Source organism: Miniopterus natalensis, chromosome X (genome assembly GCF_054644295.1).
Source record: "Miniopterus natalensis isolate mMinNat1 chromosome X, mMinNat1.hap1, whole genome shotgun sequence".
Taxonomy (NCBI): Eukaryota; Metazoa; Chordata; class Mammalia; order Chiroptera; family Miniopteridae; genus Miniopterus; species Miniopterus natalensis.
Genome location: NC_142103.1, coordinates 31,316,633 through 32,470,065, shown reverse-complemented (window position 1 = coordinate 32,470,065; position 1,153,433 = coordinate 31,316,633). Strand labels below are relative to the sequence as shown.

Sequence of the window (1,153,433 nt, the reverse complement as noted above, 5' to 3'; positions counted from 1 at the left end):
GTTTCTACAAGGTGTTTTTTGTGGCAATTCTCAATTACAATCAAGTTTTCTACCTCTGTTTGGGTTGATTTTAATAATTAGTATTTCCCAAAATGCTCACCCATTATATTGAGATTTTCAGATTTTTTAATAGTCTTTTTAAAAAGCATATTTTTATCTGTAGTTGCACCATTTCTTTACTTTCAACAATCACATTGCTGTTTCTTTTTTTCTCTTTTGGCCTTGCTAAAAGTTTGTCCATTTTATTCCTGTCTCTGAAAAAATAGCTCTTATACTTGTTTATCAACAAAACTGTATATTTTATTGAATAAATTTTTGCTTTGAATTCATTTATCCAGTTTTTCTCTGTTTTTATTTTCTTGCAGTCTTTTCTGAGGGTAAGGAAGATTGCTCTTTTTTCTAACCTCTTAAGATAAATGTTATTTTCATTCTTTTCTGTTGAATAGTAAATGCACTGAAAACTAGTAATTTTTCTCTGAATGCACTTTTGGTCTCATAAAATTCGATTGTATTGTTTTCACTGTATTATTTTCTAAATAGTGATTTTGGGGAAGCTTGATATTCTCTTAGATCCAGTAGTTATAGGAAAATTATTTTTAGTTGCTTAATGGTTCAAATTTTCCTATTTATAACTCTGCTATAAATATATGGTTTTATGCATTCTTGTCAAAGAATGTGGTTTGCACAATCTCCAGTTTGAGGAAAGTAGTAAAGTCCTCTATGACTAATTTTGGTAACTGTTCTGTAGATATTTGGGGGGGGAAAGTGTATTTTCTATAGTATAAATGTGTGTCAGGTTGATAGTATTAATCTTCCTTTACTTCTATTTCTATTTAATTTGTCAGATTAGGAGAGATGTGCAACTTTCCCTTATAGTCTAACAACTTCTGCATTATATATTTGATGTTATTTTAGAGACAGAAACATTGTCTCATCCATAAAAATTGGTCTTCTTAGTGTAGTTTTGTCTTCTTTGCTTTTAATTGTACTTTGCCTGGTGTTGAATTTGTAAATCATTTTTCCTCTCATTTTCATTTGCCTGGTATAGCTTTGTTCTTTGCTTCATTTTTTGAAAAATAATTTTTAATTTTTCAATTACAGTTGATGTACAATATTACATTAGTTTCAGGTGGACAACCCAGTGATTAGACAGTTGTATAACTTATGAAATGATTACCCCCATAAATCTAGTACCCAGCTGATGACATATGTAGTTCTTACAATATTACTGACTATATTCCCTATGCTGTACTTTACATCCCATGACTATTCTGTAGCTACCAATTTGTACTTCTCAATCCCTTCACCTTTTTCACCCAACCTCCCCCCCATCCCCTTTCCATCTGGCAACTGTCAAAATGTTCTCTGTATTTATGAGTCTGTTTCTGTTCTGCTTGTTTGATTATTTTGTTTGTTAGATTCCACGTATAAGAGAAATCATATTGCATTTTCTTCCTCTGTCTGACTTATTTCACTCAGCACAATACCCCCTAGGTACCCCTATGATGCGAATGTTGGTACACTTGATGTTGTCACAGAGGTCCCCTAAACTATCCTCATTTTTTAAAAATTCTTTTTGCTGTTCTGATTGGGTGTTTTCTGCTATCTTATCTTCCAAAGCACAGATTCGATTCTCTGCTTCATCTACTCTACTGTTGAGTCCCTCTCATGTATTCTGTATTTCAGTTACTTTATTCTTCATTTCTGACTGGTTCTTTTTTATTGTTCCTATGTCTCTTTTATGCTCTTGAAGTTCTCACCACGTTTCTTGAGCATCCTTATAACCATTGCTTTGAACTCTGTATCTGGTATTTTGCTTGCCTCCATTTAATTTAGTTTTTTATCAGGAGATTTCTCCTGTTCTTTCATTTGGTACATGTTTCTTTGCCTCCATTTTGGCTACTTCTCTGTGTTTGTTTCTATATATTAGGTAGAGCTTCTATATCTCCCAGTCTTGGTAGAGTGGCTTTATGTAATAGGTGTCCTGTAGGGCCTAGTGGCACAGCTTCCCTGGTTACCCCAGCCAGGTGCTCCAGGTGCACTCCTCCTTTGTGTGCATTGTGTGCATTCTCATGTTGTAGTTGAGCCTTGATAGCTGTTGGTGTGTCAATGGGAGGGATTTACCACAAAGCCAGTCAGCTATGAGAACTGGCCAAGACCACAGCAGAGGAGCTGCTGTGCAGAGTCCAACCCTATGGAGCAGGACCCGCTACAGTGCAGTTCTGGTGCTCACCACATCTGCCTTAAGTGTGTTCCTCGTGAAGCTAGTTGGATGGTGCTTTGGCACAGTCTGAAGCTGTTCACTGGGCATGCTGGCTCTGGGGCTCCAAGTAGGTGCAGGCCAAGGCAGCCACTGTACTCTACCTGAGGCTACCTGGCATGAACTACAGAGTGATCTGTAGATGGCTGCTACTTGTATTGGGCTTGGAGGTGTCTGGGAGAGGTAAGCTGTGAACCTAGGCTAACTGCTACTAGTTCTATGCCTGGGTCCACTTAGCAAGAGGTATGGGACATCCTGAGGCCAGATGCAGTTTGTTTGGGGTTTGTGAACCTTTGAAAGATTTTAGGAAAGTCTGCAGCATGAGCCAAGACAGGCCATTTGTACAGAAACGCCACTGGAAGCAGCTTGAGTGGGCTGGCAAGTTGGGTGGAGCAGGGTCTCAGGGAATCACCAGCGTGGGGCAAAAAGTGTGAGCTAGGTTGATGGAGACTCAGATATGGCACCTGCCTGCTGGTTCTGCTGGGGGAGGGCTCAGTAAAGGAATAATGGCTTCTGCCAGCACTTCTCTCTGGGAGAAAACTGCCCTTCCAGACCTTGCCCCAAAGCCAGACAATTCAGTTCCTCCCCTATGTCCCTGGTGCCTTTTGAGCTGCTGCCCCAACACTGGAGCTCAGAGTGAGAATGTCAACAAGTAAGTCTGTGTGTGGGCCCTGTAAGAGGAATGCCTGGGTCTCCAGTAGTCCTCCATCTCAACTGGACAGAATCCCGCCTGGTTTTCACAACCAGAATTTATGGGAACTTCTCTTCCCAGCCCTAGAACCTTGGGCTGGGTGACCTGGTGCGTGGCTGGGAGTCCCTCACTCCTCAGGGGGGATGTCTGCAGCCAAGATATCCCTCTTGATTTTTAACCACCACACGCGAATGTGGGGCCAGCCTGTTCTACATCTCCGTCACTCCTATCAGTCTTGGCATGGCTTCTCCTGTATATCCTTAGTTATAGGACTTCCGTTCAGCTAGATTTCAAGAGGTACGGAATGATGGTTGTTCTGTAGTTTAGTTGTAATTTTGATGTGGTTGTGGGAGGATGTGAGCACTGCATTTACCTATGCCGCCATCTTAATTGGAATCCTCTTTACTTCGTTTTTAATCTTTCTCCAACGTAGTCTTAGAATATTGGTCTTGTATTGGAGGGGTTTAGTCCATTTACATTTATCATAATACTGTAAATGATATATTTGGTCTTAATTTTGGCATGCTATTTGATGTTTCAGTATTTAATATGTCCAGATTTAATGTACCATTGATTTTTTTGTGTTTTTAAAATATGTTTTTATTGATTTCAGAGAGAGGAAGGGAGAGGAGAGAGAGATAGAAACATCAATGATGAGTCATTGATCCATTGATTGGCTGCCTCCTGCACACTCCCCACTGGGGATTGAGCTGCAACCTGAGCATGTGCCCTGACTGGGAATCAAACCGTGACCTCCAGGTTCATGGGCTGACACTCAACCGCTGAGCCACCCTGGCCAGGCTGTACCATTTATTTTTTAAATGTTTCCTCATTTTCTCCAGTTTTCCTTGTGCTCAATTTCTGTCTTTCTCCTTTTCATTTAGTGATATAAAAGTTGTATATGATAGTATTACATGGTTTTCCAGTAAATTGGTCATTCCAAAAAGCTGTGATTTGTAGTGTTTTTGTGATGTTTACAAATTGCTGATTTTGGTGGTGTAAATACTGACACCATGGCCAATTTCAAGTTACCAACATGGTATAACTGAATTTAGAGAGAGCCCCAGCATACCGTTGGATTTAGTCTACAAATGCTTATGTTTATATTTTAAAAGTTGATCATCTATATCTCCACAAACATCAAAAATATGTTAGTTACTCGCCCCTATATAGGATGGGAGGCTTATATGCTTTTATTCTTTGTTACCACTGATTTCCACTAAACTTTGAGTTTTATTGAAATAACCTGATCTCTTAAATTGAAATTATGAAATCTTTTTTATTATATAATTTATTCTTTAGTAATTATTTTGAAATTACTTATATTTTATAACCACACCAATAATAATAATTTATATATTAGCTATATGGTTTTCTGATTAAAGCACTCATAACCATATTTTATGATATTCTTGGGGAATTATTCAAATGGTACTAAGATTTTTTTTCTGGATATTTTAAATTCTACTCTTGTATTAAGCTAGACTATCTGGACAGTATGTCTATGCCTTATACTACCTTAGACCTTCAGAAATAACCTTCATCAAGTCAAATGTGTGTTAACATCAGGGTAATTTTCAAAGGCCAACACAGCAACAATAAAAATTTCGCTATAGACTTTGCTGCAGATTGAAATGGTTTTCCAATATATCACTCAATATTCTTCATAGAAAGCTCCACGTGTGGAATTTCCTTTGGAATCCAATTGGTACTTGAAAAGCTTCCCTGAAGATCATTAAAATGACTGGGATTTTTTCTCCTTTGATTTCCAGGAATCTCATAGCTAAATTCAAAGCTCAACTTCAGGAGTTAGTAAACTCTTGTGCCCTGATTTTCCCTGATCTTGACTTTCTGCTCATAATTTTATTTTGGCTTGCCCTGCGAATTCCCTCAAAAGGCCACTTTATGTTCTTTGCAGACAAGGAGAGGAAAAAATGAATCAACAGAAACTCTATGGAAATTACATATTTTTGTTTTTTGGTTCCTGAGTATTAAAATGGAATTTAACACTGTTTATATTTGTTCAAGGTCCTTATATAAGACAAAAGCTACAGTTTGGGGCGCTTTTTTTTTTTGGTTTATGAATACTTGTGTGTTCATCCATCAACTGATTTCTTCAGATCAGTGGTCAAAAAGAGACAAAATAGGCTCTCCACTCCTTATCTAATGTGTTCTCTGTTTCAAATAAAGTTGAAATTTAAATTAATTTTGTTTTTGTTTCCATGATGATGTTATAGTAGTTTGCCTCATAAGCTCCACTGAATTTGATAAAAACCTCATGGGTGATCCTGAGGATATCTTATTTTTAGTGATTTGAGTAGTGGCACAATATAGTAGAAAGATCTCTGAAATAAGAGGCAGGCGTGTTGGTTCCAGTTCTAGTTAAGGTTGAGCTACAGATTCACCTTTTCATTTGTGGTAAATCACTTTACCTGTCTGAGCCATTAAAAGAGGGGATAAAATGATATGCATTTTAAGGTCTCATCCAGTTCTAATGTCTTATTATTTGATTTATGAAAAAAAAAAGTTAGTGAATACTTACTGATAAAATATGCCCCTTACACCTTTATCAAATCTACCATATTCCATCTTTGGCCATGCCTTAAATTTATATGAGTAAGTGTGCTTACTAATATAGTTAAAATAAGAGGCAATAAAATAATGAATATCTCATTTATGCATGCATAATTCTTATTCTGATGACATTTTTGAAACCCATGGCATTACTATAAGCACTCTTCTTCCTGTTTCCATAATGACAAAATAACATTAATAGTACATGCCCTGAATATTAGCTATGTTGTGCTAATGAGGACTTTAATAGCCTAAAACCCTCTAACAAATAACTCATGATTGTGTTTTCTGAGTAGTTCATTCACTTTTGTTGCTCAGATCATCCCTGCAATGCCATGGGATCCTAATGATGTGACTCCAATGTGTAAAATTATTATTCCTGGGAACACCTCAGAGGAAAATAGGCTTGTCGAGCTGGAAGGATCCTTAGAGGTTATTGTCTCTTATACTGAACACAGATGCGTCCTTTCACTAAGTAGTGTCAGAAATGTTCACATGACAAGAAGTACTCCCTACGGTATATAAAGTGTGAATTGATTTTGAAAACAGAGGTTTCCACTGATATTGTCCTATGCAGGAGCTTACCACAAGGAAGGAAATTGCATTGTTTGTAAGATCAGTGATAGAAATGATAAATCCATTTAATTCTGGTTTACTGCCAATATAAGCAACCAGCCACCAAAGTAGTCCCCAATGATGCTCACCTTCTGGTATTCACACTCCCCTCCCAGATTGTACCAGAGTTGGTCCGTGTGACCCATACTATATGGCAGAAGTGATGATATGTAGATTTTAAGATCAGGTAACAAAAGACTGCGACTTTGGTGTTAGCCCCTTCTTCCTCAGAACACACGCACTGGGAAAGCCAGGCCATGCTGGGAGCAGCCCTTTGGAGAGTTCCAGGTGGCAAGGAACTGAAGCCTCCTGCCAACAGCCACGTGAGTGAAACTCGGAAGAGAATCGTACAGCCCTAGTCAAGTGTCCAGGAACTGCGGGCCTGGCCGACAGCTTGACTGCAACCTCATGAGAGATTTTTTTTTTTTAAATATATCTTTATTGATTTCAGAGAGAAAGGGAGAGGGAGAGAGAGAGAGAGAGAAACATCAATGATGAGAGAGTCATTGATCGGCTGCAGCCCGCAACCCGGGCCTGTGCCCTGACCGGGAATTGAACCCCGATCTCCTGGATCCTAGGTCGACGCTCAACCCCTGAGTCACGCCCGGCCGGGCATCATGAGAGATCTTGAGCAACCGCCCAGCTGAACTGCTTCCAAATTTCTGGCCCTCAGAAACTGTGAGATAATAAATGCTCACTGTTTTACCTGCTAAGGTTTAGAATAATTTGATACACAACAATATGCGACTAATACAGAACATTCTACTTTAATATTAAACGATATATTAAAATATAGTTTTCAGAGTGCTTCTAGATCTTTCTCAACTTGTCTGCATATAAAATAACACTAAGCTTATTCTAGAAAAAATTTAATTGTTTCTAACTAATTTTGCAAATAAAATTACTATGTAACCGACTCAGATTTATCAACAAATAAATAGAGTGGGGGGAAAAACGTTAAGAGGAAACTATTTTGACTAAAATAGATTTAAGAGACACCTCGATTGGATCCTTACTCAAACAAACCAAATGTCAAAAGAGATGTTTGAGCCTGGCCAGGTGGCTCAGTTGGCTGAGCATTGTCTCATACACCAAAAAGTTTGTGGTTTGATTTCTGGTCAAGGCACATATCTACATTTTGGGTTTGATCCCAGGTAGGGGTGCACAAGGGAGGCAACTGATGGCTGTTTCTCTCGCACATCGACATTTCTCTCTCTCTCTCTCTCTCTCTCTCTCAAATCAATGGAAAATATATTCAGGTGAGGCTTAAAACAAAAACGAAAACAAAAAACAAAAAAAGAGATGTTTGAGATCATTGAACACAATTGCTCTTACTTTTCTTGGGATGATAATAATATTGTGGTAATCATTTTTAAAGTCTTATCTGTTAGAGATATATAATGAGGTAAATACGGTTGCAAGGACATCATAGCTGAGATTTTTCACATGCTCCAACACAAACAAACAGAATGAAATGTAGATGGAGAGGGACAGAGGAACCAAGCATGGCAAAATGGTGATAATAGTTGAAGTTGGGTGGTAGATACGTGAGGATTCATTGTACTATCATGTTTAACTTTTCTATCTGAAAATTTCCGTAATAAAAAGTTTTAAGAACACTGAGCATCATATACTTTATTTAAAAGTTACATGAGAGCCTTGGCCAGTGTGGTTCAGTGGTTAGAGCGTTGGCCTGAGCACCAAAGGGTGTCTGGTTCCATTCCTAGTCAAGAGCATGTATCTGGGTTGCAGGTTTGATCCCACCCTGGGGGGGGGGAGGCAACCAATCAAGGTATCTCTCGTTTCTCTCTCCCCTTCCCTCTCTCCCTTCCACTCTCTCTAAAAACCAATGGAAAAATCTCCTAGGGTGAGGATTAACCAAAAAAATAAAAATAAAAGTAATATGGGAATATGAAATTTTAATGTTTATGGTTGGAAAATATGACACATTTCCAAAAATTTCTCCTAATGAAAACTTCATCTTAAGATATTTTAAGGGCCAACAATTTTACAGTGGTCATCCAAAGTTCAAGAGGTTTTCTTTTACACCATAAATAATTTTATTTATTTATTTTGGGGGGAAAAAGTATAATTACAAATCGTCGAAAAAATAAGAGGCTTAAGGTGATATGGCATAGGGAAAGTCACAACTGTCATTATATCCCCTGTTTTAAACACTTTGCAATTCTAGATAAACTATATAAAGATAAAAGTAAGAAGACAACTAAACTAGCTCAAAAGCAAGAAAAACATCTCTGTCAATTCAAAATTAAACAGAAATAAAAATGACAGGGACATATCCTTTGAAACAGTATGGAGGGACCTGGAGAGTATTATGCTGAGTGAAATAAGCCAGGCAGAGAAAGGCAAACATCACATGATCTCACTTATATGTGGAATCTAAAGAACTTAATAAACTGATGAACAGAATAGATTCAGTGACATGGAAGCATAGATGAGACTGACGAATGTCAGAGGGATGGAGGAGGGCGGGTGGATGGAGGGGGAGAGAGTAACCAAAGAACTTATATGCATATATGCACAGCCCAAGGACAGGGGCAATGGTGGGGAGAGGACCTGGGGAGGGGGGTGGGACGGGGTGGAAGGGTCATTGGGGAGAAAAAGGGACATCTGTAATATTTTAAACAAAACAAAACAAAAAAATGACAAGTAGTCCCAGAGCCACTGGCCTGCTAGTTCTAGGTCTTGGAAGCAAAGTAGGAATGGGCAAAAGTTTGCCTCCAGTGGGGTAACATGGCCTGAAAGAGCTGTATGAGAAGAGAAATGAGCAAGGTTAATTGCTTAAAGCCAAGATTTGGGATGGATTTATCATGCTCTAGAAAGAAGGCTAAAGAAAATAAACAACTGCCTGCAGATACAGCTAAAAGAAACTACAAATCTAGTGAGGTGAGAGGCCAATGTACAGACTCTTTTTGTTTGTTTATACAAAAGACTTTTGCTTTTTGGCCAGTAATTTTAGAGACTCATCTGCCAAAGATTTTTAGTATGTTTAGAATCCTTACCAAAAAAAAAAAAAAGAAATCATATTTATCAAAAACAGTAAATTAGGGAATAAAAATAAGCAGTACTGAAATATGAAAAGGCAAATAAATGTGTAAAAGAATCAACCGGAGCTCGGCCAGTGTGGTTCAGTGGCTGAGGTCAACTCATGAACCTGGAGGTCACGGTTCCATTCCCGCTCCGGGCATGTGCCCGGGTTGTGGGCCCAAACCCTGGTGGGGGCGTGCGGGAGGCAGCCGATCAATGACTCTCTCATCATTGATGTTTCTCTCTCTCTCTCCCTCTCCCTTCCTCTCTCTGAAATCAGTAAAAACATATTTTTTACAAAAAGGAATCAACCAGAAATCCTAGAAATGAAACATCTAATCTTTAAAAAAAATAAAGATAAGTCAATGGATAAACAGTAGGATAATTTAGTGAATTAGAAAGTGATACTGAAAAATTCACCTGGTATGAAGCACAAAGACACATAAAGAAGAACATATGGCCAAAATATGGAGAAAGCATTGGGAGATCACAACATCCCTTTAATAGAAGTTCTGGGGGGCGGGGTGGGGGGGGGAGGAGAGAATTGTGTAGAATTAATATTTGTAGAGTTTATGACTGAAGTTTTTCCAGAATCTAAAGACACAAATGTTTAGATGGAAAGTATACTCTGAGTACTGAGTAAGACAGGTATAAATAAACCTACATCTAGACAAATAGTAATTAAAAAGCATAACATAAAATATAAAAATAAAGTAATAAAAGTTACCAGTAAAAAAGACCTATTATCTTAAATAGGAACAAAAATTAGGCTGAGCAACTTATTCCTTAGCAATAATAAAGGCCACTTAAACTGTCATTCAAAAATGATAGCGAAGGAGGGAGGGAAGGAAGCATGGCAAGAAAGAGGAAAGAAAAAGAACCCAGAAGGAAAGCACTGGATAGCAAAACACAAGGCCGAACAAAGAAGTGGTTAGTAAAACAAATTATAAAAATAAAATATACCTATTTTTGAGTTTTAGAAAAACACTTGCTATGACAAGAGTAAAAATGGGTTAATGCATGTTAGGGTCCTTATCATCAAGAAGAGAAAACCTGAATTACTTGTTGGAAAAAATATTGAAATATGTAAGGCTTAATGTACATTTCTACAAATGTGGTGGACAGACTAGAGAACCCGAAAATTCCCCAACCACTAAACAGCTGGGAATGCTGGCAAAAATATAGCAGACATCCTTTTTGTTGTTGTTGTTAATCATCACCCAGGGATATTTTATCCATTGAGTTTTAGAAAGAGTAGGAGGGAAGGAGGGAAGGAGACAGAGAAAAAGAGAGAAACATTGATGTCAGAGAAAATCACTGATTGGTTGCCTCCCTCAGGCCCCCTGGGCCGGGGATCGAACCTGCAACCCAGTTATGTGACCTTGGCCAGAACTGAACCTGGGACCCTTCAGTGCTCAGGCCGATGCTCTAACAACTGAGCCACACCGGCCAGGGAAACAGACATTCTTTTTTTAAAAAAAAATTATCTTTATTGTTGAAAGTATTACAGATGTCCCCCTTTATTTCCCCATTGACCCCCTCAACCTTGCACCTGCCTGCCACCCCAGGCCTTCAGTGCACTATTGTCTGTGTCCAGCGGTTATGCGTATATGTATATAAGTTCTTTGGTTAATCTCTTCCTGCCCCCTCTCCGCCTTCCCTCTGAGCTCCCTCAGTCTGTTCCATGCTTCTATGTCTCCGGATCTATTTTGTTCATCAATTTATTTTGTTCATTAGATTCCACATATGAGTGAGATCATGTGATACTTGTCTTTCTCTGCCTGGCTTATTTCACTTAGCATAATACTCTCCAGGTCCCTCCATGCTGTCCCAAAGGGTTAGAGATCCTTCTTTTTTATAGCTGCATAGTATTCCATCATGTAATTTGACAAAGGAGGCAAGAGCATACAATGGAGTAAAGACAGTCTCTTCAGTAAGTGGTGTTGGGAAAATTGAACAGGTACATGCAAAAAAATGAAACTACACCACCAACTTACATCATACATGAGAATAGACTCATCCGGCCGGGCGTGGCTCAGCGGTTGAGCATCGACCTAGGATCCAGGAGATCGCGGTTCAATTCCCAGTCAGGGCACAGGCCCGGGTTGCGGGCTCGATCCCCAGCAGGGGGCGTGCAGGAGGCAGCCGATCCATGACTCTCTCATCATTGATGTTTCTCTCTCCCTCTCCCTCTCCTTTCCTCAATCTGAAATCAATAAAGATATATTAAAAATAAATAAACTCAAAATGGATAAAAGACTTAAATGCAAGCCTTGAAACCGTAACAATCCTAGATGAAACCATAGGCAGCAAAATCTCAGACATCCCTCATAGCAATATATTTGCTGATACATCTCCTAGGGCAAGGGAAACAAAGGAGAAAATGAACAAATGGGACTACATCAAACTAAAAAGCTTCTGCACAGCAAAAGAAACCATCAGCAAAATGAAAAGGGAGCCCACAGTATGGGAGAACATGTTTGCCAACGACACATCTGATAAGGGGTTAAATTCCAAAATATATAAGGAACTCATACAACTTAACAAAAGGAAGACAATCCAATTAAAAAATGGGCAAAGGACCTGAATAGACACTTCTCCAGAGAGGACATGCAGATAGCCAAGAGACACAAGAGAAAATGCTCAACGTCGCTAATCATCAGAGAGATGCAGATTAAAACCACAATGAGGTGTCACCTCACACCTGTCAGAATGGCTCCATCAACAAATTGAGAACAAGTGTTGGCGAGGGTGTGGAGAAAGGGGAGCCCTAGTGCAGTGCTGGTGGGAATGCAGACTGGGGCAGCCACTATGGAAAACAGTGTGGAGATTCCTCAAAAAATTAAAAATAGAACTGCCTTTTGACCCAGTGATTCCACTTCTGGGAATATATCCTAAGAAACCCGAAGCACCAATCAGAAAGAATCTGTGCCGCCCTCTGTTCATGGCAGCGCAATTTACAGCAGCTAAGGTGTGGACACAGCCCAAGTGCCCATCAGCAGATGAGTGGGTAAAAGAGCTGTGGTGCAACAGGCATCCTTTTAAAAGCATAGCTGTGCTCCAGTGAAAGGAAAGGAAATCACCAGTGGCAATGAATGAAGAGAAAACGGAAAGCCAGAAGTTGTGGTTTTAATTCATGTTACCTGTTTGGTCTATTTTAAGGAATTGACTCACATAATTATGGAGGGTGGCAAGTTGAAAATCTCCAGCGTGATCTTGTAGGCTGGAGAATCGGTGAAGAGCTGATGCTGCAATTCGAGTCCAAAGCTCAATAGGCTGGAGACCCCGAAAAGAGCCAATGTTACAATTCAAGTGCGGAGGCCACCTGCTGCAGAATTCCCTCTTGCCCAGGGGAGGCCAGTGTTTGTGCTAGTCGGGGCTTCACCTGATTGGACAAGGCCCACCTACATCAGGGAGGGTGATCTGCCTTATTCAAAGGGCACTAAGTTAAGGGCTAATCTCATCCAAAAACAGCCTCAGAGAAACATCTAGAACGTTTGACCACATATCTGGGCACTGCGGTCCAGCCTTATGAGAAACCTTGAGGCAGAGACACCCAGGTGAGCTGCACACCAATTCCTGACTCACAGAAACGGAGATAATACATGTTTGTTGTAAGGCTTTGAGGGCTGGGGAAATTTGTTAAGCGGCAATAGGTGACTGATATAGCGTGAAAAATAAATAACATCTCCCACACAATTAGCTACAAAATAAACTATTAGGATCCCCTACTTTTAAAATTGAACCAGCACAATGGGAGAGAGGGAGAGAGAGAAAAAGAAGGAGAACTAATTTACTTTGAAGATTTGGGGGACATGCTCTTACTTTCTGCAAAACTATAATTCTTCAGAAACAGACGAGGGGAGAGGAGCTTGGCTCAGTCTTTATTCCTCTCTTCTAGTTTTGGGGGTGACCATCAGCCATTATGAGCCCCTTGTTGACTTAAGATAGAAATATTCAATACTAACCTTATCTCATGATCACCCTAATTTCCTCACATCTTCCAAGACTAACCAGTCACATTACAGGCAATGTCCTGGAAAATACTAGCATTTTACTTCGCCAGTTTCCATCCCTTTAAACAGAGGTGGCACAGCGCTGAGCCACAGTTTCCTTACTGTTGTCATGACAACACTCCTCATTTTCAATACATTATGCTGTATAAAGCCATTTATACGATGCCGTACAACGGGTTTAGGGTTAAGCAATTTAGAACACTGTGTACACAGTTCCCACCCTTCCATAAAGGGCGTGTGAACCTATGTGTATGTACATGTTAAAATTTCACTACATAGTGATAAATAGAAAAGGAATTGCCATGTGGTATGGTGGAAAAGAGCAAATTTTTAACTATTTTTCAAAATCCATGTTTTCTACATTCAAGCATATCATTTAGAAAGCACAATAAAAATGATAGTACATATCATGCAAAGTATTCATGAAAAATTGACCAGCATCAACTACATTACCTAACAGTACAACATCATCAATATTGGCATTCAGTTTCAGACCAAGATTGATTCCTTTCATGTGCTTTAACTTTTTTTTTTTTTTTTTAATGCTCACCCAAAGATATCTTTCCAGTGATTTTTAGATAGAGTGGAAAGGAGGGGTGGAGGGAGAAAGATAGAGAGAGAGAAACATCGATGTGAGAAAGACACATCTATTGGTTGCCTCCTGCACGCTTCCTGACCAGGGTGGAGATTGAACCTGCCACCCAGGTACCTGTCAGGAATCGAACCCGGGACCCTTTGGCACACAGGCCAACGCTCTAACCACTGTACCACACCGGCCAGAGCTGCTTTAAGTTTTTGATACCGTGGTTAGATAAACTACTGAATTCTGGCTCCCCTTAATCTTTAGTTACACCTTAAAGTTAGAAGTGGAAGAAATTTTGTATTTTTTTCCTCGATAAAAATTATGCCGAGGCCAAATTAGTATAAAGTTTACATTTTAAGTGATGTTTTACTAGCAGATGTGATCTGAAAGTCCTCCCACACGAACTGATTGTGTTAAGCTTCATCTGCTTTCCTTTTTTCCCTTAATATACATTTTTGATTGATTGATTTAAATATATCTTTATTGATTTCAGAGAGAGGAAGGGAGAGAGAGAGAGAAACATCAATGATGAGAGTCATTGATCGGCTGCCTCCTGCAAGCCCCCTGCTGGGGATCGAGCCCGCAACCCCGGCCTGTGCCCTGACCCAGAATCGAACCCCAATCTCCTGGATCCAAAGTCTATGCTCAACCACTGAGCCACTCCGGCTGGGCTGGTTTTGCACAAGTTTTGTGTCCTTACCCAACACTGCTGTTTCACCATCTCCTTCTACTGCATGCAATTTAAGGGAGTGATTTTTTCCATTATTAAGAATTATATCTAAACTGAATTTTTTTTTGTATTGCAGATACTCCTAGTGAATTATGCATGGGTCTGCCAAGGAAGTTATAATTCTGTCGTTCCAAATCCATTGTTCAACCCGGAGACCTGGACTGATTTAGAAGGACGCTGTGACTGTAAACCACTTCGGAATCCTCTGGGAGGGAGCACAATGTGTAATAATGTTACATCATATGGGAACAGGTCGGAACAGGAAGGACAAACCTATGAGGTGTTAATCATTCAATATTATTTCTAAATTATTCAGAGTGATTCCCAAGACAAATGTTATCTTCATTTTGGCATCGAATCCATGGAGAACTGACAGGTGGAAAGCATACTGTGGCTTTATATCTCCCTGCCTTTTTTCTTCAGATTCATAAGTTGGCTCGCTTCTTTGCAAAAGACACAACTACATCAAATGATAGCATCCATGAAATAAAACTTAGATCGCACCCCAGGGAAGCAGATTTCCCCCCAGATACTCTTAAAATCCCCACAGTGGTCAACACACTGTGCCACCCTCTCCGTCTTCTGCCTGGACAGGAATTGCTTTCTTTCTTTAATTCAATGGAGATTTGGCATTTTCCAAGGCAGCCCTCTGGGACATTCTGAAAGCTTTCTCAAGATTGTATCATTTATTTGTGGGCCACAAAGAAATGCAAGCAAAAAGCCAGGCCGTAGGTAACAGCTACACATTCCGTGGGAAGGCCCCCTCCCCTCGCGTCGGCTCCGGGCCTGGCTGTTCGGTTTCCATGCACAGAAGGAGTTACTGTTACCGTTTGGCAGAGGGGAGCAAACGGAGGGAAAGCGAGGCAAGGCTTTCGGGGGAGGGCCGCCCAACTGCCGGCCTTCGTGGGCTGCAGAAGCGGCTTTCATCTTTCCTTTCAATCAAGTCAATGAAAATTGCCCTAATGTTGCTACGAGCGTTCTGAAGACATTTCCAAATGAATTTTGCCATCGTTTTTTCACGAGGAAAGGAAATACGTTTAAATGAAAGTTGGGAAGGTTGCAGCAAAAATCATCAAAACGAAATTCAGCATTGCAGCTTAGGAGGCATCTCGTGTCGGTAGATTAAAGGCTATTTTTTAAAATATGTCTTAATTGATTTCAGAGAGAGGAAGGGAGAGGACAGAGAGAAACATCAATGATGAGAGAGTCATGGATCGGCTGCCTCCTGCGCGCCCCCAGCTGGGGATCGAGCCTGAAACCCGGGCCTGTGGCCTGATCAGGAATCCAACCTCCATCTCCTGGATCCTAGGTCGATGCTCAACCGCTGAGCCATGCCGGTTGGGCAAGACAATTTTAAGTCCTGTCTATTATAAAAACTACCAACTTCTATAAAAGGTTTGTTTCAAATACTCAGTGAGGCTTCAAAGAACATAGCACCCAGCACAACACAGGCAACCCACCTTACTGGATGACTCAATGAATCAAGAACGCCACATTTTAGTGTTTCACGAATACATTAAGTGATACTTTGCCTCAAACATGTGTATAAATCTGGGTCTGTCTGCAAAGTAATATACACTAATGGCATGTCTGTACAATTGAATTCTATATGAACCGTAGGTATTTCTTCTCTTAACAACTGCATATGTTTCCAGGAAAACTCCACTTCTTTCTCTGACTGCTTTCTTTTTTTTTTTTAATATATCTTTATTGATTTCAGAGAGAGAGAGAAACATCAATGATGAGAGAGTCACTGATCGGCTCCCTCCTGCACGTCCCCAACCAGGGATAGAGCCCGCAACCCTGTCATGTGCCCTGACCGGGAATCGAATTGTGATCTCCTGGATCCTGGGTCGATGCTCAACCCCTGAGCCACACCGGCTGGGCTTGCCTTCCTTTTCGAAGATGATTTCTCATCTTCTTTGTTAAGGTTTTGAACGTGATAGAGACTGGGCTCTCTATATGTATGTGGGGTAGGAGAGGAAAACTTGGGCCGTCTTCCCTTCTAGGTTCTTGGGCACACGTAGTAATTGAGACAGATTAACAGGAGACAAAAACAAATGCAATTTTGTACCTATGGGAGCTCGTAGAAATATGAGACTCAAGGACGTGACCAAAGCAGGCAGCTTTTACACCATTTAGACAAAGAAACAATAAATTTGTGAAGAATTGGCAAGACAAAGGGGTTTGGGTGCGGGGTAATAAATTCATGAAAAAGTAACAAAATTAGTTTATACAGCCTTCTTGGCCCTAAATTCCCTGCCTTTGGTGATAAGGATGCTTATTACCCTTCTGGTGCAGGGCAGGTGCCTTTCATATGGGAAATTTACTTCCTGCTTTCAGGGAGGCGAAGGAGGGTAAATGTTCTTTTTTGCATTGGCTACTTCTTAAGTAACTTTAATTCAAAATTATCAACATGCCAAAGTGGCATATTTTACTCCCACTCAATGTCTCCTACTAGAAACTTTTCAAAGAAAGGGTACATTTATTTCAAATATATAAATTTTTAAATATATCTTTATTGATTTCAGAGAGAGGAAAGGAGAGGGAGAGAGAGAGAAACATCAATGATGAGAATCATTGATCGGCTGCCTCCTGCACGGCCCTGATTGGGGATCGAGCCCGCAACCCGGGCCTGTGCCCTGACCAGGAATCAAACCCCAATCGCCTGGATCCTAGGTCGACGCTCAACCACTGAGCCACACCTGGCCGGGCTAAAATATGTTTTTATTGATTTCAGAGAGGAAGGGAGAGCGAGAAAGAGAAAGAAATGTCAATGATGAGAGTCATTGATCGGCTGCCTCCTGCACGCCCCCTGCTGGGGATTGAGCCCCAAACCCGGGCCTGGGCCCTGACCGGGAATCGCAGGGTGATCTCTTGGTTCATAGGTCAACGTTCAACCACTGAGCTATGCTGGCCGGGCAAGAAAGAGTACATTTTATTTTGTTTTCTATTCTTGTCACTTCTGCTCTAGCATAGCACCCTGTGCTTAACTCTATCATTGTGTATTTGTTTGTTTTGATTTTTTTTTTTTTTTTGAGAGAGAGGAAGGGATGGAGGGAGGGAGGGAGAGAGAGAGAGATTCGTTTTTCCACTTATTTATGCGTTCACTGGTTGAATGTGCCCTGACTGGGGGTTGAACCCACAACCTTGGCGTATCGGGATGACACTCTAACCATCTGGGCTGCCCAGGCAGGGCCTCATTCTGTATTTCAATTGCTCATTTGCTTAGAGAGGGGCAGCACTCTTACGATTTGAACCTTTATATTCAACCGTTTTGGAAAGTCTTCATTATGTGAGTCAATAATTGCAAACAAGTTTGAATTGAGTTTCCGTCCCTTGCAACACAAATACCCCTCATAAGCTTGATATTGATATCCAGAAGAGAGGTATTGGAAAGTAACAAATCCCAAAAGTAGAACCGCTGATTGCAATCGGAACGTGGGACACTAGATTCTCCTGCCTCCGGCTGTGAAAGCGGCAAGCTCTGCTGCACAGGAGCTCATTAAACAGCCCCTGTTGCATCTTAGGATTCAGACTGTGGGCTGGCCAAAGTTTAGGAACTTGATATGACTACTTCGGGATATTGGATTTGCACTGACCACTGCTTTTGACCTTGAGTAACTGCCTATCAGGGGGATGAAAGCTGTGGTCGAAGGTGGTGTGTCTGAAAGCAGACAGGGAAGAAAAAAAGAGACACTTTGTGCTTGTGGCCAGCAATACAAAAGGGTTGACAGGCAGATAATCATGAATCTTACCGGGTTGGAAGTGCTGTATACTTTGCTCCAAGCTCAACAGTGCGAACGCACTTGGGAGCACAGCACTCCATTAGGATTCTGCCTTGGGCAGGGGGCAGATCAACTGTACCTGCACCACACCCTAGCCTGCTAGAGCAGCCCCCCTTATCCACGGTGTGTCTCTGTTCCAAGGCCCCAGTGGATGCCTGGGATCGCAGGTAGTACCAAACCCCTATACATACTGTTTTTTCCTACACATACACACCTACGGTAAAGGTTAATTTATAAATTAGCACAGTAAGAAATTAACAACAGTAACTAATAATAAAATGGAACAATTATAATAATATGCTGTCATAAAAGTTATGTGAATGTCCATGTGGTCTCTTTCTGAAAATATTGTACCGTACTCACCTTTTCACTTAAAGGAAGCGCTTTACGGCTTCTCTTCGGCAAATATGAGTCGCCAGCAGCTCTACTCTAGCGCTTCGGGGCCTTTATTAAGTAAAACACAAGCACTGTGACACCTCGACAGTCAATCTAATAACCCAGATGGCTACTGAGTGACTGACGGGAGGGGAGGGTGTACAGTGTGGATCCACTGGGCGAAGGGACGATTCATGCCCGGGCAGCACGGAGCAGGACAGCACTAGACTTCATCACACGCCTCAGAATGATACGCAATGTAAAACTTCTGAATTGTTTATTTCTAGAAGCTTCCATTTAATTTTTTTGGACCATGGTTGACTGTGGGTAACTGAAACTGTGGAAAGGGGGCGGGGCTATTATATTACTTGTATTGTCCCAAGAAATAGCAAGATGGAGATGCCATTTAACATCTGGGTTGGTCAATGGGCAGTGCAGTTTGGTGTGTTGCTTAAAGGCAGAAACTTTAAGGCCCAGAGTCAAGGACTGTGACTTAAAGAGATATGTATCCTTGGTTACCAGCCCATGAAGCTGACCAGATGCAAATTAGCAAAAAGCCAATTAAAATTTTAAAAGGAATGGATGGATAGTCTGCCTGAAAATAAGCCAAAACAGTGGAAAGCAGTGCCAAGAGATAAAAAGACATTCAAATAGCATTGATGGAACCCCTTGAATTCTCCAGTTAAATGAATGAACATATTCCTTTTTAAAAAAAAAAAAAAAATCCTGTTTGATGTAGATTTCCATCACTTGAAAGTATGAGTCCTAACTAACACAGGCTAAGGGGAGTGGGAAGGAAATTAAACAGTATTGAGAAGCTATGATATGCCAGAAACTGTGCTAGGTGCTTTCTAATAGTCTTTTTTTTCCTTTAAATATATCTTTATTGATTTCAGAGGGAGGAAGGGAGAGAGAAAGAGAGATAGAAACATCAATGATGAGAGAGTCATCGATCAGCTGCCTCCCGCGCGCCCCCCACTGGGGATCGAGCCCGCAACCCGGGCCTGTGCCCTGACCGGGAATCGAACCGCCATCTCCTGGATCCTAGGTCGATGCTCAAGCGCTGAACCATGACAGCCGGGCTCCAATATTCTTAATGCTCCCAATAACCTTGTGAGGTACATAGTATCTCCCCTCATTCTGTTTAAAGGAAATTGAGGTTCAGAGACATAAGTGTACATTAAGTGCCCATGGCCACATGGTTAGTAAGTGGTGCATTAAAGATTTAACCTGTTTGATGCTAAAACCAATCCTATTTTTATTATGCCACACTCTTCAATAGAATGGGTATCACAACAGTGCTTGCTTCATAGGATTATTATAAATGCTTAGAATATTGTTGGGCACATAGTAAGTGCTAAATAGTTAAATGAAATGCAAAAGAATACAATAAATTAATAAACAGTGGATCAAGGGGTCCCTACATGACATGAGAATTTAATATAATCTATGAATGACATGCTGTTTGATCCTGGCAAATCCTACAATGTCTAATGGCCTCCATTATTTAGAATCTGTAATTAGAAGAGGGTTATATTCCCTCAATAGCTTGAAAACACTTACAATTGCTGTAAACTTTTAAATATAAAAGCTACATGTAGTCAGAGTATATTTATTTGCCCTTTTCTCGGCAAGGCTAAAAAAATTAAAATATGTGAATTATAAAAAAATATTATTTGGACATTGTAATTATTTTGCAGTCCCAAGCTGAGGATTTTTAGCATGAATATTATCAACTGAGAAGCATTAAATGCATGACTTTTGTAATGAGGTTTCTTGCTTAATGTACAGTAGCCCCCCCACTCCTTCTCCACAAGGGATACCTTCCAAGACAGCCAATGGATGCCTGAATCTACAGATAGTACCAAGTCCTGTATATGCTATGCTTTTTCCTATACATACATACCTATAATAAAGTTTAATTTATAAATTAGGTACAATAAAAGATTAACAATAATAACTAATAATAAAATAGAACAACTATAACAATATATTATAATAAAATTTATGTAAATATGCTCTCTCTCCCCCTCCCTCTATCTCTGCTTAGTAATATATATATGTGTACATATATATATATATATATTTTTTTTTTTTTTTTAAGATGCCCCTGAAGCTTTTTTTAATTTATTTTTTTATCCTCACCTGAGGATATTTTTTTCCATTGCTCTTCAGAGAGAGGGAAATGGGGAGAGAGAGAGAAACATCAATGGGAGAGAGATGCGTTTATTGGCTGCCTCTGCATGCCCCAGCTGGGGACAGGGACTGCGCCTGCACTGAGGTATGTGGCCTTGGCCAGAATTGAACCTGGACCCTTCAGTCCACAGGCCAATGCTCCATCCACTTATTCAAACCGGTCAGGGCGATTTTGATATTTTTCAGTGCAAACCTGTTCCTGATAACCACCCCTTACTTGCAGTCAATGGCTTGGTGTCACTTGTCTCGGGGATCCCTTCCTGAAGTCCCCCTATAGGCTCAATGCTTTCTGTGGCAACACGTTGCTGTCAATCGAAACACGTTTTCCGTTCGTGTCTTCTACCCACAATTTAACGCCTTTTCCATCTTAACCAAGCCCTCATCACTCACTGTGGCCCTAACTTTTGCAGTTTAAGGCACAACAGCAAAACCAGCAAAGCTTTCTTTTCCTTCTTCGTAATTTCGTGGATGTGCTGGACAAAGGGACAATTCAAGTCCCAGGCGGGGCCGAGCAGGGCACTGGGAGATTTCATCGCGCTACTCAGAGCAGCATGCGATTTACACTTTATGAATTGTTTATTTCTGGAACTTTCCATCTAATATTTTTGGACCATGGTTGACCGCAGTAACTAAAACCACAGAAAACAAAACCACGGAGATGGGCAGACTCCTGTGTAATACCAGGCATTTGACTTGAACCGACTGCTGCCTCAACCGTAATCTGAAAATTTAAGCAACATTAACTTTGCTTGGCACAGAGTTTCAAGCTAAAAAATAAATTATTCATAATGAGTTAATTATCATCTCAGTGTACCATCATTCCTATTTTCAAAATGATATTCAAAAGATTAAATACCCAGCAATTTAATCATAATTTGCATACACTGGTTTTGAAATTAAGTAACAGTCTCTTGATCAATGCAAAATCACAAAATCTTCCAGATGAAAGATAACCTTGACACCACGATCAGACAGAAAAACAATTTCCCTATTAAGAAAGGCTAACGACCACCCCCAATTGCTTGAGGACATTTTACAACTTATTTTAATAAATCCCCTCGCATTCCCTCTTCCTATGAAAAGAGGGAGATTATGACTCGAATTCCGTGTGAGCCTTTGATTTTCAGCACATGGAGGCCTGAGCTCAAATAATTGTCTGAGTTCATGCCTCTGCTCTCTTATCCCCTCAATATATAGGTGCTCGCTAATTACTGAATCTTCTAGACACAAAACACTGACTGATGTGCAGTGCTCCCCTCCGAATTACTTAGACTGGTATAGATAAGAAACTACCAGATCATCGCAATAATTATTATTTCCTCCCTGAAGCCACTGTGAAACATAATGGCTGAACAGTAGAATATAAACCCAGGCATCTGTCACCAATGAGCCTTTGTGACAACCAAGCCCCACTCCAAAGCAAGAAGCAAGGACCAAACGCTAGCAAGTAGGAGACATAATATCCCTTTCACTTTGAAAACAAGGGATATATACATTGATGTGAAAACTTTGTTTAGGTTAGTAACAGATTATATTTTGCTCTAGTACATCTTCCTGCACAGAAATGCACATAATTATAACATCCTGAGAAATTATACAGAATTAAACCTGTTAATTTTACAAGCATATTTATTCCTTCGTTGAACACGTGACAGATCACAAACAAGCCTACCTGTTATAATTTACCACTTAACCCAAGAAATGTATTTAACCAAAATTTATTACAAATTCAAAGTGTTAGTGTCTGAAGATTCTGATATTTTCCTATTCCTATTTTATATTTTATCATAGTGTTGACAAAATATCCCAATTTTTCAAAACCAAAACATGTTTGCTATGATTCTAATCAAATAGTGTCTAGACAGCAAAAGAAAAGTTTTTTCCTAATCTTTCCACTTTTTGAAATACTCAGAGAATTTACTGGAGAGGAAGAGAAGACTAGATCAGAAGTTTAACATTTTTAAAGCTGTATGTTCCCATTTCTTGACAGATAAAGAGACAATAAATAAGATCTGCATCCTGTGATCAATAGAAATATAGAGGTTAGAGCTTTACTATTTTTCTCTTGCCTTTAAAAATAAACAGAGCTTGCCAATGACTTCATTACACACAGCCCTTCAAGGTAAACAGAATAGAATTCTACTTACTGGCACTTTGCGATGGCACGTTCTTTGAGGTAAGTAAAATATGACATTGAATTAAAGAACTTATTCCTTCATAGGAACTCAATTGTAGTCTTCTCTGGTATTTTCCTGAATCAAATCCAGTGCTTGAGTTAAAATTCTCATACACTCCCTTGGCGCAGAGGTACAGAAAGGTTTCTCTGCCCTCCTCTTTGATTTTCCTCTCCAACCAGGTCAAAAATCCAACCCAGGATTTTTAAACAAAGGCAGCTATATATGAAACAATAATTGCTGAAATAAATAAATAGTAAATAAATAATAATTGCTAAATATCCATATGTTGCCAAGTCCTCCAGTCTTCTGAAGCCACCGTTTCGTTTACTATCCAACTATAAAATGACTTAAATGGCCACTGCTCATACAATAAGTCCAGCGCCCTCCCTAAAATCCAAGGGTTCCTGGGGTGGGGGTTGGTGGCTGCAGAATGCAATCTCATCCCAAAATATATCCCCCCCCCAAGACTTGTCAGTCCCCTTACCTGACATCTGAAAGCTGCTGACCTCTTATCTCCCCACATTGCAAGGCCTCCATCTCCCAGCTAGCACTGCTGCTCCTTGATCCCCCAAAGGGACACTGACACGTGCAGTATGGAGTTCAAGGAAGGTTTGGGTTAGCGAACTAAAAAAAAAATCAAACAGGAGAAATGTCAAACCAGAAGCCTAAAAAAAGTGACAATGAAGACAGAGGCGTAGCTCAGAATGTAAGAGAGACGGCCTTGGCCTTCAGGCAGCACCTTGGGGCATTCTGAGGCATGCCCGAGCGCCGCTGAGGCTCCAGCCGGGACCTTTGTTATCTATTTTATGTATTTTCAGGATGGTGTTTTTTTCCCTTTAATAAACCCGGTGATCAGAGATCTGTCAAAGTAAATAGGAAACCGGAGAGCAACCAGGTAGCACGTGCTGTGCTTTATACCCGGCCAGGTGACTGCAGACCTGTCTGCAGCGAGCCACTGAACGGGCAGTGGGCAGGGCGGGATGACACTGTCAGAAGGCCTCACTGGGGGGGACTGTAGGTTCCCATTGTCCAGCCCGATGGCCATTATCTGCCAATCATCACAAGGAGTCAGTAGGAAGAAAGGATTGGTCAGCCGGATCGATGCACCGGTGTGATGATAATAATTCGGATTTCTGATCAGAATTCAGTGGCTCCGCAAGAAGCCATTTCCAAATGAAGTGTTACTGTTTCATCTTGCTGATTTTTTTATTCCTTGCTCTTTAGAGCCAAAGAAGTGCTTGCTACACAAGGGTAAAATTTTCTTAAATATTCAGTTAGCTGAGAATTAAAATAAGTGCTGGATCCTAATTGTAAATAGAACAAGTGGTAAAGAAAGGACATCTTATCATTGGAAAGTAGAAATATGCAATCAGAGTTGGGAATATAGATATAGAAATAGGCGAGACTGTTAAAAAAGTGGGGAAAAAAGAATATTTCAGGCACTCTTATAATCTACTTAGATATTTCAGTGTTTAACCTTGAAGCAACTTCTGGCAAGTTAGATGGCATAATTTCCTAGAATATCATAGTGGATAAATCCATTAGCCTGATGACCCTCACTTGGCATTTTCAAAGAAATTTACTGCTGGTAGTGATAAGGTTGTGAACACTAAAGCTGCCTGGCTGATGAAAATCCTGTTTGGAAAAAAAAAAAAAATTCTACGCATTTCACTTAGGAGGTCCACCAAATACATTCACACACCCATACTGTTACAATGTATAGATTTCAAAAATATGTATTAAGGTCTGAGGATATCGTGGGCATTACAAATTCTATTTCATCTTTGACATTACTTTCAATCCATCAAAAATGTTTTGAGACCTACTATGTACAAGCCACATGCTAGATGCTGAGGGGAAAATAAAGATGACTAAAGAGAGTCCCTCCTTCTGTCCTGAACCAGAAATAAGACAATTAGGCAAACAACTAAAGCAGGATAATTAAGTACTAAATCAAGGTACAAATATCCAATTGGAAGGGCACAGGGAAAGAAGTGATTGATTCTGACCAACAAGGATTAGGGGAGGCTTAATTGAGGCGAGAATTGACTCATAGAAACCAAATTAAGACGCACCCTTTCTGGGATCAAACGAGAATCCTCATTCTTTAGCTGGATTTAATACACAACGGGAAACCTGCTCAGAGACTGCGAGTTCTAGAAAAGGAGAGCTGTTACTAATGGAACAAAAAAAGAGCTTTGGGGCCATGTCATCATGCATCATGCAACCTAAAATGCTATCAGTGAATAATACCTGTTCTCATGGGAACTGCAACGTGTTACAAAAGTATAAAATATTTGCCTGGCCCGGAGTGGCTCAGCGGTCGAGCCTTGACCTGGGATCCAGGAGATCAGTTCGATTCCCGGTCAGGGCACAGGCCCGGGCTGCGGGCTCGGTCCCCAGCAGGGGGCGCACGGGAGGCAGCCGATCAGTGACTCTCTCATCACTGATGTTTCTCTCTCTCTCTCCCTCTCCCTTCCTCTCTCTGAGATCAATAAAGACATATTTATATATTTTTTAAAAAGTATAAAATATTTAATTCAAAATGAATGATGTCATGGCTCTTAGTTGTAGAAAAATAACATTTGAACACTGTTTAAAGGAGCAGGAAGACATAAATATTCTGCTGGAAAACTGTACTAAAGAGTGAAACAGGAGTGGCTTGCTTGGCTCAAGCATAACTGAAATGCACTTTTCTTCCAAGACTACCAATTATCTTGTTCTTATTCCATAATTACCTAGTAACCTTTTGATTACTAATGCAATCATTTGCCGTAATATCAGAACGGAAATTATTTTAAGGATAATCTTTGAACTTCTTGGGGGCAGTGACTATATACTGGTGGGCATAGATCAATAGGACAGTGCTTGATGACTGGCAAAATTGCAAATTCAGGAAACTGTCAAAATCACAATTCTAAGTACTAGCAAGATATGATTGACTCTTGATTGTCAGTTAACTCTTACGCATCTCACCAGACTTGCAAATCTAGCGATATTATATCCTTATTTTCCCAAATAAAGAAAGCCGGTAGAAAATTATGGAAGAAACCCACATAAATAATCTGATATATATATCATGAGCCTATATTTTCATTTGGCTACAAGTATTTGATATCAGAGTGAAGTAGAAGGCCAGATGGTCAAAGATATATTTCAATGTAAAAAAAAAAATTATATCAGGAATATTTTAATAATAAATATGATGAGAGAACATAAACTATTTTTCAAGCACATCAAAACTAGAGCACAAATTAACTTAGAGAAAAATTGAATGAAATTATTATATCTTGACTCAGTTAAAATTATTTTGAAGACTTTTATGGCTCAAATGTTTAGAAATACTTCTTGTTTAGCAAAAATTTAATCCATTTATTCATTTGAGAACTATTTATTAAACATATACTGAATATTAGGCATTGAGTGCACAGTGATGACCAAGACAGGTACGACCCCTGTCTTTTTGAAGCCAATTTATCCATTAGGCATGGTAAACACAGTGCCTAGGTCCTATAATATTTTTAGGGGTCCATGAAAAAATGTCATAATTTCTTTTAAAATGAGAAAGAAAGAAAAAAAATCCTGGCTCAATTGTATTAGTCTTTATACCAATGCAGTCTAAAATATAATTTTAATATTTTTATGAAGAAAGAGGCCCATGAATGTTGCTAGGGCTCATTAAAAACATAATGTGGGCCCGGCCGGTGGGGTTTAATGCTTGAGCATCGACCCATGAACCTAGAGGTCACGGTTCAATTCCTGGTCATGGCACATGCCCGGGTTGAGGGTCCGATTCCCAGCAGGGGGCGTGCAGGAGGCAGCCGACCAATGACTTTCTCATCATTGATGTTTTTATCTCTCCCTCTTCATTCCTTTCTCTGAAATCAATTAAAAAAACCCACAATATTAAAAAAAATACGCCATAATGTGGGCATGTTTGGAGTTTACCTTCTATTAGAAAAGACTGGTAAATAGAGAAAATATAATCCAGTGTAAAAAGTACTGAGATCAAGGTAAATGCAGGGTGCTATGGGAACCCATTCTGAGGGATTGTGTAGGGTTTCTCGAAAGCCTCAGAAGAAACATGGAGGGTGATAAGAGTAGGAAAGAAAATCACTGGAGCGAGAATATGCATAGATCTGAAAGTAACTGAGATCAGGGTGAGTGGGGAAAGTGCCAAGTACTTCATACCCTTAGAGCAGTGGTTCTCAACTCCAGGAGATTTTGCCTCCCAGAGGACCTGTGGCAATGCCTGGAGACCCTTTTAGTTGTCACAAAAGGAAAGGAATGCAACTGGCATCTAGTGGGTAGAGGCCAGGAATGCTGCTAAACATCCTACAATGCACAGGACAGCCCCCCACATCAAGGAATTATCCTGCCCCAAATGTCAATAGTGCCAAGGTTGAGAAATCCGAGTTAGAGAATTAGAACTGGATCTCTTAAATTGTGAGATTTTTTGCAATTTGATAGCTAGAGGTGATAGCTTCTTGCTTAGATGTGCATTTCCTTGATTTCTAGTGAGCTTAAACATTTAAATATACTTATTAGCTATTGTATTTCTTCTTTAGCACATTTCCTGTTTGTATCCTTTGGAGATTTTTAACTGGTTATTGATCTGTTGCTTAGTGTCCTGGAAGAACTCTTTACATATTACAGATAGAAAACCTGTGTGTCATATACGTTGCAAATATTTCCCCTACTTTATAATTTTCCTTGATATTTTGTTTTTCTTCCTGTGCAGTTTCCAACTTTCATGTAATCAATATTGTTTCATTTTTCACATTTTCTGCCTTTATAGTATAAAAACTGTTTTCAACCCAAACTGCCTAAGCAGATTATTTTAATACAGTGTGATAAACAGGACAGTACAACAGCATGTCCCATGTCAACAGTGTGGAGGCACAAAAAAGCAGTCAATTAAAATGGGCAGAAGAGGCAGGATTCATTTATTATTTTCTATTGTCCTATGTATTCTAAGTACCTAGAAAAGTGACTGATACATAATAGGCTACCAATAAATATTCATTAAATACTGAATGAATAAATAAGTGGTATTGAATTGGTCATATAATTGCAGTTCATGAAATAGTATAAAATATTTATACTTGCAAACGTCCTTCGCAGAATTGGATAACGAGTGGAAGAGCTTATATAGTTTTCCATTACTTCTAGTTCATCCACTTCAAAGCTATATCTGAATCTAGGGCTTCCAGGTGCTCAAAGTTATCCTAGGAACATGCATCAGGCTTAGGACTGATCCAGATGACCTTGGAGATAGCCATGCGTCTCCAGCTCCTCTTCTCAACCCAAATGGACTTGTGTGTTTGTTTTGAAAGTAAAAGACTATTCTCCTTCTCCCTCAGATACACACACATGCCCATATATTTTAAATAAAAAGTGGAAGCTCCTCTAGCCCCCATTCCACTTCCCAGAGGCTTGATGTATCTATCCTTTCATTTTAACATGATCTCACTTCTATGTGGAATCTAATGAACAAAATAAACTGAACAAAATAGATCCAGAGACATGGAAGCATGGAACAGACTGAGGGATCTCAGAGGGAATGGGGGGAGAGATTAACCAAAGAACTTACAAGCATATATGCATAACACAGGGACACAGACAAAAGTGCTTTAGGCCTGGGGGGGCGTGGTGGAGGAAGTCAGTGGGGAAAAGGAGACATCTATAATACTTTCAACAATAAAAATAAATTTAAAAAAATGTATTTGTGAGCCTGGCCAGGTGTGGCTCAGCAGCTGAGCATTGACCTAGGATCCAGGAGATCACGGTTTGATTCCCCCTCAGGGCACATGCCCTGGTTTCGGGCTTGATCCCCAGCAGGGGGCATGCAGGAGGCAGCCAATCCATGACTCTCATCATTGATGTTTCTCTCTCTCTCTCTCTCTCTCTCTCTCCCCCTTCCCCTCTCTGAAACCAATAAAGATATATTTAAAAATTTATATTTGTGATAGACATGAATTTGTTCCCCTTGGTTCTGAGCCTTCACATTGCTCGCTGATAGGACACTCACTATAGTCATTATTACAGTGTCCTTCTCTATCACATCCTACAGGAATCCCAGAGCTTCCTAAGTCACAGGGAAAGGAGAGAGAAGGGGCTAATCCTTCACAGTTGGGGGTCACCATCATTACTGATGATTGTGCTACCCAATGATGCCCTTGAATTCTGGTTCTCTGCCATCTGCCAGGCCCCAGTGCTTTGTAGTACGTACGGCAGGAAGCAGGATGATGCATCGATTTACCCAGGGATATCCTCACTGGTCCTCTTAAGGAAAGACACAGGTCGTTTTGATCAGTCCCTACCATATACCTCCCCCAACAGTTGTACTACCACCCGCCTGACTACAGTCTCAAGGTAACTCTTCCTCTCCAGCAATAACCACACACCAATAGGATAGCAAGTATGCACCTTTACCCACCCTTGCCCTCTAGGGCAACTCCAGGCTTTCCCAATAAAGACCCGGATGGGTGGTACTGTTTGTTTTAGGAGTGGTTTTAGTTTATGATTTTTTCTTCTAGAGCTGCTCCTATTACAGAAAGAAAAGGAGGGAGAGAAAAAAGAGAAAGAAAGGGAGGGGGAGGGAGGGAGAGAGGAAGGAAAGAAACAAGGAAGGAAGGAAAGATAGGTGAATGGAAGATTGAAGGGAAGGAAGAAAGAAAAAGCTGTTAATTTTACTTACCCTTCCACTTCCTATCTCCAAGAAAGAGATTCAGTCCTAGAAATGAATTGGCTTTGGGACAAGCAAGATAGGTTTAGGACTCTAGGAGCTGTACTCGTCAATAAGTCAATAAACAACAAGTGTTGGTGATGATGCGGAGAGAAAGGAACCCTAATGCACTCTTGGTAAGATTGAAAATTGGTGCAGCCACTATGGAAAACAGTATGGAGGTTCCCCAAAAAATTAAAAATAGAGCTGCCTTATAACCCAGCAATCCCACTACCAGATATTTATCCAAAGAAATAGAAAACACTAATTCAAAAAGCTATTATGTGCCCCTATGTTCATTGCAGCAGTATTTACAATAGCCAAGATATGGAAGGAACCTAAGCGTCCACCAATAGACAAATAGGTAAAGAAGATGTGGTACATATATGCAATGGAATATTACTCAGCCATAAAAAGAGTGGACTCTTCCCATTAACTGCAACATGGATGGACCTAGGGGGTATTATGCTCAGTGAAATAAGTCAGTCAGAGAAAGACAAATACCATATAATTTCACTTAGATGTGGAACCTAAAAAACAAAATAAGTAACAAACAAAACAGAAAGAAACTCAAAGATACAGAGAACAAATTGGTAGTCTCCAGGTGGGAGGGTACTGGGAGGGCAGGGTGAAAAAGATGAGGGGATTAAGAAATACAAACTGGCAGTTACAAAATAGTCACGGGGGTGTAAAATACAGCATAGGGAATATAGTCAATCACATTGCAATAACTATGTATGGTGTCAGATGGGGGTACTAGACTTATTGAGATGGTCACCTCATAAGATACATAAATGTCTAATCACTATGCTGTACACCTGAAGCTAATATAAGATTGTATGCTAACTGTAATTGAAAAATAAATTTTTAAAAAGTACAATATATTATAATTCACCAAAAAATTCCTCCTGTAACATATTTAAACTCTATTCAAAGTAAAGGGCTCAGAAGTTAACAAAATATTTCCATCTACTCACCAAGTCCTCGAGATACAAAGCTTACTAATTTTGACAGGACATCACAATCACCTCTCTTTTCTCTCTCATGCTGGCAATGACCCAAATACTTTTTGATTGCTGAAAAGGATAAGATCATGTGGCCTGCTAGGAGATTTTCAATCAATGAAAAAAGAGCAGCAAGCACAAATGTATGGAGTTTATCAAACACTGGAGCAGCAACTTAAGATTTGATTAGAGTGGATTTCGACTTAAAATGACAACATCAAGCTACTGTATTATTGGAAAACCATTACAAGTAAGGATGAAGCAAAGCATGAGCTGCTTTAGGAACGGTCTACTTTAGAACCCTTTTGCAATAAGTGGAAAAAGTTATTTTATGTTATCTTCACAAGGCTTCACTTTTCTGAAAATATTCAGAGTTCCAGTCAACTTTAACATGAACTAAAATATTTTTCCAAGAATGTTCTGATGCTAATTTTGCATCAAACTCATTGGCATGGTTTTTGAGCCTCAGTGTATTAGCTCTATAATCCCATTGCCATGTAGACTGTCGACTGTGGATTGATTGCACCAAAAGTTATGATCGGAAAAGATGGGCAAGTATTCTGTCGCCTTAAAGCAGAAAGTCCCCGTTTCAGGGAAATGAATCAAGTACCTTATTTAGGTTAGTTGGTGAATCACAAAGATTGAGGGAAAGAATTATTAAACATTAGATTATTAAACGTTAGATGATATCTAATCAGTCCTCACATCTTTGAAGGAGCTAAAAGAATCTCAACACACACACACACACTCAAAAATATGTCTGAGGAAAAAGTACTTGCCAACACCCGTATGCAACTACAGCAACTTCCTTTTCTCTGTTTGAGTGGGAGCAGGCCTCCTCATGGCCCATTCTTAAGGACACTTACTGACTCATAGATGAGCTCCCTTGCCCAGTCTGTCACTAAATAGTTTTAGTAAGTTAAATTTAGTAAATTAACTCATCGCTCTAGATCTTGGTCTTCTCATCTATAGAATGGTGGTAATAATAAACTACCTTATCCACTAGTCCACAAAGCTCATGAAAGGCTGAAATGCGATGGGGTACACAACACTCATTCACCAAATATAAAGCTGTTCGTTTGTCTAGTCCACATTCCTTTAGCCAGGAATGTGTATAACTCAAGATATACAAATGAGTTTCACAGAGTCACTGTTCTCATGGGTCTATAACACAAGGTGCTAAGTCGATCGGCTGACCTATTTGAGTACCTGATATTACGGTAGTCACTGCGCTAAGTGAGAAGGTTATAAAGATGAAAGACAGGGTCCTTACTCTCAAGAAGCACAGGGTCCAAGCAAGAGGGATGCCCAAAAGAGGAAAGGCTTCCATTCATTTCCAAGGTACTCTGCCTACAATTTGGGGACACCACCGCTGAGTCATCGGCACTGACTTGTATATGCTCTTTTGACTTGAACTGTCATGTTCCCCACATGGGCAGTTAACTGAGAAAGAAATTATCATACTTTACACTCAACTATCCATTTTATGATGAAAACAACAGAAATTTTTATTAAACTAGGTTAAGCGTAGACATTAAAAAGTAAAACAGATAGTCATCCAAGGCAAAATTTTAAAAAGACATTAACTCCTAAGTACGATTTGTTTTCTCTCCCTAATGGTTACAACAAGCGCAGTGTATGTTGGATCCACAATTTTTGCACTGTAGTCCTCAAGCCCAGAGTATCTGTTTTATTGTTGGAAAACATCTAAGAGTAGAACTGCTCTTATTAATTACATAATTTAATCTTCCTTGAAATATTTAAAGCAAAATAAATTTAAAACTCCAACTAGAAGCATACAAAATTCATCAAGGAAACTTCTACCCTAAGCACGTTAACTGACATGAGATACTGTTGTGCATGAGCTCTTTTTTTTAATAAAGTATTAAGTTTTCCCAAGATAACATCCCATGGGAGCTGGGAAATTTATTTTTAAAGGGTATAATTTTTTTCTTTAATATGCCGCTATAATTCTAGGACAGCAGTCTCTCTCTGGGAAAGAAAAAAAAAGGCATTCGAGTGGCTGCCATCTGTATAGCCCCATCCCAAATGATAGGGGCAAGCTGGTTCAGAGGCTGAATGACAGATATTATGAATCTCAAACAAACCTAAACCTGCCATTCTTTTCGGCTCGGATGCTCAAGAAATCATTTAAAACATTTGCTAACCGTGTCATCGCATAGCTTGAGAGGTGGTTTGATTTCAGGGATTACAATTACCTGAGAAACACAGAACCATTTGCCTCACGGAAGCGATTTCAGTTTGCAGATCTCTTCATCACAGCCCAGGAACTTCATCTTACATCATCTCCCGACGCGGGCTGACTGCATTATGCGGGGAGCTGCCGCGGGAGCCACGGCGCGACCCTTACTGCGGGTTTGTTTCGCTGACAAGTCTTGCAGGTAGCGTCAGTGTGATCGGCTGTGGCACATACAGAAACTTTCGAGAAGGGAGGTTAAATCCTACAGGGAGCAGGGTTTGGGGAACAAATGATTTCGCAACAGGAAGAAATCAGTTAGCCGGCAAAGCAGCAGGACTTGAACAGGTATTTAGCTCTTCAGGGAAACAGCCAGCTATGTATCAAGGTCAAGAAAAAACAGGAGATCAATTAGAGTAGATATTTAAAGGCGCTTAATATTTCATGATGCTGATATTTAAAGAGAAAGGACAAAGAATTCATCTTTTCTGTGTGCCATTAATTTATAAATCTCCTGCATTTAAAATAAAGTTTTTCAGAGAAACGATGCCCTTTTATCATCTTTCTTTTTGGAAGCATATTTCTTGTCGGATTTGTTTTCAATAATTGAACTACATTAGAGCACACCATTTAAAATGCTTCTTCATTTAACCCCAAAGTAATTAAATCAGCAATAGGCATGTATTATGAATAACTTGATCAATCAATGTCAGCATTTCAAATGTTTGAAATTGTGCAGTAATATCCAAGAGAGTGATTTCAGAAATACAGGAGAGACATCGTGATTTTTAACGTGTATTATGACATTTATGAAATGTTAAGGAGGAAAAGGGTGAGAAAGGGAAAAATGGAAAATGAGCTATTAAAGGTACGCATGTCAATTTCATGAAGTGGTTCAAGATTAGCATTTTATTCAGAATGAGCTAATTTTATTATTATTTTATAATCCTCAGACCAATAGACCGGTCTCCACTTCAGAGATGTTCAGATAACATTTTTCTAATTTAAGGTTTCTCTCTGCTTAAAGTTTACCTATCTGAAAAATAAGACTTGAAACAATTACAAGTCTTTATCTATTTTTACCTCACCAGTAATAGGCTCCAAAGATTTCTTGCCTTCAAGGGCTTGATTGTTTTTTCCAAGACTTGAGTTATCAAAGTTTTAAATTGTTCCCTGGGATGTGTGGGGATAATTAGATTACTCCCTCCCCTCAAAATCTGAATTCAACGGCAATGATTTTATTGCAAGTTTTAAAAGAAGTAAGACAGCAGTTATTTCATTAGAAGTTCATTGGATATGTCTTTACCCCAAAACAAGTTGTTTCAGGGGTCATTTTATTTTTTATTACAAGCCTAATAGATTTATTCTAAAATCCAAAAAGTATAAATCTATACCCTTCCAAATTCTCAAATATATTTGTTAGAAAAAAAACTTTTTTGTGTTGAATTGGTTTCAGCATAAGAATCCTCGTTTTAGAAAATTCTCCCCCTGCCCAGCCGGTGTGGCTCAGGGCTTGAACGTTGACACATGCACCAGGAGGTCACTGGTTCAATTCCCTGTCACAGCACATGGCTGGGTTTTGGGCTCGAGCCTCAGCAGGGTGCGTGCAGGAAGCAGCCAAGGGATGTTGATGTTTCTCTCTCATCCATGTTTCTATCTCTTTCCTTCTCCCTTCCTCTCTCTCTAAAATCAATAAAAACACATTTGGGAAAAAAAAAAGAAAATCCTCCCCTGTGTCTTGTATATACAATTACATTTTGCAAAGATGATACATGCAGTCATCTTTGCATATATCTGTGTATCATCTTTCTATACATTGTGTTATTACTATAAACTTGGGACATCAAGGGTATTTTCAGTCTTTAAAGCACTTTGTTGATCTCTTGAATAATAAAGTGAAACTGAGGTTAATATTATTTCATCACCGCCCCCTTTTTTCTATTTCCGTACTCCACATGAATCATTTATTCAATAACCATTTTTGCTAAACATTGTGGGTAACACGAAAGAAGCGTAATGCATAGTCTTTGCCCTCAAAGACACACACACTCTCTAGAAAGTCAAGACACATATACCATTTAGGAGGGGAAAAAAATTATTAAGTGCCAACGCACATAATATAGCAGGAGTTAGAAATTTTTTTTCTTAAAAATGAGATTCATGTTTACTGAAAGGTATGTAGACGATTTCACAGAGGTGGTGGGATTTGAACTGGGTCTTAGGGGATGTTGGATGAAACTGAAATGAAGGGAGAGGGTCTGCACAAGGAAGAGGAAAGAAACAAAAGAATGAACATGGCCAAGAGAGGGCGTGGAGACTGGTTTACATATGTGGAAAGGCCTTGATGGGCAGTAGGGAGAGATGAAGTTGGAAATAAATTGGGGTCCAGTTATGGAGGACCTTAAATACTAAAGGGGGGAGTTTAGATTTGATATTATTTGGCTTGGGCTGGGCTAACAGTGAGAATGGGATTAAAGGTTGGGCATAAGTAGCCTAGGGGAGGAAGCGTCTGGAGGGCTTTTATCCCTTTTTTTAGCAAGCATTTGTTGAGTACCGTTTACTTGGCAGAATGAGTAAAGAATTCTAAGATGGCTTTACGCTTTGAGATTTCAAAAAAGAAGTGTTTATATTAACAGAAATTTTACTATACCCTCTGGGCCCTTTAGAAATAAGACTCTAACCCCCACGCTGAGCCACCAGGAAGGGTGGTGAAACAGGTGAACCAAATTTGTGTAACTGGTTCCTGAACTGGCCTTCAACTCTGTTGGGCTTTCCCTTGCCTTTGAATCTTTCTATTTCCAAACGGTCCTGCTTCCAGCCCCTTTCTAGCCTCACCTCTTCAGCCTCCCAGGCTTCAGCTAGTTACTTCCTTTCCAGATTTTGCTCCCAATCTTGGACACTTAGATGGACTCAGGCAAAGCCTAAGTCATCTTTCTTAGTCAAGGTCAACTAATAATGTGCCAAGTCTTATCTCATTAGGTCTTTGCAACAACTCTATGAGGTAGGAAGGTGAGACAGATTATGTATAATTTCTCATTAGGATTCTTTTTTTCTCATTTGATCAAGAATTTGATTCACATTAAGAATTATATATATATTTATCCCAGACTGATTTCTTCTAAGGCCCTATGCACATAGACCAATCCTTATTTTCATGACTGGTCTAATTATTCCTAAAATCGGCTGATTCTGCTGTCTTTCCTATCAGCATGCACAGTCTTGCTCTCATAAATAACTGTGATTAGAAAAATTGCATATGTTACAAAGAAAGCTAGATTGAGGAAACTTTGGTCTATAACACACAGATCCTCTATTCAGCTAAAAATAAAGCAAATATGTAAGGGAAAGCGTGAAGGAGGAAAAGGCTTGTTATTTTTTGAGGGATAAGTTTTGAAACCATTGGTAACTGTGCCTGGAAAAACAACAGATTGTGGGAAAAAAATCTACCTTTTTATTCTTTATATACTAATTTTCTACTGAACATACCACACTGTATTTGAGTTCTTTAAAAAAAAAAAAAAAAATTCACCCAGCCGTTCACGGTTCAGCGGTTGAGCGTCGGCCTAGAATCCAGGAGATCGGGGTTCGATTCCCGATCAGGGCACATGCCCAGGGTGCAGGCTCGATCCCCGGTCGGGGGAATGCAGGATGCAGCCGATCAATGGCTCTCTCATCATTGGTGTTTCTATCTCTCTCTCTACCTCTCCTTTCCTCTCTCTGAAATCAATAAAGATATATTAAAATATATATATATATGTATATATACATATACATATATATATATATATATATATATATATATATATATATATATATATATCTCGCCTGGCTGTCAGTGGCTCAGTGGTTGAGTGTCGTCCTAGGATCCAGGAGATCGCCGTTCGATTCCTGGTCAGGGCACGTGCCCAGGTTGTGGGCTCAATCAATGACTCTCTCATCATTGATGTGTATCTCTCTCTCTTCCTCTCTCTGAGATCAATAAAGATATATAAAAAAATAAAAAATTTTTAAAAGTCACTTTGTAGGCCCTGCCCATGTGGCTCAATTGTTTAGAGCACTGTCCCGATACTCCAAGGTCATAGGTTCAACCCCAGGTCAGGGCACCTACAAGAAGCAGCCAATGAGTGCATCAATAAATGGAACAACAAATCGATGTTTCTCTCTCTCTCTCTCTCTCTCTCACCCTTTCTCTCAAATCAAACAATAAAAAATTTTTAAAAAATCATCACGCTGTAGATCATCAACCAGAGCCATAGATATACGTTCCAGAGGCTGACAGAACATTCAGTACCTATACGGCGTGGATGGAAAATTAGGCACATAGAGGACTCTAATTCACTCCTGCGGATTACCGAATCATAGAATTGAAAGGAATTTGAAAAAAAAACAGGTAGCTGAGGCACCTCTGTTTTAAAGAAGAAACTGAAACACTGAGAGACTATGCAAAGTTCAAGGTCATGCAGCGAGCCGCTGGCAGGGCTCAGCCTGGAAGCCAGTCCACCCGACTTGCGGCTCAGCGCTCATTCCACGGCTTGCGGTCCCCACGCCTGGCTGGCCGAGCGACCCCAGGGGTGATCGCCCAGTTCTTACTCCACGCTGACCGGTGTGGCCTGTTAAAGGGGGAGCTAAAGTTTAAGGAACAACAACACGGCTTTTAAATGTGAAGCCTTCGACCCTGCGGCCGGGAGCTTTAAAACTGATGGGAGGTCAGCACACAAGGAGAAGTTAACAAGCAGCGTCAGAACTGATCTCCGATGAAGTGCTGGGTGGCAGCAGGGCGTGGACCAGGGGAGAGGAAAGGGGAGGGGGGAGGAAAGCGCAGGCCAGGGAAGCCCGGACCGTCTGCTCCCACGCTGCTGGGCACGGCCGGCAGAGCCATTGTTCCACAAGGCCTGTGTCGTCAGCACTACCCCGGAGGGAATGGACACTCTATAGCCGCTTTCCTCGCAGGGCACATAGAGAAGAGTGGATGAGAGCTGAAGTTTGCTAAGGAATTTTCAATCCTGCCTCCCAAAATAGGCTGTGTTTACTCTCACTGGGAAATTATTAAAATCCCTGCCAAAGTATTAAAAAGTCGTTTGCTCAGCTTTAAGATCTCAGATCTCACTAACACTGGATAAATATTACAGTTTCCTTTTTATGGCGAACAGCATGTAACTCCAGAAAAATGTCAAGTAAATTTTGAACAGAAGCCCTCGCTGAGGCGGAAGTATTCAGTGCCCCAAATTGCTTTAAATTGATAGTTACTACCAAAAGGCGAAGGTAAAAATGTATACTTAGCAAATAATTGGAGGCAACCAAAAGAGAGAAAGAAAATATAGGCAAGTTTGATTTAACATCACTTAAAATAAAATTATTATACCGCAGATATTAAGCCTACAAAAATGTATATAACCTGCTTCAAGGAAAACTTACATCATCTATTGAGGAACTTTAAAATGCATTTTTAAATTGCCATTGAATCAGTTTTTAGTAGAAATACACCCTTTTTTGTCTTTACTTTTTCCATCTGTTTTGTTCACGGCTGTGTTCCCCTTGGGCCTACTATGCTGGCACGTAGTAGGCACTCCATAAATATTCGTTTAATTTTTCTATATCAGGCTCTTTTCTCTCACTAACTGTAGTAACATTTAATCGTGATTGTTGCTTAGGCCACTGGGGCTACACAAAGACACTAACAGCAATTTGAAAACATACTTTCAAAGTCATTGCATAAACAACGCTAAAATTAGATACAGTCCCCTGGAAAAATAAAGCCATTTCTCTTCTTGTGGAAAAATTAGGAATTAAAACTGGTGAGACCTTTCAGAGCCTCAGTGTGAGAGAATAGCCAAGAAGAGGAAAGAAGGAAGGAAGGAAGGAAGGAAGGAAGGAAGGAAGGAAGGAAGGAAGGAAGGAAGGAAGGAAGGAAGGAAGGAAGGAAGGAAGGAAGGAAGGAAGGGAGGGAGGGAGGGAGGGAGGGAGGGAGGGAGGGAAAGAAAGGGGGGAGGGGAAGAAAGGGGGGAGGGGAAGAGAGAGAGGGAGAGGGGGAGAGAGAGAGAGAGAGAGAGAGAGAGAAAGAGAAAGAAAGAGTCACCATGAAACAAAATAAGAGGGTCAAGAACCATTCCTATCACTAACCCCCAGAAAAAATGTGAATTAACAGAACCAAAAAAAGAAAGTTAAATACTGTTCCCCAACAACAGAAAACTGAAATTGTATGAGGCGGCTCCCAGCGGCTACCCCTTACCTGCTTGACTGGGAACAAATTAGAGGCAGTTGAGGGCACTGGTTTTGCAGTCAGACCAGGATGTGCATTCCAGTTCTGTACCCTCACAGGTGTGAGGCTTTCGGGGTGACTGTGACATTGGAGGCCATGTCAGTAAATAGCAGCTATCAGTAAGTATAGCCTTTTCAACTTCCTAAGTTACAATTAGTATTTAGATTATAGACAACTGTGCTGCATTTAGTCCTAATAAGGCCATTTCTTCTGCCTAAAACAAATATCCACACCATAGGCGACATGAATGTGTCAGTAAAACCTTGTTAGCATATTTCTAAGCAAAACTTTTATCACACTAATAATATCCCTCAAGTCAGTGCAAACAAAAATTGTTGCTAAAGTCCAATCGGTTGTTCAAAAAATAAATATGAAACGAGTGCCTACTATGTGTCAAGTGCTTTGCAAGACACTGAAGATGCCACAATGGGTGAGGTTTAATCCTTGTCCTAATATTTGGTGAGAAGGCTCATAAACATTTATAAAATGGTAATGAGGAAGTCCACTGTTTTAAGCTCACTGTGTCATTTGGCAGAAAAAAGCTCGAGATCAGAAATGGGTCTGCAGATCCTCGGTCCCACTTCTCATAGCCCTGCTCACCACTGTTCGAGGTGTCAAGTAGGTCGCCGCTAAAATGTGGACCATCTGAACTCACTGAAAACAATCACATTTAGAAAACAGAGCAGAGTCCATATGTCCAACTAATGAACTCGATTACTCTTTAAAAGATTAAAGGTAAGAGCTAACATTAAAATTAACATTTTTATAGAGGATACAATTTACAAAGGACCTTACTTTATATAATTTCATTTGACACTCTAAATCCATGAGTTAAGCAGACATTGGCACATTTTATAGGTAAGGAAACAGGTTTTAAAAAGTGAGGGGGGCAAATGACTCAGCACGCTGGGAAATAAGAGCAGGTGCACTTGAGGATTGGAAAAATAAATGCCCAAAAGACAGAAGGCAGATGGGATCAAATTAAAGAGAGAAAAAAAAACAAAACTGGAAGGAAAGATGGAAGAAAGGGAAAGGGAGGGGGGGATGGGGGTGCACAGGAGAGGCTCCTAATAAGTGAGTAGAGCTTCAGGCGTGCTTCTAGCACAAAGATCTCAGACTCTGGGCAACCAAATGATAACAGGTTTGAGCCCTACAGAATAAGCAGCCAGGACCTTTGACTGCCAAGTAATGCACCTACCATGATCTGGGGCCAAAGAGCAAACAACAAAGTTGCCTATACTTCCTGCCTCCCTCTTCTCTCCTCCACGCTCTGTGGGCTGCTCTAATCAGCTTCTAGCCCTCCCATCAACTCCCCCAACCTTGCTGTCATCAAAGCGACTAATGAGCTCCAAATTGCTAAATCCAACGCTTAATTTACCATTCTCATCTCACTTGACCTACGCTATGGTCTGAATGTTTGCGTCCCCTAAAATTCATGTGTTGAAATCCTAACACCCAATGTGATATTAGGAAGTGGGGTCTTTGGGAAGTGCTTAGGTCATGAAGGTGGAGCCCCCATGAAAGGGAATAGTAGCCCTACAAAAGAGGCTCACAGAGCTCCCTAGCCCCGTCCACAGTGGGAGAATACAGCAAGAAGTCAATAGTTGGTGACCAGGAAGAGGGCTCTGTAAAAATTCTATGAACTGCCTGGCCTGTGTGGCTCAGCAGTTGAGAGTCGACCTATGATCCAAGAGATCGAGGTTCGATTCCAGGTCAGGGCACATGCCCGGGTTGCAGGCTGGATCCCCAGCAGGGGGCGTGCGGGAGGCAGCCGATCCATGACTCTCTCATCATTGATGTTTCTCTCTCTCTCTCCCTCTCCCTTCCTCTCTCTGAAATCAATAAAGACATACTTAAAAAGAAACACACACACACAAAAATTCTATAAACTGAGACACTGTAAACTGGAGTCAGAGCTGTCATCCCTAAGGAACTACCTTGCATGTCTCAAACCTTCAGAATGTTAAAACAGGGTAAATGAATCTTTGGACTGAGCCTAAAGCAACGTTGTGTCCCAAAGAACTGTTTGCAGGGATACCAAGCTAGTAGATATGACTACGAGACAGAAAATTGAAAACACTGTTGAGAATTAAAACCACTATATTAGCTAAGTGCCCCAATAAAAATGCCTTCCTTCTACTGATATAGCTCCTCCCACTTCCCCTTCTGACAAATACCCATTCCTTTTGTTTCCAAACTAGAATTGCATTCGGGCTTCTTTCTGCCTGAATCAGTGTTTCCAGAATAGCAGTTCTTTTTTATCTCACATAAATGCTTGTTGCCTCTCACTTTGGCCTTTTATTTTTAGGTTAACAGCTCTCACCCGGCCATGCTGGCCCTCTGGTCTCAGACTTCCAGTCTCCAGAATTGTGAGAAATAAATTTCTGTTGTTTTTAAACCACCCAGTCTGGGATTTTGTTATAGCAGACAACCTATTAGAAGGATTGAGCACAATAATTGACATCCCTTCCTGCATACCTAAGAGACAGCTCAAACTCAACACTTTCAAACCCGAACTCCTGGTCTTTTCCCCAAACCTACTCTACCTGCAGCCTCCTTCATTTCAACGGATGGCAAGTTCATCCTTTATCAGGCCCCAAACCTTGAAGTTATTATTTAAAAATTCTTTATTGAAATAAGTATTTATATCAGGAATATAATGCTTCAAGAATTTTCACATATTGAGCAAACTCATGTTACCAGCCTGGGATCAAGAAACAAGACTTTGATACCCCAGATGCCATCCTTAGACTGTCCCCTTCAGGTCACTAGCACTCCTTGATAAAATGAATGTGTCTCTCAGGATGCAATGCAGGGGGACAAGGAGGGAAAGAGAGGAGGCAGAGTATATATACCCAGAAGTTACAGCATTCACCTACTCTCAGGGCCAAAGGAAAAAGAGGAAACAAACAAAACAATAATAGAAGAAAATTTCCCAGAACCAAAGAAAGACTTGAGATTTAAGAGGCCCATCAGGTGTCAAGCAGAATGTATGAATAAAGACCCATACCAAGTCACACTGTGGTAAAATTTCAGGACAAAACAAAGAAAAAAACTCTCAACAGTTTCCAGAGAGTAAAACATTGTGCTCATAGAGCAAGCATCAGTGACATCTGAATCAATGACATCACTGACATCTGAATCAGTGAAACCTGATTGCAGGTAATACTGTACAGGAAGAAGATGGAATAATATTCAAAATAAGAAAATAAGATTTTCTTGAAGGTTCTTGATTATCTTTATATTTGTGTACATTATGGAAAAAATATATTAAAATGGCTGTATCCCAAAACAGAAGTTGTCCATAATCCCATCACCTAACCAAGCCTATGTTTTCACTTAGCCAGGTTTCCATCTAGTCCTTGTTTATATGCATATTCAAATTTTACATATTTGTAATAGTATTAAAGGTAGAAATTATATTCTACAGATTTACTTTATAATATGTCATGGGAATTGTTCTGTTTGGTAGCCTTTCTTTATTTCTTCTCTTCCCCTATCACCTCTCTTTCCCAATACCTCCCTCCATTACTCATGGTAACATTATCACTCCTTCTGTTTCTGTTACTTTTTTTTCCCCCAAAATTTCTCAACTCTTCTCACTTATTTTCTATACCTCTTAAAAAACTGGAATCAGCCTGCCACACTCCATAACAAATTTCTGTTAGGCTTTAATTGGAACTATATGGGACTTACAGATTAATTTGATGAGAACTGCCATCTTTAAAAAATTGACCTTTCCATCTGGGAACATGGCATATCTCTCCATTTATTCAAGTTGCCTTTTGTGGGGAGAAACTACTAGTGTCACTGTCGTAGACATTTGTGAAGACAGTTTGCCCATATCTATTACACAAAAAATGCATGCATCCTGTGGACCTGCTGGAGAAATATCCATATTCAAACATGTCCTACAGTATTCTCTATAGTACAAAAACAAAGAAAGAAAGAAAAAAGAAAATAATCTAAGTGTTCATTAATAGGGAAATGAACAAAGAACATATTACTTGACAACCTACTGAATGGGAGAAGATATTTGCAAATTATATATTCAGTAAGGGGTTAATATCCAATATATATAAATAACTCAAGCAACTCAACACACACACAAACACATACACAAATCTGATTTAAAAATGGGCACAGGACATCAACAAACATTTCTCCAAAGAAGACATACAGGTGGCCAACAGACATATGAAAAGATGTTCATCATCGCTAATCATCAGGGAAATGCAAAACAGCCACAATGAGATATCACCTCACACCGATCAGAACAGCTATTATCAAGAAGTCAACAAATAAATATTCTTGAGGCTATGGAGAAAAGAGAAACTTGTACACTCTTGGTGGGATCGTAAATTGGTGCAGCCAACATGGAAAACAGTATGGAGATTCCTCAAAAAATTAAGAATAGAGCTACCATATCACCCAGGAATTCCACTTGTGGGTTTTTATCTTAAGGAAACAAAAACACTAATTTGAAAAGATATCTGCACCCCTATGTTAACTGCAGCATTATTTACAATAGCCAAGATATGGAAGCAACCTAGGTGCCCATCAATAGATGAGTGGTGTATAGATATATACAATGGAATATTACTCAGCCATAAAAAAGAATGAGATCTTGCCTTTGCAACAACACGGATCGACATAGAGGGCATTATGCAAAGTGAAATCAGTCAGACAGAGGAAGACACATGTGGAATCTAAAAAAGAATGAAACAGATTGGAGAAACAAGATAGCAGCGCAGGTACCAGCTGCACCCGCCGCCTCCCGCAACCACATCAAAATTATAATTAAAATACAGAACCACCGTCCCTCAGAGCCTCCTGGGATCCGGCTGCACAGAAGCCCCGAAACCAGGGAGCTGAGGCGGCCCCGAGAGCGGGAGGAGGGGCGGAGGAGGGGCGGGGGCGGGGCGGGCGGGGCCGGATCCCGGAGACAGGCCGCGGGCCACACCCGGGGCCGCGGGAAACCCGGAGGGCATCTCGGGGTGGGGGTTTCCCGGAGGAGGGGGGGGGGCCCAGCCCCCCAGCAGGCCCCAGCCCAGGGCTCCAGGCCGGGAAGAGACGTCCCCACAACTCCGGGCTGTGACACCAGCGGGACTGTCGCTGAGGGTCACGGAGGCTGCGGGAACCCCAGCAGCTCCTCCTAAAGGGCCCGGCACCGACTCACCCGGACGCTCCCTCTGAGCCCAGCGCCAGGCAGCAGCCGGAGAGGACCCGGGACACTCGGGGGGAACTAACCTGCCTGAGATCCGGGCGAGAGGCGGAGGGCGGCTTCCTCCCGGGCAGAAGGGCTGGCGGAGGCCATGGCTCCTGTGGCGAGTCCTCCCCGCACACAGCCCGCAGGCAGGCGCCATATTTGAGTCGCCAGCACCTGACCCACACCTTTGGCCCCGCCCCGTGATTCCCGGAGGCCCCGCCCCTCCCCACCTGCAGCTCATCCAGGCCATTTCCAGGGGCTTTTCTGTGCAAGTGGCCTCTCGAGCCTCATGCTTAGGACTTTCCTAAAATCTCTCAAACAAGCAACAGCGGGCCCCATACAGCTTGATAAGTGGCCCCAGGCCTGTCACTAGCGGCAGCTGCACTGGCTCATAGCTTGGCCTCTCCTGGACACCGCCAAGCCCAGCACAAGTAGCAGCCAACTACGGTTTGCTGTGTAGCTCATGCTGGGGGGCCCTGGGCAAGGCACTGGCACAGGCTGACTTTGCACCTCCCGCGAGGGAAGCCCCAGAGACAGTGCACCTGGTGGTCAGACTCAACCACACTGGATTACAACCCTACCACATCCACGAGTGACACACTCAAGGGGCGCACTTGGTGAACACCAAAGCTCCACTGAAGTAAATCCTGCTCCATGGGGGTGTCGCCAGCACAGCAGCCCTTTGGCTGTAGCTGCAGCTGGTCCTCACAGCTGATTGGCCTGGGGGTCAGTTCCTCCCAGTGACACCAACAGCAACCAAGGCTCAACTACAACAGGACAGTGCACACAGCCCACACAGGGGAGCACCTCGAAGGCCCAGCTCAGGTGACTGGGGAGGCTGAGCCACTGGACCCTACAGGACACCTACTACACAAAGCCACTCTACAAATTCCAGGACACATAGCAGCTCTACCTACTACATAGAAACAAACACCTGGAAGCAGCCAAAATGTGGAGGCAAAGAAACATGTCACAAAGGAAAGAACAGAAGAAATCTCTAGAAAACGAAACGAAATGAAATAGATCCAAGCAAGCTAACATATACAGAGTTCATAATTTTGTTTATAAGGATATTTAAGCAGACTATTAGGGAAATAACTGAGAAAGTCAATAACATAATAAAGTACCAATTTGAAATGAAGGCTACACAAACTGAAATGAAGAATAATTTACAGGGAATCAACAGTAGACTAGAGGACGCTGAGAATCAAATCAGCAATTTGGAACATGAGGAAACAAAAATACCCAACCAGAAGAGCAAAAGGAAAAAAGAATCCAGAAATATGAAGATAGCATGAGGAGCCTCTGGGACAACTTCAAGAGGCCCAACATTTGTATTATTGAGGTGCCAGAAGGGGAAGAAAGAGACCAAGAAATTGAAAACCTATTTGAAAAAATAATGACAGAAAACTTCCCCTACTGGGGAAAGAAATAGACTTACAAGTCCAGGAAGCACAGAGGGTCCCAAACAAGAGAAACCCAAAGAGGCCCACAGTGAGACACATCATAATTAAAATGCCAAAGGTTAAAGACAAAGAGAGAATCCTAAAAGCAGAGAGAGAAAAGCAGTTAGTTACCTACAAGGGGGCACCCATATGACTGTCAGCTGATTTCTCAACAGAAACCTTGCAGGCCAGACGGAGTGGCAAGAAATATTCAAAGTGATGAAAAACATGGAATTACAACCAAGATTGCTCTACCCAGCAAAGTTTTCATTCAGAACTGAAGGTCAGATAAAAAGCTTCACAGATAAGAAAAAGCTAAAGGAGTTCATCACCACCAAACCAGTATTACAGGAAATGTTGAAGGGTCTTCTTTAAGAAGAAGCTAATGAACAAAAGAATCTGACAAACTAAATAGATCCAGAGACATTGACGCATGCAACAGTCGATCATATTTCAGAGTAAAGAGGGAAGGGGGGTGGAGGGTGGGAAGAGATTAACCAAAGAAGTTATATACATATATGCATAACCGATGCACACAGTCAATAATGGGGTGAAGGCCTGGGGAGGGGGTGGGAGTGAAGTGGAGGGGGTCAATTGGGAGGGAAAATGGGACACCCGTAATATTCTCAACAATAAAGATAAATTTAAAAAATAAAATAAAATAAAATAAAATAAACCAAAATGAAACAAACAAAATAAAATGGAAACAGACTCATAGATACAGAGAACAAACTGATGGTTGCTGGAAGACCAGGGGTGGGGAGATGGGTGAGAAAGGTAAAGGGGAGTAAGAGGTACCAACTTCCAGTTATAAAATAAATATGTCACAAGGATGTTATGTACAGCTCAGGAAATATAGCCAGTAATATTATAATAACATTGTATAGTGACAGATGGGTACTAGACATACCAAATGGTGAGTACATTGTAAAGTATATGTGTCAAATCACCTTGTTGCACATTGGAAACTAATATAATAAACTAATATAATAAACTAATATAATATTGTATTTCAACTATACTCTAATAAAAAATGTATTGCCATCTATGCTTCTGCGGCAGGTAAATAGAATGAGGTATATCTGCATGTTTTGGCATGGAGCAATAACTAGGACATTAGAGAATATATATGTTTATGTGAAGCACACACACATACACACAAATCAAAAACACGTATTTCTACAAGTACATATATGCATAGAAATACAAAGGAAAATATTTGGAAGGATACACACCAAACGAATAAAATGGTTAATGCCATACAAAGGATTGAAGGGGAGATATATTGTTTTTACTTTTTTACAATGAAAATTTATTCATGTATTATACTGTAATAAAAAATTTGGAGCCCGGCCGGGCGTGGCTCAACGGTTGAGCATCGACCTAGGATCCAGGAGATCGGGGTTCGATTCCCGGTCAGGGCACAGGCCCGGGTTGTAGGCTAGGCAACCGATCAATGACTCTCATCATTGATGTTTCTGTCTCTCTCCCACTCCTTTCCTCTCTCTGAAATCAATAAAGATATGTTTTAAAAATAAATAAATAAATAAATAAATAAATAAATAAATAGGTATTCAGAAATTTAAAAAAAAAATTGGACAAGTTGGGGGGATGGGGGGAAGGAAAAAGATTAACCAAAGAACTCATATACACACATGCATAGCCCCTGGGCTCAGACAACAGTGTGGTGCAGGCCTGGGGTAGGCCAGGGGCTGGGAGTGGGGTTAGAAGGGGAGGGGAATGGGGAACATCTGTAATACTGTCAACAATAATAAATAAATAAGTTTTTATGCTCAAATGATTTGAAAATATTTTCATTAGACCACATCTGTTCTCGCATATTGTCCTATAAAAAGGTGCAAGATATCCATGCACAAAACCCACATCTTAATTCAATGTATCTGCTGTTCCGATTCAAAGCAAAAAGAAGGCAACCTCATAAGTATACGCAAAAGTGAAACAACCATCTTAAAAAGCAAAACGTTGGAATAGAACACAACCGATGAACTCCAAGAGCAAGGAACTTCTTTTCTTGGCCAATCAGAATCTGTCTTCAGGTAATTACGTGTTTTTTTTTGTCCAGGCTATCTTGTAAAACAAAATATTTCTTTCGCCTAATAATATATATAGGTGATCCTAGTGGTTAAGGCTCTGGAGTGGCGAGTTTGAATCCTGCCACTCGCCAGCCTCACAATCTTGAACACACGTGATTTGCATAAATTTGAATAGGCGTGTTGGGAGGGTGAAATGAATGAGCCCTTCTCAAGTCCTTAAAGCAGGGCTTGGTACAAAGTGACTGCACTCCGTGTTAGCTGTGATTGTTATGAACGTGACGAGTCTTAGTTCAAGTCAACAAATGCTCATTAACTCGCCTCCAGGAGTCAGAGGCTCCGCTAGTCATTGTCGATCCAGAGGCGACTGAGAATCGGTCCCCACCAGGGCGAAAGCTTACACAAGGCAGAGCAAATAGACACATCCATTCACAGTGTCAACACCGTGTGGAAACAAGCACACTGAGAAGGATCGCGGGGTGCTGTGAGCCTGCTGAGGGGGCTCACTCAGCACAGTCTTGGGAGGGGACGGGAAGGGACAGGAAGGGTGGGAGAGGGGGGCACTCTGACATGGAAATCTGGAATAAGAACTTTCTCTCCATTCCCTTTGCTCATGAAAGGAAAGTCTCTGGAAGCTTCTTTCTGTCTCTGCACACTTAAAGGTGACCCACCAAAAACTGTCACCATGAGATTTTCTGATTACAGCTCAAGGCTGGCAACCAAGAGTAACCACTGAGACGTGACAAGGCTGTTCCGCAGAACAAGTTGCTAAAAACTACAGCTCGTGCTGTAAACCTCCCAGGGAATCGACTCTGTTCCACAGGGTGCCAGCCTTTCATAACATAGTTTCCACACTCAGAGAGCATTTCATGGGAAGTTTCCAAAGACTGTTTCACAACAAACATCTAAATCCCCGCCAAGGACTCAAGATTGTATAAACTCAAGATACACATGAGTCAGCACGGCGTCTCTATCTAAAAAAAAAAAAGAAAAGGCATGGTGATGGCTTGTATGAACTAGAGTGTATTATCTAGGAACTATTAATTAGGTAGCTTGCTAACTGCAGTTTCCAATCTTACATGGTTCAGACCGAATATTCAAGAGAGAGAAAATCTGATACTGATTAAAACACCAGCCTATAAGATTGCAGCGGGTTAAAGGAATCAGGAATGCTTTCTGGTGAGGTCAGTAACAACTGCCCACTCCAGGACAAGCAAAAGGAGGGGATCTCCTGCCCATAGAGCTTCTGATTTAGTCAGAAAAACAAAGAGCACCTATAGAGAATAGAATTCCGTCCAGTCTTATATAATATAACTTTAAGTATAGCTTTGAGCCTGGCCGGTGTGGCTCAGTGGTTGAGCATCGACCTAGGATCAGGGAGATCGCGGTTCGATTCCCGGTCAGGGCTCAGGCCCGGGTTGCGGGCTCGATCCCCAGCAGGGGACGTGCGGGAGGCAGCCGATCAATGACTCTCATCCTTGATGTTTCTCTCTCTCTCCCTCTCCCTTCCTCTCTCTGAAATCAATAAAAACATTTAAATAAAATAAATAAATATAGCTTTGAGCAAGTGGAATTTTAGCTGGATTTTGAGCAAGGATTACATATCCCTTATGAAAAACTTGTGATGGCTTCTCGTTGCCGCCAGGATAAATCTGTTCTTCTCACTTTAACCCACACACCATATCCCAACGGTAATCCTCTTGTCCAGCTAGAATGGCTTAAGGAGCATGCTTCGAGTTTCCCATCTGGAATATTTTTCTGTACAAACCCTAACCATAGGTAGCCAGAGGAATCCCACCTCTCCCATGAAACCTTCCCAGTCCCAGCCCCTGTGCCTTCTTCCTCTAACCACTTGCGGCCTGCAGTCTGACATCTCCAGGCAACCTCTACCTCCAGCTCTACCACAAGAACTTGGCCGTGAATGAGGGAAATTTATAAACAGGTCAGAACAGAAATACACAAAGTCACCTTGTACGGTCAAAATGACTCACAGGCTTCCAACAGGGGACTGCATCCTAAGTGAATTAGTTTAAGTCTGGAAGGAAAGCAAGGCTGGAGCGAAAAAAGGCTAACAAATCTCAAATGCTAGACCGGCTTTGTCCAGACAGCACTTTCCTGGGGAAGGGGAAGCTTGAGCCCTGGACTTGACTATTTCTGTTTCCTAAGGTGAGGCATCGTTCACGTGGAGACACTGCAGGAGCTTCCAGACAAGGGACTTCGCATATTTCTAACCCCACCGGTGCCAGCATTCCCCACCCACTGAATGAGAAACTCCAGTGAACAGTGTCCTATCATCTGCATTGTTTACAATCAGCTTTATCCTGGGATAATTTCCCTACTGTAAAAATCCCTCCTTTTAAGGCTATAATTCTAGGAGTTTTGACAAGTGCATATGGTTGTATAACTACCACCACAATCAAAATATAGGATATATGACAACTTCTTGTTGACAAGGGGAAAAAATGCACTGTTCATGAAGACATGCCTATAACAATTATTTTTCACACACACAAAAAAAACAAACCCCAAAAAACAAAAAAAGCTGTCCCATTAGCTTGGCTAGAATGAGTCTATTTTTAATTTATTAAAAATAAGAGAAAGACAATTGCCCATTCAGACATAAATTTTATCAACACAATGTATCAGATCAGAATGACAGAAAGTTCCCTTAAAGAGATACAGGCCTGCAAGCGTTGTTGATCATGACCTGATTGCAAATTTTGTATTAATCTAGTGTGTCAAACAAAAGAGGTTGCTTTAGTCAGACGTTTCCTAGACAAGTGTTTCTCAAAGTATGATCCTTAAGCTGGTGCCCCTTATGCGAATGGTTCGTTATGGGTTCATGATGGATCTTTTATTGCAACTTGACAAAGTAATTTGATATTGGTTGAACTAATAGTAAAAACTTTGTCCTCGCCTGTTTGGCTCAGTGGTTAGAGCTTTGGCCTGCAGACTAAGGGATCCCAGTTTGATTCCTTTGCAGGCTCAGTCCCGGGCCAAGTGCGGGAAGCAACTAATCGGTGTGTCTCTCTCGCATCGATGTTTCTCTCTCTCTCTCACTCCCTTCCACTCTCTCTCAAAAGCAATGGAAAAAATATCCTGGGGTGAGGGTTTAAAAAAAACACTAAAACCTTTGGGCTGTATTGTGTATATCTTTGTTTCATTTTTTTCAGTTATTTATTTTTATTGTATTTTTAAAAGGTATTGGCCCATGATGGATGAGGGGCAAAAAAAACAACAACCCTGGTCCTTCTTTACACAGATTGAGAAGCACTTTTTAGTTGAGGCCCCTGCCACTTCCTGCTAATAGCTAGTCAAGTCTGACCACTCAATTAACCCTTAGTCATTTACTGCCTTAAATCAAGGGGCAGCAAACTGTTTCCATAAAGGGTCAGATACTAAAAATTTCCGGCTTTGCAGGCCGTATAGTTTCAATCATAACTCCTCTACTCTGCTGTTGTAGACCAAAAGTAGCCGTTGAAAATATGCGAATGAATAAGCTTGACTGTGTTCCAATAAAACTTTATCATAATGGGGACAGGCTGGATTTGGGCCACTTCTTACCTTATGTTATTACTTAATTTTGTCAGATTAGATTACGAAGTCTTCATCAATAATTAAATGTTTTACAATTCAAGCAGTGACTACAAATGCCAACAATCATTTTGGAATAAATGAAAAAATGGTGACTAATAAATGAGAAGGGTGGGAGAGAGTATTCTAGGCAGTGGGGACAGAAAAAGCAAAGGCAGAGAGTTAGGAATAGAAGAGAAGGCAGATGCGGCAAAGCCAAGAAGCCTGAGGGTCATTTCCATGCTCCCATCAACGGTATGAAGTGTCTTACAAAGGACATTTCCCTTTCTGTCTTCACTGAATGTAGAAAAGAGGAAACAAGCTGGATTTTCTCAGAAGGGTTTTTCATGACCCATAAAGAACTTCTGGTAAACTTTAGACCGGGTTACCAAAGGAACTTGCTCAGCAGGGAGATCTCTCAAAATAATATTAACACAAACTAGCCTGAACTGTTTGAAGAGATTATGGTGGGTGTCTAAGAAATATCCCAGATAATCCCTCAAGGTTGTTTTCCAGCCTATGAATTCACCAGATGACCCATTTCTTTCCCAGCTATAAGCTCCATGCTTCTCTTAAAGAGGTTCAAAAAGGAAGCATAATATTATGTTTAAAAATAATTAATACTTCAAATTATATGATAGAGGCTAATTATATGTTTTTGTGCCCAGTAAGAACAAATTGTCGAAAAGAAAAGATTTTTAAAAAATTATTCACTGTAATGGATGCCTAAGATTTAATCTAAATTTGATGGCTTTCGCCTCGGGTCATATAAATTTCCATTTGGGCATTAATACTTAAAGAATTGAAGGAAGGAGAGTAGGTTATAAATACTGCAGAGGTGGAATATGAAGAGTGCTAAATAAGGGAATTGTCAGCTTTCATTACAGCAGCAAAACCGTAATGCAATGGCACATTCACTTAGTGTCATCTGAGCACCAAGGGTGCCACGAGTCGTGATGCATCAGTCAGGGCCCTGCCTTCAGGAAGCGTGTCCTCTGGGCAAAGTGCAAACCATGAATGAAGTAGTAGGACTGAGAAGTCAAACTTTACTCCCATTGCACACACTGTATTGGTGTTTTCCCAAAGCTGTCAACAAACTCCTTCAGAAACTACTCAAGTAACTTTATTTACACATTTTATTGGGGTTTTTTTGTTTGTTTGTTTTTAAATATATCTTTATTGATTTCAGAGAGAGGAAAGGAGAGGGAGAGAGAGAGACAGAAACATCAATGATGAGAGAGTCATTTATCGGGCCTGCAACCCGGGCCTGTGCCCTGACCGGGAATCGAACCCCGATCGCCTGGATCCCGGGTCAACGCTCAACCGCTGAGCCACACCCGGCCGGGCTGCACATTTTATTGTTGCTGTATCTTCCCAGAGTAGAAGAGCGGTTGTCTTGGCAAAAGGAAACAAACAAACAAAGGACCACAAAAAACAACAAACCACACCCAGGCTTTTTGGAGCAACAGAAAGTTGATTGAGCCAATGTGATTGCCTAAAAAAGCGTGTCTAGTGGAAGAAATGTAACGGGAGAGGAAAATAAGAAAGTTTTAGACCTAAGAAACTCATTCCAACGCCTTCTGATCTATGCCTCACGTCCACAGTTATTTTTAAAAATCGTTTAAGATTCCTAAAAGCCACACTACTCATAGCAAAATTCCTGGCAGCTGAAATATTTACAAATGTAAAGCGAGTCATGCTGTGAAAGACCAATCTGCAGCTTCCTTAATTAAATCAATTGTCTATTGATTTCTACATTAAAGCTAAAATGTAATGTATATGATAAGGTCACTCCTTGGGGGTACGGAATGGCTTTATTAACCATGAAAATCATCATTAAAAAGAACCTTTTAAAAGGCAATTGAATATGACAATTTTGATTTTTTTAACCACATGTTGCATTATGCTCAGTTTTCACAAATAAGAGCACTTCGAGCTGATCCTCCCGTAGCAAAGCTGAATGCAAATATGGTGACCCCGGTGTAGCAGCCAACTGCACCTGCCAGCTCTCTAGATCTAACTCAGTCTCTCAGATTCTACCTGTCCCAGTGCTTGTCCTGTGTGAGGCCCAGAAAACAGGCTTCATACAGCCTTTGGACATTGCCACTCAAGCCGAAGGGCCTTGACTGTTTCACCAACAATAGCCTCCGTGTATTTGAAGGGACCCAAGTTTTGCCACCCTGAAGCTGCCTTTTTGAGATACCGATTTTAAGCTGTTTATTAAGAAATGAAAGACTCAGAAGGAAGCTTTGCCCTTCCTCCCTCGCCTGCCCTAGAGATTCAGACGGAGAAGCCGGGCTCAGGAAGATCTTAGGACGCAGCCTTAGCCTAATCTGAATGAAGCGTGGGAAACAAGAGGGCATCAGGGAGGGGCCTGTCAGCGGCAGACCCCCTGTGGCCCATTGAAACTGAGTCTCCTAGCAAGGATTTTCCTGCCAGAATGTTCTGCTCATCTTCAGCTGCCTGCAAGTCGCCCATCCTCACATCTGGAGGCTGACACCCTGGACCCTGCCTTCTCCAATGTTCAGGAATGTCTTAGATCCCCAACGTTGCCTCGCTGTCTTTGGAATTTTCATGCACATGTATTTTTCTCCTGTGAATCTGTTTCTGTTAACTCGGTTGTTAAACCAGCCTAGAAGAATTTAGAAGGTGGGAAAAAAGGTATTAATCTTTTCTGTAGCCACCCCCCCCCCACACACACACACACATTGTCTCCATATTTTGGTACTCACAGTCTTAACCTTGTTCAGATTAAATATTTACTCTGGTTTGTGATCTTAGCTTTTCTGTTCTATGTCCCTAGGCTGTTAATCCCGTATCCTGGGCCTTAATCACATCACACTGTGTTTCTTTTTACCTTGTCTTGTCTGATACTTCGATTCTAGTAAATTACTTTTCTTCCCTAACTTTGAACCTCAGTCTCTGGGTTACTACATATGTTCCAATTTCTGCAGGGTGGTATACTGGCCAGAGTCTTAATGATGCAATTTATATCCATTTGTTCCTTTAACAAGCATGCATTTACCTGTGCCAAGCTTTGGTGATACAGGGATGGATGAGATAAAGTCCTCAGGGAGCTTACAGTGTAGAGGAGGGTACAGAGAAGTTAATCGACAACTGTAATAGAGTGTGTTATATGAGTGTTACATCAAGGGAGTCCTGCAAACACAAAGGGGGCTATTCAGGAAGGCTTCCTGGAGGAGGTGATGCTTAGGCTGAGTCTTGAAGGCTACATAGGAGTTTGTAAGGCAGAGGAACTGAGTAAGTAAGAAGGCAGGAAGGGTATTCCAAGAAGGAACACCATATGCAAGCAAGAGACAGCATGGCTTGTTAGAGAAACCACAAGCACTCTAGTATGGCTGAAACATATTTGCTGCAAAGTGGTGAAATATGAGGCTGAAAGCAGCCAGATCATGAAAAGCCTACCTAGTAGGCAATAGGAACCCACTGAAAGGGATCAGCCAGAGGAGTGCCATAATCAGAAGTGTGTTTCAGATCACTCTCCAGCACAGTGGAAGGCAAATTAGAGGCAGGTGAAAGCGGGAGGGCAGAGAGGCCTAGTACAATCCAGGTAACATGTAAGGAAGGACCGAACTAAGATGGATGCAAGCGGCATGGAAAGGAATAAGAGGAAGAGATGCAGCATTTGATCATTCAGAACTTGACAAATCATTGGGCACAGGATAGAAAAAAATCTAAACTCACCCTGCGGTTTCATATTTGAGGTATTAGTTGTAGTTGAAAGTTTGGTGCAGAAAGTGATCACTTCTTTAATGATGCTGAGTGTGTTGGTGTACACAGGATGGGGCAAAAGTAAGTTTGCAGTTGTTCACATGAAAATAATACAATAGTTATATTTTCCAAGGATGTATCTGATAAGGGGCTAATTTCCAAAGTGTACAAAGAACTCATACTACTCAGCTAGAGGAAGGCAAACAACCCAATTAAGAAATGGGCAAAGGACTTGAATAGACACTTCTCCAAAGAGGACATACAGATGGCCAACAGACACAAGAGAAAATGCTCAACACTAATCATCAGAGATGCAAATTAAAACCACAATGAGGTCTCACTTCCCACCTGTCAGAATGGCACCACCAACAAATCAACAAGCGACATGTGCTGGCGAGGTTGTGGAGAAGGGGAACCCTAGTACACTGCTGGTGGGGATGCAGACTGGGGCAGCCACTGTGGAAAACAGTATGGAGGTTCCTCAAAAAATTAGAAATGGAGCTGCCTTTTGACCCAGTGATTCCACTTCTAGGAATGTATCCTAAGAATCCTAAAACATGAATCAGGAAAAAAATCTATGCACCCCGATGTTCATAGCAGCCCAGTTTACAATAGCTAAGATCTGGGAACAGCCCAAGTGTCCATCAGTAGCTGAGTGGATAAAAAAGCTGTGGGACACTCACACCATGGAATACTACACAGCTGTAAAGAAGGATCTCGTACCCTTTGGGACAGTCTGGATGGACCTGGAGAACATTATGCTGAGTGAAATAAGCCAGGCAGGGAAAGACAAACATCACATGATCTCGCTTATATGTGGAATCTAAAGAACTTAATAAACTGATGAACAGAATAGATTCAATGACATGGAAGCATAGATCAGACTGACGAATCTCAGAGGGATGGAGGGGGGCGGGTGGGTGGAGGGGGAGAGAGTAACCAAAGAATTTATATGCTTATATGCACAACCCAAGGACACGGACAATGGTGGGGAGAGGGACTGGGGAGGGGGGTAGGACGGGGTGGGACAGGTCATTGGGGAGAAAAAGGGACATCTGTAATATTTTAAACAAAAATAAAATTTAAAAATATTAAAAAATAAATAAATAAAGTAAGGTCACATTGATCAGCAAAAAAAAAAAAAAAAGAACGCAATAGTTAAATAATAACACAAGAATAAACTCTGTTTCAAGTACTCACAACTGTAAACCTACTTTTGACCCGCCCTGGCTAAGGATCCAAGCAGAGATAACCCACAGGCAGGTGGCTCAGCGGTTGAGCACCCACCTAGGAGCCAGGAGATCGCGGTTCGATTCCCGGTCAGGGCACAGGCCCGGGTTGCGGGCTTGATCCCCAGCAGGGGGCGCCCGGGAGGCAGCCGATCAATGACTCTCTCAGCATTGATGTTTCTCTCTCTCCCTCTCCCTTCCTCTCTCTGAAATCAATAAAGATATGTGTGTGGGTTTTTTTTAAAGTTATGGTTGGGATCGATTTGAGGGTTGTCTGCACAGAAGTGATAGCTTCTAGGAATGAATACATAACAAAAATCTGGACAGGTCTTCAAACAAAAAATGAAATCCTAGATGACGCTGGAGTTTCCAGGGAGTTAGCACTGTTGATGTACAGCTCGTACACTGTCACAAGGGGAGTCATTCTCTTACCTCTTCTTTTCAAGAGTTGCAACGAATTCTTTCAAAGTACTGCCTTGTACTGTGGCCCTCTTTGTGGGGGTCACTCTTCTGCGCCTCTCTTCACAAGTGCCCAAGGAAGAAAGAAGGATGGCGGACCTCATGTCTAGAGCTCTTGGTGCTACATTTTATGATGAACTTTCCAGGAATCCATCTAGTTCACAGAGCAAAGCAAAAAATAGTGGTAACCTGGCCGGTGTGGCTCAGTGGTTGAGCGTCGACCCATGAACCAAGAGGTCATGGGTTTCGGGCTCGATCCCCAGCAGGGAGCGTGCGGGAGGCAGCCGATGGATGTTGATGTCTCTCTCTCACCGATGTTTATCTCTCCATCCCTCTCTTTTCCTCTCTCTAAAATCAATAAAATGTATGTATTTTTAAAAGAACACTGGTGCCCGGCCAGGAGTGGCTCAGCGGTTGAGCGTTGACCTGGGATCCAGGCAATCGGGGTTCGATTCCCGGTCAGGGCTTGATCAATGACTCGCTCCTCATTGATGTTTCTATCTCTCTCGCTCTCCTTTCCTCTCTCTGAAATCAATAAAGATATATATATTAAAAAAAAAAATTATTAAAAGAACACTGGTAATATTAAATTTGAATATACGTGTATGGTTCCGAAAAACTTATGAATTATATACACATGCGCGAAGGTGGAAAATTTTAAACACGTCACAACTAAGATTTCTTTTCACTTTTTTACTAACCATGTTTTACTTTCCACTTGAAATCAGTTCCCACGTGGAAATCTCTTTCTCGCCCTCTCTCAGTAGAAAAATATGGTGAAGTTCCTAGCATTTAAGGACTTAAAAATTCCTGTTCAAGTGACCTAGCATACCCTAAAAATAACCAGGGGATTTTCACAAAAACGCAAAAGGCAGAAACTACAAAAGAGAGAACCCCCATCTAAAACATAATGAGGTAAGGTTTCTGCGTATTGCAGACCGCACGTAGAAGAAAGGGGGACCTGGGTATAGCCCACAGTGAGACACCTTCTACAATCTCGAAAATTCTTTCATCGTCTAAGAGTCAAACCGATAAAATCAGGGCCTAAGGGGCCGTGATAGGTAGGCAAACACAAGCTAAAGAAAGCGAATGGCCCGCAGGCTAGACGGAGACAAACAAAATATATTAGCATATTTAAAGAAAGAAGGGTCCCTGCCAAAGCCTGCTGGCAGACAGGAATTTAGGAAGAGAGCGACAAAGGCCATGGGGATGCTGTCCTAGCACTGCCCTGGGGAGAGAGCGCCAGGGCCAGAGGGCGCTTCAGGCCCCTTAGCAGTTGTGTGCGCCTGTTCCAGAAATAAACACATTGGCCCTTCACAGTTAGTTGTCATTACACTTAGATTTCATCCCACCAATACTCTTTGCAGGCTCCTCAAGCTGTCCTCTGGGGACAGAGCACTTTGGCCACCTCGACGTGCTCATTCCTCCCCCATGAGAGTTGCATTTTGTGCTGTCAATCAATTGCTGGCTTTCTGAAATGCTGCTTATGGATTCAGCCAATGCGAGCTCATTTGGGGGCCGCGGAGCTAACCTCCAGGTGCAGACGAATCTCGTTTCGGAGGCTACCCTGCGAACCTGACCAGCAGCAAGCTTGGCAAGTGCCTTTTATTCCCCGTCGAAGGGGAAGAGATGGGCCTCATCAAGGCCTTGGTGATTGCTCTGTGGCCTGCTCGAAAAGTCTGGGTGCCCGGCCGGGTGTGGCTCAGCAGTTGAGCGTCGACCTAGGATCCAGGCGATCAGGGTTCGATTCCCGGTCGGGGCACATGCCCGGGTTGCGGGCTTGATCAATGACTCTCTCATCATTACTGTTTCTCTCTCTCTCCCTCTCCTTTCCTCTCTCTGAAATCAATAAAGATATATTTTTTTAAAAAGAGAAAAAAAAGTCTGGGTAACGAGTGAAATCTGTGTGTGCCATTGACAGAAACGTGGTGCTGAGAATTGAGAATGGTTTTTAGATGGTTACGTTTCAAAAAATATGAGTGCTCAGGTACAGTCATGTCTTTGGGCTGGATCCGATCACGTCGCATCTACCGCAGATACACAGGTACTCGCTGTGCAGCCCAAGCCCTGTATGTAGCACGGTATGGATGACAGGTTCACGCACTGTCCTTTCCTCTCCTCCCCTTCTTTCTGAAAAGCAGATTAGTGGAACAGACAGAATTTTGCAGGCACAAAGATCTGGGTTTGAATCTCCATCCCACTAGTTTTCAGTTTGTTTTCTCTGGGCCTCAGCTTCTTCCTGGCTAAAATGTAGATAATAAATACGTATCTCATAGAATTGTTGTGGAAATGAATTAATATGTGTAGAAGTACTTAAATTTTGGTTCAATTCTTGTTCCTTTCCCTGCATTGGCTTCTTCATTTTAAAGGCACACACACACACACACACACACATTCCACATGACTGTGAGCTTCATGAGAGCAAAGATCACAAGGAATTGTTTATCACTCTATCTCTAGTGTATGGCTTTTTAGGGGGTCCTCAAATCTATTTTGAATTATAAAACCAGGTTGATTAAGAAGCTGACGTTTCGTTTAACTGAAGTTTCCAGGCAGTTTAGGGATCCCTCTTAGTTAAACTTAAAAAATCTACCATATACCCTAAAGGCCGTATCATGTGTCGCTTCTGTAGTCTGTTTTATGACTGTTGATTAATCAATGTAATGTGTATTTAAGTGACTTTTTACGCTATTTGTTTTTAATGAAACTTCAGATGGGCAAGTGTATTCATTTGGTAGGGCTGCCGTAACAAAGTACCACAAACGGAGTTGCTTGAATAAGAGAAATTGACTGTCACAGTTCTGGAGGGCAGAAACTCAAGGTCAAGGTGTCAGCAGGGTCGGTTCCTTCGGAGAGCTATGAGTGAAGGACCAGTTCCAGGCCTGTCCCCCGGCTCATATGTGACTGTCTTCTCCCTGTGTGCCTTCACATGATCTTCTCTCTATGCATGTCTGTCTCTGTGTCCAAATTTCCCCTTTCCATAAAAACACAGTCTTATTGGATTAAGGCCCGCCTGATGACCTCATCCTCACTAATTCCAAGTGCAATGACCCTATTTTCCAATAAGGTCACATTCTGAGATAGTGAGTTAAGATTTCGACACATGAATTATTGCGGATACATAATTCAACCCATAGGAGCAACTTCGGAGTGATTATCTTTAAAGCTTCTGGGCATAGCCTTGTCCCTTTCTGCATACAGAGAAAAACACTTGACATTTACCGAATTACACTTTAGGATGTTTTGACTATTTTCAAATAATCTTAAAATGCACGCAGTAGCGTGAGCCACTAAACGCGTGAGGGTATCTAGCTATCTGCAAGCAACTGTATCTTAATTGACTTCGCTGTTTTCTACTCCTGAGAACACTGTGCATTAAATGGCACAGACAGGAGAGACGGTCATCAAGCTAGGAAAAAATTGTAGTGAATTTTGAAAAGCCAGTATATGAGGATATGTCAAAGAAATAGAAATACTCAAGAGAAATGAAAGGAAGTGTAAAAACATGAAAACATGGTCATGAACTTGGGAATAGGTGAATTTCTGAGGACCGTCAAGGACCTTCTGGACATAGGACAAGATTAAGCCTCAGTCATGATTATATATTTTCCCTAAAATGAATCAAAGTGGAGTTGTTCCAATAATTTTGGTCATCTTCCCAATGGATTTGGATGCAGGTGAATTGACACAAATATTGATCTTTAAAATGGTTAAAGTCATTGCTTTTTTAAAGCTACAAAAGAATTTCATTGACTAAAATTGAAAGAGTTTCATTGAGCACGTGTCCTGTTCCCCATCAGGTCATCCAGATCGAAATAAGGAAAGTGTTTGCTTTGTTTGATTTGGGAGAACAGGGGAGGAATTGATGCAATGGCCTTATGAAGGATAGATTTTTATTATTTTTTTTAATAATCATGCCTCATTGCCCATCAGTATAAGGGGAGCACTTTGTGTTTGGCATTCTGGAAATTGTCATCTTTATGCTTAACTTGACTTCTAAAAATCTGGAGTGCTTTGTAAAATTGCACTTTTGTCTCAAATGCAGAGCAATATGTTACAGAGGAATGAGATTTGGACCAGGAGAGAGAAAAATCTAGATTCCAGTCCAAGCTCTGTCTGTGGCCTTGGCAAAGTCACACAGAGTTTTTGCTCTGTCTCAGCAAACTAAAGGGTTCAGTCAGGTGATATTCAAGGTCCCCTTCAACTCAGAGGGTCTATAATTCTGTTATATAAAATTATCATATCTCTAATACAATATCTCCACTCAGATGCCAAGTATATCAACATAAAAGAGGACTTTTTGCTTTGCTGGGTGTAGGGTGTGGAAATAGAGGCTATTTCACTTGAGGACTTAGATCAGTTTTTAAGTCAGATTATTTTCATATTGTACTTCGTAAGGTCTACCCACATAAAATGCTACATGCTTTGGAATATTTTTGTCTTTTCCTCCAAAAGATTAAACTCCCTTTGTTATGTCAACATTACCCCACCAAGATGCCACGTAATTTTATTTCCCATAAATCTTGGCAGAAATTACCTTGCTCCTTTTGTCTTGGCCAAGAACCAGGTACATTTGTACTGAATATATACCAACTGCTCCTTTTATTTTAAAACTTTACACACGTCCTATATAATTGATTTTCCCACCTATCTAATTAGCCTTGATGATATTATAATTCTTTTAAATAATTAAATGGGCTCTGACTAATTTCAATACTGATAACAAAATTTTAACTCCATCCTGCAATTTTAATATTGGCGGTGCAATACCTGGAATGTAAATGCATTTAGCCTGCATTCCAAAGGTTTCATTTGTGACACTTATATTGAATAATAAAGTGTTCAATATAATACAACATTTATAAATCTAGCTCTTTAATAAAAATGGGGCCATATATTGATTAGTTTATGAGCAGAGTTGTAATTTTTGAGATACACTATTTAAAACTGAAGATTAAATTTGTATAACTTAATTCATAAAGAAATCCGTTCTATTACTATAGATCTTATTGTCTCTTAATCTGATAACCCAAATTAAATACTTTCATTTTGTTTTCTTTGTTGCCTAATATAATAGCCAATGACCTCTTTGAAAGAGAATTTTATTTTCATTTCTCAATGTGTTTCTCTTACATTCCCTGTTTGTTTTAGCGGCACTCAAATATTTTGTCATATTTTAAAATACTCATTGGATAGGTTTAGCTTATTGCAACATCTTCTCCAATTCAAATGTACATGAAACTACATGGATTCAATCCATTTTCCTTAATTTTGAACTAAAAGAAATCTATGCAACTTTCTCCATCATATGCAATAATGACCCCCCCCCCCAAAAAAAACTTTCGATACTTTGGCCAAAGTTTCTTGTGCTGCCGCTGCTCCCCCCACGCGGCTTTATAGAGCATTTACACAACGTGTGGAGTTTGGTTTTCTTTCCTTTAGAAACGAGTTGCCTCTGGAGAAATTTTTTTTTTTTTTAACTTCATCTCTACTACTGTGTCTCAGGACTTTAAGTCATAAACCAAGTGTTTTTGTTTTTTAAAATATGTTTTTATTGATTTTTTTTTTTTTTTTTAGAGAGAGGGAAAGGGAGAGGGAGAGAGAGAGAGAAGCATCAATGATGAGAGTCATGGATCTGCCGCCTCCCGCGCGCCCCCTGCTGGGGATCGAGCCCGCAACCCGGGCCTGTGCCCTGACCGGGAATCGAACCGTGACCTCCTGGTTCATGGGTCGGCGTTCAACCGCTGAGCCACACCAGCCGGGCGTAAAACCAAGGTTTAAGATGTCTTGTGAAACTGGGAAAGTCACAGTCTATATTCTTACCTATTTTCCTCATGAGTAAAATGGTGAGAATTAGCCTCACCTTGCCTACTTCATAGAGTTTTCCTGAGGTTCAAATGATACAATATACACAAGGCCCCTGAACATACCTAGTTAAAATGCTACGCAAATATATGGGCTGATGTTGTCGTTGTCAGCACTGTTGTTCTATTATTATTTAATTATTAAGACGTCTGAGTGGGAAAGGGAAATAACGTGGTTAGCAAATAATTCTATCTGGTTTTACCCATATGTCATGGGTATATTATATGAAATATGTTATTTCAACATATAATAATATCTTGTGATTATGAGTTTCCTATATAACATCGTATTGGCTCAAAGATTTTTGGAGCATGACTTAAACTAAAGAGGAAAAGTTGCAATAGGGACAGGCTTAGGGGAGAAAGGACCACGCCAAGCCTTCAGCACCAGGAGCCCGTGGGGAACAGGGTAGACAAGAGGCTGCCTCTAGGAGTCTCCCTCCGCACGTGCTTTAAGACAGATCCAGGGACCCCCTCCTCCGGGAAGCCTTCCCTAATCAGCATGCAGACTGCGTCTGAGCCATTCGTCTGTGCTCCTATGCTTCGTGCCCACCCACACCACACACTGCAGTGACTCAGCCATTCGTTCAGTATCTATGAAGCAGCCACTGTACACCAGGCATCGTATTAGGAGCAGGGGATACAACAGCGAAATGAAACCGAGTCCCTGCCCCTGTGGAGCTTACACGCTAATGAAAGGAAAGGACGCAGGCAGTTAGAAATAAAAAGTAAAGCCCGGCCGGGCGGGGCTCAGCGGTTAAGCGTCGACCTAGGATCCAGGCGATCAGGGTTCGATTCCCGGTCAGGGCACAGGCCCGGGTTGCGGGCTGCAGCCGATCAATGACTCTCATCATTGATGTTTCTCTCTCTCCCTCTCCCTTCCTCTCTCTGAAATCAATAAAGATATATTTTTTAAAAATTGTCTCTAAACTATTCTATTTTTCTAACAGAGTTTGAGTAACCCTAACTTAGACTTTCAGAGAACTATCAGTCATGTTAGCATAAAAAACTACTGGAAAGGAAATAAAAAGACCAGTCAAGTGAAAAGAATTCATTGGATTTTAAACATATGGACCCTATTGCATCCACTGGTTCAGTTTGATCAACTCAACTTTAAGAACCAGAGCTTAAGAAGTCACACCAAAAATGCAAGACCATCCAGGCACGAGAACTCCCGTACCCTGGAGGAAATGTGTCTACCTTAGATAAATAGATTCACTTTTCTTAATCTGACTTTTCAGTGGGTGATGCTACTATTTTCTTTTTCTCATCTAAATTGAAGAATACACAAAGCTACCCATCTTCAGCTGGTTTTCTCAAGGTGATAACGGGGAAATTGGAAGCCACAGAGCCACCCGCAGGTGTGGCTTTCCCACTGGTTGGTGTCTCTTCCCTTCATCACCGCCTTTATCAGGCGATGGTCCTCAAGCACCACCACCATGCTGGACACAACAAGCTCGCATTTTCACTTTCAACCTCCCGGATTGAGAACAGAAGTTACCGGCCCCTGAGTTATCTGTGAACATCTTTTATTATTTTCCTACTTTCATGGACACACAGAACAAAGAAACAACTTTAATAGGAATGTGAGATTTACCTGACCTGGAAAACAATATACTACACAGCATGAGCAAAGCCAGTAGGTGTAGCAGATCTTCCCAGAGATGATAAGTGGTGTCTTCCCGCCTATAAATCATGGGTCACACTATCCAATCTCCTCTATTCCTTGAGTGATGGATTTCACAGGGTGTTGTCCATCATATAATCTATACACTGCTATTCCTTTCACTTTCACCTGAAAATGGAGCTGACAAGACCATCTAACTTTGGTACTGGGAAAAGTGAGTGTAGAAAATACACTGAGAGAACCAAGTCGCTGTGTTCACATTAGCTGGGAAGCATTTTCGAGTCTGCCTTGAAGTGATTGTCATATACTTACTCTAACCTTGATCAAATGTGACAGGTTTCTGTTGAAAGCAAGACAAGTCCAAATTGGAGTTGACCAAGGATCAGGAGACAGGACTGATTCATGAGGAAATAACGGAGATCCAAAAAACAAGCCACAGAAGGTAATGCAGATACATGGACAGGTAATGTCAGGAAGAGCCAGAGGGTAATAATAAATAAGATTCCTGAAAACACGAGAAGTATGACATTAGGAATATATGAATTAGAAATTATATTCTGCTGTTACTATTACAGGCCTAAAACTATTGGCTTATATGAGGGTGTTTTTGTTTCTTTTATGTCACTAAAAATCTGGGAGATTTTTACATCAGGGCTTGTATGACAACTTTCTATGTCATCAGGGGACCAGTTTCCCCTATTGTCTTCATTTATCATCCATAGGATGAGTCACCTTCATCTTCATGGTTTCATAATGGTTGCTGACACTCCAGCCATTACATCTGCCTTCACGTAGGAAGAAAAGACCAAGTGGGGAGGGACACAGCAAACTCTTTAAAAGAGATTTTCAAAAGATCCTGACTACTTCTGCTTATATGTCTGCTTATAGCAATTTGATCTGTAAAGGAGACCAGAGACCAGAACATATAATTTTTCATCTTGATATATGGATATTCTCAAGTATATAGAAATTCTGTTTGCAAGGAAGAAGGAGAGAATAGATACTGAGTAGAGAACTAGCAGTCTCTACAACAGTCCAATCCAGTATTCGGTGGGAGGCTTTCATTCAGTGATTCAAGGGCCCAGGCTCCTTCCTTCTTACAAGCTATTTTCATCACATGGCTTCAGTGGTTATTGCAGACAGGATATGATAAGGTAGAGAACACATGTCCCCTGGGCAACAGAAAGCAGGAGCCCAGCCACAGGTACAGGTTCCAAGAGCAGGACACTCCTCCACGAAAGGACTAGAGGAATGCTTTCACAGCTTGGCTGCAAATTAGAATTAGTAGACACAGTAGGGCTTTTAACCCATGTCAGTGCCCAAGCCCAAGCCAAATGGAGTGGAAATAGGTAGGCATCAGTACTTTTTAATGTCTTCCCAAATGGTTCTCTCTCGTTCATCTAAAGGTGAGAACCATGTTCCTAGAAGAACACAGCTGGACCTGAGACCCAGAAGAACTGAATGCTGGCTAAAGATCGAAGATAGAGACTTAGTTCATTCATCTTATATACAAATTCACGGAACCACGCAGGAAAACAAACTTGATATTTGATTCTGAGAACTTGAGCCTTGGTCTACTCAGACAGTTGTATCCAAATGTCTGAGGTGCGGCTAATATAAATAGAGGGCTCGGGGCCAAGGAGCCAATCACACCTCACTCACACACACACACACACACACACACACATCAGCCTCCTGGAATTTTTGGAGCATATGCTACACAAAGGAAGGGCTTTAACAATTTCACTTATTAGGCTATCCTCAGGGCCTAGAACAGACCCTGACACAGAGCCATTACGCAGCAAATATTTTTTTAATTAACGAACTAACAAGTATTTAGACACTATTCTATGTACTCAGAGGGTTATTATTTTTAAAAATGTACAGGTATAGAAAAATACAAAAATGATAATTGCCCTCAAATGATGAGATTAGATAGACAGATAAGATGATAGATGATAGATAGATGATAGATAGATGATATAGATAGATAGATGATAGATAGATAGATAGATGATAGATGATAGATAGATAGATGATAGATAGATAGATAGATAGATAGATAGATAGATAGATAATAGATAGATAGATAGATAGATAGATAGATAGATAGATAGATAGATAGATAGTAAAGTCAAAATTTAACACACAGTGACAGAAATCAGACAAATGGTTGCCTGCTGGGGTTCAGATTGATGGTACAGGAGCATGCGGGAATCGGGGGCACTATATTAATGTTCTATAGCTTAATTGTGGTGGTGTAAGCGTTTGTCACAAGACATCAAACTGTAAACTTAAAACGGGTGAATTTTATTATATGTAAAGTGTATCTTATATTAGTCTTCCACTGCTACATAACAAATATAGTGGCTGCAAACAACACTAATTTATGAGGTCACAGTCCTGTGGGTCATGAATCTGGGCGTCTCATGGCTGAGTTCTGCGCACAGGGTGGGTCTTCTCAGGCTAAAATCAAGGTGTCCGCTGGGCTCTGTTCTCACCTAGATCTCAGGATCCCCTTCCAACTTCACACGATTGTGGCATATTTCACTTCCCTGCGACCGTATGACTGCAGTCCCAGCCTCCTTGCCTGCTGAACGCCGGGCCCTGCTCTCCTCTGGAGCTCACGTCGCTGGCTGCGTGGATCTTGACATCCAGCAAAGGCTGGGCCTCTCTCGCATCCAATCCTGAGATCAGCCAATTCCATCTGCACAATCCCTTTTCCTATAAAGTAGGACAATCACAGGAGTGCTGTCACACACTCACGGGTCCCGCCCAGACCGGAGGGGAGGAGATTGTAAAGGCGTCCCTGTGGTCCTCTTGGCATTGTGCCTGCCGCCTACCCAAACATGTTTATCATAAAAGTAAATCAGCACATAGGAAGCTGAGGCTACTCGGCTGTTGACTTTTAACCACTCCCTCCCATGCCCACATCTTGGAGCCGATCACCATCCAGAATTGCTCCCCTTCTCAAATCTTAATCAGCTTCTGAGACGTAAAAAGCAGACAGACATACAGCTTGTCGATGGCAATGGAGCAGCTACCCGAGGGGCAGGGCCCGGTGACAGGAAAGCTGAGCTACCCCTTGGAGCGTTCATTTTCCTCTCGTTACAGTTGACACATGTGCTTCTTTTTCCTTCAGCTGGGATCCCATTCCAGCTGTCAGGAGGGCCCTTGGGGGGTGGGGGTGATTCAGCAGCGCCCCCTGACTACCTCTTGCTTCTGCCACCGGGGACGGATCGCTGGCCAATGCTTTTCAGCTGTGGAGAAATTCTGGCTCTTCGTGTGCGTGTGCAAGCGTGCACACGCGCGGGGTGCAAAGAGATGCCTCCCTGGATTTATGACTCGGTGCTCATGCGGGTCCCGCTTTCTCTGGCAGGGAAAAGACACACTATATAATATTTATTGTATAGTCACGGATTCGAGGAACCGACGTTTGGGGCAACTGTCTAGCACTGCGATTGTCACTCGGCTCCTTTGAATTTATGCTCAGCAACCACTACACAAAAGCGGGCGCTATATTACTGCCTGGACGTTATCAGGGAGCATGTGTTATGGGGCTCTGCTCACTTCACAATAGTTGTCTGTTTGAGGGAAATGATCGCCTCTTCTATCCCGAGCCATGAAAGATTAATTGCATTTCAGTATTTTTATTAGAAAGAACGAGAAGCCGTAAGCGCACTTGACTTCTCGCAACTTAAAAACTCCAACTTCATCACGAGGCATTTTTAAACCCTCAGAAATATGTTTCCCTCAAAATACACCATGATGAGCTCATTCTCAACGCTTTAGGTTAAATTACAGTAGTATTTATATTTAGTAAATTACATGGCAGCTCGGGATGCTATCATAGTTTCAGAAATGAATCTTGATCAGTGATTTGTGCTTTTTATACATCCCTCCATTTTATTAAATATAATTAGACTGTGTTCAAATATGAAGATGATATTAAGACTCCGGATAAGTGACATGCCTTTCCCATTAGCATATTATTCTAATGATACAGGGCCTACTGCTTTTCTGGTCAGAATGATAAATAATGAGTTTGTACGAGCTAATTTGGAATTTGATCCTTAATTTTCATTCATTTAATTACAAAGCAGCATTATAAAATCCCTACTAAAATAGTTCACATAGCAGTCTGCAACGAGGAAGCTTTTGTGTGAAAGCGCATTGTATAAGCTTGGGCAGTGGCCAGAAGTGGTAGGATTGTGCTGAGTAAGTCGGGGCATTATTAGAGGATGCTGGCATAAACAGAAATGCAGATCAGTAAATGAAATGGAGAGAAAGAAACCAATAAAGATGGTGTATTAAAAAAGTTGAATGTAGCTTATTGGCCTCGGCGTTTCATAGTTCAGTGTGAGTAAAGACCTGAGGAAATGACCTTTCGCTTCGGTATAAAAGAAATGTAATTATAATTTATTCCAACTGTGCTCTTTTACAATAATACGGGATCATTTAGACTTGCCCGTGAAAATGGTTTTATTGATAGGCCGGCGCTAATGATAAATTAACTCTTCATAACACGCTGCGTGTTGACTGGTAGAGAGGCTCGGAAAAATGAAGAGGAGACTTTTAAGAAGAGCTGCGTCCTCAGCAGGATAAAACAATGAGGAGCTTATACTAGGAAAAAACAATCCGGCTTTTTATGATGTTTATATCTATTGCAAAACTCAGGCTTCCAGCCCTGGCTGGTGTGGCTCAGTGGTTAGAGCATCAGCCCTCGGACTGAAGGGTCTCGAGTTTGATTCTGACCAAGGCCACGTACCTGGGTTGCAGGCTGGATGGCAGCCCCCGGTTGGGCCTTGTGTGGGAGGCAACTAATCGATCTCTCTTTCTCTCTCTTTCTCTCTCTTCCTTCTACTCCCTGTGAAAGGCAATGGAAACAATATCCTCCAGTGAGAATTAAAAAAACAAAACAACAACAAAAATAAAACTCAGGCTTACAGAAATAGCATGACAGTCAAAATTTCTTTTAAAAGATAAAATGAGCCCTGGCCAGTGTGGCTCAGTGGGTTAGAGAGGCATCTTGTATTCAGATCACCAGTTGGATTCCCGGTCAGGGCACATACCCAGGTTATGGGTTCGATCCCTGGTCAGGGTTCAGATAGGAGGCAACCATTCTATGTTTCTCTCTCACATCGATGTTTCTCTCTCTCCCTCTCCCTCTCCCACTGTCTCTAAAATCAATAAAAGCATGTCCTTCTGTGAGGATTACAAAAAAAAAAAAAAGATAAAAAATGAATCTTAGGAACAACTTACCTGTTCAATTAATATAGTGGTATTATTTCATTTTCTAAAAGAATTTATGTATTAAGGTGTTATAATCAGATCCTTTGCATGAAACAGGCTTCATCCCTATATAATCGAATGCAAAATATGTCACATATGTTAGTCCTAACACTGATGGGAAGAGATGATGGGAATCTTCAGGTTCCATGATGCTTCTTGCTCCTTTATAAGGCTCCTGAGGAGTGTATGTAGCACATAGGAGACCATGGACACACACACGCCTCACTGTAGCTAGAGCTATGGCCTCAGATCTTTATGTGCTCAGGTTAAACTGGGCTGGACCATAAGTGAAGGAAGGTGACGATCTACTTGACCCTCATCCTAACCTAGGGCCTAGACTAGCGCTTTCTCCAGGGACCAGTTCCTGGTCTTGACCCCTCCCCTCCCTCCACTTTCAGGTCTTGCCCTCTGATGACGAGACGATGGGCAAAGAGAAAAATCTTCCCAGGACAACCTGGAGTAGAACTTACTTAAACGGCTCCCTGTGCCCCAGACACTAACTTTACACACACTTGGCTTTACAGGGAAGAGTACGGGGTGGGTCTCATCACACCACACCCGAAACCTTGATGTATCAGGAGGAAGCACTAACCTACTAAGCTGCCTGGCCAGGACCTAATTGTTTCTATAAAAATCATCAATTTATTTTTTCAATATAGAAATATCCATATTATGATACATATTTGGAGAAATATCAATCTATTAATTGGTATGTTCCTTTTTAAAGATCTACTTCTACAGCTAATCAGGTATTCAAGATAAACACATTACATAAAAAACTTATAAATACGAAAGACTATGATAAATATTGTAAGAGATGCAGAGAGGATATGAGATATGAAATACATGTTAAAAAGAGGAGCTGTTATTCTGAGGGAGAAAAAATTGCTATATGGAAGAGGTAGGATTTAAGGAGAGACTTGAAATACACTGTATATGTAATCTTTCATCAGTTCAAATTCACAAATATAGTTTAATCCAGTAATTATCATATGTGGTTTGGGGACCAGCAATATCAGGATCACCTGGGAACTTGTTAGAAATGCAAATTATCAAGCCCCACCCCAGGCTGAATGCATTATAAACTCTAGGGCTAGGGCCCAGCAATCTATGATTTTTCAATCCTCATGCATGCTAGAGTTTGAAGACCGCTGGGCTAATTAATCAATAAGCCTACGTATATTGATTGGCTTATGTGCAAAGTGTTAAATAGGCACTTGGGGAATAGAGATAATTATAAAATACAGTTCTTATTATTTAAAATGTTCCGATTGAATTAGAATAGTCATCTTAACAGGAACACTGCAAGAGAAAGCTAAAGCGCAAAGTTGTCGATAGGCCCAAAGCACTCACAGTGAAAGGCAGAGACTGCGGAGACCGTCTACCCCAGTGGAAAGTTCCAAGGTACACAAAGCGGGATTAGAGTACTATGCAAACCCTCCCTCTCATCAACATGGACTCTATCATTCCCTTGGTCCAGATTGCAATCAGTTTTGAGAAACCAGAAAAGATCCTAGATCAGGGAGCCGGAAACAAGCTAAAAAGGAGCTAAAGGGCCAGAATACAATTCAGTTCACACGTCAGGATTCAGGGGACAATCAAACACACACAAATGGCCACTTAATCCTGCTTTGAGGTTGTTGAGCTCCTTAGATGTGTACATTTATAGTTTTCATCAATTTTGGAAAACTTTCGGCCATTATTTCTTCAAAAAAGTTATTCCTTCCCCCTCAGCCTCTTAGGATCCCAATTACAAGTATGCTAGGCTGCTTGGTATTGTCACTGCTCGAGGAGGCCACTGAGACCCCTTTCCCTCCTTTAGTCTTTTTAGCCTCACTCCAGGCTTCAGTTTGCGTAGTTTCTATTACTGTGTCTTCAAGTTTACTGCTCTGTTCTTCTGAAATATCTAATGTTGTTCATTCCACCCAATGAAAACTTCATTTCAGATACTGTATTTTTCATCCCTAGAAGTTCCATTTGGTCTTTATTACATCTTCCATTTCTCTTTTCATGATGTTTATTTTTTCCTTTATGTTGTGAAGTGTATGGAATATAAATATTATAGATGTTTTAACATCTTGTCTGCAAATTCCATCATGTGTCATTTCAGCATCTGCTTTCCTTCTGCTTATGGGTTACATTTCCCATTTTCTTCACATGTTATTATTTAAAAAGTTTTAATAATAATTAAACATTTTAAATATTTAAATAATTAAGTAGCAATTATTTTACTGAGTGCTGGACATTTTTAATTTTAGGTTGTTGGGTAATAGATTTTTTTTTTAATTTTATTATTGTTTAAAATATTACAGATGTCCCTTTTTCTCCCCAATGACCCGTTCCACCCCATTCCTTCCCCCTCCCCAGACCCTCTCCCCACCATTGCCCGTGTCCTTGGGTTGTGCATATATGCATATAAGTTCTTTGGTTACTCTCTCCCCCTCCACCCACCCGCCCTCCTCCATCCCTCTGACATTCATCAGTCTCATCTATGCTTCCATGTCATTGAATCTATTCTGTTCATCAGTTTATTAAGTTCTTTAGATTCCATGTATAAGCGAGATCATGATGGACTTGGAGAATATCATGCTAAGTGAAATAAGCCAGGCAGCAAAAGACAAATATCACATGATCTCGCTTATACGGGTAATAGATTTTATAGCATTCCTTTAAAGAGCATAAGACTTTTTTCTGTCAGGCAGTTAAGCAACATGAAGATCACTTTCAATGTTTTTGAAGCTTGTTTTTAAGCTTCTTTCAGCTCCACTACTCAGGTATGATCTTCTGAGAACACTACTAAATGCCCTGGACATTCAACAATGTCTCTCCATTCTGGTCAGTTGGAACCAAAGTGATTCCCAGCCCTGTGTTAACTCTGGAAACTGCCTGGCTTACAGTAATTGTTCTTTCGCTAAGTTTTTCTTTGCCCAGCTTGATGGAGTTTCACCCTACATATGCATAGGCTGATTTTAGCCAAAGACTTAAGGAGACTCCTGTGCAGATTTCCAGAGCTGTTTCTCCATGTAGCACTGCTCCAGTACTCACAAATTCTAGTTGCGTTGGCCCCCCTGAATTCAGATCTCCTCAGTTCGGTCAGATTCCCTTTCCTTGTGCTACTGTCTAGGAAGTGTCTTCACCACAAAGCCAAGGTCATTGTAGGGCTCACTTCATTTATTTCCCTCTTCCCAGCCTATTGCCCAATGTCTGAAAACAGTTGTTTCATCTATTTTGTGAATCTTTCTAGTTGTTTATGGCAGGAAGGCAAGTCCCACAGGAGATATCCTTCATGGGTGGATGCAGAAGTCCTCAAAATGCCTACTCTAAAACACGTAGGAAAAATATAGCCATAAACAAAAAGGTCTTAAGGATGGGGAGCTGAGAAAGATGCACTAAAATGTATTTGGTAAACATCTTTTGGCATAGATCAATTGTTTCCCGCAGAACCTGGTTCGTTTTAAAGGTGTCCTGACCCCAAGTGACTGGGCACTCCATAAGCACGGACATTAATAATTGCTGCTGTACACATTAAGTGCTTCTTAAGCATTGCCTAATTTATTCTCCTTATCAAGTCAAATAAAATGCAGCATTTGCATTATCTAGTAGATTTTTCTGTTCCTTTTGAGAGTGGCCTTTTCAGTATATTAATAGGGTATACTTATAAAAAATTTCAAACAATTCAGAAATATATAAAAAGAGTAAAAACAGCCAGGCCGGTGTGGCTCAGCAGTTGAGTGTGGACCTATGATCCAGGAGATCGAGGTTCGATTCCCGATCAGGGCACAGGCCCGAGTTTCAGGCTCTATCCCCAGCAGGGGGCGTGCAGGAGGCAGCCGATCAGTGACTCATCACTGATGTTTCTCTCTCTCTCCCTCTCCTTTCCTCTTTCTGAAATCAATAAAGATATACAGTATTTTTAAAAAAGAGAGAGAGAGAGAATAAAAACAAAAATCTCTCCACTCTCTTATTGACTGCTGACAGTTTGTTGTATATATCTATACCTATATCACCTTATCACAAAAGTGGATTTTTCTACCATTGTCTAGTCCCACTGAAAAACAAGTGACAGGACTTCCCCTACTTCACCACCATCACCCCTCTGTTTTGGAAGACTTACCAGAGTCTTGGGCTATTGCTAAGGAGAAGTATTTACAAGACACAGCTTGGATGGCACTCAGAAAAGCTCAGAGCCTACTCCTGTTGGATGAGCAGCAGTGAGGACCACAGGCAGACCTTAAAGGGCAGTTTTATCTCACAGCTGAAAGGTGATATGGCTCCTTGACATGGTGATGTGCTCTCTTGACTGGTGATGAATGTTTGCTGGTATCAGTTTAGCCTTCACTTGGCTCCCTGACAGAGGTTACCAGTAGAGTCCTGGGTACCCTTCAATGCCGATTCCCTGCCCTCACCCGTATCCCCCTAGGTCTGGTCTTTTTGTCTCTAGCTTATGACCACCTTCAAGGACTTTTCCTTTACTCCCTGCAAACACACTCACTCCTACACTCTAGTCTCTTCCCAGGACTGGCGTGGAGTGGGTAGATGGGGTCCTTTCTTTTAGGATTTTCTTTGTAAGCTTCGAACATCACCAACTCTGTGTTCTGTTTTCCAGAGGGCCTTCCTTTTTGTTTCTCCGAAGACTTGTTTGGAAGTAAAAACAAAATGAAAGAAAACAAATAGTGTATGTCAACTCCTTCCCTTTTAATTCTTACTATAATATGCATATTTACCGCCAAGCCATGTAGGTGACTATGACTGACCAAGGCAAGGGTCAGGAAGTTTAGAAAGTAAAAGAAAGGAACTAAAACACAAATATAAAGTTCAAGGTTATATTCTGCATCCTGACAAGCCACTGCATATAGAAATGCTGCATAATATTAATATATCATTATACTGTGTAAATTACTATAATAGAGTGAACCAGTCTCTTACTAATGCACACAATGAAAAAAAAACACACCTCGAATCTGCTCAAGCTTTAAATAGCACTTACTTGTTTATTTCTGCAGGAAAAACTCCTGAAAGTAGAAATGCTGGATCAAAGGGTATGTATTATTTAAATTTCAAAGAAAATATCAGATTGCTTTCCAGAAAGATTGCACCAATCTATACTTTTATCAAAGTATATAAGATTGTCAACACTAGATATTAATAATCATGTCATTATTTGCCAATGTAATGGGTCTAAATTAGATAAAAATACCTATTTTAAAAAAATTCTATTCTTATGATTAGCAGGTTGAAGATATTTTCATATGTGGAGGAGTTCATTGTACTTCTTCCCTGAATTGTCTGTTCATGTCCTTTGTGCATACTTGATTTTGATGTTATACTTTTATTTATTAATATGTAGCAGCTCTCTGTATGTACTGTACAGATATCAACTCTTGAGTTGTTGTAATGAGCCCATAGATCGCACATTTGTTTCTAGTTTGACATTTGCATTTTAGCATTATTTGCAAAATGGTTTTTGTTTTGTTGTTTTTTTTGCTATGCAGAGATTAACCCATTCAAGAAATATTTGCGGAGAGCCTATTATGTGCTAACCACCAGTCTGATTTATAGGGACATAGCGATGCTCAAGACAGACAAGGTCGCTGCACTCAGGGCACTTACATTCTAACGGAGAAGCAGGAATATAAGTAAACAGGAGATGTACAGTTGTATGGTAATGAAATGAAAATAAACAGGAGGCCAAAAAGTAAATAGGAGAGCCGGGCCGGTGTGGCTCAGTGGTTGAGCATCCACCTAGGATCCAGGAGATTTTGGTTTGATTCCCGGTTGGGGCACATGCCCCCCAGCAGGGGGCGTGCAGGAGGCAGGCGATCCACGACTCTCTCATCATTGATGTTTCTCTCTCTCTCTCTCTCTCCCTCTCCCTTCCTCTCTCTCTAAAATCAATACAAACATATATTTTTTAAAAAGTAAACGGGAGAGAATGGACAGTTAAGTTCTTCCTGATGTGACATTCGAGGTAAGACCCGAGAGATGAAAGTGAGACAAGCAAGTGAAGCATATGCGCAGCGGAGGGGGGCTGCGGGGTTAGGGAAAAGCTTGCGTGGGGTCGGAACAGAGACCCAAAGGCCCAGGGGCAGGAAAGGATCCCCGGTGCTGAAGCACAGGAAGAGAAGCGGGGTCGCTTAGCCTCACGAGGGACTCGGCCAGCGACATGAATGGGGCCGGGGGGGGGGGGGGGGCCTGGGCCAGAGGAGGCGCGATCTTACCTTAGTCCAAGGGCAGCAGGTGGCCAGTGAAGAGACCGAGGTACCGAGAGGCAGGGTTGGATTTCTGTTCTTAGAGCCCATGTGTTGGAGCTACGCAGAGAATCAACTGGAAAGGAGAAAATGCACGAACAGAAAGGAGGCAGCTCTTGCACTAGCCTAGACCAGAGATTATAGCGCCTTAGATTATGGCGGCGGTGGAGAGGAAATAAAGTAAAGGCGGGAGGGGAGTTTTTAGGCAATCCAATTAGCTCTTTTATCCTGTCTTCCCACGCGTGACATTATCTTCATCTCCTCCTCTCTTCCTTTGTGTCCATCTCTTTTTAAAGACCAGCCTCTCAAGACACAGCACAGATCACCTCTTCAAGTTTTTCTCCAACCTTTTGACTGTGCCGAGAGTCACTAATGTGTGCAAACCTCTACCGAAGCATTTAACATTATATTTTAATTATGTTCATTTGTCTTTCTTTTCATTTGACCATAGGCTTCAAAATGTAGGTGATTATATCTTTTTTAAATTTATTTTTAATATTTATTGATTTCAGAGAGAAAAAGGGAGAGGGAGAGAGAGAGAGAGAAACATCAATGATGAGAGAGTCATTGGTCGGCTGCCTCCCGCACGCCCCCTGCTGGGGATCGAGCCCGCAACCCGGGCCTGTGCCCTGACCGGGAATCGAACCACGATCTCCTGGATCCTAGGTGGAGGCTCAACCGCTGAGCCATGCTGGCCAGGCTAGGTGATTATATCTTATTCCACTATATAACACAGTTCCTGGGTCAGTACCTGGTACCTAGTAGGTACTTAGTTATTAATTATCTTTGAATTGAAGAAGTGGGTATTAAATTTTACCTAAGACTCATATGGAGATACTAATTAATTGTAATCTATTGATGTTACATATAAATAGCTTATCTTGAAAGAAGCCCTATATAACTATGATAGATTGTTATTTCCATGTAATACCAAATCTGATCGACTAATATTTTATATAGTTATTTTTCATCTATAATTTGAATTTGGTATACCTTGTTCACATTTTGGGACCAGAATTACTCTGACTATAAAATATATTGAGTAGGTGTACAGTTAGGGGGCTATTACTTTCAAACAGCAGAAAATGACACTGGTTAATACAAACAAAGATGGAGTTTATTGGCAGAATGCTGGATATTTCACAGAATGTATAGGAAGGTTGAAGGCATAGGATTAGTATGAAGCTGGAACCACAGGAGTCAGCACTACAGTTGACATCATGCTTCTAGAACAGTCTGGTGAACACACCACTGAGATTGCTACCATTGGATACAGGATATTGTGGCCAATAGCCAAGGTCAGAAGTCTTCCCTGTTCCTGCTTCTTTGATTTAGATGTCTCATCCCCGGTAGGAGAATCTGATAGGTTTAGCCTAAGTCCTGCATCTATAAGTTAGGGTTTGGAGGTAGAGATAGTGATAGTGAGTATCTGGCCTTTTTCGTTTCTGTGGTAGAAGGCAAGTAAGTCCTGCCTTCTCCCAATGCTCTGTGGGGAATTCCTCAAACCTAAAAAGGAGGTTCAGATGTTGGGCAGCCACAGAACATATGCAAGAAACTCATCCCCCAAAGCAAAACAAAAACTAAAGTTCACTCCAGATGATTTTAATTATTTTTGATGATCTGAGTAGACTGCATTATATGAGAGATGGTCTATAAACCTGCCAAGGCCCAGAAGTTTTCCTGGGAGAAATTCTTGGATAGTTGTTTTTGTTTTGTGTATGGTTATTGCTTTTTTCAAGTTGTCTATGATTTTTAAAAATTATCTCCTAAATGTACAAAAATAAAATACAAGCACACAGGTGTAAAATGCAAACTATTTACATATGGAGAGAGTAAAAAGGGGAGTTTCTTATTTCTTCCTCCTGAGGTAACCACTTTTGACAGGCATTTCTCTATGTATTTACACAGAGAATGTGTATATACATACATTCTATGTAGTTTTGCCTTTTTTATTTTTATTTATTTATTTATTTTTTAATATATCTTTATGGATTCCAGAGAGAGGAAAGGAGAGGGAGAGAGAGAGAGGCACCAATGATGAGAGAGTCATCGATCGAGCCCACCACCTGGGCATGTGCCCTGACGGGGAATCGAACCCCGATCGCCTGGATCCTAGGTTGACCTGGATCCTAGGCTCAACCGCCGAGCCATGCCCGGCTGGGCAGTTCTGCCTTTTAAAAAAAGTAGCATTATCCTGCCCTAGCTCAGTGGTTAGAGTATCAGACTGTGAACTGAAGGGTCCTGGGTTCGACTCCAGCCAAAGGCACATACCTTGGTTGCAGGTTCGATCTCTGGCCCCAGTTGGGGCAGGTGTGGGAGGCAACCAATCGATGTCTCTCTCACATCGATGTCTCTCTCTCTGTCTCTGTCTCCCTCCCACTCTCTCTGAAAAGCAATGGAAAAAATATCCTCGGGTGAAGGTTAAAAAAAATTTTTTTTAAGTAGCGTTATCTTAAACATATTACCCTGATTTCTTTTCACTTGATAACATAACAAAATCTTTCTGTACCATTATATAGAGACATCACATTTTTAAAGGGCTTTATGATGGTCCATTGTAGGTATTAGCATAATAATACTCAGCCAATAGTCTCTTGATGGACATTTAGGTTTCCAATTTCTTGATATTACATGTTATAATACAGTGAATATTCTTGTACCCTATATTTCTCTATTTATAATCTGCTTTAAAGTTAGAGGCTAATGATGGTATGTTAAGCTTTTGTAATTCTGTTTCTGTCCATTTCTCTTTTTATGTTTAACATCGTCATTGTATGCTTAATGAATTTTGATATCACTTTTTTAGTGTGTAAAATTCATAACTAAAATACCTTCGTTTTGGATATTTTAAATGAATATAAACTTACTCTGCCCCTGGAAATGTTTGTTCTTAAATTGTCTCTTATCCGACACCAATATTAACAGAAGTTTTCCTTTTGGATGTGATCGCCCACATGTATTCACTCACCCATGTATTTGTGACGTTCCTAGATGGCCAAGTTTTAGGGGTCTCTCTGAGAAACAGCACGTGGGAGGGAGAGCATTGCTTTCAGTATTTTCATCCTGTGTGAGCTTGTCTCCCAGAAGTTGGAAGAGAGGGCCAGGTCAGTAAGACAGTCCCATTCTGAAAGAAGTCTGTGTGGAGTGCACATGCCACTTCTTGTTATTTAAATGAGTCCAATAAAACACTTTTAAAATCAGTTGGCCAAGCTGCAGGAAAGAATAGTCACATAGATTGAATCTGATCAGGCTCAGGGTGGCAGTAACTCCTTTGCTACCCACAGATGAGGTCCTAGATGCCACACAAAATGTTGCTGCCTCTATATCCTAACACACAAAGGTGAGATTTCCTGGAACCTTTCCCTTATCCTGCCTCTCAGCATGCTTCCTCCTTGTCAGCCTTCTGATTGCAGTCACATTGCTTAATTCTTGCCTTTTTTTAAAAAATATATCCTCATTGATTTCAAAGAGAGGAAAGAAGAGGGAGGGAGAGAGATAGAAACATCAATGATAAGAGAGTCATTGATCGGCTGCCTCCTGCACGCCCCCTGCTGGGGATGGAGCTTGCAACCCGGGCATGTGCCCTGACCAGGAATCAAACCTTGATCTCCTGGATCCCAGGTCAATGCTCAACCGCTTAGCCACCCCAGCTGGGCTGCTTTTTCTTTTTTAAACCTCTCTTCCCTGCCCCGTTGCCTTAGCTCTCTATATGACTTACTTGCCCTGCTCCCATGGCTTCATGCTCTATAGGCCAGAGGCCAGATCTAAACTTCTGCTATGCCCAGAGAGAGCTTAAAAAGGGCTCTTTGGGTCTACAATCTTCAGCATGAAGATGATCTGAGAGCAAAAATTCTGAAGTTTGTAAGTATGAGAGATTTGAAAAACCAAGTAATCATTTGTCTCTCTTGCTCTCCAATCCAGGCAGGAATAGTACTGAATGTGCCACTAGACTGGAATACAAAAATGGCCCGTCCACTAACTTGAGAACACGAGTGATATGAGGTCCAGCCATTACTCAGTACTATTCCTGAAGGTCTCCGTCTTTTGGATGCTGTTTTATATTTTGTGGCTATGTCTGGCTCCTTTACTAGGCTGAAAGTGCCTTTGTCTTATATACCTTTTTGTATTCCCCACCCGGCCTACTAGAACACTACATGTATAGGCACTCAATAAGTGTGTAAAATAAAGAAGGAAATAATAAAATAAACTATGAGAAAAAAAGAGAAGAAAATCAATAATGAATGGAAGCATGATTATTTAAGAACTGTGTTTACATAAAATCGGGATGTGATCAATTGAGTGAGGATTTGTCTAGATTGGTTGGTTTGCGTAATGACAGAAAAATAATTGTAAATATCTATAACATGTGTGTCACCTTAGTTTCTTTAGACTCTGTAATGAAGCTGGGATAAGAGCATCTAGTGGTAAAATCCTATCAATCGCAGCCTCCAAGAGCTGTATCCCTGGAATCCATTCCCCCTTCCAATTCAAGGGGGTAGAGCAGGATCAAGGAGTGGCTCATAAGGTTTATGATAATGGTGATGGTTTTCCTCCCCTTTATGGCATTTGTCATCTCTGCCTCTGCTGCTCCAGGCCTGTTCCCTAGTGGAAACTACTGCTTCTGTCATACTTCTGGATGCCAGCCATGATGTTGTAGCCTTAGTTGCCTTTCCATTCCATTACAACAGTCATTTCTGCCCTTACTTGTACATCAGTGCATTACTAAGCCACAAATAGCACTGCTTTGTACTTCCAAGCTCTTTTTTTTAAATTTTATCTTTATTGTTGAAAGTATTACAGGTATTCCATTTTTTTCCCCCATTGACTCCTCCCACCTCACTCCCACCCCCTCCCCAGGCCTTCACCCCATTATTGTCTGTGTCCATGGGTTATGCATATATGCACATAACTTCTTTGGTTAATCTCTCCCCATCCCTCTTCCCTCTTCCCTCTGAGATACCACCGTCTGTCGCATGCTTCAATGTCTCTGGGTCTATTTTGATTGTCGGATTATTTTGTTCATTAGCTTCTTCTTAAAGAAGACCCTTCAACATTTCCTGTAATACTGGTTTGGTGGTGATGAACTCCTTTAGCTTTTTCTTATCTGTGAAGCTCTTTCTCTGACCTTCAGTTCTGAATGAAAACTTTGCTGGGTAGAGCAATCTTGGTTGTAGTTCCCTGTTTTTCGTCACTCTGAATATTTCTTGCCACTCCCTTCTCGCCTGCAAGGTTTCTGTTGAGAAATCAGCTGACAGTCCTATGGGTGCCCCCTTGTAGGTAACTAACTGCTTTTCTCTTGCTGCTTTTAAGATTCTCTCTTTGTCTTTAACTTTTGGCATTTTAATTATGATGTGTCTTGCTGTGGGCCTCTTTGGGTTCCTCTTGTTTGGGACCCTCTGTGCTTCCTGGACTTGTAAGTCTATTTCTTTCCCCAGGTAGGGGAAGTTTTCTGTCATTATTTTTTCAAATAGGTTTTCTATTTCTGGCTCTCTTTCTTCTCCTTCTGGTATCCCTATAATACGAATGTTGGGCCTCTTGAAGCTGTCCCAGAGACTCCTTACACTATCTTCATATTTCTGGATTATTTTTTCTTTTTTCTCTTCTGGTTGGGTGTTTTTTGTTCCCTCATGTTCCAAATTGTTACTTTGATTCTCAGCGTCCTCTACTCTACTGTTGATTCCCTGTAAATTATTCTTACTTTCAGTAAGTGTAGGCTTCATTTCTGATTGGTACTTTATTATGTCATTGATGGTCTCACTAGTTTCCTTAATAGTCTTACTAAGATCCTTGAGCATCCTTATAACCATTATTTTGAACTCTTTATCTAGTAGCTTGCTTGGCTACATTTCAATTAGTTCTTTTTCTGGAGATTTCTTGTTTGTTCTTTACTTTGTGACATGTTTCTTTGCTTCTACATTTTGGCTGCTTCCTGGTGTTTGTTTCTATGCATTAGAAAGTGCTGCTATGTCTCCTGGAATTTGTAGAGTGGCTTTGTGTAGTAGGTGTCCTGTAGGGCCAAGTGCTCAGCCTCCCCAGTCACCTGAGCTGGGCCTTCCAGGTGCTCCCCTGTGTGGGCTGTGTGCACTGTACTGTTGTAGTAGCCTTGGTTGCTATTGGTGTGACTGGGAGAAATTGACCCCAGGCCAATTGGCTGTGAGGACCAGCTGCAACTACAGCCAAAGAGCTGCTGTGCTGGAGACACCCCTATGGAGCAGGATTTACTTCAGTGGAGCTTTGCTGTTCACCAAGTGGGTCCCTTGAGTGTCACTCGTGGATGTGGTAGGGTTGTAATCCAGCATGGTAGAGTCTGACCACCAGGTGCACTGTCTCTGGGGCCTCCCATCCCGGGAGGTGCAAAGTCAGCCTGTGCCAGTGCCCTGCCCAGGGCCACCCAGCATGAGCTACACAGCAAACCGCAGTTTTGTGCTGCTACTTGTGCTGGGCTTGGAGGTGCCCAGGAGAGGCCCAGCTATGAGCCAGTGCAGCTGCCGCTAGTGCCAGGCCTGGGGCCACTTATCAAGCCGTATGGGGCCCACTGCTGCTTGTTTGAGAGATTTTAGGAAAGTCCTAAGCATGAGGCTGGAGAGGCCACTTGCACAGAAAAGCCCCTGGAAATGGCCTGGATGAGCTGCAGGTGGGGGGGGCGGGGCCTCCGGGAATCACGGGGCGGGGCCAACGGTGTGAGTCAGGCTCTGGCGATTCATATATGGCGCCTGCCTGCCGGCTGTGTGCGGGGAGGACTCGCCAAAGGAGCCATGGCCTCTGCCAGCTCTTCTGGGAGGAAGCTGCCCCTCCAGTTCTCGCTCCGACTTCAGGCAGGTTATTTCCCCCCCGAGTGTCCCGGGTCCTTTCAGGCCGCTGCCCGGCGCTGGGCTCAGAGGGAGCATCCAGGTGAGTCCATGCCGGGCCCTTTAAGAGGAGCTGCTGGGGCTCCCGCAGCCTCCGTCACCCTCAGGGACAGTCCCTGCTGGTTTCACAGCCCGAAGCTGTGGGGACGTCTCTTCCCGGCCCTGATGCCCTGGGCTGCGGGCTGCTGTGGGGCTGGGACCCCCTCCCTCCTCCGGGAACCCTCCGCCGCTGAGATTCCCCCCGGGGTTTCCCCGCAGCACCGGGTGTGGCCCTCGGCCTGTCTCCCGGATCCGGCCCCGCCCGCCCCGTCCCCGCCCCTCCTCCCGCTCTCGGTGCTGCTTTACCTCCCTGGTTGCGGGGCTTCTGTGCAGCCAGATCTCAGGAGGCTCTGAGCAATGATGTTCTGTATTTTAATTATAATTTTGATGTGGTTGTGGGAGGCGGCAGGGACCGCGGTTACCTGCGCCACAGTCTTGTTCCCTCCTCGAGTTCTTACCGTGACCCCCGTGCTAGAACTCTTCTATTTGCCCTATTATCTAGGGGAGCCAGCACCACCCCTCCACCCTGAGCCTGCAGCACAGCACAGATCCACATGTGCCCTATGCAACCAACCCTTCCCCGCTAACACACACCATCTCTTTTCCTGATCAAACCAGTTCGGCTCAAGAATAACTCCCCTCAAAGTTGGTTCTTTCCCATCTCTTAAACTGAATTCTTGTTCAAAGGACTGTTCCTATTTTCCAAAACTCAGGGAGGGGTCTTAGTGCTTGGGGCAGATATCAGTTTCAACTTTCCCAGTTATTATAACTCTAGGACTCCTGCCACACTTGAGAAGCTTTTATAATTAAAAAATAACAAACTTCTGAGAACAAAATGAGAGCAAGCATGTGAAAGAGCTTTGCAAATGCAATGTATTCTAATTAGTTCATTATTGTTTGTTTGTTTGTTTAATAGAAATCTATGTCCATGGGGAAACTGAAGGCATCAAATAGGGAAGGTTAAAAAAAGAAAAAAAAAGACAGGAATGATTAATTGAGGGAGAAATCAAGTCGATAAACACATGGATAGTAATTCAAAATTTATGTACTAAATAGAACTTCTCTGAGCCTATTTGAATGCAGTAGACACTTGGCAAATGAACAGAGATAAAAGTTGAAGGATGAGTCTGGAGTGCCTAAGTGTGCAGTCCTACTCAGCCTACATACTTTAGGTAACAGAAGCCTAAGTGAAGCCATATAGCATGGGGAACGACAAAGCCTCACCCCAGAGCTCAATTACTTGGGTTTAAATCTGAGCCCTACCACTTATGAACTCTGAGTGAATTTTGACAAATTACTTCATCTCAGTTTTTCATCTGTAATAAATTAGAGATATAACAGTACCATCTCCCCCGTGGGTTTTTGCAAGTATTACATGAGTCAATACATAGAAAGCACTTGCTATCACATCAGACACATCACAAGTGCTCAATAGAAAATTTTACAATTCATCTACTCATGCCATCGTATTTCACAAAAGTAAATTGAGCTAGAGTTAATGCAAATTTTCACCAAAACAGAAATTTAGAGGCTTGTATTTTTTAGTTAGGTAGAATTTGATGAACGTATTACCTGCAATTAAATTGAAAAGTATTTCTTTACTTGTGTGTTTTTTTTTAATGTTTTTATTGATTTCAGAGAGAGGAAAGGGGAGGGAGAGAGAGCTAGAAACATCAATGATGACAGAGAATCATTTATTGTCTGCCTCCCGCCCCCCCCACCAGGGATGGAGCCCACAGCCCAGGCCTGTGCCCTGACCGGGAATTGAATGATGACCTCCCGGTTCATAGGTTGACATTCAACCACTGAGCCATGCCTTCCAGGCTACTTCTTTAATTTTAAGCAAAAGTTAGGGAGTAGTCCAGAATATTCAAGTGGCTTAAATAACTCACATTATATAACCCTAGTTCATTGTCCCTTTTGCTCATAATATGGGCGAAGAGACACACTATCCTAGGACAAGATCAAGAAATAACAGTTGATATTAAAATGATTAAAAATCTCATTTACTCAAAATGACTGCTATAAATGGAGATTACCCTCAGCATTGCTATCGAAAACATAATTAACATTCATGTGCAGATAGTTTTATTTACAAATATCAGATAGTTTACAATGTATTTTGTTTTAAATGACTGCCATAAATGGAAATCGCTTCCACTACCGATATAGAGAGCTCCATGAACAGTCACATGCAGATATAGTTCAGGCTCCGAATAGGAGTGAGTGTATCAAGTGATTTGTCCTAAAGTACAGCCTTATAAAGGGAAATTACTTTCCTAACCATTTGAGAGCTTAATTACTAATCAAACACAGATACAGTTTCAGTTACAAATATTAGAGTTTATTGTGTAATACTTGAAAATAATTGCACTCGAAAAACATTTATTTTCAACAATTCTCGAAAGCCAAATGCTTAACCTAAACCCCAAAACGATCACCATAACAATACTTTCAGAACGCTGTTTACTAAAACATGAATGTGAAGCAATCATTAAAAAAATAAAAGATTTTGGATACCGGCGGTGCTCAGACTCTCTCCCAGAAAGGCGTGGGAGCGAGCCAATAACACTGCCCTTGGCCTAAGAGCGGGGCTGTCTGCCAGAGTCCTGACTCATAAGCAGCCTGTTGGCCGTATTTAGCAACGGAGCCTGCAGTTGATTAGCTGTGCTCTGGACGAGAAGTATCCTACCACTGCCACCCATGGAAATCACCACAGTAGAGAGAATTTCTAAGACGATACCATAATCCACGCCGACCAAGGTAGCCTGGGCACCCCATGTGAAGACCTGGTTCCCCAACATACATCCTCGTGGAGCTTCGTTAAGCAGATATTTAATAGGCGATCCTCACTGCAGCCAACTCGACCACTTTGGGGCTGATTACTCAGTGTCTGGATTAGTGTGTCCTGCTTTTGCTCCTACCTTTTCCTCTGGCTGACAGCCTTTTGACCATGTCGCTGTGCCCCAGCGCCTGTAAAGAGGAACTGAGAGCCGATGGGCTCCAAGCACTCAGTGACGCTGCTCATTAGCAGCTCTGCTGCGGGGTTCTGTCCAGGGGGTGGTTGCAACTATTAGGTAGACTCAGGTTTCCGGATTATCAGTGGATTTTAATTACCCACGTTGTTTCTGCCCCCCACGCCCCTGCATAATCTAGAGGTGGCCGTATATGCCTTATTGGCCTTGCCCTGTAGAAGAAAAAGTGGATCTTTAATGGGAAAAAGAAAGGCCCTGGCGATCTGTTCTCCTGTTTCCATTGAGAATTTCTCCCCAGTCCCTTTCAGTGGAGCGAACTAAAAAGCACCTAAGGGCCTGTGAGAATTCATACTAATCGTTATTTGTTTAAATTATTGCTGTCATTGGTAAAACCCTGAAAGTGATCTTATAGGCCTGTGAGTATTTAGCAACATTCCTTACATCTAAAGGGCTCTTTGCGAGGGTTTTAAATGCTTAATTTGGCGACTCATTACTTACACTAATCTGAGCAATATCGTCAGCCAGGGAGTGGCAGGAATAATACGCTGCTGAAGGTTTAGCCTATGATGCGTGAGCAAGGGTGTGTCTCCAGGAAAAACATGACTCGGGTGTCTTTCTAAATCACGGCAGACTGCGGTCGATGGGAATCTTTGCTGTTCCATGCGTTTGAACATTTTTATTATAAAAGTATCACAGGTGGTTTTTTTTAGAAAATAGAAATAACCATAAAAGTTGCCCATAATCCCACTAGTGAGAACCAGTTACTATTTTGTAGTATACACTTGCAGAATTTTTCTGTTCATAAGTAGATTAATCCACCAGCCTTCGAGTGCAGAGGTGTCACATTGTTTCCTAACTTGCTTTGTTCACTCAACGTGTCAGGCAGGTTTCTCTGTACCAAATACAATTGAACGACATTCTTTAAATTGGCTGCATAGTAATCCACTTTATGAGTGTGCATAATTTATTTAAATACTCTAGATTTGGATATTTAAATGGTCTTCAATTTTTGTCAGTATAACAAAGCCATAAGAAACACTCTGGGGTGTAAATCTTTGTGCACAGTCTTAGTAATACCTCAAGAAAAATTAGTAGAAGTGGAATTCTGGATCAAAGGATATGGGTGTCTCTCCATTATTATGGGTTTTTTGCTTAACAAATGTCCTATATTAGCCATACTGAGATTGTACGGATTTTTCACAAGAGTGAAATCAGTAATATACTGCTTAGAATTTAACATTCAGAAAGCAGTGTAACTTCTGAGTTGTGTAACTTGTTTTATTGAATTTTTTTTTTTTTTCTGAGAGAGAGAAATATAGATGTGAGAGATAGAGAAACATTTTTTCGGCTGCCTCCTGCATGTGCCCTGACTGGGAATCGAACCCGCAACCTTTTGTTGTATGAAATGACACTCTGAGCAACCGAGACACTGGACCAGGGTGTGTGTAATCTGTTTTAGTTTAATCTAGTGTGGCTGATTGTCACCCTGATCTTGTTTTTGCTACTGGTTCCCCCTTGTGCATGCACACACACACACACACACACACACACACATTTGACCCTTATAGTTTACTGGTTTCAATCAACTTAAGAGGACAGGTAAGCACAAAAACTACGTAATTTCTCTTGGTGAATTATCACAATACAACATTAAATGAACTTATTTTAATGTGCTCATAAATCTACGGTAATAAAAATCTATTCCTGCCCGGCCGGTGTGGCTCAGTGGTGGAGCGTCCACCCAGGAACCAAGCGGTCCCGGTTCGATTCCGGGTCAGGGCAGGTGCCCAGGTTTTGGGCTCAACCCCCAGCAGGGGGCGCTCAGGAGGCAGCCGGTGGATGATGCTTCTCTCTCATCAATGTTTCTCTCTCTCTCCCTCTCCCTTCCTCTCTCTCTAAAAAACAAATCAATAAAACATATATATATTTTAAAATCTATTTCTTCCTTGATATTCTGAGTATTCTTTGTACTGCATCATTTCAATCTCAGAAGTAAAACCGAAAAACAACCCCCCCCAAGTCCCTACCAACAGCCTTGTTTACTTAGCTAAATAACCAACAATGAAATGACTAGTGTCCACCACCACCACCCTGCCCCCTGAAACACATTATCTGAAAATATATTGAAATCTCCAACATATTTTTATCCCCAATCTTCCAACCTCGCAAGTCGTTTCCATCTCAGTAAATGGAGCTCCATCCTGCCATTTGCTCTGGCCAAGGCATTGCTGTCACCCTTGCCTCCTCCTCTCACGCGCCATATGGGACTCATCAATCCCATTGGCTATATTTTCAGAATATCGCCTGGATCAGGCCAGTCCTCAAAACCTCCAATGCTACCTCCCAGGCCCGAGCCACCATCACCTGTGCTTTGAATTATTGTAGTAGAGTCTTTTTTTTTTTTTTTAATATATCTTTATTGATTTCAGAGAGTGGAAAGGAGAGGGAGAGAGATAGAAATATCAATGATGAGAGCGTCATTGATCAGCTGCAGCCCGCAACCCGGGCCTGTGCCCTGACCGGGAATCGAACCCTGATCACCTGGATCCTAGGTGGACGCTCAGCCGCTGAGCCACCCCGGCCGGGCTGTAGTAGAGTCTTAACTGGCCTCCTGCCTTCGGTCTTTTTACTGCTAGGTTTACCTCTTCATACAACATCCCGTGATTCTGTTAAAATACACATCACATCAAGTCGCTCCTCTCCTCCCAACCTTCCAGTGGCGCCCCATCTCACTTGGAGGCAAAGCCCAAATCCTTACAGTAGACAAGAGGACCCTAGAGAACACATCAGCCCCTAACCCCTGCCTGTTGCTCTCCCCCTTTCTCGCTTCGCTTGGGCTCCACAGGTCTCCGCTCTATTTGTCTAATAAGCAGCCGCCATAGAGAGCTGGTGCTTTCAGGTGGTTTCTGCGTGGTCAGTAAACAATCCACTGCAAGGAGGGCAGCGGGCTCTGTGCCCCTCACTCACCCACTCTGGAACAGCCCATACCCATTTCTTTTTTTAAAATATATTTTATTGATTTCAGAGAGAGGAAGGGAGAGGGAGAGAGAGAGAGAAACATCAATGATGAGAGAGTCATTGATCAGCTGCCTCCCGCACGCCCCCTGAAGGGGATCGAGCCCGCAACCCGGGCCTGTGCCCTGACCGGGAATCGAACCCCGATCGCCTGGATCCTGGGTTGATGCTCCACCACTGAGCCACTCCCGGCCGGCCCTACCCATTTTTTAACCTCACTCACCTCATTCATTCGGTCAGCAAATATTTATTGAGAGCCTATTATGTTCCAGACACTATTGTACATGGTAGGCACGCATCAATATACAAAACAGACAAAGCTTTCCACCTTAGTAGTTTCCATTCTGTAGGGAGAGAGCGAGTACATAATAAGCGAACTGTGATGTATGTTAGAAAGCGAGAATGCAATAGAAAATATATAGAACAGAGCTGTGGGGTTGGGAGTGTGTGCGTGTGTGCCTGTGTAAGTGCTGTGTGTGTGTCCAGTTGTACTGTGGTTGCTACCACAGTGGCACGCTTGGATTTCACAGATTTCTTGGGTTGTGTTCTGTATAGGTCCCAGATTCTCTTTCTATCAATATCCTGGTTTCTGACATGGTTCCCCCATAAATTGGCTCTTATATGTGGTGATCTTCCCGAACTTTCCAGCATAACCTGTTCCTTGAATTTATTCTTGCTCAGTCTATTGTTTTAACAGCTAGTGCATTTATCTCCCTGCCCTCTGGGCCATTGGTAGAAATTACGGATGACATCTTAAGAACTCGTAATGTTCTACCACTTCTTCCTCTCTATTTGGCTCTCTCTCTTGTTTATGCCTCAGGCCCCTGCCAGTGGCAGGCAGTGACATCCACATGCATTCCTTAACCCCAAAAGTTTGATGGAAACTGCCACAGTCAGAAATGAATTATTGACCGGCAAGAAATTAGACGTGGTGAGTCCACTGGTTATTTTCTTAGCAATCTGTCCAATTTTAGTGAGAACCAGTGTATTTAGGTTTATATCAGTCCATCGCTGATCCTGAAGATGTAGGAGTAACCAGGATCGTTCTGGGCTTCCTTGATTTCTCAGTTCTGACGTTTTTAACTTACTGGAGGACAATGTTTTGGGTTATCCCTAAGGGTTTTGGGTAAAAGTGAATTTCTTAATCTACTGAACAGCCTGACTGTTCAGATAAGAGGAATTTAATTGACATCTATTTAGGAGATTCTGCCTGGAGATGAGCAATGGCAAAATATAACTCCATTAGAAACTTTTTACTTTTCTTGCCTCAAACCTGGTTTTCTCCTAGTCCAGCCATGCTCACAGGGGTTTTAAGCGGATTAATTAGTGCTTGAAAAGCACCTTTATAAATGAAAGGTAGCTAAGTACTAATATAATCTTTTAAACTCTGGATGTTTGCCTTTTTCAATTCACATTACGGTTCTAATTTCATACTTTTTTCCATAGTGTCACCAGATTGTAGGTGAGCTCCCAAAATAGACAGCTACTAGGACTAAAACTGTTACATGACCCAATATGCAAAATAGCTGTGGGAAAGGAATGCTGTGATGGACTTGACTAAAGCAATGGCCTATTCTTTTAAAAGGAGTTTTGTTTCTTCAATGTCATCACAAATAGTTTTTCAGGGATTTGGAAATGAGAGCATTTTGTACTTGGTGTAGTACAAAAAAAGCTATTTATGTAGCAGTCATTGCAGATTAGCCTATAAGGCCGTAGAAAGTTTCTTTCCGAACTCAGACCTGGAACTTGAATCTAGCAATAGGTTCAGGTTCATTTCCATGCAAATCTAAGTACCATAAGTCTCTCTCTTCCTCCTTCCTTAAACTTGTCGTTACATTTTCACAAATAAAGCTTAACAGGTTGTGGGGAGATATTTCTCTTCCAAGACTGATTAAAAATATTCCTTTGGATGTATAAGCAAGTGTCTGTGAGAGAAACAAGTCAAAATATTAAACCTACAGGGCAATGCAGAAATACCATTACATTGTAATGATTTTGTATCTTTTCTCACCTCTCCCAAGTATCTTGCAGGGAGAAAAAAGTCCAAGCTGATAATATGAGCTGAAGCTCCCAAGGTTTGAAGCAGGCAGGTTCCTGAAAGGTGGCTGAAAGAGCATGTGGGTGTCTCATTGTTTCTAGCTTTGCACACGTTTCAGCTCCGGTAGCTCCTGTGTAATTAGCACCTAGACGTTATAATAAAGGAAGATTTGTTGGTTTGTTGCATCTACCTGAATGGAAAGAAGATCTACTGTTCTACATAAGACAGATTATGATCGCTTAATGGTCTTCCGGGCTGGCTCTGTGCATTACAATGCTAGGGCACCAGAATTTAACTCCCCTGTCATATTAATGTATTAATTTTGCAGACCTTTCCTGAGGAAACAATGCTTTCTTTGTTTTTGTACTTTTAGGAATGCTGTAGTACAGCCTCTGAAAAATTAAGTGAAGAAAATTGGTATGCTTTATCACAACCAAAGATGAATACCTGAAATCCTGATCTAGTTTTCTAAACTATGGCTACATGAAAAAAAAATGAGGCCCACATTTATTTACACCATCAAGTGCATTATGACTATGTCTTCAAGATGAATGTGTCAGATACATTCAGGCAAGTAAAGCAACAATAGCAAATACGTGAGCGGAGCTGGAATACTGGACAAACTCTTCTTAATGGCAAAAGTCAGAGGATGATCTCTATGACATTCAGTAGATAAATAAATGGCTGACCTCTAAGAAAAGAGGCATTTGCATCTATGAAAATGCTACTATTCTCACATCCTTTGGTGCTTATGTATTATAGGTAGTAACTAAAGGGTGAACATGTGCTACTTTAAGGAGGGATTATAAAGTGCTTAAGAGGTGGAAAGCGAATTATAAGAATGAACGACCACGGTTCAGTGCATAGAAAGACTAACAGGGAGGTGCCCAGCCCTTTGTATGGCCGGTGGGGCTGCAGTTTTATCAGTTTACTAAGAACCAGAAGAAGGATGACTATCAGAGCTCGTCAAGATGAGACGAGAATTACAAAACACTCCTGGGGAACTAAGCAAATGTTATCAGCGGGCAACAGATGAACAGTGGCAGATACAATTTAATATCTCTGTGTACAAGCCAATGCGCATTGGAAAAAATTAAACTGCTCGCATACCCTCAAAGCTCCCGAAGTAGTTAGCACCTCTTGAGAGGGAAACTAAACACAAAACCCTTAAGTGTCCAACACGGACAGTTGGGTGAGATTGGCGCGGCTCAGGGTTCAGCTGTGCTTGGAAACAAAGACTTATTCAAAAGGTATAGTGATCTGCCACAGAACATATGTCTAAGCTTTGCGATCACAGCACATGCACAAAATGATACATGTGTACATGCAAACACGTGTTTCCCAACTTTATTTTGGTATCGTGAAAGACAGTTAAGCATATGCTTAGTCTTTCACGTGGTGTCATAAAATAAACTACAAAAAGAAAATATACAGAACCACAGGGGTTTAGTGTAAGTAGGTGAGGAAGAGAGGATCTAATCATCATGGAAGGTAGGGCCAGAGAGTGGCTACGAGCACGGCCTTTGAAATCAGACTCAGCAAAGGCCTAGTCCCACCTCGCCTCTACAACAGCTCTCCTCAGCTCCCGAGGTTGATCCCAGTGTGGTTTATGATACCCAAGCAGCGAGAGTTAGAAACAAATGTAGACTCCCTGTCATAGATATTCTGATAGCTCTTACAGATCTCAGGAGGTTCCACTGACTTGCTTATAAGTTTCTTTAATCAATATTTGGACTGAAATATAAGGTACAGAAATCGCAAGCAGACAGCTCAACGAATTTTCACAGAATGAAAAGATCTGTGTAACCATCACCCAACCCAAAAAGCAGAGCATTACTCAAACTCAGAATCTCCCTCTTTCCCCTCTCCAATCACTATTCCCCTTCTCTCCAAAGCTAATCACTGTTTATGACCATAGATTAAGTTTGTGTTTTTGAACTTCATGTAACTGTCATCAGAGAGTATGGAGTCTTTTGAGCCTGGCAGCTCTCACTCAATATTACGTTTGTGAGATTCATCCATGCTATTGCCTCTGGCAGTTGTCTGTTCATTTTCATAACCATGAAGCCTGACTATACCTTAGTTTATGTACCCATTTTCCAGTTGACAAACATTTATTTTCTGGCTCTGAGCAATGCTGCTGTGAAATGTCTCGTATATGCTTCTGGTGAATATATGTATGCATTTATTGGGAGTGGAACTTCTGGGTCATAAGTTAAGCATATATTCAGCTTTATTCAAGACAGAGAAGCAGTTTTCCAAAGGGGTTACACCAATTTACACTTCCACCAGCAGTGTGTAAGAATTCCAGTTGCTCCACATCCTAGCCAGCAATTAATTTTGAAAGGTGGTTTGTTGTCTTTATTTTTGTTTAATTTAGTAAGTCTGCTCGGTATCATCATTTGCTAGTAAATCATGTTTCTTGTTTTATAAAGGGCAAACAATGGTGGGAGACCTTGGTTATCCAGATTAAGCAAAATTCGGCATGCTGAGTAGCATTTGTTGAATATACCTCTACTGCCCATTCCATTTCTCAGGCTCAAGTTTCATAATTGAAAATTTTCAAAGTAAAGTAAATCCCAGCAAATATTTTGTGGATATCAACAAACTGATGATAAAGTTTTTAAGGAGAAGCAAAAGACCCAGAATAGCCAACACGGTAATATTCACAGAGAAGAAAAAAGCCAGAGGACTGATACTACCTGACTTCAAAATTAACTGTAAAGCTACCTTAATCAAAACAGTGTGGTATTGTGGAAAAAATAAGCAAATAATTGGTGGAACAGAAGAGAGAGCCCAGAATTAGACCCATACAAATATAGTCAGCTGATCTTTAACAAAGGGTCAAAGGCAATCTGATGGAGAAATGACAGTCTTTTCAACCAATGGTGCTGAAACAACTAGACAGGCAGATGCAGAGAAATGAATCTAGATACAGACCTTACACTTTTCACAAAAATTGCCTCAAAATAAATCATAAACCCAAATGTAAAAAGCAAAACTATAAAATTTCTACAAAATAACTCAGGAGAAAATCTAGGTGACTTTTGGTTTGGCAATGACTTTTTACCCACACTGAGGCTTGATCCATGAAAGAAATCATTGATATTAAGATGAACAACTTCTGGTTTGCAAAAGACACTCTCTAAGAGATTAAGAAGACAAACTGGAGACTGGAAGAAAATATTTGCAAAACATATATGATAAAGGACTGTCACCCCCAAATATAAAGAACTCTTAAAACTCAATAATAAGAAAAACAACACGATTAATAAAATGGGGGAAAGATCTGAACAGACATCTCACCGAAGAAGATTACAGATGGCAGATAAGCCTATGAAAACATGATCAACATCATATGTAATTAGGGAACTGTGAAGTAAAACACCAATGGAAATACCACCACATGTCTATTAGAGCGACCAAAATGCAGAGCCTGGCACCACCAAATGCTGATGGGGGCGTGGAGCAACAGGAACGCTCACTCATTGCTGATGGCACAGTATTTGGAAGACAGTTTGATAGTTTTTTTATAAAATGAAACATATTCTTACCATACAACCCAGTCATCCCGCTCTTGACATTTACCCAAATGAGTTGAAACTGTGTCCACCTAAAAACCTGCACAAAAATGTTTTATAGCAGCTTTATACACAATTGGCAAAATTTGGAAGCAACCAGAATGTCCTTCAGTAGGTAAATGTATAAACAAACAGATATATCCAGATAATGGAACATCATTTAGTGCCAGGAAGAAATGAGCTATTAAGTCATGAAAAGACTGGAGGAACCTTAAATGCATATTACTAAGTAAAAAGCTCATCTGAAAAGGCTACATACTGTATGATTCCAACTGTTTGGCATTCTGAAAAAGGCAAAACTATGGAGACAGTAATGAGATTGGCGGTTGCCTGGGGCTGGCGGGGAGGGAGAGATGTAGGAGGGGCACGGAGGATTTTTAGGGCGGTGAAACTATTCCGTATGAAACTACAATGGTTAATACAGGTCATTATACTTTTGCCAAAACCCACAGAATGTACAACACCAAGAGTGCACCTTAATGTAAACTTATGGACTTTGGGTGATAATCATGTGTCAATGTCAGGTCATCGACTGTCACCAATGTGCCACCCTGGTACAGGATGTTGGTAGTAGGGGAGGCTATGCATGTGCAGGGGCACGGGGTAGATGGGAAAACTCTGTATATTCCATTCGGTATTTCAAAAAATAAAGTCTATCAAAAAAAAGTGAAGCAAAGGCTAACGGTTCCTGGGGGTAATGCTAAGGAAGTAGCCGTTAGTGGGCTTTGTCATTAGAACATCGAAAGGCCAAGCATTGCAGGACTTTTTCAAAGCATGCAAGCTTTTATTCAGACCTATCAACCTCTCGATTAAAATTATGTTTTTGTTGTCTTCATCATCTGAGAATGAAGGGGGAAAACTGGGAAGACATTTCTAGGCCTCTATTTATTTTCTACCATGTGGAGTAGGGGTGGTCTTTATGTAGGTGGTAATAATTTACATGGTAAGATATGAGAGATGCTTAAAGGCTACATTTGGCCTAAAATCTCACCAAACCTCTGTCATGGTGTCTCTTAGATTGAAGTATATATTGCCTGCTTCTCATTTTTAACATGTCTAGTAAGTAGCCCACCACCAAATGACACACATGAGGTATTCAATCATTAATTGTCGATTCTGGTTTTTCTTTTCTATCGAATTTATTGGGGTGACATTGGTTAATAAAATTACACAGGTTTCAGGGGTACAATTGTATAATGCATCATCTATATATTGTATTGTGTGTTCACCACCACAAGTCGTCTCCTTCCATCAGATTCTGATTTTTAAAAGAATATTATAAACACCCCCCAGACAGTGTAAAAAAAAAAGTTGAATACTCTTTTTACCTCTTGAACTTGTCAAATTCTTAAAGCTTGAACATCTCACAACTTCCTTTTAAACTCCTTTGCTTATTTTTTTTTTTTTCTTACAAAGGCAAATAACATGACTTTGAAACAAATAGGCTCTTTCAAGGTGAGTTCACAGTCCAGTCGATCCCGAATTCGCTGAAGTTGTAAGCGCGCTCAGTCTCAGATGGGCTGCTTTCCATGTTTGGGGTATAAAGTGTACCTATAAATGAAAATTATTCATACTTTTTATTTACCATTTCTTCTGGTAGAAATGTCAGCCCAGCCGGGCGTGGCTCAGCGGTTGAGCATCGACCTAGGATCCAGGGGATCGGGGTTCGATTCCCGGTCAGGGCACAGGCCCGGGTTGCGGGCTCGATCCCCAGCAGGGGGCGCCCGGGAGGCAGCCGATCCTTGACTCTCTCATCATGGATGTTTCTCTCTCTCTCTCCCTTTCCCTTCCTCTCTCTGAAATCAATAAAGATATATTAAAAAAAAAAAATCTTCCATCTTTAAAAAAAAGAAAACAAAAGAAATGTCAGATGGCACTGTGGAGCCTTTACATATAATGAAAGGCAAATTAGAGGCCATTTCTATGAGCTCAGCTTCATTTCTGCTCTTTTCCTTTCTGTGACACTCCTCCGAAGTCATCATTGCTTCTCCCTGGCCTTCCCGCTTCCATACAAAGTGTCAAGAGCGCGCATCTTCTGACATTACGGCCGCTGGCTGACCACCTGGTCTGGCCCCAAATCACTAAAATGCCTTCATAGCCAGACACCCACTTCCCTCCCACCTTTCTGATGGGCGAGCCTTTCATTCTGCACTGATATATAACGAACCTGCTTTGGCGCTAAAACAGTCTGAGATTCCACAAAGTACCCGAGGAAGTGACAGGTAGAAACAATAATTGAGGTAAATCAAATAAAGATCACGCACTTGTCTGAAAACCATCTGTGCCGAGGTTGTGGTTGGGCAAGGGGAGAGCTGAATGCGAAGGGGTCCTTGGCGTTTTGGGTAGCAGGTGGATGTGTGGGATCAGGAGACAAATCCCCTTGGAGTGTTTTATTGTCCAGTCCCCGGGGGTGGGATTCATGCTTCCCCTCGGTGGTGGGCGCCGGGGCAGAAAAATGCGAATTAAACAGGTAACTAAAAATACCTTCGATGCCTCGGGCTCCAGGCCTTGAAATGATCCTTTAGCAAATACTATCCTAGCGTCTGACTTCATTTCAAAGGCTGTTTTACAAAGTTGCGAGCGTGGCCTCCAAAAAGAAAAAAATTTTGTCAAGTGCTCCTTTCTTTTTCAGGTTTTCCTGACCCAGCTGGAGCGACCAGTCAACAGCTTCCTAATCCAGATTTCTCAGCTCCTAAGAACCTAGTTATTTCACCAATATCTGTTTTTCTACCATCACCAATATCCTCCCATGGATTAGAAGCAGTCTTCCACTATTTAAGAATAGCAGCTTTTCTAAGTCTTTTAAGTGTCATTTTTTTAATTGATTTTTTTTAGAGAGAAGAGAGAGAGAGAGAGAGAAACATCGATGTGAGAAACATCTATTGGCTTCCTCCTGTATGAGCCCCAAGCAGGGATTAAACCCGCAACCCGGGTATGTGCCCTGACCAGGAATCCAACCAGTCACCCTTTGGTGTAGGAGATGCCACTCCAACCATCTGAGCCACACTGGCCAGGGCTTCCTTAAGTGCCTCCTTTAGGTTCATTTCATTCAGAAGGTAGTTGCTAGAAGCCAGATCCTACGATGGGACGAATGATTAATGGGACGAATGATTACTGTTCTCTAGTGACTTTGTCCAAACACGGGCTCCCGGTTCGTGCAGTCAGGCGCAGGAGTTCAAGCGCCACCAACCCCTTCCACTCATTGCCACTTGCCTTTGGACAACACCGTGGTCGCCGTGTTGGTAACACGTGCCAGCTTCCTCTGCCCTCTATCCAGACTGGGCCCAACCAAAGAGAGGGCATCTAGGCAGAAAAGAATGGGGGTCGTCTGCATCGCCCCCCCCTACTCTAGGGCCTTTTAAGGCGAGTGCGCCTTAGGCTGGATCGAAGGAGCACAGACTTTGTGAAAAGAGTTTAATGGAAGAATCAAGTAAAACGCAAAATTGTATCATTACTCAGCTGCGCCTGGAGCGTGCATCTCCCCGCCGCCGTTATCACAGTAAACTCACAAAGGTGTAAAACTATGCAGAGCTATGTCAGACACATTAAAATAACATCTGCTAAATGTCTCTGATGGCACATTTCTCTCCCTCTGACTCTCCCATCGATCATTTTCTCCTTACCGAGCTCCGCGCTGGGCTGAAGGGAAAGAGAGAGACAAACAGAACATGACTGTGGTTCCTCTAGTGCGGCTGTCTTGGCGCTGTTATTTCTGTCGCTATATTTTGGGTTTTTTTTCCTCTCACAGTGTTCTAAGAAATATTAAACATAGTATTGTGTCAAGGTAAAATGCCGTTATCTCTGTCTTCTTAGGAATTCTCTGAAGATAGGAAGCTTATTAGAAATGTCATCTTTAGGAGCTGAGGGCCGCAGTGTCACTACTTGTAGGAGATCCCGCTCCAATTGGCAAGAATACTTAAATGTGCTTTGGCAACAGGGCTCCCAGAGCTCGGGTGAGTAACCTTCATCTCCTCCTGTAGCGCCTACCTTGGTGAACCAGCTGGTCACCCAGGACAGAAACCCCAGAATCTTCGTTGAGATGGTCTTCCCTTTAGATTCACACGTCCAGTTTCTGTTGATTCAACCTCCCTGATATAGTTTGAATCTCTTCTAGAGACCTAGAATTAGAAACCCCAAGTTTGTCCATCAATTCCCATTTCTACTACCTTAGTTTTGATTTTCAATCACCTTAAGGATTATAAATCTCCTATCTAGTCTCTCCTCTCCCAAACACTCCTAAATAGCCTAACAAAATGTTCCCTTTAAAATGCAAAACAGTAGGTTATTTAAAAATCTATAAGAGACTGTCTCTGCCTTTACAACAAAGCCCACACTCTTTAATTATGGGTTCCAAGGAACTGGTCTTTATTTACCTCTCCGAATTCATCTCTGGCCACTTTTCCTTCATAACTCCAACCAGTTTGGTCTCCTTACAGTTCCTTTTTCTTGAAGGCGTCTGTCTCCACACCTCTGTACAAGCCATTGTTTCCTATGTCTGGGAAATTTCTCTTATACTCTCTAGACCAAAGCCCAGTACTCTTTCTATTGTTTAGAATTGTGCTTAAGGGCACAGAATAAAAAAGTGACTACAATAGCTTACACAAAAGTCCACAGGAAATAGAAGTTGCATAATATCATCAGGGACCCAGACTCCTACTATTTTTTATTTTATTTTACCATTATTGTGATGAGGCTCTGGTACTCATGGCTGCCAGATGATGATTCCTTCTCTAGGTCCCATACCTGCATGCCAAGCATGAAGAAAGGGAAGAGTGTAAAACCTATCAGTTAAGTTTGTTTTCATCAGGAAAAAATGATTTTCAACAAAGCCCCATCCAATAGACTTTCACTTACATGGTCACTCACACCTGGAATGGTATATGGAAGGGTAAGTAGCTTTTAACTAGATACAATGCTGCCTCAAAAAATACAGGGCCCTGGCCCTAGCTGGTTTGGCTCAGTTTCTGGAGTGTCAGCCCAAGGACTGAAGGGTCCCGGGTTCAATTCCAGCCAAGGGCACATAACTCGGTTGCAGGCTCGAACCCTGGCCCTGGTCGGGGCATGTGTAGGAGGCAACCAATCGATGTGTCTCTTCTCACATTGAAGTTTCTCTATTTCTCTCTGCTTTCCACTCTCTCTGAAAAGCAATAGAAAAAATACCCTTGGGTGAAGATTTAAAAAAAAAAATGGTTCTGTTTGTATGCAAGGAGGAAAGAATGAACACTGCCACGTTATTTTACCTGGTTGCCTCTTATAAGATTCAGATCAAGCTTCCCCTTCTCTTGGAAGCTATCCATGCCACCACAAGTTTAGGCTCAGGGTCTTCCTCTGTGTTCCCAGGCTAGTATCTGGAAAATAGAAGGCACTCAATACATATGGTTGACTAACTGACTGAGTGAATGAATGAATGAAAGCTACCTCTATTTCTTACGCTTTTAGCATGCTATAATGTGATCATCCGTTTAGATGTTTGCTCCTTCACGAAACTACATTTTTAAGGCCAATGGCTGTTTTTTTCATCTTGGTACTCCACAGTTTCTGAAATATAGTAGTCATTTAATAAATGCTCGTTGGATGAATATGTAACAGAACTCACTTTAAGATGAGATTGCATGAGCAAGTTGCAACATTTAGGACATAAAGATTAAATTTTCCTCTGTGTTGGGAAATGGCAGTAGGCATCTATCTAAATTAAGTTAGCACAGGAATATACTAATCTTAGTATCTAGCTTAGAACCCCAACAGCTAACTAGTCCTAATAGCTGAAGCCACTGTATTTCTGCCCTTGGGTTCAACTTCATCCCTAATTCTGGACCCATAATCTTTTTTGTGTTTTTTTAAAATATGTTTTTATTGATTTCACAGAGAGGAAGGGAGAGGGAGAGAGAGAGAGAAACATCAATGAGAGAGAGTCATTGACCGGCTGCCTCCTGCACGCCCCCTGCTTGGGATCGAGCCCGCAGCCCGGGCCTGTGCCCTGACCGGGAATCGAACCCCGATCTGGTTCATGAGTCAACACTCAACCACTGAGCCATGCCAGCCGGGTGAAACCAAACTATTAAATACAGAATTGCCTCAACTAATTTGCATAATGCTTTCTGTTTCTTAAAAGTCTTAGGAAGTTAACAACTGCATTTTTCTTTTTCATACAAGTGGTGGCTACTAGCAGCCTTTCTACTTCAGATTTATGGTTGTAGCGGCAGGAAAGTGTAAGCTTCATGCTTTTTAGAATAGTCAACTACCTTGTTTTCCCCAGTGGCGATTATTAGTAAAGTGGAAGTATCAGTAAGAAGACAAAAAAATGACATTTCCAGAACATTCCACCCCAAAGCTGCAGAATAGACATTCTCCTCAAGTGTATATGGGATATTCTCAAAAATAGAACACATGTTAGGACACAAAACAAGTCTCTACAAGTTCAAGAAGATTGAAATCATATCAAGCATATTCTCAGACGTTTACACCATGGAATACTATGCAGCTGTAAAAAAGGATCCCTTACCCTTTGAGACAGCATAGTGGGACCTACAGAGTATTATGCTAAGTGAAAATAAGTCTGTCAGAAAAAGACAAGTGTCACATGATCTTACTCATAGGTGGAATCTAATGAACAAAATAAACCAATGAACAAAATTGATCCAGAGACATAGAAGCATGGAACAGACTGAGGAATTTCAGAGGGAAGGTGGGGGTGGGTGGGGAGAGATTAACATAAGAGTTTATATGCATATATGCATAACCCATGGACACAGACAATAGTGTGGTGAAGGCCTGGGGGGAGGGGTACAGGGTGGAAGGGATCAATAGGGGAAAAGGGAGAACATTTGTAATACTTTCAACAATAAAGATAAATTTAAGAAGACAAAAAATCTAACATATCTGCTTTTTATGAAATACCAACATATGTAAAGTCAAATTCTTCTCTTTACATATGGATGGCTCCACCTCTCTGCCCTGCTGTCTCTACAGGGAACAATTTCTCCTTACTCCTAGGATGCTTATACACAGATTCCCCTGAAAAAATATGTCTACAGGTAGGTAGCAGATAATTCATGTCTAACAAATATTGTGGAAGTGGGCAGATTCATTCTCATTCAAGTTTCTATGCCTCACACACTGGGGCCTAGACACTAGTTTTATCATTACACAGCCCAAGGATGATTTCTTCTCTTCAACTCTTGTGAATGAGACCTGCTAATGTTCTTAGCACTCCACCCATTTTGCTAATAACGATTCAGCTATAATCAGCTCTAAATATCACAGCTTGCCCAGCCGGGCGTGGCTCAGCGGTTGAGCGTCGACCTAGGATCCAGGAGATCAGGGTTCGATTCCCAGTCAGGGCACAGGCCCCGGGTTGCGGGCTAGGCAGCCGATCAATGACTCTCTCATTGATGTTTCTATCTCCTCTCTCTCTCCCTCTCCTTTCCTCTGTCTGAAATCAATAAAGATATATTTATAAAAAAAAAAAAAATCACAGCTTAAGGGTGCATAATATAAATAGCAAGTGCTGGGGCAGATTTGCCAAAATTGTACCATCCCTTATCCTATGCTGCTCTGTCTTAGAATACAACTAAGCACAGTGGAGTGGACCTGTGAGATCCTTTCATTCCTCTCACATCAGTTAAATCTTTACTGAGAGCCTGCTAAATGCAACATCCTGTGCTAGATAGAGAAATCTGAGATAAGGCGTCTGCCCTCAGGAAGCTTATTATATAGTTGCCTGAAGGGGAGACAACAGTCTCAGTAATAATTACCAGTCAAAGGCTTAAATAACAATAGAAAACCACAGTAAATGGGAAATCTCAAACTCAATTTCTTTGTTTTTTAAGTACAAGTTAGAGATATATTTTATTTTTATTTATTTATTTATTTATTAAATATATCTTTATTGATTTCAGAGAGAGGAAGGGAGAGGAGAGAGAGAGAGAAACATCAGTGATGAGTCATTGATCGGCTGCCTCCTGCACGCCCCCTGCTGGGGATGGAGCCCGCAACCCGGGCATGTGCCCTGACCGGGAATCGAACCCCGATCGCCTGGATCCCAGGTCAGTGCGCAACCTCTGAGCCATGCCCAGCCAGGCTCAAACTCAGTTTCAACTGCCAGTAGGAGCTATGCCCTCTGGCTACCCCATTAATAGAAAAGCAACCAGTCCTACCTTACCTGGCTTTCCGCAGGTGACGGACACTTCCTATAAAATAATGCCATGGTTTCACAAAACACACAGTATGACAAATAGAAACATTTCCTTCATTTTCCAACTATCACTGAAAAATATTCCTCCCTCACTTAAAAAAACGCCTAAGTGCCTTTGCAAACAGTGTCCACATTGTACACCTTGTTCTTGCATTTCAAATGCATTCCTGACATAATTTAACGATGAATAATATCCAGGAGTTACTGTTACAGAGGAAACTACTTAAGCCCAGAGAGAAATAAACAAGAAGAGGGGCTTGAAGAAGTCAAAGGAGAAGTGCTTATATTTCAGATCTTTCCTATCCCTCCCATTCATATTTACCAACTAAAAAAAGAACTCGTGCCTGCCGGCTAGGGGCCTGACCTTGGACCGAGTTGAATTAATTAGCTGTCTTCTCCAGCTGTCATCTGGCCTCATTTACCTAGGCTGGAACCACAGCTGAGGACATTACTGAAGCTGAGACTCCAACCATGACCTTTTTGGTCCACTGAACTGCAGTGAACAGCTGATCGAATCTACCTCCTCTTTCCACTGTGCGGCAAACCGCCTCACTCCTGCCAACAGAGGCCAACTTGAACGTCCCAGGCTCGGATCGGTGTTCCTCAAAGTGTGGTTTATGGATTAGTGCACTGCCAGTAACTGTGTTGTCTGTAAAGTGGCAGGTCCCAGGGGCCCTGTTCCCAGAGAGTCCGATAGAGTAGCTATGGGATGGGGCCTGAGAATAAGCATTTTAACATGGTCCTCTTTGTGAATCTCTTGCTACACTAAATTGATGGATGTGCTGATACAATTAGGGTAAAAGTCCTAAAGCCTGTAGGAGCCAAATGGATATGAATAATTATATTTGCTCGTAACACATTTAATGTGAATAAGAATCACTCAGGCCCGGCTGGGCATGGCTCAGTGGTGGAGCATGGGCCTAGGATCCTGGAGATTGCGGTTCGATTCTGGGTCAGGGCACATGCCAGGGTTGTGGGCTTGATCCCTGGTCAGGGGCGTGCAGGAGGCAGCCAATCAGCGACTCTCTCGTCATTAATATTTCTCTCTCTCTCTTCCTCTCCCTTCCTCTCTCTGAAATCAATAGAGATATATATATTTTTTTTTAATTAAAAAAAAGAATCACTCAGGGAACTTGTTAAACATGCAAGGGTCCCACTGCCAAAACCAAAGGAATTATAAAGGGGGCCTGGACATCTGTATACTTGAAAGCCTCTCCTAGGCCATTCGGATGCATTTTAACAGTTGAGACCCACTGCACTAGATCAACCGCTTCAAGGTATCCAGCAGCCAGCAGAGTGAAACAGAAGATCCAGCCACCTGTTCCCCATTTCTGGAGTCTACAGGTTTTAAAGAACAAAGCTGCACACATTTTTTTTAAAAATAAATATTTATTGATTTCAGAGAGAGGAAAGGAGAGGGAGAGAGAAAGAGAGAGATAGAAACATCAATGATGAGAGAGTCATTGATTAAGCCCGCAACCTGGACATGTGCCCTGACCGGGAATTGAAACCCCGATCGCCTGGATCCTAGGTCGACGCTCAGCCGCTGAGCCACGCCCGGTCGGGCTGCACACATTTTTTTCCATGCATAAGGGATACTTTCCACTGAATGTGGTTGGAGTAAACACTCTACAGGTCTTGGGGATGGAGAGAAGCAAACGTTTGCAATATTATGGAAGAAAGGCAGAGGGAATGAAAAGATACCATGGTGAAAGGCAGGCGATGACAAGTCCTGAGATAAGCAAGTGTTTCTGTATCTGGCCTCGCGCCCTCTATATTCACAGCAAATCACACCCCTTCCCCAGCCCCGGGTTATGAAGGGCTGAGGAAGAAGTAATTACCCATGTGGAGGCAGTAGGATTCTGTCCTCAGTCATTTTAACTTGTCTGTCAGTTCTGTAAAATGCATCAGAATACACCCTAGCCGGGTAGCTCAGTTGGTTAGAGCATCGCCCAGTACACTAAAAGGCCAAAGGTTTGATTCATGGTCAGGGCACATACCAAGGTTGCGGGTTTCGTCCCCAGTCTGGGTGAAACCTGACACAATGGGTCTGAGGCCGCCTGTCACTACTTGAGCCAAATTAAGCAGAGACAGGGTTGAATCATATATGAGCGTTTATTCCAATAATGTCAGCAGTATGAGGAGAGCAGTCGATCACCGTGGAAATTCTGCTCTGACCCCCCTCGCCAGTTGGCTGATTATATACCAGTGAGGGAGAAGATGACTACATGCAGCTTCAAGCTACAAGTGTAGCAGGGAAAGGGGAGGGCAGGGTCTGTAGTCTGGCCTTCAGGAGCTCAAAGTGTGATAACCAGGTGGCTAATCTCCTACGATGTTACAAACAGATCAGCCTGTTCCTGGGACCAGAGAATGGTCAGTGTTCCTGAGGCAAACTCCCGAAGGGAGACAGGGTCCAGGCACAGCAACCAAATCAAAGCATGTCCTGTCCTTGGCCTGTTCTCAAAATGTATTTCTTTTTACAGCCTTGTTTTCCTTCTTGCAACACATCCCTCAGTTTCCCAGGGTCTGTAAACAACTGTGGCTCTATTTCTTTTACGTGCCCTCTGCCACTATCAGGGGCGCATATGAGAGGCAACCGATCGATGATTCTCTCTCTCTCTCTCCCTCTCTTTCTCTCTCTCTCTCTCTCTCCCTCCCTCCTGCTTCCTAGCTCTCTAAAAATCAATTTAAAAAAACACACAACATATCGTCAGGTGAGGATTTTTTTAAAAAAATCATCAGAATACCCTCTTCCAAGCTCCAGGAGCAAAGTAGGACAGCATGAATAGACACAGAGCCATCTCACGTTGTCACATGTATTCTCACACCATCTGCTGATTACTCTGTGCTTATCAGTTGGAGTAACCCATCTAGGCAGGGAGGTGCCATGCTCTCCTAGGAAAAAGAGAACACATCACCTCATGCCACTGCCTATATCTCATGACTGTCTATTCCCCCTCTCTTTTCCCTCTGGGTCTAGAAGTGTGTCTTTGCCCGGCTGGGCGTGGCTCAGCGGTTGAGCGTCGACCTAGGATCCAGGAGATTGCGGTTCGATTCCTGATCAGGGCACATGCCCAGGTTGCAGGCTCGATCCCCAGTCAGGGGTGTGCGGGAAGCAGCTGATCGATGACTCTCTCATCATTGATGTTTCTCTCTCTCTCCCTCCTTCTCCTTTCCTCTCTCTGAAATCAATAAAGATATATTTAAAAAAGAAAAAAAAGAAGGGTGTCTTTGGAGTGGAAGTGACAATCAAGTAGAAGGGCAAAACTAATTTAAATCTGCTACTGAGAATCACGATATCTTAACACATGGTTCCAGAGGCTAACTGAAAAAGAACTCAGGGTTAAAAGGAAATGTATAAGAACTCTGCCCACAGAGCCCATTTCAGTGAATCTCCCGGAACACATCAAAATTCACCTCCAGGCTTTCTAGCACCAAACTCGCTCCAAATGTCCAGATCCACAATGCAATCACCTCCTGGACATCACTGAAATATTGCGCTAGCATCTCTAACACTACATATCAAAAACTAAACCTACCTCCTCCAAACCAATTTCTGTTAATGACATTACCATCCTCCCAATTAGAAATCTACAGGTTGTCTTCAGATCCTCCCTGGAATTTATCTTCTACCTTTAATCAAGACTGTAGACTATTACTGATTGAGCAGTAATGACTAGGACACTGGGGGACAGAGAGGGAGAGATGTTCAGGTGACAGTTGATGGGACCCACCTCCTGAAACAGTCTACACTTCTTCACTTCCAGGTTCCTAACCCCCTCCTCTTAATTCTTCCCATCCACAAACTGGTTAGTCCCTTACCCCAAATCCCTCACTTGTCCCCCGGCTACCTTCAACCACTCCTCCTGCACACAAAATGACTTTTTTGCTTTCTCTCACTATTCCCCTACCATTCTTTCTTTCCTGAACATGCCTCTTGTTTCCCTTGCTCCAAGTTTTTGCTAGTGCCCTTCCTATTGCTTGAAAATGTCTTCCCCTTCCTTCTGTTAAATCCTATTCATCCTTCAGAGTCCAGATCCACTGCTGCAACCCTCCACCCCCAGACTCCAATTCAATACATTCTTTCCTTCCCTGGACTAAGAAGCACTTTGCATTTTTCGTGACCCTTATCAGATTCTGCCTTACCGCACTCTTCCCCCACCTAAGGGATGGGAGGCTTGTAGTGCCACACAAGGCCTAGCAGCACCTTTGCCATAGTAATTACTTTAAAATTATGTTGAATAAATGAATTTGCCCTTAACTCCTAGGGAAATTCCCTAAATTAAACCTACTTTTATTAATAAAAGAGAAGCATCCATTCTAGCGCTTGTCTTATTCTCTTTATCTTTCTATCTGTGCTTGTCTTTCTCTATGTCTAGCTCTCCCTGTAGCTTTCTCTTTGTCTCTCTGTGCCTCCTAGTCCCTCCTCTTCCTCTATCTGACACCATCTATCTGTTTGTCTCTTTTTCACGATCCTTTCCTTGTTATTATCAGTATGCCTTTGCCGTTTGCCCTGCATAGTCTTCCTCTATCCATTTCCATTTCTCTGACACTGCCCCCCTTCTTACCTGGAAGTGAGTCTCTGAAGCTCTTTCGAGGCCTTGCTTCAACTGTAACTCAAAGTAGGGTGTTATTGGGCCTTTTCAAGTTGGAACTCAACTTTCCAGGGACAGGTGGCATCAGTGCCCATAGTGAAGGGTTTGAATAGCAATCTTCAGATACTCCAAATTCTTAATTTCCATGGTAAGGCATAAAGGTATACAAGGTGACTCACAACAGCTAATCATAATAACAATGTTAATTTCTCTAACTCTGGCTTCAAAGATAAGAATATATTAGAAAGCAAATGAAAAGTTCTATAAAATCATTTACCATTTTGGCACCTTGCCCAGGAGACTCTAAGGATTCACATATAAGTATAAATGAAATGGAACTAAAGACACGTAATAATAACAACGCCAACTGTCTTTTCAGTGTCTACTGTGAGACACATGTCTTGTAGGCATGAATGTATTTAATCTCCAAACATTTTATGGAGATAGAAACCAAGGTTTCAGGTGGTTGATTAACTTCAGGATCAGTCATCCCTAAGGAGAGAGTTACGATTTTAACCTAGGTGTTGTCTGATTCCAAAGCCTGGGCTCCTGAGCTCTCCAGCTTTTTTCAAACATGCCAGGTCTTAAGAATCCCCAGATTCCTTAACTCCTCGCTAAAATTACCAAATCCCAGGGCACAGCCTAGGAGTCTGGTTTGTTTAACAAGTGACCCAGATGATTCTTTTCTTTCTTTTTTGTTCTTGTTTGGTTGGTTGGTTAACCCTCACCTGAGGATATTTTTTCCATTTATTTTTAGAGAGTGGAAGGGAGGGAGGCAAGGAGATGGAGAGAGAGAAACATGTATGGGAGAGAGACACAGGAGTTGCCTCCCGCACATACCCCCAACCCCTGGCTGAGGATCAAACCTGCAACCCAGATTATGTGCCCTTGACCAGGAATCAAACCCGAGACCTTTTGGTGCATGCACGGGCCAACACTCTAACCATGAAGTCATACCGGCCAGGGCCAATCAATGGTTTTATTGAGTGAATTTTTTTATTTTTTTACAGTGAAATTCTTTTTTCTTTCAATTACAGTTTACATTCAATATTATTTTGTACTGGTTTCAAGTGTACAGCATAGTAGTTAGACAACTATATACTTTACAAAGTGATTCCCCCCCCTCGGTATTTCCAGCACCCACCTGGCTCCATCCATAGTTATTACAATATTATTGACTATATTCCCTATGCTGTACTTTACATCCCCATGACTACTTTATAACTACCAATCTGTACTTCTCAGTTTCTTCACCTTTTTCTCTTGGTCCACCAACCCCCTCCCCTCTAGCAACCATCAGTCTGTTCTTTGTGTCTATGAGCCAGTTTCAATTTTGTTTGTTTCTTTTGTTCTTTAGATTCCACATATAAGTGAAATCATATGGCATTTGTCTTTCTCTGACTGGCTTATTTCACTTAGCACAATACCCTCTAGGTCCATCCATGCTGTCACAATGTAAACTATCATTCTTTCTCATGGCCTAGTAATATTCCATTGTATATTTGTATGACCCAGATGATTCTTATCAGCAGGCCTGTTGAGGAGAGTGCACTTTACTAACTGCTTCCCTAGCCATGACAGAAAGGAGGGGAGGGTTCTAGTTCCCTGGTAGTTACTCGTATTCCCTGCCTCACTCTCCTCCATTCAGTGCCTTTCCTAATCACTCCTGCCCAGAGAATCACAGTTAGCCTTAGATTCTTCATTCGGTCTATTGTTGAAACGTACAAAAATATCCACCCTGACAACCCCTGAATTTTGACAAAAGTCAATAAAAAAAAATGGAGCTTTATTGGTGGAATGAAAGTGGGTAGAAGAGCCGGCTGTGTTTATGTGGAGGGAGGGAGAGCCAGGGGGTTGGAATCTTTCTGACACTCTTAAAGTCATACCATGTAGGTGATCAAATAATTCACCTTTTTAAAGCTCAGCCCTGATTATGAAAAACAAATTTTCTTTTAATTAACAGAATGGACTTGATACAAATGATAGAAAACACTAAGAAATCGTGCAGGCTGAAAATTCAAAATAACAATGAGTTACTATGCAGTGATTGTCAGGCCCTATGCTTAATGATTTGCATGAATCCTCTCATTGAATACTCACAGTACATTTCTGAAGAGCTACTTTAGTTATCTGCATTTTACAGATGACAAGAATGAAGTTTAGAAAAATTACTTGTCCAAGATCTAAGATTCCAACCCACGGTTGTTTGACTGCAGCTTGTGCCCTTAGCACTCTGCACAGCCTCCACTCCAAATAGGTCAAAGCAAGATTTAGGAACACTCATTGATTGCCGATCACTAATAACACCTCAAGGGCTATTTTAGGATATTCAGGGTGTTATAAAAATTATTTTGAGGCTATTACTTTGGAGGAAAAACACAGCATTCTTCCACCAAAATGTTCCTTGGTATCTTGGAGTCACTGACTTGACCCAATATGGCATTTCCTGTGTTCTTCTTAGGTTTACCAGCAACTAATTCCTTTAGTCCATTAGGGTACCATTTGGAGCAATCTTCTCAAATTCACTATGAATTCAGGACCCTTTTCTGAATTCTCAGAACCTCAAGTTTCCCAAATTTATGGACTTTAAAACATATATTTTTTAAATTTCCTTCACAGACAATAGACAGGTGAAGGCCTGGGGTGGGGTGGGAGAGGAGTAAAGGATGGGAAATGGGGGACATCTGTAATACTCTCAACAATAAAACAAATTTAAAAGAAACTTCTCACACACACACACAAAATTTCCTTTACAGTGTTCAAAGTTTCCCCCAAAGTAGAGTCATAAGGAGAGAGAGTATAAAGATATTCTTTTTCCTTTTTTGAATTCCCTCCTGTTCTGAAATTTTTCTTGCATTATGTAAGGAAGGAAAATAGTAATGTAGAATATAATAAAAACACTTCTCAACTAGAAGTACAAGATATTTGATATATATGTATAAGGAACTTATCAACAATTCTTTTTATCTCATGAAACCCAACCAAAATTACACATTCTTAAGGAAAAGTCTAACAGCTTTCAAATATCTGAGTACTTATCTCTAAATTTAGACTCCTTTTCTTCTACCAAATTGTAAAAATAAGAATAAATCAGAAATTTTAAAAAAAAAAACTTCAGCTTTCAAAAATCAAGTGATTATTAAAATGGCTAAATTTACTGCATGAATCATTAACTGATTTGTACAACTCGGTAACTTCACATAATGAAAAAACACTTTTTTACATATGCCTGATGTTGGCCTTCTGCAAAATTGTTTTTATTTTTAACAAAGCAATACACAAGCTGGGTACAAATTTAATAAGTAAAGAATGGCTGCCCCTTTTTTCCACAGTTCCATTCCCAGTAGGCAACCATTTTTATTATTATTTTTCTCATTTTCATTTTAATTTTTAAAAAATTCACCTTTATTGTTGACAGTATTACAGGTGTCCCAGTGTCCCCCCCCCAGTGGACCCCATCCACCTCGTTCCCATCACCTCCCCAGGCCTTCACCCTGTTATTGACTGTGTCCATGGGTTATGCATACATGCATATAACTTCTTGGTTAATCTCCTCTCACCCTCCACCCCCCTTCCCTCTTTCCTCTGAATTATGACCATCTGTTACATGCGTCAATGTCTCTGGAGCTATTTAGTTCATCAGATTCTTTTGTTCATTAGATTCTTGTTAAAGAAGACCCTTCAACTTTTCCTGTAGTGCTGGTCTGGTGGTGATGAACTCCTTTAGCTTTTCCTTGTCTGAGAAGCTCTTTATCTGACCTTCAATTCTAAATGATAGCTTTGCCGGGTAGAGTAATCTTGGTTGTAATTCCATGTTTTTCATCACTTTGAATATTTCTTGCTACTCCCTTCTGGCCTGCAAGGTTTCTGTTGAGAAATCAGCTGACAGTCCTATGGGTGCTCTCTTGTATGTAATTAACTGCTTTTCTCTTGCTGCTTTTAAGATTCTCTCCTTGTCTTTAACCTTTGGCATTTTAATTATGATGTGTCTTATTGTGAGCCTCTTTGGGTTCCTCTTGTTTGGGACCCTCTGTGCTTCCTGGACTTGTAAGTCTATTTCTTTCCTCAGGTAGGGGAAGTTTTCTGTAATTATTTTTTCAAATAGGTTTTCAATTTCTTGCTCTCTTTCCTCTACTTCTGGCATCCCAATAATATGAATGCTGGGCCTCTTGAAGTTGTTCCAGAGGCTCCTTATGCTATCTTCATATATCTGGATTATTTTTTCTTTTTTCTCTTCTGGTTGGGTGTTTTTTGTTTCCTCATGTTCCAAATTGCTGATTTGATTCTCAGCATCCTCAACTCTACTGTTGATTCCCTGTAAATTATTCTTCATTTCAGTTCCTGTAGCCTTCATTTCACATTGGTACTTTATTATGTCATCGATTTTCTCAGTTATTTTTTTCATACTCTTACTAATATCCTTGAGCATCCTTATAACCATTATTCTGAGCTCTGTATCTGTTAGCTTGCTTGGATCTATTTCATTTAGTTCCTCTTCTAGAGATTTCTTCTGTTCTTTCCTTTGTGACATGTTTCTTTGCCTCCACATTTTGGCTGCTTCCAGGCATTTGTTTCTATGTATTAGGTAGAGCTGCTATGTCTCCTGGAATTTGTAGAGTGGCTTTGTGTAGTGGGTGTCCTGTAGGGTCCAGTGGCTCAGCCTCCCAGTCACCTGAGCTGGGCCTTCTAGGTGCTCCCCTGTGGGCTGTGTGCACTGTCCTGCTGTAGTTGAGCCTTGGTTGCTGTTGGCATCCCTGGGAGGAACTGACCCCCAGACCAATCAGCTGTGAGGACCAGCTGCAACTACAGCCAAAGAGTTGCTGTGCTGGAGACACCCCTATGGAGCAGGATTGACTTCAGTGGGGCTTTGGTGTTCACCAAGTGTGCCCCTTGAGGGTCACTCGTGGATGTGGTAGGGTTGTCATCCAGCGTGGTCGAGTCTGACCACCAGGTGCACTGTCCCTGGGGCCTCCAGGGAGGTGCAAAGTCAGCCTGTGCAAGGGCCCTGCCCAGGGCCACCCAGCATGAGTGACACAGCAAACCGTAGTTCACTGCTCCTTGTGCTGGGCTTGGCGGTGCCCAGGAGAGGCCAGGCTATGAGCCAGTGCAGCTGCCGCTAGTGCCAGGCTTGGGGCCCATTATCAAGCTGTATGGGTCCTGCTGCTGCTTTTTTGAGAGATTTTAGGAAAGTCCTAAGCATGAGGCTCGAGGCCACTTGCACAGAAAAGCCCCTGGAAATGGCCTGGATGAGCTGCAGGTGGGGAGGGGCGGGGCCTCCGGGAATCACGGGGCGGGGCCAAAGGTGAGAGTCAGGTGCTCGCGATTCAAACATGGCGCCTGCCTGCCGGCTGTGTGCGGGGAGGACTCGCCACAGGAGCCATGGCCTCCGCCAGCCCTTCTGCCCGGGAGGAAGCCGCCCTCCGCCTCTCGCCCGAATCTCAGGCAGGTTAGTTCCCCCCGAGTGTCCCGGGTCCTCTCAGGCCGCTGCCCGGCGCTGGGCTCAGAGGGAGCGTCCGGGTGAGTCGGTGCCGGGCCCTTAGAGGAGCTGCTGGGGCTCCCGCGGCCTCCAAGACCCTCAGGGACAGTCCCCGCTGGTGTCACAGCCCAGAGTTGTGGGGACGTCCCTTCCCGGCCTGGAGCCCTGGGCTGGGGCCTGCTGGGGGGCTGGGCCCCCTCCCTCCTCCGGGAAACCCCCACCCCGAGATTCCCTCCGGGTTTCCCCCCGGCCCCGGGTGTGGCCCGCGGCCTGTCTCCGGGATCCGGCCCCGCCCGCCCCGCCCCCGCCCCTCCTCCCGGTCTCGGGGCCGCCTCAGCTCCCCGGTTGCGGGCCTTCTGTGCCGCCGGATCCCAGGAGGCTCTGAGTGACGGTGGTTTTGTGTTTTAGTTGTGATTTTGATGTGGTTGCGGGAAGTGGCAGGTGCAGCTGTTTCCTACGGGCCATCTTGTTTCAAAAATAAATCGGCAACCCATTTTAAATGTATTTAGTTCTTCTGTTAACTCATATGCTAAGCTAATAACATGTTTTCTATAATAAATCTCATATCCCATCAGCTACACGCATTATGAACATTTTGCCAATATTATTCCATCTAGAACCCATCTCCCTGTTTTTCCTCGAGTTTCTTTGTGTTTCAGGTTTTATCTCCCTGGCTAACCAGTCCTGGGGCAGGGGTCAGCTCTAACTTTTAGCTCCAACATCCAGCTCCTGAGCCTTGCTCAACATCTGGAAACTGTGCCTTTGCTCTACTGGTTACAAAGCAAACAATTTAGGTTGCTCAGAACACAGAGGATAAGGTAGAATCTGGGATGCTGGGCCACTCTTTTTTTTCCATAAATGGCATTTATTCTTTTTATAATTTTTGTATAATTGATGCAACGAATTGCATATATTTAAAGTGTACAATTTGATAAATTTTAAAATATTTATACCCCTGGGAAACCATCACTGCAAAGTCATAAAAACACCCCTTATCCCATAATGGTTTTTAATATCCTGCCTCTCCCCACACCCCTTCCCCAATCAGGAACCACCGATCTGCTTTTGACACTACAGATTAGTTGACATTCTCTAGTATTCTAAGCAAGTGGAATCATACAACATGTACTTCTTTCGTTTGGCTTCCTTCATTCAGTATAATTATTTTGAGATTTATCCATATTGTGTGGATCCATAGTTCTTTCATTTTAGTTGATGAGTAGTTGTCCATTGAATGGATAAACAACTATTAGGTTCTCCATTCACCTGCTGATGGACATTTGGATTGTTTCTGGGTTTTAGCTATCACAAAAAAAGCTGTTATGAACATTCATGTGTAAGTTTTCTTTCTTCTTGGGTAAATACCTAGGAGTGGAAAGTCTGAATTGCATGATAGATCTCTGTATAACTTTTTAAGAAACTACCAAACTGTTTTTCCAAAGTGATTGTACCATTTTGTGTTTATACATGCAGTGTCTGAGTGTTTCAATTCCTCTACATTCTTGCACTTGGTATAATCAATCTTTTTCATTTTAGTCATTCTCCTAGGTAAAAAATAGCATTTCAGTGTGGTTTATTTTGCATTTCTCAGATGACTAATGTTATGAAGCAGCTATTCATGTGCTTATTTGCCACCCTTATATCTTCTTTGGTGACATTTCTGGTTAAATTCTTTTCCTATCATGTCAGGGGTCTCAAGACCACCCTCAAGTTTGCTAATTCACTAGAAGGAGTCACAAGAATCAAAATAGGTTTTACTCATGGCTAATATTTGTTACAGAAAAAGTATAAAGAGCAAGAGAAATAGGAACAAGATATCCATTGTGTGGATTCCAGAGTGGTTGGACACAGGCTTGCATGTCCTTTCCCGTCTGGAGTCACATAGGATGTACATTTTTTCTGGCTGTGAGCTTCAGGGACATACGTGAAGACTCTATGTATAGCCCATTCACGTCTCAAAGTCCAAGATTTTTATGGAGGGCTGGGGACCGAGGCATATTGTGTTAGGCAGCTAGCTATGGCAACCTGAACTCAGGACCCCAACAATGCAATCAGCTGCATATCACCAATCTTGAGTTTTGTGCAGAGTAATTCTGGCAAGATAGTATAATGTGATCCATTGTTCCAGGTGTACACAATAAAACCCTCACTCCTTAATGTAAAGAACCATCCAAGTACCACATTTTCAGAAGTCATCCAATGATCAGTAATACTCCAGGTTGTCTTGTAGATGTATGAGGAGTAGGCAATAAGACCTACCATGTTGACTCTTTTTTCACACTCATTTTATTATCAAATTGTTTGTTTACTTATTATTGAATTTTAAGAGTTCTTTATATATTCTGCATACAATCCTTTATCAACTATATGCTTTGCAAAGATTTTTCTCCCAGTCTTTGGTTTGTCCTTTTACTTTCCTAACAATATCTTTTGAATAGCAGAACATTTTAATGCTGATGAGGTCCAATTTACTGATTTGTTATTTTATGTATTCTGTTTTAGGTATCATAGCTAAAGAATCTTTGCCAAACCTGATTTTAAATAATTTTCCTATGTTTTCTTCTAGCACTTTTATGGTTTAGGTTTTTACATTTAGGTCTACTATCCATTTTGAATTAATTTTTGTATATGGTTTGACCTGGAGTGTTTTAAAGTACATCTTTGACACCAGATCTTTTTACTCATAAATAATTAGGTATGTATCTGTGTCAGATGAGAAGAATTTCTAAAACATAATCCCGATACTTTTATAACAATAATTTAATAGCATCCAGTACCCAATTCGTGTTCAATTTCCTCAGAGTATCTTCTTTTTTTTTTTTATTTGAATTAGGATCTAAAGAAAATCAGCATATTGCATTATATTGAAATTGTTTCTTTAATCTCTAGCAATTGGTAACATTCTCCTTGTCTCATTTTCTGATGCCATTTATTTATTTATTTTCATAATCTTGGTCATTTGTGCCAAAGAATTTCCCACATCCTGGATTTGGTTGATTGTATCCTTGTGGCATTTTTTAACATGTTGCTCTGCCATTCCCTGATTTATTGATCTTCAACATTAGATAATTTATGCTATGAAAGGTGACGGTTTGACTAACAGACTATTCTCTACATCCCTCTCTCTAGTGATCCCTTCATGGAACATTTTCAAAGAATCAATACCTATGATTATTTGCCTTTAGCAAGTAATACCTTTATTTAAGACTCGGCTCTACCATAATAGAGATGTGCGAAATATCTCAAAATATCTGATAGTGTTGAATGAGGGAAGGACTGTAGAATGACTGCTCAGTTTCTGGTTTCAACGCCTGAGTACGTGGTGGCGCCATTTAGAAGTAAAGAAAAGAAGGAACAGGTTGGGGAGAGGGGTTGGGGACACAGGAAGTTTCTGACACTGAGATCCAGGGTAGCTTTAAACGATCAAGCAAGGGCGCGCTACGGGCCACTGGAATTCCGGACCTGGAGATTAGGAGAGAGATGTGGGCTAGAGCTGCGCATTTGAAAGCCATCAGTTTTATGGGTGACAGTGATAGCTGAAGCCATGGGTATGGGTGACATTGCACGGGGAATATGGAAGGAGGAAGGAAAGGGGAAGACAAACAACAAAATCTCAAGAAACTCGAACGTGTAAGGAGAGAGACACAATTGTAACAATGCGTGATAAATACCATAATAAACACGCACGACAGATTCCCTGGTGATTCAAAATAAGATTGATCTTCTGGATGCGGAGAAGTTATAAAAAGTTTTACTTTGGTTTGGATGCTGAAGGATGTCCCGAAGTGTGCCAATCGGACGAGGGGTAGGAAAGCAGACAAACTCACCCGTTTTCCAAGGACAACAGAAGTCTTCGCTGCCTCAACCTCGCCGCACCCGGAGACGCTTGTGTCTAGAGCAGCGCTCCTTGAAGTGGGGTCAGCAATTCACTTGCGTGAGGATCACACGGGGGCTTTATCAAAATGAATATTATTGGGTTCTACCTTAAATCTGCGGAATCAGAATCATGGGGGTGGTGCTGAGAAATCCTCATTTTAAACAAGTTTCCTGATCCTGAAGCAGACGGTTTGCGAGCTCAGTTTTGGACATACTAAGGCCCGATCATTGGAAAGTTCAGCTAAAGTGTAATGGAGATCAAAGGCTTTGGGCTTGATGAAGTCAAAGAATTGTGACCTTCAAGTTGCTGCTCTCTTCTTGCCGGCTTTAGAAGGAAGGCCTAGTGGGAAAACAGGGGACGGAGAGGTTTTGCAAGAGTATAATTTACTCCGCCTGTTTTCTTTCATTAGCAAGGAAAAATGAACCAGATGACACTAAGAGCAGAGCAGTTTTTTGTGTTTTTTTAATATATGTTTTTTATTATAGATTTTTAGAGAGAGAGGAAAGGAGAGGGATAGATAGAAATATCGATGAGAGAGAAACATCATCGATCAGCTGCCTCCTGCAGCCCCTACTGGGGATCAAGGCTGAAACCGGGGCATGTGCCTTGACCAGGAATCGAACCTCTTGGTTCCTGGGTTGACGCTCAACCGCTGAGCCACACGGGCCAGGCAGAGAAGAGCAGTTTTCCACTGAGCTGGTCCCGAGTCAGTGAGAAAGTACATACAGGCACCTCGATGGAAAAGAAATTGGTTCAGTTCATTGAATTTGGTTGTTAACCAATAACAACGATACCACACCCACGAATTCCCCTGATTTTATTTTATCTGGCATTTGATACTCAGCTTTTTCTAGTGAATGCATCTTACCTGAAGTCACCATATGTTTAGTCTTTCGCTTGCTCAATAATTCCAGGGATAAAAATTTCCATGTTTCCCATAATTTTTATCCTAAAATGAGAAAAATCTCAAATCAAGTCATTGTCTATCATTCAATCAGAAAATGTTTCTATCTGTGTCTTCATAAAAAAGATAACTACATGTTTGGGAATACATTACTTGAAGTTCATTGTGAAATCGATTACTCTTGAGAGTTAATTCATTTGTATCCGTATGGAATCCCAGGGATGTACTCTCAAACTGAATTTCACGGCATATGAATATTCTGCTATGGCCAGAAATATTCTTCTGAGAAATCAGCTAACGTGTTTTGTTACTTGGTCAAAGCAACTCTCTACATGGCTCTCCAGAGTTGGGTCTAACTTGCTAGGAATATGCTATCTAACTCCCAAAGATTGTAACATATTACTTCATTTCGAGAACATTTTTATTCATTCCTTGTCATTTTTCCAGACCAAAAAATCATATTATAAAAACAATTGCCGCCTTTGAAAAGGCTGCTGTGTTAGGCCCTTCCCTGTGATAAAATTGTCAATTCTGATTACAGAATTAAACATGAAGAATGATGAGATTTCATAAGAGAACTAACTCTTTCTGTATTTGCTATCTCCACCTATCAGTCGGAGTTTTCTAAGATACATTTCCTGGCTCACATGTTGTGCTAGTAAGTTAGTAACACGTGAGAAGCAGATGAGAGGCCCTGGTTACACAAGAGTTAGAAGGCCCTTTAGGACGTGTAAGAGGCGTGATGGGGAGATAACCTGTCATCACTTCTACTGCGATTCCACCCAGGAGCTGAGGGATTATGCTGTAAAAAAACGACCCAAAGAACTATGAAACTTAGAGAGCTAGAGAAAAAAAGAACTACTGGGTCACTGTGGAGGCGGAAAGGCTCTAATGGAGTGCGTATAAATATTCCCATAGGAGCACGAGATTTCTGTTTTTTTAAATTCCATACTTAGCAAAACAATTTTTTAGTTTTTGTATGGTTTTGCTAGCTATTACATTAGCTGGTAAGGCTGTCACAGACTGGGTGGCTTAAACAGAAATTTACTGTCTCGCAGTTCTGGAGGGTAGAAGTCTGAGATCAAAGGAGCAGGGCCGGTTGCCTTCTTTTCAGGCTTCTCCTCTCAGCTTGCAGGTGGCTGTCATCTCTCTGTGTCTTCACATTGTCTTCCTTCTGGGTGGGTCTGTCCTAATTTCTTTTTACAAGAGCAGGGATCATTGGATTAGGGCCTACACTAATGACCTCATTTGAACTTAATTACCTCTTTAAAGACCCTACCTTCAAAGAGTCATATTCTAAGATACTGGGGGTTAGGGTTTCAACATATAAATTTTGCGGAGATACAATCCAGAGCATAACAGTTATTATTTCAGGTTGTGGTTCCATTAATACAAAGAAAGGTCCCTATAAATATATCACCCAATATATATTTAAAAGTTGAATTTTTAGCAAAACCTAGTCAACTGTGAGTTACCTTTCAGAAAGTCTGTTCTGTCTGGGGAGGGAACATCTATTTCCGAAAAACTCCTCTGTTCCAAGCACCGGCACAGGTGCTAGGGCCTGAAAGACAAAGGAAACGCATTTCTTATCCTCGAGAAGTTTGCAGTCTGGGGGACAGGAGACAATATAAACAAGCAGGTATAATAAAATGTGCTAACATCATTACAGAGGAAATGAAATGTTGAAGGAGCAAAGTCAGCCAGACCCATGGTGACCTAACCAAGATAAAGGAAAATATTAAGCCCTAGAATATTGCCTAATTAATAATACTGCATAAAGTATTCGAGCTTATGATTTTTGACTTAATTTATTCATGTATTTAGATTTTTTTTGCCTGAAGTCTTAAAACCCTGTTCATGTAGAATAATTTAAAAAAAAAAAAAAAGCTATACAAAATGCCGCTTATGTTTGTAGAAAAGAATCAGCAGAAATGTGTTCACTTTTTTGTCATAATATGATGGCCAGGTCTTTGCAGGGTGGGTTATACAAAATAAAAATCAGTCTTGCCCGTCCAGCATGGCTCAGCGGTTGAGCATCGACCTAAGATCCAGGAGATCGGGATTCGATTCCCGGTCAGGGCACAGGCCGGGGTTGTGGGCTCGATCCCCAGCAGGGGGCGCGCAGGAGGCAGCCGATCAATGACTCTCTCATCATTGATGTTTCTCTCTCTCTCTTTCTTTTCCTCTCTCTGAAACCAATATATAGGATACTATAAGATAAGCCATCACTGAGCACAAGGCTATCTATAAGAATTCTGAAATCTAAGGACAGTTTAAAAAAAATCAAACTATGCATATATTGTTTGCTAAGAATTACAACAATCCCTAATGATATATAAAAACCAGGGTATCAAAGTAGTGAGATAACCCAACTCATTATCAAGTACTGTATCACTTAGCAGATATCTATCTTATAAAAGCTATCCTGAACTTATGATACACTTCGAGAAGCATTCAGAGCATTTTAAATTATTTTTCATGATACCACCATTTTTCTGATAATCAATGATAAATTGATCACAAATCTCTATACACACCAGTGAATCTTCATCACAGATCTGTTTTTCTCTTTAGTCCTTCAAAGATGCTGTTAGGAGTGAAAAAAGAAGGTTTAGGTCAGCAAATGCCACCAAGAAAAAGTCAGAGAATTCTCTTTGGAGCTGTGTATTTAAAATGGTACCCTAATATAAGTCTAACAAACAAAAAGAAACATGGCATGACAAATGTTAACAACTTAAGGACAAAGTTGTCAAGGTTTGATAAACCCATCCCATGAGAAAACCACTTTTTACTTCCTATTGGCTTTATCACCCTAGGCTTTCCTGAAATAAAATACGTAGATATGTTATTTAGCTTTGAAATATGTAAAATGAGAAAGTTGAACTAAATTAATTTTATGGTCATCGTCAATGAAGAATCTAAGATTTTACCCTATGTACACATTAACAAGTTAGTCAGCCACAGTTTCATAATTGCTGGCAGAAGACACAAGACTCCAGGGTCAGAGACAAAGGACAGTTAATTATCAGCAGTAGCAGTAAGAGTATAAGCATTTGTACCAGTTTCCTGAGCCCCAGTTCCCACAGGGTGATGCAAGGAGAGCTAGAAGATACCTGCCCATGCAGTAGGGTGCATTATAAAAGAGGAATTCTGAATTTACTTTTTATAATGGGCAGTAATCTCTGGAGGGAAACACTATCTCTGCTTTCCATGGCTCTTTATTATACAAAAAGTCTTTTTATAAATTGAGATATAATTCACATACCATAACTTTTTCAAAGTATATGAAATAAAATACATAGATATGTTATTTAGCTTTGAAATATGTAAAATGAGAAAGTTCAATGGTTATGAGTATATTCACAAACTTGTGCAACCATCACCACTCTATAATTCCAGGACATTTCCATCATCTGAAAAATAAACCTCATACCAATAAAAGTAAAGTTAAAAAATAAAATCAGTACTGAAAAGATAAAAATAAATGAATAAATAAATACATCTCATACCTATTAGCAGTCACTCCCCATCCTCCCTCCCCCAAACCAGTGGGAGCCACTAATCTACTTTTGTCTCTGTGATTTTATTCTGGACAGTTCATGTAAATGGAATCATATAATATGTGACTTTCTTGTGACAGGCTTGTTTCACTTAGCATAATGTTTTCAAGGTCCATCCATGTTGTAAAAATGAATGAGTTCTTCATTTATTGTGGCTGAATAATATCTATTGAGTAGATATAACACACTTTGCTTATCCTTTCATAAGTTGAAGGACATTTGTGTTATTTTAATAATCTTTTGACTATTAATAATGGTGGCATGAATATATGTGTACAGGTTTTTGTGAGGGCATATATTTTCTGTTATCTTGGGTATATAATTAAGAGTGAAATTGCTAAGTCATATGGCAACTCTATGTTTAACTTTTTGTAAAACTGCCAAACTGTTTTCCAAAGCAGCTGCACCATTTTATATTCTCACCAGCCCTGAATGACAAGTTTCAATTTCTCCACATCCTTGCCAACATTTGTTATTTCCTGTTTTCTCGATTATAGCCATCATAATGAGTGTGAAATGATATCTCATTGTGGTTTTGATTTGCATTTCCCTAATGGCTAATGATACTGAGCATCTTTTCATGTTTTTATTGGCCATTTTCATATCTTCTTTTGAGAAATGTTTATTATAATCCTTTGCCCCCCCTTTTAACATTGGATTGTTTGTCTTTTTATTGTTGAGTTATAAGAGTTCTTTATATATTCTAGATACTGAACCCTTATCAGATACATGATTTGCAAATCTTTTCTGTGGGCTATCTTTTCACTTTTTGATGGTGTCCTTTGGAGCACAAAAGTGTTTAATTTTAATGAGATTCAATTTATCTTTTTTTTTTGGTTGCTTGTCCTTTTGCTGTTACACGTAAGAAACCAAAGTCAGAAATATTTACAACTGTTTTCTTCTAAGATTTTTATACATTTACTTTTTCCATTTAGGTGTTTGATCCATTTTGAGTTAATTTTTATATATGATGTGAGATAGGAATCCAACTTCATTCTTCTTCATGTGTATACCCAGTTGATGCAGCACCACTTGTTGAAATACTATTTCCCATTGAATAGTTCCCTTGTCCAAAATCAATTGACCATAAGTTATTGGCATATTTCTGATTTATTTTTATGAGAGTACCACAAAGCCTTGATTACTATAGCTTTCTACTAAATTTCCAAATCAGAAAGTTGACAAAATTCAACACTCTAGCCACTTTTATTCAGTGTTATTACTAGTAGTTCTAGCTTGTGCTATCCAGCATGATAAAGAAGTAAAATACATCCAGATTGCAAAGGATTAGGTAAAACTGTCTATTTACAGAAGACATCATTGTTTGTGTGGAAAAACCAATTGAATCTAAAACTATACAACTTCTGAAAGAAAACAAAAGAGAAAAATTTTGTGAACTTGAGTTAGGCAAAGATTTCTTAGATAGCATACCCAGTGTACAGCCCATAAAATAAAAATCAGTAAATTGGACTTCATCAAAGTTAAAAACCTCTGCTTTTCAAAAGACACTGTTAAGGGAATGAGAAAACAAGACACAGACTGGAAGAAAATATTTGCAAAACATATATCTGATCAAGGACTTGCATTCAGAATACAAAAAGAATCTCAAAACTCAATAATGAGAAAACCATCAACCCAATTAAAAATAAATATTTGAGCCCGGCCAGTGTGGCTTAGTTGGGTGAGCATGGTCCCATGCACCAAAAGGTCACCAGTTCATTCCGGGTTGGGGCATATACTGGGGTTGTGGGCTCGATCCCTGGTGGGGGGTGTGCAGGAAGCAGCCAATTGATGTTTCTCTATCATCAATGTTTCTATCTCTCCCTCTCCCTTCCTCTCTCTCTAAAATTAATAAAAACATATTAAATAAATAAGTAAATAAATATTTGAGCAGACACTTCCAGAAGATATTTTGATAGGAAATAAACATGTGAAAAAATGCTCAATATCATTAGTCATTAGGAAAATACAAATTAAAACCATGAGATACCACCACACATCTATCAAAATGGTTAAAATTTAAAAAGAATGGCCTTAACAAGTATTGCCAAGGATGTAGAACAACTGGAACTTTTGTAAATTGTTGCTGGGAATATTATATAACTTCTTTGGAAACAGTTTGGCAGGTGTTTTTTAATATCTACAGAACATGTTTATTCATGACATGCTTTTAACAGCTCTATTGAGGCATTGTTGACATAAAATAAATTGTATATATCTAAAAGTACAATTTGATACCTATGACATATTCACAAGTGAAACTATCCCCACAATCAAGATAATTAACATATACCTCGGCACCAGCAGATTCCTCAGTCTCTCTTTAATCCCTCCCCCAAACCCCCATTCTCCCTTCCCTGATGCCCAGGCAACTACTGATTCCTTTCTGTCACTATAAATTATTTTGTAGTCCCAAGAAAATTATAAAAATGGAACCATATAATATGTACTATTTCCCGTCAGGTTTTTTCACTCAGTATAATTATTTGGAGACGCATTTATGCTTTTTTGCATATTAATTATTCATCCTTTTATTAATGAGTGGTTCTATTTAATGAATTCACCATAATTTTGGTAGTTTTTTAAGTTAAATATACACCTACCATATGACATGGCCAATTTCACTCCTAGGTATTTTCTCAAAAGAGACAAAAGCCTATGTATACACAAAGATTTATACTTTAGTGCACAAACTGTGGTATGTCCATACAATGGAATACTACTCAGCAATAAAAATGCAATAGCATAGATTAATCTCAAAATAAATATTCTGAATGAAATAAGCCAAATAAAAGAGTATATACCATATAATTCCATTTATATAAAACTGTATAAAATGGAAACTAATCTACGGTGACAGAAAGTGGATCAGTGTTTGCTTGGGGACAAAGCTGGGGTAGGAGCAAGGAGCTACACAGGGGCAGAAAGAAAATCTTGGGGGCTGATGGATATGTTCATTTTATTGACTAAGGTGATAGTTGCACAAGGTTATATACATATGTCTTTTGAAAATACTATTTTATCGTGGTAAGAATACTTAACATGAGATCCACCCTCTTAAAACATTTTTAAGTATACAATACACTATTATCTGTAGGCACGATGTGGTACAGCAGACCTCTAGAACCTATTAATCTTTTTTTTTTTGTATAGCAGTCAAAATGGTTTACCCACATTTGTTCAAATCAGAACTGAAATGACATGTAAAAAGAATAAAGCTGTTCTTTCACTACAGTCCATTGTATCATTAGTGTTCCACCCCCTGCTTCCAACTGATCAGGACAAGTGAACTCGACAGAGCAGCTACGTGGACTCAAATCATCTCAACTGGAAGCACTCTCCATTTCAACGTTTCTATTAATCTTGCATAACTGAAATTTATACCTCTTGATTAGCAACTCCCCTTTGTCTACTTCCTCCAGCCCCTGGCAACCACCATTCTGTTCTTTGCTTCTATGAATTTGACTATTTTGGATACAAATTTTATCAAATTGTACACTTAAATTGACGTAGTGTATTGCATGTCAATTATACCTCAATAAAGCGTTTAGGGAATTACACGTACATTGAGGAATAATTGTAGTTAACATTTATTGAGCATTTACTATGTGCCAGGCACTGTAGTAAGCACTTTATATGCATTAATGAATCTCATTCTGAAAGCAGCCTGTGATGGAGGTATTATTCTTAACCCCATTTTATTTACGAGGAAACTAAGGCCTAGTAAAGTTACTTGGCCAAGGTGACAAAGTCTCATAAAAGGTGGAGTAAACCATATGTGTGCTTCCCCTCACCATAATAGCTGAACTGTATTCAGCACTTTCTGAGGCAGACCCCGAGTCCGTCGTTTCACACGCACCATCCCATTTAGTCTTCATACCGGCGCCATGACCTAGGTGCTGTTTTACAGATGAGGACACAGGCACCATGGAATTAAGCCACATGTTCCACTTTGTATAGTGAGTGGGGATTTGAGGAGGAGCAGAGATCTGAACCGAGGATCTTCATCCATCAGGCGAGTTTCAATGGAAAAAGGCTGAGAACTGTGGTGTATGCTGGTGGATCTGATTTGCCTGATGCTGAACACAGACATTTATTGTGTGGATCGCTCACTGCCTTAACCCACCTTCCCTGTTAGATACTCAGACGCTGACTACAGCTTGCATTGCAGCAGAGCCTTCCAAGCCGTGGTATCTGATTGCCCACCTCCTTGCCCTCCCCCTCCCCGCCCCCCAAGCCACACTGTGCAGATGAGTTGGTTCCTCCAGGTCCTTGACCTTAAACCCTTGGGCCTCTACCAGCGGCAGTTTCCTCTCCTTACAGGCTTTGTGTTACTGATAACCACAAAGCCTCTCAGCGGAGTAGATCCAAATTAAGATGAAGGCTAGTTCACAAACCATCTTATTCAGATTTAAATATATCTCCTTTCTCATAGGTCCGCGCATTCATGTTGGCGTTAGAGACTCCCTGCTGAAATCCCAAGGGCCTGGCTTACAGGAAATGTCTTGTTTCTTTCCAGCACCCACTCAGATAATTTTGAAACATAAATATATCCCCTCCCCTTAATCTTATCTCTCCTTGGGGCTGCCTGTTCTTGTCTCTGGCAGTACAGAACTGAGTGGCAGGCGCCTCAAGTCTCGCTGAAACCACCAGAAGCAACCAATTCACCTCTTTTGCTCACCTACCACCACTGTGCTTTGCTCTGACAGCTCCTGCTGCTCTGGATTTGATCCAGCTCTTGTACCCCTTAATCTCGACTCTGTTCTCGCCTTTCATTCAACACTTGCTCTCATTCCCATTGCACTCCATTTATTGCTACATTTTAAGCATGCAGCTCAGCCCTTAAAAAACATCTGAGTAGAAGAGTTGTTCTTAGGAGCTCAGTCTCAATGTTACAATTCAGGGTACAGCTCCTTCAGCACCCTCCCCCCACAATCTACTCCCTCTCTCGCTGCTACCTTGTTTTGCTTTTTCCTTCCGTCTATACACCTCTTGCTCGTGATTTGTTTTCTTCCACCTCAGTGGTTCTCGCCCTGGAGCATGCATCAGCATCGCCTGGAGGGCTTGTTAAAACACATTTGGCCGGATCTCACCACCGAGTTTCCGATCCAGTCGGTCTGGGTTGGTGCCGGAGAACTTTTAGTTCTAATGAGTTTCCAGGTGATGCTGATGCCGTTGGGCTGGGGCTACACTTTGAGAACTAGCTCAGCGCTGTTCATGTTGCCCACCTGCCCACCTCTCTGGCTTGTGCTCTAGGCCCTTTCTTGTGAACTGCCTTGGTGTGCAAAGCTGGCACGTGTGGCTAAGAATCCTGACCTCTGCCCAGCCGGGGTGGCTCAGCGGTTGAGCATTGACCTAGGATCCAGAAGATCGGGGTTTGATTCCTGGTCAGGGCACATGCCCGGGTTGCGGGTTCAATCCCCAGCAGGGGGCGCGCAGGAGGCAGCGGATCCATGACTCTCTCATCATTGATGTTTCTCTCTCTCCCCTTCTCCCTTCCTCTCTCTGAAATCAATAAAAAAGAAAGAGAAAAAAAAAAGAAAAAAAGAATCCTGCTCTCTGAGGCCCACGTGTTGAATCCTTGGGTAAGGCCAGAGGCAAGTCTTGAAATTAGAGCCAATGATTTTGGGTTACCCTGAACGTAGAAATTTAATGTGCTCTCTAGAGGTAAGAATTCAGACTCAAGATGTTGGATTTATGTTCTAAAGCTCTTGAAAAAAATCTTTCCAAAGTGTAGTTCACTGTCCAAATTAAGCTAGTTCTGCTTTCTAGAAGTAACAGAGAAAGAAGAATAAATTTAGAAAATGAAATGCAATCTATTCCTGAATAACTAAAATAAATCTGGTCTCTCCATATCCATATCCTCCCTCCCTCTCTCTTTCTCTCTCTCTCTCCTCTCTCTCTCTCTCTCGCACACACACACACAACAGCTATTAAAATGCTGTTCCCTCTCCCTCAAATGCTCTTTCCTCTAATTTCCAACTTTTGGGATCCTACTTATACTTAAAGGCCCAACTCTTCCATGAAACCCTTCCCTGCCTTCTTCCTCTTTGACGTTTCTGTAACATTCTTCTGCAGTTCGATGTGTACTTGCCCGTTGCCTTGACAACATTCTAAGCCTGTTGTTTGAGATCGTGGTAGACTGAAGTTTCAGTAACGCGTGACAGGGAGGGCAGTGAGACCATGATACTAGAATGTAGATTGGGGATCTAGGAAGAGAAACATTTTTGATATTGGATGGCTGGATACTAAGGAAACAATTTAGACAGGTAGGATGGGATCCAGGTGAATGCAATAACCCACACGAAGTACAGTAACTTTAAAAAGATGGTAGCCAGCCCTGGCCGGCGTGGTCACTGGTTCAAGCCCTGGTCAGGGCACATACCTAGGTTGCAGGTTCCATCACCGGTCAGGGTGCATACTGGAGGCAACCGATAGATGTTTCTCTCTCAAAAAAAAAAAAAATCAAAAAAATCAATAAAAACATTTTTTAAAAAAGAAAATAGATGGTAGCCAGCAGAGAAGTTAGAAAGTTTGAGGTCTTTGGTGACCTTAAGGAAGAAATTAAGAAACTGATGAGAAGGTTTCTTTTTGGAAACAATATACACTTGGAAGACTAGACACATTAAAATCAAGCTAATGTTGCTCAGAACTGCACTTCTGAGAATGCTTTGGGAGATAGTTCAGCCTAGAAGGACAGTGTCTCCATAGTCCCAGCGTGCTCCCTCTTGACCTACACACGCGACTGTCGGTTTCTTGCTCTTTCGCTCTCTTACCTTCTCTCCTTTGCTGCGCTTCATTCATTATTCTCTCCCTCCTGCCAGATGCAGTAGTTTGAACCCCTCGCTCCCTGTCCCATGGGAGTCTCTGCTGGTGTCGGCCTGTGACCAGACACAGGGAAGAGGGGCTGTCTCGGGTGGAGGCCAGGCCCAAAGAGCCAAGTTGAAGCTAAGCGCCAGGAAGGGCAGTGCTCGGAATGTGTCAGAAAGTAGACTGACTGCCATAATTTTTTTTTGTATGCTGGGAGCCTGCTCTAAGTGCTAGAGGTTTATAACATGCAAATTACAGTAAGTAAATGATTGCCCAGGTATATCCTTATATATTAAAAAGCATACGCAAAGCACACAAATAAACACATAGATCATTCTTAATTTATCATGTGAATGTATATGCATACAAACATGTCTATAAATACTGTATTGTTCATGTAGCCTTAGCACCATGGCCTGGGCATAGTTACTACTCAACATTTGTTAATATAGTATTAACTAAAATCATATGCATAAGTTCTAATATGCTAGCTACAATATAATCGGATTACTTTATAGTCCTACATTATGTTAAATATCAAAAATAGTGTAAAAGGCTCTCTCATCATTGATGTTGCTCTCTCTCTCTCCCTCTCCTTTCCTCTCGCTGAAATCAATAAAGATATATTTAAAAAAAAAAAAAAAAAGCAGCCCAGCCGGGGGTGGCTCAGCGGTTGAGCGTCGACCTGGGATCCAGGCGATCGGGGTTCGATTCCCGGTCAGGGCACAGGCCCGGGTTCCGGGCTGCAGCCCATCAATGACTCTCTCATCATTGATGTTTCTAGCTCTCTCTCTCCCTCTCCTTTCCTCTCGCTGAAATCAATAAAGATATATTTAAAAAAAAATAGTGTAAAAGGAAAAAAAACCCTCACTCCTCTAATAATAGTTATGTAATTGTCACAGGGCCATATATGGGGCTGTGCCTGCAGCGGAAAAGCTTTATTCTATAGATTTGTGATTAAGCTCAGCCCCGCGCATCTTTGAGTTTGGCCACTAATGAAGCCAAGGCTTTGAGGCATTTTGATGGTGCAAAAGCAACAACACGGTGAGGGGTGAAAAGATAAGTTTCCTGCAAATCAGGGTTGGCTCGCAGGGTTGAGAGGCAGGTCTGCTTTTGTAAATATTAGGGTGCGAGATAGAGCTGCCAGTGCTGAGGAGACGACAGCGCGCCGTAGCCTGAAGCCCATGTTACAGAGCTACCAGAAAAAAATAAATAAAATAAAAGCATCAGCAAATAGATATCCTTGCACCTAGTTCTCAAGAAATCATCCGGTGACCAAAAGCCTTTCCCCCAAATTTTCTTAAACATTCATGTGCAGCCCCTGCCGGATGGCTCAGTTGGTTGGAGCTCCGTCCCCTACACCAAAAAGGTTGTGGGTTCGATTTAAGCCTCCCACGCCAACATTATGAGAAGCTAAAATATACATCTACATTGGCATCCAATTCTTTTGTGGGGTCGGGGCTTGTTCAGGAGGTGGCTAGTCCATGTTTCTCTCTCACATTGATGTTCCTCTCTCTCTCTTTCTCAATTCTTCTCTCTCTCAAGTTGATAAATAAAAAAAAAAATCCTCAGGTGAGGATTCAAAATAAAAGAAAAAAAATCCATGTGTAAATCTCAAAGAAGGCCTTCTGAAAGAATTTGATGCTAATGTACATGTATATTTTAGCTTCTCATAATGTTGGAGTGGGAGACTTAAAAATAAGTAAGACAAGACCTATATATTCTCTGCTACTGTATTACATAAAATATAATTTAATGTAATTGGTTTCTGTGTTGACCTGTTTAATTAATATAAACTTCTAAGCATCATTCTGGTACATGATGTATACTTGGTTTAATATGGTGGTTGTGGTCGTTTCCATAAAACATCAGACATCAGGCCTGGGGCAGAAAGAAATTCTTCTGTTATATTATTGTATAGGAAAATCAAACCCTAAATCTCTTGCTTTTGCCAGGAGAGGAGGGACAAGATTGGTGTTCACATGAGAATATCAACTCTTTGGAATTGTAAGTAGTTATATATTTGTCACTGTGTATATAGTAGGGGAGGTGGCTTAAATAACTGATCTGTGTCCAAGAAACAAACATGTAATAACAAACACATAAAAATTGATGTGGAACGGATGAGACTTGAAAATATTATCCTCAGTGGAAGCAGCCAGTCACAAAACATCATATATTGTATGATTCGATTTAAGTGAAATGTCCAGAATAGGAAAATCTACAGACATAGAGTGGATTAGGGGTTGCCCAGGGTTGGGGAAGGGATAATGGCTAAGAAAGGGATTCCTTTTGGTGTGAGGAAAATATTCTAAAATTGACTGCACCTGTGGTCGAATATACTAAAACTGATGAATCGTACACTTTAAAAGGTGAATTGTATCATATGTGAGTTATATCTCAATAAAGCCATTAGAATTTACGCGGGAGAATATATAAAACAAAAATAATCCTACTTCTTTCTTTTTAAAAAATCCTTACCCAAGGATATTTTTTCCATTGCTTTTCAGAGAGAGTGGAAGGGTGGGGGAAGGGAGAGAGAGAGAAACATCGATGTGAGAGAGACACATGGGACCCGCCGTTCAGGAGCTGGAGCCTGCAACTGAGGTACGTGCCCTTGGCCAGAATCGAACCCAGGACCCTTCAGTCCATGGACGGACACTCTGACCACTGAGCCAAACTGGCTAGGGCAAAATAAACCTATTTCTAAGACTTACCTAACTACTGATGCCCAGATATGAAAATCGGTTTTTATTATTCCCAGATGTCAAACATGTGTTCCTATATTTTCATGTAATTAATTATATTTTGAAAAGGTCAGAAAATAAACACAAACCACAAAGTAAAAGAGACAATAAATTTAATTGCATAATTGTAGTCTACTTTTGAACTATATTCATCTTCGAGAGACTGTTTATACTGATTATAAAAAACCCTCCACTTCATAAAATAAATAGCATCCCTATAAACACTCATGTGTGTTTCTTTATTGATCCACATACTTTAATAAGCAAGTTAAAAGTTTTTCTCTCACCGTTTATTACTACGCCTATGTCTTAGTAACGTACAGATTGGACAATTACCATTCATAATCTGTTAAGTCACTTAAAAAATATATATATCCTTATTGATTTCAGAGAGAGGAAGGGAGAGGGAGAGAGAGAGAAACATCAATGATGAGAGAGTCACTGATCGAGCCCGCAACCCGGGCCTGTGCCCTGACCGGGAATCGAACCCCGATCGCCTGGATCCTGGGTCGATGCTCAGCCACTGAGTGCGCCCGGCCGGGCTGTTAAGTCACTCTTGAAAATCACTTTGGGGCTCTGGTTAATCTAGAAGAGGGAAGACTGTTCTTTGTTAGAAGCATATCTTGCAGATAAAATTCCAGGGTTGGTTGTCACATACTGTGTAAAACTCTAGGTGGCGTGAACCTGGGAATTCTCAGTCTCCGTCAGTCTCAGCACTTTTGCCAAAAGGATAAATGGGCATTAGTGTCTCTGGGGCTAACTCTTGTAGGGCTGTGCTTTAGCTGCTCGGCAGCCTGCTCCCCAAACCCTGTCATTCAGCTGTGACCGAACACATTAACCTTCACCTCCAGGTAAGTGACCATTATTGTCACTTACCTGTTTCCTCGCTGCCCGCCTCTCCCCACGGGGACCCGTCCTGCTCCTGGTCAGAGAGGATTTGAGGGGCGGTATTTCAGGGGCTTGGTCAGCATCCGGTGGATGGACCAATTCTGGCTCCATTCTGATCCCACAGGCCGGTTGGAGTAACGGGGCGTCTCGAGCGCCGGTTTTCTTTGCCCATGTCTGTCCCTCTTCATGGACCGCATCTCATGGGCCGATTCCCCTAGGCCTGGTGTCCCGCCTGGTTAAGCGCGGTCTTGCCAGATCTCTTACGGGATTGCTAATTGGTTTCTTAATCCCCCTCCCCATGAGTAGATTCCTGCTACTCGCTGCCCGTGGTTTGCCTCGGGCTGTCCCCGTTCTGTCCTATGCCTGCTCCCGGGACTGCACCTGAGAGTGGGGCTGCCCGCCCGCCCAGTGCCTCCTGTCACTCGGCCCCTTCTGTTTTACCTGCCTGTCCGGAGTGGTCCTGTGGGTGACGACAGAAACCTTCTTAGCTTCGTTGTCCTGCCCTAATTAGTGTCTTTGCTTTCTGGGTACCAGGCTCCTTGGCAGACTCTGCCTGCCAGTGACAAGCACCTGCTGCAATAACATCTCCGTGTACCACTAGGTTTTCATTTCCTTGGGCTAACAATGTCAGTAATTGTTTTTCTTCTAGTAATTCTCTTTTTCCCCCTTTGTTTCCGGTATATAAGGGGTTTTTTTGTGTGTGTGTGTTGTTTTATTTATCTCTTGAATCCTTTTTTTTTTTTTTTTTAAATCCTCGAGGATATTTTTTCCATTGCTTTTCAGAGAGAGTGGAAGGGGGAGGGGGACATCGATGGGAGAGAGACACGTCAATTGGTTGCCTCCTGCATGTGCCCCAAGAGGGGTCAGGGATCGAGCCTGTAATCGAGGTATGTGTCCTTGGCTGGAATCGAACCCGAGATCCTTCAGTCCACAGGCTGATGCTCTAACCACTGAGCCAAACCGGCCCAGGGCTTGGGTTCATTTCTTTTTCCTCTGGGGTCGCTCTAGTTCCAATCCTCACACTTGTCCCGTAGGATTTTATCTAGTCCCAGCCGGAGCTCAGCAGTGGGGCCTCAAAGGCTCACCTCAGAAGAGGAGAAAGAAGCCAACTGCACATGACAGGGCTACGGTCTCTGCTCCCACGCTAATTTCAAACAGGTCAGTTTGATTTGTATCCGCTGTATATATTGGGGTTCTGTGAAGAGTTTGATCTAGAAAAATATAACCCATACTAAGGAAGAATACGTTTGAAAATCAGTGTCCAAAGTTATTCTGCCAGACCAGCTCCTTAAAATAACTTCATTTTATAACATTCCTGCTAAAGATCCTTATCAGTGACTACTAAGGTATCTGGCATTCACATCTGATTACACAGCGGGAAAGCGCTATGGGGATAACCATGTTTCCTACTATTATTCAACTTCTGTGTTCCCACCATTCTTGTCAAGCCCCACTGGCCCCTCAACATTACTCCTCGGTATTGTTTCCAGGCCTTTCTGTGTGCTGTCTTTTCCTTATTTCCTTTCTTTGCTTTGCCCATTCAAGTCTGATTTCTGCTTCATAGCTCAGCGGCTCAGGTTTTACCTCTTCCTTAAGAACTTCATTTGTCCTAGGCCCAACTAACCTCACCCCTTCACCATATTCTGTTACACACATTGGTTTTCTCAACTAGGTTTTATGCCTATGGACGGCAGAGATTTTATATTTGATCACGAATAGCACATTAGCTATTGCTAAATAGAAGAATGGTGTTAAAGAAGGTGGGAGTCCAGCTGGTTGGTTCATGGATGAATTTTCTCAGCATTTTTCGTTTTGCAGTGATCTGGAGCAAGCTTTCTCACAATTAAGGAGAAGTCTCAGCAATCCATGAAGACTTCCAGAAAATGAGAAGAATTCTGCATAAAGACTCTGCCCCTTTAGTGTGACTGGTTTATTGGCTTCGACAACTCTAAATTTTCCACAACATTGGACTATCTGATGAAGCCGTGAGTACTGACCATGAAGCTGCGAACACTTTTCACCATGTGTCTTTAAAAAGTTGGGTCTTCCTCGATTAGACTGTTAATTCTGATGAAAATGAAATCTATTAAAAGTGACTGCCCTTGAGGACCCACGCTGGGAAAGAGCAAGCATGCAGACTACCGAGCACTGATGACTGTGATGCTGGGTGCAAAAGCCAGTGGAGATGTAATCTCACGAGTGTTTTATTAGGATAGTTATTGTTTTCATTAGTGCTCTGATTACAAGGCTGCATTGGATTTAAATGATCTTCCCGGACCATATTTCCCCCAGAAGTCCTGTTATTTTTAGTGTGCAGTATTTGCTGAACAAGAGATTTTTTTAGGGCCTGGCCAGCGTGGCTCAGCGGTTGAGCATTGACCTAGGATCCAAGAGATCACGGTTCGATTCCCGATCAGGGCACATGCCCGGGTTGTGGGCTCGATCCCCAGCAGGGGGCGTGCGGGGGGCAGCCAATCAATGACCCTCTCATCATTGAGGTTTCTCTCTCTCTCTCCCTCTCCCTTCCTCTCTCTGAAATCAGTAAAGATATATTTAAAAAAAAAAGAGACTTTTTTAGGAAGACATACATGACAGTGTCACAGAATGTCTGGTACTTTTTTTATCTGCTGGACATCTAGTGTGGTATTGGCCATATAGTGCATGCTTAATAAATACTGGTTTATTTGTAGGCAACCTTTAATTCATAAATATTTTTCCATGACCCTGAAGGTGGATACTTCTCATATTTTCTTTAACTTCTCCATCGACGACCCACATTGTTTAGATGAGAACAAGCAGCAGAAGGGAGACAGCGGAAGCCAGAGGACGACTGTAAGGATCATCAGAAACCTCTGGGGTCATGGATGGGTCTAAGGTCAACTTGAAGAAAACTAGAGCCTAGGAGCCTTTTATCTTTCTATTCTCCCAGGGCTGGCTTTTTAGTGTTCACTGGGTGCTAAACTCATGAGAGGCCAGAGGGAGAGACCAAAAGCTCAGTGGCTCTAACATATATGTTTGATATCCCAGCTGATGGTGGTAACCTTCTTTCTTCAGCGTCCGAGAAAAGCTGTCTGTCCATCCACCAGCTTACTTGTGTGTCCCAGAAAAGCAAAAACCAAGAAATGCAGCTGCAGTCAGATCAGCCTGGGGAGTGCACTTGGTGAGGTGCCTGCTTCATAATCAGTGGACAAAGTGTCCTAGCGAGAGAGCAGTGGCTCCTTTGTCTGTTAACTTCCAAGAGAGGCCAATGACCCTGACGCCTGAAAGAAGGGCATTTGTTTGTGATTACTGTTTACATTAATTGGGGCAAAATGCTGCAAAACAAACATCAAGAATTAAGACAGGGCTGAGATAACCAGCATAAAGTCAAATAAATGTAAGCCATATCAGGGACAGAGTTTTTAGCTTTTTGCAGTAAAGATTATGCATCTTTCACGTGTACCTCTAACTTGATTTTAAATGTAGCTTCTCCTGGCCTGAGGGTGGTGAAACGCAATCTTACATTCAAAATAATGTCGTTCTATTTTAAGTCTATTTACACCCTCCAAACAGAAGTCTTCATACTACAACGCCTCCCCGCCTTGTAAAACCACACCAATGTGACCTACAAGTAGGGACCTTCTTGATCTGGAGGTTGCTTATGTGTTCTAAGTGGCAGAAACGATGTCCCCTTCATCTTTCTAACCCACCACACTCTATCAGCTGGTCTACTCTAAGGAGCTCGAGAAAAGTCTACTGAGTAGATTATAAGCAACATCTGAGCTTGGAAAACCCTCAGCCATGGCCTACACGTACATCTCCCAAAGAGGAATTAAGTGAAAGCATTGGACAAACAGGTCAAGCCTTTCTGTAGCATCCATTTTCAAGCAATTTTTCAGGAGAGACATTTAATTTAAATCTTGTGTGTGAACTCACGCACATGTGTAGTGAGTCGAATTCAAGACATACATCCAAATTTAAGTCAAGGAGGAGCTCCAACAAAGCAAATTTACCTTAGGGCTCCTTGTCCACCCTCTCTGGGAGCATATATTCGCTCTTTTCTGCTGTCCCTGGAAAGTTTACCATCTGCATGATTGAAGACAGTTAATGTTGCCCGGCCGGTGTGGCTCAATGGTTGAGCATCGACCTAAGACCCAGGCGGTCATAGATCGATTCCGGTCAGCAGGCAGGGCACATGATCTGGTTGGGGACTCCATCCCCGGGAGGGGGCATGCAGGAGGCAGACAACTGATGATTCTCATCATTAATGTATCTATCTCTCTCCCTCTCCCTTCCTCTCTCTGATATCAATAAAAACATAAAAAAAAAAAAACCCTTTAAAGACAGTTCATGTCAATGCTGGGATTAAAACTGTTTTGATATCTAATGTTCTTTTCACTCTACTGTCCAAGTTCATTGCCTCATCATGCCTATAACCGGGTCAAATTTATTCTAATGCACTCAATAAATATGTTCATAAGCAAATCGGATTCAGCAGAGCTGAACTGAGGTTGAAGGCGAGAAGGGCAAAAGGAGTCACAGCCTGAGGATATCTGAGTAACAGCCATAGGAACATGTTTGGACCTGGTATCTGAACTTACATTTCTCGTAGCTCCCCTTAGCATATGCGCTCTTAGTCTATGACGGTGGTTCATTCAAACCCTGCCCTGCCCCTTGAATGTTCTCAGTGAGAACATTCTTTTAAAGGGCCCTGTTTAAAAAGGATGGAAAAAGTATTGCGTGGGCCACTTCCTGACAACTCAAGGTTTAATGACTAACAATACTGGCAGTGCCCTGCTGCTGCTGCTGCACAAAAACCCCGAGCATTTATCTAGAGGTTTACATTTTAAACAAAGTTTTGACACACATGATCTAATTCACTCCTCACAACATCCCTAAACCCAAAGCAGTTGGGGAAACGCCCAAAGTAGTTGGGGAAACTGAGACTAGCACTCAATCCAATTGTTCGCTCTCTACAGGTGCTGTGGTTCAAAGGCCTTGCCTTCCCCCCCCCCACGGGGGGGGGTTTAAGTGGCAGGTGTCTGCTGCTTCTACCACCCAGCAGCATGGGAATAAAGGAGAGGCTGTATTTCTTTGGCGCAATGCAATCAGGCAGTAGAAAGCACCCACTCTTTCCACTTTGACCCGTACAGTCAGCCCAGGCAATTAAGCAGCGCTCCCCGTGGGGCTTTTCCAATGGGATGCCAGCTGCCGCCGAGCGGCCCTCCCCCGGAGCGCGGCGGGGCCACACCCCCAGCGGGGCCTCCGCCCGGGAAGGTGCCCCGGCCTAAGCGAGTGGAAGCTGGCACTCGGGGAGAGCCTCCGGGGCCTCAGTTTCCCCATCTCTAAAATGGGCTCCACCTCCCGTCTCTGGACTAGTTCGCCCCCATTTCACGCAAGGCCCCTTGGAAGTGAAATCGGTGCTGAGCCGCAGCTTAAAGTCCTCTCGCCCGGCTCGGGTGGCTGCGCCGGGCATGCTCAGTAGCCGGGGCGGCTCGGCACCGGGAGTAGCGAGCAGTTCTCTGTGCCCAGGCGGCTGACTGCGGGCACTTTGATGAATCACGTGTGTTGAGGTTCCCTTAAAGAGATAGGCACGCACTTTCTCCACCCTAAACACCGCCCTGAGGGCGGTGGCGGCGGTAATTGCAGCTGCTCAGGGGCAGGGCTTGCCCCGGCGCCGAGTAGTGGCAGTGGCAACGGCGTGTGGCGTCAGGGGTGCCTGGGAGCCCCGAGTCCCCGGGGCCTGAGATCCGCAGCTCCCCAAGGCAGACACACGCCCTCCCAGGCAGAGGTGCTCTCGAACCCGCGCGGGGCCCCGCGACCGCCCCGAGGGGCTTCCTCAGTGCAGGGGAGAGGTGGGGTTCCAGGGCACAGGTGACAGGGCCGGAGAAAGATGGAGCAGCCCGGGGCGGCGGCGTCGGTAGCGGGAGGCGGCGGCGAGGAAGCCGGCGGGGGCCGCAGCAACAAGCGGAGCGCGGGGAGCCGGGCCGCCAACGAAGAGGAAACGAAAAACAAACCCAAATTGGTGAGTGCTCCCGCAGCCCCCGCCGGCCTTGGGGACAGCGCGAGCCCCGGGCTCCTCCTGCCGTTGAACGCGGGGGCACCCGGGGCCCCCCTCCCAAACGTGACCGCGACCTCGCCGTGCAACTCGGGGAGCCGCGGGCGGAGCGGCCGCGCCAAGGCGCGGAGACGGCGTGGGGGCGGAAGAGCACCCCCGCCGCCACTTAACCCCTTTGTCACTCTTGGCAGCCAGGGAGGCATCGCGGGAAGGAGAAAGGCCCCACCCCAACTTGGGGAGACCCCGAGATCTGGGCAGGGTCTGTTGTTTGTCCAACTTGTGGGCGCGAAGCTTCTTTGCGCGATCCGCTCCCCTCCCAGCCCTGTCGGTTGCAGGGTTTTGCCTCGTCCACGCTTTTAGGGTCCGGGCAGGGAAATCGCTCTTCTTTGCAGTCCAGATACTTAGGAGCCCACCCACAGACTTACCCCCCAAATCCTCTAAAACAACACACAACGTAGCCCCCCCTTCCCCCCCGTCTTTTTACTTTAGCAGAAATCTAAGGGAGAGACGCCTACGTGCGCCCCCCCCCCCCCTTGCCTCTCCATGTGCTCTCCCAAGAAACGTTTCTTTGGAAGAGTGGGGGCAGCGTGGGAGTTGGAGGCCGGGGCGAGGTACCACCAACTGTCGTGTGGGAACAGGCGGAGGCAGACGACACTTGCACTTCGTCGGTTCAGAGCTCTCTCAGGCTTTCTGGCTGCACAAGCCTCGCCGCCCGAGACTGTGTGAACCATTTCCCGAGGGCGGCAGCGGTCCATTTCCTGCCACGGACTTCGTGTGCAGAGGAATGAAATCGATGGGGCCCGATATTAGATTGGGAAATACTGGAGTTTCCTCTACTCATCAGTAAAAAGGGTTCCTCTTTTAGGGTAAACTTTCTAATTCGGGTGGCATGAGGGGAAACGGTTTGCCTGCACGAATTCTGCAAACGCTCCCGTCCGAAAGTTCTCGGTCTAGCTCCAAAGCGCAAGCCACGTGTTGCTCATGTAGTTTTCAGTTTGAACCCGCAACTTGATTATAATTAGGAAGGACAGGGGGACTTAATTAACTGAAGCCGTTTCTCACGGCCCCTGGCCAGTGTGGTATGTACCTGTTGCACTTCTTTCCCTCGCCTCCTATTTGCCTTTCACGTTGGAAAACAGTGGTCAAAAGTGTTACAGTTTCAGGTTGGGCAGAATAAAATGACAAGTTTAAAGTCTCATCAGTTCCACCCGAAGCTGAGGGGAGTTGAGAATTTACTTACTTGCTGTGTCCTGTTACCCCAGTAACTACAGGTGAAGCAACTGAGTCACGAGGGCTTTGGGAATTGCCCACGCTGGGTTTCATGGGTGCCCCCACCCACCATCATGAAAGTTAGAAAAGTTCTGTGAGTGTATCACCAAAGTTGAATGTACTTGAACATTCTGATGTAGTGATTTTGAAATTTATCAGTTTGTGGTAAGAGAGTGGTCATATTTCCTTTTACTTTTGACCCAGCACAAAACTGTGGTTTAAGCAGCGATGAAACGTTGAAGCCAAAATTAAAGCGACTTGATAGTTTCCACAACTAGTTTGATACAACCAGCGAGAACCTTTCATGCTCCCAAGAGAAAGCACTTATCTCTACCCCTCGGTAAATAACACCTTGATTACATTCTTGCCTTCCCTTTGGTCCTTTGTCCCGGTCCATCTTTTATGTTTTACCTGCTTTGACAAGGTAACTGGATAGTTATGAGGTGTATCGCTTTCAGTTCCTAGCTGCCACTGTTTGGTGTTGAGCGTAGCTTGAGATAGTAGAACAGGTATTTGAATCCAAGAGTTTGTTAATGCCAGTGGGAGCTTCTTTCTGTTTCACTCAAGTACAACTTTGGAGCCTTACATGATTTTACAAGCAGGTGTGTCAGAGTTAATACAGATTTCAGAAGACATTTCAGCACTTTTTAAGGCAAGCAAATCGACCAAACAATAAGCCTTTTGGTAAACTTTTTTTTTAATAAATGCCTTATCAACTCAAAACTCCTTACCTTGAGTTGTCTTATGGAAGTGCCCAACATTTTCTTCTAAGGCCTTTTAGAGAAAAGTTTATCTGTGATTCTTAAAATATTGCCAGTAAGATAAAGCTTTACCTAGACTAAATTTTATTATTTTGGGTCTTATGTTATTCATCAGTGTAATAGTCCTTAATTGTGTGCATGTGTGCGTGTGGGATTATAAAAGAGCCATATGGTAATAGAAATTATTTGTGTAGGTGATTGTGGGGGAATAGCAGTTCCTAAGCTCCTGAAATTGCATGAAAAAAATTGGTACGTTGGTGCATGCATTTTTCTGGGCCCCATAGCTTTCATCGGTTTCTCAAAGACATCTGTCACCTATAGAAAAATAAGAACTATTGGGTTACCAGAGAGAGACAGAAAGAGAGAAAAGGAAACACCAGTTGATTCCACTTAAAGCTACTGGGGAGAGGAGGCCAGTGATGAGGGGAATTATCAAAATAGCACTGACTACAGGAGTGATCTATATGGAAGAGAATTCACCTGGGGGTAGAAAGAAATGATACAGTATCAATACAGTATTAGCTAAGGGGAAAGTTTCCACTTCCTAGAAAAATTAACTCAGTAGCTGTTGTATAGTGGATTCATAAAATATAAGGCTTGTGATTCAGTTGTTTACATTTAGTTCCTCATTGTTCTAGAAAATTGGAGAAGGAAGGAATGTTTTCTATACCGAAGAACTGTACTTTTTTTTTTTTTTTAATATCCTCAGCTTTTGATGGGGTGTTAGTGAGATTTTTTTCGGAGAGATATTTCAGGACCTTAACCACTTCTGTTTAAGATTAATTCAGTCAAAATTTAACAAAATTCACTTCAATCTTACCCGTGCCTCCTCATAACAATCCTTTTATTTTCATTTTAACGAAGGCAACCCTGTTTGGGACTCGTCACACTTTGAATAATGCACTAGTAGTAGAGCTTTGTATTTTATGTAACTGTCTGGTGAGGCCTCGATAGTAGCATCTCATCAAACAGCATGAGTATTAAATTAATTAGTAACTTGATGTCAACCACGGAATGTATTTTGTCAAATCGAGCAGGAGAGAGAGCTCTGGAAGTGTTATGATTGAATCCCACATGTTTAAGGCAGAGCCTTAACTGGTATTAAGGTAGAACTAACACCCCTCACACACACACACACACACACACACACACACACACACACACACACACACACACACACTCTCTCTCCCTCTCCCTCTCCCTCTCCCTCCCTCCCTCCCTCCCTCCTCTCTCTCTCTCTCTCTCTCTCTCTCTCTCTCTCTCTCTCTCTCTCTCTCTCTCTCTCTCTCTCTCTCTGGTGTAGAGTGGCTTAACATTCTTTGGTGTTTTTGTGTTTTGACTTGTTTCTTTGTGATTCCTGAAGCCTTCCGTTCTTTTGATTGTAGGGTCAAATTAGTAAGTTGAAGCAACAGAAGTTAATTTTGCGGTTGTTAAACAACTTCCCGAGTATCGGTTATTGGATTTTAATTGGATACATCTTGTTTGATTTTAACTGATAAAGTCTGAGCTTTCGGATTGCATTTGTGGAACAAACATTTACTGAGCACCTAGTGTGTGCTAGGCATTATTCTGAGGGTTGGCGATGTAAGGGGAGGAAGAGTGACGGGGACAGGAAAGTTAATTGATGATTCGAGAGCTGTGTGATAAGGAATGATTGGAATACGCGCAGGAGAAAGGTATACAAACAGCCTGGAGAAGCCGCTAAGTCTAATTGGATGCCTGAGTGTGGTCAGGAAAGGCCACTATAGTAGGTGACATTGGCACCAAGGCTTGAGGAATAGGCCATTAGTTGAAGAAGGGGAGGGAAAGACATTTTATGTTGAAAGAGCCACATATGCAAAGGGGGAGAGGAAGGGTGGCCTGTCCAGGAAAGGAACCCTGGGCAGATGTGAACGGCTGAAACAAAGGGTATGGATCCTGATGCATAATTTGTATGCCATGGGAGAGGTTAGCCATCCAAGAGATTGAAGCAGGAGCCTGACTCCATCAGAGTTGTGTTCCAGAAAGAAACAATACAGCGGGGAATTGCCTGGAGAGGGTGCGGGATGGAGGCGAGAAGGCCTGTTAGGAGGAGCAGAAGGGGCCAGAGAGCTGCTGGATGTTTCGCGTTGGGGCCCTGGGTTCCAGTTGCAGCTGCTCCATTTACTCGGCATGTTTCTCTGCGTCTCAGTTTCCTCCTGTCACTTCCTGCCACCCACCCGGATCACCTTCGCCAAATCTGAAATGCCCACCCTGGCCCTCACCTGAGGCTCCCAGCCCAGCTGGTGCCTCAAAATTCATTCTTTCCACTGAACATTCTCTGATCACTTGAGCTTCCTGAAGGCTCTTCCTTAAGCTGAGTTCCTAGCTATCTTGAGTCGGAATGTTCTCTGCTGATCTTGGATCCGCAAAGATTTTCAAGTGCTTCTGGGCAAGGGTCCTGCCGCCTGCCTCTTCTTGAAAACTTTGCAGGCCAGTGCTTGGGTGCAAAACTACACGGTGAATTATTATTAGCTGGGAATTCTTTCCCTGCAGGCCAGACATTTTGAGAGCGTAAATTGTTGAAAAGAGGCTTTAAAAAAAATAAATGTTTACTTTCGTGTGCCGTTTTGTTTCTACTCAGCACACGCGCTCCATCCAATGAACCGATTCTGTACATTCTTCTGTGTCCTTTCTCTAATTTTGAAATTCAAGAAACTTCTTGGCTGGTACAGCTCCTTTACCGACCCTTGTTTGTTTGAACTTTTGTGATACCGGAGCCTGAACTTCCACGCAGGGAAACAGTATCAAAATCGCTGATGACCCAAATAAGATTTTATTGTTATGAGTAGTAGGCTTCATATTATTGGCAAGAGAGCACCGGAGGGCCAGAGGACCTGCGTTCCAGGGTTTGCCCCGCCTCATTTGCCTCTGATCTCTGATGAGCCATTTACCACCAGAAGTTTGAGGCCTTTGATTAACAGCTGCCTGATTTGCTTCACAAAGTGGTTTAGAGCAACACAGGAATCGAATGAGAAAGCATTAGGAAATTCTGTATTGCTTTGCAAATATAGAGCCTTGTTGTTGGCCTATTATGTACCTGAGTCAAAGGTATTGTGGTCGGACGGTTTAATGGCTTTCTTGCAGTGATAGTTCTAACGCTATTATTATATAAAGTACCATAATATGGTTGGTTCTGTGTTTATTGAGTCCTTATTGGCTCCCCGATTCCGTTTGTCCAGTTGGAGGATTATGCATTCTCTCCTTTTACTACTCAATCCTTTCCACTGAATGAATATAAGATGTGAGCGTAACTTTTTTGTCACTGTAGTTTTTTTTTGTTTGTTTTTGTTTTAAGAACCAGGCTACCCTTTTCTTTGAACTTGCAGCATTTAAATTTTTTGTTAAAAAACTTTCCTTAGGTATTTATGATGTCCGTCTTGTTAGGCAGCGTGCTGCTCTTGTACAAAGAAGGAAACTGAGCCACTGATGTGTTAAGGGGTCTGATGTAGAGATGTTGAAAAGCTGGCACTTTTATTGTCAAAGTTAGCTATAGCACTGAGTCATGATGCTTCAGGGACTGTGAAAAATTATTCCATCTCTTTTTTTTTGGTTCCTTTTGGGAACAATTATAACTGTAATCCACCCGGCTTTCAGTAGCAACATGTCATTGAAGTGGAATCGTATTGTTTTCCAACCTGGCCGCAAAGAACACTGTAAATAACACGATGCTCTGCAAATAGTCCATACATGACACATGCTAATTTACATGAACCAGCACATTGGCCTAAATATTCCTGGGTATCACTGGCACCATAGGGATTGTTATGGAAGACCCAACTCCCTCCTATTCCTATATTCAGTCTGCCATGCGGGAGACACCAGCTCCTTCGGTTAGATTTTGGCTGTTTGGTACCTGATTTTTGTTGCAAGCCTGAGGAAACTAAGATGATGGGCCCGGTGACTTGAACTCTGGTTATATACTTGCTCTCCAAGTGGGCATCTTGTGGAAACACCCATGTGGAACACCGCTCAAAAATGATGCATGCAAAGGAAGGCTCCGATATATTTTCACATAGCTATTTATTATTAATGTAAGTAATAGAAAGAAATCAATTTGTACTAATTTAAAACTTACCTGACCGGGCCGCATCGGTTTCAGTCTAAATGATTTACTCCAGCTGCAGCTTGGACGGACACTCAGCCGAGTCCCGATGCTTGCCTGTGGGAGGTGGCCTGGGGAGAAGGGCCTTGTGCCTTTCTCGTGCAAGAATATAGAAAATAGCCCGGCCGGGCGGGGCTCAGCGGTTGAGCGTCGACCTAGGATCCAGGCGATCAGGGTTCGATTCCCGGTCAGGGCACAGGCCCGGGTTGCGGGCTGCAGCCGATCAGTGACTCTCTCCTCATTGATGTTTCTATCTCTCTCTCTCCCCCTCCTTTCCTCTCTCTGAAATCAATAAAGATATATTAAAAAAGAATATAGAAAATAGAAATTCTTACTAATCACCATTTACACAGGCTTCGGCTTAACGAAGCTTTTCCTGCACTGCTTTTGGGAGAGGAAGCTACGTTGCCACCAAATACAGACCAGCAAACTGGCTGCCAGGCTGTCCCGTTAGAGCTCTGACAGTTGTGGTGCCCACTTCAAGTGACAGCGTCGGTAGGAATCCAAGACCTCGGGAGGACTGGATTGTTCCCCAGAGGCTGCTGAATCAATCACCTGGCGATTCTGGTGCTCACCCAAAGGAGAAAAGACATGGGGCCCAGGCCTTTAGAAGAATTCTGATTTCTTGTTTTGTGATAGAGAGCCACACGCTCCGGTTAAGATCTGCTCAGGGTTATGAGGAATTTTTAATCCGCCCTTGACTTGTTAGTCTCTCTCACCCACCGAAAAGTAAAAGAGGTAAAATGAAGTTGCCCCTTTCTTTGTAATAAGGGCTAATTAAGACTTTTTCCTTAAACGTATGAAAATTTCAAACATACTCTAAAGTTGAGAGGACAGTATTGATGAACCACCAAGTATCCATCACCCACATGGGGGGGGGCAAAAGTAGGTTTACAGTTGTTCGTGTGGAAAATAATACAATAATTAATAAGTAATAATATGAGAATAAACTCTCACCTGTAAACCTACTTTTGCCCCACCCTGTACAGTATTTATCTCGATTTTCAACATTAGCTTCAGCCATCTTTTATTTTCTTCTTGCTGAAGTCTTTTAATGCAAATCCCAGATATCATGTCATTTTACTCCTACGTACTTAGTGCGCATCTCTAAAAATGACTGACTTTAAAAAGATTAAAAAAAAAAGTAACCACTATGCCACTGTTGCATCTTTAAAAATTAACATATTCCTTGGCATCACCTAACACTCAATTTATAATCAAATATCCCCAATAGCCTCAAGAATAATTAGATTTTAATCTAATGTGTGCCTAATTAATGTACATGTCACTGAGCTCCTTAAGCAAATACAGCTTTAAATTAATGGTAAAATCGTAGTCAAAGTTATTCCACATAAAGTGCTATCATAAAGTATCACATCCAATTAAGTTCTCTTCTGTCTTTAATTCTGTAGAAGTGTCTGGAAAGGTTGGCTGTATAAGTGTGGAGCGATTCCTTAGAATAGTTACTGTGTACCATAGGAAACAGACTAAATTAAGACTTTTGGCTCCACTCGCTGGTTGGGTAATCACTCACTCTTCATTTTGCAATTTGTCAAGTGGGGTGGAAGAATTTTCCTCCCAGGGAAATGTTGTAGATAGTTGGGCGAAGGAAATGTGTCCTGGAGTTGCCTAGGTAAAGGGTTCACGCACGCACAACACACAGCTAAGGTTATGTTACTAGCTCTAGTTGTCATTTCAGTACAAATGCCATTTTGGTACTTGAGGTGCTTTTGTTTTTAGCGACCTTCCTACACTCCAGGTTGCTGAGTCCCAATCAAGAACCCTGAACTGTTAAGGTTCCTTATTTAACCCTTTGCGGCTGTTTGTCTGCTCTCAGCCACCAAAGCTTTTTTACCGTTCCGGTCGTCTGTCTGCTCTCAGCCACCACAGCAAGGAACCGTAGGAATCTTAACTCTATTCATTCATGTATCAGTTCATAATTTCTCTGAAAGCTCTTAATTCCCACCAGTACGACACCCATGTCCAAATTTAATACGACCGCAAAGGGTTAAACACTTGTGGGGTTAACATTGAAAACAGGGCTCGAGCAGGGCCTGGGTGGAGGGGGTAAGCATGAGAATTAACTTGGGCCAGCGGCCTACCCTCCACGCAGATTTACCAAAGAAATTGTGTAACCTCTGCCTTCCAGAGAGCAGTTTAGGGCTGTTATTGCGCTGGGAGGCCATAGGCTTAGAATTTCTCAACTTGGTGGATTTAAGTAGACTTAGCTTAGTAATTCATCTCCGCTCTGCAACTTCTAGGCTGCCCTTGACTGACCCAATCAGGTGGGTAGCTTTCCTCAAAACAGGAGATGAGTGATAATTGTTGGGGCTGGACAGGTGGCCTTTCCCCCTCTTGTTTTGTCCCTGGGAGAGAAAGCTGCGGAGGTGTTGTTTTATGTGCTTTGAAATCAATCTCTGATAAAATCTCAAATGCTTAATAGCCTATTATGCTGGCTGAAGCTGTTTAGGAAGATTCTGTATGTAGCAAGAAAGACCTTTTGCAGACCGTCCACTTATATTTTGAACTTTAACAGAGTAGATGTGTAAAAGAGACCAGGGCCACTGTGTATGGTGGGTGAGGTCACCTCACTTGTGCCCAGTCACAAGACTGGCTTCAGGAGGCCACTTCTGGTGCACACCAAGGTGCCACATGGGCTGGCTAGTGCACTTGAAAACCAGATGGGTTTTGTTCTGAAACCTGGCAGGAAAGTTCACAAGGCACAGAACAGAGTTTAAGTATCTCATTTAGAATAGGTATTTTCCATTTGTCAATGATTCTGAAAAAAAAAGAGAACATAAGGCGTGTATCTATGCAACATGTTGTCCTAAACCTGACTACGTTTGCTTTTAAATTATTGCAACCCTCAAATGTAGAGGCCTGTGTCCTTGAGGACCTAGGCTACAGGTTCGGTATGTTCTTACTTTCTCTTACTTAAGGCTCCTCCCTTTCTGCACTTTCCCAGTAATATTCTTGACGTTACTGTTCCACGGTGCTTCCCATGGTTACAGATGGTGCCAGATAAGACTGCATTTTTGGGAAGTTAGTGTCATAACTTCAGTTTATTTTCATTTACATTGCCCAAGATATAAGGCGAGAACATATAGCAAGTTAAGATGGATTAAAATAAATTTGGCCGAAGCATTTCCTCTAATAATATGCTCTGCAGCTGAGCACCTCGCGTTACAAAATCAATGTTTTCTAGAAGAGTCGGTGTGTACATAAAACATTTGTGAGTAGAAACAATCTTTTCTTAGGCTGACCTCACAGCTTGTTTTTCTTGGGCAGTGCCGCGTTAGCTTACATTTTTCCTCCCCTTTGGTTGAGTAGCTAATGGTCTTTAAACAAGCTATTAAAAGGTAAGAATAATTTTACAATGCGCAAAAGTAAAAATGGCCTGGATTTTAGCCATGCTGGTGGTTTGGCCCTTCATGTATTTGTTTTACCAAAGCAGGGCCAGCCCATGTTCTCTAATCTCTCAATTCTTAGGCTTTCTCAGCAAAGCCTGTACTTGCGTCATCAGATGGTCTTGTGAGTTTCTCCGAGATCCAGGGGCTCCGTTTTTATGTAAGCCGAGTAGGTCTGAGACCAAATACTAAGTTTTTAAGTGGCCGTATCTCTGTATAAAACGGAATTGAGGCATTAGTTACACTTTCAAGTCTGAATTGTGCAGGGCTCAGCGCCTGATTTTCCACACTCTTCCTACTAGCTCTGTTGTAGCTAATTGTGGATCAAGATCTGTTCTGTCACAAATCCCTGCTTTTGACCCCCTCCCTTTAAATAGTCTCTTATCACTTGCATGTTTCTGACTCTGAAGATCATCCGATTCCTTGTGGTTTTTACTGATTTCGGTGAATATTATTAATGGTGAATACTATTGCCTGGCCACAGAAATAACATGCAGAACGATGGCCGTTGGGTGGGAAATCAGTTACTGAATGTGACAGAGATTTATTTAAAAGCATTTCCCATCCACACCCTTCGCCAACCATGTTGCCATAAACTAGTAGAAACTACATTTTGATCTTAGTACCACTGCTTCATGTTTTCAAGACCCCACATTTTATTTTATAGAATCTCAGAGTATTTCATATGCTATATACAGGGCTCTATAATAGGCTAAATAGGATTTCCAACCGATCCTATTAAATCTTTTTTTTTTTTTTAAGAGTTAGTCCCTCTTAAAGAGGTTTATATAGAGGTTTAAAGAGGTTATATAGAGAGTAAGGTGACTACTTTTAAAATGTAACTCTGGGTAAGTCATTTATCTGTCTTCCCTCTGGATGTCAGTTTGTTCCGTAAAATAAGGGAGTTGAAATAAACAGTTTTCAAGGTTCCATTCAACTCGGACGTACTGGGAATCAAAGGTTATTGAGAGTGGTAATGAATCTGCCCTAGCATAAATACATGGCATCTGGGCTCCAGGTAGACGGAAAGTTGACAGTCATGAAAGATGACCGTTTCATGCCAGATGCTAATGGGTGAAAATCCCAGTTCACTCCGCCTCCCTGCTTCTGGAGTCTGAGTTCGCCTAGTTCAGTGAAGGTCACATCCACGTTTTAACCATGCGCCGCATGCGGGGCCCTAGGGAATGCTGGCCCTGGCCTAGGCCATCCTAATCCCGGGGTGGTTTGCCTGGGTTCACTGACCAAGGCCAGAGGTGCTTCTCAACGAGCAACCTCACGTGTACCGGTCGCTATTGTTAGTGCCTTGAGTGTATTTATCAAGAACTGTGTAAGGTCTGGGATTTAATCCTGCTTCCCCACCTATCGCCGTTTCCTGGATGGTTGCAGAAGACACAAGACTCCCGGGTCAGAGACAAAGCACAGTTTATTGTTCATTGCAAAAGCCAGAATGTCAGCAGGACACGCTGGTCCACTATGGTCTTAGGCCCCATGACATGGACCAGGATGGATGCTTACACAGGTAGTGAGTCGCATTTCAGGAAAGGAACACTGAGCTTAGGGCATTTGCCACTTTTATAGTAAGCAGGCGCAAGCTTGCTCTACGTCTGGGGAGGGGAGATATTATTAATCCCATCTTTAGGATCCCTGGCTACAAACAAAGCCCTAGGAAGTGGCCTGGGGAAAGTGCTGTCAGGGCCTTTCATTCTTGGCATCCCCAGCAAGAATGTTTGGGGGTGCTCAGGGATTGATTTTAGATATTGTCCCCCATCGACAGTAACTCATTTGATTTTCACAGGTAAGGAGAAAGGCCAGAGCACAGAAGTAGCTTGCCCTAGGATATACAGTGGTGAATTTGGAGTTCAAGACCAGTGTGACTATAAAATCCCTTGTTTTTAATCATGATTTTTTATTGCACCTAAGACCCTAAACTTCAGAGTAGCTTTTCGTTTTGTTTTGTTTTGTTTTTAATCTTCACCCAAGGATATTTTTTTCTGTTGCTCCTCAGAGAGAGTGGAAAGGAGGGAGGGAGAGAGTGAAACATCAATGTGAGGGACACATCGATTGGTTGCCTCCCTCGTGCACCCCGACCAGGGCCGGGGAGTGAGCCTGCAACCGAGGTACGTGCCCTTGGCCGGCGTCGAACCTGGGACTCCTCAGTCTGAGGGCTGACGCTCTAACCACTGAGCAAACCCGGCTAGGGCCAGAGTAGCTTTCAATTTGACCTGAAGACCTAGTTAGTGGTTCCCTAGACTGGTGACGGTTGGACCTGGCCTAGATTTTGCAGTATGCTTCTGTATAATTTAGAAGACAGAGTTCAGGGCTGTTCATTTTAGTGCCACTGATAATCAAAAGTTAAAATTCTTTGCATCACTGCCATGAAGTGTAGTGGGCGAGAGATGTGACCATTGCTAGAAAAGAGCCATGAGGATAAAAGCGATTGGCCGTGGACTTTAAGGATACATGAACACAGTTCTTAAAAATGCCAGTGTGGCAGTCTGGCCTCTGTTAAACAATGTCACGGTCAACACAAGGCCTGCTCTGCTTGCCTCCTGTCGCATGTTGCGTGCAGTTCTCTGTGAGCCACGAAGAGAGTTGCTTCCGATCAGTGCAAGCCCCGCTGCCTGCCTCATCTCTTCGCTTCTCTCGTGCCCTCCCCATTTCCCGTCTGCTTGTTTGTGAAATTGTGTGTGCAGTAAAACTGCTTTGGAAAAGTGAATGCTCTCTCCTGTTACACGAGTACACAATATGCATTATTTCTTGTTTAGAGGAGTCGGTGCCAGTGCCAAGAACCACCTACCCTCTCCTGCTGCTTCCTGTGCCTGCTTTGCCTGAAGATTGGCTGCTATAAAAGTGTGACATATTCAGCCAAGCACTATCTTTTTTTAATTAGACCGCTGAAAGTGTTGTGACAAACTCTTTTTTTGCGCTGACGTGTGACGAGTAATAGAGCCCTAAACTATGGGCTTAAGCGCCAAATAATCTGGAAGTGCGTTAATGTGATTTGAGTGTCAGTCCGTCAGCCTTAAGCATCATCCCTCCCAACAGGTGAAGAGGGCCTTTAGCTGTGGAAACCGTGACGAGGACAGTAGGTCATGAATTCACCAGTATGTGCCTGGAATCGGGGGATTTCACACTTAGGATCACTAATCTTTTTATTTATTTATATTTTTTTAGAGAGAGAAGAAGGGAGAGAGAGAGAAGCATTGATGGGAGAGGGAAACATTGATCAGCTGCCTCCTGCACGCCCCCTACTGGGGATCGAACCCGCAACCTGGGCCTGTGTCCTGACGGGGAATCCAGCTGGCAACCTCTCCGTGCACAGGATGGCGCCCGACCACTGAGCCACACTGACCAGGGCAGATCACTAATCTTAATGAGTTAAAATTTCTGCATTTGTTCTTTTCGTTGAACTATGTACAATACATATGGAAGGAGGTAAAATATGTCTTAAGCTCTCATAATGATATAAACGTAACTGGGGCCCCGGCCGGTGTGGCTCAGTTAGTTGAGTGTCTTCCAGTGCACCGAGAGGTCGCCGGTTTGATCCTCAGTTGGGGCGCTTGAAGGAGGCAACCAATTGATGTTTCTCTCTCACTCCCTCTCCCTAAAATCAATAACAGCATGTTGAAAAACACACAAATAAACATAACTAGGAAAGTTGATAATTAAACAGACTAAATATTTTTAAAAAATTGTATTTTTTAAATCTCTCTCTTACCTATTCTTACAGATTCATATTGTCTCCAGATATGATCCTGGTTGTTGATGTCCTCTTGTTTTTGACCGCATCTAACCCAAAGAGCTTTGTGTTTTCCTCTGTCCCCCAAAACATTTCCTTCTTTTTCTTTACAGCAGTGGTTCTCTGTGGGGGACAGTTCAACCTCCTAGGGGACATTTGGTAATGTCTGGAGACATGTTTGGTTGTCACAAGTGGGGGAGGGTTCTACTGGTATCTAGTGAGTAGAGGTCAGGGATGCTGCTGAACATCCCACAGTGTGCAAGAAGCTCCCCACGACAAAGAATTATTTCATTCCAAATGTCAATAGTGCCAAGGTTGAGAAACCTTGCTTCGGATCCTGTGACTTTTTGTTCCAGGATGAAAAATTCCTATGGCTCCTTAGCCTTTCTTTACTCTCTGTTCTGCTCTTTCCTCTGTATTGAGATGGGGCCAGATAATCCCTGTCTCCAAGGAAGGCACCGCTTGTTTCATTGACTCCCACCAATTTTATTTTCATTTCTTTTCTTTCCACTCCTGGAGATCTGCTGGAAGGGATTGTTTCCAATTTTGTAGTTGTAAACTCTACCTCTTATCACTTAGCTCATTTCTGACCTCCAAAAAAAATTCGTTCTCATCTTAATGCCTTTGAAAGGTGATTTTTCTACCTGCCGATTCCATGATACTGCAGTAGATTTTGATGCTAGTCACTTTTAACTCTTCATCCGTGTGGATTTTAGATTCCATGGTGGAGAATTATCTGGCAGCTTCTGCCTCTTGATTTGTTGACTGCCCAAAGTAACCGCTTTCCTTGCCTCCCGTCTCAAAAATTTCTCACTATTTCTCTGCCCTTCCCCATATACAACTGCAGGCAGTCACAGGCCTTTTCAAAAGCTGCCTGAATGCGGTCAAGGCCAAACCTTTCCAGCTGCTTTGACATCTAAATTCTATACTTGATTGTTGTTTGCTGAGAGGCGTCTCCCAGCCATGATGCAGTTTTACTAAAAACAGGAAAAAGTTCATTTATTTCTCTCACCTCCATCCCGAAACCCAGAATTCTTTATGGCAGTGATTGTTTTAATAATCTCTCTGTTTTCAGGAAAAATAAAAATTAACTTGGATGGCACTCCCCTGAACACACACACACACACACACACACACACACACATGCACACACACAGAGCGAGACACCCACGCAGACACACACAGACACACGGTATTTATAAAGTTTACTTCAAGATAAGGGCTGCTCTTGCCTGGCTTTATCACCAGACCGTACACTGTGCCATTAGTCACTGAGTGACCTTTATTATTTCTCGTTTAGCTGGATCAAGGTTAACTTCCCTGTTTGACCAGTGAAAGTCAGGGGCTAGTTCTCGCTCAGTTCGACGGGATCAAGTTTATTTTTATATTTAGGGTTACTGTTCGGCTGCCTAATTCTGTCTCCTTTCCTTCTTTCGGTTTGCCCTGTTGTTGAAGGGAGGCCACTAGCTGCCTCGCCCCGTGTGCCTGAAATACCCTCTTACCCTTCTCTGTCTTCTAAGGACTCTCCTCCTATTTCTTCATATAACTGCTTAAAAGCTGAATTGCCTGTTCGAAGGCGACATGGTCAGCTCATCCCCCTTCAACCTTGAGTGTCCCGCGGAGGGCCTGTGCATTCTGCGGCATGCGTGGCCGTGCTCACACTTAGGCCTCTTGTAACTGTTCCTTACAGCGTGGGATCCTTCCACACACGTCACATCCTCGCTGTGAATGGGGCATCACACCGAGGGTGCAAACACAACTAGACGTGGGTCTTACTCTTGGGGAGTGTGTGGCCTAGCGAAAAAAGAGGGACGTGTGGGTCTAAAGGCAAGTCCTGTAATAATAGGTGTCAGCAGAGGGCTCTTAAAAGGCCACCTACAGTGCTGGGTAGGGAGAGGAGAGGCCTCACAGGGGTCACGCTTGCCTCTGGGTCTTAGAGAACGAAGAATAGTTTGATAAGGTTACAAGAGAGGACAGTCTCGGTAGAGGGATCATCACGTATGCAAGTTTAGAGTTATGTAAAAGCAGGTGGTGGTGTTAAGTGTCATTGATTTCACAGTGTTCTGTCTTGGAGGGAAGGCTGTGACTGGACTTGCTTTGTAACCGAATATAGGTGATCACATGAAGCATTTTTCAGCAACTCAAAAGTGAGGTAAAGAGAGGGTAATGCCATTTACTGAGCGCCTGCAATGTTTCAGGCACTCTTCTGGGAGCTTTACATCACCGTCTTACTTAATTTTTTATCATAAATGTGTATGGGGAGTATAGTTATTTCCCTCGTTTTCCAAATAAAGAGAATGAATCTCAGAGAGGTTAACTGATCCCAATTTCAAAATACATGCTCTTTTGTGGTAGCGTGCTGCCTCCTTCTTAGAAATAACAGACTATATTTAAAATTTAAGACTGAACTATCATGTTTTTTCTGTTTAGTTAAAATATACTTCTCATATTTCATATTTTTATATTTTATTTTTTCCTCCTATCACAAACCTTATTCAGAGTCTAATAAATGCATCCGAGCACATTTCATCGTTGTTGGATTAAGTTAGGGAAAAATAATAGAGATTGAGAATTTGGCTGGGAGTTGTCCACAAACATCTAATTTAGAGCTATCTACAGTGAGTTTACTACTGAGGATTTGGACAAGCTAGCAGTTGGAAAAGTTCTAGCTCTGAAATTCTTCTTGATCTCCTTTAATAAATGTTTTGGAGAAACCCACATCAGTACTGTACTAAGCATTACTAGGGCATTAAAATAAATAGTCCTTGCCCGCCAGGAACACAGCATTGGAGAGCCTGATGTGTACAAAACTCTGGTGTGAGGTGGAATGTGGTAAGTGCTACTGGAGAGGTAAAAATTGCTGGGAGTGTTAGGGCTGACTTTATGGAAAGACTGGCAATAGAACAGAGTCTTAAAGTACAGGGAATTTTCTTAAACAGTGCTGGAGAGAGGAGAGGGGACATTCCCTGTAGTAAGAGCAGCGTGCCCAACTCCCAGGGGCTAGAAAGTTCGGGCAAGTTTGAGGAATGAAGAGCTAGCCTAACCAACAGTCTGTACATCTTAATCCCTTCCCCTTTTCCACCCACCTCCCCAACCCCCATCCCATCTGGCAACCATCAAAATGTTCTCTATATCTATGGTTTGTTTGTTCATATATTTTGGTGTATTTTAAATTTATTTCACATATAAGTGAAATCATGTGGTATTTGTCTTTCTCTGTCTGACTTATTTCACTCAGCACAATATCCTCTAGGTCCAGCCGTGTTGTTGCAAAGGGCAAGATTTCATTCTTTTTTATGGCTGAGTAATAGTCCATCATATACATGCACCACTCCTTTATCCACTCATCCATTGATGGGCACTTGGGTTGCTTCCAGTTACAAAAACAGTCACGGGGATGTACAGCATGCGGAATATAGTCAATAATACTGTAATAACTGTATGGTGTCAGATGGGCACTAGACTTTGGGGGATCACTTCATAAGTTATATGAATGTCTAATTACTATGTTGTGCACCTGAAACCAATATAATATTATATGCCAACTGTAATTGAAAAATTTAAGAGAAGAGCTGGCCTAGCGAGGCCCTGATGTACATGTGAGAGCTGTGAAGGTCAGTCTGGAGGGAGATTGCAGCTCCATCATGGTGAGCACCTAATGCTTTTCTAAACAATTGGGACTTCATTCTGCAACCCAGGTAGAGTATCTGAGCAGGGGAGTGATGTTATCAGACCTTACTGTAGACTCTTTATAATTGGAAATATCACAAAGTTTGAAATCTCTTGTCAAAACTTTGTGGTAATTGGCCTGTTTGTAGTGTAAATATAAAGGCATCTTTTAATTCTGATACCTTTTTGCGTGCCTTAATTTGATAGCTCTGAACTTGTGAAATTAAACATGTACTATAAATAGCGTGCACTTTGCTAACTTAGTTTTGTAATGACTTCATCGGCCCTTGCTCCCAGCTACTCTTCTGTAGATCTGTGTCTCTAAGTCTAAAGTTTTTGCTTTTTTCCATTTTTTGCCAAATAGATACTTCTCCAAAGGTCAGGTAGCTTACTTAGCATGCGAGGCTGCTGTCAAACTGAATGTGTTGTGTCTAGGCTGAATTACAGTCCCCGGAATAGTCCAAGAGAAGCTGCAAGATTTATGATGTACAAAACTAGGTAGAATTATCCTCATCGAAGTGTTGTCACGATTTGGTTGTTTCCATTCTCACGTATGAATCTCCTGTGACAAAGTAAGAGAGAGACGTTGCTCACAACCATGACAAAGTAGTCTTAGGGTTATGATTTGAACTTGAGTCTCCTACTTACAGCCATTCACTTAAACAAGTGAACTTTGTATTAAGAGATACTGTCAACTTAGTTTTATTACTACAGCTTTTAAAGCCTTTATTACTACAGGGGTCCAAATGAATTCGAGATAAGAGCCAGAGAACTGAAAATTTGTCCATATACAAAGGATTTCATATACCCAGCATATCAAATTCTGTGTTAATCTGTGTTCAAATCTAGTTTTTACACGAAACCGGATTTGTAACATGTGAACGAAATAACATCTGTTATCATTGTTATTATCAATGATTATGTTTATTTGAATGTAAAACTTTAAAATTACATGTAGGGCTTTAAGGTTTAGCTGCTCCCTTAAAAGTAAAAACAAGCTCTTTCTTTTACGGTGTGCAACTGCTATGCAGTGTTTGGTTTAGTGGAAGACCAAGATAATTGACCAAACTTGAATGTTTTCTGATTATTTTCTGTTTCTTGAGTTTAGAGATATTACCTATCACATGGTTTACTGAAAGCAAATGGTTATTATTATTATTTATTTTTAATCCCCACCTGAGGATATTTTTCCATTGATTTTCAGAGAGAGTGGAAGGAGGGGAGAGAGAGAGAGAGAAACATCAATGTGAGAGAGACACCTTGATTGGTTGCCTTCCCCCCACGCACCCCGACTCGGGCGGGGGATCAGCCTGCAGCCGAGGTACGTGCCCTTGGCCTCGGGTGGACGCTGCAACCACTGAGCCAGACGGGCTGGGGCGTGAGTGGTTATTTTTTTTCTGCAGCGGTTCATTGCTTTAGAAACAGGACATGGCCCAGCCGGGCGAGGCTCAGCGGTTGAGCCTCGACCTAGGATCCAGGCGATCGGGGTTCGATTCCCAGTCAGGGCACCTGCCCAGGTTGCCGGCTCGATCCCCAGCACGGGGCGCGCAGGAGGCAGCTGATCAATGACTCTCATCATTGATGTTTCTATCTCTCTCTCCCTCTCCCTTCCTCTCTCTGAAATCAATAAAGATGTATTTAAAAAAAAGAAAAAAAAGAAGAAACAGGACATCATTTTGCGAGGTACAGGCTGGGAAAATTTTCAAGCTCCTTGCTGGGTTGCAGAATTATTCGGAAAAGGCATAGGTCTTTAGGACATGAATCATCCCCTGCCAGACAACTTTCTCACGAGAGATCTGGGATTCTTGCAAAATCCCTTTTGAGCCCTCCAAACACGAAGAGTATTACCACCAAAGCAGAGGACAGGAACTGTCTGAGTTATAAATACGTGGCCACACCAGAGGCGCTCTGGCAGGGGCTCCCCTGCTCCGCTCGAGCCAAAAATACTTGCCTGGCCTTTTCCCTCCGCACCGAGGGAGCCTTGGGACTGGGAGGCCCAGGCACGAGTGGAGCAGCCTCTGCTCTGTTTGCTCTCAGCGACCTCCGTAAATGCGACGATTCTGGAAACAGCTCCCCTCGCAGCCCCTCTCCCACTTGCCCTCCCGTCTGACTTCGTTGCCAGGGCCTTGGGGCTGCTGCTGGCTGTGAACTCTTCCTGCTGCTGCTGGCCCGCCTCCTTTGTGCTTATTAGTATGGGACACATTTTCCCATAGCCATCCCTTTATTTGGTACATATTGTAGTTCAGTTTCCTGATCTTCTATTTAGGACTGAAGGATAGAGAGTCATGAAATATAGACACTTGGTATCAAAGGAATTTGCAATATTATAAAGAAAATAAGACGTGTATCCACATCAGTATTTAATTAGTGCCCTACTAATGGCTGGGATTTGGAGACTGGAGAGATTAATAATTTGGGTTAAAATAGGCTAGGAACTGAGTCACTAAGTATTTCTCCCCACCCTTCCTCCCTCCCCTCCCCCCCAACATTCCCCATGGGAAAATGCCTTTAGGAGAGTAAGCTGAATCCATGGATTATAGAATGCTCAGTTTCAGCATTTTTATAGAGACTGGGTCAGTGAAAATATTATTAAAACTACATTTTAAGTAGATTTTTTTTAGTAAACAAGATAAAATGTTTCTGATTTTTTTAGAATACCACCTTGTATTTCAATTATAGGCATTGCTATACTGTTGATGTGAGACGTCCAGTACACTGAAAAAAGTAACTTATGAATAAGTCTCACTGGTTTCACATATTACTTGAAAATATGTTTATGAATGCACACTGTTGTTCAAAGTTGAAACAAGTATGATACTAAATTGTATTTCCCTGGGACTGCAAATGAGAATATTTAGTCTTTTAAATGCATTAGAAATAGAGTTTCCATTTTTACCATTCTTCTCATTCCTTTTAATCCCTTAAATTTCTTTTTTTTTTTTAATTGTTGAAAGTATTACAGATGTCCCCTTTTTCCTCCCCATTGATCCCTCTAGCCGCATCCACCCCCCCCAGGTTTTTTCCACACTATTATCTGTGTCCATAGGTCGTGAATATATGCATCTAAATTCTGTGATTAATCCCCCCCCTCCCCCCCGCACTCCTCACCCCCACCTTCCCTCTGAAATTCCTAGACTGCTCCATGGTTCTGTGTCTCTGTATCTATTTTGTTCATCAGTTTCCTTAAATGTCTTTTCACAGAGATCTGTTTAAAAAGTGGTTTTAGGACCACTCGCCTGAAGGCCACATGAAAGCTTGCTAAAAAGCATAGAGTATGATAGATTGTGGAGCCCCAGTGGACCTGCTGAATGAGAATCCTTGTGGTGTGGGGCCCAGGAATCTGCATTAGTTAAGCTGCCTTGATAATTCTGTGCTCTCCGGCCGGAGAACCACAAATCGCACGCACAGTTCGCACAGTGGCAGCCCTGCAAGTTATGTCTGGCCCACAGGTTTGTTTGGCTTGGCCTGTAGCATTGGCAGTATGGTTTTTAAAAATTGGATTTGTTTGTCAGCTCTTAAAAAGTGGAAGTTTACACATTCAGATCCAGATTTCTGGTTTCCCTGGAAACAGAGTAGTTTTGCAGTACTGAGCCCGTGTCCCCACGTGGCTGTCCGCAGTCTCCTATACCCACGTAACATCTGTCCCGCTGGAATGGGCCAGGTGCTCTTGGCTTTGCCACAGTCCACCCCTTGCTGCCTTTCGTCCTGGGGCCGAGCGTTAGTCGACGCTGACTTTCCTACAGTTGAAAGGAATCACTCGATTATATCACCTGCTTAAAATCTGTATACGTTTGAGTGTTTGACTCCAGATCCGAAAGTTAAAACGAGTGAGGAGAAGCTGTTGGAAAGAGGTGAGAGCGGAGGCTGGGAGAAACGAGACTTTATGACAAGAGCAAAGGTAATAAGTGAACTTCTGAACTAGGACAGTGATACTGTGGATGGAGGAAAGGAGGGAGCTTCAGACTTCGAAGCTACTAACCTTGATTATTGGCTGGATGGGGATGGGGGCTGGGTGGCAGGAGGAGGAACAGGCATGGAGGAGTGGGGGGAGAGAGAGAGTAGGGGGGCAAATAAGTTTTTGGGCACAGTAGCTTGAGGTGATTACGGGACATCATTGCTAGGCACCGAGGTGTAGCTTGTTCGGGAGCAGATCTCCCCATCCTGTGTTGGGGGAGACCAGGATGACTTCCTAGAGGAGTATATAAAAATCTCCAGGGTGTACATGCTTAGACTGAAAAGCATATTCCAGCCCGGCCGGGCGGGGCTCAGCGGTTGAGCATCGACCTGGGATCCAGGCGATCAGGGTTCGATTCCCGGTCAGGGCACAGGCCCGGGTTGGGGGCTCTATCAGTGACTCTCTCATCATTGATGTTTCTCTCTCTCTCTCCCTCTCCTTTCCTCGCTCTGAAATCAATAAAGATATATTTAAAAAAAAAAAAAAAAAGAAAAGCATATTCCAAAAGCTACCTGCTTTTTCTAATGCAAGCTGGAAAAAAATCCTACTAAATTGTGAGTGGCTGGAGTAGACGGGAAATAGCACAGCCTCACCTTAACCTCGCGGGTGGAGGCGCTGCACGCACCGGCCCCGCTCGAGGTGTAGCAGAACCCTCGGGGCGCCAGGGATGGTTACCTAAAGGGGTCAGAGGTTAGCCAAGGCCCACGCTTTGCTGTGGCTCATCACGGTGCCACAGTGATGTAATGACAACCACTTCTTTCTCGCAAATGGTAACTTTGCTTTCTTACTCCCTTTCGATCTTCTCTATTTAAAGTTTCACTCTGTATTTAGTACTGGCTCATACTAGGAACATGCTATATTCCCAAAGGGCTTTGCTGGACATTTTTCCTTTCTTTTTTATCTCTCTGATAACATTGTTTCTTTGGGAACAGGTTAGATAAGGAGGCCAGGTTTGCAGGGGTAGCTCCCCTTTTCACACTCGGTGTACATTGTAGATGAGCTGCTTTATTAATAGTATGAGGCCCGGCCGGGCGTGGCTCTGCGGTTGAGCATCGACCTAGGATCCAGGCGATCAGGGTTCGATTCCCGGTCAGGGCACAGGCCCGGGTTGCGGGCTCAATCAGTGACTCTCTCGTCATTGCTGTTTCTCTCTCTCTCTCTCTCTTTCCCTCTCCCTCTCCTTTCCTCTCTCTGAAATCAATAAAGATGTACTATTTTTTTTTTTTTTAATATGAGCCTGGGCTCTGGGAGCAGTCACCAGCCACGTAGTACAGGAACCATGAAGAGAGAGTTCCTTTCTCTTTTCTAGGTACAGGGCCGATCCTAGGCAATATTTTGGAAGTGGTAGGTTTTACCTTTGGGATTCCCCAGATCCCTTTGTGTACTACCCCTTTTCCATATAATGGTGCCCTCCCTTCAGGTGACACCCGGCCTTCGGTGGCCCTCCTCCCAGATCGTCCCTCTTCCTCGGTGTTCCAAAGTCGCCTACCTCCTGTCCCCTCTTCTCAGACCCTTTCTGCTGTACAGCTTCTCTCTCCCAACTATCAGACGAACTAAGGAGCGCTAAAGCCCTTTCTGGGTTTATTGTTTTCTTCCAAAGGTGGCCGTTAACACAATTAATTGCTCGGTAAAATAGCCAGGAGGTAGCACAGGAAAGTGAATGGAGAACGTTTTGGGGGAGCGGGTAGTCACATGAGCAGCCCCGATGTTAGGTTCTCCCTTGGGCGTAATTGGCTCTAAACTGTTTCTATTCTCCAAGTCTTGCCTTTTTATTTTATTTTATATCTTTATTGATTTCAGAGAGAAGAAGGGAGAGGGAGAGAGAGAGAAACATCAGTGATGAGAGAGTCACGGATCGGCTGCCTCCCGCACGCCCCCTGCTGGGGATCGAGCCCGCAACCCGGGCCTGTGCCCTGACCGGGAATCGAACCCGATCTCCTGGATCCTAGGCCGATGCTCACCCGCTGAGCCAGGCTCAGCCAGGCATCCAAGTCTTGCGTTTATTCACTTACGAACCCATCTCTCTCTCTCACACTCATGACGTCTTCCAGACAGCAACAGAGAGGCTTCTGGAGTTGAGGGTGGGCAAACAGGGTAAAAAGAATGGGTCTCCTAAGTTTGGGACTGGCCTTTTAAGTGAAGGGTACATTCCAAAATGGCTTAATATAAGCAGTAATTAACTAATAAAAAGGCCTCTCATATTTCTTACCCGCAAATGGTGACTCACAATTTCTAAGCTTAGACAATTTGATCATTGAGGCAAATGATGACTATCATTAAAAACATTGGTTTCTAACAATTTATAAACTGCCTTCTGTTCCTGTCTGTTGAGTTGTAATCTTACCAGAGTCCGTTGTATTTGTTCCCAAACCTGTAATCTTAGCTATAATTGCCATTGTAATGATTTGATTTAATTAAACATCATGAAATGGATGAAATGTGAATGTGAGGAGAGAGAGCCTTCTGTGAAAATTAAATAGAAGTCTTTTTCATGAGTTGATAAAGCAGCTAAAAACATTGCCATTGAATTAAGCCTCGGTGAGGCAACTGAAAGCCTAGGAAAAAAATAACAAAAATCTAGAAGGATTCCTATCTGTGGCTTTGCAGGTATCTTCAGGTTCATTCTTTGAAAGAAAATGCAAATCATAGAGAATGCATTAAGGGTGTGGTCTATGAATGGATGGCTGCTCTGAACTTCAGCTAAGAAGCCTATATTAAACGAAAAGGCCTGGCCCTGCCGGGCGTGGCTCAGCAGTTGAGCATCCACCTAGGATCCAGGAGATCAGGGTTCGATTCCCGGTCAGGGCACATGCCCGGGTTGCGGGCTCGATCCCCAGCAGGGGGCGTGCAGGAGGCAACCGATCCATGACTCTCATCATTGATGTTTCTAGCTCTCTCTCTCCCTTCCTCTCTGAAATCAATAAAAATATACTTAAAAAAAAAAGACCTTAGCTCTACATCAAAAGATTTATGAACAAAGGTATATGTCTATGTTGTGACAATAAAATGTTGAAGATAATTTTTACTTTTAATGATTCCTCACTTTAAACAGTCTTTACAAAGTAACCACCTTTGGACCATATCGTATCTGTACAGTGCAAGCTCCTTTTCCATGCTGTGAAATGGAGTGCCAGCTAACACGTGTCTGGCATTTCTAGGCATAGCCAGGGACCAGTGTGCCTTCGAAGTGTTCATCGAATGAGCATGGTAGTCGAGCAGATTGTCTTCCCATTCTTTAAAATTTACGAATCCCACATTAATTTATTGTAATATCCTTTCCATGACACCGGAAGGCATTTGTTGAAGGTGGAAATTTAATTTTGTGGAAATGATAAAGTAGGGAATGATTTTAATATATAGTGACTACACTTATCCAGGGATGTACTTTCTGGAACATTCGTGTTCTGCTTAGGCAATCTGGAGGGATTCTATATATTTGTACCTTGACATTTGTCTTCGTATTTGTCATTTTTAAGGGGATTTTTTAGTAGGGAGTTTGCTAAGTTATCATTTACAAGTGAAGTCTGATAGGGGTGTTCTGGAACCATTCTCCTATGACAATAGTTCTTTTAAATGCAGATGAACTGTCTGTCATTCGACTTCCTAGGCTTACTCTGATCTGGCTCAGGCTGCAGGGTAGGATGAACACAGCAGTTTTGTCCCCAAGGAGCTTGCTGGATTGATTTTTTGTCCCTCCTGTATTGAAAAAAATAACATACTTAGCCACTGACCCTTTATGTATTTTTAATGATCATATGGGTAATAGTGAAGTGGTTAGAATTCACATGCGGAGGGATGGGCCACATCCCAATTTATATTCCAAATTGCTGCTTCCCTGTCCTGTCTGCCACATTCTTCCTGGCGATTTGAAATTGGAGTTGATTGCTTTTAATGAACAAAAAAGAGATTTCCACTTTTCTCTTGCTCCTTTGAGTGGTAATTAGTATGCTGAACTGGAAGGGTTAGTGCTAGTCAGTTTTTGGCTAACGTATATAACACCCCCATGACCCTTCTCATCAACCTTCCACATTAGGATAAGAGGGAAAATTAGCAAGTGCTTAGGATCGTTTGTGTATAAGGTTCACAAACTGCTGCTTAGGAATTTGTGTATAAGGTAAGGATTTTGCTGACCCAAACTGTGCTAGCTGGATAGTTAAATGGGTGAAATATTAGAGAAAGCATATGAGGTAGAGGAGAATGTCTCATTAAAAAAAAAAAAAAAATTCCCCTCTTCCTCCCTTTCAGAAATAATGTGCTTTTTCTTTTAGCTCCACTCCTGCTATGCTGATCTAGGTTCATTCTAGATGGGATGGGCTATTCAGGTGTCATCATATTTGCTAGCACCTTCTGTTCTTGCACTTAAAACAGGGTAGACTTCCTATAGAAAGTAGGTCTACAGTCAAAACAAAACAAAACAAAATTCGAAATCCAAAACTTTTCAATGAGCAGCATCCTTGGCAAACCGAAGCGATTATCTGGCTAGATAACGAATTCTTAGAATTCGGAACTCTGCTAAATAAGCAGGTTTATTACAAAGAAATTGTAAAAGGGTGGAGCCGGGTACTAGTCTCCACTCTCCTGTGACTTCTGCCACATCATTTCACTGCTCTGGCTCTGTCTTGTTTTCCATATCTGTTATCTTCTCTGTGATTATTATGTTTGTTGCAGTTTTGTTTCATTTGACTCCCTCGAGCCTACCAACCATGTCCCTAGCTTTCATTTTTAGATGTTTCATCCTATTTATTATTCTTGCTGCTTTTGTGGATTTTATTCCTAATTGTTTCACTCTTTCTTTCCAGAACTCTGCCAGCTTGGTTTTTACTTTCTCTTCTTTCGTCGTTTTTTGTCTTAAAAGGATCTTTATTTGTATCAAAATACTACATACACATAAGTCAGTGGAACAGAAGGGCTTGTAATAAGTAGTAACCATCTCATGCCCCATCTGTCTCTCTCCTTAACGCTGTTCACTGGTGGCAATCCGTTTGAACTGTTTTGACTGGTAGGTTTCTCCCTGTCTCTAAATGATATGCTGATACTACTATGTCTCACCTTATTTATTTTAGATGTTATCCGTTGACTTCCTGCCCTGATAGAAGAGGGCTCAGAGAAGACAGAGGAGGGCTCACGCCACCCCTCAGCCTCCTACCCCCCTCATCGCAATCCTGTTACCACTAGTTTTAGTTTCTGTGGCCTAAGAATACACTTTCTTTCTCTTTTCACATGATTCCATATAACTTATTTGAGACAATATCTGAAGTCCATCTAGATTTTTTTTTGCAATTTTTATGCATAGATCCTCTGTTGGTTGTGTTCTGATCACTTACTCTTTGAATTGGCCCGGCTACCCCCGGTGGAGAGGGGCATGATGTGTGTGCATGTGCGTGTGTGTGTGCACATGTTTGTTCATGGGGGCACATGCACACCCTAGTACATGTTTCCAAGCTCATGCATGCCAGAGGGGATGGTGGAGATGAGCCAGCCAGCCACAGCCCCAACTCGAGCTTGTTTCCTCACACACATTCTCTGCTAATTTTGTTTTCCTTTACCCTGAGAGCATGTCTTCCTCAGATTTTGCAATCAGTGGTCTTCGCAGCAGTGTTAAGCTTGCTCCTGCCTCAAGGGTTGTGTATGTTTATTTTATTTTTATTTTTTATGTTTCTTTATCTTTATTGTTGAGACCATTACAGAGGTCCCCCTTTTAACCCCACTGATCCCCTCCACCCCACACCCATCCCACCCCCAGGCCCTCCCCACACCAATGTCCACGCCCATGGGCCCTGCCCATAAACATACAAGTTCCCTGATTAATCTCTCCCCACCCACACCCCCCTCCCCGGGGGGCTGATTTTTTTTTTAGGGCCATTTTAGGTTCAAAACTGAGCAGAAAGTGCAGAGAGTTCCCATGTATCCTCTGGTGCCACACGTGCACAGCCTCCCCTTGTCAACACCCTGCATCTGGGTGGCGTCTTTACTACAGATGACTCTGCATTGACACATCACTATTGCCCAAAGTCCATACTTTACATTAGCTTCACTCTTGGCGTTGTACATTCTGCGGGCTTTGACAATGTGTGATGACAGTGTCATAGTATCCTACAGAACAGTTTCACTGCCCTAAAAATCCCCTGTTCTCTCCCTAGTCATCTCCAACACCCTAACACCTAGCCACCACTGATGGTTTTTACTGTCCCCATAGTTTTGCTGTTTCCAAGAATGTCGTAGAGTTGGAGTCATGCAGTATGTAGTCTTTTCAGATTAAGCTTCTTTCACTTCGTAATATGCATTTAAGGTCCCTTCAGTCTTTTCATTGGCTTCATGGCTCATTTCTTCATAGCGCCGCAAACTATTCCATTGTCTGGACATAACACAGTTTGTTCACCCATTGACCTACCGAAGGAGCTCTTGGTTGCTTTTAAATGTTGGCAGTTATGAATGAAACATCTATAAACATCTGTGTGCAGCTTCTTGCGTGGACATGAGTTTCGACTCCCTTTGGGTAAACACCAAGGAGTGGTAAGAGTGTGTTTAGTTGTGTTTAGTTTTGTAAGAAACTGCCAAACTGTCTTCTAAAGTGACTCCATCAAGGATTTTGCACAGGCTTTTCCTCTGGCCCCCACTTTTTCTCTAATTAACCTCTACTTTTCTTTAAGGCCTCAGCTCAGTTCTCCCATTGCCTCAGTGAGTCATGAATTTCCTCCCTTGCATGCTCTCATAGCAGAGGCACCTCTCCTGTACAGAATTTATCATAAGTTTGTGTGTGTGACCCTTTCATGCCTGTCTTCCCCACTAGTTTATAAGCTGCACGGGAGCCCGCATCGGGTTTCATTTTTTGCCCCCATTTTCTCTCTGGTACCTGGCACACAGCGCCTGGCATTTTGGTGAATATTTATTAGCTATGTATTAAGTGAATGAATGAATGAGTGGATTAATAAATTGCATCAGTGTTCTTTTCCCATGATGATTGATAATTATGTTTGGATTTGGCAAGTTTCTTTTCCCTGAAGAATTTTGCCTCGAATTCTGCAGAAAAACTAGGCCAAACCTTTTGAAACTGCATGTCAGAAGAGCCGAGCCACAAAAGGTCCCCTAAACTCCACACTCCGTGTATGTCCCTCTGTACACATATGTACACAGCGTATGTTTACGTTTAGGCATTAAAAATAGTGTGCTTTCAAGTGATTTAATCCATCTGTGGTGACTGCCGACCTAGCAGAGAAAATACTAGGTAACTCTTTTAGACAAATGTGTTGTTAGAAAATAAGAGATAATTAGTGACTTCTCTTAAAGGGAACGGTTTAATAGTGAGGTGGAAAGCTGTGTTTTTTAAACATTAGTACATTAAAACTTCGTTTGCATTCTTAAAAGATAAATGTGTACTGCGCAGTAAAAATACACATGTGATTTAAATCTTACGACTTGCATGTAGTTTATTTCTGATTATCACTCGATTGCTCATTAATGTGAAGGGAAAAAAGGTCTAGGGAGCAAAGCATTCATTCAGACCGTTCATTTTTGTGCAACACAATAGCCTTGAACTTGAAAGTGAATTGCAGAACAAGGATTGTCAACTTGGGGCAACATTTATTGACTAATGATGCAAGCTATTAATGGAGCCAAATCCTCTTGCAAGTCACACTCTAGGGACACTCACTGCAATACTCCCCTTCTTATGGCTGGCTTGTATATGCTGTCACGTGGCAATATTGATTAGACAGTGAAGATTTATCCTCTGTCATCGCTGGAGTTAAGCAGTCACAGCCAAGAGGAAGTGGGGCGCGCGCAAGATGTAAAGTGATGCTTTGCCTCATGCTTGTTTCTCTCAAGCGTCACCGAACGAAACTAGAGTATTTTGCAAGGGATTTTACACGTAATTAAGAATGAGTGTCTTCATGTTTGATTATTGATGAGAAAGGATGGGGGTTGAGGGAGTGGCTGCTACTGAATGTGTATTTAAACATAGCCCAAAGTAGGAGCTGTATTCCAGAATTCTTTCATAAACATGGGATGAGAATCAGAGGCCTCCATTGTCTTCTTTACTTTTGGATTTACATATATGTGTGTGTGTGTGTGTGTGTGTGTGTATATATATATATATATATATGTATGTATTTTGCTCTTGTGCTGTGTCTCCAAAACAAAAGGCATAACCTAGACCCTTTTGTGCATTTTGGGTAACTTTCTCTGATCTGGGTCACCCGTACAACTCTTTCAGTCAATAGTAAGACCTATTGTGCCACGGTGTTAAAATAATCAGATTTCTGCCCGGCCGGCGTGGCTCAGCGGCTGAGCGTCGACCTGGGATCCAGGCGATCGGGGTTCGATTCCCGGTCAGGGCACAGGCCCGGGCTGCGGGCTCGATCCCCAGCAGGGGGCGTGCGGGAGGCAGCCGATCAATGACTCTCTCATCATTGATGTTTCTCTCTCCTCTCTCTCTCTCCTTTCCTCTCTCTGAAATCAATAAAGATATATTAAAAAAAATAATAAAAATCAGATTTCAGATGGTAAACTAAGGCTTCAGAATCGTAAGCCCACCAATCCTTGTATGTTCAATGGTCCCTTCGGTATAGTCGCGCTGGGCGCTGGGAGTTTTGTTTTTACTTTGTAATGACGCTGCTACCATTTCTCAAAATGCTGTTTGGAGTGTCTGGGAATCGAATTCAGAAGTTTATAAGAGACACGAGAAAGCCACTCTCAAGGTCGCATTTCGCTTTGAGTCTAGAGTACATTTGAGTGTCTGCAGGGATAATCAGAGTTTAATGTTTTTGAAAAGAAACAAGTGATTTGATTATGTACATTATAGCATGTTAAAGAACAAATTCAGTTATTTTGTTTTCGGTTTTGTAAGTGGAGATAAGTTGTTGGTATGTAGTCATGATCTGTCTATTCTATCAATCAGTTTAAACAGCTTTATTGAAGTATAATTGAGATACAACAAAGCATGCATATTTGAAGTGTGCAGCTTGCTGAGTGTTGCATATGTGCACGCCCATGAAACCATCACCACAATCAAGATAATGAACATATCCACACCCCCCCAAAGGGGCTATGCCCCTTGGGAGTTTCTCACCCCCCCCATCCCCACCCCAAACCAAAAATCAGTTTACATTTTCTTCCTTTTTCAGAAAATATTTCTGTAGAGTTGATTTTTGGTATAACACACAAGTGAAGCCATAGTGCTGGGTTCTGTGTCTCCCTCCCTCTCTCCCCCCTCCCCCTCTCCCCCCCTCCCCTTCCTCAAGGAAACAACTTTTGGTTTTATTGATTTTTCTATATTTTTTTTCTATTTCATTGATTTCCATTTTGACTTTTATGATTTCCTTTTTGCTTGCTTCGGATTTCATTTTCTCTTTTTTCTATTTGCTTAAGGGGGCAGCTCAGGTCATTAATGTGAGAACTCTTATTTTTCTTTTTATTTAATTTTTAAAATATATCTTTATTGATTTCAGAGAGAGGAAGGGAGAGGGGGAGAGAGAGAAACATCACTGATGAGAGAGTCATGGATCGGCTGCCTCCCGCACGCCCCCTGCTGGGGATCGAGCCCGCAACCCGGGCCTGTGCCCTGACCGGGAATCGAACCCCGATCACCTGGATCCTAGGTCGACTCTCAACCGCTGAGCCACGCCCGGCCGGGCTAAAATTTATTTTTTGATTACAGTTTGCATTCAACATTTTCTTTTGGTATTAGTCTCAGGTGTACAGCACAGCAGATAGACATTCATGTAGGTTACAGAGTGTTTCCCCTGATAATTCAGGTGCCCGCCCGGCACCGCAGACAGTTATTACCGTACGGTATTGTTAACCATGTGCCCTGGGTTATACTTTACACCCCCGTGACTATTTTGTAACTGCCAATCTGTACTTCCCAGCCCCTTCACCTCTTCACCCCTTCACCCAGCCCCCAACCCCCCTCCCCTCTGGCCTCCACCAGTTTGTTCTCTGTATTTATAAGTCTGTTTCCATTTTGTTTATTTGTTTATTTTTTGGATTCCATATATACGTGATATATGGTATTTGTCTTTCTCTGTCTGGCTTATTTCAGTTAGTATAACACCCTCTAGGACCAATCCACGCTGTTGCAAATGGTAAGATTTCCTTCTTTTTTATGGCTGAGTAATATTCCATGGTGTGAATGCCCCACAGCTTTTTTAGCCACTCAGCTACTGATGGGCACTGGGTTGCTTCCATATCTTGGCTATCGTAAATAAGGCTGCAGTGAACATAGGGCTGAATATATTCTTTTGAATTAGTGTTTTGGGTTTCTTTGGATAAATTCCCAGAAGTGGAATCCCTGGGTCATAAGGCAGCTCCATTTTTAATCTTTTGAGGAACCTCCACACTGCTTTCCACAGTGGCTGCCCCAGTCTGCATTCCCACCAGCAGTGCACCAGGGCTCCCTTTTCTCCACACATTTGTAACACTTTTGCTCATTATGTCTTTAACATATTATTCCCCCCCCCTCTTTTCCTTTGGGACATCAATTACAAATATATTTGGTCAATTGGAAATTTCCCCCATATTACTGAGGCTCTTTTCATTTTCATTTGTTTTTTCCTCCCTGTTTCCTTTTGGATAGCTTCTACAGGATATGTCTTCAAGTGCACTAATCTTTCCTACTGTCTAATTGCCCATTAATCCTACCCAGTGAATTTTTCTGCTCATATAGTATAATTTTCATCTCTAGAAGTTCAGTTGGGGCCTTTTAGTATCTGCCATATCTCTACTTAACTTTTTAATTCTATGGAATACAAGTAAAAAATAACTTTTAACGCCCTCACCTGTTAATTTTAACAATCTGGGCCAGTTCTGGGTCAGTTTTGATGGACCGGCTTTCTTCTGCTCTCCAGTATATGTCATATATTCCTGCTTTTTTGCATGCCTGGCAATCTTTGATCGGATGCCAGATATTGTGGATTTGACCTTGTTGGGTGGCAGATATTTTTGTAGCGCTATAATTAGTGTGGAGCAGTGTTCCGGGATGCCGTTCTGTTACTCGGGAACAGGTTGATCCTCTTGGGTCTTGCTTTTCAGATTTGTTTGGCAAAACCAGGGCAAGGTTTAGTCTAGGGCTAAAGATTCCCTCACTTTTGAGGCAAGGACCTTCTGAGAGCTCTGCCCAAAGCCTGGTTGATGATGAGGTTTTCCCGTTTGGCTGGGAGAAACAGGTTTATTCCCAGCTCTGTGTGGGGCCTGACAGTGAGTGCCCCCCCCTCGGCCTCCTGGACGGCTCTTTCTACCCCGTCCTCAGGTAGTTTCTTTAAGACACGTGCCGAGGGTACAGTTGGGCCCTCCACGGGCCTCCCGAGGTCCCCCTCTGGCCGGCTTTCTGCTTTCTGGGTCTCTGCCGTGTGAACCCGGCGGCCTGGGGCCGGATTCTCACTCAGCTCCGGCAGCCTGGCTGCAGAGCCCCGCCGGGGCCCTCCCTGGGCAGCCAGCGGGGTGCTCTTGAAGGCGGGGTGCCGGGGCAACCTGGGGCTGGCCTCATCTGTTTACCGTCTTTCAGCGATCACTGGACTTTGTAGCCTGAGGTTCAGTGTCTTGAAAACCATTATTTGAAATACTTGTCTGTTTTTTTCCCCTGTTTGTATATTTGTTTCTGGCAGTATGGCAAATCTGAGCACAAGCGCAAGTCCTAGACACATTTTGTTTATTTTTTTAATTTATCTTTATTGTTGAAAGTATTACAGATGTCCCCCATTTTCCCCCCCATTGACCCCCTCCACCCCCAATGTGCCCCACCCCCAGGCCTTCCCCACACTATTGTCTGTGTCCTTGGGTGATGCATTTATGCAGAGAAGTTCTCTGATTAGTCTCTCCCCACCTGCTCCCCCACCCCTGGCTTCCCTCTGAGATTCCTCAGACACTTAAAAAAATTTTTTTTAATTAAAAAACAACCACCAATTTGATAGAGCTCATTGAAGTGAGATTTTTTTATGGTTCCCTTTTGCTATCTCTTCCCCCCTCCTCCACCCCAGCACCTGGCCAGCCTTGGCTGAATGTTAACCAACACCTTGCAAGTTTTCAATTTAGTTTCCAGGTGTAATCTCTCGGATTTAGGTAAACATTACCTGCGTAACCATGATCTTACCCTCCATCTGGCAGGCTCCCTTTATTTTAGTCAATAATCGTTCGGCAGTTCCCCCCTTCGCTGAACTTGGTTGGTTCGTAAATGTTGGGTCCATGTGGCTCCTCCCAGTTGCCACACATCTGTCCTAACTGCTGTCCTGCGGGTCATGCTGTTTGTTACAACGCCCTTCCCAGCCTTGGTCAAAATGTCACCCTTTCGGGTTCACCATCAAAGTCTTCAGCTCAGGCAACGTATATTTTTACTAGAAATATAGCACAGAAGCAGAATTTTCGTGCTAAGGAGAACCTTACTGTTTATCTCTTATACTTTAAAAGGTTGAGAGCATACCCATCTAGGTTTTGCCTTGTCGTGCAATATTTAAGATACTTATTTTCATCTTTGATTATTGTAAAAACTCAGAGAGGGCCTTTTTAGGATATTTTAAATGCATAATATAATTTAGGGATCATTCAATTAGTACAACCTCACATGTTCTTTAAGCTGGAACATTCTCATTGGTCACGCTGGCAGGGCGAGGGGAAGGCAGAAGAAAATCCAAGTCACCAGCCACTGAGGACAAATGTTGCATTTGTGCCGTGGCACAGATTTTGGCAGGAAACTTCCCATCAATTTGACAGATTTTACTCCTGATAAATGTACTTCTAGAGCGCTTGCAACAAACCACTCAGCTATAAATGGATATTTCTGAAGTAATCTTTGCTGATTTGTTTTCAGCTCCAGGTCCCCCCAACCCCCTTTGAAACTGTACCCTATGATTTAGTTAAAATGTATTGGATGTAGAGACTAGGAGCATCTTATAAACGTGATCTCATCTTATACTGGTTTCCCCCCTCCTGATTCCATTTGGTAAGACTGTTTGTGGCTCTGCCTTCTTTCTGGAATTCAAGGGAAGCTTCTGTCTGACAGGGCGAGGTCAAAAAGAATGACCTCTTCATTGCCGGCTGTCTCCCAAGCTGATGTCATCAAGTCCCTGAGGGGTTAAATTAATATACTCACTTTGCTGTGTTACTGCAGCTAAACTTAGGTAGATGGAAGCAGTAACTGGGAAGGTTTTTAACCTTTATAATAGGATTTATTATGTAAGATGGGAATGCCTCTTTTTTTCCCTGTAATTTAAATAAAGAGAAGAAATATTTTTAATGCAGATCCAAACTGAGACTTCATCTTAGAGAGGTCGTGAGCATTTTTTGCACGGCCGTTTTCCTTCTACATCTGTAAAATGCAAATCCCACGGGGAAATCTCCCAGTATATGTTCATGAGAGTGCAGGTCGGTGCTTACTGAGTATTTTGTATTTTACAGTTGGTCGGTCAAGTGCTGACGAGTGAACGCCTGAGAAGGTCTGTGCGTTGTTGGTGTCAGAAAATAAATTTAATAGCTTTTATACACAAGCTAAGTCATACAAGCTAAGTTCAGGTGAGGGATCTGGGAGGCACATGTGTGACCTTTGTGCTTTATAGCTCTTGCCTGAATTCTGAAAGTAAACTATGCAAATAATCTAGGATGTCAGCTGACAAACTTTCTTTGAGTTTCACCCAAGGGAACTCTTGAATACGCTGTGATGACTAGGAAGGGTCACACCGTGCCCCAGTCCTGTGTTCGTTGGCGTGGTGGTGCTGCATACAGGCCAGAGGATGTTATAAAATGGTTCTGTTTAACCTCTGTGTGCCTGAGTTTTCCAGTTTTCCAGTCAGTACCATGAGGGTAATGATACATACATGACAGGTTTGTTGTGGGGATTAATTAATTAAACCAGTGCACTAAGAACAGTGCCTGGCATATAGTAGGTGCTTAGTGAATCTTAATTAGTAGTACTAAGAGTAGTGATGATCTCTCTAGCATTTGTTTATTGACCCCCACCCCTTCTATTTTTAATATATAAATCATTATTTAACAGCATTCCTTATTAGGTATCCGCCTCTCTGCAATTTGGCAATTTAAGAGATTCTCATTCATTCATTTCCTTCCCCTCTCTGCCTGCCCTTTCCCTTCCTTCCTCCCTCCCTCTCCCTCCCTCCAGTCTTCCTTCCTCCCTTTATTGTATTTCTTGGACTTGTTGCTGTCTAGCTGGAGTAGTAATAGGCTGAGGATAGAAATGTTGCTCCATGAATGGTAGCAGTTTGATTAGGAGATAGAATTTGAAGCCATATATCCCAGAAGAGAAGAGACCCAGACATCCCTTTCTTTGGTTTTTAATTTGTGTTTTTTTTTAAAAAAGAATTCAGATTAAAATTTATAGTTCAAATGTATTTAAACATATCTCAGAGAGGTGGGTGGAGGGTCTGGGAAGAGATTAACCAAAGAACATAAATGCATAACCCGTGGACACAGCCAGTAGTGTGGGGAAGGCCTGGGGTGGGGCGGGGGCGGGGTGGAGGGGGGCAGAGGGGGGAAACGGGGACACCTGTAATACTGTCCACAATAGAAAAGGCATTTAAACATTGATTTTAAAATAAACTTCCTATTTGTTTCTTGTAATTTTATTACCCTGCCTAAGAAGCAACCCATCAGCTGAGGTGAGGGGGGCGGTGGGAGGTTCCTTTCCAAGCAAACCCCCACGGCTTCTGAATATTTAGGTTCCGGAGGTGTGTGTGTAATCATTCCTTCCTGAAAGATCCCCCCACCCAACACACGTACCTGCTTTTTATCAGCCCCATAGGTAGGGATGTGGGTAAACCTAACCAGCTTGTCTGGATGGTTAATGGAAACCATAAAGATTACAGATATTTCTTATAATATGTTTAGGTAAGTGTCATGACCATGTTTTGAAGGTTAACTGTTGACTTCACTTTTGTAAGGGTGACGTTAATTCTTTGCTAATCTGGATTTTTCTCTGTAGATTTCTTTTCTTGATTTTAAAATTCTCCTGTGTCATTTTTTTTATTACTAACTTTCGAACCACACCCCCTTTCCCTCTCACTGACTTAGCTGTGGTATCCCTAAATGCCTATTATGTGTTCTCTTTTCTAAGATCAGCCCCATTTTTTCTTAGGCTGCTGCTATTTTTTGAGATGTCATCAAGTTCTTGGTTACTTTTACTTCTTTAATATGGAATATTGTTTAAAAGTATTGGCTTTGGCTTGGCTGGTGTGGCTCAGCGGTTGAGCATCGATCGACCTAGGATCCAGGAGATCGGGGTTCGATTCCCGGTCAGGGCACAGGCCCGGGTTGCGGGCTCGATCCCCAGCAGGGGGCGCGCAGGAGGCAGCCGATCACTGACTCATCATTGATGTTTCTCTCTCTCCCTCTCCCTTCCTCTCTCTGAAGTCAATAAAGATACATTAAAAAAAAAAAAAAAAAAAGTATTGGCTTTGGAGAGTAAGAAACCTGGATTATCTTGCTTCCATCTTTCAACAGCTGTGAGCCGTGATTAAGTTACATTATATCTATGAGCCTCAGGTTCCTCATCTGTAAAATGGGGATAAGTAATGGAGTATACTTAAGGGTTGTTGCATAAAGTAAATCTATAAAAGTGCTTAGTATGGTACCAGGAACATAGTTAACCTTCAATCAATAATTATAATTATCCTTTTGCTGTTGGCATCCGGGTATGGCTACCTACCCCTTCTCCCCTTTTACCATTTCAGCTCCGTGTCCACCAGCGCTCCGTCTCGAAGGGTCTTTGTGATCGACTGCTCCAGTGGTAGGAAGGGCTCTTGTCAAACCTGAGAGATCCTGTTTAAATTGAGAAATTACCAGCTTCCAATCATTCATTCAGTGAACGCCTGGCTGCTCCAAGGGCCATTCGAGGTTCCGTATATATAGTGAGTTTGAGGGATTTCGGGGCCGTTCACTGGAAAGAGATGTGCCCAGGAGATGAGAGGAGCATGCAATGAGCTTTATTCCAGGGATGCTTTAACAGGTTTGCAGGCGGGGGAAGCTCCTCAGAGCCGGGGACCTTCCCGAGATAGCAGCAGGGGCCTGCTCCCCAGAAGGGGACGAGGGAACGTACAGGGTGGCGCAAAAGCAGGCCTACAGTTGCTCCTGTGGAAAATAATACAATAATTAATAGAGAATACAAGAATAAACCGGCTTTCGCGTATTCACAACTGTAAACCTGCTTCTGCCCCACCCTGGTTACGTCTCGATGATGTCACCCAGCAGCCCAGGGGAGAGCGCTCCGGGGGCAGTAGCTATTGGGGTCTTTTAGAGCTGTTGGGTTTGTTTTATCTTTGGCTGGCAGATGTTAGGTGGAGTTTCACATTGTATGCAAAGCAGGCTGGCTGGCTCTCAGTGACTGGAAATGTGCTCACTTGAGCTATATTTAAAACAACCGAATGTGTAAAAACTTGAGCTTGGCATCCTGGGGCATTTAATAGGTCTTAGCTGTTATTTATTTATTTATTTTAAATCTAATATACTTTTTTTTTTTTTTTTTTTAAATATGTCTTTATTGATTTCAGCAAGAGGGAGGAAGAGGGAGAGAGAGAGAAACATCAATGATGAGAGGGTCATTGATCAGCTGCCTCCTGCAGGCCCCCTGCTGGGGGTCGAGCCCCCAACCCGGGCCTGTGCCCTGACCGGGAATCGAACCCCGATCTCCTGGATCCTAGGCCAATGCTCAACCGCCGAGCCTGTTATAAAGAATAAATAACATGGGGCCAATATACAGAGGCCGTCTTATGCGCATTACCATACCATCTCCAAGGTATTTAAGACCCAGTCCCCACCTCAGGAAATCCATACTCTCTAGCGGGAAATAATATTTTATGGTAAATGGTATAACCAAGATTCAAACTAAGACGGATATCAAGAAGAATACCCTCTGGGAATTAAAAAGAAAAATACCACTTTTGTGGTGTTTCCAGGTTCTATGAAGCATCCTCCAGCTGAGGGAAGCACTCAGCCTCGTTGGCTCCTGGTGGCTGACACCATGCTTCATTACTCTTTTTTAGCTCTTGGAAATATGTTTATTTTGCAATTAACGCAAGGTAAGGAGAAGATGAATTTCTTGGATTTCCACCTCCCCCCATCCCATGGGTGCTTTTTAAAAAACAATTTTTTGGATTACCTTTTGCATTCAACACTTTTGTATTTATTTCAAGTGTCATTCCTTTTTGGGCTTTTTAGAACTTTGCCACCCCGTCGGTTACATGCTCATGTTGAGTCACTGTCTGCAGCTTTGGGCCCACGTAAAGTTTCATTTCTGCATTTCACGTGAAGGAAAATGCCTCTCTGAGCATATTTTATTATTGTATTACTAGAGAGGGAAGAGGCCATTTTAGTACGTTCCTGAAATAAACGGGCACAGTGCAAAGCCTCAACTAGAAAGGTGCTTTGTGTATAGTCTGTGAGCTTCCAGGCACTCAGAACTCAATAGGTATCTGAAAATGGAGAGATTTTTCAACCTGGTAGATCAAGCTTATACTAAAACTTAAAAAAAAAAAAAAAAAAAATTATTATTAAAATTTTTTTCCTCTCTTTATTGTACTAAAACTCTTGAACAGATTCACTGTAAGTACTCTGGAGGCGGTCTTTATGAAGTGGTTTAGTTCCCAGGACAGTTTTTTTTTAATGGCCGGGGTGAATTGTTCTGTTTCCCAGTTAGGACCCCCCAGGAGCTTGATCCCTTCCTGGGTTAGGCTTTGAAGCCTTGCACTGAAACGCGAGGCCAGTTCCCTGCCAGCTCTGCCAGCCCCTGGCCACAGAAAGGAAAATACCAGGTTTTTGCCATCCTGAGCCCGAATGTATATTTTCTGTAGAAAGCGTTTTAAAGAAGGATGCAGTTGGAATACTGCCAGTGCTAATCTGAAGGTGTATTATTGATGATATTAGAGTCTGTAAGCTGACTGGGGAGTCAGCCGTCATTGAGAACATTGTTATCTCCGTAGCAAAGTATAGTAACAGAACTGAGTCTCCGTGCTGAGCGGGGCTATAGAGGCCCTGTGTGTGTCGAAAACTTCAATAGTATTGATTATGGCCATTAAATGAGTAATTTCGTTTAAAATAAGTGGAATATTATTAGCAAATAGAATGGTACTTGAAGAGAACTCAATTTAGGAATATTGTGAAAACCTGGCTATGTTTCTGGTGCTGGCTCATTAATTTGGAACTAGAACTCATGACAGCACAGTAGGAGAAATTCTATAAATGTTTAAGCACATCTATATTTGTATTTCAATGATCTACTGATTATAAATCTTTCTGTCAGTTGCATAGTAATGTTTTTCAAACTTTCTAATCCTTAATTGGCTAAACTGTTATAAAACCAAATTACTCAGCAGTGAGGAAAATAGAAATTTGCCCAAATTGCTATTAAAATAAGTTCAGAACTTCTCAGGTTTAGCCTGCAAAACTTCAGCTCCCCGTTCCTGGCCTGTTTAAGATGTGCCTAGAGATCTATGCATCTCTCGTTGGTTTTTAGGAACCCCCATGAAAGGACTTGATTTGCTGGTCCGGAGCCTTTGTTGGTGTCAGCAAAGTCAAAGAATTGCAGAAGAGGTTACCAGGCCCTTCATATTTTTCGGCTTTCTGCAAAGTTTGATCTCTATGTTGATGTATGGGAGAGAGCACTGTTGTCGGAAAGGCTGGTTGGGAAAGAAAAGAAAAGAGCATGTTTTCTATGTAAGAATCTGAAAAATTGATGGGATTTTGCAATATTAAGAAAAAACAAAACAAAACCAGAATCATCTGCTTTGACCTGTATGTGTGTAAGGGCCATTATGTTAGTTCTTGAGTTGCCTGTAGTGGCAAAGGGACATGCAGTTAACCGTTTCTTATATTGTAGATGATACAGTGATCGCACACTACGTAGAAGGCCTGCGTTAAGGAGAGTTAGTTGCTCAGTTAATTCAAATACATGAAGAGTCCGTTGTGGACAAAACAGTGTTAGAGCAGAAGAAATCCGAGTTCTAGCAGAATAAACACTAATACAACTGTTGCTTTGCCTAAATTCGAGAAAAGGTCAAAAATTTAAAACTACCTGTCAGTTTGTTGTGTTAGTGCTTGTAAAACACAGTGACATAAATGAAATGTTTCTGCGGTGTGTTTTTATTTTACTCTGACAGAGTTTGTCACTGTATTTAGATAGAATCCCTTATCCAAATTAAAGCTAAGTAAAAACTCTTTAAGGAACACTATGGGACAAAAGCTTTAAAGGGAGTTATCACTGCTCAGCACAGACTCTGAAGTCAGTGGGGGGAAAGTGAAGGTTACAGAATTTAATAATTTTTTGTTAATCCTAAATTCTTTCAAAGATCCTTCTTAAGTTTTCTGCATCATTTGTGCCTAGCTTATGATCATGTTTTGCTTAAGTTTTTAAGTGCTCAATATTTGTTATAATATGTAGTTATTTAAAAAGTTCTTATATGAGTCTAAATGAGCAGTTTTTGTTTTGCACGAGGAGAGGGTTATCTACTTTCACTTTGGAAACCACTTTTATTAGTTTTATCTTTAGAAACGTGTTCCAGGACCTAAACAACTGCAATACAAATGAACTTTCAGACCACAGCCCGTTCCCGAATTGGGAATTATTAGCAAATTCAAGAATATCAGTTAAAGCTACTGATAGTGAAATTAACTTAAATCATTGGTTGGTTTATGCATCTCTTCCTACCAAAAGTATGTTATAATAATACCTTATTCACAACTCGGGTATAATTTTCTGGTTTAGGCGATTCATACTCTTCAGTCTTTAAAGGAGTGAATCATTTTGTTTTGTCAGATTAATTTTGCAGCTACATCAGAAAACTAAATGATGTGGTTATTTATAAAAGCTACTTGAAGTAGATACATCACCTCACAATGATTTGCCATGTATCTCCAGAGAGATAATCATAGCCATTTAGAGGTTATTTGTGTGTTATAAAGATAGTAATCACAACAACAGATATTAAATTACTCTATTTAATACAAACAACAATCATATGTCTGGGTACATTGCTTCAATAACAAGTGTAATTTTAAACAAAATTATATATAGTAACTGCCTTCCCTATTCCTATGCTACTATCCGAGTCTAAGCTCTTATCAGCCCACAACGGGATCTCTCTCTCTCTTCTCCCCCACCCCCCTCCCTCTCCAATTCAGCAAGTCGTGACAGCTTTGAATGCTAACCCTGTGCTAGAAACAGCGCAAAAAACTGAGGACACAGTTGGGACCAAGAGAGACCTAGTACTTGCTACACTGAATTTGCAGTATCGCCAGGAAGACGGGCACTGATAGGGAACTGTAGTTTAATAGCTGGGTGTCACAGAGAGAGAAGCCTGCGACAGTGGGAGATGACACCAGGACCAATTGTAACCTTAGCTGAGATCGGAGCAGAGGAGAGCCAGGGGCCCGAGGAAGAAGGGAGGGGGCGTGGGGTGAGCACTGGAAGCAGAGCAGAGTTTCAGTACAAAGCATGGAAAGGCCAAGGTCGAAAAACATCCGGAGCTCTAATCAGTATTGTTACTCTGACAAGACTGTCGCAGACCAGAATGTAGATGGAGGTTTCTGGGTCCGGAGTCTACTCAGATTTAAATGCTAATCCCCATTTAAATGCTAATCCCAGCTGCGCAATTTATTACCTTTGTGACTTCAGGCAAATGACTTAATGACAGTAAACCCTCCATTTCCTGACCTACAGTATTGGGACGGGAAATTCCTGCATCGCAGGGTAGCTGGGAGGGTTTAACTGGGGCATTGCATGGAAAACTCTTGGGATAGCGCCTGCACATAATAAATGCTCAGAAAACGGCAGCTGGTGTTTAGGTAGAACAGGCCAAAAATCTCTGATCTCTAAGAGCTGCCCTTGAAGCTTTGAGCTCCTCCTGCGATCTATCCTGAATATTACAGCCTGCAACCCTTCTCTGAAACCCTAAAATCTGAAAGCTCTGAATACAGAATTGTAGCATTTCAGCCTCCAAACCGGACCTGTCTTGAGGCTGTGCTTGGTCATTGCTTATCCTGTTTCGTGGAATCTTCATGCTCCACTGCTAACCCTGAGTGCGTTTGATTTAGGGTGCTCGCCCGGACCTTGCTGCGTGTATTTTGTGATACTTAGTACCCGTACCGTCCCCCTTTCTAAAATACGGGACCCCCTGAGTTGCAAAGCACATCTGGCTTCAAGGGTTCCAGGGAAGGGGTTAGGCCCTGTCTGTACCACCTTGGAGTCCTTCCCCATGCTCGTCGGAATCGGGGGGTCACAAGGACAGCCAGGGGCTGTCAGGCTTAGTGTAGACTCCCCTTCTGCTTCTCAAGCTGTCTCACCTGCATGCTCTAAACCGGGGACCCTTCCCCTGGGGCCCTTTGTTTCCTAAGGCTGTTTCCCGAAGGTCCAGTATTAGGGCTGCTGCTCCTGCCCCATTTCCTTCTTTCGGGCTGTTCAGACCCTGCCCAACAACAGCTGGGGTATAGTTCTTTATATAGTTTCTTCTTTTTTTAAATACATCTTTATTGATCTCAGAGAGAGGAAGGGAGAGAGGGAGAGAGAGAAACATCACCGATGAGAGTCATTGATCGGCTGCCTCTCGCACGCCCCCTGCTGGGGATTGAGCCCGCAACCCGGGCCTGTGCCCTGACCGGAATCGAACCCCGATCACCTGGATCCTAGGTCGATGCTCAACCGCTGAGCCACGCCCGGCCGGGCTCTTTATATAGTTTCTTTTTTTTTTCTTTTAAGTATATCTTTATTGATTTCAGAGAGAGGAAAGGAGAGGGAGAGAGAGAGGTAGAAACATCAATGATGAGAGAGTCATTGATGGAGCCCCCAACCCGGGCCTGTGCCCTGACCGGGAATCGAACCCCGATCACCTGGATCCTGGGTCGACGCTCGACCGCTGAGCCACACCGGCCGGGCTCTTTATATAGTTTCTCAATGAAGCTGCGTTGATCTGTTTCTTCTCGGGATACTTCATTTGTTCCCCAACCATGTGAGCAGCTCTTACGGGCCAGCGGCTGCTCTGAGTGTCGGAGATGCAAACGTGAGGAAGGCAGGGACCTTCTTTTCTTGAAACTGTCACACAAATAAGTAAAGAAGCAGGCGAACGAGGCAGCTTCCCACGGGGGCGGAGGCTGCGCAAGCGGTGCCGCGGGCCGCGCGCTGGGGCGCGGGGAGCGGGCGCCGCAGACGCAGAGCCGCTTGGCCCAGCAGTTGCTGAACTGCTGGTTTTCAGGCGGTTGGCTGTCCTTCCCCAGCTACGGGGTAGATTCCTGAAGGGCAGAATCTTAAACTTCCGTGCGCCTTCAAGTGCTGGGCATATAATGGCTACTCAAACATATTAATGTTTGGTTGAGACATTTGTCTTTTTGTTTTTTTAAACAGAGAAGGTACACATTTATTTATTAAATACTGAGCCCCACTCGGCTAACTCATTGATCTATGAGTATCTGTTAGCACAGGGTCCTGGGCTGGGCTTTGAAACATTTGTATTTGTATAAAGCCAGCTTTGTTTTCATTCCCGTTGCTCTTTATTTATAGGCTACGAGAGAACTTTCACGTCCAAACCGTTTTCCCATTTGAAATGGTTCAGTATAAGGCAAACGAGCAGGATTTCTATGCCTGCAGGGAGAAGTTCCTACTCTTAAAAACCAGGATGATTCCTGCAGTTGTTTCTGATTAATTCAGGCACTAAGTGACTTCCTCCAATTCATTAGTGTTAACATTTTTAAGACCTTAGTGGCAAAAATACGTTTCCGGAGTACTTGGCCCTTAGCCCTGAAGCCGAGCATGCGTGTCACACAGGAGACACTGCTGGATCCCCATATGACAGTCACCTGCATCGGAAGTAAAAGATTGGAGTTCATGTCAGGATAGTCAATTTAAGGTTGAGCATATCCGTTATGACAGGTTTATGAAACTTATCCAGTGCAGTAACATGGTCTTTTGCATCTGGAAGGAAACAGGCCCTGTACGTTGATGTCATTTGATTTTTGATAGGTACAGATTTTGTTACAAATTGGAAGAGCATCTTGAGAAGGGAATCCTAAAAGGAATTTTTTTCTTGTCATAAAAATGGTGGAGTTTTGATTTGTAATAGCGAAAAACTCTGGTGGGTTAAAGTGTGAGGCTTTTGACTGAAATGCTGTCCTTATGGTTACAAGAATATAAAAGTATTGCTTTATTAAAGTGACGAAATGGCCAGTTTTAGATGCTAACAACAGCATTAATAAGGTGGAGAATAGGCGCTTAATGCCTGTAACCTCATCTTAAATTAGGCTTTGCCTTCGGAGGGTGGGGCCGTGTCTCTTTAAATCCCAGTGCCTAGCACACTGCCCATTGATCTGAGTGCCCGAGACTACCCGAGGGTGCCTACAAATGACCTTTACCGTTAGAAAGGAGATGAAAGAAAGTTTTGGAGTAATTTTAAATACAGGCAGTTCAATGCTTCGGAAAGCCAAAATTTGTTTTCCTCTTGTCTTCTTAGAATCAAACCTCTATATTGATCTTATTTCTAAAAAATCAGATTATATATAACTTTCTTGGTGAAATAAACGCAACTGACAAGTACTCAACTACAAAAATCTTTATAATAGAGTATTTGTGTTTTTGTGTGTGTGTAATGTATTATCATCATTGAATACAATACAAACTTACATTTCTCACTTTAATTTCTAAAACAGTAAATATTGATAGACATAATTCACATAAACAAAAACTCTTTGGGGGAGGAATCTCAATTTTTTTTCTCAGTTCTTTTTTAAAAAAATCTGTCTTTATTGTTGAAAGTATTACAGATGTCCCCCTTTTTCCCCCATTGACCCCCTCCACCCTGTCCCCTGTCAGACTTACCAGGGGATTCAATGGCTCGATTGGTTTTACTGGTTTATAAAGTTCAGGGTGGGTACAGAATCTGAAAAGTTGGAAGGCAGGTCTTCCTTTTGTTCCTGCCACCGATCTGAATAGGCATTGGGCCAGGCATGTTGTCCAGAAGTCAAACCCTGGATGACTGATTGATATGGATGGCCTTACTTAAGGGCCCTTCTCACATGGAAATGATATGGAGGTTGTGTTAGGGACCACTCTATCAGAGCTCTCAGAATTTCTCCATTGTGATTTATTCTTTCATTTATCTTATGTTCAGCTAAACTGCAACCTCCTTAAGAACAGCGCGTTATGATTGTATTCCTAGTGCCCAGCACTGAACAGGTTCATAGTAGGGGCTCAAGTATTTGTTCAGTTGACTTGAACATGGTTTTCTGTGCCATATTGCCCTGCCCTTCTTAGCAAGAAACTTAAAGCTGGGTAAATAATTGACCCTTCATGTTTACTGTGTTGGCCAAGTTACTTATTTTCTCTGAAAGAGAAGAAAATAGTCGAATAGTGTGACTAAGTTTTTGAGTTGGTGGTGAGACTTTTGAATTATATGCTATTTAGTTGTCCAATTTCTGTGGCACTAGAGTAATTGTACGATGTTTATAAGACATTGTATTACCATGTAACATTAGCCATAAGAGAGTTGAATCTTTACATCTTGCTGTTTTTGTTAATTTCTGCCTGATTGAGAGAATTAAAACTTAATTTTCTTGCAATAATGACTCTTGCATTTCCCTCAGAACTTCAGCATTAGAGCTTATAAGTAAATCAACCATTTCTCTTATTCTTAAGGGGTTGAGACTTTGGAGTGATACTTTTATAATTATACAATACTTATATAATACTGTACTAAGTTATATTTAACATAACTTATTATAAATGAAGTTTAATAAACTCTGATTGCCTTACTAATACACAAGCTTACAGCTTTTCCAGAGTTGATTTAAATGAAAATATATGGTCACTAAACTTATTGGTGTAATATGCCCTCATCCTAATGACCATTATCATTAGATTTCCACAATAAAAACTTACTAAAATGACTTTAATCAGTGCTTTTAAATCAGGGGTGTGACTCAAGTTTTTTTCGTGATTTTTTTAGAACTCCACAGTTTGCACCCACGGGTAAAATCCACAATATCTACTTGCATGCGGTGTGAGAGAGAGATGCATGCACATATATAAAATTTGAGAGCTTGTTCCTGTAGAAAATTATTACAAATGAGACTGTATTTTAATACGACCATGTAAAAATACGTTTTAAAGGTCAGTTTACATAAAAATAACAGTGATTTCTTGTCAAAGAAACAGCTCTTTACAATTCTCTGAACTTTTTCTTCTTGGTGTTGGTTTTTGTTATTGTTCTCAATTCCTTTTGTAGCTTTTGTTTTTTTCTTTTAATCCTCACCAGAGGATATATTCTCATTGATTTTAGAGAGAGGGAGAGAGAGAGAAACATCCATGTGAGAGAGAAACATTGATCGGCTGCCTCCCGTATGCACCCCAACCAGGGATCGAACTCTCAACCTGGGTATGTGTCAGGCCAGGGATCGAACCAGCAACCTTTTGGCGCCCTGGACAATGCTCCACCCAGCAGAGCCACCTGGCCAGCGTGTACCTTTCATTTTTGACTGCTATAGAAAGTTGTGTAGCAGAAATAATTTATTTTCTACTTTAGATAATTTAATTGTAACTAATACAATAATTTCAGCATATTTTTCATGTCCAGTGGCCCAAAATCACCCCTTCTGAAACTCAAGCTCTTCAAATCTGCTTAAAGATTTTCCTTTTTAATAGACCACATTTCTTTCTTTTTTTTTCTGAACAGTTATAAAGAAGAGTTCTAAGTAATGGTATCAAGAAGATATTTATGAAAGCAGATTTTTACATGAGGGAAATCTATGAGGAAATATCCATATTAGCCAAATGTGCAGAGTTATACAAGATATACGCTCTGTAGTTGAATGAAACTTATAAATCAAGAAATCACAAGCAGAATGTTTTTCTTTATGGTTCCCTATCACAAGTAATTGCAATAATTTTTTACATGCGTATAATTTCCTATGTGCCTTAGCGTGCTCTATCATTCTCGAAGATGCCTGTTAGGGACAAAAAAAATCTTTAAGAAAACACTAAAAAAAAGCAGAGGCCTTCTCCAGTATTGGTTTTAACTTCTGGTTTATCAATAATCAATCATTAAACTCAAGGGTAGCCCTAGAAATAGAAATTTATCTGGCTAGATGGGCATTTCAGGCAGAGAGGCAACAGCGGGGTCACAAACAGGGCCTATGGGCCATACTTTGGGCAAAGGTTTTCCAGATTTCCTTTCTTGTTTTCTGTAGCATGTGGGTCATGGGGGAAGCGTAGTAGAAGAAATAGAACCAGGCCTGAACAATACAGGACTTTGACCGCTGCATTCAGGCTATTAGTCTTTTTTTTTTTTTTTTTTTTTAAATATATCTGTATTGATTTCAGAGAGAGGGAGGGAGAGAGAGAAACATCAGTGATGAGAGAGTCATTGATCGGCTGCCTCCCGCGCGCCCCCTGCTGGGGATCGAGCCCGCAGCCCGGGCCTGGGCCCTGACCGGGAATCGAACCGCGATCTCCTGGATCCCAGGTCGATGCTCAAACGCTGAGCCACTGGGTCTGGGCCAGACTATTCGTCTGTACCCAGTAGGTGATCAGGAGCCTGTGTGTATGAGCAGCCCTGTGACAGTCCTTTGTCATTTCCAGCGTGCCTTTGCCAAGCAGCGCTGTAGGCATTAGGGGTGTGTCCCTGAACCAATCAGCTGAATAGCCCTGATCTCAGGGAGCTCACAGGCAAAAATAATAATAAAGCAAATTATAGGCTGTGTTAAAATGGTACAAGTCCTACTGAAATGGGGCAAAGCAGCTCGCAGGAAGGCAGGGTGGGGGGGTTTGCAGAGGAGGTGGGGGTTCCCCTTTCAACAGGCGGACAGTAGGCCTCCCCGAGCAGGCCCTGGAAGGGGGGCGGCGGCGGAGGGAGCTCAGTGGGTAGCGGGGGGCATCCGGGCAGAGGGGGGAGCTAGTGCACATCGCCTATTGCCTTAGTGGGGGACAGCGTGGTGGCCAGAGCGGACGGAAGGGACGGGGCAGGAGGTGAGGTCAGAGGGAGCTAGGGGCTGAGCAGAGCCATAGGGCCGCCTCGTAGGCGTTGGGAGGGTGCTGGCTTCCACTCGCAGTGAAAATAGAGTCATCGGAAAGCTTTGAGCAGAGGGCCACGATCTGATTTTGGCGTTAACAGTATCACTTTGGTCTGTTCAAAATTAAGTGTAGGTGGGTGAAGGTGGAAGCAGGGAGGCAGATTAGGAGGTGATGAGAATTCTAAGAGGGGGCGGTGGCTTGCATCAGATCCCTGCTTTGAGAAGATGACTTGGCCCTGAGTGGAGAAGGGAAGCCCAGGTGACTATCGGGGCTGCTGCCTGCTGCTGATTCCAAGCTAAACTGGGACAGTTTCCCTGAGGACAGAAGGAAGAGGGCACTGCGGGCAGGTCCCCGAGGGCCTAGCCAGCTGCTTGGCTGGGGTGCAGGGAAGGAAGGAAGGGGAGGAAACCAAGGGGCCATGGGAACCTTAAGCCTGGATAAATGGAATGCAGATGTCACCATTAATAAATGTCACCCTCCCTTTGGAAGGCCCGGCTGACCCTCTGAGACATTTTGCCCACTTTGTGCTCGTGCTGTGTTCCCACTGGGTTATGAATTGTACCCCTGCCCCCCACCTAGAAGTGGTCTTTTAGAACTGTGGCAGTGTTAAGGAATAATTAGGAAGGTAAAATTTAAGAATTATGAAAGACTGACGAGTCTAAATTAGCATATAGTTTGTATAGGGAGCATAATTAATTAGCCACTGGAAGACCGTAAAGTGTAGTGGTCAAATTGAGTTTGGGAGGCGGCCTGGAAGATGTGTGTGGAGGAAGGCCCGTGGGTGCCAGGGGAGTGCTCTTCGGGATGATGCCTGACCCCCTGCTTACACAAAAAGGGGTGTCTGTGAATTTGAGATGACCACGACCTGTTTCAATTCAGTAATTCAATCCTAACATCCTAGAGCTTAATTACACTCACCGAAAAGGTCATATCTTGACTAAGATTTATTATCAAGTACTAACTAGATCTGTGGTCCTTTGGCAAGTCACTGATCGTCTTCAAGCTTTAGTTTCATCATTTGTAAAATGAGAGCTTTTGACCAGATCTCAAATTCCATCCAACTTTAATAGTCTCTAACTCCATAAGGTGTGATTTAATATGGACAAAAATATGTTAATTTAAAAAAGAAAAAAAAAAGCAAGTCTCTCCTTATAGACAAGGTAAAAAGGTTGCTAGCAATACTTTTTTCCTTGTGTCTGTCCCCCCATATTAAACCGTCAACATATATTCAGTTGAGAGAGAGATTTAAAGCATCCCAGACATATGTGTGCCTTACCTTAGAGTATTTCACCAAATCCAATTCTATTTTCCCCTGATTTACATTCTCACTTAGATATAGATCTGTTTCCAGGACTTGCTTGAAGAATGTACAATCCGTCCAATAATAACACAGGTGGACAGGCCCATATCTGGATGGTAACTGGGTAGCTGAGGCACTTTTGAGACTTTGGCACTTTGCACTCTGATTTTACATTACAGGAGATCACGAAGCTTGTTACTGTGTATAAAACACCTTTGGGTAATCCACTGGGAAAATTAAAGAGAAAATACCAGCTAGAGATAGCCCCATGGAGATCTCTCTTAAAATGGCTTCAGTTCTGATATAACTCACTCCCCCCCCCACCCCACCCCCATCTCTTATTTTCCTGAGGCAGTAAAGCTTGATTGCGATCTGTGTCAGCAGGATGCGAGGAAGACACTGCATGAAGATGTACAAGTGTAGATCCCTGAGGGAACCAATGGATGGAAAGTAGAAAATGAAATGTACACGTAATAGAGTGTTTGTCCCAGCCCATCCAGGGCAGGGTGATCTTTACCAGCATTTGGTTGGTGGTGTTTCAAGGTGATTTCGTGAGATCCTGAGAGCAAATAATTCTCACTTCCTTAAAACTCATAATGGACTTCTCCCCATCAGCGAGGAGACCGTATCCCTAGTACAAAGGCCCGCGAGCCTGCGTGCCCACGTCGATGTCTGTGGTTAGTTTATATTGGAGGGAAGAAAGGGGCAGGATGGAGCAGGAGGTTCCTTGCCATTCCTAACAGGTGATTTAAACAAAACCTCTTCTTTCCTATCATGTCTCTCAGTTGGCCCTTCAACATATTTATAATATAATAAAGACTGCCCTTCATGCTGATCCTATGTCATTGTAAGGTCCAGAAGCATCTTCTGAATCACGAAGGATTACTAAATTATTAGATATTATTTTGCTTACTTTACTGTTGCTGTGCTAATTCTTCAAATCAGGGTGCCCGTGTATGTTATGTGGTAGTTTCTATTAACCGCTGTATTTTATGAACTAGAATATACCGTTTCCAATGATTCTCAGTATTAGAAGTAGAAAACCACGTCCAAAAAGTGTTGGAGTTTTGGATAAATGGGCATATATTAGAAGAATTGCTAAGTTCAGTTTTATCTAGACTATTTATAAAGGCGTCCTTTAAGTATCCATCAGGCGTAACGGAGTTCTAGACTGAGCTGTTTCATTATATTTCATTACTATCAAATGTGGCATTTTCCTGTTTATATATTTTTAAACTTATGTGTTGTAAAAACACGATCGTTCACTCTAAAACTCTGAGAAAACTGGACAGGGCTTGTGACTTCGCTGTATGTTTTCTCATGTTTGAGCGCTGTGATCACCATGTCTGACCCAAATGTGACTTTGGGACCTCGGGCATCATCTTTAAAAACAAATGGACCCCTCCCCCAACCCTTCATTTTTAATCCTGAAAAAGTTGTTTTCCTTTTGTAAAAAATGTACTTTTTTATATATTTAAGTGGATTCTTTCTGACTAGTTGTACTTGGTAAAGTAAAAATGAGAATCATTCAATTATTTTCTTGTTTTGTCTATGAATTTCTCTTATTGACAGGTTGTTTTTTTTTTCTTTCTTTTTCGGTTTTAATAGAACATTCAAATAAAAACTTTGGCAGATGATGTGGTAAGGTGGCCTTAGTAGCATGTTATTACATTACTTATGCATGTTGCCTATTTATTAAAGTGAGTGGACATTAAAGCATTGACATATGTAAAATACAGAAGGGATGTTTACAAAGTACAGTAGAATGGAGGAATTTTCAAGAGAGTGGCTTTTTTGTTTGAATTTTAATATAAACAATTCTATGAAATCCCAACAAAATTTTGATATTATCCTCTTGATATATACCTTAACCAGATTTTAAAAATCTCTATGCAAATATCACTCTGGAAAATCCAGATGTTTCCTTTTTTGATAGCCAGGTAAATTGACTGTGAATATGTTAACTAGTAATATGAATATTGGAAGAAATTAATGTAACATAGAAAGGAAGTTAGGTTCATTATGTTAGTCAGATACTTAAAATCCTTAAATGTTTTGGAGCTGAGTCTATCATAGTAAAACTTATTAAAAGTTATGGGCTTTAAAATTGAAATGTGCCTTTTTATAGCTAAACTTTTAAAAGGTATTTTAAGCAATGCCAATTTTTTACTTGGTGAAATTACCTATCTGCAAATAATGTAAAATACTGTTGTGATTTAAGGAGGTGAAAGTATGTGGCTTAACTTCATTTTCTTATCAAGATATAGCTGAAAGCAAAAGCCAGTTTTCTATATATATGTAAATAATGCTACTCAGTAGAAAAGCCAGCACTGCAAAAGTAAATATTAAGTGATATGAAGGGACAGGAACAGAGATATGTTGATTTAATGGTTGATTGCATATTTAAATGCTTTTATGTCCACCATATCTGTTACTGAAATACGACTGTTGGATATGTTACTCAGCTTATTTGGGATTGCTTAATATTTTTTTTCTTCCGTTGTTGGAAGATATACTACATATCTACATCAACTTAATTTTCCTCAAAGAGTTAAAAGAAAATTTGAAAACATACTTCAAGATGATTCTGAAAAAGAATCTTAATGTGAACACTGGGACAGGAACCCAGGGACTCGTGCATTTCGCGAGTCACTTTTTCTGTGAAATGACAGTTGGTCGGGACGATTGTTCAAGTTTCTTCCCAGCTGTAAAATATTACGATTGATAACATCTCTTTGTGAGCAACCATGTACTAAAATCATTTCTGTAATCCTAAATAAGCTGCTTAAAACTGCTCCTATTTCTTTCAAAGCACACCTTTTAATTAAAAAAAAAAAAGGTGTTCTTTGAATCAAAATGAAAAGTACGTGTTTTTAATGGGGGTCAACAGAAACGGTCATAAGGTGCGGTAATAATGTCCCGATGCTTTTTGTGTCGTTGAAGTCATTTCTGAGGACTCGGTGACGTCTGCTTGTTTCACGTGAGCTGACAGTGTGCATGTGCTTCCTAACAGAAACCAGAATAAAACTGTGCCGCATCCAGTTTTACGGTCGTGACTAATTCCTGACGGCTAAGGTTTCGTGGTTTAAAACAGAATGGCCTGTTGACATGCAGCTGGAGTCGTTAACCCACTTTATTTATGTGAAAGAGCAAGCTAATTATTAGAGATTGTACATGGAATCAATGGGTCAGAGTCAATAGCCATTAAATAGCAAGTTCTTCATAATAGTGTTTGTGAAATTCAGGTATTTCTGTTTCTGTTGTGTTTCCAGGAAAGGGAAAAGGTGATGTCTTGTTGGTCCCACTTTTTTAGGGAAGAAAAAGGTAGGGGAAATAATAATAATAAAAATGAGAGTAATAGTAAGAACAACACTAATGAATAGCAGCTAAGTGCACTAAGCGTATCAATTTATTTTAATCTCACAATAACCCTGTGGTGCAGGTAACATTAGTCACTTGCGGAACATACCTTAAGTCTTTATTACTATTTTAGAGCTGAGGAAGCAGAGAGCAGCTGATTTGCACAGGCCAACTGAGCGGGTAGCCTGGCTTCAAGCCTGTGCTCCCAACCATGATTCTCCGCTGCCACCCTGACAAAGTATTCACAGACACTTGTCACAATTTTTGGCACTTTGAGAAAGAGAAGCATTACTGTAATTTCCCTATAGAATTGGATATCAGAAGCTCTTTTTACTTTCTTTCTCTTTTTCTCATGGTTGGAAAGTTACCAACAAAGACACATTCGCCCTGAAATAACCACATGACTTGGATGCAGGACTTTTTTTTTTTTTTTTACCTACTTCCTGTGCAAAACAGAAGTGACAGAAGACTAAGTTTTACTCTTTTATTTATTTTTTTTAAATTGATTTCAGAGAGGAAGGGAGAGGGGGAGAGAGAGAGAGAAACATTAATGATGAGAGTCACGGATCGACTGCCCCCTGCACGCCCCCTGCTGGGGATCGAGCCCGCAACCCGGGCATGTGCCCTGACCGGGAATCGAACCCCGATCTCCTGGATCCTAGGTCGATGCTCAGCCGCTGAGCCACACCAGCCGGGCAAGTTTTACTTTTGAGGAATACTTTTCACCCCCCAGACCACTGAGGCAGAAGAGCTACTTCAGGATTTCACAATAGTACAATCTCTACCTGGAGCTTGCTGCTCAAAAGCACATTTTGTCAAAAGGCAATAATGATGTATATCATTACTAAGTGCCATTTTGATGTTTCCGTTCTTTATATTTGTGATTCCTGATCTTTCTCTCTCTCTTTTTTTTTTCTTTAGGGCTTATTTACTTATTTTCTTTTTCTGTTTGCAGCGTGACCGACTTACAAGTTTTAGAAAATCTACCGTCAAAAAAGAAAAACATCTTATCCAACACCCTATTGATTCTCAAGTCGCGATGAGTGAATTCCCAGCGCCTCAGCCATTATACGATGAACGATCTTTGAATCTGTCAGAAAAGGAAGTACTGGATCTCTTTGAAAAAATGATGGTAAGGTAAACCCCTCATGTTGTTGCAGTTTTAAAATGCGTGTGCCCAGAAGAAGCCTGGGTTTTAAGGAGGGCTGTTTGTATGGCCTGTGTGGACATCCCGTAAAGGAGAGATCAGAAACTTGTTGATGCCGTGGAGCTATTTTCCAAAGTGTCTGTTTTTTGAGTTCAGCTTTCTTACTTCCTCTTTCCAGTGTGAGCTCCTAAAAACAGGGGCTGTCTTATGCACTTTTGTTCTCTAGTGTTTCATAGTCTCCGGCACAGCGAATCCGTTTCTCAGTGAACTAATTTGGGTTTCTGTTTCTACAAAGCAAAGCAGGCCTAAGCCCCCTTTGCTGCACAAGGCATCTTGTTCGGTGTATGAAACGGAGCGGGGATGGAAAAAGGTATAAAAACAGTGGTGGGGGCAGAGGTCTGGATTCCTCCAAGCCTGTTTTATAGCAACAGTTACACAGCCATCCAGCGGCCTAGCATGTTGCTTCCTATTTTATAGCTTGTGGTCTAAATGATTCCTCCTATCAGATAATAAATATAATATTTTGAGTATTCGGTAGTTTATGGTCGGAGAGGGGAGAGGGGAGGATTTGGGCCGTATGACATTGGTTTGCTTGACCAGCAAAGAAGTGGAGATCCCGACTCATGATTCCTTCCTTTGCAATTCTGTCGCACTTAGCATTGGACGTTTTTCGGGTGCGTGTCTATTTGTCCAGAGTTAGAGTTCACAGGAGTTTCCAGGGTCCTTTCGCCCACGCCCAAATAGAAGGCTAAAAATCACTGAAAATCCAGAGCCTTCTACGCTGCTGGTTATGGAACAGCTTGTCCCCACCCGCTCCCCCACCCCCACTGTTTCCCTCCTGTGCCTGGAAGAAGAGTTAATAGGCCTTCAGTAAGCATCAGTGGACAGTTGTTGAATGAAGACAGACTAATTCCCTTTATCTTGACACTTTTCCTTGACTATCCCTTCTGTCCAGCTGCAGATGGCACCTGGCTGGGCCCCTGACCCAGTTCGCGGCATTGCCGCCCCCGCGGCCCTTCCCCCTTGGCCTGCGCTGCGGCACCCTCTCTGCGCCTGCTCCTCCCATGCCATCTCGGAGGCATCTCTCAGCAACCCTTTCTCTGGCCAGGTCTGTCATCTGCTGACCTTCCTTGATGATGAAAGCACCTGGCTACCCTTTTGACGTTTCCCTGGATTTTGGGGATTTCAACTATTATGTTGACAACCCCGTGCTTTTTTGCTCTTAGTTCCTTGATTTCCTGAATCCCGACTCCTGCACCTGTGGATTTAGGTAGTTACTGGCATGCGTGCACCTTGGACTGTGTCATTTTTTGGCGTGATTCCATCTGTGTAAGATCTTTAACCCTGACATTCTCCTCAGAAGCTAAAAAAGCTACGCTACCTCTCCCAGGCCCCTAATTTTACGAAGTATGTATGGTGTGGTGGTTATGAACATGGACTTTGGGGTCATCCTGATTTGGATTCGACTTCTGGCTCTGCCATTAATCGCATTACCTTGCAAAGGTTACATAAACCTCTCTGCACTTTATTTTCCTCAACTATAACAAAGAAATAAAAGGATCTACGTCATCTGGTTATCTTTAGGATTTAAGGAGATGATATTCCTAGAATAGTGCCTGGCATGTAAGCTCTCTGTATAAATAACTTCATAAATGTGTGTTATATTCCCTTTCTTTAGCAAATAAAGGTCTGTTCTTTCTTCAGTTGCCAGTATTTCTAGATCACCCGATTGCCCCTCAATTTACCACTTGGGGGCCTTATCTTAACCACCCAAAACAGTGATGATCAGAACAGAAACAGAAACATTCCTTGATAAACACTTATCATTTTTTTTTAATAGATTATTTTCATTGATTTTTTTTTTTTTTTTCTTTTCCCACTTCACTGAAGCCTCACTCAGATTATGTTTACCGCTTTAATCTGCCAACTGGTTACTAATTTTTATAGGATTAAAATCGTTCTTCGAGTTTGCCGGTGGGCCTGCCCCCCTTCAGTGCACTTCAGCTTGCCATTCCGGGCCACCTCCCACCCCACTGGGGCTGTCACTCGCTTTTGCAACGGCTCCCGCGTCTGTCGCCTCAGTTGTCCTCCAGCTGCCCTTGGCCTGGTGTCGACGGTATCCCTCTCTGCTTGTTTCTTGTAGGCTGCCGACTGGCCTTCCTCCCGTCCTTCTGGTTGTGCCTGTTTTAATCCACTAAGGCCCTGTTGAGGATTTGGGACCATTGCTTTTCCAAAGCCCCAGGTGGGCCCCGATGTTTTCAGTTCTTTTATAGGTTCCCAGCGCCAGTCCCTCACCTGTGCTCCCGGGGGCCCGTTTCACACCTTTGCTTTGACCTTCAGTCCCCAGAACTCTTACCAGCCTTTATACTCTGCCGATGACCTTGCTGCCGAGTTTACAGAGTAAATCGAAGCGATCAGAAGAAGACTTCCCCCACCATGTGTATCTACCTCACTTTTAGTACCTGCACCCACATAGTTTGTCTTCCTGCCTGTCGCCGTAGATGAACTTTTTACGTCCCAGATCCCTCCCTTTGTGTACAAGGTCCCATTCCTTTTCAACTACTCAGGGACATTGCTCCAATCACTTCTCTCCGCTCTCTTCTTGCCATTCCCAGCAGCACAGAAATAACCGGTCTCATTTTACAAACCCTTTTCTTGACCTCATCTCCCTTGCTAGCTATTGCTCTATTTTTACTCCCCTTTGAAGCAAAACACCTCCCCTCATTTTGTTTCTATTGATTGCTTCTGATTTCTCACCTCTCCCTTTCTCTCCGAAACTCCAGCCAGGCGTCCGTGTGGCCCTTCCATCAACACTGTTATCAGTGTCACCAAAGATCTTCATGCCGCTGAACCCGTGGTCGGCTCTCACCTCTCACCCCGACTTAGCAGCGGCCTTCCATGCAGTTGCTCTTGCTCTTCCACTTGAAACGCTTTCCCCTCTGCCCCCGACATTGATTTCCTTTCCTCCTATGTCTTTGGGACGCTTGACAAGAAATAAGTTACCTTAAACATTGCCGATACAATGCATGATTTGGAATTTCTGGGTAATGAGACATTTCGGTGAAACTTTTGGGGAAAGCTTAAATAATGAAAGGCGATACTCAAATATAACCCTCTCTTACTGTGATAATTGAAACTCTTGTGATGCCCAAGGATCATATCTATTAACAGCAGTTCTCATTGTACAGGCTTGTAGATGGAGATGATAGGGGATCCTGGGCTAAAACTTTAATTACCGCAGGGCTTTTTTTTTTTTTTAATATTAACTTTTGATTATTAGAACTCTTTTTTAATTACTAATAGTTCGTTTTAAGAATCACTTGGCTCTTCATAGCTAAGTGAAATCCTGGGATGAGTCCAGTTAACTCAGATCTGCGTGGTTAGGTTTTACTTTACTTAGTGTATTTGTAGATTACTAATGTTTCATTGACTGACATCTATTCTGTGCATCGGTATGTCATTTTTCAGATTGTGGACACTCAATGAAACAATAATAGGCCTTCTGCATAATGGTATCAGTGGCTATTGCTGACAGATTTAAAGCTCCAAATTTGAAACTTTTAGGTGATTGCTTATTTTATAGAGCACAAGCTATTTAGAAGCAGTGTGTCTTCAATAGTTTCTAAAAGTGAATTTTGTAGAGTGTCGTCACCGACTATTGAAGATTAGCAAGTGTTTCTTTGATTAAAACTTTTGCTAATAAAAATCCACTTATTTTTATATGATTTTTATAATTACCTGCATAGAGTAAATTATAATTGCTCTGTGATTCCCGTTCCCCTGCTCCCCCAGAGTCATGTTTTCAAATCCTACACAAGTGGATAAAAGTCGTAGGACCAAAACCACAATACTGCTTCCACATTTTGGGGGGATGACTTTAAATGATGACTGAACAAATCCAAACTGCTATATTACATATTATCTTTAACCCCAAATTCAAATTTGCATAACGTTCATATTAGTAGCCTTCCACGTGTTAATCAGAGGCATTTTGAATGGCCTCTAAGTAGTATTGGTGAAATATCTCCTCCGTGTCACTTTAACTATCCTGAGACTAACTGAACTGGTTTTTGCACACTGAGTATAATGCAGTTAGAGCAAGGAGAGAAATGAGTCCTAATACTTAGCATTTGCTTTTGAATATTGTTGCTCTTTTGTATGCAGTGTTTTGTTTTTTTTTTCTTTTTTGGCTGAGTAATAGGGGATTTCCCTTTTTCTACAAAAATGTTTTTATTGATTTTTTAGAGAGAGAGGAAGAAAGGAGGAGAGAGAGAAACATTGATGAGAGAGAAACATCGATCGGCTGCCTCCTGCACACCCTCTACTGGGGATTGAGCCCGAAACCTGGGCATGTGCCCTGACCGGGAATCAAACCTGTGACCTCTTGGTGCAGGGGATGGCGCTCAACTAAATGAGCCATACCCACTGGGCGAGGATTTGTATTTTAAGCTTAAAAAAAGTAAACATAGAGACTTCAAGTTGTAATTTAATTTCCATTAGCGGAGGTCCAGCTTGCACTGGTAACATTGGATTCATATAAATATGACAATAAGGACTGTGTTCTAATTCAGGTAATTAAATAGTTTGGTTATATGCAAAAGATGAGGCTAGTGATGATTTATGATTAATGATTAATTTCTAGGCACACTTCATTTCAACTTCATTTATTAACGACAATGTGTAATGTATGATTCCATGTGCAAATTTGATGTTTTATACTTTGTTTCTATTCAGCAATTTATATTAATGTATTTTGCATTTTTGGTGTAATTTAATGAAAGTATGGTTATATGCGACAAATGCTAAATTATCCCATATTCCATTTGATTGAACTCTGATAAATAACCCCAAAGCTTTTAATTTTGTTCTCTCACTTTTGCCTTTCATCAGTTAAGAGACTAACTGACACTCAGTGGTTGAGCATCGACCCATGGTCCAAGAGGTCGCTGGTTCGATTCCCGGGCAGGGCACATGCCCTCGATCCCCAGCAGGGGGCGTGCAGGAGGCAGCCGATCCATGACACTCTCTCTTCACTGATGTTTCTGTCTCTCTCCCTCTCCCTTCCTCTCTCTGAAATCAATTAAGACATATTAAAAAAAAAAAAGAGAGAGAGACTAAGTTTGAACCGCAGGCGTACTTTAGTGCGTGTGCTTATTCACGCCTGACTGCTATCATGGGCCTGTCTCACCCAACACTAGTTTTTTAGGAGTTGGTTAGCTTGGATGAGACCCTTTTAATGCTTTCAACATAAGTAATTTTAATTAATGGTGAAGTTTCATTGAAACAAATTATTGGTAAAGTAGATCTTCAAATCTATAATAAAGCCATGGAAATCGTTTTCAGAAATGACTAGATCCTTAAAAACTGTCTAGATAGCATAATTTCCATTGGTTCATTTCCATTTCCGATATCCTTACTCCACATCATTAGACTGAGAGAACACCAGCATCATTTCTAGTCGACAGAGACTCCTAAAAAAGCTTAGGAAGGAGGAGCAAAGTTTACCCAATATCAGGTCTAAAAGGTAACTAAATGTGGGTCCCTTTTTAATGTCCCTACCAAGTATAATTCTCACGAAAGGTTTCACAACTGAGAGAGTAGTAGGCTAGGGGTCCCGTGAAGAGGAATGAAGGGAGCTAATCTGTTCTGATTTTAGTTGGTAAACTTCACAGGTCACCGCCTCTCTTCTTTGTTTGTACATAGAAATGTTTTCCAAAATATTTTTCCTGTTTGAAAGGTTCAGCTAGTATTGATTGCCAGTGCATTTTCACAGCCATTTATTGGTATGTGCGATGTGCCGGGCCCTACGCTACATGCCAGGGGCACAGAGACGAATGCAACGCCTCCCTTCCCTCCATAGAGCTCAGAGCTTCGTCAGGGAGACAGGCAGGTAAACAGATGATTCCCATGGTCCTGGAACAGCTCGGGGTAGGCCCAGTGCCGGGGGCTCAGGAGGACACAGACAAGACCTGAATATGCTATGAAACCCAGTGCCACTTCTGAATTTTCAGTCTTTCTTTTTTTCTTTTTTTTTTTTTAAATCTTCATTGATTTCAGAGAGAGGAAGGGAGAGGGAGAGGGAGAGAGAAACATCAATGATGAGAGAGTCACTGATCGGCTGCCTCCCGCACGCCCCCTGCTGGGGACCGAGCCCGCAACCCGGGCCTGGGCCCTGACCGGGAATCCAACCGCGATCTCCTGGATCCCAGGTCGATGCTCAACTTCTGAGCCCCGCTGGCTGGGCTCAGCCTTTATTTCTTAAAGTGTTAAAGCATCAGTCTCAAGTTTGAACGGTTTAGTTCATCCGTATGCCAGGCAATGTTCTAAGCTCCGAGGAGAGAGAGCAGAGAGCAGCACAGGGACAATCCCTCCCGCCAAGGAGCCTTTGTTCTAATAGGGGTGACACAGCAGGACACAAGGTGTACTTGTGAGACAGGAACAGCCAAGGCGAATGTTGTGTCGCGGAGAAGCCTGAGCGCTCTGTGGCGGCCGCCAGACGCTTTATTCGGTGCAGGGAACCCAGAGCACAAAGGCACCATCGCTGCCTCTAGGACTGCATTCTGTACGGCTCGCAGGGTAAGAATGTTGTTATATACCTTAAAAAATTTAAAAATATATGTTTTGATTTTTAGAGAGAGAGGAAGGGAGGGAGGGAGAGAGAGAGAGAAACATTGATGGGGGAGGGAAACATCCGCCAGCGGCCTCTGCGCACCCCCAGGGGGATGGAGCCCGCAGCCGGGGCTCGTGCCCTGACTGCGCACCCAACCGGCAGCCTTTCAGTGCCCAGGATGATGCCCAGCCAGCCGACCCACACCGGCCAGGGCTCATTTTTTTATATATTTAAATAGTTAGGGGGAAAAACATCAAAAGAAGACTGTTTCAAGGCAGTTGACAATCATATGAAGCTCAGTGTTCATAAATGAAGTTCTGTTGAACGCAGCTACAACCATTTGTTTACATGCTGTCGATGGCTCCCTCTGAGCTACAACCACACACAGGGGTGGGGAACAGTGGGTTAACAATCATAATGTATAATCGGTAATAAATAAATAATAATACAAGTATAAACTGTTTTGCATACTCACAACTGTAAACCTACTTTGCCAATCCATGTGTGCATGTGCGTGTGTATATATATACACACACACATTTATACACACATATACACACATACATATATATACACACACATTTATACACACATATACACACATACATATATATACACACACATTTATACACACATATACACACATACATATATATACACACACACATATATATGTGTGTGTGTATATATGTGTATGCATATATATGTTTGAGCAAGTAACCCCAATATATTTTAATAATTATATACATATATGTATGTACCAATGCTATGTACATTATAAAATACACAATAAAAAATGAGAAAAGCATGAAATTAACAAGATTTTTAAATGATTTAAAATGAGTTTATTTTATTTATTAATGGCACAGAAGCTTTTCCTGTCATGGTTAATAACTTTTTAGAGAGAAAATGACAGTGTCATTTTTTTATGTCTTGTTAAAAAAAAAAAAAAGAAAAGAAAAAGACAGTAATTAGGAGGTTTAGTTCCCAGATCATTTTATTTTGATATTTGGTTTGATGTCTGTTACGGTTGAAACAAATCTGACAAAGCCGCGGCGGTGCAAGTGGAACAAGCACCCCGCGAGCGGCGCTCATTCGGTCACAGCGCCAACCGGCCTGGGCGCGGCCTGTGGATCCGGCGAGGCTTCCTGCCCGCCGCCGCCGCATTGCCACCTGCCTTCGTGACACTCAGTTGCTCTCGCAGCTCATCCGGAGTGTTGCATTTTTATAGTTTCGTATAAACGGGCTCAACATGGGCCTTACAAATGGGCTTCAGCAGATGCCGTCGGGGACATGGGCTCTTTGCATGTTTTCCTGCTGAATGGGGCGACCCTCACCCCCGTCTGTCTCCTGGCGGCCGCCGCAGGCGCTGCGTCTAATGCCAGGAAGGGGGAGGAAGTGAATCATGCGGGGGTCAAGGGCTCAGGTCTGCAAGTGGGGGGGGGGGTGTTTCCCAATGCAGTGCATTTAAATAGTTACATTTTTTACTAATTGTTAAACTATCAAGGGATCACTTGTCTTTTTGTGAGTGGAAATGGCCTAAGTCACGGTAAATTTCAGCAGTTTTTAAAATACTTCGACTTGAGATAACCACAGCTGTCTCCGGAAGGTCCAACATCTTTTCATGCTCACATCCTAGCTCATTTCAAAATATTGTAACTATTCCACTGTATCTGAAATATCTTAACTTTTATCCAAAAAAGAGCTACATTCTTGACTCTACCTAGCACTCCGTGTCCCTCTGGTTTCAACTTCTTTCTTGCAATAGCTTGAATTTCACATGTGGGGTAGCCTCACGTTTTTTCATAAAGCATCTTTTTTATTAAGTAAATCATTTATTTTTGTAATATGTTTTCTCTATTAGATTGTTCCGTTAGTGACTCAAAGAAAAGCAGTGTCTATATTTTGTTATTGAAACAGTCTAGCAAATAATAGAAGCTGAGTTGTTTTTAAAAACAACTATTTTCATTTAACTATTTGATAAACCTTTTACTCAGTTTTTTTTTTCTAATACCCGTTTTAGCAAATGTTCAGCAGTGATTTCTAAGTGTCTCTTAACAGCATTTGCTGACACAGGCGTTCGTTCTAGGTTTCTGACATGTTGCTCTGCATGTATTATTTCAGCTGCTTCTACAAGTGTTTGTTGTTAAATGGGTTTTAAATGGTCTGCTAAGTTGAGGTGGCTTCAAGTGGGAGTCATCACTGCTAACTGATAGCCATCCATATTTCAAAGTTAATAATTTTCTATCTGGTGGGGTCAGCTTCTTATTAGCCTTAGATTTTCATTATTTTTACCATATTGGATGACTGATGAAAGGCTCAGACTTATGAGTAGGATATAATGGTCTGGCATTTTCTTGTCCCCTCCTGTTTGCATTGTTGGTATTATGCTATTATCCTCAATCTGTTGTCTTCACAGGGAAATTTCAAAACCACTTTTTTTTGAGGGTTAATTTAATTAAAATGACATAAAACAACCTGCGAATCCACGCAACTAGGTACATGTAAATGCAGTATGTTGCAGTGCACCGACGGTGAGCAAATACACAGTTCGAATGCCCCACCCTTCCCTTCAGATACCTCTTGGCCCGGCTGGTGTGGCTCAGCGGTTAAGCATTGATCTAGGATCCAGGAGATTGGGGTTTGATTCCCGGTCAGGGCACAGGCCCGGGTTGTGCGCTCGATCCCCAGCAGGGGGCGCGCGGGAGGCAGCCGATCAATGACTCTCTCATCACTGATGCTTCTATCTGTCTCACCCTCTCCCTTCCTCTCTCTGAGATCCATAAAGACAGATTTATAACAAAAGATACCTCTTGGACCATTTAGACCTATGGATCCATGAGAGCTCCAGTGTTATACTCATGTTAAATATTAAAGCTTATTTTCTTGTAGTTTTTGAATACAAGCAAATCTTTCACAAACTGCAGTGGATACTTTATGTAATCTTGTGACTCTGGAAACCACTGGTTGCAGGTTTAGCTCAGGATTAAGGATTATGGGAAAGTGAAAATAATAATTTTGTTTTCCAATATCTAAATATATGTTCTGAATTTACCCTCATGATGGTAAAGAGATATATGCAGGAATTTAAAGTTGGATCCCTCTAACAGGACCTGAAACAGAATTAGATGAAGAAGTTTTGTGCCATACTCCGTGACTTTCATTTCATATCATATCATGCTTTTGCTTCCATAACATTTGTAGACATAATGTATTTGGACAATACTTTTCCTTTGACTTTGTTTTCCTTCTGAGCTTCTGTATGTTACATGGCTACAGGTATAGACCAGGTAAGTTAACTGGATCTTTTGAAAACATGAGGTAATTCTTTAATGCCAAGTAGAATTGGCCAGTTATTTAATTATGTAGAAAATCCCTAATACTTTGATTGGAGTTTTAGAAAGAAACGTCCTATCCTTTCCGGTCCATAGAAGCTAGAGGAATTAGGGAACCTATCTTTAGAAAAGAATAAATTAAACAAGTGCTGTAAAAGTTCATTCCTTTATAACCTTGGCGTAATCAAATGTAACTATAATCACTCTTCATGCTAGGGCATATTTTTAGGTACTAGGGTATTATTGCTGCATTCTCTTCAGGTCCCCTAAACATAGAAGTTAAAAAATACCTGAATAATCCCTGTTGAGAAGCAGGAGCAGGGCAAGCATTTGATGGTGATGTCAACGCACATTTTAAAACAGCTGGTGGAAAATCCAGCCTTAAACTGGGATCAAGACTTGTTGCAGAAACAGAAATAATTTATAGGAAATATAGAAATTTTCTTAAAAAATTTTTTTTTATTGATTTCAGAGAGAGGAAGGGAGAGGGAGAGAGAGAAACATCAATGATGAGAGTCATGGATCGGCTGCCTCCTGCGCGCCCCCTGCTGGGGATCGAGCCCGGAACCTGGACATGTGCCCTGACCGGGAATCGAACCACGGTCTCTTGGATCCTAGATCAATGCTCAACCGCTGAGCCACACTGGCCGGGTTCAACTTTTAACTTCCTTTGACTCTAATATGGTTCCTCAGTGGTGACTCCCAAGAATACAAGATTTATTTGCTGAGTAAGTGAAAGAATTGGTCTATAACGGGGAAAATCACATCATGGCATGTGTGGAAGGAGAAAAAGTGGTTTAATGCTTACAAATATGGCTTTAAAAATATAAATGGTCAATTATTTAGACTTCAAGCAACATTTTAAAAAAACTACAAGACACTAATTTCTTCTCATGTGTTGTAGAGGCGCTAACTAAATGTTAAACATACCGAAAGTTTGCTTTTATGTTTTGAGTACTGTACAAACTCAATGTGTTTAGAAGTAGTTTCATATTCGATTACATTGTTTAGAATTAATATTGAGTTATGAGTATTGCTCTATTTAGTTTTATGATTGTATTATAAAACTAGAGATAATGACTTGGAAGTATTAGCTGCCGAATTAGTAGTATATTTCTTATTTCTATAAAAATAAAATGAGTCATTACTATGGTCTTTTCTGTTTAGATGAATGGTACCTATTCCCAATCAACTTATGTAGCAGATTTATAGGCATAAAAAATCGTGGTGGCTATAAAGCAAAAGTATTTAGAGAAAAGGTCCTAAGTATCACATCGATTCAACAAATATTTATTAAGTCCAGGAGCTCTGCTCTTTGCTGGGGGGACACAGATCTAAAAGACGCAATTTCTGCCCTCGCTTAGCTTATAGTTTAGGGGAGATAGATTTCTCAGATAGTTTGAGCTTAGGCGCTGCAATATCAGAATTAATATGAAGAATAGAATGAAGACAGTCATTTCTCAGTGAGGTGATTTGGGGGAGATATGAAGAATTAGTATATGCGTGAGTTATTCGCATATGGATCTGGGTGGGGCGAGCGGCGTGAGATGAGATGGGGTTAATCGCCGGAGAGGGTGGTGGAGGGGACAGTACAGGCGGACAGAACAGCATCACGCGCACAGTCGTGGCAGGGTGTAGGCATCGTGTACGTGGGAAAACTACAGATGACCTCGCATTATTGCAACATAAGGGGAAGAGAAAAGTGGTAAAAAAAAAAAAAAAAAAGAGAGACTGAGGAGGTGATACTAAAGCTAAAAGCTAGCATTTTTGAAGGTTAATTAATATAGAGGGCGGGGCCAAAGTAGGTTTACAGCTGTTCATATGGAAAATAATACACTAATAAATAATACCAAGTATAAACTCTGTGGTTCACATACTCACAACTGTAAAACTACTTTTGCCCCACCCTGTGCCCCGGGCTTGAGGTGCGTGAACATGCTTCGTCTTGACAACATTCCTCTGAGGTCTGTGATCTCATCTTCCCCTGTTGCCCTGCCTGCCTCCTTGCCAAGCGATTCGCTCCGATGGTGTGATCTTAGCAGCGCGTGCCATTCAAAATCGAATGGAGGTGCATTGTAATGTAGAAACGTCGCGGGAAGGAGAGCAGATTCTCTGCCTAGAGACTGCCAAAGGTGGCACTGCCACGCTCTGAGGCCTGGCGGCAAAGTTCACAAATCTAGACGCTCAATCTTGTGAGCGTCCAGAGTAGATTGTACTTGGGGTATGCAGATTTATGCTGACCCCATTTGCAGGGGACTGTTAATTTAACCAGAATGTTTTGAGACAGTAGAGACATAGCCTAGCATATGTGAGCAGTACTTAGGGGTTTTGATGGAACCGGGCACAATGTGAGTTAGTACAACGAGGTGCTTGCCAATAAGGTAATAAAATCAGAGGCTGAATTAATAGAGGTATAGTATTTCAAGATGAAGGAGGTGGAAGTCCCTTCCTTGCTTGCATTTATCAAACCACAGAATATTTGAGAGAGAGAGAGATGGACACTAAGTCATGTCACATGAAGATAAGTTGAACCTGTAGGTATGCTTTATCCTGAAGGACAGAATGCTGCCTTCAAATAATATTTACATGGTCGTTGACTCTGTCCAATCTACCATCTCTCTTAGTTCAGACTCCTATCATTAGTCACTTGAATTACTTTAATAGCCCGAATTATGGAACATAAGAGAATCTGCTCTGGCCATTTTAAATAGAAAAAAAAAAAAAAGCTATTAACATACATTAGGTAGCTCTCTTGAACAAGATAGTTTGCAGAAACAGGCTCCAGATATCATTATAGGAATAACTTCCAGAACCACACATCTGAAATACAGCCCTATTAAGGAGGCTGTTGCTACCCCTGAACCATTTGGTCAAACTGTCATGATTAGAAAGGTATGGCCGCTGCCATCAGTTCCATAACCGCATCGCCTCTGTTGCCAACCACACCAGCAAAATGGATGGCTTCCTAGTGGCCACCTCCTTACATAGTTCGCTTCTGAATCTACCTCCCAGCGATGCATTTCCTTGGTGGAAACTCAGTCACGTGCCTGTACCCTAGTTATAAGGGAGACCGGCAAATGTAGTTTTTGTAGAGTCTTCCTTGCTGAGGTGGGACTGACACTGTGAGGGTGTAATAAATGTAGCGGGCATGGTTGAAATGCTGCTGGGCAGCCACACGTGACAGCAGACCACTCCGGTCTCCTAGCTGGTCTCCTTGCCTTTGCTTAGATTTTTCTGGTCTTTCAAAACCCAAATCCTGGTGGAGGCTTCTCTGACCATTCCATCCACCGTCTGTGTTTCCCAAGCATCATATTGCCTCTATTATAATTATTAGAGGCCTCTATTATAATTATTTCTTTACATATCCATTTCCCTTACTAGGCCGTGAGTTATTACTCTTATTTAATAATGACGCAGTCCTGCCACATTCATACACTGTTAGGATTCGGTCGTACATATTTCATATCCACTCGTCCAAAGAAAACCTTAGCAAAAATTAAACTACCCTAAGATGGGAAGGGTGGCCTGCCCAGGTGGTGGGTTCCCTGTTAGTTGGCATGGATGGAGAGCGTAGGTGAGTATCTGTGGATTATTGCATCAAAAGTGCTGTGCAACTTCATTTCTGTGGTTCTACTTTGATTCAACAGGGCGAGATCTAGCCTATGAGGGAGAGAGGGAGGGAAAAGGTGTCTTCTGCCTTTAAGTAAGTCATTAACAAGTACGATACACAAATGAGATAGGGTCAGATAGGAAAGGTAGGGGTAGAGGCGGTGTTGAAGGTGATAGGAGGAGCCATCGTGTGGACAGACACTAAATTTATAGGAACCACCCGTGGGAGTCACTGCAGTGGGTGCAAATATAGACCGTGAGAGTCTGGCTGTCAACCAAGTTACTATTCAATAGATAGGTGTGGTTTGAGTACTTTCCATGGATCCTTTGTATGTTTTTTTCCCCTCCCACATTCTCACGTATGAGTCTTTAAAATAATTTTAATATTTTTCTTTGCCCATTAGTTTACTTGATTAAAAAAACATTAATGCCAGGATTACTAAGAGAATAAAGGGATCAAAAACCAATTAAAAATAAAGTTGAGATACAATTCACATACCATAAAGTCTACTCTCGAAGTGCTCAGTATGTTTTTTAGTATAGTCAAAGTGTTGTGTCACCATCACAACAGTAAATTTAGAACAGTTTTATCAACCTCTGAAAGAAAGGCCATACCCATCAGCAGTCACACCCCAATCTCCCCATCCCCTCCTTCCTGGCCCCTGGCAACCCCTAATCCTCTGTCCCTACAGAATTGCCTCTTCTGGACATTTAATATAAATGGAATTCTACAATATGTGTCCTCTGCGACTGGCTTCTTTCACTTAGCGTAATGTAATTTCTTGGCGCGTGCATGGGTCAGTATTTCATTCCTGTTTATGGCTAAATAGCATTCCATCGTGTGGACATAACACACTTGTTTATCCACTCATCACCTGGTGGACATTTGCCTTATTTCCACTCTTCGATAGCGCTGCTATAAACATTCACGTAGGTACAAGTTTTTCACGTGGACAAATGTTTTTATTTCTCTTGGGCATAGTCTGGGTCAGGCGGTGACTTTTTGAGGACCTGCGAGCCTGTTTTCCAAAGTAGCTGCGTCACATCACGGCCTTCATCGCTCCACATGCAAACTGACATTTGTTGTGGCCTCTCTGCCCCAGCCAGCCTAGGGGGAGTGAAGTGGCCTCTCACTGAGGTTTGGGTTTGCATTTCTCCAATGGCTAGTGATGTTGGGACAGCACGTGCTTTTTGGCCAGTTGCAGATCTTTAGAGAGACGTCTGTTCAGGTTCTCTTCCAGTTGGTAATTGGTTACTTATCTTTTTATTGTTGATTTGTGAGAGTTCTATTTATATTCTGGATGCAAGTCCTTTATCAGACATATGATTGGTAGGCGCTTTCACCCATTCTGTAATTTGTCTTTTCTTTCGATGCTGCTTTTTGAAGTATGGTCATTTCCAATTTGATGATCCCCCAAGAGCGTCTCAGTATTTTGCGAGGGTTAACATGAGTTTCAAAATGAAGAAAGATGATTTGTCTGGTGAAAATGGTGTATGTATGTGTATCACAAAATAAAGGAAGATTCCCAACAAAATGAAAGCTTATTGAACCTCAAAACAATATGTTCTTGTAACGTAACATTTCCCCCTCCACTGAGGGATTTTTGTTATTCCAATATAGCTAACTATATTTCTACCTTTTTTTTCTTTTTTTTTGCTTCTCCAAATCCAGCAATTTCTTATGAATTTTTCTTCAGTGATAGATTATAGATATATATTTTCTGTTAATTTATAAATCATATATGGTCCTTTAAGTAACAGTGATCCTCAGGGAGCATACACCAAATAATAAAGTATGTGTTCATTAGTTATTTTATTTATTTTTGCTATCAGGGCAAATAAATAGCCTTGCTAAGGTATATGACGTATATCTGTGCTGTAAATTGCCAATTTATTCTATGGGATAGTTAAAATTTTTCCTTTCTGCTCCTTATTTGACTAGGTAGAGATATGAGCCATGAATATATGGTAGATTTTATTCAAACTTATGGTATCTAGAGTGGAACATAATAGCGAAGGAGCCACAAAAATGATTATTGTTTTTAGTCACAGCATGACTTACTATTTTAAGACAGAACATTAAAGTTTATTAATCACTTTTGAAACTGTTGAGCAGAAATCTGCTAACGCGCCCCCCCAAATGTTCTTTCTAACAGGAGGACATGAACCTTAACGAAGAACGAAAAGCTCCTTTACGAAACAAAGATTTTACCACCAAGCACGAGATGGTTGTCCAGTATATTTCTGCTACAGCCAAATCTGTAAGTAGCGAGCCCTTCCCGGCACCGGCTTAATGAGCTTAGCGTTATCTGCTTAAAGATAAACCTCAGATCTTCAAGTTCTTGCCTCATTGTACTTATATGGACTATTCAGAAAAAAATGATACATGTGTTTTTTTGCACATTTAGTATCTATTTCAAAAGTGTTCATAATTAGAATTCCGTTATAAACAGGACAGACTAAAGAGAGAAGGCCCTAAGCTAATCCAGTGAGTCTTGGAGTGGAGGTTTTGTGCACTTACTAAAAATGCACAGCAGTTGGCAGGTATTCCACTTAATACACAGTTTGTTACATGAAAATTTTGGATTTTCAGGGCGGACACACAAGCCTAGTCACAAGCTTTAAGTTTACATTAAAGCTACACGTCTGGTGTCTGCTTGTATGAATATTTTAACAATTTTTTAAAAAAATGCATCTTTTATTGATTTCAGAGACAGGAAGGAAAAGGGAGAGAGAGAGAGAGAGAGAGAGAGAGAGAGAGAAACATCAATGATGAGAGTCATGGATCGGCTGCCTCCTGCGCGCCCCCTGCTGGGGATCGAGCCCGCAACCCGGGCCTGTGCCCTGACCGGGAATCGAACCGCGATCTCCTGGCTCCCAGGTTGATGGTCAGCCTCTGAGCCACGCCCGGCCGGGCAACAATATTTTTAATATGCAGTTTTGTTAGCTGTTTTTCACTAGTTTATGTGATACTGACTTTGCAAACTGCCTTCTAATTGTCATTACAGCTTAATTTGATATGAAGAAAGTTGCTTAAAAGGAGCTTGAATCAAACCTGCGAATCTCAAAAGATTTGAGAGTAGGGTTCATTGAAAAGACTTATCAGAAGGAAAAACATAGTGTTTTAATGGAATATGCTGCTTTGTTGACACCTTAAGGTGCTTCCAAAAATAGTCTCCAGGATTGTTTTTTTTTGGGGGGGGGAAGTACTTTTGAAATGGGGAAATGTTTACATTTGTATAAAGAAAAACCTTTTCTTATCTAGAGATGATAAAATCATTATGTATATATTATATATGTGTGTGCCTGCACACACACACACAGTGATTTTATGTATGTGGTATATATATTATATATGTGTATATATATAAATAATGTATATACATACACATTTACATTTAAAATATGCATATTTTAAGTTTAAAAAGCTGACCAGAGAAGAAAATAGTTCTCCTTTGGAAAAATATATTCTAAAATTATTTGGCTATCCTGTTAATGCTATTTCAGTCCAGTAATTGCAGTGGCAATTGCCGATGCATTTTGCCCTGAATTCTACGATCGTATTGATTCCATATTATACTTTAAGCAAGCTAAATCTGAATGCTGAACTATTTAAACATAACGCATTGTAGCTCTGCCAGAGCAGAACAACAGCATGTTTTTTAATTTGCTTCTGGTATCCAAGGGCAGAAATATGTTTCTAGTGATAAGTGAAATTTGCCATGAGCGTCGTTTTCAATAGAATTAGGTGATGCGTAGGGTTTTACTTTGAAATTCTGATGAATCTCTTCTCATTTTTCACTCAAGTTATTCTCAGTAAAATGCTTTAGGAAAATGCAGGGTGTACACTCAGTGTTATTTTTCTAATACCTAAAGGCGAATACAGTAGTAAATCTATATAACCAAATCTGAGTGCGAAGTACAGATAATAATATATGAATAATCATGTCGTATTTTTAATGAGATGATTTTGTTAGTGTTTCTGGCTCATTTCTTGTTGTTTTTGTTTGTGTAAGTGGGGCTGAATGTCATGAAGATTATATGAAGCGCTTCACTTTTTCTGATTTTTACTCTGTCGCTGTGTAGAACTCGTTCCCATTTATTCTCAGATTGTTTCCTTTTCAAATGACCAAAGAAATGCACACGTGAAGTCCTACACTCATTTTTCAGATAAAAATGCTAAAATTTAGGGAAATGTGGGATGAGCTGTCTTGAACTGCTTTGTTAAAAAAGTGGAAATGGAATATTTCTCAGAAGACATTGGAAATTCTATGTTTAAGGCATTTGCCTCAAAGTGAGCACCTTAACTCTTTCTCGTATGGCCTTTGTATCATTCAACACACATAGGAGCACCTGACAGGTGGCCCCCACTTTTTATTAGAGTTTCAAGATTATACATTTTATTTGCTAATATTTTTTATGGAGCAAATATGATGATGAAAGCAAGCCTGTTGATAAGCATATTTTAAAGCTTTCTCACCTTGGGGAGACATTAATTAGCACTGTGTTTTCTGTTGTTAAAACAAAGAAAACTGCTTATGTGATTTCTTTTTGAAGGCGAGAGGGATGCCGTTCGGTGACACACAGTCCTCTAATCTTTTGACCTCTCCATGATTATGACAATACAATTTGCATAAATTAACAACCTAACCTGTAACTGTTTACCTGTGTGTACCTAAGGTTTCCATCCTGCTCGCATATCTTATACTTTTTTATGCCTACTTTTTCATTAGATTGACACGCTGATTAAAAATGCTCCCTCATTTAAAGTAGATCGGATTGTAACCACTTCTTTACGCAGATGGCTTATAAAGTAGTCAAAACTTTCATCTGGAAGTAAAAAGAGAGTCAAGGGCTAGAGTCCCTGGTGGAAAAAAAAAAAAATGTTTTCTAGTCCCATGCGAAACGTGAGAATTCCAGGTAAATTGAAACATAAAATTGTACATTTTCCCCTCTCGCATCTGCAATCAGTCATTTCACGGGTCATTGCCAGACAAACAAAATATGAAATATGAGCTCGGGAAGAAATGCCCATCGCTCTGCTGGGCCCCTGTAAGGCCAGGAAAGCGAAAGGAAAGGCCGCAGGTACGTGCGCAGAACCTGCTTCTAAAGCAAACGAGCGCCTGTTGCTTAATTAGCTTTGCTAAGATTAGCCCAGAACAAGAGAACGCGAAGGAAAGGAGAAGATAATAAAGCTATTGCTTAGCGTCCCCGCTTCAAGCCCCGCAGTGGAGAATGGAAGTGGTGCGGGGCCCCTGGGCCGCCCTGCTCAGCTCAGCCCAGCCGCGGGCATGGTTCCGGGCCTGCCTGAGGCGCGGGGCCCCGGATCCTGGGGCCACAACTAATCCCGAAGAGTCTGTGTTTTAAACACCACCGTATGTTTTCAGAAATGGAAAACCAGGCTTCGTTAACGTGGCCGCTTCATAATCCTGAAAGAGGGCAGGAGGCGCCAGGGGTTTGGAGGGCATCTCGCGCGTTCTGTCGGAGCAGCCGCTCGAGACGGCTTTGAGGAAAAAGTAGCCACTGAAATCCTAGGCGTAGTTTGCCACGCGCCAGTGTCCTCGTCAGAATGTTAGGAAACCGGTTTGTTCCTAACTTCAATCACAATCTTCGAAGTTGAGATTTTAAAATATATAAAAGTGTGTTTTTGAAGACTGTTGAGCCCTTGAGAGGTATGATTGATTGAAAAAAAATCTCAATAGGAAGTAATTTCAAATAATGAGACCAAATACATCTATAGATTATTTAATTAATTAATTAATTAATTTATTTTTAAAATATATCTTTATTGATTTCAGAGAGAGGAAGGGAGAGGGAGAGAGAAAGAGAAAGATCAATGAGGAGAGAGTCATTGATCGAGCCCGCAACCAGGGCCTGTGCCCTGACCGGGAATCGAACCCCGATCGCCTGGATCCCAGGTCGATGCTCAACCGCTGAGCCACGCCCGGCCGGGCAATTTTTTTTTTTTTTTTTTTTTTTTAGATTGACCCATAAAATAAGCAAAGTTTCAGTATGTCTGTGTGTGTATTTGTATACATGCATCATGGCTTTGCTTTTGCCCTTAGCAGATATTTTTTTTCTCAGGCCTTCTTTTCCAGGCATGATCTGAATACGGTGAAACAACCGAACCCAACCATGACCAAATCAGTTCTTCTGAGCTTCCCTTTGCCAATCTGATCCGTTTGCTGTATGTGCTTCAGCTAAATGCAGTCATTCTGCAATCTGAATGAATCATTAAATGGGCCATATTCTGGTCATTTCGCTGGGTATAGACCTGCCTTAATTGTTAAGACAGGCTGGCATTCTTTTTTTAGTCTCATGTCTGTGCTAAATAAACAAGGGACAAATAAGACCTCTGTCTTTTTGGAGGGAGGAAATAATTTAGGTCAATAGCATATCTTTCAATTCAGAAGACTGCTAATGGCACCAAAGACGCTTTTATTCAACTAAATAATCATTGCCTGTAAATAGTCTGTCAAGCGAATATTTAAGAAAGCTGCTTCTCTCTTTGGAGATTCATGGATTCCTCTGAAATAATTTACTTGGAAACTGTCATTATCTTTTTGTATCTGGCAGTATCCTGTTCAATTTAGGATTCTTACTGGGATTTCAATTATATTTATTTTTAAAGTACAAGCTGAAAAATAGAACACATATTGATAATAACTTCTATCAAATTAATGGTTTTAGATTGTGCATTAGCTTTTTTTGGACATCGCTTGATATTCAAGTGCAGAAATCTGATTACAATGATTTGATTTATATTTGGATTTTGGCATAAAATTACATTTACGACTATATGATTTTACTTCTTGCTTTTTAAAATACAGTTCTGCCTCTCAGAAATTCTCTTATCTCTTATCCATTAGGAAAAGCTCAATTGAAGTTACAATTTTGAACTGCTTCCTGTTTATGAATATCTGCATGTTTAGATATAAAATGCTTCTTTGTCTTTACATTATATGGAAAACTCTGATCTTAAAATAGAAATGCTAGGATGACCTAGAAAACTAGAATCGTATGCAGTTGATCTTCCTTGTAATTTTCAAGTGGAATACAAAATATTATAAACCTTAAATTTATAAAAATATTAAATATTCCAGTTTTCAAACTAATTTTCCTTTCTTAACTTAATACATGACATTGAATGCAACATTTGTATTCTAAAATACCTTATTTCAGCCTTAAGAGCATACTTTTTATAACAGTAAAAGGAAGAAACTAAGCAATATTTGGGGGAAAAATTAATTTTCTATTGATAATTTTTTTTGAGGGGCTGTGGGCTGGTAAAATATCTGATGCCTAATTACACTTAATCTTACATGACTTGTTTTGATTGCACTATCAGTACATTTTTAAAAAAATCCTCAAATTGTGATCACCTTTCATTTGGGAGACCTCATTCCACAGACTTTATGGTAGAAATATGGTAGAAATGAATAGTGATATATTTGTTTTAGTCTTTAGATCTAAAGTATTAAAAGCACACATAGGGTTAGCTATATACTAATTTACTAAACACTTAACTTGTGTGAAGAGCTTCTAATTACTAATACTGTTGCTGTTTGTTTTTGTTTTTGTTCTACACCGTAACCACTCTCCGTTGACCACTGCATGCAGATAGTTGGAAGTAAAGTTACGGTGAGTACAAAAGACATGTTTTACCCTTAGATGTGAATTTGTGCTTTTTGGAATCGAGTGACTTTTGCTTATGGTATTTTATATGTTCGGTTACTCTTTTGGTGTATATTTGACCAAAGCAGTGAGGTGAATATTAAAATCAGGTGATTAGAATTTGGCCATGATAAGTATTTTTCCTGTGGTTTTGGGAAATGTTTTAGAACTAGAACATGCTTGTGTATTTTGTCTGAGAAAGTGTTACATTTGCTTCTTTGGAACTGTGCCTGTGTCGGTCTTTATGATCCTGATGAAATTGCACGTTGCACCTCAGTGTCTCAGAATGGCAGGGGGAGACTCCGGAAATGTTGGGATTCTTATTAAAATGTCTCACTTTGATTTTAGTGTCACTGCGCTCGTAGAGTAATGAAAACAACCCTTGACGTCCAGTCGGGAGGCCTGGGTGCTTGTCTCTGCTGCGTGCTGCTAATCGGCTGTGTGACTTTGGGAAGATCATAGAATTTCACTTCGGTTCAGTTATTAAATGGATAAATTGAAGCGATTGGCTTATATTATCTTTTAAAAAATAGTTTATTGATTTTTAGAGAGAGAGAGAAACATCGATGTGAGATCGTAACATCAATCAGCTGCCCCCTGCATGCCCCCTGCTGGGGATCGAACCCGCAACCGGGACACGTGCCCTGACCGGGAATTGAACTGGCGACCTTTTGGTGCAACCACCTGAGGCATACAGGCCAGGGCCTATTATCTTTTAAGACCCCGTTGCTGTCTTTAAAGGTGTTATATTCAAGGCACTGTATTTCAGTGTTGTAATTACATGATACTCTATTACATAATACACCAAAATGGCCTGTATCGTAATTGAGAGCTATTTATAGCTACCTTGCCTTCGTGACTAAGCCGGCTATAGCAGGAAACATCTTTAACCTCACCAAGTGCCGTGGTATCTAGAACAGTGAATGCATTTAATATTTGTTTTGCTTTTAAAATTTTATTTCTTCTGTTCTCTTTTTTATTTCAACGTGACATCTGGGGGCGGGGCGTGAAGCCATCGATCTTTCAGGATAATTTTAAAAAATCAGCACATATTTCTTAAGTCCTTATTATGTGCCAAGAACTGTGCTAGGTGCACCGATGACTGGACAATAAGACCTTTCCGTTTCAACAGTATGTGTTGAAATAGCCAAACCTTCAGTGGTGCGTGCTGGTTGTAAGCGTACAGCAGGCCCTCGAATAGCGTTTCTTCCAGCATCGTTTCATTGTGACGCTGGTGAGATGCTGTGGCAGCTGGACTCTTGTGTGCATCAGTGAGTCTGTGGGAAGACTGGTTTCGTTACATGTCGTATCGCTTAAAATTGCGGTTCCCAAGAGCCTATGGACAATGTCAAGGGAGGACTTACCCTAATAATAGGGATTTGTATGCAGGAGAGAGAAGTAGGGTTAGAGGAGAGAGAACTCCATGCCAGGTTCTGGACTTAAACTGGGCATTCTGGAATAGTTACGATGGCTGGGATTGGACTAGGGAGAGGAGCCCATGGAGGCTCCCAGATGAGGGAGGTGACATTTAATGCAAAGGCTTGGAGAAAGAGCCAGGTCGTGTGTGATCCCGCTTGCTTGCTTGCCCCTGGAGAGTGGTGGGGAAGCAAGAGATGGTGGAACAAAGACTGCATATTGCAAAGAATTAAAAAAATCAAGTTGAAAGGGGATCTCGAAGTCCAGGCAGAATATTACACATTAGTTTGAATTACATGAAGCAGGGTTTAAGAAAAAGGAATTTGACAGTAGTAGGTAAGCTGGATTAGTCTAATGGCTCTCAAATTTGAAAGTGTATCAGAATGCAGTTTTTGTGTTTTATGGGGATAGGGCCTGGAACGCTGCATTTCTTATCAAGCACCGCAGGAGATTCTGTTACGGTGGGCTGAGGAGCACACTTTGAGAAATACAGGATTATGATAGAGAGAGATTTGTCTGGGGGGCTACCTAGGAAGCTTGTGTAGGAGTCAATGAGGACCTGTATTGAACTGGAGGGTAGGTATGAGGGATGGGGTTAAATCATGGCATTTTGTGCAATAAAGGAATCTTTTTTTTTTTTTTTTTAAAGATATCTTTATTGATTTCAGAGAGAGGAAGGGAGAGGGAGAGAGAGAGATAGAAACATCGATGATGAGAGTCATTGATTGGCTGCCTCCTGCAGGCCCCCAACTGGGGATCGAGCCCTCAACCTGGGCCTGTGCCCTGACCGGGAATCGAACCTCGATCTCCTGGATCCTAGGTCGATGCTCATCTGCTGAGCCACGCCCGGCCAGGCCAATAAAGGGATCTTGAGCTTATTTGAATGTGGGCCGGAGCCAGCCTACATTTTTGGTCTTGGCACCATAAGCCATCCAACGGCCTATGCCAGAAACCAGTGAAATACTGCTGATTCCACCGCATCCACTTACCAGGTTCTATTGATTATTTATCCTAAATAACTCTCAACTCTCTCCCCTAATCACCTCCACCACAGCTCCCTCGGTTCCGGGCCATCAGTTAACAGACCTGTGATTGCCGTGGCCTGTGGGTAGTCTCCTAGTCTGTTCTCTCACCTGGTTCAGGCATGTTCTACACGGTGACCAGACATCATGTTACCCCCTTAACACTGTCAGGTGGCTCCCTGTTGCCCTTGGTGACCTTATCCCCGCCTCCTTTCTGATTTCATCTCCAGCCCCATTCTTACACGCTTTTCTGTCTGTGCAGGAGCACCGGGCAATTCCTGAACACCCTACTCTTTTACCTCTAAATCAAGCATATTCTATTTCTTTGAGCTGGAATGCCCCTTGATATCCATCAAGATTAAACTCCATGTCAATCTTCGGAGAAGCTGTCCTAGATAATTCCTTCCTTCCCATGGCGCTGTGTGCATAGCTGTGTTATAATATTGAACATATTTTATTTTAATAAGTCACTTATATGTCTCTCTTCCCCAATGAACATAGCTCCTGCTCGCAAAATACTAGTTCTAATGGGGAAGGCAGACAGGTAAACACAATAAAGGCAGGGCCTGCAGATGCGGTATTGTAAACGTTGCACTGTGGCAGGCCAGCAGGCTCTATGTGGCTCACGGGAAAGTCTCATTTTGTCAGTGTTTTGAAAGACACTGTAATGAGATGGGTGTTATGATCGATCTGCAGTATAAGCTGTTCCCTACCCATTGTCTTGTCTACGACCTGTTTCTCACGTTGGAGTCTGCGAACCCTACAATAAAGGGAGCAAACCATACGGGTCAGCTTGCAGAGGAACTGATGAGGGATTGGTTCTAGAAGTTTAGGTGGGAGGGGTGCCTAAGTGGAGGAGTTTGTGGTGGTTGTCTTTTTTTTTTTTTTTAAATATATCTTTATTGATTTCAGAGAGAGGAAGGGGGAGGGAGAGAGAGAGACAGAAGCATCAATGATGAGAGAGTCATTGATCGGCTGCAGCCCGCAACCCGGGCCTGTGCCCTAACCCGGAATCGAACCCTGATCGCCTGGATCCTAGGTCAATGCTCAACCGCTGAGCCACGCCGGCCGGGCAGTGGTGGTTGTCTTGAGACGAGAGAGAGGAGTGGAAAAACAGTATTTAAAATCACTCTGGTGAAAGTCAGGTCCAAAAGGCCGTATTTTTCATGCTCTCATTCATCAGAGGAAGGGAAGTATCTCTTCATTGATAAAATGGGCAGGTAAGAATTTCACAGAGGTGTCCCAGAGAGGAATTTCCAGAATAACCACTTTAAGGGGCTGCCTAGAAATGACCTACGTTGGTCAAAAAATGAGTGACGGAGAAGCCAGATTGAGGTGGGCGAGGCGAGCGGGGTCATGAACCGGGCCTGTGTGACCCTGCCTCTGTTTCGTCTCTTCAGTGCTGATTGGGAGCAGAAATGGAGGCCTTTGAGGCAAATGCCACTTTTCCACGAACCAAACAGAACTACCGTCACTTTTGCTTTCCACGCTTCCCTTTAGAAGTTTTACTTGGAAAACCAGGCTGCAAACGGCCTGTTACCTGAACCAGCCTCTCGGCCCCCTGCAGTCTTGCCTCTGACTCTGCTCAGCTGCTGTGTGTTTTGCGCAGAGCCTTTCCCTTCCTTTGCCAACATTCTGCGCCCCCTCTCCTGTGAATCCTCTCCTGGTCCCCCCATCCCGATTTCTACCTAATAGTTTATCTGAATTTCTGTAGCACTTCCTTTTTCATCTCTTACGGAATCGCTTTCTGCCTCGCCTTATGCTTTCTATTACTTTATATTATATGTTCCTTAAGGGCTGCTCTTATAATACTCCTATTTTACTTTATGGCAGCGATTTTCAGCCTCGTTCAGCTCATGGCACATAAGCTAATTACTCAAATTCTGCGGCACGCCAAAGAATGTATTTTTTGCTGATCTGACAAAAAAATAGTTGTAATTGTGATTTATTCACACCAGATGGCTGTGGTTGTGTTGGCTGTCATTTTTTTAACGTTTGACAATATATGGGAAAAGAGGTCAGGGCCCCTGACTAAATAGTCAGGTATTGCATGTTTTAAAAATTCTTGCTGCACAGCGGTTGAAAATTGCCGCTTCATAGTAATATATAAGCCTTGAATAATATTGTCACCCTATATCTGTAGTGTAGACCCTGTGAAGGGATGTAAATTTGAGCAGAGGTCATGGGTTTAGAGGCAAGTAGACCCGGGTTCATTTTCCCACTCTGTTACATACTAGCTGTGTGACCTTGGATAATTTACTTAACCTCTCTGAACCTCAGTCTCCCCATCCATAGAATGAAGATAATACTAAATTCAGAATGGTTTTGGAACTTATTGTTTATATTTACTATATTTACCGTATAAAGAGGTTTGCAAACAGGTCTAAATTATTTTTATTTTTTTAAATAAATATTTATTGACTTCAGAAAGAGGAAGGGAGAGGGAGAGAGAGAGATAGAAACATCAATGATGAGAGAGTCATTGATCGGCTGCCTCCCGCACCCACCTGCTGGGGATCGAGCCCGCAACCCAGGCCTGTGCCCTGACCGGGAATTGAACCGCGATCTCCTGGATCCTAGGATGATGCCCAACTGCTGAGCCATGCCAGCCAGGCTAAATTATATTTTTTGTTAACAAATGTATTCTTCAAAATTTTTGGTATGAAAAAACCTAAAAGCAGGAAGATGACACAGTAAAATTAGGTAAGAGTATGAGCTGCTTTTTTTGATTGGTGAAATATTCCAAGTGTATGCTATTTGCTAGCATTTATTCTGGGTCAGGAGTGGTGGGAAGATGTGTAACTGGATGGAAAAAGAATATTTCACCCGTTTATTGGGAACTGTGTGTTATGTCGTGTAGATTATTGTTGGGCTTGAGAAAAAAAATGCGTATGTGGTCTTAAGATAATATTGACAAGGTTATTTTAAAGATTTAGTAAAATAGTTGAAGATCTGTTACGGGTACCATCTCTGCAGGGAAATGATAAAACATCTTTGTGTAGATATCTTAAAATAGCAGAAGAGAGTTTAAGGGAAGGTAGAGATAGAAAAACTGAATGGCTTTTCCAATGGCTTGTAGTTCTAAATAACCGCTGGACAACTTTTTGAACCAAAATAAATTGTTTTCATTATTTAGTAACACATCGCATAAAACAGATTTAGAAAACAGCGAAAATGATTGATTTGATTTCTCTGCAAGCTAGGAATAATTTATCCACAGGTTGAAAAATCACTATTCCTCTGTGGAGAAAAAAAAAAAAAAAAAGAGTTCACATGATTACATATAATTGGAAAATAGAATTAGAATGACCAGACCTTTACAGTGTTAAATGTAAGGTAATTTAATGACATAAATAATTGGGTGCCTAGTGCAGCAGTAGGATGCTTTTGGGATAGTGTTTGTTTTGGCATCAGAAAGACCTCAGTATGAATCCCTGACTCACACTCATTCCCTGGGACCGGGTGGACCACTCCAGCCACAGTTTCCTTCCTTCCTTGCAGTTACTGATTCCCTCTTAAATGCCAGGCCCTATTCGGGGTGCTCAGATGATGAGCCACCCAGTGCAGTTCTTCATGGAGCTCACATGCCAGCTGGGGAGGTGGACAGTAAGACACATGTCAAATATAATGGCAGGTAGTGGCAAGTGCTGTGAAGGGGGGACAACCAGACCAGAAAGCTATGATCAGGGCTGTGCCATGATTTAAGTAGGTGAGCTCTCTGAGCAAGTGGCAAACAGAGACCTGGAGTTGGGGGGAGCCGTGCAGATACCTAAGGAAGAGCTTTACAGGCAGAGAAAACGTTAAGTGCCAGGGCCTTGAGGCCAGGAGTGTGGCTTGAGTATTTGAATAGCACAGGTCACCTTGGCTGCAGTGGGGTGAACCATGGGAAATACTGGCGTATTTAATAACCAACCCGAGAGCCAGTTAAGGTGACTAAAAACATAGGTTCATCATGGCTTTGGGTAGTAGATTGGGAAAGGTGGGCTCAGGTCATTTTAGAAGGGCTGTGCCGAGGAGTGGTGAGGAATCCTGGAAGGCCCTGAGCCATGGGATGACACACTCTGAGCTGTATTTGGGGAAGATTAATGGAGCAGTGGAAAGCGGAAAGGTTAGAGAGTAGGGCAGGGAGATCAAGCTGGGGGCTGGTGAAGTAGTTTAAATAATAAGACCCTGAACTGGAGAGTGGTTAGTGAGAGCTTAATGGAGGGTATGGATGAGAGAGAGGGAGATTGTGGCAGTGGAATATCTCAGCCTCGGCAAATGATTAAAAAGGGCAGAGGAGCCGTGTGAATCGGTAATGACTGAAACTTCAAGCATGAGGGACTGAAATGACGGCCACTTGAGCATTCACAGAGAGGTCAGGAGCAGGACTGAGTCTGGAGGAAAGATGACGAGTTCAGTTAGGCGCGCCTATCAGGGAGAAATTAGTAAAATCTGCAAAACAGGCCTAAAGTTACCGCCAGGCGAGACCATTTCATTAGCACTTGTACCATTAAGAGTAGAATTCTAGCCCGGCCGGGCGGGGCTCCGCGGTTAAGCATCGGCCTAGGATCCAGGCGATCGGGGTTCGATTCCCGGTCAGGGCACAGGCCCGGGTTGCGGGCTCGATCAATGACTCTCTCATCATTGATGTTTCTAGCTCTCTCTCTCCCTCTCCTTTCCTGTCTCTGAAATCAATAAAGATACATTTTAAAAAAAGAGTAGAATTTTATAGTTTGATTCTCTGTTTTGGACTCTGACTTTTACTGTTTTATTTACTTATTTAAAAAAATTTTTTAAAAAAAAATATATCTTTATTGATTTCAGAGAGAGGAAAGGAGAGGGAGAGAGAGAGAGAGAAACATCAATGATGAGAGAGTCACTGATCGAGCCCGCAACCCGGGCCTGTGCCCTGACCGGGAATCGAACCCCGATCGCCTGGATCCCAGGTCGACGCTCAACCGCTGAGCCACGCCGGCCGGGCCGACTTTTACTGTTTTAAATATGCCCTCTGCACATTGCTTGCCGCTGGACATAATGTTTCTCACCCTAACGCCACTGACCTGTTGATAAACTGAAACCTCAGTGCCTGTCCTGGGCAGCGAAGGCCACGGTGCTTCTGGTTGGCTCAGTGGACCCGGGGAGAAAAGGGCGAATTAATTTGCCGGCCGCTGGGACTGCTTAGCAGATAAGCCAGTTTACATAACGGGGATGCCACATTTGTGCATTTTGCTGCGCTTCTGAGTCGTCTGAGTTAAGAGGACAACCGCATCCCAGGTGAAGGTCGCATGCCGATGCGTGGTTTTGGGCCCTAATTGGGGCGTGGGGCTCCTGGGCTCTGACTGAGCGAACCGTGCAGAACCGTTTTCTCAAAATAGAGCCAGATGGATTCGTTTCCCCTGGCTGCTGAAGAAGGAAGGTCATGCTGAAAGAAAGTTCCTGTTAAAAGTATAAGCTTATGGCCAAGCTCAAAATAATAAATTCAAAGTGCTACTGATGTGTGCTCCTTACTGTAAGCCACTAGTAATCATAATATTCATAAAAGACCACGACTGTGACGGTATGCATTTGGGGCTTCAGCTGCTATTGCATTACGGAATTGAAGTTTTATTAGTTTACTGATCGAATAGCGTCTTAATGATTACTTCATGTGATGTTACACTTGTATCAGGCCAATTATTTGAATAATCCTGTGAAAAAAGAGAAAATCTTCTTTGCCTTTAAAAAAAAAAAATGTATAGTCCAGAAGGGGGAGACAAAACATTGATTATTGAAGCTTGAAGTAGCTGCTTCATGATAAACCGTGGCTTTCTTGCTCTTCAATTTGATTGTTTTTTTCGTAAGGGTTTAGAAATTGTAGGATGGTTCGACTCTAAAATATTTAGTTTTATGGCGGTAACAATTTTGTTAAAAATCTAAATTCAATCAGAATAAAATAATCAAGGCAATTATTTTTAACTTATATATATATATATAAAGTAGAAAAACTCATTTGGTAATCAGATGAAAATAAGAACTGAGACTGTTTAATGATGGTATATTATAAGTGATCTTTTAAAAATAGCACAAGCACTATTAAAGTTCCAATTTCGCTCTTTTCTAATTTCACATTCATTATGTGCCAGGAGTAGCTACCTTCCCATTTCCTTAGGTTTTACTACTGCAAGCCAGCTTGAATATTATAGTTGTTTTGGATAGGAGCATCTGAAAATGTTTTGAAAGGTTTTATTATTTAACTCTCCATTCATTCTTACATCAATTTCTTATCAATCCCTGTCTTTCCAGTGCATTGCCATAAATTACATTATTTCATCATGCCAGATTAAATTCATTGTTTAAGGAATGCTAAGATAGTGTAGATTATAAAATATTAGCAAGTCATCTTGGACTTCTGGAAACATCTGAAAGACAGTATGAATATTGACTTCCTGTTTAGACATATATTTTGTAAATTGATTGCATTAATATTTATGAGTATGGGATAGTTATGTTTTATAATATATCCTGATATTGGAAACAAAAAGATGTACTTTTCATGTAGGATTCTGCACTGTAAGTTTATTTTATATGTACTTTGATTGTGATTGTGTTAGAAATTTCTATTAAGGCTTTTTCTCTGTGTGTGTAATCAGGGAAAAGAATACATTTAAAATCTGATGCTTGATTTAAGACATTTCAAATGAGTATAGCTATCATTTCATATTGCATCGATTTTTTTTTTAATGTTTCAACTATGGCAAAAATTTTAATCAGCCATAGAGCATGAGATAATTGTGTGTGTTTTTTGTGTGTGTGTGTTTGCTTTTGTTAAGTAATATAGTCTCTACATTATGTATCCTTTTAAAATCTGTGCAATAAAATAAAATAAAATAAAATAAAATCTCTGTGCAAAATTTGCTGTTGCCATTATAAAACTTAAAGTGGCATGCATGCCACCGAGATATTTTTTATGAGGCAATGCTTTCTTGATCCAGGTAGTCTTGTCAGCACTGGCAAAAATGAAAACAGTAAGGTAAGCATCAATATTAAAGAGTTCTCTTAACTTACTATGTATCAGATTTGGGGTTTTTTCTTACATATTTGATTCCATTTCCCATTTTAGTTAATCAAGTTTCTTTTATCAGCTTATTGGTTAGGAAAGGACTGTTTGTTTGAATGAAAATTAGCTCCATTGAATGGGATAAGGGCAAATAGGATCATCTTTAAAATGCCACCTTAGATTTATAAAGGGCTTTAGAGTTTTTAAAGCCTTATCATGTATTTTCTCATTTGAGCTACATATGACATGTATTCCTGTAGGTTTGTGCATCAGTTTTTCAGGAAGATATTGCCTCTGTTCTCTGGGGTCTGGCCTTATCCCATGGATTTATTTTTTTATTTTGAGTAGTATATACTTGCCAAGTTGTCAACTGATATTCATAATTTGAATTAGTATCCAGTTTATCTGCTTGTATGTCCTGCTTCATGGGCTTGCATCTCTAAATGATGGTCATGTGACTAGTAACGTTTAAGGTGATTTTTTTTTTTTCCTGTGGTTCCCATAACTCAGATACTAGGATTACTACATTAATTACATATGCTATTATAGATGCAACCACAATTACCTATCAAAACAATAAAGAAAACAAAAATGAATTTCAAGAGCATCAATCAGATGCACAAAAAGCTTTCTGAGCTCAGTTTTTATGCTGATCTGTTTGTAAATTTTGCTAACCTGTCATGGTCCCTTTCTTCAATGAACTTGTGATCTAAGGAGGAAGTAATTGCCTGTGCAATGTAATTCTTGTGCTCTGAGTATTGTAACTGCTTTGGATGCTTCAGGTAAATCCTTTCTTTTCATGGAGGATGATGCTTTTTTGGTGGAGCGGTTTTGCAGTGCTCGTTTACAAAGTGTGATTGGCAACTGTATCCTAGATATTGTGTGTGTATGTGTGTGTGAATCTTTTTATCCATCTATCCTCTCAAAGTTAAATTAATGTAGGTTCCTTTATGTTTGAAAACTGAGACATTTTAAGAGAACAGAGACTTTCCCTCAAGATTATTTAAGATTTTCTTATTGTGTGGAATGCTTTTGCTTAGAATGAGAGAAGGTATACGTTATGGGCTGAGTTGTGTCCCCTAAAATTCATATGTTGAAACCCTAATCCCCACTACCTCAGAATGTCACTGTATTTGGAGATAGGGCCTTTAAAGTGGTGAAGTTAAAATGAGGCCATTAGCCTGGCCAGTGTGGCTCAGCGGTTGAGCACCGACCTGGGATCCAGGTGATCAGGGTTCGATTCCCGGTCAGGGCACAGGCCCGGGTTGCGGGCTCGATCCCCAGCAGGGGGCGTGCGGGAGGCAGCCGATCAATGCCTCTCTCATCATTGATGTTTCTCTCTCTCTCTCCCTCTCCCTTCCTCTCTCTGAAATCAATAAAGATATATTTAAAAAAAATAAAATGAGGCCATTAGGGTATTTAAGAAGAGGAAAGCTGGACAAAGGAACACCAGGGGTGGGTAGAACATTTGAGGACACAGAGAGAAGGCAGGCATCTGCAAGCTAAGGAGGGCGGCCTCAGAGAACAGCCCTGCTGATACCTCGATCTTGGGCTTGAAGCCTCGAGAACTGTGAGGAAATAAATCTTGGTTGTTTCAATCCCTTCTTCTGAGTGGTTTTTGTTTTTGTTTTTGTTTTTTTGTTATGGCAGACCTAGCAAATAATGTACTCTATAATATTCATTCCATTGTAGTGAACACTTCATAATAGCTAACCTCTGTAGCTAACTTTGTGTCCAGAACTGTGCTAAAAACAAATCCCATGGAAAAAGGAATTCCCTTCTTCATAGCAATCATCACCCCCATTTTATAGGCGAGGAAAGCGAGGCACAGAGAAAAGCAGGTGCGCTGTCCGAGGCGGCACAGTGAGTGGGAGAGCCAGGGCTCGAATCCAGTCGGACTGGCTGCAGAGCTTGGCCTCTTGACCAAAACCTAGGAATTGGGGGACCCCAGGCAGTTGTGGAGAGTGATCACCACCATGGCTGCTTACCTTTCCTAATGTCGTTATTACTTAGCCCTTCACCGATTGCTCAGAGGTGATTGTCACCTTCCAGCAGCTGGAGATGCTCATAGCCACACCCTCAACCGAGAGAGAGAGAGAGAGAGAGAGAGAGAGAGAGAGAGAGAGAGAGAGAGAGAGAAAGGCCTGCCTGCGGGCAAGCTATTGTCACATGTTGCTCTATGGGGCAGAAATGACTGAGCAGACATGGTCTGTGTGGTCTCAAAGCAGCTGTTCCCAAACAAGTAACATCTACTCAGATGCACAGAACATACTGAGCAACTTAAATGTGAGGAAAGAGATACTGCTGCTTTATGAACCAAACAGAAGGATTAAAAATAATCCCATTTTTAGCAATGGCCTTTAATTCCTCTTAAGCCATTTTCCCTGTTTCTAAAATAGATTAAGCATTGTGCCTCTTCAAGCTTTATATCATTGCTGTTCACCTTTCTTACGCACTCTTGCCTTTTATAATTAATTTCAATTAAATATTAGTTTTGTTTAATTAATATTATATAATTAAAATGCATATAAGCTCTCAAAAGGGCAGGGACTATGTCTTCATATACCTTAGACACTTAAAAACACACTAGGCTATAGCAGTGATAAAATAATTAAACAGCCTTTTGTTCAGCCTCTACGTATCCACAGCTCCTCTGACGCTGAACTGGATAGAAACTGAAATCTGAAAGCTGCCTTCATAATGCTCGTCAGGAACAGAAATCCCCTTGCCTTGGAAATGCACTCCAGCACCTTAAAGCCTTATTTTTTTCCAAGAATAAACTAAATTTCTCCCGTGGCAGTTCAGGCCCCTCTCCTCTTGAGACGTTTCCTTCTTCCACCGAGGACGACTGTCCATCACTCATGCGGTCCCTCTTAGATGGAAGTGGCCCTTCAGCTGCAGCTGCTTCTCCCACTTGCTTTAACTTTTCCATACAGTCCTGCCTGCTTTTTAATTGGCTGGGGACTGGACAGTTTGTGGCCTCAGAACTGCAAGTGCTACTTGATGATACACCCAATCTAAATGCTGTCACTCTCATTTTACTCTGTGTGTGTGTGTGTGTGTGTGTGTGTGCACGTGCCGTTCCTTAGCTGTAGCGGTGACACTGCTATTGATAGCGATCGTGATTTTTCTGTACAGACGTGACTAAAAAAATACTGAGAACCCCCCCATCCCCCCATTATCTAGGAGGCTCCAAAAACATCATCACACCAGCTAGAAACGTTCTGGATGTTCACCTGGAGTTTCCCTCCAGTTGTTTTTGCCCACAGCTTGGTGGACAGGGTGAATCACACCCATAGGGGAGCCACCACATGAAATGGTTGCTTATAGCATAAATTGTCACCTGGGGAAAATGACAGTGTTTGGCCTCAGAAGACCTGGGGTTTGGCTCATGGCTCTCTCTCTCAATGGCTGAGCGATTTCGGGATAAAACACTCACCATTTTGTGAGTCCCAGTCTCTTTATTTTTTCCCTCCCCTGCCATCCTAATAGAGTCATGAAGCACTTTGTTTGTAAACTGCAAATCGCACTACACAATGAAATGATTGTCATCGTGGTTCCTAATATACATTTTTGGGGAAGAGAGCTCTGAACCACGACTACTGTCAGCTTGTGGCGCCACATGCGCGCATGAGCTTCATCACTCAGGGTCTGGCCAGGAGCCAGTTAGTTATAGCCTTTGTGAGAGCCCAGGTCTTCTAAGGAGGCCCCTAGGCCTCAGACTACATTTAAAATTACCTCTTTTTTTAATTTTATATATGTCTTTATTGATTTCAGAGAGAGGAAGGGAGAGGGAGAGAGAGAAACATCAGTGATGAGAGAGTCACGGATCGGCTGCCTCCTGCACGCCCCCTGCTGGGGATCGAGCCCGCAGCCCGGGCCTGTGCCCTGACCGGGCATCGAACCCTGATCGCCTGGATCCTAGGTCGACGCTCAACCGCTGAGCCACACCGGCCAGGCTAAAGTCACCTCTATATGAAAAGAGACAAGCAGCCACGAGGATTAGCCCCAATCCTCCATCTAAATATTAAAATGTCTGCATTTTCAACAGCACAGCCATGGCACCCTTTCCTCATTTTACTTAAACCCTTTTCTCCACCTGAATATTGTATATAACCTACAAATAGATTAAGGTTTTCAATAACTACTTCCAGACTAAGGCCACACAAATGCAGAAATGGGAAAGTGTCGGGAATACTATTTTAAGATTTTTGATAGTAGGAGTTTGGCTTTAATTTTTTTAAAAGTAGTAGTAAATGTTTAAATACAAAAAGCTATGTTTCTTTTCAATGTATGTTTTAAGTCATGTGTGCGATTTAAAGCAAACCCTTTTCCAATTTGTTGTTCTCACTCTAAGAGTATACAGTACGTTTCAGAAAATTGGATAATGGATTTAAGGAGAGAGAAGAGAGACACCCTATACCCCAGACCCCTAACATGAAGCGGTTAGGAATTTGGTACTGATATCCACTCACCTCTCTGCTGCCTAGTTATATTTTTAACCTGGCTCCTACCGCCCTTTGTAGCTATATCCCCTTCAGAAATGCATCCCTATGCTATGATGGGGTAAACTGATACAGATAATTTTTGGTAGATTATAGCTTCAGATGGCAAAGTAGTATTTTACTCAATCCTGGCACCCTTACATCATTTAATTACAGTCTGGGTACTATAAACTCGATCTAGAAGCATTTGATTCCTTGGGTAGTTCTGGCACAATTGTATCTTTAGTAATGTTTGAGCCTGTGAACAGTTAGAGGTCATTTTTACACTTAAAAAATGTAATGAAAACTGTCCGTGATCTATTTCATTATTGAATGAACATAACCCACAATTGCTATCAGGATATGAAACAGCACTAAATGTCAGTCGTCTCCAATAGGTATCTATTTGTAATGATTCATTTTCCATATTTATGAGACATGAATAATTTGGAAAAAATTCTAAAGGTGTTGAATGGATACAAAGCAGCTGAAAAATGTGTCAATAACTCACGAAATTTTGTAAACCTCAATCTTCATGACTTTTGAGGGGGCACTGTTGAATTACTGTTGTGCAGGAAGCAAGACCTTCATTTGGAAAAATTACTTGTATTAAACAGATGACTAGGTTGAAATAGCTGCTAAACAATTTCATGTTTTTGTTTTTATTGTACTCCAATTATAAAATATCACATCAGATTGTAAGTATACAAGTGCACAATTCTAATTTTATTTCTGAGTTAGCACATTCTCGAGAAGTTGATTGAAATCACCCCAAATATTTTAAAGGGCTTCTTATATAACAGTCTAATCATTTGAATTGAGCTAAAGCAAGACTGGCATTTTAGCAGTTAACACCTTTATTACAGGAATTGATCAATTATTTTATAGTTACCCATCGTGTTTCCACTTTTTATTTCTGAAGGTATAAGGGACTCATTACCACGTTTTGTTATTCGTTCTCATTTCTTATTTTGAGAAATTTCACACCTACAGGGTCATTATAAGAATGTTACCATAGCCACGCCCCTCACCTAGATGCTCTACTTGTTACCATGTCATCTTTGCCAAATCCTCTCTTTTTCTTTTCCATTTCTCCTCTTTTCTCTTTTCTGAGTCTTAGTTGCCGGTTTGTAACACTTCCCCCCTAAACCCTGGGCATCTCTTAAGAACAAGGACCTTGGGCACAGGCCCGGGTTGTGGCTCGATCCCCAGCAGGGGGCCTGCAGGAGGCGGCCAGTGAGTGACACTCTCATTGATGTTTCTCTCTCTTTCCCTCTCCCTTCCTCTCTCTGAAATCAATAAAGATATATTAAAAAAACCCAAAAGAACAAGGACCTTCTCCTATATAAGCACAACAGAATTTTAAAACTCAGAGACTTTGTCACTGATACAATGGCCTGTATTCAAATTTCCCCACTGCTACCCCAGTTATGTCCTTTGTGACTTCTTTTCTCTGTGGTCCAGTGAAGGGTCATGTGTTACATTTATTTGTCATATCTTCCAGTGGTCTTTCATCTAGAACAGACCCACCGTAGACTTTAAAAAACTTTATTTCATTAACATTTGGATGAGACCAACCCAGTGGTTTTGCAGAGTGCCCCTCAGTTTGCATTTGCCTGATTGTTTCCCCCTAATCAGATTCAGGGTGAACATTTTTGTCAGGGACGCTCTGCAGGTGCTGTTTGCCCCATTATTGGTGATGTCAAGTGTGATCATTCGGTGGAGAAGGGATCTTGCTTATTTGTCTTTGTAATTAATAGGTAACATGCAAGGGTGTTCTTTGTGATCATGTAAATAACCTGTTCCCAGCAACATTTCACACGGTTTTAACATCTGTTGGTGATTGTTGCCTGAATCAGTTCTCACTGGGGTTTTACAAAACGGTGATTTCGAATTTCATCACTTTTCCACATTTATCATCTGGCATTCTCTAAAGTAGAACTTTATTTCTCCTTCCTTTTTGAATTTTTAAAGAACACTAGTGTGGACTACTGGATTCTTTCTTTAAATTTAGTTCACTGCCATAGTTTATTGAGGAAAAAATGTGTTAAAACCTTTCAAGTACTTACTGAAAGTAAATAAAGAAGTTAAACAATTCACATCTGTCTGGTTGGAACTTGGTGAGGTAATTACACTCATCCTAATTTATTAACTCTCATCCAGTAGTAGTTATCTTCCCCACTCCCACCCTCCAGGGAAAAAAACCCCAAAAAACATTAAACAGGTATAGTAGAATTTGAAGTAAATGTCTGATGGGATCCATTTCTTCACTGTAGTTGTTAAATTTGGCCTCTTTACGTTCATTGCTGCATAGCCCTGAATATTCTAAACATTGAAACCTGCTTTTGTATCTTACCAGACATAAGAGATCTCCTATCAGATTGCTGTTTGAAATAGAGCGCCTTTAGACATCTTTATTTTCAGAGCTCCACTATCCTTCCAAAGTCATGGCAGTTTATCTTTAACTGTTATCAAGCATGAATCTATAAATACCCACAAATGTGTTTTCTGGAAAAAAAAATAAAAAATATGGCATTTGCATATAGAAATGCGGGTTGCCATAGCGTTTGATCCTCCCAGGCAGCGCTCTTCCCCCAGGCCTCTGTAGAGGTGCTTCGTGGGTTCTGCAAAATGCTCCCCCTGTTCCACGTGCAAGGAGAGCTTTACTTATTTGAAAAGGTTACAAAAATAACACCCCTCTCCAGAGACACCCAGCTTAGCAGTAATTTATAAGACCGGATCATCGCTTTTTGTGTATGCCTCGGAGTGTAGCCTCTCTCGGGGTCTTTGGTAAAGTAGCCTAAGATTGCAAGAGATGCTATTTTAAAACTCTTAACATTTACAGGTACTTATTTGTGAAAATCTGGGTTTTCTTTATACAGTGCAATTAAAACAGAATGTCTAAATCATCCGTATGCTTTGTTTAATAGGACTGTAGCTCGTTCATGAAATGCCTGCTGTTAGATGTTTCTGTTTATCCAGTCTTACTGTCCTTCTTGATTGACTTATAGAACCAATTCCTACTGATGGGATACTTCTTTAAATATACTTGAAAAAATGATTAGTCTTTGAAAAAGTTTTTAAATTGCCAATCTTAGAGAAAATATCCATTTCAATATGTAAATTTAATATACCCATTAGTATTTAAAGTGTCTATATATGTGTGTGTGTGTGTGTGTGTGTGTGTGTGCATTTTAAATGTATTTCCTTTTGTTGGGCATTGAATTAGGACTTTAAAATTAGCTTTCTCTGAGTTTAATATAATGAGATAAAGGGTAGAAATTAGGAATTTTTGTTGCTCCTAAGTAAAAACAATAATTTCAGTGGTCTGGATCGGAGGGTCGTGGAAAGCAGCGGTTACACGTAGCTGTAAATCTGCATGGCTGAAGAATATAGATTGTGGCAAAGTGGTCAAGGAGCTACGAGGGGGGGCAGCAGCGTCGTGGCATTACGGTATTGCAGAGCTGACTTTGCATGATCTATAAGAGTTCGCGTAGTCTATAAGATCAAGGCCAAGTTTAGCCAAAAGCTTTATGGGCCTTCATAATCCATTTCCTCCACCCTGATGGAACATTAGCTTTCCAACATAAAGATTTCCCTTCTGATAGAAGGTCCTCCTTATTACCTCTACCACATTCAGCTGTCCATTTTATATCTGTGTCCCGATTTCTGCCCGTCTAAATAGTCTGCCTTCAGTAATTAAGGTAAAGCTTTTCTGAAGTTTCATTACAGGAACATTATTTGCTGCCTCTTAGGGAAAAAAGAATTTTCCAGTCACATTTTCCTAATTGCCAAAATTACCTTTGGTTCTACACTCAAAACTATTTTCCTAGAAATAGTGTATCATGTAAATTAAACAAAAAGGGCTGCCTAAATGTAGATGACCAGTTTGTGGATGAAGGTAGGACAGGAGATCATTTCCTTATGTAAAGGATAATTATGAATAATTATCATTCGTTAAGATCCTGTTTATATAGCTCTCTTATGCAAGGAGAAGAGCTTAGGAAAGCAGCATACCTGGGTAACTAATGTAGAAATAGTGAGAGACAGCTATCACTAAAGTGTGTTAAAACACATGTATTTATAAACTCAGGCCTCTCCTCTTGCTTATAGACTTCAGTTTTAAGAAATAGTTAATACTGTTGAAAATGGAGGTAGGAAAATGATCCTATTTTGCTTTTAAAAGGACAGAAATTTCCCTACTCAAAGGCGTGAAATCTATATTAATGACTTTCTACTGCTATTTAATGCTCTATAAGCCCCACTCTTGATTCTCAATATTTCTTATAGTATTTGTTTATGTATTTAAAAATATTTATTGAGGACTTCTTGAATGTGCCCGGTATTTTTCTAGGTGCTGATGGAATAAACAGTAATAGGGGGGAAAAGCCCCATGGAGCTTCAGGTCTAGTTGGGCTACTGTTAGAGTAGATTGTTGATAAATATATTTGTGTTTTAAGCCTCAATTCCTTCATCGTAAGGGGAGCGAGTGTAAATTGATCATATTTTATAAATTTGCAGTTGTATTAATCTTTCATAAACTATTTTGTTTCCCCTCAAGGGCTTATTTAGTATTAAGCATCCAATGCATAAAACCAGACCACAGTGAAATCTTAGTAGTAAAGTAGCAAGTGCCTTTTTGCATAAAGCCACCAGAACAGATAGCATTCTGCAAGGTGGGGTGGGGTGGCGTGGGGAGGGAATCAACTGTGGTGCTGAGAAAAGCCCTGAATATCTGAGTTATGACTAAAATGGGAAGGAAGGAGGGAGGAGAGAGGGAGAGAGAGGACAAGCATACGAGCGGTGTGCCAGTCAGAGCTGGGGCCAAAGAAGACTTGGGGATTACATTTTACACATTAAGTCACTGGTTTGATGACAGGGGAGAAAGGCATGTTCTGGCTGGTGACTGACTTGAAAAGCCTCGCCTTCTTGCACAGAAGCGAAAGAGCAAAACTAACGGGAGAAAAGAGGGGACACGATCACAGACAGCATGAGCGTCAGTGGCTCGCAGATATTAAAATCATCAGCGACAGATGCAAACTAGAGATGGGGATAATGATTTTCCAGTGGACTTTATTTGATTGTGGTAGCTGGATGGCGAGAAATGTAATAAAGACACACACAGAAGAGCTCTGCACAGCAGCAGGTCAGGGGGCAAAGGGGCTCTGAGGCAAAGTCACAAGGCCTCTGTGACTCAGCTACAGATGATCGGTGGCAGTTTGAGATGCCCGCTTCCCTCCCGCCCGCCCTTGATCCTGAGGATGGACATGTGCCCCTGGAAAAAGTCCCCTCTCTTGCCCTAGTGGGAGTTCCTCCTCTCTTCTGTGTGTTTGTGTCTGTGCAAAAAAACACCACCACCCTGCCGGTACCGTAATAACTTCTAAGGATATTGCATGAATGCGGAGCCTGTGGCACACCCTAGTCAGTCATTTGGCCTTAGGTGCCATCCATCTGCATCTGAATCTCCCAGTTTTATCTGTGGCATATTGTAACATGTTCATGTCACTGGGAAGTATAATAGTCATCATAGACAGACAGAGACGTATTTCAACCAAAACACTGATAATGCGTTGGAGTGGAAACTTTCATGACCCTGGAATTCCCTCCCAGAATGTCTCATTCCCTACTGATTCTAGGTCAGGAGGGATTTTGTCTCATTGATCTGCTTTCCAGCTATTTGGGATTTTAATATTCCACATGGGTGCTCCCGTTTTCTTTGTGAATGGCACTGCCAGATTACAGAATTACAGATACAGAATTCTCTCAGTTACTAAAAATAATACTGGGACAGGATGAGTGTGTATACCATCTTAATGAATAAGCCATTTATTTTTATTAAAATATTAAGATTCATATTAAGACCTCATTTAATTTATTTGTTCATTGTCTACTGGTTTGAATGAAAAAACACATTCCGGCCTTTGCTTTCTTATAGTTGTAGATTGTACGCAATTGCTCTTATTGATTGGAATAGAATCCAGTCCTTTTAACTCTGGTACGTTAGGAGGAGGCTCCTCCATACACTAACATTTCTCAAATATATGCAAAAACAGGACTGTGAATATAAGCATCCGCAATTAAATGGGCGAAACGCAACCCGTCCATTTGACTATCAGGGTTTTAAAAAAGGTGTGCCGTTTCAAAAAATGAATCTGGAGGTGGTCACATAGCCAGACAACTTAAACATAATCCTGCTTCCTAATATCCCCGCACCGTGTGTGGCATTTGCTTAATTAGAGAGCGGAAGAGGGGATGGTTTGTGGTCCCTGCGTTTAAAGAGCAGGGAGCAGCACCCGGGCCTGGCTGGTAAAGCTGGACTTCAGCGGAGCCCGTCTGAACTGTCTACACTCTGGGTGGCCGTGGAGCTAGTCACCCGTGCCGATGGAGACCTTGGCGAGCTGGCTAGACCCTGGCTGCGTTTTGGAGAATAGCCGCTTTTGTAGGGTTGGCTAAATCACAGTCAGATCGTCTCAGACACGGTGAGCAGCGGCGGTTAAGGAGACAACTTCCAGAGGCAGGCGGCCTGGCTTTGACTCTTGGCAGAGTGTATATAATGCTGATTTTCTCATCTGGAAAATGGGGTGAGAAAATACAGCATCTACTTCCAAGCTGTGTTGCGAGGATTCAGTGTGAGCCGCTGCTGCTGTTCCTTGGGGAGTGAACAGGATTTGGTTTTGGACACACACAAAAATCAACCTGGCCTGTGCAAGGGGTCAAACACGGGGGGGGGGGGGGGCAAAGCTCAGTGGAAATTAGGCAGAAGGGGAGAGCAAGTGTTGCTATTTTGTGAGTTATCGTTATGGGAGCCTTGGTCCAGACGTCAGAAAATTTGGGGCTCTGTTGAGGGGGGAGAGTGGATGGAAAAGAGGAGAGGGACAGAGCCAGGGGAATGCTCATGTTTAGGGAGGGGAGGGATGAACTTGGAGCTGCTGGTTCAAAAAGGAAAGGAGACCAGGGTGTCCTTGAGGAACAGAGGGAGCAGGGAGGTGAGCAAAGTCAAGTAGGCTTTCCAAGGTTGAGGAAACCTGTTTGGGTTTGAGGAAGCCCAGGGAGTTAATCCAAAACATGATTGTACCCGCAGGCCCTTTTCCACAGAAAGGTACTAAAAGCACCCTGTCTGCCATCAGTGAAACTTGACACTGTTGCATAGTAAAAAAAAAAAAAAAAAGTTATTTAGTGCAGCAGTAATCAAGGATTTGGCAGCTGAAATGAACGGACTGGCCCCTCGATAACCTCTGAAGGAGCTAGTACCCTACTGGAAACGCTCACCCCATTACCAGGGAGTCATTAAGGGCCCTGGAGAATGGGGCTTCGGGTAATTAGAACTCGGAATTAGCCCTGGCCCTGGTGAATGGCTGAGATCCTAAGCAGGTTTTGTGAGACTGTCAAGCAAGGCTGGGGACAGAGACAGCTGAGTTAGGCCGCATGTAATTCCTGCCACAGAAAAGGTAACACATGCATTTAGATCATTTTCTGTGTGTGTGTTTTAAAAAACACACACCCATCAACTATCGATTCCAAGTTGATGAGCATTGACAGTGTCACTTGCGTAGCTGTAGCTGTTTAACAGAGGAAAGAAATAATTAGAACAAGGGAGGGAGCCCCACACTGAAACACCTATTCTGCTCTCCTTTCGGTGATGAGGATTCTAATCCTGTTACTTCAGGAATAATTTCATGTTTTGTTTTGCGGACTAAACTCCTTAGGGTATTAGGAAGACTTCATAAAGGTAAACGAGACCCCTAGTCAATACTGTATATGTTATTGCTAGTAAATTATCTTTCAATATAGCCGGTGCCGAATTTCAGAAAATGTAATAATTGAAGCTAGTATGCAAGCAGTACCTGCTGTAATAAAATAATTTTGTATTATGTACCATGATGTAAGCCTTATTGCTTGCTTTGATGTATATGCAAATATTTCTTTTTCTTACAGTTGACACTGCTTTCAGCTGCTATCTTAGTTTCCGTGCCCTAGACTCTCTCCATTTTTTTCATGATTACCGTAATAAAATAGGCAAGCAGGAAAAATTATGGCTGCCTCCTGCCTCATTCCCAGTATTTGTTTCAGTAGCAGTACCAATCTTTTAGGCAACCAGTGTTGGCGATGGCATGAATTTACAGTAAACCTGTGGCATTTACATATATAAAACATAGATGTCATGCTGGTGAATTCAACTTACAAGCCATGGAATAGAACTCTTGCAGTGAGGCTATTAGTTTCAGGTAATTTAAATCTCAGTGGGAGGCAAGAAATGGATTTTGAACTAATATATTTTTCAAGTCTTCAAAGATAGGAGATTGTAATATTCTATGTAGAGAGAAAAAAAAGTTGCTGATTTTTTTAAGGTAAAGAGGTTTAAATGTAATGAAGTGATTAAAAGTAATTTCAAGATTTATTTCCCCTCTATAAAAATAGCTTTTCGTTGGTTTAAAGGAAATTGGTTAAAAACTTAGGTTCTTTTTCAACATAACGCCTAATAGAACTAAATATACCTTTTAATGCTGGGGACTTTTTGTGACGGAAGGAATGCAGAATTGTATGTTTGTGAGGGCCTGATGCAATTTATTCACCAATGCCATTGTAGACATCACTTTAAAAAAAAAAAAATTTTATTGATCTTAGAGAGAGGAAGGAAAGGGAGAAAGAGAGAAACATCAATGATATGAGAGTCACTGATCGGCTGCCTCCCGAGCGCCCCCTGCTGGGGGTCGAGCCCGCAACCCGGGCCTGTGCCCTGACCGGGAATCGAACCGCGATCTCCTGGCTCCTAGCTCGATGCTCAACCGCTGAGCCACGCCGGCCCAGCACAGGCATCACTCTTAAGGACTATTTTATACCGGCTTTTGTGTCAGGTAAAATTATATCCTAATAAGATGTTTTTCTAATTTTAGATCTCGAAGGAAAATGTGTAAGCATTTTAAAGTATAGGTAGTAGTAATCTTATAATTAATGTTAAGACTCTGCCACTCAGGTGTTGTTACCATTGTTAGCTCCTTTTCACACGTTTGTTTTCTAACAATCATGGTGCCTAATGGTGGAGATCATTAGTTATGCTCCTCATCTGCATTTGTCATTGTCACCTCCTGCAAACTTCTCACACTTGTAACCTGGAATTCTAACAATTTCTTTACTCCTTTGTCTCTTTCAGGAGACTGTGGGGCCCTTGAAGTTTGGGGCTGCTTTTATATTTCTATTCCAAGCAAATCTAGCATAGCGCTTGATACTTGGTTGATAGCTGATGAATTTTAGAAAGGCTCCTGTAACAAATATCGAAAGGGTCTGGCGAGACTGAGGGCGCACCGTCCTGCCCTTTTGAAATATTTTGAAGAAAATTAGCTAACACCCCTAGTATTACCCGAAGAATCATGTAAACTGCGCAAGTCAAATGATAGGCCAGAGAAAAGAGGACTGTCCATAATGGAATAGTTAACATCTTTTGGTTTCAGACACTTCAGGCAGTGTCATTTCCGAGAGGCCCATTTGTTACTGTGTCAGTTCTGTTAGCACTGTAAGCCCCGTAATACAAAGGCCGTGTTTCATTTGTGTATTTGTTGTGCTTGTTACCTGACATTGCCAGTCGTACAAGAGATGCTCGTTAAAATTTTGAATGAATGATCAGTATTTACTGTTTTTCTGCCAGCGCACCCTCCCAGCACTCCCACTAGATGATCAACAGTTTGAGGGTGGGACCCAAGTATTAGTCATTTTAAAATTCTTCTAAACCATTCAAAGGATTTCCACGTGTGCAGTCCAAGGGTTCCCAAGACCACTCCCACATTTGGAGATTTACTAGAAGGACACAGGACTCAGAATATTGTTCTACTAACATCTAAGGTATATGACGGTGACATAGTAAGGATACAGAACCAGATCATCAGGGGGAAAGCACAGGCCGATTCTGGAAGAATCCATGGGCAGGCTTCCCTCTGCTGTCTCCCTCCCATGAGGGGTCACATGCAGTGCGCTCTCTCTCTCAGCGATGAAAATGCAGCAGTCCCTCTGCAATGTTCCTGCCCGGGGAAGCCCATTAGGGAGCCAGTGCCCAAGGTTTTTTCTTGGGGGCTGGTCATGTAGGCACTCTGTTTAGCAGGTCCCCAAAATCCAGACACCCCAAAGTAAAGCAACTATTCAGTATAATCCACGTTATTTGTAGAAGCAGGCACAGAAGACCATCCTTATCAGTTAGGAAGCAGGGGAAACACTTCCCAAACTAGTTCCCAGACCCCAGCCAAGGGTCAGCCTTGCTCTGGCGCCTTAGTCTTAGACCTGCTATGTTAACGCTTTTCTGCCCAGCATGGACTTGTGTGAATACCACTTTGGGCAGGGAAAGGAAACTGGATGACATTTCTTTTAGTACTTCAAACTAGTCTTATGCTTAATTCGTTAGATAGGGAGATTAAGGTTCCTATTCTTTATTAGGGTGCCTCTAATGCCTTGGTGGTTTATTTTTTAAAATATATCTTTATTGATTTCAGAGAGAGGAAGGGAGAGGGAAAGAGAGAGAAACATCAGTGATGAGAGAGTCATGGATCGGCCGCCTCCTGCACGCCCCCTGCTGGGGATCGAGCCCGCAACCCGGGCCTGTGCCCTGACCGGGAATCGAACCGCGATCTCCTGGGTCCTAGGCCGACGCTCAACCTCTGAGCCACGCCCGGCCGGGCTGCCTTGGTGGTTTAGATGCCTGCTCATTAACTTGCATTGTTGCTAAATTCCCTTCTTGAGTTTTATGAAGGCATCCAACATTTTGTCCTGCCTTCCCCCCCCCACCCCCCCCAAACACAGATCTTGCTACAAGCACAGCTGCTTATATTGTATGTGCCCTTGCAAGTACGGTCAGCTAGGCCATACTCTGTTGATTCCTGTCTGCAGATCGTTGTTAGAGACCCACAAAATGTTACATTGGCTTTTATTCACAGAGTGCTTAATTTTCTTTATTTTGGTTAGTGGGTTGGAGTATTTGTAGGATTGGAGCTAAGAAAACAATAAAACAGAAGTGAAGATTCCAGAAAATCTGGGCATACTGTCGTAGTATCACATGCCCTAAAATGATCAAAGCTTAATTTCGGAGCTGTTTGGATGGGTCCCTGATAGGTGGCATCTCCATGGTGATTGATGGAAAACCCCGTTGATTACTGCTTCATGCAGTTCTCTGTGATAACATGTTATCTGATTTCAAAGGTTTCTATCAATCGCGTCTTACCGTGTTGCTTTTCGAAATACAATTATGGCAGTTTTGCATTCAGTAGAGGCCCCCCTATCAGGAACTCGGTATTCTGACCCGTCTCAACTATTTGTACTAGTGCCTGCATTTCTGCAAATTAAGGCGAAAAAAGACTCTAGTGTGTCTTAGAGAATCGAGGGTGTCAGCTCAGGCTCTCACCTAGTTAATCTCGTGTTTTGAAAAGAAAAAAAAAAAGGTGCTATTGACAGTGAGATGTGACAGCTAATAGCAGGAGGAGGAACCATAAAAATCTAGTAGCCTTCAGTTAGTTCACAGAGAGAAAAGCCAATCCAGTGCTTGCTCTTCGGTGGTTTTGGAGAGCATCACTGTATTATTGCATAGGGTAGAAATTGATTCTGATGAAGTTATCAAGGGAAGATTCACTGTAGTCTTCATCATTGCAGTGTGGGCGTAATATATTTTCAGAAAGTTTCCATCAGGAACAGTTAACTTTTTTTTTCTTCCCCTTTTAGTTATATTTAAAGAAGTATCTTTCAAGTACTCAGGACGCATTCATAGATCACTGATAATGCTGCATGAAGGACTCGGATTTAGCTTCCCTTATGAGAGCTCAGGGGGAAAAATGACTTATTTGACACTCAGTATAATTATCTTATGGGCGTAACTACAGGGGAACTGCATCTAGCGAAAGAGGGAAGTTTCCAGAAATATTTTTGCATGTCCCTCCCCCTTGCCTCACATTAATTTTTTTGAGATTGATGTCCAAAGAGAGCAATCGGTCACAAATAAAATATATTGTTTTTATAAAACATGTTTCTGGGCCTTGATGAGGCAGCGCAGTTTTAACACTTTGCAGGGAGAGGAAAGGGATTAAAAAAAATACTTGAACCCGGTGCCATCTCATGGGGAGGAAAACTCTTTTTCAGACTTCAGGGATGCAGCGCTTTGGAAGCTGGCAGTTTTACTTCTCAACCGGGAGAGGAATTGGGCCAGTCACGTTATAAAAAGGCCCACCCCTGTACCAGCAGCTTTTCTAGGTAACAACTGTCCAGTAACGTTCCCCGACCCCCTACAGTGTGTGCCAGCCACTGTGCCACGTGCTTTTCGTGGATGACCCCGTTGAACCCTCGCTGTGACCCTCTGGGGTGGTCCTTGTTTTGACCCCCAGTGGAGGAGGGGACTGAAATGCAGAGAAGTCAAGTCGCCCAAGGTTAGTTGTCCCCGATGCTAAGCTCGGTGTCCTAACCGCCGTGCTGGTCGCTTCCGTCCCTGGTGCCACGGTGCGAGGCCCAGCAGGCTTTGCTCAGTCGCTGTGGGCCAACAGGGACAGTTAGAGATGCAGAAATACGCGACACATGGAAAATAGCTCCTATTCTTTCAGGAGTCTCTCATGGGGGAATCGACTTACGGTAAATACAGACCGATCGTTCCTTATTTTTAAGTTTAAAACTGTGAAGGAATGCTTTGTTTGTGGGCCCTTAGTGGTCTCTATGTGGTTTTCTTTTCCTCTGTTGTTTTGATGCTTTCTTACGAGAAGTCCTCCATGACTCATTTTGCACGTACCTTATTTATCCTTTTGAACTTGGGGGCTTGGCCCCCATGATGCTGGCAACTCGCCGTAGTACGTATAGGGTTTGAGATTATCCGCGGTTTCAGGCATCCACTGTGGGTCTTGAAACATCCCCCTGCAGATGAGGGGGGACTGTTGGACAACCCACCTGTAAACAGGAACTCTTTGCTTTTTGGCCTCTGCTGCTGCCAAAGCTGGGGCGGTGCTCCCCACCTCCCCAGCGAGCACCTCCTTTTTCAGGGCTTCCTCTCGACCCCATCCCTCCCTGCCACCAGTTGGGAGTTCAGAGCTTAGAACTTCTATTACTGTGATAGTACATTATTTTATGGGTTAACTGTATTTTTCAGAATAAACTTTGCATTTAAGCATTTTATTGAAACCTTTTTTTTTTTTTTTTTTTTTAAATTAATATATCCCAGCATTGTTTGCCAGCTGATTTACAAACAGACTTTAGAATACAGTAGTGCCCCCCTTATGGACAGTTATAGTTCCTGTGGTATCCGCAGTCAACTGTGGTCTGAAAGTATTCAATGGAAAGTTCTAGAAAGAAACAATTCATAAGTTTTGAATTATGAGCCTTTCTGAGTGGCTTGAAGAAATCTCCAACTGTCCTGCTCCATCCTGCCCAGGACATGAGTCATCTGAGTCTGGTGTATCCATGACATAGATGCTCCCTTTCTGTTAGTCACTTAGTAGCCTTCTTGGTTATCAGATGACTGTTGCAGCATCTCAGTGCTTGTGTGCAAGCAACCCTTATTTCACTTAATAACGTCCACAAAGCACAAGAGTAGTGATGATGAGAGCTCAATATGCCAAAGAGAAGCTCTAAATTGTATGCATGTATAGGAAAAAACATAGTATGTGTAGGGTTTGGTAGTATCCGCGGTTTCAGGCATCCACTGTGGGTCTTGAAACATCCCCCTGCTGATATTGTACAACCCACTTGTAAATAGGAACTGCTTGTATAACACATGTAGAGTTGGGGATACTTTTTCTATCAGATTAGATTCAATATTCATGTTAATTCGAGTCCTGTGATATCCATGAAATGGTGTATGCTGCAGTTAATTTAACACCTCAGTTGCTATAAAAGTATAATTTCAATGGTATGTAAGTTTAATGTCACTTTGGAAACTTGGAGTTGGTTTGTTCATCTCAATGTTAATTTATTTAAATTTTAGCTATTTTAAAACAGGTTTGTTTGTGAAGGCCGGTAATGCTTTTATTTATTTATTTCAATATTATTACATTTTGAAATGAAAGATACTTCAAACGAGGCTCTGAGGAGGTGTTAAATTACTAGTAATGAGTTTGTTTGCCTTCATTTAGTTAATAGACTTTGGAATTTTTGTTCATTATTTTCTTGGGCGTTGCATTTTAGGAGTAACTCTTAATTCAAGGACAGAAATATAATATATATATATAACCATGAAGTAATCCTAGAAGTTTAATCAGTCGTACAGACTTCTCTGTGGGTTGTTTTTTGAATTCCTATATGTATGAGAGACATGCACATGCTGAATTTGTATGTAGTCTGCTTCAACTAAAGAAAATCATTACAATTGTGACCTACTTTTTCCCCATTGCATTTTGTTCACTAATAGCCAAGTGTTTTGATAGAGTATAGAGCAACATTTTATTAGTGTCATAGCGCAGAACATAGAATATGAAAATATAATTGTCCACCCCTCTTAACTGCAATTATAATTTGAATAGTCTCCCAAGATACATTTCTTTTTCCCGAGACATAAGTGAAGCCTCTTTTGAGTTCAGAGCTAAAATTAAGGGCTATTTTAGATTGAGTCCCCAGGACACTCAGTTTTTCATTCTAGGTAGCACTATCTCATTTTTACATTTCCTGCGTTGTCTCTGTAGATGGTTAGAAAAGCAATACTTCATCACGACGATGGGTTACTGCCAGCACCCCTCTGTGAGATGGTTATTAAAAGCATGTCCTTTCCTCTCCAATCCAGAGAGCAAGCTTTTCACTGATGTTATATACTTGAGCTCCTCTGGCACAGGGAGAGGGTGGCCGCAGCAGCTCTCAAACCTGGGTTTATAGCCTTTGGTGCCATTCGGTGTTTCAGTGAACTGGGTGAGGCAGTTCTTCATCTTTCCCTTCCTCTCTCTCGTTAACATGGTTGATCGTCAGTGAGAGCTGCAGTCAAACAAAAATGGAAACTTTGTAATTTATGTATAGCCTTAAAAAGGCAAAGAAATGAAGGATTATTGCAGTTGGTGCAGTCGCCGATACAATTAATATAAAATGCATATAAATCCTATTAGAGATCTGTCATGGGTGAAAAAGGAATATGAAAAATGCGTGACCTATCTTTATTAGATTCAGTTAGAGAGAGACCGTACAGAGCGAAGGAGCTTTCCCAACTGCATATTAATCATAACCAGTCTTCTGAGATAAACCGATTTCTTGTAACTTATCAAAGCTGTACAGTGGATTAGTCATTCCCTTTGGTAAAGGAATGTTTTACATATTGTTCTGAGTTTTGAACATTGCAGCTTTAAAAACTGATTAACAGATATTTTAAGACTAAAATGTGTCCCACTGAATTATATAGTTTAGGCAGTTAGTTATAATCCTGTAATGCCACCTCAACAGGGAGATGGGCTCTTTGTCAAAACCTCCGCATCAGTGTTTTGTTATATATCGAACAAGACACTTAAGGGTGTTGTATTAGAGACCAGACAAAAGAACTTTCTTACAGCAAGCAATCATTAAATCACGCAGAAATATTTCTTTCTTAAATCTTTACTTTAAGTAACAATTGGGAGATGCCAGCACCATTTTTTTCATGTCACTTTCAATTCCTGAAGTCTTTTATCTCTTTGAAAAGGAGGGGAATTAGCTCTAGGGGACGGTTAGGACCATCATGTTAATGTACAGTGTGACTAAAGAGAGGGGATGTATAACAGCTATAATCTGACAAAGATAATTAAGATCCTGTTTTAAAAACGTGAGAGAAGGTTTTACAAGATATGACACTTTCAGATAAAACATGAAGAGTAATAGGTATAAAGTGTACCTTGGATTGTTGCTTAACAAAACTCAGAGATGGTGGGTGATTTAAGCATTTAGTTTCCAACCGCCTGTTGCCACTTGAGTGCCTACGATATATCAGGTCCTGTCAATAAAAATATAGCACTGTATCGCGATGAAGATATAATGATATCTGTTATTTTATTACTTTGTTTTTAAATTTCTAAAATAATGGGATTTTTTAAAAAGTTAAAAAAAAGCAAAAGGATATACATTAAAAATAAAATCATTCTGCCCATCCTGCATGCTAGGGGCAACTATATTAATAATTTGGCGTATGATCCTTCTAAATATGTTTTCAAAACTCATTTATTGAAGGAATACACAGAAAAGTGCACAAATCATAAGCATACAACCCAGATGAACCATCTGAGAGTGAAACAGACCATTATCAGTTCCTGCCAGTTCCTGTTGCCTCCCTCCTCCCCAGAGATAACCAGTGATTTGACTTGCAGCACTGTACAGTAGTGCCCCCTTATCCGCGGTTTCCTTTTCCGCGATTTGTTACCCATGGACTACCATGATCCAGACATATCAAATGGAAAGTTCCAGAAATGAGCAATTCTTAAGTTTGAAATTGCGTGCCGTTCTGAGTAGCATCATGAACCCTTGAGTTGTCCCGCTGTCCCCCTGGGACATGAAGGACCCCTTTGTCCAGCGTATTCACACTGTACGCTACTCTCCAGTTAGTCCTTTCGGAGCTCTCTGTTTTCAGATCATTTAAAAAAAAAAAATCTTTATTGATTTCAGGGAGAGGAAAGGAGAGGGAGAGAGAGAGAAACATCAATAATGAGAGAGTCATTGATCGGCTGCCTCCTGCGCGCCCCCTGCTGGGGATGGAGCCCGCAACCCGGGCCTGTGCCCTGACCGGGAATCGAACCCCGATCTCCTGGATCCTAGGTCGATGCTCAGCTGCTGAGCCACACCGGCCGGGCCAGATCAATTATCAGAGAGTCTGGGGGTGGGGGATGGGGGGGAGGCCACATTCACATAACTTTTACTAGAGTATATTGTTATAATTGTTCTATTTTGCTATTAGTTATTGTTAATCTCTTACTGTGCCTAATTTATAAATTACACTTTATCATAGATACCTATGTGCAGGAAAAAAGCGTAGTATATATACATATAAATGGTTTGGTCCTATCCACAGTTTTAGGCATCCCCAGGGGGGGTCTGAGAACCTCTCCCTTGTGTGTAGGGGGGACTACTGTAGTTCAGCACTGCCTATTTTTGACCTTTATATAAGTTGAGTAATAGCGTGTCCGCTTTTCTGTACTGGTTTCTTTCACTCAAACCCATGTTTGTGACAGTCATTTATAGTCGCAGTTGGTCATTTTATTGTTCTGCAGCCGGTTTATTGATCAGTAAACATTTTCTGTAAAGGGCCAGACAGTAAATATTTCAGGCTTCGTGCATCATGCAGTCCCTGTCACAACTGCTCAGTGTGGCCATTGTATTGCACAAGCAGCCATAGCTAATATGTAAATAGAGGAGAGTGGTTGTATTCCAATAAAACTTTATTAGCAAAACTAGGCTGCAGGCTAGATTGGGGTCATGGACCATAGTTTACCAACCCCTGCTCTAGAGTTTTCCATTATATGAATGTATTGCAGTCAACTAACCCATTCAGATATTGATGTGCATTTCAGTCTTTGCTAAGAATACTGTTATATATGTGTTTTTGTATAAATTTGCGTGCATTTCTGTTTGGTATATGAATTTGCCACATTATAGGTTACACGCATAGGTTCAGCTTCGGTTGTAATGCCAAATGGTTGTCTAAAGTGATGGTTTCAATCACACCCCTCCTCGCGGTTACACTCCTCATCAGTTGTTACTGTCATCAGTCTTTTTAAAAGATAGTTTCTTTACTAACTTAAGTTATATATAATAGATGATGATCTTTTCATTTTAAAAATGAAAACATTAGAGACTGCATATATCAGTTTATATTTACCTACTTACAGGACTCCATTTAGGATATTTGATATACATTAGCCTCTAATTTAACCAGTTACTTTCCTTAATCCTGCTGTGCTGAAGGAGCTGCACAGCACACATTATGTGATTGATGGATTATACTGACTTTTATTCTCAACAAATGTCTAACAGTAGCATTGCTGTAGCCACACAGAACAGAGAATACTTAAATCCTAGATAATCTACTAAGAGCCTTTTCCATGGCTGTCTGTGACCTTCATCTTAGTGTCCAAATCCAGAGGCCTTTCCTCAAATGTCATCTTCAGATGCCTTGAGGCATCCATTCTTTCTTGAAACTCCTGTGTTCTCTACCTATCTGTACCCTGTTTCCATTTCCCAGCTTCCTGCCCCAGTAGTTTTGCCCAATTCTTGAGTTTTTGTTCAAGGCCGTGTCTTCCCTGTAAACTTTGCCATGATGACTGTGCACGTACCGTCGGCCTTAACGTAGATGCTCCTAAATGTACATTTTGATCCAGGCCCCTCACCTACTTTCCGGTCTTATAATTCCAGATACCTAGAAGGGATCACTATTTTATTTCGTTTTCTCAAATTTGAATATCTAAAGTGAAACTCAAAATATTCCCATCTATTCCCTCTTCTGTTTATTACCCCCAAAGTCCCCACCTTCCCCATTCAGCGAATCCAGGGAGTAGAAAGAGGTGTTTCATCCAACACCATTAAGTAGCCAGGACTAGAATCATTTCTCTTGTTGAGAAAATAAAAGGGAAGGGAAGGAACAGCACGTTTTATAAAACTCTTATTAGGAAAGATTTGTAGCGGTACTCAAGATAATAGGAAATATTGTTGATTTTAATATTTGCTCTCTAACTATAAATCATTTTCCAGCCATCATTTGGGATGACTCGGCATGTTAATTTTGGAAAACAGTACAAAAGTGGCGCTTGATCACTCAGGTAGAAAAATGGGCACCGTTCAATTCTCTGTAGTGTTCCAAAAATAAAGTTATAAATATATGCTAAAATTTAAAAATAATTTATTCAGCATAAATAAGTGATAACTATCACTTGGAAAAAGGAATTGCTTCTGGGTAGTAAGAAAAAGCATGTCTTTCCAGTGAGGCGCTAATATCCTCCGATTCTAAATGGAGTTAGTTTAAAACTTTCGAGGGAAGCACGTAATTTATCGGAATGTCGTTTCCAAATGTGGAAGCCCTCGATCTCATTGAGAATGAGGGGGAGTCACCGAGGTCCTTCGGTGCGTCTGACGTGCCGCCAGGATGCGGGGCGAGTTCCCCGGCGCTCACCCCGGCAGCCTGCTAGAGTGTGACATGGGTAACGCGACACGTTTGGATGCCAGCTGTGTTCCAGGCATTGTTGTAGCAGCTTAGGTGTCAGCGATAGTGAGGACACAGGAAAGAAATACACACACACACACATCCATGTACACACATATGTGTATGGACACACGCATGTAGATAGGTAGGAAAGTAGATAAAATCAAAGAGCTTGTGCATAAATGCATAAGCCATGGACACAGACAATAGAGTGGAGAAGGCCTGGGGGGGGCAGCAGATTCGGGCTGGAGGGGATCAGTGGGGGGACATCTGTCATACTTTCAACAGTAAAGATAAATTAAAAAAAAAAAAATCTCAGGTGTCAGTGCTGTGGTGAAAAGAGCTGAAACAGAGCAGGGTAGACAGCATCAGGGGCGAGGGCTACGCTCTCCGATAGGACGGTCAGGACGGGCCTTGTGATATTGCAGCGAAGCCAGGAACGAGGGGAAGAGCGAGCCAGATAAGCAGCGTGGGCATGGTGTTTATTGAGGGGTTTTTATTTATTTCTCATTTCATTCTTGAAAGGGTTCATTCGGTGCCCAGATCATTCAATAGATCAAAACTAAAGAAAAACATGAGGCATTGACTTTTTCTGCCTTTGATAACATAAGGGAACCATGTAGGGAAAACTTAGTCCACTCCGGGGAAGTCCTGGCTGGCTTTTAATTTACTGTCAGTGCTCTCGTGGGGGTTCCGTGCAGTCCGCAGCCACGCAGCGCCGTGTTTCACTGTAATGTTTCCACACCGAGGGAAGTGGACTCAGATTAAAAATATCCCATCAAAGCGCGGCTGGTGTGACTCAGTGGGTGAGTGTCGTCCCGTGCACCGGAGGGTCATGGGTTTTTGTGGGATTTAAAAATTTTTTTTTATTTCAGAGAGAGGAAGGGGAAGGAGAGATGGAAACATCAACGATGAGAGAGTCACTGATCGGCTGCCTCCCGCGCGCCCCCTGCTGGGGATCGAGCCCGCAACCCGGGCCTGTGCCCTGACCGGGAATCGAACTGCGATCTCCTGGTTCATGGGTCAGTGCTCAACCCCTGAGCCATACTGGCCAGGCAGGGTCAGGGGTTTGATTCCCAATCAGGGCACATACCCAGGTTTCTGGTTCAATTCCCAGTTGGAGTGCGCGTGGGTGGCCGCCGATCGATGCTTCTCTCTCTCTTTCTCTCTCCTTCCTTCGCTCCTCTAAAAAAATTTTTTTTTAAATATCCCATCATTTCAGACCTTAAATCTGGTCCTTTCTGAATGAAGATATTCTAATCTAAAAATCAAATGAGAGGAACTGTGAGAAGGTTTCCTGGAAACAACTACATAACGTGAGGCCTTTGTAACAGCGGCTCTTTGGAAAGAGTTCTTCTGATGTTATTATCTATTGAGGGGAACAGCGGCGGGTATTTCTGGCAGGGAAGGGTGAAGGCAGGTGAGACCTTAGAGTGGTCCTCAAGTCACACGGCAGGGGAGGTGACCCATCCCAGTGATGGAGCATCTGCCCAGGTAGCAGGCTTTCCCAGTTTCTCACCTTCACTGTAACTGGGAAACCTGGAAAACCTGGAAAACCTGGAAATGAAGTTTGCATAGCGCTCCTTGTTTGCCATGTTGCTGCTAAATATCTTTGGAATAAATACAGGTGTAGTTTTACAGGATGTTTCGTGGTTACTCTGCTTCACAAATTTCTGCCTCGGTGTTTGGAATTCTATAATCCATTGGGGGAATTTTTTTTTTACTTTTATGTAATTTTAAAGATAAATCCTTAGTTTTCCAATATGGCGATGTGTCATTGATACCAAAGTGAGAACACACAGGTTTTGTAATTTGAAAAACTGGAGATTAGAAATGACATTTTATAGGTTCTAACTGTATATGGTCCCATGTACATTTTTTTTTTTAATATATTTTTATTGATTTCAGAGAGAGGAAAGGAGAGGGAGAGAGATTAGAAACATCAATGATGAGAAAGTCACTGATCAGCTGCAGCCCGCAACCCGGGCCTGTGCCCTGACCGGGGATCAAACCCTGATCGCCTGGATCCCAGGTCGACACTCAACCGCTGAGCCACGCCCGGCCGGGCTACATTTTTTTTTTTTAATATATCTTTATTGATTTCAGAGAGAGGAAGGGAGAGAGAGAGAGAGAAACATCAATGATGAGAGCGTCATTGATCGAACCCGCAACCCAGGCCTGTGCCCTGACCGGGAATCGAACCTCGATCTCCTGGATCCTAGGCCGACGCTCAACCGCTGAGCCACTCCCGGCCGGGCCCATGTACTTTTGCTTCATTTCCTGGCTTCTGGTTTCTGGTCAACTGGGTGGACATGCTACTTGAACATTAAACGCATTTGTATTTTTGGTCAAACAATCGTATGTTTTCCTGTGGCCACAAGGAAAGAGAGGTACAGACACCCTGGACTCACTGGTGAAGGAAACAGGTCAATAACGATCCAGGTGGGCCAGGGGACAACTTTAAGGAGGGCAGAGAAACTAGGTAAATGATGTCCTTGGTCCAGACACGTAGGTTTCAGTGTTGAAGAGGAATCATTAATAGTCTAGGAAACTGAGAGACAGGGTCCAGGACCCAGGAACAGGGCCTGAGCTAAGGAAAAAGTCCTCAGTAGAGGCCACAGATGTGATGCAGCAGAAAACAGGCGCCAGGAATTCCCCAAACTGGATATGGAACTAAAGGTTTTATAGACCAGGGGCTTTCCTGTTGAAAGGCACATTAATGCAGAAGGGACACTTAGGGGGAGCCTGGCCCTTGGCGCCCTGACTGGGGAGGGGGTGCTCCTCCGTCTGCTCTCCACCGCAGATGAGATTGGGTGGCGCAGAGAAACAACCAAAAACATCTCCCGTGGACCTTAAAAAAGACGTGAGCCCTTTTGAGGTCCATTTTTCATACTAATTAAAAATAACTAATTATATCTCAAAGAACATTTGGTATAACACTTGTGTATTCTTTGGCCCACTTTTAACTGGGAAGCTTTAGTTTCATGACCCTTCTTATTACATATAACCCTAGTTCCCAGATACTTTAAGAAAGGGGCCTCAGGGGGAGCACTTCGTAAAGTATATGCTTGTCTAACCACTGTGCTGTACACCTGAAACTAAAAAAAATAATATTGAATGAAAACTGTAATTGAAAAAAAATTTAAAATATTTAAAAATAACCCCAGATTTAAAAATATACTATAATTATAGAAAAAAAAACCAGAAAGGAAGGCACCACCCTTCCCACTGGTGTATCTTCATAACGGGGTTGATTTAACAAATTCTCGGTAGACAGACAGAATCCCACACAGCGTTAACTGTTAACTCAGATGAGGCTTAGATGTGGGCCACATAAAGAAGAAAATGACACAATTTACAAAATGCCATCGCTTGCACCAGGACCTGTATCACAGACTAATTAGTATTCTGAAATTACAGGGACAGAAGATTTTCTACTAGGCAGAAGAAAAATGTGCTCTCTTCCCCCATCCCACCTCCTCTTTTTGAACATATCTGCAAGGCCGGTTTAAATCTTGCTTAAAAGTTTACATTAAAAAATGTATGCACTTCACATAGACGTGGTGATGCTTAATTGTCCATTAAAGAAGACATTTCACATTTTCAACATGAATGGTTTCCTACTCTAAACATTTTTATTAAGCCATTTATTCAACAAAGGAAGGCCGGCGCAGCAAGCAATAGTGTAGATGCTTTTCAGCTACTCCCCTGTCAGGGACGTACGTGGAAACACAGTCGAAATACCATGTTGAGGAAGGAACCCTTTAATGGAAATCCAGGTGACATCAAAAAATAATCACCGCCACTGAACTGTAAGATTTGTCTAGAGTTTGATTTTAGGACTTTTTAAGGATATCCACATTTAAGGAGAAGCTCATTATTTTCTCTTAAATTTTCTTCTGTTGGTGATTGTTTTAAATTACATGATGCCAGAGATCTGGATTATCTTTCTCCACTCAAAAGTGGCTCCTTTTACTACCTTGAACAGTGCCATGTATTTATGTATTTTAAAAGTGTTTAAAGATGCACTTGGCAAAGATGCTATTAATTGCGTATGCATAGTTTGTTGATTGGCGTATAAAATAGTAAATTATGAAATTTTTGGACACCCAGTCACAGTTATTTCATAATATTCCACAGTGATTTTGCACACTGCTCCATTAGGTGTTTGTTGTAAAGGAGATCTCTCTCTCTCTTTCTCTCCCTGTTCCACTTTTTCTGGAGACTTAATATGATCTCTCTTTTTCTTTCTAGTCCAATAGTAGCTGGAAGAGAACACGTCTTATTCCAAAAAAGTAATCTCCCTATTTCAAAGTAGGAATGAATCAATATGTTTGCACAGACCAACTCTGTTTTATATGCTTGTCTTAAAAAATTACTACTGTGGTAAAAAAATGTATGAGATATAGCATCTTAAACTTTAAAAAAAAATAGATCTTTATTGATTTCAGAGAGAGGAATGGAGAGAAAGAGAGAGAGAGAGAGAAACATCAGTGATGAGAGGGTCATTGATCGGCTGCCTCGTGCACGCCCCCTGCTGGGGATCGAGCCGGCAACACGGGCCTGTGCCCTGACTGGGAATTGAACTGAGATCTCCTGGATCCTACGTCGATGCTCAACCGCTGGGCCACTCCCGGCTGAGCTATCATCTTAAACTTTTAAGTGTTAACTACAGGCACAGTGTTATATAACAGATCTCTGAAACTTTTCATCTTGCATGAATGAAATTTTTTATCCATTGAACAGCAGTTTCCCATTTCCCTCTCACCTTGGCCCCTAGCAACCACCATTCTATTTCATGCTTTGGTGAGTTTGATGACTAGAAATACCTTATATAAGTGGAATCATGCAGTATTTATCCTTCTGGTACTGACATATTTTACTTAGCATAATGCCCTCAGGGTTCAAACATGTTGTAGCATGTGACTGGATTTCCTCCTTTTTCATGGCCAAATAATATTCCATCGTGCGTATTTACCATATTTCCTTTATCCATTCATTTGTTTGTGTACATTTAGGTTGTTTTCACCTTTTGTTCATTATGAATAATGCTACATGAACATGAGAATGTAGATTTGTCTTTGAGATGCTGATTTCAGTTTTTTTTGTATATATTACCAAAGTGGGATTTGCTAGATCATATGGTAGTTCTGTTTTTAATTATTTGAGGAATCCCCATACTGTTTCCCACAGTGGCTGCACTATTTTACGTTCCCACCATAAGTGTTCAAGGATTCCAATTTCTCCACAGCCTTCCTTACCAACACTTACTATTTTCTGTTGTGCATTTTCTTTATAATGGCCATCCTAACAGGTGTGAGGTGATCTCATTGTGATTCTGATTTGAATTTCCCTGATAAGTGATGTTGAGCATCTTTTCATGTACCTGTTGGCCATTAGTGCCATTAGAGAAATGTCTATGCAAGTTCTTTGCCCATTTTTAATGCCAAATATAAGCCATACAGTTCTTCCTGTAAGGGAAAGGGTGTGTATATGTAGGAGAAAACATAATGCATATAGGGATCGGTGCTGTCTGTGGTTTTAGGCATCCACTGGGGATCTTGGAACATACCTCCTATAAATAGGGGGCCTACTGTATTCTCCTTATTTCTTTTTCTTTGTGGCTTAACAGCCGAACCCATTGGTTATTGCTTTACTCTAGATTTCAATCTCTGACTTCCTTGCTTATGAGCACGGAGGGGAAGCTGTGACAGTCCTTGAGCCGGGCGGGGGGGGGGGCCCAGGAGTATAGAGCTTTTGAATTTGTTGGATGAGCATTTGACCAACAATGATCACATAAGTGCCTCCCAGGTGATTGAATCAAAATGTTTAACATTTGGAAGTTGTGAAGACCAATTGGAATTAAAGTAAATTCTCTAAAAAAATGTACTAAAAGTTTTCAAAATAAAGTTTTTTTTTTGTTCCTTTAAGTTACTTTTTGGCCAAAGTGCAAGTTTTCAGTCTTCAATCTAGCACCGGTCCCCCTCCCATAACTTTAAGACTGGGGTATTTATTTGGTTCTATTATATAGTTTTTTATTCCCTTTGAAGGTGAGCACCTGAAAGTAACTCTGATAGTTTGCTGTCACAAATACCGGTATCGAGTCTGACTTTTAGCTCTTAAAAAGGTTATTTTCACTTTGGAAATACTTTAAAGATGCATTGAACTTTTTCTAAAGCTCTATAATCCATTTGTATACATAAGACATAGTAGCATAAGTCTCCCACATATAAGGCTCACAACAGGCAGAATTCTATATGTCTGCTTTAGATTTTCCTGTAGAATACATTGTTTTGTCTGCTTTTAAAGCAACAAAGACGCACCTGGTAGTTTGTGGGGTTTTTTGTCTTGACTTTTGGAAGTTTCTATACTACTCTTTCTTAGGTTACATATAGATTATAAAGTGTATTTAAATCTTATGAACAGTGATCTTTTAGACATTCTGAACATAAGAAACCATCAAATTCACATTAAACTCTATATCCTTGAATTATTTATTTCAGTAATATCAAAATAGCCATTATGCAATGATACAACATTAAAACAAAGGAATATTGGATTTAGTTTCCTGGATAATTCCTCTATTTCCTAACTTCCCAGTACCCACTGGCTTGCTGTTAGATTGTGCATAAAATCGAAGGCAAATTGAATATATAGATGGTACCCTGGTGGTGTTTGAAAGAAAGGGATCATTTTAATTCAAGGGTGGGTTTTGATGCCCTTGAGCACATACATAAAGTGTTTAATCAGATAGATAGGTGGCTAGTATTCACAAATGCTGTTACTGGTATATTTCTGAGAATAAAATGTGTCAGAGAAAGCATTATGGCAGGAGAGTTTAATTTTAGAAATTATATTAGAGGTTTTTCATATCATTAGGGAAAAGTGTTGCTGAATCAATTTACAAATTACTGAAGGGAAAATATGAATTGATTCCCTACCTCACACTATACATTGGAATAAATTTCAGAACAATTAAAGAGTCCAGTGTAATAATATAGAAGCCATAAAAGGAAATGTATTTTTGACTCTGCACAAATTAGAAACTTCTCTACACGAAGAATGTAGTATGAATTATTAAAGGACAAATGATGAATTTGGGACAACTTTATAAAATGTTGATAATGGATTAATACTTTTATATATGAGTATTTTTATTCAGCAACAAGAAAAATAAATATCCTAATAGAAATATGGACAAAGGTAATGAACATAATAATCACATAGCGTAAATGATATAGATGATGTACATAGTATGTATGGCATGTACTGGTGGGCTCATGTGGATATGTATGGACATGTGTGGGTGTGCCTGGGTGTGCATATGTTTAGCCTTACTAGTAATAAAAGAAATGCCTATTAAAAGAATGGTGCAATTTAATAGATAAAAAAGATCTAAAATAATGATCTGCTTGGTGAGGGTGCCAAGAAGCATGTACTCTCATTTGTAAAAACAACAACTTGTTTTTATTGATTTCAGAGAGAAGAAGGGAGAGGGAGAGAGATGGAAGCATCAATGATGAGTCATTGATCGGCTGCCTCTTGCACGCCCCCTGCTGGGGACTGAGCCAGCAGTCCCGGCATGTGCCCTGACCAGGAATGGAACTGTGACCTCCTGGTTCATGGGTTGATGCTCAACCACTGAGCCATGCCGACCAGGCTGTACTCTCATTTTTTGATGGTTGATTTATAAAATGGTACAACCTTTCTGGAAGGCAATTTAGCAGAATGAAACACAAACAGTAAAAATGTTTATACAGACATTTTGCAATTGTATTTCTAAAAAAATTTCCTAATGAAGCTAATGTATAAAAAAAAGGAATCTGTACATGGATGTTCACTTCAGCGTTTTTTCTAATAGTGAAAATTTGGAAAGAGCACAGATACCAAATAAGTGTTTGTGAAGTAATTATTCCATGATATTAAAACCAACCTTTGATATATTTAATAATATGAAAGATGCTCATGATACAGTATATTAAGCAGGATATAAAATGTACATACAACATATAGCATGACCACAATTTTGTTTAAGAATATATTGTACATCAGAAAAAAAAGACTGTGCTAAAATATTATTATTATTTTTTAAATATATCTTTATTGATTTCAGAGAGAGGAAAGGAGAGGGAGAGAGAGAGATAGAAACATCAATGATGAGAGAGTCATTGATCGGCTGCCTAGCCAGCAACCCAGGCCTGTGCCCTGACCGGGAATCGAACCCCGATCGTCTGGATCCTAGGTCGACACTCAACCGCTGAGCCACGCCCGGCCGGGTTGTGTGCTAAAATATTAACAGTGGTCTTGCTAAATGAGAAATTACAGTGATTTTTTTTTTTCTTCTCTTATGTTAACTGTATTTTCCGAATTTCCCACAGTGAGTTTGTCTTAGTTTTGGAATGAGACAAAAGGAAAAAATGATCAAGAAGGAGAGGTTGGATTGATTACATTATATTTATTCCCTCTTAGTGTTCACAGTGTGGCATTCATTGATAGAATTAATAAACTCTCTATAGCTGCCTTGTTTATCAACTCTCAGTTTAATTCTATTTTGTTTGTAAAGGATAGAGATTATATTTCTGCTCTTGCTTTTTATTTATTGTCGACACTATTACAGATGTCCCCCATCCCTCCCCTTTACTCACCTCCACCCAGCCCCAGCCCCTGCCCGGCTCCCCCTCTGGCCATCACCGCACTGTTGTCTGTGTCCGTGTGCTATGGGTGCATTGTTCTTTGGCCAATCTCTTCACCTTCTTTCATCCAGTCCCCCCCAGTTTCCTTCCCCTCTGACATCTGTCAGTCTGTTCCATGCATCCATGGTTCTGGACCTATTTTGTTTGTTAGCTTCTTTTGTTCGTTAGATTCCACATATAAGTCAGATCACGTGGTATTTGTCTTTCTCTGACTGGCTTATTTCACTTAGCGTAGTACTCTCCAGGTCCATTCAGGATGCAGAGGGTGAAGGAAAGGAACTCACAACAGTTCTTTTACCTACCATTTAAAATAAAAATTTTTTTTTAAGATATTAAAAAACGCAAACATGTTGTATATCCGTTGATTTGACTAAGGGAAAACAAGAAAATAGATTTCCCTCCACACCCTGATCTTCTAGTCACATGTGGCTTTCAGCTTTTGCCAGGACATTGTATTAGTAATTTATTTTGACCATTTGGGGGGGAGGGGGCGGTATATATTTGGGTAGACTGTAATGATAATGGATTTAATGGGAGTTAACATTTAGAAGTAGATTTGGAGCCAGGTTTTGTGTTTTGTTAATAGGCTGGGAAGCTAAAAATAACACCTCGTAAGGGAAAAAATTGCAAACAGATGAAATTTAACTGAGCACCAGACATTCAAAGTTGAAGAGCACACATGGGGGAAATCATACGCCCTTAAATTATCAACTTATTGGAACTGAAATGCTCCGGTGCAGATGTGAAGAGTGGAACAAAAACAAGGCTGATCGTTGATAACGTCTTCCCATCTGCTCTCTGTGTTACAAGTAGGAGCCCCACTGCCCATGCTCATGGCAGTGAGCTCTTATTTTTCAACCAATAAACGCTTGGCGATTTCAGTTTTAGATAATGTATTCAGAAGCAGATGATAACATCATGCATAGTTGTAAGGGACAAATATACTAGTTTAATGCACCTACAGATGTTCATCAGGATGCTTTTCCTTCAAAGGGCTTTTGATTTCCTCCAAAGACCAATCTCCTGAGCTATTTAAGAAGATGCCAGTTGATTTGCATATGTAAACAATGGGGTCCATGGACCATCTGATTTTCTCCCTTAATTATTTATGTAAAGGTTTAAAATGAACAGGCACCCACATATCACAAACCTGTGCAGCATATTATCAAATGCATATTAGCAATTGCTTTGCTTAGGTATTTCTCTGCAGGTGAGACATTGTAGAGAAATGGTTACTTATATGGAACTAAAAGAACCTTTCACTCCTCGCAAGTGTTAAATACTTTTCTAATCAGCTAAAACTTTTTGAAAAACTTCAAAATTTTGATGTAAATTCTTTGATTACTACACTTAGTTGTTTTTATTTATTTACCATTTTGCTAAAGAATATTGTCAGTTATAAATTGGCACTGTGTATATCTTCATGGAGATGTTTAAGTGGATTTTTGACTGGCCCTGCTTATGTGGGTAGAGAATTATACTAAGTCACAAAAGTAGAAACGAGAGCTAATTCTTGATCTGTAAGCAGGTCTATTAGAAATCTAGATAGCTATAATATTCTCTTAGGTTAATCTTTTTTTCTTATTTTGTTTTCTTTTTTTGTTATATAAGAATATGCTTTATTAGCTATCCCATAAAGATGATTACTTTAACCTATATTGAAATGTTCTACTGGCACCTTATACTTCATATATCTAATATAGACGCCATCATTTTTCCCTAGCCTCCCGTCATCTGCTTTTTCTCTGTGACCCTTGTCACTGTTAGCAGCATCACCGTTCGCCTGTCACCCACACCTGAGCTACCCCTCACTCAGTCCCCTCCCCGTGCTCTCCAGAACCAACCCTGCCCAGAGTCTCTCAGTCTCTGAGACTGGTTCTTGTATTTTCACCTTCACGTTTTCCGCCTCTAGTAGCTGATTCGTGCCGCAGAAAGCCTTCAGAATAATTTTTATAAAGCTTAGTATTCTCTCTACCAGTTATTTTACATATGGAATTATTTCAATCGTGTCCAGTGTTCAAATAAATAAAGTACTGCTGAAAAACACTGCTTCTTGAAGTCCTATTTGTCTATATGGCTATTCAACATTTATTTCCATCGCAGTTTTGTATTTAAGTCCCCATATAAACCATCATATCTTAAAGTGAGTTTAAGATATGATGGTTTTAATGGTTAAAGGTCATTGAAAACCTTGATGAAATGTGAGTAACAATTTTAACTAGAATAGCATGGAAAGATGCTCTGTCCTGCCAGGTACCTATATGTGGGCTCCCACCATTCTGCATTACCTGTGAGCGTCAGCCACAGCCATTGAGTTGAATTCGCACCCACTTCGCTGTGGGCAGGAATTGTGGCACTGCCCTAGCTTAAGGGTAAGGGGCATCCTGACTTGCAAGGTCAGAAACAGATCATTCAGTCCAGTGCCCTCCTTTAAAAGCGGGAAAGGGAAGGGACTTACCTACCCCAGGTTCTATAGCTGGTCATAGAGCTGCATACCTAGTAGTAGAGTAGTTGAACTTAGTATATGAAAGAGTTAAAGTTTGGATTATTTGGGGGAAATGATTACTTAAACATTTGAAATAGAATTACATGTAGCGGAGTGACAAATACATATTATTATAAGTTTAAAATATTTTGGAAAGCATATTCCTTTACTTGGATATGCTATCTTGGTTCAATATTAGTGTAGAGCCTAGAATGACCCATTAAAATGAAACATTCTTAGAAAACAAAATGAGGTAATAATTAATAGTTAATAGTTAATCTGCATGCACAGTTGAAGACTAGGTTAGGTCATAATTTTATTTCATTCCTCTGATTTCCAAGCTCTGTCTGTTATTTATATAATACTTTTTAAAGGATCTGAATTTCTTATTGTAAAGGAAGGGAAACGTATTAGCTAAAGATTTAAAGAGAGAAAGCAAACCCAGGGCTTGAAGGTTTTCCTTGAATGGCAGATTGGCAGAGGTAAGGCGGCTATTGCAAAGAAAAAGTATTATGTATCTATTAAGCCAGGTTCCAGGTGAAGAGAGCATGTTAGGTTCAAAACAGAACTAACAACCCAAAAGCTCTGGAGGGCTGCTTTCCAAAAGATAGCACAACCAATTGTGTCAGAGGGACAAAGCACACCTAGAGCAGTACCTTATAATGCCTTTCAGATTATTTGGTCTTTGGGCGCTTTACACTCTTAAAGTCATTGAGGACCCCCAAAAAGCTTTTAAAATGTGAGTTATATCTATTGCTATTTTCTGATTAGATTTGAGACCGAGGGAAACATTAAAATACTAGAACATACAGGCACACACTTCGTTTGCTATCAGAGGGATGATTTAGCCCGAGTCATGTAGCCTCTGGAATGTCTTAGTATCAAGAGAACAGTGTGCACTTCGCCTCCACCCCTAAAAGGGCCTCCGTGACACCCACGAGTCCTTTGAGAACTGTCGTCTGTGTGTATGGGACCAGTAGGGCTGAGTGAGGCTTGAGAGAATTAGAGATGAGAATGGTACTAGAATTTCATCTTTTTTTTTTTCTTTTTTTTTTAAATCTTCCTTTCTCAGTGAGTCAGCCTAATTCTCACCTGCTGGAGAGAGGCTTCTTGACTTGGCAGGTATCTTGGTTATGAGCAGCAATAAGAGCAGACAGATCTGCTGGACAGCCATCCCAGAGTGTATGTTCGAATGCCAGTGCCCACTGAGATGCCATTTGTTTACATGGGAGGTGTCTTGACCAAATAATTTTGGGAAATCTTGCATGCTATACACGTGCGTCCCTCCTAACTGCGAAGGACCACAGTGCACGTTAATCTAGCAAATAATACAAAACGTCCAATAGTGGAAAAATTAATTAACCTTCGTTAACTCAGTATTTCTAAATCTTAGATGAATCCAGGGCATTTATTATCATCTCATGGATACTAGTGTCTCACAAAAGACTTTGTGAAATCTTGATTTGCAGGATATAAAGCTTTGATTCCATTTTTACACTGTAGAGTTTACTATTCCTCCTTGCATAACAGGGAAGTCGGCGTGGTTCATGTTAATAAGGAAGGAACCACAGAAATTTATACGGATACGCATCATTAGGTGGAAAGGTAGTGCATTGTTGCCAGGGAAAATTGCGCCTAAATCATATGTTTAGATTTTGGGGGGAGTATAAATAGGTAGATAAATGAAACCTGGTGAATGCACTCTACTGAGACTTTTTAAATACCACAGAAGAAAATATTATCTTAATATGTGTTATCAAAAGGTCTTTGATAAAGTTCAGCATGTGTTCTTATTTTTAAAATGTATAATACAGTAGGAAAAGTTACTTATTTCCTTAACATGATGAAAGTATATATCTCAAACCAAATCTCACTGTTACAGTTAATGGTAAAATAGTTGAAACAGTCCCATTAAAGCCAGGAACACGATAAGGTTGTTCACAATCACTGGTAATTTTTAGCTCTTTGTTCTTTCTTATTTGTGCAGGGGAGGAGGGCAGTGTGTGTTAAGAAATGCAATGAGGCAAGAGAATGAAATATAAAGATTAAAAGGGAATATGTAAAATTATTTGCATATTCTGTGGATATCTGGTAAAATAAATAATCAAAGTTAATAGCATTTCAATATACAAATAATAAGCTAAATGGTAATTAATGGAAAAAAAAGTCCTGTTTATTATAGCAATAAGAGACGTTTAATGACGTACCAATAAAAATTTCAAAAGTTACTTTTAGAAACTGGCAATAGAATGTTACATTTTATTTTGCAGACTAAATATTTGAGAATAGCCTGGAAAACACTTGGACAGACATGCAAGTGAAGGGGAACTAATCCCACAGAACAAGAAAAAATGTTGGAGCTATAGTCATTAAAATAGTTCAATTCCGTTTTAGGAATGGACAGATGGATTACTGGACAGAACAGAGAGTCCAGGAATAGACCTTAATTTATATGGGAATTTATGACATAAGAGGCATGTGGACCCAGTAAAGATGTTATTTAATCTCCAAACTTTATTTGATAAAAAGATCATGAACGCAGTTAAATACTGCATTACAGAGTGAAAAAATATATCAGCAACACATGTGACTAAGGGCTCATACTCTTTTTTTAAAAATCCTCATCAGAGGATATATTTATTGATTTGAGAGAGAGAGAGAGAGAGAGAGAGAGAGAGAAAAAAAATCCATGTGGGAGAGAAACACTGATCATTTGCCTCCCATATGCACCCTGACTGGGGATCCAGCAGTAGTAACATAGTATTTTTTTAAGTGGAACAAAATGAGCAAAGGTCAAAACATCTGATAATGACTTAGGACAGGGTGTGGGCAACAAGCGCCAATTTTCCCCCTGTCCTCTTTGTAGAGGTCAGGTTTCATGTCATCTGTTAAAATTGGGCCCAGCAATTCTAGCTGATGGGATTTATCCTACACTTTATCCTACACAAACACGCAAAGATTCCTGTACGAGAACGTTGGACGTAGCGTGTCTCGGGGGAGGAATGGGAAGGTAGATCTGCTTCATTCTTTGCCTGGCTCAGTGCGCTCCCAACCCCCCCAGCCTTCTGTTTCTTGAATATACCCAGTCGTTTCTAGGTTATGGCCTCTTCACTAGCTATTCCCTCCACTTGGCAAGCTTTTGTGCCAAGATTTTTTTTTTAGCGTGACCCACTCTTTGTTGCCATTCAAGCCTCAGCTTAAGTATTACTCCTCCAAGAAGCCTTTCCTGATACCTCCCATAAGGTTGCTCCCACTCCCTGTGGTATTTTGGTCTTAGTTTCATCACTGTAGCTCTTGCTATTTGATATTTTCTTGCATGTTGATGTAGTACCTATTTCCCTTGAGTCTGAAAATGCAGTACGACTGGATGATTAAAAGCACTGACTCTAGAGCCATAGCTGGGTTCGAATTCTGTCTCTGCCTTTTACTGTCTGTGGGCACTTGGGGGACAATTTTAACTTAATCGTGATGCGTTTCACTTTCCTCATTTGTAAAATGGGGGGGGGTGGTGAGAATAGAATCTGTCTCACAGACTTGCTGTGGGAATAAATGAACTTGATCATCTAAAGCACTTAACGCAATAGCTAAGGCATGGTAGACGCTCACAAAATACTTGTTGATCCAGTGAATTAAATCAGTCATTCATGCAAAAGAACATTATGCTATCGTTTCAGCGACTCGGGTAGATCTGTGTGTGCTGATATCAGTCGATTTCAAGATATAGTATTGGTGAGGATCGGCTAGTCACCTCAGAGATGTTAACCTCCAGATCTCAGTGTCTTTAAACAGCAAAGGCTTATTTCTGGCTCATGTGTCAGTGAGGGTCTCCACCCCATGTTACTCTCACCCAGGATTCTGGACTCCACCCTCTGACAAAAGGAAGGGGAAGATACGTACATAATGGCCTCTCAGACGCTTCCATCTAGGAGTGCCCTCTTCCATTCTACTCATTGCATCGGCCAAAATAAGTCATGTAGCTGCAGCCAATTTCAAAGGGTAGGCAAGTACAAGTCTATCATTTTCCTCTAAGGAGGAGAACCCGAAATATCAGTGATCAATCATTATTAATGGGAATATAATAATTGAGAAAAAAGGTACAAAAGAGTAGGTATGGTAAGGACCTATCTTTTCAAAGATGTGTGTGTGTGTGTGTGTGTGTGTGTGTGTGTGTGTGTGACACAGAGGGAGGGAGGGAAGGAGGAAGATAGAGAAAGAAAGAGGGAGAAAGAGAGAGAATGAATAAAGTACTTGGATTTGTACTATAAAAATGTATGGCCTGGCCGGCATGGCTCAGCGGTTGAGCATTGACCTAGGATCCAGGAGATCGGGATTCAATTCCCGGTCAGGGCACATGCCTGGGTTTGGGGCTTGACCCCCAGCGGGGGGCGTGCAGGAGGCAGCCGATCAATGACTCTCTCATCATTGATGTTTCTCTCTCCCTCTCCCTCTCCCTTCCTCTCTCTGAAATCAATAAAGGTATATTTATAAATAAATAAATAAATAAATAAATAAATAAATAAACAAATAAATAATAAAAATAAATAAATAAAATGAAATGTATGGAACAATCCACAAAACACTCTTAACAGTGATTTGCTCTGGGGAGTGGGATGTTCACTTTCCCCAGTATATCTGTGTACTGTTTGATATACTTTTTAACATGCACATGTATTACTTTCATAACTAAAAACCAGTCTTCCAACTTTCCGTCACATATACTTTGACAATGTGCCATGGCAAATACTATTACTGTCGAGCCAATACGGGATGATTTATATTGTATACATATGGAGATGGACACTGATTTGGCAATGAGAAAAAAAGGGCGGGGGTAAATGGATTATTTTCTGGATAGAAAACGGGGCTCCTCTAGGACCAGTGGCAATACTCAGGCTCTGTAACCTACCTTGTGGAGGGAGTTGCATGGTAACATTTCCAAGCTTCCTAGTAACAAAGTCTTCTGGGTAGTTAAATGCCAAGCAAGTTGGGGCAGGCCACACAAAGATTTTTATATCACTTTGCACTTGGGTAGAAAACATGATCCAGGTAGATAATATATTCCTGATCTCTTAAAGTGGTTGTTGGCAGTCATTCCAGGGCTTTTCACAGCTTGAAAATCCCTAATTTTCATATTCTTAACAAGTAAGACATGACCTTACAAATCATCCACTTGTGTATGATTTGTAAACAATGGAAGAAGCATTGACTTCAGTTAAAAATCAGTTCTTTTTAGATTTGTGTTGTTACTTGTAACAATTCAGGTAGATACACATGCCTAATTATTTCCTGTTTTGGTTTTTGTTTTTCGTATTTCTTGGAAATGCGTACTTTTTGTGGGAGAGATACAAATATGGGAGGTTCTGTAAGGAGGCACAGATTTAGCTATAAAGAATATGAAGTGGTAAATTGAAGGAATTTTGAAATTAAAAAATTACTGAATGATTTGCAAAGTAGTATAAGAGACTTGTATAGAGAAAGCACTGAATTTGAAGGAAATTTTTCTGATATCCTTAATCACTCTTTGTAATATATTTAAAAAATTGGTATTATGTATTTATTTTGTCTATATTTAAAACTATAGTTAAGGTAGAAAATTACGATTTAGTATATTTTACATACATATTTGTGTTTCCTTTTCATAGACTTCTGTTAAAATCAGTAGTATAATACATTTTACATAGGAAGGCAGACACAATCCAATTCAAGACTGGTCAACATTTTTAAAGGATTAGGTTCAGGTATTACAAAAATCAATATTTCACTATGTGAGTGAGTCCAGAAAAATCAGATAGGTCCACAGGTCTTTCACTTACTCAACCTGGTGACTTATCAAAGGGTTTGATTGCCATGCAGAGATGTACCCAAGAGCACTGCTTTCTATTCCTATCTGATCCTATGGAAGACAATAGGATTTTCTCAGTGTTACTGAGCACCCCGTATGCCAAGGACTGTTACAATTTAAGTGTCATTTCTTAGGATCAGCTGCATTTAGATTGTGCTGCTCGCCGTATACTTCCCTGCTGGTGATCTGTGCCGACTTAGTGAGACAATATTCCTGCTCAACAACTTGAGAGACATCTTGAAGTGTTTTGAAATAGGTGTCATGCTCTCCCTTTACTTACATTTGTAGTAATGCTAAGCTTTTCCCTTTCCCAATTGCTCATGCATAATTAACGAGTTTAAGAAAATTACCAGATGCGGTATTCCAAATGTATATCAAAAGCAATGTGGTAAAAAATAGGAACACATAACATACAAGCTTTCAGGTTCTTTATATGCCTAATACAAAGGGAAACCCTTATTTAAATTTTTATAGTATGCTCCATTAGGAAAAAAAAAGACATAATTCAGTAAATTTTACTTTTACCTTTGGGCCATGTTTACAAAAAAAAAAAAAAAAATTCTTAATGGAAACTAAAAAATGGTCATAAATAGCTTTTCTTGCATATTGAGATATAAAGCGCGCCAGGAAGACACAAAGAACACAGGCCTACTGTTCAGCCCACAGTTATTTATTGAGCTCCTATTATTTACTTAGCGCTAACCTTAGGTATGGAGAATATAAGAAAAAAGGGTAAAATATCTTGATTTCAAGGAAGTTAAAATTTCCCCATTTGATCTGCTGAGAGAGGTTAGAGAATTCGTCCAAGGGATTATGGTCGGTCAGTGTCAGAGCGGAGAGAAATTCTTCTGACTCCAGAGGCATTTTTATTACTGTGTTAAATTACCTCTTCAACAGCTGGAAAAACTTCATGTAGTAGATGACAGTCGAATTGGACTTTAAAGTATGTTACTGGGAGAGAAAGGACAAAAATGGAATTTAAAAAAATGGTAATGAGGAAACTGGCCCAAATCTTGAAAGAAGCCATGACTTAGGAAGAAAATATTAATAATAATATAAAAATACTAACGGCAACTAATATTAATTGGACACATATTATGTGCTGAGCACTGTTTGAAGTGCTTTGAATACATGAACTAATTGCACCCTCACGACAGCATGAGGTATAATATTTCCATTTTACAAATGGGGAAACTGAAGTCCAGAGAGGTTAAGTAGCTTGCTCAGAGTTCCACATCTAGTAAGCGGTGGAGCCAGTGTTTGAAGCCTGGGGTAGTCTAGCTTTGGGGTTCATTCTCTCATTTTTATGCTATGCTGCTTCTGTGATGTTTAGTAAGGAGTGGGAAAACCAAGCCATGGTAGCCAGTCGGTGTGGTGAGTCCACTGGGTGTTAAGAGCCCATGGGGCCCGGCCAGTGTGGCTCAGCAGTTGAGCACTGACCTGGGATCCAGGAGATCGCGGTTTGATTCCCAGTCAGGGCACAGGCCCGGGTTGCGGGCTCGATCCCCAGCAGGGGGCGTGCAGGAGGCAGCCGATCAATGACTCTCATCATTGATGTTTCTCTCTCCCTCTCCCTTCCTCTCTCTGAAATCAGTAAAGATATATTTAAAAAAAAAAAAAAAAAAAAGCCTATGGGAACTGAGAGCAAGGGCTAGGGCAAGATCTAGTGAGATCCCGCAGTTTCCACTGTTATATGTAGCCAGAGCATGGGCCTGAGCTTTTTTAAAAAATATTTTTAAATTTTTCAAGTACAGTTGCCGTACACTATTACCCAAATTACTAAATTGAAAAGACATAATATACATCCATATATTTGTTGCAGCATTATTTATAATAGCCAAGGTATGGAAGCAACCCAAGTGCCCATCAATAGACAAGTGCATAAAAATGTTGTGGTACTATATATATAATGGAATATTACTCAGCCATCAAAAAGAATGACCTCTGACCATTTGCGACAGTGTGGATAGACCTAGAGGGTACTGTGCTGAGTGAAATAAGCCCGACAGAGGAAGACACATGGATCTTACCTTTTATCCTCTACTTGCCCCCTTCTAAGTAGAGGAGAAAGATCTCTCCCTTCTGCCATGGCCACCTTGGCTGACCCCACGAGGGCATTAAAAGTACTAAAGATTCCTGGGTTGAATGGAAAATCCACATTTGGTGATTTAAAAGACCTTTCCAAAAGAGAAGGGGCCCAAAAGAGAATGGTCCAGGGGCATTTTCTAGTCACCATTTCACCCCATCTCCTACCTCATCAGGCCTAATGCCAAAGCAGAAGATATTCCTATATTTTATAAATTTTAAATGGTTGTTGCCCTCAAAGTATTTTGTCTTACTAGCTTTTGTTTTAGATTTTATGTTTAAAAGATTTTTAAAAAATTTAGTAGATTTTTGCCTTTATCCAAAAAGAATGTTACTTAGTTATAAATACAGTTATCTACTTAACTACAATAAAGTAAAGTCTTTCTATTGTAGTGTGGTTGTGGTGTCTGAGTAGCACACTTGACCTTAGCCTAACTTTTGCAATAGAACCACTGTAGTTAAGAATGGGATCTTAACTCCGCTGGTGTTAAAGGCCTTGAAAGCTAGGCAGGAATTTATACCCGGAGTCCTTGCCTTATAGGATTATATAATCGAATGATTTAGAGAACTTTTGTTATCTAGAGTTTAAGGTACTCATAAAATGCCATTTGGTTATGGAATGAATTTCCTCTTGATAAATGACTGTTCTCAAAAGTGTATTGATTTCCATATAATTATATAACTAGTTATACTCTAGTTTATTAGCAAAACAGTCTTGGATTTTGCATAATTTTAATGAATATAATTAATGACTAACTATTCTTCTTTCCTCTGATAGGCTAAGTCATCAGGCTGACCTAGACCAATTATTTATACTCATTATAGAATAGAAAAAAAGTGCTGCAAAATGTTTTGCATGATGGCTCTATTTTTCTCAACTTCCTATCCTAGGCACTTGATTAATTTATTTTAAAGTGGTACAGGTATACTTCATATAAGGAATAGAGAGACTCTAGCCAAAATAGTGGTAAAGTAAAATTCACATGTAACGTAGTCCTTTTCTTGTGTGCCTAAAATTACAGTGATGTCACTGAGAAGACAGGTACTGGTATGTTGGATATTATTTTATCATTTAATGATTAGGTGAGGGTGTTTTATTTTGTGAAGCATGGATATAAAAATCTGAACCATAAGTCATATTAGATAATGACCGGTTCTCAGAGGAACCTTATCAATAGCTTCATGGATCAACATGTTTATACTTTATTAGCAGCTTACTGTGTAAAAGTGTGTGTGTGTGTGTGTGTGTGAGAGAGAGAGAGAGAGAGAGAGAGAGAGAGAGAGAGAGAGAGAGAAACATCAATTGGCTGCCCCCTGCACTTGCCACTCCCTGGGATCGACCCTGGGTACGTGCCCTGATCAGGAATCCAACCCCCCACCTCTTGGTGCAGGGAATGATGCTCCAACCAACTGAGCCACACAGGCCAGGGCTCAATTCTTCTTAAGGGTAGAAATTAGATTTTATTCTTCTCCTTAAGTACCTAGAATAGTGCCTAGAAATAGTAAATGCTCAAAGTTTTGATTGTACTGTTGTAAGTAAAATGGAGATTCGGATTTGGGTTATAAAAATGTTTATGCTACTTTCAGGTGTGTATATATTATATCAAATAGGATAATTGTGTAGTTAAAGTGGAGCAGGCCTTTTTGTACTTTTGTACCATTGTCAACACATCTTTGCTAAGCCTTTTCATGTGTGGCTTCTAGAATTAATTTCCCACAGTGTAAATACAGTGTTTTCATCTATCGATCCTTTACTTCTTATTAGGCACCATGCTGGTAGTTTTTACAGATGTCATCTTATTTACCAGATTATATGTCTGAGAATAGATATTACAATCTTAATTTTTCCAGTTGGGGGATTCTAACTCAGTATTTAAGTAGTCTGCCCAATAAGTTGCTGGGTAGTAAGCACTGGGGCTTTTATTTTATTTTTATTTTTGAAATAAATAGATATTTTTATTGATTTCATGATTATATATGATGAGTGAGTGATGAGCAATATAGAAAAAAGGGTATATGCAATGGAAGGAGTAGTGTAAGCATTTAGCAGGGTGATACATTTTTAAAAAAGATCTTTTATTGTTTTGAGAGAGAGAGCTGGAAACATCAATGATGAGAGGGAATCGTCGATCGCCTGCCTCCTGCATGTCCCCTACTGGGATCGAGCCCACAACCCAGGCATGTGCCCTGACCGGGAATCAAACTGTGACCGCCAGGTTCCTGGGTCGACACTCAACCCCTGAGCCACACTGGCCGGGCGCTTTTATTTGGATTCAAGCGCTGCTTCTCCTGAATATTCTTGCTAGTAGTACATCTTCTGAGAATGGAAATAATGTTTGGAGATAGCCAAAATTTTGGGCCTTAAATTTGATGCATAAGATGGGCAACGAAATTAATCAAACCCTAGCCTTAAAACATAAAGCAATGAGACATGTTTTATTGTTTGGGTGGTAAACTGTCCCTGAAGGTAATTCCTTCTTCCAAAAAGGAGGCTCCGGGTGTTTTCAGCAGTGGCAGAATAATTATAGCGCGTACAGAGCCCCTGAGATAACTGTGATAGACAATACGCATTTGGAAGATTAAGTCGTGTTTGTTAAAGAACAAACCAGGATAGTTATTTTATAGTCACACTTGGTGATGCCAAAGTAAATCACTCCTAGGCTGTTAATTGTATACATTGTTTCAAGAGATGCAAAGAAATATTAGAGTACAAAATTACACCATTTATGTCAGTATGGAACATTCGATCATTTCGAAGGGAAAATTTCCAACTGTTTAGCTCACCTCAGTTTCTATCGCGCAGTCTCTAAAGTCTCATTTCTTTAACAGGGCCTTGTGGGTGTACTGAAGGAATGATTGAAATGAAAAGAAATGAGAGAGTCAAACAGTGTACCGTAATAGATGAAATGGAAAGTAATTATGTTAATGTTGACTCATTATGAAGCTCCAACCATTTTTACCTGCTCATTTCTGTGTGGAAACCTGTGCAGCCGAGATGCTGAATACGAAATTCTTGTACAAATGAGCCTAGAGGCATGTTTCTAATATTGGAGCTAAGCCTATGCAGGATTGTAATGAATTTCCCTAAGTCAGTATTTAAATGTGCTATCAGAAAGGTAGTTCTCCTGCCGGAAAATTTGGAGTCTAATGTTTGTCATCAAAATGTTTAGCTATATACTTGAGTCTTCATAGCTGCATATAACTCTCATTTGTTGATTATGGTGGAAGAAACATAAATCCGTACTACATGTACATCACATACATGGTCATATCTTTCAAGATATGCTCACGGAGGAGAGGTGTTTTAGAGAAATTGTAAGGAAGGGATTTATAAGGAAAAAAATATTAGCGGGGCAAAATGATGCAGATAAATACATCTTGGGAAATACATGCTCAGGAGTATTTTGTCAGGAAGCCATTGCGGATTAATCAGTCAAGAAGTTTGGCCAATAGGTGAAGAGCACGTGTATGTGTTTACACACAAATCCATAGTCATTATCATATACATGTATGAAGATATATGAAATACTTAAGAACATGGAATTTGGAGTCAGGCAGAAGAGATTTCAACCAAGTCTGTTTGACTCCCATACTGAAGCTTTTATTCAAAGTCAGAGAAAATTAAAAGTATTGCTCGGCCAGTGTGGCTCAGTGGTTGAGCATTGACCTAGGATCCAGGAGACCGTGGTTCGATTCCCGGTCAGGGCACAGGCCCGGGTTGGGGCCTCGATCCCCAGCAGGGGGCGTGCGGGAGGCAGCCGATCAATGACTATCTTATTCTTGATGTGTCTGTCTCTCCCTCTCCCTCTCCCTTCCTCTCTCTCTCAAATCAATAAAAGATATTAAAAAAAAAGTATCACCCTGCTAAATGCTCACACTAGTCCTTCCATTGCATATACCCTTTTTTCTATATTGCTCATCACTCACTCATCATATATAATCATGTTTAATGCTCTTAACCTCTTATAACTCAAATGTCCTGCCTGTATTCAGGAAAGAAAATATTATAGAGAAATATTTCTATGTTCAATTGCCAGCTATGGTTTAATTACTTCTTAGAAAAATGGTATTTTGTCATTTTTAATTTAAAGAGACTTAATTTTTTTAATCTTATGCCAACGAGCGGCTTCTAAAACAAGTTAATTCTTAAAACAATTAAATACCTAATTTTTGTCAAATTATGTTAAACATTAATTTAAGGGTTTAATTAAAACGAATATTTTACCTTGGGCATGAATTTTTCCTTCCTACTGTCAGTGTGCTAATGCTTTTTAGTAATAATCTTAAATTTTATATTCCTTTTCTTTCTTTCTAAATAAGTTTTTTATTGATTTCAGAGAGAGGGAGGGAGAGAGAGAGAAATATCAATGGTGAGAGAGTCATTGATCAGCTGCCTCCTGCGCGCCCCCTGCTGGGGATCGAACCCACAACCGGGACATGTGCCTGACCAGGAATCGAACTGTGACCTCCTGGTTCATGGGTCGACACTCAACGTCTGAGCCACGCCAGTTGGACTAAATTTCACATTCTTAAAATTAATGTTGGTCTTACCATATTCTGTTATATTTGGTGGTATTTAGTGTCGGTTTGGTATTTTATGTCAGCCTTTTGTGTTTGGAAGTTTTTACAAATTTTTTATTATTTCCCACAAAGGTACAAGAAGTACTTATACTTTCTTTTAGCCTTTTCGCAGTGAGGTCATGATAGCATAGAGGAGGCATTGCATCAGGAGAAATGTAAAAAAATCGTCCAGAGCAGAGCTGGCTAGAAGAAATATAATGCAAGATACATGCAATTTGAAATACTCTAGTAGCCACATTTAAAAAGTAAAAAGCAAAAGGTGAAATTTATTTTAATATATTTTAAATAATAGCCTGGCCGGGCGTGGCTCAGCGGTTAAGCGTCGACCTAGGATCCAGGCGATCGGGGTTCGATTCCCGGTCAGGGCACAGGCCCGGGCTGCGGGCTGCAGCCGATCAATGACTCTCTCATCATTGACGTTTCTGGCTCTCTCTCTCCCTCTACTTTCCTCTCTCTGAAATCAATAAAGATATATTTAAAAAAAAAAAAATCTAATATATTCAGGACTTTACCATTTGAATATGTAATGAATTCAAATTATTAATGAGATATATTGCATTTGGGGGCACTGACTCTTCAGTCTGGCGTATGTTTCTCGGGTACAGCACATCACAATTCTAACTCGTCACATTTCAAGTGATGGGTTTCCAAGCATGACTAGTGGCTACCCTATCGGACAGTGCAGATCTAGATTCTTGATTTCTTTTCCACCCAAATGTCCCCAGTGACGTGGTACTTGAGAGTAGTGCTAGTGGCTCACCAAGTAGGACATAGCACCCTGAGAAGGCATTATCAGAAAATCCGGGTGAGAGGATCTGTGTTCCGCAGTTTTTCTGTGGTCCGTGCAGGCCGCACGGTCCTGATGTGTCCCCCACCTGAGGGAGGGGACCTTACCCACTCCAACTGAGAATCACAGGCCTTATTCGACCTCCTACTTTACCCGTGAGGAAGCAAGGCCCAGATTCACTCCAGGGCTTCTGTTCTGCAATAAAGCTGGCAGTCTCAGATTCCTTTCTACCCGCAGGAACCTTTCCCCCGTCTCTTGGTTCATTTTTGGGTGTAAATCAGTTTTCCTTCTGCTCCAGTCTGGCTGTCTAATGGAATGGCGATATTGGGCCATTAATGATGGTTCTGTGGATGCTTCTTTTTCTTATTAAATATCCATTGCCTCTATTCTCTTTGAGTCTCTACCTGTCATTTCAGCCAAACCCTATTGTAGGCTCAGGAAATGAGAATTAATTGTTTTGCGTTTTGAAAACGAATCGCTGACCTATTCTCTGCCTTGAAACACATCTCTCCTCCCCCTTGTTAATTGGCAACGCCTTTTTATTTCTTTCGAAAGTGTGTTTCCACTGCCGTTCCCACCCGGTAACAGTCACTGATTATATGCCTAGTGCTCTCTTAAGGCCTTTGCCTGGATCATCTCACATGATCTTTGTAACAACCCAAGCAGGTGGCTCGTGCTGTTATCTCTTTTTAAAGGGAAGCACTTGGAGCTCAGAGAGTTTCAGTGACTTGCTTAACTTCATATGGGTCCTGCGTGGCGAGGCCGGGAGCCCATCCAGGAATCAGCCCCCAGAGCCACACTTAACCCGCATTTTCTGCACAAGCCCTTGCCCTTCATTCTTTCCCGCACTTGGCAGGCGGCCTGGTGGGGACCGACCCGCGTGGGCCTGGGCTGTACTTTCCGTGCTTTCTTTATCAGAGTGCAGTGAGGTCCGCTGCCTCTGCGTGGTTCTTTGGTCTCTTCTAAGCCTTTGCAGGGTCCTCTTGCCCTCACGTTCATGCTGGCAGTCCCCTCTTGCGAACCAAGGTGATGCAGAGCCCACCACGTGAGCAGGAACCGAGAAATTCAGAGTGGAGAGATGGAAGGCGGACAGAAAGATCTGGGGAGGCGACCGACCGTGGCTCCTTGTGCTCCATTCATCCATAGTTTAAACTCTCACCGATGAAATATCTCTTGAAATAACTGCCTTTTTTTTTTCTTTTTTTTTTTTCCCATTCCCTCCCCACTTCCATATTTTTAGCCCAAGACTTTTAGGAGAGCCTCCCAGATAGTACCCCTGACCCCTGGAAAGTGCCTCCAGAGTTATCTTTCCGAAAATAAATCTAATCGTGTTGCTTCTCGTTGTCTAGCAATGGTCCAGCGCAGTGTCACCCTCAGGGTCCTTAGCAGGGCCCTGGCTTTCTTCCTGCAATACCTGTCATTCCCTTCCTGCCGCTCCCCATCCCCCTGCAAACCCGAGCACCCGGCCCTACCCTGACTGCTACTCAAAATTTCCCAGCGCGCTACTCGCTTTTCCGCCTCTGCTCATGATCTTCATTCACAGAATGCCCTCCTCCGGCAAGCCACCCTAAAGGTCCAGTGTCGCCACTGTTTCCATAATGTCCCTCCCCTCCATTGGAATTACCCTTTTCTTTGTAGGCTAATAAGTCTTTTTCACTCACAGGTTTCTTGCTTTTCTTATTGTATGGTAGTTTTATGTTTCTTACTCGTTTGATAGTAAACTCCTTGGTCTGGAAACAAACACACTGACATTTATTGACCGTCTAGATGTCAGGCCCTGTGCTAGCAATGTTTAATTTATAGCTGCAGCCTCAGCACCGGAGTAGAATATAGGAGTTACGTAGTAAATATTTGTGGAGTTAATGTTGTTTACAGCTTTTAAAATCTGTTGTAACACCTTTGGAAATCCCAACTTAGTACCATATGGGGAGGAAACTGACATGTACCAAATGCCTACTAGGTGCTTCATGTACATAATTTCATTTAGTATTGGCAATAGCGCTGTTGGTGGAGTTTCCCCATTTTCCGAATGAGGAAATTGAAGCTAAGTCAAGTCAGCTAGTTACCCAGATCACCCACCTAGTCAATGCAGAGCTGTGATCCGAATCCAGGTATAGCTAAAGAATGCTTTCTTAGATTTGAAAGTACAGACTCAGCATAAAGAAATCAACATTGGGCCCCAGCCGGTTTGGCTCAGTGGTTAGAGCATTGGCCTGTGGACTGAAAGGTCCCAGGTTCGAGTCCAGCCAAGGGCACATACCTCAGTTGTGGGCTCAATGCCCCGCCCTGGTTGGGGTGCGTGTGGGAGGCAACCAGTTGATGTGTCTCTCTCACATCAATGTTTTTCTCTCTGTCTCTCTCCCCCTCCCACTCTCTCTGAAAAGCAATGGAAAAAAAATCCTCAGGTGAGGATTAAAAAAAAAAAAATCCACATTGGTGGAGGAAAGAGGTAACAGTCCTGGCTAACTAGATCCACTGACTAAAGCATGATGAATATCATAGTGCTGGCATCTGATCCGCTAACCCTTACCTTCCCCAAGGTACTAGTTTAATCATGTTGCTTATGTTCCATTTCCTCAAGTTGGTGTATGCTAACCTTTGGACAGGTTATTATTAGTTGTGTACTTGTATGAAATGCGAGTTAGTTACACATGCCTGTAGAAGGAAAGACTCTTCTAAATGAGTAAAACGTCTGAATTACAGGAGTTTTCTTTGGAAGAAATACAATGATTGCCTAGTAGAGGGCCTTAGGACACAGGCTTTACTGAATGTATAAAAGCTCTTAGTAATTAATATATCAATTATTTGTCAGTAAGAAGGGGCTTCAGAAGTATTTTGGAAAGGGGTACGAACTGGCATTAGTTGACTAGCATAATTTATGAAATGCCCACATTGCCCTATGAGCTGGGTAACCAGAGATTTGTAAATTGAGACTTGAAGAGGTTAAGTCACTTGCTTAAGTGACAAAGCAAATAAGTGGCGGACTAACATGTAAATATACGTATCTCATACTCCTCCGAAGCACGCTTTCAGATACGCCAGTAACTAATTTCAGTATTCTTTCTGTACCCTTTGTTACTCCATTAATTTTATTAGCAAACATATTTCATAAGTAGTGCAAAGATGAATTTCAAAACTGCTCTATCAGTAGGCACCCAAAATCCACATATATAATTCTTGACTACACATGCTAAATGAAAACATATTGTAACCATTTAAAATGCCATCAATCAATTCCTTCTTTTCTGTTATGCAGAAGCTCTCCTAGGTAAAATGGCTTATTTTTCATTGAACCCACTTGCTTAAATGCACAGTTTAAACGTAATAGTCACTCTGTCACACCTTTTAAATGATATTAATATTCTCCACTAAGTCATTTATTTCAATTTTCCTTTACTTTCAGGAAAGTCAAGTTTTTTTTGATTCAGCTTCAGCCAAAAGAAGATCAAATAAATCTCATCTTTTTTAGTGTAAATAGTAAAATCATCATTGATTTATATATAAACTCTGAAGATCTAAATACTAAATTGTTTTTGGCAATCAAATTTCTTAACCCGCCGTCGTACATGGTGATAGCTCAGTTTCAGATGGTTTTGTGAGTAGCAGTAAACCTGAATGAGTCTGGGAAATTTATGTCGACACACCGATTTTTCAGTGATATTTAGCATATTGCAGAGGAAGTGCTATTTCACATCAATATACTAACCCTCTCTGAGCACCCCCGTTCATTGAAAACACTGAACACACCATTCATTACACAACCCAGGACTCTTAAAAGCTAGCAAGCTTTTAACATTCTCCTTATAATTCAGTCGTGGTTGTGAAATATGAAAAATAATATTTTAAGATTTATTTAAAAAACACTTCGGTAAGGAAAACACATTTCTTCTCAGCCCACCATTAATCTGGTTTTACATATGGGCCGGTCCCACTTATCCTGGAGGCAGTTAATCATTAAACATTTTTAGTGGCAAAAAACCCTCTCCTTATAAAAAGATTTTTGTCTTCCTGTCATAAATTTCTCATTTTTCTTCCCAGACTTTTAAGTTAGAAAGTGCTGTAAATATCTTACGGTAGCATCACAGTTTTTCTGCTGAATTAAAATGATAGCTGCCTACCATTGCTTGGCCTTGTTTATAAGTGGCATATTGTTTACTGGTTGATGACTTGTCTCTTTAGAGACACTTAGATACCCAACCCTTTGCAAACACACGCAGATTACTCCTTCCTAGACACTAGATTGACTACCTGATTAAAACAACGTTAATCCTAGCAGCCAAATCCAAGGCTAACTGCTAGTGAAAAGAGCAAGCTATCAATAAATGAAAGAACATTACCATCTTGGTGGGCTTTCCTTTCAAGTGTGTAGAAAGTCGATTTATTGATGCGGCACCCTTTCTAGTTCAAAAGATAAGGATGTGTTACCCTTTTCTTTAATGAGATGATTAATAATTTCCCCCGTTTCTGTCTCTGTTAAGCCTGATTAACAAATAATTATCCCATGTAGGGAAGCAGGGAAACTGTGCATTTCCAATTATGTATTATTTGGGGGGAATTGTATTCAGTGAAGTTCTTGACACTGATTTGAATATGGGAAGAATGTTTTTGTGTTTCACCTTTAGTCTTTCTAATTTCACTTAATATAACTTATAAATTAAAGTGAAAGAGCCATTTACAGTTGAATGTGAAAATTCTTACTTTGGTTGAAACAAAAAGGATTTGCTTCAAGCAGTGCATTGCTTTGGAGCTCCATAATAGCACTGTACTTTTTATATATATATATATATATATATATATATATATATACACACACATTTTTTTTAAAGTTCTATTTAAAAAAAATATGTTTTTATTGATTTCTGAGAGAGGAAGGGAGAGGGAGAGAGAGAAACATCAATGATTAGAGAGAATCATCGATCGGCTGCCTCCTGCTGGCGATCGAGCCTGCAACCCAGTCATGTGCCCTGACCGGGAATCGAACCACGATCTCCTGGTTCTTGGGTCGACGCTCAACTACTGAGCAACACCAGCCCGGTGTATTTTATATATTTTTATTTGAGTTTCCTCAATTATGAAGTCTGCAATATCAGGCCAAGTTAAACTTTGAACTGAAAGGAATATATAAATTTACCCAATTATATTTATATTCACTTGGTCCAGTTTCTCATTGGACACATTTAAGGAAGCAATGATCAAATATGCATGTATTGAGTATTATAATTTGCATTTGAAACTCTGCAGAATTTCTAGCCAAATGAATCAATAGTGCAAATATTTTTCTAATTATATATTTAGTGTTCTTTAATAGCATTTTGTAAAGTCTAAAGTGTTATGTAAGATACAGTCTTTCTTTTTAAAGGGAACCTGATAGAGATTTTGGTCCCATGTTTCAAAGTGCAGTATGAAATGAACCCCCTGAAATTTCAGTGGCTTTTGGTATACCTAATTCGAGTTCTGCATTGTACCTGTTTGTTTTTTTAAAATCCTCACCCAAGAATATTTTTCCATTGCTTTTTCAGAGAGTGGGAGGGAGAGAGGGAGAGGGAGAGAGAGAAACATCGATGTGAGAGAGACGCATTGATTGGTTGCCTCCCGCACTTGCCCCAACGGAGGCCAAGCCTGCAACCGAGGTTCTTGCCCTTGGCTGAAACCGAACCCGGAGCCCTTCAGTCCATGGGCCGACGCTCTAACCACTGAGCCAAACCGGCCAGGGCTGCATTGTACCTTTTTTATTGCTGCCGTCACTGTGACTGCTGGAACATTCTGGTCTAGTAGAATCAATACCTATGTTAATAAGTATTTCTTGAGAGAGAGGATTTCCTGGCTTAGATGCATCCCTTATGTATGCATTGCCCCTTACTGCCTTATTGTCATTCTAATTGCTACCACTCCTTTGTCCCCTTTTAGATCCCCATGGCCCTTACCCTTTGCTGCTGCCTCTGTGGGTGGAAAGACAAAATATAAGGAGAAATGGGGGTGGGGTGGGGTGGGGTGAGGGCTTATAGTTATTTCCAGTATCTAAAGAAGTATGGTGCAGAATTGTTTCTCTGTAGGTCCAGAAGGAATATGCAGAAGCACAGAATAAATTACTCTGAGGCAAGTTTTTCATCAATAAAAGAACTAAGTGTTCACTCAAGATGCCCAGATTTGGCACAGCTGCCTTTAAGAGATACTGAAAGGCGTGCTGGCGGGGCAGTGGGGGGTAATACAGGGAATGCCCGCGAGCTTGGGAATCGGGCAGATCTGCGTTCCGGTTTCAGCCCTACCTCTTCCTAGCTGTGGAGCCCTAAGCAGAAGTCGCTGAAGAACAGAGCCTCAGTTTCTTCATCTCTAACGTGGGAGGCAATGCTCGCCTCGTAGGTTGGCGCAAGGGTTAGGAGATGATGCGTGTCAAGGTCCTTAACACTATGCCTGGCATGTAATAGGGGCTCAACTGTTTGATTCATTTTATGAGTGACCGAAGGCCACTCTTTAGAAATGATGTCACTGGGTACGTATGTTGTTTTGGACAGAGGAGAAAGGGAGGGAATGGCATCTTAGACTTCAAAAGCGAGACCAGGAGCCCGGCCGGCCGTGGCTCAGCGGTTGAGCGTTGACCTGGGATCCAGGCGATCGGGGTTCGATTCCCGCTCAGGGCACAGGCCCGGGTTGCGGGCTCGATCAATGACTCTCTCATCATTGATGTTTCTATCTCTCTCTTTCCCTCTCCATTCCTCTCTCTGAAATCAATAAAGATATATTTAAAAAAAAAAAAGCGAGACGAGGAGATTTGCAGGTAGTTGAGGATGAGCAGAAGCCACGTGGCCGGTGAGTGTTTGCTGGGCAGCCCCCGGCAGCAGGGGGCATGGGCGTGGGAAGGGGCACTCAGTGAACAGGCTCCTGCTGGAAGCCTTGCTTTGCTGTCTGTCTAATGCTAAGGTTCCCTTCCTGAAGCAGGTTTTTCTATTTGAATCTCTTAGGCAGGAAAGGGGGGGAGGGTCAAAGTTCTTTCTGAGTCCCTTTCCCCCCTTAATAACCAGCTTAAAAGCAACATTCCCGAAGGCAAATGTTTGGTCCCCTTGCTAGCAACATGCATGCCCCACCGCAAGCGATATAAATGTTTTTGTTGAATAAATGGTTACAGAAGTTGGCCTGTTTGGCAATTTGGTGCATTTTTAGCTTGTTATAACTGAATTGACCATTTTCTCAAAATCAGTTCATATGAAGGTATTAAAGTTATTTTCATGTCTGTAGTGCTGATAATTTTTTTTTTTTTTTTTTTGGAAAAAGTAGGAAATTGAGAATGGTAAATGGTCAAATGCATTTACTTTTATTTTACCTTTTTTTGAAGAGAATCGTAAAGGGCACAAGCCTCTTGTTGGCTGAGAGATTCTAAAGAGATAAATGATAGTGACAGGAGTGGTGATGATTTTTTTCCCATCAGAGTTTTGGGTATCAAGTTATGTCAGTGAGAATGATACCCTAAACCTGAGCTTCATTAAATGCCAACAGAACTGTCATTTGTCTGTGCTTTGGCCGTGAGAGGTATTGTTTAGAACATTATCTACTTAGGACTATACACTGGAGTAATGGATTTTGATTTTATGTAATATACTTCTCTGGCATTGGGTTTTCTTTAGTTGTTGTTTTGTTTCTTTCAATCTGGTATGTAAAGCATGAGCATTATTTTCAAAGTTTTCTCATTTTGAGGTGCTGCTTTCTTCAGGGATGCCTATGGTTTGGGTAGAGCCAATGTTATCAGAGCATCGCCCCGGTGAAATTCCTCTATTGCTAGCGGGAGTGGGTTCTTGTGATATCTTGAGAAAAAGAATTTTCTAAGACTCGCACAGGAGGATGAGTGGTTTGCAAAGTCCCATTTCCCTTAACCCAATCCTGGAAAATGTACAGCTGGGGCTTCAGTAGAGCTAGAAGCAAAGCCAGTGTCCAGAGTTTCCGTTCCATGGTGGAGCTGGGTCCGAGGCAGCATCAGGCTAAAGCCCATTACTCCATTGTGTGGAGTCCACATGGCTGTGGGCCACGTGGGCAAATGCAGGGCATGCAAACCCCAGGGTCAAGAGAGCCAAAAGAGAGACGACTCCTTTTGTTTAGGAGTTTAAATATCCAATCTTCCCACATTTGCAGTGGCTACGCCTATTCTGGCCTGCGACCTGCTCCCAGGTGTGACTGAATTACCTTCCCATGTCACCCAGACCTTAGTGGGCAGGCGTCTAAATTGCAGCTTCCCTTTGCTCCTTTCCAGTTATTAATTAATAACCAGGTTATTACAACGGTATCACCAAGACTTAATGATATTTCTTCTCCTGACTAATAGTCAAGATATTATTTTTTGTTACTTACTCTAATTTAAAAATTGGCTGCTTTTCCTCTCTATACCTGGTAAAAAATCTTCCCTCGTGAGTGATGAAGTCACCAGAAATTTGTAATACTTTTGGTATGAAAACAGTTACATGGTAAGATATTGCAAAAAGTACCTGAGTGAATGAGTAATGAACCAATACTACTTCTATTCATTTAGAACATAGCTAATAAAGCTCTTCAGAGAATGCAGTAACCTTTAGATAGCTTAATAGCTCAGCCTTCTGTGGCTCCACAAACATAGAATACTTCCTTAAGAAAGCACGGCAGAAAAATCAGAAAAGCCACTATTGTTCTTAGTTTAGCACTACAGTGAAATCCCCCCTCCCCCGCAGTTCCATTCTTCCAGTAAAAAAACCCTAGGAAAAATGATTTCTGGACCTTATGATATTTCTGAACTTAGGTTCCTACTGCACTTATTTCAACAGAGTCCTTCTGGTGCGGTAAATCGCGTGCCCCATGGGACCAGATCCTTGTAGTATTTGGGGTTTTTTTTGTGTGTGTTAATCTTCACCCTAGGATATTTTTTTCACTGATTTTTAGAGAGGGTGGAAGGGAGGGAGCAAAGGGGAGAGAGAGAGAGATACATCAATGTGAGAGAGACCCATCCATTGGTTGCCTCCAGCACGTACCCTGACCAGGGTGGGGATCAAACCTGCCACCCAGGTACGTGCCCTTGACCGGAATCGAACCCGTGCCCCTTCTGTGCACGGGGCCGATGCTCTAACCACTGAGCAGCATCGGCCAGGGAGGATCCTTATGGCATTAGCTGTCATAACATAACATGGTGTTTTTATACCTAATTGATCTCATCTCTAAAAAGGCATTTCTCTTCATACTTCATAGATGCGGCCCAGAGGTAGATGACCCGGTGAGAGTATAACAACAATATAAAATTTTTGCCGAACACCGACGTGCCAGACATTGTCCTCAGTGTCTTAACTCACTTGTCCCAATATCCCAATGAAGTAAATAGTATTTTCTTTCCATTTTATAAAGGCCTGAACTGAGGCACAGAGAGGTTAAACAACTTTCCCAAGATTACATAGCCAGTTAAGCGGATCCAGCCCAGGACATTTCACTCAGTTATCTCTTTTCTTAACTATTATTTTGCATGGCTGGTAGATACTCTGAGCGGCTGCCGGGCTTCCCGCCTTTCCCCCGTTTCGCGTTCGAGGGGCCCCTCGTCCTCCGGGGAAGCGCAGGAGCCGCTCAGTCTCGGCGCGAACTGCCCGAGGCCGGTCGGAGCTGCTATTACACCGTGTTTCCAATCCCCGCAACTGCTTCGGTCTCGGAGGCTCGCGACATTTGAAGTTATTTTCAAACATATTGATTTTCCACATTTACAAACGCTAGTTTAAATAGCAGTTGAAATAGAAACTAATAAAGCAAACAGTGTTTGCTTGGCATGGAGCCTCCCATCTGAGATTAAGTAATGAGATGCGCGAGGATTTTGCCTCGATCTTACCTTTCTTGCCCCCCTCCCCCCCCCCACTTTACAGCCATAATTGTTATTCGTAATGATGACCCTGAGAAGGCATCGAGATCTTCGTTCCCGAGAATATACTTATAGAAGCAGAAATGGGGAGGCTTCTTTTTAAGAAGTAGTTTTATTAACATGAGTTTAAACAGCAGTAACAACAGCCAAAAAAGGTAGTGCTGGTGTAGTCATGAACGGTTTAAAGCACATTTACTACAACATACCGTAATTCGTACCGAGCAATCGTTGCGGTTAATCAATATTTGGATCTGGAAAGAAAACGAATTATACACATGCCGTAGGAATCCCGCTGCCGATGAGTCACAGAGCAGATTGCTGCTGCTGATTCAGATTCTTATTTAGTACTGAGTGAGTTCACGGTATCTATTACACATATATTACACATCTTTAAAACCCCTCCTCGGTCTCGAATGTCAGCTCTCTGGTCCATTTCATATTTTAAAGCTGAAATGTTAATTGATTTCAATTAAACCTGAACGAGTTCAAACAAAACAGACATCAGATTTTGCTTTTATTTCATTCCCTTTCAGCCTTACGATGGGCCAGGCACCGAGCATTACGTTAGGAAGCGGTGCCTGGGCTTCCAGGCTTTCTCATGCGTCTAGTTGGTCAAATTGATCACATTCACCAAAACGTTGTTTTAAGAAACACTTTCCTTGAAATTATTACATGACTGTGTTCTTCATTCTAGTCTCCCATTAATATATTCAAATACATTCACTTCAAAGATACCTACAGTGCTAAACAGATTCACCACCGTGTCTTACTGTCCTCTATTTTAGGACCACGCTTCAGAAATAGCTGCAAAACTTCCTTAAGCTTTTTGAATATATTTCCGAACTCATCTTAAAAACATTTACTATTTACTATATCTGTCATTAGCTGGAGCTTCTAAAATGGATTAATTGCACTGCAAGACTATAGCATTTCATTGCTTTTATTTTTTTCTGCCAGCTGGTTTATGTTTCATAGTGTAATGGAGGCTAAGTCACCAGTCACATGCGATATTGTGCATATGCTGCTAGATTTAAATGTTTAGTGCTTGCTTTGACAACTGAGTAAAGAAGATCTATATACTAGCCCTAGATTTATTTTTGAAATTGAAAAATTGTGCTTTTAAAATTATTGTGAGTAGCTTCAGTTTGTATGATAGCATACCAGCGCTAATACATTGCTGGTGTCACCTTATATGATGTATGAAAATATTAGGTACTACAGTATTGGCAAAGTTCTATTTCCCCCTGTGTTCTTATTTGTTTTAATCCAAAGCTAAGTCTTTTCTACTGGTACTACATATTTCCTTCCCATCACAATGGGAGAGTCTAATAAAATTGTATAAAATTTATATTGAAACGAAGGAAAATACATATAGCCTCATTTATCTTTTCAGCAGTTAAAGGAAATGAACCAAAATGTGCCAAGGAGTGACATGGAGGGTAAAAAACACTCAAACCTTATTTTCTTTGCCTAGCCTAGCTTGTTCTGGTATGGGTTTTATATGAACATACTTTGAAATGAAATGCCATTAGTGAAAAACAAAAAAAATCAAGCCTTAAACAACCAAGTAGCAGGCTTAAAGCTTCATCTTTGGTTTTTAGGTACATCTGAGATGCATCTGAATTGACATTCGAGTTACTGAGTGACTATTTTATAGCAGCTGTCTGTCTTTAAATTTAGGCTTCCTTCTTAACTCTAAAATTATTCATCTAATTTGTGTTATGTTCTACACTTTAAGTTTCTAAATTTTTAAATTTTATATGTTACAATGAGTTCGTCTTTCTGTTGTTTAGAATATCTTTCTGAGGTAATTAGAACTTTCTATCCTTTGATTTTCTCTGCAGTGTTACAGTATGATAGTTTTTCTTCATTTAATCAATTAGAAAAATTATAGTATTAAATCGAACATATTCTATCCAAATGAACAGAGCCCGGAGGGTCTAGCTTTGGCATTAAAAACCCAAATGCCCCTAACCCTTATTGTAATACCCTTCTTAATTAGGATTGGGCTTATCAGGTAGCTTATGAGAGCAAGGGTTATGTAGCTGTCTGGTTTCTAATTAAATACGTTACATATTAAGAAAAAGGGATATATTCTGTTGTTCTTCATTTATTACATACACTTTTTTTCTGTTGAATATTGCACAGGCGTATGAAGCAGTAACTAAGTACGGCATAGTACCTGTGCACACGAAGACAGGGGAGACAAGACCCATTCAAAACCAACGTTCTTTTTAATTATCCTAAGTGCTTAAAGGAGACATCCAGGATATGGGAGGAATGTAGCTTGGCAGACAGGGAAGGCTTCCCGGAGGAATTGATATTTAAGTGAAATCTTTGATGAGTGGGGAGTAGTTAGGCAAAGAAAGTAGGAAGAGCATTTTCCAATGCGTGCAAGTAAGAGTCTATTTAAAAAATATATATATATATGAAGAGAATCTGAGATGGAGGAGAAGGAAAGCTAAGAATTCAAGTTGTTTAAACATTGTAAGGCCTAGAACCTCATGGAAGTAACAACATGGAGCAGCTTGCTGAGGATTAATGCTAGTGAATGAATCTATGTTGCATTCTGAACGAGGCTCTGAAATATGCTTTAGTTCAGGGGCCTGTAACTGGAGTATTGGGCTAGAGAGACGGCCTCGAGCCAAATGGCAGTGGCTACTTTGATTAAGAACAATGTGGGAAAACAAATACTTAAGAAAAGCAATCCATTAATGTGTGGGGGGGTGTGTGTGCATGCAGTGGGGGTGCAGAGGAAAAAATCAGAACGGAAAAGATGTTTGTAAGGAGCCACTGTGGTACAGGGTGCTCCGTGTCATTTAGTAAACAGACCAGCCGTGACTGAGTGTCTGACCTGTTGACCCCAATAATAACTGTCGCGTTTCCTAGATAATTTTCATCCAACAACAGATTTCAATATGTCTAGGCTAGGGAACTATATGCTTAGGCCTCTGGGTGATAAGAGATGTCTTACTAGCTGTCTCCAGACTCCCCAGTTCTCACAAAGTTGCGTGGCTGCTAAATGAGTTACCAGAAGATTTAAAAATAAGTTTGCATTGGTTTTTCAGCCGCAGAGGTCCTAATTAGTTTGATTGTATTCTTTGGGAGAGTTGAATATTTGTCCTAATATTTGAAAGAAGAAGAAAAATCTTGTTCAGAGGCAGAGAGGAGAAAACCCACCAAGCTTTCTGATAATTCAAGGCCGCCTGTACCTGTTCATTCACTCCTTCAGCAAGTATTTAGTGCGTATTCCGGGTGTGGGGGGGTGAAGGCATAGCTTTAAGAAACCGAAACAGCCACCACCCAAAAAACCACCAAAAGAAACACCCCCACCACGGTCTCTGCACTCGAGGAGTTTTCAATATAACCAGTGAAATGAAAGAGACGCACATTCTCACCAGACCATGAGATGGAAACAGCAAGTATCTTTTTGAGTTCAGGGTCTGTTTTGTTCTGTCTCGTTTTTAAATTAGGGAGAGATTGAAAACACTTGCCTTAGTGTTTTAGTACCAAACAAAATGTGAATGTTCCTGGAGTACACATGTCAGAGCACTTGTTGAAACTTCTGGGGGTTTGTTTACATCCGCTGCAGGTGTGTATTATTTCCTTTTTTTTTTTTTTAAATCTTTATTGATTTCAGAGGGGGAAGAAGGAGAGAGAGAGAGAGAAACATCAATGATGAGAGAGAATCATTGATCGGCTGCCTCCTGCACGCCCCCGACTGGGGATCGAGCCCGTAACCTGGGCCTGTGCCCTGACTGGAAATCGAACTGCGATCTCCTGGATCCTAAGTCGATGCTCAACTGCTGAGCCACGCTGGCTGGGCTATTTCCATTTTTATAGTAAAGAGAGAAACAATATACTGAAGAAGAATAGTTAACCTGATTTAAAAAATGTTCAGAAATTGCCAATTACGACTTTAACAATAAGTTAGAATAGGTTTATCATAGTGGCGAGAGTTGGAAAATACCACTTCTAGAGATAATGTCTGTATTTCAAAGAAACATTTAAAATCCATAAATAGACTTCTAAAGTTTTTCCTGCAATATATGTTAAATGTCTGTAGAAAAATCTATGTTTCCAGGGCATCACACCAGGAAATCTTAAGTGTATTTCACAGATTTATTGAAAATTATGCTCATTTTATTATGTAGATGGAAGTTTATCCCCATTCAAATAAGCAGATTTTTCTTTAGGGTTACAAAGGCTATTACATAATGTAGAAAACACTGAGCCAAGAGTAGCCAGGACACCTGGGTTCTATTGCTTCAAGTGATGTATCCGCAGGAGTTTCAGCAGCACAACTCAGCTTGCTCGGGCCATGTTTTCTCTTCTTTTCAGCCCTGAATATCACACATGCTTATTATGAGGATTAAATAACATGATACATGTGGAGATGTTTATGAGTTATAACTTGCTATGTAATGTAAGGTACAGCTATCATATGGAAGCGAAGCTATTATAAGTATTTTTATCCAGTAGAGGGAGTTAACCATATGCATGTTATAAAAACCAGATCTAAATTTCTCTTCCTCTTAAAATGATTCATTTGTATGGCAATGTCAGTTTTTGAATCAAGGTATATGCTTGCAAAAGTCCTTTTTTTCCCTTGATATACCGATGATAAAATCTTTGATGAATATAAAGGGATTTAATAGCACATTAGGTAAAATAGCAGCGCTCATTTATCTCCTTTGAAGTACATATCTAGATAGCTTTAGTTTTGGAGTCCAGGGTCCTGGAGAAACTGATTCACAGTGGACACTGGTTATTTATGTTATATATCGAGCTGTTGTAGCCCTTCAGGCCTGCTGTGACCACCTATGTGATAGCCAGTGGTGAAAAGGGAGTACACTGATAGCCATGAGTCGGAGTTTTGGAAATTGGTTGAATCTCAAGTGGTTTGGCCGTAGATGAAATCAAGGTTCAAAGAGATGTGGGAAGTGGCATTTTATCTGGCCCATTAACGTTATTCAAGGAGTCCTCTAACCTAATAATTAGGATGCAGCTACTTGATCTTCTAGGCAGACCTTTGGCGGCATTGTAGTTGCAGGTGATCAGTCTGGGTTTGAGCAAAAACTGCTGCGGAACTTTGGGATTCATAATCTAGGATGCTGCATGCAATTCCTAGGGCAAAAGGTTAACATGATGCCCAGATCGCTAGGGTTCAGGGCAAGTTCCTGTCCCAGCAGGGGCCGTTTACCGTAAGTATATTGGACTCTAGACTTAGTATTAGGACAGCAAATCAAAATCTAGACTCCACTTACAGGCAATGATGAGGATCCTCAATATTTCGAGTTCCCTGGTCTTAATTGAGCCTCCTGATTGAAGGTGTCATTGCTCGGAAGTAGCATTTATAAACCTGATAGAACATGCCAGCAACATGAAACATGCATCTGTAATGTGTCACGTACGACCACTTCTCGCTGCTTCTGTTGACCGATATGGAGACGGATTGATACAACCAATTGAAATATACCTCGAAAGACAATAAAACCCTGGGCTAGAAATCACAAAGACTGGAGTCTTGTGTGTTGATTTGTGTCATTTTCCAGTTGAAGGTTGGAATTTTGAGAGTTAGAAGGATAAAGAAAGTCATTTGCTGATTATATACCCAAATTGAATGTTAACATTTTAATTTTATATTTAGTAAAGAATACAGTGAAATGGCTAAGATGGTAAATTTTTATGTTATGTGTATTTTACTATAATGAAAAAAACAATAAAAAAGATCATGTTCATGATAGTAATAAAAGATAAGATGATTTGAATGAACTTAATAGGAGAAATATATAATCTACATAAATAATTCTACATCACTTTGAGAGCTATAGAAAAAGACTAGAATAAATGGAAAGAAAATACAGTTTTAATTGGGATGAATAAAGACCATAAAGATACAAAATTTCTCTTTTTTAACTTATGCACTTAATGCAATTATGATAAAATAAAGACAGGCATTTTAATTGACTTTATTAAATTTAACAAGATTATTATATATATGGAAAAGGAAGCTGACAGGAATGGAGTATCAAATACCGTTTGGAGAACCAGGAGCAATATTTTGGTGGTAGGGAACTCTCCCATAAGACAGTAAAGCAAAAATTTTTAAAGGGAGATAGTTGTATTAGCACACACATTCATGTAGATAAGTGAAAGTAAAAAGAAAGTATATGATTGATATGCTGATAAGTAGAAAGAATTAGTATTTTGTAAGGATATAAAAAAAGAGAGGAGATAGGCATCCCAATACCATTTATTAATCTGACTCAAAGTCTGGGGGAGGGGGGAATAGGTCCATAACTCATATTATATACCAAATCCATGTAGAGAGATTAAAAGTAAATTTCAAAGTGGAAACTTTATAAGCTTTGAAGTAACTGAAGTTTGAAAAGAAAAGATTTACTCCTTTGAATAAGTAAAAGCTAAACTGTATGGAAAAGATAAAAAATAAAACACTGAGAAAAATATCTACAAGTTTCTCAAACAAGGGATTAATATTGTTAGTATCTAAAGCACTGCATAGAGCGTGCTGAGAACATTTAGGTTTGGATAGATAAGTGTGCAGAAATCCCAGGCAGTGCACTTAAATCGAAATAAAATCAGTAAAGTGGGGGTAAATTTAACATACCAGATGAGAAATGCAAATGTAAAGAAGTATCATTTTCCATCTATTGAGTAGGAAATAATTAAAATGACATTACCTAATACAGTGAAATTTGTTCATTATAGTGCTGGTAAGCGTTACATCTGTTTGAAAAGCAGTTCGACAGAATATGCAAAATGTTTATACCCTTTGACCCTGTTATATAGTACTTAGGAGAATTATAAAAAAACTTTATTGATTTCAGAGAGAGGAAGGGAGAGGGAGAGAGAAACATCAATGATGAGAGAGTCATTGATCGGCTGCCTCCCGCACGCCGCCTGCTGGGGATCGAGCCCGCAACCTGGGCCTGGGCCCTGACCGGGAATCGAACCGAGATCTCCTGGATCATAGGCTCAACCAATGAGCTGTGCCAGGCCAGGCTAGTACTTAGGAAAATTTATCCTAAGGAAATTATCCAAAAGAAAAACAATGATTCTCTGCAGGATTGTTTAGACTCATGGAAAAGTGGGGTGGGTGGTGACCTTAATTCTAAGAGGAAGGGAATGCCTAAATTATGGGCCAAACGCTTAGAATATCAGGTAGGCACTAAAATGATATGTAGGCTGTACAGAAAAATGAAAACATTAATCTGATACAATGGGCAACAGAAATTACATGTGCCATACCGTGAATGCTTTCAATTATGTAAAATGTAAGCATGTAATCCAAGATTAGATGACATTGTAAAAACTACTTGCTGGCGTGGTGGTATTTTTAATGATTTTTTTTTTTTTTTTTTTTACATGCTCCCCAGGCTTATTTTTAAGGCGAGTAGAGAGAATGTGAGAATGGCAAAGACTCCTAAGAACAATGTTAGGAAGGCTGAAGCATGCGGCTAATTAATAATAGTTAACTCGTATGGATCATGTTCTGTGGACCGGGGACAACCTTAATTGTTTTGCATGTGGTCTGTCAGTCTTGAAATGTTTGAAAGCTGAAGAGAGAGGTTTAGGCAGGAGGAGGTACTTGTTGCTAATCACTGAAGGGCTGTGATAGGAAAGCATAGTAAGAATTGTCCTGGCCCGGCGGGGCGTGGCTCAGCGGCTGAGCATCGGCCTAGGATCCAGGCGATCGCACGTTCGATTCCCGGTCAGGGCACAGGCCCGGGTTGCGGGCTCGATCCCCAGCCGGGGGCAGCTGATCACTGACTCTCATCATTGATGTTTCTCTCTCTCTCCGTCTCCCTTCCTCTCTCTGAAATCTATCTATCTATCTATCTATCATCTATCTATCTATCTATCTATCTATCTATCTATCTATCTATCTATCTATCTATCATCTATCTATCTATCTATCTATTATCTATCTATCTATCTATCTATCATCTATCTATCTATCTATCTATCTATCATCTATCTATCTATCTATCTATCTATCTATCTATCATCTATCTATCTATCTATCTATCTATCTATCTATCTATCTATCTATCTATCATCTATCTAAAGGATTGTCCTTTCTTATTCCACTGGGGTAATAACACAAACAAAAACAGCTATTATCAACAGTGTCAAAAATGATAAGAACACAGATTTTTGCTCAGTGCTAACAAAACCAAACAGCAACAGCATACGTGTCCCTCGCCCTGGGGAATGGACACCGCCGCACAGCCCCAAGTCCGAGTCAGAAGCTTGGCCTTCACACTGAGTCCCGGCACTGGGTCATTTTCCGCCTCTGTCCCCGTGATCTGTGGGTTTTAACTGCTACCGTATTTCCGAGACATCCTTCCCTCCTCATTCCCGCTGTTCCCTCCCAGTTTGGGCCCCCACCCCCTTCACCTAGGTTAGTGACACCCAGCAGCCTCCTAACTGGTTTCTTTTCCTGCAGCCTTGCCCCCCTTTCCGTTACTTTCTGCGCAAATTTAAAGCAAACCTATTCCCCCCCCCCCCCCCCCCCAGTTTCAAAATCGTCAGTGATTTCACTTTGCGGAATAGAATCCAGAGCCTTTAATGGAGCTTTCACAGGACTTCATGCCTTCGCCTACGTTTACTGCACCAGCATCTGCTCCCCTGCAAATAAACGCTCTTTCTTTCCCTCTAGCACACAGGCACACATGCACACACAGACTCACACATATGCGCACACACACACCCCTACCTCCATGTCCAGCCGCTTCTATTTCCATGACCCTGTTTTATTGTCTCCCACGACTGAGTCTTCACAGGTGCCGTGCCCTCTTCTGGAACACCCTCTCTCGCCTGTCAAACCTCCCGTTTTCCTATATTCCCTAATTCCGGCTTACTCTTTAGTTTTCATCTTAGACACTCCTTCTTCCAGGAAGCCTTCCTGGATTTCTGGGTTGGTTCTTCCTGGGGACTCCCATGTACCCCTTTCCATTCCCTTTCTACTTACGTTACTAGGAAAGAACCACCACCTGAGTAGAGGCCACTGTCTTGCTTTGCCCTCACCTCCCCAGGGTCAGCAGAGGGTCTGGCATGTGGGGGTTACTCAATATGTACTTGCCGAATGAATCTCTCTGGTTTGGGCCTACAGTGAGTATTGTGAACTCTTTAAGATTTATATTTTCATCTTCCAATTTGAGCACTGTCCCCTTAATCATCAATTCATTAACACCAAGCACAAATGCCACACACAGTACATCTTCAGTAATGGTTTGAAATGAATGAGTAACTCGGTATTTGAATGAATGAATCATTGTAATGGTGACACCTCACGGAGGTTAATAAGTATTCCTCCTCTCTTTAAGTTCCTTGAAGGCAAAGACTGTCTCATTTGTCTCTGTTTTACCTGTGGTACCTAACATGGTGACTTATATATAGTAGACACACTGTGAATAATTACCTTGAGTTCCCAAGACCGAATATTAGCTAGAGAGTTCCAGCTAATGCTAGTGTTAATGAGGTGATCTTGATCATGTCTGAATTTGGACTTTAGCTAGATTTCTCTGTATATTTATGAATGTGTGCATGGTCCTGTCAACATACTTTATTTAAAGGTACAAGACTGGTTTCATATTCATTTATGCCAATCAGTGACCATTAAAATGATGCCATCACCGTACAAATAGTCAAACTTTTCATTGTTAGGTTGTTGACTTGTTTTACTGTGGCTGTTGTTGTGTTGATTGTGCAGAGAATTCTGGGTTTCTTTGCATCTTTTAATGCAAAGTCTAGAGCTTGTCCTAATCATTCACTGTGTAATCAATGGGAGGGTATTAGGGCTTAGGAAAGAATTTTTAACTGAAGAGAATAGATGCGGGAAAGGTCTTTTTTTCTTTCTTTTCTGCTTGAGTGTAGAACTTCAGGTGATATGTAATCCATATTCCTTCACCATCCCTCCCCTCATCAATATGTTTTACTTATCAATGTCTGTCTGTAGGATGTGTCTTGAAGCCTGTTTTAACAGACACAAGGTGACGCGTATTTGAACAGGCATCCTGTTTGTGTTCGAAGTTGAAAGGGTACAAATCTCTTTTGGTCAAAGTCAGAGAGCTTGTTCCTGCTTTGTTATGAAGGAAGGGGCTTTCTTACCTGCCCTCATTATTTTTTATCCCTTCCTACATTTTTTTCCTGAACTGTTTTGTGTCCCTCCTTTATTGTTAGCTATTTATTTTATTGTTTCATCCCTTATCTCTTTTATTCTCGCTTTTTCTTTGTTCAAGGCTATACTTACCTGTATGAGTAAACTGGACCAAAACAGATGGTAGGCCTTTCGTGTGTGTGTGTGTTGGGTTTCTTTTGCTCAGCTTTTTGCATTTTTGATTTAAGATTATATACATCTTGCCTAACTGCAAGTAGTAGATGCTTTACTTGTTATTTTAGATAAACTTTAATGATAGTCACAGATTGTCAGCAAGTTCACAAGGAGAGAGTGAAGACACACGTATGTATTTAAGAGAAGAGGGAGCCTTCCAGTAATGTATTGGCATTTCACTGAATCCATGCCTTCTTCTGATTATCATAAGGCAGAGTAGCCTACTTCTTTTAAGTTCAGGTTCTGCCGTTTGTTAAATCTGCGTGCCTCTGGGTGAGCTGCCTCATCATCCAAATGTGGCTTGGAGGGTTAAGTGGGATGTCAGGGCACTCTGTAAACTAAAAAATGCTCTGCGTATTTCAGGTGTTGGTGATGAGGGGCAGCTTCAGGTGCTGATGATTCTTTGAGTCCTCAGGATAATCTATGGGAGCTCGTGGACTTGGGTAGAAGCTTCCTCAGGTCAAAGGGGACCGTATATATACAGAGTGTCCCCCCAAAATGTATACACACTTTAACAGCTGATAGCTCAATTTTGAAAATGAAATTATTTTAATAAACACTGCCTTTGTAATTATTCAATAAACACTGCCTTTGTAATTATTCAAAGTGTGTGTATACATTTGGGGGGGCATCATATATTTTATAATACATATATACATATGTGTATATGTGTTATATGTGTTGTATGTGTGTATATGTATATACATATGTGAATGTATATACACACACACACACACACACATACACTAGCGGGGGGGGGGGTGGGGGAAGCAGAAAGGTAGGTAATACTGGCCACAGAGATTTGGAAGAGTGGTTATAGCTGTTCTTGGTTCTTTCTTTTTTTAAATATATTTTTATTGATTTCAGAGAGAGGAAGGGAGAGAGAGAAACAGCCATGATGAGAGAGTCATGAATAGGCCGCCTCCCGCACGCCCCCTGCTGGGGATGTGCCCTGACCCGGAATCGAACCGAGGTCTCCTGGATCCAGGGCCAAGGCTTAACCGCTGAGCCACGCCCAGTGGGCGGGGCTTAGCCATTGTCCCATCGCGTGGACATCCGCGAGAGTTCTAAGCTCTAGTTGCCGTGGAGATCAACCGTCATCCTCTCATTCCCCCCGCCTGAAGCGGCCACGTTTGTCGGAGGCGGCCGGGGTGGAGGGGGCGTAGGTCAAACCCTCCAGCCTTGCCGAGGGAGAGGGCGACAGTAGCGAAGAGCCTGGAAGGTCTCGCAGCCGCCATGGCAGCCGAGGACCCAGGCAAAGGAGCAAAGGCTAAGGCCAGTCGCATTTCCAGAATTCCTGTCCGCCAGCGAGTGGTGCCCAGTCGTGGCGCGGCCGCCGCTGGCCTGAAGACAGAGGGAAGCTTGGAGACGAAGGTAGGGGGCAGTGGGGCGGGCTCGGGGGGGGGGAGAGGAGGACTCGGGGGCCCTCGGGGCCCCTCGAGAGCGTTTTGGGGTTGTGGGCGTCTGCCTGCCCACCCGGGGAGCGGGGTGGTGTGGGGACGTGCCGCAGGGGCCTCCATCTCTGGCCTTGGGCGGTCCAGCCATCACTCCCTAGAGCTTTCTTTTTAAAACAATATTTAAAGTATTTTAATTACAAAAGTAATAACCTTCCATTTAGAACACAGCGGGCTTTAAAGAAGAAGAAATATCTATGTAAAATTCTGTTACTCGGGGGTAATTACCACTAAAATGGCGGCCATGGATTGTCGGGGGTGATTACCGTTAAAATGGCGGCCATGGATTGTCGGGGGTGATTACCTTTAAAATGGCGGCCATGGATTGTCGGGGGTGATTACCGTTCAAATGGCGGCCATGGGTTGTCGGGGGTGATTACCGTTCAAATGGCGGCCATGAATTGTCGGGGGTGATTACCGTTCAAATGGCGGCCATGGGTTGTCGGGGGTGATTACCGTTCAAATGGCGGCCATGGGTTGTCGGGGGTGATTACCGTTCAAATGGCGGCCATGGGTTGTCGGGGGTGATTACCGTTCAAATGGCGGCCATGGGTTGTCGGGGGTGATTACCGTTCAAATGGCGGCCATGGGTTGTCGGGGGTGATTACCGTTCAAATGGCGGCCATGGGTTGTCGGGGGTGATTACCGTTCAAATGGCGGCCATGGGTTGTCGGGGGTGATTACCTTTAAAATGGCGGCCATGGATTGTCGGGGGCGATTACCGTTCAAATGGCGGCCATGGATTGTCGGGGGTGATTACCTTTAAAATGGCGGCCATGGATTGTCGGGGGTGATTACCTTTAAAATGGCGGCCATGGGTTGTCGGGGGTGATTACCTTTAAAATGGCGGCCATGGGTTGTCGGGGGCGATTACCTTTAAAATGGCGGCCATGGATTGTCGGGGGCGATTACCGTTAAAATGGCGGCCATGGATTGTCGGGGGTGATTACCGTTAAAATGGCGGCCATGGATTGCCGTTAGGGGATAGAAACGCTTTTACATAATCGGAATCATACTGTACGTAGAGTTTTGTATCTCATCACACATAACATGAGCCGAGAGATACATTTCCATATCATGAAGACATTTTAATGGCTGCGTAATATTCTATTTCCAGTAGGTACCACAGTTTACCTCTCCAGGTCCCTACATTTTGTCTCTTGATGGTGTTTACAAATTTCCATGCTAAAAAATGATGTCATAAACACCTTAGTACGTAAATCCCGCGCTACAATTCAAATGCTTTGAAAAATAATTTTTTTATTTGAAAAAAATTTCTATCTCACCACAGGAGCAGGGCTTTTAGTTTAACTGTATAGTTTCTTTAACTGTATTTTAAGTCAATAAGTGCATAACTTCTGTATAGCTGTGTGTGCTGCATTATTAAATTAATCCATTAAACAAAATATGTTATTTTATGTACATATTTGAATTTTACACAACTTATTTGGAAGGCAGTGAGTACAGGGTGCATTTTTTCTATCCTGGGAATATTTTTGTGTGCTGGGTTATTACTCTGTGATATTACACTACTCTGTTAAATCCCCAGACTAAAGCAATAATTTTTTCCCTAAGGTTCTGTATCTTTGTGGCCTTGACCAGTGAGCCAGTGCTTTGGAGAGTAAGCTATCCAGGACTGCATTTTAGGACAATAAGTGCCAAAGGCATGAGAGAAAGACTAATGGGTAGGGCACTGGACCAGAAATCAGATGCTCTAGGTTCTATTCCCAGCTCTATTTGTCATTGTATATCATGGCCAAATTTGATTAAAGGACTTGCCCAATCTGTAAAACGGGGACAGTATATCTCCCCTTACAGGGATGCTTCAGGGATTAATGCGATATTTTTTTAAAAATACATTTTGTCTTCTTCCAAAAGAATTCTAACTCTATAGAGACCAAAAACTGAAGTCAGTCTAAAATTTCAAAGTAGAAATTAATTTTTACACTTTCAAACTTATACATCTCTAGTGTATTAAATCCTTTATTGGTTACTTATACAAAGTACAGATTGACTACAGGATTTCCCCGAATGTAGGAAAAGGTGATTTTACATATATTCTTTTGTATTTATCATATATTACATTAAAATGTGAGAGGGAGAATCAATTCTTTAAAAAACCCACAATGAGTTAACATGGTGAGTCTAGAAATAGTATGAAAGTGTTTTGCTTTATGAATTTATGTTTTCATTTAAGAACTGGCCTGTGAAGCAGTGGCGTGAAAAAGAATTTCTATATCCTCATTGCTCGAATCTGTGTTTTCTCCTGAATGTGGCAAAGTTCTGTCATGAATTGATCTCATTTATTCTTTTTTTAAAAAAATATATTTTTATTGATTTTCAGAGAGAGTGGAAGGGAGGGAGGGAGGGAGAGAGAGAGAGAGAGAGAGAAACACCTCGATGTGAGACACATTGACTGGTTGCCTACCACACACCTCCTGACCAGGGCCAGGGATCGAGCCTACAACCGAGGTACATGCCCTTGGCTGGAATAGAACCTGGGACCCTTCAGTCCACAGTCTGATGCTCTAACCATTGAGCAAAACTGGCCAGGGCTCTCACGTGTTCTTATCTAGAATGAGTATTTGCTAAAAATACTTTTATCAAAAATTCTTTTGATAAAAAAAATGCTATCCAATCTGACTTTGAGCTCTTTGAGGACAGGAGCTGTGACATTGACATCTTTGTATACCCAGTGTCTAGCACATAGTAGGTGCTTAGTAAATGTTTACTGAAGAAATTAACCTGTTGGTTGAGATAAAAAAATAAAAGCAATGCATCACACTACATATTTCACACATACACCACACTTTTCTAAGAACTCAAGGCATTTACCACCCTTCAAAATTCACATTTTCAGAGATTATGTGAGAAGTAGATGCGTTACAGGTGAGTTTTCATGAGACACAAATATGGTAGAATTTGTGGTACGTTTCCCTGAGATACCACACAGTTTATTTGACACTCATTAACCTGCAATGAGAACAAACTTCTCACCGTTGGTCAAACTGCCTTACTTTTAGAAAGCTAAAATATCTGGGTGCAGATATTTCATATTGGTTATATTTTGACTACTAAGAGCTCATGCCATGCAAGTAACTATTTCCTGGGACAAGAGTAGAACTTTTGCCCTTTAATTTTTGTTTTATTTTTGCTTTCAGGCACTTAGCCAGATTGATACTCGGTCTGTAGCAATTTTTTAGTATTCTAAGAGAAACTCTTTTTTGAATGCTTTGGAATATCAGTAATGTTTCAAAATAGTTTTAATTTGGGGGAGGGGCTCAGTTAGTGGTAATGGCACGTACCATTTTGTTTGAATTGTCGCAAATAAGTTGAGATCGATATCAATATGTTTACTAATGTATGTGATATTTCTCATAAAAATGCTTCCCCTTGTGAAGATTTTTGTGCTTCAGTAAGCGAAAAATATATTGGAGGAAAGAAGTCCCCACTCCCGCCCCTAGGATTTTGTCAAGTTCTAGTAATATAAAGTGTGTCACTCATTGAACAATAGGTATATTCCCAAAGAATTATGTGAAACATTACAAAAAATTCACTGCCCTTCAGGAAGTCCGCTGCAAGGGTAAAACTTAGAGCAGCTAGTGGATGCAGTCAGGAACTATGCAGAAAAATGGTGGAGCGGTAAGTAATCTCAGGAGCAAGTAATATGTTTACTCTGGTATCTACGCAGGGACAGAGAATCAATTGAAATTTTGGTAAGTCGTATGGGACTCAGGATCCACGGAATATCGCTTCTGGGGAGAGACTTATGTTCTCAGGGATGTGTGTGCTTCTGCCCCATTTTTTGTTTTGATAGTGGTTACTCTTAGAGGCTCCAGGAAGTATCTTTATTCCTTAATTTGTCACAGAACTGGGGAATCTTCAATCTGCAAGTGACCTTAGAGATAGTCTTCTAGTCTAACACCTCATTTCCCGTAAGAGGGGGAAATGGAATCACCCAAGGACCTGTGTGTGTCTCGTGGCACAGAGCACACTGTCACTGAGCAAGGCTTGACATTGAAGTGGTGTAATTTCCACTCCAGTAAGCTTCCCTCTTTAGCGCACTGCCTCCTTAGTATTACTGCTGTTGTGTGTTTTTTTGTGTTTCTTTAATCCATTGGATACTTTTTTCCATTGCTTTTCAGAGAGAGTGGAAGGGAAAGAGAGAGAGAGAAAAATATCGATGGAGAGAGAAACATCGATTGGCTGCCTTCCACATGCACACCCCCTACCGGGGCCAGGGATCGAGCCTGCAACCGAGGTACATGCCTCTGGCTGGAATCAAACCCAGGATCCTTCAGTCCTAGGGCCGACGCTCTAACCACTTAGCCAGACTGGTTTGGGCTGCTGTTGTGTTTTGATCGTCAACCAAGCATAACAAAATCTCTCATACCAAACTCTGCTCATTTGAAATGACATATGTGGGATGTTGACTGGTCAGGAGAGCAGACAGATCAAATGGGCTGATTTCTAGATCCCAATGTGATGAGGAAGGAGGGTCGATCTGTGGGTTTCTGTAAGATCAGGAATCTAGAGTTTTCTTTCCAGGACTCATAGAGGGTATAGGATACAGCTTTCTAAATGTAAGGGAGTTTGACTGAAGGTGAGAAGTTTGTTCTCTTTGCAGGTTAATGAGTATGTCTGATAGACTATGCGATATTTCGGGGAAACATGCCACAGATTCTTTTACCATATTAGTGTCTCATGAAAACTCACCTGTAACTCACCTACTTTCCAAGTCTGGTGTGCATTTGTGCTTATATGTATGTGTATTTAAACTGAGTTAAAATCTCAGGTTGTTCATCCATCCATTCATCCATCCAACAAATATTAAGAGTATCTCCTGTGTTCTAGGCACTGGGGGGGATGCAGCTTGTAAGAAGAGAGACAAAGCCTCTGCTGCCATGGGACTTATCTTTTAGTGAAGGGGGACAGATAATCAAAAGATGAGTAAACAAAGAAAATAGCAGCCCTGGCTGGTTTGCCTCAGTAGTTAGAGCACCGGCCCTCGGACTGAAGGGTCGCAAGCTCGATCCCTGGTCCTGGTCTCACATAGATGTCTCTCTCCCCCCCCCCCCTTCCATTCTCTCTTAAAAAAAATAAAAAATAAAAAAATCAATGGAAAAATTATCCTCGGTGAGGATTAACAAAACAAAAAAGAAAATACCAAATAGTAATAAGAACCCCCAAAAGACTAAAACAGAGGGATGTGGGTTTCTTTAGGGTGCTGTTTTAATGGCGAGCTGCATCACATAAGATCGTCAGAGAATGCCTCTGTGAGGAGGTAGTATTTGAATAACTCGAAGGAGACAACCATGCAGAAATTCAGGAAAGAGCCTTCAAAGCAGAGGGGAAAACACATTCAAAGGCCCTAATGTGGAAATGGGCCTGGGATGTTCGAGTGCCAGAAAAGAGACCGATGTGGTTGTGATAGACCAGAGAGTAGTGAATAGGAATGGGGGGTGGAGTCCCATGGAGTTGCCGGGGCAGGTAAGGGCAAAGTTACAGAGGGCTTTGCAGGCCCCAGCATGGAGGTCATACGGACCAGAGTTTTGACCTCTACTACTTACTGGCTCTGTAACCTCAGATAAGTTTCTTAACGTTTGTGAGCTTCAGGTTTTGTCATTCGTGAATTGGGGATAATTATTGCTTTTGCAGAGTGGATTATAAGGATTAGGATAGTAAATGTCAAGTGAGTTTGAAGTGACTGGCACAGAGTACACTCAAGAATTTGGATGTCAACGATGATCAGACAGTAAATATTCATTGTATGTTAACTGTGCATCAAGCGTAGTGCTGGCCACTTTGCACTTACTCATATTTCAGTCCCCAAAACAATTCTGTAAGACAAGGAAACTCACAAAAATTGTTACGTTTTCAGTGCAGTAGTCCTAAGTAGCAGATACTGGATTCAAAAACAAATCTCCATGACTCGCGCTATATCAAGTGAGCAGACCAATTATAATGTGTTGGTTGGTTTGTATGTAAACACAGTTTGTGACTCTGCGTGCTTTTAGTGAAGAAATCTATCTTTGATATTACATGAGTACCTCTTGCCAGTCAGGAACTTGAATGCATGTTTGCTTTCCTCTCAAGGCTTAGGGTAATGTTTTGTTCCGCCTAGAATCTCTGATTATATTCTTTGACTGACTGGATCCTGCATAGCAATATTAATACTTGCCAACAACATGCCACAACTTTTGAAGAAACCTATGGAATGTTTAGGTTTTTGGGGTTGTTTTTGGTGAAGATTCCTGGTTTTTTCCCCCAGAGACGCACATCATATTAGCAGCCTCTTTGAAAGCGTTTCGCCCTTAATTGTACTAGTTGGCAATGTCACAACAGTGTGCTAACCTACGGAGCTCCAGATGGCTGACTTTCTCTTCTTTTGTTTTGTTTTGTCTTGTTTTGTTTAGAGGCATGCAGAATTGGCTGCAGAGCCCTTTGACTGATTTGGGTGGTGTAAATTGTGTTTGTAAACGTGCACTTAATAAATTGCAAGTTGTGCTTTTCATTCTTTGCTGTGTAAAACCCTCACTGAATATATTTGATAAGTTGAAAGGCTCATTCATTTTGTGAGCAAGTTTATAAAGACATTACTGATTGCTTTATTGAAGATATTTAACGTAGACATTTTACATTTGGTAGTGGAAGGAAATGAAGCCTTTTAGAGAGGTGTTTGTGTGCGTGTGTGTGTGTTGTAGTGTTAGATTATATTAATTTTCTCTCTGAGGAGTGACAGGCTAAAATAATAAGCCATCGAATGTAGACCATGAAGTGATGTTATTTTTAGAATAATTATTTTGATGAATCAGGAATGTGTTGGTTTCTTGATGTTTAGATTCACAATTTAGGTCTTTAGAGGTAAGAATGTTGTCAACAGAAACAGTGGATAACCTCTGGACGTAATGCCATCAGATTGGGTAGTATTATACTGCTGCTCCTATTGGTATAACCTCTGACCATAGCATGATATATATTCCCTTTTGAGCCAGGACATTGTTTGAACTTTTATTAAAAACCCTATGAAGACTACATGCTCAAGTACTATGTGCTCAGCATTCTTACCAGGTTCTTTCAAGTGAGGCTAGGGCTTTGAGCAAGCAATATTTTGTGCTGTTTGTTGTATACTACTTGGGAAGTAGAATTGGTTCTCATGCCGCATAGATGAATTATTTATGACAAAAAAAGCTTGAATAAGCTATAAATCCATCACCACTGTAGAAAATACAAACAAATGTTTGAGTTTGTTAGGTAAAAATCAGTTGACAAATGAAACCAAAAAAGATCAACTTCCAGGTATTCTTAGAGTTTACATGTACTAACCTAAACAAATCATTCCTCTTGCAAACACGAACCAGAAGACTATCCTACTAAAATACTATTTAATCCCAAAGATGTCAGTTTCTTTAATAGAACTGAACATTTATGGACTAGCTGGTTTTATTGTAAATAAATTGTCACTTTTAATGTTGCAATAATTTTTTAGAGGTCAGGTCCCATAAAGGGAAAATTGAGTATTCAGCTGTATATATACAAATTAAAATTTACCCATCTCATTCTTCTATATCTATAAAATATTCTATTTTGTACTTCCTAGTGTCTGCTTCTAAATGTAAGCACTGCTCAGATTCTCTTCCTTGGCCTTGTCTTCTTCACTTTCTTATATGCTCTATGGAAATCTTGAACACAACTTTATTGATAAGAATATGGAAGAAATGTTGTTCAGTGGTCAAGCACACGGACCTCAGAGTCAGACACATGTGGGATCAAGTTCAGGCTCTAGCACTTTTAGAAATGGGGCCCTGCTCAGGTTTTGTAAGCCTCAGTTTCCTGATCTGTAAAAATGCAGATAACATCATCGCTTAGCTCAGAGGGCTTGCCTAAAACTGGGAAATATCTTAGTTCCTCCATCTTGCCTAGCCCGGCACCCTCATTCCCATACTAGGTGAAATAAGACTATGTTCTAAAAAACTCCCTCATCCAGTGTTGTCTTTCTAACTGCGACGATTTAAAAAGACTCAGTACATCTACTGCTTCCAATCTCTCCCCCAGCTGCTCTTCTACACACCTCCTTGCCCAACCTATCATTTACAATACAGATATATTTGCCACTCCACAGCCCAAATCCTTCCAGTGCCTTTCTCTTACCTACAACAGTTTTTCAAATTTGAGCAAAATACTCTTTTTAAAGGTAAAGCCTTCTCAAAGACTGCTGTTGGCTTAAAATATTTTAATTATACTGTTTAAGTATGTGCCAACACAAAATAAGATACAAACTATGCCAATAATTCTTATATAATTTTTAAAATTACGCACACTAAAGAAAAAGATAAACCAATGAAATTTAATGTAATGTTCTTGTAAGGGATAAACAGTGTTTTGCTGAACCTAACTTGCTGCTTACAATGTGAAGATATTACAGTGCAGGCATTTTTGAGTTCTCTGTGCCCCTCTGTGACTAGAGTGTTATAGGATGACACAGTTGTACCACCACCGGCTTTCTCTATTTCATCTATGGTGAAATTTTGATGAGTACAAATATGCTGAAATGCCAGTTGGTCTTTATTTGATAGAAATACATTGTTTTCATTCTAAGGCCATCTCTGTTTTCATTAGCCTGAGAATATGAAAGTCTTCCCACTAGCAATGAGATTCTAAATGCAAATGTGGATACTGACACTCGATGGCAGGACTTGGTTATAATGTGGTTATCCCGATGATCCAGTTAATGCCTAGCTTTATCACATCATCTTAAGAAATGAAACTACAGAATTTTAAAATGACCCTACACAACTCAGAGGCCATTAAGAATATATTTGAGCCTGGCCAGGCATGGCTCAGCGGTTGAGCATTGACCTAGGATCCAGGAAATCGGGGTTCAATTCCCGGTCAGGGCACAGGCCCAGGTAGTGGCCGATCCCCAGCAGGGGGCGTGCGGGAGGGAGCCGATCCATGAATCTCTCTCATCATTGATGTTTCTCTCTCTCTCCCTCTCCCTCCCTCTCTCTGAAATCAATAAAGATATATTTAAAAAAAGAGACAAGAATATATTTGAGTATCCCAGTTTGAGGAACATTACACTTGACCTCCAGGGTTATTGGTCCACTAACAAATCCCCAAACTGGTGCCTCAATGTTTGTTGTAACTTCTGACTAAAATAAATTTACCTGCTTTGGTGAATATGTCCTCCTCACTTTTTACAACTTACTGGACAGTCTTCCCCCAAAAAGGATCAGACAGTCAATCCTGCAAACCTCCCCTTATCTGCTTCTCTTATCACCTGTCACTGTTAATAAGAGTCTGCCTGTTGCCCCTCTCCCCCACCCTCAAGAGCTCTTTGCTGGCAAGGGCGTGTCTTGGCTTCCCTCTGGCTCCTGTTCCTGGAACCCCACAGGGACTCAGTATTGAGTGGGGCTGTTCTAATATTCAAAGGACACCGTGTGCACAGTAAGAGATAGATGCCTCCTCTCTTTGTGCTACTATACTGAGAGTGATGTGAAGTCTGACTGACCCATGTATGTGCAGAGATGATGGTGGTCAATGAAAGTTTTATACTTTAAAAAAGGAAAGTTTAGTGTGTGATGGTGGGTATTCTGAAGCAGGTTCAAAAGGGCAGGGCCTTTGAGATCATCTAGCTCGGGGTTTAAAACTACTGAAAATCAGAGCAGTTCATCCCTAAGGAATCATACCTGGAACAGGACTATGTAAAGCAGATGCACATGCAGGTGTCTTCATTTTTGGGGGAGGAGAGGATCTAGAGACTTCCTGATGAGCCTTCCTTTAGCACATCTCCTCCTTGGTCCCCACATAGCCCCCAAAACACCTTAAGGAATTTTCTGATTCTTCAGAATATAGTTTGAAAATAACCTAATCTGCCTAAGGTAGAAATCCTTTCTTATGCATCTCAGAAAGATAAGCAGTCCGCCTGAGCACCACCTGAATCATGTAACCAGAAACTAATCATTTCATCACACCAACATTTCTTTCACTAGACCATTTTGAAAGAAAGTACTCATTAAATTAATGATAAAATAATATATGATGGCAGCAAACATTCACCAAGTGCTTATTATTTACCAGGCACTGTCTTTTACTTGGATTCTTCTTTCATTTACAACAACCCTGAGGGTAGATACTTTACTATTCCCATTTTGCACATAAGTAACCTGAGGCCTAGGAGGTCAAGTAAAAACTTGATTAAATTCACACAGCTGTTGAAAGTAAAGAATATTTCTGAAACTTTTGCCCACTTTTCCTCTTCTTGTTATAATTCTACATTGAGAGCAAATTATGCCCGTTCGAAGAGAGTTTTGTACTGTCTTCAGAAAGGAACTCTCTATTTAGGGTCTAGCCTGTTTCTGACATTTGCTAGTTATCTAGTTTCAGACAAGTCATGACTTCTCCATGGCTCAATTTTCACACTGTAAAAAAAAGAAAAATGGTTTTAGTAATATTTTCTGCTGCAGGTTAGATTCAGATGAAAGCATACACAGGAAAAGTTGTGAAAGCTGTTGCTGCTAGAGAAATGTAAGACACTTTTGATATCTAAATCTGTGGATCTCATTCAGTGCTGAAAACACCCCCCCCATTTATTCACATGTCAGCTAATCACAGGTCTTTTCCTTTTCTTTGTTTTCTTATCCTTTGCATATTTTACTAGTGATGCACTATTCAGACAGGTGAGCAAGGAAATGCATAAAATTCAGTGTATGCATTTTGGCTGATAGCACTAAAGTGTTTGGAAGGCTAGGGGTTTGAAAATAATGGGGTAATTTTTTGTTTGGTGGAAGAAATTTTTCTTTACTTCGTTTACAATTTATAGCTTCATTACGTACTTAAAATATTGTTTCTATCTAGGCTGTAGGAAAAATTTATAATCTGCAAAAGTGTTATTAAACCAGCTTTGTTATAGTGTCTAAACTTATTCTGAGAACTGGATCAAAAAAATTGTAAAGTATGAGGGAAAACATTATATTTAAATATCTTCATTGTCTTTGCCCAAAATAACAAACCCTGATAAAGTTTTCACTATTGTTTTTATCTTTAAGTGGTCCAGTGAAGAAACTGGCTATGCCAAATATTGGACATTATTATTGATCAAATTCTGCTGTTTCTTAAGTCATTATGTTATTGGAAAAATCTGTGGATTGTCTTTCTCCGTTGCTAGTGGGAGTGGGGTCCTTATGATACCTTGAGAAAAAAATTTTTCTAAGACGAGCATTGGAGGATGAGTGATTTTTATTTGCATGGAATTATATCCCTTGATTTCTAAAGTCCCATTTCCCTTAATCCAGTCCTGAAGAGGTGAGGCTGGGGATTCAGTAAAGCTTAAAGCAAAGCCAGTGTCCAGAGTTTGCGTTCCATGGTGGAGCTGGGTCCAGTATAGCATTAGGCCAGTTGCAGTCCATTCGTCCATTGGGTGTGGGGTCCACATGGCCCTGGGCCATGTGGGCGAATGCAGGGGAACTAAGCGAGTGTGCCCCCTGCAACAAGTGTCCCAAGAGAATCGAGAGAGAACTCCCTTGTTTAGGAGTTCACATGTATCAAATCTTCTAGCGCTTGCAGCGGCCACTCCTACTCTGGTCAATGACCTGTTTCCAGGTGTGACTGACAGGTAAGTACCTTTCCCATGTCTCCCAGATTTTACTGGGCACTCATCTAAACACCCTGTCCAATCCCTTCCCCAAGCTATCTGGGGGAATAGACGAGTGGCATTGCAGCTTCCGGGCACAGCTGCACTAATAGCATGCCCATATTTGGCCTTCCCTTTGCTCCTTTCCTCATCAGTAACTGGGTTCATTACAGCGGGATCAGTTATTTGCATAGGTGAGCTTTCTCTATCTAAAATGGGAGCATTCTTTCTCTCCCTTCCCAGGGCAGTAGATAGAGTAAATGTCGTGAGATTACAAAATAAAGGAAACGGGCTACTAGAAGGGTCCTTAAGTTGCTTTGTGCCATGGGCTCTTTTGGCAGGCTGGTGAACCTATGGGCACCTTCTCAGAATCACCTTTTTCAATGTAAAACATAAAATACATAGGATTAAAAAGGAAACCAATTATATTAGAATATACTTACTAAATTATCTTTTAAAAATTTGACCCCTTTCAGAGAAATAGATTTGGAACAAAAATTGGAAACAATAACGTGCACAACAGGTGAATGGTTAAATAACTGCAGTTCAGCCATACCATGGCATACTACTCAGCAGTGACCAGGAACAAACTCACGATATGTGCAGTAACCTGCGTGAATCTCCAGGCATCATGCTGAGTGAAAACAGCCATGTCAAAAGATTACTAGTGCATGATTTCCTATATAGGACATTCTTGAAAAGACAAAATATGTAGACGTGGAGAATAAATTAGCATTGCCAGGGGTGGAGGGTTGTGGGAGGAATTTGAGTATGGTTATGAAAGGGCAACATGAGGGATTCTTGTGGCCATGGAACTGTTTGCTACCTTGATTTTGGTGGTTGGATATCTGAATGTACATATGATCAAATTGCATAGAACTAAACAACTCCCCCCCCCCCCCCCCAAGTGCAAGTAAAACTGGGGAACTGTGAATAAAACAGGTGGGATTTCTCAATGTCAGTATTTCAGTTGTGATACTGTAATGTAGTTTTAAGTAAGCTGCTACCATTGGGGGAAACAAAGGATTTCTCTGCATTTTTCTTACATCTGCATGTGTATTTATAATTATCTCAAAATAGAAAATTTAATCAAAAAATTGAGACAGTAATATGCTTCTTTACAGTATTTGGTAAGTAACAAGACAAAGTGGCAGCTTGTATAACAGGTAATTTTGAAGAAATGGTGAGTATACGTGGCATTTTGAAAAACTGCCACAAGTGTGGTATTTGTGGTGTGACAGGAAAAACCTGTGACTCCTATGGGTCCTAGAGACCAGGTTGTAGGTACAGCTTATACCACTGTGGTGTGTTGTCTACATTGAGAATTGAAAGAGATGCTGAATTCAAGTGAGCAGTTACTGGAAATAAAGATGTTGTTTTTCCCCTTTCAAGTTTCCATAGTTCCTGAATTGGGACCCAGGGTTAAGAACCCCTGGGTGACCCTCTATCTGTTTACATTTCATTATCTGATATATCTCAGGAGCCTCTGTCAAATAAAAGATAAACATACTGCATAAGCTTTCTTTATCAAGTATTGTGGGTGGTGATAAAGGCAAAAAAAAGACTAGTGACACTTAAGTTTTAAAGACTTGGTGTCATTCACACATTATTTACCATAATTGCTTAATATTAATTTTAAAAGGTGAGTATGGGTAGATTTTAAGTATGGTATTGACCACACATTTATTGTGTCTGCTATGACAGAGAAACATGTTAGATTGATTGCTTATTATACAGATTGACTAATTTTGAATATCATTATATATTTTAATTAGCTTTCACTAGCAAATCACTTAACAGTGGCTTAGCTTTTTGTCGTTGATGGGTTTTGAGAAGCATGTAGATCAAATGCAATTATTTTACAAGAAGTGAAGTTCAGTGTTTTGGGATCAACATTCTACTTATGAAAATATTATCCTTTTATTAATGTTAAAAATTAAAATTTATTGTGTATTTAATGAAGTATTTTCCTTCATACTTTATAAATTATTTTTTAATACTTCATAAATTAAATATGTGTTTCTTTTTTTTTTTTTAATATATCTTTATTGATTTCAGAGAGAGGAAAGGAGAGGGAGAGAGAGAGATAGAAACATCAATGATGAGAGAGTCATTGATCAAGCCCACAACCCGGGCATGTGCCCTGACTGGGAAGCGAACCCCGATCGCCTGGATCCTAGGTCGATGCTCAACCGCTGAGCCACGCCCAGCCGGGCAAATATGTGTTTCATAACAAAAGAAATACCAATAGGGTGACAGAATTTAAATATATGTTTAGAGTTTCTTTGTGTACTTGATATTTCTAACAGTACATGTGCTGAAAGAATAACTTAAATATTCTTTCTGTGATGGTCTTAGAGTCTGTAATTTGGAGATGAAATGCTCAATCTGGTGTTTAATATTTAGAAGTTTCAGTAAGTAAACAAAAAATGATTTCTCATAGAAAAAGCATTGTAGTTCATCATATTTAAATAAACTTAGATCCTTTTGGCACAAGTGGTACATACAATCTGAAGGATTATGATACATCTACATTGCCAAGATTTTTTTTTTTTCTGTACTAAAATTTAGGATATACTCTGATTTTGCATATTATGGTGTGTTCTGCAATGGAAAGAACACTATCTAGAGTTATCTCATAATCGTAATTTTCTGTGTAGGTTTCTTTCCTTAGAGACCCTGAATTGATAATGTGTAGTATTTTTGTGCTATATTTTTCATGCAATTTGTAAGAATTTTCACTGCAAATGGCATATACAATAATTTGAAATGTTGTAATATACTTATTTTAAAATACATTTTGTATTTACTGGGTAAATGAATTACTTAACTCTAGTAATCTCCCTTTATAAGATATTTTTCTTATATAACTAGAGAAAAGCCATCTAAGGTTTAGCATTCAGAATTGTAGAGCCCACCAAATGCATCGCTAATGGAACAAATAGGTAGATTGACTTGGATCAGGCACTTCTTTTGTGTTTCCTTCTCCTACTGGAACTGAAGGAACTGATGAAGAGGAAAATGGCTTTTTGAGTTCCTGTGCTTTTAAAGTTTTAGGAGCCTCTCAAAGCACAACACTGGGACCTTTGTAAATATCATTCCAAATTTCTTACTCTCTGACATTGCTTTTCCAATGATAGATAAACTCCCTAGACTGAAGTAGCCAAAATGACCTGACTACATTAGGGCGTATAAATCATGGTCAATAAGAGTAACAATATGACTGTTTTCATGACAATAATATTGTGCTTACTCTTTGAAGATGACACCACTGGTAGTAATTACTATTTGTGTACACGTTATAGTTGAAAAGATATGTGTACAATCAATAGTTCTTCCCAGCGTCTGCAGCAAGATACCTTCACAGCTTAGAACTATGAAGCCTTTCCTCAAATTGTAAGTAAATATGTATTTACATTAAACAGTGACAGATCATGGTCAGAGTAAGTCAACCTAAACTCACAAGTGGCATCTCCACTGCAAACTTAAAGTGATCCTTTTAGAATATTGCTTGTCTGGTTTTGATACTAACATTTCATATTAGGGTAGGAGGATGTGATTATTATACTGACCCAAACTACATTTTGGTTCTCTGTGCAGTGTTTTAGAATACACAAGCACAGTCACACTGAGAAGTGTCTCAATCCTAATGATTTTCAAATTAAGAAATGGTTTCAAATTAGGAAAGCTTTTTGTTCACCTAGCTTTGGAGTAGCATGATGTATGCTAATTGCTAACTTTGTCTGCATTATTTTTTAAAGATCAAATGGGCACAGTGGTAATTTTCATTAATCTCATACAGAGCAGCTAATTAAAATTTCCATTATTATCCATCCATTATCTAGTTGTTTCCTTTGTTCAGTATCAGAACAGGGCGTTAATAATAAGCCATTCTTGTATTACAGCCCTATTAAATATAGTGAGAATTAGTTTAATCTATTGAACTGTTTTTTTTTGATGATTTCCTTAATATTATGTTGCACCATATTGGTTATGCTGAAGATTCTTGACACTTTATAATAGAGATTTCAGAATGAAATACTTGCTTTAATTTTTTATTCAATATTGGGAAAAAGTGACAGTAGAAAAAGAAGTAAGTGGAGGACAGGAATTATTAGGGTTTCATTCTCGAAACCTTACTAATTATGTGAACTTGGGCAATCACCGTGATTCTCTAGTTCTATAATGAGGGTATTAGAATAGCTGATGTTAAAGAGCCAGTCCAGCCTTTATATGCGATTGTGTTTTCATAATTATCAAATATGAACTTATGTTAAAACCCCTAAGTCCTTCTAAGCTTGGTAAAAGGCATTTGTTCTGTAAGGCTATATATTTTTTGTGTTGCTCCATTAGACCGTTTACTTCCACTCCTTATGACCACAGATTATCCTCTTTAAACTTGTTTCTAAGACTTGGGAGAGGGATGAGTCCCAATTTGATGGGCTGGCCCAATTGTTCCATAAATAGTATCTCAGCCAGGACTATAGGAAAACAAGGAACTAATAACATTTTCTGAGCAGCTTACTCTGTCTGTAAGACGACATGTACGAAATGCCTGTTTTAGGCACTTTATATGCATTGTCTTAATTTTCATAACATACATGAGGGCGCTAGGTGTTTATTACCCCTATATCATACATGAGCAAACAGGTTTATAGAGATTAGTTCAACAGCCTGCTCAAAGATTACCTGGAAGGTAAGTGAGTGGGCCATGATTCAAGGCCAGCGGCAGTTTGAGTGGTCCCCAGCATGCCATCATCCACTGCCTCAATTTACCTATTCTACACTAGCGTCTCTGAATATATTTTAATGGAACGTCTCAGAAGTGTAATATTCTGCAGTGAAACTAAACTGAGTTTGGAAGCTTCCACATGTTGAAACTCATCAGTCATTCACCCATTTGTTTTCCATCCACCCGTCTGCCCATCCATCCACCCACCCATCCGCCCATCCGCCCATCACCCATCCAAGAAATATGTACAGTGGTGCCTCGGTTTTTGAACATCTCCGTTGACAAGCATTTTGGTTTACGAACGCCATAAACCCAGAAGAAAATGCTTTGGTTTTTGGACACACCTTGGAAGTCGAACATGCCATGTGGCTTCCACTGAGGGCAAGATCCTGAGGCCTAGCTGTCCGCTGTGGATCCCTCAGTTTGCGAACATTTCAGAACTTGAACAGTCTTCTGGAAAGGATCACATTCGAAAACCGAGGTACCACTGTATTGAGTAATTATTACATGCCAAGCACAGTGTTAATTAAGATCTGGAGATACAGCGGTGAAAAAGGCAGGCACGATTCCTGCCTCATAGAGCTTGTTTGTAATGAGGAAGACACGGTAAACAAAGGAAGTGCTAAACAAGATCAACTGATGTAAAGCTACCACTATAAATGAGGTTTACAATGGCGGTGTGATGATAATTGGTGTGTGCAGGGGAGAAGACTGTTGGGCTGAATCTTAAATGATGAGAGTCAGCAATGGAGTGATTAGGGGTCAGAGTCTTCTGGGCAGAGAAAACAGCAAATACTAAGTTCATTCTACAGGAATAAGCTTTATATAAAAGCATCCAGGGGGATCAGTAAAGCCTTCTTATCCATTAATTAAGAAAAAAGTTTGGGGATCATGTGAAAGTGGTACGGCCCAGCCAGGTGTGGCTCAGCAGTTGAGCATTGACCTAGGATCCAGGAGATCGGGATTCAATTCCCAGTCAGGGCACATTCCCGGGTTTCGGGCTCGATCCCCAGTAGGGGACGTGCAGGAGGCAGGTTGATCAATGACTCTCTCATCATTGATGTTTCTATCTCTCTCTCCCCCTCTTTTCCTCTCTCTGAAATCAATAAAGATATACTTAAAAAAAAAAATGTAGCAGTAAACTGGCACAATTTTATGCTATAAATGTTTACTTGTGGAATTCCTTGTGAATTTGTAGCCTTAAGAGGTGGGTAAATAAGTTACAGAAATGTGGAAATGATTTCACGGTGATGGTTTTACTTTTACTGTGGCATATATGCAGTGATTTATCTAGTAGACTTCTTGAACATCTGTGTATCCCAACAAAGCAAGGAAAATCAGGTCAGTGGTCAGTAGACAAAATATGGGTGCTAAAAGTCTGAAATTGTATTCCTTGTTCTGTAATTGTTATGGACAGATTCAGTAACAGCATACTTCTGTTGAGGCTTACTAAATTCAGTTGCTGTGTTAGGTACTTTGCATACATGGACTTCACAGTCTAGAAGAGAAACACACAAATGATCTCTGCCCTAACGTCTTAAGTGCTATAGGAGTGATAGCGCCACAGTGCTATAAGGGAATAGAGTTTCCATACATAAGACTTTGTCAGACTTTAAATGTTTACTATTTCATGGGATTTTGAAAAATTCAGACATTAGGAATGATTGACAATTTCTATATTGAGAAAGTATTCTCAATGAAGAGCCAATAGTTTGAAACCCTAGGGAACCCATTTTTCCATTATTAACACATTGTTTTTTTGTAAAACATCCTCTAATAATATGACTTCTACCAAATGGGAGAAAAATTCCTTTCCTTATTATAGTTTAGATACTTAGCAGGAACCGAGTATCATTTGTACTTAGAAAATGGGAATCAAGTTTTCATTCAGAGGGATATGCTTGTAATATAGGAAAGGTGCAGTTCTGATTACATGTGTCTAGAAAGTCAAACAATGAGTTAGTAGTACAATGAGTGTTGATACTTTCCTCCCAGCCTTTTCCCCAAACTACTTACGTAGTTATGGCAAGGTGATGAAGCTAAAGAGCTGTGATACGATCATGAGTTCTAGAAATAAAAATAACCCCATGTATATTGGAATTTAAGCTAAAAACTAGTCTTTATCAGATAAATGCATTTAGTGACTTTTTAAGATTCATCTACAACAAAGGTGGAAATAAATACTTGGGAATTGAATGTTTTTTACTAACTTGATTAGCTAATGTGCTAATTGGAGACTGTTTTACATTTTAATAACCATTTTCACTTGTTTGTTGAGTTAGGCTGATAACTCTGATATTTCAATAAATGTGAGTTATGTATAATGTTTTATATTAAATTTCGCTCACTGTATTTTGTGGAGTAGAATATAAATCTCTTAGCTAGGAAAATTAATAAAATGATTGCTAAATGTTCAACCTGTGGGTTAAGGACCGGCTAATGTTAATCCTAGTGCCTGGATTATAAATTTAAGCATTCCTGTCACTGATAGATACTTTATGCAACTGAAGTCCATATTCTATTCAGGTCATGGTCACCAGCAGTGTCATTTTCTTTTAAATAAGGCTGAGGAGAGAGTGTTAAGATATACACAACATGATTTTACTACTTCAATTCTATGATCATGAATTTTTAAGTGCCTAGCATTCTGCACACATTTTTATACAGCAAAATCTTAGCATGTTCTATGCATTATTTTATTTTAAATGTTTTACAAAAATCCCGCTGTTTGTCCTAAATGGTATCTTTTTTTTTTCCCCCATAGGGAGGGCTGAAAAACAGCAAACATGAGTGCACCCTGTCTTCGCAAGAGTATGTTCACGAATTACGATCTGGTATTTCAGATGAGAAACTTCTTAATTGCCTAGAATCTCTGAGGGTTTCTTTAACCAGCAATCCTGTCAGGTAGGTGGTTCTTAAGTTGTTATGGTATGATTCATACAATTTGTACTGTATATAATTGTTGGGAATATAATCAGTCACATCATTTGAACCTCAAGATTTTTCTGACCAGAAATCTGATATTAGCTAATAAAACAGCAATGTCTGATTATGAGGTGGTAAGCATTTAAAAAATGGAGTTAATCTGATCTCTAATAATGTGTAATTTTAAGAATACAAATATTACTTCGATGTTTGATTCCTCTTTGAGTATATAAACATGGATACAGAAGTTAAATATGCACATTTACATGTAAATCTGTGTACTTAGATAATGATTATTATATATTTATTTGTTAAACAAATTTAGTATATTTGCTCTATGATACTCCTTTTTTAACTTGAGAAGTAAATGTAACTTTACATTCTATAAGTTTTAGATATACGACTCACACATTTCTGTAATTTGGGATAGCAAACATGTAATTATTTTAACCAATAAAAGAAATAAGAGAAAGTATTAATATACTCTTCAAAATTGTTTAAAAGGATTTTTAAACAAGTTCCTTGCCAATGGTGTATTCTAGTAACTGATGTTCCTATATTAACCATAAAAAGCCTTTAAATTAATTACACCAAAATTAAAATGTTTTTACAAGGCAAATAGATTTTCAGTGTAATATGAAAATATTTTGGGATCTACTTACATAATTGCTAGACTCAAGTTCCGAAATTAATGCACAAGGGTATATAGAAATTGTATTTTAATTTTATCCATGTTTTTCTTAATACATAATGGGGTCACGTCTTGTACTTCTCCGACCTAGCCATAGAGCCTTGAAAATAACTTAGAGCTCAGTCATTCTGTTTTTGGATTTATGTATGAATTGAAGTAGACCATTGCCAGTTGACCCTTGAACAACATGGGGGGTAGGGGCGCCCGCCGCCCATCGGCTTGCAACGTGCTAGCTCTCGGCCTAACGTGGCCTCCCAGCGCCAGCTAACCCTTGAACAACGCAGGTTTGAACTGCACGGGTATCCGTAAACCCGCATCGTCAACTATATTTCTATCTATAATGCATTTGGCGGAGAAAACTGGAAAATTATAATTCTACAATAACAATTTTTAAAAAGAAAGCAGTAAGATATTAACTTCCATTTCAGTACAATCATTCAAAGGTCGCTCTCTTGCTATTTCTTCCCGAATGCTTCCGGCTTTAGTGATTAGTGATGTGAACAGGGTGTGAGTTCTTTGAGGCCAGTAACCCTGGTGGTGATTCCCCCGCCCCATGCCAACCCCGCCTCCCCCTGGATGTGGCCCCCCCCCCCGCAGCTGCCCCTCAGCCCCTAGCCCCCCTCATGCCCTGCCTCTTCCTTCCCCACGTAACTCCAGCACTCCGCCATGGTTCACGTCAGTGCTCCAAAATTTCCCTTGAGTGGCTGGCAGAATGACTGAATAAATGATTCTTTAAGAAGTGATCACAGAAGAAGCATGCTTCCGGTTTTAATGATTTGAAGGAAGACTTGCGCTCTTTCAGAACAGGAACTATGGTGGTGGTTCCCCCCCTCCCCCGCCCCCCAGTCACTCCTGAGCTCGCGTCCCCTCAGGTAACCTATGGCACTCAGCCACAGTGCACTCGTGTGTCCCCAAAGTTTCTTTGAATGGTTACTGATTGAAAGGATAAATGATTCTTTAAGAAGTGACTATGGAAGAAGTGTGCTTCTAGTTGTAATGATTTCAACCAAAAATGGAGTCCTTTCAGAACAGTAACCATGATGGTGGTTTGCCCGTCGTCCCTGCTGCCCTCTTCGATCCCCCCCCCTCCCCGCCGCCCGGTCACCTGCAGCTCTCTACCACAGTGCACTTATGGGTTCCGAAGTTTCTCCGGAACGGTTAACTGAATCAGCGAGTCAGTAAATTAACCTTTAAGAAGCGACTGTGGAAGGAGTTGTGAAATTTCGGAATGGAGGGGCTGGGGGGAGTAAGCAAAACCGTCTTTCTATTAGATGGTAGGAAAAGGCCTGAAACTATCCACGGGCCCTCTAGAATGTAGCCCAGCAAATACCAGACGGCTCCAAAGAATTATGGGATCAGACGTAAAGCTGGCAGGTCCTGATTGGCTGGAGGCAGCTGCATTCTAGTAGTTGATTGGCTCCACGGGTGAGGCGAGGCTGCGTACGGCGTCAGAAAGCCACGCATTTGCGGGCAGCGCTCGGTGGAAGCCGGAGCTCTCTTGACCTCGCTGACGAGAACCAAATCCCGCCGACTCGTCCACCCGCGTTGATAAGATGAGTGAGTTTGGGAGCCATGGTGGGTTCTCTGCCACGAGTGGCGCCAGCGGCAGCCATGACAGACCCTCTCAGGGCGGCACAGCTCCTGTTCTGAGGGCACCAAGATCCAGGGCTCGAATCGAGACCATTATACCTTGTTGCGTAAATCAGCTGCTCACAGCCACTCTGGTCGACAATGTTTTCAAGGTTCGGGGAATAGTGGTCTCCCAGGTTTCGATCGTGGGGCTCATCAGGAAGGCAGAGAGAGCGCCAAGCCACATTCTTTACAAGATCGATGATATGACCACCAAGCCTATGGATGCGCGTCTCTGGCTTGGCAGAGGCAGAGCAAAGCAGGAGCTGACTCCCTGCCCCGTGGGAGTATATGCTAAAGTGTTCGGTATCCTCAGAGGCTCTGAGGAGGTGAAGATGCTTGAGGTGTTGCACATCCGGGTCCTGGAAGACATGAATGAGTTCACCTCCCATATTCTGGAAACGGTCAACGCGCACATGATGCTGGCTAAAGCCCTGGAAGCGGCCCGTGGGCAAAGTGCACCTGCTACTCCATCCTTGGTGGATCAGGCTCCAGCCTATGGCGAGCCCCGCCCCGAGTTAATCCAGGAGGAGGTGCGGCGCTTGATTCATGAGTGTCCTCAACAGGAAGGCAAGAGCATTCGAGAGCTCCAGACCGAGCTTGGCAGCCTGAGCATCAAGGCCATCAAGGAAGCCCTCGAATATCTGATGGTCGAGGGCCACATCTACCCCACTGTGGATGGAGAGCATTTTAAATCTGCTGATTGAAGTGGCGAGAAGCTTTTTCATTTTCTGAAGACCCCTGCCTCCAGCTGTGCCTGAGTTTGACCTGTTGACTTTTAGAAAGTAGGTTTATTTTTCAACAAAACTCTTAACTGGCATCCCTTTGGAACCTCACTGCTTTTCCAACTGCTTTGAACTTCTCAGTTTTTCTACCTATATTTGAAGCTCAGAGGGAGATCGCGATGGATAAATTGATTGGACCTTTGTAGGATTTACCAGCAAGCATATGAAAACACGTCCAATCAGATGAATTTGGGGGAGAAGAGTTACAGAAAAAGTTGAAAATTATTATTTAGTTGCGTGGGAGCTTCTTTTTGAAATATCTACGTATTAGGAGAAAATAGATGTAGTCACGGAGCCAGCTGAGAGACCAAAAAAAATATTCTGTTGTTTTTACATTAGACTTATTTTCTATGTTGCAGTCATTGTTATCTTCTGTTAAATACAGTCATGGATTAATTCAAATGTGCTAAAGTTAGCAATTTGTGAATTCAAATGGTAAATCCAAGTGTTTATTGAATAATTTACTTTTATTACCACAAGTTTATTGTTTTAAATAAAGTTATACTGTGTTTAAATAACAGGGTCATCTTTGAATGTTTCTTTTTAAAGTGTTCAATGGATATTTCAAATAAGATGGGGTCATATTTGGATTAAATTACTATGTGGTACATTTATGCCTGACTTTCTGTAAGTTTGATGTTCTAAAGTATTACCTATAGTCCTAAATGTTCTGTTTTACACATAACAAGGTTTTATTCTTACAGGTTAGGCAAACAAAGAAAATGTAATTATAGGAATATTAAGCTTAGTAAATTTAACTGAAACTTATTTGAATGTTTTATTAAAGTACTTTTGTAAAATCTTTATTGTGTGATTTCTCCCCCCCAAAGATGCTTGAAAAAAACCTTTTGTTTTGTTTTAGAGGATAATTTTAATTATCCAAAATTTATGTCTTCTCTGTATAATACCAATAATATATGCTATATCTTTGTTTTATTAATGCTTTTTAATATAGATTATGTTAACTACGTGGGACTTTTAAAAAACAGAATGAAGTAAGCCTTTAATAATACACCAAAGACGGTGTCTTCCAAGTTACTAATTTTATTGTGTTAGATTTTTAAAAAGTATATATAGTCATTCAGACGGGTAGAAGAATAAAGCTTCATTTGTTTTAATTGGATTACAAAAAGAAGGTGCAGAAACAGAGAAAATGCCTTAAACGCACCATTGCCAGTAATCCATACTGTCAGGAAACTATCAGAATATGCCTTCTCATTGTCAGCCTTTACAGTCACATCACCAATTCTTTCTTAAGCATTCTGAGGCATAGACTTCACTTTTCTTCCCCTCAAAAGAAAGAAATGGCACCCTTTTGAAAAACTACCAATGGTTAACATACTATAAACCTGTTTTAATACTCTGTTGATAAAGGTTGCCTGCTTTGGGGAAAATCATACTGGGGGAGAAGCAATGAGGGGCATATTTCTTCCTCAAAATCTCAGTGCAGAAATAGTCTAGGAGATAATAATGTTTTTGTGTGATATTACCTATAAAAACGCTGGAACCCCGAGATTAAAATCTAATATTTTTATGACTTCATAGTCACTCTCATAAAAGTCCAAGTTTATTCAATTGGCCATTGGATGGGTAGCCACTTTTTCCCTCCTACTCTAGAAATACTCATCCAGAAGTAGGAAAACGGCAACTAACGAAAGCTTTTTGGGGTTGCCTTTGTACCTGGGAACTGATGTTGTGATATGTACACCTGAATTTAAGGCCCAGGACCACCCCCTCTCCCTCCCAATCCTCTGAGGGGAATGGTCCATCTATGTTCCTTAGGTATGGTATTAGGTCTGTTAATTATTCCAGTACCCCTCCTCCCCTTACTCTTCTGAATGGAATCAGGTGCCTTAATGGGATCATGCTGCAGTCCCTTACTGCAGTCCCTTACTGGGTAAGGGACTGCAGTGAAAAAATAGTAAGTAGGGCTAACGCTATGTGGGTTGAAATCAAACATTTTTAAGCAGAATATAATTGCTAGACTATCTTATACATGTCAATTTGGTGCATGTTAGGGATAGAAGATTTTAAAAAATTAATTGTAATAAACCATCTACCTGGACTGTATATTTCTTTTTCAGCTTTGGTTAGATGGTGAATGACTCGACCTGTGCTCCCCTTCCTCCCCAGTCTTGCTCTGTATGTGAGCCAAGCCTTTGAGGATAAGATACAAATACTGGGGAAATGCTATCAACTATTTTGGGCAGAGACATTTAAGCCTAGGGAATCTGAATAACTTAAATGATGATTATAGTCTACTTGGGGTTTTTCTATTGCTCATAGGCATATGAAATATATGCATTTATATTGTAGCTGATTCAAAATTAATGGAATAAATAAATTTGAAAATGTTTTCAACTCAAAGCTAATATTATTACTATTGTCATAAGTGTTAGTAATTGTTTTACTACTTTTACCTGCTAAATTTAGATTTAGGTTTTGAGTATAATCGGAGAAATATTCTTGTGGGTTTTTCCCAATTTCAGTCTACTTTTTATTATGATGAATCAAAAAAGGTAACCACCAGGAGTTACTTACATTCATCAAACCTTTAATGAGCCTACTATATGCATGTAAGTGTTAACTTTCATTTTAATAAGCTTAAATTCAATTGACTTCTAAAATGGTAATTAAAATAACAATAATTGGATAATATTAAAATAATAACATTAGCATTTACATAGTACTTATCTGCCAGCACTGTTTTAAGTGCGTGTGTCTGTGTGTCCATCCATCCCTCCCTCACACTGAAGCCTAGATTTATATTCCCAGCTCAGACCTCTCTTAAAATTCAAACTCTGTCTCCAAATGCCTTCCCGGATATCCTACAGACTTCTTTAAAAACATTAAAAAAATAATAACAAGGAACACTATGTAGCTTTTACTATCCCCCAGGAAATGTTCTCAGAACTTGAAATATACACATCCAACCAGGTTATCTTTATTATTAGTATTAGTATTGTTCTCATTTTATAGATGAGAAAATTGAGGTTCAGAAAGGTTAGGTAATTTTTTCCATTTTAATGTTACGTGGCTAGTAAGTGTCAGAGCTAAGACTGCATTTCAGACAGTGTGTCTCCAGAGCCTGGACCGTTAACCACTTTTTTATACTACCTCACAGTAAGGACCATCTTTCAAAATACCTCCTTTTACTCTTGTCACATACTATATATTTTGACATTATTTCTTTCGTTAAAATTTACCTGACTTAATTAAAAAAACTACTATGAAATCTTTCAGCCAAAGTATGAAGAATATAATAAAAACAGCTGTGAACTCATTACCAGTTTAATAAACAAAACTTTATTGTGTTGTAGAGAACTTAGCCATATAACTCAGATTAATTTTAATGATACTAGAATACCTCTTGAGCCTGTATTTGCAATCTGATTAAACAATCTGAAAAGTCTATATGTTCTATAAACTATTGCATTAATTTTTTTGAAGTGTAATATCTTAAGAATATATATTATTGCATTGAAAAGCTTCTTCTGATGACCAGATGGCTCTGTATAGTGAAATTTGGGACTTATTTGCCCTGTCCCTTAGGGATGATACCTGTAGTAATTCAAATGCCATCCATATGATGTTTATTTTACGTTATTGCATGATAAATTAAGAAAACTTTTTTTTTTTACTCTTGTACTATTGAGTTAATTTTCTTTGGTAATACCATAAAGTTGGAATAGGTCAGTGAGTAGCACTTAATGTTATGTGCTTTGTTTTTCCATAGCAGAGTTATATCCCAAAAAGGAGTAACAAAAAGAAATTATTCTTGCCCATGTGGAGCTTACATTCTAGTAAGCTTGGACTGTTCCCTCAGAAGATGACACTGGGGAGTGTTCCCCTAAGAAGGGGATATAAGCTTGTCAGGCACCGGCCAGTAGAGCAACTTTAGTAAGATGAGAAGGAAAGTTACTGTATGGAAATACCCTGAAGGTCAAGGGTTATTTTATTCATCCCCTATGTCCAGCATTTAGTGTTGTTCCTCAGGGCCTTGCGAGTTGAATGAATGAGAGAAAGTACTTGCTAATGCGAGTGCCTCTAGTGTTCTTGCATATGTATGTGCAGGTTTCGGAAAGAGGAGAAAGAAACAAGGAGCACCAGTGTCCCTGTTTTTCCTTTGTGTGGCCCTAGAATTCTTGCTGAATGTCTAGTAAGCCACCTCCAAGCAGTGATCTCTCCTTGGACTTTTATCTACCATTAATGTCTGTCCAAAAATCTGTCTTTCTGATAAGGGGATATTCTCAATCTACCCTCAGAAAACCTGAAAAATGATGGTGGTAGGATTTGTGTCTACATTACACCGCTAAATAAATTCTGGAAGTGCAGTGCATTTTCCTCTCTTGGGAACTCACAGTGAACATGAGCGTTTTTTTTTAAAGCTTTTAAATGTCCTGCAGGCTTAGAAATGCTTATAGCCATTTCATAGTCGAAACCATACCTTCTTTTCCACCAGATTTAAACCCACCAACAGCTATAAGATTTTGTTAACCTAACCACCTCCTACTTTAAAGTCTCCCTCACAGAAACCAAAAAATAGGTCATCAAACCAACACAGCAAACAACTAAACAATCTTCCTTTTGGACAGAAACGAGTAAGCAGATGAGAACAGTGAAACAAAAACAACAACATGAAACAACAACAAATCAGAAAAAGGGGAAACCAATGTAAGAATAGACCCAAGAATAATTTGTATAACAAGAACAAGTTATAGAAAACAAGAAAACTAATCTATGAAAGGATAAATCACCTTGAATGCATAGTGTTTTATATAGTAAATAACCCTTGCAAATCAACAGGAATCATTTAGTATTGTTTTAGTTTCCCAGGACTTCCATAACAGTTACCAAAAACTGGGTAACTTCAAAAACAGAAATGTATTCTCTCTCCAATCAGGTGGCCAGAAGTCTGATGTCAAGGTTTTGGCAGGAAACTCCCTCCTAAAGCTCTAGGGGAGGATCTTTCTGGCTTCTTCCAGATTCTGCCATTCCTTGGCCTGGGGCAGTGTAACTCTAAGCCTGTGTCTCTTGTCACATCTCCTTCTCTGTGTCTCTGTGTGTCTTTCCTGTGTCTTGGCATAAGAACACTCTTAATGGATTTAGGGCCCCCCCTAATCCAGTATGATGTTATTTCTACCCTTAATTTGCAGATACCCTATTTCCAAATAAGATGATATTCTGAGTTCTAGATAGTTTTCAACCCGCGACAATCATGCAAAGGACAATTGTCCTTAAAACCCTTGAATAACAAAATTAAGCTAAGTTCTGTCTGGGTATCTAGGTAAAAACATAAACTAGTTCAGGATATCCAAGAAAGTAGAGCCAGGTACTACTTCTAGATTTCTTTTAGGTATAATTATTCTTAATGAACTTAAATTTTGTTGGCCTCATTTCATTTACGAAGAAAATGTTCTGTAGTACTAAATTCTAGAGACAACATGTTATAAGATAGTCACACTAGAATGCCAGTCCTGTGATCTGGTTTCTAGTCTTAGATCTCTCTCTCTGTGACCTTAGTCTAGTCAGCGAGTGACCTCTTGGAGCCACAGTTTCACCATATCTAAATGAGGTTGGAGTCTTCTAGCTCTAAACTTCTATGTTTTATGTTGTCATTTGATTAGTTCCAATTTATGACGTTTGCTGTTGGAACTACATTAGTGTTCAACAATGATTTTGCTTCCTTAAGACTGAAAGATTTCTTAGCATTCCATTATTTTCTTGCCTTTATAAATATTCTATTTAACCAATGCCAGACAGGTATTTATCATTTTCTTTAAAATATCGAAGAAGGCAGTTTCCAAATATGTTACATAACTATTTTCTAAACCTGATGTTTGTTAGAATCCGGGCATTTGCCCTCTCACAGCTGGTTTCCTTCCATACTACAGTTTTCACTGGTTCTTTTCATTCAGCCCCTACTAAAATAATAAATAAATATAAATACACAAACACACGCTAATAGCTTTACTAAACATTCTCAAAGCACAGTCATATCAGAATATTAAATGGAGTCATGAATTTTAAATTCATATGGTATTTAATCACTCAGATGATAAAGGCTCTAAGAGAGTCATTTTATTGTATTGTATTCTGCTAAAGGCAAGTATTTTAAAATTCCTTTTATAAACCATTAACTGGCTATATCCCAAATCACTCCCTTACTACAGATTCCTTCAGCATTTATTTTGTACTCTGTATGTTCACCTGCACCTGCTTATGCCCTATAATAGTTTCATGCATGCATGTCTGTTTTTCTCATTTAGATTTTAGACTCCTCTGGGGATGGGGTACTCTTGCCCTCATATTGTTTCATGATGGCAGGTATAGTGCAGTTTGTATACAGTAGTGTGTGATTTGATGTGGATATTGACCCACCATCAATAACAACCTCTGGTTCTCCAGCAGTGAGAATGCATTAGCATTAATCAGGCGCTATTTTGTGGCCATGCATTTTTAGATGTAATCAGAGAAAAAGAATGGAGCTAACTTTCTCCACACAGGAGTGGAAGCTCTTGGTTTGATTCAAACCATTTTCAGAAGCTACAGACAATATAGCATGCTTTTTGCAATGGTCTTTTTACCATTGCATGATGAATTAATCAAATTGAATGTTTACAACTCTATTTGACACCCTAAAAGTCCGTGAGTTTTGACTATGAAATAAATCTCAGCCTGCCATCACAAATTGTGTTAGACTCTGCACATACCCTGATCCGTGTGTTTTAGAATGAGAAGTATGTTATTTACAGATTTTTGTTCATATTTCTTTACTAAAGTTTATGAAGGGAAGCAGTGCCTGCTGAGAAATGACCAATGAGTTTGGACAATTTTATTCCCAGCCAACCCATTACAGGATGTATAAGTATTTGGTGCAGTACATTTTATGAAGATCCAAAGAAATGTGTATCAATAAATCATTGTGACTAAAGTTTCTCAACACATGACAAAAACAGCAAATACTGGTTTGAAGAATAGTATCAGAGAGTTGTGATTGTGTAGAATTCTTTGCAGAGTTGTTGCAGAAATTGCCTTACAGCTTGAGGGGTATTTTTACCCCACTAGGAAATTGCTTTCTTTTTTGCTGAGAATCTTAGTGATTGATCTGCCAAACTCATGGCATAGGGTGTAGATTCACTTTCTGGGCTGGTAATTTCTGCAGCCAACGCTTTTAAGGATGTGAAAACAGATAAAATATCTTTTAGAGTTTACATATGTATAATTATTTGCATTACCTCTAGAATATTTGTTTTTACCTGATATTTTCTAACTTCCCTTTAGATTTTTTTGGTATTAACTAATGTGCATTTTAACATAATCATAATGAAAATAGCTGACTCTTGACAGTAATACAAATTAGGAATAGAAAGCACTTTCCAAATTATGGGTGTTAATAACTATTTAAACAGCTTGTATTAAACTTATTAAAAGCTTGGCAAAGGAGCTAACACTATTTAGAAAGTTAATATAAAGGTAGGTACAGATCAATACTCTTAGAACGTTTTGCATTGATGCAGAAATGTGAGCAAGACTTAAAATAGTGAGCTCATCTTATAAGGCGGTATGACTAAAGCATGGTTGTTTAATATTGGTATTTTAAATTTGTTTGCTTTAACTTTCAAGTGCATAAATTATTAGAAGATCCTAGTACATTTTTACATAGGAGAAAAATAGTAAATTCAATGCACTAATGTTAAATTTATGCTTTCTTTTAAAATCTTGGCCAATATTTTGAATTAACAGCAACCATATCCATGTTCACTTAGTTAAGTTGGTACCATATATATTGACATTGAATATTTATATAATTTTAGCTTCAGAACACACCTTTAAGTTAAGGCAGATCCAATATTACTTCTCATAATAGAAGGAAACTACTAATTAAATGGATTCCTTAATGGAATATTAACTTCCTTTCATTTGAAAACATTTAATGTACATTTTATTACATTTCCATATGTTCATAATTTGTCTTGGGAAGAAAATGCTTATAAATATGTGGCATTTGAAATATTTTTATTTTGATTTATATGAATTAATTTAAAGGTTTTGGACACATACTTGAGTTTTACATACTTCTCTTATTATTATGGAACTATTATTAAAAGCACTTGCGTCTTACAGTAAGAGATGCAGTTATCCCATCACCATTAATATGAGGGTCAAAATACAACTCCCAGTAAATGAGGAGGGAATGTGGTACTTTTCAAAAAGCCTAGGACAATGCCAGGTAATGATTCGAGTATAAAACAGTTCCAGTTTTTTTTGTTGCCAAGGGGAGAAAAAAGGCAGAGTATTGAGAGACACAGCTGTTACCTGATGAAGGACAGTGCATCTATTTTTCAGGAAGGCCACTCCTAATTCTGAGCTCAGAGAATTTTATTTTGTGGTTTCTTAAATGAAGGATATTGCACAAAACAGTACAGTGAGTCTTTGATGGTTTTCCATACAGTGCGGTTGATTTCTATGCATGTCAATTTCCTACATGGGGCCTTGAGTTAGGGAAAAAAAAAAAAATCAGGGTCATGATGTTTCTGCAAAGACCCAGAGTAAGTACTGGTAATACTTACTTCCAGTAATCCAACCAGATACCAAGATGTCCTTGAGAAATGTCCCTGAGGCTCTTCCCCTGGAATATCTATCATTCTCAGCTGGACTTTTGATAGGAGCTAGATAGCTGACAATTCACAATTAAGGTGCTAGCTAGCCCCTGGAGTGCAGGTACGCTGTGTGGTCGATTGAAAGATCCTTGTGCACTGGATAACAGTGTTTGCTCTATGACCCCAGCTGTTCAACTGGTGTTAGATAATGGACAGCTAATTTGGGGAGATTTCCCACCTGGGCAGTAAAGCTGTAGGTGTACAGCCTGTCACATCAGGCAGTTTAAACCTGAAAGTCTCCTGTTGAGAGAGAATCCATGAAGGCAGAATATAGAAGGCATTATAAACTTAATGTGCTTTGGAAATCTGAAGCAACTTCAGGTGAGATGCTTAGTGGTCTAAATGCTTGAATCTCAAGCCTGCATATACTCAGAATCAGCCCACTCCTGTTTGTCAGGTCTGTTCTGCAGCATCGAGTGTTACTGAAAATATGCAGGTTGAATACAGTCCTGTCTATTTCGGAGGATACTGCTTGAGTAGAGTGCTGCTCTGGATATTTTATGGGGCAAGTCTGTAGTACCATACCACCCTTGGTAACAGTTTCTAAAAGAGTTTTCTGGAGATCATTTGTTAAATTGGTGCATTCAACATCTACCAAAAAGTAGTGAAGACCAAGTGCTAAAATGGATTGTTAAACAGATTTTTTAAAAATTGGGTTATCATAAATCTCCATATGTGAATTCGCATTGTCAGAGAATCAGAATGCCCGAAATGGATCCAGGACTATAACTATATGAAGCATTAATGAATTTTTTATATAGAAAATGCTTAAGAATTTTGTAGTGTCATTGAGGTCACCATTATAAACATCAATTAAAATGGCAAAATAATTTTATAATGTAAATGGTATGGGACATGTACCTGCAGATATTCTCTGACCTTATGATATATTTCATACTGTAAAAAAACCCCTTTCCTGTCAGTTTATTTACTCATTTTCTCCCAGGACTAGAATGCAGTCTGTGCTATGTCAAGTTGTTGTTATGTGAGCTTTTTGTCAGTTTTGGTTATTTTTGTATTGATATAAGTTACAGTGATGTGTTCACATGTTGAAATCACGTGTCTTAATTTGCTGATGACAATTGTTTCATGCAATCATTCACCTTACTGCATTTTTTAACTCTTCCAAATGATCTTGGAAAATTGGAGTAATAAACATAGCAGACAGGTATAGAGGATTAATTTTGAGGAGTAAGAACAAATTATATGCATATTTAATTTTCAAATATGTGGCTGGAAATTTCTGGAACTATTGATATGAGAGATACTAGATACTGTGGAGCTATAAGCAACGTGCTGGATACATACTGTAGAGCTATATGTAACATGATACTGGACTTTTTAGTTTGTGATTTTAGTTTGTGAGCTCAAACAGATTTGAGATTATATAATAGTAGTCAATCGTTTTTGACTATGTATTATTATTTGTGTTAGAGAACTTATCGATGGTTTTGGCTCAGATACCTGTGTGTGTGATTTGGAGTCATCTTTGACACTCCTTGTTCATTAAATTTGCCTGTTTTCTTTTCAAGGGAAGAATTTGTTTTATTTATGTTTTTAGAAATTTTTAACAAGAATTATTAGCTGTTTTTGAAAATATTTTACTGAGAGCAATGCATTTTTGAAATTCAGTTCACCAATATGTCACTTGTAGGTGCAAACATCATCTGTTCAACTAAGTCCTTTAGTATGTATGGTCATGTCCAGGCATTTAGACATAGAAATACTTACTACAGTCATACATCAGTTGGTTTTTCTAACACCATTTATGGAAGAGACTGTCCTTTCCCCATAGTATATTTTTTGCTCCCTTATTGTGAATGAATTGACCATATATGCATGGGTTTATTTCTGGGTTCTCTATTCTGTTCCATTGATCTGTACATCGGTTTTTTTAATGCCAATACCATACTGTTTTGATTTCTGTAGCTTTGTAATATAGTTTGAAATAAGGAAGCATGGTGCCTTGAGCTTTGTTCTCTCTTTTCAAGACTGCTTTGGCTAGTCAGAGTCTTTTATGGTTTCATACAACATTTAGGATTATTTGTTCTATTTCTGTGAAAAATGCCCTTGGAATTTTGATGGGAATGGCATTGTATAGATTGCTTTGGGTAGTAAGGATATTTTAACAATACTAATTTATCTAATGCATGAGCATGAAATATCTTTCCATTTATTTGTGTCTTCAGTTTTTTTCATTTATGTCTGTAGTTTTCAATATGCAGGTCTTTCATCTTCTTGGTGAAATTTGTTCCTGGGTATTTGATTTGATGCAGTTGTAAATGGGGCTGTTCTCCTAGTTTCTCTCTCTGATAGTGTTAATATATAGAAATGCGAAAGATTTTTGCATTTTTTTGAAAGTGAGAGATTTTGGTGTTAATTCATCTTTTAATGTTTGATAGTATATACTAGTGAAGCTGTCTAATCCTGGACTTTTGTTTGTTGGGAGGTTTTTGATTACTGATTCAATCTCCTTACTAATAATAGGTCCGTTGAGATTTTCTGTTTCATCATGATTCAGTTTGGTAGGTTGTATGATTCTAGGAATTTATCCAGTCTAGTTTGTCCAGTTTGTTAGTGTAATATTGTTTATATTAGTCTCTTACTATTATTTGTATTTCTGTGCTATCAATTATAACATATTCAATCTTATTTCTGATTTTATTTACTTCTATCTTTTTTTTGGTGAAACCAGCTATAGTTTTGTTAATTTTATCTTTCAAAGGAACTAGCTCTTAGTTTTATTGATCTTTTCTGTTGTCTTTTAAGTCTCTATTTTATTTAATTTTGCTCTAATTTTTATTTTCTTGCTTCTACCAACTTTTTGGGCTTTGCTCTTTCTCCAGTTTTGTGAGGTGTAAAGTTAGGTTGTTTATTTGAGACCTTTATTGATTTTTGTGTTAGGTATTTATCAGTGTGAATTGCCCTCTTAGAGCTCCTTTTGCTGTATCCCATAAATTTTGGTATGTTATATTTCTATTTTGATTTTTCCCATGATATTTTTTTGAGTTCTCTCTTGATTTCTTCCTAGACCCTTTGGTTGTTCATAACATGCTGTTTAATCTTTATATATTTGTAACCCCCAGACTGTTATTCCCAAATTAAAGTTGAATGGCTCTATTTTTGAACAGGTGCTTCCTAATACTTGAATTTTGTATCAGGCCATATATCAACTAACAATTGATACATATTTTTTGAAGTGGATGTTTATAGATCTGTGCTTCATTGATACAGTCTACAATCCATAATAATGAATTGCAGTATGATAGGGCTCTGTATCTGTGCTGAACAAGTAACTTTTATTTATTGGTAAATGGGAAGCAGAAAGAAAGTATATTTTTGGACATCTCCAATGTTTTTAGTATTTAAAGTTTCCCTTACCTTGATGTTGGAATCAATAATAAATAATAAAAATACCTTCCTGGCATTGCTTTCACTGCTGAATATACACATTAGTGATATTTTTATAAATTGTATGTTTCTTCCAGTATCTCTTTATGAACAAAAAATAACCAAACCACTTGTAACCACTAATTGATGATATTTTTTTGTTAGTTGTTGAAAGTATAGTTGAATGGGAGCTGTGTAAGGATTGAGGAGTGGTGAATTTCAATCATAGTTTTGCCATTAACAGACTCTATGATCTAAGACAAGTCACTAAAATTCTCTAGTTTCTTCATCTGTAAGATGAAAGAACCAACATGGGGTAACTTACTTTGATTTCACAACCAATAAAGCTACTATGTTCAGTGCATGTTCTTTCAGTGAGGTTTGCTTATAAGTGACGACAAAACCATGTTGTCAATTTATGTGTTAGTGTCATTTTTAGTTTTTAACTATTCCAATTGAAAAGAAAGTTCTTGCAATTTTGAAGAAGGCCAAAGATACTTGAGCAATTAAAACGTTATGCATTCTTTAAAAAGCATTTATATGTTTTGAAAGACTTACATATAAACATGTATCTTTTAGGAGTAGCTATGTTTCTAGATTTTTCTGAAAATGAGTGCCAGCCGGGTTGAATATAGTTGAGGGCTAATAATCTCTTTCTTAGGGACTATTTACTGCATTGTAGTCCTATAAAGATTTTTTCTATAAGTCCTGTAACTGTTTTGTTGTTATTTTGCTTTAAATGGTTTTATATTACTGTGCAAGAGAAAACTAATGAGCATGTTTGGCTTAATTTTTCTTAGGTAAGCCTTAATATTTCCCAAGTTGTGTAATGTGGGGTTATTAAAAATGTTGACTCTTCATTGTTCAATGATTACGTTTTGAAAAAAATGTATTAAACGTGAATGCATTAAGATATTTGACTAGGTTGAGAGTGCATATATGCGCACACAGCTGTATATACTTTCCAAAGTACCTTTCTCAGTTTTAGGGGGAAGGGGCTTTACATTTTTATATAAAAATAAACCAGAAAAACCCCCACAACAATTGCCATTACAGATCACATTCTGAGACAGTAAAACAGTTGGACTTGCTGAGATTTTCTTTGACATCCACAATGGGGACACAAAGAAATGGTTCTTTTTGGTTTGGTTGCAGTTATCCTGTGCTAAAAATATTCCTGAACATTAAATTTCTTTGATCTTTGTCTCTGTATTTATCACACTCTATAATGAGTCTTTAATTATATGTTTTTGAAATTGCACCTGCTAGGTGAGAAGGATGTATGCATTTCTGTTTAGTCATCAAATAGTAATTACCCTTCAACTCTCCTTACCTGTTACCATGAAGGAAAATTCATTTAACTTTTCCGCTGCCCACCAGAATCAGATAGTATAACGTACAAATTGGTGCAGCAAAAAAGGGAAGGGCCGGGGTGGTATGTTCTTCTGCCTCTGTTTTCTTCCTTGCGTTCAAAGACCTTCTTACATTATACAGATAAACGTGATGTCAGCTCCGTTTCATTTTTGGATTTACAGATTAGGAATGTGATTTCGTGGAGTAGGTTCATTTGAACATAATTCCACCAAATTGAAAGAAATTGAATGTCCTGTGGAGTGTGTGATAACTTAGGAAAATGAACCAGTGCATTTTTCTTACGGAAGTTAACATTTCATTATAAGTTTGACTAGTTATGTTACTAAGGCGACCTTAGTGTCCTAACATAATTATATTCATAATTTCAAACCTATGAAGAAAATGTAAAAATATGACTAGGACCATCTCTCAAACTTTTCTAACAATTTTTAAAGGAGCGCAGGAGAGGAAAATATTTTTTCTGTAGCTTGTTGGGTATTTTAAACGATTTGGACTTGAGCCATTTTCGACTGTCTCCAAAGTAGTTTTGAGAGCTTAAGAAATTGATTTTAATGAACAAGGAACTGTATCCTTTGAGAGAGCATTTTTACTTAAACTATTGCCCTCAGGAGATTTTTACATGTAACTCCAGCATTTGCAGCTTGTTGTGAATAGAGAAGAGGAATTTGTTTTTATATTATATGAGCAACTAGAAGGAACACACATTTCTTCTTTTGTGAGGAAGTCTTAAAAAACCTGTGAGTAGAATGAAGCAGAGCAGGATGGTCCTGGGAAGAACTGATTGCGGGGGTAAATGTAGCCAGATAAGACCCTCTGAAGCAAATAACGGCGCATAGAGAGAAAGATGGAATTTCCTCTGGTGTTTGCTAGGACATTTTCATCTATCTCAGCACTGAAGTAAAAACCACTGAGAGGCGGAGCTGGAAAAGTGCATAGTCCTGCTTTCTGTGAGTTGGGTGGAGTAACTGGAAAGTGAATGTTGTGCTTCAGAGGAATGAATTCAGATGTCTGGAAATGGCAGTGTTACACCTAATAGATACCTTTGATTGGTAAGAATTAGCTCATGCATTAATTTACCATGATGAATAGTCCCCCAGGGCATTCAGATGCTCTTGCGTTTACTTTCATGTAGACAAACCTGAGTAGATAGATGTATTTAGTTTTATTGGACTAAGACCATGGCAGTCATAGCATATACAAATCCATGTGGTTGTGTTTTTAACATTGCATTTTTTCAGTGACGGTATATATTGATAGTGGAATTATCTAAGAAGTTGATTTAGCTGAAGAAATTTTTTTTTTAAAAGGCTGATAAAATACTAAGTTTTTTTCGGCTGCTGTTTGGAGATACCAATCCAAGGACTGAATGTGTGATAGTATTATATTAGCATTGGGCTGTACATTGGTTTGAATCACCTGGGACCCCTTCTTTCCCCATAAGTGCATATAACTAAGGTTTGGTTTTAATTGCATTTGAAAACATTACATTGTCAACATTAGTATTAAAATGAGATGTTTTCCTGCTATTAAGTGAAACATGTAAACACCATTTACAGTTAATCTTTAAAGTCTTTTCAACCCTTTGAATTAGTTGTTTCATGTCTTATAATTTTACCAATTTTCTGATTGCCCCAAGAAACTCGGAACTATCATTTGTTTTATTTGATATTCCAGTGATTTGGGTTGCAGTGTGAGATTACACGAGCATAGAACACCATTAGAGGGAAATAAAATTCTTTGTACAGAACACATAACCCTCTATGCCAGCCTTTATCGCTGTGTAAACACTGAGAGAGGGATGACATGACTAATTATTGGCCTCCTGCACCTGAGACCAATTGCCTTTACAGCTTATGGGACTCAGGATAGAACTTTCTAATTTTAGCTTTAACCCTTTTGAAAGATGGTTATGAATTCAGCCAATCAAATCATAAATGTGCGTGCAGTCACTCCTTCCCGTTATGTCTATATTGTGTATAGTGTACTGAACTCACCGTCCACGATATCTTTGATTTTAACTTATATTTACACGAACTGTAACTAAATAATTCAGAATCTGAATCTCCAATTTATGATGAAAAGTTGAAGTTTTGGGAAACTGTGAAGGGTTTTCCTTTAGATGTGTACGTGAGGGAGCAGAATCTCATCCCCTGTTCAATAGGTCCATTCATAGAGCTTCCCTCACTTCGTTTTCCCCTGGAGAACTAGAGAGGAGAGAATCTTGCTTTTCATGGATTTAGGGTTCATTGACTCCTCTGCTACTTTAATTAAACATAAGATTTTCTTTCCTTTGATTATGGCGATCAGTGTAAGTGGGCCCTTTAAAAACAGTGACCTCTTTGAGGAAGGCACAGTTGTAACTGCAGCAAAGTCCATCCTACCCGCTGCTCACCTCTGTTCACTCGCCCCAAGGAACAGGCCTGTCAGAAGCCTGGCTGCGGCCAAGGCTTTTAAAGGTTCTGGAAAGACACTCGTGGAACCAGAGGTGGCGATGACTCACCGAATTAGAGTTACTCTAACCAGCCACCAGGGAAAGTCTTTGGAGAAGGTGTGTGTTGACTTCATCAGCGGCACAAAGGAAAAGAATCTCCAAGTGAAAGGAGCAGTTCGAATGCCTAACAAGACTCTGAGAATCACTACAAGAAAATCTCCCTGTGGGGGGGTGTCTTAAGACTTGGGATCGTTTTTTTTTTCAGATGAGGATCTATAAGTGACTCATTGACTCGCACAGCCCTTTTGAGATTGTTAAGATGACAACTTCCATCAGCATCGAGCCAGGAGTCAAGGTTGAAGTCACCATTGCAGAGGCTTAAATCAACCTATTAAATAAATATCAATTAAAAAAAATGACCTCAGGAGTTCTGAAGGCTCAGGATAGATTTATGTTTTAAACCTTAATTTTTATATAATTGTGATATTATTTTCTCTGTCAGGATTATGCATGAACTATAAATAGACTCTCTCTGCACCATCCCCTAGCTCCCCCCCACTGCAACTTCTGTCTCTATTCCAATGTGAATTGGCAAGCTCTAAATATAGTGAAAAAAATATATTAATTAAAACGATGTTCAATAAATGAATGATAAAATGTTATTAAGTATTAATATTATTGAAAAATAGTCCTTATGCCTAAAATTCATACCTTATTTTGGACTTAATGATTCAAAGAGCATTCAAGTTCTTGGTTTCTAATATTTTCACAAAATTTTAGTACAGGCTTCACTGTTCTATTTCATAGGCATTTTATTTAGTAGTCACAAAGACATTATGGGCTATAGTTCTCCTTCCTATTTTGAAGATGAGAAAACAAGCTTAAAGACTTCAAATAACTGAGCAAAAGAAACACAGCTAGAAGATGGTTGCAATGGGATTGGAACCTAGATCTGTCTTCTTCTAAAGCACATGCACTTAACTATGCCCCTTTGTGGCCTCACAACATACTCCGTTGATGGATGGAGTGGTATTTTCATGACCTTTGAGTAAACTTGGGGAAGGTCTTTAATTTTTAACTTCTTGAGCAGTGTACCAAGCATCGAACTGCCTGGGAGACATAGCCAAGCCATTTATACCTAAGTTCAGACAACACCATCTCACTATGGGTCAGTTCCTCTATCCCCTAGATGATCTTCCTGGCGGCTCCAGTCTTGAGGCCTAATCCTGGCTTCATGCTCACCCATGCGTTAGTCATCCTGACTGATCTTTCTGTTGGTTTTGTTTGGCTGGTTTATTTGTTCTACCTGCTCGCCTGACAGGTGATGGCTACAAATATGTCCATGCTCGTGTATCATGTCAAGACAGCTCTTTCAGTGAGGTAACTTGATAGCAGAAAATCGCCAATATGTTAATACCTAAAAATGAAATTGTGGATTATATAGCCCTTGGAAAAAAAAAAAAAGCATAAGCTACATTCTGGCTCTGTTCTGATAAGGTGCCTTACCTAAATCTTGATTGGAAGTTTTAGGTGAAGTTTCCAGATATCTTTTCTTAACATTATTTGGTAGATTTGTTATGAAGTTTAGGACTTTAAAAGATGATAGAAACATAGATTGAATTGTATTTATCACACCTAAATGAATGAAGTAAACTGTCAAATAATACAAAGCATATATTAGTGTGTCTTTATATAGACATGAAGTTATAAGTTCAGTGCAGTTCTGAACAACCAGTGATTCTTTTTCAATGAATTATTGGTGGAGCCATTCATTAGCCAGATGCTGTTTTAGAACTTTGTATACTGGTCCTGTTATTAATTTCTAATGGGGTGATTCAGATAAACATGAGCTTTGGAGTCAGACCTGGGTGCGAGTCCTAGAAATGATAATCGTTGAGTGAGGTTTGGGAAGTTACTTGACTACTTTGCTTCTCAGTTTCTTTGTCTGAAAACAGTTTTCAGAATGGCTCAGGTTAAAAAGATGGACAGTACGAAGTGCCTGGAAGGGTTTGGAGCAATTGGAACTGTTACACTTTGCTGAAGGAGTGCCATTTTGGAAAGTGGTTTTGTAAAAAAGTTAAACATATGTCTACAATTCCACTCCTAATTATTTTCCCAAGCCAGTGAAAACATGCTTACACAAATGCTTACGTGCGAAACTTTCAGCAGCTTTGTTCATCATCAAAACCTGGAGACAGTCTAGATGTTCATCAGCTGATGAGTGTGTGAGTAAGCTGTGGTGTAGCCATACAATAAAAAGAACTAGCTTACTGATGCATGCACCCAGTTGTTGAATATCATCATATTTACGCAAAGTTAAAGTAGCCAGACTCAAAATCCTGCACACTGTTTGATTCAATTTCTAGTGACATTCTGGAAACAGCAAAACTATAGGAACACGAATCAGATAAGTAGTTGGCAGGGAGCTGCGAGTGGGAAAAGGGATTGACGGCAAAGGAAAAGGAAGAAATATTTTAGAGTGATGGAAATGTTGCATATTTTGTTTATGTCAGAGGTTGCATGACTGTACCTTTGTCAAAATGATTAATTTTACTCTATGTAAATCATATATCAGAAAAAAAGGAAACACCTTGTGTTTCAGAGTGGTTATGGAAATCATGAGAGCTCATTTTCCTCCCCCATATTTTCTCCTGTTCGGTTCATTATCCCCTGGCTTCTTCTGTGGCTCTTATAAATGTAGAGACCATAATAAGTTGCAATTTCTTGTTTCAGAGTTGAGATACTACAGAAAATTTATGTCTTTATCTGTACCTATCTGCAGTCTTGGAGTCAGATTTTAAATTGAGTCACCAACTGTATTTTCATATTTCTAGGTATTCCAATTAGTACTGAATAACTCAGAGCTGGAATTTGCATGCTCTGTAAAATATACCGAGGACACTTGCTTTGACTGGATTCTGGATCTCTGTCCTGGGGCGGTGGAAGCTCTCACTATGGTCGGGAGGGCCTGTGAAGAAGCCTTGAGTTTCTAGCCTCAGTGCTCCCTGGGAAGGGCTCTTCCGCTTGTTAACAAACCATTGCTCTCTACCGCTGGTTCTCAAACCTGAACAGGCATCAGAATCGGCTGGGGTAGTTAAAACACAAATTGCTGGGCCCCACCCCCAGTTACTGATTCCATATGTCTAAGTTGGGGTCCAAGAATTGCATTTCTAATGAGTTCCCAAGATGACGTTGATGCTGCTGGTTTGGGGCGCACACGTTGAGAACCACCGATTTATGCTCTTTGTGTTAAGTATCAAGATTCCTGCCTAACTGGAGTAGCCAACGTTTTGTTTTTAAACAGCTTATGGGACATGGGGAGGAGGAGAAAGTGAGAGAAAATAGTGTTTGGCCAGAGGCCACAAAGTGTCTGATGCCTGAAAGACACAGAAATGGTGCTGGCAAGAGAAAAGGGTAAAAAGGTGTGTCTAGGTTTCTTTTAACCTCTAGAATGTCTTCATGCTACGTCGGAATTATTTTATGCCCCTAGCAACAGGCTCCTTTTGGACTCCCGTTCTAAAAGTTCTGAGGATTCTTATTAGGCCTCCTCTGCCCATTGGCCTAAAATGTTCTCAGTTAAGCCTTTTCACTGCCTAGTTTGTAATAAATTGGCCCTCCTCCTCACACTTAAGTTTTGTGATTGTGCTCTGTTTATTTCAGACCAATAGTAATTTTCACTGAATGAGATCAGAGTACCATAAACTGCACAATTTGAAGCAGCCTGGGGTGTGTAGGTGGGTGACTGATTTCAAGTGAACAGATATAAATCATGTTCTTATATCAAACAGTTCCCTAGACCCAGGAAGAAAAAACCCTAATAATTGTAATAGCACTGGGTATAAAAAGAATACAAGTAAAATTTAGAACCCTAAAAACAGTTTGTAAGTGTTAAATGTAAGGAAGTCAGAAATCATTTTATCTTTCCCAAATGCCAAAGCAGATCTGAGGGCTGAATAGATAAATTTGGTCAGAATTCCTTTTATTTTTAAGGTTGCTGTAGAGTATATTGTGCAGTAATGATATCTGCTGATTTCTCTATGATAGATTAAATACAATGTATTATGCTTAGAGCTGATGTCCTTTTGTCCTTCCACCTCTACCCCACTGATTAGCAAGAGTCTTTTAGAGAAAATAGCTCATTGTACTGGTTGATTACATGCCTCAATTGAATAGTAGCTTGCTGCCAATTATCATTACAATGCCATATTGATTTTTTTTTTTTTTTTATCTCCGCTATGAAAATTAAAGCAGAATTTGTTTAAAATGAGCTTCCTGTATATTGTGGATGTGATTGGTTTGGAATATTTGTGCTATTTTTAAAATATCTTTTCAGTGATCTGATGTTTTTTACTGATATTTTCTTAGAAATTTAGGTCTCTATTTTGTTGATAAGCTTTACCTTAGGTAGACATGAAATGTAGTTGAAAGACCTTGAAATAGGAATATAGTCATGGTTTAAATATGTATAGATTTTTAAGTTTTGCTTCATAAGAGTCTGCTATATATTTAAGTTTGCCAAGTTCTTGGGCAATATGAGACTGCTGATTCACTTAATCACACAAGCCAGTAAGTTTATTTAGAAAAAAATTTTAATATATCTTTATTGATTTCAGAGAGAGGAAAGGAGAGAGAGAGAGAGAGAGGGAGGGAGAGGGAGAGAAACATCAGTGATGAGAGTCATTGATCGGCTGCCTCCTGCAACCCCCCCTGCTGAGGATTGACCCCGAAACCCGGGCATGTGCCCTGACTGGGAATTGAACCTCAATCTCCTGGATCCTAGGCCACGATGCTCAACCGCTGAGCCACTCCGGCCAGGCAAAATTTGAATTAGCAAATATTTATTTAGTGTTGACTGTATATAAGCTACTCCACTAAGTAATATAACTGTCTTCAGAGAATTTTTAATCCGGAAAGGAGTGTGAGACATGTGTGGAAAGAATCGCATTACCAGGCAATAAGAGGTAAATATACATGGGTGTTCCAAGGAAAACGAACTCATATTTGGATGGAACACGTGTGGGGGGAAAAAACATTAATGGAGGAATTGACAGTCACTTTGAGCCTCAACGGTTTGGAGAGGTGGAGTTGGGGTTGCCTTCTGGAACGAAACACAAATGAAGAGACACAGGGAAGTGCAGGGAGGACTCCAGGAAGGTGACTTTGATTTTTACTGGAACATGTGGTACCAGGCCTGAGGCTGTAAAGGAAGGGTGACACTAGATCAGGATCAGGATCAGGATTTGAGGTGTGTTAGTTAGGTAGTCCAGAGGAAAATTTGAGACAGAAGCTCAATCAAATTCTGTATTTTATAAAATGAGTAAAAGAAACTGCAGAGGCCCCAGTTGGGAGGCTCCTGGCATAGTAAGGTGACTAGGGCTAAACTAGAATGTTAGCAGCAGCGAAGGAAAGGAGGGCCGGGCCTGGGTGGCAGCCGTTCTAGGAGAGTATTCATGGCCAGGTAACAGAAAGTCAAAGGAAACTCTCCATGATCAGTCTTCCAGCCTCGTACCACACATGGGACTTCAGCTCTTGCTGCTCACCCAAGCCCGCTTACTGGGCCTAGCCGCTCACATCCCTCACAGCTCCTGGAATTTCTAAGCACACTGGCTACTGCCCCAGTACCCGGTTGCACTTATTCCCTCTACTGGTGAAAGTCCTCCCTTCCTTCCAGGCTCTGCTCAAACACCACCTCATCAAAGACTTTTCCCCTGACCACACATTAAAAGAGAACATTCTGGCACTCCTTATTCCATTTAGCAAGGTTTATTTTTGTTCATAGCACCAAAATATATATATTTATCTGCTTGTCATCTGTCAGCCTCCTTTGAGATGCTGCACTATCTGAGGGTAAGGATTTCGTTTTGTTGCCTGTTAACAGCTGTCACCTGGGGCACGCTGGTACTTCATAAGCACTCAATAAATATTTATTGAATGAACAAGCTGTATAAGTGCAAAGGTCAGAGAGAGGGGGGATCACAAAGTATGCCAGTATTTCAAGTCCAAATGATTAAAAGGACAGTGGTGTAATTAGCAGACTATGGAAGAAAGGAGGAGGAGGGGTTGATTTCGGAAAGCAGCAACAGAGGAAGATAATCTTGGCTTACAAATTCAGGCTGAAGTACATGTCGCTGGTGAAACAACCAAGGCAGGGCTGTGGAAGGGACAGTCATTATGAAGACATGTCTGAGATCGAGGTAAAGATCTAGAGTCATCCTCACAGAGGATGCTTGAAGCAACTGGAGTAGAAAGGATAAGCAATATAAAGATAGGATTATCATATTTGAAAATCACAATTTCTTTTTAGATACTTCGTGTTTTCAATATACATACTTATTTACACTTTTTTCCGGTTTATTTCCTAGCTGGGTTAACAACTTTGGCCATGAAGGACTTGGACTCTTATTGGATGTATTGGAAAAGCTTCTGGACAAGAAACAGTAAGACTATAAACATGAAAAAAATCACTGAAGGGGACATGTTTAAGCACAGAGTAATATGTTTCTTTCTTTCATTCAGGCAAGAAAATATTGACAAGAAGAACCAGTATAAACTTATTCAGTGCCTCAAAGCATTTATGAATAATAAGGTAAGTAATGTTTATTTCGGCCTCTGTCACAAAAGGTGAGAACTTGCCCAACAGTAGCAAAGGCTGAGAGACGAAACTGCACACATTCAGTTTACAAACAGGTCTTTATGATGCAAATCATGGTTCATCTAAGCAGTATTTAAAATATATTTGGGAAAAAAAAAATATATATATATATATTTGGCTTCACAAAATACTTATTGGTAGGTTTTTACAATCATGCAAACACACAAGTCTTGTTCTCAAATTAGATAATACTTTATTTTTTCTTTTATGGTAGTAGGAAAATTGAAATGTCATAAGTTGAATACCATTTTCTTAATGTTTTTATGCCTTTGAAAAGGAAAATTCAGAGCCATGGTTTGACTTGTTTGCTAAGAACATTGTAAGGTTAAGATTTCTCTTCCTTTTATGTGCAATTAATGTCAGTTAACGTACATAAAAGACATTTCTGGAAAATTGTGGGTTTTCTTGCATTATGAGGGACTCAATGAAATAATGTAGACAAGGGTTTTTCTTCTGAAAGTAGTCTTTGCTCAGGTTATGAAGTCATAGCTATTTTTTCTATAAGCTATTTTGTTACTGTCTTAGAAATGATTTGCTCTGTGTTTCTATAAGTAAACTACCACTGCTTAATTCACTAATTACATAATTCCCTTTAGGTGGTGTTTTAATAATCTCAAATATTAATAGAGATAAATAATTATAACAGTAAACAAAAACTTGCCCAATGTGAAATATAGCTATTAATAACCAATGCAATAAGATTGCTTAAGCAATCTGCAGAGGCTTTCTTAAGTATATGGGATTACATGTAAGTGTGTATATACAGGGTGGGGCAAAAGTAGGTTTACAGTTGTGAGTATGCGAAACGAGTTTATTCTTGTATTATTTTGTTTTAATTATTGTATTATTTTCCATACAAACATGATGCTTTGACTTAGATTTTTCTAAACTAAGGTTAAGCTTTAGTTAGGGCACCTTAATGTCTTGCACATAGGGGTTGAGAACATGAATAAATGGTGGATCTTTTAAATTATAGGCACATGAAACAATAGGCCTAAAGTATGCATTCAAAATAAAAAATATACAGTGATATATCCATTTCATGTTTGGATAAATTGTCATAATCAAGGAATCAAACTTTCATTTGAAATAACTTAAACATCAAATTTCTTAACCCCAAGGAGTTTATATTACCTACTTCAAAAACTCTTACCTTATACAGCGCATGTCTGCATAGGATCATAAAAAGCCACCTATCACTTCTTAACTTCCTTTGCTGTAATATTGCCCTGAGGTTTAGATTTATGGATTTTCACCATTAGTCCTATCTTCATTTTTATTTTCAATATTAGAAAATACTTTTTAAAAAAATATGTCTTTATTGATTTCAGAGAGAGGAAGGGGAGAGGGAGAGAGAGAGATAGAAACATCATTGATGAGAGAGTCATGGATTGGCTGCCTCCCACACGCCCCCTGCTGGGGAGCGAGCCCAAAACCCCAGCATGTGCCCTGACCGGGAATCAAACCACAATCTCCTGGATCGTGGGCTGATGCTGAACTGCTGAGCCATCCCTGCTGGGCTTAGAAAATACTTAAAAAAAAATTAGTGGAAATTTGAAAATTTTAATGATTTCACTTTCTGTCTTTTAAAGTTGTCTTTTTAAGTTTGGTAATTGCATGGTAATCATCTCTCAGTTTTACACCTGTGTTTTTCACTTATTTTTCTTACTATTTAGTATTAGTATCTGTTGGCCACCTTTATGCATACATATCCCTTCTGTTTTCTTTGCTTCTTTTATATCTTGTCTCTTCCATTCCTGTTGTTTTGTTTTTTCTCTGTGTATTTCCTTATTTATTTCAACCTCTGGTACAGTCACATTTAAGAGCTTTAACTATTTCCCCCCATGAATTCTTTTAGAAGGTAAATTAGCGACCATGAAAGTCTTCATATGCTTGGTACTTAACTAAAGGTTAGCTTGAAATGGTAATTTTGTTCCAATGAAATGTTGTCAGATTTTACTGTTAGACTAAAAAGCAGCAAACATTTCATAAGAAATCTGAGAAACACTTTGTAGGACAAGAATCAAAGAAAATACTGCCTTCTTAATGTAGTGAAAACCCAAGTTTTGGGCTTTCTTTAGAATTTCTTTACCCATTCATTCTTATAATGCGTACTTGTGTACACATATTCAAGACTAGAAAATAAATGAAAATGGAATATTCTCTGCCTGGTTGAATGTGACACTTACTGAAATCCAGGTGCCATTTCTCTGGGCTCCTAGCTTTTGGAAGGTGGCACCGCTGCCTGACAGTGAGAGGATAAGAGACAGAAGGTATAGGCAGCTCTGTACAGGGGTTTAATGCTGTACCTGGCACACAGTATACAAAGAGCTTTTCAACATTTTACCCTTTTTGTTCAACTTAATTTTCCATACAAACATATTGGAGAATTTAACAATGAATTCCAGATATCTCCAGGGAGACCCAGTGACATCAGTCAAATTACTTTAGAAAATCATATCAGTGTGTGCTTTATGGGTTCTTCTTTGTTGAAGAAATGCTGATTGTTCCCATATTTCCCCCAAATCTTTATGGAATTTTTAGGCAGGCTAATGGAGATCATATCTGATCAAGGGCCCAAAACTCCCAAGATGCAGTCATTTTAAATAAAAAACAAAGACTAATAACTGCTTGTTTGAAGAACATTCATAGAATTAGGTAGAACCTCATTGTGGAGGGATGGGTTTTTAGAAAATAAAATAATTGTTAAGTTGTTTTTTAAAATTAAAGATATGTTCCGAAGACATTTTGAATGAAAGTTCTTTTTTTCTTTTTTTTTTTTTAAGTTTGGATTGCAAAGGATTTTAGGAGATGAAAGAAGTCTTTTACTATTGGCAAGAGCAATTGACCCCAAACAACCCAACATGATGACTGAAATAGTAAAAATACTTTCTGCTCTCTGCATTGTTGGAGAAGATAACATGTAAGTATTGCTGTGTTATTATATTAACTGCATGGAAAATGACACTTGAGAAATTAACAGGTCCTACTTTTGTGCTTTTTATTTAGATAACTTGCATGAAAAATAATATGAAATGTTAGAAAAAAATTAGTAGCTTTCTTATCTCATCTATTTACATTTTAGCTCTGTTTGATTCTTTGAAAAATACGTTTAAACAGATAGAATCCTAATGGGAAATTCTTCAAAGTTGAATTCAGAGTGAAAGAATAGAATTTTGTCTAGCTGAAGGTAAATCAATTACTAGAAATATAGGGAAAGAATCTGAGAGTAATTTTGACTGCACACACACACACCCTACCCCTGCACACACAGCCCCTACACACATGCACATCACAAAATTTGACTTCTTTAACTAACTGAATCAACTAGATGCTTTAATCTTATACTATTATTTTATAGTAGTATTTTACTTTATCTGCCTATAGTGAAAAGATAAAGTAACTATTCATAGAATGAAATAAACTAACCTGTTAAAAAGAACAAAAAGGCTGTTGGTAATTTTTCAAAGTGCCAGTTTCAGCAGGTTGTTGCTGACTATGCATTAGATCATTTCTTCTTATGGAAATATTGAATCAGGAGGAAAATTTGAGATTTGCTGTCATTAATATGTCCAGCTAATGAGAAACCATTGTGATAAAGAATGAAATACTACTGAGGACATGGACTAAAATGTTTCATCTAAACCCTTTGTGTGCCAGCAATGATTTCAGTTTGAATCAGAACAGGGCTATAGAAAGATTTAAGGATATTCTAATATGTTGATTATTTCATATCTGCTAGAATAAAATGAGATGTTGCTCAGTGCTGGCTACTGCCCTTCGAAGCCAAAGGGCAAACACTGAACAAAAATATTATCATATAGCATTAAGTCTTATCTCAGCAAGAGCAGACTGTAAATGACATATATGAAAAAGTAAGGTTTCCTTAGGTTTTATAGAAACATGAGTTTATACGTGAGTAAGAAATATTTGTCTAGCCAAGTAGATTTTTCAGTACTTAATTCATATAATACAACCTACCCGGCTATACTTTTTATGATTTGATTAGAATTTCAGATATAGTTTTGTAAGAGTAGTATACTACACAGAGTTTAATTTGATTCAGACACTGTACAGATAGTCTTCATTATTTTTGTTTAGGTAACTAAGTTTCTTGTGCTTAGGTAATTATAGATGCTTCTCTAAATTACCTAGGCTTTCTCTTTCAGGTATTATTTTTTCGTTCCATTTTCAAAAAATGTTAATGTTTTTAAGTTATCTTAAAAAAGTTTTACTCTTTTCGGCACTTTATTATAAAATTACAGTCGGGAGAGCATTCAAGATCTTGCTCCCCAGCATATGTCGTCAGTTTGGTTCAAATAAACTCACACATAAAAAAATTAAAATTACAGTCAGGTTACACTTGAATAAACTTTTAAAAATTGTAGATGCCATTTTGTGTTGAAGGGATATTAATTATAATATCGATTACATGAAATATCAACACCTGAAATTTAAAATTTCAGTGTTTTTCAATTAAGTATTTTTTAAAAAATGTCACCCAGAAAAAATACTTTCCTCAAGATTTTTAAATTGCATTTTCATTTTGATGCCCTAAAAGTTATTTACCACTATCAATATCTGGCATGTCGAAACAGGCAGACAGGAACACAGTTCTTTAATTGCAATGGTCTTTATAATGATCAAGCACTGAAAAGAGAACAGGGCAATCTGAAAGGGAAAACCCATATTCACAATTTGTGTATGAGATACATTTGTCACTCCTTTTCTATTTTCTTTTCTCTACAGCCTAGAGAAACTTCTAGGGGCTATAACTACAGCAGCAGAAAAAAATAACAGAGAAAGATTTTCACCAATTGTGGAAGGATTAGAAAATCACGAAGCTTTGCAATTACAGGTGAGTTTAGTTTTGTCTTAAATTGCACCTAGGGTTATATTTAGAGGGTACTCATTTTGTGCGACACCAGCTCCAGTTGAGCTAACACTTAAATTGAATGGAACATAAAGAAAATGAAATTCTTCCTGCTGCTTGGTGGTTCATAAAAGCGAGAAGTTTTGTCTGTGAGGATAACAGTTGGTTTAAAATTAGAAAAAAGTACTTTGGATTATTATAAATATGGTGATTATGCTTATCATGATTATTTGGGTAGAAATTTAGTAACTAATGCAATGAACTGCAGAAATTAAAGCCTTAGCAGTAATTAGGGCAAGAGGGCAGGTAGTTCAGCCAGTGTCATTATCCTAACAAGTGTTCACGATGTCTGTGGGCCTGTAGAAATTTAGGAAAACTAAACGCATCTCTCTTGGAGCCATACACACAGCATTCAGAAGTCTCACTCACCAGATAGTGAGGCTTAAGCTGCAACTCTTAGGACAGGGTTTATCCCAGAGCCCTGTGTAGACCCAGCCTAAATGCTTTCTTTAGAACATGACACAACTCAGTATCTTTTCTTACATGAGTTCAGGAAATGACCCATTTTATGAACGATAACTCTGTTGTTGACTGGCGAGAACTCATATATATATTTAAAGATATCTTTATTGATTTCAGAGAGAGGAAGGGAGAGGGGAAGAGAGAGAGAAATATCAATGATGAGAGTCATTGATCGGCTGCCTCCTGCACGCCCCCTGTTGGAGACTGAGCTTGCAACCAGGGCATGTGCCCTGATCGGGAATCGAATGGTGATCTCCTGGATCCTAGGTCGGTGCTCAACCACTGAGCCACACCTGGCTGGGCAACTCATATTTTATTGATACTTGTAGCAAGGCTGGACTCAATCTTTTAATTTACGTCTATTATCTGATTTAACTCTCACAACACCCCAGCTATGTAGGTACTATTATTTAATATCGAGTGTTTAAATATTAAGATTTCTTACCTGATGTAAAAGAGACATTTTCTTTCCCTCCTTCCTATTGTATTATGAATTATTGGTATCTTTTTTCACCAGAGTTTGAAGCTACAGCAGGTTGATAAATGGCTTGCCCAAAGAGAAGACTGTAGTGTTACAAAGCTATAGTCTCCAAATATTTAAGGAAGTTGGTTCATTGTTAGCTCTGCTCCAGCTATAGTGAGCAGTTTGGATAAACTTCTATGGTGTTGCTTGTATGTCCAGGGTATTACATTTTTTTAATAATTAGAGCATTTACTTCCAGTGTTTTCCTTTTTGCAGTACACATCTTATTATAAAATGTGTCTCAGTAAAACTTAATATCTCCTGAAAGGTTTGCAATCTCTCCTTTTAAATGACGTCCTGAAACCTTTGTCCTTGTTCCTCTGGCTTGCCTAACAAAATTTCTTTGACTTTCAGTCACATGTAGGAGTTTGTACTTGTCTTGCAAAGTTCGTTGAGGAGGAACTAGGTGTTTTAGATATATTGAAATTTTTCATTACATCACTCACTCAGAATCACACAGGTGTTGAGAGGTAGAGCTGTGATTTGAAGCCAGGTCTTTGTGGTGTCAGCATTGATGTACTGAATTGCCTGACCTTGAAAAGGACACCTCCGCCAGAGAGTAGTTCACCCCAAACCATGAGAAAAGAATGGCATTTTCTAGCCTTCAGGACACTGAGCTGAATGGAATGATTGATAAAATGGCAAGTTCTTAACAGGTAAACATACACAAGAATCATAGACATCTTGGTAGATATTCAAGAGATTGTTGAATACTTACTACAAATGCAAACATATGCAAGTCACAATTTGAAATTTCCTATTCTAATGAGCTACAAAAATCAGTAATATGTTGTATACAGAGCCTGTTACTCTCACAAGAATTGCAGAGTGGGTTTGTTTATTTGGACTAGTTCATGTGAATGAAAAAATATCATCTAGAAGTTCAAAAATATATGCCGAATGCAGAATGAAACCAAGTTTAAATCTATTGTTTAAAAAAATATAATTAGTGCTGTATTTTAACAGGATGACTTTTCTATTTCGGTAGTATCCTGAGACTTCTCAAAATGTTATTACAATCTCAGGAAGTAATTCTGTTAAAATACAGGACTAATTATATTTTTAAATAACAACTATATACCTTTTTCCCCCTTTTTTGTGTTTTAAAACAGGTTATTAACTTCTCACAGAGGTTTTCGAGCTCATCTTTAAAGTGGAACTTTATACCTGTGATAGGATTCTCGTTATCTTTAGTACTTCAAAAAATAGATAACACAGTAAATCACACACCATCATATACTCTCTTCATTGACTTCCCTTAGGCTTAGTGGATTCTCGTTTCCCTCATGCGACACCTTCTTCTGATCCAACTGATCCTTGAACTAGCTTCTCATCTTCCTTTCTCATTTTATAGTTTAAATCTCTAAAAGAATCATCGATACTTGTTTTCTCTGTTTCCTAAATTACCTTTCACAGCTTAGCTTTTTCACAGTTCACAAAAAGGTCAACAGTGATCCTCTGGTTTCCAAATCCAGTGGCCTATTTCCAGTCCCGATCAGTTGGCACTCTTGATCCCCTCCCTCCTTGAAAATTTTACTGCCTTTGGCTTTTCAGGCACCGTGCTCTCTGTTCTTTGACTACCTTTAACTATTCTTCCATTACCCTCTTTGTGTGTTTCTCTTCTTGGGTATTTTGTTCTCTGTGCTCTGTCTTTGGTCCTCTTCTGTGATCATTTTTGTATAGACATACCTAAATGTACATACATATATGCACACACATATATACTCATGTACACACATATCTTTTATTTTCCTCATGAATGTTCTTAATTGCTTCTGTAGCTTTAATATCCACTAGGTTCTAGTGATTCCCCAGATTTAAAATTCCAGCTCATCTCTCTCTCTATTCAAACCCACACGTCTAATTGCCTAACTAGATGTCTTGTAGGCATCATAAAAACAAGAAAGGAAAAATAGCATTTATAAGCCATGTGCCAGTGTTCTAAACCCTTTACATATGCTGCCTCATTTTGAAACATCACAGCAATTCTATGAGAGTGGTAATAGTGTTCCTATTTTAGAGATGAGTAAACTGAGGCTCACAGAGGTTATGTAACTTGCTCAGGATCACCAAGTGAATTGGAGGCAAAGCCCAGATTAGACCCTGGGGTGTCTGGCTCCAGAGCACATGCTCTCGGCCACCACACAGCACCTCCTGAGCTCACGCTCTCTGCCTCTTAACCTGATTGTCCCCAAAGAAGTCTACTCCTTGGCCTGTCCTTCTCAGTCTAGATTATAGAGTAATCATCATCTGCCTAATCTTTAATTTTCTTCAATCCTTTGTTGTTCTGTGGCCTTGCATCCAGTCAATCATCAAGTTTCATAGGACAGACTAGGAATCTATCCTAGTCTCTCTATCCCTATTGCCTTTGCCTTCTGCCACCAACATTAGTCCAACAATTCTTTAATTAGTACCCCACTGATACATTTGTCCCCGCCATACAGATATTCTGTACTGTTTGTCAGTTACCCTTAAGGAGTAAATCCAAGTCTAACATAGAAAGCCGCGCTTAGGACCATTTGCTACCTTGATAGAGGCGAAAAGCTACAGAAGCAATTAAAAAAGGTCATGATGTATGACCTTTTTCAGTGTGGCCTCAACTTTGAGCCTGCCACTTTCCTAAATGTACCATATTTTTTAGCCATACTAAACCTGGTGCTTCCCAAATATGCTGTAGACCTTTAAATGCCCTCAAATATTTTATAATGTTGAACATTTTACTTGAAATACCAACCCTCCCACACCCATATCCCTTTCCTCCTGGAAAGGTTTAATGAGAGCACAAAGGAAGGCACTTTTAGGCATGTCCTGCATAAACCTGGGAAGGCTTCAATGAGGAGGTGATGCTATAACTAGGTCCTGAAAGATAAATAGGAACCAGTATTATGGTAGGATGGGAGATGGGGGAAGGGCTTCCAGAAGGTAAAAATTGAGACCAGAGTAGTCTGCCAATCACTTCACAAAAGAGAACAGAGTGAGGTAATATCAACATACAGCTGAAACTGATTTCTGCATAGCCCAGCAGGAGAAGCTAGGGTACACCGAACATTAATAATAGTTGTTTATGGAAAGAGAGAGTAGAATAGTTAACCTCCAGTGATGCATTATAAAAAGAGCCCAGTCTTTACAGGCTGAAAGGTGCCGTGTCTTAACATTTTTCAGGAGCTGTATGCAGAAGTGTGTTTAGCATGACTTAAAACATTTTAAAAATGTTTTCTATCATGCCAAAAATAATAATAAAAAATGTGTGTGTTGTCATTAGATATGGTACACAAAAACACAGCCATAAATACATACTTCACTAGTGTGTAATAAGTTCGCTTATCCTGACTACCTATTGGAGAGGTTGATCATTTTGGAATATCACTGAGAGCCAAAAAAGAAATAAAACAAAAATAAAGTAAAACAATCATCAGTCTACAGAATTTCACCACATCCATCAAGTTAGCCCTGTGACGACAAAGACCTTTTGGCCTTTAATTGGAGCCTGTTGACTGTTTCTTTCTGCTGTGCCGCAGTGAGCCCAGTGACCTGTTTTCTGTCCACAACAGACTGGAAGCAGAGGTTGAGAGGGGGTTTATTTCAGGCTGGTGCACTGAGATAATCAAGAAGAGAGAACTGATAGACTAAAAGCAAGGGAGGAGGAGATGGAAACATAATAAAGGACTGGAACTAGAGTGCAAAAATTGTAACGTTTGATTTCATTGAGTGTCAGAGCAAGTTGCCCTAAACACCTCAATACCGTATCCTGAGGGTATCTGTATGTTATACCATAGCTTACTAAGTCACATATTTCATCATGTTGCTGAGTCAGCAAGAAAATAAGTTATATTTAGGATATTTCGTTTAAGAATGTGGCAGCCCCAGCCAGGTGTCCCAGTTGGAGCATCTTCCAGGACACCAAAAAGGTTGCAGGTTCCATCTCAGTCAGGGCACATACCTAGGTTGCGGGTCTCTCTCTCTCTCTCTCTCCCCCTCTCCCTCTTTCTCTCTCTCTCTCCCCCTCTCTCTCTCCCTCTCCCCCTCTCTCCCTCTCTCCCTCTCTCCCTCTCCCCCTCCCTCCCCCTCCCTCCCCTTCCCCCCTCCCCCCTCCCTCTTTCTTCCTCTCTCTCCCTCTCTCTTCCTCTTTCTTCCTCTCTCTCCCTCTGTTTTCCTCTCTCCCTCCCTCCATCCCTCCCTCCCTCCATCCCTCCATCCCTTGCCTTTTCTCTCTCTCTAAAGTCAATAAACATATCCTCAGGTGAGGATTAAAAAAATGTGACAATTGTATAATTTATTTTAGAAAGAGTTTAATGTGAAAGCACATGATGCTTAAGTGGACAAATCATCAGATATGTGCACTGATCCTTTGTAGCTCAATGCTTTCCACAGTGGCTCTCGAGTTGAGATTTTACGTAAGCATGCTTGTCAGTCAGCTCTTAGTGCACTCAGACCATCACGTACGAGGACAAGGCTTTGGATAAGCCATTGATCATGTGTCCGTAAAGGTACACTTATAATAAAACATGACACTGTAGCTTATGAATAAGGAGAATATTTGGGAAAAAATAAATACATATGTTAAATATCATGTGGAAGGAATGGCCGATATTACTTAAGAAGCTTGTTCTGCGGATTGACAGCTGTATATTATTACCATTTTAAAAGTGGAATTAATGCAGTGCAGGGATTGTATAGGGATATTTGTACAGTGCATTTTTCAAGTTGTGTTGACTTCTCCATCACCATGTGACGGTATTTGATCTCTCCCTCGACTTCTATGATACTAAGCTCTCCTGGGTTTTCTTTTACCTTATGTTGCATTTAAAATCTCCTGTCTCTGTGCTTGGCCTTGAAACATACTGATTCCTAGAGCTTGGGCCTAAGTCCCTGGGTCCTTTGCTTCGCTCATTCTGTATGCTGTCCTTAGGCAGCCACATCCACCCTTATGACTTTAACTAATGCCCCTGTAGGATGCATCTCTCGGGACTCTTTATTCCAAATTCCCGCTGGCCTGCAGACCCCATATGCTCAGCTGCCTCTCGACTGGGTTTCCAATTCAATATTGCCCTTTGCTGTCCACACCTTCCTTTCCTTTCCTTTCCTTTCCTTTCCTTTCCTTTCCTTTCCTTCCCTTCCCTTCCCTTCCCTTCCCTTCCCTTCCCTTCCCTTCCCTTCCCTTCCCTTCCCTTCCCTTCCCTTCCCTTCCCTTCCCTTCCCTTCCCTTCCCTTCCCTTCCCTTCCCTTCCCTTCCCTTCCCTTCCCTTCCCTTCCCTTCCCTTCCCTTCCCTTCCCTTCCCTTCCCTTCCCTTCCCTTCCCCCTCCCCCTCCCCCTCCCCCTCCCCCTCCCCCTCCCCCTCCCCCTCCCCCTCCCCCTCCCCCTCCCCCTCCCCCTCCCCCTCCCCCTCCCCCTCCCCCTCCAGATCCCTATTGAACCTTACCCTGAATTTTCTGGTGTTCCCAATCCTTAGCATACTCCAGAGTAGCATAAGCCAGAAACGTAATAGTCATCTTCAAATTGACTCCTGTTTTGTCTACCATTCCCTTGGTCATCGACCCCTACCAACCCTGTCCTTAGTGTTGTCCTTCCCTTCCTGGATATGGTTGGCCTCCTCTATTCCTGCTGCCACTTCTTTGTTTCAGGGCACTCTTTTATCCACTATTTTATCATTTCCCTGGACTCTTAAATATCGTCTGCCCTTCATGTGAGCCCCTTTGAAATCGTCTTCCACAAAGTTATACTTCTGAAGGGCAATTCTTGTATCACTGCTTAAAATCCTGCAAAGGCTTCCCATAGCGTCCAGGGTTAAAGCCTAGTCCTAGTCCACACAGACGGTTTCATCACATGACAGTTTGTTGCCTTCTCTCCAGCCTCGTATTCCATTACCCTTCTGCAAAAACTTTTGGATCCAGTCCTACCGTGCTCAGATTCCTGAATATTTTATGCTGCTGCATGCCTCTGCCTCCACACCTCTGTCCATGGTCTTGTCCTGCCTGTAACCCCTCTCCATTTCCTGACTTAACTTGCTCGGCACATTCATATTTTTCTTGTTTGGTACTTATTTTGACTTAAACCATCTTTTTTCCCTACCTCCTGCTGGGCGGGGATAAAGAAAGACCTTGTTAATTTCGACAAAGTACTTAATAAGGTCAAATGTGTGACAGTGTCAATAAAATTTTAAAAGGGCTGTTTGTCACAGCCAATGGCTACTCTGTCTGAGAATGCCCTGCAGTTGGAAATTATTGTACTCCACAGCTCTACGAATTGTGATCAAACTGGTAGATGTTTGTATAGTTTTCAGAGCCGATAAGTTAAATAAAAAGGTCTAGCATTTTCCCAGTAATTTTGTGAAGATGTTTCATGTTTGAGTATTTCCCCTCTCTACCGCTTAGGGAAGAAACTGAATGCAATTTCTTTTTGTAATGATATCTCTCTTGCCAATACAATTTCAAATATTCAAATCCTAGTCACCCATTATATTTAAACCAATTTATTGCGGGCAGTTAGGGGTGTGGCATCCTGTGATTAAAGAATGGAGGTGATTATTGTAGAAAGATCATATACTGTTACAGTAAAGGAAGGATCATGTGGGAGGAAAACTGATAGTACTGCAGTTTAGTATATAATTATTCATGGCACAAATTACTGGATGTTTTATCACATGCACAAAGTTGGTGGTTTTTGTCTATATTTGTGCATCCATTCAGGAGCTAATATAGATATCATATAGAAATCTCCTTATGATGTGAGGAGGTTACTGAATAAAAATACAAATGCGCAAACTAGTTTCACTGGTTTAAAATCGGAATTGTGGTCCTAGCCTAGCATATTTATTAGCAATGGAGGAAATTCACTGATTTCCTGTTATTTTTAAATTTTAATGATCATGGAAACTGTATTTAAAACAAATAGATATGGCAGACCATTTTGAACGTAAAGCCTTTATAAAGAAACTAAGCAACAGAAGGAGCCTGGACAAAGGGATCTGTGATGGTCAGTGCAAGGGTACTTGATTTCTTTCTCTAGTACAAGAAGAGGTGCTGTTCTGCAGTGCAGATGGGGCACCGTGGTGCGGTGGACAGAATCCCAGAGGAAGAGTTAGGGAGGCCCGAGTTCCATTCCAGTCTTTGTGGTTTATTATTAGCTCTATGATCTTGAGCAAATTATCTAATCTCTCTAGGTTTTCAGCTTCTTTATCTCTAAATGAGCATATTGGACCAAAGTATTTTATGTTCTCTCTAGCTTTAAAATCCCATGATTCTTTAATTTCTCTCTCTGGAGTTGATTTTTTTTTTTTTTTCAAAATAGATTGAGAGGTTCAGTCATCCTCTTAAAGATTTATATACTTGAAAGTTGAGCATACCAGTTTTGAAACTTTCATTACTTAGTTTTGTACTTTGTAGCTCAGGTTTTAGAGATGTGGACAGAAGCCTTTTTCTTTCAAGTTCCCTGTGCAGTGCTACCCAGTGGAACTTTCTGCAGTGTTCTGTATGCAGGCTCTGCAGGATGGTAGCCACGAATCACATGTGGCTCTTGAACCCTTGAACCCTTGAGCTGTGAGCAACTGGATTTTTACTTTTATTTAATTGCAGTTAAGTTACATTTATTTATTTTATTTTTATAATTTTTATTTTTGTTTGAAGTATTACAGATGTCCCTTTTTCTCCCCAGTGACCCCCCCCCCGTTCCTTCCCCCTCCCCAGTCACTCTCCCCACCATTGTCCGTGTCCTTGGGTTGTGCATATATGCATATAAACTCTTTGGTTACTCTCTCCCCCTCCACTTCCTCTCCCCCTTCCTTCTGATATTTCGTGAGTCTCATCTATGCTTCCATGTCATTGAATCTATTCTGTTCGTCAGTTTATTAAGTTCTTTAGATTCCACGTATAAGCAAGATCATGTGATATTTTTCTTTCGCTGCCTGGCTTATTTCACTTAGCATAATATTCTCTAGGACAATCCATACTGTCCCAAAGGGTATGAGATTCTTCTTTACATTGTGACTCATGTCTCCCTATTGAGCAGCACAGCTCGTGTGTGTGTGTGTGTGTGTGTTTGCATGCACCTATATGCATGTATGTAAATAAGGAGCAGGGTGACAGTAAATGAGAGTGAGAGACCATTACTTTGGATGCTGGTATGCTGCCCATACTTCACTGTTTATGATATATAGAGAAAGTGGAATGTAACCCATTTCAGGTACCATTTTCTACCTTTAAAAAAAATTTTTGCATTCCCTTATATATTATGATTACCATTTAATTTTTTATTGAGTTATAATTGACATATAAGATAACCATTTTATATACTAGATAACAGCTTGTTAAAATAATTGTATGTTTTTCTAATTAACCTGTAATTCCAAAGCTAGGTATTCCCAGTGTATTAAACATGATGCACTAGTTAAATTTTATTATCTTACCTGTCCTTAAAATCTTTTGTTGAATGGATCTGTGAATGGAGTTTATGAAGCATCTGGAATGTGCTGAAAGTTATTCTATGTTTGCAGTGAAGTGATGTGGTTTAGAATCATGAGTTTCCTTCTTGCAGTATGACCTTGTGTAAGTTATTTATCAGCTTTAAACCTCAGCTTCATCATCTGTGAAACAAGCATAATAGCAACACTTATATGATTTTTATGAGGATGAAATTAGATGGTGAGTTATGTAAGGCACCTAATATTGTCTGGTAACTAATAATAATAATATTAATAATGATAATAATTTGAGATTTTGTATTTATCTATAAATTCAGAATCTACACAATGAGAATTTCATGTTTATAATTAATAATATTTTCTAATTATATTTTAAAATCTAATTCCATTTTTAAAATTTAATTTTGTAGTTATAAGTAGTGACAATTATTTTGATTTTATTCTAGTCCTGTGAAAAGGGCGGTAATTGTGTGGTACTATAAAAGGAATAGAAATAATTAAGATGACTGTTCTTCACAGTTTTACAATGTAAATATTTCTATAAAAGAGCATTATTTTAGCAAATTATGTTGTAAGGTGACATGATAGTATGACTATTAATCGTACATTATTTGTAATTAATTAGATATCTATTAGAATTTGAAAAACAACTAATAGTACATTGACAAACCATTGCCATTACCTGTTTACTGAATTCAGTATCTCCTAATTATTTTATACTATTGTCAGTGGGTGCAACTTATATTTTATTCAGTTATATATTCACACATTATATGTAAAGTATTTAATAGCATTGCAACACTTATCTTATTAAATGTAAAGTTATTTTGATGTTGATACATTCATTAATTTCATTGACTTTTACTGTGTTTATCATCTCCTGATCTAAATACTTTTATTTGTTTAAAGGTACAATTTCAAAACTCATTAACTTGTTTCTTATGGAACTGTTCCCTTTACTTGTAGGGTATTAATACAAGCCATTAAGCTAGAATTTCTTCTGGCAAAAACAATCCTAGCAGATGGCAACTCTTCTCTCTATTAATTTTGGATTGGACATGTACTTTGGCTTGTTCACTCATGTCATAGTTGTAACATAACAAGGATCATTCAAGCAAATACAATAACGATATAGCGATGGTCATGTAGAATATGCAAACTTATATTCCAGCCTATTGTAACTATGAAGACTTCACTTTTTTTTTATTGTAAATAGGAGGATTATGTAATCTATTAAGGCATAAGTGTAATAATTTGATATGTCTTTTAAAATGTTTTCAAAACAATGTATCTTTATTGATTTCAGAGAGAGGAAGGGGGAGAGAGAGAAGCATCAATGATGAGAGAGTGATTGGCTGCCTCCTGCATGCCCCCTGCTGGGGATTGAGCCTGCAACCTGGGCATGGGCCCTGACCAGGAATCGAACTGCGATTTCCTGGATCCTAGGTCGATGCTCAGCTGCTGAGCCATGCCCGGCCAGGCTGTCCAATATGTCTTTTGCAATGCCAAGTCTATGGCAAATATTTAGTCAGTTGTATAAGTGCTTTCGCTTGACATTTGACCCTTGGTACGAATTAGACTACATTGTTAATTTATCATTTAGATATCTAGTAATGTTAGAAGCAACCCCAGTCGTCCCCTTTAAAGCATGTAACTTGATTTTTGAACCTACATGTGAAGTAAATGGGCTAATCTCCCAAAGAAACATCTTAAATGCATAAGGTTTAGATATAAAAATAAAAGCAATATATCTTAACCTTTTCTCTTTACTTGAGAAAATAACTATCATAATACTAGGTCTGGACAAGTCAAAATACATTTGAAATACATTTTTTGCTAATATTTTTTTTCCGTAATACTTTTTGTGTGAGTCAATAAAACTTCATTGGTACAAGCAGGCAGCACGCCTGATTAGACCAATGGGCTGCAGTTGGCCCCTGGTCCTTAGCTTGCCAACCCCCCTGTCTCTATGCTCATTTAATCTTGGCAGCCTCAGGAGATCGGTTGTCACTTGGAGGGAAGAAAGGAGGCTTGGGGATTAGCAGGGTTACCTAGTCCGGGGGGCGGGTCTCTGTGGGACATCCAGGAGCAGGTATATCCAAGTACAGCTGGATTTGTAGGTGGGGAACCTAACAGGGGAGAAGGAGGAGGTCAGGGTCCCAGCCCAGAAGAGGCCCCAGGGTTTTGGGTACATACACAAAGCAAATAGAGTAGAACCCGCACTAACTATGGATTCACCTGTGTTCCCTTGTATGTGTACTTGACGCCTTGACTCAGTCTGGCGTTTTGTAGTTTTGCAGGAGTCCCCTTGTGCTCAGCTCCTAGAGTGCCCTACTGCTCAATCACATGCTTTCAAAATAACCAATTAAACGTGCAGCCCTTCACTTAAACCATTAGCCAGTTGCCTTCAGCTTGAGCGGTGTTTTCTAAAAATGGTCTTCACAAATAACGTATGGAACACCCGGCAATTCGCATTTTTTGATTCCCTTTAAGCTGGTAATTACCAGAAAATAATTCGCCTTTTATAGTAGAGAGCCTCGATATCAGAAGGTAAGAAAAAGTGAAACCCATTTTCCAGTGGCAAAGTAATTAACGAATTACCTTCACCTGAAAAGAAGCCCTTATATTTATTTCATGCACATTAGTATTGGTATCACAGTGCCTTCCAGTTGATCTTCATTCACTTAATTCACTTTATACATAATAAATTAATTCATCTTAATCATGTATTTTAATACTCTCAATTTTGTGCACATCCATCCCATTAGTAAGATAGAGTATAAATCGATGTATTGTTTTCTCTAAGTTATCACTGATGCCTCTTTAATATCATGGTACTTTTATAACTTTACTAGATTTATTTTAAAAAAGTGTTTATAACCATACAGAATTGAGGCTATGTCCACTCTGAGGATAGCTGGATATGCAAGATAAATTTTGTGATCTTTTTAAAGGACTCTCTATGCATACTTTTGAAACTTTGAGTTTCTCAGGAGAGAGTTTCATATTCCTTCATACTGTTTAGCAAAGGATAGAAGTACTTGACTATCCATCATATCTTCATTGGAATTATTCTGCACATAAGAAATTTTATTACTTATTTTGTTGTTTATACTTGAAAATCACCATCGTCCTTAAATTTGTATAAATATTTGTGTTTATTTTTATAGTATATGTATATATGCCTTTAGTAAATGAAAAAAGAATGGTCTGAATGCATTAATGAAATATTTAATTAAAAATTTTTAAAAAAATACGGTTTGCTTTCTATTTGTAGGTGGCCTGCATGCAGTTTATAAACGCCCTTGTCACTTTTCCTTACGAGCTTGATTTTCGAATACATTTACGGAATGAATTCCTCCGTTCAGGACTAAAGACAATGCTACCAGTAAGTTGAGTGTACACATTTATTATGCTGATGACCTTTAACATTTTTCTTTCTTTCAACAAAAGTACTTGCAACAGAGTAAATAAATGTGCCTTGTGATTTTCTTTTGTAAAGTTTGAAACACTTTGTAAGCTTTTTTTATTGCAGTAATATCAGTCTTTGTATGCAAGTGACGATTCAGAATGCAACTGATGCTGTGTCCAGATCTCCAGAAGTGCTGTTTTCCTTCCTAAAATCACAAGGGAACTTCTTTTCTTTGAATGTAAATACTGAGAACATAAAAGAAGACATTTAATTTTTTTTGGTAATTTCAATTTTCATTTAAATTTTTTGCTTTTTTCTTTGATCACTTAGATTGATTTCATTTATATTCAGCATAAATATGCATAGAATTTTGATTAGTATATTCTGGACACACTACTTAAGATTGGCATTCTTGTTATAGCACCGTGGGAATTTTTCTAAAGAAAAACAGTTTTATTTCTTGAATATGAGCATTTGCTGTAATTATGATATTGTTAAAAAACATGTTTGAAGTAACTTTATAGGCTTGATCTGAGATAAATGAGCACACATTCTTTGAGTACAGATACAACTGTGACTTTATATTTTATTTAGTCTTTCAACTGAAGAGGGATTTTGTCCCAGACCATAGCATTGTTAGAGGAGACAAGTAAAATCTCACTAGTCTTTTCATGTAAGCTACTCATGTCACACTTGAGAAACAAGAATTAAAAAGCAAGGGAGGGAAAACACAAAAACAAAACAAATGTCAATGAGCCTGCATGTAAGACTTAGGGTACTGGAAATACCCAAACCTGGGACATTCCCTGGTGAGGAACCAGCGTGTAACTTGCGTCAGCTACTTGTGGCGTGACAGTCTTAACTGGAAATAGTTGGAACACATCATCATAAAATGGACGATTGAGTCTATTGAAAGCAGTTTTCATCAGATGTATGATTGGCTCTATTTTAGAAATTTCTGTGTCAGTTCCACTTTGAATGGCTCTTTAACCCATGAATTTAAAAACCAAGGAATTGGTTGCAGTGAATCAGAGCAACATTTTAAGTGACCCGTAGAGAGGTTTCAATGTGCAGTTAACATAGGCACATTCTATAACTACTTACAGGGTGTGCAACACATTCATTCCTGCTTTGTCGCAAATCTTTCTTCATGGGAAGTCTTTGGCCTTCGGTAGCTGGAGATAATGTTATAGTCTTGATTCTAGTTTGCGTTTGAGTTGCCTCCTCATTGGTTTTCATGCTTGTCCTCCCTGGGTTAGTTGAATGGCTGGTCAAGAAAACTGTGACTCATTTTAATTTATTGCACTTCTGCACTTTTGTCTGGGTCTCTTCATTTCTGCCAGGATCGAGGGTCTCACAGTTTGTTGTTCTTTTGATGACAGGTGACAGTGAAGATTTCGCATCCGTGTTTCTAAGCTACACTTTCCCGTTGGCCTTATGGCCCTATAAAAAGCCTCTTGTGGCACCATGTACTCCTTAGTAGATGTATTCTTAAGATATTCTTCCAGTTACACTTTTGTTTAAGAACCATCTCTCTTTAATGTGGCCTGCTTCTCAGATCTTGGTGATTCTGAAGCTGGAGAAATGTGGAAAGTGTCATGTCTCTGCTCCTGAAAATTTTGGAATAGAGCCTGCAAGGATTCTCAATTTCTTTTCCTCCCTGAAAAGTGGAGTGAAATATGGCTAAATGGGGCTCTGGTTCTCAACCAAGACATTGGCCATGACCTCCTAAGAAGAGACTGTCAAGATCTTATTGAGGGTGGGGAAGAGATGTTTGGTTTGGAAAAAAAAAAATCATTCCCAGGTACCTCTGATTAGAAGATGAGAATGGCAGTTCAGCAGACCCTGAGATTAGAGCTTGATTCTTAAATAACGTAGATTTCACTGCTACTGCTGCTGCTCTGACAGTTTTATTATCAAAAATGGAGCAAGGGCCAGAATGGTCATGCTTTAATGTATACTAGATGTACCTACCATGGCAACTGTCTTATTAACTCACTATTAATTTAGTAAATATTTAAATTTAAAACCACTAGAATTTATAACATTCAACATCTTTTATGCATGCAGTGAAACTTAATATAATAATAGATGAGTCTTTAAAATCCTTGCAGTTTTATGCTCTTGTTTTATACCCTGTTCTGACAAGAGGAGCTCCCTATGTTTCTAGAACATAGCAGCCAATTAGATGTGGTTGTGGCTAATAATAGTAGTTGGTATATGGATAAAAAATTACTACCTGCGATCATTAAGTGATAGGGGAGGAGAGTTCTTAGTAGTTCCGTAACCCCAAGACAGTCATAGTATTATAGTAGAGTAAAACATTTTTTCATATAATTATCAGGCGCCTCAAGGACAATTATTTTAATTATATTCTGTAAAAATTTAATTTCAGAATTCCCCCATCTCTATGGATCAATTGCAGTATTTAAAGGGAGTTTATACCTCATTTATGTAGGAATTCACTTTTCATCAGTTCGCTTTAGTAATTTGCGATAAATGAATCGTTACATACTCTAAAGTGAATTTTCAAATAGTTAACTTACATTGACTTCTTGTGAAGTCCTCTCCTGCCTTTTATTTAGTTGAATAAAGTAGGAAAATATTAGGTAAATCAGATATGAGAAGGAGGAGCATGATAGTAAGAAGTTGTGTCCGTAGGCAGCAGGTGTTTTCTTTTTCTTTTTTTAATACGTCTTTATTGATTTCAGAGAGAGGAAGGGAGAGGGGAAGAGGAGAAACATCAGTGGTGAGAGAGAGTCATTGATCGGCTGCCTCCTGCACGCCCCCTGCTGGGGATCGGGCCCGAAACCCGGGCATGTGCCCTGACGGGGAATCGAACTGCGATCTCCTGGATCCTAGGTCGATGTTCAACCGCTGAGCCATGCCGGCCAGGCCAGGCATTCTTAATCTCTTTTAAAAGCCTGACAAACCCTTCCTTATTCGTTTGAAGACTCAAACTTGATTGCTTGACTGGTAATCAGCCATGTATTGGTAATAGACTTTGATTTCCTTAGAAGTACACTGTTTTATAGAGAATTACATGCTTCAGAGGATCTGCCTAAAATGTGCCATGTCTATATAGCAAGTCTGTTTAAAAAATATCCGAAACATGTTTACAACGTTTCACACAATTAGTTGTAGTGCAATTCAGTAATTTTAAAGTATTGTACATTTTTATTATTTTTTCTTTTTATTGAATTTATTGGGGTGACACTGGTGAACAAAACTAAACATGTTTCAGGTACATAATTCTATAACACATCATCTAATATTCTACATTTTTAAACATAAAACTTTAGTTATGCATTTTCATTTACTTTTATAGGATATCCATCACATTTGGGATATATAAAAGCATTATTAACTTATTAAATGATTATTTTATCAAGAATTTATGGATACATATTTCAAGGTTGTACAGTTGACTGAAAGGAAGTTATATATATGTATGTGTGTATGTATGTGTATGTATATGTGTATATGTATTTATTTTAATGGAACATTATTAATACACAATACTTATACTGCATTTATACATGTCCATATTTGTATATTGTGCTGTATATGTTCACACACTATATATAATATAAATCATGTGTTGTCCTAATTCAAAACCAAATTAAACAAAACCAATGTCACCAATTATTTTCACTGAAAATGTTTTTTGTCTTATTTATCTTTTATTAAATTTATTGGAGTGACATTGGTTACTTACTGAAAGCTTTTAAATCATGAATACCGATTCCATGTTTTATACATTTCTGATGCTAATTAAATGACAGTATTTAAGTTGGATTTTTCTCCGTTTCAAACATTCATTTGAATGTGTTCAAGTTTCATAGTGAACACCTGAGAAAAAGTAGAATGCAATATAAGAATAAAGAAGGGTTATATTCTGAAACTTGCTAAAGTGGTTTCTGCAGTGACCAGCCTCTTGGGTATGTCTGGGGCCTGCTGTTTCCTGAACAGAGTTCAGAGGTCACCTAAGACTATGACCCATCAATGGCAGACAGTTGTGCATTCCAATAAACACCTTCCTTCCCCTTCAAAGTGGAAAACTAGACCCAAAGCAAGTTATTACTGAAAAGGAAACTAGTATAAATACATTTATTTGTTACATCTTTATACGAGATTATATAGATATATATTAATAAGTATTTTCACATGCTATTTAGGTAAATTTTCACTTAATTATTATGTTTGAGAATATTGGGAAAAGAAACATCTAGAAATTGCATAAACTTCTGTTTGGCTTCAATCTGCACCATTACATCTCCAATGATGATTGTTCTGTTGAATAAAAATAGAAACAAGAAATGCATCCTCTTTTGTTTGACTGACCTAATTTGAAGTACACCCTACTTGCATTTCCTTTTAGAGTTCACGCTCAGCTCCGAAAATCCTAGTCCCACTTTTTGGTACCACCCTTGAGCATCCACAGTTGTGATTTTCCATTTGGGTTTTGAAAGCTGCAACTTAATGGACGCATATTAAAAGCTATCCCAGGTGATATATATTAAGCCCAACAATCTCTAGTGTGGCATGCTTCCAAAGATTTTGTTTATATTATTATTTTGAAAATTATCAGAGGTTTGTAATGCATGTGCTTATAATGTATTACAAAAACAAATCTTTGAGGCCCAAGTTGGTATTTTGTGATTAGGCTAAACGAAGATGAAAGGTGGGGGAGGAGGCTAGATACGCAGCCTGAGAAAAAGTCCTGATACCTTTTTGCTTCAAATCACAAAATATCATTTAAAATAAATTTGTCTATTCAACTTTTCCAGCCATACTTGGGACTGTTGTGCTTGAGTATATCCTTGTATTTGTTCTTTATTAATACAGTTGATCTATATTTGCATTTTTTGCCAATGGCATATGTGAATGTCCTAACTGCATGAGTTCCTTTGCGATCTTTGATGAGTGTGTTTAGTCAAAACGACATCATTTAATTTGGGTTGTTAGCAATTAGTTGTGTGTTTTTTTCCTTTGTAAAAGTGACTGTTAATTTTTTAATGTCAATAACCAAAATATGGGGCATGAAAAAAATGCACTGAATGCACCGAGGTTCTTTTATTTTAAAATAGAAACACATAGTACATTTCCTTTCAGGAAACCAAGTGCGCGCGTCGGTATTTGAATTGCTTCTGTGTATATGAATAAATAATGGTGGCTGCTGGCCTTTATTACCAGAATAGGCTGTTCCCAAACTGTTACTCATCTGTTAAATTTTATCTTTAAATATTAGGATCTAAAAGAAAAAGAGAATGATGAGCTCGATATTCAGTTGAAAGTATTCGATGAAAACAAAGAGGACGACCTAACTGAGTTATCACATCGTCTCAATGACATTCGAGCAGAAATGGAATATCCTTTTGACAAGCCAGGCACATCATTTTGTGTGTACTGTGAAAAAGGGATTCGTGGGTGATATTGCGAATCGTTATTAGAATTCTTTTCTGCAAGCCCAGTTTATATCCATTTATTTATATTAGAACCTCACTTTGATGCTGTCCTTGAGACTCATGTCGAGGAACTGTCAGACTGTCCTGATGATTTACACAGGCCCTATTGAAATCTGCACAGTGGCCGTATATTGTGCTCAATGGTCTCGAAAAGAAAGAGCCTGAGGGAACATACCTCGTGCATAAGGATTTTGGGGGAAAAGTTCACTGAGTTCATATGTGCCTATAGGTAATACACCTTTTCAATTTATTAAGTGGTACTCAGTGGTTTAGAGAGAGAATTCAGTTCAAATAAATGTCTTGTTCTCAATCCAGATATTTTGCTCCCTTAGCAAAACAAAGCACTGTTTAGATGTGGTAGTAGCTGACTGTAACAAAGCAATGCGCTAGAAGCATCCGAGTCAGATACAGCTGGCATATAATCTTCCTATGGCAATGATTTAATACAAACGGAAATGATTTTATGTCTAAGATGGTCTTTACAGCACTGGGCCATTTGTTTCACACCCATTCAGTTTCTCCCTGATGGATTCTAAGGAAATGGAGAAATGCTTCAGAACCAAAATGACCTCTGAGCTGGACTTTTCCCTGTGATGTCCTTTCCTCTTCCTCCTTCCCGCTCAAAACTGGAAGTAGTCCCTTCCTTGAAACTCCTAGAGTGGTTGGTCTGTCCTGGTCTTATGTATGTACCCTTCCGTGCCCCTGTGAGATGAGGCACGAATGTCCTATTGCATTTTTCCCCTCCAGTAGCTCCTCCCCAAGTGTCTTACACGTTGGTACTGGATGGGGAGGTGTGCATCGAATGACAGTTTCGTTACTATGAGGGATAATTGCTCATAATTTTTTATCCATCGTTAGGGACCCTAATCCACAGGGTTTCCATAATATTAAATACTTTTCATGTCAATAAATATCTTGCTTTTTGGCCTTACATAGATTTTTCTCATAATCATACTTCACAAAGCTATATTTGGAGCCATTTTGTAACCACTTAAAGGACCTTATGAGACTTGAACACAACCCTCTTACATGGGGGGCTAAGAAGTGATCTAGCATACACTTAATTCCACTTCAGAGAAAATGTTGACGTTTCCGGTTATTTTTAGGGTGTTGGGATTACATCTCCTCTCCTACGTTTCTTTGACATCAATTTTCCTGATCCATTTTTGCAATCTGTTTTCTAGTTTACTAAAAGCATTTAAACTTCTACCATTCCTCTTACATCCTAAGAAAAATGTTCCAGGTTTCATTCTTTGCTGTCCATGTTTTATTAAATAATGAAACACAAATGAATGCAAACATTAATAATTTCAGATTTTGTTACATATTTCATCCGTATAAAATAAAACCGGTTTCATGATCTTTTAATCAGTCCACAAAATGCTCATTTGCCTTTTTTCTATTTTATTTCACTGGGAATATAGAGGAGTACTGGCTTTTCTGACCAGTATAGGTCCTCCCTCTCAGAAAGATTAAGAGAAAACCATTTTCATTAATGACATTGCTGTTCCTATGTACCAGCTATAATCTGGGCTTTAAAATATTAACCGAAGAACTTACATGCATATATTGATAACCCATGTACACAGACAATAGTGCCGTGAAGGCCTGGGGAGGGGGAGGGGGTGGAGTGAAGGGGGTCAATGCGGGGGAAAAGGGGATATCTGTAATACTTTCAACAATAAAGCTAAATTAAAAAATACATAATGAGCAACAGATCACTTAAGGTTTTGATGGTCAAATGGTCTTGAAAATACTCTTTATTTCTCCTGTCAAAATATAAACATGTTTCCATAGATTATATTTCTATGTGTAAATGTTTAAATGCGGGATCACGAGTTGGAGGTTTAGAAACAGTAGTAGAGACAAGATGATCCATCAGTGAATGAAATTTTCATGAAGAATCTTTGAGTTTTTTCCTTGACTTACTTTTCACTGATATGAATGAAGTATACCATCTTCTGTATAACATGTTGAAGGACACAGCTGCTGAAAATTACTTACTATCGATTCTACAACATTTTTTGCTCATCAGAAATGACTATTATATCAGGTAAGGAGCAGTTCTCAGAGTACTACTTATATAATTTGAATTAGATATTAAAGAAAAGTTAACAATGTAGTGGGGTCCAGGCAGTGCATACATAACATGTAAGAGCTTGATGACTTATGGTAACACTTTGTAAATGACGTTAATTTATTTTAATTGAGCCAGAAGAATTTATTTGTAGAAATGGGGTACCCCAGCACCAGGATGTTTTTTTGTTTGTTTTTAAAATATATCTTTATTGATTTCAGAGAGAGGAAGGGAGAGGGAGAGAGAGAGAAACATCAATGATGAGAGAGTTTTCGATTGGCTGCCTCCTGCACGCTCCCTGCTGGGGATGGAGCTTGAAACTCGGCCATGTGCCCTGACCGGGAATTGACCGGTGATCTCCTGGATCCTAGGTTGATGCTCAACCGCTGAGCCACACCCGGCTGGGCACACCAGGGCTTTTAATAGCATTGAGCCCACAGTTTTTATTGACGCCATGAAGAATTTTTCTTGCTAGATAATGGTTGCACAGAGCCAGCACTAAAGAGTCTATGGTAGAACTTTTAAGTTCTTATTTTAATAAGTAAAGTTTTACCATTATTTGTTTTATAGTATTTATCTAGCAATAGATGTGTTCTTATCTAAGAAAATAATAATGCTAATATTTCAGCTTTACATTAAACAAAGTAGTTCTTCAAAAGAAATGATTATGAGAATAACTCATAAGGTTAGAAGTTTTAGTGTCTAGTAACTCAGAATATTATCTGAAAACCAGAAAATTAGAGAAAGGTTTCTGAGTGACTGAAATTAGCCATCAGGTGGTGACCATGTTCTGTTCAACTGTTTAAGAGACTCTTAGCTCTTCTTTAGAGTCAGTATGCGTGACATTCTGGCAGCCTAGGCTTTCTGATTTCTCAAAACTTGCTTAACGGGGAAAGGAAGTTTACCATGGGGTGAGGTACAGTTGCAACAAAAATGACAGTTCTAAAGCCATGTAGAAAACTATTATAGTTCAGACCAGTACAATATCTGATGGACATCATGATTTTACAGAGACATAGAAAAGTATTTAAAATATTAAATGTTAAGCTTTTTTTAAAGTCAGGAAGATGGCAATACACTTGAAATTATTGTTGTTTTCTAAAGGAAGTTCTAGTAATTAAACGGGTACTGTAGCCATGTGTACACAGTTACCTGGGAAAATTGTGTAAAGCCATCCATTTCTCAGGAGCTGATGAAATGAGGACTTACTCTAATATGACATCCTTTTCATCCTGAGAACATTCATGTGAGGTAGAAGTGTGACACGCACTTACATTCTACTTAGAGATAGTGAGCCTGTTCTCAGGGAGACCAGTTGTGTTTTCCTTATTAACCCAAAGACTCATTGACTAGACTGATTATGAACCCATATTATTTACCTGGGACCAGATGATGACATGAAGAGTCTCAGATTTGTAATGTACAGGGGTGGACAAAAGTAGGTTTACAGTTGTGAGTACATAAAACAGAGTTTATTCTTGTATTATTGATTAGTTATTATGTGATTTATTTGTATTAACACAATAAAACTACTTTTGCCCACCCCTGTATATTACTGTTTATTTTTATTGACACCAGCCCTGTGACAAAGGACATATAAGAGCAATTAGAATCTGTTTGGCTTCATTGGCAAACTTTTAGTAGGTTGGCTAGTTATTAGCACACGATTTTAGGGACGTTTATGTCATAATTTGTCTATAAGAGTATTTCTTTCTGATTTTTCTCTGTCGAATTTATTATCCACTGATCAGTACTCAATTTCCCCCAAATATTAATGTAAAACGTGCCTTTTAAAAAAATTTTGAAGTATGCAAGTAGTCATTTTTAAGGCCAGAATTACCTTGGTAGATTATACAATTAGGATATGTTTTAGAACTTTAGACACTTTGAACGAATTGAGGCTCTGCCCGTGCATATTAAGTGTCAGTGTGTCTATAAAATGGATCTTTTAAAATGCGTGCATAAGTAGATCTTCGGAATAGCCTGTAGTATAACTGGCTCAGTCCAGTTTTGTAAGGTGTTACAGCTAATCTCAAGTAAGTGTATTGCAGTAAATTGAAGACATTGCTTGCCACCAAATGCCAAGATACCCACCCCTTATTAAAAGTGAGAGCATGGAGAGGCCTAGAATTCTTTCTGTATCCACGGATGTAGGACTAACAGGTCATTTATTTTCATTAACTTTAGGAACAACAGCTTAAGTTTAAGTAGATAAGGTTGATAAGCAGTTTTGTACTCAAGCATGAATCCCTGCAAACTAGAGTGTTAAGTCACTAAGTGGTCACAGTTGATTACATCACAGTGGGTTTTGCACTGTAACATCCAGACCATCTTTAAACGTAGGCATATTTCTTCTACGGGAGTGTAATGTCTGGAAGGATTTTTTTAGAAAACAATGCCAGAAAAAGACAGTTCTTATATCACGCTGAATCACCTCTTATGAAAATTGATTTGTATAGGTAGAAAGGGTATTTAAGAATGCTTTCTCTCTCTTTCAGACCACAGTATTACAAAATAATTGAGGAGTGTGTTTCACAGATAGTGCTGCACTGCAGTGGTACCGACCCAGATTTCAAGTATAGACAAAGATTAGACATTGATTTAACTCATCTGATAGGTATGTAATATAATCCTCAGTGTCCATTCATTGTGTTTTACTCTCTTCTCTATGATAAGCACTTTTTAAAAGTAGCTCTCTTTACTGAACTTTCTCTATTAGTATCTGATAAATCATTGTGTTGCTGGGTACTTAATCACTATAATTGTTAATTATGATGATCATGAGAGTTCTGCCTGTGTGATTAAAACTATGAACCTATTTGATAGGTTTCAGCACTCTTGAATTCAGGTTAAAATTAATACCCCACAGAAAACCATTGTATTATTACAGACGAACGCACTGCTGTAGAAACAAGACTAAAATCCTTTGATTCAGTTTTTACTGGTACCTTAATGGCTTAATAGAAATCCCATGTACAGTAGGGTCTAGTTAGTAATATGGCTGTGTTATTCATGTTCAAATTTGAAAAAGAAATACAGGATTATTTCAGTAACTTCAGACCATTTAATTCTATCAAAGTAGAACACTTTATAGTTGATAGACTTTAAAGCTAGAAAAGAATTTGAGAAGATCATGGTCATCGACTTGTATGGCTGAGGAAATGCCCTTATATCATCCATACTGGTAATTAGCTGTACTTTCTGGAAGAGTTTCTGGATGATGTGAAGCCTCTCTTCTGAAATGTGCTCTGCTATCTGACCTTACAGTTAAACAGTTTTATTTATACCTAATGGAAATCACTATTGCTAAGATTCAAGCCTGAATTAATTTGTCTTGTCTTTAAAAGAAGAAAACAGCAGCTGTTGGATGCCAATTACATACTATCCTTTACCCCATAGCACAGGGCAGGCTCATAGTAATATTCAGAGATGAATTCCGTTTCATTATTGATCACGTATTATTATTTTTTAAAAATATGTTTTTATTGATATCGGAGAGAGGAAGGGAAAGGGAGAGAGAGAGGGAAACATCAATGATGAGAGAGTCATTGATTGCCTCCTGCACGCCCCCTGCTGGGGATCTAGCCTGCAACTCGGGCATGTGCCCTCACTGGGAATTGAACTGTGACCTCCTGATTCATAGGTTGGCGCTCAACCACTGAGCCACACTGGCGGGGCTATCATGTATTAGTTTTTAAATTTTTTGATGTAAGAGAGAGAGAGAGAGAGAGACATCCATTTGTTGTTCCACTTATGCATTCATTGGTTGCCTTTTTTTTTTTTTTAATATGTCTTTATTGATTTCAGAGAGAGGAAGGGAGAGGGTGAGAGAGAAAGATAGAAACATCAATGATGAGAGAGCCATTGATCAGCTGCCTCCTGCATGCCCCCATGGGATAGAGCCCGCAACCCGGGCATGTGCCCTGACTGGATCCTAGGTTGATGCTCAGCCGCTGAGCCACGCCCAGCTGGGCCATTGGTTGCTTCTTGTATGTGGCCTGACTGGAGATCGAACTCACAACCTTGGAGTATTGGGATGATGCTCTAACCAACTGAGCTACCCAGTCAGGGCTATTCTTTTCTGGTTTTAAATGCCTGCTCCTTTATTCTAGGCAATGTAGAGGCTGATGTGACAGTGTAAACCACCAACATTACTTTTTAGCTTAGTGCATTCTCTCTCTCTCAGGAATTTTCATGGAGCATTTGTATTACAAGAACTTCCATGTTAACCTTTAAACTGGGACTTTGATAATTTTTCCATGTTAACCTTTAAAATGTGACTTTGAATGTCTGCATAACATTCCATTTATGGAATACCATATCATCTTGACTGTTTTTTTTCTTATTGTACATCTAGATTGTTTTTGGGCTTCCACAATTAAAAATGAATCTCATGTGAACATTTTTGTATAAATGTTTAGCTTTTTCTCATTATTTCCTTAGGATTGATTTCTGTAGTGAGGGTATGACTTTTGAAGGTTAAATGCTTTTTACCTTGTGTAGCAATTAATGTGAATGCTGCTATCACTGCATATTTTTCATTGAGCTTGATAAATTCAGTAATTCATTGCACATTTTGTTGAGAGAGTTTTCAGGGACTATTTCCAAATATTTGTATTGGCTTATATTCTATTATAGACCATAGTTGGCACACATACTGTACTGTTGATTTTGGCTAGGTCGTTCAGTGTTCACAGACATTTGTTTTGTGTTCTGTGTGCCAGGTATTTATAATTGTGTACTGTTAATCAAGAGTATTGGGGTGGGGAGGGATGAAGGGATCAAGCGAGAGAGGACAGTCAGCATCATAGACCCATTATTACCTGCCCAAATCACTTTTCTAGGCTTCAGTTCTCATCCTCTAAATTCAGATAAGTCAAATATATGTGTGGTTCTTAATATTTTATGGTCAGAGGCCTTTTGCAGTAGCTGATGAATGCTGTGGAACTTGCACTAGAACATGCGCTCGCACACACACATACATTCACAAAAATTTGCAGGTTCTTCAGGAACTTCTAGAAAATTTATGGATCTCTATTTTAAGATCACCTGGACTTGAGGAGCATAGAATCTCTTTTGATTTCACAGTTTTGTAAATCTTGTATGTTTTAGAAATCAGATTCTATTCCTGCCTAATTTCTGATACCTTCCAACTGAAATTTAAATCAAGATTATTACCAACCATTGTCAGCATAGCACCGATCTGGCCCCTCTTCCATCTCATCATTTACCAGTTTCCTCCTCATTTGCCTTGCTCCAGCCAAAAAAAAAAAAAAAAGCAAGCTATATCAAGGTATACTGGACATGAGAAAACTACCCATCTTTAAAGTACACAGTTCGATAAAATCTTGATATTTATGTATACTGAACACCATCATCCCACTCAAGACAGTAAACATCTCTTCCACGCCCAGAAGATCCTAAATTCTCCTTTGTAGTCTCCCCTTCCCATGGCTCCCTGCCTCTGCCATCCTGAGACAATCACTGATCTGCTTTCTCTTAATATAGATTAGTTTCATTTTCTAAAATATTAAATAACTAGAAATGTGCATGTACTCTCTTTCTGCCTGGCTTCTTTCATTCGGCAGAATTATTTTGAGATTCATTTATGTTGTTGTATTATAGGTTTTGATAGTTCATTCCTTTATAGAACTGAGTGGTATTCCTGTATATGCATATAGTGCAATTTGTTTATACATTTACTTGTTGATAGACATTTGGGTTCTTTGTAGTTATAGGCTATTATAAATAAAGTTGCTATGACATTCATATTCAAGTAGGAGTATAGATATATGTTTTTATTTCTTGGAGATAGATACATAGGTGTTGAATGGCTAGGTACAGGAGAGGCTGTATGCATAATAATGAGAATATTGTCCAAAAGAGGCTCTTAAGGTATTTATATTTTAGAGTATTTAATTCAGGTATTTAATTAGATGCGAGTTTAATGTTTATTTCCTTATTTACATAATATATTCTGTCCCCATCAGAAGTTATTTAAGTGATGTCTTTATTTAGGAAACCTGAATTAATGAATGTTATTGTATCTCTCCCTCTCGCTGTATTTTACGGGTTAATTCAAGTCTTAATAATCTTAAGCACAGATTCTTGGAGACCTCTCCACCCATATTAACTGCAGAACAGTTTTTAAAGAATTCTATGATTGTAAAAGTTGCAAAATAATTGAATACCTTTAAAACAACGATAATTTAGTCAAATATATATTTGGATGTTTAGTTTGTACTTCAACAATACTATCAGTGAATCCAGTTGGTATGCAAAAAAAAAGAAAATTTATGTTAAATTGTTTGTTTTCTGTGTAGTCTATGTCAATTTCCCTTGAATAGCAGTTGACATACAGATGATTGTCTACATAGTAGAATTACAGGCTGGCAGCCATGTTTTACCTAGAGATCCGATGCAATAATTTCTAATAATTTTTTGGTCAATCTTAATAGATTCTTGTGTGAACAAGGCAAAAGTTGAAGAAAGTGAACAAAAAGCCACGGAATTTTCAAAGAAGGTAAGGCTTATAAAATATTAGCCATAATTGGTAAATTAATAATTTAATCACAATATGTATTCCACTTTGTTTCTTTATGTGAGGCCTTATAAATGTTGCTTCAGTTCCATAGTACTTCATGTTTCTGGATTCAGACATAACCTTTAATCCATAATGGAAGAAAAACACTCACCATATTTTAGTAAAGTGATAAATGAAGGATATAGTTAGAAGTGATCAACCAAAATATATTTCTCCATTGCCTTCCTGCAGCTCTCACAATAGGTATCTCCTTGGAGAACCCCGAGATGTTTAGCTCACCTCATCTGTTGTAAAGTCATTGCTCTTGATAGCAACAGAGTGACGCAATGTTTTCTCTGTATGTGCGTTTCTCTCTGCTTAGACTTGCCTTCTTTGAATTTTACCATCATTTTTTAAGTGATGCTGCTGCTGCTTCCTGTAGTCTTGGTGGAATCTGAGGTTCCCCTTATGCACATGCCAGCTTCATGTATCAATTTTATTTAGATCTTAGATTGTCTCGTTTCATGAAAAGCAGAGTTACCATTTTATTAGTGTCTACCAAAAGTTGCATTTGTTGTTGTTTTAGACCCCAGGAAGTGTTAGCATAGTGTTTCTCTGCTGTTGGTGGCAGGAAGAAGGATCGAGTCTAAAAGCTCTCCAGGTTTCAGCCTCTGACAGCAAGATGAAGTGCTTACATATTGCTGTCTCTTCAAAGTTATGACTTACCTTGGAGATTAGATAATCACTTTTGCTATCACTCCAGAAATTATGGAGTATTACTGAAGTTACTTCAGGGCATCTGAAGAAATGGCTTCGCTCTTTCAGTTACTAGAATAGGTTTTTAAGAGCTGGAGCATAAAATGTTTGTGTGAAGCTGTCATTTTTATTGGTGAAAGAAGATGTACGCTTTTGATTAATAGACCTTTATATTTCTAATGTTCTTGTTTTAAGGAGCACATTTAAAATTCCCTTCGATAATCTTAGAATCTCCTTAATTTTTCCCTGACACTGTGATTAGACACCGCAAGACTGGAGCAAATTATGATGATCTATCCTATGAAATTTTCTGTACGCATATGTTATGGAAAAAGGCGTCCTGAAATAAGAAAAAAAAATTTCAGTGTTCGGTGCTTTGTTATCATCATCATCAGCATTTAGAATGAAAACATGTATGGTCTCCCAGTAGTTGTCTGCATGCCTTCTCTTATTCTGGGTGATTTTAAGAGGCAATATAAAATGGTTAAAAAAAGAGAGTGAGAGAGTAAGGGGGCTAGAATGAGAAGCAGTAGTTACAAGATCTGATCTCTCAACCTTGCCACTAATTAGCTGTGACTTGAAGTAAGCCTCTTACTCTCCTTGGATCATAGTTTCTTTGTCCTTCAAAGGAGTGGATAAGTTTAGTGGATTTGTAAGGTTTTCCAGCTCAAATATCTCAGGCTTCTCGGATTCCTTCTGTGAGTTTATAGATTAAGATCATTTCAAGCAGAAACACTGTGTCCCTCTCTTCAGAAGTACTAACAAACCAACCATTTGTAGGGGAAAACTGTACAGTATGCTTGTGTAGACACTGTGCTTGAGAAGCACACAGGAGAAGCTAACTTTGGGAGGGAGGGAGGGAGTGTAGAATCAGATAAATCCTTTTTTTTAATGGAGGTAACATCGGTTAATCAAATGATATAGGTTTCATATGTGCACTTCTGTAATACGTCATCTGGATATTGCATTATGTGTTCACCAGCCAGAGCCAAGTCTCCTTCCCCCACCATTTATCCCCCCTTCATGCTCGTCCACAGGGGCAGTAGTGAAGTAGAAAAAGCTCCGTCTTCTCAGTGAGCTAGAAAACAAGGTCATTTGCTGATGAAGGATCTGGGGTGGGTATGAAATGTAAAGAGATTAGAGAGAATTTGGACCAACCTGTGTGGGACATTTTTCTAGGACTCAAGTAGAGATGAACAAATGAATTAACTAAGTAGTATTTCAGGTTTGACCCAAACACTGTGATTTCCAGTTTGCTCACTCATTCTTTCTTCAGACTCAGGGCTGAGTGGCACTTTATGGCTTCCAAAGGTCAAATCTACAGTGGGGATGAATATTTATTATAGCGAACATACTTTATTGTCTCACAATCTCTAAAGACAGTTCTATACAGTAAAAGATCACTTAAAAATAGAAATAACCTCATTGGGATAATGGATAGACCTCTAAAATGACTTGAAGTGATATTGACAATAGTGGGCAAATGTTCTTCAGCTGGACATAAGCAGTGTGCAGTTGGTGCAGGCTTGTTTGGGCTGCTTAGTGGGCTAAGAGCCGGGTAGGATGCAGTCAGTGGGTGTTCACTATTCAGATGGTCTCTGCCTTACACACTGTAGTTTAACCCCTTAATTTCCCTCTTCGAACATTTTGACAAGTGTTTTTGGTTAACTACGTGTGGGAGAATGCCTGTGCCATTGTACTGGCAGATTTCATGGAGCACTACTTTTTGGATGCTAGGCAGTGAAGATTATAATAGGAACTTTTTTTTTTTTAATATATCTTTATTGATTTTGGAGAGAGGAAAGGAGAGGAGGGAGGGAGAGAGAGAGACATCAATGATGTGAGAGTCATTGATCGGCTGCCTCCTGCAAGCCCCTGACTGGGGATTGAGCCCGCAACCCGGGCATGTGCCCTGACCTGGAATCGAACCCTGATCGCCTGGATCCTAGGTCGACGCTCAACCGCTGAGCCATGCCTGGCCGGGCAGGAACATTCTCATTTGTGTTAATGCACATCCACTTGAGTGCTCTGAAAAGTGCAGTTTCTTTTCAAGATTAAATACAGTTAAGGAGTTGAACCCCTTGATGGCTAATTTTTTGGTTGCATTTTGTAATTGAATAAATGTGGAAATATGGGATGAAACATTAAAAAACATGAATAATTCTAAAACATAACTGAAATACAGAAAAAAAAGATCCATTACTGATATGAAGAGAGACTTCTCAGTTCACCCTGTTAAACTTTGTTTTGTATTTTCTTTCAGAAGTGAAAATGGGGTTTGTTTACCTTGGGTTGGGGGCATATTTCTTCTTTTCTACCACAACAATACCCCACCCCCACAGGGTGTGGAATTGGCATGAAAATAATCGAGCTCTGATTTTTTGAGTGACTTGAGAATTCAGCGAAGCAAGAGACATTCTACTTATTTAATACCTAATGTTGTTTAAAGCTTTCTCATAACTATATTCTGAAGTGTACATTTATGGTGGTGATCATTGCAGTTTGATGAAGAATTCACAGCTCGACAGGAAGCTCAGGCTGAGCTTCAGAAAAAAGATGAGAAAATCAAAGAGCTTGAAACTGAAATCCAGCAACTTCGAACCCAGGTAATGAAACAAGATATAGACTTTGTGTCATGTCACAGCGAGTTTGATGGTGGAAAATTATCTTGTTAGATGGAAGGAAAAATATGACCAGAAGCAGACTTTTGACAGTTTCACAGTTTTGTTGAAATAACTACAGATTTGATTACCCAGGACAATAAATCATTTTAATGTTTGGATAAAAATAAGGCATTAGTCGCCTGAAATGCCCTGAATATCCGTAATTGTATATATTACACAAGCAAAACTGTTTCTGAGATGAAATTTTCATGATTTGAAAAATTAGATGCATGCTATTTCCTTTTAAAACTAACATGAAAATGCGCCTTAATTTTAATTATCTCCAAAACTTTCTGAGATCATTTTCAATCTTGACTACCATAGTTTCAAAAACTTTCCATTTACACCTACATTCTCTGTGATGAAAAGGTCCCATATACACTAAAATCTTGATCATGGTGTCTACACTTAAGAACTGAATAAGTACTCTCTCAACACATTTCTTTGCTTTAAGTGAATATTCAGAAATGTTAGATAACTTCATAACATAGTGGATGCCCAGGTGTTGGTTGATTGATTAGGTCTGTTGCCATCAGTCTACTGAAAAATGAGTTCAGAGTCACTACAGAACTCCCAAGTACCCAAGGCGATGGCCTTTTCCTACCCTTAGCCTGTTTCACTCATTTCATTTCTTTGTACCAGACTGTCTGTCTTTCTCCTTTTTGCTATCATCTGACTTCTCTTTTTCCATCTGTGAGAACTCTGTTTCTCTTGATGTTTTTGACCCCCAAATGGTGACATATCCCAATGTTCTGTCCTCTGCTCTTTTTTCTCTGTATGTCCTTATACTAATATCCCATTCAATATTATAATTCAAATACCACCTTTTAGTAGGTGTCATGCCTCCTGAGTTTTTCTTGTATTTCCAGCTCTCGATTATTTTTCCACATGGATGTTGAAATCAGATGCATTATTTGTGGTCATCTCTCTTTCCTCAAACCAGCTTGATCTCCATTCTTATTTGTTTAAATTTTACCACCAATTTTTTTAAATGGAGCTGGAAGGATATTTGCCTTTTCCCTGCCCTGCCACCTGACAGATTTAGCTGGCCACTTTTTTGTGTGTGTTTTTAAAAAAAATTTTTTTAAATGTGTTTTTATTGATTTCAGAGGGAGGAAGGGAGAGGGGGAGAAAGAAACATCAATGATGAGAGTCATTGATCGGCTGCCTCCTACATGCCCCCTGCTGGGGATCGAGCCTGCAACCCGGGCATGTGCCCTGACCAGGAATTGAACCGTGACCTGGCTCATGGGTCAACACTCAACCACTGTGCCACACCGGCGGGGCAGCTGGCCACTGTTTTACATCTGTCCTTTCTCCAACTTTTTTCCCTTGCATCAAAACCCAGAACCACTCAGGGTCACTCTCATTACATCCTGACTGGAATACTACAATTGTTTTTTAACTTTTTTCCCTGCCTTTAGTCTCTTCCTCCTCAGATTCATTTTTTTTTTTTGTCAGTGGCAAATTAATCTTCCTAAAACACTGCCCTGATTATTGTCACTCTAGGCTTTAATATGTTCAGTGGTTGCCTGTTGCATTCAGGATCAAATAAAAATCTCCTTACCAGGAATTTGAAGGCCTTCTCTCATGGGGTCCCTTATCTCCCCTTCGCAGCCGAGTCTCTGACTGCTCCCCTAACTACAGCCTCTGTCGCAGCTAAGTCACCTTGCCTCCCTTCAAATTTAGAATTTACTGTCTCCACACTTCCTTCCACCAGCATTTCCCAGACATTAGTTACAGAGATGCTAATAGGTCTTTCATGAGGAAACCATTCCATAGTCCAATAAATCTGGGACACTTAAAATCCCTTCTTGGTGAATCAGCCTGCTCATTAGCATATTAAAGGCTCTGAGGTGTTCCACACTGAAGACACCTACCTGCCCACCTCTTTCCTATGGCTTTCCCAAACTCATTCAGACACAGAACCCTTTACCTCAGACCACCTATTAACATCTCCTGGAAAATAGTGTTTTCATGGAACTGAGTTGAGAAATGCCAATTTAATGTTACTCTGTCAGAAATGCCTTCCCTTGTTCATCTGGGCCTGTGAAACATATTCTTTAAGGGTAAGCTCAGTAAAATATCCTTGGGAAAGCATCACCAAAAACTCCCTTAAGGAATTTTCTATTATAACTATATTATAATATAAATTATAATTAAATTATAGTTTCTGTGGACTCCTATATCACTTTCGCAGACCACTCATGCCATATTTGTTTTTTGTTGTTTTTTTTAAAATATATATTGACTTGAGAGAGAGGAAGGGAGAGGGAGAGAGAAACATCACTGAGAGAGTCATTGATTGGCTTCCTCCTGCACTCCCCCTGCTGGGGATCAAGCCCAGAACCCGGGTATGTGCCTTGACTGGGAATCGAACCTCGATCTCCTGGACCCCAGGTCGATGCTCACCCACTGAGCCACGCCGGCTGGGCTCATATTTGTTTGTGTGTCTGCTTTGTTTCCTCCCCTGGACCATAAACACCTTGAGGACAGTGTTTTTACTTACTATTCTTACTCAAAGCCCTACTGCACCTAGCACAGGGCTATGCCCTTTAGCAAGTAGTTGCTGATTTATTATTAAAGGCACTAATCTACACATGTGCAGACTCACGCAGTACTTTCTAGTGCACTCAGAATTGTGTCAAATATTATTCATTTGCAGTAGTCAGTTCTCAGTACTCCATCGTAGCCCAATTCAGTTGTTCCATTCCTGATGGTTCATTGGACAGAATAAAAGGGCTGATATGCTTTGATTTTGAAAGGCTGATGGCATTTAATGGAAATATTAGAGATTCTTTATTAAGTTTGTAAAATATGTATTTAACTTGAGTAAAATCCTGTTTTAAATAGTAGTAAAATTGTAGTGGTTGCACACATTTTATATTATAAATACGACCTCTAATAGAGGCAACATTTATATTTACAAACAGGTATTACTTTAATTTTGCTGTCTTGATATGAAAATGGGATACACATTTTACCTTTCAAATTACTTAACAAATAAACTTATACACAAATGTAGGGTAATTTACTAATTTCCTGAATTTTTCAGAAAAATTATTCTAATTTCCCCCACAATTTTTTTGATCTCCATCAAGATGGCAAACATCAGTCTTTTTTCTATAATTTTGCATATTTTAATCCTCTCTTTAATTCTTCCTAACCTCTGGGGAGGGTTGCATTGCTCTAGAGGACTGTCATTTGTTAGGTGTATGAGCACTTACCTCGGTTGTATATATTAGACACACATGTATAAGTTCATATATGAGAATAAATTATATGGACAGTGCACATTCGAATTGTATCTACTCATGGTTGTTAATTTTTGATAATCTTGTTAATAGATCAGCCCTTTAAGTTGATTATTCGAAAAATATGCTTCAACTAATTTATTTTGTAAAGACATTTCTAAGTTTAATTAGCCCAATTAAGTAGTCCAAGTAGGAAATTCATATTATTAGTGACGATGATAAGCCTTGGTTTTAAACCTTTCACTCAGTTAATCTAATGTCATATCTTGATTACAAAAGATGGTAGAGCTTCCTAGAATGTTTATAATAAACAACTTCACTTCCATGTTCATTTATTTCGGGAAGTGAATCGCTGTGATCAGTAATCAATCAGCACACCAGCAGACGACATGGAATGCTGTGTTCTCTCTCATTCCTCCCCCCTCCTCCCTCAGGTTAGACAGTGAATTCGAAGCCCCTTTTTGGTAGTAGTAATGAGTTTCACTCTCCTCATAATCCAGTCCTAGTGAATGAATCCCCCTCCTGGCAACAACACCCATTCCTGAGGAGCACAATGAGGGCTGCCTTGGGAATAAGAGGGACCACATTCAAATCTGAATCATGTTTTCGACTCTGCGACCCTTTACTCGTTGAGCAGTTTTGCAGTTACTGTTTCCTCCTCTGTAAGCAGTGAGATAAAAATGCCCTGCCTGCATCACAGGGTTATAATAACAATGAAAAGAAATAATAGATGTAACAACATTGATAAATGTATTAATATGCAAATTGATGTTACTTAGTATTCATTATTGGTGTTAGAAGACAGCTGAGGTACTGTTGCTCTGAGCTAGACTCTTTGTGTAAAAGCTGGTTGGCCCGAAGGAAATCACATCTGTGACCTTTTAAGTATTAATTATCTCACTCAAACCAACTAGCCTAACGGGCCTGAGCTATATATAATACTACTACTTTGCATATAGTTATAATGAAAGTAAAATTTTTTCATTATTTTGGGGGAGTGTTCCACAAAATCTTTGAGGATGCCAACTTTCCTAGCATTAGTGTGTGAGCAAAAGTAGTCAATGTCCAGAGTTTATAGTGCTTATTGAAAATCTATGCAAGTCTAGCCTGGCCGGCCTGGCTCAGCGGTTGGACATCGACCTATGAGGGGATCACGGTTCGATTTTGGGTCAGGGCACATGCCCAGGTTGTGGGCTTGATCCCCAGTGTGGGGCATGCAGGAGGCAGCCCATCAATTATTCTCATCATTGATGTTTCTCTCTTTCTCCCTCTCCCTCCCTCTCTCTGAAATCAATAAAAACATATTTAAAAAACAAATCTACGTGAGTCTTTATCATTGTACTGTTAAGCCCTTAGATGTTGCTCAATTAAATAAAGTGCAGGTAATCTTAAACAAAGCACAACTGTCTCCTGATAAGTTTTCTTTGCTGCTATATTTTACTGTAAGCATTTAAACAATTGGATTATTTACCTTTCAGGGCCCTGGACTCTCAGGCGCATCAGGAATTCCAGCCCCTCCTCCACCACCTCCCCTGCCTGGTGCTGGGCCACCCCCCCCACCTCCCCCACCTCCACTTCCCCCCACAGGAGCCCCCCCGCCTCCCCCTCCTTTGCCTGGAATGGCTGGTGGCATACCACCACCACCACCATTGTTTGGGGGACCTCCTCCGCCACCTCCCCTCGGTGGCATTCCTCCCCTTCCAGGAGCACCCGTTGATCTGCCTTACGGAATGAAGCAGAAAAAACTATATAAACCTGAGGTGTCCATGAAAAGAATTAATTGGTCAAAGGTAATACTACAACTAGAGTTTCTTGGCTTTGTCTGGACCTAGGTGATCATTACTGTGCAAGGAACTGTGTTGCTGCATATGAGTGTTGTGTCACATTTCAGAACACGACTCCTGACTCCGCTTTTCTTCCTGAGTCCACTGTCCCATGTTCATCTTTCCTAGGACAAAGTGGAAACTCCACAGATAATTTGAAATTAATGTAGAAGGCAAAAGGAAAATCAAAGTGATAGTGGTATTAGAGAATAAAATATTTGAAAGATATCAGATGAAAAAGAATTTTGATTCTTTTACCGTTCACTTTAAGTACTGTAACAGTAAATACAATCTTTTATATTATTGAACCTTTTTATCTTATTTTGGTTCATAGGGAATTTTTTTTAGTTTTTAGATTGTTTGGGATAGGTGACACTAGTTGTTTTTTGGTAGGATATATGAAGTTTTCTTCGTTTGAATATTATTTTGCTTTATTATTACCAAATAATATGTCTTGTAAAAAGCTTATTATCGAGATTGACCGAGTCCCCATTCACTAGGAACTAATTTTCTAATGAAAATACAATAACCCGAACTACCATTTGGGGAAATGACTCATCTAAGAACATAGTGATACCTGACGGTATCTACATAGTAAATTGGTTTGACTGGAATAATGGTTAAATCTGTTTTAACGTTAAGTATATACTTATGCTTTGCTCATAAAAGTAAATGAGGTATAGATGGTTTTAGAATGTAGATTTTTTTAAAAAATTAGGCACAATCTGGTAAACTATAGGATCCTGGCGCTGTTGGTTCAGTTATTTGTGTGGGTAAATGTAATGATACATTAATTTAGCATGCAGTGTAATGGTACTTAGGTATCATGAAGCATCATGATGTCCTGGAAAATGCACAGTTGTACACTTGGGTTTCAGTGTAGCGGCTAAGGGCAATTCTCTGGAGGTATAGTGCCTCGGTTTAAATCCCATCTTTGCCATTTACTGGCCTAGACAGCCACTTAAGGTCTCTGGGGCTCAGTTTCCTCACCTTTATCGTGCAGATAATAATAGGTCCAGCCTCAAAGAATTATTGTGAGGATTAGATTAGATGAGTTGATTAGACACATGGTAGGAGGCATGTATCGACTATTATGGTTATTGCCTTCAGCCTAGTCAGTGAATGTGGGGAATTCACATTTCTGAATCTCAGTTTTCCCATTTTTAAAAATTTAGGAGCAAGAAGATGTGAGTTGTATGTATGTGAGATATATGTGAGTTGGGGAGGGATTTACTAAATTATTGTTAAGATTTCTTTCAGTAGAAGACTTTTTATTTCAGTGGAAGGTTTTTTTAAAATGTAATTTGCGATATAGCCTATTGCTGTCATGTACCTTTTCTGTATACTAATAGAATTCTGTGCCTTTCCCAATGAATATTTACTTAAAAAGTGTTATTTTGATAGTTCCTAAAATCGATTTAGTAGGTAAATGCATAAAGGAACTATCATTCAATCTTGGTGAAAGTGAATTCTTGAAAAATTAAATATGAAGTAATGTCTTAGAAACTTACCTTTGTTATTTTGTTCCAGATCGAACCCAGAGAATTATCTGAAAACTGTTTCTGGCTAAAGGTTAAGGAGGACAAGTTTGAAAATCCAGATCTTTTCGCAAAATTGGCATTGAACTTCGCTACCCAGATGAAAGGTACATTTTTTTTTTTAATATAAATTCTTTATTCTGATATATTGAATTCATTCCTTTTCTAAAATTTCTACTACTGTATACATGCATCATCTTTCCACACTGGACAGAGTCAAACGTGAGTAGATTAATACATTAAGTGTAATGACCTAGCAACTAAAGAAATTAACTCTTTTCCTTTTTAATTTTATTTTGCATAAATGTTATTTGTCTGAAAACCTAGGTTTTATTTTTATTGTTTAATATGTGTTATTCCCTCTCTGTTATAAAGTTGTCATTTTTACTGAGAAGCAGAGGAGATGCTAATGGCTTAAAGTTTTCATGATATTGGAATAAGGTTGATGGTCTAGTGCTTAAGTAGTCTTTCCTCTTACATTTGTATTACTTATCAATTTGGTTTCCTAGGAATTTTATAGTTTCTTTTTATAAGCAGATTTTCTTCAGTAATATCAGAATCTGGTACCTAGTAAGGATATTTTACTGAGTTGATAATAGAGTGCTTTGTTTATGATTAGATCCTTAGGCTCTTGTGAGTGTCCCACCCCACATAATTTTGGTGCTATAGAGGTGATTTCTCAATCTTATAATTAAACATTGTGGTTTGTGAATTTTAGAATTTATATTAATATTATTATTTTGCTCATTATTGCAGACTTGATAGTTTAGTTAAGCATAGGATTTTTTCAGCCTGAATGAGTCTTTACAACGAAGAAATTGGTATTCCATATTCCCGTGCCCTTAGAATTAGCACCTTTACCATTCATTAGTCACAGCTTTCCCTAGCATGTGGAAATGTGACTTTTGGAAGATTCAGTGTCCTGGGGTATTATTCTATAATAGCTTATTTTCATCTCCTGAGTTCTTTTCATATACTGCATAGAATACTTTGGTCTGGGCTTGTTTGAATTTATTTAACCATTCCCCTAGTAATGGATATTTAGGTTAGTTCCGGTCTTTTGTGATTTCAAGTGATGTTTCAGTGAACATGTACCCACACATACCTTTGTGCACACAGGATCTATCTGTAAGATAAATTCTAGAAGGGAAATTCCTGATAAAATGCTGTGTACATTTATAATTTTGATAGATATTGCCAAATGGCCTTCCAAAGAGTTTGCGTTCTTTTATACTGCCACCTAAAACATATGAGTATCTGTTTCCCTCAACCTTTGCCCATCGCAGAGGTGAAAATGGAAAATCACCCATGTTATAATTTTTACTTAGAAATTAGGAGTGAAGTTGAGCAGCTTTTCTTCTATTCAGAAGCAATTTTATTTTATTTTTTCTGTGAACTTTTCCCTGCAGTTCTCTGCACATTCTGTATTGAGCACTTGATCTTTTACTTATTGATGTATTTGTATTGAGTCCCACAAGAATCATAGGTTTCATAAAATTTTAGCATTAGTCTGGACCTTAGAAGTGACTATTTTATCAATGAAGGAAATTAAGTTTGAAACATAGAGTTAACTAGAAAACCCATTGGAGAGTTTCTAAAAGTAGTGTGGCATAGTGGGGGAAGCCAGGGAAAATGGAGTTACAAATATTTGCATTCCAGCTGTGATACCTGTAACCTCTAAGACTGAATTTTCTCATCCATAAAATGAGTAGACTAATGTTTACTTAGTAGTGTTGTGAGAATTAAGTAAGGTTATGTATTTTTAAAGCACCCAGCACAGTGCTTAGCATAGCAGGCACTCAATAAATATTAATTCCCCTTTCCCTTTCATTTAACATGGTGTGTGCGTGTGTGTGTGTATTTCGTTTTAGTTATTGACACTTAATACAACTGTTAATTCAGCAAGAGAATTTCCTGTTCTTCAGAGCAGCGTTTGGTAGAGCCAATCAGTTACAATAGAAGGAATTCTTACTGCGACTTCTAAAATCTAATCGAACCAAAGTAAAACTTAACAAAAATCATGTAAAGGCTCCCATGTACTCACTGTTGAGAATACTGCATTTCCTTTCCTCATAACTCCAAGTCTCTGAATTTTGTAAGCAATGGTGCTACTATTTCTGTCCTAATTTTGAGTATCCGAGTACAGATACTCGGACCAGGCACACCTTTCAGTACCATCACTTCTACTAAGATTTATTTCTGAAGGGACCTTTAAGGGAACAATTAAGCATCATAGCATATTCCAGACAAATATAATGTAGCCAAAACATATGTTCATGATACAAAACTGCCATTTCTTTTAATAACACTTAATAACTATTGAAGTTCCTTGTCTTTTGCAAGGCCTTGATTTATAATTTGGTCAGCAGGTGGCAGGATCAGTAAGAAGTCAGTAGGAGTCTCTAGCTCCAGGGACCCCCCTCTGCCCTGGCATTCTTAGCTGCAGTTTACCAGTCACTCAGCTGCAGTCAGGACTGAGGCACACACTCATTGTTTCTAAGACCTATTTCCAAAGCTCTTAGACCCACTGTTCTAAAACCTGAGAATTTCCTCCTACTGCAAGGGGTTTGGAGAGCTCACATCTGTTTCCTAAATGCATTGGAAAGCATTACTGATTGTTTTAAGAACATGTTTAATTTAGGTATTTAAAGTTGCTTAATCTGGATTGCTAAATAGAAGTGGTAAAATATGCTAGTTCTGATACCTGTAATATTTAAATGTGTAAATATTTAATATAGGAAAGTACCATTAAATTATACTTTCTATTTGAATTACTTATCTTAGAGTTGTAGGGGAACTTATTTTTAATTTTCTATTATAAACCAAATTATGTTTATTTTAGGAGAGAATGGATCTCTCATTTTATTCAATTTCTATTTGTAAAGTCCCCAATATGTGCAAGGAGGGAGAGACAAGAATATATCTTGTTCTTTTACCGGGGAACTCATCAGCTAGCCAGGGGGAGAGGAAGAGGTGCACTACATTTAATCAAGTTGTTTGAAATATCAACATAGATCTTTTTAAAAAGCCATAGCAGCACAAATCAGAAATAGTTAATTATGTGTAGGGCTAGGGAGGTCCCAGAGGTGGTATCATTTCACCTGGGCCTTGATGTTTTAAGTAGAATTTCACTAGGGGGAGGAGGAAAGAAGGCCTTCTAGGCATAGAACACTATTAGCAAAATAATGGAGGGGGGAGAGGGGGCCCATACTGGGTTGAAAGCACAGCCTGTTGGGTCAGCACTTGGCCGCCCTGTAGATGGTAAAGTGACCTTCACATTGAGGAAATGGAGTTTTGTTTCTTAAGTGTTAGGGGCCCTATAATTTGATGATTAACGATTGAGCAGGTGTTTGGCAGACATATGGGTGATGGGAATTCACAGATAGATGAAGGAGCATTGATGTGAATAGGCTAGGCAAGATATGATGATACCCTGGCCACTACGAATCCTTGGCCTCTAATGTGTTTCCCAGTTCCCAAATCCTGTGTTCCCACGCTTATAATATTTGGGTGCTCCTTACAAGCCATAATTATGCTTTATGGCAAGGTATATCTCAAAATGATCTCTGGATTAGTGAAAAAAATTATGTATCTCTATATATGGGAGACAGCTGGAAAAGGCCCTGTTAGTACTTTTGAATGTACATCATATATGCAGCTCTTGGGGTTTGTATATGTGTTCTAGTTTCATTATTTGATTTGATGATATTTGGCAACACAGAAACATCAAGGCTATAATAAGTGTCATTTTCCTGAAAAATTTATAGTAATTAATGATAATAGTGATATTATGTAAGAATTAAAGCAATGATTAACTAAATTTGAAATAATAATAAAATACGTAGGTTATAACTGCTAATTCTAATTAGAATTTCTACGGTTCTCTAGAGGCATTAGGAAGAACAAAGACTGTGTGGAAGTGGTAAGCAATTTCTTGGCTTTAATGTCGCTTCGAGGAAATATAAGAAACAAACATGAGAGGTTAATAAAATTTAGCTTCTTCAATAAAACATTTCTATAGGACAGTTTTGCTTTAATAACAGAAAGTTGAGGTCTTTATATAATAGCACTTTTCCTCTAGGATCATACTTTAAATTGTGGTTCTGCATTTCGGAGTCCGCTGGCTGCTTTTGAGGATACCTGCTTTTCTTTGGTTGCTTAATGCAGCCTTCTGTATTTAGTAAAGCAATGCAGAGACAAAAGAGGTAAAATCCAGTTCATCTCTGTCTTTGCAATATAGGAATTCTTGGAATTGACTTGAAAATAGTGAGATGTCATTCTCAGAGTACACACCCCCTAGAAGATGGTGCTAACGTGTCCTGAGAGACCTGGCGTCCTAATAAATAGTTTGTCATCTTAATGATGCTCTGTAGTGTAAGCTTTCCTACGGAGAGAACAAACCGAGAAGACAGTTCTTTCAGGCAGCCAACTAAAAACCACATATACCTGTTCATAATCGTGTCATTTTATTACATCTAAATTCTTTGGGTTTCTATATATAAACTAACTGATCAGCTTTGTCTACCACCTTACCAAAGCTTTTAAAAATTAAGGACATTTTAAGTGTTTTAACTTATGCTGACACATTACATTCATTTCCAGCTGTCCTGTTCTAGCATTGATCAGTCGCTTTCTTTCTGTAAAGAAGGAACAAGGAATTTGTGAGCCAGAGATACATGTCATTGTTTAATTATAAGTCGCTAATTGAAGAGAGAAGTTGAGCCAGTGCATCTTCAGCCTTCTAAATGAGTAGGCTTCAAAATGGCTCTGTCTTTACATATTGATGATGCTGTGGTGATTGTACCACTTCTACTAGCACAACCACTATTAATAACAGTAAGAGCAATCATAATAACAATAATAGCAATAATAGCACTTTTATTAAGCGCTTATTCTGCTGGGGATCGAGCCCGCGACCCGGGCATGGCCCTGACCGGGAATCGAACCTCGATCTCCTGGATCCTAGGCCGATGCTCAACTGCTGGGCCATGCTGGCCAGGCCATGATAAGTATTTTAAATCCATATCATTTAGTCCTCACACCAACCTTAGATTCTATTAGTATTGTTTTATAGGTGCAGAAACTGAGGCTATGGGAGATTAAGCAGTGTGTCTTGTTTACATAGTAAGTGGCAAAGCTGAGGTTTGTCAAGCACTTACTATATGCCAGCTACTTTTTAAAGTGTTTTACATGATTATTTCATTTAATTTTTTAATCTAGTCTATGCTGTAGGTACTAAATTTTGCAGATGAGCAAGTGGAGGTGGAAATCCAACTCAAAGTGTAATTGCACAGCCTGCGTGCTTTACCGCTTTGCTGTGATTCCTGTGTGAGCAGAGGCATGGAAACAGGGTGCCTTAGAACAAGCCTGAATCTGCAGCCTGTGCTTTTGACAGAACTGAATGAATCAGTTTTCTCACTAAGTAATTCTTTACAGTCTATTGAAAAACATATCTCCCAATATAAAACGAATCTGGAAAGAGTGAAAATATATTGAAGTTGCTAGCAACCCTTGGCTGAGTGCTCCACGTTTGTGTGGTCTGCCTTTGGCTCATCCATGGCCAAATATATATAGATATATTTTAATCCTCACCCAAGGACATTTTTTCCATTGCTTTTCAGAGAGAGTGGAAGGGAGAGAACGAGAGAGAGAGAAACATCAGTGTGAGTGACACATCAATTGGTTGCCTCCTGCACAAGTCCTGACCAGGGCCAGGATTGAGCCTGCAGCTGAAGTACATGCCCTTGGCCGGAATCGAACCTGGGGCCCTTCAATCATAGGGCCGGTGCTCTAACCACTTAGCCAAACGGGATAGAGCCATGGCCAAATATTAACACTAGTCTGATTTCTCCCTGCCTCCCCAGCATCCTTTTTTCATCTTCTTTGTCATCTGTTGCTAGTGGCTTAAGGATTATACTTTTAATTTAAATTAATTTTATAGGAGCCTAAACAAGCTGTGTGTTGCATTCAAATGGCAAATATAACTATTGGGAATTATCAATATTCCCTGCATTCAGATGGTTTACTGAGGTTTGACTGTGTCTGGCTTCATGTGATAAGAATAGACTGATAACATGCTCCTGGCAATGTGAGAGCAACATGCTTTTCGTAGCATGTAATTGTTTTTAATAGAAGGCAACAAAAGCAACTACTCTGTCATATGTGATGCTACTAGGATATTTGTAATTGTCTTTGAAATGAGAAGCTGGTGTGATTAGGCACCTTTTGTTCCATTAACAGCAATAATAAAGATGCTATCACTGCTCTCCTAGCTTTCACCTATGATTTGTTTTTACAGTACCAGTCACATCACATTCTTGTTAATTATTGGCATTTTTAGTCTATTTCACATGCTGCTGTTTTCTCAATGCTGAGAACTTAAGTCTTTTAATAATTTAGTGTATTATTAAACGTTAATACCATATATCTACATGGTAGATCAGACTATGGTCCTAAAATCCTTGTATCATCGTTTATAGACCTTCATTTTATTAATAATATCACTTGGCATTACACAGTTTCTTAACTCATTTCAGGGCATATACTGAACACATCCCATATAAAGTAAAATCATAGGAAATTAATTTCTTAGGTTTGAAACAGAATTTAAGGACACAAGTCTAGTCCTTTTTTACTATTTCAGACTGAGGCATAATTTAGCTAAGGGATTCCTTTAGAATTTAAAAATTTTTTAGAAATTTCGAATTCTTGACCCTTTCCTGAGATGGCTTCTGAGCGGCCATATTTCTCATGTTCCCTTATATATAACCAATGGAGGCAGTGAGATTTTTCATATTTTCTCTTTGAAATTTATTCGGTTTACTGATGTTGTCCATCGTCATTATGTAAAGATGATACTACCCACCGTAATTAATTGAACATGAGAATATTTTGAATAATACGCGTTTATGATGACAGTGGGTTAGGGGTAGAGTTTGTGTCCATGGTACAGAACCAAGGTGTCTGACTCAGTAAGCATCGAGCTCATGACCTTGGTGTGGTGTGTTAGCCAGTTTAAATAATTGGCCACAGGTAGATATATAGGGTGACAGAGATCACTGTCAGCTGTTTACAACAGCGTTTGCTAGAGTAGATATAAACTTGATAATATTTGCTTTCTGTAATAGTGGTGCCTAAGAACAGCTTTAATACTATAGGGCTCTAAATTGTTTAATATTTAAGACTTTTTGAAGAGCTTTTTAAATTTAGTATCTTACCAGATCAGGATGTAACAGAATATCATTAATCTCACAGAACAAAAAGACAAGTCAACAACTTCTTAAATTTGCTATTTCCAGGGACAACCTGAATATATTCTAATTAAGCTTTATTGAGAGAAATAGTTACTTGTACAAAGCCTCTTCATCATTAGCCTGATATCATGGTGTCATTTTCTCTGTTGCAATGATTGTCTACATTTCTTTATACCTTCAGAGACATTGAAGCAATTAATTATTATTATCAGCTCTCTCAGATGTAATGCTTTTAAGAACACCATTGTCAGTTTTCCTGGTGGGCAGGTTACATTTGTGCTTCAGCATTTATATATTGTATAATACTTGCTTGAGAATAATTAACAATCAATGAGTTTAATTAATTTGACTGGACCCTAGTTAGCACTTAATAAAGTAGTAGCCTTAAGGGCTTGCTCTGATTTTTATGAACATTCCAAGTGGCTATATGGGTGATCTCTTTTTATAATTTAGTACTTATGTGATATATATAGCAGCTCTCAGTTATCTGCTTTGGTGGAGTAGAGTGAGTGTATGGAACATTTGGGGGTATATGTGGAAGGTAAAGACAATTATGGTAGTCCCCCCTTATCTATGGTTTCACATTCCACAGTTTTAATTACCCTTGGACAAACATGTTCTGAAAATGGAAAATTCCAGAAATAAACAATTTATAAGTTTTAAAGTTGTGTTTCATTCTTAGTAGCATGAGGAAATCTCGTGCTTTGTGTTCTGTCTTGCTTTGTCTAGGTCCATCCCACCCCAGACGTGACTCATCCTTTTGTCCAACTCTACCCGCCCTGGAGTGGCTCAGTAGTTGTCTCAGTTACCAGATCGACTCTTAATGGTATCACAGTACTTGTGTACAAGTGACCCTTATTTTACCTAATAATGTCCCATTCCCATAACTTTTATTACAGTATATTGTTAAAATTGTCCTATTTCATTATTAGTTATTGCTGTTAATCTTTTACTCTGCCTAATTAATAGATGAAACATTATCATAGGTATATGTGTATAGGAAAGTCATAGTCTGTATGGGGTCTAGTACTGTCACGGTTTCAAGCATCTGCTGGGGGCTCTTGGAACTTATCCCAGATGAATGACAGAGGACCTACTCTAAATGTTTTCATAGCAGTTTCTTTCCTTGTATCTCACTTTCTTTAGCGCTGGTCTTTTGTTTTCTCTTGGACCAGGAATAGCAAAAGTGGTGAAAAGAACCTTCGTGTGGCCAGATGTAGTAGGGCTTGTTTAATGCTTTTTTTCAAAGATAATCTTAAACCTTTGTCAGCAGAGAAGAAATGGGCTCTTGTCCTTTAGGAAACATGCCGCATAGGCACTCTCATGCCTTAAGATTCTCTTGCGCCACATTATAGCAAATCCTATACCTACCATTGAATCCCTTCATGTTCATAAGAATTGCAATGGGCTTATGCTGTTTTGAGTGTTATTTTAAGTTGTAAGACTCTTTTTTCCCCCTTTTTAAAAAACATATGTTTTTATTGATTTTCAGAGAGAGAGAAACATCAGTGATGAGAGAGTCATTGATAGGCTGCCTCCTGCTCGCCCCCTGCTGGGGATCAAGCCCGCAACCCAGGGCATGTGTCCTAACTGGGAATCGAACCGAGATCTGGATCTTAGGTCAGTGCTCAACTGCTGAGCCATGCTGGCCAGGCAAGACTCTCCTTTCGTAGATTGTTTAATTCCTCCACCCCCATTTTTCGTCTCTTGCAGCAGCAGTGATATCCTTGGTGAGAGTCCAACCAAAACCTCAGGACTGATCTGGTTAGAGTTGCAGTAAACATGAAATCATCCGTGAACTGTGCTAGGTTCAGCTTGGTTTTCGAGCATTCTGTTGGCTGGTTACCGAGGGTACGCTACATTCCTTAGCCACTAAGCTAGAGAGTTTCAACCTTTTTCATCTCATGGCACATAAACTAATCACTAAAATCCTGTGGCACACCAACAAGTATATTTTATTGCTGATCTGACAAAAAAATAGGTATAATTTTGTTCATTCACCCCAGACGGCTATTGTTGTGTTGGCTGCTGTCATTTTTTTATTTGACAGTCTAAGGGGAAAGAGGTCAGTGCCCCTGACTAGACAGGTATTGCATGTTTTAAAAATTCCTTTGGCGTACCGGTTGAAAATCGCTGCACTAAGTAACTGACCACCAGGAATGTACATATGAACTGGAAATTCAGCTTTTATTAGGAGAGTAGACACAGAGACAGAAAAGGGTTGACTCATAAAGCATACCACACATTGTTCTGACCTTTTTACATATGTTCAATCATTCAATTAATCCTGATAAAAGAAAACTGAGCTAATGCTATCTCCATTTTTAAACATTAGATGACTGGGTCACAGGGAGATCAAGTGACCTGGCCAGAGGTCGCAAGGGTAGTCAGGTAGCAAAGCTGAGTTTAACCCAGTGCTTTTAATTGCTATACAAACAGCCAGGCTCCAGTTCATTTACATGGTGTAAATCTAGTTGGTAATCTAGTTCCCTTTTGCATATTTATGAAGCATATATCGAAGAAGCCGCAGTCCTGTTGCACGGGCCTGATACATGCCCAGGCAGGCAGGTCTGGGGTTTATCTGAAAGCCAGCATGGGTGTGACAGCCGGAAAGAGAATGGCCCAGTGACATCCTTGGGCTGAGGGAGAATTTCTGGACTATCCACATTTCTGTCTGAGTTGTTTTTGAGTCTGAATACCTGGTATCTAAGCGTACTTATTTTAGAATCAAATCTTGAGGGTGACACTTGCAGTTTGAGAAGGACACGAAAAAGCTTTCAAAGAAGTTGCCGTTGTTGTTTGAACCCCTCCGATTGTGTAGTGATTCTTACCCAAAAGTCTTTCCTATTGAAACTGCTGTCGCAGGGGTTTCAGAATTCTTTTTTAAGGAAATGCTACAAGATGTTTTGCAGGTTTATTTCACTGCTATATTAAAAGCTGAAGATTCTAAGCTGATATCACCATGTCTTGATCTGTATCTATATAGATATATATAGATATATGTCTTGCTTTACCCCCTACCATCCACTCTAACAGGAGGGGCCACATAGGGTTAGATTCTTTCAGACATATTCTTCTACCTTCTTGAAGGAATCCAGTTTGTGTGACTCCTAGAAATGCTGTAATCTAACTACCTAAATTACTCTTCACAGCTGTTATGCAAATATTAATGCTTTCTTAATAGTGTGGGGCTTTGAGATCCAAGGTCATTTCCACATGTCCGCTGGGAGGTGACTGTGTGTGGCAGTTGCAGGCGTGCCAGCCTGCTTGTTTGACTGAAAGGAATCAATATGCCAACTTATCTAAGTCAGTCAGAGAAAGACAAGTATCACATGATCTCACTTATATGTGGAATTTAATGAACAAAATAAACTGATGAACACAACAGATCCGGAGACATAGAAGCATGGAACAGACTGGGGGAATCTCAGAGGGAAGGCAGGGGTAGGTGAGGAGAGAGTAACATAAGAATTTATATGCATATATGCATAATCCATGGACACAGACAATAGTGTGGTGAAGGTCTGGGGGGGATCAAGGTGGAGGGGATCAATGTAGGGGAAAAGAGGACATTTGTAATACTTTCAACAATAAAGATAAATTAAAGGAAAAAAGAGTTCTAAAAAACAATATGTCAACTTAGCGTCCATCTTTTTATACTGTTTCAAATAGATTGCTTTAAAAAGTTGGGGAAAGCTTAATTTTCTAACGGTTGTCAAATTAGTTATTAAATAGAAATCATGCTATGTCACTTTTGTTTTTTTTATAAGAAGCACCTGATCATTTATAAGAATCACTGTTTAATGGCCATCAGTACTAGCTCACTAAAGTGATTGGTATCCATATGCATTCCCTTTACATTTTCTATAGTTTCCAATTTTGAATCAAGGTCAGACAAGAGGGTTTACATAAAATATTTTAAATGTGAGCCATCAAAAGAGGTTATATAAATGAGGTTTGATACGTGGTGATATTAATAATATGTGCATTTGCAATATATTAATAGTTACACATTAATAATTAAATCTATCATAATTACCCAGAATGAGCTTGCTTTGAGTATTTCTGAGCAAATTTTAGCTTGAACAATTCCATTAAGGAAATTTACCTTGGAACCAAGACATTCCATGTAGAAAACAAGAGTTGCTAGGACATTGGAGTTTGTGGAATGGCTGCTTATGGACATCAGTACTTATCGTATTAAAATTCATCGTTGTGATGTTTGGGAAGGAAATGAAAATATGCCCTGCTTTATTACTTATATTATGTATACTTGCATCATAGAAATACAAAAATAGAAGTACAAAAGTACAAATGGATCTATTAACAATACTTTTACTCTTAAAGACGCATACCCTGAAATTTATAGAATTAAAGCAACCTGTTTTCCTTACCATGTAGAAGTAAGTAGGCAACTGGGGCACATGTAATAATAGACAATTCTTTACCAGTCAAAATAGACAATATTTTGATGCACTAATACCTTTTAGTGAAGGCAACAGCTTCACGTGAAATAAACCATATAGTAATAGGCTAACTGCTCTACAGAGTTTGCTGGTGTGGACAATGCATTTCTAAAGAGATGTTCAATACTGATCTCCATTACTAAGTAGTGGAGATTTTTTTTGAGACTAAATTTTAATGAAAGAGAAAACTTTTTATCAACCTTGCAGATAGTGTAATAAGTCTAAATTCAGTAATCCTGAACTTTGTAATATAGTCCCCCTTCCTCCTGTTTCCCTCAGACATCTCCTTTTCCTCAGTGGACCCAGATACCTGCATCATCAACATAGTGACTCATTCACATTTCACAAATCTTGGATCAACCGATGCTCAGGTCTTGGGAGCTACATTGCCTTGGATTCATATTAATAAATAATGATGGCCTATGTAGAGACTAATTTACTGTAGAACTGAGATAGCAGCATTTTTCTAGCAGTGCTTCCAAACTGCCATTCACGCTTTCCTCCTTGTCTCATTTGCTCATTCAAAAAATAGGTATTGAATTTCTATCAGATGCTATATACTACTAGTTTTCACAGATTGCTTATTGCTCCATTAGGCCTGTGACCCACAGAATGAGGAAGTGTGAACTCTCCAAGTGGAAAGGGATTTGTTTATCTTGTTTTATCCTGACAGCATCTCTGTATTTCTGTAGTTTAGGCCCTTACTTAGACTCAAGATAACTATTTCTTCAACTACCTTCCCGAATTTCCTAGGATCTCAATTATTTTGATGTTGTTATTTAGACCTGCTTACACTATTGTATGTTAACTGAGCCACTATATGTACAATAGAGAATATTTTCCAGAAACCTTCTATTTAGCTATTCTCTTATTTCTGCCCCATTTCTATCCCAGGGCTCTCGTCGCTTCCTGTTACTTAGTATGATCAAAAAGGTTCCAGTGGACTTTGGGGTCGATCCGTATTTTGAAGTTTGGAAATGGGAGTGGAGAGGACAGCAATTAGAGTATCCAATAAAGGGAAAACTTGGATTGTGATAAAGACTGTTAAGGGTGGTGTACTATGCTTGCTACTATACTAGGCATTTGTTCACAGAATTAGTAATGGATTTTTTTGAGGGAGCCCCTTATATTTTCTCAGAAATGTATGTAATAAATAGCCTAGAAACTCTGAGTCCCTTAATAGTAATCAGTAAATTTATTATCTATGCATTCTTATATTTATGAGTGTATATATTAAGCACCTACTCTGTGTTAGATGCCAGTCTAGGCCTTGAGTGGGGAGAGGCTATAGTTGTAATTAAGGCAGATGTGATCTTGATTCCCTTAGAAATTACAGTCTAACAGAAAAGATGTAATAATAGCATATAATTAAATTAATATGAATTTCAGATAGCATTAAGTATTCTAAAGAATATAAAATACAGTAATATGATAGAGAATTATTTAGGTGGAAGATTAAGTGTGATGGTTATGGAAAGTAATTTGAAAAGCAATATGAGTAGGGGAATTTAAAACATGAGTCTTCAGAAGCAGAGACCTACAGGACTTAATGGGTTGAGTGCAGGGGATAAGAAAAACACAGGGAAATCAGCGATCACTTGTAGGTTTGAGGCTCCACCAAATAAAGTGCTGGCCAGTAAACATCCTCTTTTAGCCACTGAATCAGAAAAGGCCTAGGGCAGTAGTGTTGAGGGAAGAATGGGCAGAGGCTCAAAGCCATGTGATGATCCACATAAAACCACCTTTGGCTGTAATATGCTAATATTTCCAAAGGTATTAAGGGCAGTGCAGCTTGAGTTAGCTCAGTGCTGATGCACGGAAATAAAACGTGTCACCTTAGCATTAACCTTTGCTCGAACTCTAGGGGCTTGTGCCTCTTTCGATTTGAACGTAAAGACAACCTTGACTTTTTGCTCTGTGTTTAACTATTTGGTCAAGTGAACATTGCACCTCATTTGACCAAAGTGTTTCTTTTGATTTACTCTAGGCTGAGGTCACACTGTGTCCCAGGTGTGAATTAATTAGGAAGAGACCAATTTTGTTCTGGTGAAGAGAGAATTTTATTCTTATTCCGCCTAAATCTGTGATCTAAGGAAGAGCTTTCCATTCTTTGTGTCTCAGGGGCACTGAAGGTGTACTGATAGAAAGCCCATCAAGTTCAGAAAGAAGTGCACCTTATTTCTTTTGCTGTGTCCACTAAATGACTTGAAGCTCCATATTGCGAAGTCTTCTCTGCAGCTAGAAATAATACCCTTTCTCCAGGGAATTTTTAAAGATTATTCATTATCTTGTTCTAGGAGTTGAGAGTAAATTTAGCATTTATTAATAATTGAGAAATAGCTCAAACGGATTATACATATGTGACAAAGACATTCGTGTAAACTTGGAAGTATATTCTTGCTGTGGCTGCATTATTATTTGTGATAGATACCAAAGGGCCCTCTCATTCATTTCTTGGTGCTCCCATGTCTACGCAGCCATGTCTCTGATAACTTCGTCCTAAGAAATGGAGTTGGTAAAGCAGCTGTGATTGTTGGTTACTTCTCTTTTATAGCCTAGAAAACTGAGCACCAAATTGGAATCCTTTCTTGGGTTGGTGGAGATTTCTAAAGTTGTCAGTCACCATTGAAATCCAGTTGTAATATTTTGTTTCATTTCACTTTGGCAGAGAGGTATTTTAGCACCAGTACAACTTCATTGGTGAAAGCATTGGAGATGTGCATGGAGAAGATAATGTAACTTCTCTGTACGATGTTCTCAAACAGCATTCTAGAGCTTGTGGAAAGTATATTGCCGTTGCGATGTGCTAACTTGCATCTGAGATAGCTCAGTTTGTTTGATGAGTCAATGCCAAAGAAATTCTTTTGGAAGGCCTCTGGAAAGTACATAAGAAAGTTTCAAACCAACTCTTTTAGGTAACTGGTCTCCTTTGTTTCCAGTGTTTGCTTATCATTTGCAATTAGTAATTAATATATGAAAGGAATCACACAATTCTAGGAGTTGTGTGGGTTTTGGGGGGTTTTAGAAATGGTATCATAATGGAGATTTTAAAACATATATATGTTTTATATATATATACGTGCACGATTATGGATATATACGATATATATGATATATATAGTTATATATATACACATACATATATATAATCATGCATGTGTATATGTATTTGGAAGGGTAGCCAACATGTTTTATCGTCTTGTGTAAGTTGCCCACACAAACACATTCTTAAATTTATATAACTTGTCTACAATTCTACATCCAATCTCAGTTGTTCTTGCATACTTTAGATTAAAGCGGATTTTGAGCTGCTCAGTAATTCTCTCATGCTGGGACTTTAACAAAGGGAAAAAGCCAAGCTCAACCTAGGGCAAGTGGAAAGCTGAGCAGTAGAAAAAGTGATTAGTGGCAGTCTCAGAAGATCACAGTCTTCCCATTTCCAGATTCCTCAAAAGCTCCTGCTAGGGGTGTGGCACTGAAGGTCCAGGGCTTCCGTTATGGTTGTTCATTGAGCAAGGGTGTCCTGCTGAGCATCCCACTAGGGGCTACAATTTGGCATAGACCCTATCTGACAAACTGTACCCACAGGTCTGCATCCTGCCAGAGACCGCGCTTCTCTAATTTGCACAATAGTGTCATAGCTCCAGAGAGCCCAGTCAGGCCATACAGTGGGCGGCCCCAGCACATGGCTCCACTGGCCTTTACTCCTCATGCTCCCCTTGAAGTGTTTTCTCTTGTGCTTCCTACGCTGTGCTTCATTCGCTACCTGTCCTTTGCTTGCAGGAAGCTAATTCCACAGAGGGCGTTTAATTTCTCTTTGTTGGGAATGAGGCAGATGTTACCCTGGAGAGTTCTATTTGCTATAATTACTATGTCAATATCATTGGGATCTGGAATATATCTCAGCATCTTCTCTCTTTTCTCAGCAGCCCCTTCAAAATGCAACAACTTGAATTGCAATTTGCATACCTTCTGACCCCTGGGGAATGATCATAGTCTTGTACATTACAAAGAAAATCCAATTTTAAATAAATAAATTTACAAGAGGAGGCTGGGAGAGAAGTGAAAAGAACGACTTATGCTTACCTAGCACTTACTCTGTGCCAAGAGTCCTTATGATTGCCTGATATGCGTGACCTCGCTCTACCTTCCCAGTAACTCTTCCAGGTTACTATTATAGTCCCCTTTTATAGACGAGGAATAGAGGGAACAGAGAACTTACATAACTCGCCCAAGATCCACACAGATAATAAAGGGAAGGATGACGATTCAAACCAAGGCATTCTGTCTCATGGCCTTCTTTCTTTTTTTTTTTTTTTTAACTATAATTTATGAATTTGCTAATTGCCTCGGTATCATTTTCCCTTTAACATTCCATCAGGCTCTGCAATAAATCATCACTTAGTTTTTCTTCCTCTTCACTGGGGAGAAAGTAACACCATAGCAGTAGCTGTAAGAGGTTTTCTGTTTAATCAATGTAGTGCTCTTAGAAGTCAGTACGTTACAAAAACTCCATTTCCATAATGGACGACTGGGGGAAACAACTCATTGTGTGTAAGTGAGCACATACACAACCAACAGTTTGTTTTCTCCATCTCTGAAGTACTGGGGTGGTACAAACGTCAGTGTACCTTAAGTGCAGTTACTGTGCTTTGACTTACAAGTATTTCTTTAGAAAGAAGATTCCAAAGGATCTAGAGCACAGCAAGGGAGTAATGAAAATCCTGGTCTGTGATGTCTTTCCAAAGAGTTGCCCTCACTGTCTTTTCCCCTGGAAGATATATATATGCATCGCCAGGTGTCATGCGCATTAAGACCCACATCCTGCCTAAATGTTCGTAATTCCTGAGGTTTGCAATGCTAATTGAAAGTTCCTAGCTATATGCTTCACAAGGACAGGGGGGTATCCTGGTGAGCATGCTGCTAGGCCACTGTTTAGCCTGAAATGTTAAGTGATGAGTACAGGGGACTTGGATCCATTTGGACCTATCAAACAAGGCAGATTATTGATGATGGTGTCCTGATTGGTTAGTTGGCATTAAACCTCCATAGAACTGTCAAACGGTTATTAGATAAAGAGCAGTGATAACCAAGATAAAGAAAGCATAGTGGAGACAGATATCTATACTTTCTCTTTTTACCAGCAGCCATATTATCTGCCATATTCCTTTTGATGCTCTAATTGAAAGTATTTTCGGTAGGAGATTTAGAGAAGAATTCGCCACACAAAACTCAGATAATGGGTAACATTTTATAACAGTGCGCATGTTATATTTCAGACCAGTACGCTTCTTTCCCTTTTTGGCCATGGTCATGGTACAGAATGACCCGCCTGCCCACCCTTTCCCTACCGTGCCCCCAAATGTCAGTAGTTTTCGCATTCCTTTTATGTGAGGTTTTATTAGTGTTTTTTTGTTATCAGACAGTCTGCTTTTGCTTTGCATTTTTTACGTCCATAGTTATCCATGTGTGATGGTCACAACTGGTTGCAGCTCAGGGGATGGTACTGGGTAGTGATATGACCAATGCATACAGGCAGAATTAATGCAGGAGACTTATGTGGAAGGTAGTATAAGGGCAGAACACTGGCAGTGTCTCTATGTGGGGAATCAGAAAAGAGGTCTAGAGCCCTGCCAGTGTGGCTCAGCAGTTGAGCATCGATCCAGGAACCAAGAGGTCACTGGTATGATTCCTGGTCAGGGCACATGCCCAGTTGTGGGCTGGATCCCCATTAGGGGTGTGCAGGAGGCAGCTGATCTATGATGTTTCTCCCTCATTGATGTTTCTCTCTCTCCCTCTCCCTTCCTCCCTTTCTCTAAAAATCAACGTATTTACAAAAAAGAGGTCTAGAAATTTCCCCCTAGTAGAAAAGATGTATGGAAGAAGATCCAGAGCAGATCCTGGCCTAACAAAGTTGAGTTTATAAATAACCATATCATGAGTGCTTCCATGGTCCTATACAAAGTGTTAGGCAGTTACTCCTGTGCTAGCAACAACTCCTATGTTCTTTCTCAAAAGACATGTTGGAATGAGCAATGTTAGAATGACTTTATGATAGAGAAAACATGGAATCTATTTCGTTTTTCTTTGATTTACAAATATCAATAAAGTATTTATAAAAATAAAAACTCTTTGCCTTTTTCCTTGGAACTGATACCACACTATTGTGACAAGACACTCTGGTTGTGGTCTATTAGAGGGTGCTCGATGCTAATCCAGGGGAGAAGCGCCTCCTATTATAGGTTTATTGGTGAAGACAGGCAATAGCCAATACCTCAGCTCTCTGACCACCTTGCTTTTTGCAGTTAGGCATACGGTAAGATGAGCAAGATACGGCATGCATCCTCAAGGAGTATATTATTTTTCAAAAGAAAGGCAGATACATAAAAGATCTGCTATAAATAAAGCAATTGCTATAATACAGTGTGATCACTGCCATAAAAGGGCCATGAAAGGGTGATATTCTTATTACTGAACAATAATTAAAGCTGTGTCACAAAGACTTTGAATTGGGACTTGAGGTATATGTACATTTTTTCTAAAAAGAGAAGGGCATTCAGGGTAGATGGAACTATGTAAACAAGCGTAGGTACGAAAAAGCATCTCATGCTGGGGAGCAAGGTATCAAATGGTTGGTTGGAGAAAGTGGTGTGAAGGACAGGAGGGAGATGGCAGCTTAGAGTTTGGTGGCAAAGCACCTTTTTCCTGTGGCCTATGGTTGACCTTCAGTGGATTTATAATTAGGGTTTTGTGATGGTATGATTAAATTGTGTTTTAGAATGGAAAGTGAAAGATTTGGGAGAGCATTTGGGAGGTTTTTTATTTATTTACTTTTTGCTTTTATTTGTCTTGGATTTATTGAGGTGATAGTACTTAATAATATTATACAGGTTTCAGGTGTATAATTCTATAATATATCATCTGTATATTATATTGTGTGTTCACTACCCCAGGTCAAGTCTTCCTTGTATTGCCATTTATCCCCCCTTTATTCTTTCTTACCTCCGCTTACCCCCCTTTCCCTCTAGTAATCACCATACTGTTGTCTGTGTCCAGGAAATTTTTTTTTCTTAATCCCTTCACCATTTTCACCCAGCCCGCCATCCCCCCCTCCCCTCTGACAGCTGTCTTTGAGTCTGTTTCTATTTTGTTAGTTTATTTAGTTTATTAGATTCTACATATAAGTGAAAACATATGGTACTTGTCTTTTTCTGCCTGGCTTATTTCGCTTAGCATAATACTCTCCAGGTCCCTCCACGCTATGCCAAAGGGTAAGAGATCCTTCTTCTTTACAGCTGCATAGTATTCCATGGCGTAAATGTCCCACAGCTTTTTAATCCACTCAGCTACTGATGGGCGCTTGGGCTGTGTCTAGATCTTCGCTATTGTAAATTGCTCTGCTATAAACATAGGGGTGCATAGATTCTTTCGAATTAGTGTTTTGGGCTTCTTTGAACATATTCCCAGAAGTGGAATCACTGGGTCATAAGGCATTCCATTTTAAATTTTTTGAGGAGACTCTCCATGCTGTTTTCCATGGTAGCTGCACCAGTTTGCATTCCCATCAACAGTACATGAGGGTCCCTTTTTTCCACATCCTTGGCAGGGAGATTTTAAAATAATAGTTGAATTGAGGGATTCTAATTACTTGAACTAAAGCAGTGGCAGTGGGAATGTAAAGGAGGAAGCCAGATATTTAGAAAGTGAAATTAACCCTTATTAATGACATTAACCCTGGGGAGGTGAGACGGGGAAGAAGGCAGTAAAGGAAGATCTGTTTTGCAGGTGGTGGATAATAGTGCTAATTATAGAGAAAGGGAAAAAGGAAAGTCAGGTTTCTACCAAGTGTGAGCTATAAGATAAGTGGCTCCATCTCATGGGCAGTTGTATATGGATAATTGGGGCTCAGAAGCATACCTGGGTTTGAGAGAGACATTCATCTACGTGTATATGAAATTTAATACCGTGAGAATGGATGCAATTACTGAAAGGGACACAAGTTTTGTCACCCTAAAACCGCTCTTTGCGATAATGATTTTAAGCTGGTTATTAAGAAACAAACAACTCAGAAAGAACCTTGGACCCTCCCCCTTTCCTGCCCTAGAGGTTCAGATGGAAAGGCTGCACCAGGAAGGAAAGCTTGGGGTATCCACTTAGCCTGATTAGAACTGAGAACTGAGGATGGGAGTGCTCCCGGCGGGGGCTGGGTCACCCTTGTGTCCCATTGTTTCTGTGTCACCAAGTGGGAATTTTTTTTGCCACACTCAACTACCTATAAATTGCCCATTTTAAGTCTGAGATCCAGCTCTCCCCTTTTTTCCTTATTCCAAAGCGTCATACCTGCCTAATTTTACCTTACTTTCTTTGGGATTTTCGTGCTTATGTGAATTCCCCTTGTACATGCATTAAAATTGGATTTTTTCTTGTTAATCTGCTCTCTGTCATTTGAATTATTAGCCCAGCTAGAAGAACTTAGAAGGTGGGAGGAAAAGGTATTAGTTTAGCCTCCACGTTACCCAAAGAAGAATTGTATTGAGAGAAAAGAGAGGGCCCAGGATTAATCCCTGGGAAGCACCCACGTTTCAAGGGCCAGTGGAAGAGAAGCCAGCACAGGAAGTGCCAGCAAAAGAAATGGCAGAACAACAAAAATGTGCATCGCAAAAGCCAAGAGAGGAAAATATTTCAGGAAGAAAGAAGAGACAGGGTTTCATCATGTAGAATATTGCCGAGAAGTTAGATGAGGACCACAGAAAATCTTTTAGATTTGGCAGCCTGGAGCATGTTAGTGAGACTAACATTAGGACTTTCCAAGGGTTGGCTTGGATGGAAGCCAGATTGGAATTCTTTGGAGTTTAGGACCATTGCCGTTACCTGGGGTCCCAGTCATTAGGAATGTAAGGAAGGGATCCAAGCTTTGGTAGGAGAAAGAAGGACTGAACTGTGGATCCTGTTTAGTATGATACTCAGGTGGAGATGTTCAGCATCTAGAAAAGCGTGTGGTCTGGAACTCCCAGAGCAATCTGGCCTGGAGATGAGGATTTGGGAGGTTGTTTAGTAGTTGAACCCTCACTGGATATTCTCAGCCACACTTTGGAATATAATTCATTATGGCCAATTGCCACATTTTATTAATGCAGAATCCATTATAGCTATGCACACGTACATCACAAGTTGCAAAGGTGACAGTCGACAAATAAATGGCATATGTTAGCTTGGCCTCCTCTAGAGATGAAATATTCGAATGTGTTCTTATATTGGTTAAGGCAGTTAATACCTGAAGAATATATTTTTTGAATCTAGGACTTTAGTTAATGAAAAATATTGTAAAAATCTGGCATTCTCAAACCCAAACCTAATCTAAGCAGACAGTCCTGTTTACGTGACCAACCTTGAAAAAAAGAGAAAAGCTTAAAAACCCAAATCACTCATTTGTTTCCATTGTACTTACACCCTAGATTTTTATAAGTGCCTTCTCAAGTTACATGCTTATTTATCTCTACTAGTTACATAGAGATAAAAATACAGTCAGACAAATAGCTGAGAACCTGTGAAATTCAAAGTAGTTCTTTTGGAAGTTAGTTCTTCAGTAAAAGATCCAGCCTTAGACTACTTCATTCACACTTGAATACAATGGTCAGATGCGGAAATGGCCATTTTTGATTTAAATTATTTTTGTCACATAGTTTTTGATGCCAGTAAAGAAAACATTGAATATGATTGACCTTATTAATTTTAATTTTATAGAATTTAATAAAAGTTCTGTTAGTGATTTTACAGAATGGAACCTTTATCCATTTATGTTTCTGAAAAATGACCTTGTAAAATGTCAAAATTGCTGTTGTATGCTTTTGAAAAATACTTAATGATTTGTGCTTCATGCATTTAAACTCTTTATTGAAGGTCAAGGATTCTATTAGGGCATTTTTGTCAGTAAAGTGTTGACAGAAATTAACTAGGTAGTTGAATTCTCCCTGACGATACTGTCACATTTTTTAAGAAATTGTCTAATGATAAGGCCAGATTTTGCTCATTATTTTTCTTAGTAACAACCACTAGTTCATTAAATATTGCCTTAATTAGAGTGTGTAAGTGTCAAAACTTAGTGGTCACAGTTACAGTTCTTACTTAATAGATATTTAATTTAAATTGCTATAGATACGTCATCCTCAGTGACTATGTATATATGCCATGTGTTTTGATGAGACGTAGTTGTGTAGATATTCCAGAAGCATTGGTAATTATTGACCATAATGTGTTCTTGATATTCGATGTTGAATTTAGCCATCTATAATTTTATTTACAAAGTCACACTTCAAACTAGTAAAGTCTCAAAACAAAGGCAATAAAGAAAAGCTGTTATATATATATATATACACACACACACACACACACATATTTAAATATATATATGTTTTTAATCCTCACCTGAGGATATGTTTTTTAATTGATTTTTAGAGAGAGAGGAAGAGAGAGCAAGAGAAACACTGATTGGTTGTTTCCCATATGTGCCCCTACCGGGGATTGAACCTGCAACTTGGGTATGTTCCCTGACTGGGAATCGAACCCTCATCCTTTTGGTTAAAGGGTGACACTCCAACCAACTGAGTCAGGGCTGGAATATATTTTTATTTTCTTGTTCAAAATTTCCCTGTCACCTATTTACTACAGTAAATTTTGTCAGCAGATAGATTTGTCACCTACCACCTAAACAAGAGATGATGTTATATGGTGATGTGTTGTTGTTTTTTTTCCATCCTGGCCCTTTTTAAGGAGATGGTTATACTAAACATAATAGTTTCAAAAGGCCTAATATTGAAATATAATGAGTATATGGTGTAAGGGAGGAAAAATAATTTTCCCTCTACCATTCTAGGTTCTTCTTGGTTGAGACCCTCTCATAAAAGGCAGATTAACAAAAGAAAAACAAACGAGCTTACTAACATGGGTAGATACCTCTGAGGTGGCCCAAGTACCACTTTGCATACCATCTTCAGCTAAAGACAAAAGATGTTGAGTGGGGTGGGGAACCAGTGGAAGGTGCCCAGGAAAAGCCTGGTAAACAAGGGCAAGGTTGTCAGGCAGATTTAAGTCTTAGCTGCCTTCTTTGATAAGTTTGTAGAGTTTTAGGCATCCTCTCTTTCCTGATACAGAGAGGCAGACACCTTTACAAATGGAGATTTCCCTGATTAATGTATATTTCTCTTACAAAAGGGTAACTTCTACTTGGTTTTTGGAGCATCTCCTGTGTCTGCAGTTCTCAGAAAATAACAGCCCAAAATAACCAATATTCCAGAGAGGTGTATTGTAGGGTGGACATGAATATAGGGGACATGTGAATATAGTGGCAACAGATCTAGGATTGCCTCTTTTATTTATATCAGTAAATTACTTGAATAGAAAATTCTTAGGTTAATCTATATAAAGATCACTTTCTCTGTAGGTCTTTCTCCGTACTTGTTTGCAAATGTATGTCCTGGTGATGTACCATATGGAGAAGTATTTTAAATTCATGCATCCTTGAAGATGCATTGATTGTGGTGTTAATGGTGGGGACAGGACCATGTCCCCATCTGTTGGTCATGGGAGTGGGTTTCTTGCAATATCCCGAGAAAAAGAATTTTCTGAGACTCGCACAGGGGGATGAGTAATTTTTATTTGTGTGGAATGAAATCCTTGAGTTTACAAAGTCCCATTTCCCTTAGTCCAGTTATAGAAGTGTAGCTGGGGCTTCAGTAGGGCTGGAATCAGAACCAGTGTCCAAAGTTTCTGTGACATGTTAGGCCATAGTCCAGTCCAGCATCAGGCTAGCTTAGTTTGTGTTTCTTGCTGCAGTCAATCAGTCCATTGTGTGTGGGGTCTGCAGAGCCACATGACTATGAAGGAAACATAGGCAAATGCAAGGAAGCCAAAAGCAAGCCACAGGACCAGAGTCATAAGAGAGTGAAGTCCTTTATTTAGGGGATTATGTATTCCCCAATTTTACTGGGCTTTCGTTGGCTCTATCCATTCTGGCTAATCCATGGTTCCCCAGGCTTGACTGATAGGTACCTTCCTTAGTCACCCAACTTCACTGTGCATGAATCTGTCTCCCCTTTGTTGGACCCCTTCCCCCAGTGATGTGCAGGGAATGGGCCAGTGGTTCCCTGGGGAGTGCAAAGTTGCAGCTTCCTAGCGAAGGTGCCCAAATAACATGCCTGTAATGTCTGGCCTTCCCTTTGTTCCTTTCCTATTATTAATAGATAGCTAATTACAACAGTATCAGCGGTACCTGGAAGTTATATAAGTATTATGAAATTACCCCTCAGAATTCTTTGTCCTCAGTGTGTGAGAGAGGCTTGGGTGGTAAGTACGACATCATATTTCCTCATCCCTGCAGTTCCATGGTGTAAATGACCTTTTAACTTAGGTTTTGGATGCATACCCTATGGCTCGCCAGTATCTTGGTTTTTAGTCAAGGTTGTCATTGCAGTATTAAATCCTATTAAACTTTGTATAGCATATAGGAATTTCATGACTCTTTTGGTTACTATTGGTTATTGATGCATCTCAGAGTCTCCAAAGTTTGCACAGAGATGTTCTTTATTTTCTGAGAGGTTGTGAGTTTCATGGGTCTTCAGAAGACCTTGAGCCATCATTGCCCTTTCTCTAGGCAAGGCTGTATTTATACCCCCATCTCCGTATCATCTCCATTTTCTTAACAATCTTCAATGTCTTATGTACTTTGTTGGATCTTCTCATTTCATCTGATGATTGTGATTATTTTGATTATATTAAATGTCATACTTTTAATATTCCTGCCTCGAATAGATATTTCAATAGATAGCATAAACATTAAAGGTAAGATGGGGAACTTAGTGCTGCAGTGTCTAAGGTAGGCAACAGCTATCATTTGTGTAATTCATGCTTTTATGACAAATGTCATTGTCCACTAAGGCTGGCTTATTTTTATCAGATTAAATTGTGGGAGGCTATATTCATAGTTAAATGACAGCACTTTACAGAGGAAGGAAATGCTTTTTCCTTAAAGGGCATTCTTAGCTTCTAGTTCCTGTGATTTCAGCTGCGTGTCTTGCCAGTCAATAAAGATAGTTATGCACTGAAGAAAATTTTATACTGTACCTAAATAAAGGTAGTAATTAATATATATTAGCCTTTAAACATTGTAATATTTCTGTTCAGAATATGCAAATAGACTGTGGTGTTATCACGAAAGAAGAAAAAACACTAAAATTTCTTTTATGCACATTTTTTGCCATAGTTTTCTGAGAATATGTTTGATTTTGGGGCGGGGGAGTGACAGTGTGTTAGAGAGAACCAACTCATATTAATGATTCCCCCCATAAAGAAAGAAATGCTCAGTTTATGGAAGACACATTAATCATTCTTGGTGTGGAAAACTATATCCCTTTAGTATTTGTAATAGTTTTTATTGTTGTTGAATAAAGCCAAGCTCCTCATATATTAGTTTTCTAATTGTCTTTAATGATAAAAATGAAACAGTGAATAGACGCATTTCTCTGGCCAAGGTAGCCCCCTTTATGATAGAATAAAAATCAGTGACCTTCACTTAGGTTTTTTTGTACTTTATGTTCATCAGCAGGTGGTCATGAGAAAAAGGGAAGTAAAGACCCACCAACAGATAGAACTGGGTTGGTTAGAGAAGCAGAGTTAGGAAAGGAGGCTCTGGAGCCAGACTCCCTGGGTTCAAAACCCACTTCTACCACTTTGTAACTGGTGTGATCTTGGGTAAGGTACTTAATCTGTCAGTCTCTTTGTCTCTAAGATGGAGGTAATTATGAATCTACCCCTTAGGCTTATGGTGGCCATTGATTTAATATTTTGCAGTGTTTGAAATAGTGCTTGCCACATGCAAGACGTGATCATTTTTCTCTCTGTCAATAACGTTTGCCTATCGTAGCAGCAGGCATTCTTTTTGGTCCAGCGGCGCAGTCAGTTCTTTGTCATCTGTTTGCAAAGAATATGTTCCACACCACGGACACCATGGCTACCTGATCAGCCTCCCTGCAGAGTCTGTTACCTGGCTAGCACTTACTACAGCAATCCTATTTTGCAGGCAGAGAAACTGGGGGCCAGAAAATGATTTTGCCTGTTGCCCTTCTGAAGGATGGCCCGGCGCCGCTCGTTCTTTATGGTTTGTTTGTGTTTTTCTCCATTTTCGAAGAATGAATTCTTTCGGTCTAAGCACCATGTAGTAAATACAAGAGATGTTAGTGTGGGTATCAGTTGTTCTGGTTTTTCCACGCAAAATGTGAACTTTAAAATGCGATTTATGGAATCATCTTTCTGTGGGTGTCTGTTATAAAACTGTTTATTTGTGCCCTAATGCGCGATGAAAGGTACACTTGAGAATGGGGGGGGGGGGGATAAGTTAATGACAAATTAAAGAAGGCAGTGACTCAGGGATTGGCTTTGACTGCTGTGAGGAGGAGACATAGGCTACAAAAGAAATCAGTGATAACAATGTAATATTTTCTAACAGTTCATTTTCAAAATAAAGGTGGAAGGTAGTATTTCTAAATTGTCCACTTTTAAAGAAAAGATCTGACCACTGTGGAGGGGAAAATTCTTTCATTTCCAGTAAACAGAGATTGCTAAGAGTTTCACGATTCATTCAGTCCTGCAGCTTCCAAGTGGAATATTATTGATTCTTCTGTCTCAGCTCTTAATTTAGAGGCTCAGGCCTCCATGAACAAACGTTTCCATAAAACATTTAAAATATAGGCCTATTTTATACATTTAATAAAATTATAATATTTGTTTTAGATGAAAAATAGCCATAGCACTGTTGATTATGACAAAAATTAGTAATTCCTCACATGTTTCTGTTGTTTGCCATGGTTACCTAGAAGTTCACTGTCTGACCCCCATTGTTTTCATACTCAGTGTTCAGTGAATTTGAACTGTACTTTGATTTGAGCCAGGCCAGTCTGGTTGTCCTCACTTGTGCACAGAGTTACATAGTCTGTTAATGTGCCTGTCACATACTACTTCCCCAAATGGAATACCTGATGCCTCTGACTCAACTAATCACAGCACTTACCTCCTTCACAATCTTGTTTACTGTTTCTAATTATTCCTGATACCAGCTTTGAGAATACTGAAGAGAGCTCACATGCCTGAGCTCTTTCATTTTCTTAATATGCATTTTATTAAGGTCTGCATTTTGCTTTCTAAATGCTCTTGACTTATTTTTAAATGTTCTCTTTGGTGTCCTCAACCTGTTTCCAGCTTCCTGAGGTTAGGAAACAGATAATATATTTGTTTTGTTTCCTTAACAACATCATTGGGTGTTAGTTCAAGCTATTTCCTGACTACCTTCCTCAGTGGGGAAATGCTCAAGGTGTAAGGATTTATTTTAAATTAGCTTACACAATACAAAACTAGGTAAGTGCGGGAGTTGAGAAGATTTATGATCTCTTTAAAATTCCCAAGCCAAATGTATTCGTTATTAGTATAGAGCATCTCATTGTTGCACTCTACCTTTGCCTATCCCTCATTTTTGACCCTAAAAATGGGAGTAGTCCTAGAAATTTTAGGCAATGAAGATTGTGTCTGTAGCCTTGATTTTTATTTTTATTTTTATTTTTTCCCCCCTCCATCTTTTTTGGCAAAGGTAGTCCGATTTGGCTACATGTTTTAGTAGTCCTGTATTTGGAAGAATGTTGATTTTCCCGATTTGGTTCAATATTTTATGCAAGTTATTTTTTTCTTGAAGTCAGAATGAACATTCCAAGATCAGAGAGGAATACTTCATAGATATAATTAGCTTTTCTGTAAAAGGAAAGGCTGATGAACAAACACTGTCTTGGTAATTCAAGTCGTTAATCCATGAATGTGTATGAGTCTCACTGGCTGAGTCTGTTGTCACTCAGTAGGTCAAATCTAATCCATGTATCTATAGTCTTAACTGCTCATTTGCACATTGGCTTAACTCTGTGTATTTAAGCATTACGTGTTTTTATAGATCTAAGCTTGAGTGTGTTATTAAAAGTTTTATCCACTTTCTTTACTTTCCAATGACAAGAAGTGATAACTTGTAATGAATACATGTACATTTGCATTAGTGTAGTGTGGCCCACCCCTGTGCAGACTGTATCAAGGACAATCAAAATACCAGGGAGAGCCTGGCTCGGGTGGCTCAGCAGTTGAACATTGACCTAGGATCCAGGGGATTGTGCTTTGATTCCCAGTCAGGGCACATGCCCGGGTTTCGGGCTTGTTCCCCAGTCGGGGGCCTGCAGGAGGCAGCCCATCAATGACTCTCATCATTGATGTTTCTCTCTCTCTCTCCCCCTCCTTTTCTCTCTCTGAAATAAATAAAGATATGTATAAAAAAAAAAAAAAAATTTCCCCCTTATGTATCTTTATTGATTTCAGAGAGAGGAAAGGAGAGGGGGAGAGAGAGAGAGAGAGAGAGAGAGAGAGAGAGAGAAAGAGAGAGAGAAAGAGAGAGAGAGACATCAATGATGAGAGAGTCAATGATTGGCTGCCTAGACCGCAACCCGGGCATGTGCCCTGACCGGGAATCGAATCCCGATCTCCTGGATCCTGGGTTGATGCTCAACCGCTGAGCCATGCCTGGTAGGGCAAAAAAAATGTTAAAAAAATATATATATCAGGAAGAGAAGCTACAGCTTCTTTTACACCTATTGCAATGCCTTGTGTGAGTACAGCCAACAAATAAAGCTGACATTTCCCTAAAGCATTACCACATTGATTCCATAGAAGATTTTAATTGTGAATTGTTAGTTCAAGATCTCAATATCCTCCCCTTTTCACTATATAATTATTTATGAGATGGGACAAAAATAAACTATGTTCTAAGTTCTCTTAACATTTCTAGTTCTCGTGTTACTATATTTATTTCAGTGTCACCAAGTAATGGGAGAGGGAAATAGCAGAGAGTGATTTTTCTCAAAGGCAAATATTAAGGACATTATTTTCATTGTTATAAACTAAATTTAATACTTGTGAAAACTGTCAGGCTGTCCAGTCTTAGATCAAAGCCAAGCAACTCTGTAGTCCAAATTCGAGATGACCTGTAGATCTTTCCCATTGTAGTTTTGGAATGCAAACCATGTTCCTTTCTTGATTTTATCTTCGTGTCTGCATTTGTCTTCCCCTTTGCTTCCCATTTCCAGCCTCCTTCCTATGCTCTCTCTTGCCTCTAGAAGTGTGCACTGAGAGGAAAACTATAGCCTGCACTCCAGGAGGGAGCAATCGAAATCTCTGTCTGTTTTTAAAATCTATCCCCATGGAATATTATTTATGATGATGGTGAAATGATCCAATGGTTCTGATTTCTAAACAGCTTAAGACAAGAAACAAAACTTTATTTGCCCCAACTCCAGGTGTCTACCTACATATATACTTTCTTGTAATCCCTTCAACCTGAAATGATGCCTGAAGACCCATTCTCAAAATACCTGGCTCCATACTATAGGAGTCACAACAATTCATGCCTGGTGACCCGAAGCCTGGTTAGTTCATAACACTTCAAATTCCACTGAACGAGTATGTTATGTGTTGTTTAGCCCCTGCTCCCTTTGTTTGTTCATCAGTCATTGATGCAAACAGAAGGTTCTTGAGCATCTGCCATATGTTCTGTTCTACATGGGCCGGGCCTAAAACAAGGAATAGAATGGGATTTCTGACATGGAAGAGCCCACAGTCTAGTTAGAGAGACAAGGGTATAGATGAGTAAATAAAACGATGGTGAGGTAAGTACAATGGTCGAGGTGTGGAGAAACTGCTCTGGGAATTGCAACTGCCCGAGACAGCGAGGGGGCCTCCGGTTGGAGTGGTAGTTTCTTGCTGAGGGATGAACGGGATTGCCGCAGTAGAGGAGAGAATAAAGGGTATCCCAGGCGGGGGCTTATGCGCACATGGGAGGCATGGTAGGTGATGCTGGGAATGTCTCTTGCAGCCTGGGAGATAGACACTGAAACCTGCCATTTTGTGTAGCGATAATGGGGGTTCAGATGTAGTAGGAGCATGGGGGAGAGATTCCTAATTATGCTTCATCTGGGAATGCTTTGCAGGACAGCCAGCCATAGTGCCGAAAGAAGTCCTTCCTGAGCTGAATGACCTCACCGATAACAGTAAGAGCCACTCATTTTAGCAAAAGGTTTATTTTGTGCTAGCCGTGTCACCTGCTTTCTCAATGAATCCTCACAGCCCTCGGAAGTACATACTACTACTGAAGTCTAAATTTATTAAAAAAAAAAAAAAGAGTAAAGTTCCCAGTAGTTACATAACTCTCCTAAGCTCTCATGGAAATGGCAGAACTGGGGTTTGAGCCCAGCCATCTGACTCCAGATCCTTTGTCCACATGTACATCCCATGCCATGGGCCATCTGGTACATTACAGCGGAGATGAAAAGTGTAAATATTAAATTTGACACCATCTCTCTCCTTGAGGATTTCACACTCTAGGACTTGTGCAAGACAACTCAGCAATAATTATAGAGGGAAATGATGTATGTAAGCTGTGCTGGAGATACTTTTAAGGTCCTGGGGGCGGATTTCTAATTGCGAGGAAACCACCACCAGATTTAATGCAAAAGATATAGGTGTAAACCCTGCTTTTGTTACTTATTACCTCTGTGACTTTCAGCAAATTATCTAGGTTCTTTGATGCTCAAAATGCTATAAATTGCGTTTAATAATACCTGTCTTACAGGGCTGTTAGGAATTATAAATAAGATAACAAATGAGTTATACAAAGCACTGAGTGACTGTTGAATGGAATATCTTAAAATAATAACAAATAGAAGTTCTTTGGGAAAACATCCTAGTGTTGGTGTTCAGTGTTGGTCTCAGCCTATGCATAGTGATACTATTGGATAGAAATGCCTGGGGGCACTCACCTGGACCCTGAAGGGAGATCCCCCCACAGACATTGCCCCTTTAGGAGCTGATGTTGTGGCTGGACCAGCTCTTGTGGTTCATACTATGATTACAAGAAGCATCTCAGCAACAACCATCAGGGAACTTTGAAAAAAACAAGGTTTATTACTCACAGGTCCTGGAGGGTACATTCCTGAGTCCCTCACAACAAGGGGGAGGGGTAAGGAGAGAAAAGGAGGGACAGGCCTGGGATTCTGCCTTTATTGGGGGTTGAGGGTAGGGTACCTAGAGTTTTAGAGGTTCCTTCTTTATTGGTGAATTTAAAAGGTAAGAACAGGAATTAAAGTTCAGGAAGGGAAAATTAAGAAATCAAACAGTAATCTAAGTCCAGCAGACCTCTCCAAAAAGCACTTCCTGGGGAGGGTGGCCTGGCTCCTTATCTAGTCCGTAGCTGACAAGGCAATGTGTTTATTGAGATGGATGTTATTGAAGCAAATTCCTGGGCAGTCAGAAGCTCCATGTCAGGCCTTATGTTGACATCAAAGAAGTGAATTGTCAGGAGCTTACACTACACTTGGGAAGAACTTGGCATTTGAAGTGAGAGAGAACTTGAAAGCTCCTGACCTTGGAAACCTGGAGTCCAAGTAGCCTCAGCTGTTAAATGGGTAGTGCCACCAGCTTCTTGGGGTGAGTGCGCATCTCCTGATCTACATTCCCTTGGGCTTCTGGGAAAGCATTGGAGGAGAGGTAGCCTTGGGCCTTGAAGTGTGTATAAGAGTTCACTGCAGAAAAATAGTGAAAGAACAGGCCGATGCCTTAGGAGGCCTCCTGAAAAACACATGACATTTGTTAAGAATTGCTGATTGCGGAGCGTTGCCTTGGTGTGTTACATGGACATCTTTACAAGCAAAGGGAGACAGTCATGGACTGATAAGACAAAACTGAAGGGACCAGAAGAAAATGCTCCCCCCTTCCCTTCATGTGTTTGAGCAGAAAATAGGAAGAGCAGGGGGCTGTGTTTGTGCTTACAGTGCTCCCTTGAAGAAGAATGCACAGAGAAAATAGCAGAGGCTCATGCTCCTAGGCCACTGTCATTTAATAGCTTCCGTGTCTGCTTTTTATAGGTATCTGGTCGTCTTCCTGCTGTCAGCTGTCACTTTGTGCACTTGTCAGCGTGATGGCCGTACCTCAGTAGTCAGGGTCCCAGCGCTGGCGTTAGAGAAATTAAAGGCTACAACACCTTTGTTTCTAAGTTACTGAGTTTGCCTGGATGCCCGAAGCTTCCAAAATCCGCGGGCAGACAACGGCTACAGTGAGGAAGGGATGCGGCTGAGTTCAGAGGGGCAGCGAGATTTCCTTTGGCTTCCAAATGGGTTGAGAAATGGACTGTGCCAAGGAAGAGACTTAGGAAAAGCAGTTGGCATGAACTTTGGACCTAGAGTCTGCTCTGTGAACTTAGACAAATGGTTTAATGCCACCATTTGTTGTGAGGGATAAAATGGCTTAATAATACTTGCTCTGCAGTAGTGAGGTGAAGCCTAACCTAGCTAGCACAGGTTCCTTCTTTCACTTGGGCACACGTTCAGTAGATGTGAAATTTTCTCCAGTCCCACACCCCATAAATAAATATGAGTGGTTAACTATTCAAAATACCCAAGGTCTTGATATTTTAAGTTGTTTATTATTGAAGGCACAGAGGTAAGGGGTCCACAAAGATGAGAGATGGGAGTGCACAATTTAGTCACTTTGACGGGATTAGGAAATGCTTCTTGAAGAATAGTGAGAAATGCACTTAAGGAGGTAGCCAGTGGTAATGAGGGTGGGAAAACTGTTCAGGTGGTTCTTTGCAAATAAATTCTGGAGGTTAAGGTTGTATCCACCCGGCATTGGGGAGCCTTGGGTGGATCTTGCAGGGCGATGTTCCAGATGTGCTGATCTGGCAGTTGGACATGGGCACAGGAGAGGGAGAAGCTTTGGGCAGGCGCATGAGCTATGCAACTGTTCTAGCAATTGGGGCAGGTGGTGAAAGCTTCGAAGCTGTGTTTATAGCAGTGGGCATAGGAAGGAAGGGGCATATCTTAAAGGATCAGTGAGCATTGACTGTGGATGGAACTAAAGGGTCCACTGGCCCATTCACCGAAGGCAGGAGAGAATGGCCCTGATGATGGAGAGGTGGGAAGGAGCCTTTTCCTGATGCAGTGTGCTATTTGTTTTTTCTCTGTTTACTTTTATGAAACGTTGCGATGTATTAGAGATAAATTTTAGGCAACTAAAAACATAGATGTGGAAAGTCAAGCTTTCTAAGATTATCACTGAGGAAGGGAAACCAGAAATTCAGTGTGGAATCATGGGAAGTAGCCTCGGTTCATGGCCAAGAGAGAAAACGAGCTAGAAAAGCAAAGATGATGACCAGTGGTTGAAGTTAGATAATAGCCCAGAAAGAGAATGGAAAAGAATTTTGGGGAAATTTATGGGCAAAACTAGCAGCTTCAGGGAAGCAGTGTTTCTGAGAACTGGTTTGTTGGGGGTTAAAGGTGGAGTGCGGTGTGTTTCTCGACTTTGTTTCTTAGAGTAACTTTATTTTTTTGAAAAAAAAATTCCTTCTATTTATGTTTCACATTTTCAGACTTGTTTCTTTGTTGTGTACTTTCCTTTGCCTCCATCTCTCCCCACACTTATTTCCTCATGAAAAATCATATTCTTATCTTTTGTTTTTCCTAATCCTGTCACACATCCTGAGCATCCAGCTTTTGAACAACTTGAACCTTACTCCTCTGAAAACTAGTTGTAGATATTTGTGAGTTAAAAATGCCTTTGTGAGATACCCCCAGCTTTTTCACAGTGGGTAGGAGATGGTGCAGCTTCAGTGGAGCGCTTGAAGGGTTCACTCAGGAGTCAGAGTGCTTGCTTGGAACCTGGCTCTGCCACTTACTAGCCAGGTGACCCTGGACTCTGCAGGTTACCTAGCTTCTTACATCTCAGTTTCTTCATCTGTAAAACAGGCAGAGCAGTAATCGTCCCTCATAGGATTTCATGAGGGCTGAAAGGATTAAAATATTTAGAATAGTTGCCTGGTCCATAGTAAATGTTATGTGTTGGGTTCATTAGTTTCTTGTTGTTATTTTGATTTATTATTATCTGGACTTGAAGTATGGGTATGAGTTAGGAACATAGCCCCCATTTGGACTATTCTATTCTATTCTATTCTATTCTATTCTATTCTATTCTATTCTATTCTATTCTATTCTATTCTATTCTATTCTATTCTATTCTATTCTATTCTATTCTATTCATTCTATATTGGAGAAATTTATTCTCAAAAGTAATTGATTTTATTTTACTTTTTAAAATAAGATGTTTAATTCAGTCTCTTTTAAGATCGGATAGTGAGCACATTAAAGAAACACTTCAGGAAGAATGGGGATAAATAGCACTTTTATTTACCTAAAAATTATATAAATAACATGAAAGTTACACAGAAATGAGACTATATACAGCATCTTCCAGTCATCAAAATGACCATATTTAACTTAAACTATTTTTTTAAATATAACTTTATTGATCTCAGAGAGGAAGGGAGAGGGAGACAGAGAGAAACATCAGTGATGAGAGAGTCATTGATCGGCTGCCTCCCACACGCCCCCCTCTGGGGATCAAGCCTGCAACCCGGGCCTGTGCCCTGACTGGGAATCAAACCCCGATCTCCTGGATCCTAGGTCGGTGCTCAGCTGCTGAGCCATGCTGGCCGGGCAACTTAAACTATTTTCTAATACCAACTTTTATATGTGAGCCAGTGAGCATTTTTAATGAACATTGTTTTTAAAGGGGCACTTAGATATGTCATTTCTTACTTTGTAAATGTGTTGCCCTACACAACTCCTCCAGTGTTTCATTTTAGGGAAGGCATCATTTTGATTTTCAAGAATGCCCAATAAAAAGTGACCAAATTCAATGGTTCCCACAGGGCCTTTCCTAGCTGCATTCACTCTTTGTTCTTTAAGTGACCTGGCTTCTGGCAAACCTTGCAGGCTTCACAGGGTAACAAATATCATCTGGTTTGCTGATCTTATGTCAAACTTACTTTTTTTTCTTCCGATTTAAATTTTTTTAAAATCCATTCATCATGACTCACATGCAAATACGTGCCCATGTATATGTTAACATGGCATGTTAAAAAATACCTGGTGGCTTTGTAACATCTTTCTCACTTAGAGCAAATACCCATTTAAAAAAAAAATCTCTCTTATAAAAAGTCCTCTTCATCTGGGAAGTTCGCAGCAGACGATTGGTGGAAGAACATGAGTAGCTGTAGTTATAGTGGCCTGACTTCAGACGCGAGCGCTGAAACCGGGCATTGATCAATTCCTGTATGCTTGCTTTTGATCTGAGCGAATTATATCTAAATAGTTCTGTTGCTAGGGCTGTCTTAGAAAGCTACTCGGCCTTTGTGTTCAGAAGTAAGACACTTCTGTCAGTTCCTACTGTTCACTGGGTGTGGTGGGGATATGCTATCCTCAGACTAGGATCCGGGTGAAAAGGTGTGTCTCGAAAGAAATCACAAGCTGTCAATATGTTGGCCATGGACTTCTTCATGTTTTCATCTGGATCAGTAGGTGGGGCAGTTCACCAAGTGTGAAATTGACATTTAATTTTTCTTTTTATGAAAGGCAAGCCCACCGGTGGCTAATTCATGAAAAATTGATGCTCGGCTTTTCTTAAGGTTAAGTTCTCGTTTGTCTCGGAGAGCATCTCACTTAGCCCATGCTTTTATATAATTTGGCAGAAAGTGAAAAGGTATTTTGAAGTATTAAAATTAATGCATTCTTGACCTTTTATTTTGGAATGGTAATTTTAGTGTCATTAGCATGTCTTTAGGAAAAATTAAAATGAGAAGAAATAGACAATCAGCTTTCATTATATTGATAGATGTGCTATGTATCATAGGTTACTTATCATTACTGTGTAAGGAATTGGTCATATTTATGGCTTTGATTCTTTCTCTAAGTAGGTGTTTTCTTTCTTAAAGATCAGGATATAATCTTTAAGAGGATCCTTTATTTTTCTTCTTTATAATTTGAGATTGCAGCCACTGCTTATAGAATGGGGTGCTGTGTATACCTTTAAGTTGCTTCCATCTCTTCCCAAAAAAAATTGTTCAAAAGGAGCCACACCCAGTTGTTAGCTGCTACATATTTTGCTGTGGCCACTGTTCCTCTGGTTTCCAGACTGCCTACCACAATGGAGTTTGCTTTCATCTCTTAACTGGTAGCCTTTGCATTCGTCTACTTTGATTACAGTTGTCTTGGCTCCCAACACAGGTCTTCAGGGGAGATAATATAACCATTTCCTAGCAGAAATTTGTTAGCGATCTTGTCTTACTGGCTAATGTTAAATGTGACCGGTTTTAGTATGTGGGGAGGATGGGAGTCTATGGGGTCTGTCACCGGCTCCCACCATGAAGCTGGGTATGAAGTTGTGCATCTCTTCTGCTTTTAAGGCTTTTTTTGGAGCTGCCTGAGGTCAGTTGCAGGGACTTCTTAGGTATGTCTATTGGGACCTGCTTAGTTAAAGATTTGTCAAATGTAATTACCATAATACCTTAACCCTAAGGTGTGTCGCTCAACACAGACTTGGTAATTGCTAAACCTTTTTAAGGTAGCCAGTTGAGGAAAGGGTTATAAACAGTTCCCATTAGTCTGTTTTTTTTTTCTTTTAAAGATAACTTTTTTTTTTTTTTTTAAATATATCAGAGAGGAAGGGGGCAGGGGGAGAGAGAGAGAGAGAGAGAGAAACATCATTGATGAGAGAGTCATTGATCAGCTGCCTCCTGCATGCCCCCTGCTGGGGATGGAGCCCCAAGGGGGTTGATGCTCAGCTGCTGAGCCACACCAGCCGGGCCTATTAGTCTTTTCATTCTGCTGTAAGAATTTTACCTACTGGATGCCAGCAGTTTAGAACTTTTACCTTTGGTTGATGGTGGTAAGGAAACAAACTCATTTTTCAAGGATTATAAATAGTATATTTAGTCACAGGTCAAGCGTATAATAAACCTGTGAGAAAGCACTGCATAGCTTGAATTCTGATGTTACCCAAATGGGGTAGGAGGCGTTATGAAGTGGCTACAGCTCAGGTTAATTTGGGATCTTAGTTCACTTTACAGTCATATATGTTCAAGGTAAACTTCACTGAATTTGTTTTAGTGCTTTTTTTTGAGACAGTCAAGATGGATTGAAATATACGGTTTTTAGTTAAATTTGTAACATGACCCTCCATTTAATGTAATTTATTTTTAACCACACCTGTGAGCTCATGATGCAGCTTAATAGTAGTTGGAGATACAGGTAGTTCTTAGTAATGAGTTCCTTTAGCATTTCCTTTTCAAATGTTTCAGTGATGATGAGATAAAACAAATGGAAAGTCACAGTGCTGTGACTTATAATTACATGACTTCCTCCTCTCTAGATTACTGGTAGATCTTTATGAAACCCAAATAAACTTAATATGTGGAGGAAAAGCCATGCGAGCGGATCTGATGAGCTACAAATTAATTGTACTTAGCACTTCATGCTAAAATGACATGACCTGAGAGCCAGGAATGGAGAAAAATACATAAATGCAGCAGAATCTTAGTTGCCTAGGAATTAGGAGCAAGGAAACTGCTGTGTGCAAAACCTGTTGGAAGTTATTAGATGTTTTAGTATTTGCATTTATTAATCTGATTTATGCATTTATGGTATGTTTCTATATTTTGAACACAAGACCAGATCTAGAGGAGGCTAAATGCCCCAAGTTTTCCTTATCACCAACATCATATGCTCAAATATTTTCAGTTGATTAATAATTAAAAATTTTTTTAAAATATATTTTTATTGATTTCAGGGAGAGGAAGGGAGGAGGGGGGAGAGAGAGAAACATCAATGATGAGAGAGTAAGTGATCTGCTGCCTCCTGCATGCCCCCTACTGGGGATTGAGCCCACAACCCGGGCATGTGCCCTGACCGGGAATTGAACCCCGATCTCCTGAATCCTAGGTCATGCTCAACCACTGAGCCACACTGGCCTGGCGATTAATAATTTTAAAGTATAGCTTTCTTGCCATGTTAATAAGCCTCTAATTTTATTTGCCTGTTCATATGCAACTTAGACCTTTAGTATGCAAGTTTGTATGTATATATGTTTATTTTAAGAAGCTTTAGGGTTGTTTTTTAAAACATATCCTCCAATCATTGCAAAGTTTGATGGTAAAGGAAGATTCAGTTATTACTGGTTCTTAGTTTTTATTTTTATGAGAAGCACTGTATTTACTTTGCTGCTGTTTTGACCGTAGTACCATTATAGCAACATATTTCATATATTATACTTTTCCATCATGCTTAACATACATCAACTTTAATAGAGAGAAATTAGTCATATATTATAAACCCCTGTGGTTCATTAGGCATTCATAAATGGCTAGTGTTATTTTTATTTTTTATTGTTTTAATTAACAGACTCTCCTTTGGACTAGTTTTAGGTTTATAAAGAAAGTTGAACAGAAAGTACAGAGTTCCCCATGTATTCCCTCACTCCACCCTAGTTTCCCATGTTATTAACATCTTGCATTAATAAGGTACATTTGTTCCAGCTGATCGGCCAATATTGATATGTTATTATCAAGTAAAGTGCATAGTTTACCTTAGGATTACCTCTTTGTGTGGTTACAGTCTATGGGTTTTCCCAAATGTGTGAAGCCATCGTTCCACCAGTGCAGTGCCACAGAGACCGGTTTCACTGCCCTAAACATCACCTGTATTCCACTTGTTCTTCCTTCCCCCCTGCTTCCCCCTGATCAGTTTACTTTCTCCGTAGTTTTGTCTAAGCTTTTCAGATTGACGTCTTACACTCAGCGATATGCATTTAAAGATTGTTCCATGTCTTTTCGTGGCCTGAGAGCTTATTTCTTTCCTCACTGAGTACTATTGTCTTGTATGGATCTACCAGCGTTTGCTTATCCATTCATCTATTGAAGTTCAGCTTTGTTGCTTCCAGGTGTAGACAGTTATGAATGAAGCTGCTGTAGACATTGGTGTGCAGGTTTGTTTTGTAGATATAACTTGTCACCTAACTTGAGTAAATACCAAGGAACATGAGAGCGAGACCATATGGTAATAATGTGTTTAGTTTTCTATGGCTGGTGCTATTTCATTCCTCCAATACACAAAATTAGACTAATCTCAGCCCCTTAGTGCACACCCCCTCATCATTGATTTGTGGGTGACTCACTTTTAATGTATTCATTTATTAAGTTAATAAGTTGTTTTTGCTAATACAGTAAGTTCCACTGGCCTCCCCATCCAAAACAAAATCTGTTGTCTTGATAATAACCTATTATTTGACTGTGTGTATCCATTTCCCAGTCCATCATTTGCCTTTCCCAACTGTGCCATGTGCTCTTTTAGTATTAGATTTAAGCATGGTTCACTGTGTGTTTTCAGTGTTTAAAAGTTAATTGGTTATTTAGGACACACTTCTCAGGAATAATCAGCCAGATGATTTTAACCAGTTTTATCCCTCTGAATCTGTAATAGGCATTAATTGATTTTCTCTTGAACCGTCTTATATTAATTGTATCCATTTTGACACCGTTCTAAGTATTAATACATTTTCCATTGGCAATGCAAAAAGAAAGCATTTTCTGCTAAGAAAACGAAGGCCATTAGTGAAGTTATAAAAATCAGCAAGGACTGGGATTGTCACATCATTATGTGGAACAGACCCTTGGGGGCACTCCTCAAATCATTAATGCCAGGACTCCTGTATTTTAAATCTACCTGCTCCCTAACGCTAATGGGAATGACGCCAGGTGAACTGAAACAGCTGCTGGATGAGTAGAAATCCCGAAGAGCAAGGGAAATGGAAGCTTTTGCCCCTGCGGTGCTGTGGTTGGCCCACCCGCTTCTCTTTTCAGGCACTCCAGTTAACACAAGCTTCAGGATCAACACATTTTCTCCAGGGATGGTTAATGTCACCTTATAAAACCCTTTCTAGCGAGAGTCAACCTGACTCGTACTTTAAATTAACTGTTGCTTGTGCTGATTTGGGAACACAATTTCTAATTTACTTTGTGTTCTCTGCACACATGTGCGTATGCAGCTCCAATATACGGGGTTTCCTGATTAACAGTGGTTAACTTTTGGATGTGTATCTGTAGCAGCAAAGCGATTTTCAGTTGTACCCATTATCACTACCTGAAAAATGTTGTTATACGTAAGATTATTTGAGTCATCAAAAAGGTAGTTGCAGGTATGAGGATAATAACTCCTTCTTTGTTATGATGGCCTTAATTCTGACAATCAAATTGTCTTTCTTTCTGTCAGGAGGTTAAATCTTCATGGGTGGAGACCATCTTTTATTCGTGTTCTTAGGAACTTGCACAGAGAAAGTCGTTTTGATTTTTTTTAACATACGGCTTTATCGACTTCAGAGAGAGGAAGGGAGAGGGGAGGGGGAGAGAGAAACATCAATGATTAGAGTCACTGATCGGCTGCCTCCTGCACGCCCCCTGCTGGGGATTGAGCCAGCAACCGGGGCATGTGCCCTCACCAGGAATCGAACTAGCTGGGCCAGAGAAAGTCTTAAAAATTATTGTCATATGAATGGATATTGAGAGCCCTGAGTAATGTGTTCAGAGTAAAGGTTACACAGGAATCTCCCAAGGCCCAAAGAATATAGTTCAAACAGTGTTAAGGTCTAGAAATAAAATGAATAATGTTCAGTGATACTGAAATATAACTAAGTAGAATCTGAAGTGATTAGGGAAATAGTTAATAGGTAACTAGTCAGTCGTTACTTCGTCAGTCCTCTGAGGCAGGGTGAGTAGAATATGTTGTATGCATGTAAACTACAGAGTAGTCATTCAGAAAGTATTGACCAAGAGCTTCCTTTGTGGAGTACTTTCCCGTGTTTTGGAGGAATGAAGATGAAATGACATAATTACTATGATCAGGGAGCTCATAGTGTAGTGGGAAAAGCTGCTTGTATAGTCAGATAGTTCTAATGGAGGCAAGCACTAAGCATAAGAGTAATGCCTCCATAAGTGTTAGAGGCACTGCACTAAGCATAAGAGTAATGGGGACAATTGGGAAAGAACACATACATCGACATGACTGGAGGTGTAAGGACTTACAGCTAGATTGTTAAATGCTCTGGATGACGTGGAATGTGATGGAAAGTAGTATCTGTTACCGGACTGGGAAGGAAAAGACCCAGGATGGACATAATCCCAGCTTTGTACCTTTCCAGCCCTGGCACCAAGTGAGTCAATTTACCTGTCTGCAACTGTCTCCTCCAATATAAAGTGAGGATAATGATACTGAGTCTACCTAGTTTTAGGGTTATTTTAAGGGTAATGGGTAACTGTGAAAATGGTTCTCCTATAAAGGCTGTAGACATTTGCACATGCATTGGTGTCATCGTTGACATCGTGTGGTGGTGTCTATCCCGAACATCTGTGTTTGGAGTATGTGCAATACTGTTTTCCTCCTGGTAGGTGAGACAGAGAAAGTTCAGCAAGGTGGCTTTTACGATGAGCTTCAGTGGAAGAAAACCTCTGTTTATGCTCTAGGTAGATGTCTGTAGGTATGTGATTTAAAAAAAAAAAAATTGCAGTTTATTTATACTGTTACTTTTTCTCTGAAAATAATGCTTTTACAACTATCGAAGAGCAATTCATTTTTAGTAAAGCTATTTTATGATAAAATTAATGCTTGTGGAAAATCAGGAAAAATCATTGGCAAATTTAGAAAAAATATATAAATAAAAAAATAATGTCATCTGCCATTCTGGCATTCCAAGATAATGATTTTTAACTTTTAAATAATATTCTGAAAAACCTATCTTTTCAGACAAATATATATTTCTTAAGATATTACATACGTGCATGTGTGTTACAGGGATGTGGTTGATATTTGGCAATCACAGATTTCATTCACATGAGTATACTATTTTATACATTTTTATTATTTTATTATTTGAGTTTTGATTCACAGTTATTAGTTTGAAATTATTCATAGTACTGTGTTGCTGTTACTAATGATGCAGATTTTATTTTCAGATTTTAATTGCTTTATGTTGAATATTAGACTTGCTATTTTTCTCATTCCTTCATCGTTTCCAACATTTTCTTTGTTTAATTTTGTTGAAAATGTCATGGTTTTAGTATTTTTCTGTGTACCTGCTGATTGATTTAAATTACTGTAAAGGCTCTGACAATAACAGCCAACACTTATCTTGCACTTGCTGTGTGCCTTGCATTGCTCTATACATAGCAACTCATTTAATTCTCACAATAACCCAATGAAAGCTGATTATATCCCCATTTTATAAATGATAAAAGTGAAGCACAAAGAGATTAAGCCAACAAGCCGAGGTCACATAGCCGGTAAGGGAGAGAGCTGGAGTTGAAACCCATGCTGTCAGGCTACGAGGCTCATAATGTTAACTCCTTTATCACCTGGACCTCTGGGATATTATGTCAAGTGAAGAGCATTACCAGTGCAAGCAGCTCATTTTTTGTTTTCTATTGTTATTACATGACAGATGTAGCTATGCATTTTCGCCTCTATAAGTATTAACTGTTTTTGAGGATGACATATATCGGAAGCATTTTTGGATTGATGCCTATGGAATTAAGAATGTAATCATTAAGAGAAAAGGTTACAGTGTGTTTGTGTAGATAAGATTTTTTGATTCAACATTTTCTTAGCAATTTACTTTTTACCTGATAAATTAACAGTTTAAATTTATCTTGGCAGTGACACTATGCATAAAACATTTTCCACTGAAACATAGCTAAAGATGATAAATCTACTTCACTATTACTAAAAGGAAGTCAGATTTCAGTTGGAATGAGCACCAATCTATAAGCAGGCATTTAAAAAATATACACACGCTATTTGTTCTTGTACATTATATTCTATTGAAAAGTGTATAAGTACTAGTCTAGGAGGAAATATTAGCCATCTGAAATACAGTGAGATACTAGAGGTTTTCTTATGTACCTACTTATATGAAAAGATAGACATTGTTTCTTTACATAAGGGCTAAGCGAAGTGGATTAGAAAACTTCACATTTATATTTAGGCAATTTTATCTGGAAAAATATTGCTGCCATCTGCATAGATTTTGCTAAAAGTGTGATATGGCCCTTAATGTTAATATTGTCAAACTCTTGGAGATGGAGACATTTGTAAGATCCTTGGGTGTCTGTGAAACTTGGTAATTATCTTCAAATGAACACCCAAGAGTAGTAATTCATATCTGTGCGTATTCCAGAGCCAGTGTCTCTAAAAGAGATACAGGTTCAGGCTGCTCCCACATCAGAGCCATCCTTTGGCGTGTGTAGGCTCCAGAGGCAAGAGTAGCTGTCTGTGTGCCAGTACTTTCTACTCCTCCCTCCAAATGACGCCCTGCTCCCTGCTCCCCCCCCCCCCCACTGTAGTGTTTGGGAGTTTGTGTTCAAACACAAATTTACCAAAGCTATACTTGGTAAATTTATATATACTAGGTTTGAATATTTTCACATATATTTCCATTTCTCCCGAGTATGATCTGATGAAAAGAGGTAAAGGAACCAAGCAACCAGCCAATGCGAAAGCTGGACAGTCACTTTCTGGACCAGATCTGATTATGCTTAATTCCTGTCTCAAAATAGCTGATTTATTTCTCAATAAATTGATTGACTTATTTCTCTGTTATAGATTGGTCAGTTCTTTACCTCTGACTACATCTTTTAAAAGCCAGTAGGCTCCTGTTGACTTGACTCTATTTCCTGTATTTATTTTTCTAATATCCTGGATTGAGTAGGGGGTGTTTTTCCTCCTGAGAAAGCGGGCATATGGTTATATGAGGAAGCTTTGCTCATGGTGGCAACAGTCTTGATGCTCTATCAGGTTAGGTTTCAGAGCTATTGACAGCTTCAGCTCCTAGCCTGTTTTCCCCAAGTGTTGATATCGTTAGATTCTGGGATCCAGAAGAGGCTTAGTTGCCCACACTAGTGTGGCATTACCTCTTAATACTCCAAGCAGACTCATGATTCTTAATAGCCTATGCCCTTACCTGACAACTTTGTATGTTAACTGGGATACATTTGTTTGAGGGTGTATTTGGTCCAAGCCACGAGGACATTATGTGTGGTACCCAACTAGAGATAGAGGGAATAAAAGCGTTTGAGAATCATTATAAGAAACTTCAAAATGGAAAGTGCACTTTAAAAAGACATGGTAAATTTGTGTTTTGATAGCGTCCCCCGGACTTGAAGGTCATTCTTGTGAGGAACAATTATGGTTGCATAGAGGATAGGGACATATCCCTTATACAAATCCAGTTGCCACTTATTTAGAAAATAAGTAATTAATGTAGTAGGTGCTCAATAAATGTTTCAAGTCTTTGTTGACTACATTAAACATACAGTTGTAAATTTTAGAAAAAGGATTTAGGTTGAAATAATTATACAATTTAAAATGTGAATTTTTTTTACAGCATATGTGGGTTCTATTGTGTTGTGCTTTTCTAACCAAGTCCAACTTAATCAGATGCTCCTGGAGTATCATTCCCTGAATCAATGTTTCTAAATAGAAGGTCAGGGAAATTTTCATATTTCTGGACTTCAAGCTGCAGGTGGCTCTCTTGATCTTTTGAGTTGTAAGTTTAGGTTAAGAACCACTGCTCTACCTTTTTCCTGACCCCTAACTGCTTAGAAAAATATTTTTGCCCAGATTATCAGACCTCCTCTTGAAACTTTCTGATAATTGTCTTGTTATTGGATTGTAAGCAACATGGCTTTGTTTTCTCACTGTAGAAGATGCCTTTTTTTATTTTTCAATTACAGTTTACATTCAGTATTATTTTGTATTAGTTTCAAGTGTACATCATAGTAGACAATCATATGCTTTATAAAGTGATTCCGCTGATACTTCCAGTACCCACCTGGCACCATGCATAGTTATTAGAATATTATTGACTGTTTCCTATGCTGTACTTTACATCCCAGTGACTAATTCTGTAATTACCAATTTGTACTTCTTACTCCCTTCACCTTTTTCACCCAGCCCCCCCAGCCCCCTCCCCCTAGAAGATATATGTATTTTTAAAATATGTTTTTATTGATTTTAGATAGAGGAAGGAAGAGGGAGAGAGAAACGTCGATGATGAGAGAGTGTCATTGATTGACTGCCTCCTGCACACCCCCTACTAGGAATGGAGCCCCCTGCCCGGGCAGGTGCCCTGACTGGGAATCGAACCATGACCTCCTTGTTCATGGGTCAGTGCTCACCCACTGAGCCACGCTGGCCAGGCTAGAAGATGGTTTTTTAAAAACAAATTGGTCAGCCTTTCTTTAGAACACATTTGATTTTCCTTTGCATATCTTATATGTGGATTTTCTAAATATCAATTATAGTGTTGATAATGCTTCTAAATGACTATACTCGTATTCTAACATTATTTTTAAATAATCTATTCATTTTTTCCTTCTCAGTTTCAGAGTAGCATTGCTCTTTTATGCCATAATTTACTTTGAACACACTTGTTACTGTAGGAATTTTACAAGGATCAAAATAATTGGATATAAAAACCTGTTGCTACAACTTCAGGTAGAAACATAAGCCTCATCTGTACTTTCATTCATTCTGATGTTTATTTTAGCAACATTGAAACCATGAAGGTTTTGGCAATACAAATATTTATGCAAATTATGCACAGAAGTAAATTAGAAATAACATAGCCCTTAGCGTGGATTGTTGAATTTTCATTAATAATAACATCACTTTACACTTTTATAAGCTGCAAACCTAATTCTCCCTTTTGTAAAATAGGTAACGTATATGCAGTGGCTACTTTTTAAGACAATAGATTAGTCTAAAATATGATAGGTGATAGAGAAAGTGCTATAAAGCTGTTTCTTGCCAATACTTAATTGTGTTAAAGCTGTAAGCACCAACCGTCAAAAACTTGTTTGCAATAAAAGTCTTATACCAAGACATTCATTGAGCAGTGAAATATAACCCCAAATGTCAGCTTCTGCGTGATGTGTGCATTAGAAATATGCTTGTAGTAGTGCTACAAAAAAAGGCACCAATACCAGACTGACCTGAAGAATGACACATGTGGCATTACTGCAGCTGGGCTATATCTAGGAGATTCACAGAGGAGGCCTGCCAGGAATTATTTGTATGTTCCTTTTTGTGTAAAGTTTTTCCCCCCGGAAGTCACTGTGCAAACAGTAGCTGCTCCATAGCACCTGTTTCTGTTAAGGGAGAGGTAGTCTTTTATTTAGAGAGCATCAGTAGCCAGTTCATTCATCACTGTACAAAGGACCCACATAAAGAGTAGTGTCCTGGTGACGCCAAAGGAAACTAGTTCCAGCAGCCGTGGCATTTGTAAACACTGAGTCTGCCTGTTTCTTTTTTTACTTTTCATGGAATTACACCCAGGTCTTTATTTCCAGGAAAGAAATAATTGATTCAGAACAATAATGGGGAAAGTTCTAAAATGCAATTTTAAATTTAAAAAACCGTATTAGGTGAGATGCTGTGGCAGTGTCATATATAAGCTTGGTCATTTGCATAAATATTACTTTAATCTTCTTAAGGTATTAGGAAATCAGTTGTATTATAGAAGTAACAATGCCAAGATATTCCATAGAATGTCTTTGAAAAAATGTTATGGGATTGTTTTCAATGTGCCTACTATCCTAGCATCTAAATGGTGTTTTTGTATTTCTTTCATGGCTAATCATCTTCAATAATGATGTCTCCATCCAGTGCCCCCCTCCTTCCCAGCTGTCACTGGCCCCTGGCAGTATGCTGACTGTGTTTGCTGCTTTGTTAAAACTACCCTCTCTGTGGCCTCTAGTTATTACCTCCCAACCTTCTCTGTTAGCACACTCTTTCTTTCTCTCTCTTCACTGGAGGATATATTTTCCCTTTGCTTTTTAGAGAGAATGGGAGGCAGGGAAGGTGGGTGGGTTGAGAGAGGCAGACAGACAGACAGACATCAGTGTGAGAGAGACACATCTACTGGCTGCCTCCTGCACGTGAATCGATCCGGGGTTGGGGATGGAACCTGCAACCCAGGTATGCACCCTTGATCGGGAATCGAACCCACAACCCTTTGGTACGAGGGCCGACACTCTAACCATTGAGCCACACAGGCCAGGGCTCTGTTAGCTATTTCTTATCATTCTTCAACATTGTTATTTTTAATAATTCAGAGGTTTTAGTATATACACAGAGCTGTGCAGCCAACATGACAATCTGATTTTTTAAAAAAATATGTTTTTATTGATTTCAAAGAGAGGAAGGGAGAGAGGGAGAGAGAGAAACATCAATGATGAGAGTCATTGATTGGCCGCCCCTCCATACCTCCCCATTGGGGATTGAGCCCGCAACCTGGGCATGTGCCCTGACCTGGAATCGAACCTCAATCTCCTGGATCCTAGGTCGATGCTCAACCGTTTAGCCATGTCCGGCTGGGCAGTCTGATTTTAGAACATTGTCGTCACCCGAAAAGAAACCCCATGCCTGACAGCAGTCACTCCTCACCTCCCATCCCAGATCCTCTGCCCTCATTCCCTGATCTACTTTCTGTGGGAACTTTCTTATCCTGGACGTTTCCTGAAAGTAGAATCCTATTATCTGTGGCCCATTGTGTGTGGCTTCTTTCACTTGGCATGTTTTGTCCAGGTTCATCCATGCCGCAGCATACATCAGGACTTCATTCTTTGTTCCAGCTGAGTAATATTCCATTGTCTAACCACCACGTAAGAAACCTGCTTCTCAGCCCATGGGCACTGGGGTCCTTTCCACCTTTGGGCTCTTGTGAGGAACGCTGCTGTTGAAATCCATGCACAAGTATTCGTGCAGATGCTTGTGTTAGGTTCTTTGTGTATGTAACCGGGAGTGGGACTTTCTGGGCCGTTTAACCTTTCGAGGAACTGCCAAACTCATTTCCAAAGAGGCCGTGCTATTTTAATCCCCACCAGCAGCTTCCTTAATGCTTGTCATTGCCTGGTTTTGGGTTGTAGCCACCCTGAGAGGCTTGCGATGCTGTACTGCTGCGGGTTTCATTTAAATTCTCCTGTGGCTGACGATGTCAAGCAGCTTTTCCTGGACTTGTTGGCTATTTGTATATATATACATTTTGCAGATACCTATTCAGATTCTTTGCCCACTTTTAATTGTGTTGTCTGCTACTCTGTGGATTGTCTTTTCATTTTCGTGATAGCGTCTTTCAAAATACAATAGTTTTAAACTTTCATAAAGGCCAATTTATTCATATTTTCATTTGTGGTTTGTGCTTTTTGGTAGCATATTTATGAAACCATTGCCTAATCCAAGGCCACAAAGATTGCGCCCGTTTCCTTCTAAGAATTTTACTGTTGAACTAACTTTATTATTTTCCTTGCGACTATCTGGTTGTCCCAGGGCCATTTGTTGAGACTGTTCTTTCCCATAATTTTCTTGGCAGCTTTGTCCAAAATCCCTTGACCATAAGTATAAAGAGTTATTTCTGAGTTTTCAGTTTTTTTCCTTTGATCTACATCTTTATGCGAGTGCATCATTGTCTTGATTTCTGTAGCTTTGTAGTAAGCTTCAAAATTGGTAAGTGTGAGTCCTCCTTTGTCTCTTTCTTTTGATACATACTGTCTTACCCTTCTGCTCTCTGGTTTTTGTTTTTGTTTTTAATTTTATTTCAGGTGTACAGCATAGTGGTTAGACTTTTTTTTTTAAGTGACTTCTTTTTTTTTAAATATATCTTTATTGATTTCAGAGAGGAGGGGAGAGAGATATAGAAACATCAATAATGAGAGAGGCATTGATCGGCCGCCTCCCACAACCCCCCTGCTGGGGATCGAGCCCGCAACCCGGGCCTGTGCCCTGACCAGGAATTGAACCTTGATATCCTGCATCCTAGATCGATGTTCAACCTCTGAGCCACGCCTGGCCTGGCTAGACTCTTTTTTGATGGTCACGTTTGTGACCACTGACTCTTTTCTCAAGTTCCTCTTTAACATCCTTCATTGGTCCCCGTCACACCAAGTACCTACCGTTCTCTCCTCCTCTGATGATTTTGTATAATCCCATTTTCTTCACATAGGCACAAATCTTACCTGATTATTTCCTGTGGGCTGAGGAGTAGGAGATAGAGGGGCAAGACAAATATCTCAGTACCATGTTTAACCACCCCTGGATTTCCCAGTTCACATGACCCAGAGCTGAAGGGAGTCGCAGAGGAGGAGCCGAAGGTTGCAGGAATGGAGAGAAGTTACTGGGAAATTCTTACAGGTTAGATGAGCCAGACTGTTGTCGATAGAGGAATAATTGGATACTTGAGAGAGAACGGGAAAAAAAGTCAGGGTTTGCTCTATATTAACAAAAATCACAATCACCACTATTTTCACTTTTTCTGCCATTAGTCTGACACTTAGTTATGTTTGAGTGCAACATGACAATATTATTTCAGTGTAATGGGCTAAAGCACGATATGAAATTTGGCTTTGTTCTGCTTACTAGTAATTTAATATTATGATGCTACTCTGTATGTACCATGCATACCCGGAATCTATAAACTATATTTGGTAACATGGAGAAATATACAAATCACAGGAACGAAGAGCTCATATTTTCACATTCAATTTTAGTTTTACAGTGACTTTAGTGTCTCCCCTCATGTTGTCCATGTGTGTTTGAAATCGCCTTATTGAATTTTACTACATCTGATTCCGATAAAATGTACTGTACGTGTAATAGCTCCGATTTCATTTTTAGAGAGAAAAATGACATTAACCCGTTTTGGTGTTTAGTGCAGTGGTTTTTCATGGCACTGTAAAACCCCAGCAGTTTCAGTTGTATCACAGTGGTACAGCTAATGATTCTAAACTGAGTCATGGCTTAAATTTTAGCGAGTAGAGAGACATACAATTAAAATAATTTTAATATATGAAAGTATACTTTAGAGACATCTTATTTCCTATTTCCTGCTTTATTCAGGAGTTTAAGATATTTGTCCAGCTCAGTAGTTGATACTTCTTTTACCCTCTTCATGCATCCATCTTGACTTTTTGGGGATTGTCAGGGCCTGCTGATGATCCACCCCTTGTGGTATTTCTGGTGTGTGAGTTTGAGTCGCCCTACTTAGGAGGACATTAGGTATGTGCTGCAGTTGGTATCTCTACAGTTTACCCCATTTATGCTTGGAGGTCATTGACTGTTAGCACTCCACAAGAGGTCTTCACATGTAGTTTTCACCGTAATGTGAAATGATAAAATGTTGAGGAATGACCTTATGATGTCTTCATTACAGCTTGTGGGAGAGAAGAGAACCCAAAATCTGATGACACTATATAGAAAGTTAAAGAAATTATGAACCCCTGCATAATTTCATAAACCTTATAGCCTATCCCCCCAAAGGATGTTTTTAACAGCATAATGTATTCCTGTCTTTTGTTCCAGCATCATTCTATTTGGGGGCAGCCTTCCTATATCCAGTCTTGTTAATAGGATTTTCCTGCAAATGCTAGTTGTGTTCCCTGCTTTCTTTAGTCAATACACGTATGTTAAATGCCTACCTTTTTCTAGGCACTGTGCTGAATGCTGGGGATGCAGAAATATGACTCTGTGTCCTCAGGGAATTCTAGTGGAGATGATAGACAGGCAAACAGATTGTTATCATAACACGTGATCAGCCCCGGAATAGAGATGAGGAGGGTACTGCAGGACTGCAGAGGAGGGAGACCACCGAACTCAGATGAAGGGAAGGCAGTGAGACTTCCCGGTGGACACTGATGTCAGGTCTGCATTTTAGAGGCCTAATAAGGATTAGCCAAAGGAAACTCGAGATTGCAGCATCAAGGAATCCTAGACAGTGCAAGTACACATTGAAGCATGTGTCAAAGTACGAGAAATTGTCCTGTATTCAGGAAGCTAAGTTGTTTGTTATAGCTGATGGATAGTGTGCTTCTAGGGAATCTAGGGAAAGTGGTAAGAAAGGAGTGTATAGAAGCAAGAAGGGACCAACTCATGAGCGGTCTACTATGAAATATTTAGGAGTTTGGGTTTTTATCCTAAAGGCAACATTGAATATGAACTTGGAGCCGAGAAGGGACATTTTCAGATTAAAACAGTGGAAAGATCACTCTGATTATGGTATGAGAGATCATTGGGACATGGTTGATGGTGTGGAGGGGACATTTGGACTCGAGGCACATAGACATGCCTGGCACTTACCAATAGAAATCTAGGCAAGACAGTGCACATGTCTAAATAAAATTGTGGGAATATAGACTGGTACAGATTCTATAGATGTAGAAAGTATAGCATTTAATTCTAACAACTTGATAAGGGCTATTATGTTATATTACTCAATTTACTAAATTATAGTTCCCTTTCCTGAGGTTATCCCTGTCGTTTTGATTTGAATTTTGAGTGGTAGTTGGGTAATTTACTGCACAAATCTTAGAACTAATCCTTAGTTTTATGTCACTAAATAGCTAATAATAGCTATTATGTATAGATTTTTTTCTTTTACTAGACTTATTTCCTTAATTTTTAAGCTCTTGGGGGCTGGTGGGGTATCTCATTCTTGTCTCCTTTTACATCTCCTATTACTGGCATATTACACTTACGAAAGCACTCAAATGTACAAATTTTAGTGTCAGAAAAAAGGATTTGGAAGAGATTATCTCAATTACCACAAGGACTTGCTTGTTTCCTAGAACATTTTGAAAAGAGTATAGTATAAAACTTTATTTTATCTTTACCCTTTCAGTTTCTTTTTAAGGATGGAACTCCTATATTTAAAAGTCTAACATGCACGAGACCGTTAAGAAAATCTGAACACTGACTGGATATTAGATCATATCCAGGAACCACTGTTGATTTTGTTCGGTGGGATAATGGTATTGTGGTTATATTTTTAAAAATCTTTTTCTGTTAGCTACTTATACTGAAGTATTTATGAGTAAAACATGTCTGGAATTTTTTTTAAATACTATAGTGAGAGAAAGAGATGAGGGAGGAGAGGGGAGAGGGAAGAAGATGGGAAGGAGATCAGATGACAAATAAGGCTGTTAAAGGACTAATAATTGCTGGAAATGAGCGATACCTCATTATTCCTTTCTCTGCTGTTATGTATGTTGATATTTTCCATAATAAAAACATTTAATGAATGGATCAGACTAGAATGACTGTTAATATTCTTTCTAGCTCTCAAGTTTAGGGTTCTGTATTTAATTTCCTAAAATATATCCCCTGCATGCTTGAGACTACATATGTGTAACAAAATATCAGGGCTATTTCTTTAAAAATATTACACACACAACCACAGTGATTACTGGGTGATAAATGTGTTATCTACAACAAAAAGTCTAAGAATCAGGCTATATTTTTCTGTGGAAAACATGGAGAATTCCATAAATGCTTCTAAATACATAAGAAATAAATGAGTCTGACTTATATGACTACCTAGTTTGGTTGTTTTATGGTTTTCCTGAAACAATTCAGTAAATCTATTTTGGGTCAAAATAATTTAATTTCACTCACTAGCATCTCTGTTGGGATGATTCATTATGTCACACAACCATTTACTGTGTTCAAAGGGCTGTAAATGCTACATGAGAAACCATGATGCTCTTGAAACATATGTGTAAACCATTGGTATCCTTTCCAAAGGTCCTGGATTCTGTATTTTAGAAAGCCTCAAACCCACTGCCACCCATCCGTAGAGACTTTTTTCTCTAATATAAAAACAATTACTAGGATGCTGTTAAAATATGTTACAAATAATCGATCTTCAGACATGGTTATGTTTCCAGAGACAATCTAGATTAGACATTCATTCCCTGTCAAGAAATGCAAATGTGAGATTACTTGTGAGCAAAATTAGAAAACAATTAAAAGCAGTTAGCAGCTTTCAATATGTAGGCTCCTCACATTCAAAATGTGCTTATCTTCCAAAGGAAGAGAATAGTATTGGACCAGATGACTAGACCAGAAAGATGCCAGGTCTCATAATCGGAGTAAGTTGCGTGAGAGTGCTAGTAAATGTCTTTTTGAAAGGTCATCTCCATTAGTTACTGTTTCCATACTGGTTTTTTTTCTCCCTCTCTTCTTTTTTCTTTTCTTTTTAAAATGATCATTAGTGTACCATAACTGACTTTTAATGAAATAGAGAACTTTATGAATTATTTAAACCCTTTGTGTATAAGCAACATAAAGTAATAGAGAATGTCTGAATAGTAAAACAACATGAGTAAACACATGGTTTTTTCAAAGATGTTAGAAAGAAGAGCTGGAAAACTAAAATCACTGTCACAAGGATTAGCAAATTCCCTTAGGATCAGTTTACTCTGTGCTACATATGAATATATATATTTTTAAGAGTTGATGGATCAAGTTAACTTGAAATTTAAAGAACTATAAATGTTGCATAAGTACATATATTGATGATTATGAAGTTATAAGTAGGTATTAAACATAATGACCCCCAATAGAAAATATACACAGGTTTAAAGGGCCAAAGTGATTTAACTTGTGATTTTGATAACAACTTACTTTTTATGTCTACATTGCTGTAGTAATTAGCCTGTAGGGAACTGCTCTTCCAGCAGGGACTGTCTTTTTTAAAAAAAAAAATTATTGAATTTATTGGGGTGATATTGGTTAATAAAATTATATAGGTTTCAGGTGTACAGTTCTGTAATGCATCATAGGTATATTATATTGTGCGTTCACCACGCCAAGTCAAGTCTCCTTTTTATGGTTTCGAGTCTAACATTTAAGTTTTTAATCTGATTTGAGTTTATTCTTGTTTATGGTAAAAGAAGATGGTCTAGTTTAATTTTTTTGCACATATCTGTCTAAATTTTCCCAACACTGTTTATCGAATAGACTATCTTGACCCCATTGTATGTTTTTGCCTCTTTTGTCAAATATTAATTGCCCATAAAGGCATACATTTATTTCTGAGCTCTCTGTCTATATGTCTGTTTTTATGCCAGTACCATGCTGTTTTGATTACTGTGGCCTTGTAGTGTAGTTTGATATCAGGTAGGCTGATTCCTCCAACTTTGTTCTTCTTCCTTAAGATTGCTTTGTCTGTTTGGATTCTTACTTGGTTCCATATAAATTTTTGGAATATTTGTTCTGGTTCTGTGAAATACACCATTGTTGTCTTGATAGGAATTGTGTTGACTCTATAGATTGCTTTGGGGGGGGGGGGTAGTATGGACATTTTAATTATGTTAATTTTTCCTATCCATGAATGTGGTATATGCTTCCACTTAATTTGTATCTTCTTTAATTTCTTCCCCAGTGTCTTATAATTTTCTGAGTACATGTGTTTTATATCCTTGGTTAAATTTATTCCCAGGTATTTTGTTTTTATTTTTTTGATGCAACTGTACATGGGATTATTTTCTTGGTTTCCCTTTCTAATAGTTCATTATTGGTGTATAAACTGCAACTGATTTCAGGATACCTATTTTGTATCCTGCTACTTTACTGAATTCATTGATTAGTTCTAGTAGTTTTTTGGTGGATTTTTTGGGTTCTCTATATACAGTATCATGTCATCTGCAAATAATAACAGTTTAACTTCTTCTTTTCCATTTCGGATGCCTTTTATTTCTTCTTCTTGCCTGATTGCTGTTGCTAGGACTTCCAGTACTGTGTTGAATAGGAGTGGTGAAAGCAGACATCCCTGTCTTGTTCCCTATCTTAAACAAAACCCTTGTAGTTTTTGCCCATTGAGTATGAAGTTGGTTGTGGGTTTGTCATGTGTGGCCCGTATTTATTTGGGTCCTCTCTCTCTTTTTCTTTATGAGTTTGGTTAAAGGCTCGTCAGTCTTGTTTATCTTTTCAAAGAACCAGTTCTTGGTTTCATTGATTTTTTGTTTTGTTTTTTAGACTGTATTTTGTTATTTATGCTCTCATTTTTGTTATTTCCTATCTTCTGCTGACATTGGGCTTTGTTTGTTATTCTTTTTTCAGTTCCTTTAAGTATAAAGTTCGGTTATTTATTGGAGATGTTTCTTGTTTATTGAGGTGCACCTCTAATGCTATGAATTTCCCTCTCAGGACTGCTTTCTCCGTGTCCCATAGATTTTGAGTTGTTGTGTTTTCATTTTTATTTGTTTCAAGGTGTCTTTTGATTTCTTTCTTGATCTCATCATTAACCCCTTCATTGTTTAGTAACATGTTATTTAGCCACTATGTGTTGGTGTTTTTCAGTTTTTTTATTGTAATTCTATTTTCATACAATTATAGTCAGAGAAGATGCGTCATATGACTTCAGTTTTGTTAAATTTATTGAGAGTTGTTTTGTATCCCAACGTGTGGTCTTTCCTAGAAACTGTTCCGTGTACACTTGAAAAGAATGTATATTCTGCTGCTTTGGGGTGAAAAGCTCTGAAGATATCAATTAAATACATCTGATCAAGTGTCATTTAAGTTCACTGTTCCTTTGTTGATTTTCTGCCTGAAAGATCTATCCATTGATGTCAATGGGGTTTTAAATCCCCCCTTATGACTGTATTACTGTCAGTCTCTCCCTTTATGTCCATCAAGATTTGCTTTACATATTTAGGTTCTTTTATGTTGGGTGCATAAATGTTTACAAGGGTTTTATCTTCTTGTTGGATTGCTCCCTTTATCATTATGTAGTGTCCTTCTTTGTCTCTTAGTGTAGCCTTTGTTTTAAAGTTTATTTTGTCACGTGTAAATATTGCTACCCCAGCTGGGAATGTCTTAAGTCATCTTCTTACTGCCTTCTATGAAATGCTGTCAGTAATTTAATCGGGATTTCAAATTTAAATTACACAAGTTCTGAAGTCATTATTTTTTAAAATTTGTGTAGTGTAGGCATTTTTAGTGTGTGCATTTCTTAGATTGTAATATTATTTTGTGAATTAAACTCAGTAATGCCACATGCTTTTATTACTGGTAGAAATGTAAAATAAAGGAGTATAGATATTGCCAGATCAAATTTGGTCAGTATTGTTTGTATATAGAAATTATAATTTTAAAAGTCCATGAAAAATAGAATAGAATTATTCCAATAATCATTGCAATTTACTTTTGTTATTGATATATAGATAATTAGCAGTTACAAACCTATTCTGAGTACAAACCCATAGGTGACATAGATTGGTCTTTAAAACAATCTATGTGGTGTGTTCAGGACAATTTTTTTAATGTTGTTAGCCTACAGTTCTAAAAAACAGGAGAGTGAAAATCAATGTGGAATTGTCAAGTCTGCAAAATATCTTACCTTGGGATTGTACAAAATTGTTTCTGAAACAAAAGTCAAAAACTTCATCCTTCAGCAGTGTTCTTTCATAACGTAGGAGTAGAAAAAAGGTAGAAATCAAACTATCACCATGTAACGATTTAAAAATTAATACATACTTGAGACCCTGCACTACTGTGTTAACATAACCTCTTTCTGTCACTTACAGAGAACTAGATTCAGAACATTATAGTTCAGGCAGGAGGAATATATTACCATTGTAACCACTGAACATTCTCTACTACTTAATTAAAGAGAGAGAGACAGACAAGAGAGTGTGAGTGAGTGTATGTGGCCTGGATATACAGTAATCTAGGAAAAGTCTCTATGTAACAGTGAGCAAGGTATTTTTCTAGACCTTGTTGGTCTCAGAGGTCCCCATTAAAAAGAATAAGGATTGCTACTTCTCAGACCTTGTCAGAGACTGGGCATATTACCTACGTGCACAATGGAGGTATTGAGGATGGCAGTCTACCTTTGTGATAACCTTGTTTGTACACTTACAGAACATACCGACTACTGTGTGCATTACTTCTACAACACTACTGGAGCTTTGCTTGTAAGATTTTGTAAGAAATGCACAAGAGGAAGGAATCATAGGCCTTAGATTCTGAATTGTCTAAGTCACAGTGATGCAGTGCTCAAATGAACTATAGCAGATTTAATGAGCAATCTAGGACAGAGACACATGTACTGGACACACCAGGGAAAGAGATTACGTGTACAGGGACTAATTAGCATGAAATATGAATACATTCATATAAGTAGTCTTGATCTATGGGACTCCTTCATTATTGGGAATGATTTTTGCATGAAGTTAATGAAGAGAAATTCAGGAGTTATGCTGTATAAAGAATTTTAAAATAGGATTTTAACTTTTTGATTCTGCAAAGTCTCAATTTCTGAAGTAAAAAAAGAAATTGCATATAATGAAATCATATGATCAAATGAAATGGGTCTACTTTTTTTTTTTTTTTTTTTTCCAAAGTCTCCAGTGTACAAGTTGGGAAATAGTAGCTATCTTTCATGTAACCAATTAACTTAATTAACAAGTATTTTCATTTCAGTTTCTTGAATTAGAGATGCTCTGATATTGAGTATCACCTTAATATTTTCAACATGGTGGCCTCGGCACATTATATTCTAGAATATGTACCTCTAGGCCGAGAGTTGAAAAGCTTGGATTCAGTTCTTTGGGGGTTCTAAGATGTCTTTATGAAAGAACTTATCAATCTTGAGGAAGGATATTTAGTGAGAGAATGGAATTAATTTGCTTTAAGTTTGTTTAGGCCCTTGATAAAGGGGAACCAAAGAAGTCGTCTGAGGAACAGTATTAAAAAATAGATTGAATTCCCATTGAAAAAAATCAGGGGTATAATATCCATTTGAATATTAGACATCTCAGTTTATTTAAGCAGTACTTTTATTCTTAATTTAAGGTTTGAAGTTTAGTTTATGAACACTTAGAATTTAAAACTACTTTTGATAATAAAACATTCAAGTTTGAGAAATGAAGCTTATTTTCACCACATCCCTACATTAGATTGCGTAGTTAAATATATGGCTTGATTTTATGTAAAATAGACAATGTTAATATTTCATTTTATATCTGACTTCAAAAACCTTTTCATGTGCAAACATCTCAGAAACTGCCACAGGAGTCAATATTTTTGAAGGAAAGTCAGTGTTTTTGAGATGGGAAACTCGAACAGAAACACCTAAGATAGCCTATACATTTATTTTATAGAATATTTGTAAGAAACAGATCGTTTGCATGGAGGGTCATAGGGCTGTGTGCCATCTAGTAGAAAAACAGGCTCTGTATGGTGCTTACCAAGTTCGGTGCTCCAATGGTTGCCCTAGATACTAACTCATACCTTTATGCAAATGCAGTAGGTACAAACGGAGCAGGGGGTTGGTGATAACAGAATAGCAAGAGAAATAAATTTAGAAATAACCAGCATTCTCTCAGTCCCAGGCTTGACCAAGTCAAAAGCACATGACTTCCTTTCATTTCCTTATTAGGGCATGTTTGAGGAGAGAGTTGACTGATCAGACATGGGTCCTGAGTCAGACTAATTCTTTGTGTAACTGCTCTTTACTTTATCGAAACATGTTTAACTTTAGGGACATTCCCTTTGGGGGGAGTGCAGTAGATCCATGGCAATCTTCAAAACAGCAAGAGGACGCTTGCTGAGTGTCAAGCATTCAGGTTGTGCTACTAATGTGTTAGGTGAGTTTACCTCACTCCCTTTGAATTCTAGCAGATTCCATGTGAGTTATAAGTAGTAGGCATTTTAATCTCAAATTTCCAGTTGAAGAAACAGAAGTTTAAAGAGCTAGGTGTTTGGCTTGAAGTTAAATCTGTTAAGTGTAGATCCAGAATTCAAATCCAAGTTGTATACCTCACTTTTTTTGTTTTGTTTATAATTAAACATTGATGAACAAAAGTTCTCTTGAATCAGCTTTGCATTAACTGGGCAATAGATGACCTTGTTCCACCTTTCGTGTACTGTACTGAATTAATGCTGGTAGGAAATCATGCTGGGCTTTCTGGTGCTTAGATCTCAGTACTGTATATGAATTCCCTGCTGCTTCTCCAGGCACCTTTTGCTCTCGCAGATACTTGTAATCTGGCTTATGTGTCTTGACATTGTAGTTGCTACAACATAGGGTCACTTTCCCCCAAGAGTTACCTTGGGGAATATTTTCACATTTTCCTTCGTGTCCATTTCTATCATATATATGTTCATTTTATACCATTTAGAAAGTATAGAAGAGACCTTTTTTAAAAAAAAATCTCTTGAATTTATATCACCCGACTGTGATAGCCAATTTACCATTTTGTTATATATTCTCTCAGTGATAGTTCTCTTTTTTTAAATTTTTTATTTATTTTTTTAATATATCTTTATTGATTTCAGAGAGAGGAAGGAAGAGGGAGAGAGAGAGATAGAAACATCAATGATGAGAGTCATTGATCGGCTGCCTCCTGCACGCCCCCCCCCCCCCCCCCCCCCCACCGGGGATTGAGCCCACAACCTGGGGATATGCCCTGATTGGGAATCAAACCCTGATCTCCTGGATCCTAGACTGACACTCAACCGCTGAGCCACGCCCAGCCGGGTGTTCTCTTTTTTTTTTTTTTTTTTTAAATACATGTTTATATCCTTATTTTCTTATAAAATAGCACCTTACTGTATATATAGCACAGTATATACTATTTCCTGCTTTTTTTGACCTAGTATATTCTTGGGTATAAACTAATATTTTGCAAATACATGATTTTAATGACTATATAAAACTCTTGTAAGGCTATACCATGATTTATTTAACTGTTCCCCTGTTCAGTATTTAGATAATTTCCAATTATTTGAGCTAACTATGTCACATGGAATCATTTTGTATATATTAATCTTTTTGTAAATCTCTTAGTGAAATTACTAATGGAAGGGTCTGAGTTATTTTAAACGCTTGTTATATATTCCTAAATTGTTTCTAGAATGGCTATTCAAATTTTCATTCCTACTAGCGGTAAATGAGTAGCAAGCAATCATTTAGAACCATCACTAGCCCTGAGTATCATAATTAAAAACTATTTGCCAAGTTGAGTGAAAAACTGTATATTGTTTTTGTTTGTGTGTATTTGCTTAACAGTTTTACTACATATTGACCTTTTGTGTTTCTTTGTCCATACTTTTTACTCAATTTTTTATATTACAGGGATAGTATTTTTATTATTTTCTGTAAAGATCTTGTTATATGTTTACATTAACCCCTTGTCAACTTTGTTACAATTTGCAATTTTTTCCCAAAGTTTCCAGTTGCCTTTTAATTTTGTTTTGAAATATATTAAGATGAGCTAAACTTTTATCATTTATTTGTTTTTGTGGAAAGTTGGTAGATCCATTGAAACTAGAATTTCCCATTAGATAGAAAAGTTTTACTTTAGCCACTCCAGAGACACAGAGGGGAGAATCTAATTATTGTAACATAGACTCCAGAGAAATTATACAAGTAGAGCTACCTATTCATTATCCCTGGCTTCCATTCAAATGGAGCTAGCTTTGTTATTTTCATATTCAGCTTCCTGAGTCTCCATGTGTGACAGTCTTTTGGCGAGATTTCAATCCACTTTTATCTTTTATATTTGTGGTTGGAGCTGATCCAGCTTCTGCTGTTTTCTGGAGGGAGTTCCCTGTCGTCGTACGTGCACTTGTTGGAGCTCTTGTAATGGTGGACCAGTGCATGCCCACATGTAGGACATTTATGTTTCCTAACACTCAGGTGGGTCATATCCATGTCATCAAACCAAAGCATATTAAATCTGAAAGTGACCTTAAAGATCATGGTCTAAAAATCTCACTGCACAGATAAGTCAAATCCAGAGACGCTGCGCTCGCTTTCTTGCTCAGGCACACAGAGCTTATTGAACGATGGGGAACTTGGGTGATTCCCCTATAGTCACATTATATTGTAGAGACTTTGTTGCTATTGATCTCATTACACGTTTACTTTCTACTCGATATATGGGAGTATAATATTTTCTTAATCTAGTAAACCAGGCTATAATAGAGTGTGATTTCTTCTTGTCATAAACTCTGTATGACGAGACTTGGCCCATAACCTAGCCATCTGAGCTTTTTTCCAGAACGTGGTGTGTCTGTGGTGGTGGTCTGTCTACGGCATTATCATGAAAAGCATTTATTAAACACATCATATGTTTGTTAACATTACCGAGATAGAAGAAACTGTTTTTCACAGTTTACATAACTTAACAAACTTACCACAGTCCATTCGGGTGCTACTTCCAGGTCTCCCAGCAGTTAGGACTAGCCGTGATTTCCCAGCTTGGATTGTTGTAGATGTTGTAGGCTAGAAATATGTTGGTCCCTCAGGTGAAATATATTGTCCTCTTCTGACCTGACAGGACTAGAGCTCATATAATCAGATGTCAGGGCTTTGAGCAAACCCGCCTCTGGGTGGTTTATCTCTTCCAGGGATTTGAGACATGTACTTGTATTGAATGGGCTCGAATTTCCTGTATGTGTCCGCTTTATTAGTCTCTGTTTGGGTTGTTTCGAAGGGTTTTCATTCTAATATGTAGATTGACACATTTTTATACATGTTGCTGGAGGCGCTTTGGCACCGCTACACTTTCGAAATAAAAATAATAAATAATCCATATGGTGCTCATTGTTTTCTCCTCTTTGTTGTCTTATTTTTTATGACTCTAACCTTTCATTGGAACTGTTAGTAACATTGTTTAACTTTTTGTCTTCTCACCTTTTTTCCCCCAGTTTTAAAATAATAAGAAAGGGATAGCTTTTCAGATAGGCCTGACATTTCCTAATTTGAAAACATATACTGTACCTTTTTTCACAGACTGTCTTTTTTAGAGCAGTTTTAGACTCATAGAAAAATTAAGAAAATTCAGAGTTCTCATATACCCCTTCCCTTCCCACACAGAATTTCCCCTAATTAACATCTTGCATTAATGTGGTACGTTTGTCACAAATGATGAACCAGTATTGATAATGTTATTTTTAACTGAAGTCCATAGTTTACATCAGGGTTTTTGTTGTACAGCTTTGTGGGTTTTGATAAATGCATAATGCCCTGTATACTGTAAACTGATATTTCACTTTTCCTTTGATGATGGTACTGTCCTTTCTTGGTTCGTTCGTTCGTTCGTTCATTCATTCATTCATTCACCATTTCCATCATATCTGTCTCCTGTAACTACTCACTGCGTGCCCTCTGTGTTAGCACACTGGCAGGTGCTGCCGGCCCTTGACCACCTCTGCATCTCCAGGGATGAAGTGAGGTCATGTGTGAGACAGGCTTTCAAAGGGAAGCCTTTTGCGGACAGAATGTTGTCATAATGAACTGATTACTGATTTCAGATTTCTGCTTCTGAAGTATTTTCCTAAGTTAAAACAGGGGGAACTCGTTCCAATTATGTTTTAGACATTTATTTGCAAGGAAGTGGGGGACTGTTTTGACTGTGTCTGTTGTGGGCATTTCCCTGTTAGTAACGGATATTTATTTCTTTGGATCTTCCCTATTAAAAGCTAGTGAGGCAGTAGGAAAAGCAGTGCTTTTTCTTTGGAACTGATTATTTGTTGATTCTGGGAAAGTGTAACTTAGTGGGAAATTTTGACTTCACTAAATGGATTTCCCTTTGTAAATTTTCTGAAATCTGTTGATTAGTGGGAAAAATTTATATGTACATTCCCTGGGTGGGTCAACAGTGAATGGATGGGTCATTTTTGTTATTGGACCAAAGCGTTCCAAATAAATAAATGAATATGAGCAGAAATAAAAACTATAAATATAGACTTTTTGGAGTTAATTCATCTTCTAGTACTTTCCTTCTTTGTCTCTTTAGTTCTAAGGTTCTACATTGACTAAGCTGGCCGTGATGCCTCCAGGCTAGGCGTTAGCATGATTTCTTGGTAAATTCTTATATAATCTGCTGACTGTTGCTCTTACAGAGGTTAGTTGTTGCTGTTCTTAGAAGTTTAATTGGCAGCATATGATTTGAAATCAGGAAGTCTGAGTTTGAGTCTTAGGTGCTTAGGAGCCAGGGGCAAGTACCTTAACCTCTCTGAATCTCAATTTCTTCTGATTCATGATAATAATACCTTTCTCATATGGTTGTTAGTGTGAGTAAATGGAATTATGTACATAAAAAACATTGCCATTAATCATTACTTAAAACTTGTGGTGACAGTAATGACTATATATATATATATATATATATATATATTTAATTTAAAAAAAATTTATTAATTTGAGAGGGAGGGAGGGAGGGAGAGAGAGATTTGTCATTCCACTTAATTATATATCATTGGTTGCTTTCTGTATGTGCCCTGACTGGGGATTGAACCCTCAACCTTGGCCTATGGGGGCCATGCTCTTAACCAACTGAGCTATCCAGGCAGGGCTTGACTATTATATTGTAATACACCAGGTTGAAGTTCTTTTTGATCCATGAATACATTTCTGATGTTTATTTTATGAATTTATTGAATATGGAAGAGCTTTCTCTTCAGGTTAATTAATGTCTATGCTTTGGAAAAATATCCTATGAACTGTAGAACTACAGTAATCCTTCTGTGTGAATTGGGAGGCTCATAATTTATCTTCTCCCTCTCAGGCTTCTGAGTTATATGTTTTCATCGAGTTAATGCCGGACCATTACCAATATCATGAAATAAAATCCAAAAAATAGACAAGTCATTTATTGAAAATAAAGTCTAGTCAGAATTCCTTCAGCAGTATCACATTTTCAAATAAGAATGCTTGGTCTTTGAGTTGTACTGTCACAATACCAGCTTTTCTTTTTGCGTATGTTTATTTGAAACTAAAGCGACTGAAATGCTATTTCTTATTTTTGTTTTGTGAGGTCAATTCAACTTTGATAGTCCCATAAGATAAGAGAAATGGAACAATTGTTATCACTAAACTGGAGAAACCAGTGCTTCTTATGGTCTTGCTTATTTTGTTTGCTACTTAAATTGACATGTAGGCAAAATTTAAGTGAATTTATGTTGGAAAACACTGCTGAAATTTGTAACTTCCCATAGTCCGTTAAGATATATCAGAAACAGCCCTGGCTGGTGTTGCTCAGTGGTTAGAGGGTCGGCCTGCACATGGAAGGGTTGCTGGTTTGATTCCTGGTCAAGGGCATGTGCCTGGGTTGCCCGGCCCTAGTTGGTGCGCATGGGAGAGGCAACCAGTTGATGTCTCTCTCTCTGTCCCCCTCCCACTCATCCCCCACCTTCCTCTCTTCTACTCTCCCTAAAAATCACTGGGGGAAAAAAAATATATATCAGTTAATCAGTTACTTTTAAGTAGGTAGAAAATCCATTGAAGATGCTTTTAGTTTTGAAACAACCTTAAATTTTGAATTTTTAAAACATGCTTGTCTGGCAGTATCTATAGGTTAAAATACATGAACACTAGTTCTGATCTTTCAGTTGTCCTTATTTAGGTGTTTAAAGGAGATTTATTTTATCAAAGTAAAAACTGGCAAAGTCAAGTGGACATTGTTGTTTTGATTATAAAGTTCACAAATGTATGGCTGCAAATATGACTGGGATTAGAACTGCTGTCCCTGTTGGTAGTTTCTCAAATGAGTGAATATGCTTTTTTTGTGTGAATGGGAGCAAGCTTCGCCAATTTTAGCATTTCCGCTTTGGAGAACCTAAGATGAGTCATTTTGCACCAAAGGCTTTATCTCTTTGAACTCCTTCACTACCTTCCCTTGACAGAGAGAAAGGATTTGGTGCTTTTTTGCCAACTCCCACCTGCGGCTTAGCCCCATTGTGTTTCAGTTGTCCTGTAATAAAAATGGCGCAGAGAATTGAAAGGCCAAAGCAGAAGAAGTTCTATAGCTTTGGATATTTTAAGTTTCCTGAATTTATTCTGTATTTAAATACTGTAGGGCGGGGGCAGGGGAGGGGAGGAGCGAAGGAAAAATTTCTGATACTGCTCATTTTTTTCTGTTGGGATAATCAGTTCACAATATCAGTTTACTTCTTTATATAAAAATAGTAGTCTTTTGCCTTTTTTTGGAGGATGATTTTAATTCTACATTGCAGATATTTAGCAGGAGGGAATTGTAGGCATACTTTTTAATACTTATAAAGTATTTTAAGGGCCATGCATGAAGGCTGTATGTAAATATACTACTAATAAAATAACACCACTAATACAATTGAGATATTATAAAAAGGAAAAAAATCTACTTACAATCTAGTGAGCAGAGACTTTCTTTCCCTAATTTGCATTTAGAAAGCTCTAAATTAAAATGCTAAAAGGAAGGCAAACAATTTCAGCCAGTGCTGCTGGTATTGTAAATATAACTTGCTCACTTGATGTAATTTTAAATAAATACTCTTGACATTAAGACATCATGCTTTCTGATCATGTAACGGTAAACCACAGAATAATAGAAACATGTTGGAAATGGGCCTCGTTTTTACCGCAGTGCTATATTAATTGCATGCTTCTGTATCGTCAAATTAATTTGTGACATCTCCATACAGAAATAGACTTGCATGAAGAAAAACAAATAACTTGGTTCTCTACAAGAGTGTCATTTCTTTTGTGAGCCATTATAACAGTTTTCTATTTGAGCATACAACAAAGAAAATATGCAGTGTTGTTTTATCTTCCAAAAATACTTTGCTGTATAATAAAAAATTGTAATTTTGCAATAAAAGAAAATAAAAAACCTGCTAACCTGCGCTCTCTCTCTTTCTCTCTCTCTCTCTCTCTAGTTTGTTCAAATCCTACACATGACCAAATGGGTAGTATTGTCTTGTAAATTTCCTAATATACCCTCTTTAACACAGCTAATTCATACCCTTTCTCTTCTTCAGCTTTTTTCATGCCCCACTCGTCAATCCCCAGTGCACACCCCACCCAGACACATGGACACACAGGCATACACGCGCTGAGACCTCCCTCATAATTCATTGACAAATGCAGAAGCGCTCAATTAGGAATCTTTTCAGCTTTCTCTGCAAAACCTACCAAATTGCCCTGCCTCTGTGCCTGTGTTTCCTGTTCGTACTTTGGATAAAGAGAGTCCCTGCGCCTGCGGAAGAGAAAGCTGTCCACTTGGGCAGCAGTCCCCACCCCTTAGTAATTTCTCTTCTTTCCTCGCGCTATAGTTATGTTTTCCGCACAGTCCATCATTTTCAGCTGCACTCTAACATGCTCTACTGTCTCCTCTCTTGAAAAAAAGAACCACTCGTGCCCTCTTAGCCTCTCTAGTCCCCATTTCTCTGCTTTCCAGAGCTGAAAGCCCTTGAAAGACTTCTCTATTAGTCTTTACATTCTCGCCTCGCTCTGTCCTCAGTCCACTCCAGATAGATTTATATCCCCATCACTCCACAGAGTCTGTTATTCTCAGGATTGCCAGTGGCCTTCAGTGTTTGCTTCTCCATTATTGTTTTAACCTCTCAGCGGCGTTGGCTGTAGTTGACCACTCCCTCTATGGTACAGGGAGTTTTGTTGCCTTGAGGGACTCCACACTTGCCTGGGTTTTCTCCCTCACCGGCCTGCTCTTTCTCAGTTTGCTTTGTTCACTGTTTTGGTGGCTTTTGAGGTATGTTTTGGGCCTGGAGTTAACAAGACTTGCTGATAAATTGGATATGTGGGATAGAAGATAGAAAGGAATAAAGAAAGGCTCCTGATTGTTTGGCCGGAGCAGTTGAATGATGGCGACATTTATTGAGAAGGGGAGGACTTGGGTAATGGTAGGGATGGGGTAAGGATAAAGAGTTTTGCTTTGGCCATGCTATCTTTAAGATACCTGTTAGACAGATATAATGAAGATCTCAGGTAAGTAGTGGGATTTTGAGTCTGGAATTTCAGACAAAAATTAGTCATAGCTAAATATATCAATTTGAGATAATTGTCACATAGATGACATTAAAATAATGTGTCTGGACGAAGTCATTTTGTGAAAGTGTGTACATGGAGAAGACAAAGAAGTGCGGGACCAAGCCCTGGTGTATTCTATCAGAGATTGGAGAAAGGAGGAAGATTTAGCAAAGCAAATTGAGGAAAGCATGACCAGGAAAAGTGGAACAGTGCACTGTCATGGAATCAAGATAAGAAAATGTTCCAAGAAGGGGAGGGTATGATCCGAGAGATTTCGGTAGAAAGACTATGACATATGCATTGAGTTGGCAACATTGAAGCCATTGATACCCTTATGGAGTTTCAGAAGAGAGTTTGACCTAGATGCCAAGTGGGATTGAGATAAAAAGTGAACTAGGAGGTGAGAGAATGTGTGCACAGTGGCTATACCGCTCTTGAGAAGCTTGGCTCTGGAAGAGCACAGAAAGGATGGTGTCTGCAGGGTGCATGGTATTAGGGGATTGCGTTGTTTTGTTAGGGTGAGAAACACTAAAGCAACTTGGGACACTGATGGGAATGTAGAGTTGGGAAGGATGGGTTGAAGTTGTAGGAAAGACATAAGAAAATAAAAAATGCAAAAAAGGAAAAAAAAAGAAAATGTAAGACCTGTATGTGGAAGCACTTAGCTTTCACAGGAGGGTCCTTTTCTCGTTAGTGATAGGAAAGGAGATGCTGTAAATACAGCTGTTTTCTGGTGACATGATTAAGGTGTTTCTATTCCATGGTTTCTTTTCCTCATGAGTTAGGCAGCAGTGCCATCACCAAACACTTTAGCAACAGGGTATATTGGTTTGATGAGTAGACCATTTGAAAAAAAATTTGAAATAATTCTTGGGATATTATTGCCATTATTGCTGGGCGATATTGAGTGTTCATTTGAACTTGATAATTACTTTAGAGTGATATGACACTTCCCAGCTATGTCCCCCCCCCCCCAAAAAAAAAGCTCAGCTGTACAAATGTAGGCCTGAAGAATGTAGTAGAAGCATCAAGAGGAAAGTGTGTTGAGTGTGTGTGTTAGACAGTGATCACTAACGCTTAGTAATACTTACTTGGCCATGGAATTTAAACTAGATGCTGAGGGAAGTGAGGACATGACAGATGGTATGTCAAAAGATTTGTGGTCTCGATGACACTTAAAGATTGATTCAGCAGGGCTATTTGATCGATTAAGGTGGGAACTATAGGAGATAAGGTAATCAGATATTGTGAGTGAATTGGGATTTGGGAGGTTGAGCTGTTTTTGGTGACTGCTCTGTGACCATAGGATTGAATGGCTATGGCTGAATTCAGGAATAGCTAGAGATGGAGAAACACAAGGAAGTGAGAGTCTAGACAGTTCCTGGATGTGTCTGATGAAGTCAGTGAAAACAACAACAGAAGGTAGAGTGGACAGAAAGATTGAATCAGTTGCTAAAGTCCTCAGTAAATGAGCGGGAGTGACTACAAGATGTGAAGATAAAATGGAAAAAGTGGTATAGCTGGGTTATGTCAGCTACTACCTGTTTATCTCACAAGTGTAGTATGAAAATTACATATTGGCAAACCAGTTACCTCATAAACGGAGTGAATGCAAATCACTCCGTGTATTCATTGTTAGGTGTAGCCCAGTGAAGATGGATTCCGTTGCGTTCATCTAGCTCAGATGGTATATTTAATGAGGACTGTTTAAGTGCAATGACATTAATGATGGCTAGCTAAGATTATAAGGAATTTTTGAAGCATAATCATTTAGATTTACATAATACCCTTTATCTAAAAGAGCATGTTGTAAAGAAAATAAACGTATAAGTGCAAACTATTTTAAAATAACCACTTCAAATATATAATAGTTATAATCATTTCCTTGATAAAATATGCTTCGTACTCTGTTTCATAGGAACAGTCCATACAGGATTTACTTGAAACATTTCAGATTGTTCAGGTTAGCCAAGTATTTACATTTTGGAAGGCAACAAGGCTCGAGAGGAATTCTGGTGGTTTAGTTTTGGTTCTCTGTGACCTGATCACCTCAGTCCCATACACAGAAAAATTGAGGAGGTTGTAGTAACATATTTTGAAAGGATCCTCCGATTCTGTTCTGTGTTCAATTAGAAATATTTCAAATATTTGTATCTTAGCTTTCAGTGTAGACAAAAATATATGCCATGTTTATTTCTACCCCATTGATGCAGGATTCCAAGCTATTTGTCATGGCCTGATATAATGCTTTTGGCTTTCCTCTTAATCTGTAACATCATTCAAGCAGTCACTTCAATAATTTTCTCTAAGACCAGGAACATGCATAACATAGTAAACTAAGAAAATTAAGAAAACACAAGCTATGTTTAGGTTTATTGGAGGAAATCATTTCAAACTTATAGAAATCGCCAGAATCAGAATACAGTGGTACCTTGTTTTCCAATGTAATCCGCTCTGGGAGCCTGTTTGAGCTCTGAAATGATTGGAAACCGAGGGATCCACAGCTGACAGCTGGGCCTCAGGCTCTTGCCCTGAGCAGGAGCCGAGGGGCATGTTCCACTTCCAAGGCCTGTTGGAAACCGAAGCGTTTCCTCCTGGTTTACGGCGTTTGTAACCCGACAGGGAGACGTTCCAAAACCGAAGCGCCGCTGTAGTATAGAGAACACTTGTATACATCCTTTATCATCCAGGCTCGCCCACCATGGACACCATTCATTCTCATTCATTCTTTCTCCCTCCTTCCCTCCCTCTGCCTGCAAGAGCTCATGCCTGCACACACACACCTCCCCCCCCGCCTCTCCCTCCCTCCCCCCTCTCTCCTTCTCTTCCCCCCCCCCCCCCCAAATCTCTGTCTCTGTTTATCTCACAAGTGTAGTATGAAAATTACATATAGGCTGTTTCCCTCCTTCCCTCCACCCCCACCCCCGCCCCCATCTCTGGGTCCATTTCTTATTCTTTAGCTTCCTTTAATCTGGTGGAACATTTCCCCAGGCATTCTTTGTCTTTTATGACATGCACATTTTTGAACAATATAAATCTCATTTTCTTTAATAGAATGTTGTTTTTTTCATCCTGTGGATGTCTAATGTCTCCTCAGGATTAGATTCAGGACACGCATTCTCGGCCAAGATTACACATAGGCGATGCTGTGTCAGATGTCACGTTCTGGAGGCACAATATCTGTCTGCCCCTTATTGGTGATATTAATTTTGACCACTTGGTTCAAGGTTATTATACAATTTTTCCCGTGTGTAATCATCATTTCCCCCCTGAAATTAATAAGCAGTCTGTGGGGAGACACTTTAAGGCCATGCAGATACCCTGCTCCTCATCAAAATGTTCCCCTGGGTTGTCCAATACTTACTCTAATGGTTGTAAAATGATTTTTCCAATTCCAGTCTTCCCTTGACACAGTTAACACTCAGCATTCTACTGCATGCAAGACTCCTTCTTTCTCATCGATTGATCAATTGATCTATCTACTTACTGATTGATTTGTGATCAATATGGACTCTTAAATTTCTATTTTCCAGTGGTTTATAATTCATTACTGTACTGAATTATTTTGCTGCTAAATTTATACCAGATTTGGCCATAGAGACCCCTTAAGCTATTCTTGTGACGTACCTCCCTTCCCTTATCTTTTCTCAGCACTACCTTGCTTTTCCATATAATGACATTTTAGTTTCATCTTTTACCTACCCTTCTATAGCCCCAGGATCAACTGTGTTTCTAAGGAACCTGGTTTCTTTTAGTGGGGAATTGTATGACAGGTCAATATCTAGATACTAGATGTGTATTTCTTGTTACTGGGATACAAGAAAAGACAAGTTACTTTTAAATTAACAGAGTACAAAGTGTTAAAAATGTCATTAGAATATGTAATTGGCTAAATCATGGGACTTCACTTCTACATACATCCCATTGGTGTGATAGAGGCATGAAATGATTTCAAACGGACATATGGCAGCCTAGTTATAATTAATAATCTTAATTTTAAAAATAATAGTGTGTGAGGTGAGAACGTAGCAAATATTTGACTGTCCTAACATGAAGAAAACACTGCTAACATATGTAATAGCCATATATTCTTACTCTATTTGAGTTGCTTCTGTGACACAGTTAATTAAATAAGAAATTAAAATGTCACACACAATTGGAGCAGAGATTTTAGTGAGAAAACAGAATCTACTTGCACCTCAATTAGCAATTATTGTTAATTGTTCCACCTTAAACAATAGTTTTAATAATCCACTGTGGGGCACTGTAAATGGACAAAACTCTTCTTGAATTTATTTATATTTTCAGCTTTAAAAATCTCTGATTATGTGGTTACATAGAGTTCTATGTGTAAATATTTCTTTGCTTTTTTTGAACATATCTTTATTTTAGTTGGAAAATAACATTTGATGAAACAAACTCCTACACATTCATTGAATTGAATAATTCAGTTTAAAATTCAATTCAAAACTCCTACCTTTAATGTTCTACATCATTTTATGAAATCACTGTGTTTATTTTCATTCCTCTTCTCTTAAGCTTCTAAATTTTTCCCTTTCACTTTTGCATTGCTTGATAATTGACCTTTCTAGAAATCAGCATAAACTGAGCTATAGCAACAGAAACCTATTAACACACTTAGGTACTTTTTACTATACTCAAGATATTAATGATATTAATGAAGTACCCTACTATATGCAAGTCACTGTCCAGGGAACTGATTTTTTAACAAGTTGTTTCAGTTAAAGTTGGTAGTAGAGTCTGCTCTGTCCCTGACAAACTGCATCAGACCAGCTTGTCAGATGTGGTACTCATTAGGCTGCCAAGGCGTAAGGCCAGACCTTGAGGTTTACAGCATGATGACATTTGATGGTTTTCTTCTATTCATTATCTGGTACTGAAAAAAGGTATACTTTTAATCTCTTTTTTCTCAAAATAGATTTTTCCTAAAATCCCATATTTTTAAGCTATTACCTTTTCTCTAAAACATATCTTGGAACTGATGGTGTACTGTTTCCCCCTTTACTATGACAGTGATAATCAAATGTTTGCGTTTTGAAATATTTTCCTGACATGTCTGAACTGTTGTGTGGTGTGTTTTTTCTCTCATTCTCTTTTCCTCTTACTGCCTCTTGCCTTGTGAACAATCATGTATTCTCACTTGGTTCATTAAGTAGTAGTAGTAGTATAATTATGAGAGTATGTGAAATGAATTTCTTTTAGATTGACCCAACCTGTATGAGAAGTCAACAACTTACAAATAATTGCACCATGTTTGTTTTTACCCCCCTCTGGAAAGGAAATACCCTTATTAACATTGAAACAGGAGTCATTGGACGTTATTCCAATATGTCAGCTTTGTGAAACCGCACAAAGATGTTCACTTAGCTTAAGTGAGCAGAACTGTGTTATGCTCTTTGAGTGTTACATTAAACTTGATCACTGCCTCAGGATCCTATTTAATATGTCCATCTTATTTATGATTTTTTTGTAGTCCTTCTTCTTTGATTTGTTTCCTCTTTGGAAAACTTGGAATTTATTTCTGTTTTATTTTTTATACTGTCTCAATGGTTATCTATGCATTTATTACTCTCAGTGGTATTATTTGCTGCATTTAAATCAGATTATGTAGAATATTGTATTTTCAATTTACAATCATGTGGCATGAAGGAGGAAACAAGGTTTGTAGGTACACAGAAGGATTTTTTTTTAAAGTGTCAATTTCTATAAATTCTTAAAACACACTGTGTTTATGAACTTCCCTCTCAGGACTGCTGTCCCTGTGTCCCATAGATTTGGGGTTGTTGTGTGTTCAATTTCATTTGTTTCCAGGAAGTTTTTGATTTCTTTCTTGATCTTACTGGTAACCCATTTGTTGTTTAATAACATGCTATTTAGCCTCCATGTGTTTGAACAACCCCAAATCTGTGGGACACAGCGACAGCAGTCCTAAGAGGGAAGTTCATAGCACTGCAGGCCTACCTCAAAAAGCAAGAAAAATTTTTAGTAAGTTATCTAACCCTGCAACTTAAAGAACTAGAAACCTCCCCTGTGAAGCCGTCCAGACCAGAGCTTTTGTTTGCTGGGAATTTTTTTATTACTGCTTCAATTTCATCAGTTGTTATTGGCCTATTCAGGTTTTCTGACTCTTCCTGATTCAGTTTTAGATGATCTCACTTTTATATGTGGAATCTAATAAACAACATAGACTGAGGAACAAAATAGATCCAGAGATACAGAGGCATGAAACAGACTGAGGGATCTCAGTGGCAAGGCGGGTAGGGGTGGGAGAGATTGACCAAAGAACTTATATCATAAATGCATAAGCTGTGGACACAGACAACAGTGTGGGGAAGGCCTGGGAGTGGGATGCAGGGTGGAGGGGATCAGTGGGGGGAAAAAAGGGGAAATATCTGTAATACTTTCAACAATAAAGATAAATTTAAAAACAAACAAACAAAAGCACTGTATTTAGTTTGGGGGTCTTATGTAATACCTAGAACAATATGAATGTTAAATATACTTTCATTCTTTATTATTAACTTAAAGAGACTAATTTCTACAGCAGATCACGTTTCTCCCTTTCTGGCCATCTATCGTATAATTAAGATGATATCAAAGACTGATTAGTATTTAAGTCATTAAGATTTTAATTCTTAATTATACAATCTCTCTTCGCAGGGTTGTTAACTTTCATGATGGGAGCATCATGAATGGGATGGGATGGGGTGGGGTAGGGTAGAAAATCAGCAGAGACATTTATTTATTTTCTTTTAAGAGCATGGCTGTACAATTTGCATTTTGCCAGGTGGTACTGGGAATATGTTAATAGATCACACAGCTGCTGGCTTGGTAGGTTGGGGGATATGTTTGGCAGATGCTTGTGGAATCTGGAATTTCAAGTATTTTCAAATATATCTACAGACACATATATCTGTTCTCTGGTTTAACATTTCATATAATGTCTCTGTCTTTGGTATCTCAGCGGTATTTAACTGTCTTGCTTTGTTTCTGTTTTTTTTCATTCCCTACCCACCAAATATATTTTAATGACTTAGGGGCTAGGTCTAACATAACCTTTGGATTAGATGGACATTCCTATTAAATAGCTGAATATATTTTTAGGATAAAGCGGGATTTCTATGATTAGCTAAGTAGTTTACCTCTTGAAAATGAAAACTGCAGCCAGCTTCCTTTCCATGGCTCATTTCTATAGTAAAGTCACCTATAGAAGCACTGTTTTCCCCATTTCATCTGACATGAGACAGCCTGAGAAGAATTTGGGTCAACCTGATATTTTTATCATTTACCTCATTAGCTGCATATGTGCCCTGACCTGGAATCCAACCGGGTGACTGGTGCATGGGACGACAGTGCAACCTAGCTACGACGGCCAGGGCTGAGCATCTTTTCATGTCTCTTGGACATCTGTATGTTCTCCTTGAAGAAGTGTCTATTTAGGTCCTTTGCTTATTTCTTAATTCGGTTGTTTGTCTTCTTGGTTTTGAATTGTAGTTATTTATATGTTTTGGAAATTAACCCCTTATCAGATGTATCATTGGCGAATATGTTCTCCCACACAGTGGGTTCGATGGTTTTTTTGCTGTGGTAAAGCTTTTTATTTTGATGTAGTCTCATTTGTTTATTTTTTTCCTTTGTTACCCTTGCCTGAGGAGATATATCGACAAGAATATGGCTATGAGAAATGTCTGAAATATTACTGCCTATATTTTCTTCTAAGATTTTTATGGTTTCACTTCTTACATTTACATCTCTAATCCATTTTGAGTTTATTCTTGTGTATGGTGTAAGTTGGTGGTCTAGTTTCATTTTTTTGCACCTATCTGCCCAGTTTTCCCAGTGCCATTTATTGCAGACTGTCTTTACTTCATTGTATGTCCTTGCCTCCTTTGTCTAATTGACCATAAATGGGTGGGTTTATTTCTGTGCTCTTTGTTCGTTCCATTGATCTATGTGTCTGTCCTTGTGTCAATACCATGCTCTTTTGATTACTATGACCTTTTGGTATAGTTTGATATCAGGTAGTGTTATACCCCCAACTTTGTTCTTTCTCAAGATTGCTGAGGCTATTTGGGGTCTTTTGTGGTTCCATGTAAATTTTTGGATTATTTGTCCTACATCTGTGAGACATGCCATTGGTATCTTGATGGGAATTGCATTGAATCTGTAGATTGCTTTGGGTAGTATGAACATTTTAATGATGCTAATTCTTACAATCCATGAACATGGTATATGCTCCCACTTATTTGTATCTTCCTCAGTTTCTTTCTTCAGTATCTTATAATTTTCCGAGTAGAGGTCTTTTACCTCCATGGTTAAATTTATTCCTAGGTGCCTTATTTATCTTTTTTGTCCCAATAGTAAGTGGGATTGTTTCCTTAGTTTCTCTTTATGATTATTCAGTATTGGTATATAAAAATGCCACTGATTTCTCAGTATTACTTTTGTATCCTGCTACTTTGCCAAATTCATTTATTAGACCTAGTAGTTTGTTGTTGTTGTTGTTTTCTTAATCCTCACCTGAGGATATTTTTTACATTGCTTTTCAGAGAGAGTGGATGGGGAGAGGGAGAGACAGAGAGAGAGAGAGATAGAAACATTGATCTGAGAGAGACACAGTGATTGGTTGCCTCCCACTTGCCCACTGACCAGGGCCAGGGATCAAGCCTTCAACTGAGGTGTGTGCCCTCGGCCAGGATCGAACTCAGACCCTTCAGTCCGTAGGCCGATGCTCTCTCTAACTACTGAGCGAAACCAGCTAGGGCTCTAGTAGTTTTATTGGTGGAGTCTTTAGTATTTTCTATGTACAATATTATGTCATCTATGAATAATGACAGTTTTACCTCCTCCTTTCCAATTTTGATGCACTTTGTTTCTTATCTGATGGCTGTGGCTAGGACTTCCAGTACTGTGTTGGATAAGAGTGGTGAGAGTGGACACCCCTGTCTTGTTCCTGATGTTAAGGGAAATGCTTTTAGTATTTGCCCATTCAGTAAGATGCGATTTTTATCCTTCATTTTGTTTATGTGATGTATCACGTTTACTGATTTGCAAATAATGTACCAGCCTTGCATCCCCGGAATAAATCCCACTTGATCACAATGTATGATTTTTTTAATGTTCTGCTGTATCCGGTTTGCTGATCTTTGTTGAGGATCTTAGCATCTCTTTTCATCAGAGACATCAGCCTATAATTTTCCTTCTTTGTAGTGTCTTTATCTGGTTTTGTAATTAGGATAATACTGGCCTCAAAAAAGAGCTTGGAAGTCTTCCCTCCTCTTGAAAGTTGTGGAATATTTTGAGAAGGCTAGGTGTTAGTGCTTCTTGGAATGTTTGGTAAAATTTGCCTGTGAAGCCATCTGGTCCACGACTTTTTTTATTATTACTGGTTTGATTTCATTAGTTGTCATTGGTCTATTCCTATTTTCTTATTCTTTCTGATTCAATTTTGGAAGATTTTGTGCCCAATTGTTGGCATATAGTTGTTTGATATATTTTCTTACAGTCCTTTGTATTTCTGTGATGTCAGTTGTTAGTTCTCTTTCATTTTTTATTTTATTTTATTTATTTGGGTCCTCTTTTTTTCTTGATGAGTCTGGTTAAAGGTTCATGAATGTTTATCTTTTCAAAGAAGCAGTTCTTAGTTTTTTTGATTTTTTTTTTTTCTTTTTGGTATTTTTTTTAGTCTTTTATGTCATTTACTTTGGCTCTAATCTTTATTTCCTTCCTTCTATTTATTCTGGGCTTTGTTTTTCTTTTTCTAGTTCTTTTAGGTATAGGGTTAGATTGTTTATTTGAGATTATTCTTGCTTCTTGAGGTAGGCCTGTAATGCTATGAAATCCCCTCTCAGGACTGCTTTTGCTGTGTCCCATAGATTTGGGGTTGTGTGTTCATTTTCATTTAGTTTAGTCTTGTGCAAAAATTCTTTTAAAGTATATTCCTGGGAGTGAAATTGCTGGGTCATAGGATAGACACAACATCAACAAAAGTAGTGTTGTTGTATTGTTTTATGAATTTATTATTTGTTTAGATTTTCTGACTTTTTCCTTCTTTCTTTGCTCAACGTGGCTTTGTGTATTTTTGACATTCCTTCTACCGTCATTTCCTTTATGGAAGTATGTCCTTTAAATTTTCTTCTACTGAGGCTCTCTTGGTGGCAAACTTTCAGTTTTTTAAAAAAATGCCTTTGTTTTGATCGTTTTTTGAAAAACATTTTCTTTGTCTACTCTAGGTTATTATTTTCTTTTAACACATTGAATATATCATTCATCAATTTTGGCTTCTGCTGTTGTTGATAAATAAGCTCTCTATATTTTTCCTTTTAAAGTAATGTCTCTTCTATGTATTTGATCTTCAGATCATCTATTACCTTTGGTATGAAAGAGTTTGTATCACTACGTTTAAGTGTTGATTTCTTTTAATTTAACCTTCTTGGGATTTTTTAGCTACCTGAATCTGTGTGTTTGTATCTTTCTAAAATACTTGAAAATTATCAGCCGTTATCTCCTCAAATATTGCCTCTGCCTCATTCTTTCTTTCTTTGTTTAATTTTTTTTTCCATTGACTGTTAGAGAGACAAAGGGAGGAGAGGGAGAGAGAGAGTGAAACATCGATCAGCTGCCTCCTGCATGCCCCCTACCAGGGATCGAACCAGAAACCTGGGCTTGTGCACTGACCGGGAATCGAACCACTGGCAACCTTCCAGTGCACAGGAAGACACCCAGCCAACTGAGCCACACTGGCCAGGCTGCCTCATTGTTTCTTTTGTGACCTACTGAAAACTGGGTTTTAGAAGTTACACCTTGTCACTCTATGCTACATTTATCTTAACCTTTCTTTCATATTTTCTATTTATCTCTAAATGATACATTCTGGAAATTTTCTTTAGTTCTGGATTCTACTTCATGAATCTTTCTTAAGCTCTGTTTTATCTGCTGCAAAACACCCCCCTTCCCCAAGTTAAAATTTTTAATTACCTTTTATTTTAGCTTTTAAGAAATTTTATTTGGTAGTTTTCTAGATTTTGCTTAATCATTTTAATAGTTTCTTGCTCTTTACTAATAATGTCAGTCTTTTTTATTTCTTTAAACATATTAAACCTGCTTATTTTTTGTCCTTTTAATGCCTTATGTGAAGGTTAATATCCTACAGAGTTGATTTATGTTTGCATTTGCTAGGTTGCTACCAACCGAGGATTGTGCCAGAATTTTGGCTTCAGGTTTCTTTAGACTATTGAGGAAGTGTGAATCCTGGCTGCATGAGGACTGGCTTTTCACTAGGAATTTTCCAAGGATATTTACCTTCTCCATTTAGCACCAAGGTTTGATATGGACAGTTTTTTTCTCAGGCCTCTTGGGAGAAGAGCAAGTTTCTTTCCAATTTACTGTTAAACTGCATTGCAGCCCTTTGGGGTTCACAGAGCCTTTTGGTGTCACTCTTTCCTCTTTCATCAGGCCCTAGGCTTGGTTTCCATTCCCCTGTACTTGACGCCTTGAAAACTGAAGCTCAGGTTCAGAGCTGGCTCTACCGATGTTTACCTCTCCGAGTTCGCCTTTTACTTAGTCTTTGGCCTGTGCGTATTCCTTACTTTCTTGCCAGAATATCTATGCGTTTAAAATTATTTTAAAAATATTTATTACATTTAATTTTTTTCAGTGGGTGGTGGGTAAGTCAGGGTATGTAATCTACCTTACATTCAGACACAGAAGGTTTTTTCCCCCCTTTATTTTATTTATTTATTGTTCCCATCACCATTTATCCCCCCTATACCCTCTTCCACCCCCACCCACCCCCTCCCATTTTTATGTGGGCATGTGACATCTCAAAATGACTTTCTTCTTATGTTGCATTTTCCTAAACACGAGACATTGGCTCTTGAGTACAGACATCATGGTGCCCAGTCTTTTTCTCATCCAACTTAGTTACTAATATTCATTTTTAGAACAGGGAAAATTATAAACACCTACTGAAGAATCAGATGATTCAAGGGTGATTTCATGAGTAAGAACTGTGTTCTGTCAATAGTTGTAGCTTCTAGTCACTCTTTCACAGAATTCTCCCCTTCCCCATGCACAAAATACATTTTTAAAAGGTTTGTGTGTAGGGGGGAGACCAAATAAAAAAATCAATGCAGTCTACAGAGAGCAGCATCTTCCTAATGGGCCCTTAACAATGAATGCACGCCTGCTTCCTTATGTGTGTGGCTTCCAATTTACCAGCTCAGGACTGGAGGGCATGGAGTGAAAGCTCCCTGTGTACCATTGCTCCAGGCTCTGGAAGTACTCATAGAGGCTCTGCTTATCATGTAGAGTGACTTGACACTAGGATTTTGCCCTAGGAAAATCTTAGTTGTTATCTGCCTCTAATAGCGGGTTTTACCAGGGAAGCTCATGTGCCAGCTCTTAAGTTCCGTGCTAGTGGTAGAAATAGGAAATATAAATGAAACATAGAATCACAATTATTGAATGCAGTATGTAGCAATGAGTGACTGTGGCATCTTTAATGCAATTTAATTATGGGTATAAGGGTTGATGTCCAATAACTATGAAAAGGTGGCTTTGCATTTTTTAAAAATATATCTTTTCTGAATCAGGTGGATTGCTCTAGCCTAGAAAGGGACATATACGATCACTTCTCTGCTTCTCTGTTGTTGTTGTTGTTGTTTTTTAAAAATATGTCTTTATTGATTTCAGACAGGAAGGGAGAAGGAGAGAGAGAGAAAAACATTAATGACGAGAGAGTCATTGATCGGCTGCCTCCTGCACGCCCCCCACCAGAGATCAAGCCCGCAACCCGGGCATGTACCCTGACCTGAAATCGAACCTCGATCTCCTGGATCCTAGGTCGATGCTCAAACCACTGAGCCATGTCAGCCGGGCTGCATTTTTAAATTAGAATGCATTTTATTTTCTAATGCATAGAATTTAAAAGTATTTTTATAGTTTGGCAAAATAGTATTTTTATTCAGTTTAGCAATAAAAAGATTTTTAATGTCCATTATGTACCAAATTGGTACTAGTTACTGGTGATACAAGTTTGGTCAATATATGGCTGATGACTTTAAGAAGCTCACACTTAACTGGGGAGCTGGATGTCTGAACTAATGATAAGTCAGTATGTTAACTTCTACATCCATGATAGGAACAAAAAGCTATAGAGGCCCAGAAGAGGAAGTGATTAATGCTGCTTGGAAGAGTATAGGAAGGCACCCCAGAGGAGAAGGTATTTTAGCTCAGCCAAACGTTTTTAGGCTGAGGAGTGGGATTATAAAGAGCTTTCAGCAAAGACATACAGGCTTGAGATTTCCTGACTTTCTCAGGGATGTGCTGGAGCATTGGGATACCAGGGGGCTATTACTTTAACCTCTAGCCAGGTTTCAAAAGGCCCTGCATGCCATGATTATTGCTTAAGCTTTGTCCTATAGGTAGTGAAAAAGGCAAGTATAAATCAAACATCATAATAGTTTTTAAAAGTAACCCCAGAAATGAATATGTAGGAGAAATGAGGGTAGAGTGAAAAAAAATGCGAAACAGAAATCCCGGAGACTACTGCATATTCACAGCTTTTCCGTTCATCTCAATGCTTGTCATGGTCGTTCACCTGTTCCCTGTCAAGACAGAGGTTCTGCTTTAGCCATTTTTGCATCCACATTGCCTACCACAGTGCATAGCTGTATGAACGAACGAACGAACGAATGAATGGCCTAAGCAATAATTGTTGAAGACTAAAGTAGGGAGTGGAAATGGAGGCAGACTTGCGGGGGCCAGGCAGGCTTAGGGAGAGAGGGACCCACAGTGACTTGATAGCTTCTTACCTGTGTGATATATATTGGGTTACAATGCCTTTAACCAACGTAGGGAACAGACAAACCACTTTTCATTTGACTGGATGTGAGTTCATTTTGGAGCTGCTTTATTTGAAGTTCCTGTGGTAAAAAATTGGGTTTGTGACTCTGAAGCTCAGGGGAAAGGCCCGTATCAGTGCTTTCCTATATTGTTGTGTGCGATAGTATGGGTATATACGTAACACACGTATATTAATATAGATTTGGAAGCTAGCAAGATCACCCATATCTGCTGTTAAATAATTTCAGATTACAGCAATGGGACAGTTTCTAGGAAGGATTAAAGAGAACAAAGAGCATACACTTCTTGATTCATGTTTCATCTAACAGAATGGTGCTCTCACTTTTCAAGTGATCAGCTAGAAGTAGTTTTTAGTTTTTTTTTTTTCATTATGTGTGTTTATGCATTTTCGTTTCATTGATTACGTGCTTTTAAAGGTTTTAATGTGGCCAAGTATTGAGGATGTAGCTGTAAGAGCCTTTATGTGGTGGTAAACTGCAGCATTTAATAACTGCTGAAAATGCACTGTCTTCTCTCTTATTGTATTTGACAGGTGTTTTGTTATTATTTTGATACTCTTTATTTTGCCAAGAGGTAACTCATTCCCAAAGGTATTTCATGCCAGGGAAATTTTATTTTACTTTGTATAGAAAGTGAGGTTTTATACTATCTTTTGAGTGTGCATTTTTACTGCCGATTATAAATTACTGGAATTACTTAAGCAGAATTCATACTGAGAGTCTTTATTTTCAATCTGATAATGACCAAATGCATTAGAAAGCTAGTCCAGAAAACTGCCTGCAAATAATCAGCCTTGTGTTTGGGACATAGTTAAGTTGGTACATCATGCTTCAATTACCATTAAATATATCAGTGGATATACTTATCGTTTCATTTCTGTTCTTTTTGTTAAACCAGATTTTTCCTTTATCATATTTAGCAATGGAATTTGGTATGTCTGATATGCTTACCTATAACTTTACAGAACCCCATTTCTTTGTATAACTCACTTGGTTAGACTGCATGTGTTCAGCATTTGCAGAATGATTGTTGGGGGGCATTGAATAGGAATTGGCATTGACTGAGGTTCCTAAGTGCTGACCACTCTGCTTCATGTTTTACTCGTGATAATCCACTTAGTGAAATGACAGGCAGACACACCAAGTGAGGCATCCTGCTCTAGTGGAGGGAATGTGGACTGTATAGCTCTGCTTCTTTGAGTTTGAATCCCCAAATTATTGCTCATTAGATGGACAAAGCTACTTCACTTCCCTGAGCCTAAGATTTTATCTAGTAAAAATGGGGTATTTACTTTGAAGAGTTATGATGATAATTAAGGGATGGAGATGTATAATCTTAGGCACTCATTAAATAGGAGATAATAGAGTAATCAACATCATTAATAATAACTGATATTAGAGAGGAAATTAAATGTTTGATTTTCTTTGGGTATTATTACTAAATGATAATTCATGCAGGGAGTGCATGCAGAGACATGGGAGGGTATAAGCAATGGCCTTTTAAATGAAACTTAAAACAAACATTTAATTGAAATGTTAATTTGGCAATTAAGTTGGGTACCATGGCTTTCTTAAGGCAGTGAGTATTTCTTGGAACTCTTTTACTTCCTAGGTAACCCCTTGCCCCCTGCTAGGAACTTAACTATTTCTTTAATTATATTGCATTGAAATTGTTGGAGATAGCACACATTTGTCACTAAATTGACCCAGAAAATTTCATTTTCTCCTTGGATATTTTCTCTTAAGACTACAAATGCAGCCAGTAGATCGAGAAAGCCACCTGCTGTCTTGTTGTTACGCCACCGCGCTGGTCCATCTGTGCTCGGCATAGAGGGGAGCTTTAATATCTACCATCAGGTCTGCATATGGTCAGATTTTGCATTTTCAGGACACCATGGGTAATTGGGTGACAGCCAGTCTCTTTCCTTCAGCTAATGGTGTAGATAAACACTTTATATCTTAGTTTAGCCCTGATATGACACATTTAAAGAGTGTTCTAATGTTCATTCAGTAACTTGTAATTCAATAAAAATGGCAAAGGCTGATGCTTGTGGAGCATTTTCCATTGAACATACCAGTTTTGTTCATTTGTTGACTAATGTAGATGGAGTTGTTTGTTTTTTGCCATAGATATCGACAGGGCTTAAATATAAACATTTCGTTCTCTAAACAGTAATTAATTTTGAGCCTAGTTTTGTTAGTACTGCTGCGTACTACTTTCCTATTCCTGTAACACTGGGAAATGGTATTTTGTTGTCAGTAAAAAGAGGGCGTGGTACTTACTTCCTCTGTGGACTTCGTGTTCTTGCCTGATTTCGTTAAGGAGCAATTCCAGGACGCTTCGGGCCATTGTATCACCTCGTCTCATTCCGTTACAGATATTGACGCAACATGGATCGCTGAACAGCATAATCTCTTTTGCACGGTTTTTATTGATCTTGTCTAGTAAGTCATCATATCCTGGGTTTGTTCTGAAATCATTTGGGGAATAAAAAGTGTTGTTGAGTTTGACAATCAGGCACCTTTTTGTAATAGGCAAACTTACAGAAACCTGGGACTCAATCCCATCGTTTCTGTCTCCTTCATACTATGCAGTTATTTTCCTACTAAACTTGTCCAGTGAGTGGTCCTGACTCACATCCTGTAATACGGCCTCTGTTGTCATTGCTCTTGAAATTGCTCTATATGGTCTGAAATATTTTCTGTGTGGTCTGTATAGAAAATTCTATTTTTAGAATTTAATATAAAATATATTTCTATATTGCTCTATGTGGTCTCTATATTTTCTTCTGGTCTTTTTTCCCCCAGGACTTAGACTATGCTTGACCTTCCTTCTGTGTTTGACACTGTTGATGACTTTCTCTTATTGAAACATTTTTCTTTCTCACTGTGGGGACAGCGTGCTGCCCTGTTTCTCACACCCTTTCGGTTGCTCTTTTAGTCCCCTTCAGTGGCTGTTCATTCCCCTGTGTGTCCATGACCTCCCCAGGGTGCCCTCCAGGGTCTGATCTTATGTCAGTTGGGCTCTTTTAGACTGACCACTCCCTGCTTAAGCTTTAGTTACATCCCGAAGACAGGCAATCATCAAGCTCTCCTTTCCCCTTCTGTACCCTCATCAGTTTTCTGTGCCAACATTTCACATTTTATCCACATGATATCTCGTGAATATCATTTTCTAGGTTCTGTGGCAAGTGCGATGGAGGCGAAAGCACGGTGGTCATTTTCCCTGTGAACTTGTCACTTAGGAAAGGCAATAAAATGCCTCTTGAAACTTAACCCTTTGCGGTCGTTTGTCTACTCTCAGCCACCAAAGCTTTTTTACCGTTCCGGTTGTATGTCTGCTCTCAGCCACCACAGCAAGGAACCGTAGGAATCTTAACTCTATTCATTCATGTATCAGTTCATATTTTCTCTTGTTTATCCTTCATAATCTTGCATGTTATGTATCACTGCTCTTTCAATGGAAATTAATTCCGACCAGTATGACACCCATGTCCAAATTTAATACGACCGCAAAGGGTTAAGGAAGCAGAGCAGCATGTGGAAAATGCTTTATCAGTGATGTCCATAGGCAAAGCCTATACTGGTCATTGGAGAACGTTCTAGAGAAAGCGGTATTTTATTTGGGTCTTAATCGAGAGATCTGGGTTTGACAGCAAAGATGTGTGGGGAGGCGAGCTTCAAGTCTTTTGCAAATATTCAGTAGTCCTGTCATACCTTTTCTATCTTTCGGTGGACTTGTCCTAGGTAGACAGTAGGCAAAGTCACTTAAAACTAGAACCTGGAACCATTTCTTAATAGTCAGCACAGAGAATCACCATATCTGCAGTAACTCATGTCATACCCATAATATATTAAAATATATATATTTTGGATGCAAAACTTCAAGTGCGATTTTAAATAAGTATAACCCCCCCCCCCGTATTCACTTATTCCTATTGTATCTTGTATGCCTCGTTTAAAAAAAAAATACTGCACCAGATATCAGGTATAATCTCTGCCCTTTTAAATGTCTTATCAGATTTATTTCCGTGAGATCAAGTGGAAAGCTTCTTCATGGATTGTCACACCCAGCTTTGCTGTTCATGTTTCTTACCTGATATTTTAGTACGATTTTCCAGCAAGAAATAGGAATCCATCATTTCTTATTAGCCAATTTGAAGCTTTTAATATGATTATATTTCTTTATGACTCTTCTGTTCCCAATTTTATGTATTGACTTCCTGCTCTCTCTGTAGTTATAAGCAGTGCTTAAGTTCAGATTCAGAGCATGCTAGGCTACAAGCTGAGGGAGGTTTGGTGGCAGCCGTGAGGAAAGCAGTGATGAGCCCCCCCCTGCGATAGGACCGAAGTGGTTGGGTGAAGGAGAGGCCAGCCCAATGGCGAGCACAGCAGGCTTGAAATAGTTTGCTAGGAAAAGGACTCAGCAGGTTGCTGTCCTGATCCAGTAAAATTTATTTGCTGTCTGAGACTATTAGCAGCTGCTTCTTACCTGGGTTACTGTTTCTTTTAAATTTCCAGTAAAACCTTCAATTCAAGGGATGTCTGATTTTTTTATTTTACATAGTGCAGGTTTCATTGTAATCTTTATGAGGTGTGTTTTACTTTCTATGGTAATAGGTCCATCTCATTCTACCGCTTTCAGAGGATTTGGGAAACTGTATGTTGAGGTTGCAGTGGGCATTTGAGTTTGTTTTGGCCTGAGATTTAGTGTTTAATTTTAAACATTGTTTTTAGCTTATATATGCCTTTATAAACAATACAGTACCCTCTCTTATGTACCTCTTGAGCTAAAAAAAATTAATAAAAGGTACACAATATGTAATTACCAATTATTCTACAATAAATGACTAGGCTTATGTTCCTGTTTTATAGTATATCTTTTGCAGTATATTAAACATGCTCTACACCACTGAAGATAATATTATTAAGTGATAGTTCTCACCGGAGACAGTTTCTCATAGCTGGGCCCTCATCCAAGAACGTTTTTTTAAACTTCTTAAGAGCTGCAACCCAAATTGTTTCTGGCATGTGTACAATAAAGTACCTCTTGGAAGCTCATTGTTAAACTGAAGCCACCCAACTGTGATATATTTAATCACACACACACACACACACACACACCCACCCACCCACTCCCCGCCCCCCAGTTACGCTCATCAGTGACTCAACCTCAAACCACGTGCAGCTACTGAATAGGTTTCTTAGAATTTGACTTAATTTACTTTGATAAATAGCTTACATGTTGAACTCAGGTTATTTTCATTCTCATTGTTGGGAGCATAACGGAAATTGGCCTTGACATAAACAGCGCATTGTATTTAGACATATGAACTTTCACTAGAATTTGGTTCTTGAGATCTACTGTTTGAAGACATACAAACTTGAAAATGGCTACATGGTTTCCAAAAGCAATGAAAGGAAGCTACGGGTGTGCTTGCTTAGTATTTTGTGTAGCTCACCTGGATTTTGGTTAGATTGCATTTTTTCTTTTTTGAAGACCCCAGTTTTGATGGAAAATATTTAGTCTTTCCCTACTTTGCATCTTCCAAGTCCTTACCTTATTGGTTGTTTTCAGTGACTTGGTCCAATGGGAGCATGTTTACATGCAGCAAGGGTCAATCCATCTTCAACTACCTTTCGCTTTTCTTTTCAACGGCAAATTATTGGATCCTTCCCTTTCCTTCTCTGCTAGCATGGTGATAACTACATCTATAAACAGGAGAGAAAAAAAAAGCAGTGTCTGTTACTAATTTTAGTATCTATTACGTGCATAGGTGTTTTTAATTAATGCATAAAATGCATTCTTATTCCTAAAACGTCTATGTACTTAGCACAGTGATAGATTATAGAAATATATGACAAGGTCCTTTCTGTCAAGTTGGTAATTGATTTAAAAATAAACAGAATGTGCCTTGTGTATCCTTCGCTTTCTCTTAAAATCTCAATTACTTCTCATTAATTGTTGACCAAGGGTTGCCTTCCGTGTTACATTCTGACCTTTAGAAGAAATTACAAGCAGGACTTCCATTGGTTACTTTTGATGATATTTGCATATTCAATTTGGGAAGTATTTATTGAGCTATTAGAGTGTTGAGCCTTAAAGCAGTTGTTCCAAGCCTTCCTAATATCCAGAATTTCCTGGGGAGTTTCTAAGAGAGACAGGTCCTGAGGCCCTGCCTACAGGCATTCTGCCATCCTGATTCCATGGTTATGGGTGGGTTCAAATCCAGATCCAAGCAGATGAGAGAATGGGGAAGGTCAGGGATGTGGCATCCTACATTCTTGGTACTGTAACAGAGAGGGTGACAAACTGGGAAGGAAGAGGGTCATGAGTCCGTCCTAAAAACGATAACTTTAAGCTTCTTCAAATGTTGTTCTTAACATGTTTTTCCACATTTTCAATATAGTCTCAAATGTTGTTTACAGCTTTCAAATAGAAAGTCCCCAACAGACTAAATTTGACTTAAAAGAAAGTAAGAAAGAAGTGAAAAGTTCAGGTACTTCCTCTCCTACCCTTCTCAGTTGTTCTAATGCTTCGATTGCCTTCAACAGAATACACTGATGTGGTTTTGTGAACTAAAGAAAATTTACTGCTGGAAAGATAAAATTGAAACCAGTTGGAATCCAAAAGAGAAAACAGACCAATGTAACTATGGTTGTTTCCCATTGAGCTCAGCCAGCAACAAACCAAATTGAAATACTCAGTAATATTTTTATGTACATAGAGTAAGAGAGCTGTATTACATGCAATTCAGTGGCCTGATTTATGTTTGTTTCTTATAGAGCTCAGATTTTCATCTTATCATAAACCAGCATATCCCAAGTGCAGCATTACCAAACATTGTAGCCCCTGATGAGCTCTCATTCTACCTACCTACTGATGGGATGGTAGAACCTAATTTTATAATTTTATTAGGGCAGATTTGTTTTTATGGTCATTTTGTATGTAGACATGTAATAAAATCGTATGAGACTGTATGGTGAGGAAATACACTTTGGGATCAAGTCATTGATCCCTGTAGGATTGACTCATTTAAACAGCATGAGGAGTAGAACTGCATTTGATTATGTGAACTCTATTTGGAGAACCAAATTATCAATCAGCAGTTACAGTGAGGCACTTCTACACGCCATGATGTAAGGAACAGGTTGGACATTTTCAAAGGCTGAAACAAGAATGAATTGTCCTCAGTTTCAAAGGGAGAAAGATGATGGGCCAGGCGCTTACTGAGCATCTGTGATGTCAGGGGTTGGCAAACTGCGAAGGCCATCTGGCCTGCCACCTATTTTTGTATATAAGGTGTTACTGGATTGCTGCCATGTTCATTTGTTACTTAATGTCAGTGGCTGCCTTCATGGGACAATGCCAGAGTTAAACAGAGCTGCAACATAGACTGTATGCCCTGCAAAGCCTAAAGTATTGACTGTCTGGCCCTATCCAGAACTCCCACTTACACAATTCCTAGAATTTGCCTTAATTGTTTTTCAAAGGATCTCCTAGTTCCTTCCAGGGCCCTGCAGGGTGGAGGTGATCACCACGCATCAGCTAATGTTCTTTGGCTTGGGCTTCCCCACCAAGCCTATGCCTCTTATGAGCATATTGATCCATCCTGCACAACCATTTTTTTTCTTTAAAATCTGGTGACTTCCCTGAACCCTTGGGTCCCTGACATAATCTCTAAGCCTCTCTCTCTAGTTCCTCATCCACAAATTACATGAAAACCGATTTATAAGCCTGGACCAGGTAGGAGCACATACCCCAAGCCAGGGCTCCGTTCCTGGTCCTGTTTTTTTACCTTCCCCTGTCAAACATTATAAAATGTTTGATCGCTATAGGGATCATTGACCCCTAAAGAATTCCAGCTTGGGCAAGTGAGGATGCCAAGCCATGCATAGGAAAAGAAACCACAGCTTTGATTGAGTAGTCTAGAAAGCACAGCAAAACATTTTGGTTAGACTATAAGAAAGAACTCTGTGAGGAATTTTAAACCGTGGGGTATTTTCAGCATCTCCATTGAACCCTCTTTTCTTGAATTATTTAGTAAGTTATGGGAGGCAACCGTGAATCTCCTCCTCTGTTCATGGAGAATGGTGGAGCCTTGTGGCAACATCGTGAACTTTGGGTCAGACAGCCTGGGATTGAGTCCCAGCTCTATCATTTAACTTTTCTCTCAGATCTTTTGCAAGTTTCTGGGGACGTCAGTTTCCTTATTTGTAAAATTGGAATAATAATACTCTTATGGAATGAATGTTTGTTTCCCAAATTGTATATATTGAAGCCCTAACCCCCACTGTGGCTGTATTTGGAGATGGGGCCTCTAAGGATGTAATTAAGGTTCATTGAGGTAAAAAAACATGAGGCCCTGATCCAGTAGAATTAGTGTCCTTATAAGAAGAGACCACAGAGCTGGTTCAGTCTCCCTTTCCCTGCGCATGCACCAAGAAAAGGCCATGGAGCACAAAGTGAGATCATAGGCACCTATAAGCCAAGAGAGAGTAGGCCTCCCAATGAAACTGACCTTGCCACCACCTTGATCTTGAACTTCCCAGGCTTCAGAACAGTGAAAAGTTTCTGGTGTTTAAGCCACCTAGTCTGGTACTTGTTACGGCATTCTGAGCAGACTAGTACAAATATCTACCTTGCACGGTTGCTGGGAAAATCCATTTGGTGCAGTGTCTGGTCATGGTTGTATGTAGACTCTTAATCATTATGGATAGCCAGTATTTTCCCAGGCCATCAGAGTCTGGGGATGGAAATAAAATGACAGAAACTATTGTCTGAGTAATGTACCCGAATTGGCCTTGCAGGAAGTAGTTGTCTCCAGTTCTCCCCAGCTGGTTTAGGAATTCCCCAGGGGACGCCTATTTGTTTATATAATGTCTAGGTAGCCCTTCACTTTTATATATTTAATCTCCAGAGTATCTTTTGCTGATATTATAATTCATTGCAACTCTTAAATTGCCCTCGATACAATGAATTCAGGCATTTTTACAGACAGGATAGTGCTTTATACCAAGCAATAGTTCAGTGTTTGTAGTATTGCTGTTTTTGCCTGTATAGGAAATATTTGTGCAGGTATTTTAATATTTTATTGGACTTTGATTTCCTTTGATAAATCATAGGTGGTGAATAAGAAAATGAATGTGGCCCAGCGAGTGTGGCTCAGTGGGTGAGCATCGACCTGGGATCCAGGAGATCGTGGTTTGATTCCTGGTCAGGGCACATGCCTGGGTTGAGGGCTCAATCCCCAGCAGGGGGTGTGCGGGAGGCAGCCGATCCATGACTCTCTCATCATTGATGTTTCTCTCTTTTTTCCCCCCCTCCCTTCCTCTCTCTGAAATCCTTTTGTTTCTTTCTTGGTTTGTTTTCCTGTTCATTTTTGAATTGATAATATATTTACATGGTTTAAAATTTAAGAGGCACAGAGATAGCATAGAGTGAAATTTCTTCCTCCCACTTCTGTCTCCCAGTTACTGTTTCCTCCCTAGAATTAACTAATGTAGTACATTTCCTATAAATCTTCCCATAAGCATTTTATGTATATGCCAGCCAATACATATAAATATACTTCCCTCTTTTTTTCCATAAATGATAGCATGTGCTGTATAGTCTTGTATACCTTGTTTGCTTCATTTAACAGTATTTATTGAAGATCATGTCACATCATTCTGTAAAGAGCTTCCTTGGTCATGGCTAGAACCACTGCCTAGGCCATTGAGTGGGCATACTCTAGTTTAATCAAGCAGCCTTCTAATGATGAGCTTTTAGGCCATTTCAAATCTTTGCTTTTATAAATTATGCCCAATATACCATAATTTATTAAATTTACTTCCCGTTAATGAACACTTATAATCCTTTGCTATTAATAATACTGGAGTACATAGCCTCATACATCAATCATTGTGCACAAATGAGAATATATATGTAGGATAAATGCCAAAATAATTGCAGGGCCTGTTCTTTTCCAGGCACAATTCTAGGCGCGAGTATGTAACGGTGAACCAAACAGCCACCAATCCCTCTTTTTAACAGAACTTACATCAAAGTGGAAGGCGTGGGAAGTGAACAGATAAGACAGGCATTTTGTCAGGCGGAGATGATTGCTAGGGAGAGAAATGAAGCGGCCAAAGGGAAAAGGGGTGCCAAGTGGGAGGAGCTGCGAGTTTGAAGCCCATCACCAGGAAAGGTCTCCATGAGAAAGCAAAATTGAACCGAGATGTGAAAGAAGTGCGGGCAAGGGTTAGACCTGCAGAGGAGAGAGCATCCAGGGCCCAGGCCCTGCTGTGCGGGTGGGTCTGGTCTGTTTGAAAACGGCGAGGAAGCTGGTGTGGCTGGAATAGAGGGAATGAGAGGGAAGATGGAGGCAATGAGGGCAGGGGAGCCAAGGAGACTACCTGAAAGATACGGCAGCATGTGTGAGGCTGTTGTAAAGACTTTGGTTTTTACTCTGAATAAGACAGGAAGCCATTGGAGGGTTTTGAACAGAGGACAAACGTGAATTAATTGACAGAGGGCAAAGGCAGGATGGCGACTGCTCATTAGGCTACTGCCCTAACCTAGGCTAGAAGTCACGGCGGTTTGGAACCCTTAGTAGAAGTGGAGGTGATGACAAATGATAAAATACTGGATTTGCCCTAGAGTGGGATGTGACCCTGCCTGGGACAGACAACAGTAAATGTTGATGCCTCTTTTTGTGTGTGTGTTTTTTGTTTTTTGTTTTTGCTTGAACAATTAGGATTGAGTTGCCATTTGTTGAGAAGGAGAAGACCGAACAGAGGTTTGGGAATAAGATGAGGAATTTGGTTTGGGTTGGGCTAAATCTGAGACTGTCATTAGACAACCAAGTAGAAACAATCAGAAGGCGAGAAAGTTGCTTTTATGAGACATATTTTCCCAGTGGTCTTTCTTTGGGAAAAAAATCTCTGGGGAGATCTACAACACTGACTTTATTCTAGACATGCTCAGGTATTATCTCCAACGCAGACTGAAAAATCCTACGTTGTCAAGTTGAGACCCTGGCTACAAATATTTTGGGGTGTTATTTCTTTCAGTCCTGCTAAGCAAGGTTAAACTAAATTGTGTGCAGAATCGTACCAGTCTTTGATGGACCACATTAAATAGAAAAGCCTAGGTCTAATGAATATCCACATTATATTCTCGACAAGCTATGCCCCATCAGTCTAGTAGTACTGGGTTTTGTCTCCCTGACTTCTCCTGTTAGGTTTTTCTTAGTATTGCTCTTTGACACACATAGCCCTTGGGGTTCTTTGCTGGACTTAGGATTTGTGACTTGAATTAGAAAATTTAACAGTAATGGCAGGTTCTCTGAGAGCATGAGATAGCCAGAAAAACATCAATCCATTCTGACAAAGCCAGAGCCAACTTGCCAATAAAGGAAATAACTCTAGTCGAGTAAGGTACTTCACATAGGTTCAAGGTTAACAGGGGAACTCCCACAACCTCATTTGTCAACCTCATATGTTGAGGTTACAACCATATCAGTTTTGGTATTTAAATTGTCACTTCAGACAAAGGACGTTCTCTCCAAAACCTCTAAGCCAACTTTATTTGTCCTTTCTACAATATACATTACCTGCTGAGCCATCGAGGCCCAATTGGAAATATACATTAGCTATTGCATGTTGTTAAACATAGCATTCCGGTGACATTTAGCGGTGTTCAGTAATTGGCTTAATGAACAGGTGTATAAGCATATTAGTTATGCAGATGTTAATTTGCAGTAACATGTGCTGCCTGATTTGGGGAGTTCTTGTCTAAACTACAACCAGTAAGATTTGTTCCTTAATTAGGAAATCATTACAAAGTATGTGTGTGTGATTCCCACCCTTAGAACCACTCCTCTTGTTTAATGTGCTCTAAACTTCGGGAACACTTCCGGTACCTGCTGCAGGTACGATGCAAGTGTCTGGAGGAAACCCACCTTTCCGTGGAACGCCTTCCGAGTGCACAGCTGTAGGCAGCATGGAGTGCGGACGCTTCACAGCTGCACTCTGCCGCTCGCTGGGGGAGGCAGCAACGCAGTGTCCTGCCGCACAGCACATCAGCTTTTCTTCCCAGCCTTTGGTAGATAAATGTGTTATTCCTCACAAAATGCATTCAAAGCCAATTGGAAAGAAAATTGTGCTTGCTTACCAAGTGGATTGATCTCTCCCTGTATTTTTTATCATTCTCTTGCCTATTTCTGATTGCTATGAACACTTGGTCCTCGGGATTGCCAAAGCTAACAGTTTCTACACTATGGAAAGGGGTGGGTTATGCACTGCAGGTCTTTGCTTTTAAAGAACTAAAACATTAGAGATAAAGGGGAAGTTTCATATCACTTTGCTCCCCCAAGATAAGCCCTGTCAACAATACTATCTCCCATCTTTTTATAATTTTGTTACATGTATGCCTATACTCATCTTATAAGCCTTACAGTACATAAGACTAGTCTGTGTTTGACTTCTCCACGGATTCCTCATAAGATGATGGAACACAGTATTCTCTAATGTGGAACTGTGGCTCTCAATAACAGAAAGCAATTTGCTTAGTGATAGGCATGTATTCTTTTAAGCTATATTGTTATTGATAAGAAAATTACAAATGTTAGATATCTTTTGGAGATACTTCCGTAATTAGTAGTTCACATATAACCATGTATTTAAGAGTATGAGTAGAATCCTGGCCGGTGTTGCTCAGTGCTTAGAGCGTTGCCCAGTGCACCGAAGGGTCACGGGTTCAATTCCCAGTAAAGAGCTTGTACCTGGGTTGCAGGTTCCATCCCTGGCCCAGGTAAGGGGGCGTGCAGGAGGCAACCAATCGATGTGTCTCTCTCACATCAATGTTTCTCTCTCTCTCTCTCCTCCTCTCCCCCTCCCTCCCTCCCCCTCTCTCCTTTCCACTCTCCCTTCCACTCTCTAAAAATCAATGGAAAAAAGATCCTCAGGTGAGAAGTAAAAAAAAAAAAAAAAAAAAAAAAAAAAAAAAAGACTATGAGTAGACATTTCAGTCTTGTGTACCATTGTACACTCATGCTAGGCTAACACATTGTGTAGGTGACCAACAAGTATTTGTTGGATGGTTGGCTGAATGAATGAATAGTATTGGTACTGACTTTAGGAATCAATCTTTCTCTGGAATTTTGAAATAACTTATAATGGTCATAAAAATTTTATTATGATTTATGGTTATCACTATGTAGATCATTCAGTGTTACCCATTTATAATATCTTAATATTTGCTACAAATTACACATATTTTGTCACATGTTCTCTGTGTCCGCTGGGATAGTGGAAATTAATAGGAGACTTCTGAACATTGCCTAAATTAGATTGGGGAAAGAATATAACCATGTTTACTTGGTTTATGCTGTTAAGGAATAAATTTATACTGCAATTGCATGTAAAAGTCCATGTATTAAAGGAAACATAAGAATACTCAGTGGGCATTTTATCTTAGATGATTAGTATCTCCATGTTAGCATATCTTTAAAAATAATACAGATGTCTTTATCATTACATTATCTTCCTACAGACAGTATTTTATGATGATTCATTATATTGTTTGGTCCATTAGCAGTGCCAATTTATGCACTTACTTCAGTCCATTGGACTCAAACCTAGTGGCTGTATGGTTTACATATGCACAGGGAGAGATCGCATTTGACTGGAGGCTTCATTTTGAGCCCGAGGGCCATAGAGCCATTGATGACAAAATCAGTTCTTGAAGTTTTTGTGTTTAGACTTAAAATCTCTTCAGTCCCCTGAAAGTAATTTCAAATAATTATAGAATCTCTATAATTTATTTTAAGTTTTTAAATTAATTTACATTTTATTGTTATAAGCACATTTAACAAGAGAGATACTCTCATAAATTTTTAAGTGCACAGTACAGTACTGACAGCTGTAGGCACAGTGTTGTCCCGCAGATCTCTAGAACTTACCCATCTTGTATAATTGAACCTTTACTCCATTCCCCCCACTCTCCAACCCCTGGCAACCACCGTTTTACTCTTTGTTTCTATGAGTTTGTAATCTGAAGCATTTACATAAAGCATTTAGATTACTTACATAGGCATTTATATAATCATTTATATCAGCATTTATTCTTCTGTGATTCGCTTATTACACTTAAAATAATGTCCTCCAGGTTCACCCAGGTTGTTGCATATTGTGGGATTTCCTTCTTTTTAAAGGCCGAATAATATTCCTCTGTGTGTGTGTGTGTGTGTGTGTGACATTTTCTTTATTCATTCATTCCTTAATGGACATTTAGGTGGTTTCCATATCTTGGCTGCTATGGATAATGCTGCAGTGAACATGGGACTGCAGATATATCTTTGAGATCCTAATTACAGTTCTTTTGAATATTTACCCAGAAGTGGGATGGCTGGGTCATATTTTTAATTATTTTTCATTATTTGAGGAATCGTCGTTACCTTTTTCCAGAGAAGTTGCACCATTTTATATTCCTACCAACAATGTACAAGGGTTTCAGTTTCTCCACACCTACACTAATAATTATCTTTCAAAAAAAAGAACAGCCATCCTAATAGAAGTGAGGTGGTATCTTATTGTGATTTTGGTTTCCGTTTTCCTGATGATTAGCGATGTTGAACATCTCTTCATATACCTGTTGGTCAGTTGTATGTCTTTGGAGAAATGTCCATTCAAGTTTTAATCAGGTTATATTATTGTTGATTTTTTAATCAACTTGTGGAATATTAAAGTTTTGTGAGCATTAGAAACATATATGGAATAAAAGCCTATTAGGACAAGTGGCATTTTGTAGTCATTATGAAAGCAAGGAATTTTTAATATATAAAGCCTTTAATACTATTTAGGTAATTTTTATGTATCATTGCCTTTCTTCAAATTCTCTGTTTATCTAAGCCTGTGGTTGTGATTGCTAAGGAATGCTTTTAAAGACAAGAAAGCCAAAGGCAATAAACTAGCTTTTCTCTGGTAATTCTCACAACAGCAGTGCATACTCATGGAATTCTTACCATTTCTTGAACCCAGGATAATGCCAAATTGCATACATAATACAAGGAAAGTATATTAGGATTCAAAAAACAAAACTGTGAACTCTAGATATTTGAGATATCTAATCTTAATTTTAAATAACTTGTTCATTTAAAGAGAAGAGAGGTTGAAATGTATTTTAATGCAAAAATAAGACATACAAAATGAACATTATGTATATCTGAGTTAATCAGAAGGCTGTTAGTTTGCAGAATAATCTTAATATATTCTTCATACTACAGCATTTTTATTCTGTGTATACTTGTTTAACCAGCCTCCCATCCTGGGGGTTAAGGCATATAGAGAGATCAGGACAGTTTTCTTGACTATTACTTTGGGTTAAAATTACTTAATAATTCTAGAAATAATTTCAATATGATTCAGATAATTTTTTTATTGACAGAGGGAATGACTCTTGGACTGTCATTTCTCTATATAGAGTTGCCTTAAGCTGGGGGTGGCTTGAAAATTAGAATAAATTAAAATGCTGATTATTGCATAGGAAAGACACTGTGCTCTTAGAAAGATCCTTTGAGGAACATATGTGATGATTTTAAAAGAAACACATTAAAAGTCATTTTTTCTTCCACTACTAGCAATAACTCTATTGTGTTGAGTAAACATGGCAAACTACTTGTCATTGCTGAAAAGATTATGATTTTCAAGTGGAATTCCTATCTAGTCTGCTTAGACTTTGTGTCATTTTACGTTGACGATATTGGTAAAGATGTAAACTAACTGTTAGGACTTAATTATTCTGAGAATTTTACTTTATCTGTTATTTTATAGTAAGTTTGTTTCATGTTCATACACTTTGCTCCATTAAAACAGAGGTGGTGTTAATAGACTGGCATTATTTTGATGCCTTTTGTTAGGTGTAGAAAGTGTTCCAGATGCGAACATCTTTGAGCATATAGCTTAGCAAAAATGTACTGTGGTTGTGTTGATTTTCCTCTAATGAAAATCAATAACTCCTTCGTGATCTCCTCAACAAAGATTAGATAAATTAAAATACTAAAAATAATTATTGCCTCGAACTTTAAAGTAGCAAACAAAGAGCAGGATTATGGCCATTTGATTCCGTGAGGAAGTTTAGGAGCATGAGTTTGGAGGCAAACTGATCGAAAAAAAATGTTGCTGTATTTTACTCATATTTTCTTATGGTTTTATTGCCTGCAAGCTTATTTTTATATTGGAAGAGGTAAACTGGCAACACGTGGGCTCTAGAATTTAGAATTTCTGTATAGGAGGGGTTAGTGGATTCGGCATAAGGCTTCATTTTCATAGCAGCCAGCCTGCCAGGTTGTTTTTGACTTTGGTTTTTGGCATGGTTTATTTGGGGGAGGGCTAATGGAGGTCACGGGGAACTGAGGCCTCTCCCTGGAACTGCCACTCGTAACAGTTTCAGGTTAGTTAAATTGTTTTTGAACTACAGGACTACCTTCTGAATACAGCATAAATATATCTTTTGTTCTAAGAAAGCAAATAGTGCTAAAAAAATGGTGAGGGACACAAAGCTAACTTAACTCAGAAGACCCTGCCTCTGAGGTTTGTTAATTAGGTATATGCAAATAGTGCTACTGTTGGGCAACTTGCAAATGGTTCATATCTATTCCTCAAAGCAGTCTCAGCAGGAATTTTTATATGGCAACCTGTTTAGCAGTTCAAGTTACCTTAGGTATTTCAAAGCAGTTTCACTGAATTAAAGACATGCCTAAATTTTAACATGTTAGGATAAATGCATGTCTTTTTCCTCAATTAGTCCAAATTAGGGAGATTTTCTATATATTTAATTCCAGTGCTGCTTGGAGGTACCTGGTAAAGGAGTAATTAATGTTGCACATTAGTTAAGAAGCAGCAATTGATTTTTGGTTCTATTTGGCTTATCTTTTCTGCCTAAGTGCTGATATTTAATTTGTAGGGAAACCTCTAAACAGGTCTATATTTTTATGTGTATCCTCTTCATCGAACTAATGAAATAAACACATTTATTGATTTTGGCCCGTACTTTATTAATGTAGTTAATATGCCTTCCTAATGTTACTCCGTGCATTTGGATTTGTGCCATTATTGTTTATGAATCAACGTCTTTCTTTCAGTTCAAAAGAGCGCAGATGCCTTGGAGGAGAAGCCCCAGCCTGCGAAGAAGAGAGTGAAGGAGTTGAGAGTTTTGGATCCCAAAACGGCCCAAAATCTGTGTACGTGTCACTCCCTGCGTGGGGGGCGGTGGTGAGAGGGTGGTGGTTGAAGGTGTTCAGATAAAGTTGTAACTTCTTTGAACACCTATATTTAGCATCCACTAGAACCAAAATTCCAAAGGTGATTAGGTTTCCCTCTTTGCCATTCAGCCAGAATGGGTGCCATCATGGTTTAGGCTTCCCCGGGCTCGGTGCAGTTTATGACCGATGAAGCTTCAGCAAGTGCTGATAGAAAACCCGGCATGGTCCGCACGCAGCGAGCCCCAAGGCCGAGCTGGAAAGTCCAGCGGGAGTTGGTTTTCTCCGGCCTGCCCTTGGCCGTGACAGGCAAACCCTTGTCTGCCCATCCTTTGCATTTGAAGTAACTGTGGCGGGAGCTACACTTTAAAACTGGTTACTGAACCTGAAAGCCTTTAACAAACCAGCCAGCCCTGAAGTATCCTGTCCAGACTACCACAGCCATCGTCATTTAGGTGGGCCTGAGGTTTTACTCTGACCAATTTTCCCCTCAGCCTGGAATCTAGTGTTCTTTTTTCCCCACAGTAGACTATGGTTATATTCCAAGGATAGTAAAACACTATGCATGAGAAATTGCGACACATCAAGCATTTCTAATTACGTACAGAGATACCCTAGGAGTTTCTTTTGTGGAAGAGCTTGCTGTAGGAAATCAGATGAAAATAAACAGCTCGCCATCCTCCTGTCAGTCGGAATGTTGCTGACACAAAATTGGTCTCCTAATAGCTGTTGTGAATGTGTACTTTGTTTATCTGACAGTACATTTTCTTTCTTTTTCTCCTAAATATGTTTTTATTGATTTTTTTTTTTTTTTTTTTTTTTAGAGAGAGAGAGAGAGAGATTGATTGATCGGCTGCCTGCTGCAGGCCCCCACTGGGGATCAGCCCACAACCGGGATATGTGCCCTGACCAGGAATTGAACCTGCCTCCTCCTGGTGTATGAGATGATGCTCAACCAACTGAGCTACACCAGCCAGGGCAGGCAATACATTTTCTTTATAAAGTGGATGTTCAGAACTTTTGTAAAAAAACACAGTATGATCTTGGCCCAGCCGGTGTGGCTCAGTGGTTGGGCATCCACCCATGCACCAAGAGGTCTCAAGTTGGGTTCCCGGGTCAGGGCACATCACTGGGTTGCGGGCTCGATCCCCAGCAGGGGGGGCACGTAGGAGGCAGCTGATGGATGTGGATGCAGCGTTTCTATCTCTCCCTCTCCCTTACTCTCTCTCTAAAATCAATAGACACATATTTAAATAAAAAATAAAAAACACACTATGATCTTAATTGCTAGTTGATATCTGTCAACATTATTAATTTTAATTATGGAGATCTCATTTGGTGTTTACATCTAGGTAATCATATGCCTAGACAGTTAGACAGTGAGGATTTTTTTTTTTAACTGTCAGTGAAGTCATGTGGACCTTTTCATGAAAAAAAAAAAATAAAAGTTCTTAGGAATATATTCCTGTTCTGATGATAAGAACTCACAAATGTTTTTTCAAAGGTATGTTTAGTGGAGGCTAAAGTATAATGTATTATTGAAAAATACTTTCTGAGTAAGCATAAGCTTTTTAAGATATAATTTGTGGATTATTTCAATAGGAAAGAATATATATTTAATTAAGAAGAAGTTGGCAAGGTAAATAGTGATTCAACATATAAAGCAACTGATAGTGTAGCACGGGAATGTCAGCAGAATGCAGAGAGCAATGATGGTTCCAACACTTTAATTCTTTCCTACGTGGAGGAGCTGCAGGGTAGATTGATATGCTTCCCTTGTATTTGGTTACTCTATTGTCATTCCTGAGAAGTGCTGTGTTGGATGCATCTGACAATTCCCATTGTACTTTGAATTAAAAGGCCCACTTGAAATCAAATCTTTAACTTTTCATTGGTCATTTTGTATCAGCTCAATCTAAAATGCTTAAACGTGTAGTCATCACTGCTATTAGTAGGAGTTTTATTTTGTATATAAAAATGTGTTAGCTGTAAACATTAGGGCCTGGGATAATAGGCCATTTTACCTAGATGAGTAGTGTAGTCCATCGAATGAGAAGTACTTTTGTTTGTTCATAACTCTGTAAATTAATATTAGTGACGGAAGTTGCATATTTCAGGTATGAAGTGGGAACCAGGTATTTATTAGGATGCTAAATTTTTGATGCTGCTGTATTTTTAATAAACTCAATTTTTATTTTAGCTATCTTCTTAGGATCATATCGTATGCCATATGAGGATATAAAAAACATTATTTTGGAGGTCAATGAAGAAATGTTGACTGAGGCTTTAATTCAGGTAACTTGCATATTTTCCTTTTAAAATTCATTTTCCCAGGTATTCCCTGGAGCTGTTAGAAAATGGCCTTCTGTATTTGGAGACTAGAATCAGGAGTATCTAGCCGTGTTGATAGAGGACTCAACATAGAAGATCTAGGTTCTATTTCCATTTCTACCATTGATTAGAGTTGTGTGTTTTTTAGTTTGTTTATGCATATGTAGACATATCATTCCCTCTTATTTATTGTAAAGAAAATTGCACATATTTCATCATCATAATGACTCTGTAAAGTAGATATTGTTACCATTTTATGGATGTAAAAGAGGAGTGGCCATCAGGTTAAATAGCATGCTCAGGATCAGTGGGCAAATGGTGAAGTGATCCTTTGTTGGGTACTTAACCATATGCTGGGGATTGTCCAAGTACTTGATATGTTTCATCTCATTGAATCCTACAACAATCCTATGAGATAAGTACTAATATCCTCATTGTCTGATTAGGGGAACTGAAGCTTAGAGAGATCGCCCAATGTCACATGGCTGGTAAGGGCCAGAGTAGCAGAGCTGGGCTTTAGAACAAGGTCTATCATGGCTCTAAAACTGTTGCTCTTTCTAACCTAGTCTGTCTCCTATGGGCAAACTTTCAGCTGGCTATACCTCTGTGTTTTCATGAAATCACAGGGCCACTATGACAATTAAACCCAATGAAGTGCTTTCTAGAGTAAAGCTGTATACAAGATCTAACATATTATTAGAATTTTTGGTATGTCGGCCCCTGTCTGGTTTAGTTCCTAGGAGGAAACACTGCAGAGATTTTTCCAAGAAGAACAGTCATAGTTTTTTTGTTTGTTTCAAAGTTTGCTTTGATTTTTAAGAAGACTGACAATTTATGCTGTAATAATTTTGCCATATTTTCCTCAAACTGTCTCTAAATCTCAGAGAACCAGTGTTTGTCATTTGAGCAGACTGTGTGTATATGGGATTTCTGTTAACCTAAAGGTAAAAAGCCTTTTAAAGTGAGAGGCAAACAAGTGTTTATTTGAGATCAATAAAAACTCCTATTCTGGAGACACTGATTCAGGCAGAAGCCCAAATGGTCTTCTGGTTTGGAGACAAAGGCAAAGGGTATTTAAGAGGAAGGGAAGGCGGAACAATTGCATTAGTAGAAGGAAGGCATCTCTGTTGGTGCAGATAACATAACAAACATAGTGGTATTAATTCTAAACGGTGTTTTTAATTTTTAATCCTGTAGTCCTCAGCCCAGTAGTCATAATAATTGCTTTCTTGTTATCTTTGCAAACAGGTCTTTTGCAAGGCACAAGATTGCTCAGGTCAAGTCCAAAGGTTATTCTGCCCTGTTTTAACATCCTGAGGATTTAGGGCATTAGATGTGCAAGGCAGTTTCTCTGGCATGGCAGCTCTGGCTCCATTTTAAAGTGGCTCCATTTAGATTATTGTGTACAGTTCCTTCATTTCATGGTGGAGGCGTGCAGTACAGTTTACCTCACGTATATGTTTTAAATATACATATAATCACTTTCTGTAGGATTAAGACTTAATCATTTGATACAGGCTCTGTTTTATCATGACAAGCTTATATTAATCTCAGTGAGTTACACTTTGATAAGAAATCCCCTTGTGGTAAAGTTTTTAGAGAAAAGTTTTCCTCTGTGCAGCCAGTAAGTCTGTAGTTCCCTGAGTTAAAATGGAGAGCTGATCACATCTTTCCTGTCCCTCTTGGTCCCACGATTCTTTGTGCAATAGTCAGAATGAGCAGTGCATTAAGCCTAAATTTGATTTAGGCTCCCCCCCCCCCCCCCCCAATTGGGCAGTTTAAATTTAAACTACAAAAAGCAAACAAATTTCTGACTCCTACTTAATAATTAAAGCTTTGTAGTCTTTTCTGTCTAATCAAATTATAGTAAAATAGAACCATATTTTGTAGAATTAATCAGTGTCATTTATTTTACCCATTAAAACTGCAGTGCTTCCTTTATATGCTTTCCAATATGCAGAATGCTACTGTGCTATTTATTTCCCAGTAACATTCAAAACATTTAAGTCTGTTTTCAATTCTTTAGGGAATGTAAGAAGAGAAAGATTGTCCCTATGAATGTCCCTCGACTACGCAACAAGGTTTTTAACACACGCATATAGAAGTGCATTACCTGAGAATTTTGTTAATGTTTCACTTTGTTTTGTAGCATAAACAATATATATTTGTTTCCCTCTTTAAATCAGGTAATCCTGGTCCAGTTGGGAGGAATGAATTGCTTACAATTTAGAAATGGCAGTAAATTATGTCTAAATTGTTGAATTTGTGGGCTTAATCTTATCCACCCTGACAAAACAACTGCTTGTGAAATCACATTATTGTGCTAAATTTTGGGTCATGCTCTGGGAAGGGGAGTGAAGGGAAAATCACAGAGGGCAGGCCCTCCCAGGCTCCATTTGTGCATCTCCTACCTTATGTGCCCCTGCATCTCCGGTTTGCTGCATGTCGCCCCACCTGGGCCTGTCCTGTCTCCCTCTTTTCTAGACCTCCCTTCCCTTTCTAAGCCTTTTATCTCTCAGCTTTTTTCCCACATGGGTGCCTTTTACCCCTTGCATCTTTTGCCACACCAATTTTGTGCCTGCTTTTTGTCGAGGCCTTTCCCCCTCCCCACCCCAGCCTGCTTTCCTTCTCAATGCCAGATACTCTACAGTTTTCTCTCATTTCTTACCCTTCTCAATCAAAACTCATTGTCTCAGTTCTGATGGCAGGAGAAAACAGTTTAATGTGCAATTTACGAGTATGCATGATTGGAATTGTGCCGCTTGGATACATCCAAGGCACAACTGGTGAGTAACGCACCAGAGTTATTGAAGTTAATATCGCGTTACTCCAGACCAAGCAAACTTCTCAGTATCTCCTGGGACGGCGGAGGGTCCCAGGTTGAAGCAGTTATTTCCTTTTCCAGCTCCCAAAACACTGCCTGCACCCTCAGCAAAGAAAAAACAACTAGAATCACCAGTGCCTCCTTCTCCATCCCTTCGCAGAAGCATTCGCTTCAGTGATGCAAAAGTAACATCAGTTTGCCATTCACAGGAGCTGCTTGCCATTTATGTCTAATTACCATGTAGCACATCGATAATGCATATCATTAAATATGTAACATCAGATTAACTTTGTTGTAAGCTCTATTTGATTACAGTGCTCAAGTCCATCCATGCATAAACATAGTTTGTTGCTTATGTGGCATGGTTGTCTCCTCATAACAACAAAACAACAAAAAACAATTAAGGGCACATTGCTTTCCAGGGATTTGAATTAACACCAGTACTCTCTGTCTTGGTATGGGCCAATAGGCTCTTCCTGCCAGACAACTAATAGATCTTAGTTATCTGGCAGGTTAAATGTCTTACTAAAATAAATAAAAGAGTAATCAGCAAGATCAAGCTCAGATTTTAAGGTTATTCATAAATAAAAATACTAATATCTCCTCTATTTCAAAATATCTAAATCTAAACTAGAAACTGAGTTTACTATGTGGAGGGAGTTGAAATGTACTAAACTACTTTAAAAAGTAATCATATCTTGAAATTGAGGGACTTTTAATATATGCAATAATAAGTTCCAGAGACTGTGTACTAAATTTAGGTGATTCTTGGAGTCATTATTTCATCTTTGAAAATCTGCTTCAGTGTAATTTAATTTTATTTATTGAGAGAAAAATCTAAGACCAGTGAGTGTTTTTAGGGTTTCAGTGGTAAAAATGAAGTATTTATAGACACGCTTACCTATAGAACATTGACAAAGAAATGAAACCAAGAGTTTCACAAGTTTAATTCTAGTCTTAAGGAAAAAAAATGAAAGTGTGTTCTATTTTAGAACATTAGTACCTGCATAGGATACTTAGGTGCTGTGGAAATTCATGTTGGTAGGGAGTTTATGGTGACATTCATAAAGCACATGCAGAAAAAAGGTGATTAACATAGAAGGCAGTATAATATTACTGCAGAGTAACTTGCAAAGATACTTATAAAGCAGATGTTGATAACCCCCGAGATTCAGAGTCCCCTTTGGGGACCCATTAGGAAAATTCAGGGGCTCCTGAACTTGGATATGAATAGTATTGCATCTTGTTTTCTTTAACTTCGAACTAATATTTGATATTTCATTTGATTAACAATGTGAGCAACAGGCCAAAGTAGTATTAACAGTATCTCTAACTTTGTCACTAATAGAAATAATACATTTTTTCATATCACACTGAATTTGTGGTAGATATCTTAAAATACTGTTTGTAGTCACTGGTATTTCAAAATTATACTAGTTACTGAAGCTGCCACTAGATCTTATTTTTGAATGTTTTAACCAAGAAGCACATCCACGATATCACAATGTTTTTTGTGAATATGTTGATAACTATTTCAATGTAATTGTTTGTTTTTGTATTTTTATGTATTTATTCTGAGCAGGGATCCATAAACTGGTATAAAGGGTTCATGGCACAAAGAAAAAGGCTAGAAACTAGTACAGAAAAGTTTCCCAATCAAGATGGTGGACCTAGGTCATTTTCAACTTCAGTTCCCCCTCATAGCTGTCCATAGAAAGGACACCAATGTAAAAATCCCAGAGCCAGGCTTTATTCTAAAGCACCCTGCTAAACCAGAGAGACCAAGAAGGGCCACATTAGCAGGATAAGAGGAGCAGCTACATTCTGACCATATTGCCCTTCCCAGCCTGGCGCGGTGCTGCATGGAGGGTCCCCTCAGGCCTGTGGCTGCTCCAGTGCAGAGAGCCCTAGGTGGACGTCCAGCTATCGCAGCAACCCGGGCACGTGCCCTTGACCGGGAATCAAACCCACGACCCTTCAGTGTCTGAGCCGACACTGTAACCACTGAGTCACACCAACCAGGGCAAGGAAAGCATTTTTCAAAAAGAAAGGTTTCCCAGTTAAAGGCCTTAGAAGAGTCCCTTAAAAATATTGCAAGACAGTGAAGTGATCAGTGGTTGCCAGGCATTAGTGGGGAGGAAGGGCTGAATCGGCAAAGCACAGAGAATTTTTAGGGCAGTGAAACTACTGTGTGTGTCACTATAATGGTGGGTACATGTTCATAGAATCTATTATAGGGGAGCGAACCCTAATGTGAACTGTGGCCATTGGGCAATATGGACATGTCACTGTAGGTTCATCTGTTGTTACCAATGTGCCACTGTAGTGGGGGGTGTTGATGGTGAGGGATGCTCTACATGGATAGGGGCAGGAGCTACATGGGAACTCTCTGTACTTGCTGCTTAACTCTGCTGTGAGCCAAAACTGCTCTAAAAAAAATAAAGGCTAGGATGGGCTGTGGTTAGGCTGTCTTCCTGGAACAAGTAGAACCTGATTTGGACTTTGAAGCAGTAATAAGATTCAGCTAGAGGGCTAGGAAAGGGTCTGGTGGGCAAAGGCAGGGACATGTAAAGGAAAATATTCATATTCTGGTATAGCTCAGAAGTCATGTACATTGGCAATAATGAGAAAGCATATAAAAATCGATTGGGGTCATATTGTAGAAGCATAGAAATCACAAATTACCCATAATATGTTTTCTTTGGCCTTTGTAGTGCTTAAACGGTGGAATTTAAATGTTGCATTCTGCCCCGTTTGCCAGAGGCCCTTCCATCCCCCAGTGCACTTTACCCACTCTGATTCATTCCTGGCCCCCATAAGCATCAGACCTTTTGATCCCCAATGGACAACTTGTATACCAAGCTGCTGAGTTTGTACATGGTCAGATGTGTGTCTAGGAAGATTACTGTAGCTGCAATATGCCACATGGCTTGGCGAAAAGGGATTACAGATAGGGAGATGATTGTAACATCCAGTATAATTACAGTGAAGCATCGACATATATTTAGGGGTAGAGAAAACAAGTGAAGGTGGGTAATTAAGTTTAAAAAACCCGACTCATTGAAAAAGATCTTGGTGATAGATTGGTTGGTTGTACTACTAACAAAAAGCGGCAAATCAGGTGGAGAGAAAGTCCTTCCTGGCAGAGGAGAAACATTTTCTGGATACATTACGTTAAGGTTATGTATTGGAGGTGATAGAGAGCAGGACTGAGTCATTTGCAAAGAAGTGATTGTTGGAGTAGAGAAACCAAAGAAATTCTTGAGGTTGCTTGTGAAAAAAGTGACAGATGGAAGGTAGAGTGCCACATTTCTGTGTGGTGGAGCGATGCCACACAGGTCAAGGGGCTAGATGGCGGTAGATAAAACAGAATAAAGGGAGCCAATGTCAGGGAGAGTGCCGGGCGTGGGGTGTGTCACAAAAACCAGCACAGGAGAGAGTTTTAAGGAGGGATGAATGCGAGAACAAGACCAGAGGAAGTGATATTTTTGATGTTCTGAATTGCAGTGAGTTAATTTTCTTGTACTGTAGTTCTTTCTTAAAACAAACCACACTACATACCAGACACCTGTATTCCTTAAGCAAATTTTATTGTTTTTGGTGCCTCTCTTTTTTTATGTATATGTATTTTTTAATTGATTTTACAGAGAGGAAGGGAGAGGGAGAGAGGGAGAAACATCAATGAGAAGGAAACATCGATCTGCTTCCTCCTGCTTGCCCCCTACTGGAGATCAAGCCCACAACCCTGGCGCGTGCCCTGACTGGGAATCCAATCTGCATCCTCTGGGTGCATGGGATACCTACCACCCAACCAACTGAGCCACACCGGCCAGAGCTGTCTCCCTTATTTTTAAGGGACAGATGCATCTGCTGGTCATGCAACTGCCTAGTCTCCTATTTTCTGTTCCTCCTCAACCTGCTTCATTTTCTCTGACCTTTCTTTTCTCTTTCCCTCCCTCCCTCCCTGCTTTTCATCCCTCCTTCTTTCCTTTGTTGTTAACTTGCCTTCCACTTTAAATAATTTTTAAACAAAGGACACTGATCTTTCTTAATAATAACCCCTCGGTGAAATACAGCTCTAGGGTATTTCCTTCAGAGCTGGAAACGACAGAAATAGCTCATAGATGCCTTTCTGCAGTACCCGCATGAGGATTGTTTAGCTTATGCTCCCCCCACCCGTTAATTTCCACTGAGAGTGGCGGTATTACTTTTCTGAAACCCTTTCAAGTATCCAGCACTGAACCCAACGTGTGGGGTCTGCCAGTAGCCACAGGATTGTGTTTTTCGAAATGTTATTTTACATCTCAAAATAGATTTATATGGTCTCGGTAACTTATTACTGGGCTCTGACAAAATGACTCAAATGAAGCAAAGGTCATTGAATCCATTCCCTTGATTCCAGACAAGGCTACTCCGAAGCCATCAAAGATAGATGGGTATCTATCGATTCTGCAGGGAAAAGAGATTCTTCAACTTCCCTCAATTAACCAGTTCTAGAGTATAATTATTCTTATAGTCAGGAAGTTCATGCATGTGTAATAGTAGAGCTCGTTTTTGTCTCTTCAATCCATCTTTGTAATCATTGATCTTTGTGCACGGCTATCGACCCTCTGCGTCTTATGCAGGCTGTGCGTCTGCCTGCGCTCGTGCCCTAGGAGAACACAAGTGTAGCAGTCAGAGCTATAAAGGCATTAGTATTGGAGAATTTGGAGACATTTTTTCTCTTGAATAACAACTCGTATTCTGCACACTCATTTTCATAATTCTCTAGGGAACATGAAGCATTAGCAGTGACAGCAACAATCATAAGACGTTTCTCACCCATTTCTCATCACAATGGGATAAGTAATTTTGTGGCATGCGTGTTGCAGCCTAAACGTACTTTTGTCCATGAGCCATCTTTTGTTTTCATCTTTTGCTTGTACCTGGTTGGTTGAATGATTTTATTTTCTGTTACCTTTCTTCACTGAAGATTTCTTTTGCTCTCATTTGCTGCTTTCAGTCTGTTGCTCAGATCAGACCTATTCCAAGCAAATGTGATGACAGCTGAGTTTTACCCCCTCTGTGTCTTGTCGATCAATACTGAAAGTTCACTTGTCACCATCACTGGTTGTGGTGTTGTCCACGCGCAGCTCCACAAGCTTAACAAAGAAAGGAAAGATAGCTTTGAACAAAGAATTTTTCTTGTACCAGTAGGATTATAAAACATACTTTGAAAATGTAAAACATTTAGCCAACTTACACTTGGAACAAAACCTAAGTCTTATCAATAGCTGAGCAAGATGTGACTTGAAAAGATCACGTTTTATGCTGCCTTGTAGACTTTAAGCCACAGTCGTACTGCATTAAAATTCTAGTTCTTTCCTACTGTCTGAATTCATTGGGTCTATAGAAGTGAGCTGATGTTTTGGGTAGACCAGGAATTCCTTTGCAATTGTAGAGCTTGTAAAATGGCCTCAGTTTCCTCACACGGACTCCCAGAGCCCTGAACTAGAAAGTGAGAAGCAAGGTTAGACCCAAACTCCTGCTCTGACTTGTAGGTGTGTGGCTACCTCTGGACAAAATGTAGAAGTCCCCGGGCCTGAGAGAAACGGAGGGCAGAGTGTCTAGGCTTTAATGCCCTTGATGAAACAAAATGCGATGGAGAATCACTCCACTTTTTTCCTAGGCTTTTTTTGGTATTATATAAATTTGCTTTGAATCCAAAGATCATTGGCTAGTTACATAAAGTATAAGTCCTTTGCAATCAGTTATATCTTTAAACCACTTCCTCTCTGATATGTATCCAGGGGGTTAAGTAATGAAAACATTCCTTCTTATATACAAGGAATAGGTATTTATTTGCCAGATGGTCCTTGCAAAGTTCTCTTCTAATTCTAGATATCCTATGTCAAGTAGAAATGTGCCTAGTCTCAAATCTGTTAAAGTCATACGATACTTATAGTATAATTTAACATAAAATTCTGTAGTTAACAAGCTATGGCATACTTTAACATAGTATAATATCATTATAACATGATGAGATATTTTAATTCATTTCTTTAAAACATATTTTAGAGAGAGGCAGCGAGGAAGGAATACACAACAGGGATTGAAAGCTTTTTACTTATTAAGCTCAGTAGTGGGCACAGAGAGTCATTGTCTTAGTATATAGTTTTGCATGTTTTAAATATTACACAATATCTAAATTTTAAAGGATTTGACAAATACTGAAAGCACATGCTGAAGGTAGGGTCCCTCAGCTTTGGCAGTATTGACGTTTTGCACCCACTAATTCTTTTTCGTGTGCAGCGCTGTCCTGTTCATTGTGGGAAGTTTAGCCGTATCCTTGGCCTCTACCCACTAGATGCCAGTAGCAGCCTCTCATAACCAGTTGTGACAACCAAAAACACCTTTAGATACTGACAAATGTCCCGTAGCAGGCAAAGGTGTCCCTGGTTGAGAACCTCTGTCTTAAGAATTACTCTTATTTCTGAAATATAAGTAGTAAAATTTCTGAATTTAATTTTCAGATTTAATGAAAATTAAATGAATCATTTTAATGATTCAGAATTCCAATCATTTGCTTTTATTTTCTGTGTTAGAAACTCAGGGTTCTGGACATTTGATTAGTATTGGCAAAAACAAATCCAAACTCGATTTCCTGGGTTTAAAAAAATCTTTTTCCCAGAAACAGAAAGAACGTATGTTAAGTTGAAATTGCAAATGCCCCTCATCAAGCATTATTGAAAATGTAGACCATAATTATTTTTCAGTTGTGAATGCAGGCAGTCATAGTAGTGTGAATTGACGTTTATCCTTTATCACATAGTAGGTGTGTTTTTGTTTTTTTACGTTAACAACTTAGTAGTGTTGAACAATTCACTTTACATCATTTACAAAACCTTGTGTTTATTGTTTTTAATGTGTCATTTAGGTGAGTCAAATAATGTAGTGATAACTTGCAGTTTGCAGTCAGAAAGTTGGGTCTGAGTCCAACTCTGCCACTTATACACCTTGTGAATGTTGATCACGGTGTTGGTCACATGGTAGGCACAACACAAAGTGTCTCTGGGAATGAGTAGCATCAGTTCAGTTAGGGTGGGTACTTTTTTGATATTTTCTTGGAAACTTTTAGTTGAATAGTCAGCCATCCAGTTTTCTATGGTAATGGAAAGCATTATCAGCTAGGTGACAGTTCTCCTGGGGCTTCTCCTTTCTCTACACTGTCTGCAATCCCAGAAATAGAGATATCAACTGGGGGCAAAGGAATGGGAGGACGGTCTAGAAATACTCTACTATTTTTGAGAGGCTAATTCAGAAACCTCATTTTGGGGGACTTTGATAGATGAAAATGCGAACTTTCCAATGTTACCAAAACCTTTTAATATTTTTAAAACATGTTTTGTAGGTTTTGAATATTCCACTCGATAAGTGAAACAATGATATCCATCAATTGTTTTCCCACAATTTTTAATGTTGAATTTATATTATTGTAAGTTACTCATGTCTTCTTTTTAGCATTGTAAAATTTAGCTTTTGACGTTCATGCCATTACTAAGCATGAAATCTGTCATAATTTGAGGTCCTTAGAGCATATGATCTGAAAATGTTTTATTGAGGTACCTGACATTTTTGTATTTTCATGTGATTCCTTTAGGATTGTTTTATTTTAGTATGTTGGGTAATATTAGAGTCACATATTTTTATACTGAGGTCATTTAGAATCTGTGACAACATATATGAAATCATGGATTTATAAAATTGCTAACATTTATTATGGATGAAATTCATATTTTAGTCTGACTATTAGTGAACAGTATTTTGTACAAATCAGAGTACTGGGACTTGAGAATGTGACTTTGTCTGAAGGTTTGGTGGTAGGAGAATTTGTCATATTAAATAAAGAGTCAATCAGAAATGGTGTGATCCATTCTGAATAGTTATGATATAATATCTATATCGGGTATTTGTTCTAATAAAGAATCACAAAAGATAGTCAATAGGGCTAGTAAACTTAGATGACAGTGCTAAAATGTGGCTTCCAGAGCAATTTTGGTTCGCCCAAAATAGAAGGATGGGATTGCTATACGACAGCAAAGAAAGGGGACACTTGTGAGAGGGGTGTAACCTGCAGAGGTGTGGCTTTACGTGAAAGTTTACAAGCAGGATAACTCTCAGGAATGGTAAGAAAGCATATGGAAGAAGGCAGATATGACTCCTGGTGGAATATTTAAAGTACCTTATTTTTCTTCGTCTTCCAGTTGTGGTAACCTGTCCTCTATGAGGTATTCGTAGGGTATGACCATTCTCTCCCAAACTACTCGTTATGCTCAAATTTAATTTTATCTTTGTATCTTGATTGTAAAATTAGAGACCATCAAAAGTTAAGACTATCCCTGGCCTGTGTTGCTAAGTGGTTAGAACATTGGCCAAGCACTGAAGGGTCGCGGGTTCAATTTCCAGACAAGGGCGAGAATGTGGGTTGCGGGTTCAATCCTGGGCCCCGGTGGGGCACATGTGGGAGACAACCAATCCATGTGTCTCTCTCACATCAGTGGTTCCCCCCCCCCCTTCCTCTCTCTCTAATAAAAGGAAATAATGGAAAAAATATCCTCCAGTGAGGATTAACAACAAAAAATGTTGCCCAGTTGGAATGGTTCAGCAGGTGAGCATCAACCTAGGATCCAGGAGATCGAGGTTCGATTCCCCGTCAGGGCACATGCCTGGGTTGTGGGCTCGATCCCCAGCAGGGGTTGTGCAGGAGGCAGCCGATCAATGACTCTCTCTCAGCATTGATGTTTTTCTCTCTCCCTCTCCCTTCCTCTCTCTGCAATCAATAAAGACATATTTAAAAAAAAGAAAAAGTTAAGGCTAAAATAAAATTTGTAAAGTATCCTATTTGTTTCCCTGATTCCATGGAAAGAGAAACTGAGGCTTAAAGAGTATTATGTTGCACAGCCAATATGGGATCACAGGTCACCTCATAGGAAGCCCAGTTCATGGATTTCTTTTTTTACTCCTATTGTCTGACCTGTTTTTCGCTGCTGTTTTATGCTGATGGGTGAATAGGTTCTGGATTCCCTGCTGGACAGGAATAAAAAAGTGGCCACGAAGTGTTTCCTAATTAAACAGTTTGTGAAATGCCTGTCATCGGAAGTCAGGGAAGAAATTACATTACCCTTTTAAAATATCTTCTTCTAGTATTAGACAGCAACACAAATGTCTTAAATGCCATTCATTATTGTTTGTGCTGTGAAATATATCATGAGGTGCCAAGAAGTAGACTTAATTTTACTTAATGCTATATAAGGGACATTGGATTCCATTTCTGCATTAATAAGCAGCACTTTAGTAAAATGAAAGTATAGTTCAAGCACTAATAAGATCATCATTTGTTTTATCCGCTGCAAAGAATGAGGAGTGATGGGCCGTTTTAATGAAATTAAGTCTTTCAGCATTGTAAGAAAAATAGGAGGAAATATTTTGGCCTTCCTTTTATAATTTCTCTTTGATGCATATAGCTGAACAGAGTTGAAAAATTAGTTGCTTCTCAGGAAAAGCAAATAAGGTGTCTGCTTTTATTCCTGGAGTGCTGTGACTAATTGCTACATCGTCTCTTTGGAGTTCCCACTCTTTAGTGGTTTGTTCTTAAAATACCACTGTCAGCATTGTGTTGGGGTTTCAGTCTCTCATACCCTGTGCAGTCTTGGGAAGTTGCTTACCTTAGCCTTAAAGTTCTTGCCTATAAAAGTGATGGTGGTAGCACTGGCCAGTGTGGCTCAGTTGGTTGGGCATCATCCCATGCACTGAAAGGTTGCCATTCGGCTCCCGGTCAGGGCACATGCCCGGGTTGCGGGCCCGATCCCAGATGGGGGTGTGCAGGAGGCAGCCGATCGATGTTTCCCTCTCACATCGATGTTTCTCTCTCTCTCCCTCTCCTTTTCTCTGTCTAAAAATAAAAAAAAATCTTAAAGTTGTGACGGTATACTGACCCCACTGGGTTATTATAAAAATTAAATATGAGCAGTCTTGAAATCACTTGCAAACTGTAAAATGCTAAACAAATAGAACACAAATATAAATGAGTCCCTTGGAGATCTTCTTAGCCCTAACCTCTCACCTTTTCTAGTTGTTTAATAAAGATAATTAACTCTCCACTTGAACATTCAACCATCACTTGAAAGAGTATCCCAAAAAGAACTCATATTGTTGTTCCTTCCCCCAAATAAAGACCTACCTTCCTTATCTCCTGAAGTCCTTTTCTTTTTTAAAAAAATATATCTTTATTGATTTCAGAGAGACGAAGGGAGAGAGATAGATAGCAACATCAATGATGAGAGTCATTGATCAACTACCTCCTGCATGCCCCCTGCTGGAGATCGAGCCCCCAACCTGGGCATGTGCCCTGACTGAGAATGGAACCGTGATCTCCTCGATCCTAGGTTGATGCTCAACCCCTGAGCCATGCCTGGCCGGGCTATTTTAGTCATTTTTAAAGTTCTTTTAGAACTAGTCAGATACATGATATAGTGTTCTATTTGAGAAATATTACCATATCATATGATTTGGTGATATTTTAAATTAGGAATCGTGGAATTGTTAAACTGACCCTTTCTGTAGGACCCTATTGAGAGGTTGAGCATCCATGCTAAGCTTAGTGTCAGGTCTGCGATTTCCCCTTTTTGACTATTTAGATCTGTGTTATCTCTCAAGGATTTCTGAGAATTACAAGAGCCACCCCAATCTCTGTTATAGAACTAAAGGTCTTTATGAAGATAACAATGATTCCATATAGTATCAAAGCAGTACTTACATAGAATCATGATTAGTGGTGGGTATTTCTGCTGGTCCCAAACATTTCTGTCATAGGTTATTCTGCTCTGAAAGATCTTGAGCACTGGAAGCTGAAAACTACACAGTTTCCCTGGGCCTAAACTGCCTGTTTTGGGGATTGTGTTTCAGCCACTGGAATATTGGTGGTCTCCATTAGCCGAGGTTCATGCAAGCAGTGTTTTTGGCCCACTAGATCCAAAGGGAGTAGCCGCTAGGTCCAGGATATCTTAGTTTTATGTTGTATATAATTTTAGAAACCATATTGGGACTACTTCTAGATGAAGAGATTTTCTGTTGGTGACCAAGAGTAGCACACATAGGGAAGCTTTTGTTATTAGTTGCTATAAATCCACAAAGATCATCTGAACTTATATAAAGACAGCAGATGCTGCATGGGATGTGCACAGTGGGAAGGTATGCTTCCCTATTGGACAGGGGACATGCCACAGGTCTAGGAAAGGGTTTAGCTTGCCTGAACAGCAGTTTGGCAGTATTTACCAGTTATCTGCCTTAGACCTGAACATGTGGACTGCCCTTATCTTATCTTATGCCCAGGTTTCCTCAGAAGGACAGACAGGCCAGGTGTCGTAAAAAAAGGCCAACCTTCACAGGATGGATAGTTAGTTGATGATGGAGTGAGTAGCTCTATAGGAGTGGCTGGTTGGAGGGGGGCTACATCTGAAATGAAGCCAAGATTCCCCAAAGCTCTAAACTCTACCTAACCAAGCAAAAACAAGTTATGAGATAACAAATGTATTTGGTCACCGAATATTGAAATGTTGTGTTATATTTATGATAATTAATACTCATTTTATTTTTGTGGAATTTGGCATTGGCGTATATTCCAGATTCTGTGTATACATAATCTAATTCATTGCTCTTATTTGATGGTAGAGTAGTGGTAAAATTTGCTCAATGAATGTTTATAAATAAACATTAACACATGTTGCTAGTTGGGAAAACAATCAATTTTGGAGGATTGCAGGGAAGACTGTTATGGTTTTATATCTGTTACAAATTCAGTGCCCCGAGCCAAATATACTTTATGAGCTATTTTCATAGATAACTTGAATACTGCTTCGAGGGGAAAATATTTCAAACAAAATTTGTGATTTGTTGTAGGACTTGTTCAATTTTTGTTTGACTAACTCCTCTTAATTTATGGTATACATGAATACCTAAGCATAAGAGCTGTCCAGGATTATCGGATTGTCACTTACCTCATCTGTTTAAACTCAACTGACAGTTCTTTATGGGATATTTGGAAAGGGTCCACAAAATGTCAACAATTATTTTTCCTTAAGAAAAGTCTGAAATAGTTGAGTTTAAGCCTTGGGGATTATTGCTTCGCCTGTGGAGGAAAAGGGAACTGAAGAGTATGTCTAGACATTGGACAGGTGAAGAGTTGTTATGTAGATGATGATGACCAGCTGAAAAATGGCCCTGACTGGCTCTACAGAAGGAATCAATATTGAACTGAGTCAGATGAGTAGAAGCCTAAGGCCCAGACTGTAAAGTTTTAAGGCAACAATGGGAACTCTCCCAGAGGGATCAAGAACACCTGAGGACAAAAGATTGCATTAAGTTTCACAAAAGGATCCTTTGGGATACTTCTCTAATATATGACTGTATGTGTACAGTTCAAAATATAGCATGAGTCAAATGTAGCTGTATGTGCCCACACCACCAATATCTATGTAGCCCGTTGTTTAACCTTTTCCCCCTGGAAGAAACCACTGTTGGGAATCTTGAGCTTATTTCCCCCATGCTTTTCTTTATAATTTTATCACATATGGATGTATCCCTAAGATATATGTTTAGCGTTTGCCTCTCTTGAAACACTGTATGAGTGGAATCATATTGCATACGTGTTCTATTACTAAACTATTCACTATTTTGGAGATTCATTTATTTTGATGTGAAGGGTTTCTGAAGGCTCCCTCTTTGTAACACACAATTGTTATATTCCAAGGTTAAATTTTTTCATCAGGCTTTCAGTGCTTGTGTGTGTTTGTTTATTTATTTATTTAGAGAGACAGACATACACAGAGACAAACATCGATTTGTTGTTCCATTTATTTATGCATTCATTGGTTGATTGTTTTATGTGCCCTGACCTGGGATTGAACCCATAACCTTAGCATATCAGGACAATGCTCTAACCAACAGAACTACCTAGCCAGGGCCTGTGTGTCCTTTTATCAACTAATATATCTTTTTTAATGAAATATATCTTTATTGATTTCAGACAGAGGAAGGGAGAGGGAAAGAGATAGAAACATTAATGATGAGAGAGTCATTGATCTGCCACCTCCTGCACGCTCCCCCCCACTGGGGATTGATCCTGCAACCAGGGCTCATGCCCTGACCGGGAATCGAACTGTGATCTCCTGGATCATGGGTCGATGCTCAACCACTGAGCCATGCTGGCTGGGCTATAAATAATAAATTTTAAAAAGAATTATTGGCCCCAATCTGTCAAGGGGGTCTCTGGCCGTAGATAATCCCTGGTCAGAGACAGTACTGTGCCCACAGTTCTTGTCTTGCTTGTAGGAATGAATTTAAACAAGAGACAACCAATAGCAGTGAAAGCAGGTGAGGATTTATTTGGAGGAAAGCAATACACTCAGGTAGGACCTGAGTGGGCAACTCAGCTGGCCAAAACCGAACCTCCTGCCTTGAGTGGGCAGCTCAGCTGGCTGAGACTGAACCAAGTGCCCTGATTTGGAAGTTTAGAGGATTTATACCCCTAAGCTGGAACACCCCTAGGCAAGGAACAAGTCACCCTCTCCCTCATGTCTCCCAAAAAATATATCTTTAAGCTATAAGGCTCCTTCATCTAGGTGTTAATGCCACCAGTTAGACCATGTCCTGGAGGGCTCTGAAGTTTTCCTGCTCACATAGGGGCCTGTCACCTCCATTGTCTATTTTCACACCCATTTCCTCCAAACCCCAGCTGCCTCTCCCAGTCTCTCCCAGCCATATCTTTCTCTCTGCCTTTCTAACAAACCCATGTATGTGGGGAATGATAGACTTAATCACAGTGAACCTATCTCGGCTCTCCTACTACTAAAATGACTTAATGAGATATAAGACAAAAAAGAAAGGTTATGTTTTGGCAAGAAGGAAAGGGCATTATGGTTCAATACCTTTACTTAACTAACCTTTAAGTGTGCAATTAACATTTAAAGGAAATAAAGTTTTGGAAGTATTATAGAGTAATTGCAGAAATGTAAAAAGTAGTTAAAAGCCCATGGTCTGTTAGGAGAAATTCCTTTAGATAACAGTGACAGTCATCAAAAAGTGAATTTGTGATGCATAAAAGATGAAGAAAAATCTGCTCATTTGGTGGCATAGTTACTGCTTTCCCCTTTGTTGTTTTCTTCACAATTTCAGCTCATTGACATTTTTAAGGGTGAAATTTTTATACTGACCCAGAATTGATCATTCTAACACAAATCCTGAAATATATGAAAGAAACTGCTCAGTAGTAAGCAGAAGCAGTGAGAGGGAGAAATGGAAGCGCATGTTTGCCTATTAACTCAGTTTGTTAAACTCTTAGTTGTATTTAAAAACTTACAGTTTCTAGCCTCTGCCATTATGCAGTTTTTCCCTTACAGTGTAGAGGGCATCTGAACTCATCTTTGCTGTTTATTTAGAGAATATATGTGTGCATATATATATGTAGTGGTAGTATCAATAAGGTACCTGAAATCAAAAGGTATTTAAAACTTTTAAAGTACAGAGTCCTGTCCTGGCTGGTGTGGCTTGGTTGGGCATCATCCCGGGAGGTCACCAGTTCGATTCCTGGTCAGGGCACAAGTGCAGGTTGCCAGCTCAGGCCCCAGTAGGGGGCAGCCCATGGAGGTCACCATTTCGATTCCTGGTCAGGGCACAAGTGCAGGTTGTCAGCTCAGGCCCCAGTAGGGGGCAGCCCATTGATGGTTTTCTCTCATTGATGTTTCTCTTTCTCTCTCTCTGTCTACCTTCCTCTCTCTATTGCTCTAAAAAAAAAATCAGTAAAAAGCATACTTAAAAAAAATAGAGAGTCCTTGGGCAATACAAATTTTAAACACTGGCCCAGTCCACATAATTTCACCTCTATTTTTCTTGCTCTTGCAGGACCTTAACTCTTTTCAAAGCTCCTATAGTAGATGTTTCTAGGTATGTCAGAGAGTGACTTACACATCCCAAGGTTTGTGTCAGCTTCCGAGTCATAGGTGAGGGTAATTTCCTTCATTTCCCGTTCTGAACCCTCCCCTAGGGCAGTTGTGGGGAGAGGGGTGGAGTTTCCCCATGGGGCACAGCTGGTGTGGGCTGAATCCCTCTAGGTGCCAAGGATGTGTGCTGTTCTGTGGCAAAGAGTAGAAACGGGTTTCTTCCCTTGTCTCCTTTTTAAACATACTTGATTAGAGAGCATTAAAGCAGTGCTCGTCACATGGATCTCCTTTCCACAGCACCCAGACACAGGACTGTGCAGGTAAACCAGACCTAGATACACATCCAATAAATAAATATTCTGCACTGAGAATCGCCCCAGCCCTTCCCAAAATGCAAGGTTTTTTACTGGGCCCAGCCCGGCCCTCTGATCCAATCTGCCCTTCCCTTAGGCAGGAGGTTTCTCTCCTAGGAGGCCCCTTAGCCCACCACACAAATAGACTGCGAGCTGATTTCTCACACTGTCCACATTAGTCTCAGACTGCCTTGAACACCTATATTCTTTCCTTTTCTCTCTTGACATGCTTTTGATTAGCCGCTGAAGGAGAGTAGGGCGAAATGAGGAGCACTATGTCTCTCCTTTGTCTCTCTTCCATTCAGGAATTGATGGGCGTGAAAACATATGAATGCCCCATCTTATACATCTTTGTCTATAAAGTTCAATCTGTATGTAAAAATTAGGTATATTTAAGCATTGGCTACGATGCCACTTGTAACATGGGATCCTACAGGTAGCCGACTCACTCAGCACTAAGTAGTGTAATACTACTCAGTGTCTGTTACAGGCCAAACCTAATTTGCAAATGGAACCTACTAAGCACTGGCAGTTAAGTAAGCTTGTGACTCAGTCATAAAATGGTATCCAGAATCAGACTGCGTCTAAACGCACTAAATGTGTTAAATATTTCATACAGCTGGACAGAGAAAGAAAAGATGGAGCTTGCATCCTGAAGATGAGTTAACAGGTTACCCGTAGCTAGCAGAGAAACAAGATAACTCATTTCACATTCTGAGCTAAAATTTTATTTCCAGCTTGATTCATGCTAAACTTCTCTTCACAGTTAAAACTTAAAAAAAGTAAAATAAAATTGAGATGGAATATTCAAAATATAGGGAATTGATTTTTTTGGTAATTTTAATAATGGTCTTCATCTTTCTAATTTAGTTTCCCTGTAGTAAAAATTATGCAAGTTGCCAAACTGATTCTGTATGCTCCTTAACGACATACTTAAGGAAAAATCCCATTAACAGAGAAATAGCTTACAAAACAATTGAATAATTGGCATACATCAAAAATATTCAGGAAAAAATGGAAATAAAACCTTGGTATTTACTTAAATTTTTATTCTATAAAAGATAATGATATTAGTGATGAAAAACAATGGATGTTCTTAATTTCATTTGATTATAGGTGTATGTTGTTATATCAATATCAGTATTTCTTTTAAGTCAGAGAACATGACATTTTAAATCTTTAGTCTCATCAGTTACACAGTGGGTACCATTGTAGGTCTAGAGCTTAATGGAAATGCAGCATTGAGTGGGGGGAGAGAAAAGACAAATCAAGAAAACAAAAGAGCACTTAGAGTAGAACATGATACAGGTGTTCCCATTGGCTTGGGACTCATATATGTTGTCTACTCTTTTTTTAAAATATGGAAAAATCTATTACATAAAATTTACCATTTACTCATTTTAAAAAAAATAAATCTTGATTTCAGAGAGAGGAGGGAGAGAGAGAGAGATAGAAATATCAGTGGTGAGAGAGTCATTGATTGGCTGCCTCCCGCACGCTCCCTACTGGGGATCGAGCCCAAAACCCTGGCATGTGCCCTGACTGGGAATCGAACCTGGGTCTCCTAGATCCTAGGTCAATGCTCAACTGCTGAGCCACGCCCAGCTGGGCACCATTTACTCATTTTTAAGTGTATAATTAATTGGCATTAAGTATATTTCCATTGTTGGTCAACCATCACCGCTATTTCCAGGCGTTGTCATCATCACAAACAGAAACAGTATGCTTGTTAAGCCGTTACTCCCAATTTCCCTCTGTCCGCAGGCCCTGAACCTCTATTCTACTGTCCTAAGAATTCATCTCTTCTAGATACCACATATAAGTGGATTCATATAGTATTTGTCCTTTTGTGTCTATCTTTCATGGTTCACGCATGGTTTAGCATCATGTAACAAACTTCAGTTTTTTGGGCTGAATAATATTTCTTTTATGCACCACATATTATTAATTTATATGTTGATGGACAAACAGGTTGTTTCTATGTTCCGGCTATTGAATAATGATGCTATGAACATTTGTGTACAAGTATCTGTTTGAGACCCTGTTTTCAGTTCTTTTGGTATATACCTAGGGATTGAATTGTGGGGTCATATGGTAATTCTGTGTTTAATTTCTGAGAAACCATCAAACTCTTTTCCACAGTGGCTGAATGACTTTACATTCCAGCCCTCAGTGCATGAGGGCTCCTGTCTTTCCACATACTCACCAATACTTGTTATCCCCCCTCCACCTTTTTGATAATGGCCATTCTAGTGGGTATGAAATGGTACCACATTGTGGGTGCTTGTAAAAATGTTATTGTAAATGGAATTGTTTTCTTAATTTCCTTTTAGATTGTTCATTGCTAGTGCATAAAAATGCAACTGACTGATTTTTGTGTGCTGGTTGTGTATCCTCAAACTTCGTTGCATAGATTTATTAGCTCTAATAGTGGGGTTTTTTGGTGGATTATTTAGTGTTTTCTACATATAAAATCATGTCATTTGCTAACAGAGACAGTTTTTTTCTTTTCCAATTTGGATGCCTTTTATTTCTTTTACTTGCCTAATTGCTCTGGTTAGAACTTCCAAGACTATCATGAATAGAGGTGGTGAAAGCAGGCATCCTTGCCTTGTTGCTAATCTTAGCAGATAAGCTTTCAGCCATCACTCTTGAGTATGATGTTAACTGAGTTTATCATATGTGACCTTTATCATGTTGAGAAAGTTTCCTTTTATTCCTAGTTTAAGGAGTCATTTCTCAGAAATATGTGTTAGATTTTGTCAAATGCTTTTTGTCAGATTTTTTATGTATCAGTTGAAATGATCATGTGCTTTTTTTTCTTCCTTTGTTCTATTCAAGTGGTGTATTACATTGATTGGCTTTTGTATGTTGACCCACCCCGAATACTGGGGTGAATCCCTCTTGGTTGTGGAGTGCAATCCTTTTAATACGCTAATGAATTTTTGCCTGTGGTTTCTTGTAGTTTCTTATACCAGCTTTGGTATCAGGTTAATAATAGCTTCATAGAATCAGTGAGGAAGTTTCCCTCATCTTAATATTTTTGGAAGAGTTTAAAATGCATTGCTGCTAATATTTTAAATATTTGGTGGAATCAACTAGTGAATCTATTAGGTTGTGAGCTTATCTTTGTTCGGAAGTGTTTGATTACTGATTTAATCTCCTTACTTGTTATAGGTATACTGAAATTCTCAATTTTTTTGGACTCAGTTTTGGTAGTTTGTGTGGTTCTAAGAATCTGTCCATTTTTCTAGGTTGGCATCTGTTAGCCTACAATTGATTATTCCTAGTGGCCTCTTTTAATACTTTATGTTTCCATAAAATATTTTATTTCCAAAAATTATTTTATTTTATTTCTATAAAATTGTGTGTTTCTAGGAATTTGGACATTTCTTCTAGGTTAGCATTTGTTAGCATACAACTATTCCTAGTAGCCTCTTATAATCCTTTTTATTTCTATAAACTCAGTAATAATGTCCCAACTTTTATTTCTGTTTAGTTATTAGTAACACAATATATTTATATATTTATTCACATTCAGTTGTAGTTCATGTTTTCGTTAAGGTTTTAGGAAGAAGGGGTAGAAACACTGGTACTAGAACACAACCACAATCAGAAATTTATCTACTATTCTATTTTATCACTTTTAGAGTTATTAGTGCAGGTTTAATAATTCTAATAATAAAATACTAACCATTTATACTTTTATTGTTTTAGAATCTCATTAAACATCTTCCAGAGCAGAAGACACTGAATGAATTAGCACAGCTGAAGAGCGAGTACGATGACCTTTGTGAGCCTGAGCAATTTGGAGTTGTGGTACGTATCCAGCATAAGGGCCCACAAGCTCAACTTGGAGGTAACACCAGAAACAGTGAAAAGAAAGACATTTCAATAGCTGACTTTCATTTAACTGTATAGCTGCATAATTGATATAAAATTGGCTGTCAGGCAAAAGAACTCCTTGTTTATTATTATTTGCCATGGTATTGAAAAATAAAGAAATTAATATGTTGTTTTAAAAATGTATTTCTTTATTTTTAATTGATTCTAGAGAGTGGAAGGGAGAGAGTGAAAATGAGAGAGAGAGAAATATCAGTGCATCAGTGCAAGAGAAAAACACCGATCTATTGCCTCCTGCATGCACCCCAACCTGGGATCAAACTCATAGCCTGGCCTGGCCAGGTGTGGCTCAGCGGATGAGCATCGGCCTAGGACCCAGGAGATCATGGTTCGATTTCCGGTCAGGGCCCAGGCCCAGGTTGCGGGCTCGATCCCCAGCAGGGGGCGTGCAGGAGGCAGCCAATCAATGACTCTCTCATTGTTGGCGTTTCCATCTCTTTCTCTTTCTCTCCCTCTCCCTCCCTCTCTCTGAAATCAGTAAAGATATATTTAAAAAAACACACAGAAAAACAAAACCCCACAACCTGGGTATGTTCCCTGACTGGAAATTGAACCTGCCACCTTTTGGTGTATGGGGCAACACTCCAACTTACTGAGCCACACTGACCAGGGCTTAATCTTTATATCTTTATATCTTATAAAATATTTCAAATATCTCATGGGAATAACTCCATCCAGTGCTGATATTTAATTCTATTAATATATGGAAAATGGTGTATATATTATTTTATTAGATTTTTTTTTTCTATTTAGATCTTGAGGATGGAATCCTCCCCAAATTTAGGCTAGTAAAAAAAAGGGTACTAATTACATAATTAGCAATATTCTACACTTTTTGTGGTATATATTATGTTAGAAAAAGCACAAGAATTTTTAGATTTCCTATCAAGTGCCATTAATTGATTAAAGGTTTTAAATATACTGTTTCAAGTGGAGGGCGAACCTCATGAATATTCATCGTGCTTCAGTGTGGTTAAGTCACTGTGGAAATGCATTATGTTTCCTTATTTCCTCTTCATTTTAAGGGGTACAAAAGACGACTAGTTATAAATTATGTATTAAAGAATACAGTTACATGTTTTAAGTACTCCCCAAACCCAGTATTCAAATAATTGCAACCAAAAAATGATTGGAAAGAGGGCATGATGATTTCTTTCATTTCTCAAAGGAAGAGCTGTTTTTGACATAGGTGTGCAATGCAAGTTTGTTGGCTCTAGGAATAAACAGTTCTAGTACAGCTGCCAGCTTTCCCCTGGCTCCCTGAATATTTTCCATCTGCCTACTAAGACTTAAAATTACCTTCAGACCTAATAATCCAACACAGTGTCCGCTTCATCCAAAATATTTTATACCCTTTTTAATAGTAATATATTTGAATTGACCTGATTTGGTACTTTGCAATTTACAAATCCTGTTTAAAGTCAAAATGGGAGAGACGGGATAGAGAATGTTCCTTTTGAACATGAGCATTAACTGCTTGCCCATATTCAGAGTTTATTAATTCTCAGATATGGCACTGCATACGCTGATCTAGGAGGGTTCTTTCCAGTCCTTGCAAAGCAAATCAAGACTGTATATTTGGGCTGAGCTAGAGCATGTAAATGTACCTGAGGAAGATATTTCTCTCATTTTTGATTTAGGTCAATCTGAACTGGCAAGATATTATTTATTAAAATAGCAGCACTTTAGTGTGGTATTAAATAGTAAAGTTTACTAGACCAAAGTCCACACTTAAAACCTAAGCTGCTTCAATTCATATTGTAATTGAAGCCGGGCTGTGTACCATCTGAGAATTCAGCTGTGTCATGATGGTGATGAGTTTTACAGTAGGTACACTACACAATTTCTCTGAAGCCATTTTTTTTCTGAATGTAGTTTATCTTGGAAGATGTATTAGTTTGCCAAGCAAGTCCTTCAAGAGGAATATCCTTGGTACCACAGTGTGGAAATGAAGTTTGGGGACATAAAAAGCAATATACCTTCTGAACTTAAAGCAAAATAGGAGATGGAAGAGATTTCTTGTTTATGCACATAACCATAAATAATTCTGGCACTGTGTACATGGAGTCACCTGGCCCTCTTATTTACTCTCCCTGTGCTCAGCTACATGCCTGGTGGACAAAACTCCAAGGACATCACTAAGTAGTTTGTGCTGTGTGTATTTTCTAAGGTGGTATCAGTCAGTATTTGCCAAATAAAGTTTAGGTAATCTTATATATTGCAAAGAGGTATTTGAAACAGTGATATGCCTCAGTCTTCTAAGCATACTTTGCATTGCTCAGGACAAATCTTATAATAGATGATGGGTAAATGTTTATTGAATTGAGTTATAGGACAGTTATTCAACCCAAGAGGGAGCCTGAGATTAAAAATAGCGTATTTTAGATCTGTAAAAATGAAAATTACGCTAAAACATATTTTTCCTGGTCAGTGCCGAAGTTCAATTCACTTCGGCGTGGATCTACGCAAATAGTCTTTAACCCTCAAATTTTATCAGCAGCCTACATTTAGGACAAGTTTGGAGATGTGTAGAATCATCTGCACTAACGAGAGAGGCTCCAAACTGGTTGTCTTGCTTCTGCTCTCTTCCCCCCATCAAAACAATTAGTGTTGTCGTCTAAAAATCTCTAGTCATCATGGGACATCTGTATACAAAACCTCCGGTGTTTCCCAGGATTTATAGAATAAAACCCGAGCTCCTCAGCATTCTCATGCCGCCTCTGACTCCGTCTTTCTAGCTCCCTGTTCTCTCTGGTGCACGCAACGAATTGGTTTCTTTATGACATTTTAGCTTTTACTCAGCAGGACTTTCATTGCCACTTCAGCAGTTATTTTACTTGTTTCTATTCAGTGGTCTTTCATTTTTTAATAGCGGCTGTATCATTTCTGAGCTCCCCCCGCCCCCTCCCCTCCCCCTCCCCTCTCCCCTCTCCCCTCCCCCCTCCCCTCTCCTTTCACTTAACTACAAACAACCTAATCTCTCAGGAGCCCTTTGGCTTCAGAATCTCCAGTATCCCTTCTACCTACAGTGTCATCTCTGCCTATGTCTTTTATTGACTCATGCTCTGTCAAGCCTCAGAAAGAGGGATATTTTATTATGACCAATGGTATAATTAGTGATAGAAACCAAAATGTATTGGGGGAGTTCCTGTGTCAGCACGCTGAGCAAATTTCACACAGCATCTCGCATGTTCCTCACAACCCTATGAGACTGGGACTGTTGCTCCATAATACGGATTAGGAAGCTGAGGCCAGGGAAGGCTGGGAAGCTTGCTCGAGGTCACACAGTAAGTAGTAGATCCATAATTCAAACCCAGGCATCCTGATGCCACAGACAGTGCTTTTAACCACTGTTCTGTACTGGTGCGTGTGCGCGAGATGCTTTCCTAAGTGCTTTTTTTTTTAAAAATATTACAGATGTCCCTTTTTCTCCTCAATGACCCGTCCCACCCCCCTCCCCAGTGCCTCTCCCCACCATTGCCCGTGTCCTTGGGCTGTGCATATATGCATATAAGTTCTTTGGTTACTCTATCCCAGTCCACGCACCCGCCCTCCTCCATCCCTCTGACATTCGTCAGTCTCATCTATGCTTCCATGTCACTGAATCTGTTCTGTTCATCAGTTTATTAAGTTCTATAGCTTCCACATATAAGCGAGATCATGTGATGTTTGTCTTTCTCTGCCTTGCTTATTTCACTTAGCATAATATTCTCCAGGTCCATACATACTGTCCCAGATGGTATGAGATCCTCCTTCTTTACAGCTGCATAGTATTCCATGGTGTGAATGTCCCACAGCTTTTTTATCCACTCAGCTACTGATGGACACTTGGGCTGTTAACAGATCTTAGCTATTGTAAACTGCGCTGCTGTGAACATAGGGGGGCATATATTCTTTCTGATTAATGTTTCAGGATTCTTAGGGTATATTCTTAATTTATTTATCTCTGCTTGGGGGCATTATTATCACCTGACTACTTTAGTTCTGTTATTTTATTACTTGTTCAGTTTTTCAGACTCCACCCTGCTCTTCTTTCCACGAAAAAAACAAATAAAAATACTTCCTCAGTCACTCAGTGCCTGAAAATGAATGAATGGCTAGCTGGGTAGCTGGATGAATAAAAATCCTTCATTGGTTGGCCCCAAGGGTCCCTGATACCTGCTCCCCTCTCTTCTTTTCCTAGCATCAGTTTCTTTCAAAGATTAGCCTTTGGCTCTCCACTTCCTCACCTTCAATGAACAGCAGTCAGAAGCCTCCCATAAATAATGCACTGAAAGGGATCTACGAGAGTCCCTTAATTACCTCTCAATTGCATGGAAAATACACATCAGATCTACTCGCTTCCCATTATCTGTGCCATTGCCACGGTAGCCCAAGCCAGCATTATCCTTTCCTTTAACCATTATGATACACTTGTAGCTTGTTTTCCCCCTGGCACTTTCGCCCTTCTCCAAATCAGTCTGGGCGAAGCTGTCGATGTGACATGTTTAGAATGCGTTTGTGTTGCCCCGTCATTTATTTATCTGTTTGAAGTGTCAGTGTGCCCGATGGTGCTAAGGCTACAGTATAAACTCTCCACTTACCACCTCTCTCAACTTACCACCTCTCCTACTTTCATCTCCTATTGTTTGGTTTCTTGCTCATTATGCCTCAGCCACATTGTATTTTTCGTTGTTTTTTTTCATTTGTTTGTTTATGTGTGTTTTTTAATTTACCTGCTCTTTCCTGCCTCTGGCCTGTGGCGCTTGCTACTCCCTGCTACTCTCACTGGCTTCCTGCCGCTCTCTAGTTTAAATTGCGTTCTCCCAGTGACACCTTCATTTACCTATCAATCAAAATTAGGTCCCCCTATTAAATTCTCTCACAGCACGTTTTTTCTCTCCCTTTCTAGAAATTATGGTTTTTAATTAAGTGTTTATTTGCAAGGTTTTTTAATCTAAAGTCTGTAAACCCCCACCTGATTGCAAGAAGTGCATGTGCCATATTTATTCACATGCTACATCCTTAATCAATGTTTCTTGAATATATTAGCATAAAGGCAAAATCTAGTGGACCGTTTCAGGTCTAATTCCCTATCCATGTTGCCCTTGATAACACTGACGGATTTAGTCGTCATCTTTTCTTGCATTTTCTAACAATAAATGTTCTTTCCTGATTTTATTTGTATAACCCTTGCCAGTGCCCTGTAGAGTTTTCATTTTTATACAATTTCCTGGATGATAAAACATCAGTTAGGGATATGCCAGAAGTGAGATTATTCCTGCCAGATTCATTAAAATCATCACCATCAAACAAACAAACAAACAAACAAAAAAAACCAATAAAATTGGCAGCATGGGGTAGGGGGCAGGATCTGGCTTTGACTTTTTGAAAGAAATATACTCATCTGAGACAGCGACTGGGCTGCTAAGCTTTCTCTAAACTTTTTGGGATTTTCTTAGCAGCCATATCATTGGGCTTGCTTGTATTTCACACGTACAAAGTTAAAAAAAAAAACGCCCAGAAAGAGAGGAAGAAAAAACAAAACAAATAAAAAACCCAGGGACCTTTCCTCTGTCTGGAGGCAGACCTCCTGGTAAGAAGGATATGCTGGTTCCCACACCTTCTATGATCAATAATTCTTTTCTTTAGGGGTTCGTATTGGCTGCATAGCTTCCCACTGGTACACCGTTGTAATTGTGCTGTACCTTTACCAGGAAGAAAAGCACAGATCTTTGAAAGCTCTGCCAGTTAGAACCCCCAGCAGGAGCTTTTAGACTCTTCGCAGTGTGTTTGTAGCTCAGCTGTTCTCCAACCTGAGAGCTATGGAAATTCCCACTTGTCTTGCACTGAGTATAGACCCATACTGTGTGTATCTATTAAACTAACACATCTTCTGAGAAAAAGAAGGCAATAATTAGTTCTCTTAGTAATCACTACCGTGTTTCTCTGACTTAAAAATTACCCATATTTTTTCAATTAAAATATTCTAAAGCTATAATCTAACAAAAAGATATTGAGATAGCCTTGTGCATAAAAACATTTATAATGAAAAGCACAGATTATGTGATATTGCTGACAGCACACTTCATTTTTTTTCCTCCTCTTTCTACACAAATATATTAAGGCGGGAGGAGTGGATTTATGCCCATAGATGGAAGTGCAGCTATAAAGTCTGTGCGCTTTTTAATTTTTTTTAAAGCCCCATAAGAGCTTATGAGCTCTATTCAAGAGAGCTTAACCAGGTGAAAAGGAAATTCTTAAAAGCTTTTTTTTTTCCTTCTGCATATCATCAAAGGCAATTACTTTGGATGGCAAATTGTAGCTCCTCTGTTCCATTAATATTAAATCATTATTCAGGGTCACATATTCATTGGGAAAATCGCAGTTTTCTTTATTTTATCTGCGTGCATTCAGTGCTCAGCATTTTGATATGTAATGCCTTGGTTGTTTCTCTCTCCGTTTGTTCTGTCACTGTGAATGCTAGCTCTTACTTCTAATGTGCATTCGTCTTATCTGAGAAAAAGCTTGTTTAATCATTTCTGAGATCCTCTGAAAGAACACTCGTGGTGATTCATTGGGAAATCCACGCATTCCTATCCTTGTTCATTTCATTAAGTTCTCATAATAATCCATTTGTTACGGGATTAACTTACTTGCATCAGCTTTCGCAAAAAAATAAGCTTTAAAAAGCATCTGAAAACTGAATATTCATATTAATCCTGTGTATGCCAATCAATTTTGCTATTGATTGCGTTTCATTAAGTTTAAAAAATCGAAAGTTTCCCCCTTCCGCCCATATGTCAGTAGTCCCTAATTCAGCAGTGTAGCAACACGGTATATGCTTGGATGGCCATTCTTGGCCTCAGACAGTTATTTTCAAAAGGATGTTTTGAAATTCTTGCTCAAATTCTTAGTATGAGTCTTCTGAGTTGACAATGTCTTTTGGGACAGACACTGTTACTGTGCTCTGTTTCAGACCAGATGCGTAGATGTTTGTTGATGCATCATTTCCACATATCACTATCTTTGGGGAAAATATTTTTTATCAACACAGCATTGTTTTTCTGGTAGAGAGTCAGTTTCCAACACTCTATTTTTCCAAAGCCTGGTTTTACAGATTAACTATTGCTCTTATCTCTCCTGACAGTTAATATACAAACATTTGCCATTGAGTCTAGGTAGCAGGCACACTAGGATTATTTTGTCCAGGCCACGTACTAGGTGTACTGCAGAAAGCGCAGCGAGGAGCAGGAGAAACCCTGCCCTTGAGGAGGTGGTTGTTACAAGAGTGTAAGAACCTTATTTATTGAGCAGCGAATCACAGATGTTCCTGCTCTGTTTCCATACTATACTAGCAGGCAGAGTTTTGCTCAGTCATTGAGTCTGGATCTCACAACTTTCTCTTGTTTAATAATACTTTATTAAATTTACTGGGGTGACATTGGTTAATATGAACATATAAGTTTCAGGTGTGGGTTTCTATGTTACAAGATCTGTATGTTGCTCTTTGTGCCCACCACCCAAAGTCATATCTTCTCCCGTCACCATATATTAGGACCCCTTTCACCCCCCACCCCCTTCCCTCTGGCAACCACCATTCTGCTGTTCATGTCCACCAGTTTCAGTTTTATATCCAACATATGAGTGAAATCTTACGGTTCTTAGCTTTTTCTGTCTGACTTATTTCACTTAGGATAATACTCTCAAGGTCCATCTATGTTGTTGCAAATGGCAGTATGTCATCATTTCTTATGGCTGAGTAGTATCCACTGTGTACATGTCCCACATCTTCTCTATCCAGTCCTCTATCGCAGGACACTTTGGTTGTTTCTATACTGAAGTGAACATAGAGGTGCGTATATCTTTGTGAACACATGTTTTCTAGTTTTTCAGGTACATACCCAGGAGAGGGATTGCTGCGTTGGATGGTAGCTCTATTCTTAATTTCTTGAGGAATCGCCAGACTGCTTTCTATAGTGGCTGTACCAGTCTGCATTCCTACCAGCAGTGAAGGAGGGCTCACAACTTTTATAGGCAGTTTTGCCTCCTGAGTAACTTACATCCACCAGACTATGTGACTTCATCATTATGACCTTTAGGATAATCACTGATACAAAATTATTCCGTATATTCAATGCTCAGTGGGTCCTAATATTTAACTCTTTGGGGAAAACACCTTATAATGCATGTAGATTTGTTGCAAATGTATCTGTTCATTCTAATGAGGTCTTAACATTATATTTTGAAGAGACTGGAGGATCAGTTAGGCTGAGATATGATGGTAGTTGGAGAAGTGCTTAGCAGTGTAAAAGGAATAGAAATAGCCTTAAAGGTGAGCAACAGGTGACTGCAGGAGTGGTGTGTGGTCCCTTCCTCCCCCCTCGCATGTGCCTGTTATACTTGTGCCTCTTCAGTTTCTCTCTGGCTTCTTTTGGTACTTTGGCAGTAGATCAGTATTCAGAAGCTCTATAGGTGGCAAAGTGTATAAAATTCAAATTATATATAAACTGTGTCCAACTCTTTGGGGAAATAACCCACTTGTAGCTGCTCTCACTAAAGCTGTCAATGCACATTCTTTTAATATAGTGCCTATCAGCTAAAGAAATGATAGCTGCTTGATGCGATTTGATGGACAAGTACCTTGTCACCCACATAAATCCCCTACATAAGACGATACCATGGTCAGCATCCCTCAGCACTTGAAGGACTGAATTATAAAACAATGGCTGCCAGTCAACTAAAATGCTGCCAGGGACCACAACTAAAGGCAAACATACATTTCAGCTGAGTTTTTGTTTTATTTACCTGTATCAGTTAGGTGCACTCAAGTGCCTTTTCTGAGACATGAGCCTTTTAATAATATTATCTGTGGCTGGGGATGTCGCTCAGTGCTTTCTGTTATTTCAAAGCTTAGTTATCCAGGACATTTCCGTATGCACCCAAATCCTCTAATGGAGATTCAGCTGTTGTCTATGAACGAACCCTGGTCTGTTCATAAAAATTCACACTTATGATTGCACCAAATCCTGTTAGTACGATCCATGTGTGCTGGTTCGATGCCCCTGTTAAGAGATGCACCCAATATAGCTTCACCTCTTCCAGAGGGTCTTGATTTCGCAGTAACACATTTTCAGTGATAACATTTCTAATAGAAAGTGTGTATTTAAATAGCTAAAGGGAGCAGAACACAACATGTACAGTGTATTCAGTAGATAATGAGCACTGATCTTCACTACGCCTTGGAAACACAGGTTCCTCAGCTGTTTCTTGGGCCATTTGAAGACTTACCAGTGGTGTCCCTGCCAGTCATCTCTGTTGCAGCTACTCATGCGTACTTCTCCCAGCAGGACTCCAGAGGCAGTGTGCTGCTCCGAGTAGGACTCCAGAGGCAGTGTGCTGCAGTGGTTGAGAGTCTGGGTTCCATGGCCTAACTGTTTTAGTTCAAATCTCTAGGTCTTCAATATGCTATTTGACATTGTGCAAGTTACTTAGTGTTTCTGTGCCTTACTCTTCTCATCGTTAGAATGAAACTAATGCTAATAATCTTTCCCAGTTATTTTCAGAATCAATTATATATATAATATAACATATATAAAATAAAATACTCTCTAGAAAAATGTCTGGCGCAAAGCACTCAATACCCATCACTGTTATTATTATTATTCAAGTATATTTTTTGGTCACGTTATTTCCGTTGGAGCTGGTATTAAAAAAAACATAAATTCGTGCTCTCTGGTTTTGTGGGCCAAGGATTGAACTACAAAGGCCCAAAAGGATAAAAATATGAATGAAGACAAGTGGTATCTGAACTGAAGTGACACTGAAAATCTGTGTCAGCCTCAGGTTTACATTTCTTGTTGATCGGGGCCCAAGGCCCTCCTGGTGAGCCAGCTCAGCACATGCTGACTAGCACCTGGTAAAAGTAGCTCTGGCTTTTTTTTTAACCATCAGGAACACTGAAAATCTATTCCTTAAATATCTAAAATGTATGGAAAACGTGCTTCTGTGCTAATGACTGCCAGTTACCAGTGAAAGGGAAGGAAAAATAAAGTGGGGAGGGATTTGAAGACAGTGGTAGAGGCATAAGTGAAGGCAGAGAAATACGGAAAAACTTAGTGAAATTCCCCCACAAACACACATGAGGAGATTAACACTTTTTAAAATTTTATTTATTTATTTTAAATACATCTTTATTGATTCAAGAGAGAGGAAGGGGACGGAGAAAAAGAGAGAGAGAGAAATATTAATGATGAGAGAGTCATTGATGGGCTGCCTCCTGCACACCCCCGGCTGGGGATCGAGTCCCCAACCCGGGCATGTGCCCTGACCAGGAATCAAACCGCAATCTCCTGGTTCATGGGTCGATGCTCAACCGCTGAGCCAGGCCAGCCAGGCAGGAGATTTTCACTTTCATGGAGACATAGACTTTAGTGTGGTTAGCTTCTCATTTTGTGGCCTTTACATAGACTCTTCAGGTACTTTGGTCCAAATTCTACCCCTAGTATATACCTCATATATTCTTAACCTGTAATAAGCCTTTTTTCACAGCCTTTTGTTCTCTCTAAACCTTTCTCTTGGTCCCAGTTTGTTCTCTCTATCTTTATCTCTATCTCTGTCTCTGTCTCTATTTCTATCTCTGCATCTATCCCTATCTCTTTCTCTATCTCTGTCTTTATCTCTGTCTCTATGCCTGTCTCTGTGTTTATTTTATCCATTTGTATTCCTCTGTTGTGAAGCCTTAATTAAACATGGTAGTCGTAAGAACTTCAAGCTTCCTGTTCCTTCAATGAGCATCTTTAGCACTTAATTTCTGCTTACCCACTTAGAGTCCTTTGCTGCTTTTATCACTAGCTGTAGTTTTCAAGTGACTGGGTTATGAGTTTTAGGCAATATTGGGAACTTTTTTGAGAAGGTGGTGCGTCTTATACCTGCCATCTGAGCACTAAAGAAACAGTAGGCTGATTTGAATATTACCCTGATCATATAAAAAAGCAAGTGATAAGTGATAAGACCTACATAAGTATAGAAACAGGTAGATATTCCAAGCATACTTTGATACATCTGCCTATAAAATCATGAAAGCATATAGGGGGATTACTAGAAGGCAAAGGTTAATCTTTGGAGAGGCAGACACCATGGTTAATGGGCAAGTTCATTTCAAAGAAGAAAAGCGATGGGCTATGCCTTGCTTCCATATTAGAGCAGATACGGTCTATTCCACAGCTCATTTGATGCTTCTGAAGGGTACTTTGTGGCTTAAGGACTTTTATGTTGCATATTATTTCCTGTTATCTACAGATACCTTAGTGCCTATTGAGTGCCTGGCATTTGTATTCAAGAAACTAAGCTACATGTGCACAAAATAAATAAAATTAGGATCGTTAATAATTTCTTTTCATTGTGTGTGTGCTTGTGTACGTTCATGTGTGTCTACTTTCCTCTTACCTCTCTCCCAGAATTCATTTGGTGATTGAGTGAAAACTAGTTTAAACACTTGGAGTTATTGCCTGGCTGGAGTGACTCAGTGGTTGAGCATAGAGCTGGGATCCAGGAGATCGCAGTTTGATTCCCGGTCAGGGCATATGCCAGGGTTGCAGGCTTGATCCCCAGCAGGGGGTGTGCAGGAGGCAGCCGATCAGTGTCTCTCATTGATGTTTTTCTCTTTCTCCCCCTCTCCCTTCCTCTTTCTGAAATCAATAAAAACATTTAAAAAAAAAAAAAAAAAGACCTGGAGTTACAGAAAATTAAAGACTAGAAAAAGTTATTATTGTAGGAGCTATACCAAAGGCACTAGAAAATGTGCACCAATACTACGAAACAAATAATTAACCTAAGTTGGAATGTTTTGAAGAAAACCAATATAGAATTCTTGAATAATGTACTGAAAAGTAAGTTCATATGATTTTACCATAACCTAATCATTTAACATCAACATTCTGTGAAATAGGTGAAATTCTTTAGAGCATATATCAGTGTTTTAATATATTTCATGAATAGAAAGTATAGGTTTAAAAATTACTAAATGCTTTATAAGAGCTAGTCCTCTGATTTCAAGCAGCATGTTAATAGGTGATATTTTAGGAAATGTGTTTCTATTAATATTTTCTTTCATTATGTACATGTTTTATCTGTGACCTAACTATTCACTCGACTCAATTTCATATTTGTAAATTTTCATAGTTTACCTCAGGGACAGAGTTTTGGCAGTTTAAATGCTATTGATGACTAATACAGTCAGCTATTGATGATTATACAGTCAACATGCAAGTTTAGCTTCAATAATATCTTAATGCCCCATGGATGACTTAACTTGTTTCAAATGGAACAGCTGGTTTTTAAACTTTCATACAAATATTCTTTTGAAATGCCTAAATCAAGCAAAAAATATTTTTTAAAACCCAGGGAAAACTCATTTTATGCAGAAACTTTGTAGTATTGTCTATAAAATTATCCCCACTAGAGAGAGAAATACCAGGCTTTAAATATATTCTTATAGACCCTTCTTTATCTTACAGATTAGCTCGGTGAAAATGTTGCAGCCTCGTCTCAACAGCATTCTTTTCAAGCTCACATTTGAAGAACATATAAACAACATCAAACCAAGCATCATAGCGGTAACTCTTGCCTGTGAAGAACTGAAGAAAAGTGAAAGCTTTAACAGGCTTTTAGAGTTAGTTCTTTTAGTTGGGAACTATATGAACTCGGGCTCCAGAAATGCGCAGTCTCTGGGCTTTAAGATCAATTTTCTTTGCAAGGTAAGATAACATTCTTATTTCTTTATTACATTTTATAATGCTTCTTTACAACAGTCTCTTCTGTGAGGGGTCTGTTCTGAATAGCAATAGTGTACAATCCATAAAAGTATGCTTTAAAAAGTGAAATTTACATGTGAATGATATCTCAATTAAAACAGGTAAGTAATTCTTCAGTTGCAGTAAAATCTCAGTGGCTGTGCAGATGCCTTTGTGGTATGGTACTAGACTCTTTCCGATCAGGTATTACTGAGTTGAGTTTATAGATCAAGAAAATTTGCTTTTCTAATACAGATGCAATCTTGAATTTCAATCTCTTTCTACTTATTTTACGCCTCTCCAAAAAGTATTTGATGAAGGAAATTCAGTGAACAGCCAGAAATTTTTTCTTGAATGTGCTTGGCTTATTCTAAGAAAATAATACTTTTTATAGTTGAGTAGTGTTGAATTACTAAGCTTATATGATGTGTCTAGTGCATTTACTAAAAGTTTTTAAAAATCAAGTGATAATTATCTTCTTGTTTGGATCAGGCCATTCCATAGTATTTATTATTTTTGAGATTTCAATTCTTATGAAAAGTAAACAAAGAAACAGAGAAGTACAGCCTGGCTGGCGTCTCTTAGCGGTTGAGCACCGACCTAGAAGCCAGGAGATCGTGGTTGGATTCCCGGTCAGGGCACAGGCCTGGGTTGCGAGCTCCATCCCCAGCAGGGGGCGTGCGGGGGGCAGCCGATCAATGACTCTCTCATCATTGATGTTTTTCTCTTTCTCCCTCTCCCTCTCCATCCCTCTCTCTGAAATCAATAAAGACATATTTAAAAAAAAACCAACAACAATAACAAGAGAGAAGCACAGAAGTGATCGTATATGTCCCTTTCTAGGCTAGAGCAATCCACCTTATTCAGAAAAGATCTGTCGGTTGCAGAGAGAAAGCTGAACAGACTGAGGGGAAGGCCTGCAAGAAAGCCAGAGACGAAAATAAATCTGAAAACAAGCAATCTATCTTTGACATTTCACCATTCTCTTTTTTCTCTCACATCTGAAAACATTGCAGAACTTTGCTTGGTTCTTGAAGTATATTATAACAAGAATCCCAGATCTAGGAATGGATATAAATTTCTTCTCTCTTCATGCATTAAATAGATACGTATTACATCTACACGGACAAGCATTTTAATATGTATCAAAAATGATCTGCTTCTGGTAGTTCCAGCTCAGGCAAAGAATAGCATTTGTAGGTAATAGGACATATAATGGAATTCTGTCGTTTTGCTTCTGCTTTATTTTTGAGGGATATAAGGAAAGAGAGAAAGGAGACTGTCCAGAATGTTAAATTTGTCAAAAACATTTTTACTCCTCCTCCTTGTGATAATTAGGGGACTCGTGAAATTATTTTACAGTGCTGGGGAGTATAAGGCAACGCTTGCAATAAGCTGGAATAAATCAGAGCCAGACTTGTAGGACAAAACCAAATATTTAAGACTTTTTCATTGTACTTCATATCATATATTCATAATAAAATTACCTTTTACCAAGATGCTACTTGTTTAGAGTACATGCTACATGTACAATGAGTGAATCTTAAAGTTTTCTTGGCTGGCAATTATAGAAATATTCGAAATTAAAAGAATGTAATTGGAAGATTGTATTGTATACCTATTTCACATTTAATTCATATAAAGCAATATTTAAAATAATCTGTCCTAATTTGGATAAACACCTACCTTTTTTAAGTGTCTTAACTTCACACCATTGAAATTAATTACACGAACAGATTTTCTTGAAGCAAGAACAAGTAAGTCATTTATACACAGGAACAAAAGATAACCTCACAGAAAGATTTTACAGTTACATCTCAGAGTTGGGGGAGAGGCTCCTTCCTGTCATCTCCCTGTCAAATACAAGTTCTTCTACACAGCGCTGCGCTGACATCTATCACTGGAGGGACGCTCAAAGGATTTGGCACAGAGATTTTTGCCAACTTCAAATGAAATAAAAAACAATCTTGTGGGAAATGCTATCACGTAGTAATCGGTGTTCTCAAAGAGAAAGAGGTGAAAGTTTTACAGCCTCACCCCTCCACCCCCCATTTTTTCAGCAGGATTTCTATCGTGTTATTAAGAAAGAGAGCTAGCATATGTATGCATGATATTCCCATAATGTCTAGGATTAAAAGGATGTTCCTGGGATACAAAGGATTCGGAGTAGATGTAAATGTCTAAAATGACAGAAATTTACTGAAGTACATAGAAATAGCTTAGGTTTGTAATCTGTTCAAAACGGAATTAACTAACTACTGATGTGTGATTAGCTAGAATTGCTGTTGAATTCTAGTTATATTATAAAAGATTACTTGATTGATTTTTCTCAGTGTTAGTTTTTTTCTTAAAAAGTAGCTCAGGGAACTTTCTTTGTAGAGCACTGATTAGGCTTTAAATATGATACCATTCAACTACCTCAATTATTCTAATGATGACTTTCTTTCTCAGTGAATTTAAAACTGCAATCCAACACTTTTTCACGAGAAGCTATAGAGTATATTAAAATATTCACCTAGTTTCAAAGGAGCCATGGCCAAAGCAGTTCACCTTATTAGCTGGATCTTGTAGTAAAGTTGTATTAAAAATTTAGATGGTCACAGTTGGCTCCTGTAATATTTAGGGGGAAAAGGAAAACAGATGGGTGAACCTAAATGTCACTAAAGGTGATCCTTACTTTAAGTCCTACCCTCACCACAAAATGCTTTGTTAATTTTCAGCAATGAATTATCACCTTGTGTGAGTCACCAAACCAGGGTGCTGAACTGGAGTAAAAATCATTTCCATGCAGATGAGTTCCCAGTGTCCGCTTGTCCCACGGTTGCCTGTTGGTTATTAATGTTCTAACCAATAGCAGTGTCACACCGCAGGTTCATTTGTTGTTTATGTTTTCACTATATAATAACGTATATAGTCTGCATAAAAGCAGAGCATTTAAAAATACTCAGCACTCCCTGGGCGCTAAGTTTTGTGGGTACTGCATCAGATAGGGTTCTTTGCAAGCAACAGAAAGTGACGCTGCCTGATGTAAGCAAAAAGTGGTATTGATCCGGGAGGCTATCAGGGAGCTCAGCCAGGAACTGAGGACAGGGTGAAGAACTTGGCCTTTAAAAGAACAACTGTGGCAGCTTTGAGAACGCAGGGAGTAAGAATTAATCGAAAGTCTTTTCAGGAAGTTGCCTTTTGGGTGTATTAGCTCCAAGTATTTTCTCTTTCTTTCCCTGCCTTTGATTCAAATTCTAATTAGGAAAAGAAACTAATTGGCCTACTGTGGGTTCCAGGAACACCCCTTGTCCAAGGGGGGGGCGGGCAAAATTCCTTGATTGACAGTGCTGCTGGACGACCTGAGATGGAAGCTTGGCCATGCCCCAAAGGCCACTGTGAACCAAGGGAGGGGTACCCAAGGTTAGGGGCAGGTGAAGGGACACCAGGCGGGCTGAAAGTAAGGCAAAACAAAAGAGATGGTCGGTTTTGACAGCCAGGGGGATGTTACAATACAGAAGACACCCAGAGACTTCAGGAAGCTTGCAGTGCAGAGGAGTAGCCAGAAAATATACATAGAGTATTATGTAACATCACAAGATCCACTGTCAATGATTACAGAAAGCAATGGCCATTGAGAGGACAGCGATATTGGCGGGACCCCAGAGGAGGGAAGAATTTTTGATGATGGGGGTGGAGGTTGGTAGTAAGGTAATTTGGAACAGAAGGATCTTGAAGAATAGTTAGAATTCCGCTACATGAAGGGCTGAAGCCATGCAATACAGGGTGACCCTGGGCTCAGAACCTACATGCTGGCTTCCATTTTGCTAATTACTAGCCAAGTGCTCAAGGCTAAATCACTTCTGCTGCCTGAACCTCAGTTTCCTCATCTGTGAGTGAGGAAATACTGTGACCTTTGTCTTTTTTGATAGGGCTGTTTTCAGAGTCCAATAAAATGATCTTTGTCAGAGTTCCTTGAAAAATTGTAACATTAAACAAATGCTAGTTCTTTTTAATGAGGGCGTACAACTAGGGATACTCATGTGCCTGAGAACAAATGAGGAAACCTCACTGCCTGGAATGTTGGGTGTATTTTGGAAACAAGTGATAACACTAGTAGGCAGGTTGTGAAAAGAGTTATATACTAGTTTGCATACCTTATCTCCATGACTATACACACACACACACACACACACACACACACACACACACGCATGAAAATCATTTACAGCCCATTTCATAGCTTCTGAAGACCAAAAGCCTTTCTTTTTCTGCTTTGAGTTAATATCTCCTTTGCCTGTACTGTGATTTTCTAGTGATTGTAGTTAGAGATAACAAATTATAATACAGTGGGATGATGTGCTTTTGTATAGATGTGACATCATGTCATACAAAGAAGCTGAAGGAAACATTTAGGTTTACTGTAAAGAAAATTTTAGATATCTTTAGGTCACTGGGAGTAACATGATTATGTAATTGTGCTACTTTTTTTTTCTAAGAGTCACCATTTATATGAAGTATAAGTGACACATGACAGGCCTTATTTCCTCGAGGTCACTCCATGGTAGAAATGACAGAATGTTACAGGCACCGTCCTAGTATACAAAGGACAGCATCCACCTCTGCTATAGAAGTTGTAAGAAGGAAGACTAAATAGGTTCACTTTCATTGTGACATAGAAGAAAACGAACCAGATGATGTGATTTGGGAGGAAAATGACTTCTGTCAGTGGAAGCAAGACTGAAAATATGTCAGGCAAGAGAAAATCTACAAAAGACCTAAGAAAAAAGCCATATCTATGCACTCTAAAAATTTCAGTCTGTGTAATCATTTTTAGCTGAAATCATGTGGATTGTGTTCATATAAACTTAGAATCTCAACATCAGAAGGTATCTAGTCCAGCCTCTTTAGTCTGCAGGTGAGAAAACTGATGCTCAGAACAGTGGAATACTTTGCTTAGTATATTGGTCATCTCAGGTTGTCATAACAATACCACAGGTTGATGGTTTAAACAACAGAAATTTATTTTCTCACAGCTTTGGAGACTGGACAACCAAGATCAAGGTGCTAACCTAGGGGGATTTTGGTGAGGCCTCTCTTCTGCCTTGCAGACAGACATCATCTTGCCCAGTTCTCATATTGCCTTTTATGGGGAGGGGGAGGGATCTAGGTCTCTTCTTATAAGGATATTAATCCTATCAGATTAGGACCTACCTTTATGACCTTATTTAACCCTATAATTGTCCTGGTTAGTCCAAGACTGAGGGCTTTCCTAAGTATCAGAATTTTCAGTGCTAAACTTGGGAGAGCCCCAGGCAAACCAGGTTGGTCACTTTAGTTATGAAACTAGAGTTAGGGCCGTGGCTGCCACATTACACTCCATTGCCTTTTCTCTCTCTCTATTAAACATGCAACCAAAACAGCTTGCCTTTTGCATTTTTATCATGTCCTTTGCTTCTCTTCACCTAGCTTTTGCCCTTTTGCTCTTCTTTGCTTCCAGTGCACATTGTGAGGACAATTACCATAGACCTGTCCACCCTTTAATTATTTCGTTTCTCTTTGTCTTCCAAGACTCAGAATGTGTGGCGTTTCGGTGTTTATTTTATTCCACATTACATCCCCTGTGTCGGTTGTATATGAAGCCTTCATAAATTACCACTGAATGAAAGCCAGGCAGTTTGACTAAATAAAGGATTTGTTGTGAATGTTCAGAATAAGCATTAATGTTTCTTAAGTGAGAAAATTTAGTACCTCTCAGATATAAAGGATATGTTTTTACCAGCAAAACTATTGAATATATAATTGTAACACTTTGCTACAATTTATTTGTAAAAACATAAAAATGTATTGTTTGCTACAAATAAGAACTAGCAATTGATTCTCAAATATGAGTTGAGAAATAAATATGGGACAATTATTTTAAAACCAAAGATATTTTAGAAAATAACTACTATAGGGTATGCTAAAAGGCACCCTAGCAAAGATCAGTGGTTCCTGGTCAGTACTCCACACATTTGGTTGGTGTGTTTTTAGTTTTCTAAAGTGCTTTCTTTGCCATTCAGGAAGGTTAGTTGTTATTAACTGCAATTTGCAAATTAGAAAACTAAAGCCCAATGAGGTTATGTGATTTTTCAGGATTAAAAATCTAGTAAATGTTCAAATTCAGGCTTAAAGCTAGGTTTTCTGTGTTCAAATCCTTGCAGCAAACTGCCTCTCATTGCATTAGAACGGAGTGCTTGGTTATTGTAGCTCATTTCCAGGAAGCATTACAGAACCAACTGCCACTTGCAGTGTTCTGGAAATGGGAAAAATCACGTGTGGATTTTCCTGACTCTGGTAGCTTGAGGAATCAAGCTCTCTTTTATAATTCCAATTGAATTGGAAATAATTCTAGGCATATTAATAGAAATTTTCTCTTCCTTGAATAAATTTTAATGTATACAGGCAATGGAGCCTATATATTTTTAATAAAAAAGCACAGAATAGCCTGGATGGAATGGCTCAGTGGTTGAGTGTCGACCTAGCATCCAGGAGATCGCTGTTCCATTCCCGGTGAGGGGCACACGCCCAGGTTACGGGCTCGATCCCCAGCAGGGGGCGTGCAGGAGGCAGCCGATCAATGACTCATCCTTGGTGTTTCTCTCTCTCCCTCTCTCTCTGAAATCAATAAAAACATGTTTTAAAAGTACAGAATAATCTGAATAGTGACAGAGCTGCCGCTTGGCTTTGTAGGCATAGGCTCCCGGAGCATATATGGCTTGTGTAGGCAAGGTTGGCTGCTGCTCTCAACATCTTACAAATGAGGATCTGTTCTCCAGAGAGGCAGCTTACTCAGGGTCACAGGCAGAGTGGAATCAAATGATTCAGTGGCTTGAGCTATTTTTAGAACTTGATGGTCTCTTGGTTCACTGAAATATGTTTTTCCCAATCAGACAGTGTTTAGTATTATTTGAATTCGGGGGAGATGTGATTGATAATTGGCTGAGAAGAAATTTTCTTTGAGGGATAGAATTTGTTTTGGAAAAATTCTGTGTAAGGGAGATTAGACAGACTACCAAGTATGGGTTGGATGGGATGCTGGGTCCTCTTTCCGAAGTTTCTTTTTTCTCCCTGTGGGCCTTTTAAACTTGCCTTCCTGTGGGGCCGTTTGCAGGAGAGTTTTCAATGGGTAATCTCTCATCTAAGATCCCATTCCACAGCAAAATGCACGGGAGCTCATTCATGGTACTTTGCATTTTAAAATGGCATCATGTAATGTAGTGACACACCGTACGGTTTGTTCCTAATTCATGAGCAGTAGACACAAACCTCTCGAGTTAAGGGTTTGTCTGTGCCTCATTATATTACATCAAAGCAAGGACATTCACCATTTTTTGACCTCTGCAATAACTGAGCACCCCAGAATGACATAAGGACAGAATATCATTCTTAATTTTAAATGGTTTCCTTTGTTCAACTTATTTAATGGTTGACCTTTATTTAAGACCATTGTGTTTTATTGTATTGTGCTTAATGGGCTCTCATCATTGAGAATCACTGAATAGTTTCTTGAGCTTAAAGATGAATGTTGCACCATTGTGGTACAATGTCAGTGGTGACATTTTAGATTCAGTTGCTGTAGTTGTGTCATGGGGTTATTGCTCCCTGCAGTTCTTCATGTAAATCAATATACCAAAATTTGTAATTTTCAAGCAGCAAGCATCAATATTACTTAAGTCAATAAATCTGGGGGTTTTTAAATTTATAGAACACTAAATTAATTTTTAAAGAAACAATTCTCCATAAGATCTTTTAATTCCCATATGTTACTCGTTATATATCCTGGAGCGTGTATTATTAATCAGTGGATGTGGACTTGTGCATATAGGCAAAAATGTTAGTACTAAAATATTGCTTCAGTCGTCTCATTTCCCCAGCAATCAAGATGCTTGGATACCAGCTCGGAAATCCAACCCAAAGTTCTCACCTTCAGTGCCCTTCATGTCATTTAAAGTCTGAACAAAACACAGGCTTCTTCTGATTTTCTTTCCCTTTTTAAAAAGTGCAGCCCTCTAAGCAGGCAGACAGTGCTGGGGGGGGGGGGGGGGGTTCTGGGAGGTGAAAGGATTGAGCAGAAAAGAAAAAAAAGAGAACTCATGGAGATGGACAACAGTGTGATGATGGTGGGGGTCGGGGGTAGGTGGAGGTGGAAGAGGGCATAGAGGGGATATATAGTGATGGAAAAAGTAAAATAAATTTTCAAAAGTTGCAGCCCTCCTTTTCAGATTTTCTCTTTTATTTAAATCCTCACCCAAGGATATATTTATCGATTTAAGAGAGAGAGGAGGGGGAGTGGAGAGAAACATCGACATGAGAGAAAAACATTGATTGGTTACCTCCTTTGCCTGCCCTGACTAGGGATTGAACCCGAAACCTAGGTATGTGCCCTGACTGGAAATCGAACCCACAGCCTTTTGCTGTGCAGGACAACTTTCCAACCAATTGAGCCACTCAGCCAGGGTAGATTTTCTGTTCTTTCCTTCATCAGTTGGTTAGTTGTTCTGTATCTGTCAAAGAATTTGTCCATTTCATCAAAATCGTGAAATTTATTGGAATAAATTGTTTATAATATTCTTTTAATGTCTGTAGTATATCTACTACTGTCTTTTGTTTTATTCCTAAAATTGATATTTGTGCCTTTTAAAAATTGATCAGCCTAGGCTACAGTTTTATCAATTATATTGATTTTTCAAAAAAAAAAAAATTTCAGCCCTCTAAAAATTGGATACTTCTGATCATGGCTCCCTGTGTTTATAATCCCATGAACCATGTGCTCTGTCATTCAGTTAGAAAAATCAGCTCTTTTTCTGGTACTAAGATGGAGGGTGGCTGCCCCCCCTTCTCTCTCTCATATAGTGATCTGCACATACAGATTGACTCCTTAAGTAGGAAGAAAACTTAATGAAGGTAGTGTGTGTGTTTGTCTTTAGAAGCGCTTTCTTCTAAGGTAGCTTTCTCCATTTTTCCAAATGGTCACCTAATTTTCTAGATTTGTGCTAATGTGGAGATGCAGTATGTCTTTCCGATTATGCTCTGCGGCCCTCATTATGGAACCGAGACGGAGAGAAGGCTCACGGGGGCGCCAGCAGGGGTGAAACTAGACGAGCGCCTTGTGCACAGAAATGAGCCAGCTTGCTGGATGTACTGCTTCAAGTCGGTGTTGTTATGAAAGAGTGCGTCCCTCAGAATACCTTTCTTTGCAAACTGGAGTTCTGGTTAAAAGAAGCAAACACACCTTTCCTGTCCTCCTTGCCTCTAAAAATACAGATATCCCACGAGCTAATTTAAAGATTTTTCTCTAAGATGAAGTAGTCATTAATTTACATTCATTGGTGCAAATTACTCAGCTAATACTTTAAATGCAGCACTTGTTTGTTTTCTCAGAATTTGATTATATCTGTTTAGATATTATCACATTTACAACACCATAGGTTGTGCGAAAACTTCATTACACCCCCGATTTCCAGTTTATTAAATTCCCTGGAGAACAGTAGTTTGTAAATGTAATTTGTCTGATGCAGACTCCATTAGCATTCCCTGTCAATACTGAATGCTTTGGAGACGGTTTTTTCCCCTCAACATTTTTTCCATTTTACCTATATATGTGAAAATGCTCTGTCCTCTAAGCAGACACACACACAAGCCTCACGCCCTTAACTGTGATTATCAATATTGTCAGTCCTGTGCCGCTACCCCTGGGGTTCACTCTGTGTCACAGTCGGATGGGCGCCCCGTGTGCCCAGAGAGCTTGCTGGGGGCTAATAGGACTGTGCAGCGCACGCTGCCTTGTGTGCTTGCTGTGCCTGGCTCTCGGCCCCATGCAGATGCCTGAACCTTTTGCGTGCGGAAGACTTTCTAGTTTTTGAATATTTTACATTAGGGAAAGGACCAAGGAAAAGGAATTGAAAGCCAGACCAAGCCCAGAAGTGTTGTGTGTGTGTGTAGAAAGAAAGACACAGAGACTTAGAATAAGAGAGAGAGCAAATGAAAGAGTGAGAAATAATCAGGAATGATTTTCAGCATTGGATGATCAGAGAGAAGCAGGACTGAATTAAATATGTCGTCTTATACGTAAATTGACTAACTTATCAGAAGCATTTAAAAAAGCAAAGTAAAGAGTTGCCAAGTTATAGTCCTTATCTTCTGACTAGAATAATTAAAACCCCCACAATATATATTTGTCACTAAAACTAGTGAGGGGTTGGTTTATGACTCATTAAATCCAGTTGCATTTCAAGGAAACAAAAAGGATGAATACATCTGTATTTTCTTCCATTTAAAGTAATTTTATCCTCACACTGATATAAAAAAACACAACTTACGCCCTGGCCTCTCGGTTGGGTGTTGTCCCATGCACTGAAAGGTCACAAATTTGATTGCTGGTCAGGGCACGTGGCCCGGGTTTGGGCTCCATCTCTGGTAGGGGGTGTGTAGGAGGCAGCCAATCGAGGTCTCACTCTCACATCAATGTTTCTCTCCTTCTCCCTCTCCCTCTCCCCCTCCCTCTCCCCCTTTCCCCCCTTCCCCTCCCTTTCCCTCTCTAAAAACCAATTTAAGAAATCTTTAAAAAACCACACCCCATAACTTAATATTTTGCCGTAACTATACTTGTTGATGTCATTGGGACTAAGTAAACAATGGATACAGTTAACTGTTTTGTTGGGTTAGTATGGCTAGGAGAGATGAGTAATTCTCTAGTTTACAAAAAACCGTCCCATTTTTTTTTTTTTTTTTTTTGGTTCTTGATGAGTTCTCCATATATCAGGAGTAGCAATAAACAATTTCAGCACTGGAGCAGACAAAAAAAAAAAATGATTTATGGGACTAGCTGTAGGTCTTCCTTGGTTCGCCACAAAGTGTTTCCATCGAGGATTTAAATGAACCCAGCTGGCTTAGTATTCTGTGAATTGCCGTAGTCATTTTCTGAGTTTAATCTTATGGCTGATTTTGTAATTCTCACAGTGGGGGAAAGTTGACAACATGAGCAGCATTTAGTGAATATAATTAGTAAGTTTGAAAACAAATGCCTTTTTACTCTATGAAAGCTCTGTTTGAAGAGGATTTCGACCCTGTATGAGACTGTTGTTCAAAAAATGTGGCTACTGTTACCAAATGTGACTGATCATCTTAGAAAGGGATTCTTCTGTCACAGGAAGCCATACTGGTGAAGGCCTGGCATAACTTTAAGAAGCAGGGCTGAGAGCCAGGGAAGGGGGTTTATAAAGCAGCAGTTAATATTCAGATAAAACTCTGAACATCCAGTTATCTCTGTGACAATTTTAGGGTATCTAAGAACTGTTTATGTACAACTGACCCTTGAACAACGAGGGGGTTGTTGGTGCAGATACTTTTACAGTAGAAAATTTGCATATATCTTTTGGCTCTAAAGTCAGCCCTTAGCATCCGCGGATTCAACCAACCACGTATCAAAAACTGTATTATTGATCTGTGGCTGGGAAACCAGAGTTTAGGCCGACTGTATTTTTTGAGAAAAATCTGCATCTAAGTGGACCCACACAGTTGAAACCCATGTTGTCAAAGGAAGGATCAACTGTATATATAAATACTCTCTAGCTTGGAATCGGGCAGCAAGTGGGCCATATTTATTGAGCACTTACTTTCTGTGGAAACCTGTGCTAGATAATTTGCAGGTAGAAAGAGAAATAAAACATACATCTTCAGTCCTTGAGGGCCTTAGAGGAATACATGGTGAATGGACGGAGACTTGCCTTGGGGTGGAGAACACACAATACAGTGTAGAGATGCTGTGTTGTATAATTGTGCACCTGAAACCTGTATAATTTTGTTGACCAGTGTCACCCCAATAAGCTCAAGTAAAACATAAAATTAAATAGGCAAATAAATGGGATATGACAGTGAGTATTTTAGAAAGAATCTGTGGCAAATAAATGCCCTTAAAGAAGGTCAAGAAATGGCCTACAGTTTGAATATAATTTACTCAAGTTCTGGGCCACAGAAACAAACAAAACCTCCACAAAAACACACACACAAGAGGCAGGGAGGGAAATAGGGGGAAGTCCGGCAGGGTTTGGAGGTGTGCAGATGACTTTTATGTAATAGCATACTCAAACCCAATCTATGTTGCTATATAAATGCTGGTTACCTAGCTGCAAGATAATAGCACACTCTGTTCCACGGTAGCCCATGCTGGAAGGCTGCCGCACATCTTTACAAAGGAAAAGCACACCGCCAGCCCCATGTATGTGTCCCCCAAACAGCCGCTTAGATTTTGCTTTTTCTGACTCTGTCATGGGGACAAACACAAAGCCTTGCCATTTTTTTCTCTTTTTTGTGTGTACTTTTTAGTATTTTATTTTGTTTTACTTTTTCCATCACCATTTATGTCCTCAATGCCCTCTTCTACCTCCACCCCCTCCCCCAGTCACCACACTGCTATTTTTTTAGTATCTGCATTCTCAGGATACTCTCCTCCCTTTTCATGCTATACTAAAGTATCTTCTCATAAGTTCCTACCTACTTTGTACTACAATTAGATGTTATTATTTTTAATTTTGGACAAACTTAATCAGTACCTATTCACAAACAGTAAGATAATGGTACTACTGTGTGACTCTTGTATGTTTGAACCTTTCCTGATTCACTAATTGGGCACCAAAAAAAAAAATCAAATAATATTTCCTTTAGTAAGAGGATGTCATGAGATTTTACAGATAAGTTAAATAAGTATGAAGAAAGTCACTACTTATGCTCTAGGAGCCAAGCAACTTGCTACAAGGAAATACAAGCTATTCAGAGGCTGTTTGGAGGAAGGAATTCCATTTTAAAATTCAAGGAAATAGCTACTTATCTTTTTTTTTTTTTTTTTTTAGCTACCTATCTTAAAACAGAATATTTTACTAGGAAACCTATGCTGAGGAAAGTGGAAAAGCATTTGGGGAGAGATGTGGAGGCAAAATGCCAAGGGTTTTCCATCAATCATAGCCCAGTCCGTTCTGATCCCTCTGTGTTTGCTAATTTCAGGCTTCAGGGAGTCAGTGAGAGGCCAGTGTAGTCATCCACTCCTGAAAGCATCTCCTTAGGACTTTGTTGTGTTGTCATTTTCAGAAGTAAAATATGTTCATGACCGAGAGAGATTTGAAATTAACCTGTAATTTTTAGAAGTGATTTTACCAAAGTGTAACTGACATAATCAGATGTGCTTGTTTTTAGGGATACAGTTTGATGAACTCTGTTATTTGTGTACAGCTCTGTAGCCTTCACCACAATCAAGATACGAAACAGTTCCATAAACCTGTGTAGTTTCCTCATGACCATTTGCAATCAGTTCCCGCTCCCTGCTCTAGGAAACTACTAATTTGCTTTCTGTTAGTATAGTTTTGCCTTTTTTCTAGAATTTCATATGAATGGAATCATCCAGTAATGCTGTCTTTTGTGTTACTTTGTGTTTGGTATGATTTTCACTTAGTATAATGTTTCATATATCAGTAGTTCATTTTTATTGCTGTATAATATTCCACTGTATGGATATATCCCATTTGTTTCCATTCATCGGTTGATGGACATTTGGGTTGTTTCTACTTTTTGGCTGTTACAAATAATGCTACTATTAATATTCATGTATAAACAAATTTCATTTATCTTGGATAAGTATGTAGGAATGGGACTACTGGGTCACATGGAAAGCATAGATTTAATTTTAAAAGATACCATTTTCCAAAGTGCCTGTACCATTCTACATTCAGACCTATAATTAAACCACAATGAGATATTTCATACCCATGAGCTTGGCAAAATTTTAAAAACCTGGTAATATCAAGTATGTAATAATATCAGTTCTATAAAATTATTTATATTCATATGGTAGAATAGTACACAGTAGTACAAATGAGTGAATGGAAATAGCTACAAACATCAGCATAGTTGTGTAACTCACCCCTGAATCGCTGCTCCTCAGTGCTAAATTCTAATTATGCTTTACCAAATATTAGGTGTCTTAGACCTTCAGAGTTCTTAAATAACTTACATCATTAATGTTGAACCACCAACTGTGATTTATTTACAGTATATATACCTAGCAAGATCAGCTTTCTAAAAAAAAAAAAGTCTTTATTGAATTCAGAGAGAGAAACATCAATGCTGAGAGAGTCATTGATTGGCTGCTCCCTGCACGCCCTCTACTTGGGTACTGAGCCCACAACCCAGGCATGTGCCCTGACCAGGAATCGAACTTCGATTTCATGGTTCATGTGTCGACTCTCAACCACTGAGCCACGCAGGCCGGGCGCTAAGATCAGTTTTATACACCTTTTTGGTAGTGGTGATCATCTTTAAAGCTATATACAGAAAAAAACAAACCCAAAAACTATTCTTCCCACTCTCAAACCTCATACATATAAAACAGTTTTGTTAAGTAAAATACTCATGACAATACAAAAAGTTGCAGTTAAATGCTGAAGCCATTTCTGAGAAGAAACCACTTAACACCTTAGAGATATTCATGCTTGCAAACTATTTCTATATCAATTTAAAATAATTTGATTTTTGTTAAAACTGTTCTCAGAGGACCTTCTCTCTGGTAAGCCCACTATAGACAGGTTGATTAACTAAGAGCACTTTAAAGTACCAGTCCAGCGTTTCCTTTTAAAGTATAGACATAATTCATTAATTCTCTCCGGCCTTTCCTAAAATAAGAACAAATGGTTGTTGATTTGCCACTGCGCCTGGCTCTTTCAGGCTAATGCATATATGCAGGGCATTCTTCTTGAATAAGTGGAGCTAGAAGGGAAAATACTGAGAGGTGGAGCAGGGAGAGCAAGAAAGCAACATTTCTCTTCTCTGGGAAACTAGCCTCCCGAATGCCCTGCTGGGCCCAAAGGTGACCATCGAGATGAATCCTTATGCTATATAATGTTGTCATGGTTTCAAGTTTAAGCTCTCCTTTCACAGATCGCTACTATTAATTAAGCTAACAAGTGTAAAAACCTTAAATGACTTGACTTTTACACAATTGATATCATCTGTTCCCGTTTTGTTGGTAATCTCATTATAATACCAACATCAAGAGTGTGAAACAGGCGATCAAGCCTATGTAAAGAATTAAGACATCTTTCCACCGTAAATTACCTTTGGCTGAATTAGCATCAGCCCTGGTCATGTAGAGCCCAGAAAGCCATGTTTGGTGACAGATTTAGAAATAAAACCAGGAAAGCATGTATTAAACCTGGCTGGTCGGAGCTACAGAGCTAATGTCTTTATGGTAATTGCAATCCTTAAAAATGCATTATCATTTTCAATGTTATTGCAGTATGTGGTGGTGTTGAAGAAAGCAATAATTTGTAAACAACCCTTGGCAGAGAGCACAGACTTCATTTTGTTTAAATAAAAGAGACTAACATTAGAATTCATGTGCTGTATCAAGACTGGCAAGCAGTAGTCGTTGTTTTGATATATGCACTGGAGCATTGATGATTGCTTAAATATTAACTGTTCCATGAATATACAGATATAATACGGAGAAAAGAGGCCATGATTAGGGAAAAATTTTTATTGAAAAGAAATGAAATTGAATAATCTGATCATATTGGTAGTTTAGACAGGCTCATTCCGATGGCTCAAGCAGATTCCTTCGCTGCATTTCACTCCTTTCTCTCCAAGGACAAGCCAACATACATGCATATTGGTTGTGTCGCTGTCTGTCAGATGCTTTCCTGGACACAGAGGGATTAGGCCCTGAAGTTAGTGGTGAAATGTATTTGCAATGCACGATTTCTATGGAAAGCATTGCAACCTGATGTCTGCAACTAAAATTTGATATTCTCGTTCAAAATTCTCCAGTAGATCTTTAAGCAGCAACCAGATTTGCCAGTAGGAAGTGAGTCTGTAGCCCTGGCCCGTTTGGCTCAGTGGTTAGAGCGTCAGCCTGCGGACCGAAGGGTCCTGGGTTCAATTTCAGCCAAGGGCACGTACCTCAGTTGCAGGCTCGATCCCTGGGCCCAGTCAGGGCACGTTTGGGGCAGGAAGGGGGGGCAACCAATCAATGTGTGTCTCTCACATCAATGTTTCTCTCTCTCTCCCTCCCTCCCTTCCTTCCACTCCACTCTCTGAAAAGTAATGGAGAAAATATCCTCGGATTAGGATTTAAAACAAAAAGTGAGTCTGTAGCTTGACTTACAGTTGAAAACCACAAACGATCTGCTGGGTTCTCTAGTGCATCACTAGTTATACCGAGTAGACAAGACACTCTAGAGCATCATGGAAGTGCATTTTCAATAGTGTCCTAGGTGAGGGATGAGGAACAGTTTTGAAGACTTACGAATGTGTTCGAATTGTCACAGCATGGATCATATTGTTTGGGTCATCTGCTCTTGGATAACTACACGGTAAATTATGCTACCAATCAGTGTAATTTTCATGTAAATTAATTATAAGAACATTCACAGTGATTCTGTCCTTCAGATGCCACAATTTGCTAGACAGTTCTTCTCTAGTTTTAAATTGACACTACGCTTTGAAATTATGTCGACACTTTCACTTGTTATATGTAAAGGTAATTATTATAAGAGGGCCCAGGTGAGCTGTGGGCAGTTGCCAAGCATCTTTTTGACTGGAAATTTCCTTCAAGGAAGTCTCAGTGGTTCTCAAAATATAGCCTTCATCAGAATCACCTGGAGGTGATGCCAGACTTGTTTTGCAGCATGTTAAAAGCACAGGTGGATAGACACCAACCTCAGTTTCTGATTTAGTGGATTTGGTATTTGGCCCCCAAATTTGCATGTCTACCAAGTTCCCAGGTGATGCTGATACTGCTGGTTCAAGGACCATGGTTTGAGAGCAGTGAGGTGGTCATTGCCCATCCAGCCATCCTTCTCAGGGTTTTTAATTCTTAGCTCTTCCATTGCTTCATCCCCTCAGGCCTAATTATGCTGAACTTATCCTGGAGAATTAGTTGTAATAACATTTGTCACTAGCCTCACTATTTTCTAGCTGTTGGCTTGGCTGCCCCCTCTAACTATGGCCTAGTTATATTATCTACAGTCAGTATTTTGAGTGAATTAACTTACACATTTCCTCCCCTTTCTGGCTGTCCATTCTTTTTAATTTTGCACCCCGGCACTGTATTGAAACTGTGCTTGAAGGTCACTGAAGGTTTCTCTAATCCTCAAATTCGTCCTTATTATCTTTGGCCTCTCTCACACATTTACTCATTCAGTGGACATCTATGGAACAGAACTGATACCGTTCTCATTTTTAAGGAGTTCGTAATCTGGTAGGTGAGACCTATTGCATGAACGCAATTATACATTGCAGGACAATGTTGTAACTGGAGTATATATAAATCACTGTGGGAAAACCAAATCAGAATTTATTAATTCGGTTCCAGGAAGTTGAGGAAGGCTCATTAGCACCCCTCCAGAACCCCTCCCCTACTTCTGTCTCTCTCCACACGCCTTCATCAGCCGTGCCACTTAATTCTGCCCTGTACCTATCAAACACTCAGCGTGCTTCAGTTACATAAGATTGTACCATGCCATGCCCTGGCACCAACTCCACTTAACTGTATGACCTGTATGGTCAAGCAACTTAAGTACTCCGTGCCTAGTCCCTTATCTCTAAAATGGGCATATTCATAACTAATTCACTAAATTGTTTTGAGAACTTTTAAAAAGTGATGCACATAAGGTACTTATGGAAGCGCCTGGCCCATGGGCACATGGTAGGTGGGTAGCAAATGTTGGTCCCCTCCCCGCTAAAGGGGGAGTAGTACACTACCACCTGGTGAAGGAAGACGGACATCTAAGGTGAGGAGAGCATTAGCAAATGGAGAGAAGTCCTCATCCATTTTGTGCATTCATCTAATATGTATGACGGTATTAAGTGCTGACTATGTGCCAGCCATTGTTCTGGGTGCTGGGTATGTAAAAGTGAGCAGAGAAGACCCTCCCCAAAAAGCTGTGTACTATGTAGCTGACATTCTAGTGGAAAGAGATGTTCAATAAATAAGTAAACAGAGTGTACAGTATATTTGAGATAATTGCTATGAAAAGAAAGAAAAGAGGGAGGAAGTAAGAGGTGTTTAGAGAGTAGATTACAATTTTAGATAGAGTGGCCATGAAAGACCAGATGAGAAAGTGACTTTTAAGAACAGATCTTGACCAAAGGGGAAGCGTACAGGTGAGTAAAAGCGAAACCTTCCAGGCAGAGAAAAAGCACTCGTAAAGGCTCAGGGTGACATACATGCCTGGTGAACCCAAGGACCAGCAGCTAGGAGGCCAGCATGGCTGAAGGGGGGTGGTGAGATAATAGCCAGAGCTAGAGATACGATCATGGTGGCAGCAGGGGCCCAGAGCACAGAGGGGCTTTTGAGGTTATGCTAATGACTTGCTCTGTGTGAGGATGGGAAGCTAAAGCAGGCTCACATCGCTTCTAACCTGGATAATCATATTTTATATGGTCATAATAAAATATTGTCTTACTCGGTTGTACAAGTCTGTGAGCACAAGTATTATTTCATGCCCATTTTATAGATGGGAAAGCTGAGGTATATAGTGTTTAGGTAACTTGCCCAAGGTCGCACACCTAGTGAATGATACAGTCAGGGTGCAAACTCAGTTCTGTCTGAATTGAAAATCTGTGCTAATAACTATTCTGATTAGAAAGTTGAACTTTATTATATGAGTTGCAGAGAACCATTGAGTTTTTTGAAGGAAGAGAGTGGCATGGTCATTTGGGTGTTTAAAAAGCATAATTAGACTAAATCACATAGGGTAAAGTGAAGCAGAGAGTGTGGAATGGCCATGACCACCTCATAGACTATCTCCATGTAGCTGCCACTTATATGTAAAAGATGAGCTGTTAACTCTTTCCTAAAGCCAGCTCACTCTAGAGTCGTAGCTTTCCTTGTTACCGACATGCTACAGCCATTCTTTTAACCACCACAACTTAAAAGAGTGATTTGTCCCTTTTCCTCATTCCAAATATTTCTTTGCACTGACTTAATCACGTTTGTCTGCACAATGTGTCTTGAATTTGTCTTTGTCTTTCTTACATATACCCTAGTTATCATTTCAGTTATACCATTTGCTGTGAAGTTACTTTTTTACATTGCCTCTCTTTATAATTTCGTGTTTTATCCTAAATTCTGACCTCCTTGAGATTTATCGCATCCCTAGTTTCTAGCACAGCCCCAAACCCACAGTAGATCATTGACTGTGGATCATTCATAATTGCTTTGCTCCTAACATGCCTCCCCTTACAAACGTATGGTGCTCCACTTCCTGTGGGGCACATTACAACTTTATTCTGGAATTCACTGCCACCTCTCAACAAATAGGTTGTCCTTGAAAAATCTAGCTCTGTAGTCAACCTCTTTGTGTATATGTTGGTATGCACACACACACATGCACGCACACAAGTAGAGTTTAATTTAGAAGTATTGCCCTATAGCTCACACAGGTGAGCTTATGTGGAGGAAAATCTTCATTCACAAACATTGACCACCTACCTCGTATGTTCCAGCATTCTCCTTGGTACGGTGGATTGAAAAAAAAATCAGTGAAACTGAGCTTCTGCAATTAAAAGGGTGTATATTGACTGGAAGACGTGACTATTGAAAGGTATATAATGAAGGAGCTTTGCAAACATAGGTCCAGATTACTCCTGATAGACTTCTTCAGAAAGGAGGTGGTGGTTGAATGGTCCTGAAATATGAGTAGGAATTCACAAAAGAGGCAGAAGGAAGGGGAATCTAGAAAGAGAACAGGATGTGCAGAGCACAGTGCTAGACTCTGCCTGGTCTGTCCAGCAGCTGCAGGCCGCCTGAAGAGAAGTATGCAGCAGGGACAGGCTAGAAGGGCAGGCCAGGACCAGCTCGCCAAGGGCCTTCTGAGCAAAACCGAGACGTTCGCATGCTTTCCTAATAGATGATGGGAACCCTGCAATGGAAACTTGGAGTGGATTCTAATTATTCATACATATATGCTATAATCTATCCCATTCTTAAAAATATAGAGTGTAGAATATTCCATTCATATGTGTTCCATGATATATAAGCTATAATTAATTTATAAGTAAAATTAATGTATTATTAAAGTTAGTTCATTACAAAAATGAAAATGAAATGTTTCATAAACACTTGAAAACTAACATCTGTATGGAGGTTAAAAGAACTTCAATTGTTTGGTTTAGAGCAGTGACTTTTAACCGCTGTGCAGCAAGAATTTTGAAAACATGCAATACCTGACTATTTAGTCGGGGGCACTGGCCTCTTTTCCTTTAGACTGTTAAATAAAAAAATGACAACAGCTAATGCAGCAGTCAGTAGCCGTCTGGTGTGAATGAACCAAAATTATATAGATATTTTTTGTCAGATCGACAGAAAATATACTATTTTTTGGCGTGCTGCAGAATTGTAGTAATTAGTTTGTATGTGCCACGAGATGACAAAGGTGAAAATCGCTGGTTTAGAGAACAGGACACATGAGAAGGGAACTTGCACTCTATGAAAGGTGGTTTATACGGAGGCTAGCGGTCAGTTCTTTTCTGTCCCCACTGATGCCAGAGCAAGAAGAAATAGGCTTAAATCTCAGCAGAAGGGAAAATTACCGACAGAAGGGGTCCTTCACGGAAAGATTGAGTGTGACTGACGGTGATGATTAAAATGTTGTTTCCTCAGGCTCTCTGGCAGTGTGCTGGCTGCTGTGTGCTCAAACCCCTGATTTCAAAGACAGGGTGAAGTACTCACATTTTCAGGCTTGAATGAGAGTATTTAAAATTTTTAAAATACATTTTACATGGCAGTTAGTTGTTCAGATATTTTGCTATCTGCCTAACTAAAGTTTTGGAAATGGCCTGACCTAGTGGTTGAGCATCTTACCCAGGAACCAAGTGGTCACCTGTTGATTCCCATTGATGCCCCGGTTGCAGGCTCAACTCCCAGTAGGGGACATGCAGGAGGCAGCCATTCGATGATGTTTCTCTCTCATCCATGTTTCTATCTCTCTATCCCTCTCTCTCTCTCTCAAAAAAAATCAATAAAGTCTTGGAAATGTATTGAACAAGTCAATATAAATATTATCTTTCATAACATAGCACTCATTTATTAGAAAAGAGAGAAATGATCGGAATGCAGTACAGAAATAGGTGTTATTCTGTTAAAGCTATTTTGTATTCATGTACCATTTCAGGAAGTTATTAAAGATTAGGTAGCTACAGTTAGTATAAATTCAGTTATTAATCTTTATGTATAACATTTATTGGTCAGATGATTACAATTAAAACCGCTGCATGGTTTATTAACTGATGGCACTTTATCAGTGAAGGCAGTGAATTACTCTCTTACTTTTATTGTTCTCATTTGTTGATAACTCAGCTCATTAAAATCTTATAAACCGTTTTGAACTCTTTCAGATATTTCTGATTTCTGGAACTATTGATGTTTTTACTGTTTGGAAATCTATCCAAGACAGAGGACTGTAGGGTGACCGTTTTGTTCATTCTTTTTATCGTATAAAGAAAAGCGCTGTGTCCCTCATCCCTGTCTCTCTATGGCTGGTGAGAGGGAAAGAGGGAAGCACAGGCACTGATGCAGAAAGGCATTGGGCTCCTGTGCAGCATACCTTGCCATGTGTGCAGTCACCGCTGAGACTTAGGCAGTCTGGGCAACTCTTATTGGAATATTTGATGTTCATGTGAAATTAACATAATTTCTAGTTAACCAGATATCAAATGGAGATCAGTTTTATTTCTTGATATACAAACCCAAATACTTTGGAAGTAATTTTGCACAAACTCAGATTAGGTTACTTTTTTTTTTTTTTTTTTCAATATATCTTTATTGATCTCAGAGAGAGGAAAGGAGAGGGAGAAAGAGAGAGAGAGAAAATCAATGATGAGAATGATGAGAGAGTCATTGATCGGCTGCCTCCTGCATGCCCCTCACTGGGGATCGAGCCCGAAACCCGGGCATGTGCCCTGACCAGAAATTGAACCCTCGATCGCCTGTATCCTAGGTCGACGCTCAACCCCTGAGCCACCCCTGGCTGGGCTGGTTACTTTTATACTACCCCAAGAGATGTATATATCCAACTAGTCCACTTGGAAGAGCAAATTATTGGGTAAATGCCATTAGCCATTAGAATTGATGGAGGCAAATGTTCTTTTTTGCCTTCCATGCTGACGTTGAACACTGTAGGTCCTGAGAGACAGAGACAGCGGCTAATGTGCGAATGGGGTATTCGTGGTAAGAGAGACTGAAGATATGATAATACAAAGTAAATATATGTTCATAGGAAAAACTTCTTTCCCCTTAAATTTTAATATTAAAATTTTATTTTAAAGTGATTGGTCTAAGGCTCATATACATAAAGAAAAATAAACAAGACCACGTATTTGATAGGATTAGTCAGTCCCTTCCGGTTTGAAGCCCTAAAACGGACTCTGTATGAGGTTTTTCAAAAAAAATAAATATTGCAATACAGATTTAGCAATTTGTCTCTTGTACCAACTAAGGTACTTCTTAGCTTGAAAGACAGGCCCTTGGCCATGTTTGCCCATGCTTCAAAGGGAATATTATAGTTCTAAAAAAGTATGTGCAGCCCTGGCTGGTATGGCTCAGTTGGTTGGAGCGTAGTTCCGTGCACCCAAAGGTTTCTGGTTCGATTCCCAGTCAGGGCGCATACCTAGGTTGTGGGTTTGATCCCAGTGGGGGGCTGTACTGGAGTATGGGAGGCAACTGATGAATGTGTCTCTCTCTCTCTCCCCCCCTTCCTTTCCCTCTCTCTAAAATCCTCAGTAAAATATATCCTCAGGCAAGTTAAAAAAAAGTACATGCATACTCTATCTGTAGCTCTTTCTGATTTTGACCAAGATACCAAGATATTTACTAAACTGAAATGTTACGCTTTATTTATCTTTTTAAAATGTAACCGTTGTTTCTACTAAATTTCTTAACAGAAATTAACATAATGGACCTGATTCTGATTAAATAGTCAACAATTAAAAAGTTTTTGAAAATCAAGCACTTAATAAGTATGTATGTCAACACCAGAGTTTTAAATCGCCCATAAAATTAACCTATCAGCACAACACTTTTATCATTTTTGTTTTACTTTCTAGTGTTGGCCATGTGCATTTAAAAAAATTATAATATACTTGTACAATTTAGTGTCCTGAAAAATTAGGTGGGTTTTTGTTGTCTGTGTGTATTTGTCATCACAGAGTTCTTAAAATATAGATCAATTTCTGTTCCCTTTGGAAGATGTACCTTCATTTTCCCTAAGCACCTGATCTTTTTAGGATTTACGAATTCATGTAATTTGTATGATAAAAAGGAAATGTTAATTTTCTTATTATTTGGAATATCCAATATCCTCTGAAAACGATGCCCTTTGGGAACATGTAACACAGTAATCCCAGGTAAAGACCTCTCTTTAGGAAAGTGAGGCCTCCCATTGATTCCTCTGTAGCCATAAGCCTTATTTAAGACAAACTGCCCTGAAGGTTTTTAGTGCTTTTTGTTCTTACAGCTTGTCCTTGAATTGTGTCATTTCAACCTTGTAGCAATTTAAGGTGTTTGGTAAGAGCAGCATGATAATGCCAAGTTTTAAATATTTTTCCTACCTGGGAGAAGGTAATCCCAGAAATTCTAAAAGAAATAATTGTGACCACTTGAACTTTCAACATCACGCCTCCCGTGGCTCACTCTCTCTTTTGAGCCCTGAGACTAATATTTCTTTGAAGTTTTTCATAGCATTGGGCTGTAAACAGTTGTTAAAAAGCTGTAGCATGAAAGAGACTCAATGTGGGCCTGATTGACTTTTGGGTCTGAGTCATTAAAACAGGAAGATTAAATTACTCTGTAATTACCTAAATATCCTCCAAACCTTTTCATAAACCTGTTTGTGAAGCATACTCATTTATTCTAAACAGAGTAATCCTTAACGCTAAAAACCCTGAATCAGTATGAACATCAGCTGACAAACCCATCATCTAAGGATTGAAGAATTAAAACATCCAGTCGAATGAGAAAACTTGATACTTTATGCCATATTTATCCTTTGTTTTTCAGTAAATCCTCGATTTCATTTGCAGCTTAGTGTAGTATGAGAGCTATATTAAGGAAAACACTTAGATTCTCATCATAGAATTTTTGTATCCTATCTTTAAAGATTTTTATCATTCTAACCGTAGCATCTTTTTCTAGTGTCTCTGCAAAGGAAATACAATATGTAAGCAGACAAATGAACTTTGTCATATTAACATGATTGCGCTCAGATTCTGTTTATAAATCCACATAAGAAGTTGTCAGTTATTATTTTTTGATGGCCTGTGCAAGTAAAGAAGGGTAAAATGTGTTTACTCTTTTACATTAATTTGCATCAACGATAGCTAGAAATAAATATATCCTCACAAACAAATCTTGCTTTCAAGAATATTTCTGTGATAAAGCAAAGAACAGAATGCTGATAACATAAGCACACATTAACTTGGACTGCTATTATCAATACTTAAATGCAAATTGTTTCCTCATGAAAAGAATCATTTGGCCATAATAATTTAGACATTTAAAAAAATGTAGATTTAAGTTTAATTTTTCGCTTTTTTGTGGTCATCCTTTTCCCTTTTAAAATACGGAGATCATTTTAAAATCCAGTGCATTGTTACTAGAGCCCACTGGAGCCTACCCCAAACTTACTTTTTAATTAGTTATGATGAATCGAGTTTATTCATTTCACTTAAAAAAGAATCTATATTTATGTTATTAAAAAAAAATGCTACAATTTTTGTTATTTCATTCTAGATCAGAGATACTAAATCAGCAGATCAAAAAACAACTCTCCTGCATTTCATTGCTGAAATCTGTGAGGAAAAGTACCGGGATATTCTGAAATTTCCTGAAGAACTGGAACATATCGAAAGTGCAAGTAAAGGTAATTGATGGGTAACTGCCTTGAGACTGTTCCTTGCTTAATTAAGTATTATACTTTAAATGGCAGGACGAAGTAAGCTATAAACATTAACCATATTTTTTCTGTTTCTTTACTGATATAAGAAAAACAGGCAGATGGTTTCTGTTGGGTTTTATTTGACAGCATGGTGTGTTTTAATGGCCTGCTTTGGACTGACTTTATTTTGTAATGCTGCTAGGTTATTGAAGCTTTCATATCTCCGATCAGATAGTATGTTCGTTCACACATTTTGTAAACCCTGAAGTGTATATTGTTTGCAAAGGATCCGTAATATGGGGCTTTTGGTGATAGCAAAGTGATTGTGAGACTTTTCCTGCTTGAGTATCTAGGAGCTAAGAAAAGGCATACATACAGATGCTTTATGAAAGGAGGGTGACTGTGAGAAGCGTCACACAAAGGATAAGGTGCTGTAGTTCAGACGAGAGAGAAGGTGATTTGGGATGGGTTGATACGAGAAGGTTTTCATCGACGAGGCCCAAAGGGTGAGGCATGACCGCAGGATGCTTACAGCCACGGAGAGCGCACACTTTCCAGAGCGCGGACGGTGCAACCAAGGCCCAGCGGCGGTGTGCGTTAGGGCAGCTGAGGGTGTGGTGACTCCAAGGTTGGGGCAGTACGGTGGCCACCTCAGAGGTTTCAGCATCATTCTGAGCTTGGCACCAGGGAGGAACAGGAGAGGGGGGACAAAGATTGTAATTGGAGCTAGTTAGCTTTGTTGGTTAAGCAAGTACTGTCCACTCTAGTAAGAAGTTGAAAAGTGAAAGAGAGAAGAATTAAGGAGACTTTTTTGCAGGTGAGATTATATATGTGGGGAAGCACACTGTCCCCTTTACGTATGCCATAAATCTTGTATTTTAAATTGTACTGTAGTAAATACATTTCTCTATAACTCTGAGGATTTTCAGTAAGGGCTCGAAAGCAGGTACATTTCCCAAGTTTATTACAATCCATATAAACCAGTTAGTGTCCTTCAAACGGGAAAAGGGTATGTTTATAAAGCTCAAAATATTTTTTGTGTAAAATTGTTTAGTGGTTGCCTCTGCTGGTCTGGTATTGTCAATCAGACCTTCAACATGTTTCTTTAATTTAATCCAATATGTTGCATTTTGTGGTTCAAGGACCAGAATAACACAAGGAGACAGACTATGACTCCATAGCACTATTTATTTGCTTTCTTTTTTATAAAATGAACTTTATAATATGATGGAAAATTATACTTACTACAACTATAATAGCTTTCTGGCAATTGCTTTTTTGAAGAATTTCTATATTTTGGTCCTTGAATTTAAAAACACACTTTCGTGACTAGAGGCGTATTGACTAATATATAACTAACATGGAATAATAGCAATATTTAGAAATTTTGTATTATAATTTAAAACATGAGAAATGCCACAAATAAGACCAATTCTAAAATTAGATCATTTCAGGGCTATTATTAATTTTTTAATTGTCTTCTACCAGAATCTTTTTCTAAATTTTATTTCTTTAATATGTAGATTCAGTTTCAGAAAGATTTTGAGTGGAAGCATATCAAGTATATGTTTAAATAAAATTTTACAGTAGCACTCTAGCCAGTTTTGCTCAGTGGTTAGAGTATGGAGCATTGGCCCACGGACTGAAGGGTCTGAAGTTCAATTCTAGTCAAGGGCATGTACCTGTGTTGCAGGCTTGATCTCCGGTCCCCGTAGGGATGCGTGGGGGAGGCGACAGATCAATGCATCTCTCTCCCCTCCCCTCCACTCTCTCTAAAATGAACAATGGAAAAAATAGCCTTGAAGGAGGATTAACAACAACAACAACAAATTTTACAGTGGTGATTTTTAACTCTTACATTAAGTATACCTTACATGAATATATCTGATAAACGTATTTTTAGCCAAAATAATCTGGAACAACTCTAATGAAATCTGGAAGGCAGTGTATATCAGCTTTGATTAAGTCTAAATACCTGTTTATCTATATCTATGTCTATATGTATATCATATCATATCATACACACTTTTAGCTACTACTGCAGTAGGTGAAGGTAGCCTATAGAGCACAGCCTTTTGAGTTACATTTTATAGAGCTGTAATCCCAGCTCTATTACTTATCAGTTCTATAACCTTGAACTAGTGATTTAAACTTTCAAGTTTTTATTTCCTCATCTGTAAAATGGAAATGATAGTAACAATAAGATAAAATGAATTAACGTGTTCAAAGTATGTAGTAAAGAGCTTGGCAAGAGTAAATACTCAGCTGTTGCTGGGCCGCTGTCTTTATCATTAGTCATAGCAGTGGCAGTAATTGACATGCTACTCTGAATCTTCTCGCCCTTTCTATTGCCTTGTTAGAAGGGAACGATTAGAATCATAAGGGTACCTATGGTTCCAGTCTCAGCTAAGCATGTACTCTAGTCAGTGCTATTTGTTCGTTTCTCGTGTCTGGGCTTTTGGTAAATCCTTTCATGCTTTTGTTTTACAACATAACCAACTTCTTCCTCCCAATCCATTTCAGGGCAAAATATTTCTGCTATGTTTTGATGATTTCTGCTTTCGCGCATTCTCCCTGCTAGTGTATTCAAAAGACTGTTTGTTGCCAGGAAGCCTCTTCCTACCACAGTGTTTGGGCCACAGCAATCCCCATTCTCAAGTTATTTTCACTGGTTCTTTTTCTGTCCCTATGAAATTCTGACTCAGAGTCCTCAACTGAAGAAGTTCTTAAGCACATTCCGCCTGCTCACATCATCTTTCATTCCCTCCTGGTTTTCATTTCCGCGGGCCCAGGCATATTTTCCCTGGGCCGTTCTTATTCCTTTCTCTCTCTGATTTCATGCTGCATCCCACGCCTGGAAATCTCACCTGCCCTGTCCTCTACCACAACTGCCTATCACTTTTCAAATCACTGTTCAGCATCTCTTTCCTTTTCTTTTTTTCCCCCCTAAGATTTTGCTACTAAAGCCTTAGGAGGAAATACTTTTGAATTTTGTCTGCAGAAAAAAACCCAAAACATGGTAAAAGGTCAAGCACTTTCCCTTTTATTTATAGTTAAATACTTTTCCTTGGTATTTGAGTCTAACTTACCTTGTTTGCTTCATGTATAGTTCAGTCCTGTTGGAATTTCATTCTGTCACCTTCAGCGCTGTGTATAGCACATATATATTCCCAGTCCACCAGCAAAAACAAAAAGAGATCAACACTGTATAATTCATTTTACTTGATGGACTATCTCCTTGTGAAATGATCACTTTCACAAAGGAAACCAAAAAACAGTAACCATTTTTAAGCTGAAGGTTATCTAGATAAGATAAAACTAATTTAATTAGTGATTCAGTTATGTAACTCCAATGTAAAGAACAATTGTATGGCTACTAGTACCTTTTTTTATGGTTTTGGAGTTTTAGAACCCGAGTTTTTATTTTCATAGAGTAAGGATACTTCCTGTTATGGCAAATAACACATTTATTTCAGTTCAGCACTGAAGTCATAGGTCTCAAATTAACTGACAAAGAAAAAAAATTACACTGAAGTGAAAGGAAAACTGAAGGAAGGAAGTATGTGAGTTCCATGGAAAGTTTTATTTTAGGATTGCCTTTATTCCTTGTAAAGCTAAGCCTCTAAAGTTGTGTGTGTCTTGGAAGATGCAGAGTTGTGGCCTAAACTTAGGCTATTTTCCTAGAGCTCTGCAATTCACAGATATTGGGAGAAAACACATCATTTTTACATTAAAACAGATATATATTATGGAGCAGAATGCAAAATTCACATGAATTTTTAAAATAAAACAGATGACTTCAAAGAAATTTCAAACTAGCAGTAGATTCCTAGGGGCACGTATTCAGTCTCCTCTTCCATTAGGGGTACTTGGGTGGGAAAGACTGATGCAGCATCGCCTAAGGAGTTAGAGTGGTTTTGTTTTGCTTTGACTCCACTTGTTTATCTGTTTAGTTATTATTTCAGGGAGGGGGTGGCAAGCTGGCTGGGTGAGGGAGGAGAATGCCTGACTTCTTTCTAGACAGATATTCTCATAGTCCTTATGAAGTTCAGAATGAAACAGTACAATGTAATTTTATTACCAGTGTCATTAATAAAATAATCTTGCTCTGGTCCTTTTATTCTAGGTTAAATTATAAATCTGCAGGTCCTCTCACTCCTGTTCGACATACTAATGAGTCTTTAGAGAGAAAAAACTGGTTGCTATAGGGACCCCGATGCCTTTAAATATTGAAAGTATTTTTGATAAACCACAATTACCTTTTCCCCAATGATTAATTTTTAAGATTATATATACACATGTGTGTATAATTGTACATGATAGATATACAGATGTATCTTGCCTAAAGCATGACTCATTTTCTAGACATATTTTATAAATCCTTTATTGTCCCCCCACCCCCTGTGGCTATCACTTTAACTTTCAGCTTTGAATATTTTTATAGTTTGATTTAAAACCTCTAGTGTTTTATAAGTTGCCTCCAGGGATTAAACCAAAGGGGTTAGTAAAGTTTAATTAAAACTATTCTACTCATCAGGGAAAAATTATATTAATGTATTTGAAGGCACTATTAATCCTAAGGTTTTGCATAAATCCAAAATGGGTTTCACTTCGGTTAAATTAGTGCCATCCTACAAAATAAAAACTGGTTAAGTTTCTTATGAACAGTGTTAATTTCTTTTGAATCAAATCAATTATTATAAATTTTAATGACCTACTATATCTTTTGATATCTGCCATCTTTTCATTTCATAATAAGTAACTCTGATTACCTGTTTATCTGCTCTGACTTAGTCATAGGATTGATAGTGATAAAAGTTCAGATTACAGGAAATACTGTAGGGAAAAAAAAAATCTATGAAATAAAGAAAAATTTAGAAGTAATATAATTGCAGAGTAAAAAAATGGGGGGAATGAAAAAAAAAAAACCCAAAAGAACTTTTTCTGAAACTCCAGAGCTGGCGGAAACTTTAGAGATCATCAAATCGGCATTTAGTCCCAACTCATCAGTTTATTTTATTTTATATTTTATTTTATTTTATTGATTTATTGATTGATTCAGAGAGAGGAAGGGAGAGGGAGAGAGAGAGAGAGAGAAACATCAATAAGAGTCATTGATTGGCTGCCTCCTGCACGCCCCCTGCTGGGAATCGAGCCCGCAACCTGGGCATGTGCGCTGACCGGGAATCGAACCCTGATCGCCTGGTTGAAGTAACTGAGGCCCAGAATGAGGAAGGAATCACACAACTGGGCGGAGAGTCCGTGAGAGTTCACAGACCTTGTCTGGAATTATTTCATTACATATATTGCAGCTCCATTTTTGCTTCCTTTGTGGTCCAGAATATACAACAGAGAACTGATGCTCACATATTGGAAAACATGGAAAGTAAATGCTGACCACATGAAGGGCTTACTGGGTGTAGTGGTCTGATCTCTTTTGCCCCATTGTGACAAAATCACCCTCCTTTCTTTCTTTCTGTCACAGCAGCATGGTAGCCTTATTGGTAACCTAGCACATACCCCCTCGGCATTGTGTATCTCACTCTTTGCTTCTCTGTGTACCTCGTAGATTGAGTTCCTCAGTGGCAAGGAATGTGCCCCATGTGTCTCTCTAGTCTCAGGTCTAGCGCAGCACGTCAGGGAGAAGTAGATGCTCACTCAGTGTTTATTAAGCTGAATCCTGCATATCATTACAGTATAGCAGGCATGTTTCAAAAGAAGGCCTTGTGGGAAGTTCACAAATCGAGAATAGCCATCGGCAAATTACTGTTTGTTGTAAATCCGGGAGGAAAAACAAGGTAAGTTAGAATGTGCGGGACACCGGGACTTAACAGTATTTCCTGGTCCAGTTTTTACTTCGTTCAAGGAGAAAGTTCAAATTGGAAACCATCGAGGTAATGGAGAGCACCCCAACTTACGGAGGCCGCCAAACCATAAGATTTAGGGTTAACAGTGAGGACTGAGCCTCAGGGAACTGATGGCAGCCAACCGTCTCAGTGTAATCTCTCTCTAACAGCTGAAACTTCTCTCTTTCATTCTGATGCCCGGAAAAAATTACTTTCAGGTTGTCCACTGTTAGCTTTATTGAAAAAATCTTTGAGTTATGGAACAGAATCCTACTGTTTCTAGAGCATTTAATGTACAGTGACTCATGGGACCCAGGATGTGAGAAGGGGTCAAACTGTGGAATATCGTAGCACATTTAAATTTTTAGTGGAACTTTTTAGAAGCACCGCGTGATAATATACTGAGGTGACAAAATATCACTAGACTCCACCTTACTTCAGTGTTAGCAGTCTGAGTTAAACTGAGTACAGATCATACCATTACATCATTTTAATAAAAAATTTTAATGGTTGTTGCCCTAGCTGGTGTTGCTCAGTGGTTAAAGTGGCGGCTCATGGACTGAAAGGTCTCGGGGTTGATTCTGGTCAAGGGCACGTACCTTGGTTGCAGGCTCCATCCCCAGCCTTAGTCCAGGTTCTTGGGGGAGGCAACTAATCATTGTTTCTCTCACATCCATGTTTCTCTCTCTCTCCCCCTTTCTCTCTCTCTCCCCTCCCCCCCTTCCCTCTCCTCTCTGAAAAAGCAGTGGAAAAAATATCCTTGGGTGAGGATTTAAAAAAAAAAATTGTTTATTTAGTTTCCTTTGGACATTTTTATACATACTGTTTAAAATAACTTAGAATGTAATTCATATCAATACCATAAATATCTTATAAAATTTAAAGAGATATTAAGTTTTAGGGAATCAAAGCCATACATTTTCCAGTTTGTTATACTTCTTTCTTCCTTACTCTCACCTAGTCACCGCTATTTTTTTTTTTTTTTTAACACAGTGAATTGTTTAAAAATAGTAAAAACAGTAAGAGATCTAGAACATGTATAGAAAATGTCTTTTCAACCTGAAATGTCCAAAGGACCCAGGAAAGAAAGTCATGTCTTCTTGCTGGTTAGTAATCAAGTTATTACCAACCAGTGTTTTTCATTCATAATGTATAAAAACACTATGATTCATTTTCATTTCTAGAGGAAACTTGAAAACACTAATGTCTTCAGTTAGCAATGAAAGGAAGCAGAGACCACGGCCATTTGGATTTGAGTAAAATGTTTCAACATAAATCAACATTTTTTTACAGTATAAAGAACGTTTTTCCCCCTCTGAACCATTTAAAAATAAGTTGCTGACATGATGCTCCATCACCCCTGAATATGTTAGTGTTTTTTCCTACAAAGACATTTTCCTATACAACCATAATACATCCAACCAAATTAGGAAAATAACATTGATATATTACTGTTTTTGATTGCTACCATTCACGATTTACCAGTTGGCCCCAAAATGTCCAAAATGATCCAGTCCAGTGTCAAGTTTCACACATTTACTTTTCATAACCCGTTAGTCTCTTTCAATCTGGAAATATCACAGAAGTCATGCTGTTATTTTCATTACATCCCATCTAATGTCACTCAGTTTCAATTTGTTCCATTACTGGTGATATTAACTTTGGTCACTCAATTAAGGTGGCATTTGCCATTCTCCTTCACTCTAGAGTTATCTAATTTCTCTTTATAATTTAAAAAAATTAAACAGGTTTAATAAGATATAATTGTATCAACAATTTTTGTAGATTTATATAGGCATTTGTCAGGGTACCTTAGCTTTTGCATTCCAGGATCTTTTCCTGCTAGACATTTGTTTGCATAGTTTATTTGTCTCACTTCATTGCCCTGCCTGTCTCAGAGCCTAGGCTTCTGCTCTTTTCCAAACTGAAATACCACCTCCTTCCCTCAACCTTTTTAAGCCCTAAGTATCTTTAGAAAAATTTTTCATTAAATTTATTGGGATGAAATTGGCTTATAAGATTATATAAGTTTCAATGTCCAATTCCATAATACATCATTTGTATATTGTATTGTGTGACCATCACCCGAAGTCAAGTCTCCTTCTGTCACCATATATTTGACCCCCTTTCTCTTCTACCTCCCCACACCCACGTCCCCTTTGGTATCCACCGTACTGATGTCTGTGCCTATCAGGGTTTTTTGGGCTTGTTTGTTGCTTTCTTTTTTAAATCTCACATATGAAAGAAATCACATGATCCTTATTTTTTTTCTGTCTGGCTTATTTTGCTTAGGTTGATACTCTCAAGATCCATCCATGTTGTTGCAAGTGGCAGTATTTCATCTCTTTTATGACTGAGTAGAATTCCATTGTATACATGTATCACATTTTCTTTATCCAGTCTTCCATGGAAGGACACTTAGGTAGTTTCCATGTTTTGTCCACCGTGAACATAAAGGTATATATATATGAACATATACACACACACACACACACACACCCCCACCCCCACCCCCCCCCCCTTTATGAATAAATGTTTTCAAATTTTTAGGGTAGATACCTAAAAGAGGGATTGCTGGGTCATGTGGTAGCTCTATTCTGAATTCTTTGAGGCACCTCCATACTGTTTTCCCTGGTGGCTGAACCAGTACACATTCCCACCAGCAGCTACGTGGGTTCCTTTTTTGCTACAACCTCTCCCACACTTGTTATTGCCTGTCTTGTTGATGGTAGCCATTCTAACTGCTGCGAGGTGATATTTCATTCTGGTTTTAAATTTGAATTTCCCTTAAGCTAGTGAAGTGAATCATCTTTTCAAATGTAAATATATATATATGACCCTGAGTACCTTTTCGAAGTCCCAGCTTAAGGCTCACCCCTCCACAATGACTTCTCAGCTGTTTTGGCTTTGCGTGTTCTCTCTCTTCCCTCCTCTGCCATGGTACTTATTTCAGTGTCCTAGTTTAGTACTCGATCCTGCACTCTCTTGCATTACAGTCTAAGGGTTTCCATGTTTATGGCTGCTTTCTGAAATCATGTATGTTGTCATTTGTCTCGTCTTTTAGTGCAAAGCCCAGCACAGGACTGGGAGAGTAAATTCAACTCAGTGAGTGCTTATTGGACATCAGCCTCACCCTTGTCACTGTCTTTAACTCCACAAGGGGAACTTAAAGGAACTAACATACATTTGTAGATATTTCATTTCAACTTCTTATACATTAAGCAACTAGTAGAAAACCCAATCTTCAAAAAGTATTCTTTAAAACTAATCTATGGTGTTAGAAATCATGATATTGGTCACTCAGGGTGTGGATTTGTGAGTAGAAGGAGTTGTGTGCGGGCTCATGGGGTGCCAGTCATGTGCTGTTCTTGATATAGATTCTGGTATGTTTAGTTGGTGAAAATCTGTTCAGCTGGTCACCTGTGTGCAGAATATATGTATGGTTCAACAAAGCATTTTTAAAAGCCAGTTATTTGAATTTTTAAAATATGCAATGTCTTATGAAAAGTCAGAAAGGCACTGCATTTTCATTCAAAAGGTTTTCATGTTTTACCTTGTGCTTAGTTATAATGATCCCATTCATTGTATAAATATTTGCTCTCAGAGTTGATCTGATGTTATTGTAAATAATAATTTTTCAGCAAGTCATATGTCACTTAAGGGTTTTATCAAAGTGTCTTTGGGTGTAAGACTAGATGGAACACTCTAGTATCTAAATAAATGAAGGAAAAAACCCCTCCAAGCACATTATATACCACGTAAGCATCCAGGGTGATCTTTCCGTAGTCGTTATCAGTATTGTGTTGTCTTGTATAGCATTGAATCCCACCATGGCCCGAGCACATTGGAGTTAAAATTTTCACCAAGAGCCTGTCACCGCTGTCATCATTATCACTGTGGCTTTGCTTCAATGTCAGGAACTAGGATACATGTGAATATTACTTAGTTTTATCTCATTGTGGATTCAAGCTCGTTAGTTGAAAAGTGACTATTTGTACATCAAATGGTATAACTGGATTGACTCCTAAAGTTGATATAGTTGGATTGACTTCTCAGGTAAAACTCAGGGACATATTTGATGCAAGAAATTAAAGGACTGATGTTGAGTAGTAATGTCAAGGTGGAGAGGGGAGAGGGAAGAAAGAGGGAAGAAGAGAAATGGAGAAAGAACCCGCCGCCTGCGGCCACAGCAGTCATAGGAAGAGGCAGCTCCTGCTCCAAGCGGAGCTGCCTTGTACCCTTGGGGGGAAAAATGGGTGGCATCTGGCAATCAGCTTAGTTACTGTTACTGCAGTTTTCCCTACTACCAACCTCTTGATGGCGTCATCAGTAAGGATCAGCAAAGTTTAGGGATACAGGGGCTAGGGATTTCAGGAAATTGCCAGAACAGTATCACAGCACCTTAAGCAATTGCTCCTGCTTGCCACTTTTTACACATTTCTAATGTGACTTGACTACAAGAACCAAGTCATGGGCGGGGGGAGGCTGCACTGCTGGTGTGATTTCTTGAATTTAATTGGGGTCTTTTTCCAGAATTAGGATTCCTCAAGGTGGTGAGATAAATTAGTAAGTAGCAAACATAATATTGACTGGTGCCAATTTCATATGGCTCAAACTCCTTAATGGTATTTTCATGTAAAACAGTCGGACTGGAGCTGGCATTTTTATTAGAAGATTTATTGAAATAATAAGGGGAAAAACCCTGAGTCCTATTGGAAGTGAATAGCTCTATGGCAAAGGATTCTGGTGTAGTCATATCTGAAAGAAACACATGCTGGAAATAATATGTGCAAAGATGAGAATCGGAACATATGCATTCTCGTTTCACCCTGGTTACTACCTCCTTGTTGGATCGTAGTTTGGCCATTTAACCTCTCAGTGCCTGTTTCCTGTTTTGTACAATAACGTTTCTTAATTGGAAAAATAGAAATGGTCATACTTAGCTTGCTTATCCCTCCAGGTGATTATAATAATAAAATTAGATAGTCAATGTGGAAATGCCTTAAGGAGAAAGGTGCTGAAGATAAATAATGGTTTATTGTTCAAGCTAACATGATGTTCATTCCAGATGATTTTGACCAGGTTTGTTTTTCGTTCAGTCTCTTTTTTAAAATGAACATCAAAATTTGCTTGTTAAATCATACAGCTCTCTGAAAGAATCCATGATGTCATTAATTTTATTTTCTTTACATATTCTTTTACTTTTACCATCTTGTAGTCTTTTAGAAATAAGACTCTAAAACATGATCACAAAAACTCCTCTTATTTTGAGTGACATCTGTAAGCTTTGATGAAGACTTACCATTCCATATTCAAGGGTTGATCCTAAAACTTCCAGGGTCTTATTTTGTTAGGTTATCCTTGTCCTTACTTTCCATAAACATGGAAGAAAAGGAAAAGCATGTAGCTTTTAATGGAATATTCTAAGTAATTAATAGTAAATGTTTACGGGAAAATAAAAGAGGCATGAATTTTGAATATTATCATAACTAATAAAAATGATAATAAAGCATTTTTTGATGTGCATTTTAAAGAAATGAATTCTGCTCGCATTTGTAGCAGAAAACCAAAGGCTAATGTTTATGCTCACTATTGTTTATCACTTAATTATGCAGTTTTCCTAATGCCTAATAGTGAAAATAATAACCATTACCATTTATAAAGAGCTTGCTAATTGCCAGGCACTGTTTTAAGCATGGTTTTATGGAAGAGGAGCCTGAGTCTCAGAAACAGTAAGTAAAGTGCTCAAGGTCACACAATTGATAAGAGCTAAGCTTTTGTCTATTTCTGTATTCCTTTCTCTTTTCTCTGTACCAACACTGGTAATATCAAAAACAGAGTTGAAAATGCCATAAAATATGAAAGTTGTGTTCATCAATTTAAGAGAAACTGAGAAAGCAGTGTAAACCTTGGTAAGTTCTGTATTTTAATGGGAACATTGATTACTATATTTAGAAACACCCAGTGACCTCATTACAAATACTAACACTTACTGGTTTACTCTAAAGCTACAGTAAACTGCTAAATATATGAAAATGGTATTGTTAGAGTTAAGGGTTTTTTAGTTTTGTCTTTTTAAATATGTTTTTATTGATCTCAGAGAGAGGAAAGGAGAGAGGGAGAGAGAGAAACACCAATGCTGAGAGTCATTGATCAGCTGCCTCCCTCACGCCCCCTACTGGGGATTGAGCCCAAAACCCAGGCATGTGTCCTGACCAGGAATCGAACTGCGATCTCCTGGATCCCAGGTCAATGCTCACCTGCTGAGCCACGCCTGGCCGGGCTAGGATTAAGGGTTTTATTCCATTGATATTTGCTTCTACACGTCCACAGAGAATAGTAACACACCCTGTGATGATGAACAAAGAATAAATATCTCTACCGCCCACCCTTCTTGAAGTACACTGTCATCAGCCACGAACGTTTATTTAACTCAAATAGGATAAGGGCTTGCATTCTCTGAGTTGTACATTTGTAGCCCTTTTTTAATAATATGTCACTTTTCTTCAGTAACCTGTTATGTGGGAGGTATGGGTATTCTTCAGATTAACTGGTGCAGTTATCCATGCATCTTTTACTCTTAGAAACCACCCTGACTAGGTGTTATTGAAAGGGAAATGAGTTGTCTCCAACATGTCTATTAATTGCCTCCCTTTTTATCCCAGCTTGCTTAGAAACTCATTAGAAACCATTCCTAACCCTTCCATGGGCAAACGGCCCGTGGACAGAACATCCTCAGAAGAAAAGCTTACCAAAAATATCCAACCTCATCAGTAATGGAAGAAATGCACAGAGAACAATAAGATGCGATTTTTCAGCTCTCAAATTGGCAGAGGTTAAAAACAAACCATGTCATATGCTTAGGGCTGGTACGTGTGGGGTAAGGGACGCACTCGGGTATTGATGGTCCACGTTCATGATGACTTAAACTCTGGAAAGCAAAACATATCTAGAGCCTCCAACTAATTGCAGACCTTTAGTTTATCTTAAAAATATGATCAGAGATGGGCACTAAGTTTTATGCACAAGAATTTCATTGTGACATTATTTATAACAGTGAATAATTATAAATATTCCAAATAGGGAAAGCATTAAAGGAGGTAATAAAGTGAATCAGAGAATGTACATATAAAGTAATATATTTTGAACAAAATCAAGCCTTAATGAACTTTAATGACTTGGCAAATGCACATATAATGAATTTAAATAAAATTATATACAATAAGATCACATTAATCATAATATACTTAACAGTAACATTTGCTGTCGGTAATATCCTCATATGTTTTATATTTTCTCTGTGGTATATACAGCTGACTGTTGTCATTTGCGGTGCTTCCATTCTATAAAGTCTCTCTGAACACTCCGCTAGCGAATGCTGAGTCATTGTTCCTGGGGGAAGTGCAGGGTTAGGCTCCTGCGAGTCTCTGGTCTCAATATTTTCATCAACCAATCAAAACATAACCTTGTCTTATGTCTGTTTCTGCTTAAAGACACCTTATTTAATATACACGGTTGATTCATTAGCATGGAACTCACAGCCAGCAGCAGAATGACTCATGCCTGAATGAAGTCTGTTTAGCACACATCTCTCAGTGAGGCACGTCACAACCTTCTTGCTCACAGGAACACTAGGCAGCACTTCAGTGTTCTACTTGAGGGTCGTTTGCAAAAGTAAGATCACCAAAAAAAGCACCCAAATAAGAAAAACATGGCACTAAATAGATGGCAAAGGGCCAGTTAGCTAAAACAAGAAGTCAGAGTGTCACCTTGTTTGACCTCAGCTGGAGACACATGCCTGGGACAACTCAAGTTTTTCACCACTCTGCACATGCGCACCTGCTAATGACCACAGAATCATGGTGAGTTTTTGCCAGGGTTACAGATCCATTTCAGCAAGTAGGCAAATTCACAAATATGGAATGTTTTCATAATGAAGATCCACTGTGGATTTATATTTATAAACATAAAATAAATTTAAGATATAACTCATCATGCAGTTCATTCATTTATTTACTCATTTCCCAAACAAATAATTATTGAGGACTTATGATATGCTTGGCACCATTCTTTACACTTGGGCTACAGTGGAATAAAACAAGTTCTCATTTTCATGGGTGGATTCAGTCATAAGTGTTATAAAGAAAAATAAAGCAAGATAAGAGAATAGAGAATGTCAGGGGGGGTGTGCTGTAGTACAAATAGTGGTCAGGGAGGCCTGTTTATGGAGATGTTTGGGCAGAAACTTGATTAAACTGAGGAAACGAACCACGTTTGTATCAGTAAAGGACATTCCAAGCAATGGAAACAGGAATTGCAAAAGACCCTGAGTCTTCTATGTGCATAATGTATTTGAGGGACCTAGTGTGCCTAGACCAAAGTGAGTGAGGCAGAGTGTGATAAGAAAAGAGGTTGGAGGTGTAGCCAGGGACAAGAGTATGTATGATCTAAAGGCTCTGGAATGGACATTGGCTTTTATTCAGAGTTTTTTGGGAAGCCATTAGCAGGTTGAGATTATGGGAGTAGTGAGATCTGACTTATATTTAAAAGAATCATTCAGGCTGCCATGTGGAGAAATGGATTGCAATGGGGCAAGAGTAGAGGGAGATCAGGTGATTATCGAAGTCGATCAAGTGAGGAAAGATGTTAGTGTCAATTAGGGTGACAGTGGTGGAGGTTATGAGACGTAGACTTACTATTCTTTTTTTTGAAGATAATGCCAGCTGCATTTGCTGAGAAAGAGGATAAGAAGTATAATAGTGTGATTTCTTCAACAGTGACTCCAAAGGTTGTAATCAGAGCAACTGAAAAAAGATGGATTTGCCATCAATTGAAGTGGGGCATACAGTAGAAGGACCAGGTCTAGGAGTTGGGAGTATTTTGTAAATGTTTAGTTCTAGTATCTTCTAATCAGAACACTGAGCTTATTGAAATTCTTAAGAAAAATGCATTGAGGGAAAGAGACACCATTTTTGTGGCTTTAAGACACTACCTCCATGTGCCCCTCACTATATATGTAACTATAGTCACCTTGCTGTTCATTAGGTTTCCAGAACTTACTCATTTTATAGCTGAAAGTTTGTATACTTTTATCATTGTCTTCCCTTTTTCTTTATTCTCCAGACTCTGGTAACCACTCTATTCTACTCTCTTACTATGAGTTTAACATTTTTAGAGTCCACATTTAAGTAAGATCATGCAGTATTTGTCTTTCTGTGTCTGGCTTATTTCACTTAGCGTAACATCCTCTAGGTTTGTCCATGTTGTTGCAAATGGCAGGATTTAATTCTCTTTTAAGAATGAATACGATTCCATCTTAATATAATTTTCTTTTGTTTTAATTTTTCTTTATTGATTTTAGAGAGAAGAAGGGGGAAGAGAGAGAGAGAGATTTGTTGTTCCACTTATTTATGCATTCATTGGATGATTCTTATATGTACCCTGATCAGGTATCGAACCCACAGCCTTGGTGTATCAGGATAATGCTCTAACCAACTCAGCTACCTGGCCAGGGCTATATAATTTTCCACTCATCTGTCAGTGAACACTTAGCTTCTTTCCATATCTTGATTACTGTGAACAGTATCGCAGTGCAAGTGGGGGTGCAGATATCTCTAGGAGATGATGATGTCATTTTCTTCAGGTGAATAAATACCCAGAAGCTGGGTCAGATGCTAATTCTATTTTTAATTTTTTGAGGAACCGCCATGCTGTTTTTCTGTAGTGGTTGTACCAATTTATGTTCCTACCAAAAGCGTACAAGATTTCATATTTTCCCACATCCTTGGCAACACTTGGTATGTTTTGACTTTTTTATGATAGTCATCGCAGCAGGTGTGAGCTGGTATCTAATTGTGGTTTTGATTTGTATTTCCTGATGGTCAGTGATGTTAAGCGCTTTTTCCTATTCCAGTTGGCCATTTTATGTCTTCTTTGGAGGAACGTTTGTTTGGGTCCATTGCCCATTTTTTAGTTGGATTGTTTGATTTTTTGCTCCTGAATTATATGCATTTCTTATATATTTCTGATGTTAACCCCTTATCCAATATATCATCATTTGCAAATATTTTCCCCTATTTTATACGTTTCCTCTCTTGTGCAGAAGCTTTTAAATTTGATGTAGTCACACTTGTTTATTTTTACTTTTATTGCCTGTGCTTTTGGTGTCAAATCCAAAAATATCATTGCCAAGTGTAGTGTCAGGGAGCTTTTCCCCTGTGTTTTTTTCTAAGAGTTTTATGGCTTTAATTCCTCACCTTATTTTTTAATATTAAAAGTCCCTTCAACACTCAAAACACCTACTTGTAACCAGCAGCTTTTCTTAAAGGGAAGACTGATGTGTGTGATTGTATTTTGATTATATTTGCATGCACTGAAATATTCTGATGGGAATTAAAACAGGCAGGTAATTTCCAGAAATGGATGCAGTTTAAATGTAGGTACAGATCATGTAGATACTAAGCAAGGGTTTTGTGGTAATGATTGGTGTAACATCAAACCTGACACCATTGCCATGTGGCAGAGAGCAACACATTTCCGACACTGTTGCATTATTAACCATGAAGTTAGACAACTGTTCTTCCGGAAAACAGTGAGCCAAATGCCTGCCCAGCTAGTTGCTTTCCTTGAGAAATACTGTTTACCAAAAATAAACCCAGAAAACTGAAATTCAAGTATGTGCCTAGTAAACTCCATCTGGATGTAGATAACCAATTAATCTTGAATTACAGTTGGTCCAGCACCAGAACTATTGTATGGCTTATACTGGTCCTCTCCTAGAGAGGATTATATGACAAGTGATCACTGACATTTACATTTTTATGTCTTTATGACTGTTTAACATAAGCACCAATGTAGGTTACAGAATTTTCCACATTGTCATATTATCAATAAGGAAATGAATAGACTTGGAACTAACACCCAGACAGAAACGTATTTCTTAGCCTTGAGGATTTAAAAGAAAAAGGTTCACAAACGCAATTTGAACTCTTTCATGATTTACTCATATCTTATAATAATATCAAGTCGTTCATGATCTGGGACCTCTTTATTTTTTTAAAATGTGTCTTTATTGATTTCAGAGAGAGGGAGAGGGAAAAATGGAAACATCAGTGACGAGAATCACTGATCGGCCACCTCCTGAACGCCCCCCACCGGGGATCAAGCCTGCAACCGGGGCATGTGCCCTGACCGGGAATCAAACCGTGATCTCTTGGATTCTAGGTCGATGCTCAACCGCTGAGCCATGTCGGGTGGGCTGGGATCTCTTTTTAGTAGCTGCAAAGCCATAGCAATGAGACTAGAAAGGAGAAATTTGAGGAAAATGAAGGGCTTAAATATTCCTTGGATTTGGGGTGTGATGTGAGTGCTAGATGAGGAAACCACAATGGGTAGAAAGGCTGCAAAAAACAGAAGGAATATATGTACGCAGATACTGCACCTAAGCAGTGTATGTGATAATTTGAAATTACCTGTATCTAGTTTTGAAAACACACATGATTCCCTGAATGGATTTCTCTTCTAGCATCAGCAGTGTCAAACCACTAACACTCCAAAGTAAATAAGAGTTCTAGAAAAAACTGGGATTTCAATTCAGTATCATCAATTAAGTTTGGACAGAAATACAAAGAAATGTTTATTCTGCCTGATCAAATTTCAAAACAAGTGTATAGCAGGGTCAAACATTTAGCATTTTGTATTTTGTGTTCTATCTGCATTTCTATTTTCAAAACTAATTTATTTCTCTAAGATTTACTGTCATTTAAAATAGCACATAAAAGTATATGCTGAGCCTTAATGTGATGTTAAAGGCTTGTGATGTTCAAATATTTTGCAAAATATAATTTAATTTTCTATGGCTATTAATCACAGCAGAATCGCCTCTCTCCAAATATAGTCTTGCACACAGTAAATCACATTCACAATTTATTACATATGAAAAGAAATATAAATCTGTGAACAGCCTTTTCTCTCTTCTCTAACAAACATAATCAGTTAATCATCTTCATTCTATGCCTTCCTCTGGTCTTCCAGGGTCTTAAAACAATGGGAAATGATTGTGATTGGTGAAGACACTTGCAAGATGATGTTTAGGACCATAATCATGTTGAAATGTTATAATGTTTAAATTATAACCCAATATCTGAGATTCGAAGAAACAAAGAGCTCTATCTCCCATAAGTAATTTCCAAATTCAGCTAGAAACAGTTAACATGAGATAAATCAATTCTACACCATTCTCCAGATTCTTGAATTCTAAGTTTGTGCCAAGTGGACTTGAGGGAGCATCTGCAGACAAGAACAGCGACTTTGTCACTTGTCAGCGTAGTTCCCTTCAGCAGTGCTCACCGCCAGCTATCCAAGTGTGGAGTGTGCGCCTGGCTGTGAGCGCTCAAGGACTGGAGCACCTTAATTAAAAAATAAACAGTGACTCTTGCTGTTGCTTCTGCTAGAGCTTTTTGACTCATGTGCATGATTTCCTCTGTATTTTTTTCTTTTTATTTGCATGAAAGAAAAAAGAAATCACTCCTTTGACATTTGGGGGGAAAGCGTGCTAATTAAAATGTTGTGGAACAACATTATCCTCTTTAGTTTTATACTCACAATTTTCATGCGGAGTCGCTTTAACAGGCTTCGCAAATCAGAATTTGCTGGGCCCTTTATCATTCCCCTGAATTCCTTGAACAAGTCCATTCCCAGGGATATTGCAAATGCAAAGCAAGGCCTGACAAAAATAACATTTATTTCATGAAAGTTTCATTAGAACTCGCACTAGCTGAAGATAAAGGGGGGGAAATGTTTCACAGGGAGTCATATGAGATATTAGTATATACAGATTTTTTAGAAACAAAACACTGAAGTCTGAAAAGCCATCAGGTATTGCTTTGAAAGGAATTCAGAATTATATGGATTTCGAATATGTTGAAAAATGGCTTAAGTGTACTGAGCTGTTGTTCACAGCCCTTGGCTTTTACTTTTTATGTGAGTTATATCTGAACAAGGATTTTATTATAGTCAGTGTTGTTCATGCTGCTATAGTTAAGGTTGTCAGCATTTCCATTACGACCCCACTATTTCAGTTGGGGTTCATAACTCAGCTTTAGAAGTCACCCTGGGCTAAAGGTTGGCATGTATATTTGCAACTCTTGGTGGTAGTGGTGGATATGAGCGTGATCAAATATGTAGTAAACAGTGAAATTAACATATACTACTTTTTCTGCTGTGAAATATTTTTTGGAGTCATATATTGTGGTTCCTTAATTATAGAAACTGCCTGACAAATGTTAGCTCTGTCAATATAACTGATTAACAGAGTTAAAGAAAAGTTTTTTCAATCTAATTAGTCCTCATAGCCAAGAAACTCAGAGTTTGTCTTGGAGCCATGAGCCCAAACACTTCCTTTATCAATTGAGTAATGGCTTCCAAAAGCACTCCGTAATATATCAACATTACAGCCAAACAACTGGTTAATTCCATCCAAAAATTAGTGAGTGCCATGGGGATCGAAAGGTTAAACTAACAGTTTGAGATTTTACATATATCCACAGCCCTATAGGCAGGTACCTAAAAGATCTTCAAAAATGAAACTGTATTTCTTTTAAATTTGTCTCATTGTTCTGGCTATAAAATTTTCTGGTTAAGAAAACTAAAATGTTATAGAGGAGTTAGTAAATACAGAAAAATGAAAGACATAAAATAATAAAAAATAATCTAAATTACCCCTAATCCTTCAAACCAGGGAAAACCACTGGTTCTGTATTAATATATATCCTTCAAATCTTTATTGATCTGAATATAAAGATTTGAAGGATATATACCTATAATGATTGAGGACTAGAAAAGGGACAAATTTTGTTACAAATAACATTTCTGTCTTTAAGTCATTTTTTTGTTTGTTTTGAGGAGCAAGGCATTCACAGTAGGAGTAAGACGTTATTTTATATGAAGAGTTCTGTTATGTGACGTTTAGGTTTCCCAAGTGGGGTGATATCAAGGACAGTGGGCCCAACACAGACAGAATCTAATATGTTCTAGGACCTGAAGAGTGAGCGTGGCTTAGAAAATAGTGTAGAAAGGAGAGAGGGATATAAGATGAGGCTGGAAAGGGACGCATGGGCCAGGTCATGGCAGAACTGAGTGCCCAGCACAGTGCCTGGCAGACAGGAGGCCCTCAACAAGCAGGCATGTTTCCTTCCTTCTGGGCTTTAAAGATGCAGTAGTCTTTTCCAAGAGTTTGGGGTCCAGTTATCTAAATGCATAGGTTGTGTAAATGTTTCCTCTCGAATCTGCTTCATCATCGCAATGCTCCTAAATGAGCTCAGCCTCACCTCTGATTGTTGCATAAGTGCCTCTTTTTCTGCCCTTCAGCGCATCTTTCTGGTACTCCTTCCGTCCACACCACCTCACTTAGCCATGCGCAAGCAGATCAGCTCCCTGCTGCGCCGCCTTTCCAGCTTTTCCCTGTCTTATGTCCCTCTCACCAGCCCATTTGGGGCATTTTCCTCCACCTGGATTCAGCTTCTCCTCCCTTTCTGACTCTTTTGCAGCTCATGATTAGTGCTTGTTGTACAAATACTGCAAATCAGTGAGAGGTCAGAAAAACAGCAAGACTCGCGCATAGAAATTTCTCAAGACGATGAATCATTAAAATGAAATCTTTCTACCAGAAAGGTTACCTACTCTCCATGGAACTAACAAATAAACCTTGTGCAGACTTATGCCAGTAAAAAGAGGTCTATTAAAGTAACCAGCAGAATTCCTGCCTCAGATATCTTTGTATTAAGTGAGAGTAAGGGGCACACATTTAACAGGATTATAACAAAAATAGCACTGGCATTAGTGAAAGTTGAGTTGTTTCTTTAGGTGGAACAAAAAAAGGAAACGCCACACAGACAGGAAGTTCGTGTGCCTATAGCCCAAGAATATGTGATCTGGGCATATGCTCTATATGTGCAGATAGGAGTGCTTTACTACTGGCAGTAATTAATCCTAGAGTGCCAATTTTGATTATCTTTACTTTTCTTAAATAGTTGCCTCAAAAGTTTTAAGTTTTATTTCTGTTATTATCAGTAAGTTATATTTGCTATGCAACCATTATGTTTAAAAAATTAATATATATATTTTTCTAGTAATTGTTAATGTTTTCTTTGAATACATCCTAGTGGATTTATTTTTTTCTAGTATGAGAGCTTGTTTAAAAATTAGTTAATAAAATTTGCCATTTCAAAGTCTCCCTGCGAAATACTTTTTATTACATGTATCTGTTATAGCAGTGATTTTCCAACTGATGTGCCGCAGGAATTTTGAAAACATGCAGTACCTGACTGTTTAGTCAGGGGCAATGACCTCTTTCCCCTTAGATTGTCAAATAAAAAAATGACAACAGCCAACAACAATAGCCATCAGGTGTGAATGAACCAAAATTGTACCCATTTTTTGTCAGATTGGCAAAAAATATAATGTATTTTTTGGTGTGCCGCAATATTTTAGTAATTAGTTTATGTGTGCCATGAGATGGAAAAGGTTGAAAATCGCTGTTAGAGGGAAGCAGAAGCTATTTCTATCTTTCTAGGCTCTGTGGCTGAGGCCCTGTAAATTACACTGAGAAGAGACAGATTAACAAGAGAAAAAAAAAACAAGTCTATTAATGCATGTACATGCATGGGAGTGTACTCAGTGAGGAGTAGATCCAAGGGCTTAGAAATTGGGCTTAGTATCTTAACAAAAGAACACTGAGTTTTGTTGAGAAGTGGTCTTGGAGCTTCTAGGGGCAGCATATTGTGGAAAGGTAAATAATATATGGAGAAAATTAATGAATGGCAAGGACTATTTAGTAAGGTTTGTTATGTTGGTTCTGGTGTTGTCTCTGGGCTGGTAATAGTTTAGGGTTGTGGCCAATAATTAAGACTCATGCTCCCCTTCTGTGTAGAGAGATGGAGGGGGAAGAGTGTTCCTTATGCCTCCTTTTTAATTGCCTTCAGCTCAAAATAGTCCTTATGTCAAAGTGGCGTAATTGGGGGTGCATATTCTACTACCTTTCACTGTCATGTATACTCTAGCACATTGTTGTGGAAGTGGGCGAAAAAGAGGGGTCATTCTTACAATGCACACAGATCCCATCATTGTTTTATTTTAACTAAATACCCATATCTTTAACATCATTTATCATGTTTTAATACAAATATAATATAGAATTTAAGGCCTGCCATTAAGAATGGTTTCCTGCCCTGGCCCATGTGGCTCAGTTAGTTGGGCGTCATCCTGTGCACTAAAGGGTTGCCAATTCGATTCCTGGTCAGAGCTTATGCCCAGGTTGCAAGCTCGACCCGCAGTAGGGGGCATGCAGGAGGCAGCTGATCAGTGTTTCAATCTCACATCAGTGCCTCCTCTCCCTCTCCCCATCTCCCTTCCTCTCTCTCTAAAAATAAAAAAATAAAAAATGCTTAAAAAGTAAAAAGGATGGTTTCCTCTTGAGCATTTTTTCTTAAGATTGGAAGCGTTAGAATATGGGCATAGAGTATAATTCAGTTAAATTAACAAAGTGTACTGTGCATAATTCTCTATGTTAGATACTATGAGATGGCACAAAGATGAGTGAGACTCAATCTACTATAGGAAGGAGCTACATTACACCACCCCCCAAAGCAGAAGGAACACACTAACAGGCTGTCATAGTAAATGCTTTTTTTTTTTTTTTAACATGTGTTGGCTCTTTTAAAATTTGCCACATTCCTATGGATTTCCCCTCTTTTTCAGGAGGGGAACCAAACTCAGAAAGGTTAAGAAATTTGCCTAAAAGTCAAATAGGTGCAGTGTGAAGTCCATACTGATTTTGTAGAATTACAGGAATATACAGAGTCCTGTAATTGTAGTTCCTTAAAATCATAATATTCTGTAACCAAGTTCTAAGGCTATACATTACCAGAACCACAGCACTAAACCTCAAGCCTTATTGTCCTGAAATCCATATTACTCAACTAAGACTGATTCTAGGATTTCAGTTAAGGTAGCAATTATTTTGGGCTAGAGCTTTCAGAGGAGCTAACACTTAAATTTCTCTATGGATACAGGTATTCAGCAGCAGAGAGAAGTAAAGGCAAGAAAAACAGTGCTGTTAAATGCATAGGCAGAGGAACAGTTTATCTGCAGATGGCAGTGACACAATCGCCTTGATTGGCACATGATTGAGTCTAGTTAGGTCCAGTTAGGAGATAGAACTATGTCATATGGGAATTGAAAAGGTAAATTGAGTTGAAATTCATGCATTAAGACTAGGTGGACATTATGCAACCCTAAGCAGGAGAATGGTTTAATAAAAGTGCTACTGTAGGAAAATGATTCCAGCCCTGGTACCAAAATCTTTGAAACGTGAGCACTAAATGGGAGTGCATTTCATTTCAATCTTTCTCTAAAATTGATCAGTATAATAAAGAAAACCTGTCTTGTTACTTCTATTTTAGTTAAGAAGCAGCTAAATGTTTAGCAGTATGCTGTATTTTTCAGTCTTGAGGACTCATCTTCAATTTTGTGACATTGCAGTCTCTTAATCTGCAATTTTTATGATATATTTGCTAATTTCCTATTCTGTCCTCCAAGTTTATTCTTTCATAGTATCCACCTCTTAATACATCTTCTTAATACCTATTTGTAATAGCCCTTTTTGAACTCTTCATAGTTTTCTTCTTACTATTACCTTAATATTATAAATTTCCTTGATTTATCTTCCATTTCACTAATTCTCTTTTCAGCTGTATCTAGTAAACTTTTCAAGTCATCTGTTAAGAAGCAGTATAGTGTGGTAGTTACAAGTAAAGACTTTGAAGACAGAATTCCTAGATTCAGGTTCTTTCTCTGCCACTCACTAGCTGAGTCATGTTGGGCTAGTTTCTTAACTTTGTGCCACAGTTTCATCATTTGTAAAATGGAGATAAGAATAGCATCTGTCTTACAGGTTTATTTTAGTATTAAATGAATGAATGTATGGAATGAGCTTAGAACAGCACCAATGAATTTTTCTATTTTTATTATTACTATTTCATAATTATATCTATTTTCCATTTTCTCTATGCTTATTTCTATTTTCTAATCCATTTCTTTATTTGGGAGCTCACCTTCAGCAGAATTTTTTTTTTTTTTTTTTTTAGAAGTTCCAGATGCTCTGGGTTATGAAGGTACCATATGGAATGGTTTTTATTTTTCTGTCTCTGCTAAATTTTACAAGTTTTATATTAATTTCTCCGTACAGTGTTCTCACACAGATTGGTAGGCCATGACATCTCACTTTTCTGCCCACAGCTTGACATGGTTAGCTTGCTTTCCTGCCATATCCGTCAGCAAGTGGTTGAAATTTTTCTAGACCAGTTTTCCAGATGGGACCACCTTTCCCGGCTCCTAGCAATACTCAGGGAGCTCATTCCAGTTCTTCATGTACAGGAGACTTTGACATAAATTATCTCCCTTATGCAGATACTGAAACCCTAGTCTTTATGCTTTTCTTAAGTTCCATATTTTTCTTGGCCTAGCCATTAGTTCCTTATCAGAGGTTTGGCTTTGAATTTCTTTTTTCTTTGTAGCCCCTGGGAATTTTCCAATTTTAATTTGGAGATTTGCCTTTTTAAAAAAATTTTATACAGAATAAGTTGAACAGCATTAGTAGCCTTTCACATTAGCTTGTGCTTTCATTTTGTTTGATAAAATACTGTCAGAAGTGACAATGCAAATTAACCAGTCATATTTCTTTAATAAGTAAAGTGTTGCATTACTTGATTCCTAAGCTTTTCTCCCCAGCCTTATTGAGATAGTATTGCCATATAACATATGTAAATTTAAGGAATTCAGTGCAATGATTTGGTACACTATATATTGAAAAATGATTACCACAATAAGGTTATTTAACACATCCATCTTCTCACATAATTCCCTTTTTTATGTGTGTGTGATGATATTTACGGTCTATGATTGCAAGTAAGCAAGCAAGATTCATTAAAATCATAGTTTATTGAGAACTTATTGTAATACATTTTAAGGGCATTACTGTGTTATTTCCATTTCAGAGGTGTTCTCAACATTTAGTGTAGTTACAGTCTAGTTAGAGACAAGGAATAAATAAATGAAGCATAATGAAAAGCGCTAAGTGACAATGTAAAACATCCATTCCATAATCCTGTAGATCAGACACATCTGGGCTAGTAGGTTGCACAACTGTACTTATGTATGCCTAAGGCATGCTTATCTTTCCTACTTTCCAAAAAGAGATTGTATAAAATGCCCCTCACCCATCTTTATTTTCTGTTAGCGAAAGTAAGGCAGACTAATGGTTCTGAGTTTATACTACAATTTTTTTAATCAAAAAAGACCTGGTTGCCTTAGTTAAACTGAAATTGTCAACTCTGAGCCAAAGCATATGCATTAAATTTAGAAATGTATGCTTTTTATACACTGGCTTTCCTATTTTAACATGAATGACTTTAACTTTTCAGATAATGTGTACCTATTACTATTTTTCTTTGGCTAAGTAATTTTTTTTGCATTCTTGACCATTAATTCTTAGAAGTCATTGTTCCTATTTTTGGCATTTAAGAATAAATTAAGCCCTGACTAGGTGGCTCAGTTGGTTGGAGTGTTGTCCTGTACACCAAAGGGTTGCGGGTTCAGTTCCCGGTCAGAGCACATACCTAGGTTGCGGGTTCCATCCCCAGTTGAGGCATGTGCCGGAGGCAACAGATTGATGTTTCTCTCTCACATCTGTTTTTCTCTCTCTCTCCTTCCCTCCTCCCTCCCTTCCTCCCTCCGTCCCTCCGTCCCTGCCTCCCTCCCTCCCTCCCTCTCTAAAATTAATAAACATATCCTTGGGTAAGGATGTAAAAAAATAAGATTATCTTCTTTATTCCTTCACCACTTCTGTGAACATGAATGATGGGTTAGGATTTTATACAGTGATTGATATAGAAGACAGTGAGAATATTTACGTCATGGGATTTGCTGTATGGTCTTCTGTCAAATACCTGTGCTCATGATACCCCAAGGCATCATAAAAACAAAATGGAAACTGCAACAGAGGGCCAAGAGAGAAATATGTTAGAATAAATAGTAAAGCAGGAAGAGGGCACATTACATATATTATATCTCATTCTTTCCACAAACATGTATTGAATGCTGAATATGTGCCAGGGATTATATTAGGCAGAGGCCATGGTGATCAAGGCAGATGTTGTCACTGCCTTCCTGGTGCCCACAGTCTAACAGGTAAGACGATTAATAGCAATAATATAATTATAGCCTTTGATATGTGCTGTTAAAGAAACATACTGGCTGCATCAATGGACAGTAATACTGTGGGGTCCATGCAACAGAAGGGCTATTTCTGATAATGTGCGCAGAGATGGCTTTTCTGAAGAGTTGCCATTTATATGGGGGCTGAAAGGCTGAGAGAGGGGTTGTAGTATTTTCTGTTAGCAGGGTTAGCATTTCATGGGAGGCGTACAGAGAAACATGATCAAAATAATGCTCTTTAAATTTTAATGTGTGAATTGTGTTTTATTTTTGTGTGAATATTTTATTTCACATCCATCCTTCATAAACTGATACAATTCCAGAACAAGTAGAGGCAGCAAACACGAGATATTCTGCATATTAAAACTGTGTTAATCCTGTATTGCATATTTGAATATTGCTAAGAGTAAATCTTAAAAGTTCTCATCACAAGGAAAAAATTCTGTAGCTATTTGTGGTGATGGATATTAATTAGACTTATTGTGGTGATCATTTCACATTTTATAAAAATGTCAAAACAGGCTGTTTTACACCTGAAACTGATACAATGTTATATGTCAATTATACCTCAATTTTAAAAAAAAGAGAAAAAAACTGTAGCTCCTTATAAAGCCTCCCTCCCTACCTCCCCCTCCTGACTTGAGGAATATTAAAGTTGTTTCCACATTTCTTGACTGTCCCTTCCTGCAATTTAAGAAAGATATTTATACTATGAGTTATTTGAGAATAACCAAGAAGATGTTATTATTGTTCATTGATTTCTAAATATTTCATTTGATTTTTTCTTAACAATACATTGGTCAAAAATTCCTCTATACTATTTTTTTTTTAATATTTCTTTATTGATTTCAGAGAGAGGAAGGGGGAGAGAGAATCATCAATCATGAGAGTCATTGATCAGCTGCCTCCTGCACGACCCCTGCTGGGGATTGAGCCCCCAACCCTGGCGTGTGCCCTGACTGGGAATTGAACCCTGATCTCTCCTGGTTGATGCCCAACCCCTGAGCCACGCCCTGCCGAGCAACACTAATTTTTTAATTGGCTTTTGCCTTATGTATTGTATACTGACTGATTATACAATGTGGGAAACAGGCAAGATACCATTGCACAGTGCTGTTTTATGGAAAAGGGGGGCCTTTGGCATCGTATAATACATACTGCTGCCTAGTCATGCCTTGAATATCACCCTGTGATATACAATAATGTCAATAAAATGGTCAATTATTATTGACAGTATTCTGATACATTCAAGATGATGGAATAATTAAATATGTAGGAAAGGCTGAGAGATGTGCGTATCACTGCTTTTGAAAGCAGGTTAGAAAGTAATACAGAAATGGGCAAATGAAAATAAAAACATAAACGAAGGGAGTGCCACAGGGGCTGTTGAGTAGTGCCTGGCTCAACTCCCTTCCTGAAAGACTAGAAAGAAACTAGGCAAATGGCGGTCTTTAATATTTTTAAAAGTTAATAAAGACATTTAAAAAACATTACAAAATATTTCATGTACACATACACTCAACATGTAAATTACAAAGAGTAATAACTTAAAAATCTGTGAACCTACCAAGGAGATGACACTGTCGGTGCCATGGGAGTGCCTCCCGTTTTCTGGTGGCTCCCACCCTCCTCCTCCCAGCCCCGAGCCAGCCACTGTCCTGGACCATGTATGCCAATCCCTGTTTCTCTTACCGTTTTCCCAGGAGATATCCCTAAACATATGCATTGTTCTGCAATTAGGTTTGTGTTTTTTTTCAATTAAACATTTTGTTCCTGACCTTTATGGACGTTTGCGGATGAGCCTCAATTTCAGCTCCCCTGCCACGCCCGCAGCTTTCCGCTGGATGAATATTCCGCAGTTTACTTAGTAATTCTTCTCTCAACATGCATGTGGTTGCCCCCCACCCCCCACCATGAAGTCCTTTGTTAATACAAACAAAGCTAATGTGATCAATGTTTTGTCCCCTGGTTGCACATTTTCAAAGAGTTACCTCCGGGGCAACCTTCCTCGAACATTTAGATCTCAGAAAAAGACTGTACACTCCTAAGAAAGGAGGGCTCTAAGCAGTTTTGCTTATGTGGGTTAAATGTATCAATTTTTATTAGCTTAGAAATGAAAACTGAGCTGGTTTTGTGACATAAACATAAGAAGGCACCCGCTCCACCAGCCCTCAAAGTGGTGATGTTATTGCACGTCATGCTGAGCCTGCAGGCCCACCGCATGCACTTCCCTTCAGGATCGCAGCAATGTCTTAGTATGTTTATGAAAGTAGTTTTCACCTCAGGCACCTACTGAAGGGGCCTCAGAGACCCCTAGTGTCCCTTGACCACACATCAGGAGCTGTTGCTCCAGTGTGAACAACCTAGGATTAGGATGATCAGGCCATGAGTGTGTGTGTGTGTGTCTGTCTTTAAATTTACCATATAATTCCAACTATTTTTTCCCAAAGCAGCTGTAACTATTTATACTTTCAATAACAGGGTATAAGTATTTCTTTTGCTACACATTCTGGGTAAATTTAATATTGTCAAACTTTTAAATTTTGTCAACCTAGTGGGTGTAAAATGGCGTCTTGCTGTGGTTTCAGATTGCATTTCTGTGATCGCTAATGAGGCTAAAGATTTTTATTGGCTATTCAAAAAAATTATTAGTTTTTTTTTCTCATTTTCTTTTGTGTTTTTTCCCCTCTCAAATCTATTAATAAATTCTTTAAATATTGGAGATACTAATCCACTGTCAGTAATATGTGATGCAAATATCTGGTCACAGCTGAGGCTTCAATTTTTACTTTTTTTTAATACTCTGCCTTTTAATGAACAGAATTTTAAAAGTTTTATTATAATCAGTTTTTATCAAGCATTCCCTTTCTGGCTTAGACTCTTTGTGTTTTGTTTAAGAAACTCTTTCTGCCCTGGCTGGTGTGGCTCAGTTGGTTGGAGCTTCATCCTGTGCCCCAGGAGGTCCCGGGTTCAATTCCTGGTCAGGGCACATACCTAGCTTGCAGGCCCAGGCAGGAGGCAACCAATTGATGTTTCTCTCTCACATGGATGTTTCCCCTCCCTCCCTCCCTAAAATAAAAAAAAAATAAAAACACCACCATGAAAACAAAAAACAAAAATAATAGTGCTTATTATAGAGAATTTAGGAAAGTCTTAAAAAGAAGAAAATTAGTATTTACTATGATCCAGCTATAAACACTGTCAATATTTTGGTTTATAGCTCCTAGGTTTATTTTTTTCCGTGCACTTGAATAAATTGGTTACCTAAACCAAAAAAGAAAATATAGTGTTCATATGTTTGCTGTAGTTTTCTTGCATAACAATCTATCATGTTCATGTTTCCTTTTCACTAAACATTTTCACGATTTTTAATGGTAGTGTAGCATTTTATTAGGTTATTTCCAGTTTTCAATATCGAACTTGGGGACACTGGCCTCCGTTCCCACAAACAGCCAAAGACAGAGTATCAAGCTTTGAAATGAAGTCTTAGGACCCAGAAGGGAAACTGAGAGAAAACGTCCCTGGGTCTTAGGATTGTATTCCCATGCCTGTTAGGGAGGCGGACACCACTGGAAGAATTGTTGATGGGTACGCGTTGTGACTTTGTTCTGGAAAGGGCTCCTAACCACAGTAGGAACTTAGATGAATATATCTTTAGGTGTCTTAGATATAAATGGGGGGAACGTATTCACAAACTCTTCATAAGATAATGTGATTCCTTTATGATTCTAAAGCTGTTTTCCCATGAAACATTAAGATGTTTACAAATGAGTTACCCAATGTGGGATCTTCAGCAACCTAATTCCTTAAGTTAGGTTTCTAAGACCCTGTATCTGTTTAAGAGCAATTACTAAAACTGCATATATTTTATTCCATTGCTTTGCTTTTAATTATTTTCCATTGATCCTGCTTTTTAAGTCCTAAACTAGAACAACTTCTTTAAAACATTTATTTAGGAGAGGTACCTGAACCAGTTTGACCTGACATTTGCAGACACCATCTCTAGGCTCCCCCTCTCCCCCCTTTAGAGAATAGTGAGTTAGCAAGGACTATACCAGTGAGGATATGCTACTTGTTATCCTAGCATGTATTTCTGGGAGGGAGGGAAGTGGAAGGAAGAATTTATTTTGAATATCCTGAAGAAGTGTAGTCAAGGGATGATAGTAACCATTATCACAGCTTTTGGCCACTTGGCTGAAAGAATGTTGTTAATACCCAAAGTCCTACTGCTACTTAAGACAGTCATGTGCACACTCCGCATTATGAACCTATTTCCAGAAGATTAAAAACAAGTTGGAACAAGTTTAAGGCTTCTGTTTTGCAACCACCTTTTATGTCGTTATGGAAAGGAATCATTTACATTTCCTTGAACACCACATTTCTTGCTCTATTTCTCTTGTATCTAATGGGCTGTCGTTTGATGTCAGCATTTAAGTAATGTCACAACAGGTGGTGGTGCCATAGCTCTATACTGACTGACGTTATAGGAAACTAGGAAGTGTTTTTGACTGGTGAAATCAAAAGGGGAGAAAGAAATATAAAAAGTCTTCTGAGCCGCCTTTTAGGAAATTCATGAACAATGAAAACTGTTTTGAAGGGCAGCAGTTCTGTTCTCTGTTAGCAAAGTACCTTGACTGCCTTCCTGATTCTGCTGGCAGACAGGACTGCAGTGTGCTGGGGCCTGCATGGCAAATGGTATTATTTGTAACACTGCTGTCGGCCTGCATGGAGATTAATTACTATGTTTGTATTAAAGTGCTGGTTGGGTTGGAATCACTGCCTTTTTCAACTTTCCCCCCCAACTTTGGTCATTTCTACTGACGATTTACAGGAAAAGAGCTGACAACTGCCTATGATTAGTTTAGCCAGATGCTCCTTGCTCTGGTAAATTCATTTTCAGCATTTGACAAGACTGCACAGATTAGTGCCAGCTTAACTAAAAATATTTTTACAGAAGGAAGGTGTGTGAAAAGTCCGTTACTTTCCAGGTATATGATGACTATGCAAATTAACTGACAACATATCTTCTTTGGTGTTTATTTGGGAATAATTTGTCTACTTTATAGAACAATTGCTGGAGGTATCTTTCAAAGGTATGTTTGGAAGATGTCACCAAACCGAGTGCTTATTGGCTTTTGTATGTTATTACGTTGCTCTGTGAATTACCTGCACCTCAAGACTTGGGAGTTGCAGGGAAAAATTGGGAACCTCTGGGTTAGAAAGTGCCTATAAAAATGAGAGGTTCTTTCTCAAGCTATGCCTACCATTCAACATCCAGAAGGAAGCTCTTTTCTTACTCTGGACACACTGTTCTTAAGAAGGGCTTAAGTGTCTTAGCTCCAAGTATGATTGGCCAATGATGACTAGTGTGTGTGTGTGTGTGTGTTTTATTTCAGAGAGAGGAAGGGAAAGGGAGAGAGAGATAGAAACATCAATGATGAGTCATTGATCAGCTGCCTCCTGCAGGCCCCCTGCTGGGGATCAAGCCCGAAACCCGGGCCTGTGCCCTGACCGGGAATCGAACCTCGATCTCTTGGATCCTAGGTCGACACTGAAACCACTGAGCCACGCTGTTGTGTGTGGTTTTTTTCCAGAGTGTTTTCTCATCCATTTCCCCCTTTATCTTCAGTTTTTCTTTCACACTCTCCTTTCTGTTAGCATACATTATACTATAGAAATGTCTCTTGCTAGTGATTATTATGCTGAGTTAGGTTAGTTAAATAGAACTGAATTTAGATTCTAGATTACACTTACTCCTTGTTATCTGATAGCACTGCCCAATATACCCACTTTTATAGGCTTCGGGCAGTTTCCTGTCTTCCTTCACAAAACTTGGTGTGACCCTGTCTATTGGAATCCTGTATCGTATATGGGCTATTAGCTCTGGAACGGGCTGGGGATACCGTGCTGCGGAAACTTGTTTTACAAAGGAGGAACCTGAGGCCTTGGGGTGTCAATACCTTGTCAATTACCACCTGGTGGCGAAGTGGCTTGGGCACCATTAAACCTCAATCTCATCATATTCCAGTGTTCTGTCCACTTGGTTATTCTGTAGCCTCCTAACTGGCTCAACTTCGTACTCCTGGATTTCTTTGTACTTTGCCGGCTTCAGTGTTCTCACCAAACTTACTGACTTACCTGACTTTGAAATTCCCGTTTCCCCCCCTTTCTTCCGTCTCGCCCTCCAGGAAGACCTTCCTCTCCCCTTCATTACTTCACTTTCAGAAATCGTAGTAGAATCGATCATTTCCCTCTGGAATTTCCTGTTTGTTTCTCTTTCCTGCATCCCCTTTTGGTTATACCTCTGAGAAGCCTACTTAAAGAAAAGAAACCTCGCCCTGCTAATCGCCCTTTCTTACCGGTCTACTGGCTGAAGCACTCAACTGGGAGTAAGAAAACCTTCATCTTTTTCTTACCCTGACCAGTGATGTAAACACCCTGGGCTCCAGTTTTCTACCCATAAAGTGGAGTTTCTCAGGACTGCAGAGTAATCAGCCAAATTTCATGTAAAGGTCTAGATATGTTCAGGGCTTTCTCAGAGAACGGTGCACAGAAAATATACCATGGTACTGCTATGTTTTAAGATTGGGGAAAGAAAGACTATTGTTGTGGTATCGGTGGTTATTATTAATTTTTAAATACTAGTTTATTCATAGCTTTCCAGGACAGTGATTTAGCAAGGCTGTGACAACACTGTATTTCTCTTTGTCCCTATTTCACTTCAGGGTGCTTTAGATGAACCCAGCCTCTACTGTGTACCTAGTAAAGTGGAAGCTAGTGGTGCTAGTGGGGTTACTTATGTATGTGTGTTAAATATTTATTGGTTGCATGGGGAACTATAACTTTGTGGTGATGCCAAGCTCTGTGTGTATGCTTTTAACAAAGGCCTTCCCTGCCATAGTCTCATCCCAATCCTCGTTTCAGTTAATATCACAATGGTAGTCTTTTACGAGTTTAAATATGTAAGTAGGTAACTATTTTGGCATTGCATGTAATACACAGATTGCTACCAATAATGTGCTATAAATTTATTTTTATAAAAAATCATGGTACGTTAATAAGTAATATTCTGTAGGATAACTGTAGAAAACTTATAAACACTCTTTTAAGGACATGAGTCAGCCATCAGCCATTTGCTTTACCTCTCAGTATTTGCTGTCATTTGTCTTTATCCTTAACAATAAAAATGGACCCTGAAATGCAGAACATAATACTTTGGGAGGTCAGAGAAGGTAGGGGCAACTTCTAGCGGGGGGCGTGGGAAAGCTTCATAGAAGTGGTGGTGTTCTTTGGCGGGCTTGCAGCAGGTTGAGATCTCGGTGTAGCCTGTGGGGGTTCGGCAAGATAGGGGGAAGAAAAATTAGAATTCAAGGTAGAAAGGGCAGATTATACCAGGATGCAAGCTGAAGAAAGTGCAGTGTGTCAGGAGTAGTGAGCAGTCTGTGTTGGCCAAGCATAGGCTATGTTTATAGTAATTAGAGAAGTTCCACGGAGAGGAAGTTTGAGACTATATCAGGAACAGCATTGAATGCAAATTGTAAGGAGCTTGATTTTGTTTATAAGGCAGCAGGAGAGCCACTGAAGAATTTTAAGTAACATTGGAATATTATCAGAGGTGGTTCTGGGAAGACTGAGCTGACAGATACAAATAAAGTGGATGGAGGGAAAACTGAAGGAGAATCTCGTTACTCGTTTATCACAATAGTCTGAGCAAACAGCTTCATCCAGGAAAATGGCTCAACATACCTGATTCTTTCAAATGTGGGCAGGAAAACATCAAAGACAATTCTGAGCCTGAATAACTTGTTGAGTGTTGATACCTATTTATTTATTTATTTATTTAGTAAAAGAGTAGTAAATTCAAAGGAAGGATCCTGTTTGGGGAGAAGTTGTTTGTGAACTTCTCTGATTTGAGGTATAGATCGAGTATATAGCTACAGTTGCCTAATAGAGAGGTGAACATATGTGGTTTGAATGGGTATTAGTAATTACCTGTATTTTTACAGGTGTCCCCAGAAAGGAAATAATTTAAGTTCTGAGATTAAAAGAGATCACTAGGGAAGCGTGTGTAAGAAAGACAGCCAGCCAAGGAAAGAATTCTGATGGGAACCTCATCCAAGTGTAGAACTAAGAATTGCTAGAGAAGAGAAAGGTAGAGAAGCCGGGTGGGGGAATCATACTAAAGCAGTGTTTAGAAAGCCCAGGAGAAAATTTCAGAAAGGTGGGATTTAATCAAAGATCTAAATTTATAGAGAGGAAACAAGTGAGTTGAGGATGAAAAAGCAGGTCGTTGGATTTGTTGGCCTTGGTCATATTGCTGATGCTGCAAGGACAATTTCAGGAGAGTGGAAAGGACAGAGATCAGATTGTAGGGGTTTCAGTAGGTCTTAGGTGATGATAAAGTGAAGTCACATTTGTGTAGATCGCAGTCTTTTCAAAAGGTGTGAACACTGCTTATTTTTGCTTTCATAATGTTAAACTAGGTGTATTATATATTTTAATATGACACGCAAGGAGCACTTTTATCATTTTGTAGCAGATTTTTAAAGCCATAATTTCAGATTTTGAACGGATCAGCATGAGGCAGATTCTCTTCAGCTCCATTTTAGTTCTGGACAAATTTCAAGCTGGATATTTCTGATTACTCTGAAATGCAAATAGTGCTATTTTGTTTTACAGCTATCATTTAAAAAGCCATGTACTCATTAAGATAAATATGTGCTGCATGAACAACAAAAAAAATGAGAAAGAAAATGGACATTATTTGTATTTTGTAGGTTCTCCGGTATGGAACCGAATGCACTAATCTTCCAATACTAATGAGAAGCAAACTGCAATTTGCCAATGCACAATTAACTTCTCGCTGGCTTCTGTTGATTTGTAGTGCTATAACCCCTTCCCAGGTGAAACTTCCCAGCTTTAGAGATTTTATTTCACCAATATTTTTAATAGTGGCCCAATAACGAGATGATTATCGTGAAAAAATGTTATGTTGGAATAAATCACAATTCCACGGAGCTCAGATTATAGCCTCTCTGTTGAGTTGTCTACCACCAGGGCCATGGGCTTTTACTTCCCTCTTTTCCCTTCTGCTCTTGCCTTTTGCCCATCAATGGCAAATGAGGGCTTTCCTCTCATTTGCATTTGGAAACCTGCTAGGAGCTTGTCTTAGTTGCAGACAGTGTTTTATATCTCATACGGTTATGTTGTCAATTCTCTCCTCTTTCCCTTCACCTTTCTTCTATTACTGTGTCATGTCACTTATATATACTTGCACCCATGCATCCATATATGCATCCATACATTCATATCACAGATTAGTGGGAGAAAGGTTCTAAAGCAGAAAGTTTAGTTGTTTAGCTCATAGTCTAATGAGGCTGGTTTTGTTCCTCAGCTCCACAGGAGAAAATCTCTACTCCATGGTCGTCAGCTGAAATTCTGAATCCAACCAGCCATTTACAAAGGTGCCTCTGGGACCTGGGAGGCTGGGTTAAAGCATATAAGGCTCAGCGAGACCAATCATCGTGATTGGCAAATGAACTCAAAGCACTGTCTTAGTAATGTTATGGCAGTCAGGAATTTTATTTGCACAGCATCCAAACTGAAATACTCTGAATGACTAGCAGATTGAAAAATGGTAGAAAACTCTGAAGTTGTGATTCTCTTCTGATTTGGGGTAACACTTGTTTCACAGAATAATGAAATCTTGTTTGTCGGAAGGGGCCTTAGAGGATCATCTAATTTAATCTCTTTTTCGAATGCAGCAGTACTTTCTAGAACACCCCTGAGAGAGAAATGTTCAGTGGCATAGAATTCTTTACTTTCTGTGGTCTCCTGTTCCATTAATGATATATTCTTAGCACTGAGTTGTGATGTCCTCCTGGTAGCTCTCACTCAGTCCTGCCCTGAGGGAAGGATATAGAATCTAAGACTTACCTGTCCTTCGTAACAGTTATCGAAATAGCCGAAGCTTTTTTTTATTTTGTTCACTTTTCCAAGGTACTTTCCTATGGTACCTAATCCTAGTTTTATCAACCATTCCTTATTTATTGACCCCTCCAGAATATTGGTTCCTCCCTTTCTCATTTGTTATAATTTGTCAGTGACCCTCCCAGAATGCCATATTACATTATTTAACCTGACAGTCCAAATAAAGGCTGATCTTTGCAGAATGCAATTGAACAATGCCTTATACATTATAGGTTTGAAGGTCAGATCTTTATTTTTGTATCTTATTATTTTTTAAGCGCTCACTTGTCTGAATATTTCCTTAGAATACGTTTCAGAAAAAATGGAAATTTGGTGCCAAAGAAAATGTACTTTTCCAAGATTATTTGTATAATTTGTCAGATTGTTTTTGAGTAAGGGTGTATCTATGGAAACTACTATTAACAGTGTCATAAGGCAAGAACTGTTCATACCCTTGCAACACTGAGCCCTGTATTGTCATTCTTTTAAATCTTTGCTAATCTGACAAATATAAAATTATACTTCATTGTTACTTTAATATGCTTTTCTTTTACTTTTTTCCACCTATCCCCTACCCCCACGGTCAAATCTTTAGGGTAGATTTTAGCTTTTATAGTAATTTCATCTTGATGGGGGCACAGGTTGATTCTGTGGTCAGGTAGCATACTCTCACTTTATTATTATTATTATTATTATTATTATTATTATTATTATTATTAGGCATATGTCCGTCTTCCCTTTGTTGGATCCCTTCCCCCAGTGTTTTGCAGGGAACGTGCCTATAATATCTGGCCTTCCCTTTGCTCCTTTCCTGTTATTAATAACTAGTTAATTACAACGGTATCACTACCTATTACAAAAACTTTGAATCTCAATTCTGTCATCTGTCATATTAGAATCCCTTCAGGTGTTGTGTCATTTGCACATTTAACAAGTGTACTTCAAACATCTTCTGTGTCACTGATATGTTTAAGAAGGCAGGAACAAGGAGAAATGCCTGAGATTAACTGCCAGGAGCCTCCAAATGGGTTGACACCAATCTAATTATTAATAGACTTTAAATTTAATTTTTCAACCAAATTAAAATCTACCCAACTGTACTGTTATCCCTCCTGTATGCCTTTTTCTTTCTCACAGTGGTATGGAGAGAATTTGCCCAAAGACATCAGGACATAAATATATTCTATGTATGTACCTTCCAGTTGATTTTCTCTAAGAAAGAGTTGCCAGTAATTTGGCATCAGTTATTTTACATAATCCATGCTCCTTCCTGTTTTTTAGCATGATGTTTTATAAGTTCGTGGAAACCTTTTGTTTGGTATACCTGAGCATGGGGCAGGGCTGGGGCTGCTTTATTTTCTTTAACACAATTGAGAAACATGGATACTTTAATCGAGGCTTTTGTTCAGCGAGAAACGGAAGGTATAAGAAATCTAAACCAACTGGCTTGCAAAGCATAGGATTCTAATACCCCTGTCCCTAAGGACCCATTCCACATGAATGGGAGGCTTTGCCTTAACTCCTCACTCGTACTATTTTGGTCTGCTCCCAGGTTTTGAGTGCCATTTGATATTTATCATCCAGGACAGTCATCCTGGATTTTATGATGCTTGAATAGAGAACAAAAGGAACTGTGACCTCTTGCCTGTCTACCTAAGGCCCACTCTCTCAGTTTCTGTTTCTGGAGAGAAAGACATCTAAGGCGATCGTTACCAGGAATGACTTCATCCTGTCTATGAGATCCCGGTCTAGTTACATTTTTGTGGCTTTTTTCCATACAGATTTGATAGAATAGTAACTTTATGGAACATGACGACCTTGGCACCTTAGCATTTGTGGGGGCTAAAAAATAATAAGTTTTGTTACTGGACTAAAGGTGTCCATTTGCCTGCACACATCAAAGCCCAATCAAACACCATCAGGAGCTTACAGCCAAGAAAGTAAAGGTATATTTGTAAGGAAATAACACCACGCCCAGAGTCACAGGTGAGCTTGTACTTCAAGGCCTGGCTCCCCAGTGGCTTCTAGGGAATGGGCTCTATAAGGGGGGAAATCAGTAATTCTGGTGGAGTTAGAGGTGTGGTCTGTATTGATTGGTTGACACTAGGGTTGGGGGGAGCTGATCAGTGTACCTCATCCCAGTGCCAGCCATGTCATATTGCTTCATCTGGTTTCACAAGGGCGTGGTCTGTGGGGTCTGTTCACTTTACTGGGCCTGGAGCTGAAACACAACTGGGACTTAGATGTTCTCTTTAGTTGGACTGAAACTCTGTCTTTGTGATCCATAGACCCAAGGCTTTGTTCCTAGGATTGTTTAATGCTGACCAAGGCCTCATTGTCCTGGGGGCTTAATGATTAAGGGCGTGGGCCTGCATGGGAGAAGGAGGCAGGTGAGTCAGGGGGCTAGACGGGGCCAGTTTGCATCAAAAGTAATTGCCCCAGCCGGTGTTGGTCAGTGGTTAGAGCATCAACCTGTGAACCAAAGGGTCACAGGTTCGATTCTCAGTCAATGGCATGTACCTGGGTTGCAGGTTTGAGCCCCTGCCCCTATTGGGGCTTGTGTAGGAGGCAACCAATTGATATCTCTCTTCCTCTCCCTCTCTCTTTCTCTCTCTCTCTCCCCCCCTCCACTCTCTCTAAAAATCAATTGAAAAAATATCCTCAGGTGAGGATTAACCAAAAAAAGAAAAAAGAAATGAAAGGAGAAAAGGTCAGATTAAAGAAATGAAGTTTCTTCGTGGTTACATTTTTCCTCCCACCTTCTAAATTCTGGCTGGGTTAATAATCAAATTAACAGGGACGGATTAACAGGAAAAAATAAAATATTTAATACATGTGCATAGGGAATTCACGTAGACATGAAAATTCCAAAGGCAGCGAAGCAATATTGGGTATATATGACATTTTAGATTTCAGAAGTGAGAATGGGTGATTTATAGGTAGTGGGGGAAGAGCAGAACACACGTGGCAGGAAAATCCTGGGTAGATGACTTAGAAACAATGGGCCTCAGGGGGTATCTAGCTAACAAGCCCCGGCCTGAAACCCTCCTATTTATCATACTTAATTCAGATAAGGCTAAGGCAGCATCCTAAAACCTCCTTCCTGAAGCAGATTTTTCTGTCTGAATCTCTTAGACAAGAAGAGGAGGGTCAGAGGTTCTGAGTTTTTTGTTTCATTTAAAACACACACACAAAAAACAGCTTAAAATCAATATCCCTAAAAGGCACCTTCAGAGTAGTAAAACTTTGGTTCCCTTTCACATTCATAGAGCAGAGATTACCGCTCTGCAATGCTGGGCGGGAGTCTGATCATCAACGGCCACTTCATCTGGTAGAAATGTGGGAACCCTCTCAGAGAAAGGGGTGGGGATTGAAAATCAATTAAGTAGCTATTATTGCCTTCCATGTGAGATGTGATGAGTACCTTAACTCCTTTGTGGCAATGTGAACGAAGTAAACAGACCAGCCGTTAGAATGGGAAATTCACAAAATAGGAGACAAGGGAGAAAGAGAACCAGATAATAAGCACGGGCTTTGCTCCAAGACAGTTGAAAATTGATACTCCTTTTGGAAACAAGGAAGTTAGTGCTGTCTGCGGGGTCAGGGGGCAGGGTGAAAATGATGGCTTTATAAAGGTGTTAATACCTTAAGTGAGTTTAAGCATACAGTCAGAAATAATGCCTGGAGAGATCCTTGGTAGGTGTCAGAAGATAATAGGCGAATCCAAAGCAGAGTCTTTGGAGCCCAAGAGGATGGGCGTGCAGATAAAATCTGCGAGACTGGTGCCTCCTCGTAGGGTGGGGGTTGACAAGAACTTGCCAAGAGAGTGTTAAGAAAAGTAAAGGATATAAACAAAACTCATGCTGTGCCTCAGGAGCCAAGGAAAGAAAGTGTTTTTTCAGAACAGCAGGGAGTAAAGCAATATCATCAACTTCCACAGAAGTTACAAAGTGTCAGGCCTTCAAGTTGGGTGATGACATGCTTATTGGAGACCTTCCCCAGGACAGGTGCAGGAGCATGTTGAAGGCACCTCGGGAGGCTGCATAACCTGAGCAGAAAGGGAGGACTGGGAAGCCGTGGACTGCTGGTCCGTGCAGCGTGCGGAGCTGCAAATGTCAGAGAAGGCTTTATGGTGCCTTCCTCCTGTGTAGCCAATAGTTTTGTGGATGAATGGGAAGGGGCATTGGATGGACTTTTATATGTTGAAAGATTACTGGAAGCTGGCTATCCCGTTTTAACTGATTTTTAACCTCAGACTGTTCAGTGAGACTTCATAGCCTAACCACCACGGGGTTGAAACTGAGTTGTTTGCTCTGCATAACTTTAATAACAGACAGATGTTAGTTTTTCAGTAAAAGCAACCAAGGTTGTTGTCTAAATTACTCTGGATTTACAATGCTACAGAGCATTTTAATGACGTTCATATGTGCATACTTTAAAAAAATAATTTCAAATGTTTTATGATGTTAATAGAAGCACATTTATGCCACACCATGCAGCACGGGAAGCACTCGCTCTGTGGCATGGTGTAAAACGATGGTAGCTTTTGCAGTTTTGTGTGTCTTGTTTTGAAACTGCCACCATCGTTCACATTTCCTAGGAATCCAGTTTTGAATTCCGTGGGCTGGACAGGGTACCCGTGGAAAGCTTAGACTGGAGAACAGCTGGGGGTGGGTCGGCAAGATTCCCCTTCCCTTTACTGTGCCAAGAAGGCTATTTTAGCTGAAAATAAGGGGGGAGGGATGCGCACTAATGTCAACTTTCGGTAGCGATAGAGAAAAGCTGGGCAAATAATTCGGGTATGTGAGCAGGTTCAAGAGATGCAAAAAGACATTACTTTGACTGTTGAGGAAGGAAAGTCGAGAGAAAGGTTGACTAGCAAAACGTCATTTGGGAACCCAGAATCATCAGTAACGGGCTGACCAGAGGGCTCGTAGCAGTCTTATTTGGAGGAATCGGGAAAGACGTGGCTCCCTGCGGCGCATTAACCAGAGAGAGGGCTCTGGGGAACACGACACAGAAGAGATGGGTGTCTGAAAGTTTTCCTTTGTCAAGATCTTCCACTTGAATTTTCTCTCTCTCTTTTCCTCCCTCCCCCTCTCAATGCTAAATAATGGCTGGATACTATAAAAGAACTGTATATCCCCAGGTTAATGGATAGTGAGTTATAAATGATATTTAAAACTACCCATTGCCGTTCCTATCTCAATAAAATTGTTTGGTTCATTAGAAATTGCCAGTTCCAGATGGCCAAAAATACAAAATTAAAGCCTCAGGTAAATGAAAAAAAAAATAAGTAAGAGAAAGCAACTATTAAAATAAATAAATAAATAAAATGCTGCCCTTTGCCTAGCCCAAAAGGAAAAGTAAACAAAAAAGTGAGTAGGATTTATTGTTAGAAAATGTAACCTTTAAAGCTATCATGCAGTTGGTTTCCTGCCTCTATAGGGCAAGGCCCTTGAGAAATGCTTAACAAGGCAAGTAGGACGGTTACAGAGTTCTTAGGGTAAGAACAGAGGCCAGTATTGTCAACGTGTGGGCAACAAAGGCTGCCTACTCGAATTGGGCACTTTGTCGAGCTGTGTGCTGTGTGCAAAAGTGTTTTGGCCCAAGAGAAAAACTCCAGTGCTGTTAGAAAATGCCTGGCACGGCCGACGTGGCTCAGCAGTTGAGCATCGACCTAGGATCCAGGAGATCGAGGTTTGGTTTCCTGTCAGGAAATTGAACCCGGGTTGCAGGCTCGATCCCCAGCAGGGAGTGTGCAGGAGGCAGCCGATCAATGACGACTCTCTCATCGTTGATGTTTCCCTCTCTCTCTCTCTTCTCCCTTCCTCTCTCTGAAATCAATAAAGATATATATATTTTTAAAAAGGCCTATTTTCCGTAGACAGTATCAAAATGGCTCAGCGATCTTAGAGAAGTAGCAGGAACAGGTTTAGGAATTTAATCCCTTGCTCTGTAGTCATTTGCTTAACCACTGATGATGTGCTGTGCTTCTCAAGCAAATTCCTTGTGCGTTCACAGGATCTGCATCCCAGTTTTTGTGTTGATGCATTGGTCTCCGAGGCACACATATCTTAACAGATTCAGGCTTTTAGCTCTGCTGGCATAGTCCATCACAAGGGGGGATGGAGAAATTTGTGATTCTAGGATGTTGCGCTAGCCCCAACTGGGAAAAGATTTTAAAGATTTTTCTGTGGACCATCTTTTGTTTCAGTAGAATGGTGGGAATTCAAAAACAAGCACATTAGTGCTACAAGTAGAGTTTAGACTTTATATATATTGCGTGAGTTTTAGAAAATGTTCAGTTTCAAAAGGATGACATGAGGATGAGCCTGACTAGGGAAGTCTTCCTAGCAAGAGAGGACAGTCAAAGGGGAGCTGAATGAACTGGGTGAGCTGGAACCCAGAATATGACCACCTCCAGTCCTTGCCCCACTCCATTATCTCAAGTCCAAAGGCAGTGTTTTTGGTCCTAGTGTCACAAAGTCCTCTTTTATTCTGCCTCATTCTCTGTGTGGTAATCCCCTCTTTCTAATGCTAAGTGGACTGGGATCCCAGACAGAGATAAAAAGTTACATATTTGTTGGATTGGTTCCTTCAAGCAATTTGAGTGAAGTTCTTACTTTCAAAATCTCAGGCCAGAATGGGTACTGAGAAAGCACTTTGTCTTCACAGCGAAGCAGGGCCAAGGAGTACAGACTGGGAGCCCAAGGCAGGCCATAGACTGGCTTGTTTCAATGAATAATGCCCACAGGGCCCATCCATGTTGTCACATATTACAGAATTGCCTTCTTTTAAAAGGCTGGAACGTGTTTCATTGTATGTATTCACCGTGTTTTCTTTGTCATTCATCTGCCAATGGACACTTAAGTTGTTTCCGTAACTTGGCTTCAGTGAACACAGGACTGCAGGCATCTTTTTAAGGTCCTGATGTCAATTTTTTTTTTTAACTTTTATATAAGTACCCATAAGTGGGATTGCTAAATTCTACAGTAAGGAAATGACAAATACCATGTGATTCCACTTTTTTGAGGCATCTAAAATAGTCAAATTCGTAGAATCAGAATGTCGAATGGTGGTTGCGGGGGTGGAGTGGAATGAGGTGTTACTAATAACACGAAATTTGCGTTAAGCAAGATGAGTAAGTTCTAGAGATCTATTGTACAGCATTGTGTCTGTAGTCAACAGAACTACACTGTACACTCATACATTTTGTTAAGAGGGTAGATCTTGTTAAGGTTTCTTACCACAGCAAAATAAATTTATTTAAAAGGAGTATATAGGCTATGGGCTGCTCAAAGTGTAACTATATTTATGTTTGTATTAGCACGCTAGCTCAATTTTTACTAAGTATGGGAATAGCCCTAAAGAAACCTACTATTCATTCATAGCATTCTATGGTACGTGGTCCCTAGTGTAAAACAAACAGGGCACTTTTTCATGAACCTTTGAGCTTTGAGGCCTTTCAACTTTCCATTTTCTTTTTCTTTTATCTTTTTTAAAAAATATATCTTTATTGATTTGAGAGAGAGGAAGGGAGAGGGAGAGAAGAGAGAGAAACATCAGTGATGAGAGAGTTATTGATCCGCTGCCTCCTGCATGCCCCCAACTGGGAATCGGGCCTGCAACCAGGGCATGTGCCCTGACCAGGAATCGAACCTTGATTTCCTGGATCCTAGGTCGCTGCTCAACTGCTGAGCCACACCGGCTAGGCTCCATTTTCATTATATCATCAATATGTAATGACATCTTAGGTTGATTAAGGAAGAAAAGAGACAGTGATGGGATAGTAGCATGAGCCTTGTTGCCTCCAAGTCAGTGTTGAAAAGATGACTATGAACCTACTACTCTCATTATCTCAAAAGGAAGCAATAAAAAAACTAAATATTAATACGTCCAATAAACCTTATATGAAAATGGCCACATGGCCAAAAAGAGTGTGCCCCCGACCAGACTTTGCCTGGGCACAGTGGAAAAGAAGTGCTTTTCCAGAAAAAGTAGACTCCTCTCCCCTCACCCCTAGCCCCCAACACTAATTCATGTTTTCTAAACATGCATATACCAGTTTTGTAAATTAAAAAGTGTACAGAAGAGAGTCGTGGAATGTAAGACCTAGAGGTGGTGCCCTTAGGCCCCATTGCCCCGTTGGTTCTGAAACACTGGTCCATGGACCAGTGTTGATCTCAGAGAGTTAAGCCAAACAAATTCAATATACAGAACTGCTCTGAGATTATTTCTTTTCTACCATGTTTCAAGATAAAATATCCTATTTTTATGAGAAAGATAGTGATGATAAATGGTAAGGGCTTTGCTTTTAAAATAATAGCCTAATTTGGCAGTTTAGAAAGTTAGTCCTCATTTTTTGCATTCCAGAAGGGACATGCCTTCTGGAATCCTAACACCTGGGGACTATTGATCTAGTTTAATCTCTTTATTTCACAGTTGAGAAAAGTGAGGCGTAGAGAAGTTGAGAGTTACCCAAGATTCAATACCAGGAAATTATGGAATTGAAACTAGAACTTAAGTATCCATATTCCTAGCCCAGAACTCTGAATAAAGCAGTGAGTCACCTCTTTTTCCTAAATAACACACTTATATCGTTAAATTAACTTGAACTTTGTCACCTTTATTTTTCTTCTTTTACCAGATACATACTCCCTGTATTTTGATGACAGTGCCGCCTTTGGTTACCTGCATTATGCAGTTGTTAGCCAAGCACTTTTTAGTTCTTGACTTATCTCTTATTTTATTAAAGCAAATTAAAGGTACATTTGTCCTGTCAAAAATGTAAGGCTTTTATTGCCCTTGTGCTAGGACTAAGTTTCCTCCCCACTGGTATCATGTAAGGAAGACATTGATTGCACTCTGTATGGCAGCCTTCTGGTGCTGGAAAAGCTGTTTTATTTTCTGATGAAGTTTATGCTGATGAGTGGAATGGGTGCTGGTATTATGCATTTAATTATATGTTATGTTCCTTTATTTTATTTTGCTAATTATCAAGTAGGATTTTAGCATCCTCACAAATTATAACCTGACCCAAGGAAATACCTCATCAGTTTGTTTTCTCTGCTGGAATTAGGATATCAAACCAGGTGGAAAATTTAAATCCATGTATGATGGGTTCTACCTCCTGGTGTGTAAATGAGTTTGTATTGATGATGATAATTTATATTTGTGTAATACTTTATATAATAAATGTGTGTTGAGTTCTTTGTAGGTTTTAGTGCATCTTTTACATTCATTATCAGACTTTTTTTTTCTTAATAACACTGAGAACACAGATACTGTTATTCCGATTTTTTGGGTGATATAACTGGAGCTCAAATATCTAAGTAATGTAAACTACACAATTTTTTTACTAGTAAGTGGCAGAGTGAGGACTAGATCCTCAGGTCACATTGACTCCAAGTCTTGCATTTGTTCCTTATCTCAGCTGCATGCTAGTGCTTCTCTTTGCATATTATTCTTAAAATATATCTTCCTCCCTCCCTGAAAGTGATGCGGTTCTTAGTCAAGTATCCTATTCCCATTTTAATATCCTAGAAATGTTTTCCAATTGTCAAATTTTTTTAGTGGTTTCACCTTCTGGGGCAACTTGCCTCAAACACCATGATGAGAGGGGAGGGAAGAGAATAGTATTAACAGAGTTTAAACCTGGATTAAGTATAAAATTGTAGACTCAATTAAATGTGATTAAATGAGCCATTTTATAGCTTACCACTATTCAGGAACATATTAATGATGATAGCAAGAGAAAGATTCCACATTCAGGTTTTAAAAGCCCATTTTTATTTTAGATACATCAAAATCGCCTTCCAGACTTTATAGCTACCTTTCTCAAGGATACATTACTTAATAGTTCTGTGATAATTGGTTAAACTACTTGGATGGGAGGAAGTTAGATCCCAACCTCACATCATATCCTAAAAGAAATTCCTACAATCTGGGTTAAAAAGCGTAAATTAACAAAATAAGTTTATAAAGAAAACAAAACGTAGGTGATTATTGCCTGACCTTAGGGTAGGGCGGGGCTTGCTAAGCATGAAGTCTTAAGGAACAAGCCCAGATGAAGTTTGCTAATTATGTGTTTGTGTGTCACATGCCATTGAGTTGGCTACAATTTCCGGCAACCCTATGTATGAGTGATGTCGACAATGCTCTGTCCTCAACAACCCTGCTCTCAGCTCTGTAGACTCGTGCCTATGACTTCTTTATGGAGTCAGTCCATCTCATATTTGGTCTTCCTCTTTTCCAGCTGCAGTCTGTTTTTACCAGCATTATTTTCTTTTCCAAAGAACCCTTCCTTCTCATGATTTGCCCCACGTAGAAGAGCTTCAGTTTCATCATTTTTTGTCTCCAGCAATGATTCAGGTCTAATTTGCTCTAGGACCCACTTGTTCATTTTTCTGGTGGTCCTGGATATCCGTAGAGCTCTCCTCCAACATCATATTTCAAATGAATCCATTTTTTTCTTACTAGCCTCCTTCCCTGTCCAGCTTTAGCATCTATACATAGTAACTGGGAACCCAAGTGTGGATGATCGTAGCCTTGGTCTCTAGTGACCCACCTTTGCTCTTGGTGAGCTTTCCTAACTCTTCCATTGCTGCCCTTATGAGTCTCAGCCTTCAGTTGACTTCTTGGTTGCAGTCTCCATTTGAATTGATGACTGAACCAAGGTAAGCAAAATCTTCAACAACTTCAGTGTCTTCATTGTCTATGGAAAAGTTGTGTATTTCTTCTGTAGTCATGATTTCTGGCTGCTGGATATTCAAATGCAGACCTGCTTTGGCACTTCCTTCTTCCACTTGCATCAGAAATCCTTTCAAATCATTGCTACGTGCTGCCAGTAGGATGGTGTCATCTGCATATCTTAGATTATTGATATCTCTTCCACCAAGTTTCTCTTCTCCTTCCTCTGAGTCTAGCCCACTCTTTGTATGATATGTTCTGTGTACAGATTAAATACAGAGATTACATGCACCTTTGTCTGACACCTTTGCCTATAGGAAACCATTCTATCTGCATATGTATCAGTTAGAAATACTGAGATCCCAAAAAAAGGTATAAACAAAATTAAAAGGCAAGTTATAGACTTTGATAAATAGTTAAAAGGTATGTAATATCAAGATGTGTTTAAAACAGTACATAAATTATGGATGTCATAGTAAATTTCTACTTTACTGGTAAGCATCCATAGGGTGTGTTTTGGATGTTGAAATTGACTAGCCTCCTTGGTAAGTTGGGAAATGATTAAAAGCAGATAGATTGCTGGTAAATAGAAAGTAGTGCAAACCCTAAGATAGCCATTTTGCAAATCCTCCCTGTTGAAATATTGTTATATATATTAATGCCATAGGAAGGAAGCTAATAACATTATATTGTAAAAAAAGGAGTAGTCATCATCGGGCAGTGATTAACATGATTGTCTGTTTATAAGCTGAAGAGCCTTAGCTACATAGTAAACTTAGAGGCAAATAAAAGAAATGCACATGTAAGTAAAACACATTTGGTATGATGTCATTATTTTATTTAGAAATTTTATTTGGAGAAACAAGCAATCCTGGAAGGATTTGATTGCATTTAATTAAAAACTATGGGATAAAACATAGGAAAGAATATGCCACTGATGTCTTAAGAAACTATTAGTCATCTGAAAGCCATGTTGACAGTTGCACAGGAGAGCAAAGCTTGGTAGCTTCCCTGGAACTCAGACTTGGAGTTACAGCCATACACGTAGAAAAATCTGCATGCACAAACCTATGTGTGTGTGGGGGGGGTGTGGAGTTTTGTTATATTGCAGTGCATGGACAAAGAGCAATAAAAAAGGGGATTTTCAGTATTTTATTTTACCTTTAATTCAGTTCTGGTGTTACTGCTGCCTTATCTGTTTTGAAGCTAAGCAGGATATAACAAGATTGTAGGCATTAGGATATCATCAGATACTAACAGAAATTTGTTGTAAGAAAATATGGCTCTTGTGGTGTGAAATTCACAAAACTGATGTCTTCAAATGTTAATAAATGGAGAAGTGGTAGAGTGACCAAGAAAGGGATAACGTGAAATCCTTCGATTATGAGCTAGTACTGGATGTTTATTACAGAGAAAGGGACAATATACACTATTCCCTTCACCAACAGCTTCTTTCAAGATTAAAATATGGAGCCTGGCCTGCATGGCTCAGCGGCTGAGCATCGACCTAGGATCCAGGGGATCGTGGTTCGATTCCCGGTCAGGGCACATACCCGGGTTGCGGGCTTGGTCTCCAGCAAGGGGGCGCGCAGGAGGCAGCTGATCAATGACTCTCTCATCATTGATGTTTCCCTCTCTCCCCTCTCCCTTCCTCTCTGTCTTAAAAAAAAAAATCAATAAAAACATTTTCAAAATAAAAAATAATAATATTCCTTCTCCAATTACACATTATTATTATTTTTAATATTTCCTCAGAACTTTCTAAAACCACCAAATGTATATGTTTAAATTTGTATATATGCCTCATTTTAAGATTAGAATAATCTAGGTCCAAAAAAAGAGAAACATTTGGGTGTTTCTTCATATCTTATAAGGTTACAGTGTAAGTTATACTCGTAAACTTTAGGTATCTAACAATTGATTCAATGTTTAAGAAACTTTAAGTACCCACCTTTTTTTCAAGAGAATTCTGTAGTAGAAAATGAGTTCTATCTGCATTTAAAAATACATGTAAGGTGCTTTACTATTGATGACATTGTTTCTGTTCTTTTGTTTACCAGGGGGAGGGTGATATTTACATATACAAATCACAGAATTAGTAGCTTCCATTTAATGATTGCTGCCCTTCATTCAGCCATCTCCCTACATTAAATGTGATTTGATGAGGTCAATTTATGATCTTAACCACAACCAAGTTGACTGTCAAGGACTTGCAAATGCCATTTACCAGGTTCTTTCAAAACCAGTTTTCTTTCTTTTCTGTATTTCCCAGGGCTTGTGTATTTCTCGTTGAATCACAATAAGAGAGACAAGAAACCACTACTCAGTATTCTGATGAAAGCCAGTTATGTTTGCATCACTTAGAGAGCTTTATAGGACTCAGACTGAGAGGCAGTCAGATTAATGAGAATCAGCTGAACACCAGTTGTTTCCTCAAAAGACAATGGATGGGAATGAGGCTGCTGCATGTGTCCTGAATGTTGAGAAGCTCATCTCATGGTTGAAAAGAAACCACACCTCATTGGATGAGTCTAAACCAGGGGTGGGCAACCTTTTTTCTGCAAAGGGCAATTTGAATATTTATAACATCATTCTCGAACCGTACAAAATTATCAACTTAAAAGTTAGCTATGAAAGAAGCTCCTAGATTTATTGACTTTCGAGTTCCACCTGTGGTTGCCTGATCTAAACAGTCACCCCATAGGGTTGTTTTTTGGTGATTAAATGTGTGTGTGTATACACACATATATATGTAATGATGTGTATTCATATAATTAGCACAAAAACTGATAATATTGGACTTATAAAAATAACTTGCTTTTTCATGATCTATCATTTAAGTGGCTTTTATTTCATATATACATGTGGAATATATGTACATATGTATATGTGCATACACATATATTCCATGCACATATGTGTGTATTTATAATATAGACTAATATTCGCCACTGGCATAATTCTACATTCCAGTCTCCCAAGCAAGCATTTATGGAAAGCTTGTTCTAGGGAGATTTCCTCCTTCACATCATGCCCCTTGCCCCTTTATTGAAACTGTGTCTATTTTTCCTTCTCCCAGAATGTTCTAGTTCTTGTGAAATATTAGTCTTCTCAGCTCTGAAGCTGGGACCTTGCATACCAACCACTGTTTTCTGGTCTGACATGGACCAGGGCTGGGGAGGGGCCTGGGGAAGGAAGACTTCTTTAAACCATGTTGATATTAATAGCAGCTTAATGCTTTGGCTTTTACTCGAATTTCTGTGGAATTGAATTCTTTGAAACTTTTTCAGCCATGAAGAAATCTGAATATATGGTCTCTCACATTTTCTTTCTTGACTTAAGTACTTTTTAAAGGTTAGCTACTTTAAAAAGAGCTAGACCAGGTATAATAAAAATATACACCTCTTTATTGGCATTCTTCAACTCGGCCTCTTCTGGACTACTTCTAGAAACGAAATGTTATAAAAAGACCAGCCTATTTAAATATTGGAATGGTGGTGGATATGCTTATTATGGAGTCCTAAAACGCTGTTTCATACTCACTGTGGAGTTGAATAGGAAAATGGATACTTGCATCATGAAATCTTCTAAATAGGCACATTGAAAGCCTTGGATCCTACATAAAAAATGTAGAAACATTTATTATGCATATATTCAGATGATTGATTTGTAATATCCATATGTCTTAGTTGTATCTACTCTAATGCTGGGCAGTAATTACACATTCCTTTAGCATTTGACCCATTTTATGCTCTGCTGAGATTATGCTAAAACAAATTTTTTAAGATTAGTGACCCTAAGGTAGTATATTTGACAAAAAGAAATCAAGAGAGTCGTACCTTTGAAGAGTCAGGCATTGCTTTTAAGATGCTATGAATCAGGCATAATCAGTGTGATGGGTACTTATGACATATTAAAAGCATCCTTGGCAGGAATGTTACCATTTTGCAGTTATTTTAATGGCTTGTGACCTTGGTGCTATGTCTCTATTACCGGGTAACTTGACTGTTTTCTGAACATGCTCTGTATTTTGAATTTTGGCATTTCCCTCGTTCTGATCTCAGTATCTCATAGTGACCTCCAGTTATCTCTGTACTGCCTCTTTGTATTTGTCACTGTCAGTCTCTTGGACCATGAATCAAACCTATTGTCACTTTATTCAGTTTTGGCACTGCTCCTAACCAATCCTTCATCATGCTAGTAGTATCTTCATTGGTGTTTTTGAAAAAAATTAGTAACTGAACTGGATATCTGCCTATTTAATTTAATCACTTTTAAAGAAAATACTGACTTCGTAAAAGATATCATCAGTCATATAGTATAGATACCATATAATTGTATACAAAATTCAATGAAAATACTTTAACATTATACACATAATAGAACCCAAGGTAGTTGAAAGCTACTCATTCAGAAGGCACTTGTGGGCATACTTTAAAATTGTCTACTGTTATTATTTATAACAATAATATGACAAGCCTGGCCAGCCTGGCTCAGAGGTTGAGCATCAACCTAGGATCCAGGAGATCGTGGTTCGATTCCCGGTCAGGGCGCATGCCTGGGTTGCGGGCTCGGTCCCCAGCAAACGGTGTGCAAGAGGCAGCTGATCAGTGGCTCTCTCATCATTGATGTTTCTCTCTCTCACCCTCTTCCTTCCTCTCTCTGAAATCAATAAAGACATTTAAAAAAAATAATGACAAGAATGGTAATGAAGATAGCATTTCACATTTATTGAGTGTGTAGTATATGTCAGCGCTATTCTAAGCACTTTATATGAATGTATTTAACCCTTACAATAACCTTATGAGGTAAGAACCATTTTCATCCCATTTTATAGGTGAGAAAGCTGAGAAAGTATCATGCCCAACGTTAAAGCTAGGAAGTGTAAGAGCCAGCATTTGCCTATTTTTTTCATATATCCAATTGACATAGTAAGATTTGTCTTACCTTCTACCCAGTACTTTATTAATAAACTTCAAGGAGAGACACAAAGGTAATGCTTTCAGGAAGGAATGCTTATCGGTCATGACCCATATATGTAGTTGACTAACCCATGTGCAGCAGCGATTTTCCTACTGAATTTCGTGTTTTAATATGTAAAAGGAAGAACTTTGCCCCCAGGGCAAATCATCATGGACATGAAAATTCTAGTGTATTTTCCTAGAAATAGTCTTTATATCCCTCCCTCACTCCCTCCCTCCTCTTTCCGGCCAGAATTTACTGTGTGACCAATGCTATAAGTGATAAGAATATAATAGGAAACAAGAAATGGTCTCTTTTCAAAAACTTAATTGAGCTCAAAAAGAGAATAGAAACCCATTATTTTTGTTTTGGTTTTTTCAAATATATCTTTATTGATTTCAGAGCGAGGAAAGGAAAGGGAGAGGGAGACAGAAACATCAGTGATAAGAGAGTTATGGATCAGCTGCCTCATGCATGCCCCCTACTGGGGATCGATTGCGGGCATGTGCCCTCAACGGGAATCAAACCATGATCTCCTGGATCCTAGGTCAATGCTCAACTGCTGAGCCATGTCGGCCTGCGAAACCCATTAGTTTTTGTTGATTATATACTTTCCTGCCTGAAGGCACATTCACTCAAGGAGTCAACCAGTTCTGTTATTTAGATTTTTAGAAGAAATTTTGCTTACACATAGAATTTAATTTGCTTCAGTCTGTTTTCACATTAGTTTGGATCAAATTAATCCATTAGCTGCTATAAGGTAAGGGTTGCTTTTCTCTGTTTGCTACTTTTGGCAAAAAGGGAATGCTTGACAAAATTCTGTATAAATTCAATGAGCAGAATAGTCTTTTCTGTGGCAATATATATTTAGGGAGAAATGTGTAGAATTTCTGGGTGTTTAAAGATAATAAAATATTCTAACGAATGTTCTTACAAAAAATACCTTTTGAGTAGGATGTGCATTCTGTTGGCCCAGAATTAAGTGGATTATTATATAAGGCTTTTTATTATTTTAATTTTTATTGTGTATATATATTTTAAACAACATTAAGGAAACAAAAGGACATTTTGAATTTTCTAACTCTCAAGAATAGAAGACATTGGTCAGATTTTTTGTCTCCATTTTAAAGTTGTTTTCCCAGTCTTTGTCCATAGGAAATGTTTATAGAATTACATGGTCTTTATTTGCATTTATTACACTTAATAGTTTTAAAGCATAGTTTTCTTTCTGTCATGCTACCTTTCCATCATAATTATTTTTATTCTGTAATCTTGACTCAGATTGCTGTCCCCAGCTTCATCGAATCAGTACTGTACATAGGACACAAAAAACTCAACTTTTAAAAAATATAATTAAAAATTTTTTTTCAATTATAGTTGACATACAACATTATATTAGTTTCAGGTGTACAGCATACTGATTAGACATTTATGTAGTGATCTATTAGACTAATGTAGTGATCACCCCAATAAGTCTGGTACCCACCTAGCACCACACATAACTATTTATTCCCTATCCTGTACTTTATATCCCTGGGACTGTTTTATAACTGGCAGTTTATACTCCTTAATCATTTCCCCTTTCACCCATCCCCCCAAACCTCCTCCCATCTGGCAGCCATCAAAGTGTTCTCTGTATCTATGAGTTTGTTTCTGTTCTGTTTGTTCAATTTGTTTTTCAGATTCTACATATAAGTGAAATCATATGGTATTTGTATTTCTGTCTCTCCTATTTCACTTAACATACCTTTCACTATTAAAAAGAACTTTATACTTTCTCTCTTTAACTATATATACCTTTCTTTGATTTGATTATTTCCTTTAGTTATGCCAATTCTGCTCTTGAATTTTCTAGAAAATTTGTCTTCTAGGAAGATTGTGTCAGTGTATACAGTCATCAGGAACAGATAAATATGAGTTTCACCACAACCTCAAAAGTAGTGGTTTTTATCTATGCATTGTACTCATACTTTCAAAGAGGGATTGAGACAGCTGATAAGTGAAAAGAAATGAACGCAAAATCAGTATAAATGTAAAAATAAAACTTTTAAAAAATTGTGCCAGTAAATATAGAGTGGTAGTCTGATTTTCACAAGCAGATGTTATATGAGCACCTCTGCCTGGCTCTGATGCTCTGGCCTAGGGAGCCCAGCTTGGGGTGGGAACCCCAAATGTCTCAGGAGGAACCTTTGCAGCTGAGATATCCCCCAGAATCTCAGCCACCAGCCCTTTTCACATTTCCACCCTTCTTACCGGGCTCTATGTGGCTTCTGTAAATCCTGGTTATAAGACTTCTGTTCAGCTAGTCTTCAGTTGGTGATTTGGATTGCTTGCTCTATAATTTAATTGTAGTTCTAGTTTGGTCTTGGGAGGAGGTGAGTGGAACTTCCACCCACTCTGCTGCCATCTTGGATCTCTTCTTAGAAATTCTTTAATCCATATTTGCTCTAAATGTTTTCCCATTCTCTGTTTCATTTTAGTTATATGATTATAATAATTTTCAAAAATCGAATCAAGAATTATAAGTATGACTTAGTATACTTGTATTTGTAAATAGTGATATCCTTTAAATTTATGTTCACTTAATTTTTAAGTGAAATAGCTTGTTGATTTGGAGTCGTAGATGCCAGTTGAGTTTGTGAGTCTATCAGAACTGTCATTACAGGTTAACTGCATCCTGTTGCTAGGACCACTTATTGTACTCTTTTCTGTAGAATTTGAACAGAAGTTTCTTCTTAGCTAGTATGGCTCTTAGTATTTGTTTTAGACATGCCACATTTACCTTAATTTCATTTCTTTTATAGGAAAATTTCACTATTTCCTACTTTACTTTTCCAACAATGTACTTGGCTGGCTTTATTCCTTCTGGAGTTTCACACACAGTGTTTGTTTTTATGTGGTTATGACAAATATGAGACAGTGACTTACGGAATTAACATAGACATGTGCAAACTATTTTATGGTACTGACATAACAAGAAACCAGGTCTGGGCCATGACTGTGACCAGGAGCTACTGAGGTTCAACAGTTTCTATTCCATGGAGTGCCATTTTGTCCCAAATGATTGATGACATTCTCCTGTCCTGCTCTCCACAGATTCTAAGACCACTATTGCAATCTAGAGCTTCTGTTGGTACCCGCTTCATTAAGCATGAGCCCAAAATGTCATTTAATTTATTTCTTAGATTGAATGTCTCATTAAACTCTGATGAGGCCAGGAGCTGCTTTGGGTTGGACTTGTTATGAAGTTCTCTTATCTTAAAATTTTGTTCTGTCCCTATTGGCAAAGGAAATGGACAAGACAGTGAAGTCAATGCACAGTGCACTTTGTCTTTGACAAACTGAAATATTGTTTTGCTAAAATAAAAGAGGTCCATGGGGTAGAGAGATTAAAATCAGACATAAAGTAGATTAGCATAAAGTGGGACTCTACAAACGTATGCATTAAGGGTATTATTTTATTTTGTTACAATCCTATTTTTTCTTATTTTGGACAAACAAAACATATTTGCTTAAATAAGATACTGACCTCCACCTAGCTCCATTTACAAAGTAGTATTCTTATTTTTTTGAGTTACACAAGATGAGCTTAGTATTTGGGTAATGTTCTGTCCCTTTTCAGTAGAAGGGATATCTCAGTGGCTGTTTTTATTACCTTATGGAACTGATGTGCACCAAAACAACCTTGCAGCAATTGTTTTTCCCATTGTAGAATTAGGGGCATGGTCGTTGGCTGGTATGGGTGAGAGGTGGAGAAAAGAGGTGAATCCTTCAGTAGAGCAAATTAAAAACACTTTGTGAGCAAGAAATGAAGCTGTTGGCTAGCCCTGGGTCATGCTGACCATTGGGTGCAACTTTTGGATGCTTCCTTAGGGTTGGGATTTCCATCAACATCGGAATTCTTTTTCCTGACTCCTGCATCCTGCCACCAAGCCACTGCCATACTGCATACTCAGAACGTATGAATTCCACCCCGTGTACCATTCCCCTAACAGCAGAATTTGTACAGCTCTGTCTTTCCTCTGTGTTTACACAGCATATTAGAGAACTTTTGTGCCATCTAACACTGCAGATACGTAGTGTCATCTAGCATATTGCACACTGTTGCCTGAAGTGCCTTGGGTTTGAAGCTTTTCGCTTTGTAATTTGTGTTAGTTTGCAACCTAACCAAATCGGAAATTTTGAAAACTTGCCCTTGTGTCCAGATAAAACTGTCAGAAGATGAGTGGGCAGTGTGACAATTATTTAATGAAAATTATGAGTGTATTTCAGAGCATGTATTACAATAAATGTGGTCTTAATTCTCTATATTTTAGGTTATTCAAAAAAAGGTATATTAGAACATTTGGTTTGGGGTTTTGCTTAATTCATTAGCTTCATGACTAGGGAAACTTGGTTTTGGTTTTGCTTGTTTAAATAGCCCTGTGTTTTTTTTAATACTAATTTTAAGGTAGCCTCAATCAAGATTCTAGTTTTTCCTTTCTCATTAAAAAGAAATAAAGAAAACCTGTGTCATATGAAATAATATGAATCCTTTTTTTTTCATATTTGGGTTATTGATGAAAGCAGTGTTGGGTAGGTGGGAGGGAGGGGGGGTCTACAGGATTTAGAGTGAGAGGACCTGACTTTGAGTCCTCACTCTGCAAGTGCATGGTTGTGTGATATTAGGCATGTTTATGACTCTTCCCAATATAAGTCAACTCCTACAAAATACCTGTAATTGTCACATTTGCTTCATTGAGGTTGTTGCTAAAATTAACTGCTATAACCTACAGGAGCATCTGATGTATTATATTGTGTAACTTTTCAAATTTGTAAGAAGTCGTTGGTTAAATAGTTGACAGAAAGGTTTAGCTATTTTCAGCATTATGCGGCCATTGTTCAGATGAGTTTTGTGTGTATACTTTACAGGAATGGTTGAAGTGTGTAGCAAATGAGGTTTTGGTTGGTGATGTTCAGAATTTTTTTTCAAATTTGGAATTCACATGAAATTTTGATAATAGATCAATGTTCTGTTCTCTATAGAAATTACCTTTACTCTAGAGAAAGGAATTGCACGAGTTTTTCTTGTTGGGATATATGAACTTTAACAAGGCAGCCTGAGACTAATTAATAAGATATGGAATGAGAAGGTGTTAAAATAATGAAATAATAGACACATTTCAGGCTCTAGCTTCAGTTGAAAACATTGATCACATTTTGATTTCTCCAAAGGAGGCAAGATTTTTTCCTTCTTATGCTTCCTCCCTTCTGTGCTGCTCATCATACTCTAAGAGTGCTTCTGTTTTCACTTGCTCTCAAAATTAAGAAATGCATTTTTATTGAAATGTTAAAATGTGCACACTGTTTGGCATTAAGGTGTTAATATTGTCAAGACTAACACCTAAGCCAGTTCTTTAATTTCCTATCAAATTGCTGTTAGTTACCAAAGCCATCTAAACACTCTGTATCATATTTTAGAATTTTGCTTTGCATTAACACATGCAGTGATGCAGCAGATATTGGTTTGCATCTTTAAAAGAAATGATTCCATTAATTCTTAACTAAATTAAATATTAGTGAAGGGTTGAATGCACTTAGGCAGTATGCAAATATGCTCTTCATTTACTGTAGAGAATCATTTTGTGAATGTAGTTTTATTTTCAATAAAATAAACAGTTTCAATAAAATAAACTAATTCATTCAATAAACAGTTATTAAATATCTGTATATCAGACACCTCAAGGGTACAAAGATAAATACAGTGTAGTACCTGCCATCCAGAATCCCACACTGTAGTAAGAGAAGCAGATATCTAAGCAAGTACCTTACAGCACAGCATGTTACCTCATATGTACCAGTAGCAGCCTCAATGCTATGGAGCACAGTGGACATAACAACCAGCTCTGCCTGTTAAAGTCCAAGAAAGCTTTACCTAATGGCAGGCTTTTGATCTTGATCTTAGAGGACAAGTAATAGGTTGCTCAGTAAAAAGGAAGAAACTTGTGCAGAGAATTGCTTGTGCAGAGAAATGGAGTCAGGGAAGGATCTAACATCCATAGACTAGGGAGTTGCTAGTCATAGGAGCGTGGGATGAAATCTGTGCTGCTTGATACATAAAAGGCCAGTCTTCCATTTTGACATTCCATAGGCCAAACTATATTAATTGTAGAATTTGAATATAACACGTTACCTGAAAAGTGAGAACAAAAGTTTTTAGAGAGAGTGTGTCTGTGGTAAAAGCATAATGTCTTTAACATCTATGACTTTCCTAGAAACTTCTCTTTAAAATAATCTTAAATTTTAAGATGCATATTATAAACTTGGATATTGAGTTTCTGTTTTTCTTGAGTTTCTTAAGTTTTTGCCTATAATAATAGGCACAGCTTAGATAAGACATGCTTAACTTTGTTCAAATTTTTGATACTTCTATATCTCACCTAAAAACATATCTCCAATGTTCAGTGTCTGTGTCCCGCATGATCTGATGAATAGGTTTAGTTTTTGTTTTGTCTTTAATAACAACTTGCATAAAGGAAATATAATGACCTCATTAAATCTGTCTCCTACTGAGAGACGGGGCCTACTGTTCTTCCTCTCAGGATCATTGTAATATGGTTTTCTTGGATATTAGGTGGTTTTGTTTCATTGAATCTTAGCAGTTGATTGCTTTAAAAGCCTTTTACTGAGTTGGGTCAACATCTCGCATTGAGGAGATTTTTTTTCCCCTGGTCATGCAAGAATTCAACTTGTTATTAACAATGATATGCATCATTCATGTCCACTAAGAGAGACATAGGTTCCAGTTGTTTCAAAAACTGTAATTTTTAGTTCTGACCATGGGTAGCTCTGTGAAGTGAATCATGTGGAAAGAGAAATGGGAATCGAGTTCTCAACTCACCATCAGCCCTGTAATCATTGAAGATGAAAGCTAAGGAGAGAAATCCTCCACTGAGTCTTGTGTCACTTATCCTGTAGGCCTTCATGGGCCCTTTAAGTCATGAGATTGCACAGGAAGGGACCACAAGGTAGTGCGTGAACCCTCATATTTTATATTAAAGTCTGTTAGATAAATACTGGGAGTTTGGCCACTTGTTTGTGCTATTGCAGCTGCTACCCTCTGCTGCCTAAGTTAATGGCGTTCCCATTTGGGGGAAAAGTATATTTATCTATGCAGACACGCATGTATATATATGATTCATGCACTTATATAGAACACACATATCCAGTTGACAGTAAGGAAAAATTGTAATTTATTTTCATTTATAGCTCACATACTTTACAGTGTTTTGTCCCTAAAAATATAAGTATGAAATTGATGCAATAGGTTCAGCAATCAAACTTTGAGACCAAAGTTATACTAGTTTCTGTTATTTGTGTGGTGATTTACCCCCTTTTTTATTAATCCTCACCCGAAGACATTTTTTCCATTGCTTTTTCAAAGACAGTGGAAGGGGGAGAGAGAGAGAAATATCGATATGAGAGAGACACATCGATTGGTTGCCTCCTGCAAGCACCCCGAAGGTGCCGGGGATCAAGCCTGCAACCGAGGTACAAGCCCTTGGCCAGAATCGAACCCAGGACCCTTCAGTCTGCGGGCTGACGCTCTAACCACTATGTCAAAGACTTATTCACTGGACTCATCTGTTGAAAGATTTTTTTAACAGCTGGATCAGTCTGAGAACTGCTAGATTTATTTGCGAGATGTTATGTATAGTGTTTCTTAGCAGGGCATGCCTTATACCAATGCAGATACTGTGAGTCCTCAATTAACGAATCTTCTGCTGGAAAGCTCTTTTCTTTTTTTTTCTTTCTAGTTTTCAATTTTTTTAGCTTTGTTAAGATACAGTTGGCATACAACATTGTGTAGGCTTAAGGCGCACAATGTGTTGATTTGATCTACTTACATGTTGCAGTATGGTTAACGCTATAGTGTTAGCGAACACCTCTATCACGTCTCATAGTTACCATTTCTTTTTTGTAGTGAAAACATTTCAGATCTACTCTCTTAGCAATTTTCAGGTTACAATAGACTATTGTTAACTATAATCACAATGCTATGCATTAGATCCCCAGAACTTACTAATTTTCTCTAATTGGAAGTTTGTACCCTTTGACCAGTATCTCCCCAATTCTCTGCCCCCCCTCTCCCTCCCCCCCCCCAGCCCTTGGTAACCACCATTCTACTCTCTAGGGAACCTCTTCTAAGATGCTGTTGACTGATGAAAGATATTTCATAATCATACAGAGGCGTCTCATGGGTTATAGATAAAATGTTTTGCTCATGCTATAAATTTTCTTAAAGCAATAAGTGTTTGTTAAGAGAACAAAGGGGAAGTAGGTAGAAGAGGAATTAGGCTGTCATACATGTGACCCTGGCAGAAGAATTCATGTTATAAATAGAATATACCCATTCTTTGAGCCCCATCTCAAATGCTTTCTCTTAGGTAGCAGTACCCCCACTGTAGATCATGGTGGCTTCCTTTGGACAGGCAAGCATTTTCTTGTCATTCTCTGTGGCATTCATGACTTTCTTCCTTGAACCATATGTTTGATTGCCTTGTCTCAACTACTAGACTAAATCGTGGTAGTGGGGACTGGGGTGGGGATATGTAAGATAGAGACTTCTGCCCTACCTAACACAGCATTTCTCTCATATAATAATGACTTAGTGAGTACGTTAGGAATTGAGTTTAATAATATCAATCCTTTTGACACTAGAGGATTTATACCAGAGCGTGCCTGTGCTGGGTACTCACCCTACTGCCCACCTGATCACATTGCAAAGCTGTTCTGCTGTGGTTACTGTGCTCTGCTCTGTCTGCTGGCGACCCCACCACTGACTGCTCCGCACTCAGCCCATTCTCCTGAAAGCTCCTGCTCTGTCTCCACCCACAGGGATGGAGATTCTTTCCCATCACTTTATGCTATCCCTAACTCATCAGGTATTCGCTCACGATTTCACTTAGGTGTTAATTAATTTTTTTTAACTTTTTTTTTTTTTAATACTCACCCGAGGATATTTTTTCCATTGCCTTTCTGGACAGAGGGAGGGAGGTAGAGAGAAACAGAAACAGAAACATCGATGTGAGAGAGACACATTGATGGGTTCCGTCCCGTACGTGCCCCGACCAGGGCTGAGCCTGCAACTGAGGTGTGTGCCCTTGACCGGAATCGAACCTGGGACCCTTCAGTCTGCAGGCCGACACTCAAACCACTGAGCCAGACTGGCTAGGGCTCATTTTTTTTTTTTTTTTTTTTTTTGGTTGTCGTTTGTTAATTCAACCACATTGCACACTTACTTTTAGAAAAAGAAATGTAGGATTTCTGAAAAATTAGAGCTAAAGTATGCTCTTGGAATAGAAAGCACAGAACTCTCAGTTTCCATTTTGAGGAATTAAGAAGAGTTTTTCTTGTGAGATGACGTTTGAGCTGATTCTTGAAGGTAACAATATAAAATGTGCATGTAATAAGTTACACTAATGATCTCAGCTATTATTGCTATATCTCACATGCATATCTGTTTTATTCCACTGGTTGTATCAACTTTAGTATGGCGACCAAGCAGGGAAAATCAAATACTGCCTTCCAGTAGAAGAAAAAAAATTCAAACCCTGTATATATTCTAATAAAGTTACTTATCTATGGAATACTTAGAGATAAATAACATACTTGAAACAATGTTACTTATTAAAGTCAGAATAGGATATCTTAGGCCCCTTCCAAATATAGTCTTGTGATAGAGAGTCTTTACAGAAATTATTAAACCTTCATAATAATACTCTAAGTGTATAATGAATATGTTTTGCATGTATGGAATTAGCAGGCTGGTGTAGGCCAGGTTATGCATGAAAAAGATTTCCTATATTTTGCAAGTTCTTCTGAAAGCAAGTCATGGAGAAAGGGACATAATTATTTATAGAGTAAGTAGAGTAAAATTTAAAAGTTCATGCTGTATTTTAATATTTTAGTATCTGCTGTATAGATGATAAGCATTACTAAGTATGTTACACTATTTGACTATCTTCTGATAGGATACTATATGGGAACATTAAATGTAACTCTTGCTTGTTAACTCTTTGAAGTTAATGTCAGAATTATTTTCTTAGTCATTGTTTGGAGAAAAACATAAATAAAAGCGGGGCAGCAGGTTTTCTTCCATGATACTTCAGAAGGTTTGAAAAATAAAGGTAAAAAATGAAACCCGTACCCATAGTCTGATAGGTCTTATAAGTGGTGGCGGTGTCATTTTTTTATTCTTAGGGATTTACAGCAGAAATTACAGTGAAATCCTTTGAATAAATATAAGCAAATATACATATCCTGGTTATATGGGGCCTTTAAAAGAATATTAAGAATACAGGAATGGAAGTAGAGCTCTAAAGAGAAACTACCCTGGTGAAAGTCCATGGGCACCCATAGTTGCAGCCTTATTATTACCCCAAGATAGCCTTTATATTTCTGCACCATCGTTTTTCATCTTGCTCACCAACTAAATATCTTTTATAGATGTCAGAATGATTAGATTTACCGTCTGCAAAATACTTATCATTGGGAATTATAGGCCACTTAGAAGATTGGCAAGGACAAGTTAGAACTGAAAATAGGTCTCTCAACAGGCATGCAAAATCATAGCCGTAGTCAATAAATTATCGGGAATATATTCCTTTCAGGGCAGGGAGGGAGGGCAGCTTAGATTTTGAGATTGTTCGCAGAATAAACACTGGCGTAGAAAAGTACACCTATATTTATCGTCAAGCCACATTTGTTATATAATGCATTTTCCTCCCACCCAGATGCACCTTGCCTTCTGTCAGCACAGGATTTCCTTTGCTAGCCTTTGTTAAAAGTGGTTCTGCTCGAGCCTTACTCCTAGGATCCTGGCGCTTTTGTGCTGCCCAGCTGGACAAGTGGGAGTTTGGTTTTGAAATAACCCTGAGTGCACAGAAGTTTCATTCTGACAAGGCCTGTTTTTTCAGGATGACCGTGGCAGTGCTTACAAATCTTTGAAGGAAAGGCAGAAATCTAAGCTGACCTTCAGTGTCATGACTTAACTGGGTTTTTGAGGAGAGCAAATAGAGCAGCCAGCCGAAGGTGCGGGTTTACTGATAAACACTTCGGGGTGCTCTGTCTGCTCCCCCAGGTGGAATGACATAACAGGGAGGGACGGGAGGGGGCACGGGACAGCGGGGATGAGGCGAGAGCGGGGGAGGCGGTGAGGGAGCAGGTGGCAGCTGGGAAGAGCGGCGCTCTGCGCACCGTTGGCATGGTTACACAGAGGTGGATGTGCTAACAAGCTGTGCCAGCATCTCAGTGTTTCAAAACTCTACTTTGTGGCTTGTGGCCTCAAACCTTACACATTTGCTGTCACCCTATAGCTTCCCGTATTGCAGACAGTTCCTATAAAAGCATTCTTTTCCTTACACCGTGTAAATGCTGTGTGTGCTGTAATTAATCTACTGCTATGTAGAAAAAAGTGTTCACTGTTTCTGGTCTCCAGGTGAATAATAATTAGTACATGTAACAACTCATGATGATGATGATGGTGATATATGTGTATGCATATTATAGATAAAAGTTAATGCATGTAACAATCCTGATAGTCACACACACACACGTCATCATAAACAGCTTTGCCACGCAATCTATTTATGTGTCAGAATCAAATACTGTTAAAAATCAGTTCACTGGATTTTTTTTTTCTTATTTTGCATTCAGTTGTAGGACTCACACGAGTATTTGTTGGTCTCTCTACTTGAAATTCTGGTTTCCATTAAAAAAGAAAAGCAAATGGCCTAATTTAAGTTGAAATCGGTCCTTGACTAAGGTCTTATTTTTCTGTAAAAATGGACCCATTGCAAATGTTACTGCCATTTCCAAAGCCTAAAGAGCCCTCGGAGGATATGCCTAGTGCACTGATTTCAAGTTTTCAGCCATTTGGCATTGTTGAGGCAAAACTATATTGTACTAGGTCAAACCATGTGTAATTACTGATAATGCAACCTTTCTGGAACTATAAAATATCAATTTGGTATGGTTCAGCCTCATCTATATATTTTTTATTCCTTATGTTGAGTTTAGGTAGGATAAATACTGAATTATAAGCCACATGTATGTATATTTCGTCTTGCAGCTAAATAAAGATGAAATACAATTTCCCAAACCTTCAGAGAGTCTAGCTCAATTAAAAATCCTGTTTGCACAGGTGTTGAGATTTGTCTCCATAGAAGTTCTCTGAGAGGGTTTGGTTGGTGTGTAATCTATTGACCAAAGCTTCTTTTGCTAATACAGCTACTCAGAGGTAACTCTGCTCTGCACCAAAATATTTGATGCAGCAGAGAGGCAGCTAAATAACATGCATTTTGTTTTAAAATAAAGGAATTAATTCTTAGGGTAATCCCTGGAATTTCTTGTTCAAAATTTTGTCCAAAGTAATAGTATGAAACTTCTCCCCCAATTTAACAAAATGATTGTGCTTTTTGCCTTACTTTTGTTTCTGACACAGTTTTTGGATTGTAATGAACTGACTCTGTAAAATGCACAAACGGTAGCTATTAAATTTCTGTGTCTTTATTCTAAAAGTGCTTAGTTTATTTTAACTGACATGAAAATTGAATTGGGCTTTGTACCAAAGGATATATATTTAGATGAAGTTATTCCAACACCATCAGACTGTTACTTACATTTCTTTAGCAAATCTCATAGAACTTCACTGACGTGAACATCATTTTTGAGAGTCATCTCAACCACATCCAGGCTTGTTCCTTCATTTTGTTTGTTTGTTTATTTTGGTACTTAAAAAATAAAAGTCTGCTTTACTGAACAGAAAACACCTGTTCATGAATGATAAAATGGTTCCAAAAAAGTACATTAACCCATATACAGAAACTAAAGTTGATTTTTAATAATAAGAGCACATCTTAAATATAAATCACCTCTTGGATTTTTCCTAAATTCACTCTGACACATATAATATTGCGGAATAATATTTTAAAGGATGGCGTAAGGGTCATAATATCAGTCTTCATTAATTTACAAGCTTGAAATAAGCACAGTGTTAGTATCAGATGACTCCTGAATTCTGAGAGAATTGTCTGGAAATTATACTTTGTTTTGTGGGGTTTGTTTGGTTAAAGTGAAAAACAATCTTAGTTTTTGCTTTTGCCCTTGTGTTTTCTTTAGTTTTGAGTCCAAAGTGAATTTTTCTTCTTTTTATGTTCACTATTTTAAATGAAGAAACGTTATTCTTATACATATGGTTTAGTTTTTACTTTAATTTCGAGATGGTTTAGCTCAATGGCCTCTTGCTCTAGTTATAGATTCACTTACAAGTCTCTCTCCCTAAATTTCAGCCCACTAGTGCTTTTCTGATTTTCTCATACAGCAGTGATTCACGTTGACTTACATGAATTATGGTTGCTTTTTTTTTTGATGTTTTAGCTCCCCCCCCATCATCATCACCACCACCACCACCACCACCACCACCACCGTCTTTTGGGGTAGAAAATGGTAGATGGTTTATTTTCTAACTACTAAAACATGTAGGCTAATTGATATTTATCCACTTTCCCTGAGATGTAGAAAACGTGTATTGCTCCTGCATTAGATTAGTCGTGTCTGAGTGCTCGTTACAACTTGAAGCCAGCACTCAGCATTTTGTAGCTCACGTGGTTTGACCTGCAGTGTCACGTAGGTATGGAGGGAACGATTCCAGCATTAGCAGTTCAGGAAGCAGCAGGTACATATTTCTGAAGGTTTTTTTGTTTGGGGCTCTTTTGTTGTTTGTTGTTCAGAAACAGATGGTGGGTTCAGCTCCAAGTAAAGAAAATTATTGGAAACGGTAACTGCTATCCTTTTTAGTCTAAAAAGAAATAAAAGCCACAAGGATAGATTAGTCTTGAATGCTGACTGGAATAGCATGTACTCATTTCCTGACCAAGTTAGACCCTTATTAAGAATAAAAACATGATGGCAGTTAATTTATTTGGGTTGAACTGTTACCTTAATAGTTAGTTGTCAGTTTCTGAAAATACCGGTTTTCAACATTTCAAGGTTTTCAATTAAACTATAGTGACAAATGCCAGTCTCGCTAATCACCAGGTAGTAAAATTATGATGTGGTCTCTTCAGGTCACTTAGTATCTCCTTAATGCTTTTATGCTTTACTAAACTAAGGGAAAGATTGAGATCATTACATATCCAACTGTAATTTAGCACTGTCAAGATTAAGGAGGGGATTATGGTTGTTAGAAGCAAAATGGTTTCATTTATGGACCGACGACAATGAGGCTCATCCATAAACTGCCTCTAACGATCCTACTTCTCTCTAATTGTGTGCAAATCTAACAACAAACTCATTTCCTTCTTTCATTCTTGAGGGGAAGATTGTTAAGCAGACATGCTTTGTTTATGCGTTGTTTTTACTCCCTTGAATTTTGGTATGTGTTCACGAATGCAATAAATAATTTCCAGGTGAACCAGTATGTCTTTTAAGGGAAATTTGCTGCTCTCTCGCTCTCTGTTTTTCAATAGATATTTGACAGAGGAATAGATTTCCTGAGATTAGATGAGCTCCAGCATCAGTGGCATCTTCATCTTTACGGGAGGCATTCTCTTAGAAAGATGCCTGTCTTATAGCTCCCAGTTCAAAATACTTGACTATTCTGAGAATTGAAAATGATTGCAGTAAGGGGTTTCCAAAGGACACTTCTCTTTTTGGGCTCTCTGTCATTCCCTCCCCTTTATGGTAGAGATTCTCTCTATCTCATGGAAACCAAGTTGCCTGAAAACTCAGTGTGATACTTCACTGGATGTAAGGTGCTGGCTGATGCCCAGGGCACTCTGACTGCTTGCAGCTACTGGGCGATTCCCAAGGACACCGTGGCGCTTCTGCCCCTGACACTGGAGATCTTGGATGTGCTTGAGTCTATTGTGCGCCATCGCCCAACCTTCCATATATTCCAGTCATACTTGTTAGTGTAGTTATGTCCTTCAGTTTCCTACTGTGCGACTAAGAAACACTGTTTTTTTAAAAAAGGTATGCCATCTTTTATGAAAACTATATTTGAATACTTTAGAAATGCTTCATAAAGTCATTTTAAACTTGCTCTTTAGTCAGGTGTCAGGAAGCACTCTTCAATGATAGGATACCGATTCCAAAAGCTTTCTTTTTATTTCTAATTTTTTATTACATGTATTGGGGTGACATTGGTTAATATGATCATACAGGTTTCAGGTGTGGGTTTCTGTGTTACAGGATCTGTATATTCTTACTCAGATTGCTTCATGAAGGTATGTAAGTGCTAGAAACTTAAATCCAGAAACCAATCTAGAGATGGTTTAGAGAGTGTGTTTTGTGAGCTGGTTATATACAAACAAGCCTCTGCAGAAGGCCAATCAGAGGATCCTTACTCAAACAGAGTATCTTAGCTCTACATGAAAAAGATTGCCAAATGAATATTATTTGTACTTTTTTGGTTGAAATCTTTTAAGATGTACATCCTGTTTTATGAATACCTACTTTAACTGAACTCTTTGATCAATTGATCTTGCCTGATTTTCTAATTATCTTTCCTGTTCATGTCTACTCTATTAAAAACTTTATTGCTGCTCACTCATATTTACTAGAAATGTTAACTTCACATTCTAAGTCCATCACTTTTTTCCCTTATTACAGTGTAAAAATGGGCCACTGTGTGCTCTGCCTTGAATATCCTCTCCCCTCCCCCAAGACAAACTCAACTCCCATAGGCTGTTGTCATTTTACCCAGTCACGTATAAAACAAACAAAACCCTAAGGTATCTGTCTTGTTTCTATTTTGAATAGTATATTACCAGTAACCCACAGATTATCTGCAAAGGAGAAGCTAATGGTGGACTGAGGATAATTTTGTTGGTAATCTCAATTCTAACATCAGAGATAAATTGAGTTTCCAGTGGGGCCTATAGTAGACCCTGTGAGAGAAACGTGATGTCCCTCCTCTGGAGGAACTTATATTCTTACTGAAGAGATAGGATTTACAGTAAAGAAACACTTAGAGAGCAATAGAAGAGACTCAAATGCCCATCCATGGTGCAGGACAGATTATACAATTTCTAGCAACTAAGAGATAGAAGAGCTAAAAGTGTATTATGGTACCAATCTCACAGTGTTTACTCATGTCTAATAATTGAATAAAAGAATGGCTCAGGAAGACTCGGAAAGTCGGTTGGTGTTATCAGTGGAATGTCCTGTCCACTGTAAGTTGGAAAATAGTTGATAAAATGTAAGGCTGTAAAAATAAATACTGTTAGGAATTACATTATATAATTAGAAACATGCTAAGACCTGTTCCTGAAGGGTGAAGAGTGAATGTATTTTTATAAGCATGTAATGTAAATATTCAGGTAGTCAAGTCAAAATAATTCTGCTGCCCAGCCGGCGTGGCTCAGCAGTTAAGTATCAACCTAGGATCCAGGAGATCACTGTTCGATTCCCAGTCTGGGCGCATGCAGGTTCCATCCCCAGTCGGGGGCGTGCAGAAGGCAGCTGATCAATGACTCTCTCATCATTGATGTTTCTCTCTCTCTCTCCCTCTCCTTTCCTCTCTCTGAAATCAATAAAGACATATTTTTGAGGGGGAAAAAATTCTTTTTAGGATAGGATTAGAACTTGTTCTGTCATATATACCTTGGCGTGTATACATGGACCTACAAAAATGGCAGTTTCATATGGTTCAACCATTACATTTATATTTAAAATTCCCTCAAGGATATTAATCAGTGGAAATATATATATATATATTCATTCTAGTGATAACATTAAATGTGTGTTAGCATGCCATAAAAATATGGAAATTAATATGTTAATATTAAAATTTATATCACCTTTATTCACCTAATATGACCAGAATTAACAAAATACCTTAGATATTCATGGCACTCAAGTGTTCTGAGCACAGTACAAGACTTAAAAAATTATCGAGGCATTGTAGATAACATGATACACAAATAACTAAGGATATTTCCCCATTCTGGTCATTTATTATTTGGGACTTGATGTAGTTCATTCTTTGCTGACTAACAGGCCCTTGGATAGTCGCCTGCTTGTTCATTTCACCCAATATCTATTTAATCTTACTACGTGTGAGTCACTTTGCCAGCCCCAGTGAGGAGACCAAAAAGTACCCCTTACCTTCAAGAAGTTGGCAGGAATATAATTTCTCTGATAAAATGATTGCAAAGGATTTAATTGAGTTGATTCGGACTTAGAGAAAGTTTTGAAAGACATTTCAAAAAGCTCTTAGTTTATTCCAAATCTTAAAAAGTTAAAGTTGCACGTGGTAGGAAATACTAAAGCCAGAGGAGATTCTTCAGCTTACTCAAGAAGAGGCAATAATCAGGAAACCAAACCCATTTGTTGTGTTCAGATTAGTGACCACAAGGCATAATTAAACAAAAGTGACTGCAAAATTGAGATCCAGTTTTTAAAATTCAGACTTATTCCTAGGCCAATGTTTAAATCCTTAAACTATTTAATTCTTAACTCTTGCCCTGGAATTTTTATAAGAAAACCCAGCAGGTGCATGGAACAAATCTTGGGGTGAGGTGAATGGTAGTTTTCCTGCCTAATACTTCAACTTTTGACTTCAAATAATGTGAGGTTGTGAGTCCTGAAATGATTGGGCTCATATGCTGTGTTCTGTGTTTATAGTGGAAAATTTGAAAATATTCTTTTTGTGAGGAGAGAATCCACGTAGAAAGTGAAATCTCAATGCATGGTAAGACAAGCGAAAAAGGAAGTATTTCCCATCTTTGCTGCTTGCTCTAGTGCTACTCATTAGTGTATGTTCCCTTTTTTCTTTCTAAGATCATACCCTTTATTAGGCAGCAATATTCTGTTAATGGAGAAAAGAAAATGAGCAGTTTACAATTATGTAAATAAGACGTAGTTTTTCTATTTTTGAAAAGTAATAGAGAGAACTTTCTCCCCCTAAATGAATGAAATCTCAAATAAAATTAAAATCTCTGTACTTTGCTCCTCGTTAAAGGGTGACACCACCAACAATTTGCAAAGAGGAAACTGTAGAAATGCAATAAAACAAGATTATCTTGGGAAAATTGAGATTTCTCTCTTTGTGTCATGCTCAAAATGTAGCTGAGAGCTGGTCGTTGCAAGACCAATGAGGGATATCTGCATGAAATGTGATCAGCATATTTAAAGAATTGATTTAAATTGTAGCTTATAACCCACAGCACAGAGAGAAAGCAGGAACGTAACACGATGCATCGGTGTCCATCTATGTATAGCAGAGCCCACGTGTTTACCCAGAGGGCACTGGTGCATTTTTAATTCCCAAAGACAATAAGGCTGGTGTATGAAGTTTACAAAAGCAATTTCATTTTATGTCCACCATGGAGATTATAACTATTTTTCTATTTGGGGTAGCGCTGTAGTCTCCTATTAATTTGTATTACTTTAATACATTCGATCCTAAAAAACGTCTTGATTTGTGCTCAGGATATTAGTCAGATTCATTAGTTTCTAATTGCATTCTGTAACCTATGGTAGCTTTTGGGACTTCTGATGTAATTGAAGGGTTTAATTTTAACTCATAGGATCAAACAGTGATATGGTGGCATCAGTGTTCTAAGAAGAAACTTCTTTTCCACTGGAGGCATTTGTGAGATAGATTGAAAGTGTGACCGGATGCTAAAAGGCATTCCGAAAAGTGACTATTGAGATTGATGAGAGCTAATGAGTGGCTGGATGTGGTTAATAAATGATAAAGAGTTAAAACTCTGTGGTTTAAAGCAGTGGCGACTGAAAGAAGGGGGTACCATTGGCGAGTACAGGGTAAGGAGTAGGTTTCGGTTTCTGGGGGCATGGGGTTGCTCATCTTTGGATATGTTGCCCTTGAAGACATGGGCACTCAATTGGATGTTTCGAATTAGTTCCTGTGTGAGAATAGAAGACTTTCTTAGATAAGAGGTTGGGACTTGAATATAGAGATTTGGGAATCCTGACTCTCTGTATGATAACAAAAATCTTCATGTAAAAGCAATACATCAGGCGCAGCCAGCATGGCTCAGCGGTTGAGCGTCGACCTAGGATCCAGGAGCTCTCGGTTCAATTCCAGGTCAGGGCACAGGCTCGGGTTGTGGGCTTGATCCCCAGCAGGGGGCCGTGCAGGAGGCAGCCCATCCATGACTCTCATCATTGATGTTTCTATCTCTCTCTCTCCCTCTCCCTTCCTCTCTCTGAAGTCAGTAAAGACATAATTAAAAAAAAAAAAGCAATGCATTAGGATAAAGAGTTTATAGAGAAAAAAGCGGAAGGTCTTGAGAAGGCTCCCATCTAGGTGGTGAGAAGCACAGACGGCAGCAGAGGAAAGGAGACGAAAGGTCCATTGCTCTGTAGAACAGAGAGGTTTATAGTTGGAGTTTCCTATGAAAAATCTCTCCCATGCTCTGTGCCTTGCTTTCTAAGTATGACCTTTAAACATAGCATCGTGAAAGAGCCTGGGAGCTGTTTTGGCCCCATTCTGCTGCCCAGCACAATCTCCCTATAACCACGCTTTTAATATCAACTCAAGGTTTTTGAGGTCACAAACACTACTTATAATGAGTTTTCCCGACTCATTCATATCTTTATAACCACCTTACGAGGTAAGCAAGGCAGGTGGATTATTCCGGTTTTCAGCTAAGAAAATAGATACTCAAAGAGGTTTCAGTGTGTCGTCCAAAGTCATATGGAAAGTAAGCGGGACTCAGGACTTCTGATTCCAAGACAAACTTTCTTTTCATTGTCATCATGTCGTCCACATTTATTATACATTTCCTGAAGTCTCCTGCAAGTGAAACTTGAGAATTTCATCCAAACAAATCCCAAAGGGACATGATGGATTTTCTCTCTGCTTTACTGAGCAAAAATCCATTTCGAGAGTATTACATACGATAGGTCAGAGGTCTGAAGTGACTGTTTACTGGGCTCTTTTGGACATATTTTGAGGCATACTAATTCTTCCTGGCTTTTTCAGTAAATTACTCTTGAAAGGGTTCTCACTGGTATTCTGCAGAGGCCAACGAGAGTTAATTGGTTTACAAAACATATGTGGATTACACTAGGGAAATAGTTCACTCATCTCTTAACATCTGGATGTACTGGTTTTTTTGTGTGTTTGGGTTGTTGTTTTTTTACCATTATGTATTCATGTCTGAATACTGTGGCCATTTAAAAATAAATATGGTAAGTAAACAGCATGTATATAATTAAGAATAATATACCATAGCTCCATGGTACTTTATAAAAATGTTTCACAAAAAGAAAAAGCCTTCATGTTTAGAGCACCATGTTAAAAATATCCCAGTGTATCTAGGTAACTTATAACTTCAATGTAATTTAAAAAGCTAAAAGATACTTTTATAGTAACACTTCATACTCATTTTGAAAGATTTTTTTATATTATCTATTTTGAAAATATGGGAATATTGTTCAAACTGTTTGTGTGCCTGTTACTCTCTGAACAAAAACACGGTTTGTTTCAATGTGCATTTCTCCAGGGAGATCATAAACTACTGCTCTGCTCAAATCTGACTTTCACCTGCTAATCACGCTCTCTCCCTCCGACTCCTCCTCCCTTCTAAACATAACCCTCAATCAAAACAAGAAGCAGAACAAAAACATCCTCTAAGGAAGAAAATTACAAAAACACAAAAGCAATACAAAGTCTGAGAAATAAATATGTTTATTTAGTAGCCAGGTAGGAGATGAATGTTGATAACTCTGCCATCGAAAATGAGTCTCTTCTACAGCTCGGCCTTGGGTTCCGTTGCCTCCAGTCCATCCGCGTGAGTGTTTCCGCCCATTTCAGCTCTCCCATGTGCATGGAGAACTCAGACTTTGTCATCACATAGAATACGGGCACCTCCAGGATCCCCAGGGTGCCTTTCTACCCACAGCCATCCTCACGCAGCCCTTGCCTCTGGACTTGAGCTTCCCCCTTCATTAGCCTCCGCCTTTCCTTCCAACCCCGTGTCCCTCCAGCAGCATTCGCCATAGGAGCTGGCTGGTGCGTTTTAAGCACACACTGTCTAGCACTGTAGACTCTTCATGTCCTTACTGTTCCTCGAGCCCTCCCTCCTTTAGCCTCCTGTCATTCACATTCTGCTGTTCCTCTTGCTTATTCCAGTTCCAAGTCCTGCTTAGATGACCGGAGTTGCGCAGTCCCCCTGATGAGATCCACTATCCCATGATTCTAACCTTAACTTCATTATGGGGCCAGGATAGCCTTCCATTTAACTCGAATCCTCTCATTTTTCCCCCACAAAAGCAATTCTGGACTGTTTGGTCTCCTTAAGCCCCTGACTCTGCCCTCCTTTGGCCCAGAAGGTCATCTTCTCATTCGTGACTGAGAAGATGGAAACTGTGGCCTCATTTACAGTCGCGTTGCAAGGAATGCCTTGAACCCTCTCCCCTTTACAAATGTCCTGACTTCCTATGCACTTGCGCGTGCCTTATAAGCTGACCAATGGCTCTCATCAGTTTCTCCATTCGCCTTTGTACTTCTTTCGCCCTCCCTACAAAATGACAAACTCCGTGAGGGCAGAGGCTGTGCTTTGCTCCGCCGGTACAGCCTTGCCCTTGGCCGTTGCAATGCTGTTTCTTTAACAGACATTAAAGAACTACATGTGCAGGTAAGGGCTTGAAAGAGCTTCAGGTACTGGGTTCAGTGTGTACTCCTCACACTTGGAAATGCTGCTGAACTAAAACTTGCCTCTGCTTATGCCCGAGAGGCGGAAGAGCACACTGCTTAAGAGCACAGACTCGACTACATAACTTCAGAGAATGGCTCTGCCACTTGCTAGGTTTATGACCTTGAGGAAACTGTTTAAGCTCTCTTTCTTTGCCTCAGATTTCTTATATGTAAAATTGAGATAAGAACAGTGTATATCTCATAAGTGGTTTTGAGGATGAAATGAGCATGTGTGACACTGGGATGTATATCAACAGCCTCCTGAAGTGTATTGGAGCAGTGTTATAAAGCCCATGTTAACTACAAACCAGGTCAATTATATAGGATAGTGCTTGGTCAACTTTTAGGTCTTTAGAAAAAGTCCAAAAGGAAGTATAAGGTGGGATGCTGGAGAATTTGATTTGGAGCACTCTGTGTTATTTTGAAAAGTGATAATTTGGACATCGAGATTGAATTTCCTGTTGCTATATACTGGCTGATTTTTTTCCCCTTACACTGACTAGCTTACAGGACCTTGCTTTGAGTTTTTGCATATATCTGTTGCTTTTATATTTTATTTACTTAATTTGAGATTTTAAAAAAGATTTTAAAAATAACTTTTGCAGGAGTGTCTTGATCCTGTCTGTGGCATCGTGCTAACTCTATAAAAATGCTTGTTGTAGTTCTGTTAAATAAGTATTCTATTGATGCATTTGGCAGAATAAACTTGTATAGTCAACTTCACCTCATGGAATTTACTGTATACATTTTACCCCCAGAAGGGTGGAAACAGTTATTGCAAAGAGAACTCAGTTGCATTGTGATTGTAGAGGAACCCAAAATCCAGAGACCTGGCTGTATATACATGGTCAATCACTTCTGTTTTCTCTCTGTTCCTATATCCTCATGAGAGATCTGGACTAGGATATTGCTGATGTTTCTCCCAAGAGTGTGTTTCTATTAATCTAGAGACAGCAGTGGTTGCCAGAGGTGGGGGTCGGGAGGTAAAATGAGAGAAGGGCGTCAAAAGGTACAAACTTCCAGCTATAAGATAGGTAAGTCCTGGGGATGTGATGTACAGCACGGTGACTATAGTTGATAATACTGTTTTGTGTATTTGAAAGCTGCTAAGAGAGTAGATCTTAAAAGTTGTCATCACCCACAAGAAAAACTGTAACTATGTAAGGTGTTGGATGTTGACTAAACTTACTGAGGGTAATCATTTTGCAATATACATACATTTGACCCTTGCACAACACAGGTCTGAACTGTGTAAGTCCACTTATGAGGGGATTTTTTTTTCAATAAATAGGGAAATGTATTTTCTCTTCCTTATGATCTTCTTAATAACATTCTTTTTTCTTGTTTATTGGAAGAATGTAGCATATAACACATATACAAGATTTGTGTTAATCGACTTCATGTTTTCAGCTTAACAGTACACTGTTAGTGAAATTTTGGGTGAGTCAAAAGTTATAGATGGGCCTGGGTGGTGTGGCTCAGTGGTTGAGTGTCGACCTATGATCCAGGAGGTCACAGTTAGGTTCGCAATCAGATCATATGCCTGGGGATCGGGCTCAATCCCCAGTGAGGGGTGTGCAGGAGGCAGCTGATCAGTGATTCTCTCTAATCACTCATGCTTCTATCTCTCTTTCCCTCTCCCTTCCTCTCTCTGAAATCAATTAAAAAAAACATATTTTTTTTAAAAAAGTTATAGATGGATTTTTGGCTGTGTGGGGGGGTGGAAGAGTCAGCATCCCTAACCCCTGCATTGTTCAAGGCTCAACTGTATGTCAAATCATTATGCTGTACGCCTTGAACCAATACAGTGGTGTCATATGTCAATTACATCTCAATAAAAAATACAGAACTCAGGTCAGCAAACTTTTTCCATAAGAGCCAGACATTAAATATTTTAAGCTTTTCAGTCACAGGGCCCAGCACTGCCACTCTAGTATAAAAGCAGCCATGGGCAATATGTCAATAACAGGGCCTGGCCACGTTCCAGTGAAACTTGACTTGTGGACACTGAAATTTGAATTTCATACAATTTCTGTGTGTCACAAAGTATTATTCTTTCCCCTTTTTTCCAACCACTTATAAATGTAAAAAGCATTCTTAGCTTGCAGGCCATACAGAAACAGGCAGTGAGTGGGACCTGGCCTGTGAGCAGCAGTTGGCCAACCCCTGATCTAGACTAGCCAAACAACGTATAGGTGTACATATGAGAATGTGGGGTATGTAAGATATTATCTCATAGTATTGAGGTCATCACCCCTTTTACTTTACTTTCCCTTATTTCATAAATGATCACGAGGCATTGGAAAAATTTGAAGGACCTTTGACCAGGTTGTGTGTGTATATGTGGCTGTATATATTTTTTGCCAGAATACTTCAGAGTCTCTGGGCTTTGTACTCGTCTTGACTTTGCCTAATGTTTTCCCACCTGTGTAGATGAATGAAACTTTTCACCAGCTTTTCTTTGCATGACTTGGGAGACTAGTTGCTATTTGCGTGACACAGAAGTTCCTGTAGCCCTTCCTTGTGTGTTTGATGAGTCCCTTTTCTCCAGGGTGGAGGGACTTTTCAGGGTCATATTTGAATAGATTGAGAATTTGAATAACACAGTTCAGATATTTATTTGGCTCTTATGGAAGAAGACAGATTTAAAGCAACCCCTGTGCCTCTTAGGTAGTTCATTTATCAAAAGCTCTAGGCATATCGAATGATTTGGGGGGATGGGGTAGGTGCCGCTTCAGAGAATATCCCTGTATACTTAAACAGATTCACTTCCCTCTTTGTTAGCTATCAGCTCACGGTAAGTCCTGGCAATTATTGCCTATAAACTGCATAAAGAAGAGCATGTGAGTGATAATGGGAGTACCATTCAAAGTTAAGGAGTTTCTTTTCAAGAGAGGTTATTAAAACAAAAGATATCACTCGGTTAAGATCAAATTATATATAAACTTTCATGTGATGATTTTTCGTTTGACATGAAAGAAGTCATAAGTATTTTTCTGTTATTAAAAAGTTTTCATGGATTTCACATTAGTGACTATGTAATTAGCATTCATATCATTGCACTAAGGTTTTTAATCATTCCCTTATTTCTCATCATCTAGGTTATGTCATATTTCTGCCTCTTTATATAGGACTATGATTTTCCTTGGCCCCAAACCCTTTCTCTTTCAGACTTTTTCCTAAAGACAGTTTACAACAGCTGGTATCACTACATCAAAGGTTATGAATATTTGTAAGCCCCTTTCTAATTCTTTTCTAGAAAAGTTGTGACTTTTTTTCCCTATTAGCATCATATGTAACTGTCTTCTCAGTGGTACACGTTAATCTACATTTTAAAAACCCTGTTTGCTAACTGAATACATGAGAGAAATAGTGTTTCAGTTCAAACAAAATTCATTAAGCAGGTGCACTGTTAGAGGCTGAGAATTAGGAGATATTTTTTAAAGTCTCAGTCTGCTTTCAAGGAACTAAAATTTTCTTGGGAGAAGCAGCCATATAAACTAGTGGTGCTTCAGTTTTCGAACAGGCCTTGGAAGTCGAACATGCCCCGCGCAGCTTCTGCTCAGGGCAAGATCCTGAGGCCCAGCTGTTGGTTGTGGATCCCTTGGTTTGCAAATGTTTCCGAACTCGAACAGGCTTCTGGAACGGATCACATTTGAAAACCAAGGTACCACTGTGTTAGACTGCAGTGAAAAAATCCTAAAAAAAAAGTCAGAAATACTATGAGAGCATTGAGAGAGGAATTGCTGCACCTAGAGAGGTCATGAAAAGCTTTCTAGAAGAGTTGACCTTGAGACAAATGGGAGATCTAGACAGAGAGTAAGGTGTGGTTACCAGGGGATGGCACAGGAGAAACGAGATACTGGTCAAAGGCTACAAACTTCCAGTTATAAATCAGCAAGTGCTGGGGATCTGAAGGCGAGCATGGTGACTATAGTTAATAATACTGCATTATATACTTAAAAGTTGCTAAGACAATAGATCTTAAATGTTGTCACCAGAAAAGTGAAATGAGAAGTGTGTGATGGGGTGGAGGTGGTAGCTATTGCTATGGTGGTAATTACTTTGCATTATGTAAATGTATGAAATCAGCATGTGTATCTCAATAAAACGGGATAGAAATGAAACAAAAATAAAGAGCGAGCAACATTAGCATTTATTTTCAACTTGGAGGGCAATTTTTAAAAATTTAAAAAAAATATATATTGATTTCAGAGAGAGGGAGAGAGGGAGAGAGAGAGAGAAACATCAGTGATGAGAGAGTCATTTATCGGCTACCCCCTGCTGGGGATCAAGCCCGAAACCTAGGCATGTGCCCTGACCAGGAACTGAACCGTGATCTCCTGGATCCCAGGTTGATCCTCAAGCGCTGAGCCACGCCGGCCGGGCAGGGCAAATATTTCTTAAAATCAGCTAAAAGAAAGCAAGTGCCTCTGGGGAATGGGAAATAGGGGTTAGGAGTTAGCAAGTGCTGCTTTCACAACCAGACTTACAGAGTGATTTGACTCTCTGAACTATATACATGTATAATTTACATAAAAATAGTAACTACATTTAAAACTTCGACAAAGAAATAAATTAAAAGTTGTTATACCCTTTTAGAAGGAGGGGGAGGAGTGAGAGAAGGAAGGGGCTGGAATGAGGCCACAGTAGCGGGAAAAGACCTCTGAGGCCGAGGAAATGGGAGCCAAGGAGGGAGGCATGAAAGAGCAGCTCAGCATGGGCTTCGGGGGCAGAAAGTAGGAGAGTGGCCTTACATGCTAATCAGCGTTAGGGCATTAACAGCCATATACCGAAGGGCTGTTGGTATTGATCCTATGGACGACAGGAGCACAAAAATAACCATCATGTCTAGTTCTATAATGCGTTGGTATATGGTTAGAGCTTTGTCTACATAATTCATGTCATCATCGTGACAACTTTATGAGGTGAAAATTGGTTTCTCCATTTCACAGATCAGGAAAGGAAGGTTCAGGAAGGTTAAGTAACTTACCCAGAATCACAAAGTAAGTAGTGGCAAAGGAATTTGAAGTAGGTGTGTCTGACTCCGAAATCCATGGGTGTGTTTTTTTCTGTCATAACATAGCACAGCCACTGGCTTACTGAAAGATTTTAAGCCTCGTGGTGAAGGAATCAGGTTTCAGGTTTTAAAAGAAAAGTCTGGCATAGTGTGGAACCTGATTTTATGGTGCCATTATCGACTAATTTAGCTGTGTGTTTCTAGGAGGACTATTTTGTACGACATACTGTTCATTCGGGTTCCACTTCTGAGTCAGCTAACATTTAGTCCGCACCTTCTCTGTGCTGGGCACTCTGCTACTCACGTTTTACCACATTGTCTAAGTTTTTAAAATATCAAAACAGGTTTTATCATTTTTGGCTAGTTTGAGCTACTAGCAAAAGCGTTTTGGGCCTGGCATGGCTCAGTGGTTGAGCATCTATCTATGAACCAGGAGGTCATGGTTCAATTCCCGGTCAGGGCACATGCCCAAGTTGCAGGCTTGATCCCCAGCTGGAAGCATGCAGGAGGCAGCCGATCAGTGACTTTCTCATCATTGATGTTTTTATCTCCCCCTCTCCCTTCTTCTCTCTGAAATCAATAAAAATATAAACACACACATACACACACACACACACAAACAAAAACACAGTTTTGGAAGAACATATGTGATGTCTGGTGCTAAATCTATTTTGTCAGTTAGTAATGCCAGTGTGCCATTTGCCTGTGTGTCACGGATGGACTTTTCTGTGATCACCTCTTAGAAAATGTTATTCTGCAACTTATAAGCAGCCAGCAGTGTTTGATACTGAAACAGTATCAATTTGAATTTGGTGGGAAATTGATATACCTATGTAATGAATGTTAGTTTCTAGTTGTCCTAGGTTAAAAGTAATGAGCTTTGGGTAGATTTCTAATTTTGAGTTTTCTTATCCATTACTGGCCCCATAGAACACATTCATATCCTTTATAAGTTGACAAAATAGTTTGGGTAAAAGAACCGTAATTGTTAAACCTTTATTTTAGAATACTAAAGGCTAGAGATTACAGTTACAAGTGCAACATGCTGATTAACTGGAAGGATGAAATTGACAGAAAGTTAGATTCATTAAAACCAAATTATAGGGGGGAGCTTCTATAGGGACTTGATCACATCCAGGGCGGCAGCAGCAGAATTACTGGCTTGGGAACCGAAGCAGATGTGTGCAGCTTCCCCATCCACTCAGTACACTCAGAAGTAGTAATTATTTTGGTCCATTCTAATTAAAATACAGATAAGCATTGCTGCTGGTCTTAAAAGAATAGCTCAGTGATAAGAAAATCAGCAATTAATTACAATGATCATTCAAAGAAAAACAAGCAACAGTGGAAACTAGAAATATATATACCCTAAAAGAAAATCGTAGAGGTGATTTACTGTAAATTCCTCCAGTGGAGCCAATGGGAGAAAGGGACCAACAGGACGCAGCCTACATTGTTTTGTACTGGCTGCACCACCCTAAACTCTTCCCCTTGTACTGGTGTTAGCTGCCCATAATGTGCATTGTGAAGGAAAAAACAATCAAGTCTTCCATATTTGTCCTTTGGTGGAGCTAATTCTGGCAGATATTTGCATGGCTGTGTGCTCTAAAGCCCTGCAGCTTTTTGATTAGATGTACTCCCCCACCTCTAAATGCAATTAGCTGTGTGGTTGTTATTGGCAACATTTGTTTTAAGAGAAGTATAACAGCACAACTTGGAAAACAAATATGTCTTAATAGGAATATCCTTGGTACCTGTGCAAGTTTAGAGTCACTCACAGAAACACAGAATAAAGAGAAAGAATAGGAATAAATTATAGGCATGGCCCAGAGGAAAATGCCCTTAACCAACATCTAGAAATGCTTGTACTTGGAATGAGTCAGAGATGCAGGAATTATTACCTAGATTTATTCAGACAGAAAACTAACTGTAGACTAAATTATATTATAGCAATGTAATGAGACAATGTAAATATCCTGAAAATGGGATCTGTATGAAAATGCCTTCTTTTTTCATGTGTCCACTTCAGGCCTCTCTTGTGAGCTCTAGATCCATATATCAGCCTGTTTGCATGGCAACGTGGATGCTTCATACAGTTGAAACTCAGGAGGTCCAAAGCTAAACCCTTGATCTTTCCCCACAAATCTCCCTTCCAAACATCTCCACTTTCATTGTTCATGCCAGAAACCCAGGAGTCATTCTTAACAATTCCCTCTTCCTTGCCTCTCACATTTCATACACCCCAAGCCAAGTGCTACCTCTGAAAGACGCACCACAACTATCTTGGCCCCCTATTCCAAGCCACCTTCATCTCCTGAGCATAGTAACTGTTTCCTAACTCCTGCCCTTTTCCATTCGTGACTCTCCCACCACTCCGTTTGCCATGTAGCTGCCCGAGTTATCTTTTTAAGGGGTAAATTTCATGGACCTCTTCTGCTTATAAGTCCTTCAGTCTTTTCCCACTACTCTTGGGGTGAAACCTAAACTCCTTTTCTAGAAGGCCTTGCCTATGAACTTCACCCCCTCTTTTAAGTCATTGTTTGGTTATTAGGCAAAAATACTTACGTTATAACAGACTTATGAGATAATAATGACCAGATAAAGCCCTGGTGCTTTTTATGGACTGATGCCAGTGGTGGAGACCTTGGTTATTACCATCACATCCTCTAATTGCTTCAGTTGGCATTGCCAGTCTTTTATCTGTGGGTGTAGCAATCCTGTTAGCGTCTATAGTCAGTGAATGAATAATCTAACCGTCAGGTTACTCTGCCCCCCCAAGCACCTTGTCTCTCTCCTGGAACCCTATTGCCAAGCAGAAGAGCTGCTAAGCTAGGCAGCTAAGTCCCGGAACGGACTCCACGACTCCAGCATTGTGTCCTCAGCTCAGACACCGATCCCATGACAGCCTCATTCGGCTTGGCTGAAAGTCGATGGCTTTGTATATATGTATATCAGTGGACTTCACACACTAGACTCATCCTGGAAAAACCTGGTCAGGTGCAAGCATTGCTATGACGAATCATATAGGCCCATTAAGTTTAGGAGTACGGTTCATGGAAAATTGGTCCACAATCTCAAAAATCTTAACTCAAGAAGGCTCTCTCTCCTTTAATGTAACTTTAGGACAACACAACCTCCATGTATTTAATGAAAGTTGTTTACCAATCATATAATCTTTCTCCACCTTGTTAAGGAGATACGTGTATACCAAGAGTAAGGGCATGTTAGCAAGGTTGCCATGAGGGATTGCTCACATGTGGCATTTTGGATGCTGGTTCAAGAAGCAGGTAGTTGTCTCCTTGTGAAATAAACAGTGCTCATTTCTCACACCTGGTTTTGCAGAACTTCGGCAATAATATGAGTACAGTTGTGTTCCAAGTGCTCTTTCTCTGTGATTTAAAAAACTATTTATTACCATAGCTCAAAATTGAACACACATATAAACACATACTCAAAATTCCAAATTTTACAAATTTGTAACTCCAGAGTAAGATTAACACTTCGTCCTTTCTAGTCTTAATCAACAAGTCTGCCTCTTCCATAGCCCTTATTTTTTTCATAAATGCACTAATTTCCTTTGAAGGCTTCCTATTGTAATATTAAGCAGCCTCCTTTTACAAGGTCCTTTTTGGCCACTAGAGTTCTAACTCCAAGGTGAAAATGCGTTACATAGATTTGACAAGTGAAGACATGAGTGTAGGATTGTCATGAAGGACTGATCAGCATGGGAAGGCTCTGGCAAGCTTTTTTGTTGAGGATAATACCTGCTCCAGCCATTTACGTAAGATCTTCAGGGGAGGACAGTTTTGCACAGCCCAACGTCATGTCAGTGAAAACGTGACTTGACCCATGAGAATCATTCCAGCTCAAGGTGTGGCTGAGCGAGGGTTCTTTTATTGCAAGCAAAACAAATGAGCTGAAATAAAAGATTCTTCGTGATGAGAACAAAGCATTGCAGCCAGCCTATATCCAGCCTGGCTTTATAGGAGCTTCAGCTTGCATATGTACTTCCCAATCCTGGCCTTGAGCTAAGCCTGTCAACAAGAGTAAGAGATTTCAGTTTGTTTTTTAGCCTTTGATTTAAGAATTCACACATACTATTTGCTGCAGGCAGGATAACAGTTGCCGGAGAGACAGCAGGTGAAAGAGGCATGATTGTTCCTGGTGGTTTGACTGGCCGCTGCTGGTGGTTCTCTGGTCAGGCTACAGAGTTGTTTCAGTGCAAATCTTTTTTCGGAGGATTTCAAACTTTGCCTTCCTCCTCCTTTACCCCAGCTGTCTTTTGTGTCATACTCTCCATAGTTAGTAGTGAGTTTTTTAAAAAGAAGGCTCCATTTTTTTATTTTTAAAACATGCATTCAGAATATGGTTTTCAGGCTGAAAACTTGTGCAAATGTGAACCCAGACATTGAAATATGCTTACTGAGGTATTTAGAGTTAAATGTTGATATGATTTGTAAAGCAGTTTTTTCATGATTTTTAATGGAAGTTCCTCTGCTCTCAGCATCAGTTGGGGCCATATTATGAATCTAATCTAGAAACACTGCCCCTTGCCCCTTGCCCGGCCGGGCGTGGCTCAGTGGTTGAGCATCGACCTAGGATCCAGGAGACCTTGGTTGGATTCCCCGTCAGGGCACATGCCCAGGTTGCAGGCTCGATCCCCAACAGGGGGCTGTGCAGGAGGCAGCCGATCAGTGACTCTCTCATCATTGATGTTTCTCTCTCTCTCTCTCTCTCTCTCTCTCTCTCTCTCTCTCTCTTTTTCTCTCTCTCCCCCTCTCCCCCTCTCCCTTCCTCTCTCTGAAGTAAATAAAAACATTTTTTTTTTTTAAAGGGAAAGAAACGCTTCCCCAATATCTCCAAAGGAACCTGTTAAAGGGGCAAGTGATGATGCTTTTGAACACATATTGCAGATGGATACTTTTAAATTTCATTTAATAACTATTCTACTTAAGTTGTTTTCTTTTTAACAGTTTTTTTTTTTTTTTTTCTTCTAAGAATGAGTCACTTTCTAACAGATTTTTCTTTTCATTATAGGAATTTCTAATTTGGGTGCCATTATCACTTATTTTTTTCAAAGGCCTAAGAAGCCCACAGTGATGAGCTTTTGCTATTGTTATATAAACACATTTGCTTCATTTACATGCACAGCATTCATATTAGAAAAAAACTATTAACTTATAAATGCACTTCAGAAAGAATACAACTGTGCCTGTTGTTCAGGCTGCTTGTAATGTCCTTTCCTTTTTACATATGCTTTCTGCATGAGTTCCTTTAATGCGGTGTGCCTCAGCTGATAGTAATTCTTCAACTAAATATATTCAGTTAAAGAAAATTACAGGGTACTTATAATCATGTTTGGGCCTATTCACATACAGGCTTGCCGGAGTAAATTTTTACTTGGCCTGTAGGAAGTGCTCGGTTACTTTGTCAATGAGTAAAATTAATAGAAATATTTAATTTCGAGAGAAAAATCCTCAAGTTCCTGGAAAAGCTTTTATATTTACATAAAATTACACAGTCTGCACATGGTCTGGAGAATGTCATCAGAATATATTTTTCCCCTTAAATGCATTTCAGTTCTCTTAAATACTATGTAATTAAAGAATCTTTCCATTTCAAAATATCACTTAAAATATTTTTTAAATCCTCACGCAAGGATATGTTCTTGTTGATTTTTAGAGAGAGAGAGTGATGGATGAGAGAGAAACATTGATAAGAGAAGCATTGATTGATTGTCTCCCATACGTGCCCAGACCCAGGATCAAACTTGTAACCTATGTGCCCTGGCGGGGAATCGAATCCACAACCTTTTGGTGTACTGGATGATGCTCCAACCAGCTGAACCACCTGGCCAGGGCATATATTATACCTTAATTTCTTTAAAATTATGAATTAGAGCAATTGTGTCATTTAAAATCTTTTCAGTGAGGGTCAGGCAACTGTCAAATATTTGTTTGAAGCCAGGAAAAATGTACAGTCGATTGAAAGTCTCCCATCTCAATTTGATTCTTGACCAAGTTTTTCAGGGAGGGGAGTGTGTCTTGGTTGTCAACCCTACAACCGTTTCATGCCGAATCCTGTATGATCAGTCACAAGTCCCTCATGGGTGACAGACAAAGGAGAGAATGTGTGAGTATGAGTCAGTTTACCACCAAACCTTGAGTTGTTAATATCTCAGGAAATTGAACTGTGAATATTTTGGTGGGGTTTTTTTGTTTGTTTTTTGGCTTTTAAGGGTCTGGAACAGATTAATTTAATTTACATTATTTCTAGTGGGAAAAAATAATTCTGTGTTCGTACAAATTGCTTCTTGAACAACCTTCCAGAACGAATTAAGTTCAAGAACGGAGGTTCCCCTGGATGTGTATATTTTTCAAATGAAATAAGTAGATAAATAAGATTTGTGGGGAAAGTTTCTCCCCATATATAGCTCAAGAGTATACTGAACTTAAAAGGTTATTTATGGAGTACAGCGAAGAAAATTATAATAAAGAACGTGATAGCTATAATTTAATTTTTTAGTGTTATAATTTAGATTCAGTAATTCAGTAGCAAATGTAAAAAATGAAATGAGGGGGGAAAAATTAAAGTGCCACCAGAATGACTAATCAGTCATTGAAAATGCCTGTAGTGGGAATTTACTCAGATAGAAAATGTTTGCACTGTCATTAAAGACTCCCTAATTTATATTAGTGAACTAATAGAATGACAGGCACAGAAATATGCTCTGAGGCTGAGGCTATACAGGAGACAAGCATTTTTAACCCCTCTGGTATTTCAATATTCTTAGAACTCCATGTACCCTACACACCTCCCCGCTCGTAAAAATCTCTCCCCCCCCCGCCTCTCTCTCCCTCTCTCTCCCTCTCCCTCTCTCTCTCCCTCTCCCTCCCTCCCTCCCTCCCTCTCTCCCTCTCACACACACACAAAGAAATATTAGAAGTAATGTAGGTTAGGACCTAATTAAATAGTTAACTAATCAGCATTCATTGACTCCCAACTCTTGAGATTGAACCAAATATATTCAAGGCAAATAATCAGGCATGTTAATTCTTTTGTAACATTTGAAAAAACCTCTTATCTTTTAGACAAGTCTAGAAAGCCAAAATAACTAACTTATAAATGTCTCTATAGAAATACAGACTACGGGTTTTCATTTCCAGAAATGTTCTTTAAGTTTGGAACTTGCTAGTATCTCTGATAAAGTGGCTGTTCATTATATAATTGTCACTGGTTCCCAGACCTAAAATTCCATGTACTCTGTAAAACCTGCAAAGAGAACACAATCTAAATCTAGTTCTCTTGATTAGAAAGAAGACCGATATTAAATTAAATCAGACCGTAGAAGGGTAGCAAGCAGGGAGTGACTTTTCTTTTGTTGCTCAGGGGCATCTAAGTTGTTGCTTAATTCTTGATGGCACATAAACATTAGGGATTTGTCTGTTGTGAAGTAGGGTATGGGGGGACGACACTGAAATATGAAATGCACATTTATAGATTATATTATATACAAGGTAGCACAATAGAAACTTTGTTTATCAAATCATTGAACTCAAATGCCTGCCTTTTAAGGAAGGTATTATTATCTTCATTTTGCAAATCGGGAAATGACAACCCACATTGGCTAAGTGACTGGCTCAGGGTAACCCAACTAGTAGTTTAGTAGTTGGTACGGCAGAAATTAGAATCCAGTTCCACCTGGCTCCTAAGACCATACCTATTCCCCAGTTATAAGTATTATGCCTTTGTGCGAATGGATACTGACTTTATTTCAACTGTGTAGCATTCCAGGTATTAGAAACACTATTTTACATTTACAATTTCCTGAGAAGACATCATTTGGCTCATATCACAGCCCCCTCATAGAGTTTTGGTGGGTATTAAATGAGTTAATACATAAAACTACTTAGAATAATGTGTAGCACAAAGTAAGTACTCAGGAAATGTCTGTCACAACTTGGGAGCCTGTGTCATGACCAACCCTACCTTTGGAGAGCTAGTCGAAGGAACTGGGTGTTTGTAGCCTGGGAACATTAAGATGCTAGTGACTCCTTTTCCTGTAAGGCAGGGAGTAGACTTGATCAATACAGCTGCAAGGCAAAATAAGGTCTGATCTGATGGGTAAGAAAAATTTAAGTAGGCTAACACTGATTATAAGTGGTTTTTTTTTTTTTAAGTTATATCAACTGTCAAAAAGGGAGTAAGCCACTTAAGATAGAGTGAATCCTCTGTTCTGGACCTATACGCCACCTTAGATTCACTGGGCATGCCTTGTGTGCCACCCTGCACCTCCACGCCTGGGACACTTGTCTTGCTCCCCAGCCAGAGTCAGAAATTAACACCCCTTGAAAGAGACTTTCACCAGGGAGAGAAAAGGAAATGAGAAGGAGCCAGCCTGTGAACTGCTCACGCCCTCTAACCAGCTCTTTCAAGTTAGAGTTGTTTCATTTGTCTTATATGGAGACCAGAACCTCCTGCATGGTTAGTGGGGCCCAACGCAGGATGGAAATGCAGGGCCCCATTTAATAAGTGATTGAGGATTTCAAAATGGTGACAACAGAGCATTAAGCAAAGTACAGAGCCCTTCTAAGCACTGGGGGGTCCTGTGCCACCGCACAGGTCACATGCCCATTAGTTTGGCCTTGATGGAGACAACCTGAGATACTGAGCAACCAGCTGTATTTTTTGTAAAGCTGTGGCCAGTTCAGTATTTGCTTTCTTCCCTTTTCCCTCATGCGTATGTCCCTGGGATTGCACTGCACCCTCACCCCCAGTAAGGTCTTAATGGCATCGGAGAAACGTGTGGAAGGTCTTTCCCTGTTGCTAGTGGGATTGGGGTACTCGGGGTACCGCTGGAATAAATATTTCTGGATGCCCCCACAGGAGGATGAGAGGTGGTAGGAAGCTTCATTTGCATGGAATTTTCTCTCTCAGTTTCCAAAGTCCCATTTCCCTTCATCTAGTCCTGGAAGAGGTGCAGCTGGGTCCGGCACAGCATTAGGCTAGTTGCAGTCCATCAGTCCACTGTGCGGGGCCCATGTGGCCCACAGGTGAGTGCAGGGGCAGGAGAGCCCCACAAGCCAGGAGTCAGGCGGGAGCTAGAGGCAAGAAAACAAAGTCCTTTGTTTAGGAGCTTAAAAATCTCAAATCTTCCCGTGCTCGCAGTGGCCAAGCCTACTCTGGCCAATCACCTGTTCCCAGGTGTGACCGACAGCCAAGTACCTTTCCTATGTCACCCAGATTTTACTGGGCACGCGTTGTTCTTTCTTTGTCCAGTCCCTGCTCACAGGGATCTAGGGGGAACAGACCTGGGGAGTGTCAAACTGCAGCTTCCTGCAAAGCTGCACAAAAGGCATGCCTATACTACCTGGCCTTCCCTTTGCTCCTTTCCAGTTAATTAATAACCAAGATAGTTACAGTGGTATCATTAACATGCAAGCTGTGTCTTAGGCTCTGTTTTCTAGTGTGGGGACTGAAAAAAAATTGATATTTTTTCTCCCACCTTTAAATTCTTATTGCTGGGCTAATAAATTAACAGAGACAGACTAACAGGAGAAAGGCAGACATGAGCATGGGGAAGTCACATAAGCATGAAAATTCCCAAGACAGTAAGGCACATTGGGTATCTGAGACATTTTGGACAAAGGTGAGAAGGAGAGGAGGTGGGGTCCTAGATTTCAGAAGTGAGAAATTTACAGGTAGTTGAGGATGAGCAAAACATACCTGGCAGGAGAATTCTTCTAACCTGAAGCCCTCTTGTCTACCTTCCTGAATTCAAATTGGGCTAAGGCAGCACCCCAAGATTCCCATCCTGAAGCAGGTTTCCCTGCCTGTCTCTCCCGGGCAGGAACCAGGGGAGGGTCGAAGGTTCTTTTTGAGCCTTGTTTCTTAATAAACACTTTAAAGTTAGTATCCCAAAAAGGCAGCCTCTGGGTGGCAAAACTGGTTCCCTTCAGTAGACTGTGACACTGTGTAACCTGAGTTTTTAAAGCTGGGAAGGCTTGTCCAAATCCCCTTTAATGTCACTTCTAACACTAAGATACCATAATTCCACCAATGGAAGGGCATACGTTTCCTACAATGGTATTGTTGGCTTAATGCAGCCACAGATATGCATGTGGGCGAAAACCCTTGGGTTACTACAGCTCCAGTATTTTATTCTTTTATTGTTCAGCAGAATATTAATAATTCATTAGAGCCCGGCTGGGTGTGGCTCAGCGGTTGAGCGTTGGGATAGGATCCAGGAGATCAAGGTTCGATTCCCAGTCAGGGCACATGCCTGGTTTGCAGGCTCGATCCCCAGTTAGGGGGCCTGCAGGAGGCAGCCGATCAGTGACTCTCATCATTGATGTTTCTCTCTCTCTCTCTCTCCCTTCCTCTCTCTGAAATCAATACAGACATATTTAAAAAATAATAATAATTCATTAGAGGGGAGCAATAAAGGAGCCTAGTAAAGAAAGGTATTCCTCACTTCTTTAGTATCTCAGTTCTTCGTTTACCTAAGCATCTCCCGCGACCTGCTGCCTCTAGTAGGATTGTACAGGCGGTGCTCTGCCCCCTCTCCGCGCTCAGGTCCTAATGGAACCAGCGGCTGACCGCCCCTGCCCCTGCCTCTGCATGGTTCTGTTGCAGAAACGTGCAAGCATTTAAACCCGAACCGCAACCTCTTGAAATCCACCTATTCACTCAACAAACATTTATTGAGGACCATGTGTGTCAGGTACTGAGGGAAACGCAAAGAATTAGTTACGGATCTTACCATTAAGTAGCTGGAGGTTTTACAGCAGAGACTGTGTTTGTGTGCTGGAGACAAAAGTGATTCCCGCTCGAAACGGCAGGTAGCTCGGAAGGTCACTTAAAAGTGCCTGTAACTGCTGGGGAACTGGGGCTAGAGCTCTGGAGGGATTTATAGAGGACTTGAGGATTTGACATGTGAAATTGAGGAAGACAGGGATCCAGAAAGTAGGGTTTTATTCAGAATTTAACTTTAGGGTAAAAAGCAGTTTCACTGGACTAAAAATATTGTCACATGTTACTTGAGATTAGTAGGCTTTTGTGCTCATTGCAGCTTGCGTGCACTGTCCCTGTATGGAGCAATGGAAGATGAGCCCTCCTCGGGCCTCACTACTAGAGTCACTATTGCTTTCAGTAGGAGGATCACTCTTGTGACCCATATCTGGCCTTCCGGCACATACTGTTTATTGCAGAGTTATCATGAGTTTATTTCTTCCATGCAACCTAAATGATATAAACAACTTGTCAATTTTACATCTTCAGTTTTTTCAATCAAGCATATGGGTAAAGAGCAACCTTTCGAATAATTAGCAAAAATTAAGCAAAAAAAAAAAAAAAGAAAGTCAGTTTTAAAGTCCGAGCATGATTTCCTCCTGAGCAAACTTACCCTTTAAATGCAGCGAGCAGTGATTGCTAAGCCATTAGCAAAGTTTCGGCAAGACAAAACTCCTTTAGGATTCTCCAATAAAGAATAACTTCCAAGCTTTTGGGATCTAAACAAATGGAAATAAATTGGACAGAGCTACTTGAACTGACAAATTAATGAGGAAAAAAATTTGTCTTTAGTGTTGGTGCTTGATTTGTCAGTCTCCTGAACTTCCCTGTGTATTTAAGGCAATTTTCCCTTATTGAGTCATGAAGGTATGCAGTCATTCTGAGGGTTTTGTATCAGGAGAGTTTTGACCAACATTTGCCAGGGGATTAATTTTGATAGTATCATTGACTTTTTCATTCGAATTCTGATATGCCTCAGAATGAGCTGAAATTTACTTAAAAAAAAGAATTTTCATATTTTTCCATTTCTCTTTTCTAGTTCTTTAAGTAAAGAACAGTGTTCAGAGGTCTGGAATTTTTTTTTAAATATGTTTTACTGATTTCAGAGAGGAAGGGAGAGGGGAGAGAGAGAGAAACATCAGTGATGAGAGAGTCATGGATCGGCTGCCTCCCGTACGCCCCCTGCTGGGGATCGAGCCCACAACCCGGGCATGTGTCCTGACCGGGAATCGAACCGCCATCTCCTGGATCCTAGGTTGATGCTCAGCTGTTGAGCCACGCTGGCCAGGCCAGAGGTCTGGATTTTAAGAACCAATGTCACAGGCGATGTAACAAATTCTAATACCTACCTTGTCTTTTCTGCCGGAACCTTGCCAAATGCAGTTGATATTGATAGAAATGTCTTTGTACATCACTGGTTGTCATGCAATAATAGAGTGACTATAAAATAGTATTAGTTGTTTTAAAAGGCACCTCTGTGAAAAGAAGGCATCATGAGAGACCTGGAAAGTGTATTTAGAAACAATTTTTTTTTTGTTTTGTTTTTTGTTTTTTTTGTTTTTAATATATTTTTATTGATTTCAGAGAGAAGAAAGGAGGGGGAGAGAGAGAGATAGAAACATCAATGATGAGAGAGTCATTGATCGGCTGCAGCCCGCAACCCGGGCATGTGCCTTTACCGGGAATCTAACCCCGATCGCCTAGGATCCTAGGTTGACGCTCAACCGCTGAGCCATACCCGGCCGGGCAGGAACAGTTTGAATACAACACTTAAAATAATTGGTTGTCAATGAGGAGAGGGAAAAAAAAGTACAGAGGATGTTAGGGGTAATTAAAGCAACTGATGATAGTGTTTGAAGGTATGTTGAAGGTTTGTGGGTATGTATGTGCAAATGTGTTCGCTGGGTTTTGCTCTAAATTCTCTTAATGTATCAACAGTTACTTTTTACATCTCTATGAGGATGGAATTTTTACCATAGATGTTGGTTTAAAAAATCTAGGATATTTCAAGGAAAGAAAAATATTTGATCCCTTTGTATAATTTAACCTTAAATCATTTATATAGCCAAGAACATACATTAATAAAATAATACCTCTTTGAACCTTAGTTTCTCTTTAATCTTCAAATTAGATTTTAAAGAATGAAATATTAGGAATTCCATCAATAAATTTAAATAGAAATAGATTCATTTGAGGTAATGGCTGAATATAACGGTGGCATTCTCATATTAAACCTGATGATTTGGTATATTATATTCCATATTTTCTCTTACTTCATGGAGAGTAGAATTTTTATGAGCAGTATTTCAGAAAAATGTGTGTTGACTACATGGAACTCTTTTTCCACATTAAAAAAAAATATTTTAACTGATACTGTTTCCTTTTAGTCTTTTTCTGGAATACCTGGGAAAATATTCTGAAGGCTTTGTATGTTCTTCAGTTTCAGCTCAAATTCTCAAGGGCAACCTTGCGGCAATGGAACAACAGATTGTTCATCTGGAGCGTGACATCAAGAAATTCCCCCAAACAGAAGATCAACATGATAAATTCGTGGAAAAGATGACGATATCCTTTATTTAAGCATTTTGTTTATTTGTTAGTTTAAGTGTGTGTGTGTGTGTGTGTGTGTCTGTCTGTCTGTCTGTATATTTGCTATGTGGATAGTTTTAAACTTAGTCTATCCACACTGTCCGGATGAATTTGTGTATGGGCTGTTTCTATATTAGCAGCATAAATTTTAGTTCATGATGATTTGAACCAGGTAGAGTAGCCAAGGGAACAGTTATATAAGAAAACACTGCCATTTCTCAAAGAAGAATTTCATTCGAAGGCCCACAAGATATGCAAGGTAAGTCTTATGAGGCTTGATTAAACCTAAAACAAAACAAAGAATCTCCTTATGTAACGCTTGCTTAAAAGAAATGACCAGCAGTAGGAAATGTGTTTTGGTCAGACCTTTTTTGCTTTCTTTGTTATGTGTGCAGGTCTTTTTCTGAGGGCACACGTGCATTTTCAAGGGCAACCAGAGAATGCGCGGCTGGAGGAATTGATGAACTGATCAGTAGATTACATATTTAAATAAACTGTAGTAGCTATCTCTGTAACATTAAGCATTTCCTGATAAATAAATGGTTTTAAACTTCCATTTTATATACGGTATATTCATATAAATTACAGAAATATATGAAAGGAGAACTTGAGAAATAGCATTTAGCTGGAATTGTTTAATGTGAAATCTGGTGTCTAAAGATAAACTACATTAGAGCTGGGTTGTTGTTTTTTTCTGATTTGGTTTTCAAAAGTTAAAGCCATCTCCTCCTCCTCTGGGTTTAAGTAAATATCTTGAACTGCAGATTGATTCACTATTTTATATCTCTAGAGGGAATAAATACTGTAAGTTCTTTATCTGATAATAAGTAAATTCCTTCAACAACTATATGGCAGTCACCTTGTTTCAAGGTTAAATCTCTTGCCTTTTTCTTTTCTCTGATATGCTTTCTTTCCTGCCCGGTTTGTAAATTATGGTACTGAACATGAATTACTAGAGAATGGCAATTTAGATTTATGTGGAGAAAAAATTTTTTTTTCATTCTCAGTTTTTTTGGTTCATGGATTAATACTGTGGTTTGTGCGGTCCTTTAGCGATGCTGAAAACATTCATAAATAGAAATGTTGTAAACAAGTTTTGGGTGATTGGAGGCAGGAAATCCTCAAAAATAACGTTGGATTACATAACTGCCCACGTTGCAGTACTTGATGTGAAGATTTAATTTTATTGCTGATTAGATTACTCTTTGTAAGTATGTTGTATTGTCCTGTAGCTAAATACACCCACCTACATTTTTCAACTTTTGATTTTGGTTCTTGCATCATACATTTCAATTTCACTCCTGATCCCCTGGGTCTTTTCAACATTTTCTTCTACAGTTGGCTTGTGGCCACATAACAGCTTGCACCGTTGAGGAGTCTTTGTTGCTCGTTTAGAGAAAGAAAAGTAATTTCAAACCCTCATGAACTTGGCCTGGACTCTTTCTTTTATTTCTCTCTTTATGCAGGTAATTAAGCACTTTAAAGGGAAAATCTAGAGCCTTCTGTATCTGCATGTTACAGACGAATGGTTATTCCTCATTTAAGGGACACTCAAGTGTGACTATTTGTCTACAAGGCGATTGAAAACTATATTAAAATGTATGGGGCTGGAACTTTGCATATTGTATTGAAAAAATCAAATGAAATATACAGCAATTTATTTTAGAGAAAAAGTTAAAATATTGAGTTGGTTAAAAACTCCAAATTAATCGATTTCAAAGATAGAATTATTACTCAAATTATTCTGCCTTTGGAAGACACTGTAGTCTACCATGGAGAGTTGTGAACATCCAGAACGTGACAAACAAAATGCATAATCATCATATGTATGTGTGTTGTGTGACTTCTAGTGCCTACTTAATATTTTTCTACTGTTCTGGCAGATTCAAAAGAGAGAAGGTTATTTTATGGTGAGATATCTGATTCTGTTTTAAAATTAGAACCGTGATTCCATTTCAAGTACAGGACTCTTTGTACTGGATCATCTTGCCATTGTTTCTGTCCACTGCCAATAAATTGTGTCGCTTCAGGTCACTGTCCCTTTAAATTGGAAAACTAGAAGCACAGGTAGGGGAATGGCTTCCCTTGAAAGTGATCTTACCTACTTAAGCAGTAATCTCTTTATAAGTGCTGTGAGTTCAAAAACTGAACAACGCCATGCCTCTGGGCTTTTAGAAGAGCATTGGTGCTGTGGTTAGCAACAATGGCACGAGGGCCAGAGAACATACAGATTGAATGTATAAATTGAATCTTCACCAGATCTCTAGTTTGGGCTAAGTCTCATAGCCCCCTGTGTTCGCCCTGACTTTTTCAATATTGATTAAACATTTATAATATGCTAGGCTTTCCAGGCCATGAAAATATGACATTGCACAATATAGAAACCCTGACCTCTAGCTGCTGACATTTCCACACTTTTGTGGTGGTGTCCCCATGGCCGAGTTCACGTGTGGCGTGTTAATTTCTCTGCGCCCCTCACAGTATGTGAGGCCTAGAAACGTGTAGACACTGAGTAGGTGTGTGTTGAGTCACAAATGCTATAGCCAAAGACCATGGAGATCATCATGTCCAAGCTCTTACTTTTACTTAGTACTTCTAAAGGGATATTGTTAAAGAGTAGTAGGTTGTGCTTATAGTTATAAAACTTGTCTTCATATAAGTCTTCTCAGGAACTTGAGTAACACCAATTAGCTTTTTTTCGACCATGCAGGTAAAGTGTAATCAGTTTTAGAAGGGATAATCCCCACCTTTATAAAGTAAATGTCAAAAAAGTTGCACAACAACAACAACGGAATGAAAGGTCTCCTGTGAATGGAGCGGGCCAGGCTGTTTCCTGCCCCCTGAAGAGTAGCCAGTGGCTTTTGAAGGAAGTCTTATCACCTCTGCCTCCCCTTCTGTACCCCAAGTTGGTTGCTTGTTCCAAAAGTGGGGGAGGAAGAAATTTTCCTCTACCCTTCTAGGTTCTCCCAGCTGGTCTAATAAATAAATCAGCATGAGATAGGTTAACAAAAGAACCAAATTTAATTTCATACGTGCATATGGGAACCCCACGTAATAAAGCATGTATGGCGTCATGAGCCAAGGTGTGAGGTGACATGCCCTGGGGCTTTAGAGGGGAGGAATGTCATCCAGAGAATAAGAAGAACGATGTTTTGTAATTAGAAGTTTGCCTTGTCCTATATATAGGTCAGAAAAAGTTATCTCTGGTAATGATTCTTATTATCGCACACCCCCAATTTAAATTCTTTAAGGGAGAGGAAAAAGTTTCTTGTGAGCCTGCAGGGTCTTGATTGCCTTCAGCTCAAAATAATCCACATGGCAAAGTGGCACATCTTGGGGAGGTCTCTTCTGAACCCCTTAATGACTTAAGAAATAGATGGAATGGGTAAAATTAGCAAAACTAATTGTATAAGACTACAAAACATGGAGAAATGGGGAAAATTCTCTTATACTTCATTCTAGGATCAAAGGGGATTGTCTATCATGGATATAATAGCTCTCTATATATATATACACACACACACATACATCTATACACACACACTGTTCAAAAATCTTGATTAAATTTGTGAGGAAGTTATTTCTGTTTTCCTATTTTTTTAAAAAGAAAAGCAAAGTTCTTAGTATTCATGCATTAGCTCATCATAACAGTATCAGAAGTTTTTAGCTCAACTGCTTATGTGGTGGATTGAAATAGAATCTATATTCTTTTTTTGTAAGTTATAAAAATGATAGTATTTCATTTATTGATTGTTTATACTATGTATCAGACATTGCCCAATTTCATATACTTGAGCTTTTAAAAATGTTTCTGTTTATTGTTTTCTATGTCTGATGATAAAATTGACCACAGTTGTTTCTGTGCCATTGTCGTGAGCTCAAGTTGGGCCAGGATAACTTCAACAACTCATCATTTGCCATAGATCCCTTTGTTTCTTGTCACTAATTTCGAGGGGTCATCTCTTTTTATTTTTTAAGGTTACTAGGAATTATGTAGTGTGTGTTAGTGTTTGGTAAGGATTGCAGATATTGGTAGGGCGAGGTTCAGAATCCCATCTAATTTCAAAGTTTTGCAAAAGAACCCATGCTTCAGAGACCTGACAGGGAGCACTGTGAATGGACCACTTGTCAATCCTTAGGCTGTTCTCTTTGACTTGACATTGTATGTGGATTTCAATTTTTACAGGTTTTGTCTTCTTGAGAGTTTGTCTTCTAAATCAAAGCATCACTTTTATTTACTGCTGCTTTTTCCGACAGGAAAGAGCATTGTTAATAGAGAGCTTCCTAGACTTTTAAATATTTGTCGTGATCCATTCTTAACATCTACTGTCTAAAAAGCACATTAAACACAATGTTGACCTTCCTGCTTATATCCTGTTGACAAATTTCTTACCACATTTACTCACATAGATTTTGTCAATGGCAGGGCTGTCTGTTGCACCAAATCAGCTTAGCTTTTTGATTGACTGCTGGCTAAATCATTTCACCAACTGGAGGACAGGGAGTGACTGAGCAGCAGGGGCACCATTAACACATTGACAGGAAGAGCTGACAGAACGTTAATGACATTAACACCCTGTCAACTAATATCAACACCTGGGATTTCCTCATGGTAGGAGGGAGAGTCATTTAAAGTGGTTAAAAATCTACTTACTGAGGAAACACTTTGTCCTTACCAGACAATTCAAAACAGATCTGGGGTCTGCACTGCACTGCAATTGTTAATTTTTCCACTATTCTTTAGTAAGGGAATCAGTTCTTAAAAAATGAAAAAATTCACGTTATTCAACCAGAGTAACATTAATCACCCTTGAGAACATGCCAGTAATAGGTTTTAGTGAAATGATGAGCCGCACTTTGTAATGTAAATGCCACATAAAATTGACCAAAGTAAAAAAAAAAAAAAACAACCCTCAAGAACAAAGCCTTTTTATTTTGTGTATGAAAATAGTGAGTCAGGGTATTTTCTAACTCTTTAAGAAGCATGGAGAACCAGACTGAATTGGAGGGAAGCTCGCTGGTTCTGACTCTTACCTTCAGTTGCCTGCTGATCTCAAACTCAGAAACTTAGTAAGTTCAAAGCTAAACTTTTTAAAATGAGAGTGGTCATGGAGATAGGGTTCAGAATTGAAAAAAAGCAAAACAAACACCAAAAAAATGCATGATCAGTAATGGAGAGCATGCGTGCATTGAAAAGCAAAATGTTATAGAAAACCACATGGGTAAAATGCTGATTTTTTTTAAAAAGGAAGATTCTTAGCATTCTTTGAAATTTACACTCTTCATAATGGTATTAGGAGTTTTTTAGTTCAGTGATTTGTGCATTGATTTGAGATAGATGATATAATTGTTTATAATAATAATAAAAGTAAAAGTGATAAAATAGTTATAGTAACAACTGTTCAGTCAATGTAATGTGGCAGTCACAGTGCAAGGAGTATATATATATAACACACACACATATATACACACATATATACAGGGTGGGGTAAAAGGAGGTTTACAGTTGTGAGTACGTGAAATGCAGAGTTCATTCTTGTATTATTTATTATGTTATTTTTCCATACAAATAACTGTAAATGTACTTTTGCCCCACCCTGTATACAAATGTATATATATAAATGTATATGTATAGTGTTATTTTCCATACAAACAACTGTAAACCTACTTTTGCCCCTCCCTTTATATTAATTATGTATACATATGTACATATATATAGTAGTATTTTCCATACAAACCTTTTACTACACCCTATATTTAAATGTACATGTAAATGTATATGTGTAGTATTATTTTCCATGCAAACAACTGTACACTTTTTTGCCACCCTGTATATAAATGTATATATGTATACATATATGTGTGTGTGTATAGAGTGTTCCCAAAAAAATGTACACACACTTTACAGCTGATAGCTCAATTGATGTTTCTTTCTTTTTAGATTTAACTCATTGGAATTAATAATCATTCAAAGTGTGTATACATTGTTGGGGGACATCCCATATATGCATGTATGTATGTGTATGTGTATATATATACATGCATACATATGTATACACACACACACACACAAACACACACATGTATATAAAATCTCAAGTGATTTTTAAAGCAGTCCTATGAGGTGTAGGCACTATTTTTAACCCCATTTTAAATAAGTGACTATTGAAGCCACAGAGGGTTATAGTTCAACCACATACGTGAGATCATGTACATAATAAGTCTGGCTAATGAGGGTATGGGGGAGAAACAAACTGTTCTCTACTAGCCTCCTAGTTCCTTTGGCTGGTCTAATAATTAAATCTATATGAGATAGATAAACAAGAGAAAATAACCAAATTTAATACATACGCACTCCTGGGAACCCCACATACTCCAGAGAATCGAAAAGGGCAGGTGGAGCAGAGACCGCACTCTGAGCCAAGGAGCACCCTGAGGCATCAGAGGGCAGGAGGGTCACTGCAGGCCGATAAGAACACCTATTAAGTAATTAGAAGCCTCCCGACCCTTTACATAGGCCATAAAGCATTACTTCTGGTGGTAACTGTCGTTATGGGTAAGGTCCCTAATTTAAATTCTTTAAGGGAGAGGTGAAAGTATCTCGTGAGCCTGCACATTTGGGGGAGGCCTGTTCTGAGCCCCTACAAGGGCCCGGGTTGTAGCCTTGGTCTTTCAGACTCCCAGTCTTGTGTGCGTCACCATGGTATTGTGCTGCCTCTGTGGTCAGAAGGCTTTGTAAATCTGAGATGAATTCCACATTTGTTGCCTATAAAACTATTGCTTCCTTTCCAGTCTCCCTCAAATGGGAAACTTTTTCTTTTTGAAAGGTTTGTGAGCTAATTTTAAAATTAGCTGCTCACTTATTCCATCTCCTCCAGAAAGCCTTTTCTAATCATAGCAATCAAAATTAATTTCCCTATCCCCTGTGTTCTCATAATATTTTAATACTTTGATTATTGTACTTGCAGACTTGCCTGTTCTCTGCTTATGTGTATGTCTGCTTTGCACACTGGGCCATAAAATCTTTCGAGATACAGATTCTTACTCATCTCTGAGCTCCAAACAAGAAACACAGCACAGTGCTTTCTAGCAAGTTGTCTTAATTCACGTTTATTGAAATAGGTTAGAGTTCATTGTATAATGATTAATGTTGAACAACTTCCTGGCAAGTAAAGAGAAAACATTAGCTATATGTTATCCTGGCATAACTGCAGTGTGACAAAAGGAAGGAGTCTAACATATTTCCAGTGTGAGTCCTTTGTTATGTTTTGATTTAAGATGCGGGTATTTGTTAAGAATTATCTCTTCAACTCTTCGCTAGAAATCATGTTCTAAGAAACTGTCTGAATGCAGCATATATTTTCTTAGGATCAGTCAGCACAGAAATGTTCTATTTGGGGAGACTTGCTTGTTTGAACTTCAGCCTGAAATTACATAGACTGCGAGCTGGATGTTTCAAACTCTGTTTGGGGAATTGATAGACATTTTGCACTTGATGCTAATGATGAGAAGGGGATCTATTACTCAGTTAAAGGGCGCGTAAAACCCTTTCAGGTCACTGGAGGCTCATCTGGAAAATCATCTTTTTCAGAACATAAAACGGGACAATTTGTCTGAAAGATGACAAATCCTCATCTTTCCCACCAGAAGCTAAGTTTTAAGTGATTAACACGTTTTTCTGTGATTTATTTATATTGAATAGAAATGGTATTAAAAAAGGAGCTTGAAAAAGGTAAATGACCCAGTATGGTTATGCTTTCGCATATGCTTGTGTCCCAGAGAAACTGTAGCATATACCCATATCTGTGTATAGAAACAGACATAATTTAAAGCCCTTTTGGTATTTGCAAGAGCATAAATTGGGTATTGTAGCAAGGAATCCATGAGTTTGTTTCGTTTTGCTTTGATATGAAATTTACTGAGACGCTTTATTTTCAATTATGAAGGACATGCATGGGATGTTAAATACACACAGTTTATAGCAATGATAATGATGTCAGTATAACTATTCAAGTCATACACTCTTGCAGCAAAATCTGAATCGTGTACTATTTTCATAATGTAGAAAATATATCAGTATCATTTGCTATAATGGAAATCTGTTTAGTTATTTCTAGTTAGAATGTGTTTGAGGTACAGCTTATGAAAATCATAGCAAACTGACAGCTTTTCATTGAATATTCCCTCTTTTTTTCTGGTTTTAAACTTTAATATATTGCAAGTGAATTAGCTTTATAAGGCTCAGACTGGGGGAAAAAAATTTTTAATGTAAGTCAGAAAAGAAAGTCATTATCTTTAGTAATGATGTAATGCTACTTTCCTGTATATAATAATCTATTACGTTGTTTCAATTCATGAGTGAAGTTAGAAGTAAAAGGAAATATATAACAAACATCACCGAAATTATCTAATTGAACTTGATGGTGGATATATACACACACACACACACAATTCATAACACAAACCTTTAGAATTACTGTCAACTTGAGATGATTACATCTCAGCCACTCATTTAAAGCTAAGGCCCTCACTAGTGGTGAGAATGGAAAATAAAGGCGGGGGGGGACTATAGAAAAGCTTTCCCATGGTCATCATGAGAAGTAGAATATGATTGGTACTGTTTGTGTAAGAAAAGGTATGAGTCAGTTGGAAATGGTTCCAAGCGATGAAGGAATCAACCCCTCTTTACCTTATGAAAAACAAACATTTAATAAATGGCATTTTCTTATCTGCTAAGGCATTATCAAATTTGTGCACAGCAACTACGTTCAGTTACTGGTCTCTCAATTCCTGTGTTTTCGACATGACTCAAAACTTAAAGAGATCCATCCCGTTTCATTTTGCACACTGATGGAAAGTACTCTCTCCAGTTTATTTGACCCATATATACAAAAGTACTTTCGAACTTTAGTGTTCTGTACAAATGCAAAACATTTTTATTAGTCCCTTCGAATGGAAAGATATTTGTTCTGAGTATCGATAGACCTAAGCTCTAGCCTTGGTCTTAGGAAAGATGCTCTGTTTCCCTCTTTGTGCAAGTGAAACAACAATACAGTTGAGCCTTGAACAATGCAGAGGTTAGGGGCACTGACCTCCCTATACAGCCACAATTTTGCATGTAACTTTTGACTCCCCCAAAACTCAGTGGTCCCTTGGTATCCAAGGGGATTGGTTCCAGGACCTTCCCACTGATACCACAATCTGTCAATGCTGAAGCAACCTTATATAAAATGCCATTGAACAATGCATACAGTTGGCCCTCTGCATCCATGGACTCCCAACCGAGGCTCAAAAATACTGTTTGAGACCCTGGGATACAGAGGGCCGACTATATACTTATTGTAACAAAATCTGCATATAAGTAGACCACACAAGTTCAGATCCATGTTGTTCAAGGGTCAACTATACTTGCCTGCCTCACATATGTTGCTATTAGGACTAGGTATAATAATGACTTTGAACATGCTAAATGGGAAATAATATGCCCCAGGGAATATGTTCTCTCTAAATAATCATAACCTCTGTTTGTCCATTTTCATTTTATATAACTTATTCTTTCTTTAGATCTAAACTCTTCTGAGTTTTGGTTTTTTTTTTAGACTGAAATGAAAAGGCACATTCTTTAAAATGTAGTAAATGCCTATGGAGGAAGCAGGATGCTTCCGCCTCATTATTCCAGGGGTATCCAGATGTTGGGTATTAAACAAATCCCTGCCTTTTTCACTTCAGAAGAGAGGAAGAAACAACACATGGAATTTGAAGATAATTGCATACTCCATGCAAGCTGATATTGTGAGCACTAGGACACCTATAAAGTACGATTAACATATGTTTCCTGCTTTCAAGAAGGAGTGTCAGGGAGGTGAAACTGACAATACAAAATGATTTCATTGCCAAGTGAGCATAGTGCGGGCTAAAAATGCAATCGGCAGTTTGACCACAGTTGGGAATTAAGTTTGCAATTTCCTTTTTTGTTGAAAATATATTCTCAAACCAAGCAAGAGACCCAAATGAGAAGTTAAGTATGGAAATGCATTCCAGAGCCTAATGGAAACAACTTGTATATCACCCTTTGTTTTGCATTAGTTATCTCCCTTAGCATAGATCATTAAGAACCTGAGCTGTACCAACAATTTCTCTAGGTTCAAAGCTAAGTTTCTTTCCATGTTTTTATCAGTCAATCAGCGTATCTTTATGAAGCAGCTACTGCAGAACTTAGCCCTATACTAGTTACCATGGGATTGAAGCATTAAAATGAAGCACAAAATATTCTCTTGCTTTCAAGAACCTTACCGTTTAATTCAGAGCATGCCTATGAGAAATAAGTCACTAAAAGGATAGCGTTTAATAAGTTCAGTTGTGTGGCATTGGTTATAAAAGTGTTAAGGGTTAACCAGGTAGTGGAAGGGGTTTGGAGCAACTTCTTGGAGGAGATAAGATTCAACTCTTGATGAAACCTAACCTCTCTGCGGAGGAAGTTTAGTATGTTGGTTTTGTGGTGATCATCTTTTGTAGTCCCAGTGCCTGACACGTAGTTGGGCTCAATATATGCCTGGTGAATGAATGCAGGCATGATTTGCTCTCTGCTGACATTTTATCTCAAGGATATTGGAGTATTTTATAGAGTTGGTGGTTAAGAATAGTTTGCTACATCTTCTCACAGGTCATTCAAAATGTGATTCTGTCTGACTTTGAAATTCATTTAATGTCTTTATTTAAACAAACACCCCTAAAGCCCCTCACTAATTATGTCTGGTTAGATAAATATTAAAATGACCTTGCGTTCCAATAACTTGCCCAAATTGGACTGTATTCTAGGATTGGATTGAAGGAGAATCAGAATTTAAGATCTGAAGTGATCAACTAGAAATTATAGGCTGCTTTGCATTCACAAACAGTACTTTATTACTAAACTTTATTTTGTTCGTTGATTCTCATTATAGAATTAAATAGCTTAAATTCACAGTTCATGTTAAAAATAATTGGTTATGGGCATTGAGATGCCACATGATGAGGCATATGTGATACGCTTCTAAAAACTCAGATATCAACACGCAGTTGACACAGAGAATTTGCCCTCTGTTCTCAGTTGCATCTCCCCTTTGCCCAGACATCTATTTCATCATTCTTTTAACGTGGGAATGTGCCTTGTGAACAAAGCGTTGGGACTGTTTGGTTTAGAAAAATGAATGAGACATGGGCCTTTCATTTCAGAAACGTGTAAGTTTGTAAACAGAACCAACAATATACCCAAGTGATTCTAAGACAACATGGGTGTGATAAATGCAATATAGATGATGGGAAATTCATTCCGTAAAATAATAAAACCTAGTACATCCATAGAGGTTTGTGGTCTGTATAGTACCCCTTACATCACCTTAGTAGTAGTTCAGAGCAGTGCAAGATCACTTCCGACTGAAAGCTCAGGGGAAGGTTTTATGGAGCGTTACAGACCAAACACAAAGACTCAATCAGTAAAGACCAAAAATGTGTTGAAAGAATATCATGCAGATGTGTGTGACTGGCATAATGAAAGTTATTACTAGGAAAGAGTAAAAAATCAAATTGCAAATATCAGGAATACTGACCTGAAGAGTTTGAGCAGTGTTTATTTGGTGGGCTGTACAGAGCTGAAAGGCAAATAATTTGTGTTCCCCTTCTTCTTCTTCTGTTTCCAACTACACGTGGTATCTGCCTGAATGGGGCGATGCTCACCACCTGCCAACTACTGAGCGAAGCAAGCAATAAAGTCAGAACTGAGTATAATATGAGAAAGGTGTGTACATGCATGCGTGTGTTTACCCATACACATGAGTGACACTGATGGGGCAGATTGTGTTCTTTCTGTGTGTTTTCTTTATCTGTAGTAATGCATTTAAAACTACCCTATAGTTTGGATTTGTGATAACACATATGTTTAGTATTTTTCAGTTTCAAAAAGCTCTTTTATCTTAGAATGTCTCCCCTGAAATATTCCGTAACAGAAGCTGTCATTTTAAGTCTTGGGCCTAGTGGATGTATTTTAAGATTCATTCATTCCACAAATTTTATTTAGCGATTCTCGCTATGTGCTAGGCATCCTGTTAGGTACTTGGAATATAGCGATGAACAGAAAAGAGACATGACATAATACTTACCCTCAGGGAGGTTTTAGTCTGATGGAAGAGGTAGACATCTCCACAAGCGAGCATGGCTTCAAGTGGCATGGAAGAGATTTATAATGCCATACCAAACAGCAACCTGGTTAAGCAGGGCTCCCTTGAGAAGGGAATGCTTGAGCTGAGATGCTGAGGATGGATAAGAATTCAGGGAGGAGGTACAGATAAATCTTTTTTTTTTAATATCTTTATTGATTTCAGAGAGAGGAAGGGGGAGGGAGAGAGAGAGAGAGAAACATCAATGGTGAGAGTCATCTGTCGGCTGCCCCCTGCACGCCCCCTGCTGGGGATCGAGCCCGCAACCCGGGCCTGTGCCCTGACCGGGAATTGAACTGCGATCTCCTGGATCCTAGGTCGATGCTCAGCCGCTGAGCCATGCTGGCCAGGTGGTGCAGATGAATCTTTACTTCTGCTTGTTTATCTACAGGTGACAAAAATGTTTTTACAGTTTTGCTACCTCAGCGATGATACAGTTACTTGCATATTCAGTGCATATCATTTCTGGCCCACGGCCTTCCTGGATTTGTGCTTTTAGTGGAGTTTTAAAGTTGGAATTAGAAATCTCTCAAATTGAATCAAATACTGAGGACATTTTATGTTGCAAAAGCTCTGTTAACTTTTTTTCCCCAATATGCCTTTTACTATTGGCCAGAGATTGAATGTGGGTATTTTTGAAAAGCTATGTGAGATTCTGTTGAAAACCTAATGCTCTACTAACCTTTAGCTGGAGTTTCAGCTAAAGAGGTTCGAATAGATTTAGATATTTATCCAAACCGAACTTTGAAATCATCAGAGATTTACCCATTACTCGTTTACATAGAGCTTAACTACAATGGTTTCCTCTTTCAACATTTACTTTTTTTTTATTTAAACAGCTTAATCGAGAGCTATAAAAACACTGCATCAGTCTTTTCAAATAAAAATGAAATAAAGCTATCATGGGTTAGTCCTACAGAAGACACCCTGCTGCCTGCAGGAAGTTTAGGTGTTAAAATGATGGGTTTTTTTTAAATACCAAAAGATCTAGTTTGGGATTGCAAGGTCATATCTCTGAATTGCAAGTTCATAAAAACCTAGCAGTTCTTTGGATTTTCGTGTGTATGTGTGTGTGTGTGCAGATATGTGAGTGTGAAATGCCAAAGGAGTAATGAGATTAACATTATTGGTATGTTAATTAAAGGAAGATTTCTGTAATTTTATTAACTCAATCACACCACACAGGGGACATATGCCTCACTATTTGTTGTTCTGCACATATTTTATATGTTGTTATTTATGTTTTTCATAACCTAAAATGCCAGGATATGCTTAGGCTAATAATACTAATATTGACCCCAAACTCTTTGGACTTATGAATGATTGTTACCTACTTTCCTCTTCTATAAGTCATCACTTTGCATTTAAATCTTAATGTTATTAAGAATAAAGTGTGTTAATACTCATTCCCTCTACAGGAAATAAAATTCTTAGCTTTTAATAAATTTGCCTGAACCCAGAAATTCAGGGAAATGAAATGATAAATCCCAGTTAGACAAATAAATATCTAAGTACAAAGGGATTGTGCTAGATAATTTTGCCTGTCCCTTTCAGCTCTAAAAAGTTCTTACATTCCTAATTCTATGTAGTGGATCATCCTTGTTCCACTCAAACATTAAGTGCGTATATGTTGAATTAATTTTCTCCCTGATTCATTTTACCAGTATCGATAGTATAATCCTATAACATCATTCCTACTGGTTGTTCCTACTCTGGTAAAAATTCATCTAGTCATTTAGCACATATTTATGAAATGCCTACTGTATGCCAAGCCTTGTGTTTTTCACTGCGGATTCATTGATGTGAAACTTAATATATATTTATATATCAATATTTGAGCATATAGTCTAGTGCAGTAGACAGACAAAAAAATGTGTACTATAATGCCAGATAGTGATAAATGACAAGAAAAATACAGGTGGACAAAGGATTAAGAATGATAATGGTGCTTTTTTTAAAAAGATAAATGAAATGGGCCAGGAAGGGCCTCTCGGTGGGAGTGATATTTAAACAGAGATTTGAATCGAGAGCATGATTTGTGTGAGTAACTGAGCGAAGAGCTTTCCATACAGAGGGAGAGCAATTGGTGCAAAGGCACTAGGGCCTGAATGTGAGCATGCCTCAAGTGCAAGGAACGGCGAAAGACCAGTGTGGCTGGTTTGCCGTGGGGGGGGAGAAATAAAGATGGAGCAAAGGGGGAATCCTGGAAGACGCTGTCATATGATGGAAAGCCTTTTGAGGATAGAAGAGAGGAGCATGACAGTTTCAGACACAAGGAAAAGGGGGTAGTTCTGGCAGCAGCGAATCAAGCATTTGATTTCAGATCTGCTAAGTTTGAGACATTATTAGGCATCCAAGTAGAAATGTAGAGCCTAGATTATTGAATATTTGAGCCTAGACTATAGGGAAAGATACAGGCTAAATATAAATATTTTGGAGCCATCAGCATGTCAATGGCATTTGAGGCTATTATAGTAGAAAAAGATGATCTACCTAGAGAGCGTAGACAGAGGAGAGGTCCAAGGACTAAGGTCTGGGCCACCCCAACCTGTAGAAGTTAGGAAGGTGATACGCCTGACTAATACAAAGTAATATTGAATGGAAACTATAATGGAAAAAAATTTAAAAAGTTAGGAAGATGAGAAGAATTTTAACAAAAGAGGTGGGGAATTAAAATGTACAATTAGTGTGGTAGGAGGATACCAGAAAACTGTCCTCGACTAGACGTCAAGAGACAAAAACATTAAAGAAAAGCCCGGCTGGTATGGCTCAGTGGTTGAGCATCGACCTAGGATCCAGGAGATCCAGGTTCGATTGCTGATCTGGGCACAGGCCCAGGCTGCGGGCTTGATCCCGAGCAGGGGGCGTGCATGAGGCAGCAATCAGTGACTTATCATTGATATTTCTCTCTCCCTCTCCTTTCCTCTCTCTAAAAATTCAATAAAAACATATTTAAAAGAAAGAAGAAATACTTTCCTACCCTAAAAAAAAATGTTAAAGAAGGCTCCTTTTGCCTAGCCCCTTTATTCTCTGTATTGATTGAAAAGGTATTGTTGTGAATTTTGTTCAGTTGACATTTGTTAAGTAGAGCCCTGGGTGTCAGATGACAAGCCAGTTCAAGGAAAGACCACAAGGGAAGTTTATTACTCATAGGCCCTGGGGGACGTACACAGCAAGCATCAAGGGGTCACTTGGGGAGGTCACGGCAGAATGCAGGCAGAGAGAGCTGCAGGACCCGGAGCACACGCCTTTATTAGGTTTTGTGGGTAGAGTGCTTTGGGGTTCCTGGGCTAGATTGGTGAATTCAGGCCAAAAAGAGTGAAGCTTTGGTAAGCTCTGCAGGGGTCTTATCTAAGGGCGCACTAGGGGAGGCCCTGGGAAGCAGGGAGACTGTTGCTCATAAGGGCTGCAGGGGAAGTCATATCAGGAATTTATATTTGCTTGTGACTCTGTGGGCACTTACCTAGGCCGTGCTTTTGGGGAGGGCCTAGTGTCAGTTTAAGGCCCCTGCGGGCCACTTGGCCACACACAGTAGATGCTGAGGCAGCAATACCATGGAGTAGTTTGGCTAAACTCTCCAACAGGTATTATGTGGAAGGCGCTGGACACAGACAGCAGAGAGGAGCCAGTGACTTTAGAACACTCCAAGTATTTTATTGACAAAATGTAGACTCAGATCATGCATCTCTTCTTCTACTTTGTGATTTGTTCAAATAACTCACATGGAGAGTTAAGTTAGATTCTTTTCCTTCTATTGTAGCTGACTCTGTATTTCCAGATCAGTCAGAGTACCCCCATTAACTTGTCAGTCAAATCACAAATAATTGCTATAAGCCGTTCATTTCGTGTTTTTAGGATCCGCTGCATTAAAGGCTATGAAATGCTTTGACCAAGTATTCAGTGGAATCTCAGTTATCTGGAATTCCAGCAGTGTATATCCCTTTATAAATAACCAGGATTTCTCAAGTTTGAGCATTAACCATTTGAATGCTGGAATCTAACCCCCTCCCCTATATTGGGCACCAGCCATGTGCTAGGCATTTTATTAGGCACAGTAACTACTCTTATCTGCCTTCATAAACAGTGTTCCAACCACACTTGAACCACATCCTAATGATCTTGGATTGTCAATTCTTGCGAAGTGCTTTAGAAATAAAGGGTATCCCCAAAAATGTAGACAAACACTTTGAATATTTATAAAGGCAGTGTTTATTAAAATACATTTCATTTTCAGAATTGTGCTATCTGCTAAATGTTATCAGCTGTTGGTTAAAGGGTGTCTACATTTTTTTGGGACACCCTGTGTTTGTCCTGGTGATGCTGCTTCCTATTTCTCCACCCACCTTAGGTCTGAAACTTTATTTCATTTGTTGCTTTACCAATGCCACGTTGTTTTTGAGACATAGATCGTTGCCACCTTGCATGTGAATACATGCACTTATGTCTGTGTCTTAACGTTTTCAGTTTCTCTGCATGCACGTGTGTCTCAGAAATACACACACACAGAGAATGTGCCACATTTAAAGGCACCATGTTGAAGCAAAAGTGGCTATTGATGTCCTGCTCGCTTATGCACACATGCGCACAAGACTTTGATGCCATTGGGGCAACCTGGTCAGGTGGTTACATACATTTTAGAGCAGTTCCCTGGCTTCTGGGCTATGTTGCTTTTTGTCTTCCTCAGCTCCTACCCTCCAGGAATTCAGGGATGGTCAGTCTTCTGTCTCTTGAGAAATGACTTTACTCTCTGTTGTCAGTGTATACTACCTCTGTTAGTGATCTTGATTTCTGTAAGTGTTATTCTACCATTTTTTAATATGTTGTTTTGATATTACAGAGGAAGGGAGAGGGAGAGAGAGAGAGAGAGAAGCATTGATGAGAGAGAGAAACATAAGTTGACTCTCTCCTCCACACCCCCTACTGGGGATTGAGCCCGCCACCTGGGAATGTGCCCTGACCTTTTGGTGTGTAGGAAGACACTCAACCAACTGAGCCGCACCTGCCAGGGCATTCTACCATTATTTTGTTCCGGTTCCTCATCAGTCTAGATCATTACAGAGTAAGAACATCAAAGCTGGAGGCAGCTGACAGTAGTAGAGATGAGAGACACACTCAAAACCTGCTCCAGTCTCTTGGTAGAGAGCTGGGGCATTGCGTGCCTAGAGAACAGTGGTACTTTTTGATAAGATCCATCTGCCAGTGGCATGTAGAATGATTAAGAAAAGGGAGAGACTGAAAACAGGAATATCAGTTAAGAAAGTGAAATATTTCCTGTGTGCCAGGCACTGTCTGGGACCCTCAGGTAGAGATATTAATGAGACAGACAAGGTTCCCGTTTTCATGAGGCTTCACTTTTTGTTGGGGTGGAGCTGGAGGGGAGATTGGGGATTCAGTGCTATGTAGTGCTAAGTGCTACTGAAGGAAATAAAAGTTATGCAGTAGTGACTGGGATGCTACTTTAAATTGGGAGGGCAGACAACGCCTTTCTGTCAAGGTGACATTTGAACCAAGGCTTGAAATATACAAAGGTTCCAGCCATGCGAAAATCTGGGTAATAGCATTTGGGGATGGAGAAGGGCATGCTCAAAATTGTGAAAAGGAACATAAGTTTAGAATACTCAAGGAACAGAAAGAAAGCTAATATGGCTGTTTAACAAAGGGAACGTTGATGTAAGATGAAAACTGAGAAATAGGTAGGAAATCTATCACGTAGGTCTTCCTTGGCCAGGATAAGAAGTTTGGACATAACCTTACCAATCTAGGTGCTGTGTAATATTATTGCTATTGAGCTGGATTTCAACTAACCAGTCCTCTAAATGAGTTAGTACTGAGGATTAACCTTAGCTTGGTGCTCGAGATCTCATGGGGAATGACTCATAAGGAGTTTACAATATAAATCATCTGTTCTTTTGACTTAGAAAAACAAGAATTTTGCCTACAACTTTGGGAGAACAGATGCTGGTTATTTTCTTTTTTCATTCTATACAAATGATTTTGTCTCCTAAAACCCTGTTCCCAGCATTTATTTTGCTGATGGACTTGGAGAGTGTGAGTTGCATTCACTCTGTTTGGACACTGTTAGCTTAATGTGCAGTGCCCGAGAATGAGGGCAGTGACTGTCATTGTGCCTGTTGGATCAGTGCCAGCATGCCTGGCCCAAATGTCTGATATAAAGCAGCTATGCTGTCTCCCTCCAAACCAGTGCTGCTTTGGTGGTTGGAGATCTTGTAACTTCTTTGCTTATGTAATTGTCTGCTATAATCTCATTTGTAAAGTGGAGTGGGAGAAAATGGGAAAATTTAGAAAGAAATATAACACATCAACCCTTTATCCTGCTAAAGCATTTCAAGTCTCACTTTGTGTTGTGTCGGTAAAGTGTATATATATATATATATACACACACACACACACACACACACACACACATATATACACATTATAAATCAAATTTTGTTTTTATTACTCATGCTATAGGAATTTTTTTTTTATCAACACATGTTTTGTGTATTTGTCAGAAATGACAGGCTCATTCTTTGAGCCAAAGCCATGTATGTGAAATATGATTTTTGTTGATTTTCTGGAGTGTAGCACAGCTTCTTTTTTGAAACATCCTTTGCTGTGGTTAAGATTCCCATGGCATAGAACAAACTGCTGTTTGGAGGTTGTACAGTACAAGGATAAGATTTCTAATATCTGCTATCAAACCAAGAAATGATGTGTTGCACGGAAAATGTGCACATAGAAAAGAAATGATTTTCTTACACAGGATGCTGCCCCTTGGACTATACATAGAGTTGATTTGTAATATAAATTAACTCTCCAATTATCGATCGTTCCATCTGACTTCGTACACATTAAGAATCTGCAAAGAGTTTCCGCGTTATCAATAATAAGAGTGCTGTGTATGAAATGTAATGGGGTGCGTCAGCTGGATCCCAGTGAGATATTGCAGTAAATGTTGCTCAGCGTTACCATCTGTCGCATATCCTTTTTTCATAATATTTTAATCCATTAAAATGTCTTTTTGTTCTTTTAAAACATTAACCTACTGAAGTTATGGCGAAAAACCTTTAAGAACTAGTCTCTGACCACTGACCTTCCCAGGGTCCTAAGATTTTTTTGTGGGACATTGTTTTTGGTCCTTGTGCCCTCAATAAGGTAGAGTGGCAATCCCTAGAAATAGAACATGCCAAGCTCCCAGTTGCACTGCTGACAACTAGTAAGCCCCATTCACTTCTTAACTTCTCAACTTCTCAGACAAGAGCTAAACTCGGCCATGAGATAGTTTCTGAAACGACTCGCTCTCAGGAGCCGTGATGGAATGAACTTAGGACTTGGTTTCGCTTAGTGGGATGGAAGACTCGTGTCACAGCGTGTCAGTTGCTGCTTAGTAAATAAAGATATTCACCAGGGCATTAATTAGGCACCTTACAGACATAGCTCTTTTAGGTCACCTGGACCCCATTGATTTTCTTGTGACCTCAGCATGCAGAAGAGCACCCATGTGACTTAAAAGACTTCATGTACCACCGAGCTGTCCAACTTTGACCCCCAAAATAGTTTAAGCACCTGGGAGGGTCTGACTCCCAATGGTCTCCTCCCTCGAATGAGAAAGTGAACTCTTTGCACCCTCCTGGCGTGGTGCTCTCAGGCCACCGAAGTAGAGGAACTTGCACGTCATTTAGAGCCATTTACCAGATGAACCACTGTGGCCTGAAAAAGTTAAGCCGTTTTGGGCCTGGCAAGTTACCATAATCGCAGAGTTCCAGCAGGAAATATACAGGTTCTGATTTCTAGCCAATTTGAGTTTGCGCAGTGCTGCTGGTTGGAGTCGCCTCCTCTTCTCTCCCTCCCCTTGTTACTAATTTGTAAAAGGAAACAAATTACTGACCCTCAAATTGTGCTATTACATATGCTCGAGTAATTTCATTTCATTTACAAAGAACTTCATTTCATTTGTTATTTACAGTCTACCTACTTCCAGAACAATGTGTACTGGCCTATTTTCACATCACTCTAATTCAAATCAACCGAGTATTTATTTCCCCAAGTCCTACACTAAAGAGGACTGTGTCGTCATCCATTATGTCACATTTACTGTGCTATGGTGATACGTCGAGGTTGTAGCATTTGTCCACTTAAATTGGCTATATTAACAAAACGGTGTGCCTAGGGTTTAAGATCACTTCTTTTGAGGTGGTATTGTCTATTGGGGAAAAACAAGAAACTTAGGTTAGAGTTCTATGCCTAGTTCTACCAATTATGTGACCTTTTATTGCTCAGAGTTACTCAGTTTTAAAAGTAATGGTTAATGTTTACCCCTCCAACCTTAAAAGGTTATAATAATCAATGCAATAGATATCAATTGCAGATAAAGTGTTTAAGTCCCATGTTTCTCCCATTGTTAGTAGCAAGTAGAATAACTATCAGTTGAATTGAAATTATCAAGCATCTCCCATGTGTTCAGGCAACTGGAGGGGAGAGGTGGTGAGACAGGGAGCCTGCACTTAGTAATTTGCATTGTGTGTGGGGGTGAGCCAAGCGTATAACAATTCTGATAAAATTCCTGATGGAATCAGTGCTGCAAGTAAGGTACATAAAAGTATCGTAGCTGGCAGGAAGTTGAAGTAATGAACTCAGATCAGGGGTTTGGAGGATAGGTGAAAAATTATGATAAAAGAAAATGTGTGGGAAATTCCTTCAAAAATTCTTTGTAGATACTAAGACACAATCTTATTATCAATGTCATTTGTTGAACAGAAATTTATATAGTATTTGCTGTATGCCGGACACTGATGTATATGTTCTGTTTTTTTTAATGTTTTTATTGATTTCAGAGAGAGGAAGGGAGAGGGGGAGAGAGAGAGAGAAACATCAATGATGAGAGAGTCATTGATCAGCTGCCTCCTGCACACCCCCTGCTGGGGATTGAGCCCACAACCCAGGCCTGTGCCCTGACTGGGAATCGACCCGTGACCTCCTGGTTCATGGGTCAAGGCTCAGACCACTGAACCATGCTGGCAGGGTATAAATATTTTACAGTAATAAATCATTTAATCCTTTGAGCAACCTCAGTGAGGTAGATGTTACTAACTTCAGTGTTCAGGAGAGTATTGGTACACAGGGGCTAAATTTCCCAAGGTTACCTAGTAACTAAGTGGCCGAGCTGATTTTGAACCCAAGCAGTGGGGCGCTAGAGGTGGCACTCTTAATCAGGTTTGCTATACTGCTTCTCCATTACCCACTGACACAGAAGGTGACACCTTTTCTTGAATCCTGTGCTCGAATCCCTTCTATGACATTTTGACAAGTGGTCATTTTGATCTCTGTTTAAGCACCTAGAGAAAATGACAAGGACCTAACTAGCTCTTGAAATAGTTAGCTACATTTTTTGGACAGCTGTAATTACTAGAGAGTTCTGAATTTGAGCCAAAGTCTGCTTTTCCTGTAACTTCCACCCATTGATCCTATGTCTTTCTGACACTACACAGACTGATTCTGTGCCTTCTTCCACATGATGACTGTTAGGGGAAATATTGGAAAACATTTCCCATGCCTCCTGCTTGAATTCTGCATTGTCTCTTGCATTTGTTGGGCACCAACATCTAAAGAAAAAAGTATTTGATGAAAGTAATTAGCAAACTCCATTGTTTCATTGAGCATTTATATGTGGTGTTCCTACTTTGTGCAAAATGTTGTACCAGGTGTTACCAATTGGAGAGAGAGATGAATAGCAAAATATGTATTCTGCACTGAGCTGTTCAGTTTCTACCCAAGATGTTGCAATTATCGTTTAATATACAAACTGATGAAAAGGAATATTGTCTGCACTTATTGAAGTAAGGGTTTAAATAAGCCGTCTTTTGTAGGTGCACCTGTACACATGCCTTAATTACACACAGGATTGCAGACTTGAGGGCAGACACTGCCAATCCAGCCTTGTATTCCCCACAATGCCTAGCACCAGGCCTTGTGTAGATTCAAGGAACAAGAAATATTTTTGAGTAAACGAGTGAGTCATGCTGTATTCTTCAACGCTGTGCTTCAGATCATTGTTCTTACGCTGTTCACATGCTATAATCACAATAGGAAGACAGTTTTACTTCGGTGTGTTAACTTCTTTCAAAATTTCACTTGCCAAGTTAAATAACAGTGCTAGAGAAGCAAAGCTGCACGGGAGAAAGGTCTGAGTGAAATGGTTGAAAGACAGCAAAGTGATTCAGGAGCCAGAAGCAGAGGACTTGAATAGTGTCGAACAGGCCTCAGCTGTATTTGAAAACATTCCCCGTTACCATCCGAGGAGCGCTCTGCCACCGTGTGAGCTCAGTAGAGGCATTTTCTAGGTTGCCGTCGGGGTGCTTCGGTGGTGCCAGTTGGTCTGGCTAACATTGCTCCCACAGTGGAGGATTCAGCAAAACCGTACAGCACGCACTCTGAGCGTTCGGCTGGCATTTGTATAGAGCATCACAGAAGTCATGTCCGCTCAACAGTCAAGTTGAGGTCGGCTTTGAACCCCAAAGAATTGCTATTTGCTGTGCTTTTTGAGGAAGATGGGCTGTCTATAGAAATACAGATGTGACTATATAGATAAAGGTATTTCCCATTGTAGCCTATGAAAACATATGAGTGGCAGGATTCTGTAAATAATAAGTTTGTGAACAAAGTATTATCCTTTCTGCTGTCTCATTCGGCATAACCTTAACATCATGTATTTATTTGTGTTACCTTACTGATAATTAACTGATAGAGAACTTTAGCATAATTTTTAAATCATTCTATGAATAAATTGATATTGTACCGGACAGGACCTCTGTGGAATGACTCTAGGATGTAAATATGGGATAGGAGATGTTCTTTCATTACATTAGAAATTTTGATAGTACTAAGCCTGTAATTAATTAACATTTTCATTAATGATCTGTAAGGAATACTAGTAAACAACAGTTTAATTAAGTTCATGGATAATAAATTAATAGGTGCAGAAAATGCCAATGAAAATAATTCAAATAGACTAGAGAATTTAAAAAACACAGGAATTCCATTGGCCACATGTAATCCCCTACTCCAACAAATCAAAGGCAATACCTGCATTCGTGGGGTAGAGAAAATAAGAAAAAAACAAAAGAAATAAGTATTGTTGTTAACAATATGATGGCTACAAGAAGCAACAACAGCCTTGGCTAGGTGGCTCAGTTGGTTGCAGAGTCATCCCATGCACCAAAAGGTTGAGGGTTTGATTCCAGGTCAGGGCACGTACCTAGGTTGTGGGTTTGATACTCAGTTGGGGTGTGTGTGGGAGGCAACCAATCAATGTTTGTCACATTGATGTTCCTCTCTCCCTTCAATCAATAAGGAAACATAACCTCAAGTGAGGATTAAAACAAAAAAAGAAGCAACAGCTTTTGTTTGTGATGGCTCTCTCAATATATTTCTACACAAAAGTATTTTAGCTCTGTATCTTAGAAACAAACAAAATAATTATATCATGTGAATGGCAGGGCTTGTTGAGAAGCTGACATTTCTTGAAACAAACTATTAGCCAGTCACTTCGTTGAGACACTTTAAATACCTTGTTTTTTTAAGCTGGTCACATTTTATAGGCTCAGAGACAGAAAAATTCCCGGTATCTCATATCCACGTAGTGTAGAGCTGGGTTTGAACCTAGATCTTTCTATGCTGTTTCCAGTAATGATATGAAAGATCATGTAAAGTGTGTGTGTGTGTGTGTGTGTGTGTGTGTGTGTGTAAGATAGGTTTGGAAACATTTACCATCAGCTAAATGATATACTATTCAGTGATACTCAGATATTTTCCACTAGGCTTATGTTTAAGGGGGAATTTTTACATTTAAAATGGCCCCAAAGGTCTGCTGACTAATTAGGCCACCTGGGGGCCAGGATAATAGTTATTTTAAGTTTCCACTGAGTCAGTGCCCTGTTTCACATGTAATTTGACATTGGCCATTTTAATGAATACTTGGGCCTTTGGAAACTTGATCCACTGTGGCAATAATTCCACATATTTACTCTTGGCCTTGACATCATTACCAGCAAGAGGTAGAAGTGGTCATCCTCGGTCTCCTTTTAATAACTTAAACCAAATGAAACCTTGAAACTTTCACAGCTAATCAAACTAGTGGTGTGTGTGTGTGTGTGTGTGTAGGGAGAGAAAGAGACAGAGAGCAGGAGAGAGAGCGAGTGTGAGCCTGGAAACAGCTTTAAAGAAGGCTCGAGTGGATAGAGTGGCTTCAGCCGGGATAAGGAAGCTCATGGTGTAGAGCCCAAGACCCCAGCTGAGTTAAGAGCACCCAGAACATCCACTTATGCCCTCTCCCAGCATCCCTCCCACTGGATTTTGGAGCTATCCTTCCCCTCCCACCCATTCCCCGGCCCCTCAGGTTGAACGCTGCCTGTCAGAGACTTTGCTATCACCCCAGTTGGAAACGATTTGCAGAAATGACTTTAGCCGGTTGGATAATTCCATTCCAAAAATATGGATTTAGAATCATGCTTCTCTCTTGTTAGAATTCCTCATTCTGACTCCTTGAAAAGAAGAGCTTTTTAAAAACTAGCCCTTTTTTTTTTACTTATAGACTTTTCTATCTTATAGCAGTGTTAGGTTTATAGAAATCTGAGCAGGTAGTAGAGCGAGTTCCCAGATGCCCTCTCCATCCCTCACTTTTTTGCCCTGTAATTAACATTTGGCGTTAGTGTGGTGCTTCTGTTGCAATTGATGAACAAATACTGATAAATTATTATTAACTAAAGTCCACAGTTTACATTAAGGTTCATTCTTGTTTTATACAGTGTGGGTTCTGAGCAATTTATCAGACATACATCCACCATTACAGTATCATACAGAATGTTTTTGCTGCCCTACCATCTCCTGTGCTCCTCCTGTTCTCTCCCCTGCCTCCCCCAGAACCTCTAGCAACCTCGCTACGCAGTCGTACAGCACACAGCCTTTTCAGATTGGCTTCTTTCACTTGCATTTAAGGTCCCTCCATGTCTTTCCAAGGCTTGCTGGCTCATTTCATTTTATTGCTGAATAATATTCCATTGTCTGAATGCCTAAAAATAGCCTTGACTTTGGAAAACACTTCCAAGGCATGTCCTTATCTGGCTTTGCTGTGTATCAGCGTGGTGGACTCTACTGTCACAGCCCTAGAATCACAGCCACTGAGATGGGGAAGGGTTCTGTCTGCAGCCTTGGTTTGCTGGACAGAACTACATGTGTAGGAAGATCCAAGCCAGGCTTTCAGGCACCTGGAGTTCACGTTCGTGCTTCGCGCCTTGCTGAGTGCGGAAAGCAGAGCAGGTCACCTCTCTGGACTTCGCTTTCCTAATCTAGAAAACAAAGGAGGTACACGATGAACTCTCAGGTTCCTCTAAATTCTGAAATCTGATTATCTGGTCTCATTTTCCAGTTGTGAAGGCTAGAAAAGAAAGCACAAGGGAAATCACTAATTCAAAGGAGATAATGTAACAAATTATTGGCACTGCTTGGACTATAAATTTAATCTCTAGATTCAGTCTGGCATTCTTTTTTTTCTCATTTCACACTTTGCTTACTTATTTTTCATGTAAAAACCTGCCTTTCTTGTTTTAGAGCCACTGATTACATAAAGTAAATTGCTGGAAAAAATTTAAAAAAAAGAGAGATTAAGAGGAACTGAATGGTTTTTCTTTGAGCTTTGTCTGTTGAAAATGTCCACATAGGCTTCTGTTTCTAAACCATGTAATTCTATAATGTTCTGGAGATGGGTAATTTTTATAACATTTTCCTCACTGGTGGTGGTGGTCCCCCTTCTCATGCCAGATTTAAAAGGATACTGAATATTTCTTTATATCTCTAATGGCATCGCAGGCTGTAAGTAGTGGACATCAATGGAAGAATACACTTTGCAGGGGGTCTTTCACTGTCCCTGTCAGGCTGGGACACTGATACCACTGTCATTACCCATGACCATGTTCACTAGCAAGAGTTGGCCTTTCTAGTAACTTGGTTGTAGTTCAAGTAGGGACCCAAATCGCCCATTCTCTATGTCATAATCATATTGAGAGAGATGTGGATGTTGACATATAGAAAGGGATTTTTTTCCTGCTTTCAGTTCTAACCCAAAATAAAATCCTGGACTTTTCTTTTCCCCTAATCACAAGCTAGCTTAGTCTCAGTCCTTTTTTAAAAAAAAATATATATGTGTGTGTGTGTGTGTGTGTGTATTTATGTCTTTCTTGATTTTAGGGGGAGAGAGAGAGAAATATCAATGATAAGTCATTGATCAGTTGCCTCCTGCACGCCCCCTGCTGGGGACCGAGTCCGAAACCCGGGCCTGTGCCCTGACCAGGAATCGAACCTCGATCTCCTGGATCCTAGGTCGATGCTCAACCGCTGAGCCACACTGGCCAGGCTTGTCTCAGTCCTTTTTAATGTTGAGCCTGTCAGATTGGAGAGGTAAATAGGTCTCTACCAGATTAGAATTACATTACAATAGCTATAATTACAGACTAGAATGGAGAGAACTTTAGTAGATTTGCTAACACTAAAGTTTTAAGTGAACATTTTTAGTAATCAGTCAGAGTTTAAATATTTGTTCAATATGTTAGTCAATGAAAAACATTTTTTCAGCATAAGCCCGGTTTACTGAAACCATTATGTTTTCAGGTGGCCTTCAAAAGGTGGTGAGACGCTCGACGTTCCGTCACTTATCCTTGCAATCATAGAGTTTTGATTTAATTAACTTAGGAAGCCTGCATGTACAATAGGGGATAGAGTGTGGATTTTACTTCTTTAATAGTTTGACAAGCAGATTGCAACAAACAAGGCATTTGGAAGCTTGTTAGGATCCCAGAGGCCTTATAAATATGCAGAGCACTTATCTGCATTTCCCCAGGTCCCCAAGGTGGAGACGTGGATGAAATTACAACCACAAGATGCTTTCGTATAGCTTTCAGCTACCACTAATTTAAACCAAGTAATGACTGTTTTGCAGGTATACCTTCAGTAGTTTAAAAGGGGAAGCGAAATGTACAAATGTGTTTTGACTTTGTAGTCAGTTCTTAAATTGAAAGATGTTCCACTTTTCTGTATCCCGATACATTTGTTTTAAACCGTGTTCCAAGAGCCAAATTCTTAGGATTGTTTTATATTTAATAGTGCCATTGAGACTCATATAGGACAAAACATGCAGATAAAGGATTTCTTAGAGAAGTGGTATATGTTTATGTATAAACACATCATTGCAATAACATAATCCATCTGGAACAAGTTCTTCTTTGAAATTTGATTTTAATAAATTAGCACCCTTGCTACCCTTACTATTTACTATATCGATAACTATTCATGATTGAACAGATCTCTCTGGTCCCTTTTCAAGGACTTCTTGAAACTTCGTGAAGTTCACGGATAGATCATTTCAGGCTCTGGATGCCGTTAATATATTACCTAGAAGTAGAAGAATATTTTAGAAGACCTATGAGAAAGGTTAAGGTAAAGAACGATTCATTGTAAATATATATATTTGCAACAACATTCATCGAAGTGTGGGGAAAATGTATAATGCAAAGCTTCCCAGCTTGCTGTATAAGAGCACGAAATGTAAACATTGCGTTCATATCAAATACACTTAGCAATAAGGGCACTGACTCTATGCTTCTGGAAAGGCTAGCCTTTTCTAGTGTTACCTGAGAAAAAGGGGAGTCTATTGATAACCCACATTAGTATGTTTTGTTTTAGAAAACAGCACTGGTGAGGAAATGAAATTTTTACTTACTAAGAACTCAGTTGTGGCAGTTGTGACGTTTGGGAAGTGGGAAAACTAATTTGTCAAATTATGCCCTCAGAGTTCAACAGTAAACTTGATGAAGTCTCCCGGGCTTATATATAGAAGAAGGCATCTGTAATTTGTCTTAATGTGCCTGTGCCTTCCCACTGCAACTGATCACACCCAGAAGTATTAAATTGCAATTCCCAGTAGCCACTTTTAGTGCATGTTTAAAAGAATGTATCCAAATAACAGACCAATTGAATTAAGACGAGCACAGTATTTTATTGAATTCATCCTTAATCCTTTCTTTTTATTGTCCTCTCGATAGATGTGCTTTATGTTTTTGCTTTTGATAGTTTCAACCAGAGGCATGGTGTATCTAAAATGAGGTGAGAAACAATTCGAACATGATAGTAGTAGCTCTCTGAATTAATTTATGCTTGGAGTTTCATCTGTTTTGTTCTGCCTTCCCCCAAAATACTCTTTTCAATATTACAGAACAAAATAAAAAAATCCTGACTTGTGATTTACACAGTAAATTTCATGTCCTGTCATATTTCAGGTTCCATCACATTCCTGGCATTTTTCCCCGGTGAGATACTAGGATGCCATAGTACAATTGGATGTCCAGATACAGGTTTAGGAATGAAGGGTAGTTCTACATGGTGGCTGACAGATACCTTCTAGATCCAATTTAAAAGGACTGAGTGTTCCTAAGCCAGCTGTGTAATTTATTAGCATGTGGTCACAAAGCCAGTTGATAGCCAAATGAGGGGTAGCACGTGTGTGTGAATATCTATCATTTATCTATCATGTATCTTCTTATTGATAGTGAAGCCTATGTTTGTTTTATATAAGTGATTTCCCTTTTATTTTGTGGTGACTCTTTTAGCCCCTCTCATAAGGGAAGCTATTCATGGATGGCCTACCTGTCTGATCATAATCATGATGATGACAGTGATGATATCAGCCTATTCATTAGCCACTATTCAGGTTTAAAGAGGTACAGTCATTTGTCCAAGGTCACATAGATAATAGATTTGTAGAGCTAGGAATCATACTGAGTTCCATCTGACTCTCTCTTTAAACGCTTTATGCTTCTAACAGCGGTTAACGAGTATTTTAAGAGAAAGACTACGCCCTGTACATGAATGTCTTGGCACCTAATTCCATTTCTGTACATTTTTACGCAAATGAGGACCTCATCTACTTGGCCTATTTTAACATTTCTTTGTACTCATGGGAAATATTTAACAAAAGATATGTCATAGGAACTGACCAATCAGAGTGGATGCAATCATAGTCCGGAGTAGGACCCAGGAGGCCCATACTTTACCAGGTTACCCTTTAGTTGCTGGATCACGGGTTTATCTGGGAAATCATGGGATGAGGGACTAGGGCAGCTAGGGCAGCAGTGTTTACCAACTGGTATGAAAGTAGTTTTAATTTTTTTAATAACCAGCATGGCCATTCCAGGATAAAATGGCTGAATATCGATCAGCACAGTGTGTTGTCCAACAGGCCAAGATAGTTGACACTGGTGGTTGTCACATTTATAAGGACATCTCTTACTGATGTTTCTGCGTTCAATACATAAGAGTGGCAAGATTCCTGGTAAGTGAATGAGCATGCCCTGAGGCTTTGCGGAAAGGCAGGCTGCATGCATCAGCCCCCAGGAAATTTTCAGACTGAATATATGGAATCACAGCGATAGAAAGTGGAGGGTGGGCAGGAATACTCAGTGTGCCGTATCTGTCTTACTCATCTATCTTTCTCTAGTCTGCCGCTAATGCCTAGCACAGGACTTGGCGCAGAGCAGGTGCTCAGTTATTGAACAAATGAAAGCATTGAGCTCCACTAATGAAAAACCATTCTATTGCTAATCAGGAGGCATAAATTAAGGAAATAAGCTCACTAGTGTTGCCAGAGTCATTAACCTAGCTGTAAGATCACCTCTCTGTCTCTAAAAGAGAAAAAAGTACAATATCTTCATTGCACAAAGTGTGAAGGAAACTAGCAAATATTTATAACGATCAGATTGGCAGTGAAAGAAATCCGGAAGTGAACCCAGTTATTTAAATTAATTATTCCCCTTCCTCCTTGTAATTAATTCATTGCATCGTAACATGAACCTTTTAAATTCAGCTCTCTAGACTGCCTGTTAGATTGACTCATGGTCACGCTGGCATTCTGTATGGTTGCTTCAAAGGCTGTGTTGCACCATTTAGTAATAGTACATCAAGATGTCAGGATAGATACTACAAACTTGGTTATTGCTTTCATCTTGTAACTTGTAACCTAGGTGTTGAGCAAGCACAACCCATAGAAAGTGGCCAAAATGCAAGTGTGTGTCTTCTGCTGCCTCCTTTAACATTTCTCCCTGGGGATTACCTTGCCCTGCACCTGCCCACAGAGGAAAATTTAGGCAGTCCCCATGGCTTTTAGGTCTCTAAAGTCTCTTGAAATTGCAAACACAGTCTCAATCCCGAAATTAGAATGCTAGCCTCTAGCATGCTAGCAGTGCTAGCAATCTAAACTGACACATTTAAAGTTGAAATTAAAATCTTTTCTGCTTCCCAAGCTGGACTACTGCAATGCTTAGGGAGCAAGATGCTTCTCCTGTTTGGGGAGCCTCGCCTGCACCTTTCTTGATGTGGTGAATGCATTTCCTTCAACCTGCCACTTCCCCCATTTTCTACTTCTTCTATAAATTCTCACCTTAGGATATGTTTCTTGAATTTTTTTTTTTTTTTAAGAGAGAGAGATTGATTGATGTGAGAAACATTGATTGATTGCCTCCCATATGCGCCATGACGGGGATCAAACCCGCAACCTCCTGGTGTATGGACAATGCTCCGGCCAACTGAGCCACCCGGCCAGGGCCCCTCTTCCTTCCTTTCTCAGAGCTCCATGCCACAAATATTACAGCAGGAATTCTCTGTGCACCCTCACTCTCTCAGATGTTCCTCTTGGAGAGGACTTCAGTAAGGGCCCCAGATCATCTCTCTTCCACAGGGCTCACTTCTAGTCCACGGAAAACCCTCATGCAGGATTTTGCCCTGAAAAACTCGATGAGCATAGGGATTGAGACCTAGCTGTCTCGATGTCACCAGCCCACACCTCTTTAGCTTCTGCAGAAATGAGTCAGGTATCCCTCTACTGTGTCCCCTTACTTCAGGGAACACATTCATGTTCTGAATAGTCTGATGGGAGCCCTCTCGCTAAGTTTGAATTGAAGGATGCAGCATCTCCAGGCACATACACATAGCCGGCAGGTGTCTTACATCACGGCAACAGCATTTTCCAAAGAATCTCTTACAAATTCTTTTCTCCTCCACTGTATTGACCCTTTTATGTTTGTGAACTGGGTGGTAGGTGGCCCCCAACCAGAGGGAATATGAAAGTCATGAAACCGATTTTAAGAAATTTTTCTGAAAATTCTGCATATGAAAGTGTATAGATATTTTTCTATCTAATGTTTATCTGACATTAGCATATCAGTCAAAAATGGGAAAAGAAGAGTCCAGTTTCAGTATCTGGGTACCCGTAAGGGATATTTTGTTGTTTTCTTACACCCTAAGGCTTCACAGGCCTATAGGCCATATGAGGTTGTGAAAGGCATTTCTGTACTTGTGGCATGTGGTGCTTTTTTCACTCGCCATCACAAGCATGCAGATCGCCACAATCCAAGTGTAGATGACAGTGTTCAGTGTGCAAAATTAAGCTCTCCTCTTTTTTGATTCTCCTCTTTATTGATTTCAGAGAGAGGAAGGGAGAGGGGGAGACATCAATGATGAGAGTGTCATTGATAGGCTGCCTCCTGCATGCCCCCTGCTGGGGATCGAACCTGAAACCAGGCATGTGCCCTGACCAGGAATCGAACCGTGGTCTCCTGGATCCTTGGTTGATGCTCAACCACTAAGCCACGCCAGCTGGGCAAGCTCTCCTCTTTTGAAGTTGCTACCTGACCTTTGTCAAAAGAGGTTCAGAAAGTCAATCTACCTTCAAAAAGCTGAACATCTTGTCTGTGGGCAGGAAGACTTAATTTAGCATATCTAAGATTTCTACTTGGCCGCTAGAGTCTAGTTATGGGACTTCAGGAAGGTGGTTGGTTTGGAACATTAGCTGTGCAGAATAGGACGAAACGCTGAACACATACAAACAAAAGTGGCTCATAGATGATGCTGAGGGCTTGGCTGACATTGGAGATTATGAATTTGTATTGTTGCTACTTTGTAGTTGTGTGACTTTAGTCTCTGGCAGTCCCCCTAGTATCACAGCAGAGCTGGTACCTGTTGTGTTGGTCCAGAGTTGGGGCTTTGCTTGGCAGCTAAGGAAGCAGAAAGGAAATTGACAGGGCTAGTGATCGCATAGTTTAAGTGATAAGCCAAGGGGCCATGCTGGGTAGTGAGGGCCGGGAGGCCGGGAGCCAGCTAATAGATGGCTTAACTGAAAGGATCTCTGCAGGTGACGAGCAGGCATACTGGGAATGAGCTGGCTCAATGGCTGTGCGGTTGCAATCACAAAATAGGACGTTGTGCTTGGAGATTTCTAAGTAGTCAGATAACGTGGGTGAATTTAACAAGGGGCGGAAATTCTCTGTAAAATTAAATGAAGGATGTTGTGGAGAAAGAGTGCACATGAGGGTAGAAGGTCTTGAGACTCTGTCGTAGAGGGGGGATTTTGAGTTTAAGATTTCTGAGGTGGACCTGCTATGTCATATGGCAGTTCTGTTTTTAATGTTTTGAGGAACCTCCGTACTATTTTCCACGGTGGCTGTGTTACCCGAGAATCAACCTTCTTTGTCACTGGTGGGAGCGAGATTCTTTGGGGTGCCGCTGAAATAAGAATTTCCAGAAACCCCCACAGGAGGATGGGATGTGGAAAAAGGCTTTATTTGCTTGAAGTTAATGTTTCTCAGGTGGCAAAGTCCCCTGCCCCTTAAGCCAGTCCTGGAAAAGTTGCAGCTGAGGATCCAGCAGATCCAGAAGCAAGGCCAGTGTCCAGAGCTTCCGTTTCATGTTGCAGCCAGGGGTGGTTGGCATGCAAACGAGTTAAAATCCATCAGTCCATTGTGGGTGCCCCACATGGCCACTGGCCACACGGGCGTAGGGGAGCACAGCCCCTGCAGTGGGGCTCCCAGGAGCCCGCGTGCTAGAGACTAAAGACCAAGAGAGCGCGTTTCTTTGTCTAAAAGTTTAAATGTTCAGGTTTTGCATATTTGCAGTGGCTACGCCCATCCTGGCCACTAATTTGTTCCCAGGTGTGATTGGCTGACAAGCAGGTACCTTTCTGTGACACTCAGACCTTACTGGGCATGTGTCTAAACTGCCTTTGTCCAGTCCCTTCCTCCATCAGTCAGCGGGGAACAGACAGACTTGGACAGTGTTCAGTGCAGCTTTCTGGCCAAACTGTGGAAATGTCATGCCTGTATTATCTAGCCTTCCCTGTCCCCCTTTCCTGTTAAATAATAACCAGCTTATCACAACGGTGTCTGCTGCACCAATCTGCATTCTCACCAACAGGGCATGAGGGTTCTCTTTTCTCCACATCTTCACCAAAAGGTGGTGTGTGTTGGCTTTTTGATAACAGCCATTCTGACAGATGTGAGGTGACATCTCATGGTGGTTTTGATTTGCATTTTCCTGATGAGGGGATGTGTAGGGTACAGCACAGGGGATATTGTCAATAACACCATAATAACTTTAGTAAGGTGGTGATCATATCGTAAGGTATATAAATGTTGAATCACTGTGTCGTACACCTGAAACTTAATACAATATTGTATACCAGCTACCCATTGATAAAAATTTTAAAAAATATTTCAGAGGTGGAATAAACATTTACTTGTCATCCAGGTGATGGCAAAATACCAATACGTGGTGGTGAGAGAAAGGAAAACTACTGAAGTCACACAGAATAATTTTGGTAGGATTTGCTGTCCTGTCCCAAAGACCCAAGTAATGAAGCAGGGTTAAGTTTCGTGTAGGTAGCATTAATGTGATGATAGCAGAGTGGTGTTACTTAAAGCGTAGGCCATAAGAAACAAGAATGAGAGTGGAGTAGTGAGAGAATGGAAGCAATGGGGGAAAAATACCAGTTTGTTTATTGTCTACAATGGATCGGGCTCCTCACCTTTATTTTTAATCTTTACCCTAACCCAGCAAGATACATATTATTTTTAACTTGTTCATTATGGAAAATATTGAGCATACACAATAGTAGAGAAAATGACATCATGCGCCCATGTGATCATTAATGGTTTACCAATTAATCACTTTTTCATTTGGGGAAAACTGAAATCCAGAGTTTAAGTGATTTGCCCACGATTTCATGGTTAGTCTATAAGAGACTGTCAACTCTAACTCAGATCTATGTCTCTTCAAAGCCTTTGTTCTTTCCAGGACACCATGCTCTTTCCCTATAACCATCGTTCTCTCTTTTTAAGAACATCTTGTGCTCTGGGAGCATTTTCCTGCAGCATTGGAAAGCCAACCAGTTGAAACTGGCTAATCTCTCTGTCCTCAATTACTTATCACCCCCACATACTTAACAAGGCATTTCCTTGAGGTCGATTGTGAGCAACATTTCTTCTTGTAATAACTTTATTATTTCATCTACTTGGTTACCTAATGTTTTGGGGTTTTCCCCTTTTTTTAAATATAGTTTTTAGTTTTATTTTTTCCATCATCGTTTATCCTCTCTATGTTTTTATATTGAAGGATTCTTCCCAGATATTTTCTGAGCATAACAACCTGTTTTGTCCAGGGTGCTACAGCTCTCATGGTTATTTCGTAGCTGAACATATTAGTTTTTGTACAATTGAATGGTGGCGTCTATCAGCCAAGTACAGGATACATGCTGTAATGTCTCTAATCTTTTCGATTTGAATTGCTTTCGATGGTGATCTGTTATGTCTTCATTTACATCGCCCATTTAATAGACTTCCCCAGCAGTCCTGCTCTGGTAATTAGTTGGCTTATTTATACCTCAACACCTTGAGCTGCTACATCTCATTTAACTTATTGCTCTTTAAAGTTCTTGTAACTCAGTGGTTCTCAACCCTGGGTACACGTTAGAATCACCTGGGGAACATTTAAAAAATACTGATGCCTGGGCACCATCCCAGACCAATTAAATCAGAATCTCTGAGGGCTGGAGCTCTGAGAACCATGGCGATAGTTCTCTGACCAATGCCACTCAGAACACTGTTCGACTGTTCAGTGTGAAGTTGAGGCAATGAAAGCAACAACAGGCCAGCTCTCTACCTCCCCCCTTCTATTTATATTGTTTTTCATTTGGCAGTAGCTTTTTTATAAATATTATAAGGTACCATCACATTCACAGGTTATCAGAGCTTTGTATTTCTCCACCTGCTGCAGATGTCATTGCACAATGCAGGAGGACTCTAGGAGTAAGATTGTACTTGTAGATTTTAAAGGAGATCCATTGGCTGGCACTCATGATACTGTATTACAGGTAGAAGGGCAAGCAGAGACAGTGGACACTGAAAGGGCAGGGGAGATGTGGGGAGTGAACAGTTACTATGACTGAATCTTACAATAGCTGATGATATAAGTAGGAAACATTTTCCTGAGGACTTTGGATCTCATCTCAAGGGATTTGATCAGGACCAGCTACAGGCAGACCTCAGAGATATTGCAGGTTCGGTTCCAGACCACTGCAATAAAGCAAACCTCACAATAAAGTGAGTCATAATCTTTTTGGAGGGTCTTGCCTTCAATTTGTAAAAAAAAAAAAAAATTTAAATGCAGCGTCTATGAAGTGCAATAAAGCGGAGCGCAATAAAATGAGGCATGGCTGTACATAATTTGTGGGACTAGTGCAAAATGGCAGTGCGGGGGCCCTGTTCATAAATTAGTAAGGATTTCAAGGTGGCAGCTGGAGAGCGTTAGATCAAGCACAGAGCCCTTCTAAGCGTGAGCCCCTGTGTGACTGTGCAGGTCTCATTCCCAAGAAGCTGGCCCTGAGTTTAACTTTATCCTGAAGGCAGTGGGGGATGGGAAAGATTTAGGCAAAGGAATGACTTAAGGTTTATTATAAAGAAGGTTCTGACCTCCAGGTAGAAAAATGGATTGTTGAGCCGAGAGACAAGGTACTACCAATGGCTTTTATGAAACCTTGTGTGTCTATCTCCATATTTTTCCTGTGATGTTTAACTCTTATGTGTGATAGTAGTGATGGTACGAGTAATAGCTTCCATTAGTACAGCACTTAAACCCTGTCATACACAATATTGTCATTTGATCCTTCAGCCATCTGGTGTCAGGCAAGGCATATGTTGTCATCCTTGGTTTATAGACCAGAAAACAGTCAGTGACTTGCCCAAAATTATGTGACTGGTGATTGATGTATAAAGGATTTGAATCAGCCCTTCTGACATTTACACTTCTATTTCTACTCTATTAACACTGCTAGTTTTATTATTAATAGCTATTTGTAAAAGCCATTTTAAAGCATCATTTATACAGTATTGCGGTGGATTTTATTAATTTTTAGTTGAAGTCATTGTCTACTGTGTTTTCAAAGCCCCTCATACAAAGTTCCACATGATGGAGTCTTTAGTTGAATGCCAGTGAGATTTTTTTTTGTAGAAAGGTGTCTGTTTTCTTTTGATCAGACTTTAAAAAATGTTGCAGCCCAGCTGGTGTTGCTCAGTGGATTGAGAGTCATCTCGTGCACCAGTTCGATTCCAGTCAGGGCACTTGCCGGGGTTGTAGGCTCGATCCCCAGTGGGGGGCGTGCAGGAGGCAGCCTGTCCACGTTTGTTTCTCATCAATGTTTCTATCTCTCCCTCTCCCTTCCTCTCTATCTAAAAAAATCAATAAATATATAAATATAAATATATATATTTTTTAATTTTTAGTTTTTTAAATGTTACATGCCCGAGTCTTTAGCCTAGCTGTCGGGGAACTTATTTTCAAATTCAACACCCACAGTTTTCAAAATTAGCTTATCCAGTCTCTCAACTCCCTCTAGATGGCTTCCACTCTTTTTATCCTTGCCAATGCTATTTTCACATTATATTAAAAATTTTTATATTAAATTTTATAAGTCATTTCAAATACATTTGGAAGCAGAGAGGATATAAATCCATACTTAATAAATGAAATAAAAACCATTTAGAAATGTATGCAAAAAGAACTCAAAGGAATGTTTAAGTGGCTGAGCAGTGGTCCGTGGACGTACTGGTTCAAGCTTGTTAAGGCAGGAAGCGGCCCACGAATCAGACAGGCATTCCCTAATTAAATGAGAGGGAAGATTGAGTGATGGCAGGAGAGGTAAAACGCTCCTGTGAACCTACGAATGCCTTAGGCCAGCACATCTACTCTTAGAGATTGTATAATGTCACTATAAATTCCAGTAGTTCCATGTCCTACCCAACATCTCTCAGTGTTTGATAGTCTCTCATGCCCAGAGCTTAGAAATTTTATTTTTGCTCTCTCTTTCGTTGCCATCTCTTTCTTTCTTTTGTGCATTGGAAAATCTCCTCTTTCATAGTAGGTAAAACAATTAAATTTTGGAAATGTATGTTTTACAAATATTTGAGTATTTTTCAAGAATCACTATGTTTGGGTTGTTTTAGGAATTTGTTTCTTTGTTATAATTTAAGCAGTTGGACTTAATTACACCCCAGGGAAAAACAACATTCTTTTAATAGTCTTGGTTTCACATTTTCTTGATTTTCTGATCTTTTTTAGTTTGTTCCTAATTTGTACATAAATAGTGACTATAATTCACAGTGGCTACTACAAGAGATAATATTTGAATTTCAAAAACTACTTTATTCCTTTTATGATAATATGTTAGGAGTATATAAGGTAATATTTTAGCGTCTGTGACCAAGTAAAATGCAAGCTTCTGTGTACATAGGAGATCCTATAAAAACAGCTTAAAGGAAGCTATTTAGCAGAATTTATTGGCTGGATCTGATCTGTAGTCTACCAGCCACCCCTATACCCGAATGGATTCCTTGTTTTCTTATCCTCGGTAGGCTCACAGTTGATCTTGTCACACAGCAGCCCTGGACTTGACCTCTCAAGTCACAGACAGGCCCTGACTTTGACTCATAAATTATCTGATGGTGACCTGGCCTGCCTCCTGTTTTCTTTCACTACCCAGTGCCAGACAATCCAACAAGATTTTTATAAAGATTATATCTTTCTTTATTAGGATTGGAAAGTAATTCAGAAATATTCTAGTCCATTGTTCTTCATTTATGGATGAGGAAGCTGAGACTCAGAAAGAAGAGGTGACTTATGTCTGCATTAAATAATATTTTGTAACCTCTTTATTGGATTCTGAACATAGAGGTTATTTCGGTAGAGCTTTGTGGAGTTTTATAAGGAATTATATTTTCCTTTAGTTCAAGTTGTATATGTGCATGTTAGTTACAGAAGGCAGACTAGTTTTTGTTATATTTTTTCACATAGATAATTATAGGGATGTAGAGCAAGCAGGAGAGAAAAAAAATCGATAGTACTTAACAATTTAGATCCATCATTTTCTATTGAACCTTGAAACTATTTGTTATACCCTCTCATCATTATATTATTTTCTCCAGGAAATATGTAGGTCATAGAATTGAATTATAAAATTGAGAGTAGTTTTGTAATTTAGGAAATCTCCAACTAATGTCTATGAAGTCCTAAGTACATGACATTATTTTGTATTTTATTTCCTCCTTTATCACAGTAGGTCTTGCCGTTGTGTATGAAACACTTCATCCGCTTTTATCATTTCTCTGTCTCCCCTTTTCCTCTCACCATCCCTTGGCAAGTGTTCGCGAGCCCCAGAGCTTTACTCAGTCAATCCTTTAACGTACGGAACTGTTCAGTTTATATCTCCCTTTTTTGCTCACCATCCCACACTCCAGACTTAATTTTCTAATGATTAGCTGCATATTTTCACCTAGATATATATCCCCACCCGCAAACTCAGTGTAATTGTTACTCAACTTTTCCGCCTCCCTCTGGCAACTTTCCTTGACTGTTACCACCACCCTCCTTAGTTATATGGCTCAGCCACTAGTCGTATTTTCCACTCCTCTCTCTCCCTTGCCTCCCACATCCATTTAATGATGATGATAATTTTGACATATTTAACACCATGTGCCAGGCCCTGTGCCAGGCACTTAACATTTCATTCCCCGAGCAGTCTATGAATTGAGTTGTCATGATTCCCATTTTGCATGGGAACAGCCATGTGCAGAGAAACGAGGTAGCTTCTTTAGGTCAGAAGACTTGTAAATGGAAGAATCGGGATTCAGATCCACGCAATCTGGCTCCATAATCCAGGTTCGTATTTACTGCATTAGGCAGGCCCTTTACTTAATTGATACGTGTTACAATTTCTGCTTCTACAAGAGATTTGTGTCTGTCTGGTCACCTGCTGTTAATACCTCAGTTCAAGCTCTGGGGACCTCTCGCTGGGACTATTGCAGTAGTGGTCGAACCAGTTTTTCTCGACTCTCCCTCTGCCCAGTCTACTTCATATGCTGTCCTGAGATAAACCTCCCCTAAGCATGGTGGCCAGGTACATTTAACTGTCCCCAGCCCAAAGGAAAAAGGAGTGACCCCAAACTCACTAGGTCTTACAGGAATTCTCCCTCTCCTCTTTCATGAATCCTGCGCTGTAAGCAGACCTAATCACTTGCTGAAATACCCTTATCTTTAAACATTGCTTGACATATGATTGAAGTTGTCAGCTTTTTGTTCTCACTTATGTATAAGATTTTGTAATTATCCATATTATATACCGTCCTGGGTACGTGTATCTCCGGATCCTGTAACAGGCATCATATATACTGCTTGTTTCCCCTGAGACCTTCAACATTTTCTCATACATGAGCACGTGTTGTAGATGTATTCCGAAAATGTTTCCAATGTGTAGTCGACATGATTGTGGTTTTACAACATAATCCCCAGTGTTTATGTGAACATTATGGAGTTTGCATGTGAAAAAAAATCCCTTCACTTGCTGCACTTAGGATGATGTGCTTGAGGGTGTCTTTACATCCCTGTCTAAATTTTCTTTTGTTCCTTTTGTTTGTTAATCCTCTCCCGAGGATATTTTTTTCGCCTTGCTGTTTCAGAGAGAGTGGAAGGGGAGGGAGAAACATCGATGTGAGAGAAACTCATGGATTGGTTGCCTTCCACACACACCTGCACCCACACCCCAGCCAGGGCGGGGGCCAACACTCTAACCACTGAGCCACACCAACCAGGGCTCCGGTTCCTCTTTTTACCAATAACATGAATTCGCACCCTGGCTGGCTGTCATGCAGGTACTTGCTACAGAACTTTTTTTTGTTCCCTTTACAAAGCTAACTGGCTCATACAGGAACCCGTGACCATGGTGGCCTCATTAGGACCATGAGCTAACTAGCTCTTACGTATAGAAATTACACCCCAAAAAATCATAAGAGAAAACAGAAGTAACTATAAGACGGCCTGTTGGGAAATAATTTTCTTAAAGAATGTATCCAAATAGAGACCCACATTTAGTAGCTTGTGCCAGATCTTGATCCCACAGAGTTGCTTGTTTTCAGAATTAAAAAAACATGCCAGTAGCTGTAGAGATTGACAGCAAGGAAGTCACCCCGACATACTACTTTCTTTCTTGTATGATGCAGATTTATATAGAAATGGGGGCTCTAACTACCTGTCAGTAATATGTTTTTGTCAATTTTCCTGTAGATTTTTATTCATGAAAATAGCACTGGTGGAAAACATGAGCTGGTGAGTGAAAGTATCCCACACAATTCCCCAAACTACTCTGCCACTTGATTTCAGTAATTTGTAGCTCAGTGATTTTTATTTTTTTTTCCTACGGTGTTGGACAGAAAGCAGAGAACAGTGAAGATCGCTATGTTGTCATGGTGGTTTGGATAAATGACAGGTGCCAAAGGTTACCATGGGAGTGACTTTTCCCCCCAAAATAACCATTACTATCGCTATTTCTATTTGGTTTCCATCTTACAACATATCGGGTAGAATTTGATAGTTTTTCTTGTGGAAAGTAAGGCCTATTTCTGATTCTCTTCTGAATTTCATGACTTTGGGGAAATCCTTTAGTTTGTATACCACAGTTACCCCTTCCATGATAAAGAGATACCAAGATACCGGTGTGATGTGAAAATTAACAAGTTTTGGAGTCAGTCTCCTAGACAAACAGAAATGGAACACATTTGCACAGCTCAGGTCATCTCAGAGGTCAAGAGCAAGTGTTAAATCCCATAGACTTCTCATCATTTTGAGGGCTTGGGGCATGTTTCTTCAATGATAACTAATGATGTATTTCTTGACTCTCTGGTTGTTCCCCTAACTAAATTAATTTTATCCTCAGACCCTGATGTTAGGCATTTGGCATTTAATAAGCAGTTGAAGTTTGAATAAATAGAGAACATGATAAAATGAATTTTCTTTTGAAATGGCTAAAATGGAAACGTGGATTGGACATGATATCTGACATTGCTACACTGATTAATAACAAGGACCAGTCAGCAGAGTCTTACGGTTTCCTTCTTTTTGTCAATATGGAAGTAAAATCTATTATGATAAATACAACGTAGCTTATCTAACTCAAGTTACATTGAAAAAGAAATGAAAATTAAATGATAAGCTTTTAAGAAATCATGTTTGCAAAATCATTTGAACAAGTTCAGAAGTGTAGAAATTCATCATCAGGCAACCCATGATGTAGACTTTGTTATTTAAACAACCTAGGAAATTACAGGTTGGATGAATGTTATTTTCACATTTACCCCCAAGGAACTCTCAGTTCTTTTCTTCCCTCCCTGCTTTATGCCTGCCACATAAACTAGGAAGAACGTTAATTTGCTGGCCTACCTCCCTTGATCTGATAACCACGTTTTTGAGGTAGAACAGAAAAGGAGCTATAAAGAGGGGGAAATGTCAGTTCCTAACTGAGAGAACTAAATGAGACAGAGATATAAATGTAGCCCATAGTGCCTTATATATAGTAGTAATAATGCCCATTACTACTGTCGATAAGGCCTCGAACTAAATTAAGCTGGAGGCCTTGAATTATTAGCATTAATAATAGTTGATAATATTATAGTAATGTTGATACAAGTCTTGCTAATACTATATATTCTGAGGTGACAAGGGGTATATCTGAAAGCATAGCGATTCGGGCTTAATATGCCAAAGTTGCCAATGAGGGTTGCCATCAACCTATCTGAATAGTGTTGCATTTTGGAGAGCGTTGGTCACAGATGCTAGGAGGGTAAGTGAGAGGATCCTGTGTTACAGACTACATTGCTTGAACTTTATCTTATAAAGCGCATTGATGGAGAAACACTTTAGGAAGATCTAACTCATATGTTTGAATGTCAGGACTCAAAACATCACTGAGGGCAGTCATCCTCGTTTCTGAGCTCCTATGAGGCTTGACTGATTTGTCCAGGGTCACACCGTTTGTTAGTGGCACAGCAAGGTCTGGAACCTTGGACACCTGACATGAAGTTAGCGTGCCGCACTTTTCATTTAAACAACTTGACGACATTCAGGATGGATATTGTAAATGTCACTCTAAAGCAAAATATTTTTTGTATTTCAATTAGAGAATGAAGAGTTATGCCTATACATGGCGGTCAATGTAACTGTAGTGACCAAAATAAACAGACTTTTAAAATTTCAATTAAGATCGTTTCATCAAAGCTGCATAATAAATGCCACTGGTAGTTAATTCATTCCATGTGACGTATATTTGAAATGCACTCAAAATCAAACCTCAAGACTGAACTGTACTCCAATTTAAAAAGCCATGGCAAGTTTCGATTTGTTCAAGCACTAGTTGAAATTTGTTTACTGTACCTCTTTCTTTTAGAACAATAGAAGCTTGAGAATTATGCTTGGTAAATAACAAGAAAGCGTGATCATAGATATAAGTGATGTAAGAGAATCTATCCCACTTGTGTGTTGTTAGACAGACAGCCATTGGATGAATGTTGACTAGGTAATTTGCAGTTTTCTGTTGTTTGCAGAGATGTCATATTTTGCTGTTCTTAGGAACTTTCATATGTTTGTTTTGGAGGTCTTCTGATACCTGAATGACTTTAAAAATGGCAGAATGTCTTTTCAGTGATTCATGGAATAAATTGTAAGTTTTTCTTCCCAGAGTACGTTACTGTCTACATTGTCTCTATGGCGAAATAGCTTTTTAGGGTGGTTAATGACTCATAAGATACAGACAAAGAGATGTATTCAATGGTGAAGTTTCCATTTGAATTTGGTAACAGATTGTGATTGATAATGACCAACAGTGAAAAGGATTTGAATGGCATCTTGATTCGTTTCCTGGTTAACAAATGGTCACACTCCAGAGCATACTACCAAGATTTATGTTAGTCAGACACCTTGTCATGCGGGTTTCTGAAGAAAATGTCTGCCAAGAGAATAGTAGAGATTGAGACTCAGGGACATGACTAAGACAAGATGCCTTATTCCACAAGTCAGAGAATCAGACTGTTTCCAGACCTATTCCGTGAATAAAGACCTCAAGTGTCAGCTCTTTTGCAGAGAGAAATAACATTTTCTTCTTTTGATATTGAATACAGACTATTGATAGGGAAATGTGTACCTATAATAATTATAGATAGTTATATATAGATAACAATTCAGTGAGGCTTTTCAACTTTACCATGACCTAACACCTATACCATACCAAGGCCAAAATGACTGACTATACTAATAACTGGTATTTTAGCATTTTATTTTATTTTATTTTATTTTATTTTATTTTATTTTATTTATTTATTTATTTTTAAATATATATCTTTATTGATTTCAGAGAGAGGAAGGGAGAGGGAGAGAGAGAGATAGAAACATCAATGATGAGAGAGTCATTGATGGCTGCCTCCCACGTGTCCCCTGCTGGAGATAGAGCCCGCAACCCGGGCCTGTGCCCTGACTGGGAATCGAACCTTGATCGGCTGGATCCAAGGTCGATGCTCAACGGCTGAGCCATGCCAGCTGGGCAGCTTATTTTTTTAAAATATGCAAGAAGAATTACCCCATACTTATTGATAACATAACAACTGTAAAAATTTAAGTAATTTGATAAGTAGCTTTTATATCAAATTAATGCATATATTAGATGTCTTCATGGTATTCAGAGGGCTAAGATATTTATGCAGTTAGATACGAGTTGTGCCCTCTGTGAAGGGCTTAAACATTTAAATAAAATATTTGTTATATTATACCTTAAGGATGTTATATTCTAAGTTTGATCATGAAAAGTGAGTTTTATAACAACTTAAAAAAGCGAAGTATTCAGAGCTTCTTGGAGGAGGGCTATGAGGTCAGTGAAGGACTATCAGATTGTTCCTTTATTTTTTATTTTTTTTTAATACTCACGCAAGGATAGGTCCTCATTGATTTTAGAGAGAGTGGAAGGAAGAGAGGGAGGGAGAGAGAAATATCGATTTGTTGTTCCACTTATTTATGCATCATTGGTTGATTCTTGTATGTGCCCTGACCGGGAATTGAACCTGCAACCTTGGTGTATCGGGATGATGCTCTAACCAACTGAGCTACCCGGCCAGGGCTTTTCATACCAGTCTTGGTAAGCTGGTATTCTCAAGAAAGAAGGTTGTGATACGTTGTTCTGAGATACTGAAATCAGTTAAATTATACATGGGGGATATTATTTATTTATTGAGGTTGGTTCTTCCAAACTGTATTCTATGGAATATTGTTCCATGAGATGTTAAAATAAATTTTAGAAAGAAAAGTGTGGGAGGTGGTAGGCAGGGGATTGTCTGTGGGAAATAAGTTGTGAATATACAAGGTTAAACAAAGATCAACAAGTCTGTTTAGTCCAGAATTTCTCACGACTTAATATACTACTTTCATTGTAAATTTCTAAGAGGAACGATGGCGTGAAATGTTTCCCAACTTATTTAGCCATGCTGTGTGTGTGTGTATTTAATACCTTTTAACATCTCAAGTGTACAGTTTGGGAAAAAGTAGCCTACCTATTTATTCTTGTATGAATAAGGCATAGGTAAAATGGACACAGGACAGAGTTGCTAAAATTTTCTTATACACCATACCTTAAATGCCTAGATTTATTAGCTTATTAGCAAAGCTTCCTGATATTAGGAAATCCTCATTGAAGTGTTCAGGAGGAGAAAAAACAATCAGCATGACTTTAAAAAATGCATTGGCGATACCCTTGGTGTTTGAATATAGGCAGTAATAGAAGACTTTTAGATACTAAATAAACAACATGGGTTATATTATACCTAGGACGTCAGAATGTTGTAAGGCTCTGTATGAGTGCAAGCCTGATTATTGTTAATTAGTAAGAAAGATGTTGCTTTTAGAACACAGGATCCATTTACACCCACACACTATAAACACTGTCCAAGGATTTTCTATGCGTAACCATATTATTTGCGGTGTGAGTTACTTACAGCATTAAAAAGGTATTTAACAGCAGAATTAGCGGATCCGAAAATAAATCACTTGAATACTTAGAATAGCAGTATTGGAAACCTGGAGCTGCAGTGGAGCTGTGCCCCTGAAAGACCTCATGTTATCGGATAGCACCCTCTGTGAACCATTACGGAGAACAGAACAGCACCGAGAACAAGCTCAGATAGATGTGCTGCTGGAAACAGTCGCCCTAGTTCTGTAGTTTCAAATTAAAGTGGCAGCGGCTCCCGCACGGGAAAAGCACTTGTACATATCTCGGTGATGTCTGATTCCACTTTGATGGGTTTGTTGACAGCGTGATTCCTGCTGTTGCTCTGATTTGTGTTTATTATAGCTGTTTTCTTTCTAATAAAGGGTGCTGTTGCATATAAACACTGACACGAAGCTGGCTTTCCCGAAATGACATTCTCTATGCTGCCATAGTCATCGCACCGTTGTAAAGTGAGGATTTTGCTTCTGAGACAGTGGGATTCTATTTTTCAATGTGTCGATTTCCATGTTTTGTTGTTTCATTATGAGAAAGGATCTGTGGTTATTTTTACTTCGGGTTTGTTTGTAAGCGGTGTGCGCTTTCAAGGTAGGCATTGTGACGTAGCTGAGGCATCCTGGATAGAAGATCTACAGAGGCGTGGGCAGAGGGGAAATGTGTGGGCCTCAGGCGGGAGCGCAGCGGGTTCGCCCTAGTCCAGGAGTTGCGGGTGGAGAACATCCAAAGACAACAGGCATCGTCTCTCCTAAGGCGAGCTGAGGCTGCGACTAATGCCACAGCCAAGGTAGGAGCTCAGACATCCCAGGCTGAGAAAATAGCCAAAGAATAGGTGGCAAGAAGGCAGCGAGCTGTCACCAGGGCAGGTCAGCCAGTTGGACTGGGCAGTTTTTCTTACCTGCAGCTGCTTTGAACAACCTCATGCCCAGTGGCATTTCAGTGTTGCTGTCTGGCCCCAGAGAGGTTTGTGTGTAAAATAAATTGAACAAGGGCGAATGGAAAGTATATTAAAAAGGCGCTTCCAGAAACCTGGTGTAATTAATTTACAGTGCTCTAGCCGAGTGTCACCGAAGGAATTTCAGATCAGGTACGAACTGGCAGGACAGTCAACTCCACGACTTGCCCTCCCCTTCCCTCTTTCCCTCCATCGCTCTTTCTCGGGGGGGTGGGGGTAGGCTCAGTGATAGGTAGCAATCCGGCTGGCTGTCACCAGATCTGGAAAGTTCAAGTGCTGCTGTACCACTGCTCTTCTCCACACATACCTGTCGTTACCTTTCCTACAATATTTCTACAATCTGTACATTCTCATTTAATGGGATGTTTCCACACACTGGGCGTTCCTTCTCCCTGAACCAGTTCTACATCACCAAGACCATGGGAGCGGGGAAAGGCGTCAAGGCCAGGAGTCCTGCAACAACGCACCTCCCTCCATTCCCAGCAGTGGGCTTACCACTCCCCACCCCCTCTCTGTGCACATACACCCTCTGATTTTCTGGGTGTTTGGGGAGGAATACAGCCAGAAGCTGTTTCCCCTAGGTACTTCTGTATTTATCAGCACAGCTTCCAGGGCACTTGAGTAGTAAACACTGGTCCTGGAACTTTGTCCCCCCACCTCAAAGAAACCAACATTCAACTAAATAGCTCAAGTAGGAATGGAGATAAGACTTTCCATACCAGAGGGACAGTTAAGAAAGGCTGAGAGGTGGGCAAATCTAATGGTTAAAGAGCAGAAGGTTGGTCGCTTTAATTGGATCATGGGGTAGATAATTCAGTGTGTCTGACATAGGACAAGGTTGGAAGTGTCCACTGAGACCAGCCCCCTCGGAGGCCTGAGTGCCTAAGGAAGACGCTTTTATCGTATGTGTAAATTAGGTTTTTGAGCTGGGCCTTACTGTGAGGGGGCCAGACATGAAGGAAAAGCCAGTACTAATTGCAAGAATGTTCCTGTCAGTTATAAATCCCTTGCTATGGGAAGCTAGAAATTTATTCCTATGAGATAGAAATGGTCGTAGCTGACCATAGAGAGAAAGGGAAGTGAAAACCACATTTGTGTAAAAGCTAGGAGCTGTCCTTCAGCTCTCATCCTTCTGTCTATTTGGTGAACCAGCTTTGCCCCAAGTCTGAAAGAGCTTTGCCTTTTATTGTAGAGGGAATCCCTTCTGTGAAAGACTGATAGTGATCTTTTAGGAGAATTGACGGTTCAGTTGATTGGAAGAAAGCTATAATTGAATGTGACTTATAAGCAACCGATTTTGCTTGAGGAGATTTTGAAGCCATGTAAAGGTTTTCTTTTACCTTTTCTTAATATTTATTACGCTTTTATAGATTTCTGATTCCATCTAAAAAATAGAACAAGCATTGGTTGTAAAAGTTTGATTAGCACATACTGTTAATTGTAAGAACACATCATCAAAGACTAGGTTGGTAGGACTCAACCTCAGTACACAGAACAGTTAACATTTTCTGTAGCTATATATACTAGTAAGGGAAAGAGACAATTTTTTTTTTTTTAATTGTAAAATATATTAGAAGGTGATAAAGGCCATGGAAAAAAGAAAAAGGCCATGGAAAAAAGAAAGCAAAGGCGAGGGAGTTGGGGGTATGTTGGTATTTGGGGTAGGGTAGCCAGTTAAAGCTTCATTGACATGGTGACTCCTAATTAAGGCTTTAAGGGAAGTAAGTCATGAGATATATGGAAAAAGGAGCATTCCGGGAGTGTTGTATATTCATAAAAGTGGAAGTAAAAGATTTGACAGCGTATTTTCTATAGGTAAGTTCATGTATTTTCTATAGGTAAGAGCCAAGTTCACCAGAGTAAAATATAGTATTATGGGAAATCTGAACTGCTGAGTTACATTTAAGTCAGAAATTAGCACACATTGATAGCTATTTGTCGAGAGTGCTGATAATATACTTTTAAAAGGGGTCACAGTGTTTTTCTAGGACAAGTTAAAGATAAGAGTCTATCAGTTGGCCTGACGTTATCTTTTTGCCTGACTTGCAGCCTCAGTGAGGCATATCTTCATCTCTGTGGGCGCTGATTTCTTCTCCCGCATTTGAATTTCTAAGGGAGAAATTAGAATGGGACTGAAAAGGTGTTAGAGGATTCAGAGGCCACTTAAATGTATCATTCAGCTTGCGCAGATTTAGAAACCACAACGGCTGTTTAGTCCAGCTACTATTTTCAGGACCGCGTGCTGTGCAGGTTGTCAGTGGTGCCCCAAGTCCTGGGGAGGGAGGCTGGCTTTCTTTTCTGGGAAATGTCTCAGTTGAATCGCCCTTAGGAGCAAATCGGTCCCTGTTAATAACATTGTCCTCTCCTAGTCATACTCCTGGTGAGACAGCACGGGATGGCGAGAAGCAAGAGCCTGCTTTCCATATGTGGCTTTCGGCTGCACACGTAGCTTTGTTTATTACCCGTCTTTTTATTAGGCCAGTGTTCTTCCCTCTGCAGTTAGAGACCGAGTAAGGGAGATGAAACAAGCATACAAAAAAAAAACACACAGAACCTGAGGCATGATGTGGTGTAACAGAGATACACGTATTTCAAGTCCTATTTTTACTGTAGATCAACATGTGCAATGTGAATTTTACCGTTATAGCGTCCGATGCAGTCGTTTCTCAAAGTGTGTTCCAAGGTACCCTAGGTGTCAATTTCCCTCAGGATGTATCAGAGATTGTTGATGGTGTGGGAGCCTTACCTCCACCCCCTATGCTCCTGCTCATACTCATACTCATACTCATACTCATACAGAGCAGCTCCATTTCCATCTGCTTCACAAATTCAGTTATTGTGGTAGAATTTGTGAACACAAAGCATTCTTTAGATTTTAAAAAAATTTCTAAATCCCAGCTTTAGTAGAAAGCTTTGGAGAGTGGGCTGGGTTGCAATTCCAGCTCTGCCCTTAGATGATGCTCCCTTCATCCATCACCATCACCATCACCCCTCTCCTGAGGTCTCCCAGTTGTGAGGGTAAATGAGAGAGATGTGTAGAGTGCCCATGGCCGGGGCCGACCACACATGCCTGTTGCATTAGAAGATTGTGAGTTGTAATTTGTATTGAATTACAAGAATGTGAACGGGAAGGTATTATTTTAAAACCTTGGAAAAAGCTACTTCACATATTTATCAAGGTGATGATTATTGATTTCACGTCTATTCTAAGTTTCTTCATGTAATTTTGCCTAAATCACCATATTTCGCAACCATTAAGGTAGAAATATGTGTATTTGTTTATGCTCCCCACAAAACAGATAAGCACTTCAATTATATTTGATCGGGTGGTGCTTTCGCCTCGCTGCACTGAGATATCAGACCCCTTAGCCCTTGGGGTGGCCGTGGTCTCCAGCCTGGTGCCTTAGGTCATGAGCATCCTCATCTGTTTGCCCTGGGGTGCCACACAAAGGTTACCCTTTCTTTGAGGGAGATGGTGTACAGATGCATAGATGGTCCTTCTCTTTCCTTCTCTTTTCCTTCCTTCCCTCTGTTTCCCCGTTTCTCACTTTCTTGTCTTCAACCCCCCCCCGATTTATAAAGGCCAACGAAGCACATAAACCAGGGATAGGGAACAAAGGCCTTTCAATGAAGGGAAGACAGTTCCCTTCTTCTGTATCTCAGACCCTATTTAGACAAACTTCATTTACACATTAAGAAAAAAATAGGTTCTTACAAGTTGACTAGTCTCCCTCTGGTTTTCCATTTGCCTCGGGCAAAATTCGCAACAGTCTTGTGTAGACAGGCCATGTGTTTATGTGTTGGGGTCCAAGCCAAATGAAACAGTTAGATGGGCACTAGCTTCCGTAATAGGGAGCAGCCTGGATTGAAGCGGAAGGTAATAGAAACCAGCGCAAGGTGTCCAGGCAAAACGAGAAAGCAAATTGCCTGGAATATGAATTGCATGATGACTATTGTAATGCTCCTATTATTTTCTGAAAATTCAGGATGACTCAATATTGAGCTTGAACCAGAGGATTACTGTGTCCATTCTGGGTGCAATCTGTAAGAAATGAACTAAAGCAGGTGAACACTGAAAATGTTAAAACATCATCATCTGTTCGATGGCCCAACCACCATTTTTCTGATTGCAAAGTAAGTTCTCCGGTCCTGTCCAGTGTCAGTAGTTCTTATGCTTAACTGTTTGAAAGTCAAACAAGTTTGTAAGAATGCTTTAAAATTTGAAGTTCAAGGACTTTTTTTTTTTTTTCCGATGCCTACCTTCTCTTGCCTAGGGAATGCCAGGCAGAATTCAGAAGTGAAATGTCGTTTTTCTTTCTTACAAATGACTTGTTCATGGTTTAGTTTATAAACAGGCATTGCTCATATAGTTATTATTACCCGATGATAATTCAAGTTAAATCAGCCAGATGATAGAACTCATACTTTGATTTGACGGAAGAAATATTAGTATTAACACCAAACCATGTTGAACTTGATCCTAAAGATTTGAGCCCTTTTGTGAGAGCTTATTTTGTGACTAATAATGCTGGAGAGAAATTCATAGAATTGTGGAATCTTACACTTTGCATTTGCAAAAGAATGTGATGATGGTCCTACCGTTCATGTGACTGAAGTGAACAGTAATTATCTCTACCCCTCCCCTTTCTTCTTTAACAAGTAGATCCTGACTTTGTCAGTGATTACAGTCATAATCACTGTAACTTGATTACAGTTTTTAACATGTCAAATCATCGCCAATGTGTTAAACACCACCCACATTTGGAGAAAGGATAGTGGTAAAACTATAGAAACATTAAACCTAGATAAAGCTTCTCAATTATACTATTAACACAATCAGAAATACAGAATGCTTTCTCATAAGCTCTCAAACACAAAAGAATCCTCGAGAAACAACAGTAAATGTATGGGTATTTTTTTCCGGAGGCAAAGATCAAATTAGAAATATTGTATTTTGATACACTCTTGAAGACTTTTTTTTTCATTATTTAAACATAGAATGTTGCACATGACTGTTTTCCATTCATAATCTTGAGAATTTCCTAAAATTGATAAGTAAACAGGTTACACAATAAAAAAAAAATTGTAGAGAAATTAATAAGGAATTTGCTTAGCTCTCCCTGATGCTTTGTGTTCTACCTCTTCAATAAATAAGAAGTTTTAGTCTGTATGTCCATTGTCCTCTCCTTGGCAATATAGAAATGTTAGGGTATATTCACACAAAAAAACAATTATTAAGCAAGTTTGGAAAATGATCATTTTTCTATTCTAATTGGAGGGATTTAACTCTTTTATAGGGCACCAGAATTTTAAAGTATCTGTAATATAAAATTTTCATAACATTGTTCCTGAAAGGAATTGGTGTCTAGTGTAGCACTTGGTACTGAGGAGGGACTCAAGACATTGTAAATGCTATTGGTAATAAATATTTAAATATATGCTTTAAAAGTTACTATTATTGTTATTGTTGTTTTTTTGCCTAGAGACACATTACTTTCTAACAACAACAACAAAAAAGCCTATTGTTTTTGTGAGATATTCAGACCATAAATTGTTAAACAGCCTAAGGACCATATGTTGAGTATTACCTCTGGAGTAACCAATCTTGCAGATTTCGCCAAGCACCAAAGAGTTTCCATGGACACAGGACTCTCCATGCTAAAAATGTGAAAGTCCCAGGCAAATTGGAACAAATTGGTCACCCTCAAAATTATTTCTGAAGTTGAGGTTGCATTGTATGTGGGGAAATCTGAGCTTTTGGATAATTTCTTACATTACAACCTAAGAAGCAAACAAAGGATCTATGCTTTGACTTGAAATATGCAACATTATATTCAGCATAGAAGGAATAAAAGGAAAAGTATGAAAAGTTATTTTCATTAAAGGCTATATCTTTAATTGCATTTGGTATTAGTAGAGATTTTATTACTGATTCATTTAATATTTATGAGTCCACTATGGTTGTCAGTTACCCTTTATGACATCATTTATAAGTTGAACTATTGAGAGGAGCATTATGCAATTTTTTAATAGCTGCAAATTGGAAGAGAGAGTGCTGGATGGACAGTTAACCTCGGAATCAAGTTATGTACTGGGAAATTAGGAATCTATTTGCTGTAGTAGGGAAACAAGTTTACGGATAAAGTGTTTAGTAGAACTTCATAACGTGACTCATTTTGTACATGTCAGAGATCAAAGTTTGCCATGTGCAGCACAGCATTACTGTGCAGTAAAAGTGCAAACTAATGCGATAAGGGCATTATCGTAGCCCCTAGCGTGCAGCCATACATGTTCAGTTATCATGACCGTAATTTTCCCCCCAAGGTTTTCCTTCCTTTTTGAATATTATCATTGCAGAATAAGAAGTAATGTAAATTAAATGAACTTAAGTATCTTTACACTCATATCCACATACATATATGCATGCACGTATATCACATGCATTCACATTCATATGTGTTTTAAAAGGCCATTTGCCAGATCTTTCAAGCTGCCTTCCAATCCTGGTTAAAAATCATACAGGAAATCATTTTGAATTTAGGCATATTTAAACAAATGCCATGCTAATTTCTATCTTTAGAAATATACTTGCATGGGGTTTAATTTGGAAAGACACAATTTTACTAAAACATTTGGATAAACAAATGTAAGTGTCAAATGCAAAAACCCACAGCAGTAGAGCTGAAATTTTAATGGTGACTAAATTTTAATGTAGTCCTCAAATACATGCCCCAGCGTATTTAATGAAAACGCATTGTTTATGCTTCTCACTCTAAAGATAGTAAAAAAAAACAAAAACACGCTTTCGGGACAGAAAATAGCCTACATATAGTTTGTGATGGGCAGACAAATGTTCTCCTGAATTTATTCTTATTAGTTTTAATGCAATTAAAAATAAAATGTATTTCAAAGCCTGATCACATTACTCATGACACGTTTTTTAAGTTTAAGGGTGCAATTCTTGGGGGCAGAGTGCAAAAGAAAGATGTATTTCGTGAGTTAGAGGGAAGCTGCGCAGAGGGTGTAGGAGGGGCAGTGCCAAAAGGGAAGGGAATGAGCGCAGGGAAAGGCCATATTTTTAATTACTTCCAAAGGGCACTGGTATATGTTTTATAACTGCTCATCCCTGTTTTTATGAAGTGCTAACCCCTTGAAGCACAAAATTACATGTGTGCGCCTGAAGGCATATGGAAACAAAACACACCACAAACCATCGCGGACTCCTAGGCACTGGTTTAATGTGGCCGGCGCTGGACAGGTTTGGGAGTCCCGTGGAATCCACTGATTTCGATCCGTTTTTCCAGAAGGAGGGAAAAACAACTTTTTAATTGAAAAGTGGCAGCACTCAAAATTGATGTTAGATTAGAGATGGTGCTTGGAGATTTTCTTTCTGCCTAAAAAATAGGTGCTTGATAGCAGAAGGCCTTTCGCAACATTAGTATTTGCTGTAAACTATAATACATCTTTGCAAATAGAAATCTTTTAACATTGATTCCTAAGTTTTTCCCCGTCTTTCAAAAGCAAGCACAGAAAAGAGAGGCTCTTTATAGGCCAAACCAAATAACTTATGGGACCTAATTCTAAAATGTGGCCCTCATTTGTGTGTTGAGAATCTAAGTGCTATCATTTGACTCTACTGATAACCAGCTTTAAGGGAAACAATCACCATTTGGTGCATAAAGATGACTCTGCTTTTTTAAAAATGTATTGGGATGACACTGGTTAATAGGATCATATACAGCTCTGCTTTTAATAAAACATATTTAAAGAGATAACTAGTGTTTTACTGGTAATTCAAAGGCTTCCATGGTTTTTCCATTGGGAAGCCGCTTTCTCTAATGGCTCTGGCAAGTCTTCAGCAGGGGGTGATGTGGGACTCAGGAGTAAGGGTACACTGTTTGCTTCTATGTAGAAAGCTATAAATGAGGAACAAATAAATGCCTCATGCAGCTAAAAGTCAGATGTACCACTTAATATTTTCAGGTGCACACTGCAACTGTCATTTCATATAAAATTCCTTTCATTAGGTGTAAAAAAAAAATGCCTGCCTGCCAGGCTTTGAATGTCCTTCTTTTAACTATAAAAGTAAACAGTAGAGAAATCACACACTTCCAGTGCTTTTTAAGATAGATTTGCAAAAAGAAAAAGAGAAACCCCTTTCTAGTTTCCTTTATAGTTTTCTAAGGTAACATCTTCGAGAAGAATGCCATAGTGATTGGAAGGCATCATAAGATCAGTAAAATGACAAAACAGCCAACCCCCACATTCACAGTAGATACAATCAACTCATCAAATAATAAATTTTTAAAATCTGTCTTTTACAAAAACATTTTTTTGCTTTTCATCTCTTGTGTTTTTTAATGATGGCGTCTCAGTGTTTGTTCTCGCTGTTTTTCTGTCGGATCTGACATGTTTTGATAGTGTGTACTCAGACACAAAGGTGTGTGAGATCTGGAGGGACTTCCATGCAGTGCAGTATAAAAGGCCTGTGTGCACCTAAAGACTCCAATTTATAGATGTCCAGAGGAAAGCAGCACTGATCGGCTCTTTCTGTAGTCTCTCTTCAGGCAGTGATAACCGTTTATAAGAGACTGCCGGAAAGCTATAAAAGTAAATTGTTTTTCTTAAACATATATCACTCATCTGAGAGTTTAAAAACAGTGACCCTAGTGATGATCGCTGTTTGTGCACAGGGCTGTGGATGGAGAGGTAAACGGACCATCTCCACTGTCGGCCGCGTGTGTGTGAGCAGTGGGCAGGCTCTTCTCTGGTGGACAACATGCCTCCTAGTGCACCATCTGCCTCTGCAACTCTGCTTCTTGCAGACGTAATGTACTTCATAGCATTGTTCAAGGAGAGAAAATACATACACCCATCTTTGGAAATATAGGAGCATCTGGTTAGAATTACTTTTTAATGGCCACATCGAATATTAGTAGTTGATTGGAAGCACAGAGAGCAGGAGGGATGCTAGATTGCAGGGCACAGCAGTGGTCCAGGCTGGGCAGTCACTTGGATATCTTAGGCAAGAGTAAGTTTTCCATTGCTTAGGTTTTCTTCCTAATGTTACTTTAGGTATTTTAGTCCCTTGCAGAGTCGTTTCTGTTGTTTAATTTACTCAAGGGAGAGTTAATTATTGTACTCTTTGGAATTGAAAAGGCTTTGTGGATTAAAATGCACATTATATAGAAGTCTAGTAAAATATTCCTTTTTAAATGTGGTCCAGTACAAATTGCAAGCAGCTACCATCCACAGAAAATTTTTCGTATAAATCATTGAAGGAACAAAAGCATGTCAGTGTACATAGCAACCTTTCTTTACGCATTATCCAATAAAGTGACATTTCAAAAGATTCACAGTGGGTAGCATATGGAATACTCCATAAACACTGATTAGATCTAATAATGTTTGTATCACTGTTTGGGAACATGTACAAGGAATGCGACAGCCATATATTATTAGCATCAAAATAACTCAGAAGAAAAGCTCCTAATTAAAGCAGGACTGATTTAGAAACTTAGCAAAATTGCAGCCAGAAATAACCACCTACCCACCTGCCCGGGACTTGGGACTTTCTTTTATGCATACAAAACAGACCTGCTTCCTAGGGCTGCGAGATGGCTGCTATGAAAATTATAATGAGCTGTGACAATACCATTTTCAGCTTGTCCACAGCGGCACAAAACCTAGTCCCCAAAGGACAACACTGCTGCTGGAGTTAAGGTTTCAGCCAAGTGGCATCAAAGGGAAGCAAGATGCGGGCTGCCGTTGTGCCGAGCTGCACTGGGCGACTCTCGGCGACTGATTAATATCCCCCTGCTTGGCAGATGTGCGTGGATTAAGCTCAGCGTCGCAGTAGTGGAGCTCGGCTCTCAGCCTGCCTTAGTAACTGATGCGCACCTGTCCTGGGGAGCAGTGTGTGTGGCGCTTTTGTGTTTTCGTAGGGAGGCGTCTCGGTGGCATTTGTATGTGGTCCTTTCGAGGAGAGAGAAACAGGAGCAGATTGAACAGGAGAAGGGGGTTGTTTAATTGGACAGTTTGAAAAACAGGTTGAGAAGGATTCCCCACCACTTACAAACAGTAGTTATTCTATAAACAATTTCCGTGCCTGCAGTCTAAAATAGAAAATGTTCAACAGGTCTTGTGTTTATGGACAAGCATCCGCAGGCTTAGGAAATTTCTTTGTTAGCTATTTAATCCCTTTTCAAAGTTGACATTTCCCTAATACTTACATTGCGTTTTTAAATAGTAGTTTTCATCCCATTCCCTGCAATCCACTGAATTAATTCCTCCTTAATTCATCTGAAAGCAAAGAAGCCCCTCCAGGAGCCATCACTTTTCTTCCCTGCTGTTGTTAGCTTAGGGCATGTTTGTATTTGTTTTGTAATAATATCAAAACATGTGGGTATATAGTATTTTGCAGTCTAGTTTAATCATATTATTTTGCTCTAAAAATACACTAGTACCTCCTTAAGTATTAGGTTATCTTATTGCTTTTTCTAGATCTAGCACCTTCATTTCTCTTGTTTACTTTACGAATCTCACTTTCAACCTAATTTAAATAAAATGTCATTCTTATTTGCTGAAAATCCTGTCAGTAGTAAATGTGCAAGTATTTTAATTCTTTCCCACATGCCCTTTTGAGACACATAGCTTTATTTTCTACTTGTATTTAAAGCTTAATCATGTTAAAATATATTAACATTCTATTAATTTGATTCTGAAAATGAGCTGAAGACACTCTCATACAGGTGTCCCCCCAAAAAATGTATACACACTTTAACAGCTGATGGCTCAATTTTGAAAATGAGATGTATTTTAATAAACACTGCCTTTATAATTAGTCAAAGTGTGCATATAGATTTTGGGGATACCCTATATGTTAGACTGTATGTGTGTGTGTGTGTGTGTGTGTGTATATATATATGTTAGACTATATATGCATCATTTTTCATTAATGCATTAGTATTTTATCTAAGTTAATTTTTAGCCACTAATGAATATTAGAAAACATCGTACGTCATTAAAAGTCTTTTATTCCTAGAGTATTTCTCAAGATGTATTACTATATAAACACATTTTTTCCACCCCCCCTTTTACATCAAACTGTAGCTTTAAGTCATCATGATAAAAATGATAATGTATTTATAGAGACAGGATGAGTCAAAAGCAGTAAAGACAAGAGAACCAGATTGGATATTCCATTTGCTTACTCAATATGGTGTCTCTTAAGCCCAGGTTTCCAACTTTACAGAACTTATTGAGTATGTTTCACCCACACTGCAAACTAACTGATTTTTTCTCTGTGCCATCTGCTGTTCAGTTAATATGTGTTTGGATGTGTGTCTTATGCAAAATAACTAACAGCCTAACATTTTGGCACACTTTGCTCTTGTGTCTTGACAATCCCTGGGCATTTGTGGATAAAAGAGATGTATTTTTGTTTGTACATATAAATAAGTGAAATTCATCCCCCCCACCTACTCCCCTCCCAGTTAAATGAGAATACATTGAGATGCTAAAAGGAAAGTGTCCACTTTAAAAAGGAAAACAGTAAACTTAGAGTGAGTCAAGTATTGATATACAATAGAAGAATATGTTAGCAATTGTTTAAGTGTTAGGATTTTTTTGAGACTATTTCACAAATCTGGGCACTGGTATATGTAACCTGTTGTATCACTTGTTTGCAGCTTATCTCAATATCTGAATTTCCTTAAATCAGCCAGTGACCTCTTTCAGTATTGTCAGGCAGCCACCTATCTTCCAGGGCACCTGGGTTTTACAAAGGGGAGCACCCACAGGAGGGAGCCAGCCAGGCACTCTACTTACGGTCAGCTTAATCATAGAAAGCTGCTGTTGTCGCTGCACCCTAATCGATTGCTGTTCCCTGGGTAATTCTACTAACACTTAGAAGCCTTCCCTTGGCGTTGTCATAGAGCAGCTCTGAAATGTAAGTCTCAAGATCTGTCTGTCTAGGCACACCCACTGGCATTTTTTCTTCCTGCCCTCCATTCCTGCACACGCACATACGCACACACATCCACACACACACACACACGCAACACACTCCCTCTGGGCTCCAGAGCCAGGGGAGAAGGGAGAGGAGGAAGTCCCTGGCCCCTCTGCCTTGAACTTGCAAGAACCCTGAGACTACTCAGGCTTACAAGTAGAAATCTGGATTCATTGCGCTCGCATGCTTGTGTAGAGTAAGTGACCTAAATAGAAGGTTGCCTTTTTTTAAATTGTGTTCCAAAAACCCACATAATATGAAATCTACCCTCTTAATAGATTTTTACATGTATACAATACAGTGTTTTTAACTATAAGCACAATGTAATACCATGTATCTCTGGAATTTTTTCACCTTGCGTGACTCAAGCCGGACTCATTGGACAGCAGCACGCCACTTCCCCTCCCCCTCCCCCTGCCCCTGGCGACGCCACGCTGCTCTCTGCTTCTATGAGTTTGACTACTTTAGGCACCTCATGTGAGTGGTATCATGAAGCGTTTGTCCTGTGCCTGGCTTATTTCACTTATCGTGATATCTTTCATGTCCATTCCTGTTGTAGCACGACACTTTTCCTTCTTCTGTGTGGTTGGATAATATTCTGTTGTATGTATGTTCCACGTTTCCTTTACCCGCTCATCTGTCTACAGACACTTAGATTTCTTCCCACCTCTTGGCTATTGTGAATGATGCAGCAGTGAACATGGGAGTGCAGATATCTCTTTGAGATCCTACCTTTTTCTTTTCTGTGGGTTTTTTTTTCTTTTTGTACAAGCGCTGGCTTTGAATAACACATTGACATTGAAACATATATGATTCCTAAGATCATGTAATTTTTTGAGATGTCAGAAACACCTAGAGACAGCCAACACATTAAAGATAGATTTACAGTCCTCGTTTATATCCATGTCACACACTGAACGCTGCTGAAGCTATTTTGTTATTGTTTGTTTTCCCCAAGCAGAGAAATTTCACAGGGCACAGTTTTGCCTTTCCAGCAAAGGAAAGGAAGGAAAAAGAAGGCATTATTTGAAAGCGAAGGCACTGCGTTTGAATAACTTCTTCTACATAAAGCACCTAACAACGTCTTTTAGAATTAAATGTAATTTCATATTTAAGACATACATTAAACTGATACTAGAAAAAACACAGCATTCATTAGTGACACAGTAAAATTAATAAATTCATACATATGTGTATATATATTCATAGGTACATACATAAATGCATATGTGTTTGGAGAAACTAAAAAAATAGGTGAGTTGCTAAAAAGCATAAGAAATGTGCAAAAGAACAGGTTTTTCAGACAGAGTTTGACTGTAGCAAGAATAAAATTTTCCTAGTGGAAATTCTGGCCCGGGGTTGGCCTGGAACAGCTATTACCATGTTGAGTAAGCGCGGGGAAGTGTTCTGCAGTGTTTGGCTGCCTTGACTGAGATATCAATATTCTTTATATCCTAAAATGCATCTGTTTGCTACCTTGCAAAAAATTTTAGTAAGTGAAGAGATTAGTATTAGGTTCGGGTTACCTGATCAGCTAAAGGAAATTTACCTAAGGTGATGGCATGAATGGATACTGATAAGTGACCAGAGATCTTGAAAGCTTAGAGAACTAGCAGTTGGAAGCTTAATGTCAGGGGTGGCCAGCAGCCCAGATTGAAAACAAATGAGTCCTCAATAAGCAGTTGTGTTAGGAATACAAAGTTGTGTTCCAGTGTTGTTGTTACTTGTTTCAGAGTAACGTGTCTGTCTTTGAGATATTTTATTGTGGATTAAGTTCAGGATGAAGTTGCCGTGTACTTACTAGGCCCTCCCCCCGTTTTAGAGCTCATAGGGCGTACAGAAAATGCGCAGAATATATTTTACCTTCGGTCTCAAATAGGAAGATAATATAAAACTAAGCAACTAGCTCATACAATCAAGTATTTTCACGAAAGAAATCTGAGCACTGGCATCTCTGTTTCTCGAGATGCTAGAGTTTGCGTTTGACCTGAATACTTGTAGAAATCCAGCATTTTACAGCCAAAAGTAACCTTACAGAATTTCCATGCTAGTTACTCTGTTTTTCTTTTCTCTGAGAAGTGAATCCTGCAGACCACCCTGTCCACGCCCAAAAGGGATTCAATCTCGTGCCTCAGTTTATAGGCTATTAGAATACACAGGTATGTCTCTTAGTTATATGAGTCAACTTGGTTTGGAAGAGTGTTCCCTTTCTGTTATCTCATTGGTGTTTTTAGTTAAGGGGTGATAAGCATGAAACAATGAAGCATCATCAGCAGAATTTGAAACAACTACTTGGATTGAAAATGCATGATCAGAAACTATAATTCAGTGTAATAATTCCCAAACCTGAAATGGGCATTCGAAAACAAATGTAGGAAACCTAGAGAAATAACATGCCCAAAGAATGTGGAGACTCATTTTACAATAAATAATTAATTCCAAATACCTAGACATTTATTCCAAAGCAGCAGACATAGCAGAAGAATCTGGCGTAGGAAAAATTAAAAAATAAAACCGACAAAGATTGCACACAATGATGAGAAACTGCTTCTCGGACCCTTGGCATCAACATTTCTAATTTCAGAACCGTATACAGTTATTCTTGAATATATAGTAATATGTCTTAAACGCCTTCATCCCCTAACTGTGCCACTACCCAAAACAATAAAACCTAATCCCCCAGGGACATGCCCTTTGGCAAAATTCACACTGACTATTTTCCTTCACTGGCATTTGTAGTAAATGATCTTTTATGATCATTGGAAACTGTTATCACAGGCTGTGTGATCTGATATTTTGTTGTCTTAGCTAAAGTTTTATTTCCAGAATATTCCATATTTGGGGGGAACTAATCAAGACCAAACATCTTCAGACAAAGGGGACATTCCTTGGAGCAGTTCTCACTGTTGCCTCCCAAGCTGCTCTCCAGGGTATCAAGGAGCCCACGTATTTCCAACCGTCTGTTAGACACAACCATCCTGATATTTCATAAATATCTCAGACTCAGTGTGTTTAGAATTAGTTGTTGTCCCCACCCCCCAGTAATCTTCCCTATCTTGTCTCCTAAGTTTTGTTAAAAAAATAAGTATATACAAAACATACTCTGAGTCACACGGGCTAGAAAACTCAAGTGGCATCCTCACATTCTTCCCTCTCTCTAACTGATGATACCCAGTCAGTCACCATGTCCCTTGGACTCGACTTTTTCTGTGTGTCACACTGATCCCTTCCTTTCTAGTCACAGTGCAGCTCTATTGAACAGCTTCCTAGGTCCTCTCCCAGGGTTCAGTGTCTCATTTCCCCACACCGTCCTTCCCACTGTCTCCAGAGTTAGATTCCTACAAACAGGTCAGATCATATCACCTCTCTGTATAAAAAAGCATTGATTACTCATTGCCTACAGAGGAAACTTGACTTTAACATGCATTCAACAGCCTTCCAGGTGTAGGGAAGTAAAGGCTCGCCCTCTGTGTTCCTAGGTTTGGCAGCTGGGTCTGTGCAACAAACTGACAGTAGGCAGGCAAACAGGAGAAAAAGTATGCAGATTTATGCATTTTTAATAATATGTGCATGGGGACATCACAGGGAAATAAGTGAATGGCCACACAGTGAGATTTGAAAACTCAGATACCGTCTCAATAGGGAAAGGGTAGAGGGGATGTAGGTCGATCAGAGGAGAGAGTAAAGGATTTTTAGGAAAGATGAATGGGCCCCGAGAAGAACAGATGAAGATACGATAGTGTGTGATGAAGTGTCTGGGTGTGGTGTCAACTTCTAGTCTCCTCTCCTTTGACAGGAGTCAAACCTTTGCTGATTGATGAAGCGCCCAGGGAGGAGATTTATGACCATTGAGTTCCTGTTGGTGGATCTGTCTTTAAGCAAATGAGGGGAGTTCAGAGAAAGCCTCTGCCCGCATTTGCTGTTTTCTCAAGTGCCTTCAATTCAAAATAACCCTCATGCCAAAGAGGCATGTTTTAGGGGGGTCCATTCTGCCACCCATCACAGGCTCATCCTCAGCATCTCCCTGCGTACCCAAACCATGTTAGCCCGGAAGAGTAAACAGCCCTTGATAGCTCCAGATCCATGTACACCTTTGCTCTTTCTATTTTCATTGCCTGGAGTGTCTTCTCTGTGGGTAGAAAGATCCTTTTCCTACCTCCAGATGGAACTGGAAAATTACTTCCTTCTGATGCCTTTCCTGATCATCTCAGAGCCACTCTTTTTTTGTGGGTCCACACCTTTTTTGAATTCCCTTGTGGAGCTTGCTTTATTTTACCACGCACTTCTATTTACTTACTTTTTAAAACAGGACAGAGTATGGCACGCTGGTTAAATGCATGGTTTTGTACTGTGGAGGAGTGGGGAAGTGTACCCAGGTTCATATCCCGAATCCACCACTTACTATGGAGATGGCACTGAGAAAGTCAGTTGACTTCCCTGAGGCTAATTTCATTCTGTGTAAAATGGAGTTACTAATAGCATATATGTGTCATAGGACCATTGGGAGGGTTAAATAAGACAAGGCTTGTAAAGCATTTAGCTCAGTGTCTGGTTCAGTGTAAGAGTTCAGTAAACATTAGTTCCCGCTACTGCTGCTCTGCTATTATTTATCTGTCTCCCAACACTAGTTTATAAATTCAGTGAGGGTTAGGAGCCATGTCTTATCACTTTACTTTTTTTCTTTCTACTTAGTCTCTCGGTTTCTTCTGCATTGTCGCCACATGATAAATGATGCTGAGAACTGTTGCGAGGTAGGGCTGGCAGTCGGACTTGATCTAATTAACGTCTGTGTGTGCATACCATGAATATTAAATAATAATACTGATGTTCCAAAATACAGATATCAATCTCGAAATTTTATAGTCCTAACTCTTCTGTTACTCTAAATACAACTGTCAGTCTCAGTAGTTATGTATTGCCTAATACCTGCTGTTTTTTAACTGCCTTTGATTCTGTATTCTTACTAATTTATCAAATATACTTTAATTGGATATTTATATAATATATACTCTTCTTATCAGTAGTTAGGAACTAGCAAGTAGACTTACTATCGTTTGGACAGAATACTATATTCCCTTAGTCCTAGGATTTTGTTGTTGTTGTTAGCGTATGTTGTAGGTATGTGTGTGTATTTTTAATTAATTTTATTTATTTTTAATCCTTACCCGAGGATACGTTTTCATTGTTTTTCTTTAGAGAGAGAGAGAGAAACATCAATGTAAGAGAGAAATGTCGATGAGTTGCCTCCTATATGTAACAACTTCTACTCATCACAATGTGTGATCTTACTATAAGTAAGTTTCAGCTTCTTTATAATTTACCCTCTTATTTTTAAGGTAAGATTTTTGAAATATCAATAACTTTTTACTAAAATGACATACTCAAAAGGAAAAATTGCTATTTTGTTTTTAGCATTTAATCTTTCCTGAGAGGTTATGGAAAGAGGAAATGCTGTCTATATTCTTCAATAAATTATGTATTTGTGACTTCCTTTTATTTAAATGAATAATTATGCCATGTTGCTAACTAGAGCTTGTGTGAAGGTTAAGTGCATCTCAAGTTGATTTTTCTTTTCATGTTCTCAATAATCCAGCAGTAATGATATTTAAAATTTTACGTTTTTATTAAAATCATAGCTAATGTACTGTCTACAAAGATGAGAAAATGTAAAACTGATTTCACTCAAATAGCTGTGAGATACATATAACAATTTCTCTTTACATCAAAATTAAGTACAGCGATAAATAGTTTTCTCCGCCTAGTATTTGATGAAGTAATACTGTGCAGGGGAGGAAAACATTTTCATCAACCTTCTTAGGGCCCCTGGCTGGGTCTAAAAATTAAACCGACAAAGATAGATTAACAGGAAAAAAACATACAAATGTATTGAATGTAACTTCCACGTGACATGGTAGTCTTTATTAGGAAATTAAGACCCAAAGAAATGGTTAAACCTGTGTATTTTTATGCTAGGATTGATAAAGCTGCAAGTCATGGAAAGATAAGATAGGTCAAAGAATAGGAGGTAAGTGTAGTAAACTGGGGGGAACTTAGCAAGGCCTGTTCATTTGGATTCTTCTGGATTTCTCTCCATCTTGGAGATAAGTATGGTCCTTTTCTCCCGATACAAGGAAGCCACTTCTCCTATGAAGGCCTTATGACTTGACTTCAGGAGAGAAGGGTCAAGAGAAGGTCAGAGTGACCTTCCTGCTGCTTCCCTTCTCTCAAACTCCTTCACTTTAAAATATTCAGCATGCCACAGTGCCATATTTGGGGGTGCCATGCTCTGAGCCCCATCAGCTGTTTTACCAGTTAGAAGGCAAGTGTTACATCCTACCTTCAACCAATTTGTGAACAGGTATGTACAGTTACCAAAAATAGTCAAAAACAATATTTAATTTATCTAAAAGTATAAAGGAAATAATTTGGTTTCTATTTGAATACATGCCTATAGCTGTCTCAGGTTGAGGTTTTTAAAACTGCAGCATAATTGACATATATATAACACTATATTTCAGGTGTACAACATACTAATTCAACATTTGTATACACTGCAACGTGATCACAACAATAAGTCTAGACACCGTCTCTCACCATACAAAGTTAAATATTTCTTTCTGGTCGTGAGAACTTTTGAGATTTACTTTCTCAGCAACTTTCAAAGTTGCAATATAGCATTATTGGCTGTAGTCACCATACTATGCATTACATCCCTATGACCTATTTATTTTATATATGGAACTTTGTACCTCTTGATCCCCTTTACCTCTTTCACCCAATCCCAGTTCCCTTCCCCTCCATTCTCTGTATCTGTGAGTTTTGTTTTGTTTGTTCATTTATTTTGTTTTTAGATAGCACATATAAATGAGATCATACATTATAGTCTTTCATTCTTGTTTATGACTGAGCAGTATTCCATTGTATGTATATATACATATATACTATATGTGTATATATATACACAGACCACATCATATGTGTATATATATATCTTTATTCATTCGTCAGTGGACATTTCAACTGATTCTATATTTTGGTTATTGGAAAGAAAGTTGCAATGGACATAGGGGTGCATATATCTCTTCTTTTTAAATTTTTAATTTTTTAATTACAGTTTACATTCACTATTATTTTGTATTAGTTTCAGGTGTGCAGCATAGTGGTTAGACAATCATATACTTTATGAGGTGTTTCTCCTGATATTTCCAGTACCCACCTGGCATCACACATAGTTACAACAATATTATTGGCTCTATTCTCTGTGCTGTACTTTAAACCTTATGACTATTTTGTAACTACCAATTTGTTCTTCTTAATCCCTTTACCTTTTTCATTCATCCCCTCAATCCCCCTTTGCTCTGGCAACCATCAGTCTGATTTCTGTATCTATGAGTCTGTTTCTGTTCTGTTTGTTTATTTTGCTCTTTAGATTCTACATATAAATTAAATCATATGGTATTTATCTTTCTCTGTCTGACTTATTTCACTTAGCATAATACCCTCTAGGTTTATCCGTGTTGTGACAAGTGATAAGATTTCATTCTTGTTTATGGCTGAGTAATATTCCATTGTACATATGTACCACAACTCTTTATCTACTCATCTACTGATGGGCACTTGGGTTGCTTCCATATCTTAGCTATTGTAAATAATGCTGCAGTGAACATAGAGGTACATACATTCTTTCAAATTAGTGTTTTTGTTTGCTTTGGATAAATACTCAGAAGTAGAATTGCTTGATCATATGGCAGTTTTATTTTTAATTTTTTGAGGAACCGCCATACTGTTTTCCATAGTGGCTGCACCAATTTATATTTCCACCAACAGTAGACAAAGGGTCACTTTTCTTTATATCCTCAGGGGTGAGGTGATACCTCACTGTAGGTTTAATTTGTGATGATTGGTGATGCTGAGCATCTTTTCATATGTTTGGTGGCCATCAGTATGTCTTCTTTGGAAAAAATATCTAGTCTTTCATTCAGTAGTTTGCCTTTTTATTTTGTTTCTGGTTTCCTTCACTGTGCAGAAGCTTTTTAGTTTGATGTAGTCCCATTTGTTTATTCTTGCTTTTTTCTGTTGTCATTACCATTGGAGTCAGATGCAAAACAAAAATATCACCAAAAATGAAGACAAGAAATTTACCATTTATGTTTTCTTCTAGGAATTGTCAGGATGGAAAATAATTTTCTTTAGCCCTTCAAAGTTCTTCTGGCAGAACAAAAGTATTTTAATAACCAAATTAATATGAGACAGATTAACAGGAGAAAATAACCAAATTTATTACATATGTACATGCAGCAGTCTGATAAGAAAATGGAACCCAAGGATACATTGGTCATTTGTGGCTTATGTGCCTTTCTAGTCTAAGGAGAGGCAGAAAGGGATCTGGGATTTAAGAAGGAATGATGGCCATTCAGAGGTAGATGAGAAGAAGCGAACATTTTGTAAACAAATTCTTGCTGGGCCACCCAGAAACAATGGAACACAGAAGGCAGTCTAACAAGCACAGTTCTGCTTGGATCCCTGTCTGCCACTTAATTCATATGTGCTGAGGTGAATATACTGAGGCTGTCGTCCTGAAACAGGCTTTTCTATCTGAATTCCTTTAGGTAGGAAAGGAGGAGGTAAAAACAAACAAACAAACCAGCAAAAACTCTTCCTGAGTTCCTTGGGCTTTAATTGTTTTCAACTTGAAATAGTTTGCCTTCTGTGGTGGCACATTCTGGGGATACTCATTCTGGTTCCATACAGTATACTATGGTTTTCTGGCCTTAAATTGAAGTCATTATCCCATTTTTAGTTAAGTTTTGTGTATGGCATAAGATAGTATCCAGCTTCATTCTTTTGCATGTGGCTGTCCAGTTTTCCCCACCACCATTCTTTTGCATGTGGCTGTCCACCACCATTTATTGAATAGGCTGTCCTTTTCTCGTTGTATACTCTTGCCTTCTTTGTGCTAAATTAATTGACCATATATGTGTGAGTTTATTTCTGGGTGCTCTATTCTGTTCCATTGATCTGTGTGGCTATTTTTATGCCAATCTCATACTGTTTGGATTACTAAAGCTTTGAAATATAGTTTAAAATCAGGTAGCATGATGCTTTGTTCGTTTTTCTCAAGATTTCTTCAGTTCCATACAAAGTTTAGGATTGTTCTATTTTTGTGAAAAATGCCATTGGAATTTTGGTAGAGAATGCATCGAATCTGTGAATTGCTTTAGGTAATACGGATATTTTTACAATATTCTTCCAGTCCATGATCATGAGATATATTTCCATTTATTTGTGTCTTCTTCAGTTTCTTTGAGCAATGTCTTATAGTTTTTCATGTATAGGTGTTTTGCGTCCTTGATTAAATTTATTTCTAGTTATTTTATTCTTCTTGATACAACTATAAATGGAATTGTTTTCTTAATTTCTCTAGTGTATAAAAATGCACTGGATTTCTGTATATTGATTTTTGTACCTTGCAAATTTGCTGAATTTGTTTTTTCCAAGTTTTTTTTGGTGGAATATATAGGGTTTTCTCTATATAAAATCATGTCATCCACAAATAATGACAGTTTTACATGTTCCTTTCTAATTTAGATGATTTTATTTTTACCCCTGCAATAAAAGCCATATTAACAAAACAATACTAAACAAAAATTTGTTAACATGTATACCTCATATATACATGGGAGATACCCAGATAAGAATGAGTAACTCCCTGAGGTGGCCTAAGCTACTAGTTTAAAGACCGTCTTCAACTAAAGACAAAAGAGAGGTGTGAGGACGCCATTTAGGGGGGAGAGAAGTTACCAGGAAAAGCACCATAAACTAGGGTCAAGTTTGTTGTACAGATCTAAATCTGCAAGTTTGTCATCAATACTCTTGATCCATTGATTCATACTTCTCTTCCTCCTACAGAGAGGGAGACACCCTTACAAATGGAGATTTCCTTTATAAATATAAATCTTCTTTTCAAAGGGGTAACTTTTACTCTTTTCAGAGATTTTTCTGTCTCTGCTGTTTCTCAATTAGCTCAAAATACTCTTTGCCAAAGTGGCATATTTGGGGATGGCATATTCTGCAACACTTCACTACATTCTAACTCTAGATGGATGAGTGCCTTTAATCTAGTTTTCCCAACTCTAAAATCTGAATAGTGGTATTTTTCTGCCTCTTTGATAAGGGTGTGTTGGCAGCAAAACGGCACCAGGTGTTAGACCAGTGGAGTCAGACTGGACCTCGGTTCAGCAACCTTGGTACTTGAGTTCTGGCTAAGAAAGAATTCAGAGCCAAGACTCCAACTGTAAGAGAAAGTTTATTTAGAAAGTTACAGAGGTAGAAGAAGTGAGCTGTAGAAGAAATGGGATAAGGAAACAAGTCCCAGAAGCAAAAGAAGGGGTTTTGGAGCCTAGGAGAAAGGAGGCGGCAAGGAAAACACCCTGGGGGGAGGACCTGGGGAAAGGTTTTGGCATCCTCCACAGAGAGAGCAGCACTGGGTCCTCTGTCTTGAGGGCTTTTATCTGGAGGTCTCAGGGGAGGGTCTCAATAGAATATTATCAGCTATCCAGATGTGTCCTTTCAGAGTCTTGGTCTCTACTGATTGGTTGGCACCAGGGCAGGAAGTCATTAGTCTGTTCACCTGTTCCTGAGGTCAGCTGTGGTGTTGGTTGTTTGGTTTTGCTACTTTTCTGGGCCTGGAGCTGAAACACAACTGAAGCCTAGATGTATTTGATATCGGTCAGAACCTCATTGTCCTGGGGGCTTAATGCTTAAGGGCTATTCTCTGTCCCCTCCTTTCATTTCCCCTCTAAGAGGGTCTAACCCGCATGACTAGCAACATGCCAGGGAAGGAAAGGCCAGGGAGTCTGAACCTCATGACCAGTGCTATGGTAGGGGAGGAAAGGTTACCTTGGGGGCGAGTTTTCCCAGTTTTGCCCATTGCTAGGCACCTGGGGCTTTCTCCCCTGGTGACCTTCTGTACCTGGCCTACCATCCTTGCTCTGGTCATGTCTGTCTAACTGCCTACTACAGTTGTTAGCAGGAATATGGGACATAATAGAAGGAAAAATATATCTTAAATGGTAAAGTCCTATACAAATGCAGATTGATGATGGTAGAATTATTTGTAATGTTAGGTTATAAACTTCTTTAGAGTCTGGATTAGACTTTTATCATTGTATCCATCATGATGCTTAGCATAGCACTAAACAGTATCTTGTATTTGGTGGCTTCTCAAAAAACGACACTGAAATAAAAAATTTCTAACTGACCTAAGGGCTGAAAGGAATGGTGTCTAGTCTTTTTTCCGCTGTGTCCCAAGTGGGATTTGGTGAGATGGTTGCAGTTGAGAAAGGCTTCCATGCTGACTCATGCCCACTCTCCCTTGTACAAAGTCATCACTTGGAAGATCAGTGAAGGACTTGGAAACTGGGCTGCTTTCCATATGTGATTTCTAAGGTAAACCATTCCTAGGATTTTTCACATTGTCTCACCTGGGTATACAGACAGAATTTCTGAAATCAGTTTTTGTTGCGGGAGAACAGATTTATGAAATCGTGTATCACTACATGGACATACCTTAGCTGGTGAAGACTTGTGTTAGGATAAATGGGAATCATGCAGTTTCTTGCCTTTTTTTATCTTTTGCTTGTTCTGTGTGTTGTACAGATGTTGAGTCTTCTGAGATATATAGTTTCGTATTTTGCATTGCAAATTGAGTACAAGTGAGTGACCTTTGGAAAGTGTTCCCGTGTAGAAAGTCTCTGGCATGAGTCTGTTTTATTCAGGAAAGAGAGACTAGAAAACAAAAACCTCATTTTCATTCTGTGCTACGAAATGACCAGTATTGTCATCTCTGCAACTGTTAAAGAGGATGTTGAACACGTTCTTAAAAATAGAAAAAATACACGGTGATATTCTCAGAGGTGAAACCAGAATGTGTGTGTTGCCGTACGTGTAACCCTTTGTTGATCAAAAGGAAGTAGCTTAAGTCAGAAATGCATTAATTCTTTCAGGCCTGTTGACATCAAAATGGACTCGAGGCTTGAAAGATTTAATGCCACTTCTTAGCAGGGAGGTTGTTGGGTTGCTAATGTGAATGCTAAGACTTAAGTAGCATAAGAAAGATCCCGGGTAGGGGGCCTCTCACTTTGGAAATCATGTGGTGGCCCATAAGTGTCAGCTGCAAAGTAATTTTCCAGAAATGGTCAGGTTTTCCCATTGACTTCCATTGTAAAACTAGAGCTCTGTTCCCATGGAAAGTAAATTTGGCCCCAGGTTATAACAAAACGCACTGAAAATTTCAGAAAATCTTATAAAATAAAGTGTTTCAAGACACAATCATCAGTACCTGATAAAATAATACAGGCACAAAATATTAATACACTGCAGTGGATTTTTAAAATAGCATGCCCCCAAACTGTGCTGTTCTTCTTGTGCAATTTCAAGTCTATTACCTTTCCATTTAAAGATGTTTCACTTCTGTTATCACTATTGATTTTCAATAGATTTAACTCAGATTTTAGAAGGTGGATTTGGTTTCCTATATTCTTTATGGTTAGCCTGCTTGCCTTTCACCGAAGCCTTCTACCAGTTAACATTCAAAGGTTATTAGCCATAGAAGCAAGACCAGAAGGAAATGCTCCAGCATGTTCACAGTGCTTGCTTCTGTGTTGTTGAAAATTTGTTCACTTATTTATGATTTTGTATTTTGAAGTCCCCTAAAGAGATAGTTTTCTATAAATACGTCTTCTACAAATAAAATCAGAAAAAAAGTATTATAATTTCTTTTTTTAAGTATACATTTAGATATAATGAGATACCTTTTAGTTTGACACATTTAAATATATGGTTTCTTTAATGCTTTGATAGAGGTTGTGGTTCTCATTTTTTGATGAAATTTGTAAAACGATGATGTAATTAATTTCTAGATAAGTAGCTTTTCCGGAGTGTACTACTCAGAGTGTAATCCTGGGCTGGCAGCCTCAGCATCACCTGGGAACTTGTTAGAGATTATAATGCTCAGGCCCCTGGGCTCAGGCTCAGCAAACAGCAAGCTGGGTTTTAATAAGCCCTTGGAGTGGTTAAGGTTATAGAACTACAGCAGAACCTCTCTCTTATTTTCCCTCCCCTCTCTCCCCCTTGCTCCCACTCCCTCTCCCTTCCACTCCTCATGAGGGACATATATGCACACTTTAACAGCTAATGGCTGTAGATTCAATTACATTTTGAAACCGAAATGTATTTTAATAAACACTGCCTTTATAATGTATATACATTTTTTGGGAACACACTGAATAATTATTTCAATTGGTTCAAAAAAAGAAAGAGAGAAAGAAGCATCAGTTGAGCTATCAGCTGTTAAGTATGTATACATTTTTGGGGCACCCTGTACACATACACACACACAACACATACACACATATAACATAACCCATATATATAATTCTATAACCTTTCTATCTATATGAAAAATGTGTATTAATAAAGGGTAATCTATACTTTTTTCTGTTTTTTGTTGGTATTTATTTTTACTGTACCTTGTTCATAAAAAGATATGAGGCAGTTTGTGGGTATTTATATTTATATGTTTTGATTTAGCAAACATGTTTTGCACAATTCTACATTAAATACTTCTGCATAATTTATAGATTTTCAAAACTCACTAACTGATATAATGACATGAGCAACTTGTAAGGGACTGAACTGTGTCTGGCCAGAAATATGATGTTGAAGCCCTAATCTCCAGAACCTCAGAATGTGACTATTTGGAGATAGGCCTTCAAAGAAGTCATTTAGTTCAAATGAGGTTCTAAGGGTGGGCCCTAATCCCATGTGACTGGTGTCTTCATAAGAAGAGATTAGGACACAGGCAACATGGAGGGACCACCATGTGACGAGATAGCAAGAAGATCTCTATCTACAACAAGCCAAGGAGCGAGGCCACCGAAGAAACCAAACTCGCCAACACCTTGATATTGGACTTCCAGCCTCCGGAATTGTGAGAAAATAAATTTCTGTAGTTTAAGCTACTCAGTCTGTGGCATTTTGTCATGGCAACCCTAGCGAACTATTCCTTAAGTATTTATAGAAATGGTGGTATAACTCAATCTTAACATCTAATGATTGCCTTTGAGGTACTATTGGGTCACATTCCTTAACAGAAACCCACAGCTTTACAAAGAGTGCCAGAGAGCAGTATGACAAACTGTCCACCATGCACAGCAACATGGTCAAGCTGTACGAGAATCTTGGAGAATACTTTATCTTTGACTCTAAGACAGTGAGCATAGAAGAGTTTTTTGGTGATCTCAACAACTTCCGAACTTTGTTTCTGGTGAGTAATACATCTTAAAGCATTTCAAGGCCTGCTGCTTTTGTTTTTAAATAATTTCTTCTATTGACATCTTATATAACTATTGACCATATTGATTTCATGTTATAGCCCTTTAACAGGAATTGACAGCTATTTTATACCTGTGACATGGATGAAAATTGTTGGCTGGCTTAATGTCTAATGGAAACCTAAGTGAATTATCTTCCACTTTAGGTATACATGGGAATTTTTCTGCCGAAATTTTATAGAAAATAAATGAATTGATACTTAAATGACCCTGATTTTTTTACAGCATAGTATTATCATTTGACTTAGCTTAAAAATTCCTATCTAAAATAATCTTTCACTTAATGCATTAAAATGCTGTGATTGATGAACAAGTTTCTTTCATAGTCTAGATGAGAAACTGATTCCAGATTGGACTATATAAATGACCTTGAATACCTAAAGTTTCTTCCAGAACGTGGGCTGTTGTTTCCACCTGTAACACTTGGGGATAACAGTAAATGTTAGCATTAATTGGAGGGGCATGATCAAGGTGCCAGTTACGATGCCTGAGGGAAACAAATGCTTTGCTCTACAAATGCTGTGGAACTAGTCTGCATCCAGCTAAGGAGCAGAAGCTCACGGACTCTGATTATGATAGTAGAGAAAGTTACGCACAACAGTGGATATCACACAGGTAAAGGTCCATCTATTTTAAAGAAGGAATTCTAGCAATTATCCCCAGCAGGAAGACCAATTAGCAAACCAATTATTGCAGTTCAATGTATGTTTCTTTCTCTAAAACAGTTCTTTGCTAAATAAGGCTTCCTCTCTTAATTGATGGTGTTGCCCCATGAAATCATTTGATTTTGGTGTGACCTGCACAACCTGTGAAATACAAAGATGTTTGTGGAATGCATTTGCTTTCATCTACTGACTTAGAACATTGGACCCCAAGCTCCCCCACCTTTGCTAATAGAAGCTAAACCAAAAACTTTTATAAGTAGGATCATTTGTCTTCCTTTTTGCTAAGAAGATTAGTTTATTTTGGCCTTTGATCTTTGCCCCTTAATAGACACACATTTTTAACTCTTTAGCTGGCCAATGAGTAATAAAATGTGCTCTACTGGTAATGAGTGGTCAAACTATTTTCGAAACTTAAAAGTCATAAATTTGAAATGGACACCCAGGTTATATCTACATAGATTATTTTCAAAAAGAAAAAGCATGTTGCAAAGGAATGGGGACTAGAAAAGATACTTCAGCTGACACACTGAAAAAATAAAGCCAATGGATTATTTGTATAACATCAATGTCTGTGGGTGAATGGAGAGAACTAAATATAATTAATACTGTCAAGTGCCTTGTTTTAACATGGATTGAATCTTAAAACACTGTCTGTGTGTACCTCCCCAACGCACAGGCACAGAGTAGGGTTTGGTACGTTTCTCCCATGTTGCAGCATGTGATGGAAGACGATTTCTGTGTGACAGTCTTCTTAGTCATGTTAGCCAGATGCTTAGACGACTTGCTAAGAATTATACCCGTAGCACTTTTCATTCATAACTTGTTTAAAAAAATGTAAGGATATCATTGTTAACAAGACTTGATTCTGTGCCCATATGCTGTAAGGAGCAAGCTACGTGACTGTAGGTAAGTCATTTATCCTTTCTAGCTCTTTATTTATTTGTTTATTCATTCCTTTAGTAAAATGAAGCGATTATACTACTTATCTCTAAGAACTGCCTCTTGTTTAGGAGTCCATGAGTCTTGGTCAGAATTTCAGAGAGAGCGTCAAGTGTGTGTGTCATATATAGCTACTGGCTTCACTTTGCATGTAGCTTGAGTACAAGGATATAACTTGTCACAGATCGTTCTCGTAAATAAGTTGACATTCTGTGTGCATGTCACTTCTTGAGAACCTGCTAAGATTGAGTTCGGAGCTTCAAAGCAGGTAAGCAGCTAAGCAGCTCCTACCCTGTGTCCTGGCCAGCCATTGCCATCTCTCCGGTAGAATACTACTGCTGCCACGTCTATCTACAAATCTTAATTAACTGGCTTGCGTAAGAACTAGGTATGCAGCCCTAGCGGGTTTGGTTCAGTGGTTAGAGTATCACCCGTGAACTGAAGGGTCCTGGGTTTGAGTCCAGCCAAGGGCATGTACCTCAGTTGCAGGCTCAATCCCCAACCCCATTTGGAGCACATGCTGGGGACAACCAATCTGTGTGTGTCTCGCACAAATTAGCCGTTTTTGAACTTGTACTTGGGCTGGTCATGTAACCTCTCTGGGTATCGGTTTTCTCATCTACAAAACAGTGGTGATAATTCCTGCCATGGCTTAGTCACCATTATGTGAGGAGACCATGTACCGTATGCTGTGCAGATGAAGGGTAATATTAACCATTTGCTGTCCATCCAGTCGATTATTATGTATTGAGAACCAGCCCGATTTTGGTAGTACTTTAGTCTAGAGATAAAAGGAAGCCAATAGACTCCCTATGTACATGAGTAGAGGGAGACCGACAAGTAAATGCAATACAACTTGATAAGAGCTGCCATAGGAATATGTTAGGGCTCTATAGTAATACTAAGGAGGAACTGCCTAACCCTGCCTGAGCTGGCCCAGGAAACCTTCATAGAAAGTGACATTTGGGCATAGTCTGGAACAATCCATAGGAGTTTGACAAGCAGATTTAAGGGCTTTACACCTGACCTATAAGCTGAACACTCCTGAATCAACATCACCAACTTCAGTCAGTCATTTGTACCCACCATGTTCCTGTTCCATAGTAAGCTTAAAGTGATTTCCCTCTCCCAGGGGAGGGCAGAACCCTGAAACAGAGACAAAAATTGTAATCGTCAGAAGTTCCCATTTTCTTAGGGCTTTGTGTGTTTGGCCTCAGGGGTCTCAGCGCTAAAAGCATATTGGGCTGTAGATGGAAGCAATAAAATGCCAGTAGTGCTGAGAAGAAAATAAGAGTTCCTGATTCATGTGCTACCAAAAATTACTTCCAAATGAGCTCCGAGTTTCACTTTGGGAGATCTATTTGGCATGTATAGCATAAACAAAATGCACATACCAAAAAATCTTCCTCAAAGAAATATCCTCGAAAGAGTGGAGGAAATGGAATGGAACACAAGGGGTTGACAGGATGGATTAAGAGCTTTTTCAAAACAATCACATTCAAATTAATGAAAGCAAAATTGGGTGATCTCCATGAGATGTTGCTCTATTAATTATTCATATCATTAATATTATTCAACTAATGAGGATATGAAAGATACTCAAGATGAATGTCCTATATATTGGCATGAAGATATATCTAATTGGAAACGTTTCTCAATTCAGAATTAACACTCTTTCCAGTTAGCTTCTCTGAGATCATCGGAGTTGAAAAAACTGCTTATAATATAGACAAGATTAATTACGAATCCCTAAATTTAGACTGAATATTTTGTGGAAGAAAATAAAATTCCATACTTACGTAATGTTTAAACATCTTCTTTGCTATTCTTTATGCTTCAGTCATTCCACTAGTTCAAATAGTTGACTGCACAGTCTTTCTTCTTTTGAGATATTTTGAATAGAATATTCAGAATCAGTGAACCTTATATGTTTTGCCACCATGCAGTATCTTGCTTGGGCGTAAAAATTAATTTCACCTATTGGGAAAGTGTTCGAGGCAAGTATTATGCTTTAATAACTTCGAAATAAATTATAGAAAATATATTTTTTCTTTTTTAATTCCGTAAGTTTCCTGCTGCTTCTGTGTATTTATTATTTATGTATTTATTTATTTATTTATTGTTAAATATATCTTTATTGATTTCAGAGAGAGGAAGGGAGAGGGAGAGAGAGAGAGAGAAACATCAATGATGAGAGAGTCATGGATCGGCTGACTCCCACACGCCCCCTGCTGGGGATAGAGCCCGCAATCTGGGCATGTGCCCTAACCGGGAATCGAACTACGATCTCCTGGATCCCAGGTCAACGCTCAACCACTGAGCCACGCCCAGCAGGGCTTGTTTTGTTTTTAAAGAGCAATACGTTACCTAGGCACTCAATAAATATTCGTTGTGTGTGTTCTCGTTCTATAGCACACACACTAGAAATATATGAATAAGGCTTTATAGAATTCGATTCATTGGCATCACTTAAGAAGAAAATGTTACCATTGCTGTTAATCATACTAGATGATTTCCCCTCAACAAAATAAGTATTTGCTACTGTTCATTTGACCAACTTTAATATTTTTTCATCGGGACTTTAACAATTTTTGAACTACTCTAAGAGGAGCATTAAAATGGCTGACTGTTAGGAGGCTAAGGGATATCTATAAATCATGGCATTTTATGCCATTGTTCAGTCTTGTTGCTTTTACCTCCTAAATACCCTTGGAATCTCTCCATTTCTCTGCAAGCCCGCGGACGCTCTTTCAGTTCTGGGCCTCCACCATCTCTCACCTGAACTATTACAACCGTGTCCTGACTGGTATCTGTGTCTACTTCTCTTACCATTTCTAACTTGGGATCCATTCACCACATTTTATAGTCAGAGTAAGAGATTAGCCACAGAGCTTATATGCATATACACATAGCCCATGGACACAGACAAGAGTGCAGTGAAGGCCTGTGGGGGGCAGGGGCTGGGCAGAGGGGGGCAAAGGGGAGAAAATTGGGGACATCTGTAATACTGTCAACAATAAAAATAAATTTTAAAAAATAAAAACAAAACTAATAAGTTAACATTAATTTCTTGATTTAAAATTCTTTAATGACTTCCCTGTAGCCTCAGGATAAAAATCTAAACTGTTTAAAATTAAAGTGGTTTACAAGAATCAAGAGAACTGTGCTTACCTAAAGGCTAGAGCATCTGAGGTTGGCTGAATGAGCCATCATCACTTAGCATGACCTCGCCTCCCAGACTGGGACCAGTCAAGTATGGAAAGTGGAAGCCACAGAACAGCACAGCAGCAAGCGCCCAAGAGGGCTTGAGCCTCTCAGAATAGAGAGAAACTTTGGGAGCGCGGTACCAAAATTAAGTGACGTCTCAAAGGCAAATCTGTGATTGTCACTGTTCCTTAATTGCTCCCATAGCTAGTATGGCGTAGGGAGTTATGACAGCCGAGGTCACTCTTAATTCTCAGGGATGTGCTTCCTTCCACCTTAAGTAATTGTTCTTTTAAAAATCTAAACTTGCCTGAGAGCTCCTTGTATTGGCTTATGGAGGTACTTAATTTTGAGAAACTCTCATCTCTCTCAAGCCATCTTCCTCTTTATAAGGCCTCAATCATGTCTAAATCGAAACTATAATTGGAAAGCCGAAGTGAGCATCTGCGTTTAGTTAGACTCAGAAGACTAAATTGATAATATACAGAGCATTTTATTCATTCATTGAATGCAATTTGCTTTTTAAGAAATGAGGATGAATTTTTGCATTAAAAGATTGCATATATAATTCCTGATCCAAAAAAACGAAGCTATTTTGACACATTTTAAACCTTCAATTCACAAAGCACTTGACATTTAAAGGAAACTTTAGTGCAATATTATAAGAATTGTGGACTTACATAAGAACCAAATATATTCTTTAACAAAGAAGAGACTTAATCAATCATATAAACTCTGCTATCTAGAATTCCATCATCCAAAATCTCTGTTAGGTTCCTCATAAACTGATGCATCTCTGCTTTGCCAATAACATGGTCATTAATATGACGATGCCTTGAGAAACTGCAAGGACCCCAGTGTGCCTCTTAAGTAGTATACTTTTATTTATAAGGTAAATATCTCCAGGTCTCATCACCTGTGAATTCAGATTGGGGGGGGGAGGTTCACCTTAATAACAATAATCCAAATATCCCAAACTATCTCTGCTTTATCCCCACTGGCAGGACTTAAGCTCCCTGCAAAGTGTCAAAAACATGTCATCGATAGTCACCACCTGGTATTTTCCCACAAATATTTGAGAGCCTGGTATTTCGGGGTGATGAGAATATAACATTGAACAAAACAGACAAAGCCCTGCCTTCCTTTCCCTCTGTTGCTCTAGCTCCTCTTTGCTAAATGCCTTTTGCAGACAAAGTTGCTTGCGTGGCCCTCAATGGAAGCGCCTATATCTGGCCAGAGGTTGCAGTCTCCTGTTGCTCCAATTTTGCCACCAATCCTCACAGTACCATGGTGGGGTTACGCTCAGTGCAGAGGGAGCCACGTTTCACAAGACCCTTCATGAGAACAGTTCCTTTCTCCTCTCCTCATCCCTTTTCTCCTTGGAGGCTTAAAAAATTTTTTTCAAGTCCTAGAGACTGAAGGGGATCCTAAGACCATAAACCCCACCATTGCTCCCCTTCCTTTAATTTGTTCAGGCACCTAGGCATGTATCTTCCTTTTCCTAGAAGCCAGGGGTAAATAAAATGCCAGCTTAAATCCTTTCATGCAAATAAGAGCCCCTAAGGGCCCACCAGCTTCCTCTATTTAATCACAGGCACCCAGACAATTCCCTTCAAGTTCAGCTGGGACCACCCAGGCTACATAGCCTTAGGTTTATTTTGATCGATCGCAACTCTTTGAAAAATAGACAATTCATATAAAATACAGGGTAAGTCTGTTAAGCAGAATATTGGCTGAGAATGCTTCATCCCCCGCCGTGCCAGGGAACAGAGGTTCCTGTGTTATGCAGACATCACTGGATTCTTCTTTAGACAAAGATGTCACCTATCAACTCTTGTACTCTGTTTGGCTGTTTACTTGGGGCCAGGACTAGATGTCCCCTTTTTCTGATACAATTGTTCCTTGTATAAAAAAGCTAAACATTATAAGGAACTAAAAGAATATGTACCAACAGCATACGTGGTTTAAAGAAAACCCCAATTCACCAACATGATAAAAGTTCCTACTGGTATGAAGTTTTTAAGTATGTATCCATTTTGGGTTAATATTATAAAATTGTAAAATGTCGTAAATGTTTCTAAAAATATTTCTAAAAGTTGTCAGAATTATGGCAAGCTGAATATTGCCCTTTGAAAATATATGATAAAAAAATAAAAACATTAAAATATACGACAATTTGGCGTTCCATGGGGGGGGCACTAGATAATTGCCAGCAAGCCATTTTTTAAAAATTAGACCATATATTTCTATTTTTAATATAATTGTCTGAAAGATATTTTCAAAATAAATGAATAAATAAAAATAAAAATATATGACAATGTAATCGTTAACACTGAAAATATTAACAAAATCAGTTCAATGCCTAGTTTCTTATTAAAGTCTAGTAAGAACTAGAACCAGGAAACAAAATGCATTATCTTCAGTTCTAGCAACAATACCTCAAAGAGAATTTTTCAAGGACGTGCTCCCTATAAATAAGTTATTGTTGAATTATGTCCAAACACCAGGATGTAGAAAAGCCATGCGATAAGCAGTGGCGTATACAAGCTGACCTTTCCCAGTGGCCTTGAGATTGGCCCAAGCTGTTGGTTATCATCAGCCTGCGGGTGACAGCCGGAACGAGGAAGATCCAGAGGCTAATGCTGCCAGTACCGCCCTCTCAGCTTGCTGAGCTTTCCTTTATTGGCTTCATCCTAATTTGTTTGTCCTTTTGCTGATCAATTTTTTATCAGAAAAGACGCCCTAGGCCCCATACAAGGTAGTAGGAGGCAGGACTCTCCCTGGAACCCTGCCCGTGGAGCTCCTTTTGACTGCTCTGCCCACTCCCACCTCCCTTCACCACACGCTTCCTCTCCAGTTGCTTTACCAACTTGTTCAAGCCACTTCATCTAGGAAGCCCCCCTGACGCTCCCATTTTGGCCTTGCAACCTTTCTGTGTGTAGTGGGTTTATCTTTATAGCCTCCGTGGTGACCCAGCCTTTTCTGGGTCAAGCACGGTGCTAATCACTAGGGACATATAGGAATGACTTAATGAGTTGATAAAACAGTGAATGAATTAAATGTTCAAAGATGAAAAAAATAAAAATGTTGGCCTCCGGAGCTCACATTCTTGTGGGAAAGGCCGTCAAAGGAACAAATACTGATAATGAAATATGATACATATATACAAAGAGCTTGCGAGCACGGGGGTGGGGGGGGGTATCCTTCTGGATTTAAGGAAGGCCTTAAAGAGGAGGTGACACATCTACTGGGTCCAGTCACTGTTTTTCTACTGTAAGGCCTTTCACATTTAAAGTTCTTTCCTTTTTGTTCTTTACCACCTTATTTGGTGTTTATGTTTAGTTCTAAACATATATTGTTTCCTAGTTTCCCATGTATGCTGAGTTCAAAGTGGAGAAACAGCTTTTTCATTGCCAGGGAAGCAGCTCTCAGGTCATTATTGTGATTAATGGATGTACATCATATGCTTGGAGAAGCAGTAACCTACCTTCAGTTACTTCTTATGACTGACAGCTGTCCTTCGCAACAGGCCAATCGATGTAGATCATCTAAGGCAAGGTCAATTGCTTGCTTAGACAGACTTGTCTGATATTACTTTAGGCCAGTGGTCCTAACCTAGGGGTGGTTTTGCCCCCTAGGTGACATTGGGCAAGGTCTAGAGACATTTTTGGTTGTCTCCAACCAAGGAAGGGTTGCTTCTAGTACTTAGTGGGTAAAGCCAGGGATGCTGCTAAACATCCTACAGTGTACAGGAGAGCCCCCCATAACAAGGAAATATCTGGTCCAATATGCCAGGACTGAGAAACCCTGCTTACAGTTATCTGCTAAAGATTTTTTTTTTAATTTTCATTTGGAAACAATGTGAGATGATTCAAATTAGTATGCAAAATTTGTACTAGATAAGTTAATAATGCATCTATCTGTCTCATCAATTTAACATTATAATGATAATTTCAACTATCAACTTGATCACTGTAAGGTATTGTTTTGGTTGCTAATATTTTCTCTATCATTGAAAGATGTCCTGGTTCGTAATGATTTATAAAATTTTTAAATCATGCATGTAAATTGGAGAAAAATTGAAAACCAGTTAGATGATTTTCATACAAACCGTAACTATTTCATAAGTTGTGTATCCTTATGAAGTAGAGAAGTAAAAATGAACTCTGCCCCACTTGAGACAAAGAGTCTTGCCAAGGGCTTGATCATTTCAGTGAAGTCACTGTAACATCATCTTTGGGAAGATGGTGGATATACAGAGATCTCTATCGAGAGGCATGGCACCTTGACCACTTTTAGACACAGGTCAAATTCAAAACTTAAAAGAGGAAATTCATGAGAAAATATCTATTCTTTTCCCAGTATTATTTCTAAAGCCATGGCTCTTGCCCTTATTAATGAACACCTGCCCCTTTTCAAGAGAAAACAAACCAGAGCAAAACAGAACTTCAGACAAATACTAATTCAGCCTCAGTGGCTGCTGCTTCCCCAAGGGTAACTCAAGATGCCTTATTTTGGAAGATAGACGTTACTGTTCCAAAATGAGTCTCTAGACAGGAAGCTCTGATAAAACATGGCATGTAGAACAAATCACGTAGTGGAGTCAAAGCATATTTTTAGTGTCAAATATATGAAAAATTATAAGGAACTTGCAAAGACAGTTCATCTTGGATTCCATTTGCCCCGTTCCTTGTTCTTTGCTAGCTGTCATCTAGTTGATCTGATAAACTAAATCAGTACTAATGTGTCACTCATTCTGTGCTACAGACATGCCCTGTAAGTTCAGGATAATGCCTTGATCCAGCAGAACAATTCTACTGGCAAGAACTTCTTGCAGCGTGGTTAGCTGGTAGAGGAAACATTTGGGGAAAGGCAGCCTTGGGCCAATGGAAGAACATCACGTACACGGCTGCCTAGTCTTCCTGGTTCTAGGACTCCCCCCCCCCCCCCCCAATCAAGGACATTCCCCAACTTAACCTGTCTCTTGCGATCTCATAATCGAGCTTTATGATCTTGGCTTTCCTGATGGGCATCCCCTGGTAATGGCCTCCCCCATGATAAAGGTCAGGGATCAGCCATCTGGGACCCAGGGGCCAAATCCAGCCTACCCTCTGCCTCTTTAAGTAAGTTGTATTGGCACATGCCATGCTCATCTATTTATACATTGTCTGTGGCTGCTTTCACTCTAAAATAGCAATGCTGAGTGGTTGAGACAGTCAGACGACCCATAAGGCTAAAAATATTTCCTGTCTGGCCCTTTATGAAAAGAGCTTGTGGACTTTTCACATAGAGCATGCAAACAAGGGAGGCGAAGAGAGGTTCTGTCTGGGGAATCACAGAAAACATACAGTCTCTTGCTTTGTAACTTTCAAATGCACTCCCTCCTTAAGGGGGTATAGCTTCGGAGAAGACAGGAATTTGGAGTTTCATTGGAAGAGACATGGTATCATCTTGGCTGTTGATTTCCCCTTTCCTTTCCAGGTGACATTCACTTCTTTATATACTGTTGCTGGGGCAGAAATATTGCACTCCTCTTGCATGCTATGCCAGATGCCTGCAGAGGCTGAACCCAGCCTTAGTTCCTGAAACCCAAGTCATGCTTAGCCAGTAGTCCTGGCCTCACTTACACATGCCTGGAGACAAAAGACACGTAGTGCCTGTATTATATTAGGGACATACTGTATGCTTTATATCCCAGACTTCCCCCCACTCTACCTTATAGTCTATACACACATAGCCTCGTCAGGAGGACAGTCCTTTGTCAGAATGAGGCAAGGATTTCTTGGCTTTGATTTTCAGTAGAAATCGCTCTGCAGTCTCTTTCTTTGGATCCCTACCCTTCATTCTTAAATGTGAGCATTCCCAAAGGTCTACCCTTGGTCCTACAAAATTCTTCCTGGGCAATTCATCTCTCTTCTCATGGTTTCTACTCTTTCCTGAGTTGTGATTTTGTTTTTTAGTTCTAGACTCCAGTTTATTGCTTGTTGGATGCCTTGAACTGTATTTCCCACAACTGTCTCAGGCTCAGCATATTCAACATGGAACCCATGGCCTCTTTTGCCATCTCTCTCCCTCATCCTCTGCTTGGGTTAATGACACAGCTTGGAATCTTCCTCACCATTCATATCTGTTCACTCCCAAGTTGATGTCAATTCTGCCTAAAACATCCTCACTTTGGCTGCCCGAGTGTCTCTCCCCTGGACTACTGCAATAATCTTCTCAGTCATCCGACTTCAGGCTTAGCACCTTCACAACTGTCCCTATACCACTGCCAGGTATTTCTTTCTAAAACATAGATCTCACTTGGACACCTACCTTCTCAGAAACTTTGAATGGCCTCCCATGGGTGACAGTGAAGTCCAGACTAGCATTTGGAAACTGTTGGCCATCTAGCTACCCCCAACTACTATCACTTTTCTCTGTGTGAAATGCAGCCATGCTCACAATCTTCCTTCCACCGGCAAAGTAATTTCCATCCTTCGAGACTCCATTCAGTGGCTGCTTTCTGCATTGCATCTTTCCCAATACCTCCTCCCCCAACCCCAGGGAGAGTTCATTGCTCCCTATTTTGTTTTGTTTTTTTTTTCCAGTTTGTTTTTTAAATATATCTTTATTGATTTCAGAGAGGCGAAGGGAGAGGGAGAGAGAGAGAGAAACATCAGTGATGAGAGAGTCATGGATCGGCTGCCTCCTGCACGCCCCCTGCTGGGGATCGAGCCCGCAACCCGGGCCTGTGCCCTGACGGGGAATCGAACCATGTTCTCCTGGATCCTAGGTCAATGCTCAGCCGCTGAGCCACACCCACCAGTGCTCCCTATTTTGTATGCTCATATCACCTTACTCATGCGATGCTGTACCTCTCCACTCATTGTCATTGGGGACTTGCAGACTCACTGCCTTGTCGGGGGGGGGGTGGTGCATTCCTGTGGAGTAAATGTATCTCGAATTTTTGTCACACAGCAGAGTTTGTGGCACGTAGAAGTAGCCAACAAATAGTGACTGATCGGGCTCCATATTTGTAACTGGTAACTGTGTTCCTCTTGTGCTGGAAATCGAAGAATGAATGGCCTTGTAGTAAACATTTTGAAGCCCTCTAGCTGCGCGCTCTCCTCCTTACCCATTCTCTCAGCCAGTTTTTCAGAAACCTTGTATTATTTCAATGACTCCTTTCACTGTTCATCAACATTGATTCAGCAAATATTTAACTAAAGTATTTAAACTTGTCTACATTCGCCACATCACTCTGAGTTGTGAAATCCCAAAATGAACTCCATTTTCCATGCATAACTCTTAAGTAGTGCTTTCAGTGGGCACAGGAAGCACCGGGTTGGCTCCGTGTTATTTGTGCATTTGGGTGAGTGTACAGCCCGTCATTTGTCAGCATCACTTTCTCATTTCCTATTCCCTTGTGCCTGACTCTGACCCCTTAGATCTTCATTATTTATCCTTAGCCAGCGACTACCCTGCGTATTGCCTAGGATTTTTTTCTCTTTATGATAAAAATCATTACAGAAGGACTCCTCTTCAAACATACACCTGATCTTTCCACCTTCTCTAAGTCTTGCCATCTTCAAAGCCCTTTTGAAGAGAGGAAAAACCTTTAATTTCTCTCTTTTTGGGGAGCTGTTGCACTTTAAAGAAGAGAAAATAGTCATACATGGTGTAAAATTGAGTCACATTAATTTGTTAATTGTATTATTGCGTCATTTACCTTCGTAAGTACTTAAGTATAAACACTCGATATGCAGAAAGTAACATTGCATTATACTTGAGAACCTATGAGTCAAAAAGGCATTCTACAGAAGTTCGCATTGAAAGAAGTCAAATCTGGAACATGGCGTTTCTTTTTGCAGAGTTTTGTACAGGAAATAAAATTCGGTGTGTCTGTAAACTCCCTAAATCCCTTAGTAAGTTATTTGTCCAACATGTCAAGCCTAATGGCAAAATCCCTCTATACCAATAAATAAGGCAACTTAAACGGACGATTCATGATGAAGCCAGAAAACTCCTCTATAAATAATGGCAGAGTACCCAGGGGGAAAGGAGGTAAAGGAGAGGGCAGTCGATCATTAGCATTGTAAGGAAAGGATATTCCCATCAGTAAGTAAGCGGTGATATTTGACCAAATCTCGGTCACGATCAAGGATATAGTCATAAGCGAGATGGGTTCTGCATTGCAGGGTGGAGCCGCAGTGCTCACATACAGATGGAGTGGCTCGCTTCCCAGAATGCAATCACCACTATATAACAAAGTCCTTATCATTTTTAGTTTTGAAAAGGGGATCTTGACACAGAATAACTCTAGTTTCAACCTCTGTCCTATCCAAACCCAATTTTGCAGTGATCTACATTATAATATTGTTTTCAGATATTTTCAAAGATCAACTCTTTCTGGCTATAGCAACCCAGATTCGTGGTGTCAAGAGAGACATGAAATTGCATATTCACTTTGTCCAGTTTTCTAAACTAATGACTCAGACACATTTACCTATACAGCCAAAATACCCTAGAATAGAAACTGAGGAATTCACGTGGACTTCTCGCACAGCTCAGGCTCCTGACATGCTTTCCTGACCCTTTTAGCAGCTAACTAGCTAATCTTTCAAGTACATTTGTAGAGAAAGCAGTTGCATAATTTCACTTGCTCCCACTGCTTTCCCATCCTTGCTGTAAAGTTCTTTTTAATTCTCAGAGTTTCTTTTCTTAGATTTCAGATGCAGGCCCTATTATTTTGCCTTCTGGACATATGGATGATACCTGATAAGCTTTATCCTGTAAATGAGTATCCAGTTCATGTCCATGTATATAGTTATATTTCTCAGCCCCACCTTCCCTCAGCTTAATTACCCATCTTTTGGTCAGAGTTTGGCATTTCCCAAACTTTTAGCCCTTGTCTTAATTCTTCATCAGACTTCTTTTTCAGGCTTTTATGTATCCCTTCAACAAAGGAGGATCCAGATTTGGGAGGTCTGCATTTATACATTTGGGGAGGAGCCATTAAAAAAAAGGAATATAAAAATATCTTTCTACCGCAAATTTTATAAAAATATATGGCCAGGTGAACACATTGCCAGCGCCCCTCCCATGCAAGTGACGGGTCCTGATGCTTTGCTTTGTTAGCTTCATGGTAAATCTGTCTCTGCCCTTAGAGTTGTTCTGCCATAAATTAAGCACAGCTCTTTTAAAAAGAGGCCAACCTGAATAGGCACTTCTCCAAAGAGGACATACAGATGGCCAATAGGCATATGAAAAGATGCTCAACATCACTAAGCATCAGAGAGATGCAAATTAAAACTATAATGAGATACCACCTCGCACCTGCCAGAATGGCTGTCATCAACAAGTCAGCAAACAAGTGCCGGCGAGGGTGTGGAGAAAGGGGAGCCCTAGTACACTGCTGGTGGGAATGCAGACTGGGGCAGCCACTATGGAAAACAGTATGGAGGTCCCAGTGATCCCACCTCTAGGAATATATCCTAAAAAACCCGAAACACCAATCAGAAAGAACTTATGCAGCCCTATGTTCATAGCAGCGCAATTTACAGTAGCTAAGGTCTGGAAGCAGCCCAAGTGCCCATCAGTAGATGAGTGGATAAAAAAGCTGTGGCACATTTACACCATGGAATACTATGAGGCCAGAAAAAAAGAAGGAACTTTTACCATTTGCAATAGCCTGGATGGACCTGGAGAGTATTATGCTAAGTGAAATAAGCCAGGCAGAGAAAGACAAGTATCATATGATCTCACTCATATGTAGAATCTAACAAAAATAAACTGACAAGCAAAATAGAAACAGAGGCATGGATACAGGGAACAGACTGACAGTTGTCAGAGCGGCGGGAGAAGGGGGGGACTGGATGAAAGAAGGTGAAGACAGTTGCCAAAGAACATATGTGCATAACCCATGGACACAGACAATAGTGTCGTCATGGCCAGAGGGAAGTGAGGGTGGGAGCTGATTGGAGGTGGGCAAATCGGGTCACTGTAATAGTGTCAATGATAAAAATAAAGTTAAAAAACATAAAAGCTAGCTAGCATTCATATGAAATTCATCATCACTGCCATTAATTTAGAGATAACCATTGTGTATCTCCATTGTATAGGTGCTGTGTTCAGCTTCTATTTAGGATCGCCTATCTGAATATAATATACACATACTTACACGTGATACAAACTAAACCAGCACAGCACCTGCCCTTTCAGGGGTGGTTAAAATGAGCCAAGACTGAAGCAAAAACACATGAAGGAAATATATGTATGTCTGAATGCATGTTAAATATTTAACAGGTATATTAACATCATATACAAGAAAGAATGAGTGCATCTTGTAGTGATGGTGAGTGAAGCAGTCCTTGGGGTTTCTAATTTAATCTCAGGGAGGAGAGGTTTAAAGGTGTGTTCTCTCTCTCCGAACTAATGAAAATGGCGTTTCCCTTACCAGCAGCATAGCATGGAAGTGGCAGATTAACTTCAGGACCACTGTCACCTGTAGGGGCTGTTGCCATTTTCTCCCAGGTGTCAGCAGTGCTCCCCTTTTATTTGTGTTGTTTCTGCCTTCCACTAGTTGCTTAGTGTTATATGTATTTCTCTACATATGAAAATGACTCTGATTGTTCATGCAGCATCAATAAAGGGAAAGGTGCTACCCCATAATTACTGGAAGGACATCTTGCTGTCAATATCCTGGCAGGCAGGCTAACGACTCATCAAATAATCACTTTCTACTTAGAAGAGCACACAGTTCTGACTGGCAATCAGGGTGGCTTTGTAAAAAGCAAATTGAGTGAAACCGTTTTAACTTACTTCTGTGAAAGAATTGGTAACTTCTAGTCCAAGATAAAGAAATCTTTGCTAAGATTTTGATTCCCCTCCATGTGACATTCATTCTTTTTTTTTTTTTTAAATCCTCACTGGACGATATTTTTTTCATTGCCTTTCAGAGAGAGTGGAAGGGAGAAAGAGAGAGAGAGAGAAACATCGATGTGAGAGAGACACATCAATTGGTTGCCTCCCGTATGCACCCTGATCGGGGCCAGGGATCGAGCCTGCAACCAAGGTACGTGCCCTTGGCTGGTATCGAACCCGGGACCCTTCATTCTGTGGGCCGATGCTCTAACCACTGAGAAAGCCGGCCAGGGCAGGAAGTATTTTCTTGTAGAGGTGATTAACTATCAGCACAGGTTCCTGCGGGAGGTCAGGGAGCCCCGTTCACAGGCAGAAGACTAGAGCCAGCATTTCTCGAGGGCCCTTCGTGTCTGACCCCACATTTCTATCTGTCGAGGTAACTTGATATCCTTTTCCAAGTCTCCAGGTGCTTCCCAGCCCACCCAAATTGGTCTCATCAAAAACCTTATTGATCGTGCAGCCTCTCTTCCATCTTCTAGGGTGGTGACAGTAGTCAGGCAGGAACTCAGCTCTCAGACCCGTAAGGAACCATTGTTTTGTCCTTTCCCCCGACCCATCTCTCTCCAAGACATTTTCCCATTAAAGTATTGTATTAGTCACTTCAGAGTTTCATTCTGTGCCTTTGTTTCAAGATAAAATTAATATAGATTAACTTCCTGCAGGCGCTCAAAGCATTTTGTAGACTTGAATCAAGTAGAAGTCCATAAAGGCATGTGGTTCTCAATCGTTTTGCTTTCCCAGATGGAAAGAGGGATGCTCAGATACCGGCTAAGAAAAATGTGTCTGCAGAAAAACTGCAGCATCTGAAACCCTCTCCATGCTACAGATTGTAGATTAGCTTCTAGCTAATGAGAGTTCAGCATCCTAATAGACTGTGATGGGGGAGGCAGTTTTTCCTCTAACTTCAGATCCCACGTTTTTGCAGTTGGAAGGCAAATTTTAAAAGAAGGCCTTGGGGATCACAACCAGCCTTCATTATCGGTGCATGACTGCTTTGTAACCAACTGCAAGTTTAATATCCAAAAAGATTTGCACACAGTCTTTTTTTCTTCTCACTTTTAATAATTTGCCTTTGTGATTCTCTTCACAACCACGATGATGTGCAAAGATCTATTTGTCTGTCAGGCCTGCAGATATGTACAGCATGTGAAAGACATTAATTTTTTGTTTCCTGAGGAGGCTGAATGGGAAGCTGGTTGGGCTGAACTCAGGAGGGCTACTTCAGTGAGCATGCACTAGAATGTCCTTAACTGGCTCCTTTACCTGTAGCCGATCAGTTTCTTCTGCCAAAAAGGGAGTCATTTATACAAATAAACTCAAGGAAATTTTCATATAAACCTTCCTCCTGAACCTGAGACAGTTTTGTCTTTAAAACAAAAGCTCACTGGGAAAGCTATGTACTACTGATGTTTGTGGATCCTAAAAATATCTCATTCAAAACAGACTCCCTTTCAAAATTGGGACACATCTTTCCTTTTGACCTTGGAGGTTCTCTGTAAACACTAATCTCTGCATTAGTGAATTTTCACTGCAGAGTGTTGAGCTCTGTAAGTGGGGCAAATGGCATGGATATCAGTCCTCAGAAACACTGAGCATTGGCATATTTAAGAAAATAACTGTAATTGTCAGTGAACCATGGCCTAATGATGATTAGGCAGAAACCTGCCATTCAAAGGTGAGTAATGCTTATTTCGAGGCCTCTAATGTTTTTCACAGTGAAGAAATCGGAGGTGTGCAAGGAACTATATGTCGAGATGTTCTTGGTAATTTAATGCTTTGAGAGTCCCCAAGCTGAAAACTGTTGTTACATGGATGGACTTGCCCTGGCTGCTAAGGCTCAGAAAATGTAAAGGAGTGTCTGAAGTGTCATTAAGTTGGACTTTTTCTGTTGTGGAGACTACAGTAGGGAGGAAGGAGCTAGGGAGTTTGTGGGTGGTTATTTTCTGTAAGGTGGTCAGAGGGGGCCTCACTGATAAGGGAACATTTAAGCAGAGACTTGCTGGAGCTGAGAGCAGAGGGAACACTAGTATAAAGGCGCTGAGGGAAGGAGACAAGTGGCCTGGGACAGAATGGTGACGATGAGGTCACAGCGGAGAGTATTACACTAAGCGAAAGAAGCCAGGCAGAGAAAGACAAGTGTCACATGATCCCACTCATATGTGGAATCTAATGAACAGAATAAACTGACAAACAAGATAGATCCAGAGACACAGAAGCATGGAACAGACTGAGGGATTTCAGAGGGAGTGGGGGGCGGGGCAGGAAGAGATCAACTAAAGAATTTCTATGCATATATGCATTGCCCATGGACACAGACAATAGTGTGGGGAAGGCCTGGAGGGGGGATGTGGGGTTGGAGGGGATCAGTGGGGGGAAAAGTGACATCTGTAATACTTTCAACAATATAGGTAAATTAAATTAAAATAAAAAGATGACATCACAGAAGCAGTAAGAGCCAGATCATGTGAGTCCTTGTAGGCTACTGGAGGGGCTTTCTCTTCTTTAGCTCTGAGTAGGAATAGATGGATTCCCTGACAGACAGAGAGAAAGGAGGTAGAAGGAAAGGGGAGAAAGCGGTAAGAGGGGAAGGCAGACATGAAAGGGTGGGAGGGGGCAGTGTAGTCAAGAAAGGAGATGGAGAGAGAGCGGTCTGGTCTATAGAAAGGAAGGGACTCAGTGTCTCAGGAATCTAGAGGGCAGGAAATGGGTTATTTTGTTTGATTTGGTTTATCAGGTTACCTGTGGTCCATTGTACCTCCATGATTCATACCATGTTCTCGTAGGTTAATAAGCACAACTTTAATCCCCATCTGGCTACAGTATCAACACATGTGTTCAGTGTCTGTTACTTGAGCAAGTACTTGTCTAGTACTTGAGCAAGCTAATCAAGGCTTCAATTACCCCAGTGAGAAAGTTCTACCTCTCATTTGCAATCACAGTTGATTGGTTGGTGAAATATTCATGAGATCTTGCATAAGAGGAACCTTATAGGTCACTTGTACCATAATAAGTGGAAATCTCTGGGAAAGAAAAAGTTTAGCAGAATTAAAGTGCAGATAATTCTTTAGAGGATCTGATTCTCATAGCGTAGTTGCTGCAGCTGCAAAGTCTTTGTCACGAGCACTTATCATGACTCCTTCAATCCAATATGTCCTTTAAACATAGTCAACTATGGAAAAGGAATATCTAATGTTGTTTGATGTTAATTAAAGCAGGGGGTTCTTTTCTTTCTTTAATGGAAAGCCTTAATTTGTCCCTAACTTGCAGTTGAAAAGTATAATGAATTATTGCCACCATCTTGCGTAGGTTTGTTTTTTCTCAAGTCACCTGGCTGTTCATTTCTTTGTTCAAATGCTGGAAAATTCATCTCTGCTCACATCTTCCCATTTGTAATTTGAGGCCATCGTTCTAAAATGGACGTGAGAAAGGTGAGGAAGAGTGTATGAGTCCTGGTGTGCCTTTGAAATTCTTTAGGTTCTTCATCAATTTCCACCGAGAAATATGGGACTCAGCCCATGTTACACATCAGGTAGTGGTAACATACATTGGGATCTGTGTTTCCCAGCAGCTCGTTACTCTTGATTGCAGGCATGTGCAGCAAATTGCAAAAAAAATGTCACTAGCTGCCAAAACAGTTCAAACAAAGAATGTGTTAGGTATCTCTCTGTATGAAGAACAGTAGAAGGAGAGGAAGGAGAGTTTTTTGTAAAGAAGTTTTGGGGTAGAATGATGAAAAGGCATCATCTATAGAATTGCCTTTTCTATTCATTGTCATGCTCAGGACATCTTGGGACAGGGCAAGGACAATGCTGCTGTAAGCCTAGTTCCCTGGTCTGGACAACCTTTCCATCTCAATCTGTTTTACCTCCTTTTGTGCTTGGAATTAAATGAGAACCCACCAACAAGCAAAAAGCCTGTACCATTCAGGTTGTGTTCTACTTTAAATCCTTCAGTAGATGGTTTTCCAGCAAGACTGGCAGCCTCCTATGGGTAAAGCTGGCCAGAGCAAGTATAAGAAAGCTTAGCAAGGCCTGGGGCAGAGGACTGAGCCGGAGCCCTCCATAAACCTTGAGGGCACACCAAGTGAATCCTGCATTCTGAGATAAATGCTCCCCAAGAAATACAAACAAACTTCTTATTTCCAAATCAAATCACCCCTCCCCCCCCAGCTTCATTTTCTCAGGGAGATGAGAAACCTAACTCCAGATGTTTAAAAACAAACAACCGCAAAACAAAACTCCGCCTTCTTCCAGGAAACTTGATCCCTCGGTTCACACAGATAGTCCCCTGAGGTGTGTTGAACCTTAAGGAAGATGATGTGTGAATTTCATTATTGGTCCACAGAACAAAATATTCAGTGGTGTTTTCGTGTCTTAGATTTGTCCAATGTGGTAAGTTAAAGCAAGAATATTCCCCGCACACTTCTGTTCCTTCTCTCTCTTTGTTCTCATGGCTTCCGGAAGGCAAGTCCTATTGTTGGTTTCAAGTTTGTAGCTTTGAGAGGGAATATGTGTTTTGTTAGTTGGTATTTTACCTGGTCCTGCAAAATCGCCATATCCTGAAGGACTGCTGCTTCCTTCCTCCCAGGGAGCATGCACATCTGTGGGCACGCGCCTGGGTTGAGGGAAATGGTATGTGGAGCCCGAATTGCATGGGGCACTGGCACTGCCCAGCTGTGGAATAATGTAATAATGGTAACCCACCACCACTCACTGAACACTTTCTGTGTACCAGACACTGTGCTTAATGGTTTTATATGCAGTTTCTCATTAAATTGTAAACCGGCACTCTGAAGTGCAGGTATTTCATAGATCAGGAAAGGAGACTTAGCTCAGCAAAGTAAAGGCCTGAGGGGGTAAAGCCTGGTAGTCACTAGACAGCTGCATTTTACCAGATCCTTCAGCCCCAAAAGGCCATCCTGTGTTCACAAGGATGTGGTGTTCTACTCAGAATGTTTGGGTTATGGGCCCTGACTTCAGAGGAACAAAATAAATGGGCCTTTTTCCCATTATTTTTACTCTGGTCATAAAATTGTAGGTCAGAAATTTTTAGCAGTCTTATCAATGAGATGCATAAAAAAATGCAGCCGTGCAGTCATCATACTTACCTGGGAAAATTAGAAACTTACAGTAGCCACGTCTGCAGTTCTTTAATATAAATTCTGTTTTCTACGTTATTTTAAAAAGAGCTGATTAAAAGAAGCATTTTGAAATTCTGAGGTGGTTAGCATAAAACAAAGAAAATTAAAAAAAAAAAAAAAATCCCTCTAAAAGCCCAGTTTGATTAAAGCTAAGAGAGAGTCTGGTGCTAGGACAGTTCAGGATTAAAAATGTGGAGAGAATTTCACCTGTTTCCTTGAATTGTCTTGAAAATAATATCTCGATGACACATGTTTAGTGTGTAAGAAGATTTCTGATGTAATACATACCAGGTTTCTTTATATTGTTGCCAGATGATTTGACCAGGTATCGCTTGCAACTGCTACCAGCCTCGATGAATGAAGAAATGCTCAGCAGTGTGCTCAGTTTGCCTCTGGCACCAGAGCTATCAGTGTGTTCTCCGGGACATTTCCAATTTACATTCTTTTAAGGTTATGGGACTCTGCTCTCATACGTCTCCCGATGCTGTAATGAATTGCAAGTCTTTCCAAGTATTTTCACACAGGTTCCCAGGATGATCTAGAACCCCAAAGAGAAGCAAACACATTTCTAGTCTCTTACGAGGGTAGACCACACAAGGTGCTACATTTCCAGCCAGAGATCCCATCCTGACTTCCAAACAAGAGGCGGCGGCTTGTGCAGAGTAAACATGTGGCCATTTGTGTCTCAATGACCAAATTCTTGCTCTTGGAACTTTCAGATGTTTCTGTTACACACGATAGTCAGCATCACTGTGTATTGAGCATTTCTTCTGTACCAGGCATTGTCTTCAGTGTTTTATGTAAACACGGTTTCCCTTAATCTCTTTAACATCCAAGTGCTTTGAGTGTCTCCATTCTGCAGATGTGGAGGCCAAAGCTCAACAAGATGAAATCACTAACTTATCCAGGGTCGCACAGCTTTTAGGATAAATGATGGGAGCTTGGATTTGAAACCAGGTTTGCCTGACTCCAGGATCCACTTTCCTTACTAATTTCTCCCCGTCTCTATCCCTCAGAAATATCCCAGTGCTGGCCAAGTGCTTCTGTGGTCAGCACTGGGATAGTAGGCCATAGAGACTATGGAAGGAAGGAATGGTTTCCGGTGGGGGTGGTTTTTGTTTCCAAATAATCACATTATGGTTAGAAGATGCTTCCTTCACATAGCCCTGGCGTGAATGAGGCTGGAGTTTTCTGAACCAGTTTCATCCATTTCTTGAAGCTTAATTGGAATAAATGAGAGGTCCTAGTATTTACATGAACACGTGTGTGTGTGTGTGTGTGTGTGTGTGTGTGTGGCATTTTTAGTCCCCATAGCTCTCATTTGTTAATTCTGTACAGCAAGGGAAATAAGATTTTTAATTTATTCATATTTTTCCGCAAGGCAAGAGAGATGTCAGTGAGAGATTTTAAATGATATATTTTGAAGTAAATCCTAGCGACATTATCTGTTATATTTTGCTCCTTTTGTACTTCTTACTGGCTCTTGAAAAATAGATATGCCAGTAAAACTGAGGCTTTTTTTCTGTAAATATTTCTTATCTTGTTTGAGGTTACAACCAAAACACTTTCTCAATTAGCATCCTTTTAACAGAACACAGTCCTGTACATTGACAGGACCCACTCAGTCGGCATTCCTAGCCTCAGAAATAATGATTAATGCTTACTTGAGGATAATAGTACTCATAAGTTAGTGTTTAAAAATGTTTAGTGTGGCTCAACAAATATAAAGTGTTGTTAATCACAGCCAACTATTTAAGGTTGTTTTTTTAAAAAAATCTGAGCTTAAATTTGCTCCTGTTGCTTTTATTTGGGTTTTGTTTATGGGAATTAGGACAAAAAGAAAATATCTCATCCCTCAAGAGAGTTCCCTCCCATCACATCCCACATTTTTAGGAGAGTTAAACCAAGTTTTGAACTGTCTTATACTCTAGTAAAAGTCAAGATTGATGATCTGAAACGTAGTTAAGATTTGCCTTTCTCTTTCAAAATTTTTTCTGAAGGAGAGAGAATTAAACAGGCATGTGGTTCCCACCCCTAATTTTTTTAAGTCAGAGCCAAAGAGTAAAAACACCAAGAGTAATAGGGTTTTCTGTTAAGCATGAGGCCTCTTCATGAAGACAGAGCTGGTGACATCAGGACCAGAATCATACTTCGCAGTCTGTGTGGCTTGAAAAAAGATGTGTCGTTTTAGATGCTTTCATTCATGTTCATTACTGCCAAACCACAGAAAGTACTTTGCTCTTCTCTTTCCGTCTCTTTAGGATCACACAGGCCATTTCAAACCGTGTGCTTGTTTTGTAGTTCAATCTATTCCTGAAACATTTAAGATGTAAACTAATGGACCCATTCCTTGGTCTGTTTCATCGTTTACTATATCTGTGGTTTATGTTGTTTTTGTAGTATCAGTTGCAAGCCTCCATTTCATGTAGAAATCTAACCGATCCACGTCTGCCAGATTTCTTCATTAGCGAGTCTTTGATATTGGTTGATTTATTTCCTTCTGCCCCAAGTGTATCAGTTTAGATAGATATAAATAGTTTTTTTTTTAGGTTTACTCTATTTTCAAGAAATAAAAAGGAAAGGAATATTTGGAGAATGCTACCGAAATGACATGATTCAAGTCCATGAGCCTCGGAATGCCTATCAGTAATCTATATCAACACTGTTGTTCTCAAAATATGGCTTAGGTTTGGGCTTTTTGTGTTTTGGTAATCATTCTACTGTTTTCATTAGATGATCTGAGTCTGTGAAAAGATGCCTGTAAAAAAATTAGCAGTCTTGGGAATAGGATTGCCAGATTTAGCAAATAAAAATAGATGCCCATTTAAATTTGAATTTCAGATAAACCATGAATATTTTTTTAGTATCAAGGTGTCCCAAATATTACATGAATTTTTTAGTATAAGTATATCCCAAGTATTGTATGTGCAATGAATAGTTTTCGCCTAAGTGTGTCCCAAACATTACATGAATTTTTTAAAGTATGGCGTAAGTATAGTATCGGATATACTTATGCTAAAAAAAAAAAAAAAAAATTCATGGTTTAACTGAAAGTAAAATTTAACTTAGTGTCCTGTATTTTATTTGGCAACTCTACTTGGAAGGCATCGTGGTAGTGTAAGTGAACACACGTGGTTCTGGTACTTAAGTAACTGGGTCGCCTTGGGCATCTCACTTAACCTACCTGAACCTAAGTTTCATCATCTCTAAAAAGAGAACAAATAAGTTTCATCATCTGTAAAAAGAGAACAAATAATAGATAGTTTGCAATCTTTCTGTAAAGACCTGAAAATTAAAACACCTGGCACATAATAGATTTTCGTGAAAGAGTAGCTATTATTATCAGAACAAGGAAGAAATACCAATGGAAGCTACCAGGTTTTTTTAGCTTTATAATAACTAATAGCAGTCAGCAGTTCAACAGCCCATTCAATGAATAATAGACGAGTCCACCAAGACGTTGATGACTATTTACCAGATTTGAGATTTGACCAGTAATAAAATATACACAAGCAGTAACCTCCCTCCTCTCTTCTATTACTTTCCTGTTACGTTACTTACCAAAGGTCATATGACTTGTTAGTCTCAGAGCCTGAATATATGTGGCTTTTATACATTATACATATATATATTTTTGCTAAGTCACAATTTTATTTCAATCCTGCCTTTCTCTATCATCAATTTTTAAAATTTTTTATTAATTTTTATTGGGATATAATTTACATATAAAATGCCCCACTTTGAAGTATATACAATTCAGTAGTTTTTATTATATTCACAAGGTTGTACAACCAACACCATTACTAATTCCAGAACATTTTCACCAGCCCCAGAAGAACCCAAATTCATTAGTAGTTACCCCCATTTCCCCCTCTCCCATGCCCTGGCAGCCACTAATCTACTTTCTGTCTCTATGGGTTTGCCTATTCTGGATCTTACATATAAGTGGAAACATACCATATGTGGCCTTTTGTGCCTGACTTCTTTCACTTAGCATAATGTTTTAAGGTTCATCCGTGTCGCAGCATATGTCAGCACTTCATCCATTTATCAATTGATGGATACTTGGGTTGTTTCCATTTCTTGGCTATTAGAAATAGTGCTGCTGCGAATATTCTGGTACAGGTTTTTGTATGAACATGTGTTTGTTATTTCCTTGGGTCGGTACCTAGGAATAGAATTACTGGGTCATATTGTAACTCTTTAACATTTTAAGCAACTCTTTTTCCAAAATGACTCACCATTTTACATTCACACCAGTAATGCAAAGAGTTCCAATTGCTCCACGTCCTCACTTGTTATTACCTGCCTTGTATTATTATTATAGCCATCCAAGAGGGTGAGAAGTGGTACCTCATTGTGATTTTGATTTGCAATTTCCTAGTGATTAATGACATCAAACATCTTTTCATGTACTTGTTGGCTATATGTATATTTTCTTGCAGAAAGATCTATTCAAATTCTTTGCCCATATTTAATAGGGTTATTTGTCTTTTTGTTGTGGAGCTGTAAGAGTTTCTATATATTCTTATTGGAAAAATGATTTGCAAATATTTTCTCCCATTCTGTGGGCTATCTCTTCACTTTCTTGACAGTGTCCTGTGATGGATACAAGTTTTCAGTTTTGATGAAGTCTTATTTATCTGTTTTTTCTTTGGTTGCTTGTGCTTTTGGTATCATATCACATTCTCTTTTCTTCCTTGAAAAATAAAACAAACTAAACCAGGAGTAGAGAGACATGAGCTCTTCTCCCATCCTTGCAATTACAGAAATGTGTGAGCTTAGGCAAGGTCTTAACCTCATTGGGAACTCAGTTTCCACATCTGTGAAAAGAAGCTGGGTTCAGCAGAGCAGGCACTTTGCCATTTTCTGTGAATAAATTATCACTATGAAACCCCCTAGGTTAGTAGTTCTCAGCGTGACATACATTTGGCAGTGTCTGGAGACATTCCTGGTTGTCACAACTGGGTATGGTTGCTCCTGGCATCTAGCGATTAGAGGTCAGGGGTGCCAGTAAACACATTATAATGCATAGGACGGCTCCTACAACAGAGATCATCCAGAGCAAAATGACAGTAGTGCTGAGGTGGAGACACCCTACTCTAAAATTCTGTTTCTGCTATTCCAGCTTCTTTTCAGTGCTAGTCTTTGAGTCTGTCTGCAGGAGCCAGATCATCCTGTGCTCATAACCTGCCTGACGGGGGCAGCGGAAGGGAGAGGTACCAATAATTCTTGCAAGTCAGGAGATTTTTTTGAAAGTGTTTTCAGGGCTCACTAATCAGAAAGAATCTATTCCCCCCTATGTTCATAGCAGCTCAGTTTACAATAGCTAAGATCTGGAAACAGCCCAAATGCCCATCAGTAGCTGAGTGGATAAAAAAAGCTGTGGGACATTCACACCATGGAATACTACGCAGCTGTAAAGAAGGATCTCGTACCCTTTGGGACAGTCTGGATGGACCTGGAGAATATTATGCTAAGTGAAATAAGCCAGGCAGAGAAAGACAAGCATCACATGATCTCGCTTATACGTGGCATCTAAAGAACTTAATAAACTGATAAACAGAATAGACTCAATGACATGGAAGCATGGATCAGACTGAGGAATCTCAGAAGGATGGAGGGGGGCGGGTGGATGGAGGGGGAGAGAGTAACCAAAGAATTTATATGCGTATATGCACAACCCAAGGACACAGACAATGGTGGCGAGAGGGGCTGAGGAGGGGGATGGGACAGGGTGGAAGGGTCATTGGGGAGAAAAAGGGACATCTGTAATATTTTGAACAAAAATAAAATTAAAAAAAAAATATTTTCAGGGCTTTTAAGAACTATTGTCTTCTAATATGAAGAGAAATATTTCGATACAGATACCTCCAGGCAGTCTTGTAGATGTGTTCTTGTTATTGAGTCCTTTTCTTTAGGGTTTCGGGAACAAAATAGTTTTTGTGAAATGGTACATGCTGTGAAGTATATCTAATCAATCATAATGGGAAAAAAGAGACAGAACAGCTGGATGGAGGAAACTTGCAGTTGATGTGTCTCTGTATTAGTGAATTCTCTGACCACAGAGGAAGTTAATGTTATTATTCCAGCTGACCGGTTCTCTTCAACTTGATCCCATACCATCTACTGGAATGTTTGATTCACTTGAGTTCCATAAAAAAATCTATCTAAAGTAAAACAGACAATAGCTTGAAATATGTTTCAGCATTTCTAAAGATCTTGACATGTACTAAGCTATTGAACTTGCAGGTATTTCTTTCCTGTGATAAAGTGGCTGATTATTTCATGCCTTGCACTGTTAGATCTCCTGGATCATAGGTTGATGCTCAACCACTGAGCCATAATTGTTACCACCACAGTCATCACCATCATCACCATTGACTATGTGTTCTAAGCACTTTATAAGTTTATCTCATTTTTCCTCACAAAAATCGTATGAGATAGTCGTGTTTTTTAATCCCCATTTTGCAAGTAAGGGCAAAAGGTACTGTAAAGTTGTAAAATACTCACTAAGCTGTATTTCCATATTACAACTTTTCTTGTATATCAAAGCTGTAAACATTCATGTCCCAGATTTTCTGGCACTAGGTGATGTCAACTAAAGCCCGAGTTATTTCTAAATTGTTTTCAATGTCTTAGGATGATGGGTTTTTCTCAAAAGTGTATGTATGCACCTTGAAGCTGCTATAATACTTTTCCATCTACGCACCCACGTGCATGTGTCGTTTTAAAATTGTACAGCTTCTCCACTATATAAGTAATGAAAGGGTTTTTAACTTTGTTTGTATGTACAGGAAGCAGTAAAAGAAAACAATAAAAGAAAAGAAATGGAAGAGAAGAGTAAGAGGGCAAAACTAGCAAAAGAAAAAGCCGAACAAGAAAAATTGGAACGTCAGAAGAAAAAGAAACAGCTCATTGATATGAACAAAGGTATGCAGTACTTCGATTTTTTTAATGATCTCTAAAGTGAAAAACCAATTGTACTAAATTAATTTTGAATTATAAAGTGAACTGTGTTCTTGGTAGAAAATTTCACAATTTTATTAGTTACTTGTGTCAAATTCACCAAATTACCTGTATTTCTTGTCCCCTTTCACTGAGCACTCAGGCTTTTTGGTAACCAGCTCAAGGTGATCTGTTGTTGAAACAGTCTTTTTCTCTTTGTGTTTTTTGTTTTTACCGACTTATATTATGTTCTGGATGAGGCAGTGGCGAGGGAAGAAGAGGGGGCGAGATAAAGAGAGAAAACCTAGAATTGGGGAGATGAGCCTTAGAGCTCTGATTTTCATTTTGTTGACACACAGCAGCCACAATTAACACTCTTCCTTGGGGGTTTGTACATTTCAAGCCATAAAGGATACTGACAGCACTATTATAAATGGAAAAATGAGGGGGAAAGCAGCCTGCTCAGCTGTGAGCCTAGGAACAAAAGGCTAGTATGTCCATGCAGTATAGAGTAGTTGTTTTGTTGGTTAGCAAGAAGGACCGTAGATTAAAGGTAGGGTCTTTGGTTTTGTTTGTTTTCTTTCTAAAGAAGAGAGGGTAAATGAAGTGATTGGCACCAGATAGCTGCCCCCTAAAAATTTAAGAATGACAAAGCATAGCCTTTGCCACTGAGGGTTAGAGAATTTAAAAACAAAGCAAAATCAGAACTAGATACAAAATAATATGGTCAATATGGACCCCCTGTTTCTAAAGATAGCGATAGTCAAAATTGTAAGCACTGTGTAATGTTGAGCATCTGCTGGTCTAAGACTTTCCCATGGTTGAAGTCAATCCTCATAACATCTCTGTGAGGTAGGTATTATTATTGTCTCATTTCACAGATAAGGAAACTGAGGCTCATAGAAATTAAGGAGCTTGCTCAAGGTCACACAAATGAAAATACTAGCACCAAGATTAGAATCCAAGTAGTCTGGCTGTGGAATCTTTGCATTTGTGAATGCATTGTCAAATAATAATAATAACAAAAAACCATGTAGCACTTACCATGTACCAGCAACTTGACTGGGAGATTTGTATATAGGGTATCCCACAAAAAATGTATGCATACACTTTGAATAATTATAAAGACAGTGTTTTTTGTTTTTTTAAATATTTTTTAATTGATTTTTTTTTTTTTTTTTTAAGACAGGAAGGGAGAGGGAGAGAGAGAGAGTTAGAAACATCAATGATGAGAGAGTCATTGATCGGCTGCCTCCTACACACCCCCTGCTGGGGATCGAGCCCGCAACCCGGGCCTGTGCCCTGACCGGGAATCGAACCTCTGTCTCCTGGTTCCTGGGTTGATGCTCAGCCGCTGAGCCACACCAGCCAAGCTAATTGTAATAATTGTTTCTCATGAGCCCCTTTCCGAATTGTAACATTGGCAGAGGTTCTACCGATGCCTTGTTTCTGGGAGTCTTTGGGTATTATGGGTATTATTGTGGTGACGTCTAAGAGGAAGACACAAAAGTTGTTCGTTCTCAGATGCAGTCCTCACAGATTTAGTGGTAATTGTATTTGAGGCTCTGTGACCCTTCACCATTTCACTGCTGGTGTTTATAAGCTGAGGTTTTGCGGTGTGAGAGAGACTAGTTGAAAGTTTCTTTGTCATTGCAGAGCTCTCATCTTCGACATGTACAGGTTTTCTAAATGAACTAACCTCACAGTGAACAATTTGGATATGATAAGATCCAAACATAGGTTTCTTGAGCATGTTAGTATCTTGCTTTGGTTTTGCTGTGGTCACTTGTTTCCTTTTCATGATTGTTTTTAATGTGAAACGCTTGGCTTAATGTCATAAGTTGACCTTGGGGCTCATCTTTTTTTTTTTTTAATATGTCTTTATTGGTTTCAGAGAGAGAAAGGGAGAGGGAGAGAGAGAGAGAAACATCAAAGATGAGAGAGTCGTTGATCGGCTGCCTCCTGCACGCCCCCTGCTGGGGATCAAGCCCGCAACCCGGGCCTGTGCCCTGACCGGGAATCGAACCACGATCTCTTGGATCCTAGGTTGGTGCTCAACCCCTGAGCCACGCTGGCCAGGCTTGGGGCTTATCTTTAATTGGTGACAACTGCAGAGTTTGATGATGATTCTCCAAATTATGTGTATCAATTGCTGTAGTTGAATCAGTTAATTCATTCAAAGATTTTAAAGGAATACAGTTTTTCCCATTATAGTATCATTTTTGCTCCTTGTAGGTGTAGGGGCACTTTCTTTATCAGCTGTTTTTGTCTTTGGTTTTAGAACTTTTGTCTCTTCTTGGCCCTGACCCTCATATGTCATCACTGTCTGGGTTCTACTGGATAATATATGATTTTCCTGTTTGTATGCAAGAAAAGTTTTTATTTTTAACAGATGTTCCTTGAGTTTTTGTTTTCTTTGCTCTCTGAACACGAACTGGGCCCTGTGACTCAGGGGAAGCTGCAGGTCAAGTGGCACCGCTGGGGTGCTCATCCCGGGGCGAGGTCGCCTGTAGTCCTAATTAAGGTGAAAAGATGCTAAAAGGAAATAACAAGAGGAACAGCATTGCATGTCAAGGTGGAACTCAGTGTCAGTGAGCCTCTCCAGACAGTGTCTCATAAAAGATGCTATTGTTAACTAGGTGTAAGTGAATTACAGACATTCTGAGAGCCTGGGAGGAAGCATGGCAGAGCTGCACAAAGTGTGAATCCATGGGAGATGTGGGAATGAGGTGCAGTCCGAAAGTGATTTAAAGAACTTTAAGTGTGTCCAATGAGAACAGTGTATTCCGCTTTCCACTGACGGAACACTATAGTCTTCCTTCCCACTGAATGCAAGGTGATAGAGAATATTTGACTGCCATTGTGAGATGTGTATTATGTACAGCAGTGATTTTCAACCTTTTTCATCTCCTGGCACACCTAAACCAATTACTAAAATTCTGCGGTACACACAAAAATATATTTTTTTGCCGATCTCACCAGAAAAATAGATATACTTTTGATTCATTGGCACCGGACACCTATTGTTGCATTGGCTATTGTCATGTTTTTATTTGACAGTCTAAGGGGAAAGAGGTCAGTACCCCTGACTAAACAGGTACTGCATGTTGTAAAAATTCTTGTGGTACAGCGACTGAAAATCACTGATGTAGAGTGTAGAAGAATTTCATGCACATGTGACTAGAGATGCACACCATCGGAACCAAGGATCTTACCTTTAACCAAGAAACTCAACCAAAGAGTCCCTTGGGTAAAGAAAGTTCCCCTGAAAATTACAATTTAAAAAAACACATCTACTCTTTCTGTAAATTTCAATTTCAGATCAACTTCGCAAATTGCAAACCTCTCTCCCGTTTACAATCTCTTCTGTGATCCTGTATAGTTGATAAGTAACAGTAGTAAGATAATGTTTATCTGGCATGCAAAATTATGTCCATCCGTCAGGGAAAACTATTTCATAATTTAATTACTCAGAAGGATAGTAGAATGAAGCAAGCACAAGAGGTTATTTATGTAATCCAGGTGTGGTCGGCTGAGCTCAGAATTAAGTCAAGATATCATGCCAGCCAAGCAGCCGGAGAATTACATCTTTCAGCTTAAATCTGTAAAAAATACCACATGCAAGGATCCATTTTGAGAGACTTGGGGATCAGGAGGCAGAGGCCAGGATAAGAAATAGTGTATTTTTAATGGTAAAGGAGACAAAAGGCATGATGATATGTTAAAAAGATCGGCCCTGGCTTGTCCATCTACTCTCCTTATGCCAGTTCTGCTCCTTCATCCCTTCATGCCCCGGTTCCTCACCTGTAGTGCAGGGTAATGGCATTTACCTCCTCTAACGCAGTTCTCGTGAAGACTAAAGGAGATCATTAAGTACAGTGTATAACACAGGGCCTAGAATATACTTGTAGCTACTGATAATGAGTCATTTTGTGCAATTGAAGAATCTCAAGAGAGTTCAAGACCTGCTCCCCACCCTTATGTGGTTTAGTTTTATCTGAGAGATGCGTAGGGGCTGAACACTGTTTTCCAGCTGCCCGTCTTAGGTTTACTGCCTATAAATCAGACTGACAAAGGATGGATTAACCAGAAAGAAAAGTTTATTTAAAGCATGCATTATACCTACAGGTGGGAGCGCTCGGCCATGAGTACCTCAAAGGGGTGATGAGAACTTCAGCTTATGTAACGTCTTCACAACAGAACAATTCATTTGAGAAAATTTTAGATAAGACAAGGGAGAAGGCTTTTGAGTTCTTAGAGGGGCAAATCGTTAGATGGTAAATGTATGGGGGAACTAATGGGGGTAAGGGCTAGTTAGTAAGGTTTTGTATATAGGGCCTCTGGTGCTATCTCTGGACTAATCAGGGTCTATCGGAGTTGTTTCTCGTGATTAACCTCTGTCCTTCCTGGTACAGAGGAGATGAGGGACACCTTTACAAGTATATGTCCCGCTTGTAGGCAAATAGGGGGAGTGCAGAGAGCTTTTCTTGTATTTCCTTCTTTAATTGCCTTCAGCTTAGAATAATCCTTATGCCAAAGTGGCACATTTGGGGTGACATATTCTGCTCTCCTTCAGGTGGAATAAACCCGAACCAGCGCGAACTATAAACTGTGTACTGATAGATAACAGATTATTTAGAACTATCTTAAAGGAGAAATCAATGAAGTCTGGTAAAATAACGTAAGGCTTCATGGAAAAGGCCAAATACAGTCTCAGGGCCTATCAGTAGAACTAGACACTGAAGGATGGGCAGTATTCGGCTAAGCAGAGGTGAAAGCGGTCAAGTAACACATCAGCATGTAAGGCAGCAGGCCTGATGCAGGGTATGTTGAGTGGCCCACAGGAAAGCACATCAAAATGATTAAGAGGATATGTCTTAAGTTCAAGTCCCAGATGCACAACTGACTAGCCATATAATCTTTAATAAGGTATTTCGTCACTCTGTGCCTCAATTTCCTCATCTATAAAATGGAATAATAGTACCTTCCTTGTTATTGTGATGGCGAAATGAGGTAATCCACAGAGACTGTTGTTATTTATACTCTAGTCTATCAGTTATGTTGATGTCTTTGGTCTCTGATAAATAGTTCAATGTTCAGTAAATATTTTCTGACATCGTCACTGTTTGCATTGTCATTGCAGGGAAGGGTTTAAATTGGAAAACTGTCGCAAAGGTAGGAAGATTATTGGGAAAACTGTGAAGAGCCTTTCAAGTCAGACAGGGCAGTGGTGATGAGGTGGGAGAGCCAAGGTGATTGTACGAATGAATCTGTTCCAAGGTTCCCAGGGTAGTGAACCAGAAGCACCAGAAAGGAGAGGTGAAGACAAGGTAGATGTAGCCAGAAAAGGACAGTGAAAGGTGAGAAGAAAAAAAAACGAAGAATTAGCTCATACCTTATTCTGTCTTCGAAGAAGGCGTTTAAACCTGAGGCAGTTTAAGAAGGTAGTAACAGGAAGGAAATTTTCATAAAAGAGATGGAGGGAAAGGCAGAGGGAGTTGCAAGCAACGGGTTCACTAATAGCCAAGACTTTAAAAAAAGAACAGCTTGTTTTACCAATATATAATTATGCATTGATGTTTTTTGACATAGTAGGTTATTTCATTCATTCATCCAGCATTTATTGCACCATTTCCCAAATAATTATAATTAGAACATGCACAGTAATACACTATTTATTTAAATGTAAAATTGAAAAAGCTAATTTAAATGCAGCAAGAAATATGCTAAATCAATAAATGTACTCTAAAGTGTGTAATATATAAACTATGCAAAGTACTTGGTATAATCTATGTTCTCCAACCTTTGATTATGTTAGTATAGATGATAATTAACTTAGGGACTACCAAAAATAAATTAATTAATTCTGTAGGTAGAGTAAGGAGGCTTACCACATATTTGTAATATTTGTGAGTAAATCTCTTTTCATGTTTATGGAAGTCAGCAAATTAATTACAAGGACTGGTAAGAAGCAATAAAAAGAAATACATTTAAAAAAGGTTGTTTTGAGTTTGGAAACTGCAGTGTGTTTTGTATGCAAATATTATTTAATCAGGAACAGGTTTGCTCCTCCTCCTGTAAGATTATATGGAAATTAGAATTGCCTATTTACTTCTAGGGTGATGATAAAGAATGATCTACTTTAGTGAGATCTGATGATAAATCTGTCTTCTGAGAGTGAATTAGCAAATTTTAACCAATAAACCTAAATAATTAAACTATGATTAGTGGTGGAGAGCAATTTTTTTCCTCTGTTTTCTAAGTTTTAAAATAATTACATCTTGTAAGTAAATGAGTTCATTGTACATTACATTATTTTAAGCTGGATAGGTCAAAACTGTGTTTCCTAATGTCATGCCCCAGACGTTAAATTACAGTAACCAAAGTTATAGATTACTACCCATAATTAATGGAATCGATCCCAGTGGTATTAAAGCTCTCCTGAGAATATAAATTACTGAGACAATATAGGCACCATCAATCTGGCCTATTTCACAAATGCTTATGAATGGCTCATAGATGCAATTGCAAAAGCTAAACAAAGTGTGTATGCTTTGTGGACCTAGAAAAGAACCATTAACCTAATAAAGCCTTACCTATGAAGGAAAAAGAATATCTGGTTGATATTTCATTTATTTAAATTGCCTTGCTGGCTCAGCCGGTGTGGCTCAGTGGTTGAGCATCAACCTATGAACCAGGAGGTCACAATTTGATTCCCGGTCAGGGTACATGCCCCGGTTGCAGGCTCAATCCCCAGCAGGGGGTGTGCAGGAGGCAGCCGATCAGTGACTCTCTCATCATTGATGTTTCTCTCCCCTTCCCCCTCTCCCTCTGCCTCTGCCTCTGCCTCTCCCTCTCCCCCCCTTCCACTCCCTGAAATCAATAAAAACATATTTTTAAAAAATAAATAAAAATAAATTGCCTTGCTCCCTACATTAGCAAACATTTCAAGAAATATATGTTTATTCACAGTCAGAATTTTTTCTTTGTTCTCTAGGTTTGTTTTCTCAGTGGGGATTTATGGGGCTTTTTCCCAAATAAAATTATTCAGCACGGTAAGGATTTGCCCAGGTCTTTAGAGCTAAGATATTTAGTATAAATGTGGGGCTTTGTTATTTTAATGAAACACCCTTTGCCCCGCCTGTTTTAGGCAACATCATGCCATAGTGCTGCCAGTTCATTCAATAAACACTTCTTGAATTTCTGAGGTTAAGTACTGGGGTAAGGGATTGAGGTGTAAGAGGAGCTCCCACAATAGCAGCCATCTGTGATAAATCACATCCTGGTGCGTGATTCTGATCACCCCTGTGACATGCTATGTCAGACACATCTTTCAGTGGGTTAGCATTCAGTTGAGATGAGTTCAACCCTTTTCCTCTTGGAGCCAAACAAGCCTGAGTTCAAATTCTGACTCTACACCCTAAACTGTGTAACTTTGGGCAATTCACCTAACCTCTGTGACCCTCAGCTTCTTTGTCTATAAAAATAGGGGAAAGAATGACACCTGCCTCCTAGGATTTCTATAAGAATTAAATGAGCAAATACACACGAACCTCTTAGCACTTGCCTGGCACATGGTTAGCATTTAAGTGTTAAATGTTGTTAGCCCATTAATAATAATAGTTATTTCAGTGAACACATCAAGGAAATCTATTAATGGCAATAATCGCTACAATAAAATCTTGGCTGACTAGAATGCCTGGGGAAGAGATGTTTTGATTAATTGGATTTCGTAATTATATAGAAAGCTATGTGCATATCAGTCTTCATTATCTGTAATCTTTCTGAACTCTATTAGTCTGAACCCCCCCCTCTCACCTTCCCCACCCCCTCCCAGTATTTCTGGCTTTACATTTTACACAGATGAAAATGTGCAGCATATAGTGCTTAAATTTAATTGTGTACAGATCGCCTGCATACAGGGTATAGATCACTGGTAGATCACTAGGACTTTATTATGGTCTCTGGACCATTCTCAGAGCACCGGCAATGGTTGCGCACAGGCACCTTTACATATGGATGTATATGGGCGTCATCTGTACTAGTTCCAGAATGCCCTCTAGGTTAACTGAAGGTGCTAGTTATTTTTTCCTGTAGCCTATTTGAGCCACTTACCACTAGTAATCTTTTCCTGACCTCATACTGAAATTAATTAAATTTCTGGCATCAGCTCACTGGAAGTAAGTGCTAAACTCTCACTCTGTCTGCATTAGCAGGAAAACATTTTTCTACATCGACTAAAAATATTCTTTTAAATAGGAGACAAAAATAAATATGTGAAACGAGATAGGTAATACACTTTAGATCTCATTAAGAGTTCTTACATTCTAAATTCAGAAACTCAGATTTGCAAGCTCGATCAGAGCCGTCTTCGGTGTGTTGAGCATTTAACAAGGTTCCATCAGTTCGCCTGTGGAGGGTGAGTGGTGCTGGCGGCTCCGGATGGGGCTGTCCTCTGCAGAATGGGCTCGTCGCCATGCTCGCCTTATGCAACCTCCCTAGGCAGAGAGAGGCCCGTGAAAATACTGGAGCGGGTGGGTGAAAACAATCAAATCAGCTCCATAAGAAACGGCCAAAACACACTGTAGGTGGCCTCATCATTTATTAGAAACATGCTTTGGTTCCATATTTTAATATTCTAATTCTTACTAGAGAGAAATGTCAAATACCAACACACAAAGCTGTTATGTACCAACATCGCAATTAATTTGGCGCCGTTCTCAGTCAGATGCGTTGAGATTCATGTCAGTAATTACACCTAACGGATTCATAGAACCAACAAACTGCATTGAACCCAACTGCGTCTCTAATGATTTTTTTTTGGATTTTTTTTTTTTTTTTTAGAAAATTGTATTCGTTCCACCCACATTGAATCCCTGAGCCCCTGGGCTGCTTCAGAATCAGCGCAAAATCTATTGTTACACTAAATATGCAAAAGGCTTATTATGGAAGAAAACCTTTCAGTGATTTTTAATTTAATTCTACACGTATTTATTGAGTACCCACAGCGGCTGAGCAGGGGGGACACACCCTAATCACAGTATTGTGGTCTGACAACTCAGCACTATTAACCTACTTAAGGGGTTACTGCCAGCCTTTCTCCCCCTCTATGTGTCCCTTTTGTGGGAAGTAATGGCTCTTGCTGCGTATGTATGTACGTGTGCATGTTTCCATTCACACAGGACTGTGTGCAGCATAGAACATCTATCTTTGAATTTTTCCCCATATTTTTATATATGAAACTTATTTTTTTTATGTCTAGTCAATCCTCAGTTGCTCCCTTCACACATGAATGATCTATAACTGTAACAGACTGCCTTGACTAATCAGTGGGAATAAATAGGGGGAAAAATCCCATATCTTAGTTTAAGTAAGCAGTTATGCCTTTGTTATAATGCTGTTTGAAAAGCATTATAACCTAATCCTGGAGTATTGATTGTCATCTAAATGAACACTGGATTTCATATGCTATTTCCTAATAGCTCAGAAGATGATGGTATGATTCATTTGGGAAGCAAAAAAATAATAATCCTTTTAAATGTGCAATTAACTATGGATGGCATAATACTTTTATTTGTTTGAACCAGTGTTGGAATCTACTTTAAGTGCACATTGTGTTAAAAAAAAAATTCTCTTTTCATCAGAGGAGATATTTCAGAGCTCTTGAATTTGATTGAGCCTTTTCTGTTTGCCGAGCCCTGGGCAGGCCTGCCTAGGAATTACTTGGAGCATCGATAAACAGGATGGAGGTGGGGAGGCTCAGGGAGCCACAGGCACAGCCCTGCTGGGTGGGCCCAGGTGCTAGGGTGCCCTTTTCAGATCCACATGATTCCGTGGTAGAACTGCATTCTCACAGTATGCTGTGTTAGACTGTGTTGTAATCTGAAAGTCAAAATACATTGTTTTGTTTGAATGTTTAGTCTTGCATTTTTATATCATAACCCCCATCTCAGTTTTTAAGCTAATAATTGATGTAGTTGAGTGTCTGAAGTTGAGGAAGTTTTCCAAATTCCCCGGTTATCTCACCAATACCTGCGCATTCCTGGTTTGATTCGTTACCTCCTTTGATTTTCTAGAACAGTATTTCTGTGGAAGGAAAATGTGTTCCCTCTAGTCCTCTTTTGTCAAAAACCCTTTGCACTTGCTTTCTTTTGCCAATTGAACCTTTTTTGAAATGCATCAGTAGGGAGAGCTTGCCTAGCTTTTGCTAGACAGGAGTAGCTGTAGGTGCATTTAAACAATCCAACTGGAAAAGGGGATTTTTTTTTCTCTTTTTATTTGAAAACAATTGAAAATGAAAGGTGTGTGTCTCAGGACAGAGTGTTTAACCGACCTAGTTCTACTGAAATTCAGTATGGTATGTGAAACTGCCTCCCCTGTGTCTTCCCCCATGCTTAAAAAGAAGCTTTCCTCGTTTGAGGCAATGGGTTCTGAGTCAGAGCTCTAGCTGGCGGAACCAGGATCCATTATGTTGTTAGGCCTTGTTGTATTTTTCTTTGCATCTCTTTTTTTTTCATTCAGAGAGTCAGTGCAGCCTTGTTCTAAGGGCTATCTGATCATATAATTTTTCAAATATTTTTTTTCCTTGATTTTAGAGACAGAGAGAGGAAGGGAAAGGGAGGGTGAGAAACATCAATCGGCTGCCTCCTGCATGCCCCCTACTAGGGATCCAGCCCACAACCTGGGCGTATGCCCTGACTGGGAATCAAACTGGCAACCTCTCGGTGCACAGGATGATGCTCCAACCAAGTGAGCTATCCGGCCAGGGCAGTATCTGAGGGGATATGGAAATCGAGCTATAGAGATGGACTATGGCTACATTGAGCTTTAAGTGTAACTGCACTCCATCCCCTACAGTATATACATCCTGTACTTCTAAGTAATCTAGGGTAAACTATTTGTGGCTCAAGCATGTTGAAAAATAGCCATTTTCACTTGAGCCACCATTACAGTCGAAATGAAACCCCCAAAACGTACCTCTTTCCTTGCTAGTAGACAAGAGGGTGGTGGTGAGGGGTTGCAGCGCAGTGCCCAGCCTATCTGCCCTTGTCCCCTGCCTCATTTTAAAACCCCAGAGGAACAAAGTAAGCATCTTTATAAGGAAATGTATGGGTTCTCTCTTTTAAAATCATAGATAATTATAACCTTAGGAAAAGATATCTTGTGCTCTGGACTTCAGTAGTTAACACTTCTGAAGGATGCGGCTCTTTAAAGACAAAGCAACTAGGGAAAACCACAAGTCTGTACTCTTGAGGCGCCATCGCAAACATTTACGCAGACAGTAGTATGTCTTAAAGAAAAATGTGTTATTTATACAGAAAACAAGGCCATATGCAGGGTTTTGCTTTGTTTTGAGGGGGGAGTATAAAGCTACCACAGTTGCTTGTCTCACAAATACGGTAGGAAAGCAAATCTGTGTGGGGAAGCTGACTATCTCTAAATCTCTGATATGCAAGAAATACCAAGTTTCAGTTCACAAAATGTAAGTCCTTTGTTATAAGCTTCTTTTTTCCTGGCCTGTGGGCAGTTTCTGAAGCTAGTTTCTGATTGCCCGGTAATGCTTTCCTGCGATTTTATCCATAAAACCATTCGGGATTGTCGCACTGTCACACTCTTCCTGGTGGGTGACATCATGGTTTGTGAGCAATCTGATATATAAATAAGGTGGTGAGAACTGCCTCAGCAATTCAGTTTCTATTTGAAAGGAATTAAGCAGTCTCTCTGTTTTCTTACATTTCCATCTACTTTGTGTTTTCACAACTATATTAGGCACTATAGGAGGGCCTCATTTTGCTTTCACTTCATATCTAAAAAAAAAACCATTTAGTCGATTCAAGATCTACTTGGAACTGCAATACCCCGTGCATTATAATAGACCCTCCTACCGTATATGTTTTTGTCACACCAGAATGTGCTTGCTGTTCGGTGATAGCTACTAACTACTAATTTTCTGGGAGCAGTCCAGGAATGCTTCAGTGGGATGTCTTTATTTTCACTGAGAGTAAAGGAGTGTTTCTCTAGGAAGAGTGATAGGAAAGAATATGTCTGACTTTGACCTTAATTCTTGGCTATGTAGACACGATGTATTCAGAGGTGTCTGGTGGGCTTTGGGAGGTATGGAAATACATGTGAGGTCAATGAAACTTTACTTCAGTTCAAAAGTGAGTGTGGTATGGTCTTATTAGATGAACGCATTAGCAAAGATGCCTTTTAAGTATACCAAAGGTTACAGTGTATGTATAGTGCATGTGCATACGGACACACGCATACTTCTTATTACATGGACTCCCACAAGTAAATGGCTATTGGTATGTCTGCGTAATAATCCAATTGATTATCATAACTTATTTGTTTACTTTCGTAAAGTGTTTAAAACTAGCTAGAAAGTTGCATCGTTTTGATATCAGGGTCTTGCGTGATCCACCTTAGAACAAGGCAGTCCGACAGCTACAGTGGGGCCTCGGTTTTTGAACGTCTCCGTGGGCGAGCATTTCAGGTTACGAACGCCGTAAACTGGGAGGAAACACTTCAGTTTCGAACAGGCCTTGGAAGTCGAACATGCCCCTTGGCTTCCGCTCAGAGCAAAATCCCTGAGGCCCAGCTGTTGGCTGTGGATCCCTCGGTTTGCAAACGTTTCCGAACTCGAACGGGCTTCTGGAACGGATCACATTAGAAAACCGAGGCACCACTGTGTTTTCAGACAGTGTTCATTTACACATACTCAGGTATTACACTACAGACCACCCATCTAGAATTACTCTTTCTGCCAGAAATACACCCTTTAGACTTTCCAGTGGGTGACGATGGCAAACGATTTGGGCAAAGCTTCTTTAGGAACTTTCTGGATCTAGAGAGAATCAAGCCTTGTCCCACCCCTACCCCCAGGGCGTGGGACCTTTGGCCGTCATGCTGACCTCCCAGGAGCTTTCATTGCTAGAGCTCCATCTCACCAAAGCTCTTCCTCCTATGGCCACACTCATTGCTCTGTGATTTCCATCCCCAAGTTTATGGCCAGCCAGTGTTTCATTAGCATTTCGTGCTCTACCTGGTTTTATTTTCTGATTTAAGGCTTTACATAGTCTTCTTAGACTCACTTTAAGGTCACAACTTTCTGAATTTTATCCTGAATCACACACCCTCTCTGCCCCCTACCCTGTTCCTATGGCTACCTGCCCCTGTGCCTACCTGCCCCTGTGGCTGCCTGCCAGGCCGATGCACTGCCATCATCAGCTTGAGTCTTCTTTAGGAAGGACACTGCTGTTCTCTGCAGATACCTTGTGACACTGCGGCAGGTGCCTCAGAAACCCTACCAAGGTGGGTGGGTTCCTGCACTTCAGATTCGTGGTGTTCTCCTAGGGCAGTGGTTCTCAAAGTGTGGCCCCAGGGCCAGCAGCTTCAGTATAACTACTGAATAAGAAACTGGGTGAGAGTAAGGAGAGCAATCCGTGTTTTAACATGCTCTCTGGGTGATTCTAGATGCACATTGAAGGTAAGAACCCTAAAGTCCAATGACTCAACTCACCTTTTACAGCTGAGACACTAATAATAGCATTTGCTCAAGGGCATGGAGCTAAGTTCCATTCTAAATTGTAGAGCCTGTCTCCGCCCACTGCTCTACTACACTACTGCACATTGCTAGTGCTTAAACTTGTTTTCAGTCATTCAAATTTGGTCATGACACATTATTGTGCATATGAAAGCAAGTGGCTTATGCGCCAAGCTTTGTATTCCTATCATTTTTGAACCTACTGCCAGTGACGGGGTCAGTCAGAATCGAGTCGTTTTCAGCAACAAGGTGGTAGGATGTCCTTGGCATTGGAACTTTCCAGGGAACTCAGCAGTGTCTTTGTGTTGTCCAGAGTGGCTTTGATAGACGGATATCGCCGTGTTTTTGAAACTACAACATACAAAAATGAACTCAAGCAACTGATTAACTAAGGAATGCTCATTTGCACTCTGTGTGTTTGTGTTTAGTTTGTAAAAATGAATTACCAAAAAATTTCTTAAGGAGCAGTGTCCCTGGTATGTTAAAATAGAATTAGTTGCCCTGGCTGGTGTGGCTCAGTTGTTTGGACATCGCCCCATGCACCAAAAGGGTTGCGGGCGCAGTCCCCGGTATGGGGCATGCAGGAGGCAGGCCATCGATGTTCCGCTCTAATATTGATGTTTCGCTCTCTCTCTCTCCCTCTCCCTTCCTCTCTCTAAAAATCAATAAAAATATTTTTTAAAAGAAATATATAAAATAGAATAGAATTACTTGTGGGGAGGAAGTAGGTGATGAGTTACATGACTCGTTAGGAACACATCTATCGAACAGCAGGTTTACCTCGTATTAGTTATTATTTATTAGTATAATTGTTCTATAATTACCCTTACTTGAATGTACTTTAAGGCCTTCTGTTCCCTCTGGATGGATGTTCTCGTATATTCTCCGGATAGTAAATCAACATGTCTGAGTTTTCATTTGTTCCAGTTTGATGTCTTTGCCCCACATACCCTCATGGACCTGAACTTAGAGGAAAGGCGATCCAAAGCTACTGTTTCAGTTTTTTAACGTTTTCAGTTTTATTTTCAACAGCCAAACAGTTCTTTTCAATGATAATTGGAGCATTGAGACAATTATCTTACTAAATCACGCTTGAGTGGATTTAAAAAGTTAGCTCAGCCTCTGAAGGAAGCGACTTAACCACTGGGAAATTCTTCTTTGATATAATTTTGTGAATGTTAAAGAAAAGAAAAGAGCATTAAGAAATTATCAGGAATAGTAACTACTACATCATTTGAAGACATTGTAATCTGTTTCAAATGTTAATAAGAAACTCGTGACAAATGGGCAATCAAGACAGTTTATTATGTTGCAGATGGGTTTTATTTTTACCAGCATTGGCTACATAATTTGCAGGGCTCACTGCAAAATGAAAATATGGGCCTCTTGTTCAAAGACTGTTAATTTCAAGGTGGCAGTAGCAGAGCATTAAACCAACTCCCGTGCCCTTCTGGGCTGGGGCCCTGTGTGATTGCGCGGCTCACAAGCCCTGTGTTTTGCTTAAGTGACACAGTTAATGAAAGAAGCAAAATCCACACCCCTTCCTTCACGGAACAAAATGAACGTTTTAACTTGAATAAAAGTGAGAATCTCTTAATAGGAATCTACGTCTAAAAATATATATATCTTCCTGCAAGTGACCTCCTTTATTTATTTCAAAATGTCTATCTTTTCCCATCAATTCCAGCATGATTTCTGTAGCAAATAAAAAGAGGAGCTTCTCCCTCGAGAACTACTGTCAAGAAACTATCTTACTCAGCTCTCTTCTGATATATTAAGAAATAGTTCTCATCTCTCTTAAAGGAGATTTGAACGTTTTCCTCTGATGAGTACTTTACATACTCTGAGCAAACAGCTTCAAATTTCTCACATATTTCGCGGAAGAGTTTCCTATTTCTCTTTTTTAATCCCCAGCGGCTTCAGGTATCATATCTACAGAGAGTTTACATAATAGGGCTTAGACTGTTTCATTCTGCAGCATTATCTGTTTTCAACTGATGCTGAGTTCACTTAGAGTTACAGCAGTCCTTTGAAATGTGTTTTCTGTCATATGGGTTTCGTAAAGCATTAGGGTGCTCTCGAGATGATCCCGGCCAGTTCCCTGCCTCAGGGTATGCTCATCCGTGACTCTGTGAGACAGATGGTTAGATGGCATGTTTCTAAATGTCCCAGGAGAGGGCATGTGTGGTAGCACCAATAACCCTTACATGGGGAGGGTTGTCCAGGGAGACACCAGCTGCGCCTGTGGTCCTCACCAGCCCCATTGTCCTCGAACACAATCATTATTCTTCGTTTTATTTGAATTATTTGATGTGTCTTATTTCTTGACTTCAGGCAAAGTGTTTTATTTCTAAACCTACCCTTAGTTATATTCTTGTTGAGAAAATACAAAGCAGAAATATACTTTTCTAACCAGTATATGCCATCATGTAAAACTCTTGAAAACTGTCATCACATTTGGTTCATTTGTCAGTCCTTTTCGATACATAGACATATCTTGTTTAATCGTTATTGTAGCATATGTTTCTCCTTTTTAATGAAAAACTATAGAATTATGCAGTTTTTCTTAAAAGTTCACCGATTTTTACATTTCGGATGCTCTTTAGTATTCAGTATATTCACAGCATGCGCAGAGTTCCCCTCACCGGTCCACTGGCTCTAAAATTTATTAGAATAATTTTATTTACCGTATGTTTATGTCATATTGGAAATGTTAGGAGAAAAATTGAATTTTGAATGTGAAAGGTTCTTTCTTCTTTTATCAAAAGGAAAAAATGCATTCTCTGACATTAATAAAAGTCAGGCTGGCGTTCTCTTTCAAGAAAGCCACTTAAATGACAAAGAGCATGAAAAATGTAATTAGATATTTGGATGAACAGAGTTGGTTGGTTTTCTTATCTGATAAATTCTAATGCACAAAAATAAAATAACAATTAATAAGAAGTGCCAATGTGGCAGATATATTTGAAGCAACCGTCATTATTTCATGTGTTAAATAAATTAGACATTTTTGCAAATATTGCTGAAGCTTTCTCTGAAAAATACTCTAATGAGTGGATGTGTTTATTCAAGTCTCAGTGAGGCACTGGCTGTATCAAGGTTTTGGAAAAACAAACATGTATTCTCTATCTCTCAGTATATTAACTAATCTATAAAGGCTTGACATTCATTAATGCTTGCCAAGGGGGGAAAAATGAGTTCTAGAGATTGCTTTTTGCTCAGTACTGCATAACTTACTTTCACCAGTCCTGCTTAAGCTTTGATTTCTAAATCTCTCCCCAGTGAAATCATACCTCAAAGATGTTTCATTAAAACGACAAGATAAGCTGCCTTGCGTTCCTGTGCTGAGTGTGGGGGCAAGGGACAGAGTTCTGGGAGATCTTGCGAAACCATTCCTAAGCTTTAGGGGAAACAAGCACAAATTATTGACTTCAGTGAAAAATTGGCAGCATCTCCATCTAGAAGATAATAGGCAAAAGGACGTGCCAACTATGTGCCAAGCACTAGCTTGTCTTCATCTTGTGTTGATGACTCACACAGAGTGAGAATGTGGAGGCTGGGCCTATGGAATGTATGCGCTGTTAGGAGGACTGTGCCTTTCAAGTTGGGCATTTTCGAAAATATTTTCAAATGCATATTTTCAATAGCATAGCTTTCTGCATCGTGCAATCCTCCACTCTTGTCTACCCCTCTTCTATTTTTTTAATTGATGTAACATGGGTTTATAATGTTACAGAAAGTTTCAGATATACTACATTATAATTACACATTGGTGTTATATAAAGAACCCCTCTTTTATTTAGTTAGTAATTTTTTTTCTCAGAGAGCTGGTAACAGTTCACATGGCTTCACTATATCCCTAAATATTAGTTGGAACCATATGAAATTGTTCTGTAGGCCACTTTTCAGCTTATAAAAATGGTAACTTCACGTGATTCCATCTAATAAAAAAATATGTAATTCCCCAAACAGAAAGGTAATACCCTACTATGATTTAACCATTTTTTGTTGTGTATGAAATTCAAACTCTTCCTTAGATGATCATTTGCTGGCTAAGTTTGACATTTAAGAGAATTTTCTAGCAGAATATTTGGCATTAAAAAAGATTTCAAAGAGGAAAACCTTGTCCCTGTTCATGCAGAGCCTCCCTGGGAAACAGGCCTTAATGAAGTCACCTAATCAGTAGCCTGGTCTCCTGTAGATACAGTTCTGTTTTGCAACTATTTCTTCAGAGAAAATGCAGTGTGGTTGGTTAATGCCTCATTTTGTTTGTTTTTGTTCTAAATGAATATGCCCTGGTCATTCTAATGAGATTTAGAGACACCGTCTCATATCAGAGCTGCACATTGACAAGTTTCCCTGAGCAAGTTTCCCTAAACAAGGATGGTGAGTCCATCCAAGTCTGACCCTGAGGTGAAGTGACCATTACCTCAGTTTACTCCCAGGTTCAGGGTGCATCTTAAATAGCTTCCTCTAGGCTGGCCACAAAGAAGATTTCAGCAGTGAATAGATTCTCTAAACATACTTTTCCTTTTCTGTTGAAGGCAGTGCTGATGTGAGTGCTTAGTTGCTAAAACAAATAGAATAACACCTCCCAAGGTAGGTAATTGCTTTAAGAAATCATGGTACATTCCTTAATTCCTTTTCCTGAAATAGAAAATCCTAGTCCCGTTGAAGACCCAGATTTTGTACATTGTAAGGCATAGGTAGTGTATCCCTTCAGAAGATAAGGGCACATTTCCCTTGTACTGCAAATCACCGGCTGCCACAGAAGTACGGTGAAAAACCTGTCCTTACCATCTCTTTGTGGACTGCAGTTTCCCTTGTTGGTACAGGCTATAAATAGGAAATAAACAGTCAAATGAAATCAGGTAGTATGCAAAGATTTCACTGGTGGCTTTAGGTGAGCAAATCATAAAATGAACAAAATATTACCTGATCTTAAATCTTTGCCAAGAACCGTTTAGTAAGCTCTTCATGCTCCACCCTTTTGGCGGATGCCATTTTCTAACGCCATTTCTGAAGAGTAACAGATATTTGATTTTGAATATGTTTTTAATAATCCTTTTAAAGGAGGAAAAAATAATTAAGGATATTAAAAAATACTGCTGTTGAGTGGACAAGCAAAAAACCATAGTCTTCAACATCCTTTTTATTTATTAAAAATCAGCAGTTCCTCCTTTTATAACATATTTATCTGAGGTAATTTATCAGGATATGGACTGTACAAAAATAACTTGCTTTTCTAGCGTGGCCAGGCATGGCTCAGCGGTTGAGCACTGATCTAGGATCCAGGAGATCGCGGTTTGATTCCCAATCATGGCACAGGCCCGGGTTGTGGGCTCGATCCCCAGCAGGGGGCGTGCGGGAGGCAGCTGATCAATGACTCTCTCATCAATGATGTTTCTCTCTCTCTACCTTTCTCTTCCTCTCTCTGAAATCAATAAACATATATTTAAAAAAACAACTGCAATAAAAATAACTTGCTTTTCTAAATGGGAGATTTGGGGCTTCAGCAAACACTTAAGCCATTCCCAAAGTATAACATAGAAAGTAGGATGTTCTAAGAGCCAAAAAATCTGCAGTATTTTTTCGTTCTGCCCTGCAGATATATTACATATCAAACAAGTAGAGATTTTCAGAGAGTATTTCTTTTTACTTGGATTGACCAGCAAGGTTTTTTATTAGCGAAAACGTCTCTTCATTTTCAAATTAGACTACATAGAGAAAGAAATACACAATTTACTTTTTTGCAGCAATGCAACCTTTAGAGGATGCCTCACAGTTCTCGGTTTCTCACCATGCTGCCCACCAAGTAATCATCCAGTGGTTGTGTGGTGAAAGCCTGAAGGGATAAATTAAAAACTAAGTAAGGAATGTGCCGAGGGTATGGCCAAAGCAGTGCTGGTTAACTGTGTCTAATCCTCCCTGCTTTCCTCTCTGGAGCCTGCTGTCCCAAGATGAGAGGTTGTTGAACAAATTTGAAATTGTAAATCTTTTCTCCTTAAACCTAAGCCAGAAATTAGGTGCCTGTTCACAAGTCAGCCTCTTGCTGCAGCTCTAGCCATTTCAATAAAAACATAACAATATTTACAACCTTAGTGACTCAGTAGTAGCTAGATAACGACATGGTTACTTCATAAAATAATATATGATATAAACCATGGAAGTTTATTTTAATTAATTAAAATTTTTTCCCCATCACCATTTCTTCCCTTCTCTGCCCTCTTCCACCTCTAGCCCCCCTGCAATCACCATACTGTTGTCTATGTTCATGGGTTCTCTGTCTCCCTCCCTCCCCCCCTCTCCCCCCCAGCCCCCCTCTTGCTCAATCCCTCTTTAAAAAGAAAAATCAAAGAAATGCTGAGGTCAAGCATTCACATCAACTTGAAATAACGCACTTATGAAGTTACACTCCTGAGAATGGGTCTTTAAGTGCAAGTATTTTCTCTGGTTTTACCAGCTTTTAGCAGGTTATTTAAACACAATTATCGTTTGTGGTTTTATATTAAAAGAACCACATAATGTTCAGAAATTGACATAATTATATCTCTTAGGTATTAGTGCCTAATTTTGTAATTCTCTAACATTTTCTACTAACTGGTCAACTCCCATGTAATTCAATGGCATCCCTATTATTTATTCGATAATCTGTAATTATAGACTTCCTCTAATGAAGCACCCTATGCTTTATTGCCCTGTGTTCCTGGGAGCTTTGTGGGTTTCAATTTTAGAAAATTTGAACTTAGAGGAGCTATTTCTTTCCCCAGATGAACATTATAAAGTAACAAAGAGGTTAATCACTGTTGCCTTGATTGTTTGAAACACCAAAAGGCTGTACCACCTAATATACAATTACCATATTACTTTTAATATGGCTTCTTTTTTAATTTAAAGGTTGGATTCAATTAAATGGTAGTAGCAGTCTGTTAAATTTATTATGAGTATCCGCCTTAGGGAGTTATTTATTTATTTATTTTGAAATTAAATTTTTCTATTGGAGACCAACTTCCTTTTATTTAATAAAACGTATAATTAAGGTCTATCTAAATTTTAATTATTTAACATAGCAGAATATTGTTGATATATCTTTGTATAAATTGTCTAAATTACCAGAATTTAGATCATTTGTATTTCCAAAGCACTCACTCTAGGAATTTGACCCCTTAAGTAGATCTAGTGAGCTAAAGTATATTTATATAATACTATCTTTCCAAAAGCTATATCCATTTAAAGTTGAAAGTGTATAGTATTTATAGTATTTGACTTTTTTGTTTACTTTTGTATTTTAGAATTTACATTAATCTTTGATTTATTAATTAGGCACATGAGGGAAGACATATAGGTGTGAACACTCAGGAAATACACAAAATGATAAAGAGAAGTAGCCTGGTTAGTGTGGTTGGAGGAGCCAAAGAAAAATCTGGAAACAGTTAATGAGACCTTTGGAGTTTGGATTTGATCTGATGAGAAGGGGGTGATGTGGTTAAAGTTATAGTTTAGTAATGTAGGAGACTGGAAACAGAGAATTCAACAATTGAGTCATGTGGTGGCAATGCAGATTAAGAGATGAGTGATAGACCTGGGGATGAAACTGGCTCTGTGACAGATTGCCTGGGGAAGAAGTGGGCTAGCTTAGTCATTCTTTGAATTTGGAGATGAAGAAAACATACCAGAGGTCATTTTCTTCCAAGCCAGAGGGATAATCAGATAGGAGAAAATTGTGATGAGAAGTCATTAGGGGTGTGGTTGGGTTGGGAAGTCTGTGGATGAGTAAATCAATCTTAGACATGTGGAGTCGTGAGATGATAGGAAATTTTGTAAATAACATTACTCGGGGCCTGCTGATGATTTGGGCCTGAAATAGGAATGGGAGTTAATAGCAGGGATGCAAATGAAGGCATCTCAACCATAGAAGGAACTAGAAGCCTTGAAACTGAGATTATTTCCCAGAGTCCAAGAAATAAAGGCCACAGACTGTCCAGGGACACTTCGGTCAGCTTTCTAAATAACCTTTCAGCAACTTGTTTCAATTCCATCAGCAGACAGCAGTGAGATTGCTAGGAAGACAAATCCATTCCAGTTGATGGAGAAAGAATCCAGGTATGTTCAGAGTCAAACTGGCTCTCTCCTGGAGCAGAGTATTGAACTCCTCTGAAGGAATTACTGAGGGATTTAGATCAAGGCTTAAAGGTAAATCCTTCCCTCTCCCATTTTGAAACATCAATCTAAATTACACTATTGAGTTACGATAATGCCTAGCAGAAGTACATGCCTTCGACTCCTTATCTGAGGCAAGTGGCAACAGGCAGCCTCTTAAACACTGCTGACCATGCTTTGTACCAGGCTCTCCTCCACTCCGTTCAGATTGGGCCAGAAATCTACTCTTGCCCCACGGACAGCCATCCGTAGGCTGGCGTATTTTGTTAGAGATGGCCTGTCATGAACACTCCTCCCAAAAGGCTCTTCTCTACTGGTTGAATCAGTTTGGTTCTTTCTCTTGGGGACTTTGGGCTCGAAGACTCAAAGAGGGATAATTAGTTTGCGGATGTCAGGAGGGAAAATAACAGATAGTAAGAGGAGGTGTGCTTGGGTAGAATACATGGGTAGGTGAGAATGGACATCGAAGCACTAAGGTAGTAACGTCAGTGGATGACTAGGCCTGTTGAAGCTGGAGGGAAGGAGTCTCGGTTGCACCTGGAATGGTGTTTCAGGTCTCCGTGAGTCCCATACAGCTGCTGGGGCCCGGGGCCTGTTCCCCCTTCCTTCTGCACACATCCTTACATTCAACCCGCACCTCCTTGCAAGCCATGTACCATGGTTATCAAGAGGGTTAGAACAGTAGCCAGCTAACAGACATTCCCTCTTTCCTTTTCCACCCTCAGTGCCCCAACCCACTGGGCTATCTAAGAGCCCCAAGAGAGAGGGCTGGGAGGGGGAGTGAATGAGGGATCAGATTCTGCCACTCGTGTCCCTCAGGTGCGTGGGCCCCGAAGACTAACCAGCAACAGGGGAAGGAAACACCCTGAAGCAAAGATAAGATTAATATGTCAATTAGAACCAGAAAATTATGGCATCTTCCTAAGATGTCAGTAAGGGACATGAAAGGGGCATGTGACATTGCATGTCTCAGGGCAGTGATGAAGAAAATGAGAAACAGTTTTATGTTTATACCTTTACTGAGTTGAGACTGCTTAATAAACTGGTTATATATGCTTGTTTTCAATCTGCTTTTGCAAAAAAAGCAAAAGCGTATAGTATCACCACGGTGAAAGAAAGATATGCTCCGGAATGTGAAAGGGGTAGCTGTAATAAGGATACATAAGTTGGCAGCCGTGTGTCTTTTCTCGACATTGAAAAAGCAAGGTGGTCAGCCCTGGCTGGTGTAGCTCAATTGGTTGGGCATTGTCCCGTGCACCCAAAGGTGGCAGGTTCGATCCCCAGTTGGGTGCATAAGGGAGGCAACCCATTGATGTTTCTATCTCACATAGATGTCTCTCCCCCCTCCCTCTCCCCTCTCCCCCCTCCCTCCCTCTCTCCCCCCTCCCTCCCTCTCTCTCTCCCCTTCCTCTCTCCTCTCTCCCTCTCCCTCTCCCTCTCCCTCTCCCTCTCCCTCTCCCTCTCCCTCTCCCTCTCCCTCTCCCTCTCCTTCCTCTTCCCCCTCTCCCTCTCTCTCTCCCCTTCCTCTCTCCTCTCTCCCTCTCCCTCTCCCTCTCCTTCCTCTCCCCCCCCTCCCTCTCTCTCTCCCCTTCCTCTCTCTCTAAAATCAATCAAAACATATCCTTGGGTGAGGATTACAAAAATAAATAAGGTGGTAATGCGTGCATGCGTACATGAGACTTCTGCATTGTAAAAATAGATAAACAGCAGTCAAGTTCCGTGCAGAAAGCGGAGTTAGGTGGTTACTGCCTGCCTGTAGTTGTGCAGGAGCCCGCCGAGAGGAGAGCTGGCCCACTGCGGAATCGGTGAGCAGAAAAAACGCTGATGGGTGTGACAGCTGGGCTAGCACATGGTGCACGGCCCACTTGTTTCCTGCACTCGGAGCATCAGCCCATTTAGAGTACCGGTTTTGCGATTTACATTTTTATACTTGGTGGTGGGCTGCCGTTTTTTTCTGTGGTGTGTGATAGTTGCTAAAACCCCCTGACTTCACTCTCGTGGGGCCCGTTCTTGAAAAGCTGCTTCCGCTCCGACACCTACCCCAGGCCTGTGCTGGGCGCCCAGGAAAGTACAAGGAGAAGGCGAAACCACCCCTTTCCCTCTCCTCCCCGCCGCTAGGCCGTGCTGGTGTTTCTTATGAAGATGGGAGGCCATGGTGTTATATTCTGATGTGGCAGCGCAGTTGAAGTCCATGGGGAAGGGGCTAGGTCTTCTGCAAAGTTGCTGAATTGGCTCCATGCCCCTTGGAGGCTGGTTCTCAGGCAGGAAATCTGAGCTTGGAAAGCAGGTACCCCACTGGCCTTGGAAAAACCTCTCTACTCTTTCTGTAGCTGTTCTTTAGGCACAGGACCTCGAGGACTCCTGAACGTAAACCCAGGTAGAAGTGCTTGTGTAACCGTTGCCTCGTCATTCTTGGCTTCGCCCCTCTAAATGGAAGCATCTCAGTTTCCAGGGGCCTTGCAGGGACTGCTCACGTCCTTTGCCACCTGCCAGGGCGAGCCCTTGCTTTACCCATACTGAGGCTGCCTAGGCCCTTCCGCACGGCAGGGGCAGGTGGTGAGCTCCCTTGTGTCCCTACCTCGTGCGACGTTGATATTGACAGTGTGCTCTAGATCAGGGTCCGCAAACTTCTTCTGTAAAGGGTCAGATAGTAAGTATCGTAGGCCTCAGAGGCCAGAAGGTCTCTGTTGCAACTCCTCAGCCCTGCCGTTGCAGCGTGAAAGCGGCACAGGCAGTGCGTAATGAACCGAGCATGGCCCTCCCTGTTCCAGTCAGACCAGGCCTTCGGTAAAGGAGCCCAACTTTTTCCATGGACTGCAATTTGAATTTTGTGAAATTTTTCATGTAGCACACAATATTCTTACGATGTTTTAGACACCTTTGGAAATCGGAAAACCATTGTTAGCACGTAGGCCATACAAAAACAGGTGGTGGTCTGGATTTAACCACTAGGGCTCTAGTTTGTCAATCCCTGCTCTAGAGATACGCTCCCTAGGTTCTAATGCTGGTCTGTCACCTCCCAACTATGTGACCCTGAGCGAGTTGCTTTGCCTAAATATGCCTCAGTCTCTTTGCCCAGAAAATAGGTTGATGTGAGGCTTCTCTTAGGACAGGGCCTGACATAAATAGTATGTTCTCAATAAATGACAGATATTCTTTATATATATATATATATATATATATATATATATATATATATATATATATATGTTGTTATTGATTTCAGAGAGAGGAAGGGAGAAGGAGAGAGAAACATCAATGAGAGAGAGTCATTGATCGGCTGCCTCCTGCACACCCCCTTCTGGGGATCGAGCCCGCAACCGGGCCCTGTGCCCTGACCGGGAATCGAACCATGATCTCCTGGATCCTAGGTCGACGCCCAACTGCTGAACACTGGCCAGGCCATGGCAGATATTCTTAATATTCCTACAAAACATCTTTGTCTTATTTTTCAGACAGTAACTTAGATTTACTTTGGTGGATGGTTCTGAATTGAGTTAAATTTGTTCTTTCTCCAAGTTTGTTTTTGCTTAGTTTTCCCTTCACAAGTGTTCTATGCCCTTAGTAAATGATTGATTCTGATAAGACACACGAAGTATTTCAAAGGTCTCTTTGAAATATTAATTACTTAAAATATTGAATGTGAGATATTTTACCAGAGGCATCAACACTGGTTCTCTGGTAAGCGTTAGCATTCAGGTTTATTGGGTGTTTGCTTATTTATAGAATGTGTAATTTCTTGTCCCAATCTTCTAGCATATAGATAAACTGGGAGAAAAAAAATGAAGACGCATAAACATTATTTTTTAACTACCATTACTATCAAGCTGTCTTACCATAGGCAAGCTGCCAAAAATGTGCCTCTGGCCAAAAAAGTTTCTTCACGAAAACTCTTTTGTGTTAGCAAGCTCCTCTTTAAAGTGCAAATACATCAGGGAAAGTTACTCACCAATTCAGTTCCCCTGACAAACTTGGAGGTAGTACCTATCATGTAGATATTTGGGGAGATACCACCTTATCCGGCACTGTTCATCACTTTGGAGTGGAATATCCATTTTATCCTGTGACCCTAGTACAGTACCTTTTCCATGACAATGTACCTAAAACATTAACCTTAAAATTATTATGGAGGAGTAGTATTCACGATGAAGTTTATCAGGGTTCTGATGAGTTATTTCACTGTAGGAAACTATTAATTACCTGTTCTGGCAAGGAGATAACAGGATGAATGAGCTCTCTAACCAACATTTCCCCCTATAGTTTTAACTTTGATTGCTCTGAGATTAATTTTGCTTTTTGGTGCGCACCACTGTGCAAGGCCTCAACCTGGGAGTGTAATGTTTTTCTGTTTTGTTTTACAAATTTTTAACTGCTGCATAATGTAATTGCTACACTGCCCCTAGCTCATCCTGTGGTTTCTGGTAATTTCTTCTAAGTTCCTGTTTCCTCGTTTCCCTCTTGGAAGTTTTCCTCTTTTGAATAGGAGCATCTGCCTTCATTATTTCCCTTTGAACTTTATACCCTCTTTATACTTAGGCCCCCTTTCAGCCTCTTTTGAATAATATCTTGATTTTCTTAAACACTTTCCATGGCCATAAATAGCTTCATAGACTATTATCCTAGTTGCCATCTAGGATGGCAACTAGTTGGTTTTCCAAGTCCTTCTCCATTCTTCACTCACATCTAGTGAAACTGCAAACTGCCAAAACCCTCCCATCAGGCAGAGGCCTTCTAGATACTTGTGGGCTGTAGTACAAGCTGCTCAGGTTTTGGTCATGTCTGTTGATACAGTGCTTTGCCTCATGGTTTGATTTCATTTATTTCTGACTCATTTATGGTTTACTATTGCCCTTAGATATTAAGGTCCTGCAGTACAATGTGTTATCTCCATCATATTATGGCTGCCTTTTGCTCGGTCTATTACTATTTATTGTTCCATGTTGAATTATAAAAGCTATTTGTCAGCCCTGTGCCTTCATTTTTTTTCAATTCCCAGAGAAGGGATTTTGACCCCCTCTTCTTTGATAACTGAGCAGCCTTCTAGCTTTGTTTCATCTACAAATCCATACATCTTGCAGCATGGTCTTAATCTGGACCATAATAGACAGCGTAGAAAAGATTGAATCCAGCAGTGGTCCTATCCTCTCTGGTCCAGTTGTGTCTTAGGTTCTCTGTCATGGATACATCCACAATTAACCATTTTATTTTGCCCAGGGTTATAGGCAGAATAATATTTGTCACTGCCAATTAAATTGTGTTCTATGTATAATTCATTTCTCTCCCACCCTGGTCCATTTTGAGACTGATCTGAAATGTCACCTTTATCATGTCCCTATCTTGCTGAAGATCTACCAGTGACTTTTAGAGCCCCTTGAAGCACGTTCAGACTTCTCTCTTTGATATCCAAGTCTCTTTAAAGAGACCTTTGCTCTGACCTTACCTATCCAACTATAACTCCTGTAGCTTTCAACTCTGTTGCTCTCCTCATGGTTTATCAGGCACACCACACATATTTAATATCAGGTAGCTACACTGACTCAAAATGACCTCAACATGGTTTTCCCTTTCAAAATTATATGGTATGAACAGGCAAAACTAATATATGGTGGTAGAAATCAGAGCAGAGGTTGCCTCTGAATAGTGTGGGCAAGAGGGAACTTACTGGAGGTGATGGAAATGTTCAATATCTTGATTGTGGTGGCGATTACATGGGTGTAGCATACGCCTTCTCAGCAGGGGCAATATCACCCCCACGGGGATGAATGTTGGCTCTTGGGGAGGTGGGCAGAAAAAAATCTTAGATATTACAATAGTTTGCAGCTCTCTGAAGAGCCATAGTACATAAACAGACATGTAGTATATCTGTGGTATTAAATTTTAATGATGGGAAATTAGGCAAAAGATGTCTAAAAAGGTTCCTTGCGGGGAGGGGGCATGATAATGAGAGAAAGAGTTCAGAAACATGATCTCACATAATATTTTGATCAGTGTTGTCAGATGGCAACCACTATAAAATAAATGGGATTTATTTTTTGATTCCTCTCTATGTTGTATTTGTTTTCCATCTTTTTATCTACACAATATGACAGCATTAAAGAATTTTATTGAAATGGTATCTATGATGTCATTATGTTACAGATTTTTTTCACTTTTGCATATTATTTATGTAAAATCATAAATACATACTGTTTTGTATTCTGTTGTTTTCACTTGTATACATTATATTCATTTTTCTACATAATCTTTATAATGACTTTTTATAAGGACACGTCAAATTCAGTTGTATTGTGGCTCTCTTCTGGTTGTACTTCTCTAACTCTAAAATTCTTCCCATGTCGTCTTTGCAGTTCTGCTTGTCCTGACTTCCTATTAAAATTGGGGTCCCCAGGAACTGCATGTTCTGCCCCCTCCTCTTTTCTCACACGCTGTCTCATCCATCTTCCAGCAGCACTCAGACCTTTTTAGTTCCATCCCAGATTTCACTCCTGGGTTCCAGGCTCATATTTCCAACTTTTTACTGGCTATCACTACTAAGATATTCCTTAAAAAATAATCTCAAAGAAATCATCACATTTTCTCAAACTTGTTTATCCCTGGTCATCTAGACTCCTTCCCTTCCCCTTGATCTCATCAACCCAGCCGGGTCCTATTGACAGCATTAAGAACTTCACAATATCTATCTTCTCCATTCACTCTGCTATCCTATCCCCTTAGTTCAGTCCTTTATCTCTTACTGAGACAATTACCCTAAACTCCTAAATACCTCCCTGCCTTCTGTCATGCTGTCTTTTCCACCACAGTGCTGTTTGACAAGTCTTTATAGAGTAAATCTGATCAAGTCCCTTCCTATTGCTTATGGCGACACTGCCCAATACAGTAGCCACGGGCCACATATAGCTGCTGAGCACTTGAAATGTAGCTAATCTGGAGTGAAATGTGATGAAATAAAAACGTTACATTTTGAACACTTAGTCTGATAAAATGAATGTAAAATATATAATTGTATATATTAACTATTTATGTAATATATTCAAATTAACTTCATCTGGTTTTTTTTTTAATATGGCTACTAGAAAATTTAAACCATGTGGCTCACATTTGTGGCATGCATCATAGATCTGTTGGACAGTGCTGGGTTACAGGATAATGCCCAAACTGTATCATAAAATTATGGTCTTTCATCGTCTGGCCACCATATGCCTAGTCCTTTTCATCTTCGGCTAGCTATCTTGCCAAGAGGACTGGTCTTGGTGTCAGATCGATCTGGGTTCATTGCTGGGCCCTTCTACATGCCAGCGGTGTGAGCTGGAGCAAGAAGCTTAACCTCTCCAAGTTTTAGGATCCCCAGCTGAGAAACAGAGAATGCCCATTTCGCTGTGTTGCTGGGCGGATTAAAAGACACAACAAATGTCAAGCGCCTCCTGCATGAAATCTAATTTTCCTAGATTCGTTCCAGCCACGCCCAACGACTTTCAGTTCCTCTTTTCTTTCTGTTGTAAAGAGCAGGTGTTTGTTCAGATGCCTGCAGCCTTCATGTTCCTAAAAGGGCACAACCCCCTTTATGTCTTTGGTCATTAGGGTTCTACTTCCCTTATATTTTTCCTGTTTTCACCAAGCATTAGACCTGAGGACCTCTGTTTACCTGTATTATTTTTTTTTAATCATTCAGTATCCTCTCCTAGAGAATTCATTTTAGAATAAATGTAACGTGGGAGAAATCTCAAGTCAAATGAATAGTGTAATCATAAAGATTTTAGCTTGTTCTTGCCCCATAAGAGAATATTTTCATTCTGTGATCTGACACCCCATAGTCCATTCTTTAAACAAAGTGGGATTTAAATTTAACTTGAGAATAGCATTAGAAACAATTTCCTCTTCCTCAAGCCTCCCTCTGACTTTCCGTCACCCTCCTGCCTCCAAATGCCCCCTGCCCCAGACCCACACATTAGCTGCCACTCGCACTAGCCATCTTGTTAGGGCCCTTGTCCTCGGCTGGGCCAGTGCCTTACCCACAGTCTAGGAGAGAGTTTCTGGCAATTGACACCTTGAGACAGACGCTCTAACAAACCTGAAAGTGTTTTTGATGGCCAGAGTTTTCAGAGGCGAAATGTTCTATATGTTTCCATTAGGAATCTCCATAAACATTGAGTCCTCGCTTGTGGATCCTTAACAGTTCTTTCCCATAGGAAGAGCTTAGAAACACAGCAGCATCCTAAAAGCAATGATGAGACTCTGGCTAATGTTTCTCGAATGTAAAATGTGGCCTTTCAGATGATGTGGTCACCTTTTTTTTTTTTTTTTTAACAATGTCAGCATTTCTAAATGGGAATAGGATGCGGGTTAGGTAGGAATTGAATGCAAATGTGTTTCACAGATAGTGTCCTTTGAGATCATGGCAGATGACGGCTGAATGCTGAAGGTATTAATACAATCAGTATTTAACCTCGTGTAACTCTGCTCCATCAAATCACACCCTGTGCATTGATTGCATTAAGCCGGGTCAGTGGGTTCTTGCTTAGGAATATCTTATAAGAATCTTAACAGGAAGGCAGCAGTAGCTGATCAGCTACTGTTTATTTGCATACTGAGCATGTCATCAATAATACAAAAGACAAGGTCTTTAAGTTGAAAGAACAGTGGGATTGGCATGAATTTTGCTTAATGGTGCGTAATAAGCAAAGTAGTCTGTGGTGCCAGAAACTGACAGGATCCATTATGTTAAAACAGATATATGTCTTTAATTTAGGGGTATTATGTAAATCTGACAGGAGTTTTTTCCCTTTATTTTCCTGTAGTTTAACTTTAATTGCTCCAAGATTAATTCCGATTTCTCCTTCCCTCCAGAGGGTGATGAGACTGGCGTGATGGATAATCTTCTCGAAGCCCTACAATCAGGAGCAGCATTCCGAGACCGCAGAAAGCGGATTCCCAGGAATCCAGGTAAGACCCCTTCCAGCTCACTGGTACTGTAAAACCTGAATGTTCAGAGCCAAGGCACACCACCTCCCCCAAAAAAATACAACATAAACTTTCCCCGCGAAGATATTTTTTAACACTTGATCTCAGCTCATGTGTGAAATCTCAGCAGGCTTCTCCATCTACATGATTGCAAATTTCAACCTGGTAAAAGTATCTTCAAATAACTGTAGACTTTGCCAAAAAAAAAAAAAAAAATCAAACAAGGACTCCCACTGTGTTCAATATTAAATATTTTAATTGTTATTTTATGAGCATGTGGTTTGGGTGGAAGGTGTGGTTTAAAACCATAAATGTAATTAAATCATTAAAGTAATTGGCCCTGAGGCTGGAGCATTAGCTCTTCACAGGTAAGTAAACTGAGATAACATTTCTTTCTAAACGCCGTTTTCACTTTGCTGTATAGTCCATTCTCCATGTTAACAGGGAGAGGGGGGAGGCACAGATAACCTACGATCCCCCAAAGTCCCAGGCATTGGGACACATGTTTGTGTGTGTTTTTGATCAGTGACAAAGCCACACAATGAAAGCTGATCTCAAGGGAATTAGAAACGTGAAAAGAACCTCCCTCACTCAAGGGTAACTAGACAGTTGTCCACTTTCCCTGTTTGTTCCCTGTGGCCAAGGGAAATAGGAGTCCCCTCGGGATAATCCAAATAGGCTGAGCTTTCCACCTCCTCTAAGTAAGTTCTTATATTTTTTAGTTCATATCTTTCTTAAAGTAGAGGAAGAAATGAGGTGTGTTGATTTTTAATGTCCTCTTCATGGGCTGTGAAGCTATACAGAGAAGTAAATAAAAAAGGAAAAATTAATAGTAAATATGTAAACTGTACTTCATTTAGAGTTATAAGATTGGCCTTGAATAGCCTGCAGTTTAAAAAATATTCTGTATTTGGACTGTAAACTATCGTATGTCATCAGAATGCAAATTGGTGGCTCTCAAAACCATTGTATAACCAACCCGTGAAAGAAATGGAGCCCAGCGCAGAGCTATCCGGGAAGCTCTGGGCAGTGGTGAGATGTATGGCAGAAAGCACTATAAGCTCTGTTCATCTGTGCACATGTGGGTGAATCCTGATGGGTGGTTTAGCCTGAAGGTAAGATGTGGTTGAGAGGAGAGAAGTATTCTGGCTGGGGCATGAGACTGCTCCGTGCGTATGAAGACGTTGAAGATGGCCCGCAGAAAGAGTGCGGGCCTGGAGGAAAAAACTGTAAACTCCCTAGTTAGCTGTTGCCGGTAATTTCTCAAGGTGATGCTGCCTGGCAGAACGTCAGGAGCGCTGCTGCTCTGGGACTGAGGCGGCAGCCCGCCTGGCCTCAGTTTTTGTGAAGGGACAGCGTCCCGCCACGCTATCAGGGAAACAGAAACCTTCACTGCTCTTTCTTGAACTGTCAAAACATGAATAGGCAGTGGGAAGCAAACTGAAATAATTTTTAGATCCATTGAGTTCACTGTTAAGTGGCTGATAAGTAAAAGTTATTCTGCTCCTTGAAAGAACTGCCGTCATCCCTCTAGTCTGTTTATTTTAAAAATACATTTGCTAAGGCCTCTGTCTGATTAGTCTCACACCTCAGACTGACTCTAGAAAGCCTCCTGGGAGGGAGAGATCATTCCATGGGGTTTCTGTGAGTTTGGCACTCAAGGGAATACAGTGTTGTCAACTGTGAAACACCAAGAATATATTCAGAAACTGCATAAATGTATAGTATTGATTCCAAGTAATCTAAATTGAGCTCTGCTTTGGTTTGTAGCTGGAGTGCCTCCGTGAACACATAGAGTCAAAAATGTCAGCCTATTTAGCCCTGGCAGTCATTCCAAGTGGCAGCAGCCAACGCAAGTGTCCAGCGGTAAAAAGAAACTAGAGGGCAGACAGTGGCAGTGATTGGTGAAGCATCTTGGACATCAGTGGAAGGGCTTGGAGAGAGGGAGAGGGGAAGGCAGGCACAGAGTGGACAAGTCTGCCAAAAACTCTCCCGCCTGCTTGCCTCTTTTTATGAGCAACAGAACCGAGGACTCTTCCAGATTTCCTCCTTGTTCCTGCCTTTCCTAGCTAGATCATCTTTTCCCGCTGGCCCCTTTTTGTGTTGACTTTCTTAGGCACCTTATTTGGTTCCTTTCCAAGATCCCACTGACTTTATATTGTTACAGTTTTCCTGTTCAACACTGGCATCCTCGTGCATCCAACAATCACCGCTTCAACTTGATGAGATACAAGCAGTAAAACCAAATTATAAAAAATGGCTTATTTTCTCCAAGCAAAGTAAAATAAGGGGAAATAGCCAAAAATCTGAAATCATGGTCAACCACAGACAGCAAAGATGTGTAGGGCACTTCTTGCCATCTCCGTTAGCATCGCTTACAGATGGGAGTAGCGGTGTATAAAATACAGAGCTCTACAGTTCTGCTTCTCATTGCAGTGTTTTCAGTTTTCACATTTAAACAAAATGAGGTGAGAATCTGTATTCTTCATTAGAAAATTAAAATGTTAATAAATGGGATGATTAGTTGCCTAAATTACAGATCTTCCACACTGAGCCTGTGTCCCCTCCCCAAGAGTAACCCACATTAGGTAACTCAGAAGGAGCTCCCAAATATTGCCACCAGCAAATTCAGCTGAGTGCGCTGTTTCTATTAAGGGCACCGAAAGACATTTTAAGGGAGACTATCATATCAGGAGTGATATTTAAATATTAATAACTGGTGTAACGCAGGTCCCAACCAGTCAGAATATACACAGGCAATAGATGGCCACAGTGGTTATACTAATTCAGACTGGCCAAATAGCAGCCCGGATTACAGCTTTGCTGAAGTCCAACTCTGAGATTAGGAAATGAGCCCTGAAACATTCATTAATTTATCATACATCTGTTCTATGAAAGGTACTATACTACAAATGATGAAAGATGCAGAAATAATTAAAATAAGATATCCTTAGTTATAAGACACTTGTGTCTTGTAGGAAAGACTGCAGAGCGAGGCAGACGATAATAGGAATTATGCAAAAGGCGCTAATAACACACTTTGTGAGTTCAGGGAAGGGAAATATCATGACTTAATGGATAGATCAGGGGAAAAAATCATGGCAAAAAAGGCTTGGAAGGGTGAGAAGGGATTTCAGCAGTAGGAGTTGGAGGTGGGGATAGTAAGCATTTCAATCCAATGAAATGTCATTAAGAAAAATACGGAGGTAAGAAAATGCAAAATATTTTGGGAGAATGGCAAATAGTACAGCCTGTAGTTCTATAAAGTGTAAAAGTTTGGAGATGATTCTGGAAAAGTAGGTTGGTGCCACATCATAGGGTGCTTGAATAAGGTACTAAGGTGTTAGCATATAAGCCTTTGGGCCACGGGGATATACTGAAGGCTCTTAAGCAGTGGGGGATCATGATCAAAGCTATCTATTAGGACATCTCATTTCTAGAAGAGCGAGTGATGAGCGAGGGCAATGCTGTCAGGTTCTCAGAGGAGAGAATGTAGGGGGAGGAGGAGTAACCAGAAGTCCAGGGTGATTGCAGGGTTTTGGGTGTGGTTAGTTGGGAGGACAGTTGGGTTACAAGAAAAAACTGTTAAGATCAGGAAGGTGAGTGCTGATGGGAGATCAATTCCGACTGGGGTACGTGAAACTGAAGGTGGTAGCAATGCACTGAGGTCAAGATGTTCGGAAGCTTCTTGAAAATACGGGGATAGATTTCATCACAACGTGGTTGAGTTCGTGAGCTTCCTGGAAATGGAAGAGAGACTGTTAGTGGGATTATGAAGAGAGAAGCGATCCGAAACCAGAACCTTGAAAATGCCTGCACTTAGGAGCTAAAAATAGAACTAGCAAAGGAGAGACAAGGAGCAGTTGGGCAGGTAGGAGGAGAATAAAGACACTATTGTTCTAGAAGCAAAGGAAGAGGCAAGTGTTAAGAAGGCAAGAAAGTTGCCCTGCTGGGTGCCTCAGTAGGTTGGAGCGTCGTCCCACACACCAAAAGGCTGCAGGTTCCACTCCCAGTCAGGGCACCTGTGGGAGGCGACCGATCAATGTTTCTCTTTCACATCGATGTTTCCCTCCCTCTCTCCCCTTTCCTCTCTCTTTAAAATCAATAAAAAACATATCCTTGGGTGACGATTTTAAAGGGGGGGAGTGCAGAAAGTTGGGCATATTCAACAATGGCATATACTACAGGGGAATCAAAAAGGAGAAGACTAATGCTTCGCTACTTGGGAGCTTTCTAGTGACTTTTCAAGAGCGTTTTTTCAATATTGAGACAGAACTGGGAGCTGAATTCAGGAACTAAGCAATGAGTAGATAGTGAGGCTGTAGGGATAGATAGTATTCATTCAATGATTGAGCCATCTATTGAATGCCTCCTGGGTGTCCTGTACTGGGTTAGGTACTGAGGATGCGGCACCAAATAGGCCACTTGCCTCAAGGAGTTTCACACTGTCTGGGAAACATGAATGTAAGCCATGGGATACAATTGCAACACAGTCTTACATGTGCCGTAATGAGACAGGAATTGCATGCTCGGGCAGCACAGGACTTAGAGTAACTCCCCCACCCCCTCACCTCTCGAGAGCCTTTGCATCCCTAGAATGTGGACTGTGCTTTCTAGAAGCTTAGCGAGTAGAAGGACCATCTCAGCTTTCCTTAATAACCTAGCATGGATCTATCCTTTATGAATTTTGCTAAATCTTTCTGTAGCCTCTTTGGATAAATTTAATTTTTTTTAAAAAAAATATCTTTATTGATTTCAGAGAGAGGAAGGGAGAGGGGGAGAGAGAGAGAAACATCAATGGTGAGCGTCAGTGATCGGCTGCCTCCTGCACGGCCCCGACCAGGGATCGAGCCCGCAACCCGGGCATGTGCCCTGACCGGGATTCGAACCGCGATCTCCTGGATCGTAGGTCGATGCTCAACTGCTGAGCCACGCCAGGCCGGGCTGTGCCCTCTTGTTACAGCCTTCATTAACACTCGAGGTACTAAGTTCCATACGTTTACAATCCACTTTGTAACGAATAGTCCATCAGTATTCCTGACTTTGTCATTATAAGATCAAAGGTAAGCTTTGGAGGGGGGGAAAAACGCACAGAGTAAAACCTTGTAGGAGTGAAAAGCACACTTAAATATAAGTACACAGCACCGCCTCTGTTTCATTACTGAAGAGGTATCGGTACTTGGCACTTGCTTCCCCTCCTTTAACCACCTGGCCGCCTTCTTTCTTTGTCCACTGCAGGCTTCTCAGCAATAGGTAGATATCTAACTTCGCTATTCTGGCTGTGACTAGATTTTGATATATAGTTCTAGACATTAAAAAAACACACAAGAGAAGCATTAGAACGAAATGAAACCAGGAAACAGAATAAATGTAATTTGGTTTTAGAACCACACAGGGCAACCAAGAAAACTACATTTGAAAAAACAGGAGAAACTCAGGAGATAATGACCCTAGTTTTATGGATCAGCAAGATAACAATATAAATGAGAAGGTGTGATTTACCATTTGAGAGCAGATAGGGGACAAGAAACAATGATATTCAACAGAGAACAAAGGCAAACTCTAAGTATTAGGGAAAGATCTTTACAGCAAAACAAAAGGCACATTTTCTTAGGCCTGCCTACCTCACATCAGTGATAAAACACAAACTTTCCCGGCTCTTGTCTCCACATACACATTCAGGACCTCAGCTGCCCATAAGGGATCTGAAGCATTTCTAGAAGTTCTCAGGGGCCAGTTCACAAACACAGTCACCTCCTACTGTTCCTCTGCCTTCGCCTAGAACACCAGGCATTTCTGCACCTGCTGTTGGCTGTAGAAGGCCAGAGCTTGACAGTGGTCAGTGGCGGAGTGGGGGGAACGCAGCTCTCTTCCTTCAGGGTGGCATTCTACCAGTGTACCAAGCAGCACTACTTATGTCTCAGAGTCTTCCAGACACCTTTAGAGAAACAGCCTTCAGGTTTATTAGCTCTCTTGCTCTCCATGGGATTGGATCTCATACAGCAAGGCCCAGAGACAAGCCCACAGCAGTGCACGAAGTACTCGATATTACCTTCCTTTTTCGATGACCAAGGTCTGTTGGGCTTTTATGTTTATTTTTGTTGTATTATTAGTAGGTCAAGTGGGCCATTCATTCCAAGTTTTTTACTTACTTATTTCTCCCTCAGGATGGGTTCTTTTCCATGAGGTTCCTCGGACTTTGTTTTGTGAGTGTTAGAATCTTAGATTGGCCAACTAGATTCCATTTTGTATATATTACAGTTACTACAATTTCATGTGTAATTCAAATCTAGTAAAAAATAGCATAATGGAAGCAAACAAAGAAAAACATGGCAACCATCCAAATAATACTTATTGATTAGACAGCAGGGTCCAGGCAACAGTGCTAGGGCCCTGGAGTGCAAAGAACTCAGAGTCTCATGGTGACGACAGGTATATACACAGTGGAAACACTACAGTATAAGTATGAACGAAGAGCTAAAAGAGCAGCTAACTGCCCAGATAATTCAAGAAAGATTTCATGATGAAAATGGCATTTGAGCAGTGTTTTGAAGGATGAATAGCAGTTTTGTCTGGAGAACAGGAGAAATAGGCATTTCAGGTAAAGGAAATGGCAAATACATGCAATGGAGATGCGGGAGGGTACAGTGGCAGTGACGACAAATTTGTTGTAGCAGCAAGGGGCCAGCAGCGGTTTTTGAGTGGAGGATTATATAATTACACATACACAAGCAAGAGGGGTTGAGATTCTGGAGACATCTGCATGTATATGGTTATAGAAACCTTGGGATCACCCAGGAAGAGTATGTCCAATGAGAGGCAAAGAAGCCAAGATTAGTGAGCTTGGAGATTATAATATTTAAGAGGCAATGGAAGAATCAGCAAAGGACACTGAGGATAAAAATGGTCAGAAAGGGAGAAGTACCTGGAAGACTGAGGGTAGAGGAGATTTCAGAATGGAGAAAGCCAACAGGCTGACACCCTGCCGAAAGTTGAGTAGAATGCCAACTGAGAGTAGACGAGTGGCTTTGTCAGCTAGCAGGTAACAGTTGACCTTTCCCTGAGCAGTTTTAGTAGAATAGCAAGGGCCAAGAGCCAGGTTCTAATGGATTAAAGAAGGAATATCTTTTGTCCCTTACATATTGGGGCTTGAAGGAAAGGGAGTTAGAGAATAAAAGATAAATTGTGTCTCTTCCAGAGATTTTGACAGGGAACTCTAGACACTTTCAAGTGTCTTGAATGGCGTCGCCAATCAGATATTAGTATGCCTGGTTTTACTTCCACGCGTGTGCCTTTTTCCCCCCTCTTAATTCAGTTGTTTATTAAGCATGTACTTCGTGATATAGTTAAAATCCTTTCGCCTGCCTAGTTCTTTGCAGTTAACAAAGCACTTTCTCATCTATTGTGTGATACGTGATTCATAGCCATCTAATGCTGAGTTCTATTCTCACAAGTTAAAATGAAGGACATTTGTGACTCATACAGAGAGAGAATGGACTGGGGGTGGAGGAGAGACATTCTTGAGTTAATTGGGTAGAAGCAGGGGGAGAGTTGGGGGAAGAGAAAAAGAAAGGGGCCATTTTCAGAAAATCTTTGTCAACTTCAGAATTAACCAGTATGCAGGGGCTGAGAGTCAGGGGTGGGTGGGTCATAGGATATGTGTGATTCCTTGGAGAGGAGGGGACGAGGTGATTCGGACGAAGCAAATCAGATACTCCTTAGGCCAGCCACTAGTGTTCTCAGTGGCGTTAGTTTAGCCTGGTTACCTCTGGGCAATAACTAGAGGGTGAATATTGGGAATCTTGGAGAATCGATCATCATTCATGGGACAGTTAAAAATACAAGAGTGGGTAAGATAACCTGGGGAACATTAATAGAGCAGTGGGCAAAGGAGAAAACAGACATTTGTGGTTCTCTCAGCTCTACCTGCACATTGGAATCACTTTGAGGTATGTCTATGAAATACCTACGTCTGGTTCCTCTCTGAACCAATCAAATCCAAATCTATGGAGTCAGAGCCTGGACAATCGTATATTCTTCAAAGTGAATTGAACCAGACATTTCAACTTACTGTCTGTAAATGGTACTGAATGAAAACAGCTAACATTTTAAAAAAGTGATTTAGGTGATTTTAATGTGCCACATAAATTGAGAACCACCAGTTGATGGGACTAGCTTGGGCGGTGGAGCTCGTGAAGGAAAGCATGAAGGGGTTGGTTAGGGAGATGTGGGAGGAAAAAAAGCTAGTGTGGTATCACAGAGGCCAAAGGAATAGAGCTTTTCAGAGCGAAAGTGCTGAATAGCATCAGATGTAGCTGAGAGGACCAATAAAGTCAAGATTGGAAAGAATCCACTGGATTTAACTATTAAGAACTCACTGTGACTTTAGCAAAGACAATTTTAGGAGAGTGTTTGGAGGGGTGTGAGAGTGGGGTAGAAGCTAGATTGTACTGAGTTCTCAAATGTGATAAATTTTTAAGACTGCTTAATTTAGGGTCTGTTTTCTTCATCACTTCATATGAATATTATGATGAAGTATGTACCTATATTAGTTACATAATTTTTGTTTGTTTTTTCTTTTTATTTATGGAAATTAAATTTTACTTTTGGGACAGGCACATACATGTATTGATTAACAAGATCTAGGTTTGCATTAGGGAAGCTAAAAACAGAAGATTGCTATGTAGTCTGTCCTTGATTATTTTTTTTGACAACTAGAGAACAAATTGCACACAGACCATTTATGCCCTATTTATATGCAAAATTGTTCTAAGCAAGCACTGTTGATGTGCTCTATAGAAATTTCAATCACTTTGGCTTGTCTCTTCTCCTACACAATATAATCAGCTCGGCTGCACATTTCTTCATTGGTGATCGCTGCAGGCCAGTAGGAGATAAGGTCAATTTCAGTTGATTTTTATAAGAATATGAATTGAGCAGGCTTCCTTCAGATATTGGAATATGGGAGAAGTTAAGACAAGCAATTATTATGCAGCAATAAATTCCTCTTGGTAGTTTTAATTCCATGTCAAACATTCACAGACATGCTAATGTCGGTAGCTGAGCTCACAACCACCTGCTTATTTACAAACCTTCAATTCAGGAATAAATGGCTGGGACCCTGTATGTCAGTTGCATGAGTCCACTCTAATGTGAGCAGACACCGTATGAATGTACTGCCTCCCATCTTTGTACACACCTCTCCTCTGTATTACAATTTGAACCTTGCTCCTGGTAGTTCCTTTCCTGTGTCAATTAAATTGAGAGGAGTGGAAGGTGATGGAAGGAAGGAAGAGGGCAGTGGGCATCTTCAGCTCCACAGTACCCTTCTGAAATTCAATTTCTTGTCTTATTTGTTGGTATTTTTTGCTTTTGCAAAAACATGAGCCCGGATGCCTTGCACCTAATACAGTGCTTCACCTAACCCAGGAAGCCTGTTAAGGTTATGCTCAGTGTCAGCTCTCTTAAAGACAAAGATAATACAAACTGTTAAAATACTGCAAGGCTTATAAATGTATTTCACTACTAAAAGATTGTGATTTCTTTTTAGCGCCTAGGCCGTAGCTCAGTATAATATAGTATATGCTCTTGATAACTACTTGTTGGATACTTTGCAATTATCAAAAGAAATGGAATCTACACGAAAGCCTTTTCAATATGTTGTGCCTAAAGCTATTTCTCAGGTTTGAAATTTGGGGGCTGAAGGAAGTAGAAATTTCATTTGACATCACTGTACATGGAATTCCATTAAAGTTGAGTTTTTTCTGTGGGCAAACTTGAATGTCCTATGTATGTTACCTTCACATGACCTTTCCACACAGTCGTGTTTAGGCTTGCTTGACAAGTGAAGAAAAATACCGAATTTATATAAAAAACAAAATATAACTATATGCCATTACTCCTATTCTTGTGTCTATTGTGCTTGCATTTGACTGCTACCGCTTTGTCATTCTCAGCTCAAATCTCAATTCCTTCTTCTCCTACCACTTAAAGGGGAAAATTCCGAAACACTGCTACAGAAAATACAGGAAAAAAGAGATTGGCAGTAGCAGCCTATGGCTGGAGTTCTGCTTATCTTCTCATCAGTCTTTGCAAATATGTGCTGTAAGATGGGAAGTAGACAGGAGTTGGTGAATCTCTTTAGAATAACATTAAGTAATTAATTGCTTTTCCAGCTTTCTCACAGATTCACCCAGGAGAACAGATCTTTCTGAAGTTCAAGGGCTTTTATCTAGTACAGAGGAGTATTCTGAGGATTTGAACTGTTTGGTTGAGGGACTTCTAGAATCCGGGATGATATTTTCCCTTTCCACTTGGGAAGGTTTTAGCTTGAGATTTCTGGGTTTACCAGCCTGTTCTATTGTTTGTCTTGCGTAGATGTACCATACAGCAAGCAGTACAGTTCTCCCTGGGCAATGAACAGAGATTTTTTTATTTTATTTCATACATTATTCACATCCCTGCAGTAGTTTCAGAAAGTCAATGTATATCCTGGACACAAAGAAATGAAAAAACGCCAGAACAAGGATATTATTTTCATATTGTTGTTTGGAAAGTTAATATTATTATACATGGATTCGTCTTTAGTGCCCAGTTATAGTACCTGTTAGATTTTTAGCAGCCTTAGAGCCATTAATCAGAAGTGTATGTGTTTATCTTATTTCCTAATAAACTGATAAATTATCTTCAAATATTTGGAGCTAACCTGTGAAGGGAAGTTTGTACCTGGAGGGATACGCAGTATGACTCTGTATGAATATTATGGTGCTTGTTTTAGTTCCGTCTGTGACATTGTCTTGGGTATTTTTGTTAGTACTCCTTTAAGGGCAGAGATAATGAGAGATGACTGTGCTTGCTACATATGTGTGGGTTTCATTTTGTCGTATCAACAGATAATCGGAATGAAACATTCTTGAACTGAAAGGAAAAAGGACTTTAAAAAAAATTTTTTTTCTAGTATGTAGTTTTTATTTTATGGTTCACATTTAAATGAACTCCCATGTACCTATAGAGAGCATTAAAACAAGTTCAGTTAATAGTCCCCAAAACCTACAACATGGAGGCACCAAGATGATTACCATTGTTAGTGACGGGGGTGCAATGGTCTTGGGCAGAAATGAATAGAGAAATGAAGTTCCAACATAATGGGTTTCTAGGAAATTATTAGAGGATGTTTTAAACGTTGAATTCAGGTGGGATCAGATAGGGAAAGACAAATGGGAAGAAAAATATCACATCTAGCAATTTAAATACTTTTTTCAGTTGCCAGAAATAATATCGATCAGCGTGCATGGCTCATTTAGAGCTGAAACTTGCTGGCAGAGGGAGATGCAGAGCGCTGAAAGAGGGGTTCTGGTCCAGTTGAATGCTATCCACACACATTCTGTGCATTACAGAGATCCTTAGGCTTCCAGTTTCTTAACTGCTTCCTGCTTACCGTGCTCTGTGGTCCTGGGGCCCTTTGTGCACCACTTTCCTCTATCCGTTCTGTTCTTTCAGAAGAGTCCTCTGTTTAGCTCCCTCACAGCACTGTTGCCCACCTCCATTGTCCCAATCTGGTATTCCTCACGTTAGCTGTGGGAAAGAAAAAATAGGGAAATATACTGTGTGAGCATTGTCTGAAGTCTTTTCTTTCTTTTTTTAATATGTCTTTACTGATCTCAGAGAGAGGAAAGGAGGGGCGGGGGGAGAGAGAGAAGCATCAATGGTGAGAGAGGCATTGATCGGCTGCCTCCCACACGCCCCCTGCTGGGGATCGAGCCCCCAACCTGGGCATGTGCCCTGACCGGGAATCGAACCTCGATCTCTCGGATCATAGCTCGATGCTCAACCGCTGAGCCACGCCGGCCCAGCATGAAGTCCATTTTCTTAATAGACTTCATAGACTTCTCTTAAACTCAGCATTCTCTTTTAGGGAAACAAACAAACAATAAGACTGATACTACTTACTGCTCCCAATGACACCTCTCTTGCTTTAAGCAAAATTCTTCTGGTCTTGGTGGCAGGGAGGGGGGCAATTAAAGACATTTCAGAGAGACAGAGGACACTTCCTAGATGGACCCTGGGCTCCCAGCCTCTTTGGAATTACAATGTTATCACTGCTGGCATTTCTAGGTGCTCCTAGTCATGAGTGAAGCAGCACATAGATGATAAACCTGTTGTATAGCTACATAAATTATTTTAGCAATTAGTAGGGGTGTGGTTTTTTTTGCTCTCAGAAAGTATACACTCTAAAAAAAACTTAAAGGAGAAAATACCTCTTCATAAGAGTTCCTTTCCCAGCCGGCTTGGCTCAGTGGTTGGGCATCGGCCTATGAACCAGGAGGTCACCGTTCGATTCCCAGTCGGGGCACATGCCCAGGTTGCGCGGGCTCGATCCTCAGCAGGGGGCGCGCAGGAGGGGCGTATCGATGACTCTCATCATTGATGTTTCTCTCTCTCTCCCCCCCTCTCCTTTCCTCTCTCTGAAATCAATAAAAACATTTTTTTTTTTTAAAAAAAAGTTCTTCAAACCACAACAAATAGTTATTTAAAGCTTTACAGGCCAGAACGAATTCAATGGAAAGGAAAAAATTCCCGATTCAGTAGGTACAGTAGTTTGGCAGGTTTAACATTTTTAAAATTTGTCTTTCTAAATTCATTCAAGTAAAATATTAGGTCGTTCAAGAATAGGCCATAATTAGGAGAGTTCTTTATTACTAAGGCATGTAAAACAAATTTTTTTTAAAAAAGCACCTTTTTTATAATCTAATTGGTAGGTTATTTTTTCTCTAATATTTTGAAAACATACACCTCTGTTCATTCAGTATTTTAAAATATTTTTTTCATTGATTTTTAGAGTGGAAGGGAGAGGGAGAGAGAAAGAGAAACATCAGTGTGAGAGTGGAACATCCATCAGCTGCCTCCTGCTCGCCCGCCACTGGGAATCGAGCCTGCAACCTAGGCTTGTGCCCTGACTGGGAATTGAACCGGCGAGCTTTCATTCACCATCTTTTAATTTTTAATTTTATTTATTTTTAAAACTCCTTTTATTTCTTTATTTTGCCTCTTTGTTAATCACTCTTCCTCCTAAAATAGTTTTGTTTGTTTTTTGCGCTGGTTTCAAATGTACAGCTTTGTGGTTAGACAATCATATAATTTACATAGTGCTCCCCTCAATATTTCTAGAACCCACCTTGCAGGCTACCTCCAGTCAAAGTGAGACTCTGCAGTGTTTGCCCTTTTCTGTTTACTAAAACTGAAGCATGGCCCTAGGAAAGTAGCCTCTTTCATCTGTAGTGATTTTTTTAATCAAATCATGCAAAAACATTTTTATTATGCATTATGCATCACTTTTTAAACTACTATTTAGCTTCCATTCTTGACCATCAAATAGGTTTTGTTCCCCTAGTTGATTTGGCTATAAAAGTTAAATGTGGCATTTTTGTAAATGGAAAAGAAGCTTAATTTTGAATTATGGCTTCCTTTGGTGTCTTTTCTCGGCTCTAGAATATGTGGTACGTGTCCTGGCATAATTGAAGGTAAAAAGGGTAGTGGTTGGGTTGAATTCATCACAGAATTTCACTTCCTAATTGTGTGTCCAAAGCTGCTCGTGTACCAATTAGCAATGACCTTTTATTCTAGCCTTAGGGTATGAGATTATTAGAGGCAACTGTTTCTGAAATCTTTTCTTTCTAATATTAGTTTAAGCAAATTTCCTTGCAGTGCTGACTCTTCTTTCATGGCTGGGGCTTGGTTTTGTTTTGTTTTTCTGTGCTGCTTCTTGCCACTTAGCTGCTAAATCTTTGGCAGAGGAGTGGAATGGAATGTTTCTAGAAACATGAATACCTTGTGCCCTTTTCTGCGTGTCCTACTTCTGAAATACTGCAGCTGCAGTGGTTACCTGCCCTTGCTTCTTCCCAGGTCTGCAGGGAAGTCCCTGCTGTAAGGTAGACCCAAGCTCTTTCCTTTCTGGGCGTTTCCTTGGCTGAAGAATGTGAAAGCACATGGTTCCTTTGTCAGCTTATTTCACATCAGTCGCCTCTGCAGCGTGTAGAAATTGTGGGGACTGGGCAAGAGAGTATAAATGAGTATTTACAAGTCAATCTTTCCTATTAGAAAAAAACAACCCAAAGCAAGGACTCTAGGGGTATGGTCACAGCGAGTTGACCTTTAGAGATTGGTACCTGTGTGTGTGATACAGGCGGGGATCATCTCCACAGGCCATAAAACGTCCAAAAATACAGCTAAAATGAAAACAAGCCACTGGTACATTTTTTATGGTGCTTTGGTCATCGGAATACATTGTCGCCAAATGAAAAGGTCTTATCTGAGTTGCATTTGGGGCAGAGAAGCAGAGGATTTTGCTGAGGGTTGCCTTGTTAAATAAGCCCCTGCCTCCAAAGCATTTCTTTTATGTGATTCTTCCATTTTCCTTCCCCATCCACTTGTCATTTGATTTGTTTCAACTTGAGTGTCACACTGTTTAGGGAGTGGCCACTGCTTTTGAAATTCATTTTGCAGTGCTCTAATTTTGTGAAGAAAAAAATAGACAGGGTTATCGAACAAATTAGTTAAATGCCATTAAAATAATGGGAGGCAAACTCGACTTACTCAACTTTGACATCTAATTTGAATCTTTTGCACAGGCTGTCTAAAAGCTGCTACCACTTGTTACATTTGAATAGGCGAGAACAAAACCGAGATAGTAGAATATTACTTCTCTTTCACTAGCTTTAAATTAATTTTAGATTACACAGAACCACATCTTCATTATTAAAGTGAGAAATTCAATATGTACTCCAAAGTGCTCTCCTCTTCTAACGCCTTTAATAATGTCAAAATTCTGCATCAGAAGAACAGGGAGATTAATATTTTGTTATGGTATAAATGTTATCCTTTCAAAACTAACAAAGTTAAAAATTCTTTCTTCTTGCGCTTATTATTTTTCTTAAGCTAATTACAACAGAATCCACATAAGCAATTTATATTACTGACTACCTGCCACTTAAACTGGAAGGAAAAATACAGTTTTAAAATAAAAAGAAATAAGCCTGCTTGGAAAAGACTATCTATCATTAAGAATTTTGGTAGTTTATATTTTCCTAAATAAGCTCATTTTGCAACATGAATACATTAAGTTGTAAATGAAGCTTACTTATATGCTAGCACTGGTTATGATTCATGGTTAGCACTGGTGCAAGCTGGTAATTTCAACACCTCATAGATTTTTTTACTGCTTTTTGTGCCCATTGGTGTCAACTGTACAAATGATAAAATAGTAATCAAAGGACTGATGGCTTAATATAATGGCTATTGTGCTCTAAATATCTTTTATGCTGTGACATTAAATGTCTCTGTTGCCTTGGTATCTACTTTTCAAAAATCCACTACCCATTCCTGATATTCTTTAACTGGGGTTATTAGTCCTTTGACAGTACTGCATGCTATTGACAGTATCTTTTAATTTGCTTAATTTCCTGACATTTTGTATGTTAATTTTTTACTTTGGGATTTTTAAATGCCAGATTTGTACTTAAAATAGAAAAACTCTCCACTAATAAGATTTAGTCATATCACCTAAGTACTACAGAGTTGTCCCAGATGTAATAGGGAGAGATAAAGAAGGGATCACAGATAATAAATTTGCCCTGCTTTCTCCACAAAGTTATTACTCCAGGCTTTAAGTCTCAGCTTTTATTGATAAATATAAATATGGGTTATGTAAGGAAAGCCTAGGCCTATTTATAATAGCATTCAAATCTGGTTTTAGTAATTGCTTTAGGCCAAACCGCTCCATAAACAGTCCCAAGGCAATTTGAAAACAGGTATTTGTTTCATAATCTGTTTTTATTACATATGCATTTTATTTTATGATTTTTGTAATTAAAGTAATAAAACTAAATAATATTTCCTGGCTAACTAGCAAGTAAACTACTTTACACAACATAAGTGCATTTTATCTTGTGAAACAACCACCGGTCATTCAAAAAGAAGATTGTTGAGGAGGGGTGGGAGAAGGTAGTATTTTCAGTTGGTTGCCAGGCTTTTAAGAAAACAATTCCTATTATAATCCTAGAGAATGTCATCTGACTAAATCCCCACTGAAATGACAAGCAAGGATTGAGAGCTATAGTCAGAGGAACAAAGGATGGGTGGACCAGTATCTGAGTGATTCCCCTCCCATGGTGCCCTTTAGAAGGACCCATTATGCCATGGCGTTAGCACCTCTCACCATTGCTTGTGAAAATGTCCGGCATTGTTTGGTGCTGTATGTCTTACATTCTTCTTACTAAAATTGCTTATCCCATTTCATTAGGCTGTGGTACTTACCATGTTCTGTCCTCAGCATTATGTTAGCGTGGTTAAGCCTACAAAGCAGCTGCCCTTTTCCTTAAATGGATCAAGTAATTGTTATGTATTGTGTGAATGTAATCAAGTTCAAGTGTCTTGAGTCCTGTGGCATCTAAATTAAGGGTAGTAAATAAATATTAGGCTTAAAAACAAACTTTTAAAAAATTGATTTATTTTTAAATTTTTTTCTTTGTTCTCTTTATTTTTTAATTTTATTTTTTCCATCATTTATATCCCCTCTATGCCCTCTTCCACCTCCACCCACCCCTGTCCCCCCTAACCCCCACTGCAATCACCACACTGTTGTCCATGTCCCTGAGTTCTCTCTTTTTTTTCTTTTTGTTCAATCCCTCCACCCCCCTCAAACCCCCCCCCCCACTACCACCAGAGCTGTCTGCCTGCTCTCTATTTATGAGTCTGTCTCTATTTTGCTTGATGGTTCAGTTTGTTTATTAAATTCCACATATGAATGAAATCATGGTTCTTGGCTTTCTCTGACTGGCTTATTTCACTTAGCACAATGCTCTCTAGGTCCATCCAGGCTGTCACAAAGGGTAAAATTTTCTTCCCTTTATGGCCGAGTAGTAGTCCATGGTGTAAAGGTCCCACAGCTTTTTTATCTACTTACCTACTGATGGGCACCTGGGCTGTTTCCAAATCTTGGCTATTGTAAATAACGCTGCAGTGAACATAGGGATGCATATATTCTTTCAAATTTAGTGTTTCAGGTTTCTTTGGATAAATTCCTAGAAGTGGAAAAAAATTAAAAATCAAAAATAAACTTAAAAAAAAAAAAAAGACTTTTATGCTATTTTTCAAGTTCTACATTGCCTGGAAATAAATAGTGGCTATAAGACCCTTTTATTTCAATAAAATTTAAATATATATGTCCATTGGTGAGCACCTATAAATCTATGCTTTAATGTTGATGGATGTTACACATGGGTATCTAGAGGTAAAAGTCCTCAAAGATATTATAAAATCATGTGATATTGCTCAGTTTTTACAGTGATTAGAACCAAAGGGGCATCATCTGCATGTACCTTGAATATATACAATTTTCAGCCAACAACACCCTTGAACTAGCTTGGTAGTTTCTTTTAAAGTATGTGGGGTGGGAGATGATGGATTTTAAACTTATAAAAGCCTCTTTGAAAATCTGACTTGGTAAAATGAGCTGTGTTGTATGTATGCTGTATAAAACATGTAGCCCCTTTGGTGTCTGGTAAGAACTAGGTGGCATGCTAGCATTTTTGTCCACACTCATCTTGAGCTGTTTTTTTAGGTCTGAGACTTTTCTCATTCTGCAACCCTCGCCTCCCCACGACTTCTCCCCTGATCCCTTCAACTGCATTGTCTCTTCTCTTTCCATCTGGGAGCTCTCCCACAATTTACTAAAGTGCTATAATTACAGCCTGTATCTTTTATTACCGTATCTCCATGCTGTGCTTTTCTGTGGAAGTACAGAATATTAATGCGATTAGTGCCATTCATTACGATGTACTGCCCATTTTGGGTGACAGCCTTGTCATAGGATAAGCTTCCTACGCAGTGATCTACCTTTTTTTTTTTCTTTTGAAGGAAGAAGGGAAATTTTGTAATTTAAAAAAATTGAAAACTTCTCAGAAAACCTACCATTGCTAGTCCACCCCCCCCCCCCCCCCCAAAGAGAGAAAGTTTTGACACTAAAACTTGGGGAATCTTCATCGTGATAGCACATTTTCTATACTTTAGTAAGTTAATCCAAGTGTCAATCACAAATGAGAATACCTTGTTTATTTCCTTCAGTGGTTGTGAAGGCACAATGAGATCCTAGATGTGAAAATTTAATGGAATTTTTAGACTTTATTTAAAACTTGAACAAAGTTTTAAAGTGTTTAAAGATTATTATCATTACTATAGGTATTAAGCCAGGGCCATTTATTTCAGTGGCTTCCCCTTACTTAGAAAATCCAAAATTTTTACAGTAGCTCAAAAGGCTCTGTGTGATCCAACTTGTACCTATATTACCTGTCTCGTCTTAAATAGTTCAAGGCTATGAGGAAATGAGGCTCTCAGCTATAGAACTGTTATTGTATTAAAAAGAGAAGCATTGTTTTGGATGCAGAAATATTCCAGTATTCACCCCAGAAACTGGGGCTTTTAAGTAAAATTTGATGGTTCAGAAGTTGCGATGGCAGGTAAGTTTTATTATGATTGTTTGGTCATTACTAGGAAAATAGGTAAAATATTATTGGTCTCATGTGTCTCTATAATTGACTGAGGTAATGAACAATTAAAACGTAAGCCAGAATTTATGAGGTATTGAAATAATACCAGGAAATATATTTTATTGAACTTTCAGTTGTATTGTCTCCTGGACTCTTTCAATATAAAGTCATATTTTCTCAATGGAACAATTAGAATAAATCTTATTTTAAAGTATCCATCACCTCATACTCTAGGTTCTAAATAATTATAATGAAACCTAATGCTTCTATTACAAGTTTACAATGCAATGAAAATATTGCCTGTACCTTAGGCGTTATAGTTCAAACTTAGACTTACTTTTTGTGGTTATATTTATAATATTGAAAATGGTTTATTTTCTTAGCTAAGCTATTCTAGTGCAGTAAAATTTTGGAAAGAAAAATTATTTGGATCAAGGACAGGCAACTCGAGAAGTTAAATTGTAATTTTTTTCTTATTATTTTTTAATATAGGAAAAAAATTTAAATATATGGCACCAATATTTTGCTTTGATAGATTGGAGATTCAAGCATAGTAATTATAAGTGGACTGCAAAAGTAGTAGCTCTTTCCTAAGAAACCAATATAGTTGAATATGCACCTAAGAAATACAACTTGTTCATTTTTTTATTTTATTATATATTTATTGATTTTAGAGAGAGGAAGGGAGAGGGAGAGAGAGAGAGAGAAAGAAACATCAATGATGAGAGTCATTGATTGGCTGCCTCCTGCACGCCCCCTGCTGGGGATCGAGCCCGAAACCCGGGCCTGTGCCCTGATTGGGAATTGGACCGGGAATTGAACCGCAATCACCCGGATCCTAGGTTGATGCTCAACTGCTGAGCCACGCCTGGCCGGGCAACTTGTTCATACTTTTAATACTATCTCTAAAGATTTTTATGTTGTTACTCTGATTTTTAGCCATTACTGGAGACAGATATATATTTAAGTCTCATGATGAGAGGGGCCATAGCCATCATAGCTCTCTCAGAAGCAGAAACATAATAATATTTTAGCTTTCCACTTGCTTTCCTGAAACTTATGCACAGAAGTTATCAGTGTCTAGGGGTTGTCTTCAAGTTAAAAATTCAGCAGGCTATAAAAGTGATACTAGGATTTCCTGCTGAGGTCATCCAGAATTTGGCCATCCTGAGAAATGATTGGGGGTGGATACGTCTTCTCAAACGCTATAGGCTCTTGTTCTGTTATTATATTTGATTACGATGGTAAAGAATATGACTGTGAAAAGGAATGATGCTACATAAAGAGGGACATCACTTACAGAATTACAAATTGGTCAGTGTCCCCTTGCCAGTATTTCAGAATCGTCTGACTAAAATGATATGATTTGGTTCTATTTTCAAAGAGATAAAACACAAAACAGAATGGAAATGGACTTCTGCAGTATTCTGAGTCATTCATATGAAAAGTAATGGCTAAGATTGTTTATGTTCCTGGCACATAGTATGTTAACACAGATTTATTGAATGAATGAATAAATTATTTAAATAAATATATGCTCTGTTTTAATTTATTATATTTCCCTTTTGCCTTTTCTCTTTCCAAACTTTATCAAATTTCAAATATGTATCATCATATTTTTTCTCTATTAAAGTGTTTTATAATATAAAAGATAATATTTGCTCTTTGTACAAAACCTGGAAATACGTAATATATAAAGACAAAGAAAATTTCATCTACAGTCTTAATATCCAGAAGGAACCACCATTAACATTTGGTATATTTCTTTCTATCTTACATTTCTATGTATATTTTATATTATTCATATTATACTTTATACACAGTTGTGTGTTTTACTTTTTCACTTAACTATGTAAGCATTTTCATATAATAACATCTCTTTAATAATTCACCTCTTTTAAAAAAACATTTTTTATTGATTTTTAGAGAGAGGAAGGGAGAGGGGGAAAGAGATAGAAACATCAATGATGAGAGAGAAACATCAATTGGCTGCCTCCTGCACACCCCCTGCCAGGGATCAAGCACGCAATCTGAGCATGTGCCCTGATTGGGAATCAACCTGGCAACCCTTCAGTGCATGAGGCGATGCCCAACCAACTGTGCCACACCAACCAGGGCAATAATTCACCTTTTAATAGTTGCATATTAAAGTATCCGGATATGTATTTATTCATTTATTCAGTCCCTTAAGTTGGATGCTGAACTTGTTTCTATTTTTTGCTGCTATAAATAATGCTGTAGTAAACATTTTTCTACATATAGTGCATATACTTAGAAATCAGCACAACTTTATCCTAGAAGGGATTCAGAAAGTAAATGCAGAGGAGTGACATCAGCAAGATTGTGGAATAGGAGGTCCTTTGCTTGTCTTTCCCCCTCAGTAACAATAATTTGGCATCTGTCTACAGACAAAAGTGCCCTGGTGGGAGCTTTGGATTCAGGTAGGAGATTGTGAAACCCTGGTTAAGTCTAAGACCAAGGAAGGCTGTTTAAAGGAGGCAGGCTTGCACCTGGGTGGCTGACTCACTGACTGTGGTCCTAGCTACAGACCCAGAAATAGCTCTGTACCCCAGAAGATTCATCTACAGCCCCATATGGCCTGGGTCTGCCACCAGCACTAGGTACCAAGGGACCTGGGAGGAGTCACGCCCACCCATGCCTGGGGTGGTAAGTAAGGTCTTATCAGTAATTACTTTAAACATAAATGGATTAAATTTTCCAGTTAAAAGGTACAGAGTGGCTTAATGGATAGAAAATATCCAACAGTATGCTGTGTTTGTGAGACTCACTTTAGCTTGAAGGACGCACATAGGCTGAAAATGAAGGGATGGAAAAGGTATTCCATGCAATGTAAATGGTATCTAAAGGAGAGCAGGAGTAACTATATTTATATCGGATAAAACAGACTTTCGATCAAAATCAGTCACAAGAGACAAGGCCACTATATAGTGATAAAGGGGTCAACTTATCAAGAGGATATTAACAAGTGTAAATATATATGCATCTAACATTAGAGCACCTAAGTATTTAAAGTAAATATTAACATAACTAAGGGAAGATGTAGACAGCAATACAATAATAGTAGGGGACTACAATACCCCACTTTCAACATCGAATAGATTATCTGGACAGAAAATCAATAAGGAAATAGTGGACCTGAATAACACTATAGACCAAATGGAGGACATTATACTAAGTGAAATAAGTCAGAGAAAGACAAATACTGTATGATCTCACTTATAGGAGGAATATTAAAAAGCTGAACTCATAGAAACAAAGAGTAGATTGGTGTTTGCCAGGGTCTAGGGAGAGGGAGTGGCAGAAGTGGAGAGATATTGGTCAAAGAGTAAACACTTTCATTTAGAAGATGAATAAGTTCTGTGGATCTAATGTACAGCGTATTGACTGTAGTTAACAATACTGTATGGTGTACTTGAAAATTGTTAAGAGACTGAATCTTAAATGTTTCCACAAAAAATGTAACTATATGAGTTGATGGATCATTTCACAATATATACACATATCAAATCATCATGTACACCTCAAACTTACATCATGTTTTAGGTCAGTTATATCTCAGTAAAGCTGGGGGGGGGGGGAGGTTTATGAGAAGAACAGCTCCAGGCAGTAGACATGAAAACAAGGGATTAGACGGAGGAGTAAAGTTGAGCTACCACATTGTCTGAAAAAGTAAATTAAGTGAAATGAGAAATCTTTATTACTTCCCACATCCAAAGAAAACATTGTTTACCTGGGTCAAATCAAATCTGTAATTGCTGATTTTGGATAGATAGATAGATCTAGCTGTCTAAATCTAAATCTATATATTGTTCATATTCTTTAAACATTTTCAATATTTATTATAGTCAGACCCTGAGGACACAAAGATGGACCTTCCCCCAAAGGCATTTACTATCTACTGTGGAAAAGAGAGACATGAAATTAACTATTATGTTGAGCCATATGAAATTCTCAATTTTTGTCAATTTCACATGCTTCTTCCTGGTGTAATGCAATATAATAAGGGTTAATATGCTAACAAGTACACGATGGCCTGGGGACACAGATTTGTAAGCTGTTTGTTCTTCTGACAAGCGACAATACACATTGTTGGTACTTCTTCAGCAGGAATGAATTTAAGGGAGGAGGGGCCATCTTGTCTGTGTAGGTGTGTGCTGAAAAGGTGCTAGGGTAGACTCATGCATCCGATTTATGGTATTTGATAGCGTTGCAGCACAAAGTAACACCTCACTTCTCTGGAAGTCAGCTTTTCGAGCAATCATGCCTACCTGGAAATGCCACCTATCTCTTCAAAATATTGCCATAAGCCTGTTAAGTATGCAAAACCCAAAATATCTCAGAATAGGCAAAAGATGGAAAGTCCCTGAAAAACAGCTCATGGGATTCATCTGAAGAGAGCCTTCCCTATCCCTCACTCAGATCTGTCTCCTCTTCTGTTAGACACAGTTCTGTCAAATTTGGTTTTCTGTCCCCCACCCGCACCCCCACCCCAGCAAGTGGGAAACAGTGTAGTAGTATTGGTAGGGGTGGATATGTTAGGGCCCACTGGCAGCAATAAGAAGTGACATAGCTAATATGCTGCACCAGTGGAGATGAACTAATTCTCGAAGCAGGTAGCATCTTACAGAGCAAAAGCACAAGATACAAAACTGGTTATAACTGATCTGAGCTATGGAAAATACCTATATATAGTTGCTTAAAAAATCAGAATGAAATACTTCAAAATATTAACAGTTTGTGGCACTATCATGGTACTATGGATGATTTTCACTTCCTACTTGTCCTAATATTCTTTTGTGACCACATGCTGATTATATCATTAGAATAAATAAAATGATAATTTAAACATAAATTGCTAAGATGGAAAAGAACTTTAAACACAGAGTGGTTCTGGTCTATTTAAAGAAAAAACAAATAGACACACCTCAGAGGTGCCCTGAGGACCTCGTTGGATTTAAAGCACAGCACAGTATTTGATGGGCATGATAATTATGTGACACAGCAGATGTATTTTCAGTAGATTCTCTTTACGAAGATGGCAAAGTGTGTAATGCCTCTTCGAAACTTCCCTATACAAAGGGACTAAGATTAAAAAAAATGTTGCTATTTAAAAATTGTAAACCCTCGCCCTGGCCGAGTGGCTCAGTTGGTTGGAGTGTCGTCCTGTACACTAAAGGGTTGCGGGTTCGATTCCAGGTCAGGGCACATACCTAGGTTGCGGGTTCGATCCCTGGTCGGGGTGCGTATGGAAGACAACTGATCATTGCTGATGATCAATGCTTCTCTCCCACATCAGTGTTTCTCTCTCCCTCTCTCTCTAAAATCAATAAAAATCATATCCTTGGGTGAGGATTAAAATATATCTATTTTCTTGCCTGTCCAAATCACCTAATTCTCTGAGGTTTCTGGGTGGCTGAGATTCCACTTTAGGTTTTTGCATTTTAAAATGAAACTTCTCTACAGCTATTTGGCCTCTCAACTCATGCAATATTATATCGAAGTTTCCCCTTCTAAGGGTCCATAACTGTTCATTGAGGCATTATCTTCAGATGGCCGTGGAAACAAACATTTAAGTGATTATCTTTATTCTTTTGTAAATGGCCCAATTAGATGTTAAAATATATCTTTTCTCCTCCAATGTGAGGTTTTTACGATTCGACGTTGCCCTTGTTGCTTGACCCTTGGTTTTGCAGACTTTCACAAAGTAAGAGAAGAAATATTTACATATTTCCAAACTATTGCAGAGTATTAAAATCAAGTCATAAATTATTCAGGCTATTTGGAGAGTTTCCTGAGAAGAAATATACAACCTAAAGAATATAGTATTTAGAAGCATCTCTCCCTGTTAGTTGTGCTACAGTTGAAGCACAGTTGCTACTCAGCCCTGTCCTCTTAAAAAATAAAAGTCAAACAATAACAACAAAACAAAATAAATACTAAAAATGAATTCATTGCCCTTGTGGAAGAATCTCAAATATTACCTTCATATTTTATGTATGAAGTACACTGGTGGCATTAGCTGAGCCCTCACTGCTGCCTAGCCGTCGCCTCATTCAATCCTCGCTGAATTCCATGCCTCAGTGTTTGTTCCAGATTTACTCCACTGTCCTCAGTCCCCCAAACTGAAACTCACACCCATCACTCTCAGTAAATGACCTAATTTTGTGTGTCTTGGGCAAGTTACTTAACCTCTGAATTTCAGTTTCAGGATCTGTACAATGAACATAACAGTAATACCTACCTCATAGGTGATTATGAGGATTAAATGAATTAATCCTTGCAGAGTGCCTAACATGGCACCTGGTACCTAATGAGCACTTCGTATGTACTAGCTAGTCGTTATTACTGTCATTGATTATTATCAGTCATCTTAAATGGTTTGGGTTTAAAGAGAAGGCAGCAGTTAAGAGGGAGTGGCCGAAGGTGCTGATGAGAAAGGGAATAAACATAGGAGACTGGCCTTCGGGAGAGGGGGGTGGGGAGTGGCTTCCGCCACAGGGACGGACAGACAGACGGGATAGAGGCCGACTGACATGTCGGCAAAGGCGGTTGGCAGAACTCGTGGGAGGCAGGCTCAGTTTTACACAGTAGAAAGCGAGATCATTCTTTCGGAGCGGGGAAAGAGCAAGCTGGAAGCCTGTGCAGGCAAGGGGAATTTGGACACCCTCGGGGAGTATGCCAGGGAGCACATGGTAGACAGAACCAAGTTGCATTTTGTCAATCCTCAATCATAGCTCGGTTCTTCGAGGCTAAGAAAATGAATGTTGCGGGGGAGGGCGTCATCCCAGGTAATCGCAGGGGTAGCTCAGCAACCTGGTGGTTGGGTGGGATGGTTATGACGGTAAAGAGAAGTGAAGGACCATTGAGCAGGAAATCAGGAGGCTGGGATTCATTTCTCAACTCTACTATCACCTTGCTCATATGACCCTCGAATAGGTCACTTAACCTTTGCATCTCAGTTAATTCTGTCTTGAAATGAGAAAGCTACATCGGTTTATCTCTACCTTTCCTTCTAACTCCAGAATGTGTGACCCTAAGGGGCTGATTCTAGAGTCTAGCAGTAGAAGAAAGGGATCGATTAAAATGCCAAAAGCAGGGAAGTGATGGGAAGGCTCAGGGAGGTTGGGATGCAGGGTCAGTACAAGTGGAGGCAGATGAGGGAACTCACGCTAGTCAGGCTCAATCTTTCCATCTTTTCTGCCTTTAAAATTTGTTTCTGTGTCCAAAAAAAAGTTTCAGATTGCTTTGTCACTTTTTATAGCAGATAATGTGGATGAAATAGGCTATGTTAGATGCACACAAAAGTTAATTCTACTTATTTTCATTTACGTATATAAAATGTTCATGAGCACATCAAAAATAAAGCATTTTTACTGTTAGGGAGTTATACTGTATAGGGGAGATAACAAAAGAATCTTTTCTGCTTTTCCGTGCCCATAATAACAGTAAGTAGCTAACTAGGTTGCTTGAACACTGCTACGGAACTGGTTAATCCATAATTCAGCAGGTTCTTGGCTCCCAAGTTGCCGTATTGACAAGCCTGAAGAAAGTGGATGGAACTAATTAGCACTCAGCATTAAAAAATAGGAAGAATTAAATAAAGCAGCTTCAATATTAAACTCAGACCCCTATGAAGATATTCCCTTTAGTTATGGGGATTTTGAAATGATGGACAGGCTAAACCCAAACTTATAATCCTATTACAGCCTCCGACACCCACCTAATAAGCTTCAGGAGCCGTTTCCTTCGAGTCTGGGAGATTGCCACCTTCCTCAAGGCTTTTCTGTATATAGCTTATAAATTCTTTACTGTTCCCACTAAATACTTTGTTATTTAAAATAGCATAAAAGAGAGTATATAAGTATATATACATATTGATGCAGTTTGACTGTAATAATAACCTTGGCCTGTAGGGAACTTCAAATTATTAATAATTCCAAAGGAAAGCTTTTTAAGAAAAAAGCTGCAGGCGTAGCTGTAATGAGGCATTTGAAGAGGAGGAGGGGTATGTTTGTGTGTATAATGAAAATATTGAGCCCTTTGGGATGTTATGAACCATGGTGTACTAATAAATGATCTTTCCAACTCAGTGTTCCCGCAGACATCTTTGTACCCCCCGAACGTACCCTGGCAAAATGCCCGTAGCTCACATTTTCTTTTAAATATTTCTTTCTCCTGACATTTGCGACTGGGGGTGGGGGTGCAACAGGGTGAGTCTGACAGAGGAAGGACAGTACTAAGGCGCAGACAAAGTTGGTGGCTTAGAATAATGAGCCCATTTTCAGCTGAGCTGTGCGGTTCAGATGAATTAATTAACCCCTTACAAGCATTCGTCTGACAATCCTAATTCTCATTCAGTTCAATGAGTTTTATAATGATCATTTAACTAAATAGCAGTAAAAACTGTTTATACCCTGACATTAAGGAAGCTTTGTCGAGCTCTCGTCCTATAAATCATTGGAAGTTGTTTACAATTTGCAGCAGTCCTGTTTTTGTGCTCAGGTTGCTGTGCTAAAAAATATTTTCAGGGTGCCGATTACAGAACACGCTCTCGGGTTTGGTTAGCCGCGTCGGGGTCAAGGACCTCAGCAAAGAACATTTTCCCATTTTAATTGGAAGAAAGTAGGCTTCAACTGTTATCCATCATGTTAAACAAAATGAGTCCAATGGTGCTAAATGGATATGGGATGATTAATTGCTCATTCCCAAGACCTGTGCCATTTAGTTCTTGGTGATAAGATGGTGATAGAGCACTTCTACCCGGAAAGAGAGAAGTGAGAGCATCGTGCTGATGATGCTGGGAGCAGTGTGAGAGCGCCGGGGAGACCTGTTGGTGATGGGAAGCGTCTGGACCATTCCCTGCCACCCAAGCCCTGTATTTGTAATGGAGGTTCATGTTCATACTACAAGTTAAGGCAATATTGATAAACACTTTACTTAATTGCATCTCTTTTGATTGCCAAGGAACAGAAAACTATTTAAACTGAGAGTTTATTGAAGAGGTACAAGGAGGCTCATGGGAAATTAGGGCAAGAAAGATCTAGACCTAGATCCCTGAAAATGGGGTCTTTGTTCTACTTTCAAGGCCCCCTCTACCTCCTGACAAAGTCTCTTGGGTACCAATTCCACATTCCTGTCAGAAGAATATTATTTAGTGCCCCACCCCCTATTTTTCACCAGGCCCAGGTGCACCAGAGCTTAGGATGGCTGCCTTTTTGGTCAGGTTTCTACCCAGGTTCAATCAGCTGTTACTGTTTGTGTCCTATGGTGACTAATATAATTCTCACAACAACCTTTTGGCTAGATTCAGCACTGTTATCACACCCCCTTTTATAGAGGGGAGGGCAGAGGCAAGGAGGGTTAACTAACATTTCCAAGGTCATGTAGCACCTGGGTCTGTGCTCTGAACCAGCAAACTGCTGATGGATGCTGTGTGCTGAGTTGGGAGGTCTGGCTGCTAGTCCTTGACCTGCCACTATGAGAATGACTTGGAGGGACTCACTTAATCTCCCTGGGCATTCAGCTATTCCATGAAGAGTTTCAAACTTCTTTTTAAAATGTATTTATTAAAAAGCTAAAAGGTAGAATAGAAGCCTGACAACACATTGTCTTTGGATTTGCTTCTTTACAAGGAATGGAAATGTACTCAGGCTGGCTTGAATGAAGGGGGACTTAGGGATATGCTTGGTGACCTTTTGGATATCCAAGGACTGGAACCAAAACTGAGAAGTTAGAATCTAAGTCGCTTTCTCTGTCCTTGAATGGTCTCACTCCTTTCTGTTCTGTCCCCTCTTTTTCTTCATTGGTTTTCTTTGTTTGAACATGACCACGACAGCTGTGAGACAGTATGACCCTTACTTCAAGTGCCTCTGTATGTGACAACTAGTCTCTTTGGGTTTAGATTCTTGTGACAGAATCTAACTAGCCCAGCGTAGCCTATGGATGTGCTCCCCTTGGGTCAGGTGTCCAGCCTGTGTCCGGTCAGCCAGGGCAGGGGTATCACATGGGGCACAGGATTGCTGCCTCTTCCGGCAACTATGGAAGAGCAGATTCTCTGGGGAAGAAGTAGGGTAGGCAGGCAGATGGACTGGTGTTTGCCACACCTATAATCCTAGCACTATAACACTGTTTTAAAATATATTGTACATTTCTCCATAGACCATCGTTTTGCCTACATAGAAAATATTTTACCATATAATAAGCACTTTACTGTACACCAGGTGTTTTACTAGGAGTATATGTGGTGCTGGGCCTCCCTTGCTTTTTCTGTAAAATTAATTATCCAGCTATAGAATTGTGCCACGCACACAGAGTACATACATATTTATGCACTTTTTTATATTGAAAGATTATATTGCCTTTATTACCAAACCAACAAGAATTTATTTATCCCAATAAATGTTCTTCAGGGTCCCATGATTAGAGCTAAAGAAGAAATTTAGTATCGTTTCTGTATAGTTGAACCTAGTTTTTAACCAAACATTAGTATTACGCAGCTTAATTGCTGAGCTTATTTATTCTATTTGGCTCTGAAATTATTATCTGTTTTTCAAAACTCAAGTCTACTATTAAAGATCGAAGGTTTGCTGTCATTAGAGACTACTCAAAAGAATGTGAAACTGACTCTAAAGATATACCAAAGAGACGCTTCTCAAATGTCTCGCACAAGGACAGAATCGCTGCTTGATTCTGCAGCCCCGAAAGCGACTACATTGATGAGGCTAGATCTCACTGACCAACACAAGTAGGTTATTTACAAATCATTCACATTACTTCTGGCATCAAAGTTATAAGAAAGATAACCAAATACAAATGACCAGTTCAATCTGTAGTTAGCCATTATGAGACTTAAAAATAATTTGATTGGACTCTTACTGAAGTGTTAAAAAAAAAAAAAGAATGGTCTCCCATTTACTTCAACTACCCTGACTCCATAATCAGTATCCTTTTCTGAGGCCCTCCTATTAAAAAATATAGATCGAAATCCTTTCGACACATTGAAAACTAAGCAGACAAATGTGCTTTCAGGAGAATGAGAATCCTTGGCCACAGACCTCCTGAAACAGCCAGTTTAATTCACCCTTTGCTTGTTTGTTTGTTGTTTGGCCATAGTTACGCAAAATCAGTGCTACAGGTACAGGCAAAAGCCCCAGAGGAGCAAAATTGATTTAGGAAATCTGCGGGTGCTTGCCTGGCTTCACGGTGGTGGTTAGGCACGGTCTTACTGTGACAGCTGTGCAGCTGTGTGTGTGTGTGTATGTGTGTATGTGTGTAGGTATGTTTGTATGTATTTCTGCTGCTACGTTCAGAATCCTTGGGTCGAATATACTTTATTTATGAAGCGATTTGAGAAAAGTATATCTTTTTCTCCTTTCCTGTGGATTAAAGTATGTTTATTTCTGTTTTTTTAAGTCTTTCTAGATCAGTTATTCTGACGCCCAAGAGGACTAGAAGACAATTTTAAAGCTAAGATTAGAATTCTATGTAAGCAGTATGATCTCATGAACACACCCTTTATCTAAGATGTAGAAGATTTACTTAATTTAAGAATAGCTGATAGGCAAAGTCCATCATAAATGTGGTTTCAGCTTCCATGCTCTAAAGTCCCATGATCCTCATTTGATTACAAAGTAAATCACTCGTTATTTTTAGAAAACTACTCAGAGCTAGGCTAATTCCTTTCTGTTACAAAGATTTGAAGCCAGTGCACTTTCTCCTAATAGACTAGTGTCCTGATTTCCACACTTTTTCTGTGGAATATACTTTAAGGTCTAAGATGCACAGTGTAGAAGAATCCTTCTGAATGTGACCCAGAGACTCCCTTTGTGCAGGACAAGTTTTTAGTATTAATCGCAGTCGTGACTAAGTCCTGTCCTACCTTATGTCTCATCTTCCCTGTTGTACAGGTAAGCTGACTCTGTTGGCTAAGGGGGAAACCCAAAAATAAAATAACTATAGGATGAACGGGAGATTTTTTTAACTTTAAAATATAGTTCACAGTATACAGGGGAATAAGCAGTTAATTTACTTATATACTGGGGCCTGGGGTTTCCATGTACCAAACTTTACCCCTTTGGAAAATCTAGCAGAGCCCATGCCTTTTCTACTGTACGACACAATTAGATGCTTCATCTAAACTTGGAACAGTGTCATTTGAGCTGATTTGCAGAGGGACCATAAAAGCTGAAAAGTCAGTTTGACAACATTCTTGCTGAGATTGGCCGTCAATATTCGTTGGCGGTGGTATTTGGAGACCATGGCACTTTAGTCAGATCACTGGGGCTTAGGAGATGACGCCTACAGTAAAACTCGAGTTCACTGCTTATCAGGGAAAGTGCGAAGGCTCCCAGGCTGAGGGTTCATTAGGCCAGTCTGTAAGAGCTGTCAGTCAGACCAAGCTGGCAGGGGGATACTTTTTTGAAGAAAAAAAAAAGATAGAAGCAACATTTTCCCACTTAAGATTTTTCCACATTGTATCCCTACTGCCATCACAGTGTCCACACCAGGGAGTAGAATACTTAGGCCATTTTAATGTTCAAATGTCAGCCTCTGGCCACTATCACTTATGAGATGGCTGCTGCTGTCCTTTTCGTAATCATCATGGTCACCTCTGGTGAACAGGGTAGAATGGTTCTCGAAATCCATAAGACTGTGGGGAGATAGGGACTTGTATCATATCATTAGCCCCAGTATCTTAGCACAATATAATGTGAATATCTAATAAAATGTAAATTAAGTCATTTTTGTTTAACTCTTGTTTTAATCAGCACCAAATTAGGCTAGAGCTGTGTTTGTGAATCCATGCTCATTTCTAATATGCAGAATTAATTACTTCTTCGTGAAACAACACCCTTCTCAGAGTGGAGATTTAGAAGACCTATTCCATTAAACATGAGTTGATTTTATTTCCAGGTGGCATCCATTAGGACAAACATCATGAAAAGGCCACTGACCAAAATGTTGATTCCCTGGCTGACACCTGGAAGAAAAATAAACTTATGTTTAATGGAGTAGACTGTCTGAATCCCTGTTTTGAGAAGAGCGCACCTTCATGAATATGTATTCAGTGCTGAATTCAATAGATTGTAATAGTGAAGGACATCCGTATCATAGAAAGTAGCATCTATTCATTAACTTACTACTTTCCAAAGAAAGAAGCAAGAGTGTGGCTTGGGATGGAATGCTCGCAGTAACCAGTTCACTCCTTTATTGTGTGACACAAAATTCATCATGACCTGCATGATAACCAATGAAATACAAATGTGGTTTGCGAGCAAGCTGGAGTCTAATTTTTATCCTGAGCCAATATTATAAATGTACTGTGCGTGATTCTGTTTTATTCAGTGTTCTGGGTGCAGTATAAGACCTATTTATTTATTTGCACATTTCAAAGCATTTTTCTGTTGATTTCTTTTCTGCAATAGTAGGTCACCCTTGCGCAGCAAGGGCTAATCCAGGTTCAGCTACATAAATGGCCTGAGTGCTGTGTTAAGCGAGATTGGGTGGTTGGATAACATGATTCTTTAAGATAATCAAACGGTGAAAGTTTTCAGTAGAAACAAAATATCCATTTTACTGAGTCTCCTTTTCTCTCTGCCTAGGCACTGCCTAGGTCCTATCGTAACCATCTCACTGCGTTTTCACAAAATTCCTGAACATCAGCCTTTATTTTCCCAAGATTACAGGAGAAAGGATGGAGGGCTAGAGAGTGAAGTAGCTTGGCCAAGGTCACAGCTAGTGAGCAGTTGAATCGGAATCCGAACATGAATTTGTCTAATTGCAAACCACATGCTCTGCTCTTTCCTCGCAATGTTGCCTTGCACTCAGGGGCTCATGCACAAGATTGCTGAGATCTCTCAGATTTTCCTCGGTCATACTCCTAGGAGCACTTGTAGCTGAATTTTCAGTTCTTGGCTCCAAAAAGACTAGTAAGGCCACTGCATTGTAAAAGAATGAGTGATTCATTTGTGGAAATATTCACTGGAATACTTTTAAGAGTTTTCAAGTCATAGAGTGGAAAACATGCTGTGCTCCAGGCGTTATTGATCCTGAGCCATCTCACGCAGGTAGATATAAATCCTTTTCTTAAAGATCTCCGGTGAAAAACACTCCAGGCTCTTCCACAGTAATTTACCTCACTACTACAGAGGCTTACACATGGGCCTGTGCACATTGTTAGGGCCAGTGACATAATGCCCAGTTCCAATCAAGCCAATAAAATAATAATCCCTTTTAAAATTATAATCTTCAAAGGGTCCCTGGAAATTACTTACAGGAAGTTTATGCGATTTTGCCATTTCTCTAGGAGAGGCAGTTAAGTCTGAACATTTAAATGATCAGGCCTTGGGTGAGCCACAGAGAGATTTTCATTTTGCATTTGGATCCTCTTTATGGTTTAAAGCACAGATTTCTACCTTGAATGGCAATGAGTGGAATGTTGAGAATTGACATAATTTGTTAGATTTTCCCAGTTGTTTTCAGATAGCTTTACTCTGTAGTTTTAGTATCTTATCCCATATCCTCTCCTGCGTTGTAACTGTTTGCGTATTGGCCTTTGTAACAAGACTGTGAGCAATTGGAGGACAGAAATTGTGTTTTACTCATCACACCATCTCTGGTATTTAGCCTAATGCTTGACACAGAAGTGATCAATAGTTACCTACTGAATAAATGAATGAATTTCTCCAGCTGATCCTGCTCACACAGGCCTTTCTCCTACTTCCCCACAAATGCATCCTGAGAATTCATGTTTCTCTGTCTCAGTTCATATTATTTCTCTCACCTGGAGTTATCTTTCCCTCTCTCCTCTGCCTGTGCAAACCCAGGTAGTTCTTCTTGGTGCACTTAGTCCTGTTCTGTCACACAGTCGTGTCTTCCATACCCTCACTCTCTGAGCCCCCGTGAGCTTTCCCACACATTGTAGTCTTTGGTCATATTTTTTGCCAATCTTGGAATGCTTTTGTCCTCGTTTCTCCAACCATTATGAAAATGTTTCTCCAACCATTATGTTTCTCCAACCATTATGAAAAGCGGCCATGTTTCACAGTTTCCCTTCCCCTCCTTACTGACTTAAGTAGAGACTAGGACAGAAGATGATGGACTGTGGCTAACAGGCCAAATCCAGCCCCAAGTCTAAGAATGATTTTTACATTTTTAAATGGTTGCAAACAATCACAAGAAGAAGAAGGCTTGGTGACATGAAAATTATATGAACCCCAGCTAGACGGCTCAGCTGGTTAGAGAGAGGTTCAGAAGCACCCAAGTTGTGGGCTCAATCCCGAGTCAGGGCACATACAAGAATCCACGGATGAACGCATAAGTAAGCGGAACAACAAATTGATGTTTCTCGCCCTCTCCCCTCTCCCCTCCCCCCTCTCTCCCCCCTCTTCCTCCCTCTCTCCCTCTTTTCCTTCCTCTCTAAAGTCAATAAATAAAACAAATTTTTAAAGAAGAAAATTTTATGAAATTTACCTTTCATAAATAAAGGTCTCTGGAACATAGGCTCGTTCATTCATTTATGTATTGTCCACGGCTGCTTTGGGGCTGCAGCAGCAGAGTTGAGCAGTTGTGACAAAGCCCCTTATGCCCCACAAAGCCTGAACTGCTTACTACCTGTCCCTTTATAGGGGACATTTGGCAACTGCTGGAATAGACCATCCATGAGGAGTACTTATGGTTAAATAATTCAATATCTTATGACTATTCCATTATGAAATAAGACCCTCTGAAAGGACTGGTAATTCTGTTATCTTACCTTAAGGGGAAGGGGTTGGGGAAATGGGAAGAGATTAACCAAAGAACTATTGTATATATATGCATAGCCCATAGACACACATGATTGTGTGGGGAAGGGCTGGGGTGAGGCAGGGGCTGGGAGAAGGGGCACAGAGGTGGGGGAATGGGGAACATCTGTAATACTGTAAAAAATTATATATATATATATAAAATAATATGCCCCGTATGGCTCAGTTGATTGGGTGTCACCCTGTGCATGCACTGAAAGGTTGTGGGTTCAGTTCCCAGTCAGGGCACATGCCCAGGTTGCGGGCTAGATCCCCAGTAGGGGGCGTGCAGGAGGCAGCTGATCAATGTTTCGCTGTCACATCAATGTTTCTCTCTTTTCTTCCTCTCTCTAAAAATCAACTTTTAAATATCTTAAAAAGAAAAGAAAAATAATAATAAAAGCAGGTCTCGGAGCGCAGATCACTCTTGTCTGTTAGTTGATGAAGTACAGAAGTTTGCATTACTTCATGTTGGGTAATAGTGCCCTTCTCAACACGTGCAGAACCTCTTCCTGCAGGGATTCTGAAGGACAGAGAGGCTGGCTGTCATCCTGGGACGGACTAGAGGACCTCTAGTAGGCGCAGCCCACTAGCTCCCGAGCTGCCTCTGTGTGTAAACCGGCTTTATTAGAAAGGACAGCTTTGATCTGTGAGAAGGAAGTCTCCTCATCCCTGCCAACTCCCTGACTCTCCTCTGCCAGAGCCCCCACTCCTCCACTTTTGGTTTAATCTAGTTCTTTTAATTAAATCTGAGATAATTAAAGTTCACAGAGTTTAAACCCAGCAGGTTTGATTTAGTGATAAAAATCTGTGGTTTGTCAGCTTTTCAAGGCATAATCCTGGCTTCAGCCTTATCTGACAGGTAGTCAGCCTAGCAGGTTCGGGATGAAAACCCGAGCATCTCATCTTTTCAGGCCTGGCTTGCTATTTATCTTCTGAGGCATAATTTACAATTGCCCTATAGAAAACAGGGAGGGTTAAATAAGTAGAAAAGGCCCCTTTTTGCGTCAGCACGATTAATTCATTTAGTATGCAGTTGTCCATGACTAGGCCTGCAGTGTGCGCAGGTATATTTCAAATGAGGGAGGGGGGAATCCCCCAAACATAGCTTATTTGATTAATGTAAATTATTCCTTTACTCACTGAATATGTAAAGTATGTAAATTTAGTCCTGCTGTCAAAAGGTAGCTGTGTGCCATTAGTTTCTGCAGCAGACAAGGCCTACTGCATCCTGTACTGAGTTTTCAGAAAGGTAATGCTAATGACAGCTTGAGCAATTGCCTTAATGAGCCAGAAAGGTGTTCTTTTTTCTTCGTGTTTAGCTACTTAGAGTCATCTGAGATCGAGATCATCTGTAGATGTTAAAGAGTGAAAAAAGGCACAGGTTATCTTATTAATGTGTTTCTCCAGGCATGTGAAGAATGAATGAGCCATCAGCCCTGGCCGGCTTGGCTCAGTGGTTAGAACATAGGCCTGTGGACTGAAGGGTCCCAGGTTCGATTCCAGCCAAGGACATGTACCTGGGTTGCAGGCTCCATCCCCACCCAGGTCAGGGCGTGTGCTAGCGGCAGCCAATCAATATGTCTCTCTCACACTGATGTTTCTCCCCCCCCCCCAACTCTCTCTGAAAAGCAATGGAAAAAATATCCTCGGGCGAGGATTAAAAAAAAATTTTTTTTTAAATAAGAATGAACCATCAATCAGTTGTTCGCCAAGAAAATGGTCTGTTGTCAGTGCTATATAGGCAATAGGCAGTCTTGAAATGCAAGTTTTAGATTCTGATCGTCATGCTAGCTAAGTAAACACAGTTGTCAAGCTGTACCTCTTAGCCATTTTGGTAAAGGTTGTAGGACTTTCCAAATTGATGACAAAATAGCATTAGCATTATAAACCTGAGCGCACAGCATGACCCATGCATCATCGGGAAGAGGTTAGAAATCCACCTAGATGTACCACAGTATATGTAAAATTCAGCTCAATTGTAGCTGTACTTTGTGCTCTTAGAACCCAACACACTAATGTTTAAGATGAATTTCTTGTCATCTGAGTCTTTCCTCCCATATTTTCTCATTAATTTCAGTCTGTTCAGAGGTAAGTCATACCACATTAACACGAAGACTGAGAAAGGCATGTTCAAATTTTGGTTTAAGTCATGAAGTATGTACAGTGACTGTAATTTTTCTGTTGTTTTTTTTTTTTAATTTGGAAAAAGTAACTTTTTCACATGGAGTCAAGTGTAGTGGTTTAACATATTAGTATTGTGAAAGCATGTTTACACTTAAACTACACCCCTTAGCCAAGCATTTGCATAAACTGTCAAAGTTTAGCTTGGGCTTGTGATAGAAGTGAAATAGCAATGATATAAACACTCTAAGCTAAAGTCCCTTTTTGGCACTGTCGTGTACAGTCCATGTTAATCTTAATTAAACTGTATGTCTCCTGGGTCCGAGAAATGAAATTCTGAAATTCAACCAATATTTAAGAGCTTAAAAGTGCTTTTTGTACAGAACTTGTACTCTGAAATTCAACTTCAAAAAACCTGGGCTGTAGAAGTTTTTGGTGTTTTTTTTTTTATCAATTGAATGAGCAGTACTGGTTTAAAAACATAGATCCTTTTCAGATTAAATAATCTATTGTGTTAGAAGAAGTTATGCAAGGGACTCATCTGTATAGTTTTCAGAAGGTGAATGAAATAATTACCAAATTGAAGTACTTTCAGACTTCAACTATCATGTGGAATTTTATTTCCCTATAAATGTCTCATTGAACTCTTGCATTGATTTGTGTGTATATTTGACCACTGAAGTAAAGTGTGGGGACTATTATAGAATTTAGATTTAATGCCGAGATAATGGGTACTTTTCCAATTACAGATCTTCATGAAGTTTCTAATGAAAAAGCACTAAAAAGCTCCTCATCTCAGCTGCATCATAAATGACAAAAACCCAGTTCTCTAGGCATAAGTCAGCGATAAGTGGAAGAGTGACTTTTCTGGTTACTTACTCACTTGTGCAGTTTTCCAAAGTTAGCTTGTATCGTAACTTTCTTATAAGGAGAAACATTTCATGAAAGTTAATCTGCTGTATTGTCACAATTGTGTCATGATCCCCAAGAAGGATGCATACACTTAAGAAGAAGAGTGCATACACTTAAAGCGTTCAATCTGTAATACTTTTTACTAGTTGAGCCCAAAATTCTATTCCACAGTTACACTTCCGTGGAGATCCTAATTATAAGGCATTATTTGTCAAATTTCATTCTTTTTTCAAAATCCCAAAGAAAATGTAAATCCGATTATGTAAATCTGTTTATACTCATCTGTAACACATCACTTGGTTTCTCCGCAGTTGTGTTCTCGAGCTGATGGTACTAACATTTGTTTTAATTCACATGCAGGCGTATAGGTGTACTTGAAATCACCTAATTTGAAATTGCAGTTCTCAGGGTTAGCTCTAAGAAATGCAATTATGTAAAAAATATTTTGAGTGAAATATTGAATAAATCAGTAGAAACATAGTTAATTTTTCCGCGCATCCCCAAATAGTCGGCTTGGAAAGTGGTGCCCTTCTCCTTTAATTAAAAATCTTGTACATTTTATGGATTAGAAGCAAGCTTATCCTTATATTAGGCAAGTCAGATTAAATGCTAGTGCCATTAATTCAGAGAAAGTAGGCTAAATTTATGATGATTTAATGCTGGTTAAAAAATAACAAGTTAAGAAAATTCTGGGTTCACCCCTGTGATTTCCTATCATTTCCCCCCCCAGATTTTTCTTGTTTTGTGAAATCTTCAGTTAGGTTATAATAGAATGTCATGGGACCTCCTTGCTCTTTAATGCCAGTGATTAATGGTTTTAAATTTCATTCCCAGTCGTCATTTTTTAAAAAATATTTTCTATTGATTTTAGAGAGAGAGGAAGGGAGAATTAGAGAGGGAGAAAAAAAACACATTGATGTGAGAGTGCAACATTGACCGGCTGCCTCCTGCGTGCCCCCTACTGGGGATCGAGCCCGCAACCCGGGCATGTGCCCTGGCCGGGAATCGAACCCCAGTAGCCTTTCGGTGCACAGGATGACGCTCAACCTCAGCCAACTGAGCAGCACCGGCCAGGGCCCCAGTGGTCGTTTTTTAAATAGCAAACTTTTTCTGGAAAAGGAGAAAGGGAAGAAGAGCTTTGACTTACAAAGTGACTTGCAAGCTATTCCAACGATTGCTTATATCTAAAGTAGGTAACACAGCCTTTTTTTCTGCTTCCAAAATCAGTTAGCATATTGCTTATATCATTTTTGAAGCAGGAAAGAATGAACCGTGTATTAAAACTCTCTTAACTATGGCAAATCTGTAGTTCCTGAATCCTTCCTCCTGGCCTCTACCTCCTTGGGAGCTACTTCTCCTCCCTGATTAAATTGTGGTCATCAGAGAATTACAGCAGGCAGAAGAGCACAGCGATGACAGCCTGTCTGTCTTAAACCTTTCTCCTGGAAAGGTGTTTCTTTGCCTGACAACTGCAACTTGAGCTAAACCCATGCCCCTGGAAAAGAAAGGTCAGGGAGTCATTTTGCTTTCTGGGAGGCTTCAGAGATCAGGACAAAGGAGAGAAGGGAGCATCTTAGCATCTGCTCCAGAATTGGGCTTGACTGCTAAACTTCTGTCTAATCTCTCTCCTGCACATCATCAGCACGCAGGGCATACCTCGTACATGAAAGCAAAATACTACCCGTTGCAGGGTTTCTTTAAAATTGTGCCCTTCATTAGTTTCCTTTGCATGTTCTATTTCCCCAATTAACTTTGGGAGCCCTGGGCAAGTTAGTTAACCTCTCTGGGCCTCAAAGGCCTCATCTATAAAACGAGAGGTTTAGAATAGATGATCTTTATGATCCCTTCCATTTTGAACCTTCTATGCTGCAAAACCTCAAGGCTGTAAACTACATGAGAGTAGGAGCCAATTTTTTTTTTATCTCCCCACAGGGCCTAATGTAACTGAGTTCACTACCTTGCTCCCGTTATGTGAAGTAGAGAATAGATTTTTGAAGACAGCTCTAATATGTACTGAACTAGGTTAGAAATCAGACATTCCTTTTTAATTGAAAGTCTCATTATTTATTAGGTGTAAGTGTCATATGAACTTGCATGTTTCAAAAGAAGAAAGTGTGGGAAGTGAATCATTGAGATGGGATTATGTAATTCCACTCAAAGGACTAATACTTTAATAATTGGCTGTGAGCCCTGGCCGGTGTGGCTCAGTTGGTTGGATTGTTGTCCCGTGCACCAGAGGGTCCCGGGTTTGATTCCCAGTCAGGGCTCATAGCCAGGTTGCAGGTTCAAACCCCAGTCCAGGCTGGTACAGGGGCAACTGATCGACGTTTCTCTTTCACATCGACCTCCCTCCTTCCCTCCCTCCCTCCCTCCCTCCCTCCCTCCCTCCCTCCCTCCCTCCCTCCCTCCCTCCGTCCCCGCCCCCCCCCTTCCTCTCTCTAGAATCAGTGAAAAGCATGTCCTTGGGTGAGGATTACAACAATAATAACAATAATAATAATTGGCTATGAAAGGGTTGTAGGTTGAATTGTGTCCCTCCCAAAAGATATGTTGATGTCCTAGCCCCCCAGTACCTGTAAACGTGATTTTCTTGGAAAATAGGGTCTTTGTAGATGTAGTGAAGTTAAAATGAGGTTGGACTGAATTAGAGTGAGCCCCAAATCTAATGACTGGTATCCTTATAAGAAGGCCATGTGGACACCCAGGGACACAGAGACCCCTGGGGAGAATGCCATATCATGATGGAAGCAGAGATGGGAGTGATTAGCCACTAGCCAAGGGATGCTGAGGATTGATGGCAACCAAGAGAAGCCAGGAGAGAGGACCGGACCCATTCTCTCTTTAAGCCTCTGGAAAGAACCAACCCTACCAGCACCTTATTTCATACGTCTAGCCTCCAGAGCTGTGAGGGAACACACTTCTGTTGTTTTAAGCCACCCAGTTTGTGGTAATTCATTATGACAGCCCTAGAAAACTCACACAGAAGGTTTGGAGACCAGCCTAGGAAGAGTCAGTAAGGTATACAGCTCTGTCCTGGACCAGTCATAGATCTCAACCACTGTAGGACATCCAACCTCAGCCTAGGACATCTTTAGAAATCTAAATGGAAATCGACTTTTATGATCTCCTTTGGAGCACCTCAGAATTCCTTAAGAAATCAGGAACTATCTTATAAAAACTCTAATCAGCCTGAACTAGAATCCTATTTGTTAGAGCTACTACCAGTCCCTTAGAAGCTACCTTTGACCCAGCATTTCATTCCCTCAAGCCTAAGGGTAATCTGCAGAAAGACTGTTCCTTGGAGTGAGCATCCACTTGCCGATAGACCTTTTCCTACCATATGCAGGTTTCCTTTGTGTGTGTTTAGTTAACCATTTATACAGTTAGGCACTGAAGACCTTTGAGCTCCGTATCAGTTTCAGCCGTTTGCCTGCCCACTGGGAATCGCGTCTCTCCTCCTCACTACCTATGCAAACCCCGTCCCTGCTTCCACCGTGCATAGCTCAGGTCTCACCTACCTCACGAACGCGCCGGCCACCCTATGTTGGAGTAATTGGCTTCCCACAATTACATAATTTTTGCTTTCTATGCAGTCCCCTTGACGCTTAGCAAGTGGTATCCTTTATTATAGTTTTGCTTTTATATGTGTGTGACTCTAGTCACTGAGGTTGTTCTTAGAAGATAGGAATTATAATTTGTGTCCTTCTGTATCCCTGCTCTGCATCTGCAATACACAAAGAGCAGCGCATGCGGGTCATAAAGTAAATTGTGATGAGCATTTTGCAGTTATGGAGGACTCATTGTGACAGAGTCAACAGTTTAAGCCAACAGTTAGCTGGTTCTAGGCATAGCCTTACACAGCCCATCATTATTTAGCTAAATCAAGACCATCAATATTCTAAGAGTCTGGCACAGAATTTCTGGTTAACAGTGGTTGGCATAATTTATTCTCTTGCCTGTTACTTTCAAGTTATGTTACTGCTTTGAACTCATTTTTAAAAGCAATATTTATAAATATCATTGATAAAAGTATGGCATCGTTGGCCAATGAAAAGAATTGCTGCCAGTTTCAGAAGAGAAACTAAAGCACTCTAGTGTTCTAGAAATTGCAGACCTCCTCACAAAAGTGATGGATTAATGGCCACATCCCGTGTTATGAAAGCTAGTTATAGTTTGCTTGAACCCGTCTCTCTCTCTCTTTCTCTCTCTGGCGTTCTCAGTCTTTTTAAACAGCCAGTATATAACAACATTTTAAAAATTAAAGTATTTCACATAACCAAGAACTTGATGTGAAATGAGCAACATGAAGCACAGAACAATTGAAGCTTCAGATACTGGAGCAGGCAGGGATTTTGAACAGGCCAAACGAGTAATGAAGCAGCACTGTTGCGCCTCCTCGGGTGCAGGAGTAAGTGGGCCCCGAGGTGAGCCAGGTGAGATTTTATCGCAGTAATGCCTCCCAGGACCATTTTTCTCTTGCGACTGACTCACAAAGGTGAAGCTTTTTATTTGAAGATTTGCTACAATGCAGCTGCAAACAGCAGGGGGGGAGAGTTTGGCCAACAGGGCTGCACCCTCTCAAACTTGTGTGGGGGAGGGAGAGATTGAGAGGGAGAGACTGGGAGAAACTGAGTGACAGAGAGAAAAGGACAGGAGGGGACTACACGCACACACACACACAAAAGAGAGATTTACATTACCAATGACAAATCAAAGCTGAAAGTTTGCTGTGCCCCGTTGTCATTCATTGCCATTCATATTTAGAAAGCAGACTGCTGTGATAATTGATGTGATGGTCCAGCTTGAGTGGAAGCACTTCTGGGCATAGCAGGCCTCAGAGATGCCAAAGGAGAAAAGGTGGGAATGAAATAATGCACTTCTTTCCCCTTTGAGGCATGTGGCCCAGTTTTTAAGGACAGAAAAACAGGCTCTGGGGTGGGGAGAGCAGAATGGAGAGGAAACCTAAAGAACTTAGTAACAAATACATAAATGACCATATAGCTCCACTCAGATAAAAACAGGCATTCAAGCCGAGACAATGAGAGAACATATTTCACTGACAGGTGAATAATAGGGGAGTGCGGTGGCAATCATCTGATTTTGAACGGACTCTGTCCTTGGGAGTACCTCTTCTGCTCTTCTTTTGTACAGGGACAAAAGTGATTCCCTTTCTAAAAAGGCCTTTCAATTTTTTTAAGCTTTTTCATAGTAGATTAATAGTTCAGAAAGAGGGAAAGGAAACAATAATTGAGACTGAAAAGCTGTATATGCGCCTGGATTATGGCAACTTCATTGAAGCGAAAGGTGATAATGACGCTTGTCCTTCAATGGGTGAGTGGAGGGTGGTGCTCGGCCATCGTGTCCTGCTGATGTAAGTTAGGAGACTAAAGCGCAGGTCCGAGGGGGTGGGGCGGGGGAGGAGAGAGAGGGACTTTCTTTTTCTTTTTTTTAATATATCTTTATTGATTTCAGAGAGAGGAAGGGAGAGGGAGAGAGATACAGAAACATCAGTGATGAGAGTCACTGATCGGCTGCCTCCCGCACGCCCCCTGCTGGGGACCGTGCCCGCAACCCGGGCCTGTGCCCTGGCCGGGAATCGAACCGCCATCTCCTGGATCCTAGGTCGATGCGCAACCACTGAGCCAAGCCCGGCCAAGTGAGAGATTTTTTTTAAAGTACTGAATTCACTGCCTGACCCATTAATCACAACTGCCAATTGAATTGTGTGCCCTGTGATCAATTTGAGGACCTAAGCAAAACTAGGTAAAAAGACGCATCTGTCAAAACACAAATTTTAATCAGAAACTTTTTGTCTTTTGAAAGAAATATAATTATTTAGGTTCAAAAATAGCTTAGTCCTTTACTTTGCTCCCCTTCTCTCTTTTCTTCCCTGTCTCCCTTCATTTCTCCTTTCTCTCTCCTACTTACCTAGCTACCTCCCTACAGTGAAAGCCTGTTGTCTGGCCTCAATGAATCAGATCAAATCTATTCCATACATATGTAGCCATTATGCAGACATCAGTACCCTCACATCACATCATGATTTCTGTTCTCCTGGTAAGTTTCTCAATTACAGAGAGACAGTAAGCATGAGTCACAGAAAGAAGAAAAACAGCCCCAAATATATGACTTGTTTTAAAAAGATTCATGAAATTAAATGTGGAGAAAGTACTGTTAGCTATGTCAGTGTAATGTATGTCAGTATTTCTCAAAGTTGTTTAAAAAAAATCATCAGCATGAGAATTACCTGGGGAGCTTGTTAAAATTGAGATTCTCAGACCCTATCCCAGGTCTACTGAATCACAGTGTATGGCGCCCAGGAATCTATATTTTAACAAGAGCACAAGATCATTCTTCTGCATACTACTAAAACTCGAACACCAGAGACATAAGGGTTAAAAAGAGCAGTGTTTAATCAGATAAACTGGGTTCTGATCCATTTTCCACCCTTGCTGGTCATGTGAACTTAGGCAGATTACCTAGATAAAATTTTATCTAAAATTCAGCTTTCTCACCCATCAAATGTACATAATAATAGGGTTCTGAGGATTAAATGTACTAATATAAAACACTTAGCACAGTAGCAAGTGATTATAATACCAAAATATAGTCAATATTGTTTATCTCTTATGATTTAGAAATAGATTATTTTCTATGGGTTATTTCTGTTGTCTCCACTTAAAGTAAATATTAGGTTCTACATCAATATTATATTTTCCTGCACAGTACTTTTTCATGCCTCAAAGAGTTTATAAGATTAATCAAACCCATCACTTCATCTTACCCAGTGGGGAAACAAAACTATCTTAGGCTCAAATAACGACACACATGTTTATTCTCAGAGTAGAATATCCTTATTAACATCAACTATATGTAGGCAGCTAGAATTACACGTTGTTCATATGTCAATTTGTAATTAAAGAGCGTTAAGGTGCTGAACTTACTGATGGGGGAAAGCTGCCCAGGGTATCGCTGTGATACTGGAAATACCAAAAGCAATTGACGGTCTGACAGCAGCATTACCCGGCTCACACCCAGAGATAATCGAATATTACTGTGTCTAAATAGAGACAGTCTTTGACCTCATAGCCTGGAACAGAGGAAAGATCGTGAGATTTATATATATATATATTTAGTTCTGTACCTTAGTCAGTTTGGGCTGCTCTAACAGAAATACCATCGACTGGGTGGCTTCAACAATAAACATTTATTATTTATTTCTGTACTTCTTTCTCACATTTCTGGAGTCTCAGAAGTCCAAGATCAAGGTGCCAGTAGATCCCCTGTCTGGGGGGGATCCACTTCCTGGCTTGTAGGCAACCCTCTCTCTCGCTGTGCCTTCACACGACTCAGAGAGAGATCATCTCTCTCATGTATCTCATTATGTGGACACCAATCCCATTTCTGAGGGCTCCACTCTTAGGACCTAATCAGTTTGCAAAGGCCTCTGCTCCAGATACCACACACTGGGGACTAGGCTGCAACCTATGAATTTGCAGGGGGGTAACACAAACGTGCATTTCATAATCCTCTGTCACCTTAGATAAATCTCTTACCCTCTGTGCCTCCGCGTATAAAATGAGGGTAAATCCTACTTGCCCTGTCTCAGAGCCTCTAAGTGGGTAGGAAATGTGGTAATGGATGTAAGAACCATTTATAAACTAAGTTTTATACAAATTTATGGCATTATTTCACACCTTCTCAAATGGCCCGAAAGTCCATTTCGAAAATGCCGTTGGCATTTGACAGTGATTGCCTTCTCATTTTCCTGGGAAGTGCAAAGAATAGAAGAAATTAGAATTCTTCATTCATCAAACCCTTGTTGTGAAGCGATGATTTTTGCCTGAGGTGATTAAATTTCATTGATGCCTGTTTATGCAGCTTCTGTTGAATATTCCTTGGTCCAACCGCTTTCAGCTCTGTGGCTTCGAAGCTCCAAGTCCCTGATCAATGTCTGAACTCGTGAAGCTTGAAATGTGCCATTTGGCATTGACTTATGTGTAAATTTGAGTCAAAACTCAGTGTCCTTTAAACATCTCAGAGCAGACTTTCAGCGTGGCCTCATTTTGACTGATACGGTTCTGTATTTGTAAGTACAAATGGCCACTTTTGTTCTCAGGAGAGCACAAAGTGGTCATTGCACCTGCCATGAGGTAATTGAAGGTGCGAGAAAACACTTCTACAGAAAGGTCTTTATTATAACACTCCCTTCCCCCCAGACCCCTCCCCTCCTTCCCTCTGTGTAGAGAAAGAGAAGAAATAATGCTATTAGCAGGCTCTGAATAGAGGTCAGCATTTCTTTTCAAGAAAAATAAATTGCATCTATGTGTGCTTTTTTTAAAAAAAAAGAGATGCCTGAGACACTCTGCATAATTTAAAACAAAAAGTTGATGGGAATGGCAATGTCTTTCACAATTCTCGTTTTGCTGCACTGTTATATCCCCTTTAACTTAAGCAAATGAGTTAATTTTGACTATTGGAAAATAGCTATTAAAGGCCAATTATGGAACTTGCAGTACAGCTATACTTTTAGTTGGCTGACACTGTCTCCTCTGCAGTTAGTCTAGACCAAGAGAGGAACATTTGGTTTGAATATGCCCGTCATTGCTCCAGTCTTCTCTGGGTCCTTTTTTTTTAAAAAAATAAAAATATTTTTATTGATTTCAGAGAGAGGAAGGGAGAGGGAGAGAGAGATAGAAGCATCAAGCATCAATGATGATTCATTGATCGGCTGCCTCCTGCATGCCCCCTGCTGGGGATCGAGCCCGCAACCCGGGCCTGTGCCCTGACCGGGAATTGAACCGCGATCTCCTGGCTCCTAGGTTGATGCTCAACCGCTGAGCCACGCCAGGAAGGCTCTGGGTCCTTTTTGGATTCTAGAACTAGAACAAAGTGAGAGAGTTATAAGAAATGAAGCTAAGCTCAACGTATAGCTTAACTGTTACCTGAACAGTATGTATATTACAACAGGCTTATAAAATTATCGAAGTCAGCAATTTTCAACTGGTGTGCCGCAAGAATTTTTAAAACATGTGGTACCTGACTGTTTAGTCAGGGGCACTGACCTCTTTTCTCTTAGACTGTCAGATAAAAACATGATAACAGCCAACACAATAGCCGTCTGGTGAAAATGAATGAAAATTATACCTTTTTTTTTGCCAGATCGGCAAAAATTACATTCTTTGGTGTGCCGCAGAGTTTTAGTAATTAGTTTATGTGTGCCAGGAGATGAAAAAGGTGAAAATCGCTGATCTAGGCTGTGGGAAAACTAGCCATTTCCTGGTGCATTGCTTGTGGCCGTTGTAAGCATTGACTGGAGATTATTTGTAGAGCTTGATTTTACATATACTGTTTAGCCTGGCCTACTCCCATACCACATGTGTGCCTAGCCCAGTGCCAGCAGGCAGTCACTTTTCCCCCTCAGAAACAGCAGACTGTTGTTTAGAAGGGCAGCTTCCTTTATTTAGGTGAGCAATACAATTTAATGCAGGTGGGTGAATGCATTTTCCCTTGCGTGACTAAATTTTCAAAGGCCATCTCTGTTTCTCCCCTCCACTCTGGCACTGTTAAAGCAAAAAAAATTTTAAGTGATACCTACGTAACTGACAGGATCCCTGCAGGCAGCATGAGACCTAATATAAAGCCACATACTCCTTATAGGCCACCATTCTAAGGGATGAGAGTCAGGAATTTATTTATTTATGTTTTCAATCCTCACCCAAGGATATGTTTTTACTGATTTTAGAGAGAAAGGTACAGAGAAGGAGAGAGAAAGAAACATCGATGTGAGAGAGACGCATCAATTGGTTGCCTTCTGCACGCACCCCGACTAGGGATTGAGCCTGCAACCTAGGTATATGCCCTGACCGGGAATTGAACCTGTGACCCTTCGGTGGTGCATGGGACAATGCTCTTACCAACTAAGCCACACTGGCCAGGGCATCAATTAAGTTTTATTAATAAATTTGATGGAAAGTTAAGTTCTTAGAAAGTGACTAAAAATGTATTCAACATGATGAGATGGTAAGAAAGAGAGAGATGGGGTAGTATTCATAAGCATGTTTTCAAAGGAATGCTGTCACATATTAAATATACAGTTTGAACTCTTTCTTGTCCTGGTGACAAATGCAAGTCCAAGCCAAGATTACCATTTTGTTTCATTTTATACCTTCCCCTACACATTCATATCCACAGCGATGACCAGTCCTAAAGAGTGTCACTCCCTTATGTTAGGAAATCCTTGCCTGTTAGGTAACCAAAATGTAGAGAATTACAGCTCACTCCATATTGTCAAACCACAAGCCAGCAACAAAGACACCCAAATGAAACAAGCTCTGGTCTTTTCAAAACCAAAGAAGTGCAAGAAAACCATTGACTTTAAGAGGCAGAAACTATCCCAGAAGGTTATTGGTAGAATTCAGATGATCAAGGCAGTAATAGAATTACACTTGTACAAAGATTGAGAGTAGCAAATTGGGTTTGAATCCCTGCCCTTTCCAGTCTTAAATGCATTCACATGGTAAAGCGAAAGGAAAGCATAACCATGTTCCGGTTCGCAACCTTCGCAGGCGGTAAGACAATGGATGAAAATAGCTCTGTGTCCAAAACCCTCATGCAAATTGGTACATTCCCTTGGGTAATTAGTTCCTCGCCACCCCGAATTCGAAGCTTTCAATCGATAGTTTTCTCTGGGAAGGGAGAAAATAATTCTCGTAATTTGTATCCCATAAGTGAAAGTTTAAAACTGATACTTTTTCATATTTAAAACCCCCAAAATGGAGCTAAAAATGCCACGTTGAATTGTCATTTCTTTCGGTCCTCAATCTGAAGAGCCCGGACCCATTTAAGGTATGTTGGACAGGAAGACAAGACCCTAATCAATGTTGGCTTAACTGGATTCATTCAAATAATCATGGGAATATTGTTAGATCAGTTGGCTGGAAAGAAGCCTGGGTTTGATTAGTCCAAGGTGATTTGGGGAAGGGAGGCAAGCCAAGGAGGGAGGGTGAGCGCCAAATGTGAGGATCTGGCCAGGGTCCAATAAGAGACTGTCACTGCAAAGAAACTGTTGCTTGTGGTCACGCTCCTTGAGAGAGTCAAAAGAAGAGACAGAATGGACTTGGCCCTTTACCGCCGGCCTGCCCGCACCCCGCAAGTTTCCGAGCTCCTCCAGGCCAACCTCCTCTACCTTTCGCTGGCCCAGCCACTTTGTAACCCTTACCACTCTCCTTCCCATGTTCTCTTTGTACTTCATCTTTTACTTTCTCGCGGTTGTTTAATATTGGGAGAAACAGAGACATGTGGAGGTTTTCTTAGGCGATATAACGTTAAGGAAACATGGGGAAGAAATAACGCCGTGGTTGCCCAGCTGTACCTCATAGAAACTGGAATGTCCCAGTGACAGCAGTGGCTCTGGCGGTCAGCTCTGGTGACACAATGACCACTGTGCTAAGTCTTTTGGAACAGGAGTGTGTGGTGTGAACTCCACCCGTGTCTTACTAATCCATCCACTCTCGTGCATTGCCTTTAGGGCGACTCAGCTACTGCATTTTTGTTTTACTGTCTAATTCTTCTTTGTGCTCCCCAACGATGAATGGACTCTGTCCTTCCTGCATCAAGGTGTCTGCTTACTCAGGGCTTCTACTGCCCTGTCACTTTTGCTTAACGTCCTCTGTCTGTCAGCTTCCACTGCTGCCTACCATTTATGTTCCTTTCTCCATCTGTCTCATTAAATCTCCCCAAGAAGAATTTAGTTGGTTTGGTTCAGAACAGAGGGTTCCTGCCCGAAAGAGCTCTCCCGGTCGTCTATAGATACTTTGCTTTGGCACTTAGCCGTCATGTAACCTGCTTTGATTGGGGTCATGTTGTTACTGGAGCAGGTCTGCCTCAGGCCAGCCAGTAGCGTGTGGGGCCTTGACTTCGTGCAGGAAAGATTTCGCAGCACAAGTCCTGATAGGTTGGAGAGTATGTTTATTAATGCTGGGGGCAGGGAAACAAAGGAAGACATTAGGGTAGAAGAGACAACAGGGGAGAGCCTAGGCAGTGAGTGCTCTGCTTTGGCTCCCTAGAAACATTATAGGAAAGAAGTGAGCCTGGGCAGGGCTGCTTTAGCTCACTGGGAAGTAAGGGTCACAGTGACAGAAGTGAGCCAAAGTGGGGCTGCTTTAGCTCACTGGGAATCAGAGAAAAAGGGGGTCTCGGAGACAGGATCAGAATGTGAGCCCAGGTCGAGCTGCTGCTGCTGCTCACTGCTTCCCTGGCTGCCAATCTCATGGGGACCCTTACAAATTAGAAGAAATAAAAAGTTCATGCCTGGGAAGGGGCATGGGTGTGCTCTAGAGGGAGCCTGCATTGAGTCCTTGTCCTGAGGGCTTTTTATCTTTTTTTTTTTTTTTCTGCAGGTGAGGTTCTTAGGGGAGGGTTTCAGTAGAATATTCATCAGCTTTCCAGGTGCATTTTTAATATGCTGATGTAATTAAAATGAGTGTTTAGGGGAGTTTTGGATAATTCTTTGGTCTGTTTTACTGTGTTACTTTTACCTTGGGTCTACCTGGCTTTAATGGGGTTTTTGTTATCTCTACCCCAACTTCTTCTGTCCTTGGGTTTAGCAGGCACAAGTGGCATTAACTGGGTCTTTGTTCCCTATTTTCCCAGGCCAGGGTGATTTTTAAACTATGATTTTCTAGTTGGGCAGGAGAGGTAGAAATGATTTGCTCTTAAGTGTCCTTGGTTGGGAAAGGTAAGGTCTTGCAATTCACAAGCTGGCTGCAAGCTGTTTGGCCTTGTTTAACTTCCCTGTCTCAGTTTCCCCATTCCACTTGCCCAGGGATTTTCCTAACTTCTTACTGTCCTGCTACACAGTGATACCAAGCATTGTGGCCTTGTATGTAAGGTACCTTTTTTGAAGGGACCTCTAATTTATATCTGAAGACAGTGTAACCTACAGGCATCATGTACAGAATATTCTATATTGAGCCATCTCAGCAGGGGACTTGGGGTATAAGATTTTTACTCTTATACCATCTGTCACTGAATCTAAGATATTATCAATTGTAAGGTATATATTAGTTTAGGTACAATTAAGAAAGAAATGCTGCCAATTGAACCATAGCACAACATTGTTAGATGCATCCCAGTCTCAGAGCTGTTAAAAAGTGTGCGTTTTACAAAAGGTGTCTATCGTGTATCTGAGATCGTCATGGGGTGAACGTGGGTTAAGTGAGCCTTAAGAGTAGGTCCCTGAGGATTGACCCATAGAGTGCAGTAAACGCTGAAGGCTAAGAGTCAGGTCACAAATCTGGGAGACCAGAAGGTAATGTCTAGAGAAGAGACAGCCAGATACCTGTCTGCAAGTGAGGAGCTGGCTAATCACTGGTCCCAAGTGTGGTTTGGGTCAAGGATCTGACAAATATCAGAAGGCAGATCCAAGGGGAGAAAAGAGTATGTTTCCACATTTGTTAAACGACATGGGTACATCAGGGAGGTCTGTTTCTCTTAAATTCCCACTTACACTCTGCAGGCAATTCAGCTGTTTCTTTTGTCTTCTAAAGCACCTTTGTTTATAACTTGTATACATTAACTAGATCTCTGGAAGTAGGGTCATTTAGTAAAACAAATGCTGTATTTTGGCTGTGAGGCGCCTAAAATAGCATGGCAGGGACAGTTAAGCACACAATTATAATACATAAATGAATAACCTCTAGTTGTTGACTCTTTTTTTGTTACTGGGAGGGTAATATAGCTGGAATCATAATTATGAATCAACATGGCTCTCTTTCAGTCTCCACTGAGTTAATAGAGCGAAGTCTCACATTAATGTGATTAGCATGGGAGAAAGTCCTTACCCGGTTCCCCCTGCACCCCTGCCAACTGGGTGGCTACCTAAGGAGAGAGTTCCCCGGAGACCTTCACAGCATTCAGGGAGCCGTTTACTCTGGGTCTGGAGATGTGAGATGCGAGACAGCAGTTTGTTAGGACCACATTTCCTGCTGTGTTTCCCCTGAACACTTGTTTTTATCAGATGTTGCTACATGTCTTGTGTAAAAAGAATTGGATAAAAATGCTGGATGAAATGAAGTTGGTTAAATTATGAGTTGAGAACTGTCTTGCTGAATCTCTGGGTACCACTCATTGGTTCCACAGCTGTTTTAACCCAACACAGTTAGTGTGATTTTCAGGTTGGACTCTCGGGGTCCCCTTTCACCTTCTGAGACCCTGATACCTAAGATAACTAATGTTTCCTATACGCTTCAAGGCTACTGTGGGCCCTCCCAGACGGTATGGCTCAGCTGTTGAGCATCGACCTAGAGTCCAGAAGATCGCGGTTCGATTCCCGGTCAGGGCACAGGCCTGGGTTGCGGGCTCGATCCCCAGCAGGGGGCATGCAGGAGGCAGGCGATCAATGACTCTCTCATCATTGATGTTTCTCTCTCTCCCTCTCCCTTCCTCTCTCTGAAATCAATAAAGACATATTTTTTTAAAAAAACTATTTAAAAAAAAAAAAAAGACTACTCTGGTCCCAAGCTTAGTCCCTAAAGGGACTCCTTTGAAACTATGAACAAGAGCAGGCCTGGCTCAGAAGGATAGCAAAGTACCTAGTTAGGTGTGTCACTGCCCCAGACACTTCATGAGAAGAATTCCAAAGGGGACTAGTTTGGTTTTTAAGACCAAACTAGACTCTCAGCTATGCTCTGGGGGAAAGAATCCAAGTCTCCAATATTGTCCTTACCACACAGCTGAAGGGCCAGACTGATTATCCGGGACTTTACCTAGCTGAACAGTGAGCTTAGCTTAATGATAAAAAAGCTCTCTCCTCTTTGACACAGCACCTTTCTACCCATTATTTTAATACCACTTGTACATATTCTAGACTAAGATAACAGTATCTATAAGTGCGCTTGGATTCCATTGTGGCCACTCAATGATATGTTTTTGGCAGACTAGGATTAAAGTCCTGTTAAACAGTTTGCAGGTGACTGCAGTGGCCTGCATGAGCCCCTTGGTGAGGTCAGTAAGTCAGTCCTTGCAGGTGCCTTCTGGGGATCCCGGGACAAGTGTTCCTAAAGGCCCTCCTTCCACTCTTGCGCATATGCCAGGTCTCCTTGACCCCCCTCTTCTATTCCTTTCTCCCCTCTGCTTTTTACTCCAACCTTCTATTTTCTACTACAAGAAAGAAAATGGCTGAGGCACAGGAAATGCTGCAGGCTGCTATTGTCTGAAACTAATTTAGCAGACACTCCCCCGCCGCGCCCCCTCCCCAAATCGAGCATCAGAAATAAAAGGTCTCCTAGGTCCTTTCGGCAGCACTTAAGTGACTGCTCCCCTATGGCTTTGTGCCTGTTAATTTGGGTTCTCCTTCTGTAGAGCAAGGCGCATTGACAGGCCACTGTACAAAGACGAATACTATTCTTTGGAGTTGTGGATTTTCTAAATAAACTGAGAACAGCGGCTGAAACTCAGATTACCTGGAAGCCTAGAAGGAAGAGTTATTGAATGACTTCATTCAGCCCCTTTTCAAAAGCGCTGTCTAGTTTTCAAGTTTCAGGGTTTGTAGAGACAATTAGCAGATGGTAGTTGCAAGAAAAAGCAGAACTTTCATGAGATGTGGAAGCTGTATGACCTGTGTTCACGCATACCTAAAAGTTTAGGCAACATACATTGTTTTTAAAAGGCAAATATGTGTTAAGGAGTTTGTCTTGTACATAGGGACACATATCAAAATGAAGTATGTGGCCTTTTGGGGTTTTTCTTAGTATATACGAAAATGTTGTTATATGTTGGAAGATGGTAATTTATTTCCATGAATCAAATTCTGTACTTAAAGCTGACTTCTATTTATTTATATTGTGTTGTGCGATAGAGGTTTTTCTTGTGGGGGAAGCAATAGAAATGTTTTCTGGCTTTTAATAAATGTTGGTTTATAAAATAATTATTTTAGTTCAACGGTTTGCCTTTTATAACATAACATTTTTGAGCTGAGATCTTTTCTTCTTTTTCTTATTGTAAAGCTCCCCAAATCTGTCAGTTTTGTATAGAAATAAATGAATGCATGGAGTTGCTTTCTTCGCAGCATGAGGGGCTAACAGCTAGAATAAAAACAACCAACCTAATATTTCTTGTTACTGGAAAATAATTATGAGAATATTACACAGAGGAAGCCGTGCTTAAAATAAAGGCTTCATATTGCATTTAAAACTCAAGTGGGACTTTCAAGTATTCTGTTTAGTAGAATAATATATTGATGAACCCTTGGAGAACTAATTATGTTGTTTCACATGAATTACAAATGCATCATTTAGCTGCATTACAGTCTTACATGTGTCCTTTACAATTAATCATTGTTAAATGTTAGAAATGTAAGATTTAAGATGCAAAGAAAGCATACTTTTGAAACAAAGCGGTCCAAACAAATACCAGTATTTAAACTTGACACCTATAACTGGTCTACAGATTTTTCTATCCTCTTTTTACAAGATCAACGAATGACTCTGAGAACTTCTTTTGATAGAGTTCCCTCACAAAAATCCTATTATTGATGTTAAGTGTAAGTTATGACAGTAATTTTTATCATAGCACTTTAGGCTTACTTCTAGAATCGGAGCAGCAGAAACGTGTTATTAAAACTTTTTATTATTTCTGGAGCTGCCTTTTCAAATGCATTTCCAAAAGTCATGAAGGTTTTTAAGCTTTTTATTCTGAAAATCACAATTTCAAGTAGGAACTGAAATTCTAGGAACATAAGTAGTATCCCAGGGCAGAGTCCTAGCAGTAAGTTTTAGTGAATTATTTAGGAGGTGAACACTGATTCCCTTATGAGTCAGTCCAGTCTCTTTCAGAAAATAGTGTTATTCCCATTAGCCCTGCCATTTTACAGGAAAATGTTATATTCCAAAGAACTGGATGTTGGTAACTAAGTAGACAGAAAACATAGACACTGAATAGTTTAAGTTAATTGTGATAAACTAATGCAAACATTTATGGACAGAAAATGCTGTAAAATAAGGAAACACCAAATAGAAGGAATATTTTTTTTTACTTTTTATTGAATTTATTGGGGTGACACTGGTTAACAAAATTATACAGGTTTCAGGGGCACAGTTCTACAACACATCATCTGTGCACTGTATTGTGTGTTCACTACCCCAAGTCAAGTCTCCATCCATCACCATCAATCCCCCCCATACCCTCCCCCCTCCCAGCAGTCACCACACTTTTTTGTTCAGTCCCTCTGCCCCTTCCCAACAGCTGTCAGCCTGCTCCCTATGTGTCTGTCTCAGTTTTGCTTGTTAGCCCATTTTGTTGGAACAGAGGGAATATTTATTAAGTCTTAGTTACTGAGGATCCAGCACTGATCTAAGTGCTAAGGATACTGCCAGGAGTAAGAAGTGTCCCCTTTCCTCAAGAAAGTATACATTGAGTAGAAACACTCCAAAGGGCCAACAGGGAAGGAATTGACAAGGAGTTGACATATTAATGGTCTAAGCAGATCTACTTCAGACTGAGGTCTATGGGCAAAGTCTCTGTATTTGAGCTGCCCCTGCCTAACTGTGTTATCCTGTGTAATTGCTGATAAATTCACATGGGGAATGGTAGAGCCGGAAGGGCTCTTGGAGATCAGCTAGTCCAAATCTCTCATTTTCAGAGGAGGCAAACTAGGCCCAGAGAGCTCCGGAGAAGTGATCTGCTCCAGGTCACACAGCAAATTAATGACGGTGGCAACTACAACTCAGGTCTCTTGCTTCTCAGTCCAGTCTTTCAAGAGGGGACAAACCCTTTTTGCTTTTCACTCTCTCGCACTCTCCCCTTTACTTTAATGGTAAAAGCAATGGCTTAAGTATATGGAGAAGCGAAATTCCTCAAATAAGGAAAGAAGCCTTTGGTAGAATGCTCATGAGGTCAACTAAGAAATTGGAAAACAGGGTGAAAAATTGTTTAAAAGAAGATAAGGATGCTGGGTGTGGCTCAGCAGTTGAGCATCGACCTAGGATCCAGGAGATCGCAGTTCAATTCCAGGTCAGGGCACAGGCCCGGGTTGCGGGCTCGATCCCCATTTGGGGACACACAGGAGGTAGCCAGTCAATGACTCTCTCTCATCATTGATGTTTCTCTCTCTCTCCCTTACTCTCTGTAATCAATAAAGATATATATATATATATATATATATATATATATATATTTCATAAAGGAAGTAAGGAACAAATACAGAGCAGAAAGAAAATTAAGAGAAACCCAACAGCAAGAGCAAGAAAATCACAAAGAAAGGATTGAAATAATTCTCTATTAGCAATTATTTTTCTGGAAAAACAGGCTAAACTGTCATAGGTCTATTTTTATTCATTCAGTCTGCTTCCAAATGTTTCCTTTTTGAAAATAAATAGAGCCAGCTAAGTTTGGTAGCCTCTTATTAAACCGAAGAGCTCTCTTTACCCAGCACGTTTGTACAGCTGCAGAATAGTGATGACGGATGTGCATAATGATGACCCGAGGCAGTGTCATGCCCCAGAGTACCTTTTGAACCATCAAAAAAATCTATTTCTGTTATGTTCAGCCTACTTTCATTGTTAACTACACCTTATATTTAAATTCTTGGAAAATGGGGAATATGTTTATGTTAATATCTCCGGTAACTATCTGCGCAATCATCTTAAGTTCATCACAGCCCTTCATATCTTAGCTAAGCCACATAGAGCTTTTACTGGAATGAGCAAGAGCCTGTGTTGGCCGACTTGTCTTCCCAGGTGTTTTTTCTTAGGCTTTTGATCTTTTTTTACTTTCCTTGCTCCTTTTCTGAAGAAATGCGGAATATATAACCTGTAACAATTTTAGGATGCCCTGGCCCATTGTTGTCCATCTAGATCCAATGATGCTTTTGAAAGACGATATTGTGTAAATAGATGATTTTACTTTCCCCTTCCTTACAAATCTTTTTGTATGGTAGTAAAGGAAGACTGTAATGTTTTCATTGGCTCTCACATGTCCTTTTCATGTAAGTCAGCTTCCAGGCAAGCAACCTGGATCTGTTTTCTAGCTTCCATCTTAATGGCTGTGCTAAATAAGTCATTGCTCACCAGAGCTGCCTTTGTGGAGCTGATGCTGCACTTACTGTTTCTTTCACATACACAATGACAGCAGTCAACCTAATTGACTATTACTTGGTCAGTTTCTGTGTCGGAAGTGATGCCAGGTAAAATAGAAAAGAGAAATCCAAATTCAATGCATTTCTGTTGAAACCCAGGCAGATTTAGTAACAAAAAAAACTACACTGATGTGAAGTTTTGCAGGGAGTAGTGTTCCCCCAAAATGAGCTTGAGATCCACCCTTAATCAGATTATGTGGATCTCTGAGAGTAAATCACTAATAGGTACATTGACGTAGTATAAAATGTATCCCGTGACTATAATAGATGTAGGTCAGGCCTGGCTGGTGTGGTTGAGTTGGTTGAGCATCATCCTATGCACTGAAGGGTTGCCCATTCAATTCCCAATCAGGCCACATGCCTGGTTCTTGGATTTGCTCCCTGGTCAGGGCATGTACGGAAGGCAACCGATCAATGTTTCTTCTCTCTCTCTCTCTCTCTCTCTCTCTCTCTCTCTCTCTCTCTCTCTCTCCTTCTTCTTCTCTCTCTCTTCCTCTCTCTAAGCATGTTCTCTGGTGAGAATTAAAAAAAATAAAAATAATAAAAAATATGGCCGGCTGGGCGTGGCTCATCAGTTGAGCATCGACCTAGGACCAGGAGATCACTGCTCAATTCCTGGTCAGGGCACATACCCAGGTTGCAGATGCGATCCCCAGTCGGGCGTGCAGGAGGCAGCCGATCAATGACTCTCTCATCATTGAAGTTTCTATTTCTCTCTCCCTCTCTCTTCCTTTCTCTGAGATCAATAAAGACATATTTTTTTAAAAATTAATTAAATAATAATAGTAATAAATAATATAAACATAGATCAGAATTGCAGTTCATTTAGTCAAACACTAGGAATCTTTTCCTATAGTCTTTCCTAATTGGAAACGTAGACGATCGGGTATGAAATGGTCAGCCTCATCACTTAAAGCATCTCAAAGGACAATTATGTCTTCACAAGTCCTAGTTATATTTTGCAGTTAAGCAGCTTGCGATGCCTACATTGCAGAATAGGCCTCCTGTTCGGTGGCTGCTGCTGTTCTTTCTTTCCTGTTTCATGTCTGCTTTGGATTCATAGTCATTGTGGAGTAAGACACTAGTCATGTTAGGCCAAGCGGCTGACAGTGGTGACTTCCAATGGGGACAAGTAGTCAGGGAAAAGCCATCCATCATCATGCAGCATAGGGTGAAAACCCAAGACTCAGAAGCAGGATTAGCAAAGACAACCGGATGCAAGGGACCACCTGAGGAAGTCTACAAACATCCTGGGTTGTGCAGATTTGCCCGGGATTGAGGGAAAATGGGAATCTAATGGCCTCCTTTGTGTAAATGAGCATCCCGGAGTTGGCAGTCGTCGTGCCAATAGCCTCGCTGCATTTGGAACCCATTCGGATGCCATGTAAAGAATGAACATATGCAGTACTTAATAAAGAAAGGTCAATCCTGCCCTAGTGCTCACCGAAGCATAATGCAGCAAATGAGGTACGGGGTTTTTTCCTTTTTAACTCATCAATCCTAGAACATTCAAACTTATCTTTTTAGGAACTTGCTGCTTTTTAAAAAAATCTCCTGCAACCATTATAACCAGAACGAACAGCCGTTTAAAGCCAACTCCATGCCTGTGCTACCATATTAAAAATGTCAAATAATTTGTATGTAAATACCGATGTGCAGTTTCACTAACGGGGTCTCTGATTTGTCACTGTCCTTCCTGTTACCGGACTCTGGATTGCTAAGTTGGTGTGGCTCTGTGTATCTGCTGATTGTCTCTTATTTTACGGAAGGTACTGCTTTGATTATAGTTAACAAGCAGCCGGGCCGGGTTTGCTGTGACTACAGTGCTTTGTTCACCTCGGAGCATTAGCAGCGGCGTTCGGATGTTACCCAAAGTACAATATTGAATTCCTTGTCCTCCCCCAAAAAAAAGCTTCCTGTATTTTCAGCACAATGGTTCTGGCTACCCAGTGGCAGTGTTTGCAGGTGGCGAACTAGAAAGGAATAAAATTGTAACCCCAGCATGTGCCATAACTCCTGGTTCACACTTTCTGAGGTGCAGAAATGATTCTGTGTCTTCATCCATGACTTCCAAAAGCATCAGAAGTGATTTACACCTAGAACACATCTGAGTTCATTTTCACTGAAATCCTATTCAAGGGTCCGTTCACATGTCACGTTCTTCGGTCATTCCAGCTCTCCTCCACCCAGGCTTCTAACCCCGACTGTCATTAGTTCTGTATAGATTTCTGTCCAGTGTCCCTTTTCCTTACCCATTAGCTCTTGAAGGGCATCAACCATACGATGTTTGTCATTTTTCCTTTGCCTATAAGTCATTCATTGAATACATTCATTCATTTTTTTAACAAATACTCTACGTGCTCTTGCTAGTGCTGAGCAATGATCTGACACCAGAGGTCGGCAAACTATAGTTAGTGGGCCAAATCCAGACTCTGGGACCAGAGTTAAGAATGATTTTTGTACTTTTACACTTTATGACCCATTTACAAACAAACAAGAATATGCGGTAGAGACCATCTGTAGCTAGCAAAGCCTAGAATATTTACTGTCTGGCCCTTTAGAAGGAAAAGCTTGCTGTGTTGCTGGCCCTTGATCTTGGTGCTGGGGATACAAAAATGAAAAAAAAAAAAATCAGACGAAAAATTCCTACTTTCAGGGAGCCTAAATTCTATTTATGCATCTATTTTACGTGTCTTTGTTATCTCTGCAGTACTTACATATACAGTTGACACCTGAACAACATAACTTTGAACTACACGGGTCAATGGGTCAACTTATATGTGGGTTTTTAAAAAAAATAAATACCTGTAGTGTTTTGTATCTGTAGTTGGGAATCCACGTGGATACAGAGGGCTGACTATATGCTTTGTTCTACACCATTTTACATAAGGGACTTGAGCATCTTCAGATTTTGCTCTCTGCAGGGGGTCTTGGAGCCACTCCCCAGTGGATACTGAAGGAAGACAAGTTTTGGGAGAATCAAAAGCTACATGCAGATTTTTTACTATGTGGGGGCAGTTCTGCGCCCCTAACCCCCACATTGTTCAAGGGTCAGTGGTAATACATACTCAGTGAATATTTATGAAATGAATGAGTGAGGCATACATGGAATCTCTCCTCTGACACAGACAAATAGAGATAAACATTTCTATATAATGTAATTAAATGTATTTTTTACAGTCTTTATAGTAAGAGTCTTTTTCTAGATAGTTTTTAGAAGAAAAAAAAAACTGAAACATTACTTCCTTGTCAAAGACATTTTATTCTGGTACTTAATAAAATGGTCTCCCATCTTAATGTAACTATTATTCCTGATGAGGCCCTGATTATCTAGCCTTCTTATGAAAGGTAATCATAATTATATTTGATTCTGAAAGCTTTCTAAAATGGTGGCTGTTTCATAAGAGATCATTTTGTATACGTGACAGTTAAAACAATGAGTTCATCTTCCAGGGAGTCTCTAGCCTTAAAATCTTCAAGTTTGTGGTATCACAGAGCTGGAATTCAGATGAAACCATTTTACTTCACATTAAAAAAGACAATCACTTGCTTTTGATTCAGAGTTGACTAATATTACAGCAACTTTTCATAAAGCTGGGCTAGAGATGCCACTGCTTCTCTAACAGAGCGCGCAGCCCTTAGAAACCAAAGGTTGGATCCTGGGGATGAGCTGAGTGCTGAGAGGTGAGAGGAGGGGACAAAAGAGCTGGTGAAAGGAAGCCGGACGTGGAAAGGGTGGGATTTGTGGCTCCAGCAGATAATTTGATGGCTGAAGGGATTATGTAACTGCCTTTTCCTGCCCTTCACGGCCAAGTTTTCCACTCAGCACCATTTCTCCATCCCAGTGCCCCCATGTGATCAGTTACCTGTTGTAACACCCACCTACCCCCACCCCAAACCATCACTACCCCAAGTAATTTCCTGTCCTCTCCTCTGTCTTTTAAACACTTCAAAAGTAGATAAGGTACCAGATCAAAAAAGAAATCTCATGACCTCTTATATAAATCTTGACTCCCATTGGCTCTTTAATCTGAACTGCTCTTACTCCTAGTATACTGCACAGTTCCTCTTAGAACCACGCTACTGTAAATCTAAATACTTTGCTTTATGAAGAAATTGCTCATTCCTTGCATAGATTTAGAGTTGACAAAATAAGAGTTTAAAATGCTCTAATGGGGAATCTTAATTATAAATGAAATTGAAGCATACTACTGGATGTACTGATTTACTTTTAGTTTCTTAACCTTAGTCAAGACTAATGAGATTACATCTCTGGTAGAGAGAATGGATAAAAATTGTGATAGACTGCCTAATTTGCACTGTTAGGAATTCAGTGAAACGGAGAGTCCTGCGGCAGCCCGGCATGTGCTGTCGCTGCAATCACACCTACTGCTCCCCACCACCGGCCCGCCCTGTCTTCTCGTATCTGTGGTTAACACATATGAAGTCATTACGTTGTGAGGTAACAAAACAGGAAACCATAGATTTGTTCTCTAAATGCAGATAGCTCATACCCAGCACATTTTATAATTAAGGGAGCTTAAACTTCCTTTGGAGGGGGCTAGAATGCTGGATAATGATGGAAAAGCAACATTTGTTCAATCCAGTTTGGGCACAGAACTTGTGTCTGTGCCAAGCAGCCTTTCATTGAATACCAATTTTAATTTGATTCCCTCATGTAGCAAAACAAAGAAGGGACCTCTCTGGAAAGGTTCTAGATCGTTGAACTCTGCTCCTAAAGGGTCATACTCGTGCATTTAAAATCACCCATCAGACCATGAATGTATTCAATCAATGGTATTTAATGAGGAAATATTATGCACTTAGTATTGTGGGAGGTATAAAAGTAGAAGGTATGTTCCCTTTCCTGGGGAATGAAGACTTCCCAAAAAAACACACAAGTATACACATTAATAAACGCGTAGTAAAATGTTTTGTATAGGTTCTGGTATATCCTAGATTTTCCAAAAGCATCTCAATTCATTATCACATCCTGTGTTCACATACATTTTTAGCGCAAAGAAATAGCCACTAAGGCAGTAGGACCTCAGGGAAGGACAAGATCACTACAGTTTGAAATATCCCAAGGCGGCTTCACAGAGGAGGCAGGGCAATTTATCTTACAAATATCACGTCCTTTCTTTTCAGATCATTTTCTAATTAAACATTTTGCTATTTGCCCTTGAATTTCTCACTACTAGATTGTTTCTCTTTTGTCTTCCTTTTCACTCATTCGTAGTAACCCAAAATTGGAAGCAGTACCATATCTTTCGGATTAATTCGTATGTCATTTCAGCGCCGCTGCCCCCAGAGTCCCCATTCAGACACAGTTCCCTGTGCTAGCTCACAGTGACATGCAGGACATTCTTGCAGAGCGTTCAGACTCAGTAAACGCAGCATTCGAACCCATTCATTGTGGTCAGGCGGCGAGGCCAATTCTGTTGTCATTTGAAAAACGTTTGTTCCATGGTTTGAAGAAGAAAATTACTTAAAAGACCTGGGCAGTTTATCTCGATTTTTTGTGGGGGGGTTTTTTGGGGGTTTTTTTGTTGCTTTCCAATGAAATAGTAAAAACGAGCGATTCAAAAACCATCTCCCTCACAACTTTCAGAAAGCACAGCAGTGATGTATAATTTATGTATCTTTCATCTGTAAGGCTGAGCATCACTGACAGGACCAAACGGAAGGGGAAAAAAGGACAACTTTCTAGATAAAGTGATGCTAGTTTTCTCTAGCATTTTCAAAAAAATGTATATGCAAGAATTTTATTTTTGGGGGGGGATAATAGCATTTTTATAAATTGTTATTAAAATGTAACGCTAATAAAAATTCGAACGGCTAAGGCTTTAGTCAGACCTAGTCTTAGATTCTCACAAACCAGTATCTTTTATGATTTTTTAAAAAATCTATTTACGAACATCATCTCCACACTCTTCTAGCTCTGTTTTTATTAAAGGAAACTCTACAGGCAAAAATGTAATTTTTCCAAGGTTGGACATATGGCCAGTGTCAGAACTGGCAAAATAATGTTATATAGCGGCAAGTGCTGAATTAAGACTCCCAGTGCTGATGCTCATCAGGCAGACCCCTGAATAGTAGGTGCGTGTTACAAGGTTAGCAAATGTTAGCCACAGAAGTGGAACTCAGTGGAGACAGAACTGCTCACCTGCGAAATCAGGTAGCTGGGAAGATGAGCGGCGCTGCAGTGTGGGGCCACTGCCCGCTGACCCTGGCACGGGGAGTGCAGCCTTGTGCGGCAAGTCTAATGAGCAGAAGCTCTTCCTAAACTTCAGATGGATGCGGAGACCTGCTCATTGCCCTGGGAACTGGCATGGATTCTAAGGGCCCGGTGGGCAGTTTTCTTTTGTTTCATTCTGTTCTGTCTTATTTTTGGTAAGCAGGACTGGCAGTCAGAGCTGAACCTACATAAACGGCGAGTTCTTGGTTCTCATATTTATTTCTCTCACACATCTAAAGTCAGTAGCTTATTTACAGGATGGGGGCTAATCCCCAGAACAGCTTCACATTTTATTCATTCTCGCTGGAAAATGTGCAGAATTTAATCAAACGTCATTCCAGTTGTTTCGAAGTCATATATGTATATGTATATGTATATGTATATGTATATGTATATGTATATGTTCCATTTGGTTTTCTCTCAGTCGTGTCCATTTCATCAGGCTTATTTCCCAAGTCAGGATCTCACCATGCTTTAGATTCTATGTATTAGAGGACCCGTGAAACCAGCTTCCGTCCTCAGCTGAGCTAGGTAACCTCCCACATGAGAAAATACGCAATTTTCCAAGAAACTTGTTTTTTGCTTTCGTCTTCTAGGACCCTTCCTATTATTGAGCTTTTCTCTGTAGCCGAGCATAATAGCTACACACCCTCTAGCCCCCCCACTTCTAGAAGCAGGAGTAAGAAAGCCCTGAGGAGCCACAGAGAAGGCTCGCTCAGCCCTCAGGATTCCTGACGGCAGCTCAGTATCTAGTCTTTCTGAATGGTGACTCATACCTCAAAGGCAATTTGGGAAGTAAGGCAGCTTTCTAAATCTACCTAAGTAATTTCTAGATTATTTGCTGTTCTCAATTAGCCATGCCTCTGTTCCTCTCCATTAGCCTAGATAATTGAGAGTTGGCTATAGATTGCCTGATACCTATAACAAGAACTGAGCATTCTGAACAGTGCATTTTAATGGCTACTTCATTTTTGCTCACAGCAGTATACAGATGTGTCCTTGTTTAAGCAAGCTCAATAAATGAAAATATTATTTTACAAAATTGATAAGCTAAGGTGATTTTCCTTCAGGGATTTCTTACTTTAAAAAGAGATTCATCGTATGTGGTGATTGCAGGGTGGGGAGGGGAATGGGGGGAGGTGGAAGGAGGGTATAGGGGGGAAAAATGGTGATGGAAAAAAATAAAAAGAAACAAAAACAATAAAAGAAAGATTCACTGTAGGGTTACTTTAGTCAGTGATTTCCTTGATTGCATTTAAAACATCTCTGTTTTAAAGAAAGAAAAAAGTAATTGATGTCTAACTTTCCTGAAACAAGCATATTGTAAGTTACCTGGATGTGCAAGAACTTGCAACGGGATAGTCATTTGCTACGTACCTCTCACCAGCTAAATGTTCTTTAAAACTGCTTAGATGCCTTTAAAATGGTTTTTAAATGTTTAAGGGAATAGTAGCCTGTGCATATAGCCCTCTGTGAACCTAAGAAGATGAAGTATACTTGTGACTGTGATTGATAAGGCTGCCAGTAATTTTCAACAGAGGTTACTGTTTAAAAGGTGGCCCAGATATCCATCTGTCAATCTTTGTCAGATAGTTTGTTACTCATTTTTCTTCAGCCCTTTAGGTTGTTTTTCTTCTTTCCACACATTCCTCCTCCCCCTTTCCCCAGTGTTCCAGGCTAAAAGCAAATCAAGAAATTCACCTACCCAATGTGGATAACAAGAATGTTATTTAGTTTTACTTTAATCTGAGCTATCCTTAGACCTCCAATTGAAATAAAAAGGAGTTTTGATGTATGTAGGAACTAATGGTTTTTCTTTTTTTTCTTTTTTTTTCTATTTTTAAGGGAAACTGTTAAAATTGTACAACTTCAAAGCATTGCCAAATGTTGCATTTTCAAAAATGTTTTATCCGGTTTTTTTTTAAACTTCCTGTTGCTTTGTGTGGTCCCAGTGATGGCTGAAGGCATTGCATTTTACATTCTATATCCGTCTCTGTGTTCCACATCTAGTTAGCAGTTATCGCAGTGCTTTTATGGAATTAATTACTCAAAGCTGATTTATTTCTAATGAATTTTTTCAGACCGTGATTTTAAAGCATACTTGAATTTCCACATATATAAGTGTTTTCCCCCTCTGGATACAACGGGGATACATGTTGATTGCATCCTAAGCAGGTAGCTACCTTTGGTCCATTTTGCCAAGTAACTATCTGGGATTTAAACTCTAGAAGGTCTAGTTACTCATCCTCCCTCCTCCCATCTAAATTGACCTTCCTTCCTCCCTTCCTTTTCTGTATGCATTAATGTATTTATCCCTCATCTACTTCCCAGAAAGATTTCAGGTAGTTTACAACAAAAGTCAATTAAAATAACATTAAAAGTTAGAAGGAAACTTTTAGACAATTACTCCAGATACCTAAACTAAGGATGGTTACTATTATTGAGCCCCAAATTTATCTCTTAGCTTCCTAGAAGCCAAGACAGAAAGAAAAGCAGGATATGTCTTATAGATCTCATTATGACAAAATGAAAAAATTTCAAATGGAAAACAAAGAGCAACGTTGTCTTCAGTAGCAGTTAGAGATACAAACTAGAGACGGGACACAAAATCATCTCTAAAATAGACATGGTAGCAAAGTGTTCTTCATGGTCATTTGTTTCATCTGCAAGCCACTTTCGTACTACCTTTGACTATTCACTTACGAAGCACAATTAAATGTCTTTGCATTTGTGGAATATATTTGAAAGATGTTGTAGAAAGTACTTATTCTATAACAAGTCCTCCTCACTCTTTCCCCATATACACATTCCTTACCTTTCCTCACCCCCAAAGTCATGTGACTGGTCATAGTTCTGGGACAGGAAAAACTTCATTTATTTGTAAGAAGTTATAAAATCTTAATTCCACTTGCAAGCATTTATTGAGCACCAACTTTGGGCATCTCTCCTTTTTCAAGTTGCAAGCCAGTTCAAATGTACGAGAAACGTTAACAGTAGAAGCATTTAGCCAAACAGCCTTTATGGAAGAAGTTTGTGATTGATAACTATTTGCATATTTGTCCATAGAAGTTATTTGCATATAGGTCCTAGAATCATAGAAATGTAAAGGTGGAAATGATCTTCAAGTACATTTACTAATCCCTTCCTTTCACATAAAGGAAAAGACTTGTGCAGCTTCACGCACCTCCTTAGTAGAAAAGCTGACCCTAGAACTCATATCCTCTGGTCGACTCATCCAGCACCTTTTCTCCCATACTATGACATAGAATTGCAGGATTAGATATGCATCCCTACATGTGACAAACCTGAGCCTCGTATCGTTCTTTCCACTCTCTGTAGAGCACTTACATCCCTGATTAGTATGTAGACTCTCAGTTTCTAAGTTTCATAATGGAATTGTTTATATAGCAGAATAATTAATCTTTGGTCCATTCAGTCTACAAATAGACTATGTAGTTTACAATTTGAGGTCCATTTGGTTAAAAAATTGGGACTGCTTTCATGAGCACTTTAATTAGCCTAATTTTGTAATTCCGAGAGGCAAAGCTAGGAACTGGGTTTTACTGATAGTTGATTGACAATATGCCTTTTAGGCAAATGGAACCCTGACTTTTTGCACTTATGTTCAATGTTAATATTCTGAGGGCTCTTGTTTTCACTAGAAGGAGCACAGTGGCCACATTCCCACAAACACTAAATACATTTCCCCCCCTCCTATGACCCTGTGACCCCTCCGTGCCCTATTTGGGGGACGAGATGAAGATTTTCATCGCTCCTACTTAAAGGCCCCCCTGGGGGCTGTCCATTCACCATCAGCAGTGCTGACCTGAAGGCCCTGGAAAGTGACCCTGGTGATCTCAAGCACCGGAGGAAAGGCTTTTTAACCCTTTACAGAGCAGATTCAGGCAGGACTTCCCTGCTTTATTTTCTAAGGCGGTGCAGTTCCCTTTCATGCCTCTGGAGAGCCCAGAAAAAGGGCCTGAGTTGAGGAGGGCTTCCACAAACAATGGCAACTCTCTACAGCCTAGAGGCTAAGAGGATGTCTATTCTTATAAGACTTTTGTTCTTACTGCCCATATACTTTGAAATCAAATTAGTGGAAAATTGGAATGTTTTCCTTTCTTTGTCCCTATGCACCTCCATACAACATGCCCTTCCCCCGAATTTTTGAGACCAGATGAAGGCCAATAGATTGATGAGGGATTCCTTTGTCCTTGACTCCTCTCTAGAAGCTCTCCCTTCTTAAGACGCATAGAAATGCATTTGAAAGAATTCTAACTAACCTCGAAACAAGCCTGAGATAATGAGCCAGATTAAATGGGCTGAACATCTCATTCATATCAATACCAATTCATAATCCTGTTTTATTTAAGTGGCTGTCTTAGTCCTTTGGAATTCCAATTAGCCAAAGGATGCCAGTGCTGATGATAATACAGCCTGCCAAGGGAAATTCTCCCCTCTGCTTCCCCAACCCCCAGGGTTCACTCTGGGGAAGCTGTGTCTTGACATACTAGCTCTCGCCCACCCCTCACCTCTCAAGGAATATTTAGGAGAAAAAAAGGAAAAAATCTGGGGAAGGGGAGAGCTCATTCAAGTAAAATCTGAGCAATTCCTTTTTTTTTTTTTTTTTTTAAAGTGTGTCTTTATTGATTGCAGAGAGAGGAAGGGAGAGGGAGAGAGAGAGAGAAACATCAATGATGAGAGAGTCATTGAGCGGCTGCCTCCTGCATGCCCACTTCTGAGGATCGAGCCCGCAACCCGGGCCTGTGCCCTCACCCGGAATCGAACCGAGATCTCCTGGCTCCTAGGTTGATGCTCAACCACTGAGCCACACCATCCAGGCGATGTAGAGCAATTTCAAAACCAGATTTCCTCATTAAAATTATTACTTGAGCCCTGGCCAGTGTGGCTGAATTGGTTGGAGCATTATCCTGTACACTGAAAAGTTGCGGGTTCAATTCCCGGTCAAGGTACATACCCAGGTTGTGCGTTTGATCTCTGGTTGGGGCGCATATGGGAGGCAACCAGTTAATGTTTCTCTCTCACATGGATGTTTCTCTCTGTCTCTCTCTTTCTCTCTCTCTAAAATCAATAAAAGCACGTCCTCAGGTGAGGATTTTATATATATATACATATATATATGAAAAAATATTTAACTTGAAAGAGATAGGTGGTGTTACCTTTTGCAGTTTTTTTATGACCCATCTCATTTCTGTTTTCTAAGTCACAAACATTTTAAACTACTACTGGTGTTACAATTTCCCAGACATTATTTGGTTCTTAAATTCATTTTCCAGAGTTTTCCATAACATTTCTGATCATCTTTATGTTGGAAATAAGCAACAGCTATTGGCCCCGCTCTTCACCCCCTTAGCCTATTCATTTCTCTTAGTGGTGTTTCTCGTCACCTGCCGTCTAGTTATTTGTTCACTGTCTCTTCCTCCCCCGCTGCACTGTAAGTTCCCGTTATCCAAAGACTCCCCAGTGCCTAGAACAGTGTCTGGTAAATATTTATATTGGTTTTCTAATATTTGTTGAATTAGTGCCTGAGCTGTACAGCTTGTTCACTGCAAGCTTGGTGATGAACATCTCCCGCTCCTGAGGAATCTGCCCCCAGACTGGATCCTTACCATGATCTTCAATTGCCACTCAGTGGCCAACAAGTTAGTAACCCCAGGTGCCATAAAAATGGCTCACGTGCTTTCCTTGTCCCTGTGCCTTTCTATTTCTTGTAACAATATACAGTCTTCACATTAACAGACATTCCTTCCTTCATTCATTCAATAAATATTCATTGAGAACTTACAGTGAGCCAGACACTCGCCCGGAAAGACACACACGCAGGTCATAAAAATACTGCACCCTTGCTGTAACTCCTTTAGACCACAACCCCAGGACAATTTTTCAGAATCCCTGCCATCTCCACAGTTGTTTGTGGATTTCTCCACAAAATTGTATGTGAGTGTTGTTTTTGCGACACCACCCTTTCCCTTATATCTTTCTATGGCTCCTCCATCACCCACGTTTCCTTTGCTTCCTGCATGTTAAATGCCCTCGGTGTCTAAGTTTCTACCCTCAGTCCTCGCTCCTCTTACTCTACATGTCTCTCTGGTGGCCCTACCCACCCCCATGCACATGGCTCCCAGCTCTGGAGCTGTAGCCCACAGTTCTCCCTGGAACTGCAGACGTGCGTAGCCAGATGCCTGTTGGGCAATTCTGCCTGGGTGTCTCACAGACACCTTCAATTCAACATGTCAAAATCTTTTTCTTTTTTTTTCCTACATGTAGTTTATTTTATTTTAAGTATTTTTATTTTATTTTACTTTTTTCAGTTACAGTTCATGTTCGGTATATTTTATGTTTTAGGTGTACAGCATAGTGATTAGACATTTATATAATCTAAGAAGTGATCCCATGATAAGTCTAGTACCCACCTGGCACCATACATAATTATCAAAATATTATTGACTATATTCCCTGTGATCTATTTTACATCCCTATGACTGTTCTGAAACTACCAATTTGTACTTCTTAATCCCTTCACCTTTTCCACCCAGCTCCCAACCCCCTCACCTCTGCAACCATCAGTTCTGTGTATCTGTGAGTGTCTTTCAGTTTTGTTTATTTTGTTCTTTGGATTCCATATGTAGGTGAAATCATATGGTAGTTGGCTTTCTCTGACTGATTTATTTCACTTAGCGTAATACTCCCTAGGTCCATCCATGCTGTTGCAGATAGTAAGAGTTCATTCTTTTTATGGCCGAGTAATAGTCCATTTCAACATGTCAAAATCTTAATTCTGCTTTTTCCTCTAAAATATCATTCTTCTGTGATTCTTCATTGGCAGCACCACCATCTAGCCAGTCTCTCTGGCTAGGAACTGGGCATGAGCCTGACTCCTTTTCTGTAAGCTTCCATATTGCCACATCCTGCCTGTTTTTCCTCCTAAATGTGTCACCCCCATGCCATCCTAACTGCCATTGCCCTGTTTCCACCTCTCACCACTTTCTGCCGAGGCTACTGCAGCGATCTTCTAAGTGGCATTTCAGCTTTCAGTCTCGTGCACTGCTTCTCCCACCCCTCCTTTCGTAACTTTGCTCAGTGTGTGTGCCCTCTGCCTAGACTGCCTTCCCTCATTTTTTCCACCTGATTTACCCCTGTTCATCTGCTAAAATCCAGTTTGGCCCTGCCACCAGGAGGGCTGAATATACCTCCTCAGCCTTTCCATGATACTTCCATCACATTGCCCTCACTGAACTCCCACGCTGCTGGATGTTGGTTCCCTTCCCTACCTGTCTCTCTTATTAGAGTGTGAGCTCTTTGGGGATACAGTGTCTTATTCCTTTTTTGTAGATCCAGCGGGTAAGCATGTCACTTGGGACTTAATAGGCCCTTCGGAAGTGTTTGAATAAATGAAGAATGAATGAACAAAAGAGCGAACAGGCAAACGAAGAGTGGCTTTGAGGTGCAATATTAGGATGTGAAAGAATATAAAGTTACATTCTTTCTACTTTAGACATCAGTCTTGAAAATTGGTCAGGAAAAATGCAAACATTAAAAGGGCTAGAATCTACCAGAATTTGAGACATACCTTCTTTATACTCACTACTGTTTCATCTGACTTGGCCTTTTTGAGACTGATGTTACAGGGAAGGCCGGGGCCTGCAGAAACCGCTAGTGCTCTCAAATATATGTTGAATATTTTGATAGAAACTCTTTTGCCCATGGCTCGGCTCCATGTAAGCGCCTTGACTGTAGACCAATTTGCATGACTGATGTAAATGAAAAAATGTTTCATAGTTCCTACTTCCAACACATAACTCTGACCTTGATCAGTGTCAGCAAACCAGGCCTCTGGCAATCACTTCACAGTTTTGACTGTCCTGAGAAGTTCATCGTCATCTTTAGATGACTATACCCTGGCGTGGCAGTTTGAGTTAGTATCAGTGGAGCCTTGTCAGACCTGTTTCTTAACAAAAATGACCTCAAGCAGGAGTGTGTAGTTTTTTCTGTGGAAGCTTTTCTTCCCCTGAGCAGATTGTAGCCTCCACAAATGTCTTTGAAGCAGTCACGCAGAGGTTGCTTTATACAGATGATTGTGACACTGAGCATGAGGGATCTGAATGGCCATTTGAGAAGGAATCCAAAGCAGCAATCGGTGTTGTCATAGCCATTTGTCCCTCATTAACAAAAAGCTACAAATAGGCATTTGATATTGTACCAGTTTTAGTATCTATCCCAGTGCAGTGCTGAATGTGTCTTCCCTCCAAAGCACAGTACTCCTCTACCTGCTCCATCTCTAACGTTGATGAACCAGTCACCTAGCGTCCAACCCTTGGAATCAACTTTGACTCGCCTTTATTTCACTGATCCCCTAGATCTAGTGATCAGCAATTTGGATTTTGTCCCTTGAAACTGTTGTGCCTCTAGCTACCCTAAATTTCTCTTATTTGAACACAGCCACTTTGTCCTTCCACCTTTCCTAGTCCATCAAACCCACTGCACCTGTGCTTCTCCATGGGATTTTCTTCAAGCCTCCGTCCCATTTCAGTTTCTCCTCACTTCTGCATCTACCCAACTATAACTGTTGTCAGCCACTTTACCTCAAGAGCACTCCTCATTCACTCCCTACCCAATTCTTCAGTTGCTACTGGCCTTACAGTCCCCAGCCTGGAAATATCCCTTCACCATTTTCTCTTGCCCCCAGACGGATTTATGCTGTAGGCAATAACATTCAATGGTAGTATGTTGATGGGGCCCATTGCTCATGAAAGAAAATTGTAAATCCATTAGATAGAATTTTGAAAAACAAAACATCTTAGTATATCTACTTGGTTCTGCAAAACTGTGATTCCTGTAATTATTGGGAGGTTTCTGTAACCTGCATGCCTAACTAGTGTTTTACATGCTAAAAATTATTCTGAAAAGATGAAAACCAGAGCACCTGTTATACTGACAAAATTTTCTTTAGGATTTACATGAATCTAATCGGATAGGATGGAAGAATATAATTGAAAACTAGGACGAAAAATTCAGGGCTAGAATCTCATCATCTGAATGTTTCTCCCCCTGATTCAGAGCAACATACCAGCATGTGTTTTTCCAATACAGGCAGTCCCGTTCTTACAAATGGCTTGAACACAGATGTAGGACATATTATTGTTTGAATCCTGATTACTCAGGTGGGAAAACTTTGTTTAGATGTCAGTTGTTTGGAATCCAGAAAACATTTTCCCACAGAAGCAGTGTTATAAATGATGGCTGGTCTCCCCCAGGATAACCAATAATGTCACTGAAATCCTATACATTCGCAGTGGAACAGTAGCAGACACATTTGTGATACTAATAATTAAACAGAAGCAATAGCACTGAATAAGAGAATTTCATATTTCTGCCTTGAATGGTGCTACTGGAGGAAAAACGGGTTTCCTCATAAGCTGATGAAGTGGATCGAGACTGTGTGAAGTCTCAGAAGAGGCCTCAGGAGCATTTTTGAAGACCTTAAATGATGCGTGTTCTTCAGCAAGCCTAATTGAATTTAAAACTTGTGAACTTTTGCTTCCCCCTTTTTTTAGGTTATAGGAGTTTGATACTAAGATTACTGTACTGTGATTGAGGTCAGTGACTGACTAGAGATCACACCAAGGGGGGCAGAATGGAGGTATGGTGCCACAGGAAAATTTTGAAAGAGGAGACACATAGAAATACATAAGATAAAAAGAAAACTATATACTTTTGCCCGGCCAGTGTGACTTATGGTTTAGCATTGACCTGTTCTTGCTGTGTGGTCAGTTCTCAGGCCATCCTTTATATATGTGCTGATAGATGGACAGACAAGTTGAAGTATGTTTGAGAGGCTAAGTTGGGTTGGCCCACATCATGAAGAGATGATATAGGAAGAGATCTGGGGTAGGGAGAGAGCTATTTGTTTGACTTTTTTTTTTTTTCCCAGCTTTATAGGATACATGTTGGAATGGGGGAGGAAACTTTGGGAATGTGCTGCCTTTACTGTCAAATGTGGAGTGAGAGAGAGAGAATTTCTTTTCACTCTTGTTGCACATTATAAATGGAACCCTCCTTTGGTGTCCTTGAGGAAAATTCAGGAACTATTTACATTGTTTTCCGATCATGTTTTATTCTGATTGACTTTTACTTGCATGCAGCTCCATGCCAATAGGGAAAGGTGGGGTAGCTTGGCTTTATTTAAATTATACAAGTGTGATAGATTTCCCGAAATCTCATTAATTGAGCTGTCGGTGAGGAAAAGGAGATGAGGAGCTCCCCATAGCATGATTAATCTGAGGAGAGAGAGCAAAGGTGATAAAGGAGGGACATCGGGCCACGTAGTTCTCTGTGCTGCTCAGCAGCTGATTGGCAGATGTTTCATTCGACAAATCTTTGTTGTGCTATGTGCTGGGCACTGCGCTGCACATTTGGAGGTACAATGGAAAAAGCTCTGAGAACACGGTGATAAATATGACATTGTCTCTGCCCTCACATAGGAAACTAGAACGAATTGCATTAAGGACGTATATAGAAGGGTGATCTCAGATTTGACAGTTAGGAAGCACTTCCTAGAGCATTCTAAGATGATACCTAAAAGATGAATAGCGGTGAAACAGGAAAAGAGGAGATGACAGACAGATGTTCCTGGCAGAAGAAATAACATTTAAGACTCCATCCTATGGCAAGGAGTCTGGAGAGGGGACTTAAAAAAAAGCCAAAGAAAGATTTCCACCTCTGGCAATGATGTAGTAACTTGAGCCAGAACAGTGCTCTACCAAGAACATCTCTATAAGCCAGCTGAAAGACAAACGTTCTACTTGAAAGCATGGAAAAGCTGCCAAGGGAGCCAGGACTTAAGTTAAAATCTTGAATAAGGGCCCAGCTGGCGTGGCTCAGCGGTCGAGCATCCACCCATGAACCAGGAGGTCGCGGTTCGATTCCCGGTCAGGGCACATGCAGGGTTGCGGGGCACATGCAGGGTTGCGGGCTCGATCCCCAGCAGGGGGCGTGCGGGAGGCAGCCGATCCATGACTCTCATCACTGATGTTTCTCTCTCTCTCTCCCCCTCTCCCTTCCTCTCTCTGAAATCAATAAAATTTTTTAAAATCTTGAGTAAGGAAAACTAGAGCAAAGGTAGCCGTATTTCCCTCTGGGTCCTTTGCCAGTTTTAAGTGTGTGATAAAAAGTAGTCATCAGAGGTCTCAGCTGTCCCATAGGGCTGGGGACAGAGAAAAAGTGGGTACTGTCCATGCAGCTAGCACTAGAGGGGCCAGAATCTTGACGAGAAGGGATGAGTAAAGAGGTGAACTTGGTACTCAGTACTTTTTTATCTCTAGTCACTTGCCAAATTCTTAAGCTGTTCCTGGCGTGAGAAAGTCTGATTGAGCAGAAAGTAGCTGAAAGGCAAAGTAGAGTTTCCCCTCGTTTCGTAGTTACTGAAGAAATAGCAATTAACGTTCACAACATCCATGGGTAAGGAATAACCATGGAGGCTGTGTGGGGTATTGACCATACAAGTAGAAAAAATTCTCCAGAAATATAAAATATTCATTTAGATTTCATTGCCCGGCTGGGCGTGGCTCAGCGGTTGAGCATCGACCTAGGACCCAGGAGATCACGGTTAAATTCCCAGTCAGGGCACAGGCCCGGGTTGCGGGCTCGATCCCCAGCAGGGGGTGTGCAGGAGGCAGCCGATCAATGATGAGAGAGTCCTGCGTGCCCCCTGCTGGGGATCCAGCCGGCAATGACGGGAATCGAACTGTGACGTCCTGGTTCATAGGGCAACGGTCAAACACTGAGCCACACCAGCCTGGCGCTTTCCTTCATTTCTTTGTTTCTAATAGTGGAAATAATGATAAATTTTATAGGCTGAGAGAAGGGAACCTGTATACAGGGACCTACTTAGACCCAAACCATGCCATACAAATCTGAGATGGTTTTTAGAAGTGATGTGTATTTTAGTAAAATCTAGTAAAATCTGCCATACCTGAAGTTTTACAGACGTAGCATCCATTACAATTAAAATGCCTTTTAGAGTCTCATTCAGTTTTATAAGACCATAATGACACAGAGTGGGACAAAAGGAGGTTTACAGTTGTTTGTATGGAAAATAATACAGTAATTAATAAATAGGAATACACTGTGTTTTGCATACTCACATCTGTAAACCTACTTTTGCCCACCCCTGTACATGTCAATACTATTTATCTGTTATGTGTATGAATCTATATGCATCCATGTATATGCCAGCCCAGTACTTCAATGAAGTAAATTTCCAGGGTTGGAAAAAAAAGTAGACTTCTCTAGTCATATAGACTGCTTATTAAAACATCGCAATCCAATTTTTAGGGAGGTGATTATTACAATTTATTAGTCCATCACCATCATTTGCAACAATAGCTGTTCTAATGTAATTAACCATTGAAAGAAATACATTTTAAGTGTTCTAAATTACATTTCTAATTACTGGTAACAAAATCTCTCCAGAATTTTAAAGTCCATTTTATCTTAGGAAGGGCTTCAGTGCTTATCCCTGTTGTTGCGGTATTACTTTAGATTAGAGTAACTTCATTTTAAAATTACATGTCAGATATAATTTGCTAGTAGTAACGTGAAATGTATGGCTTCACTCGGAGGGAAAAAGCCCATTCAGCATTTTTGAATATCCTGTACCTAAACAGAACTTCCAGAGTGATTAGATCACAGCTGGCCCAATGTAGATCTATTTGTACTTGCATAATACATGTACATGTGCACACTGTTATATTTTATTACTATTTGGGTGCATTGATTTTTCTATAAAGAGAACTATTATCCACATCTTTTTGCACAGAAGTACACTTAAACATTGGCATAGGTAAACAACTTACTAAAATAAAACCCATGCTTGGCACAGCGATTACTGGTGTCACAGATTTTACAACTGCAATATTTCTGAAAATCCAGCCTGAACACTTTTTCTGGGTGAATGCAGAGGCAGTTTGGTGAGTTGTAAAAGTTCCACAATTCATTTTGCATTCCACTCTAGGCCAAATCTTAAGTGTCGCTAAATCTGATTCTATCTTGAATGATGGCCCAGTTTCATCTCCAGAAAGAGGTTTTCCTCCCCCACACTGGGCAAGTGGGCAGTTTGAAACAAAGGAAGTGGCTTTGCCAACAGGCAAATGTTAAGATTGAGAAACAGTTCGAAATAGGTTAGCAAAATCCAAAAAGTACATCTAAAATCCAAAAATATAGGCAGCTTTCACTCTGCAGTTTTTCTCTTGTGATCCTGTTTGAAGAAATATATCAATTTATTACAAGTAAAGTAAAACTTGCTAGCATACTGTAGCAACAATCTTGAACTGGTATCTATCCCTTCCCCTTGCTTAGCATAAAATAAAATGCATCTTAAGACATTAGTTCCTCCTCACTGCAGAGTGAGCTAGCCCAGTGACTTGAAAGTGACATGGAAAAGGCTGTACACTTTCAGGAGAGATTATTCTATAACTTGTTGGTAAGCATATATACATTTGTATTAATTCTAAAACACAACTCATCTGGTTTTCATTTCTGCTCATTTTAACTGAGTCAGATTGAATAGACTACTCTGTTTTCTAAAAACAAGATTATTGCCTGGCTGGTGTGGCTCAGTGGTTGAGCATTGACCCAGGACCCAGGAGATCGGGGTTCGATTCCCAGTCAGGGCGCAGGCCCGGGTTGCAGGCTTGACCCCCAGCAAGGGGCATGTGGGAGGCAGCCGATCAATGACTCTCATCATTGGTGTTTCTCTCTCTCTCTCTTTCTCCCCCCCTTCACCTCTGAAATCAATAAAAACCTATTTTTAAAAAATCAAATCAAAAATAAAAACAAGGTGATTCTTTTAGGTAACCACAGTAAAATTATCAAACTCAGGAAATGTATCATTAATATAATACTTTCATGTGATGAACAGCCCAGAGTCTATATTCCAGTTGTGTCATGCGTCCCAATTATATCTTTTTGTAGCCTTTCCCCTCCAGTCCAGGATCACATATTGCATTTAGTTGTCTCGTCTTTTTCGTCCCCTTTACTGTGGGAACAGTCCCTCATGACATCGCATCACCTCGTTGAGTAGGAGGCACACCGGTGTTAGCGTATAGAGCGCTCCTCAGCTTGGGTGTCTCTCGTGATGACCGGTGATGCGGTCCCAGGCGGGATGCTACACACGCCAGGCGTGTCCTGCTTCGGGCTTCCCTCCTGGAGGCACACAGTGTCTCTCTGCTCCTCACTGGTGATGCTCATTATTTGCTGGTCAACGTATTACCTGGTGTCTCTGCTTAGTAGGTATTCGTTTTCTCGTTTCAACTAATAAGCATTTAATGGGGAGACAGTTCAAGACCACTAGATTTAATAACTATTGATGAATTATTATCAATATATACTCATCAAGGTATAGCCTGAACCAGGCTTTACCACAATGGTTATAACTCATCTTGTGTGAATTTCTTCTGCAACAAGAAAAAAAACAAATTTTTAGAAGAACCCAATTGATTTCTTTTGACAATGTTCTAATATAGGCTGTTGCTCTTTATGGAGTCTCAGAGTAGTCTGTTCAGCCTGACTCAGTTAAAATGAGCAGAAATTAAAACCAGATGAGTTGTGTTTTAGAATTAATATAAATATATATATGCTTACCAAAAATAATCTCTCCTAAAAGTGTACTCCAGGTATATATGAACACAATTTTATTGCTTCTTGAAAGAAAGCGTTTTTAATTGATTTATTGGCAGAACTCTGTGATTTCCAACTACCTTAGTTTTTCTAGAATTTGTTTTATGTACTTTTCAAATGTTCAGCCTTTGCTTTTCCAAAATTATCACCTCATCCCTTTAGTCATACTCCATCATCGAATTAATGTATTTTTATTCTCGCTTCCTTCTGCCCTAAAGCCTTTGTGGTTGATCCTACTTAAATTTTCAACCTGTTTTTAATTGATACCTATTCTTATAAATTATGCATATCATTTATTTAATGAATATTTTGGTCATGTTCTACAATTGGATGGGAGACCTTTCAGGCATCACAGTGAAAGAGGTTAAAGTTATATCAATATTATATTATAAAATGGTTATATAATAGTTGCTAATTGGTGTTTTGTATATTTAGGGAACTGTACAAAAGGCAAATTCTATTCAGTGTATCAACTCTAATTTAAATTTTTTAATATCAAATTTATTTAAAATTTTAATTTTTTCTATTTAGCATTCCCCATAAATATGCAGCAGTTTTAGTGTTACAATGAAAAACAATTTCAACATCCCCATGAACCCTGACTACTTAGTATATACATATGTGATTGAAATAGGTAAATTAAATTATTTACCTGACAACTTTCTAGTTCCTTCCTTAAGTCTCTGATACATTTTGGATAAGTAAAAATGATGAAAATTAGGTTCATTGGATACCTCAACCAGATGATCAAAGTCAACATCATTAGTGATGAGACATGTAGATAATATATTCCCCAAAACACACGACCCAGTCTAATCATGAGGAAAACACAAGACAATCTCAAATTGAAGGAAATTCTACTTGGCCTTACTCCTGAATACTGTCACAGTGATCCAAAACAAAGTCTGAGTAATTGGCACAGTCTAGAGGACTTAAAAAGATATGAAGACTAAATGGGATGTGGTATCCTGAATGAGATCCTGGGACAGGAGGACATTAAATAACAAGTAAGGAAATCCAAACAAAATATGAATTTTACCTAATGTTAAAGTATCAGTGTTGGGTCATTAGTTGTGACAACCATACCACACTAATGTGACATAGTAACAATAGGGCAAAGTGGACACGGGGTCTATGGAAACTCTGTACTATCTTTGCAATTTTTCTGTAAATCAAGTTATTCTAAACAGTTTATGTAAAAAATAGGTTCCTATTTGATATAAGATGTGAAGTTAGAAATTCTAAAATCAACAGAAAGTTCCCGAATATATAAAATGCTATAGATATGTTTTTTATACTTGATAAAGAATAGATATTACCCAAGGTCACTACCATCTAGCTTTATATTTTAAACAGGGGGTGGGGAACCTTTTTCCTGCCAAGTGCCATTTGGATATTTATAACATCATTCACAGGCCATACAAAATTATCAACTTAAAATTTAGCTATAAATAAAAGTCCTGGATTTATTGAATTTTGAGTCCCACCTGTGGTTGCCTTGGCAGGGCCAGACCAAATGATTTCAAGGCCCACGGGCCAGACGTTCCCTATCCCTGTTTTAAAATAACAAAGTGTGCAAATTTAATTTGACAGTTGCTGATACAGCAATTATTATTAATCAGAATTTCAAGTTTTATATGTTTCAGAAAATGTGAAAATAATAGAAAATGATTAAAAGACTATGGTCCCTGTACATAGCAATATAGGTGAACATAAATTATACACACAACAGAGAACAGAGTGTTCATCCCAGTCTCTTGTGCATCCTTAGGGAAAGCACTATCTCAGTGAGATAATTGCTTTATACTTCATGGAGATGCCATACAAACAAAACACCTGTAGTACCAAGGAATTCTAAGAATTTCAAGGAGTTCACTAAATGAGAAATGAGAGGAAAATGCAGTTAAGTGAATCATAAAGAGCATAAGTTTTGGAATGTATCAGTGGAAACTCAGGCTCAGCTATTAGAATATGTGGCATTTTAAGGACAAAAACAAAATGAATTTCTTTGAAAACGTAGTACCCTTTTTTACCTTGATTACTCAATGTAAAATTTTCAATGAATAAGAACCCCAGCAATCAGATTACTCAGATGTAATATTGACCATATGAAGCCACACTAGCTCTTCCGGCTCTTTAGAATGAAAACATTTTATGAGTCAGCTTTTAATTTTTTTTTTTAATTATCTTGGACTAATCTTAACACATTATAACTCCATGAAAATTATCTTCAACATTTTGATAAGCTGTTTTTATATAGGATATTGTGGAGGTATGACAGATATCCTATAAGGTAAATAGCCATTTAATATTTGTACCACCAGAGTATATTCAGTTGCCAAGGCCTTCAAATATTTCACACTCATACCTATTTGTAGAGTTTCTCCACTGGATTAGTTACATTGTCTTTCAATGGCATTTTGGCTCCACACCCTCTGCCCCATAAATCCAATGGCCTAGCTGCACTCTTTTCAAGTATGTTTCAATATTGGGTAGAGAATCATATACTCTGCAACCTCATAAAATACTGTTGCCAAAGAATATGTCATCAGATTGAGTGGTATCCAATCGAGGCCTGCATTACACAAAAATTATACAAAATTAAATTTAAAAATTTTTTAAAGGCCCAGCCAGCATGGCTCAGTGGTTGAGCATCAACCCATGAACCAGGAGATCACAGTTCAATTTGGGGTCAGGGCACATGCCCAGGTTGTGGGCTTGATCCCCAGTAGGGGGCGTGCAGGAGGCAGCCAATCAATGACTCTCATCACTGATGTTTCTCTCTCTCTCTCTCCCTCTCCCTCCCTCTCTCTGAAATCAATAAAAACATATAAAATTGTTTTTTAATTATACGAAATTATCCACACGTGATTCAGTCTAAAATACTTGTATTTACTGCTGATACACTATGTGAGATGCTGCAGAGGTTGACACATAAAGCTGAACAAGCCATGATCCCTGTCTTCAAGGAGCATACCGTTCATTGGAGGAGACAAATACGGAACATATTCATAATTCTATAATAGAGGAAAAATCTAAATTATATGGAAATGTGGAGGAAGGGCTTGAATTTTATTAGGAAGCATTCGTGGCAGAAAACGTATTTGGAATGGGTCCTGAATGAATGGGTTAAACTTCGACAGGTAAAAATAGAATTGGAGAGAGAAGCAAGTGCTGGTGGGGGGTGTTTCAGAGGGACCATGAAAGTGAAAAAGTGTCCAGTGTTTGCAGTGAGACTAGAGCAAGAAGCCAGATCATGGAAGACCAAGTAGATGCCTGGGGAGTTTGAACAGCATTCTGTATGCAGGAGGGAACCATTAAAGGTTTCTGAGCAGTAGAATTTCAAAATCACACCTGTATTTGAATGATCTATCGGCAATAATATGAAGGATTGATTGGAAGGGACAGAGACCACTTAGGCAATGTAATAATAAGGCTCCAGTTTATTTAAGTAGAGTTCTTAGCTTGATTTTAACAGGTTAATGTGTGTGATAAGCAGCCTCTGAGATGGTCCCTCAAGGTCCCTCCTTCTCGTGTTCATGCCCATTGATTGTGGGTTGGGCCTCGTGTCTTGCTTCTGATGGGATGTCACTTCTAAGATGACGTTACAAAACGACCTGGCTTCCATCCTGGATGCTATTTCACGGGTCACCAGCTGCCATGTTGTGAAGACAGCTGGGCAGTCTAAGGAGAGGTCCACATGTCCAGGGATCGCTGGCTGCCAGCAACCGTGTGAGTGAATTTGGAAGAATATCCTGCCTCACTCTCTCGCCCTGGTTGAGCCTTCAGATAAAATCAAAGCCCTGGCCACTGGCTTGACTGCAGCCGCATGAAAGGGCTTGTGCTGGAGGCACCACCTGAACTAAGCCCAGATTCTCAACATAGGAAACTGTGAAACTAGATAATAACTGTTTATTTTGTGCTACTAAATTTTGGAATAATTTGTTAGGAAGCAGTAGTAGGTCAAATCCAATATCTAGCCTCTCTTGTTTTTGTGCTAAATTATCAAACATTTCATTTCTCTAATTTATATACTTAGTATACCTTAAAGATTACTGGGTTATTGACATCCAGAATATTCTCCATATTGCTTTGTATAATCTTAACTATTTGCTGAGAAAGTCCAGCCCCTCCTCCCCCCCTTGACAATTACAGCTTTTTGAGAAATGAAAGATACAGGATTTATATGGAAAAGAGGTCTTAGGAACCTATTTTGAAATTAGACATTTCTCATATTTTCTGTTCATCCCTTTTAGGGACACAAATTTGTTTCTAAAGTTTTTAGAGTACCATCGTTAGAGGACAGCAACTTTATTCACTGCAGCTTTGATAATGGGGGGGGGAACCTACTGGAAATAATTACAGAAGTTGCTAATCAGTTCATTAATCAAGGGTATCTGCTGCACATTATACTGAAACAAATTGAAAGGATGCTGTGCTAGCCAGAAACTCCTACGCAAGTCAAAACGAAGATAAACTAAATTGGCTTTTCCTTTGTGGTTGGTTCCTATCTGAGGAGATCTGTCTCTAAAGCACAATAAAGGAAGTTGCACCTCTGCATAGATTCCAGCCTCCACGAAGATCCTACACCATATCCCATCAGTCTGTCTCTAGTTTTGGCCTTTTGGGTTTGTTTGCATTTATTACCCCCACTGACCATGTTCATTTTCTCAATGCTGAACATACTTAGAAAAAACGAGAGAGAGAGAAATACTACCTTGCTCATTGCATTAAGACACCTGGTTTTGTAACCCAATTAAAAAGATCCAATAGCTTTATATATGTTACCCGAAAAATCTAACAATGGTCAGAACTGTTTGTCAACAGTCAGAGCGATGCCAGCCCTGCCCACCCTCTGTGGCGCTGGAGCCTGGGAGGAACGCCAGCCGATTTTCAATTATGATTGGAGTAGATCTTCCAGAGAGGTCTCTGCAGAAGGTGCAAGGTGTCCTAAAGGGTAAAAGGAGCGACTGAGTTCTGACCTAAGACAATATAGTTCTTCTCCTCCTTTCTTGATACTGCCCTTCACATGTATTGGGGTTTTTAAAAGCCAAATCCTGGAAGAATTTGCAGGTTCCAAATTGGAATTTGCTTTGAGTTTCATTAGGTTTGAGCCACACACACCAGTCTGTGGGATTTTTCCGAAAACAGAATAATTTAGATTTAAAGCAATTGCCTCAGAAGAAGGAACAGGTGACCTGGCAGGCACATTGACTTCTTTGGTATGGACAGGCATATGCCATCGCTTCTTTTGCTAGGTTATTTCATTTATTTATTCCTTGAATTTTGGCACTTGCTTTAAAAAGAGCCCAGAAATCATAGAGTGTGTGTGTGTGTGTGTGTGTGTGTGTGTGTGTGTGTGTGTGTGTGTATGTAGTTGTGTAGGGTGTCCCAAAAAATCTATACACACTTTAACAGCTGATAGCTCAACTTTGAAAATGAAATGTAGTTTAATAAACACCGCCTTTATAATCATTCAAAGTGTGTGTAATACATTTGGGGGGATACCCTCTCTATATACATTTTTTTGTATGTATGAGTCTGAAATTCACAAACTCGGGTACATAAGAAAGGTAATTTTCTTTATTTTTTGAAACAACTGAATTTTAGTTTAACACCCTATTCTAGTGGGTGGGACTATGGAAGATGAGAAAACAAAATAGAAAAAATATACAGGAATTTGTACTTCATACAGTATCCCCACCATATTATAAGGATACAATATTCATTCATTGAGAAGTGGACTACATGTTGACTCTATTATAGATATTTAGGATTATGCTGAATTTACAGATGAAAAAAAAAAATGAGCAAAGAAATGCCACTGGATACAAAGTATTTTGCTTTCCAAAAGCATTAATTTAAGCAATTGGCCCATGATTATCCATCTGCTCTAGCAGTGAAAGATCCCTAAAGACAATGCTTGTCTTCTGTCCTTGTCATACTCAGTACACTGTTGGCATTAACAAATATTTGCCCCAAATGGCTTAACTCAGCATCCAGAAGAGAGAAATATATGAACTGCAATGCATCACTGATAGGATCTGAGTGAAAAATCTTTACATTTCTTTAAGGCTTAGACGAATGGACACAATTTCCTATTCTTTTGTTTATCTTTGTCCTGTCTCCCACTCCCGTGTGTGTGTGTGTGTGTGTGTGTCTGTGTGTGTGTGCCTGTGTGTGTGTCTGTGTGTCTGTGTCATTAAACAAAGAGTTCTAGAAGTTGGAAATGTCAACTGGAAATGGACACCTTTTCAGGAGTTGAGATAAAATAGCCTATCCTTTACCCTTGTGCAAAAATGCAAACCAGATTTGAACGGTTTTTAATTGATTTGTAAAATCTGCAGAAGAATTTTCTGGTAATTAGCACCTTGCTGAGATTAAGTGAAACAATAGTCAACTTCAGAATGGTTTAATGGAACATATTTCATTCTTTTGCATGTTTTAAAAAATAAGGTGTTAAAGATACAAAGAAAAATTTAAATAACAATATCACCAAGTTATTAATAGAGAATTGATCATCATTATGCAACTGATTAGAAGATATAAATATTTAAACCCATCATGTATAAAATGATAGGCACTACAGAATATGAAAGCTGTGGAGGCGAGTGCTTGACAAATTATAATTAGCTGTAAAAATAATCTAGAAGCAAAGTAGTGCTTTAGCAGCCTGGTTGCAAACTTTTCTGTAGAAGTGAAGATGCATGACCTTCAGAGCCTTCGCTAACTGTCAGTCACAGATACTTAAAGTTTTATATTTATTACAATTCTGTAACTTTGTTAGTAATTGTTCAGACAGCTGCATTGAACTTACTAGAGCAGATATATACATATGTTCCTGTGTCACTCTTGAAAGAACATGAGCAGGGTGGTAGGAAAAATAAACTACCTCATAGGCATAGTAAAAATTGCATTCCTCACTCCCCAAATGACCGTGACATGTCCTCCCAAATATGAAATGCCCAACTAGAATTCTGTTTGTGAAGCAAAGGAAATTAAAGAAAAATTGAGTCAAGAAGGTAAAGAGACGAGAAGAGAATTAATTATATTTAGCCAGGGTCCCAATCCATTTAGACATTTAGCAGGGTACTCAGCACCCTTCACTGGGGCATTTGCGTTTAGCACTTTGGAAATCGGGATGAAGTGGGTTGTGTAGACGCTGGAGGAGTCATCGTGAGGTCACAGAGAAGTGCGGGAATGCCATAACTGAAGCTGGGGGAAGGGAAGGCGAGTCTGACACAGAGGAAAGCAAACTTTCTTTCTCTCAAGTCATCTTGCCAGTGAACGTTGCCTTCCTGTCACATGCAGTGTGAAAACTGGGGCAGATCACTGAAGTGAGTGCTCAACAGGAAGACATAATGATCTAAAATAATTTTTTGCAACTCTAGATATAATTCTGTGCATTTCTCCCGTATCCCGAGGGAATGCAAATGTGCCATGATACACTTGAGCTGGGAGGGGGAGGACAGTCCCCGAGCGATGGTCCCCTTTTCCTATGTCCATACAGGCTTGTGTGCACATGTGTGCACACATGTGCACACGCCCAGACGACCGGGCTTCACTGGTTGCTTTGGGGAATCTTCTCTCCATTATATGCCCTGGACTAGAAGGCAGACAAGGAACATAATCACAAAAACAAAGATAAATGTGGTTCTGTAATTTTAAAGAGGGGGTGTTTTTCTGTTTCCTCTTAGGAGAAAGAAATTGCATCATGTTTAAATTGCCAGTTAAGATCATGTTGGGCTTTAAACATTGTTTTGCTCTATAAGGACTGCGAAAGGGGGTTGCAAGGGGAGATTGTGAAGTCCCCTAGAACGTGTCGAGACAATAGTTGGTGATGGCTTTTTCTGGTAGTTCTGGCACGTAAGCTGACTGGGAAGCATGATGTGGGCCTAAATGACTTCATCCAAATCAGCAGAGAGCTGATTAGAAATGTGTTCTTTTATCTGATAGGCATGAGATTAAGCAGATTGCTAGGCATCTTGGAGCTGCTGCCACGGCATTATCAATTTTTAACATAGTCATATGGTAACTAGTTATGCCAGCCTCCCAGTCGGAAGGCCCTCAGCAAGTTTTTCAGGCTCCAAGTAGAGGGTTGGGGAAGGGGAAGACTAGACCCTCACTGAGGTTTATGTGATAATTTAATTAGTGGTGGGTGCTAGAGGCCCAGAATATCCGGCTAAATCGTGTGTGTGGAGGACCCCAGTGTATTATGGATATTTTACTTATGTTATAGGTCAGTAAATATAGACATGGGTTTGGTAGCTTAATTAATCCCATGTTCTGATTTGGTTCTAAGCAAAGGCAGTTCTTTCTGGGTATCAGCTCAGAAAAGGGTGATTCACTTTTATCTGGTGAGTGTGAAGAAACAGAGGCCTCCTCAGTGGATCTTTCTTTTTTTTCTTTTTTTCTGTTTTCTTTTTGTGAATCCGCACGCGAGGATATTTTTTCCATTGATTTCTACAGAGAGCAGAAGGGATGGGGGGAGGGAGGGGGAGAGAGACATCGATGTGAGACAGACACATCGATTAGTTGCCTCCTGCATGTGCCCCAACTGGGGCCAGGGATCAAAGTTACAACCCAGGTACATGCCCTTGACCGGGAATGGAACCCTTGACCCTTCGGTATACAGGCGGACGATGCTCTAACCACTGAGCAACACCGGCCAGGGTGGTGCGTCTTTCTTGATGTTACTGTGTTTTACATTCAAAGCTGACAGCTCAGCCCGTTGCCCTTTCCACACGGTCTCGCGTATCCGCCGTGAGTCTCACCCAAGGTCACTCAGGCAGCTGCACTTATCGCAAGGCTCTGCTGGGGCTAGATGGTCCAGGGTGGACTCTCATGCCTGGTGGTTAGTTGGGGCTGTCAGCGCCCAGCACTTATAATGCCGTGGACTCTCCAGAAGGAAGTTCAGGCTTCTTCCATGGCCAATGCAGTGTTCCAAGAGACTGAGAATGCAAACGACACAGTCTCAGGAGGCCTGGCTCAGAAGTCCCACAGTATGACTTGTACTGCATTCTGATGGTCAAAGCCAGTCACAGAGCCAGCCGAGATCGAAGGGGTGGGGAAAGATCCCTCCTCTAGCTGAAAGAAGCTGCACATAATAAGTGTCCGCATTTAATCTATCACAGGATTTAAAGGACTATGAAAATAAACATCGTGGGGAGTCTAGTGTATTCTGAAGTGGAATCATTTTTAATGTCCACTATTTTACAGTACTTCTCGTGGAGCCTCTGTTTAACATGTTTTAAACATCTCTACATATTTTATTCTTGAATCTCTTGAAAGCTAATAGTCCTGAGAAATATTTTTCTTTTACTCATTCAATAAACATTGAGTGCCTGTTGGTGTCCGGCACTCTGATTTATCTGTCACTCTCAGATTTCTCAGCAGCCTTAGATGAAAATTGATTCTTTGCTGCTTTATCATCATAATTGTTGAACTTTCTTTGTAAGTGCTTTGCTGACCATTGATAGAAAAAAGATTAATTCATATTATAATAACTCATCAAGAACATAAGAGGTCCCTACCCTTCCCTATGGAACAACTTCAGTTTTCACCCCTCTACCGTCCCAGAGATTCTAATAGGATCACATGAAATTATAACTGGAAGGGAAGGGAAGAAAACTAGCCAGGCTTATTCAGTGTGCATTCCGGGTATATAAAACATATCCTCTTCCCAGGAAATGAAAGCTAGTAGAATATTAAATCAATCATATGCACACTTAAATGAATATTTTTATGTGATAGTTAATGATTATGTAGTGTTTAAAACCAAAGCGATTCTATTGTCATTACAGTTGGCAAGATGAAATTTACAAACGGGTTGTTACAAGTTTCTTTTCGGTTTGCTGTAGAGTGTTCCTCTGAGGAGAAAGGAGAGCAGAAATAAAATCAGTGTACAAAATGCACGGTTTCTGTATCTCCATTTTCCACACCAATTTTAGCGTTGATGTTATTTCCCTATGGAGGCTATCTGAAAGCTAAAATCTTAAGTAAAAATCACTTAGGCTGTGTCATTTTTACTGACTAGAAGTCCGTTTTCCTATAAAATGTACCACAAGTTATTACTTTAATGGTTCTGGTTCAAGGGGCACCAGGCTGTGCACATGCCCTGAGCTTCAGCAGCAGCATTCTTTTAGGTGGGACTCAAATAGCTGTGTGAATCATTGGCCTAACATTCTGTTCGTGTTTTCATCTTAGAAAAGCAATTTCAAGTCTATTTTTTAAAAGTAGGTTTAAAAAGAAGACTTCAGAAACAGTAAAATTTGAAAATCCATTGAAAACTAATTTTACAACCCATTCAATTCCCTGAGGATTTCATGCAGACCTACTCTGTACCTGCCTGCTATGGGAACAGCAAAGACACACTGAAACATTTTCTGCACCTGAGGTGCTTAGAATCTACTGGTGAGACAAACATGGGCACTTAATTATGGCACTCAACTTGGTATTCAAGGCCTTCCATGCTATAGCCTTCAAAGGACCTTTTCTGTCTGTCTGCCACTACTTCCCTCATCGACCCTGTACTCCAGCCCAACTAAATGATTCCTTTCTCCCTGACTATACCTTACCTTTCCCACCATCATTTTCACCCTACCTACTCACTCTTTAAGGCTCATGTCAAACACAAATTCCTTCATGAAGACTTTCTTCCCAAACACACACACGGCTACCACCCACTCCCCCCCAAATCAGATGTTCCTCTCCTTTTATCTCCTGGTCCCTCTGTCATTGTACTCAGTTCTTTGTGTAACAGTTGTCTGTATCCTATCTCAATCACCTACTGGATTTGAAATCCTGAAAGTGGAAACACTGTTTTGCTCTATCTCCTCCAGTACCTAGTACTTAGTAAGGGCAAAATAGCTGTGCAGTTGAATTAAAAATGAAGGCAAGAAAATACTGTAGTCATCTGCCAAAATGTGTAACAATGTTGGAGTAAAAGTAGCTTTTTCCTTGGAAATTTGATAAAAATATATATTCCCATAAAATTAATCACTTGTCCAGAATTTAACAGCTAAACTAATATTTATCATATGTTCATTACTCTGCATAATGTGTTTCTCATATATGTAAAAGCACATTATTTAGTCAACACTATTGTATTAAATTTTCCCAGTAATTCCTAAGGGCTGTCAGCTACTCATTAAATCTTGATTTTCTGTCAGGAGGAATTAATAATCTTGCCTTTGAGTGAATTTAGAAGCAATGAGGGATTGAGCAGAAATATTTGACTACTCTCTCAGTGGTAAATTGGATATCCAATTTTCAACTTAGTCTTAATAGGAAAAAATAATAAATTGAATTCAGAAGCTGGGTTTTTTTCTTTTTAATATTTCCTCCCCTTTTTAGCTGAGTTAAAATGAAAAGGTATAGTTCTTTCTCAGTGGTGGGGGAAATCTATTTTCACTCATTTTAGAGAGGTTTCTCAAATTTGAATGAGACTTACTGTATGGGCAATCTATATAGCTAAGTCTATGAGGTGATCCTCTGAAAATCAAAGAAAATTTCAGTACAATAACACAGAAATTGATTTGCATAAGATTTAAATAGTGTTTTTCTAAAAGCAATGCATCCCTCTCCTACCCCCTCAAATGAATTTTATTGTCAAATACTGGTACTAACAATTATTGAAGTCACAATTCAGTCTCTAAAAGCAAACTGCGCTGTTATCGTCACCCAAATGCTAATATACATCAAACTAATAAAATAGAGCTCTTAATTTTTAGTTTCAGCTACACATGTCTGTACCTGACCTTAGACTGAAAGTTCATTACAATTACAAAAGGTTGAGAGACATTGATAAATAGGCTTGTGGGTTTTATTTTTTTTTCCCTCCAGCCACTTTTTTCCTAACCCAGGTTGTATCATGTACCATCCAGCGGTAGATTTAGGTGTCATAAGGCTGCTGACAGATGCCCATCCATTAGGCAGTACAGAATCATAGACACAATCTCAGCAAGGCAATAAGGCGAATGTATTTCTGTCTGTAATGTGACTATGACCTCGTGCGTGTCACTCACTTTCACTTTTTTTCAAATACCCGGTAGCAGTTTGCTTGAAGTTAACTGTTTGTTCATGCTAGTTAAGAGGAAATAGTAACGCACACAACTCCAAATTCTTTCTGTCCGCAACTCCGCTCCATGCTAGGCATTTGCATGTAGATATGGCTCAGGTTCATGACAGTCATTCTGCTCCATGTGAAAGAGCCAGATGCCTGTGGGCGCCTCACTCTTTCTCCCTGCTCCCCCTGCTCTCCTGGGGATCAGTATCACCTCTCACCCCTGGTAAACCTTTACAAGAAATTGTCTTCTTTCTAGCTAAGATCATTACTTTTCTCTGGTTAAGTTGAATAGACTTAACTGTTCTAGATTTTGCTGTCTGAGAACAAGACAGTACAAATGTCAACAAGCAGAATGAGTTTAGTGTAGCAAGTAGAAAGAAGCCAGGGAGGGTAGGCCAAAATCTAGAAAATCACCTGCGAATAATTGAGAGCTCTTCGCAAATTTCTAAGCTTTTACTTCAAAAGATGTTGAAGCGTGACCAGCAAGCTCTGACTCTGTATAGGTGCTGCTGATTCGAGGAATTCTCCCCAAGCCTATGCTTAAAGTCTGCCTTCAGATTGGATGCCGACAACCCTTTTTTTCTTAGACGTAACGCCAACTCCAGCACCGCCCTTGAGGGGGCTTCGGTTTTTCCAGGCCTCACGTCAATTTGCAGCATTGAAACCTTTGCACCCACACAACTAACATGTCTGTACCAATGTGGGCAAGAACTGTCCCTCATTGAATCCTCAAAGAATCTTTTCAGGTTAGATAGCCTTACCCCCATTTTACAGGCGAAGCAATATAGAGGCCCAGAGAAGTTAAGTAAGTTGCCTAAGGTCATACAGCTGCTCAGTTATAGTTAGGAGTTGGCCCCAGATCTGCCTAACTCTGAATCCTTTTGTCTGATGAGCTCTATGTCGTCTCCCTATTTAGGAATCTTATTTATATAATTGTCCTTCACAAATGTTTATCCTATTTGATTGAAGTTGCAGTAAGTTTACCGTCAATTCTTGTGAATGGGTCTCGGCTAAACTGCTGCTGGAAATGTTCAAGTAGCTGCTGCAATAGCTCTAAATTCAAACCCACGCCCTAGTACCTGACCGCAGAAACCACTCTCTTCCAGGAAAAAGAACCCACCTGAAGCCGCCAGAGTGCTTTGTGCAATCCAAAGCCAAACTCCCTAGTCATTCATTCATTCATTCATTCATTCATTCATTCATAGCCTCTTTCTCTCTCTCTCCCTCTTCCCCCCTCCCACAGTTTTTGGTGGATACACAATTTTAAGTTCATTGTTAATCTGGAAAACTTGTTTCTCCTTTCCTGATTACATGGTGATACAACCTGCCCGCAACAGTAGGACTCACTCTGCGGGCCTCTTCCTGAGCCCGTTTGTTGTGAATTCTTATTTTTGGGCCTTTTGGAATACACTCTAATGAGCAGGGATGGCCTGTGGCTAGAAATCATGGCATGTCCAGAGGGCTCTGTGAGCCACGGTGCTTTTCTTAATCATGAAAAGGCATCACTACTTAGTAGCATGGCCCAGTTTTCTAAGCCAATTTAATTGAATGTACACTGGTATGGGCGTTGGGAATTAAAGACAAGTCCTGCTGTCCAAAGTTCACATGCCTTTAAAGCAAAGTGATAATATTTTGCTCATTTCTTGTGGATGGTTTTTTCTGTCTGCCATGTAGAATTTTGCTTGTAGTCTCTATGCAAGATGATTTCTTAAAAAGAAGAAATATCTGAGAAAAAGATGACTGTAACTTAGTCTTCTGGAATGTGGTCTGATTTAATTAACCACAATGACTCTAAACCTTTATGTTGCTTTGGAAGGTTTTTCTTGTTACAATAAGAACTTGAAACATTCCCAAGCAAAGTACTAACTTACCTGCACCTGAAATCAAGTAAATTCATGTTTGTTATTTTTAAAGGGAATCTATTTTGGAAATTTGCTGAGTTATTTGTACATTAAAGCCTATATCAAGAAACCTGCCAACTTATAAAATGATAGGTAGAGATTTCCCTAAGTGCTGAGAAATTATCTAAATTTTAAAAGAAAAAGAAAAGACACTCATTGAAAACGACGTCTAACATTATATTTTGTGATTTTTAACTTGCTTTTTATCCCATTTGTTTGCTTCTAGTCACCTTACTAGGATCCAATTTGTTGATAGGCTAGTTTGCTCAATGCCTTCAGTATTTGAGTTTAATTTACTATAAAGTAGATCTTAGAAATTGAAGTTTCAAGTTAAAACTTGCCTTTCAGGTCCTCTTGCCTAAGTATATATGTAAATGAGAAAATAACATGCATAAACACATTCAAAATATTCTAAAGCTTTTAATTTTTTCATTTTGAAATAAGTTTAGACTTACAAAATAGTTACAAAAATAGTCCAAAGATTTTTATATGCCCTTTACCCAGATTCCCCAAATTTAATATTCGATCACATTTGCTTTATGGTTCTTTCTCTCTGTGCACACACATGCTCGCATGGGTTATTTTTTCGGAACGTTTGAAAGTAAGTTGCAACATGATGCCACTCTATCCCTAAGCACTTAAGTGTGTATTTCTCAAAAATTAAAACATCCTTTTATATAACATCAGTAAATTTATTAACATCAGGAAGTTAACATTGATAAAATCCTATCTAATTTATAGACTTTATTCAAATTTCATCAGTTATTCCATTAATATCCTTTATAGCAAAAGAAAACATCCAAGAGCACACGTTGTAGTTTGTTATGTCTTTTTAACCTGCTTTAATATAGAACAGTTTCCAGGCCCAAAGTGCATAACTTGAATCTAATCATGAGGAGACAGCAAACAAATCCACATCCTGCAAGATGATTTACCTGTGCTCTTCAGACAGTACAGTTTTATAAGCTGTGGTACCTCTCCAAGGAAGTACATATGCATATTTTCTTTTTTAATTTTCTTAAGAAGGAAGAAAATCTCAATGTAATGCGTAAGCATGTTTATAAGGTTCGGTACTATCCACGGTTTCAGCATCCACTGGGGTCTTGAAACGTGTCCTCCCTAAGGGGAAACTACTGTACAGGAATTTACAAAGCCACTTAATGGGAAAAAATGTCATTCATTTATTGATGAAATATTTATTGAGTTCCTACCATATACCACATTCCATAGAAATGCAAAAGCTGGAACCCTTAACCCTACCAAGGTCTTTTGTTTGTACATATCTAGAGAAAAGAATGAGACATTTACACGTCAAATCCGGAAGTCAACACTGGAAATAAATAGTTAATAAATGGAATCCGTAGTTGAACAGTGGACTTCCAAATGGATGGAATCATAGCATTCAGGGTTAAATTATATTGGAGAATTACTACTCTTAGTTCCAGAGCATAAAGACCTATTACCACCTCTAAATATGGCATCTAATCCATTTCAGTCCTTACTCATTACGATTTTCTTTTTGAAAGTACAAGGGAATCTCAAGAAGGCTAGAGTTTGTTTGTTTTAATGGTAATGCAGCTCCACATGGAAAAGCAGCGTGTAAGTTCCTACCTGAACCCGAAAGAAAAACAGCTTCGAAGTCATGGAATTTCGAAAGGCTAGAAATAGTGGTTGACTTTATTTATAATCATTCTTATGTGTATTAGTTTGGCGAGGTTGCCATAACAAAAGCACAGACTGCGTAGTGTAAACAACAGAAATGTGCTTCCTCAAAATTCTGGAGGCGTAGAGTCCAAGATCAGGGTGTTGGCGGGTGTGGGTTCTTCCATTGACTCTCTCCTTGGCTTTCCAATGGTCGCCTTCTTGCTGTGTCCTCACATGGTCACTGCTTGTCCTGTATGGCCTGTGTTGCCTGTGTCCTAATTTCCTCTTCTGATAAGAAACCAGTCAATCTGGCTTAGGGCCCACCCTAAAAACCTCATTTTCATTTAATTACTTCTTGGAAGGCCCTGTCTCTAAATAGAGCCTCATTCTGGGATACTTGGGGTCAGGGCTTTAACATAGGAATTTGAAGGAGCACAATTCAGCTCATAACTCTGGGCTTATTTGTGTAATAATTAACACGGACTTATGTTATTCTTACCACTGTTTTGTGCACTGAATAATTTCATTTTTATTGTACAGTTGCCTGTCACATGTGTCAGCTTATCACAGTGTGCCAAGGATGCGAAATTTATTGCTTCAAAATATAGCCTAATTAAGATAATTAAATATTCACAACATTTTCATAGCATTTGATTTTTTTTTCCTCGTTAAACATAACAGAGAATTGGATGTTGTTCAGATATTACAGATCAGCCAATAACCCAGACGTTTTTATCATACTCGGCGCAGATAAGGATTTGGGGGGCGGGACATGGCACTGATACATTGTGTTGCCTTTAATTCAAAGACGCCCTTAAATACGAACACAGTGGCCTTTTTACTAGTCACATTATACATGCAGCAGGGTTTGAAGCTAAAATAAAAATCCTGAGAGGGAAAGGATTCAAGTCCATTGTGGCCCAGTACTGAAATACAAAATTGCAAGTTTCGGCGTTGCACCAAATCCTTGATTCTACTTTCTGGATGACTTTAAAATATTTTATGTAATGAGTAAGTTAAAAAAAATGGTTGGGCCCAGCCAGGTGTGGCTCAGCGGGTGAGCATCGACCTAGGATCCAGGAGGTCACAATTCGATTCCCAGTCAGGGCACAGGCCCGGGTTTCGGGCTCAATGCCCAGCAGGGGGCGCGCAGGAGGAAGCTGATCAATGACTCTCATCATTGATGTTTCTCTCTCTCTCCCTCTCCCTTCCTCTCTGAAATCAATAAAAATATATTTTTAGAAATAAAATGGTTGGGAAGATGTAGAAGTAAACGAGTTTTAAGAAAGTAAGTATATTATATGGCTCTGGTGCCAGACAGCCTGGCTTTGTATCTTGACAATTCCCACTAACTAGCTTACCATACTTTTTTGTACCTCAGTTTTCTCATCTGTAAAAGGGGGTGAATAATGATATCTTTATTACATTCTTGATGTGATGATTAATAACATAATTTATATAAGGCATTGAGCGCAGAGCCTGCCTATAGTAAATTTTCAACAATTTCTAGTTACGTATTAGTGTATGTATATATATTATGTATGCACATGCATAATATGTATACATATTTAAATCTGTATATTCTCCAGACTCCCTTTGGCACACTACTAGGTGGTACATAGTCCAACTAAGGGCTAGTTCTCTTTTCATAGTGGAAAACTAGCAGAGACCTAGGCAGCTGGTGAAATCAGTCTCAAATGGAGCATCTTTCTGTAATTAGCCATACAGGGTCCATAGCGGCATGTCTAGTGACTAATTGCCTCACAGACACTACTTCTAACCTATGGGGGAATCATTGCACAGAATCCAAATCCCTTCCTTCTGCTTCTCTCAGTACTTGAGCAATCCTTTGATACGTATGAAGCTATGTAAATGTCCCTAAGTTTTTCTTTGGTCTACATATGACCCTTATATTTAACTCATTTTTAAGCTCTCAGAAGGCAAAGCCTATATACCTTCCTTATACAACTTCAACAGTACCTGCTATAAGGTTTCTCACACCGTAGACACTGAGGGAATTAAGAAGTCTAATAGGAACCTGACACTAACCCATAAATCAGGAAACTGAGGAAGGGTAAGATGTTCCTTACTCTGGACACACATTAGTCTAAAAGGCTCAAGAAATCACTGAAAGGCAGGATAGAATAGTGGTTTTTACATGGCCTACAGGGAACAGGCCACCTGGGTTTGAATCCTAGCTCTGCAATTTAATAATCATATGACTTGGGCAAGTTGACTTCTCTGTGCCACATTTTCTTATTAAAAAAAGAGATAATCTATTTCATAAAGTTATGAAGTTAAGTACATTTATATTTGCAACATGCTTAACTTAGTTCCTGGCACAAAGTAAGTGATAGCACTTACTCTTAAGTGTATGTGACATAAATAAAATCAAATGTTTGGCATCTCCCAGCTCCTTAAAACAGTAATCCCAAAACTAGTGTATCCCACACAGGTCTTCCAGATCAAGAGCTGCTGTAAACCTAGTTGAGATCCCCCGACAAGGCCGCTGTAGATTTTTTAGCATTTTTGTTGGGGTTCATGACCAGAGTATTATCAGCCAAAATTTTCCTGAAGAGGCTTACAAAACAGACTGGTGGGACATTTGGTATGTGTTTCTTTGATGCTTTACAATCTGTGTTTCTAGTGTCTACATCACTAATGTATGCCTCTTCCTGGGCTTACACTCTTGTCATTACTCATCTCTGTCTGTTCTGACTTAAACTTGTCAATGGAAGAGAGGAGGAATGTGGGTCCCCTTGAGTCCCAGGGCTGCTTTATGCTCCTAGCTTTAGGGTCATTCCTTAGCCAACAAGGAAATCGCCGCATGTCCATTGGATCTGAATTCTTCAGCAAAGATCTTTCCATTCTGTTTTTGGTCTCTCTTTTATTTCTTTTCACTCTGATCTTTAAATTTCCGTCTTTCTTGTCCTTTGGTGGTGGTTCTTTTTCTAGTTCCTCTAGATGTAAGGTTAGAGGATTTATTTGAGATTTTTCTTGTGTCTTGAGGTAGGCCTCTATCACTGTAAACTTATCTCTTATAACTGCTTTTGACACATCCCATAGATTTCGGGATGTAGTGTTTCCATTTTTACTGTCTGAAGGGATTTCTTGATTTCTTCTTTGATTTCTCTGTTGACCCACTGGTTGTTTAGTAGCATGTTGTTTAACTTTACATGTATGTGTTTTCTTCTTGTAATTGATTTCTAATTTCACAGCAAAAATCATGCCTGATAAGATTTCAGTCTTCTTAAATTTCTTGAGATGTGTTTTGTGGTCCAACGTGTGATCTATTCTGGAGAGTGGTTCACGTGCACTTGAAAACAACCTGTATTCTACTGGTTTTGGATAGAATGATCTATTAAGTACATGCAATGGAGTATTACTCAGCCGTGAAAAAGGGTGAAATCTTGCCATTTGTGGCAACATGGATGGACCTAAAGGGTGTTACGCTAAGTGAGATAAGTCAGACAGAGAAAGCAAATGCTGCATGATTTCACTTCTATGTGGAATCTAAAAAACAAAACAAATAAACAAGAAAACAAAATAGAAACAGACTCATAGACACAGAGGACAAACTGTTAAGTGCCAGAAGGGAGGGGGGGAGTGGGTGAAGGGTGAAATAAGTAAAGGGGATTAAGAGGTACAAAGTTCCAGTTATAAAATAATAAGCCATGGGGATGTGTAATGTACAGCATAAGGAATATAGTCAATAATAGTGTAGTAACTTTGTATGGTGACAGATAATTAGACTTATCATGATTATTTTGTAAGGTATATAAATATGAAATCACTGTGTTGTACACCTAAAACTAATATAGTCAACTGTACTTTAATAAATAAGAAAAGCAAATGCAGTCTTCCTTTACCTTCAATTTTGTTTTATTTCACTCTACAGTTCTTAAGTAAGGGAGATAAGAAGAGAGAGCTAACTACAAACATGAGAGTTGAAATATGTTTAGGAAAAGCTATTATAATGAATGTGATAGACCTATTTTAAATAGGGTGAGCAGGAGAACGCCTTATTAAGAAAATGACAAACAGATGAAGAAATGACTTCAGGTAAAAAACTAGCAAATCAATGTCAGTGTCGGAATAAGTCAGTAAGGGAGGAAAGGAATTTTTTAATGATAAACATGAATAAAAGGTCATTTTATTTTGATTTCAAATAAGACCACATACCAAAGTGTGTCATAAACGATAAAATTTTAAATGACTGCAAGCGATTATGTTTGTATGGCAAAGGCCATGTTAATGAAATGACTAGAGAAGTAATATCTTACCTGGGTTTATGTATGGATCCACTGTGCATTACTGTAAGTTTGTTGGAAACTTACCCTAAAATAGGTTTTGTAAGCAACAGCAGTAATAATAACAATCCCCCTTACTCTACCATTCTACCATAGACTCAGGGACATTTATATGTGGGTTCCTGCATTATATTGCACATTTTAGAGCACAAAACACCAGCTGAAACTTCCAAGGCAGTTTCTCACCATGGACAAGCAATTTCATTGGTTCCTTCATGATTCTAAATCTTTCAACTGTGGCTTTGAGATCTCTGCTCTGTTCCCAGTGGCAATGATGAGAGAGAGAAGCAGTGATTTTCCCATGAGTTTATGTCTGCCCCCGTCCCTCTAGCCAGAATCATCTTGGAATTTAACATGTATGGAAGCTGTAAAGAGACTTCATATACTGACTGAGAGTCTTCCTTGGCAGAAAAGGATAGATGTTTTGGAGAATTCATTGGACATAGATCTTTTTCCAAGTAAAAATATCTCATTAAGAGGATGAATGTTAAGTCATTCATCATCCATTTATTTATTCATTCAATAAAAATGTATTGGATGCTGTACTAGTCTTCTAGGGCTGGCATAATATATTACCATAAACTGGGTTGCTTAAAACTACAGAAATTCATTCTCGCTAGAGGCTAGAAGTTTGAAATCGGGGCATCAGCAGAGTTGGTTCCTTTGGGGGCTTTGAGGGAGAATCTGTTCCATGTTTGGTGGTTGCCAGCATTCCTTGGCTTGCAGCTGTATTTCTGCCTCTCTTGTCCCATGACCTTCTTCCCTCTCTCTGTCCTCTGTGTCACTAAATCTCTCCTAATAAGGACACCAGCCATTGGATTTAAGACCCACTCACATCCAGTATGACCTCATCCTGATTTGATTACATCTGCAGAGAATTGATTTCCAAATCGGGTCACATTCAAAGGTACTACAGGTTAGGACAACAGCATATCATTTTAGAGGTCACAGTTCAACCCACAATAGGTTCCTTCTTTTTACCAGATGTGATGCTAGATGCTGGGGATAGAAAAGACTTCACTCTGGGGGTAGACATAAGTGTATCATTATAATACAGTGTCATAAGTAATATATGTCTCAACAAAATGGTACGGGAACACAGAAAGGGGTGACTGAGTGTCTTAGTTGACCAAAAAAGCTTTATTATAGAGCTGTCTTTTGAGGCATAGGATAAAAGATATTGGAGTTCTTAAGTGAATTCATGGTTGTGAGAGTATGAAGGACATTCAAGAGAAAAGCAATAATATGTATAAAAATATGATGTCATGAAAAGACCTAGCTAGCATCCTAAAGGAAAGCAAAGAGTTGGTGTAATTGGACTACAGGTTGTGTCGGGGGGGGGGGGGGGGGTAGAATGCACAAGAGAAAACGAGTAGGGTGGCCTTCTGTTTCATGCCAAAGAATTTGACCTTTATAATAGTATATAATGGAAAGCCTCTACCAATACCCTTGTGGATATTTTTTTTAAATCATTAAAGTAAGAAAGAATGGATTTAAGTATCATAAAATGATATGAAACAGTAGTTAATAAAAGCATCTTGCAAAATTGGAAAACCCATTCTGACTCAGAGAAAATTATTTGAATTACAGAATAATGTTATGGAAATGCATTTTTATTTATCTCTGAGTATGTTCAGGAACTCCAACTAAGTTAACAAGATTCAGTCATTCAAACCATTGCCTCGTAGAGGTCCTTAAGGACCCGGTTTTAATGAACTAATATGGCTAAATTGTAATTAGCATATCAATTGCTTCTGTGGAGATTGGTGCTTATAAAGTACTTGAGGGGATTTGAAAAGTTTGTTCTCTTAAGCATTTTAAATATTCTCCTTATAATCTTATTTATACTATTAATTTTAGATTATCTATGGGGAAGGAGTTTGCTAAACAACGGTAAACATCAACCCTAGTTCCTGGGCCACTGTTTATTCAACAAGTATGTATTACTTAACGTCTTTGAACCAGATTTGTTCTAAGTAGCCGGGGTTCAAAGACATGACAGGACACATCAGTGTCCTTCTCTAACTGTCTAGTTGGGGAGACCAAGGTGGAAACAAGTAATCACATTAAAACTTGAGCTGGGTAATGGGCGAATACAAGTAGGAGAAAGGCCCAGTTCTTCGTGGAGAAGGGAAGCAGGCTGTCAGAGGCGGCCTGTAGTTGGGCTGAGCTCTGAAGGGTGAAAGTGTTTTACCCGGGAGACAAGGCGTCCAGACTGCGTAGTCAGTATCCCAGTGTTGGGTTCAGCTCTTTAACAAGCTGGGAGAAAGGAAGAACAAGACATTAAAGTAGATGGCTTGGCACGCAGCTTTGAAAGGGCAAGGTGAGAGACGAGTCTAGGGAGTTGAACAGCAGCCAATTCTGATACCAAGGCATTTGAATTTTTATGTTTCAGGATCCACTTTTTTATATGTTACAGGTTTGTGGAGTTTTTTTTAATAACAGCTTTATTGAGATATAACTAACATACCATACAATTCACCCATCTAGGGCCATGATCAAATTTGGGTTTTAGAAAGAGACCTCTGGGAATAGTTTGGGAGAAGAGACCAGAGCAGTGGTTTTCAAACACTTTTGCTTTTGTGCAGAGAAAGCTTTTCCAAACAAAATCTTACCTCTAACCAAGATAGATAAAAGACGAGAGTTGGGTTTTATCAGAATAAATGTGTATGTTCAAATGTAGAACATCTATTTACCATGAGGTCAGTGACTAAAGACTGCTTCAGACTAAGAAGTGTGAAATTGGGGGTTACCGATTACAGCTCCTGTGTTAGTTACAGCAGATCCAGCTTCAGAATTCCATCTGATTTAGTGCTTTACCGTAAAGAGACAATTCTGATTTGCACTGATAAGTTGTTGGCAATAATAAGTTTTAAACAGCTGTTCTTGTCATGTCAGGGTACTCTTTAGTTGAGCTGATCTAGAAATACTAAAAAAAAAAAAAAAAAAGATTGATAATGAGGGAAAAATCCCTAACAACAGTCAGGACAGCTCACATTCTGTACCATAAATATAGGCACTCAAACCTACGTCTCTATTTTATGTACTCACTTTTTTTGTTTCCATGTGCATGGTAGACACAGTAAATATCTGCTGAATTAAGATGATGAAAAACAAAGTAAAAATTTAACCAACAAAATACATAAATAGAATTAAACCACAGGGCTATAAAGTCAGAAGGAGCTCTAATCCTACAGCAAGGCAGATCTTCCCTGGTATTTGTCATCTGGTCCAACTTCTAACTCCCATTTATGCAATCCTGACCTACCAGAAAATTGGGGTAGGTTTCCCTTCATGGAAAAGAGGTCATGCTTTAGGACAGACGAGATTCATACAAATTTGTATGGGGTTAGAGAAGGGGCATCCCTCTCTAGTTTTATTAGAAACTGCTGCTAAGAAGGGTTGGCAACAAACCTTTTCAAATCCTACCCACCTCTCAAGACCTAGATCAGATTTCACCTGGATGAGACGTTGATATCTCAGCGTTGGCTGAGGACTTGCCCCGACTTGCCCACATGCCAGGAACAGCACTGGGTGCCACAGATGCAAACATGACAAAGAGTCTATTCTAGCGTCTTATTTTCTCTCACTTGGTATTATTATTTTTTCTACATACAGGACTCTAAGGCCCATGAGAACAAAGGTTCTATACATAAAAATCAACATACTTTTGTTGGCCACAAGTTTTGTGGCAGGCGCTATGCTAGGCGTCGAAGATACAAAGATGTAGACAGTCCCCAAGTAGCCTGCGGTCTAACCTGGATGAACCCCAGAGGGCCCCTCTATCATGGGCATGAATATCCAGCTAGCTGTGAGGCTAAATCTTCCAATGCTCTGACCAGACTAATTATACTCACAGAAAATGATATGCTAGAACATATAGAAATGAATGATATCATCTATTAAATGAAGGGTTAGACTTGACTTAATAATCCACAATTAATTAAAAGGTATATTCTCTTTTTCAAATGTGTCATTTTCAATTTCTCCTTCTTTTTGAGACCTTGATGATGCCCTATGATAAACCCTTAGATCCAACTCCAGTTACACCTTATATACTAGAGTAGATCATTACACTAAAGGATTTCATGATGCCATCCATTGCAACCAGCGCTTTTTATTATGAATGCGTAGGCCTAACTTTCCCACACCATCATATCTTGGCATTCCTTATAGGTATTTGAAGCAGATGAGGGGGAGAAAGCCCTTTCATTTTCTATTTCTGGGAATATTTTGGTGGTGGTGGTATTGGGATATTGTTATGGAAGATTTTTTTTTTAAATAGATCTTTATTGATTTCAGAGAGGGGAAGGGAGAAGGGGGAGAGAGAGAGAGAGAAACATCAATGATGAGTCATTGATCGGCTACCTCCTTCGAGCCCCCTGCTGGGAGTCGAGCCCGCAACTGGGGCCTGTGCCCTGACCGGGAATCGAACCGTGATCTCCTGGATCCTAGGTCAGTGCTCAGCCGCTGAGCCACGCCGGCCGGGCATTATGGGATATTTTTGGCCACCTTCTTTTAGTGCTTATTACTATGCAACTTCCATATTTGATGATACGCATGGTCATTTAGTATCACTGACTTGGATCACTTCCTCTCCCAGTTTTCTGCATTGCCTTGATGAGTGTATTTGTTTAGCTGTAAAAGAAAAATGAGCCATTGAATTGCCAGTGATAGGCACACCATTCTTAATGGCTGTGTAAAGATAATTTCTCTTTCCTAAAGTCTGTAAGTTATTCTGTACTATGATGCCTTTTAAATGCGACTCGGTCACAGAAGACTACTGACTACCGAACAGTTGACTGCTGCCTACGATGTGTGTTCATTTGTTGGCTTTTCTAAGTAATTACTTGTCAGAGAGGCAGGGGAATGGATGAAAATACCTGGTCTGACACCTTCTGAAATGGAAGTGTTAGTTGACTATCCGTGACATCACCCTGCACCCATTCGGCGTCGCTAATCACGATGTTAAGTGACCTTTTACTGTACTTGGCATTAAACTCGTGCCGCTTGACCTTTGAGCCTAAAGCAGGCCTTTGCCAGCACCCAGCCGCATCTCAGTGCAGTACTGAACTCTCGGATCGTTATCCGTCCTGAGGATCTGCCTTGCCTTAGAGGGGCTCTGACATTTGCTGAGACTTCCCATTGGACTTAGCAGACATTTCCAGATCCTGACAGTGTCATTTGATATCTTGGTTTTAAACATCATCAGAGCGGCTCCTGCTGAAGAACCTGAACTAAAAAGAAAATGGTAAAATAAAAACAGCAAGGCTGCTGCTGCTGAGCTTGGTGAGATGGTTTGGAAAATATTTGGATTTTTTTTTTTCATTATGAATACATTAGTAAAACCATGAATGTTTTCCAAGGATCATTATATAAAATAGAGAGCCAACAGTAGAAAAGATTCAGAGTGAACCATTTGAAAGAGTCTGTCTTTAGAGAGGCCTTGCAGTTCATAAAGCCCAGTGTAGTTACGCTTTACGGTTGCCGGGTAAGCTCTTGTTTAGTAAGTGCTTTAATGTCACAGTACCTTGTGTCATCATCACAAGAAACGTGTGAACGTAGTAAGATAGGGTTACTTCCCTTGCTTGCAGGCGAGGAAACAGCGTTAGAAAGGTTAAGTGACTGACTCCTAGTTTCTTGGCTTGAACAAAGCTGAGCAAAATTAGAGCCTGTAGTCCTGGGCAGGTGGCTCAGTTGGTTGGAGCGGCATCCTGTACACAGAAATGTTGCGGGTTTGAATCCCAGTCAGGACACATACTCAGGTCATGAGTTTGATCCCCAGTTGGAGTATGGGAGGCAACCAATTGATGTTTCTCTCTCTTTCTCTCTCTCTCTCCAATAAAAAATAAAAAATCAATAAAAACATATCCTCGGCCGATATGTTTTAAAAAAATAAAAATTTGAGCCTAGGATCTCTCAGTCCAAATTCCCTGCTTTTTCTCTATATCATGCTGTGTGGACTTATATAGCATGGGATTGGGGCAGCTCGTTCAGAAACTGTAATACAAAGCAATCTGTGTTCATGACAGAACATAAAACTAAGGCAGATATTAAGACACCTCTATGATTATTCAGTTCATGTTTGTTGAGATTGCAGTTGAGGGGAACACCTAGGTTACGGTTACCTACTCCAACACTACCATTTTGTAGTATACATTCACACAAACGCCCCCAAAAGCAAGTATGTTCAATTATGCAAATTAATTTTATATTCCCCCCTCCCCAAAAAAAACCAAACCTTAGAATAATGTTTCCTTCATGTACTAAATTAACTGCAACAGAAGATTTTTAAAGAAATCTTGTCTGCATTCTTTTCTGTTGAAATGTCTGTGGGAAAATTAGAATTCTGCTAATTGATTTTTTAAATTCCTAATAAGCCCTCCTACAATTGAGGCATATCTGAGAAGACTAGAAATCTATTTTATTTATCTTACAATCTGAAAGGGAGTATTATAAAAATTAATAAGGCTTCCCAGAGTAGGAAATAAAAGTTTTTAAAATGAAGTAATGATAAACATTAAGCTTTTTAAATATGTAAGAGGCATACAGAATTACCAAGCAACCTGGGGGAGCCAACTGGAAGGATTTATGACAATGAAAGCAGATGCATTTTAGGATATTTGGCAGATTAATCCTTTGGTTTTATGCCTTCCAAAATATGAGGCCAGTAGCATGTCTAAATCTAGGCTTTTATTACAATCTACTTTTCATCATCAATGTGGAGAAAGGTGAACTTTTTTTTTTTTTTTTTTTTTTTTTTTAAAGCAACTATTACTGTGTGAAGCAATTTTTTAAATTGGGGGATAATTTTACACTTAACATTTCTCCTTCGGTTTCAAACATTATCGCTTTGCTTTGAGGAAGTAGTTTATTCTATGAAAAGTTCAGGAACCTGAGGTAGGAGGGTTTGCAGTTGTTCTGAGTTCAGTGAAAGTGAAATGCCAAGCTGCCAGGGATAAACTGCAGGGAGCTCTCTTGAGGCTCATGAGTGGGCAGAGAAGTGGCAGATGAGCTTCCGTGTGGGTAAGGTAATGCATTTGGGGGGGGGGAAATGAAGGTAAAATAAGCCAGGCTGCATTCACCAGCTGCCAGACTCTGACTTCTCAGTTCCAGTCTTGAAAAGGGACCAAGGAGTGAGTAACTGTTGCCTGAAAAATTTCGCTCAGGAAGGTGCTGTTGCCACAAAGGTCAACATTCTGCTGATCAACCTCCAAGGAAAGAGACATAGCATCCAAACAGAAGATGTTTGACCCCCTTAGTACAAGACTAGTACTTCATGAAAGATTGCGAATAATTCTGGTTGCTGCTCCTTTTTAAAAAGCTGCTGCTGCTGCATCCAACCAGAGAAGGCATTTATAATGAACCAGCTAATGGTGAGCATTCCTGGTTATGAACCGCTAAAACAATTAGGGCTCTTCCGTTAGAAAACAGTTGAGTGAAGCTGTGCTCAGAGCCCAGCAAATCATGAAACCTTACTAGGTTTGGATGGGATATATGCAAAACTGTCTACTAAACCCAAGAAGATTGGAAATAAGGAGTATGGGAGGTGAATGGTGGAATAGGTTACCCCAGAAGCTATAAAGAACTTTTAAAAAGTACAGTGATCCAGGTCAGTTAATCACTGTAGATACATGGTTAGTAAAGAGAAGGTTAGAGAAGCAAAAGAGGACAAGCCATGTCTTTCTATAGGGCATCCCTTGGTGCCTCTCACCAGAAATAGAATCGTGAGGCTAAATAGATCATGAATGTGGTGTTCTTTGGGTTTTTAGTTGAAAAATGTATTAAAAATAAAAAAGGTTTTAAAAGGGTTACTATTGAAGATGGTAATGCATTTATGGATTACAAAGCTGCTTGTTCTTGCCCTACTTTTGACTTCCCCTTTGTGTATATAAAGCATCATCCTGTCAGAGTCATGGACCTAGAAATCCAGGCTCAGTGCTTGTGGAGTCATACAGTGTGGGGGTTCAGGTTATGGACTTCAAAACTTCACAGATGTCCACCACTTATGAACTGTGTGATCTTGAGCAGGGTTTTTAAATTCCTGGAAGCACACTCTCCTCATTTGCAAAATGGCTTCATAATACCTATCCTATAGGATTGTTTGAAGAATCGTTGACATATAATATATGCAAGTCACTTACGAGGTACCCAGCAAGTGCTAAAGAAGTAAATGGCAGCTCTTAGTACTATTGTGGGCCAAACGAGCCATGTGTGCCACCCTGGAGTCGAAAGTTTGTAACAGCCCGGCCGACGTGGCCCAGTGGTTGAGCATCGACCTAAGATCCAGGAGATCAAGGTTCGATTACCGGTCAGGGCACATGCCCGGGTTGCAAGCTCGATCCCCAGTGGGGGTGTGCAGGAAGCAGCCAATCAATGACTCATCATTGATGTTTCTCTCTCCCCTCTCCCTTCCTCTCAGAAATCAATAAAAACATATTTAAAAGAAAAAAAAGCTTATAACAAATATGATGGATAACATGTGCCCCCAATTTTCGTAATATGCTTTTTGAAAAGTTTTTTTTTTACCATTTTGGATATAGATATTCTTTTAGAAATACAGGTGAAAGAATAAAATGTCTATGAGATCAAATTTATTTGATTATACAGATGTATTCAAGTAGCATATGGTATGAAATAATATCTTCCTGCAGAAATATAGCTCCCCCTCCCACTATCTCATTTTGAAAAACAATTTTATTCAACATCTTCACATGTATCTCTGACATCAGTGTTTCTATAACCATGAGGGCCAAGCTTTGAGTTCCCTAACAGTTTTCTGGAACACATTGCATTCATATCCTTCTCAGTTGTTAGAGTTACAACACTTTAACTGGTGTATGATAGCATGACTGTCACTTTATCCCAAGCCATAAATATCCATCTGCATAACACTAGGTCAGTTGATTATTTATTTTAAATATATATTTTTTATTTAAAAATTTTTTTTAATGTTTACACTATGGCAGATGTTCTCCATCCCCCCCTTTGCTAAATGTATATATTTTTTGTTGTCTCTAGGTATTTACTGCATTGCAATTTTAAGTAATCTTTCAAAGGCTTTTTTATACTTGATACTGTGCGGTCATACCCTGTAAATAATTCTTAGGTCTGTGCTACATTTCTTTGTCTCCAACCCCTTCCCCCAATTCTGTAAATTTACCTCCATAATCACCCAAAACTCATATTTATTGAGGTTATTCCAGACTAATTTGTGTTCTCCAAAGAGTACCTTAAAAGCAATATTTAAAATAATTTAGAAAAGGCCCTTTATAATGAAAGAATTTGTAATGACTTGAACATTAGACAGTTTCCTTTTTTCCTAAGACATAACTGGGAGTAGGGAGGGATGCGTCACATTTAGGAAAATAGGAATAAAAAATTTTTTGAAAGATTTACCCAATTACATGGCTTTAAAAGCACTCAAGTTTCTTATTTTTATTCATTCCTCATGTTAAGTGCTGGGATGATCCAAATATGCAGAAGACATGGTTATTGCTATTATAGGAATGTTCAGACCTTGGAGAATATTCGGTTCAAGCAAAATGTATGGAACACCTACTATGTGCAAAGCATTAAGAGAGAGAGATGTGAGTTGCAGCCCCTGTCCCCAATAGCTTGCAAGCTATTCCAGGGGGTTCAAACAAATATACAAATAATTCGTACACCTAAGGAAACTTAAGAACACCATAAACTGTTCTGGGGTTTCACAGACAGGAGAAGCCATGTCCAGTTGAGGAACATCAGAAAGGCCTTCAGGAAGGCAATGACATTTGAGATGGAACCTGAAAGATCTGTAACCTATTCCCAGGTATTTAGAGCAAGCAGAGTAGTGAGAAAGGGAACCAGAGCCTACAGGAGAGCAAATCGCATGAGCAAAGGCCTGGAAGAAGAAAAGTGAGAAGGATATTCAGGAACAAGGAGTCATCAGTGCATTTCCATGTCACGTAGAATTTATCGGAACTATGGGAAAACGAGGCTGGGCTGTAAGTGAGGTTAGACCAGATTGCGAAGGACTTATAGGCTATGCACAAAAAGTTTGTTTTTATCCTGTAAGCAATAAAGACAGATTTATTAACTGGAAACAGTTTTGCATTTCAGTTCTTTCTCAGTTGATTTGTAAAAATAACTGTGAGGAGACAGAAGAATAGATTGAAACATTTTAGAGAGTTTTCAGAGGAATTGAGACCATTAGGATATTAGGTTTCAAAGCATAGGATTGACAATGATTAGGTTTATACTGTTTAGTCAGACAGGTTTGGAGGAGTCATCCAGAAATTTGGTTATGTTGCTATTGGACAGGATATGTGAGGGGCCTGCAGATAAAGTTCACAAGGCAGTTCACATAGGAAGGATACGAGGTAAAAAGAGAAAGGTTACATGTAAAAAAACATACCCAGTAAGTCATCACATGGAAACACACGCTTTTCACCACCAGCAAGTAAAGAAATTCAAATTAAGATAACAGTAGGTAGCAACATATAGCTACCAGAAGGTCCAGGCACAAAGTAAGGTGTTGGAGGTGGTGTAGGGAAACTGGTACAGTTTGATGGTGGCGCCATTGCATGACAACTCCAAGAAGTATATACACGAAACAATGTTAAGTGAAAGAATTAGGTCGCAAGAGAGTATATAAATACTGATTATATCTATAATAATGTGTGTATGTTGACACATATTGCAAGAGAATTTGAAGGAATGTAAGTAGTTTAATGTTCATTTGCATTTTCTTTCTAGTACAGTTATTTAAGTGCATTCTAATTTGAAAAGTGGGATGAAAAATGATTCCCCATCACACTCCTAAAACACGTACACATACACACATCTTCACAAATATGATGTTCATTGTTTGTGATGTTGCAACATTATCTACAAATCAGGGATGTAATTGAAGCTGTAGTTCCTTCGTTATCTACCATAAGTCTGATGAGGCATTTTTTTTATCACTGTTTATTATAGCAACAAGGAAAAGGAAATCTTTTCCTCATAAATCCTGACAATCTGCATTTTAAATCCTTTCACAATATGAATGCTTTGCCCCCACTAAGTAAATACAGGAAGTATAGCTCATTCTGCCTTCCTCTCAGTGCTCAGGAGCTCATTCTTAGCCTTTACCTGCCAGTTGATAGCTGTTTTTCCTCTCCAAGGTTGATACATTGAAATGTGTTCACTAAACACACACAGCCAACGATCAGATTTACATTCACCTAAGAAACTGAATGGATTTGATGCCTACCATGTGCCACCCGTTGTTGCCCAGCACTCTATAGAGAAGATTTCACTTAATCTTGATAGGAAGCGTCTGAGGTCTGAATTATTTTCTCTATTCTTGCATGACAAAAAGTAGGCCTCAGTTCAGTAGGTGGTTCTCTTCAGAGCCTAGGTCAGCGCTCGCTCTTTTCTGCCATGCAGACTTTTTAAGTGGCTACTTCCCAACAGAAAGAAGGCACACTGTATGTTATGGCTCGTGGTATAGTTTTAACATGTACAGTAACTTTTTAGAGAACAGCATATTTTAAAAGATCTATTTATTATTTATATTTTTATTTTTTTAAATATATTTTTATTGATTTCAGAGAGAGGAAGGGAGAGAGAAACATCAATGATGAGAGAGGCATTGATGGGCTGCCTCCCGCACACCCCCTGCTGGGGATCCAGCCCGCATCCCAGGCCTGTGCCCTGACCGGGAATCGAACCCTGACCTCCTGTTCATAGGTCGACACTCAACCACTGATCCATGCTGGCCAGGCAGAAGATCTATATTTTTTAAAAGTGTGGTGCTTTTCCTCATTTAAGAAAATGTATACTTTCACTATAAAATTCCTTTATAAGGGCATTTGGAAAATTTAATACAGAGCAATTCCAAATGATACCAGCAACTTAAGTGGAACCCAAACATGAAGCAAGATTCTCTACTACTTTAATGATTTCAATTAAATAAAATGTATGAGCTGATAAAAAACGAAGTTTTATTTAAAGAAGTGCATGAGGTTGGCATGCTGACCAGTTATAACAGGAAATTAGCATAGCATTACATAATGCAGTACAGAATGCGAGCCAGGCAAGTGTTGAAGGAAAGTGAGGAAAATCATAAACAAACTAGGGCTAAACAGAAGCACCAAGTGCTGATCGCTACAGTGCAGTGTATTAACTATGAGACTGTTTTCTGACTCATCGTATAACATTATTAAGACTGCTTTGGGATGACTGAAGTGCTAGCTTCTGGGTTACTGCTGGAATACTATCGAGAGTGGAAATACACACCAGATGATAACCGATATGTTAAGATGGCAACTGGAGTGGGGGCTGGTATGAGTCCTGTAAAAAGATGAATTGGGAAAATTGTCTTGTTTAGCAGAAGGAAAGGAGGAGTCTGGCAGGAAAGGTAAAGAGTTTAGAAATAGGGAATGTGGCTGTGATGTAACGAGGTTCATATACAGACTGGGGCAAAAGTAGGTTTACAGTTTATATGGAAAATAACACAGTAAATAATAAATAATAATACAGTATAAACTCGGTTTCTCGTACTCACAACTGTAACCCTCCTTTGGCCCCGCCCTGTACATGCACCACATATTCACAAGCAGCCGCCTCCTTTTGCTCCAGTCACTACATTTGTGGCTTGCAGGAGCGAGGAGCCTCGCGGAGGTGAGTGTTCAGAAAGAGAATTAGAGTTGGAATCGGTGAGAGGAACAGCATTTGATAGCATGTTAAAAACAAATATACAATACTAAGTGGCATGAAGAGTGAATGCAAAAACAGATGTTGCTTTCTAGTCAAGTTCTAAACATCTCTATTGGCAATGCACAGCTCATTCAGATTCTGGGGAATAATTGGAAACAGGGACTTTATGAAAGAGGGCTCTCATTTAACTCGTTCACCTAGCAGTTGGCTTCAAATTGTGTTTTAGTACCAATCAATGTATAAATGAAAATACCCAGCTCATAGCAAAACCCCACAGATAGTATCTCAAATACTAAAACACATCCTCTATGTAAATAACATTAAGCTCGGGACAAAGATTGACAAAAACAATGACAGTGAACGTGCATGTGATACCAGTAGCTTTGAGCTCCTTCCATCATCAATGTGGAACATGATGAAATTACCAGAAACAGCAGTGCAGTGACTTTTCTGACTTGCACTCACAACTAGAAGTCCTTAAGGACTTTTTCAGTCTTAACTATGCATAAGCCTAGTGCCTTTTAATAAAGACATGGTGCCAAACGTCATATAGCTACATTTCTGTGTGTGTGTCCATTGCCGTCTATTCATCGCAGAGTGCATCTCACCAAGGCACTAGCCCAGATGACTGTGTTCTCAGGTCTTTGTATAAATGTGTACTTAAGGACTTGTGGACAGTGCGCGATGTAAATATGTTTTAGGTCCACCAAAATGCAGAATATAGGAGATATTTTTTACAGTGAACTTTTCCTTACCAAATAGCTGAATTACTGAATGTTGTATTATAGAATTATAGGAGTTTTAAGCATATTATTACTCTCTAATTACGTTGGATTAGTTTTTATACGGGATCTTCAGAAGATCATAGTCTGTCATGTTATTGCTATCTTTCATTATGAATATACATTTTATAAAAACTCACTCATATATTATCCACTAAATGAACAATGGAACAGTTACGGTTATATGGTTTATTACCTTATATCCCACTCCCTGCTTTAAGCCTCTCCGTTTCATATCTTTATTGTGTAGGGTATTTATGATAAATCAATTCTCCTCTGTGGAAGTCAGTATCATCATCTATAAAAAGAAGGGTTAGATTTCAATTAAGTAATCCATAAATTCTCTTCCAGCTCTAAAAATCTATGTTCCATCGACTATGCCCAAACTATTATACAGGTTCATAGGTCTCTTTTTAAAAATAGGTATCTTTTATAAAACACTTTCTTGACCTGCATGAATTGAGATCTGATGTGGTATCAAAAGTCCTTTCTGCATAAAACAAATACTTTGTGATATCAATTATATGTGGAATCTAAAGAAAACTGAACTCATGAAAACAGAGTGAAATGGTGGTTACCAGGGGATGGGGGGATGGGGATAGGAGAGATGTTGTTTAAAGGTACAGACTTGTGACTAGTAGATAAGTCCTGGAGATCTAATGCACAGCATAGTGATTATAGTCAACAATACTGTATTATAAACTTCAAACTTGCTAAGAGACAAGAAATATAATTTTGTGACTTGATAGAGATGCTAGCTAAGGCTATAATGGCAACCATATGGCAATATATAAATGTATCAAATCAACATGTTGTACACCTTAAACTTACATAATGTTATATATCAAACATATTTAATTTTTTTTATTTTGCTTTTATTGATTTTAGAGAGAGAGGAAGGGAAAAGGAGAGAGAAAGAGAGAGAGAGAAGCATGGATATGAGAGAGAAACACTGGTCGGCTGCCTCCTGTATGCACCCCAGCTGGGGACTAAACCAGCAAACCGGGCTTGTTCCCTGCCCGGGAATCACACCGGTGCGAGGGCCGACACTCCAACCAGCTGAGCCACGCCAGGCCATATTTCCTTTTTAAGAAACAGCAACAAGAAACCTCTTGTGCTTGAATCCATGATGAGAGATAGATGTCCCGAAAAAGAGAAGATATGGGGATAATCAGTCTTTGGGTTTCTGATGAAACAGTGACGAGTTTTCACTCTCTTGGTAAAGGATAGACTAAGAGGGAACAAACTACCAAATGCCAGAGTGGCTGATGTATTGGTGCGTCAAAAAATGCTGTACAAGCTGGAGAGGTTTAGAGAAAGGAACCATTTGATGCAAAACATCAGCTAACTTCCTCTCTAGTGTGCTTTAAATCCAAGGAGTCTCAACATGAAGGGGTATGAAGCAGGGCTGGAGCTATTTCTCACAGTGCAACAAGAAGGCACGTTATATATTTACTTATATATTTATTTTTTTAATTACTTATTTTTCTGAGCTATTTTTCGTAAGAGAAAACCTCATACCTAAGCTATAGAAAATTAGCATTTAAAGATCCAGACATCATCATTGCACCCAAAGGTAATTTATATGCACAAATTTATATGTAGTTAAGTTTGTATGTGTCAAGATGTAATGACAGAACCCGATCCCACCCCTCCCTCCACACGAATTAATTTACAGTCTGAATGTGAGAGGAGACAAGGGGCAAAGGGGACCATTTTGCTGTCACTTTCATTCTTTTTAAGGACAGATTCATTCACTGATGAGAAACAAACCTGCACCTGTAAAATTTCAGAGACATGTAATAGTTTTATGCTTTCTTTTCCTGTAGGTAAACATAGAACTTTTTAATAGTCATTAATATAAACTGAAAGAATGGGTGATGTTGGAGTTGCTGTTAAGGGTGCTAATTATAAAGCAACTGGGACTCTTCAGAATCAGTATATTCACAGTCAGAAGGTTGTAAATTATGTTGTATCTATTAATCTTGTAATTGCAGCACATTGGGTAAAAATAGCCATCCTTTCTTTCTAAATAATCATTAAATATAAAAGTTCAGAATTGACGAAGTCACAGTCAGTGGGCACAAGAGACACAGCTAACAGGTAATAATGGGCTCATCCAGCTAACGTCAAGGCTGAGTTTTTCTTTGCTGTTACATGATGAAGGTCATGGATGAGCAGTAAAGATGACAACCCACTCAGCAAAGAACCAGTCTTCAAGTTTGCTCTTTTTTTTCTTCTTTTTCTTTTAGGTTTTCCCATAACATATTCAATTCCACTTAAATATTACAAAAAGCTGAATTGCAAATGTTAACCTAAACATGAATTAAAAAGGTTAATATTTTATGTAACCTAAAAATAGTAATTATGGATAGGCTGCTTTTACGATGATCATATTTAAGAGATATCGTTTTACATTGGGAATTCAGGGGCATTGTCACTGTGATGGTATAGGAAGAGAATTTGTTTGGAGTGCATTAAAAATACAGCAGGTGATTATTGCAATGTAAGGGGGAGAGTTGTTTGCTTTTGACAGTCTGTCAGGAGATGTTGCTGAGGAAGAAAAGTATGGGAGCTGCTTTATATAAAGCAGTGGAAGGACACAAGCGTGGAGAAATTTTCCCCAGCTGCTGTTATTAAAGAAATTCTTTTATAGAAGGGAGGCTGCTTCCATCTCTGAATCCTTTGCTTTCATGTGGCAGCCTGTGCGTCTTGTTACTTAAACTGCCAACTGTTCAAATGGATTGAGTCAAACCAGAGGAGGAGACTAGCCCCACCGAGGCAAATGCATTTGTACACCCCCTCTTTAATAAAATATTGTAAGGAATAGCTAGAAAGTTTCCCCTCAGACTTTCATCTAAAATTGTTAGATTGTCGCTGTGTGAAAGAATCATTATTGACGCCTGTCAGGCAGTTTGGGCAAGGAGATGAAGGGCCTTGTCTCCTGCCTCGCTGTGCGCTTTGTCACATCAGGCTCTCAGAGTGGCAGTGTGAAGTGAAGGCTGATGTCGGGGTAATGCCTTGAAGCGGGAACTTGCTCTGTCTCCTGTGACTCCCTTTTTTTTTCCAAGGGAAAAAAAAAAGTCAGATTGCATTGTAAAATGATGGGAATGTGACTGGACACAAACACGTCTGTTGCGGGCTCAGTGGCCGTTACGTATCGTTAGTGAGCGGAGACAAGGGGCAAAGGGGACTGTTTTTATGTCACTTTCATTCTTTTTAAGGACAGATTCATTCACTAATGAGAAATAAACCGGCATCCCTAAAATTCTGCAGACCAGTAATACTTTCATGCCTGCTTTTCCTGTAGGTAAACATAGAACGTTTTAATAGTCATTAATATAAACTGAAAGAATGGGTGATGTTGGAGTTGCTGTTAAGGGAGCTAATTATAAAGCAACTGGGACTCAACAGAATCAGTATATTTCTATATCAAAGTAGTGAATCTTTTTCTTATGGAAGTATATACTATTGCTAATGTACCACTTTGGCTTAATGTCAAAATTCAGTATTTCAAGAGTGAAACATTTTTTTATTAAGAGATAGAGTTTGACCTTAACTTTCCACCTATCAAAGGCCATATTCCTTACACATCAGCTCTAATATTAGTCCCGTTTTCTGACTCTTCCTGTTTTCACTCACCTGCCCAAAGGATCTCCATGGTTGGCTTGCTCTGCAAAATGTCTTGTTTGCCCTTCTGAACATCAACTGTTTTTAGACTCAATGTATTATGTCAGGGAGCACAAGGGTTAACTTCAACCACCTCTGTGCCCCCACCCCCACCCCCACGCCACCGCCAAATTAATGCTCCTGTTTCTAGGACTCCAGGAAAGAGGCAATTGCTGGGGTGTAACTGGTCCCAAGAAGCAATCCAAACAAAGGAGCCATTCCAGGGAGGCAGTAGCTGTGTGCCTGGCATGGATCTTGGCCCTGCCCTACTTCTTTCTAAAGCATCTGACATCCTCGTAGTCAGTTTCTTCTGTATTGTGATTTTTTTTTAAGTGAAGCACTTTTAGATGTCCCATATGGTTTAAAACAAATCAGAAATTCATGTCCTAAATGTTTCGTTAGTCAGAATAATTAAGTTGATCAGTTCTGGGAGCGGTGGAAGCAAAATAATGGGGTCATTGAAGCAGTCAGGCTCTAATGGGAACCTGAGCTCATTCAGATATCAAATCTAATAACTGTTCTACACCTGTACGCACGGTCCCATTGAGCAAATTCACATTAAAGGTTCGGTGGAACACTTTCAACGCTGTGCTCCAAAGGGACTTGCTACTGTTTTCACAAGAAAGCACCGACTATTTTTTAAGCAGTATGTTTTTTTATGATGTGTTAACTAAGCTCTGTGTGTTTATGTTGGTGCCCTGTCCCTACCCAGATACCCAGAGAGGAAGAAAGGGGAGATATGTATAGCTAGGAATGATTTTCTTACCATTTAAAGATAACAGAAGTGCACTCGAGCATTTGCCACCTGGAGGCAGTCAATATATGAGATGACTGAATTCACTGGATTGGGGGTGGGGGGCGTTAAACAACCTGTGCAACCTACTAGAAATGATCACTTAACCCTTCATAAAATATAGTGTAAAGCATGATTTCGGTTATTGAAGTACAAAGTAGCAATTAGGCATTCTGTAGAAATACAGTGCGAGTTTATAACTGTAACAGCAAATTCACTGCTTTTGATTCTCCTATAAGCTATCTAAGGAGAGTTGACAGACCCAAAGTTTTTTTTAAGGATCTAAGGAGTGGAAAGATTAATTTAATTCTGCCCTATAATGACCGCTGAACTAACAGATCTTCAATAGAACGCTCTTATTCGAAGCTTCAAAGCACCCAGGAAAATTAAAAGATTGGCAGTATATCCTGAATGACTATGAAAGGCAGATCTGGCCCAGCTGGGCGTGGCTCAGTGGTTGAGCGTCGGCCTAGGATCCAGGAGATCGTGGTTCGATTCCCGGTCAGGGCACAGGCCCGGGTTGCGGGCTCGATCCCCAGCAGGGGGCATGCAGGAGGCAGCCAATCAATGACTCTCTCATCATTGTTTCTCTTTCTCTCTCTCTCTCCCTCTCTCTTCCTCTCTCTGAAATCAATAAAGATATATTTTTAAAAAACAGACAGATCTGGCCAGCTCTCTTTGCCAAAACAGGCTGTCAAGGATTAATGAACTTACCTAAAGAACAGTTGATACATACACACAAACTTATTCATGAATATTGTGCTCTAGTGTTTTTGCTTTCTTTGTGGGTAAACAGCAGGACGTGTTCATTTGTGTATTCATTCAAAAACCACTTATTGAGTGCCTGTTGTATTCCAGGCACCAAGGAAACAGATGCAACTGGAAGTTTCTGCCTTTCCAGAGCTCACAGTACAGTGGGGGAGACACATAGCACAGGGACAGTCACAGTGTACAGCTCAGGCTGAATCTTAACAGATGAGTAGGAGTTTCTTGGGTAGGAAAAGAGAAAGAGAAGCCTGTTTCTGGAAAGGGAACGGTGTTTATGGACGCAGTAGGAGGAACAGCATGATAGTCAAGGAAGAGAAAGGACTTGAATGTTGCTGACGTTATAGGTAGGAGAAGCTGGTAAAAGGAGTTGTCGAGAGAGGTCTTGGCTAAGAGGAGGTTAGATTCTTTTCACTGCATGGGTGATGAGCTATTTCCAGCTTCTTCTAGCAACACAGAAGGTGGACTGGGAGGGTGTGAGGCTAGAAGCAGGAGAGTCGATAGGGGTCTGTTGTAAGAGCCTAGGCTGTGGCAGAAGGCCCTGCACTAAAGCAGTGGCAGCGGAGATGATGATGAAATAGATCCAAGAGTGATTCTGGAGTCAGAATTGACTGAACTTGTTGAGCAAGTGGCTGGGAGGGTGAAAAAAGGGGAGGAGTCTAGGGTGATGGTTTGTTTTTTGTCTCTTGCTTTTATGGCTTGGTGTATGATGGCTGTGTTCCTTAGCCAGGCCTGCTATAACCAAGTACCACAAACTGAGTGGCTTAAACAGTAGAATATATTGCCTCATAGTTCTGGAGAATAGAGGTCCAAGATCAAGGCATCAGCAGGGCTGTGCTCCCGATGAACGTGCTAGGGGGTGATCTGCTCCAGGTCCCTCAGCTCCCGGTGGTTCGCTGGCAATCTTTGGCTTTCTTTGGTTTCCAGAATCATCACCTTTTTCTGACATTAGTCATACTGGATTAGAACCCATCCTAATGACTTCATTTTAAGTCGATTACCTCCGTAAAGATCCTATTCCAAATAAAGCCACCTTCTGAGGTCATGGGGAGTTAGGACTTCAACATAAGAAATTGGGGGGGGGGTGCAGTGCAGTTCAACCCATATCATTCACCAAAATAAGGAAACATGAAAAGGAGTCAATAGCAGCAAAGGAAAGGATCTTGAATGGGAGGTAGCTTTGGAACAATCAGGAGAAACATTTAGAAGGTGATTGAAGCTGTACCTAGAGCCTAGGAAATGTAGAAATGGGATTCATTAGCATAAAGGAAAGTAGAGGAGTTGTAATTTCACAATTGAATGAATATACCCCTGGAGAGTAGTTCATGCACTATGTAGAATAATATGGGAAAGGGCAAAGACTAAAACCCTGAAGATTACTAACACATCAGGGGCAAGGAAAAGAATGGTGGCTAATAAAAACACACACACAGAAGAATCATGTAAAGAGGTGACTTGAAAATTAAGAAAGAGTGACAATATATACAAGCTAGGAGAGGGGAGAGTTACATGAGAAGGATCATTGTCACCAGGATCATGTGCTACAGAGAGGTCAAGGAAAAGAAGAAGTGAAAAGAATAGAAAAATTCTAATTCTTAAGGCAGGAATGTGATAATGATTCAGAACAGACCTATTCATAAATACAATCACCATGGTACATACCCTGATTTTTAATAGAATTTCATTTGGTGTATTAGTAGAGAAAAGAAAAGAATATATTTATACAGTATAACATTTTCTACTTATAGAAATGGTGGGGATTTTTTACATGATCTAGTTTTTTTATTCTATAAGAAAGCATTCACTACTGGAGTGAATCCTTTTCTTTAACTATCACAACGTAGTGAAATAATCCTAATAGAGACCCTTTTGGAAGCAATACATACAAAATTTTGCCTTGGTCTTGAAATTCTGATATTTACGGTTATTGTATTTTGTGACTAGTGCTCAGAGTGAGACTGTCGTATGATTGGTCAGAACAGAGCCTTCTATGGAAGTATGGTTCCCTTCAAGTCATCGTCCGTTTTTATGTGGTCACCATTGGCACTCTCAGGACTGCTAAGTGTCATTTTACGATCTAACTACTCTAACAAATGTACTTCACAATCCAACCATACACATTTTCCTTTCCCCTCAATTCCCCTAAAAACACAAAGCTATCTCCAGAACTCATTTCAAAGATTCACAATTTAGACCCATAGTAAAAGAAAGTATTGAAAAGATAGGGTAGAGTTTGTAAACTATTGTCCCGTTCCAATATGTGTATATGGGAACAAATGACAGTTATGTCTATAAATCCTCAGAAAAGTTTTGTTCATAGAAAGAGAAACAATAGGTATATATTAAATTGCTATTTAGTATTGAGAAGGCTAATAAAGAAATAGAATAGCCCAGCCAGCATGGCTCAGTGGTTGAGCATTGACCCATGAACCAGGAGGTCAGGGTTCAATTCCCGGTCAGGGCACAGGCCTGGGTTTCGGGCTCGATCCCCAGCAGGGGGCGTGCGGGAGGCAGCCGATCAATGACTCTCTCATCATTGATGTTGCTCTCCTCCCCCCCCCCAAAATCAGTAAAGACATATTTATAAAAAAGAAATAGAAGAGTGTATTCTCTGTTCTCTTAGAAAGGCAATACATAAAATGATAGTGAAACTGGCTAAAATTAAAAGCTAAATAGTGTGATGCAAGCTAAGTTTGTGCTATTGGATTCCAGAGGAGAGAAAGATAAATGAAAGCCAGAGAGGGCAGGGAGGGAGGATTTGAACTGGACTCTAAAGGGTGAGTAGACTTTAATAGACAAGGTGAGGGAGAAGGCAGAAGTGGGCACACAGCAAAATTCTGGGAGACGCATAGGTGTGTTCATGGAACAGTTATGAAGCCAAGGTAACTGGACTCAAGGGTGAGTAGTAGGGAATAGGGAAAATCTGATTGGCTAGAATGGGGTTTGTGTAAAAAAAAAAAAAACACAAAGTGGGTAATCCATAAATTTCTTTTACTTTTTTTAGCTGCCACAAACTTTAGAGCCAAATTTATTACACATATATTCTCATCTCCCTGAACTACTTCCTTTACACTGAATCTGTTCACTTGTCTTTATATGCCTTATCTTGCAGTGAATTTTAATCTACGAGCCCTCCAAAGTCCTTTTGGAAGTTAGCTGATTACAGTTTTTATTGTTTTCTTTTTTTTAACCACTTGAAATTATAGTTGAGTCATGTGATCCTCATGATAAGTCTAATAATCATCTATTACCACACGAAGTTGTTACATTATTGAGTATATTCCCTGTGCTGTGCATTGCACCCCCATGACTGACTGATTTTATTACAAAGTTTGTACTTCTTCCCCTTTACCTTCTTCACCCATCTTCCCAACCCCATAGCAACCATCAGTTCTCTGTGTCTGAGTCTCTTTTTGTTTCATTTTGTTTGTTTTGCTCTTTTAAGTTCCACATATAAGTGAAATCATATAGCATTTGTCTTTCTCTGTCTTATTTCACTTAGCATAATACGCTCCAGGTCCATCCATGTTGTCACAAATGGCAAGATTTTATTTTTTTATGTCTAAGTAATATTCCACTGTGTGTGTGGGGGGGGGGGGCGTGATTTACATCTTTTTTATCCATTCACCTATTGCTTCCATATCTTGGCTATTGTAAATAATGCCACATTGAACATAGGGGTGCATATATCTTTTCAAATTAGTGTTTTTGTTTTCTCCAGATAAATACCCAGAAGTGTAATTGCTGGATCACATGGTAGTTCTATTTTTAATTTTTGTTGTTGTTACTCCTCACTCCAGGATATTTTTTTCCACTGATTTTTAGAGAGAGTGTAAGGGAGAGAGGGGAGGAGAGAGGGAGAGACACATCGATTGGTTGCCTCCCCCACAGGCCCCGACCAGGGCCAGGAATCAAACCCGCCACTCTTAGGTGCACGGGCCGATCAATGCTCTATCCACTGAGACACAGCAGCCAGGGCCTATTTTTAATTTTTTGAGGAATCCGGAACCCTCTTGCACTGTTGGTGGGATTGCAAATTAGTGCAGCCACTATGGAAGTTAGTCTTGTTTTAAATCCATTGCAGCCTTTCGAGCTGGGGAATAAGGTTTCTTTGGGAAGACTGCTCTGCTCGGAAGGCAGGTTGGAGGATGCCTTGAATGGAGGAAACTCTAGGCATAGTGGTTAGTCTAGCCAGTGCCTTGTTGCTCAAATTTTAGTGGTAGTAAAAGGGATCTACAGATTCATTTTAATGGGAATCTAATTCCTTGGGGTCTCTGGTCATTGATTTAAACTATTATCAATATAATGTTCCTTAAATATCCACAAATGTAAAAATAGGCATAAACTCCTTATGCTTTACCAATTTTAGTGAAACTTTTAAAAACAGTAATGTGTTTATGAATGCTAGATTTAATAGTAGAAAGACTTAGCTTTGGATCCAGTTATATATTGACCTTATTGATACTAATGCAGAGAATCTGTTGTGTAAGTAGACTGGACAAAATGGTATTAACAACTTCAAGGTGTTGCCATCTAACTCACTGCCATCAGATTCCTCATTGAATGGAAACTCTGATATTGAGCAGCTCTCAAATTTCAGTTTTAATAGGGCATCGCCTCAATAATTTTGTAAAGTTGTCTTGCTTACATAAAGATAAGGCTGGAATTGAGATCTTCATAATGTAGATATCTGATGCATTTGTTGCTGGAATCAGGAACAAAAAAAACCCATTCAGTGTATATCTATTCCTCTATTTATAGCTAATGAACAGTTGCAAGTTGGTCCATAAAGACTGTCTTCTCATTGTACATCTGCTCACGCCATGCAGATGGTACTGGCTTCTTTGTCACAGGTCATTATATGTCCAGCTTACCTATGCTACGGTGTGACTCAACTCTGAAAAATGTCTTTGTTTATTTTACTGTGAAACTGTCTTTATTCTAGTACACCTTGATGTCACACTCTGGGGTGACTCAACTCTCCGAAAATTTTTCTTTATTTACATTACTATGAAACTTTATTTCAGTACACCGAGATGTTGCTTGACGTTTTAAATTAATTGGGGTTACATCGGTTAATAAGATTGTATACGTTCCAAGTGTACAACTCAGTATTGTATCATCTATACACTGCATCGTGTGCCCACCACCCATAGTCTAGCCTCCCTCTGTCACCATATATTTTATTTGGCTGCTTGGCTTTCATATTTTGTGTGTGTGTGTGTGTGTATCCGTGAGCAATACACTATTTACTTATAAGGTGATGACATAGATTATGCTCATGTCAACATTTTTTGCATAAAAATGAAAGCGCAAAACTTTAAATATACCCTGCTTTAAGAAATCATGGCATAGTGAGCTTCATTGACTATTTTCAGTGCAGTTGGCTCCGACCTTAGGAACTGAATCATGTAATTCATGCCTTTGTTATACTGGGCTCTTTCAGAACAGAAACTTACTCAGGACACCGTACGAAACAAGGGGTTTCACTTCCTTCTGTGTATCTGCTGCTCCTTTGTTATTTCTCTCTGCTGGTCTGTTACCCCATGAATAGTGCTTCTATTGCGGGGCTCGTCATGTGTTGCCAGCCAGCCTGTGAATTGGCTGCCCTTGAGGGGGACAGAGGACCATCATAGTCCAGCCAGTGGCCTCTGCTGAGGGGAGGGGACCTGTTCGGTGCTGGTTCCCTAAATAAAAAACTGCCGGTGTGTTGGGCATGCCGGACAGAGTGACCTGACATAACTGTTTTCGGTCTATGAAAATATCACCTCTTTCAGGGTCATGGGAAATGCAAGTATAAGTTATAGTCATTGCCTCCACCTACTCCTCAACCTTCGGCACTCTGGCTTCTGCTCCTCTTATTTTACTGAAATTGTTCTCATCAAGGCCTCCGATGACCTTCATGTTTCTAAAGCCGATCGTTTTCTGTCTTTATTTCACTACATCTTTCTATAGGATGCTATGGTTTTGCCTATTCCATTTTCCATAATATTTCCTCCCCCAATTCTGCAGCGTGCGCCCTAATGTTTCACTCGGTGCCTCTCTGAATGTGTCTGTCTGTCCGTGTCCTTGGCGGCCTCCCCGTCCTCTGCTCACCGTGTGGATGCCAGTGCTTCCCAGGACTGAGCATCAGCCCCCTGCTCTGCCCCCTCTGCACACTTGCCTGCATCGTGGCCTCGGTTACGGTCCGTGCGATTAAGTCCCCAGCGTGCCTCGTACTCTTTCCACTCCTCTCCCTTGAGCCTCAGTCTTGGAATATTTCATTTCCTGCTGTAAAGCTCCACCTGGATAGCTTAAAGGTATCTCCAAATTGGAAAATCCCAAACCGAGCTCCCCTTCTCTGTGAATGCAACTCCTCCTCTTCTTATAAACTCTGTCTTGATTGATGGAGCCTCCATTCTCCCAAATGTATAAGCCAGTAAGTTTAGATTATAGTTAACTCTTTCTCTGTCCTCTGGGTCCAGTTGTCTTGCTCCCTTTAAGTCCCTCCACTCCATGAGCACCAAATTGAACCATCTTAACAACTTCACTCCCTAGCGAACATCTAAAGCCCCAGAGCTCGAAAATGACACATGATCTGAGCCCCTGTTTTTAATCAACACTGATTGGCTTATAGCCACACACACTTTTTTCCCTCGTCTCTGGTCTCCCCATCGTCAGTGTCTGCTTTATCTGGAATATACTTTTCCTCCAGGCTAATTCATATGCACCCTTTGAGAATCAACCAGAGCTGTTTCCCCTAAGGCTTGGCTAACTCTCCCTTTTCTGTGCTCCTGAAGAGTATACCTTTAATCATAGTACTCACTGTGACTATATTCTCACTGATTCCATGCTACCCTCATTCAAGGGAGAATATCTTGAGAAGTGGGACTCACTGAGGACTTTGTAGCAAACTGCGGAAGCACTAACACATCTCATCAGACTATCTCTTTAACCAAAAGGCCCCAATCACTACATAGTACCTGCCTGGCAAGGAGAGACTGGCTCCTTTATCTCCAGTACTATGTGCGGCACAGAGTTGGTATTCCTGAAAGGACTGTTGAAATAAATTGCAGGCCGGATTTTGGACAGAGGGGAATATACCTGACATGGTAACAGACCCCGGTTATGACTTCAAGGAAGGCTTCCTCTTTCCAGAGAATGGGTCTGCTGGAAACCAAACTCAAGGTCAGCGGGCTGCCTGGTAAATCTGCTGTCCTATGAGGGGGAAAAGAAAGTGACCGGTTTTACTAGATGCATCATTCAAGCCAGGCTAGAATCTCTAGAAATCTCTTCCTACCCTAAGGAACAAATATGTCTGGACAACTGGAATCCTAAAGCAGAGGAATAATAGGAAGCAGCCTGGCAACATTTCTCTACCCACTGGATGACAATGAGAAAAAATAAACAAATTTCCCTAAAAGATATTCATTGCTTCCCAAGGGCATAAAAACACCCTAGCCCATGATGCCTTGTGAAATAAATCAAAAGTCAGAACATGATAAATTCTGATTTCCTAACCGTATTTTCTAAGTCTTTGTTTTTATAGGCTAATCTGTAAAAGACTTCTATAAACATATGTTAGCATCTAATCCCATTGTCCCCAAAGTGGCTAAAACATGCACAACGTTGCACTTGTACAAGTGGTGGTAAGAAAAGGTATAATGCCTTGTGCCAAGACTCCCCTCTCCGTGACCACACCGCCTGCATTAACCAGGAAGAATACCCCATATGCGTGTCTTCTGAAAATGGGTCAATATTGTTTACCATCAAAGGACAGACTGTTTGTCATGTGTAGGTAGCATGTTGCTGCAAAACAATTTTTCAGTCTCATTAGGTTTTTACCATTGAAGTAAAGCTCTCCAGATGATGACATGACACACACCTCCTTATCTTTATGAATTTTTACCCATCTTTTTGGAGAGAGACAATGTCTGGATTCACTTCGTAAGACTAGAACTGTGAGAATTTAGAATCTAAGAATAATGAAATACTTTTAAATATATATATTTCTTTATTGACTTCAGAAAGAGGAAGAGAGAGAGAGAGAGAGAGAGAGAGAGAAACATCAATGATGAGAGAGTCATTGATCGGCTGCACACCCCCTGCTGGGGATCGAGCCCACAACCCGGGCCTGTGCCCTGACCGGGAATCGAACCTCGATCTCCTGGATCCCAGGTCGACGCTCAACCGCTGAGCCACGCCCAGCCGGGCATGAAATATGGTTATAATTGACAGCAGAATAGGAAGACAATATTAGTTGTGTTCTAAAACCAGTCAACTTGTAAGGCATTCTTTTCTTTTTTCTTTTTCAATTATAATATTCATACAATATGTATTAGTTTCAGGTGTACAACAGTGATTAGACATTTATATAACTTGCAAAGTGATCACCCCAATAAGTCTATTACCTGACACCATACATAGTTATACAATATTATTGACTACATTCCTTATGCTGTACTTTATATCCCCTTGACTATTTTTTCTAAATGCCAATTTGTACTTAATCCCTTTGCCCTTTTCCTCCAAACCCTACCATCTAGCAACCATCAATTTGTTCTTTGTATCTATGACTTTGTTTTGTTTGTTGATTTTGTTTTCTAGATTCCACATATAAGTGAAATCATGTGGTATTTGTCTTTCTCTGACTGACTTATTTCACTGAGCATAATACCCTCTAGGTCAGTCCATGCTGTCGCAAATGGCAAGATTTCACTCTTTTTTTTATAGCTCAATAATGTTCCATTGTAAATATCTACCACTTCTTAATCCATTCATCTATCAATGGACACTTAGGTTGCCTCCATATCTTGGCTATTGCAAATAATGCTGCAATGGACATAGGGGTGTATATGTTTTTGAATTAGTGTTTTGGATTTCTTCTGATAGATACCCAGAAGTGGGATTGCTGGATCATAGGATAGTTTAATTTTTGATTTTTTGAGGAACCGCCATACTGTTTTCTGTAGTGGCTGCACCAGTTTGCAATCCCACCAACAGTACACTAGGAATCGCTCCTTTTTCTCCACACCCTCATAATACTTGTTAGTACTTGTCATTCGTTGACTTGTTGATGGCAGCCATCCTGGCTGGTGTGAAGTGATACCTCATTGTGGTTTTAATTTGCATCTCTCGGATGATTAGTGACTTTGAGCATTTTTTCATATGTCTCTTGGCCACCTGTATGTCCTCTTTCGAGAAGTGTCTATTCAGGTCCTTCGCCCATTTTTTAATTGGGTTGTTTTCCTTTTGTTAAGCTGTATGAGTTCCTTATATATTTTGGAAATTAGCCTCTTATCAGATATGTCATTGGCATATATGTTCTCCCATACCTTGGGCTCCCTTTTCATTTTGTAAGTGCTTTTAATTTGAAGACAGAAAATTTTACCTTTTACCTAGGTTGTTTCCCTAATTTGCCAAGTTAATCATGCTCAATGCCAAAAATTCAGACATGAAAAAATATAAAAAAGAAAAAAATTATGACCCTACCATTAGAGATAAGCACTGTTTTTATTGGTATATATCCTTCCAAACTTCTAAAAATTATATTTAAAAAAATAAGAATATGATACTCTTTTGTAACTTGCCTTTTTTACTTTCTGTCAAGCACATGTAGATCTATATAATAATTCAGAATCGCTGCACTGTATCCCAGTGCATGTGGCTCCCATCTTTTATTAATGTAATTCCATGATGGGCATCTAAGCTATTTACAATTTTCACTAGTATAAAGAACTCCGGAAAGAACATTAATGTACAGCCATCCATATTGATACACTTGTCTAATAATGTGAGGACTGACTCTGTTCCAGTAGATGTAAAAACCAGGACAGGTTTTGGAGACATATGATGGATAAGTTGCTAGTTAGTAGCCATTATATTTGCCCACATATAGGCTTGGCCTGCACTCAGGTTGTGCACAGCTTGCCTTAGAAACTAATGTTACAAAGGAACTTCTGTCCGTTTTGAATATGACATTGAGAAGCTGTGTTTTAACTCCGTCCTAATTACTCATATTTAAAACAACTGCTGACTGGCTCCTACCTTAAGGGACAGTTTATACTTTAAAACAATGGCACTGGCAGCTGCTAAAGTGCCTGTGATATTAACCATACAGGCTGCCTTTGTCCACACAACTGGTTAAGTCATTAAATACAGGGCAGCATGGGGAACGCTACTAATGGGAAGCACCTGTTTATAGGCTCGCACATTGTAACGTGTAGATTAATATCTTCTCTACTCAAAATCGCAGCCAGGGGTACATTTGTGTGATCTGGTCCTTTGGGGAACAGAGGCATCAGGCAGGGGAAAGCCTGCCATTTCTGCATTACTACACAACCAAGTAGCTTATTTCTATAACCCAGAGCACCTGGGGGTACTGAAGCTGTAGAATTGGGCTGAGGACTCTGAAACGTCCACAATCAGCAAGAACTAGGTAGCCCAGACCCAAGAGATGGGTTGCACATGCTGAAAACAAAAAGAGTAGATCTATAGTCTTAGAGTGATTCAGAAACAAAAGCAGATGACAAGTGAGTATATTCTGGGTCAGCATATCAGCAACAAAGCTCAAGCAGATCACAAACAGCTGCCACGAAAAATGACAGAGGATTGTTCATCATATGATCAAAGTTAGAGAAATGGCTGATGCCTAATATTCTTAGTCATAGGGATCTATGTCACTTACAGAGTAGAAAGGCACAGAGATGACAGGTGGTAGCACTGAATTGACCCTGTATCCACACTGTCATCTAACAGCTGGTTTATCTGCACCAACCCAAGTGGTTGCTCAAGCTCTCATCTTGCCAAGTGCTCTTGGCCCAGGTCACTGCGATCTACTCGTGCCCTGATCAGCTGTTCTCCTGCCACCCTCAGCGCTGTCCAGGCTTCAGCGACGGGACCTAACCAGAGGGCCCCGTCTCTGCTAGGTGGTTTTTTGTTTGCTTTGTTTTCTTTCTGAAACAGACTGCTGTCTTCTCTGTAAATCATTCAGGACTTTATTTCTCATTAAAGTTAAAATCACATGTTTATGGAAATAGCAATCACCATGAATCTGGTCAAATCCCGTGCATTTCCTTTCATTATTTTCTTTCTTTTCCTAGAAAAAAAGGTCAAATATGTATAGATACTCTGCTCCTTCCTTTATGTCTCCATTGCTTTTCATGCCCCCCAAATGGGGGGGGGGGGCGGAGAATTGGTAATTAAATAGCAATATAAGGAACTCACTTTTTTGAACCAAAAATTAACAGTTATATTTCTATTTTCTCTTGTTGAAATTCCACCTCTCTTTTAAGGCTGAATTGGGGTTGTTCCTGACCCCTAACTCGTGCACTCAAGGGATATGACTGTCCTCTGTTCTGAACCTCCATCATCTTACGCTGTGATGCTCTGAGACACGGTTTCGCGCTGTAGTTGTTTGTACGTTTACCCTTTCCTCCCTGATAACTCATGAGGGTGCCTGTTAGGTCCTCCGCAGACACTTTGTGCAGTAAAGTCTGTGGGTGGGTGACAGGATGGAAGGGAAGGAGGGAGAGGGGAAGGAAGTATGGGTTTCCTTTCCTTTGCTTAAAGTCACGGCAAATTATATTCCGCGTGGAAGCAGTGCAGCGGCGGGTGGATCGGAGGGTCGGTTCCTACTCGCTGCTGCTGCCTGGGTGGTGAATCAGCAGGCAGTTTTTGAGAAACTGCTGCCTGTGACCCACTGTGATAGACATCTAGCAGCTCTGTTCTAGTTTCTATGGTCTCCCTATCGGTGCTCTTTCATGCAAGTTTCACATGTATAATTTACTTGGGAGCCTTTCCAGTGCTTTTCTAACATTATTCATCTTTTTATTTGTTGCCTTTTCCATATTTTCCAGATGTGCAGGCATCATCATCAGACTTTCAGCCACAGAGAGAGAAAATTTGTCTTAGGGCCCAATTGCATTCCTAGCACAGAAGCAAACACAGTGCACGGCTAATACACAAAACCAAGGACATTTTTAAATAAATCTATTCACTAGCTTTGGCATTGTGTCCAAAGATAATCAATAGCAAGGTCTGTGACAGTTGAAATACTGAACAATACACTGATTTTAGTTTTTTCCTGAGCCATGCTTTTCTAAAATTTTTTTAAATACTCAAGTTACCAATTATGTAAATGCTAGTCATTTACAATCCCAAGAGGTTGACTGTACATGTTATAAAAATATCATGTTTATGATAGATAAAAGTAAGTATTGCATATTTTCTACATTTGTAGCTTAATATGGATTAAGTTTTTAGTGCCTTGAAGTAATATTATTATTGTACTATGTGGTTGTACTTTTATCACGTATTTCAATCTTCCTAAACTTGCTATAATTGAGTTTCCTTGATAATGTACCTTTATATTACTACAAGACTTGATAGTTCGCAAAATATGAGGTTCATAATAGAGATAGAGAGTAGAGTTACTACCTGGCAGGGAGGGTAAGAAGAAAGTGAAATATAGAAAAGTGATTTCATCTCACTACTGCAGTTTTGTCAAATATAATTTGTTTTTCCCCTGGCACAGCAGAGTTTCATGCTGATAACAAGCTACTGAATTAATAAATCCATCGCAACTATTGAGATTTTTCCTTTAATAACATAATGAATGCTGAGCATTAAGAAGAGAAAAGGAAAGGCATCCTTTGTACAGACATCACCTCTAGCAGATCTACTTCCCTAAGCACAGGAAAAATACCAACATCATACCCTGAGCAGTATCAATGTGAAACTAATTTGTGCATCTCAATTACGATATTGTATTTTCCACACAAAAGCACGCTGTTTCCTGGAACGTATTTGCTTATTTTCCAATTGGAAAGACATTTAGGGGTCTATTTTGTTATCATTACATGTGCTTAACTCCAATTACAGTTAATGGGAGTTGTGTGTCTATAGTCACAGTAGCCTCTGAACTACTTTAACATTATTGCTTTCCATTACCATCCTCGTTAAAATACTTTCATCTCTTCTGCCAACCTGAACTACCACGGTAATCTGGGTTTCTGTTTTCTTTGCATGGATTTATTTGCAGATAATGAAGGGTATAGATTATACAACATGGCCTGCTTCTAGTTTGAAGAATATTATGCCACAGATTTGAAAAGGGCTAGAGCTGGTCGTTAGGTGGAGGTAACTGAATGGCTTCTAGACGTGCATTTTTGCAAGCACCCTTGAATGCAGTTCTGTTGGAATCAAATGTTTGATACAGTTTCATACTCGTGGTTTCTAGTGGAAGCCAATTTTGTAAAACATGCGAGAAAATTAGATTTACAGGCCAGAAACACTAGACTTTATCATCAACCAACAAAACTGTACATTTAATTCCAGTTATTCATATTTTTGACAAGGCAAAAACAATGAGAATACGAGTATTATAAAACCTCTAGGTAGGATTGCTGATGCTCTTTTTCTCAGTGCTGGCCTCTGCTCTGTTTCCAGAAGAAAAGTGGTCAGCTGGTAGAAAAAGTGAGCAGAGGACACTTTTTCAAGCTGTGTTGTTTTTATGTGTTTTTCCAGGATATTTTGTGATGATAGCATGATGTAGACATCCAAAATGTGCCCTAAAAATACATGTTCGTAATGAAAATATAAATTATGGAGAATTGTCTCCACCGGATATTAAAACATATCATGAGGCTGATATAACGCAGTCAGAAGGTATTGGCACCAAAAGAGTAGTCGGAAAAATACTTAGGTCAATGGAACAGAAATGTGCCCAAGTGTAGATAACTTATGATGAAAGAGGTGTCATGAATCCGTGTAGATATTCATGATTATTCAACAAATCGTGCTGGGACAACCCATTTCCTCTTGGCAAGAAAAACAAAGCAAGTGAGCGAGCAAGCAAAGTGGAAACTAATCTGACACTGTACAACAAAATAAGTTCTAAATAACTTAATATTTAAAAAAATCAAAGCTTAAAGAAGAAGAGAGATAATTGTGTATCAGATGTCCTTGGCTAGAGAAAGACTCATTTGCATACTTAACAAGCCACTTCCACACGTGGTATATATAAAGATATAACTGGAAGGATGTACATTGTGAGGCTTTTAATAATGGAAAAAATTGGGAGCAACTTAAATGTCCAGCAGAAGAGAGATGGTTAAGCAAGTTGTGGTATATTTATACCACATAAAAGAAAGTGGCCATTAAAAATCATGTTTTCAATATCATGTTTCAGAGATGGAAAATTTGTGCAACAAAATGTTAAATGAAAAATTAGAACACCAAGTTGTTGATGAAGTTGGAGCTCAACATACTTTTTTCTTTGAAAAAGTCACTGTTCTGGTAAGAGTGAGGACAGTGAACCAACAGAGCAGCTGGCTGTCCTGCACCAGGGATTAGCCTAAACCTAATTCAGCTGCCATCTTCTAGTCATTTCCTAAAATCACAGAAAAAGAAACAAACATTTTTGGAATCGCGGGACACAAGGGGGAAAGTGTCAGTTCATGTGAGAAGATTTCATTATAATTTTTGTTTTTTTCACCCTCACCCAAGGACATTTTTTCCATTGCTTTTTAGAGAGAATGGAAGGGGGGGGGGGGAATCAATGTGAGAGAGGCAGATCAATTGGTTGCCTCCCACATGCACCCCAGCTGGGGCCTAAGGATGAACCTGCTTCCCAGGCACATGCCCTTGACCAGGAATCGAACCCGAGACCCTTCAGTGCACGGGCCGACGCTCTTACCACTGAGCCACACCGGCCATGGTTAAAATGATCTTTCTTTGTGAGTGTTGGAAAGCAAACAGCTACTCAATAGACATTTCCTGAAGCAACCTAAAATTTTCCTGGTTTTCTTAGCCTAAACCCAGTTGTCTGTCTGCTCCGTTTACTGGAAGCAGTGCCCACCCAGTGATGGTCCTGAAGAGCTTTGGAGAAAACAAGACTCACAGTAAACTACAGAGGGTTTCTTTTACTTTGTTTTCTAGCCAACTAATTTGCATTAAAATGGGATATTGTGTAACACAATGTGCAGCATATACCAGGCACGCGTGTTCTACGTGGCTCTGCTGGGAGTGTACAGGCATGGTGTTAGGTGGCCATCGGTACGCGTCTGCGTGCCTGTGGAGCCCCAGGAAGGAAACTCTTCCACAGGCAGCAGACGGACACCTAACCTGGGGGGAAATGAATAATGGGTGTGGCCGTGGCCTTTTTTATCACTGTTTCTCAGTTTCCACCTGACTTACTCACGCCATATACAAGTTGCAGCCTCGCATCCCTGACACGCTCAGTCTCTTACAGGATTAATTGCCCTTTCCCACATTACACACCCCAGGCCTGAGTCCTTTGATCTCGCTCGCAGCGCGTTTTGTTTCAGCCCTGCCCATGCCCCGCTCAGTTACTGCACTTGACAGTTTTCAGTGGGAAGGAAATTGGTGTCGATTTAGCTATGGGTCAGAAACGTCATTACATTCAGCTATTTCATGGATGATGGGCTTTGTATATAGTTGCTGAATAAATGATTGAATGAATGAATTTTAGAGCAATACAATAATGGGTTTAATTCATTCACTGCAGGACTTGGGTGGGGAAATGTTGAGATGAATGCCAAATCAGTCTGTGCTCCGACAAAGCCTAAAGCTTCTTGCTCCTAAGAAAGGAGGGAAGGCCTTGACAGTGGTCTGCGCCGGTCACCCAGGTATTCAGAATACGCAGAAGCACGTTCAGGCCGGGCCGTGTGCTCACGGTCTCTTTTGGTGGCAGATTGGGACATTGTTTCCGATTGAGCCGCCCGCCCTCCACAGAACGCGTGTTTTCATGTAACTACATCCCTCCCTTCGACCTCATGCTCTGACCAGGCCACCCACTGTCAGAGCAGAGCCCTTTCACCCTTACCTTCATATATATATATTTAATATATCTTTATTGATTTCGGAGAGAGAAACATCAATGATGAGAGAGTCACTGATCGAGCCCGCAACCCGGGCCTGTGCCCTGACCAGGAATGGAACCCCGATCGCCTGGATCCCAGGTCGACGCTCAGCCGCTGAGCCCCGCCCGGCCGGGCCCTTCCCTTCCTATTTTATGAAGACGAGCCTTTGATGACCTAAGAGACCTGTTAGGGTGGCGGGCGATCCCAGCCGCGGTGCATTTGGAAGGTAACTCCTGGGACTGCCGCGTCAGGCTTTCCCGCTGTGTTAATCCCTGTGTTTGCAAACAGCAGAACTCCTAGACCCTGAGGGTATACTAGAGTCTCCAGGCTTTCTCTTCACCGTAATATGTTGCCTTATGTATTAATAAAATGGAAGCAGAGGGCGATTTTGACAAATCATGCCCCCCCCCATGAAATGTTTCTGCCCATATCTTGCTGCACAATATCCCCAACACGTGTACAAACACAGGCAGGTGCTTCTCCCCATCCTCCGCTCTCTGATTTCCAAAAAGACAACAGGCACATTGGAAAGGAAAGCTACTAACAAGGCCCCGCCCATCATCTCAGGTAAATACGCACGTCTATCGACTCTTTGGAGGAGAGGCTCTGTTTTCACCACGTAAACCACCCTAGTCTCAGTGTTGCTGGGAGAATCAGGCTGGTTAGAAAAGTGAACTGGGTTCAGTCTGGGTCTCCTGGAGCCCTCCGCTCACATCGCACACACACCCGCGCCTTCCACCTCTGTGTCCACAACAGAGATGCAGTCACCAAACTCCAGTAGCTCTGGCAGCAGTAGTATCAGACATTCGTTCCTTTCTCCTAAAGGCGATGCCGACTGTGTGCCCTGACCGTACGAGGACCAGGCCACTGATTTTTACTTATTAGCATTTAATACTATCAATACAGAAGCTCACAAGTCAGTGACTCACAGTCTGTGCTTCAAAGAAGCCATGAATCTAAGTATAAAACGGTCTCATCATTAGATTGCAAGCTATTAGAACGTGAACAGAGGTGAATATATATATTCCTGTTTTTATATATACATATGTCTGTATAAATATATATATAAATATATATGTGTATATATACATATATATGTACACATGTGTATATATAAAACACGCTATCCTCTCAATTACACTGTGCCTTGATCCATACAACTCTAGGGTATAAATATGTATTTTGTACCTAAAATAGTTTTAACATAGAGAATTGTAAGTAAATCACAAAATCTAGATCAGTCATTGCTGTCATTGTTTCTAATGGCATTTTTTTCATAAGGTTGTACGTTGACATTTTAAAAACACACGCGGTGACCTTTACAGAATTGCTGCTTCTTATAAGTATCTCATAAACATAGGAGACTGATTAGATACCAAAAAATTGAGAGAGACAAAAAGGAAAGGAAGGGAGCAAATGTAGAATACTTGTCTTTTGTGCATGCCAGGAGCTGGATCTGGACCCTGAACCAGTGTTTATCTTGCCTTCCAAAAGCTTCAGTGTCCTTTCCTCGGTTCACTTTGACCTGAAAGTTTTATTTTCTCAAACCAAGTGCTAACCAATAGGTTTCAGGTCGACATGAATCCTCACATCACATCATTTAATGTTGCGAGGCTGGGTTTTGCATGTGGTTCTTTCCTTGAATCCAGTGGTCAGTGAGTGATGTTGTGGGTGCCAGGGGCACTCCTGGGGTGCGTGTGAATGCCAGTTTGACTTTAGTGTGTAAGACCACCAAGGAGCCAGCCTCTTTTTGAGCTGGGACAGTCCTCTGTGATTGGTACCATCATTCTCATACCTGATGGCTTTAACAGGGAATGCTTACATGCTAGCAACGCAATGGTAACCGTTACATTATAATCTCACTTTTAAATGTTTTCTAACAAGTCCCAAACCAATCTGTATGCAAAGCAGTGACATCTCAGTAATAAGCCCTTTATCTAGGAATGTTATCTTCACATTTTTAGCTGAATGGTGATCCATATCACAAACTAAATATTGGATTTTTTAAATAGTATCATCTTTAAAAGGATACCCAAATAATCCATCACTCAGATATATCTCTGAAAAGAGAAAATGCCCCTTTCTTTCTCACCTCTCAGCGATATTATTGCATATAAGGCACTTTAAGCGTAGAGCTGGTTGGTTCCTTGCACTCACACAGGGTGTTAATGAGGCCAAGGTCATGGAGGCCAGCTAGCTTTCTTTGCTCTGTGTACTGACCACAGACCACTGGGAGCCAGACAAGAGACACCAGCACAGATGAAAACTATGCCCTAGCAAAATCTCAGCCCTTCTCAAAGCCCATCCTTCTCCTGGGACAGGCAGGGTGTCCTCCTTTCATAACCATCATCATAGGGAAGAAATGAGTGGTAGCTTGGGAGGCCCCAACATTTACCTCTGAACAAAGCAGGCCTGACATTTAGGCATTAACTTTGCATTATGATCCCCCATCATACCATTGATTTGCTGTGTAACCTTCATCAGTAAAGCGGAGATAATAGCATAGAATGAAATGGGCTTACCTCCCGAGGATGTTGTGGGAATTAGCAAATTAACGAGTGTAAAGTGTTAGCATTTATGTAAGTGCTGGTGGTTGTCATTATCTGTGGGGACCTAGTCTCATTCTAAATAGAGAATCTAAGTATTTTATGCTTTTGTCAGAAAGGGATTTTCACCCACATCGATTGCATTTAAGCCGAGCATAAAACAGAGGTGATAATAACACAGCAGTGATCATCTCAGTGCAGAGCTGTAAACCTTTTTCCGATTAAAGCTGAAACTATTTTCTGCCACTTTCAGTACTTTAAAACTTTGCTTTTCAAGCTTTGTGCCAACAGGCATCTCACCCGTGATTATTTTTCCTGTGACGGTCGAGGGGAATGGGGCCTGTTCGTTGCTCGCCCCCATTGTGACTATATAATGTATTGAATTTGTTTACATCATACAACCAGGCGAAGCCTCGCAGCTGGTCTGACTGCCACACGTTGCAGCCAGTGGGCAAAATCCAGCTGGCCTGCTCTGCCCGCGGTGCCCGCCAGAGGCGGCCAGCACAGGCTGAAAACGCGACGGGCGCCAAGGAGCTTCCCGGCAAAAGGCCCTGTTCATAGAGCCTTTCCGTTTAACATGTTGCCCAGGACGTTTTGTTGTCGCCTGCCACTTCCAAGGGGATAGTGCCTGAGGAAATGTTTCCATTTCCTGCATCGCTCTGACTTCACTAACCAAGAAAAGTCACTGGGCGCTGACCGCAGGACTCTTGAACCCGGCCTGGCAGCTGCAGCGCGAACTCCTCAGATCGCGGCTCCTAGGCGGTTATTTCCATATTCATTCCAAGTGATTTTTCAGGACTCTCGGAAACCCTCTCTCGCCCCGCCACCCTGCGAGAGCCGAGATCTGAAGCTCACCCGGTTTTGGTTGTCTTTCTCTTTGTCTTCCAGATACCAGACGAGTGCCTTTGGAAAGGTCACGCTCCCGCCACAGCGGAGCTATCTCGGCAAAGTGATTCCCGATACCAAAGAATATAAAAAGGTCCCGATAACCAACATCATCCATTTTGAGGAGGAAGAACAAAACATGCACTCGAGGGGTGGAGAGGAAGTAAGTGCATTTCTGCAAAGATCACGCTAAGCCGAAGAACCAGCCTGCATTCGCAAAGCGATTGCAAGACTCCTCCCACAGTTATACTAACACAGTTATCGGGATTATAAAATGTGTGCTCCATTTCAGTGTCAAGATGTGTATTATTTGTTGTTGTGTGTGACCTGACAGCGGTGGTGACAAGTGTAAGAAATTGTAAGAAATTTTGAAGTGTTCTAAGGTTTTCTAAACATTCTGTCAAAAATGTACAATGTTGCTCTAATGCGCAGGTCACGCCCCACCCCACCCCACCCCCACCCCCGGGAAAGGGTAGAAAGAATGACCCAGTGTCTGCTTTTCATTCTTGTTACGTTAGAAAGGAAGGCCAGGGAGGAGCTGTGTGGGGGTGCTTTGCAGAGGCAGGGATCACAGCCTGGAAGAGAAGGCATTTGGGAAGCTCCCAACTCAGTACCGCTTCACCCCTGCAAGGGGCTCCCACTCTTCTCTCAAGTGAAGGCCGACCACCCACCTGCTCTGGCTGAGCCTGATCCTTAAGCTAGAGCTTCGGCCTGAGACTGCAGGCACCTCTCCTAGCTAAAAACAAGCCAAAGTGCAACAGGAAGTTCAAGCGATTTACACTTGATTTAAAGCAGTGTTTTCTAATGATGCACATAGATCTACTTTATACAAATACTTTATATGGCTATTTTTGAGAAAAACTTCACATTTTAATGTTTGTGCGAGGGATGAACCTGAAACTTCTATGACCTTGATTTAGATTTTTAAGGGTAAATATTGATTCCTAATCTCTGTGGTTCATTTCTTCTATCGCTTCTTGCACCCCTGACCCCCTTGAAAGCAGGGAAGGGAGTTCTAGGAGCCCTGACAGGCAAAAGATTTCTCTCTGCAGGAAGCAGCAGAAAACTGAAAGGTCAAGTGTTTTATCTGCCTTCCTACTCTGCTTTCCAGTTCTGCCTTGGTGGTCTAAAGAAAAAATACTTTTATGTATGTACGTGTACATATGTGTATATATTTATATCTTCTACAGTAATTCCACGTCCCAGTGACTAAGTGAACTTCTCAGTCATCATACTTACTTACCTATACTAACTAACTAAAATCGTACCTCCATCAACAACCCTAGGAGGAAAATAGGCTCTACGTTTTTCTTAAATCCAGGAGAGTGTAACGATTATACTTAAATTGTCTATTATTTTAAAACATGCATTGAAGTAATGTATAACTTCGCTGGAGTGCAATTTTAAGACTAATCCATGCAGGTGATTATTGTACGAGATTTCCTATGTGCACATATCTTATATGGAGAATCCTGTTTGTTCTCCAGAGCACTGCAGACAGTCAGAAAGAACAAAGGACCGACTCGGCAAGTCACCACCTGAGAGAAAGGAAACTAGTGACCAGTAGCTCACACTTTCCTTTATATAGATGTGCAATGATTCAAACTGCTGCCTTTTCCTCCAGTGCGTTCTTCCTGGGCTATTATACTTTAAAAAGCTCGGAAGCTGCACCAATAGAGAGATCAAAAAGAATTACAGTCTCTGAGATGTTACAGTTTTATCTAAAGAGACACACATATGCATACACTGACAAATTGAAGGGACATGTCAATTCCACACCGTTTTTTCCAACAGCAACAAAGATATGGGTCCTACTAATTTATGTAAATAGTTAATGTGTGTATTTTTGACTGCACCAGATCATTTCTGAAATCTTCATGGTAGGCCTTCTTTGAGTCCTTTGATAGCTTTTTAAGCTGTAGGGAAATGATACTTTGAAAAATTAACCCTGACTAAACTGTAAGGGCATTTGCCATGCCATATTATCAAGCTGGTCCAGGTAGAAATACTGATGTATATCACCTTTTCCAGATGTGAACTTGCCTTATTTTATAGTGGGGGAAAAATGAAGTACTGTTATTGATAAAGTATATATTTGTATTTAGAGTAATCTCACATGCTTTTCACAAATACTATGAAGCCTTTTCAGGGTCTTTCATGAAGTTCCAATAATTGAGTGCAGGGGATTGCTTCCCAGATTTATAATGGTCTTGCTCTTAACTATTTTCTATCTAGCTGGGTTAGATAGAAAAGTATCACCAAAAAAGTACATCATAACATTTTCAGTATAGAACCAGATTATACGAAGTCTGTTTTTGGATTTATCACCACTACATGTGAGAAGCACCAGTTTATGAAGATTTTCTTCAGAATGTTTTCAAAAATGACAAAACCCTTAAAATGTTAACAAGTTGTATTAGTTTCCTTTTACTATTATAACAAGTCATCACAAACTCAGTTGCTTAACCCATCAGAAATTCATTCTCTCACAGTTCTAATGACCAGATATCTAGAACCAAGGGCCATGCCCCCTCCAGAGGCTCTAAAGGAAAACCTTCCCTTGCCTCTCCCAGCTTCTGGCCACATCTCTCTGCTCCAATTTCACATCACCTCCTCTGTGTACCTAATCTCCCTCTGCCTCTCTCTTGTAAGAACACACTTAGGTTGGCATTTAAGGCCCACTCAGATAATCCAGAATAATTTCATCTGAAGATCCTAAACTGAACTACATCTGTAGGACCTTTTTTCCAAATAAGGTAACATTCACAGATGCTGCGGGTTAGGTTATGAATATCATTTTTTTGGAGGCAACCCTTAGTCCACTCAGTGTCCAACCCCCAAATTTAGGTCTATCCCATGTGCACAATCCCTTCACTCCATCTCAACCTTCACCCGAAGTCTTAACCCATTACAGAGTCAAGTCTAAGTCTAAAATTCCATCCAAACATCATCAGTTCAAAAGTCCCAAATCTCATTTAGATCGTTTAAAGCAGGTATAGGTTAAATGCCTGGGGCAAAGTTTCTGTCTATGGATCAGTACAACAAGAAGACAAGTTATCTGCTTCCAAATACAGTGAGGGGACAGGCATTAGATAATAGTTATGGACATTGCTATTCCAAAAGGGAGAAATGGAAAGCAGAAGGAAGTCATCTGTCCTGATGATTTTCAAAATTCAGCCAGCAAAATCCCCTTAGGTTTCAAGGCCTGACGATAATAATCCTGGCCTCGGGGCTCCTCCCATGCTTGGGCCTCTGCCTCGGTACCTGCAGCTCTGCCCTAGGACTGATCCTTTGCATTGAAGGGTAGCACATGTTTGCAGTTTTACCAGCCTGTTTGCTGCCCGTAAAATTTTGGTAGTCTGACAACCTTCTCTCATTTTGTCCTATCTCTGTCAGGCCAGCGTAGAAGTGTTTCTGCTGGTATAACATTCTCAAAACCTCTGTGGGCCTCTCATGTATGTCACACATTGATTCAATAGTGAGACAAGAGTCCTCACAGATTTTTGCCAGATAACCCCATCTCGACTCCTGGTTTCTATTGAGATGGCTGAGTCAATGCCTAATCTCTCCAGCACTAGCCAAAGGTTGTCCACCCTTGGCCTTATGTCCAGAGCACACTATCCTGGCAGTGAGTCTCTTAATTTTAGCATCTTTTACCATCTGAATAGGCTCAAAATTTTCTGAATCGTCAAATGTTGTTTCCTTTCTGTTTAATAGTTCTTTCTTCATTTTCTCTCTTTCCTCATATTTTAATATAAGCTCAAGAAGAAACTAGGCCATACCTCCAATGCTTTGCTTGGAAATCTCAGTTAAATAAATACCCATGTTCATCACTTAGAAATCCTACTTTCCAGGCAACTGTTGGAGACAATTCAGATAAGACTTACACTGCTATATATAAGGATCACAGTTCCTCTAGTTTCCAATAAAACGTTCCTCAGTTCCTTCTGAGCCCTTATCAGAAGCACCTTTAACATTCATATCTTTACCAACAGTCTGTTTAAGGCAATCTGTGCATTTTCTATTACGTGCATCAGAATTTTTCCAGCCTCCACTCATTATCCATTGCCAAAGCCACTTTCACATTTTTAGTTATTTGATATATAGCAGGACCTTACTCCCTGGTACCAAAATCTGTGTTAGGTTCCTGTGGCTGCTCTAACAGATTACTGCAAATGTGGGAGCTTAAATTAACAGCTATTATCTTACTGTTTGGGAGGCCAGAAGTCCTAAATTGAGGTGTTGGCAGGGCTGCACTCCCTCTGGAAGCTCTAGGGGAAATTTGTTCCTTACCTTTTCCAGTTTCTTGTGACTCACCATTCCTCGGCTTGTAGCCAAATCACTCTAGGCTCCGTCTTTCACTCAGTGTATCTAATCGACTGCCTCTCTCTCATAAGGACACTCATGATGGCATCTAGGGCCCACCAGGTTTATCCATGATACTCTCCTCGTCTCAAGATCCTTAACTTCATTACATTTGCAAAGACCTTTTTTCTAATTAAGGTAACATCACAGGTTCTGAGAATTAGGACATGGACACACCCTTGGGGAGCCACCATTCCACTCACTACACTAGTCATTGCACATAAAAGTACTTTTCACTTTCTAAAATGCATCCTGGGTGCTCAAGCCAAATTCAAGGTTGTCTCAAAAAGCTGCTGTCTACACAGGCTACTGCATGCTTTGATGTTAAATGGCTGACCAGGTTATTCTCAAATGTGGTTGAGACTTTTGCTACTATGGCCAATGTGCTTGAAAAATAATTGATTCCAACTCAGCTCTAATGTATCTCTTCTATCCCTTTTACGAAGTCTTTGACCAAATGTCTTCTATGATTCATGACGCAGGCATAAAACTACCTCTGATACAGAAGGGTTTAGATACCACTCAGCTGAAGGGAGAGGTGACAGCAAAGCCTGCTTTGAATGGTATTGAGGGAGACTGTGCCCATACCAGGGCACCCGAAGCATCCCAGTAGCGGTAGATCTGTTGATTCATGCGCTCATTTTGCCTCAGAATAAACACCTGTCTCTTTGTTGCAGGACCAAGAATGACTTGCATTGTAGATGTTAATGCATATTTACTTGTTCAATAAAGTTCAGATAAGCATCAAATGTGTGTTGCCTGTGATCATTGATATTAAGGACGAGTGAAAAGGCACAAACTGAAGGATCAAGACAGGATGTAAGAACATTCTGGAATGAGAAGCTTCAACTGAACAGAAATACAAGAGTCAGAAGGGTGATTTACAACCTTTTCTACAGGAAAGGGTTTGGGGGGTGGTTTGGTTTTGTCTTGATTATAGAATGAAAGCAAATGGGCTTCAAATGCTCAGAGGAGTAAAAATCTGGAACGAGTATAAAGGATTGTAGGTAATTATTCTCTGAAGGGCTTTCAAAAGAATCTCTCCTCATAGGTGTGCTGACGAAGATGGAGGGTTGGACAAGGGAATTGCCAGGCCTGTAAATGAAACAACCTGGCAAGACAGTTTCCCTTGCAGTGGTTTGCTCCAAGAGTCAAATGCACTGGCCTTTTCTCCCCCAGACACCCAAGTAGGCACATTCCTTAGTGTCCACAACTAGGGGGATTGGAGCTTAGATAGGAGCCAAGAGCTCGAAGGGAAGTGCAATCTGAAAATTGATATACATGCAATGCACGTAACATGCAGTATAGTTTTGATTTATAATACAAAGAAAGCTATAGCCAAAGATCCCATTTACAGACTGAATTTATTTAGATGTCTATAGTCCCAATAGCCACAAATAAAATATTATTACAGTTAGCATCCATTGCAGGGAAAAACAATTTGCAATTTCATGAATTATGCAAATCATGACTTTGTTCCTAGTTCTTGGAGATTGGCCAGAGTTCAGTTTTTAGCCATGATGGCCTTGTATCTTGACTAACAGAGGCTCAGCCAACATTTCCACCTATATTTTGGCTAATTGAGATCCAAACAACATTTTCACCTTTTGATGTTTAGGAGCAGAGCACAAGAGCTATTATCATATGATTAGAAATAGTAATAAGCTTCAGCTCCCTCTACTTTGCTAGAGCCTCCAGTGTGGCTGTTCGAATCACTGAGTGTCCATTCAGGGAGTGGGGGTTGTTTTTCAGGACACATTTATGAATTAAACATAGCCCATGCCTTCAGGGATTCCACGGTCTAGAGGGAGATGGCACAGGTACAAAAAGAATTACAATTCCAAGTGCAGAGAAAGAAGTATCGATAAAGCCTATGAGGGTGCAGAAAAAACACACACACATCACTTAGCTTTGGAGAGGTGAGGTGAGCTGAGGTAGGCATTAAGATGGGAAGCAGGTATCAGCATGGATTTTTTTGGCAGGAGTGGCATTTCAACTGAATTTTAAAGGTTTAGTTGGTTTGGAAATGTGAAGCTTTTATTCATTCAGTCAATATTTAATGAGCACCTACTGTGTGCTTACCACAATGCTAGGCTCTGAGAGCATAACAGTGAACCAGACAGATGTGGTCCCCATTCTCACGGAGCTTACATCTTGAGGGAGGGAGGGAAGGAAGGCGTGAGCAGAAGGACAAACTGACATGCAGATGCAAGGACCGCTGAACAATTCCGTTTAACTGGAGTGTCGGCCCATGAAAGGCAGCAGCGGTCGTGTGGTTTGGGCTTGATTTTACAAATCGGAGGGAAATGCTGGGGAGTTTTGAGGAAAGAAATGATACGGAGCACTTCAGGAAGGACGACACCGGACACTCTCTATATATAGGACAGAGAGGGGGGAAGGTCACAAAAGGCCAACTTTGTGGGGGGCTGTTGCAAAAATACCTTGATAAATAATGAGGGCCTACACAGTGGGCCAGATCCAAGCGGCATCTAAAGAACTGACGATCAATTAGACGTTGAGAGTATAAAGAGAGGAAGAATGCAAACGCGACACCAAGGTGTCAGACCCGAGTGACTGATAGGCTACTTTGAACAGAAACATGGAGCACGGGAAGAGCTCATCTTTGCAGGGGCGATGCCCCGGGCGTGCTCAGCTGCAGCCCTGACGCTTGGTACGATCCTATTATCCTGTTGAACGGTTCATACGAGTTTTATATACAAGGGACATCAAGTCCTAAAGACAGAGCAGGCAGAACATGACTCTGCACGAGAACTTGCTTGGTGACACTGCGGTGATTACGGCAGTGAGGGCAAAGGGCATTGCTCTAGGTTGCTTTGCTTTGGTCTCTCCTTTCCTCTTCATTCCTTTTCTCCCTTCCCCATTCCCTTCCTTTCCCTTTTTAATGCTGCTGAAAGGCAAGGCATTGGCTGGCTGGTCACAGAAACAAAAAACTGCCCGAGACGGAGCGCGCATTAAATGCCCTCATTCAGTGTCGGCCTCACGCCGACGGGACGGGCACTGCGATGAAGTGTAATTTATGGGCGTTCTAATTAGTTCAAAGCCAGGACTTCTTAAGTGTCTGGTTAATATTTTAAGCTATACATTTAAGAGGTTCTTGGGCAATTATTACTCCCTAGAAGAAGAGCAAATGCTCGAGTTTTATGATTTTCCCAGGAACCTCTCTGAATCCTAGACTGTGCCCCGGTCCAGTCCCTTTAGGGTAAATGCCTTTCTATTTAAAGAGCCATAAGGCCGCCCTTCTCGATGCATTCGGCTGCCGTGTACCTGTGAATCTGAATGGAGACCTGTGACATACAATAGCCGAGTGGCCTAGACTTGCTGACATACACCAAGCACAGAAGTGTTTTACCTGACTGAGCAATTGGTAGCTCGGAGGCTGGTACTTGGGGGATGGGGGAAAGAGCAGGATTCGGTATAATGATATAAATGAAAGGGCCTTTTAGCCCGGCCGGGGTGGCTCAGCGGTTGAGCGTCGACCTAGGATCCAGGCGATCACGGTTCGATTCCCGGTCAGGGCACAGGCCCGGGTTGCGGGCTCGATCCCCAGCAGGGGGCGTGCGGGAGGCAGCCGATCAGTGACTCTCTCATCATTGATGTTTCTCTCTCTCTCTCTGTCCCTCTCCCTTCCTCTCTCTGAAATCAATAAAGATATATTTAAAAAAAAAAAGAAAGTGCCTTTTAGATGTCAATGGCCTTTTGACCCCAGAGCATCTGGGATAGAAAGCTGACTTGCTGTGACCTTACGTAGGTGCAACGCTTTGTACTTTCAAAAGAACTTTCGCTTTTCATATCCATTATTCCATCATCTCATTTCCTCCCCCCGATGAAACAACAGTGAGCTCCCTGTGAGGGTCTCTTGCAAGGCAACCAGCCACCGCCTAAGGGCCCAACTCCATCAGTCCCTCTGAGTCCTCACCCTGCTGACTCGCCCCCGCTCTTCCCAAAGTACACCCAGCCCCGTCTGCTCCCGCCACTCGGAAGGTCCCTCGGTCCCCCTCATTAGTGGCTGTCTCCACATGACCCCTAAATCCAGCTGGTATCTCCTGTGTTCATTTGTGTTCCCACCACCAAGGTCGCCTTAGCCAGTTCCACGGCTTGGACAATTTCCCACCTGCAGATGACTCTGAGATCCCTCCTGACCCCAGAACCACTAAACTCAGTATATTTCCAACCAAATATGTTCTCCAGCAAACTGACCCCTTTATCCAGGTTGTCCGTCTCATCATGGGCACTACACTTTTTCCCAGTTTTTTTGGTGGTGGTGGTGGTTTGTTTTTTGGGCTTTTTGGTTTTTTGTTTGGTTGGGTTTTTTTAAAAAATATATCTTTTCATTAACTTAAGGGAGAGGGAGAGGGAGAAACATCAGTGATGAGAGAGTCATTGATCCACTGCCTCCTCCACGCCCCCTGCTGGGGATCGAGCCCGCAACCCGGGCCTGTGCCCTGACTGGGAATCGAACCGCAATCTCCTGGATTCTTGGTTGATGCTCAACCTCCGAGCCACGCTGGCCGGGCCTTTTCCCAGCTTTTAAGGCTAGAAATGACAGAAGCAATCTTGTATTACCTCTTCCTCCTAATGCCCAGTTGGGGCACGGAAGTTGGTCCCCCCGTTTCAGTCCCTTACCTCGTCAACCCATCCTTACGCTGCTCGACCTTGCTTCCCAAAACGCCTTTCCTGGCTTCCTTCAAAAGTTTTCATTACTGCCCTTAATGAACAAAACGAGCGTGGGCTTCAGAAGTCCCGGGAGCAGAGTCAACCACAGCTTTCCAGCCTCTTCGCCATCCCCCCAGCCCCGCTGCGCTGGATTTCTCCCTGGAACTTGCCAACGATACACCAACAGACATGATCACGTCCCCAGCAGGTATGTGCCTCTCATGCCATTTCACGCACATAGTTTACCCCGGGATGACCTCATCGCCCAGCTTCCCTCCTCTCCTCCCATTACTCCTTCAGGGCGCCTTTCGGAAGCCTGCCTTAACTCTCTAGCCCTCATTAAAATAAATTGTGTCATCTCCGCTCCCACAGCAATTTGTTCCCACTCCTATTATGGCCCTTATTTCATTCTGCCTTCCACTCGAGTTAGTTGTCTGTGTCCTTGACTAAAGTGTGAGTTTCCTGATGGCAGTGACCGTCTCATTCATCTCTGGGCCTTTACACAAAGCGATTGCTCAATGAATTAATGTGTAGTGTCAACTCGAGGTGAATTAAACAAATGAAAAGGAATGTTTGGGACAGGTAATGGAAAATCATAGCTAATTTCCTCACGCAGGTGAGAACACGGCCTTCATCACTGTCCCGGGAGCCGAGGGCCGGCCTGAGGTCAGCGCCGAGGACAAGCTCCCCCGGCTGCGCACGACCAGGAGCCGCTTCCAGGGCCTGCTTTCGGGAGCCGATGGCTGATCGAAGACAAGACGGAAGGGTTTTCCTCCAAGGTCAAGCTTTTAACAAGTATCTGCAATGTACACTGAGGGATTTGGCTGTGCTCCAATTATGCTAATATGTCTTATATATGGGCCTCCAGCATCCAGGAACCACCTCCCTAAACAATTTAATAAGTGTAAATATCAAGGCAGAGTTGTAAATGCGGAACTTATTTGTAATGTACCAACCTTGTTATTATCAAATGTCACGGGGTGTAAGTCATGGCAATTACGCTGGCCGCTTTTTACAACATTTCATTTACTTTGTAAAAAGTGCAGTCTATTCCTAGAAGCCTCTAGCCCGGCCGTGTGTTCCCGAGTCACAGACGGCAAGCACTTTAGGGTCACAGGATCAGCGGGCTCCCCTCCCAGCCAAGGGGCCTCCCGGGTCGTTGACTCCACCCACTGACACGACATACTCAGCATTACGCTTCGCTGTGTGTTTCGACAGTTCAGGTCGTGGGACCCCGTGGGTTTCTCTACACAGGACATTTCGTGATCTAGAAAACAGAATTGTGGCTCCCCCCCCCTCCCGGTCCCATCGCCCGAGCGTGTGTGTCTCTGTCACGAGAAAGCTGACGATTTTGCACGGAGCCTTCAAACTCCTGCTCGCCGGCTGGGTGGGAGGCGGTTCCGGAGCCACTTGTGAAGCGGTTTCTTGGCAGGTGGAAGGGAGGGCAAGTAGGCCCGATTTTTCTGGTTTAGACCAGAAAGGCATTCACCACGCCCAGCCCATTATTCCCTTTCCCGGTAACCTCTCCCCCCCTTTCCCCACTTGGCGCCAGCCGCTCAGGAGGGAAAGGGCAGGTGTCTCCCTTACTCCACATAACTAAGCGTTCAATGGCAACAGTCCTGCTTTCTTCCAAAGGAGTCCTTCTGGTCTATCTGCAGGCTTCCCTGGCATCAGGCAGGAAATCTGCCGGGCCACAGACATCTGTTGGCCAGTGAATGTGTTAAGGGTTTTGAAAAGCACCACTACTTCCAAATTTTCCTTGAAAGACGAGCAAAAAGAATAAGAGAGCATTTAATCCTTGCACTCAGGAGCTTCTTCAGGAGCGTTACCTCCCTAATGGCAGCCTCCCCCTACCTTTTTGGTTTTAACCATGTCAACAATAAGCTATGCATTTGTTCATCACAAATAACCACTGAGCAACAACTGTGTGACAGGTGCCATTTAATGTGAGCTGAAATAGACATGATTCGGCTCTTCGTGAGCTTACAGTCAAGTGGAGCATGTCAGTGATCAAGAAATCTGTCTATGACTACAACTGCGTTAAGTGCCTAGGAAGGAAATACAGATACTATAGTAGAAAGTAACGGTGTATGTGTGTATGGCGGGGAGGGAGGCCTAAAGTAGACCAGGTGATCAAGCAAGTCCTCTTTGAAAAAGCGATAAAAAATGGGAGACCTAAATGATGAGAAGTTAACCAGGTGAAAAGCAAGCATTTGTGTTGAATCAACACAATACAGTTAAGCCTGTAGGATGGGGTAGTGTATTAGTCAGCTTTGGCTAGGTTGTACTATGGTTACAGACAATCCCCAAACCTCAGTAACCACAGTAACCACAGTAAAGGTCCATGTGGCAGCTATAGGTCATCTGAGGCTCTGTTTCACATACCTTCTTCATTCCAGGACCCTGGCTGAAGGAGGGGTCCTTATTTGGGACATGCCACTCTTATGACCCAGGGAAAAGACCAAAAAGGCTGCCCCTGTGCCATGGCTCTTAACTGTTAATGATCATATGTGGCAGATGTCACTTTGGCTCACATTCCATTAGCCAAAGCAAGTTCTATGACCAAGTCCACTTGGCAGGGCTCATGGCAGGAGGCAGGGACAAGCTCTTCGACAGGGAGGGAAAATTAATATCTGGAAATAATAATGCAATGGACCACAGGCCCTTGTCTGAGTTCCACCTTATCTCTCTTACTGATCGATATTTTTAACATTTTACTTCTCAGGGCCTCAGTTTCTTTCATCTCTACAAACGATGTTTAAGATTACCGGAGATGCTTCTTTCCAGGATTGGGTCCAGCCCTCAATTTAGGCAGCAGCATGGGGAAACTGAAATTTTATAGTCGAGTCTAAGGTTTCTCTACATTTTCCCTTGGCATTTTTTAAATTTTCAATTACAAAGATAGAGAGTTTTAGCGTGTTACCTTGGCCACTAAGTAGCTATGTGACCTTGGGCAAGTTACTTACTCTTTGAGACTCAGGCTGTTGTAAGAATTATGTAAAATAATCTATGTGAGCCCTTTTTGTCTATTATAATGCCAAACAAATACAAATCATTATTATAATTATTTGATCACCATGATCACCCCTACTAGAACCCAAAAATCTGTTTCTCTCATACCCTTAATCCCGTATTTCAGCCAGTCACCTCAGCCTCACCAGGTCAAAAACCAAAATTATCTCTCCTAGGTAATTCCCATCCAACTCCCTCTCCAGGCTGGCTTGCTCTATCTATCTATCTATCTATCTATCTATCTATCTATCTATCTATCTATCTATCATCTATCTATCTATCTATCTATCTATCTATCTATCATCTATCTATCTATCTATCTATCTATCATCTATCTATATCTATCTATCTATCTATCTATCTATCTATCTATCTATCTATCAATCATCTATCTATCTATCTATCATCTATCATCTATCTATCTATCTATCTATCTATCTATCTATCTATCTATCTATCAATCAATCATCTATCACTGGCACTGATAATGCTTTTAATCACCAAAGATCTTTTTCTGATTTCAAAGGCACCACCCAACTCCAGACCCTAGCACCTCACTCCTCGGTTACCGTCATTACTACTCTTTCTGTTCAAGGGTCAGCTGTACTTTCAGCCCTGTCCAAAGCGGCCACTGGATCACCTGATTCCCACCCTCAAAGCCCTGTGGTGGCTCACAAGGTTAAAGTCCCAACTCTTCAGCTGAGTAGACAACACTCTGCACAATTTGGCCTGAGCCGCTTGTTCCAACCTTCCGTCCCACTTTTACCGATACTCTCTCCCCTGCAGCCGTCCAAACTTCACTCACCCTTCTCTGAAAGTCCCCATTATCTAGATGAGCAGGGCCCAGTAGAAACCTAATGCAAGCCACAGACATAATTTTAAATTATCTAGCAGCTCCATTTGAAAAAATAAATACAAACAAGTGACATGAATTTTAATACGGCAAGTCCTCACTTCCCATCGTTAGATTCTTGGAAACTGCGACTCCAAGTGAAAGGATGCTTAACAAAACCAATCTGACCCTAGGCTAACTGATATAAACAAAAGTTGCTATGGCATATGTCTGGTCACAAAAACTTCTAAATAAAGACCCAAAACACTTCGAATATTAAACACTGAAATAAATGTGAGCTATCCCTACATTTAAGAAAGATGAAGATCACTGTTTTTCAACCTGCTTATTCCAGTTTAGGGTCCCAGGTGGCCAGAACCTCTCCCAGCAGCTCAGGACCCACCTTGGACAGGACGCCCTTCCATCGCAGGGCCACCCGCACGCACCCCCACACTCAGGCTGCGACAATGGAGGCTCGCCAGGTCACCTAACGGGCACATCTTTGAGATGTGGGGGGAATCAGAAGTCCCTGGAGAAAACCCACACAGAGAGGGACAGGATGTGCAAACTCCACATAGAAAGTAGCCCCACCTGGGCATCGATTTTTTCTCTTCCTTAATGTTATAACGAAAGGGCATTGAACAAAACAACATTATTTGAGGACCTGCTATATATTTCATCGAACCCCCTATATCCAAAATACTAACCTTTCAACATGTAACCACTATAAAAATTATTACTGAAACACTACACTCTTTTTCATACTATGGCTTCAAAACCCCACGAGCATTTTACAGTTACAGCATGTCTTAATTCACACGCACCAGCCACATTTCCAGTGCTCAAGAGCCACAGTAGCTCACGGCTACCGCACCGGACGGCACAGGCCCAGTCCTCACCCTGTGGCTCAGGGCGAGCTCTGTGCTGCGCCTGAAATGCCCCCCACTCCCGCCCCCGCCTGTGGAAATGCTCCTCCAAAGACCCGGCCTCACAGCCCACACACTAAAAAGTCTTCTAGAGGCCCTCAACCGAAACTCATCTTTTCCCTCTTCCATCCTACCACACACATCATTTTATTATATATCTTTTTTTTTTTTTTTAATATATCTTTATTGAGTGCAGAGAGAGGAAGGGAGAGGGAGAGAGAGAGAGAAACATTAGTCATGAGAGAGTCAAGGATCGGCTGCCTCCCGCGCGCCCCCTGCTGGGGATCGAGCCGGCAACCCGGGCCTGTGCCCTGACCGGGAATCGAACCCCGATCTCCTGGATCCCAGGTCGATGCTCACCCGCTGAGCCACGCTGGCCCGGCTTCATTATTCATCTTTAAGATTTGTGAGTAGATGATACAATCATATTGTTTCAAAACTCAGAGAGTACCAAGGGGTCTACGAGCAATACCTTCCCCCACCAGCCACTGAGACTCCTTCCCCTGGAGGCCAGTGTTATTAGACTTCTGTGCACCCGCACAGACACACTGTACACACACAAACACATATGTAAACATCCCTTTCTTCCCTCCATCCTTTTTAAACAAATGGCAGCACACTAAACATACTGTGTCCTACCTTACATTTTTATATTTGACCGTCTATATTAGTACATGAAGCATACCTGCCTCCCCGACAAGGCTTTTAATTCTTAGAGCCTGTAGATTTTATCTTTTTTTTTTTTTCCTGTATACTTGCATAGCTCTGTACCTTGGACTCTGCTGCTCTACTCGTTACTCAGTAAATGTCGGCTAAACCGAATTGCTTCAACTATTACCAGATGAATCCTCCTAAAACGCTCTTGCGCATGATATCCATCACCCCCATCAAAACATCGTTAACTTCTGATCGCCCGCAGGACACGTTTCGCACCGAAGGACCTTCACAGTCTGACCCAGCATTGCCTTCTAGACGCTTCTTTATTCCCCGGAGACACGTCCTTGGCTTTAACCAACAGGTGCCCTCGCTGGAGCTCTGCCCCAGGCCAGCGTGCGTGCGTGCGTGCGTGCGTGCGTGCGTCCGTGCGTGCGTGCGTGCGTGCGTGTGTGTGTGTGTGTGTGTGTGTGTGTATTTGCGTGCACGCACGCGCACATGCCGTTTACTCCAGTGTCTCCCAGCTAGCCCGGAGCCCCTGAAACGGGCCGCGCCCCACGCCCCCGCTGCCCGGGGCCGGCCCCTGGAGCCCTGCGCCTCCCGTGCACGCCCTGGGCTTGGAAACGCCTTTCTCCAGGCCCCGCCTCTCCCTTTCCTTCCCTTGCAGCTGGACTGCCCCAGGCGGGGTGCTAATTGCCCAGATGCCACACGTCCCCCCGCCGGAGACAGCGGACGGCTTGCGTCTCTAACCCATTTTTATTTTTCTCACCGTTTCATCTTTCAAGTGACTCTCAAGCCCAAGAAGGAGGCAGAAGCCGTGGCAAAGGTCAAAGCACAAAGGCAGGTAGCTCCCCCCAGGGAGTTTTTCTTCCCATTTTCACACTTTTGTCCAGAAGCCCGTTTATTGAAATCTGAAGTCACCAACTTTCCTTAAGCCTCAAAGACCCGAAGCTGCGCGGAGAGGCGCGTGGGAAGCGGACCTCGCGCCGCCGCCACCAGCTCAGGGACGGCGAGCCGCCAACACGCACCAGTTGTCGCTGGCGCTCTGTGGCAGGTGCCACTCTAAGGCTGTATGCTCTTCATCCCACTGAAGCCCCACAACCATCCTGAGGCAGGTTCTCTTATCCCAACTTCGCAGAAGTGGCAGCAGAGGCCCGGGGGTAAGGTGGCGAGGTGACATGCCCAGGGTCTTTACTGGGAAGCGATGGGGGCGGACCTGGAACCCAGGGAATATGACTCCGGAACACATATCCTGAACCGCTGGGCATATTACCCCCCTTTCCGGCGTGTGCTGCGTGAACCCCATCTCCCGGGCCCCCCGAGGAGCCATCGGCCTCTTATCTGCCTCCCTGTGCTTTTCTTTGCCCTTCACTCGGGCCAGATAGAAAGGTGTCACTTTCCCACGGAGCCCCCCACGCTGTCCCTGCTTGCTAGACAGAGGGCTCAGGGTCTAGACTCTGTACCTAGACTGTCCCTTGTGACTCAAAGATCGGCTCCATGGACAAGCAGCACCAGCATCCCCAGAGAACTTGTGGGAAATAAAACGTCCCAGGCATCCCTCCAGCCTCCTGAATCTGAACCTGCGTCTCTAACAGATTCTCGGGGGATCTGGGTGCCCGTGAAAGCTGGAGGAGCACTCACTGCTCCCCATCTTCGGGAGTACCCCTTAGTGATTCCTTGGAGTGCGCCAGGAACAGACGTCTGAAATCTATGGCTTGCAAGGGAGGGAATTATTTGAGTCAGTCAGAGCCCATGCCGGGTGTAGAGTGTCCTGTCTTCAGAATAAAATAAAATAAAATTTAAAAATGTGTGTAAAACGAAAAGACAGCCACACCTGAGCCATAGTTTCCTTCCCACGTTTCTTTCATGCTCTCCTGGTGTCTCGCACTGCCGCGACACAGACCCTTTCCTTTATATAAGGAGGAAAGTTTTAATTAAGAGCATTAGAATGTTTGAGGACAGATAATCCTTTAAAAATTAAGTTTATCTGTATTTACAAGCTTCCATTTATTTGGTGGTGACAAAAGGAGAGGAAAAAAAAAAACTGCCTCTGAAGACACGGGGAGGAATGATTAAGCTAATTTACAATAATTGCTTTAATCTTGGTTACTGAGTTGTGGTGTCTAGCTCTCCGTTCTCCGGGGCCAAGGTAAAGGAGAGACGTGTCACCACGTTCTACATTGTTCCTCTGCGTGGCGTTATCCACGCAGTAGCTGGACTGAGATCCCAGGAGCAGCTCCTGACTCCACCCCAACACCTAATTGCTGCTCTGCTCACTACTCCTTTCATTTAAAACACAAAGTCCATGTTCAGAAACAAAGTTGTTAGCAGCTATTAATTTCTTAGCTCTAGTGAAGTGACAAGACCAGAGCTGGCTTAGGGAAGGCGCTCAGGACACAGGACACAGGACAAGGGGATCTGAAGGAGAAGAGGGAATGGGATGCAACCTGGGCAGCCGGTGAGGCCAGGAGAGGGCCCAGGATGGGGGGACGGTAGCTGAGGTAGATACTCAGAGGTCAGCGTTGAGTGCCTTCTGATCATGGCCCAGGGCAGTCCTGCTGGCTGCCACCTCTAACTTTTCTACGGATTCACCGCTACACAGCTGCAGGAAGCATCTGGACTAGGAAGAGCAGTGCTACTTAGGGTGCTCCCAAATATTTCTTCTTGCCCCCGGCACCCTTCGCCCACCCTGCCTGCTTTGAGGTTGCCCACCCTTCTCCTTGGAGGGACTGGTGGGGTCGGGCCTGCTTGTGCTTTTTCAATGACCCAGATGTGAGCCATTCATCAAGAGGAGTGGACCCTAGGGACAGGAGCAGCCCTTTCAAGTCAGAAGAGTGGAACTGCGTTGTAAGGGACCATCGTCAGCATTCCCAGGCATGGGGCAGAGAGTGATCGGTCCATGATTTTACTTTCAGAAAAACCACGCTTCATTTTTGCACCCAGGGAGCTCTGCTCCACCACTGAGTTCAAGCTCAAGCCTTCCTGAAGGCTTCTGCCAGATGTGACCAGTAGCTCACCATGTTCTGATGTCTAGTCTATGGCCTCAAGCAATAGGGAGATGGTGACCATTGTGTGCACACAACATTTATAAAAGTATCTGTGTCCAGATTTTGGCAAGAAGCCTTGAGGTTTACAGAGCACATTTCTTTGGAATTGGAAACTGGGTACTTGGCAGCTAACACCAGGCAGTGCAGCTCACTTTCAGGAGGAGAGGGCAGACTGTGTGGGTTCTCCTGATTGCCGAGCCTCTGGAGAAAGGAATTATCAGCAAAAAGCAGAGGTGGGTCACCAGTATTAATATTTCCATACACCGACTTCCTTCTGATGGGCTTGGTGCCTTCAACATTCACCATCTCCCTTAACCGTGAGGCCTGATCCACAGCGCGTGAACACACTGCACATAGCTCCCGGGGAGCTCGCCAAAGGCTTCCACACCTAGCATCTTGCTTGGGGCCCACAACAGGCCTGGAGGTCCGTGGAGGTTGGCAGAAAAGCAGCATTTGAAAGCCAGAGCCTCCAGCTCCAAAGGTGCTGCACCCCAGGCCTCGAGGATGGGGGCGGGGGGCCGTGCGCCTGGGAAGGCGGGTGTCAGGGGCCCCTTCTGCCTCGGCCTCGCGCACTATTTTGTCACTCGGACTCCTTACTGAAAGATCGTGACCTAAGATGCACTGTTTCTATACCTGTCGTCTTCCCACCAACTCCCGGTAATATTTTAGCCTCTGTGGTTCCCATACGTCTTTCTTTTTTTTTAAATAATTTTTTAAAATTTTTTATTTTTTAAAAATATATCTTTATTGATTTGAGAGAGAGAAAAGGAGAGGGAGAGAGAGAGAAACATCAATGATGAGAGAGTCACTGATCTGCTGCCTCCCGCACGCCCCCTGCTGGGGATCGAGCCCGCAACCCGGGCCTGTGCCCTGACCGGGAATCGAACCCCCATCGCCTGGATCCTAGGCCGATGCTCAACCACTGAGCCACGCCCGGCCGGGCCCCATACGTCTTTCTTTGTACCTGGATTCTAAAGGGTTTCTCGACGTTTTAAACCTTCGCCCCTTTCTGGTAAACGGCCTGCATGCCCTGCCACCCCCCCTCCCCTGCTCTTTGCAAAGACGCCGGTGTCCCCATTCACAGCCGAGAGCCTGGACTCTTGGTTCGGGTCATCACCATCTTATATGTCTACCAGCAGCCAAGTTGTTGCTGATCTTTATTTTCCTTCCTAGGAGACCAACATGCTTATTTGTGCCCTTCTTTCAAACGATTCCTCGCCCACCCCGGGTCTGGAACACGCAGCGCCCAGCCTGCTCTATAACTTACGTATCAAGCTTTGCTACACTTGTAACAGTTTCCGCGTCTGTCCCACTGGACTGTGGCCTCCTTGAGCGCAGCGGTGGGAGCCGCTCGTTCTCTGTACCCTTAAGCACCAAGCGGAGCGACGGGTCGGAGGTGCAACACTGGGTGCGGGAGCGGGCGGGGAAGCGGCGGCGGAAGGCGGCTCACTCGGGCTGCCGCATAACCTTCCCGGTGTCCTGCTCTGTTTTTAGCAAAAGGACAAATTGGAAGTGTTTCCGATTCTTTCGCATCGGGCTCTGTGAAATGTCAATGAAACTGACAAGGCTCCCCCCCCGTCCCTCCCCCCCTTCTGTCCATTACCCCCTCCAAGCTTACAGCTCAGGTTCCGTGCGCCGCCTGATTAATTATACACGCCCTGCTTTCATCGGGAATGTTTTAAACTGACAGTAATTGCCCGGAATTGAATGCATGACCTCTAAAAATCCAAGCCTACGAAAAAAGGGCTGGTTTCTCACCGTGATCTGTCATAACAAGCCTCAAGAGGGGCGATTTTGTAACTTAAAAGAGCCCGCCGGGTCCAAATAAAGGTGCAGATCAGCTCCACTGGTCAGCCCGCCGCCCACACCTGAACTTGAAAATGCCTTTGCACGCTCGCTGTTTACACGTCCCTCCGACCCACTGGACCGCGAGCCATTTGGAGCGAAGAAGAACGGCGGTTTGCTTTTTGTTGTGATTTGTTTTGAATTTTCAATGTATAGATGCTTTGCTAAAATATAATAAAATAAATTACTGGAAAAATATAAATAAAACAAAATAAATTACTGGAAAAATAAAATAAAACAAAATAAATTACTGGAAAAATAAAATAAAATAAAATAAATTACTGGAAAAATAAAATAAAATAATAAAATAAAATATAAAATAAAATAAAATAATAAAATTAAAATAAAATAAAAATAAATTACTGGAAAAATATAAGAAAAAGGCATGAAAAATAAAAGCCCACATTTATTTACTTTTTGCTAGCATCAACAGATATAAAAAGCACTCGGACAAATTGCTGTAAGGCTCTCACATGCTTCCTCTCAACAGCTACACCTAAGTCATCACGGCCCATCATCAGTCTGCAAAGCAAGATGTGTGGAGCCCTGCACGAGACCGCGTGCGTATCCAGGCCTTGGCCAAGCCTTACTGTGGCCTGAATCGCCTTTGCATGCCCAGGGGCAAGTCTCTATCATGCGTAATGATTGGAGATGACTTTCTGAAAGAACGACTATGCCCTGATTTAATCGAGGGCTAGCAACCCTTGTGAGCATAAGTTAGAACTGATGTGAGCGATCCGACACTGTAACTAAAGGTACGATCTTTGAGAGAGAGACTCAAAGATCGTTAGAATTCTGAATTAGCCACTTACCAGCTATGTCTGCAAGCAAGTTATTTTACCTCTCTGGGCCTCAGTTTATTCATCTGTTAAATGGAGATAATTACAGTCTATCTCATACGGATACTGTGAGGATTAAATGATGTGATGCATTTAAAATACTTGGCAAAATGCCTGACAAATAGTACAAACTCAGCAAAGTTGGCTATTGTTGCTATGTACCCAATAAATGGTATTAGAGTTCCCTTCACTTCATGGGAGAGGAAAATTCTGAATCTGCCATCCCCTAGACCCCTCATCTGCTGATTCTGGGATAGCCTCCATAAGCAGTTCTCAAACTTGAATGTTCATCAGAAACACCCGGGGAGCCTGTTAAGCATGCCCGTTCCTGAACTTCACCCCAAATTCTGATTTTTGTAGGTCTGGGGTAGGGCCCAGGAATGTGACTTGTTATATGGCCTCCCCCTCCCCACTCCTCCAACCCCCAGGGGACTCTGAGACACTCACTTTTGGGGCCACAGATTGAGAAATAGTATTCGATACAAGAACACTAGTTAACAGCACTTGAATCAATTCTCCAGATTTCCTTAAATGCTACTACTTTTAATAAAGTAACACCTTATTAACTCAGCTCCATTAAATTGGAATTCTTGATAATTGGACAGAAGTGAGTCTGCCAGAAAGAGAGGTGGGAGGCCGCAGATGAATCTCCCTTCAAGATGATGGGTAGAGCTGGCCGTGCATATTTAGATGGGTGCCCAGCAATTCCTTGCTGATTTATTCATGGACCGAAAGTTCCCTGATTAGTCCATTCAGGACCTCATCTACGATTTTCTCTTACTTGGATTATGCCCTAGACTCTTACCTGGCTTTCCCACTTCTACTCCTGCTGTCCAATAATAGTCCAATCTCCATGTATATACCTGTGTGGACTTAGAACTAAAATTGTGGTTGTATCACCTGCCTGAGTAAAACCTTTCAATGGTTTCCTGTTGATCTTAGGACAGAGACCAAACTCCTTATCAGGGTCCACAAGGCTCTGCATGGTCTGGCCCTGCCCCGCTCTCCAGCGTTATCTCGTATGACCCCCCCCCCCCCCCCCGGCCCTCTGTGCTCTACACACACTAGCTTTCTTCCAGTTCTGTGACCAGACCCCACTTCCCCCTGCTACCGAGCCTGTGCATATGCTCCTTCATGGATTTAGAATGTTCTCCCCAGCATCCATCCCCTTCCCACCCCACACAGCCACGCACACACACACTTAGTTAACCCCTACTCATCTTTGGGTCTTGGCTTAAATGTCTCAGCCACAGACAAACCTCCTGAGCTCCCTGCTCTAGGTCAGTTTCCTTTGCTAGATGCTTTCAGAGAATCGTTTTCTTTCCCTCAAAATACTTGTCTCAGTTTGTGATGATACAATCACCGCTACCGGTGTAATTGTTTTATTAAAGCCCATCTCATCTTCTAGACTGTAAGCTCCCTGGGGGCCCAAAGCATATCACTAAATCCTCAGCATGTAGCGTAGTGACCAGCATATAGAGTAAGCACTTAATATTTAACCCTTTGCGGTCGTATTAAATTTGGACATGGGTGTCATACTGGTCGGAATTAATTTCCATTGAAAGAGCAGTGATACATAACATGCAAGATTATGAAGGATAAACAAGAGAAATTATGAACCGATACATGAATGAATAGAGTTAAGATTCCTACGGTTCCTTGCTGTGGTGGCTGAGAGCAGACAAACGACCGCAAAGGGTTAAGTCAACGGGCAGGATGAATCTCTTCTGTTCCTTCCCAGTGCAGACCACAACTATCCAAACTTCTCTACTTTCCTCCCAAAGCAACACTCTCTTGACTCTGTGTGTAGGAATATGTGAGTCACGTGAGTTCAAACTCTTCTAGAGGGAAGACCCCAATCAATCCTTAAGCTTTAGGTCAGCTCCCTCAGCCAGGGGACCAGACAAGCATGGCACTGGATGCCCCTGCCTAGAGGCCTCTGTACTAAACAGTTCACTTGCTCCTCGAAGCCACCTAGGCATCAGATGGTAACGACGGGATCCCTGTTCAACTCATTAAGTGGCAGTTCAGCATGGTCAACTCTTGTTAGCTATCACCTTAACCAGCAAATGCCTGCTACACTGAACAACTGTATTGCAATTAAGTTATCCATCCCACTCTTTCTGGTATGTATGTAATTACAGCTCTTAAAAGTGAAATTAAGGAGCAGTAGCAAGAATCTGCTGGGGATGGGGAGAGAGGATGAGTGGCTAGTGTAGTGTGTTATGTGCCATTTCTTTGCACCAGATGCCACTCAGCATTTCGCATGAGTGGAGCCAGCATTGGACAGAAGAGCCACTTTAACAACCTGGAAGGCTTCAGCTCAAATCACATCTAGGTCCAAGAGTTGAAAATGATTAACTTCTTATCTCTAGGTTTCTGAGTGAACCAGAAAAATCATAGACACACAAAAATTCAGGACATTTGGGCTAGGGGATCACTGAAGACCTAGATTCAGATTTTAAAAAACTCAGATTGAGTCAGTGGGTTGCCTTAGGAGTCTCAGCAGAGGTAAAATCCCTATAGAATCCTGGCACTGAATGCAGGCGTAACATGCTAATACTTCTGCCCATGAAAACCTGAACTGCAGAGCAACTAGACAATTCAAATGATTTTGTAATTGGTCATAATTCTCCAGACATTCTAATATCACAAGCTGTCCCTGTAGTCCAGCTGAGAAGAGGCACACCACAGGGGTTGCTCAATAGTGACTGGCCTCACAGTTACCCTATCTGCTCAACTATTCTGCTATTTGGATTTTTTTATTTTTTATTTTTTTGAAATTGTGGCCATTTTAACTGTCCTTTTAACTGATGCTAGAAGGGATATTCTTCAACATCTGAGATGCTCTTGGCAGGGCCTGTTGTCCTGAGTAATTTGGGTCGCTTTCGGGAGGGTTTGCAAAGCCATTTTAATGCAACGATTTTTCAAATGAGTGTGCTTGTGTGTGCATGTGCTATGACTTCCTTTTTAGTTCCAACTGGAAAGTGGAATAAAAGCCAAACAAAAGTAGGGTTAATCTGAAAATGTAAAAAGGAAATATCCTGTTAAAGTGCTATACTTTTCAGATAATCTTAACTCATCCTCTGTACATATTGCCATTCGTTTCTATGATTAGAAAGCCTATTGGAAAAAGTCCTTCTTTGGTGATACTCAAAGTTTTTATTCAATATGTAATTTTAAGTTTCTCAATAAAACCATCTGTTGTACAAAGTAATCTCCCTGTTTGCTAAAAATTCATTTGGGAAATGTTTGGAAAGTGTCCACTATGTATAATTATTCCTTGCCAACTCTCTTTCCCCAATTTCCATTGAAAGCATGTGTGAAGATTTTTTAAAAGTGTGGTAATAATAGCCCGGCCGGGCGGGGCTCAGCGGTTGAGCATCGACCTAGGATCCAGGCGATCGGGGTTCGATTCCCGGTCAGGGCACAGGCCCGGCTTGTGGGCTCGATCAATGACTCTCTCATCATTAATGTTTCTGTCTCTCTCTCTCCCTCTCCTTTCCTCTCTCTGAAATCAATAAAGATATTTAAAAAAAAAAAAAAAGTGTGGTAATAAGTGAGATCAGATGAGTTACAATATGATCTAGCGACTTTGCTACAGTGATAACTGGACTGTGGATCAACACTAGACCCAAGGGCAGTATATATGGGCTGACCAGTGGCCTGTGAGGTGAACTGGTATAAGGATTGTAACCAGATCCTTACTCACGGGGAGTTTGAATTTGAGACTCAAAGAGAGTCAGCCCAGCCCTGGCTGGTGGTGGCTCAGTTGGTTGGAGTTTCATCTCATACACCAAAAAGGTTGCGGGTTCAATTCCAATAAGGGCACATCCCTAGGTTGCAGGTTTGATCCCTGGTCAGGACGCGTATGGGAGCAACAGATAGATGTTTCTCTCACATCAATGATTCTCTCTCTCTCTCCCCCTCCCTCCCTCCGTCAAATCAATAAAAATATATCCTCAGGTGAGAATTAAAAAAAAATTCAGTCCATTCATTGGTCATTAGTAGGGGAAGTAGAAGTAGAGACATTAGCTGCGCTAACCTCACAGCAGAGCCATAGAAGATGGAGAGCTTACTGTTATCTGATGAACAATAGTCAAGTTCTTTGGGAGGCATGCGTGGCTTATTTATAATACACTTTCCTTAACTGAGATATGCTGAGCCACCTGTGTCTTTGTAACCTGTGTCTAACACACAGGTCAACTTTCAAATTTTTCTGAAGTTGTCACTGTAGATCAAAGAGAACTCAACTAAGATAACAACTCAGGTCTCCTCAGTCCCAGTCAAATGATACTTGCAAGGCCAACTTTCCTTCTTATCAGAAAAGTTTTAGCCGTCAGTTAATTGAAAAGTTCATTTATAGTTGAGATAGTGTCCTTCAGACTTGCTGCTATCAACTGATCAACGCTATGATGCTGTCTTATGTGTGGGAATGGCTCGCAACAATTCTGTGAGATGACAGGGAAATCTCCTGGTTGATATGTATAAAATATTTGATTGCCAAATGGCTCTCCTAGGAATTAGTTGAAGGGCACCGTGTGGTCATTCAAAACCCCGGTGAGGGAAACCCACACTCAACACCACACTTCACTCTTAACCTTCAAATGGGAAATATTTTTTCTCAAATATTTCAAAAGAAGCCTTTAACATGCTTTGTATGTTCAGATCTCATTAGATGTGCCTCTCCTGGATGAAAATGCCTCTCTGCTAGATCTGCCCTAAGTTCTGGATCGGTGCCACCGTTTCCCTCACTTCTTAGGATAGTACCCAAGACTCAACCTTCTAGCAGTTATTATTCCAAGACACAGAAGCTTTATCTTTATTAACCAAAGGAATCTAATATCTGATGCGGATTTTGCAAACTCAACACCCTCCAACCCAGTAAAAAATTTTTGTATACTACCAAGAGTCTCGGAAACCTATTTTAAGATTTTGCAAATACTGATAGGATCAACTAATCTAAAGAATCAAAGCCGCTTAAAAGAAACTTGGACTCAACTTCTTTGAACCTTCGTGGCCAAACTTGTAAAATGAGAATGATAAAACCTGCCATGCCAACACAACCCCCTGGAATCCTAGAATATTAAAGTTGGAAATGCCTCTCCCAAGTTATCTCATTTGGCTCCTCCTCTAGCTCAGGAGTGAGGTATGAGCTCCAAATGGACAACGCAGATGCATTTAGGAAGATGCTACAAGGTACTGACATCATTACTCTTTGTTTTTATTCCAATGGTGCTGTTGTTTCAAAGGAGCCTCTTGGCTGTTTACTTACTAATTACCTCGATTGGAAAGACTTCTGTTTTTCAAACCCACTCCTGAAAAAAAGAAACCACTTTCTGTATTGGGCTTCAGCTCTGTGCAGAATATCAGCCAGTATGTAACTCTTTTCCATGTGTCATCTTCTATGTTTGTTGGTTACATCTAAATTTATCCCCAGAAAAACCAACATATATCCCCAACCAAGAAGGCACTTCCCGTGTCATTCACGTGTCATTCTCCTTGTACGAAACAGCATGTCTTATCTGGAAAAGCTTTCAGAGATAATCTGACCTAAACATCAGTTGGCAAAACGAGCTACATATGAATCACCTAGGAGGCCTTTGACAAATATAGGCTCTTTTATTTTCATTTTATTAAAATTTCTATTAAGAAAAAATTGAACATATAAAAAAATGAGACTATCAAAAACAACTCCCAAATCACCATCACCAGGATTCCACAAGTAACCACCCATAATTAATCTTATTTCACTTATATCTCATTTAACCATCTCCTGGATTATTTTAAAGTAGATTTTACCCATAGGTATTTCAAAATGGAAATATATATATTTTCAAATACAAATTCCTGAGACTGATTCACTGGGTTTGGAACTGGGCCCAGGAGCCTGGATTTGTAATAGCTGACCCTGATACACGAAGTTAGCAACCGCTGCATTTGTTTCACCTCTTAATACAGAGAAAGGTAGAACCTAGACAGAAGTCGCCAGCTGAAGGTTACTCCATTGCTCTGTCCCAGAGACAGGCTACTGTTTTAAATAAAGAGATATTCTGAAGCCCATTTGAAAAAGATACTATTTGAGTGGTAAGTGCTTTGAAAATAATGGGCCAGATACCAGGAGGCAAGGAAGCAACTTTCTGAGGTGTCAGCTAAGCAATGAAGCCTTCCCAGTCCACACTGAAGTCTCATGCCTTTGAGCTCAGCCTTCATTGACTGAACTACTCATTTGGAAGTTAATCACAGACAGCCTTGTGACAGCTCATGTATTATGGAATTGATTTTGCTCTTAAATTGCCTTAACTCTTCAACTAAATTGTAAACTTATGAAGGGTAGGGACCTTACCTGATCCGGCTTTGCACCACTATCCTCCCTACCCCCTGCACGGTGTCCCGTCACGTGTGATCATTTACTACAGTGCATTCATTACTTCTTACCTTACCCACACTACTGAGAGGTTCATTCACCACATTTCTATACCAATGAGCTAAATGTAGGGAAGCCATGATTGCGCCTTACAATGTCCCTAAGTACAAGGACCCCCATGTGTTGTGATTCCAAAAGTCCTGTTGAAATGTCCTGGGCCAGAAATATTTCTTCAGTGCCTTGTCATATTGTTGGAAATTGTCACTCCTATTTACTTAAATGACTGGATTGAAACCCTAAGGTTCAAACAGGACAGTTAATCCAGGAACTCCTCAGCATAAGTGAGCTGACAGGGATGATGGCATTTGCGACGCAGATCTTTCTAATGTCATAAAGGGAACATGGGCCTTGCTTCAGTTGGTTCTCTAGTGGAACTCTTGGGGCTGTTGAGTACCCAAGGGGTGGGAGTGGACTTACTGAAAAGGGGGCACCATATAGCACAGTGGCCAAGAATGCGGGTTTCGAAGTTAGATGGATCTACCACTTAATAGTGTGACATTGGGAGAGCCACTTAACTTCTCTGGCCCTCACTTCGTTCATTTGTAAAACAAGGAGTTAATAACAGAACCCACTTCATTGATTCATTTAACAAATTTGACGGCCTCTTATGTGTTAAGTTCTGTGCTGGCACTGGGGGTCCCACAGAAAACAAGCCAGACAAGGTCTCTGTACCCCTGACCTTAAATTCTACATGTCAGGATTGTGCTGAGGCTTCAAATGAGATAATGCACGTGGAAAGCTCAGCATGGTGGGGCTGGATCTGGGAAACAATGCAGACTTAGTTATTTTATGTCTGTTATTATCCAGGAAGGAGGGTGGATAGCACCCCAAAAGACAGTTCACAATTTGCACACAAGTCATGCTATGTTCTATACCAGTAAAGAAAACTATGGCTTGGGTCCCCGAGCCTATGTGGAGGCTAGAAGCAACCTACAAAAAGGACATCTGGGGCATGGACAAAACCTTCCCTAGCCAAGAAGTGATAGTCTCATTTCTGCTTAAAACCACAGCTGACCAAAAGAAGCTCTCTTACTATAGCAGCAAATGCCATGTCAGGGTCTACTCAAGCCAGAGTGTTCACATCACACAGATTCATGTAGTAACTAGAGCAACAGAGGTATGACGAGTGAGCTTTCTGAACCTGAGGCAAAAAGCCCATGTACTTTAAGGACTAACATTTGCATTGTGGGGAGAGAGGGTGAGAACTCTGCAATGAGCATCAACAGGCCTGGGATTGGCAAATGATCATCTAGTAAGAACTAGAAAGAAATTCAATACACAGAAAATGAAGACCGGCTACAAGATGCTAAAGAAATACATGATAATGGAAGCAGAGGGTACAGGGCTTACCTCTGAATGTAGCAGGATAGTAAGAAGCTAGGAAAATCCCTGGGCAAGTGGAATGGGGAAACTGAGGCAAGAAAATTAAACAAGGCCAAACACTTTGGGCAGCTTGCAGCCAGCTTGTGAACTGCAAGAACTTATCGTCCCCAACCAAGGGCACTTGAGAGCAAATGGTTTATACCCTCCTCCCTAACCAGAGAACACATAGCTTAAATCGCCCTGGCCTGGGAAAATAGGGAACAAAGGCTCAATTAATGCCATTTGTGCCCGCTACACTGAAGGACAGAAGTTGGGGAACAAATAACAAAAACCCCCCAATGCCAGACAGGCCCAAGATAAAAGTAAAACAGTAAAACAGACCAAAGAATTATCTAAGACTCCCCTATACACTCATTTTAATGCATCAGCATATTTAAAATGCACCTGGAAAGCTGATGAATATTCTACTGAAACCCTCCCCTAAGAATCTCGCCTGCAGGAAAAAAATGGATAAAAAGCCCTCAGGACAAAGACTCAGTGCAGGCTCCCTCTAGAGCACACCCATGCCCCTTCCCAGGCATGAACTTTTTATTTCTTCCTAATTTCTAAGGGTCCCCTTGAGATTTGCAGCCAGGGGAGTGGTGAGCAGCAGCAGCTCGACCCGGGCTCACCCCCGATCTTGTCTCCAAGACCCCCTTTTTCTCTGATTCCCAGTGAGCTAAAGCAGCCCTGCCCAGGCTCACTTCTTTCCTGTCACATTTCTAGGGAGCCAAAGCAGAGCATCTCCTAAGTTCTCCCCTGTTGTCTCTTCTACCCTAGTTCCTTCCTTTGTTTCCCTGTCCTCAGCTTTAAAAAACATACTCTCAAATCCATCTGGACTCGCACTGTGAAATCTTTCCTACACGAAGTCAAGGCCCCACACGCTATAGGCCGGCCTAAGGCAGACCTGCTCCTGGCCGGTAACATAAAGACAATAGTTGAGAATCCGATGTAAAACATCCAGGGAGGAAAGGTGACCTTGGGTGTGATGCAGCAGGAACTGACAGTGAAGAGGCCTAATCTGAAAGGTGGGGCTAGGGAAGCAGCACCCAAAAGCCCAAAGGTCATGCTTGGCACAAAAGACAATGGGTCCAGGGCATCAGCGCTCCATGTGGCCCTCACCGATTAGTATGGCCCAAACTTTCTCTTTATCTTCTGATGTTCTGTATTTTCTGCCCTGGGGCTCAGGTCTAGCTTAATAATTTGACTGGGCTGAACCTGAAGAAAACTTATATTAGTGACTCAGGCTGGACAGGCCTGACATCAGGCGTCTTTGTTTTATCTGTAGTGTAATAGACGAGAGAGCGAGCTCACAAGCAGGTACGTATAGGAACATCTGAACACACACGCAAACAGCATTGTCATTCAAAGACCCAGGTATCTATCCTCAGACTCATATCCATATCTACATTCCACAGTCAATGTGCAATCATCTTTCAAGTGACTGCTTATTCTTAGGTTCCCTTAATTTATTTAGAAAGCTAATACTTATGCATAGCCGCTATTTGTGGCTTAAAATAAAGGGCCATTGAACAAATCCAAAGATGAGTTTTGAACAGGTCTTTTGCCTATGGTCTCTTTCTCTTCCCGAAACTGACTAATGCTCGATTCCAAAGGTCACTTGTCTTTAGCAATTACTCTGAAGCACTACATCCTACCTGCAGCCTTTTAAGCATTCTAGCCTAAAGAGGATTCATTGTCTTTTCTTGGAAATAAATGTGACCTGTCAATCAAAGACCTCTAATAAATGTTTCTAATTGATGTTTGAGGTGAGGCAATTTTTTCCCCCTCAGGCATGCTGCCTTTTATCTTGGTCAGTGGCCCTGTTGTTTGTAAAAAAAACTTATTTGTGCATTCATAAAGCATAGGATGAGGGTTGAAGGGTAATGCTTCACTTTTCCTTCTGTCAAATTGGATAAAGGCGCCATTAGTACTGAAGGGTTTTTCTTTTTCTCGGGATTTAAGGCTAGGGTATTAGAAATTTGGCCAAATCAGACACAGATTTTGATGTTTCACTATAATACCTGCCCCAATCAAAGGCCTGAGGCCAAATCATGTGATGGGAAGTGTGAATTTCGCTCCTTCCATTTCCTACTTCAGGGCCCCATCATTTTTAAAACTTTAAAATGGGATTACAGCACCTACCTTGCAGAGATACCGTTAAGATGAAAGTAAATAAAATAACCATTGTGGTGGTCGGGGGAGGAAATAATATCTGATTACAAAGCCAACTGAGAAATAAGGCACAGGCTTAAGGCAGATGAGGATAAAAATACCAGCTGTATTACTGATAATGCTGAACTCAAGGATATAACTTTGATATGCAGCCAAATGGTCTTAACAGTTCTCTCCTCCCTGCCTCCAGCCATTGAGATGGTTTAACTGAAGGAGTGTTTGGGTCTGGAGACAAATTTACCCAGAATGTCCTCTTAGTTCTACGGAATTGAAAAACATGGGCCAATGTGTCTATTCAGATAATTAACCCCCTCTCCCACTGGTAGGATTGTCAAATTTAGCATATGAAAATATAAAACACACAGTAAAATTTGAATTTCAGATATACAATGAATAACTTTTTGAAACAATATGTTTTTATTGATTTGAGAGAGGGAGGGAGAGGGAGAGAGAGAAACATTGATGAGAGAGAGAACCATCGGTCGGCTACCTTCTGCATGCACCCCGAACGGGGATTGACCCGAAACCCAGGTATGTGCCCCGAATGGGAATCGAACCGGGGACCCTAGTGTGCGTGGGATGACACTCACCCAACTGAGCCACACTGGCCAGGACAATGAATAACTTAATACAAGTATGTCCCATGCAGTGTTTGGGATATACTTATACTACTAACATTATCCATTGTTAATCTGAAATTCAAATTGAATGGGGCATCGTGTATTTTACCTGGCAACCCTATCCATGGGATGAAAATGAGTAAGGGTGGGGAGAGAATTCAGAAGTGTAGCTCTAGTAAGAAGGAGCATTACCCATAAGGCCATGGGAATGGAAGGTTCTTCTAACGGCGATGCAGTGCGGAGCACAGTGCAGAGCACAGAGTGTGCTGAATACATGTCATTACTTTCCTTCATGCCTATAAGACCCTCGTGGTAAACTCATTTATACCAAGGCATTTGTTTCTTACTGTGTGGCTCTCCTAGAATTTATTTTTACTTTAAATGAGGTCCAGGAGGAGATCAATGCTTAACCTACAGAAATACTTCTCTAATGATTGATTTTCAACCTTGACTGAGCATCGGAATGCCCTGGGGAGCTTATTATAAATACAAATACCCAGCATCTCCCTCCCCAACTTTGATTCTGGGGTAGGATCTAGGCATTTGTATTTTTAACAAGCCTCCCCAGGGAATGCTGATACAGCAAAGTTTAAGGCACATCATTCTAACATGTAAGTGCAGTGTCAGGGAGCAGGGAATGGGTGTACTCAGGGAAAGGCATATGCTTCTACCCAACAAGTTACCAGAGAAACTATTATGCCATCACATGGACCACTGGGTTAGAGCCATCATTCAAGACCATGCACAGAAAGAAACACACCTTCCTTCGCATTTCAGTAGCAGTGGGCTTAGGCTCCATCGGTAAAACTATGAGTATTGAAGTACTGGAGTAGAGGTTATTTTAATCAGGGGTTCCTTCCAGTACACATCAACCTCATTAAACATTTTATGGGACTGGCTCTGAGAGCAGACCTGGGTCAACCACACTGCCCTTCTCAGTGCAAACTACAGTCCAGTGTGAAAGGGCTATAAGAGAGGCAAGTAAAAGGAGCAGGAGTTTAGGGAGGAGCCGGGAGGGAGGGCCATGGAAAGCCTTACAGAGGAGGTGAGCTATCCTTCAGTTCTCAAAGGGTGAGTAGAAATTTCCCAGGAAGAGAGACAGAAAGAAGATGAATGCGTAGAGGCTAGCAGACAAGAGACTGAGATAGCCAGAGAAAGACTGAGACAGCTATACACTCTCAGGGAAAGTTTCAGAATAAGACAGAAGAGACAGCTACAAGGGGGAGTAGGAAAAGAGACACACACAGTTACATTAACAAAGGGAGATTATGAGAAGACAGAGGAGGCAGAAAAGGCACAGAGAGGGATATGCAAATCCACATTACAAAACAGTTACAACCCCCCCCACGGCATCGTGGCGAAATGAAACGCCCAATATACGTATACTTTCTCAGAAGACGAGGTCATGGCTGCAGGGAAGCTGGATGTATAGGAAATGAGCACCACATGTGCTCGTTCTTGATGACATTTGCTACTTACGAATGGCTGTTTTTCAGGGGAAATATTGATTACAGTTCTAAAAGTAGACAGATACATCATTAATATATTTAATTATTAAGGGCAGAATCATAATACAGTATTGAGAAGCAAGGCAGCCTTTCTTCCTGAATTCAATCTAAAAGCAGAACCTCAAATGGCTGCCCCTGCAGTTCTCCAGAACTACAATGTGTCCCTCTCCCCTCCACTTTTGGTTATTATTTGAACGTACTTTGTTCTTCATGAAACTTTTGGAGAGGCCTTTGCAGCTGATGAGCCCAACCGCTAAGTGTAGGTGATTTGGCTTCTGCTCTGGGCGACGTTGCTGAGCATCCTGGAAGATATGGTAGAGGGAGATCAATTTTGTTTCGTGGTGCTTAATATCACTTCCAGGTCTTTCCCCTTCTGTTTCTCTTTCCTCTTGCCTTGGAATCGCGCATTCAAATAGCCACAGGTGTGAATATTCAAAGGCACACATCTCAGCACGTCTTTGTAAAGGTACAGGAGACAGGAGGCATCACACATGCTCAGTACGCTCGTTTGAATTCTCTAGGACTTTGTTGCTCCAAAATCAAATATCTTCAGATGAAGGAAAAATGTGTCGCTCCGTCAGAAACCTGTAGGTGCCAAGTTTGGTTTCTCTCCTGTATCTTTACAACGTTCAGCATCTATTTTGCAACCCCAAGGGGTCTTTTTTGTTTTGTTTTCTTTTTTTCCACTTGCAGTTCAGAAAGCAAGCAGCAGGTGAGGAATTACTGAATCGGGGGGGGGGGGGGGGGGGGAGGTAGTGCAGGAGTTCTCTCTCTGAAAAGCTGGCGTTAGCTACAGACGCAAAGCTGGGATGGGAAGGGAGTGGGTGACAGCTGGCATATACGTGACAGCTCAATGGAAGGAGAGTAGGCGAGCAAGGAGGGCTTCCCGTCTTCCTCCCTCTCTTGCATTCCAAGGTTCCCCACCATCCTTTTGGCTCGATGTTCCAGGTCTGCTTAATTTTTTTTTTGGTTCAGTTTTTCAAAATTGCCAGGTTCCCTCTTTCTCCTGGACTGTCACACCTGCTATCTGGGGACAATCTCTACTTCCACCCCACCTCTTCCCCTCCTAGCAAACGCCTTCGTGGTTCATCTGAAGTGTCATTCACTCCGAGGGGCTCTTATATTCTACAGCAAAATCTGCTTCCCCCTGCATAACACGGACAGTGGTGCCTCAATTTTCGGGGTGTGTGTGTGTGTGTGTGTGTGTGGAATGGAACTCAGGCTGCCCTACTCCAGTCTCCTCCTGCTCCCCACCACAAAACCAAACTTCTCCCTCCAGGATGCAAGCAGCTCTAAAGATCAGCAGCCCTGTTCCAAAGGCTCCTAGTAGCTTATAGTTTCTGCTGCACTGACATTAGCATCTGCGATTCCTGTTTCTGACGCTGATCGAGCTCACCGTGGATTTCTCTGCTACCGCTACAGCTTCCTTGCCGCGCTACAGAGGCACCCACCGGTGCCCTTAACCCCCCCCCCCCCATGATCTACTCTCTGGAAGCGTCTTTCTACCACTTGGCCATGGCATTTTCAAATGTCCTTAGGTGGCCTGGCTAATCAGTTATCACAGTGACTCTGTATCCCCAACCCAGAGTAGACTTGCTCCTTCAGGCTTGTAGTTCTCGAAGTACTAGAACAATTTCCCCTAGAAAGGACCGTGAAGTATTTGAGTGACTCCTGTCATTTCTCAGTGACTGGTAACCACTCTGCCAAGGTAACAAATATGTAAGGAGATCTCTCCTACCTCCTTTCCTGTAATTCCTCCACGCACAATAAATCGATCGTCCACCAAATGCTCTTTGAGCACGTGTGCTAGGTACTGGGGATAAATCGATGACCAAGACATATGAGGTTCCCACTCTCAGAGAGGTTCCAGGTTAGCAGAAGAGCAAGCACGTCATTATAGGAAAGCGAAACACAGTGGGGCCTCGGTTTTTGAACGTGTCCGTGGGCGAGCATTTTGGGTTAGGAACGCTGTAAGCCGGGAAGGAAATGCTTCGGTTTTCGAACACGCCTCGGAAGTCAAACAGGCCCCGCGGCTCCCGCCGAGGGTAAGAGCCTGAGGCCCGGCTGTTGGCTGTGGATCCCTCGGTTTGTGAACATTTCCGAGCTCGAACGGGCTTCTGGAACGGATCACATTAAAAAACCGAGGCACCGCTGCCCGTGTTACGCAGGGGGAAGCAGATTTTGCTGTAGAACATAAGAGCCCCTCGGAGTGAAAGGCACTTCAGATGAACCACGAAGGCGTTTGCTAGGAGGGGAAGAAGAGGCGGGGTGGAGGTAGAGATTGTCCCCAGATAGCAGGTGTGACAGTCCAGGAGAAAGAGGGAACCTGGCAGTTTTGCAAAACTGAACCAAAACAAAATTAAGCAGAGCTGGAGCATCGAGCCGAAAGGATGGCGGGGAACCTTGGAATGCATCCTAAAAACTTGAGACTATCATGTAGTCACAGGAAGCCGTGTATGGGATACAGACAAGGGAGTGACACGATCGGGGTTGCAATTGGGAAAGACAGCTCTCGCTGCAGCGGCGCACAGCCAGTTGGAAAGGGGCAAGGAGGGGTGGAGGGCAAAGGGTTAGGAGCGTTGCTGTAGGAGGCGGGCTACAGGTGTTGGTGGCCTGAGCTCTGCTGGTGGCATGGGACAGAGCACACTGGGCAGATTTGAGAGGTAGACTATATTCAATTAAGACATAGAAAAACAGGAAAAAGGGGGAATCGAGGATGGCATGTGGGTTCTGGGTTAGGTAAGTTACTGGGGGGACAGTGGTGATGTAAGTTGTTAGGGTAAGAGACACAAGACAAGTGGCTGGTTTGGGGAGAAAGATGATTTCGATGTTAAAGTGTGGAGTTTGGGGCACCATTAAGACATCCAAGTGGAGAGGCCAACGAGACAGCCAGATAAAGGGAACCGAAGCCCAAGAGAGGCCAGGCGTGAAGCCCGGCTGGTGAGCATCCCAGCTAGCCCGCGGAAGGCATGGCAGGAAGGCCTAGAAGCTCGCTTTTAGGAAGGCCTGCCTTTAGAGGCCGGGCGGAGGAAGGGGAGCTTGCGTAAAGCCTGGGAACGGGTGGCCAGATTAGGAGAAATCCCCTGAGCAGAGAGCAGTGTAACATGAAGCAACAGAGAACTTGAAGGAGGGAGGCCCAATGTCAAGTGCTGATGGGGGAGCAAACCAGAGAGAACGAGACTAAAAATTGCACCTGAATTATCTGACACGCGGGCCACCGGCCACCACGCTTAGGGCATCCTCGATGGGGTCCCCATGGCTGGGTGGGTGTTGGGGTCGGTTGTAGGGGCTGGAAGGGAAATCAGAAAGCAGTGGGCTGAGAAGTGACAGGGAAGCAGGCCAATGGAGACAGTGAATCTCACCTAGACCGCTCTTCTGAGGACTTTGGTTGAGAGGAGAAAGGCGGAATGGGGTATGTCGACTCCAGCAACAGAGGAAGAAGAGAGACTTCAGCGCATTTTCAAATTCAAGTCTTTGTAACCTCATTTCCCAGAAGACGCCGAGTCCTGAAACGCCTTCCTCATCTCTCCCAAGGGACCTGGCTGCCAACAGCAATTTCGGTGACAGTCCCTGCCCTCTGAGTTCCCGCGGTGAGTAAATGGATGAAGCCCCACCAGGCCTCCTGCAGCGCTATTCTTTTAGAGATACTCCCAGCAATCTCCTTTCTCCTACCGGGAGGAAAGCCATTCACATCACTGTTCCCCTTGCTGGTAGTCACACTTTCCAGGAAGCTGAAGACACATTTTGCTTTTATTCCTGTACGACCTTAGGTTTGACTTCTCTAATCAGGAATTCACAGTCAACATTCATTCCAGGTCACAGTCGATGATTAGAAATCGAGGTATCTACTTCCATCCCAGAGCCCTGCAGAGGTTAACTCTCCCTGTCAAAACCCTAATTAGAAAACTATTTTTGAGTTAACAAAATGCAAACATGTTTCTCATCAGCATATTATCTCTCCTCTGATCTCTCTGTCGATTTTAAGACATTTTTTATCATCTATATCCTAACTAGGCATAGCAATTAGCCCTCCATAAAGATTTGAAATGTGCCAAATTTCAGGCTTTCAGGGGTTTAGAGTTTAATTATGACAATCAATCGGGGGAAAAAAAATCTACTTGCTTAGTGTTAACCTTTTCTATAGACTCATATTGCTGACCGACTTTGCCTTAGGAATTTTAATATTAAAAAATAAACAAAAATGATCTCCAGTTTCACTCCAAGCATGGACAGTTTACCCCCTAAAGAATTCCTCATTTGGCCTCATTTGTTAGGAAATGGAATAATATGTTTCTTCTCTGGCTTTTCCAGAGACTCTAAGCCCCTTCACATAAAGAGGAACAGGGGAGAGGGGTAGGGATTGGGCGATGGCACTCAAAGACAGCAATTGCTTTGTTTGGTGGTCTCAGCATGAATTTTCCATCACCTTCTAAGTATTTCCTACCCACCAAATGGACCATGCATGCTACAGCTCCATTCCCCACAGACTCCCAGGCCTGGGCTGGAGCATGGGACAGAGAGAAAGCAGCAGCTACCCCGGCTACTGAATAAGTAGGGTGTTGAAGAGAGTCGTGATAAGCTGCAAAGGCCTCCTGCCTGCCTCCCCTTCAGACCTGGACTCCCCCCTGCACCCCTGCCCTCCACACAGTTGACAGGCCTGCAGGCTTGTGCCTGGGCACTGACCCCCTTCCTTGGAATAACCTTGCCTCTCCAAAAAAAAAAAAGCCCTTTTGTATTACCTTTCCCTTCATGTGATCAACAGGATACCCACATACAATCTATCACACATGCTGACCCCCTTGTGTCCAAGTAGGAATGGGGTGTCATGCAGTTCAGATCCTGGGACTATGGTGAAGAGACCCTACCTGCCGCTCACAGGGCACAGTCAGTGTTGGTTCTGGTGGTAAAACCCACTCTCCTGGATGGATAGAAAATCGCCACCCCAGGAGACATCTGTGAGCCTTACTAACGAGCTTGAATTCTAATATAAAGCAGTTCATTGTTATGCTGCAGAATGTGAAATCTTTTTTTTTTTTAAATATATCTTTATTGATTTCAGAGAGAGGAAGGGAGAGGGAGAGGGAGAGAGAGAAACATCAATGCTGAGAGAGTCATTGATCGGCTGCCTCCCGCACGCCCCCTGCTGGGGATCGAGCCCGCAACCCGGGCCTGTGCCCTGACCGGGAATCGAACCGCGATCTCCTGGATCCTAGGTCGACGCCGGCCAGGCCAGAATGTGCAATCTGAATGCTCTCCCTGTTCAAACTCATCGTATTTCACAACATGATTTACTGCAGCTCTAACGAGCCAGCAGAAGGGGGAAAAAATGGGAGGTGGGAGAGAAAAGATAGTTGGGAGTGGAAACACTGATGAGCCCAGCTTTGTGAGCAAATTTCATTGCCACTGATAATGTACTATTTGGCTTTGATTAAAGCTCCATCTTGCTGAATGTGTACAGTGTTCCAAGCACTGTACAGGGTTCTTCAGCCCAGTCGCTGATATCTTTGCGGATTTCACTCTCAGGACCAGCACTGTGCTGCGTGCAAACCTGGGGACAAGGGAAGGAGGGAGCCACCACACGAGAGGTATGCTTTTGTCAAAAGACAGGCTGAAAATGTTTGCTTTGCTAGGCTCATTTTCTCGTGTCGGAAATTTCCAAACAGATGGTGGAGAAATTGATGTTTGACCAGACAGTTGGGCAATCAACAATAGAAACTAACTGTCATAGAATTCTGCTAATGGGACCTATGCTGATACTGGGCACAACATAAGTTTTGGGGAACTAGTATCCAATATTCTCTTCGGTGAGAATACGTTAAAAAAAAAGCTAATTAGGCAAATGCTTCTAGGAAACAGGCTTCCTGCAGGAAGACTCTGTTTCAAATACAGTCCAAAGTGTGTGTAGACAGCCCACTCTGCGTCAGGAGGCTGGCATGCCTGCTGGTAGCATCTACTTAGGATAAAATGTGGGCCTTGCAAAGTTATTCTGTGATCATTACACCGAGATCATTTCTACCCTCGGTTCCTGGGATGAATCTGAATGAAAAAAATAACACAACAACAACTACGACAAAACCCCAAGGAGTCAAAATACAAATTTTTCAGGTTGAATGATGCGCTGGGAACTCATCTGCCTTTGCAGAGCCTGTCAGAATTTTGGATTTAGCCTGGAGTCAAGTTTAGTGGCTCGGTCCCTGCACCTAAATCCCAGGTGCCTATCTGCTTGTGGCTATCAAATTGAGCTGAGGGAAGAAACTTCTGGCACGTGGTTAGGTAGCATTTTCCAGAAGCTTTCCTACCATGGTCATGAGTGGAAATGTGGTTAGCTTTGAAGACAAAGAGAAAAACGTTGACACAATTGTTTTTCAGATTTGGGCCAAAATGAAAGGCAAGGTTGCGGGGTAGGGGCCCTGACAGGACTTTTCTTTTATAAAAGCCCCACTTGGTTTGGAAAGTAATGTCCTTCTACACACTTAGATGGCAGAAAGAAACTCTAGAAAATCACATCTCTCCCACCTGGCCGGTGTGGCTCAGTGGTTGAGCATCGACCTGGGATCCAGGAGATCGGGGCTCGATTCCCGGTCAGGGCACAGGCCCGGGTTGCGGGCTCGACCCCCAGCAGGGGGCGCGCGGGAGGCAGCCGATCCATGACTCTCTCAGCATTGATGTTTCTCTCTCTCTCCCTCCCTGAAATCAATAACATATATATATTTTTTAAAAATCACACCCTTCCCAGCTGCCGCACTCTGAACAGCAATGGCTCGGACTGTATCAGCCTTGGTATCTGGACTCTCTTGAAAGATTAACCAGAAATTGTCCTTCCCACTTTTGTGTCTCTAGACGTGACAAAGAAAACTCACTATGCCTCGTTTGTCACCTCAGACAGCTGACAGACACTTTGCCGGTGTCAAATTATTTCTCTCTCTCTATTTGTACAAACTGGATGAAGGAGACATTTCAGAAGGTGGCAAATGAGATGCCTGTAATCTTTGCACGGGGCCATTCTATGGATGACTGGTTCACCTGGCTGGGCAGTCGGGGCGGGGGGGTGGGGGGTGGGGGGTGGTGTGTGTGTGTGTGTGTGTGTGTGTGGGTGTGTGTGTGCGCGCTGTCGCTGTCCCCCTTACATTAGGATGTGACTGTTCAGGAAGCACTGCGGGATAATCTGATTTCCATAGATAATCAGAACTGGCTAAATCCTTTCTATTGCCTGGTAAGTGTTCATTATGTGCTTTATCGGGGTTATAATACTATGGAACGCACTTTAAAATAAAACGTAAAAAAAATAAAAATAAAAAAAATTTAAAAATAAAATAAAACAGTAGTATATTGCACAATGAGAAAGGAAATACCCCATGCAAACGTTACTATAAGTATTTGGTGCAAGCATTTATATCGGGTTATGTTGAAAACAGTTTTGCATTTAAAAGTAAGAACATTAGCGTTTCATTTTAATTCCGAGGAATCCTAGAACAATTAATAGCCGTCTGCATTCCAACCGGATCTGTGCCATGGGCGGCCTTTCTATTAGTCACCTTATAGCTTCCTTTTGAATAGCGGGACCCAAACTAATGTGTTATTTGTCCCTGGCGAATGTAGCAGCACCAGAACCTGGGATACAATGTTAATAACTCAACAGGAATCCTGTTGGAAACTCCTTTCGTTTCTGTGGCCTCTCAGAAGCCTGCCACGGGCCCATCGGCTTCTTGCCATGAGCAAGCAGAGCGCTTCGCCTTGATGACAGCGCTTGAACAGCCATGGAGAGGCTACCTTTTTGCGTTTATGTCGCTCCTCCTGAGCCCGAACAAAAGCAGCTGGCTGTGCTAGCGAACACAGACTGTTTGCCAAGGGGGAGGGGACCGTGGTCCAGAAGACAGTGGCATCAAGGGACGTCTGCTGCCGCCAGCGGATTCACCTGCAGCGCTGGCCACCTCGGGTCAGCTGGGGGCTTCCAACAACATCACAGCAAAGGGGGGGAAGTAGCTGAGGCTGGAACTGCAATGGTACAGCTGAAAAAAACCCCTAAAAACAGCCAGGATCCACAGGACACTTAGGATTTCACCTCGGGTTTGTTATCACAACCAGTTTCCTGAGACGTGTCACCAGTGAGATGAAATTCTTCTTCAGGGGCAGCTACCACAAGTCTTATCTGTCCTAACTGTCGCAGCCACCACAGCGGGGACGTCTGGCCCACACTGTGGGGCACCTTATGGTGAGTTTGGAGGAGCCAGCAGCAGAGAGGCCTTCTTTTGGTTCTCAGCTCTGCTACCTGTTTATTATGAGATGAAAGCCATGTGGCTAAGAGTATGGATGATGCTGTCAGAAAGCCCTGGGTTCCCATCCGAACTTGTTCACTTCCCCTTGGGCAAATTGCTCAGCTCCTCTGAGTGTCTTTTTTCTCACCTGAATAATGTTTAAAATCCTCATGGGATGAAAAAAAAATTAAATTCAAAAAATTATGAAAATACTTTGCATGGTGACTACCCCATACTAGGAACTCAATAAATGGTACTTGTTAGTATGAATGGAAAAATGATCTCTTCTCTATGAACTGGGGTTAGTACTATTATTCTAATTCAATATCATGCTTAAAGGAATGGTCAGTTCTTTCTAGAGAGGAACTTCAAGGCCAACATGCCGACCCATCTTTCCTTCTCTGGGAATCTGAGACCTCTAACGGGGACATAATCAGAGAGTTCTCAGGGATCCCAAGACACCTGGGAAGCTTTCTAAACATGCATATTCCTGGGACTCACCCTCCAGAGAATCTAACACAAAATCAGACCAAGGGATCTCCGTTTGTAAGAAGTTCTGCTTAGCGATCCTGACACACAGCGAGGATGGAGAACCACTGGTGGACAGTTGCCTTCCAAGGATTTCCAATGTCACACGAAAGACAACAGACTGTGATAAGAAACTTGATGTCAGCCCAAGAATGGGCCGTGGTAAAGATGGCACACAGTAAAAGGGAGGCTGGCAAGATTCGGGGAAGGGTGGAGGTGGAAGGCAGGTAGCTGGGTGGTGACCTCAGAGGTAAGCAAGAAGGCTGCCAGCTAGCTCCGTCCAGGTCCCAGGGACTCTGGAGAGTGGGCAGAGCAGGATCAGCCAGACCACTCAGACACCTACTGCACACCGAGGCTCATGAGATAAATCGTGCACATACCTCCTCCAGAAACTAAAGGCCTTCAGAGGATTGCATTTTGGTTTCTCTTATTTAGCTAGCCTAGACTTAAAGGCCTATTGCCCCTTTATTAATGGCAGTCTTATATGGGTCCTAAAAGAGGGGGGAAAGCCACCATGGCCGAAGATGAATCATGAGAGAAATCAGCAGACTTGTTACTTTTTTTTTGGGTTTAGGAGAAAGGATCATTACGTTTCCTTTACTTACACCTAAGACAATTGACTTTCTACAGATTTCCATCCCAATAGTTAGATATTTGCCTATCAGACTCCTTGGGATATCCGCCCCGTGAATTGCCCTTGGCGATTTCGCAGAGCCAAGTGCTAGGTTCAATAGCATCTATTCAATATTTAGAATTTCTTCATTGAGTGTATTATACATATTGAGGTGGTACTTATTTTCTGTACACTAGAGGCTATTTTAGTGGGATATGTCTGTTTTCTGCACAGTGCACGGTCAATATCTTTTGTTGATTGACTGATGCTAAGATGACATGAGGCACCTTGATCAACTGTTTTTACAGAATCAATCAGTGGTTTTTATCCTGTATACACAACCTGGACCTGTGTCTGTGCTTGAGGCCTGGCTTGGCCACTTCCTATGGGGCTTTTGGCGTGTCCCACAGCTTTAACCCCGGCTAAACAGCTGAACTCCCAGGAAGATCTATTTTACTTAACAAATATGTGTAGTGAGGCGCAAACTTTTCATTGCACAAAAACTTTGCTGTCTCCTATGTTAGAGGATAGAGTCTGTGGCTGCCATAGGGCCTGGATGGGGGGAGCTTGCAACTCTCCCCTTTCTCCCAATGATGTCCAGGCTAGGAATTGGTCTCAGGGGAAAAGATATACAAAGGTGATCCTCAAACAGTATGACTTCCTTTTGTTAAGAATCACAGAGCTCTACAATTTCTGAAGACTTTGCTCTCTCCCCAGTTCCTTCAAATAGCAGTCATGTCTACATTTTTCCAGAGGTTATCATTGTTATCTGTAGAAGTTTTAGGTGATACAAGCCACTCTTCCATCACCAGAACTCACCAGACTCATTTTTAATTAAGTATTTAATTAAATTAATTAATTTAATTAATGAATTACAATAAAGCAGATGATAAAACAGGCAAATTAATGGCCATTAACACTCAGTTTGTCCATGCAGGTGTTTTGTTATAGAGCTCTGGCTACACCTTGTCGCTTTACCTAAGGCAGCATCTTCTAATTCACACAATGTATGGAAAAAAACTATTAAAATCATCAGGATCATACTATGCCCCAGATATTCATATTTAATAATTCTACCTTCAAATCATAGAATAGACCGTTGGAAAAGGCCTCAGAAGATACACCCAGTGCAGAAATCTCCCGCACAGCTGATGGGTGGGCATTCAGACTCTGATTAAATTTCCCAAATTAAAAGCTTTGCATTTTTTATATTTTCTATATATCAATGCCTTTTGACTCCAAGTACTTCTTCCACATCATGAACTGGTCGATATAATTAGACTCAAGATTTAATAACCGCTGAGCTGTGGATCAAAGCCAGTCTTTTCCCACCTCTGCTGGAATTGGGTTAGTTCTAGCCCTCAGACTATGGAAGCAGCTTTTTCTTTCTTTTTTCTTTTTTTTTAAATGCGAATGGTACCCAGGAACTCATGGACATGATTTGAGGGCTATTTTATGTTCTTAAACTCCTTCAAGTAATTTTTAGACTGAGGAAGCAGCTCACACTGGACTCCCAGGGAAGGCAATAGAAGCAATACTTTTCTGATGTACCTAACAGTTGGCAGAAGCGCTTGTGACATGTGGAAAGCCAGAGATCCCCACTTACAAAAACATTCTGCAGCAAACATACCAGCCCCGCTGTGGCAGATGCACCCTTCAAGGATGTTCACAAGACGGCTCTGATCTCCCTTTTTAGTCAGCTGCATTTTGCATACATGAAGAGATTCAAATGAAAATAACTGCTGAAATGACAGCATGAATCGGTCCCTTCAATGGGAATCTTTGCACCACTGGACAAGACGCAGGTGATGGGCTTTAGTTATCCTGCATTTCTACCTACCTTCTGCTCCCCGTGTAATTTAACTGGGGGAAATGGATATCGAGTAATAACTCGTGGCCATAATTTCATGTACAGCTTCATGCTGTTGCTCTGGTATAATTTTATAGATAAATAAAAACTACATCTTAATATTTGTTCTCTAATTTCATTGCAAGGCACAGGAAAGCCGTTAGTCATATGAAGATTTACAACTTGAAGATATAGTTTCCAGCTAAGGCAATTTATCATGCGCAAGAATTCTAGGGGAAGATATGAACCATTTTCATCTGTGTTAATTACTGTGCTATCTTACTTTTATTTTCCATTTATGTCCTTGAAATATTTGCTTGCCCACAATCTCACTCCGTTTTCTGTATCAACAAATAAGATCTCTCAGGGATATCCAGGCCCTATGTTCCCCCAAGTGAACAATTTAAAGATAAGAGAGTCTTTGGTTAAAAAGAGACACCGAACCCATATTTTTGGGGTGGGGGAGATAGAATTCCATCATAGATGTTAGATTTATAATACCTTAAGTCTACCATTTCTAGGTTACATACCACAGAAACTTTTATGCTTCACGTGTGGGGGGGGCGGCTAGCAAGAAAGATTTTTGTGTCTTGCTAAACGCCATACTGAAGGTATAAATGCTAAAACCACAAACGTTTTTAAAAAATCCTTTTTCTAAAGTGGGAGGAAATGCCTACTGGAACCTACTGCCGGGAAGAGGAGCGGGGAGAGGCCTGCATGTGTTTGGGCGCGGAAAGAAGTGGGTGTCAGGGCCCGATCCGAGAGAGAGGTGACTCACTTCTCTCATCGAAACTCAAACTCGTACAATGATCTAGGAGCAAAAGGGGGAAAAAAACCAAATGCTCCTCCTCTTCTGAGAGTCAAAGCGGCCCTCACAGCACTACCGCTCCAGCCTCTGTCTGCATTTCAAGGGTGGGAGGGGTGGGGAGGGGCAGGTTCCAGATCCCAATGGCAACTACCCCCCCCCCCCCAAAATATTGATTTTAACAGCTACCAAAATACAATACCAGCATCTTTGAAAATGTGTCCTCAATGCTCAGTTTCACTCTGACTTGGCTCCCCTGTGAGAGCTTTAGAAGATTCATTCGCTTTGTGTCCGAAGTTCAGGGAGCGGTGGTGGAGTTTTCTTGGGGACTGTTTCCCAGCTGTCGTGATATGCGACAGTCTCTCCCAGCTGCACACACTGACCCTCCTCCCACCCTCCCGTGCTCTCCAGGAATCGGGAAGGGGAGCTGGGTGTGTGAGGACGGTGCCATTGGCGGACAAGCTCCTCGAACTTGATGGAAAGAGCTGTTTCCTAAGCAGCCCCTTGTAGGAGCTCAGGCCCAGAGGTCGACCTGGACGCCTGGTTTTTGGTTCCCTACACAATGATCCCAAGTTCCATTAATCCTCCAAAGAATATGTGCAGAGAACTGCCAAGAACTCTCAAAACTTCACTGAACACATTACTGATGGCCACTAAACATTATGCCTATAGGAGTGCCCCCAAAATATCAGTCACCTGGCAAGTCGCCCCTTAGTGAGCTTTATCCGAATGTCCTAGTCTAGCTTAATATGTTGGGCACAACCTAAGTGCTCTCGTCTCCCTAAGGAAATATTTCTTCCTTTCCCTTCATGCGCAGGCACGTGTAAGAACCAGGTCATACTTGCATTGCAGGGTGTAAGAGGGACTAGACATCTATTTACCCTTTAGTGAAAAAGAACACGGATTTCTTTTGTTTGTTTTTTTGCTTGAGTTCTAGAATATTTTAGCTAGGATGACCCCTAACTTAACAACAAGAATGTTGATTCATGCCATTTTAATGAGAATCTTCAGCTGAATGGCCCTCTGATATGAACCACTCACAGGTTGGCTGGCATTTAAAATAAGATGGACAATAAATGGACCTTAATATTATTTTTTCAAGGGTGTGGATAAAACTAAACGCTTGGGGGGCATTTCTGCACAAACAGTTCAGCGCATCTCGTAGCATTATTAACATAGGAGGCCCTCAGGCCCTGCCTCCTCAATCCAATGTGCGCTGCTTTTCACCGCAGGCACTGAAAAATCTGCTACATTTTTATAGACCAGGCAAACGTCGAAACGGTAGCAATACATTGTTTCTTCTATTTGGGTTGCATTTGTGTGTCCCTCATCTGTAATAAGAACTTACCCACTAATATCTATTTTCATTGCCTATAGATTTCTTTCTGCAGCTGCTCAGCCCAACGTAGTTAATCAAACGATTTTTACAGTTCGACAACGCTAGGTTTCAAAACAAGCGTTGTAATTTAGTGATCAGATGTGAAAAGCAAATCCGCCCGCCCATTTTTAAAAGGATTCAGTTAATGCTTTTAAGACACCTGAGTTATTTAATTTATATAGCTCTCACCCTGATATTCAATGCCTAATCATCCTAAGAAAATAATCATGGTTGCGCACAAAATATCTCCAGAAAGTGCTCATCTCGGTGCTATGTTTAATATCACAACATTGAAAACAAGCTAAATGCCTCAGAACAAGGCATTGGGATTAAAGACATAAAGGTGCAAGCACACGATATGTGCGTAAACACATACACACAACATATAAATTCACGATTGGGCCTAAGTGCATGAATTTTAAGTGACTGCTGTTTTGCTTTATTTCCCCCCTCTCCCCCAAGCAATGACAATTTATTTTGCTGAAAAATATGCAAGCCAACAATATGGGCTGTTTTCTGCTGGGTGCTTCTGCAGATCCGGATTAGGCTCAACTAACTGATCTTTGCTGTGGCTCATGACTGTGTCTGTGATTGGGGGCTGGGGGGGCTGGTGAGTGGTTAGCTGCCTGCTGAGATGTGGTTGTGTATCCTCGAGGAGACTAGCCCAGATTCACTCACTTCTTGGTAATGTTCCGGGCTCTGCCGAGCCTGTAGGCACACACAGAAGTGCTTTTCAAGCTTTTTATTTCTTCCTTCTTCTAAAATTTTTAATTGTGGTTAAAAAATACAGAAAATTTACCATCTTAACCTTTTTTTTTTTTTTTAAATATCTTTACTGATTTCAGAGAGAAGAAGGGAGAGGGAGAGGGAGAGAGAGAGAAACATCAATATGAGACAGTCATTGATCGGCTGCCTCCCGCACGCCCCCTGCTGGGGATCGAGCCCGCAACCCGGGCCTGTGCCCTGACCGGGAATCGAACCCGGATCGCCTGGATCCTAGGTCGATACTCAACCACTGAGCCACACCAGCCGGGCCATCTTCACCATTTTTAAGCGTACAGTTCAGTAGCATCAACTGTATTCACACCGTTACGCAACAGATCTCCAGGACATCTTCATCTTGTGAAACTAAACCTCTGTACTCACTGAACAATTCCCCTTTCCTTTTCCCCTCCCCTCCCAGCCCCTGGCAACCCCCATTTTATTTTGTTCCTATGAGTTTTACTACTTTAGATATTTTGTATAAGTAAAATCATACAATATTTGTCTTTGTTACTGGGTTATCTCACTTAAAATAACAACCTCAAGTTGTATCCATGTGGTAGGAGTGGCAAGATTTCCTTTTTTAAGGCTAAATGATATTCCACTGGATGTATAGACCACATTTTCTTTATTGATTCATACACTCATAGACATTTGGGTCGCTTCCACCTCTTGGGTATTAAGGATAATATTGCAATAAACACTGTTGTGCAAATATCTCTTTGAGCTCCTGCTTTCAGTTCTTTTGCATATATACTCAGAAAAGGGATCGCTGGGTCATATGGTAACTCCATTTTTAATTGTTTAAGGAACTGCCATGCTGCTTTCCATAGCACTGCACCATTTTACATTCTCACTGACGGCGCACAAGGGTTCCGATTTCTCCACATCCTCCCCACCACTTGCTTTTGTTTTTTTATAGTAGCCACCCTAATGGGTATGAGGTGATATCTCACTATAGTTTTGATCTGTATTTCCCTGCTGATCGGTGATACTGAGCATCTTTTCATATGCTTCTTGGCCATTTGCATGAGTTCTATGGAGACATGTCTATTCAGGGCCTTTCTTTTTGTGGTTTTCTGTATATTGAATTTTCCACGGTATTTATTAACTTTTATATTAAGAAGTTATTGAGAACAATAATGAACGTAGCAAGCAAGTTGTTGCAATAATAGATGGGTCAATGTTGAGTGTCTAGTTGACGTAACTTATGGGTGGGGCCAGAATTGAACACTTGAAGAACACTTACAGAAGCAACTTTATTCCAAACCAAGGCCCCTCTATATTTTGTGAACCAAGTAGCTCGAGTAACATAAAGCAGGGCAGGCAGAGGAGTAAATCAGTGAAGCTGAGCTGGCAATGCAGCCATGAAGCTGTCAGTAACAGCCTGTGCCCCAAGCCCATGTGGGGTACTTGGTGGTCTTGCACACAAAGTCTTGGTCTGGACACTGCAAACGATTGTTCTCTTAGGGGTTTTGATATTTGGAAGGAAACTTTATTATGTAATTAAGGTTTATGGCTTTTATCTAGCCAATTCAGAAGAGGTAACTAGATAAATCACCAATAATTCTGTAATCTGGGTTTTAAGAAATGCCCATTAAGCATTTCTGGGTCCAACGTGGTATAAAATAAAGATAAGCGAAGAAAAGCTCATAACAAGGTTGTACCTTTGAAATTCCAATCCAAAAGTTAAAGCTTGAGTTAAGTGACTGATGGCGATGAAGAGGATTTCCCAAAGGTCTGGACTGGTGGCTGTAACCAGCAAACTTGCTGGATGGAATTACTGCCCTGAAAGGAAATAATGGCCAATGGTGGCATTTGAACCTCTTAATTGGGTATGCAAGCTGTGATTGTTATTTTCTTAGAGGACAGGCTAATATGAGAGCAGAGTGTTCCGAGCAGGTGTACACATTCATTCTGCAGAAGCACATGCAAGCTGGACATCCAAGGTAATTATGGGGAAGAGATACTGGGGTTCAGTGAGCCAACCATACATATGAATAGTGCTATTCCTGCTTCTGGGCTCCTTTACTGAAAGACTAGAGAGCGTGCATGTCTATGATCTATACTGAGTCTTATTACACTACCAGTCTCTCCCTGTAATGTCCTAACCCCTCACCCTCACTCAGTCCCATCGAATTTTCAGTACCTCTTTGTGTTTTTGTACCATTTCTCTTTTCTTCCATATTCTAATACCTGGCTGAGACTGCACTTTGGACCTCCTTCTGTCATCTCCCCCACCTCCTCAGCATTTCACTGTGCTCTTTTCAACCTGATCAGCAGCACTTTATGACTGGCTTATTATTTTCCAGCTATAAAATTTCGATCTCATTTTCAATCATTCCCTGCTGTTTTGACTACATCACGTCTGCTCCTATGTTTTGGATCAGCAACCTTGGTTTGGGATTATATTGTCCATCTGCCTACAACATTAATATCACCTACCTCTTCCTCCTGACTTATTTCCTCTGGGACGAGCCCATCTGATTATCCAGTCTTGTCTCTCTCTTTCTGCACCACAATGCTCTCTGCCTCCTAAGATCAGTGTCCTATTTCCTTTCTTGAAAGATTAGCGTTTTGGGGGGTTTTGTTTCTAGCCACAGATCCTCGCTTTCCATTATTACATGGTTCACCCTCATCCTCACTCAGCCTCCCATCTCTAGTCACTGGTTATGGATCACAGTCTTCTATTAGCTTCTGATGATTTTTTAACCTTATACTCAACTCCCTTCAGCTTACGTAAGGCAATATGCACCTTAAGGACATTTTCTTTTTATTGTTCCAAAGTAAGAATGAACCAACACTCAATAATCTATTTTTTTTTAAATATATCTTTATTGATTTCAGAGAGAGGAAGGGAAGGGAGAGGGAGAGAGAGAAACGTCAGTGATGAGTCATTGATCGGCTGCCTCCCGCGCGCCCCCTGCTGGGGATCGAGCCCAAAACCCGGGCCTGTGCCCTGACCGGGAATCGAACCCCGATCGCCTGGATCCTAGGTTGATGCTCAACTGCTGAGCCACAGCCAGCGGGGCAATAATCTATTTCTATAACTGTTCCTCACCTCCCCTCACCCCCCAGTTCAGGTCTCTCTTCTCCTCTGATGAGTTCAATCTGCCATATGTTTACTTAGCACATTTTCACATTCAAAGCATTTAAGAAGCTAATTAATCCCTGGAGTACCCTTCTGGGACACGCACCCAGGCTACAGAGATAGTTGACATTAAGGCTGGGAGCAAAGCCCAAGAATTTCTGTTTTCCAAATCACTGTTGAGACCATGTTTTCTTTCACTCTGTCTCTCCACAACTGAAACAGATACCATCACGCATAAATGACTTGGATTTAGTTTACAAGAAAGCCGCCAGAAATTGTGTGACCTTCCCCACACCCCAGATTTCTCTAATCAAACCCATGTTAGTTCTCTGTGAGCTGCTCAGGAGCAGCTGGGAGTCAAACCACAGGACAAGACTAATGCATGCCGTATGTTTTCTTTCTCTTTCATCCAGAAAGACAGAAATATGCACCCAAATCTGTCATTACAACAAGTCACTTTCAAGAATACAGTGAGGAGACCAAGTGTGGGGATAGATGTACAAGTCTGGAAAGGTGGGGGGAAACAAGGCGAGGTCTAAATCATCTCAGAGATTTGGGTTGCTCGGGCTGACCACATTATTAGAAAGATACAATGGGGGTCCGGCCGGTGTGGTTCAGTGGCTGAGCAATGACCTAGGATCCAGGCGATCGGGGTTCGAGTCCCTGGCAGGGCACAGGCCCGGGTTGCGGGCTCGATCCCCAGCAGGGGGCGTGCAGGAGGCGGCCGATCAATGACTCTCATCATTGATGTTTCTCTCTCTCTCTCTCTCTCTCCCTTCCTCTCTCTGAAACCAATAAAGATTATATATATATATATATACACACACACACACACATATATATACACATATATATATAATTTAAAAAAAAAAGATACAATGTGAAAGGAGAAACAGCTCCCTTATCTCAGCTCTTGCCCAAATCCTTTTACTTTGTTCTTTAAAAAATATTGAAAATATACTCTTTTCAACCCTATGCTTATAAGCTATATGAGGTCATTTGTGATTTATAGTTTGGCTTTTAAAGAGAAAAATGAGTTATTGTGTGCCAGATCAGTGTTTTATCTGGCTGTTATTATTATGCCACTGAGAAGTAAGGAAGGGCCTTTGTATAATGAAGAAAAATTACTAGCAATTAAATGACTTTCTTCCTTTTTCAGTTCAAATGCAAAAGGTAATTGTCTGATCATTGCCTCTAAATTGTGGAGGCCATTGACGATCATTAATAAATGAAACTGTAAGTGCAACTGCACACTGCGGAAGCTAGTTGAGTCAACACTTTCTTGATCAAGTGAAAAAATACAACACACAACCTTAAACGTAATGGACTCTTCTTAATTCCTATCGCCTTGCCCTGTATGTGATGGACACTGTTGTTCAACCTTAGCTGAAATACAGTAATGGTTGAAAGAAAAGCTAGGTTAACTGAAACTTTTCCTGTTCACAAATACTATTCACAGAAGACTAGACCATTTCCCTTGGTGAGGTGAAGGACTTACTGTGGTCCTTACTGAAAGATGTGGAGATTAAGTGACTTGACAAAAATTATCTACCTAGGAAAAGGTGGAGCTGGAAAGTAACGTCAGAGAGCTTGTTCGTGACTACTTTCTTTGTTTGGGTTTCTCTAACAAAATACTAGAGACTTGAGTGGCTTATAAACATCAGAAATTTATTTTCCCCCCGTTTTAGAAACTGAGAAGTTCAAGATCCAGGGGCTGGTAGATTTGGTGCCTGGTGAGGGCCTGCCTTCTGGTTCACAGGTGGCACTCTCTCTCTCTCTGCTCTGACATGGTGGAAGGGCAAAGGAGTTCCCTGGGGCCTCTTTCATAAGGACACTAACCACCTCCTACAGGTCCCACCTCCTAATATCATCAGCTTGGGGGTTGGGATTTCAACCTAAGAATTCTGAGAGACACAGGCATTCAGACCATAGCAAGTACTCTATTTTATCATCTCATCTTAGGTTCAGGCATGGACCCAGAGTTTTCTTTTAAAACCTTACTTCCTAATGAAGCTTTCTTTGAAGCATACCATTTAATGGTTTTCTTTTTTTAGGACACATTAAAATGTCCCTAAGTAAAACAAACACACAGAATAGCAAAAACACACAATGTCATTTCCAATGGCCATGAAGCCTTATGTATTCATCTCTTTCTCAAGGTTTAGATCTTTACCTCTACCTGGTAATGATTAGAAAACAGATGCAGTTTAAGAAATGCTCCTCAACGAAAGTATTACCTTGTTAGAAGACTACTACTTGTAAACTCAGTAAGATAGTAGTGATTCACTTATGGTTCACTATCTATCTAGATGGAATGAATATGTTCTATTTCCTATCACCCTGGGGTGAGTTCTAGAAGTCTCACTTTCTCTCTAACAATAACAATGCAAAACTGAAATAAAACAGATCCCCATATTACAGCGATGAAGAAAGCAATGCCAGCTTCCACGAAATTCTGCAGGCCTGGAGCACAGCTTCCAAGGTTACGCTCTCATCTCCTCCAGCCCTTTTCATTTCCCTAACACTAGCATTCCTTAATTTCTGATTTTGCTCAACAATGCCATTTGTGTGTGTGTGTGTGTGTGTGTTTAATCATAAGTGAGTTAGTTGTCCTGGAAGTAAGAAATATGCAGAGAAGGTGAAAAACCAAAACAAAAACAGGAAGCCAGAGAAGTCAGCTCGCTTTTGCTTGGAGGGCATTAATAAAACTGAATTTGAGCTTTCGGTTTTTTATGGCTTTATGGCGTGTGGGGGGCCAGAGATAAAGACCAGGGCTGATGAGATGAGAAATCTACTATAAGATCCCTATTCTCATGTAAAACTAGGACTCCAAAAGGCTATGTCCCCAGTACCAAGGTGAACTGGAAATAAAAATAGTCCTGCTCATCCACTAAGGGATTCTAAAGAAAACTGCCTAGCTCGAAACTTGGTGTTAGCTGATTCCGGGTAGTGCTACCTCTGAGGGCTTGAAGCAAAGAAAGGCTTTCAGGAGACTAAGTTAGTGGTTATATTTTAAATTAGGTGGGTAGTAGAAGCACAAGTTTATTGCATTACTATTATTTATAACATTAGTATTTTATATGTATTAGTTTATATTTTGATATTAAATGTATATATTTTTTAAAGATGTGGGATTAACATTATTAAAATGGGCAGAACCAATCCAAACTGTGTCGGCCAAAATATTTTGAAATGGAACTTGTGATGCTGATTTCTTCCTTTGTTTAAGAGTGCTCTCTTTCTCTGCAACACAACCCCCCAGCCATAATATTCAAGCATGAAGAACACAGCATCCTTGCTGATCCAATGTTCTACCCATTGGGAACAGTAGAAAGCTGAGCTTGTGATTATTGCAGGGGTATGAGGGCCTTAGGCATCCATAGGTGGAAGAGTACACGTATATTCTGAAAAGTAGAATATTAAATTGGGGCTTATTTAGACCTGGAAGTTCCCATTGTAGGCTTGCTAACTGCATTTCCAGACTGAACTCGCAGCGTCCATTCCTCTACCTTTTCCACCCTGACCTCCAGCCTCGACCTCAGGCCCACACTGTTTCATCAGAGTGCCCTTTTATTTACCATTCGTGTCCAACAGATTGCTGAAGAGCAAATACCAAACCAACGAGCAGGCACCAATCTCAACAGTCGATGATCGATTGAGCAGAAAGGCATAGAGAACCCGAAGAACTATTTCTGAATTGCACATTTGCCATGAAAACTGAAAAGAAAAAAAAAAATGACTGGCTCCCTCTGATATATTTGTATCGTTGGCAATGATAAATGAAGCATGGATTCCATTATACATTGTTTTAAGTGAAATTTGTTTACCACTGCTTGACACTTATTTAACCCCTTTAAAAAGTGCTAATTTAATAGCCCTCGAAACCCATCAATAAAAAGGGATGTCAATGTTATCTAACCCATCTCATAAGTGGAGAAACTTAACCTCCTACAGATGGGCATTATTATATGGTGAGAACATGAGTGGGGAGCGGGGTGGGGGGGGGTAGGTGGAGATGTCACTCGACATTTCTGTGTTTGAGCTGCACCATTTACCGAAGAGAACTTCTATCATTTTTGTCCGAAACTTTCCTTTCCTCAACATGATATAAGTTGTCGGGCAACTGTGAATTCAACATCGCATCTCTTTGCGGGTCCGTAAGCATCGCAAGAACACATGGCCCCACACGGAAAGGAGGCATACAAAAGGGATGGAATCTGGAATTTTTATGTTCTGATTGGTAATAAGTAAATCCTAAGAATCAAGCCCAGATATTGCGTCTGTCTCTAGGCCTGAAGGGGTTGGGGTGGCTAAGGGAGGGAGGGTGAGGGAACACAGTGAAATGAGGGGCTGTTGGCAAGACAAGGCCCGGGGGCAGCAGGCGCCTTCGAGTGCTCACCAGCCGGCGGTGAATCACTTTCTTTCCCAGCTGCGACACACAGGACAGAGGATGCTGTCTAGTCACCTGCCTTTGCTGTGTGTGACTCTGCCCCTTTAGCTGCCACTCAGGAAGGCACCAAGGGGGCGTAAGAAGTAAAGGCAACTGATGCGATGAGAAGGATCACTTCGATTTCGCTTTCTTTCTAAAGAAATTAAATCATGGCCAACTATCAGGATGTTATTGTTTTCTTTTTTTTTTCTTTCTTGATAAATATATCTTTATTGATTTCAGAGAGAGGAAGGGAGAGGGAGAGAGAGAGAGAGAAACATCAATGATGAGAGAGTCATGGATCGGCTGCCTCCCGCGCGCCCCCTGCTGGGGATCGAGCCCGCAACCCGGGCCTGTGCCCTGACCGGGAATCGACCCGAGATCTCCTGGATCCTAGGTCATCGTCAAACCTCTGAGCCACGCCCAGCCGGGCAGGATTTCCTTATTTTCATCACATCACTTGTGACATGCTTAGCTGCTCCCAGTCCCCTCCTTCCCAGCTGACCAAGTCAGCCTCTCCATTTGCGTGGCTAGGGTCTGAGGAAGGGCCATCTCACTATTTCAATCCCTCACGTGCACCTGGGCCTGGGCCTGTCGGTAATGTCACGATAAATCCTTCTGAAGGCACAGAGAGGGGCGACCGGTTCATACAGCGTCGTTAGTTTAAGACGCCGGGGAGGGACAGACACACTGCTCTTTGAAAGGTTGGCCATTCAGTCAGAGGCCGCAAAGGATGGGCTTTAGTGACCGACTCTAGACAGACTTTCGCTCACGCTGCTCTTTTGTTCTAGTCACCTGAGGCCGTGTGCAGCTTTTCTGTTGGGCGACCGTGATCTATGAGTATGTCACCAAGATCGCTGAAATGCAGTGAGCCTGGGAATTCCTCACGTGTATACAATATGCCGTGGCATATGGAGAGACTAGGTGGCCGGCAATTTGGACAGTGGCCACCCTCACTAATCAGAGGACAGACCTCACACGTGCTTAGTTGGGAAGGCACTATTGATCCCGAAGTGACTTTTTCAGTTCCACTCACACACAGTTCATAATGGGTTCCCGAGAACTGTCAGCATAGAGAGAGGTTAACTGAGGCTTAAAAAGGCCAAGAGCTGCGGGGCCTCACCGGCTGAGCCTGTTGCAACTACCAACCAATGGCACCGTCTGTCCCCTTTAAAGTTCTTCAGGGCTGTAACCTTGCTGCATACATTCAGCAACTATTACCACTAATATTAATGACAGCAATAATGATGCTATTTCCCAGGCACTTTGCTAAGCCCTAAGGTGGGGACTATATCCCCCATTGTACAAGTGAGGAGCCTGACTAACAACGCTCAAGGTAAAAGCAGAGAAACCGGGGCTGAACTGTGTTGTCTTGTGCTCTTAACTAAATGAAACACTGCTTCCCCAGTGAACCTATTTGCTAAGGGACTAAGTCTTGAGATTTTAAGAGGAAATCAACTGGTTGGATTACATGATCTGCTTTACCAAAAAGCCACCGATATATTCTAAAGTGTTGTAAGTGATAGTTTGTTATTTCTAGTTGTTTTAAACATACCCAGTTATGTGATTTGTACCCGGGTTCATGAGATGGACTAAAATGAGAAAAAAACTGTCAGTGCCATTCCAGTACTTTCTAGATCATCGGCTGCGAGTTGATGTAATTGGACTAGAATCAAAGCCTAAACGTCTGACCAGTGCCTTCACTGAACCTGTTCAGAGCTGGCAAATATTTCAGGTACTTTTAAATGATCCTGAATGTTTTTCTCAGGTGGGCAGGGCTCGTTGGCCCATTTGCAGAAATAGTCACTAATTTTTTTTTCCCCACTGCTTTTTCAGAGAAAGTGGAAAAGAGAGAGAGAGAGAGAGAGAGAGAGAAATCGATATGAGGGAGACACATTGATTGGTTGCCTCCTGCACGCACCCAGACAGGGGCTGGGGATCGAGCTGTAACCCAGGTATGTGCCCTTGGCCGGAATCGAACCCAGGACCCTTCAGTCCACAGGCCAAGGCTCTAACCACTGAGGCAAACGTCACAAATTTATAAATGGGTTAGTTTCAGCCTATGGCCAGCTAAATGTATCTCCATACATACAGGGAAACTTCAATGATACAAGCCAAATACAGGGAAGGTGCATCTCCATTTATGAAGTGTCTGAAGTTATATATTTTTAAAAATTAGATATCGTTTTATTAGTTGCCATAATACATAGTAAGAAACTAACTGGTAACCAAATGTTTCCAAATGAAGTTCTGAGTTTTAATGACTATATAAGACTTATTTGTAATGAGCAGCAGTTATTTGCATGCAAATAATTAATGTGTCAAAGCCCTTAAAACGAGATCAATCCCTCCTAGGTGCAACATGCCCCTTTGCAATCTTGTTTACACTATTACTTTGCTTAGCTAACCATTCATTCAGAGAGAGTGCAATGGTAATTTGAGCAGGAACTGGGCAGAAATTTAATCACAAATCCTGAATTACTGGGACCCAAAATAATGAAGCTTTACTGTATAGTCATTTCTTGATTATCCACATCAATGAATGCAACACTGATAATTTTTAAATCATTTCTATTTTACCTTGTATATTATTTTGGGGAGAGGTACCTTCTCAATTAGATTTTGCTGAGGCTCCTGTTAAACTTAAATTTGCATTCCCTCAGCACACATAAACGGGCAAAGAGAGTCAAGCAGCATATAATAGAAAGGGGTGTGCAAAGCCTGGGTGGGATGGGTCAGTAAGCACGGCTGATCCACAGGGTGAGAACCCGCCTGGTTAGAGATTTCTGAAGGTGTGTTCAGTAAACCTTCCCAAACAAATAGAAATTCGCAGCTCCTCATAACAAATCCCCAAGAAAAAGACTCTAGAGAGAGTCTAGATTCCATCCCAGGGGAACCCGGTGACCCTGAACTGGGTTGGGAACCCCAGGTACATGATTCAGGGACACCCTTGAGGCTTCAAGTTGTCCATGGGACTCTCATGGACAGTTGGGACACCTGGAATGGTAGCCATCAAAGGTAGAAAGCTGCCTTCTGGTGTATCCCAAATGACAGGTCAAGTTAGTTTTATTTCAAAGCTGTCACGGTTGCGGCGGGTCCGAGCAGCTTGGGTGGCGGGAAGGGGCCGCGCTGCCCGAGGGGAGGGGCCGCTCCGCAGACGGGGCGAGGCTGGCGGCCAGGCCTGCTCCTGCAAAAGGGGAACCGGCGCCCCAAAAGGCGGCAGGAAAGGATAAACCTGCAGACCAGAAAGTGCAAACGCGAGGGAAATGGGGAGCAAAGGCGATCCAGGCCCAAGCGGTGGACCAGGAACCTAAAGATCTACCTGCGGGAAACCGAGAACCTAAAAGGGAAGAGGGTCTCATCAGTGTCCCTGTCCCCCTTCTCCTACGATCCAGAGGAATATTTTTATCAACTCCTTTGTAAATGCAAGTTTTTTAGTAGCTCTAGAAGCATTTTTAAGGAGGAGGGATTTTCTGTGCCTCATCCCATTTTTTTAAGTGTAAATGCTTTTTTTTTTTTTTTTTTAAGAGGTGACATTATTTGCTGGTGGTTGATTTTTTCGGTACAACCAGAAAAGACTGGGACACTGAATATGGGAGGCTGTGATTGTCCTGGAACCAGCTTAACCTCCCATAGATGGGGGTTAGTTTTTATATCCTGTAACACAGAGCATACGAAATGGCAATTTGGAGTCAGCCGTGCATTTAATATGTCTGGAAGATTTTAAATTACTTCTGTTCCCATGTCTTTGGTAGAAGTGTTTCCTAAAGAAAACCACTCCTTGGGCTTGGCTCTCCCTGTGAGAATGCCGTGCCCTCTGTAACATCTTCGGTGTGGCAGTCCCGTTTCCCTCGTGACTTTGTTAACGTGCTGGGAAAGAGTGACAATTGGACTGTGTAGTATATATATTAAATTGTGAATTAGTGGGACTTTGATGTAACAGTGGATCAACATTTGAAGATACTGGTACTTGATACTCTATGAAGGGAAATTAGCCTCCACATTTGGAGCTGGAAAGTCACCGGAATAACTGTTTAGAAAAGAATCACAACTACATGACTTGGCATTTTTGGTACGTATGTTAAGAGCTGTGTACAAATTGAAATGTCTGTGTACTTATTCTCAGAACAAACGATAAAATCGCAATTATGAAATAAATAAATACAAACTTTCACAGTTTAACTGGTGCGGTTTAATGAGAGTTGCAATTGCACTATAAAAAAAACAAAAAATCACATTCTTAGCTTAGCAGAGTAAAAATGAGACAGCTGATGCCCAGACCATGCCATACAAAGTGAGCAAGTGAAGAGAAATGCTTTGAAACCATTTGAGGGAGAAATGCTGATGTTACATGTGCCCTTTCCCCTTCTCTTGGGCCTTTCTGGATGCTTTTCCATTTTGTTTAGGTTGCTATAAACTTTTCAGATCGGTTGAGGGAAGGGGAAAAGGAGAGTTGTTGATACATGATGGCAGGGGAAAAAGAAAAAAGCTTAACTCAGTCACTCTCTCTCCACCTCCAGCACACCCAGCACCAGGGACAGGGATAGCTAGTTGACCTTCAATATCTCTTCTCTCCATTTCCAAGAGAAGTTTGAGTTTTAGCGGAATCCATGCTTAATACTATCCTTCCCAGCCTCCCTTGTGCCACAGTATGGCCACGTGGCTAAGTTCTGGCCATTGGTATATAAGTGAAAGCTTCATGTGTGACCTCTAAAAAGTGTCCTAAGAATCCTGAAACATTCATCAGAAAGGATATATGTACCCCGATGTTCATAGCGGCACAGTTTACAGTAGCTAAGATCTGGGAACAGCCCAAGTACCCGTCAGTAGCTGAGTGGATAAAAAAGCTGTGGGACACTCACACCCTGGAATACTACGCAGCTGTAAAGAAGGAGGATCTCATACCATCTGGGACAGTCTGGATGGACCTGGAGAATATTATGCTAAGTGAAATAAGCAAGGCAGAGAAAGACAAGCATCACATGATCTTGCTTATACGTGGAATCTAAAGAACTTAATAAACTGATGAACAGAATAGGTTCAATGACGTGGAAGCATAGATGAGACTGATGAATGTCAGAGGGATGGAGGAGGGTGGGTGGGTGGAGGGGGAGAGAGTAACCAAAGAACTTATATGCATATATGCACAGCCCAAGGACACGGACAATGGTGGGGAGAGGCACTGGGGAGGGGGAAGGAACGGGGTGGAACGGGTCATTGGGGAGAAAAAGGGGCATCTGTAATATTTTAAACAATAATAAAAAAATAATAAATAAATAGAAAGTGTCCTTGCCTGGCCAGTGTGGCTCAGCGGTTGAGCGTCGGCCTAGGATCCAGGCGATCGGGGTTCGATTCCCGGTCAGGGCACAGGCCCAGGCTGCGGGCTCGATCCCCAGCAGGGGATGCGCAGGAGGCAGCCGATCAATGACTCTCATCATTGATGTTTCTCTCTCTCCCTCTCCCTTCCTCTCTCTGAAATCAATAAAGATATATTTTAAAAAATAATAAAAATAATAAAATAAAATAAAAAGCGTCCTTAAGGGAAAATGGTGCACTGTCCTTTGCCCTTTTTCTTTCTACTGTCTGGAAAGGTGACATGATAGCCAGAGTTTAAGCAATCATCTTCGGCCACAAGCATGAGAGGACCACCCTAGAGACAGATGATGGATCTAGAAGCTGGAAGGAGCCTACGTCCCGGGAGATTCACAGAACTGCCCACCCTGACCCGGATCGTCAGCCTCGAGATGTCTCACATGAAAGGATTCAGTCTTGTGTATTTAAGCCACTGTTAATTGGGGCTTCCCGTCCCTCACAGTTGCTCCTAACCCTACCTGATAGAGCATTTAATCAAGTTCTTCCCCTGTAGAGGGTATCTATTGCGTGGGCAAAGGGCAGAGAAAGCCCTTTGGGAGGAATTATTTCTTGCTGATTTAGTTGCCACCATGTGAAAGCGGCCCTGTGCCCAAGAACCATCTCCTGGGCTGTGGAAATCACTGTGCCCTTAGCCTCAGTGCGTCAGTAGCTTCATGCTCGCAGCAGTTTGCGTTTGCGTTTGTGTTTCTCTCTTGTTGGCCTGCAATAACAGATGCCACTATTAATCCTTCCCTACCTGAACACTAACTGCCCGAATGCTAACTTGATATAAATCTGCTCCTTCTCTCATGATCGCAGTCAAGATGCAATGAGGAGGGGAGAGCAGATTCTCGGTAAGGCAGCCTGTGGCTATGCCAGTGGCCCCAGCATTGCCTAGTTCAGCAGCAGGGGCAGGAAACAGCCTGCAAGGGGATGCTGGCTCTACTTGGTGTGGAAATAAACTCGCCTCCTAATGCCACCATTCTGGAAATGCTGAATTCTAAATTCAGACTGTATGCTATGGGTTAATGGGGTTGACAATTGACTGTGCTTAATGGTATTAAGGTAATGCATTTAAACATCAAAAGTTTACAACCCAAAATTGATCACCTTGGCCAATTTACACAAGAAGGATCAATATAATCAGCTCCCCCTCTTTAAATGTTAACAAATGCTTTAACACAACACGCCTGACCATGGGATGCAGATTAAAATTAGATACGGAATTAAGTTCCTTCTACACAGTAGAAGAGTCAATTTGAAAATCCTGATAATCAGCCAGAGCTGCCCACAAGGCTCGGCTTTATAGCATTTAACAAGAAAGGAAGCTTGCTCCCCACAACTCTAATGATTTTTTAAAAATTCAACAATAGGAAACACAGGGGCAATAATAGGGCTTGGGATTTTTCAGCAATGGTTACCATTTAGTCCAGAGAAAGAAGAGCTCTGAGCTGGGCGTGGTGAATCCCTGCCCCCACCCCCTGGGAAATGCCTGTGAAGGGCAGCAGAAAGGTTTCCACTCCCCCTCCCGGCTCACATCGCCCAGAGCAAGCTTGACCGGCGCCACCTAGAAAGTCCCCCTTCCCGCCCGGCCGGGCGTGGCTCAGCGGCTGAGCGTCGACCTAGGATCCAGGAGATCGGGGTTCGATTCCCAGTCAGGGCACACGCAGGGTTGCGGGCTGCAGCTGATCAATGACTCTCATCTCATCATTGATGTTTCTGTCTCTCTCTCCCTCTCCTTTCCTCTCTCTGAAATCAATAAAGATATACTTAAAAAGAAAAAAAAAAAGGAAAAAGAAAGTTCCCCTTCTACACACTCATAGCAAAAATCACAATCATCCTCAGACAGGCACGACTCAAGTGCAACTTCTGACGGAACGACACTGATATGCGAGAACTGTGACATAAGGCCTCTCTGCTACAGCCGGCCCTCCATATCTGCATGTTCTGCATCTGTGGAGCCAACCAACCTCAGATCAAAAATATTCGAAAAAAATGTTATTTCACTGGTGACCTGCGCTGTGCAGTTAGGCCTGTGATGGTTGCATATGTATTGCACGCGCGCAGGCCTTTTTCTTATCGTGATTTCCAAAATACTATAGTGGGACAACTATTTACATAGCATTTACATTGTACAGTCATGCATGGCATGACATTTCAGTCAGCGAGGGACCACCTATGCGACAGTGGTCCCATAAGATTAAAATGGAGCTGTAGCCCGGCCGGGCGTGGCTCAGCGGTTGAGCGTCGACCTAGGATCCAGGAGATTGGGGTTCGATTCCCGGTCAGGGCACAGGCCCGGGTTGCGGGCTCGATCCCCAGCAGGGGGCGTGCGGGAGGCAGCCGATCAATGACTCTCATCAGTGATGTTTCAATCTCTCTCTCTCCCTTTCCTTTCCTCTCTCTGAAATCAATAAAGATATATTTAAAAAAACAAAAACAAAAACAAAAACCTGCCGACTGATGAAGCTCTCAGAACCTAGCCCCACTGTTAAACATGCCTGACTATAGGAGGTACTATGAAGTTACCTAGAGATGATTGAATGTCCATGGAAGGATGGGCATAGGTTATATGCAAACACCACACCGATTTATATTAAGGGACTTGCTTCTGCTATCCGAGGGGTTCCTGGAACCGCAGATAAGACACGACTATATTTCAAGGCAGAACAGACTTATGGGAAAACTGTACAGCAGTGCCCTCCCCCCCTTCTTCCCTTGTGAGGTTTCTACCAAGAGCCCCCATCTCTCCTCCTCCTTTCATTGCGCTCATGCTTTCTGTGAACGGTGATGCTGGATAGTCAGATACAAATGAACTTACCCTCATTATAGTCACATCTGCATACATGATCTTTTCTAGAAATATTTACATTTTTGGAAGGGTCCAAGCCTAAAACCAAAGACTCTTTATTTTGTTATTGTTATTTTAAATGTATCTTTATTGCTGAAAGTATTACAGATGTCCCCCTTTTCCCCATTGACCCCTCTACCCTGCCCCTGGCCTCCTGCCCCACCCCCAGGCCTTCACCACAGTATTGTCTGTGCCCTTGGGTTGTGCATATATGCATAGAAATTCTTGGTTAATCTCTCCCCACCCACCCACCCACCCACCGACCCTTGCCTTCCCTCTGAGATCCCTCAGTCTGCTCCCTGCTTCTGTGTCTCCGGATCTATTTTGTTCATCAGTTTATTTTGTATTATTTTTTGTTAATCCTCACTAGAGGATATTTTTTCCATTGATTTTTTTTTTTTTTTTTTTTTTTTTTACAGAAAGTACAAGGGAGAGAGGGAGGGGGAGAGAGAGAGAAACACTGATGTGACAGAGACACATCGATTAGTTGCCTCCCACACAAGCCCCGACCCGGGCCAGGAATTGAACCTGCAACCCTTTGGTGAGTGGGCCAAGGCTCTAACCACTGAGACACACTGGCCAGGGCACCAAAGAATCTTTAATGGTGACATTTCAAGTTATCGATTCTCCAGTTTATCAATAGCCAGGGAAGCTTGCCATGATTGCAGATTCCTGGGTCCCATCAAGAGAGAATCTGCTTCGATGGGTCTGGGTTGGGAGGGAACCCAGAAATCCAGTTGCTAAATGCACCCACCCTTCAGGTGATTCCAAAGCAGCTGAGCCACAGGCCGCTCTGGTCTAGGTGGTTGCCCGTGCCTACGGTTCATTCTGCAAAATATTGACACTTCAAAGGCAATTCTTAAAACGAATACTGTTTTTAGGTTTTGTCAAAATAAGCTTCCTGTATTTAGAACCAGCCTTGGTCCAGCTGTTTGGCATTTGTTTCTGTAAATAGTTACGTGGTTGGCTATCACCAGGCTTGTTCTGCTGGGCAGGCACAAATTCTCGAGGGGGTACATGGGGCCCGTAACATAACTGTCACCCACGGTCATAATCAGAGAGTAACTGAGTAAGGTTATTGAATGTCGCTTCCTCTTCGTGTCCCCCGGCCTTCCTGCTGGGCACAGGAAAAAAGAGCAAAACCTCCTAAATGAGTCACAAAGGTGGGAAGGCAGATTGGTGCTGGGGACACTGGTAGTAATGAATGACAATTACTTTCTGGATTACAAAAGGCAAGGACACAAAGAATTCTATACCTGTGCAGAATACCCTTGGACCGATACCTGGTTATATCTGCTCTCCTTCACCAGCCTCCCTCTGGCTATAGCCTGCATTTCCTTTCAGTTTCTCTTTTCAACAAACCACCCCCATTTACTGCACATAAACGTCATGCCAGGAACTCTGCTGTGCTTTACATACGTATGTACATATTCCATTTTGGCAGCCCATGAACCCTGATAAAGTTAATGTGTATATCAGGACCCGCGAAATGGAGGCCACCTAGTGGCCCGGCCCATGTCACAAACCTAAACCTAAGTCAGCCGGCACTTACAGAAAACGCTTCACTGTCAAGGAAACCTAACACCAATCACAACCCCCAACTCAGCTTCAGCTGGCTTACCTTACCCTAGAAAGCAGGGCCTGCTGCCCAGCTGGTGTGGCTCAGCGGTTGAACATTGACCTAGGATCCAGGAGATCGTGGTTCGATTCCCAGTCAGGGCACAGGCCCAGGTTTTGGGCTCGATCCCCAGCAGGGGGCGTGGAGGAGGCAGCCGATCAATGACTCTCTCATCATGGATGTTTCTCTCTCTCTCTCCCTCTCCCTTCCTCTCTCTGAAATCAATAAAGACAGATTTTTTTAAAAAGAAAGAAAAAGAAAGTAAGGGAGGGGAGGGGAGGGGAGGGGAGGGGAGGGGAGGGGAGGGGAGGGGAGGGGAGGGGAGGGGAGGGGAGGGGAGGGGAGGGAAGGGAAGGGAAGGGAAGGGAAGGGAAGGGAAGGGAAGGGAAGGGAAGGGAAGGGAAGGGAAGGGAAGGGAAGGGAAGGGAAGGGAAGGGAAGGGAAGGGAGTGGGGGGGGAGAGAGAGAGAGAGAGAGAGAGAGAAAGAAAGAAGAGAGAGAGAGAGAGAGAGAGAGAGAGAGAGAAAGAAAGAAAGAAAGAAAGAAAGAAAGAAAGAAAGAAAGAAAGAAAGAAAGAAAGAAAGAAAGAAAGAAAGAAAGATAGAAAGAAAAAGAAAGAAAATAGGACCTGCTGGCCAATCCTGCCATTTTCATGTTACTTCTAATGCTCTATAAAACTCACTCTTGCCAGGAAGGATGCTTCACTGCTCATGAGGCTCTGCCCTCCCCCAACCAATGGATTGTTTTCCCTCGAATGAAAGACATCAGACTCATTATGAAACTGGTCTCATTGAGCCATTTGACAACCCAGATGAGATGGGTGCTATTTTATCTCCTTTTCCCAAATAGGAAGGCTGAGAAAAGAGAGGCGAGGCAAGTTAGGCAAATACACGCCACACTAAAATAGGAACTCTGCAAGGGCAGGGGCTTTCGCTTGTTTTTTTCACAACTATATTTTGAGCAAGCAGAACAAGGTTTGCAACATAACAGCCGGCCAATAAATGTTATATATACCAATAAGAAGTACCTATCTATATTTCTGTCTAGAGTCAATTATTTATAGAAAACGTAAATCCACTCAGGCTAGGGTAGGCAAAAGGGATTTGGGTTAAGAAATAGAGAAAAATCTCACAGGCCCCATATGACAGGAAATACAGGCAGACCACATGGGTACTAAAAAATGCAGAGAAAGAGCGTCTGTTTCTGTTTCTTCAGGGCCTTGAGGTTTTTCAGCCGAGCTACGTGTCTGCTCTCAATTTCCTTTCTGCAGATAGCAGCTTCACCGCAAGTTTTACAGCTCCTCTCGCCTTGCCACAGAGGTTGGCACATTAATCTGCTTTGCCATAATCGTGGCTCCGACTTAGACTTCACAGGTGCCAGGTAAGACAGTTTCTCTTGCCAATTTTCATGGGCACCTGGACCAGCTTTCCATCGCGGGTCCCATTAGCTGTGATCAGAAGGTGGCGCCATGTGAGCTACCCCTTCCATCTAGCGGCTGGGTCACATTTCCTAAAGCAGCTATGCAGGCAAGGAGGGTGTGACCGCCACCTCTAGGCTAGGCAGGGAGCCAGGGAGCCAGAGCGGCGTTAGAGGAGCTCTGCTCCCTGCGGGGGCTGCTAGGACAGAGGTCAGCACGCTCTTTCTGTAAAAGGCCAGGTGGTAACTATTTCAGTCTTTGAGGGCCAGACAGTCTATATGGGCAACTATGTAACTCTGTGATCATAGGAATAAAGCGGCCCTAGACAGTAAATAAAAGAACGAGGGTGGCGGTGTTTCACTACAAGATAAAATATGAAAAGCAGCAGCTGGCTGCCTTTGGCCTGAAGGCTGTAGTTTGAAGACCCCTCTCCTAGGACAAAGGCCTCACCAGGAAACATGACACTTGTCCGTATTCCCACCAGCCCAGCTTCTGGTTCTCTGGATCAATGCTCTCTTGTTTTTGCTGATTTCTTCTCTTTTTTTAGCCATGATTTGCAATGGCCTACTTATTAAGATGCAGTACATCCTGTTCAACAGGGGATGCAAGTGCTTTGCTCAACTACCTCAAGGACCAAGTCACACTTATCTGAACAGCTTAAATGAGGGAGTGATTGTGCTAGGGCGGTGCAATTATTCAAGCTCAAAGGGCCATTTTATTTTATTTTTTAAATTTATCTTTAGTGTTGAAAGCATTACAGATGTCCCCCTTTTTCCCCATTGACCCCTTCTACCCTGCGCCCACCCCCTGCCTCAGGCCTTCACCACACTATTGTCTGTGTCCGTGGGTTATGCACATACGTTCCTTGGTTAATCTCTTTCCACCCACCCACCCCCACCTTCCCTCTGAGATTGCTCAGTCTGTTCCATGCTTCTCTGTCTCTGGGTCTATTCTGTGCATCAGTTTATTTTATTTTTTAGATTCCACATATGAGTGAGATCATGTGGTACTTGTCTTTCCCCGGCTGGCTTATTTCGCTTAGCGTAATACTCTCCGGGTTCCTCCATGCTGTTCAAAGGGCCATTTTCGCAGTAACCATTTGTGTGCTCCTCCCCCCACCCTGCCAACCCCGGGCCAGCATCTTAACTGGGAAAGACTGGAGTGGGTGCTGCATTCTGTCCCTCTTCACGTGACACCTTTTCCACAGCTTCTTAATATAGCATGCAAAATAAAATAAGGGTCCAAGAAAGGATGGGGACTGGAACCAATGTGTGTCATCGCGGACTGCACGGATTATTTGTCAAGTTAGAAAGGCAGAGAGTTTTAAATGTAGCTTTATTTTAAAGAGTCAGTGTTTGTAGATGCAGCCCATGTGGCCAGGGCTAAGCTTGTAATAGCTTCGCAAGTGCTGTGGAGAAGCCCCAATTTCTCTCTGAAAGTGGTTTTGTCATACTGTAATATAAAAGGGTAAGGGAGTAATCTGACCGTGTGTGGCTGGGTGGATGCTGCTGCCTGCAGTTTATTATATTTAGGTAATGCTTAACTGCACACTTGATAGACATTACTTTTATGTTGTGGCTCCTGGACTGTTTTATGCTCCCCGGTCATTATGCTAAGAAATGAGACTCTCTTACCTTTCAGAGTTAAAGTCCCCTGCTCTTCGCCCATGTCCTAATAAAAGATTCTGACACTGTAACTATCAAGCTAAGTTCCCTCTTTCTCAGCTGAAAAGAGAGTGAGCCTACTCTGAACAGGCTCAGGGCCCTGAAAATGGATGGATTTGCCAGTGAGACGGCAAGGTACCTGTTGAGCTGACGCATGAATTAAGTGCTGTTAAACAGGGTTGTCCCCAAAGCGTGGGGCAATTGCGCAGCCACAGGGAGGGGGGGAGAAGGCAATTTGGGCAGCTGTGGGAAGCACGAGGTCCCACTCATCTCTCTTCAAAGCCAAGTTTGCGCCACCCTCTTGCACACAGCTCCTTGCTCAGGCAGCCAGGGTCATGCTTTCCCGTGACCTCCTATGACCTCTCCTTGATAATGAGTATGCCATGGGTAACTTAGCCCAAGAGAAGAAAGATTAGGATAAATGATAGAACTAGACTTTCTAAGGCACAGCCAAAGCAGTCACTGCAGTCTGATTCTCAGAAGTTATATGGCGCAGGATGGCATTTTATGCACGCAGAGAACAGCTCCCTTATAAATTGACTTAAGGTTTCTTGTTCTTTCTTTTTAATAAGCTCAAACTTACAGGAAAGTTGTACTACATTGCAAATAACTTTTTTTGCCCTGAACCATTTAAGAGTAAGTTTATGCCCCACGCCCCCCATAATACTAGTTTAGCGCATATTTCCTACAAACAAGGACATTCTCCTACATAACCACAACAAACACAATATTGCCACCCAAATCGGGACATTCATTACTAACGTCACTTCCTAATAGCTCATTCAAGCTTTGCCAGTCGTCCCAGTAATGTCTCCTAGAGCAAGAAGAACCAGTTCAAAATAAGGCATTTCATTTACTTGTCATGACTCTTAACCCTTTCTGAGTCTGGGACAGTTCCTTTGACTTTGACTATCTTAACCTTGATACTTTCCCAGATTACAGGTCAGTTATTTTGTAGTTTCTCCCTCAATTTGGGTTGCTGATCTTTTGCTCTAATGGGGAACAGGTTATGAGCCTTGGGCAGGAAAATCACAGAAGCGATGCTGCGTCTTCTCGCTGCATCCTGTCATGAGCCATGTGACGTGTTTGTTCCATTACCGGTGGTCTTCATTTTGATCACTTGATTAAACTAATGTCTGCCAGGTATCTCTGTTATAAATTTAATCTTTTCCGCCTTAGCACCTTTTGAAATTTACTTGAAAATAATTTTAGATTTACAGCAAATATACAGTGTGGCAAGTCTCAGGTATTCACCACCCATTTTCCCCTAAAGTATCTTCATTGACCATATTTACATTTTATGAGGAGGCACATTGAAGCCATGTAGAAATCCATTCCCCACCAAACTTTCAAGTGATTCATTTTTAAAATTATATCACAATGGGCTCACAATTTCCTTTTTTACTCAATGGATAATAATCCATTACTACCAATAGCTATTTATATGTTGATTTCTATTGAGATGAAATTCATATAACATAAATTTGACTACTGCAAAGTGAACAGCCCAATGGCATTTGTCCAGTCACAATGTTGCGCAGCCATCACCTCTATCTAGTTCTAGAACATTTCCATGATCCCCAGATAAAAACCTGCATTATTTTTCACAGTGGCCGAACCATTTTACATTGTCACCAGTAATATATGTGGGTTTCAATTTATCCACATTCTAACACTGGCTGTTTTCTGTTGGTTTGATTCTAGCCATCCTAGTGGGTATAAAGTGATATCTCATTGAGGTTTTGACTTGCGTTTCCCTAATGACTAATGATATTGAGCATCTTTTTATGAGCTTGTTGACTATTTGAATATCTTATGTATAGAAATGTCTATTCAAGTCCTTAGCCCATTTTTAAATTGGATTGCTTGTCCTTTTAGAAGTTGAGTGCTTTATATATTCTGTAAGAGAACTATGTGGGAGTTCTTGGTATATTCAGATATATAACTTGCAAACATCCCCCCCTTTCTGTAGGCTGTCTTTTGACTTTTCTGATAATGTCCTTTGATGTAAAACTATTTTTAATTTTGATGCATCCCAGCTTATGTTTTTTTTGTTGTTCATGCTTTTGAGTTTATATTTAAGAATCCCTTATTAAATACAGAGTTATGAAGATTTACCCTTATGTTTACTTATATGAGTTTTATAGTTTTAGTTCTTTATTTAGGCAGTTGATCCATTTGGGGTTAATTTTTGTATGTGGTGTAAGGTAGGGGTCCAACTTCATTCTTTTGCACGTCGATATCCAATTGTCCCAGAATCATTTATTGAAAAGACTATCTCTTTCCCCATCAAATGGTCTTGGCAGCTTTGTTGAGAATCAGTAGGCCATGAGGTACAGTTTTACTGCTGGACTCTCAATTCTATCCTGTTGGTCTATATAATTATTATAATGCCAGCAGCACAATATTTTGATTACTGTATGTTTGTATGTAAGTTTTGAAATTGGAGAGTGTGAATCTTACCACTTGGTTTTCTTTTTACTTATTTATTTTGGCTATTCTGGGCCCTTGCGATTCCAAATGAATTTTAAGATAGGATTTTCTATTTCTTCCAAAAAAAAAAAAAAAAAATAGCCCTTTGGGGATTTGAAAGAAAACATACATATTCAGTCTAAAGATTGCTTTGAGGAGTATTACCATCTTAACAATATTAAGCTTTTCAATCCATGGACATGAGATGTATTTCCATTTACTTACGTCTTCTTTAATATCTTTCAAAAATATTGTATTATTTTTAGTATACAAGTCTTGCTCCTTATTGGTTAAATTTATTCGTAGGTAGTTGATTCTTTTGGATATTATTGTAAATGAGACTGCTTTTATTAAATTCCTTTTTGGATTGTTCATTGCTATTTTATTTAAAAACCTGTTTTTAGTGAGTTCATCTGGAATGCTGCCACAATGCTGAGTTCCTTTATTAGCCCTAGTAGGTTTTTTGCTGGTTCATTGGCATTATCTGCATATAGGGTCAGGTCATCTATAAATTCACTATTTATTTTGACGCTTCAATTGTCCCAGATTTGGCCAGTGGGAGACTCATTCAAACAGGAGGCTCCTCTATCCCTTTGACACATCCTCATGATTACTTTCTAGCACAAGATGTTCTCTGATCACTTTGCATTTTCCCTACCCTAGCCCCCAAGTCAGCTATTTCTCCAAAGAGTCATGGTTCCTTTTAGAGAAGGGTATTGATGAATCAAGATCCAAGTGGTAGATGTGGTCATTGTCCCTGTTCCCAGGCCTTCTCCATGAATAGAACTAGGGAACATATGTGTGCATATACTATATACACATATACACGCAAATGAACATTTGTATTTGATTTATGTATATTGATGGCCATGAAATCACACCAATAACTCTAATTGTCATCCAACACCACAGGCCTCATTCTAGTTTTCTCCATTTCCATATCTTACCTTTTCCCAGACAGTGAAAAACCTTAATCCCATTATTTTTAATGTATTGGCTTATCTGATAAATCCCTTCGCATGTACTAATCTCCCATTGTTGGTGCTATGTCCTCCTGTGAGCCAATATTCTTAGCCCACTCAGGCTCTGAACTCCACTCTACATTGCTGTCGCTGTCCCCACTGTGGGTTCCTTCTAATCCTGCTTATGCTCTCACAGGCCTTACTAGACTGTCTCCCATATGGCCTCAGGCCCTGACACTCCTGTCTAGGCCACCTCTTGCTGGGCTGTCCCTCCACAGGGCAACCTCTTCACTCTCTTTTGCTCTGGCACCCCTTATTTGGTGACCTATATACATGGATGCTCCTCTCATCCTGTTTTGCTTCCAACACCCTTCTCTAGGCCCCTTAGCTGTCCCTGTGCCTCACAGTATATGCCTACCCTGCTTGAACCCTTCTAATGAACTTAGGACCAAAGACTCGAGGAAGGAAAGGGAAAGGAAGTGGGACAGTTTGTTTGTGTGTGTGTTTGTTTGTTTGTTTTGTTGAGGTAAACAAGCCTAACAGTTAAGATGCTCTGATTTCTAAATCTGTCTCTATTGACACACCTAAGTTGAAAGTAGGGATGGGGCTATTCAGTCCCATTTACTACCCAATATTGAATTCCTTGGATAGCATCTCTGACAAGGAGTTATCTCCCTACTGCTTGAACACCTCATAACTGTCGTAATAGAAAAGAGCTACACTATGTGAATATTTAACACAGGCAAATTTAACTACAAGCACTTAGATCAGAATGGAGAAAAGAGAGGGTGAGGAGGGAGAGGGAGAAGGAGGGAGAGGGAGAGGGAGGGAAAGGAAGAGAGAAAGAAAAAGAGGGAGAAAGAGAAAACACCATGAAAACAGTGCTGTTGATTTTATTCCCCTTTGTACTCAATGGGTACACGCCCTAGACCGAACATTTAATCATCATAGCATTCCTATAAGGCAGCCACTATAAACCCCATTTTATATATGAGAAAATGGAGGCTTGAAGAGATTACATCATGCCCCAGGCCACACAGCTAATATGTATTCTGGCTTGTCTGGCTCAAGAGCTATGCATTCCTGCACCCAATCTTGGATCGCCTTGACAATTAGAATGTTTTACCCGTTTATAGAATTGAAAATCTGTCTCCATAAAGTTTTTCCACCCATTGGTCTTGGTTTCACCCCTTGGGGATGTAAAAAACAATTCTAATTGCTCTTCCACATGACAGCCTTTAAAATATTTGTAGACAGCTATCATATCCCCTGAGTTTTCTGTTCTCTAGGCTAGACATTTCTAGTTCCTTCAACCATTTCTCTTATGAATGAGAAAATGCCTTTCTTATTGCTTGTTGCACTGCACTAATCTAAAGTAAGAAGGATTCAATTCATACCTCAAACATATTCCATTGTATCCAGGGCAAAAGGGAAATTAGACATTTGCTTTTGAACTGAAATGGCAAATATGGAATTCAGTCTGCCTTCCACTGCAGATGTTGATTAGATTCTGAGACGGAAGTGCTACATTCTCTTTTTCACTTATATCTTTCTATATATAAGGCCAAGTCATGGTCTAGACTCCATTCCTCTTTTTTATTTAAAAAATATGATTTATTAGAGAGAGAGGGGGAGGGAGGAAGAGAGAGATTGAGATGGATGTGAGAGAGAAATATTAGGACTAGCTCAGTACATTTCAAAATTACCTGGAGCTCATATATCTGATAAAGGTCTAGTGTCCAGGTATGTAAAGAGCTCTTATAACTCAACAACAAAGAGACAGACAACTCATTTAAAAAACTGACAAAGGACTTGAATAGAGTAGACATTTCTCCAAAGAAGATATGCAAGTGGCCAATTAGCACATGAAAAAATACTCAACATCTTGAGTCATTAGGGAAATGCAAACCAAAACAACAAAGCAGATACCACTTCACACTTATTAGGATAGCTAGAATAAAAATACAAAAAGTGTTGGTGAGGATGTTGAGAAATTAGAACCCTCCCACATTGCTGGTAGAAATGTAAAATGGTTCAGTCACTGTGAAAACAGTTTGTCGGTTACTCAAACAATAAACATGAAAATACCGTATGACTTAGCAATTCCACTACTAGGTATATATCCAAAGGGATTGAAAATAGGTATTCAAACAAATACTTGTACGCAAATGTTCATAGCATCACTGTTGTCAATAGACAAAAGGCATAAACAACCCAAGTATCCATCAACAAATGAGTGGATAAACAAAGATATATCATACAATGCAGTATTATGCAGACTTAAATGTAATGAAGTACTGATACATGCTACAATGTAGATAAACTTTGAAAACATTATGCTAAGTGAAAGAAGCCAGGCACAAAAGACTGCATGTTGTCTGATTCCATTTATATAAAATATCCAGAATAGGTAAATCCATAGTCAGAAAGTAGATTAGTGGTTGCTGTGGGCTAGAAGGAGGGGGTAATGGGGAACTCCAGCTTAAAGGATATGGAGTTTCCTTTCAGAGCAATGAAAATATTTTGGAACTAAATGGAAGTGATAGTTGTACAACATTGTGAATGTACTAAATGCAACTTAATTTTACACTTTAAAATGCTCAATTTTTGTTATGTGAATTTCACCTCATTAAACACAATTACCTGGCACGGAAGAAGATGGTGGGGAGGGCAAGCACAGTGTTTTTCCCCATTTCTGTCACTCAAGGCTAAGTTATTTGTTTCAAAAGATGTTCTAAGGAAATAAATGAAACTGAAGCTGAAAAGAAGTCAGCTAGCTTAGGGATATGGTAACTATACATTAGCATGTATTTCCTAGCCAGGTTGTTCTGAAAATTATGCTACTTCAGTAAAATGATGACAATTAGATTGAAATGGCCACAGACATCAGGCTTCATGGAGGAAAATATTTGTCACTTAAATATATAGTTGTTAAGTCAGGGCATTTCTCCATTACGTACTATTTTGGATGGAACCAATCCTTATTTTCTGGAAGAAATCAGTTTTAACTACAACCACTGCATTTTAAATTTCCATGCAGTGCAAGACTAACTTAGTATTCACCAATATTTGCCATACATACTTTCACTCACAAGGTGTTTTCTTCCTGGATTCAATGGTCTATCAGAGAGTTGTGAAAAGGGAACATCAGAGACAATTTTCAAACTCCCTCCAGAAGAGTCAGATTTGACTTCTGCTCCACACTCATTGAGTGAACCTCACATATCTTTCATTGTTAATGAGCCAAATTCTCCAAGGGCTCCCACTCCTGCCAGGGAGGAAGCTAGACACTTGGAGGAGCTGCATCAACTTCAGACCACAAGGGTGCCAATGGGAAAATTACAGGTCCCATGTTCTGGGACTCTAGAGAAAAGTAATACAGTTTCCTAAATGATCAAAGTTTCTCTCACATGTAGTTGGGGAAAAATAATGAAAATATTGAGTAAAACTTATATGTACTACATAAATATGCTGAGTTGAACAGTGAAAACTAAATTGCTGTCCAGGAAATTAGTGGAAAAGATAACTTTCTCTGAATGCTAAGGTTAGGGTAGGTAACTACATGTTCATTTCTAAAGTATCAGGAGGAAATACTTTTTTTCTTCCTAAAGTTGGAAGGTTGCGTGGGAATTCTTTTAACTCTTGCTTAGTATCACCTACAGCAAAACAACCATTTCATGCACAAATCCCACCACGTGCGTTTCTCTAGACCTTCACCTTCCTCTGGCTATACAGGGCACATTACATGATGCCCTACCAAGTGGATGAAAATGAACTCCATGGGCAATCTGCTATCTGAATCAATCATTTTCTGAGGGGCATATGAGTATCAGCAGAACTTACAGTAACTATTAAGTCAGTTAGCAAATTAGCAGGATAAGCCATTATATCTAAATTGATTTTTCTCTCCTTCCTTTTCCTTCCCTTCAGTTGTCTATAAGCATATTTTTGTGATTATACATCACTACAGACTGACAATCATTGAGTAACAAAAACAATTTCATCACCAAATCTATCATCTGGCTCATTACTACCACATTTCACATATGGGAGAAATGGATACAGAATGCATGAAATAAAATGGTGTTGCTCAAAAAAAAAAAAAAAAAAAAAAAAAGGCCAGATTTATTTATTTTTAAGAAAAGCTAGATTTATTTTTAAGGAAAAAAAATATGGCTAAAAAGAATGCATTTTCTCATCTCCTTGGCTTTGCGGTTTTATCCTCAAATGTTTTTGTTGCCTTGTTTGTCAATAACCCTTAAATGACTGTAGAATGGTACCAATATCAGTTAGGGTAGATTTGCTTCTGTGCTTCCCATCTATAATCTGTTCATCATGCTATCTTGATGGAGAGATGGAGAAACAGAATTCCACTAGAGGCCTGCTATTCTTCAAGATTACTCATGCAGTTCATATTCAAAGTCCCCTACTGCAGATTTTGATGTTATGCTTCCTGTTCTAGTTACTATTGCTTCATAACAAATCACTTCAAAATGTAGAGGCTGAAAACATCAACAACCATGTCAGCACCTCCCCCAGATTCTGTGAGCCAGAAAGTATTCACCTGGGAGACTTGAGCTTGGAGACTCGCCTGCAGTTGCAGTCAGACAGTGACTGGAGCCAGACAGTGGTGGGCTGGAGCAGAGAGCGCTGGCCAGGTCTCTCTCTCTTCCTGCAAGTTCAGTGCCTCTCCACATGCAGAACTAGCATACGCTAACTTGGGCTTCCTCAGAGTATGGCAGCCATGGGGCTATTGGAGTGCTTATGGGGTCTCTGAAAGCTTTAAGGGTGATTATTCCAGCAAGCAAGGCAGAAGATATATCATCTTTTAAGGCTTACCCTCATAAAGCCCGCTGCATTGTTTCTACCTCATATGGATTGCAAGCAAGTCACAGAACCAGCCAGATTTAAAGGGGGGAGGAACTAGACTGCTCATCTTGAAGGGGGAGCGGCAACTTTCCAGAGAGCATATGGGATGGGAGCTATCGCTGCAGCCATCTTTGAAAAATATAATCTACCAAATCTTCTTTGATCAGAGCTTTTCCTCCGTTTTGTTCTTCTCTAAGTCCACAGTCAACTGAAGTTTCCTCCTTTCTAATCCAAGGCCACATCAGGATGAAGTATTTATTAGGTTCTGTCATGCATGTGGTGCCATGCTAGACACTTTTGGCCTGATGCAAAAAATATCGTGGCCTTTCCCCTCTAAGAGTTTATCTCTAAATGCAATGTAAACAGATAAAAGAAAACGTAAAGAACAATAAAATAAACTTATCACATTCTTTTTCTGTCATCGTTTTCATTTTATTTTTTAAATAATTTTCTTACCACAGTCTTAACATCACACCCCAAGAGACCCTTCCCTTTGAGACAGGGACTCTAAATGCATGTAATGAATATCATATTACTAAATTTTCCACTTAGGAATTAGGGAATATCATCAGTAATATTGTAATAACTATGTATGGAGTCAGATGGATACTAGACTTATTGGGGTGATCATTTCGTTAGTTATATAAATGTCTAATCACTATATTGTACACCTGAAACTATTATGTTGTATGCCAACTGTAACTGAAAAATAAAATCAATATTTTAAAAACTCACACATAAAAAACTAATGGAATACCAACTCGATGTAGCTTAAGAAAAACAAAGAGGGGGATTATAACAAGTATAAAGGAGTGTCTCAGAGAACTCACGAACAGAAATGCAATTGGGCTTCAAGAAGAAACTAAAATGAGAACTCAGATATCATCTGAGATGTCTTTATTGTCCTCTGCAGTCCAGGTTTTGCTGCTGCTTTGATCTACATCATAAAAAACACGGTAACCTCGGTGCTCAGGATTCCACATTCTCGTCTAGCCACCCAGAAAGAAACTGGTTTCCTTGTCATCTCCACGTCCAAATTGGTTCAGTTCACCCTTGTTGTTGGTTCAACAACAAGCCTGGCTAGGGGCTGCAGTTACAGTGTCTAACTCTGACAGCTTCGGCTACAATCATATAGATCTAACAGGGGCCAACCCTTCTAAAGGTGTGCTGGGTAATCAATGCAATAGATGTCAACTGAACCAAGAGCAAGGGAAAGTACAAAGCACTGATGCTGTGCATTGGCAGAGCAAGAAACTGACCACCTAATCCTATTGAAAAGCTAGTGGTAAAAGGCCTTATCGGGTCCAAACATCTCTCCCAATAATCTATCAAAAATTTACTGTGTCCCTTCTCCTGTCACCATAGTTATCTTGAAGGGTAGAGGGAAGCCAGCTCAACATTCTCAGCCATGTCTGATCCTCAGACTGGTTGACACATTGTGTGTCATGACCGGTACAGTGTACTGAAGTGTCTTGACGTATTGTTGGGTCACAGTCATTTGGGAAATATCAAAAGTACTAGGGCAGATTAAAAAATTCTGAAGTTCAAAAGATTCATCTAAAGAGTAAAATAAAATTAGAGCACATTTAAGGATAGCCCTATAATATCACCACCTCTGCTTCTTTGCCCTCGAAATTGTCTCCTGGAGTGGGCAAGAATTAAAGATTGCACACAAGGAATTCCAGAAACCCTGCTACATTTTGGGAGCAGTGTAATGTATGTGGGTATCGTCCGACACAAGCATTGCAACGGAGAGGAGGCTGGAAACTCCTGCATTAAGAATCCTGAGGAGCTTGAGAGAAGACACAGGACAAATGAATTTCGGTTTGACTGTGGGGCTTAGGGAAATGTGGCGAGAGAAGCCCTGGGCAGGCTCTGGGGTGAGAAGCTGTATTCTGGACAGAAAGGAGAAAACCAGAACAGGCCCCTGGAGAAAGAAGGCTGCTGAAGGACATCTAAGGTGCTGGAAAAGGGGGGAGAAGGCAGGGCCCTGAAGACAAGCTACACATATCTCATAATTTTGCCCCCAACATGCCCTGTTTGTGCAATCTCATTATTGTATACTTGAGATAATTTTCAGGCGGACAAACTTTCATATAATGAGATTCCACCTGTCTCATTAACAAGTTAATCAAAGCGTTCATAAGCCATACACACAAAACCCACAAGCTCATCTCCAACACTTGGCAATCTGTAAAGTACTTGAAAAAAAAAAAAAGCATGATTCAGTACATGTGCCAAAGCCAAATGATCTCAAATTAGCAACCAAGAAGATAAATGTACAAGTAAATGGCAGAAAGGGATCACTACAGTCTATTTCTATAGGGAGGCGAACTAATAATTGCCCCCAAATGGGCTCTAAGTGTCTGGATAAGTATGTGTGATAGTTTTTGTCCTTCATAGTTCTAGTTTTGCAGCGTTGCCCTTCAAGGGAATATTCACATTGTTAGAAAGAAAAAAAAGGAAGACAGACAGGAAGGAAGGAGGAGGGAGGGAGGGAGGGAGGGAGGGAGGGAGGAAGGAGGGAAGGAGGGAAAAGAAAAGAAAAATGTTGCAGATTCTTAATTTAGGTATGCTACTGCACAGTCATATAGTCCAAGCAATAAGGCGTGAACTATAAACATGTGTTTAAAGGAAAAGATCAACAAAATTATTCCCATCCTCTATTTAAAAACAAAAACAAAAAACTGTGACCCAAAACCTTTGCTTAAACCTATAAAGAAGTTACTTGTTTGTAGCTTTTACAGTATGGAGTTTCCTCAAAAAATTAAAAATGGAGCTGCGATTTGACCCAGTGATCCCACTCCTAGGAATAGATCCTACGAAACCCAAAACACCAACCAGAAAGAACTTATGCAGCCCTATGTTCATAGCAGCACAGTTTACAGTAGCTAAGGCCTGGAAACAGCCCAAGTGCCCATGAGTAGCTGAGTGGATAGAAAAGCTGTGGGACATTCACACCATGGAATACTACGCAGCTGTAAGGAGGAAGGGCCTTTTATCCTTTGGGGCGGCATGGAGGGACCTGGAGAGTATTATGCTAAGTGCAATAAGCCAGGCAGAGAAAGACAAGTACCACATGATCCCATTCATATGTGGATTCTAATAAACAAAATAAACTGATGAACAAAATAGATCCAGAGACACAGAAGCATGGAACAGACTGAGGGAGCTCAGAGGGAAGGCGGGGGTCGGGGAGGGGGTGGGGAGAGATTAACCAAAGACCTTAGATGCATAAATGCATAACCCATGGACATAGACATAGTGTGGGGAAGACCTGGGGTGGGTGCGAAGTCGAAGGGTCAATGGGGAAAAAAGGGGACATCTGTAATACTTTCAACATAAAGATAAATTTAGAAAAAATATTTTCTTTTGTTTCAGTTTTGTCGTTTTAGAATATGTACACCTATGTACAATTTAGTATTGGTTTTACTAATCTTTAACATTATGATATCGTTCTGAACTATAGCTTCTAGTAAAACAGCCATCCTACAAGTTTGGCCTTAACTGCCAGGAAGTTATACTGCAGGTCACCTGACCAGGATACTCCTCTCTCAGGGAAGACCTACTCTTTTTGTAGGCATCCAATTCACCTTGCCTGGCTAGTCTGGAATAAGTTCCTCCTGACTCTCCAGCTTATAAAAGCTCTACTTTTTTTTATCCAAATCGACCCAAAGACGAAGAGAAGTGCATCTTGCTATCTGGGGCAACAGCTTGTCTTCTGCACAATTTTATTTGCCTTCATTCTCAATAACATTTACTAACACTTTCTCTCCCTCTCCCTCTTTTAGCGGGAAAAGGTAGAAATGCACCCACGCATTACATGACACATCCCAACTGGAGGTGCCTTAAAAAGGGTTAAGATACATATAATGTTAGAATTTATAAAATAAAGCTGTATGTCCACCTAATAGACTAATTAAATAATTGCTTTGGCTAAAACTCCAGTTCCTTGGATCTACACAAAAAGCCCCCCTGATTTTGTTTTTAGCTATTTAGCATAATGCTTTTAGTTATTTGGTTGAGAGAGTGGCCAGAATGATGTTTCCAAAGCTGAATTTTTTGAAAGGTCAGTATTCCATACATAAAACAAACAATTCTGCATTAAAAAAATAGACTGGCTGGAAAAGTTATATTGATTACATCATAATAGGGCCAAGTCTTACGGTTGCATTATGCGAGGCTAACAGCACCACCATCACCACCGCCCACCATTCTCCGTTACTTGTTGAGTCATTAGTGCCCCCCAGGCTCTGTGCTAGGTGCCACCTTCTTTTGTTATAACAGAACTCAGCCCTAGACATGCTGTCTGTCGCTCACGGGGCCCTTTCTGGCACAACCTTGTTCATGCTGCAGGCCGCACACAGTGGGCTTTCACTACAGCTTCCCGGGCCCAACAGCAGATGCTACAAGGATTCCCCGAAGGTGGATGGAAGGGTCCGAGTCTACTGCAGCGTGCCCTGTAGGAGCACACTCAGGACTCTGGATTTGCTCATGGGAATTCCATTTGGGGTGAACCAAATGTGTCTGGAGGCTTGGCTTACCTGTACTCTGATTTTTTTTTGCATTTTTTTATGTATCTTGTAGAAGCAATTTAGGTAAAAGGCCCCCCTTTCCTGATGTGGCATGTGTGACAAAGACCAGTTCTCACTGTGGCATATGGTGTCGTGTTCATCGGTTTTGGTATTGATCTAAACACCATGGACCAGTCCCAGTTTATTCCAAAGCAATGGCTTCTCCCCTCCAGACACTTGTGTGTTCTTCAAGGGGAGCTTTGCAAGGAATGATACTACAGCAAAAAACAAAGTATGTCCATGACTTTTAGAGCAAGTCCTTTAGCAGGCAGACGAGGATTATCTGGGCCTTATTATTGGAGTTCTCGGTCATTTGGGTTCCGACAACCAGACAAAAGCAAAGTGAACCTCGGGAAAGCCAATCAAGCAGTTGCTGTGGGACTTCCTGCTTGAACTGCAATTTTTCAGTGGTCAACCTTTAGAAATCTTAGCTCTTTGTTTTTGTTATCAAAAAATATTCAAGTGTGGTCGGTATGTAATATCCAATGTTAAAAGTATTTTTTTTTTTTTTTTTAACATATCACAGGTAGAACATATGCCTCTCTGTTCCAATCTCACGAATTGCAATCTTTGAAGGCAACTTTGGCTACTGCTGAAAAGCAGCAGCAGAATTCAAGAATCCAGTCTGCATTTCTTCAGGAAATGAACCCTCAGCATCCGCTACTACTGCAAACCTCCAACCTCCAAGTCTTGCTATGACTACCTAGAGGTGGGGGTAAAGTTGGACGTGTGATTAAACTTTTGAAAGACTTCCTACGTATCAGCTCACTTATGGAAACTGGCTCCCTTTAGTAGGTCCATGAACATGACACCTAAGTCACACCTGCTGTTGATTCTGACACAGCGAAATAGAACAGCCAATGCGCCAAGTGCACAGTGACTTGGGTTGGAAACATTACCGTTCTTGTGAATTCTTCAAATCTGATATGGACCAACAATTCCTTTGAAACCAATATAGAAATATACCCCTAGGGTTAGCATAGCATTCATGAAAGCTTTCAAAATAGATCACTATTACTGCAGATGCGTTTTAGACATTCCACGAAAAATGGTTTACTTCTACTTGAGGTTAAATCTTTACCTACTGGTTATAAGAAATGTTGGACATCATATGGTTGGTTTCTGGAGCTCTTGATCAGCACCAGACTCTCTCTCCGATAATATTTGACAACTCAAATAATTTTAGACAAATAGTGGCAGTATTAGTTCATCTTTCCACCTTGAATTTTAGGTTGTATGTAAGAGGATGGGGCTTAGTTCGGTGGTTAATTATACTCTTTACTGAAGCGATCAGCTAAAGTCCACAGCATCGAGGTATAGTGGCAAATAACACACTGGACTCATCTGAATACGTTACAGTCTCCCTTGAAGATGTAGCAGGCGGAGTTTATGGGGAAGGCATCAAACAGACCATTGTAGAATAAGAAAATAAAAATTACCTAGCTTTAGGAACAAAAAGGTTTGGAATTATACAAGACGAATGGGGGATGGTGCAAAGGCAAATCAGGCTCTCAACAGATTTACTCTTTCCACAGTCTAAAGTAGGCAAGAAAAGTGATGTTATCCACCATCGCACCTAAATGCTGGTGCAGTTCTCGAGAGTTACTAAGGTAGAGCTTGTTGGTGACATTTTGAAAATTATGTAGGATAAAAATAAATTAAAAGTGCTCACTTCAGAACACGGCAATTAGAGCAACTTTAGCATCTGTCATTGCTTTCCCCCTCCCAGCCTAACATGTTTTGATAGATAGAGAGAGAGGAACTCAGTGCAATAATGAGAATCACTTAATTCTGTCTAGTATCACTTATGTACACAAGAGGGTTTGGCCATCTTTTCTTACCCAGGAATTGTTGCCTCACTATGCACCACAACTATAAGGATGGGATGGTAGATGTTACTGAGGCAGCTTGGTATTTGCAGGAAATTTTCTCACACACACACAGGTTAGGGATTCAGGGAAGGAAGGGTTTCATACAGTATGTGTACTAGGGAAATTGATGATGTTTCCAAAAACACACAAAAGGATGGCAAGTAGGATTTCAAATTAAAGATGGTAGACTTAAAATTAGCCTTTGATATATCCTACAAATTAAAGGGATATTTAAAAAAGCATAAACCTACAATAAAAAGTAAACATGAAAGGTGATCAGAGTGGTAAAATTTGGAAGCTGGAAAGCTTATGGACAAGCAATACCTCCCAATTGAAAACCCCCCAAAATCCTAATCCTAAACTGGCAAGGGGGAAAGAGAAACACTCAGTTTATATCATCAAATTTACGTTAAGAAACAATTAGATCTACCAAGTCCCCTTTTGCTCTCAGTGCACTGAAGATCCAGCCTTCCCATCCCTTAACAGAAGATTGGGAATTTATTCTCTGTAGAGGGTTAAACAGAAGCTCTGGGCGGGGGTCACCAGTCCTAACTGAGGAAAAAAGAGTATTAGTTAAATATTGAGACTGCCAGTGCTCTCTCCCCACTCATCTTTCACAACATTGTTATCTAGGCAGCAAATCTGAAGCATTTTCTTTGGTGAATATAAACAACATAATAAGAAAGGCCTAAAAATACTGAAATCGGGGGTTCCCCCAAAGAAATGACTCAGCTAGAATCCCCTATAATGAAACATGCAGGCTCAGAGCTTATAAATTGGCTTTTCAGTTTCGCACCCTTCAATATAAACAGATAGCCAAGGATGACCAGACATTTGAGGAGAGTCTTTAGTAGGACAGAGACCAAAACAACAAACAAACATAGGTACAGAAATTAAACGAAAGAAACTGGGGAGAAACTAATTAAGCAGTGGGATATATAGTAGAAAAAAAAAGATCCATGAAACAAAAACAAGTTTTATACCTACACACACACACACACACACACACCCCATTCAGGAAATAAGAAAAATATCTTAGAAATGATAAAATATAGCAGAAATAAAAACCCTCAAAAGAATAGAATGTTTTAAAGACAAAGTCCTTGGGAATGTTTCAGAATGTAGAGTAAAAAGACAAAGTGATAGAAAAGGGGAATCAGCATAGGAAGTCCAACATTAGATTATGAAGGAATTTCAGAAAAAGAACAGAGAAAATGTGGAGAAAATCAAAGAAATAATTCAAGAAAAAATCATACCCCTAAAAGACAACAATCTTTGGGTTGAAAGGGCCCACTGCCAAAGCTCATCGCTACGAAATTTCAGGTTACCTGGGACAAAGCGAAGATCCTACAGGCTTTCAGGGATAATGAACTGAACTCAGAATAGCAAAAAATTCCTCAGTTGCAATATTGGAAGCTAGAAGGCAATGGAACAAACCTTCAAAATGTTAAAAGGAAATTATTTTCAACCTAAAATGCTATATCCAACCGAATCATTAATCAAATGTGAGGGTAGAACAAACACATTTTCAAACTTGAAAATTCTCAAAAACAACAACAAAAACATCTTCTCCCGTGTACTTTTCCAGAAAATAAATAGGGCATATCTCCCATTGAAATGGAAGAGAAAGCCAAGAAGGGGGAAGGCTGATCCTAAGAGTCACATGGGCTCCGTCCAACAGGAGAGGCAAAGGAGTCCCCAGGACGGTGGGGACAAGCAGCCTGGGCACGCTCCACTCGAGAGACTATGGGAGATGTTTTCGCCACGATGATGAAATTGATAGAATATTTGATATCTCTGAATGAATTAAGGGAGATTTTTACATGGCAAAGAATAAATATATCGTAAGTTAAGGGGGAAAAAGGCAACTATTCACTATAAATGTTGATTTCATAAAATGATGGCATTATTAGGGAAGGATGGAAAATAGGAAGAGAATATGCTTACATGTTTGAGTGAGGTTGGGAATGATAAAAGAGTTGAATTTTATTTTCAGTAGTGAGATGTTAGTAGATTCTGTAGAAGACTAAACCCTAACAAAGAAACAATATAATGATATTATTTCGACCTGCACTGTACAATACAATGGGCACTATCCACATACGGGTATGGAGCCCTTGAAGGGTGCCTTGTTCAATGGGGGAACTGAATTTTTCAATTGATTTCATTTGACTAATTAAAATGTAAAGATCTTGCCCGGCCGGGCGTGGCTCAGCGGTTGAGCATCGACCTAGGATCCAGGAGATCGGGGTTCGATTCCCGGTCTGGGCACAGGCCCGGGTTGCAGGCTGCAGCTGATCAATGACTCTCATCATTGATGTTTCTATCTCTCTCTCTCCATCTCCTTTCCTCTCTCTGAAATCAATAAAGATATATTTAAAATAAATAAATAAATAAATAAATGTAAAGATCTTATAAGCAATTCAGCTACTGGAAAGCTTTTAAGTGCCTCTAGAACAACTTGGGTATGTGAATTTCCTTCTTTTTTTTTTTTAAATATATATCTTTATTGATACCAGAGAGAGGAAGGGACAGGGAGAGAGAGAGAACATTAATGATGAGAGAGTCATTGATCGAGCCCGCGACCAGGGCCTGTGCCCTGACGGGGAATCGAACCCCGATCGCCTGGATCCCAGGTCGACGCTCAACCGCTGAGCCACGCCCGGCCGGGCTCCTTTTCAAACTATAGGGAATCTAAATACAGATCAAACATTTCCGATGAAAATTTAATGTCCAAATTGAGGTGTGCTGCGAATGTTAACTACACACTAGATTTCAAAAGCTTAGATTGAAAAAAAAGTAAAATCTTTTTTTTTTCTTTTCTTTACATTGAGTACATTTTGAAATATCTTGGATGTACTGGGGTGAGTGTAATACTTTTACCAGGTTTTTACATTTTAAATGTCGCTAATGGAACATTTCCAATTCATATATGTTCTCACTGTATTTCTACCGGTCAACACCGATTCAGACTAAGGGCATTAAATATCAAAGGGATCACTAAAAATAGATGAAAGTTATTTCCAGTGAGCAAGATATAAGAAGGGAGGAGGTAAAGAAACCACTGTTTTTCATATTATAGAATCCTATTATATAACTATTATTTTATTATTATAGAATTATGTTGTGTTATTTGGCTTTTAATCTTTGCACAGATGTAATTTTGGAGAAGAAAAGAGTGGAAAACCAATTTCGTAATATTTTTGCAGCTTCACGGGATTACACTCCCCCCCCCCCACTCCGTGTTATTCTTTGGAGACAGGGAACCATCAGAAATAATGTTTTCAGAAGAACTAAGATGCCAGGAAACTAGCCAGTACAAAAGCCCATGTGTCCACCCTGCCGTCTGAGCGTGTGCCTTCGCCAGCAAGCTGTGCTTTATGCAAGATCCTTTCCCCACAGGAATGGGTCGAGGCGCAGCAACTAGAGCTACAAAACCATAATAAAAATTCAATTTTCTGAAGCATCCAAGCTGTATAAATAAACAAAGCCCCATGACGGTTTATTATTAAGGTATGCAACTGCCTTAATCATCTCTGCCAATTTACCCACGATCTACAATCCTGCTCGGGAAACCATAGCATTGTCTTAAAAAAAAAATCAACCCCCTGCTGCTAATCGAGAAAGCAGCCAGCAACTTTGAGACTCTCGTGAAAAATAAGGTTGGATTCGGGATGTTTCTGGTCAGCTTCGGTCCTGCAGTAATTAGAAATGATTTTCTAGATTTTTCTTCAGTCTTACTAGGCAGTAGCACTCCCGGGAGGGAGGGAGAGGTGACAATTTGCAGTTCAGCTAACAGGCACGACAATGCATTTGAAATAGCAGGCTCCTAGAGAATTGTCAAGCGTAGCCTGTAAGAGGGACTGAAAAAAATTCACGTGGGGGAAAACAACATAAGAAAAACAATCTCTCCTCTTGGCTCTCCCCTACTTGCCAAACCCAGCTTGCAAAAAAAAAAAAAAAAAAGCTTTTCCTTATCATTTATGGGCGTATTTGCATTTGAAATAGATTTTATCTAAAACCCATTTACATTTTGTAATTATTTTAATATTTGACCTCTGCACATTCCAAGTGATTTTAGTAGTTAAGGGGGATGAGAAAAATTCCAAGGTCCTAGAGGAGAGAAACAAGGAGATGACTAAAAGGTCAAAGTGGTAAAGATTACTCAAGCTAGAGAAAGAGGTGACACAGGGGCAACTGAACATCGGCCTTCAGAGGAGAAATGGACTTGGGAATAGAGAATCGATTAGAGATTGCTGATCAGTGAAGGTGACTAGAGTTTGGAATACTTTACCACAGGATAAATATGTATTTTTGTAAAGGATTTAATATGGCTTTTAAGAAGTTAGGGAAATTAATCATAGGGCCTTTCTTAAGGTCTTTTTCAGCCATAGGGGTCCCTAACCATTTCCCCGTCTGAAACTACTTATTGAATATCTGTCACAGGCCAAACATTGTGCTAGGCACTGGAGAGACAGCAGCGAACACGAAAAACCATCCCCAAACCCCTGGAGCTTTAAATGTTCCTCAATGTCTTACAAAGGAGTTAGGCTAAGTAATCTCTAATATTCTTTCAGCTTGAAAATTCAAAAATGGATTAGCAAGGTCATTTCTCACCAGTGGCAGAGGGAGAAGCACGACCCGAAGAGCCAGTTCTGAGGCTAAACATTAGGTAGATTTGATTCATTGTAATTTCTTAATTTCTCGACTTCTTTGTCCCAGAGAGTCAATGTTTGAAAACTTGGCCATTTTAAAATTGTTCATGTGTAACACTTAGAAATCTAAAAGAATTACCATTTCCAAGCACTTCATGATCATGGATTTATCTCACAAACCTGGAAATATGTGGCCCTTGGAAGCCGCTGATAAATATTTCTCACCACCACCTCATCAGTGCTGGAAAACCTGCATAAAGCAGGCTTCTTACAGTTATGACATATGCAAATTTCATCCTGGGAACCCTATCCTCTTCAAAACCCCCTGCTTCTATTTTGGAAAAGAAAAGATTCTGTTTAAAGCAGTTATTCAGAGATCTGCACCCCTATGCTCACTGCAGCACTATTTCCAAGGGCCAAGACATGGAGCCAACCTAAGCTTCCACCGGTGGATGAATGGATATAGAAAATGTTCATAATATACAAGAGGAAATCTTGCCATTTGATGGTGGACCTTGAGGGTATTACGCTAAGTGAAATAAGTCAGTCAGAGAAAGACAAACACACTGTGATCTCACTGAAATGGGAACTATAATAAATAGAGAGAACAGATTGGTGGTTGCCAACGTTGGAGGGGGTTGGGGGTGGGGTGGGGTGGGGTGGAGTTGGAGTGGGTGAAATTGGTAAAGGTAATCAAAATGTACAAACTTACAGTTCTAATAGAAATAAGCCCTGGGGAGGTAACGTATGGCATGGTGGCTACAGTTAACAATACTGTATCGTATATTTGAAAGTTGCTGAAAGAAACCTTAAAAGTCCTCATCACAATGAAAAACTGTTGTATCTATATGTGGTGATGAATGGTAACTAAATTTATTGTGGTGATCATTTCACAATATATACATATATCGAATCATGTTGTACGCCTGAAACTCATATACTGTTACATGTCAGTTACATCTCAATTTGAAACACACACACACACACACACACACACACACACACACACACACACACACACACAGAGCAGCAGCTCCTCAGAAACACGGAAGGCAGCAAAGTTAGTAACGATCGGCTTGATCCACTCAACAAGCAGATGAGGTGTGAGCTGTTCAGGAATGAGACAGGTCTCCACGATGCCCCCTCTAAAGCAGCTCTCAGGGGGCCCAGGCCACCTCCGCCGTCCGCTCTGATGAAGCCTGTCCTCGCCTTTCCCTTCTTCTTTCCCACTGAGAACCAAAAGGGAGCACGATGCAGGCCATAGCCAGCCACCGAGCGGTTTTTAGGGGACCTGAGAGAGAGGCCAAGGTTCCCTGGCCCTGCCCTTCTCAGGATTTGTTGCATTCCAGTTGGAGGCATTCCAGTGCGACAGAGATGAGGCTGTCCCTCCGAGATGCCCTCTTCCAGGGAATGTTCCCTCGGTCCAAACTGTTCCTTGGGTAAACGAATGCTATCGTGTGTCCCCATCTCCCAAGTTCAAAGCCATAAGAAAATTCAGTTAGTAATGCTGTCCTGAGTTTGCCTCCGTCCTACACAGCATGAGACACTGCAGAGAAACCAGACCCCGAAGGGGTATTCAAGGAAGGGGACAGGGAACCCCACCTTTCTGGCACACAAGGTACTCTAGGGTAGTGACAAAAATGTGTTAGCTCAGGAGCCGAATTGCTTGGGTGCAATTCTCAGCTCTGCCGCTTATTAGTGTACAGTCTGGGCTAAGATGCCTAATCCCCTGGTGCCTCGGTGTCTTCACTTTAAATTTATTTCCATTTTTATTTTTTAAAGCCTCATTGGAGGATATGTTTTCATTGATTTGAGAGAGGAGGGAGTGGGGGAGGGGGAGGGAGAGGGAGAGGGAAACATAGATGTGAAAGAGAACCATTGATCAGCTGCCTCCCCTAGGCGCCCCGAAGAGGGGGGGGATCGAACGGGCAACGTAGGTATGTGTCCTGACCCGGAATCGAACCCCAAACTATATGCCAGCTATTAAGTGCAACAACAAAAGAGACGATCTTCGCCAAAGACCTGGATGAAAGTAGACCCCAGATTCTGCCCTGAAGGGGACTCTGGATTCTGGGGGTCCTGATAGAAACATTGTGACTGGCTCTCCGGTGGGCACAGGAGATTATTTCACTAACAAGTTTTTTTGTTTGTTTTTTTTTTTTTGTCCCAGGGCTGTGAATCGTTCCTGTGAACGTTGGTTTAACTTTATTATGCACGATCACAACCTATCAGTTTGTAATAACACACGGTTTATAGATTCTATATATCAGGCAGCGTTGAATATAAAAATGTAATGATTTGAGCACATGCGAGTTAATTTTTTTCTAACTCTATTAGATTAAAAATGCACCGGGCTAAGCAAAAACCAGGCTAGAGCTCTACAGGAGCGGATTCCCTGTCATGAACGAGCGCGGCCTACTCTTGAGGAGCGGGTGCTAGTGCACCCCCTCGGCGAACCTAATGAGTTGCTTTATACCTGTTGCATTTAGTATTGCTGATCCCCTGCGACTACGCTTTCTTTGTCGAGACCATTAAAATACTTGCTTCATACACCTCTGGAAGCCTGGAAAGGGGACAGCAGGCCCTGCTCTGATTTGAACAGTGTAAAATGCTTGCCTGCCCCCAAATCTCCTGGTCTTCGGGCCGCCAACCCCCCCGAAACACAGCATTGCTGGGAGAACCCCCCAACTGCAGACGGGCAAGCTGAGCGAGCTGGCCACACCCTGAGTGACCCAACGGGCTGCCACCTCTCTCAATCTCAGCGACCTTACCTAAGAACAGGCCCCATGACCCCCACCCTCTACAATGCAATGGGTCGTTAACAAGGAGACAGTGGAATCAGGGCCAACCGCACACCAATCTCTGTTGGGCTCCTGGTTCCGTACCGAGTTTGGTGAGCAATTCTCTGCCTGCATTAGCTCATTTCCACCCTCAAAATAGCCCCATGAGGTGAATACCATTATCAGGCTACTACAGCTAACCCATGTTTTACAGACGAATAAACTAATCCTTAAAGCAGTTAACTGCCTTGCCTGAGGTACACAGAGCTGGCAAATGGCACAGCTCCAGGACCAGAATTCAATTCTCAGCTCAAAGGTCACCTTCCCTGAGTCATCCTGGTTCCTCTAAGGTAGGTAGCGCCCTGCAGGAGTCATTCTGTCATATGGCCCATCATTCTGTTTTATTTTCTTTGCAGGGCTCCTATTCCTTTATTTTATTCTCTCCCTTCCCCCAATGGAATGTAAGCTCAGTAGAGTAGAGACTTTGCCTGTCTCGTGTACCAATGTGTCCCCAGCGTCTAGAACAGTACCGAGCACTAAGTAGGATGAAATATGTGTTCAATGAATTGATACTTTCCTGGACACGAAGCTGCATGGTAACCTGGAAGATTCCAGTTAACTGCAAAGTATTGTCATCATGACCTAAGCCTGCTTAGTTAATTATAGTAGCCGGGCCTGGGAAAACCCAGGGAGTGTTTTAATTACTGAGGAGGGGTTGGGTGTCCTACTCTAGTAGAATTTTGCAGTCAGGGGCAAGAGGGTTCCTAAGAGAGGTGTTGAAAATAAATATTTTATAATTCAATTTTACCTGAGAAGGCCTTTTATTTTGGTGAGAAACATGATCATGGGACAAATCATAACCTCTCTGAACCTCAGAAATTGCTTAATTGGGGGAAAAATCGCTGGCCTGCAGAAGTTCACAGAATCAATATGAAGATCAAATGAGATAATGCATAGGAAAGTGCTTTGTAAAATTTAAAGTCCTGTGATACAAGGGGAAGGTGGCATTATGATGTTAATTTGATCTACTTAAGCTTCCATTTCAAATGGCTAACATACAATTTATTTCCTGGAAAGTCTTTCCATAATAATGTGATTATGGAAACTCTCCAAATGGCATTGGCTTGTTGCATCAAACCCAAAGCTGGAAACTACAGTCTTTGCAAAAAGTGAGGCTTAACTGCGGTGGTTTCTGTGTAGGAAACCTGAGAAGGCTGGCGGGTGGATAACCTAGGGTAGGAGGCAGACTTTTCATTATATGCAGTTTTGTACGGTTAGAGATTCTTTGAAAAATTAGCCATTTGTATCTTTATAGGAAACGAATGAAACAAAGAAGAAATGCGACGACATATGAGTGTGATCGTAGCTATTTAAGCCAAGAAGCCCTCAACGGAAGGGAGGTACCAAGTCCTGCTTGGGGCCCCTGTCTGCCTGCCTGCCCCACGCTCATTTTCGCCCTGGCCCTTATAGCAGACGTTTCGTACAGCAGCTGCCTAGCTCAGACTTTTCCCTTCTCTGAAAATGACCCTGGATTATCAAGTAGAAATTCCTATCTCCTTCTTTCCAAAGCTGATTGTTTTAGGGATAAATGTTACCACTGAAAAGCACTGTTCTAGAAGGCAGATTTCATGAAATGCACCTGATTTTTCTCTCTAGCTACCTTGGTTCCTGGCGTCCTTCAGTTGGTTCTTCAGTGATTTCAAGAAGCGTTCCAGCGACAATTCCATAAACACACCACTTCACTGCCCACTAAGTAAGGGAGCTTCAGGTCAATGGGAGCGAGATCCTGTTTTGTGTGTGTGTGTTTTTTAAGTTTCCCACATGATCCCGATGTGAAAATTAAATACAAAATGAAGACCAGACTTGAGAATTCCCTGAGCATACAAAACCACCTAAGCTGCTTAAGCAAAACTAAATCTATCTTATTTCATAAACATAAGCGAAACTTAACAGGTTATTTCGTATAAGTGCCTCTGACAATCATTAAAGAAATTTAAGTCATCTTCCTAAAAATGGTATGAGATAATCACTTTTAACCCATCCCCTGCTGCTGGAAACCTCCGTTGTAATATCCAATCATTGTAAAGAATAAGTCGTTCCTTCCTCATTTTCACTTTATAAGCCATCTTAGAGTTTCATGCCCCTGAGCTTCCTATCATTCTGAATTTGAAAGCTCCCAGTTCACAAACTGTTCTTATATGCACAATCAACTCTTCTTAAACATTACTTATTGATCTGGTGTTTTGAATTTAGCTCTTTCTGGATTTTTGATGCCAATATGCAGCCAAGGCTGTGAGCAGTTACCCTACTCCATTGCTAGGCAAACTTTAAAGTGCATCTGACTCACCTGAAGGTCTTGGTAAACTGTACATTCTGATTCGGTAGGTCCAAGAGGCTTCATTTCCAACAATTTCCCAGAATATGTCACTGGTCTAGGGCAGACATTTGAGTAGCAAAGCTGTGCGTGGCTTCTGTTACCTGAAACCAAAAGAACCTTCATTAAAACAATGCCTTTTCTCAGGTTGCAGCTTCATCCTGTAAGGCCTTTGCACTTTTCCACCTGTTCAGATCCCACCCGTCATTCAGGAGCAAATGATAACCTTAAATCCTTGCTGAAGTCCTCCCGAAATCATTACAACCCTCTCTTTCCTTGGAGATGGCCCATGGTTCAAACAAACTCCATTACATAATATGACATTCCGTTGTCTTGGATATAGTCCACTTACAAATATTGACCCATGTACAATTATTTCCTGTGTAAATCTCATTTCTCCTCCAAGGAGTGTTTATGTTCTTTGAGATTTTTACACACACACACACACACACACACACATATATGTATACATTCATATATATATGTGTCTATATTATATATAATATAGTATATATTTTTAACCCACCATGACCTCCATTTCAATAGTGGGAACTTGGTAGTTATTTAATTAATACATGTTGAATTGAAGGCATATGAAAAAAGAAAGTGTAACCACCACCATTACTTGGTCAAAAAAAAAAAAATTAAAAAAAATACAAGAGCCTGGCCGGGCGTGGCTCAGCGCTTGAGCGTCGACCTAGGATCCAGGCGATCAGGGTTCGATTCTCGGTCAGGGCACAGGCCCAGGTTGCGGGCTCGATCAATGACTCTCTCATCATTGATGTTTCTATCTCTCTCTCTCCCTCTCCTTTCCTCTCTCTGAAATCAATAAAGATATAATAAAATAAAAAAAAATACAAGAGATCATAAAGCGGAACGAAAGAATGACCTAACATGGCTTGCAGCCCTAGGTCCCAGAAGACAGACACATTTACATGGAGTTCTGGCGAGGATGGCAATGGTTCATTGCCTAGGAAATAAAGTTGGATCTGGCCACATGTATGTTCAGGTCGCACGTGTAGAGCTCCAATGCTTTGTATAGCCCAGAGGTCTTTTTTTTAATCCTCATGCAAGGATATGTTTTCATTGATTCTAGAGAGAAAGGAAGGGGGGGGAGAGAGAGAGAGAGCAAGAGAGCAAAACATTGACCAGTTGCCTCCCATACATGCCCTGCAACCTGGGTATGTGCCTTGATCGGGTGGGAATGGGACGATGCTCTAACCAACTGAGCCACACCATCCAGGGCTGGCCCAAATGTCTTTTGACAGAGGCAATGAACCCGACAGTCCACTGCACTCAGTTGTTTGCTTCAAACCAAAGGAGAAATAATATGAGAAGAAGGGAAATAAAGTGCTAGAGCTCAAAGCTACCTCAAGATCAATTTTTAGTCCAGCCGGCCTGGCTCAGCGGTTGAGCATCGACCTCGGATCCAGGAGATCGTGGTTTGATTCCCGGTCAGGGCACAGGCCCGGGTTGCGGGCTCGATCCCCAGCAGGGGGCGTGCAGGAGGCAGCTGATCAATGACTCTCATCATCTCATCATTGATGTCTCTCTCTCTCTCTCTCTCTCTCTCCCTCCCTCTCCCTTCCTCTCTCTGAAATCAATAAAGGTATCTTTTTAAAAAAGACCAATTTTTTAATCCTTTATTATTCTCTTTTTAAAAAATAATTTTTCATCTTTTTCTATTAAAGTTTACATTCAATATTATTTTGTATTAGTTTCAGGAGTACAGCATAGTAGTTAGACAAGCATATACTTTACACAGTGATTCCCCTGATATTTTCAATACCTACCTGGCACCATACATAGATACTACAATATTATTGACTATGTTCCCTATGCTATACTTTACCTCCCCTTGAGTATTTTGTAACTACCAATTTGTACTTCTTAATCCCTTCACTTTTTTCACCCAATCCCCTAACCCACCTCCCCTCTGGCCTCCATCAGTCTGTTCAGAGACCATCTTTGGCCCAAACATCTCATTTCAAATATGAGGAAGCTGAGACTCAAGAAATCCCCAGGGTAGAGACGAACAAATCTTGACCTAGAACTCAGGTCTCCAATCTGCAGGACAATGCTGTTCCAGGGCATTTATCAATCAGGTAAGAATTCTTAACCTATATAGCAACCCCTAGGCCTATAGCACCTCCTTTGTTGCCTCTGTCAGGGCTGGAAAAGCCTGGCCTCTTGTGAAAGAGCCATGAAATGGGAGAGGTCGCAGGACCCGGGTGTGTGGAGTGCTGTGCAGCACAAACCAATGTGGCCCACTGCCTGCCGCCCTCGCTTCTCCTCACTCCGGTTCCCTTTGGTCTCAGTGGAGCCCCCTGACCTAAAGAAGATTCAGTTCCACATGACTGCTCTGCTATGCTCTAGTTTGATATGAGTAACAGATTTTCAATGACAAAAGCTTGGATAAATGAAAAATAAGCAAATTCCTCTTGAATGGTGAGGCCCTCCTTCCAGGGATCCCCAAGTCCCAGGGATCCCCAAGTCCTTTCACAATGTAGAGGTAAGTGGGTGTGGGAGCCTGAGGCTGCATCATGACTCCAAGGGGTCTCGGAACAACCGGTTCCAGTTCCTTGTGAGGCAGGTAGACAAAGCCCTTCGAGAAGGTATTTTTGCCTGTGGAGTAGAATACCTGACAATTAAGAGATGGCCATCTTGTTGTAGAGAGAATCGAGAATATTCTGTCTGGAGCCATCCTGCATTCTGTTTTCGCAGGATAAAGTAAAAGGGAAATTGAGCAGAAGGACTCGAAGAGAAATACAATTTTGATTTCTCAAACAGACACGAGTCAAATGATAAGAGGCCAACAGACTTTCTCTTCCAACCCTTTAATCTGTTTTTCTTTCATCTGAAGGCACGTGGTGCTGTGTTCTAGCTTGAACCCCACAATAAATAGCACCGATGCTTATCGACACAACAGTGATTTTCGTGGAAAAACAAGAGTCATTGGGGTAAGCTAGCTTGATAGGAGTGACAGCCGATTCAATTTTCCTAAAATTGGCACCGAGTCTCCTCCTTTAAAAAAGGATTCTGAATGAGTTAGCGTAAACAGTTTTGCTATAGTGCAGCATCACTCGAAAAAGATGGCATGCAGGTTTAAACCCCAGGTGAGTCTTATACTGTCTTTATATGTGCTTTTTTAACCCTTTGCGGTCGTTTGTCTGCTCTCAGCCACCACAGCAAGGAACCATATCAATCTTAACTCTATTCATTCATGTATCGGTTCATAATTTCTCTTGTTTATCCTTCATAATCTTGCATGTTATGTATCACTGCTCTTTCAATGGAAATTAATTCTGACCAGTACGACACCCATGTCCAAATTTAATACGACCGCAAAGGGTTAAATTGATTTTGAGAGAGAGAGAGAGAGATGAAGGGAAAGAGAGAGAAACATCAATCGGTTGCCTCCCGTACATGCCCTGACCTTTTGGTGCACGAGACTACCCTCCAACCATCCGAGCCACATGGGCCAGGGCATACTCTGTCTTTATTAAAACAAAATGAAACAAAAACAAACAAAAACCCTGCTGTCCTTTGCAATGGTTATTTATGCAGTAAACACACCTTTGCCACAGTGGGGCTCTTTAGAGAATAATTAAACTCGCTGGGTCATCTCCATTTTGAAGCCACCTTGATTTAGTGCTGCACAGGGAAGTAATTGGAAACCTTAGTCTCAGGCAAGAAAAATAGGGCGGAATGTATTCCAAGGAGGGACTGCAGGCAGCCTCAGCTACCACCCTGACACGGAGAGGAATCTAAAAATAAAAATGGAGAGAAGGCTGTGGAATACTTTGTACTCAGTCGCTCACAGGCTGGCTTGTCAGTCTAGCGTTTCTGCTGGCATATTCTAGGAATTCTCTGCCCTCAGACCACGAAGTGCTTTGTCAAAAGCCTAATACTAACTTTCCGCAGCTGAGAGGGGTTGTAAACTTAGCTTTGCAGGGCCAGGGGGCTTTAATCTCTTTGCACAGCCTTTCCACTCTCCCCTGTGCCCACTGGAAAGTTCTTTCACAAATGAGCAAAACTCGAAATGTATGGACATAGTAACAGTATAGTCATTAAGAGTTCAGATCCTGTAATCAAATAAACCTGAGTTCGAGTGTGTCCCCCCCCCCTTCTGTGTGCTGCTTGGAGTTAGCTCCCAGTTCAGCTCATGTCTAAGCCCCGTGGAAAGCAGGGGCTGGGCTATAAGAACCACAAGCACCTTTTTGCTGAAAAAGCTGACATGACTGGCACAGAGCCTGAAGTGCCTACATCAGCAGGTGGGAGTGAGCAGCAGAGAGCCAGGTCATGGCCATCAAGTGGCCTCATCCGTACTCGCAGTTCCTGAGACTGGGGACAACTGAAACTGGGGAAACAGGCCTTGACAGCTTTCTCCCCTCTTTAAGGGCAGGGGCTGTGTCTAATTACCTTCTGCAGCCTTGGAGGTGCCTTACTGTAGGCCTGGCTCATGATGGGCCCTCGGCAGGTGACTGAATGGACCACAGCATACAAGGCAGAGAGGTAGGATGTTCCGGGAAAGAGATCCGGGCTATGTTACTTATGTCTCCCAGACAATGACTGAGGGCTGAGGGGCAGAGTGATGGTGGGGAAATAGTCTGAGAGGTCAACACAGGATAAAACTGGACATAAAAATGCAGTGGCGTGCCCCAGCCAGTTTGGCTCAGTGGCTAGCGTGTCAGCCTGCGGACTGAAGGGTCCCAGGCTCCATCCTGGCCTAGCTCGGGGCGCGTGTGGGGGCAACCAATCCACGTGTCTCTCTCACATCGATGTTTCTCTCTCCCTCCCTCCCTCCCTCCCCTCCTCTGCGTCCCTTCCACTCTCTCTGAAAAGCAATGGAAAAAGTATCCTCAGGCAAGGATTTAAAAAAGCAAATGCGGTGGAGCGATGCTACTGGCCAGTAATGCATGCACTCACGACTCAAGTAAACTGCATTTCCTGCTCGTGGGACGAAGTTCGATGTGTTTATCTGGAACATGAGGGAAAGACACGGGCCTCCCCATCTGACCCACTCTTCCCTCCCGGGGCATTTTCTTCGAGCCTCTGGAAGGGCCTTCTGTGTGCACTGCTTCCCGGGCCCTGGGGAGAGTAGCTCGGCGACCTGCAAAGTCTCCCTGCCCCGGAGCCTCTGGACGCCTCTGAGGATAATTGTCCTTCAAAGGGCAGGCGCTGTGGCAATCTTGGCATGCCGGGGTAGAATCAGCGAGGGCGGCCATCAAGGATGGGCCTGTGCAGGAAAAGCGGGGTTTCTTTTAATGGTTTTGTGCACCTGCTAGCAACCACTTATTCACCTGCTCATTGGCGTGTTGGCTGGATTTCTTAAAATGAGCCTTTCACTAGGTGTTTTTGGCAAACGATGTATAGAAGCTGTTTATTCTCTGCCTCCCATGGACCCTCAGGCTCCTCTCAAATTATCCAGGCCTTTGCTGTTTCCTTCCTTATTTCTTGCCACCTGGTGTCCTATCACGCCAATTTCTGACTGCAATGGTTTTTTATCTGCTAGATTGTGCCTGGCAGACTGGCCTCTCCCAGCACAGCCATGCTCTAGAGACAGTGACATGGCCATTTAGGCAGTGGACTGCAGGGCCACAACCCTGGGTTTGAATGCCCTGCATAGCCACTGGGGGCTGGCAGCTCAAGTGCTGCAGAGCATGCCGGGACAGTCTTTAGCACCCCAAGTCCTGCACAAGTGGCCCCTCAGCTAGATCTCCTACACCCTACACACAGACAGTGTCCTGTAGGGGTTAGGAACATGGATTCTGGTGGTTGACTCTTTGACTCCAAATTCAAATTCCATCCCTTATTACCTCTGAGACCTTGGGCAAGTCACTTCACTTCCCTCCACTGGAGTTTCCCTGCTGCGAGCATGCGAGAAAATAACAGTGTCTACCACCTCAACTGTTGTGGGGATTAAATTAGATAATCCATGTAAAGCACTTGGCACGGTGGCTGGCACACAAGAAGTGCTGTGCAAATGTTAACTCTTATTTTAAAATTCACAGAAGCGTTTTTAGAGCTTTTGGGATTTCATTTCTGTTGCTTTGACTCCGGGCTTCCCCATTTGGTTTTCTTGGCCTAGGCTCCTGGTGGATGGGGCATTTCAGGCAGAGGTTTGGGAGAAGTGAGGCGAAGCTACAAGAACCTACTTTGAGGCCTGAAATAAAACGCCCCCAAGCTTGAGGCAGAACACTGGGGGATTAGGCTGCTTACAAGCGAGGAAATGATGGTCTCTAGGCTCTGCCAGCATCTCCTGGAGTCTGAGTACTCTGTTCTGCCTAAGGCCTCCCCTGACTGTTCAAGCATCTGCTTAGACTGTATTTGTTTGTCTAACTGCCAGATCCTGGGGCACTCGGATGCTTATGTTCATCTTGAAGCTGTTTTAGTATTTACTAGCTTAAAAAAAAAATCATTGAAATTTAAATATGAAAACCAACAGTAAAACAAGGGTAATGATCCAAAATCAGGCATGCAAAATCAGGAAGTATCGAACCTATAACTGTGTACCCGAACAAATATTTAGAAGTTAAGGTAGCAATAGAAAGTTCTATAGAATGAGTCAATTAACTTCGCCATGGGCAGCAAATTGGAATTGTTGACATGGCTCCAGCATAGTTTTATGAGCAATATCAATACAGTGCTTTTAAATGTGAAGTTTCATGGAGAATGGGCAGATGTAGAACTATTTCCTTTCTTGGGAGTGAATCAGAAGCTCTCTTGGGTCACTGTTTCTGAAAAACGTATTAAGAATGGATGTTTCACCCGGCCGGGCGTGGCTCAGCGGTTGAGCATCGACAAAGGATCCCGGAGATCGCGGTTCGATTCCCGGTCAGGGCACAGGCCCGGGCTGCGGGCTCGATCCCCAGCAGGGGGCGTGCGGGAGGCAGCCGATGGAAGTTTTGCTCTCACATGGATGTTTCCTTCTCTCTCTCCCCCTCTCCCTTCCTCTCTCTAAAAATCAATAAAAAATCTTAAAAAAAAAAAGAGTGGATGTTACAAGTAAGACAAATTAATACCTTAAAAAATAAGGCTTCACTTTAAATACTCAATGATCTAAAAATTTCCCAATAAATTCCATTAAAAAATGCAAACAAAAATAAAAGTTTTCTAGATTCAAAGATATTGTCTGGATCACTCTTAGGGAGTGAAGAGGCTCTAGAGAATGTTTTGCAGTTCCCCAAAGAATATGAAAAAAGAGCGCATCACTCTGTCACCTGCTTCAATGACACACACTGGTGACTCCCAGGCTGCCCAGGCCTTTAAGATGGAGGCAGGCTCTAAGGTAGCATGGCCTGAAGAGTGAAGAGAGTGGTAGGCCAAGCCTAGAACCTTCTTAGGAAGTCCAAAATAACTCCAGATGACCCCAAGGGTATTTACTTTCAGAAAGTCGGGTGACACAGTCACTCTAACTGGAAAGAGATGTCCAAAAATATTGGACACCTAGAGACGATCAGGATTTATTGGAAGGGTTTAGAAATTAAACAGCATGAGTCTGGATGCTCCTCAGATGACGCTTGTAGGAGGCCCCAGGCGGAGTGAAGCAGGCTTAGCTCATTGGGAAGCCACCTCCACCTCCACCTTCACTCTTATAACGCCTGAGCTGATCTCCAGTGGCTTCCACACAGCTTAGCAAGACCTGTTTCAAGTCACATTACTATGCAGGCAGACCTCATTTTATTGCACTTTGCTTGTGTGTGCGTCACAGGTGTGTTTTACACACTGAAGGCAAGACCCCCGCACCAGCAAAAAGACTGCATCTAGCTCTACTGTGTTACTTGCTTTATTACTGTAGTCTGGACCCAAACCTGCAATATCTTCAAGGTATGTCTGTGGGTCCATTTCCAAGAAGGTGAGCTCACTTTTGACTATCACTTTAACTCTAAATGTTGACCCTCAGGCCACCTAGAAACTTCAAAAAAGCAATGTTTTATTTTATTTATTTTTAAAGTATTTTAAAATTTTATTTATTATTTATTTTTAATCCTCACCTGAGGATATTTTTCCCACTGCTTTTCAGAGAGAGTGGAAGGGAGGGAGGGGGAAGGGCAAGGAGAGAGGGGGGGAGAGGGAGAGAGGGAGGGAGGGAGGGAGGGAGGGAAGGAGGGAGGGAGGGAGGGGGGGAGGGAGGGAAGGAGGGAGGGAGGGAGAGAGAGAGAGACATTGATGTGAAAGAGACACATCAACTAGTTGCCTGTCACACGTGCCCCGAGCAGGGCCAGGGATTGAGCCTGCAACCCAGGTACATGCCCTTGGCTGAAATCGAACCCAGGACACTTTCTGCAGGCTGAAGCTCTAACCACTGAGCCAAACCTGCTAAGGTTAAAGTTATTTATTGATGAAAGAGAGAGAGGGAGAGAGAGAGAGAGAGAGAGAGGGAGAGAGGGAGAGAGGGGGAGGGGGGGAGAGAGGGGGAGAGAGAGAGAGAGAGAGGGGGGGGGGAGGGAGGGAGGGAGAGGGAGATTTGTTGTTCCACTTATTTATGCATTCATTGACTGACTCTTATATGTGCCCTGACTGGGCATCAAACTTGTAACCTTGGCATATGGGTATGACATTCTCACTAACTGAACTACCCAGCCAGGGCCAAAAAGCAATGTTTTAACCACCACCCAGTCCAAACCTCTGAAGGGTTGCCAGTTTGATTCCCGCTCAGGGCACATGCCTGGTTAGGTGCCGTAACTCCCATTCACCCAAAAAGTGAGATGTGGGAGCCTTACTGGCTCAGACTCTTGCTTAGATCATATGCAAACAAAGCAGGTTTTAAGGGTTTTGACGAGCTTTAGAGAGTACTGAGCACACTGCAGTGTGAAAATGATTTCTACAGTATTTTGATAAAGTTGCCACTTCTGTTTTTTCACTAAGGATTTGCCTCTGGAACCCTCTCAAGGAGTTAAAATTCTCTACAGTTGTCAGTAATTGTGTGTATGCATAAACAGGTAGTATAATTCAATAGAGGAGTTAAATATGTGATTAAGAGATATCTTGAAATCAATGGGAAATTGTCTTAGCATAAAGAAGGGTGTTTTTTGTTGTTGGAGAGGGAGACTCATTTTCCTTAAGTCTTCTGATGCTTTATTAATTGCCATAAGGATGGTTAAAATGATATTTTCCTTATAGGAATGGCATAGTCTTAGAAAATCCCAGCTTGCTCGACACCTGAGGATTTTAAGAATATTACATACAACAATGAGATTCAGATTTTCTTCATCTCATAACCTTGATATAAAGTCCAAGTCCAGTAATGACTATATCACTGTGCTGTTGCTAGAGTATGATCCTAGAAAAATCTCAGAAACAAGATGCCTTTTTTTCAAGACCAAAAAAAAAAAAAAAGAAAAAGGAAAGGGAATAGAGGGTAGGTCCTTAGGAAATCAGATATTTCTTAAGCCAAGCAGGAGAGAGCAGTGGTTCTTAAACTTTAGCAGCTAAGAGAAAACACAGATTGCTGGGCCCCTCTCCCAGAGTGTCTGACCTAACAAGTTTCCAGGTGATGTTGATGCCACTGGTCCAAGGACCGCACTGCGAGAATCCCTAGTGTAGATCATTAAAAAAAAAAAAAAAATAGTACTTCTCCTTTACAGAGTCCCTAGAGAATCACACACCACATTTCCCTGTCTATAAAACATGGAGGTTTGGACTGGGTGTTGTTTAAAAACATATTGCTTCTTTGAAGTTTCTAGGTGGCCTGAAGGTCAAGATTTAAGAGTTCAAGTGTTAGTCAAAGCTGAGCTCTCCTTCTTGCAAACGGAGCTGATGCAAATACATGGCCAGGAGCCAAAGGAAGGAGATCCCAGGATGCAGTGAACCCAGGCCCATGACCTAGACCACAGACTCAAGCAGTGGGTTCCAAGCAGGGACCACACTTTGAGAACAACCGTATAGAGACTATAGAGACAAAGAGCTCCTCAGGGAGCCCCTAGCCCTGCAAAGCACATGGGTAAGGAAACAGACGGTTGCAATACAGTCTGATGATAAGGTGATACACTGGGTCTAGACTTTAGGTATAGATGATATTATAAAGATAGCATAAAAAAATAGCTCCTGTTTTGAGCGTTTTTTTAAAATTATATATCACAGTATATGCTCTCTGCACTGTGTTAAGTATTTTATATGGATAAACTCATTTGATTCTCACAACAGTCCTGAGGTAGGCACGATTATTGCCATTTTAGAGATGAAGACACTGAGGCTCAGAGAGGTTAAGTAACTTGTTCAAGGCCATACAGCTAGTAAGGAACAGAGGTAGGTTGAGAATTCAATTCCAGTCCTGTGCTCTTAGACGCTACATTTTCAGAAGAAGAGTATGATCTATCTTTTGCAATGGAAGAGGCATAGTAAGAAAGAGATAAAGCAGAGGGAGAAGGGGAGAGGGAGGTGGGGGGGAGAGTGGGGGAGGGGGAGAGGGAGAAGGAGAGGGAGAGAGAGGGAGGGAGAGAGAGGGAGGGAGAGGGAGGGAGAGGGAGGGAGAGGGAGGGGGAGGGGGAGGGGGAGGGAGAGGGAGAGGGAGAGGGAGAGGGAGAGGGAGAGAGGGAGAGAGAGAGAGAGAGAGAGAGAGAGAGAGAGAGAGAGAGGGAGGGAGGGAGGGAGGGAGGGAGGGGTGATCAGGGAAGGGTTTCTAAAGATGACATTTGAGCCAGGTATTGATGAAAAGTAAAAATAGAAAACATTTGTGTTAGAGAGGAGAGAGGGCATTCTAGATGTAGGCTGTGATCACTGGGAAGTACTCGGTGATTGGGGCTAGCAGGTGGAGAAGATAAGGGTGGAGATAATAGAGAAGAAACAAAGATATTATTAAAGGTCCAGTACAGCCTGGCAAGGCAAGGGGTTCTCGGTGCTGAAGACAATAGCACCAAAGTACCTGGGGCAGGGTCAAGGCACTACTAGGATGGACTCTCTGGAGACAATTAATTTGCATCTCTGCCACTTATAATGGGGAGTTGGCCAATTTCCCCAACTCCTTTGGGTGTTGGTTCTTCATCTGTGATCAGGCCCTGGTCACAGTGCCTTCTTCAGAATTGTGGTGCTTCAGTGAGGCAATACATATAAAATCTCCGAAGTGCCTGGCATACCACAAATGCTTAATACACTGTAGTTGTTGTAATTTTATAAAACAGTTGCTCCTAACTTACCACAGGCTGAGCATTATTCTAACCGAGTGGTCTACAAAGTGTGGTTCCCTAGGGCGGTGGCAACAGAATCTTCTGGGAACTTGTTAGAAATTCACAGTCTAGAGCCCCAGCCCAGACCCACTGAATCAGAAACTCAAGGGGTGCGAGCCAGCACTGTTTCAGCAAGTCCCTCCAGGTGACTATGATCCACGCAAAAGTTGGAGAACCACTCTTCTAAGCATCTCACATGAATTCATGTATTGCTCATATCAACCCAATGAGTTAGGGACTATCATCTCTATTTCATAGATGAGGCACAGAAAGGTAGAGTGGCTGTGCAAGGTCATAAGCTAATACAGGAGTGGAAACAGGATTTTGAACCCATTTAAAAATTTTCAAAATTTCAAAAATTTCTAAGGACTTGCCTTTCTCTCTCTCACTTCTTTCCCCTTGCTGATCCTATCATAGGCTATTCCCATCTAGCCTCATGCTTTTACTATCCTGCATTTAAAAAATCACCACCTATTGCTTTATCTACATACTCTTGGACCCATGGTTCTCAAACATCCATAATGCTTTGCATGAGATGAAAGAGCAGGTATTGCACAGGCTATACAAATGAATGTTTGATTCTCTGGATGTCACTTGATGAGGTAGACACATCTGATATAGAAAACACCATTGTCAGCAGTGTCCAATATCAAAGGACAGTGACTGTTTGGGGAACCATTAGACAAATTATTTTGACCTGCTCTAACAATTTAGGTAACTTTCATTTTATTTTTCCAAATAAAAAAAATTGAATTTCATGACTTGACCACACCACCAAATCATCTCTGGGCAGAAAGTACAATCCCGACTGACCTTGGGTGATCAGACTTTTATCAATATGCTCTTCATCAGCAAGAATATTAAGGTCTGAATAGCATGAAATGGTCTCCAGCCTGAAATGGTAATGGTGCCTGTTCTCCTTGCCTTAGCAAGCATACCTAACCTTCTTTATTTCTTAGCTATTTGATGGCTTCTTTTCAGGACTGGCTAATATGTCATTAAAAAACACAGAGTAAGCACTTTGAACCAGGTCGAGGATTTGATAATTTTGACCCCTACTAAAAGCTAGCTCCTTCTGAAAAATTATAACAAATGCTTTGCTAAGTTTGACTCTTAAATATTCAGATGGCAATCATGCCTGGTCTCTATACAAAGGGACAAGGGACAACCTAATGATCTTCAGGTATACTTGGTCAAAGTATATTGCTAATTATGATATTTGAGGAGAGAAATTTAAAATATATGTGTAGGAAGATATCTGATGTTGTCATAGGAGGCAACAGAACTACAAAGGAAGATGGGAATTATGGTTATAATAGTCCCCAAAGTCACATTATATTCTAAATTTTATTTATACCTTAAATGAACATTTCAAAATATTCTATAGTTGCCTCGTGACAGATTTTCAGAGAGAGATATGATAGTCATTAGTTCTCGTCATAGATAATGTTTTTTATTAAGGTGAAATCCATGTGACATCAAATTAATCATTTTAAACTGAATAATTCAGTGACATTTAGTATTTTAGACCTTTCATGTTTTTATTGGCCTTTTGTATATCCTCTTTAGAGAAATGTTTATTTAAGTCCTATGCCCATATTTTAATAGGGTGTTTTTTTGTGTGTTGTTGAGTGTTAATTATTTATATATTCTGGCTACTAGACTCTTTTTGAATATATGATTTGCAAATAGTTCTCATTCTATAGGTTGTCTTTTAGTCATAAACACTTTTGTTCCGTTCTTTATCAGTCATATGATAGGACTAGATTCATCATCACTCCTCAGTGTACAAAAAAGTGGTGTGCCCCACTTATACGTGAAGCCTCTAGGAGCTAGTGTGCTTTTTGACTCAGGTAATCCCAAGTCAATTCCCAGCCATGGGGAGCACTATAGACCATGGCTTCTCTGTCAGCTTGAGTCCTGGAATGATGATCTGAAACAGGGTCTACCAGTTGACCCTAGGTGAACATGTATCACAAGCAAAAAACACTTTTGTTGTTTTAAGTCATAGAAATTTGTTTTGCTGTGGTGGTGGTGGTGGTTACTGCAGCATTACAGCCTTCCTTGACAAATTCAAAGGATCGGATAAGTCACTAACTGGCTTATCATAGGTATGGCAGTTATCACACTGCACAATGCTCCCTACAAATGAAAGCATGGGGAAGGAAAGCAGTGGATTGTATCCCAACTGGGCAACTTGCCTTTGCTCTATCTATTTCCTGGGTTTCTATACAATAACGTGTTTGTTGTTGTTGTTGTTATTTTAAGAAAACCTAGATCTGATCATGCTATTATCTTGCTCAAAATCCTTTTGTGACTTTTCATTGCTCTAAAATCATTAACAAGGTCCAAAACCTTTAGCATAATCAATAAAGCTGTTCATGATGTCACCCCTGCCTACTCCTTAAGCCTAATCTCATGTCAGTCATGCTATTTTTAAAATTGTTTTTTGGTAAATACACATTTTTCTAAAAAAGAAAAACAACAATATCCCTTCCATCCAAAATTTCAATTTTCTCCCTCCAACTGTTTCTACCTCAGGACCTTTGCGTTTGTTGTTTCCTTTCCCTGGGATGTTCTTCATCACTACTGTCACCAACTCTCCATCTACCTCTCTATTGAGTCAACTTCAACTCATTGTATAGGTGTATATATTAGTGTAATTTCTCAGGGAGAGCTTTCTTGCTCCTTTACTCTGGTTGGAATATTGCTCATCTGTGCTCTCATAGCACCCAGTACTTCACCTGGCCTGTCACTTATTGTATGGTCATTATATTGCTGTACATCTTATTACTGATGTCTTGCCCCAATAGAATATAAACTTCCAGAGGGCACAGACTTTGGTATTACACTTGTAGTACCTTGTACAGTGTCTGGCACACGGTAAGAAAAATAACTATATCCATCTTTCAGCCTTATGTCTTTTGCAAATGAGTTAGGAACCAAGGTAGAACTAGGGCTCCATACTCAATCATGGAGATGACATTATGCTAGCTTTACTACCTTCCATGAATCAATCTTGTAGACCAGAATCACAACTCACCTTTGGTTCTAAGTGTTTTTGAATTTATGAAAAGTCTGCATCTTTCTGAGTAATTGAAATTTGAGCCTTCTGATATTGAAAGGCTTGATTTTTTTTTTTTTTTTTTTTTTAACATGCCATTTGTAAGAAATAGAGAGCAGAGTTGCCTTACTCATCTAGGGCAGATCAAGCAAGCTTAAGGCCCTGAGCCTTTCATGAATAGGACTATGACTATAGAGCAAGGGTACAGTCTACCATGTAGTCCTTACGTGTGCTTTTAACAGCACATACACCATTCTCCTTCCACTTATTTTGGGTTTATTACTATTTCACTTATATCTTTTATAGAAGAAAACACACAAAATTGTAAGATGTAGGAAGTGTTCTGAAATTTTCCTTCCTTAAAACAATGAATTAGCCAAACATTCGATCTTGCGTGATTGCCCATCTAGACTGTGCTGTTTTTATTACACATTCACAAGCATTTATTGAGCAGCCTAGCACTTAATCTTCTTCTAGGTGAGACATACGAAGCAGTATAAAATATGGTCCCTATCTTCAGCAAGTTCACCATTTGGAAAAAGAAATCGGGTGCAACTTTCTAAGTAAATACCTTATATCCACATAAGACCTTTAGCCATCAATATAGACCGACAAATCTGCTGGTACACTTAGTCCGGTAATGTGATTGATGGTTGCATATGTATAGTTTAAGGATGTTAAGTCTGTTTAAGGAAACAGATATAGAAACCCATCTATTTAGAGATTCCTGCATAAAACAGACGATAAAGCAGCATGAACCAGGATGTATGTGTGCACTTCCCAGTTCTCCACAGTGACTTACAACTGCTGAAGATAGCATGGTATGAGGAATCTGTGAAGTGTGAGCCGCTCATCTTTGTCAATCTCATAGGTGTTTATATGCACTCTAGTCCCACCCACTCCCTGCCTCTCCTATTATTATAGAGACTATGGTTATTTGTCTGAATGCTCACCAAGTGCAAGTAAAATGGAGCAAAAGGATCCCATTGCATTCCTATTTGCAGTGAGGACAGGTAATCTCAAGTCAATTCCCCAGGTGTAGCAACTCTCAGCAAGACAAGGCCTAGAAAAGGTCCCTCTGTATTGTCCAAGTCAGGGGATGGCATCTTTCTTTTCTATAAAGGGACACATAGTAAATATTTTTAGCTTTGTAAGCCACAAATAAAAGTGGTTGTGCTCAAATAACACTTTACAAAACGAGATGGTAGACTGGCTTTGGCTTATTGGCCATAGTTTGCAGATCCCTTGGCCCTAGTCAAGGGGATATCATTCAATTGCAGTACCCAGCCTGTAAAGCTGTAGAGTATAGTGCTGCCTAAAGCCCGAGATTTGTTCTAGAAACAACTATTTCTAAGACAGTTGAGTTATCCTAACCCCATCCACAAAATTGGATTTAATACACAAAACCTATAGAGGCCCCAACATCTTTAATGTAGTTTGCATGGGTCAGGAAATTACACTTAAGATGAGAGCTGAAAGATATGCAAAAGTAAGCTAAGTAAAGAGGGAGGCAAGGAGCATTCCAGACAGACGAAAGAGCACATGCAAAGATAAGTATTAGAGGAAGGTGGTGGCAGCCATGGTAGACAGTGGACATCACCTCGACATCCATTTACCCTTTTCTTACTCTAAATGTGATTGCAATTTTTTTCAGATGTCCAATCCCATCTCTGGATGGTCAGGAGAATCTGATTAGTTCAAGCTCATCAGTGTGTGGCATTCCTTTGGAGACTAATATTTGTCCAGCAGATGCCACCTGACCTAAGTTAGCTCAATAAAACTTAAAGGAAAAGACCTGGTCCATGACTCAAGGAGAAATTTTCCTCTCTCTTTCCTGTTGGACATGATCAAAACAAGCTTGTATCCCTCATTTCCATTGGTAATCATTTTAATGTGAAACCAAACTTTGGAGAGCTTAGCACAGAACTGGAAGAAGCTAGAGTGTTTCATAACAATACTTGAGTAACTAATGATTTCTATTACCTCTAGAGTCTGCCATACTTTTGGATCTCGAGTTTTGAATTAATAATTCCCTTATTAATTGAGCTAATTCGAGTTAGTGTTTTCTGTTACCTAGAGTCAAAAGGATGCTAACTATAGAGCATTTGACAGGGTGAAAGAAATTCAGTATGACATGATTGTGGAGTGAAACAAGATAAAGTTGGAGAAGCAAGTAAGCAGAGGCAAAGTTGTGTGCTGGCAACACACACGGAGTTCAGAGCTTCCATACAAGAGTCCGTCCACCCAACGGCAGGCAATAAAGGATAGAAAGACAAGGCATGCTCAGGCCATTTAGAACTTCATTCTCATAAGCACCATAGCTCAGTCCACTTAGGATCTATATAGTGGAGTCAGTGTTTATTATGGTTTGATTAGTTCCAATCTCTACATATGCTCCATATCAGAGTTAAATTATATTTTTTGGTGAAGGGTGAGCAAATGCCTTTTGAGGGGATAAGGAGAATCATATTGAAGGGGTTGGTGTGTGTAGGTGTCAGAGTCAAGTCCTGAAACACTTTAAAAAGATTCCAGGATGAAAAAAATGTAAAAAGATATGGAGAACAGATCTAGGAGACCCAAACTTTCCAATCACATGAAGAACAGAACAAGTAAATAAAAAAACCAAAGTTTAGAAGAAAACTTTAAGCTGAAAAAGGTCAATATAATACAAACTAAATGACGCAAGCAAGACCAGACATTTTCTGGTTGAAATTTTTAAAATTCAAAGTTTATAAGTAAGTCTTATGAACATTTAGCTATGTAAAACATTGCTCTGTTTACACTAAAATTGTGTCAGGAGAAAGGGAGACATTAAAAAATACTGTTGCATACTTAACCTTGATAAGAAAAATATAGGTACAACTTTTAAATACAAAGGTAGCCCGGCCTGTGTGGCTCAGCGGTTGAGCATCAGCCTATGAACCAGGAGGTCATAGTTCGATTCCTGGTCAGGGCACAGGCTGGGGTTGGGGGCTCGATCCCCAGCAGGGGGCGTGCAGGAGGCAGCCAGTCAATGACTCTTTCACCATTGATGTTTCTCTCTCTCTCTCCCCCTCTCCCTTCCTCTCTCTGAAATCAATAAAAACGTATTTTAAAAAATAATAAAAGAGCACAGGATCTATTAAAAACAAATAATAACAAAAAATTAAAAAGATGGTTAATTTGTTCCAAATACCTAAACAATAAAGCAAAGAAACATGTAGTATATAAACCAAAGTAAACAGCATGAAAATATATTAAAGCAAAGGGGGCTTTTATAAGACAAAGCTAATATAAGTGAAATGATTTAATTCTCCTAATAAGAGGTTCAGACTGAATCGACAAAACAAAAACAACTATTTGCAACTTATAAGATATCTAAAATAAAGTGCCTTAAAAGTTAAAGATATTTTGTAAATGGACAAAAAGAACAGAAAATTAAAATGTAGATGTGGCCCTTAAAATCAAAATAGAATTCAATAAATGAGCCCTGGCTGGTGTGCTCAGTGGGTTGAGCATTGTCCCATGCACCAAAAGGTCGCCAGAATCATGCAGGAGGCAGCCAATTGATGTTTCTCTCCTTCTCCCTTCCTATCTCTCTAAAATCAATAAAAACCTATTTAAAAAAAAATAAAATAAATAAATGAGGCAGAGTTATTTTACATTGATAAAATAGCAGATGGTCAATGGAAATAAGAGGCCTGGGCCTTTATATAATAATAAATAATGTGGCCAGGTACTGAGCTACAATTTTTACTTACATTAGCTAATTTAATTTTCAGAGCAACACTATGTGGTAGACACGATTATTATTCTCATTTTACAGATGATACAGCTGAGCACAGAGAAGTTCAATAACTTGTTCAAGGTGCTCACTGTTGAGGACCTAACTGGGATTTGGACCCTGGTCTTTAAGACTTGAGAACCTCTAAGACACTACATTAGTGTATCTGAAAGGTTAATCCTTACATTACCTGCATCGAAATGCTTGCTAAAAATGCAAACTCCTGGCATCACCTCAGATAAATTCTAGAGCTCGGGAATTTGCATTTTAACAAGTACTCCAGTTCATTCTTATGCATGCTAAAATTTGAGAACCACTATACTACATGCGCTGCCTCCAAGAAAATGTGAGAAACACAGCTGAAGTGGAAATCTTTAATCCGCCCTTTCTATCTGAGAGAGATTAAATAGAAAAAAACAACAAATGACTTAAATATTAATCAGGCTGTCAGAGCAAACTTAAAACACTCCAGAGAATCTATATTACTTTCACACAGGCCTTATACAATTACCAAACTGATCACACAGATTCTAAAAGAAAACAAATTTCAAAAGGCAGAGGTAATAAAGACCCCATGAGTTGATCACAGTGTGCCCAAACTAAAATTTAACACTAATTTAAAGAAAAGGAATCAACTACTTGTAATTTTAAAAACCACTTTCCTGAAGAGCTATTTAATCAACAAAGAAAACCTATAGCTGCAGTTATAGAACTACACTGAGGATAATATATATAAAAATTTATGAGCCTACCCATCAAAATGTCTAAAATGAGAAAGAGAAAATAAATGTTGACAAGGGTACAGAGCAAGCAGAGCTCCCACTCATTGGTGGTGGGAACGAAATGGGCATGATCACCTCCGAAGATGGCTTGGCCGTGTCTGCTTAAGCTAAAGATGTATATACCCTATGACACAGCAATTCCTCTTCTAGTTTTATAACCAACAAACAAATGTTCATAGGCTCCCCAGCCCTCAAATGGAAACTCCCTAAATATCCAACGTGGAATGGATAAATGATATACAGTAGAAGAACAATTTACAAACATATGAAACGATATAAATGAATCTTATAATGTTGCCTGAAAGAAACCAGATACAAACGCATGTATTCTAGGCATTCAAAAGTAATCTATGCTGTTTGACCCAGTGATCCCACTTCTGGGAATATATCCAAAGAAACCCAAAACACTAATTCGAAAGAATCTATGCACCCCTAAGTTCATAGGAGCACAATTTACAGTAGCGAAGATCTGGACACAGCTCAAGTGCCCGTCAGTAGCTGAGTGGATAAAAAGCTGTGGGACATTCACACGGTGGAATACTATGCAGCTGTAAAGAAGAAGGATCTCGTACCATTTGGGACAGTATGGAAGGACCTGGAGAGTATTACGCTAAGTGAAATAAGCCAGACAGAGAAAGGCAAATATCACATGTTCTCACTTATTTGTGGAATCTAATGAACAAACTAAACTAATGAACAAAATAGGTCCAGAGGCTTGGAAGCATGGAATAGACTGAGGGATCTCAGAGGGAAGGGGGGACGGAGGGAAGATATTAACCAAAGAACATATATGCATATGCGTATAACCCATGGACACAGACAATAGTGTGGGGAAGGCCTGGGTAGGGTGAGGGGCGGGGGCTGGGTGGAGAAGGGCAAATGGGGGGACACGGGGGACATCTGTCATACTATCAACAATAATACATACATACATACATAAAAATAAAATGTTTTTGAGATGCTAAAACCCAAATCAAACCAAACAAAAAAACATAATCTATGCTGTTTATAAGTCAGGATAGAGGTTACTTTGGTGGTAGTGACTAGGGGCTATCATGAGGGGGCTCCGGAGTGCTGGTAATGTTTCTTGATCTGGAAGCTGATGACAAGTGTGTTGGTAAATAGAGAAGCATTTCATAGTTGGCAATGTGGGGATGGAGAGGGGGGTACAGAGGGACAGGGTCATATCTACATTTCAGAAGAATCACTCTAATAGGTATCTAAGAGGGGAATGGAGTGTAACAAAACTAGAGAGAAAGAAATTTGTTTTGTAGGTATTGTAATTATTTTATCCAGAGATGACACGAGCCCCGGAAGGACTGGTCAAGATGAAGGGAGAGTGCACAAGCCAAACTGTCAGGTGTTTGCCAAATCCTTATGGAAAGAACGAGTATGATTCTCTCAAGAGGTGTCACCCTAATTATTCATCGAATAATTCCACTTCTAGGAATTTATCTTAAGGTTAATTATAATTATCCACAAAGATTTATGTAGAAAGGAAGCATACATCAAGCCTCGCCAACAGCTTGATTTTAGCCCAGTAAGACTTGCAGTGGACTTGTGACCTGCAGATCTGTAAGATAATAAATTTGTGTTGTTTTAAGCCACTAAGTTTGTGGTAATTTGTTAAGGCCTCAAATAGAAAACACAATTTGGAAGAAAATAACACCAAGGAGAGTGTAATTACAGTGATTATCCCCGGATAGTGGAATTACAGGTGATTCTTATGATCATGATCATGTTTTTCTGCAGTTACTAAATCATCTATAATGGAAGGAAAGAGAGAGAGAGAATATTGCTAGTCTTTTCTAATTTCGTTTCTAAAACCTTGCATACATTTGATTATTTCCTTACGATTTCTTGAAGTGGAATGAGCGAGTCAAAGGCTACAAATATTTTTAAGGGCCGTGAAAGTCAATGCCAATTCCCTTCAAAAAGGTTGTAACAATTTCTACTCCTACCCAATATTTCTCCCCACTAAAACATCGGGTGAACTAGTTATGCTAGTTTTTGTCTACTCACTTTATGAACCCCAAGTAAATAAATTAAACACCACAAAAAATAGAGCCACGAAAAAAGCAGCAAAATTGAAATACAAGTCAAATATTCAATTTTCATGTTACCTTGTAACAAGTATTTGGGGCAAAGTCACCCTATAGAGCATGCTAAGGGGTGGCTCTTAAGCCACTCAAGGGCAAGACTCCAGTGTAATCTTATTTTCTCACCATTCTGTTGAAATCCAGAAGGGCCAGCCTCTTCTTCAAGTTCTCAGAATAGTCTCTTCCTGGAACATCCTGAAGTGCCCAACCTTTCAAAAAGCCATTACTTTGGAATATAGCCTGCTTTCTAACCCTTTCTCTTTCTCTCCCACACCCTGCCTCTCTCCCTCCGGAGATTCTCTCTGCCACCGGTTTCCAAGCAAGTCTGTAAGTGCCTGGGCTCCTACCCAGGCCTGTAGGGCTGGGGGCGGGGCCTTTAGGGCTGGGGGCGGGGGCACCGCCCTTCAGCTGCTTCCAATCAAGACACTCAGGCTGGCAAATCACTTTAAGGTGTAGATTTGAGAACAAAACTTTTGAAATAGAAACAAAATATATGTGATTCTCATTGACTGTGTTCCTAAGAAGTATCATAAAATGAATTAAAATTTCCACAGGAACAATGATTCTTGGAGTTCAGTAGCTTCACTAAGGAATCAATAGCAAAAAAAAAAAAAGTGACAGCTTTAAGCAGTGATACATACTATTTATGCTCTCTACATATTTTTGAAGACATGCATTACCATGTAAAAAAAAAAAGCAGCTATCGCTAATCTCTCCTATCTAAATCAAAGGTTTGAAAAAGTACAATGCATATTCCACATTAAATTACTATATTTTCTTGGCCTCTTAGAATTTAGAAGACACATGTGGGAATGGTTCAGATAATCCAGTTGTCTTTTAAAAAGCCATCCACACAATTTCCAACTGATGTCTTCTTTTTCTCTTGATAAATCTCCCAACACTAAGCAGTGACATTTAAAATCATTCCTCTGACCTTAGAACAACTCGCAAAGCACCAAGTACCCAACAAATGTTTGTTGTTGTTGATGATGGAATTTTTCAGACCAAAAAACCATTTTCAAATCTAAGGGCTGACCCTGACCCACCATTTCTTCCCTTCACCCTCTCCTACATCTCTCAGAGTATTCATAAGTTTTGGGGTTTTTAAAAAAATATATCTTTATTGATTTCAGAGAGAGGAAGGGAGAGGGAGAGAGAGAGAAACATCAATGATGAGAGAGTCATTGATTGGCTGCCTCCCGCACGCTCCATGCTGGGGATCGAGCCCACAACCCGGGCCTGTGCCCTGACCGGGAATCGAACCGCCATCTCCTGGATCCTAGATCGATGCTCAACCCATGAGCCATGCCCTGCTGGGCCCTCGGTGTATTTAAAGCTACAAATAGAACTAGTCAAACATGGGAATGAAGTAATGATACCAGGAAGCACTAAGTGCTGATAAGTCACTCTTTTAAGCAACCTTCGCTGCACACTCTATTCAATGTGATGATTTCAGTATGACTACCCTACTGCAGAGGATTTGAGCAGCCCACCTGATACCCTTTGCCCTTGACCCTCTCTCAATCTCAACCCCGAAGAACCCTTTCTTTGATTATACTTTTTCTCAAAAAGATATTCCCAGCCTCTATGCTTTCCTACCTCACTCATTACCTTCTGGCAACGATTTCTGCTTCCACAATGGCCTTACAACTACTCTGTCAAATAATCTTCTAATCACCAAGTTTGACCTTTCCTTTTCCCTGTCCCCTTCCCAGTCTCACCTTCTTCTGCCTTCCTACAGCATTTGTCACAGAGGATCCTACCATTGCTTTTCATGTCTTTTTTCCTCTTGACCACAGTAACACCGCACAATCCTAGTTCTAATGCGACCTCTCCAAAGATTCAATTGTTCATTCATTCTTTCATCTCTTCATTCACTCAATAAATATTTATTGAGTATCCATCAGTAACATCCATCAAGAACAATTTTAGGCCTTGTTTTATGCTCTGGGGATAATACCATGAACCGAACAAAGCTCCTGCCCTCAGTGAGCTTACATTTTGGTGGAGGGTGAGACGCAATAATTTTTTTTTTTTTTTAAATCCTCACCTGATGATATTTTTTCCATTGCTTTTCAGAGAGAGTGGGAGGGAGGAATGGAGGAAGAGGAGAGAGAAATAGAAAGAGAGAGAGAGAAACACTGACTGAGTCAAACCAGCCAGGGTAATACATTTTTTTAAAAAGAGTAACACATATAACATGTTATTACAAAAAAAGAGGTAAATCTGGGGAAGGAGACTTCAGGCAGAGGAACAGCAAGAAGAAAGGCTTCAAGTCCTAACCAGTTTGGCTCAGTGGCTCAGTGGTTAGAGTGTCAGCCCATGGACTGAAGGGTCCTGGGTTTGATTCTGGCCAAAGGCACATATCTTGGTTGCAGGCTCCATCCCTGGCCCTGGTAGGGGTGTGTACAAGAGGCAATTAATCGATGCATCTCTCTCACATCGATCTCTCTCCTCTCTCTCTCCCCCCCCCTTCCACTCTCTCTTAAAAGCAATGGAAAAAATATCCTCGAGTGAGGATTCAAAAAAAAAGAAAGAAAGAAAGAAAGAAAGGCTTCAAGGTAGGAACAGCATGGAAGCCATGGTTGCACAGCACAGGGAGCAGGAGAGAGGTAGGTGTGGGGGCAGAGAGTTAGTCAGGGGCCAAGTCATGTAGGGCTTTATCAACAGCAAGAAGACACCAGGAGTCACCTTCGACCTTGGCTTAGGGTAAGACAGAAAGTCATAGGAGGATTTGATCAAAATAGTAACATATGACTTATTTTTAAATAACCACTTTTCTGTGTTGCAAATAGACTATGGGAGAACAAAGATAGAAGCAGGAAGACCAAGTAAGAGGCTATTGCAGTAACCCCTGTGAGAGAAAATTTTGATTTGAAGAAGCATAGTAACAGTAGAGGTTGTAATATGTGAATGACTTGGGGATACATTTTGAAGGTAGACCTAATAGGATGTACTAATAGACCAACTACGGTGTATGAGACAAAGAGAAAAGTCAACAGATCCCTGGTGGGAGGTGTGGCTGAGCTGGTTCAAGGGTCGTCCGGCACACGAAAAGGTGGCAGGTTTGATTCTGGGTCAGGGCACATACTCAGGTTACCGATTTGATCTCTGGTTGGGGCATGTGCGGGAGGCAACCAGTCAATGTTTCTCTCTTACATCGATGTTTCTCTCTCTCTCTCTCTCTCTTTCCCTTCCTCTCTGTAAAACCAGTTTAAAAATTTATTTATAAATATATATTTATTGATTTCAGAGAGAGGAAAGGAGAGGAAGAGAGAGAGAGAGAAACATCAATCATGAGAGTCATTGATCAAGCCCGCAACCAGGGCATGTGCCCTGACTGGGAATCAAACACCGATCACCTGGATCCCAGGTCGACGCTCAACCGCTGAGCCACACCCTGCCGGGCCAGTTTAAAACTTTTTTAAACAGTTATTGGAGATCCAAGTGCTGTGGAAATGAAAAATTATATGTGTAATAAATATAAAATTACAAATGAAAATAAGTTGTGATGGTAAGCATTTATTTTGAATGTGTTGTGGCCTGCTTCCTATATGGTCCCAGGTGATCTTGACTGCATCTGCTAATATCTTGACTGCAATGTCATAGACATCCTGAGCCAGAACCACCCAGCTAAGCCATTCCTGACCCACAGAAACTGTTCAAGATAAATGTTTATTATTTTAAGACACTATGTTTTGGGCAAATTCGTTTTGCAGGAAAAGATACGTAATACGGCTTTTGGTGCCAGGAGTCTCGGAGTGCTACCAATAACAAAACCCTAAAATATGGAGAAGCTTTGAAACTAGGTAATGAGCAGAAGCTAGAAGGATATTGAGATGTTAGAGAAAGCCTAAAGACCATTAACGAGACTGTTAGTAGAATCCTGATGGGCTTTAAGGAAGCTGCAGATGGCTTAAAAGAAAGTGAGAAAATGTTATTGGAAACTGGAGGAAAGGGATCCTTGTTATACAGGGCTTGAAAGTTTAACAACACTGTCACCTGAGTTAATAAGGAGAGTAGGAAATATACCGGAGGAACTGGGTGATGTAGCTATGGAGATTTTTAGGCAGAGTGTTGAAGGTGCCTCCTGGTGTCTTCTTGCAGTTGATAATAAAATGTGACAAGAGAGCCAGGCCGGGCGTGGCTCAGCGGTTGAGCATCAACCTAGGATCCAGGAGATCACGGTTCGATTCCCGGTCAGGGCACATGCCCGGGTTGCGGGCTCCATCCCCAGCAGGGGGCGTGCGGGAGGCAGCCGATCAATGACTCTCTCATCACTGATGTTTCTCTCTCCCTGTCCCTCTCCCTTCCTCTCTCTGAAAGCAATAAAGATATATTTTTTTAAAATGTGACAAGAGAATGGTAAGCTGAAGGAAGGACTGTTAACAAAAAAGATCCAGTCTTAAAGCTTGAAAGTTCCTAAGAGAGTAAATCTTAAAAGTTCTTATCTAAGAAAAAAAATTGTAACTATGTAAAGTGATTGATGTTAACTAAACTTATTGTAATCATTTCATAATATATACATATATGAAATCTTATGTTATACACCTTGGATTCATATAATGGTATATGTCAATTCTATCTCAATAAAACTGGGGGAAATATTAAAAAACAGGAGCCAGTCTTGCATTTGTTGAAATGTGTTGTGCCATCTCCACACCGGCCAGGGTGGATCTCCAATAACTGTTGACTTTTCCCCTTGTCTCATATGCCATAGTTGGTCTGTTGAAAATGTTGAAAATCTCAACAGCTCCAGATGGCAGACATTGCTAAACTTAAGGAATGGCTCAGGGACAAGGATCACATCCAGGTCACTGTCAGAAAAACAGAGTATAAAGACAGAGATCAGACTGTGGCTATAAAATTAAGACCTCAGAAAAATGCAAAACAGTGCTTCCCAGATCCATTTAGTTAAAAAATAAGACTTGTAAGAAGCTTAGGAATGCTGCTCCTCATCAGCTTCAGCAAAACCCCAGGTTAGAAAACTGCTTATCTCAAGATTTTATCTAACGGTGTGAACTTCCAATAAGATTGGTAGGATATTCACCAAGTTTTTAAAAGAATTATATCAGAAAAAATACTGCTTGCTTGTATTGAAAAGGACACAAAGTACAAAATGAAAAGAGGACTTTGAACTCCAAAACTTTTCCAGGCAGGAAGGAGGTTGAGAAAACTATGGAACTTCGAAAGGGCTTCAGAGGGTAGAACCAAGAGCACAGGAGGCAGAGCCAAGGATGGTGCAGAATAATTCCTGGGCAGGAGGAAGACTTGGAACTAATCAAGAAATTTCCATTTGCCTGGCTAATTTTCAGAATTTCTTAGGACCAGGCTGCCTCCCATCCCCCCCCCTCTTGAGTGAGAGTGCCTACGATGGTTATCATAGCTATGCCTTTCCCACTACTGTGTATTGGGTGTGCCGAGAGCAGGTAGGTTATCTCTCTGGTTGATAGGTCTTTGGAGCTAGAAGAACTGTTCTTGAGGAATTCTGCTTATAGAACTATAGTAGGAACCTCATCCAGAACATGATTAAGATGAGGAGATTCTAGACTCTGAGCTAATGCTTGAATGCTATTAAACTTTTGGATACCTGGGAGAGAGTGAGTATATTTTTCATATGGGAAGGGCATGAATCTTTGGTGGCCAGAGGAAGGACTGTAGCAGAAAACTTCCAAGACACCCTTTAATGATTCTTGCTTCCTGATATTTATAATCTTGAGTGGTCCCTTCGCACACTAAACAGGGCTGACCTGTGTAATCAGTAAAATAGTGCCAAAATGAAGGTATGTGGTTCCTGAGGCCAAATGATAAAAACAAAACCAAACCATTGTGGCATTTACCTTGCTCTTTCTTGGATCACTTATTCTAGGGGAAATCAGCTATAATGTTGTAAGAAACCCTACTGAGAGGTCCACGTGGGGAGAAACGCAGGCTTCCCACCAACAGCTAGCATAATTGGTTGTGAGCCATCTTGGAAGTAGATCCTCCGGCCTCAGTCAAGCCTTCACATGAGTGCTGCCCCAGCTGCCATCTAAACTGCAGCCTCGTGAAACACCTTGAGTGAGAATTCCCAAGTTAAGACACTTCTGAATCCTTGATTCACAGTTGTGAAATAATATGTGTTATTATTTAAGTTTTAGGATAATTTGTTATATAACAATAGATAGTAACCCTTGTTACAGAATGGGCAAAGGTTTCACAATAAATCATTTACTTTTTTAAAAGCTGACAAATATCACAAATAGGACACAAATCCAGGAAAATAACATAATATGCATTAAATGGACTGCCTGATACACTGCTATACCATCTTTTTGCCTATAGTTTTGTGTGTGTTTTTTGGTCTGCAAACACTTTGAGAAGAAGTCGATCTTCTCTAGCATAATTGATTTTTTTTAAATTACTGATAGCTTTTACACCTGTCACCTTCTCAATATATTATTGGTAATGTCATATACAGTTGTAGGATTTTTGTCAAATCTGAGTAACTTCTATTGTTTATTTCATTTGTGAGCTGTAAGACTTCAGAGTATTTCAAATTTTCTTATACAGTGACTAATGTTAAATACTGTTTGAATTGATGATACTCATTAACTGCTTTGGTGTCATTGTGCTCATTGTAGTGGCATTATTATGAGTTTTATGTTATCTTCATCAGTGTCAGTATTTTGTATCAAATCAGCAAAAATTTAAAAATTTTCCCAGATACATCATATGATTCACTTCTCTTCACTATTTGGAGTCTTAAACAATCCAAGAGCCTACTCATTACTTCTGCTCAAAATTTATATCTTTCTCTTAATGAATTACTGCTTTTGGCATAATCCGGAAAAAATGTTTCAATTCACTTCTCTCAATGTCAGAATAATTTCTATTGATTCAATCACTCATCTTTATCACTTTTGCTTTATATTTCATTAATTTTTTATCTGAATTTTCTCTCTCTGCTTTAATAAATAAATTTAAAGATGACAAAAGGAGTACCTTTCATAGTCAGCCAAATCAGGAGTCTGTAAATTTTCATTTGTTTTACAGAACCTTTCCAAAGCATCTTTTTCAAATTTGCTTCTTAACATCAGAATAATTTATATCTCACTTCATAAATTTTATAAAACCATATAAGAAGGCATACTGGCTCTTAGGGTCTTAGCAGGACCCATGAAAGTAAGGAGACCTGAAGCCTTTATTAACTACACAGTAAGTCAGCCTCTGGTTCTAAGAAACTACATGAGCAGTGATGTCCTTCACTGAGATCAAGAAGAGTGTGGAAGGCATGGGAGAAAACCAGGAGCTCATTTTTGAACATGTTCAATTTGAGATATCTAGGTAGGGTGACCATGTAATTTATTGTACAAACCATTACACTTTTGAGTGTGAAAGAGTACACTATAGACAATAGGTATAAATCAGGACTCTCTGAGACAAACTGAGAGTCATTCCACCTATGGAACATCCAAGTAGATATACAGGATGGGGCAAAAGTAGGTTCATAATTGTGAGTACGCAAAACCCAGAGTTTACTCTTGTATTATTTATTAATTATTGTATTATTTTCTGTGCCAACAACTATAAACCTACTTTTGCTCTACCCCATATTGAGTAAAAAATTGCTTAGAGAAACTTAGAGTTCAGGAGACAGTTCCGGCTTAGAGATGTAAATGTGTGTGATATGCATTAGTATTTAAGTGCTATTTAATATCATGAAATTAAATAAAATCACTGAGAAAAGAAATGTAGATAGAGAAGGGAAAACACCAAGATCTGAACTCTGGAACACTCAGCACTTCAGAGGTCAGGAAGATGAGAACTAACCAAGTAAGGAGAACCATAGAAATAGGAGAACCGGCCCGGCCAGACATGACTCAGCGGTTGAGCGTAGACCTAGAATCCAGGCGATCAGGGTTCGATTCCCTGTCAGGGCACATGCCTGGGTTGTGGGCTTGATCAATGACTCTCTCATCATTGATTTTTCTATCTCTCTCTCTCCCTTTCCTTTCCTCTCTTTGAAATCAATAAAGACATATTTAAAAAAAAAAAAAAAGAAATAGAACCAAAAGCATGGTGTTCATGAAGTCATGTAAACAAAGGGTTTCAAGAAGCGTGTAATCAGTTGAAGCAAAAGCTGCTCAGTAGAAAAATGAGAACGCAGAATGACTTTTGGATAGGACCAGTAATATAATTTTCTGGGTCCAGTGAAAAAATTAAAATGTGGGGTCCCTCGTTGAAAAGCTATTAAGAATTTCAGGATGGCAACAGCAGAGCATTAAGCCAAGCACTGTGCTCTTCTGAGCATGTGACCCAGTGCATGCCCATAGGTGGCATGCTATGAAACTGGCCCTGTCTTTGGATTTTATAACCTAGGGGTCATTGGTGACAATGACTAGAGCAGTTTTGGTAGACTTGTGAGGACAAAAACCTAACTGGATTGGTTTCTAGAGAGAATGCAAAGAGAGGAAGTCTGGATATCAAGGTAGATAACTATTTGAAGGTGTTTTTGGTTTTTTGTTTTGTTTTTCTTTTTTAAATTTTAGCAGAGAAATGGAGGTGGTGGCTAGAGGGAGCGTTGAGCTCAAGGGAATGTTTGATTAAGATGGGAAAATAACATTATTCCTGTGCTGATTAAAATGATCCACTAGAGGGGGAAATTTTAATGGTGCAAAATAGTTGGGTATTTATGAGAGTGACGTCCTTGAGGAGGTGACAGGGGATGAGATTCAGGACATACATGAAGGGGTGGACAGGTCTTCCATTTTAACAGGAGGAAAGGCAGCATATATGGTATAGGGTATAGAGCTATTAGTAGATTTGGAGGTGGGATTGTGAATAAGTTCTCTTCTGATTGCTTCCATTTTCCCAGACAGTCAGTTGAGAGTGAGGAATGAGTGAGGTTGTGTTGGAGGTTTTAGGAATGAGGAGAAGGAAGGTGTGTTTTGTTTACTGTTGTGTAATCTACACTAGCACACTATCTAGTACATATTAGGCATAACTACACATGAAAAGTCATCAAGTTCTGTCCATTATATTCTCAAGATATCTCTTGACTTTGTTCCTTTCTTTGCATTCTCACACTAACCACCCTGTTCTAGGCATGTAGCTTTCCTTGCCTGACTGGTCTCCCATCTTTAGATTTCCCTCCTCCAAACCATCCCCCACACTAAGGTAATATTGTTCTTCAATAAGAGCGTGTTGAGTAAATACATGAACAAATAAATAACTAAACAAACATTTAACATTTGACAATTATAAACACACTGGCTCTCTTTGCAGAGAAAAGCTAGTCATAATGTGAAACGGTAGTTTTCAAGCTTGGGTTTACAGATCTCTCTAGTATAAGGGTCACATACCTTGACAGAGAGAGAGCAATAGAAAGGCCATTGTTGTTCCACTTATTTGGTTGCTTCTTGTATGTGCCCTGACTGGGGATCCAACCCACAACCTTGGCATATCAAGACAACGCTCTCACCAACTGAGCTTCCTGGCCAGGGCTAGAAAGGCTATTAAAAGTAAAATCCTTTCACTCTTGCCCTTATATCAGAGTAACTTTTGCCTCCAGGAAAATAAAAATAAGTCATTGTATGTTACTCATCTGAAAAGAAATGGAAATTTTTAACTTTAGGACTTTAAAAAATGTGTATTTGTTTTCTAATAGAAAAACAAATATATGTTCATTGTAGGATGTTTGAGGGTTATAGAAATGTATAAAAGATCAAATAACATCACCACCAGAGATAGTCATTAACCTGAATGTTTCTTTTTTTCCTAGTTATATATTTTAATTGAGTTCATATTGTTACCATTGTAATTAGCTAGTTATTAATAATAGGAAAGGAACAAAAGGAAGGCCAGACATTATAAGCATGGCCATCTGGGCAGCTTCACCAGGAAGCTGCAGTTTCACACTCCTCAGGGAATGCCTGGTTCATTCTCTGTAGATCACTGGGGGAAGGGGTCCAATAAAGGGGAGATGGGCGCATGTGTAGTAAAGTAGGGGTGACACAGGGAAAGTGCCTGTCAGTCTAACCTGGAAACAAAGTGCCACTGCAAGTATGTAAGATCCTGAAGGCAAAATTGGTTATGCTCCCAGTTAAAATCCCTCAGACAAAGGAATTCGTGTTCTCTGGCTCCTCTCTTATTCCTCTGGTTTCACTCCTGCTTCTTTGCATTCACCCGTGTTCCTAGGAACATGGCCGTGGGCCATGCAGACCCCACACACAATGGACTGACGGACTGCAGCTGGGAACAAAAGCTAAGCTAGCCTGACGCTGGACTAGACTGTGCAGATATGGAATGGAAACTCTGGGCAACAGCTTCAGTCCTAGCTCAGCTGAAGATACAGCTAGACACAGCTCCACTTCTTCCATGGCAGACGGAGGGAGAGGGGACCTTGGAGACTCAGGAATTTAACTCTACAGAAATGAATGCCACTCATTTTCCCACGCAAGTCTCAGAAAATGCCTTTTCTCATGACATTACAAGAAACCTACTTCCCCTGGCAACCGGTGGGGACACGGAGAGCTCCCCACTGATAACGATACTGTTGTTACAGTTTTGAATTTCGTTATTTTTATTCACCTATATTATAAAAGCTCTCTGTTATTAAATGTTCTTCTAAAACATTTGTTGTAATGGCTGCAGCATATTCTATCATACGGGCATTCCTAATTGAAGCATTTCTTCATTGTTGGTCATTTATGTTCAGACTTTCCTTTTAGATAAGCTAAAAATATCATGAGATAAAAGTACAGTCATGAGAATTATCTTTCCATCAAATGATGATTTCATGAGTTCAGAGGAATGGAATTAAGTGGGCAGTTTCCAGCTTCTTTTTTTTTTTTTCTTCTTCATCTTTGTCACATCACCTTATATCTTCTATCTAAAATACAGTCGATACCCTTCCTTCTGAAAAATAATCCCAGGGAAGCAGTCTACATTTTTAAAAACTGTCTGCACTCTGAAGCAGACACAGGTTTGCTATCTCCCTTTTCTTTTTATTTTTTTAATCCTTTAAGATAACACAGCAGGAACAAAACTACTTGAAAGAAACATACCGGTATAAAAGCTACACAATCTTTTTTAGATAACGCTGCTACATCCCTTTTGAAATTGGACTCTACTTGTAGTTTACATTTTGTTATAACTGAATTTATTAAGATCACATGAAGATGGAAGTAATGTGGGAGCTGGGAATAGATAGCCCCTACTTTCTTTGTCTGTGGTCCTCTTTGCAAGTGATTTGGAAATCCCCAAAATTAGAGAATAAAAAAAACCTTTTCATTACAGAGGTTCTGAATTCCCAGAACACCTGTTTTAAAGGCATGCTGCTCTGTTGATGAATCACCCGAGCTTTATAAAATGATTCATCATTAATCATGATAAAAAATAGGCTTAACAATTCATAAGCTCAAAATAATACTATTTTATCAGCTCCATATTTATTAAAACTGTAGTACTTTGACTATGCCTGGAAACAAAGAAAACTCAAAAAGTTTACTCCTGCAAATGACAGACCTTCGCATTCCTTCAATGCTCTATTTAGCCATATCCATCAAGGTGACATTTATTAGCAGAGGGAAAGCTTGGTAAATGGCTTTTCTTTTCCCCTAAAGGGGAATAGGTCTTTTGTCCATGTTTCTGCATAGAGCATATATTAACTCCATACTGAACGATGTGTGGTTGTACATCAAGTGTGACTATGTAGATTCTTAAAATTTCCTGTCGCCGTGGGTCTGTTTCGAAGTATGCCATGTCTCCATTTCTAAGGCGCAGATGAGAAAACTGAGGCCAGCATGGTTCATTAGTGAGATCAAGGTCACATCTGTGCTCAAACAAAGCTTTGAGGAGAGCTAGCAGCCCCTGGGTTTCCAATCTGTTGCTAAGCCAGCCAGTGACTGTGTTTTCCAGGCACAGAATATTTCAACTCTGCTCTCCGACACCTGCCTGGGGCTCTTTCTAATCAGTGTCAGACCAGGAGTTTGAATGCTAATGCCCACAGATTGGCATATGTCTTTACTTCTGTGCCTTAGCAGCATGCCATCTTCAGGGGCAGCTATATACTGTGATGGATACATGGAATTCCATGAGCTCTGTAACCACTTTGGAGCAGCTTCACCATTTCATGGGGCAAACCACCTCCGTGAGCCTCAGTTGCCTCCTATTTACAATGGGAATGTTGAAGTACCTATGTCTGAGGGTTTTTGTAGTATTTAACGAGTTAACTTATGTATGACACTTAGCACCATGCCTGGCACATAATAAGCACTTTATGTTTGCTCTGTAGGAATTTGCATACCACTGTGCTGGCAAAGTCTGAGATTGCAGATCCATCCTTTTTGTTGTTGTTCTGTGAATGAACTTATGAAGGCTGTTTTGGTGTTTTCTAGCATATGAATGAGTGAAGCACTTAATTCTAGGATTAACATGATAGGAATAAGACTCCTAAATGTAGTTATGTTCCAGAAGCCTAAATAACATTGTAATTTTTTTTTTTTAAATGACTTCAAAATTTCCCCAGGAAAAAAACCAGTAATGCAGTAATGGGCAGAATTTCTTTCTTATGCTTCTGTTTCATTAAGCATGAAACTAGAAATATAAGAAATGCTAAGAGAAATCATCCACTCATTTTATTGAAACTTGCCACTGCCCTTCCACCACAGGATGGCATCTAATTGCTTCTTGAATAGTTCCAGTGAGTTGCTTTTAAAAAATGTGACTTTAGGTTTCAAAAAGCATTTTCCATGTCTCTGACTGGGAAGGATATGAGGTTACACAAAATTTACACTTGCTCTTTGGCTTAAAACATGTGCTCTGCACAGAACAGACTAACATACATTGAAACAAATAACAGGTCCCAAATCAGAGCGAACTCAACCACTTTATCACTGCACCTTGCTGTTAGCTGCCTTGGACCCTGGGTAATTTCTCTTAAGGGGGAAAACATTGTAGCTGCAAGACATAGGATTAATTACTTTAACCCACTTCTGCTTACAAATGTACAATTCCCGTGGATTAGTCTCAACCCCACTGCTTCTGAAGAACATAACAGCATAATTTAGGCTCACCCACTAAGGTCCTGTCCTCATTACTGCAAACTAGACCAAGAACTAGCCCTTTCGTGATGATGGCATTTTCCTGGCCACTTTGGTAATGTTTCAAGACCATATTAAGACAGTTTTTCACTAATTACAAAAAAAGGACCCCACCCCAAATCTTTTATTGTTGTTTCAAATTTTAGACCATATCAAACTCTTCAGTGAAAAGAAACCCTAGAACGTATACAGGTATGCCTAGTTTTATTGTGCTTCGCTTTAATGTGCTCTTCAGATTTTGTATATTTTTTTCACCAGTTGGAGGTTTGTGGCAACCTTGTGAGCAAGTCTGTTGGTGCCATTTTTCTAACAGTATTTGCTCATTCTGTGTCTCTGTCACATTTTGGTAACTGTCACAATATTTTCAAAAAATTCCATTATTATTATACTTGTATGGTGATCTGTGATTAGTGATCCCCAATGTTACTATTGTAATTGTTTTGGGGCTCCACGAATGGCACCCATATAAGATGGCAAACTCAATTGATAAATGTATGTGAGTTCTGACTGCTTCGCTGACCTGCTGTTCCCCCATCTCTCTCTCTCCTCCCCTTCAGGCTTTCCTATTCCCCGAGATACAACAGTATTGAAATTAGGCTAATTAATAATCCTACCACGAACTCTAAGTGTTCAAGAAAGGGAGAGTTGTATGTCTCTCACTTTAAATCAAAAGCTAAAAATAATTAACCTTAGTGAGGAAGGCATGTTGAAAGCTGAGGGAGGCCAAAAGTTAGACCTCTTACACCAAACATTTAGCCAAGTTGTGAATGCAAAGGAAAAGTTCTTGAAGGAAATTAAAAGTGCTACTCCGGTGAACACACATATGATATGAGAGCAAAACAGCCTTATTACTGATATGGAGAAAATTTTAGAGGTCTGGATAGAAGACCAAACCTGCAACCACATTCCCTTTTTTAAGACAAAGCAAAATCCAGAGCAAAGCCCTAACTCTTCAATTCTATGAAGGCTGAGTGAGGTGAGGAAGCTGCAGGAGAAAAGCTTGAAGCTAGAAAAGGTCGATTCATAAGGTTTAAGGAAAGAATGGTTTCTTTCCTTAAAATATAAGGTGAAAGTGCAAGGTGAAGCAGTGAGTGCTGATGTAGAAGCTGTAGCCAGTTATTCAGAAGATCTAGCCCAGATAATTAAGAGAGGTGGCTACACTAAACAACAGATTTCCAGTGTAGATGAAACAGCCTTATATTAGAAAAAGATGCCATCTAGAACTTTCATAGCTAGAGAGGTGAAGTCAATGCCTGGCTTCGAAGCTTTAAGGGACAGTCTGACTCTCTTGTTAGGGGATAATGCAGCCTGTGACTCTAAGTCGAAGCCAATCTTCATTTACCATCCTGAAAACCTTAGGGCCCTTAAGAATTATGCTAAATCTACTCTGCCTGTGTTCTATAAATGGAACAACAAAGCTTGGATGCAGCACATCTGTTTACAACATGGTTTATTGAATATTTTAAGCCCACTGTTGAGACCTACTGCTCAAGAAAAAAATTTCTTTCAAAATATCACTGCTCGTTGACAATGTACCTGATACCATTGTAATAACCTGGTCATTTAACAGGAAAGGAGTAAAAGGGGAGACCAAAAGATATAGGCATACTATTTATACAGCTTTGCCAAAAAGCTACACTTAACACTGTCTAAGTCTGTTCCCTGCTCATCCATAGACAAAGGTAGTTTAGACACATGCCCAGTAAGGTCTGAGTGATGTGGGAAAATAGCTGCCCATCAGTCATACCTGGAAATAGGTAATTGGCCAAAATGAGCGTGGCCACAGCAAGCTCTCAAAATCTAAACATATAAACTTCTAGACAAAAAGCCACATTCTCTCTCTTGGCTCCAGGGTGCTGGGCTTTCTTGGGATTCCTGCTGCAGGGGGCTGAGCTTCCCTGTGTGCACCTGGCTCTTGGCCATGTGGGGCTCCACACATAAACTAATGGACTTTAATCTGGCGTAACTGCTGAACCACATCTGGCTACAACATGGAACAGAAACTCTGAACACTGGCCCTGTTTCTGACTCTGCTGAACTCCCAGCTGCACCTTTTCCAGGACTGGCTTAAGGGGCAAGGGACTTTGGAACCTGAGAAATGTAACTTTATACAAATAAAGCCTTTTTCCACATCCCATCCTCCCATGGGGGCTTCTGAAAATGCTTCTCTCAGCAGTGCCCCAAGAACCTTGCTCCCCCAAACAACAGGGGAGTTTCATCCACCGGCAACATACCTGCTCACCTAAGAACTCTGATGGACATGGACATGTACAATGAGATTAATGTTGTGTTCATGCCTGCTAGCACATCCATTCTGCAGCCCATGGATCAAAGAGTAATTTCAACTTTCAAGTCTTATTTACAAAATACATTTCATAAGGCTATATCTGCCATAGATAGTGATTTTTCTGATGGATATGGACACACTCAATTGAAAACCTTCTGGAAAGGATTCACCATTTTATTTTATTATTTATTTATTTATTTTTAATCCTCACCTGAGGATACCTGAGGATATTTTTTTCCATTGCTTTTCAGAGAGAGTGGAAGAGAGAGAGAGAGAGAGAAACATCAATGTGAGAGAGACACATCAATTGGTTGCCTCCAGCATGCGCCCTGACCAGGGGACCAGAGATTGAGCCTGCAACTGAGGTCCATGCCCTTGGCTGGAATTGAACCTAGGACCCTTCAGTCCAAGGGACGGATGACATTCTAACCACTGAGCCAAACCAGCTAGGACAAGGGTTCACCATTTTAGATGCCATTAAGAACATTTATGATTCACAGGAAAAGTTCAAAACACCAACATTAAGAGGAGTTTAGGAGAAGTTGATTCTAACGCTCATAGATGATTCTGAGGGGGCGCAAGACTTCAGTGGAGGGAGTGACTGCAGATGTGGTAGAAACAGCACAAGAACTAGAATGAGAAGTGGAGCCTGAAGATGCGACTGAATTGCTGCAATCTCCCGATAGAACCGTAACGGATGAGGAGTGGTTTCTTATGGATGAGCAAAGAAAGTGGTTTCTTGAGATGGAAACTACTCCTAGTAAAAATGTTGTGAAGATTATTGAAATGACAACAAAGGACTTGGAATATTACATAAACTTAGTTGATAATACAGTGGCAGAGCTTGAGAGAATTGACCGTAGTTTTGAAAGAATTTTCTACCATGGGTAAATGCTATCAAATACCATTGCATGCTGCAAAGAGATTGTTTGTGAAAGGAAGAGTCAGTCAACGTGGCAAACTTCATGGCTGTCTTATTTTAAGAAATTGCCACAGCCACCCCACCTTTAGCAACCACCACCCTGATCAGTCAGCAGCCAGCAACATCAAGGAAGACCCCTCCAGCGTAAAGGTTACTACTTGCTGAAGGCTCAGATGATAGTTAGCATTTTTCAGCAATAAAGTCTTTTTAATTAAGGTAGATACACTACATTTTTAAAGATACAATGCTATTGAACATGTAATAGACTATAGCACAGTGTAAACGTAACTTTTATATGCACTGGGAAACCAAAAGGTTTGTGCGATTTGCTTTGTTGTGATACTCACTTTATTGCAGTTGTCTGGAATCAAACCTGTAATATCTTTGAGGTGCACCTATAGCAAAATCTTTGAGGTACACCTACAGCTGCTGAAGATATAAATTAGTAACTACATAAGGTGACAAGAAAAATTCCCTAACCAAGAAGATCAATTGTCTTTTCATCTTACATAAAGTATGTGTTTACTCCCTTTGCCTAGAAAACAATCAGGATCAGCAGAATCTAGACTTTATTGTGTTCATTGGAAAGTGCTTATCTCCCAGAAAAACTTGGGAGAGGTGTGTGAAAAAATAAAATTCAAGAAAAGATACAGGGAAAGAGTGGGTGTGTGGATTTGCAGTCCTGAGGCTTAGTACCAAAATGAAGGACTCTACTCCAACCTAAACTAGGCCATTGTTAAGTGGTAGAATTTGCTTCAAGTTCCACTCTCCACACAAACTTTTCAGTAAGTCTCAAATTGCTTCAGGTGTAATTAATTTCTTTTGTTTGGAGGATTACCCGTTATTAAAATGTAAATCCCCTGGGGGATTAAACTCAAAGAAGCCTTTTGTTCCTAGAGCTGTTTTGCCACCAGGCACTTCCCAGCAGGGAGGTGGAGGGGGTAGAAAGAAGACCGAAGGACACACCGGGAAGAGGAACTGGTCATTGTAAGGAATGAAATGAGCTTTGGGAGGTGCTAAAAACAACCCGAGAGATTGAATGGTGGCTTTTCTTCCTGCAGGCAACAGGAGGCCTTGAAGCAAAGGCCCAACTTTGTAGAAGAACCCGAATGCTTCAAAAAAACCCAAGTGCACTTTGTCCTGGGGGTGGGGGTGCAGACTGACCATAGAGCCTGGGGAACTGCTTTTAAATGAAATACGATTTAGATGTGTGTGCACATGTGTTTTGGTTGAGTGTTGGGGGTGGGGTATGAGTTCCTTAAGGGGTGGCTGAAGAGTTTTCCATTTCTAGAGATGTGGTTGGTTAGCGGGCTACAATTTTTTGAGGCCAGAGCATTACAATGTTGATTTGTAGCTCCCTATACCTTGTGCATTGTATGCTAGTGCAGACAAAATTTAACTGACTAAAATTTGAAGATCTTGTTGGCTTTTTTGAACTGTTCATTAATTGGGTAGCCTCCCATCTAGCAATAGAAAGGCACTCCTAGGAGTTCTACAAAACGGAAGACTTTTATAGGCAGAAGGCGGTGGGGCAAGGAAGTTATCGTAGCAAAGAATGGAGTGTTTCAGGCAAGGTCACCTGGGGTAAGGCAGGGGTCTATCTGGCAGAGAACCTCACTAGTGCTGACCAGGTAATTCCAGATGGACTGATTAAAGGTTACATTCCTGCGAGAGGCTGAAACTGAAATTAGGTTAAGTATTAAGTCTTGCTTTGCGGACATGGGGCTTAGCACAAGTGACTCCATTGTGGGCCTGTCGTTTCTCTTTCTTTCCCTCCCTTCCTTCCTCCCTTCCTCCCTCCCTCCCTCCCTCCCTCCCTCCCTCCCTCCCTCCCTTCCTTCCTTCCTTCCTTCCTTCCTTCCTTCCTTCCTTCCTTCCTTCCTTCCTTCCTTCCTCCCTCCCTCCCTCCCTTCCTTCCTTCCTTCCTTCCTTCCTTCCTTCCTTCCTTCCTTCCTTCCTTCCTTCCTTCCTTCCTTCCCTCCCTCCCTTTTTTTCCTTTCTTTCTTTTCTTTCTTTTTTTTTAAAACTAGTATGGGAAAGTGTTACCAACTGTAACCCAGATATTCAATGACTTGCTAACTTCTAACTGTGTAGAAGCAGGGTCTCAGCCTTACAACGTGCAAATGTTCCCCCAGTTGTTTCTAAAAGTCCCCTGAGGAGCACTTCACATGAACCTACAAAAGAGTGTCAGTTACTTTCATGAGTGGGGTCTTCTATATTCTTCCTCTCTGGTCCTATTTGTTTGTATCTCCTGTGCTTAAAATATCCTGGTGGGACCTCACTACTGTTATGGACCGTAATGATGAAGGGGAGCAGAAAATGCCACCCCAAAACATGCCTCTTTGGCATAAAGATTATTTTGATCTGATTATTCTTGACAAGCAGCAGACAGAGTCACTGGAACCAGAGTAGAAGTTACCCTTTTGTAAGGGATATTTACATTTTATAAAGGAAATCTCCATTTATAATGGCCTCTCACTATACCAGGAAGAAAATGTTGACTCTAAATCACAAGAGAATTTTATCAATGGAGAAGGCACTGACTTAAATCTGCATAACAACCCTACCCTTGTTTACTGTGCTTTTCTTGGTCACACCCCAAAGCTGACCCCCACCCTCCATATCATGTTTTGTCTTTAGCTGAAGATGGTATTTTAATGCTGTGGCTTGGGCCATCTCTGGCTGTTCATTTATTTTTCCCTGGGTATCTCCCATGTATACATGAGGTACATATGTTAATAAACTTCTTTGTTTTTCTCTTGTTAATCTGTCTTTTATTGCCTGGAGTCTTAGACAAGGACTCAAGAGTAGAGTGAAAATTATTTTTTCTCCCCTACAAAGATAAGCTGTCATCTGTGTCAAAGATGTTGTCTCTGGGTAGCAGCACTGTGTTTTGTTTCTCAGCTTCTCCCTCTAGCCTGCTCTATATATAGGAGCACCGACCCCAGTCTAAAAGACTCAGCGCACATGGAGCTCATTCCATCCCCTTGGGCCTTCACTCTAGTCTTCCTTGACCCCCTCCCTCAACCAAACCTTTTTCTTCCTTCACCTAACAAAACAAAAGTTCCACCACAGGAGACTAGAAACCATTCCCTTTATTTTTGTGAAGGGTAGCAGAATATGTCACCTCGAAATACACCACTTTGGCATATTGGCTATTTTAAATGAAAGGTTCTTAAGAAACAGCTGGTGGAAACAGGACACTCTGGCCCTCCTTTGTCATCCTGAAAGCAGGAGATAAATCTCCCGTGTGAAAGGTACCCTCCCTGTCCCAGGATAGAAGACATGCTAAACAGTAGAGATACGAAATTTAGGGCCTCAGCAGGCTATATAGGCAAACCTAGTTACTTCTTTACCATTTACTACCCATGGCCCATACCCCTTTGTCTCATCAATTCTTCACAAATTTATTGTATCTTTGTCTGAAAGGTACAATAAAAGCTTCCTGTTCTGGTTACTTCTTCGGGCCTTCATTCTATTGGGAAGACTCCCATGTGCATGTAAATACTCAATAAAATTTGTCTGTTTTTCTCCTGTTAATCTGTTTAATTCTTAGGGTCAGCCAGAGACCAAAGAGTGTAGAGGAAAATTTGTCCTGCCCTGCATTGGCAAAAAGTGGGTGTATATGTATTCATGGTAGGCGTGAGTGGAAGTGTGATGGCCTGTGAAGGAGAGAAGATGCCAGTGAATAGGAACCACCTGTTTGATATTATCGGCAGAAGGGGGTGGGGTAAGGAACTGATTCTAGCAAAAAAGGGATTATTTCCAGCAAAGTCACCTGGGGTAAGACAGGGGTCTTACCCCATTGACTGCCTGAGTTATTTCAAATAAGCAAATGACTGTGGTGGATAATTCATAGGTTCTACATCTCAGCAGGGGAACACCTTCCACACGTTTATCTAAAGTTGGGTGACAGGTTTACTAGGGAGAAGGTAGTCAGGAAACACCAGCATTTTCACGTTCATTTGATTATGTTTCCTAAAGTAGCTCACAGGTCTTTTGTGGCTTTCTGTGCTCTCCTCCCCAAGTGTTGGAAATCTTTGTGAACCAAAAGATATAGGTTACATTAAGATAGACTTTTCAGAGGTTTCTAAAGGTTTGAAAAAGTTTCAGCAACTTCTGGGTTTTCTAGGTGAGTACATTGGGGCCCCAACTTTTCCCTCTCTTCTTCATCAATATTGAAATATCCTCTAGAAATCATGGTGTCCGTGTGTTCCACTAGGGACACATAGTAGGCACTCAATAAATACCTGTTGAACCCAATTGAATTGGAGGCTGGCATTTTATCTCTGGTTGCTTTTGTTTCAGGATATGAATCAAAACAATTCATCAGTTCAGGGTATGAATACTATACATGCAATTATCCCATTTGCCTAACAGCTGAAAATGTTAAAGATATAGACTTGCCCAAGACAATATCGCAGAAATGCTGTCGGGACATGGAAGATTGTATTGTATCTTCTGAGTATACTCAATTATCTGGGAGGTGGTCCTTTACTAAATGCTAGAAGCAGGAGGTGATATTTGTAATGTCTCTTTTAACTCTGTCACCAGAGGAGGTGTGTGCTTCAAATCACTAATGGAAATATTGACACAATCTCTACTTTTCAAGTGATTTCATGACTGATGTCTTAAGTTGGTTTTAATACAGACAGGAAAAACTACCTTGTAAAATAAAGAAACAAAATAAAAGTCTCTTAAAATCTATAAAAGCTTTTTAAGGGATTCCCTACCACCACCACAAAAAAAGCCATAAGTGCCAGAAATCACTATTTTTTAATATAATCAAGTTTACATAGCCAAAGCAATTGAGTAGGAGGAATAAGCCAGGGTGTGTGTAGTGATACTCAGAGGTTAAGTAAAAACTAACAGAGCTAGACTCCAAATGGACCAAGAATAACTAAATGTGTGGGTGTGGAAGAAAAGCTTTAAAATGATGAAATCTCAGTAAAAGTTCAGGTCAAGAAGATTGAGTCCAAAGTATTAACACCTATTTAAAAAGATAATGAAGTCATGTGCACTAAACTGGAAACTAGAAAATAAGGATTTTACTAACACTGTCTCCTGAAGGGGAGAAAAGCTGTTTCCAACTTTTAGAAAACAAAGAAAAAAATTTTATAAAGATACTAGTGGGACTGTATGGATGCACCACGTTGGTACTACTTAACTAGGAGAAACATATGAAGCAAAGCATATGATAAAGGGAACAGCTAGGAAATGGTTGCTATTGATTTCATTTTTATAACTAACCCTATTGCTGCTAAGGGAACAAAAGCTTTTGGGAGAAAATGCCATGAAGGCTGATGGGAAGAAATGGGCAGAATTGCCTGTCATGCCACTTAGGGAAAAACACAACGTTACAAATGCAACTCAAGAGACAAGCAATGTTATTCAGAAATGTTTTCTATAAATAAATATAACAAAAGGAAAAACTAATAATTGGACCACTGTTTCAATGCAAGCCAACATATGGTGCTAATGTGAGAAAGAGGGTGAATCTGGGCACGTGGAGATGGATGGCTAACTAGGGCCCTGGAGGATGGATGCACTAATATTTGCTGAGCCCTGGGGCAATCTCCTAGGCCCTTTACCTACATGAGCTTATCTTACTTTTGACAACCACCCAAGGAGGTGGTGGTGAAGTGACCTGCCCAAACAGAGCTACAACTCAGCCCAAGATGTTCTGGCTATAAAGCCTGTGTTCTTTTCATCAAACTGTGATCTATCTAGAAAGCACCAGATCATCTTTTTGCGGTAGGCAGCTAACAGACATGAGCAGAGCAAGGACAATGGGCCAGGTACAGGAGGTCACCAGGGTGGAAAGCCCCAGGTTCCTAGCAAAGGACAACTGTAGGGTGGGACTTCACCCCCTGGGGGACCTTTCCACCCCTAGCATATGGATGGTCATCTGTTTTGGATCTCCTGACCTTTCCTCCCTAGAGATAACATCTAGGCCTCAGTTGTATTTCAGCTCCAGGCCCAGAAAAGCAGCAAAATTAGACCAGTGACCCCATGGTTGACCTCAGGACCTGCTGGATTGGATAATGATTCCCAGCCCTGGTGCCGACCATTCAACCAGTGGAGACCCAGACCCTGAAAGGACACACCTGGAAAGCTGCTGAATATACTATTGAGATCTTCCTCTGAGACCTCCCTTAAAATCTCAACTCTTAAAACCCTTAGGAAGGATGACACAGCAAGCTCTCCCTCTTGGGAGCATGCCCGCTCCTTTCCCTGTCCCTGTCCCTGTCCCCCCTCCTCCAGGCATGTTACTATTACCTTCCTCATTCCCAAGCTCCTAGGGCCCTTCCTTCACCTCTATAACTGGTTTCCTCAGTCCATTTCTTCTACTAATTACTTCTTCCACCTCTGATTTTATAAATAAATTTTCTCTTATAGTTGGAGTCTTGGCTCTGAATTCTTTCTTAGCCAGAACTCAAGTGCCAAGGCTGCTGAACCCAGGTCCGGTCCGACCCCACCAGTCTAACAGCTGATGCTGGTCCCGCTGCCTGCAACACTTTCAGTATATTCAGTACAAAGTGCAGTCTTCAGAAGGTTTATTTTCTCAGCTCCACAATCACAATGCTATTAAGGACAAGAGATGTTAAAGGAGTTCAGAATGAGTTGCCCCAAAATGTGCCATACTTTGGCATACAGATTATTTCAACCTGAAAACAACCAAGGCCTAGAAGGCTCAGGAAGAACCTTTGAGCTTCCCCCTAACTGCCTCAAAGAATTTAAGATAGAAGGCCAGTTTCATCTGAACTAGGTGCGGTTGACAGGGAGGAACCTAGCAAGGCCCTTTCGATCAAAGTCCTCTCGGTGGGTGTCCCATTGTTTCAAAATGGCCCAGCAAACAATTGTTGACTAAACATTAACTTTTTTCATCTCCCTGTGGTTGCCTTATTTCCCTTTGAAGTCCCAGATCCCACCTCTTCCTTAGTCCACAATGACATATATACCTCAATGTGCCTCACTGCCTTTGGAATTTTCACGCTTATGTGAATTCCCTGTGTGCACATGTTAAACTTTGATTTTCTCTTGTTAATCTGCCTTATGTCGTTTTAATTATTCCACCAGCCATAAGAATCCAGAGCAGAAGGGAGGGCATTTTCCCCTCCCCTGCAGTGTGTTAGGAGTGCCTGAAATCTGAAAACAAAACAGTGAAAAGTAATAAATAAATTCCTATTTACTTAGGAGAAAAGATAGATCTGGGGGTGTCCATAAAGAAGTCGAAATACTCCATCTCCACACACCCAATAGTTTAATAGATGAGGGAGATGGAATGTTCTTAATTGCTAAAGTAGACTGAAGGAAAAACTGATTTCAATATAGGACATTACAAAGAATATCATTATAAAGAAGAGATCTGTATAACAAAGTGATTTTTCTTTTCCATAGGGTAGTTCAAACTAATTTAGTGTGGTAATGAGAAATTGTCTACCATAAATAATCCCAAGCAACAAATGTTTTTTCTACTCCTTAAATTTGTATTAATTATCCTTGTAAAAAAGAGATTATATTGTGTTTGCATATTATATTTTGTTGAGCTGACATATAACAAACACTAACCCTTCCATTCACCTCCCACACCTTCAACACTCTCCTGAATAGTTTCCTTCACTCCAATCTAGACCTCCTCAGTTATGCCCTTCATTCTGCTGCCAGAATGAGAACACAAATGTGTAAAACACACATCTGACAATCTCAGTTCTTTGCTTAGAAGTTGTCAATGACACCCCGGTGCTAGAGCCTGCCTTCCCAGACTCACCTCATGTCGCTCCCCTCCAGCAGTCTTCACTTTAACTGCACTAAATTACTCACTATTCTCCGTGTCCAAATGTCTTTTCCCAACTTTTTGAAACCTGACAATGCCATCTTTCCATTAGCTCAAATGACATGTGCCTGGTGAACCCTTCCAGAACCCATCAGGCAGAATTATCATTCATTTTTATATATTTTTTCAGATTAATATTTCTGAACTCTGGATGTGTCTTATCATCATCAGTATGTATATTTATTATAGTGGTGATTACCCACCCTGCTAAAAATCTGTTATTCATTAGAGTACATGTTAGAATTAAGGAACTACTACAGTTGTTCCCTCATCTTTTTTTTTTTTAATTTTTTTACCATAGCACTGGCATTCATTCATTTAACAACTCTAACTGCCTCTGAAGTAGCAGGCACTATGCCCAGTGCTGGGAATACAATAGTGGAAAACACAAGCATGATCATTGTCCTCAGTATATTCTTGTTGGGGAGACAAACAAAACAAAACAACAGGTAAACCTCAAGTTAATCAATAAATAAAGTAATGGCATTTTGTGATGTGTTACAAAGTCAACAAACAAGGTCCTCTGAAGGCACATCATTTTGGAATGTGTTTATTGTTGGGGTTGTTTCAGGTACAACCCATCTCCTTCCCTTTCTTGGGCATATCACATTTCCTAGTGCTCCTGCATCTAGGTGGGGTTATGTGACTGTTTCTCACCAATGGAATATGAGTGGAGGCCATGCATGGCATGGCTCCGCTAAGGCTGTTGAAAACAGGAGAAAATAAACATTCTCTCTCTTCCCTTGTCGCCCAGGCAGAAGCAGAGGATCCAATGAGGACTCTGAGGCACTAGGGGATGGCAGACCACACCAGGAGAGAAATCTGGGGCCCCGAATGGCTTCTAGAAGGCTTCTCACTCATCACCTAATTGGACTATGTGGCAGATGAGAATGAAACCTTTATTCTGTATAGCCACTCAGATATTGAAATTCGTTGTTACAAGAGTTAGGCTGCCTTGATTCATAGGGTGACCATGGCCTGTCATGGGCCAGGGTCAACAAGGATTTGAGACAGTGGTATGAGTACCTCAGACAGCATTTATTCCCTCCTGGGAGCTGTCACAAAGAATCTTAATCTCACAATTCAGGAATTGCTTTGTAGGACACACTCCTTCCACTGTATGTCCATTGCTCTATCAAGGATGTGACATTAACAACCCTGCCAAAGCAAAAAGAACCCCGACCTGCCCCAGAGCAAAGCTTAGCAGTTAGGTAAGCAAACTTTCTGAGTGTCTTTTGTCATTCTGATGCATAGTTAGCTAATTATTGCCATAGACACTTTTTATAGAGCTTTAATCATTCTTGTAACTACTAAGTGGTATCATATGTCAATTGGAAACTTGAAGCAAAACAAGATGAAAGATTTGCCCTCTGCCTTGGTGTGATGACCCATTTGAACGCACCCTGCTCCAATAGGAACTAGGGTGTGGAGAAAGACATATTCTACCTGTCCATTAATTAAGCTCAGGGTTTTTTCAGTAGTCTTGGTTCATGATATACAGGCTAATTTGGTCAAGCATTACCAATTACAGAGAAACATTTGCTGAGACTGGGGCAGAGATAATGTGATTGCCTCCAAGTTGAGCCAAACATGTTCTAGAAATAAAGAGCCCAGAATATTGCCTTTAGCCCACTGTGCCTAGGCTGGATGATTTCTGCTAGATGAGAAATAAAGGATAATTTCATTAAGTACCCATGTACCTACATAGATATGTTAAAATAAAAATGGGAGAGTTTAGTAAATTTAATGAACATTGTTCGACTTAATATTGGAGACTGTGGATGGGAGTGATGTGGGCTTAAAGAGAAGAGGGAGGCCGTGTGAACTATTCCTGTGCAAGAGGCCGAAACAGCATTGAAACTTGCACATTCTTAGTGCAGTTGAGGATATAATATTTAAAAACTTAATTAAAAACTCTCAAAACGAACATCTGTAAGGCTGATGAAAAATTGATGAATAGAGATGTGATTGTGTTTTATGCATTACTTTTCTTGGGAATAAAGTGTTGCTTGGAGCACTCTAGGAATTTATCCAAAGGAAGCCAAGCAATGGGATCTGACTGCAGGTGAAGGGGAAAGGGCAGGACCTGGCGGCCTAACTGCACAGGGCGTCTGTGGCTCTGAGCTGCAAAGGAGTGAGTTGATAGATTCTTCCAGAAATTCTTCCAGACACTTAACAAAAAACCAAATTTCTAATGGACTCAGTATACAAAGAATTATAGGTCCTAGCCTAGTCATTCCAGACATCTAAATCAAAGGCAGCGAACTGCTGAATACCAGTCTGAATGCTGAAATAAAAGACACTCGTTTGAATGTTGGCTAAATCAGTTCCAACAATGTGACCACGGACATATTACTCAACCTGTCTGAGCTTTACTTTTCTTATCTGTGAAATGGGGAGCAAAACACCTTGTGGTGAATATTAAATGACATGATATATGAACAGCGTTTTACTTAGCGCAGTGACTTGCACATTTCAAGAGTTCGGTAAATGGCAGATATTAATCACACTGCCTTCCCAAACGAACTGCCTCCACTCCCCTTCTTAACCCTCCGCTGCATTCTCAGTACGCGTGGGATACGCTTGAGTAATTTGGGCAAATTTAAGTTATAGCAATTTCAAAATATTTTAAATCAACACCAGAAAGGGAAATAGACATGTTAGTAATTATGATACGGTAAGATTTTGTTGATAAGTAAATTGTCTTCTTTCATGAAAAGTAAACCTGTCATTTTGGTCTTGAAAAAAAATCACAGATGTGATTAAAAACCTCAGAGAATTAGTGGAATTATTTAAATTAGATTCCAGAACTCTATATTTCATAATTATGAGAAGCTGCTTATTCAAAATTATGTGTAACGGCATGATGGTGGAATTTCCTTGCTAATAAGGATAAAATACTAATAAAAATCCATTTTTCATCAGTTCCATGCTGCTTATCATAGTAACCAATCTCAGTGGCATTATTTCATTAATACTAATTGAAAGAGGAACAAAACTTTTATAGCTCAGGTTTAAATTATGTGGGGGAGTTTAAAAATAACAGCTATAGAAAACACACTGCTCTTCTGTTTGTCATCACTGGATGAACTACTTCTCTCATTGGCAGACCCTGCAAAGGGTATAGCCAACATTTCTTGTGCACCCCTTGAAATCCTCTGGTTTCATCTCCTACCCAGTCACATGTGGGCAACCGAGTAGGCTTTGACCAGTCTCAATGCAAGGGGCCACTTGGTAGTGCCTTGTCTTTGGCCAGCCACAAATGACTCTCACTTCTGAGCCCAGGGCTTCTCTGATTCCTTGCCAAGGGGTGCTCCAAGAAGGCATTCGGCATTCAAACGGGAGCAACTTGGAAGCAGGGTGGGGAAAGTTAATACCCTGTAGGGCAACCTTTAGCCAATGGGAAACACAGCTGATGGTTAAACACTTTTCTTTTAGGTGGTTGGTCTTCAATTGCGTTTCATAAGGTAAATTTAAATTAGATGGTCCTACAATGATTGAGAACTCATAGTGGTGGCCCACCTGGTAACGCATCATTGAATTGGTTCTCTTTTCTTCCTGTTTCATGTCCTCTGTCTCTCATTTCTGGTTTATCCTATAAACCAACTCTGGATGTGCGGGAGTAGGCCTGGTTAAAGGATGCTGGTACTCAATGAGAAAGAACCCATGATCCATTACCCTACTGAGTGTTTTGCATCCTTGATTTAGGGTATGAGGTTGTCATCTGAGGGATCTCCTTACTGAAATCTCCAATTCATGAAAATCTTATATAACTTTGACACCTGACAAACCCTAGCAGGTTCAGCATCACAAAAACCCAAGTAGGATGTGTTTTCTGAAAAAAGGGTCTTGCTAAAGTTGGGGTCATCTTCAGGGAACATGCCTTGCTATAGAAATCAGATATTCACCACTCTGAAGTGTATTCCAAGTTCTGGTCCAGAGAACCCCAGAACAGTTTGAGTTACTAAATGAACTTTAGTATAACCCAATGTGAGTCTGTCAAGTGATTTTTTTAAAAAATCAACTTTTAAATAAGTTATATTATTTAACCAGATCTACTCATTAGAAAAGCTGAAAATTTAGAGGAACAATTTTACATTTGGTATCTTTTAACACATGAGCACCCCCTAAATCTCAGAGAAAAACACAAAATTCAATCAAACTTGAGTTACATCAAATTATAGTCTTTTCATCCACCTCAACCTATATCACTTGAATCAAATAGAATACAAGTGGTATAACTTCAAGCCTATAGTGCTCTAAGTATTTTAGATATTCAACATAAATTATCTTTATTGCAAATTTAAATATTAGGAAAATTTGCAGTACAGATGGATGATGTAGTGAATCGTTCTCATCTCTTAAGAGCTGAGAAAGGCTGATCTAAATGTTTTCTCATATGAGAAAACAATTTTAATACAAGTAAAACTGTTTAGTAAAACAATTTTAATACAAGTTCCTTGTGGGGAGGCTAAAGTCTCTGCACAATTCATGACATGTTCACTGCTTTTTTTTTTTTTTCCCTTTTGATGGACATGTCTACACTGCAAGAGACATAAGATCCTGGGTATTTGAAAATTAAAGAACAGCAGCAAAGGGCCAGATGCTATAGTTATAAAAGTTGCAAAAGTATCATAAACACCAGGTGTGCCATATAAATGCACAGGTTTTTTTACCCTGCCACACTATTATCATATGGTTCCAACATCTGCTCATTTCTGTCCAGGCTTCCCACAGATAGCATTTATTAAAATCAAATACGACTAACTCTCACTTATGTGCCTTGAGCACGAAGTGCCACAGTGGCCTTATTATGGAGTATAAGTGAGCCAATAAAAATTGATTTTTATCAGTAAACTCCCAATTATCCTTACAAGCCAAAATAGTGTCGTCTGCCTTTGGTGTGCCTTCTCCTTGCTAATTACTCTGTGGTTTTCTGTGAGAGTGGGGCCAGTACAAAAAAATTTTACACTAATTCCAAATAATTAGAGGTTGAGAAGAGAGGGCAGTTGAGCTTTCTGAAGAGTTTATATTAGAGAATATTATTTTTTTAAATACAGTTTTATTGTTTTCAACTGGAGGACATATTAGAAAGTATAAATGAATATAAACAAATATTATAATAAAGGTATTAAAAAGTCTCAAAGGCCTATATTATAAAATGATATATTATATACTATATATTTTTATATAATCATATATATCATAATTATAATCATTTATAATGATATAAATATATATTATATATTATATTTATATATTATATATATTATTTTCTATATTATAATTATTTTATATTATAAAATGATATATTAGAAGCAGCCAACCAGGTACAGAGAAATTAACACTGGTCTGGAAACCAAGACCCTTATGTTCTGGGCCTTAATCTATTCCTATCCTTCTTTGGACCTTTGTTTTCTCTGCTGGAAGATGAGGACACTGGAAATATGTACTATGTCCCCTTAAGGTTTTAATGGTTTATGACTTTAATGATAAAAAAACCTTCAATGACAGAGAACCCTTCTTTTCTGTAGCCCTTGATTAGCTACATTCCTCCGTTTGTAAATTATTAGTATGGACTGCACCTTTGTGCCCCTACCCCCACCCACCCTCCACCTGCAACATTTATGCTGAAACCTTAACTCCCAATAGGATGGTATTAGGAGGCAGGGCCTTTGGAAGAAGGTATTTAGGTCCTGAGGGTGGAGTGGTCATGATGGGATTCGTATCCTTATAAATGGAGGAAGAGAGCTAGCCCTCTCTTCATGCCATGTGAGGATACAAAGAGAAGCGGGGGACAGTCTGCAGCCTAGAAGAGAGCCGTCATCAGAACCCAACCATGCAAGCACCCTGATCTTGGACTTCCATCCTCCAGAACTGTAAGAAATAAATGTTGTTAAAAACCACCCAGTTTATGGTACTTTGTTATAGCAGCCTGAACTAAGAGAGTTATTTTAGTCTAACTTAATAGGAAATCCTCACACTGTATCTGAGTTATTAAAAACACCAAACAAGCCTGGCCGGCGTGGCTCAGCGGTTGAGCATCAACCTAGGATCCAGGAGATCGGGGTTCGATTCCCGGTCAGACCATGTGCCGGGATTGAGGGCTCGATCCCCAGCAGGGGGCGCGCAGGAGGCAGCCGATCAATGACTCTCATCATTGATGTTTCTCTCTCTCTCTCTCTTTCTGCCTTTCTATCTCTGAAATCAATAAAGGTATATTAAAAAACAAAACAAAACACCAAACAAGTAGATTTCAAATTAATGAGTGTTTTGACCCAGTATTAAAAAATGACTTCAAAGGAAACAATGAACTATCAAGTGTCAGAAGAATTAGCTATCAATTTAAATAGGAAAATCAGAACCTCTGTCTACCTCATATCATATGCAAAAATAAATTCCAGATGATTAAAGACTCTAAACCATACCCATATGTAGTAGACACTATGAAGTATTGCCCAGATGTCCCTTCAATGAAGGACCTACTGTGCCAGCTGCTGAGTGCTGTCAGTAGACAGTCTTCGAATGCTGACCCCTTTAGTAATTGTCTCAGCTGCAAAGAGCTGCCTCACCCAGGGTCACATCTCTTCCCAGGGCCGCCCACATCCAGTGACTGGCGAAAGGCAAGAAAATATAGGCCTGGCCATCTCAGCCCAATTCAAGAAAATTTTGAAGGGCCATTCGAGCCCCAGAGCTGCCCATGGGTGAGGCCAACATTGCCATTGGCCCAGCATGACACATTAGCTTCTTCTTCTGACCACTTTTGCTTCCTTGCCCTCCATTTCCCATGGGTGTTGGTCCCAAGAGCATTCCTAATAAATATCCAAAAGGCTAAATTCCATCTCAGATTCCACACCCTGGGGAACTCTACCTGCAACAATACATTAGAAGAAACTAGAAAAGAATATTTATTTTTAAAATAATCTTGAGTGTGGCAGTGTCTTTTCTATGCAGAACATAAAAGGCAGAAGCTATAAAGGACGAAATGGAAAGATGTGACTACGTGAAAATTTAAAAACTCTTTCTATATTACGAAAGGCTTCCTAAACAAAGTTAAAAGACAGGCATTCCATTTGGAGAAAAATTTCTTAATATACATAATAGACAAAGAGTTCATAGCCACAATATATAAAGAACTCCTACAAATCATTAAGAAGAAGGCAATCCTCCCCCCAAAAGGCTAATGTATATGAAGAGGAAATTCAAGAAAAAGAGACGGTGCCAATAAATAGCCTTATTTGAAATCAAAGAAGCCTTACTTAAAATCAAATTAATGCAAATAAAAAGAGTAAACTAACTTGTAAAATGAAAAAGATTCACAATACACACAACTAGCAAGAGAGTGGGGGAAATGAACACTTTATATTTGTAGAAATGTAAATTTTTTGAAGGACATGGTCAATAATCTATCAACATTTTAAATATGTATATCCTTTGATCTAGCAATTCTCCTTTTAGGAATATATGCTACAGAAATATTAACACATGCACACAAAAATAGGTGCACAAGGAAGTTTATGAAAAAATTATTTTTATAAAAGGAAGAAATTTGAAACAAACATCCAAAAAAGGGGCATATATTTAAAAACATTATACATCCATACTATGAAATGCTATCAGATGCTAAAAAGAATGAGGTTGATCCATATGTACTGGTATAGAAAGATTTTTGATATACTGCTAACACAAAGAAAAACTGTAGAAAAATACATAATATATACAGGGTTGGGCAAAAGTAGGTTTACAGTTGTGAGTATGTGAAACCCAGAGTTTCTTCTTGTATTATTACTTATTAATTATTGTATTATTTTCCATAGGAACAACTGTAGACTCACTTTTGCCCCACCCGGTATATATGCACACATGTTTTTATAAATGCATAGGAAAACATCTGGACAGAGGTACACACTTGGGGAGGGGTGTTGGGAGTGGTGCTATGGAAAGACAACCTTTACTTTTACTCTAGATACCTCTGAATTATTTGATACTTTTACACAGAGCTTGCATTACTTTTATAATGAAAGCAATTAGAAAGATAATAAAATATACTAGACGAACAAGACATGTGCTCTTCATTTATTTGCAATGTTTCATTACAACTACTACTATTCCTACTAGTGCTAGAGACAGTCACTTGGAACTTCCTTTAGTCCAAATACTCCACTGTATTCTACAGAAGTCCATTTTTTTTCTTCTGAAAATGATCTAATTTACATGATCTAATAACACTCCATCCTAATCCTCTTTCACATAAATATCTTGAAAACCAGCTATAAGAAGTGAGCTACTGAACCTTATAGAACATAATTCATATTTTAAAATTTCTGGATTCAAGTCCACAGGATTCACTTTATTCCCCCCAGGAGCTATGGTCATCGAAAAGTGAATGAAATATCTAAAAGATGGCAATGAGCTCTGAAAAGTGGAAAGTAGAGCTTCAGAATATGAGAACATCCCTGAAGCCATTTCTTCACAGAATAAAGTGCAGTAGAAATTTGGAAATGCCAAGGGTGAAGTGGAGATGAGCTAACAGCTTTGTGCTGTGTGAACCAGGTTAAAGGGAGTCAGTGTTGGGAGGTGAGATTTACACCATCACCCTTTGCTCTCTGGTGCTGAGTTAAATCCTTCACCCTTCAGTAAAAACCCCTGCTCCTTTGAATTTCTTGCCCTCTGGCTACACCACAGTCGGTTCCTCTCCCCGTTTCTTATCTGGCTGCTCACTACCTCACATTCAGCAAAGACTTCGTTTTCCATCCTTACAGAAATTGCTATCATCTGGAGATTCAGGGTTTGTATGGATACCCCATCCAACATCAGCTCAGGAGTTACCAATTTAGCTTCCACATTAGAAACATCTGCAGAAGTTTTTTTAAGTGCATATGCCTGACTTCTACCTACTACATCAGAATCTCTGTGGATGGGGGGAACCTAGCTTGTGTGACTTTTAAAACCACTGCTCATGATTCTGATACACAATCAGAACTGGGAATCTCTTGTAGCCTTGACTTTGTCTGCTTCTGCCCTGACCTCTGCGTTCAACTTCCATGGCTACACTGCAGGCATTTTTATTACAGTACAGTTCTGCACCCAATACCAATATGTGCTTCCCCCCCCCCCCACCAAGCGGTCCTTTGAAACCCGCTGGGTAGACTACAATCCAACTCAATTCTGAGACCGTCTACCTGGAGATAGCATCACATGCCACAGATTAAGTGCTCAGTCCCACAAAACTGCCCTCGCTTCGGATGGCAGTCACAAGAGCAGGCTGCCACCTGCAATTCTGACCTGCTGGCTGTAGATCAGGGTTCCCATGACCCTCTCCTTGGGTTCAATTCACGTGCTAGAGCTACTCACAGAGCTCAGGAAACCAGTTTACTCACCACATTCCCGGTTTGGTACGAAGAATATCAAAGGAGAGGAATCAACAGCCCCATGAAGAGATGCATAGGACAAGTTCCTGAACACGGGACCATCTGTCCCTGTGGAGTTTGAGGCTCCGTGTGGCGGCACATGGATGTGTTCTGGTTCACCAACCTGGAAGCTCCCTGAACTCTGTCCTTTTGGGGTTTTTTGGAGGCTTCCTTATGAGGCCATGATTGATGAAATCATTAGCCATTGCTGATTAATTCAACCTGCAGGCCTCTCCCCTCCCTGGAAATCAGCTGTGGGACTGAAAGTTCCAACCCCCTAATCAGGTTGGTTCCCTCGGCAACCAGCACCCTCCTCCCCCATTTGTAGGGGATTTCCAAAAGTCACCCCATTAGCATAAACTCAGTTGCTGTGGAAAGGGGCTTGTTATAAATAACAAGCTCTGAACTGAAGACAAAAGACTGAATATAACGAAAGTTACTCCGATTGCTCTTCTTACTTAGGAAATGCCAACGGTTTGGGAGGTCTGAGTCAGGAACCTTGGACTGAAGACCAAAATATGCATTTATTATGAATCACAATAACACACATACTTTGAACCACACCGCCTAGGAAATCTTAAACTCTGAGAATTCATTATCTGGTTATAACCTCCCAAGTTTGTACCTCACTCTTTCCCCAGTCCCATTCCAACTGCTCTTTCCTCTAACGAGACATTGACTACACTGACAACTCTAATTCCCTCCAGTCTGTTTGCCCCTTACTGGCCTCTTAAAACGCATGTAACCTGTTCCTTCTGCTGTTCCAGTCCCACAAAATTCCAGATCTCAGGTATTCAAAGCTCCCTTCACTTCCTTCCTCCGCCCGATCCAATTCATTCTTCAAGCTGCAACCGGAGTAGCCTTTTTAAATGCAAACTAGAGCACAGGACCAAGCCCCCCTCCCTGGCTTGCCTTGCTTAAGTCTTTATTTTTTTTTTTTTTACTGTGAAAATTTTTTATATTTAGAATTAGCCAGCTGGACTCAGTGTAGATGATCCCAATTTTGTTGGCAACATCCAAAGTGTCATAGTCGGGAGCCAATCAAACATATGCCTTTTCCTCCATCAGGCCTGACCAGGGTGTTGACCTTGGCCACGTCAATGTCAGAGCTTCTCCACCGCCTGTTTGACCTGGTGCTTGTTGGCCTTGACATCGGCAATGAACAGAAGCGTGTCGTCTTCTATCTTCTCATGGCTGACTCAGTAGTCGGGGGGAACTCGAGGATGGCACGGTGGCCGAGCTTGCTTCTCCTGGGGCGCTCTTCCCAGGATATTTAAGCTGCCTAGGGAGCCACAGCGTCTTGACCCATTGGAAGGTGGGTGGCGTGCAGATCTTCTTTTATTTTTCTGGCTGTGGACGCCTTCCAGCCCTGCTTTCTTTGCCTTTAAAAGCCTTTGCTTTGGCTTCGGCTTTGGTGGGGACAGGAGCTTCCTTCTTCACTTTTGTTGCCATCTTCGAGAAAAGGCACCTGGCTTAAGTCTTAAGATCCAGTCCAAACTCCATACGTGGCATACAAGACCAGCTACAATTTGCGACCGGTGCACATTTCTGGTTTCACCTTCTCCTTCTCTCCGCCCACACCCATCATGATGTTTCTTTCTTTCTTTTCTTTTCTTTTTTTTTTAATATATCTATATATCTTTATTGATTCCAGAGAGAGGAAAGGAAAGGGAGAGAGAGAGAGAGAGAGAAACATCAATGATGAGAGAGTCACTGATCGAGCCCGCAACCCGGGCATGTGCCCTGACCGGGGATCGAACCCTGATCGCCTGGATCCCAAGTCGATGCTCAACCGCTGAGCCATGCCAGCCGGGCATCATGATGTTTCTTATTAATGAGTGTTACGCCCCCCCCCCCCCCGTCCCCTGTCTGGAGAGTCCCCATGGACCCTTGGCAGGCCTAACTCCTCTTTATACTTTCAGAAGGTAACTCCTCCAGATTGAGTCTCAAAGGTGACATAACTTTTGAAACTCAAATTCCCTTATTTGGGGGGCGGGGGGCAGTTCTTCAAATTTTAAATTTCCTTTTTTAAAAAAAAAAAAAAATCACAGTAAGAACATTTAACGTGAGATCTACCCTGTTAACAACCTTTTAAGTGCACAATCCGCTCCTGTCATCTACGTTACTTCATCTTGTATAACTGAAACTTTATACCCATTAAACAACAGTTCCCCCCGCTCCCGACAGCACCTCCTAATGACCGTTCTCTCCGTTTCTGTGCATTTGACTATTTTAGACACTTGATATAAGTGGAATGATGCAGTATTTGCACTTCTGGGTCTGGCTTATTTCACTTAGCATAAGGTCCTCTGTATTCATCCATGTTGTCACATATGGCAGGATTTCCTATTTTTTAGAGACTGAATAATATTCCGCTGATGTATATATCACATCCTCTTTCAATTCTCTGTGCATTTTATATAATAAACTTGGTACCTAGCCCCAGGATGATATTAAAAGAGTGAGCAGTCAGAACAGATGCCTAACCAATGTATGCTGCTTGTATAGCATCCCATTTATTAGACCATAAAATACCTTGATATTGAAAGAGTTTTTCTCCTTTCCTGTCTTCCCTTCCCCTCATAGGCCATACTCATCAGCAAAACCATAGGTGAGCGAGCCGGGGCAGAACCCGCAGCTGAAGCCCTCACTGTGCACTAAGAAATACAGGGTGGAGCAGAAGTAAGTTTACAGTTGTTCGTATGGAAAAGAAGACAATAATAAATAATAACACGAGAATAAAGTCTGGTTTTGCATACTTGCAGCTGTAAACCTCCTTTTGCCCCATCCTGTATGTCAATAGAAATCGGAGGGCTGGATTTTTCCACCCTCACACACCATTGCTAACCTCAGCCCACTTCCACTTTGCTGCCTGCACCATCCTGGTGGGCAGTGCCCTACACACAATGGCAGGTTCTGGTTTATTAATCATTTTTTTTTTTGCCAAGAAAGGTGACTGAAAAGAGGAATTTCTCAGAGATACACATAAACAAAACACAAGGTCAATGTGTTATACAGTGATGAAAAGGAGACTGATATATTGAAATAAAAATCTCAAATTAAGGACTTATTTCTCTTTCTCTTTTTATATAACTAGTTTCCATATATGTCTTTCATACCTCTTAGGGATGTAATTTTCAATGGGTTTATGCCACATTTATTTTTCTGTTCCCGGTGTTGAAGATTGTCCTAGCCACATAACAGTTCTTCAATGAATGTTTGTTGAATACCTGAATGAATGAAAAGATTGATGGACTATTTTTTAGTAGACAGGAGCAAATATTTGGTGGCAGAAACCAGAAGCTAAGGAGGGCGTTATACTGCTAAGAAAACTAGAGCAGTGGGAAGGAGCGATTTCGAGTTGAGCTGAAATTCTTTTAGCGTTGTTATCTCAAGTGTCACAATAAGGAAATTCATTCTTTTGTGCTGTGAGAACTCACTTGTGTGATACCTGGCATGGAATCCCAAACCGTTTGCATGCTGTTCAAAGAATTGTTCTGCATATAGATTGGTTTGTGTGTCCATATGTTCAAAAATTCAATTTAAAGGAACAGCTGAATTTTAGTCAATGAGATTGAAGCTTCTTTTCAACATTCCGTTTTGGTGAAAGGGGAGGTAGCCCATATTCATTGATATCTTTAGGGAGAGCTGCTCGGGGATACCTGATGCGTGTCTTGTGAGGGAGAAACCGAATATGTACATTTTCCCTGTTTATCATTGTTTTCTCTCTGTACTGCAGATGTTGTGGCTATTTCTTGATGGTTGTCAGGCTCCAGTTCCTTAAGATCACTGCAAGTGATGCCTCTGCTAGCAGGCCCATGGCCAGGTGAGTGTGCTTCTAAATCACATCTATGCTTACTTCAAAATTGTAACGGCTAGATTCTCTGACTCTCTCCTGTCTCTCTTCTCAAGTCAATAAATTAACTCCTAAATCTCTTCAGGAAGCAAAGCCCAAATCAGTGTTTCTAACAAATTTCAAAAGGCTTCCCCTCCCCCCCCTTAATGTTTCGTTTGTAAGCAGGGTGAAAATACTGAATTAAAAATATTGGAAAAAATATTAGGTATACTCAGCCATGAAATAAAAATGGTTTTATAGTTCCCCGTAGCTCTCTTTCCACATGCAGCGGAGGTCTCTCTTCATTGATCAGCTCCCTTTTATTGCATGGTGTTCTGGGGGAAGCAAAGCAATCTCGGGCACCACCAGGGTCAGAGAAACTGTGAACTTGTGGATTAAACTGGCAAAAAATGCTGCATTGATGAAGACTGTTTGTCTTCCCTGGCTTCTGGTAAATCTCAATTTGCAAATTAAAACAGAACCTTTAAGGCCTTTCTCAGATCAGCTTGAATTCATAATAGGATACGACCCCCAGATTCCTTTATCTGACATTCTAACTCACTGCAGCCCTGCTCAGAGCTGCCAGGACTTGTCTTTCATTGGACCACATGAAACTCCTTTGTAAGTGTCAACCAAGCCCTTAATCCCCTTTAGATTGGTTAAATAAGTCAGTGTGACAAGCGGTGTCATGGGAAGGACTATCATGGACTTGGAACTAAACAGATTTAGGGGGAATTAGTTAGCTTCCCCTCCCTTCCCCCCAGAGGGCAGGGCTGCTTTCCGAACGGGCCACTCCTCTGGCCACGACCCGCAGAGAATGGAAAAGCCAACCGTCTCCGACTGTCTCAGTCTCCATTTCTTTAGGCAACTGAGCTCAGTCTTAACTCATGGGCTTGTTTATCTCCATTATTAGAGCCAAAGAAGAATACGTAGGGTGTGAATTTTCCTTCAGAATCAGATGGAGAAAGATAAACAGAATAGAATAGAGCTTTGCCTTTACACAAGGACAAAGGAGGAAAGAAGTAGAAATGGGGAGGGGGAAAAAAGACATATTTGTGCAAATGCGCCTTTCTTACTTTCAACACTTTGTCCACACAAGTGTCTGGATCATATTTCTTGGCTTGTATTGAACAAAGAAGATCCATATGGGTTCCTGCATTAAAAAGAGGGCACATCCATGTGAACCGGGGCAATATTTACCTGGAGGAAGTCCAAGAGGGGACCCTGGCTTCTCGTGATCCAGAATCTTCTACCTCGGAGCCAGCCAACCGTGGCCTGGCTGTATTGGTAGATAAAGCTTTCAGGGAACACGGGCATGCTCGTTTTCACATCGGCTTGCCTATTTTTATGGCTGTTTTGAAGTAGTTGTGACAGAGAACTATATGACACGCAGGGCCTAAAATATGGACTGTCTGGACCTTTAGAGCAAGTTCGCCAACTCTGTTTTACCCGACAGAAAATCAGGGAGCGGCAAGGGTTCCCAGGAGGGGCCAATGGACTTGATCACCTTGGGGAAACAGTGATAGTTTAGAGTAGAAAGCCAGTTGCAGGATATTATTTAGCAATTGTGACAGTATATCAGTTGTTAATTGATTTGTTAACATTCATATCATATATACTGTTTATCAATGTAAATCATCTATGTCATGGATTCGCTTTGTAGTGTTACACAGATTTTGTGGTAACTGAAAAGGTATAGGAGCAGGGGCACTGTCTAAAATGCTATTGATAATTAGTGTCAGTCAATGGCCGTGGTTGGGCCCCCATGCGATAAAGAGCTCTGTTCCAGGCTCAGTGGGAGGGGGAAAGAGGCCAAAGGAAGCAGGCCTTGTTGTAACTAAGGGTCTTACCAAATGGTCTAGTTTAAGAAGTTACTGTCTATTCCTGCAGTAACTTCGGAAAACTCACAGAATGATATAAATCCATAGAACAAATGAAAAGAGCTCAGAATTTATTTTTTATTTAATTTAATTTAATTTAATTTAATTTTTTTAATTTTATTTTTGTTTAAAATATTACAGATGTCCCTTTTTCTCCCCAATGACTTGTTCCACCCTGTTCCTTCCCCTTCCCCACTCCCTCTCCCCACCATTGTCCGTGTCCTTGGGCTGTGCATATATGCATATAAATTCTTTGGTTACTCTCTCCCCCTCCACCCACCCGCCCTCCTCCATCCCTCTGACATTCATCAGTCTCATCTATGCTTCCATGTCATTGAATCTATTCTGTTCATCAGTTTATTAAGTTCTTTAGATTCCACGTATAAGTGAGATCATGTGATGCTTGTCTTTCTCTGCCTGGCTTATTTCACTTAGCATAATATTCTCCAGGTCCTTCCATACTGTCCAAAGGGTACGAGATCCTTCTTTACAGCTGCGTAGTATTCCATGGTGTAAATGTCCCACAGCTTTTCTATCCACTCAGCTACTGATGGGCACTTGGGCTGTTTCCAGGTCTTAGCTATTGTAAACTGTAAGAGCTCAGAATTTAGGACAGGAGGAAAAGACATGTATTGCCTGTGTGTCAGTCACCTGAAAGCTTTTGTAAGCCGTATCCTGCGAATTTGCCTGATTCCTTTGTTTCAGAATCTGCCTGAACATAGGTTTCATACTTTCGCTTTTAAATTTCAATCTTGCTGATTTTTGCCTAGCCTTCAGTGTGTTGAGATTAGTCTGGAACTTGCATCTGGAGTTTAATGTAGAGCTGTTTTATGCTGCCATTTTATTTCCTGAAAAATATTAGAAACATGATTTGTGTGTCTTCATCAGGTCGTGATAGAGGCCTAGAATCCTAGAGTTAACTGCGGCCTTAGAGGTGATCTAGAGCAAAGCCTTCTCAAATTTTAATTTCCATATGAATAACCCAAGGTTCTTAGTAAAATGCAGGTTCTGATTCAGTAAGCTTGGGCTGGGGCTGGAGAAGTCTGCAGAGGACCAGCTAGTGAGAATTCACTCAAAGAATTTACACAAAGAACTCACCAGCCCAGCCGGCGTGGCTCAGAAGTTGAGCATCGACTTATGATCCAGGAGATCCGGTTTCGGGCTCGATCCCCAGCAGGAGGTGTGCAGGAGGCAGCCGATCAATGACTCTCTCATCACTGATGTTTCTCTCTCTCTCCCTCTCCCTTCCTCTCTCTGAAATCAATAAAAACATATTTTTTTAAAAAAAGGACTCACCAGTTTTCAATGTAACCTACTTCATCATGGAAAACTTAAAACAGTTCAAAAATCTTTATGGTGTCAATATCATAACTTGTAAAGCTTTTTCTGAGGGAACTGTACTGCCACTTTGGAGATCATCAGCCAATTCTTTTTTAGGGGCCAAAATTACACCCACTAGGAGAATGTATCATAAATGGTTGCAAAGGCTATTGTCTGAGGGAGCTGAGCTGTGATGGGAGGTTGGGTTTGGAGCTTCACTCAGTTGCTGGCAGATTACCTCCCTTTCACCACATATTTCCCTTTACTTTTCCTTTTTTTCTGTCTCCTAAACCCAAAACACATCACATGTACACCTTTATGTGCACATTAAAACACTTAGAGGGATTCAAGGCCCAGGATAGGATGTTATCTGACCTCAGATAGTGAGCTGGTAAATGTTAAACAGCTGGCCTGAAGGTGGTGGGGGTGGTGGGGGGGAGTCTTATGTGCAGAATTTTCACATTTGCCAATTTCCATGGTGTAAATACTCCCACCGCAGGCTACTTCGAACTACCCATAATTTAACAACCCGCTTGCAAAATTCCTAAACATTTAATAGCCACTAGGAATCTGCTCCAGTTCATTTCCATCTGACAGCATTATAGCAACTACAGTTAACATTCACTGAACACTTACTTTGTGAGAGGCACAGTGTTGAGTTTTATATGTGTGTGGCCTCTAACAAAATTAAAATAAGACCCTATTCATTTATTCAACAACAATTTACTGAATTCCTTTCATGCTAGATGCCAGAGAAATAAAGATGAATGGGAAACAACCTCTACCCTCAAGCAGTTCATGGAGTCTAGTGGGGGAGATAGATAGACAAATAAATAAGTTACAGTGTAACATAATAAATAATAGAACAGATGGAGATGGTAACTGATTTAGTATGTCTTCTGGGCCCAGCTGGGGGTAAGGGCTGCTGAAGAAAGCCTTTTTTTTTTTTTAATATATTTTTATTGATTTCAGAGAGAGGAAGGGAGAGGGAGAGGGAGAAACATCAGTGATGAGAGAGTCATTGATCGGCTGCCTCCTGCACACCCCCTGCTGGGGATCGAGACCACAACCCGGGCCTGTGCCCTGACCGGGAATCGAACCGCAATCTCCTGGATACCAGGTCAATGCTCAACCGCTGAGCCACACTGGCCAGGCAAAAGCCCTTTTCTTTATTTCTTAGCAAAAGTCCATGATGCCCATGTCAAAGCATCTTCTGTGGATAAAGTCTATGTAGATATCTTTTAGACTTAATGGAATTGAAGAACATATCAGTTCCTTTAAAAAGAAAATGTTTGACATGCACGTTACATGTTATACTTAGAATCGGGTCTAAATTATGTGTCATATAGGCTTTAAAATGAGACCACGGGATACAGAGAAGGAACCTTTGGAGAACTGACAATTTACAGACCTCAGGAGTGCTACCCTTATTCAAATTCAATTTCACTTTAGAAAGCTTGAAGGCATCAGACTATTACAGAGATAAAAGAGCCAAGTATTAATCTTTTGAGTTAGTATGTTATTCAAGCTGTTGAACCTGTGAAGAGTTTGCAGGACTCTCCATTTGTTTTCAAACTAAAGATCAAGCAGAAAAAGTTATAAAAAAAAAAAAGGCACCATCGTGGCAACTCCTCTTATGATTATTGCTAACAATGATTGTAATTCATTACAACTGCTTATTTATTTCATTTCTTTATATCCTTTATGGAAGTAGGATGGGTAGAAATAATAAAATTCGATTTTGGTTTCCTTCCGATCCTCTTTGCCTCAGTACTCTATTTGCCCGTCACTTTTATATTGGCTTACACAGGCCAGAATTCTATTTTAGCTTTATGGTCAGAGTGTGAAAACAGGGTTTGAGGTGTATCAAAAACCAATTTTGATGTGACAGAACAGTGCGCCACAAAACAAAGTTGTTATGCTTCTTTCTCTTCTGTCTGCCCTGTGTGGACCTAGCATGAGCGAGGTGATGATTTAGTGCAGAATTCTTGATATTTCACAGGGAGCCCTACTGAGTAAGCTTGCTTGGGCTTCTCACAGGATCGCACAAGACAGGATGAAGGATGACTCTTTGAAAGGAGAACAGTCAGGGACCTAGCAACCAGTCACAACCTCCTAATTTCCTTCAAGGCCTTGGGGCACTCAGCTGAAATTTTTAAGTAACAAGGGATAGTGTGGCTTTCAATTTTACAGAAAATGTAGCACACAGGGAGAAAAAGTAAATGGGGAGAACTGAATAATTATTTGAGGATCAAGTCCGTTAGTTGTGTCTGTTTATATGTCATTAAATGATTACATCGATGCTCAGTGTATCTAGATTTCCATTCCCTGTTTTACTTTTCTATGGACTTTTTTTTTTCCTTTTAAATATATCTTCATCTATTTCAGAGAGAGGAAGGGAGAGGGAGAGAGAGAAACATCAATGATGAGAGAGTCATTGATCGGCTGCCTCCTGCACGCCCCCTGCTGGGGATCGAGCCCGCAACCCGGGCCTGGGCCCTGACCGGGAATCGAACTCCGATTTTCTGGATCCTAGGTCGATGCTCAACCGCTGAGCCACGCCCGGCCGGGCTCTATAGACTTTTGTAAATGAACAAATCTCTCTTGGTTTATATTCAAAAGGTGAATTTATCAATATTTTTATGTTTGTTTTTCTTCCCCCTGGTATCTTTCTTTTGCTTTGCTTTTTAGTTAAATGGGGAAGCTATTTTAAATTAAGGTGACCATAAAATTTACCATCCAAACCAGGGCACTTTTGAGAATGAAAGGAGGCTATTATTAATATGCTAAAATAATTATGCCTGGCAATCAGTAGTAAATGGGGTCTATCTCTTTGCAAAATGGAATATATGGTCATCCCAACTATAAGTCATTTATTCACTGTTATTTGGCTGCCATCTGGATTTTGTAGAAAAACATCTGAAAAACACGTGAGGCCATGTACTTAAAAAATTGCCTGGAATTCATATGTGTTCATATCATGGACATTAGAGTAGGGCCCAGAAGCACTGATTCTGTCCCTTCTGACTGAAACAAGATAGTGAGAAGAATGTTCTTGGAAGCTCTCCAAAGTTAAAAGATCCTTTGCTGAGGTCATTACTTCCCTTCCAGCTCTCTTGAGCTTATGGACCTGTACTCCACAGGGCTTAGAAACCTACTTTGCATTCCCACTGTAACTGACAGAGCTCAGAATTTTTTCATAGCTCACTTGGAGAACAGTAAACACCTTCTAACTGCTCTCCCTGCTCTCTTTCTACATGTTCAATCCTTTGTCTATATCACAGCCAGGCTGGTTTATCTAAAATGTAAAGCTGACCGTATTGCTCTCTTTCTCAAAATCACTCAATAGCTCCCAGGCCCTGCGGTACAGCCAGCAAGGCCTCCACACAGTTATCCATCACTCCTTAGCAGTAACACATTTTTTCTATTTCTCTAAACACAGCTTTGTATCTCTTGCTTTACTTTTATTTGTCCTTGAATCTATCTCTACCTTTAGAAAACTAGGCAAGTGATTTTTAGGGGGAAGGATGGTGTGTGGATATCTAAATCCATCAATTTTTTATCATCTTTTTTTTTTAAATCCTCACCTGAGGATATTTTTTTTCTATCGCTTTTCAGAGAGAGTGGAAGTGGGAGAGAGAGAGAGAGAGAGGGAGAAACATCAATGTGAGAGAGACACATCGATTGGTTGCCTCCTGCATGAGGGCTGGGGATCAAACCTGCAACCGAGGAATGTGCCCTTGAATGGAATCGAACCCGGGACCCTTCAGTCCACGGGCTGATGCTCTGATAACTAAGCCAAACCAGCTAGGGCTATGGTCACAGCAGAGGCGACTGTTCTATGAGTTTGGACAAATATACAGACTTAGGTTACCACTAGCACTCTATTCCAGATACCGAACAGTTTCATCACTGCCCCCCCCCCCCCCCATCTCTTGCTTGTTACCTTTGTAGTCAGACTTTATCCCCTGGCAACCACTGATCTGTTCTATATTCTTATAGCTTTGCCTTTTCTAGAATAACACGTAAATGGAATCACACATTATATGTCTATCCCTCAGTGTAATGAATTTGAGACTCATCTAATTTGTGGCAGGTTTCAGAAGTTTATTTCCTTTCAGTGTCCAGTAGTGTTCCACTGTATGGATGTACCACAGTCTGTTTAGCCATTCCCCTGGTGAGGGACTTTGGATTGTTTCCAGTTGTGGGTAATCATGAATAAAGCTACTATGAACATTCTCTTATAGGTCTTACTGTGAACATAGGTTTTCATTCTACTTGGACATAAGGCCAAGGGTGGGATTACTCTGACCTATAGTAAGTGTGTTTATAAGGAAACTGCCAAACTGTTCTAATGTGGTCATACTATTGTATGTTCCCACCAGCAATGTATGAGGGTTTTAGTTCCTGCCCCTCTTCGCCAGCATTTGGTATGGTCAGTCTTTAATGTGAGCCATTCTAATCCGTGTGTAGAGGTAGCTCATTGTGGTTTTAACTTGCATTTTCAAAATGAATAATTACGTCAAACACCTTTTCATATGCTTTAACGCTATCTGTATATCTTTGGTAAAGTTTCTCTTCAAATCTTTTGCACATTTCTTTGTTGGGTTTTTAGTTTTCTTCTGTCAAGTTTTTAGAGTTCTTTATATATTTCTAATAAAATTCCTTGATCAGGTATACAAATATTTTCTTCCATTTTGTGGCTTCCTTTTTAGTTTCTTACTAGTATCTTTTGCAGAGCAAACATTTTATTTTATTTATTTTATTATTTTTTTAAGAGAAAGGTAACATTATTTCTTTTTCTTTTCTTTTTTTAAATATGTGTTTATTGATTTCAGAGAGAGATATGTAGAAACATCAATGATGAGAGAGCCATTGATTGGCTGCCTCCCGCACGCCCCCTGCTGGGGATCGAGCCCACAACCTGGGCATGTGCCCTGACCGGGAATCGAACCATGATCTCATGGGTCATAGATCGATGCTCAACCGCTGAGCCACACCAGCCAGGCCAGATCAAACATTTTAAATTTAAGTTTAGTTTCTGAATTTTATCTTTTACACATTATGTTTTTGCTGTCATATCTAAAAGTTATTTGCCTAACCCAAGGTGTATTCATTTGCTAGGGCTACCATGACAAAATATCACGTACTAAGTGGCTTAAATGACAGAAACTGATTTTCTCCCAGCTCTGGAGGCTACAAGTCCAAGTTGAAGATTTGGTTTCTTCTGAGGCCTTTCCCCTTGCCTTGCAGATAGCTCTGCTTCCCTATGCCCTCTTGTTCTTGCCTTGGTGCACACACATGCCTGTGTTCTAAATTCCCCTTCTTACTCTTGTAAGGATACCAATCAGATTAGATTAGGGCACAGTCATATGACCTCATTTTATCTTAATTTCTTCTTTAGATCTTATCTCCAAATACAGTCACATTTTGAAGTCCTAGGGGTTAGGACTTCAACATATGATCTGGGGGGTGGGGATGGATAATTTATCCCATAATACAAGGCCACAAAGATTTTCTTCTATGTTTTCTGCTAAATGTAAATTATTTCAATAGAGGGAATTGGAAGGTTATTTGGTGAAAACGGAGACTGCATTGCTCAATGCGGTACTGCCAAAACCTAATACAGTCCTTGACATCTTAAATTGCTCACCCAAAGCTGTTGAATAAATGTGAATCACATCCACTACTCTACTCATGCTCCTTGAAACTCAAAGAAGAACCGTAGTAGTTTTGCTGAAGAATTAGTATGGTATTTATCAGCTCCACATCATTCCCTAAAAACCTACTAATAACCATTCAAAATTGCCCAGATAGTGATATCTACTAAAGACAAAAATGAGAATACGCTATTACTCAGCAATTTCATTCCTAGGTATGTACCCTATAGATTAGTGCTCATGTTCACCAAAAGCCACACATAAAAATGTTCACATTAAAAAACATTCATAAAAGACAAAACTGGGTGCATCCAAAATGTTCGATAGTAAAATTAATACATTCTGACATATTAAAACAATGAAATACTATACAGCAGTGACGATGAACATATTATTTGTAAATGTAACAACATATTACTTGTAAATGTCACAAAAATATTGAGCAAGAGATGTTAGACAAAAAGAATACACATTTATTACTTTATTTATATAAAAGTCAAAAACAGGCAAAACTTACCTGTGGTGATAGAACTCTCCATAGTATTTACCTTTAGGGAGGAGGAAATTTGGAAGAGGGGGCCTCTGTGAAGTTGGTAACGTTATGTGGGTGGTGGGCACATAGGTTGGTTCACTTTGTAAAATATCATAATTTATTATTTGTGCTTACTTAAAAAGATTACTCCATGTGGACATGGCCTTGTTATTTCTATATAAACTGCAGGATATCTTGGGAAGGTATTTTACCGAGCTTTATTGAAAAAGATACAGCAAAATAAAATATAGATTATTTTTCTATTATTTTTCTATTTTAAAATATTAGCTATTTCTTTTCCCCATTCTAATTTCCCTTTACATGGCTTCATTATTGAAATTCTTTGGCTGTGTGAAGAAAAACTCTGAGAAAGAAACAACACAACAGGGAAAGTTCTTTTTGAAGAAGTCTTGAGGAAACAGAGGGATCAGGAAAAGCTTATATGGTCTGATCCTTTGACTGCCCATAGTATGGCTACATATGGCAAATATGGTCCTTACATAAAGTTGAATTTGTCGTATCAGTTGCCTTTCTTATTAATAGTGAAGGAATTGAGCCAAATGGTTCTTTACTGTTGGTCTATTTGTAATCTACACTGAAATTTCAATAGTGCAAGACATTCTTTGTAAAGAGGTGCTAAGCATTATGTACCTGAAATGTGAAAGAATGATCTTTGCAATTGCTACCTGCCTGGAGAGGTGACACTTGCTTATTTCTTTCATGGTGTTCTTACACACAAGTGGAATCAATGACTTTGAAAAGCAGAGTTGCTGAACATCAAGAGATGTTTTGTGTGTGTGTGTATGTGTGTGTGTGTGTGTATTTGTGACAGGGGCACTTATAATTTCCATAGATTGAGCTCCTGAATTAATCTGAAATATAATGATATAACTTACTTATGTGAACAGGGGTTGAAGTTTCTTTTTCCTAAAGTTTCTTTCTCCTAGGCCTTTACTCCCATATACTCCCCTTGACGCAGCTATGGACCATGTATAATTGAACAGGCATGGTCAGGCCGGCCCAGCCAGGAGTCAACATATCACCTTATCGAGACATCACCAGATGACCAAGAACAATAGCTGAAGCCTGTGGACCTCTGAGGCTGCACAATAGCTGCATTCTGTTCCCAGCCTCAGTTTACCCCATTTCCCTATATAACCCTATCCCTCAGGCCACTCCTTAAGACAGGTTTTGGATGCTTGTAGGCTCCCTGTCTCCTTGTTTGGTGGCCTTCTCAATAAACGCCTTAGATGATTCAACCTTGCCTCCGTTGAGGTGGACACAGCGACAGGCAGCCCGAGCCCCACCGGGGTTTCCTGGTAACATTTGCATGTGTGAGGACACACACATGCATGTTTTAAAAAATACACACATTAAAGTTAATGTCTGTTCTAAGAGTACCTCACTTTGATATATACATCTGGAAGTATTAAAGGGATTTTTTCCCCTCCTAAATTAAAATATTTTCTCAATTAGCTCTCTAAATTAATCCACATTTTTGTAAGAAAGAAAGAAAAGTATAAAATACCACTCTCAACTTCTAAGAAAATCATCTTTTCAACCCAGTCTTGTAAAGTAGAATATTACATTGGTATATAATCTTCTCTATTCATAGACCAAAAATTGGTAGATTCAGTCAAGTTAATATATTTCAAATTGGCTAATAAGCTGCTGAATCATATCATAGCTTCTTGGCATACACAGTGTGCTTTAATAAATCATATTTTGATTGATTGAATACATCAACCCTTTTTCATAAGATAGGGGATTTCTACCTTCTTAATATCCATGAGATTGTCTCTGGGATGATCTAATCAATGGTTTAGCAACTGCCTATTTCTGTGGCTGTGGGGGGAGGAAATCAAACATAGACTTGACATTCTGTCCATGTGATGCCAATAAGTGAAAAGGGAAAAAAAGTTCAATCATCAAATTTACAATCAAAATTCCTAATGACTACATTGAGCCCACAAATTCCTTTTAGATTCTTTTCAAAGTACTGTTTTATTGAAACACTTCCATTAATGACAGCAAAGTGAAGTGGTTATGCGAAACCTTGTGCCATTAATAATTATGAAATCTAGAATATATATTCCCAACATTCTAAAGTACTGGAAGTCATCCAAGAGCGGACAAGCGTAGGAAAGTTTATTCTTGAAAAACTGCAATCAGAGGAGGAAGAATTACAAGTTTTTGGCTTTCTTTCCTAAAGATTCTTTCTAACACCATAATTATAGCAGCAAAAACTCACAGCATTATGATAGCAGAGGAGAGTCCAAAACTGGACAAGCAGCTGTAAATTTAAGGGGAACTTTTGGAAGTAAGAGAATCACACAGTGAGTGAGATACAAAACCTGAGGATAAACTCTTCCCTGTGCTGGTTGATTGCTGAACTATGTGTGTGTGTGGGAAACATTGGGGCATCTGGTGAGAAAACAGTGAGGGCACCGGGAGGAATCTACCCTTGAAATACAGCTGTGCTAGGTACACTAGGAGATTTATGAATTTACTGCTTTCTTCTTCTTCTTTTTCTTTTTTTTTTTTAAATTTGAGTGGGTTCCTCAAGCTGCTCAGGTGGGCAGAAAACTGAAATGTTACTGGCTTGAGGTATCAGAGGACAGAGCCTGAAACCGGTAGAGAAATTTAGGGGCAAAATCTCCTAAGAAAAATACCTACAGAGAAGATGAAACCCAATGTATGAATATAAATTGTGCCCAAGTCCTTGGCTGACCACCAAGATAAGCAGGTGCAGGTGAAATTCCCAGGAAGCCAGGGTAGAAACAGGAGCAGCAAGAAGAGGTAGAAACTGAGCAAATATGTCAGGGTTATACACCATGGGGGAGACAGAGTTTATGTTTTAAATCCTTGCAAGTTAATTGGCTATAAGGGCAATGGAAAACCATCTTCAGAATATAACATAATCCTGTATTGTCATAATGTATTATCTGCAATGACAAAAATTACAGATGTGCAAAGAAACAGGAAAGCAGAACTCACAGTCAGGAATAATGCAATCAATAGAAGATGTTTCACAATGTTGAGTATAACTGACAAGGCTTCAAAGGTACTATTATAAATGTATTCAAAGAATTAAAAGAGAAATAGAATTAATGAGTGAACAGAGTGAGAATCTCAACAGAGAAATAAAAACTATTTAAAAAACAGAAATTCAAGAATGAAATTGGAATTAAGAAGTCACAATTTTGCATATAAAAATACTAAAGAATCCACAAAATGCAATAATGGAAATTAAAAATCACTAGATAAGCTTAATAACAGGTCAGAGATAGCAAAAACCAAAAATAGTGAACTTGAAGATAGATCAGTTAAAATGACACAATTCAAAAGAGAGAGAGAAAAATTAAATAAAAATAAATGGAGATTCAGACCTGTGGGACAAAATAAAAAAGGAGTGAGAGAAAGGGGAAAAACATATGAAAAAATTGCCAAAACCTTCCCAAATGTGGTTAAAAAAATAACTTTCATTTCCAAGAAATTCAATGAAAGTTAGTAAGAAAAACATAAAGAAACTACATTTAGGAACATTCAACATTCAGGTTGCTTAAAGTCAAATATGAAGTGACAATCTTGATATTTGAGAATATTGATACATTAGACAAAGGGGAACACAAACTTGATTATGACTGATTTTCTCACAGACACCATGGAGACCAGAAACATTGGAACAATGTATTAAAAGTGCTAGAAGTGGCCTTGACCAGGTAGCTCAGTCGGTTAGATAGTGCTCCTTTTACACCAAGGTTGCAGGTTTGATCCATGGTCAGGGCACAAAAAGAATCAACCAATGATGCTCTGGTTGCTGTGGCTCAGTGGGTTGAGGTGTTGTCCCATGCACTGAAATGTCACTGGTTCAGTCCCTGGTCAGGGCACATGCCCAGGTTGCAGGCTTGGGAGGCAGCCTATTCAAAGTTTCCCTCTCACGTTGATGTTTCCTTCTCCCCTCTCCCTCCCCACTCTTTTCTCTCTAAAAATCAATAAAAAATCTTAAAAAAAAAAAAAAGAATCGACCAATGAATGCATAACTAAGTGGAACAACAAATCGATGTCTTTCTCTGCCTGTCTCTCTTTCTTGCTCTCTCTTACTCTCTCTCTCTAAAATCAATCAATAAAAAAATTTTTTTTAAAGTGCTAGAAGTACAAAAACAAACAGAATTTAAAAAAAACACCCAAATACTATTGGCCAAGAATTCTATATTCAGCAAAAATAACTTTCAAAAATTAAGGCAAAATAAATACATTTTCAGGTAAACAAAAACTGACAGAATTTGTTGCCAGCAGACCTGAACTATATGAAATGCTAACAGAAATTATTTAGGCTGAAAGAAAATGACAACAGAGGGCAGCTCCAAAGTATAGGATTGAAAAGAAATCCAAAACTATGTAATTTTTCTTTTCTTCTCTTAAAGTGTTCCAAAGCCATATGACTATTTGAAGCAAAACTTATAAAAATGTATTATTGGGCTTATAATATTTATAGACTATATATATATATGTATATATATATATATATATATATATATAGTAACTATAACACTAATAATGTGCAATAATAATTAGAAATATATCATTGGAAGGTTAATATGTTTTACCTGAGGTAATTCAATATTCACTCTGAGGAGATTTTGATGGGTTAATATGTAAAATCTGATCTCCAGAGCAACTGCTAAAAAAAATTGTGCAAAAAGATATCTCTTGCAAGGGAATAGAAGAATTAAAATAAAAGATTTACTAACAAAACAAAAAAAAATGCAGGAAAAGAAGAACAAAAATCAGGTATAACTAATTGAAAAAAAAAAAAGGAAAATGGCAGACTTAAATACAACCATATCAATAACTAGTTTAAATGTAAATGGACTAAACATTTCTATTAAAGAGCAGAAATTGTGAAATGGATACAAGAAACACTATATACTGTCTACAAGAGCTACACATTAAATATAAAGATACAAATAGGTTGAAAATTAAAGGACGGAATATGGTATATAATGCAAAAACATTAAGCATAAGAAAACTTGCATGAGATTAAATTAGTAAATCAAAAATCTTCTCACATGAAAAGTCCAGGGCCAGATTGCTTTACTGATGGATTCTAATTAATTGTTTAAGAATTAAGATCAAATCTTCAAAAGCTCATTCAAAACTTCGAAGAGGAACAAACATTTCTTAACTCTCTTTAAGATGCCAGTGTTCCCCTGCTATCAAAGCTAGACAAAGACATCACAAGAAAAGAAAACTGCAGATCAATAGCCTTTATGAATGTGGACACAAAAATCCTTAATAAAATACTAGTAAACAGTATCTAGCAGTAGATCAAAAGGATTATACATCATGACCAAGTGGGGTTTGTCCCAGGCTGCAGAGGTAGTTAAGTATGTAAAAAGCAATATAATACATCATATTAATAGAAAAAAAGGACAGAAACCACATGAGCATCTCAACAGATGTGGGAAAACATCTGACAAAATTTAGCACACTTTCATGGTTCAACACCTAGGAACAGAAGGGAAATTTTTCCACCTGATAAAGGGTATCTGAAAATCCCACAGATAACAACATACTTAATGGTGAAAGGTTGGATTCTTACCCACTAAGATTAGGAAGGTGTCAAGGATGTCCATTCTCACTACTTCTATTCAACATTGTACTGGAGGTTCTAGCCAGGGAAATTCAGTAAGAAAAGGAAATAAAAGCTATCCAGATTGGAAAGAAAACTACCTCTATTTTTAAGAAGACACTATGTTGCATATAAAAATGCTAAGGAACTCACAAAAAATATATTGGAGCTAATGAGTTCAGTAAGGTTGCAGGATACAAGATCAATATACAAAAATCAATTGTATTCTGTCCATTAGCAATAAAAAATCTGAAAATGAAATTCAGAATATAATTTCACTCATAATAGCATTAAAAATAATAAAATACTTAAGAATGAATTTAATCAAAGTGGTGCAAGACTTGTATGTTGAAAACTAAAAAGCATCATTAAAATCAATTTAAGAAGACGTAAATTAATGGAAAGACATGTTCATGGATTGGAAGATTTAATATTGTTAAGATGGAAATACTCCCTAAATTAAGCCCCAGAGTCAATGCAATCTCTATCAAAAGCCAAGCTGTGTTTTTTAGTGACATCGACAAGCAGATACTAAAATTCATATGGAATTATAAGAAATCTAGAATAGCTAAAACAAATTGAAAAAGAATAAAGTAGGAAGAATCATACTTCCTCATTTTAAAATTCACTGCACAGCTCCAGTAACCAAGACTGTGTGGCACTAGCATAAAGATAGACATATAAATCAGTGGGATAGAATTGAGATTCCAGAAGTAAACTTTCACATATATTGTCAAATAATTTTCAACAAGGGTGCCAAGGCAATTCAATTAAGAAATATTCTTTTCCAGAAATGAGGCTGGGTCAACTGGATAGCCATCTGGAAAAGTAAAACTAAACTTGTATACAAAACTCACATACCACACGTCATATACAAAAACTTACGATGGATTAACAACCTAAATGTAAGAGCTAAAACTGTAAAAGTCTCTGAAGAAAGCTATACATGTAAATCTTTGTGGCTTGGGTTTAGACAATGGTTTCTCAGCTATGACCTGAAAAGCACAAGCAACAAAATAAAACAGATAAATCAGACTTTAAAAAAAAATGTTTTATGCTGCAAATGTAACTAACAAGAAAGGGAGAAGACACTTCATGGAATGGGAGAATATAGTTACGAATTCTATATTGGATAAGGGTCTAATCATCAGCATAAAGAGAGAACCCTTACAATTCTACAACACAAAAGCTAAAAACCCAGTGAACGAGATGGCAAGGGCCTTGGAGAGACCTTTCTCCAAAGAAGACACGCAAAGGCCGGTATGGCCCGTGCATACATGCTCAACACCGTTAGTCCTTAGGGAAACGCAAATCAAAGCCTCGGTGATATAATACCTCTTCGCACCTATTAGTATAATACAGCAAAAAGGAGGTGAGTCTGGCCTGGCCTGTGTGGCTCAGTGGTTGGAGAGTTGTCTCAGGGCCTGGAAGGTCATGGGCCCCGTTCCTGGCCAGGCCAGCACTGGGCTTGCAGTTCAGTCCCCAGTCAGGTGCCTAGGGAGGCAACTGATCCACATGTCTCTTTCACATCAATGTTTCTCTCTCTCTCTTTCTCTCACCCTTCCTCTCTTTCTTATAAGAAAAAAAAAAAAAATCTTAAGAAAAATAATATACAATTGTTTAAAAAAGATTGATTGAAATAAATATTCTTAACTGACCATCTGATCAAGGGCTTATTAATAGGGTGGTTGTTTCTGTGTGACCAGCAGCCCCTCACTCTTCGTTTAATAGCAACGGTCCCGTTTTCCTTTGATTAACTACCCCTGTACCACTTTCAGCTTTGTCATTTTATCAGGACAGTCCTCACCCTCCAGATTTCAGATTTACAAAACGGGATCCTGTGGGCCTCGAAAGTCAGAGGCAAAGGGATTGGGTCAGGAATGTGCACATGACATAAGGACGTGATCAGTTTTATTTTATTTTTTTAAATATCTCTTTATTGATTTCAGAGAGAGGAAAGGAGAGGGAGAGAGAGAGATAGAAACATCAATGATGAGAGAGTCATTGATCGAGCCCGCAACCCGGGCCTGTGCCCTGACCGGGAATCGAACCCCGATCGCCTGGATCCCAGGTCGACGCTCAACCGCTGAGCCCCGGCCGGGCAACGTGATCAATTTTAGTAGCGTTATTGGGAGCATGTGATTCTTTTTTCTCCTGGAGCTGTGGATGGCCATTTTTGGTCCCCTGCAAAAAGAAAGTACAACTGAGTAACTGGAAGAAACTGAGGCTCGATAGTATTTTCTGAAGCTCTGATGTTAGCCACTCTTACAGCAAGATACTCTTTGCAAGATTCTCTAGTTACGTGAGCCAATCAATTCCTTTCCTTCCTTAAAGTTATTTTTAAGCCGTTGCTGTCATTTGCAAGAGCTAATAAAAAAATAAAACCGATTCGACCAGTTTTGACATTTGTCACAGTTGTAAATTGTCACATTTTACAGAGATGACCTAAATCATACTGACAAAATAATCTCCCCTCCCACTATCTGGCAAAGATGATGAAGTTAAGGAATTTGTAAGTCTACCAAAAAAAAAAAAAAAAGTTGGGGAACCATGGTGACCTATAAACATGATTTTGTGAAAATTCATAAAAATAAAATTAGAAATATACTAAAGAGTACATCAATGATATTTTACATTATCTAGTAAAGAATTTTTCCTCGCCCAAAGAGAGGTCCAGTCTTTGTCCCTGGCTCCTGGGAGGTAACCTCTAAACCTTTTGAATTTCCTGAGTAATAGGAGAGTCTTTGTTATTTATGGGGGGCCCCTTGACCATACCTGATAGTTTATGCTAATGAGGTGACTAATAGTAAGCCAATCATAACATGTGGTATCAATCAGCCTGATTTCTGGGGAAAGGCGGAGGCTGCTGGAAACTGAGTTCAAGCACATAGGTAATCAATCAATCAATCATCAATCAACATACCTATGCAATGAAGCCTCAGTGAAATCTCTAGGTGCAAGCTCATGTACACTGCCCTGGCTGGCAACACTTCGTGTATATTGTCACACCTGGACCCTGGAGGGCAATGCATCCAGAGGACAATGAAAACCTTGCATTTGGAGCCCCCCCACGGCCTACCCTATGAGCCTCTTCTTTTGGATCTGTGCTCCTTTCCCGTAATAAACCATAACTGTGAGTACAATGGCTTTCAGGGAGTTCTGTGACTCTTCATAGTGAACGATCACATTTGAGGAAGGTTTTGGAAATTCCCCTGAACTCCTAGTTGGTGTCAACAGTAAGGGCAGTTTTGTGGACTTTGTAGTTAGACCCTAAATCCTTGCAGTTGATGTCATAAGTCTTGGGCCGACTTGGCGATCTGAAGGACTGTGCTCTCAACCCTCAGAGTTTGGCTAACTCTGGGCATACACACTTGGTAATGAATGATTAAGTATAGTTAATTTTGTATAGTTATGTATAGTTAATTTTGTATAATTATGTATAGTTAATTTTTATCTGTCATTCCTGCCATGAGCCACTTAATGCCGGGGATACGTTCTGAGAAATCATCACAGAGCCCACTTACACAACCTAGATGGCATAGCCTACTACACACCTAGGCCACGAGTCTGTGCAGCATGTTACTACTTCACAGAACGACATGAGATTAAATGAAGCACTAGAAAATAGAAGGCAATCAGGGAACGTAAACTTGAGACGTATGAGGCTGCTGCTGGTGTAAACTTGCGAGTATGTGGCCCATCACTGATGGAAATGTCATTATGTGGCACTTGACTGTACTTAACTTTCTGGACCTTTAAAGGATTGCTTTCCTCCAAGGCGAATTTACCATGAAGCTACTGAAGCTTATGCTTCAAAGTCCCTCTTTTGCAGGAGCATCTTCCAAATCCTCGAAGGACCATAGCCATGTGCTTGTCACATGGCTGTGTTTCTGTAAACTTTATAAATGTAGCCTATTTATTTGTATTTGGTTCAGACTGCTGTGCATTTTATATCGAATTTTGTATTAATAATTCTGTGTCCTTTTTCTAAAACAGGTACCTCCAAACCTAAGGCCAATAAAATTTGGTTCCACCCCTGGCCTTTTTTCAAAGTTATCAGAGGCTTGTAAATTCATTTTGCTTTGTTGTGGATAATGTACCTACTACATGACATTTTGATGTGTGGGTATGTGTGTGTATTGCCCCTCAACTAAATGTGATGTGCTTTTCTGATTTTAAGACTCTTAAGAATTAGTGTAGCTGCCTCCCTACGCCTGGACATCATCGTGGTCCTAGAGAAAATTTTCACACATCTTTTTCTTAAAAATCCTCACCCAAGGATATGTTTTTATTGGTTTTTAGAGAGAGAGGAAGAGACAGAGAGAGAGAGAGAGAGAGACATTGATCGGCTGCCTCCTGCACGCCCCCCAATGGGGATCGAGCCCACAACCTGGGCATGTGCCCTGACTGGGAATCGAACCCATGACCTTTGGGTGTACTGGACAACGCTCCAACCAACTGAGCCCCCGGGCCAGGGCAATTTTTACACATCTTAGCTCTGCCTTACTAACTGAGGCAGCTCCAAGGTCAGGATTCAGGTCTTCTCTCTTAGAGCTGCATTGTAAAACCCTTACTCTTTTTCAAATAACCATTTCCAGAAGTAACTAGTATAATTCAGGCTAAGTCCTTGTGGCTCTAGAAGTTATGCAAAAGTAAATTCTTATATGGTAGACTTTTGCTTCAGAAAATTTTGTGGTTGGTGAGTGATTATATTCCATAAGGAACACATCATATATATATATATATAAATTTAATAGTCTTAATTTAATCTCATTTTATTCTTTTAAATAAAGGGAAATTATTTTATTTTTATGCTTTTGCAAGGCTTCTGACATAAATACACTCAGGGACTGGAGAAAAATCTTTTCTCAGACTATATGACCAAATTTATAGTTGAAAAATATGGTCGTCTTAACACAACTTCTTTGTAGGTAAGTAATGTTCCACATAAATAATTTTTTCAACAGATACAAACACACTCAAATTGTCAGTTCGTAAGCATGGTCTCCACAAGAAAGCGAAATGGATTTATAACTACCTGATATATATATAGCTACTACCATATGCCAAGAACTGTGTTGTTATAACTGAAGTATATTACATTGAAAGCTACAGCTTAATTCTTAAGAAATACTTCCAAAATATATAGTGTAATTATATATCTTCTTTATATATATATATATATATTTTTTTTTTTTAATTAAAAAAAATTATTTTTTTTTTAATTGATTTCAGAAAGAGGAAAGGGAGGGAGAGAGCTGCTGGGGATCGAGCCCGCAACCCGGGCCTGTGCCCTGACCGGGAATCGAACCGCGATCTCCTGGATCCTAGGTCGGTGCTCAACCGCTGAGCCACACTGGCTGGGCTATATGTCTTCTTAAATAAAACCTATCAAACATAATTTCACTTTCAGCTTCATCAGGAATACCAGCAATTGTAATACCCTATACATGTTGCCGGATTGTTTTCAGAGAGTTTTTGTATTTCAGCTGTGGCTCAATAATGCTGTGGTTTTTGAGTCTCTCTTTGTGTCTTTCTCTCCCTTCCTCTCAGTGTCTACTCCTAAGAACACTGCTTCAGCACACACTTCTGATTTACTACTTCTAAATTTTTATGCCCCCCCCCATCAGGTTTGTCTGAATTCTGTACAAAATAAGAATAAACAGCTCTAAGGACCTGAGGAGGGGAAGCGGTCCTCTGACTGAAGCTATGAACATTCTTGCAAGAACTTCATTATGTGTAGTGGGGCTTTCTGGAATAATAATTTATCTAAGGAATTATTATTTGTCAACTCTAGCAATCTGAAATACATAAAAATAAGAAAGAGATTAAAACAATTTGAATATATTTTTTTCTAAAGAATTATTATTTGCCAACTCTAATCATCTGAAATACATAAATAGGAAAGAAATTAAAAGAACTTTTGCCCTGGCCCAGCGGCTCAGTTGGTCAGCACGTCGTCCTGTACCCCAAAAGATTGTGGGTTCAATTCCTGATCAGGGTCCATGCCCAGGGTGCGGGCTCAGTTCCCATCAGGGTCTGTATGTGAGGCAACCGATGAATGTTTCTCTCTTGCATGGATGTTCTCTCTCTCTTTTCCTTCCTCTCTCTCTAAAACTCAATAAAAAAAATATCAGTGGGTGAAGATTAAAAAAATAATTTAAAAAAAGAGCTTTCTATAAAGCCCATTATACATAAGTAGCTCAGTTGGTTAGAGCGTCATCCTGATACACAAAGGTTGCGGGTTTGACCCCTGGTCAGGGCACATGCAAGAATCAACCAATGATGCAGAAATAAATGGAACAACAAATGGATGTTTTTTTCCTCTCTCTCTAAATATATTCCTGGATTTTAAAATATCCTGTGTAATTTCATTACATGCCAATGTCATATATGTCCCTTTTATTCACAGTACATGAGTAAGCCTATAAAATATCTTACACAAACCTTGAAAATTGGGGTAATAGAGTAGACCTCAAATCTTAAATCTTTCTAAGAAGACTGTGACAAGCCATGTATGGGCCAAGTAAGAAGTTGCCTGTGAGAGCTAAAGAGTTTGGGAACATCAAAAAATCTAATCCAAGCAAACTAGATACAATCTCATGAAGTTGGTACTAAAAGTGGGATTCAGTTAGTGAACCCTAATTTTATTCTATCTTGTAGCTGATAGTAGTAATCCTCAGCTTATTTTCCCTCAGGATTTCTAAGGGATTTTGGCATTGCTTGGGGAAAAAATACTTTTCCCATATCAGAATACTTTTTTGTGGCAAATCACCTATAGAGGGGGAAAAATAATAATCCCTCCATCATTCTAGGTTCTTGGCTGAGACCTCCACCCCCATAAAAAAAAGACAGATTAACAGGAGAAAAGCAGAAGTTTAATACCTCCCACATTAGAGATTTAATTATCTAAAAAGTCTGGTACAGAGTGGGAGACATTCTTACAAGTGGAGATTTTCCTTATAAGTGTAAATTTCCCTAACCAAGTGCAACTTCTGTTTCCAGAGATTCTCCTGTGTCTGTAACCCCTCAAAAATAACCATCCCCAAATAATCTTTATGCCAAAAAGACATATTTTGGTGTAGCATATTCTGCTCTGCTTTATATCCAACTCAAACTGGTTTAAATAATGATGCCTTTGTACCTGAAAATTCTTCTGTACCTTTAGGTGAGGCTTGATCCTGCAGCTCTATCAAGTCCCAAAGGACCCTATTTATTTTGGTGTCTTTGCTGTCTCCTGTAAGATTTGCTTCCTTTATAGTCCCAGGATGGCTGTCAGCAACACCGAGACATACATGCCTCCTTATTCATGTGCAACAGAAAAAAATAGTGAGCTTCTTGGTCCCAGCATTTCCAGCAAAACTCCTGAGATTCCGTCTAATTACATTGGGTTTGCTCACATTCCCACTGTTGAACCAACCCATGTGGTTAGGGAAAAAGAATGAGCTTATTGGCTTCACATGTAGCTTTCTTTTCTAAATGTGTCAAACTCAACTGCCTGCATAGGCCAGGATGGGATATAAATGAAGAAAATGGGACTGATGGGGACTCTAGTATATTGGAGAATCCATGTCATACAAAGAGCTCAAGCCCTATTCAGATACAAGCAATTGATGCCATAATAGGAGGAACCAGTGTTAGTAGGTATTCTGATTTTTCAAGAGAAGTTGTAAATCCAGATTTTTATGTGACATTCCCTTGATACTGTTGTAATTAGCTAGCTATTTGTCATAGGAAAGGAACAAAGGGAAGGCCAGACATAGACATGTCATTTGGGTAGCTTCACCAGGAAGGTGCAATTTTGCACTCCCCAGGGAACCACATAAGCAAGATAGATACATGCCCAGTAAAGCTGGGGTGATATAGGGAAGGTACTTGCCTGTCAATCACACCTGGGGACAGGGGTGTTTGGACAGAATGGGCATGGCCACTGCAAGCACTTGAACATTTGGGAATACATAATCCCCTAAACAAAGGCGGTCACTCTCTTGGGACTCCTGTTCTTGTTGTTCCCCGCTCATATGCTCCTGGCTCCCTCTTGGCTTCCTTGCACTCATCCCTGTGGGCCCCTGGTCATGTGGACCCCACGTGCAAGGGACTAATGGACTGCAGTGAGAAACACAAGCCTGATGCTGGACTGGACCCAGCTCCGACATGGAAAGGAAACTCTGGACGCTGGCTCTGATTTTAGCTCCACTGAAACCCCAGCTACACTTCTTTTATGACTGGACTGAGGGAAATTGGACTTTGGAAATCCAGGGGTGTAATTCCGCAGGAATAAAGCTTTCTACCATATTACATCTTCCCTCGGGGGCCTCTAGAAATGCTTATTCCAGTGGTACGCCAAGAGCCCCACTTCCATGAGCAACCGGGGGAGATGAGGCCCTCTCCCCTCCAGTAACACCATGACTTGAGAACATTGACATCTAATTCCAAGTGTTATATATACTATACCACACACCTAGGAAAGGCATATATAGGCTGAATCAATATGATCAGGATGAAACTTCTGTCCTAAAGTACAGAATGCAAAGACCTGCTGATGAAGGATTCTAGTCCAATGGATGATTGTCATCTTGTCCATGAATCAATTGGCATTTTGGTTTTCTATTTTAGTCTCTGTGAGCTTGCTTAATGTGAATCCTTTCTTGAGGGACATCTTATTGCACCAACTAAATCACATTTCTAAGCCTGCAAGGGTGAGAATTAAACCCAGAAAGTAATGAAGTCACTAAAGCCATTGCTACCTTTCTGAGATCATGAAAGCCAGCTGAGCAGCACTCCCAGAATGGCTATGAGTTACCTGCACCTTTCCATTTGGTTTGTAATGCCTTTGCTTAAAAAAAAAAAAAAAAATTGGTAATATAATAGATCCCAACAGGTCTCCTTTTAACAATGTATTATTCTTGATGGTATGTGTACGGGAGAAAAAATAATTTTTTCTTCACCTTCTAGGTTCTTGGCTGAGACCCCCTTCCATTCACAAAATGACAGATGAACAGAAGAAAAAAACAATTTAAACATATATACATATGTATGTATGGGAACCCCACAAAGATATATGACTCTAAGGGCAGCCAGGCAATTGGGGTTTATATACCATCCTGAGCTAAGGAAAGAGATAGAGGTCTGAGGTTTCAAAGAGGGGAAAGCAATTCACAGGGAGGTCAGAGAAAACTATGTTAAACAGAGGTTGCCCTGCTATGCAGAGAAGCCTCTCAGGTGAAAAAGTGTGGTCAGGTAATAGCTCTCTTCCTGCTACAGGGCCCCTTTCTAATGTAAATGCCCCTTAGAGGTGGGTAATTTCCAATCCATTTTCAGAGCCTCTGCATGTCTTCAGTTTTTCTAAATAATCAGCCAAAAATGATCCTCCTGTGAAAGAGGCCCATTTTGGGATTGCATATTCTGCTATCTTTCATCTGAGGTGATTCACAAAATTTATTGACCCCCATCTTCTGAAATAGAGACCAATTACATAAAGCAAGGTATTTCCTTATAGTTAATTCAGTTTTCCCGAAGTAAACCATGAAAGTGTGCTATTTTGAAATATTTTGGTTGCAAGTGTCAGAAGCTCAATACAAATTAACGTTAAGTAAAAAAAAAGAGAGAGAATGTATTGGCTCATGTACCTGTGAAGTGGAAGGGGGGTTTCAATTAGCTCCAGGCTAATTCAGCCTAGATCAAGGAGTCCCCACTCTCTCCACCCATCGCTGCTGCTGGCTTTCATTCTCACACAGCCCCTCCCCACAGAGGCCCAGGCGTGGCAGGGTGACAATCGGCCACCAGCAATGTCAGCTGAAGCACTTGGAAAGCCTCATTTCATGCGCTCATCCCTGGGCCGGTCACTGGGGCCAGAGAGAAGTATTCTGATCGGCCAGCCCTGGGTCATAATGTTTTTGGAGAAATGCATGAACGGTCTTTCTCCATTGCTAGTGGGAGTGGAGTTCTTGAGACACCCCTGGAATAAGCATTTCTGGAGCCCCCCCCCATGGGAGAATGCGATGTGGCAGGAAGCTTTCTTTTCGTGGAATTACACCCCTGCATTTCCAAAGTCCCGTTTCCCTTCATCCAGGCCTGGAAGGGGTGCAGCTGGGTCCGGCACAGCAGCAGGCTAGTTGCAGCCATCAGTCCACTGCGTGGGGCCCACGTGGCGGTGGGCCATGCGGGCGACTGCGGGGGCAGGAGAACGTGTCCCCTGCAACAAGAGTCCCGAGGGAGTAAATGAGCAAACGCCTTTGTTTCGGAGATTAAATATTTTAGATCTTCTCTGGCTCGCAGTGGCCACACCTACTCTGGCCAGTGACCTGTTCCCAGGTGTGACCGACAGACAAGTACCTTCCCTATGTCACCCAGGCTTTACTGGGCACGCAGCCGTACTGCAGCTTGCTGGCAAAGCTGCACAAGTGGCATGCCCATGATATCTGTCCTTTCGTTTGCTCCTTTCCAGTTATCCATAACTAGCTTAAATTACAATGGTTTCAATAAGACCACTCCGATGCCATGAGACCATCCCTGTGGCCAAGGCAGGATTAAAACCACATGAACTGTGTTCCCCCACAGGAAAGAAGGGTTCTTTTCCCAAGTGAAGGAGGCAAGAGGTAGGTACCGGACAGACAAACAGACAAAAGCAACAGAGGTCCCTTATAGCAACGCCCAGCCTCAGGTGTCAATCCTTTATCTGCTTCTGGTAGAAACGCCAGGCAACTGATGAAGAGGAGATTCATACATGTTCTGTATTAAACCCCAATTAAAATACAATGAAAGACACTCTTCTACGGTCATGTGAAATTCTTTGGAAAGTACAGCGCTTCTTTATTATATCAAACACATAGATGGAAGAGACCCAGCAAAGACTCAGGCCATCCATCAAGGGGTGTATTTTAAGCCCTTCCTCTGCATTTTGCTTTTCAGTCCAGTCTAGCTGGAGTCTCAAATTATTCCACTTATGCCACATTTCTTAACTTAATAATTCTCTCAGCCAGGAAATATTTGGCTGATTGAACAGCATTCTAAGCTCACGTGAGTCCACAGTTAAGTGAGCCATCGAGAAACTGTAAAAGGGTCGGGAGGGAAAATGCAGGTGGTATATGTGGAGGCTTACATAAATCTGAATAAAATTGAGACTCTAAAGTTACAAACTGCTCTGCTGTGATGACAGGCCTTCAGTAAGTGGTCTCTGTGAAGTGCTGACAGGTTAATGTCCCCGAGTTGTCAGGGCACAGAGAGGGTGAGCAGAGGGCATTGTTCTAACATCCAGGTTCTCTGGGGGTCACTGATCAGTTCAGAGTTGGGGGGAAGCAGCTTAGAGCCGCTAGTGTGGTGCAGGGGAGCAGAACGTGCCATCCCAAAGCACACCTCTTTGGCGTGAGATTCATTTGGGGCTGATTATTTTAGAAGCTGCAGACACAGGAGAATCTCTGACAACAAAGTAGAAGTTGCCTTTTGTGAGGGAAATTTACATTTTATAAGGGAAATCCCCATTTGTAAGGGTGTCTCCCTTTATCAGGAAGTTGGAGAAGGCCCTGATTTTAATCTTCACAACCACCTCATTCATGCTTAATGTGCTTTTCCTAGTAACCTCCCGTCACTGCCCTCCCCAGTCCCCCATTTCCTCTTGTGTTTAGCTGGAAATGGTATTTAAGGTGGTGGCTTGGGCCATCTTAGCTCAGGGAGTTGCTGGGTTTTCCTCAGTATCTGCCAGGTTTAGCTGAGGCATACATGTTATTAAACTCCTGTTTTTCTCTTGTTAATGTCTTTTATTATGGGGGTGAGGGAGGTCTCAGCCAAGAACATAGAATGGAATAGGGAAATTTTTTTTCTCCCATAGGGTCACTAATGTGGTAAACTGAGGCCTACTGATGGTGTTCCTCTTTCCCCCCAAAGCTCAGCGCCCAGATGACCCAGGGTCTAAAATTCTAACTTTAGAGTCCTTGTATTTATTTAAGCATTGTCCTTTCTCCACAGGGCTCCTTTCCAGTGATCACCATCCCTGCTCCCACAGGTACCATGGTCCATACATGACCAATGTCTCTGATCTCTTTCTCCTCTTACAGGAGTGACACCTACTTATATATTTTGAGATGTCTGGGAATGGAGCTGGGGTTGGTACCAAAAGTGCACTAAAGACAAATTTTACAACTGGTCAGCTTTGCCCTAATCTGGCCCCGCTGCCAAGCTATGTCTCAGCTTCTTAAAGTGGAGGCCTCCTGAGCTCCAGTGCAGACCCTCCTGTGACGCTCTCTGCAGGCTTTGCGCTGGGGATCTGGAGTTCAGGCGGTGATTTGGGAAGGAGTGCGGGGTCATGACAGCCTCAGTGGCCTGGGAATCAGGAGGCGGAGGGGAGGAAATATAGTCTCCCCTCTGTGCCTCCAGGTTTTTAGCTGAGACCCCTCCCCTAAGAAAAGACAGATTAAAAGGATTCTGGGTCTCTCCCTCCTACATACCTGGGAGAGACCCAGAAAAACTGAATAAACTCCCCCAAATGGCCCAAGCCCTAACCTTAAAACTCCATTTTTAGCTAAAGACAAAAGAATGATATTGGGGGCCGGGGGGGTCAGTTATGGGGTGTGACCAGGAAAAGCACAGTGGCCAGGGGTAAGGTTGTTATGCAGATTTAAGTCGGTGCCTTCTCCACTGATAAAATTCTTTTGTGATTTACAGTCATCCTTCTTTTCCTGGTACAGAGAGGGAGACACTCTTACAAGTAGATTTTTTCCCATATAAAATGTAAATTTCGCCCTGGCTGGTGTGGCTCAGTTTGTTAGGCATCATCCAACGGGCCAAGAGGTTGCCAGTTCCATTCCCTGTAGGGGCGCATGGCCTGGTTTTGGGGTTCGATCCCCGGTAGGGGGCGTGCAGGAGGCAGCCACTCGATGTTTCGCTCTCTACCTCTCCCTTCCTCTCTATGTAAAAATCAATAAACTTTTTTTTTTTTTTAACCCTCACTTGAGGATATTTTTTCCATTGCCTTTCAGAGAGAATGGAAGGGAGAGAGAGAGAGAGAAACATCTATGTGAGAGCGAGACACATCGATTGGTTGCCTCCTGCACACACCCCAACAGGGCCCCAGGAATCGAGCCTGCGACCAAGGTATGTGCCCTTGGCTAGAATCGAACCCGGGACCCTTCAGTCCTCAGGCTGACGCTCTAAGCACTGAGCCAAACCAGCTAGGGCTGCTAAATAAAAAAAATAAAAAAAAATCTTTTTAAAAAAAGTAAATTTCCCTCAGGAAAGGGCAATTCCTACTTTGCTTTCAGAGATTGCCCTGTGTCTGGAGCCTCTCCAAAATAATCAGCTCACAATAATCCTACGCCAAAGAGGCATATTTTGGGGTGGCATAATCTGCTCGCCTTCAGAGGAGGGTGCTCGAACAAAGGCACAGACACCCCGGAGTGGTGCTCGGGCTTGTTTGGGGAGGGAGACAGAGCATATCCCTCAGGGCAGGAGCTGGACACTGCAGAGCAGGAAGGCTGGGGCTGAGTGCCATCCAATGAGAATTTGGTCAATTACGTTCCCTCAATGTCTAATTATCCCTCCTTGCTCTTACTTAACAAATCCCTCCTCCTCTTTTTAGTGTACGGTTCCAACATTTGTAAACTGTTATCACACCCCTGCTTAGTGATCACTTAGCAAAGCCACATTTTAAATTCCTTTCATCTTTTCTTGTAAATCAATCCCTCTTCTCCATGAACCTTTTTGTTCTCTTATTGCTGCATTGCTGGACACTTTTCTTTCCTTTTTTTCTCTCTCTCTTTTTTTTTTTACCTCTTTTGGTATTAGAATACTCCAATTAAATGCTTACCTCCTAGGCTGTATGTAGTCTTGCTCTTCCAGGCAGGGGTAGATTGCCTCCTTTAGCTAAACTTTCCTGTCTTTTTTCTCTCCCCTCCCTCAGCTTGTCTGTAGCCATAGAGCTGGTGTAGGGGTGGGTTCTGCCTTCCTCGGTAATTGTTATAATATAGCTCTGTTTTTCAAATTTTATTGTGTATCAAAAATCACCTGAAGGCGTTCTTTAATAATGTAATAATATTCTGGGTGCCAGTCGCCAGATTAAGTAGTGATTCATTAGTTACTTGCCTTTTTTTTTTTTTTTTTAATTTATAAAAAACATCCACAGGTGATTCTGATGCAGATAATTCAAGGGCTGCATCTTAAGAGACACTGCTGCCCTGGAGTCAGGGGAGCCACCAACCGCTCCTCATTGATCAAATGCCAGCATTTTGTGAAATCACACAGTGATTTCGGGTGGCCCACAGAATATATAGATGTTAGATACTACTGAATCACAGGGTAGGGAAGCTTTCCCTTTCGAATTCATTTTCAGTTCTCACTTTGGTGCATGTCTGTCTTGAACATTGCTCTGACACATTCTAATCAAACTTTTCTTAAAAAAAGAATATATCTTTATTGATTTCAGAGAGAGGAAGGGAGAGGGAGAGAGAAAGAAACATCAATGATGAGAGAGCCATTGATCGGCTGCCTCCTGCACGCCCCCTGCTGGGGATCGAGCCCGCAACCCGGGCCTGTTGTGGGAATCGAACCTCGACCTCCTGGATCCTACGTCGATGATCAACTGCTGAGCCACACCGGCCGGGCCTAATCAAACTTTTTAACAAAGACAAAGCAGATTTCAAAGCCACAGACTCAGAGGCCTCTGCCAGGCAATGATATTTAGCTAGATTTTAAGAACATTGTTTTGTTTTTGTTATAGATCTTTTTTAGCCTTGCCTTCTATTTATGACAAATGATACTGGCTTCCGTTTAATGTAATGACATAAACTCTTCTTTTCAAAGCAATAAGTAAAAACAATTTAAGTTAATTTAAAGAAAAACGATATTAAGTAAATAATAGTAAAGTGGTATGTGTATCGAGGATAAACTGTGAAGGAAGTTTTTAGTGATATATGGATGTAATGCAATTCGTTAGGTGATTCACAGAAATTTCAAATGTGAGAGTTACCTCCCAGCTATGTCTATGTAACACCATTAGTTTGACCTTTTTTTATTTTGCTGAATCATCTATTGCAGTCATCAATATTTTCCAGTGAAGGGTAGCAGAATATGCCACCTCAGAATATGCCTATTATAAAGATTATTTTGAGAAAGTGCAGACATGGGAAAAGCTCTGAAAATAGAGCAGAAGTTACCCTTTTGGAAACTTCTGCTCTAAGTTACCCTTACATTTATAAAGTAAATTGCCATTAGAAAGAGGGCTGTACCAGACACCTCTTACCAGTGATCACTTTTTTTTTAAAATACTTTTATTGATTTCAGAGAAAGGAAGGGAGAGAGAGAGATAGAAACATCAATGATGAGAGAGTCATACATTGATCGGCTGCCTCCTGCATGCCCCCTCCTGGGGATCAAGCCCGCAACCCAGGCATATGCCCTGACTGGGAATCGAACCGAGATCTTCTGGATCAAAGGTGGCTGCTCAACTGCTGAGCCTGCCCGGCTAAGCAGTGATCACTTTTTTACTTGAGAGAGTGGCCTGCATGTCAGGGGAGCCTTTGCTCTTCCCCGCTTCCAGTGAATTGACTTTCCTGCTTTATAGCTCCAGACCCCTATCCCTTCTCTTAGTACCAATTGTCTGGCTGTCTTTGAGTGTCATATCTTTTGGGGACTCCCATACATACATTGTACACATAAGTAATTAAAATTTTTTTTCTCTCCTGTGAATTTGCCTTTTATTATGGGCAGGGGAGGGGGGGTCTCTCTGCCAAGAACTCAGAAGGGTAGAGGAAAAATTATTTTCCCTCCCCTACACAAGTAAGATCTCAAACACCAAATTGTCTCTTGATAATATTTATAATTTTCCAAAAATCAGTTATGCTGTTTGACCTGTACCATCGATTTTTAATAAATCCAATCTTTTCATGGCTTATGAGTCCACAGTTTTGATATTTGAGTTTTTAGTTTTGTATGAGGATTTGTTACTTTACTCTTTCTGTTGGCTATAGTAGAATCATTCTTACTTGTATGTAACACAGTACCGGACATTATAGTATCATGAGAAAAATATAAGACCTGTCCTCTATGAACTTAAAAGCTAGTCAAAGAGTCAAAAGGAAAACATATAACAAAAGCTAGCATTTATTGAGCACTTACTATACTGAACTTAAAAGCTTTTCATTAATTTTCCTATTACATTCTCTCAATAACCTTCTGAGGTAGTACTAGTGACTTGTATTTACTGAGCTCTTACCAGGTATTTTACATGTATTCTACAATTTTCAAAATGACTCTGTGAAGTCCTGACAATCAGTTGGCCCCATTTTATTGAGGAGGGAACTGAGCCATAGAGAAGTTAGGCAATTTGCTCCTGATCATAGTGCCAGTAAGTGGTGGAGCTGAGAATTTGAACCCAGGCAGTTTGGCTCCAAAGCCTAGGCCCTTACTGCCTTGCTGTTATCCCAATTTTACAACTGAGGACACTGAGGCTTAGAAAGAAAAAAGTAACCTGCCTGACACTGCATGGCTAGTAAGTGATGGAACTGGAATTTAGTTTGCATCCAGGGCCCGCGCCCTTAGCCCTTAAGCTACACTGTCTCATGAAACGATGGGTTAACAGTTTGAAAGAACAGTAAAGCATAACAAGTGATGACAAATTTAGCAGAATTTCCGCATTTTACCATCCTTTCCAGGAAGAAAGCTTTTGTTACTTGCACTGTCCCCAATTTCCTTGTTGTATTTACTTTTATACTTTGACTTTTTTCCAACAATAAGGGTAACTAGTTTAACACCCAGGCCCTTCCGTGCTCTGCGCTTGCTGCCCTGATGATATGGACGTGTTCGATTTTCTTGTGTCCCATTTGCTGTTTCAGCGACACAGTTATTGATAAAAGAAAACTCCTTGCCCAGATATATTCTTTGGCCTTAAATTGGCTTGACCGGTGGACATTACCTTTGGACAATAGCCACCTTGGTAGCAAAAACCTTTCCAGACCAGCAGTGCTCACGGTCTATGGATGCTAACATCTCAAATGCCTCTGAGTTCATCTTTTCTCCAGCTTTCCAGGGTAGCAGCTCTTTGGTTTTATATTTGCTGGAGAGGGTCCACATTTACGTGCTATTGTGGCTTTCTTCAATTAATCCATTTTGCCGGTTCCCTCCAAGCAAACAAATAAACAAACAAACCTGTGTCAGACACAGCCCAGAAAGCGGTTTAGGCCACATAAGATGAAGAACATTTTGACTTGTGGGTGCGGTGGCTGTGGTGGTGGCGGCGTAGGGATGTATGTGTGACAGGGAGAATTGCGAATGAGAAATAAAAGAAGCTCTTGCCCTTGGAGCACGCAGCAGCGACAGCTTGTGCAGCCAGGGCCAAGATTAAGGCTTGAGGCCTTTGCAGCCTGAAGGAAGAGATGCTGAAAGAGCTGGATGACCTGAAGGCGGAGCCGGCCCAGCTGCCTGTCACCAAAGTGACAGGCGACATGGTGTCCAAGTTCTCTGAGATGCGAGTTCTTTGCAAATCCATTGCCTGTGTTCTTGCTCTTATTAACCAGACTCAGAAAGAGAGCCTCAGGAGATTCTTCTAGGGCAAGAAATACAAGTCCCTGGATCTGTGGCTCAAGAAAATGCGTGCCATGTGTCCGGCTCAGCAAGCACGAGAAGCTGAAGACAAGCAGCAGCAGTGGGAGGAATGGCTGTACCTCCTGCAGATATTTGCAATGAAGGCCTGAGCATCACGGTGTCAATAAAACACAAACAAACTGGCCAACAACACCACCAACAAAGAAGTGCAATGGCACAGAAAACAAGGAGAGAAAAATCTATTGTAGTTTTGTTTGCTACGGTTCTCTCCTTCCATATGCTCCCCAAGCTAATATTCCCTTGAGCAGGCTCGCCGTGCCTCTGTCCATCAGCGCTATGGGAAGGAGAGGAATCCAGGCACAGTATTCTAACTGAGCATCAAAGCAAGACAATGCTTGCTTTCCAGCCCCGAAAGAAAGTTTTAGATCCCTGCTCTGCTTGGAAAGAAAGCGTATATTCCCCATTTTTGTAATAGGCTATGTAAATCTTCTTAATGAAACTTAAAGTACCAGTCGAATGCTGGTGACAGCGTTCCTTTAAAAATGTTCCCGCGGAGTCACAAAGGACAGGATAATTAAAACTCCTTGCAGAGTCTAGTTCTTTGACCTCTCATTAGTTTCAGCATTATAAATTGCCATTTGTTAGCAGCTTAATTTGATTATTAGCGCCTCTGAGCTTACAGCACGCATTCTGAAGAGTGGACCCGGCGTGACGCGGGAGCCACGCTGCTGCTGCACACGCGGGGCGCAGGCAGGAGAGCAAATTGCCTCGCTCCTGTGTGTCCACGAGTTACCGATACCCAAGCGGCTAAGCAAAGGGAGAGCAGCCCTTTCCAGCATCCATGGCTACGAGCTTGATAAAAGGCACCCAGCGTGCGGTGTGGCTGGTTCATTCTGGAAGCAGCTTTATGAGGTGCCATGGAGGGAGGGAAAGAGAGAGGGGATTTTGGTCCTCACAGTTTTATCATTAAAAAAAAAAAAAAAATTGGTATGTCATATCACCTTTTGTCACCCCGCATAGTGAAATAAAACCTGACTCACTTCCTCAAGCTATTTCAACGAATGATTGCAGAAACTTCGAGCTGGGGACGCCCAGCGCACTCATTCTGTCTCTCTGGGTAAGGTACTCTGGTCTCAGCATTTTAATTAATTCCTCGATATTGCTATGAGGAGGCTTAGCAAGTGTAATCAGGCTCCTTGCCAAAGCCGGTGTCTGTGAAGCAACCTCACTTCTAATTTTTGAAGTGAGCAAAGCTGAAGCAGAGAGTTGTGGGAAAGCAGAGGAAGACAATAATAAACATATGGAAATGGAACACCCCCGCCGCTTTTGCTTGCTAACTCTACGTAATTGAAAAAATCGGGCGCGCTGCCTCTGCTAGGCTCGGGAAGATCATCTGAGGCAAGCGCAAAATCTTCGACCGCCCCAAGTCTGAGATCACAAAAGAAGATTAATTGAAGTTAGAATTTAACTTGGAGCCCGGCTGGTGTGGCTCAGTGGTTGAGCATCGACCTAGGATCCCGGAGATCGGGGTTCGATTCCTGGTCAGGGCACAGGCCCGGGTTGCGGGCTCGATCCCCAGCAGGGGGCGTGCGGGAGGCAGCCAATCACTGACTCTCTCATCATTGATGTTTCTCTCTGAAATAAATAAAGATATATTAAAAAAAAAGAATTTAACTTGGAAAAATGTAAGACACGTTATAATAACAACAGGACAGTCCATTCTCTCCTAGTGAACTTCCACTTAATCAGCTTGCTAGATTAAGTGACACTCGGGAAGACCCAGTGACCAATGGCCATGATATGCTAACTGTGTGTGGCCAGTAGTGAGGTCAGAAGTAGTGTGGTTCGAAGTGTCTATGTTGCCCAGGTACTTCTGCTTCAACCATTTGAGTTGTATGCTTGTTGAGAATTAGTTGAGTTTGTTCCAAATTTATGCCAGTTGTACATAATAATGCAATTACGTGATTTAATTAAATATTATGTAAACTGATGAAATAGAAATGCAAAGTGAGTAGTTGCTGCAGTGAAATTTCGGCTGGATGCTTTTGTAAGACTCAGGAAAGGCAGGGTGCTAAAAAAAAACCTGTCAAATTAGGTGTGGGTGAGAAAAGAGTACAAGATGAGGGAAATTGTAATAATTAAGAAGACTCTACATTCAGATTGCTTTGTATGTTTTGTTTTTTACTTAATTTTATGGAAAATTTCAACACGTCTAAAATTAGAGAGTCTAGTATAATTAACATGATATTCTCAGCACCCAGTTGCAACAATTATCCATACATGTTCTGTCTTGTTCCAGCTCTATCCCACCCACTCTCCCACCACAATTATTTTGAAGCAAATCTCAGATATCATATCACTTCCTCTCATAGGTCTTTTGAAGTTCTCCTTCCACTTTAAAGGAATCCAAACTGGAAATTATTATGGATTTGGCTTGTGCAAGCAAGAAAGTACAAAACACCAAAAGTTAACCCATACCTAAGGAAGGGGCCCGGGGTAGAAAAAAAAAGTCATGAAATCCATGTATTTTGTTATCAAAAATATTTGTTAAACTAAAAGATCTAAGTTATACAATATATTTTAATGATTGGTTATTTCAATCACTTTGACTAACCGATGAATTACTATGTCCTACATATAGAATTAGAGAGTCAGTCTAAAACTGATACTGATGATGTCATATAATTGGCACGCCGAGGATGATTTACCTGTCAAGGTTAGCATGAACCAATACTTGTGTCATGCTGTATTTTCTGGGCTTATTTCATCTGGAAAAAGGAAAACTCGTGGCTTTCAGGCTTGTTTCCTCTGAAAAGTCATGACTTCGAGAGCAGCAAAGATGTTAGGCTAATTGAGTTTGCCCAAATCCAGCTCCTCCTTTTAGCACAGCCAGTCCCTTTTACATGGATGGGCTACTTCAGTGCTTTGCGCTCCACACCCCAGGCCCAGGCACACCCCAAGATGTCAAGCCACTGGCTAACCACTGCTCTTTCTCAAGAATTTGAAATAAGATGCATAGATCTAGCCAGAAAATAGGCAGATGATTGATGTGAATGGCTGTTTTCACCAAATTGGGCCTTATGAAAGCAGAGGACCCGAGCTGAAAGAGAGAGAGAGAGAGAAAGAGAGAGAGAGAAAGGAGGGACGACCATGGTTTCTGACTTAACAGGTGACTTTCCAGTTTCTGAGATCCTGACTGGGCTTTGTCGGTTGCCCTTGGACTTCCATGAGATTGTTGCAGCCTTATATTAAATTCCTTCCTGTTTAAGCTTGCTTCACTAGGTAGGTTCCTATCCCTTGAAACCCAAAATCACCGACTGGGAAATAGGACAGCTCTGATATAGAGGGTGCAAGTAGAGACCCAAGACGCACACACAATAAAACACCTCTCAGTTTAAACCAAATGTAGCATCAGGCTGGGGTTCTTGTGGCAAGCCCCTATGCATGCGTGTATATGCGTGTATGCACCTGAGTGCATGGACATGTATGTATGACTTTAATATCCACTAATACCCATGCTATCTATCTAAAAAGCACCCAGGGCTGTGCCAGCTTAAGATACTTGATTGGCATATAACCTTATATAGGCAGAAGTAATTATCTAGTGCTAAAGCCCGGCCTATGGAACAGGGCAGGGTTACATTATTTTATTTATGGTTTTACTACTATGCTCATCCATTGTTTTAAAGTTGCTTATGAGCCTGAAAAAGAGCATTTTCCGTTTTATTCTCCATGGGCCTATTCCAGGTTGGTGTTAGAATGTACTGCTTTCCCAAATATGCATATTCAACTATTGTAGATATTCGACACCTACTACGTGACAAACATTTTTGCTCAATGATCCTATATTTGACTCTTTCTGTGAACCATGTTTTATACACGAGGAAACTGAAACTCAGAGAAATTAAGCATGTCGTCCAAAGTTGCACAGCTAGTGAGCGGCAGGATGCGGTGCTCTTTCTATGGAGCGACAGGCTGTTTGTCCTGCAACTGTTCATTCAGTGGTACTGAGCGTGAAAGCAGAATGGAATATTTAGCTTTAAATAAGGCTAGGGGTGCCATTCTTCCATGATGAAGAAATCATTAGTAGTATCACAGCTGAAATTCCTTTAATTTAGCACTCTGTTAATTCATCACTTGGGCTCTTAAAAGAGAATACTGCTATCGAGCAAAATATGCTTTATAAAAGACAGAAGGGAGATGCTCACAGCCCGATGCTCCAACGGGAAGAGCACACCTTGGTTCATAGGTTTAGGTCATAAGTAAATTTGAATCACCCCTGATTTGATCTTAGCTTTTTTTTTTTTTTTTTGGTATTTATCACCAGTACCTACAATATCCACTTTGCTCTCCTCATGAAATGCCCTGAGTGGGAATGTCAGGGATTATTTTGTATTGTGAATATGAATTATGAGGTTCCCTGCGGAGGAAAAGCTGGAAAAACCATTCAAGAAGGCTGGTTGGAACATTTTTTAATTTATTGATTTCAGAGAGAGGAAGGGAGAGGGAGAGAGAAACATCAATGATGAGAGAGTCATGGATCGGCTGCCTCCTGCATGCCCCCTGCTGGGGATCGAGCCCGCAACCCGGGCCTGTGCCCTGACCGGGAATCGAACCCCGATCTCCTGGCTCCTAGGTGGATGCTCAACCGCTGAGCCACACCAGCTGGGCTCCTTGGAACATTTTGCAAGCGACTCTACCCAAGCGTATGTAGATCCCGCACTGGTCAGGTAGGTCTTTGCTTTTCTATGCACCTTCCTAGAGAAAATCACTTCCCTTACCTGGGTCTCAGTTTACCCATTTGTAAATTGAGCCACTTTGTCTAAATTATCTCTACAAATCTCTCCTGACCTGATAATTTTGCTCACCATGAAACACACGTTCTAACAACAATGGCTCACTGGAACCGACTATTTTATTATTTTGCCATTTAGAGAGTCACTTAACTGGACGGTAATGCATTTCCCGGAAGCTGGTGAATCTAATAGTGGATGGACACCAGCCTAGTTTGTACTGACGTCTCATGTGGCATCCCCTAGACATTACACAATCTGACATGACTCTTCCATATAGCTCATCTGGCCCAGAGGTTAAACGTGTTCATTTGTTTTTGTTGTTGTTGTTTTTTAAAATTTATCTTTATTGTTTAAAGCATAACAGATGTCCCCTTTTTTTCCCATTGACCCCCTCCACCCCTTCCATCCCCCCTCAGGTCTTCCCCACACTATTGTCTGTGTCCGTGGGTTACGCATATATGCATCTAAATTCTTTGGTTAATCTCTTCCCACCCCTCCCCCCTCCCCGCCTTTCCTCTGAGACTCCTCAGTCTGTTCCATGCTTCCATGTCTCCGGATCTCTTTTGTTCATTTGTATATTATCAGGGCCCTGCATGCACATGTCTGCCAACACTTCTAGCACTTGGAGAGAAAAAAAAGAATTGTAGAGAGGATGAGCATTTTACCTTTCTCTTTGTTCTTGGCAGGGTTGTTGTTTTCCCTTGCAATTTCATGAGCACTGTATGGTCTTTATCGAATTACTAAAATGCATTTGTTTTTGGAGTATGACAGAGAACTGTCATACTTTAAAAACATCTTTGAGTTATAGCCTTCAATTTCTAAAGCTGTCATTCATTCAAAGCTATTAAGTGTATTCAAAACAGAGAAGAATCCTTTGTCAGAAAATGAAGGCAACTTCTAGACAATTCCACATGGCCAACTTCTAGTTTCCTTTAGGAAATACCCAGCCAGCTCTCCTTCGACTCTACCTTAATCATCCAGTCCAGGGCTTCCCCAAGAACCCGTTCACTGTAGCTTTGCTCAGTCTCTTGTCTCTCTTCTCCTAAATCTACATTCAGTGTTAAGGACAGAACTGAAGGAGAGAGAGAGCTCAGGCAGAGTCATTCAGACGTGCACATTCCTTCTTGGAGCTTTTACACACCAACAGTTCATTTCCTGAGTTCTGGGATGAGTCAAAACAATGCATTTTCTTATCAATGGCATCTTTATGTCCAGGGATAACACTTTTGGTTTCTGAAACATTCAAATTGATGTTCCTACTTCCAAAGTGCTTCCCCTCTTTGTTTTCACATGAGTTGTCTTTTCTCACGCCAGTTTTTCTTGAATAAACCCTTGATGTGACTTACACGCTGTCTAACAGTACACATTCAATTATTTTATTACACGACATCGGAAGACTATATGGCTAACCCCAGTGCTACTCATATTCTGGAAAAAGTGTTCATCTTTCTAACTGGTTGCTGAAGCAACAAGACCAAGGGGAAAGTGCTTCTGATTTCATTCAGGTGTAGCTTTCTTGCCTTGAATAATTTTCTTAGACATTCCTGTGCTGTGAGCTGTGATTTTTTTCCCTTATAATAGAAAGCAGCTAATAAATAATGTTTCACTGTTTACCGAGGTCTCCGGTTCGATTCCCAGTCAGGGCACATGCCTAGGTTTTGGGCTCGATCCCTGGTGGGGGTCATGCAGGAGGCCTATCCTCACTTTTTAAGATGAGAGTTTTGAATGAGGGAGTACTCTGGTTTATTTGCCATATATATTGAAAAATTTTTGTTACTAAGAGATTGCAACCTCGGAATCCTGTAGGGGATGGTGACATTTGGGACATGTATGGATGTGCTTTAGGTTACATTTCTGACATTTTGATCCACATGTTTGTTTTAGTTATTGAGAACTTTAATATGTTTTGAAAGGGCTAGAGTGTCACCTGTGACTTCAAAATTCTTTCGGCCTTTTCCGACTTATATCACATTCTAGACAATAGTAGAAATGACAGCGGAGGAAATAGCAGAGTAAAAGAATAGGTGACCTTCTGAGTTTCTGTTATTTAGGAGTCTATGGAAAAACTTAGCATATTTTCATGAAGAGTTTATGAAGTGTATACTATCAAGAACTGTCAAGAATGTACAGAGTCTATCAGAAACACTACATATTAGAAAAAGTACATATAAAAGTATCTTGGGGAGCAAAGTTGCCTTTCCAACACCTGTAATTACACAGATTGTTAGAAAGAACCAAGGCTTTACCCGCTTGGAATGGAAGAGTCACTGACCAGATGTTGGACTGAATTGACCAGTTATTTCCATTAAGACAGGTGAACGGACACCTGGTTTTTCTATTGAGTTAGGATGGCCACCTCTGTATGTTATTTCTAACGCCTGAAGAGTCACCATGCTGTGTACTGCTCCCAACTTTTCCCATTTTTGCTATAGGCAGAGTAACAATGTCCATTAATGACCGCAGTGCAGGCAACGCCTTTAATGTGGCCAAATGGGGCCAGCGGAATAGCTACCTCTGGGGCACAACATTGCATGAAACAAAATACTTGAGATTGTTGTTCTTTCCCCAGGTGAAAGGACCTCAGCATTCAAATACAAACTTGGGCATGACCCAAGCTTCTGCCACAGCACATCCCTTGTTGAAACTCACATAGGAAGACCCCTGGCCCTTGACTACTGCATCCTCCTGGCAAGCAATTCTCTGGCATGGATAAAACAACTTGCTCAACTTGAGTGCGAGAGCTCATTTGATGGTTCCTGTAGACCCTGGGGCCCCTTGGCAGGAAGAGTCCAGACAACCCCTCCATAGGAAGTATAAGACCTGCGTGGCCAGCCCAGCCATGTGGGCGGTTTAGGGAGAGGCGCTCTGGGATGCTGGCTCTTTCTTTTTCCTCATGTACTCATTGGTAATAGTCTCTGGTCTGAATCCATCATTCTGACCTATCAGATCAGAAGGGTGTGCAGACTGAAGTACACCCCAGACCTCATAGTGGGTGGGGACGGTTTTAATATATACGCACAGACCCAGGGTTCTTCCCACAAACCATGAAATTGCGCCTGTGGATGTAGATGTTTCTTTCACAGAGCTTTTTCTCTGCATGTGGCTGCAGCATCCTTTCTAAACCATTCTGACCTCAACTTTCAGTCAAACTGATCAGCTATTGTTCTGCCCAGTGACAGGAACAGATTTTTCCATGTCTCTGCTGTTGTGGGACAGGAGCTCAGTTAATTAGTTCTGCCCAAAGTTACAACTGATGCGGCTCTATAATGATTTTGTGTTTATGTGTATAGAAATAGCCTATTTCTTTGTGTTCTCTCTTTTAAAAAAATATTTTCATTGCCTTTAGAGAGAGAGGAAGGGAGAGGGAGAGATAGAAGCATTGATGAGAGAGAAACATCAATGGATCAGCTGCCTCCTGCACAACCCCCACCAAGGATCAAACCTGAAACCTAGCCACGTGCCCTGACTGGGAATCGAACCGGTGACCTCTTGGTTCATGGGTCGACGCTCAACCGCTGAACCACTCCGGAAGGGCAGTTTTGTGTTATCTCTTATATCACAAGATTCTAAGCTTCACAACATTTGTCTTTTATTTGAATCATGGACTGCACCTCTTTTATGATTATAACTATACCTATTATTGGTTGTGTATCACAACAAATCTAATATTAGTATTTGTATTGTTTAAGCTACTGTTTGTGGTAATTTGTTACAGCAGCAGTAGAACACTAATACACCTTCTAATTCTCATACCAGGTAGTCAAAGTATCCTATAACAACTTCGTTGCTTTTGAGGAGTATCACTCTGGTATCTACTAGTTAATCCAGGCTGGACCTTGAGCTTTCTGAACCCATCAGTTTTCCTTCTAGGCAAGAACCTTAGAGGACACCTTTCTTATCCTTTTGAATTCATATCACATTGCACATACTCATGAATTTTTGCATAATGTCCTGGGTATATTTAGTCCCATTTTACAGATGACTGACCTTAAACACTGATATTAGGAATTAGAACCACTGCCCTCATTTCCCCAGCTTGTTGCTTAATATTCTGAGTCATGCTTTCCCTCTGTCATAAAACTCTACAGCTACACTAAAGAAAACTACCGTGAACAAAGATTTTGATGGAAAAATTATCTAAGAGATTGAAGATGCAAAAAATTTTTTTAGAGGACCTGCTAGTGTACAAAGTGCTGTGTATATCTTATGTATACCAACTAACTACCATTCATTTTCTCTTTGGTATTTAATCCTGCTTGTTTCATAAATGGCATAAAATTTAAAGAGAAGATAAAAACTTAGAGAACATTATGATTTTAATGAGAACAAGACTCAATAGATGAAATGATAGAACTTGTGTTTCGGTATCTGATATATTTACACGAGCATTGATTTACAAGTCAGTTGTGCCACAAATCTACAAGTCCGAAAATAGCTAGTCAGCAGCCAGGAGCTGTCGCCCTATCTTGCCATATCCCGGGAATAAAGATTCAGCAGTCATAATCTGACAAAATTGTTGCTGCTCAAGGCGAAATACAATTCAGTTCCACGCTCTCATAGGAAGATGGGTTCAGTGGAGCTAATAGGAAGAAAAAAAATGTATTTGTCAGTAAATGAAAGAGATAGGTCTCAACAGTACACAGGAATGATCCAGAGGGTAAATGAGATTTGTTTCCTATGTTGTCACTCTCCGGAGCAACACCATGATTACTTGGAGAATTTCAGACACGAGAAGCAAAATGGCCCTAATATGTACAATCTAGAATTTCTTGCAACTGATTGTTAAGAATTTACTACTCTTGAAAGCACTTTGTCAAATTCCTTTTAGGAATATATAACTCTTATAGACAAGCTCTACCCTAAAGGAAGGTCAGATTAAACAGAAAGACAAGTACTTGAGCAAGTCCAACACTTACTACCAGGTGTATCCGCAGAGAGCCTGTATGCCCCTGAATCTATCATTATCTCCAGCATATTGAGGGGAGAGCTGAAGTTAAAGAGTTATACCTATGTGATTAGCAAGTGACAGAGCTGGGACTTGAACCCAGGTCTCCTTGGTTCACCAGTCCACTGCTCTGCTTGCTCTTCTACAGGGAAGGTGTTAATAGAGTTTAGCCAGGTGGTGACTTTAATTGAGGGGAAAAAAGCTAATAACATGATACACAAATAGATTGTGTGTGTGTGTGTGTGTGTGTGCACATGCAGGAACAAAACGCTGTGGTTTATATCCTTTGAGCGAGTATGAATTTTTACCTTAGTATTTATTTATTTATTTATTTATTTATTTATTTATTTATTTATTTATTCATTCATTCATTCATTCATTCATTCATTCATTCATTCATTCATATTTATTTTTATTTATCTTTATTGTTGAAAGTATTACAGGAATCCCATTTTTCCCCCACAACTGACCCCCTCCACCTCGCTCCCACCCCCTCCCCAGGCCTTCACCCTGTCATTGTGTCCTTGGGTTATGCATATATGCATATAACTTCTTTGGTTAATCTCTTCCCACCCTCCACCCCCCTTCCCTCTTCCCTCTGAAATATGATGGTCTGTTGCATGTGTCAATGTCTCTGGACCTATTTAGTTTGTCAGATTCGTCTGTTCATTAGCTTCTTCTTAAAGGAGACCCCTCAACATTTCCTGTTGTGCTGGTCTGGTGCTGATGAACTCCTTTAGCTTTTTCTTATCTGTAAAACTCTTTATTTGACCTTCAATTCTAAATGATGGCTTTGCTGGGTAGAGCAATCTTGGTTGTACTTCCATGTTTTTCATCACTTTGAATATTTCTTTCCACTCCCTTCTGGCCTGCAAAGTTTCTGTTGAGAAATGAGCTGACAGTCGTATGGGTGCTCCCTTGTAGGTAACTAATTACTTTTCTCTTGCTGCTTTTAAGATTCTCTCTTTGTCTTTAACCTTTGGCATTTTAATTATGATGTGTCTTGCTGTGGGCCTCTTTGGGTTCCTCTTGTTTGGGACCCTCTGTGCTTCCTAGACTTGTAAGTCTATTTCTTTCCTCAGGTAGGGGAAGTTTTCTGTAATTGCTTTTTCAAGTAGGTTTTCAATTTTTTACTCTCTTCTCCTTCTGGCATCCCAATAATACAAATGTTGAGCCCCTTGAAGTTGTCCCAGAGGCTCCTTATACTATCTTCATATTTCTGGATTCTTTTTTCTTTTTGCTCTTCTGGTTGGGTGTTTTTTGTTTCCTCATGTTCCAACTTCCTGATTTGATTCTCAGCATCCTCTACTCTACCATTGATACCCTGTAAATTATTCTTCATTTCAGTTCCTGTAGCCTCCATTTCTGACTGGTACTTTATTAAGTCATCAATGGTCTCACCTGTTTTCCTAATAGTCTTACTAATATCCTTGAGCATCCTTATAACCATAATTCTGAACTCTGTGTCTAGTAGCTTGCTTGGTTCTATTTCATTTAGTTCCTTTTATGGAGATTTCTTCTGTTCTTTCCTTTGTGACATGTTTCTTTGCCTCCACATTTTGGCTGCTTCCAGGTGTTTGTTTCTGTGTATTAGGTAGAGCTGCTATGTCTCCTGGAATTTGTAGAGTGGCTTTGTGTAGTAGGTGTCCTGGAGGGTCCAGTGGCTCAGCCTCCCCAGTCACCCGAGCTGGGCTTTCCAGGTGCTCCCCTGTGTGGGCTGTGTGCTCTGACTTGTAGTTGAGCCTTGGTTGCTGTTGGCATCACTGGGAGGAACTGACCCCCAGGCCAATCAGCTGTGAGGACCAGCTGCAACTACAGCCAAAGAGCTGCTGTGCTGGAGACACCCCTATGGAGCAGGATTTACTTCAGTGGAGCTTTGGTGTTCACCAACTGTGCCCCTTGAGTGTTACTCGTGGATGTGGTAGGGTTGTCATCCAGCGTGGTCAAGTCTGACCACCAGGTGCACTGTCTCTGGGGCACTTGAGAGGTGCAAAGTCAGCCTCTGCCAGTGCCTTGCCCAGGGCCACCCAGCATGAGCTACACAGCAAACCGTAGTTGGCTGCTCCTTGTGCTGGGCTTGGAGGTGCCCAGGAGAGGCCCAGCTATGAGCCAGTGCAGCTGCCGCTAGTGCCAGGCCTGGGGCCGCTTATCAAGCTGTATGGGGCCCGCTGCTGCTTGTTTGAGAGATTTTAGGAAAGTCCTAAGCGTGAGGCTCGAGGCCACTTGCACAGAAAAGCCCCTGGAAATGGCCTGGATGAGCTGCAGGTGGGGAGGGGCGGGGCCTCCGGGAATCACGGGGCGGGGCCAAAGGTGCGAGTCAGGTGCTGGCGACTCAAACATGGCGCCTGCCTGCCGGCTGTGTGCGGGGAGGACTCGCCACAGGAGCCATGGCCTCCGCCAGCCCTTCTGCCCGGGAGGAAGCCGCCCTCCGCCTCTCGCCCGGATCTCAGGCAGGTTAGTTCCCCCCGAGTGTCCCGGGTCCTCTCAGGTTGCTGCCCGGCGCTGGGCTCAGAGGGAGCGTCCGAGTGAGTCCGTGCCGGGCCCTTTAGGAGGAGCTGCTGGGGCTCCCGCAGCCTCCGCGACCCTCAGGGACAGTCCCCGCTGGTGTCACAGCCCGGAGTTTTGGGGGCGTTTCTTCCCTGCCCTGGAGCCCTGGGCTGGGGGCCTGCTGTGGGGTTGGGACCCCTCCCTCTTTCCTCCTCCCTCCTCTGGGAAATCTCCGCCACCGAGATTCCCTCCCGGTTTCCCCGCGGCCCCGGGTGTGGCCCGCGGCCTGTCTCCGGGATCCGGCCCCGCCCGCCCCGCCCCCGCCCCTCCTCCCGCTCTAGGGGCCGCCTCAGCTCCCTGGTTGCGGGGCTTCTGTGCAGCCAGGTCCCATGAGATTCTGAGTGACGGTGGTTCTGCATTTTAGTTGTGATTTTGATGTGGTTGCGGGAGGCGGCGGGTGCAGCTGTTACCTGCGCCGCCATCTTGTTTGTCCGCCTCTACCTTAGCTTTTAAAGGCTTGCTTCAAAGTTGGTGGCTATGCCCTGGCCAGTTTGTACAGTGGTTAGAGCATCAGCCCGCAGACCGAAGGGTCCCAGGTTCGATTCCTGCCTAAGGGCAGATACTTCGGTTGCAGGCTTGGCCCCGGCTGAGGCTGCCAGCAGGAGGCAACCACTTGATGTGCCTCTCTCACATCGATGTTTCTCTCTCTCCCCTCCCTTCCGCTCTCTCTGAAAATGCAATGGAAAAAATATCCTCTGATGATTAAAATAATAATAATAAATAAATAAAGCGGGTTGCTATGTTTCAGTGTTCCACACATTTCACATCATCATTCTTCTCACTGCAAAGAAAATGAACACATTTGAGTCAAAAGGCTTTCCCAGTAAATTATTTTCCTGGGCAAGAAAGTTTTAAAGATATTCTATATTTATCATTTGAAATTAGGGTGAATATCAGCACCAGTCAATTAAAAAATTATTTCTTTTGAAATAATGTCAAACTTACAGGAAAGTTGCATGGACAATATAAGAAGACTTCTGATTGGTCTTCACCCAGCTTCACCAGTCACTAATGTTTAATAATGTGCCACATTTGTTCTTTTTCTTTTTCTTTTTAAATTTATCTTTGTTGTTGAAAGTATTACAGATGTTCCCCTTTTTCCCCATTGCCCCCCACCAACCTGCACCCACTTCCCACCCCAGGCCTTCATCACACTATTGTCTGTGTCCATGGGTTATGCATCTATGTATATAAATTATTTGGTTAATCTCTCCCCCCCCCTTGTTCCCTCTGAGATTCTACAGTCTTATCCATGCTTCCATGTCATTGAATCATTTCTGTTCACCAGTTTATTAAGTTCTTTAGATTCCACATATAAGTGAGATCATGTGATATTTGTCTTTCTCTGCCTGGCTTATTTCACTTAGCATAATATTCTCCAGGTCCATCTGTACTGCCCCAAAGGGTACGAGATCCTTCTTTACAGCTGCATAGTATTCCATGGTGTGAATGTCCCACAGCTTTTTTATCCACTCAGCTACTGATGGGCACTTGGGCTTTTTTCCAGATCTTAGCTACTGTAAACTGTGCTGCTATGAACATCGGGCTGCATAGATTCTTCCTGATTAGTGTTTCAGGATTCTTAGGATATATTCCTAGGAGTGGAATCACTGGGTCGAACGGCAGCTCCATTTTTAATTTTTTGAGGAACCTCCATACTGTTTTCCATAGTGGCTGCCCCAGTCTGCATTCCCACCAGCAGTGTACCAGGGTTCCCCTTTCTCCACAGCCTCTGTCTCTGTGTCTGTCTGTCTGTCTCTCTCTCTCTCTATGTATTTATACACACACATTTATTTAAACATTTTTTGAACTATTTGAGAATATGCCTCACAAACCTTTCACTATTTTATGTCTTTCCTAAAAACAGAAATTTTTTTACAGAAGCACAGTGCAGTTATCAAATTCAGGAAATTTAGTATTGATGAATTATTTCATCTAACCTATGGTCTATATTCTACTTTTGTCTGTTACTCATTTATGTCCATTTACAGCATTTCCCGCCTCTTGTACAGAACTTAATCCAATCTCATGTATTACATTTAGTTGTCAGGTCTCTTTAGCCTTTAATCTGGAACAGTTCTTGAGCCTTACTTTGTTTTCACGATATTGGCATTTTTTTCAAAGATTGCAGTTCGGTTTTTTTATGCAATGCACTTCAATTTAAGTCTCTCTGATGTTTCCTTATAATTAGATTCAAGTGAGACCTCTCTACATACTACAAGGGTGATATTGAATCCGTTTCAGGAAAGCACATCCAAAGCACATGTTTTCCATCTGCCCGTCACTGATGAGGTTAATTTTGTTCAACTGGTCAATATATCATCTGTTTTCTCCACTGTATAATTACTATTTTCCTCTTGCAACTAATAAGAAAACAGTGGGGAGACATTTTAAAACCATGCAAATATCCTGTTTCGCATCCATCCCCCTACCTCGCATTTAGTATCAATTGATGCTTCTTGCCTTATCCAGTCTTTACTGTGATGGTTACAAAATGGGGCTTTTCTAAATCCATCACTCCCTCCATATTTATTCACTGACATTCTGTCTGTCCATTATCCTCTCTTTGTCTGTCTGTCTGTCTGACTCTATTATCACGATAGACTAATGGATTCTTATTTTTTTCAATGGGTTATTATTTATTACCTCCCTTATTTATTTTGATGCTCAAATTGTTCCAGATTTGCTCAGAGGTGGGGGTTTCTTTCAAGCTTGCTATTTCAAAACCTGTCAAATTACTATTTTTTAAATAACTTCCTTACTTTTTAGTAAAACAAAATATTCCTGGCTCATGTTGTGTTTCCTCCCCTAACCTTGGAATCGGCCATTTCTCCAGGGAGTCATAATTCCTTTTAATGGGGGATGGCATTTAGAAACCAAGATTTAGGCACTAAATATGCTCATTGCTAATGTGATATCATTGCTAAGGCATCGTATTGATACCCCCAATACCTAATATTATTGTCTTTCCCCATTCCTTAATTTTATTTCCCTTCTTCCACGGTAAAAACTCTGACTCCCTACAACATCAATGCATTCACTTACTTGCTCAATCCTGCAGTGCACAGAAATGAAGTTTTACTACAATAAATAAACATCCTAAGGAGAATTCCAGTTGAATTTTGATTCCACATGTCAGGTATAGGTATTCCACAAGAACTCTGAAAATGGCTGGGAGAAGAGTCGAGTCTAAATCATCACCTAGGTTAGGCCAATATCAAGCCTCCCATCTCTGCTTTATTAAAGGAGCAGGCCCATGGGGAAAGGAGTCACTGATGTGCCAATTAGTGGAATTTCATGCCAGTCCTTTACTTCATAAAAGTTTCATCATACACTTAAAAATTTGTTAAGAGGGTAGATATCATGGTAAGTATTCTTACCACAATAAAATAAAAATTTTAAAAATCCTTATATCATATAGCAAAGAAACTTTGGGATATATTGTACTTCTTAAGCACCATTTGGATCTCTATTTTAAATGATGCAAAATATTGCAGTAAATGAATGTAAAATAAAACAACAAAACAAAACAGACAAAAAAATACCTAAAGGCTTCATTACCATAAGACTACTCCAGTTTTGCATGACATTTCAGAGGGGTTTCAGAATCCCTGGTATAGAGTCCTAAGAATGCCTCAGATTGTATTTCTTTGGATTGCTGGTTGTATGAAATACAAAGCAGGTTTCATGATCTGCTTTCTGGATCAGATTCCTATATGTTCTTAGTACTATTGAATCACATTTTTATGGTGTGAAAGACCTTTTTACAGATGGAGAAACTGAAGTCTTGTCCAAGAGCAGAAAGGCTATTGAGGAAAGAGCCTGGAGGCTTCTTGTTATAGAAGGGAATTCAACTACAGGGTGGATGGTTGGATTGAACTATTTTATGTTCCATTTCTTCCCTGGGAGTCTATGAATCTGTTTTCTGATAACCAGAACAGAAATCTTCCTACTCTACCCTCAGGGGTCATTAGATTTAGGAGATCGGAAGGGAACTAGGGAGAGCAGCTCTTTTTTGTTTGTTTGTTTTTGCTGTTTTATATATTAATCTTCTAAGAAAGGTTTTTCTGGAAGAAAGGGGTTTGGGAACCATAATATGATTCAGTTGTAATGCTGTCCAGGACTATATTACAGTCAAAAGTGATTGCCATATGTGGGTGCATCTTTCAAAACATTGAAGTATTTTTACAGCTAAGAAACTTGATGAGGACCAGAACTTGGCTAAGAGTGCCTGTCAATTTTGGCAGCCCTGTCACTGCTGGCCTAGTATGCGTCTCTCTATGGCCAACTGACTCTGGTCAGACAGCCTGCAATTTTTAATAATTTCTGAAATTCTTCTGAGCAGAAGAATTACTCTCTTTTACAATGGTGTGCAGAGCCATGCAAGCGCTTCTTCAACCAGATGGAGTACAGCTAGGGGTCTACTTTAGGGTGTGATGCCAACTCTCAGACTACATGATAGCTGTTTCTCAACAATTCAACTAGCATGAATTACTCATGAGTCTTTATTCAAAATAGCCTTCCTATTATTATAAAGCAGAACGACAGTGTGTGTATAATTACAAGTTCAAGTCATAGCTGCTAAGATGTCTTCTGCACATATTACCCACTCTCTGTTTTCCAAGGGTACAAATGTTCCAGATAATGACCGAGACACTGGAGACATATTGGCTTATAGAATGCAACATACAAATGTGACCACAAGTTTACTGGTAAGAACACCCTTTCCCACCCACCCTCTCCCAAAATTGGCAGTATGGCCAAAGAATCCTTGTGGCCTCTAGTAATTTACTTATTTCCTTTCACAAATATTTATTTAATGTCCACATGTTATCAGGCATTGTGTTTGACACTGGGGCAACAGTGGTAAACAAGACCTACAGACCCCCTCATCTTGTGGTGTTTTGAGTGAATTGGGGTATACATATGTAAACAGGTAAAATACAAGTGGTCTAAGGTAAAGGGAAAGTTAAGAAATGAGGGGGAGCTAATTCAGTTATGGAACTCTTAGAAGTGACATTTAAACTGAGATCCGAAGCATGAAGAGTTAAACAGTGAGAGAGGACTTAAAGAGAATGTTTTCTGAAACAGGAAGAGCGTAATTAAATGCCCAGAGGAGGAAAAAAAAGTATGAAAATTCAACATATAATGGGACTACAATAGTATAATTTAGAGTGTAACTTTGTGAGAGGTAAAGAGCGTGGCTAGATTTTAAATCAGCTCCCCTGAGGGCAGTAACCTTGTCTATTTTGTTCAAAATAGCTTTGCCATTATCTACCATGGTTACTGTCATGGTAAAAATTAAAAAAAATACTTGTTGAGTAATAACAATAACATAACAACAAAAAAGATAGCAGTCATTTATTTAATGTTGAGACAGAAAGCAAAGAAAATTGCTATTTTCATGTGCAATTTTATTAAATCCTCACAACTACAAGGAGGCAATTATTATTATTTAATTATTATTTAACTATTATTATTATTATTATTTTACAGATAAGGAAACAGAAGCTCAGCAAGGTTAACCCCATAGCCCGAGATCACTTAGCTAGTGATTGACAGAGCCAAGGTTTAAGCCCAGGCAATTTCAGATTACCCTGATTCCAAGTGTCTAGATTCTGCATTAAAGAGCTTTGAATATCCCCTAATGCAATGGGAAACCACTGAAAGGTTTAATGCTTTAAAACTTACCAAGGTATCTCTGGCAGCGATGTGAAGAATGACTTAAGTGGGAGCAAAAGTAAAGGTAAGGAGACAAGCTATGATGGTATCGTGATGATAGTGGCTTGGGCTACGATGGTGGCTGTGCAGATAGAGAGAAATAGCCAGATGAGAGAGTGGGAGTGAGAGCGAGAGCGAGAGAATGGATAGGGCTTGGTGACTGAATGGAGGTGTCAGTGAGAGAGACAAAGGAATCAAGATTTTCAGGTTTCTGACCATTGCACAATTGCAGTTGGGTATTTGCAACTCACTGAGACAGAGACCAGGAGGAGGAGAAGCCCGTTTGAGGTGTTAGGTGAGACGATGGCAATTTTTGACATGATGAGTGTGAGCTTTTTGGAAGGGGGGGGGGGGTATTTAAGTGGACATACCCAATAGATATTTTATTTATTTTATTTTATTTTATTTATTTATTTTATTTTTTAAATAAATCTTTATTGATTTCAGAGAGAGGAAAGGAGAGGGAGAGGGAGAGAGAAACATCAATGATGAGAGAGTCATGGATTGGCTGCCTCCCATGCGCCCCCTGCTGGGGATCGAGCCCGCAACCCGGGCCTGTGCCCTGACCGGGAATCCAACCCCGATTGTCTGGATCCTAGGTTGACGCTCAACTGCTGAGCCACGCCCGGCTGGGCCCAATAGATATTTTAATAGACTTGCATCAAACTTGGAGAAGAGGTGAAGAATGGAGACAGAGATGCGAGAGATACCAACATATAGCTGGTATTTGCAGCTAATGGGGGCAATTGTTGCCCTATTTGAAAATTACGTACACCGACAAAAGCAGAAAGGGATAGTCAACAGTATCATTACTGATATATGAGGACCAAAAATTTTCCACTGTTTAGCAACTTGGAGGTCTTTTTTGACTCTGTGAGGGGGTGTTTGGGGGTTAGGAGGCAAGTAAAACATATTTCAGTGTGGTAGAGGGTAAGTTATAGGTAAAGAAATCAAATAAAAGTCACAGAAGCAAATGCTAGTTGTTACCACAGAAACAAGATCCAGGAACACTGGGGGATTTGGGGTGAAAAGAGAAATCAGAAGTCCTAGGATGGTTGTTAATTAGTTTAACAGAATGGACTTATGAGTAACCAGATGTAAAGATGTAACCAGAGGTAGTATAAGGATGGGGGAAGAGGGCCAAGAAATAGCAGGGAATCTCTATATCCATGAGGTTTATTGATTAAATTGGATTCAGACCAACAATCAATCAGTGGATATTGGGTGCTCTGAAAGAATCTCACTGTTCTAATTTAACTTGAGCTAAACTGTCTGGATATCTCCAGAAGCAATGACTAGAGTCAGACTGGTGTTGCTGTAGGGTCAATATGGTTTTCTCTAGTTCATGTTCTCCTGAATCCTAAAGAGAAAATCCACACCATCAACATCTGCGTCCTGGTTACAGAACTTCACATCATTCCTTGGCTATGGGATCCTAAGTCATCCCCAAGGATAGGAGCCGTCCTTTGTGTTATTGGATTCTTCAGGCCTTTCAGGACTCTTGGGATTTCTTATGCGGGAACCTGGAGTTTTCTTTTTTGCGGACTTCCTGTGCAGTCAGATCTCTCTGCCCAAGATTAAGAGCATGAATCTCGTGGAGGAGGGAAACTAGGAGGTAGCACAATGGCTGTACAAATGGGCTTCGGAGTTAGTCCTGGGTAAGAGTCACAGCCACACCCCTCAGAGAAGCACAGAAAACAGCCTGATCCATAAGGGCAAAGACTGATAAATCATACTTCATTAAAATAAATATTTCACATAATCGTGAATACGATTGCACTCAGGTCTACCATTTTATCATTTTCTATTGGGTCCTCTCTGTTATTGGTGCCTCTGTCCCCTCTTTCCTGCCTTCTTTTGGATTATTTAAATATTTTCAAACTCCATTTCAATCTAGCTATTGTTTTTTTAGCTATATCTCTCGCTGTTGTTTTCATGGTTACCCCAGAGATCGCAATACACATCCTTAACTTCTCAGGCCATTTAGAGTTAATATTGTACCACTTCATGAAAAATGTAGAACCTTTAAACCACATAAATCCATTAACCTCCCCTCTACCATCCTTTGTGTTATAGCTGTCATAAGTATTACATTTACATAAATTATAAACCCCACAAGACAATGCTATAATTTGCGCTTTAAGTAGTCACATGTATTTTAAATAAGTTAAGAGAAAAATATGGCCTTTTATACTTACCTAGGTATATGTACTAGTCTTGAGAAACCTATAATGCCTGGTAGAGGAGAAGGGGTTGCCAAGGGGACAGGAAAAGCAGCTAGACGTGTAGGCAGGACACCAGAACGTGGCCTCAGAGGAGCCAGGGCAAGAGACCATTTCAAGAAGAAAGGAGGGTTCAGCAGTGTCAAAAGGTACTTAAAGGTCAAATAAAAACTGTGCTACATTTAGATGGAGGTCATTGGCGATAGTAAAGCTGGGTTGGTAGAGTAAGATGAGTAAGACTCAGATTGGAGGGAATCGAGTGAGCGAGTGACAGGGGAGAGGAAACAGGAACTGGGAAGACAGGACTTTTGAGAAATCGTAAGGAGAGAGAGCTTCATAGCTGAAGGGGGAAGCGGGGCCTAGTGAATGTGTTAGTTGTTTTAATGAGACAGGCTGAGAATATATGGAAATCAGTAGAGAGGATTCAGTCGAAAGGATGGGCTTCAATATATAGAATAGAAAAGGTGTGGTTGATGCTGTAAGGCTCCCATGAAGATGGGGAGAGTTAGGATACAAAACACAGGAGAGGGTCAGTTCTGAAAGGTCACAACACACCAAGAGGCAGGGCAGTATATCTAATGGTGGGAAGATGTGGGATTTGACGCATGATGGCTTTTTTCCCCTCTGAAAGTCAGAGGTGATGCCATCCTCTGAGTGACGGGAGAGGCGAGAATGTTGGAGGTTGAAGGGAAATGGGTAAGGTCTGGAACAGTAGTTGCGAATAGAGAAAGAGCTGACCAGAGAGATGCGATAACCTCTTAGACCCCGTTAAAGATGTTTTACTATGTAAGTTATTAGGAGACACACTGTTGTTTTGGCTTCAGTTTTAGAAGCAGCTGGGTGATTGATCACTTTACAGAAAGCAGCATAACCATCAAGTGGCCTGCATGCTTGCAGTGGCGCGGTGGCGTAACAGACACTATGGGCCTGGTGCCAGATTGCTTGAGGTTGAATCCAGTGTTACCACTTACTATGTGACCTTGGAAAAGTTACTTAAACTCTGCAGACCTCAATTTCTTCATCTGTTAAATAAGGGCAATGATGCTATTCCCTACCTGATAGGGTTGCTGTGAGAATTAAAGTGAGTTGATATGTATAAACTACTTAGTGGTGCACATAGTACGCATGCAATAGCTCAGTAATTGGTAGGAATTATTATCTGATGATCAGCCCACTCTCATTCTATTAGCAACTCTATAAGGGACACGAAATTACAGTCAAAAAGTTGGTTGCTTCGTGGCTCGAAATCAGGATATGGAGAGTTAGTTGGCTGATTAGACTCCCTGGTGTCCTCAAGCTACGATAACCTGGTGTTTCCACCTCTACTATAATACCTGCAGCTCCTGTTACTCATATTTGTGGCTCCGAGCCCTTAGGACTTTGTAGAATACTGTATGTAAATGAGTGCTTAATCATTGACTGATGTGATGAATTTGGAGAGAGACAAGTTGACATATAGCTGAGGGCAGATGGAAGGCAGAATGTCTACATAATTTCATCTGGTGATAGCCAAAGTCATGAAATTGAATCATCAAAATTAAATCAGAGAATTAGAGGATCTTGTATTTGGAAGGGCCCTTTAAGGCCATCTGGTCCAACCTTCCACTCAGCATTGCAATCCTCCCTTCATCATCAGTAAGAGAGAATATCAGACCAGTTGGGAAAGAGATTATGGCAGACCACGTAAAGCCAATTCTCATTTCAAATGAAATGTGGAGACCTAGGCTCTGGGTGGTTTGGTTTTAAACCAGCTCCACAGAAGAACACAGCGCCAGGAAGAGTCCAAGTCCAGTTGTAAAACTGTTTCTTTTCAGATGTAGAAAGCAAAGGCAGAAGCCTCACTTGTCATTCTGTTGTTAACTTTTGCTTGCTAGGTGATAATGGTGCTACAGTTTGAATCATGTTACCCATCTGTGAAAAAGATATATTCTGTTCCAATCTTCTATGGATGTTTTTTTAAAAACGAGCTTAATAAAAAGACAGACATCATGCCCAGCCGGGTGTGGCTCAGCGGCTGAGCATCGACCTAGGATCCAGGAGATCGGGGTTCGATTCCCGGTCAGGGCACAGGCCCGGGTTGCGGGCTCGATCCCCAGCACGGGGCGTGCGAGAGGCAGCCGATCAATGACCCTCTCAGCATTGATGTTTCTTTCTCCTTTCCTCTCTCTGAAATCTATAAAAATATATTTGAAAAAATAAATAAATAAAAGACAGACATCCTAAGATGGAAGATGTTATGTAAATGTAAGTTAACTGAAAGTCTTTGTATGTCTACAGCCAAAGTGGCTTTGGGCTAAGAAGCTAGGCCGCCAACTTGAATAATTTAACCTTAGGATGAGTTTTGAGTTTAGGGTGGAAAGAAAGTATTTCTGACATTTTGGTTGACGAGGTTAGGGCTGGTCCTACATAGACGTGTGTGACATCAGATGTATTGGATGGACCCAGGACCACTGTCTCCCTCCTTTCTCATGATATCTCTTTCATCTGCTGTCAGATGCCTGAAATCTACCATTGGAATTTTAGCTTTTTGGCTTAAGGTATTGATATCTGTTAAAATCTTAATGATCCTATGAGGGGGAACTCACTGAATTTGTATCAGTCATTTACCTCTTAGCGGGAATGAAGAATGTTATAAAAGTTGGGGTAGAAGGAAAGAGAAAGAGAACACAATGCCCGGGGAGGAGGGAAAGTTGAGGGCGTTGAAAGAAAAATTTGCATAGTTCACAATTTATCCTATGATTAGCCCTGTTCTGGGGGTAAAACAGAACAACTTGGTTCCACTGAAACTTCCATTCCCTCATTCACCTCATTCCATCCCCACCCCCAGCTATTTCCAAATTAAGAGGTGAATATGGGTGCTGTTTTTAGCTTTTTTTTTTCTTTTCACTTTTATAAGTATTTTAAAGCATTTTGTCTTTCCAAATAGTCTTCCTCCTTAAATACAGAAATTGTGTAGTCTGTGTTGGTCTAAAGGAACTGTTCAGTTTCATTAATCTTCAGCCACCTGATTTATTTTAAGGGTGTGAATGGTCCAAAGGCATGGGTTAGGATGCCCTCAATAGTGAGAAGTCCTAAAAGTTCATAGGGGTAGCAGGAAGACGCCTCAAGAATGGGAGAGGTGATTAAGTTTATATTTTGATTTTCACTTTGAAAGTTACATTTCTACCTAAATGAAGAGATGATATGGGCTAATGCAAAATTAATACCAAGACAGTATGAAAAGGGCGACGACTAGGCCTGGTTCTTGTGATTGGGGCCAATCTAGCAGCACCTTCCTGTGGGCCTTTCATAGTCCCCATACTAAGGACACGAAACAAAGAACAATGGGAAAGATAGGCTGCAGAAAAATTTAATCCAAACTATTCTGACAATGAGAATTCCTTTTTTATGCCTCACTTCCTTAAACTTGTAAGAGATCCTGATAATCCAGACCTAAAGCTTCTTGGCAGTGGGATACACTCATTTAACATTTTTTATTTTTACATTTTTAAACATTTTATTCTGATCTAATTTCAAACTTATAGAGAAGCTGCAAAAATAGTACAAACAATTTCCACATTCCCTTCACCCCGATGCTCAGATTGCTTACATTACCTTTTACTGCCTTTGTAGTCTCTGTCTATAAAAGTATGGCATGTGTAAAAATTTTATATATAGACATGTGTGTGTATCAATATATCATTTAAATTTTTCTGAATGGTTTAAAAATATTGCAGATCTGCTGTTCCTTTACTCCTAACTATTTCAATGTATATTTCTTAAAAATAAGGTTAGTCTTGGGTGGGCGAGGAGAGATTAACCAAAGAACTTATATGCATATATGCATAACCCATGGACACAGACATAGTGTGGGGAAGGCCTGGGGGGGGGGGGGCTGAATGGAGGAGATCAGTGGGGGAAAAAGGGGGACATCTGTAATACTTTCAACAATAAAGATAAATTTAAAAAAGTAGGGATAGTCTTATATATCTATCTTACAACCATCAAAATCAGGAAACTAACTTTGATATAATATTATTCTATAATCTAAGCCTTATTCAAATTTTGTTAGTTGTCCCACTAATGTCTTTGATAGCAAAATAAAAAGAAATTAATCTTAGAACCTGATCTAGAGTCACCCCATTGAATTTACTTGTTATCTCTTTAGTCTCTAATCTGGAATAGCTCTCAACCTTTCTTTGTCTTTCATGACCTTGATATCTTTGAAGAGAATGGACCATTATTTGTAGAATGTTTCTGAATTCGTGTTTATCTGCTGTTTATTAGACTATGGTTACGAGTTATTTTCTCCCCCCTAAGAATATCACAGAAGTGAGGGTGTGCAGTTTTCAATACATCATATTATTCCTTCTACATTAATTCGCTTGAATTCCACTGCAAGAAAAAACTTTCTTCTCTTTCCTCTATATTTATTCAAACATTTATTTCTATTACTTTTGACTCATGTATTCTCATTTTATTCTATGGGTTAATCCATTATCAAGTATTTTGCTATTTTAGATTTTCTGCCACTACAAATAGTTTCGAGGCTCATTTTCTTCTTTCTTTGTCCCAACTCTGGAATCAGCTTCGAGAAGCTCTGGTTCCTTTTAGTAGAAAGGAACCAGTAGGTTGAGCACAGTTCAAGCCTGTGTTGTTCAAGGGTCGATTCCACCCCATTCCCACACATCTCCTGTAGATAACCAATTGCATTATTATATGTTTTGTCTTTCCTATGTTTCTTTTTGCACAAATAAGCACATTCATGTGCAATCGACTCTTGAACAACACAGGCTTGAACTGTGCTGGTCCACTTTACATGCAGATTTTTTCAATAAATACTGTAAATGTATTTTCTCTTATGATTTTCTTAATAACATTTTCTGTTCTGTGGTTTACTTTATTGTAAGAATACAGTATATGATACATATAACATACAAAATATGTGTTCATCGACTGTTTATGTTCTGGGTGAGGCATCCAGTCAACAGTAGGCTATTAGTAGTTAATTTTTCCTGGAGTCAAAAGCTACACTCAGACTTTGAGTGCATGGGAGTCGGCATACCTAATCCCAGCATTGTTTAAGGGTCAGCTGTGTATACATATATATATATTTTAAATATTTTTATAGATTTCAGAGAGAGGAAGAGAGACTGAGAGAGAGAGAGAAACATCCTAGGTCGATGCTCAACTGCTGAGCCACGTTGGCTGGGCAGTCAACTGTATATTTTACCTCATGTGCATAGAATAGATAGTGAAAACTTGCTTCTTATTTTCTAATTTAAAGGACTTGGTTACTCTCTTAAATAAACTCTGCCTGATTTTCAGCAGTCCCTTTCTTCCCGGTTACCTTTAGGGCTTGATCACATGGGTATCTCCTAATCTGCTTACTACAGAGAGCTTAAGCAGCCGTGTGGCTTTCCATTTTGGCCTTGCTTAAGGTTAATGTTCTCAATACGGGCGTACAGAGGCCAGCAAAGATTTGTTTGAGGCAGAAATTGCTCAAATTATGAGAGCTAAGCAGAATAAAAAATAAAAATCCAACTTTAACTTCATTCATAAAGAGATAAAATTATATAAAGCAAATAAAATAAACCGTAAAAAATGAAACTGCGATAGACACATGTCAATTTTCTTCTATTGAAATAAATCATTTATTTTAGCAGTGGAAGCACTTATTTCAATATTAGAAAAATAATGCTATTTGTTTTCATCATAAAATAACCCTCAGGTGGAATAGATGTATTGATTTTTAAAAAATGGATTTCAAATAAATCCAATGTCTTCATAATGAAAACTTACAACGTTCACCAGAATATAGTAGTTACATAAGCCAGTGGTTTCCCAAGGAAAGAGAAAATTGCATTCCCTTCTCTTTCATTGGTATTTGTTAAACACAATTTGTCCATTCTGTTTGACTGACCAATTTGATTGCAGTGTTCTAAAACCCAGCTAGGTACAATATAGATCCAACAAGCCTGATTTAGGAAAACCAAGCTGCTATAGCACAGTAATTAGATCCACACATTAATTAGATCCAGAGATACCTTGGCTTGTTGTCACTCGGCTTCTGGGCTGAAGGAATCTAGAAATAGGATGCTTTGATGTTCTGATTGATTGTTTGCGATATTTGGTACCAAAGATCACGTTAGGAGAAAGCAGAACAGCTAACCAACAGCTATAATCAAATGCAAATGTCTAGGAGTCTCCACAGTGAAATAACAAAGAGCAGAATGATGCCCATTTTGATCAATAATAACCAGTCTTCTACTCCTGAAAATTTTCACACACAATAAACCCTATTAAAGCTGTTTCCTTTTTGCTAAACTGAAACATTCAGTGCATAGGTGTGTTGCCTGATGGCATGCAAGCTCTTGATAAAGTATTAATCATGCTGCTAAAGGACCCAAGTCCCCAAGGAAATCATGCAAAATAGCATCATGTCCTTAGAATTAATTCAATGAAAGAACCTTTAAAAAAAGATGTGGGGAACAAAGAAGTTTATGCTGCTACACTGAGACCCTGTTAGAACTGTTTCACGCTAGGGCAGTATAAAATATACATAATGCTGCCGGTGGTAGAAATATTCTAGAGAGTTACCAGGTATCTAAGTGTGCATCCAATTCCTTAGTTAATAGTTGCATCTATCCCTTATTTTTCTGCCTCCATGTTAACCCTTTTTTTTTTTTTTCCAATAAATATCTGCTGAAGGCCTACTATGTGCCAGCAGGCTGTACTATGTACCCTTCTGACTGACATCTTTCCTCCACCATTGCATTCTAGACCTGGCGTCTATGCCAATATTGTCAAAACACACTTTGATTGTTTCAACATCAGGCTCAAAAGCTTGTTGACACCCCGTTGCCTACCAATATCATCCCCGTCTCTTGACATGGAGATCTCTCTGCAATACGTTTCTTTCCAGCTTTAACTTCCCACGTGTTTCCCACTAGACTGTAAGCCCCTTGGTTTCAGTTCAGTATTTACCATGACTAATGACTGTGTTAGGTATCAGGGTAACGTGGCGGATAAGACAGGGAGAGTTCCTGTTAGAGTGGAGCAACCTGACACAAGAAACAAATGCTTTCAGTCTAATGTGGTTTAAGTGCAGTAACAAGACTGAGCGGGGGGTACCCTGGAAGCACCAGAAGTGTTTGTCACTTAGCCTGGAAGCTGAGGGAGGGTTTCTTAAAGGAATGGAGACCCCACGCCTTATTCAAACTTATACTCCCGGTATCTAGCATAATTCTTGGCACATAGTAGCTTGAATACATATATAATCTTTCTGCTATGGTCAACCTGGAAGACTCATCTTTCCCAGTCACTTACTACTTTTGCCTCTCCGCTCTTTGCCTAGAAAGCCCTCTTTTCATCACCATCTTTGCCTTTCAGGGGTCCAGATCAATTGCCACCTTCTCCATAAAGCTTTCTTGATTACTGAAACCAGCACATAAACACGGAATAAAATTATCCTCGATGAGAGACAATGACTACAATCAGCACAAATAGATGATATTAGCGATCTGTAGAAGTAATTGAAGAGACTGTAATTAGTGTGGCATGTCTCTCAAACAGAGATCACTAGCCTAGCCCTCCACCCGAGAGTGAAGATCTGCTTATTCAACTGCCAGCTTGGCCTTGCCACTTGGATGTCACACAAGCAACGGAAGCTCACCCTGCTCCAAATAGCACCCACAGTCCCTCCCATCCCGCTAGGCCTTGCTTGTTCTGCTGTTTGCCACCCCGCTTGGTAGCATCACCATCTACCAGGTGCCCAAACCCTGCACGTGGGAGTGATCAATCCCTGTTCAATCATTTGCCAAGTTTTACGGATTCTCCCACCTAAATATTTCTCGCCATATTTCCTGTCACTGTGCACTGTCGCTTCTTGCCTGGAATACTGCAAAAGCCTCCTGACTTGTCTCTTTGCCTCCACTCCTGTTTATTCCCAAATACCGCTCCAAGCAATCTCAAAATGAAAGCTTGATTAAGTCAGGCCCATCTTTATAATATTTCAGTTGCCTTTTTATTTATTTATTTATTTATTTATTTATTTATTTATTTATTTTTTTAAAGTGTATCTTTATTGATTTCAGAGAGAGGAAAGGAGACGGGGAGAGAGAGAGAAACATCAATGAGGAGAGAGTCACTGATCAGCTGCCTCCTGCATGCCCCCTGCTGGGGATCGAGCCCACAACCCGGGCCTGTGCCCTGATCGGGAATCCAACCGCGATCCCCTGGATCCTAGGTTGATGCTCAACCGCTGAGCCACACCCGGCCGGGCTGCAGTTGCCTTTAGAGTGAAGCCCAAAATCTTGCAGTGGCTTACAAGGCTTTTCAGGTTCAGTCCCATCTCTCCCCGCTCTCCCCATCACTCTCTCCTCCTTGGCCGTATGTTAGACTTCTTTTCAGTTCCCACTGAGCTGTTTCTCACGCCATGGCCTTCAACTGTTCTGTCTCCTCTGCCCGGCACACTCTCTGCCTTGAACTTGGTGGGGCTGGTTCTCATTTGTCCTCTCGATCTCGTGGCTCAGGAAGGCTTTCTGAAACTTTAAGTATAGTAGCTGTCTTAGTCTGTCCGGGCTGCTATAACAAAATGCCAGGGATTGGGTGGCTTATAAGCAGCGGAAATTTCTTGGTCGCAGTTCTGGAGGTTGGGAGTCTCAGAATAGGGTGCCAGCGTGGGCGGGTTCGGGTGACTGTCTTGCTCAGGTCGCAGACTTCTTGTGTGGCCTCACTTGGTGGAAGGGCTGAATTAGCTCTCTGAGGCCTCTTTTAAGAGAGGGCTAATCTGATTCGGGAGGGCTCTGCCGTCGTGTCCTAAGCACGCCCGAAAGGCTCCACTTCCTAACACCATCGCCTTGGCCATTAGGTTTTCAATATATAAATTTTTGGGGGGACACACACTTTCAGACTAATAAGACTAACCAGTTAATTCTCCTGATTTTCGCTCCTTACTCACCTAGCAACCTGGTAATAATAACTAGCTTACCTTGCTATGTGTTTCTTAATTAGAGAGACGAAGATATTGTTTAAATGTACAGGAATATTTCTTATATCAAAAAAGAGAGTTTTTTCCAAACCCTGACGTTGTGGTTAGTGCATCAGCCCGTGTAAACTAAGTTAGACAACGCCTTCCGCCTTGCCCCTGGCGAACCTGCCGGGTCACCCCAACCAGCAGCGACGCTGCCCCCCTCGCCGCTCGCGGCACTCAGCGCCTGCGGCCAGCGCCGCGCTCACCCCCGAGACTGTCGCGCATGTCTCCGCGCCCCCGTTCGCAAGCAGAGACACGGTGCCTTGTTCGCTTCTGTAGAAAGGGAATGCAGAGGTGCCCACAGAATTTGTTAGCCGTGCTAAAACACAGAAAGAATCAGGAATGCCACAGCTAACCTTGCCGGGTCACTTTCGAGCTCTACTCAGTGTGCTGTCTGCTTCCTAAGGCCACTGCCAGGACTTTCCGGCCTCAGCCGCTCTCCCTCCCGGTTACTGCGATGGCCTCTCTAGCGCTACGAACGTCTATGTCTATCACTTTTCCTCCCAACACTGCAGTTCTGCCCCCCTGATATCAAGGTGTTTAAATCACTTCAAAATTTCCTATTTTTTTTTCAGAATGTTAAACTCATTTAAAACCAAAGAATTTACATGCATATATGCACAACCCAAGGACACGGACAATGGTGGGGAGAGGGACTGGGGAGGGGGAAGGAACGGGGGGGGGAACGGGTCATTGGGGAGAAAAAGGGACATCTGTAATACTTTAAACAAAAATAAAAATTATACATATTAAAAAATAATAAAAATAAAATAAAATACATAAATCTTTCAGAAAAAAATAAATAAATAAAATAGTTTCTAAGGACATTCATGATCTGGCCTCCTCTCAGGTCCTGCTCTCTCTCCCTCTCTCCCCTATTTCCCTTTTCTTAAGTCATACTTATCTGCTTGCTATTTTTTATGCGCTCTGGCCTTACATAGCCCACATCTTTGCACATTTTGCTAGATCTGTCCGGAATAGCTTGCCCCCCTCTCTCTCTCCATAATTTCTCTCCATAATTTCAGACATTGGTCTAGAGACAATTACTCTGGAAATACTTTTCTGACATTGTCACTTCACCCAGACTGTCCTGTGACCTTACTTTCTTAGCACCTGCTGCTAATTTCTCTCGTAGCACTTACTATATCCATCTCTGTCTCTATTCACATCACCCCTCCTCCTAATAAACAAAACCAACCCTGGGAACACTTCGAGGATGGGGACCGTGTCCATCCTGTTTGCAGTCGTATGTTCAGGGCATAGCACAATGCCCAGCATATATTGCAGGTGTTCAAGACACATCTAATGAATGAATGTTCTAGGTCTCTGGTGCTCTGGGCAAGAGATAAGTAGTTTCCTGGAAACTAGAACAGAACAGAACCTGATGTATGACATGGGGACAACAAATCAACAGCCCTACTAGGCTCAATAGTTGATTATAAGATGTATCCTCTACATGGAACAGACTGACAAATGTCAGAGAGGGGGAAGGAGGGACTGGATCAAGGAAGGTAAGGGATTAGCTAAAGAACATATATACATAACCCATGGACACAAACAATAGTGTGGTGATGGCCGGTGGGGGGGTTGGCGATGGGTGGAGGTGGGCAAAGGGGTGGAAAATGGGGGACATCTGCAGTAGTGTCAACAGTAAAGAATTAAAAAAATAAATAAATCCTCTAATAAGTCAGGAACTTTTATTACCTGCCCTTCCAACACACTGGGGAGAGGACTGGAAAAAGAGGCATCTTTTATGTTCCTAGTGACTAAGAGAATTAAAACAGTAATAATAACAACAGCAGCAACCACAGCAGCAATAACAATCATTTATTAGGTGCCGACTTTGGGCCCATACATACTCTATAGGGATTATATCATTTAAAAGTCACAGTAATTCTATGAGGTGGGTATTACGGTTGGTGACAGTTCACAGAAGAGGGGTTAGGCGCTTCCTGTGAGCTGCACAGTTAATACATGGTAGAGCTTGGGCCCAATCCCATTTCTGTCTGACTTAGAACCACAGCTTCTTAATTGGTATCCTGTGTTTTCTAGAAAAGGGTTAAACTTCAAAACACAAAAACAGACACAGGGACACACATGGATACATGCAACAGCACTGCTGAGAATGCTGTAAAGAAAATCCAGACCTTAACTTTCCCAACCGGTCTGCGGCCTCCCGCTCCTTCCTTTGACTCGGAGTGAAGTCTGTACGGAGAGCAACTCGAATGGTCAATGTGCAGTTGCTTTTCTACCATTTGAAACACTGAAAATGTGCTGCTATTTCCTTTTATGTTTTTTCACTGACATCAATTGCAGGCTCTTGTGGCCAAGCAAGCGGGGGCACTAGCTAGAGAGGTGGAGGGGGTTGCCCACGTCCCCCTGGGAGTTGGGCATGAGATATGGATGAGAGAAGCATGGGTGGGGGGAAAGTTCAGGGTATTAAGCTCTTTCTTCAAAGCAGCTGTTCTCCTGGCTGCTCCTTAAATAAGTCTTAGCTTAGAAACCTGGCAAGGAAACTGCAGTCAAATCTCTCTCTCTGTCTCTCTCTCTGATTCCAAGCAGAGGCCATCTAGCCAGGGTAGATGGGGCAGTGCTGCGTGTCAGGGTGGCCACAAACTTTGTCCCCTCTCCCCCATTCGGATCGTGCCCCCTCCTTCATATTGAATCGCCATCTCCCTGTACTGTTTTAATTTTTCCACTTTCCTTTGTGATTGCTCACTTTTGTATGTCCGCAATATCCCAGAGATTAGGTATTTAGGCCATCGCTTGGGCTACAGGATTTATTGTAGGGGGATGCATCTGGATGTAGGGAGGATTGCAAGACTACTGTAGTCACCCGGGAGAAAGGTGACCAGAATTCGAAATAAAGATTTGATTCTGGAGAAGGAGAGGGGGAAATGTTTGCAAAGGGCATTTCCTAGAAATCTTGCTTCTGTCTTCGATACCGTTTATTTTTATAGGCTATTACAGTTGTAAAATAAGATGACCTTAATTGAGAAGGGGCCGCTATTGTCTGAATTGACAGGGAAACCTGGATGCACAGAAAATCCTGCTGCAGCAGATGAGGCGAGGCAGCCTGCTGTTAGACTCCAGCAGTGGGGAGTCCAGCTTGCCAGGGGCCCGCAGCCGCAGATTGGCCATCTTTGTTTGTCTCTCTGTAGAGATGGCGTTTTAATAGTATTTATTGTAACAAGAATTGCCCCGAAGCAATCAGAATGTATCTGGTGTTTCTGGGTTTGCACTTTATAGTCTGTGCCTTCATTAGGATCATTCATTTATTAATGTGCTAAAGAGGAAAGACTTTCCCATTAACAGAAGAAGATGGCCAGAAAGGGTTGTGACACCGGGCAATCAGGCCTTTAATGGAGATGTGAAATCATCAAAAAAAACCTCCTTTCATGTGTCAGAAATGAATTCATTTTCAAATACATGCTGCTTGCTCCTACTTACAGGTACTGAAATGATGGCATTTCTTACAGACCGTTTTAAGCCCTAATTGCATTTATACATTGGGGATGAAATCACTTAACCTGAACCGTGTTTGTAGACAATGTGTAGACACATTTCCTCCCCCCCAAAAATATAAAAAGGAAAATATATCTAATGATTATTTTTTATCATATTGGGGACTGGTGACTGAAAGGAAGAAACATAATCGCAAAGATCAATCTAAAGGAATAGAGAGGAGAGAGAATTAAACCTTAAATAGCTGAATTGTTGGACTCAGAATTTCCTGTTTCAGAAAGATCCGTTCAGCTACCAAATGCTAATAATTCTCTATCTGCCGGCTCATGGTTCTGTGGCTACCTGTGACCAATCGTTATTCATGTGGAGACATAGTCAGGTCTTAGCTTTGCCCTCTTGGCTGTCTTAAGCAAATTACTGGCAGAGTAGGAATGCGGGGACTGCAAATGACTGGAAGAGATGACTGGGGAATGATAACTCAGAAGGGGGTGGGATAATCACAAGGAAAGAGAGAGGAAACATGGCAACGTTTCTTCTTTAAAAATGTCTCCACTGGCCAGGGCTTTACCTTTGGGCTCAAATTAAGAGACACAGTGAACAGAAATCCAAAGTAGCTTGGGGTGGCCCGGCCGGTGTGGCTCAGCGGTTGAGCATCCACCTAGGATCCAGGTGATCAGGGTTCGATTCCCGGGCAGGGCACAGGCCCTGGTTTCGGGCTCGGTCCCCAGCAGGGAACGCACAGGAGGCAGCCGATCCGTGACGCTCATCATTGATGTTTCTCTCCCTCTCCCTTCCTCTCTCTGAAATCAATGAAGATATATTAAAAAAAAAAAAAAAGTAGCTTGGGATAGGGGTGGTGGTGGGGTGGTGGTAGAGGGTTTGAGCGGAAAAAGAAAGAAAACTCAGGGACATGGGCAACAGTGCAGTGATTGTGGGTAGAGGTGGAAGAGGGCACAGAGCGGATAAATGCTGATGGAAAAAAAAGTAGCTTAGTCAGTTAGCGCGTTGTCCGGATCCTCCAAGGTTGTGCGTTCACTCCCTGGTCAGGACACATACAAGAAACAACCAATGAGTGCACAGGTAAGTGAAACAACGAATCGATGTTTCTCTCCCTCTCTCTAAAATCAATCAATAAAAAATATATTAGATAAAAAAAGACTTCAACATGTGCATGCCCTTTGATCCGTAAGCTCCGCTTTAGTAATTTTTGTCAAGTAAACGAATAAAGATGCGGGCAAAAAACAGTTGTGATGAAGTTCACTGCAGTATGATCCGTTTCAGCAAAACATTGGAAACAGCTTAAAAGTATATAAACAAAGGAAATTGATTAAATAAAGTATGGCATATCAATAAGATGGAAAATTAGGCAGCCCTTAAAATTATGAGCTAGTCTATTTTTATTGGCATAAAATATGATCCTAATTGTTAGTTGAGGAAATAGGATTATGAAACTACCCACGGTGTGACTCCTTAAGAATATACATAGAAAAAATCCCTAAAAGACATATAGCAAGGCATCACCTCTAAAGGACTCTTCTTTTGGCCACTTTTCACCTTTTTTCCCTCCTTTTCTCTTTTCTTCTATGTGAAGAGACTTCTGTCACAAATATGCACTGCTTTTGTGATAATATGCAAGGAATACAGCATATTATTTAGGAGACTGATAGAGTTGCCAAGGCAACAATAACTCTGGAAGCTTGGGATGTCCCTTTGTACGTCGATGCACCAGTTACATGGCTCATGTGACTCGTTCACATGAGCTTCAGTTTACTCATCTGTGATATGGAGTCATATCTATTTCACAAAGCTGTGGACAAGATGAACTAAGGCAAAGTGTGTAAAAGTGCCTGACACCCTGATCTGCACATTGACAGCAGGTCAATATATACTGAATCTGCATCTGGATGGTTGGTCAACCATCTGGATTTCACACAGGGCCTAATAGACTGGAAGGTGTGCTGGCTCATACCATCCTGATAGAGAAATCTGTTCTCCAAACCGAAATGAGGGAGACTCCAGTCCGGGATGTAGTGAGACCCCTCTAGAAGGCTGCTGGGGGTTGATCGAATGGGAAGATTGGAAAGGCCTTATCAGCCAAGCTGAGGCTGATTCAGACCCCCACCTGGCCAGCAGACACCAGAGCCCACAACCTCCCTGATGTGCGTGCAAAGACACAGTAGTGCAACAAACAACACGTGGCTTTCTCATTCGTTGCTAAAATGGAAAATGCCAACTAAAAATAATTGTTTTTAAATACTACCATTAACAAAACTCTAGAGTTTTGAGCAAACAGATGTCTAAAAAGAAATTTATTTTCTAAAGCTTAACTGGGACAATGCAACCCGCCAAATTGCTATGTATTCAGTTTCCAAGATACAAGTTCTACCTTGTTTTCTGTTGGTTGTTGGAAGAAACTCCAGACAATGAATGAGAAAAGCCAATGGCACTTCTAACCCTGGGCAGAGTGGTTTACTCGGCTGTTGAACAAATATTTACTGAGCAGGCACTATGTGGCATGCTCTGTGGCAGGTACTAATGGCAATGGGACAGGAGCCCTGCCATCATGGGGTTTTCCATAATGGTGAACCAAGGTACAATAGATATCAAGAAACTTCAGTTCCATTTCACGTTCTGTTCTGAGTGACTCTTATATGCTACATAATAACAGTGCCTCGGTTCCTCAATTTTAAAATATGGAAAGCAATGTCTTTCTTGATGATTAAATACATATATGAATAATGTGAAATTGCTTTAAACTTTTGTTGGAAAAAGCTCTTTTTGGAAAATCCTGGGATGTGTCTCAGGAAATATTGTAAAAAAAATATTTTTCTTTATCTTTGTTTCTTTCCCTGAGAAAAATCAACAAATCCAAATGCTCCTATTTTTAAGTCTATTTATCTTCATTCGAAGCTTTGGAATTTTGGAATGTGTTTTCTTTACTTCTCTCTCTCTCTCTCTCTCTCTCTCTCTCTCTCTTTTTTTTTTACAGTCTGCTAATCTTTAGCCCCTGTGCGTATGTTTAAATACATCATCATTGTGGAATTGCAAATATGTAATTTGTTTATTTCTCTTTGCTCCTAAGGTGCTCCTCAATTGACTTTATTTTTCAAAAACAATTTGAAGCAGCATCTTTCAACTGGTTAATGTAGGCGAGCTGTTCGCTGGTTCTGTTTTCTCAACTGATGAGTAGTAGTCATTGGATGCGAAAGGGAGAGAGTTGGCTTGTGCCCAACAATGTGGGCAAGATTCTTGTCTTCCCCAGTTGTGCCAGGGCACCTGAGATCCCACTGGCAACACGTTTCTTTCTCTGCACCTTGGCATCTCTTGGCTACTCTCTGCCAAGACAGGCCCAACAGACCTCATTGATGACTTAATGATGAACACAAACTTATATTTGGCTAAACAAGGATGAAACTCATCTTTTAAGATTTGAAGCAAGATAGCCCTGGCTGGTGTGGCTCAGTTGGTTGGGGCATCATCCCGCTCTCCAAAAGGTGGTGGGTTCGATTCTGGGTCAGGGCACATACCCAGGTTGCGGGTTTGATTACAGGTTCGGGCACATATGGGAGGCACCCGATTGGTGTTTCTCTCTCACATTGATGTTTCTCTCTCTCTCTCTCTCTCTCTCTCTCTCCCTTCCTCTTTCTAAAACTGAATTAAATTTTTTTTTTTTTAAAAAGAAAGAAAACTAGTAATAAAAATAAATTTAAAAAAATTTGAAGAACCAAATTGTAGTTTACAAAAATTAAGGTCTACTAATTTAGTTCCTTTATTCATGATTCCTTTCAAATTCCTTATTGCGATCTACAGCCTCAACATACCTTGACCCTGCCTCCCTATGTGGCCTTGTATTATTTTCCTGTTTGCTCATTACACTTAAGTCACACTCTCTTTCTTTTCTAGACATACCAAACTCATTTCCTCCCCAGTGTTTTCTGCTCATGCTAATGTCTCCTTTTCCTGGAAAGGCCTTGTCTTCTTCTCCAAATTGCCATTTACTAATCTCCTCCTTCATATACTTTGCCATCAATTTAACACCCACTTATCCTTCAGCCCCTCAACTCAAACCTCATTCTCTCTGGGAGGACTTCCCTGATTTTCCAGATCAAGCCTTCATTTTATTTATTTAATTTTTAAATATATCTTTATTGATTTCAGAGAGAGGAAGGGAGAGGGAGAGAGAGAAACATCAATGATGAGAGGGTCAATGATGGACTGCCTCCTGCACGCCCCCTGCTGGGGATCAAGCAACCCGGGCCTGTGCCCTGACCGGGAATCGAACCTTGATCTCTTGGATTCTAGGTCGATGCTCAGCTGCTGGGCCACGCCGGCCGGGCTCACGTCTTCATTTTAAAGACATTTTTTTTTTATGAAATAAGAAAGCCTGTGTAGCTGAAGCAAATGGAGCAAGTGTGGCAATGGTGCAATTTGGGGTTGGCAAGGTAGGCAGGGGACAGACCAAGCAGGGCTTTGTGGGCCTAGTTGAGAATTCAGCTAGTAGCAGTGTAAGAGCAATAGAAAGCAATTCAAGGGAATGACAGTGATCAGATTCAGGTTTTGAAGAGATCACTCTGGCTCCTCTATGGAGAATCTGCTTAAATAGAGGAAAAAAGGGAATTCAAGGAAGCAAGTTAGGAGGCCATTTCCAATAGTCCAGGAAGGAGAAAATGGAGGCTTGGACCACAGTGTTGACCCTGGAGGTACAGAGAAGTTAGTGCTAAATAGATTAACAAAGGGAAATAAAATCAATAAATCTTCTTGAAGGATCAGAGTTGGAGAGCAAAGAAGATGGTGTCCAAGTAGTGGCTTGTGCAGTTAGATGGGTGGTGGAAGATCAGCTTTTATGGGTGTTTTTATGTGTGGCAGGGGTAGAGGGGAAGGTTGGTGAGGACAGTAGGGGGGGTGTGGGTTAGCTCCAGATCTTAGTTTTAAATTAAAGTGTATAAATTGCTTAGTAGAGTGCTTTATTACTATTACAGCGTCATAATAATTATAGCTTACACTCAGCGAATACATACTTGTGCCAGGCACTGTTCTACGTGCTTCACATATAGTAAGTCACTTAGACATCAATAAATGATAATGTTTATGGTTCCATAATTATCATTATCATTATTGAAATATATAGTGCCTGTCTTTCCTGGACAGAGTTAGTTAACACAAGCAATTTCTTCCTATCCGATTCTTTTTATAGACTCCATGCAGGCAACCACCATATAGCATAGGCGCGCTCTTCAGAAAGGTTGCAGTGCGATCGATTAGATTACAGCCACCTTGAGTTCTATACTAATCCTGAGGGCACATCTTGGATTAGTGACCTTGTTTGGCTTCCAGGATTCCCAAGGATGTAATCTACCTACAAACCTATAATCAGAATGCTTACTTTATTCTTATAAAGTCATTATATCTGGCATTATCCCCAAATTGTCATGGTGATTTACCAAAGCCACATATGTGCTGACTAGAGTCTTCTTGTCCAATCCAGGACAAAGCTCAATGGGGTTAAAAAGAAAATCTTGACTTTTTAGAAAGTCAGCTCAACTAAGGACCCGACAGACAGCCTTTTAAATTTGATTTTCCTTAAATTCAGTCTTATAAACTGAGGGCAGAAAGCCTCTTAGAGCTTTCTCTGGCAATTTGAGGATCTGAAAATGCTTACGAGGAGCTCATTTTGGGAGACCTGCAGACTAACCGAACAAGTCCACACTTGACATAGCGAGTTAGACGTTTGCTCAGGTATTTTGGAAATTAATTCAAATTGGCACGTTGCATGCTATGTCACTTTTGATTATCAGCACCTCCTTCGCTTTTTTGCCGAATAGATCTGTATTTGCCAATTAAGTTGGGGGTGAGAAAGAGAGAATGTTATTTTTATTACACGAGAAAACCTCATTGCCCTGGCCCGTGGGACTCAGTTGGTTGGAGCGTCGTCCCCGTGCACCAAAGGGTAATGGGTTTGAGTCCCAGTCGGGGCACATGTCTGGGTTGTGGGTTTGATCCCCAATGTGAAAGGCAGCTGTGGATGTTTCTCTCTCCTGTCGATGTTTCTCTCTCTCTCTCTCTCTCTCTCTCTCTCTCTCCCTTCCTCTATCTCTTAAGAAAGAATCAATGGAAGCATATCCTCAGGTGAAGATTAAAAAAACAAAAAGTCCCACCTCATCAGCAGATATCCATTGCCCCAGACAGGCAACAGTATCAATAGTATGTCTTCCTCTCCCAGCTTCATTTTAGATGGAAACCCTTGGGCCCAAACAAACAACACAACACAACAGTGGCATAAGACGTGGTCTTCACATTTTTCAAAGTCATGGGACGCACGAAAGCGTAGATTACTGCATAGACTTATGACCTCTTCATTTGGTTTCAAAATCGACTGCAGTGATCTCAGAACTTAAAATTTTGTCAAGGGTGGTGAGACAGAAAAGCAGGCATGACTAAAATAACTGACAGGCCGAAGCGATAGGAGAGATTTGGTATACAACGCAGCCCGTGGGGCTCAGCTCAGGCCCCCGAGCCACATTCACCCCCACTTAGAAAACCATCAGGAAAAACCTCTTCTCATGAGGGATTGCCACAGGAGACACTCGGTAGGATTTATATGCAAGGAAAGCTCATCGATGCACAGAGGAGACGGTGATACAGGAAGCTGAGTCACTAGCTGCCCCCAAACCGGATAAACAGCAACTCACGATCGCACGGTTTGCAACACAGCACAGGGAAGCCGGCCTCACTCTCTCCGTGGGCAGCAGCACCTCGGAGCTACGCGCGCCTCCGAGGAAGGAAGCTGGCGGGGCCCCTGTGCCCTTGCTCGGAGGCTGCTTTGCCCAGCCAGGCAAACGCACGTGGGAGGTTTGACTTTGCCGTTCACACTGATCCAGATGGTGCTGTCCAAAGCCAGAATCTCTGGGCCACCGGAGCAGCATGGTGAAGCTTTCAGCTCCTCCTGAATCAAATTCTGGCTCTTGCAGCAGGCAAGTCATGGAAGAGTGCCAAAGTTTTCCAGCCAAAAAGCTACTGATTTCTGGTGTGTGTGTGTGTGTGTGTGTGTGTGTTTTCCTTACTTTCATCCAACTCCTTGCTTGAAATATTAGAATTGTAAAATGTGAGTTAAGAAGATTTTTTTTTTTCCAGTTTTGAGACTATTTCTGCTGCTTTGAATCATGACGTCGCCTAAAATAAAGCTTGAAAATAAAAGGAGCTTTTCGTTTACATTTTTCTTCAAGCTGCAGTTGATTTAGAAATAAACGCTCGTGTTTGAAACGCAGAGGACAGCTTGTCAATCATTTTCTTTAACTTACATGCCCATCACAATTTGGCATGGCTCACCAATGGGCACTGGCTGAACCCTGTCCCTGGAATGGGTTTACAGGTGACCCTTGCACGTTATATTGTAGGGATTTCGGTTCACAACTTTCAGGATTGCCTTTGCCGTGCCTTCGTCACGTTATGTTTGTGTTCCTCTAGCTCTCTCCTCCCAGCCCAGCCGAGTGCTTTACAGAGTAACCGCTCTAAGATGTTTGCTGAAAGTAGAGGACATTTTATTCCAGTCACTATTTCACCCTTTAAGGCAACTTGATTTTTTTTTTTTCTAATCCCACATCACAAGCTAAGAGAGTTAAATGCTTTTCTGTAGTGATGCCCTAAAAGCTTTCTCAGAAACAGGGTCATGGAAACCAGAGAAGGGGTAGAAAAAGTGCTCTCAAGTGGTTCAGCCTGGTGCCTAATGTTCATTAAGTTCATTGCCACATTGTCTTTTATTTTTCCAGCATCTTTAGGGTCTGGGCTTATGAAGAAAGACTCATTTTCTTGGTTGGGCAGAGACATTATTGTTATTATTATTTAATTTATCGAAGTTAAATTACAAAATATATATCATTATTGTTAACATCACCAGTCATACAGACTTTTCTTCAGTCCAGATGCAAGTGCCACTTTTTAAAAAATATGTTTTTATTGATTTGAGAGAGAGAGAGAGGAGGGAGAGAGAGAGAGAAAGAGAAACATCGATGTGAGAGAGAAACATCAATTGGTTGCCTCCTGCAAACACCCTGACTGGGAACTGAACCTGAAAACCGGGCATGTGCCCTGACCGGGAATCGAACCGCGATCTCCTGGATCCTAGGTCGACGCTCAACCGCTGAGTCACGCCCAGCCAGCCAGATTTATTTTCTTAAACTTTATGATAATATGTTTTTCTTGCTCAGAATTTTGCTCGTCATTGCCATTCAAGCGGCTTATCACGTCCCTCAAAAGGTGAAGTCTGAACTCCTTAGGTTGACTTCCAAGATCCTCTCTACCTAGCCTTACACAACTTTTCTGAATATATCTCATGATTCCCCTATAAGAAGCAAGTGAATCTAATCAATGCCCCTAAATGTGCTCCGCATATCCCCTTGTTTGTACCTTTGTTTCTGCTGTTCCCTTTGTTGGGAAAGCTACTCATCTTCCCCTCTGCCAGTGTAATTACTATCTGTTCTTTCAGAAGCAGCTCCAGAGCTGAACACAAGGCTTGGCACAATAATGGCTTGTGAAAGGAACTGATAGAAGCTGCTCCTGGTGGGCACACAATGAAATATGCAGATAACATATCATAGAATTGTACACTTGAAACCTATATAATTTTATTAAACCAATGTTACCCCAACCAATTTAATGATAATACTAAAAAAAGAAGTCACTCCTGCTCACTTGAGCCATTAATGATCTTTTCTCTTTTTAGGATTTATATCGTGCTGATTATTTTTACAAATAAACAGGCACTTGCCTTAATTTCAATATGTCTTTCCAGAGTTTAGCCAATTCTAAATTCTTTTTGGACAAGTACTAACTACCTCTTTTACACTTGGCATCTTAAAGCCCAGCGTCTCCCTTGCAGTTAGCTTGCAGTATACACACGTAGGTTACCGACAATGCTCGGTACCTCCAGCTGTCATTCAAATGTGGAAGGAGGGCCTGTGACACTGACTGCGGTTCTTTTACTGTCCCTCCCCTCCCCCATGAATTGATTGACCCCTCTCCTTTAGGGCCTCTATACTTTTAATATATCTTTTTTTTTTTTAATTGATTTCAGAGAGAGGAAAGGAGAGGGAGAGAGAGAGATAGAAACATCAATGATGAGAGAGTCATTGATCGAGCCCGCAACCCGGGCCTGTGCCCTGACCGGGAATCGAACCCCGATCGCCTGGATCCCAGGTCAACACTCAACCGCTGAGCCAGGCCCGGCCGGGCGCCTCTATACTTTTAAAGTCAAACTGCTATTATTTAGAATTTTTCGGGTAAAGCCTTTACTTTTTTGAGGATTTTCAGGTCATTGTCTTCATTGAGACAACATTATGTATCTTCAAATTATATATGATGAAATACAGCAAAAGTTAAATCTACACTACTGGACAAACCAACAACAGCAGCACTCATGGACCACAGCATAGCTGACCCTCTACTTGAGCCACCTTTGATAACTGAACAGTAAATCGATTTGGTCATTTACCCATCAGTTGCTGAGCTAGTAAAAAAACAAAGAAATCAACCTTACCACGTCTGCATGCCGTGGAAATTGTAACGCAGCGTATCCTCCAATCTTTGTAATTTTATAGCTGAATAAAAAGTGAACGCATAGTTCATTCCTAAGATGTTTTGTCCACGTGTTGCTACCATGAAGACAGTTGGCAACGTTGCTGTTCACAGATAGCTAAGAAGACACGGCTTCGTGGTATCTATTCCGCCTTCACGTTGGAACTGGATGCTAAACTGGATGTTATTCATTTCCATAAGTACATATCCTCTTTGAATAATTAGCAACATCAACAACACTAAGTCAGCAAGTACGATTCTTTTTTTTCTTTTTTTTGATATCTTTATTGATTTCAGAGAGAGGAAGGGAGAGGGAGAGAGAGAGAGAAACATCAATGATGAGAGAGGCATTGATCGGCTGCCCCCTGCTGGGGATCGAGCCTGCAACCCCGGGCCTGTGCCCTGACCGGGAATCGAACCGCAATCTCCCGGCTCCTAGGTCGATGCTCAACCGCTGAGCCACACGGGCCGGGCAGCAAGTCTGATTCTTTATTGAGAAGCTAGTGAGGAGAGGGGAAGTGAGGTAATGCATTTCAATCCTTTGACGATAGGTGATCCTCAATACTCATGTCGTTGTTTGTATAGAGTCCTAAGAAACGTGGTAGCTGATGCAAAGAATAAAGTTATAATGTGGCATAGGACAGGGACTCGAAGCCGCTCAGCATATGGAGTTCTAGAAGTCTTGGCTTGTAATTTGAATAGAAGTGTATGTGTATGAATGTGTGTGCTTGTGTGTAGTCTGCATGCGTGTAAGGAAAAGAGAGGAAGAAAGGGAAAAAGAGAAAAATCTGTCTTCGTTACAGTGCATTTGGGTGTAACAGAGGCCCACTAAAATTCGGGTAAGTGAAAAAAGGCAGGGAACTTATTGCAGGAAACATGGTATCTCAAAGAAACGCAAAGAAGAAAGGGCAGTCTTGGCCTCCTGGGTAACTGGAGACAATGACCAGAAAGCTGTGAGGAAACTGGGAAGCTTCTCTCGCTCTCTCCCACCCACCTTTCTGGATCAGCTTGCAGGATATCAGCAAGCACAGCAGATGCGTGAGCATAGCCTCTTTGCAGCTTCTCGGTTGTTGTGCTCTTGGTTTACCCAAACAACAGAAGCTGACTCGCAGCTCTGTGTCATGAGTCCAGGTTCCTAGGGGAAGAGTCTGGTTGGCGCATTTTGAGGTAAACGTCCACCCTCATCTGATCAGCTATGGCCTAGGGAAAGGCCCAGAAGAAAAATCAGCCCAGCTTAGGTTAAATGTTTCCACGCGTCCAATCATCCTGGGCTCAGGGGGAGCTGCGCTTCCAGTTACACGCTACGTATATAGCAGCTGGGGCCCACCCCTGTTGGCGAATATTAGGAAATGGGGCTGGGGGGTGGGCAGGTGCCTTAAAAAGTGAATATTATAGACAGGCATAAGGGCTGGGAAAGAGGGGAGACAGAGGAGAAAAAAGCATAAAAAGGAAGAAATTGAATCATCTCAGTGTTATATAGTAATTTGGTTTTGATATATTGAATACACAATTCAGAGCAATCGCTATTTCTCATCGTTGGATTATTTACTGTTACTATTTTGCTTACATTATCTGATCAGACATTTTAAAACTTCATATCTTGATGATGCATGTGTAATTATAAGCCAATGGCAGTTTATTACACACATAATCTAATTTCCCATCCTAAGTAAAACATCTAAATGAAAACCCAAATAGGCCTTTTATATACTCATTAACACAATATGTAAAATCAAGACGGTGCCCAGAATTCTATATGCGGGGTCCTACCTTGCTGAGGCACAGTTTATCAATTAATGTCCAGTTCCCTTACATTTTAAAAGTGTCCATATCCATTAGCTGGGATGAAAATGACATATTTATAAGATTAAATAGTTTCGCACATAGTCCTGTAGCATCTATATTTTACCAGGCTTGCATCTAAACATGCTTGCTTTTCTTTCAAACTCATTACAAGCGTATTTTTAATTAACTGAATTGCTGCATCATCTTTCGTTTCTTCTAACAATATCCTTGGAGGGGTCACTGTGAATTTTGACGCTAGGCATTGAGTTTTATAAGCCCTGTCAGTCCCTTGGGACAGTCAAGCAATCTGGCCTGCTACGGGTTCAGGCGACTGTGACATGTGGGAACAGAGGGGCTGTGAGGCTGGCAAAGTTAGGCTGGTCATAGCAGTTCTAGAAAAACTAGTAAGAAGTTTAGGGAAAAGTTTTTACATTAGAAAATACTTGCAAATGTAAATTTGTATTGAAAAGAGAGCAGATACGCAAATGAGATTCTGGGGGGACTGGCAAGAGGGTGGGGATGGATGGGCTGGTAAATAATTGCCCCGAAGTGCTCTGCTTCAGTCATTGGAACCGGGCTGGTAATGAGAGAAAAGCGCTGGGCTGCAAATTAAGAAAACTGGGGTCTAGTTCTTTACAGGGTATGCAACTTTGGGCAAGTCACTTATTTTCCTGGAGTCTCAGCTTCCCTGTTGACGAAATGAAAAGGTAGGTAAAATGGTCTCTAGGGTACCATTCAGCCATTTGATCCTATCAGCTAAAATGAATCCCGGGACTGTAATTTTTGATTCTGCCAATCCATGCAATTTTATCGTGTCAGGGGTTGGTATCAACAATTGATGTGATCCAATGGTACCTATAAAAAGACTGTTTAGTTTGCATATCTCCTTTCTTTTCCCTGAGGTTGCAGATCTCGGCCTTGCTGCCCTGGCTTCTCCTTGGTGATGAGAGAGGAATTTCATTTGCGGGAAGAAGCCGAGGGAGGCTGGGTGCCTTCTGACGGATGGGCAGCCCGGCCCCAGTCCCTTCGCCCTTGCTGCTCCCACCCTCTCACTGTGCGGTAAAGCTGTTGGGTCGGGGACCCGCACAATGCGAGCCTGACAACCGCGCAGGGCAGAAATGCCAACTCAAGGCAGGGGGGGCCTCAGGCCGCACCCTCTGCCTTCCTTCCCGGGCAAGCTTCACGATGGAAGAACAGCTTAAAAGAGTGAGCCAATTGGTAATTTGGACATAGAAAAATTCATTTTCTAATAGGAAAGCTAAATTAGATATATATATAAAAAAAAAACCTTTTATTAAAGCAGTTCCACCAGAGTGACTCTGATTAAGAAGTAAAGCAATTTTCATCATGTCAATTATGTTTTGAAATTAGATTTAAATAACATAGTAATACTAGTCATACTTTTATTCATGTTACCCACCATTTAAAAGAAATAAATAATTTGGTTAACTTCCTGCACTTTCGCGAGGTGAAATTCCATCACAGTCCTTGAGTAATTGAAACTGTGGTGGTTTCTAGAGCCATCCAATTATAGGAATTCAGTGCAATTATTTTTCTAATAAAGTTAGTTTTCACTTACATGTGTCTGTCATTGCGTGTCCACGTGAGGATGTTTTAGAAATCTTTTTCTGATGAGCCCTGGCTATTATCGTTCTTGTGGAAGGATATTTATTGATACTGTCAGATAAATGTAGAGCCCATAAAAGAAGGCATGATTATAAATTTTAGCACGTCTATTTATCTTTGTTTTTCTGCCAGTATCAATAAACAATTGTAAATGTTTTTCAGTAACCTATTGACCATAGTACATTGAGTGGAAGTCTGGAATTTTACACATAATTTAATGCAAATATTAATGCAGGTGTAATCTATTTAGACAGTAATGCCATGATAAAGATAGGACTAACTAACAAGTTCGTTAAGACAGTACCTCTTAATATTCTGAGAATTATGTCTTTTCCTGTCTTGACAGAGCAGAAGCTGGGAAAATTCAGGCCAGCGTGATCCTGAGGCTGCGCCCTCTCTTCACCCTTAACTGTAGTTTTAATATTGGAGAAAAATTTAAAAGCACCAGATACATTTAAAGTTCAATTAATTATTTAACTGACCCCTGTGCAGACATTTATTCAGTTAGCCACACACATCCCAGGCATTGTGCTAGGCCTTGGGGATACACAGAACAGTTGACCTGGCCCCGACTCTCCAGGAGGTCACAGTTCCAGGATTAGGCTCCATAAAATACAGCCCAGGGCAGCTGGGCGGTGTCCCCAGACTGGGTGTGAGCTGCGGGCTGGGCAGTGCAGTGGGTGGCGGAGGCGGGCCTGTAGGAACAACCTGTGACAATTCCCGCCTCAGCAAAGTCCGTTTAGTGACTCAGATCCACGATCAATAAAAGTTATTTCGGAAAAGCGGTTCCTTTCTCCTAGAGCCTCCTGCTCCCTTTCCCTGTAAGGAGTTAATTTGCCTCATCTCTCAGGAGCCAGAGGTGGGCAAGAAATAAAGTGGAACTTGAAAGCAAAACGAGAGAGAAAAATCAATTTATTTAAGACCCACACCATGCTTTTCAACCATGGACCCCCGTGTGAAGTTATTATAGGTCCAAATATTGTTGTCCTGTATATCTAAAGGTTTGGATTACTTTTAGTTTAATTTCAAAATCTACGTTTTAAAAGGTCAGCCAATGAATTAAACATGTGCGGGGCAGATTTTTGCATTGCCCTACCATTTCAAAGACACAAACCAGTGGAGAAGGCAATGCATCTGATATACAACGTAATTAGGTTGCAATCAGGTGTTGTTATCTGGCAGGCTTTTTTTGAAAATTTATAAGGTAGGACAGGAACCAAAAAAAGCACACTGTCTTTTTTTAAGAGTACATGTGGGCTGTAGTTCCACAATTACAAAACCGTGGTCCTCAAAGTAAAAAATGCTTCTAACTGTGGCAAAAATCACAGTGAATGATGTGTGGCTCGTTGGAACCAACAAAAACACATTGATCTGTGAATTAAATGCGGCTCTTTGCAGCGAAGCTCATTGTGCCGTTGGAGGGAGGTGTGTGAGGAAGACCTGTCTCTGCTGAACATATTCAGAAGCGGGCAAGGGGAGAACTTTTGACATTAGCAGCCTAGAGAAACCGGACTGTGCTAAACACTAGGTTGTAAATGTCTGACAAAGAAACAATTACCAATGAATCACCTGTTAGTAGCCAAGAAAATGAAGAAAGTTCATATAAACTATATCAGGTGGCTTGAAAATATAAGAATGTCACAATAGTTTCAGTATCTTAACTACATTCTTAGTTGATATTGAATTAAGGTTTTGCTTTATATTTTATTTTATTTTTTATTTATTTTATTCTATTTTATTTTATATTTTATTTTATATTTTATTTTATTTTTAAATTTATTTTATTTTATATTTTATATTTTATTTTATTATTTTATTTTATTTTTTATTTTATTTTATTACAAACATCACAAAAAACAAAGATTTGCCAGGTTAGAAACATGGTGGAAAGACAAGAAGTGAAGCTTAACCTGCTTATAGATATTGAGATGTAAAGAAATAAATATAAGTACTATCTCCCACTATCTGGCCCCTGCCAATTCCATTTCTGAACAAGAACAGTAAAAACAACCACAGCAAAAAAAAAAAAGAAAAGAAAAAAGATTTAGGGATGGCTTCTTAAAATATGCAGAAGGGCAACATTAACGTGCCAGAAACAGAAGGAAGTCCAAATAGAAACGCCACAACCTCAGAGGAGTTGAGAAGGTACAAAAGGCATCCCGCCTAGGGCACTGCTTGGAGCAGAGGGTCCACCTACAGTACAAACTATGGCAGATCAAGGGAGGTCCTTCACGAGCGTTCAGAACGACTGTTTTGTAAAAGACTAATCAGGGGTTTCTCTGGATCTGGATTATTGCTGTTTTTCAAGGGGGTCAGGGAATGAATTCAACGAGCAGGAGTGGGCCAGTCCCTAAATGGGACTCATCTGTGAAGGGCTATCCGCCATCTCACCTTGGTGGTGCCAGTCACATCAATGCAGAAACTCCCCCTGGTGAAATGTCCAGCCTTTTGCAAGCACACTGCTTTAACGACCACAGCCTAAATTTCCCACTGAGAGCAGGTCCCTGTCCTCAGAGACTTGGCGTCCAACATAGCAGCCTGAAGGAAGCAAACGCTGGCTGTCTTTCCAAGCGCCTGAACAGGGGCAGACAGATGGTTTGCAGCGGTCAGTTCTGTGGGTGTGTTGGGGGGGAGGGGAGCCTCTCAGGATGCAGTTCTCAAGGCAAATTGGTCTTCTTTCTTTGAGGTAAAGTGCTTATATGTTTAAGGTAAATGACCTCTTCCAGGAAGACCATTTTGCTCTCTGAAGAAGTAATTTAGTCCAAAAGGGTACCAATTCAGTATCATTAGGCCTTTCAGAAGCTACATTTTCTATTATAAGCAAATCCTGGAGAAGGTAATTTGCCTTAATTAGGCGATCACTTTGGATCCAGGAGGGAGGCTATTTCACTTATCTTACTCATAGTCATCAATTTTCTTTTGATTGCCCAGGTGTGTACGGAAATACGTTATGTATTATATACAAGCTTAATAAAATAAGACCCAGTCCCTTGTTTGAAGTAGCATGTGTTCAGGAAGTACCTTAGCACATGCCCCAGTTATCGTCCAGCGTGGATCAAGTCCTCAGGACGTACAGCCTGGCCCGTGGAAGGTATACAAGATATGGCCTTTCATTAAAAGTTTATAAAGTTTTTATTTTTCACAGGAAGGCGCCTGGGGTAGATGACAGAACAGAGCTGGCCTAACTTTCCTGGATGTGGTGAGGACTGACTTTTTAACAAGTATAAAAGTGCTTTAAATATTAAGCCTTATGGAACCACTAATTACATTTATTATTTAAAAGGCATAATGGGAAGAAACAAAGCCAAGAAAAATTTAGGGAAAATACCTAGAATTTGTGCCAAGTAAGCAGCTCTTCCGATGGCGAAAGAGTCGTTGAAAGTTACTGGTAGGAAATCTATTAGTGCCGCGACTTCAAATGGGAATACAGGAAACGCGCCGGACGAGAGCGAAAATCATTAGGGCGCCGCACTTTAAGCATTAGGCGGTGACCAGCTGGCCACCCTCTTGGCTCCTTGGTTCATAACCTGTCAATAAAGCTCACATTAATCAGCACTAACTGTGCTTTGCCTAGAGAACCATCAAAGCGGTCCTGTTCTTTTCACAGCCCTTCTTACTTAGGGTGTTTCACTGCCCTTCAGCCGCAAAGGAATGGGGCGCTACTTTGTTTGCATGTGACCCGGCCACTTGTCAAACACACTGTAGACTTCCATATATTGCAAATTTGGGACCGTAAGAATGGCGATGCTAGTCGGAACAAATTATTTCAAAGCAAAAGAGTATTACTTATACCTAACACGTTTCCTATCCCAAGAGACAGAATTGGCTTCAAATGTGAACCAACGACAACCAAACACCTCACTGCCCCCAACAAAATCACACCTAGCTGTGCTTTCGTTTGGCCTCATTTAGCTCATGCAGCATGTTATACGCATTTTAGAAAACTAGACAGAGAGAAAAATCCCTCTGCTGCCTGACTTGAAGCAATTTGTTTCACTCTATGGAGTTATGTATCTTGACAATTGTAATTTTGGCCTCCTGATCACACATGTTCACTGTTGCTGTGTTAACCTGATAAAGTCGCTAAGAAGAGCTGAGTGGCCACTGGAGATGCCTGAAGCCCTGGTATGAGGAGTGGCCGGCGGCCCGATGGAGCAGGCCGGCAACTGCTTGCTCCTGGGACAGGCTACACACCGCCAGGCACCAGAGGTGGAGGTCCAAGTGAAACGCAGGGTGGCCTCACTGGGCAGCCAAGACCGTCAGCTCCACCTGAGGCAATCTCAGCAGCAGCAGGGACCTGCGGCCGAGCTCCAGGGGGACGTGGGACAGGCGTTTTTTAGCTGAGACACCAAGAGGTGGTTAAAGCAGTATTGGAAGATCAAAGGACTTGATTCCAAGCAAAGACCAGCTGACAATGTATCGATGGATTTGAATCAGCTGACAATGTAATAAAGATATTCTTCATGAAAAAAAAAAGGTAACTAAGGATCTTCTAGTGTTCTCTTTAAGCATTCTTAGAGATGTATTTGCTGAACAAAGACATCTGTATTGTTTGGAAACAGGGAATTCTTTATTTCAGTACTCCTTTTATGGAAAAGTCCAGAGGCATACGACCCAGTGATCTTGACATAGAAAGATACTTTGTTAATCTATTTGCGTAGCTGATTCTTTGGCAGTTCTAACTAAATCTGGATTTAAAATACAATTGATTGTTGTTATTTGTGGTAGTTATATTTTCCATAGTTATGTTTTAGGAATGATAGTTATGTTTTATAAACCACTGCTCCTAGGGGAAATGCACGGTTAGGTTCCTGCTAGGCTCTGGTCACAATGTTTTCATCAACAGATCAATACATAACACTGTTTTATGTGTGTTTATGTTTAAACACACCTTATTTAATATATTTTGTAGGTTTATTAACATTCAGAGGCAACATCACTATAACTTATACCTGAATGATGTCTACCTAACACATGCGTTTTCTTTGTAAGTCACATCACAGTCTTTTGAGCTTAGAAACATGTGACAGCACTTTCACACTATGCTTGGGGGTCATTTAAAACAGCAAAATACCCCCCCAAAAAAGCACAAAAATTGTGAAAAACCTGGCACCAAAGACGATGCCAAAAGAACACTTGTTGATAGTATGAGAGCTGAAAAAAGAAGCCAAATGCTGCCCTATTTGACTTCAGCTGGGAACCTTCACATCGGTGCCTCCAATTTCTCACCACTGGGCATGTCCACAAACGACAGAAAATGCTCAGCGAGTGTGGGCTTTGAATTACGATTTTACAAGGGAGGCAAATTTCCAAATACAGAATCTGAAAATAATGAGGATCAATCGTACCTATTCTTCTTCTTAGTTTTATAATGAAGCAGTTATTCTGTACTTTCAAAGAATAAATTGTTTAGAAATACATAGGATTTTGCTTAACTTTCAAATTTTGCCCTTGGCCATTTATTTCTGAAAATCATTTGGGAAAAAAGTTTGATTTTCCTCCCAATGTAGTTGAACATTGTGGTTATTTTAGTAGCCATGTTCAGAAGCTCAATAGCTCAGAGATTATAAATCACAAAGATACGTGGAAAGGCAATAACAAGAAGAGAAATCAAGAAAGAAAAGACATGTTCTCAGTATTACAATTGATAGTAGGTTTAAAGAGCTGAGATATGCTTAATCAACACTTGTTGATGGGACTTGACAATTTCAATTTTACTTTACTGTTTATAATTGAAAATGGTCTGGGGCACAGGATAGATGGAAACATTTATTTGAAGATAATACCATTAAGTTAACTTCATGACATACTAAGATAACTTTATTTGGACCATGCTTTATATAAACTCCATTCTGAGGTACCTAGAATGGGCCAATATTTAAGACATGGACATTTGATACTCTCTATAAAATAAAAATGGTCTAAAAGACATTTTATAAAGTGTGCTCTGTTGAAATGTATCACTCTGTATTGCCGAGAGAGCATGTACTTTGAATTGAAAGGGAGTGAGAAGAAAATAGGGAGTGACTTATGCATGGTGCTCTTAAGCTCATGACAGAAATCGCTCAGGCAATATGTGGTCGCTCAAGAAACTTCCAAAGGGCTGTTGTCTGAGTTTGGGAGGGGAGCAAAGGACATAGAAAGTTAACATTTCAATAAAAGAAATTGAAATAGAAAATAATGGGTGTGTAAAAAAAGAGAAGCAAAAACTGTGAATGTTTTAAACAAAAGAATAGAATTGGACCAGCACATGCAGCCAACTGAAGTCTCATTCAACAGGCATCTGTTAGGAAGGCAGATGGAGCTCTACCCTGGCAAATTTAAGGACCAGCAGCAAAGAGATGAGAAGGATTTGGTCTCTCTCCTATCTTGGCTTTACGAGATGAAATTATGTAACCTCCTTCCTATCTTTCGTTTTTGCCTTCAGTCTGTGGCTTCATACAACAGGTTTCTCTTCCCAGCCACATTGATGAAAAAGGCAAGAAACTGAAGAAAAAAAGTCAAGCTTTTCAAAGGATGCCAATTTTGTCTAGAAACTAAGTCACTGCAGAGATAACAATATTTAAAAACTTGTCTGGCCCTGGCCGGGTAGCTCTCAATTGGTCAGAACGTCATCCTGATACACCTAGGTTGTGGGTTCGACCCCAGGTCTCGGCACATACAGGGAGCAACTAATGAATACATAAATGAGTGGGACGGCAGATGGATGTTTCTCTCCCCCGCCCTCTCTCAAAAATCAATAAAAAAAACTTGTCTGAATCTCTTACAACATATTTAAAACACACACTTTCTATAACTGAAATGATCTCTATGAAAAGGGATAATGACTTTCAGAACATTACATTGTGTCATAACACGTTGTTCCTGCAATTATTCTTTGAATATCTCTCTTTTTTATTCTGCTTTTCAGAAAAATATTAATCTCTTTTTTCTTTCTTCTTTTTTTTTAATGTTTCTTTATCTTTATTGTTGAGACTGTTACAGATGTCCCCTTTTTAACCCCACCGATCCCCTCCACCCCACCCCCATCCCACCCCCAGGCCTTCCCCAGACCAATGTCTGTGTCCATGGGTTATGCTTATAAACATATAAGTTCCCTGATTAATCTCTCCCCACCCCCTCCCCCCTCCCCACTTTCCCTGTGAGATCCTTCAGTCTGTTCCATGTTTCTTTGTCTCTGGATCCACTTTGTTCATCAGTTTATTTTGTTTATTATATTCCACATATAAGTGAGATCGTATGGTACTTGTCTCTCTCTGCCTGGCTTATTTCACTTAGCATGATACTCTCTAGTTCCCTCCATGCTGTGCCAAAGGGTACGAGATCCTCCTTCTTTACAGCTGCGTAGTATTCCATGGTGTGAATGTCCCACAGCTTTTTTATCCACTCAGCTACTGATGGGCACTTGGGCTGTTTCCGGATCTTGGCTATTGTAAGTTGCGCTGCTCTGAACATAGGGGTGCATAAGTTCTTTGTGATTGATGTTTGGGGTTCCTTAGGATATATTCATAGTAGTGGGATCACTGAGTCAAATGACAGGTCAATTTTTAATCTTTTGAGGAAACTCCATACTGTTTTCCATAGTGGCTGCCCCAGTCTGCATTCCCACCAGCAGTGTCCTAGGGCTCCCTTTTCCCCACACCCTCGCCAGCACTTGTAGTTGGTTGAGTTGTTGATGGAGCCATTCTGACAGGTGTGAAGTGATACCTCATTGTGGTTTTAATTTGCATCTCTTTGAAAATTAGTGACTTTGATCTAATGATCTAGTGACATATGTCCTTTGGCCATCTGTATGTCCTCTTTGGAGAAGTGTCTATTTAGGTCCTTTGCCCATTTTTTAATTGGATTGTTTGTCTTCCTTTTGTTAAATTGGATGAGTTCCTTATATATTTTGTATATTAATCCTTTATCAGATGTGTCTTTGGCAGATATGTTCTCCCCTACAGTGGGCTCCCTTTTTGTTTGGTTGATGGTTTCTTTTGCTGTGCAGAAGCTTTTTATTTTGATGCTTTTTTGGTACCTGCGATTTTTGATACCAGTCATCAAGACGTGTAAGGACAAGCGCAGGGATGCAGTTGTGTCTGCTATGGTGTCAGAATCCACCGGCCCAAGAGTCATCACTTGAGAGAAACCAGAGAGAAAAGGCAAAGGCATTTGTAAAAACTTCTTGCAAGACACTAGGATTTTAGGAAATTGATGAGTGAGTTAGTTTTCAGGGGTGTTTTCATGGAGCAGGCCAAATATGTGTTCAAACATATGCTAGCAAAATCATTCCCAAGGGGTTCCCAGAAGGTCTGAAGTTCTGACCGAACACAAAACTCCCCCCTAAAATATGATTTTTAATAGCTAATATTTATTGAGCACTTACTATATGCCAGGTACTATGTTAACCGTTTTATATGTATTAATTTGTGTAATTCTCACAACAGCCCTATAAGGCAGGTGCTCTCATTATCTCTGTTTTACAGATGAGGAAACTGAGGCAAAATAAAGTTAAATGACTTGCCCAAGGGCACGCAGCAAGAAAGTGGTGGAGTCATGATTCAACCCTAGCTGATATTATCCATTAACATGATCGCCACGATTAATCAATTCGATTATCCAGCTAGTCATTTTGAAATGTGGTAAAAGACTAGTTCTCAGTACATATTAGTTTTCAGGTGAGTGGGTGATACAGGGATTATGGGGTGCCCCAGAGAATGAAGAGTGTCCTTGTGGGGGATCCTAGTCAACCAAGAAGAATTATAAGGCCACTAAACGCTGAGAAACTTAGAAGGAAGAAAGAGCACTAAGAGGACTACTAAAGGTTCAAGCTTTATATCATCACATATCTTTTGCCAAGGAACAGTTCTAATAATTACCATCAACATTGAAACACAGATTTGCCTCAATTCAGAAAAGGCCCAGAGTAGCAAAGCTGAGGGTAAAATAAAATTGTACCTCATCTCTGGATTCTCTTCAGAGATGATAGGTGGTTGGTGGAGATGGTAAAAGAATTTTAGTGGGCCCTGGGCGGGTGGCTCAGTTGGTTGGAGTGTCTTCCTGTGCACCAAAAGGTTTTGGGTTCGAGTCCCAGTTGGGGCAAGCATAGGAGGCAATCGATCAATGTTTCTCTCTCCCTCTCTCCTTCTCTATCTAAAATCAGTGAGAACATCCTCAGGTGAGGATTTAAAAAAAAAGAATTTTAGTGGGACATGTGGGCAAGGTAGAAGGTAGCTTCTTGTTATTGTGGATCCCCGACTTAGGTGTAGCCTTCATGCCAACGGAGACTGAAGTGAGAGCCAGGAAAGCTGTCCCTAAGATGATCTTCCAGAGCTTTGAGACGCCTTAACCAAGATGCCAATGAGAAGTAGAAGCCATCGCCTGGGTTTATCTATTAGAGTAGAACTGTCTTAGTGTCCTGCTGGGTCTGAGGTAGAGCGCAGTGATGTAATGGTGTTAATAAATGAGAGCTTCACGATTTGGTTAAGACACAGTGATCAATTTTACTTTATTCATCATAGAGTTAAGATTTGCTAACCTGTGGCTTCAATTTAGAGAATACAATGGTGTACTACTCATAGCTACGTATGCACATGCCCACACATATATGTTCACGTATCAGCACACACACATGGTTTATTTCTATTCTAAAACAGTCAGTGGCTACAATTTATTTCCAAGCAGGCACTAAATGGTATAAAATGTTAGCATCTTCACTTACTAACTTTGAGTGGCGTAATCCAACCATTTAAGATGTTAACAGGTCATAAAATTTCTTTTTATTTTGAGATAAAGTTTCCTCACTATAGGATGACTGGTATTTGAAACTAATTTTCATTTAAATAAGTCTAATTAGCCTTGAGCAGCTGGCATTTTTTTTTTAGAATCACAGACACTCAGAGTTGGGAGAAGGCTTAAGGGTAAGTCAGAACAACCATGCTGGATGATTCAGTTCTCTTTATATTATCACACAAAAACCTCCCTCCCTCCCTCCCTCCCTCCCTCCCTCCCTCCCTCCCTCCCTCCCTCCCTCCCTCCCTCCCTCCCTCCCTCCCTCCCTCCCTCCCTCCTTTCCTCTTCCCTCCCTTTCTCCCCTCTTCTTCCTTCCTTCTTTCTTCTCTCTCTCTTTCTCTCTCTTTCTTTCTTTCCTTCTTTCCATCTTTCCTCTTTCCTACATTCATTTATTTAAATAACTGAGTGTCTGTTATGTGTCAGAGACGTTCCTAAGTGATGCAGGCAGAAAATTAATAAGCTACTCTCATTGATTTTAAGGAACCCACAGTTTAGTAGAACTGACAGACATGCAAGCAGATCTGTGTACTACAGGGTGAGCAATAATGGAAAAAAAATAAGAATGTGAGAGAAGCAGACAGAGCAGAGAAAAGAATAATTAACTAGTGTGTGGATGTGGTGGGGGTGGAGCAGGGTTCAGACAAAGTTTTACAGAGGAAGAAATGCCCAATCTGCATCGCGCAGAGTAAGGTTTACTAGAACAAGTGGATGGTGAGGTGGAAAGGGCAGAAAGAACAGCATAGTGGAAAGACAGAGAGATTAAATAACCTGGTGTGTTAGAAGAATTGAAAATAGTTTGCCATTGCTTGTTGTAGGTAGGGTGAGATGGAAAGCAGAAGCCAAGGCAGGAGAAGGAGATCCTGAAGGACTTGTGTGCCTGGTCAGAAAAGCAGGTGGAAGTCCTTAGAGGATTTTAAGGAACCTGTCCCTATACATGAAAAATGTGCCTTAGAAACTTAACTTTAAAAACTTTGAATTACTATAGTTCTTACTTAATAGTGAACTGAAATTTTATTCATTTTCTACCTCTTAGTCTTTATTCTTCCATGTGGCATCTTATAGAAGAAATTTAATTGAATTCTTCTCTGTGCGTGCCTTTCAAATATTTAACAATTCTTATTGAGTTCTAGTGAGTCTTCTTTGGGTTAAACATTTTTAGTTCTCTTAACCATTTATCCTTACAGAACTGTCTGCTTGAAGGAAGAGAGTTTGAGGTGTTTACCCACTGCCTCTTGTCTCCCATTATTTGAGGGTAACATATGAAACGAGAGGGCTGCTGAGGCATTGGTCAAGGCCCTGAAGCAAAGATTAGAAAGATGCACAGCATGCATTTGAGAAGGTACAGTCAAGATGAACTAGCTCTGCGCTCATGTACAACTGTCCACTGCAGGCTGTAGTTGATATCACTGCAGGTGGACCAAGGGGAAGTGACATGGGGCACCAGAGACAAATGCTACAGTAAAGGTAAAGGTTAAGTTGTTTCAACAAAGAACCTTCAAAATAAGATAGACGTTTAATGCCTTAGGTAAAGTCTGGCTGGTTTATGATAGTGCGATTTCTCTGCTTGGCAAGTCATTAAGGGACCCAGGTTCCTTCCATCTTGGTGCTCTGCATCTCTTAGGATGTTTCCCAGACCGCATGGTCAAAACTGCATTGCTGGTACATCTGTGTTCCATTTCATGGAAAAGTGAGAAAAGAAGGTGTCCAGTGCAAGCAATTGCCGTTTAAACAAATGAGGCAGAAATTGCACACATCCTGGATGCTCTTATTCCATTGGCAAGAACATAATATGTCCACATTTGTTTGCTAGGGAAGCTTCGAAGTGCTGTCTCTAGCTGAGAAGCTATGTATGTATGTAAGAAGAGAAAGCTAGCAAGTATATAACTTCATTCATATTGAATTTTCTCTCTAATAAGTCTAGTCAGTTTTATGTATTTTAAAATTTAAATTCAAATCAATCCCAAAATTATAAACAAATCTCAAAATATTTAAGCACAGACAAAGCCATATGATTACCATTGTTTACTGCAAACAGCTAAAGGATCTCTTGGTTGGTCTCAACTGAGAACAGTATAAGGTGACTCTCCGATTACCATCAGGCCTATTAAGGGCTGTTGAACCATGCAAAATGGGCTGAGACGTTTGGGTGTTATTCTACAGGACTGTTGTCCATGCTTAGATTTCATTACAATTCAAAGAATAATAGGAGATTCAAGGGTTTCAGGCAGAATATTTTTTGTCACATGAGCAAAATTTCAGAGCTTCTACTTTCTGACAACCCAAGTTGCAAAGGAAAAACACGTGCCACTACTATCCTTGTACATCATCACTAATGAGGGCAGCTTTTGCCACGTCAGTGGCATGTGTGTTTTACTTGGTTGGAATTGGTGTCCCAGCTGTGTCATGTCCCACAGTTATTTGTATCTCTTTAATATGATGTTGTACACTCCATACATTGAGTTATGTGAGACAAAAGGAGACACAGACCTTTTGTTTCTCTGTAAGAAGAAATATGTCTCAAAAGCCTTAATTGGGTAGTATGAGATGTTGACATTTTACCCCAACTTGACAACCAAATCAATGTTATTGAAGGCAGCCTGTAGGCAATCGTGACAGCTTAAGGATTAATACCCTTAGCCAATTTCAAAATGGTTGCCACGTATCAGCAGACCAGGTGTGTTGGTTTCCTAGATTCAAATCAAAGCATTTTTGAGGCATGTTCTAAGCTATTCACATATTACACACAGTAGAATTAAACCAGATCAGGTGTCTCAACTGACCACAATTGGCTCACTTCAAAACAAACTTCACTTATTACATCTGGTTCTCTATATCAATGAATGAGAGTGTGGAAGTTCATTCATGCCTGTTGGACCTAGGCAAAATGGAGTCAATCAATAGCTCAGGTTTGCATCCCAGATACATAAGTTGAATGTCAAAATGACTATGAGAGTAGAATATGTGAATGAAACGACTGGCAGAGACAGTACTCAACAAATATCCTTGTGAAAGTTTCCTATGATTTTCACTTTCCCTTGCAGTTGGATTGGAGCCATGAGACTAGTTTTAGCTAATGGTTGGGAGCTGATGGGATGTGTGACTTTTCTGGGCTGAGTCAGTAAAGACTTTGTATGCTTCCTATATCCCTTTTGACTGCTGCTGCAGTGCCTTTGGAGGTCACGTGTTTCATATGGCATAGTTACAGGATGGCATAGAACTTCCTGAACCATATTGTGCTTTATACAAATGGCAAATAAACTAGTGGCATAGCCAACTTGATTCTGACTCATACGAAATTGTTTTAAATCATCCAAAGCTCAGGCCAATTCACCATATCGTCAGTCTAGGTGACTGGAAAGGGCATTCGAAATATCCACTCTTGCAAATGCTGCACAAAGCTATCAAAGGGAAAGGTTCATTTATACGAAAGTGTGCCAGGAAGCAATAAGTGACAAGATGCCAACCTCAAAGTAAGATCATAATACCGAGAAAAGCATGAAATCTGATCTTTAGTTTTCCAGCTATTATTGTTCTTGCTTATTTCTTCTCAGTGTCACAGGGTTCTAAATCATTCTGGAATTAAAAGTCAAGCTCATCCAGCAGTTAATGATGGCATCTCTGATGGTTTCTAAGTTTAGATAGCCGCTGTCATACAGTGAGTTGAAGCACACGTCAAAACTGCCTTCCTTTGTATGGAGAATTAGTGGTGTATGTTGGAAACCCAAAATGATAAATGAGGAAGAGACTACATCTAGCTGGAACTCAAATTTAAATCTCTTTTGTTCCTGAAGGTGAGCTGGAGGGGAGTCACATTTCAGCCCAGGCAATGGTCATTACCTTTTAGCAGTTTTTCTCTGCTCCTCTTGCTGTTAAAAAGATCCTAAGTGCAGAAAAGGGTTAATCAAATTTGTAGCAACAAATAACTTGGGGCTGATTTACTTGAAATTAGAAATTTGTAGTAAAAAGTTCCACAGTAGCATAGTAAGGAAAGTAATTATTATAAACATAACCTTGCCTCACGAGAAGTAATAAAATACTTGGCAGTCCCAGGTTCAGTTCCTTCATGTATCCAAATCTTTTCAGATTCTCATGCATTTTTGGTAACTCTATTTTATGTCTTTATATTTAACTTATTCCAGAAGGTATTTGTTAGAAAATCCTATAGAAGATTGAGAATCTGAGCTCATGACATTATGGTCACGAGATGAAAATACAACTTTATGATCTACTCGCTCCCTTGCTTTTATCTGCATACAAATGGGAAGCAGAAGAACATCTTCAACAGAAGACATGACGTCATTCTATCTACTGCAGAAGCGCAGCTGGCGGACTGAATAACCTGCTCTGATAATATGCTAATAAAACCGGCCTGCGTGGTATAAAATCAGATCGGCTATAAACTGATCCCTGAAAGAAGGAGAGCTGGTGTGTAAGACTGCTATCTATTGGAGAACTATTCATTTAATGAGTAATTCACTAAAATGAAAATGAAAATGAAATAGCTTTCATCACTGGCTCCTAAGAGAGTTTATCCAGACAACAGGGTGCCAAGTTCTAGATCAAGGGAATTTTATATCTGGTTATTTCCTATTCAAAAGAGCATCTTCTCTTTCCAAGGAAAAGAAATGGCTTTTATTTCTTGCCTTTCTCTTCCTTCTCTTTTTTATTTAATTCACTTTTTTTTTTTTTTTTTTTAGCAGACGGAATGTATTTGTTTTGGGTTACAGATGCCACTGAATTGTCTACGAACACAATGAGTAGATAATTTGAACTTTACTTTTCATCTACAGAGAAGACCACGGGATTATAAGAATTGTGTAATAGGGATATTTTTGCAATCCTAATTACAGTTTTTAGTTTGGGTTGTTAAAACTTCCGATTTTCCTTTACTCTGGATTCAGACTTTCATAGGCATTGTGTGTGGTTTTAGGTTCAAATACAGGCAATACCTTATTTTATTTTATTTTTTTATTTTTTAAATCCTCACCTGAGGATATTTTGTCCATTGCTTTTCAGAGAGAGTGGAAGGAGAGAGAGAAACACTGATGTGAGAGAGACACATCCATTGGTTGCCTCCGCACATGCCCTGAGGGCTGGGGATCGAGCCTGCAACCCAGATACATGCCCTTGGATGGAATCAAACCCAGGATCCTTCAGTCTGAAGGCTGATGCTCTAACTGCTGAGCCACACTGGCTAGGGCCAGGAAATAGCTTTTGAATTCGGAGTGCCCTTAACTTTTCCCAATTTAACTCTTTACCTCTTATGCTTAGAGAAGGCTTGAGAGATGATGATGATGAAACATTCTTCTTTCTCAACCCTACCTGAAAACATAAACCCATTACAAGGGTGAAATGCAGGCGATTCAGGGAGAATATAGGCAATGGCACAAAACTAGCAGGGGGTGGTGGTGGAAATCATCATGGTGAAGAGTCTTATCACATAAGGGCCTGATTCAGTTTAGCTGAGTTGTACATTCTTAATGATATTTGTTGGGCTCTGAGTGATTGTGTACTTCTGGGATTCATTGCTTCAGCCAGGATTTCTCAACTCCAGCATTATTGATATTTGGGTGGGATAATTCTTTGTAGTGGGCTGTCCTGTACATTGTAGGATGCCTAGTATCCTGTCCTCTACCTCCAAAACGCTGGTAGCACCTCTCTCCCTAGTTGTAACAACAAGAATGTCTCTAGACATTGTAAAATGTCCCCTGGGGAGGGGATAAAATTGCCTCTGGTTGAGAACCAATGCTTTAGTGCCAAAGACCTTGCAGTAGAAAAATTTGTTTTCTGCTAAAGAGGCAAACTTGGCATATTTGACACCTGGAAAAGATAATATCTTCCTCTTGTATAGGACAAAATCTTATTTATCTTATAACTGAAAGCTGATAAAATATAGATTCATACTTTTATTTGTGCTAATGTATTTTAAAGGAAAATTTTATACCTACATATTAGTATGTTACAATAATAAACAATAAATCATGTTATAGCTTAATAACAAAAACAATTTAATAAGTTAAAGTAGAAGAATAACTTTTAATTTTAAATATATCATTCAAATTCAGTAAAATATTTTATTTATTAACTAAGATTTCCTTTTACTGCACCAAAATACCAAACCAAGTATACCAAAACACCAAATCCAGATACCTAAGGAGCAATACATTACAGTGCTCCACTGGCTTCACGCTTTTAATAAAAATTCAAGTAGTCACATAGAATGACAGTATTGAAACAGCTCAGGTCCAGTTTCTTTGCTGTTAAAATCATTGTTCTATCATTGTTTATTTTGAAGCTACTATTTTTTTTAGTCCTCATTGAGGTCATGCTTAGAGAGAGGAAGGAAGGAAGAGAGAGAGAGAAAAAAAAAATTCATGTGAGAGAGAAACATTGATTGGTTGCCTTCCTTATGTGCCCCGACTGGGGATGGAACCTGCCACCCAGGTATGTGCCCTAATCTGGAATTGAACCTGCAACCTTTCAGTGGACAGGACCATGCTCAATCAATGGAGACATTCTGGCCAGGCACTACTATTTTTTAAAAATGTTTTTATTGATTTTAGAGAGAGATGAAGGGAGGGGGAGAGAGAAAGAGAGAGAGAAAGAGAGAGAAACATCAATTGGCTGCTTCCCGTGCACACCTGACCTGGGATTGAACCTGAAACCTAGATATGTGCCCAGACTGAGAATCAAACAGGCGACCTTTCGGTGCAGGGGACCATGCTCAACCAACTGAGCAACCCAGCGAGGGCTGAATACTATTTAAAAGCAGGAATATGCAGAAGCACAAGGGTTGGAGATGTGAACTTTACCAAAGGGAAGCTCAAATGATTTTAAACTTATGAACTTCCTCTTGAAATGAATGCACGTGGAGAGATTCATGTGTTCAGAGGTCAAGTATGTAACTGGAAGTTCTTTGACTTAATTTCCATGTCAAATATAACATTTATGAGGAGGTAAGTAGTAGAAATAAGCATTATTATTAGAAACAATAAAATGTATATTATTAAATCTTAATGGTAATCATTGCAACTGTTTAGAACTTAGACCAGTAGTTCGCAACCAGAGTTGGTTTTGCTTCCCAGGGGACATTTGGTTATGTTGAGAGACATTTTTGGTTGTCATAATTTGGGAGGAAGGTGCTACTGGCATCTAGTGGGTAGTGGCTGGGGATACTATTAAGCATCCTACAATGTACAGGACAGGCCCCACTCCCAAGTAAGAATTACCCAGTTCAAAATGTCAGTAGTGCTGAGGCTGAGAAACTCTGACTCAGACCAATCAAAGAATTTTTCCCCCAGAGAAGTATTTTATTCCTGACATCTTTTAAAATGCAAGAGCATGGTGATAATAAAAAGCAGACTGAGTTTTTGTCTGTTTTTATTACTGTTTTAAAATTTTCTACAAACAATCTACACCCTTATTTTTTGCATGTGGGGCGGACTACTTTCACTGCCTTGGCCTGATTGAGATGCCCAATATAGCAAAAGTCAAGGCACAGAGATATTCATGTGGTTGTCATAGGCCTCACCGAAGTATTCAATGCCATTAACAGAACTGGACTTTTGAAGCTTCTGAGAAAAATTGGCAGCTCTGAAAATTTTCCCAATATGCCAAGGTTAATCTGTGATGACATGCGTCGTGCTTTTGTGCTATGGAGTTTGGCTGACCCCAAATGTTAAGAACATATTCAAAAATGGCACTTTTTTTTTTTTTTTAAATCTAGGAAGGCAGAGGGTGAGTGGCAGTGTTGGTAAGAAACATTCATGCTAATTGACTACATCAATTTCAGTGAATACATAGAAATCACAAAATAGAAAACATCAAAATCAAAGCAGGCAGTCAGAGGGTGCCAGACACAGATTTCACCAATTAGTTTCCTTATTGTCTTGTTTCTGTTTTGTTTTATTTTGTGTTAACTGGGTCAGCCAAGACTGCAAAAGGTTTGGCCCAGGGTATGTTAAAGATGGCAAATCAAAGCCGAACGGATGAACTCTTATCTGATAAATTCCCATGCAATGAAACAGAATTGATTCTCTGGAGATGGCACATTCATTCTTCTCTCTGTGTCTTTGTCGTCCTTCTCTTTCTTTGGACACCCAGTTCACCTTTCCACAAGAGAGAGAAACAAAGGCCTTTTTCTCAAGGCCTAGTTTGAATCGGACTTTAGTTGTTTATACAACTTCCATTCTCTTGTTTTCCTTTAATTTTGCTATATTTCCAGGATTTTCTGCGTGGGGTTACACTTACCCAACTCTCAGTACTCCCCCTTCCTCTCAAATGGTGAGCATGTGGACCAGCCTTGATCACCCAGAGCACTGCCTTCTCTTGGCTACAGTGATTGCTTCACAGGTACTAGCAGGACCCAAACAGAAGGAATTAGAGCTAGATAATATCTTCTCATGGGGTTTCCCGAAAGAGTGGAATTTAAACCTAGAGCTGCTGGTAGCTATCTTGCTACCAGGAGAGGACAGCTTTCCTAAAAATAGAACCAATAGGGAGGAAAGTAGAGCTGACTGATGGAGACCGAGAGGAGAGAGAGGCAACGACTTTGGATTCCTTCGATGCATTTGTATCTAATGTATATACCTGAACTTTCCAGTTACATAAATCAATAAATCCCCCTTTTGGGGAAAGATAGTTTGTGCTGGTTTTCTGTCAATTGTAACAGTAATTCATGACTACTATCATCACTTCCTTCCCAAAGTCTTTCGTGAACATTTTACTTCATGGAATTCTTTCTCAACTCTGAATTTGCATAGGATTTCTAAGTTTATATTATATAATCCCACACTTGATTATATACTATCCTTTATTATTCTCTACTTATTAAATTTATGTGAGTCTCATCTTCCCCAATTTTACTTTAATAATAGAAATATATTCATGGTTTAGAAATTCATTTTTCATTTAAAATTTTAATTAACTTACAAATTTATTGAGGAAAAGTATTTCGTATTATATTTCTTATATATTTTCCACAGATGGTCACATAATGGGTACCTAAAAAACACTGGATTTATTCAAAATTTCATTTATAGCTGTTCCTGATTTGTGAGTATCTGGGAAACTTTCATTTAACAAGCTACAAGCATCACACATGTTTCTAGAGATAGTAATCTTGAACTCTACAAAAATAAACAAGTGCAGTTCGTCATGAACGAATTTGCAGACAAACAGCAGGAACAATTCACTGGCGTGAGCTTTGTGAAGTCAGGAACCTTGCCGTATTTTATTTTGTGCACACCACTATCTAGCCCAATACCAGGCAAATAGTAGATGCTCAGTACAAATGTGTTAGATGAATTAATGCATTGTTTGTGACATGCTCTCTGCAATGACAGAAATGTTCTGTAGTTTGTGCTGTCCAGTATGGTACCCACACGTAACTATTGAGCTCTTGACATGTTGCTAGGGTGAGCGAGCAACTGAAAGTTGATTTTTATTTCATTTTAATTAACTTAAATTTCAATAGTCACATTTGGCTAGTGGCTACTCTGCTTCACAGTGTGGATCTATAAGCTCAAGGAAGTAGCCTACACAACCCAACCCAGGTATCTCTTTGGAAATACACATTTAAGATGCCTTTACAGATTTGGTTCTTTGGAAGCAAACCTAAATCATAGCGATAGTCAAAGCCACGTGGAAGACCTCTTCTTGTAGAACCCAGCACAAATATCAACTTTTTTGTGAAGCCTTCCTTGATTCTGACGCTCACCCCGCCTTCACCCTCATTCAGGTCAGAATTAAGAAATCCTTGATTCTTTCCAATGGTAATTCGTTCTTACAGTCGTAATCAAGTTGCTCTGCTGTATCATAACAAGTTTCACTCGTGCCTCGTTAACGAGTTGCAATTATTGCTTTCTGAGGCCACAGACCATGCCTTCTTCCTCTTTACTCATTCAAAAGTATTTATTAAGTTCTTACCATGTCAGAGCTTACAGTCTAGGAGGCAAAACAGATCTTAAATGTTTTAACAATAAAAATGTAACAAATGTTACATGCTATGGACTAAATTGTGTTCTTCCATAATGTTGTGTGTTGAAGCCCTAATGCCCAATGTGGCAGTTTGGGGACATGGGGCCTATAATAAGGTAATGAGGGTTAAATGAGGTGACAGGGTAGAGCCCTAATAGGATAGGATTGGGGTTCTTATAAGAAAAGGATGACACACCAGAGCGCTCTCTCTCTCTCCCCAAGTACATACATAATGATGAAGTCATGTGAGCACACAGAGAAATGGTGGCCGCCTACAAGCTAAGAAAAGAGGCCTCAGAATGAAACCTACCTTGCTGGCAGCTTGATCTTGGACTTTCCAGCCTCCAGAACTGCGACAAAGACATTCCTGTTGTTTAAGCCACCCAGGCTGTGGTATTTTCTTATGGCAGTCCAGGCAGACTAATACTTCACAATTGGGGCATGTATTAAAGGCTTATGAAAGCATAAAGCAAGGCAACCTAACAGGACATTGCACAATTCACAGTGTGAACCCTGTGACACTACACTAAGGTGACTTTTAAGCTCAGATCCAAGGGAGGCCAGGAGCTAACCTAATGAGGGATTATTGGGCAGGCAAAGGAACTAACCTATCTGAAGTGAGTGACACCATATGGAGCACCCGAGGAAGTGAAAGAAATTTAGCATGTCTGGAACCTCAGCTTGGAATGGTGCAGATTGAAGGAGCAGTATGGTCAGGATCATGGAAGCCAAGATAAGGTACATGGAGACTTTATCTTGGAGCCTCCAAAATGAAGCCATTTGAAACATTTTAAGCAGCAGAGTGAGTGGCACATTACATTTTTGTTTTGGAAAGCTGACTTCGGTTGCAGAGTAAAGACAAGATTGGAGGAAAGCCATTCTGAAGGCAGGGAAACCACTTAGAAAGCTGTTGCAGTTGTCCAGATGAAAGACGATAGTGGCCTGGACCAGAGTTCTTACATCTCTAAGGCCTACTGCAGTACCCAGGACATAACAGGTGCGCAGTGAATGAGGGAAAGCAGTTTGAATCAAAATACAAAGGTCAATATATTCTTTGTTTAAATGGCAAAAATAAAAGCAGAACTATAAAAATAAACAGCATCTTTCAGGATTTGCATGATGCTAACAAATATATCAAGATCACATTTCAGACAAATAAAACACGGAAAAAATTTTGATTCTCATATTACTAATTTTGGTCACATCCAAACCAAACTAAAATTCTTTATACCAATGACATCATTTTAGAAAATGAATAACATTAGCAGTGCAGTGATAAATAAGACAGAAAGATGTAAAAGCTGCCCACTGGATTTCTGGTCTAAACACGGTTTTCACATTAATTGAAACCAAATAAGATTCTGGCTTATAGTCTTTATTTTAGGAGTTGGAGGTGTATTTTCTCAAGACCAAGAATTCTCAGAATTATCCTACAGAATTCTTTGGTTTCCATTCTCCCTCTAAAGTAAGCTCAGATGTTAATGGTAGGAGGATTTAGGTTAGTAAAAACCATATCAGAAAAAGGTTGAAACTACTGAAATTATTTGCTCTAATAAAAAAACAGATTTATAAAACTTTAAGAATGTGAGTATTTGCCAATATATAAGGAATAGCTAAGGTTTTATCCTGACCAGAAGCAAAGAGGTTGACCAATTTTCTTTTTTTTTTAAAATTTATCTTTATTGTTGAAAGTATTACAAATGTCCCCTTTCCCCCTCATTGATCCCCTCCCCCCTGTACCCCTCCTCCCAGGCCTTCACCACACTATTGTCTGTGTCCATGGGTTATGCACATATGCATATAAATTCTTATGTTAATCTCTCCCCACCCACCCCCACCTTCTCCCTGAGATTTGTCATTCTGTTCCATGCTTCTATGTCTCTGGATCTATTTTGTTCATTGGTTTATTTTGTTCATTAGATTCCACATATGAGTAAGATCATGTGACACTTGTATTTCTCTGACTGGCTTATTTTGCTTAGCATAATACTCTGCAGGTCCCACCATGCTGTCTCAAAGGGTAAGGGGTCCTTCCTTTTTACAGCTGCATAGTATTCCATTGTGTAAATATCTGATAAGATGCTTGATATGATTTCAGTCTTCTTGAACTTGTAGAGACTTGTTTTGTGTCCTAATATGTGGTCTATCTTTGAGAATGTCCCATGTGCACTTGAGGAGAATGCCTATTCTGCAGTTTTGGAGTGAAATGTTCTGTAAATGTCAATTAAATCCACCTGATCTAGTGTGCCATTTAGAGTCAATGTTTTCTTCTTCATTTTTTTTGTCTGGAAGACCTAGCCAGTAAAGTTAGTGGGGTGTTAAAGTCTCCTACTATGACTGTATTGCTGTCAATTCTCCTTTAAAGTCCTCCAGAAGTTGTTTTTTGTTGTTGTTTTTTCCTAGCTGTGCGGGTCTTTTGTTCTGAGGTGGGTCTCTTGTAGAGAGAATATATTTGGGTCTTGTTTTATTATCCATTCAACTACCCTGTGTCTTTTGATTGGGACATTTAATCCATTTATATTTAAGGTAATTATTCATAGGTGCTTATCTATTGCCATTTTAATTCTTTATGCCTATGTTTCTCATTCTCTCTATTTCAACTTCCAATTACAGCAGTCCCTGTAACATTTCCTGCAATGCTGGTTTGGTGGTGATAAATTCCCTTAGCCTTTTTTTTTTTTTGTCTGGGAAGCTCTTTATATCACCGTCTCTTTTGAAAGATAGCCTTGCTGGATAGAACAGTCTTGGTTTCAGATTTTTGTTTTCCATTACCTTGAATACTTCATGTAATTCCCTTCTGGCCTGTAGAGTTTCTGATGAGAAATCAGTTGACAGCCTCATGGGAGCTCCTTTGTAGGTAACAGCTTGCTTTTCTGTTGCTGCCTTTAATATTCTCTCTTTGTCTTGAATTTTTGGCATTTTAATTATGTTGTGTCTGGGCGTGGGCCTCTGTGGTTTCTTCTTGTTTGGGACTCTCTGTGCCTCCTGAACTTGTGTGACATTTTTCTTCACCAGGTTGGGGAAGTTTTCTGCCATTATTTCTTCAAACAAGTTCTCTAACCTTTGCTTCCTTTCTACCTCTTCTGGTCCTCCTGTGATGTGAATATTGTTACTTTTCATATTATCCCACAGCTCCCTTAAATGTCCTCCTGTTTTTTAATTGTTTTTTCTTTTGGGTTCTCTGATTGATTTTTTTCTACCCTGTCTTCTAATTTGCTAATCCAATCCTCAGCTTCCCTAATCTGCTGTTCATTCTTTCCATTTTTTTAAAATTTCTAATATTTCATTCTTAATTTCCTTCATAGTTTCCATTTATTTTCTCATGTTGTTGAGCATCCTTACAATCAGTATTCTGAACTCTATATCTGATAGATTGCTTATCTCCATTTCACTTAGCTCTTCTTCTGGACAATTCTTTTGTTCTTTCATTTGGAGCTTGTTTTTTGCCTCCCAATTTCTATGTATTAGTAGATCTGGTAGGACTCCCAGTCTTTTGGACAATCAGTGGTGCAGGCCAATGTCAGATGCTGTTTGTGACTGGCCTTGAGTACCCTGTTGAAGTTTTGCACACTCCACAGATTCTGGTTCCCTCTTCTGGAGCTGAGTGTGTTTGGATAGGACCAAGATGTGCACCAAAGTCTGCTTCTCCAAGCCCTGGGTCCAGAAGCAAATCAGCAAAACACCCAGGAGCTGTTATGCAGTTTCTTAATGAGCCTCAGGCTGTAGAAACTCCACAGGGTGGGGCTATTGCTCCCCTTCTTCCCCCAGGCAAAACTTCTTGGAAGGTAAATGTTTGCCTGGGAAAGATGTCCTCTGCAGTATGGGGGAATGACTCAGCACTGGGGTCCAGATGGTTGGCCCCTGAGATCTATTCTCCCAGCCAACCCCCAAGGAATCTCCTCACACTGCTCCAGTCCACTCTGCCCTCCTTCTGCTGGAGCCCAAGGTGAGTGGCTGCACACAAAACTTTGTGTGTTGGCTCTTTAAGAGGGTGCCTGCATTTCCAGCTGTCTCTCCCTGGCAGACAGAAACCCTGCTGCTTTTCACAGACAGACATTATGTAGACACCTTTCTCAGTTCTGGTGTTTTGGGCTGGGAAGCTTAGCCTGGGGTTTAGACCCCAGAGTCTTCAGTGGGAACCCCCCACAGCTGGTATATCCCTGTGGAGCTTCAGCTGCTGCCTGTGGGAGCCTTGTCAGCCCTCTTGTGCCTCCACACTTCCTACCAGTCTCTATGCGGTCTCCACTTTTCTTCCTTGGTTGTGAGGGTGCTCTCCAGCTCATCTTCAGTTGCAGTTGATTATTTAGAGCGGTTTTTCTGTATTTTAGTTTGTAATTCCAGTTTGGTCCTGGGAAAGTGTCAGTGTAGCTTCCACTCAGTCTGGCGACATCTTGGATCTCCCAGTTGACTTCTTTAGATACCTTTTCCACTCATTTAATTTGTCTTCCTACTCTCCTAAGTGTTGCCTCCACTTCTAACAGGCCAAATTTATTAAATGTCCATTTTGCCAGTCATCTGTCTCTAACTTCTAACTTTTAAGCCTTGATCTACCAGATATCTGGAATATCATTCTAATCCTAATTCAACAAGCTGTTTCTTTACTATCAGTCAGAAAATTCTACAAATTTCACCTCTTCCAAGAATCTACCACAATTTAGTTTTCACATATTTCATTTTTGGACTTGTTCAGTTCATCTTTCCATTTTTATATATGTTCTTTATGTCTATTTGCATCATTCTGCTTTGATTATATATTTCTATGGACCAGAAGCAATGTAACTTTGTTTTACCATGGATTGAACCTGATAAACATTCCTATGAAGGGAGCATATGAGTGCCGTACACAGTGTGTGCGTATGTATGTGCAGGTGTGTGTGTGTGTGTGTGAGGCACTTGTGAAATTCCTATAAACCTCAAAATATCTATATTTTCTTTTGGGTGTATATTCAGACTCAAACTTCTACAATGAACAGATGTATAATGAAGATCCTGAAAACATGCCTTTTGATTTTAGGATGACTTCAGAGGGTAGCATTGTTGGCTTGGGCTATTATTGTGATCATATACAAATAGTATGACTTAATGTAACCGAGTTTCTGAGACTGAAATGGAAGAAAAAAAAAGTATAGCACCCTCTGCCATCTTCTTTCAGTTCAAATTAGTATACATTCCATTTTCATTACAACAAAGAGAAGTGGAAAGAATGGATCTCTCATAGCCACAAATCAATATATAAACCCTGATCAATGCATGTGAAGTTCCTCTGGATATTTGAAATATTTTTATGCATTTGGCACACTGTGCAACAGGAAGCAATCCATTAGGTTTTAAAAAGAGGAAAGCCAATAAAGATAGGTTAGATGTCAAATTCTCACATCTCTCATACTTCTGGTATTAGAACTGGCTTTTCTGTCTGCCACTTCCAGTTATCAAAATGTAGATAAACTGAAAAGTCACACACACACACACACACAGAGCACAGACACACACACAAGCTTTCTCTCTCCCTTATTTTATCTCTCACACTGCCTGAAAAATGAAACTACTAATATCGATCCAAAAATGTTATGATGATTAATCATTTGAAATCTGAAACTAGAAAAACCTCAGACGCCCTAGAGCCATCCCTGCAACCTCCGTGCTATGTCAAAAAGCAGAAACTGCATATGCAACTCAACTTTGCTTGATGGGTAAAGCAGCTTCTCATATGGTGGACTCCGAAATCTTGCATCCCTCACAGGAAGGCTTCATTGTGAGGCCACCATTAGGCACAGACTCCAGCTGCCACACTTTATCATATTAAAGCTAAATGAGATATCGTAGCATAACATGAATTACTGACACATTTTTTAGTCTATTCCTAACCTATGACCAAGATTTATGGCTAGCACAACTACAAATCACAAGGTGACTTCTTTACTCGGAAACTTGTACTGAAATATTAGGCCATAGCTGGTCTGTGAAACAAAAGCCTTGTAATTACCTGCTCGCTGGGGATGAGTAACAATTTATGCCAAGCGAGAAAAATAGCAAACTCATGGGGAAGCAGTTGCCTTTCTTGTTAAGGTTGTATTGTCATATTTAGTGTTCAAAACAAAAGATTAAGATCTTTGATTATGAGCCAGACCCTAGAAATACTGTGCAGAGGCACAGTTTTTCGGCTGGTGATGCAGACCTCGAGGGGCTCAGAAAATATATATTCCTTTCTGGAGATTTTCCTCTTTGAACTCATTGTGTTACCACGTTTATCTACTAAGAAATGCAGCTGTAAAAAAAGAAGGATCTCTTATCCTTTGAGACAACATGGATGGACCTGGAGACTATTATGCTAAGGGAAATAAGCCAGTTAGAGAAAGACAAATATATGTGGAATATGTTAGGGGCAGAGCTGTTGATCACGCTCTGTCGACCTTGATTGTTAGCTATAGTTATAAGAAATATGAATCATGGTCTGTTAACTGTGATTGTTCTGTTCTGATTATAGAAAGCATATTCTAACCTGGCTGAGAGTTGTACACCGCAGGACATGGGAGTTAACTGTGGAATTGGGCCCATACTTCTTTTAACAGCCTGTTCCTGAAACAATGGAGTCCCAGAGGGGGTCCACCTGGAGTCCCGGAGGTGCCCTCCTTTTGCAGCCCCTCGGCCCACGTTGCTTGTAACCTGTGAGCATTATACCTCGCCTACTTCCCCAGGCCTGTAATTCCTACTTTCCTGTGTAATCTTTGTCCTTCTACCCAACATAAGCAGCTGGATTATGGGGGGGTGGCCGAGCAGGTTTTCGTGGATGACCGTCACTGCTCTCCCCATTTGCCAGCAATATTGGAATAAATGTTCCTATACGATTCAACCCTGTCTCTGCTTAATTGGCTCAAGTGATGACAGGCAGCCTGGACCCGTGGTTGTCCGGTTTCAAATCGAATGAATAAAATAAACTAAACTAAGGAACAAAAAAGGTCCAGAGGTATGGATGCATGGGACAGAATGACAGACCTTAGTAGGGAGTTGAGGGGGGGGGGTTGGGAGGGAGGCAACTGGAAGCGATTAACCAAAGAACATATGTGCATATATGCGTAACATAACCCATGGACAGGAAATAGCATGGGGACAGCCTGGGGTAGGGGTGGGGTTGGGTAGAGGGGGGCAAAAAGGGAGACATCTGTACTACTGTCAACAATAAAAATAAAAATAAAAATAAAAATAAAAATAAAAATAAAAATAAAAATAAAAATAAAAATAAAAATCAACCCTAAAGGAATTTGAACTTGTGGCTCAGGGCAAGGCGAATTTGTCCAAATGTTTTCCTTAGATTGTTAAGTTAACCCTCCGGTTAAGACTGGTTCTTAAAAACACTGCTGGGGTAGGAGAGAGATGGACAAATAAGGCTTCGTGGGTTAAAGCCTGAGGGACTATTTCGGTGGAGGGAACGACCTGCCACGGTACCTGGTCCTGCCAGGAGAAGAGCTCGGAAAGTTACGAAGAGGTTATGAAAGATTTGTGCCTGGAAAAACTGAGTCAATTGTGCCACTGGGAATGCGGAGGGAACGAACAGATGATATTAAACTTCAACATTCAGAAGACTTATTTTAGTGCTATATTATCCTGTAATTATCACAGCTCCGCAGGTCTCTCCTTGTTCTGCGGTAGCCTACATTTTTGCTGAGTGGTTTAGCACAACTGCAGTAAGAAAATGTGTAAAAGGGAAAAAACTCAATGAATTTAATAATCTGGGGTTGGCTCGACTGCCTTAGGAGAGGATTCTAAAAATGTATAAATTATTTCAGGGTCACTTCAACTGCTCGCAAAGACTGTAGCTATTGGTTAGAGTAATGCAGGTTGATGCTCACCCCAAAATGACACCCACCCTGCCCCCCACCTAGAAAAAAAATGAAAGGTATGCAGCTCGGGCAGCATACATTTATTTATAAAGTGCTTAGAGAGCAGAATATCCAGAAACCATGGGCAGTTATACTCTGGCGAGCAAAACTCAGGGAAAAAGTATTTTCTTAGGCTAGAGGATTTCCCCCTTTGTGCTATTTTAATCGGCCTGTGGATGCCTTCACCCCCAAACTTCCAAAGTCAATGTGAACGGGTGTTGCACCACACAGGTTCCCCAAACTGGTATCTGTTGGGCTGGGGAGTGGGTGGGATATTCTACAGAGGATGGGGATTCAGCCCTGAAGGTTCAGATGGCGTTCCCTGCAACCAGTCAGGAAAAAAAAAGGTGCGTGGAATTCGGGGATGGTGGGCCCTGTGGGCCAGGCCTTTTTTTGGTCCAGGCCTCAGCGCAGCAAAGGAAATCGCGGTGGGTGCCAACCCTTGAGGCTCTGCATCTTTGAAATCCAGAATGATCCTCTTGAAGTTAACATTACAAATTGCTCGATTTCTGCACGCCGGGCTCCATGGGAGCGAAGGGTGTGCTCCGCTCGGTTTCTGTCCAGGCTGCCTCGATGGCAGGTTGGCGGGCAGGGCCCCAAGCCATCTGGGACCCAGCCTTCCCAGGACTGTCTTAATGAATCAGAAAGAGCTAGTCATTTTGATTCTGTTTGAGTTTACTGAGCCCATCTCAATGCAGCCGTCGGGGGGAGGGGCGCTTGTTCAAGCAAGGAATGAATGCTGGTCTTTAATGCTTTCCGTGCTCCTTAGAAATACAACGGAGTAGTCCTCCCGCAAGGCTTTGTTCTGCCCTCCTCTGCAAAAAACCACTCTGCTCCCCTGGAAATCAATTTTATTTGAATATTACACTGGCAGTAAGCTTACTATATTGGAATGACTGCTCTACACTCCCTCTTCAAGAAAAGAAAAAAAAAAAAAAAAATTCAGATTAACTGTAATACAACCTCCCGTCAGCTCTGCTGCCGCAGACAGAGGGAAAAATGAGCTCTCATTACCTGCCCAGCTTTCTGTTGCAGAGGTTAGACATTTATTGAATTGAGATCACTTTAAATTAACAGGAGAGATTTGAAATAACCAAATTGGGCCCGTTTTTCATCTTCTCACAAACCCTGTGGAAGTATTTTCGTAAGAGAGTGCAACACTAGGCTTAACTTGAAAATGTTTTAATATTTCTGCGGTGCACATTGTTTCGGCAGGTTCAGTTCAAGAGCAAAATTTCACTGCTCTTCGTTTCCTTTCCGTTACCTCGCGCAGATCTTTAATTTCTCTAACTATGGTCCCATTTTTCACTTAGGTCTCTTAAGGCTGCCCAGCTTTTGAATGTAATGGTCATCTTCATATCTTAATAAAACAAAAATTGAATTATATGCACTACTGGGCAAGCATGACATGACTTTTGCT

At 40.3% G+C, this 1,153,433-nt stretch overlaps 2 protein-coding genes and 5 pseudogenes across 2 annotated transcripts; 5 read left to right on the top strand and 2 right to left on the bottom strand.

Annotated features, from left to right (window-relative positions):
- The first annotated feature begins 187,427 nt into the window (after positions 1-187,427).
- On the top strand, positions 187,428-896,788 carry DIAPH2 (diaphanous related formin 2). The gene is made up of 28 exons (XM_087813361.1): positions 187,428-187,436; positions 188,368-188,400; positions 191,075-191,251; positions 206,977-207,081; positions 212,441-212,461; positions 310,793-310,932; positions 336,279-336,353; positions 336,433-336,502; positions 339,355-339,491; positions 341,318-341,426; positions 354,181-354,291; positions 359,567-359,685; positions 361,720-361,836; positions 364,359-364,477; positions 368,319-368,383; positions 371,641-371,745; positions 376,535-376,846; positions 378,410-378,524; positions 475,743-475,841; positions 478,060-478,154; positions 500,060-500,161; positions 512,743-512,982; positions 537,818-537,947; positions 629,666-629,790; positions 702,373-702,537; positions 730,255-730,390; positions 760,956-761,051; positions 896,433-896,788. Exons 1-28 carry the CDS (start codon positions 187,428-187,430, stop codon positions 896,495-896,497), a joined length of 3,192 nt encoding a protein of 1,063 aa, XP_087669487.1. The 3' UTR covers positions 896,498-896,788.
- On the top strand, positions 313,198-313,980 carry RPA4 (replication protein A4). Its single transcript, XM_016216828.2, has one exon. It carries the CDS (start codon positions 313,198-313,200, stop codon positions 313,978-313,980), a length of 783 nt encoding a protein of 260 aa, XP_016072314.1.
- Positions 329,782-330,298, top strand: LOC107540137 (small ribosomal subunit protein uS10 pseudogene; annotated as a pseudogene).
- On the bottom strand, positions 731,753-732,896 carry LOC107540136 (cytoskeleton-associated protein 2 pseudogene; annotated as a pseudogene).
- Positions 896,789-1,041,482: 144,694 nt separating the features above from the next.
- Positions 1,041,483-1,043,752, bottom strand: LOC148090450 (large ribosomal subunit protein uL23 pseudogene; annotated as a pseudogene).
- An 18,619-nt stretch (positions 1,043,753-1,062,371) lies between these two features.
- On the top strand, positions 1,062,372-1,078,843 carry LOC148090449 (large ribosomal subunit protein uL29 pseudogene; annotated as a pseudogene).
- Positions 1,078,844-1,128,533: 49,690 nt separating this feature from the next.
- On the top strand, positions 1,128,534-1,128,747 carry LOC107524019 (SNRPN upstream reading frame protein pseudogene; annotated as a pseudogene).
- Positions 1,128,748-1,153,433: the final 24,686 nt, after the last annotated feature.

Bases quoted from the DNA above. Each gene is read 5' to 3' on its own strand.
- DIAPH2 (XM_087813361.1), top strand. The intron at 359,686-361,719 runs ATATCCTTTTGA...CTTACTTTTCAC, and splicing joins GACATTCGAGCAGAAATGGA to TGATATGAATGAAGTATACC. The intron at 376,847-378,409 runs GTAATACTACAA...ATTTTGTTCCAG, and splicing joins AAAGAATTAATTGGTCAAAG to ATCGAACCCAGAGAATTATC.
- RPA4 (XM_016216828.2), top strand. From the start codon at position 313,198: ATGAGTGAGTTTGGGAGCCATGGTGGGTTCTCTGCCACGAGTGGCGCC.